This window comes from Dipodomys spectabilis, unplaced genomic scaffold (genome assembly GCF_019054845.1).
Source record: "Dipodomys spectabilis isolate Male_0828 unplaced genomic scaffold, ASM1905484v1 ptg000067l, whole genome shotgun sequence".
Lineage (NCBI taxonomy): Eukaryota > Metazoa > Chordata > Mammalia > Rodentia > Heteromyidae > Dipodomys > Dipodomys spectabilis.
This window is the reverse complement of record NW_024870744.1, coordinates 997,349-2,064,350: the sequence shown is the minus strand read 5'-3', so window position 1 is coordinate 2,064,350 and position 1,067,002 is coordinate 997,349. Positions and strand designations below refer to the sequence as shown.

Sequence of the window (1,067,002 nt, the reverse complement as noted above, 5' to 3'; positions counted from 1 at the left end):
CCTCAGCACCACATAAGCAAAAAGAAAAAAGCCAGAAGTGGTGCTGTGGCTCAAGTGGTAGAGTGCTAGCCTTGGGCTGAAGAGCTGAGGGACAGCGCCCAGGCCCAGAGTTCAGGCCCCACGACCAGACCCCCCGCCCCCCAAAAAAAGAGGGACTTTCTCAGGGACTTTCCTGCCCAGGCTGGCTTTGAACTGTGATCCTCAGATCTCAGCCTCCTGAGTAGCTAGGATTACAGTGGTGAACCACTAGCACCCAGTTTATGAGACTCTTATGTCCAATGAAATATTAAAAAACTAGAAGTGAAGCTGTGGCTCAAATAGTAGAGCACTGGCCTTGAGCGAAAAATCTGAGGGTCAGTGCCCAGGACATGAGTTCAAGCCCCAATACCAAGAGCACCCTGAGCAAGGGGTGTAGGTTGTCAGTGACTGTGGCTCCAGGAGTTGGGGATGAGGGCAGCTTGGCTTGGGGGTGCATGTCTGGATATGTTGGGGACACTCAAGCCCCCCATGCAGGACCACCTCCCCTCTATTCTCTCATCACCTCATCACGGAGGTGATCACGGCTCAATTTGGTGCTCACTTGTTCTCAACACGTGTTCTGATCCTGGCCAGGCTCCCTTTGAGGCCAAGGCGGCCTTCAGAGGCCCTATCTGAAGGCCACTGTCCTTGGGTTGTCTCTGCTCATCAGGGGTCCTTTTGAGCTTTCCTTTGAAATAAAGGTATTTAAGATATAAAAGGTGAGTCTATTGAAAGAAGAACATAAATGAATGGTAGAAGCAGGTATTGTCAAAGATGAGCCTTCTGTGAGGCTAGGGCTTGGGAGTGAAGATCTCTGCAACTTATCCTCCGTGTACCCCCACATTGGCCTCAGGAAAGGCCTCAGAAAACATGCATGCACCGATATTGGGGCTTGATGTCACTTGTTTTTGTTTGTTTGTTTGTTTGCTCATGGCTGGTTCTCTACCACTTGGGTCGTGCCTCCACTTCTAGGATTTTTGCTGGTCAGTTGGAGATGAGCTTCACAAATTTGTCTGTCCAGGCTGGTTTCAAACCATAATCTTCAAAGTTCAGTTCCTGAGTGCTCAGTTCCTGGGCCACTACCACCAGCTGCCATGTGTACTGTATTAGGCACATACATACTTGTGCACCTTGTCTGAATCAAATCAGGGCTGTCTTAAGGGTCTGCATGGGTGCAGAGCCCCCACCGGTAATCCTTGTTTAAGATGGTGTAGTGTTTGCATGGAACTTCTGTACAACCTCCTGTATGCTTTAAGTCATACTAAAGTCATGACTTTAAGCCATAATATTTAAAATGTAAATAGATGTTGTACTGCATTGCTTAGGGAACAATAAGTAAGGTACAAGTTCAATATAGATGCAGTTCTTTTTTTTTTTTTTTTTTTTTGGTCATGGGGCTTGAACGCTGGGCCTGGGCGCTGTCCCTCAGCTCTTCAGCTCAAGGTTAGTGCCCTACCACTTGAGCCACAGCACCACTTCTGGTTTTCTGGTGATTTATTGGAGATAAGAGTCTCACAGACTTTCCTGCCCAGGCTGGCGGTTCTTTTCTTGAGATGGAATCTTGCTATATTGCTTAGACTGACCTCAAAATTCCTGAGTTTAGGGCTGTGAAGGTGGCTCAGTGATAGAGGCTTGCTTAGCATTCATGAAGGCCTGGGTTTGATTCCTCAGTACCACATAAACAGAAAAAGCCAGTAGTAGCACCACGGCTCAAGTGGTAGAGTGCTAGCTTTGAGCTGAGGAGCTAAAGGACAGCACCCAGGCCCAGAGTTCAAGCCCCAAGACTGGACAGAAAAAAAAATCCTAAGTTCAAGCACTCCTCCTCCTTTAACCTCAAAAGTATCTAGATAGTATCTATCCATTTATCATCTATCTAATATATCAATATAATACAGATACCCTATATATTGAAAGCTTCAAGGTGTAAAAAGATTAAAAGTACAGTAATTGCCACGCTGCCCTCACCATCACAAACCTTTCTTTGGGTGGCTCATGATAATGCATGCCTGTAATCCCAGCTATACAAGAGATGAAAGGAGAAGGATCAAGGTTTGAGGCTATCCTGTGTAATTAGTATGAGACCCTATCAATCAAACAATCTAAAAGCAAAAAGATCTGGAGATGTGGCTCAAGCGATACAGTGCTTGCCTAGCAAATACAAGGCCCTGAGTGAAATCCTCAGTACTGCCCCCAAATTTTAATAATATTACCTTTGAGTTTCATGACACATTCATTTAGCAAACACTTCTGGACTAGCTAAAATATTAGACAGATGCTCAGAAGCCCCCCTCCCCTCCATGATGTGGCTCCCAGCATGGAGAAACTCTCATTCATAAAATCCCATCCCAGTCAATCAAGACCAGCCCAGACCTCTGAGCTGAGAAGCAGAGAGGTTCCTTGAGCTGGAGCTCAGGCGTGGGCCGCGATGATGCCTAGGAGTTCCACACAGGACAGAGAGCATGGGGAGGCAGAGGAGCAGTTCTGCAGAGCTACCCCCAGTGGAGAAGACCCATTGAGAGGGGAGGGCTGAGGCCTGGGGCTAGGGTGGAATGGGCTAAAGGAGGTACAGCAGCAGGAGACCCACCTGACCGAGGGTGGGGGCCAGACTTGAAGGACCTTCAGGTGATTTTGGCTGAGAGGTAGCTCAGGGGTACAGCATGAGTCTAGCGATTATGTAAAGCCTTATTTATTTGTTTATTTATTTTCTGCCAGCCCTGGAGCTTGAACTCAGAGCCTGGGTCCTATCTCAAGGCTAGTGCTCTACCACTTGAGTTACAACTCCACTTCGGGCTTTTTGGTGGTTCTTTGGAAACTTTCCTGTGTGAGCTCACTCTGAATCGTAATCCACAGATCTCAACCTCCTCCAGAGTAGCTAAGATGAAAGGTATGAGTTACTGGCACCTGGCTTCATTTCTTTTGATCAAGCCCAGCTCTCACTCCTCATTTTGTGGCATTGGCCTGTGAGGAGACAGCTTTCCCGCTGAAAATGCCTCCTTCCACATTCAGCCCTGACTTCCTCAAGTTTCCATAAACCGACAGCTCGTTCGGAAGGCTTCAGAGCCTCAGGCTAAGCCTGTGGAGGAGAGGGCCTCCGAGGCCAGCTGCTGGAGGGGCTGGAACGGGACAGGAACCTGTGACCTGCGGAGCATGCGCGCTCCTGCGCAGGTGAACATTGCAGCCTTTGGTAAAACCTTCCTTGTGGTGAGCAGGTCCAGGCTGGCTGGTGACACCCAGGCCCCTGGCCTTGGGTCATGCTGTGGTGGCTCTGGGAAGCTCTGCTCTGCTCTTTCAGAGGGAAGATGGGGGTGGGGGGGGGGGCGGGACGATGCAGAGGGAGAAAGGAGCCCCTGGCTGGGTCAGCGTGTCCTCCTGCCCGCCTGCCGGACTCCAGGAAGGCTGTCAACACGAGAGACACTCTAGACAGCAGCTGATTCCAAAGTGCTAGAATATTCAAAGCAGCCAGGGGGATTCACCGGCCCTGTAACTTTAGGGTCTCCCAGAGAGAGTGTTCCTGGGGTGCTGGCCTCAGATGCTCCCTCTACCCACGGCCTGCATCCCTGGGTCTTGGCGTCAGGGTCTCCTGAGGGCCTGGGCCGGAGGCGCTGAAGTGGGAGAGGAAGGAAGCCGGGAGCAGAGGAGGCCAAGGCTGTCGCCTCCCAGCCGCAAGAGGGGCCTCGAGTAAACAGGAAGGCCTGGCTGCTCCGCCGTGGGGGCGCTTTGGAGGGTGGGGGCCAGGTCCTACTGGGCATGCGCAGTCTGTGTGAGCTCAGGCCTCTCCTGCTAGGGTCGTGTGTCCAGAGAGGTTAAACTATCTGGTCCAGGTCACACAGTAGCTACATGCTTGCCTGTCCCCTTCCTGGGGATGTAGTGCCAGGTTTCCTGCCCTCCGCCCATCGTGGAGTCCTAGCCCCTTGTGGGCTTCAGTTCTCCTTTCCTCTCCCTTCTTATCGCTTCATTTCTCTCTCTCTCTCTTTTTTTTTCCTCCTATCCTGCCTCTCCTCTCCTTCCTTTTCTACTGAGGCTTGAACCCAGGGCTATATACGTGCTAGGCAAGCTTTTCTACCACTTGATGTCCCAGTCCCCTTCCGTGTGTGTGTGTGTGTGTGTGTGTGTGTGTGTGTGTGTGTGTGTGTGTGTGTGTGTGTGTGTTGAGCTAGGGTCTTGACACTCAGGCTGGCCTGGGGGATGTGCCTGTCTCTGCCTTCTAAGTAGCTGGGATTATAAGCCTGCTTGACCATCGGGCTCTCATTTCCCTGTGTATGAACTCAGAGCCCTTACAACCCAGCCCAGGAAAAGCCCCTGCTTCCTAAGTGGCCCTGGAAGATTCTTCAGACTTTGGATTTGGGTGGGAAGGCCTATACCACTCAGGACTGGGAGGTAGGAGGACCCCTGGGTAGGGAAAGAGAAGGCAGCAGTTGTTTCTCTGTTTTTGTTTGGGGATGCTGGTACTGGGGCTTGAACTCAGGGCCTGAGCACTGTCCCTGAGCTTTTTCCACCTTCACCCCTTGAGCCATACCTACACTTTTGGTGACTAATTGGTAATACAATTCTCATAGACTTTCCTGCTTCAGCTGGCTTTGAACTGTGATCCTGGGATCTCAGCTTCCTGAGTGGTTAGGATTACAGGTATGAGCCCCTGGCTTCTGGGAAAGGTTTTGTTCCTCTTTTTTTTTTTGGTCGGTCCTGGGGGCTGAACTCGGCCTGGGCGCTGTCCCTCAGCTCTTCAGCTCAAGGCTAGCGCTCTACCACTTGAGCCACAGCACCACTTCTGGCTTTTTCTGCTTATGTGGTGCTGAGGAATCGAACTCAGGGCCTCATGCATGCCAGGCAAGCACTGAGCCACCTTCCCAGCCGCAGGTTTTGTTCTTTTAGTGCAGAGCAGGATTGAGTAACAGCCTCATCCCTGGGACCACAGCATTCTTGAGTCATTCTCCCTCTTCAGAAACTGACGCTTGACCTCTGACTTCTGAATCTCAGATGAACCCAAGCCCTACACCCTGGGAGACTGGGTGATGAAGCCCACAGGCCTGTCGAGAAGGCCTTGGGCCAGGTCCCCACTCCAGGTGATGGGGATTTAGCTGTTCTAGAAGGTGAGACATACTAAACGTCTGTCAGCTGGTGGTATGTATCTCAAGGGCCAGTTTTGGAGGGGGAGGTGATTTTCAGTCAGATTTTACTAAGCATGTGACGTTTGAGCAGAGGCTTAAAGGAGGAGGAGGCAAGCCATGTGGCATCGACAGAGCATTTGAAGAGAACAGCATGTCCAAAGGCCCTGAGGTGAGCATTTGCTTGACCAGTTCAAGTAATAGCAAGGAGCTAACATGGGCTAGAGTGGAGGGTTCTGGTGTTTACTCTGAGGGGCATTGGGCAGAGCAGAGATGGAATCTAACATTTTTGTGTGGGCCAATACTGGGCTTAAATGCAGGCCTTCATGCTCTAGCTCAGCCTTTTCTGCTTATGGTTGGTACTTGACCACTTGAGCCAGGCCTCCAGTTCCAGCTTTTTGCTGGTTAATTGGAGATAAGTCTCAAGGGTTTGTCTACTGGGCCATCTCTGAACCTTGGTCTTCAGATCTCAGCTTCCTGAGTAGCTAGGATCACAGGCATAAGCACCAGCACCTGGCTGAATTGTACTATTTTAAACAAATATTCAAAGGGCCTGACTCAAGTTAAAACCTGACTTGTCTTTAACAGGCTCCCTTAACGGTGTGGAGAAAGGGTTGGGACAAGGGACAAAGCCAGCAGAGCTCAATGAGGAGGTGACGAGGCCGTTCCCAGAGAATGGTACTGTGGGTGAGGAAGCAGCCTCGCTCTGCCAACAGGGAGTGTGAAGGAGGACCCATCGCCATCTTGTGTGGCTTCAATCAGGCTTGTGAAAGTCAGGATCAACTCCAAGAATGGGAGAGTGAAAAGAGGCTGTGGCCTGGGGTGGAGAAACCAAGGCACCAGAAAGCGATGTGCAGAGACTAGAACCTGGTGAGGGTTGAGACATCCAGGGGCCCTGAGATGTGGAAGGTCCTGGCTGGAGAGACAGAAGTCAGGATGGTCACTGCAGCTAGTATTTAGCACAATACTCCCCGCCCCCCACATTCAGGTGTGCACAAATCCCCCAAGATCAGTGTGTGTGTGTGTACACGCACGTGTACACATGCATGAAAACAAGTGTGTATGTGCACACCACTCCAGTACTGAGACTTGAACTCAGGGTTTCACACTAGCACTTTATCATCTAAACCATAACTCCCAGCTTTTTGCTGTTTAATTGGGGAAAATAGTCTCAAAGACTTTTCTATCCAGGCTGGCGTTTGAGTATCTAGCACCTAGCAAATCTCCCGGATCCTGAGGGAAAAAAAAATCAAAATGCAGGCTCTATTTAGCAGACTGGGGTAGGGCTGAGGCCCTGCACTACTAACAAATTTCCAGAAGATACACAGACTGCACTCTGGGTAGCAAAGTTCTAGCACATTATATTGACGGCTGAGACCCACTGGTGGGTACCAAAATCTAGAGAGGCCCGAGGTCCTTAGCAAATGGAAATGGCAGGGATGGACAGATTGCCCCATGAGGTCATTGCAACCAGATAAGTTCATAGACAGTTCTTCCATTATCTGACTCTGAGTGCCGGAGATTATTTGTCCCAGTGCTGGGATATGATGTCATCAGGGTCACAAAGCTCTGAGAAAACCTGATTTGGAAGTGAGAAGGGAAGGGGCCTGGGGACCAATGCAGAGGAATAGATAAGGTGACCGGAGACATGGGATGGAAACCAGGATGGAATATTCTGGAAGCCAAAGGAATACTTCTAGGCCCAGATTTGGCTTTGTCCTCTGCCTCTCTCCTGCATGTGTCCTAGCATACCTGAGCCTTATTTTCTTCCACATGACTGTTGTGGCCCTTTAGGTGGGTATGAAGGGGATCTTGGCATGCGATCAGGCCAGCCCATGAGTGGTAGAGCATTTGAATTCTTGTTTGAATTTCTCCAGGCCAGCAAGCTGCCCTTCCATTGTACAAATGAAGAAACTGAGGTCCCGGAAGTAGAAAGGGCTTACTAGAGGACCCCTGGCCAGTTCAGGGCAGAGTTGAATACCCAGACTCCTGGCTGATGAGGGTCTTACTCATCTGTTATCAACAGTTCCTGGCTCTGGACCAGAGCTGGAGCCAGACAGCCGCCTAGGGGTTCCCTGGGGACCTCCTGAAATTCCTTCAGTGGCCAGGAGCCAGGGTGAACGTGCTCCATCCCTTCCTGCAGTCCAGACCTTCCCGACCCTCCAGGAGGAGGAAGAAGCAGAACGCCCCCTGTGGGGTACAGGCACAGCAGGCCTGGCAGGCGGCCACCACAGGTCTCCTGATGTGTGGCCAGGCCACACCTGAAAATATCTGTATTCGGGCCCTGGCAGGAAACAGATGGCACGTTCCTAGGGGGATGGCATGGGGAGAATGTGACCAGGTCTGTTTACACAGCGGAGGGCAGGTAGGGGTAGCCACAGAGGCTAGGCAGACCCCCAGGGCTGGCAGAGACAGCCTATAACCAACCACTCAGCCTGAAGGGAGAGGAGAGGAGCGGATTTCTCAGCTGGATAGGGTCATGCAGAGCCACGTGGGGATGGAACCAGAGGCTGCGTCTCCCCTCTCCTCGCCTTGTCTCTGATTTCCAGGGGCTGGGCTGGGTGGAAATGTGGACTCGGCTTGGGGGCATGGGTAGAACATGTGGGTGGGTGGCAATCTGTGGACAACTAACCCCCCGTCTGTCTCTGGCCACATGACCACTGAACTTCTGGGGGACAGGAGAACCAGGCAGGACTGGCCTTTTCTATTAGAGACCAGGAACAAGGCCCACTGCTCTGTGCCTCAGTGTCCCCAGGCATCCATGACTTCATCCCTGCCTTCCCTTTGAGAACATCTCTTTTTCACTGTACTCAGGGGCTCAAAGGCCCCAGCTCCTATGCAGGAACACAGCAGTGTAAATATATATTTATGTGATGTCAAGCCAGGTGCTGGTGGCTTGTGCCTGTAATCCTAGCTACTCAGAAGACTGAGATCTGGGGATCTGTGGTTCAAAGCCTTGGCAGGAAAGTCTATGACTTTTATCTCCAATTAACCAGCAAAAGGCCAGCAAAAAGCCAGAAGTGGAGCTGTGACTCAAGTGGTAGAGTGTCAACCTTGAGTCCTCGAGTAAAAAAGCTCAGGACAGCGCCCAGCCTTAGAGTCTCCACCTGACAGCCAGGGTGGGCCTGGTAAACCTCAGGGAGCCTCGGCTTCCTCCTCTTAGCCTTGCCTAACGGAACCTAGGAACCAACTGGGGTGTCTGTGGGGATGAAGGGCTGATAAGGTGAACGCCTAGGGTGGGCCCTAGGGCACAGTTCACCCCAAGGCTGGAGTAACTGTCCTCTGGCACAGACTCTGCTCAGGACCTGGAGATACCTCCTGGCCACCCTCATCTCCCGTTCAGCCTCCATGACTGCAAGGGGCTTCCTGATGACAGGTGTGCCCAGGCTTGGCTGGGTGATCTACCCTCTGCCACGACCCTCACCCAAGGAGCGCCACCCTTGCAACCCACCCTTGCCAACTCTGGCAAAGACAAACGGCTGCTCCGGTTACGGGGGCAGCCAGGACTCCAGCCTCCTCCCACCTGGGCCTCCATTTTTTTTGTGATGCAGGCCTGCTTCATCTCATATGTGACAATGTGGCCTCTCAGAGCCCAGAGTCCATGGCTCCTGGTGGCCCTCGGGAGAAAGTCCTGACATTTCAAACCTTCCCAGAACAGGACTACAGGCTCTCCAGGCTTCCTGTTCCTACCACACCCTTGCTTGTCCTGCAGTGGTCTGCCCACTTCCTGCCTCTGCGCCTTTGCCCAGGCTCGTCCCTCTGCCTGTCATGCCCACAAACCCCTTTCTTTCAATTCAGGTGGTTCAGGTTACCTGCTCCGAGCTCCCCTGGGTCTGACTCCACGTCCTGCCTGTGACAAGCGTCAGGTAGGCACACAGTGGGTGCTTTGTGTTTGTAGGGTGAACACCGCAAATGGGTTTGATGGACAGGGATTTGCCATCCTAGCTTGGGGGACACTGATGGGCAGCGCCTCCTGTAGGCCAGGCCCAGGGCTCAGCTCTGTGGTGCTAGGGCCCTGGAAATTCCATTCCCAACAGCATGGTGGTACCCCCACTTTGCAGGCAGGTGGCTGAGGTGGGGGGCCCAGCCCCCAAATAGAAACACCGCGAAAATTCTTTCTTAAAATGAACTTTCATCTTGCTTGCTTGCTACAAGTAGGAGAAGATACAAACATGTGGGCTTGGGCTCTATCTAGGCCCAGAGACCCCAGCCCCAGCTTCCATGCGGGGCCAATTTGAGAATGTTTCTTTGCTCTCTGGGCACGTTTCCCTGTTCACAAGAGAAGGGGTACCAGAGCCTCGTGTCCCCACACAGAAGCGGACCTGCTCAAATCCAACTCCACCATCTTTTAGGACCTCATCAGGTCTCAGTTTCCTCATCTGTAAAAGAGGAGGCCTGCATTCTTGGAGCTGTGAGGTCCCAGAAATGGATTCAGCCGGGGCCTCTCAGATCTCCTGGGTGGGCTATCAGGGTAGTGATGGTTTTCATCTGTGGGTGCCAGGTGGGCCCCCACCAGCCAGTCTCGGGAGGGTGGGTGTGTAGGGAGACAAGGCCAGAGCCTGGGCCCTCCCACAGCCTCCCCCATCCCAGGGCCCCCCACCCAGCCACAAAGCCTGTGGTACTTCCTCTAGCCCGCCTGGCAGACGGCCTGGCCCAGCCCCTCGGGCTAAGGAAGCGCATTTCCTGCCTCCCTGGGCCGGGCTGGATGAGCCGAGCTCCCCGCCGCTGGGAGCTCATTGCTCAGCCTCCCTCCGAACCCCATCCCAGGCCAGCACTGCGTCTGATAGCTGTCCCCAGGAGTGCAGCGCACCCTCCCTGCCACCCTCCAGCCTGTGCCCACTTCTCCTGACCCCTCGGCCACCACCCCAGAAGGCTGGAGCAGGGACGCCGTCACTCCGGCCGCCTGCTCCCCTTGGGTCCCCGTGCGAGCCCACGCCGGCCCCGGCGCCCACCCGCGGCCCTGCCTCTGGACACTGGATAAGGCCCAGCGCACAGTCTCCGGGGTGGACAGCATGCACCGCAGCGCGCTCTCGCTGGCTGTTGTCCTGCTACTGGCCATCTGCGACCTCGGCCGGACAAGTAAGTGTCCAGGGGCCCAACTTAGGCCCCCACCCCCATCCCTGCACCTCCTTCCTGAACTCGTGGGACATGGAGCCACCTCAGGGGCTTTGGGGGACATGTGGGGTCCCCAACCATCCCAATTTGCCTGGAGACTAAGTGATTTCACAGGCCATAGGACTTGGCGTGTTCAAAGTCACAGGCCAAGTGGGACAAGTTATTTACCTCAGCCCTGGCCCCAGGGCTCTGTGCTCCCAACTGTGCCCATGTGCCATGTACCATCTGCAGCCCTGGATGAGTACCCTACCCCCTCTGGGCCTTGGGTGTCCTATGAAGAAGGTAGGAGAAGAAGGAAGCAGCTGGAGACCAGCTTCTGGACACATGGAGGGGTTGAGAGCAGTTTCCCCCCGGCGGGTAGTGAGGTCATGCTTGCTCTGTGTCTGTTATTGTTGTCTTGCGGCTAGCTTGAAATCCTCCCACCTTTCCCGGGCCTTTGAACTTCCCCAGAGCCCTACTGAACAGGTCGAGGTCGGGGTGCCCTACCCCTGCCTTTCCCCTCCTCTTTTCTGTTCCCCAAGAAAGGTGTGGGCTCAGGCTAGGGGCTCTACAGGGGGCTCCTCAGCCTGGCTCTTTTCCAGAGTCCTGATCTAGGCTGCCTCACTGAAACTAAGCAGGGGAGGGGTCCTGGGGAGCCCCCTAAGCCCAGGTGCTGCTCACTGCTGGGCCAGGCTCCTCAGCCAGCCCCGGGGCCTGCCCTCAACTCATTTTTGCTCACCTGCATATCCAGGGACTTCCTCGGGGATTTGTGGGGGCACAAAGCAGCATCAGTGGTCAGGGGCCATCTCCAGCATTTGAAAGTCTCCAATCTTTAGTCTATAAAGCACTTGCGGCCACCTCACTAGCAACCAGAAACAGAGTCTCAGAGGCCTTGAGGAACTAGGCGAGGCTTGGACTTCAGACTTGAGGCTCCCAGCACCGTGTTTCTAACTATGAGCTATGTAATCCCCTTACCCATGACCCTGCAAGATGGCTGCCTTTATGGCCCCATTTCACAGAAGAGGAAATGGAAGTTCTGATCACCTGAGCTCGCAGCCATAGCTCTGTGCCTCCATCCTCTTGGTTGCTGGTGACTTAAGGGGTGGCCCAGACTGCTAGGATCTGGTTTTATAGGATGGAGGGCAGTGCTGTGCTGGTATATATTCAGCAATGGAGCAGGGCTGGATTTATAACATCTGCCAGTTTCTGTGGTATAAATATTCCTTCAGAGATGTCTTCCACCCTCCTCCTCCAACTCGGAAAAGACAGTACCAGTCGCACCATGATCTTGCATATTTCCCACAGATATGATATACCAGCTCACCATAAGAACCTAGATAATTAAGAGGTGATGCATTTTGATGTTTATTATCTTCTCAAAAGTAGATAATTTAGCTGGGTGCTGGTGGCTCACGCCTGTAATCCTAACTACTCAGGAGGCTCAGATCTGGGGATCGCAGTTCAAAGCCAGCCCAGGCAGGAAAGTCCGTGAGACTTTTATCTCCAATTAATCACCTGGAAACTGGAGGTGTCACTGACTGAGGCTCGAGTGGTAGAGGTCTGGCCTTGAGCTGAAGAGCTCAAGGACAGTGCCCAGGCCCAGAGTTCAAGCACCATGACCAATAACAACAAAAAGGTAGGTAATTTAGAGCCAGATACCAATGGCTCATGCCTGTAATCCTAGCTACTCAGCTCTGAGGATCTGCAGTTCAAAGCCAGACTGGGCAGGAAAGTCTTATGAGATTCTAATTTCCAATTAACCAGCAAAAGGCCAGAAATGGAGGTATAACTCAAGTGGTAGAGCACTAGGCTTGAGTGAAAAAGCTCAGGAACAGAGCTCAGGCCCTGACTTCAAGCCCCATGACTGACCTCCTTCCCTCCCCCCAAAAAAAAAGGTAACTTAGAGATAGGGGTGTAGTTGAGTGTAGAGCACTTGCCTAGCATATGCAAAGGCCTGGGTTTTATACCCAGTACTCTGTGTGTGTGTGTGTGTATGCATATATATATATATATATATATATATGTATGTATATATATATATACACACACACACACATGCAATATATATTATTAATTGCATTATATACTTTTAAATTGTAATATATAATATGTTTTTTAAATTATGTTTGTGAGACTTAATAATAACCATGTTTACCAGGTCCTGATGGATCACACTTATCTAGATTCCAAGCTAGTCAAGAGGCTGAGATGTGAGGACTGTGGTTCAAAGCCAACGTAGGCAGAAAAGCTTTGATTTCATCTCCAATTAGCCAGCAAAACTCCAGGCTGGAAGTAATGGCTCAAGTGGTAGAGTATCAGCTGTGAGCAAGAAAGATGTGATTATGAGTGAGGCCTTGAGTTTAAACTCTTTTTTTTTTGGGGGGGGGGTCCGGTTGTGGGGCCTGAACTCTGGGCCTGGGCGCTGTCCCTCAGCTCTTCAGCTCAAGGCTAGTGCTCTACCACTTGAGCCACAGCGCCACTTCCAGCTTTTTTCTTTTTGCTTATGTGGTGCTGAGGAATTGAACCCAGGGCCTCAGGCATGCAAGGCAAGCGCTCTACCACTGAGCCACCTTCCCAGCCCCGAGTTTAAACTCTTGTACCACCCAAACAAAAGAAAAGCATATGTAGAGTTAAAGAATAATTTAACTATATATTTGTCTTAGCATAGCCTTCAAGTCCAGAGAACTGAGAATATTGCTTGGTGGCAGAATACATGCTTAGCATGTTTAAAGCCCTGGGTTCAATCCCCAGGAAGGTTTAGTGGGTTGCTTACTTGTCTTTGTCGAGCTTCTTCAGGTAATTTTAATCCAGGCAGACCAGCCTTTTTACATCCTGTGTTCCATGTTCCGTCGTAGTCACCCTTTGGATATTCTCTTCTTTCTATGTGCCATCATTGGAATAATGCCACCCCCATTGTTGAACATTTAGGTGCTTTCCCCTTTTGTTCTGGTTATAAATACCACCTCAATGCACGCTTTTCAGGCACGCACCTTTTCCTGTATTTTGCCTTATTTCATCTGGAGACAGTCCCAGAAGCTGGAGGTGCTGGGGCTCATGGCCTCAGCTGGGTGGCAGGGATTAAAGAGTTCCTTAAGGGAAGGTAGGCATCATTTGCCTGATGATAGGACAGAGGTGTAATTTGGAGCCCCTGTGTTGCCAACTACCTGACTGGAGGTCTAGGACTCCCTGCAGCGGGGCTGGTGGCACTGGGCAAGGACCACAACACCCCAGTGTTGAGGCCATATTCCAGGCAGCTTCTCATCTGCCAGGTAGAAAAAATCTGGGTCAAGGGCCATGGTGGCCAGCAGAGGGTGAGGTCCCGGGTCAATGGGGACCTATATGAAGATTTTCCCTCATCTCAGCTAGACAGACAGTGACACTAAGACTCAGAGAGACAGAGGGACTTGCTCAGGGTCACACATAGGTCAGTGCTGGGCCCTTGGAGGACAGGCCTGGTCCATGTGTTCTGGGGCCTTGGGATAGATCTGGGTAAACAGCTAGGGCTTGAGCCATGGGCCTGACCACTGTACCACAGCAGGGGAGATGACAACACCTTCCCACAGCCTGATCTCACCCCAGGAGTTGACCCTCAATCCCAGAATAGTGGAACTACTTGATGCAAGTCGTCCTGCAGGTCAGAGCCTGGGCGCTGTCCCTTAGCTTTTTCATTTGAGGCTGGTACTCTAGCACTTGAGCCACAGCTCCACTTCTGGCTGTTTGTGATTAATTGTAGACAAGAGTCTCTTAGACTTTCCTACCTGGACTTGTTCTGAGCCACATTTTCTTTTCTTTTCTTTCTTTCTTTTTTTTTTTTGCCAGTCCTGGGGCTTGAAATCAAGGCCTGGATACTGTCTCTGGGCATCTGTTGCTCAAGGCTAGCACTCTACCACTTGAGCCACAGTGCCAGTTCTAGCTTTTTCTGCTTATGTGGTACTGAGGAATTGAACCCAGGACTTCATGCATGCTAGGCAAGCACTCTACTATTCAGCCACATTCCCAGCTCACTGAACCACCTTGGTTCTAGATCCCTCCCTGCTGAGTAGCTAGGATTACAGACACGAGCCCACCGATGCCTAGTAGATCCCTTAACTTTGCAACTCCACCTGAAGCTACAGCATATTAGCTTGACCCAGTAGTCTCTGGGAACCCATGGGAAAGACAGGCACAAGGGAGATTTGAGTTGTTGGGAGATAAGAAATCCATGAGACTGCTATTGAAAGAAGTGAAGGGTGGCTGGGTGATTTGTGGGTGGCTGAAGAAGACTTTTCAGCCTAGAAGACTCTTGTTAGAAAGCATCTACCTTAGTCGGGTGCCAGTGGCTCACGCCTGTAATCCTAGCTACTCAGAAGGGCTGAGATCTGAGGATCACGGTTCAAAGCCAGCCTGGGCAGGAAAGTCCATGAGACTCTTATCTCCAATAAACCATACAGAAAACTGGGAGTGGCACTGTGGCTCAAGTGGTAGAGCTCTAGCCTTGAGCTGAAGAGCTGAGGGACAGAACCCAGACCCAGAGTTTAGGCCCCACGACCGACCAGAAAAAGAAAGCATCTGCCCTAGTGTCATGAATTCTCAGATACTACATACAAAGTACCCACAAGTGCTGTCTGAGCACTTGACATGGGCTCCTGTATCAGACCGACTGCATCAGACAGACACACAGCCTATGAGGCACAGGCTGGGTGCTAGAGATGGATGACCAAATTTCCAATTACAGCCCAGCCACTGATGAGTTGGGATCCTGGGGCCAACTCCTTAACCTCCCCAATCTTACCTGGGTCTAAAAGCTGCTAACCTTGCTGGGTGCTGGTGGCGCATGCCTGTAATCCTAGCTTTTCAGGAGACTGAGATCTGAGGATCATGGCTCGAAGCCAGCCTGGGTAGGAAAGTCCATGAGACTCTTATTTCCAATTAATCAGCAAAAAGCAGGAAGTAGAACTGTGGCTCAAATGGTAGAGCACTAGCCTTGAGCAAAAAAAAAAAAAAAAAATTCAGAGACAGTTTCTAGAGCCTGAGTTCACGCCCCAGGACTGGCATAAAAACAAAACACAACCCAAAAAACCTGCCAGCCTACCTAGGCAAAACAGCTGTGAGAGATGAGTCCCTTGGCTTCCAATGAATGTGTGGACATTTCTGCAGGCAGGAAACTCAGGCCTAGGTGCTCTGCAGTGCTTGACCTACTCAGGATGAGGCCCTGAGAGGTCCGCTTTTGCTCAAGGCCAGTGGTCATTGAAGAAGTTGAGCTGAGATTTAGTCTAGGCCACCTGGCTCCTGGGGCCCACTGTGGTCCCAAGAGAGACTTGGCCAAGTCTGGGAAGTGGACGTGTCCTGTGTGCTTGTGAGTGAGGAAGGAGGTGGAGAGGACAGTGGTGGAGAGGTTGTTCCAGGGTCTTTCATTCCGGAGGCCTCAGCACCCAGCCCCCCCCCCCCCCCCAGCAGGCGCCTCCTCCCACAGGTCCCAGGAGACCTCAGGCATTTCCCTTGGTGCCAGTGGATTGTTTTCAGCTGGTCTGGGCCCGCCTCGGGCTCTGGGAGACAGGCCCAGGCGTCATACTCCCTCCTGTCTCCCCATTCTCGTCTAAGGGGTGGGGGCAGCCAGGATTCGAAAAGGCCCCAAAATAAATGGACCTCTTATCTGATCTCCCAGCCTGGCCTGTTATCTGATCATTACATAATGGCTAGGCCTGTGGCCTCTCCCCCTGGCTGACCGCATGGAGGAGGTGGCCCCAGGCCGCCCGGCAGTCCGGGAGGAACTGGGGTTCCTGAAAGTCTGGGGAGGGGGCAGGGAAAGTCTGAAGGAAAGAAGGGAGGTGCTACACTCACTCATAAACCAGACCCTGGGTCCTGAAAGGGAGAGGGGTCTAAGACCCAGTTGGTCAGCCATGGTGTGTCTTGCTTGTCCAAGCCTCGGTCTCCCCATTTGCATAGGAGGTAACTTAGATGAAGTAATACCCAAGGAGCCAATGCTTAAGAACCAGTGGTAAAGGGGTGAATTGGAGGGAATAGTTGGAGAGGGCAATATCCCTTATCTATTGGGGTGGGGGGAACCCTAGTGGCCTCCCTCACAAAGGACCCTCACTGGAGGCCGCTCCTTCCCACAGCTTCACCCCAACCTTTAAGCAGTCAATTCTACAATGACTGATGGCCATAAAACAACCATGAAAAGTGTCATATGCCCTGTCTTATGGAGTCTTCCCAACAGCCTGGAAGAGTTATTTGGCCTCTATTCTTTTTAACATTTTTTTGGTGCTGGTACTGGGGCTTGAACTTAGGACCTGGGCAAAGCTATCCATTTGCTTTTTTTTTTTTTGGCTCAATGGTGGTGCACACTACTTGAGCCACAGCTCAATTTCCTGCTTTTTGGTGGTTAATTGGAGATAAGAGTCTCAGACTTTCCTGCCCAAGCTGGCTTTGGACCTCAATCCTCAGATCTCAGCCTCCTGAGTAGCTAGGATGACAGGCATAAGCCACTGGCACCCAGATGGCTTCTCTGCTTATTGTCACTCTACAGACTAAGTAATAAAGTCTCAAGTTGTTCCTCAAAGTTATACACATTAACTGAATCTCAGGCATCAGGCATGAGATTCCGAGCCAGGTTGTCCTGGCTTCAGGGACCCTAAATACCACATAGCCCAGACACTCCACAGTCGCTGGCATGCTCAGGATGAGACTGGGTCCCACTAGTGGCCAAATGTCCTTGTCCTACTCTTTATCCAATCATGGATAAAGACTGGTGTTGTCATGGCAAAGGGTGGCCATTTTCCATCCTTCTCTGACTTTGGATGGTCTGAGCCCAGCAAGCTGTGGAAAGGTGGGGAAGGAGGCTGGGTGAAGCTATAGACAGCCAGGGGTGCAGGAGGAGGCTGGCTGCCCCCTACTTGGGCTGGCGTCAGCTGGCTGTGAAGCCAGGCCCTCCGCGCCCATCTTTGATCTCCAAGAAAACAGGAAGTGAGCGCGACAAGATGGAGACACAAACTTCCAAACAGTCTCCCCTTCTCGGTCCTCTTTCCCTCCTCCATAGCCCCCCTTCCTCCGGCACATTCCTTAGGACGAGGTGTAGGGGACTCATTTCCTTTTCCTCCTCTGCTGGGTCATGGTGACATTCCATTCCTTTCCCTTAGGACCTGTGTGTTTCCGTGCCACCCGGCCCCCTCCCCCCCCTTCAACTCCAGGCTCTGAGGCCTGATCTATCCCCTCCTTCCAACTGGAAGGAGTCACCTGGCTCAGATGACTCTCAACCTTTCCAGCCATTCCTTCCAGGGCCACCTTAGTGGCAGAGAGGAGACACTGCCTTCTCAGCTGAGCTCACCTTCCTTGAATCTTGGGTCTCCGATGTGCATCCTGCCAGTTACAGGGAAGTGGAAATAAGAAAATAGAGTGTATGGGCTGGGAAGATGGCTCAGTGGTAGAGCGCTTGCCTTGCATGCCTGAGGCCCTGGGTTCGATTCCTCAGCACCACATAAGCAAAAAGAAAAAAGCCAGAAGTGACGTTGTGGCTCAAGTGGTAGAGCGCTAGCCTTGAGCTGAAGAGCTGAGGGACAGCGCCCAGGCCCAGAGTTCAGGCCCCACGACCGGACCCAAAAAAAAAAAAAAGAAAATAGAGTGTTCAGGAAGGCTTGGACTTCAGATACACCAAGTCTTTGTACTATAAGGCTATCCTATGCAATTTAGGATCTCCTTATAGGATAAAAAGTTATTCAAGCTGGGTGCTGGTGGCTCAGGCCTGTGATCCTAGCTAATCGTGGTTCAAAGGCAGCCCGGGCAGCAAAGTCCACACAACTCTTTTCTCCAGTTCACCAGCAAAAGGCTGAAAGTGTGGCTCAAGTGGTAGAAGCTCCGGCCTTTATCAGAAAAGCTAAGCAAAAGCAGAGGCCCTGAGTTCAAGCCCTAGTATCTATTGGGGTGGGAAGAACCCCAGTGGCCTCCCTCACAAAGGACCCTCACTGGAGGCCGCCCCTTCCCACAGCTTCACCCCAGCCTTTAGGCAGTCAATGCTACAATGACTGATGGCCATAAAATACCCATGAAAAGTATCATATGCCCTGTCTTTTGGAGTCACAAGAAAACATTATACGTCATTGGAGGACTGTGACCTGAACAAGAACTAAATATTTGGTTATTGAGCCACACCCCCAGCCACATGACTTGTTCTTAGCTGACCCTTTCTCCTGTTCTTCTCCCACAGGTCTTGCAGAAAAAGTCCATTGTGATCTACAGCCTGTGGACCCCAAAAGGGGTGAGGTGACATATGCCACCAGCCATGTCCCAAAGGGCTGCGTGGCTCAGGTTCCCAATGCTGTCCTTGAAGTCCATATCCTCTTCCTGGAATTCTCAAACGTGAGTGCCCTGGCAGAAGTCAGGTGGTCTCCAGGAACTTGGGATGAGGGGTGCCTTCCTCTGGCCTTCCTTGGAGCAGAAGGCTTCAACGGGGCTTTGCCTGGTGTTCACAGGGGTGTCATTTCTGGTGATGGGGTCAATTTTCTGGTGACAACCAGAAGAGGGCAGGGACTGGCTGCCACCCAGGTGGACAGTGTGTGTAGGCGAGCTGGTGCCTGTGCCCTTTTAATGTGGGCATCCCCACAGCTTCCCAGAGAGCTTGGCTCCACTTTAGGCACCTGGACTGTCCCCATCAAATATGTGCGACCCAGTGGCTCACACCTGTAATCCTAGCTACTTGTGAGACTGAGATAGGAGGATCATGGTTCAAAGCCAGCCTCGACAGGAAAGTCTGTGACTTCTTTTTTTTTTTTTTGCCAGTCCTGGGGCTTGAACACAGGGCCTGTGCACTGTCCCTGAACTTTGGCTCAAGGTTAACACTCTACACTACTTGAGCCACAGCACTACTTCCAGCTTTTTCTGTATATGTGGTACTGAGGAGTCAAACCCAGGGCTTCATATATGCCAGGCAAGTCTACCACTGAGCCACCTTCCCAGCCACAAGTCTGTGAGACTCTTATCTCCAATTAACCAACAAATAGCTGGAAAGGGAGCTATGGCTCAAGTGCCAGAGCACCAGTCTTGAGTGAAAAACTAAGAGATAGCATCCAGGTCCTGAGTTCAAGTATCAGCGTGCACACACACACACACACACACACACACACACACACACACACACACACAGTGACCCTGAGTTCAAGTATCAGGATACACACACACACACACACACACACACACACACACACACACACACACACACAGTGACCCTGAGTTCAAGTATCAGCACACACACACACACACACACACACACACACACACACAGACCCTACCAAATAGCCTCTGAGATCTAAAACCCAAACCACCAGGGCCAGCCTGGAGCTTGGTCTCCAGAAGAGCCCTCTGGAGACTTCCCTTTATCTTGTCTAAATTTGTCTCTTCTAATAATATGTGTGTCAATGCTTAGGACCTGCTGGGTGCTGGGCTTAGTATCTGCCAGACACTGAGCATCTTTCAGGGATTAAGCCTTGCAAGGGCTAATCTGCAAGCATCTGGTTATTATCCCCACTTCTCAGAGGAGGAAACTGAGGCTGGCCTTGGGAGGGGAAGCACAGTGGGAAGGCCAGAGTTCATATCAAATACTCCTCAGGGACTTCAGGGCCAGGCTGTCTCCTGGCTCTCCAGGGAATCTCAGCACTCAGGTGGCGCTGGCTTTTCTGGGCTGAAGGCCATACCTGGCTGGTGTGTCCTTAAGTCCTTCGAGTGATTTATCAGTCTTGACTCAGGGAAGACTGTGGCCAACCTGCCCCCAGAACTGTTGGGCTGACTTGGCATTTGTGCAGTGATAAGAAGATGCCCAGACCACCAATATCGGGGGGCCCTGCTCCCCACCGCCCTGCTTGCCATGATGACTGTGAGTTTTGATAATTCCAAAGCTTCAGAGAATGCCAAACACGGTTTAGGTGGTTTTTATTGGTGCTGTAATTTGTTGTTTAATTTGCTAAAGACTTGGAAAATAAGATTGCCTTCTGTAAGCTCATCTTGTTTATTCTCATGTTTGGGTCCTGCCCCTCTTCTGAGTAACTGAGTTTTCTGGACCCTGATCACCCAACAGCAGATCAGAGGAAGGCTCCAACCCTGTGTTCAGGTCTATGGGAGACAGGTGGGCAGACAGGAAGACTGCTGAGTTGGCAAGGATGCACACACAGGGCAAGGCGCTGCTGCAGCTATGGGGTTAGGCTTCCCGGGCTTCCTGGAGGAAGCAAGACAAAGGTCGATCAGGAGTGCAGCCAGTGGTGGGAAGAGCAGAGAACTGGCCACTGAGGGAGGCAGCCCTGGTGGGATTTGGCATGTGGTAGCTTGTGGCTCACCTGAGGGCATACAGTTAGAAAAGGCCTGGCTTTATCTACAGGCAATGACAGCCACTGGGGGAGTGTGTGTGTGTGTGTGTGTGTGTGTGTGTGTGTGTGTGTGTGTGTGTGTGTACATGTGTGCATGCTCACACACGGGTGCATATGTGCCTGTCCTGGGGCTTGAACGCAGGGAGTCAAGCTCTTGCTTAGATTTTCCTCTTAGCATTGACATTCTACCACTTGAGCCATACTTCCACTCCTGGTTTTTCGCTGGTTAACTGGAAATGAGTGTCTTAAATTAGTCTTTCTGGGCTGTGAGTTAAGGAATTGAGAGTCTCAGGTCTCAGCCTCCTGAGTAGCTAGGATTTACAAGCATGAGCACCAGTGCTTTGTCAGTAAGTTTTAGTCCAAGGATTCTTGAAACTCATAACAACAGAAATCTCCCTTGTCTTCTCCCAAGAACTCAGTTTGCAATGTACACAACTTGTAATTCAAAGTCAAGCACTGAGGTCCTGGAATGCAGGGCTATGAGTTTGAGGAGGTAGAAGAGAATGCTGGAGCCCAGGAGTTCCAGGATCTAGTCCTGGATCTGTCACTGGCCAGCACTTTTCTTAGTGGCTGGTAGTAGAAGGGTGACCCCTACCTTTCTCTGGTCAGGAGCTTATGAAGAATTTGGGGGCAGCAGAGTTGGGCCCAGGGCCTGGCATATATCAAACAACAGTGTATGTGTGTATACCTGAAAGCGCTACAGTGTTTGCAAGGGTTTGGAACAAGGTTCTAGCTAAGCACTGTGGTGCATTCCTGTAGTCCTGGATACTCAATGAGGCAAGAGGATCATTTGAATACAAGTATTACTACATCACTCAGTGTGGCAATGTAGTAAAATCCCCATCTCAAAACAAAACAAAATAAATCAAAGCAACAGTATGTGTGTGTGTGTGTGTGTGAGAGAGAGAGAGAGAGAGAGAGAGGAGGGGGGAGGGAGAGAACACATGTCCTGAAGCCGCACAGTCCTCCAATTGAACCTTGGCTGACCTCTCCTTTGTTTCTTTTTCTTTTCGTGCTCCTGCTGGGGCTTGAACTCAGGGCTTCATGCTCACTTGGTTTGCTTGCTCCGTTGTCACTCTACCACTCAAACCATCCCTCCAACCTGAAGTCTTACCAGCGCACCGTAGATGGGATTTTGCAGACTTTACTTTTCTGCCTGGACTAATTTAAAATAGTCATCCTCCAATTTCAGTCTCTTGAGTAGCTAGGATTACAGGTGTGGGCCACGTGATCTGGCCTTGACTAACTCCTTAAGGTTACATCCCCTTGGACCACCTATCCAAACCTTAGAAAGAGATGATGATAATAGTTCCTACCTCATAGGGTTGCTGGGAGATTACTGTGGGACAAGGCCTGTGCTAGTCCTGGGGGGTTGAACTCAGGGCCTGGGTGCTGTCTCTGAGCTTCATTTTGTTCAAGCCAGCACTCTACCACTTGAGCCACAGGACCACTTCCAAATTTTTCTGAGTAGTTTATTGGAGATAAGAGTCTTGGCTGGCTTCAAACCATGATCCTCAGAGCTTAGTCTCCCATGTAGCTAGGATTATAGGCATGAGTCACTGGTGCCCAGCTCATTTGTTTTTTTAATGCCAGGACTGGGACTTGAACTCAGGGACTGGGCTTGCCCCTTAGCTTTTTCATTCAAGGCTTGTGCTCTAACAGAATGGAGCCACTGCTCCACTCTGGCTTTTGGTGGTTAACTAGAAATAAGAATCTCAGCTGGGCACCAGTAGCTCATGCCTGTAATCCTAGCTACTCAGGAGGCTGAGATCTGAGGATCGCGGTTCAAAGCCAGCCCGGGCAGGAAAGTCCATGAGACTCTTATCTCCAATAAACCACTAGAAAACTGGAAGTGGCACTGTGGCTCAAGCGGTAGAGCGCTCACCTTGAGCTGAAGAGCTCAAGGACAGTGCTCAAGCCCAGAGTTCAATCCCCACGACCGACAAAAAAAAAAAAAAAAAAAAGAATCTTACTGGGCTTTCCTGCCCAGGCTGTCTTCAAATTTGTGATCATCAGGTCTCAGCTTCCTGAATAACTAGGATTCAGGTGTGAGCTACCAGAACCTGTCCACAGGCAAAATTCTGAGTGCAGGGCCTAGCCAGGTATAGCAGCTGATTGTTGCTATTGTTGTCACTGGACTCTACTTCTCACCTGTAAATGCCAGCATTCATCATATCAGCTGACTTGTTTGACTCTTAAAGGTGACCCCTCTAATAAAGATGGCACAAATCCATTTTCAGCCTCAAGGAGCTCAGCTGCCCCATGAATGCACTTGGCCTCCTTGTCCCATGATCCTGCCCTGTGGTCTTTGTGCCTGTGGAGCCTGGAGCTTCCCTGGGGAGCACTTTGCTTTCCTCGTAGCCCCAAGAAGAAGGTTCATGGTTCAACAGTCCCCTTCCGCCATCACTGGCCAGATGCTTGCTGTGTACCTGCTCCGGGGTAGGCGTCGAGGATACAGGCAGTAGAAGCAGACCCTGTCCTTGAGGGATACATCGGCCAGGGAAGGGGGCATCAGCGTCCTTGGACTTGTGTGTGATGGAACTGGCGATGGCATGGGGTGGGGGGCAAGAGTTGGGTGTGGAGAGAAGGGGCATTAGGGAGAAGGCTCTGTGCTCAGCCAGAGAGCAGGGTTATGGCACCAGGCCAAGAGCACTGCATGTACAAAGGCCTAGAGCCAAAAGCGTGGGCGCACTGTCTCTGCAGCCCGCCTGGTTCCTCCTGACCTATGGCCGCCTTCATCAGCCCCTGGCACAGAGAGATGGCTTTCCCATCCATCCCTGTATGGCCTCAGCACTTACCGATTTCCTGTGGGTGGTAGTCACCAAAATCCCCATGGAAGCAGTGTGTGTGTGTGTGTGTGTGTGTGTGTGTGTGTGTGTGTGTGTGTGTGTGTGTGTGTGTGTGTGTGTGTGTGTGTGTGTGTGTGTGTGTGTGTGTGTGTGTGTGTGTGTGTGTGTGTGTGTGTGTGTGTGTGTGTGTGTGTGTGTGTGTGTGTGTACGCGCGCATGCGTATTATGAGGTGGTCAGCAGGCACACAGGTCAGGGGCTGCTGGGCAGGGGTTTTATTGTGTGTGTGTGTGTGTGTGTGTACGCACGCACGCGTGTTATGAGGTGGTCAGCAGGCACACAGGTCAGGGGCTGCTGGGCAGGGGTTTTATCATGCTGAGTCTTTGAAGGGCAGGCCGGAGCTTGGATTCCAGGAGGGGGCCCGAGGTCACATCCTGATCTTCAGAGACAGGAAACCGGCCTGATGTCTCAGCAATTCCCGTCAAACCAACGACAATGATGACGACGACACAGGTCTCCTGTCTTCTTAACAAACCCCAGCAGCCAGGCTAGGTCAGCTGTTGATTCATCCTCATTCCTGGGCAAACTCAGGAAACCCATGAAACCCTACCAACCCCTAAGCAGAAGAGCTGGCCAGGTCCTAGCACTGACTGACTTATGGCTGGCCAGGGGGAGGGAGGGCTGCAGAGGCAGACAGTGAGCCGTGGAGGCTCCTCGCCTCCCCCAGACTGTCCTGGGAGGCTGAGAGAGGCTGTCGAAGGCAGTGTGGTCCTCAGACCCAGGCAAGGGTTCCTGCCCTGGGCCCAGAATTGGTGGCCTCTGTCTGGCCCTCTCAGGGTTGAAGGAGCATGCTCAGCTGGAGCCTCACCTCTCCACTCGGGATGGATGTCCAGTACCGCTGAATGCATTGCCCACATGGTGTCCTCTCCAGGCTGCCTGGGGCTCTTTTCTTCTTCCAGCCTCGAGAGGGGGCACTACCTGGCCTGTATGGCTCCTTTCGATCTAAGGGTGGGTGGTAGAGTCTGTGGTCCTGGGAGTAGGTGTGGCAGAGCTTGGGCATCTGGGCTGGGCTGTCCACATGTGGACACTCGAGCTCCCTTGCTGCTGCCTTGAAAGCAGGATAGAGAGAAGGCAGTGGCTGGAGCAGTTCTACTTTCTGGTACCAAACCTTCTAAATGAGAGCCGGGCTTGAGGAAGGGGCAAGACCAGGGTCACATAGCCTAAGCTGGGACTCACCTCTGTCTCTCACCATCTCCCCAGTCTCCAGCTCTGAGGAGTCAGCTTGAAAATGGATATAAGAAGGATGATGGATAGATAAACAGACAGATGGGTAGATGAGTAACAGAAGGAAGAAAAGGAGGGAGGAGAAAATATATATGAATATATATGAATATATGTAAATATATGCATATATATATTTGTATATATATATATATATATATATATAATACACATAAAGTGGCTCCTCATAAGCAGGTAAAGTGGTTGTATTGTTCGCCCCATTTTCTAGATCAGAAAATTGAGGGCTAGGGATGAGTGACCATCCAGGGTCACAGGCTACTGGTTGACCCTGCGTTTGAACTTGGGTTTGTCTTCCCATCGTGACCCTTCTTGTATGTACTGAGACTGCAGGGTGGAAGGATGGAGGGCCGCCTCTAGGCAGGCCCTGGGAGGGCGGGGGCTGCAGGCAACCCCAAGGCCCCACTTCTAGAAGAATTGCTGGAAGCAACTTTCTATAAGTGGCTATGAGCACTCAGGACCTCCTCACTGAAATCCCCCCTTCCTGCCACCAACCTCTGCCCCAACAATGGCATCTGTGGGACACTGGCACAAAAATAGAAACTGGATTTCCCACCCTGCGGCTCGGGGAAGGGGCTGGGACAGGCTCAAGCTGGCAGGGATGGGGGCAAGGGGCTGGCTAGTCTGCCTTGTCCTGGCTGGGTCCCAGAATCTCCAGGAGCCCATCCGGAAGACTAGGAGCCTGGGCTGGGGGCAGGCAGGCCCCTAGGAGCCGGGGCTGGGGACAGGCAGGCCCCTTTCTTTGTCGCTGGGGGAGGGAAGAAGGAAGTCAGTGTGTGTGTGTGTGTGTGTGTGTGTGTGTGTGTGAGTCAGGACGGTGGGAGGGAAATGTTTGCTGTGGAAACCCTGCCTAGGTTTTACTGTAATGAGTAGGCCTTCAGCTAGGCGTAAGGGCTCAGAGAATCTGAGCACCCTACTTTCCAACCTCCTCGAGTGTCCAAACGGCTCACTTTCTGTGCCATCCTAGCTGGTGGCTGCCCCACATGGGGCCTCAGCGCCCAACATTGCCCAACTCCACTGGAAAGGATTTCATGATCATTGAGAGTTTGGTTTATGAGTTCTGGGAGAAGAGCTGAGAGTTCTGTCATGTTTGTGTCCTGACCCCTAAGATTTTCTTCTTATACCCAGAAACTTGCCTGGAATTTGTGCCTAGCCCTGTATTCACCCCATTTCACAAATGGGGAAAGTGAGACGCAGAGGGACAGCAGCAGGATTGCTGCACCAGGGCTTTTTTCCTGTCTGCTCAGGGCTGTGCTTCTGCCTGCTGCAGCCATGAGTGTCCAGGGAGGTTGATGATGATGGAGTGTGTGTGTGTGTGTGTGTGTGTGTGTGTGTGTGTGTGTGTGTGTGTGTGTGTGTGTGTGTGTGTATGTGGTGTGTGTGTACACTAGGGTTTAAACTCAGGCCTTCAAACTTGGTTTTTTCACTCAAGGCTGGTTCTCTACCACTTGAGCCACAGCTCCACTTCCCACTTTTTGGTGGTTAATTAGCGATGAAGGATCTCATGGACTTTCCTGCCCAGTCTGGCTTTGAACTTCAATCCTCAGATCTCATCCTCCTGAGGAGCTAGGATTAAAGTTGTGAGCCATCTGCAAATATTAAATAACATATACATGGTTTTGTTTGTGCTAGTCCTGGGGCTTAAACTCATGCCTCACACTCTCCATTAGCTTTTTTTTTTTTTATTAGAGGCTGGCTGGTCTACCATTTGAGCCATATTTCTACTTCCAATGATAGTTTCTTGGTTTCAGTCTGCCAAAGTATGGGGCCTGTCCACTTTCCCCTATATGCACTTGAAGTTCTCTCCTTTAGTAAGGACAAAGAGATGGTGCTGGAGAGGGGTGGGGAGAACCCAGAAGTGGGTTTGAGAAGGAAGACAGTCCTGGATAGAGCTGTCCAGTGGTCAAGCTCTGGCTCATGTGCTCTGTGCTCCTGACTTTGGCACTCACCCTTGGCTCTCAGCAGCTTCCTCCCCTATACCTCTAGATACCTACCTGTGAAATGGAAGAATGCCTGTCTCTTGCTTTGGTTAGCTGGCATGGCTACATGCTCAGGACAGGACCAGGCATGAATGAGATTGAATGGTGAGAAATGACTGATAGGTAGTTGTTTTTTCAACTGCTTTACTAAGATGAAATTCACCCATTCACAGAGGACAGTTGAATGGGTTTTGTATATACACAGAATTGTACAACCAGATTCCATTGTTGGAGTGAATAACTCGTAATGCAGCCAGGGCAAGCACAGTGAGCCTGCTCTGGCTCTCCACACCACTCAAGTGAGTTGTGCTTTGCTTTGCTCAGTTTCAAGTAGCAATCATAACTATAAACTGAATTGTTCTGGATGGGCACTGGTGGTTCATGCCTGTAATCCTAGCTCCTTAGGAGGCTGAGATCTGAGGATCAAGATTTAATGTTAGCTTGGGTAGGAAAGTCCATGAGACTTATCTCCAATTAACCGCCAGAAAGCTGGCAACAAATCTGTGGGTCAAATGGCAAAGGGCTAGCATTGAGCAAAAAAAAGCTCAGAGACAGTACCCAGGCCCTTAGTTCAAGTCCCAGGACTAGCACGAAAAAAAAAAAAAAAAGAAAGAAAAGGACTAAAAATGAGATGCTATTGTTTGCTCTTTTTTGGTTGTTGTCTTAAATAAAGCTCTTGCTCACTGAGAGGACTTAGGGTGTCATTATTGAGTAATGGAAATATTTCTGAGCGGATTTTTCCAGGGACTAAAACACTGTCTTTGGCTTTGTGACATCGCTCCAGGAAGAGGCAAGGAGATGATTAGAAGCCCAATGCAAAAACTTTCCACTGCTATGTCCATTGGAAATAGCTTCTCCTGTGTCATAGTTCAGAGGAGACAGAGGAGACGTCTGGGCTGGCAGTTTGGCTGCCGGCCTTTGAGAGCTGCCGGGGCAGAGGCTGGAGCTGGCATCTGTTTGAAGAAAGCATTTGGCTTCCAAGGCACTGAGCTGGGTCAGGCTCTGTGCTCACCTGCTTATTCATACCCTAGCTCAGAAAGTCTTAAAGCAAAGCAGAGACCACTCTTTTGTATGCCTGTGTTTGCGTATGTGAATGCCAGTACTGTGGTTTGAGCTTTTCTGCTCAAGGTTAGAACTCTACCACTTGAATGCCCTTCCAGCTTTTTATTAGCTAATTGGACATAGAGTCTCATGAACTTTTCTACTTGGGTTGGCTTTGACCTGTGATCCTCAGATCTCAGCCTCCTGAATAGCTAGGATTATAAGCATGAACTATCAGCACGAAGCTATTTTAGTAATTTAAAATAGGCCAAACTAGAAGTCTCCTGTATGCTAAGCACATGCTGTAGTGCTGAGCTGTACTCTCAGCCCTCAGGAGAACAAATGTGGATGCCACGTGAAAGCTGGAAGCAGAGTGGTCTCCAGGGACACTCAGAGGACAATGGGGAAGGAAGGTCACTAATTCCGGGCATAGGGCACTATCCGTTGTATAGATAGATGTTCATAGACCCAGCATACAGCAGATACTCAAGAAACAACAAATCTTGCCAGAAGTGATGAGTCAGTATCTGGAATCCCAGCTGAGGTAGAATGATCTTAAGTTCAAGACTAGCTAGGACTAGCCCTATGAAGAAAAGAAAAAAGGAGAGAGGGATGGAAGGAGAGACAGTAAGGAAGAAAGAGAGAGAGAGAATATCTTAGCCAAGCATCTGTAATCCTAACTACCCAGGAGGCTGAGGTCCATGTTTCAAAGCCGGCCTGAGCAGGAAGGTCCATGAGATTACTATCTCCAGTTACACACCAAAAGCCTGGGAGTGAAGCTGTGGTTTAAGTGGTAAAGTGCCATTCTTCAGTGAAAAAGCTAAGGGACAGTGCCCAGCCCGAGTTTAAGTCCTAGTACTAGTGCATCCTTCCTTTCTTCCTTCTTCCTTCCTTCTCTCCCTCCTCCTATTTTTCTTCCACCTTCTTCCTTTGTTTTCTTCTTACCAGTCCTGGGCCTTGAACTTAGGGCCTGGGTGCTATGCCTGAACTTTTTACTCAAGGCTAACTTTACCCTCAAACCACAGCTCCACTTCTGGTTTTTTTTAGTGGTTCATTGTTAGTGCCTGGGCTGGCTTTGAACTGGGATAATCAGATCTCAGCCTCCTGAGTAAGTGTGAGCAACCAGCACCTGGCTTTTCTCAATTGACTGTTCACTTATTCAGCATGTGTTTATCTATTTTCTGGGCATGTCTGGAGGTCCAGGCACTGCTCTGTGCACAGGTACTAGGTGACAGAGGGGAACAGGGAGAATCGTCCTTCTGGTGGCCTGACCTATGCATGTGTAACTGGTGTGTATCTCCTGGTTCCTTCCCCAGGAGGTGGCACAGCTCGAGCTAACTCTCCAGGCATCCAAGCGCAATGGCAGCCAGCATCGAGAGGTGTTTCTGGTTCTCGTCGTGAACAAGAGTACCTTACTACAGCTCCAGGCACCAGGAATCCCACTGCACTTGGCCTACGTGAGTGTACTGGCCATTCAGCTCCCTGCCGTCCCTTCCTGTGGGCCAGGCCCCCGACAAAGTGCCCAGAGGGTAGCAGAACCTGGGACAAAGGAGTCCGGATGGGGAGGTGGGAGTCGGGCTGATGTGCAACCTTGGTCGGCTCTGCATAGTCTGTTTGCCCATCTGTCCAGGGGGCAGTTGGACCCAGTTGGTATTCCATTGACTCATCCTTTCACTATAGATGAAAAAGATACAAGGCATCTAATTTGAAAATGCAAAAGCACAAAGGGAAAGGGCTCAGAGGCAGCCTAACAATATGTCCATAGCAGGTACGATTAGGAGAGACATTAGTTTGTTCTTTGTACTTCCTTGAATTTGCCAGAATTTCTGTAGTTGATGTGGCTCATAATGGAGGAAAAACAACAACAACAACAAAACCTTGTGGCTCATGCCTGTAATTTTGTCATTCTAACGACTCAGGAAGCTGAGATCTAAGGATTGTGGTTTGAAGCAAGCCCAGGCAGGAAAGTCTGTGAGATATTAGCTTTCATTTTCACCAGCAAAAAGCCAGATGTGGAGGAATGGCTCAAGAGGTAGAAAGCCAGCCTTTAGTGAAAAAGCCAAGGGAAAATGTGAGGCCCTGAGTCCAAGCCCCAGTATACACACACACACACACACACACTCTCTCTCTCTCTCTCTCTCTCTCACTGTGAGGCCCTGAGTTCAAGCCCCAGTACCAACACACACACTCTCTCTCTCTCTCTCCCCCTCTCCCCCCTCCCCTCCCCTCTCCAAGCCCCAACACACACACCCTCAAGTTTTAAGCGTGAACTGCATCCAGGCCAACTGGCTTTGTCCTATGGCAGGGGCTCAGAGCTGGGGGAAGCAGGGAAGCCTGGAAGCCCTGCCTCCTCGTTATAAAAGGAGGGTCCTGAGAGGTTGCCCAGGCAAAGCAGCTGTCAGTTACAGCCACAGCCCAGCCCAGAAACAGAGCACACAACCAAGCAGAGACAGAAATCATGGAAGTAACGAGGACCAGTGGGATTCACAGACTGGGCACAGACGCTTGTCGAGGGGATACCCTTAAGAGGGAGAAGGGAATGGGGACAGGCCCAGTGTGAATTGGGGTACAGACCCAAACAGGGAAGTTAGGAGGGCAGCTGAGGGGAAGAATCAAGGACAGAGAGAGGCCAAGAGCCAGACAGATGGACTTGTGAAGGGGCATGTGTGGAAGGGAGAGGGGATGGTCTGGCTGAGGCAGAGGAGCTAGCTGGGGGGTCTGGGCGGACGGCACACCCACCAGCCTTGGCAGTCTCAGCCAAACTACCTCCTGCATATGGCAGGGACTCAGCACTCTATGTCTCCCCAGAATCCCAGCCTGGTCATCTTCAAAGAGCCTTCAGGAGTCAACTTCACACAACTGCCGCCCTTCTCTGTCAACAACCAGATCCTTGAATGGGCAGCTGCAAAGGGTCCCATCTCCTCTATCGCAACACTAGAGGACCCCAGCCACATCCTCCTCCGGCTGGGCCAAGGTCAGTGTCTGAAGCAGCCTCTCTGGGCTCAGGTTCAGCTCTGGAGGAATGGAAGCTCACACAATGGGTCTGTGGTGGGATGTGATGTGTTCTAGGTCACACACAGCAAGTCAGTGGCCTTTGGGGGCAGTGATTACTCCTTTATCAAATATCAGATTGAGCCATGTGAAATGCCAAGAGCCTGAGCTCATGCCTGTAATGCTAAAATACTCAGAAGGTTGATATCTGAGAACTGAAGTTCAGAGCCAGCCAGGTGGGACAAACAAATCTGAGAGACTCATCTCTGAATAACCAGAAAAAAAAAGAAGTGGAGATGTGGCTCAAGTGGTAGAGTGTCAGCCTTGAGTAAAAAGCCAAGAAAGAGATGAGAGGTCCTGAGTTCAAGCCCCAATACAAGCTCCCAAAACAAAGGACTAGGGTATGTGGCTCAGGAGCTATAGCTCCTGCCTAGCAAGTATGAGGCCCTGAGTTTAAACCTCAGTTCTGCTACTAGAATTTTTTTTTAAAGGGGACCTTGTATGCACCTATCAAGTGCCAAGTTGGTCATAAGGCACTTGGAAATTCTTTCCGGTTTGGTTAAATGCTGTAAGGAAGATTGAAGTAGAATGGTGTCCTGGGGGGGCGGCAGGGCTGCATCCCTACTTTGTGTTGCCCCTACTATGTGCCATGGGGTCCAGGTTTACATTAACTCTTTGTTGGCAGATGAAGAAACAGAGCTTCCAGACCTTTCACAAGGGCAGCCAGCAGGTAAGTGGTAGAAGAGAGATTTGAACCCAGGTTCTCCTAGGCTTCCAGCCTATGAGGCTCTGGGAGGTGGGGGTGGGTTCTGTGTGAAGGGCAGGTGGGGGCTGTTTGGAGGACTGAAATGCCCTGTGTTTGCAGCCCAGAAGCTACCACACTTCTGTCTGCCTGAAGACCATCAGGACATGGGCCGCACACTCGAATGGCAGCCACGGGTCCCTGTTTCCATCCTGGGCTGCCGCCTGGATGGTGTGACTGGCCACAAAGAGGCACATATCCTAAGGATCCTGCCTGGTCCCAAGGCCGAGTAAGGAGACCGCCCCCCCCCCCCACACCTCTTCATTCCCTACCCGCTCCAGCACCAGGCTCCACTCCAATCAGACACCAGACCATTAATAGCCCCGCCCCTCAGAGTCAGCATAGTGGTCTCCTCCTGTCTCCAGGCCCTTCCCACATAGTGGGTCTACATCTGGCTCCAGTCCCAGGCCAAGTAAAATCAGAGTCCCTGCTCACCCCAGCCCACCTGTTCATCCCTTCATTCCTCCCTCCCCCCCCCCCCCCACATGCCCTGACCAGGCAGTCTGTCCACTGCAGGCCTCGGACAGTGACGGTAAAGGTGGACCTCAACTGCACATCTAGAGACCCTGATGCCATCCTCATCCTGCAGGGTCCCCCCTACGTGTCCTGGCTTATCGATGCCAACCACAACATGCAGATCTTGGTGAGCCTTGCACCTGTTCCCTGAACCCCTGTCTTCCTCTATCATGCTGCCTTGCCTTACCAGCACTCAGGACTGAGCCCAGGACAGTCCTCTGCACCAGCACTGTACCTCAATCCATCACCTGGCTTTCCTACCTCCTCCGGCAAGCTTTCCCTGACTGGTTGGGGAGCCCCCGCCCCCAGCCTACCAGATTGAGGAAGACCCCTGCAGAAATGAACACTTAGTTGAGTTGAAGGAAAAAGAGAAGCCAGTAGAGAGAAGAAGGGTGGCCAGGCAGAGGAAAGGGAGGTGTGGAGGGAAGAAAAAGTGAGACTGATAGCTGGTAACATCTTGGCTGCCCTGTGTTAGTCCTGACCATCCCCTGGCCTCTGAGTCTAGCTGTGGCTCCCTGTTCTGTCTTTCTCCCCACCTTCAGACCACTGGTGAATACTCCTTCAAGATCTTCTCGAAGAAGAACATCCATGGCTTTGAGCTCCCAGACACACCCCAAGGCCTGGTGGGACAGGCCCGGAAACTCAATGCCAGCCTTGTGGCCTCCTTTGTGGAGCTCCCGCTGGCCAGTGCTGTCTCTCTGCGGGCTCCCAGCTGTAGTGAGTCCCTGCCCCTGCCCCTGCCTTTCCTCCTCACCCCTAATGGATCACTGGCCAATCTCAGTCTCCCATCTGCAACCTGTGGGGACAGGAAGTACTCAGTGACTGTCTTCTTGGCCCCTCTCTGCTGCCCTCAGGTGGTGAACCACAGACCTCCCCTGCACCGGTCCTGACCACCCCGCCAAACAGATGTGACCCTGACCTGCTTCTGTCCCTGATTCGGCCAAAATGTACCAGTGGTGTCATGACTCTGGCACTTAGGAAAGACCACCTGCAGGTAACAGGACACCTGTCCCTCACCTCAGGCAGACAAGAACAGTAGGTCCCTTCACCAGCCCAAGAATCTGAGGGGCCTAGACCAGGCAGGTGAGCAGGATGTGCAATGCAAGTTGATTATGGTACCTACCACTTGAGAATTCAGTCATGTTTGACAGCCAGAGCTCTTGGTTTCATATTCATGTTCTCTGTGAAGAACACCAGCATACTTAACATGGTGGCTCAGTCCACCATGTTAAGTAAGAGGTGAGAGGATCGAAGTTCAAAGCCAGCTTGAGCAGAGTGAGAGACACAATTCTATTTATTCTTTCCAAATAGCCAGAGTAACAGACAGAAACCACCTAGCCCAACTTTTTTTCCACTGAGATAGGATCTTGCAAACTTTTTGCCTAGGCTGACCCAAACCGACAATCTTCTCAATCTCTGCCCCATGAGTAGCTAGGATTATAGGTATAAACCACCTTGCCCAGCTAGTTTTAGAACTTTTGGCACTTGTACTTATTAATAAGGTGCTATTTTATTATACTGATGTGCCATAATTAACTTGTTAGCTATTTAAATTGTAATATAAACATGCATAAAATGCATTTTGTATGGATTTTTTTTTTTTTTTTACAATCCTGGGGATTGAGCTCAGGGCCTGGGCTCTGTCTCTGAGCCTCTCCGTACTCAAGGCTAATGCTCTACCATTTGCCACAGCACCACTTGGCTTTTTCTATTTATGCAGTACTGAGGAATCGAACTCAGGACTTCATGTAAGCTAAGCAAGCACTCTACCACTAAGCCTTCCCAGCCTGGAACTTTTTTTATTTGGATTATTTTCTTATGACAGATTGCCACATGAGTGTGATTGTAGAGTCAAAATCTGAAATTTTAATAGACTGCCTACAGGCTTTCCCTGCAACCAGATTTGAATTTTCACTGTGGTTTCAGAGCACTTTGGCCACCTTTCTCCAGATTGTAATTAAAAGCAAAACAAAGACCAAAAAACAAACTTTTGTCAATATGGGAGGTAGAACACGGTGGTCCATTCTTGTTTTTGTTTTTTTTAAGGTGATTCTCTGGTTAGTAAGCATTGACATGGCTAAGTGGGAGTTGTAATTTCTCTTTTTTGCTGAGGCTTGATGTTTTTGTTGGTTTTTTGTGCCAGTCTTGGAGCTTGAACTCAGAGCCTCGACAGCACCTGGGCTGGCTTTAACCCATGACTCTCAGGTCTCGGCCTCCTGAGTAGCTAGGATTATAGGTGTGAGCCACTGACCTGGCTAATTTTTTTTTCATGAGTGCATGCAGATCCTGGGGCTTGAACTCAGGGTCTGGGTGCTGTCCCTTAGCTTTTTTTTTTTTTTTTCATCAAAGCTAATGCTCTACAACTTGAGCCACAGCTCTACTTCTGGCTTTTGGTGATTAACTGGAGATAAGAGTCTCATGGACTTTTCCTGCTTGGGCTGGCTTTGAATCATGATCCTTAGATCAAAGTTTCCCAAGTAGCTAGGATTACAGGCATGAGACACTGACACCTGGCCCAGCTGATTTTTATATCCTTTTTACATAGAAAAAAGTGGCTCATGCCTATAATCGTAGCTATTCAGGAGACTTAGATCTGAGTATTGCAGTTCAAAGCCAGCCTGGGAAGGAAAGTCTATGAGACTCATCTCTAATAAACTACCAAAAACTACCAAAGTGGAACTGTGGCTCAACTGGTAGAGTGCTAGCCTTGAGCAAAAAGAAGCTCAGGGACAGCACCCAGGCCCTGAGTTCAAGCCCCAGAACTGGCAAAAAAAAAAAAGACTAGGAGACTCCATCTGCAATTAACTAGCAAAATGCTGGACTGGAGGGGTGTCTCAAATGACAGAGTACTAGCCTTGAGCAAAAAAGCTAAGAGCAGGAGGCCCTGAATTCAAACCCCAATACCATAAAAAAATTAAAAGAAATTAAGCTTAAATTGTGTAGGATGAAGCTGGGCACTGGTGCTTATGCCTGTAATCCTAGCTACTCAGGAGGCTGAGATCTGAGGATCACAGTTCAAAACCAGCTTGGGCAGGAAAGTCCGTGAGACTCTTACCTCCAATAAACCACCAGAAAACCGGAAGTGGCACTGTGGCTCAAGTAGTAGAGCACTGGTCTTCACCAGAAGAGCTGAGGGACAGCGCCCAGGCCCAGAGTTCAAGCCCCATGACAGACAAAAAAAAATCATATAGGATGATGAACTCCAACAAAAAGGAGGGAGCTGAGGAATGGTGGGGGTTTGGGACCCCTAGATGGAGTCCTCCATGCTGAGGATCCCCCTCAAAGATCTCGGGGCATCCTGACTATGCCACCCTCCCCTCACCCAGACCATGCAGTGCACCATCATGAGCTTGACCTTCTGGGACCCTCGCTGCCAGGCTGAGGACAGCAGTGATCACTTTGTCTTGAGCAGCACCTACTCCCTCTGTGGCATGAAGGTGACAGAACATATGGTCAGCAATGAGGTGAGAGCAGTGTCCCCCTGGTGCCTCCCAGGGCCTCCCCGCTGAGGGGTGTTGGGGGACAGGGTGTGGCAGTCCAGGCGTGGCCATCTGTTAGCGCCTTGCTCCCATCTCATTGTTGAGATGGGACACAACCCTCCCCCTCCCCGGGGTCCTTTCTGGCTCTGACCAGCTTTTTGACTGTTCTCACAGGTGTTCCTCAATTTCCTGTCGGTCACAGGCTCATCATCACTGCAGGTGAGATGGACAGTCACCATGCTACCCTCCTGGTCTAAGATCTGCTGCCTGTTGGGGCTGGAGGCCTTTCCTAGAGGGAACCAATTTCAGGAAACGCAGACCCTGGCCAGCCCAGAATCGCCAGTGTGCCAATTTTCCCTTCTATACAATAGGAACAATGCTGCTGAGGGTTCTGCCCTTAGCTTCAAGTCAGAGGATTTTAGTACCTTTTGCCTATTGGCCTTGGGCAAATTACTTAATCTCCTGGGCCCAGAGGTAAACTCTTACATGAAACCAGCCAGGTGCTGGTGCCTCACGCCTATAATCCTAGCTACTCAAGAGCTGAGATCTGAGGATCACAATTCAAAGCCAGCCCAGGCAGGAAAGTCCATGAGACTCTAGTTTCCAGTAAACTACTTAGAAAGAGCTAGAAGTGGCACTGTGGCAAGTGGTAGAGCACAAGCCTTAAACACAAAGAAGCTTAAAGACAGTGCCCAGGCCCTGAGTTCAAGTCCTAAGACTGGCAAGAAAAGAAAGAAAAAAGAAATGACCCCATCCCTAGGGGTCATAGGAGCTGTCACTGGAATAAGACATGGATGTTCTTGATAAGCCAGGCTTCAGTAGCTCACATACGTAATCTTAACTCATCAGGGGGTTAAGATCTGAGGATCAAGGTTTGATGCCAGCCTGGGCAGGAAAAGTTGGTGACTCTTATTTCCAATTGACCAGCAGAATGCCAGAGTAGAGGTGTGGCTCAAGTGATAAAACACCAGCCTTGAGTGAAAAAGCTAAGGGGCAGCACCCAAGCAGTTCTTATTTACTAACTTTATTAAAAATAATATATTTTATTGTTATTATTAAGGTACAGAGGGGTTATGGTGTTATAAAAGAAGATGAAGCAACTCTGAGCCACAGCTTAGTGCCAGCCCCTCACCCCTCACTTTCCTGGCTGGTGCCACCCAGACTGATCCAGCCTCCTTCCTGTCCCCCACAGAAAAAAGTGTACTGCCTTGACGTGGACAGCCTCTCCTTTCAGATGGACCTCTACCTCAGCCCCAAATTTCACCAGACCTCCAGCACCATTGAACTGGGCCAGCAGGGTTTTGTGCAGGTACCTAGCAGCCTAACCCCACAGTTCCCCCTAACTCCTGGCATTCCCTGTGAATCTGAATCCTAGCTCCTCAAAAGGCTGAGATCTAAGGATCATGGTCAAAGCTAGACCAAGCAGAAAAGTCTGTGAGACTCTTATCTCCAATTAACCTCTCAAGCTCAAAGTGGAGTTGTAGCGCAAGTGGTAGTGTGCCAGCCTTGAGCAAAAAAGCTCAAGGACAATGCCTAGGCCCTGGGTTTAAGCCCTACTACTGGCTCAGGTGTGGACATGTCCATGTGTGTGGGCGCGTGCACATTCATGCATGCGCACGTGCGCACACGCACCCACACACACACAGCCCCTGCCACCCTTCACCGCTCTTATATCCCATGCAGGTGAGCATGCTTCCAGTGGTCCCTGAGACTGTGCTCCAGCTACTCAGCTGCTATCTGGATTTGGGATCAGAGGCGGACAAAGTGGAACTCATCCAGGACCAGGCCGCCAAAGGCAGCTGTGTGAACCTGCTGTCCCCAAGCCCCAGTGGTCACCCACGCTTCAGCTTCCTCCTCCGTGTCTACATGGTGCCCACTCCCATGGCTGCCACCCTCACTTGCAACATAGCCATACATCCTGGGGCCATGTTGAAGGTAAGTGGGGCCTGGCTCAGGCCCAGCTCCAAGCGTGGCTTCCGGATCTGAGGTTCTAGGCAGGCATGTGGCAGCCTAGTGGGAATAGCTCGTGACAGACAGAGCCACTCTCAGGCATGTGGCTTGGCATCTGGCTGTCAGAGGCACGCTTGCTGCCACCCTAGAACCTTCTGGGGGTGATTGCTGTGTCCTGGCATCAAAAAGATACACAACTATCCATCCATTTATTATTCTGTGTATTTGTCCATCTGCCCATCTATCTGTTCATCTATTCATCCATCCACTTGCCCACCAATCCATCCATTCATTCATTCACCCACACATCGATCCATCCATCCACTCACTCACCATCCATCCTTCCATATCCTCCTGTCATTCATTCATTCTTCATGCTACGATCATCAATGTGCCCAATGAACAGATGACCTTAGGGAAGAGGGACAACAAAATCCTGATTTTCTGCCTTTGCTGATGTCAACACTTTACTGTCCAGTGAAATCTCCATTCTCAGGGAACTCAGCCCTGGACACACCCAGGTCTTTGTACACAGAAAGTTCCCCAGAATTAGAAACCTCAGTGGTTAAGCTGAGAAGCCTTCAGAGCCACACTGAATGGGCATCTATCTCCTTGAGCCAATGAGCTCCACTCCCTGGGCCGGCTGCTTCCTACCCTAAGGCACACAAATACAGAGTAACAAATACAGAGTGCCCACAAAGCTCACAGGGTGACTCCTGGGAAACTCCCAGGGCACACATCCCCCAGGACTTGCCCACAGCTCACAGCTAGCATGCAGTGGAGGGGAGACTCCTGCCGAGGCTCCAGGTGGGGCTGACAAGGGGGGCACAGAGCCAGGCAAGTCCAGGTGCCTCTTGCCAAAGGCTGACACAGTCTCTCCCCCTCCTCCAGGATGCCTACGAGCCCGTCTTCAAGCTTGTCTCCAGGCGCCTGAACGTCGTCAGCCCTGACTCGTCTGGTGAGTGCCAGCTGGTCCTTTTAGGCTTGTCCCAGGAGCTGGGGTGGGGGGGGAACAGTAGTCCACTGGAGACCACTGTTGGAGGTAGGCCAAGCACACACAGCAGAGAATCCAAGATCTGCTGCCCTCAAGAAGGCCAGAAGGGCTTCTTAGGCCCCAAGAGCTAGAGTTGGAAGCAGCAGGTTGCTTCTTAGAGATGGACACACTCACATCCGCCCTGTGGGCCCCACTCCTGGCCTCTAGCTCCGTCCTCTGTCCCCTCGGAGGCTCGTGGACCTTACTGTGAATGGGGATGCCTGGATGGAGTGTGAACCTTGGGCATGGTGCTGGCCTTGGCTTCCCCCAAGGACCTCAGCCCAGCACGTTCCAGCCTTTTTATGAACTCCCCTGGGCCCCGACACCACCAGGCAAGAATGCCACTGATGCTGTTGGGGGAAGGGCACCTGCCATTCTGTGTCCTCCACCCCCAGCTGAGACCAAAAAAACAGCAAATAACGCCAGTGCATATGGCAAGTCTGAGGCCCAAGAGGAGGCCACCAGGCCCAGGGCACACAGGACCCAGGAGTATGGAATGAGTCTTAGATGACCAGACAGCTCAAGTCTTAAAACGTGCTCTGGCCCATTCTAATCGAGTACAGGGCTCAGAGAGGGGCATGGGCTGACCTAAGATCACCCAGCAGAGCAGAGCAGGCTGTGGGCTCCCTTGGTCCCTTTTACTCTTTGCCTACATTATACCATCCATGTTCCCTAAAAACAAACAAACAAAAAAAGGCTTCTCTACCAGCCTTAGGAGGCAGAAGCATGGTCCAATAGGCCTGGCTGGGGTGATGGTCAAAGCTTAGCTCCGCCAGGACGGGGCAGTGGCACTCACGGTTGCCCGCCCTCCCCTGGTCTTGCAGGTAACCACCTGGTCCTGTCCACTGTGCTGGGCATCACCTTTGGCGCCTTCCTCATTGGGGCTCTGCTCACTGCGGCCCTCTGGTACATCTACTCGCACACACGTGAGTATCTCGGGAACCAGCAGTGAACATTCAGGGTCCCTCCATTACCAACCTCCCCTGGGGGTGCCCGGGAGGCCCCTGAGAGAGTGGGGAGTCCTGGCTGGGGCCCTGACCTCCGCCCCTGCCCGCGCCCCCAGGTTCCCCCAGCAAGCGGGAGCCCGTGGTGGCGGTGGCTGCCCCGGCCTCCTCTGAGAGCAGCAGCACCAACCACAGCATTGGGAGCACCCAGAGCACCCCCTGCTCCACCAGCAGCATGGCGTAGCACCCGCCCTGGAGCCCCGGGGGCCTCCCAGCCAGCCCTGGCCTTGGCGGAGAGCCCGAGCAGCCACCAGCTGGGAACCACTGGCCATGAACTCGCCCCAGGACCCCAGTGCCTCCACTCACCCGACCATGGAGAGTGCCCTCTGCATCTGCCCCTCCCACCCGCCTCTCAGAGGCCTGCTACCAGCGGGGACATCAGCCTGGAACATCATGGGGTCCCCCCACCCTGTTCTACAGAGCCTTCCGCTCCAGGGTCTCTGGGATGTGACTGCCCGGGCATACAGCCAGAAAGGCCGCTGCCCTGAAGTCCCTGCATTTTAACCTGGATTCTGCACCAGTGAACAGCACGGGCCAAGCAGAGCCAGCCCAGCTCCAGGCTGGCTGAGAGTCCTCCTCCGCGGGAACAGAAGAGGGTCTGCAAAGCCACCTGTATCTGGTCCCTGTGACCCCCACTCTTGGACTAACACAACTTTGGTGGGGGAAACAGAAGCTGAGGGCTACTCTGCTCTGGAGCCCAGAGGCTGGCCACAACAGTGGAGCAGGGAGAGCCCAACTCCTCCCAGAGCCCCTCCCAGCCCCATGGGCAGCAGCAGGTGGCTGATGGCCAGGTGCTGGTCTTGGGCCCACCCTTGTATATTCACCACCAATAAATCCGACATAAAACCAGTGCTGGGCTGGCAAGGGGAAGGGGCCCAGGGGGTGGAGGGATGCCAGGAGTCGGGGGGAGAACAGGGCTGCACCTCCACCCCTGGAGTGGTGGCAGGTAGGGCATCCTGAATGGTAGCAGGTGGCTAGAGCCCACCAGATTTGGGTTAAACTAGTATCCTTTTGCAGGGCGCCTGTGGCTCGTGGCTATAATCCTAGCTACTCAGGAGGCTGAGATCTGGGGATCGTGGTTCAAAGCCAGCCCAGGCAGGAGAGTCTGTGAGACTCTTATCTCCAATTAACCACCAGAAAACTCCAAGTGGTGCTGTGGCTCAAGTGGTAGAAAACTTACTTTGTGCTGAAGAGCTGAGGGACAGTGTCCAGACCCAGAGTTCAAGCCCATGACAGACCAAAAAAAAAAAAATAACCAAAACCAAAGCAAACTTGGGCAGAAAAGTCTGTTAGACTCTTACCTTCAATTAATCAGCAAAAAGGCCAGGTGCTGGTGGCTCATACCAGTAAATCTACTAAGGAGGCTGAGATCTGAGGATCATGGTTCAAAGCCAGCCTGGGCAGGAAAGTCCATGAGACTAATCTCCAATAAACCACCAGAAAACGAAGTGGTGCTGTGGCTCAAGAGTTAGAGTGCTAGCCTTGAGCTGAAGAGCTGAGGGACAGTGTTCAGGCCCAGAGTTCAAGCCCCACAACAGACAAAAAAAAATTAGCAAAAAGCCAGAAGTGAAGCTGTGGCTCACATGCTAGCCTTGAGTGGAAAAGCTAATGGATAGTACTCAAGCTGTGTTCAAACCTCAATACACACACACCACGCCCCCTTGTGCTGCTCACTCATTTGGTGGTCTACCCTGGGAATGAGGCTGAGAAACCAAACACAAGAGGTTCTGATCACATTCACTCTGGGGTCAGAACGCAGGCCCTGAGAGCCCTAGGCTCTAATCCAGAGCTACTTACCAGCTGTGTGACTAGACCTGCCACATGTGGCCCCTCAAAGCCAGCCACTACCCCCTCATCTGTAAAATGGGCATGATGCTAATCACAAGTCTGTAGAGTCTGCAGAGCCTTGGTCTACCTGAGGCTCAGAGAGGATGTGTCCCAGAGCACATTGCCACTATATAGTTCCTATGCCACTTCCTATGCCAGCTATGCTCCCAGCCCCTAATTGCCATGAGAGAGAAAAGGCAATCAAAGGTCCTGTCATTCCTTTAAAAAAAAAAGTTACAAGGCTTTAATTCAACCCAGCCAACTTCTGTCTCTAGGACATCCCAGGCAGGGGCCTCTCCTTTCCCCAAAGACACTGGGAGAAGGAAACCTATCACCAGCACCCAGCAGGAACCTAGGCCAGTCAGGTAGCTCCTACAATGAGCTAGGCCTGAGCCACAAGGCAGACTGGGTAGAAGGAGAGACGGATTAGACTACAGGCATCTCCAACAGTAGGTTCTGAGAAGGCCCCCATTGCCTTGGCCAAAGACAATGCCTCTCCCAGCCTTCTATTCCATCACCCAGAGCCGGGGTCCTGGGTCAGTCTTGACAGAAGAAAGCAGAAGTCAAAAGGCATCTGATATTAAGTTCACAAAGGGATGCCAGCTGGAGGCTCCCACCTCCAGCCCCACTGTCTTGACTACTGGGACAGGGAAGGGTCCAGAAGCTTTAGGACACCACCCACCAAGTGCAGGCTGCCAGTGACCAGCACATGGATGGCAGCAGCTTCACGGAGAACGTTGGCCCCGCTGCTGGCCATGGGGTGAGTAAGGAGGTTCCGTGAGGGGCTGGGGGGCTGAAAGACAGGGTCCCGGCCTTGGCTGATCCACTGTAAGGCATGTGATATGCAGCTGAAGACAAGGGAGCTGGTATTGCAGGGGCGGGGTGGGTGAGATGCCAGTAGCAGAGAAGCAGGCCCGCCAAGCCCTGGGTTCGAAGGACTCCAGATGTCTGGGCTGTTTTGTTCCTTGTCCAGACAACTCCAGTGCTGCTGATGTTGGAAGCAGCGGAGCAGCACCTGGTCCAGTGTCACAGTGAAGTTCTGCTGGTCTGAGAGGCAGAGACAGGCATATCAGCGGAGGGGTTGGGGGCCGAGGGTGGAGAACCACAGCAGGCATCTACTTAACTCTAGACACTAGACAGACTCTGCCCATGGCTTCCACATTGGACACTGAGGAAACTGAGGCTCATTAAAGTTCAATGACATGCCCACGGTCAGGAAAAGCAGAGCCAGACAGTCAATAGTCTAATATTAAGTGGGTGTAAACATTTCAGGGAGGGCTGGGAAGGTGGCTCAGTGGTAGAGTGCTTGCCTTGCATGCATGAGGCCCTGGGTTCGATTCCTCAGCACCACATAAGCAGAAAAAGCTGGCAGTGGCGCTGTGGCTCAAGTGGTAGAATGCTAGCCTTGAGCTGAAGAGCTGAGGGACAGCACCCAGGCCCAGAGTTCAGACCCCACAGCCAAAAAAAAAAAAAAAACATTTCAGGGAGATCGCAAGCCGGGCGCTGGTGGCTCACACCTATAATCCTAGCTAATCAGAAGGATGAGATCTGAGGGTCAATATTTGAAGCCAACCCAGGGAGGCAAATCCTGGAGATTCTTACCTCTAATTAACCAGCAAAAATCTGCAAGTGGAGCCGTAGCTCAAGTGGTAGAGTACCAGCCTTGAGCTAAAAAAGCTATGCAAGAGCAGAAGGCCCTGAGTTCAAGTCCCAGAACACGCACGCACACACGCATGCCCAGCTTTTTTTTTATTATGAAAATACCGTAAAGAGGAGTTACAATTAGATGGGCAAGATAATGAGTACATTTCTTATCAAGCATTGTTGCCTCCTCCTTTGTTTCCCCTTCCTATCCCTTCCCATCTCTCCCTACACCCCCCATTTTTCCCCCTCCCCCCATAATCCCAACTTTTAAAAATCACAATGCATAGTAAAAAACAAATTTTACCCTGCAACCCAGTACTTGTGTACTTACATATATGCTTAGAATAAAATCTTTACCAACTGGAATCTCTCCTTGCTTCAAGAAATGCACAGATATTTTCTATTCTACTCTCTTTCATCTAGAGTAACAAATGTCCAGGCACTGGTGGCTCAGGCATGTAATCCTAGCTACTCAGGTGGGTGAAATATGGGCAGAAAAGTCAGTAAGACTCTATCTCAAAAAAAAAAAAAAAGCCAAAACCAGGGCTGGAGGTATGGTTCAAATGGTAGATACTAGCCTAGCAAGCATGAGGCTCTAAGTTGAAACCCAAATAAACTGAATAAACCCAATACAGCTCTGAGGATGTGGCTTAGCAGTAGAACGCTTGCCTGGCATTTGAGAGAGACCCCAGGTCTGATCCCCAACACTGCAAAAAACAGAGTAACAAATGCTGGTCAAGACCCATTAAATTAATTTCAGTAAACAGGATGGAGCGGGGCTGGGAAAGTGGCTCAGTGGTAGAGCGCTTGCCTTGCATGCATGAGGCCTTGGGTTCAATTCCTCAGCACCACATAAGCAAAAAGAAAAAACCCGGAAGTGGCGCTGTGGCTCAAGTAGTAGAGCACTAGCCTTGAGCTGAAGAGCTGAGGGACAGCGCCCAGGCCCAGAGTTCAGGCCCCACAACCGGATCTCCCCCCCCCCCAAAAAAAGAAAAGGATCCCTTTGGGCTGGGAAGGTGGCTCAGTAGTAGAGTGCTTGTCTTGCAAGCATGAGGCCCTGGGTTTGATTCCTCAGTACCACATAAGCAGAAAAAGCTGGAAGTGGCGCTGTGGCTCAAGTGGTAGAGTGCTAGCCTTGAGCTGAAGAGCTGAGGGACAGCGCCCAGGCCCAGAGTTCAGGTCCCACGACCAACCAAAAAAAAAAAACAGGATGGATTGAAACCTACTTCTTGGAAACTATTCTGATTTATTTATTCATTTATTTAGTCAGTTGTGGGGCTTGAACTCTGGGCCTGGGCACTGTCCCTGCACTCTTCAGCTCAAGGCTAGCACTCTACTACTTGAGCTATAGCACCACTTCTGGTTTTTCTGGTGGTTTATTTGAGATAAGAGTTTCACGGACTTTCCTGCTCGGGCTGGCTTTGAACCGTAATCCTCTGATCTCAGTCTCCTGAGTAGCTAGGATTACAGGCCTGAGCCACCAGCGCCCAGCAGTCTCTGATAATTTTTGTATTGCAGCTACATGATATCAGTTCAAATACACCAAAGACTACCTGTACAGCAAAACAAATGTACCTCCTATCTCACACTTGCAGTTTAGAAGCCCCCGCTATACACAGAGTAGCCCACCTCAGGGTCCTTAGCCCGAGGCATCACACCTATAACCTCTCACCTGCGTTGCCTGTGGATGACACCTCTGTCAGGTTAGGGCAGAAAACAGCATAGTCAAACCGGCAGGGCTAGGAGGCCAAGGGAAAGATTTGGTGTCTGAGTTAAAAGAAAGGCTCCTCACCAACCCCCATTCCCAGGAGCCACAAGAATCTGCCCATCCCTGAACTACAGTGACACTACAGGCCATGTTCTCTACAGATAGAGAACAGAGGCTTGGACAAGTGGTATCCAGCTAGGGGACAGGGCACAAAATACAGGCTATGCACAGATGGCAGAGGTCTGCCTAGTCTGTGAAATGGGAGATGATCCTGAACAGCTGAGAACATCTTAGTTCCCCATGCACAAAAGTGCTTCTATGTGCTTTATAGCCTGGTAGGTCCTTTAACCAAACTTGAAAAGCAGGCATCCTTAGTGGCAAGCCTGTTCATGAAGCATGCTGGGACTCAGGAAAATACTCCTGAGCCCATCTTTTCCAGAGTCAAATGCCAGTGCCAAAGAGGATGTTAAGATGCCAATTCTACAGCCTGGACTGTGTGTGTGGGGTGGGGGGGGGGGGGGTGTTGGATGCTAAGATGCCAATTCTATAGGGGGGGAGGGGAGAGAGGGAGAGAGGGAGAGAGAGAGAGAGAGAAAGAGAGAGGGAGTGTGTGTGTGTGTGTGTGTGTGTGTGTGTGTGTGTTGGTACTGGGAAACCAGGCTCTGTTGGGAGTGGGAAGTGGTGTCACAGAGCTGGAATAGGAAGGGTTGTTGAGCTACCTGCCCCCCTTTCCCTCCAGGCTGGTTCCTCACCTGCAGCAGCTTCAGGAGAGCTGCAGAGTCCCTGTCCCCAGTGGAATTGAAAAGCAAGACACACACCTCAGGCCCACTGCACCAAGGAAAGGAAAGTGATCAGATGGCAGTCCTAACCACAACCCTTTCCCCAAACCCAACCCCTCCCCACTGGTCCAGTCCACTCTGGCCCTGTGTCTACCCCAGCCTTTACTACAGGCCCCATGATAGAGCAGACCCCACCCTCATCCCTGTCTTACTGGATACTCACTCACTGAGCCTCTCCTGCCTCTGCAGGGCCTGTCTGAACCAGCGCACACAGGCCTGCACACTACTGCTGGTGTGTGCACCATCCAGGTACCAAGTGAGGGGTCCACGCCGCAGCACCTGTGTCCGGCCTGGCCACTCTGTGTCTCGAAGCCCTGGTGAAGGTAGATAGGCAGTGCTGCATGCAGCTCCTTTTCAGATCCCAGCACCTGCCCTCCCAGCAGGCTGTCCCTTCTGCTCAGAATCCTCATTGGCCTAAGAGCCTCTTGATTAGTGACAGTCACCAATAGCTCGTGCAACCTTGAGTGGATGTAGCTATCTAGTATTATTCCATTTGGCAGCCAGAAAGCTCTGCTCTTATAGGCTACAGATGGAATATGATCAAGAGATTTACTCTAGGACTATCACTCACCCTGATGGCAGGCCTGACACACAGTAGGCACACTGAGACCAATTTCTGTAGGAATTTAACAGCATGAGCACCTACTATGTGCTGAGAGCTTAGTAGGAGCAAGAAGCAATAGCAAGCATGTCATCTACATAAACCTCATGATCTGATGATGACAGTTGTGGCAAGGACACCAACTACATCTGGCTGGGCACTTGGTCCTGCATCCTCTAGTCCCTGGGCTCAGCACCTTGGTGGTGTCATGTCAGGGAATCATGGCAGTCCCTGGCAGTGAGTCCTAACATTTCATTTGACAGATGAGGAAACAGGCTAGAAAAGATTCCTAAACTCAAAGTCAGGGAGGAGTACAGACCTTCAGGCACCATCCTGAACACCTTGGATATCCTCCACCTCCCAAACCAGATATCAAAAGAACATCTGATAGCTAGCTACTGAGGAGTTCAAAGCCAGCTACTACTTGCAATTCAAAGCCAGCAGGAAAGTCCATGAGACTATTAGCTCCAATTAACCACCAGAAAACTGGAAGTGGTGCTATGGCTCAAAGTGGCAGAGCAGTAGCCTCAAGCAAAAGAGCTTAGGGACAGTGCCCAGGCCCTGAGTTCAAGCACCATAACCAACAAAAAAAAAGAGGCTAAGATCTGAGGACCTCAGTTTGAAGGCAGCTCAGAGATAACTATCTCTCTGATGGGGCTGGGAAGGTGGCTCAGTGGTAGAATGCTTGCCTTGCATGCCTGAGGCCCTGGGTTCGACTCCTCAGCACCACATAAGCAAAAAGAAAAAAGCCGGAAGTGGTGCTGTGGCTCAAGGGGTAGAGCGCTAGCCTTGAGCTGAAGAGCTAAGGGACAGCGCCCAGGCCCAGAGTTCAGGCCCCACGACCGGACCCAAAAAAAAAAGAGATAACTATCTCTCTGATTAGCCAGAGGTAGAGGTATGGCTCAAGAGGTACAGCACCAGCCCTAAGTGAAAAAGGGAGAACACAATGCCCCCCAGTTCAAGCCCAGTACCAGCACAAGAAGAATGAAAGAAAAAGAAAGAAAGAAAGAAAGGAAGGAAGGAAGGAAGAAAGAAAGAAAAAAAAGGAAGGAAGGAAGGGAGGGAGAGAGGGAGGGAGGGAGGGGCCGGGCGCTGGTGGCTCACGCCTATAATCCTAGCTACTCAGGAGGCTGAGATCTGAGGATCACGGTTCAAAGCCAGCCTGGGCAGGAAAGTCCGTGAGACTTTGATCTCCAATAAACCACTAGAAAACCAGAAGTGGTGCTGTGGCTCAAGCGGTAGAGTGCTTGTCTTGAGCTGAAGAACTGAAGGACAGCGCCCAAGCCCAGAGTTCAAGCCCCATGACTGACAAAAAAAAAAAAAGAGGGAGAGAGGGAGAGAGGGAGAGAGAGAGAGATGGGGAGAAAGAGAGCAAGAAAGAGAGGGAGAGGGAGAGAGCAAGAGCGAGAAGGAGAGGGAGAGGGAGAGGGAGAGGGAGAGGGCAAGAGTGAGAAGGAGAGGGAGAGGGAGAGGGAGAGGGAGAGGGAGAGGGCAAGAGTGAGAAAGAGAGGGAGGAGAGAGAGAAAAAGAAAGGAGAAGAGAAGAGAAGAGAAGAGAAAGATCAGGAGGGGTTCAAAGACATGTAGTGGTCCTAGCCAGGCAGGAAGTTCCAACTCACCATGACGCATATGGGAAGTAGGTTGGAATACAGGTGCTAGGGGCAGCTGCCACAGGTTGCCTGGTCTGGATACCTTCAGCTCCTGGATGGCTGTAGATTGTGTGAAGCCCAATGTGCTTAGAACCCTCCCAGGCAGGTTCTCTGTGCTGCCCACCTGCCTGCCCAGATAGTCCACTCACTCTGCTGATGGTGCCGTTGCAGCCAGCAATTGGCCAGCTGCAAGGCCAAAGCTGCATTTGAACGCTGGTGCTCTCCCTCCAGGCCTAGGGCCAGTGGAGCGCCCCCTTCCTCCAGGGTTTCCAGTGGTGGACACAGGTAGAGAGGACACTGTAGGGACAGGGGCAAAAGCTGGTCAGCAGAGAATGCTAAAAGGCTCTTGTATAACTCCCCACCCACCAGAGCCCACAGATCCCACCAAGACCAGCTCACATCACCCATGTGTTCTTACTTTGTGTGTGTTGAAGGCTTTGAACTTAAGAGCTTGGATACTGTCCTTTAGCTTTTTTGTTCAAGGCTGGTGCTCTACTACTTGAGCCATAGCTCTACTTCTGGCTTTCTGCTGGCTAACTGGAGCCAAGAGTCCCACGGACTTTCCTGCCTGATCGAGATTCTCAGATCTCAGCCACCTGAGTAGCTAGGATTATAGGCATGAGCCACTGGCCCTGGTCACCCGTGTTCTCTTGAGGAGCAGCTAGCCTAGCTCCCTTGCATGTATAAACAAACAGACCCACCAGGAGGACACACCTCCCCAGCACTCCCCAGATCTCTCCCTACCCACTGATGCCTCCAATCAGACTCACTGAGATCTGCTGGGCTCGATCCTTCAGCACTGCCAGGGGACCTTCCGGCTGGAGCACAGTGAAGGCAGGGATGCCACGCTGCAAACAGGCCAGATGGAGTGAGGCAGGGGCTACAAGGGTCCCCCCACACATGCCCTTCTGGCTCCCAAAGACCATTCAGCCTCCCACTCCTCATTTGAGGTCAGAGGAGGCCGGACTAGGTGTAATCACACAGGGCCAGCGTAGGAATCCAGGCTCTGTGAAATGGTAACCCCTCTGCAAAACACCTTAATAGCAACAATAAAATTATAAAATACTATTTTTAAAGAAAGAAAGAATCCAGGCTCTGATGATCATCACTAAGGTCTCTCTCTCTCTCTCTTTTTTACTTCATGACCAGGACTTGAACTTGATAACTGATGCTTTTGCTCATTGGCTAAAGCTCTACCAACTGAGCCACACCTCCAACCCTGATCACTAGAGTCTCATCCTCAATTACACAAATGACTCTGTGCCACCCCACTACCCTGAGCCTACTGTGTACCCCGGCCTGCCTAATCACCTTAAAGATGCCCCCTTTCTGCCACGCTATCTTCTCCATCGTGTCCCCCAGAAGACTCGTGTGGTCAATACCAAGAGAAGACACTCCACACACCACAGGCTTCCTAAGGAGACAAGAGGGCCATGACAACCCTGTCCTGAGCCACTGGGCAGGAGGTGAAGTCTGGGTTTCTGTTCACCACAGGTCCCCACACGCTGCCTCACCTGATGATGTTGGTGCAGTCATAAGCCCCACCGATGCCTACTTCTACCACCGCCAGGTCCACCTGCAGACAGCCAGACAGCACGGCAGTGAGGAGGGCGATGACCCCAGGTTTTGAGGACCCCCACCTGCTGGGATTTAGTCCCCAAGGCCTCACAGATATAGGTGTCTGGGGGACACGCACCTTCTCTTGCAGGAAGATGTGGAAGGCCATGAGGGTAAGGAAGCGGAAGTAGGCAGGCATGGAGACACTGCTGCCATCCTGCACACAGGAACACTGTCAGTGCCCACAGCCCCATAGCCCTGCTCTGGGGAGACAAGGGCCTGGGACATGGGGCACACCCTGCCCCACTCATCTACCAGCCTTCCAGAAAGGGCACCTTGGTTTCCTCCAGACGGTGATAGAGGTGCCAGAAGTGCTTGCTGAAGAGCTCAGGGCTGATGGGCTGCCCGTTGATGCGGATCCGCTCTCGTACCTGCACCAGGTGGGGAGAGCTGCAGGGAGACCTGGGGTCATTGGAACTCCCTTCCAAGTCCCAAGGCCTTCCCTGCCCACCTGTCCTCTACACTGCTACTCCTCTGCTGAAACCCTCCCGAGGTTCTTCAATGCCCACAGGAGTCCCGGCGCCTTGCCACCACCTCCCAGGCTCCACAGGAATTGTGCCTCACCTTTGCTTATACTCTCCTTTCTAGACTATCTTTTTTTTTTCCTTTTTGCTTATGTGGTGCTGAGGAATCGAACCCAGGGCCTCATGCATGCAAGGCAAACGCTCTACCACTGAGCCACCTTCCTAGCCCTCTAGACTATCTTTTTTCATGTGTGCATTCTTTTTGTGTATGTGCCAGTACTAGGGCTTAAATTCCAGGCTGGGGCACTGTCCCTGAGCTTTTGTGCTCTTAAGGTAACACTCTCTTACTTAAGCCATAGCTCCAGTTCCAACCTTTTTTGATTGTTAATTGGAGATGGTAAGATTTTTCTGCCTGGGCTGGCTTTAAACCTCAGTCCTCAGATTTCAGCCCCCGGAGTAGTTAGGATTACAGGCATGAGCCATTGGTGCCCAGCTTCTACACTATCTTTAGTCCCTTCAGCCCTAACCTGTCATGGTGCCAGTCTCAATTAAAGTACCATTCAAGGTACCAGTCTAGCATGTTCTCTGGGCCCCAACAGTCCCTGCATTCCCCTTCACAAACAAAAATCAGTGACTCTGTTGGTATGTCTTTCAGCCTTGGAAGACAAAGCCTGTTTTCTGTGTTCAAGGTGCACCCCCAGGCTGGCCACATGGTGCCAAATCAATGGCTAGGGTGTTCACAAAAATATGTTAGAAGAGTAGAGCCAGATGCCAGTGGCTCATACTTGTAATCCTAGCTACTCCAGAGGCTGAGATCTGAAGAGTGAGGTTTGAAGCCAGCCCCAACAGGAAATTCTATGAGACCATTATCTTCAGTTTAACTACTGAAAAGCCAGAAGTGGAGCTGTGGCTCACATGGTAGAATGTTAATCTTGAGCAGAAGACACTAAAGGACAATAGCCTGGCCCTTTGTTCAAGCCTCAGTACCAGTAATAAATAAATAAAAAGCAGACAAAAAATAAACAAGCCAGGGGCTGGGAATGTGGCTTAGTGGTAGCATGCTTGCCTAGCATGCATGAAGGCCTGGGTTTGATTCCTCAGTACCACATATACAGAAAAAGCCAGAAGTGACACTGTGTCTCAAGTGGTAGAGTGCTAGCCTTAAGCCCAGAGAGGATAAGGGACAGTGCCCAGGCCCTGAGTTGAATCTCCAGGACTGGCAATAAAATAAAATAAACCAGCCAATAAACAGGGCTAGAGGTGCGGTTCCTACGGTAGAGCACCAACCTAGCAATTTGAGGCCCTGAGTTCAACTCAAAACAGAAAAGAAGAAAACTGAAGGCTGCTGACACTTGGTAAATGCTGATTTAATGTTCACTAAGTGAATAAACAATGGGTTCAGGAGAGACATGGTGCTGATCTCTAGGGAGAACCCTAGCCTCCACAGTCCCCCACAGAGCTACGAGTCACACCACTCCACAATTCAGTACCTAAAGAATCCTGTTTTCAGGCCATAGTTACGCAGGATATGCTCAGTGAAGGCACAGGTAGAGCCCTAGGAAAAGAAAAATATTATGTGGATAGGCCCTGCCCACCAAGAGGTTGCTTATATCTGTGTTCTGCTCCTTACCTTTCCCTTAGTCCCAGTGACATGGATGATATTCAGCCGGTCCAAGTCCTCCACCTGCAACAGACAAAGTCCTTACTTTAGCCATCACAGCCTCAGGAAGATGAGGATGGGGATGCCATAGGTTCTCCCTACCTACCTGCAGCCCACTCCGTGCCAGGTACAGCTCCATGGCTTCCAGCTGTGCCTGGGGATCACCTCTTTGGCGCTTCACCTGCTCCAGGTAGCCAGCATTGGTCTGTAGGGTGTTGAGCATGCGCACAGCATCCTGGCAACCATAGTTCCCAGGTAGCAGATTAGCTCACTAAAGGTTCTTAGGCAAAGAGGAACCCAGCACACCACAGCCCAAGTCAGGGCACCAAGCCTGCCATACCAGCTTAATGCCCTGGCATATAAGTAACAGGAAGGCAGCAGTGGCATCTACCCAGCTGTGGCAAAGATGGGGGCAGTTCAGCCCCACCCAGGGAGTGCCAGGCAAAGAAGGGGGAAAGGCTAACGGAACTAGCTGTTTCCTGCTCTGACTCCCCAGGCCTTGCCCTCCCCCACTTCGGTCTTTGCCCTCATTCGCTCCACCATTATAATGGACTCTAGTAACAGAACCCCAAGCTAGGGTCTTAGACTTCCAGAATTCCCGGAAGTTTTCATACAAACCAGAAGGATTTTAGGGTTCCACAATGTTAGCCTGAGAACAGCTGCTTGAAGCAACCAGAAAAAGAGCAGGCTCAAGGGGAGGAAAAGTGTGTCCCTGCTCACTTGGCAGGTAGGCCTGGCTTTAGGAGAGGCCCATCTAGGAGTGGGAGTGGGAACATTTTTTTTGGCCAAAATAAATGGCCAAGCCAGGAGCTAGTGGCTCATGCCTGTAATCCTAGCTACTCAGGAGGCTGAGATCTGAGGATCAGGGTTCAAAGCCAGCCCAGGCAGGAAACTCTGTGAGACTTTTATCTCCAATAAACCACCAGAAAACTGGGAGTGGTGCTCTGGCTCAAGCAGTAGAGCGCTCATCTTGAGTTGAAGAGCGCAGGGACAGCGCCCAGACCCAGAGTTCAAGCCACACGACGACGACCACCACCACCACCACCAACAACAACAACACAAAAATAAATAAATAAATAGCCAAGGCTGGTAGTGCATATCTGTAATCTAAGCACTTAAGAAGCTGAAGCATGGGTTGAGAAGGTGGCTCAGTAATAGAGTGCTTGCCTTGTATGCTTGAGGCCCTGGGTTCGATTCCTCAGCACCACATAAGCAGAAAAAAAAAAGCCGGAAGTGGTGCTGTGGCTCAAGTGGTAGAGTGCTAGTCTTGAGCTGAAGAGCTGAGGGACAGCGCCCATGCCCAGAGTTCAGGCCCCACGACCGGACCAAAAAAAAAAAAAAAAGAAAGCTGAAGCAGGCCAGGCGCCGGTGGCTCTAATCCTAGCTACCTAGGAGGCTGAGATCTGAGGCTCACGGTTCAAAGCCAGCCTGGGCAGGAAAGTCCATGAGACTCCTATCTCCAACAAACCACTAGAAAACCGGAAGTGGCACTGTGGCTCAAGCAGTAGAGCGCTCACCTTGAGCTGAAGAGCTGAGGGATAGCACCCAGGCTCAGAGTTCAAGCCCTACGAACGACAAAAAATAAAAAAGAAAGAAAGAAGCTAAAGCAGGAGAGAGCTAGGGCAGAAAGCTCAAGCTAGCCTAGGCTACATAACAGGATCTTGGTTCAAGAAAGGCAAGACAAAAATAAAAACAAGAAAGGAAGGAAGGAAGGAAGGAAGGAAGGAAGGAAGGAAGGAAAGGAAGAAAGAAAGAAAAAGAAAAGAGTTTGAAGATTCAAATCCAGTCATTCATCTATAATCCTAGGATTATAGATCTCAGGAGGCTGAGATCTGATGATCCCTTTTAGAAACCAGTTCTAAGCAGGGAAGTTTGGGAGACTCTTAGAATTGTGTCCTAAGGAAATTTACTTCCCCCCTCTCCCTAATCTTGATCTCCAGCCCTCAGGGCTCCAATCCTGTCACACTAGTGCCACTGACAGGGCTGGCATCACGTTGTGGACTCTGGCAACTGGCCCAGGTAACAACACCTGCAGATATTTTCTGTTTCCAGACTGTTGGGGACTCTACTGTCCATCTCCTAAATGCCAGGCGCTTGGATCTCCAATCTTGTGAATCCTGGAGATGCACCCCCAGATTCCCCCATCCCTTTCTTTCAAATCTAAATTCTCAAATTTGCTCCAATCCCTCCTCCATCTTGTCCTGCCAATTCAGACTCCAGAATCATCAGAACTCCTAGGCCTAATCTGAACCCCAATGGACAGGACCTTTCAGGTCCAATCACCAATGCCCTTCCCTTTGACAAGATACAACAGTGTCAGAATTCCTAGATCCTGCAGCCTAAGCTCAAGTTCCGGACCTGGTTCCCACCTGGGCTGCTCTAGCCTCCCTACATCCGGTCTTAGGATCTTGGGCCCCCATCCCCTGACCTTCGGCCTCCAGACGTCCCCGTCCCTGGTCCCTAACCACAGGAGCCCGGTCCCAACCCCCCGACCGGCTTCAGCTGGAGGAGCCGGTGCTGCTCAGGCCCGGCCCACGTGTCACTGCCTCCCGCCAGCCCGCTCTCCGGACACCTGGTACTCCATGCCGGGTTCCTGTGGCGCGAGCCGTGCGCTCAACCCTCGCCGCGCCGCGCACCGGATGATGGCACTAGGCCCACGGACCGCTGCCAGGAGCAGAGCCGCGCGCAGGCGGCCCGGCGCCCACGACATAGCCTCGACGCTGCCGCTAGCTAGGCCGGGAAAAGAGAAGACCCGCCTTGCCTCCCGCACAGACACGCCCCTCCTCTCCACCAATCAGAACCGTCCAAGACTGCCGCCTACACCAATGAAAAGAGGCGCCCTGGAGGGGTCCTGTGAGAGGCGGGGTCCTGTGAGCGGCACGCTCTCCAGCGTCCTCTCTTTTAAAGGGACATGCACTCCTTTCGCCACCATAAAAGGGTGCCCATCTGACAATATCCAGTCCCAGTTAGCTGCCGTCAGCCCTGTTGCAGACCAGAAACATCCCTGCACTGTCTCAACCTACATTGTGCTGGCTCTCCTGTCACGAATCACAACCAACGCCCAAGCCCCTGTGCTCCCTAACTCTTAACGACCCTGAGGAATCCAGGAAGCTTTCAGATCAAGTATCCCAGCTGAGGCCTGCAGAGTGTGGGGAGAGGTTTCCAGGCTAAGAGAAAGGGGAACGTGGAAAGCCAGGCGATTGGAGGGAGAAAACTAAACGCTGAACCGAACTTCCATCTGGTTAGGCCGGTTGCTGCTGAGTCCAGTCCCGTAAGGAATTTGACTGATCTTAATATCCAATTTGCATTTTGATGCTCCCAGGGGCAGCTACTAAGTGGAGAACAGAGATGTGAGGCGGGGAGGGGATGGGAGTGGCAAATCAAACTATCACAGATTGTTTGATTTCTTTTTTTGTTTTTTTGGGGGGGTCCGGTCGTGGAGCCTGAACTCTGGGCCTGGGCGCTGTCCCTCAGCTCTTCAGCTCAAGGCTAGCACTCTACCACTTGAGCCACAGCGCCACTTCCAGCTTTTTTTCTTTTTGCTTATGTGGTGCTGAGGAATCCAACCCAGGGCCTCAGACATACAAGGCAAGCGCTCTACCACTGAGCCACCTTCCCAGCCCCAGATTGTTTGATCTCTAAATAAGCAAATGACACACACACACACACACACACACACACACACACACACACACACACACCCCTCACACACACACACACACACACACAACCCCTCCATACTGGGGCTTGAACTCAGGGCCTAAGTGCTGTCCTTAGCTTTTTGGTTCAAGGCTGGTGCTCTACTACTTGACTCACTGCTCCACTTCTGGCTTTTTTGGTACTCAACTGGAAATAAAATTCTCATACTTTCCTCCCCAGGCTGGCTTCAAACCTTGATCCTTAGATCTAAACCTCCTGTGTAAAGATTACAGGCATGAACCACCAGCACCTGGTCTGAGTTTGGGAAGAGTCCATCATTGTTGGGAGGTCTGCTCTTCCAACACTGCTGGGGTCCTTCCTGTATGAGGAAACCATCCTTCCTATGTAACCCAGGCTGGACTTGGACTCCAGTTCCTTCTACCTCTACCTCCCCAGTGTTGGGATTATAGGCACCTGTCAACACATTCAGCTTTCTTGGCCCAGCTACAGAAATAGTTTTTCTCCGGATTTTTTTTTTTTTTTTGTCAGTCATGGGGCCTGAACTCTGGGCCTGGGTGCTGTCCCTGAGCTCTTCAGCTCAAGATGAGCACTCTACCACTTGAGCCACAGTATCACTTCCGGCTTTTTCTGCTTATGTGGTACTGAGGAATCGAACCCAGGGCCTCATACGTGCAAGGCAAGCACTCTACCACTGATCCACCTTCCCAGCCCCTGATTTTTTTTTTTTTTTGCCAGTCCTGGGGCTTGAACTCAGGGTCTGGGCACTGTCCCTGAGCTTCTTTTGCTCAAGGCTAGCATTCTAGAACTTGAGCCACAGCAGCCCTTCCAGATTTTTCTGTGTATGTGGTACTGAGGAATCGAACCCAGTGTTTCATGCATGCTAGGCAAGCACTCTACCAGTAAGCCACATTCTCAGCCCTAAAAAAAAAACAAAAATCAAAAAACTTTCGAGTAGTAGGATGTGAACTAATGAGTTTATTTGCTTTGCTATTCAGGCACTCTACCACTTGAGCCACACCTCCAGCCCTTTTTAGCTGGAGGTTATTTTTGTGATAGGGTATCATTTTCTGCATAGAACAGCCTGGAATTTGATCCTCCCATGCACACTGCCTGTTGTAGCTGGTTAGACAGGTGCAAGTCACCATGCTGAGCTTTTTCTGTTGTGATGAGATCTCAAGAATTTGCCAAAGTTGCCGGGCGCTGGTGGCTCATGCCTGTAATCCTAGCTACTCAGAAGGCTGAGATCTGAGGATCGCGGTTCAAAGCCAGCCCGGGCGGGAGAGACCATGAGACTCCTATCTCCAATAAACCACCAGAAAACCGGAAGTGGCGCTGTAGCTCAAGTGGTAGAGCGCTCGCCTTAAGCTGAAGAGCTGAGGGACAGCGCCCAGGCCCAGAGTTCAAGCCCCACGACCGACAAAAAAAAAAAAAATTTGCCAAAGCTAACCTGAACCAAAATCCTTCTGATATCAGCCTCCCAAGTAGCTAGGACTATATAGGCAGGAGCCACTACACCTCCCTTACATTTTTTTAAACATTTTTTATTGTTATTATAAAGGTGATATACAGAGGGGTTACAGTATATAAGTCAGGTAATGAATACATTTCTTTTTGGGCAATGTCACCCCTTCCCTCACTCTCTCCTAGTTTTTCCCTCTGGTCCCCACCCACAAATTGTAGTTTAACATAATGTATGAATACCACTGCTGCATTTGGGTTTTGGTTTTTTGTTTGTTTATTTTTATTTTTATTTATTTTTTGGTCTTGGGCTTGAACTTCTGGGCCTGGGCACTGTCCCTGAGCTCTTCAGCTCAAGGCAAGGGCTCTACCACTTGAGCCACAGCATCACTTCCAGTTTTCTGGTGGTTAATTGGAGATAAGAGTCTCACGGACTTTCCAGTCTGGGATGGCTTTGAACCGCAATCCTCAGATCACAGCCTCCTGAGTAGCTAGGATTACAGGCATGAGCCACCAGTGCCTGGCTTGCACTTGTTACATTTCTTTTAGTCTCTTTTTTTTTCTGCTGGTCTTGGGGCTTGAACTCAGGACCTGGGTGCTGACCCTGAGCCACTTTGTGCTCAAGGCTAGCACTCTACCACTTGAACCACAGTGCCCGTTCCAGCTTTTTCTGTTTATGTGGTACTGAGGAATCGAACCCAGAGCTTCATGCATGCTAGGCAAGCACTCTACCACTAAGCCACATTCCCAGTCCTTTTTTTATTTCTTTCTTTCTTGTTTCAGATGGTTGTGGGGTTTGAGCTCACAGCCTGGGCACTGTCCCTGAGCCTCTTTGTGCTCAAGGCTAGCACTTTACCACTTGAGCCATAGTACCATTTCTGGCTTTTGAATGGTTAATTGGAGATGAGTCTCATGGGGGCTTTTCTTACCAGACTGGCTTCAAACCGTGATCCTAAGATTATAGGTGTGAGCCACTGGCACCTGGCTTGGATGATGTATTTTTACTACCATTTCAAAAATGAATACTTGGCTAATGATGAGTATTATAACCAAAAACCATTCTGAGAACAAAGCTGTTGATGGGACAGTGTAGACATTATTTTGCTCATTTTATTTTAGCCAGGGGTCTGGTAGCTCATGCCTGCAATCCTATTTCAGAGGCTGATAATGGGAAAATTGCTATTCCAGGCCAGCCTAGGCAGAGAAGTTCATGAGAGTCCTTCTCAACCTAACTCTGGGCAAAGCAGTATAGACCTGCCATCTCAAGCTACCTTGGGAGGCTGACATTGGGAGGATCATTGTTCCAGGCCTGCCCAGGCAGAAAAATCCAAACTACTCTCTCCAGAGAGCTGGATTTAGAGGTACAGCCTGTGATCCCACAGACAAGGGAAAGCTTGTAATATGCAGATTTGTAGCTCAGTCACCTGCCAGGGAAACAGAACCCCATACTAAAAATAACCAGTGAAAAACAGTGCTAGAAGTGTGGCTCAGTGGTAAAGAGCATGAAACCCTGAGTTCAAACCCCTAATACCACAAAAGAAAAGAGAGGGGCTGGGGATGTGGCTTAGTAGTACAGTACTTGTCTTGCATACATGAAGCCCTGGGTTTGATTCCTCAGTACCTCATAAATAAAAAAGGCCAGGAGTGGCACTGTGGCTCAAATGGTAGAGTGCTAGCCTTGAGCATAGAGGTTCAAGGACAGTGACTAGGCTCTGAATTCAAGCCCTGGGGGGAGGGGAGGGGGAGAAATTCAGAAAGCAGCCTGGAAATTATTCCCTACATGATAATGATGGTTAGCTGTGTGGTGAAATGAGAGGTGACTATTGATTGTGTTAGTGTTATATGTATTGTGTTTTGGAGACAGGTCTTACTATGTAGCTCAGCCTGGCCTTGAATTTAAGATTCTCCTGTCTGCACCATCACACCTGGCTTTACAGCCCTTTGCTCATTTGCACTGTATACATTGTCTCCCTGGGAATGTCATAATTGGGAAAGAGAATTAACATATCCCTATGACACAGGAGGGCTGGTACCTTAGGACTCCTCTTGAACAATCCTTGTGTTTGACAGTTGGGGATTCTGAGGCCAGTAAGGGTTCAGCACCAACCTAGACCCAGGTGTGACTCATGGTGTCTTCTTTGGCGCTTCCTCCTCCAGGTCAGAGTCTACTGAGTTACTGAGCCCTGGTTAGGAGGGCTAGCATGGCACCTCCCCCCCCTCCATTTTCCAGATGAAGAAACTGATGCCTGGAAAGGAATTGCCTGCTAAGGCACTATGAAGCAGTAGCAGAGCAAATGCTGAGTAGAAACCCAGATCAGACGGATTTCTGTGGCTGCTGCTGACTTGAGTCCTCCCAGCAGGATGGGGAAACCGTGGCTAGGGTTTTTCATTCATAATGTGGGTTGTTCTGAGTAATTGTTGCTTAATGTGTTGCTGGCACTGTACTGAGTTATACACAGCTTGTCTCATTCAGCCCTCCCAGCCCAATTCCAGGAAGGTTGTGGGTTGGATTGTTTTGTTTTTAGTTTGCTTTGAGAGTCTTACTAGGTAACCCAGGATGGCCTCAAACTTGCAATCCTCCTGCCTCAACTTCTCAAATGCTGAGATTACAGGTATGTTCCAACATACCAGACAAAGATTGTGTTGAGACTCATTTCTCTGGGGAGATAAAGTCCTATGGTAAAAGCTGCTTAATCATTTATAGGGTCTGCTATGCCAGGTTTCAGACCCTAGGCTCCACCCCATGACCTTCCTGGCCTCTGCCCCCACTAGGCCTGTATACTGTTGGGTAACTACAGTTGCCTGGTCAATGGGGCTGTGGCCTTGAGCTGGTCCTTATTGCAAAGGGAATCCCCCACAAACTGCCACTGCTCCCAACTTCTGACATATGACCTCAGTTTTCTGTCTCCTGGTGAGGAGGTCAGAGCTTTGGATCCAAAAGTGACCCACCATGTGTGTCTAGGACAAGCCAGCCCATCTCTCCAGCCCTGGTACCCTTCTCTGCTGCCTGGCCAAAGGTTGTTTGTGTGGGGAGCCTGGGGGAGCTATAGCACTGGAGTTCAGCTAGGGCTGAGTCCTGAGGGAACGAGGCATCACTTATCTTCTGATCCCTCTTCTAGAGGAGGAAGCCAGGACTGAGTAAGGTAAAGCAACCTGACTGGTATCCTTTCTAAATGCTTACAACCCAGCTTGGAAGGTGGCTCAGAGGAAGAGTGCTTGCCTTGCATGCATGAGGCCCTGGGTTTGATTCCTCAGCACCACATAAGAGAAAAAGCCGGAAGTGGTGCTGTGGCTCAAGTGGTAGAGTGCTAGCCTTGAGCTGAAGAGCTGAGGGACAGCACCCCAGAGATCAGGCCCCACAACCGACTAAATAAATAAATAAAAATAAATGCTCACAACCCTAACTGGGCTCCCACCCCTAGCTCCAATCTCTCTGAGGCAGCTTCATCAAAGCTCATCCATCACCTCACTAAGTACCTTGTCCTCATCTGCCAAACTGTCCCCACTGCACAGGGGCTGTGGAAGCTGAATGAGGGCAGCACTGGACCAGAGCCAAGCCAGGACTCCCACTGGAAACTAAGTTCAGAACTAGCCAAGTGGCCAAGACTGTGGTTCCCTTGATCTCACCTACCACACCTTGCATAAAATGCAGCTAATACCTACTCAGGAGGCTAAGAAATGAGGATCACTGTTAGAAACCACTCTGGGCAGCAAAGTCCATGAGACTCCTACAGCCAATTAAGCACCAGAAACAGCTGGAACTGTGGGATTATGGCTCAAGTGGTAGAGCACTAGCCTTGCACAAAAATAGCTGAGGGACAGTTCCCAGGCCCTGAGTTCAAGCCCCACAACAGGCACCAAACAAAACACAAAGACACAAAACAAAAAACTACAGGTAATAATGAGCCACTCCTAAGACCCCCTTCTCAGTGTCCCAAGACTGGGAGCTTTGGGAAGGGCAAAGCTGAGCAGAGAATGGAGCAGCTGTGCAGCCACTGGGGTCCTTTGCACCGTGCTGGCTCTGGGGCAAGGCCTGCAGCAAGTATCATCCTTGAACCCCTGAAAGATACAGAAGGGAATGGGCATGGTGAGCCAGGAGAGCCTGCCTGCATTCCCCATTCTCCTACCTGGAAAGAGGCAGTTTTAGCTCCGTAAGGACGCTCCGCTGGGCCCTGCTGTTCCATTGTCAGTTCCCACTGTGTCCTCTCAACCACTGGCCAGGACAAAGGCAGGAACCTGGCACCTTTCATCCCTCCGTTTCCAGCTCCCCTCCTGGGTGGGGCACAAGTGACGCACAGGAGGGCCACCTCTGCCCAGGCTTCTATGAGGACTATGGGCCTTAGAGGGGAGGTTCCCAAGGTCAACCTTATCCTGCTGGGTTAGAGAAAGAATTTAGTGCCAGGGAGATTTACCTGATAGGTTCTGACCCTCATTCTGGGATCAGCCCAGACTGGACCAGGCTCCACCTGTGACCTGCCTACAAGCCTAGTCAGAATCGCCTGAGTTAAATAACAACTGAGCAGAGGTTAAAGGTAAGTAGTAGCAGGGACAGGGATACGAATGGGTGAGGAGGGAGAAAAGCAGGGATAAAGGGAAAACTTTCAGACTTTAGGGCTGGACTTCCTGCCAAGGTGACGCTGGCCATATCTGGCCTCTCTTGCAGCTCTTTATCAACCTACCTCCTCTTAGTTAGGATCCATTTTGCCCTCAACCCATCAGGGGACCAGGAGAGGGAAATGTAGGTCCAGCACATTGTATTACGACACTCTTATTTTCAAGACCCAGGACTGGAACAAAAGTCAGGACACTCACAGGTCCCAGTTCCCAGTCTGCAGAGCATGTACAAAGCTGGTCATAATGACAAAACTTGTAACCCCAGCTACTCAGAAGGTAGAGGGAGGAGGATAGTTTAAGGCCAACCTAGGCTATGTATCTAAACTCTTTTTTTTTTGCCAGTCATGGTGCCTGAACTCTGGGCCTGGGCACTGTCCTTCAGCTCTTCAGCTCAAGGCTAGCGCTCTACCACTTGAGCCTCAGCACCACCTCCAGCTTTTTCTGTTTATGTGGTACTGAGGAATCGAACCCAGGGCCTCAGGCATGCAAGGCAAGCACTCTACCACTGAGCCACCTTCCCAGCCCCTGTATCTAAATCTTAATAAAACAAAACAAAAAAAAAAAAAAGACTGGGAAGGTGGCTCAGTGGTGGAGTACTTGCCTTGCAGGCATGAGGCTCTGGGTTTGATTCCTCAGCACCAAATAAGCAGAAAAAGCTGGAAGTGGCATGGTGGCTCAAGTGGTAGAGCGCTAGTCTTGAGCTGAAGAGCTGAGGGACAGTGCCCATGCTCAGAATTCAGGCCCCATGACCGACAAAAATAAATAAAAACAATTTTAAAAATGCAAATAAAAGGGCTGGAACATGGCTCAAATGGTAGAACACTAACACTGGGGAAAAGGGAGGGGGGGATCCTGAATGCAATCTCCAATACTAAAAAAAAGCCAGGTGACTCAGGATGTGCAACAAAGTTGATTCACGGCTCTAGCCATTCCGTGTTCTTCATGCTGGTCACAACTCTAGCTAAGATTAAGACCTAAACATCCAGATTCAAAACAAGCCTGGGCAGGAAAGTCCAAGAGACTTATCTCCAACTAGTCAGTAAAAAGCTGGATGGGGGCTAAACTCCAGCTACTCATGCCTGTAATCCTAGCTACTCAAGAGGCTGAGATGTGAGGATCTCCCTTTAAACCCACTCTGGGTAAGATAGTCCAGAAGACTCCAATAAACTTAAAAAAAAAAAAAAAAGCCAGAAGTAGCACTGTGACTCAAGTGGTAGAATGATAGCCTTGAGCAAAAAAAAGCTCAGGGAAAGAGCTGAGAGGCTGAGTTCAAGCTCCAAAACCAGCAAAAAAAAAAAGAAAGCTGGATGTGGAAAGGGCACCAATGGCTCAAACCTGAAATTCTAACTACTTAAGAGGCAAAAAGCCCAAGGTGGAGCTGTGTTGAGCTCAAGTGATGAACGCCAGCCAAAAGCTCAAGGCTAGCTCTCAGCACCCAGGCTCCAAATTCAAAACCCAGGATTGGTCAAAAAGAAGTAGCTTTCAGGGATGGGAAGGTGGCTCAGTGGTAGAGCGCTTGCCTTGTATGTCTGAGGCCCTGGGTTCGATTCCTTAGCACCACATAAGCAAAAAGTAAAAAGCCAGAAGTGGCGCTGTGGCTCAAGTGGTAGAGCGCTAGCCTTGAGCTGAAGAGCTGAGGGACAGCGCCCAGGCCGAGTTCAGGCCCCATGACTGGACCCAAAAAAAATAAAAAGTAGCTTTCAGAACTGACATAAAATGCCTGTCCTTTTAAGCTAGCTGATACTGATTTCAGTCTCAAGTCAGAGGGACTGTTGCTCCTCAAAATAACCCAGCACCCTCACGTTGTCCTGGCCTTCCAGCTCCCACCCCAATACTGGATCCTTCCAGCCCTCTTTTCTTCTAGCTCTTTTCTGCCAAATATTCCCACCCCCTTAAGCCATCTTTGCAAATCTGGTTGATTCGTCACTCCAACCATTCCCTCTTTTTCCACCCCAGCCACAGCTCAAGCAAGAGGCCCAATCAGTCTCCTGTGTGCTCAGCATCCAGCGGGCTGCCAAGGCAGCACTCTTCTCCTGTGCCAGGCACAGGGCAATAGGGCATCACAGTTACCCGCCCTCTGGGAGCTTGACCAGTATTCTGGAAGGTACCCAGGGGAAAAAAAAAAGACAAGTGTCCTCTTGGATGAATTGGAAGAGTCAGGATTTCCAGTGACCTGACCGGCGGAACACTAACGCCTGCCTGTGGGCAAGAACTGAGCGTCTAAATGCAGAAAAGGAGCGTACAGATGCATACTGGAAAAAAGGCAACTTTTAATTGTAACTGACCATATGTCAACTAGGAATGTCTCTGAACAATTGAACAAAGCACAATAAAATTCTCCTATTGAAGAAACCAAGAGTCCTCACTGGCCCTGGTGCCCCTGAGGGCTAGGCCAAGTGCAGCCTGGCCCCGGGGCCAGCAGGCTGGACTTGGGCTCCCTTCCCAGCTCTATTCCCCCCAATTCCAAGTCACAAACTTCTCACCTCTGGGGATGGCAAGGGACTGTTCCCTCCTCCCACAGCCATGAGTTTATATAAAGTCTCTGGCCGGCAGGCCTCCCACTCCACTTCTAATGTCAATGAAGACTACCTGGGCACCGTGCTGGAACCAAGGGCCAAGGTGGCCCTAGCCCCACACTCTCTTGGCCTCAGCCAATGTTCCTTCCACGCCAGTCCACTTGCTGGTCATTCCCAGTGCCCAGTGTGGGGAGCAAATAAACTATGTGCTGGAAGACAACACTCAGATGCCCCACTGGTCTCCGCAATACAAGTCAGTGACGCAGAGGAAACAGGAGGCCTGCAGTGGCTCTCAGAAAATGCGTTCAAACTCTGTCTGATTGGTAGTGGCTGGATTTCTGCTCTGGTTGGTGGACTGCTGGGTGATCTGGCTGCCCTTCCGGCGTGGTGGAGCCAGGTACTCAAACATGGATGTCAAGTGGGTTGATAGCATGCCCTTGAGGTCCGAGGGCATGGGGTCTGACCAGAAGAAGTCATGGTTGAGGGCATCGTCGCTGTCGATGCGCTGTGTGGGGTCCAACACCAGCAGCTTGTCAATGAGGTCCAGGGCGTAGGGGTCACGCACATAGGCCTTTAGCCTGTCCTTCACCTTCCGCTTCTGGCCCTTGACCAGCTCTAGCTTTTCAAACAGTTCATACTTGTCCACGTTTGGCCACACCTAGGAAAGTGTGGAGAAGAGAGTTGGGGGAGGGCAAGTGTGCTTTTTTTTTTCTCCTGCTGCTCAAGTACCCAAAGGGCTAAATATACCCTCATTAGAGGAAGAACTGAACCCTTCAAGGCAAATGTGACAATGGCCACCACAGACGTGGCACATGCTGAAAGACACAGCACCCATCCAGACCCAAGCACATTTGTTTCACAGAATCACAGCCCAACACTGACTAAACTCTTCCTGAGGGCAATGGTTTGTATCATTAATGAGTCTCAAAAAGCCCTTGATCTAAAAGGGTAATCTCCACATGGTGGTGCTATTGAAAAGGATTAGACGCTTCCAAGCTCCATTCCATTTTCTGGCCTTGGAACGTATAGCTAGTGGCTACCTGTCCTTTCCTCTCTTCGCTTCCTGACTGCCATGATGTGGCAGCTTTTCTCTATTACCTGCTCCCACACAGGATTGGCCTCACCTCAGATCTAAGCCACAATGGAGTAAAAATTTGAAATCATGAACTAAATATTTCCTTTTTTCCCCTGGTACCAATAAAGGGGGCTTGACCTGAGGGCCTGTCCCTTAGCTTTCTCACTCAAGGCTAGGGCTCTGTTTTTGAGCCATGCCTTCACTCCAGCTTTTTTCCTTTTCTTTAGATCCAAGACAGGGACTGGACCTTAGGACCTACCACTTTCACTCACTGGCTAGCGCTTTACCAACTGAGACGTGCTTTCAACTCCCACTTCTAGCTTTTTGGTGGTAAGTTGGGGATAAGTCTCAGGAACTTTTCTGCTCAGGCTGGCATCAGACTGTGATCCTCAAATCTCAGCCTCCTGAGGAGCTAGGATTATAAGCCTGAGTTACCAGCACCCAGCTCTTTCCTACTTTAGGGAAAAAATCTTATTATTTTAAAAAAAAAAATTTTTTTTTGGCCTGTCCTGGGGCATGAACTCAGGGCCTGGGTGCTGTCCCTGAGCTTCTTTTGCTCAAGGCTAGCACTCTACACCATTTGAGCCACAGCACTACTTCTGGCTTTTTCTGAGTAGTTTAATGGAGTCTCACAGACTTTCTTGCCTAGGCTAGCTTCACTTTATTTTACCTTTTTTTCTATTGTGAGGCTTGAACTCAGGTCCTGGGTACTGCCTGAGCCTCTTTGTGCTCAAGGCTAGCACTCTACCACTTGAGTCACAGTGTCACTTCTGGCTTTTTCTATTTATGTGGTACTGAGGAATTGAGCCCAGGGCTTCATGCATGCTAGGCAAGCAGTCTACCACCGAGCCATATTCCCAGCCCTTGGGGCTGGTTTCAGAGATCCTCAGATATCAGCCTCCTAAAATTACAGGCGTGAGCCACCAGAGCCCAGCTATTTTTGTCTTTTTTTGTGGGGGCTGAACTCTGGGCCTAGGCGCTGTCCCTCAGCTCTTCAGCTCAAGGCTAGTGACCAATCTATCACTGGAGCCAGTATCACTTCCGGTTTTTTCTGCTTATGTGGTGCTGAGGAATCAAATCCAGGGCCTCATGCACGTAAGCCAAGCACTCTCCCACTGAGCCACCTTCTCAGTCCCTATTTTTATAATTTTAAGTAGCTATACAAAAGGTTTACCATTCACCAATCAGTTTATAAGAACAATGGATTTTTTTGGGGGGGGGGGGGGGTCCGGTTGTGGGGCCTGAACTCTGGGCCTGGGCGCTGTCCCTCAGCTCTTCAGCTCAAGGCTAGCACTCTACCACTTGAGCCACGGCGCCACTTCCGGGTTTTTTCTTTTTGCTTATGTGGTGCTGAGGAATTGAACCCAGGACCTCAGGCATGCAAGGCAAGCGCTCTACCACTGAGCTACCTTCCCAGCCCCAGTACAATGCATTTTGATCTCTATCATCACTTTCATCATTTTCCCCATCCCTCCCAACTCAACCCCTCTTCTTCGCTCCTTTTCAAGTTGCTTTTCTCAGGTATACAATCACAGCAACAGAAAATGTAATAGACAAGAACCAACTGGTGCTAGGTCCTGTCCATCTGCCTCCTCACCATTTCCGTCCATTCCACTCCCTCTCCTCAGGTGACACCAACAACAGATTCTCTGTATCCCACGGGAACCTGGGTCTCACCCAGCTTAGCCACATACCTCTGGGGTGATGGAGCCACAGAGCTGGCTGATGAGGGCAAGCTGGTGCTGCTCCGTGTTGCCCTGCATGATAGGGCTGCGGGTCCACATCTCTGCCATAATGCACCCAGCTCCCCACAGGTCAATGGGTGGACCGTAGTCCCGCTCCCCTGGGAAGAACACACCAGAAAGGCCCCTTAAACTCCAGGGCCTCCTGCACCTCAAGGCCCTAGGGCTGGAGGCTTAAGAAGCTCCAGTGGTGGTGGGAGTATGGCCAGGTAGGTGCTTGGCCCCTGCCCTCCTCTGCCTGTTTGGGTGTCCTCACCAAGCAACAGCTCTGGTGGCCGGTACCACAGTGTCACCACACGGTTGGTATAGCGGTTAGGCTGGCTGTTCTTGGCCAGGCTGAAGGCTCGAGCCAGCCCAAAGTCTGCCAGTTTCAGGACCCCATCCCTGGTGATGAGGACGTTGGCTGCCTTCATATCCCTGTGCAAGATCTGCAGGGGCATAAGAGCAGGGTGTCAGCTGGCTCCCACAGGGTCCTTCAGTCATCCCTCCTCTTCCCAGCAGTGGGAACAAAGACCACACCTAGGTCTCTCCTCACCTTGTTCCTGTGGATGTAGTAGAGGCCGTTGAGCAACATCTGCATGACCCTCTTGATCTCAGACAGCGTGAACTTGACCAAGACATTGCTCAGCAGCCCAGCAAGGTCATGCTCACAGAAGTCAAACACCAGGTATATGCTGCCCTTGCAGCGGTTGTACGGGGAAGCTGATGTAGAAAGAGAGGAAGAGAAAGTCGAAACTCTGCCCCCACCTCACTTTCCCCAACCAGCTCCCACCCTCCAGCCCACCTAGTCACTCATGCCCTCTAGAGCAGCCATTGGTGCATTCCTTCACTGGGAATATGTGTTCTAAGTGCCTCCTGTGGGATGGTGCTATGCAAAGCTCTGGGAAGAACTGCTCCAATGCAGGAGTACCAAAGAGAGCAGTATGCTATGTCTGAGTCAAGAAGAAGCAAGTGGGCTGGGAAGGTGGCTCAGTGGTAGAGCGCTTGCCTTGCATGCATGAGGCCCTGGGTTCGATTCCTCAGCACTACATAAGCAAAAAAGAAAAAAGCAGGAAGTGGCACTGTGGCTGAAGTGGTACAGCACTAGCCTTGAGCTGAAGAGCTGAGGGACAGCGCCCAGGCCCAGAGTTCAGGCCCCACGACCGGACCCTCCCCCAAAAAAAAGCAACAAGTGTAGCCAGTTTTAGGTGTGTGAACAAAGAAGTGCCATATCTCCCTCCTTTCTTCACAAGGTCCACATGACTTACCTTTGGTTCGACAAATCTCAATCAAGTTGACCACATTCTCGTGTTTTAGAAGCTGGAGGATCTTGATTTCCCGCAAAGCTGTAATGGGGAACTGGGAAGGAGAACAGAGGAAGTGGTAAGAGGCAAACAGGAGAAATCAAGAATGGGCCCCCTGGGGTTTACACTAAGAGGCACTAACTGGGAGCCAGAGTAAGACTATGCTCTATGAAACCAGTGTTGATGCCTAGCCTGTAGAATGGGGGTCGGTAGTAGTATGACATCACGGAAGCCGGTTTGAGACAACTAAAACATTGGCATAAACATTTTAAGTCCGTGATTTACCAAACGTCCATGGTTTCAACCACTGAGCTTTATTGCATTCTATGTCGGTTGGGAAGATGAAAAAATTTCTTTAAAATAGGTTCTAGCAGCTACTCAGGAGGCCTGTGATTTGAAGCCAGGCTGGGCAGAAAAATCCAAGACACTCATCTCCAATTAACCAGAAAAAAAGACCTGTGGCTCACACCTGTAATCCTAGCTATTCAGGGGACTGAGATCTGAGGATCGACAACACTCTTACCTCTAAGTAACCAACAAAAAGGGATGTGGAGCAGTGGCTCAAGTGGTATACCACCGCCATGAGCAAATAAAGCTAGAAGAGAATGTGAGATCCTGTGTGTGCGCCCCAGTACTGACACAAAAAAAGAAATGTCCTGAAGGGCTGGAGTACTGCAGTTACAGGGTGCTTGCCTAACATGCATAGGCCTTTGTGCTCTATTCCTAGCACCACACACACACACACACATAACTTAAAGAGAGCAAATCCAATTTTCTTGCCAAGTAGATCTGAGAAGCTTGATGGGGTGAGAGAGGGTCTACCTGGTCTCTTCCCCTGAGTTTTAAGAAATGGGTGTATGTGTTTTCCTTTTACTTCCAACAAAGTTAAAGCTAAGTTAAAGTCACTTTGCATTTAACTTCCACAACCACAGTGCACACTAGGCATGTAATGTCGAGCTGCCTCTCCTGGATTCAACCATATTTGCCCAACAATTAAACGTCAAATACTTCATTCTTTGAATTAAAAGATTTAGGTGGAAAGTCATATTTCCTGCAATACGTAAATTCCCAAACTACTGGTTCAAATTGGATCTGTATCTGAAACTCAACGCTCAGGGCAGCAGCCCACTTGGGCCCGTACTCACTCCCTCTTTCTCGTTCTCCATCAGCACTTTTTTCAGGGCCACCTTCTGGCCGGTCTCGCGGTGCTTGGCCTTAAACACCTCCCTGCGGGCAAAGAGCAGAGACCCTCAGGGCTCAGTGGGCGCCACAGGCGGACCCGCCCTCCCCAACCGGAGGAGGGGCAGCGGGAAAGCAGGAGAGGCGCGGGCAGGGCGGGGATGAAACAGAGACCTGGACACGAGGCCACTCCGCCACTCGGTGTCCAGAGTCTCTCGCCCAGCTTCTGCGACCTTCCCTCGATTCCCCCTTCCTCACCCAAGCCCCACGCGGGGAGATTCTGCTCCCCCGGGGGGGGGGTCTCTACCACGCTCCCCGCCCTCCACCCCGGACCGGGCTCCGTCCCACTAGCCGGCTCCGGCAGGCCGGGACCGAATACGGCGTGCCGCGTCGCCTCGCAAAACAAGGGGACAATCCAGGGGATCGGAGGCCTCCCGACCACCCCGAGCCGAGCTCTGAACGCCCCGACGTTGGCCCTAGAAGTTGCAGGCCCAGAGCTCCCGGCCCCTCGGGGCCCAGCCTTACCCGAAGGTTCCTTGGCCAATCTTGGCAATTTTCTCATATTTGGTCACTTCGTCACAAAAAGGGCACTCCACTGAGTCGTACTGCTTTGCCATGGCTGCTTCTAGCGCGCCGCCGCCGCCACCGCCGCAGCCGCCGCCCCCCGCCGCCGCCGCCGCCGCTCCCGGTCCCGCCGCCGCGCTCCAGGCCCCACCGCGGCCGCGCCACTTCCGCTTCCACTGCCACTTCCGTCCTCGCGGCGCCGATCCCACCTCTTCCGGTCGCCGCCCGCCGCCAGGCCCCCTGGGACTTGTAGTTCCCGGGAGGCCAGGGGGAGCGGGAGCTGCAGAGGCGCCTCCACCGCCGCCGCCGCTGCCCCCACCTCCTCCGCCGCCGCCGCCACTGCTGGCGGCCACCCCGATTGGGGGCGCGGGGAGCCGGGGCGCTGGCGCTGGGGCTCGGGGCGGTGCGTCTCGCTGCATCGGCCCGGGCCGCGCTGCTGCCGAAGCTGCTGGCTCTCTGGCGCCCGATCCGGGGCCAGCCGCAGTGCCCTGCTCCTCCTCCTCCGACGGCGCCGCCTCCGCCGGGCTGCGCGGGGCGGCAGGCGGGGGGGCGGCTCCCGAGCCGCGGCCTGGGGGCTCCCTGGCCGGGCCCGTGCCCGGGGTAGCCGGGCAAGGGGGCCAGACGAGAAGAGCCGAAGAGGAGACGGCCGGAGAGCCCGGGAGGGGGCGCGTTATAAAGGGGGAGGTGCCCGGCCTCGCCCTCCCCTCCCCCTCCGCCCGCCCCTCCCGCCTCCTCCCACTCCCCGCGGCCGCACCTGCCGCCGCCGCTGCCGCCGCCGCCGCCGCCGCCGCCCTCCCGCTCGCTGTCCGCCGGCCGCCCTCGACGCGTCACCGCCCGCGGCCCCTCCTCCGCCTTCGGAGGTGGGGCCCGTGCTCGACACCTGACTGCGGCCGCCCCGCCGCGTGCCTCAGTTTACCCCCCTCCCTGCTCCCCCCAGAGCCTGCTGCCTCCAGAGCTACGAGAGTGCTTTCCCAGCCCCCAGAGGCGAAGGCCAGAAGCGCCCGGGGAGCGGCCTTCGGCCCTGGGAGGAGAGCACGGCCCCCCGCCGCCGCCGCCTCCGCGGGCCCCCGCCACCCGCCGTTGACATGGCAACAGACGGCCGCCAGGGGGCGCGGCGACACTGGAGGCGGAGAAGGAGCCGAGCTCCGGCCTTGTTGCTCTGGATCCCGGGTTCTTGGGGAGGCGGGGGCGAGATCCCTCCGTGGCTGAGCTGCACCAGGTCGGTCGTCGCAAAATTAAGGGGCATTGGTTCCGCACTTCGTTGTACTAAGGAAGTTTCTGGGTGTCCTTCTGAATCCTGAATCAACAGCCCCCACGGGCGGGACCACCAACCCATTTTACAGAAGACGTAGAAAGGGAGGTCGTTTGTCCAAGGTCACACAGTGACTAGGCTGGGTTTCTGGTGTGAGAAAGTTGATCATGACTGCATCTTATTTCCCAAGCCCCTCCTGCCTTCAGAGCTGGGCTCGCCGGATCCATCTGTACCCTTGCTTATCTGGAGGAAGCCTTCTGGTTTGCGCCCATCTTGGCTGAGACGCTTCCTCCTAAGAGATAGACATGGCTCAGATGACCCAGGCAACTCAAGAGGCCCTGGTCTGGGGAAGGCCCCTACAGAGGAGGTTCTAGAGTACCCTTCCTGAGAGTTTAAGGCAGCTAAGCCATATGCCAGGGTGTGAACTGGGGCCAGTTTCTTGACTGCATTACTTAGAAGCAAAAGAAGCTGGGTGTGACCAGTGCCAGTAATCCCATCATGTGGGAGGCGGAGGCAGTGGGATCAGGAGTTGGAGACCAGTTTGGGCTACATAGCAAGAAGCAGAGAGGCTGTTGCCTAAATCAGGGGTAGGAAGGGAGAAAATCATTTTAGTAATTACAACTTAAAGGAAAATAAATGGTCCCAACCCTACACTTAGCTCTTTATGGGAATTATCTCAACTGTCACTCAGACGTGTGAGGTGGGCAGTACTACCACTTCTACTGTGTCCTTAAGGACCCTGACACTCAGAGGTGACATCACCTGCCACACTGGTATTTAAGACAGGTCAATCTGGCACAAACCCCAAATATTTCCCTATCAAGACCCGGTTGAACCAGGTTACAGTCCCAAGGCCCAGGGTGCCAATGTGAGATATAGGAGGTAACAGTAGCATTGTAATTCTGTCCTGGGCTATCCTAGTCCTATCAGACTTTAGACTAGGGCTGGGACACCTGCTGGGTTCCCATGAACACTTCCAAGTCACATCCTGTGGGCAGAGGCCTTAGCAGCTCCCCATGATGTTGTCACCTCCACCCCAACATCCCTGACCTGAAACCTGACAACTGCCAATCACTTCCCTTCAGTGTCTTGGGCTCTAGTCATTCCCTGGGGGTAAGGTAGGGGTGATCAGTTTCCTAGGGTGGGAGCTTTGACTACTTAGTTCTCCTCATCAAGGGCAGAGAATGGCTGGGGGATGACCAGAGCCCTGTCCCTCCATGGAAACTGCCCCCACCCCCAGCTCCCTCCACCTCTTCATCCTCTCCCTGCAACTTCACAGGAGGTTATTATTGGGGCGGAGTAACAGAAGAGGAAGCATGCTCAGAGCAGAGAAGTGGCCTGGCTGAAAGCCAGAGAGGAAGCCTTGGAGTTGGGATTCAGAGCTAGGTCTCCTTGCTTTCAAAGTACATCATTCTACTAAGCCAGCAAGACCAACCCAGAAAAAGCATGGAGCCTAATGGCTCCTGTAGAGCATGGGACCAGAAGGGTGAGCAGAGAGACCCACCAAGAAGCTGGGGCTCTGTTTGGATGACATAAGACACAGATGAATGAAACAAAACAATGCTTTCAGTAGGAACACATTTCACTGCTACAAGATCACAGGAAGGAGGTAGTATGTGCTTAAAGAGGTGACAGGACTTGTTCAAGGTCATATAGGAGAGGCCTGAACTTAGGTTGACCGGGACCCAGTCCTTGATAGTACCTGCTTACCCACAGAACCCCTCTTCTTCCCCTCCACAGCCCTCTTCCCTCAGTGGCTCTATGTGAGTCAAATGTCTGGGATGGAGGTAAGAAATCATAGCAGCCAGCTGTTAATGGCTCATGCCTATGATCCTAACTATCCTGGAGGCTGAGATCTGAGGATCATGGTTCAGAGCCAGCCCAGGCAGGGAAGTCCCTGAGATTCTTATCTTCAATTAACCAATTAACCCCCAAAAAGCCAGAAGTAGAGCTGTGGCTCAAGTAGTAGAGCCCTAGCCTTGAGCACAAAAGCTCAGGGATAGTGCTCAGGCCCTGAACTCCAGGACCAGTACACACACACACACACACACACACCAGGACCAATACATACACACATACACACACACACTGAACTCAAGCTCCAGGACCAGTACACACACACACACACACACACACACACACACACACACACACACACACACACACACACACACACACACACCAGCAGGAACTGGGGCACTGGTGGCTCATGCCTGTAATTTTAGTTACAAAAGACTGAGATCTGAGGGTTGCAGTTCAAAGCCAGTCCAAGCAGAAGAGCTCAGGGACAGTGCCAGGCCCTGAATTCAAGCCCCATGACCAGCAAAAAAAAAAAACAGTAGAATTTTGGGGGGAATCTTAGCTCAAGCTGTCACTGGGGGAACTTGAAGGAGGCAGAAGACCAAGGGAATGGAGGAGAATGTGGCATTTGTGGCAAGTCTCATCTGGGTAGAGGTCCTAGTCCTCCAGAGGAGAGAAGGAAAGCACTCGGTTGGTATTCACGGCTGCAGCATGCCGGCTGGCCTCCAGCCACAAGCTAAGGAGGGCCTGGGGGACAGCCACCCGCCAGGCGGTCTCCAACCACACTTGTAACGGCCACTCAAGGAGGCACAATGGGGCTCTGAGCTCAGTGGAGCTACTACACTGAGCCCCATTCATTCTCCTAGGGACTCCAGCAACTGCTCTGGCACCCTGGCCAACAGCAGGCCCAGCTGGAAGGCTTATAAGGCACCACCGCGACACAACCTCTTGGTAGCTAGCATTCCCAGGCCCCTCACACCATGTTTTTGCTCACCAGGGTTTCCCTGGCATGGCCCAGTGTGCCAAGGCCAACGGCTCACCCTTCAACCACAGAACCAGGGCTTGCTGAGCCTTACCCTTCCCATGAGCTGACCCTACTTTACAGATGAAGAAACTGAGGCCCAAAGAAACATGCTGTATAGCCAGTTGCAAGGTAGCCTGGCTAGGAAGCCACCACTGGTCACCAAGTCACACTGGAACTGTGTTCCTGGAAAAAAGCCAAGGACCCCCTCCTCTGTCTTCCACTAGGGAGACCCCAGGCTCTCACCAGGCTGTAAGCTCCCAAAAGTTGTGACACTTGGTTGTCTGCCTTGTCTCTGTTCAACTAGGGACTCAGTTTCCTCAGCTGTTAAATGGGGGCAGTGTCAGATCAGTTGTGTGGATTCAGATGACCACCAGTACATTCTCAAGGTCCATCACCCTAAAGGTCATGATCCACAAACATCATTCTCTTAGGGCCTTGGGTTTTTCTCTTTGCTCCATCAGAAGATTTATCTGGACCCTTCCCTCCCCCTCAAGGAACATCATCACAGAATGAGCACCTCAGGCACTACAGCTGGACAGGTGACCTGACTTTTTGTGTCATTTTCATGGAGAGTGCAGGAAAGATGCCATCTGACTTTTTTTTTTGTCAGTCATGGGGCTTGAACTCTGGGCCTGGGTACTGTCCCTCAGCTCAAGGCGAGCGTTCTACCACTTGAACCACAGCACCACTTTGGTTTTCTGGTGGTTAAATGGAGATAAGAGTTTCATGGACTTTCCTGCCCTGGCTGGTTTGGAACCGCAATCCTCAGATCTCATCCTCCTGAGTAGCTAGGATTACAGGTGTGAGCTACCAACATCTGGCTTCCATCTGACTTTGAGGCCCTCCCTCACAGCTCCACAGCCAACCTGAGGCAGGATGAAATGCCAGATCTGCAGCTGAAGGTGTGGTTTCGTGGAAGAGTGCTTGTCTAGCTTGGGCAAGGCCTTGGGCTCAAACCCAAGTGACAGAGGGGAGGGGGGAGAGGATTTCACACCTCTGCAGGTTTGCTGCACACTTTGTATTGTCTCCATTGTAGAGATTCAGAGACTGAGGCTTCAGCTGTGGAAATACTTTATCAGCAGCACACTGCACTGGATGTGAGTCTCCTCGTCTTATGGCCCACGCTGCACATGTGCTAGTACCCTGTGCATGGTTTGTACATGGGAAGTTGCATTTGTGTATCTGTCCTGCCCACATAAATGCATAGACACACACACACACACACACACACACACACACACACACACACACACACACACACACACTCTTTCGGGGCAAAAAGTCACCAGCTGTGTGGAAAGGAATATGGAAGGGTGAGTTGTAATCCAGCCTTTACCACCAACCTGCCATGTGACCTTAACAACTCCCCCCCAGTTCTCTGTGCCTCAGTTTCTCCATTTCTGTCCAATGAGTGTGATAGGTCTATCACCTCTCTACTACCTTATCAGGCACCCATTCCTCACAGGCTCTGCTTAGTGCCCTGGCCCCTGTGAGATGGGCCCAGCATGCACTCCCTGATCACAGAGAGGAAACTGAGGCTCAGGGGAGCAAGTTTTCCAGCAGAAGTGATCAGCCAAGATTCAAACTTGGAGCTGAGTGACCAGAGCCCACAGGCCTGTACTCTCATCTCTGCTACCAGTCTGTCTCCCAGGTACTGAGTCCTAGAATAAACCACTCTCACATAAGCCTGCCCCTTGGTTTCCCAGCCCCTGGGCCAGACCCCCGACAGCTGTTGGCAAGTCCCTACGACCCCCGGCCCAGTGGGCTCCATTCCCAGAACCTGTGGTTTTGTTCTCCCAGGCCTTCAAGGTCCCATGGGCTTGTGGTCTGCCCACTGCCCCTGCTGCTGGGCCCGGGAGGCCCTCGGGGGCTGAACTCCGGAGGCCCCAGCCCCCGCCCCCTGTGGAGAGGGTGAGAGGGTGGGGCCGTGAGAGTTTGGCTGGTTTAAAAATACACAGAGGAAGCCAGCAAGAGGGTAAGAGAAAGGGGAAGGGGTGGTGAGAAAGATACTTCAATCTTGATGTCCACAAGCCCCAAGCAGCCCCATGCCAGCTGGCCGGGGGCTTTGTGCAAGTCGCCAAGATGACAGAGGGACCCAAGAAGACCAGCAGAAAGTTCAGTGAGTGTAGCTGTTTGGCATCTGGTTCTTTATTGCTGTCTGGTTTCTGTTTCTCTGTCCATCACTGGCTCCCCTCACAGAGTTGCTCTTGCCATGTGCCCGCACTCTACCCAGGGTCTCTGTCTCTCTTCCTCTGGCCAGGTGGGTCCTCTTCTCTGGCTTCTTAATGTCACTACTCGTCTGTCTCGTCCACTACATCTTGAGCTCTCCCCAGCCTCCCTGCTAGGCACAGGCAGATCGATCACACAGCCTGTTCCCAGACCTGGGTTCACGCTGGATCTCAGAAGGATATCTTAGGAGCTAGGGGGAATTGGAGGAATTGTGTTGTAGGGTCTGCCTTGTGTTCTCAGCCACAGTGAGACCAGAAGCTATTAGAACTAGACACTCCTTCCTCGTTGTTTCCCCAGGTGGGAAATTAGACAGTACTCAGTAGGGTGGGAGTGGGTGACAGTGAGATATGGATGAAAATAGACTTTCCTAAAGCCTCCCGGGCTAAGGAGCAGGGTTCAATCCCAGGTCCCGGACTCTTATTTCCCTCTCTGATCCCATCACTCTTTCCTCCAGATCTCTAGTGTTCATGAGATCATGGTCAATAGAAGTCAGCGGCCCCCCTGCTGGTCACTAACAGAATCTCTGCTCAAGGCAGGTTGTCTAGGACCAGGGCACTGATTGATAGTGCTGGTAGCTAAGACCAGGTTGGGGGGGGGGGGGAGGGGATTGGCAGGGCCAGGAAGAAAGCACCGGGACACTGCTCCCACCTCCAGCCTCAGCCATAGCCTGTGTGGCCCTGCGCAAGTCCTTTCCTCTCTCTGAGCCTCAGTTTCCATCATTGTCAAATGGCTAGCATGGGTGTGAGGAACTGAGGAGCTGGAGGAAGCCCAAAGTGAAAAAGGCTGGAGAGGTTTTTTGTGTGTGTGTGTGTGTTTGTTTTTGTTTTTTGGCAATCTGGAGGCTCTAAGGAAGGAGCTGCTGCTACTGAGAGGAAGAACAGTCCCACAGCTGGGGGCAGGGAGGAGTGACCTCACAGCTCATGCACCCCCGCGGAAATGGGGAGATGGTATCACCCCAGCTCTGAAACTGTGGTCTCAGCTGACAGGAAGGAGAAAACCACAGACAGAGGTCAGAGACCCTCAGGCTAGAGAGGCTCTCACCCACCCCAAGGCACTCAAAGACTGACTGGACACCCCTCGCCTCCCCAATAAGCCTACATGCCCACACACCCCTATCCCCCCCCAACATGCTTTATGCCAATTGTGTCTAAATTTAAATCTCAAGTTCCTCATCTGGAAAATAGGGAAGAAGTCATGCCTATAGTGTGTTTGATGAATGCAGAAACATTGTCACTGTCATAGTCAATTTTGCTACTAAAATATTCTATGTGCAGGTTTCCATGTGAGATCTGTTATTTACATCTTCAATCCTGCTGCTGCCCATGGAGGTGTACTGATGAGAAAAGTACTCAGATCAAGTAACCAGCCTAAAGAACAGGAATGCATGTCCAGGGCTCTGTCTCCAAAGCTGCCAGCTTATTCCACTTCTAGGAGCTGTTTAGAGAGCAATTAGAAGGGATGTCGGTGAATCGTCCCCCCCCTCCCCTCCCACTGTCCTCAGTGGACCCTCACTGAGCAAAACTCTCAGGTACTGTTTATTGTATGGCTGCACCCATGCTCATTAATTCTTTTACTTCCCCTTCCTCCTTGCTAGAGTTCTTCAAGTTCAAAGGCTTTGGGAGTCTCTCCAATCTCCCTCGGTCCTTCACTCTGAGACGGTCTTCAGCTTCTGTCAGTGCCCAATCCCATCAGGAACCTGACATCTTTGAAGCCACACAGGATGACATGGTCCCCAAGAGCCCTTCAGCCTATGCTCGCTCCAGCGACATGTACAGCCACATGGGCACCATGCCTCGCCTCCACAGTAAGAAGACTCGGGGCCAACAGGCTGTCCAGAAGACCCAGGAGGTGAGCCCTGAGCCCCAGCTGGTATTTCAAGGTCTGCCTGACTCACCAGACATGGAGAGACCCAAGGAGGTGGTGGCTGGGGCTAAGGCCACCTTGGAAAACACCCCAGAAGTGAGATCCAACCCTTCAGCAATGGAAGTGAGAAAGTCTAAGGACCTCACAGCAGATGCAGACATAAAGGAGGAGAGAACCCCAGAGAATATTTCTCCAGAAAGGTAGGTACCACCAGGAACATGGGAGGGAGCATGCAGGGATGATGGCTTCAGCCTCCTGCCAATGCAGCCCCACCCCAAAACCCCAACACAAACATCTGGGCTAAAACAAAAAGCAGTTACAGGCTGGGAAGGTGGCTCAGTGGTAGAGTGCTTGCCTTGCATGCATGAGGCCCTGGGTTTGATTCCTCCGCACCACATAAGCAGAAAAGGCCAGAAATGGCGCTGTGGCTCAAGTGGTAGAGCACTAGCCCTGAGCTGAACAGCTAAGGGACAGCACTCAGGCCCAGAATTCAGCCCCCACAACCAACCAAGAACTTACCCCAGCCAGGCACTGGGAGAAACCTTCACTGGTAACTAATTTTTCAGAAGAAAACTAGGAAGGAGATACTACTGCTACTACTGTTTCTCTATGACAGATGAGGAAACTGAGATTGGGGAGGGGAAGCCATGGGGCCCCATCAGGCTGCACATCCTTCAAGTGACAAAGCTAGGATCTGAAGTGTTGTCAGTCTGACTCACAGTGCTGGTAGCCTCCAGTCAGGATGCCATCGAACTGCGATTTGAGCAGGAATCTGCTTGTCTCTAGCCACATTGTACCTACCACCTTCTACATACACCCCAGGGCTGGCTGTGTACCTTATACCCCTCTGCCAAACCAAGGGAAACTCAGAGCCCAACCCACTCAGTCAGGAGTGTTTGTGGAAATAAAGAAGCTAGTGCCATATGAGTCAAAGGAATCCCAGGGCCAGATCTGGGCCTGCCTTAATAGCTTTTTCCTTGGGATGATACTAAGCATAGCCTCTGTGTGCTGAGCTATGTAGCTGATCTAAACACTCCCCCACCTCCCACTCCCACAGCCTGTCATCCCTCTCTCCCTCAGTGGAGAGACAGCACCTTGTGAAGCGGCTGACAGTATCCAGGTGAGACCTTGCCTCTCACTAGCCACATTGACTATGTGTACGTCTGTGCCCTCTCTAAACGGCACAGTGACAGTACTTGCAGGGTGTGGTGAGGACTTAGGACTAACTCATCTGAAAAATCTTCACACGGTGACGTCTGGCACACTGCAAGCACTCTGTAAATGGGAGTGCTATTTTTTTTTTTTTGGTCGGTAGTGGGGCTTGAACTCTGGGCCTGGGCACGGTCCCTCAGCTTTTCAGCTCAAGGCAAGCACTCTACCTTACAGCGCCACTTCCAGTTTTCTAGTGGTTTTATTGGAGATAAGAGTCTCGAGGATTTTCCTGCCCAGGCTGGCTTTGAACCGGGATCCTCAGATTTCAGCCACTGGCGCCCAGCTGGGAGTGCTATTTTTATGAATAATTAAACTAAATCTTTTCCATCATCACTGGCTGCCCGAGACTGCCTTCTTCTCATTCTGACGTAGAAGAGCAAGGATTTTCATCAGGAAAGAAGGCCTGACAGGTCCAGGGATACTCTAAGTCACCCCAGGTCGGATTCTTCCCTGGGGAGCCTGGCGCCTCCCACCAAGAACGCTGATTGGTTTTCGGGAGCGGGGCGGGGCAGGGCGTGTTCAGGGGGCGTGGCTCTTCCGGGAGGGGCGGGCCTGAATGGGTGTGTGCTCAGATGGGGGCGTTTCCTCTTATGTCCTGTGCAGTGACGGACGGGAGGGGGCGTGGCTAGAGAGGAAGTGGGTGGGGCGTGTCCTTCCCGCTGGGGCTGAACGTAGAGCTAGGCGATCAGGCCCCGCCCCCGGAGTGCTTCCCTAGGCTCCGCGGCTCAGTGGCCTGAGAAAGGCGGGAGCCACTGGACTGAGGAGGTTCCTCGGCTGTAGGCACCATGACTGCAGTGGGCCGAAGGTGCCCCGCCCTGGGGCCCCGAGGGTGAGTGACCACACTGGGTCTGGGAGGGCCAGCGGGGCTGGATGGGGGCTAAAATGGTCTGACAGGGAGGTCCACCTCCCTGGGGCTGATGACAGTCCTGGGTATGGGTTTAGCATCTTAGTCTTTTCCATGGTGGCTTAGAGTGCAGCTGTGTTCACTGCCCTATCCTCAACCAGGCTGAGCATCTGCTCATCTACTTAACCAGCAGCTCTGAGCGGGGCGGTGCCTTTATCATCCAATTTTTATACAAGGAAAGAAATGTTTGCTTTCTAGTTTGACACAGCTGATGGAAACCAGAACTAGGATTTGGTTCCACCTTCCCAGCATGTGGTCGTTCTTTCCTCCAGGGCTAGGGGTTCTGAAAATGAGTTGAGAAACTTTGAAAATGCCAGGTATAAGGCCTAGCTCAAGCCTTTCCCCCTCCCTGATCCTGGAGGTGCCTTTGGCATCAGATCTGGCCTGGAGCTGGCTAAAGAAATGGAGAGACTCTTCTCCCCATTACCCAGAGCATCCAGGGGTTACAGGAGCAGGGTTAGCAAGTGCCCTCTTGGTGCCCTGTGATCCAGCATCCCACCTGCCTCCAGGGATTGTTAAAGTTTTCTCCCAGGAGTCCTGGAACTTCAGCCCTGTGTCTGGGTGTCTGTGTGCCTGCTTGCCTGTGTGATTTCAGACTAGCCCTGCTGCACGATGGGCCTCTGAATCCCCAGTAGCTCACATAAGTCTAAAATGTTCTCAGAAGATTCATCCAACTTGTGAAAGAGGGCAGTGGGAGAATTGCCACTGGGCAAGGTGGGGGGCAGACCCCTTCCCTTCCTAAGTGTCCAGAGAGAGCAGCTGAAGCCAAGGGAGATGGTATCCCTCCCCCACCCCTGGGAGGCAGGGTGCACCTGGAGCAGAGGAAGGAAGGGGAAGAGGTGAGGCTGCAGGAGTTTCCTGGAGCCTGGACCCTGTTGAGATCATGGATAAGCGGGGAGGAGGGGCCATCTTCTTCAGCCTAGCCTTTCCCCCACTGCCCAGGGACCACAGCCTTCTGTAGGGAAGCAATAGCATGTCCCTGAGAGTCCTGGTCCCCACCCCCAGCCCAAGTTACACCCAAGGAGGCAAAACTCAGGGAGTAAGGGAGTCTCAACATAACCCATTCACACAGGAACTGTCAGGCCAGAATGCACCACAGAATGTTACTGCGTTTCACTAGCATGGAGGCTGAGGCTGAGGGGAAAAGGGACTTTCCTGGGGTCATAGATAGAGCCAGATTTGTTCCCAACACTGACAAACTCCTAAGCTCAAGATCTCAGCATCAGGTCACATCCCTCCCCTCCCCCACCCCCTTCCAAGTAGGTAGGTATTGGGCTTCAACCCAGGGCATGAGCACTGTCCCTTAGCTTTTTCACTTGAGTAACAGCCCCACTTCTGGCTTTTTGCTGGTTAATTGGAGATTAATAGTCTCATGAACTCTTCTGCCCCAGATTGCTTTGAATTGTTATCCTTAGATCTCAGCCTCCTGAGTAACTAGGATTACAAGTGTGAGCCACTAGTTGCTGGCAACATGTTTTCTTTTGCAAGAGGAAATCTCAATACTTTTTCTCCTAGTACTTCATTATTTATCTTTCTGTGTTTTTTTTTTTTTTTGGTGCCTGTTCTGGGGCTTGAACTCAGGGCCTGAATGCTGTCTCTGTGGGTTTTTTTTGTTTGTTTTTGCTCAAGGCTAACTCTCTACCACTGGAGCCACAGCTCTACTTCCAGCTTTTTTGGTAGTTAAGTGGAGATAAGAGTCTCAGACTTTCCTGACCAGGTTGCCTTTGAACCATGATCCTCAGATCTCAGCCTTCTGAGTAGCTAGAATTATAGACATGAGCCACTGGTGCCTGGCTGTCATTATTTATTTGCCTACTTTTTGTAAGTACTGGGGTTCACCCTCAGGGCTTTTTGTTTGGTTAACTTGTTCAGCCGGCACTCTACCACTGGAGCCACATATCTAACACTGCTTTTTGTTGTTGTTGTTGTTGTTGGTCCTGGGGCTTGGACTCAGGGCCTGGGTGTTGTCTCTGAGTCTCTTTGTGCTCAAGGCTAGTGCTCTACCACTGGAACCACAGCACTACTTCTGTCTTTTTGGAGTAGTTTATTGGAGATAAGAGTCTCACAGACTTTCTTGCATGGGCTGGCTTTGAACCACAACCCTCAGATCTCAGATCTCAGCCTCCTAAGTAGCTAGATTACAGGCACGAGCCACCTGCACCCGAGCCACCTGCACCCGGCTCCAACACAGCTTTTTGCTAGTTATTTTTGCTGGAGACAAAGTCTCACAAACTTTTCTGCCCAGGATAGCCTTGAGCCATGATCCTATGGATCTTGCTTGGCTTTGTGAGTAGTTTGGATTGTAAGCGTGGCCACTGGTGCCCAGCTTTTATCATTATTTCAAATGACTTTTTATAATGCTCTGGAAAATAGCAGGAACACACATTACAGATTATGCTATTGAAGTCCTTATGCCATCAGCTGAATTAGTATTCATTCATTTTCATATTTACTGAAGTATACCCACAACCTAGACCTGTCCCAAGCTCTAGGAACACAGCAGATTAGTCCTTTTTTTTTTTTTTCTTGTCAGTACTGGACTTGAACTCAAAGCCTCATGCTTTCACTTGGCTTTTTCACTCAAGCCTGGTGTTCTACCACTTAAGTCACAGCTCCACTGGCTGCTTGCTGGTAATGTGGAGATGAGTCTCAAGGATTTGTCTTCCTGGGCTGGCTTCAATCCTTGCTCCTCAGGATTTCAGCCTCCTGAATAGCTAGGATTACAAGCATGAGCCAATGGCAACAAAGCCAGCCTGTTTAAAGCCCCCCTTCCAGAGTGGGAGAAACACATGGTAATCCAGGGAGATGAGTGATATTGGAAACTACTGAGAGGAAGGGGCAGAAATTAGAGGATCAAATGAAGGGGCAGAAATTAGAGGATCAGGACTGGGAAGGTGGCTCAGTGGTAGAGCGCTTGCCTTGCATGCCTGAGGCCCTGGGTTCGATTCCTCAGCACCACATAAGCAAAAAAGAAAAAAGCCAGAAGTGGCGCTTGGCTCAGGTGGTAGGGTGCTAGCCTTAAGCTGAAGAGCTCAGGGACAGCACCCAGGCCCAGAGTTCAGGCCCCACAACTGGACCCCCCCCCAAAAAAAAAAAGAAATTAGAGGATCACACATGGTTCAAGGCCAGTCTGGGCATAAAAATTCGTGAGATTCCAGCTGGGAATGTGGCTTAGTGGTACTATGCATGAAGCCCTGGGCTCGATTCCTCATTACCACATAAACAGAAAAAGTTAGAAGTGGTGCTGGGGCTCAAGTGGTAGAGCTACAGAGAGGCTCAGGGACAGAGCCCAGGCCCTGAGTTCAAGCCTCAGGACTGGCAAAAACAAAAAACAAAAAAAAACATGATATTCCATCTCAACCACTGGATGGGCACTGTGGTGCATGCCTGTCATCTTTAGCAATGTGGGAAGCACAAGTAAGAGGCTCACAGCCCAGGTCAGCCTGGACATAAAGTCATAAAGTGAGACTCTACCTTGAAAATAATCAAGGCAAAAGGGGCTGGGGCCATGGTTTAGGCAGTAGAGCACCTGTCTAGCAAGTGTGAAGTCCTGAGTTCAGTCCCCATCACCACTAAATATACCTATTTCTCAAATAAGGGTATTGGTCTTGGGGGAAAGGGTTAGTGATGGCTATGTAGGAAGATTAGTCAGTAACAAAGTCTCAGTGAGAAACTGACCTTTGAACAAAGGAGAGGAAGGAGCAAACCTTCTGGGCTCTCTGGGAAAGGGTGGACAAGGCTAAAGGAACAACATGTGCTAAGGTCCTGTGGTGGAAACATTTTTGACATGTTTGATGAACAGCAGAGACCAGAGTGGCTGGGGCAGAAGAAGAGGGGAGAAAGGGGAGGAGAAGACAGGAAGGAAATGGGTTTCAGGTAATGTATAACAAGGCCCTGGCTTTGACTCGTCGAGATGGGCACCATGGCTGCCTCTAGCCCCTCTGCTCCACTCAGAGACCTATACCTCCGGCCCACCACCAAGGGTTTGGAAGGAAACTGAGCCTGAAACCAGTTGCCACCCTAAAAGAGAGCCGGGGCCAAGACATCCCCCTCCTCATTTCCTTTTGGAATGTTGATTCTGATCCAAGAATTCCCAGCTCTCCCCAGAGTCCCACGACCCTCTCGGCCCTGCAGAATGACGTCAGCTGCCGGGCATCTGGTAGCGATTACCCACCGGTGAGGGGGTTGCATTGGGCCCCGGCAGCCTCCTTGGGCTCTAGGCAGCTGGTCCTTGTCTTGTGAAGGGGCCCAGCTGCTTCTGGCTCTCATTTCCTGTGGAGACTTTCTCACAGTCCCCGAGACCCCCGGACGCCTTGGGCTGTGGGAACGAGGCTGGCTTGGGAACGATGGGCTGTTCCCCCCATGGCCCCACCTCCCCCATCCCCCATACTTCACAGGACCCTGTGTGCAGGCTACTTGGACCTGTGTGGGGTGAGGGCTGGGCCTAAGGGGGTCAGCTACCTCAGCAGCTCAGATACCCTGTGTTTGTGCCACTAACGGGATGATGGCTGCATCTGCTTCACGGGGGCCTGGTGAGGCCTGGCTGTGGTGGCAAGAGCGAGGCTCTTCCCGAGCCTGCACTGAGAAAGCCCAGAGCCTGGGAGCTGCTTGTGTAATAGGGAGGGAAACTGAGGCCCTCAGGCGGCTCTTGTACAGGGTCCAGCTTCTTACTTCTGGCCTGGAGTATGTTTGGGAGCCCCAGGGTCTTCTGTCTGTCCATGCCATTTCCTCCTCCACATCTTGGTTCTCTGCTCTAGTCGGTGAAGCTTAATTTTTCTTTCCCTCTCCTTCCCCTGTCTTCTTTCTTTCCTTTGCTCCTAATTTCTTCCTCTTCTTCTTCCTCTTCCTCTTCTTCTTTTTCTTCTTCTTCTTCTTCCTCTTCCTCTTCCTCTTCCTCCTCCTCCTCCTCCTCCTCCTCCTCCTCCTCCTCCTCCTCCTCCTGCTCCTCCTCCTCCTGCTCCTGTTCCTCCTCCTTCTTAGTCTTCTATTTTTGTGCTGCTATTGGGGTGTGGACCCAGGGCCAAGATGCTATCCCTTAGCATTTTCACTCAAGGCTGGCGCTCTACCACTTGAACCACAGCTCCACTTCTGGCTGTTTTGTGGTTAATTGGAGAGAAGCGTCTCAGACTTTCCTGCCCAAGCTGGCTTCAAACAGTGATCCTTAGATCTCAGCCTCTTATGTAGCTGGGATTACAGGCGTGAGCTACCAGTGCCTAGCTCTCCTTATTTCCATCCAGGCTAGCCCTGTTCTAGTCCGAGCATCTGTGAGCCTTGGTCCGGCCCCATGCTTCAGTTCACTGCTAGAAAAGTGGGGCCTCTAGCTCTAGCTCACACTGCAAGGATGCCCCCCTTCCTTGGGCTCCTGGATAGCAGGTACTGAGCTCTGAGTCTCAGGGTGCAGTTCTGGTGGGGTCAGCACCCTCATCTCTGTCCTCCTCTGGGCCAGCAGCACCCTTTCCTCCTCCCCAGCTGCGGGGAGGCCTGAGGGTGCCACCCAGTGGAGGGCCGGGCTGTGTCTGGCTTGCTGGCGCCCATCTTAGGGGGCTGGAGAGGGACTGAAGCCCAGAACCTTCCCTGTGGAGACTCCTAGGCTGGGTCTGGGAGGGACTCTCCACGCTGGACCTGAAGCCAAAGGCAGCTGCTGCAGCTGGTGGGAGCCAGAGTGAAGGAGTGGCATCTCGGTTTCCCGGGAGGGGCAGATAGGACGTATCCGCTGGTGGAGGAGCTCCACACGGGGCATGGATCCTTGCACCCTTCCTTGCCACACGAGCGCATGGTGCTCCAGTGCAAGAGGTTCCCCACATACCCATTTCACAGATGCAGAAGTTGAGCCTCAAGAGGAAGTGGGTGGGTGGGGTTGGAGAAAACTGAGAAGCAGGATGCAGAGGCTGGGGTGTCTCTGCTCCAAGTTCTGAGGGGCTGAGAGAGGGCAGACTTGCAGAGGGCAAGGTCATCCCTGTGAAGGAAAGCCAGGAGGGAGCTGGGGAGCCGCGTCTCCCCGCCCCCGCCAAATGTCTTGGAGATACTCAATATGTAGTATCAGTTATCACAGCAAATCAGTTAATTCAAGCAATTAAAGGGGTTGGTTATTTAAATAATTAATGGGGCTGATTAATGAGCCTGAGTTAGCTCAATTGTCACTATTAGTAATTAATTTCAACACTCATATCAGAGGGGAAGTATGTCTTTAAAGTCCATAAAATGAGAAAATAATTAGTTAATTAATGGAGTAGATATTTGAAAATATTTAAATAAATGGTGGCGCCCGTGGCTCATGACTGTAATCCTAGCTACAGGAGGCTGAGATCTGAGGATCACAGTTCCAAGGCAGCCTGGGCAGGAAAGTCTGTGAGACTCTAATCTCCAATTAACCACCAGAAAACCAGAAATGGCATGGTGACTCAAGTGGTAGAGTACTACCCTTGAGCGAGAAAGCTCAGGGATAGTGCTCAGGCCCCTAGTTCAAGCCCCAGGACCAAATTAAATAAATCAATAGATGCTTTGATTCTTAGTTTTGGATCATTACAGGGTAAGGGAGAATGTTCTAGAACTCTCCAAGACAACTGGCAGCTGAAGGCTGAGTAACAATTACTTTGGCCATATGAAACAGAGAAGGGTCTAGGCAGAGGGAATAGTGTCATGTGCAAAGGTCCTGAGAAGTCTGAGAAGGTTCTAGTACAAGGGAACAGTGAGTAGAGAGAGGAGGCCCAAGACAGAAGGATTAGACTTTGTCCTCAGGATGGTTGGGGCTGCTATGAGATTCATTCCCTCAAAGAAAAATGTAGGGGGCTTGGGATAGAGTTCGTGACAGAGAACTCCCTCTTTTTGATCAAGTCTAGCATGCTACCTCTTGAGCCACAGCTCCACTTCTGGCTTTTCTGCTGCTTAATTGGAGATAAGAGTCTCATGGCCCTTCCTGCCTGAGGTGGCTTTGAACCGAGATCCTGAGATCTCAGCCTCCTGAGTAGACAGGCTGAGAGGCGTGATGATGGATTTTAAGTAGTCATGATCACTTTATGTTTGGGCAATCTCCAAGTGCTGCAGATGATGGAAGGTGACTGGATTGAAACTCCCTGGCCTAGACCTCTGCCCTGAACATGCTCATTGGCTCTGGCTACCAGCCATGCTGGCTGCAGAGGCCGGAGTCCCATCCCCAAGGCAGTGCTCCTGCCCCAGAGCCCGAGGGGAAGTGGACAGGAAGCAGAAGGAAGCGCTGGGTGGATCCCAGTGTCCTGGCCAGTGTGTTCCCAGCAATAGGAGGATTTCCGGTCATGAATGTCCGGAAGTGATGGGATAAGACACCTCACCGGGAAGGGTAGATGGAAGGCTCCTCCTCCACCCCACTCCCGCTGCTAGGGGGCCCAGAGGACCCAGAAGACCTTGGAAGTCTACTGTTGCCAGGCTGCAGCTTGAGGGACGAGGATTAGACAGCAGGAAGGCTGCTTATGCCAGAACCAGGAGCAGCTATCAGACAACTTAGCTTCTCAGTGAGGGGCCTCAGGAACTGGAGGAACCTACAACTTTTTACCTAGTTTTGAATATTAAATTCCTGCTGGGCACCGCCTGTGGCTCACACCTGTAATCGTAGCTACTCAGGAGGCTGAGATCTGAGGATCGCGGTTCAAAGCCAGCCCAGGCAGTAAAGTCCAAGAAACTCTGATCTCCAAAAACCACTAGAAAACTGGAAGTGGTGTTGGTTCAAGTGGTAGAGTGCTTGCCTTGAGCTGAAGAGCTGAGGGACAGCACCCAGGCCCAGAGTTCAAGCCCCACAACTGACCAAAAAAAAAAATCCTTCCCTGCCCATTTTGCAGATGGGAAGACAGGCCCTTCCTAGCCAGAGAACAAGGACCATGTGAAGATCTGGGCAAGAATATTGGAAGTGAAAAAATTTAAGTGTGTGCAAAGGCCCTGTGGCAGGCAGGAATGGGTTGGCAGAGGCCAGGGAAGCTGAGGCAGAATGAGGGACAGGGTGATGGAATGAGACACGTTCGAGCATGTGGGACCTTATAGGTTAGGCTACATGGTTTACACCTATTTACTGGCCTAATAGTGGCTCTCCCTTTACTCTCACAAGGGAGAAAAGTTCTGACTTGGATGATAAATTACATTGCAGTAGAGGAGAGTACAAACTTTGTTCTTCAAGAAATGAGAGGGCTGGGGACATGACTCAGTGGTAGAGCAATTACCTTGCACAGCTAGGCTCTGGGATTTGATCCTCAGCACTTGGGGGGAGGATATGGTATCAGTGGCTCACATCTGTAATCCTACTTACTCAGAAAGCTGAGATCTGAGGATCATGGTTCAAAGCCAGCCCAGGCAGAAAGGTCCATGAGACTTTTATCTCCAATTAGCCACAAAAAGCCAGAAGTAGCCAAGTACCGGTGGCTCATGCCTGTAATCCTAGCTACTCAAGAGGCAGAGCTCTAAGGATCTAAGGATTGTGGTTCAAAGCCAGCCCAGACAGGAAAAGCCACGAAACTCTCATCTCCAATAAACCAGCAGCAAACCACAAGTGGCTCAAGTGGTAAAGCACTGGCCTTGAGCTGAAGGACAGCGCCCAGGTCAAGAGTTCAAGCCCCATGACTGACAAAAAAAAAAAGAGCCAGAAGTAGAGCTGTAGCTCAAATGGTAGAGCACTGGCCTTGAACACAAAACCTCAGGGATAGTACCCAGTCCCAGAATGTAAGCCCCAGGACCAGCAAAAAAAGAAAGGAAGGAAAGAAGGAAGAAAGAAAGAAAGAAGGAAAGAGAAAGAAGAGGAAAAAGAAAAAAAAAGGAATTTAAGCCAGATGTGGTAGCACATACCTGTTGTCCCAGCTATACGAGAAGCTGAGAGGGAGGATCACTTGAGCCTAGGAGCTCAAGACCAGCCTGGAAAACATAGCAACAAGACTCTGTCTCAAGAAAAAAAAAAAAAAGGAAGGAATAAACCAGGCTGACACCTGTAATCTTAACTACTTTGGAGGTTGAGATCTGAGGATCTTTGTTAGAAGCCATCCCAGTCAGACAAATCCATGAGACTCTTACCTCCAGTTAGCCAAAAGTCAGAACCAGAGGTGTGGCTCAAGTGGTAGAGTGCCAGCCTTAAGCAAAAGTGCATACAAAACCTTGAGCTCAAGTTCCAGTACCAGCACACACACACACACACACACACACACACACACACACACACACACACACACACACACACACACACACACACACACGCCAAGAGAGATCTGGGTGCCATCTTTGGCTTTGGTTGTAATAAGCTGCTGGGTGTGAGGAGAGGGTGGTGGGAGCTAGCCAGGAAAAGGCTGCCTAGTGCTGCCCCAGAGAAGCAGGGCAGGCTGGGCCAGGGAGGTAGACACAGGAGAAAAGTAGCTGAGATCCATTCTGAAAGGACAGGGGCGGATCTTCTGGTGGACTGGCTATGGCGTGGGAGCCAAGCAGGAGGCACAAGAAGGATGGGGCTGACTTCAGCTGAGCCCCGGGGAAGAGAGAGTGGGAGAATGCACAGCTCTGCTGTACGTGACAAGTGGCAGAGCACCAGGACTGCGCTACTGGGCCGTGGTGTGGAAGGGGTGGGCCAGGTTACATCAGTGGAGAGAGCAGTGATTAAGGCTGTGACTAGGGGCAGTGGCTCCTAGTGGCCCTCATGAGGGAGGGAGGTTGGATTGACAGCCGCCTCCAGCCCTCAGCCAGTGCAGACTCCATCCCTGCCGCCCTGAAGGCAGAGGGAGCTGTGACTAGGTAGGAGCAGGAGCGTGTGCAGGGCGGGGGCAGGGGGCTGAGTCCTCGCCTGGGCCCCCAGTGTTGAGAGTCGGGGGTGTGGGCTGGGAGCAGGGACAGGATCGGAGGGCAGCAGGGAGGAAGGGAAGAACCTGGACAGCATCGCGTCCTGAGCTTGCCGGCTCAGCAGCTGATGCTCCTCACTGTCTGAGTCCTCCACCACTTGAGGAGGTCAAGGCCTCCATTGTTCTTGGCTTTACAGACAGAACGCAGGCTAGGAGAGGTGAGAGCATTTCTCCAGTGATGCATAGCTCTGGGGTAGAGGGCAGCCAGGCTGGTAGACTCCAGGAAGTCCAGGGATGAGGCTTTGGGATGCAGAGGGAGGGGGCAGTGCTAGGACTGGGGACTCACCTCTTTTCTCTTTGTTCCAGAGCTGCTGGAGAGCCTGAGGCTGCTGGAGACTATGTGAAGGTAGGAAGGACTCAAGGGGTTAGGCGTGGGTTAGGGCTCAGAGCCTCATCAGGAGGGGCTGTCCCCAGGGGGACAGGGTCAGGGGTCAGGCAGCACTTGGGTCTGGTTTCATTCTGAGCAGCTTCTTTCCTTGTCTGTTACTGTTCCCTGCTGGCCTCAAGCTCAGACCAGGCCCCACCCACCTGCCAGCAGCTGGGCTGGGAGGGGACAGGAGTGAGGAGCAACTTAGATCTTCAGCATGGTGTATGGGTATGGGGGAGGGGGGGATGTGCACAACACATGCTTATCAAGCTTATTTATTTAAGTTTTAGTGTATTCTCATGGTACTAGAGATTGAACCCAGGTCTAAAAGTCCACTGCTTCAGCCACACGCCAGCCCTTCACTTGTTTGAGACACTACTTCCAAATGAAGTGGGCAGGGGGGGGGGGTTGGCGGGGGGGGGGGGGGGGTGACAGAGCTTGATTTAGTGCTCTACCACTTTGAACCATGGCACTACTTCCATTTTTCTGGTGGTTGGAGATAAGAAACTGTCTGGGCTGGCTTTGAAGTATGATCCTCAGATCTCAGCCTCCTACATAGCTAGGATTACAAGCATGAACCATTGCTGCGCGGCCTAAATGAAGTGTGTTTGATTTAGTGGTAACATTAATAATTCTAAATAACATTTTGAGTATCTGCTATATGGAGGTGTCGTGCTGCTACTGGGCACTGTGTGTGTGTGTGTGTGTGTGTGTGTGTGTGTGTGTGTGTGGCACATGCACGTCAGACCTGGGGCTTGAACTCAGAGCCTAGGTGCTGTCTCTGAGCTTTTTTGCTCAAGGCTAGTGCTCTACAACTTGAGCCACTCTCCAGCCTTAATTAAAGATAAGAGTCTCACAGGACTTTCCTACCTCAGCTGGCTTTAAACTTCAATCCTCAAATCTCAGCCTCTGGAGTAGCTAGGATTATAGATGTGAGCTATCAGCACCTGAGTTTTAGTCCCAGATCTGTGACTGAACTTGGGCTGTGTCCTTCACCTCTCTGAGTCTCAATGTGTGCTCATGTGTCTGAGGACCACCTTGTCTGCAGCAGGGCAGGCTGGCAGGTCTCCTGTCCCCAGGGACATTCATCTCATCACCCTAATTGTTGATGATGATGTGCAAGGCTGCCTCTACTATGGTCAGAGGATAAGAGGCCGTGACTCTCAGCGGGGAGCTGGGAGAAGGCCAAGGAAGGTTTTCTGCAGGAGAAAGCATTGAAGCCAGGCCACTGCAGTCAGCCAGTAAAATATTCCCTGTCACCTCTCCATGAGAGAGCAGCTAGGCAGAGATGGGCTGGAGGGTAGTCCAGGCACAGCCAGTCAGAAGGCAAGCTAGGGGCACCTCAGAAGTCAGCCTGATCCTCCTGAGCTCAGGGGAGGGAGCTTGAGAGACCCAAGCAAGGGGAATGGGACATCAGGGCAAGATTCAGTACCGGGTTTATCCTGGCTGCCTGGCAAGGTAGTGAGACATGTGAGAGGTTGTTAGGTATCTATTTCTCCCTTTAGTTTATGGAGTTTAAAACATGAATATGTGTGTATGTGTGCCAGTACTGGGGCATGAACTTGGCCGGCAGTCTATTACTTAAGCCTCCTGGAAGAAGCCTCTTGGACTTAGGCTGGGAATGTGGCTTAGTTATAAAGTGCTTGCCTAGCATACTTGAAGCCCTGGGTTCGATTCCTCAGTACCACATAAACAGAAAAAGTTGGAAGTGGCACTGTGGCTCAAGTATTAGCCTCTAGCAAAAGAAACTCAGGGACAGTGCCCAGACCCTGAGTTCAAGCCTCAGGACTGGGGAAAAAAAGAAGTCTCTTGGACTTGTCTGCCTGGGTTGACTTTGAATTATGATCCTCAGATCTCAGCCTCCTCAGTAGCTAGGATTACAATGTGTGAGCCACTGAAGCCCAGCTATAAAAAAAAATATGTATGTGTGTGTGTGCACACATGTGCACATGTACGTATGTATGTGCATTCTGGGACTTGAACTCAAACCTAGAGTGCTCTCCTTTAGCTTTTCAAGGCTGGTACTCTACCATTTGAATCACAGCTCTATTTCTGGCTTTTTGTAGATTACTTGGAGATAAGAGTCTCTCAAGACTTTTCCTGCCTCATCTGGCTTCAAAACTTGATCCTCAAATCTCAACTTCCTAAGTAGCTAGGATTACAGGAGCCTGGAAAAATGCTGATTTTTCAAAACATCCTGTAATACTTGCTCACTGGAGCTGATTAAGCAATCCCCAAAGGCTACAGTCAAAGGAATATTAGTTTTATTTTTGAAGCACCCAGTGAAGGGTGGCATTCTCGGGCTTATGAATGTACCTTGGCTGGCTAGAAGGGCTTATCTTGGAAGAGGCAGCTTCTAGAAGACTCCAAAGTTCCCAAGCCATGATACAAATGCTTGGATCTAAAGGCAAGAATTCTAAAATTCCAAGACCATACTCAGGAGCTTCAGGCATATTTACAGAAAATAACAGGGACACCGAAAGGTAGACTCACTTGCCTGAGATCACACAGCCTGAGGGAAGGATTTGGATACCGGTCTGACTGATGTTGAATCAGCAATGATACTCATTGTAGCTATGATTCTAGGATAAAAAAAAAGTCCAGATTTTGAAAAATGGCAACTGCTTACTTGAGCACTTGCTTCATGCTGGTAACAGTCATGCATCAGCTCAGACAGCTCTTCCAAAGTTCTGAAAGGAAAAGCCGGAGGTTGTTTCTCTGCTTAAAATTCCCAGTGGAACTGGGCCCCAGCGGCTCACACCTGTAATCCTAGGCTGGGAGATGAGGATCACTGTTTTAAGCCAGCCCTGGAAGGGCAGGGAAGTCCACAAGACTCATCTCCAACTAACCAACAAAAATGCAAGTGGAGGCCTGGCTTAAGTGGTAGAGTATCAGCCTTGAGCAAAAGAAGCTCAGAGATAACACGCAGGCCCTGAGTTCAAACCCCGGTATTGGTGCACGCCACACACACACACACACACACACACACACACACACACACACACACACACCATATAAATAAAAACAAAAAGTTCTGCAAGGTTCAGCACAGATCTTAGCTGCGTTTTCCAGCTGTGTTCCCTGCCGGTCCAGGGCTCCCTGGGTTGGGGAGACCATGAGTTTAGGGAGAGGCAGATGACCTCAGCATGGGCCCCCAAACCATTGAGCCTGACCTCCTGTCAGCCCAACGCCTTGTTCCTGTGACTCTCCCCGGCCACAGCGGATTCTGCAGAGGCATACAGGGATTTTTCCAGCTTTAGATAAGATTTGACGAAGCTGGGGGCGCTCGGGGGTCCGTGGGCAGCGGGCAGGTGGCGACCCCTGCCCCGGCCCACCTCGGCCCTCCTCAGCCCTAGCTGGGTCCTCGGTCCCGTGCCTGGGCTCCAGGCAGCTGTGCGGTGCGGGGCTGGGCGCGGGAGGAGGGGTTCGGGGGGCGGGGGGCTGGGCGCAGGGGGCGGGGGGCTGGGCGCAGGGGGCGGGCAGAGGGAGGAACAATGGCCCCCTCCCCTCGACGGCGGGAGGGTGGGGTCTCCCCGCCCCGCCTCCGCTCCTCCCCCGACCAGGCGATGAGGTAATCGCGCCGCGGAGAGGCACGCGCCGCCGGTGCCCAGCAGCTCGGTCCCCACGCCCCTGGATCCCCGCGCCCCTGCCCGGCCGGCCGCCCCCCGCGCGCCCCGGGGGCCCCGGCCCCGGCCCCGCCATGACCGAGCGGTGCAGCCTGTGGAGCGCCCTGTCCGCCGCCGCCTGCTGCTTCTACCGCGGCTCCTTCGTGCAGGTGCAGGTGAGGGGCGGCTCCGGGCTGGGACCCTCTGGCCGCAGTGCCCGGGTCTGAGATCCCTGGGATCGCAGCCCCGCGCAGCCCCCCGGGCCTGGCCGGGCCGGGCCGGGGGTGGTGGGCTGAGGCTGGAGGCGGGGTCCCCATCCTCACCTCGGGATGCCCAGATGCCCCGACCCGGGGGCCGGGGTTCGGCCGCCACTCCCCGGAGGCCGGCCCTGGCGGGTCTGGTCTTGCCTCCCGGTCCTCCTCCTCAGGAGGCAGCGGCAGAGCTCGGACGCGGTACTGGGAAGGGGTCCTCCAGCGGGCACTCGGGTCCCGGCGGCTGACCCCGGCAGCCCCGCTCCCCATTGTACCGCGGGGGTCCGAGGCTGAGTGCGGGGGGCGGAACTAGCAAGAGGGTGCTGCGGTGGGGACCAGGGACGCCCCACACCTTGTCCCCTCAAGGTGGGCTTAGGACGCGGGTCCCAACACGGCTGCTGGGCAGCGCCGGACGGCTCGGCGGTGAGGGGGTTAAACGGAAGGGGGCGGAGGGGGCCCGACCCCGCCTCTCCACCAGCAGCTCCCGGGGACGGCTCTGCCTGGGCTCGGGACCCCTAAGGGAGCTCCAGGGAGGTGGCTGGAGACGGGCTGGCGGGAAGGGACCAGGGCTTTGCCCGGGGGTGCCTGCGCCCCCCTCCTCTCTGGCTCCAGGGAGACACGGGTGGGTGGGTGCAGCTCTCTGCGCCCCTCGCTCGCACGCGCTCCTAGCCTGGCTGAATGACAGCCGCCGGCCTCCGAGCGCAGCATCCCCGCGCTGGCCAATCAGGAGCGCGCAGGCTGAGGCGGTGAGGTCATCTCTGGCCAATGGCAGTGCGCGCAGCCCAGGGATGCAGCATCGGAGCCCCAGCCTCCCCGCCCCTCCCCACCAACTCCTGGGAGCCGGGGACCCTGAGGACGAGGGTGAGGTGGAGGGCAGAGGGGCCCCAGGGCTTGCCACCGTCAGGTGTGTGGATTAATCTGGTTCGCCCCCTATTCCTAAATTCTGAACACTGAGGAAAGACTGGAACCACAGCCCAGTCTCCCAGTACTGCTATAGACCCGGCTACTGGGGCCCCGACAGGAAGTGACTGGCTCAAGGTCACACAGTGGCAGATTCTTAGGGCTCTTGGCCTCATCCCCTTGGCCTCCTATCCCTCTAGCTCCAGCATGGAACTGGGGGAAGTTCCCGTTGTGTACTCTTTGTTAAGAAGAACCCCGGGAAACTCTTTTCTAGCTCCTTGTTCGGGGTGTCCCCAGTTTTATTCTTCCCAGGAGCTGAGGAGGAAGGTTCAGGCTGTTTATAAGCACTTTGGACTGAGAGGGAGGGGGACAGGGACCCTCAAGAATAGAAGCCCCTTGGAGATGTATGGATATCTGAGAAATGAACCAATTTCAGCTAAGCCTTGGCTGATCGTGCTCAGCTGTGGGCAGAGGATGTGCAGAATTCCCCTCCTCAGGCCCAGCCTTTCCCCTGAGCACCTGTACAAGCCACCCACTCCTACCATCTGTCCACGGAACTCTGCCTGCTCCTTGAAGCCCAAATTTTCACGGGCCCATTGCCAAATGGCTTTTGTGCCAAACTTACCCCCTCCTCCCCAAGAAGATTCTAGCATCCTCTGGATCTCTGTGGTTCCTTGGTGCTCTTTCCTCACACCCTTCAGTGTCCACACAAATATCTCTAGCAGCCCCTGCCCTGCCTTCCCCTGCTATTTCCTGAAGACACAAAGCTACGCTCCACCGTAGACAGGAGCTGACCCAACTTTCAGCATCCTTTTGTGTGTCTGCTGTGACCTCAGGGATTTCCAGCTCTCCAGGAAGCCCCCAACCCTGCCGCACCTGCCCCTGCTGCTTACAACTCCTTTGAAGCTTCTCATTCTCCTCACTCTACCCCTGGTCCTTGACTTTGTCTACAGGGTCCTAACTTCTTCCATCCAACTCTTTCCTGCCCACCTGCCCTCCCTTGTGCTTTTGCTTGGATTTGCTGGTCCTCTTTGTGCTTAGTAGAAACATCCTCTCTTTTGGAGAAGGAGCCCCTGACTCTGCTCTGACTGGGAAGGAGGGAGGCCCTCAGTGAATCCCTAAACATTTAGAAACCTGGGGTTCAGTGTCACTATCTTTATGGGCATCCCAAAAGGCCAAAGGACCATCCTAGTTGCCTTGGGCCTCAGCCGCAGCCCAGAACCTGAGATGGAGCTAGTCAGTGTTGCATGAGAGAGTAGAAGAGCCTAGAAATATTAGGAGCTGGAATCATGGTGTCCAGGGAGAGTGCCAATCAGGGTAGCCAGGCAACATGGGGGCGGAGCCACTGAGTGAGGACCTGAGATGAGTGGCAGGTCTGAGGAGGTTGGGCGTGGTGCACAGGATGCTTGGTCTCTGGGGAGGAGAGGTGTTGGGAAGAGACTCAGCTTCTTTCCCTGGCCTGTCCTCTTCTATCTTTTGGATCTCTTTCCTAGAGCAGCCATTTTTTGAGGCCTGGAGTTGGAGGAAGAGAAAGGACGGCATCCTTTACATTCTCACAGTGATGAGGGTGTCCAAGTGTGAGCTGCCCTGTTCTGAATGTCCTGGCTATGGAGTGAGGCAGGCCTTATCCTTGCAGCCATTTTCCTGAGGAAGAACTCAAGGCCCAGATGACTCACATGACACAGTCAGCCAGGGTCAGGCTGGGCTGTATGGTGTGGGTGTGCCTCATGGTGGGCCTCCCTTCTCCTGACAGTATGTAGGAGTCCTCTGGGATTGGATGACCTCTAGTCGCAGACCACGTAACCAGGAAACCATGGGCAGGAGGGAAGATCACACCGTGGGCATTTTCTTCAATGCTGGGCTTCCCAACTGAGCTGTAGTTTCCAAATTTGGTGAGGGTCCCTTGAGTTGAAAAGGGGCATGGGCCTGGGGAACTGAGCTGCATGATGACCACATCCGTGCAGCCCCCTGCTCCTGAGCATGGCTGCCTCCCACCCTTGCACTGGGCAGCCCACCTCCCAGAGTGAATTCTAGGCCATCTGGCTGTCCTTGTCCATACCTGAGCTTCTAGTATCTGTGCCTCCCCTTCCAGACTCACCTGTAGAAATCTCCTTCCCTTTATTTTAAGATCAAGGTGGTGGTCAAGCACTCATCACTCATCCCTGAAATCCTAGCGACTCACGAGGCTGAGATCTGAGTATCGAGGTTCAAAGTCAGCCCAGGCAGGAAAGTCTGTGAGACTGTAATTAACCACCAGAAAACCAGAAGTAGAGCTGTGGTTCAAAGTGGTAGAGTTCTAGCCTTGAGCAAAAAGAGACAGGGACAATACTCAGGCTCTGAGTTTAAGCCCCATAACACTCTTCCTCCCTCCCCCTTACACACACACACACACACACACACACACACACACACCCCACAGTTCAAGCCCAGGCTTCTGGCCTGTGCTCCCTGCCTGGCTTAGACTTAACCACCTCCCTTAGAAGAGCCTCAAGCTCTGCCGCTGTCCAGCTCCATGGTGCTGACTACACCCAGCTCAGATGCTGCTGTTGTCCGGCTGGGAACACAGTCTGAATGCTTTAGTGGAAACAGTTGAGATTTTTGACATTTCTTTCTTCCAGCTGGGACAGGTATCCATGGGTAAGGCCCTTTCTGGTAGGTCTCTAGTACTCCAGCATTCCAGGGCAGAAGTTTACATGGGGTAGAGTGAAGTCAAGAGGGAGGGAAGAGTGCTTTAGGTGTGACTCTGGTAACAGCGCCTGTTTAGCAAATGCTAGGCCTTGAGTATCACCAAAAATAAGAGGAAGGGAAAAGGGGGGCTTTGCTAGGCACTGCTGACTCACACCTATCATTCTAGCTATTTAGGAGGCTGAGATCTGATGATCTCAGTTCCAAGCAAGTTTGGGCAGACAAATTCAAGAGACTTTTTTTCTGGGTGCCAGTCCTGGAGCTTGAACTCAGGGCCTGGGCACTGTCCCTGAGGTTCTTTTGCTCAAGGCTAGCGCTCTACCACTTGAGCCACAGCACCACTTCTGGCTTTTTCTGTGTATGTGACACTGAGGAATCACACCCAGGGCTTCATGCATGCTAGGCAAGCCCATTACCACCGAGTCACCTTCCCAGTCCTCCAAGAGACTTTTATCTCAATTAACTAGCAAAAAGCCAGAGGTCAAGCAGTGGGTCAAGTTTGTATAGCACCAGCCTTCTTTTTTCTGGTCCTGGGGCTTGAACTCGAGGCCTGGGCACTGTCCCTGAGCCTCTTTGAGCTCTCTACCACTTGAGCCACAGTGCTACTCATAAACATAATACACACTAAAAAGAGAGCTTTGAATCAATGCTAACGCTTGCTGTTTCCTGTCCAGTTCTCCAAGGAGAAGTACATCCTTGACTCTTCACCAGAGAAACTGCACAAGGAACTGGAGGAAGAACTGAAGCTCAGCAGCACAGACCTCCGCAGCCATGCCTGGTACCACGGCCGTATCCCCCGAGAGGTGAGCAGGCCCTTGGGTTGGAACCACAGCTTTGCCTAGACCCTTCCACATACCTCAGCCAGCCCCAGCCCCTGGCTCCAGTCGCCACATAGGTTTTGATCTGTTCCTTGATAGTTTTAGTTCAAGAGGGATGGGATTAATTACAGCTTTGCAGTTTGGGGCTGTGTGACCTTGAAAGAGTTGCTTCACATCTCTGAGCCCTAATGTCCTCATCTATACCATAAAGAGTAGTACGAGTTATGACCCTAAGGGTTATTGGAAGAATAAATGAAATAATTCAAAGTGCCTAACATAAGATCTAACTCTGGTGACTCAATGAATATTATTGTTATGACTTATTATTACTTGTTATTCTATTATTATTGGTCTATATACATCAGTCTCTTGTGGGTTTGGTTAGTGGGTATCTGTCTTTGGACTACCCAGTTTGTTTGTTTGTTTGTTTTTGTCAGTTGTGGGACTTGAATTCTGGGCCTGGATGCTGTTCCTCAGCTCTTCAGCTCAAGGCGAAAGCTGTTGAGCCACAGCACCACATCTGGTTTTCTAGTGGCTTATTGGAGATAAGAGTCTTCAGACTTTCTTGCCCAGGCTGGCTTTGAACCACGCACGATCCTCAGATCTCAGCCTCCTGAGTAGCTAGAATTATAGGCATGACCTCCTGCGTCTACCTGAACTACCCAGTTTTGATGGGTTACCTGATCCTTTTGTCATCCACACTGTATCTTGACCAAACACTTGCCCTACCAGGCCCTGGGCTAAAAGAGGTGGTGGCTTTCCTGCGGGGCTGGGGGTTCTGGGTGGATGCTGAGAAGCAGGCCTACAGTCAGAGCCTGGGGAGAGAAGTATACAAGTGGAGAGCTGCACAAAGAGCAGTCTAGCCCTGAGGTGACCCCTGGGGGTGGGGGTGGGCTGGGGCAGACTCACCAGAGAAAGCAGCTTGAGGCAGATACAGAGGCTGAGAATGGATGGGTCTGAGCCCTGGGTCTCTGTGCTATCCAGTCAGGGCCTCACGCCTTCCCATTCATGAATCTCCTGTCCCAGACATGGTCCTGGCTGAGTGGTGCTATCCCTGACCCCAGGCTTTAGATGTCAGTTTTCTGGATTATCTACATTCTGGGTGTGGCCTTGGCATCCCCTGTAAGCCTTTGGTGGTCCCTGTAGCCTGGATCTGGCCCTCTTCTACCCCTGTCACCCTCCAGCCTCCCTGTGCCTCCCACAGGTCTCTGAAACCCTGGTGCAGCGCAATGGTGACTTCCTCATCCGGGACTCGCTCACCAGCCTGGGGGACTATGTGCTCACGTGCCGCTGGCGCAACCAAGCCTTGCACTTCAAGATCAACAAGGTGGTGGTGAAGGCTGGCGAGAGCTACACCCACATTCAGTACCTGTTTGAGCAGGAGAGCTTCGACCACGTGCCTGCCCTGGTGCGGTATCATGTGGGCAGCCGCAAGGCTGTGTCTGAGCAGAGCGGGGCCATCATCTACTGCCCAGTCAACCGCACCTTCCCGCTGCGCTACCTCGAGGCCAGCTACGGCCTGGGCCAGGGCGGTGGCAAGGCTGCCAGCCCCGCCAGCCCCTCCAGCTCCAAAGGCAGCCACATGAAACGGCGCAGTGTCACCATGACCGATGGGCTCACCGCCGACAAGGTCACGCGCAGTGACGGCTGCCCCACCAGGTCAGCTGGGCTCCGTCGGCCCATTTGTCCAGGAGAGGCTGGGGAGTGCATGCTAGGACTGGGGCTTGAACTCAGGACCAGGATGTTCTTCCTTAGCTTTTGTGCTCAAGGCTGGCATTCGACCACTTGAGTCACACCTCCACATCTAACTTTTTACTGGCTCATGGAGATAAGAATCTCACAGACTTTCTTGCCTGGGCTGACTTCAAACTCTGATCTCAGCTTACTAAGTAGCTAGGACTGCAGGCCTGAGCCCCCAGTGCCCGGCTCAGAAATGTGTTCATGATACCTGTTTGTTCCTGCAGCCGGGTAAGACCAAGCTCAAACCCAGGAAAGGGTGGAACAGCTAATATTTTCAGGGAGCCTACTGCCCCAGCTCTGTGTTGACTCTTACTGCCTGGGAGCGGGGAGACCTGTCCAGCCCCTACTTTATAGCTGTAGAGGAAGGCTTACACAGGGGAAGCCAACAGCTGGAGTGTAGCAGCATTCAGATTTGAACCCAGAGCTTGCAGACTCTAAAGCCTGTTCTCTTCTTTTTTTTTGGGGGGGGGGGGGGTGTCCAGTCATGGGGCCTGAACTCTGGGCCTGGGTGCTTTCCCTTAGCTCTTCAGCTCAAGGCTAGCGCTCTACCACTTGAGCCACAGCGCCACTTCCGGGTTTTTTCTTTTTGCTTATGTGGTGCTGAGGAATCGAACCCAGGGCCTCAGGCATGCAAGGCAAGCGCTCCACCACTGAGCCACCTTCCCAGCCCTGTTCTCTTCATTTTTGCAAATAGCTTCCCTGGCTCTTTGCAGACAGGCTCACTGTCTCATGTCCCCAGCATTGGGTAGGCCTTCATCTCCATCTCCCTGTGCTCTAGGGTTGGGTGCCACCAGCCAAGGACTTGATGGATAGGTAGGCTGGCAGCGGTACGCTTGGCTTGTGGGGTGAACCAGTGATGTCAGGATCTGCAGGCCACACTCACTGGTGCTGAGACATCCAGATTCTGTGGAGGCTGCTGGAGCAGCCAGCGGGCGCCATTTTGGTGGGTCTGGCTGCCTTAGATGCCCCACCCTTCCTGGTGGAGATTGGCTAGCCCCAATCTCCAGGCCCTTCTCTCGAGTTTTCTGAGCAAGGGTCCTAGGAAAGGGAAGGTTGTGGACTGAGCAAAGGCTTCCGCCCCCACGGGGGATAGTGTACCTTGCGAGCCTGGAACGTAGATACAATTGTCCAATTTGCACAAAGGTACCTTGTGCGAGGAACAGCAGAGTTCTGGCTGTGTGTCCCTTCCTCTCCTCTCAGGGACAGGAGAGACACAGAGGAGCCTGATGGGCTCCGTGGGGTGTGTCCACCCTTGTCTTGGCTTTGTGAGAGGAGGCTGATTGGGATGCAGAAAGAGCGCAGGGAAATATGGGGGGGATACCAACTAGAAACCTCCGGGCAGTGCCAGCTGACCCCCGCTGTCCTGCTGCACCTTCCTCCCCTAGCTCTTAGGTTTTGTACCTGGCCATTGAGAGATAGAATCTGACAATTCCCAAGCCTTTTCTGCTTCTGAAGTTCAGAGGGCAGAGGGGAGGCTGGGGGTCCCAGGAGCAGGCTGAGACCTCTGACCTCTGCTCCTACTCATGGCAATGTCTCCCCCTAGCACCTCCCTGCCACACCCCCGGGAGTCCATCCGCAACTGTGCCCTCAGCATGGATCAGATTCCTGACCTGCACTCGCCCCTGTCCCCCATCTCCGAGAGCCCCAGCTCCCCAGCCTACAGCACTGGTAAGAACAACAAAGAGGGGGGCAGACAGCGGGGCTGCCGCTGGGGATCTGTTACCCAGATGTCATCATGTCATCATGTGCTCTGTCCTCCAGAACCTTCTGGTAGAATGGCTGATGTGTTCATTCAGCCTCATTCGTCAGGCCTCTGTTAACCACCAGACACTGAATGAAGTGGGCTTCTGGTGTGTGTGTATGTGTCAGCCACCTGAAGTGACCCTCAGCTCCTCCCACCCCCCAGTCAGTTCTGCTGCACTGATTGGTTAGGACTCTGCCAACTTAATGCAGCCTTTGCTACAAAGGGCTGGCTCAAGCCAGGTTGGCTGGGCCTTGTTTTTATCTATTTTTGTGCCAGTATCGGGGCTGGAACTTAGAGCCTTGTATTCTTGCTCGGCTTCCTTACTTATGGCTGGCACTCTTACTACTTGGACCATGCTTCCAAGTCCAGCATTTTGCTGATTAACTGGAGATGGAATCCTGAGAACTTTTCTGCCTAGACTGGCTTCAAACCAAGATCCTCTAAGTCTCTCAGCCTCCTGAGTTCATTGGGAGCCACCTGCCCACAAATTATTTATTTCTGTGCCTGTACTAAAACTTAAACTCAGGGCCTAGACATTGTGTCTTAGCTTTTTTGGTTCAAGCCTGCCACTTTACCACTTGAGTCACAGCTCTACTTCTGGCATTTTGGTGGTTTGTTGAAGAGTCTCACAGTCTGCCTAGTTGGCTTTGAACCATGATCCTCAGATCTCAGCCTCTTGAATAACTAGATTACAGGTGTGAGCCACCAGTGCCTGGCTCTTGTTTTTGTTTGTGTTTGAGGCAGAGTCGGCTATGTATCTCAGACTGGCCTTGAATTTGAGATCCTTCTGCCTTAGCCTTCTGTTAGGATTACAGCCATGTACCACCATGCCCAGCTTTACTTTTGTTTGTTATTGTTGTTGTTTATTTTTCTCTCACCACTGAAGACTGAACCTCTGGCTTCACATATGCTAGGCAAGCACTAAGTCACAAAAAAAAAAAAAAAAAGGTTTGGTTTTGTTCTTTGTTTTCTGCTGGTCTTAGGACTTCCATTCTGTTTTCTTGCTCATCACTTGAACTATGCCTCTAGGCCTCACCTCTACCCCTAGTTTATTTATTTATTTATTTATTTAATTTATTATTATTATTTTTTTTGGGTCCGGTCGTGGGGCCTGAATTCTGGGCCTGGGTGCTGTCCCTCAGCTCTTCAGCTCAAGGCTAGCGCTCTACCACTTGAGCCACAGCGCCACTTCTGGCTTTTTTTTTTTTCTGCTTAAGTGGTGCTGAGGAATCGAACCCAGGGCCTCGAGCATGCAAGGCAAGCGCTCTACCACTGAGCCACCTTCCCAGCTCCTATTTATTTGTTTTTGATATAGGGTCTCACCAGATTGTTTAGGCTGGCCTTGAACTTGTGCTCTTTGTGCCTTAGCCTCCCAAGGACTGGGATTACAGGAGTGAACCACAAACCCATCTTGCTTCTGATTTTTTTATTTGTTTTTGCCAGTCATGGGGCTTGAACTCAGGACCTAGGCACTGTCCCTAAGCTTCTTTTCCTCAAGGCTAGCACTCTACCACTTTAGCCACAGTGGTACTGGCTTCTGGCTTTTTCTGTTTATGTGGTACTGAAGAATCAAACCCAGGGCTTCGTGCATGCTAGGCAAGCATTGTACCACTATTGCTTCTGATATTTGAGGATGGTTTTACTGTGTTTTGACCAGTAGGTTCCCAACTGTCACCATATCTGGGCACATGACACATATCCAGTAAACCATGATTGCTGGTACATTGAAACATGATGACACAGGACGTAATGAACTCTACAAGTGCGTAGCTTCCTGGGGCCTCCTGCGAGCAATTCAGTGGCTCCCCAGGCTTCAGTGGCCGAATGGCAGGGGGATGCCAGCCCCTGCCGCCCAGGGCCTTGCAGCGTGTCACTGAAGGCCAGTCAGTCTGCCAGAGCGTGGTGGGACAGCTCACTACCATGCGCAGTAGTAGAACCTATTCTCTGTACTTTGTGGGGAGATTGTGGTAATCAGTCTTCTCTTGCTCCTTTCTGCAGTAACCCGTGTCCACGCTACCCCTGCAGTCCCTTCTGCCACAGCTTTGCCTGCTTCCCCTGCCATCCGCCGCTCCAGTGAGCCCCAACTATGTTCCGGAAGTGCTCAGAAGCCCTCTGGGGAATTGGACAAGGGCTCTCATGCTAGCCCCACGCATACCCTCAGCAAGGCCTCCCCCTCACCATCCCTCAGCAGCTACAGTGACCCGGACTCTGGCCACTACTGCCAACTTCAGCCGCCTGCCCGTGGCAGCCGAGACTGGGCAGCGGTGGGCACCTCCAGTCAGCAGGCCAGGAGCTACGGGGAGAGGCTAAAGGAGCCATCGGAAAATGGGGCCTCTGAGGGGGACTGGGGCAAGGCCTTCACAGTCCCCGTCGTGGAATCCAGCTCTTCCTTCAACCCAGCCACCTTCCAGTCCCTTCTGATTCCCAAAGACAACCGGCCACTGGAGGTGGGCCTTCTGCGCAAGGTCAAGGAGCTGCTGGCAGAGGTGGACGCCCGGACGCTGGCCCGGCATGTCACCAAGGTTGACTGCCTGGTAGGTGGAGGGTGTGCGCTGGGGTGGGGACAGCACCTTGGTCCTCTGGGTTTAGGACTAGGAATCAAGTGGTAAGGGACTGGCTTCCAGATGCCCAGGTCTAGTGATGCCCAGGCCTGGATTCTGGTTCCATAGCTAGCCTGTACCTGCTCTGTGACTTGGCCGGTCATTTTGTCACTCTGGGTCTCTTATTTTCTCCTTAAAAGAAATGCTACTGGGAGCTGGGTGTCAGTGGCTCATTCCTGTAATCCTTAGCTTCTCAGGAGGCTGAGATCTGAGCATTGCAGTTCAAAGCCAGCCCAGGCAGGAAAGTCTGTGAGACACTTATCTCCAATAAACCACTAGAAAACCAGAAGTGGCGCTGTGGCTCAAGCAGTAGATCGCTCGCCTTGAGCTGAAGAGTACAGTGACAGTGCCCAAGCCCAGAGTTCAAGCCCCATGACCAGAAGAAGAAGGAAGAAGAGGAGGAGGAGGAGGAAGAAATGCTACTGGGCATCAATGGCTCACACATGTAATCCTAGCTACTCTGGAGGCTGAGATCTGAGGATCACAGTTCAAAACCAATCTGGGCAGACAAATCCAAGAGACTCTTATCTCCAATTAATCACTAAAAAACTGGAAGTAGAAGTGTGGCTCAAGTGATAGATGACCAGCCTTCAGCAAAAAAGCTAAGAGAGGGAGAACCCTGAGTTCGTTAAAAAAAAAACCACAAAAAACAAGAGGATGGGAATGTGGCTTAGTGGTAGAGTGTTTGCCTAGCATGCATAAAGCCCTGGGTTCAATTCCTTAGTACCACATACACAGAAAAAGCTGGAAGTGGCACTGTGGCTCAAGTGCTAGCTTTGAACAAAAGAAGCTCAGGGACACAGCCCAGGCCCTGAGTTCAAGCCCCAGGAATGGCCAAAAAATAAATTAAAACACAAACAACGGTCCTGGGACATGGCTCAAGTGGCAGAGTGGCAGCATTGTAAGCAGGATGCCCTAAGCTCAGACTTCAATACTACCAAAAAATTAAAAAATCAAAAGACAAGTCCAGGTATGGAGGCTTGTACCTATAAGCCAGCTACTTAAGAGACAGAGGCAGGAAGATTGTAGTTTGAATCTAGCTTGTGCAAAAGTGTAATCCCCTATCTGAAAAATGAAAGCAAAAAGACCAGGGGTTTGATTGCTTGCCAACAAGTGTGAGGCCCTGAGTGCAATCCTCAAGCACAGCAAACAAAACAGAATAACAACAACAAAGGGAGACTCAAGCAGGGCATTACTACTTTGAGACTAGCTTAGGCTATCGAGTGAGTTTGAGACCAGACTGGACCACAGAGGAAGACTCTCTCTCTCTCTCTCCTTTTTTTTTTTTTTTTTTTGGCCCGTCATGGGGCTTGAATTCTGGGCCTGGGCACTGTCCCTTAACTCTTCAGCTGGAGGCTATACACACTTTGAGCCACAGCGCCACTTCTGGCTTTTTCTGTTTATGTGGTGCTGAGGAATTAAACCAAAGCTTCATGTATGTACTCTACCACCGAGCCACCTTCCCAGCCCGACTATCTCATTTTTTTTAAAGGCACAAACCAAGATATTCTTATATCCTCCAGGTGTCAGTATGGCACAAGAACTTGGCAGTCCTGAGATCTGGTGGAGTTTGGCACTGGGATGGGGTGTGGGATATCCCCAGTGCCCTGGCCAGCCTGCTCAAAGTTAGTGTTCTGCTCCAGGAAGCCAGACTCCCTGCCCCCACGCCCTCTAGTGGACAAATAAGCAAAATACTTTCTCAGCCCACACATTGTCAATGCCAGGGCCTTTGCTAAGCAGGAAGTGACTTTGGTCCTCCAAGGACCCGTTTTATCTGTACTCCAGTTTCTCCTTCTGTGGTTTGGGGTGCCCGCACTGGTCTAAGAGCTCAGAAATGAGAAGAAAAAAAAAAGAAGATAAGGCAGGGATGTCTCTCCATGTCTAGCCTTGGGCAGGAAGGGAGATCCCTGGGTTCTAGCCCCATGTGTGACATTGGGCTAGTCCGTTCCCTCCCTGAGCCTCAGGTTTGCCTTCTTTTTTTTTTGTACACACAAAAAAAGCCCAAGTTCTGGGGCTTGAACTGAGGGCCTGGGAGATGTCCTTTAACTTCTTTGCTCAAGGCTAGCACTCTACCACTTGAGCCCCAGCTCACTTCTAGCTTTTTTGGTGCTTAGTTTGAGTCTCATAGATTTTCCTGGCTGGCTTCAAACTGTGATCCTCAGATCTCAGCTTCCTGAGTAGCTAGGATTACAGGTGCAAGCCACTAGTGCCTGGCTGCCCTCTTGAATAAGGGCATTTTAGTCCTTGGTCTTAAAGTGAGTATTTAACATGTCAGGCACCTCTGAGGCTTTTCTGTTGTCCCCATTCCACAGATGGGCAAACTGAGGCTCATTTAGAAAGGTAGTCACTTGCTTTGTGTCAGAAGGTTAGTAGAAGTGCTAGGATTCAAACCTGACATCCCAGCCTGGCTACCCTCTTAGGAAAAAAAAAAACAAACACCTCTCTGACTCCCAGATGGCTTGGACCAACCCTGACAGGAAATTAATCAGCCCCATGGGCGTCCTTGCAGGTTGCTAGGATACTGGGCGTTACCAAGGAGATGCAGACCCTAATGGGAGTCCGTTGGGGCATGGAGCTGCTTACCCTCCCCCACGGCCGGCAGCTACGACTAGACCTGCTGGAAAGGTAAGGCAAGGCAAGCACCTGCTGTTAGTGGCTAGAATTTAAGGAAGGAACCCTGGGCTGCCTCAGTTTCCTTTGCTGTGGCGGTGTGTCTCCCAGCCAGTCTCCCAATCGAGCCCTGCTAAAGTTTGGCTATGCTTCATCCCATTGGCCAATCACATCTCATTCAACTCAAAGCAATCTGGTATCTCCAAGACTTTATCTTTTATCTCTGGATTCTCTTTTTGCATCCCTTTTCTGTCAGCTTTGGTCCCGCCCACAATTCCCAATTCCTGACCTACTCACCCCCCTTTTTATTTTTTGGTGCTGGTTCTAGGCTTGAACTCAGGCCAGAGCGTCTTCATTCAAGGTTGGCACTCTACAACTTGAGACACAGCTCCACGTTTTGGTGGTTAATGGGAGATAAGAATCTCAGACTTGGGGCTGGGAAGGTGGCTCAGTGGTAGAGCGCTTGCCTTGCATGCTTGAGGCCCTGGGTTCGATTCCTCAGCACCACATAAGCAAAAAGAAAAAGGCTGGCAGTGGTACTGTGGCTCAAGTGGTAGAGTGCTAGCCTTGAGCTCGGAGAGGCTAGCCTTGAGCTGAAGAGCTGAGGGACAGCGCCCAGGCCCAGAGTCCAGGCCCCACGACCGGACGCCCCCCCCCCCACCAAAAAAAAAAATTTCAGACTTTTCTGCCCAGGTTGGCTTCGAACTGTGATGTCCAGATCTCAGCTTCCTAAGTAACTATATGATCATATGATCACAGGAGTGAGCCGCCAGCGCCAGGCTCGTTCAGCCTTCTTTTCTTTTGTTCAATCTTAAAATAGCTCTCCGGACTGGGAAGGTGGCTCGTGGTGGAGTGCGTGCCTTGCATGCATGAAGCCCTGGGTTCCATTCCTCAGTACCACATACACAGAAAAAGCCGGAAGTAGCGCTGTGGCTCAAGTGGTAGAGTGCTAGCCTTGAGCACAGAGAGGCTTAGGGGACAGTGCGCAGGCCCTGAGTTCAAGCCCCAGGACTGGCAAAAAAAAAAAAAAAAATCCAAAAAGACCCCACCAACAATTCTCCACGATGAGCTTCACTGGACAGTCATAAGCCCCACCCCTTGAGCGTCCTTGTCCCGCCTCTAACTTTTTCTGACCAATCAAAAGCCCTTAGCCTTGTTTCCGTGGTTCTGGCCACGCCTCCTGATCTTTCTAACCCATCACAACCTCTCTCCCTGACCTTGGCCCCGCCCTTGACCCCCGCCCCTCTCCCCATGCTCCCTCCACAGGTTCCACACCATGTCCATCATGCTGGCAGTGGACATCCTGGGCTGCACAGGCTCGGCGGAGGAGCGGGCGGCGCTGCTGCACAAAACCATCCAGCTGGCGGCCGAGCTTAGAGGCACCATGGGCAACATGTTCAGCTTCGCGGCGGTTATGAGCGCCTTGGACATGGCCCAGGTACGGGGTCCCGCTCCCGTACCTGGAAGAGCCCTGGGGCGTGTTCCTTGGGGTTGGCTCTGTGTGGGAACAGGAAAAGGTTTGCGATTTCTAGGCATTTGAGGGCTGGGGCGGGGGCCGTGGCTCAAGTGACAGAGCCACTGCCTTGGGAGCTGGGTGTCCTGAGTTCAAAACCCCACTACCACTCGCTCCCCCCCCAAAATGTTGGAGACAGAGGAGAATCGAGTTTTCCAAGTATTGACCAAGACCAATTTCTCTCTTCCCCTTCCCTGGGCCTCAGTTTCTTCACATTTAAGACGAATGAGGCGCACTCTGAGTTAAAATGACTTCCATTTAGTGATTAGTAAACTATCACACCTAGGTGGTGACTGAGCGGGGCGGCCTGTGCCAGCCGCCCTGGCGGGCTGTTGCCCTGGCTGGACTCTCACAGTCTGGTCTCCCCAGATTTCCCGGCTGGAGCAGACATGGGTGACACTGCGACAGCGGCACACGGAGGGTGCTCTCCTGTACGAGAAGAAGCTGAAGCCTTTTCTCAAGAGCCTTAACGAGGGCAAAGGTAACCACCTCCTTGCTGTGTGGCCTTAGACGCGCGTCCCAGCACTCTGGGCTAGCAGACTCTCCCGGTGTGGATCATGAGGAGAGCTTGATGGAGTTCACTCTCTAAATGGGTGTAAGCCATGCCCAACTCTAGGCTTAGCGCTGGTGGAGTTTATGAAATGGAAAAGGAAGAGTCAATCCCAGGAGCCAGGATCCCTTGGGGCTTGAGCTGGGCCCTCATGCAGGTCCATTTTCTCCCGCCCCTCAGCTTCAGGCCTGCAGGGTCTCTAAGCACTTATCCATTATCCTCCCCTCCCCCCACAGAAGGGCCTCCACTGAGCAACACCACTTTCCCCCACATCCTGCCACTCATCAGCCTGCTGGAGTGTGACTCAGCCCCTGCTGAGGGCCCCGAGCCCTGGGGCAGCACGGAGCATGGTGTGGAGGTGGTTCTGGCTCACCTCGAGGCCGCTCGCACAGTGGCACACCACGGAGGCCTCTACCACACCAACGCTGAAGTCAAGCTGCAGGGTGAGTGGCCATGACATCTTTGGGATCCTGCTCTCCTCCAGTGTATCGCCTTCCTCCAAGCATCTATCCAATTTCTCATCCCTCTGCCCTGCCTTCTCTCCTGACTCCTTTCTCTCGCCCCCTACCTCAACAAGCAGTTGTTAGTCAAGCTGTCAGGTGAGGTGTCAGCCATGATGCAGAGCAACTTAGCTGCGTGTCTGAGCTTTGCTGGACCTCCGTATTCTCATCTGTGAAGTGGGCATCTGATAGGCCTGCTTCCCAAGGTGGTTTGTAAAGGTGCCCAGCCCAGGCCCTGGTATGGAGAGACCTGCTCAGTCATCAAGGAGTTCAATCTGGCGGGACACAGAACTCCTTCTCTGGAAAGGTGCAGAGAGAAAGTGGCTTGACACTGTCTCTCATTTACTTTTGTCAGTAAGTTCAAGCCACAAAAGTCCACTGGAGACAGAAATTACAATAGAGCAAAAATAAGAGTTACAGCCAGGTATTGGTGGCTCATGTCAGTAATCCTAGCTACTTAGGGAGGCTGAGATCAGAGGACTGAGGTTCTAAGCCAGCTCAAGCAGAAAAGTCTGTGAGACTTTTTTTTTTTGGATCCAGTCATGGGGCCTGAACTCTGGGCCTGGGTACTGTCCCTCAGCTCTTCAGCTCACAGCTAGCGCTCTACCACTTGAGCCACAGCACCACTTCCGGCTTTTTTCTTTTTGCTTATGTAGTGCTGAGGAATTGAACTCAGGGCCTCAGGCATGCAAGGCAAGCGCTCTACCACTGAGCCACCTTCCCAGCCCCTCTGTGAGACTTTTATTTCCAATTAACTACCAAAATGTTGGAAGTGGGACTGTGGCTCAAGTAATAACACACAGTTACCCAGAAGTAAATATTCTGGGATATTCTGTTATATTTTTTCATACTTTCTCTTTTAGAGAGCATATATATAAATTGGAAAATATATATATGTTTCTTTAAAAATAGAGCTTATAGAGGGGCTGGGAAGGTGGCTCAGTGGTGGAGCGCTTGCCTTGCACGCCTGAGGCCCTGGGTTTGATTCCTCAGCACCACATAAGCAAAAAGAAAAAAGCCGGAAGTGGCGCTGTGGCTCAAGTGGTAGAGCACTAGCCTTGAGCTGAAGAGCTGAGGGACAGCGCCCAGGCCCAGAGTTCAGGCCCCACGACTAGACCAAAAAAACAAAAGCAAAAACAAAAATGGAGCTTATAGAAAAATATAAGACAAGAAAGGAAAGGGATTGCGGTGAAGGAAAGTAGGAGAAAATGAAGGAAAGGGTAATAAATTTGACAAGATAGATACTTATTACCTTACATATGTAACTGTAACCCCTCTATACATCACCTAGACAATAAAAAAATTAAAAAAGAAAGATCTTCTAAGATCTCCCAAAATATTAACATGAATATGTTCTTTTTTAAGGGCTGAGGATGTAGTTCTGTAGTAGAGCAGTTGCCTGGCATGCAGGAAGCCCTGGCTTCCATCGCCAGCAACGCTTGCACACAATTATTGTCTAGTCTTTTAAAAACTGTATGTTACAGGTAGTTGAAGAAAGATTAGATGTTAATTTGTATAGTCATGTTCATCCACAGACTGAATTTCGGCAAAATGGGGGAAAGGAGCCTAGGAGTGGGATCCCTGGAGTCTGTGGGAGCCCGAGCCTCCCCAGCCACAAGTTGTTCCCTGACCCTGTACCCACCTCCTCCTTTCAGGGTTCCAGGCCCGGCCAGAGCTCCTGGAGGTGTTCAGCACCGAGTTCCAGATGCGCCTCCTCTGGGGCAGCCAAGGTGCCACCAGCAGCCAGGCCCGACGCTATGAGAAATTCGACAAGGTCCTCACTGCGCTGTCCCACAAGTTGGAGCCTGCAGTCCGATCCAGCGAGCTGTGACCCTCAGCCACCTTTCCCCTCTGCAGCCTCAGGCAAACGGGGGGGTGAGCAGAGGCCTTTTCCCCAGAGCACCCCAGGGACACTGTGATCAGCCCAAGAATGTTCTGGGTTCAACTCCAGGACCTCCTTGCACCTCCAGGGTCCTATGTGGACTCTTGGCTCTGCCTCTTGGACACACCCTTCTGAGTCTTCAGGAAGGACAGGATCCCCTAGCCCCCCACCAGCTTCTGTGGTCCCCGCTTTCTGCGAGGTTCCCCGTGTTTGAGCCATGGGAAGGCTCCACACCTCCTCCCTCTTCTCCAGGCATCTGCACACTGGCACCAAGGCCTCCATCTTGCTACTGTAAATAAGTCCGTTGTGTAAATAGATGTACAGAAGCCATGCTTTTTCTTTCATACAATAAACTTTTATGACTCTTTCTTCTGTTGCTCAAGGGGCTTCAAGGAAGAAAGGAGTACTCTTTCTCAGGTAAAAGGAAGAAAACCTGGGCTTAGTAGAAGGACTCAAATGATGGAGTGCCTGCCTAGCCAGCATGAGGCCCAGACCTCAAACCCTAGTATCACCAGAAAAAAAAAAGATGACAAAGTATTCAACAAATACCTGGGTTCCACAGATCAGATTATGTCAAGAGCCAGGGTCATGGTAGGTATGATCCCCAGGCCTTCTCCTGAAGAGCTCAAAGGGCAGGGGTAGGAAGACAGCCAATTCAACCCACTGGGAGAACTGGTTTACCCTTTTCTCCTCTTGACTCATGCCTGCCCCAGGAAGCCACAGCACTGGTTCTCACATACACAGCCCAAAAGCTGAGATGTTTTTGGTGGAAGCGCTCTTGGAAATCTTGGATCACAAATGTGCTGTGGAAAAACAGATCTGGGAAGAGAAGGGACGTTTCCCAGTCACAGTGGGAGGACGTGAAGGCTAATACAACCTCAATGTCCTGGCCAGAGTTTTTTTTTTCCCCTCAGTAGTGAGAACTAGTACCTGGGTGTAGTGGCTCACATCTATAATCCTAGCTACTCAGGAGGCCTAGATCTGAGGATCACGGTTTGAAGCCAGTCAGGGCAGGAAAATCTGAGAGACTTTTTTTTTTTTTTTTGGTCAGTTGTGGGGCTTGAACTCTGAGCCTGGGCGCTGTCCCTCAGCTGTTCAGCTCAAGGAGAGCACTCTACTACTTGAGCCACAGTGCCACTTCTGGCTGTTTCTGTTTATGTCGTGCTGAGGAATTGAACCCAGGGCCTCAGGCATGTGAGGCAAGCACTCTACCACTGAGCCACCTTCCCAGCCCTGAGAGACTCTTATCTCTAGTTAATCAGCAAAAAGCCAGAAATGAAGTTGTGGCTCAAGTGGTGGAACACCAGCCTTGAGCAGCATGAAAACCCAAAGCCCTGAGTTCAAGCCCCAGTGTGAACACAGACACACACACACACACACACACACACACACACACACCAAGACTTCTGAGGTCATATTTCAAAGCCTGAAATTAGTAGTTGCCACTATTTTTCTGTATGTGCCACTATTTTTTTTCTGTGTGTGTGTGTGTTGGGGTGAGTAGGAAAAGGATCTTTGACATTGGACCAGGAAGGCTGCCAGGAGAAGGTGGGAGAAGTAGAGGTGGACAATATGAATCGACGTGAGCCTAAATCAAGCTGGGAGCTCCAGGTGCTTGTTCATTGAATTTGATGCATCTAGGGCCCTGTGTCTCTGAACCCTTTGACCTTGAGGTTGAGGATGCATGAAATGGCATGTTAAACCTTTGGCAGCAACTGGACACAGGTTTAGTTCTATTAGTTACTTGCTGGGGGAACTTGAATAAGAGGCTTAATCTCTTGGGTCCCAAATTCAATAAAGTAAGAATAATGGAACCTGTCTCCTGGGACTGATTAAGGCCTTTAGTGTGTAGAAGCTGCTAGGTAAGACACACCACAGTTCACACTTAATGGACCAACAAAGACAATTTTTTTTATTACTTTTGGAGCCAAAATACTTTATGCGCCTACATCTCATTGAAATATCATCACATCTCTGTATAGTAGCTACTATTAGAATACCCGTGTAAGTCTCCTGATGCTAATAGCTCATCAAAAGCTGTATCTTAATGAACCCTCTTGCCACACAAAAGGAAAAAAAAACACGCATTGAAAAAGGCGCTTTGCAAGAGGTAGGATTCCGTGCAAGTTTTTCTTATAACTGTTACGTCACCCTTTGTGGTTGTACTCCTTTATTTTTTTCTGAGCTAAGGTGATGGGCCCCTGGTTACGGTGGCCATGGGAACAAGGCCCACCCTATAGGATTGGACGGTTCTCCGGCGCCCGCTGGAGGCCACTCTCCGGTACTGCTGTGCGAGGTCGAGCCGGCCTTTGAGACCCGCGGGAGGGAGAGCGCCGTGTGGCAGGGGGATGGGCGAGGCCGCGACGGAGCGGTGCACGCCGGGAGTTGTAGTTCGCAGGTCGAGGAGGTGGGCGTCTCCTCAAGGAGCTCGGGCCTCTCCCGGATGGCGGCTGCGACGCGCGGCTGCCGGCCCTGGGGCTCGTTCCTCGGGCTCCTCGGGCTGGTCTCGGTCGCGGCCGCCGCTTGGGACGTGGCTTCTCTGCGCTGCAACTTCGGCTCCTTCTGTGAGTGTGACTTCCGGCCGGACTTGCCAGGTGAGGGGCCGAGGGCCGGAGGCGGGCCGCGGGCGGGCGGGGAGCCAGGCCCGGGGCCGTCGCTCTGTGGACTGGGGGCGGGCCGCGGGGGAGGGCGGGCCCCTCACTGGCAGGGCCGGAAGCGGGCCCAGCCCGGAGGGGACGGGCGGAGAGCCTGGATCGGGGGGTTGTTCATTGGGGTCCCGGGACAGGGGCCTCTGGCAGCAGGGCCCCGGAGGTGGGCATCTAGGGCGTCCGAGCCGGGGAGTCCGGGAGAAATCTGCCTGGACGGTCGCAGGGCCGGACCTTGTTGACAGCCCGCGCTCGCGCCAGGCTGGTGCAATTTGGAGATGCGCCTGGTGAGGGCGCTGCCGAGCTCCGGGGGCTCGCGCCCTGTCCACCCCAGGACAAACGTCCCACACACCGGGTTCCCCGGACCAGATTCCAGACATGATTCTTCCCGCCAACCTCCTGTCTACCTGGGCAAGTGACTTCAGCCGTGGCACTGTCTCCTCTGGCTCTAGGCTTGGAGTGTGACCTGGCTCAGCACCTGGCTGGCCAGCACCTGGCCAGAGCCCTGGTGGTGAAGTCTTTGAAGGCCTTCCTGCAGGACCCCACCCCTGCGAAGCCGCTGGTCCTCTCCCTGCACGGCTGGACGGGCACGGGCAAGTCCTATGTCAGCTCCCTGCTGGCGCGCTACCTCTTCCGGGGTGGCCTCCGCAGCCCCCATGTGCACCATTTTTCCCCCATTATACACTTCCCACACCCCAGCCACATCGAGCGCTACAAGGTAGGCTGAATGTGTCCTACATATCCTTTCGCCTGCATCGTGGTATGGTAGACCCTGAGAAATGAGTCTGGAGGCCAGAGAAGGGAGTCACTTCTGCTCAGATCACACAGTCATGTGGAGTTTCAGCTCTCAGGACACTTTCCTAAACAGAGCTTGGGGTGGTGCCCTTCTACCAGGCATGGAGTTCTCTCTTTGGTGTGTGTTGGGGGAGGGTGGAGAACGGTGAGGTAGTGGTATCTTCTGGCCTAGCTGTTGAGGGGGACCTGGGATTACACAATTACAGATACACTTATTGTTTGTCACTGCATCATCATCTCCCTGTAGGGTTCGTCTGGGGCTCAGAGGAAGCACTTGACAAAACACCACCATTGCCTGGCTGATCAGTTTCTGCTGTCAGCTCTGTTGAGCAGGTTCAGGGATAGGAGGGAGCCTTTTCTTGTCAATGGAAGCAGTCATGGAAAGAGCTTGAACTGAGAGGTGGGCACATGGGTTTGTGTGCCAGGCTGTGTGACCTTGGGAAAGTCTATGCCCCTCTCTTAGCCAGTGTTTTACCATCAGTCTCACTAAGTGTACTCTCTAGGAAAGCATATCTCCCTGGGAAGATGTTTTTTTCCCCCCTAAGATTATTTTTATTTTTTGCCAGGGCCTGGAACTTGAACTTGAACTCAGGGCTTGGGCACTGAGCTTCTTTTGTTCAAGGCTAGCGCTTTCCCACTTGAGCCACAGCACCACTTTTGGCTTTTTCTGTTTATGTGGTACTGAAGAATGGAACCCAGGGTTTCATGCATGCTAGGCAAGCACCCTACCACCAAGCCACCTTCCCAGCCCATAGGGGTGGTTTCTTGATGTGGAAAGAAGTTAGAGGGTTGGTGGAATATCTCTGGCCCCTCCTGGAACTCTTGCCTCTTCCCATAGAAAGATCTTAAGAGCTGGGTCCAGGGGAACCTCACTGCCTGTGGCCGTTCCCTCTTCCTCTTCGATGAGATGGATAAGCTGCCCCCAGGCCTGATGGAGGTCCTGCGACCGTTCCTGGGCTCCTCCTGGGTTGTGTATGGGACCAACTATCGCAAAGCCATCTTCATCTTCATCAGGTGGGGGCTGCTGGGCAGGGCACTGGGGGGAAGATGCTTGTTAGAAGGGCAGCAGGGGGGAAAGTGGCGGTGCTAGCCTTGAGCTGAAGAGCTCAGGGACAGCGGCCAGGCCCAGAGTTCGAGCCCCACGACTGATTAAAAAAAAAAAAAGAAGGGCAGCAGAGGGACACATGTCAGCCTAGTCTTGGCTAGCAGCAGAAGTGGAGGCACTGCCCAGCCCCTCAGCTCTCACTAGTGATGGTATTCTCAAAGCCATTCTGGGAGCCTCACGAGGGGACTCCTGGCGGGTCAAGAATTCTTTTGTGCTAGTGGCTCACACTGTAATCCTAGCTACTCAGAAGTTTGAGATCTGAGGATTATGGTGTGAAGCCAGCCTGGGCAGGAAAGTCTGTGAGACTCTTATCTCCAATTAACCAGTAAAAAGCTGAAAGCAGAGCTGTAACCCAAGTGGTAGAGCGCCAGCCTGAGTGAAAGAGCTAAGGGAGAGTACCCAAGTCCTGAGTTCAAGCCCCAATATTGGCTTAAAAAAAAAGTTCTTTTGTGGTCAGAGAACACTGCCTGGGGAACTAAGGACTGAGTTCTGGGTCATCTTGTTCTAGCTGTGTTCCTTCTGAAACTGCTTTCTGCCTCTTCTGAACAGCTGGGCTGATGTTAATGCCCCATTGTCCTCCCGGGGGCTGGCCAGAAGAAAGTCAGTTAAGGGACACACACGTGTGGTGCAGACTGAAGTGCACCCCAGGTGCACAAGTCACACAGTCATGCTGACATACAGCTGGAGGGGGAGGGCAGTGTTCTCTCTGCTTTGGCTCCTGCCACACTGAGCTGAGCTCCCAGGCCTGATTAGGTGTTCTTGGGGAAGAAAGGGCTGAGTCTCAGCCTGGGTTCTCCATGATTTCAGCAACTCTGGTGGTGAGCAGATCAACCAGGTGGTCCTGGAGGCATGGCGCAGCCGCAGGGAACGGGAGGAGATCAGCCTGCAGGAACTGGAGCCCACCATTTCCCGGGCTGTGCTGGACAACCCCCACCGTGAGTTGACTCAGGAGTCTACCAGGGTGGCTTCACACTCAAACTCAATGGGCCAGATGTATTGGGGTGGGCCGTGTTCATGGGAGTCTGCAGCTTTGACATCTGGCCCTCTAGTTCTGAGCCCAGGCTTCTCTGCTCCCGTCTCTGTGACCTCAGTGAGTCATACAGGCCCTGAGCCTATGCCACATCCTGCTGCCCGTTGGGTGTGGGCTTCTCCCCCTTTGAGCATGTGTCTGTGTGTGTCTCCCTTCACCTCCTAGATGGCTTCTGGCGCTCGGGCATCCTGGAGGAACACCTGCTGGACGCCATAGTGCCCTTCCTCCCGCTCCAGAGGCATCATGTAAGGCACTGTGTGCTCAATGAGCTGGCCCAGCTGGGCCTAGAGCCCCGGGAAGAGGTGGTCCGGGCTGTACTGGACAGTGCTACCTTCTTCCCTGAGGACGAGCAGCTCTTCTCCTCCAACGGCTGCAAGACTGTGGCCTCGCGGATCGCCTTCTTCCTCTGACACTTGAGGCATCCTTGCCGCCTCTGTCTGGCCAGACCACACAGGAAAGCCCTTGTCCTGAGCTTGCTGGCCAGTGGGACCCAGGGTAAAAAGTCAAGGGTGTTGGCTAGGCCAAGGACAGCAGGCCAGAGGACCTGGCCTCTCACCTGGTGAGAGACATTTTGGCCTTTGCTGCCTTCCCCATGGAACCCTGGTCACCCCGGAACCTCAACTGAGCCTTGACCTCTTCCTGCAGCCTGAGCTTTCTTAATGTGAATTGTAACTCAGGGACTGAGTCTCGTGGCTGCCCTGTCTGTCCTGGGCTGTCCCCTCACCCCCGTCCACCATGCCATTGTCCTGGCTCCACATACCCCGCATCCACAGCCCAGCTCCCAGTGTCACGTCAGGCTGGGACTCGGCAGTTTCCATGAATGGCGGGACTCGAGCTGACTTCTGGCCTGCGTTTGGATGATTTTAATCTCGTAAAAGAAGAGAACAAGTGTAATAAACCTAGCCGTGGGATCAGAGGAATGTTGACTGGAGTTTTCTTTGCCCCAGAAAGGAGCAGCTTGGCTAAGAGCCAAATCTGTCCTAAGCTAAATCTGTCCTCTCCCCTGCCAGAAAGGCTAGTGGCATGTCCCCTTCAGAGAGCAGCTGGTAGCTGCCGCTTGACCAGCCTCAGCGTTGTTGGTACCCGAGCTCCCTGCCTGGGTGGTCTTGGTTTTGGGACCCCAGCTGGCATGGACCTGGTTGGCAGATGAGGCTGTTTTCAGGTCAGCTTCAGCCTTGTTGGGCCTCTGGCTCTGGATCCCCTTGCTATTGCTGAGGCTCCAGCGTCGTTCATTAGAAGCTCTGGTCTTGCTGGCACCTTGCTTCTGGGAGCCGGTGGCCTTGGGGGCTCTCCAGCCCAGGCCAGGGGTGGCCTTGGCCCCTCTGCGCCTTTGCCTTGGGCTCTCCTGACCCTTGCGCTTGGTGAGCCTCTTCTTTGGGCCCTGGGTGGCCTCTGTCTTGCTGGCACTCTGGCCTTGGTCTTGGCCCTGGACGCTGTCAATTATGCTGGAGCTTCGGCTTTGACCGGGGACAGCCTTGGTCTTGGAGCTCTGGCTCAGATCCTGGGACACCTTGGTTTTTCCAGGGTGTTCCTTTCTTTGCAAGGAGTCTAGGGACTGACTCTGCAGCAGCGAGGAGTCAGATTCTGACATGGAATCCAGCACCTCGGTGCTGGAGGTGCTCTTGTATTCCTGGCTGGTGGCCGATGTCTCCGTGTCGGAGGTGACCACGGTCCTGGCTGGAAATGGGTGCCAAGAACACTTTCAGGCTTCTGCCTGAGTGTCTTCCCAGCTTACACCAGCCCAGCCTCCACCACAACCGAAGCCCTGAGGCCGGCTAGGCCATAAGATAAGGGCCCATTAATGGCCCATAACTGGCCCATTCCCAGTTCCCCTTGGCCAGCTGCCCCTTGTCCTCTGTCTCCCACAGGGTGATCCTCTCTCACACTTAGCTAACCCCTACTTTCCTTAAGCTCATCCTAGCGCAGCCCCCCCCCCCCCCAGGCCTTCAGAGGGCTGAGCCCCTTGCCCTGTCTCCTTTCACAGTTGACTTAGAGCTCCCTCTCCAGAGCAGGGACTGGGCCCTGAGTCCCTCTGCCTGTGTAGGTGTTGGGCCCAGGCCAGCATAGCACAAATGGAAGGCATGGTCCTTGCCATTCTCCCTGCTAAGGGCTCTAGTTTTTCCCTTTTGTCCCCGCTCCCACCCCTGCTGGTACCTGGTAGGATTGGCACCCCACAGCCCATGGATATGCATAAAGCTTGTGAGCTAGTTCTGAGGGCAGAGAGAAAAAGATAGGCCAGAGAGGGACAAGGGAGGGGACAGCAACCACAAGGAGCCTGGTGAGCGCAGCCTGCCTGCTTTGGGTGGGCACTGTCCCACCAAGGTTGGGACTCATTTTGAGTTAGTCACTAGCCCAAGGGTCACGCTGCTGTCAACAGCAGAACCTGAGTCCCCAACTCCTGGCCATCAGCACTGTAGGCCCTGCAGGCCTGGGACTCACTGCTGAGCATGGAGCTTGACACGGTCTGGTCCAGGTAGCTTTCCGAGGGGGACGTCTCCTGAAGGGTGGGCTCCTGCGGCAGAAACGGGCAGGGTGGCTGTATTCAGAGACCTGGGTGGCAGCCATGCCACTGGCTCCTCACAGATACCAAGCTGGGGCTGGGTGGGGTATAGAGAGGCTAGGACTACAGGAAGGGGCATGGGTGGGCTACACAGGTATGGCACCCCAAGAGAGGCCAAGTTCAAGGGCTGCTGGGTCTCCGATGTCCCCTCTACAAAGTAAACACTAGCTCATGTGGGACCTGGGCTTCTGTGGACCTTGAAGCTCTATGTCCTGGGTATGGCAGTGAGGAACTGAGGCACATGGGGTTGGGGGGGCTGCCAGCACCACTTCATAGACCTGGGGACCCAGACTCAGAATGCCCAGGGCCACGGCAAGGAGAGATGTGGGTTTGAGCCCAGCTCTGCTGGACCCGCAGCCACGCCCATGCCCGCTGGCCTCTGTCACCATCACAAGCAGGTGGAGGGAGGCTGCTGCCATGTGCTGTGAGAACCCATCGTACAGGCCCTGGTCTCTGTGCTGCGCCCTGCCGGCTCCTCATCACCATGGCCACAGACGCACGCGCAGGGGAGGTCCGGGCTTTACACCTGTTCTAAGGTGAACTAGTAAGACGACAGTAGCTTCTTTCCATTGTGTCTGGGACACTGGCACCATGTTCAGTTCAGTGGCACAAAGTCCTTTGGACACAAACTTACGTGGTGACTGTTAGCAGTGGGGACCGGTAGATAAACAGGATAGTTACAGGCTAGCATCTTCTATGTGGTGAGAAACAGTTTTGGGTGAATTTTGGAGCCAGAGCTGGACAGCTAGCACGACTGCTGATGGCGAGCCTGGGATGTGTTCTTCTCTGAGCTGGTGTTGGTGTCATGGTATGTTCAGTTTGTGAAAATGCGTCCAATTGTTCTAAGTTTTGTGTCCTTGTCTATACTTTGTTCAATAAAAAGCTTTTAGGAACAACTAAAGAATTAAGTTGGGCTGGCTGCTGGTGGCTCATGTCTGTAATCCTAGCTACTCAGGAAGCTGAGATCTAAGGATTGCAGTTCAAAGCCAGCCTGGGCAGGAAAGCCCGTGAAACTCTTACCTCCAATAAACCACCAGAAAAGCCAGACGTGGCGCTGTAGCTCAAGCGCTAGAGCACTAGCCTTGAGCTGAAGAGCTGAAGGACAGCGCTCAGGCCCAGAGTTCAAGCCCCACGACCGACAAAAAAAAAAAAAAGAATTAAGTTGGGGGGCTGAGAATGTGGCCTACTGGCAGAGTGCTTCTCTAGCATGCATGAAGCCCTGGGTTCAGTTCCTCAGTACCACATAAACAGAAAAAGCCAAAAGTGGCGCTGTGGCTCAAGTGGTAGAGAGTGCTAGCCTTGAGCTGAAGAGCTGAGGGACAGCGCCCAGGCCCAGAGTTCAGGCCCCACAACCGGACCAAAAAAAAAAAAAAAAAAGAAGAAGTTGGTACTGGGTGCTGGTGGCTCACACCTTTGTAGTCCTAGCTACTCAGGTGGCTGAGTTCATGGTTTGAAGTGTCTTCTCTACATTTAACCACCAAAAAGCCAGAAGTAAAGTTGTGGTTCAAGTGGAAGGGTGCTAGCCTTGAGCAAAATAGGCAAGTGAGAGTGTGATCTCTCTGTTGAAACTCCTGTACAGGCATGCAACCCCCCCCCCCCACATACACACACATACACAAAGTAGAGTCTGGCACAAGTGTCCAGAACACATAGCAGTGTGGGCCAGGTGTGGGAAGCCCAGGCCTCTGCGTACCCTTGCCTTCACACAGAAATGAAGATGCCTCAGCCCCCAAGGGCTACAGGCCCAGCACGGGGCCCACTCACCCCCTCTTGCTTCTTGGTTAGCTCTCCTGTGCCTTCTGGCTCTGGCTCTGCTTGCAGGGACTCAGGGATGGCCTTGGTCACATTCCACAAGACCTGCAGGTCCCGGGCCTTCTGGCGCTCCATTTCCCGCACCCTGAGCTGCCTGTGAAGATCCCACCCAAGGCCCTTGATGGGTCTCTGGGACCCCACCTGCAATCCCCCAAGGACTAGCCTGTGCAGGTACTTGCAGGCGGCAGGACAGAGAAGCCCCAGCCAGTCCCTGCTCTAGGTCCCTGCCCCAGTTCTGGAAGCTTACCCCAAAATGCCAGTAGGATTGTAAGCCACGTCACTTTCCATTGTCCGCTCCAGCTCCAGCTTGGCCAGGTGGGCCACCTTGGTCGCCAGCACCTCCTTCACTGTCATTCCCGGGAAGAGATTGGCCATCATCGAGATCAGCTGCCAGGAAAAGGGGTGACCTGAATCAGGCACAGGCTGGCACAGTGGCCGAGGGCTGGTGCCGCCCTGCCCGGCTATGTGCTATGTGCCCTTTTCAGAGCTGAAGGAGGATTGCAGTTGTTCCTAAAGGATGGAGACCTTTCTTCTCCTGGAAGGGCAGGAGTCGAGGAAGGGACCATGGAGGGGCGGTGGAGGTAAGGTTATAGGGAGGGGTGAGGGCTGTGGTGACAGTCCTGCCTGGCTCCCAGGACATTCCCCTGTGCCTTCGCATTGTCACTGAGCAAGTTTCTTTCAGGGATGGCTGTAATACAGGGCTTGGACTGGACTCACACCTGCTCTGCTGCCCACCTTTGGTTGGTTGGGGTTCAGGAGCAGTGAAGTGGCGATATCCTGGCGGGCCCCAAAGTTGTCCTGCAGCAGCTGTCGGCTCTTGGCCCGGTACAGGTAGTACTGAGCCCTCTTGGGGTTGTGTTGAATGGCCACTGAGAAGTGGTCCTCAGCCTTCTGGAACTGCCTGCAGGGTACAGCGGGCTCTGCTCCACCCATGCGTCCCTCTTTCCTCCTACCAGCCGCACCCTTGATGGACCCAACACCTAAATGCTGGGATGAAGCTCCAGAGTAAGTGGGCATTTTTATGACCTTGGGGTAGAGAGGGCCTTTCTAAGACTGTCACAAACTGAGCTCAAGAGAAAAACAAAACAAAAAAAACAAAACCATAATGTATAAGATCTGGTGGTGTAGCTCAGTGGTAGAGCACTTATTAAGTGTACATGAGGCCTTGGGTTTGAACCCCAGGACCTCAAAAACCATATATCTATATCTATATCTATCTATATCTCACCACTGTCTCATATAGATATATGTAAAACTATATATATATACATATATATATATACATATATATGAGACAAACCATAAATAATGCCTATGAGGAACTCTAGTAATAAGAAGAAATTCTGTACTGGAGCTTGACTCATGGCCTTGGACTGGCCAGGCAGGATACACTCTCAGTTGAGCCATACCCCTATCTCTTTTTTGCTTTTCTTTTTAGACAGAGTGTCCCCCCCCCCCCCCCCCGTGCTGGTCCTGGCACTCGGCCTGGGCACTGTCCCTGAGCTTTTTTGCTCAAGGCTAGTGCTCTAACACTTGAGCCTTAACTCCATCCAGCCTTTTGTGGTTAATTGGAGATAAGAATCTCACAGACTTTCCTGCCTGGGCTGGCTTCAAACTACAATCCTCAGCTCTCAGCCTCCTGAGTACCTATGATACAGAGGTGTGAGCTACCCTTGCCTGTCTGTGTCTCCCATTTTTGGAACAATCTTCCCGCCTATACCTCCTGTGTAGCTGGGACATTCATTACGATGAGGGTCTCTATTTGACTAGGCGGGCTTTTGACTGAGATCCTCCTGATCTCTACCTCCTGAGTAGCTGGGTGGGTATGAGTCACCTCACAGGTGACTTTTTTTTCCCTTTCAAATAACCAATTTAATAAGAAAATAGGCATACAATTGAGGCAGGTCATAATGACCAATAAACATTGGTGGACTTCACTAGTAATGTCAACATGCACCGTAAACAAGTATTTTTTGTTTTGTCTTTGTTTTTGCCTGTTAGATGAGCAAAGTTGAACAACAGTCTTCTAATACTTGGCTCCTGAGTGCTAGGATTAAAGGCATGCCCTACCATGCCTGACTGGGAGATAAGTTTTGGAATAAAGCGCATCCAAAGGCTTTAAAAATTCACTGAACAGGGGGGGAAGGAGAAGGATTGGGATTAGGGGGGGAGGGGGGAGGCTGGGAAGGGATGTGAAGGGTAAACAAAGGAGGAGGCTGCAATGCTTGGTAAGAAATGTACGCATTATCCTGCCCATGTAACTGTAACTCCTCTGTACAGTATGTTCACAAATAAAATTAAATTAAATTTAAAAAAAAAAAAGAAAAAAAAAATTCACTGAACATTGAAAAATGTCATAAAAGCATAATTACTATCATAATCAAGTAGTGATTACTTGAAGTGAAGACTTGATAAACCAATTCTGTATGTAGGAGACATACAGGAGCAGAGAAGCAGCTTGCTCAGGACAGCAGCAGGGGCAGGACCCAAGCCCTCCCCTCCCATGCCATGCCCCTGCCCCCACACTCCATCCCCCACCGTGGGGTCCCAGTAGGGGCCCACCTGCGCTTCTGCTCACAGAAGCCCATCCTCTCCTGCAGCAAGCCCATGCGCATGTTGGCGCCCTCATCCATTGGGTTCAGCATCAGCGCCTCCTTGTAGTCCGCCTCCGCAAAGGCCAGGTTGCCTATCTGGAAGAAGCAATCTAGGGCCCAAGGGACCCCCGATGTCTAGTGTCCCGGAGCACCAGCCCATCCAGCTGTTAGCTCAACTCAGATGCGGGTCCTGAGACTGGCGGCTTGGTAGTTTCCTGTGTGTTTGAACCCCTCTTCTCCCCCCTGCCCCCCAAGAGATCTGAGAACTTGAGGCTGTATCCCGTTTGTCCTAGGCTCTGGGCCACCGGGCCCGTCAAATGTTGCCTCCTTCCCTGTGCTCACCACCGCGGTTGATGTACAGGCCCTTCTCCTTCTGCTCCTCCCGGAGCACTTTGTTGAGCAGCATCACACCCTCATGGTAGGCGCCGTTCGAGTAGCAGTGCACTGCGAAGTCGTTGTAGGCCAGCAGCAGCTGGCGCTGAGTCTTCCGCACCAAGTCGCTCTGGGGGTCTGTTGTCATGTCCAGTGCCTTCAGGAAGTCTTCCACTGCCCCGTCAAACTCTTGGAGCCGTCGGTACATGGTGCCTCTGTGGGGGAAGGGCAGGGCAGGTGGTCTCCAACCTCAGCCCTCAGATCTCAGCCTCCTGAGTAGCCAGGAGTACAGACATGAGCAACATTTTATCCCACTATATAGATGAGAAAGTCTAGGTTTACTAAGGTCAAATGACCCTAAATCCTTCCTTCCTTCCTTCCTTCCTTCCTACTTTCCCTCCCTCCCGCCTTGCTTCTTTTTCTGTTTTGGTAGTATTAGGGGTTTGAGCCCAGGGATCTGTGCTTGCTAGGCAGCTTTGGAGAAACAGATACAGTCCTCAGTCTTGTCTCATCCCCAGCTAAGCCCCTCTCCCACTCCCTGACCTGGAAGAGCTGCTCTGCAGATTTGGGGGCCTAAGATTCTGGAGATAGCAGGAAAGCAATGATTGAGACCACCCAAGAGCGGCTGTGAACCCCATAGGGAAACATTGTTAGAGACACTGGGAAACAGAGGCCTAGAGAGGGTCAGGAATGCTTTGAGTCCATACAGCAGGTGTGTGGGCAGGCAGGGCCACCTGATACCGGAAGAGGAAGAAGCTGGGGTCCAGAGGGTTGTTTTGGATAGCACAGTTGATACGGTGCAGTGCGTGCCGCAGCTTGCCCTGAACAGCTAGGATTCCAGCATCTTTGTGGGCCTGATTGGCTTGGTCCACCATCTTCTGGAGCAGCACTCTGGCCTGAGCGTGCTTGGGTTCCAATAGCAGGGCACTGCGCAGGTCTCGGTAGCAGAGTTTGGGCTGCAGGGAACATCAGAGGCACCAGCTAGCTAAGATGAGGGCTTTCCTGCCTAGTGGGTGTGGGGTGTAAAGGAGGGGAAGTCTTCTGGGTGCCACGCTGGCTCCTTGCCATCCCTCCTTGGTGTCTTCCATGTCATTGCTCCATCACTTCTGCCTCTTGAATGGGGTAGGGAGCATTGTGGGAAAATCCCATCTCCAGCCTCATCTTTACCATCCCCCTTTCCAGGTGAGCCACTCCTTGTAGGAGAGCTGAGAGCTCATTTGAGGCAAAAGGGAGTGTGCAGCCTCTTGACTATCACTGTGCCATCCTCCCCATCGCCCTAGCCCCTCCCCCACCTCCTGACCTCTGACCCCAAAACAACTTGGAATAAAACCAGATTCAGGCCTAGGTATAAACAGAAAACATCCCCAGTGGGTGTGCAGGTCAGTTAGCCAACCAACATTTTTATCAAGTACTCCATGCCTTGTAGTGTAACACTTTGGAGAAGTGGACGGGGCAGCCTGTGAGCAGCAGGGGTGAGGGGGAATGATGGTGGAGGCGCACGGTGCCTTGGGCTCACTGCAACACCAGAGAACTGGTTGTGTGGCCTTGGGTAAGGGACCCAGAGCTGTTTCTCCCTCTACTGGGCTACTGGGAGGCCCACGCCAAGCAGGGGAGGCTAAAATCCAGTCACCAAAAATTGTCAATAATTACTAGTCTCCAGCCTTAGGAGACTCGCCCACTGAGTCACGTGCATGCGGGAGTGGGGGGGGGGCGAGGGGGAGGAGTTGTCTGGACGACTTCCTCAGCCACCCTCAGGGGGCAGTGTGGCTCCTCCTTACTGCCCAGCTTGCCTCACCTGGTGAGGGGGAGGGGAGCCCAGCCTGCCTCGCTGACCCTTTCCTGGCCTGTCGCCATCGCCTGGGCCTGCCAGGGGCCACAGCAGCACAGTGTGCTGCAGCTTCCTTCCTGTCTGAGGGTCTGGTGCCCACTCACGCAGGGCTGGGGGACCTACCCCCCACTCCCCTCACCCACCTCCTCTCATGCTCCTTCTACACTGGTGCCTCTGGAAAGACCCAGGGAGCCCCAAACCCCCTCCTCCCCTGGGTCTCCTTCGCCCCTTAACCAGTCTGTCTTGTCTCAAGCCATGAACATATTGTCCTCACCCTGGTGGGGACAGAGAAACAAAGCTTATTCATTGGACAAATAGGAGGAGGGAGGGAGGGTGGAAAGGAAAGAAAAAAGGAAGGAAGGAAGGAGGGAAGGAAGGAAGGAAGGAAGGAAGGAAGGAAGGAAGGAAGGAAGGAAGGAGGGAGGGAGGGAGGGAGGGAGGGAGAGAAAAGAGGGAGGGAGGGAGGAAGAAGGGGAGGGGGAAGGAGGAGAAAGGTGTTCAGGGTACCTTTCTGCATGCCACTTCCCTTACCCAATGCTTCAGTCATTCTTTGTATAATTATGTTTGGAGATGCACCCCTCATCCCGGTCTGAGAGCTCTGAGGGGCTGGGGCAGCATGGGTCTCTCATCTGCCAGTTTCTTTGGGGCCCAGCACAGCTTGGCATAGAGCAGGGCAACTACACAAATGTAGTCAGGTGGCACAGCTGGCCAGGCCCTGTGCCCCAGGAGGATAACACCCAGGGCACTGTGGAGACTGGACTTGCTGATAGCCTTGTCCCCTCCAGTAATTTTGGGACATATTGGAGGCTCTCAGACTGGGGGGGGGGGGGAAGGGGGGGGGATACGCCTATCCCACCTGCCCTATGCTACCTTCTGGAAGAAGTTGTAGAGTCTAGCCCGGAGGAGGTAGATGTCAGCATTATTTGTTCCTTGCTTCACCTCCTTGTTGATGATTGCCAGGCAGTCCTGATGTCGCTTGAGGGCCAGGAGACAGGCCATGCTGAGGGGAGAGGGTGAGGGTCCTATCCGTCTGGGGAGGTGGGCAGGAAGGGGCACTGGGAGCAGAGGGGGCATGCCAGCACTCACCATCGGTAACGGAAGCAGGCTTTATGGGGCTGGAGCTCAAAGGCATGCAAGAAGATATTCAGGGCATCCAGGTAGTCACATTGCTCAAACATAGACTGACCCTGGACACAGAGGACACTCGCTTCTGCTTCTGACCTAGCCCAGCCATGCCCATTTGCCAGTGGAGGAGAACATTACATTGGGGCAGAGAAGAAATACGGGGACAGAGACATTTAGATCCAGGAGAGACTTTAAGAGGCAGGCCCAGAAATGGTGGAAGATAGAGAACTAGGGAGAGACAAGAAACCCTGAGAAATATACTCTTGGTGTGCACATATGCACACACGTACACACACATACACAAAGTCAAAATGGAAAAAATATATCAGTACTTGGGTGTTTTTTTTTTTCTCTACTAGGACTTGACCTCAGGGCTGGGCACTATCCTTAGCATTTTGGCTCAAAGCTGGTGCTCTACCACTTTAAGCCATAGCTCCACTCTGGCTTGTTTGGTGATTAATTGGAGATAAGGGTCTCTTGGACTTTCCTGCAGAGATTGGCTTTGAACTGTGATCCTCAGATCTCAACCTCCTGAGTAGCTAGGATTAGAGAATGGAGCCACTGGTACCTGGCCATTTGTTGGTGGTTTATAGTTATCTATCAATTTTGAATTTTATTGATTTGCAAACGAGTCACTGTTACTCTTTCTGTGCTCAGACAAAGTATCTCTACTCCAGATCTGTGCTGTCACTACAACAGCACTGGCTGTACATCGTATGCAAATCTCAAGCATGCCTCATGCATGCCAGACAAATACTATACTACAGGGAAAATAAAACTTGCTACCAGCTCAAATAAAATTAAAAATTCAGTCAGGCACCACTGGCTCACACTTAGCTACTCAGGAGGCTGAGATCTGAAGATCACAGTTCAAAGCCAGCCTGGACAAGAAAATCCATGAGACTCTTATCTTCAATTAACCACCAAGAAGCTGGGGAGTGGTGCTGTGGTTCAAATGATAGAGCACTAGCCCTGAGCAAATAATCTCAGGGCAGTGCCCAGGCCCTCAGTTCAAGTTCTAGGACTGGCACAAACAAATTAAAATTCAATTTCTTAGTTACATTTGCCACATTTCAAAGGCTCAGCATTTCCATGTGGCTGCTGGTGACCCTAATGGGCAGCGTGAGCAGATCATTGTCATGGCTGCAGGAAGTTCTATCAGACAATGCTGTAAGGCTTTCCTAAGCCAACCACGATGGTGAGGAGCAGCAGGTGGGGACACAGATACTGGAACAAGAAGTCCTTGAGGAGATAGGACCTGTCCTAGGGCTGAGGAAAGCCTCCTACAGCCAGAGGTTGGCTCAGTAGGCTTGTTGGGCCCCAGGAGGCTCAGGTACCTGCAGGTAAAGCACAAAGGTGAGCCGCTCCAAGTACTTGGTGTTCTCTGGCTGGAGGACGCATGCCTTCCGCAGGTTCTGGGCAGCCGAGGAAAAGTCACAGACCTGGATGAAGGCTTCAGCGCGTAAGGCGTAGAATTCGATCTGAGGATGAGGCACCCTTGCTATTGTCCCCTCCCTATCATCAGCCCTTCAGGGTAGGGGAAGGCATCCACCTCCCTGAGGCTTGATACCCAGTTTCCCATAGAGACTTGGAGGTCCTGGGAGGAGCCAGTAGGTGTGACAGTGAGGGAGAGGGACACTGTATACCAGAAGCTCTCTGTCCCTTGCCTCCTCTTACCATCTTGGGGTCCAAGTGGAGGGCCCGGGAGAAAAACAACACCGCCTGTTCCCATTGTTCCTGCTCCAGGCACCTATAGCCTCGTCGGTAGCTATAGGGGATAAGATGGTGCAGGCTTTGGGGCTGATCAGCTGAGGGTATAGGGCTGGGCATGAGGTAGGTGGGAGAAGACAGAGTTGGGTAGAAAGGCAGGGGACACACACACACACACACAGACAAATACATAGACACATATATAAAAACACACGTTTTTGTGCATATGCTGGTATTAAGTCTTGAACTCAGGGCCTTGTGCTCTTGCCTGGCTTTTTCCAGTGAAGGTTAGTGTTCTGCCACTTGAGCCACACTTCCACTTCTTTTTTTTTTTCCTTAGAAATTCTTTTTTAAATGTAATGTTGCTATACAGAGGGGTTCCATTAAATGAGTAAGGTAATGAGTATATTTCTTGTCCAGCATTGTTATCCCCTCCTTTGTTTTTGTTTTTTGTTTTTGGGTCCGATTGTAGGGCCTGAACTCCGGGCCTGGGCGCTGTCCCTCAGCTCTTCAGCTCAAGGCTAGCGCTCTACCACTTGAGCGACAGTGCCACTTCCGGCTTTTTTCTTTTTTGCTTATGTGGTGCTGAGGAATCAAACCCAGGGCCTCATAAATACAAGGCAAGCACTCTTCCACTGAGCCACCTTCCCAGACCCACTCCTTTGTTTTTATCCTACTATTTCTTCCCTCCCCCACCTTCCCGACTCCTCCCCCCTTGCGCCCGAAGTTGTAAATATGATTTCCAACATAGTGTCTTGTGAGTGTCATTGTTGCAATGGGTCATCCTGTGTCCTTGTTTCAGCATTTTGTTATTCCCCTTCCCCTCCTCAAATTAGATAAATGTATATACAAAATTCACACACCTCTACTTCTGACTTTTTGGTGGTGAATTGGAGCTAAGAGTCTCACAGACTTTCCTGTCTCAGCTGCCTTTGAACTGGAATCTAAGCTTAGATATCAGCCTCCTGTATAATTAGGATTACAAGCATGAGCCACTGGTGCCCAAAAGGGAGGAGCTGGGGTAGAGTAGTGGCTCAAGGTTGTGCTGCATAGTGAATGGCTGAGTAGGGTCAGAGCCTGAGCTTGTGGGACAGGGCAGTCACTTACTACTCTATGACTTTGAGAGGCACTGTATATCCTGTGGCCCTTGGCTTATCCTCCTCTGGATCGTAGAACACCCTGCTCGACCCAAAGATGCGCTGCAGGGTATCCTCGGGTTGTGGGCTTGCCCATGGCGTTCTGATGTTCTGTGAGTGATCCTTATCATGCGCTACAGCACCCTAGAACAAAGGACAGCAAGCTAGTGCAGGTCTCATGGATGACGGGGGAGGGTGTGTGGAAACCAGGCCTGGTGAGAGATAGCCCCGCTTATTCATAGTCCTGTGGCATTCTGGCTCATTTCCTTAGGGATGTTCCAACCTTCTTCTCTGAAGTCTTGTCTCTCTGCCTCTCCAGTGGTCCAGGTTGGGGATCAGAGTCCTCACACTCATACTACCCTCTGGTATCCTCTGGGATTTTCCCAGATTCTACCTCCTGCTCAGGATCCCCACAGTTGTAAGGTCCCCATTTAGATCCTGCCCCTCCTGGCAGGCCTTGGAGTTTCCCAAGCCTTTTGGATAACCAGAGGGACCATTACCTGTCCAGCAGGCTACACTCAGTAGACACCTCATCTGACTTCTTCCATAGATTTTCCTATCTTGGTGTGGTCACCTTCCCCACTGGCCATCACAGCCAGAACTACCTTGTCCATTCAGGCCTTCAAATCCTATCTTTTCCTCTTCCTCAGAATCTCTGATACCCCAGCGTGGATGGCTCACACCTGTAATCCTAGCTACTCGGGAGGTCGAGCTCTTTGGACCACTGTTTCCTCAGTGAGACTCGTATCTCCAATTAGCCACCAAAAAAGCTGGAAGTAGAGCTGTGGCTCAAGAGGTAGAGTGCTAGCCTTGAGTGGAAAAATCTACGGGAGAGTGCCCTGGGTTCAAGGCCCCAGTACACACACACACATACACACACACGCACCCCTCAGCTTGCTTCTCTTCTCTTCCTTGTCCCCTTGTTCAGGTCAATGTCATCTCGGTCTAATGCCAGTTCCGGCCACTCTCTTCCCCCCCCCCCCCCCCCCCCCCCCCAGCCACAAGTTGGGAATCGCTTTCTGCGTACAAGCCTTCGGGCCCTGCCTTCTGCCTTGGCCCTTGGCTTTAGTGTTCCTTCTCCCCAGTCCGCACCTGTTGGGAGTCTGTCATGAACCCCCGACGCGAACCCCTTTCCGAGAGGACCTCCGGCGGGTGCCACCTCCAGCGCTGCCTTGGCCCGGCTCGCACCTGGGCTTCCGGCGTTGCTAGGCACCAGCTGCAGGATGCCCATAGGCTCCGCCCTCCTAGCCACGCCCCCGGGCTCCACGGGTAGTTTACCAACTTCTATTAGTTGAGGAGGCTGAGGCCCACGGGAGGGAAAGAATTGGCCAGATTTCTGCGACGAGGGAGGAGGGCGGTGGCGGAGGACACCACGGGGCTCTTTCCTCCCACGCCGAAGATTGAGCCAGGGCTCTGAGAATGAGGCACAGGCCCGCAGGGGCCACGCTGACGGTGGAATGCGCCGGAGCGGCCGGACACGTCACCTCCTTACGTCATTTCCGCCCCTCAGAAGCATGGCGTCCGCGAGACTCGGCCCGGATTGGATGTCTCCGCGACAGGTGGCGATGTAATTGGCTTCAGTCTGGATGACGTCAAGGGGCGGGGGCTGGGCTGTGAAGGGGGTAAACATGTCGCCGTCCGGTCTTTTGCGCGCGGAGCTGTGGCTGAGTCGAGCCATGAGCCGCCGCGTTTTGGAGCCTGGCTGCCCCACGAAGCGGTGGCTGGTGAGTGGGCTGTGGGCGACGACGTAGGGTCCCTAGCTCTAGTTCTGCCATTATCTTCCAAAGCCCCAGATGCCCTTTCTCGAGTTTTCTTACCTACAAAATGATCCCAAACTCGACTGCCTCCAAACTTGCCGGAGCTCGGCTCCTGCCTCGGGGCGCCGTGCGCGTCCCGACTTTGGGAGCTTCTGAGGGGTTTCCGGGCCCCTTTGAGTCCCTCCCCCAGTCTGGCCCTGCTGTTCGTTTCTCTTCTGCTTTGGGTCCCAAGGGACGCGCGCTTTGGGATGATGAGTGTTGTCTGGCCTCAGTTTCCCTGGTGCGGCCGGCAGGTGGCTGGCCTAGGGAACCCGGGACTGCCCGGCACGAGGCACAGCGTCGGCATGGCGGTGCTGGGACAGCTGGCGCGGCGACTGGGAGTAGCGGACAGCTGGACGCGTGATCGGCGCTGCGTCGCCGACCTTGCCCTGGCCCCGCTCGGGGATGATGCCCAGTTGGTCCTTCTTCGTCCTCGGCGGCTCATGAACGCCAACGGGCGCAGCGTGGCCCAGGCTGGTGAGTTGAGGGCTGTAGGGGCGGACCGACAGGGAGGGTGTTGGGAGCAGAGAGGGGCCCTGGCTGCAGTAAACACCTCTTGAGCTCCAACCGCTGCATGTCCCAGTACTTTGGGAGCTTTACTTTCTTTGTATGTGAAGTGGGGTTCATTGAAGTCCCTCATTGTGGGCAACTCCCTTCAAGGCAGATAGGCAATAACCTGGGCCATGTTTTCCTGTGCCAAGCCAAGCTGTTTGGACTGACTGCAGAGGAGGTATACCTGGTCCACGATGAACTGGACAAGCCCCTGGGGAAGCTGGCTCTGAAGCTGGGGGGCAGTGCCAGGTGAGGTTTGGGATGCTGGAATGCTGACCTTCCAGTTGGGGTGGAGTAGGGCAGCTGCCCTTCCTCCTCAGGAGGAGGCCATGCTGAGGGCAGCCTGGACAGGGTTGGTGGAGGCTGCTGACCTAGGGAGGCAACTGACTATTTATTCTTCCTCCATCCCTTGAAGGGGCCACAATGGAGTCCGATCCTGCATAAGCTGTCTCAACTCCAGTGTGAGTCTGCCCCTCTGTGCTGTACCGGGAGGGGGCAGCCAACATGGGGCCCCAGCCATTTCTCACCAAAGCCCTCTGGTTCCCTCTGGCTCCCCACAGGCAATGCCAAGGCTGCGGGTGGGCATTGGGCGCCCGACGCATCAGAGTGCAGTACAGGACCATGTCTTGGGCTGCTTCTCTCCTGATGAACAGGAGCTTCTGCCTCCGTTGCTAGACAGGGCCACCGACCTGCTCCTGGAACACATCCGTGCTCGAAGCCAGGGGCCCTCATCAGGCCCCTGACACCAGGAGACTATGGCTGTCTGTCTAACCACAATGCCCACAAATCCAGCCACGACCACAGAACTGCCAAGCCCACCTGTGGTATCCACTTTTTATATAACTCCTCTTTGGGCTGTCTCTGGCCACTTGCAGATTCAAGAGGTGGCCAAAACAGCTCATTTCTAGGATAGAGGGCTGGTCTTCTCTCCACTTGCTGCTTGGGATGCAGGAAACGTTTAAGGAAAACTAAACTTTTTGAACCTTTTTAGAGAGGCAGGCATGTAAACCTGTAAGATTAAAGATGCCAGTGAATTCTGAGGTCTCCTGGGGATGGAGTGGGGAGGGTGAGACTGATCCTTCCATAGCTAGGGGTGGGGAAAATTGGGTTCCAGCAAGCTCCCTTCCCAAGATGTATGTGAATGCCTTAGCCTACGGAGGGCCCTGTGTAGCATTCTGCAGTCCATATTGCAGATGGGGATGCTCAGAGGTCCCACTACAACCTTAAGGCCACCCCACTGTAGCCTGGTGGGATTACAGTATGCACCCAGGGCTGGCTGCCACCTTGCTGTCCCTGGGGCCCTGGCACCTCAGTAGATCTGCTTGTCTTGAAGGTCCCCATGCGGGTGACATAGGAGAGCTGCCTGAGGTCCTGAGGGTTGGGTGGAATGTGGGAGCGGCGAGGCACTAGGCCTAGGTCTCCTGGCTGGTAGGAGGTAATGCCAGACAGGTGCTGCATCAGAGACGTCATCTTGGGCGGCTGGTTGCTGGGACAGCTGTGGGAGAAGTGGGGTCATTACATCTACACATCTGTCTCCCGGAAGGGGCCCAGGGTCATCTGGTTTTTGGGTTTTTTTGGTCAGTCATGGGGCCTGAACTCTGGGCCTGGGCGCTGTTCCTCAGATCTTCAGCTCAAGGCTTGCATTCTACCACTTCTGTGGTAAAAAAGACACTTCTGGCTTTTTCTGCTTATGTGGTACTGAGGAATCGAACCCAGGGCCTCATGCATACAAGGCAAGTGCTCTACCACTGAGCCACCTTCCCAGCCCCTGAGTAGTTTGTTGGAGATAAGAATCTCAGATACTCTTCTGCCTGGGCTGGATTCAAACCATGATCCTCAGATCTCAGCCTCCTGAGTAGCTAGAATTACAGGCATGAGCCTGTATCCAGCAATCTCCTAGTCTTTTTGGTTTCAGTTTTGCAGATAAGGTCTCATACCAGGGTCAGCCTTGGCCTTGATTTTCCTTATCTCTGCCTCCTGTCACTGAGACTACAAGTGTGTGCTACCATGTCTGGCTTGGTTGTTTTGTGTGTTCTTCCTGGGTTTTAACTCAGGGCCTAGACACTGACTTTGAGCTTTTCTGCTCATGGCTTGCACTCTACCTCATTGAACCATAGCTCCACTTCTGTTTTTTAGATGATTAATTACACATAAGAGTCTCATAGACTTTCCTGCCCTGGTTGGCTTCAAACCTTGATTTTCAGATCTCAGTCCCTCAAGTAGCTAGAGGTGTGAGCCACTGTCACTTGGCTATGTGGCTTTTTTGTTTTTGGCCAGTCCTGGGGCTTGAACTCTGGGCCTGGGTGCTGTTCCTCAGCTCTTCAGCTCAAGGCTAGCACTCTACCACTTGAGCCACAGCACCACTTCTGGTTTTCTGGTGGTTTATTGGAGATAAGAGTCTCATGGACTTTCCTACCCAGGCTGGCTTTGAACCATGATCCTCAGATCTCAGGTGGCTGTCTTGTGACTTGTTTTGAGCTAGATTCTCACTAACATTTTGTCAAGGCTGGCTTTGAGTCCTGGTCATACCACCTTACCTCTACACCTCCCCAGTAGCTGAGATTACAGGTGTTAGTCACCATGCCTAGCTTCCATGGCTGCCTTTCCTGAGGCCACACAGGACCACCTGCTCACCTCTTCTTGTGGGAAACACTGCTCTGGTTATTTCGGGCATAGCTGCTCCCGGGGCGGCTGCCCTGGGGCTGGCTGGCCCGGGATTGGATGCTCCGGGGTCGGCTGCTTTGCTTATACACAGACAGGTGGGGTCTCTGGAGCACCACACAGCTGAGCTGGGCTAATAGTTGCTGTAGCAGTTCTTTGCGCTGCATCTGGAGGATCACGCTGAAGTCACTGTCCTGTTCTTCTGCTTTCATCTGCCGGTAAGGATGATATCAGGCCTACAGTGGCCCCAGAACCCACCTATCTCCACATGGGAACCTCCAACCCCACTGCCCGTTTTCTTAGCATCTGTACCCTGGCTGAAGTGGGATACCCATTCTCCAATTGGAAAGACTTCGGTTTGAAGCTTTCCAGAGCCTTGGAGAAGGAATTTGCCTTTTTGGAGATCTTTTTTTTTGGTCAGTCTTGGGGCTTGAACTCAGGGCCTGGGCACTGTCCCTGCGCTCTTCAGCTCAAGGCAAGTGCTCTACCACTTGAGCTACAGTGCAACTTCCGGTTTTCTAGTGGTTTATTGGAGATAGGAGTCTCACAGTCTTTCCTGCCTGGGCTGGCTTTGAACCACGATCCTCAGATCTCAGCCTCCTGTGTAGCTAGGATTATAGGCGTGAGCCACCGGTGCCCGGCTTCCCTGAGCATTTCTGCTCAAGGCTAGTGCTCTATTATTTTGAGTTACAGTGCCACTTCTGGTTTTCTGATGGTTAATTGGAGCTAAGAGTCTCATGGCTTTTCCTGCCTGAGCTGGCTTTGGAACTGAGATCCTCAGATCTCAGCCTCCTGAGTAGTTAGGGTCACAGGCATGAGCCACCAGCTTCAGGCTTTCTTGGCGATCTTGAAGGGATCTTACAATCCTGACTCAGCAAAGGAGTCTGGGCAAAGAAGAGCCTGTAAACCAGGCCCTGCTCAGCCTCTGCCTCCAGGTGGTGCTGTTCTTTGACAAGCAATTTCTGTCCTCGGTACTTCTAGCCCCTGTGCCTCCTGTTTCCTGTTCACCTGCATAATGTCCTGTAAGAAGGAGGTTGCCTGGGACAGGACTAGCTCCAGATTGGCTCGGACCTTCTGCTCATCAGTCAACTCCTGCTTTAGCTCCTCAATCTCGTCGTGCTGCTGTTCCACCTTCTGGGTCAGCTCCTCTATCTGGTTCCTGGTCCATGACAGGATGAATCAACTAGTGTACCTCCTCCCCAGGCTGGGACTGCCCTCACCTGAGCCCTCCTGGCCTCTCAGCCTATCAGACAGATATGAGGCCTCGAAGCCCCTCCAGGAGGAAAAGTCATAGGCCAGACTATGTGGTCCAAAAGATATGGGCCAAAACTGGCACTCTCCCGCCCTGTGACTCCGCTCCCCACAGGTGCACCTGAGCCTCTGGTTGTCTGTCTGCAGCTGCAGGAAGCTCTGCTCCAGGTGGCCCAGCATGAGGCGCAGCTGCTCGGCCTGCATCACGCCCTGTTGCTGTTCTCGGCATTTCTCAGCTAGCATGAGGATGATCTGCAGAAGATGGGCAGGTGGCCACACTGCAGTCCTGCTGTGGGGCCCCAGACCCTCCCTGCCCACCAGTTCGCGACACAACATGACCATGCTTGCCTCAGAGGTCAGCACACCTCTGGACAGCATGGGCAGGGATGGGCTCCATGTCATAGTATGCAACAGGAAATCTAGTGCGGGGCCAGCACCTGGAGTTCCCACCACAAGGCCTCGTCCCCTCCCCGTGGCGCCCTCCCTCGTTACTTAGCTTCAGCCTGGGGTCCATTCTGAGGGCCAGCAGGGCCCCAGGGTTCCCTCCTTTTGTGTGATGGCAGACACACACCTTCTGATGGCCTTTGCTGTTCCTGGCCATGACCTTCTGGATGCTCTCCAGCACCCCCACCTCTTGGCACAGCTGGCCCTGGTGGTCCCGGAGCTGCTCGTTCTCATGCAGCAGCTGCACGCCTTGTTGGGACACCTTGGCCAGCTTCATGGTCACAGTGCTGTTCTCCAGGATGGCCCGCTTTGTTGTCTCCCACATCTGGTTTGTGGCCATCTTCCGAAAATCAGCAGCCACCAGGTTCACGCGCTGAATAATCTCCTTCCTCAGCCTGGTCAGGACCGTGGGAGTGGAAGGGGTAGAAGAATTCAGGTAGATGGGCAGAAATCCAGATGGCCCCTCTTTCTGTTGGGGTCCCTGGAGCACCCATGGCCATTAAACACCTCTAGGCCTGGGTAGGAGTCTTTTCCCCCATAGACTCTAGGCCTTTGAAACTCCAGCCATGGCAATGTATCATCGCCTAGCAAATGAACAGAATTGACATCACAAGAAGTCCAAGAATTCTCTAAAGGCAGCCTGAGGCTTGGAGCTGACAGCTCACCTGGGTGGAAGAAGTAAACCCCAGCCAAGGCTCCATGGAGCAGGGGCTGGGAGGGGGCAGGGAGGGGGCGTGTCAACAACTTAGTCCAACCCCCAACCCAAAGCTGAGGATGGAAAGCTGGCCTGTGTGTGGCCACAGCAGGGCGTCAGGTCTGCCCACCTGTCCTTGTCCAGCACTGACTGCTTCTCCAGGTTGTAAATGTATTCCTTGTAATCCGCTTCCTGCTTCTGCAGCTGGTCCTCCAGTGACTCGAACTTGATCATGAGCTCCTCTTTCTGCAGCCGGAATTCCTCTAGGGCTGCCAGCTTCCCCACTGCCCACCAGAGGGCACAGGCCTGATGAGAGGGCTGCCAGCTTCCCCACTGCCCACCAGGGGGCACAGGCCTGATGAGAAGACTGCCTTACGGGCCTTGAGGGATGCCCCCAAGTGTCCCGTGGCATACAGGTCCTGCGCACCATTCTCATCTTCCTCTTGAGATGCCCTGCGGCCTCCCTGCCACTAATGTTTTTTGTGGGGCTTGAACTCGGCCTGGGCGCTGTCCCTCAGCTCTTCAGCTCAAGGCTAGCGTTCTACCACTTGAGCCACAGCGCCACTTCCGGCTTTTTTTCTTTTTGCTTATGTGGTGCTGAGGAATTGAACCCAGGGCCTCAGGCATGCAAGGCAAGCGCTCTACCACTGAGCCACCTTCCCAGCCCCCTGCCACTAATCTTACAGAGCCTCATTCAGATTCCCACCTCCTCCAAGAAGCCTCCCTTGATTCTGTTCTCTACTCACACATTAACAGTGACAATGGCAGCTGAACTTGGATACCTCGGGGCCAGCCAGTCAAGCTGCCCTTTCACACCCCCCCGGAGCTATTATGTGTGTGCACACGCATGTGTGTGTGCATGTATCTGCGCACACCAGTATCAGGGCTTGAACTCAGCTTGCACTTTGACTTGCACTTCTGCTCAGCTTTCTTACGTGTAGTTGGTGTTCTACTACTTTAGCCATCTGTCCAGGCTGGCATTTTTGGTAGTTGAGTTGGAATCCCCTGAACTTTTTTTTTTCCTGGGCTGGCTTCAAACTGTGATCCTCTAGATCTCAGCCTCCTGAGTTGCTAGAATTGTACATTTGGGCCACTGGCCCTCAGCTAGGACTATTCTTGTATCCGTTTGAGCCACAGCTCCACCTTTGGCTTTTTTGGTGGTTTTTAGAAAAGAGTCTTATGGACTCCTGACTGGGTTGGCTTTGAACCACTATCTTTAGATCTGAACTTTCTGAATAGCTAGGATTATAGGTATGAGCCACCAGCTCCCAGAAAGACTATTCCTTTTGAAATACTTCCTTGTAAAAAAAAGAAAAGAAATACTTCCTTGTACAAATTGGGAGAGGAGTTGGGGGACAATTAAAATGATGTATTCAAAGAGGCACGCGCTTGCTCTTACTCTAAGCTGTGTTAGCCCCGTTTCCCAGGTGAGAAAACTGAGCCCTGCATCCCTCACTGGCATGCACCCACAGGTCTGCCTGCCCAGTGCTCTCCTTACCTAGGACGATGTTCTCCGTGGTGAGTTGGTCCTTGGTCTCCTGGAACTCGTGGCGCACCTGTGCTAGCTGGGCCTCAAATGCGTCTTTCTCCATCTCCTTGGCCAGCTGCAGGGTCTGCAGCTGCTCATTGAGGTCGGTGATCTCATCCACCCTCTGGTTGAGCGTGCGCTTGAGGAAGGCCACAATCTCTTTCTTGTTGTTAGCTAGTTGCTCAAACTCCTGGCGGAACAGTTTCTCCTGCACAGCCAGCTCATCCCACTTCCGCTGGTACCTGGGGTGGGGCCCAGGCGGAGGTCCAGGGTCCAGCTGGGCATCTGCAGCCGGACTTGCTCTCCCGACTCCTCCTCCCTCCGGCTCTGAATCTAGCCTCATTTTCAGCTGTGTCTGCCCCCTGATTGGTGGTCTTGACCTCAGCCAACCCCTGTGCTCAGCCTTTTGTGCTTATTCCATCACCAGGACATAAGCCCCGTGGGGACTCGGCCTTTACTAGGTTCACATGGCAGGCCCCATGCACCTCGTACATGGCGTGCACCTGTGAAGGAATGCTTACAGCCACCTGGGAGGGCATACGCGGAGGCTATGCTAATCGTCCCCATTTCCTAGACAAATGGAAGCCACGAAGAAGTTTGTAAGTGGTGAAGCTAGAGCTTGAACTGGTCTGTTAGGAGAGATGAGACAGCCCTAACGGGTGTGGGGGTTGCCAGCCAGCTCTGCGCCCCTTAATTCTTCCAACCCCTTCTTCACAACCGCCTTCCCTACCCTGCTCATCAACTGAGCCTTAGTATTGCCTCCTTGAGACCCCTCCTGGCCCTGAGCCGTATTTGTGGCCTTCTCTTTGGCTCCGTCCTATGGGCGGGCTCTTGTCCTTTGGGACCTGGTGACAGAATCTCTGCTTGGTGGATCCCTGGCCTCCTTCACTTCTTCACTTCTCAGGGCGTGATGGGGCGGGGGGGGGGGGGGCGCAAATAACAAACATCCAGTACCAGTCTGTCTGAACATCCCCCCCCCCCCCCCATGCATTCCATGTGGGGTTTCAGAGCACCATGTAACTAGCCTGGTACCAGTGGCTCATGGTTGAGCCATCGCAGATCTCAGCCATGGTGCGATCTGAGGGTCATGATTCAAAACCAGCCCAAGACTCTTACTTCTTAACCACCCAAAGAGCAAGTAAGTTCTGGAACTCTGGGAGCTAAGAGAGGATGGGAAACCCACTTCTGCTAAGTGGGGTGGGGCGTGCCTGGACATCCCACTGCCTACCACAGCACAGGTCCAGAGCTCCCTGTTCAAGCCTACAAGGGCCGCTGACCCAGAAGCACCTCCCTGTGATCTTCCCTGCTGCCACTCACTTGGCCAGCCTTTCCTCCAGATCCTGAATCTGGGCATGGTAGAACTCTCGAAGCTCCTCTATAGACGATGTCTCCTCAGCCTTCAGGCCGGGGATGGTATCCTTCTTGTTCCCTTTCTTCTTCTTGGTCTCAAATTCCTTGCCTGTCTTGCTTGGCTTTTTGGGAGCCATGCTAGATGGCAACCACTAAACCAATGTCCTTTTAAAAGGCTAAGTGGTTGCTAAGGAAGTGGGTCCTGTACATAGCAACAGCCTCAGGGAATGAGGTAAGACTTAAAGGGCCCCTGTCTCACTGGCTTCCCCTTTTAAGGCAGAAACCACCACCTGAGGCCCTGGGTGTCCCAGGCAGGGGCATCTCAGACCAGCATGCCTGGCTTTTGGGCCTAGTTCTGGGTTCCAGAGAGTTGTTTCCTTCCTCTAAGTAGAAAGATATAAAAAATTAGAGGGCTGGGAATGTGGCTTAGTGATAGAGTGCTTGCCTAGCATGCATGAAGTCCTGGGTTTGATTCCTCAGCACCACATAAACAGAAAAAGCTGCAAGTGACACTGTGGTTCAGGTGGTAGAGTGCTAGCCTTGGGCAAAAGAAGCTCAGGGACAGTGCCCAGGTCCTGAGTTCAAGCCCCAGGACTGGCAAAAAAAAAATTAATTAGAATGGTCAGGGGCTGAGGGCATGACTCAAATGGTAGTGCGCCTGTGTAGTAATCTCTAAACCCTAGAAAAACAAACCTAGAATGGTCAGGGTCCCAGAAATCACCTGTTCCTTTGGGCCAATCAGAAAACAGAGGCCCAAAGAAGGCTCGGACCTCTTCTGGGAATGTCTTCTTTGAGGCCATCTTGTTACTTTTTCCATGTCATTCTCTAGGAATGCTGCATGAGCCACTGGTGCCCAGCTCTTTCAACACAATTTGTCCCTTCCCTTCCTGCCTGACACTCAAGATTCTGATTTTAGAGGTCAGGCTCCTCAAGGAAATGACTGAAAAGTTAATGTTTTTGGTGTATATAAAGAGGCCATTTACTAAGAACTGAGATCCCTTTACCACCAATTCTTAATATGCAGTGCAACTGGACTCTCATGTGGATAGAGACATTCAGAAGACCCCAGAATATAACACTGGGGAAATGCAATGATTAGGGTGAGCTAATCCTCTACAAATTCACTGCATGTCTATCAAGCCTACTTGTTAAGATGTCCTTAAGAGTAATGGGTTAAAACCAGGGTCTGATTTTAACATGTTAAGGAAGATCTGTTTCTTCTGAGAACAATGCCTTTAGTGACCTCATTATTTCCCACTGCCACCCCCCCCCCCTACCCTCCCCCCCCCCCCCCCAGTCTAATGCAGCCAACTCGCAGCATCACCACACCGAAACCATAGCCAAACTATACAGGAGAGCAGGATTTCATGAGAATGACTTTTTTTTTTTTTTTTGGTCCAGTCATGGGGCCTGAACTCTGGGCCTGGGCGCTGTCCCTCAGCTCTTCAGCTCAAGGCTAGCTCTCTACCACTTGAGCCACAGCACCACTTCCAGCTTTTGTTTTTTCTGCTTATGTGGTGCTGAGGAATCGAACTCAGGGCCTCATGCATGCAAGGCAAGCGCTCTACCACTGAGCCACCTTCCCAGCCCCCCATGAGAATGACTTGAGACAAGGGAGAGGGAGAAGAGAGGGAGAGAGGAAGAGAGAGGGAGACAGAGAGGGGGAGACAGAAGGAGAAAGAGGGAGAGGGAGGGAGGGAGGGAGTTCATCCAGAATCCACTGCTCTGAATGTCCAGCATTGTAGCAGGCTTCTCAGAACCTTGATGCTGACCTCAGGGTCACCTCCTTCCTGCAACTTGGGGATTGCAGAGCCCCCAAGTTGTGGGGTTTCAAGACCACACCTGTGAGAGCTGTGAACAGAGGAAGGGGCCAATATCCCTGAGGAAGGGGTCATTTAACTGTGTGCCCCAAATATGGACCCCACATGCTCAAGTAGGGGGCATCTGTAGACAGAATCCCACAGTATCTGAGGAGACAGGCAATCTAGAGAGGGAGGAACAGGGAGAGGAAGGCGGACCTTCTCTCTGGGGGACATCCTGTTTCTAGTGGCCCAAGACAAGCTTCATGGATTGGCCCAAATGCGAGACAGCCATGGAGATAATGTAAGCGATGGTGACTGGGCTCTGGAAGATGGAGCCACCGCCCAGGTTGCCACCCTCCTTTGGCTCCTGGGAGTAAAACCAGCCCGCACTTCACCTGACACCATGCATGGGCACTGATTTATTTATTAGACTCGAGTGCTTTAGTACAGAACGGTACAGAGATGATACATGTTTGTGCTTCGATACTTTCAAACACTGAGATTTCTGATAATTTCAAGGTAAACAAGTTTCAAGACAGACTAGCTTTTTTTTTTTAAATAACCTTTTGATAAATTATTTTTATATAAATAACAGAAAGGAAAATCCACGTTTGACAAAACAAGGTCCTGAAGCATAAGCATTGCTTGGTTGGAGGGGACAAAATAAGCAGACAGGGAGAAACAAACCAATGCAGGTTCCTACAGTTCTGTCCTAAGGAAATGAGACTTTGTAAGGGGGGCTGAGTGACAGGAAGAGGACTGAAAACTAATGGGAGTGCAGAGGGAGATTTCGGAGCCAGAAGAGAATGCCACAGAGCAGCTAACGGGGCAGGCAGAACGTATTTTCAAAAGGAAGGCGAACACCACAGGTACGAGACGCAGTAATATACACAGTCTGCGGGAGGGAGAGGGTGGCGGGGGGCTGGGCAAGGGGACATTTTTGTGACTTCCACTGTCATTATTTTTTCACAAGAACAGCAGCAGAACAAGTGGTGTGCTTGCTCCTGGGACCAGGAAACTGCTGAGTCCTGAGGATAAGATATCCTTCTAGCACTTGCTTCTTAACTTTTGCTTTACAGCTACATTTTATACAGCTACATTTTTATACAGAGAATAAAATGATCATTTTTTTTCTTACAACCACAAAGACATTACCACATACTACACAAAATAAAGAACTATGAAGTATCTTAGACTGAGGATTGTCTGACAGACCGCGACCACGCTTGCTGAGTGGAGTCAGCGTTGGCATCACCCGGGGGGAAGGGCAGAGCGCCTGCACCCTTTCCATGGAAAAAGCTCTCTGACCAGAAGCCACCAGGGCCTGTCTGTTCCAGTCCATTCCTACCCCATGAACGCTACCCAGGCTGACCCTTCTAGGGAAGAGGAGTTGTTTAGGGGGATGTGGGGGGGGGGAGGGGGTAGTCAACAGGGTCAGGAGGCCTCATGTTTTGCAGAGGCAAGCAGGTTCCAGTGGGAGCCCACTTTCTGTCTTGGCGGTGACAGGCGGGAGTGGGGTGGGGGGTAGGGGTGGGAGGCTCCCCCAGGGTCACAGCACAGTGGCCATGGGAAACAATGCCAGGCAATGAGCAGGATGCACCAGCTGGCACCCAGCCTGGCTTCATGTGGACATCCTTAGCCTCATCCACTGCTGTAGATCACCAGGGCACAAGCTCCTGGGGGAAGAAAAGAGGCCAGTTCCAGCTCCAGCCCCACGAGGTGTCTATGCCCTGATTGTCACTTCCTGGCTTATCTGGACGAGAAGAGGCAGCAAGGGCAGCAAGTGGAGTGCAGATGCCAGGTTAATAATCCTCAGCGTGAAATACTTTAAGAACATAGACACCGCTGATTCCCACGGAGGATAGGAATGACCCAAAACAAAAATGTGAAAATACCCAAACTCTACCTTTCCATACTCAAGCAGTTTGCAGGGTTTGCAGAGGGCTATGTACAAGGTCACGGAACCATAAATAAGGGCGAGGAGTCCATTCGGTCTAGAGTTCAAAAATGGCGGCGCAGCGCTTGCAGGTGAACTGCTCCTTGTAGTTACATATATAAGATACTCTTTTTAAAAAACACAATGCATTATTCTGTTTTGCTTCAAACGAGAAGAGGGCGTTATCAATCACGAGACCGCAGCGCGGGGAGGGTGGCCAGGGCGTGCAGGGCTGGGGAGGCAGCAGAGAAACTGAGGCATGGCGCTGGGGAGCCGCGGAGCACTCTGGGAAGGGGGCTGGGTTTTGGAGGGGCAGCTTAGATTTTTAACTGCTTATTTCTTCATCTGTTTTATTCAGTTTCTTCAGCGTGTCCAGCAGTTTCTGTGGGGTGAGGATGTGCGTGGATCCTGGGGAGGTAGAGAAGACAGTGAGCTGGCCTGCTCTGGCCGCCAGCTCATTCCCTGGTTCTTCTCCCTTCCCTGCCGCTGCTCCCGCCCCTCCCTGGCCTGGGTCCACTGACGCTGTGTGGGGGAGGGGAGAAGGGCTTGGGGCCCTGTCACATGAGAGACATTTAGGGACTGTGGCTAAATGAAACACATTCTGGGGCTCAGGCAGGGCCCCAGACTGCCTGTGTGGGAGCCCAGCACCACCCCAGGAGACAGAGGAGATGCATGTCTTATTCTCTTGCACTCCAGGTGAAGCCAGGGAGAGAAATTCCAAACATGGCAAAGGGAAGTGGTTGCATGGGGCAGGATTGGTAGTGAGATTGTACATGGAAATCCCGGGGGAATCACAAATGTCTGGGAGCCTGCCAAGGGGTGCTGGAATGGAGGTGGGACCTCAGGTGTTAAGAGGGAAAGGGCGGGGACCTGAGGCCTTACCTTGCAGAGACCGCGCTTTGTAAGAGATTAGAAATGCTTGCAAAAGTTTAAGCTAATGGAATTAGATATATTTCTAGTGCAAAAGTAAAAAATTAAAAAAAATTAAAAAATGAAAGACTTTTTCATAAGGAGAGAAAGAGAAAGATCTAAGAAGTGCAGTAAAAAATGATGCATGGATTGTGTGGTCTGGACATGGACTTAATCGAACAGAACAGGAGTGACGGGTGGCGTGAGCATGAGGCCTGCACGCATGCAGCAGTGCACTCCAAAGAAAGATCCTGGTGGGAAAGAAGAACTAAACAAAAGAGTTCCGTACTTGAAAATGTGCCTTCCTGGAGACCTGGGGAGGAATGGGCCTTCATAGGAGTGGGCAGTGGGAACACCAGATGTTTAGATTTTCATTCCAAGGACAGGCAAAAGAAGGCTTTGGCTGGCTTGTTGGCCATCATTCCAATACCAGGGTCTCTGTGCCTCTGACCACTACCTGCTTCGCTGACCTGGGACCCCTGGAGCTCGGGTGCTTCCCTGAAAGTCTAGACCAGCAGAAAACTTGTAGCATTTTCTCAGGCGGGAGAGGCATATTCCTGCAGCCTTATCTCTCTAGTAAAATTCAGTGCAGACTCAATTTAGCTTCTTTTTACTGGAAGGGGGACTTCTGATCAGGTGCTAATCCCGAAGTGTCCTCACCTTCTCATGTGTAAATTCAAGATTTGAGGAAGGCCAGAAAGGTGTTAGGAAACCCAGGCTCTAGAATTTTCTTATCTGACCACTGACCCATCTGGTCATTTATCTAGTCAACTGTTCTGTCCATTTTAACAGAATAATTCTAGGATAGGACCTTGGAAACAACCAGTGAAGCCTCTATGAATCTAAGTAACAGGAATATTACTTGGTCCTATAAAAGGGAACAGATTGGCTGCTATTAATCCAAGTCATCTGAAAGCTAATTATTGGTTGCTGGTGTTCAAACTCTATGCCTTACTGCTTCTTACTTAAACTACAGAATCCAAACTTCTCAGCAAATTACTCTAGAAGCCAGGCGTGTACAATCATTGTTGACTCATTTTCTTGCTGTTCCAATGGCAGCTGAGACCTTCTCAGCTGACTGACCGTGAAACAGAGGAGAACATGCTGCAAAGAAATAGCTTGTTTAGAAGCAGGGAACCCCAGAACCAGTGCTCACAGGAGCCCTGGGGCTGTGGGGCTCTGATTCTTTCAGACACTGTAGATGGTCTGTTGTCTGTCACTGAAGTATTGACCTAATATTAAAGACATTTTAAAATACATCCTGTAGCAATGCTGTCTACCTGCCTACCAGTGGCACACAGAAACATGTCTCTGGTTAACACACTATCAAGGTGCTTCTAGAAAATTTGGGCATTTTTTTTCCCTTAGAAAATTAGAGCTTGAAAACAGAAAAGAAAAGAAAAGAAAATTAGGGCTTCATCCTACCACTTATGAAGTGCAGTTCCCACCGCCTGGGAAGGCAGGAAAGGGAGAGGAAGGAACGAGGACAATATAGAATCAAACAGAAAAGGTGCTGCCAGGTAACAAGCTTGGTAGAAGAGAGAAGACAGAACTCTTTACACTATACAAATATCCAGAACAATGTCTCCTGAAGGGCTCCAGACCGTATATCCAGAGGCTTCAGCGGGAGAAGAGGTGACTAGCCACGGGGGGATAAACTAAAAGCAGCTCTGAGAGAAGTGACCTGTGCGTGCTGTTTTCTGCAGAGGAGCATGTGAGGAAAGCTCTTCCCACTGAAGAAGTGCAGTCATCAAGTCCTGGGGCGACACAGGGCTTGAGACCAATCACCCCTTGAATTGGTTCCCTAAAGGGCCTGTCCTAGGAAAAGGTACTCATTGGTGGGTCTTCCACTGACCTACAGTCTACTGGGAGCTCTCACCATCAGGTACCTGTCGCCATTCCCCTCCCCCCCTTCTTCCCGTCTTCTCTGAGTGTTCTCTTCTCTGGCCTCACTCTCAAACTTCCAAACCACATTACTGCCAGGAGGCTATACGTTTCCTGTGGTGCCCACAAGTTAACCCCTGGGATAGCAGGCTGGGAAACCATGCCTCAGGTACGCCTTAGTTCCAGCTCCCTCTTTAAGGGTTGCCTACACGGCTACATCAACTTTGGTTTAAACCAAGAGGCCCGCAGCTGTCTGCTGAGCGGTGTCACCCAAGGCACGAGGGACCCGGCAGGTCGGAGCCCAGGGTGTGACGGCAGCACTGGACACATTTTCAATCGGTGTTAAGAACTGCAAGCATTTTCTTGTTAAAAGAAAATTAAAGAAATAATAAACTAAAAAGGGAAAAGTAAAGAAAGAGTGACGGAATAATCAAAGAAAACCCTTCAGAGTAGAAGAGTTTCTTTTCTGTAATAAGCTGCTTTTACTTTGTTTCTTTGGCTCTCACTCCATTGTTGGAGCCTGATCCTCAAAAGATACCCTAGAGGACTCCCTGAAGTCGGGGTGTCTCAGGTCCATGAGAAATTTGGTGGGAGTAAGAATATGAGTAGAACCTGTGGGAGAACAGAGGCCAGCTGACTGCTTGAACAAAGGTACGTTACAGGAGCATGCCAACTTAGGCCTACAGTTTACGCAGCCAATGAGGCATGAAAAAAGCAAGACACGCACACGCGCACATGCGCACACGCACACACAGGCAGCAAGGGGCTGGCATGCATAAAGCAGGTGAGGCCACACAGCTGACAGCAACTGTCTAAGTGGTCAGACCCCTCTCCATGAACCCACACAGGTGACTTTCTATCCCTAGATTCCCACCTCCCCCTAAGGAACTTTGGGCAGGTCGAAAGCAGAAGAGGAAGGTTCACACCCAAAGCCTGGCTAAGATGACTTCTGTGTGGGAAAGTGGTGTGTGAGCTCAGATTTATCAATACATTCATGCAACATATATGCAAGCAGGGAACAGAGAGCTCTATTATGGGGCCTCTACCACAGAAAAGGAAAAACAATTCCTGGGAGAACTGGTGACCAGACCAGGGAAGCCTGCAGAGTGGGGGAGGGGCACAATCTTCCTTCTGGCCCACAGCCTCAGGACCATCTAGGTGGACTGGCCTAAAGAGCCTACTCACTTGCAGGCAGTGTGACTTGGTCACCCCAAACTGGATGACTTGTTATCAGGATAATGACTGTGCCTGGGATTATGACTGATGTAGGGGGTCAGGACGCCTTCCCAGCTGGGGCAGCTCAGGCCTGGCCTCTCTGCAGCAGTTCACACGTAAATGGCCCGTGCGGCCACCTGTAAGCCCTAGGAGTGTAAATCCCCATCAGGTGCACACTCCTTCCAAAGGGGGATCGGAATACTTGGTCTCCACGCTTGCTCAGCTTGAATGTGTCCTATTAAGGGCGACTGGCCAGGGCAGTAGATATGACAGTCTCCTGCAACTTAGTGTCAAGAGGGACCCCTGGGCAGGGGCCACTTCACTTTGTTAAGGACTTGCAGGATAAAAGGAGAGCATCTGGAAAGAGCAAGATGTCTCAGCCCTGGAGGTGAGAAGTACACGTGTCTCCTGCTGTGTTACGACAGCTCCAAGAGTTACTTCCTCTCTTTTGGAAACTGACAGGAAGCATCAAAAAGGACAGGGAGACTAGAAGCAGCAGGAGCCCGTTAGGGGACTTAACGGGGACTAGCAGTCAGGCCAGGAGGCTCCAGACAGTATCTGCTCACTTGCTGTCAATACAACCTCAACTGAGGGGTGGAGGAAGGAGGGTAATGGTTTTCCTCCCACCCACAGTCCAATGTTAGGAACCTGACACTCATCAGGTCTGGGTGAAGGCTGTAAGTGGGCGTTCTACACTGTTCTGGTAGGAAAGAAATGGGAGCCTGAGTACTCCAGCCACTTTCTGTGGCCCCGCATAGCAGTGGCAGTACTGAGCCTTGAGGCTGAGTCTGTTGGATCGTATGACCAGGTACTCAATGCCTCATGATGCTGCCTTTCAGTGAAAGACACAGTAGGGCAGACATGAGGAAGAAACCCCTGACCCCTTAAGTTTCTGCCACACAAATAGTTACCTAAGACTATGTTTTGCTGGGGTGATGAGGAGCTAGGACAGAACGCGACACCAAAGCATGGGATGGATTAACAGTGCGAAGAGGCAGCCTGTGTCTCTAGCCTGCATGCCCTACTTACCTATCAGCACTTCCCACTTGCCATTGGCCTGAGTCACCTCGTAAGCACAGCGCATCTCATTCAGGCTCACGCCCCCAAGGATGAAAATAATGAGGCGGGGGCCACTGCGGTACTCTCCTGGGGCCTTATTCTTATGCCAGTGCCCATAGCGGGCGCTGAGTGGAAAGAAGAAGAGAGAGAGAGATTAGTTGTGTTTCCACTTAAAAAATTATTCAGTGCTTCATCCCTCCATGTCTCTCGTTACACATTTGTTCTGTACAGTTGTGGCCCAAATAGAGTGGGTGCTTGGTAAGGGTTGGCTGAATTGTGATGAAATTTCAACGCTGTTTGGCTTCACCAGAAGAGTGACTCTGAGGGAGCTGGGAAGGTGGCTCAGTGGTAGAGGGCTTGCCTTGCATGCATTAGGCCCTGGGTTCGATTCCTAAGCACCACATAAGCAGAAAAAGCCGGAAGTGGGCGCTGTGGTTGAGGGACAGTGCCCAGGCCCAGAGTTCAGGCCCCACAACCGACCAAAAAAAAAAAAAAAAAAACTCTGAGCAACTCTGCTGGAATCTTTTTCACTCTCTCACAAACATGTAGATAGACTCAGTTCTAGTGTTGTATGTGTGAGGATCAGCATGGTACTGATTAGCCAGGTCGCCCATGTCCCTAAGCTTGTATGGGACCTAGTAGCACCGAATCAGAGGTATGTCTCAGGCCAGCACGCTGAGCCCTGAGCAGTTACCATGCAGGTATGCGGGTTTCCTGGGCAGGCCAGGTCCCCCACCCCCATTTCCCCAGGGAGAGATGGCCTTGAGAAACGGGTCTGAGCTGCTCTGATGCAGAAGAGCTGTGTACCATGGGGACAAGTACAGGGCATGGAGTCCTGTCCAGGTGTCACTGGGCAGGCACTTCCTGAAGGTGTGGAGAGTCATGTCTCCCCCTAGAGGGACTTGGCTTCCTTAGGAGGAATTTGATTCAGATATAGGGGGCAACAAGTTGTTTCCAGGTTAAAAAAAAAATGGGTGGGTGGGAAATGAATGGAAGGAAGAAGCCTCTTCTGGACACTGAGGTGTTCTGTCCTTCCCCCTGACTTATGACAGCATTAGTCATGTTCCAATCCAGAAGGCATGCAACAGGCACTGTCAGGGCCACTGGAGGCTCGACAGTCTGTTCCCTGTGCAGCCACTGGGTGTCCCTCCATCCTCGGCCAGTCTGGCTGTGCAGTGAACATTTTAGCTTTCACTGCCTCTGCTATTAGAGGGGTGCCAATGCCATACGTGCTACCCTTTGCTTCTGGCCTAGGTCCAGGAAAAGATGAAAAACAAAGACAAAGCCACAGCCACCAGTGCCAGAAGCTATCCTCTCTAGAGCCACCAAATCTGCTCTCCCCAGCTCGCATACTCTGCTTGATTATTCTCAGGAGCCACTGTCTGGATCCGCCACATTTTGTTTATGAATTTGTCAGTTGGTAGACATCTGGGCAGTTTCCACACTTGGGTTACTATGAATAGAGCTGCTATGACTCGAGTGTACTGCAATTTCTAAGCAGGGTGATCAGGGAAGATTAGGAAGGTGATACTTGATTAAAGAACTAACAGAAGCCGGGCGCTGGTGGCTCACGCCTGTAATCCTAGCTACTCAGGAGGCTGAGATCTGAGGATCGCGGTTCAAAGCCAGCCCGGGCAGGAAAGACCGTGAGACTCCTATCTCCAATAAACCACCAGAAAACCGGAAGTGGCGCTGTAGCTCAAGTGGTAGAGCGCTCGCCTTGAGCTGAAGAGCTGAGGGACAGCGCCCAGGCCCAGAGTTCAAGCCCCACGACCGACAAAAAAAAAAAAAAAAAAAAGAACTAACAGAAGATAGACATGCAAGTATATTTGACTAGATGATGTCAGGCAAAGGGAGAAGTAATGGCAAAGGTCCTCATAGTAGCCTTGTTTTGTTCAAGGTCGACCAAGGAGGCTGAGGGGGAGTGAGGGAAGGGAGGACAGAGGAGTCAGTGAGGAGTGGGAAGCCAGGGAGAGCTCCTGGCTCACATTCTCTCACATCAGGACCACCATGAGCTGACATCCAACCAGACACCCACCCTCTGACCTCCCCATGTCTACACACCTGACAGCAGTGGTACTGAAGGAAGCAGAGGAGCGGGTAGAGATATATGGATAATGCTTGGTATCCAGTTTGTCCTCAATAGTGTCCTAGAGAGAAGAAAGTCTGATCAGGTTACCATTGTTATCAAATGGTGATGGGAACAAAAGCAAGAAAAAAAGCAAGTCAGGTATCAAAACCTCAGCCAGGTCTACAACAATGCCTATGCCTGCTGCCACTACCGCGAGACCTACTCCAGGCCCAGCACTGGCTACGCGCTCTGCAACTGTCTCAGCCAGTAAGTCTACTCTCTGCGTAAACAATAAAAAGCATTTGTTTTCTTTGCTTTTCTTCAAATTTATTCTTTTTAATAATCTGCTTGAGGTTGAGCATCTGCATTCTGTTCACTAAATTCCTGATATTTGCTGTCAGCCTGGTGCAAATGGCCCAGAGGCAAGGCCTTTCCAGTTTGTCAAGGGGCTAATTATCTGGTGGGTGGGTTCCAGCCATGTAATTCCTACTGCCTGGAGACCCACCCTCTGTCTAACAGTCCCCTCTTTCGGGGCTAGAAAGGAGAGGGAGGAAAAGGGGGCAGGGAACAAGTAGGTGATGCACAAAGGGTGGCTTTATCTGCACCACCAAGCAAAGGCATATAATTGGTGTCTGAATGGTTCATGTCCACCCATCCTTTTGGTTCTGTGGATTTTAAAAATAGAAAGCTGACTCACTGTATGTAGTTAACACACACTTACTTTAATGCACAGTTCAGTTAGGAACACCTGGGCTGCTAAGAGCTAACTCAAGGAGCCTAGGCAAGTCCCTTCAGGTTCTGGACCCCAGTTTTGGGCCCCCATCAAGTACAGAAGATGAGAAGGCTGTCTTTGAGTCCTGCTCCAAAGATTCAGTGCTGTAGGACCTAAGTAGGGTTGCTACAGGGAGGGAAGGCAGTGATACCACAGGGCTGTAATGACACCCATACCCTCACTTCCCTTCTAGACAGACATGGAGTATCTGCTGTGCATGAGCTGTGTCAAGGGCATGGCAAAGGTGACAGGCTCAATGTGAAAGATGACTTATAAGTCCCAGTAGATTCAAGAGACCTCTGTGGCACTGGGCACTCAGACAGGGGCGAGGTAGGGGGGGCAGGCAAAGGATGGATGGCCCAGTAAAGACTTTGAAGGAAATTAGGATTCAAAATTTAGAAAGGAAAGGAGAGTACGTTCCAGGAAAAGGATCAGTTTGAACCACATAATTGCACAGGTCTTGCTGCTGGTATAACAAAGGTTGAGGGGAGGGAAGGAGAGTGAGAAGAGGAAGGGCAAGGCAGGCTGCAGCCATCTTCTGAGTCCCACCTGCTGAGGTGTGGTGTGTAGCTTGCGCCTATCTCCCCCAGGGATATGCTTATGTTCCTCATCTGACCTTTGAGATGCTTCAGGTCTGGCTCCTTTGGTTACCTTGCTGAGGGGCCTCTAGAGCACAGTATTATATCTTGACACTGGAACGGACAAATGGCTCTGGGGGACCTACAGCTGGCAGTGTGGTGGTTCAAGAATTCTCAGAACAGGTGTGGGTTGCTTATGGTCACAGGATGTTACTAAAACCACAGGGCGTCACTGCTAGAGGTACTAGGGCATCTAGTGAAGAGCACTGGGCCCTGACTCTCCCTCCCCGTTCCTCTGTCACTGACCTCCATGATGTCCTTAATAATTGGGGTCCATCGTGAGAGCTGGTAGGTCTGCTCACTGATGCGCTCCTTCCGTTCTGGCTTGCTCCTGCGGCGCAGAGTGGACTAAATGAAAGCACACACAAGGTCAGACTACTGACTCAGGGGCCACCTAGGCTTCCATGACGTCTGTTGGTCTCTGGAAACTAAGTGAAGACTCCTTCAGTCTGCATTAGTAAACAACAGTAAGAGGTGGGGAGAGTTTCCCTGTAATAGTCCAATTGTGTCCCTTTTATTTAAGACACCTGGAGCAAATGTCATTTTTTTTCTGATTTAAAGTTGGAAAATCTGTTCCATTTTACAGATTTTTTTTTTTTTTTTTTTTTTTTGGGTCCGGTCGTGGGGCCTGAACTCTGGGCCTGGGCGCTGTCCCTCAGCTCTTCAGCTCAAGGCTAGCGCTCTACCACTTGAGCCACAGCGCCACTTCCGGCTTTTTTTCTTTTTGCTTATGTCGTGCTGAGGAATCGAACCCAGGGCCTCATGCACGCAAGGCAAGCGCTCTACCACTGAGCCACCTTCCCAGCTACAGATTTATTTTTTACATCTGAAGACTCCTAACAAGATTTTTACATCTGAAGACCTCAAACAATATTCCCATTATTGAATATTCTTTTTTTTTTGATCATGTGGTTTAAACTTAGAGTCTGAGCACTGTCCCTGAGCTTTTTCGCTCCAGGCTAGTGCTCTATAACTTTGAGCTACAGCACCACTTCTAGTTTTCTGGTGGTTAATTGGAGATAACAGTCTCATAGGCTTTCCTGCCTGGGATGGTATTCAACTGTGATCCTCAAATCTTAGCCTCCTGAGTAGCTAGGATTATATGTGTGAGACACTTATACTCTTTTCTTTCTTTCTTTCTCTCTCTCTCTCTCTCTCTTTCCTTTGCCAGTCGTGGTGCCTGAACTCTGGTCCTGGGTATTGTCCCTGAGCTCTTCTGCTCAAGGCTAGCGCTCTACCACTTGAGTCACAGTGCCACTTCCAGCTTTTTCTGCTTATGTGGTGCTGAGGAATCGAACCCAGGGCTTAGGCAAGCACTCTACCACTGAGCCACCTTCCCAGCCCCCTATTACTGAATATTCTATACACTCCTTTTTTTAGCCAGTTCTGGGGCTTGAACTTTGGGCCTGAAAACTTTCTGAGCTTCTTTTCCTCAAGGCTAGCACTCTACCACTTGAGCCACAGTGCCATTTCAGTTTTTTTGTAATTTATTGGCGAAAAGAGTCTCAGGGGGAGGGGGGGAGGGAAAGAGGGAGAAAAACGAGGGAAAGGGTAACAAGTTAGACAAGAAATGTAATCACTACCTTAGTTATGTAACTGCAATCCCTCTGTACATCACCTTAACAATAAAATTAAAAAAAAATTAAAAGTCTCACAGACTTTCCTGCCCCAGCTGGCTTTGAACCGTGATTCTCAAATATCAGCTTCCTGAGTAGCTACAATTACAGATGTGAGCAAGCAGTGTCAAGCTCTATATACTCCTTTAGAAATTTTTTTAGTAGGGATGGGAGAGAAAAACTGGGAGAGAGAGCGGGAAGGAGTGACACTGTCCAAAACGAAGTGTACTCATTACCTGACTAATGAAACAGTAATTCTTCTGTACAACACCTTAATAATAATAGAATTTAAAGAAATTGTTCCTTCTTTCACTTAGCAAATGCAATTTTTAAAGTCAAGAAAAGTAGCAAATGTGATGCACATATATAAGTGCCATCTTAAAAAATCTAGGTAGCTGGGGCTGGGAAGGTGGTTCAGTGGTAGAGCGCTTTCCTTGCATGCATGAGGCCCTGGGTTCAATTCCCTAGCACCACATAAGCAGGGGAAAAAAAAGCCAGAAGTGGCGCTGTGGCTCAAGTGATAGAGCGCTAGCCTTGAGCTGAAGAGCTGAGAGACAGTGCCCAGGCCCAGAGTTCAGGCCCATGACCAGACCGCTCCCCCCCTAAAAAAAAAATCTAGGTAGCTGTACTGGGGCTAGTAGTTCAAGTGGTAGAGCAAGTATGAGGCACTAAATTCAATTCCAAGTAACGAAAGTAAAACAAAATAAAGGCAGGTAGTTAAAAAAGAATTTGCTGTCTATCATAGGAGAAAATATGACTTAGTTTTAAATGTTTTATTTCAACAGCATAATACTGAATGGATCATCTTCATTATTTTGATCCTTTGTGAGCAAAGGTCTAAAATCATCGGATTCCTGCCAGCTACTTGTGCTTGGTTGGTGGCAATGGAACAAAGTCTCTCTTTTAACACCAGCCATCTGAACTCAAGCTTTGTTAGTACTGGCTCTATGGAGTGACTGCCTGTAGATCAAGAGCATACACTGAGGCTCTTATAAGTGGGATTCAAGACAGCATATTCTAACAGGATCCTCAAGAATGTCTGTCTAGTTTCCCTCAGAGTACACTACATGACTCTAAGCCTTCTAGATATCTTGAGTTGGTTCTCAAATCAACTCAAGAGCTCAAAACATAGAGGTGACAAACAGCTTGTGGCATCTGTGGCAGACACTGAGTCTGAGGTGTTCAAAGGTAGAGCCATAATGGCCTTGAGACACAAAAGGAATCAGAGTGACTTGTTTTTGTTTGGTTCCATTGTACTTAATGTTACTCAGCATGTGCAATTAATGCTAGTCTTTGACATTTGTATCTTTTTCTCCTTCATCTCTTTTGATGTTGAGCATGGTACACAGTTGTATCATAAGATGCTGTCAATCAGTGAGCATTGAATACATACAACATGTCAGCTGCCTGCCCCTTCTTCCCACTGAAAGCTGGCACTTACGTCTGTGACGATGGGCACACCCAGGTGAGCCATGTTGGTGATGATCTCACTATCCTCTGGAGGGATCTGGGCATGCTGGATCAGTTTGTTCAGGTTCTCCTCAGTGATGCCTGAGAGACAGGAGAGCTGGTCATCACATCAAACCTTCTCATCTCCACTCTTAGAAGCAGAGCTGACCACTTTCCTTTCCCTCCTCAGGACTGGCAGACATCAACCTATCTACCCCATCAGCTTGACTCTCTGATGAGAGCAAAAACATTACTGCAGTCCCACTTGAATTGCTCTGTCCAGAGTGATGGCCATTGGCAATTGCCTCACAGTCTCTGTTTACATCATCCTGGCTTCTCAGCAGTCTCTACCCACCCCACCCCACACCAAAGTCAAACTGGACAAGAGTCTTATTAAGTACCTTTTGCACCTTTAGAGGCATCTTTACATCTAAGAGGCTGAGCTCTAATAAACTGGCCATAAAGGCAGTCAGCCCTCCTTTCTCCCAGCTCTGGCCTCCTCTATGTCACCCATGCTCCTTATTAACTCAGAATTCCATGTCATTCATGCTCCTTATAGAATTCCTAGGGAATGCTCAACCTCTGGTTGCAACTGACTTGAATACATTGCACGTCCCCAAATATAAGGAGCCTCTGGAATCTTCCTTCTTCCCCTTTCCACGTCTTTTAATCCAGTTTTCTCTCATGGCTTATACCCTCCTCCTCTATTGTCCTCCCTTCTTACCATTCTTCAGAAAGATATAGAGAAGGATGATGCGGATTTTGTCATACGTGCTGACATTTGCATCCAGCAGGATGGGGACGATGGCTCTCATGGGGTCTTTGATCTTCTCCCCCTCGGCGTCTGTGCCCATTGCCAGATCCTGTAGAAAACACACCCAGCTGTCCCTAATTCTGTAACAATTTGAACAGATGGTATCTCTTAGAAATTCACAACCTATAAATGCCTGGCTTTGTGGCATGGTTGGGGTAGGCTGTGAACAAGTCTTCTTGCACGTGCTGTAGTTAGCATTAGTGTCCCCAGCACTGCTTTGCATGAAAGCCCCTGAGTTCCTTTTCTAAAACCAGCAACTGTGGTGTTCCCTGCAGGCAAATGTCAGGGTTCCTGCGTCTATGAGGTGCCAGGCCCTGCAGAAGGGTCAGGCTGAAGGGCATGTGAAGGCTTTGATGTCATGAAGTGTCGCTGCGAGGCTGGATTCTTTCCACTCTGCTTCTCCTGGCATTGGAAGGACACACTTTTTGAGTAGGATTTTTAACCTCTGTTTCAATCAGAATTTTTCAAAGGAATGGGGGGGTGTTGTAATCCCAAACCTGCAGATCTAAACCTAGGGGATGGAGAGAAGAAAAAGGATAACAAAAGAACCAGAGATAAAAAGACTTAAGTGAGCATAACTCATAGCCCACAGGACTGTCAGGTAACACTCAGACCCAGGGAGTGGTGCATTGTTCTCAGTGAACCAAGAGTTATCTGCTCCACTACTGAGTGACCCACAGTTGCAGCTGGGTTTCTTGCAGGCTCCCCTTTTCCTCTCAAAATTCTGTGAGTTCATACAAATGATTATTTTGTATCCAGGGTCTCTTTTCAGGCAGGGGCTAAGGAAGGCTAGACCCCTTTCCTATGTCTTCTCACCAGCCTCATTAGGTGTTTGCTTCGCATGACCGACTTTAGGACTTTCTCTAAGCCTAGTGAAATGTAACTAGTTCCTCAATACTTTTGGGTGTTTGCTTCGCATGACCGACTTTAGGACTTTCTCTAAGCCTAGTGAAATATAACTAGTTCCCCAATACTTTTGAGCACTTAGGAAAAAATTTAAGCTTCCAAAGATGAATCAGAAACTACATTTTTACTGGTAACCTGCCTGCTAGTCAAACTCTTGGAAAGAGTACATGTGTTTTCTGAGATTCCCCCAAGAAATGGACTTTTAAGAGGGCAGCACCACAGGACATGGCTTGCAAACCTAAGCTGGGCCTGTTACAACAGGCCAGATAATTCATATCTTGCTTTCACCCTGAGAACCTGAGCTGGCATTTTTCTATTAAAATAAAAGACCTTCTGCTGAGGCTTCAGAATCTTTATAAATGTTTTTTCTCTTCAATGACATATAGGGCCTGGCGGTATATTGCATGAGGCCCTGAGTTCAATCCCCAGTATCTCTCTCTCTCTCTCTCTCTCTCTCTCTGTCTCTGTCTCTGTCTCTGTCTCTCTCTCTCTCTCTCTCACACACACACACACACACACACACACACACACAGGGTTAACACACAATATAGAGACACTGTCACAGAGACTGGAGGGCCAAGTGAGATTCCACACAATACACTCGAAAAACATGTCAGTTCTGTGGTTTTACTTTTGCAAATGTGGAAAACGAAGCAGAAAGAAACCAGCACATACACCAGAGAGAGAAACAGAACTCCAATCTCTGCTTCTCAGTGCCAAGCCTAATTCTGATCAGTAAGGTTTTGGGACAACTCCTGGTCTGCAGCTGCACTGCCCTCCCTAAGGCTCAGGATTTCCACACTTTGTCAGGCCGTAGCAGGAGATAAACACATTCACAACAAAATCCAGCCAGCTCTGTACATGTAAGTAAGGCTCAGGACATTCCAAGTAAAAACAGAGCCTCTGAAAAGAGCCAGCATGCAAAATCCAAATGGCACAGCACTCCAGACCGACCTTGTCCCTACCATTCAGAGTGGAACCACATAGCGGAGACAAGACGTGAGATCAGAGGCTCTCCCATATCTATTTCCTATGATTCTGCAGGAGGATGTTCAAGGTCAGATATTAAAATTCAGCTGAGTAAGTGAACACTACAGAGCACCTGCCATGCAGAAAAGGAAGGAAAAAAATCCTACCTGTTCCACCCGGCAGAGTTTATCCACAGTGCCTTGGTAATGCTTCATACAGTCTTCAGCAAGGTGCAGGTGAGTTGAATACTAGGAAATGCATTGCAGAATCGGTGACCAAGAAATTAGTGATGTATGCAACATCTACTGAGTACCTCCTATGTCACAAACACTGCGCTGGCTGCTAATAATTATTTAGCCTCACAAAGGAGATAAAGTATGTACAATTAGTATTCCAACATCATAGGCAGTAAATGTTACATCCAAGGAGAGGAAGGATAGATTCTCAAGAGATGAAAGGGAAAATTCTTCAGAAAGGGTAGGCATGATGGTTTTATAACACATCCACTGACTCTCTAATACATGGCGCTTCAGGAGGGGAGCTTAATTCCCATGTCCTTGAGTATGGGCTGGATCCAGTGCCTTGCTTCAAACAAACACTGGACAGGAAGTAATGATGTATGACTTTCAAGATCAGGATACAGAAGGTCTTACATCCTCCTGGCCAGCTCTCAACCCATCTGGGGGATGCTAATGGTGATGTTAGGCAAGTACAGGCCTATGTGCTGAACAACTGAGTCCTCCCACCTACAGCAGGGGAGGAGGAAGAATAAAGGATGCGAAAGAGCAGGGATGTGGTGGTTTATGCCTATAATCCTAGCTACTCAGGAGGCAGAGATCTGAGGACTGTGGTTTGATGCCAGCCCAGGCAGAAAAGTCTCTGTGAGACTCTTTTTTTTGGTTGGTCATGGGGCCTGAACTCTGGGCCTGGGCACTGTACCTCAGCTCTTCAGCTCAAGGCTAGCGCTCTACCATGTAAGCCACAGTGCCACTTCTGGCCTTTTCTGCTTATGTGGTGCTGAGGAATCGAACCCAGGGCCTCATGCATGCAAGGCAAGCAATCTACCACTGAACCACCTTCCGAGCCCTGAGACTCTTATCTCTAATTAACTACTCAAAAAATAGAAGTGGTACTGTGGCTCAAGAGGTTTTATCTATGTTGCTATTGTTTCTAATGTACTTAAAAAAATACTATGTGGGGTTTTTTTTGTTTCTTTCGTATGTTCTTCCCCATTGGTATAACCCCTGTTCTCACCGTATTTGATTCCGGTAGAATGCTAACTTTGAGCAAAAGAGTTCTGACTGACCCAAAAAAAAAAAAAAAAAAAGATGAGAAAGAGGGTGCTCTTTTAAACTTAGGGCCTGGGTGCTGTCCCTGAGTTTTTGTGCTCAAGCCTAGCACTCTACCACTTTAGCCACAGCTACATATTTGGGCAGCTTAATGAAGAGTCCCACAGACTCTTTCCTGGGCTGACTTCAAATTGAAGTTCTCAGATCTCAGCCTCCTGAGAAGCTAGTATTACAAGCATGAACCACTGGTGCTCAGCAGAGAAAAGAAAGGGAGGGTATAAGAGGAATCTCAGCCTTCTTTCCTCTCCCTTCCTTCTTCCATCCCTCTTTCTCTCTCCCTCCTTCCTCTCTATCTCTCACTCTATTTGAAAAGAAAACATAGCTGTAGATTTCAAAGAAGCAGACTAGTAGGGCTGTTTTTTTGCAGCTGTTTATATCTATGACTAACATAGATTACTTAGGGCCACCACACCTTGCTGAGCTCCTTCTGGTACTGAGGCATCTTCTTCAGCATCTGGGACAGGTCCCGCATGGTGGTCTATGAGGGAAAGGAAAGCACATGGTGTTATTCCAATGGCCTTGACTCAGTGTGGCTTTGTGAGGCTGGTGGGCACAGGACAGAAGGGCAGCCACATTAGACTTCATAAGTGCAAAACAAATCTGTTAAGCATAAGATTGTATTTTAGATTTCTAGGCATCTGGCACAAAAATTATTGATCCAAATGTCCTGGTTGTCTGCCAGATGGGGAATTAAACCCTGAAGTCTGGTAACTTTTATTCCATAAGTTTTTGGGGGCTTTTTTTGGGGGGGCCAGGGGTATCAGTCATTAAACTTGAAATTTAGGGCCTGGGTGCTATCCCTGAGTTTTTCTGCTCAAGGCTAGAGCTCTCCCACTTAAGTCACAGCTCTACTTCCAGCTTTCTTGGTAGTTAATTGGAGATAAGAATTTCATAGGCTTTCCTGCCGGGGCTGGCTTTGAACTACAATCCTCAGATCCCAGCTTCAGGAATAGCTAGGATTACAGGTATGAGTCACTGATGCCTGGCCAAGTTTTATTCCATGTTTATTGGATTAGAAACTTGTAAGAGCATGATTCTTGCCAAGAAAAAAGATGTTGCTCCACCCAAGTAGTCTTGGCAATGTCTACACTTCATCCAGCAGGAAGGCAGCTATGGGTAGTCAGGTAGAAAGGAGATTGGAGAGGGCTGGATCTTGACCAGCACAATGGTTCTGTTTACTCTCTAACTGTGTGACTCACCTAATTGAACCCATTTATCCAGGAAAATTTTACTAGACTATTACTACATACTAGGTACTATCAGGTGCTGCAGATGCTTTATGAGCTGAACAGATACACGAAAGGCAATAACCTTTTTTTAAAAAAAAAAACTAGTTTTGGTTCTGGGGGATCAAATATAATGCATACAAGCACTCTATCACTGAGATATATCCCCCTAGATATGAATCTAAGCAAGAAATCAAGACCAAGTGACATTAAGTATAAAGAAAAATATCACTCTGCTAATTCCCTAGTCCTTGCCAGAGAGAGATTATGGGCTGGTTTTCAGGGTGTGCATTTACCTTCTCTCCAGTGTTCATTCTCTTGCTAGAAGAAAAATCCTTCAGAGACCTTGTGACTTCTCTGGAAAATGGAAGGAGGCAGTTAAGTCCACAGTGGCGCCACAGGCTCTCTACAGGCCTTAGAAGTCAGGTACTAGCTTCCCTTGAGAATTTCTGTCAACTTTCTGACTGCTGAGGTATGCATTTAAAGTGATTTTCAAAGTGAAGAGACACCTTTTAAAAAAAATTAGTATGCTAAACCGTTGGCCTACAGAGTAGGGTATATTAGACAATTCAAGGGGCAAAGAGCAAAAGTATCAGAAAATCTTGTTTATTTTCAGTCATCTTTTTCAAATACATGTCTAAACATTCAAATGCAATAACTATATTTACTTTGTCTTCTCTTTCTCGCTCTCTCTCTCTCTCTCTCTTTTTAATCATGGTGCTTGCACTCAGTCCTGGCATTGTCCTTTAGCTTTTGGGAAGGCTGGTGCTATATTACTTGAACCATAGCTCTACCTCCAGGTTTTGGTTTTTGTCAGTCATGGGCTTGAACTCAGGGCCTGGGCACTGTCCATGAGCTCTTTCATTCAACGTTAGTGCTCTACCTTTGAACCAGAGCTCCACTTCCAGTTTTCTGGTGGTTAATTGGAGATAAGAGTCTCAGAGATTCCTGCCCAGGCTGACTTTGAACCGTGATCCTCAGATCTCAGCCACCTTCAGTTTTTGCTGGTTAATTGGAGGTAAGAATCTCACAAACTTTGCTGTCCAGGCTGGCTCTCAATTATGATTCTTAGATCTCAGCCTCCTGAATACTAGGATTATTGAGCAGAATGTATCTTTCTGAAAAAACAGAACTGTTAACCTCCACTTAAGGCTTACTAACAATGCTTAAATACTAGAAACATTCTGAACACTTTCAGATAGCAGTAAACTCAGTACACAAGGTCAGCTCTTGCTCAGAAACTTCAGCAAAGCTGGCAGGAAGCCGGCATACCAGCTCTGCAAAAGAAAAAGTCCAACTGCATGCAATCGTGTCTGAATCTTTCTTTTAGTGGAAGCAACAGGCTTTAAATACTTAATGTTTATAAAGCACTTTTCTAAGACAGCTACCAATATTTTCCAAGAATCTGAAAAGCTATCCTAATATACAACAGATTTACTAACTTTGTGGACTGGATTAGCTCAAGTTCAAAGTACGGAAAGGACCCATCATCCTTGGTTAGCATGTTAATGCTTTACAAATTCACAAATGCCAACAAATTCACTCCCAATTGCAGTGTGTATATCACCCACAGTTAAGAGAAGCATCCACCCTGTATAAATGTGGAGGAAATGCTCTTACTGGGACACTTCTGCAATGTGCTTGTGGCGCAGTGCGATCCACAGGTCGTCATCCTCATCCAAGAGCACCTCCTTCACCCGTGCTTCTCCAATGCCGCTGGTCTCGTACCTATAGGAAGTGGAACTTGGGTAGAGCTTTGTGCTCACAGCATTCCCCAGACCCTCTCTGGTTTGTAATGACAGCAGCTCAGTCCTCAGCTGCCAGGTGATCAAAGGAATAGCTTATAACAAGAATGATTATCTTATGTGCCAGTCAAGCCAGCATGGCAGCATGGCTGCAATTCTCTGGGCAGAGAGAGACTCAGTACTCTATTAAAAGCCAACAACTTGGAGTTTTGCTTTAATTTTTGCAGTTGGCTCATATGAACATTCCCCAAGTCACCTGGTGCAGGGCAGGAAATTGGGTTATATGTGGGTTTAGTTACTTCGAGGAGTGAGGCAAAGCTTTTATTTTTCCTTTCTGGGCAAGAGCATAGATACCATTCCCAAACGAGTGGCTTCTAAATGGCTTTCAGCAGCTAGCTGTGACAGGATCTTGGTATTTGGCTACATGTGAAATCATGAATGGCTGAAAGAAGTAAGAATCACTGGAGCCAGGAGAAGAGTTGAGAGTAGTATTTTCTGAACCTTCATTTTGAAATGACTATCTTTCTTTTTTTGGGGGGGTCTGGTCGTGGGGCCTGAACTCTGGGCCGGGGCGCTGTCCCTCAGCTCTTCAGCTCAAGGCTAGTGCTCTACCACTTGAGCTACAGTGCCACTTCCAGCTTTTTTCTTTTTGCTTATGTGGTACTGAGAAATCGAACCCAGGGCCTCATGCATGCAAGGCAAGCACTCTACCACTGAGCCACCTTCCCAGCCCCTGAAATGACCATCTTTCTGAACAAGATGACAAAGTAAATGACAAAAGAACAATGCAGTCTGACTTCCTAAAAAGAAAAAACAGGGTGACATTGTCCCTTTACCTGATGTAACTGTAACCCCTCCTTACATCACCTTTATAGTAACAATTAAAGATTTACAAAATAAAGAAGTGTGTTTAGAATCTGAATTTCTGATCATAGACACCAAGAAAAATACTTTTTATAATGAAGAAAACAATTCCACTGCACAGAAAGTTCAGTAAGAAACTTTTGTTGATATAGTTTGTTTTCATGTTATAACCTATAATTAAGGAATTTTACTTCTGAATAAGATACACCTTCATACATTCACACCCACATACAAACTATGGACATATTCAAACAGACTATGAATTTAGGTGATAGGAACGTGAGAGCTAAAGATCTTCCTCAGAAAGGGCAACAAGTTCCTACTTAGAAATACCATGTGACAGAATGGCGCTGTGGCTCAAGCGGTAGAGCACTAGCCTTGAGCTGAAGAGCACAGGGACAGCACCCAAGCCCAGAGTTCAAGCCCTACGACCGACCAAAAAAAACCCCAAAACAATAGTTAGGTTTATAAGAAATACCATGTGCCTTTGGGAAACAGAAAAGCTTACAGGCTTGTCTAAGAGATTGTATCAGTACACCTGTTTTTCTTTGTCTTAAAAGAGAAGTATTCTTGGTTGATTTACAAAGCTATGGTCACCCTAAAGTCTGTAACATACTTACTTGTAAACATCATTTTCAATGGGCAGAAGATCATAACTCATAGCCTGAAAGGTCAATTCATGAAGCACAGGGGAGCTGGGGTCAAAGCCACGATCCAGAATGAGGAGCTGGGAGCGTGCCTTGTCTGGACCCTGGAAAGAAACAGGGGAATGCTTGAAAGCCCACCTGGACAACTCTAGTTTCTCCAACTAGTGAAGTCCCTTGGTAAAAGGAACAGCAAGAAGGAACCTCTGAGGAGTCAACCAACTAAAACAACATGGGTAGTCTGTCAACTGTGTGACAAGAACACCAATAAGTCCCATGCTTCTATTTCCTAGTGAGGGCCCTTTGAACCAGATCCGAACTGTGAGTAGGGGCTGAAGTGAACTTATCTATACAGAGGAGCACCAGGTTCTGCTACAATCACAATGACCAACATCTGGTATGCCAGGACTTTTAACTTCAAAGCCAAGGCAGTGACAGAACAGCTCTGTATCTTTTTAAGGGGGAAAAGTGCCAGGAACTGGAACTCACTCTAACACTGAGCTATGCCTCCGGCCCCCAGCTCTGTATGTTGATGGTAATGGTGATTACACCAATGTATACATGTGTTAAAACTGTAGAGAATTGTGTATACACAAAGTAGACACAAAAACTAGTGAAATCTGAGTGAGGTCTGGAGATTGCACCATTGTCAATTTTCTGTCTGATACTGTACTACCATGGCATTTCCTGGATGAGGAGAGTTCTATGCTAAAACTAGGAAAGTCCTAGCGAACAGAAACAAGTTGGTCACCTTGGCTACAATAAATGTTATCTGGATCACCCTACCACCCCATGAGCTTTGAGCATTTCTCAAGTGGGCAATATTCAGGAAAAGCTATCCTCACATACATCTGGAGCAATAGACCTCTACAGGTCTATTGGACTGCCGCATAAATACTGGGGTCATGGCCCAAGACCAGACTTACCTCCCCCATTGTTGGGTCATCAGCTTTATAGGCGTCGAGCTTGTCCTGGATTAGCTGAGCCAACAAGGCATTGTCCTTGTATTCCCTGATAAAGGTAACTGAGGGTAAACGACTGGTATACACCAACCACACACAGTGCACCAAGTCCCCCCAGTAAGAATGCAGGACAGGGCAGGGAGATCAGGAGATACAGGGGTATCATCTGTATTAGGAACAAACCCAGAGGCCTGTACATCCTAGACAAGCACTATTCCATATCCCCCAGCCATTGATTAATTATGTTTTTTACAATAAGGATATATCTACAATCTTGGCATGGTAATACACCTATAATTCTTGCACTAAGGAGGCACAGTGAGCTATACAGCAAGTCTGTCTCAAAAATAAATTAATTAAATTAAATATATATATATAGAAGCAGTAAAAGTCTTTCTAAGTAACTCCAGATAAACAATCACACTTCACAGAGGGCCCTGACCCTTCCTCCTTTTCTCTTGATCAGGACACCTGAGCTGGACCCATATGATCCTCACTCTCTCCTCCATTCAAGTTCCCTTGGGTCTTGTAGAAGGTAGATGTAGCTCACCCCTTTGCTAACCTCAGCACCACAGCAGTTCAGTCCTCAGCTATATTCCTGCTCCTTAGTTAAAAATGAAGAAAGAGAGGCTGGGAAGGTGGCTCAGTGGTAGAGTGCTTGCCTTGCATGCATGAGGCCCTGGGTTTGATTCCTCATAAGCAGAAAAGGCCAGAAGTGGTGCTGTGGCTCAAGTGGTAGAGTTCTAGCCTTGAGCTGAAGAGCTGAGGGACAGCACCCAGGCCCAGAGTTCAGGCCCCACGACTGACCAAAAAAAAAAAAAGAAGAAAAGAAAAAAGCTGGATGCTGGTGGCTCACATCTCTAATCCTAGCTACTAAGGAGGCTGAGATCTGAGGATCACAGTTCAAAGCCAACCCAGGAAGGAAAGTCCGTGAGATTATTATTTTTTTTTTGGGGGGGGGGTCCAGTCGTGGGGCCTGAACTCTGGGCCGGGGCGCTGTCCCTCAGCTCTTCAGCTCAAGGCTAGCGCTCTACCACTTCAGCTACAGCACCACTTCTGGCTTTTTTTCTTTTTGCTTATGTAGTGCTAAGGAATCAAACCCAGGGCCTCATGCATGCAAGGTAAGCTCTCTACCACTGAGCCACCTTCCCAGCCCATCCATCCGTGAGATTCTTATCTCCAATTAACCACCAGAAAACTGGAAGTGGTGCTGTGGCTCAAGTGGTAGAATGCTAGCCTTGAGCTGAAGAGCTCAGGAACAGTGCCTAGGCCCAGAGTTTAAACCCTACAACCTACAAAAAAAAAACAAAAACCCACAGCTTCTGTTCTTATCTTCTAGCAGGCTTTTGATGGTGAGTGCCAACAATGAGGGAAGTCAATGCTAACAGCATTGAGCTCTTTTCGTATGGCCCCGATGCCAGTTTGATGCAGCTTCCCCCGAGACAATACTCACTATTAGCCCAGTCAGACCCTAAACTTGTAATATTCCTGCCTCAGCCTCTTGAGTGCTGGGAATACAAGTGTATGCTACAATGCCCTGTAAATCTTGACCCTCTGGAGACGATTTCCAGAGGAAACAAAGCCAGAGAACAACTTGGAGACAGTTCCAGACTAAGGGACAGAGAGATGCCTTTCACTGCAGGCTAATGTGCTGCCTTACCCCCGATACCGCACAGCTGGGTACTCCTTCAGGGTGGCACACAGGGTTGCGATCTGCTCTGCCAGACGCTCCAGAATAGGATTCTTCATCTGAGCTTTGTGAGGACTGTAGAAACTCTGGAAAGAGTCAGCAGAGTCCAGGGAATATACCTGAGAAGGAGGAAAAATACACATGGTTTGTGAGGGTGGTGAGCTGCTGGAGTTCCTCTACCCTAGCAGTCCATCTATGGGACATGATTGCATTTATTCCAGGGCTAGGCACTGCACTAAACATTTTGGAACTAGCAGTGACCCAAGCACACCTATTCTCAAGAAATCTCAAATGTAGTAAAAGGAGGTTGAGAGCCGGGCACCAGTGGCTCACCTGTAATCCTAGCTACTCAGGAGGCTGAGATCTGAGGATCGAGGTTCAAAGTCAACCCAGGCAGGAAAGTCTGTGAGACTCTTATCTCCAATAAACCACTAGAAAACTGGGAGTAGTGCTGTGGCTCAAGTGGCAGAGCGCTTGCCTTAAGCTGAAGAGCACAGGGACAGAGCCCAAGCCCAGAGTTCAAGCCCCACAACTGACCAAAAAAAAAAAAAAAAAAAAAAAAGGAGGTTGCCATTAAACAGAATGAGAAGTAAAATGTGGTTTTGAGAACTTGATAAATGCATGGGAAAGTAAAAAAGCAGAGAAACAATGTCTAAAAGGGCTGGACAAGGAAGACACTTGGACATCTGAACAGGGCTTGAAGGAGATGAGGTGTTCCATCTCCAGCAGGGGACCTCCACATGGTGAGATGAGTGGTGCCAAAGCCCTTGGCAGGTGTGTGTGCCTAGGGGTCAGTGAGCGAGGGAAGGGGAGATTAGTGTAGGAGATCACTGGCTAGAATGAGGTTGTTTTTTTTTCTTTGTGTGTTTGTGTGCTTGTGTGCATGTACCAATACCCAATACTGGGGTTTGACCTCAGAGCCTGGGATCTATACTTTAGCATTCGTTTTCAAGGTTAGCACTCTATCGTTTGAGCCACACTCCACTTCAGGATTTTTGGTGACTAATTGGAGATAAGAATCTCATGGACTTTCTTCCCATCTGTCTTCAAATCACAGGTTTTCAGTTCTCAAACTCCTTAGTAGCTAGGATTGGCTTTTAACAAAGGACAAGTTGGAAATTGTATTATTACTAGGTTTTTGTTTTTGTTTTTTGTCAGTCGTGGGCCTGAACTCTGGGCCTGGGCGCTGTCCCTCAGCATTTCAGCTCAAAGCTAGTGCTCTACCACTTGAGCTACAGCGCCACTTCCGGCTTTTCCTGCTTTATGTGGTGCTGAGGAATCGAACCCAGGGCCTCATGCATGCAAAGCAAGCACTCTACCACTGAGCCACCTTCCCAGTCTGTATTATTACTAGGTAAACAAGAGCTTTTTATAGGTTTAATATCTTATCCTCAACAAAGCATTTTTCATCTTCTCATTTCTTCTCCTCCTCCTCCTTCTTCTTCGTTGGTGGTGGTGGTGGTTGTAGGGCTTGAACTCAGGGCCCAGGTGCTGTCCTGGCTTATATTTTATTTTTTTGTTGGTTGTGGGGCTTGAACTCTGGGCCTGGACACTGTCCCTCAGCTCTTCAGCTCAAGGCTAGTGCTCTACCACCTAAGCCACAGTGCCACTTCTGGTTTTCTGGGCTGGCTTTGAACCGCAATCCTCAGATCTCAGCCTCCTGAGTAGCTAGGCTTACAGGCATGAGCCACAGGTACCTGGCTTATCCTTTAGCTGTATCTGCTCAAGGCTGACACTCTACCATTTGAGCAACAGTTTTACTTCCAGCTTTGGACTAAAGATAGTCTCATGGACTTGTCTGCATGGGCTGGCTTTGAACTACAATCTTCAGATCTCAGCCCATTGAGTAGCTGGGATTTACAGGCATGAAACACTGGCACCTGGCTTATTATTATTATTTTGTCAGTTGTGGGTTTGAACTCTGGGCCTAGGCACTGTCCCTGAGCTCTTCAGCTCAAGGCAAGTGCTCTACCACTTAAGCCACTTCCAGTTTTCTGGTCATTAATTGGAGGTAAGAGTCTCATGGACTTTCCTGCCTGGGCTGGCTTTGAACCGTGATCCTCAGATCTCGTCCTCCTAAGTAGCTAGGATTACAGGTGTAAACTACCAGCGCCAGGCTCATTACTCTTTGTGAAGAGTTCTGGAGGTATAAATCTTTTTCTTGAACTATTGAGAATACTTCCATTATTCTCTTAAGTATACTTCTGTATACTACCTTGATCTTTTCTTTAAGTGATTAAAAAGGTGGTCTATGGCCATATCACCCTGAATGTACCTGATGTCATCTAAAAAAAGGTTCATTACTTTCTGAAATATACGATTGGATAAGTTAACACTAGGTTTTGTTCAGTTCAGGTGATGATGGAACTGACATACCTCTCCCCCCAAAAAAAACAACAACAAAAAACATCGTGCCATTGGTCAGGCAGGAAATAGGCTTCAAGTCATGGGAGAAGGGAATGAGGCAGGCTTTCAGTGTTCACACTTTTATCTCTTCCACCTCTCTTCTAACAACAGACCACTCTCTGGTTCTATAAGCCAATCTATGAAGATCTAGTATACCACAATCATCTTTTTTTTTCTTGTCATAAAACATATAAAAGTCTTGTTGTTTCTAGTTCCTTGTTTGCTACAAAAATACATCCTAACAAGTCTTAAAAATATTAAGATAGGGTTCACAAAAAAAATAAATAAATAAAATTAAAAAAAAATAAAGATCTTTGCCACTGATTTCATAAAAAAAAAAAATTAAGATAGGGCTGGGAAGGTGGCTCAGTGGTAGAGCACTTGCCTTGCATGCTCGAGGCCCTGGGTTCGATTCCTCAGCACCACATAAGAAAAAAGCCGGAAGTGGCGCTGTGGCTCAAGTGGTAGAGTGCTAGCGTTGAGCTGAAGAGCTGAGGGTCAGCGCCTAGGCCCAGAGTTCAGGCCCCATGACTGGACCCAAAAAAAAAAAAAAAAAATTTAAGATAAATTTTGTATATTCTTTGCCAATCAGCTTCACCTTGACAGGTTTAGGAACTTTGTTTTTTTAAAAAGGGGAGAGCTTTGCTGCTGTGGCCTTTGGTGTGTAAAGTGTTAACAGCTAATGATGGAGGAGACCATCTGTTCTCATACCACGTGATGAGCTGGGGCTATTGCCAATAAAAACAATGTCCTTCGAGCAGATGGGATGCTCTGAGCCCTTCCCTTCCTTCCCTCTCCATATTCTTTTAGCACTGGCTACTTGGGTTATTCAAGGAGTCATCTGAAAGGAGTGAACTCTGAGCAAGGAGAAAATGAATGCAAGAAAAGGCACAAATAAAAAGTGATTTAAATATTTTTGGAAACATGAGGGGAGGGGAAAAAATCAGCAATAGTGGGTAAACAAGATGAGGGCAGTGGGCAGGTGGCAATAGAAAACCATTTGCATTAAATAAACGCCCACATATAACATGTCATTTGGCATCTTTATTACCCCCCAACACCCCACCCTCTCAGAGTCCTGATATGGTAACTAGGGTGTAGATCATAATTGTATGTACTCACTGCCTGCCCAGCCTCACCTGGGATTCATATGGGAGAAATGCTATGTTGATTTCCGTCAGTGTTTTGATGACTTTGGCAGCCCGAGATTTCACCAGCTCATTAAACAGGGCATCTGGACAAGCTGCAAGAATGACAAGACACTTGAGTTTCCTGTCTACCTGCTGGCTCACAATTATAGTGCATTCTTTATTTTTAAATGGCACCTAGAAGTTCATTTTATTGTAAAATATCCAATTCCTTTAGGGTATAAATGGAATGTAAAACCACCTGCAGGGCCCTTAACATACATCACAGCGACCTGAACAGCAAAAGACTGCGATACTCTTTCTTCCAAGCAATTGAAGGAAAAGCAACAAGTGATTAAGAGAGATAAGAAAATGAGTACCAAACATCCAACATGTTCACGAGGAAGAAAAAAAGAAAGAAAAAAGAAAATCAAATTCTCCATAGTGACTTGTTGGGCGATTTCCTTAAAAAAAGGAAAATCCACCGGGCGACTGTGGTTGGCTCTTGCCTGTAATCAGCTACTCACGAGGCTGAGATCTGAGGATCATGGTTCAAAACCAGCCTGGGCAGGAAAGTCCATGAGACTCTTATCTCCAATTAATGACCAGAAAACTGGAAGTGGTGCTGTGGCTCAAGTGGTAGAGTGCTCTCCTTGAGCTGAGGAGTTGAGCTCAGGGACAGGCCCAGAGTACCCAGCCCCACAACCAACAAAAAAAAAAAAAAAAAAAGAAAGAAAGAAAGAAAAGAAAAGAAGAAAGAAAAAAAAAGAAAAAGAAAGAAAAGAGAAAAAGAAAAACCTTGGAGAAGAAACTGGGTAAAACCTGATTTATATGCTTAGTCACTCATCTCTCATAGTTTTCCCACCAGAATTTATGTATAACCCACATAGTTAGTTAGAAAACTAACTCCAGGGCAATGGTTCAGATTCTGTAAAACACAAAGACTACTGGACTGGAAGCTTTATAGTTTCAGCCCTGATGAAAACATGCTATAAGTTACAGAGATATCTGGAAATCTGTACAATGAATTGCCCAGGCAAGCATCAAAAAAATTCTGCTTAGCAGGAAGCCCTTTGTCCTCAGAAGAGGTGCTCAGTGAGCAAATTTTCCACAGGAAGAACTGCACAATCTGGTAGGTCTGTATTTGTGTATGTTTGTCTTATATGCAATTTATCTTCTAAAGGGAAAATAAAAGACCGGGACAACCATGTCAACAACCCATTTCCTCCCTATTGACCTGACTTGGGTCTGCCTCACCCTGCCTAGTGGTGCACTTGCAGGTATACTTACAATCAGTGAAGAACACATGTGCAGCCCGATATTTAGCAGTTGGCGGGTCCTTAAAGTCACTGATGAGAGAGTGGACAGACTGTGGACAGAACAAAAGAAGGTACTAAGTCCATTCTAAAAGCATATGGGACCAATATCTGAACCAAGTTAAAGAAGCTGGTTTCAGATTCCTTACACAAAACAACAGGGAGTTTCTAATGTATAATTCTAATATTCATGTTCATCCATAACCAGGTTCTGAGTACTTAAAATTACAATTATTGTTAGCTGGGTGCTAGTAGCTCATGCCTTTAATCCTAGCTACTCGGGGGCTAAGATTGGAGTATTGTATGGTTCCAAGCCAGCCTAACAGGAAAGTCGTAAGATTTCTTCCCTCAGGGACTGGACCCAAAACCCTAAGTTCAAGCCTCAAGATTGGGGGGAAAATAAGATTGTTTTAGAGTTTGGCTCATTCCAGAATAAGTAGGTCCCCATAACTTGAGTATCTATGGAGATTCACATTGATGGAATGTCATTCTGTCAAGTTAGTTGACGCTACAGAAATTCACATGTAAACCAATTTTCAAAAGTGAAAAGAAGCCAGGCATCAGTGGTTCACACCTATAACCCTAGCTACTCAGAAGGCTGAGATCTGAGAATCCCGGTTCAAAGACAGCCTGGGCAGCAAAGTCCATGAGACTTCAATAAACCACCAGAAAACTGGAAGTGGTTCTGTGGCTCAAGTGGTAGAGCACTAGCCTTGATCTGAAGAGCTGAGGGGCAGAGCTCAGGCCAAGTTCAAGCCCATGATAAAAAAAAAAAATTGAAAAGAATGTGGAAAAAATCAGAGTGTGTGTGTGTGTGTCTGGGGGGGGGGGGGGGGGCCTGGGCACTGTTCCTGAGCTTCTTTTTGTTCCAAGGCTAGCACCCTACCTCAAGCTACAGCACTACTTCTAGCTTTTTCTGAGTAGTTTATTAGAGATAAGAGTCTCATGGACTTTTCTGTCCAGGCTGGCTTTAAACCTAGATCCTCAGATCTCAGCCTCCTGATTAGCTAGGATTACAGGCGGGAGTCACCAGCATCCGACTGAATTTTTTCTTTTTTTTTTTTTTTCTGGTCATGGGGCCTGACCTCTGGGTCTGGATGCTGTTCCTTAGCTCTTCAGATCAAGGCTAGCGCCCTACCACTTGAGCCACAGCATCACTTCCAGTTTTTTTTTTTTGCTTATGTGGTGCTGAGGAATCGAACCCAGGGCCTCATGCATGCAAGGCAAGCACTTTACGACTGAGCCACCTTCCTACTCCCCGATTGAAATTTTTAAATACAGATAACAGACCTAAGAACCATCAGCCAAAGCAAGGAGATAGACTTCATTTGGACACTGATTTGAGTCTTTTTCCCCAAAGTATACAATAGGAAATAGTAACGGAATACTGATTACATAAACCTGAAAACAGGTTTATATAAACTACCAAAAGCTGGTGTTGGGTCATCTGCCTGAAAACGGAACTCAAGGAGAAAACTAGGATGACCCAGGGCAAAAGGACACCTGTTCTGGCTTTCTGCATAGCTGCTATATTTCAAAAGGTTTAATACACTCACTTCTCACTGTACAAAGGCACCCTCCCCCCACCTTATCAGTGGATTGCATGCTTAAACAGAGCAGTGTGTTAAATGCGTACTTAACCTAGAAATGTCAGCTGCTCTGTGCCCCAGAGATCCCAAGCCTGGCACATCCAACCTCAACCCACACTCGGCTGTAGTGGGGATTTACCTTCTCAGACGGAGTGATAAGATACACAGCCTCCAGGCTGGGGAGCGGCTCTCTGCGCTTGTTGATATCTTCCACAACTAGACAATAGAATGGCCCACAGTGAATAAGAAAACATAATTGGAGATCATAAAACAAGAAGCAATCTAGATTAGCCACTTCCTGGCCCAGACAAACATGGACAGTAAGGGCATGAAAGGGAACCACTCACTTTGTGCTTAAGTTACCACCTCCCCTGGGAGTGAAGTCTGCGTCTCATTACACCTAAGATGTTAGAAAACCTGAAATCTTGCCATACAAGGCATGTCCAATTTCAGTTCAAGTAAAGTCCTCGATCTGTTCTGAAAGGAAATGGGAAGGCTACTTATCCTGCTAAGAGCCGTACACTTGACTCATACTTCAACTTCTCACCTGTCCGAAATCATCTCAAGCCCTTTAGAATTTCTGTGTTTTATTTATAATGGTTAGATAGTTTTTATAATTTTCCTCTGCATTCCAAAGACATTCTAACATATCCATTATATAGTAAATATTCCTTCCAAAGGTTTCTATCAGCCACTTCACCTGGAAAGAACAGCTTTGGGAACACCCTCATCTCATTCATCCCCTAATAAAGCTTGGGTGGATTATCGATGGGGAACCATCCTCTAGTACAAACAAAAAACAAAAACCACAAAGCCCCGTGGGTGCTCCTCCCCTGTGTAGGACTCACTTTAGAAGTATCTCTTTTTTTTTGTCGGTCATGGGGCTCGAACTCTGGGCCTGGGCACTGTCCCTCAGCGCTTCAGCTCAAGAGGAGTGCTCCACTGCTTGAACCACAGTGCCACTTCTGGTTTTCTAGTGGTTTATTGGAGACAAGAGTCTCACAGACTTTCCTGCTCGGGCTGGCTTTGAACCATGATCCTCTGATCTCAGCCTCCTGAGTAGCTAGGATTACAGGCGTGAGCCACCAGCACCCACCTAGAAGTATCTCTTGTATCGTTTATAAAACTATTACCCCAAGGGGCTGGGAAGGTGGCTCAGTGGTAGAGTGCTTGCCTTGCAATGCATGAGGCCCTGGGTTCGATTCCCCAGCACCACATAAGCAAAAAGAAAAAAGCTGGAAGTGGCGCTGTGGCTCAAGTGGTAGAGCGCTAGCCTTGAGCTGAAGAGCTGAGGGACAGCGCCCAGGCCCAGAGTTCAGGCCCCACGACCGGACCCCAAAAAAAAAAAACTATTACCCCAAATAATGTTCAAATGCTTCCTACTATTACCCCAAATAATGTTCAAATGCTTCCTGCAACCACCTACTTTACTAATGGTTAGTTTCAATTTCATAGCCTACTAATATTTCCCTCCAAAATGTTTTAGGACTTTAACATAGGGTTGTGAACTGTTTAATTTTTCTAAGCCAGGCGAGTTTTTGAAAACCATTCCTGAGGATAGAGAAGACTTGTGTGTGGTGGGGAGCTAAATCCTCATCTACCACAGGAAGTCATTAGACAAGGTCTGACATCAATGAATCAAGAAGTAACAGTATAAGCAGTTATGTAATAGAACAATGACAAAATGGAAAACAAAAACCAGAAAAGCAAGGTGTTTGACTCCAGAGTGATGATGTCTAGAGGATGGGAAGAAGCAGTGGGACAGGGTGTTGCTGTTTCTGTTATAGGCCTATGTGTTCCATTTGGCTTTTTCGTGTGTGTGTGTGTGTGTGTGTGTGTGTGTGTGTGTGTGTGTGTGTGTGTGTGTGTGTGTGTGTGTGTGTGTGTGTGTGTGTGTGTGTGTGTGTGTGTGTGTGTGTGTGTGTGTGTGTGTGTGTGTGTGTGTGTGTGTGTACCGAGGATGGGAAGAAGCAGTGGGACAGGGTGTTGCTGTTTCTGTTATAGGCCTATGTGTTCCATTTGGCTTTTTCGTGTGTGTGTGTGTGTGTGTGTGTGTGTGTGTGTGTGTGTGTGTGTGTGTGTGTGTGTGTGTGTGTGTGTGTGTGTGTGTGTGTGTGTGTGTGTGTGTGTGTGTGTGTGTGTGTGTGTGTGTGTGTGTGTGTGTGTGTGTGTGTGTGTGTGTGTGTGTGTGTACCGAGAGCAGAGCTTGAACTTAGGGTCATGCTCTTGCTTAGCTTTTATGCTCAAGGTGGTTTTCTGCCACTTGAGCCACAACTCTATTTCCTTCTTTTTGCTGGCAAATAGAGATTAGAGTCTCTATGATTTATGACCTGGCTTTGAACCTCAATTCTCAGATCTTAGCCTTCTGAGTAGGTGGGATTATAGGCATAAACCACCAGTGCCAAGATTTTTTTTTTGGGGGGGGGGTCAGTCGTGGGGCCTGAACTCTGTGCCTGGGTGCTGTCCCTCAGCTCTTCAGCTCAAGGCTAGCGCTCTACCACTTGAGCCACAGCGCCACTTCCGGCTTTTTTCTTTTTGCTTATGTGGTGCTGAGGAATCGAACCCAGGGCTTCAGGCATACAAGGCAAGCGCTCTACACTGAGCCACCTTCCCAGCCCCAAGATTTTTTTTTTTATAGATAAAAAATTAGTTGTGTTTTAAGATGCGATCTTGCTATGATGCCCAGGCTGGTTAAACTCTTTGGCTCAAGTGAACTTCTTACCTCTGCCTCCCAAATAGCTGGGACTACAGGTGCAATCACTGCACTGGCTGCAGAAAAAATTAAAAATTCAGTGAGGAGGTTGGAAGCATAGTTCAAGTGGTAGAGCACCTGAAAGAAGCCCTTGTTTCAAACCTCCATACCATCACAAGAGAAGAAAAGACCAGTTCCAGTGACTCATGCTTATAATCCTAGCTACTCAGGAGGATGGGATCAGAGGATTACAGTTCAAAGGCAGCCCAGATAAAAAAAGTCACTGAGATTATAATTAACCACCAAAACATAGCTGGGTGCTGGTGGCTCCCACCTATAATCCTAGCTATTCAGTAGGCTGAGATCTGAGGATCTCGGTTCAAAGCCAGCCAGGGCCGAAAAGGCCTTGAGACTCTTATCTCCAATAAACCACTCAGAAAACCAGAGGTGGCACTGTGGCTCAAGTGGTAGAGCACTAGCCTTGAGCTGAAGAGCTGAGGGACAGCACCCAGGCCAAGAGTTCAAGCCCCATGACAAAAACAAAACAAAACAAAACAACAACAACAACAACAAAAATTAACCACCAAAACACTGGAAGTGGAACTGTAGCTCAAGTAGCAGAACACTAGCCATGAGCAAAAAAAAAAAAAAAAAAAAAAAAGGGACAGAGTCCAGGACTGGGAAAGAAAGAAAGGAAGAAAGAAAGAGAAGGAAGGGAGGGAGGGAGGGAAAAGAAGAGGAAATGAAAGAAAAGAAAAAAGAAATTCAGTGAGGAAAATGACAAACTGATAACAGGGACAATCTTAGTTTTAAAGTTGACTTAGAGCTGGTTGGCAGTGGCTTATACCTATTATCCTAGCTACTCAGGAGGCTAAGATCAGAGGATTGTAGTTCAAAGCCAGACCAGGCAGTAAAGTCCATGAGACTCCTATCTCCAATTAACCAGGTAAAATTCTGGACTAATGAGACTTGCTTGATCATAAGTGAACTTGTCTTCAAGTTTACTATACACTGAAAGGCACTTTTCAAAGTAGCAGTACTAATTGACCATCCATCATACTGGAGTTGCCATTTTCTTAACATCCTTGGTCAGTTAGAATTATTGGAGCTTAAATGTCCTAATCTGGTGAGTATCCAGTGGTGTCTCACTGTGGTTTGAGTGGCATCTCCCTGAGCCCTAGTGAAAGCGGGAACTCTTCCTTTGGTAAGTAGCTTTCTTCCTTTGTTAAGTGTGCAGCTCTTTCTGCTATTGAGTAGACTGCCTTTGTTTCTCACCCTTGATTTAACCTTACTCTGGCATTTCCTTCACTGACATTTGAGGAGCACATAGCACTGCATTTAGGTTTGAGGGTCCTGGGATGACCAGGTGTTGTGGGTCTCCGTCAGGGACCTACAATCTCATAATGTAAGTTGTTGGAAGCATCTGTCAAGTGAGAAGAATGAGTAGGAAGGAGTAAAGCACAATGAAAAAGGAAGATATGTATAACTTGATTGTGTACTGCACTCACTTGTTATCCCCTCGGTCATGATGTCCGTCATCTTGCAGCAGGAAGAGAGCATCCTCATGCTTAACTGGTCTACCACCAGCACCTGGAAGGAAAGGGAGCAACTCATGGGTTACACAGTGCTTGCTTCTCCTATTATTTCACCGCATCTGGCTTTACAACAAGAGCATCAGAAATGCAGAATGTGGAAGAATCCATGTTTCCTATGAACCACAGGTCTGCTGAGATGCATGAGCACCCCTATCTCTACCTAACCTTCCAGGAGTTAGTGTTCACTCTCACTATCTTAACGTAATTTCATAAGCTAAAAAAGTAGTTTTTCTGCCAGATGTGCTGGTTCGTGCCTGAACTAAGGAGGTTTTTTTCAGAGTATAATGTGGCTTTTGGGAGGGTTTGGGGTTTGCGATGGGGTCTTGCTATGTAGCCCAGGCTGGCCTGGAATGTGTGATCCTCCTGTGTTGGGATTATAGGTGTGGCCACCATGACCAGCTGATAACTTTTAGGGGAGCAGTGCTAGGATTTGACCTTAGGATCTTGCACTTGTTTGCTAGGCAGGTGTTCTACCACTTAAATCACATCTCCAGCCCATTTTGCATTTAATTATTTTTCAAATAGGGTCTCTCATTTTTGCCTGGACTATGTTCTTCCTATCTATGCTTCCCATATAGCTGGGATGACAGATGCATGTCATCACACTGAGCTTATTAGTTGAGTTGAATTTTCACTAACTTTTTGCCTGGGCTGTCCCTAACAGTGATCCTTTAGACCTCTGCCTCCCAAGTAGGTGGGATTATAGGCAAGAACCACCATGCCCAGTTGATAACATGTTCTTAAAGGAGAAAAAAATACTAGTGTCCACACCTATGGCACCTGAGGCTTCATGTGTATGTCATCAGGAGTCTTAACCTCCTCAGAACATACATTCTAGAACAAGGACATTTCAATCCTGAACTAAAGCTCCACACTTGCTCCATTCAGCCCAGAGTAGGGAGAAGCCTACACTTAAGGCTTTTTCTCTTTTTCTCTAATAATATAAACCAAGGAGGCAATAGGAACTAGACACATTAGCACAGATGGTGTGGGAAAACTTTCTGCTGTAGTACAAGTGCCAAATAGTTTTATTTTATGAAGCAGCTTCTTGGAGAATAGTTTAAAATTCCCATGTCTACAAATCCACTATTGAGGCTCACGCCTGAAATCCTAGCTACTCAGGAGGCTGAGATCTGAGGATCATGGTTCAAAGCCAGCCTGGGTAGGAAAGTCTGTGAGACTCTTAACTCCAATTAACTATAAAAAGCCAGAAGTGGAGCTGTGACTCAAGTGGTAGAACCAGCCTTGAGCACAAAAGCTCAGGGACAGCACCTAGGCCCAGAGTTTAAGCCCAGGACTGGCACAAAAAAGTGGGGGAAAAAAATCCATGATGGGTAGGGTACAAAGAACTCCCACCAGATAGCCAGGTGAAGACCAATCTGATGGGTGAAACAGAATTTTACAAGGCTAGAGTGAGTTTTCAAAATCTTTTTGTAGGCATGAGCCATGTTGCTCCCAGGCCCAGCAATGTGACATGTATGGGCTCCCAACTGGGAGAAAACTTGAGGGCAAGAATGACTAGTAGCCCAACATCGGTGGCTCAGGCCTGTAATCTTAGCTTCTCAGGAGTCTGAATCTGAGGATCATGGTTCAAAGCCAGCTCTGAGCAGGAAAGTTCATAAGATTTTTATCTCTGATTAACCACCAAAAAGCCGGAAGTAGAACTACAGGTCAAGTGATAGAGTGCCAGCCTTGAGTGAAAAAGCCAAATAAGAGTGAGAGGCCTTGGATGCCTCCCTAGCCAGCATGGCACCTAGCTCCAGACAACCAAGTGATCCTTAAACTGTTGACAATGTGCATGAAAGTCATGGGCCACTTCTGTGTCAGTCATTTTAGGCCATTATCCATCTGCTCAGCTTTAATATTTGCTTCATGGTTTTTCTGTGTTTTCCAGCATTGCTCTCAAAGAAAAATGAATAAACAAGCTGCTTCTCTTGTCCTACATAGTTAGAGCTAGATGGGGAGAGACCAGATGGAGGCTTTAAATTGTGGGGGCTTCCTAGAGATGCCTTGTGGCCAGGAAAGGAGTTAAAAGGGTCTCTTCTTCTCCCACATCAAGCAGAACAACTGTACTTACTGCTTTATCAAACAGATTCTAGGGGAGATTTTTTTTTCCTTTTGGGTTTGAACTCAAGAGTCTCATTCCTGCTAGGCAGGTGCTCTATCACTTGAGCCATGCTCCTAACCATCAAGTAAGATTATTAGATGAATAAAGAAGTCCCAATGCTACTGGGCACTGGTGGCTCACACCTGTAATCCTAACTACTAAGGAGGCTGAGATCTGAGGATCGTGATTCAAAGCCAGCCCAGGCAGCAAAGTCCATGAACCTCTTGTCTCCAATGAACCACCAGAAAACAGGAAGTGGCGCTGTGGCTCAAGTGGTAGAGCACTTGCCCTGAGCTAGAGAGCTGAGGGACAGCTCAGAACCCAAGACCAGAGTTCAAGCCTCATAACCACCACCAACAACAAAAGAATCTCAGTGCTGAGTACTCTACCAGATGATCTTTATGACAAGCTTTATGACCAAGATACTTCTGAACCAAGAGCCTATGAAGAGTCAGAACAGGCGGCCTTTCTTCAATCTAGGCACATTTTGAACCTCTGGTAACAGCAAACGCCCTCACTGTGCCAACTCCTTCCCTCCTACTCTTCTCACGCAAACTCATTCATTAAGGCCAATAATATTACTTTTCTACTTACCTTCCATTCCCCCTTCTTCTTGACCTTCTTTATCACATCATGCATGATTTCTAAAAGAGAAGGAGAGAGGGAGAGATAATTTACTATCATTTTAAGACTTCTACACCTACCTATTACACTATTCCATTTCCCCTTAGGCCTTGCTCTCCTGAGTTGTATAATTCAACCAATATGTTGACTGAGCCACAATAACCCACCATAAGGACAGTTATTCTGAATTCAAAGGGTCAATCCTGTATCCTTAATTCAGTAGCTCTCAAACTTTAATCTCAGAACCTTTTTCTTTTGTGGTACTGGATTTCTTTATACTCTTAAAAATTAAGGACCCCAGAAAGTAGCTGTTAATATAGATAGACATCTATTGGTATTTGCTGTATTACTAATTAAACTGAGTCAAGAAAAGTATGGTATGCCTATAATCCCAGCACTGGGGAGGCTAAGGCAGGAGTATGATGCATTCAAAGCAAGATTTGGCTTCTTAGCAGCATCAGTGTTTCAAAAACAAAAAAGCAAAGAACTGAAAAAATGTTGAGGGTTGAAGGCACTGTTAAGTGGTAGAATGTCTGCCTAACAAAGATGAGGCCCTTACTTCAAAGAAATTTTGCCAAAGACATTTTTAAAAATGTTTATTGATTCATTTAAAATAAGAATAAGTCCACTATATGTCAATATAAGTTGCGATTTAATGAAAAACAGCTTTATTTACCACAGTAACAAACCCATGGGACACTACTGGCAGGATTATACATTTTTGCAACCCTTCTTAGTGTCTGGTTTTACAGAAAACAAATGGATCTGCTATCTGCTTCTGCAGCCAGTATGTCATAGAATGAGAGGCATCTGGAAATTCTGCTAACTGCGGACAGCATGAAATGAAGAAGGCACAAGACACCTTAGTTGAAGACAGCTGGGACCTCATGAATCCAGGGTCTTGGGTTTGAGAACCACTGCCTAAGTTAAGTGCATAAAGGGCTCAGGCCACATGAGCCCCAGTCAAGCTCTAGAAAGAGATGTGACACATCTGTGGCACACTCTTAAGACATCATTTGGTAAGCCTGGTTTCAACACCACAAGCACAGATAAATCTAACCAGCTTTGGGGCCTCCAAAGGAAAGGTGACTTCTGCCTCTCTGCAAGTCCAGGTCACACACAACCCTGTTATCAGCAAGTGTGTTTCAAACATTTAGATAACTCTAGGTTATGATGGTTTCTCTGCTTTTGAGTATTTTTAATAATTGGATATGTCATAAAGTACTCTGAAGTTTTTTGTTTTTTTTTGGGGGGGGTCCGGTCGTGGGGCCTGAACTCTGAGCCTGGGCACTGTCCCTCAGCTCTTCAGCTCAAGGCTAGCGCTCTACCACTTGAGCCACAGTGCCACTTCCGGCTTTTTTCTTTTTTGCTTATATGGTGCTGAGGAATCAAACCCAGGGCCTCAGGCATGCAAGGCAAGTGCTCTACCACTGAGCCACCTTCCCAGCTGCATACTCTGAAGTTTTTAGGAACATTTTTTCCTAAAGAGAAACTTCATTAACTCACCACAGAAAGTTGAAAACATATAGTATTTTTTTTTTAAGAAACACCCCCAACACACATAAATTATTAATACTCTTAAAAACAACCAACAAAACTGGGCACTGGTGGCTCATGCTTAGCTATTCAGGAGGCTGAGATCTGAGGATCATTGTTTAAATGAAACCAGCACAGGCAGACAAGTATGTCAGACTCATTTCCAATGAACCACCAGAAAACCAGAAGTTGCGCTATAGCTCAAGTGGTGGAACTAGCCTTGAGCCAAAGAGCTCAGGGACAGAGCTCAGGCCCTGAATTCAAGCCCTACAACTGACAAAAAAATTTTTTTTTTAATAAATAAATAAAAAATCAGTAAGATGGGTGTTGGTGGCTCATGCCTGTAATCCTAGCTACTGAGGACCTTAAGATCTTAGGGTCACAGTTCAAAGCCAGCCCACGCAGAAAAATGTGAGATTCATGGGGCTGGGAAGGTGGCTCAGTGGTAGAGCGCTTGCCTTGCATGCCTGAGGCCCTGGGTTCGATTCCTCAGCACCACATTAAAAAAAAAAAAGCCGGAAGTGGCTCTGTGGCTCAAGGGGTAGAGCGCTAGCCTTGAGCTGAAGAGCTGAGGGACAGCGCCCAGGCCCAGAGTTCAGGCGCCACGACCAGACCCAAAAAGAAAAGAAAAGAAAAATGTGAGATTCTTATCTCCAATTAACTACCAAAAAGCCAGAAATGGTGCTGTGACTCAAAAGTGGTACAGTGCCAGCCTTGAACATAAAAGCTCAGGGATAGTGCCTAGGCACCGAGTTCAAGCCCCAGCACTAATGTGCACATACGTGCCTGTACAAACACACATATCAACAGGAAAAATCTAGCAAGGTGTTTGCTGGTGGCTTACACCTATAATTTTAGCTACTCAGGAGGCTGAGATCTGAGGATTGCAGTTCTTAGCCAGCCAGCCAGGAAAGTCCATGAGACCGTTATCTCCAATTAACCACCAAAAAGGCAGAAGTAGAGCTGTGGCTCAGTGGTAGAGCACTAGCCTTGAGCTGTAAAAGCTCAGGGACAGTGCCCAGGCCCTAAGTATAAGCCAAAGACAAGCCCAAACAAATCTGAAATTCTGCCAACTTGAAATGTATATTAACATTTTAGTTTATTTCCTAATAGCTTTTTCCTATACATATTTACATAGTTAAGATCATATTATATACATAATCTTGTGTGTGTGTGTGTGTGTGTGTGTGTGTGTGTGTGTGGTGCCGTGGGGTTTGAACTCTGGGCCCTGGGCGCTGTCCCTCAGCTCTTTAGCTCAAGGCTAGTGCTTAACCACTTGAGCCACACTACCACTTCTGGTTTTCTGGTGGTTTATTGAGAGTCTCACAGTCTTTCCTGCCCCAGCTGGCTTTGAATCGAGATCCTCAGATCTCAGCCTCTTGAGTAGCTAGGATTATAGGCATGAACCACCAGTGCCCAGCAACATAATCTTATATTATGCTTTTATCACTTAACATATTCATTTTCCCTAATAAAAATACTTTCTATGGATTTATTTGCTTATGTGGTACCAGAGTTTGAACTCAGGGCCTCACATTTGCTAGATAAGTACTTCAACAGTTGAGCTACATCCCCAGTCTTTTAGGATTTTAAATGCCAGCATAACAGTCCATAGCTTAGTCAAGAGTATTTCCCAAAAGTCATGTATATTATTTCTCTGTCTCATTGTGGTGAAAAAGAGAAACACCAGTAACAATGCAATGGTTAAAAGTAAATCAGGTTACTTTTGTAAATGGGATACTATGCACCTATGAGAAATAACCACCTGAGAAAATATATATTCATGCATCCACTCTTCCATTGCATTTGCCAGTCACTGTACTAAGCACCAGGAAGAACAACATGATATCTGTTCAACTCTTGGAGGCTTACACTCTCAGGAAGGGAGCAGCCACAGCTTCTCCTAAGTACTCTAAAGAAAATAAATAAGGTTTTATGGTAGGAAAATATAAACAAGTATAAGCAGCTCTATAAACAAGGGACGGAAGTCAGACTTCACCAGAAGGAAGGCAGCCAAAAACTAGGCAAAGGAGAGAAAGGAGACAAAGGCCTGAAGTGGAAAAAAGGAAAAAGCACTTGACAGTTTCTTGGACCCAAAGAAGGTATAGGCTGAGGATGAAGCCAGATCATGTGCCCGTGGCTCTTGAGGAGTATAATTTTATCTGAAGGGTACTAGAAAGTGACAGAAGGCAGGGAGGTCATTTGACACACTGCAGAAATGAGAATAGGAAGTCATGGCTGGTTGCAATGGACTGGTTTGGAGAGAAGTGTGTGGATATCAGTTATGGCTTAGATGAATCAGGGAAAAAAAAGTAACATGAACAACCCTAGATTGGGGTTTGAACAAAGAAACTAATATCAAGATGCTTGGGCAGACCTAGAAGCAGAGAATACCAGGGGTCCTGTTTGCCTAGTGTGAGGCTGAGATTGCTAGAGACTTCCAAGGGGTGGTAGGTAGTTGGGAGGTAGCTCTGGTGCTTGGAAGACTACTTCAGCTGCAGTTATAAACTGGGGAGTTAGCATCAACTAGAAATAGAAGGCAAAGTTGGAGACAATTCACAGCTCTGACTGGATCATTAAGAAAAGGATGGAAACATAAGTCTTTGCTGACCTTGGGAAACCTTTTGGTAAACCATTAGGGATGGAGACAGACTTAAAGGCAAAGGAGAAAGATTTGCTAAGGCAGCCAAAAAAGATCATGAGCCAACAGGATAGACAGAGATGTGAAAGCAAGGAGGAGTTTTTTCCAAAGATGTGAGAAATTAGAATGTTACTTACGATATTGACAAGAAACCAAAAAATGGGATACAGGAGATGGGAGACTAACTGAAAGACTGAGCTTCTTCTCCAAGAAAGAAGAAGAGGTTGGGCCTGAGACACAGAAAGCCAGACCTGGGTACCTTTGATTACTGATGGGCCCAGAGATAATGGCAATATGTGGGGTTTCCTAGGAGATGAAGTTACTGGCTAAGCAGGGATGTATACAAGAGGTATGACGAAAGGTGTCACATATCTTCAAGAGATTGGGAAAGTAAATTTACTGCATTTTAGCATTTCTGGATTGTTCTAAGGGCTAATTTGAGGTTTATGACCATGATTTAAAGTGAAACCAGGCAGCTTGAGTGGATTTTTTCTCTCAACAATGCTCAGCTCTCCAGATGCAAAAAACTGCTGGTGTCCACCAAGGTTACACTTTTCTCAGGGGAGTACAATAGAAGAAGAAAATATTCACATTATATAGCTGCAGATGGGAAAGAATGCCACAATTGTGTTTTTTAAAGCATACATGTATAGGAGAATTGAAAAACTTATATCCAAATGTTATTTTTCTGATTAATGCTTAATTGCTAAGTTGTGCTTTTTATTGTTGTCCCAAGCTTTTGGTGTAGAAGAAATGCTCTAGCATAATGTGTCAGTGAACATCACTGCCCAGTGCTTTTCTTGGCACAAATTAATTCTGTCAGTAGATCTTTCTGAGTATAGAGCAACAAGGTAAAAGCATCAACGTTCTGAACTTTGCGGGGGGGGGGGGGGGTTGGGGGGGGTTGGTCATGGGGCTTGAACTCGGCCTGGGCGCTATCTCTGAGCTCTTCTGTTCAAGGCTAATGCTCTACCACTTGAGCCACAGTACCACTTCCAGTTTTCTGGTGGTTAGTTGGAGATAAGAGTCTCACAGACTTTCTCGCCCAGGCTGGCTTTGAACTGTGAGCCTCAGATCTCAGCCTCTTGAATAGCTAGGACCACAGGCGTGAGCCACCAGCACCCACAAAAAGAAATTTATTCTTTTGTTTTGTGTTTTGTTTTTTTCAGTTGTGCAGTGCTGGGATCAAACCCAGGGCCTTGTACATGCTAGGCAAACGTTCTACCATTGAAATATATGCCAAGACCTCCCCAACACCAAATTCACTTAAATGCACTAAAAAATATTTTTCTCAAGACATCTTTTGATTGGAAAGTACAGAGATATAACCAGAAAAATCAAACCAAGTGCTAAAAGACACATAAATAACTTCTGCAGCTGCAACGCTTCCTACAAAGTTATTTTCTTTCCAAAACTCTCACGGCATATATTTTCGTCCTGGGTATTATTAACAGCCAATTCTAACCCTGCCCTACATTTTTTAATCCAACACCAAAAAGGAAACAAGGATTAGAGCCCATTTAAGCATTAAGAATCAAGTAGCCTGGGCTACTTTCTCATATATAATCCCTGGGTCTCACGTGCCCTCCCCTATGAAGGCCCTCTTTATATGAAAAAGACACAAGAGACCTCTGAGGCTGATCCAACTAGGAGGCCTAGATTCTGTGTTCCAAACTATGTTTATGTACAGCTAACTATCTGTTCTAGCTGAATGCCTATAATCCTAGCTACATAGGAGGTTGAGATCTGAGGACTGCAATTCAAAGCCAGCCTGGGGCAGGAAAGTCTGTGACATTTTTATCTCCAATTAGCCAAAAAAAAAAGTGGAGCTGTGGCTCCAGTGGTAGAGTGCTAGCCTTGAGCAAAAGAAACTCAGGGATAGCAACCATGCCTGAACTTCAAGCCCTAAAACAGGCACCAAAAAAAAAAAAAAAGTCCTGGGGATAGCCTTGTGCTGGTAGCTCATATGGTATTCCTACCTGCTTAGGAAACTGAGGCTTGAGGACTGCAGTTGAAAGCCAGCCCAGCAGAAAAGTGAGACTCCTACAATAAGAGGTGTGGTAGTTATTAATAAACCACCAAAAAGCTAGAAGTGGAGCTGTGGCTCAACTGGTAGAGAACCAGCCTTGAGCAAAAAGCTAAGGGACAGCACCCAGGTCATGAGTTCAAGCCTCAGTACTGGAACAACAACAACAAAAAATCCAGCTACAGGCATTTGCTGGCTGTGTGACCTTGGCAAGTTCTACTCTATTCACTGTGGTGCTGGTGATCAAGCCCATGGCCACAATTACTCTAGGTAGGCGTTCTACCACTGAGCTGTACTTCTAGCCCTGGACAAATTTATAATATATTTTATTATTTATTTAGTTAGTTAGCTAGCTAGTTAGTTAGTTGTTGTTGTTGTTGTTAGTCATAGGGCTTCAACTCTGGGCCTGGGTGCCGTCCCTCAGCTCTTCAGCTTAAGGCTGGCGCTCTACCACTTGAGCCACAACACTGCTTCCAGTTTTCTGAGTAGTTTGTTGGAGATAAGACTCCTGGACTTTCTGGCCCGGGCTGGCTTCGAACTGCAATCCTCAGATCTCAGCCTCCTTAGTAGCTAGTATTACAGACATGAGCCTGGCAAATTTATAATATTTTAAGCTTTAGTTTTCTCATCTGAAAAATTCAAATTTTATACTTTAATGGTCGTTGTAAAGACTAGTGAAGTAAAAACAAAAGGCACTGGCTATGATGAGACTAAAATGTATTTTTCATACAAAGAAATAATGATAAATGATCACTTCTGTTGATCAAGTTATTTATTTATTTATTTAGGTTGATTGTGGAGCTTGAACTCAGGCCCTGGGCACTGTTCTTTTGCTCAAGGTTAGCACTCTACTGCTTTGAGCCACAACTCCACTTCTGATTTTCTGGTAGTTAATTGGAGATGAGTGCTGCACAGCCTTTCCCTGCCTGGGCTGGCTTTGAACCTTGATCCTCAGATTTCAGCCTCCAGAATAGTTAGGATTACAGGCATGAGCCACTAGCACCCAGCATGCTGGTTATTATAATGTAAAAATCCTCTTTTTAAAAGGACATATCAGGGTATTGGTGGTTCATGCCTCACAACTGTAATCTTAGCTACTTAGGAGGCTGAAATCTGAGGCTCAAAGTTCAAAGCTAGTCCAGCAGGAAAGTCTAGTTGAGGCTCTTTTAGCCAATTAACCACCAAAAAAACTTGAAAGTTGAGGGGTGGTTCAAGTGGTAAAGTACCTGCCTTGAGCAAAAAAAAAAAGCCAAGCAAGAGCCCAAGGCCCTTAGTACAAGCCCTAGTACTGGTGCGCGAGCGCATGCGCGTGCGCGCAAGCACGCACACGCACGCGCGCACACACACACACACACACACACAGACTTTCTCAAAGAAACATGCAAAAAAGGGAAGTCAGCTCCAGTGTTCACCAGTGTAACCTAGGTTGTCATCTGAGCTGAAGCAACACAGCTTGCCAGCTTGCGTACATCTGTTCTTCCTTCCCTGACAGCACTTCAGACATCTGAAGACAGCTACCACCCCTCTGACTTCTCATGTTGGGAAGAAGAGGCTCCTTGCCAAGCAGCTTCACCTTTGTTGGAGCAAGATAATGTCCAACAAGAGGGAAGCAGACAACTTGACAAGCTTCTGAATACTCTCAAGGCCTGTTCCTTCAGCCCACAGAGTTGGGAGGAAATGATTGCCCAATGATCACTTACACTTTGTATATACCCTTCTTTTATGTAAGCCATATTGCAACTGGCTTTTTAGTAATAGAAATCCGGCATATAATATATTAAATACAGTTGTAGTTCTAATCTAATCTGTTAATTTGTCTGAAGTTGGATTTTTAAAAAGTAACACAACACACCAGGTGCTGGTGGTTCATGCCTATAATCCTAGATACTCAGGAGTCTGAGATGTGCGGATCGCGGCTCAAGCTAGCATCCAGGCTCTGAGTTTAAGTTCCATAACTAACAAAAAACAAAAATAAAAAATAAAATAAAATAATAAAACTAGACCTGTTCCTTAGAAAATGCCCACGCATACATAAGTTGTGAGTAATCCAATTATTAGCCACTTTAAGTTTTACCCATCTGTAAAATAGGAATGATCACACATGCCTTATAAGGCTACTGTGAGGATTAAGTAAGTTAATGTGTGTAAAGCACTTAGCTCAGTGTGACAACAGTACTTAAAACTGTTGGCTGTGTTACCATCATCACTATCATTTTAAATAAATGGTATTTTGACTTACTAAAAAAGGAAAGAGCTAGAGATTTGCATTGGCTTCTTACTGTTTCTCCATGGAGTTTATATGTTTCCTGCTTTGTATGTAGCATCTCTCCATAGAATTTTCTTTTCATGCATCCAACAATATTTATTGAACACCCGCTGCATGCCAGATATTCTTCCAGGCACTGGGGAAGCCCAGGGTGAACAGCTAAATACAACGGCTGCTCTTAAGATACATATACTCTGGTATAAAGGGAGAGATAGCCAATAAGCATAAGGAAATAATCCAGGTCACTTTAGTGAATGATAAGTAGTCAAACAGTACTTAAAAAGTTTAATGAAGCCGGGTACCAGTGGCTCACGCCTGTCATCCTAACTACTCAGGAGGTTGAGATCTGAGGATCACAGTTTGAAGTCAGCCCAGGCAGGAAAGTCTGTGAGACTCTTATTTCCAATAAACTACTCATAAAGGCTGGAAGTAGAGTTGTGGCTCCAGAGGCAGAGGGCTCACCTTGAGCAAACAAAGCTCAGGGACAGTGCCCAGGTCCAGAGTTCAAGCCCTAGGACCAAAAAAAAAAAAAAAAGGACAGAGTTTAGGATAAAGTCCTCTGGGGACGTGACAAGGAGGAACCAACCGTTGAAGATCTGGGAAAATTTCAGGTATAGGAAGGGCAGATGCAAGGTCCTCAAATCAGGATCAAGGATGAACAGTCAAGAAGACAGAAAGAAGGCAAGTTGACAACAAGCTCTCTCCATGGGAGAAACTGGTTTAGATTGCACTCCAAGAAGTGGCTCTGGCATTTCCCATGTCTCTAAAACAACAGGTACTCACTGAGCACTTCCACAGGTCTCCTGAACAAGTCTCACATCCTGAACACTAAGCCTCCTTCAGTCATTATCAAACATGACAGCTCCTTTCCCTTTGAGCACCTTCCCCCTACCCCATCTCTGGCAGCTAGCATGATGACTTGGCAAATGCCTGCAGGATGAATGAACCCTCTGGTGTAGCTGAGCAGAGCTTTCAAGAATGAGATGAGCAAGCTGTTGATGGTGGGCCTCACAACTGAGCAAGGTAATTTGACTCTGATGCTCTCCAATACCCAGGCCCCTAGGATTAAGAAGCCCCAGACCAAAAGCAAATGCTTGAAAAGAGGTCTCAGAGGCCTTCCTACAAGAGCGGCTGACAAGGGAGACCTCTTCATTCTTGAGGATATGACAGGTAGGTAAACAGTGGCCGTTTGGGCCAATGCAAGTTTGCGAACTAGATGGGATCAGGAAAAGCAATTCCCTTAATGCTGCTCATCTAAATTCAGTTAGGAGCTCAGTGTGGCATTGGATACGTGTACAGATAAATACAAGTGCTCAGAAAAAAGGTTCTGTACCTTGTGATTTCTCTATATGATAATTTGGTGCTTTTAAAAAATGGGTTTTTTTTTGGGGGGGGTAGGGTGTTGGTGCTAGGGCCTCCAGAATGCTAAGTACACATTTTATAATTGAGCTACATTTCCAGTCCCTATTTACTGTTTTAAACCACTGTTTAATTAAGGTATCACAATCTTCACCTCTCTTAGAGTGCACCCTAGACCACTGCCTCCTTCCTTGGAATTCACTGAGTCTTACAGATTTGCCTTCTCTTTGTTCCTTAACTAACATATTTAATCCTGACTAAAAATCGGTCAAGGCTAATACAAAAGAGTTGGGAAGGCTGGGCATGCTGATTTTCACACCTGCAATCTCAGTTATTCAGAACGCAGAGATGGGGAAGAACACTGTTCCTGGCCAGCGTGGGGAAAAAGTTATGAGATTCCACCTCAGCAAACATGCTGGGTATGGTGGTGTGTGCCTGTCATACCAGCTAAATGAGAAGCATAGGTAAGAGGATCATGGTCCAAGGCTGGCCAGGACAAATAGTGCAACACCGTATCTAAAAAACTAATAAACACTGTTTGCAATAGCTAGGATATGGAAACAACCTAGATGCCCCACCACAGATGAATGGATCCAAAAATTGTGGTATCTATACACAATGGAATATTATGCAGCCATTAGAAATGACAAAATAATGGCATTTGCAGGGAAATGGATGGAGCTAGAAGGAATCATGTTGAGCAAGGTAAGCCAAGAACGAAGAGACAAACGGTACATGGTCTCCCTGATAAGTGGATGCTAAATCCAAAATGTTAGGTGATACGACAAAACTAACAGGACTTAAGAAACAAAGAACTCCCGCTCATCTGGTTGAACCACTACTAAATATCCTCATGCTGCTGATCACAAATATGGTATATAACATGTGAACACTGTTATATATTACAGACTGTGGTAGACAATTTGCTCCAGGGAAGTTAGAATGAACTTGTGACTTTGAAATTATGTAATCACTTAATCACAATCAAAAAAAAAAAAAAAAAAGAACCTCGGGGAAGGGAGGGAGGGAGGGGATGGTAGGGGGAAAACAATGGAGGGGGTAACAATGTTCAAGAGGAAGTGTACTCATTACCTCACTCATGTAACTGTAACCCTCTGTATAGTATCTTTACAATAAAAAAAAAAAAACTAATAAAAGCAAAAATGTCCGGGGACATAGCTCAAGTGGTAGAGCACCTGCCCAATAAGCACATGGCTCCTGAGTTCAAACCTCAGTAGTGGGGGCTGGGAATGTGGCTTAGTGGTAGAGTGCTTGCCTAGCATATATAAAGCCCTGTATTCGATTCCTCAGTAACACATAAACAGAAAAAGCCAGAAGTGGCGCTGTGGTGGAGTGCTAGCCTGAATTTAAGCCCCAGGACTGGCAAAACAAGCAAACAAAACCAGTAGTGTAAAAAGTAAGGGGTGGGGGGAGGGAGGTTAAACTGAGGATATAGCTCTGTGGTAAAGAACTTATCTAGAATGATCAAGGAACTTGGTTCCATTTATGGCACTGACAAAAAAGAAAAAGAAAACACAAAGCAACAACATAAAAAAGCTCATATTAAAGAAAAAGCTCTGGCCAGGTGCTGGTGGCTCATGCCTGTAACCTTAACTATTCAGGAGACTGAGATCTGAGGATCCCAATTCGAAGACAGCCTGGGCAGAAAAAGTCTAGGAGACTCTTTATCTCCAATTAAGCAGCTAAAAGTTGGAAATAGTCGTGTGGTTCAAATGGTAGAGTGCCAGCCTTGAGCTTTTTGAAGAAGCCAAGTGAGAGCAGGGGGCCCTGAGTTCAAACCATAGTACAGAAAAATAAAAGGCTCCAACAATAACTGAGTCTCAACAAGAAAAACATTACTCACAGCCATATTAACATCTAACATTTACTGAGGTTTACCGTGTGGGAGGTGTTTCCTTACCTGTTTTCCATATATCACCACCTTTAAAGTTCACAGCCATCTCAGAAGTTATGTATTATAATCACCCTCATCTTATATCTGGCCAAGGCTCAGAGAAATAAAGTATCTAGCATTTGTACCACAAAATATATGCCAAAAATGTACAAATAAACTTAATTACCTCAAAGAATTTATAGTCCAGGTGGGAAATGCAACACTACCTATGATGCACTACAAGATGAAAATCATTAGACCTGGCACACACTATAGGTAGGAATGTGAAATGCACAGCTGTGGTGAAGAGTCTAGCAGTTCCTCCAGTGGCTGGACATAGTTACTATAGAATGCAACAATATCCAAAGACATTAAAACCTATTTACACAAAAACTCCTATCTAAAAGGTCATAGAAGCAGGATTTGTAGTAGACAAAAAGTAAAGCAAGTGGTAAAGCACCTGCCCAGCAAGCACCAGGCCCCTGAGTTTAAATCTCAGTAATAGGGTTTTGTCTACCCCATATTTTTTGCCTACCCTAAAAGGCAAAAAGGAAAATAATCTGTTCAACTGGTGAACAGATAAATAAATATAGTATATTCATTAATACAATATTATTCAGTCATAAAAAGAAATGAAGTAATTCTGGGCGCCAGTGGCTCACACCTGTAGTCCTAACTACTTAGGAAGTTCAGATCTGAGGACCAAAGTTTGAAGCCAGCCCAGGCAAGAAAATCTATGAAACTCATATCTCCAATTAAAAAAAACAAAAACCAGAAGTGGAGGTATGGCTCAAGTGGTAGAGTGCTAGCCTTGAGCAACAAAGCTCAGAGATAGTACATAGGCCCTGAGTTCAAGACTCAGGACTGGCACCAAAAAAAAATTTATGTATATATATATAATGAGAAATATTATAGTATGAATGAACCTTTTAAAACGTATTAAGCCAAAAAAGTCAGTCACAAAGGATCATGAAATGTTCACAATAGAAATGTTCTGTAGAGCCTTCAAGTGAAGACAGGTATCCTGATCTACCCCTATAAAATCAGTTATCTAAAATTATAACTTACTATTTGCATCTAAATTGTACACTGCAGAAGTAAGGAGACCACAATTGTCAGACAAAGGCTGACAGAATACCACACTCCCTGCCACTGATAAGTAACTACTGCATAGCCCACTTAGACCCAAACCTAAATGGTTTGATTTTTGGATCATAGGGATTTGAAGAAAAGGATAGCCCTAACGGCTTAGAGTTGTTACAAACTTTAAAAAGTGAGGAAAGGAGCCAACAATTGTTTGATTTCATCAAAATTTATTCGATTGTGATCTCTAATAAGGGATACCCAGAGATTGTGTAAGACTCAAAAGTCCAAGGTTATGACATCTGAAAGTTGGGCTGCTGCCAATATCTCAGAGGAGTGCATGATGGTAAATGTCTGATATTTGAGAAGTACAATCCTAACCTCAGACAATAAAGATGACTTCACTTTCTCATTCAAGGGAGATTCTTCTTGCTTATGGTATTTTCCTCTATTTCATAAGGTTTAGAGCCCAAAGTGTAAGGAGCTACAAAAATCTCTAAGCAAAACTTCATGGACCATAGAGCTATGATCAGTGAAAAGGAATTTTCAAACTTCATAGAATGGAGATGAGAACCCAGAGAACCCAGGCATCTTATAGACAAATGTCTCTTGTATTCAGTTCTAAAGAGCTATATCTCAGGATAGAAGTGTAAGTCAGGATACTCTATATGTTTAGTATTTGGGAGCTCTTGTTCAATCCTCAATAGTAAAAATCAAATTAAATGAAGGAAAACAACTTTCTTTTTCCGAAGACTGCCTGAAACATAACATTCTTTGAGTAAAAGGAGTCATGAAGTTAAAAAACAAACCAACATATATACAAGTAGCTGGGAGCCAATGGCTCACACCTGTAATCCTACCAATTCAGGAGGCTGAGATCTGTGGATAGAGGTTCAAAGCCAGCCCAGGCAGTAAAGGCAGCGAGACTCTTGTCTCCAAATAACTACCAAAAAGCTGGAAGCAAAGCTGTGGCTAAAGTGGTAAAACCAACATCTGGAGAGGGGAGGGTTGCAGGAAGAGCTAAGCAAGAGCCCAAGGCCCTGAGTTCAAGCCCCAGTACCAGCAAGTGTACATACACATGCACACAAATATAAAGTTAAAGGGGCTGCTGGAGTGCATCTTGGTGGCACAGTGCTTCTTGATTAGCATGCATGAGGCACTGATGGGTTCAATAAATTCCCAGTACTACAAGAAACAAACAAACATAAATGATGATGATGAGACAAAATAGAAAAGACACTGGCTTTATGCCTCACTAACAGCAGCATAGCTCTGTTAATGCCCCATTTGTTTTTCAGCCTATATGTGTCTCTCTGTCAACAGCTAGCTGGTGGTCCTGCTAGCATAGACTCTAGGATGACCACATTAAGCCCTCCTTGAACTGCAGAATTCAGTATAGGGACCTGGACCTTTGCAGGAACCCAAGATGTGGTCAGCATCTTATACTGGTAGATCCAAAGTCTAATGGCTCCAAATTGTACTTTGTCTCTGAATATAGCTCAAGAACTAAATAGAAAAACTCTGAATAATAGAAAGAATGGCATATTTCATATAATCCCAGAACCTAGAGAAGACAGGAAACAGGAGTGGTTCTCACTTTGGAGTGAATTTGCCCCCTGGGTACAGTTAGTCACTTCTAGGACATTTTTGAATGTCAAGCTGGGAATCTAATGGGCCAGGGTTACTGCTAAACATTTGTAATGCACAGGCTCATGGATCCAAAATATCAACAGTGTCAAGGTTGAAACATCTTGATCTAGTCCATTTGCTAAAGAAAATGAGGGCTGGGCCAGGTACCAGTGTCTCACGCCTGTAATCCTCGTTACTCAGGAAGCTAAGATTTGAGGATCTGGTTCAAAGCCAGCCCTAGTAAGAAAGTTCATGAGACTCTTATCTCCAATAAACTACTAAAAAAGCTGGAAGTGAAGATGTGGCGCAAGTGGTAGAGTGCTATAGCCTTGAAAATAAGAAAATCAGGGACAGCATCCAGGTCCCAAGTTCAAGGCCCAGGTTCAACACCACGGGGGAGGGGGGGGGGGGCGCGGGGGGAGAAGAAAATGAAGGGCTGGTGATGTAGCTCAGTAGTAAAGCACTTGCCTAGCAGGTATGTATTCCTGAGTTCGATCCCTAGCACTGAAAAAAGTGAGTTGTACATGACAGTGGTGATGGAAATGTGTGTGTGTGTGTGTGTGTGTGTGTGCGCGTGTGTGTGTGCGCGCGCGCGCGTGCTGATACTGGGACTTGAATTCGGGGCCTGAGTACTGCCCCTTAACTTTCTTGTTCAAAGCTAGTGCTTGATTTTCCTACCCAGATTGGCTCCCACCTGTAATCCTCAGATCTCTGCCTCCCAAGTAGCTAGCATTACAGGAATGAGCAACTGGTACTTAGCTAGGAAATCATCGTATTTTCAAGTTCAAGTTTTGGACAGTCCCTTCTGCTCTAAGATTTAGCTTGCTTTAAGGTCTACAGATCAAGATGTATTACAGAATATTCAATCCCACACAGCCCAATGAGGCCACAGTTCCAATCTCATCTGGATCCTTCAATATATACAACAGAAGGCAAAAGCTTCCCATTCCAGGGGGTTTACTTCCTTTCCCCAAATCCCTGTAATTGGTTCCAACAGACACCAGGAAAAGAAAACATCCTGTTTGGAGTCTGGGCCCAGGATCAAGCATAGGATGTAGGTAGGGCTCCAAGGTGAAAAGAAAAATTGACAATCTAAAGGACTAATACTAACCTACAGAGTATCAGGCCCCATGATTTTCTTTTTTTTTTTTGTCGGTCGTGGGGCTTGAACTCTGGGCCTGGGCGTTGTCCCTCAGCTCTTCATCTCAAGGCGAGCGCTCTACCACTTGAGCTACAGCGCCACTTCCCCCATGATTTTCTTAAGCATACCTTCCAGACTCTGTAGAGAACTTTCTGCTTCTTCTGTCTTAAAACTAGCTTCCTAGTTCTCTAATGGTATGATTTCCTGTTGTCCCTTCTCCCAGCCTACTAGCTAATTTTCCACCTCATTCTTGTCATTTTACATGACCTCTTATTTCACCACTTACATTTGACAGTGATTAGAGCTGTTTTCTCCATATGGGTCTTCTTCCAGTGCAGATTCTGCACTGAGCCTTTGCCTTTTCCCCTATAAAATGTTCACAATGTTCTCATGTGGATTTTCCTCTTTCATTTAAAATCATCTAGTCCAGAGAAAGCTCTGGTCGTAGACAAACTAGCCCTTGAGTCCTTTCTCCCAAGTACCTGGACATTATTTGATTATTCTGACAGATTATGAAGGCAAGGTTGACCACCTTGACTGCCTACTCTCAGCATAGGATGGGTGGGTGGAGGTGAAGAAAGAGTGATAAAGTATGAGTCTCTATACTGTGTAACTAAGTTAAAAGCTCTAGCTGGGCACAGTGGCTCATACCCGTACTCCTAGCTACTCAAGAGACTGGTAGGCCTCAAGATTTGAGGCCTGTTCTAGCAAACAGTTGTGAAGCCTCATCTCAAACAATAAAAACAAAGCTGGGTACAGAAGTGTGCCCCTGCCATCCCAGCTTTGCAGGAAGGGTAAATAGGAAGATCAACATCAAGCATGAAACCCTATTTAAAAAAATAAGGAGACACTCCTCTTTGAAGCCCTCTCCAAATGGAGAGTCTTGCTACTTTCCTTTCACTTTCAAGTAAGTTCGTTGTTTATTTTTTAAAAATTAATAATAATAGGGTTGGAAAGGTGCCTTAGTGGTAGAGTGCTTGCCTTACATGCCTGAAGCCTTGGGTTCAATTCCTCAGTACCCCATTAGACAGAAAAAGCTGGAAATGGCACTGTGGTTCAAGTGGCAGAGTACTAGCCTTGGGCAAAAGAAGCTTAGGGAAAGTGCCCAGGCTCTGAGTTCAAGCCCCAGGACTGGAATAATAATAATAATAATAATAGCTGGAACTGTTGGTTCACACCTGTAATCCTAGCTACTAAGGCTGAGATCTGAGAATGGTGGTCTGAAGCCAGCCGGGGCAGGAGAGTCTATTAGGCTTTTATCTCCAATTAACTACCTAAAAGCCAGAAGTGGCTTTTAACCTTGAGGACAAGCTCAGGGACAGCGCCCAGGCCTTTAGTTCAACCCCCAAGAACAGCACAAAGGAAAAAAAAATCCAAAAATCTTAAAAAGAGCAACTGGGAATTTTCAGAGACTATGATATGGTAACTTTGAGGAATCTCCCAGAAAACACAGCAAAAAGTTGGAGACAGGTAATGAAAAACGTAAGAAAATTAAAGTACGAGTCCATGAAGACTAACATCTGAGGAATTCCATTAAGAGAAACCGGGACCAGGTGCCAGTGGCTCACACATGTAGTCCCACTTACTCAGGAGGCTGAGATCTGAGAATCTTGGTTTGAAGCCAGCCCAGGCAGACAAATCTGAAACACTCATATTTCCAAAATACTTTTTTCTTTTTCTTTTTTTTTTGGTCAGTTGTGGGTCTTGAACTCAGAGCCTGGGCACTGCCCTTGAGCTATTTTTGCTCAAGACTAACCCTCTACCACTTGAGCCACAGTCCCCTACCAGTTTTCTGGTGGTTAATTAGAGATAAGAGTCTCAGGGATTTACCTGCCCGGTCTGGCTTTGTTACTGCGATCCTTACATCTCACCTTCCTGAGTAGCTAAGATTACAGACATATGCCATCAGTACATGGCTTCCAAAACTTTTTTTTTTTGCCAAACCTGGGGCTTGAACTCAGGGCTTAGATGCTATTTCTAGGCCTCTTTGTGTTCAAGGCTAGTGCTCTATCATTTGAGCCATAGTGCCTCTTCTGGCTTTTTCTGAGTAGTTTATGAGAGATAAAGAGTCTCATGGACTTTCAGCCGGGCACTGGTGGCTCATGCCTGTAATCCTAGCTACTGAGGAGGCTAAGATCTGAGGATCATGGTTCAAAGCCAGCCCGGGCAGGAAAGTACATGAAACTCTTATCTCCAATAAACCATCAGAAAACTGGAAGTGGTGCTATAGCTCAAGTGGTAGAGCACTCACTTTGTGCTCAAGAGCGCAGGGACAGCGCCCAAGTCCAGAGTTTAAGCCCCACAACGGACAAAAAAAAAGAGTCCCCTGGACTTTCTTGCCTGGTCTGGCTTCAAATGGAAATCCTCAGATCTCAGCCTCCTGAGTAGCTAGGATTATAGGTGTGAACCACCAATGCTTGGCTCCAAAATACTTTTTAACTAGCAAAAAAGCTAGAACTGGAGGTGTGGCTCAAGTGACAGGGACCAACAGTGAGCAGAAATAAGTTTAGTGAGAAGAAATAAGTTTAGTGAGATCATGAGACCCTGAGCTCAAGTCCTACCAGAGAGAGAGAGAGAGAGAGAGAGAGAGAGTGCTTGAAGATTGAAATAAATGGTCAGTGAAGTTGTCTGAGAAATCTGCCTAGCCAGGAGGTAATCCACCCTAAAAATATCCAAGGAAAAGCCAACTAGAAAACTGGTAGCCATATCACTGCCTACCTCATCTTAAAATCCTGAAGAAGCAACTCTTACCCCTAAAACTTGATGTGTTTATAGGCTGAGTAATTTTCAAGGGGTTTGTCTCACAGTAGTCTATTGTTGAAAACCCATACTGAGAAATTAACACAGAGCAGAGTGAGATGCTTGCTCAGTGTCATGTTTTATTTTGTTGAATTCCTTAGCAACTAGGGTCAGCAACACTGATGTGTCTGGAGACCAGGAGAGGGCTTGTCTCTAGATGCTTTGCTAGCCATACTGAAGCTCAAAAGAAACTGTGAGATGAATTGGTCTTGGCTTACCTGCTCACTCCTGGTCAGACCTAGTACAGGGCACTAAAAACCATCAAAAACTTACAAGTAACAAGCTCAGTTTTGTTCCTATTGCCATAAAGGAACTTTGTGGGTGAGACCCAGTTAAGAAAATCCTGAGGGGCGCCGGTGGCTCACGCCTATAATACTAGCTACTCAGGAGGCTGAGATCTGAGGATTTCAGTTCAAAGCCAGCCAGGGCAGGAAAGACTGTGAGTCTCTTATCTCCCATAAACCACTTGGAAAATCGGAAATGGCACAGTGGCTCAAGTGGTAGAATGCTAGCCTTAAGCTGAAGAGCTGAGGGACAGAGCCCAGGCCCAGAGTTCAAGCCCCTTGACCGACAAAAAAAATAAAAAAATAAATCCTGAGCTGACTCCTAAGCTAGCTCAGTGTAAGCATCCTTTCTTCCTCACTATTGCAATTATCATCCTGGCAAAGACTTGTCCTTGTGAATCTACTCTGGCATTAAATGTAAAGTAATGTTATCTGTCCCCTCTAGCCAGAGAAGGGAAAAGCCTGCTGAGGTGATTCATCCAACAGACTAGTACAATCTGACTCGCTGCTCTGGGTGAGCCTGGACTGGGGCTTCTAAGATACCTTCCAGAGCCAAGATCCACAAACTGACACAATATTAATTCAGAATAAAATCCAAATCCCAGTTCTGCATTTCCTCTTCAAAACAATCATAAAATCCAACAGGCAGGAGGGGGGGTAGGATGGGAAGCGATGGGAAGGGGAAACAAAGGAGGAGGCAACAATGCTTACTTGATAAGAAATGTACTCATTACCTTGCCCATGTAATTGTAACCCTTCAGTACAGTATTTTCACAATAAAAATTTTTTTTTAAAAAATCCAACATGGGGCTGGGAAGGTGGCTCAGTGGTAGAATGCTTGCCTTGCGTGCATGAGGCCCTGGGTTCAATTCCTCAGCACCACATAAGCAAAAAGAAAAAAGCTGGAAGTGGTACTGTGGCTCAAGTGGTAGAGTGCTAGCCTTGAGCTGAAGAGCTGAGGGACAGCACCCAAGCCCAGAATTCAGGCCCCATGACCGGACCCAAAAAAAAATCCAACAGGCAGATACTGACTTTAAGACTCAGGGAAGCATCAAGAGAGGGAAACTGACTTGGGAGAGAGCAAGGGAAGGGGTAACATTGTCCAAAAAGAAACGTACTCTTTACCTGACTTACATAACTGTAAACCCTCTATACATCTTTTTTTTTGGCCAGGCCTGGGGCTTGAACTCAGTGCCTGGGCACTCACTGTCTCTGAGCTTCTTTTGCTCAAGGCTAGCACTCTACCACTTGAGCCACAGCGCCACTTCTGGATTTTTCTGTTTATGTGGTGCTGAGAAATTGAACCCGGGGGCTCCATACATACTAGGCAAGCAATTTCCACTAAGCCACACTCCCAGCCCTGTACACCACTTTTATAATAACAATAAAAATTTTTAAAAGAGAGGAACACTGAAAATGTTCTAGCTGCTGAGATTCTAGTTTGGAGAGTGGAAGTTTACTCCTGAGCTGGAAATGCCTAGTTGGCTCAAGGTCTTTGAGTCCATTGGAAAAGTCTGGCAATCACAAACATCATAGACACAGTCCTGCCTCTTTGTGGCTCTGACTCTCAAGCCTCTGGCTGCTCTTGCTGGACCATCTGTCAATGTGAGCGTACCTCTTTTCCTCTTCTCCTTGGTCAGATCTGCCCTCACAGACAGTTTCGGTCATCCCATGATTCCCCAGCCCGCTGACCTCTGGCTGGCCTCTGCACACCTGCCTGTCCTCTCAGTATCTCCCTTAGCATCTGAAGTGCCATTCCCTCAGAACCTGCTCCCCTTGCCCTTCAGCTCCCAGGGACTGGCACAGACTTACAGCTGGTACAGAGCCAGATAAGTACCTCTCCTTCCCAATTTCTCTCCTCATCCTTCACACAAAGTGTGAAGGCTATGACCTGACACTTTAGCCCCCTAAGACTCCTTTCAGTCCACTTCCTTCTCCAACCCTGCAGCATCCTCACCACCATCACAGATGCCTAACTCTCTGCTTCCTATCTAGTCTTCATACAGCGTCATGGAGCTTTCTAAATTCACTCCAACCCTGCCCCTGCCTGATTTAATCCATTTATTCCAGGGCCTCTAGAATAAAGATTAAAGACACGAATAAGGCTAAGAAAGCCAGGAGCAACTCTCTAACTTTCCTTGCTGGCTCTCTTGCACCAACTCCAACCAAACTGAACCCCAGTCATTTCTTTGTCAACCTCAGACATTCCTCTGCTTGCTTTACTCAGGACCCACCAACCCTGCCCTTCTACCTAACTCTTCCTCATTTCTCCTGAGTGCCAACATTACCCACTGAGCCTCTATAAGGGGAGGTCCCCACTGTGTTGCTGTGAAGGCCTACCTGCATCCCTGCCTGCAAGAAGATACTCATACTCATCCATGTCAGCTGTCCTTAGCACAGCTGCCAGCAGAAACAGCCTACACAGTGATTGATGAATGCAAACACCAGCACCCAGCACCTCAGAAGAGGCCAGTACACTGTAGCCACACTCTGTGTCTAGGAAGTCTCTGACATCTCCCAAGAGCACCGCAAAGTGATTGCTGGAGCTCTGCTTCAAATCTGTATCTTCACAGAAGTGGCTTTTTAGGCTTCGTTTTTTAATCTTTTTTTCTCTATTTCTTTTTTGTTGTTGTTGTTGTTTCCCAATGATAAAACTGGCTCTCTTAGCACGATAAATATTATCTCATTTACTTCTTACATGGTTGGCTCTTACACTGAATAATTAGTAGATATTTAAAGTGAAACATCCATCACATACACAGAACCAAAACAAGAAAATATGGGAAATCTGCCCTGTGAAGTAAGTAGTTTGAACCATTAGTAGTTACTCTTCTTCCAGAGCCCCAGAGATGTATGTCAAGATGAAACCAGTGTCCACCAAAAGCAACCTGCCTTGTGTTAACCATTAAAACCTGCCTTAAGGTACAACAGAGAGGGCAGATGTTGACTGTTGTCTAGCAACTAGAATATTTCTATCAAAGGTCTAAGTGACTCATTTCCTTGATTCCTTAATGGCTTCCCCAGTAACCTTTAACAAGTAAATCCATCTCTGTAATTATATCTGTACACTAATAATAACTTTATATTGGCTTTTGACTATTTTCAAGTAATTTTTGGTATATTTAGTATGAGCCTTAAAAATACTTTGTGATTAGTATTTCCCATTTAAAAGGAGATTGTAGGTTAGATATACTCTGTTCTCTCAGTTTCATTTGGAAATACTGGACTTTATAAGATGATTGTTGAAATAACTTGTCATGATATAAGTAAAATTCAATCAAAATGAATATACATTAAAATTTACCATTAGTGGGGGGAGGGGGGGGCTGACTGACTCTAGGCCAGGCCAAGCACCAGTGGCTCACACCTATAATCCTAGCTACTCAAGAGGCTGAGATCTGAGGTTTGAGGTTTGAAACCAGCCTGAACAAGAAAGGCTGTGAGACTCACATCTCTGATTAATCACCAGAAAGCCAGAAGCAAAGCTGTGGCTCAAATGGTAGAATGCTAGCCTTAAGCAAAAACATTCAGGAACAGTGCCCAGGCCCTGAGTTCAAACCCCAGAACTGGTGGGAGGAGGGAGATAACGGGGGGGGGGGGGGGGGGGGGGGGATTATATAACACACCCAAGTCATTCAAACCACTGAGAGTTAGAAACAAGACCATCAACTGAGTGTTCTGACTTCAAGTCCAGAATTTTTACTTTATTTTTAATTTTTTTGCAGTACTGGGGTTTGAACTTAGGGTTTCATGCCTGTGTGCTTGCTAAGCAAGCATTCTACAACTGAACAATGCCTCCAGATCCTCTTTTCTTTTTGCTGGTCCTGGGGTTTGAACTCAGGGGCTAGGTGCTGTCCCTGAGCCTCTTTGTACTCAAGACCTGTGCTCTATCACTTGAGCCACAGTGTCACTTTGGGCTTTTTCTGAGTAGTTTACTGAAGATAAAGAGTCTCACAGACTTTCCTGCCCAAGCTGGCTTAGAACTGTGATCCTCAAATCTGGAGCCTCCTGGGTAGCTAAGATTACAGGCATGAGCTACTGGCCCCTGGCCCTCAAGACTCTTTTTACTCCCTTTTTTCTTTTTTCTTTTGAGATAAGGCCTTATATATAGCCAAAGCACATGCCTGAACCCCAATTCTCCTATTCTATACTTCCCACCATAGCTAGAGTAACAGGTATATGCAACTACACCCAGCCTTTGACTTAAAAAGAATCTTGGCAAACTATTTGCCCTAGTTGGCCTTGAACTTTTATCTTCCTGAACTCAGCCTCCTGAGTAGAGAAAATTATAGAGGATTATAGGCATGGGCTACCACTACAACTGTTTTCCTTTTTTGCTGTTGTTGGGTTTTGTTTTAAGAAAAAAGGGACAAAAATAAACTCATACTTGCTGAAAAGTTTTTTTGTTTTTTGTTTTTTTTTTTGTCGGTCGTGGGGCTTGAACTCTGGGCCTGGGCACTGTCCCTCAGCTCTTCAGCTCAAGGCGAGCGCTCTACCACTTGAGCGACAGCACCACTTCCGGTTTTCTGGTGGTTTATTGGAGATAGGAGTCTCACAGTCTCTCCTGCCCGGGCTGGCTTTGAACCACGATCCTCAGATCTCAGCCTCCTGAGTAGCTAGGATTACAGGCGTGAGCCACCAGCGCCCAGCTGCTGAAAAGTTTACTAACAGCTTTGAAGTGTCTGAGCAACCTAAGAGAACATGTCACAAATGACTAAGGGTTCTTTTGCTCTACCTGGATGGAAATCTCAAATATGTAAGTACCTGTTCCTTTAATGTTGCCTATCTAAGCCCTTGAGCGCCAGTGGCTTACTGACCCACAGACTAATAGCTGTAGTCTCTGACAACCAGAAGTTTACAGCTCCAGGTGTTAAAAGCTAGAGACTTACAGCTTTAGATGCTCCAGTGAGAGCAAGCTCCAGGCCTTCAAAAGATGGAGTTAATGCTCAAGGGCCCCTTAGAAGCAGAAGCTTATGGTTCCAAGCTGAAAGTTTAGAGGTCTTGGTGCTCAGAATAGAAGCTTACAGCTCTGGGCTTTGTGTGCTGAGGCCCTGCAGCTAGTGTTACAGCTCCCAAGCTTTGCATTTTGGGGATCCTTGGCCCATGGAATTCTTCTAGGGACTGGGGCTTACAGTCTCAGTTCTTTAAAGTCTCCTGCAGTATCAGCTCTCCATCTCTCCACTGTCTCTTCCTCTCTAGGTACTCCCTCAGTCCCTTCTCATTTCAGCTGCCATAATTTCTGCTCCTACCTGTTCTTTAGAACTGCTGTCTCACTGCTGCTGCTCCTGGAGCTGGAAGCCCAGGATTCCTTCATCTGCTCTTTGTGTTACCAGCTTAGCCTGCTCTCTACCCATGATAAAGGCTTCAAGAGAAGCTTTTTGGGGAATACCCAGGACTGGAAAAGAATTAAAAGAGCTTACCCATATAGCAGAAGAGGGACATGGCATGTTGTGCACAGCTTCTAATACCACCAGTCACAGCCTAGTTTGCCATGGCTCCTAATTTCATGGCTCAGTATTTTTGCTCACTCTTGAGGAGGTGCTCCTTGTCTTGTCCTAAGTAGGAATAGCTACAGGATGAGTGGGGTCATCTAGAGTTCACCAAAGCTTATCCTGGAAGGAGTCTAGTCTTTCAGAGCTCATGAAAGTTGTCTGGAGCAGTTGTGACAGGAGCAACACCTTCTGAAGTAGAAGCTATGGTTGCAGTGGTCTTCAAGGCTGGAGTGGAATTTCTTCAGAGTGTCTGTAAAGTGTTTGTTAACAGTCCAGCCTTGTTATTAAAAAAGGGGCTGCTGGACTGAAAGCTCTCTGCTCAGGGTAGCTGGGCACAGGAAAAGAGTCTGGTACCGGTCTATCGAATAGCCAAAAGGCTCCCTTTTAACAGCTTCAATTATTCGAAGAAAAATATTAAACAGTGTTTACAATAAAGATCTATCAAAGAATTAACTGTCTCAATAGTACTTAACAGTGCCTAACCCCCAACAGTACTTAATTGTCCCTTAGGGAGAGTTGGACCTATCTCAGATGGAGTGAGGATTCTGGAAGAACTTTCCTTTTGGCAAACCCTGGACAATAGCTCAAAGTGTATGGCTGCTGAGTTGTCAGAGGTAATTGAGTTGCCAGTGGCCTGGCCATTCCACTAAAGAAAGGATACTTCACTAGCAGCCAAACACTTGTTAGTCTCAGAAGTGCCATGTGCAAAGAAAGCCAGGGGGAAAACTTTTCAGTGTACATTCAATAACTCTTTGTTGAGCCAAGCACCAGTGGCTCACAGCTGTGATCCTAGCTATTCTAGAGACTAAAATCTAAGGATATGGTTCAAAGCCAGCCCAGGCAGGAAAGTTCGTGAGACTCTTATTTCCAATTAACCACTAAAAAAGATAGAAGTAGAGCTGTGGCTCAAGTGGTAGAGCACCAGCCTTGAGCAAAAAAAGCTCAGGGACAGTGCCCAGGACCTGAGTTCAAACCCCAAGACTGGAACCAATAATGATAATAATAATAACAATCCTTTGGTGGATACTGGGAGAAGCCGGCTCTCTCATACCTGAAGAGTAACGACACAGACTCTAAACTACCTTGAGGGAGAAATTCTGCCTCCATTTAAGCTACTAATCATCATATTATTAGAATGACAATCAGTTCAAAAGCTGGGGACATGGTTGAGGTGGTAGAGCACTCGCCTAGCAAGCATGACACCCCAGTATGACAATAACAAAACAAAACAAAAACCTATGAAGAGAAAAAATCCTTAGGTTCAACCAAAAGTACATTCAGAATATCCTTAGATGCTTTTATTACAAAAAGATAAAAGTAAATTAATAAAACATTTAAAAAGGAAGAAACTAATGCTTTAAAGACAAGTAAACTATCTAGCAAGTGTTTTCATGAGAACAATACAAAAAAAAATAGAATGAGAACCAGGTGCCTATAATCCTAGCTACTCAGGAGGCTGAGATCTGAGGATGGCGGTTCAAAGCCAGCCCAGGCAAGACTCTTATCTCCAATAAACCACCAGAATACTGGACATGGTGCTGTGGCTCAAGTGGTAGAGTGCTAGCCTTGAGCTGAAGACCTGAGGGATAGCACCCAGGCCCAGAGTTCAAGCCCCATGACAAAAAAAAAAAAAGATAGAATGAGAAAAGGAATCACAAAACTATAAACACAGAATATACTTTTTGTTTTAGTTTGGTTCTTTGGAGTCAGGGTATTGCTATGTAGCACAGGCTGCCCTGAAACTATCTTCTTGCCTCCATCTCCTGAGTGCAGGGAATATATTACATGTGCTACTGTGTTGGGCTTAGAATACTTCTGAAGTTAAACATTTTATTTTTCTAGTCCTAGGGCCTGGGCACTATTCCCGAACTTCTTTTTGCTCAAGACTAGCACTCTACCACTTGAGCCATAGAACCCCTTCAGACTTTTTCTGAGTAGTTTTTATTGTAGATAAGAGTTTCATAGGGGCTGGGAAGGTGGCTCAGTGGTAGAGCGCTTGCCTTGCATGCATGAGGCCCTGGGTTCGATTCCTCAGCACCACATAAGCAAAAAAGCAAAAAGCCGGAAGTGGCGCTGTGGCTCAAGTGGTAGAGCACTAGCCTTGAACTGAAGAGCTGAGGGACAGCGCCCAGGCCCAGAGTTCAGGCCCCACAACCGGCCCCCCCCCCCCCGAAAAAAAAAAGTTTCATGAAGCCAGACACTGGTGACTTGTTCCTGTAATCCTAGCAACTCAGGAAGCTTAGATCCAAGAATTGTGGCTCAAAACCAGCCCAGACAAGAGTTCCTGAGACTCTTATCTCCAAATAACCACCAGAAAACCAGAAGTGCCACTGTGGCTCAAAGTGGTAGAGAGCTAGCCTTGAGTGAAAAAGCTCAAGGACAGTGTCCAAGCCCTGAGTTCAAGCCCCACAATGACCAAAAAAAAGAAAGAAAGAAAAAAAAGTGTTTCATAGACTTTCTTGCCCTGGCTGGCTTTGAAACACAATCCTCAGATCTCTGAATAGCTAGGATTACAAGTGTGAGCCACCAGTATCCAGCTAAAGTTATATAAATTTAAAGGCAAAAAAATTGCAATTTTTTATGGGTTAGGAATGTGGTTTAGTGGTAGAGTGCTTGCCTAGCATGCATGAAGCCCTGGGTTTGATTCCTCAGTACCACATAAGCAGAAAAAGCTGGAAGTGGTGATGTGACTCAAGTGGTAGACTGCTAGCCTTGAGCAAAAGAAGCTCAGAGACAGTGTTCAGGCCCTGAATTCAAGCCCCAAGACTGACTAAAAAAAAATGAAAACTTTAAATCGAAAGGTCTATTTGATAAGGAAATATAAGTTGCCAAAATTGATTCAAGAAGTAGAAAACAAAGAAATACTATTTGGCAGGGTATTGGTGGCTTATACCTGTAATCCTACTACTCAGGAGATCTGAGGATGGTGATCTGAAGCTAGCCAGAGCAGGAAAGTCAGTGAGTCTCTTTTCTCTTATAACCCCAAAAAGCCAGAACTGAAGCCATGGCTCAAATGGTAGAGCCTTGAGTGGAAAAAAAATCTCAGGGACAGGACCAGGCCTTGAGTTCAAACCCTAGGACTGGTGCAAAAAAAATAAAAAATAAAAAAAATAGTTACCCATTGTTGCATAATGTAATTAAAGCAACTTAAAACAGCAAATATTTATTCTCCCAGAGATTCTGGAGTATAGGAATTCAGAGCATGTAAGCAGTGTTCTCCTGGGTCAAAGTCACCATTAAGTGCCATCAGCTCTAGTTTGTCAAGACTAGAACTGAAGAATCCACTTATGTCCTTCCTCTGCTGTTTGTGGCCTCAGTTTTCTTGCTGTCTACTGGCCAGAGACCTCAAATATTGCACATGGGCCTGCAACAGGGATGCTCTCCCAAGAAACAAAGTGTTTCATAATGGTCTAGTTTAAAAGTGATGTACAGTGACTTTGTGGATGGCAGCTACACCAGGAGTAAGTACTGACAGCAGGGCCACTGGAAGCCATTCTACCCCCAAACAGGAAATAGAACTTCTAGAACAGGGCTTGAAGACAGCAGCAAATGGAGAAGAAAAACAGCAATGACAATTAACATTTTTACTTTCTTTGCTTCCTGATTATTGGTTTCTCTTAATTTACAATGAGCTCTACTTTTATAATCTGAAAAGGTTGTTGGGTTTTAAATCTATGTAATCATTTTTTAAAAAGTGATGAATCAGTGGTACTCACTAGACACTGTTGAAAATGAACTGTAGAACTTGCAAGTAGGGATAGGAGGAAAAAACTGGGATAGAGAAAGGAGAGGGGTGACATGGTCCAAAAGGCAATGTACTCTTTATGACTTATTAACTGTAACCCCTCTGTAATCACTTTTATAACAAAATAAAAAAAAATTTATTTATTTATTTAAAGTAGAGACTGCAGCTCTGGCTCTAGCAGCATCTAAGAGCTCCAGCTCATCCTCCTCCTACTCCTCTCACAATAGAATAACCCTTCACTGAGAACCTACCATCTACCAGGCACTGCACTATTCACTCAGAACATTATTCCTGATACTCCTATCCTGAGTAGATATAATTATCCCCACTTAATAGATGAGGAAACAGGCACAGAAAGATGAAGTTACTTAGAATGAATACAAGTGATCAAGCTAGATAGCAGAACAAAATTCTCTGGCTCTCAAAGGCTGAGCTTTCTTTTTTTTTTTGGGGGGGGGGGGCGTCCAGTCATGGGCCTGAACTCTGGGCTTGAGTGCTGTCCCTCAGCTCTTCAGCTCAAGGCTAGCACTGTACCACTTGAGCCACAGCACCACTTCCGGCTTTTTTTTTCCTGCTTATGTAGTGCTAAGAAATTGAACCCAGGGCCTCACGCATGCAAGGCAAGTGCTCAACCACTGAGCCATCTTCCCAGCCCTTTTTTTTTTTTTTTGGCTGGTCACAGGGCTTGAACCTGGGCCTGGACACTGTCCCTGAGCACTTCAGCTCAAAGAAAGCACTCTTCCACTTGAGTCACAGTGCCACTTCTGGTTTTCTGGTGGTTAACTGGAAATAACAGTCTCTCGGACCTTCCTGTCTGGGCTAGCTTTGAACCACAATCCTCTGATCTCAGCCTCCTAAGTAGCTAGAATTACAGGCATGAACTACCAGTGCCTAGCCTGGCTGAGCTTTCTTGACTAGACCTGAATATCTGGACCATCTGGATCCCTAGATCTCCTCTCTAAGCTTCAGAAGGAAGAGAGAGGCACCAATCCCCAAGAACTAGGAAGAGATCGGAACAGCTGTCCGTACATTTGATTTTTTTTTATGGTGTTATACGAGCTGGGAAATTCTAATGCTCCAGGGAAGTCACAGATCTGTGCTTTCCTAACTGATTAACACAAGTCATGATAGTTCTTAATCCCTGGTCAAGAAAAACTTACATATCCTTCACTACTCATCTTTCCAATATGTTTGCAGATCATTTATTTTCTAATTTTTGTTTTGTGCTAGTGCTGGGGCTTGAACGCTCATTTGGCTTTCTTGCTCATAGTTGGCACACACTACCACTTGAGCCATGTCTCTAGTCCAGTATTTTGTTGGTTAACCGGAGATGAACTCTTGCAGACTTTTCTTCTACTCTTTGAAAAATATTGAGAATGAAACTGTGAGGAAAATGTTTCTAAGTAATATACCTGATGAATATTTGAAGACCTTTTAAAACTCAGTAACAGGAAAGCAAGTACCCAAATTTAAAATGCGTAAAGATTTAGAGCTAGGCACTGGTAGCTCACGCCTGTAATACTAGCTATTCAGGAGGCTGAGATCTGAGGATCACAGTTGTGGGCAGGAAAGTCCGTGAGACTCATCTCCAATTAACCACCAGAAAACTGGAAGTGACACTGTGGTTCAAGTGGTAGAGTGCTTGCTTCGACTGACAAAAAATTAAATAAATAAATAAATAAATAGAAACTTCACAAAGAAAGGTATATTGAATTATATGAGTTTTGGTCTTAACATTCCTTTTGGCGTTAATAAGGGATATTTATTTGAATGATTTTAAATATATGAAAAATGCTTAACAACTACAAATTAAAATTATGAAAATACTATCACAATGTCTACAGCTTTGAAGTATCAAGTGTCACCAAACTGGTAGGAATACAAAATCCTATTGCTACTTTGGAGAACAGTTGGCAGTTCCTTATTATATGACCCCTTAATCTCAATCTTAAGCATTTATGAAGCTAGATGACGTTTTGTTCACAAAAATAAACCTGGGGGGGGGGGGGGCTAGAAGTGTGGTCCAGCAGTATAGCCCCTGTCTAGCAAGCATGAAGTCCTGAGTACTTATCACTTTCAGCCCAGCACACACACTGGCTGACTTTCCACCTGATCTCAGGTGACCTCTGCCCCCAAATGGCACTGATTTTTTTTTTTCCATTGGTTTCCTTAAACGAAAAAAAATCTCTCTATGTGACAATACTTTGTTCATAATTGCCCCAAATAAGAAACAAATTAAATGCCCTACAGCTAAAGAATGGATAAACTGTAGTACCTCCATACAATAGTAAATTAATAATGAAAAGGAACAAACAACAGATGTAACACTGATGAGTATCAGATGCAATGTACTAAGTGAAAGAAGTTCTATGTTTTTTTTTTTTCTTGGTCAGTCGTGAGGCTTGAACTGGGGGCTTGGGTGCTGTCCCTGAGCTCTTCAGCTCAAGGCAAGCGTTCTACAACTTGAGCCACAGCACTATTTCTGGTTTTCTAGTGGTTTATTGGAGATAAGAGTCTCAGGCACTTTCCTGCCCTGGCTGGCTTTGAACCACAATCCTCAGGTCTCAACCTCCTGAGTATCTAGAATTACAGGCATGAGCCACCAGCGCCTGGCAAGAAGTTCTATTTTTATTTATTTTTACTTTTTTTTCCCCCTTGTCCTGGGCTAACTCACAGACTGGGCACTGTCCTTGAGCTTCTTTTTGCTCAAGGCTAGAACTCTACCACTTAAGTCACACCACCACCACCAGCTTATTCTGTTTATATGATAATGAGGAATCAAAACCAGGGCTTTGTGCATGTTAGACAAGCACTCTACCACTAAGCTACATTCCTAGCCCAAAAAGTTCTATTTTTTTGGCGCGCGGAGGGGGGGGAGGGTGTTGTGTGTGAGGGTTGTGGGCGGTCGTGGGCCTTGAACTCTGGGCCTGAGCGCTATCCCTTAGCTCTTCAGCTCAAGGCTAGCACTCTACCACTTGAGCTACAGTGCCACTTCCCATTTTCTGATGGTTTATTGGAAATAAGAGTTTCACGGAGTTTCCTGCTGGGGCTGGCTTTGAACCATGATCCTCAGATCTCAGCCTCCTCTGAGTAGCTAGGATTACAGGCATGAACCACCAGTACCTGGCAAGAAGTTCTATTTTTAAAGCTACATACTGCATGGTTCCAATGACATGACATCCTGGAAAAGGCAAAACCATAGGGAGCCAGGCACCGGTGGCTCACGCCTGTAATCCTAGCTACTCAGGAGGCTGAGATCTGAGAATCCCGGTTCAAAGCTAGCCCGGGCAGGAAAGTCCATGAGACTCTTATCTCCAATAAACCACTAGAAAACTGGAAGTGGCACTGTGGCTCAAGTGGTAGAGAGCTCGCCTTGAGCTGAAGAGTGCAGGGACAGCGCCCAAGCCCAGAATTCAAGCCCCACGACCGGCCAAAAAAAACGCAAAAAACATAGGGACAGAAATTAGTTGACTAGGGGCTGGGAAGGTGGCTCAGTGGTAGAGTGCTTGCCTTGCATGCTTGAGGCCCTGGGTTCAATTCCTCAGCACCACATGAGCAAAAAGAAAAAAGCCGGAAGTGGCGCTGTGGCTCAAGTGGTAGAGCACTAGCCTTGAACTGAAGAGCTGAGGGACAGCGCCCAGGCCCAGAGTTCAGGCCCCATGACCAAAAAAAAAAAAAAAAAAAAAGAAATTAGTTGACTAGCCACCAGCGGCCAAAGATGGGAGAGGAAACTGATCATAAAGGGACAGCATAAAGGAATTGGGGGAGGGTTACTATTCTCTTATTTTGACTATAGTAGTGGCTTTACAATTGTATATGATAGCTGAACTTTGAGGAACTGTTCACTTTTTAGTGAATTCACTCTTTTAGTGAAAACTGTGCTTTGATTCTTAAATTAAAAACATCAAGAAGTATTTAATATATTTCAAAATATATGGGCTAGGAAGATGGCTCAGTGGTAGTGCACTTGCCTTGCATGCATGAGGCCCTGAGTTTGATTCCTCAGCACCACATAAGCAGAAAAAAAATAAATAAAAGCCGGAAGTGGCGCTGTGGCTCAAGTGGTAGAGTGCTAGCCTTGAGCTGAAGAGCTGAGGGATAGCGCCCAGGCCCAGAGTTCAGGGCCCCCGACCACACACACACACACACACACACACACACACACACACACACACACACACTCTCTCTCTCTCTCTCTCTCTCTCTCTCTCTATATATATATATATATATATACATACTTAAGTAGGTGTATGCTAACCACAGGTTTCTAACTTTTCACACAATAATCCCAGTTACTGAGAAAGCTAAGATCTGAGAGTCACAGTTTAGAGCCAGCCAGGGTAGACAAATCCAAGAGACTCATATCTCCAATTAATCAGCAATATATTAGACTGGCTCAAGCAGTAGAGAACTAGCCATGAGCAAAAATGCTAAGTGACCTGGGTACTGGTGGCTCACACCTGTAATTCTAGCTACTGAGGAAGCTGAGAGCTGAGGACCAGGCAGGAAAGTCCATGAGACTCTTATCTCCATTAACCACCAAAAAACTGGAAGCAGAGGTATGGTTCAAGTGGTAGAGGATAGCCTTAAGCAACAAAAGCTTAGAGACAGCACTCAGGCCCTGAGTTCAAGCCCCAAGACTGGCACCAAAAACAACAAAAACTGAGAGGGAGTTGGAGACCCAAGATAAAGTCTCAGTTCTGACACAAAAGATAAAGAAATAAGTAAATACAAGGCCAGGGTGCTGGTGGCTCACACCTGTAATCCTAGTTACTTGGGAGTCTGAGACCTGAGGATCGGGGTTCAAAGCCAGCCTGTGCAGGAAAGTCCTTTGAGACTCATATCTTCAACTAACCACTGGAAAACTGGAAGTGGAGTTGTGTCTGAAAATACTAGTAGAGTAGCTAACCTTGAACAAAAGAAGATCAGGGATAGTGCCCTGGTCCTGAGTTCAAGCCCTATGACTACACTCCCCCACAAAAAAGTACACAAATAAGCAAATAATAAGACTGAAGACTGCTTCAATCTAAGTGACTTCTCAACTTTTATCTATGAATCATTGTCCCATCTAAAAAAGGTGTTTTTTGTTTTGGGTTTTTGTTTGTTTGTTTGTTTCTGAGACAGGTCTCATTGTGTAGTCCAGACTAGCTAGAACTTGCTATGTAGCCCGAGCTGGTACAAAACTCCCAATTCTTCAGCCTCAACCTCCTGAGTGCTTGAATTACAGGCTTGAGACCCTCCTATTTCAGCCTCCCAAGTACTGGGATTACAGGTATAAACCATCACACCTGGCTCTATCCATATGTTCTATTTGATTCTTTCATTTTTTGTACTTCTTTCAAGAACTTTGCCCAGTCTATTTTCTCCACCAAAACCACAGTTCCAAGAATAGAGATAGGTTATTTCTTTTCCCAAGTCCTTCAACATTTTTCTTTTTTTGTTTGTTTGAAACAGGTCTCATTGTGTAGTCCAGACTAGCTAGAACTTGCTATGTAGCCCGAGCTGGTACAAAACTCCCAATTCTTCAGCCTCAACCTCCTGAGTGCTTGAATTACAGGAGTGCACAACATCTTAACACTTTTACTACTCCCTATGGATTTTTTTATAATGATAATATTTACTAAATTCACTATGTGCAAGAAACTGTGTTAAGTGCTATGCCTGCCTGCTCTTATTTAAACTCATAAACTCCACAAGATAAAGTGTTATTATTATCTACTTTATAGATGAAGGAATTGAGGCATAAAATGGGTCTGAATTTTATCCCAGAAGTATAATACCAGACTCTAGTAGTCATTATACTTTAGTGTCATTCATTGAACGGTAACTGGGTACCAGCAACTAATTCAAGCACTAAGGTTAGACATAAGAATGAGACAAGATTCTACTCTCCCTTAAAGAATTTACAGTCTAGTTGGACAAGACCAATAAAATAAGTGCATTACACTAAGTATGTTCTAAGTAGGCTAAGGAAGTGACAGGAAAATCTTCCCAGAATGGTGTTTATCCCGAAAAGAGTGAGAACAGTTCCAGGTTTGACTCAGCTGTCAGCTAAGACTCTAGTAAGCTCTAACCAAATGTTTCCCATCCTCGTACTTTTGGTATACTATAGGATATTAATCTAGACTATAAAACAAGTCTGTGAAGGTTTTTTAATTGGTGCACAGTAGTTAGAAAATGTCTTTATATCATTCTTATTTTTTAGAGAAAAAAAATTGCTAGAAATCCCATCTGAAATTAGGAGCCAGAATTAAGATTGCAATAATATAGTTTCCCAAAATCTATATCTAACTCATCTGTTAGGGGAATAGTATCCTGTTCCCACATGTACCAATTTTATGTAAAATTGGCTTGTTTTTATTTTTGTATACCAGTCATTTTGCTTTGTTTCAATAAATAAATAATTTTAATTGTATTGCAAACGGATTTTTTTTCTTTCACCTTTATGATGCTTGCTTCTTTGGAAAAAAAAGAGTCAAAGGATGGAGAGTGAGAAGCCTGCATAAACAAGCGTTCTGGAAAAAAGATGCAAACAAAACATGATTTCTCTGACACATAGTGCACTGTGTGTACTGAATGAAACATGTAACATTCCATTCCATCCTTTTTTAAAGAGGTTATTAAGGATAATTGTATACACAGAAGAGTGGACAAAGTTATCTTTTACTAAAGCTGTAAGGAAATGGACACTAGCTTTTTAAACTTTAATTAACACTGGTTTTAGCAAGTCATTTAACTGTTCCAACTCTCCATTTCTTTCCTTTCGAGGGGAGGGGGCAGGGGAAAGGAGGTTGTTGACTTTAGAAATCCCTATGGATCCTTCTAGCCTTAAACATTTCTCCTCAGAAAACAGCTCAAGTACCAGAACCTTTACTGCATGGGTTTTTATCATGGGTGTTACAGTAAACATTTTTAAAAATGTTCACTTGGGGTTCCATTCTTACAGCCATTTTCTTCAGATGGAATAGGTCAGATAAGATAACACAGCAAGATTCCCCAGTAGGAATTATTTCCCATTTACCAATGAAAAGAACAAGGAGGGGGAAAAATCCACTTCTGTTATGATGTTCAAAAACAACACTACACAGTCAAAAGCATAAAAGCATTCCATACCAGGAAGGGGGAAGGGGTGGCTATAATAGGAAAGGATCACCGCAAAGGAAGCTCTACACAAATATCCACCATTTTCATTCTTTTTTTTCCCTTTTTTTTACCCTCTCCTGGAGAGAAAAGGCCAGTTTTTATTTTCTCTTAATCTCCGAAGAGGTAGCAAAAGCCACAGCAATCCCCGTGCATTGTTTTTGTTATAAAATACTGAAGCTGTGCTATTTTTGTTTGTTACACAGATCACCCATCTTATTTTCTTCTGAGAAGGCTGGTTTCCATATATTACCCACCAGCAGCCCTCACGGAGAGCAGACACTCACCACTACCACCTTTTTTAATTTTTTAAATCCAAGCCCGTAAACAACCATTTCCTCTTTGCTGCAGCCGTCTGTGCTGCCTGTCTGGTTTTAGCCAAGCCAGGGGCTGAGCCCTGCAGACTGCGGTGATGGGCAGGGCCAGCTTTCCGCATCTCCCCAGTGACAGAAGAGGGTTCGCGACCCTGATAAGACCCCGCCCTCAAAGCCAAGCCCCAGGAAGGAGAGGAGGAGAGAGCCGCCTGGCTTCCACCCAGAGCTTTAGGAAAACAGGCAAACAGGCGTCTCCACCCCAGATCGGGCAGGAGTGGCCCCGGGCTGCACTGCGCGCGCCCAGCCGCTCCCAGGTGGGTACCCGCGGATGGGGACCGCGGCTTGGCTCCAGGGAGTAGCGCGGAGGGGGTGGGGGGAACGGGGGGGGGGAGAGGGGAGGGGAGGAGAAAGAAGGAAAAGGGAGGAGAGAGGAGGGAGGATGCAGGCCGGGATTTCGCTCATCACGATTCACAAGGGAGGGTGGGAAATGGGGAACTGTTGGCGACCGAAAAAGGAGAGGGATCGAGGGGGGCTCGGGGAATAAAGAAGGCAAGGGAGGAGAGAGGGGAAGCGGGAAGGGGAAGCGCTGGGGTGATGCCGCAGAAAAGGGAACTGGTAGGCTGGGGGCGGGGGTAGCAGGGCAGGGTGGCAGAGGAGAGACTGGGGTCTGCGGAGACGGGATGAGGTGACCGGGGACTCGGAGAGATGCAGCGGCGAAGGTGAGCGCGGGGGGAGGGAAGAAGGAACGAGGGGTGTCGATGAAGACACGGGGAGCAGGGGAGGGCGGGGAGGAGGGAGAGATGGAGGGATGGAGGGAGTGACGGAGGTGGAGGGCAGGGATGGAGCAGGCCTGCGGAATGGGGGGAGGGGAGGCGGGGGGAGGGGAGGCGGCGGGCTGGGCGGCCGGACCCGGGAGGCCCAGTGGGACTTCCCTCAGGGAGGGCGGCGGCACCGGATAACGGAGCCCTGCGAGCTCGGAACCCCGGGCCTGACGGAGGCCCGGGCACTGACGCCCAGGTACCCGGCTTTCCCGGGGGCAGCCGCAGACCCCGCCTGCGGGCAGGACCTGCCTCTACTTACTCTCTCCGACCACGGCTTTGAGGCCAATGGGGGCCATGGCGCTGGGTGAGTCTCTGGGCTCCGACTTTCCTCTGGCGATGCTCGCGGACACTACCACCACCTCCTCCCCAGACCCGCGCGCTCTGCTGGCTGCAGCCCGCCGCCCCGCAGCCGCGCTCCGGATCGACTGACGCGCGGACTCGGCTCGGGGGCGCGGCGCCGGCCAGAGAGAGGCTGTGGAGCCAGCGGCGCACGAGGGGCGGGCCGTAGGGGGCGGGGATTAGCCCAGCCGTCAGCGTCACCCGCGCCTCTCCACCAATCAAATCGCGGCCCGGATGCTCAGCTCCGCCCTCTGGGATGCGGCTGGGCGTGAGGCGGCCCCTGGGCTGGTGCGGGAGTCGCGCCCTCCCCCTCACCTCACGCGCCGAGCGCGTGCACGCGAGTGAGTTCTCCCGGGTAGCCGCGCGCGCGCGCGCATCCAGAGCACAGGGTCCTAAAGTCCTATTTACCACCTCTGCACCAGGATCTCTGGCAGCAGGAATCTTCGGGAAACCCCTCTACAGTGCTGTCTTTCCTGCTTCTTGGAACTGTCCATATTTCCCTGCCATAGAAGGATTTCTTTAAGAATTAATAGAACCACTCTTCGACACAACGCAATGTGAGGTACCTCTGTACCATCTCTATCTTTCTGGATGTCTAGATCCATAGATCCACCATTTGCTGAGCTATTAGTATGTATCAAGCACCTTAGACGCATCATCTCACTAAAACCTCACAATAAATCAAGTATTGATTTTAATCTGCATTCCCAGATTGTCTTTTAAAAATCTGAGGCTCAAGCTGGGAATGTGACTTAGCGATGGAGTGTTGAAGCATGAAGCACGAAGCCTCAATACCACATAAACAGAAAAAGCCCAAAGTAGCACTGTGGCTCAAATGGTTGAGTGCCAGCCTTGAGCAGAAAGAAGCTCAAGGACAGTGCCCAGGCCCCGAGTTCAAGCCCCAGGACTGGCAAAAAAAAAAAAAAAAAATCTGAGGCTCAGATGTTGGAAAAAGTATAAAACTTACTGCCAGACGGTACATCAATCATTCATTAACAAATATTTATTGTTCTCCCATGACTATGTGTAATCTGCTGTTCTGGGCACTTGCAGCTACAACCATGCACAAGATAGGATACCATCCTTGTCTAGAGTTCAGAAGTTCTTAATAGGAATATGGTATAGAAACAACTCTGTTGCGCTCTACCACTTGAGCCACAGCGCCACTTCTGGTTTTCTGGTGGTTTATTGGAGATAGGAGTCTCTCGGTCTTTCCTGCCCGGGCTGGCTTTGAACCGCGATCCTCAGATCTCAGCCTCCTGAGTAGCTAGGATTACAGGCGTGAGCCACCAGCGCCGGGCTTAGAAACAACTCTGAACTTAGCATCTCCTTCCTAGATACTACGTTCACTAAAATGGTCCTATGAGGGTTCTCACTGGACTTTTTAATTTCTTTGTGCAAGTAATGGGGCTTGAGCTCAGTGCCTGCAGTACACACTGTACCTTAGCTTCTTTGTTCAAGGTTGGCACTCTACCACTTGAGCTACATCTCCATTTCTAAATTTTTAGTGGTTAATTGAAGATAAGAGTATCATGTATTTTCCTTCCCTGCTGACTTTGAATTTCAATCTTCTGATCTCAGCCTCCTGAGAAACTAGGATTATAGGCATGAGCAACTAGTACTTGGCTTCACTGGGCTTTCATTGTTAATGGTGAATACTGTTTTTGAAATAAGGAACAAGAGTTGGGAATGTATCCTGATGGTAAGAGGCACTTGCCCAGTACATGAAAAGCCTCATGCTTGAATCTTGGCAAAATAAATGAGCAAACAAAGAACAGAACAAGCTTACTTCTGCTTCCAAAAAAAAAACAAGTTGAGCTAATAAAAAGAACAGGCAAGCTAGTAGTAGTAAAAATCAGTTAACACTCATTAAAGATTTGAACCAGGCCAGGTGCTACTGGCTAACGCCTGTAATCCTAGCTACTCAGGAGGCTGAGACATGAGGATCAGGGTTTAAAGCTAGCCCTGGCAGGAAAGCTTGTGAGATTCTTTTTTTTTTGGGGGGGGGTCCGGTTGTGGGGCCTGAACTCTGGGCCTGGGCACTGTCCCTCAGCTCTTCAGCTCAAGGCTAGCACTCTACCACTTGAGCCACAACGCCACTTCCGGCTTTTTTCTTTTTGCTTATGTGGTGCTGAGGAAGCAAACCCAGGGCCTCAGGCATGCAAGGCAAGCGCTCTACCACTGAGCCACCTTCCCAGCCCCATCTTGTGAGATTCTTATAGCCAATTAGCCACCAGAACATCAGAAGTGGAGTTGTGAGCTGTGGCTCAAAGTGGTAGAGCACAAGTGCATAGGTAATAAGTGATCAAGGAATGATCCAATTCTAGAATCTGAATTCTGAGCCATTATTATATACTGAACAAGAAGAGAAAAGCTGAAGCCTAAGGAGGACTTTTCTGAATTCATGGAGGCAATGTTGGTCAGCTGTAGACAAGAAACCACATGTCCTAGCTCAAGTCACAAGCTCTAAGCCAAAGTTATCATCTTCTCACTTTTACCCAAATCTACCTCAAAAGAACCTTTGAATGACTTCATAGAGAGAAGGTAATAATGTATCATTCCTTTACATTTTGGTCCACAGAACATATGACAGCTTTTGGGCATATTTGGAGGAGAAGATGGTTTGTATTGATGAAGGGACCCAGGATGCACTTGGGAGGCTACAGGTTTCTTCCTTAGCCAGCTGGTATGTGTCAGCAGAGATACCACAATTTCTGCATCTACTGTGAAAATATAAACTAGGATCTGGAAAGTCATTTAATGGCCAAGGAGTAGGAATGGTAAGGGCTCCTCTTGCCATTCATCCTGTCAATGGGTCAATGAGGATTTACTGAGTGCCATGAAAGTTCAGTTTTGCCCTCAGGAAGCTGTGTTCTAGCCAGACACCAGTGGCTCATGCCTGTAATCCTAGCTACTCAGGAGGCTGAGATCTGAGGATCATGGTTCAAAGCCAGCCCAGGCAGGAAAGTTGGTGAGACTCTTATCTCCAATAAAACACCAGAAAACTGGAAGTGGCACTGTGGCTCAAGCGGTACAGCACCCACCTTGAGCTGAAGAGCTGAGGTACAACACTCAGGCCCAGAGTTCAAGCCCCACAACAAGAAAAAAAAAAGCCATGTTCTGGTGCTAGTGACTCCCATTTGTAATTCTTGTTACTCAAGAGGCTGAAATCTGAGGCTCACTGACAAAGCCAACCTGGGCAGAAAAGTTTGTAAGTCTCTTATTACCAATTAGCTACCAAAAAGCTGAAAATGGACCTATAGCTCAAATGGTAGAAGCCCAGCCTTGAGAAAAATAGCCAAGCCAGAATACATGGCCCTGAGTTCAACCCCAGTATTAGCACTAAAAACAAACAAACAAAAAAAAAACAGCTCAACAAGTAAAATAAAGAAAGATGTAGCAGCTTCTTAATTTCTGCTGAGGGAAGGACAAAAAAAGAATTACTTCCTGTAGGTGTGGACCAGAGATGTGTGCTAAGGCTGTCCCAAAAATCAGAACTGATTATTCAAAGAACAAGCAGGGTGACAGACTGTGGACTCACCCAAGATTCCCTGACTGTGGGGTGTCAATCTGGAATCGCTCTAAATGTGTAATTCAAGACCTTGTTCTTGACATCTCTGAGTCTTGATTTCTCCACCTGTAAAAGGGCATTAAACCATGCAGATAAGGTGGCTCTGAAGAGTCAGAAAAATGGCCATCATGAAAGGGTACCCTATGATCTCTATCCCTTATGTTGTCTTAGTTTGCCTAGAGCTCTTAGAAATTTCCACTCAATTCTCAGCGTGGCACTATTATTTTCCCACCTCAGGGAAATCAAGCCACTGGCATAAGGCCATACTGCTCTAAGAGCAGACCCAGGACACAACTTCCACTAACTTCCTGGAAGACCATTCCAGAGGCCAGGGCATAACCCCAAGACTCTGAATGAAGGATAGATTTGGCAATAGGAACACATTGTTTGGAGCACATGGAGATAGAACCTGAGTATTAGGGCCCAGAAAGGTTCACCGTGCACTGCACTGACCCAACACCAGCTCCTACAGATCCCTGCACAGCTGCAGTTGCAGGATGCAAAGACTTGGTCCTCCTCCAGGGCCAAACGCCCAGCAGGTGCACCTGCAGGTGCGCATGCGCGGCCTGCAGCCTCTGCAGAGCCGGCTGGGTGAAGGGCAGGCAGCAAGGATGAGAAGAGTCCTGTGATCTACGCACGGGTCATGAGATAGCAGACACAGATGAACCAAAGGATGCCGAGAAGACACTCATACTGATGGCAAATTAAGAGAGAGGCGCTCAGAGGAATAGGGAGTTAGAAAACAAAGGAGCAAGAAATAGCAATGGAGTGGATTGGAGAAAGAAAAAACCAGGAGCAGTTGGTTGCTTAAACTGGACCTATTGAGAGCATCCATCATGGGGATTCCTAGGCTTGGGCTTGGCAAGCACTCCTGGAGATCCTTCTACTTTGAGGCTCCATGATCAGGTGCACTCCCACTCCCTTCCCCTGGATGTAGGGACACCAGTTCCCCCTGTGCTGTTTTAGGAGCAGTTTAAAAAAGGATTCAGCAAGGTAATATTTGTAAGGGGCCTTTATCCAATACTGGCTGCTTGGTATGGATCTAGTGAATGTTATCTATTAATACCATTGCTTTTTAAAAGATGATATAATGTGAGGCATCAGTGGCTCATGCCTGTAATCTGAACTACCCAGGAGGCTGAGCTCTGAGCATTGTGGTTAGAAGCCAGTCAGGGAAGCAAAGTTCATGAGGCTCTTATCTCTATTTTACCACCAAAATAAAAGACTAGAGGTAGAGCTGGGGCTCAGATGTTAGAGCATTAGCCGTGAGCTAAAAAAACTCAGGGACAGCACCCAGGATCTGAGTTCAAGCCCCAGGATGGGCACCCCTCCAAAAAAATAAATAAATAAAATAAAAGCATAGGTCAAGTGGTTTTTTTTGTTTTTGTTTTGTTGTGTTTTTTGGTCAGTCGTGGGGCCTGAACTCTGGGTCTGGGCGCTGTCCCTCAGCTCTTCAGCTCAAGGCTAGTGCTCTACCACTTGAGCCACAGCACCACTTTCAGCTTTTTCTGTTTATATGGTGCTGAGGAATCAAATCAGGGCCTCATGCATGTAAGGCAAGCACTCTACCACTGAGCCACCTTCCCAGCCCATAGGCCAGGTTCTTGAGTTGAAACAACTGCAGAGGCCAGGCAAATGCAAGTGATACCACAGATGTGACCCACTGCAGAGTACATGCCTTGCCCAGGGCAGCAAGTCCTTACTCAAAGCCAGGCAGTAATTTCTATGAATGATCAAGAGTCTAGATTATAGAAATTATGAGACATTTCCCCATGTTAAATGCTGTAATGGATTCGTTTATTTTTATTTTTAAGAAGATGTTGTCTAGGCGCCATGTCTCATTCTTGTAATCCAGCCTTGATCAGGAGGATCAAGATTCCAGGCCAGCCAAAGCATAAAGTTATGGAATCCCATCCCAACCAATAAAAAAAAGCTGGTTGGGATTGGTGGTTCATGCCTGTAATCCTAGCTACTCAGAAGGTTAAGATCTGAGAATTATAGTTTGAAGTCAGCCTAGGAAGGAAACTTCATGACATTTACCTCCAATTAACCACAAGAAAGACCAGAAATAGAGCTGTGGTTCAAGTGATAGAGAGTGCTAGCCTTGAGCAAAGCAGCTCAGGGACAGAGCTCAGGTGCTAAGTTCAAGTACCAGGACCTACATTAAAAAAAAAAAAAAAAAAAGCTGGACACTGTGGTACATGCCTATCACCCAACTTTAAAAGATGCCTAAATAGGAGAGCATGGTTCAGATTGGTCTAGGGCATAAAGGCAAGTCCCTTGAGATATATATCAAGTCCCAGTGGCTCACAACTCTAATCTTAGCTACTCAGGAGGCTGAGATCAGAGGATTGGGTCACATTTGAAGCCAAGCCTGATAGAAAAGCTTGCAACACTCATCTCAATTAACCAGCAAAATGCTGAACCGGAGGAATGACTCAAGGAGTAGAATGCCAGTTTTGAGCAAGCAAGCCAAATGAGAATTTGAGGACCTGAGTTCAAGCCATGGCATTAACATACATAAAATAAAGTTTAAAGTCAAGCCAGGCACTGGTGCCTCACCCCTATAATTCTAGCTACTCAGGAGGCTGTGGTCTGACAAATGAGGTTAGAAGCCAGCCTGGGCAAAAAAGCCCAAGAGACTTTTTTTTTTTTTTTTTGTCAGTCATGGGGCCTGAACTCTAGGCCTGGGCGCTGTCCCTCAGCTCTTCAGCTCAAGGCTAGCACTTTACCATTTGAGTCACAGTGCCACTTCCAGCTTTTCCTGTTTATGTGGTGCTGAGGAATCGAACCCAGGGCCTCATGCATGCAAGGCAAGCACTCTACCACTGAGCCACCTTCCCAACCCCCAAGAGACTCTTATCTTCTATTATTTCCAATTAATCAGCAAAAAGCTAGAAGTAAAGGTGTGCCTCAGTGGTATAGCCCTAGCCTTGAGTGGAAAAAGCTAAAGGAGAAGGCAAAGCCCTGAGTTCAAACCCCAGAGTTCAAGCCCCATTACTGGTGGGTGCATGTGCACACACACACACACACACACACAAAACTTGGATCTTCCTTGCTCAGTGGGTGTCAGGGTGGTTCATACTTTGCACTGCTTATGCTCTCTCCAGGGTGTCCCAAGCATCCTTATTACACGTCCCCCACCCACTCCCCGCCCCAGCACCAGAGCCCTAAAAAGCTCACTAGAGCCTGAGGTAAGCAGGAGTACCCTTCCCCCACCCCCATTACACATAGGCTGTCTTTCTACCCACTCCCCAAAGCTTCCTGCCTGTTCTCCATGCCCCCTTCCCTCCCTCCTACCCACCTCCTTTGTCTACTGTCTTCCCACTTCTGCCTTTCTACTCACCCCCTCCCAGATAGCAGCTCCCTTACCCCTCACCCCACAGAGCTTTCTCTGCCATCCCTTCTCATTTACAGATTCACAGACAGAGCTCTGGGACCCAGCATTCTGGCTCTGGCTCTGCCTTGTTGCTGTCCTTGGCCAGGTCTTTATATCTTCTAAACATCAGTGTCCCCATTGACCCGCATGTGAGCTGGATCCTTGTCCTGCATACTAGCCAGGATGCCCAGCTCTTCCCCAATCAAGAAGTAGGCAGACAAAGGAGCTTGTGCTTGATTTCTGGCATCCCTCAGGCTGTAGATTTCTGATGTGACCATCACTTATTCCCCTGTGCAGAGACCTCTGTCTCCCTCTTCCCAAGGCCTTCTTTCCCTTTCCAGCTGTGACAGAAGTCCCCCAGGAACATATTATAGCCATGCCCTGCACACATGGGGGAACTGTTGGAGCAGATGTTTAACAAAAATAGCATTTACTGCATTGACTGGATCCCCAACAGTCTGAAGACATCTGTTTGTCACATCCCACCCTAGGGCCTAAAAATGCCTCCAGTGACAATAGCACAGCCACCCCGGAGGTGTTTTGGCACATTTGTAAGCTGTTCTGTGCCCTGATTCACTGGAAGGCTACAAACACAGCTTGTGCCCATCCGCCTCCCATCTTCCTGTTGTGGCCATGGAGAAGTGGGAGAAGGGCATTGCATGAGGCATTCTGGGTTACAGCCTCTTTCCCTCTGTGTTTCCTTCCTCCATTTGCATTATGCTGATAGATGAATTATGTTGGATTTGAACTCAGGGCTTGCTAAGCAGGCACTCTACCACTTGAGCCACACCTTCAGGCCTATTTATTTATTTTTTAATTTATTTTTCAAGACAAGTTCTGGTCCTGTAGCCCAGGCTGAACTCAGTCATCCTGGCTCAGCTTCCTCACTTCTGGGAGTACAGGCAAGTACCACCAAGTCTAGCCTGCATTCTTTTGAAAACACAACTCTGAAGATGAAATCCTGTCACCCCTATTGGTGGGCCAGTTTTTATTGTAAAGATACTGCTTTACATAAGGTTACATTTACATAAGGACATTTCCTACTGAGCATTTTTACCCGCTCCTTTGTTTTTTACCTACCATATCTTCCCTCTCCACCTGGTGGGCCAGTTTTGACTGAGTTTTCCTAGATTACTACATCTATCTCCAGTCCTAAGTTACAGTTACATAAGGACATTTCCTACTGAGCATTGTTACCCCCTCCTTTGTTTTTTACCTACCATATCTTCCCTCTCCACCTGGTGGGCCAGTTTTGACTGAGTTTTCCTAGATTACTACATCTATCTCCAGTCCTAATTTTTTTAATTTATTTTATTTTTTTGCCAGTCCTGGGGCTTGAACTCTGGGCCTGGTCACTATCCCTGAGCTTCTTTTGCTCAAGGCTAGTGCTTTACCACTTGAGCCATAGCACCATTTCCTGCTTTTTCTTACTTGTTTTTTTTTTTTTTTTTTTTTTTTTTCGGTCGTGGGGCTTGAACTCTGGGCCTGGGCGCTGTCCCTCAGCTCTTCAGCTCAAGGCGAGCGCTCTACCACTTGAGCTACAGCGCCACTTCCGGTTTTCTGGTGGTTTATTGGAGATAATTGGAGATAGGAGTCTCACGGTCTCTCCTGCCCGGGCTGGCTTTGAACCGCGATCCTCAGATCTCAGCCTCCTGAGTAGCTAGGATTACAGGCGTGAGCCACCAGCGCCCGGCTTATTTGTTTGTTTTTTGTCAGTTGTGGGGCCTGAACTCTGGGTCTGGGCACTGTCCCTCAGCTCTTCAGCTCAAGGCTAGTGCTCTATCGCTTGAGCCACAGCACCACTTCTGGCTTTTTCTGCTTATATGGTACTTAGGAATTGAACCCAGGGCCTCATGTATGCAAGGCAAGCACTCTACTACGAGCCACCTTCCCAGCCTATTTCCTGCTTTTTCTAAGTAGGTGATTGGAGATAAGAGTCTTATGGACTTTCCTGCCCAGACTGGCTTCAAACCTCTATCCTCAGATCTCAGTCTCCTAAGTAGTTGGGATTATAGGTGTAAGCCACCAGCGCCTAGATCCATTCCTAATTTCTGTGTTTCCTCCTCTCACTGCAGCAGGGAAAGTCTAGAATAATGCAGTTAGACTACTTGGGAATGCTGTGGTGTGTGTGTAGTGTGTGTGTGTGTGTGTGTGTATGTGTGTGTGTGTGTGTGTGTGTGTGTGTGTGTGTGTGAGATTCCCCACTCCCACCAAAATATTACTCAGGAAGGTTGGGTCCCTTCTGTGTATTTTTCTTCATTTGTCATTATACAAGTAATAAAAAATGTAAATCCATAGCCAGGCACTACTGGGTGCCTCAGTCTCAGGAGACTAAGATCTGAGAATCTTGGTTCGAAGCCAGCCTGGGCAGGAAAGTCCATGAGACTCTTACCTCTAGTTAACTATTAAAAACCTGGAAGTGGAGGGGCTGGGAAGGTGGCTCAGTGGTAGAGCACTTGCCTTGCATGCATGAGGCCCTGGGTTCGATTCCTCAGCCCCACATAAGAGAAAAAGCCGAAAGTGGCGCTGTGGCTCAAGTGGTAGAGTGCTAGCCTTGAGCTGAAGAGCTGAGGGACAGCGCCCAGGCCCAGAGTTCAGGCCCCATGACCGGACCCAAAAAAAAAAAAAACAAACAAACCTGGAAGTGGAGCTGTAGCTCAAGTGGTAGAGCCCTAGGCTTGAGTGAAAAGCTCAGGTATTGCATCCAAGTTCTGAGAGGGGTGGGGGGGAGGGAGGGAGGAAGGAAGGTGAGGATATTGGGGACAACTGAGAACTCAGGGTTGGAATATCCCAGCTAGAAAGAAAGCTGAGGTCCTGGCCAAAGGAGGGGGGTCTTTCTGAGATTATAAACAGATCTTGTTTACTCCTACAGCTTCTCCCAGGGATTCGGTGGAGACATTTCCAGAAGCAGGCTGACCACACCACCTTCCGGTGGCAGGAGGAACAGCAGCAGTCCAAGGGCACCAGAGCTACCATGATGAGTTTCAGTATGATTCAGGGGAGGGGGGTGGTCACCCTGGTCTGGGTTAAATCTCCCATACTTTGAGGTATTGAACTCAGAGCTAAGCTCAAGCTCTGTCACTGAGCTATACCCTGAGCTCTTGGGTTATATTTGTGATATTTGGTCATTATGGAGTGGTTTTTTTCCTCCCCCCTCCCCCCCCCCCCCCGCCCCCTGCACTCACACATACCAATACCAGGGCTTGAACTCAAATAATAAAATTTAATTTAAAAAACAAGATTCAGATAGCCACCAGTGCCTGGCTTAACTTCAATTTTTAGAAAATATTACACTAAGTAATCTTAGTATATGGGAAGCTAAAGCAAGAACATTGTAAGTCTGAGGCTAGCTATTGAGCTGGGCTAAATAGCAATGTCTCAAAAAACCCTTGTGCCAGAGCTGGGTGCCAGTGACTTATGCCATAACCCTAGCTAACCAGGAGGCTAAGATCTAAGGATCACAGTTCAAAGCCAGCACAGGGAGGAAAGGCCATGAGCCTCCTCTCCAATTAACCAGCAAAACCCCAGAAGTTTCCAGGCACTGATAGCTCTTGCCTGTAATCCTAGCTACTAGGAGGCTGAGATCTGAGGATTGCAGTTCAAAACCTGCCTGGGCAGGAAAGTCTGTAAGACTCATCTCCAGTTAACCACCAGAAAACCGCTGTGGCTCAAAGTGGTAGAGCACTAGCCCTGAGCAAAAGAGCTCAGGGACAGTGCCCAGGCCCCCAGTTCAAGCCCCATACTGACAACAACAACAACAACAACAGAAAGCCAAATGTGGAGCTATGGCTCAAATGGTGGAGTGCCAGCCTGGAGTATAAAAGCTAACGAAGAGTGCTCATTCTTGTTTCAAGCCCTAGTACCAATACACACACACACACACACACACACACACACACACACACACACACCACATGCCAATCACACAGTCCTGCTATGTAGCACAGGCTGGTATGGAACTTTCTCCATCTCCCTATCTCAGCCTCCTCAAGAAGTGGGATTGCAGGCATGCCCTACTTTGTGGAGAGTTTCAATCACCAAGGAAAGGACTGCATCTCGGATCATGGAGGAAAAGACCTGATGGGCTTTATCCCACTTAGTTTCCATGTGTAGTGCTGCCTCCTCCACATTTGAACCAGCAGTGGGCATTGTATAAACATTATCTTATGCAGTCCACAGCCCCCTGTGAGAGACTAACCACATTTATCTCCATGTACAAATGGTCCAGCAATTACTCACAGCCCCACAGCTGGTAAATGGCAGCGCTGAGATCCCTACCCAGGTCTGCCTGACTCAAAGCTCACTCTGATAAGCTTTAGGCCATATTTATTCATTCACTAAATGTTTTTGTATACTTATGGTATGCCAAGACCTGTTCTAGGTGCTAAAGAAAGAAAGCAATAAAGAAAGTAGTTTAAAATGTCTTCCCAAAAATAAAATAACATGTCTTCCCAAGTAACTAAACAAAATCATTTCAGATAGCAAAAACTACTATGGAAAAACCCAGTCTGCCTGGGAGGTGGAGATATGAAGATTGAAATTTGAGGTCAGTCTGGGCAAAAATATGAGACTCTTAGCTAAAACCAAACTGCAAGTGAAAAAATTGAGGGGTGTAGTTTAAATGGGTAGAGGACCCCCAAGTTCAATCCCTAGTACTGAAAAAGAAAAAAATAGGTGGGGCACAGGTAGCTCATGCCTGTCATCCTAGCTACTCAGGAAGCTGAGTTCAAAGACAGCCCAGGCAGAAAAGCATGAAATGCTTATCTCCAGTTAACCAGCAAAAAAGAAAAGCTGGAAGTGGAGCTGAGGTTCAAGTGGTAGAGCACTAGCCTTGACCAAGAAAACAACAACACCCTCAGATAGACTTACCTAAATGGTTAGTAAGTCTCTGAGGCATGTAAGATTATGTGGGCACTGGTGGCTCATGCCTATATTCTAGCTACTCAGGAAGCTAAGAACTGAAGATTGAGGTTTGAAACCAGCTTGGGCAGACAAATCCATGAGGCTCTTATCTCTCATTAACCAATAGGCAGAAGTGAAAGTATGGTTCAAATAGTAGAGCACTAGCCTTGAGCAGAAATGCTAAACAAGAGTATGAGACTCACCCACAGGTGGCTGAGATCTGAGGATCATGGTTCAAAGCCAGCATTGGCAGGAAAGTCCCTGAGACTTTTGTCTCTAATTAATCACAGAAAAAGCTAGAAGTGGCACTGAGGTTCAAGTGGTAAAGTGCTAGCCTTGAGCAACAGGAGCTCAAACCCCAGGACCGGAGAAAAATAAAAACAAAAAATAATATTGTGAAACACTGAGTTCAGAACAAGTGTACACACACACACACACACACACACACACACACACACACACACACACACACACAATTATCTTCATTTTTTAGTATAAAGACTAGAGCAATGAGCCATACAAACTGCAGACAAGCCAGCCAGGAGGCAGTGTCAATGATAGGAAGAACTAGCATGGGGGAATCCCAGGATGAGATAGCAGTGATGGGGAACACAGGTGTGCCTTGTGAGGAAGAAGGAAGACCTGAGCGTGGGCCCACTTTAAACAGCTGGGTGGCTGCTGGTGTTGGGGTCTGAAATGGTGGCACAGAGCTCTGGACTACTGTCCTGTCTGTCCCTTTCACCCTAGAGTAGAACTCCCTCCCCGGCTGTGTCTCAGCCACCACCAGGGGGCAACAGGCTCCTTCTTGATGCAAGGATGTGGCTGACCAAATGTATATCGAAATGGCGTAGAGCAGAGCCCAGCAAGCCCAGGGAGTAGGTAGCAGGGTTCTGTGGGCATTGGTGGAACTTGGTATCCAGGAGGTCTCTGAGCTACAAGACTGTGCCACTAACCAAAGAACCTTATAGGAAAGGAAATCCTAGAATACAGAACCAAGCTTAGGAAAGAGTCAGGCTTCTTAAGGTGGCATCATATTATTATTATTATTATTACTGTATGCAAGTCCTGGGGCTTGAACTCAGGGCCTAGGCACTGTCTCTGAACTTTTTTGCTCAAGGCTAGTGCTCTACCACTTAAGTCAGAGCTTCACTTTTGGCTTTTTGTTGATTACTTAGAAAAAAATGTCTCATGGACTTTCTTACCCAGGAGGCTTTGAAGCATGATCCTCAGCTCTCAGCCTTTTGAGTGGGCAAATAAATCTGTTATCTCCAACTAGCTAGCAAAAATCCAGAAGTGGTTCCAGTGATAGAGTGTCATCCTTGAGCATAAAGGCTCAGAGTGCAGGGCCCTGAGGTCAAGCCCCAGCACACACACACACACACACACACACACACACACACACACACACACACACACACACACAGAGTAAATGCTATGTATGTACAATTATATTTATTTATTATATACAAAAAGAATAAACTAATAAATTATTGGTAGCTAATGACAGGGAATCACATTAGAGTAACAAGGTAAAAAAAAACAACAACAACTTTGTATTAGTCTTATACTTCTGTTAGGTATATTATATTAAGCTTGCTTTACTTTTTTGTTTGTTAGTTTGTTTCAGGACTTTAACTCAGGGCCTGGGGGCTGTCACTGAGCCTCTTTGTGCTCAAGGCTAGTGCCCTACCACTTGATCCAGAGTGTTACTTCCAGTTTTTGAGTGATTAATTGGAGATCAGAATCTCACAGGCACTTTTCTGTTTGGGATGACTTCAAACTGTGATCCTCAGATCTCAGTTTGAGTAGCTCGGGTTACAGGCATGAGCCACTGGCTCCCAGATTACTTTTTTTTTGAAACATATTCTCACTACGTTGCCCAAGCTGGTCTTGAACTCCTGGGTTCAAGCAATCTTCCCACTTCTCCCTCTTGGGTAGCTGGGACTACAGGTGTGAACTACCATACCTGTCGAGCATGCTTACATTTCCAATAAAGACAACAATTAAATGAAAGATAAAGTACAATAAACACATATGAAAGAATGCTGAACATAAGGAATCATTAGTCACAAAGGAAATGAAAAACAAAGCCACCCAGAGATTCCATCACTAGCCACCAGAAAAGCTAGATTGAAAAGATCTGACAATTTCAAACGTTGAGAAGAATGTGGAGTAACTGGAATGCTCATACATTGTTTGTAGTGTTATAAAATGACACAGGCATTTGGAAAAAACGTCTGACATTTCTAGTAATAAAAACACTTCCTCTTCTGTTTACCCAAAACAAATGTAAATGTGTCCTTACAACTACTTATACACAAATGTTCTTAGTATTATTATTTATAATAGGCCAAAACTTGAGGCAACTCCAATGTCCATCAACAGGAGAATGGATAAAAAGTTTGTGGTATGTCCAGGCAGTGGAGTACTACTTAGAAATCAAAGGGCAACAACTTAAATTCATCTTAAAAATAGTATTGTGCAAGCTGGGCACTGGTGGCTTATGCTTATAATCCTAGCTACTCAAGAGGCTGAGATCTGAAGATCATGGTTCAAAGCCTGCCCAAGCAGGAAAGTTCATGAGACTTATCTCCAATTAGTCACCAAAAAGCCAGAAAAGAGCTATGGCTCAAGTGGTAGAATACTAGTCCTCAGCAAAAAAGGTCATAGACTATGCCTAGGCCCTGAATTCTGGCCATACTGGCACACACACACAAAAAAAAAGAATGAAAGAGAGAGAAAGAAAGAAAGAAAAACAAAGAAAGAAAGAAAGAAAACAAAAAAGAAACAGTATTGCAAAAAGAAGGCAGACAGAAGATCTATTGCATTATTGTTTAGTTTCACTCATGTGAAGTTCTCAGACAAGCAACATTGGCTTGTTGACCTTTCTGGAATCATGAAACTGTGTCTTCATGTAGCTGATGGTTACACATGCTATATACAGATAAAAATTCATCATGCTTTGAACAAATGTTCAGAGCTGCTTTACGGTAATGACCCAAAATAAGATACAACCCACATGTCCGTCCATAGGTAAACGGACAAACCATGAGACATAGATATTGATGAATTTCGAAGCAGTGATCCACAGAGTAATATGGCGTGAGATCACTTATATAAATTCTAGAAAAAAGCCAGATCAGTGGGTTCTTATTGATTCTTGGAAAGAAAAAGATGTGGCAAGAGGCAGGAAGAACTGGGTGCTGGTGTTTCAGACCTGTAATCTGTTACTTAGGAGGCTGGAATCTGAAGGATCATAGTTGGAGGGCAGCCCAACAGAAATGTCCTCAAGATTCCATTTCCAAAATAACCAGCAAAAATTAGACCTAGAGGTGTAGCTTAAGTGATTGAACACTAGCAAACAAGATGAGCAAGTGCAAGGCCCTAAATTAAAGTCCTAGTACTGCCAAAAAAAAACAGGAAAAGCAAGAGGAAAGTTGATGACAGTGTTGATCATTTTGATTACAGGGGTGTTTCTTTCTTTCTTTCTTTCTTTCTTTCTTTCTTTCTTTCTTTCTTTCTTTCTTTCTTTCTTTCTTTCTTTCTTTCTTTTTGTCAGTTGTGGAGCTTGAACTCGGCCTGGGCGCTGTCCCTCAGCTCTTCAGCTCAAGGCTAGCGCTCTACCACTTGAGCCACAGTACCACTTCCAGTTTTCTGGTGGTTTATTGGAGATAAGAGTCTCACGGTGTTTCCTGCCTGGGCTGGCTTTGAACCACAATCCACAGATCTCAGCCTCCTGAGTAGCTAGGATTACAGGCGTGAGCCACTGGTGCCTGGCCTGTGGGTATATTTCTATGGATGTATACATATGCCCCAATTTATCAAGTTCTATACTTTATTGTAATTATTAGTGGTAGCAGTAGTAGTGCTGAGGTTTACAATCAGCCTCACACTTTCCAGGTCACATCCTCAGCCCCAACTTTTTGTTGTTGTTGGTCATGTTGTTGTTGAACTCTGGGCTGGGGCGCTATCCCTAAGCTCTTCAGCTCAACGTGAGCAGTCTACCGCTTAAGCCACAGAGCTACTTCCGGTTTTCTAGTGGTTTATTACAGGTGTGAGCCACCCGGCCCCAGACCCAATTTTTGTACACTTTAAATTTATGTACTTTTTCAAATCATCAATTATATTTTCATGAAACTTCCAAAATACGTTTTAAAAACTCACTGAGAAGTCAGGTGCTGGTGGCTCACTCCTGGAATCCTAGCTACTCAGGAGGCTGAGATCTGAGGATGTTGATCAGAAGCCAGCCCAGGCAGGAAAGTCCATGAGACTCTTATCCCAATTAACCACCAAAAAGCCAGAAGTGGAGCTGTGGCTCAAGTGGTAGAATACCAGTCTTGAGTGAAAAAGCTAAGGGTCAGCACCCCAGTCCTGACACAAAACAAAACCAAACCCTCCCTGAGATAATGCATTCATTATACATAAATTCATATCCCCCAACAAAAGAAGGAACCATACAGCGTACCTGACCTTGTTTCCCAGATTGGCCTGTCTTGCCTTGCCTAGACCCAGAGGGATCCCTCTCCCTAGTTTGAAGCAGCCCTGGGAGGATTTCCACAAATCAGGATCAGCAGCACAGCTGTGCACCTGCGACTCTGAAGGCCCAGCTCGTGTACCATCTCCTCCCTGGCAAAGCCATCCTGTGTCATGACTCTCCCAGCTGGCAGCTCCTAGTGTCCTGGGCCCAAGCCACTATCATCAGGTTTTGAATCCAGTGGGGCAGGGGCATGGCTCAGAGGCAGAATGCTTGTCTGGGGTTGACCTCCAGCACCGCCAAACAACAAGATGGAAACCAGAATTAGAGTCCAATGTAGAGCTGCCTGTATCTACTTTACATGACAACAATATCCCTAAGAGCAGCTAGCTACACACTGAGTGTGCCAAGCCTTGGGCCAGGTGCGGTTCTGGGATGATTTCATCCTTTTCCTACAAGTGTGATAGCAATATTGGTTCCAATTACCTGGATGGTAGCGGTCTACCTGAAGCCTCTCAACCACAAGAAGGATGAAGAGCATGTGTTCCCCCAACACACACAACCTGCTCACCTCCCAAGGACGGCAAGACACACTCTGGGATGTACAGAGAGGGAAAGTTTTTTGTCTTTGGGACTCTCTGAAGGTTCAGAAAGAACTTGGAAGAGCCAAGGGGGTGGGTGGGGCGGGGCTGGTTACTTTCAAGGATGAGATTCTAACCTTGAAGTTTTCCAAGGCAAGATGTACTTGGGCCAGATGCTGATGGCTCAGGCTTGTCATCCTAACTACTCAGCTAGCTGAAATCTGAGGACTGCAGTTTGAAGCCTGACTTGCAAGGAAAGTCCACGAAACTCTTATCTCCAATTAACCACCTGAAAACTGGAAGTGGAGGTATGGCTCAAGTGGTGGAGCACCAGCCTTCAGTGAAAAAAGCCAAGTGAAAGCTTAAGGCCTTGAGTTAACATACTAGTATTGGTACTTGCACACACACACACACACACACACACACACACACGCACACACGCATGCCAAAAAAAAAAAAGGCATACTTGGGAGAAGATAGGCAACTCAGGCCCGTGTGGGTGGAGTAGAGAGAATCTTGATTAACAGGCTTACACACCTGCACCTGAGTCTGCCACACCTGGCACCTGCATGGTTTGGCCAGTGGCTCATGGTAGAGCCCTTCACATTTCTGTGTGCCAGTTTTCCCCATCTCTCAAATGCACCAAGCTTTGTCCAACAGTGGGAGCTGAGGTGTTCTGAGTGATGGGGAACCGTTTACAACACTCCTCACTCTCATTTTCCCCAGCTTTAGTTTCCTCACCTGGCCAGGTGCTAGTGGATCACGCTTGTAATCCTAGCTACTCAGGAGGCAGAGATCAAAGCCAGCCCAAGTAGGAAAGTGAGAGATTCTTATTTCCAATTAACCAGAAACAAAAGCTAGAAATAGAGCTGTGGCTCAAGTGGTAGATACCAGCCTTAAGCAAAAAAAAAAACTAAGGGACAGTGCCAAACTACTGAGTTAAAGCCCCAGTACCAACACACACACACACACACACACACACACACACACACACACACACACACACACACACACACACACACACACACAGAGTTTCTCATTTCCTCATCTGAAAAAGGGGCTGAAATGACAGCCTAGCCCTTGTGGGGGTGAAGATAACTTGTTCAAAGACTTTATTGGTGCCTAGCACAAAGGAGCTGCTTGGTGTCGTATCACTACCAGAGTAAGGTGGCTGGAACTCCTCTGACTCCTGTATCTGGTGGCATGGCTGGGATGTGACACTGTGTCTTCAAATCACAGAGAACCTCAGGGAGAATTTTACAAGATTACAGTCAGTATGGTCCTTTCTGTAGTGTAACTGGGCAGGACAAGGATCTCATTCGGCGGGTAGGGAAAGGACTGTTCCTGGAAAGGACTCCCCCCCTCAGCAGACTGCTTAGCATCCTTTCTCATCAGATATTATACTCCAATTTTCTTCCTCTTCCACACAAATACCAGACACTAGCAACAATTAAAACACCTTCAAAAGCAGGGTATAGTTGCTTACATCTGTAATGCGGGCACTGGGGAGGCTGAGGCAGTAAGATCAGGATTTTGAGGAAGCCTGGGCTACGGAGTCTGTCAAAAGGAACAAATGAACACACCAACAAATAAAAAAGCAACTTCCAAGTACATTTTCTTTTTTTTTTCTTTTCTTTGTCAGTTGTGGGGCCTAAACTCTGGGCCTGGGGGCTGTCTCTCAGCTCTTCAGCTCAAGGCTAGTGTTCTACCACTTGAGCCACAGTACCACTTCTGGCTTTTTCTGCTTATGTGGTGCTGAGGAATTGAACCCAGGGCCTCATGTATGCAAGGCAAGCACTCTACCACTGAGCCATCTTCCCAGCCCCCAAAGTACATTTTTAAATGAACTTTTTGTTTGTTTAATAGGTAGGTGATGGAGTTTAATATGAGGGCCTCGTGATTTTGCTTGGCTTTTGAGCTCAAGGCTAGTACTCTGCCATTTAAGCCACGGCTCTACATCTGGCTCTTTTGGTAGTTAATTGAAGAATCTCATGGACTTCTCTGTCTGGTCTGGCTTTCAACCTCGATCTTCAGATCTCAGCCTCCCAAGTAGTTAGGATTTCATATGTGAACCACTGATCCAGACCTCCAAATGCTTGTAAGGAGGGGATACAACCCAAGCCTTCTCCGCCAAGGCTCCAGGCTCACTGTCATGTTGGAGTGGGTGATGGGGGCCAAATGAGCTGGTATTGTGCTTGCCAAGCCAGCTGGGGCTCTGGCATGAGATTGTTCTGGATTTTTGTCACAGATGTTCCCAATGATACAGCAGTACCACATAGGGCAGGGCACCCCAGGGCCCACCAGCTCCCAGCTTCCTGTTCAGATCCCTCGCCAGACCTCAACACTGCGGCCAGTATCCACCCAAAGCTTCACTCTGGGCTTTCTCCATCCCATCTCTCTCCTCTCCCACCCTCCCCTTGGCCTATTCTCTGTAACTTCCCCTGAAATACATCTGTCTGCCATACTGTGGCCAACCAGATGGCGGGGACCAAATCACATCCTTCCTGGCACCCTTGGCACTCAGGAATCTTTTTGGAGTTCTGGGCTCCCCTTATTCTCTTGAGAAGGGCCAGGGGAGGGAAATGAACAGACCTAAAGGAGAGAGGAGGAAGACTGACTGGAGAGGAGCAGCCCCGCCCAGCTTCACCGCAAGCTTAGTCACGGAGGGGCTGGGCAGGCGCTGCTGCAGAGCCATACTGGAAGTCTCTGAGTCACAGGCTGGTGAGGGACAGCTGCGGCCCAGCAGGAAACCAAGGCTAAGGGGAAAGAGGTGGGGCAGTAAGGGGATGGGGGGTTGGTTGGGCCCATAAATCTCTTCCCTTGCCTGCCCTGAGGAACTGGGAGAGAAACAGTCCAACTCCACACAGCAGCGCTCAATGTTCCAGGTCTTGCTGGGAGTAAGGCTTGTGCTACCAACCAAATTGATTGATAAAAAGGCTGCGTGTGTGTGTGTGTGTGTGTGTGTGTGTGTGCGCGCGCGCGCACGAGCTGGTACTGGGGCTTGATCTCAGGGTTTGGGCACTGTCCTTACTCTTTTCACTTAGGTCTGGCTTTCACTTCTGGCTTTTTGCTGGTTTATTAGATATGAGTCTCAAGGACTTTCATGCCTGAGCTGGCTTTGAACTACAATCATCAGATCTCAGCTTCCTGAATAGCTAGTATTGCAGGCATAAGCCACCAGCTCCTGGTTTCTTTTCTTTTCTTTTCTTTTTTTTTGGTCAGGTCATGGACCTGAACTCTGGGCCTGGGCACTGTCCCTCAGCTCTTCAGCTCAAGGCTAGCGCTCTACCACTTGAGCCACAGCGCCACTTCTGGTTTTTTCTTTTTCTGCTTATGTGGTGCTGAGGAATCGAACCCAGGGCCTCAGGCATGCAAGGCAAGCGCTCTACTACTGAGCCACCTACCCAGCCCCATCTCCTGGTTTCTTTTTTTTTTTTCTTCATCCTTCTTTTCTTCTTTCCTTTTCCTTCCTTCCTTCCTCCCTCCCTACCTCCCTCTCTTCCTTCCTTCTTTCCTCCTTCCCTCCCTCCCTCCCTCTCTCTCTTTCTTCCTTCCTTCCTTCTTTGCTTGCTTGCTTGCTTCCTTCCTTCTTTTCTTCTCTCCTTCCTTTGTGTGATGGCATGAATGAAAGCCAGGGCCTTGCATGCTGTGCAGGCACTATATTATGGAGCTACATCCTCACCAGCATTGATAAGCATAGTGATAAGGGACATATGACAGGCACATGGGATTATCACCATGCACCAAAGAATCTGAACGAGGATGTAGCCCAGCAATTACACTTCTAGAACTTTATACTCAGAATAATAATTATGAAAATGTCCACTTATAGGAGAATAGTAGGTGTTTTTTAATTAGCTCCCTCCCACCCTCATTCTGAAGATCAAACCCTGGGCCCCAGAAAGCAATCTACCATAGAGTTGTACTCCTAGAGAAGCATAGTTTAATGAAGCCATGCCCTAGCCATTATAGATTAGTAAATGAAGCTGGGGGTGATAGGGCCTACCTGTAATCTCACCACTAGGGAAACTGAGGCAGGAGTATTTATAGTTTGAACCAAGTCTGGGCAACATGACAAATTTCAGTCCAGTCTGAGCTACACAGTGAGACCCTGTGCCAGAAAAAAATCACTGGTGGATCATGCCTGTAATCCTAAATACTTAGGAGACTGAGATCTGAGGATTGAGGTTTGAAGCCAGCTTGGGCAGGCAAATTCAAAGGACTCATGTCCAGTGTACCCACAAAAAGCTGGAAGTGGAGGTATGGCTGAAGTGGTATTGCTCTAGCTTTAAGCAAAAAAAAATAATAATAATAATCCAAATGAGAGTATGAGGCTCTGAGTTCAAGCCCCAGTACCAGCACACATGCACACACACATGTACGCATGCACACAAGTACACACACACACACACACACACACACACACACACACACATTAACAGGCACTGGTAATTGATGCCTGTAATTCTAGTCACGTGGGAGGCAGATCTTGGGAAGATCACTTTGAGGCCACCCTATGAAAAATGTTCACCAGTCCTCCATCTCAATCAGTAGTTGGGCATGATGGCACACATCTGTCATCCAAGCTTGATGGGAAGGATAAATAGAATGACTGATGTCCAGGCTGGGCTTGGGGAAAAAAAGTAAGGCCCTATTTCAAACAATAACTAGAACAAGAAAGGGCTGAGGACATGGTGCTAGAGCACCTGCCTAGCAAGTATAAAGCTCTGAGTTCAAATCCCAGTACCACCAAGAAAAAGATCATAAAAGAACATTCATTGACATAGAAAGGTGTTCTTATATTACTGACACACAGAAATGAGTGAATAAGGAGTGAGTACACAGAGAACACTGCCGTGTGCTTGAGAAATAAAGGAGTGCATCCATCAGGCTGGGTGTGGGAGGATGGTGGTGTGTGTGCACAACAGCTCTAAGGCAGACAGCATGTGGGGTGTCTTCCTCCTCCTTCTTTTGATTCTGAGAATGGAACCCAGGGCCTTATGCTTACTGAGTATACACTCTAACACTGAGCTGAACCTCGTGGCAGTCCTACTTTATTTCTTACTTGCTGTGAGACTTCAGACAAGCATTTACCCTCATGGAGCCACACATTTCTGTCTCAGAAGACACATGTTTCCAAAGGACCATCTCAACCTGGTGGTGGTGAAGGTTCAATGAGGTAGAGGCTATGAAGTCTGGAGCTGAACACGACTTGAGCTATAATTGAGTGGCAGCTTTGGTTATCTTTGTCTTTGTCTGAGATGGGTCTCATTATAGACCTCCATCCTCCTATTATCCTTTCTTTCCTCAAAGATAAGATGACACATGTGCTTTACCATACTCAACTATTGATGGAGATGGGTCTTATGATCTTTTTGTTCTAACTCAAGCTAGTCTGAATTCTTTTTTGTTGTTGTTGTTGTTGATTGTGGGGCTTGAACTAAGGACATGGTCGCTGTCCCTGAGCTTTTTTTGCTCAAGGCTAGTGCTTTACCACTTTGAGCCACAGTGCCACTTCCAGTTTTCTGGTAGTTAGTTAGAAATAAGAGTCTTACAGACTTAACTGCCCAGGCTGCCTTTGAACCGAGATCTTTAGATCTCAGCCTCCCTGAATAGCTAGGATTACAGGTGTGAGCCACTGGCTCCTGGCTAGACTGAATTCTTGATCTTGCCTCTACCTCTTGGGTGCTGGGATTACTGGCATGCCCCACTATGTCTGGTTTGACTTTGGTTTATCTTTATCATTTTGTTGTCATTCTTGTTCCTGGTTTATTTGCTGGCACTTCCACTGCCAACTTGCCTCACTTTGGTGTTACTGGGTCCAAACACAACCCAGGAAGGTAGTGAGTCCCATTCCTGGAGGTATTACAGCAGACTCTGCCAGCAGAGTTGCTATAGAAGCTATAGATATATAGGGGAATAACTGTGCACAGGTCTGTGGAAAAACCTAAGCCCCAGTGTCCCAGAGTCCCCTCCAGTGCCCATGATACAGGTCTGAGCTTTGTTGGTACCTACTGAAGGAAGCCCCATGACATCATGCCATTTTGGATGAGGTCCCTAGAGAGGAAGATCTACTTCAACAGATCATACACATAAAATAATCTAGTATGAGGATTTTTTTTATTCTTTTTTTTAATTTTTATTTTTTTGTGAACACACTGTACAGAGGGGTTACAATTACATGGGCAGGTTAATGCGTACATTTCTTATCAAGCATTGCAGCCTCCTCCTTTGTTTACCCTTCACATCCCTTCCCAGCCTCCCCCAACCCCCTCCAATCCCCCCCCCCGCCTTCCCTTCCCCCCCCCCCCCCGGATTTTTTTTTCAGTTCCTAGATCAGAGCTCAAACTTGGCACCTGCTAGTGCTTTACTGAGTCACACCTCCAACCCTTGCTTTTTTTTTTTTTTGAGCCAGTACAGAGACTTGAACTCAGGGCCTGGGCACTGTTCCTTAGCTTTATTACTCAAGGCTAGTGCTCTCCCACTTGAGCCACAGCCCTATTTTCACCAGCTTTTTGCTGGTTAATTGGAGATGAAAGTCTCACAGACTTTGTTGTCTGGACTGTCTTCAAACCTCAATCTTTAGATCTCAGCCTCCTGAGTTGCTAGGATTATAGGCATGTACCTCTAGTGCCCGGCTTGAGTGTGTTGAATCAGATGAAGTGTTCTGGAGGAGCAGTAATGGTGGGCATTGGGAGATAGCCTCCCTGATGGAGGATGATTTTAGCTGAGGTGTGAAGGAAAGATGCAAGAAAAGTGGTAATTTTCAGCTCTGTGGTAGGAAGGAGGGGGCATGGCTACCTGAGGATGTAGATGTTCAGGATATCAGCAGAAGAGGGACAAAGTTGAGGCTGGTGGGACCCCTAAAACCATATTTAGAAGTCTGACTTTATCATCACAATGGATGGTGGGAGCCATAGAAGGTGGGAGGTAGGGGAATGGCGGGTCATATTTGTGTTTTAGAACAATCGATTTGTCTGGTGAGGAGTTAGTGGTAGCCTGGAAGTGAGCAGGATCAGCTAAGGACTGGGTAGTTCTTGATGGTAGTCTAGGGCCCTAGCCTTGGGGTGGTGGCGAAGCTAGAGAGAGGTGACAGCTTGGCCACTGAAGGAACAAGAAGGGAATTTAGCAGCCAGAGGCCAGGTGACAAATGAAACAGGCTGAGAGCTGTGGTTCCTTCCACCACCCAACAATTAATAAAGAGAGGAGGTCTGGGCTGGGTGCCAGGGTCCCTTCTGTACAACAGGCCATGTCAACCAAGTAAACAGAGGTGGACACATGATATTCCTTAAAAACAAAATCCTGATTCATTCACATTCCCTGTTGTTTACTGGAGGTGTTGTGTTTTTTTTTTTTTCCCTACCTCCAGGTCTATTTCAAGTTTGACAGGTTTGTGGGGAGAGTAGAGGTGGGGCTCAAAGCCAACTGGGAGCAAAAGAGACCAATGGGGCAAGAAAGGGGCCCTCCTTCCGACAGGACCTGGAAAGGTATGGGACTGATCAGCTGAAAGCTCTGGGTAATTCCCCTTTCTTCTCTGGGCCTCAGTCCAGGCTCTGGCTTCAGCCTCTTGGGCCCTCCCTTTCAAAATAAAGTGTTCTTCACCTTTGGGTTCCTGTTTCCAAAAAGTACTGTGGGGTGGGGTGGGGCGGGGCGGGGCAGCCCTCCAGGGAGGCAGCTTGGCAGAAGCCACTTCCTGACAAAGGTCTGAGTCAGGGTGGTAGGTGACACTCTCTGTTCTGGAGAGACAGGCTCAGTAGGTGGGCAGCAGAGAACCATCCCCTCCCTGCTCAGATCTGTGTCATCTAAACTTGCACTGTCCACCAAAGAAAGGGGTTGAGAGCCTGCTGGGTATACAGCATTGAAATCTTAGGAAAAGAGCAGAGACAAGCCAACCCCCACCACAGTCTTGCAGCATTGAGAAAGTTATACCACAGAAAAAATATAAAAGATATATATTTCAATAGGAAAGCAAGAAGAAAAGAATTTAAAAAACACAAATAGAGTGGAACACCAATGACGCAGGCCTGTAATCCTAGCTATTCAAGAGGCTGAGATTAGAGGTGAAGATGGAGTTTCGAAGTCAGGCTAGGCAGAAAAGTCCATGATATTGATTTCTCTCTCTCTCTCTCCCTTCCCCCTCCCTCCCCTTCTGCCCCCTTCTATATATGGCTAGCATTCTACCACTTAAGACGCACGCACACACACACACACACACACACACACACACACACATACACACACTTTTTTTTTGGGTCCGGTCCTGAGGCCTGAATTTTGGGCCTGGGCGCTGTCCCTAAGCTCTTCAGCTCAAGGCTAGCACTCTACCACTTGAGCCACAGTGCCACTTCCGGCTTTTTTCTTTTTGCTTATGTGGTGCTGAGGAATCGAACTCAGGGCCTCAGGCATGCAAGGCAAGTACTCTACCACTGAGTCACCTTTCCAGCCCCACACACACTTTTTTACATAGAATTTTTTGTGTTCTTGTGGTGCTAAAGTTTGAACCCAACACTTTACATAGGCTAGGCATTCTCAAATTGAGTTATGGGTTGAAGGTGTGGATCAAGTGGTAGAGTACCAGGCAATGAGAGAGAGCAAGGGTCAGATATCACGTTCAAGTCCTGGTCTCTGACAAAAGAAAAGAAGAAAGGAAGAGAGAAAGAAGGAAAGGAAGGAAGGAAATGGAGTTATATCCTGCCCTATTCTTCTTTTTCATTTTCTCTCTTTTTTTTTTTTTTTGTCCATCATGGGGCCTGAACTCTGGGTCTAGGCACTGTCCCTCAGCTCTTCAGCTCAAGGCAAGCGCTCTGCCACTTGAGCCACAGTACCATTTCCAGTTTTCTGGTGGTTAATTGGAGATAATAGTCCCACAGACTTTCCTGCCTGGGCTGGCTTTGAACCATGATCCTTAAATCTTAGCTCCTTGAGTAGATAGTCTTACAGGCATCAGCTATTGATGCACAGCTTCTTTTTTTTGTCAGTAAAAAACTTTATTAAACCAAGCACTGATGGCTCTTATCTTTAATCCTAGCTATTCAGGAGGTTTAGATCTGAGGATGGAGATTTGAAGCTAATGGGTCAGGAAAATCCTGGGACTCTTTTCTCTTAATTAACCACCAAAAAACTGAAAGTAGAGTTATAGCTCAAGTGGTAGAGTGTGCCATCCTTGAGGGGAAAAGCTAAGGAAGAGAGCCTAAGCCCTGAATTCAAGCCCCAGAACCAACACACATATAAACAAAAAACCAACTTTATATTGAAGTATAATTGATATATAACTGGGTATGGTGGAACACCTGTAATCCCAGAACATGGAAGGTAGTGGAACAAAGGATCACAAGTTTGAGGCTAAATTGGGCTACATAGAGAGTTCCAGCCAAGCCTGGGCTACATAGAAAGACTCTATCTGAAAAATAACAAGGGCTGGAGATGTAGCTCAGTGGCAGAGTGCTTGCCTAGCAGTTCAATCTCCTGTACTACAAAACAAAAAAAGCATAATCAATAAAATGCATTGATTTTTAAGTGTACTGTTCAGTAAGTTTGAAAACATGTGTGCTCCTACCATCCACAGCAACAGGTCATTTCCAGTGGCTCATACCTGCAATCCTAGTTATTCAGAGGATAAGATCTAAGGATCATGGTTTGAAACCAGCTGGGCAGGAATGTCCATGAAATCCTTATCACTATAACCACTAAAAAGTTAACCACCAAAAAGCCAGAAATGGAGCTTGCTTTGTCTCAAGTGACAGAGAGCCAGCCTTGAGCAAAATAACTCCCAAAATACAAAACAAAACAAAACAATCCCCCCCCCAAAAAAAAAACCTAAGGGAAAACAGTCCCTGAGTTCAAACCCCAGCACAAGAATTACCTCTAGATTTCTTTTGTAGGTGAGATTTTTTTTTTTGCGGGGGGGGGGGGGGGTCAGTTGTGGGTGGGGCTTGAGCTCAGGGCCTGGGTGCTGTTCCTGAGCAATTTTTGAGCAGCAGCTCCACTTCTGGTTTTTGTGTGGTTAATTGGAGGTAAGCACCTCACCGGTACTTTTTTGCCCAGGCTGGCTTCAAACCTAGATCTTCAGATCTCAGCCTCCTCAGCAGGTAGGATTATGGACATGACCCATCAGCGCTCAGCTCCCAGAAAATATTTTGTGTGCATTATTTGGTTGTAAGTTTGGGCTAGCTATTCACATGTGTGAACAGCACCCTACAGTTTTCAGTTCCTTTCTGCTTTTGAGGCCACAGATGCACACTAGAATTGAATGACACTTGATAGATGTCCTAAGTTAAGAAGGAATCCCTGGCATGCTGGGAAGTTTGTGGGTGTTTCAGACTCAGGGAACTGGGTATACCATAATAGCTAGGGAAAGGTTCCTGTGGCCCTTACCTGTCCTCCACCTAGCTCAAGTCTAGCCTAGCTGAGGAGACACCAGTGTGCAGGGTCCAGATGAGAGCTCTAATCGCTCCTTGGGTAGAGCAGGCCTTTCTAATTTCTGTATTTGGGATGTAGAAAAACAAAAGCAGGTTACCAGCATCATTTGCTTCTTGTTGCTAGGAGACCATGACATGGCTGTCAGGAATCTTGACCTATAGATCAGTTTGCCTTGGCCTTGCTGTGAGTCTTTGACAAGCTACTACTTTCCCTCTCTGGGCCACCTCTGTTACAAGGAAACTCGTAATCCCTGCAGGTTTAACTTCAACTCTACCTGGTGAGTCTTCTGGCTGAATATACTCAGTTCTTCAGAGGCCAGGGGTGCGGACCCCACTCCCTAGAATGCTGTACCCTCCGCTGTCACAGTTCTTGTTTTTCAGCCTTTAGTTCCAGTACTACCTCAAAACAGAATGTTCTGCTTCTCTAGGTGCTAGAGGGCAGGGACTGTGATAAATAATAGAAGGATGATCCTGTTAATGGAGAGATGACAGGCCATATGTCAGGTACTGTGGTAGGCCCTTTGCTATCAATCTGAATCCTCCCAGTGAAGCATTATTATTCTCATTTGACAAATGAGGAAACTGAGGCTCAAAGAGTCGTGCCCCCTTGTCCAGGGGCAGTGCACAGAGGGTAGGGCAGATTAGGTCCCTTCACCCCCCCCTCCCCCACAGCATCTTAATGAATGGTAAATGGTGTCTAGTTGCTGGATGACAGGTGAGTGACTGAACGCATGACTAAGGGCCTATATCAACTCAGCTTTCCAAATCTACCTCCAAGGGTGGAGACAAGCGGCAGGCCGTCTGTATTGGTAACTGTCTGGTCCTCATTTGCTGCCTTAGATCTCAGTTACAGCAAGAGCCACCCACAACTGGGTGGAATGTACAACGTGGGAAATGGCCAGGCACCCGGGATAGGCAAGCTGCAACTGCATCGTTCCTGTGAAAACTCAAGACAGATCTGCGCATTAGCAGCCTGGAAAGGTCTCTGCGCTCCAATCTGGAATTTGTGGGGAAAGGTCTCCGTTTGTTAATTTGTCTCCTCTACCAGCTTGGGAGATCCTGAAAGTGAAAGTCAGTGACCTACCCATGCCCAGCCCCACTGGCTGAGCACTCAAAGTCCATCTAGGTGCCTTGGCTTTTCATTGCCATCGTCTTTTCCAAACTGTACAGGGCTATTACGTTTTCCATCCCTAACTTGCTCTGTCCCACAAGCCGCTTCCTGGGTGAGATGTTCAGTGCTGGGCCTGAGGGCTGCCCGACTGGCATTGGGAGCCCGGTGGTATCTTTGGGACCAACACCACCCCCCCCAATCTCCCTCTCCTATTTGCAGACACTCCTCCCCCTACGCCTTTAGCTATTGTGCAAGAACTGCCGGCACACCTTCTGGGCAGGTCGGATCAAAGCCCAGAAACTTCCTGAGTGCGGGTGGCGGCGGCCCTGGGGGCTGGGGGGGGGGGGTAGGGGCAGGGGCAGGGGCCGGGGGAGGCAGGGGCGCGGCACTGAAGCCCAATGCTGGCATTTGGCGGAGGCTATCTTTCCAGGCCTCTACATCTTCAGCACGAGGAGGGAGGGGAAACATCCAGCCCTAGAGCCCCCGATCTTTCAGATGTCCCCCACCGGACCGTTCTTCACTTTGGTTCGGGTCCAGGGCGCGTCTCTCTGGGTCTCCCTTTTTCCCCTAGACGGTCTCTTTGTCTGGGTCTCCCGCAGGTCCCGACGTCCCCGGCCCGCGAGCCCCGCCCTGCGGCCGCGAGGAAGGGGCGTGGCCCAAGCCCGAAGAGGGCGGGGCCTGAGCCGGGGGCGGGGCGGGGTGCGGCTGCTGGGCCTGGGCTGGCGGGCGCAGGAGGCTGGGGCGGCCGGCGCGAGGTACACGGCTGGGGCCGGAGCTGAGCAGGAGAGGAGGCCGCGGCCAGGGGCGGCGGAGCAGCAGGAGCCGGGCGGGCCGGGCTCCATGGCGCCAGCAGCGTCGGTCTGAGCAGCGCGGGTAGCGGCGGGCGGATCGGGCCGCGGCTCCTCCTCGTCATGGGGGACGTGCTGTCCACTCACCTGGACGACGCTCGGCGCCAGCACATCGCAGGTGAGGACGGCGTCGCGCAGCGCCCGCCGGGGGCTCCGCCGAGAGCCCCGGCCACGCCCCCGTGGGCCCGGGGTCCTCGGCGTCCCCTCAGCCAGGCGGGCGGGAGCTGCTGAGGACCGTGGTCTTGAGTCCGGGCGCCCCCTTCCTGCCCCCTTCTGAGCTGCCCCTTTCCCTCCCTGAGAAGACTCGGGACCCCCTTCTTTCCTACCGGAACCCTCTCGGATCGATTCCCGGACCTTTTACCCAAGTCCAGTGTCGGAGGGGTCACAGCCCGCACCCCCCCCCCCATCCTGCCCAGCCGCGTTCCAAGGCGCCCTCCACCCTCCCTGCAATCTGACCCACACAGCCAGCGCTCCCTGACCTCCCCCCCTTGCTGTCCGTCCCCGCCCTGGCCCCAGCCCCCTCCCCCGTCCACGTGGCCGAAACTGAAGGGCTGGGAACTGGCCCTGGGTAGTGAGGCTGGGGATTCTTGGGGTTCACTGGAGTGGGCGGGGTGTCATTCCTCTGGCTCAGACTCAGCAAGGCTCTCTTGCTAGCCGCAGAAGCCAGGGGGCTGGTCAAGGCCAGAGCCCCCCCACTCTCTGCTAGTCCCCAGTTTCCCAAGTACCTTCCTTTCGTCAGCCCTCCTCTCCATCTGTCACTACTAGGGAGCTTGCCCCTAGACTCCTGGGGAAGTCTAGGGCTGAGCAGGGTCCTGGGGTCCTTCAGGAGGATAGGAGAATGTTGTTCTAGCTGATCTGCACTGGTAGGACAGGCAAGGCAGGGCAGGGCAGGGCAGGGCAGGGCTCTGGGCTGAATCCTAGCAGCTGCTCAGCTGTGTGTTCTTGGACAAGTCTTTTAAAGTCCTTGATTTTCTCCTCATTGAAATGGAGTCAGTGATACCCTCTTATGGATGGGTGTGATAGAGTGATACCCTCTTATGGATGGGTGTGATAGAGTGGGAGCTGGTCTGGTGGGTTGCAAGACAGATATAAAGAGGAGATCGTTTCTATTGGCTTTATTTACCTTGCTTCCTTCCAAGCCCAGATTTTGTGACTCCCTTATGCTTATTCTTGCCCTGTAAAGGTTTTATCACTGTTCCCATGTTCCTTTGATAACAAGAACCCCTTGAGAGTACAGACCAGGTGTCCCCTAAACTCTGTCCTCCAGGGTCCCACCATGGGTGGGCACAAGCAGGTACCAGGGAGGTCCTGCCTAGGGCTGTGGTTTTCAGTTGGTGGCCTGAACTCACCCTTGTGCTAGGTCTGAGGCTAGATTCAGGGGTTGGAGTGATACAGAAACGAATCAGACCCTATGTAGTCTCTGACCAGCTGCATTAAGACTGGAAGGCCTTCTTGTAGGACTAAGCCTGGACTCTGGGAGGAAGGGCTGGGCGGTGCCTTCCTGTCCCCTCCCTGTTGGTGGCAACCTCCTGGGGCTCTGTAACAGTCCCTCCATTCATAGCCTCCTGTTGGGGGCCCCTCACAGTCCTGGGTGGAGTGGGCCAGTCCTTCGGTGGGTTTTTTCCTCTTCCCATACCCAGCCCTGCCTCTCCCACCTTCTTAACTCTTGGTCTGAAAACTGCCACCCCTACCTCCCTGGCCACTTACAGGGGTGGAGACTGAGCCCTTGAAGTTGAAGTGTTCTCCGTTGGGTTTGTTGTGTGGATACCAGGCTGGCAAGAAGAGGGTTGAACCCACACCTAGTCTGCCTAGCCTGCTAGCCTCTCTTCCCAACACTTTGCTGCTATTAATAACCCTCTTCAGATGCCTCAGATTCCAGGGAGGCTCACCTGAGGGGGCCCTTAAGCACTAGGGTGGGAGGCTGTAAGGAAGGGAGCCTGAAGCCCTCTCCTGCTCTTTTCCCAAGGAAGTAAGCTGCTTTAGGACTCTGTTGGAGGGGACTCGGGGTATGCCTTTGCCTCTCCAGCCACCCATAAACCCCTGGCACTTCCATGGCAGACATTAAAATTCCAGAGCCTTCCCTACCTTTGGTGGCTCTGTAGAAGTACAGCTTTGGGAAACACCCCTTTCCCCACAGGGCCCTGAGCTCGCAGGTCTGGTAGGGTGCTGCTGCTTGGCCGGCAGTTTAGTGTAGCCCTTCCTAAGCAGGTGAGCAGGTGAATGCCAGCCTGCAAGTCCTGGCAAAGGTCAGGTGTGCTTCTAGCCAGCGTGTTGTTTTGCTGTCCTGGCCCCTTTCATCCTGAGATTTCAAAGCCTCCAGCAAGCAGGGGCTTGTTCCACACCAGCGGCCGGTGCAGCTGGTAGCAGATGCTTCATGAGGGAAAGAGGAAGCCTAGGACTAGGATCCCAAGGCCTGTGTGACAGCCACTTAACTCTTCTGGGTCTCAGTTTCCCTGTGAGCCCAAGGAGGAGGGAGAGGGGTCTTATATCCTAGCAGCTGATATCTCTTCCATCTCTGAGTAGCTAACACTTTGCCTAATATCCCACTATCTCCACTAATCTACAGACCTCACATGCCCATGGCCCCCACAGGGTGTAAGTTGCTGTGACTATAAGCCACCATCTCTAACAGTTTCTTTTTATCTTTCCCTTCCTTCCCTTCCTTCCTTCCTTCCTTCCTTTTTTCCCTACCTCCCTCCTTCTTTCCCTTCCATCTCCTTCCCCTTCCTCCCTTTTTTTTTTGGCGGGGGGGAGGGTGCTGGTCCTGGGACTTAGGGCCTAGATGCTGCCCCTGATGACCCTGAGCTTTTTTGCACAGGCTGTCACTGTCATTTGAGCCATAGCTCCACTTTAGGCTTTTCGGTAGTTAATAGGAGATAAGAGGCTCACAGATTTTCCTGAGCTAGCTTTGAACTGTGATCCCCAGATTTCAGCCTCTTGTGTGTAGCTAGGATCATAGGCGGGAGCCACTGGCGCCTGGCTTTCTTTTTCCTTTAGCACAGGGAATTGTTTTCTTAACTTTATTCTTTTTATTTTTTTGATTTGGGGAGGGGAGAGTAGCAGAGAATAACCCAGAGTCTCACACATTCTAGGTAAAGTGTTTTAGCTGTAGTTCTAGAGCTGTGCCCCATCCTAGTCCCTTTGTTTTGTGTGTGTGTGTGTGTGTGTGTGTGTGTGTGTGTGTAATAGTAGTAGTATAGTAGTAGTAGTAGCAGTAATAGCAGCTGGGATTACAGCTGTGACACAGGCACCCAACTGTATTTTTTTGTTTTTGAAGGAAGGTCTAACTTAATCCAGGGCTAGCCTTGAACTCAGATTCTCAAGCATTTTACTCTAGGAAGCTGGGATTACAGACATAAACCATTACTCAGGGTACCTTGTTCTTATTTGTAAAATGGGAATTTTAACTGTAAACTGGTAGCTACTGACGTAATGTGGCTTAGGTGCTCAGTCCAATGCTTGGCAAACAATTACTATTGTTAGGAGATTGTCCTTGAGTTTCTTTAATTGTGTTCTCTGCAGCTGCCTAGTGACTAGTGTTTGGAGGGGCAATGACCTTGGTGATTTCTCCAAGGTTTGTCCAGTCCCAAGAGTCAAGTTGGCTGGTTCCCTGGATTTGGGAATCCCGCTGGGTTTTCAGAAGTCTTGATTACCTCGTTCCTTCTTCTGCCTTGGCAACCATGTGAAATGATGTGGGCTATCTGGATCCAATCCAGAGTACAGTGATGGGGGGAGAATGGAAGGAACTAGGACTTGGACAGGTGGCTGGGTTGGGCCAGCCTGTCCCTTCCTTCCTTGTGATCCTGGGGACTGGACTAGGAGGAAAGAGTGTGTCTGGGCCTTTATTTGGGTTCTGAGCCCTTTGAGGGATTCTATACAAATGATGTGAACCACAAACCAGATGCTAGAGGGGTGGGGGGGAGTGCTCTGCTGATGGCAAGAAAGCTGCATTGGCAGGGTGGGGAAGTCCCCTGATCTGTAGGACTACCTCAGTTATTACACTTGCCCCCCACCTCCCACATACCATTCGCCCCCACATACTGCTGTAAGGTGTGCTGCATGAGGGACCTGGCTGCCTTCCCAACACCTGTGCTTCTCTGTGCTCCGCCCTCCTGTGGGGCTCACCTTTCCCATGGCTAGGTGCATGTGTGTGCATGCACGCGTGCACGCACATGCGTGCACGCACATGCACCAGTACTGGTGTTAGGAAATTGGAGGAGAAAGGAAAAATAGACTGGACTTGATTCTCAGCAGGCTAAGACTGTTTATTGAAGAGCAATGTGGGTCACTTCCCATGGATATGGAGGTTGTGCAAAGAGGTGTGGTTGGAGTTGGGTTTTTATGGGGTCTGAGCAAGGAGGCAGAGGTTAATGAAAAAGCCATTAGGTCTAGGGAGGTGGGGGCTTTCAGATGGGCCCAGAACAGAAAGTTTACAGCCAGGCTTAGGTGGATTGCTCTGCTGGTGTCAAGCAGTCTGCACATATCTGGTGGCTTGCCTGATGTCTGTATGTACCTGGGAAAATAGAGTGGGAGCCAATCCTACATATCCAGTCTTTGTATACGTAAAACAATTGGGCCAAGAGGGGAGAGGCAAGTCCTTCAACTGGAGCTTGAACTCAGATCTCTCATTCTTATTTGGCTTTTTTCCCCTCAAGGCTGATGCTCTACTACTTGAGCCATAATTTGAGATAGGAGTCTCATGATTTTCCCATATGGGCTGGCTTTCAACCATAATCCTGAGATCTTGGCCTCCACTGAGTAACTAGAATTACAAGTGTGAGCCACTGGCATCCAGCTTTTTTTTTTTTTTTTTGTGCTGCCCTGGGGCTTGAACTCAGGGGTGTGGGCTCTGTCCCTGAGCTCTTTTGAGCAAGGCTGGCACTCTACCAATTGAGCTACAGTTCTACTTCTAGCTTTTTTGGGTGGTTACTTGGTGATAAGAGTCTCATAGACCCTCAGATCTCAGTCTTCTGAGTAGCTGGGATTACAGGTGTGAGCTCCCTGCCTGGTGGCTTTTAGTGGTTGTGCAACCATCACCACACTCAATCTGGGGATATTTTTACCCCCTGGAATAAACTCTGTAGTCTGCACTAGACATTTTTGTTTCTCCCCAGTCTTTCCAACTCTGGGCAACCTTTGTCTAACAGCTGAAGTAAGGCATGCACAGACAATTTAAGAGGGCTGATGAAAAAGGCTTCCCCTCTCTGGCTTTCTGAAAGAAACCATTTGTTTGGCTTGTCACTCTTTTCCAAGTATACCTGTCTCAGTATACACACTCACACTCACAGAGCTTTGTTTACACATACACATCCTATTTTATGTTTCGGGGCTTGATGTTTTTCCTTGGGTAAATTGTAGGCTTTTCCTGGGCAAAACACAATAGCTTGAGCTTGCTCCTTTCATTGCTGCTTGCCTGCTGTGACCGGAGCAATTTATTTACTCTGGCCCCTAGGGATGGGCATTTGGGGGTGTTTGTAGAGTTTTGCTAGTTTGTGATGTCACCTGAGCCTCTTTTTTTGGTATCTTGCTCAAGGGGTCAGTGTCAGAGAGGCCTCAAAGTGGAACTAACTGTTTTTCTTTTCTTTTTGACTATTTTTTTTTTTTGTTGTTGGTTTTGGGGCCTGAACTCTGGGCCTGGGCGCTGTCCCGCAGCTCTTCAGCTCAAGGCAAGTGCTCTACTACTTGAGCCACAGCACCACTTCTGGCTTTTTCTGCTCATGTAGTGCTGAGGAATTGAACCCAGGGCCTCATGCATGGAAGGCAAGCACTCTACTACTGAGCCACCTTCCCAGCCCTCTTCTTGACTTTTTTTTTTTTGGGGGGGGGTCTGGTCGTGGGGCCTGAACTCTGGGCCTAGGCGCTGTCCCTCAGCTCTTCAGCTCAAGGCTAGCGCTCTACCACTTGAGCCACAGCGCCACTTCCGGCTTTGTTCTTTTTGCTTATGTGGTGCTGAGGAAGCGAACCCAGGGCCTCAGGCATGCAAGGCAAGCGCTCTACCACTGAGCCACCTTCCCAGCCCTCTTTTTGACTTTTTAACATAGGGTCTCACTATGTACTTCAGGCTGGTCTTGAACAAGATCTTGCCTCAGCCTCGGGAGTGTTAGGATTTGTGAACTGATTTAAGGAAAAATACAAAAACAAAACCACAAAAAAACCCTCACGTGCGGCATTCTGAATGTAGTTGCAGGTGGATGGAATGAAGGTTGGGGCACTCTATTTTCTGCTACTCCCTCATTCCACTGTGAGGTTTACTGATGGTTGTCCTGGGCTTTGCAGAGAGAGGGAGGCTGCCCTCCCCCCTCCCCTTCCCAAGCAGTGCCCAGGCTACTGACCTTAGCTGAGGTCTGGGTCAGCCCCTGCGGGTGAAGTGTCTGGGGATTGTGCTTTCTCTTGTGTTGGGCCTTACATAAGTGCTTTTGTTGGCTTTGGCTCTGACCCCCATCCCCCAGTCCCCTCTTCCCTTCCTCTCCCACTGCCATGGCCTGAGCTCTGGCCTTCTGAGACTGTGGGACCTCCTGCCTTACCCTCCAGGCCTTCCCACACATACTGCCAAAAGAGACCTTTCTAATTCTAAACTGGGCCTCAGCCTGCCCCCCTTCCCCTACGCCCCCCATGCTTTAGGAATGAAGCAGAAAGACAAGAAGAGGAATCCCTCACCTACCACCTTGCCTCTTCACTCTTGCTTTTGAAGAAGCTCCTCCTGGGTTAATTGTCAGAGGCTCTGGGAATATGACTCAAGTTTGTGTCTGGCGTCTTTTACTAAGTGATTTGTAATAAACATTTCTCCCAGGTCAGGTAAAACCGCCCCAAAAACATTCCCAAAGGCTACATCTTCTTCCATCTTGAGGAGAGACAAGTGTTTTCTTTAGTCGTTTCCTGAATACTGGACATTGGGGTGCTTCTTCCAGGTTGGTTTTGGGGGCACACTGAGTCACCATGTTTGTTTTCGATTCGGGTTGGCGTCCCTGCTGAAGACACTCATCTTGGAGCCCTACTTTCCCCCTACCCTGCTTCCACCTGCTTCCACAACTGTGGGCGTGGCATAGTATCGATCTGGGTGTGAAGCAACTGCCTTCAGCTGGTCCCTGGCCTCGGCTTTGTGTTTCTCCAGCCTGCAGTGACTGAAGCCAGTCCATTTCCTGTGTGAGGGCTGTGTGTGATGGAGCCCAGAGGGGAGTTGCCAGCTTCTGAATGCTAAAATTAGTTTTTCCTTTTCTTTTTTTCCTTTGGCACTGGAGTTTGAACTCAGATCCTTACACTTGCTCCACGGGCACACTATTGCTCAGCCATATACCCAGTTGTTTCTGCTTTTTATGATGGGAGGGGGGGGGTGTCTCACTTTTTTTCCCCCAAGGCTGACCTTTTACCTCTAACCTCCTACCTCCACCTCCCTTGTAGCTGGGATTACAGATGTACACTGGCACACCTTATTTGCGATAGAGCCTTGTTAACTTTTTGCCATGTTGACGTTAAATTGAAATCCCCGCATCCCCTTCTGCCTTCAGTGTAGCTGGGATTACAGGTGTGAGCCACCATGCTTGGTCAAGATGACCTATTCTTTTTTTTGGGGGGGGGAGGGAGGTCCAGTCGTGGGGCCTGAACATTGGGCCAGGGCGCTGTCCCTCAGCTCTTCAGCTCAAGGCTAGCACTCTACCACTTGAGCCACAGTGCCACTTCCGGCTTTTTTTTTTTTTCTGCTTATGTGGTGCTGAGCAATCAAACCCAGGGCCTCAGGCATGCAAGGCAAGCGCTCTACCACTGAGCCACCTTCCCAGCTCAGGAACTGTAAGACTCTTAACTAGTAAAACCAGTCCCTGGACTGGGAAGGTGGCTCAGTGGTAGAGCGCTTGCCTTGCATGCCTGAGGCCCTGGGTTCGAGTCCTCAGCACCACATAAGCAGAAAAAAGCCAGAAGTGGCACTATGGCTCAAGTGGTAGAGCGCTCGCCTTGAGCTGAAGAGCTGAGGGACAGTGCCCAGGCCCAGAGTTCAGGCCCCACAACTGACAGAAATCAATCAATCAGTCAATCAGTCTAACTCTCCCAGTGACTGTGTAGCTCCTGGTGTCCAAAGAGGAGCATTCAGGGGCCTGGGATGGGAGAGTAGGAGGAGGAGCCTACTGGGAACAGAGCACCAAGTGTCAGAGGCTCCAGTAGGTTGCACAAATATATTTACCCATCATTACTCAGTCTGAGGCTCACAGCCTCTTTTGACCAGTCTCATTCTCCTCCCATTCGCCCCCCTCCTCCTCCGCAGGCAGAACTCGTGACTCACTTCACCCTGGTCTCCTCCAAGAGGCATCATCCTGCGGTTGCAGAAATTCCTGAGCTGCCTTTTCCTCCTCACCACCCCCCTCTCGCCACCTCCCTGCTCAGGAAGAAGGGTTTTTCTGAAGCTAGGCTGGGCAGTTTTAGGAAAGGGGAAAGGGGAGAGCCAAGGCCTGGGTTAGAGCCCTTGGGGGGCTGGGAACAAAGTCACCTCCTCAACTGGAGGAGTCTCAGGGACTGAGTCACGGGAGGCTGCATCTCTGATCTCAGAGATGGGGAAACTGGAAGAACAGGAAGTGCTCGCCTGTGAGGGTGCTTGTCCTGCACTTGGGACGGCTTCCATTTGGGAGATCTGCTACCTCTGGCCCACAGAGTTAGAGGGTGCCACATTAGATGGTAAGTTTGAAGCAGGGAGCTGAGAGGTTCTGGGGCAAGGCTGTGCAGCCAGGTAGCTTGGGCCCAAGTCATGGCTCTGCCTCTAGACTGACAGGTGTTTTGTGCAGGGGGGTCTTATCTGAGCTCGGTTCTCTGTAAATGATGATGACAGTCATATCTCAGAATATGATGATGAAGTATGACAGCTTCTACATGGTATAGTGCAGGGTAGGTGGCTGTTCAGAGTACAACGCATGACAGTCCTATGGTTGTTACTTTATCGGGCAAATTTGTCACCCAGGGAAATGTGCCAGGTCTGTCCTGCATCCTCAGGCACAACCAGCACCCTTCCAAAGAGGGAATGCCTCCGGTTTGAGATGCACCTGCCTCAGGCCCTGGACTCCTGGGGTTTTCAGCCTGTACCTGCTGGGTACAGCTGGGAGATCATCCACTCAGCACCTGTCATTACACAGAACGCAGGGTAAATGGCCTCATCCAGTGTTGCACTTATGAGTCCCAAGCTCGTCCTGTTGACCATTTACTGTGTGACTCTGGACCAGTGGCTGTGACTCTCTGTGGCTTTTCTCACCTGAGACTTCAGGATAGCATGTCTGATACAGTGTCTCTGACCCATTTCCCAGGGGTCTAGAGTTGTACACCTGTGGGACACAGTCACCTCCCCCCCATCCCCCTTTCTCTCTTGCGCCAGTCCTCAGGCTTGAACTCAGGGCTTGGGTGCTGTCCCTAAGCTTTTGTTTTCCTCAAGACTAGTATTCTACCACTTGAGCTACCACTCCACTTACAGGTTTTGGGATGGTTAATTAGAGATAACAGTCTTATGGACTTTCCTGCCTGGTCTGGCTTTATTCAAACTTCAATCCTCAGATCTCAGTCTCCTGAATAACTAGGATTAAAGGCATGAGGTACTAGCTTCTGGCAGCCATTTTCCTTTTATTTATTCAGTCAGTACTCAAGGAGTCCTTATAGTCCCATGGTAGATTGCCTCTCATACACGAGGCCCTAGGTTGATTTCTAGCATGGCGGGGAACAAGTTATGGATTCCTTTCTGTGTGGTAGGCCCTGTGCAGTGGCATTCACATATATAGTTTCTGTATCTGTGTCCTGTCTCTGCCTGTGTGATGCTGTATGGCTGGCTGTGCCTATTCAGGGTAAGGGGTATTCTGAAAAGGCAAGGTTGATGAGTGTGGGTGGTATGCAGGGAGCCATAGGACCTGGCCTTGGAGAAGAGGGAACTTGTCCTGGAAGAGCATTTCCAGGCAGGCGTGACGCAGTGAAGGTGGTCAGCCATGCGTGAGAGTGGCTGAAGGGGAGCCAGCTGGCCAGAGGCGGGGCCTAGTCCAGGTGGTCTGCTAGTGTATATGGGGGAAAGAAGTTGCCAGAGCTTGGTGAGGGTGATGTCATGCAGCACTCTTGGCTCTGCAGGGTTGACAGAGCTTTTATAGGGTTGATGGAGGCTGGGCTTTGGACATCCTGTGACCTCTGTGTCCACTTCTTTCATAATTAGACCCTTGCTCCCTTCCCATTTAGCCCTCAGTTCTGAGAATCTTCTTCCCTTCAAGAGGCAGAGGAGAAGGAGAGCTGGAATCTGAGGGCTGGTTTTGAGATCCTGGTTCAGCTGTCCTGTTATTCAGTTGTTTCTTGTCCTTTCTCAGGCCTCAGTCTCCTCATCTGTAAAGTAGGCGCTGCAGTGGCCAGTCCTGCTGGGGTGTGTGGGAGTGATGGATTAATGTAGCTAGAGCTCTTTGTTGTTTTTGTTTGTTTGCTTTTGTTTTGCTGGGCCCTGGGGCTTGAACTCAGGGCCCGAGCACTGTCCCTGAGCCTCTTTATGCTCAAGGGTAGTGCTCTACCACTTGAGCCACAGTGCCATTTCTGGCTTTTTCTCGGTAGTTTTTTGGAGATAAGAGTCTCAGGGACTTTCTTGCATGGCCTGACTTTGAACCACGATCCTCAGATTTTAGCTCTTGAGTAGTAGGATTATAGGCTAAGCCACTGGTGCCTGGCTGAGCGCTTTGGGCTTTGTTTGTGTTTGTTTTTGGTTTTTGTCAGGTGTGGGGCTTGAACTTTGGCCCTCAGCTCTTCAGCTCAAGGCTAGCGCTCTACCACTTGAGCCACAGTGCCACTCTGGTTTTCTGGTGGTTTTTTTGTTGGAGGGAGATAAAAAAAAGCCAGGTACCCGGGCTGGCTTTGAACCGTGATCCTCAGATCTCAGTCTCCTGAGTAGCTTGATTACAGACAGGTGTGAACCACTGGTGCCCACAAGCTCTTTGGTTTCAAGGAAACATGGGCTCTCAATATTTTGGCTGCTAAAAGAAAATATAGCCAGGTACTAACGGCTCAGGTCTGTAATCCTAAGTACCAGCAGCTCACGTCTGTAATCCTAGCTATTTAGGAGGCTGAGATTTGAGGACTATGGTTTCAAGCCATTTAGGTAGGAAAGTCTATGAGACTCTTATCTCCAATTAACTACAGAATTGCTGGAAGTAGAGTTGTGGTTCAAGTGGTAGTGCTAGATTTGAGCAAAAAAGCTCAGGGACAGGACCTATACCCTGAGTTCAAGCTCTAGGACCAGTTTACAGGTATGCGCACGTGTGCACATACACATGTGCGTGTGCACACACACACACACATACACACACAAAGACATGGGCCAAGGTGTTGTGCACAGGGTCCACATATGCACTCCAGTGGCACCTGGGTAGAAGAGGGGTAGAAGAAGAGTGAAAATTTTTTTTTTTTTTTTTGGGTCAGGTCATGGGGCCTGAACTCTGGGCCTGGGCGCTGTCTGTCAGCTCTTCAACTCAAGGCTAGCGCTCTACCACTTGAGCCACAGCACCACTTCTGGCTTTTTTCTTTTTGTTTATGTGGTGCTGAGGATTCAAACCCAGGGCCTCATGCATGCAAAGCAAGCACTCTACCACTGAGCCACCTTCCCAGCCCTAAAATCAACTTTTTTTTTTTTTTTTGGGTCCAGTCATGGGGCCTGAACTCTGGGCCTGGGCGCTGTCCCTCAGCTCTTCAGCTCAAGGCTAGCACTCTACCACTTGAATCACAGCACCACTTCCGGCTTTTTTCTTTTTTTGCTTATGTGGTGCTGAGGAATCGAACCCAGGGCCTCAGGCATGCAAGGCAAGCGCTCTACCACTGAGCCACCTTCCCAGCACATCAACTTTTTTTAACTGTATTTTTTTTCGACTTTTCTTTTTTGGTACTGGGGATCGAACCCAGGACGTTGCACTTGTTAGGTAAGCGCTTTGCCACTGAGCTACATCCCAGCCCAAGAAGAGTGAATTGTGACTAGCAAAGTGTACACCACACTTTTCCACCCACCTGCCAGGAGCCCTAAATGGGGGTACAGACTGAGGTACACAACCTGGTGTGGTTGTCAGGTGATTTTTGTTAAGTCCTTCCCCCTCTTTGTCTCCATCTGTGGCCTTCTTTCCTTGCCTGTTTGTGCAGTGGACAGGAGGTCAGTCTCTAATGCCCTTCACTCTGACTTCTTGCCCATGGGCCTTGAGCTGTGTTGAAGACACAGAGCAGATATTTATCACACAAGGCTATTTTGCTGTTGAAAGATGAGTTTGCTCTGAATGCTGTTTCTTGCTCTGCCTGAACTGGGCTCTTGGGATGAAGCTGTGACATGAATTAAGATTTCATGGGTCATGCCAGCCTAGAAATTTCCATCAAGCGGGTGTGCAGTGGTTTGGGTTATGGAGAGGGTGAAATTGTTTGTTTTTCAAAGTGCATGTTGGCATTCCGACACTACTCAAGAGGTTTGTATTTTGCTTCGATGGGGTAGCATTAGACTTTCACCAGGGAAAGCTACATGGCCTTGGGCATTCATAATGTGGGAACAGTATTCCCTGCCTCTAGGGTGCTTGAGGATTCTGAGAGGCACCCTGCACATTTGCTGGGCTGGGCTGGGTGCTTGAGCAAGATGCTGGCCTCCTAGCTGAGTTCTTGGTACTGTGGGGGAAGCCACCCCAGCTTTCCAAGGATTTTAAGGATGGTTTAGATGTCCACAGCTGGGGTGAACTGACAGTTGCACTTCTGTTTGGCTTTTGTTGTTTTGTTTTTTGATGGTAGTGTTCTGGAAGAGAAGAGGAGAAAAGGGAACAGAGCTTTGGAGAGTCCTAGCTCTGCTGGTCTTGGGAATTCATTCTCCCTCAATGCAGGTTTGCTTGGGCTATTTGCTCAGACTTTTTTTTCTCTTTCTTTCTTCCTTCCTTTCTTTCTTTCTTTCTTTCTTTCTTTCTTTCTTTCTTTCTTTCTTTCTTTCTTTCTTTCTCTCTCTCTCTTCCTTCCTTCCTTCCTTCCTTCCTTCCTTCCTTCCTTCCTTCCTTCCTCCCTTCCTTCTTTCCTTCCTTCCCTCCCTTTCTCCTTTCTTTTTTGTGTGTGCTGGTCCTGGGGCTTGAGCTCAGGGTGTGAATACAGTTCCTGAGCTTTTGTGCTTAAGGTTAGTATCCTATCACTTGAGCCACAGCTCCACTTCCGGCTTTTTGATATTTAATTGGAGATAGGAGTTCCATGGACTTTCCTGCCTGGGCTGGCTTTGAACCATGATCCTCAGATCTCAGCCTCCTGAGTAGCCAGGATTATAGGAGTGAGACATCAGTGCCTAGAAGCTGTTTTTCTTTCTCTGACCTAGGTCCCAGACTCTTTCTCCTTCCTGCCAAAAAGTTCCTTCTGAAGCCATCTACTCAATCCCTCCCTGCACCTCCATTTCATTACTGTGAGTAAACTGAGGTTCTGAAAAAGGAAAGGAGGTAACCCAGGTCATTAGGGCTGCAGAATCCAGAGGTCCTAGTAGCAACATGAAGCTATTTCCTCTCTGCCTCTCTCCCCTCACAGTGGACAGGCCCAGGGAAGGGGTGATTGGGCTGGGCAGCACTGGAGAGGGTATAATTTTGAAAACTGAGTAAATAAACAAGCCCTTGGTGAGAGAGGCAGGCCTGTATGGGCCTCATAGATAGGCCTGTGTCTGAGGCGGAGACAGCCCAGGCCTGTCCACTTGTAGACAGTGAGGTGCTATGTTCCATTAAAAACTGCCAAAGCCACACTCCCCTCCCATTCCCACTCCCATGTTTAGGCTTGCCAGGAAAAGAGAGAAAAGGGAGGGACAAGCCTTCCTTGGGTTGTGGAGAGTAGGGCCAGATCCCCTAGGGATGACTACTAGGACAGCCCTCCAGGCTCAGTTCAGGACTGTCATTGCTTACTGTGTGACTTTAGACAAGGGGCATCTCTTCTCTGGGCCTCAGTTTCTCCATCTCTAAAGTGAGGGTGGGCCTTGTCATGGAGGCAAATGTAGAAGATGCTGGGAGTCACATAGTTGAATATAGCAGGCCCTTTTTTCTCACCCTGACCAAGGCCTGCTGGGATCTCAGACTCTCATTCCTTTTTGGCCTGGGTGGTGGTTGTGGTGGGGGGGCTCTTCAGTGTAGAGGAGATGTTTTCGTGCCAGACGCTCTTGATCCTGGGAAACCAAACCTCCAATCCAGGCTAGGACTGTAGCAGGCTGTGAGGCTCAGCTTTCCTGTTTTCCTGTTGAGATTCTGTGGGAATCTGAGATGGGCTGCCCTAGGGCTTCTGCCTGCAGGCTGGCGGATGGGCAGCTTGTGCCTGGCCTGCCCCTCTCTACCCCATCTCCCCAGGGCCCAGCAGACTTCCTGTGCAATTAGGGGCTGAGCCCCTCCTTCCTTCCCCTCATCCTGTATTCCTCTGGATGGGAGGAAGGGAGGTCACCTTACCCCAAACCTGCTTAGACCTGTGTGGTGACTTCTGCCTCCGCTGTAGACATCAGTTTCCCCCATAGGGCGCTGGAGGGAGTTAGCTAGTGAGTGACTTTATTGGTCACTGAGTCACCTTCAGGCCTTTCTAGGTTCTCCTGTGCCTTTAGGTGGGTGTTCTAGACCATTGGAGGCCTTACATAGCTCATTCACGTGGCTCTGTGGCCAGAAGCACTCTAGGCCTAATTTTCATCCCTGTAGCACCTGAGGGCTGGTTCCCCAGGGAATCCTCTGAGGCAGACTGGGGGCATTGAAGGCAATAACTTGAACTACTGGCCTTGGGCCAGGTGCCCCTAGGCCAGTAACTGTAACTCCCTGGGCCTTGATTTCATTAACTATAAAATTGGAAGATGATGATACTTTCACTGGGTTATGAATTACTTATGTGTGCGGGGTACATAAAATGTTCAGTAATAGGCAGCTATTAGGCACGCTTATTAGTGTGAAGTGTCCTAATGCAGTGAATGAATAGGTACTATTGCAAAATCCTATGCTCTTGCCTTCTGGAATTCTAGATGAAGGCCCTGGTGGGGGCAGATGTGGGGAGGTGCGGACTGCACATAGAGGGGGCAGAGCAGGAGGGCTCAAACTTCCCACTGCCCTTCATGAAAGAATGGCCACAGGCACACAGCACAAGCTTCCTTCTTCCTCTTGTGGATTCCTCTCCTGTGACTCACTGCCTTGAGCCCTTTGTTCTTCCTGAGGGTGAGGATGGGTGGAGGGTTGACAGGCAGGCTTCCCTCAGGGTTCCTGGCCTTCTCTGTTCCTGGCCTTCTCTGTCTCTGCCTGAGTCCATGATGTGACATGCAGGGATGGAGCCCTCAACCCTGATCCTGGCATCCCACGAACTCACTCACTGCGTGTCAGGCACAGGGGTACACCGATGGCTGCCAAATCTGGTTGCCCAGGCCCAGCCTGTGCAGAGTTTCTGAGACACATTCAACAGATAGTTACACTGGTCCTTATCTGTGACCAGAGGACCAAGAGCTTTGAGGTGACTTTCCTTCCTCAAGCGGCCACTTGTGTCTCATGGGATCCTCCCAGCAATACCTGTCATTTCCTTCTATGTCACAGATTAGGTGGCCTACGGGCCCCCTGAGTGAGTGGCAGTTGGCTCAGATCTGGGACAGGTCCTTGGTGCCTTTGTTCCTTGTTGCCCATCTAGAGGGGTGGTATAATATACGGGTCCTGCTACTGCACCATGCAGGGCTGGGTGGGGCGGGGGTTGGCATCTGAGGTTAGCATTGAGATTGCCTAACTGCAGTGCCAGGGTGGGATTGCAGTCTTAAAATCCTTCCTTTGTGTATTTATAGGCAGGAGAGTGAGGGTATGGAAGCTGTTTTGGCTGAGGAAGCTGTTATGGCCGATACCTTGGGTCTTCTTAAAGGCTAGGCAGGAAATGATGGCTTGAGGGGGATGTCCTTCCTGCCTGCCTCCCCCTCCTCTCAGTAGCCAAGGCCAGAGCAAGCCACTTAGTAAAGGGAAGCATCTACAATGTATCAATAGGTATTGTTCAGTGGAATAATATGTAGCTAATAAAAGGACAGGTATAGTTTTGGATGTTTGAAAGTATTTGTCTATATGCATAGAAAAACATGTGGGCCAGGTATGGTAGTGCACATTTGTAATCCTACTACTTGAGAGGCTAAAGCCCACTGGAGGCCTGATATAGGTGGGGACAGCCAGGTGTGAACAGCCCATCAGCTCTCCAGCTAGAATGTGGTTCCAAACTCTGTGGGGATGGGCACCAGATGCGAGGTACCTGGCACTGAACTTGGGTGCCTGAAGGTATCGCTGAAGCAAGGGCCTTTCCTTCCTGCCAGAGCTGGGTATTGAACCCAGGCCCTCATGCATACTAGGCAAATTCTTTACTACTGTGCAACAACCTCAGTCCTGTGGTGCCCAGCATTCTTTTCTTCCTGTTCTCATTGTGACCGCAGCTCTCTGTCCCTCTGCTTTCCCATCAGTAAAGTGGGGATGGTTATAAGCACTTCCAAGAGAGAGTATTTGAGCTTTATGAAGGATAGCACACCTGGCACAGAGGATACTCAAGAAACGTTCCCCCCTTGGAGTCAGGTTCCCATTTGTCTGGACTCAAGTGACAGCATGGCATTAGATCAGGTCGATTGCCATGGCTCCTACCTGCCCGCATCCACAAAGGTCAGGTTCTCACAGGCCTGACCTCCCAACTTGGAGCTTCTCCAGAATTTCCCTTTTCTTCCTCTCCCTCTCCCTCTCCCTTTCCCTCTCCCTCTCCCTCTCCCTCTCCCTCCTTACCCTCCTCCTCCTCCTCCTTTGGTGTTGGTACTGGGGCTTGAACTCAGTGCCTTGCTCAAGGCTAATGCATTGTCATTTGAACCACAGCTCTACTTTCAGCTTTTTTTTGTCCATCATGGGGCCTGAACTCTGGGCCTGGGCGCTGTCCCTCAGCTCTTCAGCTCAAGGCTAGTGCTCTACCACTGAGCCACAGCACCACTTCCAACTTTTTCTGTTTATGTGGTACTGAGGAGTCAAACCCAGGGCCTCATGCATGTGAGGCAAGCATTGTATCAGTGAACCACCTTCCCAGCCCCCACTTCCAGCTTTTTAATAGTTAATTGGAGATAAGAGTCTTACGGACCTTTTTACCTTGTCTGGCTTTAAACTTGAATCCTTAGAACTCAGCCTCCTGAGTAGCCAGCATTATAGGCATGAGCCACTGGTGCCAGGAAGGAATCTACATTTTAACTTGCTCAGCCAAACCCCTACTGGTGAACAGTTGGATTTTTCCATTTTTCCATTGTAGCGAGAGTGATGTTGGACAACTTCAATCATTCCCATTAGATAAATCCATTGATCGCACCATCCTTTGAGTACATGCTCACTGCCAGGCTGTGTTCTGGGACTAGGGGTGCCATGGTCTTTCTTCATTTTCCTGAGGACCTAGAATGGACCACAGTGGCCCTTGGCCCACACTAACTCCAACCTGGAGCCCCTGAGGAGCCCCAAGGTGGAGCCTAAAGGATGAAGGAGGAGGGGAGAATGATGGGTAGAAGGCAGCTCTGCAGAGGCCCAGAGGCAGCACAGGTATTGAGAGAAGGAAACTTTCCCAGAAGCTGGTGCATGCATCCTGCTTGGCCTCAGGCACTACACTTGCTGGTTGTTTTCCAAGGTGCCACCATCTGGGTCCCTGTGAGGGGCAGGGCTCCCTTCTCTTGGATACAGAAGCTCAGCCCCCAGTGGGGGAGGTTGCTGCTTGGACAGGACCTGGCCTCTCAGGTTTCCCAGGCTCTCTGCAGGTGCTGGATCATTTGACAGGATCTTAGCAGGAGTTGGAGGCTGGGGATCTGTGTTTAGGTGATGGCCTTAGATGATGTGATGGGGTGGTGACCTTTTCTACTGCTGATATGTGACCTGGATAGCTCCAGCCCGTGCCCTGTGCATGAGAGCCTGCCTGTTGGGCAGCCATGGGAAGTTGGAGAAAAATGGGTTATCGCCTTGTTGTAATCTCATAGTCAGAGTACAAACAGCTCTGTGCTCGGACACACACACACACACACACACACACACACACACACACACACACACACACACACACACACACACACACACACACACACACACACACACACACACACACACACACACACACACACACACACACACACACACACACACACACACACACACACACACACACACACACACACACACACACACACACACACACACACACACACACACACCCCTATAGGACATGATCAGAGCCCCTGCTTTCATGGGGGAAATGAACAGGGAATCAAGTTGTGCTTGTGATGAACAGAGGCTTTTAGTCTGAAGAGGAGGGGCAGCTGACAGGAAGCTATAATTCCTTTTCTCACAAGTGGAGCTCAAGATCAACTTGACCAAGGCTGAATGGTGGTCCCCTGGGGTCTGCCACTGTATTGAGAAAGCCCTTTGTTGATGTGTCAGTTGGAAGGTGTTAGGGCTGAAGCAGTCTTACTGTTTAAGCTTTCCATCTTCTGTATTTGTGATACTAGGAATCAAACTCTAGGTCTCACGCATGCTGTTTAAGTATTGTACCATCAAGCTATGTACCAAGCCCTTTTAAAACCTTATTTTGAGACAGAATTTCTAAAAGTTATCCATACTAACCTCAAACTTGTGATCCTCCTATTTCAGCCTCCTATTAGTTAGGTTTATAAAGTGTGTGGTGCAGTACCTGGCTTCCATCTTCTTGGTGTAGGTGTCTCCTTGCCATGGGTCCCTAACATTGTAGATTGGGTTTCTTGCTGGTCGAGTGCAGGAAAGCCACAAATGGGTTTTCATCTCTCTTTTTCCCCCTGTCTTTTCCTCCCTGGCTTTGAGAAGATAGGATCCTTCCCTGGGCCTCCCTTGCCAGTGTCAGGATCCTGGGAAACTTCAGAGAGCTCCATGTATGCATGTGTGTGTAGAGTGTGGTATGTAATATGTGTGGTGTAAGTATGTATATGTGTATGTGGTGGGTATGGTGTGTGTGGTGTGTGTGTATGGTATATGTGGTATATGTATATATATATATGTGTATAAATATGGTGTGTGTGTAAATGTGTGTGTGTGTGTGTGCGTGGAACAGGGAAGGCTCTGATTCTTCAGCAGCTTGGGAAGACTGCTGTCCGGGAGTTGGTGAAAGGATATTGGCATTAGGAGACACTGGCTACTGCAATGTGCCGGCCTTTCCTGCTGGATCTGGGCTGCAGTAACTGGCACTTACTCCTATTAGCACAACACTGGCATTTATTGTGTTCTTAATGTCGGACAGGCAGGATGCCAAGCGTTCCTTCACATGTAATCTTATTTGGTCCACACCAGAACTCTTTGAGGCTGGTACTCTGTGTGTGTGTGGGGGGGGGGGGCGACTATAGCCTGGCTGTCCTTGTCCTCAATATCCTCCTGCCTCAGCCTCCCAGCACTGGGTTTATAGGCACACACCACCATGCCTGTCTGAGGTGAATACTATTTTTATATGCATTTTATAGCTTAAAAGCTAGATTTGTCTGGTTCCTGTGTGTGTACATGCACGCGTGTGCATGTGTGTGTACAGGTATTGGGGTTTAACTCAGGGCCTCACGCTCGGTAGGCAGACACTCTACCACCAAACCACACCTCCAGTCTGTGTGCATACCGCAGTTGTGGGGCAGGGAGCGCTCTGCTTTGTGGGGTCACAGTCCCATACTGGTCCTCCAAGAGGGTTAAATCTCACTGGGATCCTGTCTGTCTTCTGTGGCCACCTGAGAACAAGCTGCAGCTTGGCCAGCGTACGATGGCAGCTGTGCTTCCCAGGGAATTTATCCAACACAATTCAGTGGTTTCAGCTTAAGAGCCAAGTGTACCCTCCTTAGGGTTTGTAGCCTCAGCTCTTTACAGCTCGGTCACATAGTATTCAAGCCTGAAGCTTATTGTTGAAGCCTTGGAAGTATTTTCTTTTTTATGTTTTGAGACATGATCTTATGTTACCTAGGCTGGACTTGAACTCTTGGACTCGAAGGGATCCTTCTGTCTCAGCTTCCTGAATACCTGGGAATATAGATGTGCACCACTGCACTGGACTAGAAGTATTTCCATGAAGAAAGAGAGGGCTGGGTGTGGGGGTTAATGCCTATAATACCAGCTATTACCGTGGGGAGGGGCAGAGGTAGGAGGATGGCAGTTTGAGGCCAGTCTGGGCAAAGTTAGCCTAAGACTCTACCTGAAAAAAACAAAAAACAAAAAATAAAAGCATGTGTGGGAAGCAGAAGGTTGCTGCCTGGGACTGTGCGTGAGTTGGTGACAGTGCTTAACAAAGAGTCATAGCCATTGACTTCCCAGCTGGTGCCATCTCTGGGGATGGTGAAGCAGAATCTCTGCCATAGCCCAGAGAGAGAGCGGGGAAGTCCCCCACCCCTTGGTGAGGGCTGCTGACTGTGGTCTGCTGTGTGTTTGCTTTCAGAAGTCCTGCTGAGGTTTCTCGTCCACTTCCTCTTTCTGATTAAATCCATCTCTGAAGCACCAGGCCCCAAGATTGGACCCCCTCCCCCTCGTACCACTGTCCCATCCCTTGACTGCTCTATGGATGGATTGGGTTCACTGTTATTTGGTGGCCTTTTGCTGGTTCCCATTTTGTGGCATATAATATATCACAGAAAACTGCCCTTAGCACCTGTGACATCCTGCTGCCTGCTCTGGCCAGAAAGGCTGGGAGAGGTGGAAGAAGTTCTTCCAGAAGAAGTTGGTTCTTTTCCTCTAATTCTGTGACATCTGGACAAGGTGGGGACTGCTGGCTGTCCATGTTACAGCAGAGGAACTGAGATTCAGGATTGTCAAGTCATGAGTATGTGCCCAGAGTCCTACAGTTGAGAGGGGTGGGGTTAGTATTTGAACTGAGATCTAAGTTTGGAACCAGGACACTCATCTGTTGGTGGATGCACTGTCACAGGAGGTGTGATAGATGTTTATGGAATACATCAGTTTGCTCTTTCTTTCTTCCTTCCTTCCTTCCTTCCTTCCTTCCTTCCTTCCTTCCTTCCTTCCTTCCTTCCTTCCTTCCTTCCTTTCTTTTTTGTTGGTCATTTGGGGCATAAACTCAGGGCCTATGTGCTGTCCCTGAGCTCTTTTTGCTCAAGGCTAGCATTCTATCACTTGAGCCACAGCTCCATTTCTGGCTTTTTTGGTAGTTTAGTGGAGATAAGAGTCTCATAGACGGGCTGGGAATGTGACTTAGTGGTAGAGTGCTTGCCCAGCATGCCTGGAGCCCTGGGTTCGATTCCTCAGTACCACATAAACAGAAAAAGCCAAAAGTGGTGTTGTGGCTCAAGAGGTAGAGTACTGGCCTTGAGCAAAAGAAGCTTAGGGACAGTGCCCAGGCCTTGAGTTCAAGCCCCAGGGCTGGCAAAAAAAAAAAAGAGTCTCATAGACTTTCTTGCCCAGGCTGGCAAGACTGAGATCCTTAGATCCTTAGATCTTAGTCTTCTGAATAGCTAGGATTATGGGTATAAGCCACCGGTGCCTGGCTTAGATTACCTTTCTTGTGTGTGAATCTTTGCTCGCATTTCCTGGGTGTTCTGCAGGACGTGTTCACCCTTCGCAGCTTCCTCTTTCACCTGTCTAAGTGCTCTTCTTTCTGGATGTAGGCTGAGTTATACATCTTCTTCTGGGCTGTGACCTCTCCTACTTGCCTATTGTAATTTTTGGAGGGGACAGTACTGGGGTTTGAACTCAGAGTCTTGTGCTTGCTAAGTTCTCTACTATTTGAGCCACTCCACTGTCCCTTTTTGCACTGGCTATTTTTGAGCTAGGGTCTTACTTTATGCCTAGGCTGGCCTGTAGTCCTCCTATTTGTGCTTCCTTGTTTGCTGAATGACAGGTGAATGTCATCATACCCCACCACTGGGTGAGATGGAGTCTCATGAAATTCTCCCTACCCCTGCTGCCTCTATCTTGCTCCCTCAATCTCCATTTCCCAGGATTTCAGGCTTGAGCCACTGTGCCCAGACCATAGTAGTTTTCTGTTGGCAGTCTGTCTCCTCATTAGATGTATTGTCCCCTCCATGGCAGAGTCTGGGGTTTCCTTGCTCTCTTGAGTACCCAATGTCCATTGTTACTGAGCGAATGAATGAGAATATAGGAAATCTTTTCTGGCTAGCATGATTGGTAAAGCCTCCAAGAGCTTTTACCTGACTTTGGCTTTACCACCAGCTGCCATTTTGGTCCATCCTGAGCTGGCAAATGAAGTGTATGGGTTGTGAGCTGGGTCCTACCCTCTGCCCCGCCTCTCAGTGGCAGTTACCTGGCTAATGGGGAGGAACTAAATGGTGATGTTGGCATTCAGACTGGCCATGGCAGTGTCCTGGGTGATGGGATGGGTTGGCAAGTTCTGCCTGGGCATCTCAAGGTCCAACTCCATACCTGGGAAGTGAGTGGTGGGCAACCATACAAGTACACAACAGGGATCAAGACTGGTGGTGGGCTCCTGCCATTGTATGTGTGCACATTGTGCACAGTGAAATGCCCTGGGCCCTGACTTCCTCCTTGGTGCTGTGGACTAACAGGGAGTGGAATTTGGATCCTCCTGGTGGCCAAGGCAAAATAGGCAAGTGGCCTCAGATTCAGAAGACATGAGCTCCAATAAGCATTGTGAGGATGGTAAGAAAGGAATGGAGCCCAGGGAATGTTCACAGGGGAAGTCACCATAAGGTGTTAGCTCAGTGATTAGCGCTTTCCTAGCATGTGGGAAACCCTGGGTTCCATTTTAGTATTAGTATCACAGAGCAAAAGAAAACAGGCAGTCAAGCAAACAACAACAACACAGGAGCAGGTATAGGTGTCGTGTGCACAAAATTCTTGCCATAGACCAGCCACTTCTCCTGCAACAACAGTGTGATTATCCCCAATGCAGAGGAGAAAGCTGAGGCCAGAGAGGGGAGGCCCCTGGACACAGAGCCAAGTGGGTTCTGAGTCTGTCTGGCTCCAGGCTGGGGTTGATCAGGAAGGGGGGGGGGGGGCGGTGCAGCATGAGCAGTGGTTAGGCCTCCGGCCACATCTTGTAGCTTAGCAGGTCTCCTGGCTGTCGTTGACCCTTTCTTCATGGTTCCACTGGCCTCAGGTATGGCCTTGGCCATGGCAGAGATTGTAGTGGGACAGCAGCCCTAGGAGTGCCCACCTCCAAGACATTCAGCCAAGTGCTCCCTGGAGCCATGCCAGTGTTGTGGCAGGCCCTGGGTAGGTGTGGACAGGCCTGTCCTGCTCTGGGTGGGGGTTATTGCTGGGCGCCTTGTGACTCCTCTGTCCTTCCCAAATTGCAGGGATGTCTGTGTCCTGGGCTCCCAGATCAAGCTGCCAGCTGGAGGCTGTGGGCACGGGGCTGCTGCCAGCTGGGAGGGTTGGGAGGGAATGAGAGGGCCTTTGTTTTCTCCTGTTTGTTCCCAGATGGAAATCGACTTCTCCTACTGAGGTCTGAGGTGGAAAGGGCAGCCTGGGTGGGTGGGTCTTCGCTTGCCACTTTTGGGGACATTTCCCCGGGCCTCCACCTCAGCTGCCCTCTTACTCCTCAGGCTCTCGTGTCCCACACTCACCTCCCCTTCCCCAGCAGCCCTGGTGTTGGTGAGCCCTGGTTAAATATTTGCTAGCTAAAGAGTTTTCAAGGCAGCTTTGTGAGTGAAGTCTGGGCTGACTCCTGCAGCCTTGCCCTAAATCTGCCTTCAGGATAAGGAAGCGCAGCCAGCCCTGGACCCCAGTCTCTCCTTTCCTAGGCTTACTGTGTCCTCCCCAGTGGCCATTTTAGCATGTGGAACTGAATGGGCTTCCACTGGGGGATTTGGGTTCTTTACCTGTTTATGGATCACACACCTGGGCCAGGCTGGGTGTTGGGGAGCTCAGCTCTGAGATGGGCCCAGGCTGCAATCCTGGAGGCTGGGGAGGAGGCCGTGCTTCAGCCTGTGGAGGGGAGAGAGTTGGCCAGGTGGAGGTAAGAGACTAAGTGGGAGGCCTTAAAGCAGTTTTCTTTCTCTGAGCACAAATGTACCAGACTCCAGCCTCCTGCCTCAAACATGGGACCGCGGGACTCTGGCTGCCGTTTCTCCTCAACTTCCAAGTTCAGTTTCCTTATCCCTCCCAAGAACAGCGGGCATTCAGCAGGCCTTTCACAGACTCAGGGACCTGGGCCAAAGGTTAAGATAATTACTGCTTGCTCTATGGTCCACTTATACTGGGGCTTGAACTCAGGGCCTCAAGCTCTGGCTCTGCTGTTTTGCTCACAGCTAGTGCTCTACCACTTGAGCCACACCTCCAGTTCAGCTTTTTTTTTTTTGCTGGCTAATTGCAGATGAAATCTTTCAAACTTTTCTTTGCCTGGGATAGCTTTGAACCATGATGCTCTCTAAGTTTTAGCCTCCTAAGTAGCTAGGAGTATAGGTGTAAGCCTCTGTGCTGGCTTGGCCTTATTGTTAACAGCAAATGCCAGCCTCACCTGAGGTTCCCCAGCCTCAGAAAGGGGGAAGAGGACTATGACATCACACTCATTTTATAGAAATGGAGGCTCAGTTTCTTGCTTTACACTTTACTCCAGAACTTACTGTGCAGAACAGCCAACTCATGCTTCTGAGCTTAATCTCCTCTGATGCAGTTGGGCGAGAACCGCTTGTTCTTTCCTGTGTGATGCTGGGAGAGTCACTGTTCCTTTTGGAGCCTCAGATTCCTCCTCCATACAATGGGTTTTACAATGTGTTCCAGTGGGGGTAAGCGAAACCATGTTGACAGAAATGGTTAACATACATAGGAGCTGCCTCAGTGCTGGCTTGGGGCTGTGACATGCATTAGCTCATGCAGCGATTATTATAATTATATGCAAATGGAGGTTGAAAAGCTTTGGGATGTGGCGATGGCATGAGAGTTGGGCCTTGTGAAGGGTGAGGGAGGGTGTCCCAACAGAGGCCACAATGTATGAAAGGGCAGAGGAGGGAGGAAACACCAGATGTGGTGAGACAGAGCCAGGGCAGGGCAGGAAGGCAAGCAGGATTGAGGTTCTCATCTGAGATTCAGTTCCGTATAACCTGGCTGCAGACTGCAGCATACCAGGCCCTGGGTGGGCACTGTGAGTGCTGATGGCTGAGCTGGTGGTCTCCTGAGCCATTGGAATCCAAAGACTTTTTCTTTTTTGTCATTTGTGGGGGTTTGAACTCAGGGCTTGGATGATGTCTCTGAGCTCTGTTGCTGAAGGCTAGCACTCTACTACCTTGAGCTGCAGCTCTACTTCTGGTTTTCTGGTGGTTAACTTGAGATAAGAGTCTCATAGCTGGGCGCTGGTGGCTCACGCCTGAAATGCTAGCTACTCAGGAGGCTGAGGTCTGAGGATCGCGGTTCAAAGCCAGCCTGGGCAGGAAAGTCCATGAGACTTTTATCTCCAATAAACCACTAGAAAAGTGGAAGTGGCACTGTAGCTCAAGTGGTAGAGCACTCGCCTTTGAGCTGAAGAGCACAAGGACAGTACCCAAGCCCAGAGTCCAAGCCCCACGACCGACCAAAAATAAAAAACAACACAAAAGAGTCTCACAGACTTTTCTGCCTAGTCTGGCTCTGAACCTTGATCCTCAAATCTCAGCCTCCTGAGTGGCTAGGATTAGACATGAGCCACCAGTGTCTAAATTCTTCTTACAGATCAAGTCACATGATGATCTTGTGGACATTTCCACAGTCCTTGGAGTCTAGGTCCATGTAGCCGGTTCCTGACCCTCCCCTCCCGCACTGTCACCTCCTGACACCTTGCTAGCTGTGGCCTACTGCTCTGTGCCTTCCTTCCCTGCCTTCCCTGGGGTCATAGCAGGGCCTCAGCTCCTCCTTCTTTGAGAGTCACAGGGGGTCCCCAGCACATAGCTGGCACACACAGGGCAGGTGGCTGTCTTTACCAGGCCTCAGGCTGCTGCGTTTATGGGAAGAGGGTTTTCTGTGTTAATGATCAATGGCCTCAGGGAAGAGGTGACCCAGCATTGGGCCTTCAGGACTCCTGAGGTCAGCTGAGAGGAAACTGTCAACCTCACGTGGCAGCCATCTTCTCGAGATAGAAGGGCGGCTTTGTGCCCTCTTCCACCTCCAGGACCAGCCAGGGCACCTGGTAGGTGTAAGCATTCCTTTCTGCTTGAGGAATCTTGGGAGAGGTTGGGTGTAACTGGGGGTAGGAGAAATCTACTGATCTGGGGATTTCTTGGGGTAAGGGGTTGTAGCTCAGCAGAGGATGGTGGGGTGTCCAGACCTTAGATAATTTGGGGTCTTGGGACATCTTAATGGGCTTGGCCTCTATCTTAAAGGCAGGAGGGGCTGGGAATGGAGGGGATGAAGGCAGATCGCAGAGGTGAAGAGCCTGGACGAGGGCAGGGGCGTGTGGGCCAATCAACCAGGAAGCCCTGCTGGGTCTGATAGCCTTGCACTGAGGAGCACATTGTGACCAGGTGGGAAGGCTGGTTCTGGTGAGGCCCGAAGAGGGGCCCTGGGGACGTGGCACTGTTGAGCAGGTGCTGAGAACATCCTTTCTCCTGGGGTGGCCCGTGGCATGGTCTGTATTAGCTCCTCATCCTCTGGACAAGCCTGGACAAGGCCCTCAGCTGTCCCCGCTCCCCCCCCCCCCCCAGCAGGGCTTCTGGCTGCTGGTTCCGGTTCTTTTCATGGGCCTACTGCCAGTCCCCCTCCCCCAGGCTGACGGAGCCTGTCATTACTCCCTCCTCCCGGCTTCCCACCTGATTACAGTCCTGAGCACGAGCTGTGTGTCAGCCCTTCCTTTGGGGCCACCCACAGGGCCATGGCTGCAGAGAGGCCCTAAATCCAGAGTCTAGCCATCCAGGTGGTGAGTGCAAGATGGGTTTGCCCCAAATTTGGTTCCCTGTTAGGTCATTTTTACTTTATGTCTTTTGAAAGCTGTGTGTCCTTGGAGAAGTCACTCAACCTCTCAGGGCTTCCTCTGAAGGAGACAATGGATGCAAATACTACATCCTGTGCTGGGCATTGGAGATGCTGAGCACATGCTCTGCCCTTATTGTTGAATGGGGGATATCTAGTAGAAAGACCTTGAGTGAGGTCCTAGAGGCGGGCATAACATGGAACATGCTGTGTGACCTTAAGAAAGTGTCACCATGTCTCTGGATCTTCAGTTCTTCCTGATGTTCCAGGTGGATGATCAAGATGGCAGGGGCTTGGATGGCTCTGCAACATAGGGAAACTGAGTCCCATAGCACCTGGGCTGGGGGGTGGATGGCCAATACGGAGGCCAGCTCCCCTACCTCCCTACCTGGAGGTGTTCCAGGAACCAGGATGGCAGGTTCTGAGGCTACCCCACCCTCTGGGTGCTGTCACCTGCCTGGTTTCAGTCAGCAAACCTCTCAGCCTTGAAACCCTGAAAGTGGGCCAGGCCTTGGGGGTGAGGTGTGGCCCCAGAGGGACCGGATGAGCCAGAGACTGCCCTGGCTTGCTGCCCATAGCTCATGCCAAACTAAGGTTGGAGCTGGCACGAAGCTCCTCCAGTCCACAGGAAACTGGGTGCAGTTATGGCTGGAGGCTGGCCTCTTTGTACCAGTGCCCATAAGTGTGGAACAGGGACCCAAGCTCAGGCTCAGGGTCCCAGGCTCTGGGCTCAGCTCAGGTCTGAGGCTCTCAGTGGCAGAGGCTTTTTAGCTCTCTAAGGCTTAGGGTCCTTGGCTAAAACATAGCCTTAACACCAGTGCCATCTGCTCAGAAGTTGAGCTGAGGGTTTGGGGTTTTGGCGCAGGTGCGTGCACTCCCAAGGCCTGGGGAACCACAAGTACATACAACAAAAAGCTTTGGAAGCTCTGGCCATGCTGCCTCTTCAGGAGCTCTGCCCTTCCATCCATGCTCAGCTCAGAAAGCTCCTCTCCATGCCTCCGTTTCTCCATCTGCAACAATGGACCCAGCACCCCTCCCCTCACTCCCAAGGCTGCAGGGAACTCTAGGCCTTTCTGGGGGCCCCCAGTTCATGTCTAGCTCCTGCTATCTGCACAGGAAGTAGCATGATCCTTAGCATTGTCAGTTTGGAAAATCAGAGATTAGCTTTCTTCCGGCCACTTCTGGCTGCGCTGGGTGCTGGTTATGGGCACAGCCAGGCTGGGGGCCTCTCCCTGGACCAAAGGTATTTTATGGGCACCCCCAAGATTGACATGCCTCCTCCTTGCCAGGGTGAAGTGCTTTATGTTCATTGGTTCAATGATTTCCTCATCACCCAATCAGGTAGAGACTACTGTGCCATTTTGCAGTAGGAAATAGAGGCCCAGTGAGAGCTCGAGGCCACACAGCTAGTGGGTGGAAGAGCTGGGGCTTGAATCCAGAACCAGCATGCCCATAGATTCTCATTTGCAGCGTGTGCCCTGTCCTCTCCCCAGACCCTCTGCCCACTGGAAATGGCCATGGTTAGCCTGTCAACCTGACTCATCAGCAGCTCAGAGGAGGTGCTGAGGACAGCATCCTGGCCACATTGATAAAATCTGTGTTAAGCCAGGCGCTGGTGGGTCCTGTCTGTAATCTTAGTTACTCAGGAGGAGGCTGAGATCCGAGGATTATGATTAAAGCCAGACTGGGCAGGAAAGTCTACAAGACTCTTTTCTCCAATTAGGCACCAAAAAGCCAGGAGTAGAGCTGTGGCTGAAGTGGTAGAGCCCTAAGCTTGATCTAAGAATTTCAGGGACCAATCAGGGGGGAAAAAAAAAGAAAAGAAAAAAAGAAAAGAAAAAAAGAAAAGATCAGTGTTAAGATTTTAGGTTAAAGCCAGGCACTGGTGGCTCAAGCCTGTAATCCTAGCTACAGCAGGCTGAGATCTGAGGATTGCAGTTCAAAGCCAGCCTGGGCAAAAAAGTCTCTGTGAGACTCTTATCTCCAATTAAACCACTCAAAAACTGGAAGTAGCACTGTGGCTCAAAGTGGTAGAGTGCTAGCTTTGAGCAAAAAGAGCTCAAGGTTAGTATGCCCAGACCCTGAATTCAAGCCCCATGACCACCAACACACACACACACACACACACACACACACACACACACACACACACACATTTTAGTTCGTTGGATTTCTGGAGATCCACCTACCCCTTTTTAGTGGCCCAGAGATGATGGCCAGTAGAGATCCAGTGGAGGGGAAGGCTATTTGTCTGCTCTGACCTAATGACCCAAGTGGGAAATGAGCCCCAGATTTCTATCCCTTTTGGGAAAAGTCACTTTGCCTCTCTGAGCCTGCTTTCTCATCTGTAAAGTGGGGATAGTACAGCCTGCCCTGCTTCCCCTTGGGACTGGACAGAGATCTGCGGGGCCTGGTGAAAGTGGGCACTGGTGTGGGGAGGCTCTGGTGGGAGGTAAGATTCTAGCCCCCCCTCTGGCTAGGCAAGTCCCTGGGTTCCATCCCCAACACTGAAAACCAAACAAGCAAAAGCAGTAACACCCCCCCCCCCACACACACACTCCTGTCCCCGTCCAGGTCGTACAGCCACACCTTGTAGTAAGTCACCGAGTCTCCCCAAGCCTCAGCTTTCTTTTGTAGGGTGGGGTACTAACACCTGTCAGGGAGGCCTCAGTGACTGAAGCACACTTGAAGTTCTCAGAGAGTGAGCAACATTCTGGTGAGCTCTGGGAATTCTAGGGCCAGCGATGGGTGTCCCTCTGTGTCATCCTGGACAGCTGGCGCTCTACCACGTGAGTCATACCTCCAACATGGCTTTTTCTTGGAGATGGAGTCTCTAGGATTTTTTTTGCCTAGGTTGGCCTTAACAGAAAAAGCAAAGAAATATATGTAAGGTCCTGAGTTCAAGCCCTAGGACGAGTGTATGTGCGTGCACGCGCGCGTACACACACACAGACAGAGGAAATCGACATTTAAAGTGTATCCCTAATTTGTTCTCTCCTTCTCCCCTCCCCCTCCAAGTTGGAGTCTGGACAGACATTCCAGGGATAAGTCTGTGGAGCAGGGCTGGGTAGAGCTGCCTCCAGAGGCATGTGTGCCCTGAGGCAGAGACAGGCAGCCATCAGAAGGCCTGAGATCATGGATGTGGTGTGTGGCCATGTCACATGAACCCTCTATTCTCCGCCCTGGTCATCAGCTCCTGGCTGAGCCCCAGATCTGCATCCTAGCTCAGCCACCCACTGCGCTGTGACTTAACATCTCTGGGTCTCAGTTTCCTCTTTGAAAAGCAGAGGTAGGCCTGAGGGCCTGTCTCAGAACTGCTTGAAAGCATTCAACGAGATGCTGGCCTAGCAGATGTCCTTAACATCCAGGGACTGGCTACTTCAAAAGAAAATCCCAAGTTTTCAGAACTTAGAAACCAAGAGCTGACAGGGCCTGTCCATCCTTGAATTCACCCATCTCAGTACGCAGGGGAAACTGGCCCAAGGAGGGCAGCTGTACCAACCCTAGGCTGAGAGTCTAGCTGCAGCACCTTGGAGCCAGGAAAGCCCCTCCCACCCCCACCTCTCTAGGTCTCAGTTTCTTCATCTGTAAATAGGGTCATCTGGGAAACTTAATATGGAGCCTATTGCATGCTGGGTCTATTTGTGGGCCCATAGGACTCAGCCTCTTCTGAAACCCACTTTAGCAGAAGAGAGAAACAAATGGGCAGTGGAAGCAAAACAGATTTTTAAATTCTTAGGTGAATTAGCTTGATGATGTTTATTAGTTATTCTGAAAGCGATCATGATGTAAAAATTCAAATACTGTGAAGGTGAAAAAAGCAGAAAATGAGCAGGATGCTAGTGGCCCAGACCTGTAATCCTGGCAACTCAGGAGGTTGAGATCTGAAGATCATGATTCCAAGCCAACCTGGGCAGAAAAGTCCATGAAACTCCTATCTTTAACCAACAAAAAGCTGGAGGTGGCAGAGTGGTTCAAGTGGCTGAAAACTAGCCTTGAACAAAAACAAAAAAGCTCAGGAGCAGTGTTCAGACCCTGAGTTCAAGCTCCAGGACCCCTCCACACACACACACACATTCACACACACACACAATTTAGGGCTAGAAGTGGAGCTGTGGCTCAAGTGGTAGAGCATCAACCTTGAACAAAAAAGCCAAGTGAGAGCACAAGGCCCTGAGTTCAAGTGCCAGTACACACACACACACACACACACACACACACACACACACACACACACACACACACACACACACACACACACACACACACACACACACACACACACACACACACACACACACACACACACACACACACACACACACACACACACACACACCCACAGGAATGTAATGAGTGAGGTGTTTACATGGACTCGCTCTGCGGACGCCTGTGCTAGGTGTCTGAATCGTCACACTCCCTTTTGTCTTCTCTTTTAGAGAAAACTGCGAAGGTTCTGGGGGAGTTCCTCCGCTTCTATGAGGACCAGTATGGTGTGGCACTCTTCAACAGCATGCGCCACGAGATTGAGGGCACTGGGCTGCCGCAGGCACAGCTTCTCTGGCGCAAGGTAAGTGGCCCCGAAAGTGTTCACGTTGGGTTCTGCCACCCGTTTCCACTTGGCCTTGGACTTGACTTCCCTGAGCCTCAGTTTCCCACTGTTGTGGTGCTGGTGTCTAAGAGCTGGAGGAGGCGAGCAAAGCCTCCTGGGAAGGGGAACCTGTGGTGTGACCCGGGTCTGAGAGGATGTCATGAGCACAACAGAACTAAATCCATCTAGAAGCTTCTGGGTTTGGGTCCAAGCATCCAGGAGATGGGCCAGCCCTTGCTCCCCTAGGGATGATACAGGGGTCCCCTGTTAGCTCAGGGAAGCCCTTCCTGTTGGAGCTCCCCACATGTATGTTCCGGTGCTGTGGTCAGTCCCTCTCTGTGACTTCCACGCTCTGTCTCCTGGATGGCTTGGCCCTGCAGTGGCTCCGTGATGGCTTCCCTCTGGGGAGTCTGATTGGCTGAGCCCCTCCTCTTGGAAGTAGGTATCAGCCAGTTATGCTGGCAGTATTTAGGCTGGATTTCTGTGATTGGTGGGCTGTGAGTTGTCCTGGCTCACTGTGCCCCCCTCCCAGCTCAGTCATTTTGACTTCCTTTAGACTTCTGGCCTACCCCAAGGGCATTCTGTGCTCCAGCTGCCAGGTTTGGGCCCCCCCCCCACACCGCCCCACACACACCCAGGGGAGAGGAGGAGACCCTCCCTCAGCCAGACACAGGCTGGGTCTCCACTTCTGTGATCTGGTGGGAAAGAGATGGGGAAACTGGGTCCAAACACTTATTCTCAGCTGGTGGGCTGGGCCCAGTGGGGGCATCTTCCTCAGGACGAAGGTGAGGGTCAGCACCGGAGTGTCAGGGAAGCAGATGGGGTTCTGAATCCCTGACCTGCTGGTGATCTCAGACAAGGGTGGTCACCTTGCCAAGCCTTGGATTCTCTGTGAAGTGGCTTTCAGTCAGGAGTTTCTCATGGCCAGAGACGGCAGAGCCTGTGCAAGTGGGGGATTCCAGGACCACAGTGGAAAGAAGAGCTTGAGAAGGCACAGCCAAGCCAAATTACTGCAAATGGACCTGTTTTCCCCAAGAGAGAAGGGCACGTGTGATCTAAGCAGCTGTGGTTCAGCTGGAGGCTTAGGCCTGTCATAGCTAGAATGACACCCTGAGGTCTTTCTGTGGGGTTGGGGGGGGGGAGTTTTTGCTGATGACTCTTTGTTGTTGACTGCTCAGCGTCAGGTGCTGGGGCCACGCGGCCCTTGCTGATGCCTGGGGTGACAGTTTACACAATCCAGTGGGGAACTATGGAGATGACTGGATGAACACAGACAGCGGGGGCCTGACCCGTCTGGTGGCCAAAGGGCTTCCTAGAAGCAGGGCTGTCCCAGCTGAGGATCTACCTGACTGATATGGAGGAGGAATTGTACCCAAGGGAGAGAAAGAGCTGTAAAGGCCTTTAGCCAAGCCCAGGATGACCTGTCCAGGATGGAGTTGGACCAGAACTCTTTCAGAGCCCTAGCCCAGGGCCCCTTCTGTGATCTCCAGCCCACCCAGGGTGAGGGGAGGGCAGGACTGTGCATCTAAGCCTCTCAGAGCTACACATCATCCTTGGCAAAACCTGTCTCGTCACTTGTTGTCATGGCAGTCTACGGATCCCCTCCCCCTCCCACATATACATCCAGTGAGGGCACTAAGCGATGGTGCTCAGATGTGGTCCAGCCTGAGTGGCAGGTGTGCACCAATGTGGTAGGAAAAGAGGCCTTGAACTCATTCCAGATGAATGGAGCCAGAACTGCTCCTGCATTTAGAAACTCTCCTGGGCAGCCCCAGGACAAGTAGGGACCCAACAGTTTACTAAGCATTTTCTGTGCACATTTGATAGGCAGGGCCAGAGGAGGAGACTGAAATCACAATTCCTGCCAGGTAGGGATTTGGGGACTCGTTTTGCCACTCCTGAAACTGACCATCACCACATGAAGTCATGATAATATATAATGAGACAAATCATCATCATCATCAGAATAATAACCAATTGCTTTCACTAAAAAACAATCAAAAGCCAGGTGCTGGTGAGTCATCCGATTATCCTAGCTACTCAGGAGGCTGTGATCTGAGTATCATAGTTCTAAGCCAACGCAGGCAGGCAAATAGGAGATATGCCACCTCTAACCAGCAAAAAGCTGGGTTGGAGGTGTGGCTTTGAGTGAGAGGGCCCAGTGGGAAGCCCTTAGTTGTCTGAAACTTGGTAGGGTTTAAAATATTTTGTCTGGGATATCAGTTCCATCTCACTTCCTACAGTCCTTCCACTTGAAACACGATTCTGCCACTTGGGAATCTTAAAAATAAAATCCCAATCTGTAGCCAGGCAGCCATTGTGAGCTGCCCCTGGGATCTGGGGGTAGGCTTGGTGGCGCTGGGTCCTGGGCGGCTTCTGCACAGCCTTCCCCTGTGCCTAGGCCTGGGGTTCCTGAACTAGCTGTCTAGCAGAGCAGGCAGTGGCGGGGGGGGGGCCACACAAGCTCTTCCCTCTGGGTTAGGGGGGCCCTGGCTGCTCTTTCTAGTAAAGATAGGTTGGAAGGCTGAGATCTGACAGTCTAAATATAGACCAGTGAGATGCAGCTGGGACTTGGGCAAAGCCCACTGTGTTGGAGGGGGAGGGGGAAAGCCATTTTTTTCCTGTAAATATTTTTGTCCCAGTAGGAAGCTGTGGTCTTGAGCTATTGTTTGAGCACAATGGGCTCTCCTTCCCAAGAGCTCCTTTCCCCCAAGGAGTCAGGGAAGGACCCTGAGGAACAAGAGAGTCGGGCTGGGACTCAAAAGGGGCAACAGATATGGAGGGAATAAGGAAGCCAAAAAGGTGTGGACACAATCCAAAGAGTAATTTCTCCAGTCATCACACACACACAAGCATTTTTCTACAAACAGCACCATATTATTGTAGAACCAACAGAATTGCAGAGAAACAGAAGTCACCAGACTCTCCTGAGTTTCCCATGTTCCATCCTGGCTTCCGTATCACCTTCTAGAAGCTTCTGGGTGCTTGTCTGCTCAGGAAGCATAGCTTTAGCTTGAGCTCCCATCTCTGATATAAACACTTCCCCTTCCCCATGGTCCCCCATTTAAATCAGTCCTGTCACTGGGATTCTCTTCCTCACGCTGCCATGGTGGCTCCCAGCTACTGTGCATATCCCACCTGCTGGTTGCCAATGGCCACGGTCTCCATTATACAGATAAGAAAGCTGAGGCTCAAAGAAATGTGTGAGTCAAGCAGAGTTAGGGCTTTGTAGGAATGCCTGCACCCACAAAGGTCATCTTCTTGCCAGGGTGCCAGCCAAACATCAGACACCTTCAGACTAAGGCCCTTTCTGCCCTCACCCAGGTTCAGGGAGCCTGTCTGGTCACCTGTCAAAGCTGAGAGACTCTCTGGAAACACCTTGTTCTTTTCATGGCTATAAGGGGAAATTGAGGCTCAGAGAAGAGCAGAGATTTATTTGCCTTGATGCTGGGGCCTTGGAAGCTGTAGCCTGTGGGTATGTCACCTCCAGCTGGAGATGGCAGCCCTGGGTGGATGGGGAAGACAGCTTGTCTCCCAGCACTGTTTGGAGATGGCTGGGTCTACTCAGGCCAGAGCAGAATGGGAGACCTTGGGCCTGGCCTTGAATCTGTGCTTGGCCGAGGTCTGAGTCTGGGCATCACCACTGGCCTGGTAGGACCCGGGTGAGCCTCTTGTTGCCCTGAGCCTTACTTTTCCATCTGCCAAGGGGTGAGATGCAGGAATGGAGGAGGCAGTGGCTCTCACTCCCCGCCCCTGCCTCTCACAGGTGCCCCTGGATGAGCGCATCATCTTCTCAGGCAACCTCTTCCAGTACCAGGAGGACAACAAGAAGTGGAGGAACCGCTTCAGCCTTGTGCCCCACAATTATGGGCTAGTGCTGTATGAGAACAAAGTGGTGAGTATGGCGTCCTCCTGGCCCCATGCCCCCGCCTCTGCCTGCTTCCCTGGTCAGCTGTCCCCCCCGCAAAGAGAACCCCACCCTGAAATCTGAGGCTCCGGGCTCCCCACCTCACTCACACCCGCCATTCTGTATCTCCCACATCCCCAAACTACTTGCTCTCCCTCTGTCCTTGTCTGTATGAAACCTCATTCTTCATCCAGCTCCCCATATCATAAAACTCATGAGCTCCTAGGCATCCTCCCAACCACTCTCAGGTCCTCCAACCTCCACCATCAGGGTCCCGAGCCTGCCCTCTGCCTATTTCAGCTGCCTTCCTCCCTCTCCTTGACTCCATCCTTGTTCTTCCACAGCTGCAGGAAGCTGTTTGCTGGCCAGTCCCTCTTGAGGGTTTCTTCCTGGGTGTCTGTCCGGCATCTGCCCTCTGGGAAGAATCTCGTATCTTCCCTTATCTTCTTCTTGCTCACATCTGAGAAGAGATAGGAGCTCATTATCTCTTTGCTTTGAGCCATCTGGTTGAGCTACCTACCCAATTTCATGTACCAAACATTTCTCCAAGGATGGCCAAAGCACAGGCTTTATTTGGCCTGTTTCAGAGCACATCTTTTTATTTATTTATTTGTTTGTTTGTTTTTTGTTGGTTGCAGGGCTTGGACACAGGATCTGGGAACTGTCCGTGAGCCTCTTGTGCTCAAGGCTAGAACCAAAGTGCCACTTCCAGTTTTCAAGTGGTTAATTGGAGGTCTCACAGGACTTTTCTGCCTGGGCTGGCTTCAAACTGCAATCCACAGATCTCAACCTCATGAGGAGCTAGGATTACAAGCATGAACCCCTGGCACCTAGTTCAGATCAATTTTTACAGTAATGTAAATTATTAGGAGCAACCTTGTGCCCCAGGGTAGTGGCTGTCTAATGGTAGCATGTTTTACAATTACTCTGAGGGCTCAAATGGTCACAAATGAAGTTTCTGGGCCTACTCCCAGATTTTGATTCAGGTCGGTAGCAGGAAGAATTAACAAACTCAACTGAGTCCAGTGGCTCATGCCTTTGATCCTAGCTATTCAGGAGGCTGAAATCTGAGTATGGGGGTTTGAAGCTAGTAGCCCGAACAAGGAAGTCTAAGATTCTTCTTATCTTTATTTAACTACCAAAAAGCTGGAAGTAGAGCTGCAGCTCAAGTGGTAGGCTGCTAACCTTAAGTAAAAAAGGTAAGAGAGTATACCCAGTCTCTGAGTTCAAGCTCCAGAGTAGTAGACACAGAAATGTCTAGGACGGTATTAAGGTCAGGGATTACCTTGCATATCACTGCCCTAAGGGTTCTGAACTACTCTCAGAAAGTGTTGAATAGTGACCCCTGGTGGTAGACAGCAGCATTGCATCCCTGCTGTACGAGAAGTTACATCAGAATCTATCCCCTACTCCCTGCATTGGTGTAGGAATTGTGTACTGACCTACATCTCCCCCAAAAGAGACCGTGGAACACTTAGAACCTAGGAAGGCAGAGAGGATGGTGATGTGGGCAGTTCAAGGTCAAAGATCCCAGATTCTAAAGGCATATAACCTTAGTTCATAGCCTACATTGGCTCCTTCCTTCCTAGCGTAATGATTTGTAGATGCGAGCATCCATGAAATGAAGTATGCAGTGCTCCTGATACAGTACCTGATATGTAGCAACCCCTCAACTGGTAGAGCTGCTGCTCGTCACAGAGGCAACAGTGACCATATTGGTCATAGTGACAGCCACCCAGCATAGCCCACTGAGGTCTCCGTGCTCAGCATTTCATGTGGATACTCTTACTCCTTCTTCTCCCAGGCGAGAGGCAAGGGTCCAGAACTGGGTCTTGATAGCCACAATAGTCAGTAGTCATTATGATAATCCATTTTCTCTCTTCCATCTCCTCTTCACTTCCTCTTTCTGATCTTCTTCTATGCTGGGGAATCCAGGTCCTGGTCTAGGAAAGCACTCTCCTCAATGAGGTGTTTGCCCAGGCAGCTGAGTGCCCAGAGCTAGAGTTGGAGATGGTATCTGCACTTGACCATGCTCTTAACATTGTGTCTCCATTTCCCTTGTCCATGCCTCAGGCCTACGAACGGCAGGTGCCACCCCGAGCCATCATCAACAGTGCAGGCTACAAAATCCTCACCTCCGTGGACCAGTACCTAGAGCTAGTTGGCAACTCTTTACCAGGTAAAGGACAGCCATCCTCAGCCCTGTTGCCTTGCACAGGCTACAGGAATTGACCAGGGGAAAGGATGGCTCTGAATCCATTGCTGCGGGCCCCGAGTTCACAGAACAGCCAACTGGATCTACAACTGCCCACAGGTGCCAAGCACAACTTGAGCCCTCAAAGTGGGGAGGCCTTGTGGGGCTGAGAGGTGGTGTTTGCCCAGGGCCAGACTCCAGATGGAGCCTGGACCTGTGTGTCTTCATCCAGGTCCAGCTGATGTTATGGAGTGTATGTCATGGGTAGGAAGTGTTGTCTCTCCTCTGCCCTTCTCATTTCCTGGAGTCCCCGAGAATCTTGGGGAAGATGAAGTAACTTTGCCCCTTGGATGCTTCATTTTTGAGGAGTTGCTACTTTACGTGTCTTGTTCCTGCTCCTCTCCCCAAGTTTCATTTGCAAACAACATCTGCAGTGCAGGCAACCCCTGGAACCTAGGGGCTGGGGAACATGCCAGCCTGGGGCATTAGGACTTGGGACTGATGCCCCCATGGAAGTCCTTATTCTTGGCTTCCAGGCCTGACCCTCGCTTGGTTTTACTGGATCTGAGTGGGTCAGTCACCTCTTCAGCATCCTGAGCACATACAAAACACAGATTGCTAAGGAGACAATTCTCAGGGAATGGCACAGAGAAGTGCTGTGTGCACCATGCCCAGCCCCGGCCTGCCCAGAGCCAGGGCACAGAGAAATGCTTTTATCATATTATTGACTGGAATGGCAGGTCACGGCCTAGGGCAGGTTATCTCAAATATCCATGAGGACCAAATAGAAAAGAAAAAAATTCCTTTCTGTTTATTTTGTTTGCCCACATACCTCCCTTCCCACCTGGACATTTAAGCCACACTCTGACCTCTACAGCTGAAATGTGAAGGGGAACCTGAGAAGGTGATTCTTGGCTTTTGAACCTGAGGGCTCTGGCCTGTATTCATTTGTAACCTTACACACAGAGCTGAGAGTCTTACTCAACAGGGACTGATGTGGCCTACTTCCAGCTCTGGGAAAGGGGGACCCATAGACACTGGATTCTGAGGTTCCCTTGGGTTCTAGAGGACAGATGGAAGGCAGCTGCCCGGCCAGTCTAGGACAGACCAGCCTTTTCTAGACCCAAGTCTACTGTTGGCTGTGTCCTCTGACCCCAGGAAACCACAGAGGGCCAATGCTCAGAGACAGTATCTCCACAGGGACCACATCGAAATCAGGCACCGCCCCCATCCTCAAGTGCCCCACGCAGTTCCCCCTCATCCTCTGGCATCCATATGCACGTCACTACTACTTCTGCATGATGACAGAAGCCGAGCAGGACAAGTGGCAGGCTGTTCTGCAAGACTGTGTCCGGCACTGCAACAATGGTGAGTTGAGGGAGAGGAAGTCTTGTTCATGGGCTGAACAGCGACATCCAGTGGCTGAGCATGGTGTGACATCCCAGCTCCACAAGCTGTTGTTAATTTCCCTTCTGAGGTTGTAGGACACTGTTTTAATTGACATCCTTAATTTTCTTCCTTGATGTAAACACTTTGTGTTGCTCAGGAAAACATTAGGAAATTGTTCACATGGGGGTGTGGTTATTGAGTCCTTTAACAAAATCACGGTCTTGATTCTACCAGTTCCTAGCAATGGCTTTTATGAGACTGACTCTCCTATTTGGTAATAGTCCCTTTGTGTCACAGGAGGTTTTGTAAAAGACTGGGCTGGGAAGGTGGCTCAGTGGTAGAGCGCTTGCCTTGAATGTATGAAGCCCTAGTTTCGATTCCTCAGCATCACATAACCAGAAAAAGTTGGAAGTGGTGCTGTGGCCCAAGTGGTAGAGTGCTAGCCTTGAGCTGAAGAGCTGAGAGACAGCACCCAGGCCCAGAGTTTAGGTACCACGACTGGCAAAAAAAAAAAAAAAAAGTACACACTCCAGAGAGGGGAGTGAGCAGGCTCAGAAAGGCCCTGTGCTGGAGGTCCCAGACCTCAAACTTTTATAGCAGTGTGTAGACATGGGGGAGATCAGTCATGGGTTAACATGTCATTATCTTCCAGAGACTAGGCTGTATGTTACCAATGCCTCCCACCTGTCAGCAGGGAGCTCTTGGTTTGGATAGTGAGACCAATACTGTCATTTTCCATGGGCTTCGGGCATTTTCTGTCAGCAAGTCCCTGTTACAAGTCACTCTGAAAGAAGACCAGAATGTGATTCCTTATCAACATCCAAGTTGTGGCTCTTAGCCCCTAGGGTTGCTAACTTTCTACCTAACTTCTATGTCAGATTTACATAGGAGTGAGATCTAATCCATGCTTGATAAAAATTTTCTCTATTAAGGCAAGTGTGGTGGGCACTGGTGGTTCAGGCCTATAATTCTAGTTATTCAGGAGGCTGAGATCTAAGGATCACAGTTTAAAACCAGCCTTAACAGAAAAGTATGTGAGACTCTTATCTCTTATCAGCTAAAAGCCAGAAATGGAGCTGTGGCTCAAATGGCAGACCACTAACCTTAAGCAAAAAAAACCAAAAAAACCCAAATGAGAGCATGAGGCCTTGAGTTCAAGTCCCCGTACTGGTGTACACACACACACACACACACACACACACACACACACACACACACACACACACACACACACACACACACACATACACACACACACACACGAAATATTATTATATCACTTCCTTCTTTACTACCAACATGCAAAGCCATCTGAGAATACCACTTCCTCTTTCTGGCAACTCATGCTGTGGCTCTTCTAGCTCACTCACTCATTCAACAAACATTTTTAGTGTCTACTCTGAAGATGCAATAAGGGAAGAAGGCCAAACCGCTGCCTTGCGCAGCCAGCTGGCTAGTGGGGAGACAGATGCTGTACAGATGCTGAACAGATGCACCTCCATCCAGGGCGATGGCAGGCTTGCATTGGTGCTGGCTGGGACTGTGTTCATGTGGCCTGTGACTCAGGAGAGTTCTTAGGTGCTTGGTGGTAGAGGTTCAGATCTGTGGGATAGATTGCCATTGGGTAGGGGAAGAAAGTGGCGTGGAGTCAAGTCTGGAAGGGCCTTAAGGGGTCTATGGAATTCAAAGGTTAAGACTGTCTCTCTGCCCTTGGGGGAGGACTATCCTTGTCTTGGAGAGAGAGAGGAGCCCTGGGATTGCCTTCTCTTCCCCAGTACACCCAGCTCTACCCCATGAAGGAGGGGTGGGCACCCCACCTCATCAGAACCACTTCTGCCCCATGGGGGGAACTAGGTCTTCAGCCAGGCCAATCCCTGCCACCTGGGCTGGGCCCTGCCCTGCTGCCTACAAAGGGCCTCCTGTTCCCAGGTCTCTGGGGCTGTGGTGCTGGCACAGGCTCTGGCTGCCAGGCCTGGGGCAGCTTCCTCCCTCCCCCTATCTCTGGCCCTCACACCCTCCCCAGGTTTTCCAGAGCTGCTGGCCAACCTGGCCGGGCCTGGTAGGTGACCCTCGGCCAGGTGAGGGAAGAGGTGAGGGCAGGCTTTGTGGGGAGAGTCACTGTTTAGGTCCCCAGGTCCATACCAGCCCTATAGCTGGTGAGAGACAGGCAGGGCTTAGGCCCTGGCAGAGCTGGGGTGCCATGGGCAGGAGGGAAGCCCAGGGAGAGCTGTTGGTCAGGGAAGGAAGGGTGGGCCTTTCAAGCCCGGAGCTGACAAGGCTGGTTTTGGATGTGGGCCTTCCTGCACCCTAGGACTGTGAGAAAGTTCTCTGCTCCCTCCTCTCCAAGGCTGGGCCTGGAATTTGTGGAGCCTGGAAATTGCTCATTCCTGGGGCTGCCAGGAAGTGGGGGTGGGGGTGGGGGGTGGGGAAGGAGGCCAAGCTGGGTGGCCGCCAGCTCATCTCAGGGCCCCCCTCACATCCTGCATTCCTGAAGCAGTGAGGGGTGGCAGGAGGCTGCTGGGGCACTGGCAGCGCTGAGTCTTCTGTGTGGCCTGGGGTACTGAGGCCGGGCTCTTGCTGAAGTCCCTCTGCCAGCTCTTCCAGACTGGGATGTGGCGTCCTTACCCAGGAAGCCTCTGGATTTATCTAGCAGTGGATCCTAGATTCAAGCCCTGATTCTGCCATTTCTCAGCGGTGATCCCGTGGCCCAGGACCTTGGCCTGTCTCTCTGAGTATAACGGGGTTGGCCCGGGGTTTTGAGGACTCAGTGAGCTGGTCTGTGTGAAGTCCCAGCCCAGGCTGTTTCCATGATGAAGCAGCACAGACTGTGCAGCTGGCATGACAGAAATGGAACTTTCTACCACTTGTAGAGACTGGAAGTCCTGGTCATTAGGAGTACACCATTTGTTTTTGTTTTTGGTAGTGCTGAAGTTTGAACTCAGGACCTTGTACTTGCTAGGCTGGTGCTCTACCACTTGAGCCACACCCCAGCCCTTGTTTTTGTTTAGTTTTTCTTAATTTTTTTTTTTTTTGGTATGTGGTGGTTGAACTGGGGCTAGGGCTTTCACTCTCACTTTCATTCTAAGTTGCTGACATTCTAGCACTTGAGCCGCAGCTCCACTTCCAGCCTCTTTCTGGTTAATTAGAGAGAGACATGAACTGTTCTTCCTGGGCTGGCTTTGAACTGCGATCCTCAGATCTCAGCCTCCTGAGTAGCTAGGATGACAGGCGTGAGCCACCTGCACCCGGCTAACATTTTTTTTTTTTAGTTTACTATAATTACAGAGTGAGTGTTCCTTGTTGCATTTCTATCCATGTATAATATATTCTAATTGCTCTCTCCCCCATCACCTTCCTCCTGTTCCCAAACAGTTTCGACAGGTTTCCTAGTTCTAGTCTCATGGCTGCAAACCATCTGTCCATCCTTGTTTAGAATGTATTTTAAATTATTCTTTTTGATTTGGTTTTGGCTTTGAGATGGCCTCTTACTATTTTGTCCCGGCTAGCCTTAACCTTGGGGCTGAAGCCACCTGCTGCCGGAGAAGCCCTGACTGCGGGCTGGAGGCACCCCGCTGGCTACCCATTTTTTTTTCTAACAAATTTCCCCTTATAAGGACACCCACTGGTGGGGGGGGGGTTTGGGGGGTAGATTTGGGCCTCAACCTAATCTCAACTGAATTTCCCTCTCCAGCAGCCTCCTTACAGATCTGGCACTGAGGATTTCTACCTAGGCTTGCACTGAGCTGTTAACCAAGGGAGGGGGAGGGGGCGCTCATCATTAATGGAAGGATTGGGGCCCCCAGAGTCTGAGGCTCTGATCCTGCAGAAAAGGCCTTCCTCCTACTGCACCCCACCCTTGGCCTCACCTTCCTGCAGACCAGCCACGCATGCCCGACTAGCTGGGCTAGGTTAGAATGTAGATTCTTGGATCTTGGAGAGGCCCCCGGTGGGTACTACTGGGTCTGCTCTTCTGAGGGCCAGGCTGGAGTTCTCCAAGGCCCAGCTGGGCAGTGCTGGCCCGCAGCAGCCAGGATAGGTCAGCCCGGTGCTCCTCCAGGGGAGGGCACTAGGTTGCACCCAGCTCCTGTCCTGACTTAACCATGAACCTTATGGCTGGCTGGCTGTGGGAGAGGAAGGTGTCCCCTCCCCCCACCCCAAGCCAGAAAGGGGTTTTTTCTTACTAGGGTGACTCAGCCTGTAGTCACTGCAGTGGGTGCTGGGGGTTCTGATGCTGAGGTTGGTGTTTTCCTCTTCCTGGGCTCTGGGGATGCCGTGGTGAGAGGCACATGGCCAGGCTGGGCGGTGCTAACCATGTTCTTCCCACACCCCACACCCAACACCCAGTCAGATGATGCAACTTCCTGCTCCTGGGGTCCAGGTCCTGTCACCCTCCATCATAGGCCACAACACCATCAAAACAACATGGAAATAGCTTCTCGCTTGCTTGCTTGCTTGCTTTTTCTTTCCTTCCTTCCTTCCTTCCTTCCTTCCTTCCTTCCTTCCTTCCTTCCTTCCTTCCTTCCTTCCTCCCTTCCTTCCTTCCTTCCTCCCTTCCTTCCTTCTCTCTCTCTCTCTCTTTCTTTCTTTCCTTCCTTTCTTTCTTTCTCTCTCTCTCTTTCTTCCTTCTTTTCTCTCTCTTTTTCGTTCTTTCATCATGGGTCTAGGCGCTGTCTAGTTTTCTGGTGGTTAATTGGAGATAAAGAGTCTCATGGAATTTCCTGGCCCAGTTGGCTTTGAACTACAATCCTCAGATCTCAGCCTACTGAGTAGTTAGGATTACAGGTATGAGCCACCAGCACCCAGCTCTGGTTTTCTTTTTTTGACAATATTGGAATTTGATCTCTGAACTTGAGCTTGCTAGCCAGGTACTCTACCTCTTGATCCACACTTCAAAAATAGTATCACCAACTTTTCCTTCCACTTTACAGTTTCCACACAAAATCTCGGGTCCTAGAGATCTGCTTGTGAAAAGCAGTTCAGGCTGTTGCACAGAGAATCTCAGGTGACAGTTTTAGCAAGGACTTATTTTAGTAGGGAGAAATGGAAATCAGAGAGAAACATTTCCTGTTCTCCATGAGGGAAATGGCAGTTAAAGACTCAAAATGGTGGTTCCTATCTGTTGTGTTATACTTGGAGCTGGGAGAACCAGCCTGGTCTGCTCAGCCTTAGTGACTCCTCATTCTTAGGCAAGGATTCTGGGTAGGTAGGGTGAGTGAAGCCCAGCCCAAACCCAAGACACCTTCAAGACCTGCTGCAGCCTCCCATACCTTTCATTCTTTCTGTCTCTACCTGTTTGTGAAGAGTTTGTAGAAGGCCGGTTTAGCTAGCTCCTCCTTGGTCTCCTGATCTTGGAACTTAATATTAAAAAGGTGACATGGAAGGATGCTGATCTGTGTTTCCTCCTGCTCCTCTTCCTCCTCTTTATTTGAACTCGGGTCTTAGGCTCTCTCTTGGCTTTCCACTCAAGATTGGTACTCTACCTCTTGAGCCACAACACCACTTCTGCTTTTTGAAGGTAAGAGACTCATGAACTTTTGTATGAACCACTGGTGCCTGGCTTAGTTTACTTCTTGAGTTTGAGTTTTGAGTCTCACCCTTTTATATCTGTTAAAAAATAACAAAAATGTTCTGTCTCTTCATCTATCCTGCCTTAATAACACATTTTATAATTACCAATTATAAAGACCTCCTGGGTTTTTTTTTTTGGTCTTCTTTCTGTGGCTTGGGCTAGAACCCAGGGCTTTGTGTCTATTAGGCAGATATGGACCACTGAGCTAGCCCGCCGGCTCCTACTCACTCACTCAATTCCTTGTAGCCTCTGTACCCAGCGCCTGTGTGAACCACAGACCAAACAGATCTGGGCCTGAAAATGTCATTCAGCGTCCCTGACAGCTACCCCCTCAGACCCCTGGCAGCTCACAGCTTGTCCCCATGTTGCTGTCCAGTGAGGCCAGGCCAGGCCAGGATCATTGTTCCTATTGTGCAAAAGAGGAAACTGAGGCCCCTCTGGGTTTAATCATCTAGAACAAGGCCCAGCAAAGCACAGCCCATAGGCCAAGCTCAGCCCCTGCTGAGCTTGCCTGCTTTGGTCGGTAAAGCATTGAAACAGAGCTGCACTGGCTTGCTTGAGTGGCCGCGACAGGAGCAGGCTGGTCTGCACAGCTGCTGTATTTGCCATCAGCCACTGTCGGCAACATTTGTCCCAGGGGAGGGGGAGGGGCAGCAGCCATAGGTATAAGAATCGTCGCGGGGGTCCTGAGAGCTGTCCTGGGCAGCCTCTCAGGGAGGGAGGAGCCGCTTCTCCTGGTCTGGCTCTGCGGCTTGCTGCCGGATGACGCTGGGCCGGGGCCTGACCTCAGAGCCTGTCTGCTGCTTCTCAGTAGAGCAGGTTAGTGTTAGTGCCAGGACTCGGGGTCTTGGAGGATATTGGTGGATCCCGGGGTCACCGTGAGGCTGGGGGGTGGAGGCTGCTTACTCCTGTGTCACTGCAACTGCTAGGATGTAGGGTGCTCCCAGCATTCCTTGTGTGTGGTGAGTGTGTGTGTGGGGGGGTCTGATCTGGCTGGAGGCCACTGGGCCATTCATTGATTCTTGGTTCCCTCTTCCTCCCTATCTCCTTCTCCCTCCCCACCCTCTCCCCATTCCCACCTCTCCTTTTCTCCCGCCCTGGAGCAGGCATCCCTGAAGACTCCAAAGTGGAAGGCCCTGCGTTCACGGACGCCATCCGCATGTACCGCCAGTCAAAGGAGCTGTACGGCACGTGGGAGATGCTGTGTGGGAACGAGGTGCAGGTGAGGCCAGGGTCTGTGTGCAGGGCCCTGAGGGTGGGCTGGGGACCGGGATGGGCTCTGACCACTGTGGGTTGGGAAGGAAACCACAGGCTCAGATCTTCCCACAGCAGGTGCCGGCTGCGGGTGTAGGTATGGACAGGGCGCTGCAGCCCTGGCCATCAGAACCTCCTCACCAGGGAGGAGAAACACGTTCAACAGACACACATTGGCTTGTAAAGACAAAGCAGGAGGGTCACCGTAGTTAAGGCAGCCAAGGTGGTGTGTGCAAAGGTCCTGAGGCGGGCCCTTGGGTCTGAGGAGCTTGCAGGCCCCCTCCAGCAGCTCTGCTGACATCTGGGAGATGACGTTGGAAGCCTGAGAAGCAGCAGAATCAGGCAGCAGAGGGCCAGGCTCAGAGGAGGGGCTTGAGTGGCTGGGCGTGTTGGAATATAGACGGTGAACCTGCACAGCCCCTGCCCTGGCTATGCCTCTCGGTCCTAGATCCTGAGCAACCTGGTGATGGAGGAGCTGGGCCCCGAGCTGAAGGCAGAGCTGAGCCCACGGCTGAAGGGAAAGGCGCAAGAGCGGCAGCGGCAGTGGATCCAGGTGTGTGCGCCGGGGACCCCAGGGCCGGGAGGGCAGTCTACCTGGTATCCTCCCCCCTGGTGTTAACGCCCCGGCCACGGTGGCTGCAGATCTCGGATGCTGTGTACCGCATGGTGTACGAGCAGGCCAAGAACCACTTTGAGAGTGTGCTGTCCAAGCTGCAGCTGGCCCGGCCAGCCATGGAGGCCGTCATCCGCACCGACATGGACCAGATCATCACCTCCAAGGAGCACCTGGCCAGCAAGATCCGAGGTAGGGTCTGCGGGCCTTGCCTGCCACGGGCACCAGCCTGCTTGGACCAGTGGCTTCGTGGACTCAGGCGAGCTCCTTGCTGGGCCAACTGTTTGTACTATGGCCTGGGAGTTACTTAGTAGCTGGCTTTTCTTTCTTTCTTTTTTCCCTGTAAACTCAGATCTTGAAGGTAGACGCTTTTGTCTGGGAGGTTCAAACTTTCTGCCCATCCTTGGCCAACCTAGATCTGACGCTGTGTTGTCCAGTAGACTTCAGTTTTATTTTGTTTTGTTTTTTTGCTGGTCCTGGGCTTGACCTCAGGACCTAGGCTCTGTCCCTGAGCCTCCACTTCTGGCTTTTTCTGTTTATGTTGTAACAGCAATCAAACCCAGGGCTTCATGCATTCTAGGCAAGCACTCTACCACTAAGCCACATTCCCAGCTCTAGACTTGTTTAATTTCCTGATACCTAACTTCTTCTTTTATTTTTTTCTGTTCCTAGGGCTTGAACTCTTGAGCTTGGGTGCTGCTGTCCCTAAGCTTTTTGTACTCAAGGCTGGTATTCTACCACTTAAACCACAGCTTTTTTTTTTTTTTGGGGGGGGGGGGGTCCGGTCGTGGGGCCTGAACTCTGGGCCTGGGCGCCGTCCCTCAGCTCTTCAGCTCAAGGCTAGCACTCTACCACTTGAGCCACAGGGCCATTTCCAGCTTTTTTGTTTTTGCTTATGTGGTGCTGAGGAATCGAACCCAGGGCCTCATGCATGCAAGGCAAGTGCTCTACCACTGAGCTACCTTCCCAGCCCATTGAACCACAGCTTTATTTCTGGCTTTTGATGGTTAGTTGGAGGTAAGAGTCTCACAGACTTTCCTGCCTGGACTACCTTTGAACCTTGATCCTCAGCTCTCAGCCTCTTGAATAGCTAGGATTACAGGCGTGAGCCACTGACGCCCACTCTGTGGGTGTTCTTGACTAGGTCTATTCCTTGAGAGATGGATGGAGTCCCTACAACTGATGTTTACTTTGTGAACAAACATTACATGAGTAGGGTTAAAGCGGACACCAAACACTGCCCCTGCGCCCCCTCTTCCCCCTGCCCCCCCGGCATAAAGATGCCTAGATCAGAATGTTCTGGGGAGCCAGCAGAGCCTTTTACATGGTGACACAGAGCCAGGCATGCTTTGGACAACATTCCAGAGCAGGGGCCCAATTTTTTTGGTAGTCATGGGGCTTGAACGCAGGGCCTGGGCGCTATCCCTGAGGTTCTTGCTTAAGGCCAGTTCTACCACTTGGAGCCACAACTCCACTTCTAGCTTTCAGGTGGTTAATTGGAGATAAAAGTCCTCACGGCTGGGGCTGGGAAGGTGGCTCAGTGGTAGAGTGCTTACCTAGCATGCATGGAGCCCTGGGTTCCATTCCTCAGCACCACATACACAGAAAAAGCCAGAAGTGGTGCTGTGGCTCAAATGGTAGAGTGCTAGCCTTGAGCAAAAGAAGCTCAGGGACAGTGCCCAGGCCCTGAGTTCAAACCCCAGGACTTGCAAAAAAAAAAAAAAATCTCACAGCCTTTCCTGCCTGGCTGCGTTCAAACCGTGATCTTCAAATCTTAGCCTTCTAAGTAGCTATGACTACAGGTGTGAGCCACCAGCACCTAGCTAGGGGCTGGATTTTTTTTTTTAAAGCAAAGAGTTCCTTAAATTTATTTATTAAGATTTTTATTATTTTTATTTTTTTTTGTCGTGGGGTTTGAACTCTGGGCCTGGGTGCTGTCCCTCAGCTCTTCAGCTCAAGACTAGCACTCTACCACCTGAGCCACAGTGCACTTCCGGTTTTCTGAGTGGTTTATTGGAGATAAGAATCTCACGGACTTTCCTGCCCAGGCTGGCTTTGAACAGTGATCCTCAGATCTTAGCCTCTTGAGTAGCTAGGATTACAGGCGTGAGCCACTGACACCCAGCTTATTAAGGTATTTTTGCCTGGGCTGGGAAGGAGGCTCAGTGATAGAGCGCTTGCCTCCCATGCATGAAGCCATGGGTTCAATTCCTCAGCACCACATAAGCAGAAAAAGTCATAAGTGGTGCTATGGCTCAAGTGGTAGAGCACTAACCTTGAGCTGAAGAGCTGAGGGACAGCACCCAGGCCCAGAGTTCAGGCCCCATGACCGACAAAAAAAAACAAAAACAAAAAAGATACTTTTATCTGTTTTCAGGGGATACATACTAGGACTCGAACTCAGGACATTATGCTTGGTAGGCAGGGGCTCCAGTCTGAGCCTCCAGCCTCTTTGTATCAGTAATGTGAAGTACCATCTGGCTTCCTGTCTGGAAGTGTCTCTGAACTGCAGTCCACAGCCTTTTGCCTTCCCCTGGCAGCTAGGATGACAGGCTCACACCACCACACCCAGCTTCCAGCTGTGTTGAGAAGAGGACTTGCCTGCATGCCAGGTGCTGGGTTGGAATCTTGATCCTCCTGTTCCACTGAAGCCTGTACTTGTTTTGTTTGGTATTTAAATGAATGACTAGGGCCCCAAAGATGAAGATTTTCTCTGCTTTTAGCTAAGCCGCGCATGGCTGACGCCTTTGGACCCGCAGTGTCAAATAATGTCAGTTCCCCAGTCAGGATGACCTGTTAGTTTTACTGCATGGAGCTCTGGCTTGGCGGGAAATGTCTGTTGCCAGTGCCACCCACTTGGCAGATGCCTCTGCTGACCTGGCTCCCTCTGGGCACAGCCTTTATCCTCCCGAAGGCCGAGGTGTGCGTGCGGAACCACGTTCAGCCCTACATCCCGTCCATCCTGGAGGCCCTGATGGCGCCCACCAGCCAGGGCTTCGCCGAGGTTCGCGACGTCTTCTTCAAGGAGGTCACGGACATGAACCTGAATGTCATCAACGAGGGCGGCATCGACAAACTGGGCGAGGTAAGGCCTGGGTGGGCGTCAGTCTCCCACACGCGCCCAGGGCATTGGCTGTGCGACTTGGCATGGGCGGGCCTGCCCTGCTCTGGCGGTGCCTACACACAGGCACCAGGGGCACAGACCCAACACAAAGCCCTCACCAGCCCTAGTTGGGACTAGCAGTTAGAGAGAGTGCCATGACCTTCTGCCGTCAGCCCTTATAACTAAAGCAAGAGGATTGCTAAAATATAAAGAATTCAGCCAGGTACAGTGGCTTGTGCCTTTAATCCCAGCTACATGGAAGCTGGCGTTTAAGAGAATCAAGGTTCAAGGCCAGAGAATCAAGGTTCAAGGCCAGCCCTGGCAAAAAGTTAGTGAGACCCTATCTCAACAGACGAATCCAGGGCACTGTGGTGTGTACCCGTCATTCTAGCTACTGGGAGGCATAGATGGGAGGATCATGGTCTTAAGGTCTGGAGAAAATTTGCTTTATTCAAAAATAAATCAAAAACAATAGATTAGTGGACCCGAAACATGTGGTACCTATACACAATGGAATTTTATACAGCCATTAGAAAGAATAAAATGCTGTCGTTGGCAGAGACATGGATAGAACTAGAACAAATCATGTTAAGTGAGGTAAGCCAAGCTCAGAGAGACAAAGAATGCATGTTCCCTCTCATGTGCAGAAATTAGATCTAAAATACACTGGATATTTATACCCAGTGAGGCCAAAAGAGGACACTTTTAGGAGAGAAACACGAAGGTGCAATGCCTGAGAGCCTCTTCATGTTTCTATAAAAATGTACATATCAAAATGAACGCCAAGATATAGAAACAAGAGACCTCTGTTCTTTTTAAAATTTTTTCTTAATTTTTAGGGTTTTTTTCTTTTTAGTTTTTTTTTTAATGATTCTGTCTTTTCCTTATGTATGGTATATTCAAGTGTCTTTCTTTCTCTCTCTCTCTTTCTTTCTCTTTCTTTTTTTCTTTCTTTCTTTCTTTCTCTCTCTCTCTCTCTCTTTCTTTCTTTCTTTTTCTTTCTTTCTTTCTTGTCAGTTGTGGGGCTTGAACTCTGGGTCTGGGCACTGTCCCTGAGCTCTTCAGCTCAAGGTGAATGCTCTGCCACTTTGAGCCTCAGCTCCACTTCCAGTTTTTCTGGTGGTTAATTGGAGATAAGAGTCTCATGGATAGAGCTGGGAAGGTGGCTCAGTGGTGGAGCGCTTGCCTTGCATGCCTGAGGCCCTGGGTTCGAGTCCTCAGCACCACATAAGCAAAAAGAAAAAAAGCCAGAAGTGGTGCTGTAGCTGAAGTGGTAGAGAGCTAGCCTTGAGCTGAAGAGCTGAGGGACAGCGCCCAGGCCTAGAGTTCAGGCCCCACGACTGGACCCCCGCCCCCCCCCCCCAAAAAAAAAAAAAGAGTCTCCTGGACTTTCCTGCCTGGGCTGGCTTTGAACAGTGATCCTCAGATCCCAGCCTCCTGAGTAGCCAGGATTATAGGCATGAGCCACCGGTACCCTGCTTCAAGTGTGTTTCTTGGGAAAGCTTGGGAGGAGGGTACAGAACTCAAGGGAAAAAGTTTGAAAAAGTGCAGCAGTGGAGCTCACTGGATACTGATAAAAGTGAAGTATACAACCCGTGGGTGGAGATGGGAGGGAGGGACCAGGAGAGAGTGAGGGAGCTGGAGACATTGTATAAAAGGAAATGTACTCATTACCTGACTCATATAACTGTAATCCCTCTGTACATCACCATTATAATAACAATAAAGTATATTAATAATAAAAAAGCAGGAGCCAGGGGCTGGTGGCTCACACCTGTAATCCTACTCAGGAGTCTGAGATCTGAGGATCACGGTTCAAAGCCACCATGGGCACAAAAGTCCAAGAGGATCTTATCTCCAATAAGCCAATTAGAAAACTGGAAGTGCGCTGTGGCTCAAGTGGTAGAGCGCTACCCTTTAGCTGAAGAGCTGAGAGACAGCGTTCAGGCCCAGAGTTCAAGCTCTGTGACAGACAAAAGCAAAAACAAAAAAAACACAGCTGGAGGCTGTGACTTAGTGGTAGAATGCCATCCTTGAACAGAAAAGCCATACAAACAGAGGAGGCCCTGCATTGAAGCCCCAGTACTTGCATAAAAAATAAAAGGAAAAAGCCTAGCGCTGATGGTTCACACCTATAATCCTACCTACTCAAAGGCTGAGTGCTGAGGATCTGTTTCAAAGCCAGTCCAGACGAGGAAGTGTGAGATTCTTATTTCCAATTAACTACCAGAAAACTGGAAGTGGAGCGGAGACTCAAAGTGATAGAGCACTAGGCTTGAGTGGAAAAAGCTCAGGGACAGTGCCCAGGCCCTGAGTTCCAGCCCCACTTCTAACCACAAAAAATTTTTTTAACAATGAAAGGAAAAAAGATGGCTGTGGCATGGCTTAAGTGGTAGCTCACCTGCCTAGCAAGTGCAAGGCCTTTACTTCAAACCCTGACACTACCAGAAACAAATGAAAATACACAAATAAGGAGGAAGAAAGGTAAGCTTTAGGTCTGAGCAGTGTAATGAATGAGGAGAGTCAGCCATTCCTCTACCCTACAAACAGGAAGTCCTTCCTTTTCTTGGCCTCAGTAACCTGGTTCTCAGGGTGAATGTCCTGCTGGGGTAGCTAGCTGCATGGATCCCACACAGACAGTCAGTGCAGATATCATCTGTTTTGTATCTTTGCCGCCTCCTCTACACTGCAAATTGTGAATTCACAGACAATAATACTTTTTGTTGTTGGTGGTGGTCGTGGGGCTTGAACTCAAGGCCTGGGCGCTGTCCCTGAATTATTTTACTCAAGGCTAATGCTCTACCACTTTGAGCCACAGCACCACTTCCAGTTTTCTGGTAGTTAATTGGAGCTAAGAATCTCACAGACTTTCCTGTCCCTGTTGGCTTAGAACTGTGATCCTCAGACCTCAGCCTTTGAGTAGGTCGATTACAGGTGTGAGCCAGACACCTGGCTAATAATCAGACTTTGAGAGTCAGAAAGGACTTGAAAAGTGATCTTCCTAATTGGAGGCTGAAGACACTGATACTCAGAGGGAGAGGGTACCCCAGAAGTCCTAGCCCCCCAGAATGGAAGAGAAGTGTGTCTCAGAGCCCAGGTTGGCCTCGACAGCACTATGCTGCCAGACCATACTCCCTCTGCCTTCACATGCCCCTTCCTCTTGTCCTGGGCGCCCCCAGGCCTGGCCATAGCCCCATCCTTAGGAGGCCAGCCCTGGTGGCCGATGCAGGGCCCTACCCAGGTGTAGGCTGCTCAGGGAGCCCCAGCTCAGCCCCCCTGACCTCGCTCCTGCCCCTGCAGTACATGGAGAAGCTGTCCCAGCTGGCCTTCCACCCCCTGAAGATGCAGAGCTGCTACGAGAAGATGGAGCCACTGCGGCTTGACGGGCTGCAGCAGCGCTTCGATGTGTCCAGCACGTCTGCGTTCAAGCAGCGAGCCCAGATCCACATGCGCGAGGTGAGCCCCAGGCTCTGTCCCAGCTGGCCCCGCACCTGCTACCACCTTCCACGGGCCTGTCCCGGGCCTCTCCTGTGCGCAGCCAGCACCCTTACACCTCCTCCCGCCTCACCTGGCTGACGCTGCTCTGCCGTGTCCGGTCGGCCTAGTGACCCCTTCCTGTTCTCTCAAGGTGGGCATTGGCCCTGGTGCCCAGCACCCTGCCAGGTGTGCAGCATGCACTCAGTGAACATGTGAACTAGCACCCCCTCCTAGCAGGCCTGGGGTGGGGGGCTGGCCGAGCCTCTCAGCCACCAGCAAGGCGGGGCCTTACGTGCCCCATGCTGTGCCCTGCAGCAAATGGACAACGCAGTGTACACCTTCGAGACGCTTCTGCACCAGGAGCTGGGGAAGGGGCCCACCAAGGAGGAGCTGTGCAAATCCATCCAGCGGATCCTGGAGCGAGTGCTGAAGGTGAGGGCGCCCCCTGTGGGCCGGGCCCGGGTGCTGCCGTTATGCTGTGTGCAGGGGGAGGCTCCGGCCTCCACCTTCCCTCCAGGCTGGGGTGGGGGAAGGGACCACGGACCTCCGGCCCCCTAACGGTGCTCCCCAACTTCCCTGCAGAAATATGACTACGACAGCAGCTCTGTGCGTAAGAAGTTCTTCCGGGAGGCGCTGCTGCAGATCGCCATCCCCTTCCTGCTCAAGAAGCTGGCCCCCACCTGCAAGTCGGTGAGCGCCTGCGCCCCTCAGCCCACGGGCAGGGCCCCTCTGCCCCTCTGACCGGCCGCCTCCCCCCACCCCGTCCCCAGGAGCTGCCCCGCTTCCAGGAGCTGATCTTCGAGGACTTCGCCCGGTTCCTCCTGGTGGAGAACACGTACGAGGAGGTGGTGCTGCAGACGGTCATGAAGGACATCCTGCAGGGTGAGCGGGCCTGGGCCGGGCTGAGGAGGCTCAAGGCCGCCTGGGTTCTCGGGGCACGGCTGGGGGCGGTCAGAGGGGGCACCTGGGCTGGAGCCACCACAGCCACCTCCAGCCGTGAGGATGACACATCTGTGGAGAAGAGGCAGGGTCCCTGTGGGCGTGGCGCTGGGCCCGGGGCGCCGGGCTGAGCCTCCCGCCCGGCTGTGTCTGCAGCTGTGAAGGAGGCCGCCGTCCAGCGCAAGCACAACCTGTACCGGGACAGCATGGTCATGCACAACAGCGACCCCAACCTGCACCTGCTGGCCGAGGGCGCCCCCATCGACTGGGGTGAGCAGTACGGCGGCGACAGCGGTGAAGACAGCGGGGGAAGCAGCGGCAGCCCCAGCCTTGGGGCCCCCGATGCAGTCACCCCCTCTGAGAAGCGCCGTCGGGCCAAGCAGGTGATGTCTGTGGTCCAGGACGAGGAAGCCGGGCTGCCCTTGCAGGCTGGCTCTGAGCCGCCGTCCCCTGCGTCCCCGGACAGTGTCACCGAGCTCCGCGGCCTCTTGGCTCAGGATCTGCAGGCTGAGAGCCCCCCGCCAGCCGGCCCCCTGCTCAACGGGGCTCCTGCCCAGGAGAGCCCCCAGCCCAGGGCCGCCCCCCAGGCCGCCTCGCCGCCCGCCTCACCCCTCCGGCATCCCTCACCCGGAAAGGCTATGGACCTCGAGCCCCCCAAGCCCAGTGACCAGGAGACCGGGGAGCAGGTGACCAGCCCTGGCAGCCGCCCCCCCATCCACACCACCACTGAGGACAGCGCTGGGGTGCAGACGGAGTTCTAGTCTGGTCGCCCTGTTCCCGTGGACACCGCGAGGGGCTGCACCCCCAAGGCATGGCGGGCCAGCGTGGCAGCGGGGGTGGAGGTGGGCAGGGTGGGGTGCCCCTCTTTGCTCTTCTGCGGGCTCACCTCGAAGGCGGGGGCTGGTTTCAAGGTTTCACTTTGTGGGGGGCTGGGCACAGCTGGGGAGCCCCTCCATCCTGCCCTGGCTGCCACCTCCATTCCCTTCATGATGGCCCTTGCTGTCTTCTGGGGGAGCCAGAGCTTCAGTGCTTAGGTGAAATCCTCTCGCGCCTGCCCCTCAACATGGGGAGGAAGGGGGGAGGGAGATGAGCACCCAGGCCCCTCTGTCCTGCCCTCTGCCCTATTTGTCCCCCCCAAGCCAGGAGGGTTCACCCAGGGCTGAGAGAAGCCAAGGAGGGGGAGGGGCTTGGCCTCAGGAGTGCGAGGGAGGTATTGGGGCGGGGTCTCCTAGGAGGAGGGCCAGGGGCCTGGGGATGAAATGAGGAAGGCTGGAATGTGCTGGAAGGTGTAGAGGGGCAGTGTGAGGGGAAGGGAGGAGCTGGTCTCTGGGGACCGGCGGGGCTGAGTGAGAGGAGGTGACAGAGTGAAGGTCACTTGCAATGGAGGGTAGTCTGTGGGGGACTCTCCAGTCTTGGGGTTCCCTCTGCCAGTGGAGGGCTTGGTGGCTTTGGCATCCTCCAAGGTACTACTCACTGCCCACAGGAAGCTGGAGGGGCTCCGGAGAGGCCGAGGGGGGGGGGGAGGCTCCCCAGGACACGAGGTGTGTGTGGCCCCTGAGTGTCACCGGACAGTTCTGAGCCTGTCTCTGTGAGTCACTTTGGGCTTGGCTGTTGTTGGCCCTTCCCTAGCTTCCAATTCCTGGGCACAGGGTTAAGTCAAGGTTACCCCAACTTGACAGGCCCCCCCACAACTCCCTCCCCCTACTTCCTCAGCCTCTTCTCTGCTGCTGGGGATAGGAAGGAGGGCAGAATGGAAATTGTTCCCAGTGAAGTCCAAGCTCCCCCTGAACAGGGCGCCTTACACCCCAGGACGAGGCTGGGGCTCAGGGACACCCAGTCCCCAGCCCCCATCTGATCCAGTCTCTGATCTTTTCTGTGCTCTCTAGTGCCTTGGGGTTTTGATCATCCTTCCCAGATGTGGTATTGAGAATACTATGCAAACTGTTTACGCTTCTGCTAATCAATAAATGCTTTATTTAAAGCTTGCTCTCTGTGTGGTGCTAGGGGGAGGGGCTGGGCCAGGGACTGAGCCTCCAAACTTGGTGTTCTGGCTCGACCAGGCACCATGAGATTCATGGTGGAGTTCCTGTGCCATTTTACAGAGGAGGAAACAGACGAGACTTGTCCAGGCTCAGAGCTCCCGGGTTATAGGGCCACGCTCCCTGGTGGCTGCTCAGGGCCCTGGGGTGTAGCCAGCCTTGCCAGCTGGTACTGGTTGAGCTCTCACTGTAGGCCGTGCCCTTTACATGGAGGACAAAGGGGGACAGAACACTGGCTGGGGTTGGCACGGAGACCCCCATCCTCTGACGCTAGTGGAGTGCAGACGTCCCTTGGAGATGCTGGCACGGCCAGGCACCTGCAGGCTCTTGGCTTTCCTGGTCAGTCTGTCCATGGTGGCCAAGGCCAGGGGTTCAGCCAGGACCACGCTGTTGTCTTTGGCAAGTTTCAAACTCTGAGCTCAAGCTCCTTGACTAGAATAGAGGGTGGCAAAAGACCTTGCTGCCTGAGCTCTCATGAGACCGCCGCCCCCCCTCCCCCCTCCCCCTCCCCCTAAACAGTGCTCCATAAAGTCGTGAGACCTACTCCAGGCCTGTCTCCCCTCCTGTCCAAGCTAACCTGAGGTGGGAAAGAGTGGAGACAAGGGAAGAGGAGACAAGCTTCTCCCTAGAAAGCAGGCCTGAACACTTCAGAGGGCACTGCAAGGTAGGTGGTCCCAATTAGAGAAACTGATGCCTAGAAGGGCGGGGCCCTCCTGGCCACCCTGGGGCACCTTCTTGGCACTGTTCCTGAGCACTCAGCACCCCCTGGTGGCTGGCAGCTGAAGCACAGATCCTGTACTGGATGGAGGGATGGATGGAGAAACCAGCCTGAAGGCCAGCACTGAGTGCAGCAGGCCCAGCTGGCGTGCCCCTTGCCTCCAAACCACCTGTCAGAAACCACATGATGAGTGTACCTGGGCTTCAGGTGCCTAAAGTTTTGCGATGATCCCCAAGGCACAACAGAGCAGGCTGAGACCGGATGCTTCCAGGCTGCACTCACTGCAGTTGCAGCCAGGGTCCCAGGCACTCACCCCTCCCAGCCCCAGCCCCAGCCCCAGCCCCAGCTCCAGGCCCTGGAGCACCAGCAGTTCAGAGATAAAGGGGTCACTCAGGCCCTGGCTCTCGACAGCCGTACCTCCTCTCCTCTGATCAAGGTGCTGCAGCTCTGACTTATCCCATACCCACAACCAGCTCCCTGTGGACCCAAGGGTAACAGCAGCTAATGGCTTTATTGATGTTTGCTGCTTCAGGCTGAGCTGTCTGAGTGAGGTAGGGTGGAGAGCAGGTAGGACATGCTCAGGGAGCAGCAGAGGGGAACTAGGGTGCAGGCCTGTGTGGCTCCCTGTCCTAGCTGGATGACCTCCCCTGCTCAGGCCAGGGACAGCTGGGTGGGCTGCACAGATGAGGACGGAATAGAGTGCTCTGAGAGGCAGGGTGGGGGTGGGGATGGGGATGGAACCGCGGCTTGGCTATGATGTTCCTCTGGGAACCTCGCTGATGGCACAGCCGCCTCTCCACACCCTGGCCTCTCCCTGGGCCGCCAGGGGCCCAATCACCAGCTGAGCTGCCCCGCCTTCCTCTCAGCGTTCCGGCTAGCAGCTACATCCCATGAGCAGCAGCGGGGAGAGGCCCAGGCCGGCCTGGTCCTATTCTGGGTGGGGTAGGGATGTGCGGACGGCAGCCTGGGCCTGCTTTGGTGGAGGCTGCGCCGAGCTCCTGCTGTGCCTGGCTGTGTGCTCAGCTATGGTAGATCCGCAGGCACTGGGTGATCTCCTGGCGGCACAGCGGGCAGGTGCGCAGCGGCTGGCAGCACTGCTGGCAGCAGCAGACATGGCCACAGGTGAGGAAGATCATCTGGGCCTGAGGAGAGAGTAGGCAGCAAGCTGAGTCTTTAGCTTAAAACGCTGGTGGCGTGGGGGCTGGGCTGTGACTCACATAGCAAGGGTGGCTGCCAAGAAATTGCAAGTTCAAACCCCAGCACCACCAAAGTAAGAAAATAACCTTGTGGTGTGGCCCCCATGAGCTACTCACACATAGCAGACATGCATGAATGTGTGCCACAGACGTGAAAACCTAGCCAGTCTGTTCAGTTTTGTGCCTATAGCTCTGTGGCCATCCCCAACCATTTTCTTTTCTTTTCCAGTGCTGGGGATGGGACCAGTCAAGTGCTCGGCCAGTGAGCTGTATCTCAGTCTCTCTTTGTAATTTTGTTGTTGTTGGCGGACAGCCCCTGAACTCCTGGTGTAGAAGGACTGCAACTTTATGGATTGAGAGCCCTGTAAGCACACTTAGGCGTGTATCCTGAGAAAATCCTCAAGGATGTGCTCCAAACTCTTCAAAGCTATCTGTAATATCGAGAAACTGGGAGCCGTCTCCACAGCCCATGGGAAGGGGCTGCTGGCTCTCGGCCAGGGCGCTGCCAGCACAGCTGTTTTCTGTGTAGGATTCCGTTGGGGAGGCAAGGAAGGACCTGTACTCTACACACTGCCGTGTTTGATCTCTGCAACAACAACAACAATAATAATAATAGTGCTAATTCGACAGCTTTTGAAAAACCTTGGCAGGAAAAGCCAGGCTGTTGCTCTTCCATGATAGGTTTCCCCTAATGTAGTTAGTAAGTTGGAGAAAAATTTTCCTCTTATGAGGAAAAGAAAAAAAAAAGAGCAAACAGCGTTAGCATTGCTCCATTTGGGCCACGGAGCCGATGCTTCCTGCACTTTTTGCTTTGCTATGTTTTCTAAATGGTCTAATGACATCACGTGCTCACGTCACTAGGGAACTGCTTACAAACAAATCCATGTGTCCAGCGAGGCTGAGGAGGAAGGGCTGGCATGTGTCCAGCGAGGCTGAGGAGGAAGGGCTGGCTGGCCAAGGCCCGTGTGCCCTGCAGGGTCCCAGTGCCACTCACCTCCCGTTCCAGGCACACGACGCACTCGGAGGCCTGTCCCTCCAGCTCGGCAGGGGGCGCTGAAGGCCTCACTGACTCAGGAGGCTCCTGGGGGGCAGGGAGGGGCTCCAGGGCCTTGGTTGGCTTCAGCTCTGTGGAGTCAAAGGGACAGGCCAAGCTGGGGGTCACAACACTTAAGGGACCTCAACACGTAAGGCCAGCTGTGAAGTGGGAGCGAGGCCTCCTGCAGCCCTGTCATCTCCTGTGCTGGCACACATGGCAGAGTGCTGGTAACAGGGGCCTCTAGTTCCTAAGGTGCCCAGGACCCTTCACAGCCACCCTGCAGCATGACTGGCGGTCACTGTCATGGGTGAGAAATCTGAGGCTCAGAGTGGGAGCATCACTCGTCAGGGCCACACAGCCTTGGGCTAGTGGAGCCCTTGGCTTCTCTGCCAGGCTGCCCCCAAGGCTGCCCCTTCCTCTCCCTCTCCCCCTTTCCCAGCACAGCCCTAGTGAGCCCGCCCTGCCCCTCTGCCAGCCAGTACCTGGCTGGATCCTGGCTATGTCCAACAGGTCCCGGGCCCTCTGCAGGATCTCATGCTGCAGGCCAGCTTCTGAGACACCCATCTGTGGCAGAGAAAGGCAGGGCAACTGTGGCAGCCCGGGCTGGGCGGGGCCACTCTGCCGCCTAGGCCCATGGGACCGCCCGTCCCCAGCCTCTGGCGCCAGGGTCCTGGGGTCAGCAGGTGACAGAGCGGCACCCCAGCTGTGCAGGTGCCCGGCTCAGCGCCGGGGCAGCTGGCGCTGCAGCAGGTGGGACCATGCTGGTGGCTGCACGGACTGACACCCGTGCATCACTCACCCCTAGGACCTCCAGTCGCCATCCTTGAGGCCAGAAGAGGCTGAGGAGAGGCCGCTGAGGCCATGCTGCCCAGAAGCAGCAGCACCGGAGCCACACAGCGCAGAGGCATTGTGGCCCAGCCTTGCCCTACTCTGAAGAGTGAGTGGGTTATCTGATGAAAGGCCCGCAGCCCCTATCCAGGGCTCAGGCACTGCCCAGGTTATGCCTGTGACCTGGTGGGGCAGGCGGGGGCTGACCCAGACCATCCCCAAGCCCTACAGCTAAAGGCCGATCTGAACAAGGTGGGTGTCTGGGACCCACATTTCTGGTTCTCTTTTTGGAGGGGCTGGTTTTGGACTTAGGGCTTTGTGCTGGTTAGACTGCTATATACTGCTATGTACTGCTAGCCCTGTTTTTCTGGTAGTTATTTGCCTAACTTTTCTGCCCAAGCTGGCCTCAAATCTCAATCCTTCTACTCTCAGCCTCCCAAGTAGCTAGGATTACAGAAGTGAACTACTGGTGCCAGGCTCTGATTTTTTTCTTCTCTCTTCTTTTCTGTGCCTGTCCTGGGGCTTGAACTTGAGGCTGGGCACTGTTCCTGAGCTTCAAGGCTAGCATTCTACTACTTGAGCCACAGCTCTAATTTTGGCTTTTTTTAAAAAGTAGTTTTATTAAAGATGAGTCTCATGGACTTTCCTGCTCAGGCTGGCTTTAAACAGCAATCTTCAGATCTCAGCCTCCTTAGTAGCCAAGATTACAGGTGTGAGCCACCAGCACCTGACTCTTTTTTCTTTCTTTTCCTCCTTCCTTTCCTCCCTCCCTCCTTTCTTCTCTTCTTTTTTTTTTGGGGGGTCCGGTCGTGGGGCCTGAACTCGGCCTGGGCGCTGTCCCTCAGCTCTTCAGCTCAAGGCTAGCGCTCTACCACTTGAGCCACAGCGCCACTTCCGGCTTTTTTCTTTTTGCTTATGTGGTGCTGAGGAATCGAACCCAGGGCCTCAGGCATGCAAGGCAAGCGCTCTACCACTGAGCCACCTTTCCAGCCCTCTCTTCTTTCTTTTTAAAGAAAGGTCTGGCTATGTAACCCAGGCTGGTCTTGACCTTGGGATCTGTTTTCTTCAGCCTCCCGTGTACTAGGACTATAGGTGTGGCCTCCAGTCTTGGCTGCATTTCTGATTTTCATAGCTAGGTGGCAGGCTGAGCACATGATTGGCTGGGGGCGAGGGGGCAGGTGTTCGGGACATTTCATCAGGATGGGCTCTGCTGTGAACCACATAAAGAGCAAGTCCAGCCTCCCCGGCCTCCCTGGGCTGCTGCTTCCTACCTTGGCCAGGTCCCCGGGGCTCATGTGGCACAGCATGTCCAGAGATATGCGGTGGTGGGCGAAGATGGGCAGGTAGTGCTCGGCAGACAGCTCCACCAGGAGGGCCGCCAGCGGGCGCTCCAAGCTTCCTTCCTGCAGGACAGGCCGCGAAGAAGGCCAAGGGGCAGCAGCCCAGAGGGAAAAGCAAACACGAGGGTGAGCACAGTACTGAGCATCACGCATGGAATGCATCCTTGGGATTTTTCCCCAAAATAAAATGGGGGGATGGAAGAGTGGTGCAAGTGGTAGAGCACCTGCTCAGCAAGTGCTCGGTGCTGAGTTTAGCACCGTATTCCAGAGAAAAGTAACTTTCCAGAGGATAATAGAAAATGACTTGACTTTTTTTTTTCTTTTTGCCAGTGGTAGGGCTTGAACTCAGAGCCTGAGCACTGTCCCTGAGCTCCTCTGCTCAAGACGAGCACTCTACCACATTGAGCCATAGCTCCACTTCTGGTTTTCAGATGGTTAACTGGAGATAAGAGTCTCACAGACTTTCTTGCCCAGCTGGCTTTGAACTGTGATCCTCAGATCTCAGCCTCCTGAGTAGCTAGGATTACAAGTGTAAGCCACTGGCGCCCAGCTATGACTTGACTTTTATTGAAGTTTTTAGAAATATATGTGTGTATGCATGTGTGCACATGCATGTGTGTGCACATGTATGCATGTGTATGTGTGTAAGGTAGTGATCCACATCTGCCCTGCTTCATGGGCAGCAGTTCTGTCTGCACACACAGCTCACCCTGGGCTCTCTGGTCTCTGCTGGTCACAGAAATGACTGGCCCCCGTTTTCCCCTCACCAGAGCCAATGCTCCTACCACCCTTCTTGCCCCTTCAAGGATCTGGCCTGCTTCCATCCATGGGAAGATGGATTGAGTCTGTGGGGCGGGCAGGTGGCAGTCAATAGTCTGCGGAGAACCCAAGGCGCTCCCAGAATAAGCCATGTGCAGGGCCTCCGCTTCCTCACCTGCAGCTTCAAGGACAGGGGCTTCTGGTTCAAAAGCCGCTGGTACTGGATGAGCCAGTAATTCTCCTGCTTGGTTTCGCTCTTGGCTTCTAACTCCATCTGCCAAGGACAAACAGGGTCACTGGAACCGCATCTCAGCAAATAAAGACCAGAGTCACCAGGAGCTGGCTGAGACCCACACAGGCGATGGCCCTTGGTATCTTATAAAGGACTTTCACACCACGTGGTCCCACACGCTGCCAGCCCCTGCGAAGGACCCCCTCTTGGGGGACAGCTCTCTTTGCCCCGCACAGGTGGGACTGCCGCAGGGCTCCAGGCACAGGACTCCACTTGAGCATTGGTCCTGGAGTTCTGTCCGGCCTGCACTTACTCTCGGTACAGGGATAAGGCAGGGAGCAGGGACACTATTCATCTACACAGAGCCCTGTGCCGCACCATGCTGGGCACTGAAAGAAGTCATTTACTTGGCTGCCTAACTCTGTGAAGACTGTTCTAGCTCCTGGGTGAGGAAACTAAGGCTCAGAGGGATGAGTTCCCTGCCTAGAGTCAGGGCTTGATCCACACCAGGCCTGTGTCCTGTTGCTCTGGAGCTGTGAGGGGCGCAGCTGTGGCTACAGGCTGTGGGCCAGGCAGGCTGTGGGGAGCGGGTCCCGCGCAGCCCCCTCAGGCCTGGCTTCCTCGGGCAGCCCCTCCTGGGATTCTGTGGAGCTAGACGCCCTCCTCTGCCCTTGGCCTAGAGTTGTGCCTGCTTTTCTCCTCTCCTTTTTTATTTTATTTATTTAAAATTTTTTTTTAACATTTTTATTTATTTATTTTTTTGGGTCCGGTCGTGGGGCCTGAACTCTGGGCCTGGGTGCTGTCCCTCAGCTCTTCAGCTCAAGGCTAGCGCTCTACCACTTGAGCCACAGCGCCACTTCCGGCTTTTTTCTTATGTGGTGTTGAGGAATCAAACCCAGGGCCTCGAGCATGCAAGGCAAGTGCTGAGCCACCTTCCCAGCCCTCTCCTCTCTTGTCTAAGACGGGACTTAAATTTGCCGATGCTTGCTTTTGCTCATTGGCTGGTGATTGCTGCCTGAGTCACGCCTCCAACCCTTCTCCTCACTTTTGTGGTTTTTTTTTTTTTTTGTCGGTTGTGGGGTTTGAACTCTGGGCCTAGGCGCTGTCCCTGAGCTCTTCAGCTCAAGGCTAGCACTCTGCCACTTGAGCCACAGCGCCACTTCTGGTTTTCTGGTGGTTAATTGGAGATAAGAGTCTCATGGACTTTCCTGCCCCAGGTGGCTTTGAACCATGCTCCTTAGATCTCAGCCTCCTGAGTAGCTAGGATTACAGGGGTGAGCCACCAGCGCCCGGCTTTTCAGTTTTGGAGACCCAGTTTGGCTCTGTAGCTCAGGCTGACCTGAACTCTTGATCCTCCTGTCTCAGCCTCCTTTGCACTATGTTACAGGCCATGCTTGGTGACACCCCCTGCTCTGTGCCCTTGCCCCAAATGGTCTACAGAGCTGGAGCTCCTCCCCTAGCTGTGCAACAGGGGCTTCTGATGGCAGGGCGGGTGGCAGCGGCCCCCTGCTGGGGCTGCCGTTCTCACAGTGCAATGTGCAAAGAGGCCTGGTGAGGAGCAGGCCGCCTCTCACTGCACGGCATGAACGTGCCCCTTGGCTCTGCACTCTCCTCTCAACCTGCAAAGGCCTAGGGACATGGAGACATTTACAGTGACGCAGGAGATCACATCTTTTCAGCTCTGGCTGGTGAGCCTGGCTTCTATCCTCATGCGCAGGACTGGGGCTCAGACATCCTGATGCATGCTATAGTCAAAGCCATCAGCACAGGGCTAGGTTGGGCCACTCCTGCCAGAAGCTCGTGGCCTGCTGTGGCCACCTGAGCCCACTTCTGAGGGAACACTCACGGATGTTTTCAAAGCCCAATCCTCAGAGACACTCAGCTCACCCCTCACAGAGGCTAAAAATAACTCATATGCTCTACCAGGTGCCAGCCCATCCCAGTGTGGCCCCAGAAACCACCAGAAAAGCACATTCGATGAGATCAGAGCAGGTTTGCTTACTAAACACAAATTTTTCTCCCTCCCATGTCTCCCTTTTTTTTTTTTCTGCCTATGTGGTGCTGAGGAATCGAACCCAGGGCCTCATGCATGCAAGGCAAGCACTCTACCACTGAGCCACCTTCCCAGCCCGTCTCCCTTTTTTTGAGGTATGGGTCTTACTAAGTTGTCCAGGATAGCGATGACCTCCTGGGCCTAAGGGATCCTCCTGCTTCAGCCTCCTATGTAGCCGGGACTACAGATATATGCCACTTACCAAACGAGGGTATGCACCAGTTTATGTGGAAAGGCATATATACATAGAAAGATGCACTATGATCTTTACATAATGAAATGTTAGCAGTAGATAGTTTTCAGAAGTGAAATTCTTTTCCTTTGTACTTTCCAATACCCACTGCCTGATTAACAATAGTGTTTCCTCAAAAAAAAGTGCAGTATGGCTTGTGCCTATAATCCTAGCTACTTCAGGAGGGTGAGATCTGAGAACCAAGGTATGAAGCCAGCCTGGGCAGAAAAGTGTGACTCAAGCGGTAGAACACCACCTTGAGTGAAGAATCCAAGCAAGAGTATGAGGTCCTGAGTTCGAGCCCCAGAATCAAATACAATATAAATAATAAAATAAAATAGGGGCTGGGAAGGTGGCTCAGTGGTAGAGCACTTGCCTTGCATGCATGAGGCCCTGGGTTCAGTTCCTCAGCACCACATAAGCAAAAAGAAAAAAGCCAGAAGTAGCGCTGTGGCTCAAGTGGTAGAGCGCTAGCCTTGAGCTGAAGAGCTGAGGGACAGCGCCCAGGCCCAGAGTTCAGGCCCCACGACCGGACCCCCACACACAAAAAAAGAAAGAAAATCTGGCCAAGAGATGCTAGCCCTCCGCCCCGACTGACCACAGAGGCTGAGCACGTACCAGGATGTCCCGCAGCTCTTCCTCCCGCTGCTTCTTTTCTTTGAGCAGCTGCTGGAGCAGGGAGCTGAGAGCCCAGCGCTGCTGGGACACCATCTCCTGCAACACAAGACCACGCCCAGGGCCGCAGTGAGCAGTCTTTGCCCCTGGCACGCAGGATGGCGACGGGTGCTGCCTGGGATCCCCGCTGGCTTGGTTCTGTTGGCAGCTCAATTCAGGGCTCTGACCCACGCCCCTAGGCCAAGTTGGGGGCTAAAGCTCAGCCCCCTTTGCCCTGACATCCACCATACCTCCCATCCTCAAAGCTGAGGCACCCTTCCTGGGCCAGGCATGGGACCCCAGTGATGATGACGATGGAGTGGGGCGAAACAGCAAACAAAGAAATGACAACCATGGTCTCGCTGACCACAGAGCACATGGTGGAAGCAAATGGAGGGTGGCAGAGATAGGGGAGCCCACATGGGGCCGGGGGGGGCGGGGAGTTGGGAAGGGGGACAACACATGCACACTGTGGCCACATCCCCTCATCCTCCTGTCCTTAGGGACCCCACGCAGGCCCTGACAGGGGGGCCCTGCAGCTGTGCTGGGCGGGGCGGTTCCTCATCTCTGAAGCTTGTTTTGAGGCTCTGTTGCCACGTCACCCTCCTCTAATGGCCCAATGCCATGGGAAGACTCCATCTTAGGGGGGACAGAAAGGGGAGTGGTAGGGCCATACTTGGAGTCACGCAGCACCTGGGCAGACCTCTAGGAGCAGGCATTGTCTGTGCACTGGTGGTGGGGGGGGGGAACAGCCTGAGGCCCTCCGCTGAGCATGGACAGGGACCGGGACAGGCAGACTGCGCAAAAGCTGGCACAAGCACGTGCCCCACACACCTGTCCCATCCAGATCCATGAGTGCATGGGGGCGATGGGAGCCCGAGAAGGGAAAGGGCCAACTTTCCTCTCCACCTGCCCGAGTCCTGCGGGTACACTCTAGGAAGAGTCTAGACCATAGCCTGCCAGTCCCCGCTGGCTCCTGAGAGCAGGACACTGGGGGCCAGGCCTGGGCTCGGCCATCCTGAGAAGTCCCTCCACAGAGAATGCAGCCCAGACAGCGGAAGAGCATGGCTTAAAAAAAGGAGCACCGCAGCGGCCAGACCCCAACCAAGGAAATGCGGAGATGTGGTCTGGGGGACCTCCTTCCTCTGACCTCCTGCCTAGCGCCCCGCCTCCTGAGAGCCCTGCCTTGGTCACTGGGGCAGCCCAGGGCCTGGGCTGAGGAGCTGCTGCCCTGGGGCCAGGAGGGGGTGGGAGGGGCGCAGGGGGAGCCCTACATACCTGCAGCGCCTCTGTGTCCAGGGACTTCCTCTTTAACTCCAGCTGAGTCAGCTGCAGTAACTCAGTTTCTATTAACCTAATCTAAACAGAAGATGAGACAGGGGTTTATTTGCATTAACCATGGTGCCGTTTTTTTTTGTGTTCTGCTGCCCTCTGGTGGCCAGAGGTGGGTGGTGTCTAAGAAAGCTTCCTGGGGGGAAGCTGGGGTTGGAGGGGATCTCACACAGAGGAGGTGTAAAAAGAATCCTCTTTCATGGCTTTGGGTACCTGGGACATGACATGCTGTCGACCTGGTCGCTGCAGCTGGCCAAGAGCCCAGCACAGGGCTTGTCCCAGGACGCTCGCAAATAAAGGTGTGCAGGGAAGGAGGGGATTCCTTCTAGATCCAAGGAGAGGGAGGTCGACGGTCACCACTGGGAGTGTGTGTGTGTGCGTGTGTGTGTGTCTGTGTGTGTGTGTGTGTGTCTGTGTCTGTGTGTGTGCATGCATGTGCTGGTACTGGGGCTTGAACTCAGAGCCTAGGCACAGTCCCTTCGGCCCCTTAGCTGGTTTTCTCAAGGCTAGTATTCTACCACTTGAGCCACTTGTCTACTTCCAGCTTTTTTGTGGCTAACTGGAGATAAGAGTCCCAGTATTCTCAGACCTCAGCCTCCTGAGTAGCTAGGATTACAGGTATGCACCACAGGGCTGGAACCATGAGGCCTTCCTCTTGCCTCCACCGTAGCTGTCATGGGGTGGAGGTGGGGGGAGCAGAGGGCGATGGAGTGACTGAATGATGATAGGCTGGAGTTACAAGCACCTGACTGTGCCATATCATGCTGTGAGCTCTATCTGCAGCACTTCAGCAGTGCCCGGGCCATGAGGAGGTATCACTGACCCCACAGTACACGCAAGGGGAGGTTAAGTAACTTGCCCAACGACACAGAGCAAGTAAGCAAGCGCCCTTTCCCTAGGCTCCGAGGGGCCCACCCACCCTGAGAGCGGGGGTCTGCTCACTCTCTCAGCTGTCTGGGGGGGAGTCACACCTGACACAGTGACCTGCCCATGGCCGTGGGGCCTCTTCTGTCTCTGAGCCCCCTGGCCCTTCCCACCCTCGGTCAGAGGGATGAGCTTCATGTCCAACAATGGGGGACTGAAATTTAAAAAATAAAAATAAAAATAAAAGTAAGTTGGTTTAGATCAAATACAACGAGGAGAAAGAAAACCATGCAAAAATATGAATCGGAAGTGTGATGGGATGAGTGCTCCCATAGCCTGGAAGCTGGCCCCCGCTGCAGCCCACTCAATAGCAGCACCGCACGCCCTGCTCCACGCCCTCGGAAGCAGAGGCCCCACCTCAGCCCTGCTAACGGCGGCCCAGGGAAGCTTCCAGCTCTTGTTCAGTTGCCTGGAGAGGAACCCCTGTTGTCCTGCTATGCCAAGGCCAGTGCAGAGGCTTCCCACAGTCACACATGTCCCGGCCAGAGAATGGGCCACCCCAGCTGGGTAGGACTGTGGCCAGGGCCGAGGATGAGGACATCTCCAGGCCCTCACCAACAGCCCAGCCCTGGTCTTCCTGAGGAGTAGGAGGAACAAGGCAGGCCCCTCTGGCGAGCCGGTGAGCAGGCTCTCCGCTGCGTGACTGCAGCCCTGCACTCCAACCCAGCACTCACCTGGTTCCTGATCTGCCGGTGCATGAGGTCTTTCTTCACCTGGAGGGCCTCGAACGCAGCCTTCTGCATGGCACTCTACAAGACACCGTGCCAGGCTGTTCAGCACAGGCTGCACAACCCAGGCCGTGCATCCTGGCCTTCCCTGGAGCCATCTGGGGATCAGATCTGTGTATTCCGGCGTAGGTAATTCCTATGTTTCTTAAGAGAGAGAAACTAGGCCGGGCGCCAGTGACTCATTCCTGTAAGCCTGGCTATTCAGGGGGCTGAGATCTTCTGAGGACAGTGGTCCAAAGTCTGCCCAGGCAGGAAAGTCTATGAGACTCTTATCTCCAGTAACCTACCAAAACAAAAGCCAGAAGCAGTGCTGTGGCTCAAGAGGTAGAGTGCTAACCTCGAGCAAAAAAAAAAAAGCTCAGAGATAGAGCCAGCCCTGAGTTCAAGCCCCAGGACTGGCACAAGAGAGAGAGGAAGAGAAAAAGAGAGAGAGAGAGAGAAAGAGAGAGAGAGAGAGAGAGAGAGAGAGAGAGAGAGAAACTACTGTCTAACTTACTTAAATTTTCAAAACAGTTCTTAATAGGGCTGGCACCATGTCCCACTGTTTTATGGTAGCTAAAGACGAGCCTGCTTCTGCTATCATGTCCCTGATGAGGAAGAGGCTCAGAGCTATGACTGGCTGACTGGGACACAGTGTCCCCCACACGGGGCGGGGGGAGGGGCGAGACCACCAGGGGCAGGTACCTGGAGTGACAGGTCTCTGACAAGGCTTACAGATACCACGTCATGTCACTTTGGGAGAACAGAGATTGGGGCAGGGCTAGGTGACCCATGGGGACAGGCAGGGCTGCTTCTTTAGGTTCAGGGCCCAGACACCTCTGGGTGTCTCAGCCCCCCTGACCCTTGGATCCTGATGTTAGCACAGCTCCAGTGTCTCAAAGTCCCTGGGTCTTATGTGAGGTCTAGGTCAGGACCCCTGTCCAGCACCCCTGGCCCAAGGCTTACCTCCTGTAAGATCTGGCTGATGGCTTTGTTCTGATCCATCTGCTGCCATGACAGAATCTGCTGGAACCGCTCATCCATTTCAGCCATGCTGCCAGAAAGACAGCTCTGTCACTCAACATCTCCTGAGCACCTGCTCTGTGCTAGGTGTCTTGGAGGAGATCAAGAGAATCATGTTTCCGCCCAGCAGTACTGCCAGCGCTCCTGCTGGGGGGCGAGGCCTCAGCGGGGCACACTTGGGGTTTGAGTCTTCTGGCTGGGGAGGAGGGCAGTGGAGCTGAGAGCTGGCAGAGACACCAGGTCCTCTGGCTCAGCGCCACTGAACCCCGCAGCAAAGGCCACCTGAGGTGAATACCTGGCCTCTCCCTGCCCCATACGCGCCCTCAAGCTGCCCATGAGCCACTGGGCTGGAGTAAAGTCCCTGTGTTCCGGGCTCAGCCCTTTAGGAGGCTGTGGCAGGTTCAAACCCCATGCCTGTTTGGTCTTAGCTCTCAGATTGTTCCACCCTTGTAACCATTTTCCGGAGCCGGGGTGGAGGCTAAGGCTCCCGCCACAGCTCCACGGGCAGCTCCTGGAAGTCACCTCGCTTTTTTTTTATTTTATTTTTTGGCCACTTCTGTGGCTTCAAGGGTACTGTTCTTGAGCTTTTATGCTCAAGGTTAACATTCTACCACCTGAGTCAAAGCGTAACGTATGGCTTTTTTGCTGATTAATTTTAAAAAATTAATCAGGGCTGGGAAGGTGGCTCAGTGGTAGAGCACTTGCCTTGCTTTCTTGAGGCCCTGGGTTCAATTCCTCAGCACCACGTAAACAGAAAAAGCTGGAAGTGGTGCTGTGGCTCAAGTGGTAGAGTGCTAGCCTTGAGCTGAAGAGCTGAGGGACAGCGCCCCAGGCCCAGAGTTCAAGCCCCACAACCAGCAAAAAATAAGTAAATAAAATAAAGCACACACACACACACACACACACACACACACACACACACACACACACACACACACACAGAGTGTCTCAGATTTGTCTGCCCAGACTTGGCCCAGAGTTCAAGCCCCACAACCAGCAAAAAATAAATAAATAAAATAAAGCACACACACACACACACACACACACACACACACACACACACACACACACACACACACACACACACACACACACACAGAGTGTCTCAGATTTGTCTGCCCAGACTTGGTCTGAACCATGATTCTCAGAGCTCAGTGCTCTGAGTAGCTAGGGTTACAGGTGTGACCACCGATGCCTGCTCACCTCACTTTTCTGATAAGAAATTCACAGCTTAGGAAGCAAAAGCAACTCACCCCCAGGTTCACAGTTAGCCAGTAGAGTCCCCCATGCCTGGGTTCCTGAGCACCAAGTCACCCATCAGGAAAGCAGGGAGATGCCAGCATCTGAGGACTCAGGAAGTTGACCCGGTGGCCAGGAGGGGGCAACATGCAGGGTGGCCAGGGCTGAGACTGTGATCTGAGCAGCCAGGCACCGACTGAGCTTTTCCCCACTGCTCTGCTGGGTACCTGGAACCTTCCCCAAGCCCACAGGGCTGTGGTGAGCTCAGCGCTTTGGACCCAAGTGGCCATCAGCACGGAAGCAGCTATGCATCCCCTAGCACATAACATCCCCAACCTGTGCCCCTCCATGGTCAAGAACACCCCTATTTGGCCCCCACCTGACTGTGCTCTGAGACTCTACGAGCCTGCTTTGACACTGCCCCTCACAGATATGCCAGGCAGCCAAGCACTGGGCCTGTCTGTGCCTGGCTCACAACATAGCGAATGTGTGACACAGGAAATGGTGGTCTTCTCTGGGGCCAACCCAGGCATGAGGTCCTTGCTAGAAAAATCTGGAAGGCCAGGATCACTTGCTTATAACAGCTTTGTCGAGGCTGGGCAGCCCAGGGCAGGGGCCACCAGTACTCAGCTCTTTCTTACCCCAGTGTTAGGGGTCTGAGGTGGCTCCCTGCAGCTCACCTGGAATCCCCCCCCCACCTTCCCACCCCCCGCCCCTTACCTAGAACAGGCCTGCTGGACCAGGCTCTGCCTCTGAGACTCATAGGCCATCTGGATGAGGCGGCTCTTGCAGCTCTCGGTCAGCATTTGCTGCATGGCGGCTGCAGACAGGTGGGGTGGGTGGATGAGAAAGGGACATGCAGCAGGACTTCCTCTGCTGCTAGAGACAGGACTTGAGGCTTTCCCTACTTACCTGCCTGCTATTCAACCTTAAACTGAGGCTCTTTTTAATTATAAAAGTAACTTAAGGGCTGGGTTAGTGGTAGAGTGCTTGCGTAGCAATCATGAAGCCCTGGGTTCGATTCCTCAGTAACACAGAAGCAGAAAAAAGCCAGAAGTGGTGCTGTGGCTCAAGTGGTAAAGTGCTAGCCTTGAGCACAGAGAGACTCAGGGATAGAGTCCAGGCCCTGAGCTCAAGGCCTAGGGCCGGAAAAAAAAAAAAAAAGTAATCTAAGCTTGGAAGGCTGGTTAGCCATATAATACCAAACAATCTTCTACAGCCCTGAGACCCAGACATATTACATTTTGATATATGGTCTTCCAGTCAATTTTTATGCATGTTTATAGGTTTGTAAAAATTGACATAAAAGAGCCAGGCACCAGTGGCTCATGTGTGTGATCCTAGCTATTCAGGAGACTGACATGGAAGTTTGAAGCCAGCCTGACAGGAAAGTCAGTAAGACTCTTCTTTCCAACTAACCATCAATAAGCCAGAAGTGAAGACTAGAAGTGAGGGAAGGGGTGACACTGCCCCCCCAAATGTACTCTTTACCTGACTTATGTAACTATAACCCCTTTGTACCTCACCTTTATAAAACCAATAAAAAATAAAAAACAAAAAAGCCAGAAGTAGAGTTGTGGTTCAAGTGGTAGAGTACCAGGCTTGTGTGAAAAAGTAAGAGATAGCTCTCACTGAGTTCAAGCCTCTGGCACATACAAAAAAAAAATCAAAATCAAGGATTTTTTTTTTTTGTCGTCATAGGGCTTGAACTCTGGGCCTGGGTACTGTCCCTGAGCTCTTTAGCTCAAGGCAAGGGTTCTACCACTTGGAGCCACAGTGCCACTTCTGTTTTTCTGGTGGTTAACTGGAGATAAGAGTTTCATGGGCTGGCTTTGAACCTCAATCCTCAGATCTCAGCCTCTGAGTAGCTAGGATTACAGGCGTGAGCCACCAGTGCCTGGCAAAAAGCAGAGACTTTTAAGAACATTAAAAGATCCTTGTTCAAATACCTTAGTGAACATTTGACTATTTGACAAATTTCTGAGAATAATTCCAATAAACACTTAATGCCATGGATAATACATCGGGTTTCCTTTCCACTCACTGAGCATGCGGCTTACAGGACAGCTCAGCATTGCGTGCCTGAAACTCAGGGTTACCTCTTCCTGCTTTTTTTTTTTTTGGCTGTCATGGGGCCTGAACTCTGGGCCTGGGTGCTGTCCCTCAGCTCTTCAGGTGTAGACTAGCACTATACCACTTGAGCCTCAGCCCCACTTCCGGCTTTTTCTGCTTATGTGGTGCTGAGGAATCGAACCGAGGGCCCCACGCATGCAAGGCAAGCGCTCCACCACTGAGCCACCTTCCTGGCCCTCCTGCTTTTGTTTCTTCTTTTTTTGTGCTGGTCCTAGGCTTTACCATAGGGCCTTGGCACTGTCCCTGAGCCTTTTCACTGAAGGCTGGCTCTCAAGCACTTAAGCCATAGCTCTAATTCTGGCTTTTTGGTGGTTAACTGGAGATAAAAGTCTCATGGACTTTCTTGCCTGGGCTGGCTTCGAACCTTGATACTCAGATTTCAGCTTCTTGAGTAGTTAAGATTATAGGTATGAGCCACCATTGCCAGGGTATCTTTGGTAAGCCTAGGCAAAAAAAAAAAAAAAAATTCCGGAGATTCTGTTCCCACCAATGGCTGGGCATTATGGCAGACACCTGGAATCTCAGCAAATAGGGGAGAGGGAAACACAATGGCTGGGAGCAATGTGATGCCCAGCAATACAGGGAAGCTCCAGTTGGAGGACTGCAGCCCAGGCTGGCCAGGGTATCAAGCCAGACTCTACCTTGAAATTTACCAAGGCAAAAAGAGCCTGGAGACAAGACTCAGGCAGTAGCGTGCCTCTTCCCCAGCTTGAGGACCATGTGGCGTCTGGGACCCTTGGGGCATGTCGGGAAGGGTGGGGTGCCTGGGAACTAAGAGGGACAGTCCTCAGCTCTGGGTAGCCGAAGTCAGAACGGCCAGATTTGGACATGCTCAGAGTTGGCCAGCTTGGCCCCAGCTGCCCTCCTGATGGCCAATGAGGTGGGGAGGGGAGAGTTATGGTCTCCCCCATTTTATTGAGAGGACAGCCAGGGGCCAGTGATGTCTCTGTGGTCTCATAGCTGGTGTCTGTACCCAAGCCTAACAAATCCTAGAGCCCAAGCTCCAACCGGGACTTGCCTGTTGCTGCTCGGCTCCGCTCCGCATGTGACCAGCTGGGAGGGGGCTGTGTACCACCAACCCAGCTAAGTGCTGCCTGCAGGGCCCTCGGCCTCCCCAACCCACAACTCACAGGCGATCTCTCGGCGCCGCAGGTTCTCTGTCTCTTCCTGGGTTATGGACATCAGCTGCTCCATTCTTATTCTAGAAAAGAACATCCACCCTAACATCTTCAGCAGGGCCTCCCACTGCTCTCATACTGTCTCCTCTAGGAAGCTCATCCTGATTTCCCACAATGTGCTCCCTGAACCCCAGGGCATCACCCAGCTCACGTAGGGCCTTGAAGGCAAGAATGCCTTGTAAAGATGAATATGCCCTTAGAAAAGTGGCCTGGGATGTCCAGCACCAGTGCCCAGCAAACAAATGGGAAGATGTGGAATACTGCCCATAACTAAAGATAGCCAGGTCTCTTTACCTGTCATACTGGTTGAAATGAAGAACACTGAACCAGTCATGATGGTGCATGCCTGCAATCCCAGCACTCAGCAGGTAGAAATCAGGAGGATCTTAGTTTGAGGCCATCTCCACCAAAAAGTTCTCAAGATCTCATCTCAGCCAATGAAAAAAACTGGGTGTGGTATCATGCACCTGTCATCCCAGCCACAAGGAAGTGTACATAGGAAGGTCACAGTTTGAGGCCAGCCTATTTGAGTCCCTAGTTGAAAAACAACCATAAACCTAGTTACTCAGGAGGCTGAGATCTGAGGATTACAGTTACGAGCCAGCCTGGGCAGACAAATTTGAAAGTCTCTTCTCTCCAATTAATTAGCAAAAAGCTAGAAGTGGAGGTGTAGCTCAAGTGGCAGAACACCAGCCTAGAGCAAAACAGGGGAGTGGGAACTTGAGGCACTGGGTTGAAGCCTCAGTGCTGACACCAGAAATAGAACAAAGGGAAATAAAATAAAAACAAAACCATAACAAAGCAAAAGGAATGAGGATGTGGCCTAACAGGTGCAAGGCCCTGAGTTTAAACTCTAGTGCCACCCCTAAAAGAAAATGCCAGGTATGGTGGTACATGACTATAATCCCAGCACTCTGGAGGCACATGTAACCCCACCCGCATCCTTCCTTGAGCAGCCTCATGGACTTCCATGCCTGGGCTGACCTGGAACTGTAGTCCTCCCAATAGTCTCCTGTGTATAACGATGAGCGGTGCTTGCCACTGAACATAGCTGAACTGAGAAGGAGTCTCATGAACTTTCCCCTCTAGACTGGTCTCAAACTGTAATCCTCCCAGTCTGTTTCTTAAGTAGCAAGGATAGGCATGAGCCACTGGTGCCCAGTTTTAGATCAAATACATTAAAATAAGAATTGCATCGATGCAGAACACGAACATACTTTTTTTTTTTTTCTGGCCACTATTCCCTAAAGAATAGTAGCTGCACTGACAGGCTTTCTAAGGCATGGAGAGAGAAAGTGACGGGCAGATCTTTTCTCGTTTAGTTAAGGACTTTAAGGACTTTAAGTTAAGGACTTAGTTAAGGACTTTAGTTAAGATCTGCAGGTTTTTGAGTCTGCAGGGACCTGAACCAATCTCCCTCAGACGCCAAGGGACAAGTGTCTCCAGTCCTGTTTATTTATATCCTGAACTTTTTACTAGTCAGACTATAGCTGGGCATTCTGCATCCAGCCTGGTTCCTTGGCTTTTGGAGTTTTTCTCAGGAGCAGGCATGTCCTGAAGCCCCTGACAGCAGTGAACACTTGTAATCATGTCCTCTGAGAAGTGGTCTCCGCACGGCACGTTCCCCCCACAGCGCAGCCCCGGGAGGACACAACTCTTACCTCTCATTCTCCAGTGACTTCAGAATCTCGGAGCTTTTCTTTTGCCTGTGGAGAAACCCAGAGAAGGCCTCTGTGGTCACAGCAGGCCCCTTCCAACTGTGCTGCCCCCACCCGCTGTCTGGACACAGCTCAGCGGACCCCAGCCTAGAGCTCAGGCGGCTGCGGGGGAGGGGAGTGGCTGTCCTGGGCCTCACCTGTGAAATGAGAATAAAACAAACAAAACGTTTCTTGGGTTGTTTGTTCAGCCAATGAGAAAACCACAGAGTGGTTGGGAGTAACAAGTTCTAACGAATGGTGGCCTGACTCCTGACTCCCGTGGTTCTTTGTCATTGGCAGGTGTCAGGGATGGAAAGAAGCAAGTCTGGAGGCAGTGGGGGTAGAGCTAATGTCAATTTCTGGAATCTTCCTGCAATGGGCTCGCTAACTAGGCCTTCTCAGGCTTCTTGAGATCCCCATCTGGTCCCTTTCTCTCCAGCTTGGTGGCTGCTACCCTGAACAGCATTTGTTAAGCTAGATCTCACTATAGAATAAATGGCTGACCCTAGGCAATAGGCTATTTAGAATTCAAAATCTTAGAGCAGGGCTTGGCCTTAGCTACAGTGTTAAGCCCATCTATTTTACAGAACATAATGGGGCCTGTGGGGCACACTTACCTGAGGCCTGGTGTGTGTGTGTGGGGGGGGGGTGGATGGACAGAAGAGTTCCATGACAGGAACCCAGACCTGTAATGCTGCTCTTTATGTTGGTGCACTGAAGCACCAGCCTGGACTTAGGCAGTGGAAGACTTGGCAAGTACAGAGATCTTGATTCAAGGGTGGGAAGGAGCCCTCTCAGGGCATCGTGGAGGGCATTCTGGCTCCAGGCCAGGCCAGGGACTGACCTCTGGTTGTCTCGCAGGAGTTTCTGGATGCGGCCAGCGATGGTCAGCTCTGTCTGCTTCAGCTGCTCCTGTAGCCGCTGTCGCTCTGCATCGAGGTAGCGCTGGTGCTCACTTAGTTCCTGCTCCAGCCGTGTCTGCTCCTGTACACCGAGGCAGGGATCTGAGCCGCTGGGCCCCGCAGTGTATACCATGGGGGCTGTGGCCTGGGTGCTGCACAGGGCCCCCTGCCATTCTGCCTCAGGGGGCCCTTCGTTGTCAGGAGGGGCACCAACCTCCTTGACTGTCTGCAGGATCTCGTCCTTCTGGCTGTGGCTCTGCTGAAGCAGCTGGGCGTGCTGCCGCTGCCCTAGCTCCAGACGCCGCTCGAACTCCAGCTTCTCCAGCGCCTTTTGCTCCTGGGGGACCGACACCAACACCCTTCACTTCTGACCACAGCCTGCAAGAAGCCGCTCCCCAGCCTGGCTCCAGTGGCTCATGCCTGTCATCCTAACTACTCAGGAGGCTGAGATCTGAGGATCACTGCTTGAAGCCAGCTAGGGCAGGTAAGTCCTTGAGGTTCTTGTCTCCAGAGCCAGAAGTGGAGTTGTGGCACAAATGGTAGAGCACCAGCCTTGAGCAAAAAAGCTAAGGGATAGCACCCAGGCCCAGGCCCTGAGTTCAAGTTCCAGTACAGGCAAAAAAAAAAAAAAAGCTGCTGGCGCCCCCCTGTATATCACCTTTATAATAACAATAAAAAAAATTAAAAGCAGGGATGGGAAGGTGGCTCAGCGGCGGAGCGCTTGCCTTGCATGCCTGAGGCCCTGGGTTCCATTCCTCAGCACCACACAAGCAAAAAGAAAAAAGCCGGAAGTGGCGCTGTGACTCAAGTGGTAGAGCGCTAGCCTTGAGCTGAAGAGCTGAGGGACAGTGCCCAGGCCCAGAGTTCAGGCCCCACGACTGGACCCAAAAAAAAAAAATTAAAAAAAAAAATTAAAAGCTGTTTCCCCAGGAGTATGAAGCAAAGTTACAGAGTAAGAGGTATCTCATCTTACCTTCCGCCTTTCATAGTCCAAGAACCTATTCTGGGGGAGAAAAGACAGAGGTCAGGAGAAGGCAGCTGCTGTGGTTCTGGCTGGCTGATGGCCAACCATGGCTCCCCTGACTGCTGGCCAGGAGGTTGGGGGGATGGCAAGATGAGAACTGAGAACCCCAGGGTGAAGCCACCACAGGCTCTGGGACAGTGTTGGGAAGGCAGCACTGTAAAAGCTCCATTCCCCAGATGTCTGCAAAACCCACAGCGGCCACCAACACACTGGCACAAAGCTGTGTGTACAACTTTCTGCAGAATTAATTACTCTGCAGACCAGACCGCAAGCTCAGATGCCCGCCAATGGGTCACAACATCATAGGTAATGATGCCTTTTTTTTTTTTTTTTGTGAACACTTTTTTTTTTGTCAGTAGTGGGGCCTGAACTCTGGTTCTGGGCGCTGTCCCTCAGCTCTTCAGCTTAAGGCAAGTGCTCTACCACTTGAGCTGCAGCGCCACTTTCTGCCTTTTTTTTTTTCTTCTGCTTATGTGGTGCTGGGGACCGAACCCAGGGACTCATGCATGCAAGGCAAGCGCTCTATCACTGAGCCACCTTCCCAGCCTTGTGAACACTTTTAAAGTATGAGAGTGTTCAATTTTCCTGATTCTTCCTCAATTTCCACTATCATTAGAGATATAAGCTGGGGGCTTGCTGGGGACTCATGCCTGTAATCCTAGCTACTCAGGAGGCTGAGATCTGAGGATTGAGTTGTTTTTTTTTACCCTAACCCTAACCCTAACCCTAACCTGAGGATTGAGTTTTGAAGCTAGCCTGGACAAAAAAGTTCATGAGACTCTTACCTTCAATTAACTACCAAAAAGCTAGATGTGGAGCCAAGCGAGAGCATGAGGCCCTGAGTTCAAGCCCCAGTACCAATACAAAGAAGGAAAAAGAGGAGGAAAAGGAGAAGAAGAGGAAGAGGAGGAGGAAGACGAGGAAGAGGAAAGAAAAAAAAAGAAATGTAAAGCATTCACATCAGCAGTGAAAGCAGGAAGGGAGAAACTAAGAGCCAGAGACTGGCAGAAGAATTACTGAGAATGCTGGGCACTAGTGGCTCACGCCTGTAATCCTAGCTACTCAGGAGGCTGAGATCTCAGGATTGCTGTTCAAAGTCAGCTGGGGCAGGAAAGGCTGTGAGACTCTTATCTTCAATAAACCACTCAAAAAACCAGAGGTGGTGCTGTGGCTCAAGTGGTAGAGCACTAGCCTTGAGCTGAAGAGCTGAGGGACAGTGCCCTGGCCCAGAGTTCAAGCCCCATGACCGACAAAAGGAAAAAAAAAAAAGAATCTCTGGGAGATAAAGCCAGGCCTACAGGCAGCTGACATTCCTGCCCGTGTCCCTGTGATGCCACCCTGACCTAGGGCTATCAGAGGGCCTGATATGTGAGCTTCCGGTGTGGTGTGAGATGTTTGTTGCAACCCTGTCTCTTAGGAAGCTCTGCCCGGCAGAAGAGGCAGCCTGTCATCAATTATTTCAGTGTACTTGATACAAGGTGACACTGAGCCCTGTAAAAGCAAAATGACCTTCAACCTGAGAACCGAACGGTGATATTGGGGAGAATTCAGACTCAGGAACCATTGGTTCAGGAAGTGGCACTGTGGCTCAAGTGGAAGAGCACTAGCCTTGAGCTGAAGAGCACAGGGACAGCGTCCAGGCCGAGTTCAAGACCCACGACTGACCAAAAAAAAAAAAAGGGAAGGAACCATTGGATCAATGGCCCTAGTGGGAAGGGATGTGGCTTGCTCAGGAACAGAGAGAAACCTGGACCAATGATGTTTGGTGAGCTAGTATCTGAGGCTTCCACACAAGGGCCTAGAAAACAAAGCTAAGCCTACCTGTCAGGATAAAGCTCCTTACTTTCTACAATTAATATATGCTAATAATAATAGTAAAAAAAAATCCCCCAAACCTCCACTCATGTCTATGACAAAAGAAAGAAAAAAAGAAGCTAAGCCTGTTGGACTGAATGGAGAAATTTTGGGGTACAGCAATGAACATATCATGCCAGTTGTCTCCCCCAATACACACGTGGGCACATCCATGTGTGTGCACACCTTCATGCACACCACCATGCATGCGCACTCACAGCAACAGGCAGGCTAAGCTCACCTGCCATTCCACCTCCTCCCGGGAGAACCTGTCTGTGGGCCCATCGGGGCTGTCCTGGGAGATCTCAGCTCCATTTGGCTCCAGAACAGGCAGTAGATACTGAGAAGGGGGGTAATATTCCAGCCCTGATTCTGCAAGAGAGAGACACAGGCTGCCAGGGAGGCCCCCGCCCCCCACCTCTGCCCTTGCCCCACCTTCCTCCTGCTCTCCCTGGAAGCTCTGCCCAGCTCAGTCCTGTGTGCTCTCAGTGCTTGCTGCTCCTCTGGGCCCACCATGTGTTCACATGTGTTAACCAGAAATTGGCAAGTGCTCAGTGCAGTGTTAGTTGATGAACAGATGGGCATCTGCATTCCTGAGTGAGAACCCAGAACTTAGTGAAGAAACTGGGGCCCGGACATAGTATCTATGTGTGTGACACCTTGGGCATGACTTTCTCCTCTGGCTCTGACAGTTTCCTCCTGCATACTTTAAAAGGGTTCATGCCTTACACTTTTCTATTGCACTGTTTGGTTTTATCTTTTGAGATAGGGTCTAGCTATGTAGCCCAGGACTTTATCTCTTGACTCATCTGCTGAGTACTGGGATTACAGGTGTGTCCACCAAGTCTGGCATTGTTTGCAACTTTTCTTTTTTGTCAGTTAGCTTCTATACTCCCACTTTGGAATGGTGAGAGTAGGCAACTAACAAGAAATACCAAGTGGAGCACCGGTGGCTCACACCTGTAATCCTAGCTACTCAGGAGGCTGAGATCTGAGGATCATGGTTCAAAGCCAGCCCAGGCAGGAAAGTCCATGAGACTCTTATGTCCAATAAACCACTAGAAAAGCAGAAGTGGCTCTGTGGCTCAAGCGGTAGAGCACTCGCCTTGAGTTGAAGAGCGCAGGGACAGCACCCAAGCCCAGAGTTCAAGCCCCACGACCGACAAAAAAAAAAAAGAAAGAAATACCAGAAGGCAGGGAATCTGTGGCTCACACCTGCTATCCTAGCTACTCAGGATACTGAGATCTGAGGATCATGGTTCAAAGCCGGCACCAGCAAGAAAATCCGTGAGACTCTTTTTTTTTTTTTTTTTGTCGGTCATGGGGCTTGAACTCTGGGCCTGGGCGCTGTCCCTCAGCTCTTCAGCTCAAGGCGAGCGCTCTACCACCTGAGCTACAGCGCCACTTCCGGTTTTCTGGTGGTTTATTGGAGATAGGAGTCTCACGGTCTCTCCTGCCCGGGCTGGCTTTGAACCGTGATCCTCAGATCTCAGCCTCCTGAGTAGCTAGGATTACAGGCGTGAGCCACCAGCGCCCGGCATTCCATGAGACTCTTATCTCTAGTTAACTACCAGAAAAGCACTAGCCTTGAGCAGAAGAGCTCAAGGACAGTACCCAGGCCCTGAGTTCAAGCCCCACAACCAAAAACAATAAGAACAAAAAAAAAAGAAAAAGAAAGAAAGTAATGCTAGAAATAGGCAGTCTGCTGTCTGTCTACACATGAAACAAAAATCCAGAGAATCAGGGAAGCAACACTGAACTAACATCCGAGAGAATGCAAGTTACGTGTGCAAAAGGGAGTCCCAAAGGTCTTCTGGATCTTGGCAGGGTCTCACTGTCTGACCCATCCTGCTCCTTTGTGTAAAGGATTAGGATTGCTAGATGATAGGAGCACAGCTCACAGAGAAGAAAAGCTCAGAAAGAAGAAAAGCTCTGCAGTTGGGCTGGAGGTGTAGCTCAGTGGCAGAAGTGGTAGAATGCCTGCCTAGTGAGTACAAGGCCCTGAGTCCAAACCCAGTGCCACAAAAAAAAATAAAAAGAAAGCTACAGACTCTGTATGTGCGTGCCCTGCTCCCCTCCCCCAGGGCTTGACTGCTGTCCTTGAGCATTTTGCTCAAGGCTAGTTGTAGCTTTTATTGTAGCCACTATTTTGAGTCTGTAACTCCCATTTCCTGCACAGAAAACAGGAAATGTTTTCCTATTTCTCCCTTCTCTATCCTGCTATATTAAAATAAATCCTTGCTAAAACTTAAAAAAAATACTCTTTGCATCACCTTTTTTTTTTTTTTGGTCCGGTCGTGGGGCCTGAACTCTGGGCCTGGGCGCTGTCCCTCAGCTCTTCAGCTCAAGGCTAGCGCTCTACCACTTGAGCCACAGCGCCACTTCCAGCTTTTTACTTTTTGCTTATGTGGTGCTGAGGAATCGAACCCAGGGCCTTGAGCATGCAAGGCAAGCGCTCTACCACTGAGCCACCTTCCCAGCCCTTTGCATCACCTTTATAACAATAAAAAATTTAAATGGGTAAATAAAATAAATAAGCTGGGCACCAGTGCTCATGCCTATAATCCTAGCTGCTCAAGAGGCTGAGCTCTGAGGATCATGGTTCAAAGCCAGCCCCAGCAGAAAAGTCCATGAGACTCTTATTTCTAATAAACCACTCAGAAAACCGGAAGTGGAGCTGTGGCTCAAGTGGTAGAGTGCTTGCCTTGAGCTGAAGAGCTGAGGGACAGTGCCCAGGCCCAGAGTTCAAGCTCCACGACCGACAAAAAAAAAATAAAAAATTTAAAAAAAAAAATAAAAACATGAAAAAAAGAGTAAAATATCAAGATCTGTTGTTTATCAAATTGACTTCTTTTTTCCTGAATTGTTAGGATGGAACCCAGGGCCTCACACTTGCTAGGCAAGGCCTCAGCACAAAGACATCCAGCCCTTATTAGTAGAATCTCGAAGACAATAGCATCAGCCAGGCTGAGGGGAGGAAGGTCCTCATGGGGTGGAAACACATAAGTTCCTTGCTGTACACTGTCCCTCGTGGCACAGTTCACACTGTGCTATGGAAGGTGTGGGCTAAAATGCCACTAACGGTAGGAGAGAGGCTTTGATTTGAATTCAGTCTCACTTATTAACTAATTGGTTAATGTCTGAGAGCATGGCTCACGTGGTAGAGCTCTAGCTCCAATATCAACCAAAACAACCCCTCCCCCCAAACACACAAAAGGGAAACTAACCAAATTCCAATAAAATAAACATGGTTACTGCTATTATTATTATTATTTTGGTGGTAATGAGATTTGAATTCAGGGCCTTGAGCTTGCCAAGCCAGGAGTACTCTACCACTCAACCCACACGTCCCCATTGCTTTTGGCTTTAGTCATCTTTTGAATAAGGTCTCTCATTTATGCACAGGCTGGACTGGACCACAACTCTTTTCATTGGTTGAGAGGAAGTTTTATTAATTTTTTTGTCTAGGTTGATCTCAAGTTGTGATCCTCCCAATATCTGCCTCCTAAGTAGCTGATGTTACACATGTGAGGACCATGCCTGGCTCACTTTTATTTTATTTTGTGGTGCTGGAGACGGAACCCAGGGTCCTGTTCTATCTCTGATCTGTCTGCACCCTGGGTCCAGAGTTCATTTTTCCTCACAAAGAGACCCAACTGATCTGGAATCATTTACATACTACAAAGGTCACTTGTACCATTGCTTCATCATGAATCAGAAGACCATGTGTATGTGTGCCTTGGCTCTGTTCTGAAAGCTCTGCAGACACAAGACATCTACCCTGACTTGCACGTCACACCCCTCTGCTGTTCTGGCCATCAGCAGCCCCAGGTTTTAGCTCCTGCTGCCTTGCCCTGCCCTTCCTCAGGTTCAGGTCACCATCACCTCTTCCTCCATGATCCAGTGGCCTACTTGGCTTCCCATCCCCAGTTCCCTTCTCCTCACAGAGCCTGAGCAACCTTTGAGGAAACAAGTCTTCCTGGACACTGGGCCCGGGCCCCTCTGGCTTCCTCTCCATCTCTCTTCCCCGGGCTCTGGTGCTCCAGACACACTGGCCTGCTGTCCATCACAGCTCAGGCTTCTCTGCCCCTCACAGCCCTTCCATGTGCACAACCTTCTGCACACAGCCTCTCTTTTCCAAGTCCTGGCCGACTCTCAGGTGCCAGCCATGCTCTTGCTCAGGTGAGTCTTCCTACCTGAGATGTGCCCACGTCCCAGCTCCCAAGCCCAGCCTGTGACTTCATTTCAGTGTGTGCTTGCTTTGCCAGAGCCTGAGCTCCAGGCAGGCAGGGATGGCAGCCCTCTGGCCTCTGCTGTCCCAGTGTGGGTGGCACAGGGTGGCTGGTGGGGGCAGGTGGCCTGCTTTTACCTTTGCAGAGGAACTGCTGCACGGCTGCGGTGCCAGCGCCACACACCTCCCGCGGGGGATACAGCATGGACGAGGCGTCGAGGCTCAGCGTCTGTGGACACAGGGGCTCCTTACTGCCCAGCATGACCACAGGCCATGCAGTTTCACAGGACAGAATGAACCAGTGCTGTCTCCCCCGCCTACCAAGCAAACTGACCTCACCCAGGTGGTCCTGGTCACCAGCAATGTGTAGCGGCTGCATGTGGCCATGTACACGGAAATTTTACTTAGCTAAAGTCACGTCGGGTTTAACATCAGTTCCTGCGCCATGTTTTAATGGCTCACAGGTGGCTAGTGGTTCCCTGGGGCCAGCATACATGACAGAACGTTTCCATTACTGACCAGAGTTGTGACCCAGCCCAGTCCAACCCACTGTGGGGTCCCTGAGCTGTCCCGAGCCACGGCTTCCTCAGCCACCACACAGCCACCACACCTGGCCTTCAGCGTGGCCACTGATTTGGACAGTACAGTCAGGACAGGACATTCTCATGGGTAGCACTGAATGGACCCGTGTTGGCCTGCCTGCAGCTGTCCTGAGAATCCTTCTGAGGCCTGTGCCCCAGCAGAGGCCCCTCTGTGGAGGATGGCCATTTCCCCTCACTGTCTGTCCACCCCCTCCCACCTCACCCCAGCCCGTCTGCTCAGATCTGACTGCAGAGAGGTGTCTCCTCGGATGCCTGGCCAGATTTGATAGAGATGTCCCCACTCCAGACACCGAGCTATGCAGAGGTGACAAGCACAGGGGGCAGATCCAGACAGCCTGACAGACATGTCATCTATGACTCTCGCCGTGTAGTCCTGGGGAGAGCCTGCCCACTGCCTGGGCCTCAGTTTCTTCACCTGGTAAGTGGCACCACAATATCTGCCTCACACGATTGCTGTGAAGATTCGGGGAGCTAACACAGGCCTTGACTTAGTAAGCACTGGCTGTCAGTCACATGTTGGAGAGCCTACTTCCCAGAGGACAGCTTTGAGTGGGTTCCTCTGTGTCTCCAGAAGGAAGGGAACCCATCAGCACCTTGTCTTGGGCTTCCACACATTTCACCTGTGTGTACTGCCCAACGTCTGCTGTTCATTATGGCTGCCTGAGCTGACACACACCTCATGCTCTGATGGCATGGGTTTCTGTGTTGCCAGGCCAAGGCACAGCCCCCACTTCCTGTCTCCCTTGCCCTTCCAGCTTCCTAGGCTCCTAGGATCTGGGCTCTAGGAGCAGCACCTTCTGGGCACCTTGCTTCCCCTCCCAGCATACCCTGTGCATCCCACCTCTGGCCTCTCCTTGCCCTGTTTCCTCTCCTAGAAGCTCCTGTTGGCCACGTCCATGCCTACATCTCATTTTCTTTTCTTTTCTTTTTTGGTTGCGAGGATTGAACTCTGGGCCTGGGTGCTGTCCCTGAGCTCTTCAGCTCAAAGCAAGTGTTCTACCACTTGAGCCACAGCGCCACTTCCGGTTTTCTGATGGTTTATTGGAGATAAGAGTCTCACGGACTTTCCTGCCTGGGCTGGCTTTGAACCGGGATCCTCAGATCTCAGCCTCCTGAGTAGCTAGGATTACAGGTGTGAGCCACCAGCCCATATCTCATTCTTCAAGATCTGGTTCAAATGCCACTCTTATGCAGGTTAAACCTCTGCTTACACCTGGCTTCCTGCCCACACATCTGTCTCTATGAGCACTTCAGGATCTCTGGGACCTGGCACCCTGCGGCATTCAGAGGGCACCCCGGGGAGCCCTGGCTCTACACTCACCTCCAGGGTCCGAACGTGTGCAAGCAACTGCGGCAATCTCTGAATCTCATTTCCACTGACGTCTAGAGTGCGCAGGCTCCGCAGCTCCCCCGTGGTGTCTGGCAGCTCCTTCAACTTGTTGTCTGGACAGAGCCCAAGAGCAGAGCTCAGCAACCCAGAATCCTGCAACTGTCCTGCCTGACACTCACAGGACCAGAGGAGGGGCAGGAGGTCAGCTACCACTTACTGAGGACTTTGGAGAACTAGCTATACCACTGTGAACCCCAGTTTTTTCATCTTATTGTAAGATAAAGCCTCAGCACAGAGAAGATGCACGTGATACCCTGTCAACAATCAATAAATGGGACACCACTATTTTGTGTGTGTGTGTGTGTGTGTGTGTGTGCGCGCGCGCGCGTGCACGCATGCCTCCTAGTAGCTAGGATTATAGGTGTGAGTCACCAGCCTCTGGTGGGGACCACAATTTTTACAACTGGTCACATGTACCAGTTAGCTAAGCTGTGTAGAGACCACTTAGGGGCAGGAAACTAAGGAGCTGGGCATCTGAGGTGGGGTCTCTGCAGAGAGTAAGGAGCCTGCACTATCATCTGGGCTGGTCTCAAGTCTCGCTTTCCTCAGCTGAAATGCCCCCACCCCCACAGTCCTCGGCCTGCCTCACAGACTGTCATTCAGAACTGCTGCAGAGGCTTCTCCATCACTCATTCCTTCGGTCCCTCCCTCCGCCCAGATGATCCTGCTGCCTGGCCCTCCTCTCACAAAGCCCTGGCTCTGAGCAGTCAGGGAACCCTCTGGATACACCTGTCTCCTAGCAGTAGGCCTATCTGGTTTGTAGCGTTGCCCCCATGCTTAGTGGCTCAGGGAGTGCCTCCCTTGTGGTTCTTGGCTATGTTAACCAGGAGCTGCCCAAAGGGGCAAGGCTTTCTGGTCACATACCTTTTATATTGAGGGTCTGGAGCTGGATCAGGTTCCCAATGGAGCGTGGGAGATACGTCAGTTGATTCCTTTCCACATTCAATACCTGAGAGAGAAAGCAATGACATAGAAAGCTACACACAGACAGCAGTAACTTCCGCTATGACCCTCACCCCTGCTTTGGGCCAGCCACCAGCCACTGTATTCATGTACCTGTGTACTAGGGTTTGAACTCAAAGCCTTGGGATCTCCTTAGCTGGTACACTACCACTTGAATCTTTTGGTGGAAATAAGAGTCTCATGAACTTTCCTGCCTGGGCTAGCTTTGAACTGTGATCATTAGATCTCAGCCTCCAAAGTAGTTAGGTGTGAGCCACAGGTGCCCATCCCTCTGTGACTTTATTGATTCTTACAAACCCTATTTAGAAGGGAGAGATAAGTATGATCCCATTTGAGAGGTGAGAAAAATGAGGCCCACAATAGTGAGGTCATGTGCCCAAGAGAGCCAAGCCAAGACCAAGCCCTGCTCCCAGCTGAAGCTCCAGCATTTATACCCACTACCCAGTTGGGGAGGAAGAAAAGAAGAGGAAGGGCTAACAGAGGAAGGGGTTGGGTGAGGAGGGCAGGATTAGGCCTTAGCCATCCCAGTGTCAAAAGAAGGGAGCCAAGCCCCATTGCGATCTGGACTAGGTCTCAAGGCCAAAGCCAGTGGTACTGGGACGGGACCCGGGCTGGGAGGATCCCAAGGCTCTGCATCCTCCAGGGTAGGGCACTACACGTGATGGAGGCCAACAAGATGCCACTCAAAATAGCCATTACAAACTGACACTGTGCTTGCTTTTTTCCATTGAGTCTGTCCTTGGGAAGAATGGCAGCATCAGAGATGCAAAGGCAAATCAATAATCAACTATGGCACCTGTCATCCTCTCCTCCTGCAAGAGAACAGCCCAGCTGTGTCCACAGGCTCATTCTGCCCCTCAATCTCTGTATCACTTGCTCCCTCAGCCTGGGATGTGTCCACAGGGAAGAGGCCCAGAGTTGGGACTCCTTGTGGGCACCTCTGTGCTCAGCCTTGGACGCTGCCCCTTAAATGTCCTGTGGCAGGTCCTGCCCAGTAGAGCAGGGAGGAAAGATGGAAATATGTACTGTCAGCTCCTAATTTTTTTCCAGGCTGGAGACCTGTCTGTGCTTCTGTCCATCTTAGGGAAGATGGGGTGCTGGCTAGGCTGGGCTGTCTGGAAGCTATATTGCTTCCTCTGCTTAGGACATTAGTTTGACACAGGGCTTGCAGTGTTTTATCCCAGTGAATGGCATCTTAAAAATTATAAAACCCTTCATGCCTGTAACTCTAGCTACTCAGGAGGCTGAGATTTGAGGACAAGGTTTGAAGCCAGCCCAGGCAGGAAAGTCTGAGACTCTTGTCTCCAAATGGTGCTGTGGCTTGAGTGGTAGAATGTTAGCCCTGAACAAAAGAAGCTCAGGGACAGCACTCAAGCCTGAAGCCCTGGGACTGGAAAAAAAGAACAAAAATAAAAGTCTAAGTACATATCTGATGAACCAAAGGATGTTTACAATGTATTGTCAGGTGTCCAAAAGCTACAAAATAGCAAATGCAGCAACTCAATAAAAGTATCCATATAAATGTCCCCCAATCCTGTACCAAGGAAGGTACTGTGGTCACGGGACAATTGCTGCTGCTCTGCCACTCGTTCCCTGTGACCTTGGGCAGGTTGGGTCCTCTGTGTAACATGAGGTAATGTCACATACATGGTGACAGTGCGCATGGAGGCTGCACCTCCCCCCTCGCAATGCGCCAGGCAGCGAGCTGGGCAGTGGTGCTCTCAGACACTGGCTTTCTGCAGTCTGCAGTGGGTGCTTTTGGGAAGTAAGATAGGGGTTCTAAGATGAATACTGGGATCTCTCAGCCAGGCTTCACAGACACACTGGGCTCACAGCTGAAGGCTGAGGCTGCAAACCACCCCAGAAAGGGCCAGGAAGGGCCACTCCAGCAGAATGGACAGCCCACATGGAGAGGTCCTGCTGGGGTAGGGACAGGAGACGGAGGGTTTAGGTGACTACTAAAGCAAAGGGGACAGAGTAAGAGGGAGGCTTGGAAAACAGCTAAGTCCCATCATTTGGGGGTTTACATTTTCTTTTCTATCTTCTAGGTGCTCGAGATGGAACCCAGGACCTCCTGTATGCTGCATAAGAGCTCTGCCCATGAGCTCCACCCCCAGCCTGAAAAGGATCTTCAGGGTCCCAGTGAAGAGAAGGGGTTTTCAGTGTGAGCAAAATGGGGTCCCCTCCACGGTATGGGGGCAGCCCTGAGATGGGCCTCACACGGTGGTGGCTAGGAGCAGCCACGCCAATATGCAGCTTTGTACAAGGCTCAGTGAAGGGCTGCTATAGCCCAGGAGCAGGGAGCTGTGGGCCAGTGTGAAATCTCACCATGCTTGTAGTACAGGCTGGCCTAGAACTCATGATCCTCTTGCTTCCTCCCAAGTGCTAGAATCCATCTTTTACTTTTGCAAGTCAGGGCCTTGTGCTAACTAGACAGACACTCTACCACTTAAGCCACATCCAAACATCCAATATCCCAGAACCCACCTTTTCCTTTTTTCAGGTATACACCAGGTATTTTTTCCTATAATGCTGTAGAAACCCAAGATGAAATCTCAAAGCATAGGCCAAAGGCCGGTAGAGACTGCTACAGCCAGACTGCGCTGGCAAAGGTGGTACTGGCACCTGAACAGTGTGAGGCCACTGGCCACAGCACAACCAGAACATTCCCCACCAGAGATGGGCTTCTGTGTCCTACATCCTTACCTGGAGAGCTGTCAGCTGCCCTATGTCATCAGGAAGGGCTGTCAGCTGATTGTCATGGAGATCCAGAACCTACAGAGGGAAGACACCTCTCAGCGCCCAGAATCCCAGGCTTTAGGGTAGCCAGAAGTGACAGCGGTCACTTCATGTCTCTGTTACAATGATGAACTCCCCTCCCTCCCTTCCTCTTGCTCTCCCCTCATTTTGGTGCTGGTACTTGGATTGAATGTGGGGCTTCATGCCCCCACTTAGCTTTTTTTCTTTTTTGGTCAGTTGTGGGGCTTGAACTCTGGGCTTGGGCACTATCCCTTCACTCTTCAGCTCAAGGCAAGTGCTCTACCACTTGAGCCACAGCTCCACTTCCACTTTTCTAGTGGTTTGTTGGAGATAAAAGTCTCACAGACTTCCCTGCCCCAGCTGGCTTTGAACCATGATCCTCAGATCTTAGCCTCCTGAGTAGCTAGGATTATAGACATGAGCCACCTGTGCCCGGCTTCCCTTAGCTTTTTTTACACAAGGTCCTACCATTCTCTCTGTCTCTCTGTCTCTCTCCCCTATCCTTATTTATTTGTGCTAGTCCTGGAGTCCGAATTTAGGCCTGGGCACTGTCCCTTAGCTTTTTTGTTCAAGACTAGTGCTCTACCACTTGGGCCACAGCTCCACTTCTGGTGTTTTGATTGCTAATTGGAGATAAGAGATTTATGGGCTTTCTTGCCCAGGTTGGCTTCCAATCATGATCCTCAGATCTCAGCCTCCTGAGTAGCTAGGATTACAAGTAGGAGCCACTGGTGCCCAGCTTTTTCTTTTCTTCCCTCCTTCCTTCTCCTCTTTCTTTCTCCTCTCTCTTTCTTCCTTCCTTTTTCCTTCCTTCTTCCTTCCTTTCTTCCCTTCTTTCTTTCTTCCTTCCCTCCCTCCCTCCCTCCCTCCCTCTTTCTCCTCCTCTTTTAAAAAAATTTTTTTTTACTAGTTTGAGAAAAAGTCTTGCTATATATCCTAGGCTAGCATGGAACTCTTTCTACTGAAGTCTCCTGAGCACTGAGATTACAGGCATATGCCACAACAGCTATCCTTCATTTTCTCTTTTCATTTCTTTTTTTCCGTGTGTGTGTGTGGGGGGGGGGGGTTGTGGGGCTTGAACTCTGGGACTGGACGCTGTCCCTCAGCTCTTCAGCTCAAGGCAAGTGCTCCATCATTTGAGCCACAGCGCCATTTCTGTTTTTCTGGTGGTTAACTGGAGATAAGACTCTCTTGAACTTTCCTGCCCATGTTGGCTTTGAACTATGAGTTCTCAGATCTCAGCCTCCTGAGTAGCTAGGATCACAGGCGTGAGCCACGGGCACCCGGTCCTTTTGTGGTTTTTTAGAACAGGGTCTCACAGTTAGGAGGGGCTTCACCTAATGCCCTCTAAGGCCCTGCTGTTTTGTCCTGTTTAGGTCATTGGCTTCCAGGCTTTGTTTTTAGGATTTAGTTTTCTATATAGCATGGGAGCTCATGTGTCCCATGCACAGCACACAGAAGTGCTCAGCAAACCATGTCAATTAATCCTTAACTGACACCCAGGCCCAGAGTTCAGGCCCCACAAATGACAATTGAAACAAAATAAAACAAAACAAATCCTTAACTGATGGTTCAATGAGGCCAGTATGGCACAGAAAAACTTTAACAGACGAGCTGGGGGCTGGTGGCTCACGGCTGTAATCCTAGCTACTCAGGAGACTGAGATCTGAGGATCGTGGTTCAAAACCAGCCGGGGCAGGAAAGACCGTGAGACTCTTATCTCCAATAAACCACCAGAAAACCAGAAGTGGTGCTGTGGCTCAAGTGGTAGAGTACCAGCCTTGAGCTGAAGAGCTCAGGGTCAGTGCCCAGGCCCAGAGTTCAAGTCCCACGACTGCCAAAAAGAAAAGAAACGAAACGAATCTTTAACAGATGAAACCCCATGGGGATGGGGGGGGGGGGGGGGGACAATGGGCGCGTGAGGGGGGATAGCAGTGGGGAGGACTCAGGAAAGCCAGCTGCCACCTGGAACACCTGGAGGGGCCCCAGTACCTTGATGGTTGCAAGGCTCAGGAGGCTGCAGGATTTGGGAAGCAGAGAAGTAAGGTGGTTCGTATGTACAATCAACACCTGTGAGGCAAAGATTTGAGAAATATCAGGTTGCAGAAGAGCCTGGCCAGGAAGATGGTTTCTCCAGTTTCCAAAAGGCAAAAACATGCAGCAAGTGAGTCTCTGAAGACACGCGGCTCACCTTCTTCTGCAGAACTTTGCATGTTGCAAAAGCCCCAAATGGAATCTAAAATGAGATAAAGAAAGGTAAGTAGGTGCCACCTCTCTTGCCAGTTTCTCCTTTGTTGTTCTCTGAGGGATAGGTAGGCAGGAGGTAAACTAGGGAAAAACAATGATTCGTGCTCAGCCCAGGGTGGGGAGAATGGTGCTGGGGTGGGGTCAGCCTTCCCCAATCAGTTGGCAGGGAACTGCCCTGTCCCACCCCTGTGCCTATCATGAATACGACTAGGCTAGCACTGGGGATTTTGTGGGTAAATTTTCTCCATTCTTTCTTCCCTTTCTCCCTCCCTTCATCTCTCCCTCCCTCCCTCCTTCCCTCCTTCCCTCCCTCCCTCTCTCCCTCCCTCCCTTCCTTCCTTCCTTCCTTCTTTCCTTCTTTCCTTCCTTCCATCCTGTCCTGGGCACTGTTCCTGATCTTCTTTTGCTCAACACTAGTGCTCTACCACTTGAGCCACAGCTCTACTTTCAGCCTTTTGGTGGTTAATTGGAGATAAGATCTCATGGACTTTTCTGCCTGGTCTGGCTTCAAACTGCAATCCTCAGATCTCAGGTTCCTGAATACCTGGGATTATAGGCATGAGTTACCGGTGCCTGACCTCCCCCCCCTCTTTCTTTCTCTCTCTTTCTAATAGGAGATGAAGTTTCACTATGTAGCCAGGATGGCCTCAAACTCATGATCCTCCTTCCTCAGCCTCCTGAAAGCTGGGATCACAGACATGCTCATCACACCCTGCTCCATTTCTAACTAAAACCTGTGGTTCTTTCAGAACTATGTCAAAGCCAAAGGATCTTCTCAATTCTTCTGGGAAAGAATAGAATCTAAGGAAACATCTCTTGACTAGTGTTCTAGCCTTTTAAAAGTCTGATTCTATGTCTGTCTTCCCTTGAGACATAGGATCCAAGGGAACAGGATGGTCAAATGCACAGTCTATATACCACCCTCACATTACCTCTGACAGCTCACATTTAGAGATATCAAGGATATCATCAGCCCCAGCTTCTTTTGCCTAAGGAGAAAAAGAATTCAATTTTATATTAGTTAATTTTCTTTTTCTTTAGCATGGAGCTGGGGATCAAGCATGCTAGGCAAGTGCTTTACTACTGAACTACATCCCCAAACTACTGTATAAACACTCTCATGGATTGGATAAAATCAGGCAAGGTACAAGGTAACACAGAATTAAGGAGCTGAAAGGGACCAGACACCTTCTGGTGCCCAGTGTGCCTGATTTTGCGGGAGCTTGATGGCTCAGCAGGGAAAAGAAGTCAGTAAAGAAGGGGGCTAGACAGGCGCTGGTGGTTCACACCTATAATCCTAGCTACTCAGGAGGCTGAGATCTGAGGATCCCAGTTCAAAGCCAGCCTGGGCAGGAAAGTCCATGAGACTCTTATCTCTACTAAACTACTAGAAAAGCGGAAATGGCGCTGTGGCTCAAGCAGTAGAGCACTCGCCTTGAGCTGAAGAGCACAGGGACAGCGCCACGACTGACCAAAAAAAAAAAAAAAAAAGGACGCTGTGCCGTGCAGGGATGGGGAGGCATAGGAGGACCAGGAAGGAATCAGAGGAAATACACTGTCCCTCACCAGACACATCTGGTATTCCAGGCGTTTCCGAGCCTCCTCACTGGGTTTCCGCTTCCGGAAGAAGAGAGGCATCTTTCACTTTACCTAGAGAGGTCGTCAAGACCCTAAGGCATAGGACAGAGGTTAGGATCCTAACAAATCGGTCCGAGTCCCTGACTGGGCCCCTGACAGTGACCTCCATGCTGGCAGGGTTTTGTTAACATGCTCATCAGTGCCCTGAGCCCATACAGTAGTGCTCAAGACAGAACACACAACTGGAAGGGGTGGAAAGAGCATAAAGGCAGGCCAGGTGACCCACGGTGAGATCTAAGTGTTACCCTTTCCCTGTTCCAGGCCCCAGCTCGCCTCTACCATCGGTTTTTTTTTTTTTTTTTGGGTCCGGTCGTGGGGCCTGAACTCTGGGCCTGGGCGCTGTCCCTCAGCTCTTCAGCTCAAGGCTAGCACTCCACCACTTGGGCCACAGCACCACTTCCGGCTTTTTTCCTTTTGCTTATGTGGTGCTGAGGAATCGAACCCAGGGCCTCAGGCATGCAAGGCAAGCGCTTCTACCACTGAGCCAACTTCTCAGCCCATCGCCTCTACCATCGGGAAGGAAGTTCCCTAGGCACTTGTAAGGATGCTCTCTGAGGACTCTAACAGACTCAGCTGCTTGGTCACGGCTAGTCCCTGTCAAGAGTGACATAAGGGGCTGGGAAGGTGGCTCAGTGGTAGAGTGTTTGCCTCACATGCATGAGGCCCTGGATTCGATTCCTTAGTACCACATAAGCAGAAAAAGCTGGAAGTGGTGCTGTGGCTCAAATGGTAGAGTGCTAGCCTTGAGCTGAAGAGCTGAGGGACAGCGCCCAGGCCCAGAATTCAGGCCCCACGACCAACCAAAAAAAAAAAAAAAAAGAGTGACATAAGCAGGATTAAACCAGTGCTAGTCATGGTGTGGAAAGCTCAACTATAGCATAAGAGAGGTATGAATTCAATAAAGATGAAAAAGCAATCATCAGTCATGTGGGGAACCACCTTCCCAGTTATTATCCCATGTGACTCTCATCACAGCTCTGTTGATAGTGGAGAAACTGAGACACTCATTAAGTTCAGTGATCTGGTTATACAGCTTGAAAGGCTGCAAAACCCGCTTGGGACCCTGGTCTTACCAGTTCTCATCCTGCACAGTTTGCCCAACTCAGCACAGGCTCATTACACTCAGAGCTAGTGCTCATTGCCTTGTCCAAATCTGCACAGTCTCTATAAAGGACAAGAGCAACCAGAAACAATTATCCAGACTGTGTGTGGTTACAACACAGGCTTTGAGATGAAGTATTACTGGGTTTGAATCCAGACCTAGCACCCATCAAATGCGTCACTTTGACCTCTTAGCGTCACAGCTTCCTTAACCATAATTCTGTTAGCAACAGTAGGTTTTGTGAGGTGCCAGTGATTACCAGCTTATCTAGCTAGCTAGCTAGCTTGCTTGCTGATCCTGGGTTTTGAGCTCACGGCCTCCTACTGTCCTTGAGCTCCTTTTGCTTAAGGCTAGCACTCTATCACTTAAGCCACAGAACCACTTCTGGCTTTTTCTGAGGAGTTTGATAAGAGTCTCACAGTCTTTCCAGGTCCACCCGGTTCAAACTGCAGGGGTGAGCCACCAGCCCCCAGACCCGTGAGAGGGCTTAATAAATGGAAGCCACACCTGACAGCAACATACATGTGAAAAGCCGATTCAGGGACCACTACAGGAGACTGGGAGAAGAGGAGCAGGGGGCACCTCGGGCACCCGAGCGGGCACTTGTTCCTGAATGGCGGGTCTTGGCCCTGGGTGTGAGCTATCTGAGGAGGTTGACTGAGGCTGCCAGGCCGGCAGGAAGCGTCCTGCAGCGATGGGGAATGCTCTAAAAGCTCTCTGCCATCCTCCCTGATGGCCTGCAGTTGCCCAGTGCTTCTGGCCTCTAAGGTCTCACTCTACATCTGTTCCCAGTGACCACAGCCTCTCCTGCTCCCCAAAGACTGGCTTTTCCTCATTCCTCTCGCGACGTGCGGACCTCTCAGCCTTCTTCCCAGCTCCGCTTTTCCCAGTATGATGTCTCCGGTCCATCCCTCCTCCACGCGCGGCCGGGGAGAGCCGCACCCACCCGGGCTGGGCGGGGCAGTGGCTCACCTGGCTCTGCGGACTGGGAGCTCCCGGGCGTAGGGGTCCTCGGGTGGAGCCCGGCAGGTTGCTCACTCGGAAGGCTCGCTCATGGGCGTGGGGTCGCGGACCACCGGGCGCCGGCTCAGCGGAAGCCCAGTGTGGTTCCGAACTCAGAACCTTGGCAAGTCTTGCAGATCAGGATGACGAAGTCTGAGACTCTGGGAACTGCGGGACTGCAGGATGAAGAGTTACCCTGGATGGTCTGGGTGGCTAAAATGCACACACAATGAGGGGGCTAGAAGGGCCCTAGGGTCGCCGTGTCCCTGGGCCCCAGAATAGGGGAGCGGACCCCGCTGAGGAGGGGCGGGGCTCGGGAGTGGGTGCCAGTGACCCCGGAGTGATCCTCATGACAAGGGACCGCCAGGGCCCACGACCTCAAAGGTGGCCCATCCTCTCTGACTACCTCCGGGCTAAATGTCCCGAACCCCCTTTTCCGACCCTACCTCACCCCGGTACCCAGCTTCCGGCCGTCAGCCTCAGGAGCCTGCCCATAAAAATCATGGCGACCAGGGCGTCGCCCGGAGGCGGGGCGGAGCCTCAAGTTATCGCGAGAACCGCGTATTCCTGCCTATATCTAGCGTGGTCCGGGCTGTTTCCGGCCTTTCGTCTTTCGGCTCGGGGGAGGCAAAGGTGCAACTTTCTTCGGTCGTCCCGAATCCGGGTTCATCCGACACCAGCCACCTCCGTCATGCCGCCTAAGTTTGATCCCAACGAAATCAAAGTCGGTGCGTGCCCTAGACGCGGACGGGGTCGCGGACGGAGCCAGGCTCCATCCCGCGGCTCGTCGGGCCTGCGGTCCCGCCGCGCGCCTTTCCCAGCCGGGCCCTGGGGCCGCTCCCCCGAGAGGCGGCGCGGGCCGGCCCTGGCGGGGCTCCCCTTTTCTGGGCCTCACGTGTAAATGGGGAGGGAGGACCGGAAGACCTGTGGCGGCCTTGCAGCCCGCACGCCCTAGGGTAAGGCCCGTCCCCGCGCGGTCTCGGGCGGCTCTAGCCGAGGGAGGGCCGAGTGCCGGCCTCGCAGCTGCGGAGGCGCCCGGTGCTGCTCTGAAAAGAGGCCACTCCGGCTCTAACCAGAGGCTCAATTCCTTCCCAGTGTACCTGAGGTGCACCGGTGGCGAGGTCGGCGCCACGTCCGCCCTGGCCCCCAAGATCGGCCCCCTGGGTCTGGTAAGTAGTCCCTGCCTGAGGGCCGAGGTGTCTGTTTTTTTAACATAACTCGAGAACAGACGAGGGTCTGTTTTGTGCAAACGGGGCTCTGGCAGTTGTGCGGCCATCTCGTCGTCTCTGATCCAGCATAAGGCATGAGGGTCCATGGAAGAAAAGTTACCACGAAGTTGGGGTGCACCATGTAGTTAGCTCTCGTCCACGTGTCTAAACGGCGGCCAGGATGGACCGTAGGTCAGGTTGTGAGATACCGAGCATTGGGGGTGAGGAGGGGCCTAGCCCTATTGGACTAACTGGATTGTGGAAGAAGGCCCTACTGAGCGTAGGAGCTTGTGTTTTTTATCTCTAAATGTAAACCCAGTAATGGCCATGGCTAGCTTTACTCGTTTCTTGTGGGTTGCCATTTTGTCCTCTTGCTTCCTGCGCTATATACTCTGCTTTTATTGCGTCTGCATGCATCCGAATTTGTCAAATTTTTGTCCTTGGTGTCCCAAGCTTCTTTATGGTCTGTTTCAGGCATGTCTAACTGCTTCCTTGCCCTTTAGGGCAGCTAGTACTTCAGTGGAGCTTAAAGGCATTAATTAGGCCTGTGCAAAGAATTAGAAAGGAGTAAATGTCCAGACCCCTAGTAACATTGTATCAGTCTGATACCTGCCTGTTAAATGTAGCCGGTGGTGAGAAGTGTCCTTTATCCCGCTGTTTCTTAAGACAAGGTTGCTAAATGACTCAAACGTTGTAGCCCTACGGCAGCCATCCTAGAGGAAGGCTGAAGGCACTTTCCTCTGTGTTTGTGAACAGTACTGGACACAATGTGATTACATGCTTTTGTTTCTGCAGTCTCCAAAAAAAGTAGGTGATGACATCGCCAAGGCGACAGGGGACTGGAAGGGTCTAAGAATTACAGTGAAGCTGACCATTCAGAACAGACAGGCCCAGGTACTTCTTACTGTGCTGGGTTTATGGGTGGTAGAGGCAGCACCCCTCTGAAATTCCTGAACCAAATTGTCATTCGCGGTAAAAACAGCATTTCTCTCTGGGAAGTCCTTCCTTGTAAAGGGGGTAGTCCGGGGGCAAAAGTATAAATTTGGGATATTAAGTCTTGTCACTTGCGGTCACATTGAATACACTGTTCCCCAAGCTAGCAATGAGTTTTAGGCATTACAGTAATTCAACTATCTGGCCCACGCTCTCAGAGTTGTGTCTGACAGAATTGGAGGGGGCGGTATATTCACATCAAGAATCTGTTTTGCAGATAGAGGTGGTACCTTCTGCCTCTGCCTTGATCATCAAAGCCCTAAAGGAGCCACCAAGAGACAGAAAGAAACAAAAAAACAGTGAGTTGGATTTTCCCTAGATTTTTTTTGGTAATGAAACCTGAGTTGGCATGGGATTGGAAAGTAAGCCAAAGGTTATAAAGAATTTGCCATGTGGTGCTTGGTGCATGCAAGGAAGAAAGAGTTTGCTCCTAGCCACCCGCCACTGCACCTGATCAGTTCTCAGTTGACTGGTGCAATCCAGTGGTGAGCTAATAATAAACCCCAGCTTTTAGGAAACAGGGTTGTTCTTCATGTGGATGATTCTGTGCCGAAAGCATGGGAACAGTTCTGAAGTACATAAAGGAGTGCAAGTTGTTGGTTACCCAGTCTCAGATTGAGAGAAAGCTTTTTCTTCTCTGCAGTTAAACACAGTGGAAACATCTCTTTTGATGAGATTGTCAACATTGCCCGGCAGATGCGGCACCGATCTTTAGCCAGAGAACTTTCTGGTAAGAATTTGTAGCCATCTTAACCAAATTGGGGTGCTTTCACTGGGTGTTCAGTATTGGCACTTACAAGACCCAAGGATTTTAGCTGGGGGCTGGTGGCTCACACCTGTAATCCTACTCAGGAGTCTGAGATCTGAGGATCTCGTTTCAAAGCCAGCATGGGCAGGAAACTCCGTGAAACTCTTATCTCCAATAAACCACCAGAAAACTGGAAGTGGCGCTGTAGCTCAAGTAGTAGAGTGCTAGCCTTGAGCTGAAGAGCTGAGGGACAACGCTCAGGCCCGGAGTTCAAGCCCCACAACCAACAACAAAACAGACCCAAGGTTTGGGTGTAACAGCCCATGGAGCTGTAGGAGTTGAGTTCTGTATGGTGGGGACTCAGGTATCCTGTTGACCTCAAACCTGAGGATTGTTGGGGACCTGAGTCCCCTCTGATGCCATTGTTTGTTTGTAGGAACCATTAAGGAAATCTTGGGCACTGCCCAGTCTGTGGGGTGTAATGTTGATGGCCGCCACCCTCATGACATCATAGATGACATCAACAGTGGTGCAGTGGAATGCCCGGCTGTAAGTGGCTTCTGTATCTTATGCTTGGTTCTAAGAGGGGCCAGAGGTTGAGGGGAAATGGTGGGTTTTGAAAATGAGTCAGTGCTGGGTTGGGGTTGAGAGAAAATCGTTGGATCTTTACTGAGAGCCTTTTTTTCTTTCTACAGAGTTAAGAAGCACAAGAGAAACTATTTCAATAAAAAATATCAGATAACCAGTGGGCTTCCTTGTTCTTTGTGAGGTGTGGTGGCAGAACCTATGAAGCACTGTGGGCAACAAATTATGGTCTGTATCGAACTAGCTGCAAAAAAAAGACCTGGGAGAGGAAAGAGGCATGGAAGGAGCTTTCCAGCTTGTGGCTTCTATTCATTTTAATGTGGATGAAGTTTTATTTTTCAAAACCACTGGAAAAAATTTACCAGTTTTAGTCCTGAAACAAGACTGAAGTTAAAGGTTTGGTGCTTGTGCTTAAGAGACCAATTTACTGGTCCTATCCTTTGTGTACCACATGGCCTGGTGCTAGTTACTGTAACCCTCATAGTGCACAAGTACTTGGAAATGGGAAGTATGGACTCACACTTTTAATAGCACATAATACTTATGTAAACTGTTTGGTTTGTAAATGAGAGCCAGGCAATGGTGGCTCACTCATGTAATTATAACAGCTCAGAAGGCCGAGATGTGAGGGTGTAGGTTTGAGGCCAGCTGGTGCAGAAACGTCTGTGATACTTATCCAAAAAGACTGGAAGTGATGCTCTGGCTCAAGTGGTACGGCACTCAGGAATAGCACCCAGGCCCTGAGTTCAAGCCCTAGGATAGACAATTAAAAAAATGGGGAGGAAGCTCCAGGGAATCAGTGGCTCACACCTGTAATCCTAGCTACTCAGGAGGCTGTGATTGAGGATTGCAGTTCAAAGCCAGCCTGGGCAGGAAAGTCCATGAGACTGATGTCCAATAAACCACTCAAAACCAGAAGTGGTACAGTGACTCAACTGGTAGGATCCTTGCCTTGAGCTGAAAAGCTGAGGGACAGTGTTCAGGCCCCTAGGATGGACAAAAATGGGGAGGAGAAAAGGCACTATATGTAGAGTCTAGTGTTTCTCAGCCTAATCTTTTAGCATCAGGGAGCTATTGCCCCTCTGATTCAGGCAGGGCCTAGTTTTTGAGTGCTGGAGTTAACAGCTGTGCCACAAATGCCCCAGTAGATTTATTTGGGGGGGGGGGGGTCCCATCATGGGGCCTGAACTCTGGGCCTGAGCGCTGTCCCTCAGCTCAAAGCTAGTGCTCTACCACTTGCCACAGCGCCACTTCCGGCTTTTTTTTCTGCTTATGTGGTGCTGAGGAATCGAACCCAGGGCCTCTGACATGCAAGGCAAGCGCTCTACCACTGAGCCATCTTCCCAGCCCAAGTAGATTTTGAGGGATGAAGTTCAATCACTTGAACCCAGCTAGTACATTTTTTTCAAGTACATGACAGTTTTGATCTACAATGGGATGAAATTGGACTTTAGTTGATTTTGAAGATGCTGAGGAATGTGGAGTTTCATTTGGAGCATGAGCTGTGACACTGGAAGTTGCTATTAGAGACCCTCAGCAGAACTGAGATAGCCTGACATGCCTGGGACTTTGCATCTGCTGTGTGGTGTTCCCATTTCTCTCAGGCATCAAGTCTTGTGTAAAGCCCAACTAGAGGCCAGTGTGTAGTCTGGATAAGCTCTGATTGCTTTGCCACACTTAAGCATATTTGTACGGTTTTTATTGACTTACATAAGGGCCAAGCTCACTTAGTTTCCAGTGCTTGTTAGAAAATTTGTAGGACTTCTCTCTAGAGTCTGGATTTATGAGGTTGGTGCTTTGGGTAAAGACCTTCCACTAAACTGCATACATGTTGCTGGTAAATGAAGTTTGCATCTGGGTAACTGCTGATTGGGAGAGGAAGAAGTGTTGCTCATGGCAGTTCTGCTATTTTCATGAGCAAAGAGGCAGTGGGGTTCTGACCCTCCCATCCTGGATGAGTTATGCCTCCTGTTTGTGAACACTCCTGACTCTTGGCTAGCTACTACTGGGTTTTGAGTTCTGGGTACTGGTTGTCTTAGTAGGTTTATTTTTTTTGGGTCCAGTCCTGGGGCCTGAACTCTGGGCCTGGGTGCTGTCCCTCAGCTCTTCAGCTCAAGGGTAGCGCTCTCCCACTTGGGCCACAGTGCCACTTCTGGCTTTTTTCTTTTTTGCTTATGTGGTGCTGAGGAATCAAACTCAGGGCCTCATGCATGCAAGGCAAGCGCTCTGCCACGGAGCCACCTTCCCAGCCCCTTACTAGGTTTATTAAGTGAACTTAATCAGTTTTGAGAAAACTGATAACCAAGTATCAAATATTTCAAAAGATGGTTAATAATATCTGGGCATGGTTGTCCTTTATTACAAATTCAGGTTTTATTTAAAATTAAGCGAAAATCAAAATGAGTTACTAAGAAAACAGGCACAGTCTGTTAAGTTTGCAATCCCAGATTACAAAAGTATGACCGTGTATGTGTCACAGCATGGTGCACCTGCTCTCAAACTTGGGATTCAGCATCCCTGGGTTCGCCCTTTTTTCCTTCTCAGCAACCCATTTAGCCTACTTAGGAAGGCATTTGTCAATTAGACTTTGGCACAACAAGTTGACACTAACGTCTTAAGTGTCCTGGGCTCCTTATCAAGAATTCCTCACTCAGCACTAAGGGGGGAACTGGAACCAGAAGCTGGATCTGCACCACTCACCTTCCTCCGCCTAGGGTCAGGCCCGGCATTGGGGTCCCTGCACATAGCCCGCCTGCAGGGGCACGTTGAATTGCACCGGGGCTAAGCAGTCCCTTCCTCCTCTTCCCTCCCGGCCTGGCCCACCTGCCCAGCTGAGGACAACTACCTTTCCACAGGCCAGCTTCTGAAGACCAGCAACCGCACCTCTGGTGGGGGCGGGTACCTCCATGCGGCACGTGGGCACGTCTGACCACGTGCGTGCCATCCCACCAGCCTCTCCATAGGACTACACTTCCCAGAAGTCTTTCCTGGCCAAGCCCTTCTCAGCCGGTGTGTTTGACCACAGTGCCTTCCTAGAGGCCTTCTGTGAGTCCTTATCACAGGACTCATTTTTCCATCATGATTTGCACACTTTATGGGGTGCCAGACTCAAGCTGGGGTGGCCCTAGAACAAGAAGCAACCAGGCCATCAAGCATTCTGGGAACTGCATAAGGCACAGGAACAGACAGAGGGCTTCAATGTGCCAGCACTCAGGGTGGCTGGACTGGCCCTCAGGCTGAGGCAGGACTGGGCTGCATAAGGCACCCGAGCCTCAGGAAAGAATGGATTACTTGAAATGTAGAAACAAGTGTGAGGGTCCCAGGGCCTCTTCTGCAATTCCTGTCCCTTCCCTTCACTGCTGGTGCCTTTTTTCTTTTCACCAGCATAGTCATGTGGATCTTAAGCTATATCCACACGTTTCCTTGAGATAAACCCTTCACTCTGGATTTCTGCAGTTTTGTGCTTAGTTTGGAAGGTCTCCTTTGAAATGAGTCTTCCTGGCCTAAAGTCAAAATACTGATATCGCTGTACTCCTTGAGGCCCCAGAGGAGAATCTACTTTGCCTTTTTCCCCCCAACTTCTTTTTTTCTTCTTTTTTTTGGGGGGTCGTGGGGCTTGAACTCTAGGCTTGGGCGCTGTCCCTCAGCTCTTCAGCTGAAGGCTAGCACTCTACCACTTGAGCCACAGCGCCACTTCTGGCTTTTTTCTTTTTGCTTCTGTGGTGCTGAGGAATTGAACCCAGGGCCTCGAGCATGCAAGGCAAGCGCTCTACCACTGAGCCACCTTCCCAGCCCTCCCTCCAACTTTTTTTTTTTTTTTTTTGGGTCCGGTCGTGGGGCTTGAACTCTGGGCCTGGGCGCTGTCCTTCAGCTCTTCAGCTCAAGGCTAGCACTCTACCACTTGAGCCACAGTGCCACTTCCGGCTTTTTTCTTTTTGCTTATGTGGTGCTGAGGAATTGAACCCAGGCCCTCAGGCATGCAAAGCAAGCACTCTACCACTGAGCCACCTTCCTAGCCCATCCCTCCAACTTCTTAAGCATAGCATACATTAGTAATGTGAAGGGTTTCGCTGAGATAATTCCATACATATGAAGGGTTTCGCTGAGATAATTCCATACATACTCACTTTGGAACAAATTCATACCATTATATTCCTGTCCTTCCCCTCTCTGATTGTGGGTTTAATTATGCCAAGGGAAGGAGGAGGAGGAGAGAGGGAGGGAGAAAGGAAGATATGCCAGGAAGTACTGTCTACAATTTCTAGAAAGATAAAACATGAAGGGTTGGAGTATGAGTAAAGAAACAAAATAGATTCTCAGAAGAAAATACTGAGATTCAAAATTTCACTGTACAGATGGAAAGACCAACAATTACATTCATTCTTTTTGGGAGATTCTAAAAGAAAATGATTCGCCTATAGAATTAACTAACTATATTTTTCGTTAGCCACAGTGGACATTTAAGAGGACACAGGAGCTGGGTCTGGAGTGATAGCATGCACAAGACCCTGGATTCCATCCTCAGCACTGCAGAAATGAAAAACTACACCCTTTGAGAAAATAAAGCCTTAAAAAAAAAGGATTTCAAGGATATAGAACCCTTTCTTGGTATTTGAAATCAGGGAATGTGTAGCCCTGTGAAGGTGTAGTGTAGAAAATTAAAATGGAACCCAAGGAGCAAGGAATGGAACCCAAGAAATGGTGGAAACAATCCAGAAGTTCACAGCAAAGAACAGACTGGATCCCACTAACAGCTAGCATAGTAGAAAGGAGCAGATAAAGAAGGTGTTTCTTACAGGGGAAAAAAAGCGTTGAAAAACAGCAGGGAATAATTGAATATTATGTTTAAGGCAACTCCAAATATGGTATTTATTTGAATACCTAATATAGGTGTCAGGAGAGATCTTTTATTTGAGAAGGGAAGCTGTGAATATTTTATTCCTTACCTGAATAAATTAGCTAATCATTGTAAAGTGCTTAGAGCAGTGCCTTACAGATAGTTAACTGCTATAAAAACAATGCATGATGTGTTACCAAAAACGTGTATTAATAATTTTTTGTTGTTATTGGTCATGAGGCTTGAACTCTGGGCCTGGGTGATATCCCTGAGCTCTTCAGCTCAAGGCGAGCCACTCTACCACTTGAGCCAGAGCGCCACTTCTGGTTTTCTGGTGTTTAATTGGAGATAAGAGTTTCATGGATTTTCCTGCCTGGGCTGGCTTTGAACCACGAGCCTCAGATCTTAGCCTCCTGAGTATGATTACAGGCGTAAGCCACCAGTGTTTGACACATAAACTTTTTAAAAGACTTCTAACTCCATTACAGTCAAATAAGAGGCCTTTTACCTTTATTTTTTGAAAGTCAACAGGCGTTAATGGCTAATAGCCTAGGAAAGTGAGCCCAAGAGAGGAGGCAGAAATGACTTGCCAATGCCAAGAATAAGCATGGCTGACCTAGAGGTGGTGAACTCCCAGGAAACTCTAGGCAGGGTGCAGGAGGGCATACAGAGCCAAGGGAACTCTTTCCTAAGCTAGGCTCACACAAAGAGGTCATGACCTGATTTCTAAGTCAAATCTTTATTTAGCAAATAAATTTCCTTCCTCATAATGTAAGCATGTGAGAAGACCGAGCAAGTGCCTGGGAGCCAGCTTCCAAAAGCATCTCCAGCCAGGAAGCAGGAGACAGAGACCCTGCTTCCTCCTTGGCGCTTTAGTGTCACGAAGGAAACGGGTGCACAGGACTGCAGAGCTCTTCACAGATGTTCTGATTGCACAGGGCAGCAGCAGAGACTGGACCCCGGGGCAGGTGAGTCACAGCCTGAATGGCTGGGCTGTGACGGCTGGACAGGAAGTGGGCTCAAGGAATTATGGCCCCGGGTTCCAGCCCAGGCTCAAGCTGAGGTCCAATTCATAGTCACAGTCCAAAGCCCTCCAGCAGGGGTAGGCATCTCACACAGAAAGGGACTGTCATCGACCCTCAAAATGGGCTGTGATTTGTTCCAGAGTCTTTCCTTTGGTTTCAGGGACACAGAACAAAGTGAAAAGGACACTGAAGATACAAAAGGCAGAGGCGAGCCAGAAGGCTCCATAAGGCCGGAGGACCTCCTGGGGAAAGAGGAAAGGCTGCTTGTGGGTATGGCAAGGTCAGGAGGTTCCACAGAACCTGGTAGCACCAGACTCTAGCCCACCCTGCTGGGACCAGCCAGACCAATCCTATCTCCACCATCTCAGTGGAGGGTAGTCCAGTATCCAGTCCACCTGCCTGGGCTGAGGAGTGCCTAGTGGTGATGTGTGCCTGGGGAAACTGAGGGTCATGTCAATGATGCATTGTCAAGTGAGAGCTTAGCTCCTGCTGGGCATCCCAGATCTACAGACACGGCCCCCCTCCAGGTTCCCAACCCAGCAGATTCTCTTTATGCTCACAGAGGGCTGTAGGTACAGACAGCTGCCATGCCGGGACATTGGCTCAGGGAGGGTGGGAAGACCCTTCAGTCAATCTGACCTTGCAGACTGCCAGAGCAATCTTCTCAGCTCCTAGTCCTCTGGTCCCTGGTGACCCCACCTCTCCCTTCTCTTGGTTTCTTGGAGAGGGCATGTCTACGTCACTATTTTGTCAACTCCTTCCCTCCCTCTCGTGTTGTTCATCTCTTATATTTCCCACTCCAGGCAGGCCCTGCCCTGACCTCTCAGATGCGCTCCAGGGAAGCCCTGCCTGAGCAGGTTCCAGGCTAGGGGCGTCCTTGCTGCTTACTGACCTTCCTCCTTATGCCTCAGCCTGTCTTCCCACCATTGCCCACCAACTTCCTGGCTCTTGCTAGAAACCAAGACTCTCCAACTCAGTCTCTGGCACCTCTAACGGGCCTAGAGATGGTACATGCCGAGAGACCTGGAGGGATGAATGACTAAACAAATGGCTTGCTTTATTTGTTCCAGAAGCCCTCTGGTGGCTGGGATGCCATGGGGCTGGACCACATCTGTGTCAGTCCACCATGAGAGGGCAGCAAAACACTGAATGCTCCCATCAACTGGAAGAGGAAGGTATTGCTACTCTCCTCCGTTTTCAGCCAACTATTCTGATTCAGAGAAGGTAAGCATTATCCCTAAGGTCACACAGCATAAAAGTGACCAGGGTATAGTCAGGCTTGTTGACTCTCCCTACACAGACTGTGTGCTCCTGGCCTTGGTTCCTGATGTTCTTAGCTGGGGAGGCCAGACACACTGACTTCCTATAAAGATGGCCTGAGAAGGCTCTAGAGGTAACAGCCTGGGTTCCCTGCCTGCCTGAGCACATTGGTCTTCACCTCACCCATGACCAAAGGCAGGTCCCAGGTATAGTAGGGCCTCCCTCCATGGATCCAGTACAATACAGCAAAAGTGCTTCTCTGTTGGCTGCGTGAGGAGGGGGGAGATGCACGGACCTGCACTCACCATGAGGCTGCTGAACTCTTTGGTCACCAAGAAGGCCATGAGCCAGTTGGTGAGAACGCAGACGCCGGTAGCCACACCCTTGACTTGTAGAGGAAAGATCTCGGACATAAGAAGCCAGGGGATGGGCCCCCAGCCCACCGCAAAGCCTGCGTGAGCAAGATAGTGTCAAAGTCCACCGGGGTGGGGCTCCCCTGCAAGGAGACCCAGCTTCCAGCCTGGGGGTCTGAGGGGCCGGCTGCCACCCCAGAGCTAACTCCTGAGGTGCCTTGGTTCAGCCCCTACTCTCCTAAGCCATCTGGACTGGTCTCTGAAAGGCGAAACAAAGATGGGGCCTGTTTATAGGTTGTCAGAGAAAGGGCGGGAAGGGCTCAGCTCTCTACCTAGCACATGGTCAGGGCCACACAGAGGCTAGGCTCCAGGGGCCACAGGGCCAGCCTCCCCGGCCCTCCTCTCACCAGCAATGAAGAGGCACATGCTGCCCACAGCCAACCAGGCCAGCCCCACGCTGGCATCGACGGGCTGCGCAGACACAGGTGCCAGGAGGTCCACATGGGAGGAGTTGCCGGGTCTATTCTGGGTCAGCTTGAAGTAGGTGCCGAAGGCGCTTGCGCTGAACACCATGATCACACCTGCAGCAAGGGTGGCATAGGCCAGGGGGCTGTGCGGCTGCTGACGGGCAGCTGAACTCATTGGGCGAGGCCAGCTGAGCATTCTGGCACCTGACTCTTGAGAGCTCTGACTGGACAGCACCTGACCACCCTGCCTTGGAACTCAAGATCTCAGTAAGTTCTGAGAAGTTCCCGAGTAACCCTCCCCACCTGCTAGAGCAGGCGCAGAAACAGAAGCCGCAGCTTCTCACCTCACAGTGGACTTAGCAGGGTCAGCTTGCACCTAGTGGGCACCAAAACCAAGAGTCTAGAACGTCCTCTGGCAGACCAATCCAGATCTACCCAGCAGCTCTGAGGGAGGTGCTGCTCTGTCCCTATTCACAGAGGGAAAAATGGAGGCTCAGAGAGGCAATCCACTTGACCAAAAGAACCTCAAGCTTCTAGGTCATTCCTCCTCAGTTTCCCTCTGTGCACTGGTGCCAGCCATGAAGGCTGGCTAAAGAACCTGAGCTTGGTGAAGAGCTCACTGGCAGTCACAGCCGCATTAGCTCTCTAGCTTTGTCCTCATCGGTGCTCAGCTGTCCTGTTGCAGCCGGTGGCCTTGGCAAAGACCTGGTCTGGAGCAGCCCATAAGCACAGGGCTGACCCCTCACCCCAGGCCTTACCTGACAAGGTCAGGAGCAGCCTGCGTCCTGCTCTGTCCATGATGAGGGCCGCCACAGCTGTGAACAGCACCTGGATGACACCCACGGTGATGGAGGCCAGGCTGCTGTCCTGGGAGGTGGAATGGGGAGGGCGGGTGAGCAGAGCCAGCTTTCTCTCCAGTCCTGTACTTGGGGATGAAGCAGCCTCTTGCATGTGGTGTCTGAGTGAGGCAGACTGGGCAAAGGCCTCTTACCTTGAACTTGGCCTCCTCAAAGATCGTCTCTGCATAGAACATGACAGCATTGACCCCTGACAGCTGCTGGAAGGCCATGAGTGAAACACCGATGAGGAGGGGCTTGTAGATGCCAGGGTGCCTCAGCAGGGCCAGCTGGAAGCCCTGCTGGATGGAGAGGGCCCTTCAGTGTTTCTACTCTGTCCTGAGGGTCCACTTTGAGCCCCCTGAAGAGGAGTGGGTCCCTGCCCTCCCATATCCTCGTAGCCTCCCAATTTGTGTAGTAAATTGGTCTGTAACTCCCTAGGCTTTTTCTGACTGGTTGGGCAGCAGCCACAAATTCAAGAAAGACTATTCTGTTCCCCGAGTCCCAACCAGCTTCAATACACTCAGTGTTCTTCTTGGGCCTGGCAGTGGCTGAGCACCTTTCCCAGGCCTCTGCCCTCAGTCCTCAGCACCACCATGAGACGCCTTCCATTTTACAGATGGGAAGGCTACACAACTGGGACACAGCAATCTATCTCTTAAGTCCCAGGATCTTATCTGTCTCCCTGCCCTATAACTCCATTCAGCTCTGCATCTGTATTTTCCCTGCAAATCAAGGCTCAGGCTTTCCCAGTGAGTTGAGGCCAGTGCCTTGCTAAGGCTCCTATGGCCCCTGCCTGTGGGCAGGACAGCACAGGTCCTCCAAGGACCAGGGGAAGGGGACAGCACCTTCCACTGAGAGTGGAAAGGTGCCATCTGCCAGGTATGTAACCTTGGAAACCGCCCCTGTCATCCACCCCCAGCCTCTCACCTGGTGCTCGGCCCCCACTGGGGGCTCTTCCCAGCCCTGCTCAGAGCCCCACAGGAACTGCAGGGCAGCCATGGCCTCCTGGCGCTTGTGCTGAGTGAGGAGGAAGCGTGGGGTCTCAGGCATGCAGCACATGAGCAGCAGCATAAGGAAGGGGGGCACACAGCCCAGCACAGCCAGCCAGCGCCACTCCAGAACCCAGCCTGGAGGGGCAGATGTCAGATTCAGGATGAGCCAGCTTAATCCTCTTGCCATTTCCAGGGACTCGCTACCTCTGCCCCAGCTGTTTTCACACTGGTTAATGATACTGACAACATTGTTCTAAAAGACATCATGGGGCAGCTACTGCAGTGTGGACCTTAGCACACACATCACTATGTTTCTTCTATTCAGTGAATTACAGTTCTGGCTTCTGGCAATGACAGGCTGCCTACAGGATGTGTCCTCATAACGTAACAGAGATGAAAAATTCTCATCACCTGATGTGCTGTCACCATGATAACATCACTACCCAATTTGTGGTGATGCTGGTGTAAACACACTACTGCACTGCCAGAACAGAAGCATAGCAGGTGCAAATTATGCTACATGCTACAGAATGCTTGCTAAGATGTGAGTTCTTGGTTGATGTATTTGTTATACCATTACCTAAAAAAATCATTTTGGAGTGTGTTCCTACCTACAAGAAAAAGGTTCTTTATATAAAAAGAGTTTGCTACACATCTTGTGTTACCATGACCCTCTTTTTTTTTTTTTGGAGATAGGGTTTGAACTCAGAATCTCACATTTGCTAGGCAGGTGCTCTACCACTTGAATCATACTTCTCTAGCCCTTTTTTACTTGAATTCTTTTTCAGGTGGGATCTCATGTTTTTTCCTCAGGCTGGCCTGGTCCAAGATCCTTCTATCACTTCCCATTTGGCTGGGAATACAAATGTTTAGTGCTATGCCTGGCTTGTTGATTGAAATGCTGGAACGTTTGCCTTAGCTAGCCTCCTGGGCAGCTGTGATTACAGACTTAGGTCACCATGTCTCTTGCACAGCCAGTACTGGGGTTGAATCCAGGGCCTTTACCATGTGAGCCAAGATCCTAGCCCTTTTGTTTTTGATATAAGATCTTACTAATTTGCCTTGAATGGTATAGAATTCAAGATCCTCCTGGTTCTAGTAGCTAGGACTAAGGCGTGTCTCGCCATGCCCAGAGTTATCACATCTCTTGATTGTATCAAGAGGTCATGGCTGGTGTTTGACCCAGGAATTTTAGTCTTTGAAAGTACACTCTGGTATATTCAAAAAGTGACAAAAGTGCCTAATAATGTGTTTTCAGAATGTGTTCCTGTGTTAAGTGACAGAAGATTGTAAGTAGCCACAAAACAAAGAACTGGCTTGTGGGGGGCCATGGAATAACATGGCCCCATTGCGTATAGGATGCAGTCCTCACACATGTGCAGACTCTCCTGAGTCCACCAAGAAGCAGGCCAGGCTAGCTGCTCAGGGGAGGAACTGAGACAGAGCCCAGGCTAGCTGCTCAGGGGAGGAACTGAGACAGAGCCCAGGCTAGCTGCTCAGGGGAGGAACTGAGACAGAGCGGGGAGACTTTCCACTGGACATGCCCTCTCCTCTGATACTTCTTGAAGATTGATCGATGTACAAGTGAAATTAATTGTAAAAGGCATTTGGAAGGTATAGGGAGAACAGCAGTGCAGAGTTATCGAGACTAACACAAAGCCAAAGGACCTAGGAATTACTGAGGTTAGGGCTCTACCTCTCAGATCAAGTTGTACTTATCCCTCATTCCCTATGGAATGGTTTGATGGCAGCCATGTAGTCTTCTGTTTGGGGATGGTGGTGGCGTAGGAATACATATTCTGTTTGCTATAGCAAAGCCTGGCTCTGGACGTATTATTGCCCCGATGTGACGCTTTGCTTCACCATGATGCTTTGGGGTCTCAGTTAGCATAAACTAGTGGAACAGAACTCACAGAAGCTGATCACCGAGAGAGCCAGAAGTAGCCACTGGGGGTGAGTGATGCCTGAGTCTTTAGCCCCAAATCAGAGGTGGCTCCGACTAACTGCAAAGCTCCTGCCAGCAAGATTTCTGGATTGAAGGCTGGGTGTGTTTGCCTAGCATGCACAGGTCCTGGGGTCAGTCCCCAGCATTGGGGGGAAGAAAGTTGTTGCTGATGTAGGTATAGTGGGGCATGTATAGGCCTATAAATTCAGTAACTTGGGAGGTGGGGGAGATAGGAAGATTGAGAGTCCAAGCCTACCCTGGGCTATATAGCCTATTCATTCAAACAAAAACAGGCCAAGAGGCCCGGTGCCTGTGGCTCACGCCTGTAATCCTAGCAACTCAGGCTGAGACCTGAGGATCACAGTTCAAAGCCAGCCCGGACAGGAAAGTCCATCGTGAGACTCTTTTCTCCAATAAACCATCAGAAAACCAGAAGTAGTGCTGTGGCTCAAGTGGTAGAGAGCTCACCTTGAGCTGAAGAGATGAGGGACAGCGCCCAGACCCAGAGTTCAAGCCCCATGACTGACAAGACAAAACAAAACAAAAACTGGCCAAGTGCTAGTGGTTCACACCTGTAACTCTAAGCTACTCAGGAGGTTGAGATCTGAGGACTGTGATTTGAAGCTAGCCTGTGAAGGAAAGCCTATGAAATTCTTATCTCTACCAAAAAAACTGGAAATGGAGCTGTGGCTCAAGTGGTAGAGTACTAGCCTTGAGTAAAAGAGCTCAGGGAGAGCGTCCAGGCCCTGAATTCAAGCCCCAGGACTGGCAAAACAACCATAACAACAACAACAACAAAGAAAGGTTCTGATATGATCAGGTTGGTAAATGAAAGACTGTGGACCTGGGTGTCATCTAGTGAGAAGGTACAGGCCATGCACCCCAGGCGAGACGATTTGCCAGGGACCTGTCTGTCATTCTCAAGTCATCCCTTATCAGTTCTCATTTGGGATCTGCTGTCAGACACTTTGCCTGTGTCAGCTAGTCCACCCTGCTAAGAGCTCTAGGGAGCGGGACTTGGCCAAGGTCACACAGCAGCTAGCACGACTGTCAGCTTGCTCTCTCCTCTCATTCCTAAGAGAACACCATCCCCCTTGAAGCTTCTCCAGGCTGCCCCGCCTGCTCCGCAGGGTCCCAGGAACCAGTCCACTTCATGTGGCACTTTGCAGCGCTGTGCATCCAGTGCTCTCACGCTGAGTGAGGGACTGGCTCAGTGCTTCAAGCTCCTGGTAGAACATGCTTGCAGTGCTCCCTCCCCACCAGAATCCTTTAGGCTGACCAGCTGGTCCTCCCCACACTTCTGGTACAAGCTACTTCTGAGAAGCAGGGCCATGACCTTTGCCAGCTCTCTCTACACATCCTCAGGTCTGGAGCCTGGTACCATGGCCATCAGTTTCCACAACTACAAAATGGCCAGAGAAACATCAACAGGGATCAAAAGAGATGATGCAAACTCTACCTGCCAGGTAGGCCAAGAGGATGCCGATGACGACCATCAGCTGCACACAGGAGCCAAGCAGCCCTCGCACAGCCGGGTAGGCAATCTCTGAGATATACACCTGCCGCCAAGTACCACAAAATGTTAGTTGAGGTCTAAGAGATCTTTTTGGTTGATACTGGGGTTGAACTCAGGGCCCAGAGTATGGTAAGCAGATGCTCTACCACCTTAGCGATGCCCCAACACTTTAAGTTCAGTTATTTTTACAATAGGCTCCTCTGTGTTCTGGCTGGCTTGAGTACAACCCTGCGACTTAGTTTCCCTGATAGCTGGGATGACAGGCACATACTACCATGCCTAGGCAGGAACCAAGACCTTATCTCAAATATAGCCAGTGCACAAAAGGGCTAGTGGTGTGGCTCAGTGATGTAGCACCTGCCTGGCAAGCCTAAGGACCTGAGTTCAAATCCAAGTACAGCCAAAGAAACAAACGCTCTTGATAAGGTGCAGATTACCAGTCAGTACATCTGGAGTGGGGTGGGGCACAAGCTTCTGCCTTGCTGACCAGCCCCAAGTGCCACCAGGTTGCTGAGGAAGCCCCTGCCTTGAAACACAGGAACTCCTTATCTCAGCCACTACCAGGGGCCATCAGGGTGTCACTCACACCTTATGTCCATGACCAAGACTGGTGTTTCTGCTCAGTACAAAAACAAAACAAAACAAAAAACCCTGAAAACAAAATTTACAGCCTCCTTACAGCTCTGCCTCCTAGTGGATACAGGAGAAATGAATGAGGGCTTTGAGGGGGACCCAGGGAGCACCCTGAGAAGATGCTTCAACCTCCAGCAAGGGGAGGACTGGGTGGAAGGTCCTCCTAGCCTGGGGCCAGCTCTCTAGTTATCCAGTAATTTCAGCCACTTGGGGCCACAGACCATGCCAGGGCCATGGGTTTTGGGTGCAGAGTCTCATGAAACCCTGACAACTACCTCATGAGTAATATGCTCCCCCTGGTAAGAGACCCTAACATGGGGGCTTGCAGAGGAGTATTACTGGGTCATGGGCAGCCTTTGCCAGAGAGACAAACAGGATTTTCCTTATAAGTGGAGGTGGTCAGTGACCTGAAAATGGGAGGATTTAACCCACAAAGTGAGGCTGTGCTGACCATCCACGGGTGCCATGCCAGGCCATCATGCAGGTAGAGTAAAACAAGCACACCTCAGTGGGACAGTACTGGGTTGGAGTAATGTCCTGATGGCTGACAGCTGTGGCTGTGTGTGTGCTGGTACTGGGGCTTGAACTTAGTTCTTTTGCTCAAGGCTGGCACTCTACCACTGTGCCACAGCTCCATTTCCAGCTTTTTGGTAATTAATTGGAAATGAGTCTCATAAACTTTCTTGCCCAGGCTATCTTCAAACCTTGATCCTCAGAGCTCAACTTCCTGAGTAGCTAAGATTACAGGTGTGAGCCACCAGTGCCCAACAACAATGCTGTTCCCTGTCTCCCCCCCCCTCCCCCCCAGGCTGTTTTTGCTTAAGGCTAGTACTCTACCACTTGAGCCCCAGCGTCATTTCCAGTTTTCTGGTGGTTCATTGGAGATGAAACTCACCGACTTTCCTGCCTGGGCTGGCTTTGAACCATGATCCTCAGATCTCAGCCTTTGAGTAGCTAGGATTACAAGCTTGAGCCACCAGTGCGTGGCAACAATGCTTTTTGATTGTACGCCTTATGCGGTTGAATTGCTATAATGAACACCACTACGACTCAGAGTAGCTAGGATTGCAGACAACGGCAGTAATTCACTTTTCTGAAGCCTACTTTTAATCTGGAAAGCGGCGGTAATAACAGGTGCCTTCCAGAGGCGTGGTGGGGCTTGGGGAGATAATGCCCCAATCTACCCAGGCGGGCGCAGCTGGAGGGACACTCACCGGGGCCACCAGCGAGGCGACACCACAGGCCAGGCCGGTGAGCAGGCGACCCCCGAGCAGCATCAACACATTCTGGGCCCCGGTGATGACGGCAAAACCGAGGACGAAGGGCACGGTGCAGAGCAGGAGGCTCAGCTTGCGTCCGGCGCGGTCCAGGAGCCAGCCGCCCAGCACGCCCCCCGCCGCGGCGCCCAGGGTCACGACGGCCTGGGAGCGGGGCGGGCGCGGGTGAGGAGCGGGCCTCCGCCCCGGGGCCTCGGAAGGAAGGGGTGGGGTCCCACGTTAAGGAGGGTGGGAGAAGGGTGGCGGCGCCCGTCGGGGGGTGGGGGCGGGCGGGGGCGGGGGATCTCACCCCGAACCAGGAGGCCGCCTCGTCGTCGAGACGCGGGGCCGGGGTCACGGCGCGCCGCAGGCTCGGGATGGCCGGGGAGCTGTAGCCGAGCGCGAAGCCGAAGCTGAGCGGGCCGAGGGAGGCGGCGAAGGCGGCGAGGAAGCCCCGGCGGCTGCGGGGGACGCTGCTGCGAGGATAGGGCCGAGGGTGAGCGGAGCCGCTGGGCCTTGAGGGCGGGCCCGGCAAGGCAGCGTCCCGGGCCGTGACTCTCCCGCCACTCACCTGTGGTCCGGAGGCCTCAGGAGCGGCTGGGTTTCCTCCGGGTCGTCAGGCGTCATGTCAGCGCCCCACGCTCGCCCCGCCGACTCGGACGCCAGAACCGCCACAGCTCGGGCGAGGGCTGCCTCTCCAGCTCCTCCACTAGTGCGAGCCAATGGGCAGTGCTGGGACGGGATTAGGACTGCTGAGTGAGCAGTAAGGAGCCAATGAAAGCGTAAGCAGGGATGAGCTCGGCGCTAGAACCCGCCCCGCCAGTCAGAATAGACCAATGGAAGCATAGCCGGTTGGTGAGGTTCATTAGACCCCCTCCCTCCCCGCTAAGACCAAGCGTCCCCTGACAGGAGGAGGCGGAGCTTGGTGCGGGGGATGGAACGCTTGCGCCTGGTCCGGAGCAAAACTGTCCAATCGTACTGTGGTGCGAGCCTGGAGGCGGGGCCAGAAAGCTGCCTCGGAACTGAGCCAGCCATTGAGGGTGGAGGGCGGGGTATTGTTTTGGAGCCGCCCTTCAATCTAACGTCAACCAATGAGGGTGGGAGTGGGTAGCAGACGGAGCACGTGGGCTTAGTCCAGGGTTGCTGCCCTCCCGGCAGCGGTAACAGCCTTCCCAGGTCAGATTTGAAGTTCCGACCAAGGGCCTAGCTTGGCGTTGCCCGACCACTGTGCTTCCCCAGCTGTTTCCTGAGAGCCGCAGGGCTGGGGGGAGGTTGGTCTCCTGTGGGCTGCCCCGAGCTGAGCGCGCCCCGCCCCTCTGCCCCGCCCCTCCGCGGCCGCCCCGCCCCTCCGCGGCCGCCCCGCCCCTCCGCGGCCGCCCCGCCCCTCCGCGGCCGCCACACCCTCCGCTCTTTCTCCCTCTCCTCCCCGCCCCTCCGCGCCCGCCACGCCCTCCGCCACGCCCCCGCCACGCCCCTCCGCCACGCCCCTCCGCGCCCGCCACCAGGTTTTCCAGATCGCTGTGGATCGCGAAGGCAGGAGCGAGTAGAAACTCCAGGTACTGAGGGCCCGGGTTGGGCGCCGTCCCTCCTCCTCCGCGTGACTGCACAGGTAAGCCTGACCCTTGAGTTTTCATCTATTCTAGTGGATTCTAGTGACTACTGCCCATGGGTGCACCGCAATCCCAGCCCCCCACCCCGCCGTTGGCGTGGGCGATCAGGCTCTGTAGGAGCTTACCGTCTACACCCAATTCATACCCAACCCTCTGGGTGCAGGCAAGTGTTGGTGTCATTCTGGAAAGAACAGGTTGTAAGATGCCTGTAACCTCTAAGTGGGGACGCTAATTATCTTCCAGGACAGCTCTGAGCTGGGTCGTCTCTATTAACGACCCAACACCACCAAGCAATCAAATCCTAGCTGGTCTGCTTACATGGTTTGACTCATCGAAATCACCTGAGTGTATTAGCAGTTAACATTTCCCCATCTTGACCACGAGTTTATCTTTAAGAGCTTAGCCAACTGCCCCTTTGTACTTCTACAGTATCTCATGCTTAAGTTACAAATTCTTATCACAGCACTTATCAGTTCTTTGCAGTCATCTGCTCTCCTTTCAACAGTAGGACTGGTGCCTGCGGTGGGTGAAGGAAAGCTCTGAGAAACATGGAAATTAGACTGCATCCTTTGTAACTCAGCCAGTGGCAAGTGGCAATCGTCAGCCTTCTGAGCTGCTGACTCCTATAAAGCTATTCCTGCCCCTGAGTGTGCATATATTGTTGGCAGAATGGCCTCCCACCCCACCCCACATCAACTTGATGAGCAGCATCCAGCTGTTGTCCCTTCTCCACTAACTACTCAGATCCTGGCCTCTTGTCTTATCAGGAAGTTGTTCATTTGGCAGGAAGCTCTTGGTTTTTCTACTTCAGCAAGAATTGTTTTTTGTTTTTGTTTTTTGGTGACAGGAAAGACAAGGAGACAAGCTCATGAAGCTGACTAGTTAAACATGAAAAATGCCAAACAGTTCCAACAGACACCAGGCTCTGTGAGGCATGCAGTGGAGGCGGTGAGTTTTCTGGGGTCAGAGAACTCAAAAGTTCAAATCATGGCCTCTTTCTAAGCCTCAGTTCCCTTATTTGAAAAGCAGAATAATTAATTTTGCAGAACTGTTGGTGAGATAGTGTCTTGTTGACTTTGGGGTCCTCATCTGTGAAAAGGCTCTAACAAGCACCAAGATGTGAGTGCTTACTCTGCAAACATAAGAAGCCATGTGGGTCATAAACAGTTCACCTGGGAACATCTAAGGCACACGTCATTGCTTCTTTTACTTATGCTACAGAGGAACCAAGCGCCTTTAGCCTGGTTGTGTCATGCTGAACTGTGTGAAAAAGGTAGAGAGGGCCATCCTCCCCGAAGTGTGCAAGGACCACCAGGACCTGGATGTCTGCAAACCCATGAGGTCAAGGTCCTACCAAGTAGTCTATTCACTTACAGGCTTGCCGAAGAATTCTTCAGAGCATCTCAGGGGGCACATTACTGAATTGCTTTCCAGAGAGAAGTATAGGCAAGAAGAGGTATAATAAAATAGAATCAACTAATAAGGGTAAATGATGCTCACTTTTTACAAATAATGTCAGTGAAGCTAGATTTTCTATCCTTTACTTCCTTTCTCCTCCCTTCCTTTTCTTTCTACTGGGGTTTGAACTCAGACTCATATTCGTGCTTGGCTTTTTCCACCCAAGGCTGGCATTCTACCACTTGAGCCAGTTTCACTAGAAGCTAGATTTTTCTACTTTGATCCAGCCAGAGGCTCACATTTCATTATTGCATTTATGGTCCCCCATCCCCCCCCCCCCCCCCGCCATTTCTTCCCTGAGGATGGAGCTGGGGAAAGTGGGGACATGGAATATTAGGGTAATTGTTTGGTTATATGATCTCAAAGTAACAAAACCAGACAACATACTCTTCAGACTGACAAGTTCCCTTGCCTTATTATTTTTCAAGAGGCAGAGGAGGAAGGGGACCCTCTGCAACCTAGGCATTCATTCATCCCCCTCGAGTCCACAGGTAGAAGCAGAGCGAGCTTTCCATCACAGTGAAGTCAAACAGTAACAGGGGCCAAAGTGCAGAAAGAAAACTTACTGATAATAAAGTTTAAACGCAATGGCTTTTCTTTATAAAAGAAGACATTGTGTGACACAAATCAAATTTGTAATGAAAAAAATAATTTCCCACCTAAGTATATAAAATATGAGAAGGTTGCAGTAAATAAGAATGAAGATTTTTGATTTATTCAAAGTTTTGATCTAAAACTTCAATGAAATCTACCACCTTTATTACAAGGAAACTGATGGTTCCTTAACGGAAAAAAAAACAAAGGTCAGGAAAGATGGCACCGGACACTGGAGAGTGACCCAAACTGGCCAAGGGTACACAAGGTTTGGTCCAATAGATCACTGACAGGCTGAGAGCCACATTTTGTTGAGAGATGATGTTAAAACTGCTTAAAGAGTATAAACTTCCATAAGAAAACTAAGGATGCAGATGAAGTGTGGACTCTACTTCAAGTCAATAACGTCTTCATCAGAGGAAGCTATGAGCTGGAAGAGGCTGCTGGCCGAGGCAGGGTCGCCCTCTCTGTCTACCACAGCATCTTGGTCTGAGCTTGCCGAGTGGAAATGCCTGTCGGGATTGGCTTCCAAAGTCCAAGGACTTTCCAAGATGCCTGATGGGATTCTGAAAGAGAAAAAGTGTCATTGTTAAGGCGTCCTGGGGACACCCGGGGACTGGGCCTCTCCTGTCTGCAGCGTCCAGCTCATCTGGGCTCATCAGCTTTATCTGCACCCCCTCCATGATGGGGAGGTGAGGGAGTGCAGGAAGCCCCTTCCCAGCACAGGGCCCGCAGGCAGACAGCACGGGCACATGAGGTTGCTTCCTTGCCTCTCTCCTTTCTCTCTGACCGTACCACTCTGGCTGCAGGCTCTGGATGTCATAGGAATTATTCCCATAAATCCTTACATGCACTTTAAGCCTGGTTCCATGCCATTTCCTTAAACACTTTTTTTGATCCCCTGTCAAAATGGACATCTACCTGCCACTGAGGTTTTAACTTGTCTCTCCGTAAGGGTTACTGCCTGCTTCTCTCTAGGATGTGAAGTCGCATGTCATCTAGATTGGGCTGAAGCAAGGACTGCTCTTGGAGGTTTGTGTTTACTGGTCTTACACAGGGCTCAGCCTTTCCTGGTGTTTGAGGTGTAGGATGGGTGGCATTCCTCACCACCTGCTTCCTAGCCCTTCAGTCACTGCTTAGGCTCCGGTTGGCCGTCTCCACTGGCCTGTGAGCCGACCGGAAGCAGAGAGGGGTTGGTTGTCTCCTGTGTCAGCTCTCGGCTCAGGGCTGGGTTCAGCAAGTGAGCGCTGAGTGAATGAAGTACCATCCCAAGGAACATGCATGGTACCACTGAAGGACAGCCAGTGTCTACTCAGTGATGCTGAGCTTGTTCACATGCCCTGTAGGACTGGGCAGCTTCGCTTTCCCTGCACTCTTAATAGTTTTTTAAATCTATCAAATTTCTGGGACAAAACAATTACAATCTCACTGGGTGCTGGTAGCTCATGCCTGTAATCTTAGCTACTCAGGTGCTGGTGGCTCACACCTGTCATCCTAGCTACTCAGGAGGCTGAGATCTGAGGCTCAGTTCAAAGCCAGCCCAGGCAGGAAAGTCTGTGAGACTTTTATCTCCAATAAACCACCAGAAAACTGGAAGTGACACTGTAGCTCAAAGTGGTAGAGTGCTAGCCTTGAGCAAAAGAGCTCAGGGACAAGCCCTGGCCCTGAGTTCAAGCCCCACACCTGACAGAAAAAAATGTACACTCTCTTATTACTATATTTTTTGTTTTTGGAGTGCTGGGGACCAACCCATGGCCTTGCTCATAGGCAAGTGTCCTTCTACTGAATTACCCCTCCCTCTCTTAGTATGCTGGACTGCTAGTGAGGAGCCCCACTTGTTAGGGACCACTTGTCGAGGTCCCACTTGCGGAGACTCCATCCTGGCAGCTGTGCCCTCTGGGGATCTTAAGAGGAACTGGATGCTGACCCTGTGTGGTGGGGTCAAAGGGCATTCTGTGCACAGGTGTGGTACCCACAGGGCACCCTCTGGGCAGGGGCGACACTGCCTTTACCTGTCATTGCTAGTTGATCTCACGGTCTCTGCTTTGGCGCCTCCTTGGCTTTCTTCTAACCGCTTCCGGGCTTTTGATTTGGCCCTTGGTGTTCCTTCTGACCTGGGCCCTCCTTCGTCGCAGAGGCCTGGATTACAGGGGAGATACCACAGGTCAGCCTGTCATTACCATAATGCTGCCTTGGAAGTAGAAAAAAAAAAACCCTTAGTCCTAGGGCATATTGGTATAGTTGGGTCAGAGTCAAGAAAATGATGGAATATCTATTTCCAAATGTAGCTTCCTTATTGCTGGAAGGTTCTTTTCATCCCTTATGATCATAGAGCATGTTTGCATTGCTCTAATGCCACCCCTACCCCTAGACTTGGAAGTCCTACAAGGAGACAGTCCCACAGTCCTGTGGCTAGTGATTGTCATTCTTCAAGGTGCAGTTTCTGAAAAGCACAGTATGTAAAATCGTGGTCCACAGATAGAGCTTTTACATAGAAGAACAGACTGAAAATAGGAATGTTCATATTTTACAAACTGTAAGACACCAACTTTGAAAACTGCTCCATCAGTGTTAAGCCTGCCCTATTGGGTGAGCCGAGTCCCCTCCTTCAGTTGTTCCGAAGACATTACTGCAGTCAGAGATGTGCTAAAGCTGATGTCCTGCTACTTTTATCCTGCAGATCCCAATGCAATTTTTTTGGGGGGGGGTCTGGTTGTGGGGCCTGAACTCTGGGCCTGGGCGCTGTCCCTCAGCTCTTCAGCTCAAGGCTAGCGCTCTACCACTTGAGCCACAGCGCCACTTCTGGCTTTTTTCTTTTTTGCTTATGTGGTGCTGAGGAATCAAATCCAGGGCCTCAGGCATGCAAGGCAAGCGCTCTACCACTGAGCCACCTTCCCAGCCCCCCCAATGCAATTTTGCAAACCAGTTCTTACTGGTTTAACCTGTAAATAAACACTTCCTATTTATTTTCTTTCCATAAATCTGAACAAAAAGTTTATGAGGGGCTGGCTGGAAAGGTGGCTCAGTGGTAAAGTACATGCCTTGCATTCTTTTTTTTTTTTTTTTTGCTTATGTGGTGCTGAGGAATCGAACCCAGGGCCTCATGCATGCAAGGTAAGTGCTCTACCACTGAGCCACCTTCCCAGCCCATGCCTTGCATTCTTGAGGCCCTGGGTTCGATTCCTCAACACCATATAAGCAGAAAAAGCTGGAAGTGGCACTGTAGCTCAAGTGGTAGAGCGTTACCTTGAGCTGAAGAGCTGAGGGACAGTGCCCAGGCCCCATGACCACCACCACCACCAACAACAAAATGCTTATGAAACTGTCTAGGCTTCTGATGATGCCCACAATGCTTGATGCTTCTCTGGTCTGGTCTCCATCTGTACTGACAGGGGTACACCTTGCCTCTGGACAGCCCCAAAGGCCCGACCTATAGCAAGAGGCTGTGGGAAGTGACAAGTGGGCTGGGACGCAGTTATAAAGATGTGGCAGATTCCTGCCTTCGGCTGACCGATATCAAATGTCTGAAAACTACAAGCTGTAACTTCTAATACTTTCTTAGGTTCTCAGATATACATACTTCTATTTAAAAACTTTGTATACTCCAGACTAGTATTTTATAAGCTTTTGTTTCCCTTTTAAACATGGCTTGAGTAGCTTTCTGTGCTAATAGTTGTTGGTGGCAAATGATAAGGAATTCCTTGGTGTAGATGTACTATAACTTATTCTATAACTTGTACCATAATTTATACTATATATAAACTATTTATAACCAGCTATTCTATTTACAAATGTGATAACATAAACACTGAAAGCTATTACCACCAGGTACTGATGACTCGCATCTGTAATCCTAGCTACTCAGGAGGCTGAGATCTGAGGATCAAGGTTCAAAGCTAGCCCAGGGAGGAAAGTCCATGAGACTTATTTCCAATTAACTACCAAAAAGCCAAAAGTGAAGCTTGACTCAAGTGGTAGAGCACCAGCCTTAAGCAGAAAAGCTAAGGGACAGCACCCAAGCCCTGAGTTTAAGCCCCAGTACAGTCACAAAAGAAAAAAAAAAAGGAAAAAAACTATTACCTAGCAGTTCCCTTCGGGTCCTGCTTGCTATTTCTTTAATCTCCATTCGAGACAGGGACAAAGAGTGTGTGACAGGAATGGCAGCAATGCCAAGGCCTATGGAAGTGGGCGGGGTGATGACCTTGGAGACCAGGGGCGATTTCAGGGGTCGTTCGATGCTTCTGCCCACAAGGTTTCTAAGTGGGATCTTGTACAGATTTTTAGACTGAATTTCACCTGAAACACAATTAAGAAAAGAACATCAGAACTTTAGGCCCAGGTTATTTACAAGAGAATAACTTCTTATTCCTCAATATCATTAGCCTGAAGGAAGATTTTATGTTTCGTGCTGATCTCCCCGGTCTTACATGAGTGTGTGATAGTCTGTGTTGTGTCAGGGCAAGTTAGGTAAAATGTGTTCACTACTTATGCTTGCACAGGAAATAGGCTAGATAAGAAAAAAAGCTGCCTAGAGTCCTGGAGTTATCTTAACGGTGAGTGACAAAGGCAACTGGTGTGGAGAGAAGTTGTACAACTCCAAACTGTTCACAGCCAGCAGGCAGGAACCACGCAAGGCTTCTGAAGTTCACAGGCAAAGCTACCCACCGGGAGAACAGGGTATGCAGTGCAATGCCACGGCCTTGCAGTACCTATGTACTGTTAGTTATAAAATGGACTTCACAATTTTTGGTTGTTTTGAGATAGCCTTACTATGTATACCAGGCTGGCCTGGAGCTGGATTCATCTTCCTTAACCTCTCTCGTGTTAGCCAGGTGCTGGTGGCTACTCAGGAGGCTGAGATCTGAGGACTGCAGTTCAAAACCAGCCAGGGCAGAAAAATCCGAAACGACTCTTATCCAATTAACCAGCAAAAAGCCAGAAGTGGAGGTGTGGCTCAAGTGGTAGAATGTCAACTTTGAACAAAAAAAGGCAAACAAAAGCATGAGGTCCTGAGGTCCAGCTCCAATACCAGCACACACACAAAAACAGACCCTCTAAAAACTGCAAAGAAACCTTTCCAAGTGCTGGGATTATAAGTGTGTACTACCATACCCATCAGTAAAACCCACTATAATTAACCTCCCTGAAGGAAATAACCAAACTGGGTGCTCTCAAATCTTTGATCCCCCCTTATCCCCTCTGAAATATTTCTCATAACTGAATTCTTTTTTAAAATCACAAGATTTTTATTTCTATATATTATTCCAATCATTTTTGCCTCCTCTATCACTTCTTGCTGTCTCTAAAAATAGCATTCCTGACAGGTTTCCTTGTTCTATTTTCTTAGTTGCAAATAATCTATTTGGATAGAAGTTAACATCCTTTATCCTCCCAGCCAGCACAACACCCTCTGGCTAGATCCCACTCACCTATGAGGCCTGTTTCTCCTTCCCCATCCCCCTACTATCTATCTATCTATCTATCTATCTATCTATCTATCTATCTATCTATCTATAGCTGAGCTGCTCTCATATGTACTTACAATGTGTTACACAGTTATGCACTCTGTTTTTCTATTTTCTCTGTCCTCCTCCTAGGTAGTCTCTTAGCTTGTAAGTCAGGTTTAAATATATAATCAATTCAGATTAATAAGTAATAATAAATTATAAATTCAGTATACTTTCTCTCCACCAACTAAGCCATATTTCCAATCCCATTTTTTTTTTTAAATGGCTTTAAATAGTCATTTCTTAGGCAGTGATCACATGTGTAGATATTTGACAGTAAACCAGAGAAATCCAAGAGGATCAAATTAGTAAGGAGAGTAAAAGTGGACTTCACCTTCCCCCAGGGAAGAAGGAAAGACTGGAGTGTCTCGGCCTGGGGGTGTCTGAGGAGAACTGTGGGCACTGGCCCCCTTGGAGCTGCCTCCAGATGAAATCTCGGGCGCAGCTGCGGCCGCTGTGAAGTATATGTCCGACTGGAAGGAGAGAGGAAGTGTCACCGAGCTGCCTGGCATCCCTGCTTCCTGCACCACTCCCCAGCCTCTGATTGGTCCAGGCTGGTCTGCGACCTCCTGCCCTCCTGGGAGCTTGCAGTATAGTACCTTGTGCTGGGGTGGCTTCCCGAGGTTTCCCTGTGCAGCCAGCCTCTCCTGATGGTCCAGTTCCCTACCCCCTTTCCTGATGTACCTGTTGACCTCCCCTACTCTGGCAGACACCAACATGTCACATACCCAGAGTCCCTGAGGACTACAGGTAAGAAATGGCTCATTCATTCACTGATGCAGCGAACACTCCCGCCCCCCTATACGTGCTGATTTTGGTGCTGATTTTGGTGACAAGGGCAGTAGTAGGATGCTGAGTGTGACTCACAAGAGCCACCTGTCAGAAATTTTTGCAGGCCATCCATTAAAAAACTTAAATGGCAGATACTTATATGTTAAAAGGTATTCAATGCCAAAATCCAGCCATTCCTAATTATTTCACCATATTACTGTTATCTGTGGTTTCTGTTATTGAGAGCTTGTGTTCACTGGAGACATTCTTGGAGGCTACTATTCTGCTTTTCCTGACTCCACTCTCTGAGCACAACACTGGAGACAGGACACTAACCACAGTGGACTATGCCACAGCAAGTGGAAAGTGATGCAAATCAGAGCTTGATTATTTTGTCTAAAGTTAAAGTGACTAAAGCCAGGCACCGATAGCTCACATCTGTAATCCCAACTACTCAGGAGGCTGAGACCTGGAGAATTGTGGTTCAAAGCCAGCCTGGGCAGAAAATGGGATACTTTATTTCTAATTAACCAACAAAAATCTAGCTGGCTAGATGGCGCAAGTGATTGAGCTACATCTGTGAGCAAGCAAGACAAGCAAGAGCTCAAGGCTCTGAGTTCAAGCCCTGGTACTAGGAAAAAAATGAAGATATTACCAATGAAAATTAAAAGTGTGTTGAATCTAGGGCTGAAGCTGCAATAAGTCCTAGTTTAATGACTGATTGCTTTTTCCATTAATGTAACAGCCTATTAAACCACTGTTAGCATATTAACATTACTGTGTATTAAACTATATGATAGTTTAATAGTATAGCAATATAATGTGTGACTATACATTACATTCTTTGATACTAAACTTGCTGGAAAAAGAATGAGTGGGTGGAATACCATCCCACTGGAAAATCATGGTGGGATTACTGCTATAGGTTTGCTGTGAATAGCAGGGATTGGCAAAAATTAGCAAAAGCATTTTGTGAGAACTAGCTGGCTAATATTTGGTGATAAAGAGCACTGTATACTACTATTGTAAACTGAAAACTGTATCAGCAAAATTTATAATCAACCAACACACATACATGCACATGGACATGCGCATGCACACTTCTTCCAGCATTGGGGGTTGGGCACTGGCAGCACACACTGGTGCTGCTGGTGACTAAGGCAGCTTGGGCCCTGCTGTCACAGCTATGGTGAGGTAGGGAGACACAAAAACAGCCACCATCCACCAAGTGTGATCAGTGGCAGGATCAAAAAGTGCCACACATAGGCAGAAACTTGTTGAAAAGAGTCCTAGTGGCACAGTAGATAGGAGAGAGACTTGACAAATGGGATGACATAAAAATAAAACGTTTCTGCACAGCAAGGACATAGTTACTGAACTAGGAAGACAGACAACAGACTGGAAGAAGATCTTTACCAGCAATATATCTGACAAAGGCCTGATATCCAAAATATACAAAGAGCTCAAGAAACTAACCCCTCCCAAACTTGTAAACCAATTACGAAATGGGCAAAGGAGTGAAGAAGAGACTTCTCAGAAGAATGGCAAAGAAACATATGAAGAAATGCTCATCATTCCTGGCTATAAAGGAAATACAAATCAAAACAACTCCGAGATTCTACCTAACTCCAGTTAGATTGACCAACATCGTGAATTCAAACAACAATGAATGCTGGAAAGGATGTGGGATAAAAGGAACCCTAATACATTGTTGGTGGGAATGTAAACTAGTACAACCACTCTAGACAGCAGTCTCAAGATTCCTCAACTAAACTAAACATAGAATTTCCCTATCACCCAGCCATACCCCCCCCCCCCCCCAGGCATCTGCCCAGAGCATCACAAGTCAAGATATGGTAAAGACACCTGCATATCCATGTTCACTGCTGCACTATTCACAATAGCCAAGTTATGGAAACAGCCCAGATGCTCTACAATAGATGAGTGGATGCAAAAAATGTAGTACCTATACACAATGGAATTTTACACAGCCATTAAAAAGAATATTGCAATATTTGCAGGAAAATGGATGGACCTAGAACAAACCATGTTAAGTGAGGTAAGCCAAGCTCAGAGACACAAATAGCCATGTTTTCTCTCATACATGGAAGCTAGATCTAAATACACTGGATCATGATAAATTATACAGGACTAGGCATTCACATACAGTGAGACCAAGGGGGGACACTCTTAGGGAAGAAACACGAAGGTGCAATGCCTATTAGTCTCTAATATAAAATAATATTTATCAAAATGAACTCCAGAATGGAAACAATAGGATTTTATTTTCTTTTTGTTTTGTCCTGTTTGTTTATCTGTATTTGGGAGGGACAGAAAGTGAACAAATGCAGCAGTGGCACTCACCACCGTGTTGAAAATGAACTATACAACTTGTGGGTGGGGATGGGAGGGAGAAACTGGGAATGAATGAGGGACGGGGTGACATTCTCTAGAAAGAAATGTACTCTCTATCCAACTTAAATAACTCTAACTCCTCTGTACATCATCTATATAATAATAGAAAAAATTTTAGAAGTGCTGTAGGCCAGGCATTGGTGGCTCACACCTGTATTCCTAGCTTCTGAAAAGGCTGAAATGTGAGGACTAAGGTTAGAAGCCAGCCTGGCAGACTCTTACCTCCAATTAACCCCCAGAAAACCAGAAGTGGTGCTCTGGCTTAAAGTGGTAGACCACTAGTCTTGAGCAAAAGAGTTGAGGAACAGTGCCCAAGCCCTGAGTATAAGCCCCATGGCCCACAAAAAGTACCACAGAAGCTGGGTGCCAGTGGCTTATACCTGATTTCTCACTACTCAGAAGGCTGAGATCTGTGGATCACAGTTTGAAGCCAGGCTGGGCAGGAAAGTCCATGAGACTTTTATCTCCAATTAACCACCACAAATCCAGAAGTAGAGCTGTGGCTCAAGTGGTAGAGCACTCTCATTAAACAGAAAAGCCAAGGGACAGTGCCCAGGCCCTTAGTTGAAGCCCTTGGACAGGTGCAAATGTACGCACATGTGTGCACATGCATATACACACACACACACACACACACACACAAAGTGCCACAAGGGTATAGGTCCCAGCCTAGCCTGGCAGGCACAGAGATGTTCAGGGAGCCAACTGTGGGCAGGGACTAGAATGAAGGCTGTGGGACTGTGTGGCAGCAATGGACAACATCTTGGGATGCTATCTGCATTCCTGTATCCCTCTGAGACATGGAAGAATCTATGAGCCATGTTTACAGGCACAAACTCAAATTGGGCCTAGAAAGTGGCCAAGAACGAAAGGGCTTCTAGTTTTCTAGACTCATACTATCTTCACGTGACAATGACATAAATAACTGGCTCAGTGTGGGAGGGGTGTCTTTCCAACTGAGTGCCCCTCAATCAGCTACTAGCACCCAGTGGCTACATCTACCAAATCCGAGTGTTTTGAAGTGTGAGGAGGCCACAGGAGAACCTGGGCAGTCACTGCTCAGCCTTCCGTCTCTGGCCCTGCGGCACAGCAGCTGTGCGGCTGTCATTGGTCTGACTTGGTGGGAGGCAATTCTATGCTCACCTCAGATCTCACAGTGCTTTGGGGCCCCCGGAACCCAACACAGAAGTGAAATCCCCATTTACTCACCCTGGAGGCCACAAGCTGCAGCTGCGGCACCACGGCCGTGTGGACCAGGTTCCCGTTCACCACCAGGCGGATCTCCATGGAGTCGGTGGTAAAGGCCAGGAGGTATGGGAAGGCGCACACTGCAAGTGAACATTCCGGTCACAGCCCGGCCTGCTGGCCTGCTGGTTGCAGACTGGCTATGACTGGCTCACCGTTACCCTCAGTGCTCTAGAAGCTTCCACCTCTCCTATTCTGATGCTTCTCCTCTTCCTTCTATGGACAGAACCCCAGTGCTGCGGTGGCTTGTACTCCTATGGGCCGAGTACCTCCTTTGTGGCTAAATATCTGCCTCCAGTGTGTACTCTCCTCAGTTCACATGGCCATTTCTCCCTCTGAAGCCCCATTACCAGACCTGGCTACTCACAGGCCAGATCCCACAGGCCACCCTCTCCCCTCCCACCACTGTCCAGTCCATGTTTTACACATCCTCTCCCTGGGTACACGCCATCTTGCCTGGAAACTCCAGCCGTGTGTCCCCAGCAGGTTGGAACTCCTTTATGACTCTGGCCTGTGGTCCCAAAGTGGCTGAAACTTTTCTTTTTTTAACTTTTTTTGTTGTTGTTGCAGTACTGGGGTTTGAACTCAGGGCCTTGCCCTTAGCCAGTGCTTTACCATATGAGTCATGTCCCCTGCCTTTTTTGCTTTATTCTTGAGATGGAGGGTCTCATGTTTATGCTTCAGCTGGCCTGAACCACAATCCTATTGCTGCTTCCCACATAGCTAGCATGACAGGTGCATGCCACTGTACCAAGTCTTGTCAACATTTTTGTTTGGCCTTGAATTTTGATCTTCCTATTTACCTCCTTGAGTGTCTGGGACTGCCAGGCTTCTACTTTCTAAGCTTCCCAGTCCACAGCACCCTTGGCTTGATCTCTCAGGTGACCTCTAGTGGCATTCAAAACCTAGAAGTCATTTTCCACTCTTTTTTTTTTTTTTGGGTCAGTGTGGGTCTTGAACTCAGGGCTTGGGCACTGTCCCTGAATCTCTTTGTGCTCAAAGCTAGCATTCTACCATTTTGGCCACAGTGCTACTTCTGTTTTTTGAGTGGTTTATTGGAGAGAAGAGTCTAACAGGGACCTTTCTAGCCTGGGCTGACTTCAAACCCCTATCCTCAGATCTCAGCTTCCTGGGTAGCATGGATTACAGGCATGAGCCACCAGCATCTGCCTCATTTTCCACTCTACCATCCCCTTTTTGCAACATCTCATTGTCATCAGAGCCTGACCAGATGCCCTAGGATCTTGGGTCCATTCCTGTGGTCCCCTCACATTCTATAATGTGGGCTGATAGCAGAATCTTCTTGTGAGGAAAACAGTCCTAACTGGAACATGCTTTGCTCTGATCTGACTCTCAGAGGCAAGGTCCAGCTAGGAATCTTGAGCCACAATCACAAGGACTACCATTCACAAGCCAGAGTTTCAGTGGTAGGCATTCTGTGATTGAAGAATTTCAAGCTCCAAAATAAAAAAGAGACATGGCTCAAGTGGTAGAGCAACTATCTAGCAAGTTCAAACCTCAGTACCTAAATAAGTAACTGACCAGGGCTAAAAGCCAATCAGTGTCCTAAAAGGAAAAACAAGCTCCACAAATAACAACTAAGTGCCTACAGGTGATATTTAATTGCTTCCAAATGCTCACAGGCTGAGAAGAGGAAAAAGTAGATGGGACAAATGTCTCAAAAGGGGAACAAAAAGAAAAAGTAAGAAAGAGCACTTAAAGAGCAGCTTATATGTACACAATTTCAATCACTCTCTCTTCTCCCTCTCCCCTTAAGACAATTCCAAATGGTTTCATTGTTCTGTTTTCATATATGCATATAAAGTACTCCAACCAAATTCACACTCCTTCACCCTCCTCTCTTCCTCCCACTGATATTTGCCCCCCAGTGGAGCCTGTTTTATTCTCCTTTTTTTTTTTTTTAGTGTGTATTAATTGTGCCAAGGGGCTTCACATGGCATAGAAATGTTTTTCTTACCAACTGCATAGGGAGCCTGGTTCCAACAGAACTGGAAATCTGACGCAGAGGGTTGAACCAGAAAGGAGCCACCATTAAAGGGGCACACCTTTTTATAGATGCAACTGTCTGTAAGGAAAACAACAGTGATTCATTTTGTTAGAGACAACACTTAGATCACTGCAGTCAGAGAGGGAAAGCAGGCCACTGGAACAGCACCCACCCCTTTTCCCCCACTGCTAGTTCTTTAGAGACAGCTGGAGCAATCCTGCCTTGAGGCTAAAGCCAGATCACAGGGAAGTTGAGCCTGAATAGCATGACTTCTATGAATATGAATACTAACAACTGCTGACTGGAAGAGGTTACACTCTAGGCATTGAGCTTTAAAACATCCTATTTAGTCTGTATACTTTAGAAAGAAGGTGCTGTTATTATTCTCACTTTACAGATGAGGACATTTGGGCAAGGAGAATCACAGTTGACCTGGAGTCTACCAGAAGAACCAGTATGCTTCTTTGTTCTTGCCACCCTTTCTCACACAAGACCTGGACAGGGACTGATGGCAGCCTGGGGTGGAGGACGCAATCTCAGCCCATTTCAGGACAAGTGGGGTGGGAGCTGTGCCCTGTCCCCAACATTTTATGTGAGGGGTTGTAGCCCCTTAATGGACTTGAGCTAGCACTACATTAATGCCCAGTTAACTCAATCACCCTGGTTCTGACCTGTTCTTAACCCTAGACCCAAGTCCATGTGGCTTAGCTTATAGTGAGATGTTCATGTAGAAACAAAGGCACCTCCTATTACATAAACCATATATTTAGCCATAAAAATTATTTGAAATTATTGTACAGTGTTTCCTGAGATAAGGTCTATGTAGTTTAGGCTGGCTTTGAACTTGTGATCCTCCTGCTTCTACCTCCCAAATACAGGTGCTCACTACTTTTCCTAACTTTAAAAACAGCTTTATTAGCCAGGTGTGGTAGCATATACATGTAATCCAAGCATTTGGAAAACAGAGACAGGAGAACCCAGGGCTCCAGGATAGCCCAGGCAAAGTTAGCAAGACTGTAGCTTGAGACAAAAAAACTAGACAAAAGGGCTGGAGGCTTGGTTCAAGTGGTAGAGCACTTGTCTAGCATGAACAAGACCCTGGGTTCAATCCCAGGACCAAAAACCAAATCAAACCAAAGTAATTTGCTTTTATCAATATGTTGTACATTTCTTCTATGCACTCTTCCAGCACATGAACATTTACATTGCTGTAGTCTCCTCTCCTTCCCATTTAGTTTCCCAAACTTCCCACTTTACAAAAGATGTTGTAATAGACAATCAAGAATTCGTCCATCACAGTTTGTTGATTATTTCTTAAGAGTAACTGCTCATGGGCCAACTTGCTGTGCCGATTTAATAACATCCTACCTACACCTGTAGTGTGCAAAGGTGCCTGGACAGAGGCTGCCTGGCAGTCTGGGAGCCAATCACTGCCCAGGGCAATGTGCTGATGAAAACTCTCAGTGAGCCACAGTTTTCTTTTGATGCTGTTCAAATAATTGGGAAGCTGTTAGGTTGAGGAAGCTCCAGTGTCCAGGGTTTGTACGTAAGCAAATATAATCCCAATACAGTGTGTAGAAAAGAATCAGGAACTAACTGCTAGCTGACCTCTAAGTAGGAGATCCACGAACAGCTTCTGCCCCAACGGAACCAAGTACGTGTTTTTCCTTTGCTCTGTGCTCACCTATGAAAGCCTTCCCTTCTGCCTTTACCATCTGAAACTACCTCATTCATGAACCACTGTCTACTGTACTGGCACCAAAAAAAGTAAAATAAAATGAAAAATAAAACCTACTGCTGTACTTAGCATCTCTTTCGCTCGGATCCCCATGTCCTTTCAGGAAGTCAAAAGAAATACCTGTTTTTTTTTTTTTTTTAATATTCTGCTATATTTTTTTTCCTTCTTTTTTTTTTTGTGTCTGTTGTGGAACTTGAACTCTGGGCCTGGGTGCTGTCCCTGCACTCTTCAGCTCAAGGTGAGCAATCTATCTTGAGTCACAGCACCACTTCCAGTTTTCTGGTGTTTAATTGTAGATAAGAGTCCCATGGTCTTTTCTGCCCCGGCTGGCTTTGAACTGCAATTCTCAGATCTCAGCCTCCTGAGTAGCTACAGATGTGAGCCAATGGCACCTGGCTCCTTTTTTTTTTTTAATTGAAAAAATTTTAAATTTTACTTTACTTTTTGTACTGTTTGTTTTTAATTTCTTTTTGTTAATTTTGTTTCCCCACAGAATTGTCAGTGAAATGAAAAGACCACATTTGAAAGATCAACTATTTTGAGGAAGGTTTAAGGTATGGTGGCTCAGGACTGGAGTCCTAGTTACTTGGGAGGTTGAGAACAGAATTGTGGTTCAAGGCCAGCCCAGACAGACATTTTTGAACCTCTTCTTCAACCCATAGCTTGATGCAGTGATACACACCTGTCATTCCAAGATACATGGGAAGCTGAGATTAGGAGGACCGTGGTTCCAGGCCAGCCCAGGCAGAAAAGTCTGCAAGATCCTGTCTCCACATAGGGGAGCTAGACATGGTGGTTTGCACCTGAGATCCTAGGAACTAAAGGAAGCCTAAAGCTGGAACTAGCCTAAAAGTGATCAGCAAAAAACAAGGATGGAGGTGTAGTTCAGTATTAATGTGTCAGCCTAGCAAGAATGAGGCTTTGAGTTCAAACCCTAGAGTCTCCAAAAGCAAAAAAATCCTCAAAGAGCAACTAAATGTAGAAAATTTTCCTTTCCTATAACTTTTTAAATCTTTTTTTTTATTTTTTGGTCGGGGCTTGAACTCAGGGCCTGGATGCTGTCCCTGAGCTCTTTTACTCAAGGGTAGTTCTCTACCACTTCGAGCCACAGCCACACTTCTGGTTTTCTGGTGGTTAATTGGACATACAAGTCTCTCAGACTTTCCTGCCCAGGCTGGCTTTGAACCATGATACTCAGATCTCAGCCTCTTGAGTAGCTAGGATTATAAGTATGAGCTATCAGCACCCAGCATTATCACACATCTTGACCTTTGAAAATACCGAACAAATTTCTCTGCTGATATTTGGTTTCCCCAAGTTTGTTAATCCACATATTAATTTATCAAAGTATCTGAGCTGGATGGCTTTGGTGGCTAATGCCTGTAATCTTAACCATTCAGGAAGCTGAATTCTGAAGATTGAGGTTCAAAGTCCAAGCAGGAAAGTCCACGAGACTCTTATCTCCAATAAACCACTAAAAAGCAAAAAGTGGAGCTGTGGCTCAAGTGGTAGAGCACTAGCCTTGAGCAAGAGAGCTCTGGGACAGCACCCAAGCCCTGAGTTCAAGCTGTAGCATCAGTGCATGTATGTGTGTACGTGTACATGTACACACACACACACACACATACACACGTGATCTGCTAGCTATAAACAGCATTACTATTCTAAACTGATAAAATTATCTTGTTTCTTTTTGCTATTAGAAAGAAAATCTATTTTGTTGAAAATGTTGAAAGTCCTTGAAGATACTTCCTGATGCCTTGGTCTGCCCCAAACCCACCCTGCTACCTGACCTGATCCAAATCAATCCAGTAGGCTGAGGAGCCCTATGAGGCTGAGTTCATGAACATGTGAGAAATGCAAACAAAATGTGATGTGCATCACTAACACAAAAACCTGAAATCCAAAATGATCCAAAACATGAAACTTTCTGAGTGCCAACAAGTGGAAAAATCCCATACCTGACCTCATGTGACATTTCACAGTCAAAATGTCGATGCTCTGGGCTGAACTCAGTGTTCAGACTTGGTTCCATCCCAAGATATCTCGTCATGTACGTGCAAGTATTCCAAAATCCTACAAGAGCTGAATCTGAAACACTTCTAAGCATTTCATGTAAGGTATACCAACCTGCAATAACAGAAGTTAATATTTGGGGTACTGGAGTCAAAAGGGCCCTAGATGCAATCCCTGGCCTGAGGCTTAGTAGCTATATAACTTGAATGAGACAGTGACTGTTGTACCCTAAGCACAGCACAAAGCACACATTAAGGCCTCTACCTGGAGGCCACTGCCATCCCTGCCACATCTGGAGACATTTTCACAGGCTGTGGCTCTGACACCAGTCATCAAGAAGTCTAGGGTATGGTGGGAAATCGGGGGTGGGGTGTGGGGGAAGCAAGTTTTAGACACTTCCTGGAGCACAGTTATGCCAGGTGATGCAAGGATAGGCTGCTTTCTGCTGCCTGGAACAGTCCATGTTGGTGCACAGACAGAAGAACGCATCCTTGACTTACAGTTGTAGCACAGTAGCAGGCCGGCTTCTCCGTCTTCATACACATCAATAGCTGCAACGAAATTAACCTGCAATGATAATGGGCAGCGGTAGTGGTGGGCAGGACAGTGACATCGGAAAAGACTCAAGTTAGCATGTCTGGAGTTAGCCTTGGCCCTCTGAAACTTGGGTCCTGGCAGGTCACTTCTGCTTCTCTGGCACCCAGCATGGGTGCCACCAGGGAGCAGGGCTCCAATGACTACAAGTATGGGAGAGAAATATCTGAATTAAGGCAGGCATTAAGAGAGTGAGAAACTGATCAGTGCTTCACTGGGAATCAGAAAGAAGTAGGGTTTCAGAGCCCATATAATAACCCTGTGTTGCTCTATCTCCCACCCCCTACTTAAGTGTTCTGCACAGCCTGCATCATTCAGTGTTCACTGCTCCTTCCCCAGACTGTCATGTCAGGCTCCTGAGGCAGAATTGTGTCTTTCACTGCTGTCTCCTCAGCACACCTGCTGGGCCTGCTGCTTTAGAGATGCAGGCTACAAGCTGTACTCTCTCAGAGGTCTGGGGTTGTAGGGCGCTTGGCTTAGCTGGACTCTGCTCAGCTGGACTCTGAGCTTCCACATGACGTGTGTCCCCACCCACCACACTGGCTGTGGAGGCATCAGCACGCTCAGCTCAAGGGCATGACCTCTGGAGTCAGGCAGCCTGGCTCAGAGTCCTGCCTCTGCTGTGTGGTTTGGGTATGTAAGTAAGACTCCTTTCTGAGCCTCAGTGTCCTTTTGTGTAAAAATGGGGACATGAGTGTTCATAGATTGTTGGGAAGATTCTGGAGGGAGAAAAGGTCATTTGGAGATGAGTGGGAGAGGAGCCCAAGGCAGTCTGTGGTTCAGGTTTAAGCCTGTGTGTGTTTGGGGGTGTGGGGGTGAGGGGCAGCAGTAGGGAAGTTCACACAGCCTTCCAGACCCAGGCCTGCACTTAGGCACCAGGCTGAGGGAGCTGCTCCAAGCAGGCCTTTCGTTTGACTCTGCTGATGGATGAACAGACTGACACTGCCAGGTGGACCAGGCGGACTATAGCTCAGGGTAACATTCAGGGACAGAGGTCACAGCTTGGACTTGAGCACATCCTCCTGGGACATGCCAGGCCACTTTGCTCAGATGCTTACCAGAACTTAGCACAGTGACCCTTTCACGCCTGGACATGGACATCTTGTCTCTCTCTAGGAGAGGGCCTGGCAGGTGTCAGCCTCCATACCATTAAAAATAAGCAGATTTGCTGGGCACCAGTGCTCATGCCTATAATCCTAGTTATTCCCGAGGCTGAGATCTGAATACTGAGGTTTGAAGCCAGCTTAGGCAGGCAAGTCTGCAAGACTCTTATCTCCATTAACCACCAAAAATCTAGAAGTAGAGCTGTGGATCCAGTGGTAGAGCACTAGCCTTGAGCACAAAAACTCAGGGATAGCACCCAGGCCTGAGTGCAAACCCCTGTATTGGTGTGTGTGTGCGCACGCGCGCACACACACACACACACACACACACACACACACACAAAGCAGATCATTTTCTTGGCATTTTAAGGTGACATTAATATGTGTTTGAAAAACTTCCAAATATAGAGTTGAAACAAGTGACGTCTGAATCCTATCCCTCTCACCCTAGCTGAGAGGCAGTCACAGCCGGCCCTGTGGTCAGACTTCCCAGATGGTTCTGGATGGGTGTCCACCTGAGAACCACAGGGTCAGGGCAGATGCCAAGAGGGGAACCTGAGCTCAGGAACAGCCGAGTTCTAGATCCAGTGTGTGCTGCCTTCAAGGAGAGATTTGGCTTGGGAATGAGGCTAGTGCTGGTTGCTAGAGCTGGGGCAGTAGGCCATGGCTGGCCTGTTGGTACAATGAACTTTATGTTGCTTTCCAGAATAGGATGTTGCTTTAGCACTTCTTAAACCTTTATTCTCTTCTTTCCCCTCCCTCTTTCCTTTTTTTCCTCCCTCCTTCCCTCCCTCTGCATCCCTTCCTCTCTTTCCCCCTTTCTCTTTTCTCCCCTTCCTTCTCCCTCCCTTCTGTCTCTGTCTCTGTCTTTCTCTCTGTCCAATACCAGGGCTTGAACTCAGGGATTCACAATTTTTCTAGGCTTTTTCACTCAGAGTTGGCACACAACCACTTGAGCTATACCTCCACTTCTGACTTTCTGCTAGTTAATTGGAGGTGAAGAGTTTCCTGGATTTGTCTGCCTGGGCAGAAAATCAGTCTTCAGATCTCAGCCTTCTGAGTAGCTAGGATGACAGCTACTAGCATCCTTTCCTCTCTAGGACTGTCTAAGAACCTGAGGTGGAATGAAACCTGAAATGGAATCAAATGGAGTATGGGAAGAGGGAGGGACAGAGGTGGGAGTCTATATCAGTCCAACCAGCACTGGTGCACTACAGGCAGCTACAGGCAGCAGATATTGCAGCCCAGATACTGGTGCCATTTGTGACCAAATCTCCAGTGATCTGAGCCAGGTCAGTTCCCTGCACTGGGGGTTTAAGCTGCAGGAAACTTTTTTTTTTTTTTTTTGTAAGTTGTGGGGCTTAAACTCTGGGCCTGGGCGCTATCCTTCAACAATTCAGCTCAAGGCAAGCGCTCTACCACTTGAGCCACAGTGCCACTTCCGGTTTTCTGAGTGGTTTATTGGAGATAAGAGTCTCATGGACTTTCCTGCCCAGGCTGGCTTTGAACCTCGATCCTCAGGTCTCAGCCTCCTGAGTAGCTAGGATTACAGGAGTGAGCCATCAACTCCCGGCTGCAGGAAACTGTTGGTTAAAGGTTAGTCTTGCTGCTGCTGGGCCTGCTTCTGACTAGTTATTAGCAACCACATTGCTCATTGCCTCTCCATGCTTCTAGGGCTAAGATCCCCAGTTAGACAGTCGATTCATTGCAAAGATACCTGTGTCTCCCTTAGCATGCCCACCTGTGCTGTGAGCACTCCAAGATGCCAATTCACACGGGAAGGTTGTCCACATCCTCACCCAGCCAAGACCCAGGGAGGGGAGGGGGGACTAATTTCTTTGTTTCATTAAAAGATTTTTTATGCTCTTTATGGAAATGTTCTTTATCTTTTTTTTTTTTTTAAAAAGTACATTAAAGATAAGATAGAATATTTTAGAATTGTTCCAGAAAAAACAAAACATAGAAGTCATAAAAACAACTATTTTAAGCCCAGTTCTTCCTGGACTTTTATAAACTTTTAGACAAAAATGTCCAGAAGCAGTCTAATGAATCATCAGGACACTAATATAAGTGAATAGTAACTGAAAGAAGTCTAATAACATTATTTTTTCTCTGTAGATACCCTGATGAAAGTCATTAAGCAACAAAAATTTGTTTTGAGGAAATTGGTAGACAGTTTCTAAAGTAAAGGCTGTTCCCCTGGGAAAGCAGGTTAAGCCATAAGAAACCAATTGCCAGGGGAAGGACTAACTGGACATAGATCTGTTGGCCATGACTTTTCTGCCTCTTTTTGCTAGTCACATGCAGTCATGAAAAGCAGAAATTACTTTTATACTTGCAGAACTTCAACAACTTCTTTCTTTCTTCCTCTTCCTCCTTCTTTTGGTGGTAGAAGGGTTTGAATTCACACTTGCTAGGCAAGCACTTTACCCCTGAGCCATATCCCCAGCATGTTTTTGCTCAAGCTTGTGCCTGGACCATGATGCTTTCATTTTATGCTTCCTGACATAGCTGGGATGACAGGCATGTGTCACCATGACCAGCTTCTTCCACTGAGGAGAAATCCTGTGAACTTTTTTTTTTTAACCTGGGCTGGTCTGGAACTGTGATTCTCCTGATATCAGCCTTCTGCATATCTAGAATGACAGGAGTGTGCCGTCATGCCCAGATATTGGTTGAGAAGAGGGCCACATGAACTTCTTGCTCAGGCTTGCCTTGAACTGTGATTCTCCTGATCTTGGCCTCTTAAGTAGCTAGAATTACAAGTGTGAGCCACTGTGCCTGGCTGAGATAGAACTGTTAAAGGACAAATTGGGCCTTCACCCCCAGAAGTCCACAGACTGGAAGAGTCAGAGGCTCTAAGGAGAAGCTGCTGCCCTGCAGGTGTTAAGGCACTGGGGCTCAAGCCTTAGATAGGAAGAGGGTCAGGACACATTTTACTGGGTCTGTCTGTATATCATTATCTCCTGGGGGTTATTTAAAAACTCCTGGCTTTTGCCAAGTGTCAGTGGCTCACACCTGTAATCCTAGGCTGAGATCTGAGGACTGCAGTTCAATGCCAGCCCAGGCAGGAAAGTCTGTGGGACTCATGCCCAATTAGCCAGTAAAGCACCAGAAGTGTTGCAGCAGTGGTACTCACTGGACACTGGTGAAAATGAACTATACAACTTGTGAGTGGGGATGGGAGGGAGAAACTGGGAGTTAACAAGGGAAGGGGTGACACTGTCCAACAAGAAACATACTCTTTAGCTGATTTATATAACAGTAACTCCTCTGTACATCACCTTTATAATAACAACAAAAGCAATTTTTAAAAAAGCCAGAAGTGAAGCTGTTGCTCAAGTAGTAGAGCATTAGCCTTGAACAAAAAAGACTCAGGGACAGTGCCCAGGTCCTATGTTCAAGCCCCAGAATTGGCACACACCAGTAATGGTAGTCACAGTTGAAGGTTGAAGGTAGGTGGGTCATCACCCTCTGAGACTGTCCTGGGGCAAAAACAGGAGACCCTACCAGAAGAATAAGTAAAGCAAAAAGGGCTTGGGGACATTGCTCAAGTGGCAGATACCCTGGAGTAGCAAGCTTGAGGCTCTGAGTTTAAACTCAATACTGGCCCTTCACAGAAAAACAAAAAGCCCTAGCTCTTGAGTAAGTTTTTTCTTTGGAAGTGGTTTGAATTTGTGACCTTGAACTTGAACCATACCCTTAGTCTGACCAAGGAAATTGTGATTTAACTGTCCTGGAGTCTGCTCATAACACTGATCTTTTGCAAGCTCTAAAGCAGTGACAGCAGGGTTGAGGTGATGACTGAATCCACCCCTGGCTCCCAGACTTGGCTGAGCATTAGAATAATCTGGGGCTCCTTAATAGGTCCCCATGCCCCCTCTCTGCCCAGGGAAGCATCTAAAGAGACACATAGGCATTGTGGCTTTTAAGGCTCCTCAGATGGGCTTCAGCAGTAAAGACAAGAGAAATGACAGGTGCCACGGTGATGGATGACAGCTGCAGACAGATGGCCTCCTATTTAGATTTGGATTTTTCTATTTCTGATTTTTTTCTTTCTTAAGATCTCATTCTAATTAGGTGCTAAGCCTTCTTAAAATAGTAATTAGCAATTATAAGGAAAATCTGGGTAGAACACGTTCAACACAAGTGCATGGCCTAGGAGAGAATCCAGCCTCTGATTCTGCTGAAGTGGAGTGGGGGAGCCTTGTGGGTGTGGAAGCCCTCAGGGGAGCTGTAATGTCTGTGGGGCCATGTTGCTATTCTGTGTCCTCAGTCACTAAGTGAGGAAGCTAGCTTGTGCTGCTCCTGAACAAGTGGCTCCTTGATATCATGCCCTGCCTTCTCGTAGCCAGAGTGAGCTGAGGAGCTCTGTGACCTACTCAGGTGACAGGGAGTGGATTCTGGTGACACAGGTCCCAGGCTTCAGGTGGTGAGTGTCTGCCATCTTCCAGCGAGTGCCAACAGTTCACACCCTACAGAGTCGTCTCTAGAGACAGTTTTGGTGGCCCTACATGAGTCCCAAACCAAGACATCCTTGTTCTCCATGCAGCTCAGCAAAAGGGCTGCAGACCCTCAGTGATGGTCCCCTCTCTGTCCTAATGGAGACCCGTCCTGTCTTCCTTTTGTAGTGGCTCCTATGGGAATGAAGAAGGGGTGCTGTACCCACCCTGGCCACCTAATCCCCAGTCTGTGAGTCTGTAGGCCACAGAGAACAAAGCTTGCTCTCCAAAGGCCCTCCCCGGCAAAGGCCTTCCCTGCTCCACAAACATTCTCATTTACTTAGTTATATTCTGCTTTGAGCTCTTTTGTCTTTTACTTGAAAGCATGGAGATTCAGGGGAGATCCTGAAAGGTGGAGCAGGACAATGGGACAGTTGTATTATAGTAGATAGAAGCCTCTGGTTCTCTCTACAAGTGCAACTTGATGGAGATCAACCTGAACAGCATATTGCTAGTACAGATACACAGCACAAAATTCTAGATCTATCTAAATCATGGCAACTCCTGCTGTCTCTGATTCCCACTTGTCCCCCGGCCATCACTCACCCTGCTGGCTTCCACGTGATGCAGCCTGAAGACCTCCCCTGTGCTCTCATTCACCACATCGAACTGGTGCCGGTAAGCCACGCAGACCAGGTTGTCACTCTCTTCTGTTGGCCCGTCCACTAAGGTCATCACTGAAGGGCAGTCAGACAGGCAGATCTCCTGTGTGATTAGGAAGGATGTAAGAGACAGGCTGGGGCACAGACTGCACCTTCAGTCAGCCTCCCTCCCCAGCCCTTCCTCCAGGCTTCTGCAGAACCTGTGCTGCAGGAAAGGCAGAGACAGGGTTCTCCTTCCTGTATCTCAAGACTCAGACCTCTGTCCTTGGAAAGGGGAGAAGCAATAGGAATTCATGGTGTGGCCTGCTTTAACCTTCACACAGTGACGGTAACAGTGATATTAATCGCTAATAACCTGGTGTTATCTGTTGCCAATGAAAAGTGCTTAGCTGTTCAGGTGCCAGCACTGTTTTTGTACCAGCATCATGAAACAGGATGACCACTGCTGTGTTTACAACTGAGGAAACTGAGGCCCAAAGGTCAAGTGACTGCTCTGGTCAGTTTATGTATGGTGGAGTGGAAATGTGATTTTACAGCTTATGCTACATTAAGACCCTAAGTAAATATTCCTAAGAATAAGAAGGTTGACACCTATTTAGAACAATTTTTAACTTATTTTGCCTTCACATTATGCTGAATATGTGCAGAAATTGACAGGCACAATTAAGGAGGTCTTAACCCTACACAAAGATCACTTACCATCTAGACTATAGGAATGCCAGTGTTGGATATATCTCACAGCTTGAGGTACTGCCGTTTTTAAAAAATATAAGAATCACCAGGCACTGGAGGCTCATACCTGTAATCCTAGCTATTCAGGAGGCTGATATTTGCAGACTGAGGTTAAAAGCCAGCTTGGGCAGACTCTTATCTCCAATTAACCACCAGAAAACCAGAAGTGGTGCTGTGGCTCAAAGTGGTAGAGCAAAAGAGCCTTGAGCAAAAGAGCTCATGGACAGCGCCCAGGCCCTGAGTTCAAGCCCCATGACCAACAAAAAGTAAAGACAGAAACAAAAGAATCCTTTAAAGGGCTGGGAAGGTGGCTCAGTAGTAGAGCACTTGCCTTGCATGCATGAGGCCCTGGGTTTGATTCCACAGCACCACATAGGCAGAAAAAAAAAGCCAGAAGTGGCTCTGTGGCTCAAGTGGTAGAGCGCTAGCCTTGTGCTGAAGAGCTGAGGGACGGTGCTCAGGCCCTGAGTTCAGATCTCACAACTGACCAAAAAAAAATGAGGAAACCTACCCTGATGTACTGGAATTCTTCAACAGGAGACTCTGACAGGGGAGACAGCAGTGCGGCGCTGGTTACCCCACTCGGCTTGGTGTGTTTCCTTGTGATCAGAAGCAGCTTATTCCGAATGGCAACCACGATTCTCAGCTCTCTGCTGTGGTGAGTGTTAATAGCATACAGGTGGCAGCCTGTGAAGACAAATGATGGAAGTGCAACAGAGGAGGTGGTCTGGAATTGTTCCTAAGAACCCTAGAAGTGAAGCATCACTCAGGGGTCAGCTGAGGATGATTCTGATACCAGGGAAAATGGAGTGGACATGAAAATGACATCAGCAGTGATAGTCCTATTTTCCTGTTAGTGGGCTTGGTCTCAAACTTACTACATACAGAAATTGAAGTTGCGGTGACCAGAACTCCAGGAAACAAAGTCTTAAAGTATTTTTACTCACCCAGGCACCAGTGGTTTATGACTGTAATCCTAGCTATTCAGGAGACTGAGATCACAGTTCAAAGCCACCCCAGACAGAAAAGTCCTCATGAGACTCTTATCTCCAATTAACCATCAGAAAACCAGAAATGGAGGGATGGCTCAAAATGGTAGAGCATTAACTTTGAGCAAGACAGCTCAGTAACAGCCCAGGCCCTGAGTTCAAGGCTCATGACTGACCACAGAATTGCTAACGGACTTCAACTCACCTCTAAAACTGGTGATAGAGGCCTAGAATTTCTAGTCTCCAATGTGCAGTGCTGAGGATCAAACTCGGGGTTTTGGGCTTGCTAGGCAACAACTTCCCTATTCATTTTAATTTTCAGTAAAAACCTAGGCTGCCTGAGAAAAAGTAATGAATTGAGCAGAAACTTCCCAAGTAGGAAGACCAAGTCACCTTTGGTTTTCTCCAGCTTGTTTTCTCGGCAGTCAGACCTGCTCCTCCCAGCTTGCCTCCCCTCAAGGCCTTTCTGCACAGTGCTCAGCCTGAAGACGAAGAGGCGGGCATCTTTCCCTGGTGACAGCAGGAAGAAGGCAGAGAAGGGGATGGAGAGGCAAAATGACAGTAGCACAGTAGAAAGGAGGTGTGTAGAATTGTGAGACATCCCTCAGCACTTTGACACAACCATAATTAGCGATGCAGCCTCCTTTTCTCCATTGCTTAGTCCCCTCCCCCTCAACAAGTGAGTCCCATCACTGACACTGGAAAAGCAACAGCAGCTCCCCTGTGAGGTGAGACCCTGGTGGCCCCTCACTGCCGCCATGGGAGGCCAAGGTTTTCCTCCCTCACAGAGCATGCGCAGAGGGGTAGCACCTTTGTCTGCTCTGAGAACGAGAAGGTCCAGAGTCTCAAGCACGTGCATCTGCTTCACAGGCAGCGTTCTGTCAAACACGGGCATTGATGGAAGTTCATCTGGAAAAGGAAGGCTGGTTACTGGCTGGACTCTGTGACCTATGGCATGTGTCTGTGGGAGATCCAGACCCCACTTCTACCTGGGCAAGGAAGGAGTCAGCTTCTAGAACTCTCCTGAGGTTTATACATGAACTTCAAGCACTCAGCTTAGGGAGAAAGCATGCGAACTACAAGACAAAGCAACATACCTCAACCTCATGTTTTACTGGGCTTCTATCAAAGGGCTAAACACCACATGAAAAAATGATGTGAGTCATTTCTCTTCAGTATTTTCTTATTTTTATATAGTATTTGAAAGTACATCATATATTAGATCATTTTCTATGTCCCAGAAAAGTAAAAATATTTCTTTTTTTGCATTTAAAACTTGCTCTGCCCTCACCTGCTCTGTGTCTATGTCCACAATAAATTTCCAATGTGTTTCCATATAGGAATTTGAAATCTTCATTTTTTTAGACGAAAATAAGTAAAGAGAGAATATCAATTAGACATGTTGCACAGTGGGGAGTGGGGGGACAACCTATCGAGTTGAAATACTCTGGAAGATTTCACGTAATTGGATGACTAAAGACTGAATTATACACAGAATTCCTTTTTAAGGTTACTTACTGGGATCCTAAACTGTTAACAATTATTTTGTCCCTGGGGGGCTCTATACATGAGGGCTGAAGGATTAAGGCTGTTCTGAAGAAAAAGGCTGAGTCTGGTGTAGAATCAGGGCCAGGCAGACATGGCCAGGGCTGCGAGAGATCTCATGCAGGGCAGTGGCTGCCTCATTCTGCACCTACATTCAGTTTTCTAGGGCTCTGTTGCAGGTATGTGTTTGGTCATTATAATTCAGTTACATGCACCCCGCCCCCAACCCCTTCTAGGAATCCCAATGTAGCTGGGAGTTTAACCCTTCCTGGCCATACCCAGGCAGGAGCAGGGGCTAGTCACTAGGATTAATGCCACCCTCTGTGGGGAGGAAGCTCCAGCTCTTGCAGGCCCAGGGACTCTGGATGTGCCACAGAACAGCCATGGTGCTCACATGAGAAACACACTCAGGGCTTGCCTCTGTTTCCTCTTTTTTTTTTTTTTCTGTTTGGTTGGTCATGGGGCTTGAACTCAGAGCCTGGGTGCTATATCCCTGAGCTCTTTTGCTCAAGCCTAGCTATCTACCACTTTGAGCCACAGCTCCACTTCCTGGTTTTTCAGTGGTCACTTGAAGGTAAGAGTCTCATGGGTGGGGCTGGGAAGGTGGCTCAGTGGTAGAGCGCTTGCCTTGCATGCCTGAGGCCCTGGGTTCGATTCCTTAGCACCACATAAGCAAAAAGAAAAAAGCCGGAAGTGGCGCTGTGGCTCAAGTGGTAGAGCACTAGCCTTGAGCTGAAGAGCTGAGGGACAGCACCCAGACCCAGAGTTCAGGCCCCACGACTGGACCCCCCCCCCCCCAAAAAAAAAAAAAAAGAGTCTCATGGGTACTTTTCTGTCTGGTGTGGTTCCGAATCTGATCTTCATATTTCAACCTCGTGACTGGCTAAGGATTACAGGTGTGAGCCACCGGCGGCCAGCCAAAATTGTGACTTTTATGTCAGCTCATGAACCAGTTTCCTTCCTCCTCCAGCCAGGCCCCTTACAAAAAGGAATTGATTCCAGAGTCTTTGTACTGCTGCCAGGGAAGACTTCAGTGTTCAGAATACAAGATGCCCATATGAATATCTGTCATTGTATTTGGGTAAGTAACTGCCATTACCTCATTCTGGGGGAAGAGCAGCACAGCAATGGCAGATCACACACACCAAGGCTTCCTATGGGCCAGACCCCATGCTTAGTGTGCCTTCTATTAATTCACAATGTCCAAAGGACCCAGCTAGGTGGAGATATGCAATGGTCTCATTTAGTAAATGAGGAATTTGGGGTTCACAGGTGTTGGGACCTTGCTCAAGGTCACACCTTGAGTTTATGAAGACAAAAGTGACACGAATACTTCATTTGACATTGGAAACAGGAGAGCTACCAAACCAAGTAGACAGAAAATTCACATGTATTCTCCGTCTACTCTTTCTCAGATAGCTGAACTGGCAGAGGAAGTAAAGACAGGGCAAAGAGACTTGTGATTAATGATTGCTCCATTAATTTTTCCTTCCTGTAATCTCTGTAGGAAGAAGCAATCTTTTACAGACAGCTTTTCTAGTACTGTGAAACCAAAATGCATGGCAAAAACAAAATTGGTATTTAGTCTTCCTTCAAAGTAGGTTGTGCAGCAGTCATGAGAGCAAAGGATCTTGGTTTTTAATAATGACCTTGAAAGGAGCAGACTCTCCTGGCTAGGTCTAATAAAATTAAGCAAAGGCTAATGGGCTAGAGTGAAACTCAGCCTGGAGCAAATGGACAGATTCACTCACCAAAACAATTCATAGTACGATTAAGTGTAGACCAGAAGAAGGTAAACAAAGATATAAGAGAATTATGGCATAATGAAGAGTACAAAGAGAACTTTAAATGTTATTTTCTTTCTTTGCAAAAACAAAGGATCACTGTATAGTCAGGACATGAGAAAAATAATCTACATAAATATCTATACAGGTGGTGGGTGAATACAGCCACTAATGGACTTCCTCCAAATGTGGAAGAAAAGAATTTTTTGGAAAACCACAACAATCTCTGTATCAGACACCACCATTAAATTTTGGATTGATAAACATTAAAACTTCAGAAAGGACTTGGTAATCTCAGTTTAGATTCTTCTTAGTAAACTGAAGGCCCTGAGTTTGAATCCCAATACTTAGAACAAAAACCCTACTCAGATTTCTTTGTTTTTAGGAAGCTTTACAATAATTGAACCTTCTTTTAAATCCAAATTTTTCCCAGGTCTATAGTTTTGGAAATCTGCATTAAGACACAGACAAAAACACTGGTACAGCTTAGAGTGTGTGTGTGTGTGTGTGTGTGTGTGTGTGTGTGTGTGTGTGTGTGTGTGTGTGTGTGTGTGTGTGTGTGTGTGTGTGTGTGTGTGTGTGTGTGTATGCACATGCACTAGTACTGAGGCTTGAAATCAGGGAGGGCCTTTCCCTTGGCTTTTCCCTTATCACTCAAGTCACACTTCTAGTTCTAACTTTTTGTTGGTTAACTAGAGGTAAGCGTCACAGATTTGTCTGCCCAGGGCTGGCTCCATATTGAGAGCCTCAGATCTCAGTTTTCTGAGTAGCTAAGATTATAGGCATGATTCCCCAACCCTGGCTATAGCTCCCCGTGTCCTCACCCCTCCTCCCCCAGAGCTGAGGACCTAACTCAGGGCCTTGCACTTGATAGGCTGAGCTAAATCCCCAACCCCTGTACCTGAGTTTTAATGAAATGCAGTTGGTTTGTGAAAGAGCACTGGGATAGAAGCACATCTGAGCAGTGTGACCTCGCCAAGTCACTCGTTTGTTTAGGCCTTGATCTATGAAGCTAGGAGACTGGCCAGACTAAGCCTTTCAGACATTTGTTTTGGTTTTTCTTTTCTTCTTCTTTTTTTCCTTTAGGCTCAAACCTATGTGCTTCTGGCAAAAATCTAAGGATTTTGTTAAAGTAAATTCCCAGGAAGATAGCAAAGGTAACAGCTACCATTTAATAAGCTGCTACTATATGCCAAACACAGGTAACTGATTAACCCCTAGACTCCCTCTTCCTGGTTGTAATTGTCCCCGTATGCCTCATCATTTTTCATCACTGTAAGATTTTATCAGCCTCTTAAAATTGCTTCCACTTAGAGAGCTTTGAGGCTTTTTCTCTTTGGTGCTGAGGATCCAGTTCAGGACCTTCCACATGCTTATCAAGCACTCTACCATTGAGCCCCAGCCCCAGCCCTGGACTTTCCTTAGACCACAGTGTTTCTCAAATGAAGGACTTAAATTCTCAATTGATGAATTTTAAATTATCTGCTTTCTGTTGAATTAGCCATAGATATGAGTAGGTCATGGACACACAATTAAGATCCATACTCCTGGGTGCCAGTGACTCACACCAATAACCCTATAGAACTATTCAGGAGGCTGAGGTCTGAAGATCATGGTTCAAAGTCGGTCAATACAGATAAATCCTCGAGACCCTCACCTCCACTTATCCAACAAAAAGCTGAAGTAGAGGTGTGATTCAAATAGTACAGCATCAGCCACAAGAAATAAAGCTCAGTGAGACTTTGAGGCCTTGAGTTCCAGCCCCAGGAATAGCACACACAGAAAGACCCAGACCAAAAATAACAAAGTCAGAAAACAGCCCACTTGAAGTAGGGTCACCTCTCCTGCTGTAAGCAGAAGGTGCTGCACAGGGGGCAACACAGAGCTGGAATTTTGTAAATGTGCTATGGAGGGGTTTAGGGAGAAAAGACCATGCCAAAGGGGTGCCACTGAGTCACTCTCAGAGGTGGTGTTAGGATCCTCATGGTACGTCTGTATGGTCATACCAGAGACTGGACAGCCACCTCTGTGCAGTCTGTGAGGCCCTGTCCAAGCCCAGAAGATGACTTTTGCCAGGGTTTCTTTAGCTCCTTGCTCCTCTCACATTCATCAGGAGTCTGGAATAAACTAAAAGAACCTCCTGCTGGCCCTGTCTACACCCTGATCCATCTCAAGTTGTACGTCTGCCACAGCATCCTGGCTGTGGGTGTATCATGCCTGGCCCAGGGTCATTCAGCTGTGCGACAGGGTACTGCCCCAGGGCAGGTTGGGCTAGCTGACTGTGGGAAAGTTTGCTTTTCTACTGGGCTGAAATCAGTCCCCCTGTCTAACTGTTCTGTTTCTATATTCATCAAAAATAGCTTACCTGACTCATATGGCTTGTTTTGGACATTCAGTACTTTCAGAACTAAATTTGTTGTTGTTCATAGTTTGAATTCAGGGCACTGCACCACTTGATCCATGGCCTCAACCTTTTAATTTATTTTTGCTTTAGTTATTATTTGGATAGGACTTCATATTTTAGCCCAAGACTGGCCTTGCACTGTGATCCTTCTACCCACAGCCTCCTGTTAGTTGGGATTACATGTTTGAACCACCATGCCCAAATTATTTGTTGAGATACAGTCTTGCTAACTTTTTTTTTGCCTGGGCTGGCCTTGAACTTCATTCCTTCCCATCTCTGTTTCCTGAGTAGCTAGGATTCCAAGCATGAACCACCATGCTTGACCTTGAACTTTCAGAGAATGTTCCCAAGGATGACTCTAAATAATGTATCCCCTTTTGATTTAAGATAAAATGTCAGGGCCATGAAAAGTATTGGCTGACAATGAGATTATAACATATCATTTAATATCCCCAGACTAATCAAAGATTAGAGGAAGGGGTGAGCCTAGGAAGTGTGCTTGGTTCACAATATCCACCCTCTACTTGCCCTGAAAATGGAGCTCATTTGTAAAGCTATCGAACTGCCAGGTCCCTGTGGGCCACACATTGAGTTGGTTCTCAGTCACTCCCTGAGCAGTACCATGAGCCACACAAATAAAGACATTTGTAGAACAGCTACTCACTAACCATCCACTAGCAAGACGCCAGCATCAGTGGAAACCAGCAGGGCCTGGCCCCAGGGATCTGCACACACGGCTTCGTGAGGGAAACTGCTGCAGAAACACTGGGGCTCCCACGGCTGCGAGGCAACACAAGCATCGGACAATAAGTGCACCAGAAAAAACACCCATGCCCACCAAACAGAAACGAACAGAACACCAATGCCTGAAACAGTAACACAGATGCTCGTGGGAGATACATGGGGTCTGGACTGAGTTACTTCACTTAAGGAGAGGAATTTTCCAAATACATGTGTGATAGGAAAGCAGCACGGTCTCCCTATTTCTGGCACCATGACCTGTTTCTCTTTGATCCCCAGTGAAATGCACTATGGCAGACAGAGACCGAAAATGTTGCTAGACAAGCAAACACTGTCAATGTGTCCTAAGCGAGGCGTTTTCTTTAACATCTGGAAACTGGCCAATCAGTGCCTACTTTTTAGAAATTTGAGGTTAGTTCATCTTAAAAAGAAATCCCACAGTTACTGTAAATAAGTCAAGATTCCTGTGTTGCTGATTCAACAAAGTCATGAAACAATATGCACGGAAGGGGTTGATGGCGTCTTATTAGGAAAAGGCTTACTGGCCCATCTACTTTACAAAATCTTAAAGAAAAAAATAATGTGTGTAGGAAAACAGCAAGCACTACCAAGGAAACGACGACTCCCTCCACAGGCCATATTGCACTCTTTTCCTGGGGTTTTAGCATCATCGCTTTTATTCCAGGCCTAGATTGCTCTTCCTGACAATGGTCTCTGGACTGGGTGGGCACCTGAAGTCACTGGGTTGTCTACTAGGGTTTCAGAGACACCAGAACCATGGACATGTCCAGTGGAAGCATTCACTTCCCTCCACAGCTCCTAGCTCAGTTCTAGGCTCTGGTAGTCTTTGGAGATTTCTGGGGACAAGCTGGAGTCTTATGTCTTTACCTCTATTCTCAATCAGACACAGGTGGGTCATGTCTCACCTGCAGCTGCACATAAATATACACGGGTGTGTCTGGAGGATGTAAGCATACATGGGTGTGTCTGGGAGGATGTGCTAGCAGCCTCTGAGTCACACAAAGGCTCTGAGGACTACCTTGCAGTTGCTAGAGCTGGGTAAACATTGTGTGGATTATTGCTATGTTAGAAAAGCAGAGCATGTTCCCCTTTTAGAAAACCCACAGCCTTGGGAAGAGCATTAGACTTGCTAAGATGAGACCTGCACTATCTGGAAAAGATCACCTAAAGCATATGGAAATGTTTAATGAATTGAAAAAAGGCTACACAGGACAGGCTACTAATTGAAATGACATTTCCCTAGGATGAGTTCTGGCAACTCTGAGCTTGTGACTTGCAACAAGAGGACATGAAGGAACAATGGCAATACAAAGGCAATCCAGGAGACAGATATGGAAACCAGTGCTTCTGGGTGGCTCTCAGACAGAACCACTGCATCTTCATAATGATGTGTTCTCTGGCCAACGAATATGTAGGAGGGGCCCTTCACCCAAAAGGACAATCTACAGCAGGGGTGAGAAGTTTTGCTTTACCCAGGGCCATTTGGATATTTATAACATCATTATAAGCCATAGAGAACTGTTAATGTCAGCGGGTGGGCTGTGGTGGATGGAGGAGAAGCACATGTGTCTGTCCCACTCCTGCCCAAGAGACTCTCGTATCCAAAATGCCGTCTGTTTTTGCCACTGGTATTTTAGTGTGTGCTGTGTGGGGTGTTCATGGTTCTCAGAGGTGCCAGTAACTACAAGAGCTGGGGATCTACTGAACATCGGGGCATGGAACGTCAGGGATCACCTGAGATCTGGGCCCACATGCTCTGCTGATGATGTTGGGGTTTGTCTTAGGCCAGGCCCCTTCTGCCAGGTGACAAGTTCGGTGCAGACTCTGTGGATGGGAACGTGGCCTCTGAGCCTGCCCACCCCAGTGCAGGGCTTTCTGGGGGATCTTCAGAGACCACCAACACAGGTCATGAAATGATGGGTGCCTATGAGGTTGACAAAGCCCTATTCTTTCTTTCTTTCTCTCTCTCTCTCTCTCTCTCTCTCTCTGTGCTGGCACTGGGGCTTGAACTCAGTGCTGTTGCTTAGTTTTTTCACTCAATGCTGGTATTCTATCACTTAAACCACCAACTCCAGTTCCAGTTTTTTGGTGGTTAATTGGAGATAAGAGTCTCATGGACTTTTCTGCCTGGGCTGGCTTTGAACCACAATCCTCAGACTCGGCCTCCTGAGGAGCTACGATTACAGGTGTTTGGCAAAGCCCTGTTCTTTGGAACAAGATGTCGCTAGGGAACAGCAGCACATGGGTCTGTGGCCTTGATGGTGTCAAGTGACAACAGTCTGTGGGACCTCTGAGGAGGAGGGCTTCTCTAAGAGAGGCCTGTGGGGGCCTCTGACTCCAACAATGGATGCTGCTCTTTGTTGTTTATTTGTGACCAAGTTAGAGTTTTATAGACTTTTGTTTTAATGTATGCCAAAGAACTTTTCAAGAAGTTTATTAACTCCTACTGTGATAAGCTCAGAAACACCGCATCCCTACCATGAACATGAGCAGTCTTGGGAGAGGAGGCTTGGCCATCAGTCTAGTATGAGGCAGGTTGTAGCATTTGGATCAACCACAGTTTGAGCTTACCTTTTCCTACTAGCAGCCTTCCAAATGTGTAGGCCCAAATCATCTTTACCTTTATCACTAAAGCAGATGCCTTTGTAGTTCTTTTGCTTTTCTAGTGGACCCTTCTCTAGTGAAGTGCTATGAATGACTTTGTTCCATTTAACTCACATATTTGGAATGAAATTAAACACGTAAGATGTTGTTTTACTGCACCAGAGTGTGGGTATGCTAAGTTTGTGCTACAATTTGTGTGGCTTTTTTGATGACCCACCTAGTATTTTCCCCATGGAAAGTGGACATAGGAAGTGAATAAGACAAGAACTTTTTGGCTGGCTGAGTGAACCAGAAGTAGGTAGTGGTTTCTCAGCTATATTCCTCTGAACAGCCACCTCCATGGCTTCCAGAACTAGTCAGGAACACAACCTTTCAAGCCTCACACAGACTTAGTAGATAAGAAACTGGAGGTGACCTGAACCTGTACTTAGTGAAAAATCTTTGCCTCAGTGTAGGCCCAAAGAATAACATTAATTTCTAAGGGATGAGCAGGACACAGACCTCTTATACTAGAGCACATATTTGGTCATAATATAACACATAGGCACAAAAAGCTTCAGGGACCATGTAGAACCAGCCTGGTAGCCTGGACCTGGCCTAGACCTCTGCTCTGTCCATTCAGGCAGAGGCAGGAGTGGAAACACGGGGATACTCTATGCAATCAGGCTTTCCTGAAGATGCTAGAGGCAATAAGTTCTTCTTTCTTCCACCCCCAAACCTTTTCCTAATAGTCCCAATAATCTCAGGGAGCATAAAGGACGTTCACAGGTCATCCTGAAAGACCCCACTCACCTCCTTTTTACAGATCCCTGAAGCTGCCAAGCTTGATGGGGCGTCCCCTCTCACAATGGACTTCAGTTTGAGTGCCTTATGGAAAAGAGGTCTCTTTTAAAGTTTGTTTTCAGGCAGTAGAAGAACATCATGGTAAACAATTGCAATTTGAAAAAAAAAAAAAACTAGAAGAAACAGAAATCATCATTTCTACGGACTCACCCTTGACAATCAGAAATGACTGGCCATCGTGGGGCCTTAAGAACTGGGTCCCAGTCCAAATCACCCCAGACACATTCTGTCATTAACTTCGATAACAGTACTGTGATTTCTAAGCATTAAAAAACATAGATTCCAAGGCCTTCCCTCAAACTCGATGGCTCTGAATCTCTGAAAGAAGCTAGCTATCATTTTTTGGAAAAAGGGATTTTTGTCTTCAAGTTTTTCTTGATCACAGGATCTTCCTTCACCCTGACTTACATAAGTGTTCTACTTCCAGGTCACACCTTATCTGCAGCTGGCAGCCCTCCTCTTTTTCCCTGATATGATGTGGGATCAGGCAGGAAGCTTAGAACTGAGAAAGGCTAGTGTCATATGGGAATGAGGCAAAGGGAGAATGACTTCGTCTAAGGCATGGGGTAAGAGAGTGAATATGATGATTGCTTCCAGGTAACAGGGTAGAAATCTGGGACTTTTGTGAGTGATATGTATGCTCTTAGGGAAAAGTCCAAGGTGTATCACCCAAGTTAACTCCCCTCTATCTGCCTAGGTGACAGGCAAATGGCCCATGACTTCTTGACAAGAGGGAGCCAAAGCTGGGCCCTGAAGCATTTCCTTCCTGAAGAAACTATCCTACTGTTGAGAGCGCTGTGTTCTCACAGGCGCCTATAGGAAGCCACATCCACACAGCTGTCAGAACCCTCAGGTGGGGTCTCTGGGACAGTCTTCGGAGAAGTAACAGAGCTCCTACAGTGGCAAGAAGCCAGGCTCTGCGCATGAGCCATCTAGTTTGGAGGGACTCCTAACTACAAGTCTCTCAGAAGAGGTTTCAGAACAGAGCCCACCTGCCCCACTCGTACAAACTCTGCCTGGCGGGCCTCCTCTTTCTTCCGTGCAGACTTGGGTGATTCAGGTAAGACATCACTAAAAGACCGTCTATTAAGCATGTTCTGAAAAAGAAAAACAAGTTATGAATTCCACAAATAATTATCGAGTTGTATCTTTTAAGCACAAACCTATTTGTCCAAATGGTCTAATTTCTACTCTTGCTACTCATTCACCCAGGGAGCATTTATTGAGCCCTTGCTATGTTCCAGGGCCAAGCTAAATGCAGGGATAGAATCTACGGGTGCAGAGCCTGCACTGTGTAATAGCTGAGAACACAGGCTTTGAGACCAGCCAAACCTGCAGCTACCTCATTTACTGACAGTGTTGCATGGCTCCAGGATGCCATTTCCAAAGAACGGTGCCCGTGGAAGGCAATCCACTGAATTCAATGGGAATAGTGACCCCTAAGAGCTGTGGGATTCTGTGGCCCTGTGGGCCACCTTGGGCAAGCTGGTTAACTGGGTATCTGTCTCCTAGCTGTGTTGTTTAGATTAAGCCAGGTAATGTATGCAAGGTGCTTGGCACAGCCTCCAACCCATGTCAGATAAGTGGGGCACTCACTCAGCAAGCACAGACCTGGCACTCACTTCTGTGATGAGCTTAGGGATGTGACAGCCACAGTATCTGTCCTCCTGGAGCACAGAGGTTGGCGAAGCTGACAGAATGAAGGACCTAAAGGACTAGTACATGGGGTCACAGCTAGGAAGGGGAAGTATGGGGTGTGTTGGAGCTATGGGAGTGAGCACTCATCCTGCTGCCCTCTCTTCACCCTTCCCTGACCTTAGGGAAGGAAAGGAGTGGACAGATTATCTACAAAGCCTTGCTTTATCAGGCCTGGTGCTAGCCTGGCTCACTCTCTGAGGGGTGTTAAGGCGCATCGAGCAGACAAATCAAAGAGTGCTGTAAATGCATGGCATCATGTGCTAAAGGGAAGGAAGGAGCCAAGAAGCTCTAGCTCCTCCCTGGGGCATACATCATCATCAGCAGTTAATTATTTTTACTGGAGTTTATGAATGAGTGGTTAGATTCTAAGGGAGTCCCCCCATTTTGTTCTGTACTTCCTTGTTAAGTAGGAAATGTTTATGACAAAAGGTGATTTTATTCTGTGTTAATGAGTCACTGATCCTAGTGAGCTCACGCTGAGTCCAGAAGCCTCCAAAGAACATAGGTACCCCAGAGGTGCCAGAAGGGGCAGAGTCTCATCAGAGTGGACATACTTTGGGCCTACCAAGTGTCTAGCACAAAGTGGGCTTCCAACAAATGGAAATGCTTATTTCAGAACCTGATTATGGGGCTAGCAAGAAATTACCAGCAAATGTAAGAAAGCATCTCTCTTTAAACAGTCCCTATTGTTGTCTCTCCATCAGCTCCATGGCCCAGGTAACACTGAGCAATTCTACTGAAGGCAGCACCCCCTCCACCCCAAAGTACTCTTCAGTGCTCTGGAGCACTGACACTCAGGCCCCAACCTGTGCCTCGATTTCTATAGGCCTCAAGTTGATAAAAATCATGTCCTTGTAGTTGACACTCAACAGGTGGCTTTCTTTAGGTAGCAGGGGAGTCTGGACAGTGACTTGTATGCTTTACCCAGGGCCTCAATGCTAGGACTGTGCTACCCACTCAGGTCCCATGGGAGGAAAAGAAGGCCATAGGCCCAAGTACCTTGTGCAAATCTGGCATCAAATCCTGGTATAAAGAACGAATCAACATGTCCAGAGTACGCCGGCGTTTCTGGGCAAAGGTTGGGGTTTCCAAAGTGGCTTTTTCACCATTAATTACTAAAACAAATCAAGTGAAAAAGGGAATTATAGGCATTAGTAGCCATTGAAGAATGTTCTCAAGAAAATGCATGATCCATACCACCCACTTCTGCTGTCATGATTTGTGTGGAAGGTTTGGTCCCAGCAGTTAGATCCAATCATTGAGGGGTGATTGAGTTAGGTTATTTTTCATCAGTGTGACAAAATACCATGAGGACTCTGACTTCATCAAGGGATCCACTGATGGATTCAGAATTCCATGGCATTCATGGGAGGCAGCAGAACTGTTAGAAACTGGGGCATAGCTGGAGAAAGATGGTTATTGGCAGTCATCCCTTGGCCTCTCCCTCCCTCCCTCCTTCCCTCCTCTTCTCTCCCTCCCTCCCTCCCTCCCTTCCCCAATCTGGGGCTTGAACTCTGGGCCTAGGCATTGTCACTGAGCTCCTTTATGATCAAGGCTAGCAGTCTAGTACTTGAGCCACAGTGCCACTTCTGGCTTTTTCTTTGATTAACTGGAAATAAGAGTCATACAGTGTTTCCTGCTTGGCAGGCTTTGAACCGTGATCCTCAGATCTCAGCCACCTGAGTAGCTAGGATTACAGGCGTGAGCCACTGGTGCCCAGCTGTTCTTGTTCTGTCCCCTTCTTGTTCTCTCTGCTTCCTGGCTGTTATGAGGTGAGCAGATTCGATTTCCTCTGTCTTCATCTGCTGCCATGATATTCCAAGTAACTGGGAACTGAAACCTTTGTAATTGTGCTCTGTTGTTTTTCTCAGGTATTTGTCATACTGATGAAAAATAACCTAACTTTGTAGGTATTGCTATTGGTCTGTCCTTCCCATCATGGAAGAATGCTTACAAACTTTCTAAATTTCTATGTGCAGACCCATATACTCTGTAGGTATGTTGTTTATCTTTCCTTTCTTGTTGCATGGAAAGCTTTCTAAGCAGAGGGTCCATCTAATTTTACCTAAAGACCTGTTTAGCCATGTGTCTAATTACTGCCTGACCCATCCATCCAGTGATCCAACCCATCAACCTATCAGGCTGCCATTTTGTTAGGAAAAAAACAACAACAATTGTCTTAGTAGACTATTAGGAGTCTTAACCTAATGGGCGTTTCTTCTGGAAGAAGGTAGGGTTTATTGGATTATGGACATTAAGCCAATAAAGTGGAATGCACTGTTACTTACACACTAGAGCACAGAACAGCAAGCGTGCGGTAAAGGAGTCTGAAGCCAAGACAGTAATGAGTACGGATACCAGTTTTGCTGCTAGGTATATATTCTTAAGCAGTTTTTTAGTTTCTTGGAACTTCAGTGTCTAACTCATAAAATGGGTATAATCCTATTTCCTTATGGAGTTATCAAATAAATAAATATATACATATACATAAAATTCATATTACAGTGTTAGACACATGGAACTGAATAAACATTAACTACCAGTATTCTTATACAGAAGGCTAACGGAAGGTCAGAGCTTGTAAAGTGAAAAAAAGTGGAACTACTTGGGAGCAGAAATTCCCTAGACAGGTTGTATTCTGAGAACAAGTTGTCTTGTGTTTAGCAAGACATCGTTCGAGGAATTTTAACTATTGTATCTAACTAATTTTGTGACCTGGGATTTTGTTTTTCTCCTTAGTACCTTAGAAACATTCATTTAAAATGATGTGTTTGGGTGGAAAAAGGGAAAAGGCCAAGAGTTTTGTTGAAATGCCATTTCCTATTTTATCTTGGCATTTTCTCCTGGCCTAATTCCATGAAGCCTTCTGCTACACTTACTCTGGGCCTCCTGGGCCCAGGCTTTACTATTTTGTTGAGGACTCTCGCTCTCCTGGCCCCTGGCCACTCTCCATCACTGCCTCGGGCCTTCTCCATCAGCTGTGGGGCCCTCTGCCACCTCTTTCTGCCTATCCACCTTTCAGATCTTCAGTGTCAGAGCCACAGAATCCCTTGTCTCACTTCACCCCACATCTCTGAGGATGCTCTTGAGCCACTCTGTTTGTTGACAGACTTCACACACAAGTGGAGTCTGCAGTGGCGCTGAGTGATCCTCTAGTTCAGGATTAAGGCACTACAGGCTCTTCGGGCCCTTGTCCTGGACCCAACTTCCCAGATGCTGTCAGCCTCTAGCTGCTACACCTGCTCCTTGTTACCAACTCTCTATTTCCAGCTTTCTAACCTGATCCTTGGGGCTTCAGCCACACAAACACTGCAGTTTTAAAGCAGTTTCACAGTTTTCCAGTGTCTGGTTTGTTTTGAAGATTCACAGTCTTGGGCAGGCTACTGAAGGATGCCATCTGGCAGGTGCAGGGGGTATGCTGTCCAGCCTGTCATGGCTCCCAGGCTTCCTTGCTGCCCCTGCATGGCCCACAGCACTCATTTCCTCACCTGCCTGGCCAGGCCTTTGACCGTGATCCTAGTTCCAGACTCTGAAATAACAGGCACAGACACTGGGAAGGAAGGGGCAAGCTTATCATCTTCTGCAAGTGGATGTGGTGTCTGCTGCTCCTAATATGTGGCCCAGGGGCACTGTCCTCAGACCTCTTGTAGATGACGGCATGGGAGATAACAACGCTGGGGCCTCTGCCGTGTGGAGGGACACAGCCAGGCACTCTTGAGCCTGCATTTGCAGACGGCGAGGTTGGGAAGTGTGTGGAGATCTCTGCAGGGGGTGTGGGTTGTGTGGGAAGAGCAATTCTGAGGCCAGGATGTGTTTGGTGACTCAGGGTAAATGGCACTCATCCCTTCCAGTCTCACTGGTCTGGGGAGACAGACACAGAAACCTTGTGTGACTGCTGAGGGGCTAGGGAACAGATATGTGTGTCCCTTGCCCTGGCCTCTGCTGTTAATTTTGGCCTATTCTGTAGGATTAAAAAAACTGGAAGCTAAGAGTAGTTGTCATAAAGTACTCTGAAGCTTCAGACTCAATGGACACCAAGATGGATTCAGAGGAGAGGCCAGGAGTTTTCCAAATGCTCAGAAATGGCATAGCAACAGTGACAGAATTAGGCAAAGGCTGTGTGCACAGGTGGAGGGGACAGGAGGCCACCAGCCGAAGCAGCTGCAGTGCCTGGCAGAAGGCTAGAGCTGGCCTCTTCACAGAGTGCACAGACCGGCTGGCACTGCCAGGGCCCGGGGGCTGGCAGGCTGGATGGAGTGCTACAGTCCTGCAACTTGGTTCTGATAAGCAATGAGACAATCTCCCCCTTCCAGACAGAACCACCAAGAAATGCTCTGGGGAGAGGTTTAGAAGAACGGGGCTCAGAACAACTCCTCTGTCCTTGTGCTACCTCATAATCACCCAATTCCCCACCTCTACCCCAGTCTGTGATAAGCACGTATCAGCAGAGAGTTATCAGAAGAGGCTCAGAATGGCGCCCTGGGAAACTGGGGTCCAAAGGCCAGTTTGTGTGTGAGGACAAACTGGGAGGCACTGGGACACAACAGTAAGGGTAGATGTTGACCTGCGAGACAGCTACACAACACCACCAGCAAACTAAATATTGTGTTGTACAACTACTTAAAGATAATAGTAATAATGATAAATAAAAGTTTTACTCGAAATACATGTTGTGTACAGTCGTTTCAGAACACGGACTGTTTAAACAATGATTTCCTACACAGCATCATGGGACAAACTGTACAGATATTTCAAAATGGCAACTTACATTTCACTAGCAAAAAGTCCCTGAATTCCTGGTGGTCTGTAAACACCGGTGGGGATGGCAAGGGTGGGCCAAACAGCGGCACACTTTCTTCTGAAAATATTTTCAACCTGTGTAGAGAACATCCAGAATTAGCTGGTGTTTCTTTCTTTTTCTCTCTCTCTCTTATTTATTTTTTTTGCCGGTACTGGATCTTGAACTCAGGGCCTGAGCACTGTCCTTGAGCCTCTATGTGCTCAAGACTAGCACTCTACCACTTGAGCCACTTCCAGCTTTTTGTTTACAGGGTACTGAGGAATTGAACCCAGGGCTTCATGCATGCTAGTCAAGCACTCTACCAATAAGCTACATTCCTAGGCCTCAGCTGGTTTTTCTCAGATATCACCAACATTGGTGATATCTTCCTGTAATGTGCCTGGTGGTGTGTGTGATACGTGAGGAACCCTTATTCCCTAGGAGAAGCCTGGGCCGTCACCCAGCCCCCTTGTACAATAGCTTAACTTGCTTTCAGGGAAGAGGCCATGTCTTCCTGAGTCCTCTACCTGCCAGGCTGTAGCCAGGATCAGGTCCCTGAGAATACCAGCAATAGTACCATGGCACACAGTGCATACAGTGTTCTTGGGATTTTAAGATGCAGCACTGACTCTGGTTCTTACCAGGCCTGCCAGAAGGGCAATATCTCCCTTCCCCATGAGGACAGAGGCTCTGAGGGGATAAATACCTTCCACAGAGCCTCAAAGTCACTGGGGAGAAGTAATGCTCCTTTCACCTCATAATACCTTTGGGAAGGCTTTGCATTTTTATTATTATTGTTTTATTTTTGTGCCAGTCCTGGGGCTTGAACTCAGGGCATGGGTGCTGTCTTTCAGCTTTTTCACTCAAAGTCAGCACTCACCACATGAGCCAAATCTCCAGGTCTGGCTTTTGGGTGGTTAATTGGAGATAAGAGGCTTAAGGACTTTCTTGCCCTGATTGGCTTTGAGCTGTGACTCCAGGATCTCAGCCTTCCCAGCAGCTAGGATTACAGGTGTGAGCTATCAGTGCCTGGCTCAAGACTAACTTTTGAGAACACAAGGATCAATGGTGAGGCAGTAGCCTAGGGAAGAGGCTACTTTTTTTTTTTTTTTTGGTCTGGTCGTGGGGCTTGAACTCTGGGCCTGGGCGCTGTCCTTCAGCTCTTCAGCTCAAGGCTAGCACTCTACCACTTAAGCCACAGTGCCACTTCTGGCTTTTTTCTTTTTGCTTATGTGGTGCTGAGGAATTGAACCCAGGGCCTCAGGCATGCAAAGCAAGCTCTCTACCACTGAGCCACCTTCCCAGCCCAAGGGAAGAGGCTACTTAGGCCAAGGTCAAGGGACCCTGACCCCTGGGTTCACCGCACAGGACAACACTAAATGGAATAAGTTTTCTTCCTGAAAAGAGATGACCTTGAAGAAAGTTCTGTAAGATGAGGGCAATCATATTAGATCCATTCAGAAAAAAGTATGTCAGCAATGTAATATAATCAATGCCAAATCAACAAGTAAAACAGGATAATTAAATGGGTTTACTTACCTATAATTATCATTTTGCTGGTCATACCTCACTAAGGCAAAAATATCTGAAGGACAGTCAAGGAAATTAGTCAACAACAATTGATAGCTTCTGTTTTGAAAATTCTTTGTGCAGAATCCTTCTTTGTTGATGATTTTTTTTTTTTTTTTGTCGGTTGTGAGGCCTGAACTCTGGGCCTGGGCGCTGTCCCTCAGCTCTTCAGCTGTAGACTAGCATTCTACCACTTGAGCCTCAACCCCACTTCCGGCTTTTTCTGCTTATGTGGTGCTGAGGAATCGAACCCAGGGCCTCATGCATGCAAGGCAAGCACTCTACCACTAAGCCACCTTCCCAGCCCTTTGTTGATGATTTTTAAGACAAGGTCCCATTATGTGGCTCAGGCTGGCTCTGAACTTATCTTTCTGCCTTGGCATCCTTAATGTTGGTATTACAGAATCTTTTTGTTGTTGTTGATTGGTACAGGGGTTTGAACTTAGGGCCTATGCTTGTGGTGATGCCCCCTACCACTAGAGCTACACCTCTATCCCCAGAATTATTCTTGGACCAGCTCTTTTGTGAGTGGAGCATCTATCACTTTGGTTGAGACAGAACCCCAACTTCTTTACAAACCTCCAAAGCTTCAGAAAAAGAAAAATACATGAAGATATTAAACAACTAAGCAGCCAATACAGCAAAAAGAGCAATTCCTTTGATTGTAGATACAAACAAAATCCCAACATAAAATTAGTCATATATTTCATCTCACACATTTAGGGAGGGAAAGCAACTGGAATGTTTTTGTTGCATACCTTCCTGTTCTCTCCTTCTGGCTCTGGTAGACCAAACACAGCAGAAAAAAGAAACCAAAACAACAAGCCAATGCGGCTGGTAGCAGCTTCTAAGCAGTCTCCTAACTTGGGCTGAAGCCTGACAAGTCCAGAATAGCATAACTACCAGGGGTGGGGCTCAGTGGCAGAGGATTTGCCCAGCACGTGGAGGCCCTGGAATCTATCCCAACACTGCCCCAATCAAAAAAAAATCAGTGTGCCAGTGAAATATCAATAAAGCTCTTTAAAAATACTCCAGTTCTTCCTCCCCCATCTCCCATCCTTAGCCTGGACTCAGGGAAACAAATCTCCATGAATTATGTGCTTGTCCTCTTCTAGAAACAAAGGTGCCAAACCCCCAAGCTAAAACTTCTCATAGGGAAATGGTAAAAATCACTTTATTTACAAAGTCACCTCACATCCCCTCCTATACTGTACTTGGGGAAATCCTATGCAAATAAAACTACCATGAGACCGAGGAAATGTTAGACATAAAGCCTAGGGAACATGGCAAGGTATTACTTAGGGATGAGAACAGAAGAAAATCATATGCATCTTCACTGTAACTATAATTTCCTTATCCTCCCTGAAGAAAAAGGAAATTTGGCAATTTCAACTTTTTTTGTGCCAGTCCTGGGGCTTGAGCTCAGGGCCTAGCATTGTCCCTGAGCTTTTTGTGCTCAAGGCTAACTCTCTACCACTTGAGTCACAGATCCACTTCTAACTTTTTTGGGTAGTTTTAAAGAAATAATCTCCGGGCTCTCCTGCCAGGACTGGCTTTAAACCATGATCCTCAGATCTCAGCCTCCTGAGTAGCTAAGATAGTTGACATTTTTATACAAAAGAAAAAACAAATTGTTTAAATAGGGATACAGGTGGACCCATTGCAACAATGAGATGTACAAGATGTTATGTCAAAAATGAACTTTACAACTTTGGTGTGAGGGGGTGGGGGGTCAGGGAAGGGGGACGGGGGGAGGGAGATGGGAAGGGATGGTAAGGGGAAACAAAGGAGGAGGCAACAATGCTTGATAAGAAATGCACTCATTGCCTTGCCCGTGTACTTGTAACCTCTCTGTACGGTATTTTCATAATAATAATAATAATAATAAAGATACTACTCAACAAAAAAAAAAAAGAAAGAAAAATTTCTCAGTGGACTCATTAGCTTTCATTCTTCTATTTCATCAATAGATAGCAAGAAGTTTTTTCATTTCACATACTGAGGAAAGGGAAGATGTTTCAGAAGCCAAGGATTCTGAGAATGAATCCATGCCCTACTCCGGTGGAAGGAGAGAAGAAGGTAAATAGTGGGTCTCAGTGTCTAACAATGCAAACGTGTGAATGGTCATCCTAAATCCAGCGAGTTTGCTAAATGAAGCACTTCTGAAGACCCAGGATACGTGTAAAATGGGAGCGGATCATGGAAGGCTTAAAGGCAGGAGAAGATTCCTCTCCTTCCTGGAACACGATGGTGACAATATCGTTTCCGATGTGGCGCTTCCTTTCCACCTGTGGTTCGCATAAATAATATCACTGACAAAGGCAATCCGACATGGTAAGTCACAGTTAAAGAGCAAAACACAGGGCAATGAATCGCTGGGCCATCAAAGAGCTCCAGCCTCCTTTCCCGACTTCCTCATTTCCCCAGCCAGCCTCAGTCAGGTCAGGCCTGCATCTCCTCTCCTCACCAGCCTCCTTACCTCTGTTCCATCCACACTAGACCATCCCCTGTGTTCACACTCACACACACCTGTTGTTTGTTCTCTTTGGAATATGGCAACATGGTAGAAACGTGAAACATGATCTCGTGCCCTTGGTATACAGTATAAACTGAATTTACTCCCGTGGTGTCATCTGAAAAATACAAGTATACATTTAGTAGATGTGGAAGTCTGAATCCATATGGAAACTGTTCTCATTTGTGGGTGCAGGCATACGGCGCCTAGAACACCCTCCAAGATGATTCTGGATTATCCACCTGAGTGGAAACAACAGTGGATCATGTATGTGTCAAGTCTCCACTTGATGCTGGGCTCTTACCCCTGAGGAAAGATCTCCCTCCTTGCTTCGCGTGCTGTCTGATGCATACCTAGCTAGGAATAGAGAAGTCATGGCAAGTCTGGGCTAAAAGGCAGAGTGTGTTATATTTCCTTGCCTTTCAGGTACTGTGGCCAGTTTATTGTATTATCTTGAGATTCCCACAAGATAATACAGTTTTGATGTCCATAAAGGGAAGTGAGACTTCTGGCAGAACTGCAGTGATTAAAGTAAGGTCCGGGGGTACCTGTGTTACCCCATTCACCACCAGAGTTTAACAGTTTGTGTGTATATATATATGTGTGTGTGTATATGTAATTTTAACTTCTTAAAAGCTAGTTACTTTTCACAAGTCACCTTTTGCTGAGCCTCAGTTGGAAATGGAAATAAAACTAGTATCTGAATCACGGGGATACTGGGAAGACTCAGTAAAGCAATGCCTGCCAAGTGCTCAGCGGATGGCCTCATGTACACGGGCCTAATGGATGGTGGACAGGATGGTAAGGGGCAGAGAGTCAGCCATGGAAGACAGCTGGCAGGTACCTGAGAATTCACTTCACCATTGCATGGAGAGCTTGTCCAAGGGAAGCTGGGAAAAACCCTCCTCACCAGCCTCTCCATCCCTTCCCACCTTCCTCCATCATTTCTTCCCACCTCCTCCATCACTTTCCACCTCCTCCATCCCTTCTTACCTCCCCTCCATCTCCACCCAACCTCTCCAGCCCTGTCTCTGGAAGTTGTGGTACTTCTGACACAAGTCTCACCCTCACACACTGCTTCCATACTGAGAATCTGTGAGGTGATGCTAGCATGGGCTGGTGAGGAGATGGGCTCCAAGAGTCTGAGTGTGCCTGGATTTCAGGCTTGTCACACTGAGGCTAAAGGAGTCTCTTACTACCTGCTTGACTTTCCTGAAGGCCAGACTGAAGATCAAACAAAATAACCAAAGAAGAAGCACTGAGAAATGTTAGAAATGCTACACAGATATAACTCGGCCTAAGAGATTCTAAGCCTCCACTTAGTCTTATCTACCTTCCCCTAAGATTCCATCTCTCAGATGCTTTCTCTCTGAATTCCCAGTCTCACAGCTGGTGCCACCTCCTGCCAGCACTCTCAACCAGAAACCTAGGGACCAGTGTGAGCCCTTCCTCCGTTTCCTCCCATTGCGATCAGCCTGAGAGCTTGGACCTCTGCCCTGGAAGGGCTTTGGAATCCAGGCACTTGTCACCCTCCATTTGCCACCTCTTGCTTGGCCCACGGCAACTCTTCTCCACCAGCTCCTCTTCCTGATCCTTCCACATCATTCTCTATGCAGGTTCTTCCCAAAGGTGTACCTGATCTCACTGTTCTGCTTCACAACATCCAAGGGGCCCCCCTGCTCCAGTCCATCGCATCCTTTTTGGTCTCTTTCTGCCCCCTCCAGCCATAACACCCTCTTAACTTCCAGAATCCATCATGCTCTGTCCTACCTCAGGATCTTCATGCTGCTTGGAATTCTCTTCTCACCTTGAGACATTCCAACTGCTCCCACTCCTCACTCCCTCTCTCATCTGGAAGCCTGCTCCAGTTCCCAGATTTGGTAAAATGCCCTGAGCACATTCTGTTCTTTCTCTTAGCTCCTGTAAGTACTCAGCACTGTTACTTTGATAGGCATCTGTTTAAAAATCTGAGAGACCACTTTGTTAGGTATGCACATGATGCCCCCAGGACCCAGTCCAGTCCAGGAGCATGGAAGGTGCTCATTGGTAGGTAGAGCTAGGAGTCACTGAATGATGGGTATGACTGCTGAGAAAGAAATGTGTGTTAGGTGATTTTTATTGTTTTGGGTAAGTTACACAAACTGAGATGGCTGTGACATCTCTAGGCAATATAATCTTGTAGGCCAGCTGTAGGCATCCTTGATGGATGCATCTTCAGGTGGTATATGATTGTATTTATGGGCCAGCCAGGACTTTTCCTAAGGGCTCTGTGGTGATTTATTTTGCAAAGCTCAAAGAAGGCAGTGAAGGTTCCAGTGGCCCATGTTAGACTGGCTGTGGAGCTTGACTTCCCTCCAATCACTGCTGGCCTCGTGTCTTAGGTGTAAGCTCACAGGCAGGCAGGCTAACAAAATCCATCAACTACAACCAAATCCAGAGGCAAGCTTACTTTTGGTGTCCAGACCGCCACGGTAGCCTGTCCAGCCCTTTAGAGTGATGGTGTCACCCAGGAGAGTTAAAAATTTTTGAAAAGCGTCACTTCCAATTTCTGCAGGAAGAGGGAAAAGCATGAGGAAGGTACAGGTATCAATTCCATATTTCTAGCTACATGCTGAACTCGCCTGGAAACAGACCCAGACTCAGTGTTGCTGATGCATGCAGCAGGCAAACAGCATGGAAGTATATTTCCATGACCTGAGGCCACAAGGAACGTCCCCAAGCCAATCTCACTACAGCCACCCTGGGGTTACAGGTGTTTAGTACTGCAGAATGAAGATGCTATTACTGCTTCTCTTAATAATACACAGGTCTTTCACATGAAAAATTCAAAACATCAGGAAGAGGAAACCATCTAATCATTTTAAAAAGCACAGAAAAATCTTCCACTGCTTTAGAGTCACTGTACAACAATTTTCTCTCAATCCAGGTGCTTTTCCACTTGGCCTATTTTTCCAGTGTTCAGAGCAGGGGCTGGTAGAAGCTAGGTGATCAGTAAATATTTGCAAAGTGAATAAGACTAAATTACAACTGCCTTAGAAAATTTACTCAGTAACACTGTCTTCTTGTATTAAAGATTCTAACTCAACAAACTGAGCTCCTTTTTTTTTTCTGACAGTACTGAATTTGAACTTGGCTTTGTGCTGGTTAGAGTACTCTACCGCTTGAGTCATGCAATTTTCATGGCAGAAATGTTACAAGGCAGGCCCAGGTTTCCATCAGCAGGAAGGAGGAAGTGCCCACTCACCATTACTGAACATCTCATCATCAGTGAGCTGCCCGTCTTTGGCAAAAAGAACTCCAAACTTGAAGTTCACAGAGCCCTTACAAAAAGACAAAGGTAGGACTGTTAATTTCAAATCAAAGTATAATTGTGAGATACGCTGTTTGCTACTAAGGACCACTGCAGTTGCCAGAATATATACTTGAGGGAGTCTTTTGTCCCAATTTTTAACCAATGTAAACAATAATCAATCCCCTGCCCCCTTTTTTGCACCAGTCCTGGGGCTTGAACTCAGGGCCTGAGCATTGTCCCTGAGTATTTTTTCCCTCTTAAGTCTGACACTCTACACTTGAATCACAACTCCACTTCCAGCTTTTTGATGGTTAACTGGAGATAAGTCTCATGAACTTTCCTGCCCAGACTGGCTTTGATTTCAAGCTGGCTAGGATTTTAAGCATGAGCTACCAGTGCCTGGCTTTTATTTATTTTTTATATAGCTTAAAAATGAGATATGTTTTATATTAAATTAATGTATCTGCATTTTCATTACTAATGGTACCCACAGAAAGGCAGGTCCTACTCTGGGTAACAAAATGCCAAAGACAAAGGGCCATGGGACCCTGGGTCTGGTACCATCTTCAAACCCACCCATCGGCAGGAGCCCAAATCCCAGTCAGCAAAGGAGAGCTAATTGTAATTCAAAGCCAAACATAACAATCTTAGGCTGATGTCTTGTGGACTCTCTCAGAAATAGAAATGGAAATTGTGGGCAATTTATACTAAAAGCGCATTTTCTCCAATTCCTGGAGATATTTAATCTGCACAAGTCACAAACAGATGTGCAAAATAAAAAATAAAGTGAGCCAAGCAAGCAGTAACTAGTCCAAATGTGCAGCTTCTCTTCCTCAACTCTTAACACCAGATTAATTAAAATCTGATCTGTGGAAATGGCAAATAGCAAATGCATGACCGCAGCTCTACAGGGAAGCGGGGAAGACAGGGGGCTGGGTCAGGAAGTGGGAAACAGGACTCAATTGTATTTTTAATTTTCCTCTCTAAGCTGAGAGGGAGTTTATGAATTTTCACTGGATTATTCTCTATAGTGTCTTAGATGCCTAAAGTAGATGATAATAAAAAGAAATCCATTGTTTGAAGAATCAACTGTAAGAATGGCCCATGGCTAGATTGGTGAAATCTTGGTGGTCAATTAAGGGGTAGACAAGGAACAGTGATTACAGCACTGGCCAATGGGTCAGAGGAGAGAGGTCAAAGGTGAATGCCAGGGTTCAGGACAACTAGTAACCCCAGTTTGAGGCTCTCAAGGTACCTGTGAGAAAGAGACACATAAATCAGGAACAGTGGCCTTTTACACAGAGGCAGAGAAGGGAGCTGACTCCAGCTAATCCCCACACTTGAATTCTTCTCCAGCTCTTGGGTCTCAGCTCCAATGGCCTTTCTTGATCTTTCCATATAAAGCCTCCCACCCCACTATTACTCCGAGTACTTGTTTGTTCTCCTCAGACTGTTGTTTTTGCACATTCTTCTCTTGAACTCACATATTTGTCTGTTCCTACCACTAGAGGCACAGTCTCAGAAAGAGGAATCACATGTGTCTTTATTGAATTAGAAGGGCTGGCCATGGGTATTGGGGACGCTGGAGGAAAATTAATTAATGTTCATGGCTGTGTGCAGAATAAACAAGAAGGGAAATGAGATGGCCAGATGCTACTGCTTTCTCACCAGTTGTCTCTGCTTCACAAACCATTTTTCATCAGTATCTTGTATTTTCTCAGGAACATCTACCCACTTTGGTTTGTCACTTCTATTTCTCCATCTTGGAAGTGATAACAAAATCACATGTCTCCAAGATGGTGGCATCTCTTTCTTTCTTGGGTTCATTTAAAAAGTACCTATAACAGGCCAGGTGCTAGTGGCTCATGACTCTAATCCTAGCTACTTAGGAAGCTGAGATTTGAGGATCGCAGTTTGAAGCCAGCCCAGGAAGCAAAGTCTGTGAGACTCTTATCTCCAATTAACCACCAAAAAGTTCGAAGTAGAGCTGTGACTAAAGTGGTAGGGCGTTAGTCTTGAGTAAAAAAGCTCAGGAAGAGCACCCAGACCTTCAGTTCAAACTTTAGGACTGGGGTGTGTGTGTGTGTGTGTGTGTGTGTGTGTGTGTGTGTGTGTGTGTGTGTGTGTGTGTGTGTGTGTGTGTGTGTGTGTGTGTGTGTGTGTGTGTGTGTGTGTGTGTGTGTGTGTGTGTGTGTGTGTGTGTGTGTGTGTGCACAGTACCTATAACAATTGGGATCTAACAGATGATCCTTCTGAAATGACTGCAAAAGGACTGAGACAGTGGAAATGCAAGTTGGCCAGATCTGAGGATTTCCTGGATGATCAGGAAATGAAGATTGCTTCATCCTGCCCCAAAGCATATAGCTCAGCAGGTCTGAGGCAGGACCCAGGAGTGTGCATTTAGCAGATTTCTATGAGATGCTGAGCCTGCTGGTCCAGGGAGCCCACTCTGAGAGCCACTGGACCAGAAGAACCAAGCATGAGGCTGTCAGGAAGTCCAAGATCCGGTTCAGCTGAACTGACATCAGGCAAGTGCAAAAGAAGAGGGGGGTGATGGGAGATAGGGGCCATGATAGTCCACACAGACAGGACAAGGAAGTCTGGGGAAAGGAGAACTTTAGCCAAGGCTAGCCCTAAGTGAACACTTTCAGCTTTTTGTGGAGATAAAAGTCTCACTGACTTTCTTGCCTGGGCTGGCTTTGAACCACAAGCCTGAGATGTCAGCCTCTTGAGTAGCTAGGATTACAGGTGTGAGCCACTGGCTCCTGGCTTGTTTTTGTGTCTTTATAGTTAGCTGTATAGAAAATTCCAAAATGAGCTGGGTGCTGGTGGCTCACGCCTGTAATCCTAGCTACTCAGGAGGCTGAGATCTGAGGATCGCGGTTCAAAGCCAGCTCGGGCAGGAGAGACCATGAGATTCCTATCTCCAATAAACCACCAGAAAACCGGAAATGGCACTGTAGCTCAAGTGGTAGAGCGCTCGCCTTGAGCTGAAGAGCTGAGGGACAGCGCCCAGGCCCAGAGCTCAAGCCCCACGACCGACAAAAAAAAAAAAAAAGAAAATTCCAAAATGTACCTTAAACTCCTTCTCCCCCTCATAAAGTTAAGCTGTGAGAGCAAGTTCATGCCATGCATATCTGAGTCATGGGAAAAGGAGACACTGACAGAGAAGGAACTACAAAGCACTTCTAAACGACTCACCTCTTGTTCTTCCAGAACCAGCAAGTCCTGCCAAGAAATGTATTAAAATTTATATCCACGTTTAATAGTGACCACCCTAATTCAACAATTGTCAAAAGACTGACTGCTAAGACAAGGATGCAACAGTGACTCTGAAAGAATTCTGGCTTTGAATCCTTGCCTGGCCCTGCATTTACATGTGTTTGGGCTACTGGGGTTTCTGTCTTTGTAGCTTTGGCCCTGAATGAGTGGGTGGACACCTGGCTCAGGGAGCCTTAAATCCGCTTTGACTGCTTTCCTTCTGTCACTCCATACATAAATGTGCAAATGAATCCCATGCAAGTCCTATTTTTCCAGTACTTCTAAAAAAATTAGATTGTAGTTGATAAGCAGATACCCAAGCCAAAGGCTCTGAGAGGGCTGAGTGGACGAGGGAGAGGGAGGGGGCAGCCCAGGCAAGCCACAGCTGCCATGGGGAGGAGGGCAGGGACAGGTGGGAAAGGAGGCAGAGGAGCCTCAGTCCCCCTGCCCAAGGCTTTCTGAGTGGACCATGTCCAACAGAGACCTGACAATTCTGAAAGAACTGTGGGGGGCACACAAAACCTCCAGCTTACTTCACAGGAGGCATCTTTCATAATTTAACTGTCTTTATCATTTCCAAATTCTGAGAAAAAACTGTTTTCTTACACTGAAACATCTACATAATTTGCATGTGATCAGTTTCCCTTTTCATAGGTGTGTGTGTGTGTTCTCAAGCACCCACTGATGTCATTTAACTGTTCTGGAATTACAGTGGTGCACAGGAGGCTGGGCAGGGCCTGGGTGAAGGCCACGTGACCTGGAAGGAAGATAGTTGCTAGATCTGGAGCCTGGGTGCTCCTTCTGCACTAGCTGTGTTGCACAGACCAGAGGCTCACATCTGTCAGCTTCCCAGCTGCTATGAGGACTGGATGTTTTCCTGTGACGCCAGGCCTGGTGATGAAGCTGTCCTCTGTGGCCAGCCTTGTACCAGGTGTCCTGGCTAAGCCTGGAGGGCCGGAGGGGTGTCACGGGCTGTCAAGTCACTCTCCCTTGGAGCTTCCTAACTTCAAATTCTGTCTCTTCTGAAGCAGTTGCTCCTGCCATGGGTTCTGGTGTGGCAATGTCCAAATTGACACCATTCGGGGTGTGTGTATGTGTATGCATGCGCACGTGTGTCTGTCCCGTAGCTTGAACTCAGGGCCTGGGCACTGTCCCTGAGCTTTTGTTGCTCAAGACTAGCACTCTACCACTACTTGAGCTCTACCACTTCTGGCTTTTTGGTGGTTTATTGGAACAAGTCTTACAGACTTCCCAGACTGGGCTGGCTTTGAATTGCAATCCTCAGATCTCAGCTTCCTGAGTAGATAAGATTATAGGCACAAGCCACCAGTGCTTGGCACAATTCAGGTTTTTGAAATATTCTTATTCCTAAATTTGTTGGTATCAGTTAGGGCTCTTTCTGCTGTTCCCCAGTTTGTAATTGGAGCTCAGAAGGGCTAATTTTGGCTACTAATGGTGTTTCTTAATACAGTCCCACTGGCCCTTCTTGATGGCAGCATGACCAATGGTTGCTTTGGGGTTGACAACACTGTTAAAATTTAATATATATATATATTAAAACCCTGACATGCTTAAATATTCAAGTTTAGCACTACAGATTTTTCTATAATCCCTGGTCATCTGGGAAAGTCCTACCCCAACTATCCAAAGTGGATGGAGAAAAGCAGGAAGATAACATCTGGGTTTCTCCACCTCCTTCCAGCTAAGCTCAGTCACATATGACCTCTGGAAAGGGACTGATGGAGAATGATATTACTACAGCTCTCCTAGCAGCCAGGAACAGAGGAAGAACACATTCAATCACACCTGCCACTTTCCTTCTTTGGGGAAGACGCTTTCTTTGGGTTTAGTTTATGCTCACGCTGTGGACCTATGATTGTTAAGGCCTCTTTCCTGGCCTTGCAGCCCACTGTCAATGGCTCCTAAGGGAATCACTAGGAATCTGATGGCAGATTGAAATAACCCAACTCCATAGAGTAAGCTTCACTCCCAAGGGGAAAAAGTGAAAATGCAATTGTAGGGAAAGTTTTAGAGGATCTTTGGTTTGGTAACAAACAGGCAAGGGTGATGCAAGGTAGACTAAAAGCTGTCGAATCTTTTGTCCTCTGATCTTGCAGAGAGAAAGCAGCTAGGGCTGGCAGGGAAGAGGTGAACTCTGCCAGGGGGATTTACCCAGCAGCAAGAGGCTAAGAAAAATACCACAGGTCAGCCTCCAGGCCTTGGGGTCTATGTCTGAAAGTAGAGTTAATAGTGTGGGTTACTGTTAGGCTCTAAGAAAGAAAGGATTAAGAGTAAGTGATAATGGCACACAGTACTGACATGTTCATAATTCTCATTCGTGTGTAAATTTGCCATCCAACTACTTAGAGGTAAAGCAGGGCCTAAGTTTCCTTAGTTTAACCCCACACCTCTTTTTTGGCCTGAGCTTTTTCTGGAGTTGGCACGTGGTAAAAATACTACTTTAAAAATTAAATCAAAACAAAACTGGGCTCTGGTGGCTCACATCTATAATCCTAGCTCAGGAGACTGAGATCTGAGGATCATGGTTCAAAGCCAGCTAGGGCAGTAAAGTCCATGAGGCTCTTCTCTCCAATTAATAACCAAAAGGCTGGAAGTGGAGTTCAAACAGTACAGTGTTATTCCCAAAAAACCTCAGGGAATAGTGCCTAGGCCCTGAATTCAAGCTCTCAGACCAGAAAATAAAAATTAAAACAAAAGATATAGGAATTCTCAATTCTACATGTTTTGGTTAAGCTAGGAGCTAAGAGCCTTATTTTCAAAGCTATCTATATCTTAAATGTCAGATCACTCATTCACCTATCAATCTACTGTATCCTGAGTTATTTCTCTAAAAAGTAAATTAAAAAAAATAAAAAGTGAATTTAAGCACTCTGCTTCTGTCTTAAAGCTCCTCCTCCCCCAGCTCCCTGCTGCCTGGTGGATGGAATTCCAAGCTGCCCCTCCAGCCCCTTCCCTTGTTTTCCCAGCTGGGCCATAGGCTGGCATACCAGCAGGGATGTCTGGTCTATGTTTCCAGGGATTTTAAAATCTTCAAAGCTAAACTGATGACAGCTCTAAGTGTGGTTATTTTTCCAATGAACACTATCCAAATTATGACCTTACTTTCCTCCCCCCCCCCTCCCTGGGCACAGTTCTCTCTTTGCATCAAGTCCTAAGATAACAGGGATGGCTTTCTGGACACTCTTAATCCTCCCTGATGCCCAGAATAATGGGCTAAATGGGTAAGAGCTTAACTCCTGAAGATCTTTTTCATATTCTACGTTGTTCTGTATCATTCAGGGGAAGACGGGCTCTTGGTGAACACACACCCTGTTTGTTCATGGATCAAGGGCCTGCAGTTCTGTGATCTCAGTTGTCGCTACACATGAGCACTAGTCAAAGAGCATTTGAAAAATCCAGATTCTCAGCCATTAATCTAGCAGGTCAGAATGTCAGCCTGTGTTTCTCCCATGGGGTGATTTAAGAAAACACACAGGTGATCCAGCTCTGTCCTTTGCCCCGTGCCAGCTCTGTCCTGACAGGGTAATCCATTTCACACAATTATGAAACACAGAATTTTCTGGTACCTTTTGTATCTCGGGATGAAAGATTTCCCTTGGGCCTTTCTCAAACTTGTCCAGATTCATGGCACTGAAACAGAATGAATAGAATGAATTATAAGGGTAGTGGAAGCTTAACTAATGTGAGGCGAGCCTCAGCTCTTCAGAACTCTATTTTCTAGAAAATCATGGTTGTATTCTCCTCATTTTAAAGTTGAAGAAATTGAAGGATTAGAAGTTAAATAACTGGTCAACAAAGCTGATTAGTGGCAGAGCCAGGAGTTAGCTGACTCCTTTTATCTGACTCCTGTTGAGGCAGGCTGACCATGAGTCCTAGTTCAACCTGGGCTACATAAAGAGATTCTGACATAAAAAAAGAAAGAAGTTTTCAAGTTTATGTTTATAACAAAAGAAGACCCTGGGCTGGGAATGTGGTTTAGTGGTGGAGTGCTTGCCTAGCATGCATGAAGCCCTGGATTTGATTCCTCAGTACCATATAAACAGAAGAAAGCTGGAAGTGGCACTATGGCTTGTGGTATAGTGCTAGAATTGAGCACAGAGAGGCTCAGGGACAGTGTTTAGGCCCTGAGTTAAAGCTCCAGAACTGTAAAAAAAAAAAAAAGACCCTCCCCGGCTATGTTGACATCAACTGTAGTGGTTTGAGTCTCTCCTTGACCCTCTTCCACCCTTCTCCTACTATTCCGTTTTTTTTTTTTTTTTGGCAGTACAGGAGCTTGATCTCAGGGCTTCATGCTTGCTAGATAGGTATTCTACCACTTGAGCCACACTGCTAGTACCTTTCTGTGTTGGTTGTTATTATTGTTCTTGCTGTAGTCCTGCTGCTTGAACTCAGGGCCTGGGCACCGTCCATGAGCTTCTTTTGCTCAAGCTAGCATTCTACCATTTGAGCCACAATACCACTTCTGGCTTTTTCTGTTTATGTGATACTGAGGAATTGAACCTAGGGCTTCATGCATGCTAGGCAAGCACTCTACAACTAAGCCACATTCCCAGGCCTGTGTTGGTCATTTTTGAGGAAGGTTTTTGCCTTATGTCTAGGCCAACCTTGTGCACACCTGAAGTGCTGGGGAGGACAAGCCGGTACTATAACAATCAGCTAGGATATCAGGTATGTGCCAACATACCCGGCCACTGGTTGAGATGGAGTGTCTCAAACTCCTTTTTGCCTGGGTTGGCCTTGAATCTCCATCTCTAGGTCTCTACCATACAGGGGAGCTGCCACACCTGGCTGGTCTTCCCCATCTTTAAAATCATACTGTTATAGGCTCTAGATAGAGCCTGCTCATACAAGGGAATGAAATTATAACAAAAAAAGAGAGAAACATCTAATCTTCAAAATAAAGAAGGAAGGAGCCTGGTAACTTTAGTGGAGAAAAAAATTCACAGAAACACTTAAGCCATTGTAATTCAAAGTATTACTTTCACAGTAAGTTAAAATGAACTATTCCTTACAGCCAGCAAGATATCGCTGTGTTCAACAACAACAATAAAAATGTTAATCTAAAGCTGCGTGCCGGTGGCTCACGCCTGTAATCCTAGCTACTCAGGAGGCTGAGATCTGAGGATGGCAGTTCAAAGCCAGCTGGGCAGGAAAGTCTGTGAGACTCTTATCTCCAATAAACCACTAGAAAACCGGAAAGTGGCGCTGTGTGGCTCAAGAGGTAGAGAGCTTGAAGAGCTGAGGGACAGCACCCAGGCCCAGAGTTCAAGCCCTATGACCGACTAAAAAACAAAAAAGTTAATCTATTTGCCACTGTTTCTTTAACTTAGGCCTCAGACTATTCTGGAGAAAAATCTAAGGCTTAGAGCAGGTAAGAGAAGGCCTGCAATTTGGAAACCAAATCAAGTTTACAAATGGGATATAATGATTTTACTTCTTAATCTTGGTGCCACTTGATCAGCCAGTTACAGTCCTTAACTGATTGTCACTTGAAGACACATCCCGGTCCCTATGTTCCAGCTACAGGGTATACTTACCTGGGGACACTGAAACATCGGCCACAACCTTGTTCAGACAAATAGAGGGAAAGACTAGGGCAAAGGGCAAGCTTTGTCCTCTACGTGAGAGGGCATTAGTGAACAGCCCTAGCTCTGGTGCCCCAGGACCTAGATTGAAATCCCTGCTTGGCAGCTCACCAGCAGCAAGGCATTTGCCAAATCGCTTTACCTTTCTGAAGCTGATGCTGATAAGAGAGTGGAGGGCTACTCTTGGAGCTAATTTAAAGATTTATTGAGAGAGCCTGTGATTCGTTTTGCACAGAGACAGACAAAGACGCTACTGTTAGCACGATGTGACATCTTAGCTGGTGCCAGGGGACTTGCTTCTCTGGAGAGGCGGCTTTCCCCAGGGAAGTTCTCCCCACCACAGCATGGGAGAACCGGGGGCAGGGAGGAAAAGGGGCTTGAGAGGCGGCTGAGCGGGGAGCAGGCAGATGTTCCAATCACTTAACTTTCTGTTTGGCAAAGAATAGGCACATTCTCCTTGGAGAGCCTTTGCTGACATGTGGGTTTCTATTTCAAAGTAGAAAAAAATGAAAGGAAACGTATTTCTTGACTTTCATTTGAAAACCAAAGTGCCAAGTGAATGCAGGAGAAGATTAGTGGGCCCAGGAATGCAGACAGGAGCGGGCTTCAGGGCGGGAGCTCAGGCCTCAGCTCCAACATGGGCCAGCTGTGAGGTCCCACTCTCTCTCTGAATCCCCACTTCCTCATCAGTGAGGTGGGGGCAATCGCAGTCCTGCCTTGTGGGGCTGCTGTGGGGACTACATGGGGGCATGTGCCAACTGCTTGGTGGGTGTGGCATGGTGCCAAGGCTCAATGGAAAGCTAATAACTAGAATGGTCCCAGGAACAGGTCTATCCAGGCCTGCCGCCAGAGAAGTGGCTCCACTCACCAGAACTCACCTTAAGATGGACTTCACAGAGAGTGTTTTTGTAGGACTGTAGGGAAGGCATATTTTCTGGGTACCCTGGAAAAGTCAAAGCACTGAATCAGTGATGAGTCCAAAAACTTCCATCTCTGACGGATCCTCACCAGGCCACTGAAGAAACCAGGTCTGATCTTTCTCATTGCTCTACGAGAGGCATAAACACATGCTGTGCTGGGAAAGAAATCCTGCTCAGAGCTGATAGCATCTTCCCTTCCGCCCAACTCTTCAAGATACAGGTCCTTCTGTGAAATTGTGAGGAGCAGCTGAGCCATCTACTATACTTTGAAAGAGTAGCCCCCCAAGAGCCTTGGTGTTAAAGGCTCAGCCACAGGCGGGAGGCACTATTAGAAGGTGGTAAGATCTTTAAGGGGAGGACCTAGTAGGAGGTCTTAGATTACCGGTGGTGAGTCAGGGCACAGACAAACCAGGGCAAGATGAGGCGAGCACACTGCAGGCACACAGGTGTGAGCTGAGCATTTCTGTTCACATAACCGTTTGTGTGTGAGTGTGAGGCTATGCGTGTACATGGACAGACATCTTAGAAGAATGTTGTAAGATCACCTCTGAGTGGCTGGACTTTGATCCCTGTCTTTTTATAAACTGTATTGCATGGATGATTTTTTTTTTTTTTTTTTTTTACTGTCAGTGTGAATCGTTTTTATAAAAAGTCTTTTCTGTGTTTAGAGAAGAAGCCCAGCACAGACACACAGATTGTTTAAAGTAGGGTTGTCATTTTGCTATTTTTCTAACTGCTTTTTAGGACTTAACAGAAGGTGAGCTCCGGGCTGGGTGAGAGAGAGCGCAGTCCAGCACTGTGGGGCTCTCTCAGCCTCCAGACAGAAGCCAAGGAGGGCTTCAGAACCAACTTCTGCTAATATTTGGATCTTTTCAGTCCCTTCCCTCCCTTCAGCACTTGTGTTTGTAGCCAGGCAACACCTAGCTCTGGGTACAGGATATAGGGTCTAGGTAAGAGGCTTTGAGGAAGGCCGGGGCCCTGCTCAGTACAAGGGACTCCTCCGGATGCCAGCCTAAGCCTCCTTCACAATGGTCTTACAGTTTAAACCAAGAGTAACTCCACAGTGGGGCCCTTGCTGGTTCCTTCTGCTTGGAGCAGTTCCCTGCTTCCTCTTCTACTTTGTATAGATCTCTCTTTCAATGGCACCGCACAGGAAGCTTTCCCCATCTCTCATCTGCAGCCAGGCTCCAGGGTGATTTGCTACCTTTGTTCTCTTCAGGGTGCAGAGCACCATTTATAATGGACAGCAGCTTCAGAGATGAAAATAGATAAAAATTTCCTCCTGAATCTGTCCTATCCTCCCTCTCTCCCTCAGCACCTGGCAACCATTTAAAAGGATTTTTACTTCCTACAGGAAGAAGACACAATGCTGAGAACATCTATTCCAGACAGGCAGAGAGGGGAGAAACTACCTTTTCCTGCCTTTGTGGAAGGGAGGAAGAAGGGAGAGGCCTGGAAAACTAAGTGGATAGATGTCAGGGCCTTCCCAGGACAGGACTTGGATGAGCACAGCAAGGTCAGTCCTGGAGCACCTAGAGCATCTGGGAAGAGGCCCACTTCCTAGGCATGCCTTTCCCAGAAATGGGAGGTTCACGTGACATTTGTCAGAACTTGGTGAAGGGCAGAGGTGAGGTGGCTGCCAGTGTGGGTGACCAAAGAGATCATACTGTGTATAAAAGATGACACTCCTGTTTTCTGACATGTAGCCTATGGCTTGCAGGAAATGGTTGAGAGGCTCAGAGACTAGCAGAACCCTGGGACTAAGCCCAGGAGGGATATCATAAGAAGGAGTTAATGCTGGGGGCAGGTGCAAGACCAGTTAGCGCTCAGGAGTCCCTAGTTCAGAGATCAGACAATCACTCCACAAAAGAAAATCAGAAAAAATGTGGAGGCCGTGTGCACCCAAGGTCCTCTTCTGCTACCACAAGGCCCAAGTAGCCAAATACCAACCTCAAGGGGAACAGGAAGAGGAAGAAGCCTCCGAAAGACTGACTGTCCAGAGACAGAGGCATCTCAAAGCGAATACTGAAACCGTTAGAGAATGGAATGCTGCGATCAACAATCAAATAAACAAAATAAAACATAACTAGAAAACTGCCTGCCTGGTGCAGAAGATGAGAGGCTCTGGAGGAAGCCATGGCTACCTCTCACTAGCTCTCACTGAGCTGCTGCTGAGAAACCCGGCATGGTCTCCTATGTCTGTGGCTTGGGCTCTGCATCCAGTTCAGCTGTGCCCATTGCCTGATGGGCCCAGCTACGGTGGCACAGGGAGTGTGCGACACTTCTCTGCAGGAAATAATTTACTAGTAAGATTCAACATCTAATAGATTTTTACTCCAAACTTGCTTTAAAAAGGAAAAAAAGCTGGGCACTGGTGGCTCACGCCTGTAATTCTAGCTACTCAGAAGGCTGAGATCTGGGGACCACAGTTCAAAGCCAGCCAGAGTAGCAAAGTCCATGAGACCCTTATCTCCAACTAATCACCAGAAAACTGAAGTGGTGCTGTGGCTCAAGTGGTAGAGTGCTAGCCTTGAGCTGAAGAGCTCAGAGACAGGGCCCAGGCTCAGAGTTCAAGCCCCATGACCAAGCACACACAAAAATAAATAAATAAATAAATAAAAAAGGAAAAAAGCCCTAAAACATACCATTGGAGTTTATGTAGGTAGAGGTAGCATAGCTCAGAGGGTAAGCCAAACTCTGGTGTCATTTATTAATTTGCTTTGCTAGATTGTAGGTAAACTGAGGACACAGAAGACATGTTCTTAACTTTCATCAGTGCATACTTGAGTGTGAGAAATGATATGAGTCAGAGATTTACAAACAGAATTAATTATGTACAATGGTGGAGACCTTGAGCTCTGCCTGGTCTGCCCCCTACTAGCTGTGGCGTTGGCTATGCCATTTAATCTCCCTGACTGCAATGGTATCTACTAAGGTAATTGTCTAGAGGACTTAGTATAGCACCTGGCATATGGTAAGTGCTCAATAAGTATTAGATTGTATTGTTATTAGCATTAACTATTTTAAACCACTATAAAAAGTTTCTAATTACAGTTTGATGTGCAATTTGTCCTGGAGAATCTTTCTGGGATTTTTGAAGTTGCTACTGTTTTTTCTGTATGCATACATGCAGGTGTGTTTGTATGTATGTGTATTTTTTGGAATACCATGCTGTCTGTAAAAATTCTCCTCAAAGGAAAACAAATTTTAAAAATGAGTCAAAGACGAATCTGAGAATTAGCAGAAAGAGCTGAGGAAACAGGAGAAAAGGCAGCCATGTGTGTCCTGAGTGTCTCCAGGTGAAAGGGATTAGCTTCCAGCTTACTGCTCCAAGTAGGTGTTTGCAAACCCACCTTGCATTTGCTAGTTCATCTTCAATTATTCTTCTAACCCATACAAGTGATGAAAGGTGGGGTCTAAGGCAGACCCTAGCAGAGTGGTGGCTGTCATAGTTGGCTGAGCACTGCACAAAGACAGGAGGAGCACAGCCCAGCACTTGCTCTGTTGGCTGAAGGTGAGCCAATTCACTGCATTCAGTGTCAGGTAAGGTTAATAACCTGAAACCTCTAAAAAACAGACTTCTGTCTTCCCAGAGGCCAGGACAGAGAGAAATGAACCCATCCCATTAGTGGCTTATAGATAAGGAAGAAGTTCCTCCTAATGTCAGAGCTTGCAGTCTTATCTCAGACTAGAATAACCCTGAAATATCCAAACTGCCAGAATCTCACAGAAAAAGGTTTCGCTAGGCCTCTGCTGCCAACTATGGACAATGTTGCCAACTAAACTTTGGATCGTGAGGAGACTGCAAGTGTAAGCCAGGCACTTACTGTTTTCCTCCAAAGAATTGCACGGTATTGAGGGACACGCTGATTGTTCTGGTCAGAAAGAGTCACAGACAAGAAGAAGGGACTCTTCTCTGCATCGTTCCCAATGTAATTCTGATGGACTGGAAGAAGAACAGGTTTAGAACAGTGAGAGTATAGCCTGACAGGTTCCTGGAGTCATCCTTACCAGGGGATGCAGCTTAGCCCTTCTAGCATGCTCAGGGATCCAGAATAATCTCAAACTGGTTCACTAGGATCCAGCTCACCATCTCTCATCATGCGCTCCCCTTCCCTTGCCAGTGGTTGGCTCAGCAATGAACATGTGACCCAACACTGGCCAATGAGACAGGAGGAGACCTCTTATCAAGGGGCTTCTGAAGCCGGTTTTTCACTCTCAAGATGGCCTCCCTCCACTGGACATGGTAGTTCTTAGAAGTGATGCCTGGAATTGCCACAGCCATCTTGTAACCCTGAGGAGGGCCAAGGTGCCACAATAAGGATGGCAAAGCATAGGAGGGGGAAGGGCCTGGATCCTTAACCTCCCTGGACCTTTGAAGGCCTTAGCTTGAGAGCCCACCCTTGCTCTACCCCTTCTTGTTTAAGCCAGTTTGAGTCAGGCTTTCTGTTATATGCAGTCGGTGACGTCTACACTCATAGCACTATTTTTCTGTGAGACCACTGCTGTGTTGAGCACTATGTTGCACACCTACACAGCTTTTTTGCTGATTTCCTTCTTTATAAGTGCTTCTCTTTTCCCCTGCCTACTCATGTAAATTCTGCCTGGCCAAATACATGAACTTCTTAGAGTAGTACTCTAAGATTTCTTAAAGGATATGAGAAGACTTTTCTTAAATGAACTGAGAAGACCTTCTCATTTCATAGTCCAGGCATCCTATTTTCTACAAATGAGAGCATTAGCTCAATAAGTATTTTCTCTAACTCATTTTGATCCCACAGGTTTGATGGTCCTTCCTGTCCAACATCTTGTCACTAACCATCTTGTGATCCTTCACTCTAAATGTACAGTGTCTAAAAGCTAACAGAAAAGAGTTCTTGGGGGTGCTGGCTATGGGCACATCTCATTGAAACTTCTGTTCAAACCTTCTGGGCAGGGCCTAGTAATAGGGAAACTGAGTCTCAGTGAGGTAGGGTAACTGCGTAAGGTCCTGTGGTGTATCACAGCAGAACCATGGTGCAAGCCCATTCTACATGAGCCTTTGTGACATGACCTCACTATCACACACTGCCTGGCAGATGGTTTTTCACTGATGACTAAGTGAGCCAGAACAGCAGAATGCCTGCAGTGCTACAGGAGCTCTGGGCACTGATTCTCACCCCTGGTGCCTTCAACTAAATGTCCAAAAGTCACTTTAGGTAGAGAGCTTACTTTGCACATTTCAAAGTTGTTTTACTAACCTAAATTTCTTCTTCTCTAAGTACCTATTCAGATGACTGAATCCCCTTTAACTCCCCAGGATTAGAAGTAAAAAAAAAAAAGTAGAGAAAACAAAGCAACCAAAAAAGAAGAGAAAGCAAAGCCAAAAATCAAGGGTACTCTTAAGGCTGACTCTGAGCTGCCCCCTTGACCTCTATCGGTGGGCTGCGGGTGGGCTGCCTACCTGAGCTGCATGCTCACACCAGGCCCCACCTCGTCAGCACCTGTTTCCCCTTGAGCATCCTTCTTCCCCACCACCACGATGGCATAATTACCTTGTCCTAAGAAATACTTGAAATACCATCTGGTGTGGTACTCTGGGTTCTCTAAGTGCACGTCTGTTCTTCGCCAAGTACCTGGCAGAGTGGTTGCATTCTGTAATGGAAGAGTTGTGCTATTAGGAGACTTATTTAGAAAGCAAACCAGAAACTGGCAATGAATCTGAAAACACCATTGTTCAAAGCACATACACACAAGAGCTGTCACCACGTGTCCTTGTTAGAAGACAGTACACATTCACATCTCAGAAGAATTCTGGAGGTCTGCGGGTGCAGGAGAAAGCACGGAGTGGCCTGGTGAGTTCTAACCTGAACATAGGCACCTCCCCTTTTCTGGTACCCAGGCTTCACAACGTTTGGGGCTAGTGTCCCCTACAGGCATATTTTACTCAAATCCATATGCTTTGTAGAACTTCATACGCATGTAATAAAAAGTATCCAACTGATGTGAGGAATGTGTTTCGATACAAGGAATAACTAAAATCCAAAGATATTCAATACGAATGCTTTGCTAAGTTTTATGTATTTTTCTTACCGAAGGGAATCATAGTGCACACACAGTTTTGGAACCTGCCTTTTCACTTAGTGTATTTTCCCATGTCAGTCAACACACTTCTGCAATGGCAACCTTAGACAGGGTTGCTATATAGCCCAGGCAGGCTCAAACTTCTTGTCTTAGCCTCCCATGGGCTGGAACTATAGGCAGGCACCACTTATCCGCAATGTTAATATTAGTGGCCCTGTTCTAAATTATTATACAGATGCAATAGAACATTTAAGGATTGTAAATTGTTATAAAGTTGTGAAGAGCATCTAGTGTCATTTTATGCACACTTAGTAATCCATATCTAGGGTAGATTCTTAGATGTTGAATTGCATTGCCAAAGGACATGCTTCTCATCAATGATCTATATGGTACCAGTCTGACATCTAGGAAGACTGGTACAAAATCAGAGTTCCTCAGTGGAGGCTGATGTGCCATTTCCCTAAATGGCGTGGCACTGTCTGCCCAATTTAAAGCAAAAATATCATCTCAGTGTTGTGTGCATTTTGTGTCTGTATTTCAGATGGATTGAACATTTCCTTCATATTTATTACCCATTTACACTTCTCCTTTTATGCATTATCTGTGTCAGATTCCTTATCATTGTATGGCCTGTTTTCTTAATTATTGATAAAGTACTTAAAATAGATGGAAAACATTTTTTTCTGACTGAATTTTTCCTTTTCATTTTGTTTACAGTGATTTTGGCCATTGATATATTTGAATATTTTGCTCTTATGGCTCCTATCTTTAGTATCATGTTATAAAATCCTTCCCCATACCACTGTCATTGGAACTATTTACCTCTATATTCCAGATGTCATGAAAATTTAACTTTTCTATTTCATTCTGTAATCTGTCTAGTGTTTATTTTCATGTGTGCTATGGCGTATAGATCAATTTCCCCTGGAAATGTACCAACAGACCCCACTGTAATTGTTGAGTACTGTCATTTCCAGCCTTTATGAGGCTTTGAATACCTTTACAGAAATGTCTGAACTGTCCACAGCTCACTGTGCAAGCTTTCCATTTATCTGAACGCCTGGATGCTGCTCTCTTGGAGCTCTGTGGCCATCTACATGGAGTCATGTAATGACCACCCACAATGAGGGCACAGGCTTTCTAATGAACTTGCTGCTAGTGATCCTATTACATATTTGTGATAGGTTTTGTGATCATACCAAAGAATTTCTGTCATGATCATATTGAAGAATTTTGCAAAGAGACCTCAGGAATGAATATTAAATGTTATCAAAAGCCTTTTTTTTTTTTTTTTCAGGGAGAGGCAAGTCTTGAGAAAGCAGGTGAAATGAAGGACATCCTGGTGATGTAATGCAGCGCACATAGCAACAGCTCTTCCCACATTGAACAGCTCTTGGGTTTCTGCAATCCCTCTCCTAGCTGAGGGTGTACTGTTTGTTTAATAAGCAATGACTGATGTATAGAGTTGTTCATGAGATGAGCTGCTTCTCTGTAGTCATTTCTGTCTTGCTTTCAGGCTTGTGTTGGTTTATGACAGAAATGAGGGCGCTTTTTGTCTTTGCCATCGTCCGGAAACACTGACATTATTGAGCGCTCTAAATGCCAAGTATCAGGCGAAGCACTTTACATGCATTATCTCCAACGCCACCGCCAACTCTCTGAGATTCTATTTTAACTCCTTTCTTCCGGTGAGGAAGTGGAGACGGAGGGAGTGTAAGTGTGTCGCCTAGGACGCAGAGGTAACCAGCGGCAGAGCTGGAACTGAAGCCAGTTCTCATTTCAGAGGTGCTTTCTTTTCTTTTTTAATCTTAGCCATTACATCATCTTTTGTGCCCTTTTTTATGTTCTGTCTTTTTAACCTGTTTGGGAGTAAAACTGTGGGTTCAAGTTTTTTTTTTTCTACATCATTGTGCTGTTTGGGGGTTTTCTTGATTTTTTTTTAAAATAGCTATTTCTACATGTATGTGTATAATTACATTTTTATTTAGAAATCATTTTAAGTGTGCATAAACACTGCTGATAATGTTTTAGTACACTGGCTTGTTTGATCCGTCTCTTGCAAGGTTTTGTTCTGTCTCTGACAAACCAGATAGTCTGTCTGTCTGTCTGTCTGTCTGTCTGTCTGTCTGTCTATCTGTCTCTCTCTCTCTCTCCCCCCCCTCTCTCACACACATATACATCTTTTTTTTTTTCTGAACCATTCAAGGTATTTTCTTACCTATCCACAATGCAGCTTTATCATGGTCTGTGGACTGAATATCCACATGATATCCACATGATAATTTTCCATCTTTATTCCAAACTAACCAGCTGATTCACACATAAGCCATTTACCCTGTCATTATATGATCATTTTGTAATCATGTCTCTTCAGGGTCCCTTCACCTGCAACATTTCTACCATTTCTAGACACTTTTCTTTTTTCTGACACGGACAGTTGTGTTTGGTTTTGGTGGCATTGAGGTTTGAACTTAGGGCTTTGCACTGGACAGGTCGGTCCTCTACCACTTCAGCCACATCCCCAGTGACAAGGACAATTCTGAAGAGTGCAGCAATGTCCCTTCCTTAGTGCAGGTGGTCATGATATTGGGGTCTGCACACCTGGCTGGAACAACAGGCAGGTGAGGGTTGTCCTGAGCATCTCAAGATAAACACACTCCCGCTGTCCATCATTTCTTTGTTCATCAGTTCTGACTGCCTAGTGGAGATGTGCCTTCTTCATTCTCGCCTACTGTGGAGACTGGACTCATATTGACAGCCACCCATTGTCTAAACATGGCCCTGGCAGGATTTCTGGTCCACAGCTCTTTCCACTATGCCACCAGGCAGGGTGTAGCTCACCGGTCAGCATCAGCCACCAGCTGACCACACAGAGGGGAAACCAGCTCAGGATGCTGGCCTGACTACTTCACTATGTAATCTTGTATATTTTATTTTGTACATTTAAAAACATTACTGCAGACCAGGAGCAGTGCTTTATACCTGTAATCCCAGCTAGTCCAGAGGTAGAGATTGGGAGAACTGCAGTTCATGAAGTCAGCCAACACAAAAAACTATTAATAAGTTGAGCATGGTGGTATAGGGCTTCTTATCTCAGCTACATGTGAGGCCATAGCTAGGAGGACCACAATACGAGTCTTTTCTGGGCAAAAACACTAAACTCTGTCTAAAAAATAACTAAAGAAAAACAGGACTGGGGACAGTGGTTCAGACAGAGGGCTAAGGGTGGCCATGTGGCGTGGGCGGGTCTGCACAGGGGCACAATGCAGCCAGCCTGGCTGCGGGCAGTGGCATGGCTCATTCACCCAGAACAAACTGTTAATCATGAGGCCTTTTTTTTTTAAATAAAGGGATTAAAAAGATACCTATTTAACTTTCATCTGCACTGAATACTTAACTGAAATAGAGGAAAAAATCCAACACCCTTAAAGTTGTGAGTCTCACAGAGCAAGACACTTTCTGTCTCTTGTTAACAGCACACACAATAAGGTGCAAAGACCATAATACACACAGGAGTTCGCAAAATAAGCAGAGAGTAAGCACCTCCTGCCTCCCAGAACCCCAGAAGGCCAACTCTGAAAATAAATGCTGGCTTCCGATGGGCATAGCAGCAGAGGGCAGTGTGCAGCCAAATGAGTTTTTTCATGTCTCCACCCTTGCCACCACCTCCTGGGTCCACACAGAAAACAGTTTCAGCACCACAGACAGCTCCCACGTTCATTTTTCCTGTTATTACCCCAGCACAGGCCCAGAGAGAGCCAGTATTCTGGCTTCCCCATCACCAATATCTACCCCTCTTGCCTGCTTTTGAACTTCACAGAAATGAAATCACAGCAGGTGCAGTCACGTGAGTCAGGCTCTCTGTCATGTCAGGGACATCTGTTACTCCTTCATCAGTGGCCTGTTCTTTTTCATCACCACATGGGCCATAGGATGAATGCCACAACCCAGATATTATTCTCCAGTTGGTGGACACTGGAATTGAGTGTGATTTTCACTAAGTGCAAAGCCAACTGGGTGTTACTGGCTCACATCTGTAATCCCTGTTACTGGGGAGGCTGAGACCTGGAGGATTAAAGTTCAAAGCCAGCCCAGGTAGAAAAGGCTGTAAGACTCTAAGTAACCATTTTTGTTAAATTGATCTCAAATACATTCAAGCAGGGATCCACGCAGTGCAGACACTCAGGCTACAGACAGATCCGTAGCTTTCCACAATCCCGTGGTGTTTGCAGCCTCTTCCACATTCCTGCAGTGTCTGCATTCTCTTCCACAATCGTGCAGTGTCTATAGTCTTCCAGAGCAAGCTTAACACAATGGATGCACTTAACTAAATTTTTTTGGGGGGGGAGGGCTGGTCCTGGAGCTTGAATTCTGGGCCTAGGTGCTGTCCTTGAGCTTCTTTTTGTTTAATGTTAGCACTCTACCACTTGAGACACAGCACCACTTCTGGCTTTTTCTGAGTAGTTTATTGGAGATAAGAGTCTTACAGACTTTCCTGACCAGGCTGGCTTTGAACCGTGATCCTCAGATTTCAGCCTTCTAGTAGCTATGATTATAGACATGAGCCACTGGCGCTCGGCCACTTAACTGATTTGAATTCAGCTCCTAGTCGAAGTTGCTAAGGTAACAGTGGCAGAGCTTCTTTAAAAAAGAAGCTAAAAATTTCTGAACTGTAAGTATAAACATAGATATAAACTAGCTATAAAAAAGTGAAACTACCTGGGCACTGGTGGCTCATGCCTATAATCCTAGCTACTCAGGAGGCTGAGATCTGAGGATCCAGGTTCAAAGCCAGCCTGGGGAGGAAAGTCCGTAAGACCCTTATCATCTCCAATTAACCACCAGAAAACCAGAAGTGGTGCTGTGGCTCAAATGGTAGAGTGCCCATCTTGAGCTGAAGAGCTGAGGGACAGTGTGGCCAGGCCCAGAGCTCAAGCCCCACGACCAACAAAAACAACAAAAAAAATGAAAAATCAAAGTTCTTACCTCTTTCCCCTCCTCTCTGCCCCACTCCCTGTCTTTTCCCTTATTTAATATCCCAATGCTTCCAGATTGACTTGGATCATCTCAGACGTCTGCTATGCATTTACAAAGATGTGTTCACATGTCACGTCCACATGCTACCACACATTCAGCACACACACACACAACTACATACACACAACTCATTTTTATAAATGAGACTATAGTATATGTATCTATTAGACAGTACTAGGGTTGGACTTGAGGCCTTGTCCTAGCTAGGTAAGTGCTCTGGTCTCAGATTATGATCCTTCTATTTGATTCCCACTGTAGCTGAAATAACAGGAATATGTCATCATGGCCAGACTTTTCTGTTGAGATGGGTTCTCACAAACTTTTCTTTTGCCTGGCTGACCTACAGCTTTGATCTTTCCAGTATCAGGTCTTACACAGATGGGATGCCATACCTCCTAGCCCAGCTATTGGTTGACAAAAGAGTCTCCTAAATCTTTTTTTTTTTCCTGCCTGGCCTTGAACTGCTATCTTTCTGATTTCTGCCTCATAGATAACTAGGAGTGCAGGCATGAACTACTGTTGCTCAAGTAACTTTGTGCTTAATAACTACATAGGTTCTGTTTTAAATATTTAAACACTTCCACTGACTATAGATGTTAAGACATGTAACTAGTAAAGAAGAGCATAATCTGGAAAGTTCTGATCCTCCAATTTCTTTCCTGGCCTCTCACTGTCATTTTCTAGAAGTAAATACTGTGAAATTCTAGGTCCTTTTATAAATTTTCTTGCATATGGACGTTTATTTAAAAAATGGAAATAGGATGGTAGCATGCAAATTACCCTGCAATTCTCCTTTATGTCCAGTGCTGTAACTTAAATGTCTTTCTGTGGTGGTACATACACTTTTTTCTTTTCAGTACTAAGTCAGGTGCTCTACCACTTGAGCCATTCTATCAGTCCCTCTTCGTGCGTGTGTGTGTGTGTGTGTGTGTGTGTGTTGGTTATTTTGAATAGAGTCTTGCTTTATGCCTTTGCCAGTATTTGATCCCCCTAAACACGTTTCTCCATGCCACTGGAATGACAGGCATGTTCTATCACACTCAGCCATTGGACAAGATGGAGGCCTGTGAACTTATTTGCCTGGGGTGGACTTGAACTTTGATTCCCCCAATATCTACTTCCTAAGTAGCTATGATTACAGGCATGAGTCACTGTTCTCAGTTCCTCTTCATTCTTTCCAAAAGCTAGACTAAGCAAGCATTCCAGTGTGTAGAGGACCCTAATTTATACCATCATTTCTCAACTGCTAGAAACTGAGGTTGTTTCCAGTTCTTTGTCCTATTTTAAATATTGCTGCAATACACAGGAAACAGAACTGCTGGCCAAATGGCATTTAATATTTTTAGTTATTGCTAATTGCCCTCCCAAAAGACTGAACAAATTTCCCTATTCCCCAATAGTGTATGAGAAAATCCTCCCTGTGCTAACCAAGAGATCTGTAAAAATCGGGGTATTGTCTCTTCTGCTCTGCCATGAAACACCATGCAGGTGAGGGTGTCCCGAGCTCTGTGTAACCCCAGGATCTCCACTATATCAAGATGTGACCTCATGTGAAAATGACAATCACCAGATACAGCCTGGGACTGGGGAGGCAGTGCATGGTAGACTTTGTAATGGAGACTGGGATTTCCAGCAAGGAGGTGGACAGGCCAGCTCTCCAGTAATGGTGTGCAGCATACCTGAAACTCTGCATTCAGACCTCATTTGAAGGGTTCAGGGTGTGTGAGGGGTATGGCTCAATGGTAACACCTGCCTAGTATGCATGAGCCCCAAGGTTTGACCCCCAACACTGTAAACAAGCCACAAAAGATAAACACAGAAAAGGTTCATCACCTTGATAAACCATCCCAACTTGATCATTATATGAGATATATAGAATCAAAATTTCCATTGTAGCCAATAAAGATGCATAATTATTATGTCAGCTAAAAAGAAATAATTTTCCAATCAAAACTCTGTTACACAGTATGCACTTGGGAAGTACCCACTCACTTTTTACAATTATTACCAAAATTGCAGACACTGGACAAGAAACCAGTAGAGAGGGAGTAGTCTACAGAAGGGTTAATATGGGTGACTATTTATAAATGTTTACAATAAGATAATGAAGAGATTCATGTGATCTCACACGTGTGAGGACCAGTAATGAGGATAGGATGGATGCTAGAAGGTTTGTCATCTGGCAGAGGGCTCTGCTGACAGCAGGGGCCACAGAGAACAAAAATAGGAATTCTGAGTGGAAAATATAATTAGGCAAGTTCTGTTCAGTGGAAAGAACGTCCTAGCAATTAGATTCTGAAAGGGAGATATTTTTTTTTTGCATAGGGATGTGGAATAACAGGAAATACGCATTTGATTTTGAACCCTGGTTCCTGACATAGAGCGCCTAGACAAACCCTGTGGCATTTTCCAGGTGGGAAGGGTGACAGGAACCCTTTTGTTCTAAGCAGGTGGCTCTTGGTAGCCTTGGGATGGGGACTGGTTGCTGGAGAACAAGTTGGTCACTAACGCCTGTGACACCTCTGAAGCCCCCTAAGCTAATGCCTGGGGGCTCATGGAACCCTGGCCAGTGGACACTCTGATGAGGACACGGCAGCTGGGAGAGGGTCTCACCAGCCCCCGCCCCTTACCACGCACAAGGCTCCCGATGAATGCTCCTCAGTTACACTATTGATAATAAGCCAGTGATGATGAGTACTGTGAGTCCTTCTAGCCAATTATGGGGCTGGAGGAGGGGGTTGTGGTGTAAGAGGGCAGTCTCAAATGCTTAGGTGCACTTTAGCAGGTACATGGAGCAGGAGACACAGCCTGTGTGCAGCTGGGATGCTGAATTATGCACTCAGCAGAAGAGTTCACCCCGAGATGATTAGACACCATGGTGTACGTACAGCAGCTCCTCTGTGCTCTGGTGACCACCAGTGGCTTTGCCAGGAATCTGCAGCTCCACCCAGAAGACTGAAGGTCTCAAGCTAAGCATTTAGTTTAAAGGCAGTGGGTGGAGGTGTGGCTCAGTTGGTAGAGCACTAGCCAAAGAATGAAAGCATCAGGTATTGAGTTTGAGTTTCAGTCCTGGACCACCCCTCTACTCCCCCCCCCCCCCCCCCCCCCGCCACACACACAAAAGAATAGCTTAAAGGCAGCTAGCAAAAGCAAACTAAAACCCTCTATATCAAAAGGGTTTATAACTCCTTACAGACCTTATATTATTCCTAAAAATTAAAATTTAAGAATATCATATAACTATGAATCCAAGCACATTAAAAAAATCACACTCAGCTGGAAAAAGAGAGGCAGAAAGAGAGAGGGAGAGGAGGAAGAGGAAGGGAAGAGAAGAGGGAGGAGAGGGGGAGGGAGAAGGGAGAGGAAAAAAGGGAGAAGGGTTTGGACGAGAACAGAGAACCACGGAACCCCTCAGAGATTGAAATGAGCATTCTCCAGAGAATAAAAGGATTAGACAGACAATGCTAAAAGCAAGCAAACAAACAAACAAAAAGCTGAAGTTATGTGAAGAGGACAGCAGTGTAAGACGTGACCAAGCCCCTCTGGCTAAGCAGGTAGTGGTTTCTCACTCTCGGAAGCCTGGACACAATCAAATCTAAGACAGCTGTGCTTCAAAGGACACATCAAGAAAGGAAAAAAATCCACAGAAAGGGAGAAAATGTCTGAAAAATCAGGTGTCTCAGAAGAGTCTAATATGTAGACTTACAAAGGTCTTTAAAAAAATTCTTGTTGTCAGTACTAGAGTACTCGGAGCCGTGCTTGTAAAGGACTCATAATTGAAAATAACAGGACAATTAACCCAATACTGAAGTTGCTTTGCAATTCATTCATGAATTTGAAAGAAAATAGGTTTTTATTTTATTTTTCTGGTGCTGGTCCTGGGGCTTGAATTCGGGACCTGGATGCTATCCCTTAGATTTTTTTTGCTCAAGCCTAGCACTCTACCACTTGAGCTACACAGCTCCATTTCTGGCATTTCTGGTGGTGAACTGGAGATAACAGTCTCACAGACTTTCTTGCCTGGGCTGGCTTTGAATCTTGATCCTCAGATCTCAGCCTCCAGAGTAGCTAGGATGACAGATGTGAGTCACCAGCACCTGGCTTGAAATTTTAAAATTGTTTGATCCTCCCTTTCTTCTTCCTCCTCTTTCTCCTCCCCCTCTTCCTCCTCCTCCTCTCCCCCTTCTTTGGTAGTACTAGGTATTAAAACAAGCTATGCCCCTAGACCTTTTCATTTTTATTTTGCTTTTGAGGAAGGGTCTTGATAACTTTGCTTTGGACATAAATTCACAATCTTCCTGCTTCTGCCTCTTGAGTAGCTGGGATTACAGATGTGTGCCACCAAGTCAGGCTGTTGTATTGAATCTTCTGTTCTACTAACTGCTCTGACCCAGACAAACCAATTTCTTTTCCTTTGTGTGTCAAGTGCCTTTAGGTCTTGTCTCAGACTGGGTAAAAGGCCAGGAGCTTATAACTAAGGACCATCACCATGAGCCTAAGCAGGGTGCTTCAGTTGAGAACTCATGCTTAATGGCTTTGGTGGAAATAGAATCTAAGACAGCATTTGATCCCAGGATCAGTATTCCAAAGAGCAGTAGGAGCCAGGCCTGTCCGCAGAGATGGGTGGAATCAGCACCTTTCCATGTGGTTCCAGCAGCCAGTGCATGGTGCACGGTATCACACTCCAGAGCCACTCCGACCACAACCCAGCCAGGACCTAAAACCTGTCCTGGTGTGTGGCAGAGCCAGGTGACAACCAAGTGAGCCGTGTTTTGTGACAAAGTATAGGGTGGCCCCAGTACCACATGATGGCTCTGTTTATGTCCTTTCCTGCAGACCCAGGTCCCAGTGGGGGCCAGGGCTCTGCTTAGGTGGCTTGGGGGCAGGTGGTGCAGTGTCATCCTGTGCCAAGTTGACATTCTGCACAACTGGTGGCAGCAGGCCAGTGTCCCAGCGGCCACAGAGCTTAGGTCTCCCAGGAGAGACAGCATGGTGGCTGCTGGCTTTTGGAACCCTAAAAAAAAAACAGGGCTTGATGCTTCTGTGCCTGGCTCAGCAGGGAGGGAGGCAGGCAGCCTGCTGTGTATGGTGGTGGTGGTGGTGGGGATACGGTCCCCTCTCAGGAGCTAGGCCACACGGGGAGAAAGGGCTGCCGTGAGCATGGGAGTGAGTGGGGCAGCTGACAGCATTCTGGTGGAATGAGGGGGCACCTATTCAGGGACTAGCCCAGATCAGGAATGGCAAGGGCTCAGGCCCAAGGGGAAGGTGAGTAATGACTTCTCAAATCCTGTGGCCTTTCAAGTTTAATCTATAGAATTCGCTACTGGAAGTGGTCAGGAAAGCCATGGTGGCAATATGGCAGTGGTTACCATAACAACAACCATCATTAATTATATCCTCAGAGTGAAGACAAAGTTTATGGTCAGAACTTTTGTGCAGTTCCCTCCTAGACCCTAGACCTGTTCATATGGCAGTGCCCTGCTGAGCAGTCTGGCAAAGTGGAGAGAGGAGTTGGGACCCCAAAAGGTTCTGTGCTGTCAGAACAACTTTGTGTATCTACCTGGTTCTATGATAGATCTTTTAAAGGATTGTATTACCCAATTACTAGCACCTTCCATGCTGGTGGTAACACTCCTCTCCTCTTACCTGCTTCAAGCAAAGCTCTATTTACCCCTTCCAGAACTCCATTTAGGCAAGTCATCTGTGGTCACAAGGGTTATAAACTGGTTGGTGCTACAGTCCTGTGCTTGGTGATGATCCAGGAATTGGGGAGTACTCTTACCTCATCGGAAGAGCCATTTTCCACTCTGAATCTTCCTGCCCTTTGGATGGCTCCATCCGCATCACTGGAAATAAGCTAGGGAGAGAAGAGTGCTCAGTTAGGTAACTGGGCTGCCATACGCAATGCCCCTTCTGTCTGCTCCTGTAACACCAGCTAGTGCTCATCTCCCACCCTCCACCTTGAAGCCAAGTCCTTTTTAGCTCTACCAGCTTACAAAGCTCCCAAAGCTCTTCACAGCCAGTGGGCCCAGGGCCTTAGCTGTCTGGGAAGAGGCCTACCCAGCCTTCATGAATGGGAAACACCAGCATGGAATCTAAACCTGAAGGTTCTCCACAACTGAAAAGCAATAGAGATGCCCCTGGAAAAACAGTCTTAAGACAAACAGCAGCTCATGGATGGCCAAAGCCATGTCTCAAATTCATTCGCCTTTTGGGGAAAGAGTGAGTGCATGAACTCCAGCCAGCGTCAGAGAAAGCTCTGTGCTTCATTCAATTTTAAACAGTTTCTGAAAGGCCAAAAAAATGTTTCCATGACAGGCAGTCTGAGTGTTGGCAAAGTGACACTGGCAAATGGCTCCATGCTAGGAAGAGGTGACTGGAAGGGAATGGAGGGGATGTCACTTCTAAAATTCCTCACAAGCGACTTGGAAAAATGACCTATTTTTAAAAGAATCGTTTAAATTTATACCCACAAGTTGCAGCAAAGATCTGCCAACAATTTCCACATCCCAGATTCATGTGGGAATGAACTTGGCCAGGGATTGCTTCCCGCCACTTGAACTCCAGGAAATCCTTATATCTGGCCAGCTTAGAGCTCTGCTGTCTCAGTCCCCTTGTGGTGATTTCAGGAGGGTCATCTGTCAGAACCCATTGTTACAGGTACTTTTTGTGCACACTGGGACTTGAACTCAGGGCCTGGACACTTTCCCTGAGCAATTTTGCTCAAGGCTGGCACTCTATGACTTGAGCCATGGCTCCACTTCCAGCTTTTTGGTGGTCAGTTGGAGATAAGAGTCTCATGAAGTTTCCTGCCCTTCCCGGCTTTGAACCATGGTCGTCAGATCTCAGCCTCTTGAGTAGCTAGGATTACAGGTGTAAGACATCAGTGCCTAGCTAAGATCAAGTTTTTAATCCATTTTATCACTTTTATCTTCCACCTGCAAGGTAATGTCTGGCAGTAGATCCTACACTGTTGCTAAACTGAGGGTAGCAGAAGAATTTTGCCTTGTCCAAACAGAGCACTAGTTTTGCCTTTGGCTTCTGGGAGGAAGCTTCAGAGCCCCAGTGGGGAATGTTCTGATGAGTCTGTACTGAGGGACTTTGGGCATACAGCACTGTGACTTACGGTGGGCCTGAGGTCACACTGTGTAACTGTGCCTGTGGTCAGCTAAGGGCCAGGATGGGAGTGGCCACTATGTCCAGTTGCCCTGGCTCCCATGACTTAGTGAGCCACTCTGATTGAAGTGTTTCAGTGTCACACGTCATTGCTGGGGAAGCCAACACTGCCCAGGACTCCACAAGACAGGCCACCTGCGGGCCCTGTACTCTGCCCCAGGCTGATCTGACTTTGTGTCCTTTGGCTGTCACAAGCCATAAGTGAGCTCAACAGCTCCTGTAAGTCTTTCTAGTAAATTATCAAAGCTGAGGGCAACGTGGAGGCAGAAACTGCAGCTGACGATCTCATAGGTTGCTCTATAACTTTACAGAGGCCAGTTCTGTGTGTGTGTGTGTGTGTGTGTGTGTGTGTGTGTGTGTGTGTGTGTGTGTGTGTACTGGGGTTTGAACTCAGGACCCTGTGCTCTCACTTGGCTTTTTAACTAGCTACTGGCACTCTACCACTAGAGCCCACCTCCAGTTCGGGCTTTTTGCTGGTTAACTGGAGATAAAAGTCTCTCAGATTTGTCCATCTAGGTAAACTTTGAATGGTGATCCTCAGATCTCAGTAGAGGCCAATTCTTTAGAAGCCAGATACATTTAGGCCTCCAGGGTCAAGGCTGTCATTCTCGGAGGGCAGTGAAGACGTGTCAGTCAAGGTTTTCCTTGCTGCTGCACACCTGCCCCCACGTTACAGTGGAGGGGCAGCAGAGGATCTGGGTGTGATGCTGTGGTCACTTACGGTGCTGCACTGGGCCCTACAACCAGTTCATACTGTCTCACAGGAGAATCAAAGGGAGAGGGAGGACAGCCTTCACTCATCACTTCTGAAGTACAGGGTGGCTGGACTGTAGCTACCTACCGTGAGGGAGAAGAGCTGATAGCCAGTCACAGATTCACTCATTTGTCTACATAACAAATACAAACCAAGTGTCAACCTCTATACTGCAGGGCACAGGCTCAGTCAATACTGCCCTTTTCCTCTGCTGAGATGAGAAGCGGCACATTGCTGCGGAATGATTTTAAATCATTGAATGATTTGATGGCTAGAAGTTTAGCTCCTTCTGAACTCAGGATTGTGAGACTGATAGACAAGTAACTCAGGACTCCGGCTGGTGTGTTTACCGTCTCTCTCACCACCCCCATGACCATCCTCATCCACCACCTCTCCCTGTGGCACCTCCTAAGTGGCTTCCATGTGCTCACCCTCGCCCCTCTCCAACAGACTGCATGCAATCCCACCCCTGCAGCACCACCTCTTTCCACCAGGGGGCGTGCCACATGGCGTCTCAGATGGAAGCCCCTCTCCGGCTTTCCCTCAAGAACCCACTCCTCCTCCTTCAGACACACCCGAGGCCCCACTGCTCCAGGATGCCTCCCTTGACCTCTCAGCCTGGGCAAAGAGCCCCTTGTAAGTCCTCAAGCACTCAGCAGGGCTGTGGTTTCTACTGCTTCACTCACTTAACTTGCAGTTGCCTCCTCTCACTCCCTCTGTTCCCCTGTGGCACCTAGCACCCCCAGAGCCCCTGATGTAGCTCAGTCGGACATGGTACAAGGTCCTGTTGAAAATGACCAAAGCAGTAGAAAAATGAAGCTAAGGCCTAGAAACCAGGGTGCTCAGTCTGTCACATAGGGAAAAACCAAGGTGCAGGAAGGGTCACGTAGCCTGACTCAGCCCGGAGGGGTGGGTGTGGGGACAAGGACTTGCATGCAAGTGGCCCAAAGTACCACCCAGTGGCTGACAGAACTGATTCAGCAAGGCAGACCAGCACCCCAGTGACCCAAGGGAAGAAAGATCCATGCTGCAGGAAGTTTCCCCAATGCCGGCGCTGTCTTCTCTAGGTCTCTTTCAAGCTTCCAACTTGGCCAATCAGAACCGCAGAAAATCAACTTTCTGCATTTTAGTGCAGGGAGATTTGATTCGGGAATGACTCTGTCTCTATCCGAACCTGGCTAAGCAGCCACAGCACAGCTCAGAAGCCCCAGCCAGTCTCTCATGCAGTCATCAGAGACACATGGATGACACGGTGGGAATGGAGCCAGGTTCCCTGGGTTCTCCTGAGCTTTTCCCCTCCACAGGCCAGAACGCCAGGGACAGCGAGGGTCCCCGAACCCACACTGTGCTGAGTGTGGGAGGCAGAGCCACCCCCGTTCACAACTGCTGGCTGGACTTGAGAGGAAAGCAAATGTGGGACTTTCCACTGTGTTGTAAGTTCTAAGCCAAAGAACATAGTCTGAGATGGGGGTGCGGGGGAGCCACTGGTCCTGTGCCATGCTCAGAGCTGAAAATGTGGAAACAGCCCTCAAGTATCAGAACAAAAAACATGGTGAGGGAAGAATAAAATCATCAAGTAAAACTCAGAGACATCAAAGAAAAAATATTTTATAACATGTAACTCTAAAATAAAAACCAGGAAGTGGCGCTATGGCTCAAGTGGTTAGCCTTGAGCTGAAGAGCTCAGGGACAGCACCCAGGCCCAGAGCTAAGCCCCACGACCAAGAAAAATAAAAATAAAATAAAATAAAACTATTGCTAAGTAGGAGTCTATAAAATTATAATTATGGTGGGGACTTTTGGTATATCCTCTGATAGGTCAAGGCAAAAACTAATAAGGAAACTGAGGAATCAAATCATAAAATTAAACAGGCATGATTTAATAGCTACACATTGAACATATACGCAATCACACCATCCACCCATCCAGGTACAATGAATACAAGGTCTCACTTGCAAGTCAGGTTGGCCTCAAACTTGGGACTTTGCCTCAGCTTCCTAAATGCTGAGGTTACAGATGTACTTCTCCATACTGATGAACATTCAACTCTGAAAATACTTATTAAACTTTAAGTGCTGATCTAACATTGAGCAGAAATCATGAAAATTCAAAAAAATTCCAAAAAGCCCCATAAAAATTATACAGATCATGCTTTAGTATAATGCAACTGAATGAGAAAGGCAAAGGGTAAAACAACTGGAGATTCAAAAGTAGTACAAGTTTCCAGCCAGGAGCTGGTGGCTCATACCTCTAATCCTAGCTACTCAGGAGGCTGAGATCTGAGGATCATGGTTCAAAGCCAGCCCAAGTGGTAAAGTCTATAAGACTCTTTTTTTTTTTTTGGTCAGTCGTGAGGCTTGAACTCTGGGTTTGGGTGCTGTCCCTGTGCTCTTCAGCTCAAGGTGAGCACTCTACTGCTTGAGCCACAGCACCACTTCCAGTTTTCTAGTGGTTTATTGGAGATAAGAGTCTCACAGACTTTCCTGTCAGGGCTGGCTTTGAACCATGATCCTCATATCTCAGCCTCCTGAGTAGCTAGGATTACAGGTGTGAACCACTGGCACCGGCTATGAGACTCTTTTCTCCAATTAACCACCAAAAAGCTGGCAGTAGAGCTGTGGTTCAAGGAGTAGAGCACAAAAGCTCAGGGACAGTGCCTAGGCCCAGAGTTCAAGTCCCAGGACCAGCATGTACACACACACACACACACACACACACACACTACAGATAATACACATGAGCCAAACAGGATTAGTAAATAGACATTATTCAAATACTCACAACAATGTGGACAAAGACTATACTTTCAGGGATCATTTCTATAGTTCATTACAACAATGAGGACAATACATCACAAAACATGCTCCAGATGTGTAAGAAAAAATATTCACACACAATATATATAACTATATTTACATATATAAATATACCCACACATATATTGGTGGTACTGAGTTTGAACTTAGGGCCTTGCACTTGCTAAGTAGAAGATGTCTACCACTTGAGCCATGTCTCCAGCCTTTTTTCTTTAGTTTTCAGATAGATGTTGAAGTTTTGCTTGGGATTGGCCTGTGACATTGATCCTCCTACCTATACTTTCCCCACAGCTAGAATGATAGAAGTATGTCACCATGTTCAGCTTTTTTTTTTTTTTGAGATGGAGGGGTCTCACTTGGCTGGCCTCTGTTATCCTCTGATCTCTGCCTCCCAAGTAGCGTGGGTTAAAGGCATGAGCAGCCATGCTAGCAATATTCTTAAATGCTTTTATAACTAAATGAAAGAGGGATAAAACCAGAAAACAAGCATAAATTTCTGGAGGATTAAAAAAAAGGAAACACGAACTATACCTGTGACAGGCAGAGATTGGGATCTATAGAACAGAAATGAAAAAGAACAGAATTGACAGACATCTGAGAACTCTCAGGCAAGTCAATACTATTTAAAACCACATACCAGCTGGGCATGACAGTAAACACCAGCCTTGGGCCACACAGTAAGATCCTGCCTTAAAAAAAAAAAAAAAAGCAGCCAGGCTCACACCTGTAATCCTAGCTACTCAGGAGGCTGAGATCTGAGGATGGTGGTTTGAAGCCAGCCTGGGCAGGAAAGTCCATGAAACTCTTATCTATAATGAACTACCATAAATCAGGAAGTGGTGCTGTGGCTCCAAGTGGTCAAGTGCTAGCCTTGAGTGGAAAAAGCTCAAGGACAGCACCCAGGTCCTGAGTTTAAGCCCCACCACGGAGGTGGGGTGGGGGTGGGGGGAAGGGAAGGAATATATCCCTCTCCCATTCTTCATTTGCACCAGTCCCCTTTCAAACACCCAGCACATGACTGCTACTCTGGATAGCCAAGTACAAACATTGAATATGGACCTGTCCAGCCAACAGGACTGGACATGCGGGGTGTCCATGCAACTCTGAGCAAATTGCATTGTTATTTATTTCTTAAATGAACCAAATGGTGGAGATTTGTGTGATCTGCTATCCTGCACAGAAGCTCTGGCCCATCTCAACAACTCTGTACTTGAGTCATGTGATACTGAACTGTGCTCAATGTGTTTCCTGAAGTAGAACTTCAGGAAAAAGTAATATCTAAATAATAATAACCATTTGTAGAATAAAAATAACAAAATAAAACAGGACTGGATATGGTGGCTTAAATAGTGAAAGGATCACTATTTAAACTATTAAACTATTCATATTTAGATAGTGATCCTTTCACTATTTAAACTTAGCTTGTCCAAATAATTATTGAGATCCCCCTATCTTAATAAATAAATCAGGTGGGCTGGGAAGGTGGCTCAGTGGTAGAGCGCTTGCCTTGCATGCATGAAGCCCTGGGTTCGATTCCTCAGCACCACATAAGCAAAAAAAAAAAAAAAAAAAAGCCAGAAGTGGCGTTGTGGCTCAAGTGGTAGAGCACTAGCCTTGAGCTGAAGAGCTGAGGGACAGTGCCCAGGCCCAGAATTCAGGCCCCACGACTGGACCCAAAAAAAAATAAAATAAAATAATAAATAAATAAATAAATCAGGTGTGGTGGTACATGCTTGTAATTCCAGTTATACAGGAAGTATAGGCAGAAGAATCATGGTCTGAGGCCAGCCCTGGGCAAAAAGCTTGAGATTATCTGAAAAACAACTAAGGATTTAAAAAGGGCTTTGGAGGTAGCTCAAGTGGGAGAGGGCATTGCCAGCAAGCAATTTAATTTATACTACTGCCAAAAATAAACATTAAAAACCCAGGATCCTACAAGCGTTATTAACTAGTTATAAGTAAAAATGTCATTGTTTATGTTAAAGACAATTAAATGACAGTCTTTCTGAAATTAAAATAAATACATGGGGTTTTGTTGTTGCTGTTGTTGTTGTTGTTTTATAGTTTTATTTTATTTTTTTTTGTGAACATACTGTACAGAGGGGTTACCATTACATGGGCAGGATAATGCGTACATTTCTTATCAAGCATTGCAGCCTCCTCCTTTGTTTACCCTTCACATCCCTTTGGGCGGTGGAGTTCGCATCCCACCGGGGAGGGCCCGGCTCCCTGATTTCTGTTTAGCAGAAGCTTGGCCTCGAATTCAAGTGTAGAAATCACAGGAACAATCCCTTTTTTTTTTTTGTCAGTTGTGGGGCCTGAACTCTGGGCCTGGGCGTTGTCCCTCAGCTCTTCAGCTCAAGGCTAGCGCTCTACCACTTGAGCCACCTTCTGGCTGTTTCTGCTTATGTGGTGCTGAGGAATCGAACCCAGGGCCTCATGCATGCATGGCAAGCGCTCTACCCCTGAGCCACCTTCCCAGCCCAATCCTTATTTAAAAAAAAATTTTTTTTTTGCTGTTCCTGGGGCTTGAACTCAGGGCCTGGGCACTGTCCCTGAGCCTCTTTGTGCTTTAGGCTAGCAGTCTACTATCTGAGTCACAGCACCACTTCCAGATTTTTTGAGTAGTTTATTGGAGATGAGAGTCTCATGAGGACTTTTCTGCCCAGTGATCATCAGATCTCAGCCTCCTGAGCAATTAGGATTACAGGTACGAGCCACCTGTGCTTCTCAGGAACAATCCTTTTATTAGTAAAGAAATTCTGTGAAGTTATATAAACGAGATCTCAAACAGTGTCCTCTCACAGTCCCTTCTCTCACATTTTAGGGCCTAGATGATCAGGTTCAACCTCAGCTGCACATTTCCTAGCTTTGTGGCCCTGAGAAAATTACTTGATCTTTCTTTTATACCTGTTGGTTTCTTTTATCTCTGAAATGGGGACAACAGGAGGTGGAGGACAGACCTCAAAGGGATGGGATGTGCTCAAGTGGTAGAATTCTTGCCTGGCAAGAGTTCTGTGCTTAGACCTCAGTTCTCCCCAACCCCTACCTCAAAAAACCAGTGGGAAAGGCCCATGGAGAGGGGCTTTTTAGCTGGAACCACAGAAGTTGTCACAGAGAAGGTAGGCTCCTGCTCTGCCACAGACTGAAAGTAAAGCCAAGGAAGTTGGAGAGCTGAAGATGAAATACCTGAGAAAGAAGCTTCCTAAGGAATGCGTGGAGAAGCCACAGGCCATCCCTGGGCATGCTGGCAGACAACAGAGGGTAGGGATGCGAGTGGCTGGATGGTGAGAAATGCTGGCAGCTCACTTGTACGTACAGAGTTCAAATTAGTGTCCTTGTCACAGGGATCAGAGGCCCCAAAGGTACGAGCCCAAAGCCCTGGAGGGCCACTCAGCTGCTCTGCCTCCCCGGCGCCTGTTAGGCTCAACAAGTCTTCAGTTAGTATGCCTGGGTTAGAGGACCACTTATTGCATGGAACTCCTGAATCTACAGCAGGGGTACTAAGTAATCTCCCACCCTAAGTGCCTTGACAGACAGCACTCTGCTGGGCACCGTGGTGAAAATGGCGCCTTTGTGCTGTTGAGAAGAAAGTAACTCTGTAGCCCTTCAACTTAAGTCTCTCTACCAGGCAGATGAAGAAAAAGACTACCTTCCCTTGTGGTTGTGGATGACCCTGGGGTTTGAACTCAGGGCCTCTCTACCACTTGAACCACACCCTTGTTGCTTGAGTTATTTTTCAAATAGGATCTCCTATTTACTCTCAGGCCAGCCTGGACTTCAATCCTGCTTAATCTTCTCCTGTCACAGGGATGACAGGTGCACGCCACCATAGCCTGCTCTTATAGGATGAGATGGAATCTTGCCAACTTTTTGCACAGGCTGGTCTGGAACTGTGATCCTCCCAATCTCTTCCTCCCGAGTAGCTGGGATCACATGTGTGGCCTCTGAGCCTGGGCAGGAGCAGCGATGTTGCAGAAGGTAGGGATGCTAGTGGAGGAAAGACCAGATTGACAGCGCCTCTCAGAAGGATGAACTACTGCATCTACAGGTCTGCTTTATAATCTTGCAGTAACTACTCTCAACTTAAGAAGGAAGGAAGGAAGAGGGCGGGAACAAGGCTCCACCCGGCACACATGTACAAAATGCCACAGGTAGGAGAGAGACAGGCAGAGTCCTGGCAGCAGAGTGTCCTAGAGAGAGCAGCTATATCAACATGCCACACCGGAGCGGGGCTGGGGCTGGAGGGGATTTGGGCTCTGCAAAGTTGCCATCTTGCTCTCTGACCTAGAGAGCTGGCATTTTCTCAAGCTAATAGAAAGAGCAAAGCAAACACAGCTTCACAATCCCCCTCCTTCCAACCAGACCACCCCCATGGCCCCTAAACCCCGATGAGCCACTGGTTCAAAGCAGCAGACGGCAAGCACAGAATGGCCTATCTCACTCCAGCAGAGCTTTACAAGGCAAGCAGTGAGTCCACACCGGAAATGGATCAGAAAGCTGTGCACAATCACCCACCATACAGCTGTGGAGCTTGGAGCAGCTGTGGCTCCAAGGGGACAGCAATAGCCCAGACCAGGTGCATGCTCTGAATGCAGAGCACAGGCTCTGAAGAGCTGTTTGGATTAGCTTGAAGATTTCCTAAGAAGGGGGAAGACCTTCCAACATAGAGACTGACAGTGCTAGGCAGGACCCTGAAAATTTAAAAAAGGAAGCTTTTTTCTTCTTTTGAGACAAGGTTTCACTGTGTAGCCCAGGCTAGCTTCAAACTTATGAGGCCTCTGCCTCCTGAGTGCTGGAATTACAGGTATGTACACCCACACCTGGCTTTTAACTATTATTTTAACATTTTCTATCAGGGATGCTAGATTTTCACACAGAGTGAAACCGAAAGAGGATACTCAGGAGAGAACACAAAGGCACCATGCCTAAGTGCCTCTTCCTATTTATATAAAATAATATACATATTGAAATGAACTCCAAGAGATGGCAAAGGAGACTTCTCCTTCTCTTCTTTCTTTTTAATTTGTTTTTTGATGGTTTGGATAGCCTCTTCTTCCTTCCCCCCACCCCCTCGCATCTTCAGAAGGGTTGGAAGGCGGCCCCAGAACTCAAGGGAAAAAGGGTGAGAAAGTGCAGCTGTGTTGCTCACTGGACACAGAAGAAAGTGAACAATATAACTTGTGGGTGGAGATGGGAGAGAGGGACTGGGGCAGAGTGAGGGAGCAGAAGACACTGTACAAAAGAAAGGTAATGAACTCATTACCTGACTCATAGTTGTCATCCCTCTACACATCACCTCTACAATAGCAATAAAATAAATTAATAATAAAAATTTCTGTCAGTATAGGGGTCTGAACGCAAGAGATTCATGCTTGCTAGGCAGGCACTCTACCACTTGAGTCATGCCTCCAGTCCTTTATGCTCTGGCTTTTTTTTTTCTTGAGCTGAATTCAAGTTACTGGGGCTTGAACTCAAGGCCCTGGGGTTGATCAGTGCACTTCATGGTCAACACAAAATATGATGGGAACCATGGAGAGATGCAAATTATTCTAAAGTGTGAAAGATGACTTGCCCATAGGTGGAGTAGGAAAGGCTATGGCAGAGATAAGACCCAGCAGAAGTCAGGTCAGAGAGCGTTCTGAAAGGATGGGAAGTGTGAGGAGGCTCCAGAGAGCAGGTAACAGTAGGTGTAAAGGCCTATTTGCTGAATTCTAGGTCCCATGTCCCATGAGCTAAAGTCCAACAGCAGGTTGATCAAAACCATGGAAGGCTGAGAAGTACCTACCTGCTTGATGCGCTAAAAGAGAGGTGCTGCAGTCTGATGCTGTAGCTTGTGTGTTTGCTTAAAAGCGTGAGAACTGCATGTGAGGGAATGTATTCTTCACAGCATTAAAGAAATCAAAGCCCCAGAATCCAGTTAATTACAGCTGAGGATACAGAAAAAATCAAAAACCAAAAAACAAAACCAAACAAACCAGATATAATCCTATCAAGAAGTGGCTGAATGGAATCTTTGAGATGTCAAGGAGAACTGGAGAAAATGCCAGGAGCTCACCGAAGGAGGAAACAAACAAATGTTACACAGATAGAGGAGTGCATGCAGGTACTTAGCCTTTCTTCTCAAGAGACCCTTTTCTTCTGTTCTTACCCTTTTTCTTCAAGATACCAATTAAGAAAGGAAATAAAAGTCATTTCTGCAACAGAATCTTGTTTGAAAATGCTGTGCCTAGCCCACTCCACACACAGCAATGCAGAATGTGGTTCTTAATCCATTGCTCAAGTGATTTTTTTTCTTTTTTAGGCATGGTTAAGGTTTGATGGGAACTGAAGCTGCCTGTAACAATGGCAAATCATGGGATTTAAAGTGAACACAATCTACCGGGGATAAAGTGGGAGGGCCAGCCTAGCCTCTCCACAGCTGTGTGGACAAACGAACTTCTCTGAATCTCAATTATTTCCCTTGTGCAAAAGGGAAGGGGACAGGAGTCACCTCTGTCTAGGTGGTTGTGAAACTGCAATGAGAGCACATATACAAACCACTCAAGATCGTCTGGGATTGACCAAGGACTTGGTGTGACTGAAGAGCCCGGGGCCACCCATGTTGTTTAGAGTACAGGACCCACAGGATTTGCTGGGAGACTGCACATGGCCACGAGCGATTTTCTGGTTACTGGAATTTGCAGCTCAACAGAAGGTAAAGCCATCAGGCCACTCAGTGCTTGGCCTGGGGAAAGGGGTGACAGAGAGTTCAGTTTGGGACATAGTGAGTTCCAGTTGCCCATGGGTGACCCCAGGAGGCATGCACTGTAGGTGTCTGGGGAAGGAGTCCACCGACAGACATCTGCAGACAGAAAGCCAGTAGTGTCTCTCGATGTGAGACTTGCTGATTTAAACATAGACAGTGAGAACAGGGTCAAAAGAGAACCCCAGGAAGTAGGCCAAAGACAAGAGATGGGGGGGGGGCGGGGGGAAGGGGGAAATCCACGGGAGGGTAACACGAGGGTGGAGAAGGCTTTCCCGGGCCCAGTGCAGCAGATTGGCTGAGAAAACCAAAGATGGAGTCGTGCCAACAGGATTTGGTAGTGAGGTGGTCTTTGGTGACCCTAGCAAGGACCCTAACAAGAGGAGTGTGGGAACAGGAAGGTGTCCAAAGGGGAAAGTCAGAGAGGAGTTGTGAAACAGATGCGAGACTCAAAAGAGAATTTAAGAGAATGGCTGAAATATTTTCCCAAGTAATTAAAAAGTCTGCACATCTATTAAGCAAGCGCAGTTTGGGATGCTGTTTTAAAAGACTGCAACACTGCGATAACAGCAATAGGCCAATTAAAAAGCCGAGGGCGAAAAGCACAGAATCCTTTTCTTACACAGAAAGGAACTCAAAATAACTGCTTTAATTAAATGGGTAAAATAATTCAATATAAAATATTACTCATGGCTCAACAGTAGCAGGGGGGTGGGCCTGTGGGCCTCCTCCGGGATGTCACTCATGCTAGGCAACACTAGAATTTTTTTTCTTTTTCGTATTTTTCACTAAATTTGCTCAGTGGTTAAAAAGTGTTCCAGTGTCGGATATCCACCCCTCCCTTCTTTTATCTGTAGTTCAGGGTTTGAACTTAGGGCTTTGCACTCCCTAGGCAGGCACTCTACTGTGTGAGCTATGTCTCTAGCCCTTTTTGGTTTGGTTATTTTTGAGATAGGGCCTCAATTTTTTTTGCCAGGGCTGGCTTGGACCTGGATCCTCCTATTTACACTTCCCAATAGAGTTGGAGGCTTTGCACACTTTTGTCCTAGACTGACCTAAAAAAATGAAGCACCCCTAAACTCTGCCTCCTGACTAGTGACTGGATTACAGGCATGAGCTGCTACACTGGGCAGATGCTTCCTTCTCTAATGAAGAAGGTAAAAAGCTAGTCCAACTGTGGAGAGGACGTGTGTCCTGAGATGGAAGGAAGCAGGAAAGAGAGGTCTCAGCTTAAGGGGTCTCAGGGAGATACTCCTGGACCCACAGCCCCCGGGCAACACTGTCCCAAGTTGCCTGCTGTTCGCCAGTTAATAAGTTCAAAGGGCTATGCTTCTGAGGGCCTATAAAAAGAGTGCTTAATGCTCAGAGCCTGTCTGGTGAGAGGCTGGCAGCAAGATAAGTTCCTTTTCATCTTCAACAGCGCCAGAAGTAGAAGAGTGGGTTTCACACTGCGTGCTCGTGGCACACAGTCAAATTCTCTAAACCCAGAAGATAACACAGGGCTTTTCTAAAAGTAACTTTCAGAAAACTGAAAACATTTTATTGGTTTTGTGGTAGAACTGGGTTGAACTCTGGACCTTTTGTCTGCCGGGCAAGCACAGTACCACTGAGCCATGCCTCCCTTTGGAAAACGCTTCTACTTACATTACTGATTACTTAGTACAACATTATATATATGTTTTACTTTTCCCAGCCTTAATTTTTCTGTGCCAGTAGCAAGGCTTGAACTCAGGACCTCTCACTCTCCCTTGCTTCCTTGCTCACAGCTGACGCTCTATCACTTGGGCCATGCCTCCAGTCAGGCATTTTGCTGGTCAATTGTAGATGGACTCTCTTGGACTTTGTTGCTTAAGCTGGCTTCAAACTGTGATCCTCAAATCCCTGAGTCCTGAGTAGCCAGGACTGCAGACATGAGCCAGTAGTGCTTAATTTTCTCCTTTATTTTTTGTTTATTTTATTATTATTTGTATATTTATTTTTTTATTTATTCCATGGCAAGGAATTTCATCATGATCTTGCCATATGTGTATATAATGTCAGAGTCAAGGCAGGTGCTTGGTGGATGTGGCCTGGGGCACTAAAATGCACCAGGCCCAGGCTTTAATCAAACAGGAACCAAGGAAGAACCTATATTTAGAGACCTGTGAGAATTTTGCCTCCTGAGGATACAAGAGAACACAATTCAGGGAGGAAACCATTCTACTCCATTTCCTGTGCAGAAGAATTAGGAATAAACAATGTGTTTATAGTTTGTATATCTAGTGATGAGAAAGAAATGTTTGGCACTGTCACAATTTCAGCATGGTTTTACAGTAGAGTAGGACATCATATTCCATCAGGTAAAGAAAGACCACTAGAGTCAAAGGACAAAGATCTCAGGATACCTCAGGCTGCCAGCACAAGGTGTGGAAGCCAGAGACCATGGGCTGGGCTGAGGCAGCTGCAGAAGCATGGAGTGGCCTGGAGGTGCGGACAATGTGGGCCTAGGCAGGAAGGACCTACATGACCTCAGAGACGAGCAGGAGCAGGCCTGACCCACGGGAGGCAGGAAATGGACACTAGTGTCTCTAGCTTCAAGACCAGAGAGCACAGAGGTGGCTCCTCCTGAGGATGAACTGGAGAAGAACTGGATGTGTGTGGCCTTCTTATGCTGTCTGCGCTTAGCTGGTGCATTTTGGTATAGTTTTGTATTCCAGCTACCTGTGTCATTAAGACAGAGTTCAGTGTTCTAGCTGATTACCAAATGGCTGGTCAAGTGGTAGCAATTTTTTTTATGTTCCTAGGAAAATGGGTTGTAAAGTCACACTGCAGGGAAAACTAGAGTGTGGCGGGTGGGTGGGGGTGGGGGGGGGGCGGCCAGAGGAGAAAAAGTAAAAACTATTCTATAAACCAGATAATTGTCAATGGGGAACAGAAGGACTGATTGCAGAAGTATTTTTTAAATGCTCTGCCTTATGTCTTTAAAAGGCTTTAAGTCAGATTACTGAATACATCTTACTCAAAGGATAACATAAGATTCAGAGCACATTCAGAACAAGGGAAGACCAGGTGTGGTAAATAAACTATAAATAAGAATCAGATGAGGACTCATTCTATGAAGGCTGTTAGAGACAAGTCATAAATAAGACTTGGGAGCTTCCTAGAAGACACTGCAAAGAGGAAAATACCCTTTCATTTACGGGTGTCCCTCCCTCCCCCCCCCCCCCCCCACCGCCCTGCTTAGCAGGCTAACAACAAACCAGCTTCTCAGAAGATGAGTGACATTTTCAGTCCTGGGAAGTGTTTCGCCTAGGCCCCTGAACGGAGACACTGTGTGGCAGGCAGAGTGAGGAAAGTGCCCAGCAGCGTTCTGAACAGACCCGCATATGGATGCAAGCAAGGTCCATCTGGCTGTTTTCCACAATGTCCATCAAACAACTTACAGGCACAAGGCCGAGCCCCAAATCAAGAAATGCAAATCTGAGAGAGGCCAGGAAAGGTAAAGGGCCAAGTGTATTTGTAGGTGCCATATACTCTGGCTTGATGTGGGAGCTGAATTTAGACTATTTAAGGCATGAATATCGCTCTGGATAATTATGTATTATGCACATGCTTCTTAAAACCTTTTAGTCTTGGCCAAAAAAACAGTTTGAAATGATACGTTTGAGTAAAAACGAAAAGCAGAGTTACTTCATGGTGTTGAATAGGGCAGCAGTGTTTATTCTTGACCAACCTACTTTTCTGAGAGAACCCTGCAAACAGCAAGAAGGGCTCGCAGGCTGAGAACATGGGTGCAGGGCTCATGGAAGCAGACAGGCCTGGGCTTGTACGTCACCTCTGCAACTTGCTAGCTGTGAGACCTCTGCAGATCATGGGTAAAGCGGAATCCACTCGCTTTCCACAAATGTCTTCTGAGTACCCACAAGGTGACACATAGCCAGGTAATACCTACCTTACCTGGCTGCTTGTGAGGATTAAAGAAGTACGGCACTTCACATATTCAGCACTGTGGTAGGCCCTGTGGTGCGTGGCTGGCATTCAATAAATGTTAAAACCCATCATAATAATAACAAAACAATAACTGTAACAAAAGACTTCGAGTTCTATTCCAATGCATAAGTTATTTTATGACTAGTCTCCCCTTCCTACAGAAAATGGTTGCAATCATCACAATAATAATCTTTAGCCTGAGAAAATTTCAAAGTGAGTAAGGCCATCACCCACAAAGGCAGGGAAAAAAAAAATCAAAGAAGTCCCAGTGTGGGTCCCATTGTGTTAAGCTGTGGCTGAAAACACCTGGACAAACCCTGTTTTGAGGCTCCAAGTGCAGTGACCTGCTCTGTAAGACACAGCCAGCTATACTGGAGAGTATATGCCCAAATCAGAAGTTTATTTGTAGAGTGTTGAATTATTGATGTTTTGATGTTCCTGAGGGAAATAGACTGGTGCCTTTTCTAATCTTTCAATTTGGGAATGCCATACAGAATATGATTTCACCCATAAAATGCCCATGAAAACAAAAAGTCTCCTCAACAAACAGAAAAGAAAAAAACTGCCCTGGACTAGCAGGGATGCTGGTCCAGCAGCTAAGATACTCATTAGCAAATGATTGTCTTTCTGCACACCAGTCCCCTGGGTATAATTCACATTTGAGTCCCAACAAAAATACAAATTACGGGGCTGGGAAGGTGGCTCAGTGGTAGAGTGCATGAGGCCCTGGGTTTGATTCCTCAGCACTACATAAACAGAAAAAGCCAGAAGTGGTGCTGTGGCTCAAATGGTAGAACACTAGCCTTGAGCTGAAGAGCTCAGGGACAGTGCCCAGGCCTTGAGTTCAGGCCCCACGACCAACAACAACAACAAAATACAAATTACTACATAGAAAACCTTGAGGGTCCTCAGTCAAAACCTCAGATGTTAGAATCTGTGGATGCCAGGCCAGTTCACAGCTAACTGCTCGGATGGTCATTCGATAGCACAAAGCCAGACGCCTTTTGAAGCAGCTCTGAGTTTCTGACACCCCTCCACTCCCATCTTCCTTTATCTACTTCTTTGCTATACAGCCTGGAGGGATGCATGCAGCTTACCCAAGGCGAGTCTGTTTGGTCAAGACGCAAGTGTACAAAGGAACAGACAACATTTTATCCTGTTTTATCCTGATCTGAAATCATTTCCCAGAAGCACGGAAGTGGGGGGGGGGCACAGGAGGGTGTTGCATGAGACTTGGCGGCCTGGTTGGGCGGGGGAGGGGGAGAGGTCTACATTGTGCCCATCCTGTTTATCATGTATGCCACATCACTTTCCTATCTGCCGAGTCAAAGGCCAAGAAAGGATCAATAAAAGCTACAAACAATCTCATGCTTTTCCTGACAGATTTCGATATGAAGCAATGAAGAACGGCTGATAGTGTGATAGCTGTGCCTTGCTTGGAAAGCTGCCATCAGAGACTGGACTTACAATTTATCAGGAAGAAAAATGGCATATGTTTTAGGTGGAACATACCGCAAGCTAATGAGTCTAACTGTGCTGGGGGTGGGGATTCACAGAGGCTTGTTTTCCCTTCCTTTATTTATTTTTCATGGGGTAGACTGCTCTCTAATTTCAATCAAACCGGATCACACATTCATTCAATCAATATTTGCTAAGTAACTAAAGCTAAGCATTGTGCTTGGTACCAGGAACTCAATGCCTACAAAGAGCCATGATTCCTATTTTAGGGAGCTTATTATCTGTATCTGCACTTAAGGGATTACTAAAAGTACCAGGGGTTATAGTCTACTGGTACAGAAAGAAATTTTCATGAAGTGCTTTCAAAAAGTCTGCTATATGAAGGAACGTGACAGACCCATTGGGGAGTTCATACCAGTTTCTGCCCTCATTAAACTTTTCTCTACATCCTCTTCAGAGAAAATCTGCCTCCCCTAAAAACTCTGTTGAAGGGATGCTTCTAGAAAGCCAGGTTTATACCACATGGCTCCACTATCTTGAGTACCACTGTCTGAATGAGGGATTCCTACCTGTACTAACAGGAACCAACCTGCACTATTCCATTTGGAATCGGAAACTGGGGTTAAAGATAAAGAGCTGGTGATAGGAAGCAGAGCTGAAGACTGCAGGGAGGGAGAGCTGGAAAGCAGCTGAGTAATGAAAAAGATTCTGAGAACTTAGTATAGAGCAGGCTCTGTACCAGACCTAGAAATACAACAATGAACAAGGCAGATGTGAATCCTGCCCTCATCTCTAAAGGACAAGCAGTAAGTAAATAAATAAATGAAAGTGTACACAGCCTGATGAGCAGTGCTGAGGAGGTAAGCAGGACCATGAGTCAGAGAGCCTCCGGAACAAACCACTGTGGATCGGGTGGTCGGGGAAGGCCTCTTGGACCAGGTGACATTTAAGCTGAAAACAGCCATTCACTGGGGAAGCTGACTCCTAGGAGCAGCTCTGGAAAGAATAAAAGTTGTACAGCAAAGAGCTCAGCACGTCTAGAGACCAATATGCCAGAAGTTGAAGCCTCGTGACTGAGTGGAGGGAGAAGAAGAGCAAGGTGGAGCATACAATCACACAGATCCTGGATGTATAGTTTGGCTTGAAGTACAAGGGGCAATCAAGGGAGGATTTCAAGAAAGAAATTATATTGTAGCTACTTAGGAGGCAGAGATTAGGAGGATGATAGTTCCAGGCTGGTCCAGGCAAAAAGTTAGCAAGATCTCATCTGAACAAATACATTGAGGCTAGAGATGTGGCTCAAGTGGTAGAGCACCTGCTTGGCAAGCATAAGGTCTTGAATTCAAACCCACATACTGCCAAGAAAGGAAGGAAGAAAAGATAGAAAGGGAGGGAGGGAGGGAGGGAGGCAGGTTGGTTGTGTTGCCAACATTTTAGACTATACATCTACCACAATATAGAAATATAGACCTCTGAAATGGAAGAGAAAGCCCAAAATTAATCCTTGTGTGTATTGCCAATTGTTTTCAAGGAAGGTGATGTGATCATTCAATGGGGAAGGAATAGTTTTTTCAACAAATAGTGCTGGGAAAGTGGGATGTGTGATGCAAGAGAATTAAGGTGGAAGGTAACTTACACATGGACAGCAAGGAGTTAACTCAAAAAACATTAAGTATGAATCAGAGACATAGGCATGAAGGCTAAAATGATACAACTCCTACAAGAGAAGGGGACTGGAGAGAGAGGCCATGTGCAATCAGGGGGGCTGCTCTGTAGGGAGGAGAACAGAACAACCAGGCAGGGGAAATCAGATGGGCCAGAGAGAAGCAGAATAGAGCTGGATGCCTTTCCTGCCACAGGAGGCCCAGCGGGACATCGTGCGCCTCATTCCTTCCTGCAAGACTCACCAGATCCTTCTAGAAAAGGACTTTAGAGCTAGACTGACTGTATCTCTCTTCCTCAAAATGAAGCAAGCTCTGGTTCAAAGGCAGAGAGCCCAGCTGAGGTCGGGGAGGGTCACAGCCTGGGGACACAAAAATGGAGGCAGTTGTTTTCTGAAGTCAGCTCCATGGAAACAGATAAGCTGGCTGGTTTTTCTTCTCTCTCTCTCTCTCTCTCTCTCTCTGTGCCTAGCATTCTGCCTGCCACACTGCCTTCAGCAAACAGTTGTTGAAAGGGGGCTAAGGAGCTCTGCCATTAAGCTACAGAGATCTGGGGTTCTCAGTTCTTATTCTCCAAATTTACACCCAACTGGTACTTAGGGAATTTCATTTTTCTGCCTTTGCTACTATTGGGAATGGCCAAGCTTAGTTCTGCACAAGGACTTATGGCTAATGGGTCTAAAGCCAACATTTATGTTAAATTTGAAATCTTCTAGAATCTTGGGTATTCTGTGAAGTTTGAGTTCTGGGATCCCAGCAATTTTCAACACATCAGGTAAAGAGAGGTTACTTTGTCAATGCACAGGACCCACAAATTGATTTTTAATTTACTAGTACAGTTGGCTCTCTATGGCATGGGCTCCATGTCAGCTGACTCAGCCAACTGTGTACTGAAAATATTTGGAAAAGTATGTCTATACTGAACATGTGCAGACTGTTTTTTTGTCATTATTTCCTAACATACAGTGTCACTACAGTTCCATCTCATTTACACTGACTTAGGTATCATAAATAATTGAGGTGCTTTACTGTACACAGAGGATGTATAGGCTATATGCAAATATGTCATCCTCAGATGTCACCACCCAAGGAGGGGCCTGGACAAACCCCCATGAATACCAAGATTGTCTATTCTGTATATTTCAGAGGTGAGAGAAAATATCACTTCCCTTTTAAAACAGAGGCATGATTTCAAGAGATTCTTAGCAAAACCAGAGCTCTGCTCATTTCATTTTTCTCAGTCATTCCAACCAACAGTGCACGTGTCATTTTTAACATGGTAAAACTAGAAACCACCTCATTTTACAAAATGAGGGAAATGGTTACAAAGATAAACATTTATCATCAAGTTGGGTGGTAAATGCACAAATTAAAATGGTAAACCCAAGACTACATAGTTTAGGGTTTATAAAAAATAGTTAAGCCAGGCACTGGTGGCTCATGCCTGTAATCTTAGCTGCTCAGGAGACTGAGATTTTAGGATTGCAGTTCAAAGCCAGCCTGGGCAGGAAAATCTGTGAAACTCTTATCTCCTAATAACCACCAAAAACCAGAAGTGGCGCTGTTGTTCAAAGTGGTAGAGCACTAGCCTTGAGCTGAAGAGCTCAGAGACAGCACCCAGGCCCATAATTCAAGCCCCACAACAAACAAAACCAAAACCAAAAACATAGTTAAGTGAATAAAGACGAATGCAAAATTAAATGAATAATTTCATTATGACCATGTGAAAAAGAGGTTTTTAGCTATAAAGATGTGAAGATGCCAAAAGGAGATAAAAATACTTAATGCAAATTGGTGAGGCTGTTCATAAGAAGTCAGTGCTAGGTTTGGACTTGGGGCCTCATGTTTGCTTAGCTTACTTGCTCAGCTGTACCACTTGAGCCAAATCTCCAGCCTTGTTTTTTGGTGGTTATATTGGATCTGAAGTCTTTTCTGCCTAGGCTGGCTTTGAACCACAATCCTCCAGATCTGTTTCCTGAATAGCTGGGGTTATAGGAGTAAGTCACTGGCACTTGTCAAACATTTTAATATATTTAAATTTTACTGAGGAATTTGTGGTAGTAAGCTGCCTGATTAGATCAGAGGGAACTGACGGTGGATCCAACTCTTCAAGGCAGAAGGCCTTCAAGAGTAGTTTTTGGAACAGAAGCAGCAGCAGTCTAGAAACTTGTTAGAAATCCATATTGTGGGCTAATTATTGACTTTGAAATTCTGGATCTGGGGGAGTAGGTGGGCACAGTAACCTTGCGTGCGTGCGTGCGTGCGTGCGTGCGTGCGTGCGTGCGTGCGTGTTGGTACTGAGCCTTGGGTGCTGTCCCTTAGCTTTTTCACTCAAGACGTACTCTACCACTTAAGCCACAGTTCCACTTCCAGATTTGGATGGTTAATTGAAGATAAGGGTCTCATGGACTTTCTTGTCTGGGCTGGCTTTGAACTTCAATCCTCAGATCTCAGCTTTCTGAGTAGCTAGGATTAGAGGCATGAGACACTTGTGCCCAGCAGCAATGTGTGCTGTGAGAAGCCCTCCAGTTAACTGTGATGGCTGAGTGAGTTTATGATCCACTGCTCTCTAACTTGGTGAAAACTCATTCTGATATTCGGTGAGCCCATGTCTCCAAAGTTCACTTTTGTACTCATGTTATATCCCTAAATACTACAACTGCTGATTATAAGAGCTCCATATTACTTTGGGCCAAGTTCAAAGTCTTCACATGACAGTGGAAGTTCTCCTTTTGCTACTGATTTTCATCTCACTATTACAGCTGGTGAACACGGATGTGTATGTGTGAGGTACTTTTAAGTCCATTGTCTCAGTCCTTACAACAACCCTTCAGGGAAGATAATATTAATGTCTTGGCTTATGGGTGAAAAAATTAAGACTGAAAGAAGTTTAAGATCATCACACTAGTGAATGATGAGACAAGGAGGATGTCAGAGCACAAGCTCTTAAGTATCACCAGGGTGCCGAGAAGTGAAGCAACTTATGTGGCATGGAAGCAAGTCGTGGAGCTGAGATGTGAACCCAGGTCTGTCTGATTTCAAAGCCTATTTGCTCTGTAACTAGTAAGCTCTGCTGTCTCAGTCTCTGTGAGGCAGGACCATTTGCTCACTGCTGTTGGAACACATCATTGCCAAGAATCATGCTGTTTGCCCATATCTACTGTCTATTCTCTGCTACCCACCCACAACCTACAGCGTTCCACGAGGCCTTCCAAGCTACTTCCTGAGATCACTGGCTAGAACAGGTCGCTCTCTCTCTTCATGCTCTATGTGTGTCTCCCCCTCTGTTCTCCAGATCCCCCTCGGAGTTAGTCATGCACATGCTCCTTGAGGAGAGGCAGTGTCACCAGGGACCAACACAGAAGAGGCACTAACTCAGTCAATCAGTGTGTCTTTTATGTGGCTCAAACTCATTCTTTAGATATTGTATCTTATCTACTCGATTGCTCCTTAGGAACAAGAATGAACTCTTAACCTATTTTATATTTTCAAGAAACCTAAAATAAAAAAATGGAAACTCAGACCTGGGCTGGGTTCCCAATCAAGTCCATAATATTCATTTGAATTAAAGTTGAATGCTATTGGTACACAACTCTGGTATAAATTTTTTTACTATCAAAACCTTGTAATAATGTAGCTTTTATTAATGGGGGAAAATTGGGCCCCATACTAATGGATACAAGCAACTCATTAAAAAATAGAAATATTAATGCCCTTAAGTGGTATATAATAATAAATAGACTTTATGAGTACATTTTCCTGAAATTTGTTCAAATTTCCATGCAAGTAAAAAGAACAGTCACAGTTCTGGCTCTTAAAAATTAATTGTACCTTTGTTAATGAAAACACACTTAAAAATCATACCACAAATTCCAATCTCACTTCTTAGGAAAATATAGATTATTTTCATTCCAAATATCTTTATCTATTACAGTTGTTTATTTAGTCCAACCACTATGATTTTAACAGAAAAAGAAGATCTCAAAAATATTCTAACTCCTTGTCACATATCCAGAAAGCAAAGGTATAGATGATCAGAATAAGTATTTCAATATTTAAATCTTGAAAATTAGATTTATAAACTTTGAGGCAAAAGATAATATAAAAGTGAAATACTACCTTTCTTACTTTCTAAATTAACTTATTTAATTCTATCTACTGTGAATAGAGAAAAAAAATTACCAAGCCAAAACATATTTCTTTAATAAGCTGGAAGATACGAGATTAAACTATATAACAATAGAAACAAATAAAGATGATCAAATTATCATAGCCTTTCAACAGATATTTATTCCAATTGAATCCTCACACTGTACTCACATACTCTAACAGTACACATAACAAAAGATCTGATGAGCTTTGGCAATCGTCTCTAAAGCTAAATCAATGTACCACCACTGAACAGACAGCAGAAACTTACCAGCTCCACAGATCCATAATGTTTCCTACTGAAATCCCCACGTCTACAGCCTAGGTCTTCCGAGACAGAGCTGGAACAAAAATGCTTCATCAGTATGATACATAGCGATCTGGCCACAAACCTTCTGCAAAAACCGACTACCATTTGCATACAGGGCTGCTGTGGACCAGGCTTACAGTGCCCGGCTGCTCACTGCAGGGGAGCCTCTTTGCAACAGACACAGTCCCCAGCAGCCATTGCAGAGCCTGGCTTTCATGGAGCCCTCAGTCAAAAGAAAAATGCCAGAGTCATCCCTGGAAGTATATGCAATGATTGAATTAAATATTTAGTCATTTGCAATCAATTGAAATTTCCAAGGCTACTGGTGGTTTATAATTTCATTTCTATAATAGCAAAGGGAATGGAAGCCTGCAGTAACTTGAGGCAAGGCACAAAGCTGCTGAACCAGATCTTGTAATTATCTTTTGCTTAAGAGAGCTTCTTTGTCCCAAATATGCGACATAAAAATATCCAGTGTCATTTAATGATATATTTTAAGGAGAAGACAGAACTCCAAAATCCCCATAGGCCCTGCTTCCTGCCCCCATCTTTAACATTTTCTTGTGTGCCAATATTTTAAAAGACCAGGACTAACAGACTAACTAGCTAAAAAAAAAAAATCTATCATCCGAGCATATTTTTTTAATATAGCAGCAGCTAATACTTTCCACCCTCTGCTCCCTCCCCACCTAAACAGGCTTAATTCAGATAAGAAAACTCACATGCGTTGTTAAAGAGCAATTAGAACAGGCAAAAGTGTTACTGCATTTGCATCTGGAATGCACAGCTACATCCTCAAAAGGCACATTTCTTATTGGCTAGTTTGTATATTTAAGACCCCAAGCAATACTCATGAAGCCAACAGAGATCCACAAAACACGTTTAGATAAGTTTGGTTCTAATATGCCATGCAAACAACTCTAATAAAACCGCAAAGAAAACCGCACAGGAATTACATGTTTCATATATTAAAAATATTTGAAATAGAACATGCAGAGACAGGTGCACTCAGTACCTTTTCATCCTTCCTTACAAGGTAGCTACATTTTCTACATTACGGCCCTCTGCACATTCAGAAAGAGACTGACTGTGATGTTTAGCATCCACAGAACTGACTCTCTCTCAGGACGCTGTTTGATAGGCTCCAAGAAAGACAGCATGGGAGAAATGTGATTAGAGAGTCTAATGGTATTCTGCCTCCACCATTTCAGAGAGATGGCTGAATTAATTTTATAGGAGAGATTTAACCTTTTGTCCTCCTCATTCCCTTGGCTGAAAACATGTAGCAAACCAATGAAGACAGTTTGGAAGGGGCTCCTGGATCTCACCTGGGTAATCTCCCTGTTTCTCCTAGTGAAATGATTTCCTCCCCAAATCAAATGTCCAAAACAGAATTTAAAAACTGCCCTCCGTGTTCTAGCCTGGTCTTTTAAATTCAGCCCCTCTGCTCAATTTGAAACCCTCCTGGAGGCACTGCCATTGCCCCTCGTTTCAGTGCTAAGATCCTTCCACAGAGGCCTGAGACACCAACAGATGGTGGCTTCCCACAAGAGGAGTACCTGTGCCTGGACAGAGGCTGGGCAGAGTGGACGCTCTGTCTGCCCAGACCTTACCCCATGGCTGGGTTCAGCCAGGCCCTTGATGCCATCAATGCTGGCCGCAGTTCAGATTTGAAGGCTGGAGACAGGGAAAGGGAAGGCTCTGGCCCCTCACTGAACTGTTCTCCGCATCTCAGAGAGGACTCTAAATATGGTACCACCAGTCAGAAGCAAGTGCCAACACGACAGCCCTCTATTTGCAGATCAACCACCTCCCTAGACACCTCAGAGGAAAAACAGTATGCCATGAAAACAACTGAAAAGGCCCCAGAATGAGAATGCCTGCTGCCCTCTCCCCTCTGATCTAATTTCAGCCAGTACTTTGCAGAGAGAGCTTGCTGCTGGCTCCCACCATTGCATTTCTTGGGCTGCAGGAGGCTCTCAAAGCAACTATGTCAAAAAGCCCTCCCTCCAGAGATCCAGTGCAAGTGGGGAGTGGGGTGGTCCGGGGCTCCATACGGAGCTTCTTCTTCCAGTCCATGTCTAGTCCACTGCCTGACACAGGGAAAGTATAACAAATGCTGTGTTCATCAACGCACGTGCCCATCTGCCAGGTCCCCTAAGCTCATTTCTGACAGCATCCATTGGAAGAACCAGGGCAGGCTGCCTGCTAGCGTCCTCCCTGTCCAGCCACTGGTCTCTAGTTGTTCCATATAGGTAGGCCTGGCCATGAGTAATCCTAGCACTATTGGATTATCTTTGCTGGTAACTCTGACTTAACTGAGCCTTAGCTAAGACAACCTGTACAGAATATCCCCTGGGAGGCCACCCAGATGGACAGACTCTTAAGACCCCCAGGCAGACAGAGCTTCAAGGAGGAAGAAACCTGGGTCTCTGCATGACCATGTGGAAGACCATTTCAGAGAATCACAGATGACAATTTACTTATAGCTGAACTCAAAACAAAGGCGGTGTCTGGTCTGGTGCAATTACAGCACCTCCCTAAAATACCTGGCACAAGGTCAGTGGTCAGGAAGGAGCTGTCAAGGAACCTGGAAAAGTGGTCCTCTATATTACAGAGCAGTAAAATTGTTGATGAAAGTCACACCCGCCGTATCTTCCATGGCTGTAGTCCTTAGGAAAGGGGCCAGACAGAAACAGAGTGAAGGCCTGTATTAGTTCCTATTGGCTAATCTTCCCAAGGTCTGGGTTTTTGTTGTTGCTGTTTTTACCAAGAAGAGAGAAGCTATGGTGAAAGCTAAATGGGATTCAAACAAAGATAGATGAGAATGGAGAGCCTCCAGGGACCAAGGGCCCCAAGGAATTGAGAAACCCAAACAAGAATAAAGTGTTCTGACTGTTGACGTGCAGACAGTGTGATCTGGTACTTCTTCTCTATCTAGGAAAAATTCCCTGGAATAATTAATTTGTGGTGTCTTCCCTCTTCATACTGATGAACAGAGGGATTCGGAGGACCAAGAGGGGTGGAATCGTAACAAGAAAAAAAAGCCCTGGTCTTAAATGGCCACATGGCCAACTAGAAATTCCCTCCACGGGTTGAGCTATGAGGGAGAAATAACTGGCATTGTTTGAAGGTTTATCTGTTACAGCCGCTCTCCATAGGGACCAGAAGGTACTGTGAGAACCGCTTCCACAGGAGGGGCTGTCAGGGTGCCTGGAGCAGGATGTAACTCCACAGGGATATAATGGTGTCAGAAGATGGCAGGCCAAGGCTCAAGCCAGCCCACTCTGCCTGTTGTGAAACAGCACACCACTGTTTATGATGTCTGTGGCTGCTTTTGCACTGTTCTACTTGATGGGTGCCTACAGACATTTGACAGACCACAAACCCCAAGTGATCTGACTGGCAGTGTGTGTGTGTGTGTGTGTGTGTGTGTGTGTGTGTGTGTGTGTGTGTGTGTGTGTGTGTGTGTGTGTGTGTGTGTGTGTGTGTGTGTGTGTGTGTGTGTGTGTGTGTGTGTGTTAGGGGGGCAGGGAGGTTATTCTTTTTGAGACAGAGTAAACCCCAAGTGATCTGACTGGCAGTGTGTGTGTGTGTATGTGTGTGTGTGTGTGTTAGGGGGGTAGAGGGGTTATTCTTTTTGAGACAGAGTCCTGCTATGTAGCTCAGGCTGGGCCTTCAACCTGCAAGCATCCTGCTTGGCCTCCCCAGGGCTGGGGTTACAGGCAGGCTCCAAGAGTTCCAGCTTATGCTTGTGCTTTGTAGAAAAGAAATGATTGTTCTCAGTGTGGAGAGTGGGTCTCTGGCCTATTTGTAATGGATTTGTTGGTGAAAATACACTCACATAACACAGTGGTGATTTTCAGACTTTTGACTCCATCACACTGGCTGAGGGAGCCTTGTAAGAATGCAGGTTCCTTGACTGCCCCCTCTAAGGGACATCTGTGGTCCCCACCAGCAGCCAGGGAATTCTGATGCAGGTGGCCTGCAGATGATGCTCTGAAAAATACTGCTCTTCCAGATGGCTCTGGAATCTCCAAGGAATCCGTGAGCCTCCCTGCAGTGCTTGTGTAAGGAAGAAGGAGGCCTTAAGTCCTCAGCCAAGGGTGCTGTCGCTGGCAGACGCCCGGTGTCCTCCTTTAGACCATGGCTTCAGCCATCAGTGCGGGTTCTTAGCCGCATCTCCCAGCTATGGCTGAAAACACCACCAACTTCATTTGATTAGAAAGAAGCAAAGTCCTAAGCATAATGTCTAGTACATGGAAACGACTGAGGGTTAGCTTTGGATTACAGTTCCTAGTATTAATATGATTTCCTCTCATGTTTTTTCAGAGAGAGGTAGGAGGAGAGGGAGTATAGAATAAATAACTACTAACTTTCTGGGGTTTAGAACGCCCCTTCTCCCTCCTACAACAGTAAGGACAACCAGGGACCAAGCAGCAGGCTTCCTGACACAGAGCTTCCAGAAACTTCAGTGTCACCTCTCCTCCTACGGGTGTTGGTCTAGCAGGATGACCTCACCTAGAAAACACTCAGGACCCACCGTTGCCATGACAGGAAGAGAGACAGTGAAATCTGGCAAGATTGCAGCGCCCAAAGCAGGCAGGTGCCGGCGGGAACTGGGAGCTTCCAGCTCCCCACTTGCCATGCGGTCCAGGCTCTAAATAGAAACCTTCTGGTTTAGCAAATTAATGTGTGAGGATGTTAGCTCATGCTTTGCAAGCACGCACAGAGCGGAAGACCTCTGTGTTAAATCTCTACATATGGCCTAGGACGGAAACAAAGTGTCCCAGCTCTAGGCAGAGGCTGGACAAATTGCCATGATATAAGTCAGCTTCCTGGAAAACAGGATAACACCCTCTAAAAGTCAAAGCTCTTGAACCCGATTCAGAAAACAAGGGAATCAGGCAGTCCCTACCTGGAAGCCCAACTCAGTGATTTGGGCCTTCTCCCAGCTGGCCTGGGACCAAGGTGGACCTTCACAACTGGCCAGACCCCACCAGCAAGGCCTCGATGACTTTGCCCTAGTGGAAGGGTGAAGGGCAGCGGTGGCAATGAGGATTCTTCCAGGAGCAGCAGAGAGAACTGAGAGAGACACCAGGAATCTGAAGCCTATCCCAGGGACCCAGTGTTAAGGGCCCAGCAGTGCCCCAGGCCCGGCAAGCAGGTGGCAGGAGATAGAAGGAAGGGATCCTCCATGGAAGGCCAGAAAGCTTTGTAACTGCACATTTGCCTGACTCCAGGTTGTGAATTGGAGGGAGTCCAGGGTGTGCTAGCAGCAAGCACAGAATAGCTAGTGCCACATAAAAGACTAGTTGTCTTGCTTTCTGATGAGGTATCAAGTGACACCAAAAAACAGAGATGTAACCTAACATTAATTACCAATGATGACATGGAGGAATTCTGTTCTCTTTGGAAGGCATGGAAGACACTAGAAAGTTGGAAGGAAGCAGGAAGATTTCTAGCATGAAGGATCCAGGAAACCAGAGCCCTTCAATTCTTAGAACTCTCCAGACAGCTCTCTGTCTCCCTGCTGTGTTTCAAGGGACACAGTTTGCTTAGCCTTCCTTAGCAAGATGCACTAACCACAAAGTGTTCAGACAGTGCTGGATTGGAGCTTCAGTCTTGCCACTCACTGCCTCTGTGACCCAGTGGGAACCCATTTCCTTATCTGTAACATGCATGGATCTGAGTGCCTGTCATCACAGACTGCTCAATAAATAACTGCCAATAAATTAATCAGGAACAAATGCTTACCTCTGCTCTCCTTTGCTCCCAGTCCAGGTGTGCCCACCCCTCTCCTATCCCTGCCACATCCTCCCCTCTCCTTATATATTCTGGCTGCCTGCGGGTGCACTAGATGCTAGCTTTGCCATTGGTCAGTTATCTCTCTCATTTTAGGCCTCTTCTCTCTAACATTATGCATTACATTTCTCCCATGGCAATCATGTGCCCACTAGGTTTGTGAGGAAGTGCTGGTTCTCTTGATAGGTTAGTGGTCTATAGTGTCTGCTACAAGGTTTCCTTCACTAATGAGTCTACTGGATCCCAGGAATAGCTGCTCTAATATAAGAAGTGGTGATCATTGCAAACTTCAGAGGTGGAGTAGACTGCTTCTACAATGCACAAGGGAACAGAAAAAGGCAGTTGCTTATCAAACCAAACATGCAGTTACGGTGGTAATTGGTCAGAGAAATGAAAACATTATGCCACAAAAAACCTGTGTAAAAATGTTCATAGTGGGTTTATATTCATAATAGGCCAAACTGGAAGCAATCCAGATGTTCTATCAAATGCCAAGAATTAAACACTCACACTATGGACTGCTACTCAGCAATCAAAAAGAACACACAACTGCTGTCCACAGCCATGTGGACACTATCTCCAGGGAACAACACTAAGTGCAGACTGACCCCCCAAAGGCTACATCCAATAGGTATCCACTTACATAACACTCTTGAGATGGCAAATGATAGCGGGAAGGGGCTCTGGAGGTCATAATGGGGCAAGAGGAAAAGCCCTGTGGGGATGGAGCTGGTGCGCTGCTTGTCTGTGCTGGTGGACACGCAATCTACAGATGAGATCAAACTGCATGAAAACTGGGGAAACTGAAATAAGATTGGTGAATCCTTTCAGAGTCCATTTCCTGGTTGGAAGACTGCACTGTAGTTAAAAAAAGAACCCCTGAAAGGTATGTAGACTCTTCCTTCCTATAGTCCTCACCTGTCTTTTGCTTGTGGCACTGACTCAAGGGCCCTGGCTTGCTAGTGTCCTGTCACTCCAGCTATGCCTAAACTCTTCTCTGTGTTATTTCTTATAACTACATATGAATCCATGGTTATGTCAACATAGAAAATTTAATTAAAAGCCAGGTACAGTAATGTACACCTATACAGATACTTGGGAGATTGAGGCAGGAAGGTTACTTGAGCCCAGGAGTTCTAGGCCAGGCTGGGTAACATAATAAGACTGTCTCAAAAATGATCTTAAGTTTAAATAAAAAGTCTATGTTGCTGGGTGCTACTTGGCTCACACTTATAATCCTAGCCATTCAGTAAGCTGAAATCTGGAGGATTGTGGTTTGAAGCCAACTTGGGCAGAAAGTCTGTGAGGTTTAATCCCAATAATAATCCGCAAAGAGCAGAGCTGGAAGAATGGCTCAAGTAGTGAAGTGCCATCTGAGCAAGCAAGCTGAGTGAGTGCAAGGCCCTAAGTTCGGTCCCCAGTACCACCCAGAAAAAGTCCACATCTGAGTCAAAACTCTTTTAGTCATTCAATGAGCAGTTACTGACCATCTACAAGGAGCCAGGCAGTATGCCAGGTGTTGAACCTGAGACACACAGTTTCTGACCTCATAGAGAGCACAGAGAATATGAAAAAGTCTGCAGGACTTCTCAGGAATAAGAAGAGAAAGCACATCTGTCCACAGCAAGTCTGGTCAATTGTATAGCAGCATTTCCAATACCCACGAAATCTGAGTCCACACTTTCCCACCATCTGGACACCCAGGAGGCATCACCTAAAGAAAAGTGGAAGTCTCACTGCTGCCTCCCTCCTTCCCAACTCTTCTCCTTTCCTGCTAGGTTAGATGTGCAAGGCTTTGCAACCCAGTGTTGTTTGCTTTGGGAAGCACTGCTCCACGGGATCTGTAAATGCAGGACCAAAAAGGGTTAAATAGAAATGTGCTGTCCTTGGGGCTGGGAAGGTGGCTCAGTGGTCGAGCGCTTGCCTTGCATGCATGAGGCCCTGGGTTCGATTCCTCAGCACCATATAAGCGAAAAGAAAAAAGCTGGAAGTGGTGCTGTGGCTCAAATGGTAGAGCGCTAGCCTTGAGCTGAAGAGCTGAGGGACAGCGCCTAGGCCCAGAGTTCAGGCCCCACGACCCGACCCCCCCCCCCAAAAAAAAAAAAAAAAAGAAAGAAATGTGCTGTCCGGTGCTACACATGTCCCTTAACCACCTGAGCTCAACTTTTTTGGGGAAATCCCTCCAAAGCCTGTCTCCCCAGGTTCTAGAAGTTCTCACAGATGGTTCCTAACTGTACCCAGACGCATTAGCTGGGGGAGCACCTACGTGTGTATGGTGCTTGGAGCTGAGCTGGTTTAGATACACAGGCCGGAAGGTCCCTCGGGACCCAGAACCTGCATCCTAATCAGACCTACCAGGCATGCTGAACACTGACATCTGAGAGGCACTGATTCTACACGTTAGTTCTCAAACTCAACTCCAGATCAGAATCACTCATACCCTTTTCTAGTTTGGGTTAAGAAAGGTTTCAAAGCTGCGTACAGGGGCTCAGGCCTATTATCTCCAATACTTGGGAAGCTAAGAATGTGAGGATCATGGTTTGAGGATAGCCTGGGAAGAAAAAGCTGGGGAATGGCTAGGTGCAATGTGCACACCTGTCATCCCAAATGGCAGGGGATGCACAATGGCTGGCTATTGTGATCCACACCAGTCATCCCAGTGACTCAGGGAAGCACAAGTAGGGGAAGCGCAGTCTAGGTCAGCCTGGGTATAAAAGGAGACACTATTTCAACAGTAACCAATGCAGAACAGGAGCTGGCAGAGTAGCTCCAGTGGCAGCATGCCTGCTTAGCAAGCATGAGGTCCTGAGTTCAAATAACAGTACATCCACAAAAATAAAGAGGTATTTCACAACAAATGATACCAAATAAAGTAATGATCAGCACGATGGCAGAAATGCCTGTGTACCTCTCCCTGCCGTTTTCAGTCACCATGTGCTCATATGTCTACTATCTACACACTCAGAAATGCTATGCTGCACTGCTCAGCACGCCTTGGTTTCCCACAGACGAACCCCAGCACACATATCTTCCTGTCACTAGCTTCTTTGGTAGAGCAACATGCTCTGACGTTGTGCCTGGTGACACCTATAGCCCTCATTCACTACCACATGGACAGTGTCCCAATGGTTCCTCTGTTCTTGGATATTCCTTTGGTTTCTAACTTGTCTATACAAGTTAGCTGTTAGCAGTACTGAGGTTTGAACTTAGGGCATTGCACTTGTTAGGCAAGTACTCTACTAAAACCATGCCTCTAGCTCTTTTTGCATTAGTTTTTGGATAGGTTCTCTCCCTTTTGCTTGGAGCTAGCCTTAACACAGCAAACTTCCTACCTCTTCCTTACACATAGCACTGTCCCTGGGCTTCTTTTGCTCAAGGCTAGTGCTTTATCACTTGAGCTACAATACCATTTCTGTCTTTTTCTGTGTATGTGGTACTGAGGAATTAAACCCAGGGCTTCATGAATGCTAGGCAAGCACTCTACTACTAAGCCACATTCCCAGCCCCCTTTTTTAGTTTCTTATTGGTATTTGTGTCCGAATAAATTTGTAGGATTTATATATTCTCAATACCAACACTTTTTTTGGTTAATCCAAGAAGTTTTCTTCCAGAGTTCTTGGTATCTTTGAGCACGTAGAAAATCCTAATGTTCCTCTTTTCAATCTTTTCCATTAAGGACTTCATTTTGACTTGCAAAGTTCTTTACCACCATCTCATAAATATAATCTCACTTGTTCCCTGCAAAAGCTTTCATGTTTGCTTTATGACTTTTTTCACCCAATTATGTACATGCCTCATCCCCACTGCAGACCTCTCTGCTTGCATCTTTAGGGTAGGATCTGTGCACCTGTAATTTCAACAAAAATATCCTTCCTACCCCCGCCCCTGTCCCCGCCCCCATCAGCGCTCCTGCCACTGCCAGCTCCGGAGGCGCGGGTGCAGGCTGGCTCCCTTCTACCTCTGATGCCAATGACAGGCATTTCCTCGACAGAGTTCCAGGAAGCCATCCCATCTCTGCCTCCTTCACAAGCTAGGGAGAGACTTCTAGAAACTTCCAGGTCTAGAGATCGAGGCAGAATTCAACCTATTATTTGTGCCAGGGTATCCTCCATTGGGTACTTGAAAAATCACTCTCCAGCCTCTCACCCACAACAAGTGATAAGAAGAAACCACTATGCCCTAAGGCCCTCCAAGTCATCCTGTTGAATAAGTTTTTTTTTTTTTCTTTTACTATAACAAGTTGAAATCCATCACAGTTTAATTTCCACCAGCTGGTCCTGTAGCCACACCCTTTCATTTTCCCCTAATTTCCTCACCATCGCTAAGACACCCCCGGCCACCTGTCTAGTCTGGCTCCACACCCCCTCCTCCAGGCCTCCAGCCACACTGCCTTCCTGTCTCTCTCTTCATCTTGCTGTGCATCTTACCATAGGCCTCAAGTATGTCCTCTCCAAAGTTCTCCTTCCTTTCCCTAAGACTAGGAATCCAAAAGGGATTTGAATGACAACTGCTTCCCATCAGAACTGAAGTCTCATTCTTTCTAGTCAAGGCTGAATCTGTAGTGTCTGACCTAATGCCTGCACACAGGTAGCTCTTAAGAGGGTTTTGTTGAATGAGGGAGCGAGCGAGCAAGACGGCCAACTCTTTGGAGTCACAGAAAATAAAGTTTACTGTACAGGAAAGTCCTTCAAATTCCTCAGAGCCATCATGTCCTCTAGGTTTCTTCTTTTGTTTGCTGTTTTGTTTTGTTTTTATTTTTGTTTTGTCGATCATGGGGCTTGAACTCTGGGCCTGGGCGCTGTCCCTGAGCTCTTCAGCTCAAGGCTAGTGCTCTACCACTTGAGCCACAGCACCGCTCCTGGTTTGCTGGGTTTTGAACTCAAGGTCCTGTGCTTGCTAAGCAGATGCTCTATCACTTGACCCATACATACCCACATTTTGAGTTTTTAAAAAAATAGGATCCTGTACTTTTTCCCAGAGCTTGCCATGGACAGTGATCCTCCACCTGATGGCAACCTGCACAGCTGGGATTACAGGTGTGAGCCACCTCACCTGGCCTAGATGTCTTCTTCACAGAAGTGGCACAGGAGAGTGAGGCACTGAGCATGTACCTCAGGAAGGGACAGGACAAAATCAATACATAGACCACCAAATGCTCTTTCTGTAGGTCAGGCCTGGAGAGACAATCCCTGGGCACATTCCACTGACGGCTGAGGGGAACTTTCTGTAAAGCAGTCATGAAATTTTGTTTTTGAGTCAGACAGAAATACTGCAGGTTATCTCTGGTTAATCTCAAGAAGATGATTTCAATACAATGCCAGGAACAAGAACAAACAGAGAAAATGCTGTGGAAGCCATCTCAGTGAACATGCAGCATAGCTCACTAGCTGACAGTTCCCGGTGAAGCTGGCCTTTGGTAAGTGTATAGATTGGTGCCCTTCAATAAACAGGTGACACACTTAAGGGTCTCCTGACATGAGAACTTGATCGATGCCAGCTGTCAAAGCACATCCAGCCATTCTCTTCAGATCCCTGCATTGTATTCTATGTAAAGTATAGCTCAGCAAGAAAAAGCTAAGACATCCCACACATAGAGATAACATAAAACGAAACCAAAATGTTCAGAGAACTTCCATGTGCACAGAGATTGCCTGATATTTATTAAACTCTATTTAAACCCATCAATAATTTACTCCTAGCTCTTTGGCAAGAAGTACCAGTCTTAGTGCTGAAAACTGTAAACTAGTGCTTGATGGATGAATTAATTCCACAAATACTGGTAGTCATGGCACCTTCCTGTGGGGCCTAATGAGAAGAAGCTCATGAAGCACTTGCTGGTGTCTGGTCTGAGCACAATAAATACTGAAACGAGGGGCACTGTGCATCTTCACTCCTCATCAGCATGCTGCACACCTGAGCAGCCACACAGAGAAGAAAAAAATCCCTTGGAAAACCAAAAAGCTAGCATTTGCTATAGTCTAAAATTTTCTCACTTTGGGTACATAGTTGTCAAGGAAGAAAATCTTTTCTTCTACCCTCTTAATTCCTGCACTTGAACCCTGCAAATATAACTGACAAAAGACATGTTAACCTGTTAAAGGAATACAAATCCTGTGTGTGTGTGCACGTGCGTGCCAGTCCTGGGGCTTGAACTCAGAGCCTGGGCACTGTCCCTGAGGATTTTTTTTTCTCTCAATGCTAGTACTCTACCACTTGAGCCACAGCTCTATGTCTGGCTTTTTAGTGGTTATCTGGGATAATAGTCTCACAGACTTGTCTGCCTGATCTGGCTTCAAAACATGATCCTCAGATCTCAGCCTCCTGAGTAGCTAAGATTACAGGTATATGCCACCAGTGCCCAGGTTCTATTTTTAACTTTACATGTTTAGAGGATCCCCAGAAGATAAATGGAAATCCACATGGGGTTTATATGCTACTTTCACACGAAGGGTGATAAATTATGGGGAAGCTGACAAATAGGAAGGGGCGGGGCTTCTGTTTACATGGCACAAATTATGGAAAGGTGAATCTGGGGCGACCAATGGCATACAAGGGCTGCTTGCAAGGTTTGTCTGGCAGAGTCACCTGCTGCTTTTTCTGTCTTCAGTGGAAACAGTCATTCTCTTGGTGTGGGAGAGGAGAGGAGCGTCCCTCACGCCGTTCAGTAGACAGGGGTGGGGGTAGGGAGAGGCCGAGCTTCCCTGTTTCTTTGTCCTCAATTGCCTTCAGCTTAAAACAATCCTTAAGCTAAAGTGGCGTGCTGGGATCCTTTCATAGCTAGTACCGACACGTGAAAAATTTAGTCTTAAACATACAAATGAATGCTGTGGAACTGAAGGAATCTCACCTTGAGATAACCCAGGAGAGGGAGAAGGTTCTGGGCTACATTTTAGATGATTTCTCTGTTAGATCTAAGTCTGTGGACTAGTTGGAATCTACTCCACACTGGCCCTGGCACTAATTTCCTCTAGGCACACTTGGCGTGCCTATGCTACCAGAAAAACACTGACTTTTTCATGGTGGTTTTTTTTTTGTTTGTTTTTTGATTTTTGTTTCTGTTTTTTGTCGGTCATGGGGCTTGAACTCTGGGCCTGGGCACTGTCCCTCAGCTCTTCAGCTCAAGGTAAGCACTCTACCACTTGAGCCACAGCGCCCCTTCTGGTTTTTGGTGGGGTTTATTGGAGATAAGAGTCTCTTGGACTTTCCTGCCCCACCTGGCTTTGAACCATGATCCTCAGGTCTCAGCCTCCTGAATAGCTAGGATTACAGGTGTGAGCCACAGGTGCCCGGATCATAGTGTTTTTAAAGTCGAACTATATTTTTGAAAGATTTCCTAAAATGTTTGCTCCCTGAGCAGCTCTGACTCTGGAAGAGTCTCTTTTTTTAGGCCCAAGACAGGAACACAAACTCAGCACCTGATGCTATGGCTCATTGGCTAGTGGTCTACTAACTGAGCCAGTGTCTCCTAAGCAAGGGAAATCATGAAACTCAGGGTACTCTGGGGTGATGAGAGGAGATGGCTCTTTAGAAAGAGGACTAATAGATAAACTGAGGGAACAGAAATAGAGGAGGCAATGATGTTAAAACTAAGAACATGTTAACCAACAGAAAGAACAATCAGCTTGTGTCCAAGGCCAAAGTAGAGTTCACAGAAATGTGTGTCAACTCAGGTGAATTTAGGGCAGGACAGGGCCTTCTGCTTGTTAAAAGCACTGATTACAAAGCACCAGTCTCTGATGACTATTTATAGCATGCCCTTACAGAGTGCTGTGCTGTTCAGAGAGTGAGGAGAGAACACAAGTGGGCTGCTGGTCCTTGTGGAATACGAAATTGGAAAGCACTGAAGACTCAAATAGTCAAAGGACTACCATTCTTAGTAATGGTAAGAGAGAGAGAGAGAGAGAGCCTGCGAGAGAGCAAACAGTATACCTGGAGGTTATTCCTGCAGGGCCTCAACAGAAACCAGAACATCCAGAAAGGGGCCAAGATGTCCTTGCAGACAGTGAGTCTATCTTCCACCTGCTTTCAGGTCACACAGAGCAACAAGCAAGTCTTCTTCATGTGCCTCAGAGGCCACCCGCACATCACCCTGAATTCCACATTGCCTTGAAGATGATGATCCCTTTGCTCTGTCTGCAATTCAGGTCACCTCCCTCCCTGAGGCCCTCACTGCTCTGCATCAAACCTCTAGCTCCGGTTTTCTCCCCAGTCCTACAACTGGTGGACATACGTACATGGACACTCAAGCAGCTCCCTAAACACAGTAAGTCCCAAAGCAGACCCACTCCTGACTATTAACAGGTCTGCCACTCTTTCCAGCCTCTCAGCGTTACAATCATCTCCTAAGCCTTCTCATGTCAACAGCTAACCAGCCACCAGGCTCCCTCCACAGAATCATTTTTGAAGCTGCAAGGTTGTGTCTGTGCATCTGCATTTCACTCTTCTAAGGATGACACATTCACTTGTTTCAAAACGATGCTGCCTCTGCCTGCCCTCACCCCCCATTTCCTCTCCCCACGGGAAACCTGGATTGCTTCCTGTGTATCCTCTAGAGATGGTGTATGCACTCACAAAGGAGAACTGTGTGTTCACCTTCCCCCTTTCCTTACGCAAACACCAGTTAGCCCCCTGTATCTACAGGCTCCACATCTGCAGATTCAACCAGCCATGGATCAAAAATACATTTAAAAATTGCATCTGTGCTGAGCACATACAGACTTTTTTCCTTGCCAGAATTCCCTAAATGGTATAATAACTACCAGAAGCACACTTATGTTGTATTAGGCAGTATAAGTAACCATAAGATGATGTGGGCAGATATGTGTAGGCTATTTACAAACTATGTTGTTTTATGTAATCCATGGATTTCAGTATCTGCAGGGGTTAAGGGTCCTGGAACCCATCCCCCATGACAGTGGGAATAACTGTACTTGTGTCTTGGTGTCTTTCAAAGGAAATATCACTACCAAAAACCTCCTGCATTCTTTCTTATGGCTACATAGTATTCTATTTGTGTAGTTATATCATATTTTATATACTCAAGCCATTGAATTAAATGGTTTTCAATATTTGCTACAGTTGTAATCCTGCAATGTATAACCCTGCACACTCCACTTTGCCCATAAGCCTATTTGCAGAATCTCACAACATCTTTCAGTGTCCTGCTCCTTCTTTCCATTTCCACTGTTTTAGGCACACCTTCCTTGTTGTAGAAGACGTCCAGCTGGCATCTCTGCTTGATTACTCTTAACTTACACCTAACAAATATTCAGTCAGCACTTTCTATGTGTGAAGGACTCTATTGATAAAGATGGGAAAGAACAAGGAAACACAAAGAAAGCAAAGCTAAGAGCAGATCTGCCTTCCAAATCCACCTGTCTCACAACTGTTGGAACTTTGAATGGTTACCAACAAATCAACCCTTCTTTCTCTGGAATCAGTTAAGAATTAAGGATGGTAGACACTAAATAAAAAGTCTGGATAAAAGCATACATTTCCTTGGGGGGGTGGGGGGGAGGCTGGGAAGGGATGTGAAGGGTAAACAAAGGAGGAGGCTGCAATGCTTGATAAGAAATGTACGCATTATCCTGCCCATGTAATTGTAACCCCTCTGTACAGTATGTTCACAAAAAAAAATAAAATTAATTTTAAAAAAGCATACATTTCCTTACTATCAGTGTTTTTTGTTGTTGTTGTTGGCAAAGAGTCTGCCTACAGCCAAATGAACTTTCTATTCCTTCCTCCAAGTTCAAATGTTGGAGCAAGCCTTTTGTGGGACAGTGGGGTCTGGGAGGGGCAGACTGCTGCCTGGCGGTGGCTAGGGGAACTGCTGTCCCCACGAGTCAAGCTCCTCTATCAAGGGTAAGGAAGACATTTTCTCTTGCATGCCAGTATGCTGACAGAGAAGGCATTCTGTAAATATTTCCCAAATCATAACTTGATAAGTGGCTGGCTGAATTTGATTTGCTCATCTTGACACAGGGTCTGTCCAGAGTAGGTACTTAGTGAATATTGTTAAATAGATGTCTAAGACATCAGCAAGAGAAATACCACCACCACTACCACCCCCCGAGCTGAGAGGCTGCTTCTTTTACTTACTTACAGGTTGACCTGGGACTCTAGTTCAGGGTCTTTTGTTGGCCACGTCTGTAGGGGCTGGATGCCAAAGGAGAGAGATGACTTGGCTTTCCACAGAAGGGTCTGTGCCATCTGACTCCCACAGGACCCTTTGGTGAGCGGCTCCATCAGTGGGCCTGGAGGCTGGGGCGCTGTGCTGAAGCAGAAGGAGGTGGGAGAGATGCTGAGAACCGGAGAAGCAGGCAGGCCCACCACAGCCCGACCTGGTACCCTCCCCAAGGGCAGCCTCTTTGTAAGCACTGAGGAGACACTAAGGCTCTTCTGAGACCCAGATGCCCACTGAGGCAGCACTACAACCAGCCTGCAGAGTGGTGCTCAGGAGCATGGAGCAGGCACCGCCCCAGCTCAGTTCAAGTCCCATGATACCCCTTCAACAATGAGTTATACCACCCACAGAGCCAAGACAGCGGGATCTTGTTATCATTTCAGTATGGTTTGCATGGGTCCCTGTGTTGAGATTTAATCCCTTTTTTACAGTATCAAGAAGGTGAAAATTAAGCCAATTCTGGTGTTTAGAGGCAGGACCTTGGGAAGGGTATCAGGATTCAATGAAGTCATTATGAGTTGGCCCTCATGATTGAATCCCAATGGCTTTACTAGAAGAGAGTGTGTGCTCACATGCATACTCAAATACATAACACACACACACACACACACACACACACACATGGCTCAGCCAGCAAGGTCATTACCATATAACCCCTCACCCTTTGGATCAGAACTGTGAGCCACAAAAATCTACTTTCTTTTACAAACTTATCCATCCTCTAGTGTTTTGTGATCATAATGAAAAGGTGGGCTAATATAGGTTTAAAGGTACAATGATGATTTAAATAATCATAAGAAAAAAAGGCAGTCATGAGTCAGTAAGGGAAGCTATGTCAAGAACTTCTGGAGGTGGGATTTAATAGTCATCACTGTGATTGTCCCACAATACTCGGTTCATCTAATTTCCAGCTAAAATATTCAAGGACTGACAACACGGGAGACAAAAAGGATCCAGCCCCATCTAATATAAACAGCAAATTCTTTCTGAGTGGGAAATTGGATTATTCATGAAATCAATTAAGAAATAAATTCTTGAGACCCTACTGCTCTTTCTTGGCTCACATAGTGAGGAAGGTGGGAAGAGAAGAAGGTGGGAAAGGAAGGTTTGCAGTATTGTTAGGCAGGAGGCATTCCTGCTCCTTCAATTGGAGTGATTTTCCAAGCCAATTAGCAATGTCTAGCAATGTCCTCACTCACTTCTACCTTACGAGACAGACAAGCAACCAACAAAATCCTGTTACTTGGAAGTGGAAAAATAAAAATAAAAAGTGGCAACACATCGTGAAGGATAACTTGCATCCATCTTCTCAAGTTTTGGACACTCATGTTTTGTTTGTTTGTTTGGTTTTTTTGGTAGGTCATAGAGCTTGAACTCTGGGCCTAGGTGCTGTCCCTCAGCTCTTCAGCTCAAGACTAGTGCTCTACCATTTGAGCCACAGAGCCACTTCCAGTTTTCTGATGGTTACTTGGAGATTAGAGTTTCATGGACTTTCCTGCCCGGGCTGGCACCACAATCCTCAAATCTCAGCCTCCTGAGTAGCTAGGATTACAGGCGTGAGCCACCAGCCCCTGGCTAGACACTCAAGTTTGGTTCAGAATAAACTGTTTTCTTATTTCCTTTAAAAAAAAAATCGTGCCAGACACTAGTGGCTCATGCCTGTAATCCAAGCTACTCTGGAGGCTAAGATCTGAGGACTGTAGATTGAAGCCAGTCTGGGCAGGAAAGTCCATGATATTCTTATCTCCAATTAAGCAGCAAAAAACCCTGAGTTCAAGCCTTAGGACAAAAACATAAATAGCTATCTTAGATAACAGCTGATCAAGAGGTGCTCTTTTGCAATGTTTTTTTGTTTGGTTTTAAAAGACTATGATCAGGCTAGAGAGAAGGCCAAGTGGGTCAAGGCTGGTCAGGGCAGTACCATCTGCAGAGGGAGCTGCCCTGCTGAGGCTGGATGCCACCAGAAGTGATGCTACCACAAGATGTGTTTGGCATTAGACAGGCAGTGCCCACTCCAAGCTGCTCTAGGAATGCCGTGCAGGCCCAGAACTCCTCTCTTGCTAGGTACCTCCCCTTGGGGTTCCTCTTAGTAAGTGATAACTCAGCTCTTCCCATCACTCTCTCTGGGCCCTACATGCCACCTGTTGTTTGCCTGACTTAGACTTGTAACCAGTCGTCCCCTACGCTGGCTTCAGGCTGCTTACCTTTGCAGCAAGTAGACATTAAAGCTCTGTCTTCTACCTGAGACAAAAAAGGCAAGTGGCTATTGTGATAGGTGAGCCAAGGTTCCTTACTCAGTGCCACCAAACCTCGGTGTCACCAGAGTTTACTGCTGCCCCAGCACCAAAACAGCAAAAAAAATAATAAAGTAAGGCTCAGGCTAGAGAGACATTTTCTTCTGAACCTTAGAGACTTTTAATGACAAAGATCATATTTGCATGCAAAAAGACTTATTGAGAAAGTATTCTCAAGACCCCAATAAGGGAGAAGAGAAAGAGCAGCGATCTGCAATGAGCCAAGAAAGGCTTCAGGTTGAGGCTAAGCCTTGTGAAGGCCAGCTTTACTCTGATGGATGTGCTGTCAGCCTGGTGACCGCTTGCCACAGGTAACACCAAACAACTGACAGGTAGGCGGTGCAAAGCAAGCTGTGTTAAGTGTGCATAATTTTGTTAAAATACAGATTTTGTTTCAACATCTAAGTGTTAGCTCTTTCTCACCTTTCTACTATTTAATTTTATCTGCTTACCACAACTCTAGAGTTCTCTCTCTTTTTTTTTTTTTTGGTTGGTTGTGGGGCTTGAACTCTGGGCCTGGGCTGTCTCTCAGCTCTTCAGCTCAAGGCGAGCGCTCTAACCACTTGAGCCACAATGCCACTTCCCACCTTTTCTGCTAATGTGGTGCTGAGGAATTGAACACAGAGCCTCATGCATGCAAGGCAAGCACTCTACCACTGAGCCACCTTCCCAGCTCCCACTCTAGAATTCTTCATGAGTCTGTTCAAGTCTCGCCTTTCATTTTCTGCTTGGATTTTGTTTCATCACTGGTAACTTTAATCTGTTCACTTCATTTATCCTTTCTAGTCTTAACTTTCATTTTTAAAAGTGGGTGTTTCCTAATCCTTCAGACATATTTTGTATTTAAGACATTTAACAGTAAAGAACTTGGTAGAAAGAAGGCAGTGGTCAGTTGCCTAAATCCTTGGAACTCCAAAACAGCCCAATAGAAGAAAAAAAAAAAAGTGTTTTTAACAGAGAATGGCCAAACTTTAGGCAAAACTCAGGAGACCTGGAGGTACAATTACATGTACACATGTGGAAAGAGATGTGGGAGTCTGTATAATGGGAAGGAACAAGCCTGACCCGATCACACCCACCTTGGGGGATGGGAACTGGCGGGTAGTCAGGCAGTATGGTGGCCAACCTCTCTCTTAAGTGTGTAAAACAGTGGCTAGGTGCTTATTGGAAGTGATGCTGTCTCAGACAAGGACAAGGACCGAAAAGCATCCAACAGCAGGAAGCCACCTACCCCACTCCCTGGAATTCTGCACTTGCCTTTCAGCAAAGAGAAGTGATTGATCCCCCAAACCCAAACTCAAACTCTTCCCCAACGGAAGTGGTCTCAAACCACCTAGCACATTGTCCCTCTCTTGGGGAGCCCATTTATTCCTCCGCAAAACACCTCTCCAGGGTAGAGCAGGCATATCACATGCCTGTGCAACCATGAAGATCCACAGCTCCTCCATGTGACTAAGTGTCACAGAATTTATTGATGGCATGCCATTATATAACACCTATTCTTTCTAGGAACTGTCCTAAGTATTTTTACAAATAATAGCTCTTTAGGGCTAGGAAGGTGGCTCAGTGGTAGAGTGCTTGCCTCTCATGCATGAGGCCCTGGGTTCGCTTCCTCATAAACAGAAAAAGCTTTAACTGGCACTGTGGCTCAAATGGTAGAGTGCGCTAGGTAGAGCACTAGCCTTGAGCTGAAGAGCTGAGGGGCAGCATCCATGCTTAGAGTTCAAGCACCATGACCAACAAAAATAAAATAATAATAATAATAATAGCTCTTTAACCCTCAAAAGTGAGTAGATATTATTACAATGCTTGTTTGTTTGTTTTAAGAGGAGGGAACTGAAGCTGGGAATGGTTGGGTGATTGTCAGACTCCTAGCTCCAAAGTCTATGCTCTTAAGCATTTGCTCAAGGGCTCTAATCAGAGTTAAGAAGTTCTGGGGAGGGGAGGAGGAGGATTGGATGGGGGGGTGGGGGGGATGGGAAGGGGAAACAAAGGAGGAGGCTACAATGCTTGATAAGAAATGTACTCATTATCTTGCCCATGTAATTGTAACCCCTCTGTACAGTATTTTCGCAATAAAAAAAAAGAAGTTCTGGGAAAAAAAAAAAAAGAAGGAGCTGGTCATGGGCTGGGAAGGTGGCTCAGTGGTAGAGTGCTTGGCTTGCATGCATGAGGCCCTGGGTTCAATTCCTTAGCACCACATAAGCAGAAAAAAGCCGGAAGTGGCACTGTGGCTCAAGTGGTAGAGTGCTAGCCTTGAGCTGAAGAGCTGAGGGACAGTGCCCAGGCTCAGAGTTCAGGCCCATGACTGAAAAAAAAAAAAAAAAAAAGGAGGTGGTCAGCCTGAGGAAAGGCTGAGGGAAGCATGTCTTCCACTTGAACTGCTAAAACCTCTTCAAAGATATGAAGCTAAAGTGCATGTGAACCTGCCAAAAGGGCCAAGAGCTACAAGACTTCAGATTCGACCTTTTCTGAAGGGGCCTAGCTGCTCTCGAGTGTGCACACCGGAGGGGGTGGTGTTGTCTGGCTATGAAGGGAAGGCTTGCTAGAGGGTCAGGGAGCCTCAGTGGACCAGAGGCAAAATCCAGGGGCAGTAACGACGGCTCTGTTCCCACTGGCTCCAGAAGTATTCACACTTTTCGAGGGTAGCCTCCCAGTGCAAGCTGGGAAAGAGGCCCCAATCCGCTTAGATCAAGAGGGCAGGGGTCAAGACAGTTCCATTACTAGTGAAGCAGTAAAGGTGGATTCAGTGGCTAGATGAACATGCAGAATCTTCTAGTATGGCACCCATATGCAATTGTCAGCATCATGAGGATGAAGAGAACAAAAGGTCAAATCATACAACAGCCATACTTTGAAAGAATCTGGGACAAAGATCTTAGACAGGGCAGGAAGAAGGCTTTTGGGGGAACGGTGGTGGTCAGGTGAGGGGGTCCTTCAGAAAACCTTCTATAGAAGGTACTCCTGTCAGGCTGAGGACAACCTCCAGGACCATTTTCTGCCAAATCCTGCGAGGCCTTCATGTGCCTTGAAGCTCAGCACTCTGGGTCTACATGATGGGGGTGGAGAGGAACGTGACTGACCTCCAGGAGCAACAGTGCTCCACTGAGGTCATCAGGGAGCTCCGGATGCTCTTCACAGCTATAGCAGTTATGGCTAGACCTGGAGAGGGCCTACGAGGGGGGCGAGACAGCACAGCACCGAACTGCAAGGTAACAAGCAGTGTCTCCAGTGCTGGGAGGCAGACCTCCCCCAGGAGAGCAAAATGGCACATAAGGAAACAAGACCACAGTTCTGCTCCTCCAGAGGCAGACGCCCCCTACATTAATTCCTGACATTCAGTGGTTCTACGAGGAACCATGAGGATTTTGGGGAGCCTTGCCCACCCATCAGCACCATGGTCTTGGCAGAGGCTGACACTCTTACAGGTCTTCAAGCAAGTTCAGCTTTTTTGGCCTGTGATGTCAACTGTCAAGTGAGCAGTGGCTCTGGCTGAGCCAGGGCGGCAGTGGATATTTGCAGTTCTCTCTGTGTCCACATGTGGCGCTGACCACTCACAGAAACCATGCTGGTTATGCATTTGCTTATTGGAGAGTGGTCCATGCCTGTTCATAGCATGTGTCCAGTGCACAGAGGCATCCTGGGAATGTTTGAATGAATGAATGACTACCTGAATGCTGAAAACGTTGACAAACTATCCATCTAGGATAGGGAGAACATGTCGGGACACTGGGCCTTCCTTGAAGTCACTGGTGGCTTGGGTCAGGCTGCTTGTTATGGTTTGGATATACGATGTCTTCCACAGGCTCTTGCATTGGACTGAGTGCCTGGTGCTCAGAAGATGGAACTCTTCTGGGAAGTTGTGGAAGCCAGAAGGTGGGGCCAGGTAAGGGAAGTAGGTCAATGGGACATGTCTTTGAAGGTTGTCCTTCCTGTACACTATGAGATGAAGTAGTTCCTCCATCATATGCTCCAGTTGCCATGATGCTCTGCCCAAGCACATGGGGCCAAACAAGCAAGGACACAACTCTGAAACCAGCAGCTAAAATAGACAAGAATTCTCCCCTTTAAGTTGCTTCTGCCAGGTATTTGATAACAGTGATGAGGAGATGAGCACCCTGCTCACTGCTTCAGCAGCCTCTGAGACAACCCGTCTGCAAGAGACCAAGCCAGGCTTGCCACAGGGGGTGGACACAGAGCACAGATATACGGATCGACACAGGGAATACTTAATGGCCAGCAGTGCTTCTAGAGATACCTAGCTCTGCTCCTAACAGGAAAGTCAGGCTCTTCTGTGATCACTTCCATCAACAGTTCTGGCAAGCCCACTTCAGCTACTCACCTGAGACTTCCCCTCCATCCAATAAGATGGCAGCCTCCTAAAGTTCAGGAGCATTTACTGGGGTTTCAGCAGCTTTCCATCAGTGGGTCTAGGTTGATTTTTGCTGTGATTGAAGCAAGCCACTGCCTGGCCCTCTGCGATGGCTTCTCCTTGCCCGTACTGAAACACTAGCACTTAGAACATGATGTAGATGCCACAGAACAGAGGCAATTCCAAGAGTCTCTGGTTTGGAAATGAGCCAGGCAGAGGGAAAAAGGGGCACCAGGAGTTATCATGCTTTTGCATATGGTGACAAGGTGCTGTGAGTCTGGAGCCAGTAGCTTCTTGTTCTTTTTTTTTTTTTTTTTTTTTTTTGCCAGTCCTGGGGCTTGAACTCAGGCCTGTGCACTGTTCCTGAGCTTCTTTTCACTTAAGGCTAGCACTTTACCACTTCAGCCACAGCCTTTTCTGTTTATGTAGTACTGAGGAATCAAACCTGGGGCTTCATGTATGCTAAGGCAAGCACTCTACCACTAAGCCACATTCCCAGCCGCTAGCTTCTTGTTCCTTTGGAGACATTAGGGTTTTAACTCAAGGCCTCACACTTGCTAGGCAGGTACTCCACCAACCTTCTTGATTTTATTATTTTTCAGAGAGGGTTTTGCTAACTTTTATGCATATATATACATACACACACACACACACACACACACACACACACACACACACACACACACACACACACACACATATGTATATGTTGGGCTGGAGCAATCCTAGGCTTTTAATTCAGGGCCTTGGGCTTGGTAGGCAGGTGCTCTACACTTGATCCATGCCCCAGCCTCTTGATTCCGCAACTCTCTGAAGAGTGTTGACAACACTGGGGATCAAGGCAGAGTTGGCACTGTGTTTTTGCAGCTATTGAAGGCAGCAGTAGCTTCTGGCTCCTTGAGTGATCAGCTTGTTTGCTTGTCTTCTTCCCCTGGTGCTAGGGATCAACCCCAGGGCCTTGCACATGCTAGGCCTCCAGACCTCAGATTAACTTCTTACTGTGCAGTGGCAGCCTCCTCTCTGATTACAGCAATGCTGAGCAGGCCTGGGAGCTCACACTCGTTGGCTTCCCAGCCTTTCTGATGACTCTGTAAGCATTTAACTGCTTATATCAGGATCAATTCCCTTTCTGCTTATACCAGGGAAAGTAGTTGTCTGAGATGAATTCCTATTGAGAAGCCCTTTACAAAACCTGACATGTGGGACTGTGAGCTTAAAGGCTGAGGTGACCTGATGCAGAGCGAGAGCCAGGTACAGATTCCTGCTAGCAGGGACAAGGGGTGACTTCCAGTAAGCAACAAAAATGGTCTGCACTTTCATTGGAATGTGTAGGAGGGTTACTTTTGTTTTTCTGAGCTGCTATAATAATAATAATAATTGCAGTACTGTGGTTTGAATGATTATTAACGTAATAATTATTGCAGTACTGGGATTTGAACTCAGGGCCTTGTGCCTGTTTGGACTTGCTTGCTCTGCTGGTGTTCTACTACTTGAGCCCTGCCACCAGTGGGGAAGGTTGCTCTTGAGTCTAAAAGGGTCCTTTTAAAGCATTAGTCACTTCAGCCTAGGCAGTAGAGGTGCTAGGGCATCCAAAAACACAGCTGGCAACAAGCAGGGTATTTGGGGTCACTGTGATTCTGGAGCACAATCTATAGTGCACGACATTGTTTGGGGCCAATTTTCAAGCACACTGCTGAAAACTTAAGATCCAAAAGCGACAACTTAAAATAGGTGGGAAACAGGAGTCTAGCTTACAGATGCTCTCACATCTCCAACAATAAAAATTTAACTGCTTTTAAAGCCATCGTAGCTCGGGGCAGCCCTGCACGCTGGGGGTGTTCTTTCTTTCATGTACAGCGTCCTCTGATTTACTGCGCCTCACGGTCGCTGTGGTGTGAGGTGCAGCCAGGGCCGCACATCACGTGGGCCCGAGTCTTTCTTCCATGCTATTCTTCAAATGTGGGACGGCTGCTATTATAACCAGTGAGCATTTTCTCTTTTTCAAGTAAAACATACTTTCCTCACACTGAAATCCTTCTCCTTTACTGGATCATATTCATTCAATATAAACAGCTTTATGAAATAAAAACTAAAACTCCCAGGCCAAAATAAACAAAAGACTACTTTCAAGTCATCTTTCTTCCACTCCTGCAGAGCTATGTGTTGTTTTGTTTATATTCATTATCTCTTAGAGGGTTCCATCCTCATACTACTGCTAAGACTTCTTGTCAAAAGGCTACCATGACTGTGGGATGCTAAAACCCAGGGTCAGTTTTTAGCGCTTCATTTCATGTAGTCAATCAGCAACATTTCACACACACACACACACATAGCCTTGATACAATGGTTTCCAAGAAATCTCTGAACTCCCCTTTTTTCTTTATTTCACTGTGATTCATTGCCAAATTAAAGATAAAAACAAAAACCTTGCTGTGGTTTTTTTTTTTTTTTTTTTTTTCAAAAAAACACAGTAAGTAAGCATAAAGCAATAACCAATCACAGTGGCTTCTGAGGCCTTGCAACGTGGCTGGTCTGGACTGACACGCTGTAACCGAAACACAACCTAGATCTCAAAGAACTTACTGAAAAAAGCAAACTGTGTAGATGATTCTAAATCCTCATTGCATGTTGAAAGGATAGTATTTTTGATATGCTGGGTTGAATAAAATATTCAATGAATTTCACTGATTTATAGTGGCCACTAAAAAAGAGTTAAAATATATACACGACTCTACATATTGGCTATTACCAGAAGAGCCTGCATCTGTTACCATGTATGTCAGAAATCTAGACTGAAATTACATTTCTAGTGATTAGTATTGTACTGACTGATGGATTTTTACAACACTTTAACAAGTGCTAAGGTCTGAATGTTTACGTCCCCCAAAGGGTAAAGCTTTACCCCCAATCTGACAGTGTAAGAAGGTCTGTGGGGAGTGATGAGGTGAGGAGGGATCACAAATGGGGAGCACCGCTGTATGAGAGGTGAAAAGAGTCTCATCTGTCCTTTTGCCATGTGAGGACCGTTCTAGAGGGCACCCTGTCTGAGAAACAGGCTGCCCCAGACACTAAATCTGCTGGTGCCTTGATCTTGGCCTTACAACCTCTAAGTCTGTGAGAAATAGATTTCTGACGATTATGAGCTATTAAGGCATTCTGTTGTAGCAGCCTCAACAACAACCAAAGACAACAGGCAAACCTACAGTGAACAGCCCTCTATAAATCTCTTTGGGTAGTCACATTTCAATACCAACTCATATTTGTTGACTGTCTTCTTTAGATCCTAGTTCCCTTGCCTCGCCTGTTTATGTATGATTGAATGTTTGTATGCATGCATACGGCATGGAACCCAGGGCCTTGTTCATGAAAGGCAAAGTTCCACTACTTGGACCATACCCCTAGCATTTTCCGTTTATATTTTGGTGTTGAGATGGGACCTTACAATGGGCATCCCAGCCAGACTTAATATCTTGATCCTCCTGCCTCTACCTCCGGAGTAAGATCTTAGCTTTAGAAACAACCAGATGTGTAGTTCTTCTTTTTCTGAACTCTGTATTCCAGTCTCTCTCTATCTTTGTGTGCTGCTTCAAATTTTTCCTCAGGCAAAGCAGCAGTGAGACTCACTATCGAGCCTGCATCTCTTACAATTTTCCTACAGCACTGTTTGTCAGACTTCATCTCTCTTCAAATCTTCAACTCTCTGGAAACCAGACGGCCAAACCTAATTTCTCATATTAACCTTCTAAAGCAAAACTAATTTGACTATTGTCTTCCTCCAAGAAAGGAAGCTGGTCTGCATTAATTTAAAATCTCAGTGAATAATAAAGGCTGTTTTTCCCTGCTCTTAGGAGAACAGACATAATATGAAAATTAATTTTCTTCCATTGGCCCTAGGAGCCCATTATGTCAGCCCGATATGAGACAGCTTCTCTAGTCTTTCCCAGGAAGACTGCTGTTTCTCCTAAAGGAAGCTGACAGTAGCAGATTTATTTATGATTAAATACTTAAGGGCCTGGCACAAACAAAAGAATAACAGCATAATATAGAGGAACGAAGACTCTGGAATCTACTCACGTTGAAGTACTTAGTTATAAAACTACCTGAAATGCAGAAAACAACAACAAGGAAATCCAAGAGTCAGGAGAAACATAAGAAAGGAGGAAGGAGGGAACCACATGAATAATGAACAACTGCTCTTTTCAGAAGGGATCTTGGCTTGGAAAGCAATGCACGAGAATAAGAAAGCATTTGCCTTGGCATCAATTTTGTTCTCCCAAGGCGTGGGCTCTATGCATTACTAATAAGGGAGCCATCATTTGTGGAGCAATATTGGGGAATATTTCTATTTGTAACTCAAACTCTTCAGTCATGGTGGGGCCCTCCGGCCACAGTGGCTGAACTGACAGCAAACTTAATTTAATCTCTTAACCAAGGCAGTCTTTGATAACTAGAATAACAGCAAAAACCCCACAGAGAGCCCAGTTCTGTGACTCTGAGTGGCATCTGGGCACTTGTATTTTAGAAAAGTTTCTCAGATGTCACGATACTTTGCTTTTTGTTTGGCTCCACTTCCTTCTGGTGACAACAGGGTGATTCTCCTTTGGGAAATCACCTGTTGCTCCCTATATACCCTTAGATCCATGTTGAGTCCATGATCCAAGTCCGGTCAACTAACATGTTTCATCCCCTTCTGACCTAAGCAATTGCTTCAAGGATGTCCACAGCAACAAAGACAGCTAATGAATGCCAACCCTGGGACACGTGCTAGAACCATTAAGAGGGAAGCTCCATCTTTCTGCTGCAGTAGAAAGGCAAACTAGTCATTGGCTGTCTTTGTCTCTGTGAGGGACCCTGAGAATAAAAACAAAAAACATTATTACTGATGACATTATTTAAGTACCTGTGCCCATCTATTCCTAACGCTTGTATCCCTACAGCATTTTGTAAATGCACAAATCTATAATTCTCCTTTGCTTGTCACTGATAGTCTCTGATAATATTTTAAAAAATGTTTACTCATAAAACAGCCTATCAGAAATGACGCTGGTGCATTATGGTCCAGGTAGAAGAACCACTTGACTCTGAAATTACACTCCACAACCTCAGCTGTTTTCACTTGGGGGCATTGGTCCTGTAGAATCATGAGTGGAGGATGACAAGGATGAGGGAAAATAACAGAGCTGCTCACTCGTGAAAAGGCTTATAACTATGGGCTCCCTGACCTACACGAAATACACAGACACTGGATGATCAGCTCCAAATGTTATTGCTGGAATGTTTCCTGCACACTCTTGAGGACTGGTTATGTCCCTAGGCTAGAGCAATACTGGCACTATTTGTAAGTTTGTTTGGAATATAAATCCCAACTTCCCTGGCCTTCTGCCCAGGAAGCTGTGGGTTAAATAGCCCTCCTCCTATGTGTGTAGTTTTGCAAACTACAATACTAGACTCCAGAGCATTGGTGCTCACACACTGATAGACTGCTGAGTCCCCACCCTCAGATTTTCATTGAGAATTCCTAACAGTTCCCAGGTGATGCTGCTGCTTTGGGCCTAGGGACCCACTTTGAGGACCGCTGTCTGACAGGTCGACCTAGGTGGGGTCCACAGTTCCATTCAGCACTGAGAGTCTTTGATCTTTAGGACTTGCCTGCTAAGTTCAGTCTCACTGATACAGAACCTGTACAGAACCTGTCAGTGTTGGGGCTCCCAGGTGGCTTAGTCACCATGAGGTGTTGCAGCCAAAAGGTCACAGCTCAGCAACTAATGAATAATTTAAAATAATTCAGGTTCATTACTTGAATTTCTTGATCACTTGGAGGGGAAAAAAGGCGAGAGATACATTTCTTAAGATAGGTATGGTTGACAATTCTCATCCACCTCATCCACCACAGCTATCGTTTAGTAATGCTTCCTGAAGGCACTGTTTCTAGCACTTTGCATGAATTAGCATATATTTAAAGCTCACATCAGTATAGGTCTGTATAGGTCACTTTACAAGCAAGTTAAGCAAGGTTGGGGAGGGTTTAAGCCATTTGGCCAGGTTCACCAGTGTGAGCTGACCAGTGAAAAGGCAGAGACTCTAATATAGGTCAACCTCATTCTACAGGCCTTACCTGTGAATCCAATTTGTCTTCCTAATAATTTCCTGTGAACAAGTCCAGTATCAGCTGTCTAAGTGTGAATGTCCTGTCTCATGTCATCAGTGTCCCAACTAGTCTTCCTCACTGCCACCTGACAGAACACTAGAGCCTGGGCCATTCCTTGTTCCTTCATATTCACTAATGTTTACACACCAGTGGTTGGAGCTAACGTGGGTTATTTATCAGCAAATGGCCAGATTCACAACAATGTCCCTTCTCTGCTTGCTAAATAAGATGATGGCCAGATCAGATGAGCAGCTCTCAACATGAGGCTGTGGAGTCTAAACCTGATACAAACCTGACACAATGGGATGCGAGCAGCGACTGAGGACTATGGATAAGGGAGGCTAGTCTGGAAAAAGGCTCACAGAAGAGGCCAGATCTCACCTCTGCTGCACCCCGGAAGCACCTGCAGAGCTCTGAACATCCATACACTCACTCCAGTGCCACTCTGCACTTTCTAGTCAACTGGCCACAGTACAGAATAGAGCCCCTGTATGGTTAAGATGTTCCACAAGAAGAGCCAGAGCTGCGAGGCCATTTTGGTGAGAAATGAAGGAAGTAATTTTTTCAAGTAATGAAAGTAATTGGAGAAATTGTAAATGAACATTTATCTATTTTAAGTTAAGATATTTTCTGGAGTTGGAGGTGTGACTCAGGTGGTAAAGCACCAGCCGATGAGTGAGAAAGCATCAGATACCACGTTCAAGTCCTGGTCTCAGGAAAAAAAAAGTTAAAAAATTTTCTTCAACTTGAGCACAACAGGTGGAAGAAATCAGATCCAAATTTAGAAACAACTACAAAACACGCTACAGGTGCTCATGCACGTGTGAGTACACACACACACACACACACACACACACACACACACACACACACACACACACACACACACACACACACACACACACACACACACACACACACACACACACACACACACACACACACACACGAGTACCATAAAGTAAAAATGAAAATAATACATTGGAAAAAATTTGCCATCTACTTAGCCCAAAAAATTAATTCCCTTAAAAATACAAAGAACTTCAATCTTATAAGGAAATGACAAATATTCCAAAGTTCATGCATGTATTTTATAAAAATAAGTACATTATGAATACAAGAGAAAATACAAAAAAGTATGTCATGAATAAATACAAGAGAAAATACAAAAAAGTTCACTTCAGGGCTTGCCTAGATGTAAGAAGCCCTGGGTTTGATTCCTCAGCACCACATAAACAGAAAAAGCCAGAAGTAGTGCTGTGGCTCAAATGGTAGAGTGCTAGCCTTGAGCAAAAAGCAGCTCAGGAACAGTGCCCAGGCCCTGAGTTCAAGCCCCAAGACAAAAAAAAAGAAAAAGAAAAAAGAAAAAAAATGTTCACTTTATCAGTATATACTGAAATCCAAATTAAAACAATAAATTACTGGGCAAATACATAATCATACATCAGGCTTGTCATATGCTCTTGAGGGAACGATAAATTGGTAAAACTTTCCAGAAAGCAATTTGGCACTTCACTTCAAAAGCCTTTAAGATGTTCATTTTCTTTGATCCAATAAATTCCCATTACTTCTATGATCTTATCTTCCTAAATAGACTAATGCACATGGATTCGATGAATCTTTAGAGAGAGCAAAAAACTCGAAATGAAGTACATGTCCATTAATAAATAATGAGTTAAACAAATTGTAATAAATCCATACAACAGGATATTATACAGCAACTTAAAATACTTAAGAAATGTTTGAGAAGCTGGGTGCTGGTACTCATAAATGTAATCCTAGTTACCTAGGAGGCTAGGATCTGAAGGTGGTGATTCAAAGCCAGCCTGGACAATCCAAGAGACTCTTATTTCCAATTAGCCAGCAAAAAGCAGGAAGTGGAGGTATGGCTCAAGTAGTAGAGCACCATTCTTGAGTGAAAAAGCTAAGCAAGAGTGAGAGGTCCTTAGTTCAAGCCCAGCACAAGTTCCAGCCATGGGGTTTGAACTCTGGGCCTGGGCACTGTCACTCAGTTCTTCAGCTCAAGGCTAGCGCTCTGCCACGTGAGCCACAGTGAGACTTCCGGCTTTTTCTGTTTATATGGTGCTAAGGAAATGAACCCAGAGCCTCATGCACATGAGGCAAGCACTCTACCACTGAGCTACCTTCCCCACCCACAAAAATTGTTTTAATAAAAGAAAGAAATGTTTGAGGATATGGGAAAATCTTTCTGACATACTAAGCAAAAAAAATCAAGTTAAAATGCAAATATAAATATATGCATCTGTATGAAAGAAAAAGACCAGATGATATATGGAAGGATATTTGTCAACTGAGTTACAATATGTTTTCAAACTTCCCACTCACCAACACAAATCTGGTAATCCCTATTATCTTGAAGATAACTTCATAGAGATGGGAAGCAAGAAGGCTCTGGAAACTAGAAAGTCATTCCCTCTGCGCAAAAGGTCATGAAGACATGGGAGGAAGGTAAGCTGGCACAGTCCACTATAGTAAACATTACTCACTGAGAGCTAAGTACAAGTACACATTCAGTTCCATAGCTGAGCTCACCTCAAGTGATCAGCAGCTACAAGTGCTAATGGTTCCCATACTGGATGGAGTGGATTGCAAGTTTCCATCATGGCAGAAAGTTCTGTGGGACGGTGCTCCCCTAAACCTTCTACTTCAGGCCTACTTCAGGGATCTAGCTGTGGGCTCTCTTCAATCTTATCTCCTAATATACCTTTTCTCATCTGTCCTGCTCCAGCCACAATGGTGAGTAAGCCCCATGAGAACAGAGCCAGAGTATTCTGATGTGATTCTTTCAGGCTAGTGGAGGAAGGGGAGATGTAGTAGCCAGACTATCACACGCAATGGTTTGTGGACTCCAGAAACTGTTGACCCAGCACACAGCTCAGCCTTCACTGAAGGAAGACTTTTCTGGAGAAGGGGATGGGCACTATTCAAAGAGGAAAGGGTAGAATAGTGTAAGGAAAGAAAAGGGGTGACAGGAGCAAATGCATCCATGAGAAGCAGCTCCGTGTAAAGAAAGAGCCACCAGCCTGCTGGACATTTGTTCATTCCACACACCTTTGTAAAGGCCTTTGATGGGCCAGGCCTGGGATGCTACCAGAATGCCCGTGGTCTCCTGCTCACGTCTCATCAGCATTGCTGGAGTACCAAGGCTGGGCAGAGTGCGCCAAGCACGGAGGATGGAGAAGGACCCACTCAGGGGTCTTGACGGGATTCCTTTGTATCTTAGAAAGTAAACCCTCTTTTCTGCCTCATTGGGGACCAGGGTCCCATGTTCTGGTCCTTCTCCTTGTCCTCACCTCAGACCCCACCCAAGCTGGGGATGATGGAGAGCTCCTCAGGGAGACAGCCTCATGAGGGCCAGGTCTCAGCTTCAGGAGACACTTCCAGTGCCCAGGTAGGCTGTGGGTTCAAGAGGTGTAAGGAAAAGGCAGTGTGTGGGGGTGAGGAGGGGCGGGCAGGGGGTGAACTCTGGAGCTCTCCAGAGAGGGATAGGTCTATCTGGAAGCAGCGATTACAGGCAGGGCCTGAGGACAGGAGTCCAGCAGGGGGAGGGAGGACACGGTCAGCCCCAAGCCGAGGAGGGTGTGTCCAGGCTGCACACCGCGCAGGACGGGCTTTTCAGGGAAGCGCCACAGGTAACGAGGGTGGGGACTGCAAAGGGGCCCCGGCGACCCCGGGGAGAGGAAAATGTCCGCCAGGAAGAGGGAACCCCGGTGCTCGGCAAGGCTGGGGTCCTCGGCGCCGGCGATGGGCGGGACGGAGGCAGCAGGTGTGGAGGCACCTGCGGCGGGAAGATCGGTGGCAGTGGGCGACAGACGCCAGGAGAAGGGAGCCCCCTCTTCTGCACTTGGGGGCTCCGACCTTGTCCTTGAGCATCTGTTAGAAGCGGGCAGGGCGCCTTCTCCACAGCCCGAGACCCACCCGGGCCGCGGCGTGCCGGGCCTGCCACAGGACAGAGGTCACGGGGAGCCCGACTGCTCGGACCTGCGCCCCCTGCCCTCCCCCTGAGCCCTCCCAGACCGCAAGGCCGCTCTTCCGGGCTCCGCGCCGACCCCCGCCCACCCTCGGCCGCGCCGCACCGGGCCCCGCACGGCGAGCCCCCACGTGGCCCGCTCCCCGCTCCCGTCCCCCACCCCCAGGCCGCACCCCTCCCCGGCCGCGGTACCTGGGACTCTCGAAGCTGCACCCCCTGCGCCGCAGCGCCGCCCTCTTCTGCCGCAGGAGCGCAGCGGCCGCCCCGCCGGGCTCCGGCTCCATCGCCCCGGGCGGGGGCTGCGGGCTCGGGCACACTCGGGTGGGCTCGGGCCTCGGCTGGGATCGGCCGGACGCTCGGCTCCCGCGCCGCAGCCCACGCCCCGCCCCGGCCCCTCGCCGGGCCCAGGCCCCGCCCTAGCCCCGCCTCGAGCCCCAGCTTAGCCCGCCTCTTCTCCCCTCTGCCCGGTTCAAGCCCCGCCCCGAACTGCAACCTAACCGACCCTTGGTCCCCCCCGCCCCCGGGCGGGCCGAGACCACGCCCATTGCCCCGTCCAAGCTCAGCCCAGCCACTCTAAGCCCCTCGGCTGGGTCCAGGCTCCGCCCCAGCCCGCCTCCAACTCCGCCCACCGATCCCATGCCTATTAACTGACCTGAGGCCCCGCCCCTCCCCACCCCACACCCTAACCCAACCCGCCCCACGCCCCTCAGTCTGCACCAGGCCCTTCCCTGAACTTTGACGTCCTCCTCTGGAACCTCGGGCGGTGCAGCCCCGCGGGGGTCCTGCCTCCTATGCGGAGCCCAGAGGTCCCAAATGCCCACCCCATCTTCAACTTTCTCCCTCCCACGGTCCCACACGTCCCGCTCCTCGCCCTTCACCGAAGACCCAGGCCCTGCTCACCTACCCGGCAGTACGGCGTGCCCGTGCGGCTCCCGCCCTCGAAGCCGGGCTCGCGCTCCCTCAGTGTCGCGGCCCGGCCCCTTCTCACCCGGAGACTCTGGGTCCGTTTCTACCGTGGCACCGCCCTCTCTCGGGGGCGGACCTTCCTACGTCCCGCCCACAGGCGTGGCCCCAATCCTGGAGCTCCGCCTCTTCTCTCCACTACCCGGGCTCTAGACCAGCTCGCATCCCAAGCCTTCGGCAATCGAGCCCTACAGAGCCCCGCCCCGCCCCGCCCCGCCCACACAGAGGCCCCGCCCCGCACGGGCCACGCCTATTCCCTGCCACACCCACACCATCTCTCCTCACCTCTGTCCGCGTGCGCCTGGAGGATGCCCGCCCTCAGCTCCACTGAGGAAGTCCCCAGCTCAGGATGGCGCTCTCCACCAAAGAGGTGTTACAGTCTCCTGGTGGCCCTTTATGGCTCCTGACACAGTCTGAGGGGCTAGCGTTCTGCAGGCTGGTTGGTTCAGGTTTTATCATTTCCAACTTTGTGACCACTCCCTCTTCCTAAGACAGAGGCATGGCCTAAGAGCCCTGGAGCACTGACTGCCCTGTGGGCTGGATGCAGGGACCCAGCTAGATAAAGCCGGATCGCTATGCCTGTACATCGCAAGGAGGTGAGCTGGGGCTACCTTCAGCTAGCAAGGCTTTGTAGCAGCGAGGGAACCGGCATGTGCTCCAGGCTTCTGTACACGAAGAGGATGCACCACTGCAGTTTTGGAAGACCTGGGCGGGAAACCAAGCAGGCCAGCGGGTGAGGGGAGACCCCAAGCTTCCTGTGGATCATTTCGATTCAATGCCTTTCATTCCTTGATAGGACCTGGTCTCCCTTGCAATTTCATATTCAGAAAGGGAGAACGAAGGGGATGGCTGGAGACCTGGGGAGCAGCCACAAGAGAGCGACTGAAATGGTGTTTCACTTCTCCCAGGCCCTCTGGAGCCTCCTGGGTTTCTACTAGACAGCTCCTATAAGCCTTCCTTTTTCTCTTAAGTAAACTAGAGTGGGCTTAAGCCAAACATCCTCCCAAGGTATCATTTCAGACCTAAAGGATATGAGCGACTTGATTGTCAGCTGCCCCCTCCCCCACCAGTTCCCCACTGCTGTCTTCCTGATGCCCAGCCTCCAGGTGTCCTGCAATCTCTGAACTGAATCTTCAAATGATCTCTGCCCTCTAAGGCATCCCCAGGTCCCCACTTCCCTCCCCCAAATGCCCACAGTGCTATCCCTATTTCCTTCCTGAGGGAACGGCTCCTATGTTGCTTATGTTCTAGTTACCCTCAGCTGACCTTTGAGTACCCAGTACCTCCTCCATGTCTACATCTGGCACAGCAACTGCTAAGTGAATGTGTGTGACTTTAATAAGTGGAGCAATAGTCATTGGAAAACACATTTAATTTCAAAGTAAACAAAGATGCCTGTACATTAAAGTATTTAATTAGTGAAACAATTATCAATGTAACAAGCTGAAAAATACAGCAACTTGATACAAGACTGAGGTAACAAAATACTTCACCAAAATCTAAAGAATCCCACAGAGGGCTGATGTCCAGTGGTTATTGCGGATGAGACAATTCACAAGTTATTAGAGAAAGTCCTTTCACAACTGCATGCAGGGATCTGCTGGAACTAAAAAAAAAAAAAAAGACATCCCGGGAGAATGCAACAGATTTAACAAGAAACAAACTAAAATGTAGAAATCGATTTTCAACTTACTTGGAAGAATACATAAGAAATTGAAAAACTACTCTCTACGCAACATTTTAAATGCTAAGTGAAAAACCATGCATTTTGGCACAAAATTTATTAAAGATTATACCATACTAATAAATTAATTACTATTATCTCATTACTGAATGGTCACAGTCATTCAGACATGGAGAGAGATTAATGGTTACAAAATGAACAGACCACATTGCTGCTCTGAGTAGGGATTTGGGGCTGCCACAGGAATACACGCATATGAGTGGACTGACATCCAACTTATAAATTCTCAACACCCAAGAAAACGTAGCTGTCATTCATACTGTATTTGAATTTAGCATTGCAGACAAAAGCCTATGGAGGGAATACTGTGAACACTCGAATCCTTCTCTCTCATTCTTCTGTAGGAGTCCTCTCTATTCTCCCCTGGCTCTGAGCCACCCGGCCTCTAGCTCAATGGCTCCAAGGAGCCCCCCCCCCAACTCCCTGTGATGGAAGACACAGAGCAAGACTGTGTCTCTTCAGCCTTTCCAGAAGAACCTGTGTATAGAATTTGAACCTAGGTCGATGGGAGAGGCAGGGTACTGCCCAAGGAGGTGTGTGCATTTGGGATTATGTTCCTCAGTGGTCTGCTCCATGAGCACAGATTGGATCTTATTTCCTGTCATATATATCCTGGGCAGAGACTGTCACAAAGGAAGAAAGGAATGGATGGGTGGAAACTGTTATTTCAAAGGGACTCTTGTATTGTTGATATATCACCTGATATATCAACAATTGGTGGAAGGCAGGCTGATTAAACTCAGAGGGTCACACAAAAGTTGGGAGGCTATTTATTTATTTATTTTTGGCAGCTGGTGGTTCCAAACATCAGCAACCAGGCTTGGCTTGCAAAGTATTTCCTATGTTCATGGACAGCTTTTCATTTGAAAAAATCGCATCCTTAAAGATACACCTTTCTTGGGTTTGAGAGGTGGAAATCAGATGAGGAAAGAAATATTGGCCATGTTTGTAAGAAAGAGAAACAAGTTAGAAATCAGTTGGCAAACAACCTCTCCAAGTGTCCACCTCCTTAGCACCTCAATCTGACAGGATGTGGGATGGTGTGGGATGGGGAGGGAGCTGGCCTCTCTGTACTTTCTCACTGGGCATGTGCAAAACAGCCGTTCTAATGCCCCCACCAAACCCATCCTTCACAAAGTATTTCAGTTGCCGGGATGAGCTTGGCAGACCTTGAGTGACAAAACATGTCCAACTAAGAGGGATGATAATGACTCCTTCCAGGGCGAGGAAGGTTGAGTGGTCTACTTTGGGGTCATAACAATGCTACCAGCTACCTACCCATTTGTAGCCAGCATCCTACAACTGTCATGATGGAGTTCCACAATCTGTTTGCTTAAAGAAAATTATAGTCTATGCATGCAAGACATAACACTTTTGATTGTTTCACAGATATTTGTGCAGTACGGACAGTCAAGGAGGGAAACAGCAATGCAGGTTCTCTCCGGGGTGAGAATCCACCCCAGGACTTTCCTCCTCTTGGTTTGTGCCTGGTTCCCTGTCCCAGGTTCACAGGCCTCCCCACCTGCAGCTAGGTGCCAAGCCCACACTAGGGAAATGCATGGCACTGAACTCACATGCTTGGCCTGAGTCCCTGCCTAGACAGTACAGTATCTTTCAGTTCAGTCTCCAGGACTTTTCTGGTGTGTTCCAGGCTCTCTAGTCCTACAGGTGTTTTTGTTTTCATCAACAGAGTCCAAGCCATTTCTTTAAGAGTCCCAAGGTAAGAATGTTTCTGGGAAGGGCTGTGGATCAGTCTTGATTAGTGAGGAGACTAAACACTTTGAAAAGAATTGTGATTGTGCTCTTTATTTCAAAATTAGGCTGAGAATAAAAGACGGTGAAGGATAAGAAAAATCTGCTAAGGGCAGAAAATAAAATGATCTAGTGGGGTGTGAAATTCTGGGGCTGTGGGTTTGGTGACTATATTTCATCAGTGAAAAACCAGGAGAGTTTGAAGAGTGGAGAAGCCCAGGAAATAATCAGCCAATGCTCCAGTCTTGTACTTTCATCCAAGCTTTGACATTTTAGAAGTGAGCACACAGGATCTGATCCACATTGCTTAGTTGACACCGTGGCAGGTTCTGGTCAGAGGTGTCTGTAGTGTTTGGTGTTGTCACTCAGCCTCTAGATGCCAATTTGAAGAGTTGTTGGTAGAATCTGGTGCACATATCTGGACCCCTGGTAGGGGCAGTGTACAAGGCAGCTGTGGTCAAGGTCTGATGCCATCCATGAAACCATCTGCAGTTCCTTTTGGCATCAAACAATATGATCTTTGCTCCAAAGGAGCATAGCTTCCACATGCAATAAGGTTCAACCACACAGTACCACCCCAGTAACAACTACTTGGCTGACCAGTTCATTCACATTTTCAGAGAAGTGTCACCACTGGATCAAAAAACCATGTTGGATCCTTGGGTAGCTTTTAAATTGAAGCTTTTGCCACAAAAGTCTTGAGGGTAGTTTGATGCCTGGTCAGAGTGGGCTTTGAAACCACAGTACCAACAAGGACCCAGACATTCTGTCCCTTTCAGAAAATTGTTTATGGATTTCCTTCTCATGTTATGCATATCCAAAATAAAGGAAAGAGAGGGGAATAGAGAGATGCTATGATAATAAAGGATAATCATTTTAGCCGGGCATGGTAGTACATACCTGTAATCCCAAAATTCAGGTAGCAGAAGCAGGATGATTGAGAGTTTGAGGCTAGTCGTGGCTATAAAGCAAGACCTTGTCTCAAAAAGAAGGTGGGGGAGGGAAGCAATCATTTTGAATAAAAATGTATTTGTGCAAAATAAGTCACTTTAAGCTATGACACAAAGGTGACAGATAAATGCTGTTGTTTGTGGAAACAGCTCTTAACCAAATGTAAAGATTGAACCCTTTACTCTCTCTCATCACATGGCTGTCAATTGTGCCCTTGGACTTGGATGATGGAGAACTTGCTGGTGACTGCATTTGGGGCAAGACTGGGGGAGCTTAAGGCCTCAGTGTCACTCAGCTCCTGGCGTGATGAGGAATCCTGGTAGGCCCCCCTTGGCAGTGGAGGCAAAGGGGTGGAATGGGAGCAAGGGCCTGCCTGGCGGGGAGGTTGGCAGCACGTGGCTTCTGTGCACTGGGCACTGTGAGCCCAGCAACCTCCATGCTGCTTCCAAGGACCTGGACCAAATGCCGCAACTTCCCACAGGGGCACAGTGGGAGCAGGTGGAACAGGAGGGCCCCAGGCTCTGCCAGGAGAGGGCATGGAAGGAAGCATGCCGGCCAGCAGCCAGGTCTCCAGTCCCGAGCCCCACCCTGCCTCTGATGGGTTGACAGCAACACGGCCCAGAAGGGCCCAGAAGGGGCCCTGGGAACAGGCCTTCCAGATGAATAGCACCCATAGGAACAGAAAACAAGACACAATTTAAGGCATTGTTTGTTTACAGTAAAAGAACGCAAGGGACCCTTAACATGGGGGCTCCCGCACTCCTCTGACCTTTCTCGTTGGATGAGGCTGGAACCAAAGGTGAAAGCAGGGCCTCAGAGCAAATGAAGGGTGTGATGTCACAGGTCTAGTGCCAAAATGCATGTTTCTCAAAGAGTTCACACTCGCACGCACACATGTATGGCACGCACACGCAGGGGACACTTCAGGGGTGTACAAAATCTGAGGCAGCCCTGTGGGCAGACAGCCCCGTGCACTTGGGGTGTAACACACCTTCCTGCAGCTGTCCCCGCCCTCTGGTCCCTCTTGCAGTTTGCACTGTCCACTCCATGTGCAGCAGGAAGCACAGAGAACCCAACGTGGGCCAAATGCTGTCTATGGCAGAAGCGGCTGGTGGACAGATGAGGCCCAGAGAGGGGCACAGGTGTGCAGTTCAGGGTCCAACAGCACCCTGCGAGGTGGTGCTGTAAGATGAATCATGACAGTCGCTTGGGATTTTGACGGATGGGTCCCCTACTGGAGAGTCCTCTGGGACTGTGAGGCCACAGGCCGTGTCCCTGGAATCCTGTTAGGAGGCTCCCAGTGTCCTGGCCACAGCCCATGCCCAGGGCAGCTCTTCTCCACCAGGCCCAGTCTAGGCTCCCTGAAGCCTTTGCAGTCACGCCAAGTCCCGCAGAGACTTACTCAAATGACATAAGGTTGGCAGGTACCTGGAAGAGAAAGCTCAGCCTCTTGTTAAAGTTCCAGTCCTTGGGAAAGGACAGGGTGTTCCCTAAGGGCAGGGACCTGTGGGTCAGACAGGAAGAGGGCCTAGTGATAAAGATGCCTGTCCCTTGTTAATAATGCAGCTGGGTACTGCTCCAAGTACTCCAGTATCCTCCAGTCCTCAATACTGACTCTTGTAGGCAGGTGCTGGAAGCACCCTGCTCTGAAGATGAAGAAACTGAGGCTTAGAGAGGCTACAGACACAGTGTGTGAGAAGCAGCCCACGATCTGACCTCTAGTCTCAAAGCAAAGTGAAAAGCAAACAACTGTGCTTGGGGTAGCAGGAGTGGGGCATGTACCTCCAGAGCCGAAATGAGTAGGGGGACGGGAAGACATTTGGGGCTGGCGGGGCAAGGCCAGTGGAAGCACAGGGGAAGGAGAAAGTGTGGGGAACACTGTGAACCTGGAGACCTTCCCAAAGCAATGGCTCAGGAGGAGATCTCAAGCTCCTTTGCTGGGCAAGGGATTATGAGCACCAAGTTGAACCCCAGATCTCCTCCCAGCACTGCTGTGGGATCCAGATTTGATCACAAGTGATTGACTCATCAAACCATTTTTGTGTCAATTTGGTCAAAATGAATAGATCTTTAAAAATGCATCGCTGTGTCCCCAGAGACCTCTAGAAGAATGTTCTCAGCAGCTTTCTCATGACTGCAAAAGGCAAGACGCCATCCTGGGAGGACTGGCAGGAGGATGGAGAGAAAAGATGAGCACAAAGGAATGAATGACAATCATGCAGGCCGACACCGATGAATCTGAGGAACATGTTGTAGGAAAAAAAAAAAAAAAGCAAGCCACAGGAACCAAAAGATGTGGGCATGGTTCTATTTATAAAAATGTTTCTCTTTTTAAATGCACCCAAGATGATATGTGTTCTAAATTTATAAAGAAGGGCTGGGGTTGGTGCTCAGTAGAACACTTGCCAAGCATGTGTGACCTGGGTTTGTGCCTAGCACTGAAATAAAATAAAAACAGAAATAATAAATCAAACCAAACCAAACCAAGTATAATTAGCACACCCAGAGAGTGGCTATAGGGTGGGGATGGGGTGAGGTGGTTGTGAGAGAATTAGGAAGGGGGGGGAGGGGAAGCTCCAAGGACTGGGGTTTCTGTGTTTAGGATGGGAGGTGGTGGGTAGTTGGGTGTTTGTTCTACTGATGTTTGTATTTCACACATATGTTATAAATAAGGTCTAAGTGGATTCAGTGTCAGTACAACAATTTTGAGACACACAAAATAGAAATGGCATCTTAGTCACTGCACTGAGGTTCTCCGTGGGCAGGCATCTCTGGGAAGCCTTCCTCAGGCCGGGAGGACTGGGCTTGGTGGAGGAAACCCTCTACCATTCAGGGCTTTGGTAGTTGCCTGCCTTTTGTTTCAACACAGAGTGGGACTGTTTGAACAGAAGTAAAATAGAAATGAAAAGGTCTTGTTAAATATCCTTGTGGAGATTCTACATGCACATATCATGTTTTTAAAAAGGAAATATGCCTTCTCCTAAGTCTGAAAATAGGACAGCAGTACATAAAGCAGCAGAATATCACCACAGGCTGCCACATTTGTATGTAAATCCCATCCAGGAGTCCTTTGGACCAAACGTCAGCTCTGTCACGCAAGTTTGAGTTGGTCCCCTGCTGTCTGCTGGGCAGCTGCTGCCACCCTCTGGCTGCTGTCCCACAGATGGACACCTGGTCCCTGCTCAGGGCCTCCTGCCTCTTGCCCTGGCCAAGCGGCTCACCTCAGAGCTGTCACTTGGCTCTGGCGCCACCTGGCTTCCTTGTGCACAAGTCTTGGAGCCATCTGTGTGTGTGCAGATGGGCTTCAGTGTGTTGTGCCCTAAGACAGTGGTGCTCAGAGCAAATGGGCAGGGAGCCCAGGTCCAGCTTTTCCTCCCTGAATACCACTAGAGCCCTATTCAAGCCTCTCTCCCTTGCTCCCTTTGAACTGCCTTGAGAAGACAGTGGGTCCAAACTGTTGGCCTTGTGTTAATGGGCAGTGACATCAGCTTCATGTGCAAGCCAGGGTGGGGGGTAGCTCTGTACTACTCTGTAGTAGAGTACATATTGCCTACCATGCCTGAGGCTCTGGGTCCCCTGACACGTGTGTGTGTGTGTGTGTGTGTGTGTGTGTGTGTGTGTGTGTACCTAGAGAGACAGATGTATTCATAAGCACTCTAAAAATGATAGAATTTTGGTTCTTTTATATATCCTTGTAGAAATTTTACATGCACATACTAAAATGTACTTTAACACAAGCAAGATTGCACCTGCCAATGTGAGTGCCCTTTGCTTTGTTACTTGGGGCAACTTTCAGGGACCTCCCACAGTCTTTCCAATGGCTCTCAGGTGTTACACTGGAGAGATCTCCTAGGCATGGTATTTTCCAGGTGCTTTTCCATCAAAAGCAATGCTTCAGTGAACATTCCTTAACTTACGTCTTGGAGGTCATGGGAGAGCACCCCCCCACCCCAAGTTCTGTAAGTCAGAAGACTCCAATACACTTTTTGGCGCTCCCTGTGGACAGGAAGCACCTATCTAGGGATAGGAGTACCACTGCCGCCCATCCTGCCAGCAGGAGAAGGAAACTCAGCCTCCCTGCACCTAGCCAGCCAGGCCTGTGCTCCCAGGGTCCGTAGGAGAGTGGAGGCAGGAGAGCTTAGGACAGCAAGGAGAGAAGCAGGAATCTGGAAACCCTGAGTTAGATCCCAGCTCAACCACTCACTAACTATGGGGCCCTGAACAAGCACCTGCCATTTTCTGAGCCTCAAGATCCTCAGTGAGAATCAGCTCATAGAGACAAGGGAGGATGCTGCTAATAGCTGCATTTTACACTATGGCTAGTGAGAGAGGGGGTAGTAGTGGGGGGGGGGGGAGGGATCAGATCATGAGTCAGTCCAGCAGCCCAAAGGGAGCCCACATCAACACAACCCTGCCTGGGGAGCAGAGTCACCTCCCTCCCCAATTCAAAGCTGCCTGGCACATGGTTGGCCCTCAGTATACCAGCTGCTACTATTATTGTGCAGGTTGGAGAAGGAAGGCTCAGTAGTCACTTTAGGATATTCCTGATATCAGCTTTAGGAAATGACTTAAATAGATCCTGGAGCCTGATCCTTGGGTAACATCACACCTGCCACCTCCCATCCCCAAAGGGGTGTTTCTGTGGCATTTCCTTTGGGAAAGTGGGGTACCAGTGGCTCACATGTTCAATCCTAACTACTCAGGAGACTGAGATCTGAGGATCTTGGTTGGAAGCCAGCCCGAGTAAGAAAGTCTATAAGACTCTTATCTCCAATTGAACACTAAAAGGCCTAAAGGGGAAACCTGGCTCAAGTGGTAGGGCACTAGCTGTAAGCACAAAAACTCAGAGACAGTGTCCAGATCCTGAGTTCAAGTCCCAGGACTGGTACCAAAAAAAAAAAAAAGAGATACAGGAACCAGATTCAAAATTCTGGTCTGGAGCCAGGCTTCATTCTAAGCTGAATAAGGAGAGCCTTGTCTCAAGGAGAAATGCTAACCCAGAAAGGCTTTCTGGAGCAGAACTGATGGGCATGGAGGGAAAAAGATAGATGCCCTTTCTCTAGTGATTCTGAGTCCTGGGGGTGGGAGAGGGCATTCAGATGACAAGTGGGATCCGGATGACTTTACCTGAGGCCTGTTGCTTTTACATGCATCATCCAAATGCTTGTGCCACAGTATCGCGTGAAATCGGGAACCAGTCTGAAACTTGTAAACATTGCCTGATGGGAGAGAAAGCACTGGTTAAGAGATGGCGCACAGGAGGATCAGCCTGTGATGTAAGAAGGAAAACAGCCTTGGGAGACTAAGGAAGGTAACCCAGGTGAACTGGCAGGGAAGGCAGCTGTCTATGCTCTCTTGGACTATTGCTGAACTGGTGCTCTTAACCAGGCTGTGTGTACATGTGCTAGTCCTGGGGCTTCAACTCAGGACCTGGACACTGTCCCTGAGCTAGCACTCTACCACTTGAGCCAGAGCTCCCCTTCATGCCTTTTGGTGGTTAATTGGAGATAAGAGTCTCATGGAGTTTCCTACCTGGGCTGGCTTTGAAATCTCAATCCTCAGATCTCAGTCTCCTGAGTGGGTAGAATTACAGGCATGATCCACTGGCACCTGGCTCCCTTAACCACTGTTTTTCTGGGTATTTGTGGCTTTTAGCTGTCTGGTGAGATCTGAGGACCCTTTCTCAGAAAAATGTTTTAAAATGTGTAAAATAGAATATAAAGTGTTGGGTGCTGGTGGCTCACACCTGTAATCCTAGCTACTGAGGCTGAGATCTGAGGATCTGAGATCTGAGGATCGAGGTTTAAATCCAACCCGGGCAGGAAAGCCTGTGAGACTCTTATCTCCAATAAACCACCACAAAACAGGAAGTAGTGCTGTGGCTCAAGTGGTAGAGCACTAGCTTGAGCTGAAGAGCACAGAGACAACACCCAAGCCCAGAGTTCAAGCCCCACGACCGACCAAAAAAATAAAAATAAAATAAAATAAAATATAAAGAAAATCAATACTGCCGAGATCCAGTTATAACAGTCTCTAAAAACAAATGGAATGATGTTTTTTTATGTGTGCACATGTATGTATTCATACACCAATAACCAGATCTAGTCGCAGGTCTGATACAATGCTAATTTCAAGAAGATCACCAGTTCATCAGTGATGTTTTGAGATATCTGCAACCTGTGAAGTAAAACACCTGTGATTTCTCTTTAAGATAAAAAGCACAACTATTTCTCACATGTCTATTATTTGACGTCTATGCTTACAACGGAGGTGAGACACCATTATTTGTCAATGAAAACAAAGACGTAATTTTTTCCCCAGCCAAGTATGCAGATCCTTGAATCCTTCAGTGGACTCTGGCCACCCCTTGTGTCTCATTTCCCTCCGCTGGGCTCAGGCACTAGGATGGTCTGTAGCCTCCATGGCCACAAGGTCTCCCAATCAAGCTTGTGTGGCCACAGCCTTTTCTTCCTAGTGAAACCTCATCATCCTGGCCAGGCCACTGGGGAATCATCTCCAGTATTGAGGTACTACCCAGACACCTGTGTGTGCACTTAATTACTCTCTTGTGGAACAGAGACCTTGGAGGTCAGTGACCTGGTCAGCCCCTAGGCTTCCTGTATACCTTTGTTTCTTTGCTTCTCAGCTGACAGCATAGAACCAGACACTCAAGGAGTGGCCCCTGGCCAGAACCATTATCTGCCTCCTCTGGGAACTGTTTAGAAATGCAGAATCTTGGTCTTCATCCCAGAGCTATAGAATCCAAGCCTGAATTTTAACAAGATTCCCAGGTGAGCTGTCTGTACACAACCCCTGTAAGAAAACATTCCTATGAAGATGAAAGGGTGCTTGGAGATTTTGCAGTCCTGGAGAGAATCCAAGACCCAGGCAATATTGAGTTTTTGTCCAGTACTTGGGTGACCACAGAAACCAGCCAAGGCCTGCTGTGCATGTCATGAAGATAAGGGTCCTGAGAAGTATGGTGCCAGAACTTCTCCCTCCCATAAAGGAGGAAGAGAAGCAAGACAGACTGGGAAAATTGTAATGCTAGAACGTTACACAGATTCTTCTCTGAGTTGGCCTTGGGCCTGGACACTGCTGATGTCTCTTCGGCCAGGCAAGTAAGGGGCCAAGACTTGGGACTCCTCCAGCCCCCTAGTCCTGCCTCATCCAGCATTGCCATTTATCCCAAGACTGAGGCAACTCCAGGGATGAGAGCCAAAGGCAAGGCCACCAACGGGTTTCCACAGGTGTGAGCCACTGCTTAGGTGGGAGCCATCTGAACATGGCACAAAGGGACAGAGGCAGCCCCGAGTTCCTAATGCTTTAGGGCATACAGTTGGCAGAAGATGAAATAGAGGAGAGCAGTTGTGAGCAGCCTCCTGCTGCCTACCTTTGTCAGGGTTATTTAGCTGGAAGATATCTGGGTGCTCGGGATCATCAGGCAGCTGCACCATCCAGCCCACGATGGAGACCTTCTTGCCAGGTGTGGATTTATACTGGAAAAGAACAAGAAACAGTCGGGAGGCCCAATCCTACTCTCTGTACAGGGAGGCGGACTTGGACCAGGCAAGTGTTCTTCCCACCCTGGTCCTTGCAGTCCCCTCATGTTGCTTCCACTAGAGCAAGTCCAGCATGAGAGCCCTTCCCAGGACTTACGTGTTTTCTGTCTGTGCCCCGCAACGATTTGGCTCCGTAGTAGAGGAGGGTGGAACCCGACAGTATGACCCAGTACCTGGTCCATGAGGCCAGCTGAGGAGGAAGAGGACACAGAGTAAAAGACATAGGGCTGGGCACGATGGCCCATCCTTATCCATGCCATGTGGCCTCCTCTCTTCCTTGGCCTTCCACTGTTCCCTGTGATGCCATCTTTACCCAGGACCAAGAGGAGGGGCTTGTCTTCCCCCCCTTCCCTCTTTCACTCATTCATATGGCCTTTCCTTTCTTCACATTGTCAAAGGCAGCACCAGGACATAGATTATTGCTTGTTCAGGTGACCTGGACCCGAAGGTATCCCAGGAAGAAAAGAATTTTAAATAGACACGTGAGTTGGACCCTGGTAGCTCATAGCTATAATCCTAGCTACTTGGGAGGCTGAGATTAGAAGGATCATGGTTTCAGGTCAGCCCCAGACAGAAAATTCATGAGACTCCAATGCAACAGAGGAAGTTGGGCATGGTGGCCAGTCCCTGTCATCTAAGCTATATTGGGAAGCCTGAACTAGACAGATCACAGTTCAGGAATGGAGACCCTATCTCAAAATTAACCAGCAATATAGCTCAGCAGTAGTGCACCTATCCACCAAGTTCAAGAGATCAAATGCTAGTACTGCAAACAACAACATCCACCACAACCAAGCATGTTAAGCCACAGCCTAAAAGCAGTAGGTTGCTCTGGATGAGAGTGAGGGCCAACAGTCTCAGCGCCTTCCTGGTAGAAGTGAAAGCATTCAGGGCCTGGCTGCGCTGTGCTCTTGTGCTGTCTCCAGAGGTCAAGGCCGGGACTCCCTGTTTGAAGTACTTTATTCTAGGGTCTGCGGAGAGTCACTTCAGTGTGGCAAAGGCAAAGGCGAACTTCCAATCTGGGAGGAAGAGGACTGTGCCTCTGCGGGCAGGCTGTCAGCCTCACCACGCAGCCCTTTCCTCCTGTATGGGGTTGCACTGCCACCAAAGGAACACCATGGCTTTCAGACTCATCACTATAATCATGGTGTACAGCACACATTCAACATGTGTTGACCTGAAGCAAGTTCATGGAACTTTCCATGTGAAGAATGCTGATATTTTCCAGTCAATCCCATTTTTGTTCCACTAAAAATACTGGACACGACCCACTGAATGGATCCCATCACACACTAGGGAGCTGGCCAGCATTTGGGACAACACTGCCTTGGGGACACTGCTGGCTGTGGCCTTGGAATGACTGGGGTCTGCATTCTGGGTAGCAGAGGCACTAGGTCTGCACAAGGGGGCAGACACAGAGCCCCCACTGCAGTGGATGCTGTGATACTCTGTGCTAACAGAGGCACGTGGCCAGAGCTGGGATGGAGGAGACTCAGGAGCACCTGAAGGTGGGCAGGGCCCTGGGCAGAAGGAGGAATGGCCTCTTCAGCTGACCTTGGGCAGTGGACCGAGGCCAGTGGAACTGGAGCAAGACAGGAGGGGCAGAGCAGATAGTTGGCCAGGAGCTGAGGTTTATGTTTATAATCCCAGCTAGGTGGGAGACAGAGACAGAAGAATTGTACTTTGAGTCTAAAAGTGGGGTTGTGAATTCAGTGACATGCAGGTGTAGCATCAGGCCAGCAGTGGGGATGGTAAGGCTCTGGATTCTTCCTCCCTGAGCTTTCCCTACTTGTGTTGGGAGGCTGCTGGAGGTGAGAGGGGGTCTGATGAGGGAAAGCCACACAGAGGCAGGCATGCCCCCGGCTGCTCTGCCTCCTGGAGCTGAGCCACCCTCTTTCTCCTAGTTCTTCAAGCTTCGATTCCTCTGATACCTCTGGCTTGCTTGGAGCCCATATGCAAGCACTCTGGCCTTCAGGAGGAGGTGTAATTTCACCCCAGTTTAGAAATGTGGCAATAAAGGCCTTCACCCTCTGTGGCAGGGCCAGTGCTAGATCAGTACTTGGCTAGTCTCTGGACCAGGACTCTCACTGCTGCCCATGCTGACTGAAGTACTTGTGACTTACCGCAGGCTTCCGTCCTTCCTTGAGCAGCGTTTTCCTTCTCAGAGGCCCCTCCATGGTGGGCACGGCTGCCGAGCTCCCCAGGGTACAGGGGCATGGGCCTGTGGGGCTGTGGGGAGACTGCTGGTTAGATGTGGCTCTGGAAGGGCTGAGGTCAACATAATGTTGGGGATGTGTCCCCAGGTGCCCCATCGATGATCACCAAGGCCACAGGAGAGCAGGAGAGGCTTCCCACAGCTGAGAGCTTCCATCTCACTTGTCTTTGTAAGGGAGGCAAAGCCCTGGATTTCGTAACGGAGTTTTCTATCATCTGGTGCTTAGTCCTGGCTCCTATCAGCCCTGTCTGTCCCTGAGGAATATGAAGCCACTCCTGATGTTGGCAGGTTTGGAGGATGAAGAAAAGGCAGAGTGGGTGGGAGGAACAGGGATCCTACACAATGGTTCTCTCTGCGCCCTTCCCTCTGCCTTCCTCTTTCTCTCTTGAGATCAGGTACCACCTTAGGTGCTAAAGTCCAAGTGCGTGGCCAGCCCAGCACTAGGCTGCTGTGTCTGCCCTCTGCACATCCCACAGGGGCCTTGTCCACTGTGCCTTTCCCCAAGCCTGCCAGTGAACACCTCCACTCATCACCGGCCCCTGCCAGCCACCTGGGCATTTTCTTCTCTTATGCCCAGTCAATTCCGAGGCTGTACTGACTGCAGGTCCCAACCATGGCTGTACATCCTTCACCTCAGGCCTCAGCATCTTCTTCCACATGACTGCCCAGGGTGCTTGTTGTCCCTGCTTCCACTTCCGCTTCCTCCTGTGCCCCCCAGCCGGATGGAGCTCTCCCCACCACCTTCCCAGCCTCGTCTCCCACCCCCCTCCTGTCTCATTTCTTACAACACAGCCCTTCCTCCCCTCCCAGGATCACAGCTCACAACCTCGTGCTTGCTCTGTCATTTTTCAGTCTTGTTTGCCCGTATATATGCCCTTCCTCTCCCAGAATGCCCCACTGCTGCATGGGACAAACAGTGCACCTGGGACTAGCAAAAGCACGATGGAAACAGGCCGAGTTTTTCTCCTTCAGGTGCATCTAGCGGAGGGCTTCATCCCAGCAAACCACCCAAAGCTATCTGTTGAACAAATCAATGAATGAGTAAATAAATACCTGTAGACACAGCTCCGGGTTCTGGGAGAATTCCGAACCGGAACTCGCCAGTTGGGGCCCAGCGTGGCATACAGACGTCCCCTGCTTCAGAGGAAAAGGGAGAACTTTAGCAAGAGCCTGGAAAGAGCAGATACTCCTGAAGGTGCAAGAGCATCTCTGACTGCGTGGTCCTCCCCCCACCCTCCTCCTCTCCAGGCTCCTCACTCCTGCTGCAAGCATGTCAAGGACAGCTTGGAGCACCTGGCCTGTGAACACACCCTTTGGTGCCTCCATCCTGCAAAGTCCTTTTTATTGATTGTTCAGTGGCTTTTCAGTTACCCAATGGGAAACTAAGCTGGTCAATGCTACCCAGCCTGTTCAGTCCACTGTAAGTCCACATTAAAAGCACACAGAATTGCGGGCAGTTTTGCACATTGGACTAGAACAAGTGCAGCTCCCCTGTTACCCTGTCCACTGATTCCTGTGTTGTTCCGCCTGCTCCTCTAGACAGATTCCTTTGCTGGTTCCAGCTGTCCTTGCAAACTGGATCTGCAACTTGTTGCATTTGAAAGCCTGGACTCTAGGGCCTCCTTGCGGGCTCCGTGTGTCTTTTCTCTTCCTATACTTCAGCCTGGGCCTTCCTAGGGCAGTGTGTTGCTTGCTGTTCCACTTCCTTGAGGGGAGGTGCTCTCGCCCGTATCCCTTCCCATCTTAGAAGACTCACTTCCTGTGTCCATTGCTGCACCAGCAAGAGGCTGTTATGCGCCCTTTCTTTGCACTCTAGGCAGCTGGCAATGTGATTGGCTGTGTAAAGTCAGACAAGGTCCTAACTTCCTTTCCAAATGTTCCCTTTGTCATCTATGACCAGCCTTAGGTTGCTGCCTGTTGCCCAGGCCGCTGGCCCCTAGTGGTGGCATGAGGACATTCTCACTCACTGCAGCAGGGGCACTGTTGTATCACTGGGCCAAGGGCTTCTGCCCTCCAACCAGGTCGGAACTGTTCCTGATGACCATCTCAGGCTCACTGTGCAGGCGTCCAAGTCCATGACTGGTGGGAGACCTGCCATAGCTTGTGCTGATGCCACAGGTCCTCAACATAACAGGTCTCATGATGCTCACAGGCTGACCCTGCTCTCCCTTAAGCTCTGGCACAGATGAAGAGACCCTGCTGGTGTGTTCAACTCCTGACCTACCTGCTGGACTGCAGTATGTAAGCATGGCTGTCCTGAGCCCCAGGCGCCTGATAAACAGAGGGAGCACTCAGACTTTGCAGACACCTCCCCCCTCCCCATCCCCCTTCCCTCTGGGCTGGGCAGTGCTACTGGGCCAGGGCAGGCAGGCAGCCTCCAGGCGTCATCTCTTTTCCAATCACTGCAAGCAAGGTCTGGCAATGAAGCTTTCTGTGGTCTTATGTGTTGTGGCTTTGTCTACTGTTCAGGCATTGTGCTATCTTCTCCTCCTCTGATCCAGACTCCCATTCTGAGATACAGCTGTCTCGGCTCAGAGACGGAGCCTCCCCACTACTTCTTCTTCTGGGCCTCGCTCCATGCTGCTCCAAGACATGGGGTGGAGGCCGGTGTGCCATGGCCACTTGTTCCTCCCACAAGGCAGAAGAGTGTTGCCATCTTCTTCTCTTCTGCTCTCCCCTGCTCAGCAGCTCCTTGTTGTCAGCTGGTAGAAGTGATGTATGTTCACAGAGAGCTTGAAACCTGCATCTACCAACTGCTCTGGCTTGGGAAGCAATCGTTCTATAGGCCTTCCCAGAGCCGTGAGGAGCCCAACAGGTAGAGATTTGACCTGATTTGTCAGGACATTTGGCCCGATGGAAGAGCTACTGGGGGTGAGTGCTCACTCTCTGCAGCTTTGTTCAAGCACCATTACCTTCCCCTACAAGGGAGTATAGAAGCTCAGCAATGTGAAGCTATTTGACCAGTGCAGGAGCCTCAAAAACCAGAGTTAGAACTCAGTTCTGTTCAACTCTATATCCTAATACCTCATTGCACCTAATACCTTTGGATGCAGCACTTTCCTGGCCCTGTATGCTCAGAGTGTGTACCTCTGCACCACTACTGTGTGTGTGTATATTGGGGGGGGGGCTTTTCTTCAGCTTAGGGGCTGGGCATTGGCAGTGTCTGTGAGTTTAATGGCCACAAAGTTCCTAGATTGCAGATGTCCTGGAGTGGGGCACCTCCCAGACCCCTGGCCCTTGATTTCCTCACCAAGTCCTCCTGGGGGGCTAAGGCAACACAGAACTTAAGAGCTGCTGCCCCCCAGTCTGCTATTAGAGATGGAGATGCAAGTGCTCACACAGAAGGCCTGTTTCCTACTGCGTGTGGGCTGCTCTGGCTGTCCCACACTGTGTGGGAACCTGCTCTCCTCTGAGAGGATCTACCATGGAAAAATTTGGAATATCTGAGTAGACAGTGGCATCTGGTAAACCCCAGAAATCATGGGCTTTCTCAGGAGGATCCCTAGTGGAGCCACAGATCGCCTTCTTAATGCCATTTTAGAAGCATGTGACTGGACACATATCCTCAGAAGGCTAAGTACTCCTCTCCAGGATGGATTGGTGGGTGAGGCCAGCAGACAAGGGGCTCATGAGAAGTTTGCTCTGGGAAAGATGCAGGCTGCTAACCAGGTAAAACACCTCGTCCCACAGAGTTGGCAAGATGACAGTGACAATGACCATGATGATGACGTATGACCAGAGGCTGATGATGATGGTGTCAGTGGTGACGACAGTGGTAGTGGAGGTGATGGTGATGGGTGCTAGGCACTGTGCTCAGCAGAATTCCTTCTCTGTCTCCATTGATCATAGGGTGCTTACCGTCCCTGCCACCTAGTTAACAACTGAAGCTGGAAGTGGTGGAGTCACTTGCCCAAGGCCACAGCACCGGGAGGAGGAAGCATGAGTGGGGCTGTACAGTAAAAGCAGTCACAGCCTCATGAGCATTTAGGCTAGCCTAGCTGAGGTATCACTTCCCAAGCATTCATCAGGTTTAGAGGTATCTTGGGGTTTAAATTTCATAGAGCCCTTAATATTATTATTGCTGGTGTAGTGTGTGTGTGGGGGGAAGAGGAGTGAAGTCTTACATCACAGTTACACTGAGGCCTCTTAGCTGAGGCAAGGCTCACCACCCTGTCCTCCTGCATCTAGTTCACAGAGCCCTGTGAAGGTGCACCTGTGGACAGGCCATGGGGTGCTGTTCATCAAAATTGCTCACTATACCAGAAAACCCTAGTCACTTCCTGGTGACTCTCCCTTCTCTGCATGTAAAAATCATCACCTTCCGATCTCTGGGACAACCCTTCCTGCAGTACCTTTTCAACTATGTTTTGCCTGTCTCCACTCTTCCCAAGGCTGATTAGACAGGACAACACGCAAACCCAAGGTAGATTTTTTTTTTCTTTAGCAATGAAGATCTAGTTCAGAGGCTGGACTAGACAAGTTCAGAGGCTTAGTGGCTGGGTGAACCCATACATTCTCCTCTCTGCCTACTGAGAAGTTCAGAAATCTGGTCTGCAGTTGGAAAGGGGGGGCGGCGTATAGCAGGTGCACAGCGGGAAGGACTGGCACAGATGGAAGAAAATACTGCCATTTCTAGGAACGGCTCTTGGGTGAGGATATAGACATTGGACAGAAAAACAGAGGTTTCTCAGCTCCTATGAAGCAGCAGCCAGCTGGCAGGGACTTGCCTTGACTGTCTCAGCCTAGGACAGGGTTAAGCACAAGACCTACTCTTCTTTCAGAGAATTCTGCCCAAGAGTCTTTCTTGCCAGCTAAGGGAGTAAAGGAAGAGATGGAGTCTTTGGGAGATACTATAACCAAAGTTTGGGAGGTCATCCAACTGAGCTGTTTTGCTCAACCCAGGTACAAGGACAGACCCAGGCAAAACAGACTTCTGGCACGCTGGTGAGCTATGAGAGCTTGGGACTCCTGGCTGCAGCCATATGTGTGTTGGGGGATAGGGGAAGTTCTCTGTGAGTCACCCTGAGCCTCTTCACTCACAGCCCATCTGCTAAGACCAACAGTTAGCCTCCTACAGGCCTCACTGGACCTCCCTCACCCCATGCGCCTGTAGCTCACGTCACTCTTTATAGAGCGTCCTCCTGTAGGACGTCTTTCTAGTTCATCCAGCAGCATCAATTGCCACTTGGGGAGGTTTCTCTTCCTGCTCAGCCTTCACTCCTGCATGGCTTTCTTGCTGGTGATATGTACCATCTGATAGGAACTTTACTTTCTGTGCCGAACCTGAGGCTTGAACTCAGGGCCTGAGCACTGCCCTTGAGCTTTTTTTTGCTCAAGCCTAGCACTTGATCACTTGAACCACAGCTCTACTTCCAGCTTTTTTTGGCAGTTAATTGGAGATAAGAGTCATGCAATTTCCTGCCTAGGGTGGCTTCAAACCACAGTCTTCAGATCTCAGCCTCCTGAGTAGCTAGGATTGCAGGTGTGAGACTCAGGCAGTGGCTGACAGGAACTCTTAAAATCCCACACTAGTCCCTCTACAAAGCAACTCCTTCCAGGTCCCAAGTGTTCACCATGTGGGTCCCCATCACACAGCTAAGGAATGAAAGCTCAGGGGTTAGAGGGGGTCATCAGAAGTGGTGGCCCCGGCCTCAGGCCCTTGGCACTGCCAGCCATGTATTTCACTACACAGTTATCCTAGGAACTCAACATGTCATGCAAACACAAATCCTGCAGGGGGTACTCCTGAGTTTTGAGCACTCCTGGGCTACCTCTCTAGTCCCAGCACTTGACTCAGGGCTCACAGCCTCCTCAGATATCTGGACCCCCATGAGGGCTCACCAGGCTATTTCCCACAGAACGCCTTTGGGCCTCCATTAGCTTCCTCCAGAAGCCACCTCTGAGCCAGCAGCCAAACCAGGTTAACCTGTTAGAACCACTGCAATCAGCAAGACTGCACCAGGGCTCCCAGGGCTCTGTGCATGGCATCCTGAAGGCTCTATGAGCTTACCAGTTCCTTCTTTCAAGGAAGGCAGATGACCCCTCTACTGCACAGAGGGCTGGGCAATGTCCCTTCTCTCATCTCTCTCTCACTGGAGGGGCTTCTGCTGGCTGTGGGGTCCCTCAAGGGTTTCTCCCTCCTAGTCTGCCCATCATGACCCATGTCTATATAAGAAGACCTCCACAGGGCTGGCAATGTCAAAATGGGGAAGATGGATGGCTCAGATATTTGTAATAAACTCTTACACACTTTCATATTTTGTTTCTTAAAAATCAATCACTAATCATTTCTGACGATGTCTTTTTTTTTTTCCCCCCCACTCATGGGCTTGAGCTCTGGGCCTGGGCACTGACCCTGAGCTCTTCAGCTCAAGGTGAGTGCTCTACCATTTGAGCCACAATGCCACTCCAATTTTCTGGTGGTTTATTGGAGATAAGAGTCTCATGGACTTTCTTGCCTAGGCTGGCTTTGAACTGTGATCCTCAGATCTCAGCCTCCTGAGTAGCTAGGATTACAGGTGTGAGCCACTGGTGCCCAGCTTGATGATATCTTCTTTAGGAAACTTAAATGCTAATTCTTTTTCTGAGGCGAAAAGAAGGATTAACCCATTGTGGAAAACCTAAGACAACACAGGGACAGGGGAGTCTCAAGAATCCTCCAAGGCAGAGATAATCAAGATGAATGACCTGTGTGGTCATCCCTATACTGATGTTCATCTCTACAATCCATTTTGTTCCTTTTGAAAAACAAACCTACTTTAAGATATTTTGATCCTTAAGCTTATTTTTATGTTCTCGGTGCCAACACTTGGCTTTTAAACCAAGCACAAAGCAGCCGGATACTTCCCCCTCTGGACCTGGCTGAACTCCTTTCCCCTGTGTGCCTCCAGAGCCTCCAGAGATTGGCTGAGCCCTGCCCAGCATCAGTCCCCAGCCCTGTCTCCAGTTCGCTAAGCACATACTGAAAATACCTTTCAGAACTGCCTCTCTCCCCTCATTGGGAGAGTGCATGTGTTGAGGAGCTGTCTTCTACCTTCCTCCCCGTAGGCCAGGGCTGTCTGGTAGGAACCCTTACCCCACTCCCTAGTGACAATGGCCCAGGCCCAGGCTTCCCCCATGATCTGGGGCCTAAGGACAGATGGGTCCCTTTAGGGAGGCCTGGGAACTTAGAAATGACCAACTAATATCTCCCTGGCCTGGATGCCACCATTTTCCATTCCCACAGACCCTGACATTGTCAGGCTGACATCATGCCCCCTCACCCCACAATGCAGCAAGAACGAGTAGTGAGGGTGCTCTTGTAGCTGTCCACCTCAAGGACATACTAGATATGTGTGGCCTGGACTCTGGCCAGTGTCAAGGACTATCTTTAGGCCCCTGGGTGGACATATCCCTGTTAAGACACAGGGAAGATAATCTCCTAAGTCAGCTAAATGACCCCACCCTCGGCCGGACACTGGCAGCTCTGCTGCCCATCATGGTGATATTACCAGGGATTCAGACCTGTATGCGGTATGTAGTCACTGGTCTACAGTCTCCCTGCCCTTTACGGTGCAATCTGACTTCATTTCTCTGCCTGGTCTGGGCTAAGCTTCTTACAAGGGCTGGGGGCTTTGAGGGACTAGGGGGCTAGGGAGCTGGTCAAAGGTCATAGTTCAAGTTTCAGAGCTGAGAGCAGAGGGCTATCCCCTTCCTCTTCCAGTAGCCAGCCTCCTCCTCTCCCTCTCCATCTGGAGTGGGTCCAGCCCTCCTAGCACCTCAGTTCCAAGTCCGCCACATCTGGTCAAGTTAGGTAGAAAGATGCAGAGGAAACTGCGGTCTTGCAGTGTCTGTGAGGGACAAATGGTGGGGTCTCTGGGTATGGAGGCTTTTTCTGGGCAGATGCTGGCCTCTGGGCCCTGACAGGCTGATATCTAGGAACCAACTCTTCTAAAGAGCAGGAACATGTGGCCTGGGAGCCCTGCAAGGGCTAGGGGGATCCAGTAGGACTGAGCACTTGGGAGTAGAGGAGAGTCAGGCAACAACCTGACAGCGACTGAGCTAAAGGGACAGTGCAACATGGAACAAGGAGGCTCACCTACAAGGGAATGACCTCAAATGCTCCTGTGGACTGTGGGAGAGCCTGGAACATCTGCATGCTTTCCAGGAAGAAGGTTCTCTGGAGGACAGGAGCAGAGGCTGGTATGAGGGAGAAACAGGAAGTGGTAGCTGGGCCACTGGGGACAGAGGCTAGGGACAGCTGGCACTCAGATTGTCAGGCCTCTTTGGAGGGGACATCAGAGCCCACTGGCATCTTCTTTCATATACATACACACACACACACACACACACACACACACACACACACACACACACACACACATATGTATGTCTTTTATTGTAGAAATACTGAACAGAGGGGTTATAGTTACATGAGTAGGGTGATGAGTATGTTTCCTATCAAGCATTGTTACCTCCTCCTTTTTCTCTTGCCATCCCTTCCTTCCCTACCTACCCAACTCTTCCCTTCCCCCCCCCGCACCCCCCCCACACACCCCCCCCCCCGCCCACTAGCATCTTCTGAAGCAAGTGGCCTCCTGCTATCCTCAGTAGGAAGGGGTGCCTAAGACAAAGACAACAAGATGTCTTCCCTGGAGGGCAGTTCAAGGACTGCTGGAGAAGAGCTGTGCTGTGTGGATGAGCCAGCAATGAAGGGGGGAGGAGGGAGGACAATGCTTAGAGGACATCCTATCCCTAAGGCACCTGTAATGGACATACGATGGAGAGTGAAGAGTGATCAAGAAGCTTACAGCATTCAGGAACTGCATTCAGCACTGTCACTCTGGAACAAGGAAGGCGTCTACCCCTTTCCTCCCTAATAGTGCTACTCTCATTGTGACACTTAGGGAAGCATGCAGCCTCCACCCTTAGCAGCTAGCAGGCAGTCTGGCAGGGAGTAGTTCTTAATAAACAGCTAGTACATGAGTCAATGGATAAATGAGTGGATGAAGGAAGGAATCTATGACAGGATGAATGAATGGACACAGACAAGGCCAGGTGTGATTGCTATTCTTGAGCTCGGCCCTAGGCCTGTTTCCAGTCTGATGTCCTCTCATTGGTCTATGGCCAGGAGGGATGCTGGCTGGTATAGTCCTCTTCTCCCAGAAGTTCCCTGACCAGGATTGAGTTCCAGAGTCTGCTCCTTGATCATGTCAGCTTTTTTCTTCTACTGCTGGGTGGCCAAGAGCTGGAGTGACTGGGCCACTTTGCCTGAACTTCCAAATGGGAGCATTGCAAATGTTCCTCAGGCGTTCCCAGGGAAGGACAGAGAGCAAGCCTCAGAGCACTCAGAGCCTTACCCTGACAGAAAGAATGCCATGGGCCAGCCCCAAAGTCACCACCAGCTCTCTGGCCAAGGCATGGGGTGGTAAAGAGGAAGGCTTGATGGGAGGAAGATGTGGGTTTGGGTCAGCTCTGCTCCTGCCAGATCATTCTGTATATATCCGCCCCCCCCCCATAGGTGCATGAGTGTACTTGTGTAAGTATAAGCATGTGAAGAGTATTTAGTGTGTGTGCATGTGTAAGTGTAAGAGGGTAATGAAGATGAGGCAGGCAAGTCACCTGACCTCTGGGAGCCCTGCTCTCCCCATGTACCAACAGGACAATCTGCATGGCTGCTGCAGAGGAATGCTGAGTGTGCAGAGTCCAAGCAAGGCAGAAGATGGTGCCTGGCACACAGGGGACATTCAGTACCTTAAAGGTACATATGATCCCCCCAACCCCTGGTAATTTTATGATTATGGAGATGGGGGACAGAAGCTTTAGTGTAATGGGAGTCGGTGTCTGTGTGTGCACAAGTGCATGTATGTGTTGTGTGCTATACATGAACATATACATATGCATGTATAAAACAATTGTCCACACACGAGCATGATACACATACATAAGTGACACACATGCATGAGGGGATGTAAATATAAGTGTGTAAAAGTGTCCAGTGTGTGCATGTGTGTTTGCATGTGTAAGAGTGTAATTCATGTATAGCTGAGTACTGTTGTGTGTACAACTGAGAGTATGTATATACAAAAGCTGTATAGCTGAGTGTGCATGTGTGCTGAGGAAATGTAACTGGGTGTGCGTGTGAAAGGTATGCAAGTGAAAGTGTATAGGTATTTATGAGTTGCATGTATGTGTATGTGTGCGTATAATGTGCATGCATTACAGGTAGCTCTGGTTATAGTTGTGAGTGTACATGCATATGTAAGAATGTCAGGTTTCTGTGCGTATACATGTGTGCATGTATAATGAATATGTATCTGAGTGAGCAGGTATCTACATGTGTATGTATGAGAATGTGCAGACAGCTATCAACATGCATGTGTGGGAAAGTGTGTGTGGGTGGTCATATCTTAGGTCTTACTAGGTGCTATCTCATTCCTAGGCTGGAAGCCATTTGTTGCTGTGTGGCTGCAACACTCTTGGATCCCACCAGATGGAGCCATGTGCCTGTATCAAATAGACAGTGATTCTCAGGCTTCCAGTGTAAAGAACCCACAAACCCACACTTTAGACCCTGTCTGCTTCTGCAGCTGGGCTGGACAAAGTGCTCCTGGGTAGATCCTGCACCAGAGGGGTTGTGAGACTGCTCAGAGCACAGGGGCATAGAACCCCCCTGCCATCCTGCTCCTGCCCTGTGACCAGGAGCCAAGGGCCACTCTACTGAGCTTGTGTCCAGCTCCCTAGGACCTCCCGTGGGAGAGAGGCCATGCTGAGGCCACACTCACCTTTCCAGCCCTGAAGACATCTCTTCACTAAATTCTGAGCTCTCACTACTGCCTGGAAAAGGAACACAGATCAGTGAGCGCAGTGGCCGTGCACAGAGCGGCCTGTTCTCCTGTGCTACCAGGCCCCTAAGCTCACAGCTTCTGAGCCTGTAAACAACGTGAGTGGAGGTTTTTGCTGCTATTTCTGACTTTGATCCTAGTCCTGCTCTACCCAGGCACATCTTGAACCCTGGGCTGCTGAGATGCCCTGCTTCCCTCGGCTATCCCAAACCTCTATGAGAGGAGATTTCTTCCTAACACCGAAGCATCCATGTACCACAACTCTGTTCTCTGATCTTGGGGGTTCCCTGAACCTCGGGAGAAAGCACCAAGGCTGAGCAGTAGGAAGGGGTAGGGGTAGAGCCCTAACCCCATGAATCAGCCTGAGCAATGGTCTCACCAGTGGGTGATGGAATAGCCTAGCTCCAATCAGGGCACACACACACACACAAAGCCATTTTCTCACTCAGGGCTTCCACCCCAGTTTGCTGACTTGAGGAGCCAGAACCAAACAATCTGATCTTGCCTGGATGCTGGACAGCACAGCAACTGACTTGCTTTCTGTCTCAGAAACAGCAGTCTAGATTTAGTGCATCCAGTTTCTAGGATGTCCAATAGCTACGTTGTGCTTAACAGAGCATTCTTGGGTCCACACTGCCCAGAGTACACTCCTCAGGACCCAGGTCTCATCGCTCCTGCCAAGAAGGGGTCCATGAGCAAAGGCTGTGGGACTCTGCAAGCTGGAGGACTGCAGTGGCTGTGAGCAAAGCCAAATCTCAGGGAAGAAGCCTGCTTTCCTTCAGCCTCTCCCCAGCACAAGAGCCCAGAGCTCTGCTTGGAATACACACTTATCAGAAATGCACTGTCCCAAGCTGTCCTACCCCTCTGCCTGCATCCAAACAGGACACTCTCCCCTGAGCATGCAAGGGGCTTGCTTGTCTCACACTTGCTGGGATAGCTGCTCCCTGGGCTTATACTGCCTATGACCTCTCAGACTGTCTTCATTTCAGCAGGACACCCACTGAGTCTTCCTATTGCCTGTTCCCTCAAGCCCCTGGTCCCCTACCCCACAATCCTCACCAGAACAAACTCCCAGCAGGGTAACTATCTGCCCCACCTCTTGGAGCTCTGGGAGAGCTCCCTGCTAAGGAAAGCAAACAGACACACAGACATACAGAGTACAGCAGCATAGGCACGTTGAAAGCCAAAGGCCATCACAGGACACTGGTCTGAGGGAGTGAAGACAGGGGGATGCCCTGCTCTCAGAGGCACTGCTGGGAACCAGACCTGTGAGCAGAGATCAATGCTAGCCTCAACCCTAATACAGGTGACTCCCAGCTCAGCCTCTGCGGCACAAGTCCTATCCTTCCCATGGACACAGCACCGTTTCCGCTTATGCTCAAGGTCCCTTTTGCACTGTCCCTCCCGTCGCTTCTCAGTGGAAGGACAAGTACACAGGTAAGAACAGTGGCCCACCCCACACTTTCCCCGAGTGGCTGCCTTGCTTTGCTCTGCAGGTCCTTGGCCCTGTGACTCCCTCTGGGGCCCAAGTGCCACTCTGAGAGTTGAGCCAGACTCAAGCATGAGTCTATCTGCCTGCCACACTTGGGGACACTGAAGGAACGCGGGCAACCTGGTTCTCTTTGTAGCCCAGCAGGTCAGGAAGTGGAGGCTTGCCCAGCTCCAGGGTATTCTACTTGGTGGTGGAGAGGGGCCACTGGGCGCAGCACAGTGACAAAGACAGACATGGAGCGCACACTGGGCCGGCGGCCCCCGCCTGTGGTGTGCAGGCTGGAGACGCTTACCTAGGGAGAGTCCATTGGTGACAGCAGAGGAGGAGGTGAGGGTGAGGCCCCTGCGGGGGCTGCGGGACTCTAGGACACTGTCGTCCAGAAGGTGCCTGGCTTTCTCCGATGGGAATGTCGCACTTTTACTTTCAACTACACTCAACTGACACATCATACTGGAAAATGGAGAGGAAAAGAGAAGGCAAAGCTCCTTATCTCACAAGTATCAGTGGCCGCAACTGCCCTGGGAGCTGGGGCCAGAGGTCAGCTGCAGGAAAAAGGCCTACCCAGAGCCATGAGCTGCCCAGCCTCTGCCTCTCTCTGGGCGTGACCTTGGGCAAGTCGCATCCTTCTCCTGAGCCTCTGTTTCTCCATCTTCCACTGGGGACTGATGCTGCTGGCTTTGCCTGTCTCCCGGGATGAAGATGAGGCCGTGAGTGATGGGGCAGCAAAAGGGAGGGGCAGCGAGCTGGGCACAATGGCTGTTCTGGAGTCACCTGCATCTGGTCTGCATCCTGGTTCCAACGCCTCCTCAATCTCACAAAGGGGTCACCTGTGAGCCTCATGGGGCCCATGCTTACAGTGTGCGTAGTAATAGCAGCTGCCTCAGAGGCCTGTGTGGCTCTGGCTGAGACTGCACCCCACAGACATGAGGCGTCTTGGGGAGTAGGTGGAGGAAGCACTTGAAGACAAAGAAAGCAACTCTGACCTCTTTCAGCCTTGGGGCTCCTCTGAGGCGAGCCTGGGAGGCTGGCAGTTGTGGCCTCAGTGGTAGATGGAAGCAGGCAGAAAGGAGGAGGAAAGATGGGGAGGAAGGCAGGCATAAGGAAAGGGGTGGGGAGATGGATTTCTCTTTGGGAGCCTGTGCCAACCCAATGCCTGGAGCATGTGGGCATGGCCACCCCCAGCCATGCTGAGGACCTGTGTCCCCGGCTGTGGGCTCTGTGGGCTCCACAGAGCAGGTGAGCTGGTAGCAGCTGCACTTCTCTGTGGGCAGATGCCAAGAGACCTCTCAAAGCTGCCTGGACACAGTCTCTGGTGTCCACAGGACTCCGGTTCCCCACAACTGGCTGCTAACCAAGCTTCAGTGTATTCTCTGGAACCTCTGTTGGGCCCCCTGCCCTTGCTTTCCCATGCCCTTCCTCCACTAGCCACTGAGCCAATGGCATACGGTCTGTGCTGCCAGCTGCCTATCTGCTCTTTCTGAACCAGGCCCTAACTTGGGAGAAAACTCCCAAGAGGGACACCAAGAGCCCAAAGAAAGAGGTAGGAGAACTTCCCAGGATCCTGCCAGCCCATCCCCACGGAGGTCAGGCAGATGCCTGGATGTGGGGGGTGGGGAGCACTGGGGCTCAGTCACCTACTTGTTGCCCAGGCTGTGGCTCTTTCTGTGTCTGGGGACTGGTGGTGTGGGAAGGCTGCCAGCCACAGATGCATCAGGACAGGTGGGCCTCCGGCGGAACCTGGCTGAGCTGGAACTTGCGGAGGGGCCTGTGAACACAAGAGGAGAGCGATGACAGGAGTCACAGGAGTAGGCATATGGAGAAGGGAGTTGAGGGGAGGGGAGGCTCAGGCGGGACAAGGTTCCCACAAGCCACATATATTTCTACATGTCCAGTACTGACCCCTTCCTCCTATGCTGACAGGCCACCATCAAGGTGGCCTGCACTGCTCAGGCCCACTTCCTGGTGGTGTCTCAAGAATAGGATGTGACAGGCCAATCCATAGGGATCCAGAGAGGCATGCCCCCAAAGCAAAGGTTCTGCTTTCTGAAGAGGTCTATGGCTGGTATGGAGTGGGGCAAGTAGACCCTGCTCCATGGCTCCAGGGCTTCCATGTTGGTATCAGCTTGAGGCTCTGATTCTTGCCAAATCTGTATCAGAACTATGTGGAGGGAGAAGGTCATCCCCGGTGGCTCTGACTGTGAGGTCACAGGGGTTCTGCACAGGCCCTGCACCAACCCCTCACCCCAAGGCACCCCTGGGAAGACCCTCTGCTCTATATGCCAGGACACAAGCAGCTGTGACCTGAAGGCAGCAGTTCTCACCACGGCTCTGCTCCAGAGAGGATAAGAAGAATGAAAACCATCCTGCTTTGTTTTGGTTTCACACTACTGCAGAGCAGAAGCCAGAGGGTGGAACCGCCTTGTTTATCAGCAGCCCTGAGAGCAGATTACAGTCCCTGCCTGAGTCACTCAGCTCCCACCCTGTGTGCAGAACGTGTGCTCTGAAGGTCAGCTGCACTGAGCCTCCTCCTGTGGTCTCAAGTGGAGGGCCAGGGGCCCTGGGGGTGGACCAGAAATGATGGTAATGGTTAGGATTTGATGCTGTACAAGAGGCACTGCATCCTCGGTGGACCCATTTTTATAAGATGAGAAAGTGGGGCTTATAGACCTACTATGTGCTAGAGGTAAGACCTGAACCTAGGCCTCATGGGGATATCCAGAGCCAAGACACTGGATAGCACACCAGGAAGGGAACAGAAAGACCAGGTGTGAGGGGCCTGTGGAGCAGGAGGCCTTTCCTCCAGGAAATCTGGAATGGGTCAGACCCACTCTGCCCTTGAGCGAGGGAAAAGGAAGGAGACTAGGCTCCACCCACACCACTGTGTGCAGGCTCTTGCAAACACTGCCTAGCCCAACCTCACAGCCTCTAGTGTGGTTATCATGATTAAGGGAGCCCCCTGCAGGGCCACGTGGGTGGAGGGGACTGCAGGGTGGCACTCACTCTCACCTGACTCCGGCACTGCTTCCCTTTCTGAGATCTCCCAAACCCTTAAGACTCATTTTGGTGCCTTCCATCCAACACTGGATTCTCTCTGCAGAACTAAGCCTGGATGCACCCCTCTCCTTTCTGCTGTGAGACGTGGGAGGCAGGCCTGGCCTCAGATGCCCCCTGGACATGCTGTGGAGTATTTGCAGGGGCCCAGTGGAAGAGCTGAGCCTCTGGAGCTGCTGCTGCTCTCCCTGCTCTGGGTCTTTGCCACTCCTCCCCTGCATTGCTGACCAGCAGCCTGGGACTGACGAGGAAGCAGAAGAATTTCCATTCAGCTGGGACCCAGATTTGGGGGGTGGGGGAGCTATGTGCCAGTAAGTGACACCCTTTGCTACTGAAAGGCCTTACGTTCCTGCTCTGCCAAGTCTGGGGGCGGGGCGGGGGGTGGGTGGCATGTGACGGTGCCAGAGACACGTGTCTTCTAGGGCCGTTTTTTGAACTAGGAGGCTGGCAGGCTGGTTTAGTGTCCTCTGGTAGGGGCAGGGGCAGGGGCAGGGAGCAGGCAGTGAAGAGTGGAGGCTCTGGTCTTCTTAGCAGAGTACAGGCGTTATAGCCTTGGCCTGATATGGCAGGGACAAATGGAAAAACTGACCATGTGGCTTGACTATCTCAGAGGATTGCTCTATTTTTCCTCAGCATAATTTTTCCATGAATAATCTTTAAAGCTCTTCAAGTGGCTGTTTCTTTAGCAGTTTTATTGGAACATATGAGAATTGACGGTCTCTGTGGAGAACGAGATACTATGTTGAAAAAAAAAATCTGGTTTTCATTATGAGAACCCAACACACTGCCCAACAGACCACTCATTGATTGGAAGAGAAAAAACTCGGAGCCTTCAAATAACAGCCTTGGAGTAGTCAGGATGCAGGACGATGAGCAGCGACAGTGAGGGACACTATCTGGAGGAAGACAGGCCTGGGTTCTCAACTACATCTGTACTGGACAAGCCACTCACTCCAAGTCCCAAGTCTACACCTGTAAAACAGGAATGGGGATCCTGCCCTTGTCGCCTCCCTGTGGGGGGTCAATAACATTTGCATCTTCTCTGCCACAAATGTTTCCTGGGTCCTGACCTCAGGGCTGTCTCTTGTCTAGGCATCGGAGCTGCAACCTGGATTAGAAAGATAATGTCCTGGCCAGGTGTGGTGGGTAAGTCAGGTTATGTGGGAGGTAGAAATCAGGAGAACTAAGTTTGAGGTTCGTCTGGACAAAAAAGTTAATGAGACTCTATCTCAACCAATGGCTGAGAGAGGCGAGGTGTGTCTGCCATCCTGGCTACAGGGAAAGCATAAAAATATCCAACATGAAGAGGGCTGGTGAATTGGTTTAAGAGGTAGAGCGCTGAGGCCCTGAGTTCAACTACCAGTATTGGGCCCTCCCCCAACCCCCAAAAGAAAAAGATATGATATCCTGCCTTCATGGGATTAATGTTTGGGCAGGGAGTAACCATGTAATTTCACCCAGAAGAAAAGCTTGCTTTTCTAGGAAAAAAAAATCATCATCAATATAGCAAGTGTACCAACTACACCAATAGTGTGACAACACCAATAATGAGAACTACTGGAATCATGGCAAACACTTTATCCACTGGACCTTATTTAAGCGCGTCATAACATGCCATGTGGGTTCTGTTGTTATGTCAAGTTTATGATGTGGAACCTGCGGTGCAGAGGGCTCAGGAACTTGTGCAATGAGTAGAAGCCCAGAGCACAAAGGATTTGGGGACCTAGAGGAAGGATGGGGGAAGGCTTCTGGGGCCCCAAAGCCTTGGCTGTTGCAAGAGCTCTGGTGTGAGCCTGTTCCAGCTCCGAGGCGACAGAGGCCAGAGCCCCCGAGGACCTAGAGTTTCTTGAGGCGAAGGCCATCACATGAGTGATGACTCAGCTTCGAACCCTAGGTGGCTTTTTCTGGTTGAGAACAACCAGAGGAGACTCAGGCCATGGGCTGTGGTAGAGAAGGTGGGTAGGTGTCTAGGAAGCTGGCCAAGCAGGTATGCAGAGGACAGTGCATTCATGGTGCCAGTTAGGGAAAAGTCCGGTGTGGAGGCATGTCGTTCAGAGCTTCCCAGAAGTAGCCAGGGAACCTTGTTCCCATGGACTTCCTACCCAGAACTTCAACCCTGGGCCAGGGCTAGTGACTTCAGCAGGCTCCAATAGGCACAAGTCTCATACATTGCAAATTAACAGGAGGCAGCTGTGGCAGAGGGGAAAGTACTCAACTCGGAGTCACAAGACTTGAGTTCTAGTCCTGCCTCTGCCCTGGGCTTACATGCAACTTCTCCTGGGTGCATGTTTCTTCATTGCAGGAGCAGCCACCAGTGTATCAGCATAGCCTCTGGTACACAAGATGGTCAGCTTCCTCGTTCTTGGCTTTCTGCTTCCCTTTCAGAGTCTTCTGTTTGTGGGCTGGGGGCTCAAGCCCTCTTGGTCTGCCAGAGTTGTCAAGTCCTGTGGAACCCCTTCTCTAGCCCCTGCTTCTCAGTGGGGCCTGGCTGATCATTGCTATGTTCACATGCATTGTGAGTCTCACACACGCAGCTGTCACGGTCCTGCCTTGAGAGCCAGGTGTGTGTCTCACACACCATAGGCAGGTTTATTTCTCAAGAAGGCCTGGGTTCATTTCTTTCTGAAAAATAGTGTCCAATCATTCATCTAGGCTGAGGTTGCCAAGTGCTCTGGCTCCCCTGGAGCCAGAAGGTACAGACTCCAAGACCACAGGGAGCAGGAGGAGAGGTTGCCAGGGGGCCACTGCAGGATAGTGGAGTTGGACAAAAGGGGTTGAGTCTTGGCTCCTCTGCTTGACCTTGATTTGACTGGCTTCCTAGTCCAACTTCCCCTCACCCATTCTGAACACCGAAAAGTCCCCAGACAGAAGAGCTTACAGAGAGGGAACAGCCGCTACTTCTTGCCCATCAGCTGCTCTCTTCTTCAACAAGCAGAGCGGTAGTGGAGGGGGTTGTCTATTGTGGGCCAATCATGGGCTTAGACTCTTAGTGCCTCCCTTAGGCCTAAAGATGCCAAGATGGCTGCAGCCAGAGGACAGGGTGGTCACAGGAGAATGGGCTCTGATCTCAAGTTCGCCAGGATCAAACCAGGAGTACTCAGATTGAACCAACTGTCCAGGTTCCCACAGCTCAGAGGTACAGTTGTTAGGTGCTAAGGTCTACTGTGGGCTGAGATGGCTCCTGGGAATAAAGCTGGCATGTCATTAAGGGATGGAAGGGCTCCAAGCAAGAAGCCGCTGGTGAGCAGTTCACTGTAAGGAGTTGTGAAAGGGCCTCAGAGCTCCTGGAGTGTATTAGCACCTGCCTAGGCTGGACTTGTAGTCTCTCTGGAACAAGTGAGAGTAACCCGAAGAGGAAGCATAGCATCATTGATGGCCACCTGGAAGGCCATGCACCCACTGCTGTGAGTGCCCTACCAGGACTGAGGGCAGAGGCCCTGCTCTCCTGACCTCTTGCCATAAGCAGTCAGGCTGAAGCATTCCACTGGGAAAGGTGAGACTTTATGTAGATCAGGCTTGGAGTCTGATTCCTATACTATCTAGCATGTGGGAGCAGTGGGGACTGTGTGTGACTCAAAGTTAAGGAAAAGTTGGGACGTGCTCCGGTTGTCATCCGGGGCAGGTGCTGACTTGCTCTGCACAGGTGTGCAGAACAACAGGGACAGAGCCCAAAGTGCCCTGGCCCATTTCCCAGGCAGGTGTTGGGCACTGAGTGAACATATGGGCAGTGTTTAAGGCTGGTGCTGGGCAGAATCTGTGTTCAATACAACACAGGAATGAGGATGCAGGTGGTGAGCCTGCTTCCTCCATGGGAATTGGCTGAGGTGGTCCACAAAGTCAGCGTCTCTGTCCATTGAGAGGCAGGGTCTCTATCCTCTCTCTTTGGACCCAAGCAGGCCTCTGTGGGACCCAGTGGCCGCTGGTGCCTAACTCTGGAGACTGGCTCACAGAGATGCTTCCATGTGACTCCTTCCCTGCCCTCCAGCGACATCACTCTGGAGGAGAGCAGCTGCCATGCAGGAGCCCGATGCCTTCAGAGTGTTGTCCTATGAGGAAAGTCAGGCCGCAGGGAAAGGCCACAGGTATATATGTTCTGCCATCACCGTAGGCCCAGCCACAACCAGCAGCAAGAGTAGACATGTGAGTAAAGATACCTTCAGGGGACTCTAGCCCTGGCCCCATCTGATCTTCTGACATACAGAATGGCTGTGTGTCACAAACTGGTGTGTTGTTCCCTGGCACCAATGGTGAGCACCTGAGCTGGAGCTAGAATGTGACCCTTGAACTCCCTGTGCAATGTCCTGGTACTGCCTCATAGCCTCCCACATGCAATGCTTGGGAGCCAGAAGCCGACCCTCAGGAGAAACAGTGCATGCAGGCCCTGAGCACAGGATTTCTGATATCACCTCAAGGGGCCTCCCCCAGCAGCCCTGTGGTGTGAGCCTGCATGCCACATTCCTGTTCCCAGAGAAATTGGGACTCAGAAGGATCAAACCAACTGTCTACTATTCCACAGCTCAGATACTGTAGCTGGGCTCTAACTTAGGTCTGCCTGACCCCAGAGCAGGGTCCTTGCCACCCAGCAAGAAAACAGAAACAGAAAGTGAGTCATATAGCAGTCCCGGAGATGTGAGTGCAAAGAGTTAAGGCTGAGGTTGAGCTTTTCTGGACTTGAGTGCTGCCCAGGAGTCTCCAGAGGAAACCTGTCCATTGAGAAGCCATGGAGGCGGGGTCAGTCAATCTGGAAATGTCTTTACCAGCTCCAAGGCACACACAAACGTTGCCCTCCCTGGGGGTCAACATTCTGTATGATTTTTTTTCTTGTCAGGAAAATATTAGTTCATTTGTACAAACTAAATGTTACATGCAGGGGAGAAATGAAAACGTGGCATTCTTGCACTCGTTTCTCCACAGACCCAGGAATGAGAAGGTTTCTCCATTTCCTTTCTCACAATGTGCCTGTGGAAGGCAGAACTGCCTATATGGCCACTTCCCAAGAGTGCAAAGTTGTTGGGGGAGCGGGGGGGCGGGGGGGGTGGAGATACCAGGGAAACAGCACAACTCAGGAACCACTTCTGAGGTTGGGGAGGCATTCAAGATCACGGCTGCTATCACTCACTGCAGGCCAAGGTCTCCCAGTCCTTGAACTGGTTAGGGAAGGCTCAGAGGCCCACCCACCCTGAGCCATCTTGGTTGTCTTACATTGGCCTCCTTGTGGCTCCAAACTTGCACGTTCTAGCCCTCCTGGCTTTGCTGCAGTGTCCCCAGCTGAGGCATGGGTGTCTGTCTTGTTCCTGATAGGCACTTGGCTCAGAGCAAGGGAGTGGCCTATGCAGGCCTGGGTAGCATGAGTGAACAAAGAAGTACATCTTGGAACATTTTCCTCGGCAGGTGTAGGGGTGTGTGACTACTAGAAAGAGCCCTAAGCTGGAGCCAAACACCCACACCACCCCCCTCCCACCCCCAGGGGCTGAGGGAATCTGCGTTCTTCCCATTCCTGGGACTGTAAGAGGAATATTCCTGGCCCTGAGTCTGTTCAGGTTCTTGCCACGCGGCTCAGTTTAACAGCCAGGCCCAGAAAGGCTTCCCTGGAGCTGGCTCTTGGGCCCTGCCCTCTTGGGACCCCCTGGCTGCCCCAGCAGCAGCTGGCTGTCAGGGAAGCTGGGGTCATTGATCACATGGGAGTCTCCCGGACACTCCCCAGCCTTCACATCCTGCTTCCGTGGCTGAGGCCAGGGATATGGAAAGCTAGTGGAAAACACTCCTGTGCACGGGACTCACTCCTCATGCAGAAACTGCTGGCCTCAGCACTTCTCCGGAAGGCTGTGCGGAGTCAGCAGCTGGCTCGTGCTAGACCTGCCTCCAAGGATAGGTGCCCATGGGGCCCAGTGAGGAGCTCCCAGCTGGGGCTAAGGGGAGAGCAGCTGACCATGGGCACTGACCCAGAGCATGCTGGGTTCTAGGAATTCCACACTAGGTCAGTCCCTCACGGGGGGCTTTTACTCTGGTGGGGAAGACAGATGTGGAGCAAAGGAATACACGGCTGGCTGGCTTGGGAGACAGGCCCATCCAGAAGAGGGGGCTGCGGAGAGCTGCCTGCAGAAAGGTATGATACAAGGGTCAGCAAACCTCTGACAGCCCAGTCAGGAACTAGTTTTAGGCACTGCAGGCCATAAGATCTTTGTTCTCATTACTCAACTCTGTCACTGCTGTGTGAAAAAGAAAAAACAAAACCAAACAAAACAACAACATCAAAACAAAACAAAACAAAAAAACCACAGACAAAAATGTCAGCCACGTGGCCACGTTTCCCTCTACAGAGAATCAGGATGAGCCAGATTTGGCCAGAGCTTACGTCCCTGTGAGCAGAGGCTGGCCTGTCCAGGAGTGAGGTGAGGGTTGGGAAAGGTTTCCCTGAGGCAGTGGCATTTAACTAAATGCTGAATGATTCAGTGACAGCAGCATAACATTGACAACCATTGATGATGACGCAGTGAGCATGCTCAGTGCCAGGCTTCGGCTGCTTTATACATATGACCTTAGTAAGTTCCCATAGCAGCCCTGTGAGGGATTTGGGTGCTGTACCCGCTTTACAAGTGTATAGTGCAGAACCGAGCATTGTGGAGGAATACGTCCACTGGGGGAGGGTTTTAGAACAAGAACAGAGATGGGAAGGTGGAGACAGTGCCAGGGGCTTTCCCTCAGTCACCCCTGCTTCAGCAAAGGAGGGAATGGGTTCCAAAAGAGACTGCAAAGACTTTTTAATACTTGGCTTGGGGGAACCCTGTGAAAATCAGGCTCTGGGCAGTACCATGATAACCTGGTGCTAAGTTGTAGACAACAGGATCTTTGGAGGCTCTGAGATTTCCTTCTGCCAAGTCTGGGTGCCAGGTCAGGGTGCATTTCACAGGTCAGAAAAAGTGAGAATGGAAAGACACAGAAGCTAGAAGCCTACCCTGGAGGTGGGCAGAGGACCCTTGCAAGAAGGATGGCAGGAGGCTTTGTGGGCTCTGGGGTCCTAGTCCACTGGGACCTGTCCTCAGCTGGAATGTATATGGGTGGTTTGAGCAGGCTGAAGGCTGGGGCTAGGCAGCATCTAGTAGCTGCCCGCTCTTCCCAACAATTACCATAGATCACACTATGTGGTTGTCATCTTCCAGACTGACATTCCAACATTCCTGAGACTGATCCCATTTCACAGGCAAGGAAACTGAGGCCCAGAGGAGTGAAGTCACTTGTGTAAGGCTTCAATGGCTTAGAACCCAGGTTGATGTGACCATGAGCTCAAAGTAGTAGGAGGCCATGTTTGGTGCTCCCTTAGATTCTTCCTGAGCACTAAACAGCTGCCCATACTTTTACAACACGCTGGTGCAGGCAGAGCACTTTAAAGACCTGCACTTGTCCAGGTATCACAACAACCCTATGCTGAGAAATCCAGTCTTAGCTCCATCCCAGGGAAGAGGCCTCTGAAGACCTGTGTAAGCGACACAGCTAGGAAACAACAGAGCTCAGGTTCTCATAATCAAGGAGGAAATATAGAGGAGTGGAGGAGGGGAGGGTGGGGGGAGAATGCCCGCAGGTATGCTTCCCCATTAAGTAAATAAATCTGAAGCCTGAGGAGGCGAGGCAGTGTCTGGTGGGTGGCATAATATGTTGGGTGTCTTGTGCATCCAGACTTGGGTGTGCTGGGGTACAGCCCTGATGACAAAGGTCCAAGTGTCCTGGAGGAGATCATGGGGTTTCCTCTACTTCACATATGCTCTTCACTCGGGGGTGACACTTGGGGCTATTCAGTCCAAGCTCCTCCAGGGTCAGAGAAGCTCTCAGAAACCTGTCTGATGCGTGCAGGGGTCTGTGAGCAGACAGTTGAGTCTACCACTCTAAGGAATCAGTTGAGCAAGGCCCCCGTCCCGGCCCCCCAGCAGCGAGGTTTGGGATCTGGGTGGTTTTGCTCCCACTGGAGTAGTTACAATACCTGCAAGATCTTCCTTGGAGGAGACCAGCCTTGGGGAGCTGCTTCCCGGTTCAATTCTGAGCGACAGTCTGCAAACAAAGATTTTTATAAGATCAGAGAGGCCCTAGGGGGTTGGGACAGGATGTGTGTGTGTGTATATGTGTGTATAGGTGTGTAAGATCTGCTCCTGATCACAGCCCTCCTCCCTCTGATGTCTCAAAGAGCTTTCCATGATGAGGAAGCAGGGGTCTGGAAGGCAGATAAATGGGCAGTGGTGTTAGTTCTCTCAACAATCCTGCAAAAAAGAACATTTCATAGTCAAGGAAACTGAGAAATGGTTAAGCAGATTCCTTCTTCAAATTCATGGGCTAACATGTGGGTCTTTCTGATGGAAAGGAAGGCTCCAAGGAGCATGACTGGCAAAGTGGCGTGTCCTTTTGTGGTGTGGAGAGAGTCCCAGGAGGTGAAGGACACCCCACGCCCACATATATGAAGCAGGGGTAGGCCTCCTATTCCTTCAGGCTCATCCCCAGAAGAGGGGCACCTAGGATCCAGCAGGAGGGAACCCCCACGCACACATGAGAGAAGAGGCAGATGCCACCCAAGCATCGCCACAGAAGGTGGATGGGAGTAAAATGGAGACAAGGGCCCAGCAACATGGTAGACCCTGAATCATCAAAGATGGAAAGAGAAAGGAAGGGAGAGTGCTGCCTCTTGGCTGGACCCAGGAGGCAGGCCTGGGGACAAGGAGAGCCCCTCAGGTGTTTGAAGTAGAAGAAAGACTCACCAAAGATGTGAGCTGAACAAAACCAAACTTGAAAAGTGCAATGCTGAAACAAAGAAATCAGATGAAATGGAGACTGACAGAAAGGACCAAATCAAAGACTGAAACCAGAGAGGGCTGGTGGAATATCTCAGTAGAAACAGACCACCCAGGGACCGACAAAAACTGAGGAGGAGACTGCAGCTTCAGAGGGCAGAGAACACCCAACACATGATCTCTGTGAGACAGAAGCCAAGAGCTGACGCGGAAGAAGCCAGACAACCACCACTGGTGCTCATCTGCAGTGGAGAGAGAAGCCCAGCACAGTGAAGGGAGGTTTTTCTGTAAAGGACCCACTACTCCGAGGTCTTCCCAACCTGAGCTTCTGAACTTCCCAGATCTCATCACCCTCCAAGGCACCTCGTCTATAAACTACGTTCAAGAGGGAAAACAACCAACAATTGAGAATGCCTACAACAGAATCCAGTGCCAGGAGGCACAAGGCAGGGAATTCAGGCTTGGGGGAGAGCAGAGGGTGGCTGGCAAAGCCAGGCCCATTGGACACACACGTTTCCATGGAGAACTCAAGGAACTGTGATGGAGAAAAGGGGAGGACCCTGGTTCCTGATGAAATCCAGCTAAATAAGGGATTGATGTAAAATACAGACTACAGGAACAGAGAAGCTGCCGAGGAACAATGGTGGTAAGAACGAATTCTTTCAAAGTATGCAACGGTAGGAACTAGGATCTCTAACATGGTGTTAATGTTATAAACTTGGACTAAGTGATGCGCAAATAGCACAATTAACAAAGATCTGGAAGATGTTGAAGAGGAGGAGGAGGAAAGAGGAGAAGGAAGGGGAGGAGGAGTAGGAGGAGTGGGAGGATCGGCAGTGCTAACAGTTTCTAGCCAGAGCCAACGGGGAAACCTAGTTATGAGGACCCTGACTGACTCAGGCCTCCTTGTGTTTTTCCTGACTCCTACTATAAATTTTAGAACATTCTTTTAGGAAATAATACCTCTTGAAATACAGAAATATTTAGAACAGCAATTCCTTGCCTTTTATTTCCATTCCTTTTCCTGGCCAATGAAAAATTAAATAAGTATTTTAGGTTAACAATACTAAGGGTAGGGCCAGGGATGTAGCTCCGTGGTACAGTGCTTGCCTACCATGTCCAAAAGTGGCCCTGGGTTTCATGCAAAACATCTTAAAAAAAAAAAAGTCAAGGGTAATATGATCTGACTTTTTCCAACATTTCAAATTTACTTGCCAGTGCTAGAGATTCAGCTCAGGACCTTGATCTTGCTGATCAATTACTCAATTACTTGAGCCGCACTTCAGCCCTTTTGGCTTCAGGTTATATTTCACACTTCTTGCCTGGGCTAGCCCTGGCTCACAATCTTCTTCCCTATGCCTCTGCTCTAACTAGGATTATAGCTATGCACCACCACACCCAGATTATTTTTTGAAATGGGGTCTTGCTAGGTTTTTACTTACAATGGTTTCAAACAGTGTTCTTCCCCAATCTCTGCCTCCCAAGTAGCTCTATTAGTACTGTCCACAACTTGAATCCATTTATCCTTGTTTATGTATATATAATGGACATGCTTTCTTGGTGGTTGGACTTCGGGTAATTTTAAATCAATAAAATAGATTAACAGCTAAGGAAGACAAAGCATTGGTTGGGCTTCTTGGTATGGTTTCTCAAAGCAGATTGGGACAGGATGATGGAAGTACAATGTCATCGATGTCTGACCAAGCCTGAAGCCTTGGGGGTGGAGAGCCAGCTTCCAGATGTGAGTTGTCTAGGAACTGTGTACTGGTTGATCCTCATAGGCTCCCTACCTCCTGCCACTCCAAATAGGACCCTTTTCTGGGTTTTCCCATTCTGGCCACAACAAAGGGCCTCTGTAAACCCCAGGCTGGCTGCAAACCTAGGGGTACTTCATGTCCTTCAGAATAGAAGGAGTAATTACTCATAATCTGTAGCTTGCCAAGGATTGTCTCATGGTCACAAGTATTTATAGACCCTTTTCTCTCTAAAGCATATTAATGTTAATGAAAAACTACTGTCTTTTTAATCACAAAACTGGTACATGAATGGAAAATATTATCCCAGAAACTAAGTGGGAATAATTTCACACTCCAGGCCACTCTTTTTAGGAACAGCAAATGCTCTGTAAATAAAATGAGCTCAGTTTGTGATGAACATAATTTTAATGGTGACTTCTAGCTTTTATCTGTGTTTTTTATTATTATGCAATAGATCACAATTTTATATTATTCTTTATTATGACAAATTATTTTATAATAATAACTAAGACATTATGTTCCCAAAGATCTTTAGAACCACACAGGGAGCTATGAGAAAAGACGAATCTCTGTCTCTACACTACATGCCTGGGTAGTTAGGAAGTGTTTTATTCAGGTAGCCCTGACCTGACACACAGCCAGAGTGGTGAGCTCTTGTTCAGAGCTCAGGTGTCTCCTTCAGGTGGACACTAAATAGCTCCTCCCCAAATCTCCTGAGCAATGCTAGTGGCTAAGGTTTTGGAAGCTTTTGCTGACTTAGATAAATACCAAGGAATCAGGAAGATAAGCTTTGTGTAGGGACAAACTAGAAGATTCAAAGAAATTGCGGCATACTGGAAACATTATGACAAGTAAGACAAGATATAGAAAAATACCTATAAAGTGACATTTAGATGGCAAATGATCCATTTCAAGATACTGGGCCTTGCCTCTTTTTTTCTTTTCTTCTTTTTTATTGTTGTTATAAAGGTGATGTACAGAGGGGTTACTGTTTCATAAGTCAGGTAATCAGTATATTTCTTTTTTGGCAGTGTCACCCCTTTCTTCCTTTGCTCTCTGAGCCCTGTTTCTTATCAGGTTCTTTGACAAAGAATGGAGGTTCTTAGTTGACTTCAACCTCAAGAGGAGCCAAGAGGACATTCAACCAATATGGCAACAAAACATCCTCTCCCCGAATGCAAAGCAATGCTGGACAAATTCCCAAGGCCACCAATGAAGAAGGAACTGAGAATCAGAGCAGGAAAGATGAATCCAAGTAGAAGACGAACCAAAGGGTCTACAGAGCTATTTCTAAGAAGAGGGTCTACCTATAAGGGGTAGGGGTGGGGGACACAGGAATAGTGGTGGAGGCCATGGCCAGTGCAAGACAGAAGAGTCCTGCAAGGAACTGAGATCTACAAAACATGGAGAACTCTGCTTGTTCGTGTGGAGATATAGCCAGAAAGCCACCACTGGCAAGAAACAGAGATGCAAGCCAGTGCCATGACTCGTGTGAAGTACACATGCATACCTCCAAGGTCATGTGAGAAGGCTGCACTGAGACATAAACCAACAGCTGCCTTGGGCCAGGGGCCTTGTGGGTGGGGGCAAGTTGGGTATGGGGGCTGATTGCTGTGGGTTCAGGGAGTGGTCTCACTACCTGAAGCGTTGTGGGTAATGGGACCTGGGAGACCTGCACCAGGCTGTTCATTGGTCCCAATAAGGACCAGGCTGCCACAGGGATCCAAGTGCTGAGGACAACAGCACTTGGAGTTGGGTAGGCCAGAGTCAGGAGTGGGAGGGGACTTACTTGTAGTTGTCATCTTCCACAAACTTCTGGAGCTCTTCAATGTAGCGAACTGACTTCAGGTACTTCTGCACGTGGGGCAGGGTGGTAAGGTGATCTGAAAAATACCAAAAAAACCCCAGAGGCTCCAGTCTCAGAGCCCAAAGTAGTGGCCCACTGATTTCCCTCTGGATTCTCCCAGTTCTCTAGCCAAGAAGCTGAGGCCTCCATTCAGAGCTCTAAACTGGGAAAAGATGGTGCCCACTTCCAGATCACACCAGAACTGGGAATCTGTTCCTTTACCAGGTTTCGCCTAGGGATAACCGACAAGCCCCCGTGACTGCCTACCATGTGTGTGACACCAATGAAAGACCCATAGAGCTCAACTGAGACAGTAGCTGTGGCTGGAGCTGCTGATCAACTCAAGTCCTGAGAAGAAAGGAGGGGCCTGACACCAGAGCCAGGATCTACACAAGGTGACTTGCAGTGACCACTTGTTCTAATCTTCACCCCACATCTTATGTGGGAGAAATAATGTCCCTATTGTCCACAGGAAGAGACAGACCACAGACAAAGGATGCATTGCTGAGTGGCAGAGCCGGGCATTGACCCCAGGTCATCTCAAGCTTATGTTGCTTCTCTTTCATAGAGTGACTGACACCAGGCCCTCTCCCCTGACCCTCATGGTCACTGCACTCCTGAGAGGTTCTATGGTGCAACAGACATGTCAAGGGGAAGGCGGAGGGAGAGGAGGGCTTGGAATGGAGCAGAGGAGTAGGGAGAGCCCTCATTTTCTAGGCTTTGAGAATCTTGAAGGCCAGCCTCTAAACTGAGATTCTGAACATTGTTTTGTTTATTTAATGCCTCAGTCCTTGTCTCTGAAAAGAGGACAATGACACCTGCTTTACAAGCTGATGATGGGTGGGATGGCATGGGGGGGGCACGCAGGAATCACAGTGGGAAAAGCAATGTTCTCTGAACTCTGGGTAATGTGAGGGACTGCACTAAGGACTTAGCAAGAGCATAGCCTATTTTCACACCCAAGTGAGCTTGGACAGGACAGAATGACTTCAAGTGGCAGCATGTGAGTCTGCCTGACCCTATGTCCAGTATCTATGACTGTTCTGATGGCCAGTGGGACAAGGTGCTGGCCTGTCTGTAAGTTGAGGCACTGGGAGAGAAAGTGCTCACCTGATCTGGACTGTGGATCTGCCATCCCATCGTGGGAAGTGTGTGAGCCCACCCTGGCTCCACTGTGCTGCTCCTAAATGGATGCTATAGTTCTCGTACCCTGTGCGTGCAGGTGGGGCTGGCTTGTTTCTTTCACCCTCTTGGTTCACCCAGACTTGTACTCCTCTACCCTCTTGTGAAACCCCTGCTTTAGAGAGGCACATTCTCCCCTCTGTTGTTCATGACTTCTGCCTGGTGGCTTGCACCCACTCATAAAGGAGTAGGGCACATGGCTCACAATTCAGTTCCACATTCATAAATCTACCATCTTCTTGGATGAAATCAGTGTCTTCGTGGATTCAGCATTCTGACTTCTCAGTTCTAATAACCTTTCTTCCATCCATTCCCAGCACCTGCTGTTACAGGTGGTGACACATGGATCTGGCCATGTGTAGCAGAGCCTGGCCAGCGGCTTACCAAGTCATTCCCCCTTTCCTTCATACCCACAGCTAGGGTATATGGCATTGCCTCCTGTGACAGAAATGATGTATACCTTTTGCAAGTTTGGCCCATAAAACCCACCCTGTATGCTTCTCTGTCTTCTGCTGCTGCCACCTGGGTGCATATGTGGAGGCTTCTGGGCTGATAGGAGGCAGCAGAGTCACAGGTGGAAGGAGTCTCCTCCTAAATCTGCTTGGAGGAGAGCACCTGAGAACTGCCCGCCAAGCCTTTCATGAATGAGTGCCCCAGAAACCACAGATCTGAGCTCTACACTCACTGAACAGTCTTCTTAGTAACTAAGCCATTTTTGGCTTGTTTTCCCCATCTGCAATATAGCAATAATCCTATCTAGTTCACAGAGATCAAACCGATGTGTAGAGGATCTGCTAAACATTTGGAACAGAAGATTGTAAAATAAAGAGCTTTGTGAGGACTGCCAGGTTTCTGGAGCTTTCTAATGATTAAGATGCCGGATCCAAATTTCAATGATACAGGGTTTCATAATTCCAACAACCAAGGGTACTCACCGTAGCTGCAGGAAACTTGTAAGTCAGCAATTATTCGTAAGATGTTGTTCATCTGATTGGATCTTTGTTCATTTTCCATGATGCTCCCAGAGGCAGGATATGCAGAATCAATGTAGATTAAATCCAGAAGATAGATCCCTAAAATTAAAGAAGATATTTAATTATGGAAAGAGTGCATGGCTAATCACAAGAGATGAGCACAAGCAGCCCTGCTCTGTAAGAAGGAAGAAAGCATGAAACCAGAGACACTATTTGGGCTTGAATTCCAATTCTGACTGCTCAGTTTTCATACAGACTGCTCAACTATAAATCAAACATCTGAGCAACAACCAAAATGATGCTGGTGGGTTTGAGTTTTAGCATTTCTGGCTCACACAGTTTCCAACAATAAGCTTTGCCTTGTAACAAAGTAAGATAAAATGGACCTGAAAAAGATACATATTGATGGTTTTCAACTAATAATGCTTAGTAGGTCTAAGGTGTCATGTACAGGAGAATACAAACATACACAATCACAAAAAACACAAATTAATTAAGCAACAAAGTAAGCAATTTAAAATGGGACATCTGGAAAGAGAGGTGTGGTTTAAACTGTAAAGTACCAGTCTTTGAGTGAAAAACGGGACACTTCTCAGTCCAAAAATTAACACCAGCCAGAGACTTCGCTCAAAGGCATGTAATAAGAAAGTAAGTTATATGATATGAAAGCATGACTATGACAGGTCAGTGATGCAGAGGTGAGGGGCCTCAGGACAAGTCTTCTGTGGGGAGAGGGAAGAAGACTGGCTCCACAGCTCAGCTGTACTTCAGTCTGTCTGGAGATGTGGGCAGACAGAGGGCCACATGTGTTTCTAGCAGCTCTCTGTGGTCCCACCTATAAAGCAGTGCAGGGCAAACAAGGAAAGATGGTATCAGTGAAAACCCAGCTGATGGAGAAGATCCATTGATTTCAAATTTAAGTTCATGGAGCACCATCTCACTAAACCCCACTAAGCAAAAAACTGCTAAAAATGAAGGTGAATTCAACAAAGCCACAAACACATATGCATATAAACATATCTGTGCCTATATATGCACATGTATATGTACATTGGTATGTGTGTATCTATGATATAGTATTATAATAACAAAATCTATAAACTTGGTTCTATATAAATAAAAATACAGTTATTGCCGGGCACCAGTGGCTCACGCCTGTAATCCTAGCTACTCAGGAGGTTGAGATCTGAGGATCATGGTTCAAAGCCATCCTGGGCAGGAAAAGTCCATGAGACTGTTATCTCCAATAAACCACTAGAAAACTGGAAGTGGCTCAAGCGGTAGAGCACTTGCCTTGAGCTGAAGAGCTGAGGGATAGCGCCCAAGCCCAGAGTTCAAGCCCCATAACCAACAACAACAACAAAAACCAAACAAACAAACAAAAATCAGTTATTTTCAAATACCTATGGAAAAGTTACAAAATCTGATTTATACTATATTACAAAGAGAAGCTCACTGTTGGGCATAGATTTATGCCTAAATCCTAACTATTCTTGAGGTAGAGGTCAGGAGAATCAAGGTTCCAGGCAAAAAAAAATTCATGACCTCCTTCTCAACCAATAAAAGCTGGGCATAACAGTATTGCCTGACATCCCAACTACATGGGAAATAGGAGCATCTTGGTATAGGACAGCCTGGGCATAAAGGCAAGATCCTATTTTTAAAAAATCACTAAAGCTAAAAGGGCTGGGGGTACGGCTCAAGCAGAATGCCTGCCTAGCAAGTACCAAGGGCCTGATTTTTTTTTGCAGTACTGAAAAAAGAAAAGAAAAGGAAGGTAGGTAGGTTGTGAAGTCCTAAAAAATTAAATGTCTCACATTATTTTTGACTATCCTATGATAAACTTAAGATTTAAATATAGGAAAATTCTAATTACTTGAAAACATATACACATACACACTCATCAGTAATTTATAGGTTAAAAAAACCCTAAAATAAAAGATCTATTTGAAGACATGACAATGAGAACACTACATATTAAAAGTATAGCTCTGGCCAAAGTGGTCATCAGAGGAAAACTTTTAGCCTTAAGAGTTGATATTAAATTACTAAGGATTTTACAGACATGGGAATTAACCTGATACTTAGTGTAGGAGTTTTGCCTGGATGGTTGAGAATTACCCAGAGAATTACATTGACATTTATTATCTTATGTGTCCTTCCAACAATGCATTCTGTAGAGGATGAAAAGGAAAACTCAGAGAGGGTTTATAAACTGCTTGAAGCCACACAACTGGTAAATGGAAATGGTTGTCAAATCCCGTTCCACCTCCTCTGTCACTACAGTGGACCACTATGCTCTGAGTCATTTCTCTGCTTCTAAAATAGCTCATTGTTACGGGAAACTGTTAAATCACAGAAACATATGCTAGTACTTCTCATAGGGGCCATATCCACATCCTTTCTTCCTGGCGGCACCATTTTCAAAATCTTAGCAATTGGAAACAATTTTCCTTGTATAGAAGCTCCAAGCTTGGTAAGTTTGAGTCCACCAATTTTATACTTTCTTTTGACTTTACTTTTCCTCTTCCCTCTTAAAAATGCAACTCCCTGAGGATTCCACAACGGCAATCCTGAAAATCCCATTACTGCTTCAACCACAACAAAAAGCTGGTGCTAAGCAGGGAAGGAGGGCTGTGGGCCATGAGGCAGCAGGGTTCCAGATGCACGAACACTCCAGCTTGCTGATTCAGAGAGGCTGGGCGAAAGGAGGGCAGGCCCAGGAGCAGAGACACTGCAAATCAGGGTAAGGCCAGAGGGTCGACTACAAGGCAGAACTTATTCCCCCCAGAAGGAGGGCGAGACAGAGACACTAAGGAGCTGCCCACAGCCTCAGAGCCTCACACGTGTGCTGGTGTCTTTACTAGCTCTTTCTGGTGGCAGCTCCAGTGTTTTCCTATTCAACATTGGAAACACAGGAGAAGCAGCCCCTTCTCAAAGAGCACCTCCGTTTGGCGGGCTCCCCTATGCTACCCCATGAGGACAATGTGGCCCTTGTGCTTGTTCTGTGGTCCTGGAGGATTCTGAGCAGTAGTGCTCTACATACAGAGGCTAGAGCAGTGCACCTACAAGAGACAGCATGCCATTTCTGCACAGCTCCTCCCCCTGCTCTGACCCTCTTACATGAACCCTAGAGACACGAGTGTCTCACTACTGCATAAGAGATGGAGAGATGGAGTCCACTGACATGCCCACAATTCTCCTCTGCAAAGAGGAACCACCACATAGATAGCCCTGCACTCCCACAACAAACATGATCACGGTTCAAGGGAAGCTTTGTGTGTCATATTAGTCCATGATAGGAAATATTTACATACATGAAGCATAGTGAAATTATAAGAATAACCACCTCTGGCAGAGGCCATGCCAGGCACTGTGCAGAGCGCTCTATAGTGGTCACAGCAATTCAAACAGATGCTTGTCTGTATCACTTGTATACCAACTCTTGACTTGACACCAGACCTAAGGCCCTGAGAATGGGAACGGGTCCTGTTTTTGAGTGTCCCAGCATCTGGAACAGGACACCCAGGAAGTTTGTGGTAAAAATCAACTGAAAAAGGCGAAAATGAGGGAGGGGGTAAAACTGTTCATAAAGAAATGAACTCATTATCTTACTTACATAACTGGAGCCCTCTATACATCACCTTTACAATAGAATTTAAATTTTATATAAAAAAATGAATGTGTGTTTTGCTTGGCCCATACGACAATCTTATGAAGCATATCTTGGTTACCCTTGGCTTATAGCCAAAGAAGGAGATACTGACTCAAATGTTGATGAAACTGCTAATGTTCACAGAGTACATACTAGCTAGGTGCTAAACTAAGAGCTTGGGCTTGAGTACTGAGTTGTAAGAACACTGTTGTCCTGGGGGTTTTATCGGACTCTTACAGAGGAAGGAACAGAAGGTGAATGAGATTATATAGTAGAGAAGTGGTAGAGGCAAGATTCCCACACTGGTCTGTCTTGGCTGCTATACTGTTGGTTGGTTCTTCTTTTACTCCAGCAACATCTGCTGGCACCAGAGAGTCAGTGAGGTGAGACAGGGACATAGCAGAACCCAGGGGACCTAAGCTCTTCCTTCCTGATTCCTCCTTTGGGATCACCATTATGTAGGAGGGGTCGTGATGGCACTGTGGCTACCAGTACCACCTACTGCTTTCCACCTCCCTCATCTGTCTTAGCTCCTTTTGTCAGTGGCCCACCCAGGCTTGAGGGCCCTGCCAGCTCTGCCACATGACAGGCAGCTGCAGTATAAGAGAGAGAATGTGGCACTTAGAGCCAGGAGACTTGGAGCACTGATTCTGTCACCTACCAACTGGGTGGCCTCAGATAAGTCTGTCTGCTTCCCAGGGCCTCAGTTTCCTTGACTGTGAATGGGGAAGTGTCTGCTGTTGAAGGACTCTCCTGGCCTAGGGATAGGACCACCAGAGTGGCTAAGAAGCCAGGCTAACCCCAACTTGGCTTCCTTGTGAGGTCCTGCTGGGAGTGGCAGTGGGATGTCAATGGAGGGGTGGCCCAGCTGTGTTTGCCATAGCCATGAATGGTGCCCAGATGCCAGCCACAGCCACATGGGGGCCACCCCTGGCTGGACCAGTCCTGGCAGTGTCCATCTGGATTAGGACAGCACAGCTCCTGTTTCCATGTACACAGACGACACTACACTGTTGGCCCCTGAAGATGCAGAGTAATAAGACCAGCCTGGGGCTTTGGCTGCCATGGAGTTGAGTAGCGCCAAGGACTGGGTTAGACTGGGAGGGGCCCACATGGGGTGGGGATGAGTGAGGGACAGCTGAACGGCAAGGGTGGGCCCTGCTGGGCTCACAGGACCTTCACAGCACCGTGAGCAGGTATTCTCACCCCTTCTCGCCCCTCCTCGCCGTACAGGTGAGGAAACAAGCTTGGGGAGAAAGGTGGCTGGGCCAAGATCACACAGCTCTCAGAAAAGCTAAATTGGACCTGTCTGATTTCAAAGGTTTATGACAGAGAACAGTGCTGGGGCGGGGACCCTGCCAATTCTGCCTCCTAACCTGGACTCAAGCTTCCCACCAGAGATGTCCACAGGACGCCCGGGCCCAAGGAGAGGGCGCCAGGCCGACAAAGGAAGTGCTCTCCCAAACAGACCCCTGCTATGAGTCTGAGGGACACCGCGGGCCCGTGGTGGTGCAGAGCCCTCTGCGAGCCCAGTGCTCATGGCTTGGCTGAGCCAAGGCCCGTGGCTGGCCCGGGCTTCCCGCAGGCCCAGGGACTCACTGCACCCTTGTTCTCCCATCGCCAACCCGTCTCGCTTCCAGCCCGAGTCTGGTTTTGGTTTTTCTCACATGGATATCTTTTCAAAAAGGAAAATTCTGCTGTGTTGAGGGGAAAAAACAGCACACACACACACACACACACACACACACACACACACACACACGCACGCACACACACCCTTCCGCAGCATCGTAATGAAAATGGTCTGCATTTCCATCTTATGCTTTCTATTTTTTTCTCTTTTTCAGTTTCAAGATAAAAGACTCCCCCAACCCCCACCCCCATTCTCCTACTCTGCCTAAAAAGACGACTTTCAGAATTCAGGAATAAAGAGTGCTGGCACCCAGAGCTACACTTGTGTGGTTCATGACATAAACTGTCCTGATAAGTTCCAAGTGAAATAACAGAGCAAATGCTTATTAGGGTTTGCGTGGTCTTTAAGATAGCATAAAACAATGCCATTTTCTGCAGGCTGGTCTGACTCCCTAAGAAAAAGAAGACTGTGAGTATTAATTTGTGTCTGCCAATTGATTCCACACATGCAAAGCAGTAACTCTAGAATGAATCCTATGTAAGCCTTATGAGAAAGAAGCCTGTTGGACGTTTACTGTCATGGAGACAAATGTTTGCCATGTCTGCAGAAAGTGGGCAGCTCGGCCCCAACAGTCACATGTCAGGTGGTGAGAAGCCATGTTTTTTTCAGAAGAACACGTGGCCTCATTTATGTCTTGCTGTTGGTGGCTCATGAATCATAAAGGCACGTGGGCGAAGTCCTGCAGTCTGGACAGAATCCTGGGGTCCAGGAGAGCCAAACCTTGGCCAAGTTCCCGGAGGTGAAATGAGGATACAGCCATAAATCTTCTCAGCTCTGGGGCTTATCCAGCAATCTATAGGGGCAGAAAATAACTACTGTGTATAATAATCCTTCTCCCCTCCCCCCCTCAGTGCTAGGATGGCACAGCACATGCTGGGTTTCTGATCAAGAGAGAAAGGGGTCAAGAAGGCATCAAGCTGGCCACTGTTAATGGGCTTATTTTGTGATAGGCACTGTGTTCCATGTATCATCTCATTTAATTCTTCAATAACTTTACTGGCACAGGAAAAGAAGCTGACACTTTGGTCTGTCCAACATCCACTTCTTATTCTTTTGGAAATGGCCCTCGATCTTCCTTGGGGAAAATTGTACCTCCCACACTCATAATCCCTGTGGTTTTGGTGGGTCTGGAGCAATTCCACTTCTTTCTCTGCCCCAAGGGTAAAAACAAAATTGAAAAAAAAAATAACTGGTAAAAAAAAAAAGTACTCACCAAATAATTCAGAGATGCAAAGAGAAACTAAAATCACAAATTATATACATCTAATGCAGTGAAAGCCTTGTAACTCTTCTCAGAGAAAAATTCATAGGTTCAAATGCTTTCAATCATAATTGAGAAATTTTAAACAATTAAATGGGTAGGGTACTGGTGGCTCACACCTATAGCTTTTCAGGAGTGAGTAAGATCTGATGTTTAATATTCAGAGCCAGTCTGGGCAGGAAAGTTTGTGAGATTCTTATCTCTAATTAACCAGCAAAAAGCCAGAAGTGGAGTTGTGACTCAAGTGGTAGAGGACTAGTTGGAGCTAAAAAGTTAAGGACAGCAGGGCGCTGGTGGCTCACGCCTGTAATCCTAGCTACTCAGGAGGCTGAGATCTGAGGATCGTGGTTCAAAGCCAGCCCAGGCAGGAGAGACCGTGAGACTCCTATCTCCAATAAACCACCAGAAAACCAGAAGTGGCACTATAGCTCAAGTGGTAGAGCTCTCACCTTGAGCTGAAGAGCTGAGGGACAGTGCCCAGGCCCAGAGTTCAAGCCCCACGGCCAACCAAAAAGAAAAAAAGCTAAGGACAGTGACCAGGGTAAGAGTTCAAGCTCCAGTACTGGCACAATAAATAAGTAAATAAATAAATAGTATTCATTATATAGAATTAGAAAAGGAGCAGGGTGCTGGTGGCTCACACCTGTAATCTTATCCTAGCTACTCAGCAAGCTGAGATCTGAGGGTTGCCATTCAAAGCCAGTCTGGGCAGGAAAGTCCAAGAGACTCTTATCTCCAGTTAACCAGAAGTGGCACTTTAGCTCAAGTGGTAGAGTGCTCACCTTGAGCTGAAGAACTCAGGGACAGCACCCAAGGCCCAGAGTTCAAGCCCCACAACTGACCAAAAAAAAAGAATTAGAAAAGGAATAAACAAGATAAAAAGGAAAACACAAACTATAGAAGCAGAAATGATGAAACTTTATAAATCAAAAGCCCAATAGAGTGATAAAATGAAAAGTTTTATCTTTGGTATGTATGACTGAGAAAATAAGAAAAAATACAGCATGATTCTACACTTGGAATTCTGTCATTATAATTGTATAGTTATAATTAAATAACTATAATTTTTCTGACAATATATTTACATACCTAGATGAAACAAATGTTTACTAGGAAAATTAATCTTTTCAGAAGTCTCAAGAAGAGAAATAAACTTGAATAACCAAAAAAGAGAAAAATATTAGTATTTAAAAAGATAATATAGTTAAAAGTACATTATTTAGCACATTATTTATTAAACTCATCCATAAAACTTTGAAAGAAACACTAAAAGTCTTTCTTAAGAATCTGGAATAACTATTATATTAAAATGTGGCAGAGGGAGCATTAAAAAAAAAAAAAGAAACCAAGATCATTAATGAAGACACAGAGGAATCATCTGAAATACTCTTTTTGGTCAGGTGCTGGTGGCTCCTGTAATCCTAACTACTCAGGGGGCTGAGATCTGCGGATTGAGGTTTGAAGCCAGCCCAAGCAGTAAAATGCATGAGGCTCTTTTCTCCAATAAATTACTCAGAAAAAGCCAGAAGTGGTGCTATGACTCAAATAGTAGAGCACTAGCCTTGAGCAAAAGAAGCTCAGAGACAGTGCCCAGGCCCCGAGTTCAAGCACCAGGACTGGTATACACACACAAACACAAAAAATTCTTTCTTCCCTCCTTTCTTCCTTCCCCTCCTTCCTTTTTTTTTTTGGTCAGTTGTAAGGCCTGAACTCTGGGCCTGGGTGCTTCCCTCAGCTCTTCAGCTCAAAGCTAGCGCTCTACCACTTGAGCCACAGCACCACTTGCGGCTTTTTTTTCTGCTTATGTGGTGCTGAGGAATCGAACCCAGGGCCTCATGCATGCAAGGCAAGTGCTCTACCACTGAGCCACCATCCCAGCCCCAGTCACCTTCCCAGCCCCTCCCCCTTCCTTTCTTCCTTTCTCTCATGGTACTGAGGTTTAGGTTTGAACTCAGGGCCACACACTTGGTTTGCTAGCTTGGTGCTCTACCACTGAAACCACACTTCCAGCACTGTTGGAACACTGCTGGCTATTTTGGAGATTGAGTCTCTCAGACTGGTTTCAAACTGTAATCCTCCCATATTTCTACTTCCTAAATAGCTACAATTACAGGAGTAAGCCACAAGCACCTGACTTTAAGTAAAATATTCATATATATATATGTTTTTTATTGTAAAAATACTGTACAAAAGGGTTACAGTTACATGAGTAAGGTAATGAGTACATTTCCTATAGAGCAAGTAAAATATTGTTGAATAAAACTCATCAGAGTTTTAAAATAACAATACTGGCAAATCAAATGAGCAGAATATTAAATAATAACAAACCAAATATATTTAATACAGTAGTGAAAGCATATGACAGTTTGTGATCTTGAGAGATGCTAAAATGACATTGGTAACTTTAATATCCATCCCTGATACTGTACTGAGCTAGAAACAAACTTGTGTAATATGATAAAAGATGTACATTAGAAAATTGTCAATGTTCTTTAAAGCCTTACTAAACAGAAACAAGAATGCCTGCTATACTGGTATCATTCAATACTATCTAGGTGCACGGCCAAAGTGATAAGACAAGACAAAGAAATGTGGAATAAGTATTAAAGATCCATGTAATAACACTGTCATCATTTGCAGGTTACGTGCACTATTTGCAGTTATGTTGTTGATATAGTTCAAGTAATCAATTGAAAAATATTTAGACCTACTAACAAAATTAACTTCATAGTAAAATCATAAACCAAATATCATTTTTATCTACCAACAATCATTAGTGAGAAAATATAATGGAAAGGAGGTCATTCATACTAACAGCAAGCCTAAAATACCTAACAGTGAATTTTTTAAATGTGTAGATTAATGCAAGTAAACTTGTTTGGTAGAAAAATGACATCACATTAGCCAGGCATGGTGGCTCACACTTGCAATTCTAGCTATTCAGGGGGTGGAGACCTGGAAGACTGCAGTTTGAAGCCAGCCCAAAGAAAAAGTCTGGCAGGGTGCTGGTGGCTCACACCTGTAATACTAGCTACTCAGAAGACTGAGCTCTGAGGATCATAGTTTAAAGCTAGCCAGGGCAGAAAATTCCCTGTAAGATTCTCATCTCCACTAAGCTACTCAAAAAAGCTGGAAGTGGTGCTTTAGCTCAACTGGTAGAGCTCTAGCCTTGACCATAAAGCAGCACCCAGACCCTGAGTTCAAGTCCCAGGACTGACACACACAAAAAAGTTCGTAAGATCATATCTCAACCAATAAAAAATGGGCATAGTAGTGTGTGCCTCTCATCCCAGCTAAGTGTAAACACAATTGTAGTCCAGGTCAGTCTGGGGGAAAAAGTAAAATCTTATTTGGTAAATAAAACAAAAAAGGGCTAAGGATTTGCTTAAATGATAGAGTCCCTGCTTAGCAAGTGAGAGGCCTCAAATTCAGACCCCAGAACCACTGAAAACAAAACAAAACAAAAACAACAACCACAAAATTCTTATACTAAAATTAAGTATGCATATGTCATGTGCTTCATCTCTCTTCTTTGGAGAATCTATCTTGCAGAAATAGATGAACATGAACTTTTTCTTTATGTTTTTCTGTAACTGAGTTGCTGCAATAAGAATGGAATATTTTGGTGTGTGTGGGGGCTGGTCCTGGAGTTTGAACTCAGGGCCTGGGTGTTGTCCCTGAACTTTTTTGCTCAAGGCTGGCACTTTACTACTTGAGTCACAGATCAACTTCTGGCCTTTTGCTAGTTAATTGGGATTAAGACTTTCACAGACATTCTTGCCCAGGCTGGCTTCGAATCATGATCCACATATCTCAGCTTCCTGAGTAATTAGGATTACAGGTGTGAGCCATAAGCACCCAGGGAGAATATAATACTTTTTGTGACAAAATACAAACTAACAAAGTAAGCATATCTTAAGGATATGAAAGAAAATGTAAATAAATGGAGAAATATACAATAAGACAACATTGTAAGTCTGTCAATTATTGCCTAGTTAATATACAAGTTTCATGATTCTAAAGTTTGGAATGAAAACTTTTGAAAGAAGTGTGTTTGTCCTAATCAAGCATAAAATTGATTCTGAAGTTCACCTAGAAGAGGAAACACATGAACACATTCCTGATCAGAAAAATGAAGACAGAGCATGCTATGAAATGCCCTGTAACACTGAAGTCATAATGGGGTAAGGGTAGTTCAGTGGCACAGAGCATAAAACCAACAACAGACCCATTCACACCTCTAGAGAAGGATGGATCCTGCAATAAATGGTGCTGAGACAAATGATGGTCTCTCTAGAATAAACTCCAGATGAAATAGAGACTGAAATCTAACAAAAGTTCTAGAATCAAATACAGAAGAATAGTTTTATAATCTTGGGGGACACAAAGGCTTAAGTGTTGCATAAACCCCAAATACATAAAAAAACATACACATCCTTCTTCATGATCAAATCAAATTTACAATGAAGATAAATAATATTATAGAAGATGGGGGCTGGGAAGGTGGCTCAATGGTAGAGCACTTGCCTTGCATGCATGAGGCCCTGGGTTCGATTCCTCAGCACCACATAAGCAGAAAAAAAAGCCGCAAGTGGTGCTGTGGCTCAAGTGGTAGAGCGCTAGCTTTGAGCTGAAGAGCTGAGGGACAGCACCCAGGCCCAGAGTTCAGACCCACGACTGGACCAAAAAAAAGAAGATGGGCTATTTGTGGAAGAGTCTAAAGATATGAAAGATGTTGGTGCCTTACCAATAATCAATGAAAGGATATACTAACATGAGATTGTGTGTATATGATTTATACAAACCAAAATATTGATGATACTTAGTGTTGAGTGTATGGAAATAGTCACTCTTATACAAGGCTGACTAGTGTAAATTAGTAGAAACTTCTGAGAGAATAGTTTGGCAATATTTATCAAAATTTCAAATGCAGATTTTTTAGGATGCAGTGATTTCACTTTCTAGAAGTGAAATATTAATAAAATTAGCCAAAAAATGAGGAATATTCATTGTAGTACTGTTTGCAATTTATAATTGTGAGAAATTGAATGTTCTGGGCAAATTGTTTTATATCCAAGCACTGGAATATCATGCAGCTATTAAAAGAATAAAATATATTTCTCAGAACTGCCATGGAAAAGATAATCTGTAATATAAGATTAAGTGAAAAAAATTAAGTGTGTCTATATTGATATGCAGAGACATACACACGAGAATATACTGTTCCATCACTTGATATTAGCCTTCTGCTGCATATAAATTTTATATTATTTCAGCTTTTAGTTGTAAATATGCACCATTTCAGAAAAAAAGAAGTCAAGATCCTTCCTTTTGTCCTTCTTCTTGCCACTCTTTCCTTTCTTGCTCACACATAAGCAAGCATTGTTTTGGCAAATGATTTTCTGAGCATGCTTAGCTCTTGGTTGAAGACTTAGTCATCAAGGTTAGGCTGGAAGGTCAGACATTTTCTGACTGCCTCTTAACAGAGGAAGCTCATCATCTCTCCCTCATTCCCTTGCCTCTGGCCTCTCCATGTCCAGTCTAGTCTGGACCTCCATCAGACCAGGCCCTTCTCCTATTAAAGTCACTTGGTGATTCCTACCATCTACCAACAAGCAATCTGAGGTCTCCTCAGCAGAGGCAGAGCCTTCTAACTCTCAGTCTCCTCCTCCCTTCACACAGGATGCCCCCAGCCTCTGCACATGTCTTCCCCATCATCATGCTGAACCTTGCATGAGATTTCCTCCCTTGACCGCCTGTACCTCTTTTTCCTTTCTGGCTGCCAGCCAGCTGCCCCTGTGGCCTCAGGACAAGTTGCCCTTTTCTCTGCCACACCATGGATCCTATTCTGAAGGGCAATGGCTGTGTGTTGCACAGCACTGTATGCTCCAGGGCCCAGCACAAAGAGCAGCTAGCAGCTCAGAATCAGTTCTCTTCAGTCTGGTTAGTGGAAGAAAATGACTGTGGCTGCTGGCTACCCCACTCTAGGGATAACCCTGCACTCTACTATCTCTGAGCTAAATACCCTTATTTCTCTGAGTATTCTAAAGGGTGTCCTGAAGAGCTGACATCACCAACAGGAAATGCAAGATGATTCCCCCAGTGGAAGCCTCGGAAACCTGCCTCTATATTGGGTAGAACCAAAGCTGCCCATGTGCCAAGGAAAACAGTCTAGAGCTTGTCTTTCCAATGCTGGCTCCAAGATCTGCTACTGTGCACAGAAAGGCTCCCTGACCGTCTCAGGCCACCAGGATACTGGCCAGAGAGTGAGCTCACAGACAGCCGCTTCAGTTGCCAGAGTATTTTCCATTTCACAAATGCACTTATTTATCTGTGGACACTTGGTACCTAGTCTTTAAGTATACCAAAAATAATGATGGTGGCAAACATATAACTCAGCTTTATTCATTACTCAATGGAAACTCTGCAACCCAACCCCATGTTCCAAGCCTCAGTTACCAATCCCTGCATTCTCTAGGAAATAAGCAACAGATTTTTGAAGGTTAGTTAGATCCAAACTGATTTGCACTTTCTAATAGTAAATTCTTTCCTGACTTTACTGAAGTAAAATGCTGAAGGCCCTTTGGGTCCTCTGGAGGGAAGGCGGCATCTGCCACTTATCTATCTAATCCCTCCCCACTCTTCTCTACAGTGAGAGGATCCATATGAGTCCCCACCAGGCAGTTCTAGGAAAGTTTTGGTGGCAAGGGTTCCTCCTGTTCTGCAGAAGGGTCACCTCCTCCGTGGGTTCCACCCTTCTCCAGAGCACTGTGAATTAGAGGTGCTTGAACCAGTTAAATCTAGCTGGTCCCGGCCTACCTTCCAGCCACCAACTGGTCAGTCTGTAAGCAGAACAGTTTCCACCAAGCCTGAAAGCCAATTTCACTGAGTAGCCAAGCACTCTGGCTCTCAGCCCCACCAGCAGAGGGCGCTAGAAGTAGAGAGTATTATGTTTGGCTTATACTTGTGCAAGTTTGCAGGAGATAGGTCAGAGGAGGAGAGTCTGGGATGTCTCTAGCTGAGTCATGTTTCAAACTGGAAAGCCCATTCTGTCTATATGCAGCCTCTCCCCTGCCCACCAGACCCAAGACCTTGATCCCTGAGCTCTGGGCTCCTGGCCATCTCAGTGAGACTCATCTTTCTGGTTCTGGCCAGTTCTCCAACACTGATTTTATTTTATTTTTTTATTTTTTATTTTTGGTTGGTCATGGGGCTTGAACTCTGGGCTTAGGTGCTATCCCTCAGCTCTTCAGCTCAAGGTGAGTGTTCTGCTGCTTGAGTCACAGCGCCACTTCCGGTTTTCTAGTGGTTTATTGGAGATAAGAGTCTCATGGACTTTCCTTGTCTGGGCTGGCTTTGAACCATGATCCTCAGATCTCAGCCTCCTGAGTAGGTAGGATTACAGGCGTGAGCCACCGATGCCTGGCTTAAACACTGATTTTATTCTGGCTCCTATACTTCCTCATAACTATTATTGTCCCAATAGGCTTTGGGGTCAATGCTGACCTCAGAATACCCCTGGATACACTGTGGAAGGATGCTTCGTGGAAAGAAAGAGGTCAAAGTGGTAAGGAACCTGGCATTTGGTTGCTCAGTAGGGATCTTGAGGTAAAGTAGTGGGTCACTGTGGAGAGGAGAAGCCACAAGGACAGGGTATGAAACCACTCAGTGATGTCCATCATCCTGAAATCCATGTTAGTGCTAAAGGTACTCATGGAGTGGCTTATGCACTTTAGCCACAAACTTAAAGGACAGCCAGACAGGCATAGTCCTAACCTGGCAGAAGAGAGGTGCTGGATTATATGTATTAATTATACAAATAATCAAGGACATGAAAGTGCTCCCAAATGAGACAAAAATGGGTTAGTTATGTTCTTAACCTCTATGGGGTTTATTAATCTGACTTTCCATATCTTGGCCTTTCCCCAACCCCAGAAATGTTAGATAACCTGCCCCAGGTCACTCAAAATACAGGATTCCAACCCAGGTTCCTGGTTTGATGCTGCACACAATAATCAGATACACACTGAAAGAAAGATGTAGAGGCATGTGTGTTCAAGTCCCAGCATTGCTGCTTAAGGCTCTGGGTGGGGGAAGTGTTTCATTTGATTCCTGAGCCTTGCCTTTTTCATCTGGGAAATGGAGCTAGTACTGATAACTCTCACAAGGCTGTGGTAGACTCGGGAATGATGCACGTGGGAGGAGCTGGTATGGTTTCTGGATAAAGTAAGGACTCAAAGAAATTACTTAAAAATCCAAAGCTCTGGGAGGGGAGGAGAGTTCCTACCTACCAGGCCTGGCAATCTCCCAAAGCCCCTCCCAGAGATACTACTATCATCTCTATGTGTACTCAGACCCCCCCCCCAAAAAAACCCCAAAACCAAAAAAACAAAACAAACAAAAAAATAACAGAAACCCCCTCATGAAGGGACTAAAGGATAGTCTTATTGCTAGAAGCTGGGAAGAAGTTTAGTATATTATCTGGCAGATATTCAGGACAGATACTAAACAAATCTAGGCCTTGTCTCATGAGACTGAAACATTTGTACCTCCCAGAGTCTGTCCCCACACTCAGATATCCAAGCAAAGTAGAAAGCTTGGGCTAAGGACAGTACTTTTGCCCAGCAGGAGCTGATCTGAGGACTTCTGGAGTAGTCTGACCCACATTTTGTGCCCAGGGTCCCATATTCATTTGTTGATTGCTACTGACAGAAAAGAACTGAAATGTGCCCACAGAAGAACCTAAATGCCAGCCTGTTGATAAACCCCAAAGCTGAATAGACTTCACCACGTTTAAGAATACACTCTGTGGAAAGAAAAGCCACCAAGAGCACATGAAAGTGAATACCCTCAAATCATGAGGCTGCACAGTACCCAGAGGGGCAAAGGCTGAACACACAACTCCCCTATGTCCACTCTGGCATCTGGGAGGGAGAGTGGCACTTTCTCCTTTGAACATGGTACAAGAAGACAAGGCTTCTGGGAGGTAACTGGCAGAGATGAAACTGCAGGAGGATCAGATGATACGAATGAAAGAACTAGGGCTGGGGGCTAGCTCAGTGGTAGAGAACTTTCTAGCATACATGAGGCTCTCGGTTACATTCCCAGTACCACAACACAACACAACAAAACCAAAAAAAACCCCACAAATTAAAAAGCCAACCTCAGAGGAAATAAGGAGCCAAGTGAATTCTGTGGGAACTCACATTATGAATGTGGAGGCCAACTCAGCAAGTCTCCCTGATGCCAAGGAAAAGGGTGCAAGAAGAAAGACTGTAAGAGGAAATGAGGGCCTGAGAACGGAGAGCTGACCCAGGGAAAGGCATTATTTCCCCAGAAGAGTTTACCAGGGACCAGAAAAGAGATCCAGACCTAGATACATCCTGGCTAAATGTCTGAATTAAAAAACAAAAACCAAACCAGACTTGATCCAGGTAAAAAACAGAAAGCGCAGACCCGTGAAAGTGAACCCTGACCTTTCAAATGAGTTTTGACTGGTTTCTTTCTTTCTTTCTTTCATGAAATGTGAGTGGACATCTGGCCAACTGACAATTGCTTTGATCTTTTAAGGAAGAAAAATATTTTTTTCCTTAGTAATTATGGTACTTAGGTATAAAGACCCAAAGAGACCCTATGCAATTTTGGATACTATGAAATGTGGTTGGTGCTTATTGTTGTGTTGTTGTTTTTCCCACATATATTCATGGCTTATTTTGACATGGCAGAAGGAGGGAGCAGAAAACATCCACTTCTGAATTCACTATTAATCATTTTCCCAAAGTCCACTGCCTCATCAGCAGTCTACAAAGAAGCCCCTCTGAAAAACTGCCCACAGCACTGTCAGAAAGCAAATGCTCGATTGGCTTTTACCCTTGAATTGGATCTAGATGATGCCAGTGGCTCTGAGGATGAGTGCAGCTGTCACAGTACTGGGAGGGACATTCCTGTGAAGGCCAATTCAGGACAGGCAATGGTGCTTGGTGCCCATTCCTTGGGTATGAGCACATCAAGCATGGAAACTAGGCCTGTACTGGGCCACAAAGGAGGGCTCCCTCTCCACAGGCCACATCGCATGAGGCCCACTTGGGGCTGAAAAGCCCATTTCACCTACAATGGGAGGTTCAATTCAGTGCTGTGGTAAAAGAGGAATAATTTCCAAATGTCCCTTTCTAGGCTGCAGCAGGAATCTGCCTAGGAAAGGCTACTTTTCACACTTACTGACAGCAACCTGGCTTCTGTGACCTACAGTTCATACACAGGGACCCTGGTAGAACTAAGGCTCCAAGGGGGTTCCTCAGCATGGGTAGGAGAGTGCGAGCCGCCGGCCAGCAATGGCTAGGGAAGCAACAGCAGTTACTGAGCTCCAGACTGAGAGGGGATGTGTGGTCTCAAGAAGCCCTCATTTTACACAAGAGAAAAGGAAGGCTCAGAGAACTAAGTTGCTTGCCTAAGCTCACAAAGCTAGTGTAAGGCAGAGTGAAGACTGCATCCCAGGTCTGGCTCTGATAACTTGGGTAAGTGCTGTCTTGTCTCTCTTCATCCTGGCCTTCATGATCGGGCATTACTGAAAAGCCTGCTGAGTTGGGGTAGGGCACCAGCGTTGTGGGATGCCAGGCTCAGAACTAGACCTCATCCTGGGCCTCAGATGCTTCTCAGATCACCTACCTACCAGGGGCCAGGAAAAGCATCATCCCCTTCCCCTTTGGAAAGAGACTCAGAAAGTCAAGGTGGCTATCCAAGGCGTCTCCACCAATAGGTGGAAGGAACCAAGGTTTCAGATCAGCCTTCCTGCCATGGTTTAAGAACCCCAGGGGCCTGCTTTCCATCTAAGAACCACTCCATTTCACGTCCAAGCCAGGAATGGGTCATGCGATCTCTGGTCTTTGTGACCCTAAGCCAACTTGCAGCCCTTGAGCGTGGAGTCAGAGGTCCTGCCCTTAAAGGGGCACAGTCCTTCTGGGGACTAGAAATATCTTTGGCCAGATTAGCACTTAGGATTTAGTTCAAATGGATTGCCAAGAGCTCAGAAAACCAAGCTTGGTTTACAGCCACTGAACATTACTGACACTGGCTCCTGATCCTGCCTCTTCCATGTTGCTGGCCTTAGGTTTCCAGGGCAAAGACTTCCTTTTTAGCAAGAGCATCTGGCCTGGTGTCAGCACCACCTGGGTGGACCCCACAGCAGAGCCCTCAGAGACCTTCCTGCCCCAACACTGGAAGCGGACAATGAGACATGGATGCCAACCAGCGGACAGGGACGGAGTGGGGGAGGATGGGACATGGACTCGGGAGGCCTGCCATGGTTGGGAGGGCAGCAGCTGCTCTGGGATCAAGTGGCCCTCCGGAGGCCAGCTTGGGGAGGGTGGGGCTCTGGAGCCAGGCGGTCTGTAGAGAAGGCCAACTCTGCCACTGACTCGTTCTTAGTGGCTTTAGGACAGGTCCCCGTTTTGGCCTTGTGAGCAGGAGGCCGGTAATGATGGTGCCTCCCTCTTAGCAAGGTGAGGAGGAAATGCATGTATATCTGCTAGACAAGGCCATCCTAGCTGAAGAATAGTTAGGGTGGTGGCAGTGACTTTAGTAGAAAATGGCAGGCCCAAGCTATAGAGAAAAGAGCCTCCTCTTCCATTCCTCTCCACTATCCTCTCTATCCCCACTTCCTGCTGTACCTATAGGGAGGCTAAACTAGGAGGCCACAGCCTTGAGGGCAGCTCGCTTGCTGCCGTTCTGCCTCCCCTCTCAGCCTCTGCCATAGCAAGAGCTGAAATTTTCTCTCCCTCATTAGGGAAGCACAGGTAGCAGCGACACATAGGTTAGAACACCAACTACACTAGGTGATCAGGTATAAAGCAATCTCTTCCCTCTGAGCCTTGACTTCATGAATCCATCCTGACTATTAACTGAGGTAATCTCAGTAAGCTGACACAGTGCTTGGCACACAATGCGTTTTCATTCATTCATTCACTCATTCACTCATCTATTCATTTGTTCATTCACCAAATAGCTGTTAAGCTCTGTCTCTGCTGAGCTCGGTGCCAGATTCTCACACACAAAACTAGGGCTACCAGATGTGCTGCCAGCATATGGGCATGGCACTGGAGTAAGTATTGAAGAAATCCTGTGTCCTTCCTCCCTTCAACAGAGACCCCACCCACTTCAGGGAGCTGGTTTCATGTGGCACTCAGGAAAAAGCCCCAGATCACAGCAAGAGGGTCCTGCTGCACAGAGGTGGAGGTGTCTGTCAGTCTGGAAATTCTGATAATCTGGGTGAAAGAAACTCCTCATATATCAAACCCACCAGGACAGTCCCACCTTCCAAAGTGAGTTTTATTCTGAAGACAGGCATGCTTAAAGTAGAACTTCATGTCATTAGTGACATGGTTCCTGGGAGTCATATCTCCTGAAGAGGAAGCTAGGGCAGTGATGGGCTTATGTGCTTTGCTGTCAGCAGTCTGAACAGACGGGGGCAAACTGTTACATTCATTTCAGTTGTAGTGTTCAGTTTTTGCATATGATGATGAGCATAATTCCACCCTTGCAAGGCTGCTTTGAGAATCAGAGCTATTTTATGGATACTTTTAATATATCAATAATAAGAATTACACTACCAACTAACATCCATTAACACTTTTCTAATTGCCAAGATTGTGCCAAGGATTTCCCAGTCATTAATTTGCCCTTATACTCAACAAATATGTCTCAAAGACCACCAGATTTCTCAGGCTGGAAACACTGCAAGAACAAGGCCAAAGAGCTTCTGCTTTTGTGCAACCTTCAGAGGTGTCAGACTGTAAACAAACAGCGGAACAAATAAATAATTATTTAATTAAAACGGTTATGGTAAGAACAATGAAGGAAAGGCCATCCTTTACTTGATTAACTTTATTACATTCACTTTCTAGATGAAGAAACTAATACCTGCTAAGTGGCAGAGCCAGGCCCCAAATTTCATTCAGTGGTAGTCATTAAACCCATTTTAGCAACCACAGAGAGCCTAGACCTCTGGAGGCTCCTTCTTACAAGGAAGACAGAATTGGGAGGCTGCCTGAGGGCAGAAAGGTCCATGGTCTCTCTTGCAGCTCCAGCCTGAGCCAGAAAGCTGGAGAGCTTGGTCCCCTGTGATCATCTTGCTCTGGAAGACAAGCATCAAGAAGAAGGAATCTAAAGCCTTCAAGAGCACACAAATGAGTTCAGGAAAGTGACTTCTGTTTTTAAAAGCTGAGCAACAGGTGTCACCAGAAAGAGACAGCCCAGTAGGATGCCCTGGAGGATTCCTGGGTGAAAAGATGCAGGGTTTCATGGGGTATGTGGGTATAGCCTTTGGTCCTGGCACCGATCAGCTCTATGAATAAAAAAAAAGCCTTTCTCCAAGGATTGTAGGAGGCTGCAGAGGGATTATGCAGACAAAGTGCTTCATGCAGAGATAGGTGTGGGTCAGCTGTTCTTATGTCTCTCCTTGCTCCTCATCTTTCCAGACTACTAACTCTGTCTCTATGACCCTGGATATTTGTTTTTGTTTTTGTCTTGCTGAGTCTGGGGCTTGAGCTCAGGGCCTGGGCACTGTCCCTGAATCTCTTTGTACTCAAGGCTAGAGCTCTACCACTTCAGCCACAGTGCCACTTTCGGCTTTTTATGAGTAGTTCATTGGAGAAAAGTCTCACAGACTTTTCTGCCCAGGCTGGCTTCAAACTGTTATCCTCAGATCTCAGCCTCCTGAGTAGCTAGGATTGATTATAGGCAGGAGTCATTGACGCCTAGTGTGGATGTTTCTTATCAATGGAATCCTACAAACTGAGAGCTGGTGAGTCTGGCTTCTTTCACTTAGCATGTTTTCGAAGTTCTCCCATGCTACAGCGGGGACCAGGGATTTGTTCCTCCTTATGATTGAGCAGTAGTCCACTGTATGCATATACCACTTTTTATCTGTCTATCAACTGGAGGACACATCTATCCTTTGGCCACAGTGTATAATGCTGCTATGAACACTGTGTGCAAATTTTTGTTTGAATACCTATTTTTTTATACTTTTGGGTAATATACCCAGAACTGAATTGCTAAGCCAATTTATTATTTTCTTACTTAGATGTTTTGAGTGAAATTATGGATTTGATGTGCTAAACACATTCACAGAACACTTAGCTATCAAAGTAAGAAAGGCTGCCTATATATTGCCATCTGAAATCAGGAGGGTCAAAGGTCACACAGGTATATACCCTTGGAGCCCAACTTTCTCGTATTTCTATGTTGGCTGATTCTCTCCTGCTGGGTTGGCCTGAAAGCTGAGGCTACAGTGGGTCATGGCTACCTGATAGAGGGCTGGAAAGATATGCTACCAGTCCATACAGTCACAGGAATAGAAACAGAGATGATGAACGTAAAAGGAAATGAGGATGAGAGTCTACGGCTATGGCCTCAGTAAAATGACTTCTCAGCAGAGAACCAAAGAGGGCCTGGATTAGTCTCAGGCTTCCCTTTTCCCAGCCCAACTCACCCACCAGCTTGTGAGGCTGGCTCTCCAGGTGGCCAGGAGGACAGGGCAAAACAAGATGGAAGGGGCTCATCTTCAAGCATCCTGCAGAGTTTCTCCTGTGGGAATCCTGCTCCTGCTTAGAGGGCTCTATCTTGATAATTATGGAGTATATAGAAGACACTTGTCTTTGGTGGGGGCTCTTTCATTTTTGGCTTAAATTATATATCATGTGCTAACCCTCACTCTGATGTCTTCTAGAATTCAAATGAGACATAAACATACTCCCAGAGGCAGCGTCTGCATTCATTACTGGAACTATCTTGTCTCAATAAGAGGTGCCATGAAATCTATTTATAGTTTAAACATCTTTCAACTGTCTTCTTTTAAAACCTGTTGTGGTAATTTCCACCCAAACAAGAAGAATGTACAGCTCAACAATCACTCATTCACTAGGGCTCCGTCTTTTGAGGTAGACAGTCATCACTCAAATCACCACATGGGGCTAGGGAGAAAAAGTCCAGGAGCTCTGAGCAGAAAAATGGAGCAGACAGAGAATGTAAATTAAGAAATGCAATCCACCACCTAAAATCCATTACATCATCCAATTGAAAAAAGCCCAACAGAGAAAGCTAGCGTGGCTTCGGTGCAACAGGAAACAGCTCATACATGGCTGATAGTGAGGTGAGCCAATGAAGTGTTTGGAAATATTCTGATGCCAGACAAATAAATGGGGAAATGGTTAAGAAAATTTAAGTACATGACAAAAAAAATGGGAACATGAAGTACTGGAGTGGCAGAATTTTAAGTGCTTTTAAAAATTTTATAGTACTGTTACACAGTTGTTTGTGCATTTAAAAAAAGAATTAATCTTTAATTAAGATATAACTTCCTTCTACATCTGGTATTTGCTTCCAGATTTCAGTTTTTCATCAGAAAAACAACAACAACAACAACAACACACACACACACACACACACACATACACATACATACACACACACCTAATGGAAATAAACTTAACGAGTCAAAAAGTTCTAAGAGCAGTGGTGTCTTCCCCAAATACGAGGGTACTAGGTGCCCCTCTTTGTTGCTGACTTAGCTGCTTGTGGCTTGCTTAGGATCTGCAGTGGCTCCTCGAGGCTGCAGAGGGATGGCTGTCTTCTGGACACTCTAGACACTTCTGCTCCTATGATCACAGTGCAAGACCAGTATTTCCCAGACATCTGCACATTAGGGATAGGCTGGCAGGCCCTGACCCCCCTTCTGAAGGCAAGTCTCCTGGAAGGAGACTAGGCCTCATGCTCAGAGCTGAGCATTTGCAGTGGCTGATCAGAAGCCCCCCCAGTCCCTGCTATTTCCTGGCAGGCACTGGGGAGGGGTAGGAGGGAAGGCCTGTGGCCTCTGCAGGGCTCCCTAGCTGTCCCAAACAAAGCACTGAAATTTCGAGTGCTGCTGGCATTTCCATTCACAGGCCTGGGAGAGGCTGGGTTTTCACAAACAGCTGTGACAAACACCAAGAAGTGGGGTGCACTGTGAGATACAAACCCCAACTGGAAATTCAGATCAATAATTCATCCGTAAATCAGGTAAACACAATAAAACTCTATGCTGCCTTTTCCTACATTCAAAACTTTTTTATTTTAAAGAAAGAATATGTTTTAAAGTACTTTTAAAAATGGGGCAGCAAAATGTTGCCAATTGTTCTTATTTGGGAGAAAATATTCTTTATTCTGAGACTATGGCCTGTTTATATTGTTGGTGTCAAAATGTTCCTTCCTCCAGGAAACGATGCTGATAATTTCTTTTTTCTTTACTTGACAAAAACAAACAAACAAAAAAGCCACTGGAAGGCTGGAAAGAGTCTCTCAAGTTTCTTTTTGAAGTTTTGCTTGCCTATGAATCCCTGCATCTGGGGGTGCTGGCCTGAGATCACACGGGGCTCTCTGGCAGTGGGCAGGCGGCTGGCTGGCACGGGACTCGAGCTGGAAACCCCAAGTGTGGTGTCTGCAAGGGAGGTGAGCTGGTGAGGGGTGAGGGAGCAGGCACAGTGTTGTATGGCTGTAGGTGGAATGATCTTTAATACTTTTAAAACATCTTGAATGTTAAGTAAGTTTAAAATTTCAATGTGGCACAAAGTCTCAAACGTTTTGCTTCTTCCCTTTTGCCTTTGGGAGTCTATGGACTTACTGCAAGATGATCACCTGAACCCTAATATCCTGAGCAACTTCAAGCCCAGGCATCTCTTCTTTGCAGATGCCAGCCAGCAAGGCCCATCCTGTGTATCCTATCTGTAGTACAGGCTACTCAGGGTGGCTGGAGGAAACACCTGCAATAGAACCACACACTTCCCTTAATGGGTCTGTCCGCTTCAGCCTCTCCATTCCTTTTGGGTGTTGAGTTTCCCTGCAGCTGCCTTGGCCTCCACCTCCACCTCCACCTCCCACACTTCTACTTCCACCTCTGCCTCTGCCTCTGCCCTCTGTTTTTACTGCGTCTGCTTCCCAAATGAACAGCTTGGGCTCTTGCTCTGCTCCTGTCTGTGGGCATCCACTCTTCTCCCATCTCTTCAGTGTCTGTCTTGGGGAGAAAGCATCCTACCCTATCTCTCATACCGCTATGCCACTCCCCAGGAACTCTTTGTTGTTGAGTGCTTGTCTGAGTATCTTTAATGTTTCCATGGCAGTTTTTAAGGGTTAAAAGAAGATGTTTTTTTCCCCAAATGAAACAACGAATTTGTATTCATTCAAGAAAATACAGAAGATGAGAACAACTGCCTGTAATCCCACCATTGAGAAATAACCCATGTCAGGATTTAGTTGTTTCGTCCATACAGACATACATCCCTACACAGGCAGGCCACAATAGAGCTGCAGTGAGGGCCTGACGGGATTTTCTGTTGGTGAGAGGCCCTAGGCATTTGCTGTTCAATGGCAGTTGAGGGGTCCTAGCCTAAGGAGGCACTAAGACATTGTTTTGAATGTTGGATGCCCCCGGTTTTCTGCTTAGGCCCAAGGAAGTAAACAGGGACCATTAGCCTAGCTGATATTCTTTTGACTACATGTAATCAGAGCTATCGCTTTACACAAGTATCCAAATGGCTCTTGGGCCCAGGAATTCACTGCTGCAACCCAAAGACCTGAGCCCATCAGTCAGGGACTAAGCTGATCACTGCCTTCCAGATGCCCTGAAGCCAATTCTCCCAGAGGGAGCAAAAGCAGGAAAAGAACAGGACTAGTTTCCTTGGGAAGAGAGAAAGAGCTGGCAAGAAAGCCCTCCTCTTCTCCTATAGACTCACTGCTGTGATGATGGTGATAATAACAACAACAACAACAGCAACAACATATAGAGCTGGCTTCCATTCAGAGCTCACTGTATGCCAAGGATCAGGACAAGCCATCAACATACTGGAACAATCTCTGGGTTCTCAGATATGAACACATTTCAGAAGGGCTTCAGATACAAAGGGATAAAGATTTGTATCTATTTTAACATGCATTAGGTAGACAAATAGCTCATCCAGCCCTTGAAATCTGATATGAATAAAATAGACTTACAGAGAAAATTTGGGCTATCAAGTTACATGAAATCATGAAGATGCTTACCGTGCCATCCTATGACACCTCCAGTAGCTGCTCTATGGTGATGGCACACATCTGAGGGGGGTAACGGGCCTACCTGAGGCCACAGACTGGGCCTCTACTTACCCTGGTCCCAGTAGAGGAAGGTCCTACTTTCTTCTCCTTCACCTTTGTTCCGCTGACACTCACCTACCCTTAGCCTATCTATGAGTCACACGTGGCCTAGGGCAGATTCCCTGAGCACTGGGGCATGCTATTAGCTATTCTGAGAAGTTTATTAGTCCTATTTGCCAGTATGTCTGCAGCAACAAAACCAGACATGTATCAGGTTGGACTCTGGTGTATCTGTGTAACTGTTATGTAGGGGTCCTTGCCTGATAAGAAGGAGCTTGGGAAGGCTTTGGCCCTGGCACTGGGAACTCCCCAAGGCCTCTTCCATTCCTTGCAAGGACCCAAGCCCACAGCAAAACTTCAGGTTTACTTTGAATTTGAACTTGCAGCCAATGAAAGGGCTGCCTGCCTACTCACCAGTAACAGTGACACAGCACAGTAATAATAAATGCTGGAGAACAACTTCATTAAGTGAGCTTCCAGCTTGACTTGAGCTCTGTGAGACCTCACACACCCTCTGAAGAAGGAACTTTACACACATGGACTCTGACATGGGATTGCTCAAGGTCATGGAGCTAGTCAGAGGTCTGTCAGGATGTGGGCTTTGGTCTGTCCCTTGGTGGTTGGTTAGTATCAAGTGACTTTAGCTCTGAGGGGCTGATGGGTAGCATGAAGAACTTGTTCTTTCCAGAATTTCATCTACATTCAGAACAAGAGCACTCTGTGAGCTCATTTGTTGCCTGTTTCCTGGGCTGAGCTCCAGCCCAGGTGGTCTGAGTACTTGGGTACACTGTGATTATCAGTGCCCATTCACCCTCTGTCTCCCATACTCAAGGCAACCAAGGAAAACTCCTCATGCTCCTGGTCGTTTGATGGCTGGTGGTGCTCATCAATACTGGCCAGGCTCAGTAGAATTTTTAGTTCTGGCCTTTTGTCTCAGCTCTGCCCACACTGACAATGCAACCAGGACACATGACTGCCTATTCCATGGCTCAGGAAACACAGTAGGAAACACCATAGAAGTTGCAGCTTTCACATTCAGCAGTACTTTGATTCTGGAGATTGATATGTGATAGTATAGGAAGTGTAAATCTGCAGAGACAGCTCATGTGTTGTTCCAGCTGTCCTCCTGCCTTGGCAACCCACAGAACCTCTGTGGAGCCCTCCTGACACCAAAGTCAGCACTCCCATTGGAGGATCACAAGATTGGGCCTGTCCTTTGTAACCATCAGTTTCTGTATGACTAAAGGAGTATTATATATTGATATTAGGGGGCTGCTATCCTCTGAGGGCCACCTGCATACTTGACAGGCTTATCTTCCTGAACCCTTACTTGGGCCCCATTTACAGAGAAACCTGGGCTCAGAGAAATTAAACAAGTGGCTAGGAAGTGGCACAGTGGAACTCATAGCCGTGTCTGTCCAGTGCTTCATCTCTACCTGCTGCTTACTCAACATCTGACCCAGCCAGGCCAGGAGGACATTAGGTCAGGCCCTCACCTCCCCTGCTCATGGTCATCTCCTCAGCACCCAGCCCAAGGATTAATGTTTCTCCTGTGAAAGGAAGGTTTAAAAAAAGATATATAACTCAGAATCCCTTGCAAATGACAGCACTCATCTGGTTATACTAAAAGACAGAGGACTGCCAGAACCTTGCATGGCCAATAAGACCAGAGGCTGCATTACAAAACCCAGGCAAGGATTCCACCGGCTAGATTATGCCACTTCCTAGCACACTGTGGCTGGTGCTGCTGGGCCTTGGGCCTGGGGAGGTGGGGGATGCGACATGCTGTGATTGGTTCTAGGGGCCTGTGACTGAACCAGCTAGATCAGGTATTCTACTACAGTCCAGTGGTAGATAGGCAAAGAAAATAGCCATCCCCTTAGGTAGCCTTATCAAACAGGCTGGTGGCAGGGTGCTAGTGGCTACTCAAGAGACTGAGATCTAAGAATTGAAGTTTGGAGCCAGCTGGAGCAGACAAATCTGAGAGATTCTTGTCTCCAGTTAACTAGCAGCAAGATGGGAGTGGAGGTGTGGCCCAAGTGATGGAGTGCCAGCCATGAGCAGAAAAAAACCTAGAGAGAGTGTAAAGTCCTGAGTATAAACGCCAGTACATTCAAACAAACAACAACAACCCCCCCCCCCAACAAACCCTGAAACAAAACCAGGTTGGTGTAATTTAAACTTTCTGTCAAATTCAATTACTAGTAATTACAAGATAGCTAAAAATATAAACTCCTTTCAAGGCTAAGGTGAAAATACCCAACTACCAGGCACAGTGGCACACACATGTTGTTGTAGCTACTTGGGAAGCTGAGGCAGGATGATCATTTGGGCCCAGTCTGGGCAACACAGGCCCTGCCCCATGGGTCATTTCTAGACTTGTATTCATAGCCAATCGCTGAGGCTATTCCTGCATTCTGGAGTCTAGCTTTCTGTTGCTGAAGTCACCACTTCTTCCACTCCTGGAGGGTGATAGGGAGGACAGAAGCTGTGGTAGGAGAGCATGGCAGCAGAGGTATAGCCCTGATGAGCACCAGTGGCAGGCAGGAGGGTAGGTTTGGAGCAAGGCAGTCCTGAGTTCAAACCCAGAACCTAATTTAGGATGGAAACCTCACACATGAAAATGGGGTTGCAGGGGTTGGGAAGGTGGCTCAGTGGTAGAGTGCTTGCTTTGTATACATGGGGCCCTGGGTTCAAGTCCCCAGCACCACATAAACAGAAAAAGCTGGAAGTGGCGCTGTGGCTCAAGTGGTAGAGCACTAGCCTTGAGCTGAAGAGCTGAGGGACAGTGCCCAGGCCCAGAGTTCAGGCCCCATGACTGACAAAAAGGAAGGAAGGAAAGAAGGAAGGAAGGAAGGAAGGAAGGAAGGAAGGAAGGAAGGAAGGAAGGAAGGAAGGAAAAAAGGAAGGAAGATAGGAAGGAAGGTAGGAAAGAAGGAAGGAAGGAAGAAAGAAAGAAAGAAAGAAAGAAAGAAAGAAAGAAAGAAAGAAAGAAAGAAAGAAAGAAAGAAAGAAAGAAAGAAAGAAAGAAAGAAAGGAGGAAAGAAAGAAAGAAAATGGGGTTGTACCAGGTCCTGTGTGATCTTAATGAAAGATGAAGGTTGCGGTTCACAGTTGTGGAGTGCTTGGGGCTAGGTGAGTGAGGCATTCTACACATTTCCTCTCACTACATAGACTAGCCCAACTATCAGGGACTGTCCTGGTCACTGCTCTGCAGGCAGTACAGTGCTCACATCGCTCCTCTGCACACAGGACAGTGCCCCCCATATCTCTGCTCCACAAGGAGGACAGTGCCCACCCCCGCCCCCGTCATTGCTCCACAGGCAGGAAAGTAAGGCTAGAGAGGTTGGATAGTCTCCCTCCCCTCTCCCCGCACACCTTCAGGGAGGGGGGACTCAGTTCTACCCTGCAGCCTCCCAGCTCCTGCTTCTTTGCCATTCTCCCATTCACCAAGTCTCCTCACTGTGGCGGGTATGTATTTGAATTCCCCTGTTGGGCAGCCATCAGTCTCTGGAAGTATTTCTGTCACAATGGGAAGAGGTGCATTGGGTAATCCTGGGCCTCTGCACATCTGTAGGGAAGTTCAAGTGTCCAGACCAGGACTTCCATGTCCCCAACCTGGGGTCACATTGTATGACCAAGGTCACTACTGGTTTATCAAGGCTTAGATTCACTGCAGATACAAACCAGAAGTGCTTTATTCTCTCTAATACCCACTCCCAAATTGTGCTATGTTGACTCCCTTTCCATCTTTGGGCAACAGGTCCCTAAATGAAATATGGGCCACATTCTATAACCTTGAAATCATTTTCCATTTTTAGAATAGTCTCATTTAGAAACTTCAAGATTTAGGACCTGCTCCTGTTTATTTGAAAACCTGACTCAAACTCAACTCAAAGTTAATTTCTGTTCTCCTTTCCTTCTCAACCTGCAATCTATTTATGGCTCAGGAGTTGGGAAGAGGGGAGGGGAGAATGCTCTGCATTTAACATGTTTCCCTCTCTGTCTTTTTGGACTTCCTCTCTAACTTCCTCAGACTCTTAACAGGTGCTGGCTGGGTGGGGGTGGGGGTGCCTGACAGAGGTGGGGAGGACCTGGTTACATCCTGGGCTTATAGCCCCTCACAGATAGTGATCTGGTTCTCCTAGGGTTGTATTTGCTTTTGTCCTGGCTCTCAGTGGCTGAAAGGAAGCCTGGTCTCCTCTCTTTCTCCACCAGGATTACATGTCTTTAATCCCTTCTCTGGGTTGAGGGACCCACAGGTCCTGACCCCCTGCAGCCTCTACATTCCTTCATGTTTTTGTGGTGCCATTTGTAACTTCTGAGGTGGTTTCCTAGCCTCTGCCCCAGGACTGCTGGCATGGGAAGATGGAGTCTGCCTCTTGCCAGTTGCCAAAGTCCTTCCAAGTCAAAGCTGGGGCTTCTATCTTCAAGCTCTTTACATAGTTAATCTTAGCTAATAGGGAGACTGGAGTTGTGAAAATTACAGAGGCTAGAAGAAAATATTTTGAGACCCTTTCTCAGTCAAGAGCAGGGTATAATGTCTACATCTGTCACCCTAGTTATGTGGGAGGGTGAGATCAGGAGAATTGCAGTTCTAGGTCAACTCCATCTCAACAGAAGAAGTTGAGCAGGGTGGCACATGTCTGTGTATGACAGGAGGTAAACAGTAGGAAGATTGTGGTCTAGGAACACACCTGGGCAGGAAGTGAGATGCAATCACAAAAATAACCAGCACAAAATCAAAACAATTATGAGATACCATCTCATTCCAGTTAGATTGGCCAACATTGTGAATTCAAACAACAAATGGTGGTGGGGATGGAGGAGAAAAGGAACCCTATTGCACTGTTGGTGGGATTTTAAACTAGTATAACCACTTTGGACAATAGTCTGGATATTCCTCAAAAAACTAAACAGAGATCTTCCCTATGACCCAGCCATACTACTTTTGGGCATCTACCCAGAACATCACAAACCAGGATAACATAAAGACACTTGCACATCCATGTACATTGCTGTACTATTCACAATAGCCAAGTTATGGAAATATCCCAGATACCCTACAGTACATGAGTAGATCCCAAAAATGTGGCACCTATACACAATGGAATTTTACACAGCCATTAGAAAGAATAATAATATGTCATTTGCAGGGAAATGGATGGACCTAGAACAAATCATATTAAATGAGGTAAGCCAAGCTCAGAAAGACAAATGGGCATATGTTTTCTCTATGCAGAAGCTAGACTAAAATATACTGGGACATGATAAATTATACAGGTCTTTAGGAATTCACACACAGTGAGACCAAAGGAGGATACTTTTAAGGGAGGAACACAAAGGCGCAATGCCTAGGTGCATCTGACCATATAAAATAATATATATTGAAATGAACTCTAAGAAATGGAAAAGAAGAGTTTTTTTCTTTGTTGTGATTTATGTTTTCTTTTTTTTCTGTCTGGTTTTTTCATTTGGTTGTCTTTGGGTGGGTGGTGGGGGCACAGAACTTGAGGCAAAAAGGGTGAACAACTATAGCAGTGGTGCTTACTGGACACTATGTTGAAAATGAACTATACAACTGGAGGGTGGAGATAGGAGGGACTGGGAGAGAGTGAGGGAAGGGATGACACTGTGGAAAGGCAAATGTACTTATTACCTGATTTGTATAACTATAATCCTCCTGTATATCACTTTTATAATAATAATAAAGTAAAATTTTAAAGAGAAATTAGAAAAAAATAGCACAATAGAGATATGACTCGTGGTACAGTGCCTGTCTCCCACGCATGAGGTCCTAAATTCAAACCCCAGTACTTCTCTCGGCACCAGAAATAGATCCACAGACAGAGGGAGGACTGAAAGATAAGGACCTTACTCTCAGATTCTAGGAGGTTCTCCTAGGCTGTCTGTAGGTAGAGGGCATATGGTTCAATCTACCCTCAGTGTCTTTGTGAAAGGCATTCCTGTCTTATTTGAATGCCACTTTCACTCTCCTTTCCCAGAGCACGCCCACCATCTCAGAATCTCTGGGCACAAGAAGCAAATCAGGAAGATGGATTAGAAGCAAACCAGAATTATGGATTAGAAGCTTTACCCATTAGACTCTGTGAATGAAAAGTCAGAGTAACTAAGGAGAGACAGAGAAGGAAAGCACTAGGAATCATTAAAGAAGTAACAGTACAACTGAAAGACATGGAGAAACAGAAGCAACCAAGTATAAAACAATCCACAGATCCAATCCTGGCAGGATGGGGTAGGTACCTGCAGACACAAAGAGTAGAAGTTAGGTGGCCTAGGCAACAAACTGGTAATTGTAGTCTCTGAATAAGCCTTAAAGCTAGAGTGAGGATTTTGTGTAACAGTGAATGATCCTGCATGGAAGGCTAGCTTTGCAGAAGAAATACATTTTGTGGTTTCCCATATCTCAGATCTAAAGTGGGGCACTACCTTGACAGAAAGGCATATTGCTTGAGACTGAACTTCTCAGGAGACTTAAAAATATGGAATAATTAAATCTTAGGGAGTCTTGGAACATCCTGCCAGTGTTAGGCATAAGATGTAGTCAGAGAGAAAAAGAGGATCTCACATGAACCCACTGAAAGGTCTAGGCAGGAAGGAGCTCAGGCAGTGAAGGGTACTGTGGTTAATGGCCTTGTCCTCCCTGGTGAGGAGCAAATTCCATCACCTGAAGATCACTATAGAACGAGAGCAATGAAATTGTGTTTTAGTGGAATGCTTGGCCTCTGGAAGTTCTTCCTGGTTATATGTATTTCCTGACATGTGAGAATGCGAGCTCTGAGACCAGGTCTTGTGAATCAAGCTATTTCCTCAGCCCCTTCCTTCCCATAGTATGAGAGCAGCTAGGTGGGATAGAAAAGGATTGAGACTGGCCTTCTAGAATTGCCTCTTAGCTGTGTGTGATTGCTGGCAAGTGGGACTGAGAACTCTGAGCCCAATTACCATGGATCATATAATGTTCCACAGCATCTTCCCTTCCACAGGCTAGTGTACTGCTGGGTGGGATCCAAAAGCACTGGCTCCATCATGCCAACAGCCTAAGATCCTCAGTCTCCCAACCAGGGCAGAATTCCATGCTCTGTTTGAACTTCCCATCCTTTGAAGCATTTAAAATACACCTTTAGGCTTGGATGCTTGCTACACCTGGGGCACAAAATGGGGGGTGGGTAACGAAGTAAGAGAAAATCTGCCCCAAACAGAGGCTGCTAAACTTCCTGTAGCTAACAGTGGCTCCTAACACACAAAGAAGGACAGCTTTTGAAGTAAAAGTAGTCCAGAAGTAGCCCTCAGCCCACATATAGCACCTGAATATCAGGGCTTGAAGACAGGTAGATGAGCTGGAATATCTGAATAACAATAAAAGCAAGAAAACAAAGGAAGGAGGGAAAGAAGGAAGCAAGGAAAAAAGGAAGGGAAGGAGGGAAGGGAAGAAAGAAGGAAAAAAGAAGGCGGGCAGGCAGGCTTCTGGTATAGCACTTTAAAAAATCTATGAATGTGCATAGAATGAAGTGGAAAAAGTGAAAGTTAAAGGCATAGAAAACATATTCAATAAAACAACAGCAGAAATTTTCCCAATGTTGAGAAAGAGATGGTTGTACAGGAGGCTTTTAGTACACAAAACAGAAAGGAACCCATCTATAGCATGCTACAGTTAAAACATTAAGAAAACAGAACAAGGAAAGCATATTGAAAGATGTGAGGGAAAATCACTAAATCACATGTAAAGTCAACCTCCTAAGAATAACAGATTTCTCAACAGAAATTCTAAAAGCAAGGAGAACCTGGGCAGATGTATTTCAAGCTCTGAAAGAAAATGACTGACATTCTAGACTGCTGAATCCAGCAAAGCTATCTTTAATTATTAAAGGAGAAATAAAAAAAAACTTTGATGAAAACAAAAACTATTAAGCTAAAGTATTAATCAAAAACTAATACACACTCCCTCCCCCCCAAAAAACAAGGAATTAACTGTCTGCCTTTTAATAATAACTCTGAATGTTAATGGTCTCATTTCTCCAAAAGAAAGGCAGGAACTGGTATACTGGATTAAAAATAAGATTCAACTATTTGTTGCCTTCAAGAAACACATCTCATTACCAAAAACAAACACAGGCTTGAAGTGAAAGAATGGAAAAAGATTTTTCCAGCAAATGGCACCCAAAGGCAAATAGTCATCTTATACTCATGTCCAGTAAACCAGTCATCAAACCAAAGTTAGTCAAACCAAAAAGACATCAAATATAAATTCGATCACTACCTATTGATTTCAGGAACGATCCTGAACAATCAAAAGGATACAATTTTAAACAACTATGCACCAAATATTAGTGTATCCAGTTTCATAATTAAAAATTACTGGACATCTGGAACCAGAAGCTCACACCTACACTCTAGTACTCAGAAGGCTGAGATCTGAGAATTATAGTTCAAAGCCAATCTGGGCTGAAAATTCCGTGATATTTATCTCTAAATAACCACCACAAAAAATGAAAATGGAGGTATGGCTCAAGTGGCTGCCTTTTTAAATAAAAAAACTGAGAGAGGAAGAGAGAAGGGGGGAGGGAGAGAGAGAACAAGAGAGAGGGAGGGAGGGATCTTATACCATGTTCATATCAGTTTCATTCTTAGCGTCTGGATTTCTGAAATGCAGGGATGCCTCAACATATGCAAATTGATAAATATAATGTAGCACATAACCAGAATAAAGGACAAAAACGACATGATTATCTCAATATATACAGAAAAAGACTGAAAAAAATTCAACATCCTTTAGTTTCTTCTAGAAACTAAGAATAGAAAAATATACTTTAACATAATAATAGAGATATATCAACATTTTACTGAATAGGGGAAAACTGAAACCATTTTTTTTAAAGTTAGGAATGAGAAGGGTGTTCACTCTCCACTTTTATTAAATGTAGAGCTTGAATTTCCAGACAGAGCAATAAGGCAAGAAAAATTAAAAGGTTATAAATAGAAATGGAAGAACTCAAATTATCCTTATATCCAGATGATGTGATCCAATACTTATAAGACCTCAGTGACTCCACCAGAAAACTCTTTAAGTCTTTTAGCAATTTAGAAGGATATAAATTAACATACAAAAATCAGTAACTTCATCTGTATACCAACAATGAACAGTCTGAGAACGCAATCAGGAAAACAATTGTATTCACAATAGCCTAAAAAATCCTAGAGATTTTTAACAAAAGAATCAACTTAACTAAGGTGGTAAAAGACTTCTACAATAAAAACTATAAATTAATGAAGAGAGAAACTGTAGAAAATACTATACTCATGGATTGGAAGAAATAATATTGTAAAAATTTCTACACTACCAGTAGTAAACTATAGAGTCAATGCAATCCCTATCAAAACTCCAGTGACAGCCAGGCACCAGTGACTCACGCCTATAATCCTAGCTACTCAAGAGGCTGACATCTGAGGATCACAGGTTGAAGCCAGCCAGGGTAGGAAAGTCTGTGAGACTCAGAAAAAGCCAGAAGTGGCACTGTGGTTCAAGAGGTAGAGTACTATCTTGATCAAAAAGAAGCTCTGGGTCAGCACCCAGGCCCTGAATTCAATCCCTAGGAATGGCAAAGAACCAAAAATCAAGAAACTTTAATGTCATTCACCACTGAAATGAAAAAAAAAAAGCAATTCAAAATTTCATATGAGCACCTAAAATATCCCAAATAAATCAATCCTAAGTTAAAAAGATCAATGTCAATGGTATCACAAACCTAATTTAAAATTATACTACAGAGCCATAGTAACAAAAACAGCATGGATGGTACTTCCACAAAAAACAGAATTGAAGATCAATGAAGCAGAATAAAAGAGCCAGAAACAAACCCACACAGATACAGCCACCTGATTTTCAACAAAGGTGTCAAAAATATATGTTGGAGAAAAGATAACCTCAAAAAATACTGTTGGGAAAACTAGATATTCACATGTAGAAAACCAAAACTAAATCCCTATCTTTTATCCTGCTCAAAATTAGTTCAAAATGATCTTAATATCAGACCTGAAGTTTTGAAATTTCCACAGGAAATATAGGGAAAACACTTGAAGACATAGAGGAATAGGCAATAACTTTCTGAATAAGCCTCCAGTTGCTCAGGAAATAAAAACAATAATTGATAAATGATTGTATTGCATTAAAAAGCTTCTTCATGGGGATGAGAAGGTGGCTCAGCAGTAGAGTGCTTGCTTCACATGCATGAGGCCCTGGGTTCGATTCCTCAGCACCACATAAACAGAAAAGGCTAGAAGTAGCACTGTGGCTGAAGTGGTAGAGCACTAACCTTGAGCTGAAGAGCTCAGGGACAGTGCCTAGGCCCAGGGTTCAAGCCCCACAACAACAAAAACAACAACAACAAAAACAAAGCTTCTGCACATCAAAGGAAACAATTACAAGAATGAAGAGACAGCCTACAGAAAGGGGAAAAAAAACCCCACCTTTTCCAGCAATCATTAGACCACAGATGAATATCCAGAATCTATAAAGAGCTTAAGTAATTAAACACCAACAGAACAATCTAATTAATAAACAGACCAATATATTGAACAGATAGTTCTCAAAACAAGTACAAACGGCAAATAAATACTCAAAGAACGGTTCAACATTCTTACATATAAAAATTACATTGAGAAGCTACCATACCCAAGTCAGAATACCAACTATCAAGGAAACAACAAATGCTGGTGTGGATGGAGCTGGGCAGGTACATGCGGGTTTTGGTCTGGTAAACATTGCATGGTTGTTCTTAGCTCTTCAGAAGCTCTGGTTTGCCACGAGTTTGTTAATAATAAAGGAGTAAGATATTTATTTTTACTTACTACAAGTGGCTGTTTTGAAGAGAGGAGTGTATATATAGTAATAACATAGCAGGAAAGCCAAGAACTTTCTAGGAGCAAGGCCCTGCTCAGCAACCCTGATAGGACATTTAATGCTTCTCCCCTCTGTTTTCTATACCATGGAGATTAGAACCAGGTCATCACACCCATGCCAAGGAAGGAAGGAAGGAATGATGTCATGGTGTCATCTCCCACCTACACAGCATGTAGGCTCTTCAAATTCAGAGTAAGGAAAGGCAACAAAGGAAGTCTCAGGTGGCACAAGGGTGAAGGCCAGGGCTCAGTGTTCTCCAGGCTGCTCCCCACTCTGCCTAGGAGCCTAGCATAGTGCTAGGTGCTTGTCAGGCCCAATACATGACATGTATTTTGCTGAACAAATACTGTCTTAATCCCAGGATCCTACTTATCTGCTACTTATTATTGCTAAGGTATTTTGAATACAGATTTAAGTATGTTAAGTGTAGCAACCAAGAAACTGAAGGTCTTGAAAAAAACAAGAACAAGAGAGATGGCTACATGTGGGGGGTGTACAGCCCTCTCATCCTTGAGGGCGGCCGCGCGTAGGAGCCAGCTGCTGTCTCTGGGCGCCTGGCATAGCAAGACGAAACTGGATGGCAACGTGAATACTTTCTTTCTTAAGTGAAGCTCCTCAGTGTGTGTGCTGAATCACAGCATTCACGCGGGGGTGCAAGACAAGAGCACTGACTAAGAGGATCCCAGGCCTGAGACACACAGTCTGGGGGCGGGGGCAGGAGGCCAAGGCTGGACCAACACTCAGACAGGAAACAAACGTGAAACCGGCCATGTTGTTCCTCTGGGCTCCACAGTGGGTGTTGGGGAGCCCCCAGATGAGCACTCTGACCACAGACCTCCACAGGAGAGAGACCAGGCCTAAAATAGGCTGTGAGTCTGGGGCGTCGGCTGGGATTTGCCCCTTCCAGCAAGTCATGCTCACAGCTCAAGCATTCTGTTTACCAAACGCTTCAGTACACATAGAAACCAGGGATGTCTGGGCTCCTTGCTAGAGCCTGGTGGAGAGGACCCCTCTGGGTAGGTTTTGGGGGTGATAAAGGATTTCTTAGCACCCTGAGAGGGAAGGACAAGGCTGGGATTTCTCTGAGGGAACCTGGCAGAAAAAAGGAGAGGGCCCTGTGGGGCTGATCACCACTGCAGCTCCAGCCCGGCAGGTAGCAGGAAGAGGGTAACATCTGCTAGCAAGGGCAGCTCTGTGGAGGAGGACGCTAACTCCACATGCTCCTGAGCTCATGAGGGTAATTGGAACCTGCTGTGAATGTCAACTCCCCACTCAAGTCAGAGCCCCTCTTCCAAGGGCTGCAGGAGAAAGGGGCTCCAGCAGCAAAAGCTACTTCCCACCTGAACTTGCCTCTGCCAGGCTGAATGGGATTGATGGGTGTGGGAGAGGACAGCCTTTCTGAGGTGCACTGGATCTTTTCTTCTCTTCTTGACACCCTGCTGCTCCCCACATGAATTCCTTCCTTGCCCCTCTGCAGATGTGGAAGAGGACAGTCAATGCTGACCACAGTGGGCTGGCCATGCAGTGAAGCATCTGACGTGCACAGCAGGTGCTTCTGTGGCCCCAGTGGTCATAGAACTTGTCAGGCTAGAGCTGCTGAAGTCCTACTTTGCAGAAGAGGATACTGGAGCAAAGAGAAGTAACATGCATAAGGGCAGTTTGTGAGTGATGGAGTAGGGATTTGAACCCAAAGTCTGGTTCTAGAGCTTGCACTCTATTCCAGTGTACTATCTTGCCTGGCTGGATGATGATGGCCATTGCAATGAAGAAAAAGAAAGTGCTTCCTATAGTGAAGGTCCTCTGGATAACTCTGGATCATTTTAGCTGCTATGCCAGTCCTATGAAATACAGGGATTATGTGATCCCTGGTTTAGAAAAGAGGAAATGAAGACCTACTTGCTTAGACCTTTTAACTGGCAAAAGCAGGCCAAGGAAGCCGGGTGCTGGTGGCTCATGCCTGTAATCCTAGCTACTCAGCTAGCTACTCCAGCAGGAAAGTCCATGAGACTCTTATCTCCAATAAACCACTAGAAAACCGGAAGTGGCGCTGTGGCTCAAGTAGTAGAGCGCTCCCCTTGAGCTGAAGAGCTGAGGGACAGTGCCCAGGCCCAGAGTTCAAGCCCCACAACCCACCAAAAAAAAAAAAAAAAAAGCACGCCAAGGGTTCAAATGTAGGTCCCTCTGCCTCTTGTACCCATCACTACTGCCAGGCCTTTTACTTATTGCCAACTTGCACATGCTTTGGGGAAGGAAGTGGCCACATTACTAGAAGGGAGGAGCATAACCCGCATTCCCAGGTACCTCATCTGAGCAGCACCTCAGGAGGTGTCCATGTCTTGTTTTGGAGGAAAATTTACAGACACAATTCCTGAAAGATAATTAAGTTTTTCAGGTGCCTCTTCTTTCCTGTTCTGTACCAGGAAGACAAGTGGAAATCAGGAACATAAAATAAGTTGTGCGAACCTTGGTTCCCAGTGCAGACAACAACATATGGCTCCAACACTGCCTTTTCCCAGGATCAGCGACATGAGGAAGGAAGAAACGGGAGACAGTCAGCTCCCAGGAAACAGCCGGAAGAAGCCAAACCACACTTTTCCTACTTGGTCCAGGACCAACATCTGCACACAGGAAGCAGCCTTCAGTAACAGGGTATGGCTGTGTCCTCATGCGAACTTGGTAGAACAAAATGCATATTCCTGGGCTCCATCCCAGACATACAGAATCAGACCTTAGTTAATTCTCAAGCTTCTAAGAGTCTGAGAATAATGATCTGAGACAGGCTGAACTATGATCACAAGGCACCACAAATCAATTGTGCACCTACTATGTGTCAGCCTTGGCAATAACTTGGACATACACAGTATTATTCTACAGATGAAGAAACAAGGCCAGGAGCATCACTAAGTGGCTGCACTTCACACTGCTGGGAAGTCTATCAAGACTTTGGATCCCCATAGTTTGGATCTGGACCCTGGCTTTACTGCTTCTGGCAGTGTGGCTAACACTTCTCTAAGCTGGCTAGGCTGAGCTGTGCTGCCTTACCAGCTATGGTGGAAGATGGTGGCAAGACCTTTTCCAGGAAGGTCCTGTTTTAAGGACTTGATGAATTAATCCACGTGGGGTGGAGGGGGGGAAGGGGGGCGTGGGCTCCTACTGGGCCAGACCCATGGGGGAGTATAGCAGATGGCAGCTGTTGGGTAAGAGCAGAAATCTGGAACACTTAAAGCTGAAGGGAATGCTTAAAACTGACAAGCCTGTCTTCCAGCATTGAGTCTCAGGGATTTTATTCACAGGAAAGCCTTGTAGCCCAGGTTAGTGCCATTTGCAAAGACTTCTGGGAACTTGGTTGGTGAGAAGCAATGGACAAGGAGAGGAATAACGGACTGGGAAAGGAAGATGCTTGCTAGGGAGAGCCAGAAAACAATGACAAACACAGCTGCCTGAGTTTATGGCACCCTACCCAGAGCTGTGTGGAGCAATAGCACTCAGTAAATGCTAAGAGCTATTTTGGGCTCTATACATGGACTCTTTCCATAGCCTGCTTTCTATCATGTTTAAAAGATTCTTTTCTTTGGTTAAGCAGACTCCCTATGGGGCTTCAGGCAAAGGAAGGTAGAGATCAGTTCTCTTTTGATGAAATGACTTTTAGTAATGAGGCTCAAGCATAGTAGTCCTGGGAAGGTGACAGACATGTAAATTGAAAAAGAGAAAGCTCTCTGCAGACATACAAAATGGCTGATGCCCTTCAGAAGACCCAAGAAAATGAGCTTCAAACTGTTAACAGCTAGCATTTATTGAGCACCTACTGTGTCCTATATATTGCAGTAGGTATTTATACTCACAGATGCCCTTAATTCATTACTCTATCCCTGGATAGTAACATCTCCAGTTTCAAATAAGGAAATTGAGACTTAAGAGTGGTTCAGAAGTCCTAGGTAGTGGCTGAAACTCAAAGCCAGGCCTGGACAATTTGTCACAGCACCAACACAGAGATGGTCTAGCCGAGAGGTAGCTGCCAATACACCTGCCTCCTTTTTCTTCTCACCCTTTTCATTCCCTCCTGGCATCTGCTACTGGCCAGCCTTAACCCAAAGCCGGAAGGCAAAGGGAGCCCATTGAGGAATCCATACAGGTCAGCCTCTGGACATAGGGAGGGTGCCATATGGCAGGTCTGGGGAAGTACATGGTGAATATCAGAAGAGAAGGGAAGCTAGATCCTGCTCTCCAGAGCTTCAGAGCTGAAGTAGGAATTATCTGGCCTGCCCGTGGAGGGTGAAGGAAGGCAGCTGGGTAGTGTGAAGGCTGGCAGGGCTGAGGCAAGCTTCCTGTACTGCTGTTCTTACTCCGTGCAAGGCCTATGTTGGGTCCCTGGGACATCCCCACCCTTACCCCAGACATGTAGTAGGAGAGTTCTGGCACCAGTGCCTCTGCCCCTGGGCCGGCTATCATTCCTGAAGCTTGCTTTATCAGACTGTTGCCAGAAGCTGCCCCATTGGACCCCAGGAAGGTAAACAACATCAGCCACATCTGGGCTGCCCTTAAAGATTTTAGCAGGTATCTGGGAAGGGGTGGAGAAGAGTAATAATTGCTCCCAGTCTCTTGTTTGGGACAAATGTCTTGTCTAGTCCAGACCAGGCTCTAGATATTACTAGAAATTACTTTTAAAATTTATATCAAATGGGTATGATTTTGAATAGATTTGGAAACTTTTGGTGAAACTTTGGTTATGAAGGAACAAAGGAAACTGGCAAACCACAATAGTACCTCTATTCTCACTGGGCTCGGCTGCAGTAGAAAAGAGATGTGTGGAATCTAAATGAACACTCCTTAAAACTCTGTCCTAAGACAAATGAAAACAGATCAATTGAAAGTCTAAGCAAAAGCTTTTGGGGTAAACTGACCTGGAGCCCTGACTCTGGTGATCAGACAAGACAATTATTTGTTGACTAATGATAAACATGCAACATCAATAAGTGGAATGGGTAACAAGTGCACTGATGATGTGCTCTGAAACTGAGTGTGCACTCTGTTCTGACATGTGGGTGGATTTGTCTGGCAAGTATGTAATAGGCACAGGGCCCTCAAAGGGCTTTCTGTGGTGACTGGACAGCCTCTGTATCACTTGAAATCTTCCTGAAGACACAAATCTCCTACTAGAATTTCTTAGTTGCCCTCTCTTCACTAAAGCCTGAGAATTTGCAGTTCCTCTGCCTAGCACAGGGCAGCTAGTCACAGAATCTGACACATGTTGCCAGGACAGAAGGGACCTTTGGCTTGTTCTCAGCCTAGCGACAGCTGTTTTATTACATCTGGGAGGATGGACGCTTTGGCAGTTCTATGGGCTTCCTGATGCTCTAACACAACCTTCTGTCTTTCAAAGACCAGCTGACCAGGAAAGGAAGGGCTTTACCTTTTTAAGTCTTTTATTTTTTATTTTTGCCAGTCCTGGGCCTTGAACTGAGGTCTTGGGCACTGTCCATGAGCCTCTTTTGCTCAAGGCTGGTACTCTACCACTTGAGCCACAGTGCCACTTCTATTTTTTTCTGTTTATGTGGTACTGAGGAATCGAACCTAGGGCTTCATGCATGCTAGGCAAGCACTCTACCACTAAGCCACATTCCTAACCAGTCTTTACCTTTTTGTCCTTCAACCAACCCTGGGCCAATCTCACCAGTCTTGATGACTAAAACTGCCATACTTCTTGAACCTGACATGTCCTCAACTGTAGAATGTATCGTGTTATAATGAGAAAGAAAAAATGTTGCCTATGAAACTACGGTATGTCTTTTTGTGATTCTAGAGACCTTGAACTGTATGGCAGAGTTGAAGAAATGAATGCTTTCAAGATAACGATGTCTCTCCTAGTTTTGATGAAAGTTTTAATCCCAGTCCACTGCTTCTTAGTTGTATGCCGTGGGTACCAGGATTTCACTTGGCCAAACCTCAGTTTGCTTGGTAGTAGAATGGAATCATAGCACTTTTCTCATGAGGTTTTGAGGGATGTGTTAAACAGCTTTCTCTTTACTGTGATAAAATACCTGAGATGGTAAGTTTATAAGGAGAAAAGATTTACTTTGGCTCACAACTTCAGAGGTTTCTATCTGTGGTTATTTGGACTTGTGTTTTGGGCCTGTGGTGAGGCAGCACATTATGGCAGGAGTGTGTGGTAGAGGCCTATTCACTTCACAGTGTCCATGAACCAAAGAGAGAGGAAGAGGAGGGGCCCAGACCCCAATATCCCTCCCTTCCCAAGGGCTCACCCCAAATGAACTTGCTTGCCCCAAACCTACTTTCTTGCTTCTAGACCCCACCTCCCAAATATTCCTACAGCCCTCTGGGCTGGGGACTGAGCCTTTAGCACAGAGGCCTTTGGGGCCATTCAAGATCTAAACTCTAATATGAGGAGAAATGGATTGGTACCTGTAAAATGTTGAACTTGATGTTCTACAAGGTGTGAGGACAGGACATCTCTTTTATCTGCTAAAGCGCAGCAGGGTGTGCATCAACCTATGACTTTTTGAACTTAGACAGGCAGTTCATGGTGTGTGGAGATGCACAAAAGCATAGAACTAAACAGAAAGCAGCAGGGGGAAATGGCTACAAAAGCTACAAGAATGGAGGCTACAAAATTACTGAACAAATTCTCCTCCAATCCTTAGCTAATCCCTAAATTGTTATGCATGTGGAGAGACACTCCAAAGTCCTCAACAGAAAGTAATAGCTAGGAGGAAGATTCCAGCAATTGCCTGGAGATGGAGCTTCAAGTTCAAGTTCCACCAGGTTAAGGCAGTTTAGCAAGCACTTAAAGCTGAGGCCATGCCCTAGAAGTTAGCCCTGTACTAAGAATTACACCTATGGGCAAATAAAAATAAAGCTACCTACATAGTCTAAAAACTGAACTTCCACAAGGCTAACTTAACTGCCTGACAGAACAAAACATAGACTATATACCTTATATATAGTCTTTGATGTATCGCCCACAATGTCCAGTTGTAATAAAAAAAAATAGATATGTGAAGAATCTGTAAATTGGAACACATGATCAAGAGAGAAAGAAAGTCATTAAAGCCAGACTGACTCCCTAAGCAAATGTTGGAATTAGGAGAGAAGGATTTTTAAATGACTATTATAAATATATACAAGCTTTTTCAGGAAATGAAGGATAAAATAAAGCAGTGGATGAAGAATCCCAGAAAAGAAATGAGAACTATAAAAATAATCTACGTAAGTTGGGTGTGGTGGTACAGGCCTTTAATCCCAGCTCTTGGGAGGCTTGAGGCAGAAGGATTGAGTATTCAAGGCCAATTTAGGTTACATAATGAGTTGCCAGATTAAGTTACACTGTTTCTCAAAAACTAAGGACTGGGGATCTGGCTCAGTGGCAGAGTGTTGCTTGTTTAAAACACACAAGGCTCCAGGTTTCATTTCTAGTACTGCAGGGGAACAAAATGGGGAACAACAGTACTGCAGGGGGAACAACAACAAAAAATTATAGCTATCTGATGAAAACTATTTTAGATGGAATTAGCAGATTAGGTATTGGAGAAGAAATGATTCTTAAACCTGAGGGCAGGCAATTATCTAAACCAAACAAGTGAGAAGACACAAATTAAGTCAGTAAAGAAAATTCTGGTGACTTGAGGGACAACAGCAAGTTTGTAATGGTAGTGGTGGAGGAACAGAAAGTAAAAATCATTTTGGGGACTAATGACCAAAACTTTTTCCCCAACCCACTTGTCCAAGAAGTTAAGTGATCCCCCTGTAGAATAAATGCACAGAAAATTATACCCAATCTTATCATGGTCAAACTGATAAAAAGAAATACAAAATAAAGAGAAAAATCTTGAAAAACCTGAAGAGTAGGGGAGACCCACTGTGTACACAGAAACAGGGAAGATAGATTGACATCAGAAATACTGTTGTCCTGGTGAGGGGAAGGTGGCTCAGTCGTAGAGTGCATGCCTTGCATGCATGAGGCCCTCAATTCCATTCCTCAGCACTATATAAGCAGAAAAAGCTGGATGTGGCACTGTGGTTCAAGTGGTAGAGCTCTAGCCTTGAGCTGAAGAGCTGAGAGACAGTGCCCAGGCACAGAGTTCAGGCCCTACGACTGACGAAAGAAGGAAAGAAAGAAAGAAAGAAAGAAAAAAAGAAAGAAAGAAAGAGAGAGAGAGAGAGAGAGAGAAAGAAAGAAAGAAAGAAAGAAAGAAAGAAAGAAAGAAAGAAAGAAAGAAAGAAAGAAAGAAAGAAAGAAAGAAAGAAAGAAAGAAAGGAAGGAAGGAAGAAAGGAAGGAAGGAAGGAAGAAAGGAAGAAAGAAAGAAAGGAAGGAAGGAAGGAAGGAAGGAAAGACTGTTGTCCTGAAGACAATGGAAAGACACACAATGGGAAATAGGAGATCATTTGGGGATGTGTAAAGCTTTCAACTCTGGAAGGACTCTGGCAGCAAGATACAGCAAAGTTGCCCTTATGAAGTATATCTTCTATAATTCTATATGTGTACCCTCAACTCCTGCCATATATATAGTATCTCAGTAGAATGTCCCAACACTTTCAACAGAAAAAAAAAGAAGTCATAATAAGAAAGGTGATCAAATCAAGGCTGGGAGCATAGCTAAATAGTAGAGCACCTGCCAAGCAAGCACCAGAGTCTGAGTTTAAAAATCAGTACTAGCTAGATGTTGGTGGCTTATCCTTATAATCCTAGGCTACTCAAGGAGTCTGAGATCTGAGGATCGAGGTTCAAAGCCAGCATGGGCATGTAGGAAAGTCCATGAGACTCTATCTCCAATTAACTACTAAAAAAGTTGGGAATGGTGCTGTGGTTCAAAGTAGTAGAACACTAGTCTCAAGCACAAAAGCTCAGGGATAGCACCCAGGCTGTGAGTTCAAGCATACACACACACACACACACACACACACACACACACACACACACACACACACACGCACACACACACGCACACACACACGCACACACACACGCACACACACGCATACATGCACATGTGCACACACACATACACACATCAGAACCGCCTAAAAATCATAATTCATAGAAAGGTGACAAGTTGATTGTGATAGCTCAAGGCTGTAATTCTTGCTACTTGAGAGGCAGAGATTTGCAGGGAAGGGAAGGGAGAAGGGGCCAGGGATCCCAGTTCAAGGCAGCTCAGGCATAAAAATATATAAGACTATTTCTTCCAGTGGCTGGATATGTTGGTACACATCTGTTATCCCAGCAAGAAAAAGAAAAGCACAAATAGGAGGACCGCAGCATAGTCTAGCCTGGGCATAAAGTTGAGACTTTATTTCAAAAATAACCAACACAAAAAAGGAGGGGCTGGAGGAATGGCTCAAGTAGTAGAGTGCCTGCCTAGCAAGTGCAAGGCCCCAAGTTCAAACCCTACTGCCACAAAAAAGGAATAGGACCTTAATGAGAACACATACAATAGAAAAGCATTTATATAAATTATAGTACATACCTTAAGATTCTTTGTATTCTACCATGTAAATATTGCATATTCTTCATATTGATTTAAAAAATCTCAAAAGAAAAAGGACTGGATATTGCTCCTGTAGTAGAACACCTGCTAGAATGTTTGAGACCCTGAGTTCAATTTTCAGTACTAGGAGGGCAGAGGGAGAGAGGGAGGAGGAAGGGGGAAGAGAACTCCTTTTATCCTCTAGTGCTTCAGTCACATGACTGTGTCCAACAAGCAAGTGGGAATGTGGGAATGGTGCTCCTGGAGGAGGTGTGGGGGCAGGGGGGAGGGGGATTACGGACTCCTGAACAATGTTCAGCACTGCACTTAGGCTGGGGTACATTTCCTATCTAGCCTCACATTCATCCCAAGCAGTAGCTATCAGCATTCCCTTTTTAGAAATGAAAAACTGAAGTTTCAAGGAGAATACGAGCTATCCAAGATTAGTGCCAGGGTTGGGATTTGTGCCAGGGTCAGCTAGCACAGCTCGCCACATTTTCCTAACCTGCAAGTCATCAGCTCTCCCCTCCACGCTGGGCTATTCAATATAAGAACTCCATGTAGCCCACATGTGACCCTGTGCTCAGAATACTCATGGTCCAGGGAAGGAAGCAAGAAAAATTATAGCCAGCATCCACTGGGTCATGGTCTAGCCAAGGTCCCTAGTGTTACACTAACATGGCACTCCTTAATTTTTACAATAGCCCTATGAGGTAGAAATTCTGCCCAAATGTTCTTCACACACACACACACATACACACACACACACACACACACACACACACACACACACACACACACACACACACACACACACACACACACACACACACACAGAGTTCCTTACAATTGCTTTTGCCTCTGGGTCTTCTGTAGGTATTGCTCTTTTGTAATAGATGACACTAAAACTTAGCACTAAAACAATCTATGTGTCAGGATTTGGACACTGAACAGTGGAATGGCTTATCTCTGCTCCCACACATCCAGAGCCCTAAAAACAACTGCAGAGCTGAGAGTAATACAACAGGTATGGGTGACTTGATGGCTGGGCTGGAATCATCCAAAGGCATTTTTCCTCATGTCTAGGGGCCAGTGCTGTCCATCATTCAGCTCAAAGATCCTTAAGACAGAGCCTCTGAAGCTACACCACCTATTTTCTTCCAGCACTGGAAGTCAGGTAGTCATTTCACTGTATTCTACTGGTCCAAAACACAAATTCACTCAAGATTCAAGGAAACAGATGGGACAGGGAATAGCTCAGGTGGTAAGAGTGTGTGTTTAGCAACCCAGAAGTCCTGGGTTCAAATCTCAAGTACCACAGGGTCGTATTCACTTTCTGCTTAGGCTATCTTCTCTCTACCTGCGAATTCCGAGCCACCCTCAGGCTTGAGCTTACTTCATCAGTGAGTAACTCTAATTGACACTTCCCAGACTCACCAGATCAACCTATGACTTGTCCCCCTAGAAACCAACACTTCTCATACACCACACTCAGACTGTCTCCCAGACAGCCATGAGAACAGGGATCTAGCAAAAATATTAAAAAGAGGAGAGAGGGGTGAGGGAAAGAAAGAAAGGGAAGAAGAAGAAGGGGAAGAGAAAGGAGAGAGGGAGGAAGAGAAAGGAGAGAGGGAGTAAAGAAGAGAGAAATACATGCCAACTTCCCAATGTTTCTTCAAAAGATGGATAAACCTGAACAGCAGACATCTTTACCCCATGGTATTGGAGGGAGAACTTGTGACTCTTCCACCCATTTCTCTGGCTGATGTGGTATTCTGTAAGGACTGGTATCTCTAAGAGAAGGAACTGAAGAATGGGAAAAATGAGTGCCTGAGCAGTCTGGGAAGAGATGGGCAGGAAACAAGTCTGTTCCCTACAGAGAGAAATGGCAGTCTTGAGGAGGGGGAAAGCAGAGTGGACTCTGTCTGCCTAAGTGCCCACCAATGAAGCTCATGGTGCCTTGGATGGAGAGAGTGCCCTGAAACTTTCTCCAGTTTCCCCCAGATGTCATCATCACTTCTAATATGTTAAGAAAGAAAGAAGGGTCATCACCAGTATTTCTCATGCTGTAGTCCAAACAGATGGTGAGCCATGTCCTGGATGTCTGGGCGCTCACCCTCTTCCTACCTCCTCACCCCTGCAGGGGAGTCTAGCAGCAGCCCTGGCTCCTCCTTTCTCTGACAGGGAGATAAGTCTAGAAGACTCTTGGTGGTGGGGCGCACTTCTTTCCTGCTCTAACCTGCTGAATGCCAGAGCTCCAGTAATGTGACTCCACACCGAGGATCCCAGTATTTGTTCCTAGAAGAGCCCCACAAGTGACAGGCAATAAGAACAGTGAGGCTGTCAAAGTTATACATCAACACTCAGAATATAAGTCTGGAACTGCCCGGCCCACAGATCCATAACCTTGTGCAAACCCTTTTCCAAGTGACCTCAGGAAGCCTGATGAGAGACCACTAGGGGAAGGAATTGACTCATTTACTGCTGTAGGGACCGGAGCTGGAGGTGATGGCTTCTCTCCAGCAGGATCCTACCCTCAGCCATGGTTCTTCTACTGTGCTGAGCCACTGCCTCTGGCTAACCTTTAGCCCTGGGCACTTTCCCCAGGGATGCAAGAGTAGAATGAGGCCTCTGAGAAGGAGGCTGAAGAGGAGAACCAAGGGTGGGCTTCTGTCCTGAGACCAGGGCTCCCAGAACAGTGCAAGGAGGCTGGGGAGAGATACGCAGGAGAGTTCTAGAGCTCCAGGCTTCAGCCAAGCTCTGTGTACAGCTGCAGCGGATCTAAACCCATTACCTGAGTCAAAGGGGAAGCGCTCTGCCTCCACAGGGTGCCCCGGGAGCTGCTGGGCTTTGGGGAGCAGGCGGGCCAGAAGCAGAGCTGGCCAGGCTGCCGGTGCCAAAGAAGGAGGGGGGCCTGGAGTCTGCCAAAGCAGGCTGACGGGAGGGAGGGCTGGGCCAGCTGGGGCCGGAGCTAGTGTGACATCACCAGGCGGCCCGCCCCTGTCTGGGGCTGAGGGGAGGCCCAGAGCCTTTCTGGGCCTGGGGGATCCTCTTGCACTGGTGGGTGGAGAGAAACGCCTGCAGCCAACCAGGGTCAGGCTGTGCTCACAGTTTCCTCTGGCGGCATGTAAGGGCTCCACAAAGGAGTTGGGAGTTCAACTGAGGTGCTACAGTCGGCCTGAGGATGGACCCCAATCCCTGAGTGGGGCTGCCTGAGCTGGGACCTGCCGAGCATGATACTGAGGCAGCTGCTGACCGCGCTGTGAGGGAAAGCAGGGTTGAGCAGCCCCGGAACCGGCTGCAGGGCAGGCCAGTGAGGCAGGGCTGCGAAGGAGAGGAGGCCAGTTCGGCCTGCGACTTGAGACCCCGTGGAGGCCATGGCCGGGCCCCGCTGACGACAGGGGACGGGTGAAGCATGTGAAGAGCTGCCCTGGGAGCCAAGCAGTAGGGAAGAGGTAAGAGGCCAGTTCTGTGCTCTGCAGCAAGGGGCAGGGGGTGGAGGGCAGCAACTGGTCCCCCAACTGGGGCTCAAGATTTCTGTCCCTTCCAGGTGGGGCTGTGTGCTGCTGGACCCCCTGGGGGACACTGCCTGTTTTCACTTGGAGCCAAAGAAGGCATCTGGCCGGGCAGGACTGTGGCAGGAGTGGTGTTTGAGACACAGGTTGTGACGCTGAGGACTTCAACATTAGTGTCCCCACTTTCCTCCTTCAGACAAAGAGCCATTAGGTGAAGGCAGGCATCCCTGGGGCACAGGGTGGCAGTTGGGGTGTGCCTGTATGCAGCTATGTGCTGAAGGGGCAGCAGGCTGCAGGGTATCTAAGGACTTGGCTAGTGGTCTTCAGGCTCTGGGCTCCTATGCATCCAAGCAGGAGGATGTGCCAGGGAGAAACAAACGCAGCCTGGGGCAGCCAGATGCCCTTGGTCACAAAGTTCCCTGGGGCTGGCCAGCCCTGCTTATATCCCTCCAGCTGGCCAGGAAAGGTGCCAAGCATCGTGCGTAGGATGGGACATGTCACCCACAAGTTTCTTGTACTAGGACTAGAGTAAAGGGCTATCCTGACTTTCTCTGTGTGCACAAGGATGCCTGACCCCTCTTAGCAATGGATGCTCCCAGGTCTCCCACCCTTGTAGTCAAGAAATAGGAAAGATGAGTTTCCCTGGCAGCCCAAGGGGATGGCGCAGGCACCATATACTAAGTCCCTTGAAAGCACTCAGCATTAGATAACATTTCCTTCCCTTCTTCCTGTGATATGTGTGTCACAGGTCAGCTATTGCTTCTGCTGTGGGATTATGAGAGCTCCCAGAGGCCAGTTTGGTTACTCAGAAAAGGATCTCCTTTCACCAGGACTCCCAGGAAAGCTGAGAATGCCTCTTTGGAAGCCACCAAATGCTCTCATACTTGGATTTTTCCAAGTGCAAAAAAGCCGGGCGCCAGTGGCTCACGCCTGTAATCCTAGCTACTCAGGAGGCTGAGATCTGAGGATCCCGGTTCAAAGCCAGCCCGGGCAGGAAAGTCCATGAGACTCTTATCTCCAATAAACCATTAGAAAACCAAAAGTGGTGCTGTGGCTCAAGTGGTACAGTGCTCGCCTTGAGCTGAAGAGCGCAGGGACAGCACCCAAGCCCAGAGTTCAAGCCCCACGACTGACCAAAAAAAAAAAAGAAAGAAAGAAAAAGAAAAGGAAAAAAAAGAAACTCCAAGTGCAGGCAAAGCAGGGCTCATGCGCTGGCTTCAAGTCCTGGAATCTGTGTACTAGCCAAGTGGCCCTGGCAGAACCTCAGTTTTCCGATCTGTGAAATGGGCTAAGAATAACACCCATATTAGGCCCTTGCCAACTCAGGATCCTCACAACTGCCCTGTAATGCAGACATTGCTATCCATCCTGGTCTTATAGGTGAGGAAACAGAGGAAGAGCATGGCCAAGACTGCAGGACCAGCTGGTACCAGCACAAGGACTTGAACCTACTGATGTGGCAACTCTGAGCCACACTCTACTGCTTTCTAGGCATTAGCATAGTGCCTGGCAGGTGGAGAACATGCAGAAACACTTGCCACCAGTGAGAATCAATGATCAGAACTATAAAGAGGGGACAGCAAGAACCCAAACTCTTTCTCTTTTAGACACATCCTGTTAAGATTTCCAGAAAGCTCCATTAGGCACAGCCAGTGCTGTGGCTACTACCGCTGCCCACACTGGGGTGGGGAGGTTTTATGTCTGAGGTTTGGGGCCACCTGCAGAATAAAGTCCACACTAAAGGCAAACATACACACATGCACCAGAGCCTCAGACACCAACCTCACAGGCAGGGAGCATCCACACTACCCCCAACCACTGGGCTCTACCCTTGTATAGGGTACAGGAAAATGATAGTGCCGCCTGAATCCTAGAGGATTCAGTGGCTGGGTCAGTCCTGGAGTTGCAGAGGGACAGACAAGAAATTGGTTACAGCCAAGCCTGGCCATGGTGACAGGTCTTGCACCAGACAACATTGATGTAGCTGAGCCCAGGAAAGCAGCTCCTGTTCCACAGCTCCAGAGGTCCCAATGGACTCCTGAGCTGAGAGGCTTTGTGAGAACTGCTAGCACAGGTCTGTGGGGTTACTAAAGCCTCAAGTTTCTTGCCACAGCCCCGCTTGGTAGTTCACAGTGATCTCCACGCAGCTCCAACCAAACAGTGAATCAACTAACTGTAAGAGCCTGGAAAACACGAGTGGATAATTATTCAAAAAAGGCAGTCTTGTGGAACAGATAAGTTGTGTAGAGTGCATGGCTCAGGGGAAAAAAATGCATAGCACTGCTGCAGGCTCAAGGGCAGACAAAGGATCCCATGTTAGTTGATAAAGTTATCTACTGAGTTGAATGAGACACATTCCTCTCACTTCATCCTCTCCACAACCCAAGAAAGTAGTTTCAGCTTTAGCATCCCATTTTACAGATGGGAAAACAGATCTGTAGACTCCAAGTTAGCTTCAGAGAGGTTAACTTGACTGAGGTCCCAGTGGAGTGATTCTATGGGACCCTTACCCAGGATTGTCTGGCTCCAAAAACTTCTCCCATCTCATTCCACTGCCTGGTGCAAAGCACCTCCGCTTCTCTGTTACTGACTCTCTAACTCATGTCTTTTTTTCTTTTTTTTTGTCAGTTGTGGGGCCTGAACTCTGGGCCTGGGTGCTGTCCCTCAGCTCTTCAGCTGTAGACTAGCGCTCTACCACTTGAGCCTAAGCCCCACTTCCTGCTTTTTCTGCTTATGTGGTGCTGAGGAATTGAACCGAAGGCCTCAGGCATGCAAGGCAAGCACTCTACCACTGAGCTACCTTCCCAGCCCCTCTAACCCATGTCTCTAGCAGCCAAGTCCACCTTTTCTCTCCGCAGAAGGTGGCCCATGCCCTCTGAGATTCATGTTGTCAGGTTCCATGGAAGTTTGGCCTCTGGGGCTCTCAGAGAGAGAGTGAGGAGGCTCTTAGAGAGGAGCCTTGGCTGACTTTACACATCCACATGCCTGGGTGCGCCGTACCACTGTCTCCCACAGCATGTGGGAACCAAGCGTGGGGAAGCATTCATCTATGTGACTGAGACAGCACTTACTCCTTCTCTGTGACCCTGCATGAGATTCCTTTAGAGCTGCAGAATCGGAGCTCACCTCCTCCCCTGAGCCACACTTGAGCAAGTCCTGAGCCAACACTGGGAGATGGCAACTGGTAGCTACAATAGAGCAAACACAACAGACAGCAGCCCCACCTAGGGCAGGTACATTCAGCCTCTGGCCTTTCTGAATCACAGCCCACTTAATCTGGAATGTTCTCAACTGACAGCAGACAATGGGGGTGGAGCTGCCATATAGAGAGCCCGCAGGCCAAGAGTAAATAATCATACTAACACACGACTGTGTGAGTCATAAACAGGAGGCCCCAGGAGCTGAGAGGGTCTCCCCAAGATAAACAAGGTTGTCCCCATTTTACGACAGTGGAAATGGAAGCTTGGAGGTGCAGCACCTCTCCCCATGGTCTTTTTAAGCAGTGGGCCAAAAAGCAAGAAAGTGACTGGGGGCATAGCTCAAGTGGTTCAGCATTTACCTAGCATATGCCAAGTCCTGGGTTCAATCCCTAGTACTGAGGGGGGGAAAAGAAGCAAGCAAGGATTCCAATCTAAACCTGTGCCCAGCCTGTTGCCATCCTTCAACCCAAACCTCAACAAAGACTTGATGCACTGAGAAGGGGATCTTGTATGGGAATTTATAGAAACCATCCCAAAAAGAAGACCCAGGCAGCCTGCAGTTTGTGGAGCTAGATGGGTCATGTCAGAAGCCTCATTGGGAGCTGTTTCTGAGACAAAACCATATTCCTCTCTGGACTGAATTAATAACAGCTTTGGGGGAGGGCAGTTAAGATGTTACAACATCCTGTTCCATACACACATCAACTGTGAGACACATTCTGATCACAGGAATGTTAAAATGGTAGTGGGGAGCCCGGCCTCTGACAATCATGCCATTGTGCCAGGTCCATTCCCTGGTGAAATCAGCCTGTCCTGGGGCCAGCAGCCCCAGAGCCTCAGCCTCAGACAGGAAGGCACAGACCACCAGAACGAACTTTGTTCTCATCTCCAAGAGATGCCCAAGGACCTGCCTACCTGTAGAAATGCCCAAAAGTCCTCCCCAAGGTAGTCTCGCTCCACTCCCACCCCAAAGGCTATGTCGGTTTTTGCCCATGCTGAAACTCTACAACACATCCCAGCTGAGTAAAGAGAGCTATGAGATGACCGTGTCCCCAGCACAAGGCTTTCAAGCCAGCCAGCCTGTGTACCCCAGGGAACATGCTGTTCCCTTTGGTACTGCTCGGACACTGTCTCATCGGGGCCCTTCCCCTCCCCCTCAACCTTAGCTCCCACCTCTCGCCCCCTATCTGGATGTTATCACCACATTAAGAATGCCTGCTACTGTGGGCCCCTTGAAGGCAGAGACCTCCCCCTTTCCATGCCCCCCTTTTTCCTGCTCTATTTCCAACTTCCTGCACAGGGGCTGACCAGGAAAATATGTGAAATAAAAGAAATCCTTGACTTCCTGTTTAATAGCCTAAGTGCCATCCTGGGTTCTGAGTATTCAATGGGGAATAACTCTCACTCTGCTTTTAAGAAGCTCACCATCTGGGACAGTCAGCCAGTGCAGTCTGAGTCCTGGGTATTGAGGTGAGAGGCCACAACTGCCCCTACAAGCTGTGAAATTAACTGGCCCTGTGGGATCACCTTAGAAAGGAAGACGACATATGGCAGGCTGGGCAATGTGGGTAGATACTCAAGGCACAGAGCACAGTACTCTGAGGCAGAAGACACAACATGGCTGTTTGTAAGAAGGCCAGTGACTCCATCCCATGTGAGTTTTGCAAAGGCAGCCTGAAGTGCATGCAGTGGACCATGAGGGTGGGAACACACAAAGGTAGGGAGCCACTGAGGATCATGTGGGTAACAAGCTGGCTCCAAGCCCAGTCCTCCCATGTGGTAGCTCTGTGGTCCTGGGCATGTGACCTCAACACTTTGCCCCTGTGTGTTCATCTGTGAAATGGGGATAATTGAGACTATGGTTCACAAGACCATCCTGACAGCTGAGATAATAGCCCTGTGGCTAGCTCCTCAGCCATACCCGGGTTTCCCACCTGAGGTAGTGTTGTCTACCCAGCTCAATTCTCCCCGTCTGAGACAGGGCTCCAGAGCTCACCAGGCCCTGCTGGAAATGGAGCAGCCAACTCAGAAGCTGGATTCTCAATGGCTTCTGCAGACTTTCCCGCCTCTACTCTGCTGGCCAGAGCTCTTGGCACATAGGGCTCAGTATGTAGACTTTGGGGGAATCTTAAAAAGGTTCCTAAATAACGCACTATGGAAAAGTAATAGCAGTATCCTCACCCCCTGGCAAAGGCAACTAGCTCCCCATGCCTAACCACATCCATTGTGCCCTATGATCTCACAGTGTGACCACAAGCCGCCTCCACACACTCAGCCTTCCCTGGAGCTAGCAACTCATCCATGGCAGGAGCAAGAGGGCCCAGCATCAGGCAGAACCCGCCCCCTATTACTCTTCTGGGTAAAACTGAAGAGTTTCTAATCCTGGCCTTTCGATTCTGGTTCATCCCTGTATTCCTATCATCCACAGGGTTGTAGAAACATACAATGACTCACTGGATGGGTGATGGAAGGCAGGATGGAGGCACATGAAAGTCTTACGAGAACAAGCTGGCAGGATTTGGGAGCTAGCTGGCCACAAACTCCCTGGGTGCCCCCAACGGCATTTTGGTGGGGGATGATTCACAGGATCCTGGGCTGAGAGGGATGGTAGTTGAAGATTGGTTATTCCCTCCCTGGCCTCCAGGCTGGGAGTGAATCACCAGGACAAATGATACACAGTCCTCTCTCCAGGTTTTCCAAGGTGAGGCTGCCACTGCTCATCCTAGATGCCCAGTCTGGGGTCACCACTGCAAGATCAAGAAACTCTTTCTAATGTCCAACAAGACTCACCCTTGTGCTGACCTAAAAGCCATTTTTACTCATTCAGTCAACAGTAAGACATATCTGCATCCTGGCCATTAGACAAACAAACAAACAAACAGGCACCTTTTATTCCCACTAGTTGGTGGGAGTAAAGGTAGGGGGTTGACAGTGTCAGCCAAAGCCCAGTCCTGATATTTACTCTGAGTAACTGAACCCTGGTGAAACTGGGTTTCCTGTCTCCTAAGAAAGGGGAATGTATGATATGCCAGCTATTGGGATACTTCTGAGGGTGAAAAGGGGTGCTATTAATAATCACACAGAACAACAAGCCTCGCTCGGATGGGGCCAACCAGGACATATGGCCATCAATGTATAGTGCACAGCAGGGCACACAGCTTTATAACAAATGATAACTGATACCCTCAATATAGCTAGTCACATACTCAGATGGGCCCCACCAGGCCTTATTTTTCTGAACTTTTTCTCTTCTTTTTTTTTTAATGAATCTACTTTTCTAAAAAAAATTAGTTTTATTTTTTGTTTATATGGAATTGAACCCAGGGCCTCATACCTGCTAGGCAAGCATGCTATCACTGAGCCACGTTCCTAGCCCTGAACTTTTTCTTTATCTGGCTCCTTCCCTCTGGTCCTGGGTCAGTAGTCAGCATGGGTACCATTCTCATATCAGGCTAGCTCTTTTAACCAGCTTTTGGTAGGAGAATCTTTTTGTCAGTGCTCAAGTTTTCACTGGTCTCTTTTCTGTCTTGATGTTGGTCTAATGATCTTGATTCATGCTCTGGCTCATCAGACTCAGTCACAGGTCCAGTTTCAGGCTTCCCAAAAGCTGGACATCAGGGGACAGCCAGGCACATGTGGGCCAGGCAGTGGCTCCCCATGCTCCAGTGCCCTCTCATCCTTAGCAGAGGCTGCTCCTCAGGCCTCCTGTGGGCTGGGACACCTCTCCTGACCTGAATGTGGCCTTTGTGCTCACATGGACAGGACAGTGCTGGCTGAGGGTTCTGTGACTCTTTCCAGCAGGACTATGACTTGGACTCAGAACAAAACAACTCCGCAGAGCTGAACTGCATTCTGAGGTTCCCCTGCAGTCTATAGTCCCAGGGACCCTAAGAATGTTCTCACTTCCTCTACACAGAGGGCCAGAGCATTGTCTCTTCTGCCTTTCCTGGCACATCAGCACTTTCACAGGAGGAATCCTTCAGTGATCCTTCACCTACCGTAGCAGTTATATTCCAGAGACCCCTGTGATAGGTGAAACTCTGCGAAGTAACAGTGTTAGATAGTTGTCCCTCACTATCTCGCATTCCACTTACTGCTGCTTCACAGATTTTTACCTATTGCAAGGGTCTCCGGAATGTAACTCCTGCGTCAGGTGAGGAATCACTACTTACATATATATATATATTTTAAACTCACGATACAGTGAAGCCACAAAAAGTGAACCGCAATATAGCAAGGGATGGCTGTTTACTTTGGGGTTTTGTTGCCCAGCTCTGCTATGGAGTAATTTAGGAATTTGGGCACATGATCTTCAAATCTTCCCTTACCTGCAAATGGAAATGATGGCCAGTCCTGCCATCAAAAGCCTTAAACACATCTTTGAGGAAAGTAGGAAATAGCTACAATACAAATACTATGAAGATCATGCATGTGCACTGCGCCCCTTATAGCTGCAGAGTGCACAACAGTAGCCACATGTGGCTTTTCTGAAATTATGGGTCCTCACTCCCAAGGAGGGTCCTCCCTCCCCAGCCCCTAGGACTACTGGGAAGATTAACTTAGATGATGTAGATTAGGTGTTGGGGCCACAGTGATAATTGTCTGTAATTTTTTACTTAATTAATTTCTTACCTTTGGGGTAAGAACATAGAAGCCTAGCCCCTGCCAGCCACTTTTGCCACAGGGCAGGATACAGCTCCATTTTACCAAATGCCACTTCCCACACAGTAGCCTATTGTCTGGGCTGCAGCATAGTGGTAGCAAAAGGGCTGAGGACATACAGTGTAGGGCCCCGTCATGCAGGCCAAGTGGGGCCAGATGCAGCCCATGGAAGCTAGGCGGGACCAGGCACAGAGAGGCGCCTCCCACGTGCAAGGCTGTCACGCGGCCTGGGCACACCAGCCACACTGGTGGGGAGGGAAGAGGGAAGCCCATGCAACGCAATGTGGAAAAGCAATTCCAGAGTCATTTTTATTTTCATTTCCAGCCAAGGAAAACAGTTGGATTTGCTTTACTTTGTTGGGCATAGGAAGAAACTGGGGAGCAGGGCTTTGATTGGAGCTGAGCTATTCTCCAGCTGAAAATGGTTGGAATGTGGGGGTGGGAGGGTGAGTGGGTGTTGTGCTGTGTTGAGGGGGGGTGATGACTTCTCTTGGGATGCAATTAGCTAAATAAATATCAAGAAAGCAAAAGTAAACACACTCATTACTGCTCATTCAGAACTGCCAAACCAGCAAAAGATAGGGGGTAATGGAGTTGGGTGGAATCCTTAAGGAAAACAAATGCCTAAAGCCTAAGCCAAAGTTGAGGGCAGGCAGGGAGCAGGTCCAGCTCTGGCAGCCCGGCTCTTGCCTGCCTGTGTCCCTGGGCAAGTCACTCCACCTGTCTGGGATCCCATGTCTCCATTGGCCTAATGTAGGAATAACAATCCCACACTGTGCCTGTTCCTTCTCTTCCTGTAAGCCAGTCAGCCCCTTGTCACTGACTGGTCCCACTACTAGCAACATGACCACAAACCAGTGAGCTGACAGTTTTCTGAACTTCAGTTTCTTCACTCTTAAATTAAGCGTGATACTAAGAACTAGCCTGTGAGTGTTGGAGTGGCTAAGTAAACCACTACATCCACAAAAGGTTTTGAAAACCTGAAATTAACTCACACAAGGCAAGTTTAGCTTACTGTTTAATCTCAGAAGTGCTCTTTCAGCCAGGCGCCAGTGGCTCACACTTGTAATCTAGCTACTCAGGAGGTTGAGATCTGAGGATTGCTGTTCAAAGCCAGCTGGGTCAGGAAAGTCCATGAGACCCTTATCACCAATTAACCACCAGAAAACTGGAAGTGGCACTGAGGCTCAAGTGGTAGAGTGCTCGCCTTGAGCTGAAGAGTTGAGGGACAGCGCTCAGGCCCAGAGTTCAAGCCCCATGACTGACAAAAAAAAGTTCTTTCAATACATTATGGCCTAAGCTCACACCTGCATGTTTCCAGTAGAGGTGGTGAGACAGGGCCAGGACCTAGTCTAACCCGTAGACTGCTTCTGGGCTGGGAGACTTTGTGACCTGGACCAAGTTCTTCTCTGTACAGCAGAGTAGCGGGTGGTGTCTCCCCATGGGCAACTGTAAGGATTTATGGAGGTGGAAAACGTGTTCTAGACACTGCCTTTGTAACTCAGCACTCCCTGTTCAGTCCCAGTGGCACAGAGGTTTTTGTCTTTGTTGCTCTTACCTTCATGTCGCTACCATGTAATTTCAACCTCTGGTTTCTCTGGTTTCTGAAGCAATTCCATACTGTGTGTAACAGAGGCCTAACTTTCCAGATCTATAGACCAAGGGCAAGAGGTTTCCAAAGAACCCCTGAGGGCCCATGCTTGGAAGGAAACAGAACTCAATGATATACTGTGTGGCCTCCAGAGCCAGGAGGCCTGGAAAAGTTGGGAAATCAAGCTTTTCATGCAGCCATCTTGCCTCCCAGGCACACTGTAGTTTCTTGACCATCATCTAGGCCAGTCTGCTTGGTGTGGAGAGCTGTTTGCCACCAGTTAAGGCAGGTGAGCTGCCTACAGAAGGTGCAGCTCCTCCTCATTGTTCTGGGGTGGGAGTGGCTACCAGCTCCAGGGCTGCCAAAATGAGTTGGAAACCAGGCAAACATTTCCAAACGCAGCTGGTTTCTACTGACATCACTGCAGCTTATGCCTCCCCACAGAACCAGAGCAGAAGCTAGCTCTGTGACCCCTCTCTGCCTGGCCCATAGCCTGCATTGGCCACTGGAACCAGGCTCCAGCTTTGACTTTCAGTAAAAAAGCAGCCTAGCACAGCCTCGGGTGCATAGGTTCTTAGACATTCCTGCCAACTGCCTGGCACAAGGTGCAGCTTGGAGCTGGGTACTTACTGGAGAAGCCCCCAGAGGTCCAGGGGCCAGTGTCATGGCTGACATTTTAGCATGAATGAATGTAAAATTAGAAAATGGTTGGTGCTTATGTGTTTTTACAACTAACAACTAGATTAGGCCCATTTCTGTGTGGTCAGAGAGGGTGAAGGCTCATGTCTATCAGGCCACAGCTGAGCTCTGGTGGAGGAGTGTAGACTCAAGGGGAGAACCCAGCTGGGTTATAGAGAGAAGAGAGGAGAGGGGAGGAGGGTGGGAGGAGAGAAGGGGAAAATGAAGGGAGAAGGGAGGGGGAGAAGGAACATGAAGATGAATCAGCCAAGAAGGCTGAGCAGGAGCACCAGGTGGGCCAGGATGACAGGCTGCTCTGAAAAGAAAACTCAAGAAGGCAGCCGCCATCTATGCCCACAGTGCTGGCAGGCAAGTGTTGAAGTGGTTATCTATCTGGCAAATGGGAGGCCACAGGCAACCTGGCCAGAGCACAAGAGTGGACAGGAAGGACAAGAACTGACATGGTGGGCTCAGGAGTGGAAAGGAAAAGGACTTTCAGGCATCTCTTTAGAAGGCTTTGACAACGTGCAGAAGAGAAATGGAATAATAACAGGAGTGGGACTGTGAAGTCAAGAGATTTTCTGCAAGTTTCGAGAAACAGTAGCAAGAGTATAAGACGAACTTGAACTGCAAGAGGGAGGGGGAAGACTGCTGGAGCAATACCCTCAGGGGGCCAAGAGGAGGGAAGCATACATCCACCCTCTTTGTGCTCCTATCTAAGTCCTATTCATCGCCTTAGGGTCAGGGTAAAAGCCACTTTCTCAGGGAAGTGTTCCTGACCTCTTGATTAGGCCAATGACCCATTGTACCCTTCAACAGCATGTGATACTGTTGCTTTACAGCACTGGGGAACTCTGTGGCGATGTGGAAGCTACGTGAGGGCAGGAGTGGGCTCATTTCATTTGTAGCAATGTCCCTAGTGGCTAGCACACTTGCGTGGCACACCATAGTGTTTGCTGGACATCTGGGGAAGGGATGAATAGTCTAAGAGCAGAACTAAAACAAGTCAGGAGACATGTGCCTCATCTGATTTGATCACAGTGCAATGACTGAGACTTTGCAGCCACTGGCTGTTGAAAATATTTGGGTTTAGAAGAACTCAGTTGTTTGTTCCTGTTTGGGCTCTGTAGCCTGGCTAACACACAGATCACAGCCATGTGACCGGACATACTCTTCTATTGACATTGTCCATTACAAACTGAACACATTCCATACTGTGCCTAGCATTCATTCACTTAATACATACTTGCTGGAAGCCTGACCAATACCATGTTCTAGAGAGAGATCCAGTACTTGCTCTCAGGAAGCTTAGATCTAGATGCTACCTAGGAAACTCTGGTGTTGAGTGTAGAATGAGAAATGTAAAGCTCAGAGGGTTCTGACACAAAAAGGAAAGGAAAATGGATGGGAAAGCCCTCCCTACACCTCCTCTCCCCAGTGTCAAGCTGCACAGACCTGGTTCTCAAGCTCCAGAAATGACAGGACCATGGCCCTGATCCCTCATTCGTATCTCTGTCAAGGCCTGACTTAGCCTTTTAGCTGCTCACCTATGGCCCCAGGGGAGTACAGTGTGGCTTCCAAAGCCGTACTCGAGGAATGCTCTAGCTGGCCAGAAGGCCAGGATCACAATTGCACAGGCCACTGGCATGAATGGGGCTGTCACTGATTCTCCCTTCTGGTTTATTTTCAGGCTACCACAAATTCATTTGTAAAGAATAACCACCACACTGCAAGCACCATGAGTCCACTGTGCATGACGTGCTGGTGGCTGGGACTGCTGGCCACTCTGGGAGCTGCTGCAGGCTCTGAGGATGCTTTTGAGGGCACAGAAGAAGGCTCACAAAGAGAGTATATTTACCTCAACAGGTACAAGCGAGCAGGTGAGTCCCCAGACAAGTGCACCTACACCTTCATCGTGCCCCAGCAGCGGGTCACGGGTGCCATCTGCGTCAACTCCAAGGAGCCTGAGGTGCTCCTAGAGAACCGAGTGCATAAGCAGGAGTTGGAGCTGCTCAATAATGAGCTGCTCAAGCAGAAGCGGCAGATCGAGACACTGCAGCAGCTGGTAGAAGTGGACGGTGGCATTGTGAGCGAGGTAAAGCTGCTGCGCAAGGAAAGCCGCAACATGAACTCTCGTGTCACGCAGCTCTACATGCAACTCCTGCATGAGATCATCCGCAAACGGGACAATGCACTGGAGCTCTCCCAGCTGGAAAACCGAATCCTGAACCAGACAGCCGATATGCTGCAGCTGGCCAGCAAATACAAGGACTTGGAACACAAGTACCAGCACCTGGCCACACTGGCCCACAACCAATCAGAGGTCATCGCTCAGCTGGAGGAGCACTGCCAGAGGGTACCTGCAGCCAGGCCCATGCCCCAGCCGCCTCCTGCCACCCCACCGCGGGTCTACCAGCCACCCACCTACAACCGCATCATCAACCAAATCTCCACCAACGAAATCCAAAGTGACCAGAACCTGAAGGTGCTGCCACCCCCTCTGCCCACCATGCCTGCCCTCACTAGCCTCCCATCCTCTACTGACAAACCATCAGGTAAGTCCTTCCACGATCCTACCCCTTCTTTTGGCTGTGACCACAGGCAAGGGAAAGGCAATAGGCAGTTGAGACCAGAGCAGGACTTGGGATGACTGCTAAGAGCCAGTGGGTGAGAGGAACCACATGGCTTAAATGGACACTTGAAGGAAGAACCAGGAAGCAAGGGGTTCCAGGAGAGGGTAAACCTTCCCTGGCCTGTGCTTCCCCAGGCCCTGTTGAGATGCTCTGTGTTGGAAGATACAACGTTGCCCCTAAAAACTTCTGTACCATGCAGGGGGTGCAGGTGACATTCTGTAAATGCCAGCCAATAAACAGTAAGCCAAAGAAAAGAGTATTATCATAATGAAGATAAGGTAAACACAGCCTAGGGCCAGTGGGTGGGAGAGGGCACTTCCTAAAGCCTCCACATGTCCTATAGTCTGCCACTGCCTGGGATTTTTGATGTCTTCTATATATGCTCTGGATGTTCTTTCTTTCCTCCTTCCCTCCTTTCTCTCTGTTTCTTTTCTTTCTTCTTCTCTTCTTTTTTTTTTTCTTTTCTTTTCTTTTTTTTCAGATAGGGTTTTACCATGTAGCCTCAAGCTCAAGATCCTCCTGCCTCAATCTCCTGAGTGCTGGGATTATAGGACAGAATCACACTACCTGGCTATTACATATACATTTCAACTTAAAATGTATTTCTCAGTATATTGTGATGGAGAGGGAATGGATTCTTGGCTGGTTGGGAAGCTTAATGAAGACAGCAGCACTGGGCATTTTCATGGTTTCCTACTTAACCCCACAGTTCCTGAGGGGCAGGTTAGGTAATGTGCTCGTAGGCCTAGGATTTTCAGGCAACGTTGAGGCCTTTCACTTCACATCTTGAGTTGATTGCTGCGTGCTCAGGACTCCAGGCCTTCAGATCTTCAGTTGAGAGGGAGCAGGCCAGAGGCTCCCCTCAGTGCCAGACTAGCTCCCTGGAGCTCAGCTTCTCCTCAGTCCAAGTAGCATCAGCCTTCCAAATGGGCTGCTGAATAACCAGCTCCCTGGCTGCAACGATTAACCACCTACCTGCTCTATGCCAGGGCTTTGGGCGCCATTTCACTGTGTAAGTCGGGAGGGTTTTTGTGTTGTCATTTGTTCTGTTGCTTTTTCTTTTAATATAAAAAATGTGGGTTTATTTTTGTTGTTACTGTTGTTGTCTTTAGTATATATTAGCTATATGAGAGGGAATCTCCTTGTGACATTTCTATGCATGTATACAATATATTCCAATCAGTCCCTCTCCCAGGGAGCTATTTTTACTGAAAATATCCTGTTTTACACTTATTTCTTACCTTTAAAAATAAATGTCAGTTCTAGGAGAGTCTTGCTAACACCAGATGGAGCTGAGTCTACAGGCAGAGGGTGGCATCATTTTCAGGTCAGTGGGGACAGCTAGACTAAGGGCAGAGCAACTGCCACAGCATCACAAAGCAAAGACCAGGCTAGCATGTAGAGGTGAAGAACAAGTGCTTTGGAATAGAATGGCTTTCTCCACTGAGTAGCTTTAGAGCACAATACACTGACTGCACTTCCATTTCCCTGTCTGAAGCTTTGGGTAGGCACTATTTTCAGTCTATTCTCATTCATTCATCTAAATGGATTATTGTGAAAAGGTATGTTTACCCTGGGCCCTGGGTAGCTGAGTCTCCTTTTGTCTTTTCATCTTAAAACAAGGAAACTAAAATAATTTGTCTTTAGCTCTGGCATTCAATGCTCATGACCAGTTTGCATCAATACTTGTTTTGATATTAGACATGAAACAGGGAGTGGTATGTTCTTGTTTCCTAACAGACTACCCAGGGAGAGAAGGGCCTTTGGATGCCATGTGAATGCTCAGATGAGTTATAATCTTGACATGATGCCCCCCTCTCATGGTGACTGAGAATAACTCTTGCCTAAGTGTCTCTGGTTTCTAATTGAGCAACTTCAGCATGTTTCTGAGGTTGAACTAAACTGGTAGATGCAGAATCTAGGAATAAAGCTTGAGTTTACATCTGGACTGCACTCCTCTTAGCTGTCAACTCATGAGAAAATTATTTAACTCCTCTGAGCCTCAATGTTCTCAGCAAAATGGATACAGAGCCATAACCCTCAAGGGTTGTATTGCGGAAACACAAACACAGAATCTAGCATGTAATATCATACATGTGTTGAGGCCAACACGGTTGAGCCTTACTTCGTGCTGTGTGTAGTGTTAGACTTGGGGGAGCAAGTCTAACGATGGTCGTTGATCTTTAGGAACTCAACCTGAGGAGGAACAGATGCATGAAAGCATCTGGAATCCATCCAGTGGCCATTGTCTATTCCCTAAACCTAGCCTACAAATGATTGGCTTGACAAAGGATTTCTCTGGGAGGGAGCATCTGGTGAGGCCAAAATTTCCAGAACCTTCTGAGAATTTATCAGTTCAACAGAACGAAGCACCTAAAGTTAAAAGCACTGCACACAGTGGCTGTGGCAATACCCTAGTGTGCTAAGTGTCCACAGAGGGACACATGAGGGGCTACAGGACACTAACGTGCCATGACTGTGTCTTCTTAGAGGGAAAGGAAAGGCCAGACACCTTCTGCATTGTTATCTTAAAGACTTCAGAAGAGTTACCCAGGGGCATCTGGGAGTTGGTGGCCCTGGCAACTCCAAGTGATGGGTAGGTCTCTGACAGAGACGAATCTGTGCAAAGACACAGGGACACGCTGTGCTCTGACTCCCTCTCCCCCACCCCCGGCCCCCAAGTGATCCCAGTGCTCCACTTCTTTGTGGCTAGTGTGGGCTTCTATATGCAGGCTTCCTCTTCTACTTAAGGAGGTGCATGGCATGGGGAGAACAGTGGGAACTGGCTGTGAGTTAATTATGGAGATAACCTGAACGCCCTGTTACTGCTCTATTTTTAAGTTTTTTAGGCAAAGCCTTCTTGTATGATGGCTCTTGATGATGGCTCATCTCACCATTGAGCTCCATTCAGCTCAGATAGAGTTGGGGAAGGTGGTGGAGAGGGCCCTTCTATTCTTGGGGCTGGACTGAAGTAGAGGAAAAAGAAGATGTTCTCCCTCCACTGAGATTTAGAGCAGCTATTCAGCAGAGGGCTCTTATCAGCTGTCTTCCAGCCCAGGTACGTGCTGGTCCTAGAAAACAAAACCCCTCTGTGCTCTCCCCAACAAAGCCTTTATTCCTCGGACACCACTCAGCCAGGAACACCTTTGCAATGCAACACCTGTGCACCCAGCCCTGGGCAGCTTCTAAATCTTTCATTCGGCAACCTCAGAGCCATCCTTCTTTCCCCATTGTTTTGTTCACCCAGCACACTGCATGTCCCTCCCCAGGGAACCAAGGTGGCCACAGCCACTTATCTGAGGCTGCACTTATGACTTGTTCTTGGCCATTGCCATGAAAGGCTAATCTTGAGTCAGGGAGGGAGGAATACATAGACGGGTGCTGCTAAGAGCTGGGGTAAAAGGCCCAGGTAGGTCCTGGCTTCATACCTGGGCTTCTGTCCTCTCTCCCCAGGGCTTGCCACGTTTAGGGGCATTTTGGTTCAAATGATGTTTGAGAAGGCCTAGGCTATATGGTCTGCCCTGAAAGCTCACAGCAGGCAGAGCCCATACATACCAGCCTCCTGTCACAAGGCCCATCCAGACTCGGACTAGGGAAGAATGGTGTTAACCATTAGCTGCCCAGCAGGGCTTATCAGAAAACAAATATTTAAAACTAGAAGGCGTGGACACTCCATGTTTCCTCTCTGGAGAAAGAGAATAGAACAAGTCTGTTTCTAAGGGGATAAGAAGGGGGCCACAACATAAAATGGCAGAACTATTAGGGACCCTCTAATCTCCTAGCATAGCGTTCTTGTCACAGAGCTTACAAGTCTCTGAATTCATAGCTTCCAGAATATTGAGGTTCACAGCAGTTTAATAACTTAGCACATGATTACACTAGAGCTAATAAGTAGCTCGGCTGAGACTCAAATTGTCTGTCCCAACCACTTAGCAATATTGCACATTTCTACAGAGAGGCTGGAGGGGACTGGTGTGAAAATTGCTCTATGAATGCTTGACTTGGCCAAAGTTGACAGGGACCTGATCTCTTTCCAGCACTAGGTTCCAAGCAGCCCCTTGAAAAGGCACTTTGAGCTCAGGTGGCAGTGTGTGCTGAGAATGCTCACAGCTCTAACCACATAGACACGCCTGCTACATACCCACCAGGACCAGCTGGCCCTCTTCAGCCTGTAGAGGTGCATGAGCACCGACAGAACCATAGTACACACTGACACCTCAGAAAGGGTTCCAACAGAGGCCCCAAACTAATGCAACATTCGATTTCTATCTAATCTGAACACATTCCTGAGGTCTTAGCCTGTCAATGCCCCCCTCCTGCCCCCGCCCCACCACCACCACACAGCAAAGCCTAAAGTCCTGATTTCTTTAAGTATTAGCTCTCCATGTAAAACCAGAAGCTGATAGTCACATCACACATATGAAAATCACCCCTGTTGTCACAGCTGTCTATAGCTTGGGCTCAGATGACTTGAACAAGAGTGTTTAACTTGGTGGACTTTCTCCCTTGATTTTATCTCACTCACCCGATGAGGTAGGAACTATAAGTAGGACACTTCATTAAAAGACAACTGGTGACTTCTACTCTTTGTGGAGGCCAAGTAAGCCAACGCAGTAAAAAAAAAAAAAAAAAAAAGCTAATCCAGGCTGGCTGGATCAGCTCCAGCAGCCTGAGATCCTGTCTGAACACAGAGAGAACTGGGGAAGGTTGAGACACAGTGCTGATGGTTTCTTGAGGTGATTAGCTTCCCCTGATTCAGATTCATCCTTCAAGACTAGAGAGAGAGGCTTTGGGAAAAAGCATACAGGTCTCTCCCGTCTCTAGTGTATGGTGTACTGTTTTTCTAAAATGTTTTGTTAAACAAAACAAGATCGCTAAATTCATTGCAAACTACGTAATGCAGTGATGTTTCAAAGAGAATTACTTGCTAGTTTCTTCTTAGTAAACAAAAGTCACTGGAGGGGATTACTTGTGGGGGCATCTTCCTCCTTGCTCTGCTTTCTCTCTCTCCTCCTCTGAGGGTTTGGGGAACTGAACACAAAGAGCTTTTGAATATGATGGAAAGCTATCCCTTTGTGCCTCAGGCTATTTTCCAAGAATGACACTGGGCTAAATAATCTGGGTCTTTGCAGCCCATGAGATAAACTACCAATTTGTTCCTAGGGATCTGACATCTGGGAGCCTGGAAATCCCAACAGTTTGGCACTTGGCAAACTGGAAGTAACTAGAAAATCCTGGAGATTGGGTAGCCTGCGGCTAGCTTCCCAGTCACATACGTGGGTTGTTGTAGAAAACTTATATCAACCCCAAGAAGCCTCTAGAGATATTTTCTAAGACATATGTACAAAAAGCAAAATTAAGTTAGCATCACACTACTGAGTGTCTAAAACTTCACCAGCTGGGTTGTTGAGCTCAATAGTTAGGTCACTGTTGTAAAAGTAATAAAATCGTATACTTGGGGTAGTGTCTACTGCATCAACTAAGGATGCAGGCTGCAGGGACCTTTTTAAGGGATGCTGATGATGGACCCTCCTGGTCCTTCAGATCAGCCCTCCTGGGGTGTCACATAAGCCTGAATCATCTTTGCGCTGTATCTCAAGTTGAGCCTATGGAGCTATGAGACCTGGAATACTTATGTTATCCTCTCCCTCGCCAAATAAGTGCTTTTTCTTTAATAAGTATTTTTGAATATGATCATTTAAAATTAGATGGCTAGAATAGAGTATAAAATTACAATAATTAGAATAGAGTATTAAAAAGTTTATGAACACTTTGTGATCGAGGAAAGCCAACATAGTTCTTTAAGAACTATGGAAAGGGGTAATGGGTTGGACATCCACAGGCCTACTACCCACCATGTGTCTGGTATCCATGAGTTGCAGTCTTGGGTCCACGATATGTGCCTGCACTGAGGAGAGCTCTGATCATACTATTTAGTGTCTCAGAGAGCCCTGGGCACTCCTAGGAACTCCCACATCCAGTGACCTCTTCACCTAGGTGGCTGCCATCAGAAACTCCAAGGTTCAACGGTCCTCTGGAACCCCTCAGGTGCTCAACCTCTGTGAACAGAGAGACCTCCATGGCCCCTTCAAGTCTATCCTCCTGTTTTCTGTAAGTTGTCTAACTTACAGAAACTTGTCCTTGTGTCTCCTATCGAAATGCTCTGCTAGAAACCTAACAGTGGGCCTATTTCTCCTTGGAAAGCAATACTGCAGTGGCTGTTTATCTTGAAGTCAAATAGGCACAAACAGGGGCCCTTCATGCCCTTCACTGGCCTTAAGAGCTCTTGGGAAGTTCCAGACTCCATCAAAATACAATGAAGTACATCTACCTCAGGCATCTAATATATATTTTTAATGTAACAATTTCAAAAGGATTTCCTTACTTTTGCTTTGAAATTATTTGGCTAAGAGTAACTCAATTAATTTATGGTTGGCTCTGATTTCTCAGCAAACATCAGGCATATTCAAGAATTCTTGGGAAGTGAGAAAAATCTAACCTACAAATTGTTTCCCAAAGTAGTAACAATTTTATGGCGGCATCTGTGAATGCCTCCATAAATGAACTTGACAAGATGTTACACTCAGTAGAAATTTAATTATATTCTAATAAATTTTTCATCATAGTTTAGAGCCAATAAGATTTTTTTAAGTCCTCAAACATGTTCATAAACTCCTGAAAAGTTTGTTGGCCCCAGGCACCGTGCCCCTTGTCTGAGAGTGAAAGTGGTCTACAGAGTGAGCTCATTTAGACCTTTTTTTCTGGAGGGACCAGAATGATATGTATAATGCCAGTTTGGAGGCCGCAGGAGCTAGAGATGCCTTTAGCAATGTAAAACTATTCCTGGATTTAGTATTCTGGTTTACTGAAAAGTAGTAACTGACATAGGATATATGTGGACATAACTAAAGTAATTTTTCACCAAACTCCCAGATAAATGAAACTAGAGCCTCGGACATTAGTGGTCCTCATGGGCCACACCCAAAATATGTTCTCCTGACCTCTCAGGATACTCAGGGAGTCCTGTCATGGGCCAGGCTGGGACTCACACCTAAGAAGTCCATGTGCCCTACTAATCAAGATGGAAAAATTCAGGTAGGAAATTCCAGATCCTATTTTACAACTAGTCACTTACGTTAGCAAAATGTTTTGGGGGAGTGCTGAAAAGAGTAGTTTTGGAGATAGACCATTAGTGAGTAAAACTACATATAGTTCTCAGACAAAAGCAGGCGATTCCATGTTATCACAGAATCCCCTCCACCAGGGCCTCACTGGTACTAAAATACTCATAGGAACAGCTCTTGGGGGACATTTTCCCGCACCACAAGATCAAATACACAGCCTATGGTAGTCAAGTCTTGAGATTCAAGGCTGGATTTAGGGAACAAAGAGCCCATCAATTGCTGGCTCACAGCCCTGAAGGTCTTTGTTCTTTTTTCCTGGTTCTCAGGGATAGCCAGGCAGGAGAGGCAGCTTTCCCCTCCACAAATGTCCTGGCTTCAAGGGAAGCTGAAGTGGGCCTGAATAGGACTACTTTGAAGGTAGCTACAGATTGTAAGTCACCTTCCGTTGTAGGACCTGTGTAAGTTGGGCTGAGACTGGTCCATCACAGATCACAGAGAAGGAACAAGAAGAAGTTATACTTGGGCCTGACATGTCTAACCAGTCCAACTTTGCTTTATCAGAAGGCCCTGCCAGGAAGTGGTGAGAACTGAATAGGCTATGAATGGGGGTGATTCCTGATTTCCTGGAAGGCCTTGTCCCTTGTATGTGATTAGCCATTAAGAACCCAGAGAAGAGAGAGGAAGCAGCGGTAGGGCCCGGGTGTGATCACCTCCAATACTTACCAGGCTGAACCTGGGGTCTGAAGGCCAGAGACCTGCATACCTCATATTCTATGTACCAGTGTCCCTCTCCCCTCCTCCCAGCCCCATGTCCTGTGTGCTTCCTGTACCCTGCCTGCCTCTCTGAGGAACCACAAAGTCTCAGCTTGCCATGGCGGCTGCAATGCTCTTCATGTGGAACATTCTGGCTATAGTGTAAATGTGGTCTTTATGGAGGCAAGGTTGGGCACTCATACTGTGCAGAATATAGGTGCTGCTGAGTTAGTGTTGGCCTGGTGCTCCGGGCAGAGCAGCCTTTCAGAAGGTGAGCCAAGGTAAATAGCGGCCGCCGGGGCACTCGCACTGCTCCAGGGCAGCGCTTCACCCACTACACATCAAAAATTCAGCCTTGTTGACAAAAATGATTTCCATTCTTTATTTCAGTACAGCTTTGTGGTCTTCTGTGACTTAAAATATGCCTTGTAGAAAACGCCTATTGATAGACATTATAACACGTGCATATATACTTACAACGTTAGATTTAGTTTTGGAAACTCAAAAGCAAGCAGTAACATGCATATGGTAGGGGAGAAGGGTGAACGACTTACAACATGTCAAGTTTTCGTCTATCATACAGCCTGAGAGCCTCAGATGACTAGTGTTCACTCCCCATTTTACAGAAAACAAACTGAGGCTTGGTGAGAAATTTACCCAAAGTCATCCAGTGGTCAGGTGAAGATACCAAGATTTGAGCTTGCTCCAAACTGGAAGTCCTTCTCTTAGCCCCACATGTCCTGTGCAATGGATTCTTTAACCAAAGTTGGATGCCTCACAAGGATGGCATGATTTGTGTGTAACCATGACAAGCTTGGCACCACGTTACTTATAGGTTTCAGTAAGGATTTCTGATCACATTATTTGCATATAACAGATTTGCCAGTGCATCATTCCTTTATTGGAGGTAGGTTTCTCTCATCAAAGCAGAAGGTTTTGGCACGCCATTTTAATTGGGCCACAACAACATTATACTGCTGCTGGTTTTTGAATGCAACTATTTTTCGGACTCATTTTCACCCCTCATTTGCCACTAGTACTTCAGTGTAAGAAGAGAAAATGTGTGTGAATGTGGGTGATTTGGAAGAGGTCTGCAAAGGGCTTCTAAAGGAAATTGGAGGACATGGCTCTTGATAAGAAGCTGATGGGCCCACATATCATCTGAAGGGCAGGCTGCAGGGACATGTGGAAAGTCTTTCTTGAAGGTGGAAAATGCTAACTAAACACATCTCCACTCTTATACCTAATCCCACTAGTCTATGAGGCTTTAAAGAATTGCCAGGTTTTCCTATTTAAAAACAAACAAACAAACAAAACAAGCAAACACATAGACCGACAGACAGACAGACAGACAGACACACACACACACACACGCGCGCATGCACGCACACACGCACACACACAGGAGTTGAAAACTGGGCAAAAAACACAAAGATGTATACTGGGCACCAGTGGCTCACGCCTGTAATCCTAGCTACTCATGAGGCTGTGATCTGAGAATCACAGTTCAAAGCCAACATGAGCAGGAAAGTCTGTGAGACTCTTAACCACCAGAAAACCAGAAGCAGCGCTGTGGCTCAAGTGGCAGAGAGCTTGAACTGAAGAGCTCAGGGATAGTACCCAGGCCCAGAGTTCAAGCCCCACAACCGAACAACAACAACAAAAAAAAACCCCACCAAGATGTAAATGCAAGAGGAAAAAAAAAAAAACCAACCAACAACAACTCAAATTATCAATAAAGCTAAATTAAAAAGGGTTAACACCTTGATAAAGATAGCCCTTTCACAGAGGTCAGAGCCTGGGCCCTGACTCTGAATTCACTCTGATCAGGGAAAAGAAGAGTATAAGAAGAGTGCATTCAAGTAAGGCTCTGGCCTACCCAGTCCAGCTGGGGCCAGAGGGGGGGAGGGGAGGGGCAGAGACCTACTCTGCCCCTTACTGGCCATGTGACCTTCACATGTGTGTCCCGTAATGTTCCTTGGCTCTGGTGTCTTCATCTGTAAAATGGAGAGACTATCTTCACTTCATAAGGGTGTGAGGAGGATTAGGATGGAAATACTTGGGCAGGGCTTCCAACAAGAAATGCTCAGTAGCATTGGCTATTGTTATCTTACTGTTATTAGCTAGTCCAGAGAGGACTTTTTAGAGGTAGATACTAATAACCTGAGGCTTAGAGGTCCATTACCTCCTAATACTATAATAAAATTGCATGAGCCTATATTTTCTTTCCACAAATTCTTAAAGGGACCAGAGATCCCAGTATATTCGAAACCACTTGTCTCTTCAAAAAAGACTGGGAGGGACCCACAAGGCTGACCGCCTGAAAATCTTCCCTATGGGTGCCCTTGGAGGATAGTCTCTCCATCTGACCATCCTACAGGGCCCAGTGGCTCTGCAGGAAGTGGCTGGCTTGCTTTCAGTGGGCGTTATTTTGCAGGTTCTGCCGGATCTTCTGTCCCCAGTATGCTCATCAACACTCCCCCTCCACACACACTGCTGACCTGATGCAGAGCCCGAGAGTTCCCCACACCCACCAGTGCTCTGCTCCAGCTGTTTAGGACAGACTCCCATTCTCTGTCTCTGTCCCCGGGGCTTGGGCCAAACACAACCAACACCTTTTTCTTCTTCCTGAATGTTCTTCCTGAAGTTGGGCCTCCCCTTCCTTGAGGTGGATACTGAGGGCAAGAAGAAGGGAGGGAGAGGAAAGAGGAGGAAGGAAGAAAAATTGGAAGGGAAGGAAGGAGGACTAGAGGGAGGAAGGGAGGAAGGAGAAGCTTGTGCCCACCTGCTTCCTGGGGTGGGGTGCTAGGAGTCCTGCTAGGCGAGAGCTGAGGGGAAGGTAAATGGTGAAAAGCCCTGCTTCCCCAGTGAATGAAGGGAGCCCACAGTTCAGTGTCAGTACCCACACTGACCTGGGCCTGGGTGCAGTGTTCATATGTCACTGCAAGGGCTCCGCAGAGGCCTATTGAGATGTCTAACAAGGACCTTGCCTGACTGGCTGTGGGGCATGTGGACTAGTTGAGTCCAACTGCCAGACAGGAAGGAAGCTACCAAGCTGGAGCTAGTCAGCAAAAGCGGAGCATACTCCCACTGACAAGCACCCATTTACACACTTAGAGGGAGAAAGGCAGGGTCACCAGGAAGTGGAGCTGAATGAGGGCTTTGGGGCCGGCTCCCCTCTTCTGACTGTCCTCGTGCAGTTCCTGCAGGAACTAGGACTCAATGAATAGTTGTTGAAGAAATGTGAAAATTAATAGAGCAAGATGGATTTTTGTTTTAAGCACTTTTGATCTTAACCATTCTCAGTCTGGGGAACATGTAAAGAGATGAAATGAAATTTTATTTACTTTTTTTTTCTGTAGTACTTGGATTTGAACTCAGAGTGTCACATTTGCTAGGCAAGTGCCCTACTGCTTGAACCCTGCCTCCATCCCATTTTGCTGTGTGTGGGGGGGGGGGGGAGTGAGGGGGTGCTGGTCTTGGAGCTTGAACTCAGAGCCTGGCTGGGTACTGTCCCTGAGCTTTTTTGCTCATAGCCATTGCTCTACCACTTGAGCCACATCTCTACTTTGAGCCTTTTGGTGGCTAATTGGAGATAAGAGTTTCATGGACTTCCCTGTGTGGTTTGGCTTTGGCCTGTGATCCTCAGATCTCAGCCGCTTGAGTAGCTAGGAAGACAGGTGTGAACCACCAGCACCCAGCTGCTTTTAGTTGTTTTTCAGAAAAGGTCTTTTCGTTTTATTGCCTGGCTGGCCTCACATCCCAATCTTCCTACCTCTGCTTCCCTCATGGCTGGAATTATAGGCATGAGCCACCATACACAGCACAAAGTACATATTTTATTTATTTGTTTGTTTATTTATTTCTGTCTTGGGGCTTGAAAAAAGTATATATTTTAATCTGTATAGTTGACTGGCCTCTGGAAATTCCCTCAGACTAATAAGGAAGACCCTGACATGTCAGGCCTGTACCTACTTACTGATGTGTTCAGAGACCACTGTAGGGTTCTCAGAAACACCATGAGGTCTCAGGCTACCTGGCCAAATTCTGGGCCTGCTAAAGGTCACTTATTAGAAAATATAGTGAAATCAGAAAACTGGAAAGCATATGTGAAGTCAGGCTGAGGTGTGTCTGGAGTACAGGAAAGGAAAGACCGGATGCAGGCTAGCCTTGCTGGCAGAGCACAGCTACGTCCTTGCAGTACTGGTGAACATGGTCATACTCGATAGGCTCAAATCTCTTTCTACCAACAGAATTAATTTTTTAAAAAATCACCAGGAATTGCCACAGAAAGGATCTCTCTACCCTAAGAGCCCTAGATGAGGAAAATAAGTCCTTTAACTATAAACAAGAGAAACTGAGAATGAAGAGAAGCGAGAAAGCTGACCAAGATCATACTTTAAGAGGACGAGAGCAGAACCCAAGCTTGGAGATCACACATCTGGAGCCCTGGCTCTGAGCTCTTGTTTTTATATCATATTACATCAGGCCTGTGGCTCCCTGCCAGAGCCCTAGCATAGGTTGTGCTACTTGGGATATGGCTAGATGGCTAGGAATATGGTGTAGTGACAAGCATTTGTGACATGTGCACATCTGTGTCTGCAGGGCCCTGGAGAGACTGTCTGCAGGCCCTGGAAGATGGCCATGATACCAGCTCCATCTACCTGGTAAAGCCTGAGAACACTAACCGCCTCATGCAGGTGTGGTGTGACCAGAGACATGACCCTGGGGGTTGGACTGTCATCCAGAGGCGCCTGGATGGTTCCGTCAACTTCTTTAGGAACTGGGAGACATACAAGGTGAGCCTCTAAGGCCTATGTGCACTGCCCTGACTGGCCCCACAGGGTAAAGATGGGGACAGGGCCATTTTCAACCCACCAGGGTGGTGAGGATAGGTTCATTCCCTAGCACCTGCTGCAAAGTGCCACTAGCACCTGCTGCAAGACAACAGCTTACAGTTGGAACCATCAAAGCCCCACAGACTAGACAGGCAGCAGGGGGGAGGCCCCCACCCCAGCTGGCTTATGGGTAGCACCTTATTCCCAGCTGCTTACTGCTATCTTCCCATGGAAGCCCTGTTCTCAAAGCCCAGAGAGGAAGTCCTGAAGCTCATGGGCCCTCTGTAGGAAAGGCTGCAAGGGCTCAGCTGCACCAAATCTGAGCAGAGAGTGTGAAAAATAGTGTAAGTGGCTCAGTTCACTGGGCACCTGCCATGCCTTGGCACCATTCAGTGATCCCTTATGACATTTAATCTCACAGTGACCCCTGCAAAGGGTACCACTATCACCCTGACTAACAGGACAGAGGAGACATACCTTGCTCACAGCTGCACTGCTGTCATATGGCAAAGCAGTGATTGCAGCTCAGCCTTCAATGTCCACCTCCTCGTAGCCTCCACATGTGGCTTTGCTGCGCCTGCTTCTCAGGTCTCCTTCTATCCTGCTGCTCCCTGCCCACCTCCCGACCAGCCTATGTTCCCAGAGACTCCTCTACACCCTCTTTGCGGAGATGGTATAGCACAGTGCCCAAGATCACAGTTTCTAGCACATCCTGGCTCACCCATCCTAGGGAGGCTCATGATAGCTCCTCGCTTTAAGAGTTCATAAAATAACTTACAGGAAGTGTACATTATAAGCAAGAGGTCTCACTAAGCACTAGCAATGGTCAGAAATGAATCCATACACTTACAAGACTTTGCTGGCTATCACTGTGTATATAACCCCACCCCACCCTCACCACTACATGTCAAAAACATTCATAGCAAAACCACTGGGTTCTAGAACTGGAAGGAAGTCCAGGTAGAGGTCACGCATGTGTCACACAGCTCATGCCTGTCTGTTATGCTAGGGCTTACACATGCTCGTCACACACAGCTCATCCTCAGAGAAGGAAACTGAGGCTTGGGGGAGGTGAGGACCCTGTCCTTGGAATGGACACATGCCTTCTATGTGGCAAGTTATCTGATGGCCACACCACACATTCCCGTAGCAGCCATGAGAGAAAAGTGCCCGTGAGGTTCACTGGGGTTCACAGGCTGCCTGTCCAAAGGAGCCATCCTCTCCATCTGTGTGAATGATGTGCAGCTGAGGCTCAGGAATGTGAAGTGACTCTTCAAGTTACAGAGCTGTGACATGGGGGAACAGAAATTTGAGCCCAGACTTGGCCTTGTGCTGCATGCAATTCTCGGGCCACTCTCAGGCCAGAGCTGAGTGTCCAGTGCCGGTGAGTGCCCAGCATAGTCTACACTCATGCTTTCCTGGGTCTTCCTCAGCAAGGGTTTGGGAACATTGATGGCGAGTACTGGCTGGGCCTGGAGAACATCTACTGGCTGACAAACCAAGGCAACTACAAACTGCTTGTGACCATGGAGGACTGGTCTGGACGCAAGGTCTTTGCAGAATACGCCAGCTTCCGCGTGGAGCCCGAGAGCGAGTATTATAAGCTACGTCTAGGGCGATATCATGGCAATGCAGGTGACTCCTTCACTTGGCACAATGGCAAGCAGTTCACCACTCTGGACAGAGACCATGATGTTTACACAGGTAGGAAAAGTGGAGTCTGACTCAGGTGCTGGGCTGGGAAAAGAGGTTACCCAAGCCATCTCTCCTGACTCCAGGTCCTGGGAGCAGGATGGTCCCTGGGGGATGATGGATGTGCCAAGCCACTGTCCCTGTCCCAATGTTTGATGATCCCCTCCTTTGGCCATTGCCCTCAAATCCCCTCTGAGAAGCTTGGTCACTTTGGCACTTACAAAAAGGGAAAGGCAAAAGTATGTGGATCACACAGATAAGGGCAGACACTCATGCCCAAGTGTGTGCCCTCCTCACTTCTCTGTCTTAGGCACTCATGTCTGTGGGCTCTTGGCCACACACCCTGGGTTCTAATACCATCCCTTCTTCTTCAATCACACATCCTCCCTGGGCTATATCATCTTCCTGGGCCTTCCTACATCTGGAAGTAAGGTCAACACCCACCTTACAGGGCAGGGAGAAAGTTCAAGAGAATGTACCTCAAGAGCTTTGTCTACGACTTAGCTCAATACCATGGACTTTCTTGATAGCATGATAACATGGTAGCATGTTCTGTTAATGTAACACTGTAATGAGGCTATTAAGAGGAAATGGGATAGAGTAGATTAAGTGATTTGTACAAGATCATATACTTGGAACACATACTTTGGAGGACTTTGAGTCCTTCCTAAGAAGTCGTAATTAAATTAAAAACAAGGGAAAACAAAGAATTACAAGGTTCACAGACAATCTGCCCTAAACACAGTACAAGACAACCCCACAGTTCATACCTCCAAAGTCCACACTCATTTCCTTCAGACGAGAGCCAGAGACCCTGGAGGCTGGTGGGTTACCAAAGCCCAGGTCGCCCTGAGGATGGCACTACCTCCAAGCTTAGGCCTAGTCTGCTTTCCCAGATAAGCCTGATCCCTCCTGCCCCCACCTCCTACTTATCTTGCAAGTTCCCTTTCTTGAATGTGTGAGCCCCGGGGATTACTTTAGGAATGGTTTGAAGTGAGCTTTATGTGGGCACTGCTTTCCACACCTTGAAGTGGGGTACCTTGTTCAGAGTATAGTATGTAGTTCTCCCTACATCAAGGGGAAAGTGGGACATGACCTGCCTCTCCTCACACCACCCAGACACCCCTGTGCCCTCTCTGTCCCTGAATGGGCTCTACTGGAAGGGCAGGGGGAAAGAGCAGTCCCTGTCTAAACTGGTAGCTTTTCTAAGCCAGAGCTACTGAAGAGCAGTCTAGGAGATGCCCCTTGTCTTGGGGGCATGGAGCTGAGACAGACACTTCCTGAGATCCCTCAGAGGGGACAAGGGGAAGAGTCTTCTATGACCCACACTGTCAGATGGTTTCTGTCCCTGGGGCATTCAGGGTGAAGTGCCGGGTGGGGGCCTCCCCTGGCAAATGGGAAACAGACTGGTGTGCCAAGCACTCTCCCTGCCCAGCACTGTTTCTTGGTCCTTGTGACCTTGAGTCATGGCCCAGAATAAATCCCAGAAAAACTGGGAACCCTGGGGTGCTTGAGGCTAAGGCGTTCCTTCAGCTTTCTGCCTCAGTCTATCTGTTACCTCCTCATCCCTCCCACAACCTTGGCTGGAGCAGAGCTGTCCTCTCCCTGAACAAGGGGTCACCTCCTTGCTGTCCCCTCACTCCACTAAGCAGCCCAGATGATGGCGGCTGCTCTCACTCCTCCTGCTGTGGGGTGCAATGCCCCTGCATGCCTGCTTGCACCTTGCCCACACTTATTATTGTTCTGAACGGCTTGTCCTTGGCAGCAAAATGCAGTGTGATGTGACAATGCCAGGAGTTTCATGGAAATAACCTTCTTTTATGAAATAATATGAAAAGTTACTTGGGTAGAATTCGGGCTGGGAAGAAAAAGACGGACATTCCTTCACTTCCCCTGATATTCTATAAAGACTCTGATCTACCCCTTTCAACTCCTAAAAGGAAGATTCTTTCTCCCTCTCCCCAGCTGCCCCAGGCCAGAGCCTGCAGTGGGCAGTGCTGTCCGTGCCACCTCTGCAGGGAGCCTGGACTGTGCTATACATGGCCTCACTTAATCCTCAGTCATCCTATGCAGTGGGTGTTATTTTATCCTCCTTTTTACAGATAAGAATACAGTAGTTGGGAGAGGGGAAGCTATTTGCCTGCCACCTCACAGGTCTGAGGGAGTCTACACCCCAGCCTTCCATCTCTAATGGACAGAGTCCACCTCTCAAGCATTCTTGCTTTGAAGATTTTCCCAGACATGGGCCTGCGGATGGGGCGGAATCAACTCCTTCTGGATACTTTCTCACTCCTTTCTCTCCACAGGAAACTGCGCCCACTATCAGAAGGGAGGCTGGTGGTATAATGCCTGCGCCCACTCCAACCTCAACGGGGTCTGGTACCGTGGGGGTCACTACCGGAGCCGTTACCAGGATGGGGTCTACTGGGCTGAGTTCCGAGGAGGCTCCTACTCCCTCAAGAAAGTGGTGATGATGATCCGGCCCAACCCCAACACCTTCCACTAAGCCTGCTCGCCCCTGACTCCGTGGCCATCATCAGGAACCACCCTGACTGTGTAGCCCCAGCACAACGCCTCACCAGTTCATCTCAGCTGGGAGGATGGGACGCAGGATTCTGCTTTCCAAAGTTACTGTGCCACATATGGAACTGGACTGCTACAGTGTTCTCTGTCCCCCTTCTTTCCTTCATACCCAACAACCCCTCATGTTATCAGGATAGGATGGGAATGCACACAACTCTTCCTTTAAAAACCCAACTGTACGCTTTTGTGACATGCATGTACATGAGCCTCTCGGTGCAGACTGTATGTACATGCGCTTAGATACAGGTCACACGTGATACGTATGGACACTACGTATTCTACTTTCAGTTCTCAGATGCTGAAGCTATCGCCAACAGTTTTGCTCTTCAGAGGAAAGCATTTTCCTTAATGCTGTGTAACTTGAGTCTAAGGGTAGAACACAGGCTGTGTTGCCTTAGTTCAAAATGAATCCTTGGCATTGGTGCCTGGATTCTTCCAGAAATGTCTGTAAGGCTCATCTCTCACATAGGGGCTCCATACCTCCCCTCTGAAGAACCCCTGTGAGAACCTTATCAGACTTCATGCTCTCCCTCCCTGTCCTTCCTTACACCACTCCCCCTTCTCAGGACTTCTTACCAACCTACACCCAGTTACCCCCTCATCTAGTGCCTTCTGAGCCTCAGTCCCTAGCTGCTCGCTGGGGTTCAAGGCACCGCTTTTCCCTCCTTCCCTGGCCACTCTTCTCTGCCACACAGGCCTTTCTATCCAGGCAAGATCCCTCAGCCTCTGAGAAGGAACAGTTTTGGCTCGGTAAAGAAAGGCCAGGTCAAGTGACACCAGCACCGTAATGTATTCACAGTTTTGTATTTTCCGTTCATACTGTAGCCTCCACATCATTGTAACTTTCACACAAATAGTAGCCTGCCTTGCCAGAGATACTCAGCTGAAGAGAAGTCAATACGTTGGGGGCCCTAGATGGCAACAAACCTGAGGTTCCATGCTCAGTGGACCAGAGTCTGTACCTCGACCCCAAGTCCACTTCCCTGAAAGATGGGCCACATGAGGGAGGAGCGGCTACTTCCTATATGTTGCTGAACTGTCTGGCCACAGGCTCCATGGCTGGTGTACTGCGACATGGTGGCTTCTGAGTCCTGATGGGCTCAGTGCTACCAGAATGAATGCAGAGGCTGAAGAGACGAGTCTAGAAGGGGAAATCCTCCCAGTGGGCATGTGGGCCAGGCATGTGAGGTGTGGGGCGTTTGGTACTGTCCACATCTGAGTGGGTGTCTATTACCTCAGCATTTCTCACAGTGTACCATGTAGCATGTTCTGTGTATATAAAAGGGAGGGTTTTTTAATATATATATATATATTCCCAGATTATCCTTGTAATGACACAAATCTGCAATAAAAGCCATCAGTGCTACATGGATGTATCTGTACCCTTTGTTACTGTTTTAGAAATGTTTCCTACCACCTAGATTGGGGCCTCTGTAAGGAAAAGCAGGAGAAGAGTCAGCACCGGGACGCATCCCCAACCACAGAGATCACATTTTGCCTCCCAGAATCCTGCACTAGAAATTGTGGCAAGTACCACTTTCTGGAGTCAACCTCCTTCATCCAAGTGTGTCCAGACTTTTCCACTGATGAACTAGAACACCTCCCAGGCAAGACAGTTAACACAAGACACTTCTCCAGGCCAGCCATGTACTTTCTCCTCCCTCCCATGGCTAAGGCTGCTCCAGCCTCCACACTGAGCCCTTTCAGGATCAGTGCAGGCCTCAGCGCTTCTCCTTTCCCTGCCACATCAGGCTCTTGACCAGGAGCTTGAGCTCCCTCATTCTAACCCAAGTCCCACACTTGCTGCCAGAGCTGTCTCCTTGCAAAGCAGATCTGGGACTTAGGGAAGCCATTTTAGGCATGATTGGAAGCCCAAACCAAAAAGGATAAGACTGAAAGATATGACTGAAAAATACCAATTTTTCTGCCTTCCAAAAAACAAAACATGACCAAGACTGAAAGGCAAAGATCCACCAAGAGAAATATGTTTACTATGTTGATATTTTTATTTGTCAATTACAGGATTAAATATTCATACCATGCCAGAACCTCTTTCAAATTCATACAAACACTGTAATAGAAAATTTGGGCTGAATGCCAGTGGTTCATGCCTGTAATCCTAGCTACTCAGGAAGCTGATATCTGAGAATCACAGTTCGAAACCAGCCCAGGCAGGAAAGTCTGTGAGACTCTCATCTCCAATTAACCACCAGAAAACTGGAAGTGGTGCTGTGGCTCAAGGGGTAGAGTGTTTGCCTTGAGCTGAAGAGCTCAGCGACAGCACCTATGCCCAAAGTTCAAGCCCCATGACCAAAAAAAGAAAGGGAGAGAGAGAAAGAAAGAAAGAGAAAGAGAAAGAAAGAAAGAGAAAGAAAGAAAGAAAGAAAGAAAGAAAGAAAGAAAGAAAGAAAGAAAGAAAGAAAGAAAGAAAGAAAGAAAGAAAGGAAAGAAAGGAAGTAAGAGAGAAAGCTTATAGAACTCATAAATGTTATAGACCACGATAGACAATTTGCCCCATGAAAGTTAGAATGTGTGACTTTAACTAAGGATCACTATCCCACAATATTGTGAAATTTGGGAAATTATGTAATCACTTAATCACAATAAAGAATTTGAAAAGAAAGAAAGTACACAAACACCTTGTAGGAACCAGAGAAGTACCATAAATGACAGATAAGCCATCATGTGGCACCTGTCAGATTGGTAAAGATGAGAAAACTGCCAACTGCATGCCCGTACGAGGATAAAGAAATACTCACTTTCTGCGCTATCGGCAAAAGCCCAGAATTGAAGAGTTTGGGTGATATGCATGTCAAAATTGCATACATATACCCACTTAGACACAGCAGTCTTTATTTACTACCATGCAAAACAACTTGGAGAGCTTTTTTTTTTTCTATTAAAGTTGTGGTTAGGAGGCTACTACAAAGTGCTTAGAAGTGGACTTTTTCCTTTTTTTTCCCCTTTTAAGTCACTTTCATATGGCTCTGAGAAGGAAGGGATGTTATTCTTGCTCGATGGAAGAGCAGAAAATGAGGTAGGGATTAAGTAAAAAGTCCCAACGAGAGTTAAAGTAGAAGGCACTGGGTATCAGGCCTTGAGGGAGAATTCTCACCCTGTTCCCACTTCCCAGTTGCTTGGGGTCACAGTAGAAACTGCATGCTTTTTATGAGTATGTCCTAAACTTGGCCCAGACCACAACCATACCTCCTCACACATCTAGAGTGTGTATGTGTGTGTTGGGGGCAGGGGGAGGAATGTAGGGAAAAGGAACATAAGGTACATGCATTTTCTCTAGTTACTAGTCTTAAGGTCCAAACCTAAAGCACAGAGCTCTGGAAAGCCAAGCTGGACAGTGTGAAGTAGCTCCTTTTCCATTCCATTTGGAACCCAAATGTCCCTCTCCTCTAGCACCCAAACTCATGTCTTGCCCAAACCACCACTGGCCATATGAAAAGACAAAGGAGGCTGCCCTCATATGCAACCTGCTCTTAGAGTAAACTGGGAGGAAGGAGGCCAGTTCACTAGGTTTCAGAATGGAACAGGTACACTGGAGGTAAGGTCAGAAATGGGGTGAACCTGGGGTTCTCCCAGTCAGGTACCTGTGATCTTCTCCCTCAGCAGTCAACATGCAGATAGATCCAAGTAAGACCAACAGCACTCTTCTATCCCAGGCAGGGTCCTTTTAAGGATTACAATATAACATAAGAAAGTTCTAATAATATTGAATTCTTTCTCCCTGGTGGGCACAACTGTAGGCCCAGGCAGAAGTTAACAAAGCTAGTTATTTCTTCTGTTGCAGCCAATGATTGTCAAATGACACTGAAGAGTCCTCTCCTCACAGTTTGCCAATTTGAGCAAGACTGAAAGAGAAACCTCCTGATTACTGAAAGCAGTGGTGATAGGAGTCTGCCATTTGTAGAAGCCCTGGATCCTCCAGGAGTTCAGAGGACCCTCCCTGACTTTCCAGATCACCTCACCTGTTTCAGACTTGAGACATTCATTATAATAAGAGATATCCAGGCAACCAGATTAAAGAAAAGGAGCAAACATTTTAGAGGTGACAAATGGAAAATGGCATTCATTCTGCCTCCATTTTCCTGGAGACTCTAAAGGATAGGGACAAACTAATAGCTTCCCAAGATCCTTCATTCCAGAGCAAGGTATAAGACCATCCTGAAGAGATATTCAAATGCGTGCTGTAGCCCACTTGGGCTCTGTGTAAGCAATGCAGAGAAAGAATCCTGGAAGTGGGGGAGTTGTCTTCATGCTATGTCCTCTTCCAACACATGGACAGCAGGTGCCTCTCACCAAAATCAAGTGACAGGAAAGCTAAGGGACACTCCCAGAGCATAGTACAAGCAAAGATGGGTGCCACTGTCTAACCCAGGCCCCAAGCCTAAGACCGCAGGCACCAGAACAGTGTGAAGTAGGAGATACTGGACACAAAGGGCCTGGGAGTAGGGTAGGGGGACAGGACAGCAAGTACCAGAGCCAAAGTCAGCTAGAAAAGTATCATTCTGCCACTAAGAAACAGGATTGGAAGTATTCAGAGTAAACAAAATCAGCACACAAATAGGGAAGGAGTAGCTGGGGCTATGCACTGAGCACAAGCTCTGGATTAGGTCAGAGCTGCTGCAGAAGACAGGCCCTGTCTCCTGCATCCCCTGTTCCCTTTGCTGAAAGCTCCAAGGCCAGAGACCTGAGCGGGCAGGTGACAGAAGCAGTAAGATTGGCCAAGCTCCAGTGAAGAAGCTGACTTCCTGCCCTGACCAGCTCCAGGCCTGCAAAGCTGGCTTTAGGAATCCAGGCATGATTGCTACATAGGACTGTCTGAAAGGAGGAGACTGTTACAAGGGACTGGACTTTGTCATCCCTGACACCAGGAAGACCTAGGGGCCTGCCGAGTTCTCTGCTTCAATTAGGAAAAAACGAAATTCATCCACAGAGCAGACTTGAAAAGACACTGGGGAAAAATGAGTTTGGTTTCTTCTTACACCTGGCAGAGTCCAGCTCATTAAATAAGCTGGTTATATAAGGACACATGAGGTATCTCCCTGAGCCCATGGGTAGAGATGCAGCTGGGCCTCATGAGAGCCAGGAACCAGAAACTGTCGGGAAGGCCTCCAGAAAGCAAAGCAGCAACCCTCTCCACATCCCACTGGGTTTCTTACTGTGTCCCCATCTGCAGTCTACTCTCACTACTGGCCCCATGCATAGCTCTGGATGGCATTTCTGAGCTTATGTGCCAGCACCTCTACTTTCCAATGCCAACAGGGATCGGATTGGCCAGTCCAAGTTGAATGTCTACTCCAACATTCCAATTCTATAGGCTCTGGCCTCAGAACTGCTGCTGGAGGATGATGCCCTGTGAGAGGCAAGGGAAGATCCCAGGATCCCAGGACAGGAAGGGTCAAGGACTAGTTCTCTATCCAAAAAAGTATTTAGACTATATTCTAGCTGTTGTTGGCACCCATCTTTTCTAGGACCATACTTTGCCAGCTAGATGGATTCTGTCCCACTACTCATCAGATTGGTTTCTATTCCCTTGGCCCTCCCCTAAGGAAGGACTCCTGTCCTCTCCTGAAAAGCACATCTAACCCACACCCAAACTTTTAAGGCCAAAATGGGACACTACATGTGACACCTGGCTGTATCTTGAATGGCCTCTCCCTGCTCTCCTCAGATGTGCTGGATTTCACAATAGCCTTTCTGGAAGCAAAAACCACCAAGATCCCCAATGCAGAAGTCTTCCTAGCTATATTTCACTAAAGATGACACAAGTTCCACCTACCATCTATGTGGTACTTTCCATGTGCCAGACAGCATACATATCTCTAGATCTTACAACAATCCAGGAGATGGGTCCTATAATTACCCTCTCTTCAACATACAAATAGAGGCAAAGATGGAAGTGTCCAGGAGCATGCATCCTCAGATAATTAGGACTTGAACTCAGATAGCTTGATCTTTGAACTCCTGCCTCTGTGATACCAACCACTCTACCCAAGGAGGAAAGGAACACACCAAGGTTCCCAGTCAAACTCAATCAACAGATGGTACTGCACCTGAAAACCACAGATGTATGCAGCCTCCTGCCCTCGGGAGTAGCCAGCCCACCTGCCTGTATAGAAGCAACAGGCTGGGCAGCAGGTCCCAGGACATCAGTATGTCAGTCCATAGCTGTTTGCCTGGTTGACCTCAGAGAAGCAAACATATTAACAGTGGACAGTGATAAAGAACATTTCATAGCCACTAGACCCTGCCTTTCTCCTTCTCCTACAGGGTAGAGAGCATCTTGTCTTACATCCTACAGACTTAACAACCCTATTCATTGGTACTCAGTGTTCCACTTGTGGCTGGTCTGGCTGTCATCTCATGCACAGTTCTTCCTGGCCTGCAGTCTTGGTTGCGGCCACACATTTCCCACTTCTACGCCTCCAAGCATGGGGCCTGGAAATCATAGTCTCTTAGCTCTCAGAACAGTCCTAGCCTGAGACTTGTAGACCTATGCCTCCTGACATCCTCCTGACCGGGGGCAGTCTGGGCCAGCTCAGCTCATACATGAGACTCCAGACATAGCCTTGATAGTTTATGCCATCTGTGCAGCCTCCCAAAGTACTTCCACATGTAGCCCCTCCTAGGTGGGTGTGGGTAGCCATCTGGCTGTCCCATGTCCTGTTCACATTTGGTCACAGTGAATCTGGCCTTATGAGCAGGTCAAGAGGAATTCCTCTGTTGCAGTGAGTGTCGAAGCGGAGGGACATTTCATGATAGGAGGAGAGGCCTCCTTGTGTATATCTGCCTTGAGCCTAGCAGATCTGGGAGTAGCCCAGAGCTTGGAGAGGCAGCTCATTCCATTCCTAGGGAATGGAATTCAAATTCCCTTCTGGAGCCATGTCATGACAGAGGCCTACATGCTAGTTATCCCAATGAGGGGAAAGGATTACATGCACAAAGTCTCCGCTAAGTGCAGAATGCTGAGCAGGCACCAGGCCAAGTGTGCCTGCAGGGGTTTAGGTCTGTCTTTTTTCCTCAGGAACCCAGAGCCAAGCAGCCCCTGTTCATGGATCAAGGCAGTGAAGGACTGTACAGGGGACACATGTAGAGGGATTAGGACTGATATCTAGGAAGCAGAGATAGAGGTAAGGGACAGCTAATCATTTAGCCTGAAGGCCTGACTGCCTAACCCGGGGCTGGGGAGAAGTGCTAAGTGGAGAAGAGTACGCTTGGCAAGGTGCCACCTTCATGTATCTTTTCAGCATAAATAATAGCTGGCAGACAATATCTGGGTGGGGAGTGTGAGGAAGCAGGTGTGCCCACAGTGTGAAGTGAAAGCAATGGCAGCCTTCTCAGCAGTGGCTACTGTGAAGGTACAAAATCTCTGCCAAGAGCTTCCATGTCTAGCTTTCCTTTTTAGAATGCTCTGACAGATGAGCACAGACACAGGTAGAAGGACATTCCCCACAGCACTACCTGTAAAAGGGGACACAGAAACCACCTCAGTGATTAACAGCTGAGGCACAGCTGCACAGATCCGCACATACCTGCAACAGCCAATAAACTGCCCACATCTATGATGCCGCAGGGTCACCAGGAAGGAGTGAGGCGTACATTTGCTGCCCCTGAGCAGGACCTATGACCCCCAAAAGGGAAAGGCACAAAACAATAGGCATAAAGTGCTCCCCATTCAGTTAGGGAGTTTGTCATCATGTGCACCCCCACCGGCACTTTCACTTGTGGGTGTGGATGAGATATCTGAGTGCCCAGGCTCCTGGCTGTAGCTCCTCTGAGAAAGAGCAGAGGAAGAACATAATTTTCACTTTTTACTTTACAGACTTCTTTTTTACTGTAATATCTTTATAAGCAATGTGTTAGTTCTGTAGTTTTTAGAGGAACGAGTAGGCGCCTCGTGCCATTCTTGGACACAGCCTTTTTGGGCAGCCACATGGAATGGACGTTTTTCTCACTTTCCCAAGCAGGCCTTAGGGCCTCTGCAGGCCTGGGCAAACCACAGGGTAACAATCTTCTCCTCTTCCACACCCTAACCTGTCACACACACACACACACACACACACACACACACACACACACACACACACACACACACACACACTGTCCTTCCTTAGAGAGCTGCAAAGCTAGCTCATCATCTTTCAAAGTGGCAATCACTTCCTTGGCCTATAGAATTTTCTCCTCCAAATCAGCTTTTGGGAGGAGCTCAGTGCTCCCTGCAGCCCTAGGGGTCAATCTTGGTCTTCTGTGTGTGGAGAGTAGTACGTGATTTTTATCCCAATATAGATTTGGCAACAACTATAGTCATAAGACTTTAGTCAAGTTGTTGGCTGAAGCCACAATTTCTTGGGAAGGTTCAACTTTGGGGCAGAATCTACTTCCAAACTCTTTCTGTGTTTGTGGCAGGTCTTGATCCCTTGACACCTAGCTTTTCTCCACTAGACTACCAAGCACATGATAGCTAGATTTCCCTAGGATGACTGACAGAGTAGAGAGTCAGGAAAAGCAAGTGCTCTTTGTAGAAGAGACAGTCTTCTAAACTCATCTCATCAATGAGTTGTCTTTAACATGAATCTTATTTATACTCAGTAGCTATGAAATGAGCTAAAAACAGTGCCTCCCTTAGAGGAGTATTAGAAGGACTAAATGAGATACTTGTACATGAAATGTTGTCATAAGGTAAAAGAACTGACTTGAATTACTGTACTCCCCCCACCCCTGGCCTTTTTTGTTGTTGTTGTTGGTACTAGGGTTTGAAGGTTTGAACTCAGAGCCTTGTGCTCCCTTGGCTTGCTTACTCAGCTAGCACTCTACTACGTAGCTTCAGCCCAGCTTTTTGCTGGTTATTTTGCAGAAAGAGTCTCTTGGACTTTTATGACTGGGCTGGTTTTCTTTTGGGGGGGAGGACAGGGGTCCAGTCGTGGGACCTGAACTCTGGGCCTGGGCGCTGTCCCTCAGCTCTTCAGCTCAAGACTAGTGCTCTACCACTTGAGCCACAGCACCACTTCTGGCTTTTTTCTTTTTGCTTATGTGGTGCTGAGGAATTGAACCCAGGGCCTCATGCATGCAAGGTAAGAGCTCTACCACTGAGCTACCGTCTCAGCACCTGACTGGGCTGGTTTTGAACCACAATCCTCTAGACCTCAACCTCCTGAGTAGCTAGGATTACAGATGTGTCATTTCACCAGCACTTGGCTAAATTACTGCAATGATTATTGTTGTTAAGTTTCCAATTAGAGTTCCAAAGACTAAATGAAGTCAGAGGATAATTGGCATCTTAGTAAGAAAACAGGTTCTTGCTATAAAAATACAAAGGAATAAAGTTCTCCAACTCTGGATAGCAAGGCCTGCCTCAGGGCTCCTTTCCTGATCTCTGTATATTCTTGCTAATGTTTATCTCCATGGAGACACAGATGTGAAATGGAGGATGCACTAGTTATGTTTGGGTGGCAATCCAGCTAGGAGCATGACTCTTGAGCTAAACCTGGTCTCTGCCTGATCTATGGTGTTGGGTAAGTTATGTATAGGTCAAATTGTGGGATTTTTTATGCATAAAATGGAGATGAAAAAGTAACACCTATTGGTCTAGTGTATTGTATGCACTGAGAAAGACTATAAAGTCCTAGAGAAATGTGAATTTTAAGGTAACTAAGATTACACAAGTAAAGGCATTCTTTTCCCTTCTGGAAGGGAAAGATTCAGAACTAATTCAGAATTAATCACTCTACAAAATAATGGGGACACTTCTTGCCTTTTGTATGTCACTGAGATCATTCTAATGATTGAGAACATGTTTGAGCCTGGGGTCTGAGGGAAGATTTTCCCTTCTAGTTGGATTCCAGAGAGGGCTGAGTGCCTTGAGTTAGGGAAATTTGAGTTCTCTTTTTTTTGGGGGGGGGGGGAGGGGGTCCGGTCGTGGGGCCTGAATTCTGGGCCTGGGCACTGTCCCTCAGCTCTTCAGCTCAAGGCTAGCGCTCTACCACTTGAGCCACAGCGTCGCTTCCAGCTTTTTTTCTTTTTGCTTATGTGGTGCTGAGGAATCGAACCCAGGGCCTCATGCATGCAAGGCAAGCGCTCTACCACTGAGCCACCTTCCCAGCCCGAGTTAGGGAAATTTGATAAGATGCTCTCCTGGGCTAAGTCCAGCACCTTGTAGCTCATAGCCATTGTGGAAGACAGGAGAGAAGGGTGTGGCCTATGAACTGGGGCAGGCAGGCTTGCCAGAACCCAGGCTAAGGCTCTCTTGGTAACACTGACATTCCCTTGTAGATACCTAAGCTGTGCTGCCCCCATGGAGAAAAGAAGACGGGCTCTCTACAGGGCCAACTAGAGAACCTGGCTGGAAAGGCAGGAGGCAACCAATCAACGATGTGGTACTCAGCAGAGGCACCAGCAACAAGGAGTATTCCCGAGGGATCTTTGAAAACACATGGGGTAGGGAACTGAGAAAAGGCTGGATTTCTTGCATGTGGAATGACATTGTTTTTCAGCTGAACATTAAATGAAAGGACTACTCTAGACACTAGCCAACTTGAGGCCAGCTGGGTAACACTGATGTGGATACTGTTAGATTTGGTCCAGGGATGGCCACCCCCACAGAAAGGGCAAGAGCCCCTCAAGATGCCTACCTTAGCAACTCAGGAAGCAGAAGCCTGGCACCGGTATCATCTGCTTCATCCCTCCCTCATCCTCACTCCTTCACTTCTGCTCAGATGCATATCTGGATTCTCAAAGCCCAAGTGCAGGGTGTGCTGTGCTCATGGACAACCACCCATGGCTTTCCTAGACTCTGCTCTAATAAATGTGTGCAAAGCTCTTCCCACAGCCCAACACTTTCTGAACTACAGTGATTCACCATAGGCTTATACGTGATCCCTTAATTGCTCTTCTGTCCTCCCACCAGACCTGGATACACTCACTGAGCTGCAGCCTCGATGATGGATGCAAAAAGCAAATCCAATCCAGTTGTGCCCTTGCTTAAAACCCTTCCAAGCTCCCTGCTGCCTTTGGTCAGGTCAGAACCTGAGCTCCCCACTCCCAGTGTTCAATCCCTCCCTTCCACACCAGCTGCTTCTCACAATACCCTCCCCCCCCCTCATTCTCCATTCTCCAGCCAGATTTTCTAGCAAACATGTTTTCCCCACTTTAGGATTCTTGCATAAGCTGTCATCTCTGTCAGGGATGCTCATCTCCCTACTTCTGTATCCAGCTTTCTCCAGAAAACCCTTCCTAGGACTCCCAGATGGGGTGGGGCGCCCTTTATATGTTCTTTTGCCTTTCCCTTCATAACACTTAGCTCGTATCTCCTTCCTTCTTCATGGACGGTGTTTACAGCTGGACTGTGAGCTCCAGGAGGAAGGTAGTGTGTCACAAGTATCCTTGAACGTTCAGTGGGGAGAGTGAGAGAACCTGCTATCAGGCGAGGCCTGGTGCAGCTGCCTTCAGGCTCAAAACAGGAGATCTTCACTCACCTGGCTGTGCTGGGGGCTCTGGGACATTGGAGTACATTGAAAAATGCCCACTTCTCTTTGAAAGTATTTTTAGATACCAGACAGTTCAACCTTGTATGTTTAATATTTCCAAAACTGGATTTTGTTTTAAACTTTAGAATTCTTAAATTTTTAAATTTATTTATTGTTATTTAAAGATGATGTACAGAGGGGTTACAGTTACATAAGTCAGCTAAAGAGTACATCTCTTTTTGAACAATGTCCTCCCTAAACTTCAGAATTTAGATTTGAAAATAAAAGCCTTGCTTTTTAAAAAGAGAAAAGATTGTTTGTTTAAAGGAATGGCTTAGGTTTTAGAAATTTCCTTCACATTTTAGAGGTCTGGGTAAATGTACCAAGAATGTCTAAATATTTTCTGCTATTCAAAACTATCGGGATGCCTAATTTTTTATTCCTTGAGAGGTCACAAATTTCTACACTGCTATGATACTTTTAGAATCACCTCTAAAGCATTTAAAATCCATCACATTCCTAATTTTATTTAGTTATTTCCTGGAAGGAATAATAAGTAGTGAAAACCAAACACCTCCTAAATCAATCTATTTAGAAAGTAAGTAGCATAGCCATTCTTCAAAGACCTTTGCCTGCTTTTGCTATCATTTCGATTGGAATTGGATGTTTTAGGGAAAAGCTATAATAAAATTAGACACAAATAGTTGGCCTATTTCCCAACAGTATCTTCACACTTACAAGTAATTTGGAAGATACTGATCCAAAGAAACTCTTATTTTTTTAAATGCAATGTTTTTTTCCCTGTGTTTTTTAAATTAGGCTTCACAAGGAACTCAGGACACCAAAGTGCAGCCAACTGGCCCTCTGCTAGGCAGTAAAGTAGCTGGGGTACACACCCACACGGAAGGTCAGACAACCACAAGGACTTCATGGGCATCTTCACTGGGAGGTCTAGGAACCCAGCTCGCATAGAACCTTCAAAGAGGGTTAAGAGAATCCTTACAGAAAGAAAACCCATGTTTGCCATTGGAGGTGAATACCTTCTGAAGCAGTGAGCTGAACTGTGGCATCAGCTGATCAGCTTTAAATGTCAGAGACTGACCTAAAGTTCCTCCTAAGAGTAACTCCCTCCCACTCTAGGAGGAAAAGCCTGCAGGGAGAACTTTGCCAGAGAAAAACAAATGGCTTCAGACATTTTTTCCTATATTGTACTTTCCAGGAATTATGTAACTGCTTCTCCTTAAGATAAACAAATCCATTCTGGGACAGGTTGGGTTTTCAAGAGGAATTCAGGATTGAAACCTCAAGCTGGGTTTGAGCAGGGTCTATCCATGACCATCAGACAGCAGGTGATGCCCCCATCTCCACCCCAAGCTCCCTCAGGACAGATAGAGTTCTTGCTTTGTGCTTTTTTATACAAAGTGGAACCTCACAGTTACCACCCCTCATACAGTCCTAAAAGGAAGCAGTTAAGAGTCCAAGGACCTTCTGGACTCTACTCCCTCCAAAGTATACATGTCAGGGTTGCTCTGCAATACAGAGACAAATGCTACATTTCTTCCAAATGGGAGCAGGCAACTGTCATGAGAAAGAATAAAGGGAGAGAACCACAGGCTGGGCTCACTCAGAGCCATATCAGGAAAGCCAAGCAGGAGAGTCCAGGACTCCAGGATGCTCTGTGAAGCACTTGCCAGGGAGAGGCAGCTGGGATGACGTGATCTAGGAGAAGGAGAGCTGTATCTATCCCGGCACTGAGTGGCAAGAGCGCAAAGGCCAGGGAATGCTGACCAATGACCCTGGAAACCCAAAGTAGCACTTCTTTGTGACCCAACAACAGAGAACATCACTAAAAAAAGAAAAGGCTCGAACAGATGTCATTCACTTCAGATAATACCTGGTCACCCACAATTCACAAATGGTAGAAAACATACAGAGACAACCACATGGAGGGATAGGAAAAAATGATCTGCACAGCAGAAACAGGAAATCTGAAGAGGTAGTGTCCAGAGTTTAGGGCTGATAGCTAGACCATCTGGACCTGGACCTGGCTTTATCATTTTCTGGTTATGTGACCCCAGGCAACCTCTCAGTGCCTGTGCTGTTGTGAACATTCAATGAGCTTGTGTTTTCAAATGCCTAACAAAATGCTAGGCACAGAGGGCAGCCCATACCTGGCAGCTCTCATGAGCATTCTTGTTAGAGAAAAGAAGCCATTGTTAACAATCCTGGATCACCTCCACTAATTCAGCCATTAGACAGAAGTGGGTATAGTAGTACACACCTATGATCCCAATATTCAGGAGGCAGAGACAGAAGGATTTCAAGTTGGATACCATGCTGGGCTACATAGCAAGACTCTGTTTGTTTGTTTTTTAAAGGAACAAATAAAAACATAAACAAAAGATGGCAGCAAGTTAGTCTCACTCTGTACCACAATCCCATCCCTTGATTGATAGCCTCTTGTAAAGTTAGGATGGACTAACTTCTCTCAACCTGAAATGGGGAACTGACAGCCATCAAGTAGAAAGACGGTGTTGTTTTGGCAAGCTGAAGAAAAGAACAAGGAGAGGGTGAGAAAGTATGAAAAAAGAAAGCACAGAATGCAATTTAGTTCAACTATACAGCATAAGAATAAACAAATACGAAAGAGTTATCTACCATAGGAAAAGGCAAGGTCCAACTACATGCTCTTTTCAAGTATCATGCCTAAAACACAGAAACTTAAAACATTAAAATCTAAAATTCAATGAAATATAATTTATAGGATAAAAATGGAAAATAAGATATCACACAGAAAAACTGAAATGACAATTGCAGAATAGTAGAGTATCATTGAGAATGTTATATACCCAAACATGTAGGATGCAACAAAAGCAGCAATTATAGGAAAAAGGATAGCCTTGACTATTTTGCATATTAAAGTGAGAAGAATTACATATATTCCATACTGTATCAAATTCATATTTCATTAAATTTAAATGTCATCTATTATGAGGTATATCTTTCGTGTATCACTAAGAAAAAGTGCTGCCAGTTAAATAATGTTAGAAGGTGTTATCATCAATTGAAAGATGCATCCTCCTTTCAGAGGTGCTAATAAAAGGTGTTAGAAAAAAAGAATAAAAAGACTTTACTCCCTAAAATTAATATAACCCTAAGGCCAAAACTCTAAGCAGTTTCCATTTATCAAGTTGGCAAAGAAACAAAGAAGGAAGAGAAGGAGGGAGGGAGGAAAGGCACAGTGTGCGTGTGGGAGAAAGATGATTTCATCTCCCTCTAATGAACATGTGAGCTGACACACCTTCCTGGAGAGCATTTTGAAAATGTACATGAAAACACATATTTGTGCACGAGTTTGGTTCTGAACCACAGTTTGAGGAAATTATCACAAGGCAAGGTAATAACAAAAGAGTTTTTGTGACAAAATTTTTACTACAAAAAGTACAGAAATAAGTTAAGTGGCCAATATTAGAAAGCAGAATCAAGTTTGACAAGTCCATCTGATGGAGTCACAGCACGGAAATGAAGATGATAACGTTAGGTGTGATGATAGAGTGAATGTGCTTTGGATCTGCACAAATGAATGGCAAGGAGCAAAATACTTCAGGTGGGATAATGAATGGGTAATATTTTTTTCTTTTCCTAATTCCTTACATTAAACATATACAATTTTCTAACCAGCAAAATCTACCCAGAATATCATGATCCAGGATACCAGAAAGAAGACACTCGCATATCTATGTTCACTGCTGCACGATTCACAATAGCCAAGTTATGGAAACAGCCCTGATGCCCTACAATAGATCAGTGGATCAAAAAATGGGTACCTACACACAATGGAATATTACACAGCCATTAGAAAGAATAATATTGTGTCATTTGCAGGGAAATGAATGGACCTAGAACAAATCATTTTAAGTGAGGTAAGCTAATGACACATTGTGAATAAGACAAATGGCACATGTTTTTTCTCATATGCAGAAGCTAGCTCTAAAATACACTGGGACATTCACACACAGTGAGACAATCCTTAGAGGAGGAACACAAAGGTGCAATGCCTCTGTGCCTCTGATCATATAAAATAATATTTATCAAGCCAGGAGCTAGTGGCTCACACCTGTAATCCTAACTATTCAGGAGGCTGAGATCTAAGGATCGTGGTTCAAAGCCAGCCTAAGCAGGAAAGTCCATGAGACTCTTATCTCCAATTAATCACAGAAAAAGCTGGAATTGGTGCTGTAGCTCAAGTTGTAGAGTCCTAGCCTTGAGTAAAAAGTTGCTCAAAGACAGTGCCTAGACCCAGAGTTCAAGCCCCACAACTGGCCAATAATAATAGTAGTAATAATAGTAATAAAATTTGTCAAAATGAACTCCAGGACATGGAAACAAGAGATTTTTTTCCTTTATTGTTGTTTTTGTTTTCTTTTTTTGTCTTGTTTGTTCATATATCTGTCTTTTGGAGGGTAAGGGGAGACACAGGAGTGGAGGGAACAAATGCAGCAGTACTCAGTAGAAACTATGTAGAAAATGAACTATACGACTTGTGAGTAGGGACAGGAGGGAAAAACTGGGAGAGAGTGAGGGAAGGGGTGACACTGTCTAAAAAGAAATGTACTTATTGCCTGACTTATATAACTATAATCCCTCTACACATCACCTTTATAATAACAATAAAAATTTCAAAAATCAGTTGATACTAGAATTTTACTTGTACAAATCTTATGAAACATGCAAATAGCACTCAGAGAACCAGAACGCAGGTTTGCACCTGGGTTCCCATCGCTGTGACCTGTCTGGGCTATACCCTAGGAGGCTGGGGTTCACAGATCACATATATAAGATGCATAATATCCCTTGTTTCTTCCTCACAGCTGGGTTTCCAACCCAGGGAAGTATAAACAGTATGTTCCAATCCAAGAAGCCAACCAGTTGCCTCTTTACCCAATGATCCCTGCTGCTTCCTGGAAATTCCTCAACTAGAAACTGTAAAAACATCTTAATTGGCGCTGAGCATGTTTCTTAAAAAAATAATAATAAGCCAATTCAAACTCTTACCTAGATAGGGAATGCTGGGCACCATCTTCAGGCTTCGAATATATTCCCGAGTCCGTTTATAATTATCTTCCTTGGACATCAGGTAGTCTAATTTCTCAAAGGTGGTCTTGTCTTTTCTATTCAAAAGCTGGAATAAGAAGAAATTATAGAGCATAAGAGAGAAAAGAAATAAAGCAGAGAAGCTAAAGGGAGAGGAGAGCTGTGAGCAAAGAACAAAAAAGAAACATCTTAAAGGGTATGGTGATGGTGTGCCAATTCCTGGTACAAATCAAGATGTTAAAAGGCTGCTTCATGTGGAGATAGGAAGTTTCCTAGCCTCAGGCTTGTCATTTTTACAAACTCTCACATGGAAGGTAACCACCACATTACCTAGCCAGGCCCCCATCCCCTACAGTACTGATCTCCCTCAGGTACAGAGACTCAACCTGAGCATGGAACTCAGAGAGTGAAGCTGACAGCTCAAGGTCACCTGGAGACTATATTATAGGTATACCAGGTGTCTTTCCTTGAGTTCTACCACTTCCCCCACCCTCCATTGTGGCAGAAGGTGCCAGGACCTTTCATGTGACTCACATGAACACAGTGAGAACAGTGCTCCAAACTATGCTGTCTTCTTCAGAGTCCCTAGCACCTACCTATGTCATATTTCACTAGGTAGGGTATAATTTTTAAAAAAGGACAACTTTATCTTCCACAAGTAGTCATCTACTGATTGATCTAGTTAAGCACCCAGCATGAGGAGGTACCCACAGCCAGTGAGGAGAGAAGCAAGTTTCTTGGAGAGTTATCTTGCAGAGGCATAAAGTTGGTGACCTTGGAGAGAGTGTGGCTCAAGGTGTACACCAAGTCTGGGAAAGGAAGGAGTAGAATTCAAAACTCCTAGGAAGGGGCTGGGAAGGTGGCTCAGTGGTAGAGTGCTTGCCTTGCATGCCTGAGGCCCTGGGTTCGATTCCTCTGCACCACATAAGCAAAAAGAAAAAAGCCGGAAGTGGCACTGTGGCTCAAGTGGTAGAGCGCTAGCCTTGAGCTGAAGAGCTGAGGGACAGGGCCCAGGCCCAGAGTTCAGGCCCCATGACCGGACCCCAAAAAAATAATTTAAAAAAATCCTAGGGACCAAGACTTGATGTGAAGGACTTATGTTGGTGGGAATCCTGCATGTCCCAAGTCAAGGTCCAATACCAGAAATAGCGGCAGGTCTCCCCAAACACAATGACTTTAAGAAGGGAGTCCCAAGACTGGGAGGCTGGACTTGGGAGGAGGGACTAGGGTGGCCACTGGAGACCAGGGGGGCTGGCTTTGTCACACATGTGGTTGATGCTGGCAATGCCCTCAAGTCCAGCTGCCAGGGCCAGTGCTTCTGGAGTTGGTGGCTCAGGGCTAAGCCTTGACTAAGCATCCTTGACTAAACTTCATCTTGAAAAATCTCTATAGTCTGTGCAAGGACCTAGACCAACAGACTGTGGAACAGACTGTGTTCCAATGCCCCACCTTGCAGCAAGGCCAAGTGGAACAATGACTGCCCAGCACTGGGGGGAACTACAGCTCCTGGGACCTGGGTTTGAGGATCCCCAGGCAGCAACATCCAGGCTGCTTTGGCCAGGCCTTGCTTAATTCCTCCATGATCTTCATGAGACAGCCATGAGATCAACCCTGAGACAGCCCAGTGTAGACAAGCAGTGATAGTCTTTCAGAGAAAAGGTAGAAGAACAATTGAAAGGAAGTTTTCAGTGCTGAAAACAATGGAGATCTTTTTTTTCCCACTACAAAAAAAAAAAAACACAAAACACAAAAAACAGGATACATCAGAGTAGGATGCTAGCAGATGCTAGGAACAGCAGCTGCTTAACTGGCTTGTTAATTTGAGGCTGTAATTCATTACAGTGACAAATGGACAGGAAATACCATCTTGAATTAGCTGTTTGTAAACACTGTTGTAAACAATCCATCTAATCTTTACAAAGCCTAGAGGGAAAGGATCCAAGACTGTTGTCTCTACTTCAGTTTCATAATCACAAGAATTAGGTGATTTGTCTGTACATACTTGGGAAATTTGATTCAATAGAAAAATGAGATATGTTTTATAGCAATATGGTAAATGAGTAGAGACCATGAACCTAAATAAGTTGCCATCAAGATAAGTGTCAAGAAGAGATAGAGAGGTGGCATTTGAAATGATCACTTAAGAATGACAAAGTCACTCTGGCACCAGAGACTCATGCCTCTGAATATCCTAGATATTCAGTCAGCTGAGATCTGGAGGACTGAAGTTGGAAGCTAGCCTGGGTAGGAAAGTCCTCAAGATTCAATCATGAGCCACACCAGGATATGAATGCAAAGTCCCGGAGTTTAAGCCCCAAAGAACAACAAATTTGCCGGGTCTTGGTGTGGCTCATTCCTGTAATCCTAGCTACTCAGGAAGCTGAGATTTGAAGACCACCACTCAAAGCCAGTCCAGGAAGAAAAGCCCATGAGACTTATTTCCAATTAACAAGCAGGAAGCCAGAAGTAGATCTGTGGCTCAAATGGTAGAACACTAGCCTCAAACATAAAAAGTTCAAGGACAGTGGCTAGGCCCTGAGGTCAAGCCCTAGGGCTGGCACACAGACATACATGAACACACACAGAATGACAAAGAATGGCAAATTCAGCCAGGCAACAGTGGCTCACACCTGCAAATCCTAGCTATTCAATCTGCTGAGATTGGAAGGCTAGTTTGGAAGCTAGCCTGGACAGAAATTTCAGTCCTGAAGACTCAATTATCAGCTATACCAGGATATGATAACAAGGTCCCTGAATTTAAGCTCCTAAAGAATGATGAATTTGCCAGGAGCTAGTGGTTCATGCCTGTAATTCTAGCTACTCAGAAGGCTGAGATCTGAGGATTGTGCCCGGACAAGAAAGTCCTTGAGACTTTGCATGAGACAAATTTACCAAATAATTCATACCCAGTGCAGAACCACTTACCTGGTGTGTACTACCCCCCACCCCCTTTGTGAAATTAATCAGGCCCTCACCTAAGTGTTCAGTAAGTTTTTTGTTTTGTTTTGTTTTGGGGGGGTTTCTTTTTGTGCCAATCCTGGAGCTTGAACTCAGGGCCTGGCTGCTATCCCAAAGTACTCTACCATGTGAGCTTAACTTCTGGCTTTTTTGGTAGTTAATTGGAGACAGGCATTTCCTAGACTTTTCTGCCCTGGCTGGCTTCGAACTGCAATCCTTACAACTCAGCTCCCTGAGTAGTTAGGAGTGTAAGTGTAAGCCTCCAGCACCCTATTAATGTGCTGACTTCTTTGCAAGCATTTACATTTGCCCAGCAGTTAAACCAACCCTGATGTCCTTATCCACTCCAACTAAATCATGCCAGTATACAGTGCCTACATTTCTTTAGTTTCAGCTGCATCACTGCCCATGCCCCTGTGATGTTTAGCTTGCTTAGCTCTAGTCCAGTAACTGTACAGACAACACCACAGAGATGCATCCTGTCACCTGTGCCCTCCCACACTCAGAAGAGCTAGATCTGGTTAACCTCATTGGTCCATTAAGTGCCTACAAATGAGATTCAAGACAGTGGCAGATTGCTCAAGAATAATGCATGAATTGCTAGGAAACATTAAGAAACTTTCTCTCTGTTTGTTTTGCCAGTCCTGGGGCTTGAACTCAGGGCCTGGGCACTGTCCCTGAGCTTTTGTGCTCAAGACTATCACTCTACCACTTGAGCCACAGCACCACTTCTGGAGTTTTCTTTTTATGTAGTACTGAGGAACTCTATCACTAAGCCACATCCCCAGCCCACATATTTCTCATGATAGATTTGAAAACTGAAAATTTCCTTTAGCAATATGAAGGAATAAACTAGGGGCAGTAAGAAATATACAGGCAACAGTAGGTCCAGTCCGGGATGATAAAGGAGATTCTGGGATGCCCAATGAGTATCAGTCCTTAAGACAATTAACTAGCCCACAACGAATCAAGCCTGGATGGACATCTCAAAAAAAAAAAAAAAAAAAAGGGCTGGGAAGGTGGCTCAGTGGTAGAGTGCTTGCCTTGCATGCCTGAGGCCCTGGGTTCGATTCCTCAGCACCACATAAGCAAAAAGAAAAAAGCCAGAAGTGGCGCTGTGGCTCAAGTGGTAGAGCGCTAGCCTTGAGCTGAAGAGCTGAGGGACAGCGCCCAGGCCCAGAATTCAGGCCCCACGACCGGACCCAAAAAAAAAAAAAAGAAGAAGAAGATTCCCTATGATGGCATACTTGGGGTATGGAGGAGGCATAAATAACAAAAAATAAAGACCATTATAAAAATTTGCATGGATATGTGTGTCTAATAAACAAATGGTCAATAAGGAGAGAGAGAGAGAGAGAGAGAAAGAGAGAAAGAGAGAGAGAGAGAGAGAGAGAGAGGATGGTGCTAGGTATTGAAGCTAGGACCTTCTACCATGCTAGGTAAGGGCTCTACCACTACACTACATCCCTGGTCCAAGAACTGTTTTTTTTTCCAAGGAAATTAGAATATCCAGGAGGATGAGAAAATATTCAAGAACATGCTATAATTTATTATTTGTCTATATAGAAAAGTATATTTACTTACTCCTAACCATTAAGACACTACTCATTTAACAAAACTGATTTAACTATAGTGATGTATTTTTGAAGAAAGAAAGAGTAGTTCTAGGGACTAAACAAATCTATCATACGAAAATGTCACTAGATACTCTCTAAAGTGGATGGGGAAATTGTGGCAAATGCACATGGGTGTAAGTGTGGCAGATACCAAAAGAAGCTGCTGGGTGGCTGGGAGTGGCTGCCTCTGGGGAGGGTGGGTGGGAGAGAGTGCAGAGAGTCAGTTATTTCACTAAGCCTTTCAGTACTTAGTGATTTTAAAAAATTAATGTGCACATATTATGCTGATAAAAAGCCTTTTGAGATTTAGTTTCTTAAATATAGAGTTTGTTTACTCAGAAAATAACAGCATTTATTTACACATGTTTTAAACTTTTACTACAAGTAGAACCACAAACTGTAAACCTCACATGAATTGAGGTCCTTTAGATTTTAGAGTTTATGGAAAGCCTCAGAAATAAGCCATCAGAACTACATATGAGAAAATAGATTACTTGCTTACCAGGAGTCAAACAGATACTAAAACCATTCATGTCCAGGAAAAGAGGTAAGGATGTGAGATTAAGAGAACCTTCAGTGCCTATACAACACGAAGCTACTTAGTAGTCTTAGACCCCTGAGATATTATTCAATGGTATTTGTTACTATTTTGATGTATTTTTGCTATTATTTTACCTTTTTAGCATGTATGTCTCACTTAGCCAAGAAATCCTGTGAAGATGACAGTGCTGGCCACATTCTGTACTGTCCCCTGAATATGTGTGCTTCCAACACCGAAGAAACACTCCTCAAGTATTTGTTGCATGAGAGTAATGACAAAGGCAGTGAACATGTAGAAACCCAACTCCTTGGAAATTCCTGAATAGTCTAATAATTCTTAGGCAAAAAGGAAATAAAAACCAAGATTATGGACAACTGACAAACCACCAACAATGAAAATATTTTATCACTGGGCTGGGAAGGTGGCTCAGCGGTAGAGCGCTTGCCTTGCATGCATGAGGCCCTGGGTTTGATTCCTCAGCACCACATAAGCAAAAAGAAAAAAGCTGGAAGTGGCGCTGTGGCTCAAGTGGTAGAGCGCTAACCCTGAGCTGAAGAGCTGAGGGACAGCACCCAGGCCCAGAGTTCAGGCCCCACGACTGGACCCCCCCCAAAAAAAGAAAGAAAATATTTTATCACTATGTGATAAAGCAAAAATGGTGTCCAGGGCTGGGAAGGTGGCTCAGTGGTAGAGCGCTTGCCTTGCATGCATGAGGCCCTGGGTTCGATTCCTCAGCACCACATAAGCAAAAAGAAAAAAAGCCGGAAGTGGCGCTGTGGCTCAAGTGGTAGAGCACTAGCCTTGAGCTGAAGAGCTGAGGGACAGTGCCCAGGCCCAGAGTTTAGGCCCCATGACCCGGACCCCCCCCAAAAAAAAATGCCAAGAAAAAGTTCACCATTTGCAATTCATTTATAGTTAAACAGAAAGAACTATTATCAATGAACTAAACATTAAACTCAAGAGGCTAAGAACATCAGGGCAGCAGGGAAAGGAGAATACATTGACAGGTAAAATTAGAAATTGATATGCTAAAAATCTAATTACCAAATCTATGGAAATAACTAAACCCAAGAGCTTACTATATAAAAATATCAATAAAAGAAGTTTAGGACTCTACAAAAAAGGCAAAAAGCAAAAATGTCTAAGAGGCTAAGAAAAAAACCAATGGCACATGAATGTATAGCCAAAATGAATTAAACTTCAAGGTAGAAATGAAGTCCTCTTATTATTCATGTTAGCTCATTTTCATGGTGCTACTACTCCAAAGGATACAGGAGAGAAATAAACCACCAGGTCAAAGCCAGGATGACCACAGGTCATGCTGCCAGACCTGGAAGTGGGTACTCTGCGGGCTATTCATGACCCTCTCTTTCTAATAAGGTAGTCCAAATCTGGACGTTGTCTCCATGGAGAGGGAAAAAGAAAAGTTCCTCCAAACTCACTTTATGAAGACATTGGTATCTTGTTCCTTTGCCCTGAGAGAATAACATTTCCTGATATGTGGAAATATTTTCAACAATGAGCCTGTTGCTCCAAATATGTTAAAACTGGCTCAGAATTCGATTTCAATTCCAGTGTCCACAGTTGGTATGGAAAGAATTTTTAGTGCAGTCAATAATCTATGGACCAATGGATTCAGCAGGTAAGTATGGAATGGAACTGGCGCATTTTGAAAGTAATTTTTACCTCCTTGGATACCTAATATCAGTTTCTAAAAAATAAGAAAAAAAATCTACCAAGTCACATATGTATTGTAAAATAATAAATGCAATGGAGTTGATTATATGTAATATAAGGAAGGTATGACTTTGAAATTGTGTGGTATCTGGATTAACTGCCTATTCTCTTTGCTGAAGGCTGCCTTAAAGCCTATTAAGATAGAAATTAATTAGTAGAAAATGTAGCCATGTAAATAATTCCTGCCTACAGAAAAACAAATTTTACTACATTGGGAATACTGAATTATTTTGCATTGGTTTTAAAAATTCTTGTAACATATCTTACTTGAGTATAAAAAGCATTGCCTGTAATCTTATGCTACTTAGTAGGCTGAGAGATCTGAGGACCATGGTTTGAAGCCAGCCCAGACAGAAAAGTCTGTGAAACTCTTATCTCCAATTAATCACCAAAAAGCTGGAAGTAGAGTTGTGGCTCAACTAGTAGAGCACTAGCCATTAGCAAAAAAGCTCAGGGACAAGCGCCTATGCCCTGAGTTCAAGCCCAGAACCTGGACACACACACACACACACACACACACACACACAGTGTAGTACTCTGGGTTCTCCTTGGAGAACCAAAGAAAACAATGTCTATGTCTTACTGGTTTGCTTATTAATTAATGAGTTAAATGAAATCATTAACAAGTATTCATTCTATATTTATGAGTCATTTTACCTTTAAAAAAAAGTATCTAGGGGCTGGGAAGGTGGCTCAGTGGTAGAGCGCTTGCCTTGCATGCCTGAGGCCCTGGGTTCGATTCCTCAGCACCACATAAGCAAAAAGAAAAAAGCCGGAAGTGGCGCTATGGCTCAAGTGGTAGAGCGCTAGCCTAGAGCTGAAGAGCTGAGGGACAGTGCCCAGGCCCAGAGTTCAGGCCCCACGACCGGATTCCCCCCCCCCCAAAAAAAGTATCTAACAGTCACACACACAAATGCATGTATCCAATCCCACACATGTATACACAACATATACTCTCATGGCAAACTTTTCATCAAGTATTTCCAATAATATTTTCCTCCTTTTCTCTTTTTTTTTTAACATTCTCTATTAGCATCTTTTAAATGAATAGTACACAGAGGTTTCATTGTAATGATTCCATAGTGTACTTGGAACAAGTTCACCTTCTCTATTATATTCCCTTAGCCCACCTTCTTCCTCATCTTCTTCAAAGTGTCTGGTGGATTTCATTATGATGTCTTTGTATGTGATCATTTTTTTATTTTACCCATGACAATCTTAGGAGATATTCCCACAAGAAAACAAGAGTGGAACTGGGACCTTGAGATTGATTCCCTAATATGCATTTTCCATGGATCCATTTGGGGACCAGAGCTGGTCTGGAGATGGATGAATGGCCAGGCACAAAATGTAAGTTACAATTGTTCAAACTGACTGAGCAATGTTAAAGGGCTAGTCTAGCAAAGACAAAGAAGGGTCAGAGAACATCAAGAGGGTTCTAGAGGGAGAGAACAAAGTCCATTTCAGGAAGGAGCAACAAAAGAGGGAGAGAGTCCTGAAAGAGTCTTGAAAGATTTCAGTGAGCATAGATGGGGCTGGAGAGGTGCCAGAGGCCACAGAAGGCATGAGAAATGACTTCAAGGTAGGAGCACTAAGGGATGCTCTAAGGCAACAATAGTTTATAGCAAGTGTTGCTTTGAATAAAGGTAGGGGAAGGATGGGAACTTGCCTTTGGCAGTTTGGTATTGACTTAGACAGATGAATGCCATGTCATGTGACTACCATGTCCACTGCTTATTCTACTTTTCAGCTGCTTTAGCTCAACTTGAAAACAGAGTTTCAATCACAAGTCACAAAGTATGAACTGTGAATACCAATCAAAAGAGAAAGAATGAGCTGATTGTGGCCATGTTTTAATAGAAAATTCCTCCGGCCAATTCTTGCATCTCTTGTGTACATGATTTGGGGGTTCTGGATTGCTTTGTTGCTAGTGGTAGTTGATGCTCTGCTGCTCGTGGCCAAAAGGTTTATGGTTTTATTTTACGTTCTGGAAGTAGGTATAAGTCAGAGGAATGGCTCAAGTGGCAGAATGCCTGCTTAGCAAGTGCAAGGTCTTGAGCTCAATCCTCAGTACCATCAGAGGGCAGGAAAAAAACCCACAGAAGCTTTGCTGCCATTGCCAAAATGCCTGTTATATTCCCTGTGTACTTTCAAGTATCAAGTGCATCCCAGATGCAACTGTCCCTCAAAAATCACCCACTAGGACATAACAACCCTCTCTCTCATTTAGGCTCAGTATCTTCTCTGCCTTCCCTTCTAGAAGTACTAGGCTTGAATTCAGGACATAAGCAGGTACTATACTACTTGAGCTATGCCCTAGACCTATTTTGCTTGTTATTTATTTATTTATTTGCTGGTCCTGGGGCTTGAAAACTTGGCCTGGTTGCTGGCTCTGAGATTCTTTTGCTCAAGGCCAGTGTTCTACCATTTGAGCCACAGTGCCACTTCTGGCTTTTTGAGTAGTTAATTGGAGATAAAGTATCTCACGAGTTTCCTGCCTGGGCTGGCTTTGAACCGTGATCCTCAGATCTCAGCCATCTGAGTAGCTAGGATTATAGGCATGAACCACTGGTTCTGGCCTGTTATTTTTCAAAGAGGGTCTCATACTTTTCCTAAGGCTAGCCTTGAACCATGATCTTCTACCTATGCTTCCCACACAGGATTACAGAAGCATGCTACCACACAGAGCTTATTTGACGAGATGGGATGAGACTAACTTTTGGCCAGGCTGGCCTCAGTGATTCTCCGACTACTGCCTCTGGAGTAGCCAGGATTACAGTGGATTACAATGGTCAAAACTATGCTGACGCAATAATCATAACACTAGAGGTGATGAATGAGCACTGGCCGGCACCCAAGCCCTGAGTTCAAGCCCCATGACCACCACCACCAACAACGAAAGTGTGGCATCACAATGGTTGTAGTGGAGATCCTGCTTTGGAGGAACAATTGGGGATTCCGATCCAGCAAGATAGGGCAGAGTGGGCACAGGGGCAAGGAGAACACTAAAATCTGCCATTATCATAATGTGGAAACCCCAAAGCTGTGTGTTTAACAGTGCTCACTCCAGCAGTAGTGCAGAACAGACTGTAAGATCAGACCAGCTGGGAGATGGAAACAGTCCAGGTCCTACACAGAAGGGCCTCTACAGCCCATGTGAGAATAGCCAAGAAGAACTGTAAATAAAAATACTGGTAATAATCATAGCAGGTAGTGCTTCTCTAGCTCTTACTAAACCTTGGGCATAGTTCTAAGTATCTTTCATATAGCTCTCTGTCTCGGGGCCCTGTATTTCTTCCAGGTGCTGGGCTCCTGGCACATAACTTCAGGTCATGAGTATTCAGATGCCACAGCATAGCACATGGGTACAGCCTGGGGCGACTAATTCTCATGGTGACTGCTTGCTTCAGGCTCTCCCTTGTTGCAGTTTCTGAGTAGGTGACATCTGATGCTTAATTGCTATGGGCAGCTTAATTCCCACCCGCTCCCCTGTATGTGGGGGTCTGACACTAAGACTCTCTTCCCTGGAAGGCATTTGAGCCCAGCTGCAAAGGCAGAGCTACAATGGTTCCTCTTAGCTCTGCTCACTGTTGAATAGCTTTCATTTTTTTTTCAGCTCATGGTGACTTTTCCCTCTTGGTTGGTAGTATAGCTCTGCTTTGGGAGTTTTTTTGACTTGTATTTTATCCAGCATTTATTGGGTTCATGTACTAGAGCAGGAGATAAGAAAGAAGGGCCTATTCCTCATCTCCATATACCATATTGTCTGTAGAGAGAGTGTTCAGACACTCTGTCACCTTCTGGAAAACAAAGTTTGATTTCAGATGTGTCAAGTGTAAGCTGAAAACAGAGGCTGGATGGAGTAGGCACTGAAGCACAAGTCTAGGGCTCCAGAGAAAATTCAGGGTTCTAACCACATAGCCAGACACCACAGAGGTACCCAGGTGACAGATGAAGTTCTCCAAGCTGGTATGCTCACCATGAGAAGAAAACAGAACATGAAGGCCAGGACTGAGGACCTTGTAGAAATGCCATGTCCATGGGTACAAAGGAGTCAGGAAAAGCCAGTTGCCACAACAGCAAGAGGAGAATTAAGCCTGGGGAGAGGTGTTGTTTCAATAGGATGATAAATAGTACCAAATAGCACAGCAACGTCCAGCCTATCTATGAGGGTGAAATGGCAGTATCCCAAAAGATGATGTTCAGCATCTGAGAAGCAGAAAAGATTGAGTGGAGGCTGCTAGCATTGGATTCTTCTGGCCTCTATCCCTCAGCCTCCACATTCGGCTTATTCCCTATCTGGACCCAGGCTCACAGAACCCAGAAGCCAGCATCCCAAGTCTTGTATTGCCACCTCACCCATGTGTGAAGGCAGCTGCTGCAGGATGGCAGCAGAAGCGGGAAACAGAGGCACTTCTGATGAACGACTCTGAGATTAAACGCCACATATCTGCCCCCCTCAAGTATCAGCCAAGGGCCTTAAATCTTGGTGAAAGGAGTCATTCTCTGAGCTTGTGTCCCCGATATCTGGGAGTGAGAGCCTTGCTCCTAGACCCTCCCTTCCCAGGTCAAACCCTGAAGACCAGGCCTTTTGGATACTGACCAGGATTTCTTTTTCCACTTTGCTGTTGCAAACCAGTCAAACTATTTGCACCAATTCAGTAGGAAAGAGAGAATCCCTGTGGGCATAGTGCATGCTGTCTGTGGGTTTGCATACACACATCTGTGTATGTGCCCTGTGTGTGTGAGTGCATGCTGTGTGTATGTAGCACATGGTACATGTGCCTGTGACTGCCATAATGTGTAACTCATTCACACTCCAGAAACCTTCTGTCCCAAGGTCACTTGGCAATAAATGAGTCTCTTCTCAGGATCACTGTTCATAGAAGAGACTTCAGCAGCTAACCAGCTGCCAGTCCTTCCCCTTCTCAACCTCATCCCACTCAGGGCCTCTCCTGGAACCCTCCCTTCAGAACACATCCCATAGTATATTTCTGTCTGTCTCCACTACCATTCCTGCCTTAGCCAATGTTACCTTGCTCTTGGACTCTGTCTCACCTCCTAATTAATCCCCTGGTTTCCACTTATGGTCTCCACCTCTCCCAATTTGTTTTCTAAACAGTAACAGCAGTAATTAAAAACACAAAGAGCCACTGTAAACTAGCTCATGTCATCTGCTGTTCAAAGCCCATCAGTGCACTTAGAATAGAACTGACTTTATTCTCAGTCTAAGAGCCCCAGCCACACTGATCTGTGGATTCCTCAACTGTCCCAAGCTTACTCCCTGCCATGGGCCACGGCACTGGCTGTCCCATCTGCCTGAAGTGCTTATCTCCACTTCCTGGCGTGGCTGCTTTCTTCCCATCATTCAGCCTCATCTTAAAGGTGCCTCCCATGAACACCAATGTAAAGCCAGCATCCAACTGTTTTCCACCCTCCATAGTCTGAGTTACTTTTACTCCTATCCTGTCATTCCTTGCTCATCATTTAATGTATTCAACCACATCTATGGATCACTTCTTGAGGCAGCCAGACCAGGCATATGTTCATCCTTCCTGAATAACATCTATCTGCCCTGGATAAAGTGAAAACCATGAGGACAGGGCGTTGGCTGCAGTCTGGGGCCTGGCACAGACGAGGCGTTTGATAAATATTTGATCTGCAGAATGAATGCGAGCCGCAAGGTGATGTGTACTCAGGAAATCGGAATTGGCTGATACAACTTCTTGTGTAGGTTTCATAGCTTTGAGGAAGACAAATATTCCAAAGTGACTCCAGTACTAGAATAAACCATTCCCTGTGTGTTTTTCCAGGCCAGCTATGACTCTGCATATCCAGCCAGCATTTATTGAGAACCTACTGTGTATAGGCCTGTGCACAGAGTCAGTCTATCCTATCCAACAAACTCCAACTCCTGTCCCTCAGAAGCCAGCCATGGGCAGATCAGTGACTTACTGATCCTCATTAAAGGTCATCCATTGCATGGACAAGTAACAGGTCTCCTTGCATGTCTATAGCCCTCACCCATCCCACTTCTACTCAAGGAAAATATTTCTTCTGCATAGAAGGGTGCGCCATCAGCCAAAAATCTAACAAGCAAGCACACAGAGCAGGCCGGCTGCTCCCTATTTATCCCTCACACAGCAGGTCCTGCTCTTCTGCTTGGATTGGTTGAGCTCAGGTTCACAATCTGCTCAAGACTAGTTAGTTTGAAGAAGGCAAGATGTATTTAAGTAAGGTGACCATTAAAAAACTTTGAAATAGGGCTGGGAAGGTGGCTCAGTGGTAGAGTGCTTGCCTTGCATGCCAAAGGCCCTGGGTTCAATTCCTCAGCACCACATAAGAAAAAAGCCGGAAGTGGTACTGTGGCTCAAGTGGTAGAGCGCTAGCCTTGAGCTGAAGAGCTGAGGGACAGCGCTCAGGCCCAGAGTTCAGGCCCCACAACCGGACCCCAAAAAAAAAAACTTTGAAATAAGATTAATGGTACACAAACAATCTCAAAACATACCCACACTTTCTGCTATGCCTTGAACAATCTGAGGTGTCTCTTAATTCCATCTTGGAACAACCTGTTAAGACAAAAACCTTACATTTCAAAAACCTTTCCTTATCCCAAAGCAGTTTCTCTTTTTCTTTCTTGTCTTGCTGAAATTATTGTAGCAGAATAATCAACAAAAGCCAAGCCACCTGGCCAAAGCAGGAACTTTTAAACAACTCAACTTTGATTGAAAAGATAGTTTGTCTCACACTTTAAGGGACAGCCTGCATAGCATGGTTGCCATTCTCTGGCTTCTGGCCATTGGTGCCCTCCATGAGGGCCTCTGGCTTCTCTTTCTGCTGTGCTGTGGCAACAAGGTGCTGGCCAGAAATAGCCATGTTCAAGACAAAGGCCTAAAGGCTTAGGGAGGCACCGACAGTAACCTAGCTTATCTTCAAAGTTCTTAATGCTTCGCTTCCCCCCCCTTTAATTTACTTTATTGTAGTTTAGATGTGATACACAGTTGAGTTACCATTATATATGTCAGATAATAAGTACATTTCCTTTCACATAGTATCATGTGTTCCCTCATTCTCTTCCTACCCTCTTTCCCATCTCCACCCATGAGTTGCATAGTTCACTTTTATCAATGTCCAGTGCGCGCCACTGCTGCACTTTTTCCTCTGATTCTGTGTCCTCCCCCTACCCTCCTGCAGATGTATACATGAATACATCATATATAAGGTAAAAAATACAGAGTTACCAGAAAAAGAAAAAAAAATAATTTAAGAAAAAAGTTCTTTGTTTCCATATCTTTGGCGTTCATTTCAGTATGTATCTAATTTTATATATTTTATGTGCACTTGGGCATTACACCTTGGTGGGATGCTCCTAAGACTATCCTCTTTTGGTCTCACTGTACGTGAGTATGTAGAATTTTGTATACTTTGTCATGTCCCATTGCATTTTAGGTCTAACTTCCGCATATTAGGGAGAACATATGGCATTTGTCTCTCTGATCTTGACTTACCTCATTTAACATGATTTGTTCTTGCTCCATCCATTTCCCTGCAAATGACATTATTTTATTCTTTCTAATGGCTATGTAAAATTCCATTGTATATAGAGACCATAGTTTTTGGATACACTCATCTGCTGTGGGATATCTGGGTTGTTTCTATATCTTGGCTATTATTAATAGTGTGGCAGTGAACATGGATATGCAGGTGTCATTGTCATATCCTCGTTTATGATGCTCAGGGTAGATGCCTAGGAGTAGTATGGCTGAGTCATAGAAAGGTCTATTTTTAGTTTTTTGAGAAACTCCAGATTGCTTTTCAGAGTGGTTGTACTAATTTACATTCCCACCAGCAGCACAGTAGTGTTTCTTTATCCCCACATCCCTGCCAGCATTTGTTACTGTCAGAATTCAAAATTTAGGCCAATCTAACTGGAGTAAGACTATATCTCATGGTTGTTTTGATTTGCATTTCCTTTATGGCCAGGGATGATGAGTATTTCCTCATGTGTTTTGCCATTCTTACCTCCTCTGAGAATTCTTTTCTTAGCTCCCTTGCCCATTTAGTAATTGCTGTATCAAGTTTGGGAAGGGCTAGTTTCGTGAGCTCCTTGTATATATTGGGAGTTAGGCCTTTGATGTAGTGCTAGTAAAGATCTTTTCCCAATTTGTTAGCTGTCTTTCTAGTTTAGCAACTATGTTCTAATGCTTCACTTTTGATAGAGGAGAAAAATATTTTAATCAGTGCTTGTACTTTTTGGGAAGAGGCGGGGCTGAGTTTGGGGCCTGGGCATTGTTCCTGAGCTCTTTCGCTCAAGGCTAGCACACTACCACTCTGAGCCACAACACCACTGGTAGTTAACTTGAGATAAGTGTCTCACAGCCTTTCCTGCCTAGGCTGGCTTTGAACATGATCTTCAGATATCAACCATTTTAGTAGCTAGGATTACAGGTGTGAGCCACTGGTGCCTGGCTTGCTTGTACTGTTTTTGAAAGGCAGGTGGTAGTTAGGAACTGTCCTGTTCTGCTCAGTGGGGTTGGATGACTGAGGTTGAGAACTGTGCAGCCAGACAACTTGGCCATTTAGCCTTGGCCCTGAGGAAATCACTCCACCCTACTGAGTCTGTTTCCTCACATGTGAATGAGAATGACCTCACTACCTACCTCTATGGATAGCTGCCAGACTTAAAGGAGTTAGTATGTGTAAAGAATTTAGGACTTCCATTTTATATGCTTTCATTCTGGCAAATCCATGCAGGAAAATAATCCATGTGGTTGGAGAGGAGCTAGGAGAAGGGGTACACCTTTGTTAGGTCCTGGATAGGTGTTGAACTCTAGCCTTCCAAGAAGCCATGCAAGTTAACTTTCATTGCAGCACAGACTCACTAGCTTCAGTTCAGGCTGAGCCCCACTGAGCAGTGCTCACCAGCCAAGCAGGGAAGTCCTGGTATTGCTCTGTCCTAATGCTGCCCTCATGGACCTGGCAGCAGAAAGCATCCTTTGGAGAGGACTATGAAGACCTTCATGGATGAGCCCTGCCTGTCACATCTCTGTGTAGGGGTCTTAGACAGCTTAGGCTGTTTGGGATGCTTCACTTGCTCTGCCCTCAATGACTCTGTAGCTCCTAGGGGCCCCTGAGAGTCACAGTATTGCTCACAGCAAGGTATGAGAAGATACAAAACACAGTGCTCCCAGTTGCTACACAGCTACTGGAAGCCCAAGAAACAATAACAGCATCAAATGATGGAAAATTCATTTGAAAAAGAATTTCCAAGCAACTTTAGAAAAAAGTCTCACTGCTCAGATGGCCTTGAAATCACAGGACTGGCAGCCACTGAAGAAACCAGTAGCTTCCAAACTTACTTTCAATCTCCAAAGCCATTGCTCAGCTGTAATTCACCAGAAGCTCAATACCCAAAATTGGCACAAATAAGACTTCCGGATAGAAATGGGCCTGGGTTATGTGCTTGGTGCCCTTGCTCCTCTCCCTCAGTCCTCAGAAGCCCTAAGGTAACTCTAAGGACCTCAGGGCTCCTCAAAGCACTGATTGAAAACTGTTATTCTACATTAGCTATCCTGAGCACTGATGGAAAACAAGCCCCTCACTCTGAATGGTGCCTGAACACAAACCTAGTTCCAGGTCTCCAGGCTAACGCCTCTAGCCCCACTCTGCTAGGGCTAAATCAATGGAAAGTTTCAATTCAAAGAAACAGGTCCATTTCTGATCACCTACAACATACTTCTTAAGTATTTTAAAGGTTCCTTAAGCCAGCCAAGTAGGAACAGAGCCCAGCCCTACAATTGGCAGAAAGAAGGTCGGAAATGAGTTGTTGAAGTACATCTGACAATTCCATACAGTTCCTGTCAGTGCAGTGGGATATAAACAGGTCTTGAAAGGCTTGGGCTATATGTCTGAGAGAGACCCTGGACCAGGCAAGCGGGCCAAGAGGTGAATACTAATGAGCTATGGAAATAGCAATTACTTCCCCCAAGTCAGGCGCTGGGCCAACTTAGAAGGATAAAGAGGTCTGAGATATTTTTAAAGTATTTTTACAGCAGAAAAACTTTCCTACAGACTCAATTATATAACTATCAGACTCCACCTCTGAGCTGAAATTATCCATGGCCTCAGGAAAGAAAAAAAAAGGAAAGAAAAAAAGAAGAAGAAAATCACTTTTTCCTATATTAGGGCCACGGATTTCTCTAGAGAAACTGGGCAATATGGCCAGTGACCCAGGGCAGCTGCAAACTATCAGCCCAGAGACCTTTCCAAGTGCAGCTTGTAGCCTGGCAGAGATAAGTGTGATCAAGCGGAAGGCAGAAGTTATGCACGGACTTGGCCATTAGAGATAACAACAAGCACATAGGGGTCCAGAAAGATCCCCACTAGGGGCTTCAACCCCAGCTATATGAGCACCCCTACCCAACCCTTAAACCAAAAAGGTGCTTAGAGCCACTGAAGCCATGAAGATGCTTCAAGAACATTTCATTAACCAGTAACTTTCCCTAGAAGAGTGCAGCCAGGGAAAGCCTGAGGCTTAAGCCATGCAGGTCTTCAGCAATGAAAGGACCTCAGAAATCAAAGGGACAGACTTAAGGAGATTAACTTACAGCCCAAGTTTTTGTCAGCCGAAAGATGGGAGCACTTTGTAATGCTGATACCACAGACATGAGAGAATGAAGGTTGTTGAGTTCTAGAAGTTTCTGGAAAAAAAAAGATATGGAATACATTATTTTGCTGCTATAAACAACAAAAGAAAAACATGCTCAAGTATTACCAAATGTTGTCATATTTATGAAATTCAATTACACTTAAAAATATCTCATGTAGAAAATATAGTTCTAAGAAGTTCATAGGAACCATATGTTCTATGTCTCTCAATTGTCAAAAGGTGAGCTTGCATCTAAAAGACTTGGAAATTTTCCTAGGCTGATCATCTGGTTGCCGGACAGAAACATGGCTTGAGATGAGATCTGATAATCCCTTTATAGTCCTTTTTTAGAGGAATCTGAACTGGTCCCAACAGGCTTCTGTAAACTGACTCTGGCCCTGCCGGCAAGCATCAGTGGGTTCCATTGTGATTACCTTAACACCCAACAAGAAAGAGCCCAAGGAAAGATGTTATCAATCTCCATAATCTCTCTCAGCTGGAAAGGCAAGGCTCCTGCTCCCCGCTTCCCGATCCCTTTGAACCAGTGAAGTGAGAACATTTGGAGTCAATTCAGTCGCAGACAAGTCCCTTACTGTGGAGGGCCACAGAATGAGCCATAGCAGAGTCAGTGCAGAAAAATGCAATTGCTGTGTTCTTGGTTTTATACTGGGGAAACTTGCTAACAGGAACCATGTCGGTGTCTCATTCTTAGGAGGCAGTGAACCCAAGCTTAGTGAGCTGGCTTTGTGGAACCCAAAGACCTGCTACCAATCCCAGCTCCCTCGACTTACATTTCCTACAGCAAGTTACCCAATTCTTTGAGTATTGGTGTCCTTGTAGTTAAAACTAGGAAGGTAGTCATGGAACCTGCCCTGCATGAAATAGTGCCTGTCACCAGCTAAGGCAGTGCCTGGACCTGGGATGCATATTCAGTGCAAGGTGAGGCTTGGTCCTCTCTGTATGGAAGACTCCTTTTCTCCTCCCTTATCTTGGGATGCTCTGATGCCATTTCCTCTAAAATGCCTTTCCTCACCATGTTTGCAAATCTAAGATGTGTGGGGACTAATGTCTGTGCTCCCACATAGGTTCTGTCTGTACATCCCTTTGCACTCGGACTGTACTTATTTTTACTTCACTGTCTGCCTTGTGTTCCCTGTACCACCATGTTGTCAGTACCCAGGACAGTGCTCAGCACACATCAGGTATAATGAAAAATTGAGGAAAAGCCCCTTAAGCCTGTCCCTTGTAGCTCTGTTCTTACTGGAAAAGTCACTTTAACCACACAAGTTAATGTTTTATTTAGTACATCTTGTTACAAGCTCAAACTGCTTCCTGTGTGTAATAATAGATTCTCTAAGTGAACTTAATTTCATTCTAGCATCTCAATTGCTATGCCTATGACCAAATTTCTTTCTAAAGCTGAGAAGTCTCTGGGAATTTTTCACCACTTCCATTTTCCAGATGAAAAAATCAAGGCCCAGGAAGGAGGGTTGCCCAGGGATACCCCCAGGGTTCAGGGCCAGCATGACAATCTGAAGTACAGGAAAGGGCAGTGGTTAAGGAGGAAGGATTCTGTACCCTTGAGTGAGGACTATAACTCAGTTCCAAACTGCAAGTCCCAGGAGAGCTAGAACCACATCCCACTCCCCATTCTGGCTCAGCATAGAACTGAGGGGAAGGGACAAGTAGCATTGAGCCAAGCACCAGTTCCAGGCACGTGAGGAGACTCCATGGGACATCACTGTGACTGTAAGGTCCGCTCCTGGATAGCTAGCAGATTCCACCATCCTCGCAGCAAAGTCTCCACCCAGTACCTGCGTTACCTAGGCAACTGGGACACCTGGAAGAGGTCACATCTGCATCTGCTGAGGTCACGTCTGAATTTGATGTGGCCACACCTTTCTCCGACTATACCCTAGATAAGGCCTAGCCCAGGCCCAGACGCCCTCTCTCTGCTCTTTTCTAGCTCTTTCTCAGCTCTTTCCTTCTCTTCTCTTTCCCAGCTCCCTTCTCTTCTCTCTCTGCTCATTTCTAGCTCTTTCTCAGCTCCCTTCCCTTTCCTAGCTCTCTCTTTCCCACCTTTCCCAGAGCTCTCTTTTCTAGCTTTCTCTCTTTTCTCGCTCTTTCCCAGGCCTTTCCCCACCTCAAGGAGGACCAAGATGGCCTAGTGTCAGCCGGAACGATGAATAAACCTACCCCTTACCTGAATACCACGTGCATGCTGCTGTTCTTACTCGGCTACCTCTTTTTAAAAACCTAACAGTGACCACTGTCCCTAACATCTCTTACAGCTCAACAAGCTTAATCTTCCTGTGAGGGGCAGCAGAGCTGCTCCCTTGAAGGCAGTGAGACATGGCTTTGATTGCTGTTCTGTCACTGACTAGCTTGGGGCCTGAGTATGACATGTCATCTCCTTAAGTCCCCTTCTTACTCTGCAAATGGAATGATACCATGTGAGTACTGGGTGTGGTCCCACTAGTATAGGAGCTGCTACACTGTCTGGGACAGAAGAGCTCAGTTCAGGACAGCTTTCTGGAGATGCAGGTGGGAAGACAACACCTGTACACACAAAGAAAGCACTGAACCAAGGCAGAAAAATACTTCTGGAGCCTGGCAAACAGGTGGTGGGAGAAAGGCACAAGAAGGAGCTACCTGATTTGACAATGGTCTGGAAAAGCCATGAGCTAGCAGATTACATGAGGAAAGAGGAGAAAGGGATCCAACAAGCCACAAGAGCAGAAACTATGAGGCCAGGGGGTAGTAGGTGGGTATAAGGGGCAGGGCCACCTGGCTCTGGTCTTATTTCAGGGTGGGGTGGTTGGAATCTGATGACTAGAAACACAATTATGTATGCTGTGAAGAGATCACAGACACAGGTACTAAGTACACCCTCGGCACTGCCAGGGTCTAAAGGAGGATGAAGAGAGTCCAGGACAGTGTGGAAGTACTGAAAACCCTGGTAAGGAGAATGGTTGTCTGATGAAATTAAGGGATAGTGGGGGATGCTGCCAAAGCACAAACAGGGTACAGGGTTATAGGAAGCCAGGTGGGTCTTACAACAGGCTCTGCCTGGGAAGGTCAGGTGGTACCTCCCCTACCGCCCCCAACACTGTTGGACCTTGTCCAGCAGGCTCAGAGTAAAACACTATCCAAAGTACTGAGGAAATACATTTTGAGACAAAAATACATTAAAAATAATATAACAGCTTACCTTGGCTATTTTCACAAAATGGCTCAGGATTTCTGCCCTTATTTTTAAAGTCTGTGCTGTTAGAATTTCTCGTACAACCCAAAAACTGACCTGCAATACACAAACATACACACAGAGACAAATTGTTAACTGCCATCACCCTTGCCCACTGCTGCTGTGGGATTTCTGGGAAGCCAGGAAGGTCTAAGAGCATGGCCTAAGGTCACATGAGGTTGAGTTCCTTATGGCATCTGAACCCAGATCCCTGGGGACCCTGTTCCCAGTGACCCTCTGCAATCACCAAGGGGAGGACTGGGTCCCCAAGACATGAAAGTCTCTGCAGGGCCAGGTTCCAGTGGCTCATGCCTGTAATCCTGGCTACTCAAGAGGCTGAGATATGAAGATCATTATTCGAAGTCAGCCAGGGCAGGAAAGTATGTGGCTCTTATCCTCAATAAACCACTCAGAAAAAGCTGGAAGTGATGCTGTGGGTCAAGTGGTAAAGCTCTAGGATTGAGCAAAAAAAGCTCAGGACAGTGCCTAGGCCCCAAGTTCAAGCCCCAGCAAGAAATAAATACAAATTTTGAAAGAAAAAAAAGTTTCTGCAGGGGCTGCAGGGAATTGGGAGATGATTTGGCCTGGACTCCTGGACTCCAGATGAGGCCATGGATAATGGGAGAGTAGATAGAGGGATGGAAATGGTCAGACAAAGGAATATACACTGACAGTAACACCCATGAGTCCATATGGCCTGCCAGGTTCAAGATAAGGAGGTTTTGCCAATATTACACAAATGCAACAAATTTAATTTTCTAAGAGAGGTTTAGCAATTATATACAACACAGAAGTGTCTTTCGAAGTTCCATGAAACAACCCAAGCTATGGGTGTTTGTTCTTCTGTAGCTAGCACATGCCAAAGACTGTGCTAGTAGCTTCAGTGAAGATCCTCATTCTTGCCTGACCTCTCACATACAGCCATAGTGCTGAGCTGCTGGGGCTATTGGTGGGAACAGGCTGACTCACAGCACCTCAAGAAAACATAGGGAAGGGGCAGCCAAGAGCTGCTGGGAAACAGCTAGCTTTCCTTGTTATGCCTCATTCCCATCACAACAGTATTGTGTGAAACACATGCCAAAGAGTGCCACCGCCACAGTAAAAGGAGAGAGGGTGCACTGGCACAGCATAGCAGGGTGGGGGGTGTGCATGAAGAGGAAGGCAAGGCAGCAGCACCCCCTCTACCCCCCCCCCCACAACTAGAAAAAGCAGAGGCTGGCCCGGAGTTCACATTGCAAGCTTGCTGTTGCAATAAAGGAGGGTCTCCTGAGTGGAAAACTGTCCCTTCTCAAAGAGGAAATAGGAAAGGGAAACCAGGAATCAACAGTTTGCATTTTATATTAAGCAGGAGGATTAGAAAATGTTTTCTTCGGTGCAATTACTGGTGGTTACCCCCAGGACACGCCTGGGTTTCCATAGAATCATTTTTTCCAAGGAATTGCCAAAATTAAATTCAGTCTCAAATGTTTACTAGCCTGCTATGGAAGAAAGTTCTTCTAAGTACCAAACAGTAAATTCAGTGATCATATATTTTAATATGTACAATTCTCATGCCACATAATCTCAAGTGTGCTGCTTTATATGTATATGATAATTTAACAGATTCTTGCCTGCCAAAACCTCACTTTTTTTCTGGCAAAATTTTGGAAAATGACAGAGTTGACTTTGGATCTGCAGCAACACAGTGTGTAGTAGCAGCTCTGATGAAACAATTTGATTCAACAGAGTTATGTGATACCCCCACTGAAGTCCACACCTTACCTGGCACCAAAGTGACCAAGGGAGGAAGCAAAACTCGCCAGAAATCTCTGAACTGGAAAGCAACTGTGATAATGGCCATTGAAGAAGTTCAAAGCAGGTGAACCATAGAATGGGGAGTAATGACTCTGGAACCCTTATTACTCTGGGGAGTAATAAGGCTCTGGAACATGGCAAGATCTTATACAGCAAAACAGGTCTGAGGTATGACTGTAGATACCATGACTAGGACTAGCGGTGCCTGACAGGCCTGAAGGAGCTCTGTGGGGTGCAAAAGGGAGGGCAAATGAAACTGGAATAGGATAGGATGACCAGACCAAGGGTCCTGGAGCAAGGAAAGATGACAGAACTATGGTGCTATCTAATGTGGGGAATTCAGAGTCTTCTGAAGAGCAACACGTGAGATCATTCTGATGGGCAGGGCCACTAGCTAGAACACTAAGGCAATGGTGAGAGAGAATAGGGGCCTGAGGAAGGCCACAGTGAAGGAGATGAGAAGGGCCAGATGAGAAAGATGAAATGGGTAGAGCAGCAGTCTTAAGATTTTTTTTTAGTGGGGGAGGGGGTCCGGTCGTGGGGCCTGAACTCTGGGCCTGGGCGCTGTCGCTCAGCTCTTCAGCTCAAGGCTAGTGCTCTACCACTTGAGCCACAGCGCCACTTCCAGCTTTTTTTTTTCCTGCTTATGTGGTGCTGAGGAATCGAACCCAGGGCCTCATGCATGCAAGGCAAGCGCTCTACCACTGAGCCACCTTCCCAGCCCCTTAAGATTTTACTCTCTTCTTTAAGTACAAAATTTCACAGACACTTGATACAGAAAATAAGGCAAATAGAGATAAGGACAAAGAACCACTTGCAAACTTACTAGTCTCACGTACAGATGAACATGATGACAGGGTAATATATGTCCTCCCACTCTTTTTTCCATATATACTACATACGTTGTCTTTCTCAACAAAACTGGTGAACATTAGTCATATGTCATAAGAACTTTTGTAAGTCACTATTTGTCTGCCGTTTTTTACAGGTCCAAGTACATCATCACAGAGATGCATCACCAGTGACTGAAGTAAGCTCCTACTGTTGGGCAGGCCATTTCTAATTATTTTATTGTGGTAAATAATACTGTAGCAAACACCTTTGCACCTTGAATAATTTAAAATATATGTTTCTTATTGTAAAGATACTGTACAGAGGGGTTAAAGTTACATGAGCAAGGTAATGAATCCATTTCCTGTAGAGCATTGTTACCCCCTCCTTTGTTTTTTCCCTACCATCCCTTCCCTCCACGCCTCCCCAACTCCTACCCTACTCCCCCACAAAGTTGTAAAGTTATTTTTCAACATAGTGTCTTGTACATCTCGTTGTTACAATGGGTCATCCTGTATCCTTATTTCAGCATTTTGTTATTTCCCTTCCCCTCTTGTATACTTTTTATTAAAGTCTGAGAATAAATTCTTGTAAGGTGAAACGAATAAAAGTGTAAATCTTTTCATATATATATATATGAAACTTGGCTTCCAAAAGGTTTGACTTTGATCCATCAACAAGTTTAAACAGATCCATGTTTTCCTATACCAGCCAAAACCAGTTGGTAAAATTCTTTTCGTCTTTACTAACCCAGTAGACAAAATGGTATCACACTGTAACTGGTTTGCATTTTTTTTTCATGACCATCCAGTTAACTTTTTTTTGCATTTTTTTCAGTGCACATTTTCTGTTCCAAATAATTATAAGCCATTTGTACTGCTGAAGAATTGCCTGCTCAGGTGCTTTACCCATCTTTCTATTGGGACATGTGTCATCTCAATATCATAGGCAGGCCTGATCAAGAGCTTCTTCACAGCCTGTTTGATCTGATGCTTGTTGGCCTTGACATTCACAAAGAACATAAGTGGGTTGGGTTGCTGTATTCTGTCTTCTTTATGGCTAACTCAGTGGCTAGGGAGAAGCTGATGATGGCATAGGGGTTAAGCTTGCTTCTCCTGAGGACACTCTTCCAAGGGTATAGAGCTGCCCCCAGATCTGCAAAGTCTTAGGTTGCTGCAAGGTCAGTGACATTAGTATCTTCATTTTGTGGCTATGGACGCCTCTTAGCATTGCTTTCTTGGCAGTGTGTGTCTGCCATCTCAGCTTCAGCTTTGGGAAGGGTGGGAGCTTCCTTCTTTGCTTTCAGCTCCATCTTGGTAAAAAAAGGCAGAACAGGCATCTTAACAATAATGAATGTTTTGATCCATAAAGATGGCATATCTCTCCATTTGTTCAGATGTATTCTGATTACTTTCAACAGTGTTTCGTAGTTTTCCACATATAAACTTGCACATATTTTGTAAGATAAATTACCCTAGTTTTGTTTTAGTCCTATCAAAAACAGTGTTTTTGTTTTGGGTTGTTACTATTGTTTTTCATTTCAAATTCTATTTCTTCATTTCTGGTATACAGGAAAACAACTGACTTCAGTATAATGACCCTGTGTTTTACTTTAGTTATACTTTAGTTAATTCCAGGAGGGTTTTGAAAAAAAGATTTCTTGGGAACTTTTATATAGACAATCACAAAACCTATGAGTTAAGACATCTTGAGTTCTTTCTCTCTGTTCTGAGTATCTTTTATTTTTTCTTGTCTTATTGCACTATCCAGGACTTTCCATTCAATGTTATGTAGAACTAGTTCAAGAGCATACCTATGGGGCTGGGAAGGTAGCTCAGTGGTAGAGTGCTTGCCTCTTCAGTGATAGAGTGGGCCTCTGGGCCCAGCTATGGGTTAGGAAGGGTCTTGCAAACTTTTCTATCCAAACTGGTGTCAAACCATGATCCTTCCATTCTCAGCCTCCCAAGTAGCTAAGATTACATGTGTGAGCCACCAGCACCTGACTAATGACAGTGACCCCAGAATGACTGAAAACTTCTATATGGTATGTTGAACTCCGTGAGGTTGACAGGCCTGGAACACTTTTGGTGAACCTAGTCAAGCTTTTCCATCTGGCCACTCAATGAATAAATCACAAAGGATTCAGACTCCATGGAGAAGCAGGCAAGCAGAACAGGGCACACACTCCTAGGCTTCTGCTTTGGCCACAAGGAGCTTCAAGTCCCTGGCAATCTCCTTCAAATCAGTTGATCTTCCTACTTTCCTTTAGTTCCCTCTAAAACATTTGGGTACCTACTATATGGCAGATACTAATCTAAAAGCTCTTGATATATATTTCATGTAACTATAGTAATGGTGTCAAGTAAACACTGTCATTACTCTCAGTCACAGATGAGGAAAATGGTGCTTTCTCTTATCTGGAGCCTAATGAGGCATACTGTCCTCACATGGGTCAGGTCCACCAATGAGCTCATCTCAAAGAAAGCAGCCACAGTGGTGAACCAGGTCTGGCATGTAGCCAGTTTGTAAGCCAGAGCTGCTACAGCTATGTCCAAGAGCTGCTGGCTCTCTGAGTAGCTCCGGCAGAAAGATCATTTCCCGGAGCACTGGATTTGAGAAAATGTAACTTTACTTCTGGCTCATTTCACCACTTGGTTTGAGTAGGACAAATATAACTGTTCACAGAAGAAGCTACACTGCCTTTGCCAAGCTGAGCTGGCATCAGAGTGTGAAACAGATTACTTCAGAGTCCCTGATGGCCTTTCCTCAGGGAGCTCCATGGTTAGTCAGAGGTGGGAATTGAGTTGACTCCCAGTCAAATATTTTTGTTACGGAAACTATGAATCTCTTGATAATTTGTGCACATCTGGGCTTTTTGTATTGTTCTGTTTTTTTTTTTTGTTTTGATTTGTTTTGTTTTTAGACTATGCTTAGTGGAAAGGATTTTCAGAAGGAGAAATGAAGAAAAAGGTTCCCAAAACAAACTGTGTGCAGCTCTTCATTCAGATACATCTAGACCTTTCTTGGCTCCTATAACATTTCCCCAATGAATACTTCTGCTAGTCCAGCCTTGATCTTTAGACTATAATCTGGTGCCTCTCTGAGGCTCCTACTGCCCTTGGGTGGACACTGAGGCTAGAAAGGGCTGGAGGGATTGAGCAACAATGATGCACAAGACTAGGCATTTCTGTGAAGGCAGGCCCAGCTGGAGCTAAGACCTCAAGGGAACATGAGCCCCAGAACCCAGAGGGCTAGTCACTCACATTATGTAACCTCAAGGCCACTGTCCTCATTAAAAAAAAAAAAAAAAAACAAGAATGAGGAAGAAAAATTTGGAATGTTGGCTTATGCAAAAAGGGTTTTGCAGGGTGTTTGCTACAAAAAATTATGTTCTAGAAGCTCTCCCCCTCATTTGGTCCATATCAGTGATCACCACTCCAATAAATGAGATACAGCTTGTCACACCTGGAGCCAAGGTTCTAGCTAGACTAAATCAGTCTGAAGTAGTGTAGGGCCAGTGAATCTGGAGTTGAGAAGTATTAAAGAATTCTTCAAGCCAGGTGCTGGTGGCTCACGCCTGTAATCCTAGCTACTCAGGAGGTTGAGATCTGAGGATCACGGTTCAAAGCCAGCCCGGGCAGGAAAGTCCGTGAGACTCTTATGGCCAATAAACTACTAGAAAACCAGAAGTGGTGCTGTGGCTCAAGCAGTAGAATGCTCGCCTTGAGCTGAAGAGCGCAGGGACAGCGCCCAAGCCCAGAGTTCAAGCCCCATGACCGACAAAAAAAAAAAAAAAAAGAATTCTTCAAGAAGTTCAAACAGTGTTGCCTAAACATAGGACTCATTTGTTCTACATGAATTTATTGACCATCTCTTATACAAATGCCTCAACTTGGCAAGGTGTGGATGTTGTGATGAAAAAGATGGGCATGGCATTACTTTCATGGCACTCACAGACCAGCAAGGAAGGCAGAGACCACAGAGTGATAAAAAAAAAAAATGAGGGCCAGTGAGTAAGGAATCACACAGAAGTATAAGGTGCAATGAACTGCAAGGTGAGTATTTGAGAGGGAAACAGCATCCAGACTCAGGGCCCAGCAACAGCTCCCTGAGGAGGTAACACTCAGTCTAAGATCAGAATGAGATTAAACGGGGGAGAGGGGGGCCTGCAGAGTCCTCAGCTGGGAGAATAGCGCACAGGGGACATGACAGGACAGAGAAAGATAGATGCACTCAACTAGAGATGGAAGCAAGGGCAGCGGGGCCAGAAGAGGGAAAGGGAAGGATGGGAAATGAGGCAGGAGGAGTGGGCAGAGGCTAGGTCCCCACTGCAGGACATCCCTGAGCACTTTAAAGTGCCAAAACCTTGGTTTATATGAAATTAAATAGTGTTCAGTTCCATCCACCTTGTGAAATGTATTGTAATCGCACAAAAATGAATGAAGGTAGATGGTTTAGGAAGAAGGGTTTGAACCTGGAGCCAGGTACCTAGCCAGGTACCTGATACATGGGATTGGACTCAGCCATGTTTAGACGAGTCTGCAGCTTTACAGGGACAACAGAGCCATTGGGACAGGTACATGCAAAGGATGTAGCTTACCTGGTTAAACCTCCGGGTAAAGGCCACGACGTTGGGGGCAAGACTATGTTTCTCCTTCTTACTCCATCCACAGCTGGCTAGTTCCTAGGAAGCACAGAGTCCGTTTCAACAGAGATTCTAACCAGCATACAAAATACACCAGGCTATCTACTTGGAAGGCGGACATGGAGGTGCACCAGGTGGGAGAGGAGGGCTGGATCTAGAGGTAGCAGTACATACCAATATAACCAGAGGAGAGGAGATACAACATACCCTTCCCCACAACTATGGCCACATTTCCTGCATTTTGATGCCAAAATATTCTTAACCCCACAACTGCCACTCTGCCAGCATCTCTGAGACATTTCTTAACAGTGCAATCTGTTTGAAAAAGGCATAAATGTCTGAATGAGTAGGATTCATCTTGCTGTATATTTGACTGTCGGATTCTAGGCTAACTTGAAATTAAATTTTAAAATCTGATGAATGCCAGACACATAACTCCATTTCTAGAGTCATGCTAAGGACCAGACCGAAACAATGGCAACCAAGAAGCTTTTGGGGTTCCCTGGGGTCACTTCTGGAAGTTGGCTCCTCCCATCTCTCATATAACCAAAGGACAGTTTTTCCTTGGGTGTTCCATTCAGGAACCTCGTCTCTACTTTCCCAGCAGGATTAGCACTATAATTTAATGAAACACAGCACCTAAGTTTTACCTAACATGAGCCTGGTTCCTACCAGGAGCAATCTCATAGGTTACTTGAGGTAATATAAAAGGAACAAGGTAAAACTGTTATCCAAAGGCCCAGCTTTCCCAGCATGAGCCTTGACAGCAAAGGAAAGGTAGTTGGTAGCTGCTAAAGTTCCAAAACCTTCTATTAACTCATATGAGGCTTCTATATAATTAGGGTGTCTTAGTGAGAATCCATTGCCCATCAGCTATAGCAAACACAGATCAGGGAAGTCAGAGAGGACAGAGGAAATGGACAAAGACCAAACCTGATGTCTAGGCAGTTATGTCTGAAGCACTGGGCTCACTGAGTATAGTTTAAGATCCAAAGACATGCATATTGGAAAGCTAGCTGAAGTCATCAGCAACTTTGGTTAGAAGGATGGTGATGCAGGCCTAAAATCCCAACAATCATCATGACACCAAGGGAAGAAGATCTGAGCTCCAGGCCAGCCAAAGCTACAGAGTGAGAGCATGTCTCTATGTCTCTCTCACACAAATGATCTAACTGAACATGGAACACCACTGAGGAACTGAGACACATTTATTCCTGGCTACTTGGCACTTCTAAATGACATCATGTCCTCACAGTCACCCCCTCAAAAGAACACAACCAACCTGGACCCTGCCAGCTCCTTCTTACCCTCCTAATATAGACACCAAGTCTAAAGACAGTGATATCAACTAATGCCACTGTTCCACCTGGACAAGGCACTTCACTTGTGTTATCTCATGTAATTCTCACTACATCTCTTTTAACCAAGGAGAACAAATACTGTGACTTTCTTCTCAAAACAAAATCTGAATCTCTTAAAGGACTTACTTCTGTTTACTATGATTCACCTCATTCTCAGAATGTATGTTTGTGAATGTCTTGCCCCAATTGCATTTACTACTCCAACTTCCACTAAACACTTGAATCATTTTGCAAATACATTTTATTGCCCGTTTGGAAGGGGTGTGTGAGTTTGAGTGAGTGAGTGTGTGTGTGTGTGTGTGTGTGTGTTTTAGATCTCTCTCCCTGGGAATCCCAAAGTCAATGCTGAAAAAGATGGGTTATAATCACAAACAAAATTCTGTTTGTTAACTGACATTCAAGACCTGGGGTGCAGTTGTTTCCCAATTTTGGAATATTTTAATAAAACCCAAACTTATATGTACATGTACATTTAACTCAGAGTCTGCGGTCTTATTTGTACACCAACTTGGGAAGGCAGAAAGGGAGTGACGTGGTGCCACAGTCAAACAGCAGATCCTAGCTGTCCACATCCCAGTGGCGGGCAATGTTAAACTTCAGAACCTGCACATTCTCATTTGAGAATAATTCATGAAAGACTGACACACACAGGCTCTTGGTCACACTGGAGGCACACTTCTGCAAAGGATGGAAAGCAGTGTGCAGCCCTCGCTCAAATGCCAAAAGCCACCTTCCTTTTCCCTCTACACTTGCTCCTGCCTTGAAATATGAACAAAACCCACTTGTTTTGCCAGGTAAGAGCCAAAGCAGGTCCTAAATTTGCTTGATTTGAACATTTCTAAGACCCTGAGGATTTTGACAGTTCCATAAGGAGCCTGTGCACTAGGAGACAGGTAATGTTTAAAATTGTACCTCTGGTAGCGTGAAACACTATTTCAGAAAGATGCTTTGGTAAAATAGGTGGCACAAAAAACTTGGGAGCTGAAATGCCTTGCTCTGAATCCCGTCACTATCAAGGGTGTTCTAGGCATCAGCTAGGTTGCCAAAAGTGGCCCCAGGACGGCAGCAGGGACTGCAGGCCAAAGAAGCTGTTGGACGGCAGCAGGCAGACATGGGCCCTGGCTGATGCTGATGCCCAGCCAGCATCTGTGGAGTGAGTGAAGGCTCAGTGCTTCTCAGCACTGGAGCCTCCTAAACTCAGTCCAGAAAGATTTATCACCATGTCAGAAGAAATCAGACCATTCTATCTGCTCTAAACCAACTCTCAGCCAACCTCTTTGGCGAGATTCTCCTTCTGTGTTTGGCCTTACAGGATTACAAGAGATTCCATCTGTGTGAAGTGGGCTTGGAAAATGTGAAGTAATAGAACAAAACTTCTCCAGTCACTAATGCCTAAAATAGGCCCGTGCTATGGAACTGATTTGATCATAATTAAGTTAAAATTGACCATAGGAAACAAGGCTGGCTCTGGAGGAGAGACAAAGGCTTGGTGCCTCTACATCCCAGGTGAGCCACTCTCCCCCCACCCAAGGCACTAAACCCACAGCTCACCCAGGCTGCCCCCTCTAGGTCCTGGGCTAAGGTAGTGAGAATAAGAGCCCCAAAGTCTGCACAGGGTTCTTCCAGAGTATCCTGGGAACTCCCCCTCCCTCACAGGACATTCCCCAGATTCACCAGGGAAAACAGAAGCCGTGAGCAGAAAGCTTCCTGCCACTAAGCTTGGGATTTTCAAGAAACCCTCTGCTTCCTTCCTTAGAAGCCATTCTCTCTTGGCTCCATCCCACCAATCTGCCGTCGAAGAGCCCTTGCCCCGCCTTCCTTCCAGTTCCTTATTCCTGTTATATTTCAGGGTACATAAACCTCTCCCATTAACAACATTAATAACAGCAGCTCCTGCTCTTTCTTCTTCCCTCTCTCACCTTTTTCTGCCTCCTGCTCTCCTGTAGCTTCTCTTTCTTCCAGTGAGGCCAACTTCTGAAGACTGGGACACAACTGTCCTGCACAGGCCATTTGGCATCATGGCCTTTGGACTCTGCATTCTCCTGGTTATCTCCTACCTCAAGCTTTTCATCCTCAGTCCTATTTCCAGTTGCTCTTTTCCACATCTGGCTCCCAGGTCCACCTAGATCTGTCTAGACTTGCCTCCTCCATCCTTGTATGTTTCACTTGGAGAGCACAGGTAGACCATGGCTTTAGTAGAATGTCCCTGTGCTGGCCACATTCCTGTCCTGAGCTCCAGCCCAGACCTGGCTACCTGCTGGCAACACCTCCCTTGGCATTCCAGGGGTACCTCAAAATCAGCAGGCTCAGACCAAGAGGATGTCTACACAGTACCTCAAAATCAGCAGGACCATACCAAAAGAGTGTCTGGGCAGCTGCCTTAAATAAAAACTCATAACAACATGGGATTCATTTAGAAATTCATTCTGACAGTCAAAAGCAAATGTTTATTACAAGACACTGTCTACAGAAAAATCCCTAACTGGCAAAAAAACCAACTCTGTCTTAATGCCCCCACCTGCGTGCATTCCTAGATGACAATAAGAGTCAACACTGGTCTCAGCTCACCCTGCAAAGTGTCTCTGGGCCCCACAGCCAGAAGGCTCACACTACCAGCAACCAGCTTTGAACTGAGGGGTCTGGAAGTCAGACACCTTGACGTGGCCTGAGACAGGCCTGACCCTGACTGTGTCTGAGACTAGTGAGGTAATCCTTGGAAGAGGACACCTGGGAGTGGTAACATGTCCTCCCTGAAGACCCCTGCAGCATTCACACTGCCAGGCCATACGAAGCTGGCGCCAACATGTGACCCTCCCACATGTGCACTTAATTCAGATCACAGTCTTCTCCAAATCACGTTCGCTGAACATGTCCACATGGAAAACACATCACCTCAACAAAGAGACACTGAATCAAAACTCCAGGACCATTACCAGGCTGGCACCAGCCAATGTCACACCACCACTGTTCTCCACAGCCACCTTTTCCTTCCTCATCCCCCCCCCCCCCACCCTCTGGCAGGAGAAAAACAAAAACACAAAGGAGGAATTTCCAGATTTACTTAAACCTATGAACAATCTTCAGAAGAGCTAATGGGCTGGGTGCTGGTGACTGAGGCTTGTAATAAAAACTACTCAGGAGCTTGAGATCTGAGGACTGAGGTTCAAAGTCAGTCTAGGCAAATCCAAGAGACTCTTATCTCCAATTAATTAGCATAAAACATGAATGGAGGAGTGGTTCAAGTGGTAAAGTACCAGCCTTGAGCAAAAAAGCAAGAGGGTGAGGCCTTGCATTCAAGCCCCAGTACCAACACACACACACACACACACACACACACACACACACACACACCAACAAAACAAAACAAAAAACAAAGAGGAGGAGGAAGAGGAGGAGGAGGGACATGATAGTCTTAGTCAAAATTGTCCAGCTGGGTGCCAGTGGCTCACGCCTGTAATCCTAGCTACTCAGGAGGCTGAGATCTAAGGATTGCCATTCAAAGCCAGCCTGGGCAGGAAAGTCTGTAGACTCTTATCTCCAATTAACCACCAGAAAACCAAAAGTGGCACTGTGGCTTAAGTGGTAGATTGCTCGCCTTGAGCTGAAGAGCTCAGAGATGACCGACAGAAGAAAAAAAAAATAAGTGTCCATTGTGCAGTAGGGTCTGAATGATATGGAGGAAGGCATTGTAGGGCTGTCCTCTGGTGACAGGGATTAGGAATTGGCTCAGGAGACAGGTATGTGGTAGAGGAGCTGATGTGTCCCTCAGGGACTCTAGGCCTTGTCATCCACAGGAAGTCAGCATTAGGATGAATCCTTGAAAGACATGTTATTAGCATTTGCAAAGTATTTACTTAGCCCAGTGGATGGCACACTGAAAGGCTAGTTAAATTAATAAAACAAGCAGGGTACTGGTGGCTCACACCTGTAATCCTAGTTACTCAGGAGGCTGAGGATCACAGTTCAAAGCCAGTCTGGGCAGGAAAGTCAGTGAGACGCTTATCTCCAATAAACCACTAGAAAATCTGAAGTGGCACTGTGGCTTAAGTGGTAGAGCATTCACCCTGAGCTGAAGAGCTAAGGGACAGTGCCCAGGCCCAGAGTTCAAGCCCTAAGACTGACAAAAATAAAATAAAAATATAAATAAATAAATAAAACAATTCTCAGGGAGAGAAGCACAGAGCAGGTGGGAACAGGGGCCAAAAACCCAGGCCAGGAAAGTCTGAAGTTCAAATTGGAGTATGAGGGGATGAGGGAAATTCCAGGAGAACAGTCCCTGGGCACCAAGACTCTGATGCCTGGGATGAAGGCCTGGGCCAGCCAGAAGGAGACATCTGTAAGACTTACTGAGCATCTACTAACGCAAGGAGCCATGCTAAAATGCTCCATACACACCATCTCATTGCATCTTCACAGAACCTTCATGATCACTTTAACCTCCAGTTTCTTAATGAAGAAATAAGTAATTAATAGAGGAGTTTGCAAAGAGCAGGATCCTATTCTCAATCAAGCCAGAACAGAGCTGCATACCTTCACTGAGGTTCCAGCAGGCATCAGCCTAGGAGAAAGCTGGGTAAAAGGATGGAAAAGATAGTGGAAGTGATAGAACAGGGCTTCTGAGAGCCCCCTGCCTGAAGCAAGTTTGGCCCAGGAATTGGGCTACTCATGCCAGAAGAGAGCACAGTGCCTCTGGCTGCACAAGTACAGCATAAAAGACAAAAAGGAGAGCAGAATCCAGCTCTAGCAGCAATCATAGAGCAGATAGATACATAGCTTCTAGATACATAGGCACAGTTTACTGAGGGCCAAATAGCCTACAGGCTCCAAGCCAGTGCACCCATGGTCACCTACTGAATGCACAGGCAGCATGGGGATCCAGGTAGTAGGGTAATCTCCATATAGTGGGAGAGGCTGCCATTGGTCCAAGATCACACAGGAGCTAGAACCTGGTGGGACCCAAACTCTCGTCTGGTTTTCAAGCCTATACTCTGTTAATGCCAGAAAAACTAAAACTAGAAGAAGAAAAAAACCAAAATACTAAAACTCAGAGCAATCTGAGGCTGCCAAAATAGGACATGGAAAAGAAAGGGACTTTTTGGTCTTTTTAGGCAAAATGTGCCAGTCTGCAGATACACTAGTTGGGAAGAACACTCTACTCACCCAGTCCCTTGCAACAAGCACCTCCCCATGGGAGGCACATCCAGGGTCCTGTTCTTCCCCAGGTAAAATCCCGAGTTCTAGCAGATACTGCTGGTTATTAACAGAACATGAGTGGTTTTTTGTGTGTGTTTGATAGTCTATACAATTAAATATCTTGTTGTGCTATCACCTTCAATGAGACTACTAGTCAAATATGAGAGAACAATGTCATTAATCTGTCACCAGAAACATATTTCAAAAGGAAGAAACTGCTTCTTTCTGCCTGCCACCTGTCATTATGTCACTGTGACAAACCCCAAATGACCTACAATCATTGCTGTATGTTCAAAACAGACAATGTGATATTAAACATGACATACATTTGCCTGATGCTGCTCTCAAGATGCCGCTGACAAAGCCCAGAAGAAAAGGAAACCCACCAGGCACCGGTGGCTCACGCCTATAACTCTATCTACTCAGGAAGCTGAGATCTGAGGATCATAGTTCAAAGCCAGACCAGGCAGGAAAGTCTGTGAGACTACTATCTCCAATTAATCACTGAAAAAAGCCAAAAGTGGTGCTGTAGCTCAAGTGGTAGAGCACTAGCCTTGAGAAAATGGAGCTTAGGGACAGTGCCCAGGCCCAGAGTTCAAGGTCCATGCCCAGGAAAAAAAGAAAGAAAGAGAGAGAGGGAGGGAGGGAGGGAGGGAGGAAGAAAGAAAGAAGGAAGGAAGGAAGGAAGGAAGGAAGGAAGGAAGGAAGGAGAGAAAGAAAGAGAGAGAGAAAGAAAGAAAGAAAGAAAAGAAAAAAGGAAACCAAGCAGAATGGCAGCAAGTGGGGACTACCTTCACATAAGGGGCTTCAATACACTTCTGGTAGAAACAGAAAGGCTCAAGCTAGGCTCTGTCGTGTGGAGACTGTCCAGGTGGTAGAGCCAGCTGCCTGGGGGAGCTCAAATGGCAGAATCAAGGTCTTGGTAGTGCACCCACTTGCCACCTCAGGCATCTATCCCTGTGTGCAAACAGAATGGGGGACTATAGGCTGCCTCTTGTGCCCCACAGTAAAGCTCCTCTTGCTGACATGTAGGTTTTCACTTTGCAAGTACCTGGACCCCCTGCCTGTCCTTCTATAGGACAAGCCTACTACTGTGTTCTGCCCTGGCAATTACTAAGAAAGTTCAGAAGGGAAGCCATGAACCACCAGAAGCCATCAGGTATTTGAGTTAAACCAGCACTGTGAAAGAAATACACAGACCAAGACATCAGAAAAATTAGGCTTAGGAGAAAACAAAGATTCTTCAGAAACAAAAACTTAAAAATTCCCTCTACTGTAAGAAAATAAAATAGACTAAAAAGAATTAGGAAACACTTAAAATAACATCTGTAATATATAAAGAATGGCTACAACTGAAAAATTAAAAACAGCAAGTAGACTAATTTTTTAAAAGTGGACAAAAGACCTACCCAGACCTTCACGAAAGAGATGCCAAGAGGGCAGGTAGCAATGAAGTGATGTTGTAAGGCAGTGGGTGGAGGTGTCTTCAGCTTTTTCTTGAACAATGATGATGGTGATACTGATGAATGGTGATCATTTGAGAAAGGACAGGACAAGGAGGAAAACATAAGGGGGGATAAGCAAGAAGGAAGAGGAGAAAAGGAAGGGGCAGTAGTAGGGGCAGCTTGTAAAGCATGCCTACCATTGCTTATTTTGCAAAGGTAAAGTAGGTGCTAGGAGGCTTGGCCGTGAACACAACACACAGACTCTCACTCTTACAGCGCAGGTTCTACACAGAGGGAAAAGAAGAGAGGATCCTATTAAGTCAGATGACAATGAATTATTTGAAAAATCGGGAAGGGTATATTTGAAGATGCCTCAAGGGCCCTGTTGGGTAAACTAGCCTGGTGGGGAGATCCCCAGAAGGAAGTGCAGGGCATACTCCACAGTTGTCTGGTGGAAGAGGATCCAGGTAGCAGGAAGTACATGTGTGACATCCCAGAAGCAGGAAGACTGTGGCATAGCTGAGAACAGTGAACAGGAAGGGCCTGGGGAAAAGTGAGAGGAGAGTGGTGGAAAAGGATGGGTGTGAGGCCAGGTAAGCACTGAATTTTGTTTTGTTTTGTTTTCTGAGTGGGATGCAAAAGTGATGGAGGAAGAAACAGAAACAGCTCCCCACAGCCGCACAGTGTCCAGAGTGCCTGACTGCCCTGGTAACAGGAGCAGCAGAGTTGGACCAACCCAAGCAGCACACTCATGCTGCCCTGGAATTGAAATTGTAACCATGGAGCCATTCCATGTCCTCACGTGAGAGCAATTCCTTAGTACTTTGAAATAAACACATGCTGGAGGATGAGTATGGAGAAAGGAAAGAGGCAGGGCCCAGGGAGAGATGAACACAGGCTTCCTGAGCAAAGAACTCAGGACTCCTCACCTGAAAAACTACACAGGGTGAGCCGGAGAACTAGAGGGGCCTAGCCAGGCAAAAGTGTGGGTGGGAGAGATGACTGAAAGAACAGAAGTAATTCATCTTTCTTGGCTTTCAGTCTTGTTAGTTCCTATAGAATAACAACTCATTTACAGCCACTACTGTTTCGTTAAATCCTCAAACTACCGTCCACTTGGAAAACATGTACTGGATTTAGGGTCATGAAGATGACGCGGATTTCCCAAAACATTTCCCTTCCCAACCCTAGTCCTGTGCGGCTCCGCACAATTAGAACCAGCTGTTGGAGCCAGGCAGCGGCCAAGTGCATCCCAGCGAACAGTCTCCATCCCTGTGACAGAGAAAGGGCCCCAATTAACAGAATGGAGAGCAGCTGCCAGCAGCTCAGCTCAACAAGATTAAAAAGCCGGATGCAAGACCCACGGGGCCACATGTCCATTTTCTGCCCTTCCATTGAGACTATACTCAACTCCCTGTCTCTTCCTTCTTCAAAGAACTTTTTTTCTGCCCAAATCCATCACTCAGAGTTTCTCTTTAAAAAAAAACAACAGAATTATACTAGCTGGTGCCAATGGTTCGCACCTGTAATCCTAGCTACTGAGGAGGCTAGGAGGCTGAGATCTGAGGCTCCTAGTTTGAAGCCAGCCTGGGCAGGAAAGCCTCTGTTAGACTCTACCCTCAAATTAACCACCAAAAAGCTGGAAGTGGAGCTGTAGCTGAATTGGAAGAGCACTAGCCTTCAGCATAAAACAACAACAACAACAAAAAACCCTCAGGGATAGTGCCCAGGTCCTGAGTTCAAGACCCAGGACATACATGGATGCACAGACAGACACACAAATATACAAATATACTGTCTTTTCTTTTCTCTTTGGTGGTACTGGGGTTTAAACTCAGAGCTTTGTACTTGCAAGCAGTTGCTTTACTACTTGAGCCATACTCACAATCTTTTCTGCCTTTTAAAGAAGGTATTACATTTATGCCCAGGACAACCTGAACCATGGGCCCTCCTATTTATGCTTCCTGCATAGCTGGCATGACAAAAATGAGCTACCATGTTCGATTGTTGGTTGAGATGGTGTCTCACAAACTTTCTGCTCAGGCTTGCCTTGAACAGTGATCCTCCTGATCTCTGCCTCCTGAATAACTACAATTCTAAGAAGGAACTACCATACCTGGCCTACATGGTGTCTTCTTAATTAGACACCTTGTACATGTTTGTTAGAGAAAACCTGAAAAATACAGAAAGCCCACTAAAGAAAATTTAAATCACTCCTTAGCCTAACACCTAAAAAAAAACAACTGAAGCTTATATTTCAGTCTAATGAAAATAAAAACAATAACATGTACCTGGTATGGACTAATACCAGACACATGACAGTCATTTTAGACACATTTGTCCACCAATCTCTGAACTTACCATACTATGAGACAGCTACTATTATTGTCTCATTTTACAGATGAACAGAAACTCAGTTGATGTTAAATAATTTGCTCAAATCCTTATTTGTAGTTACTGTAAAAGTCAGGATTAAAACAAATCTGTTGGCCCCTAGAGCCTGGACCCTCAGCCACAGGTCACCTCCATTTCTAGGACTGGGACACACACTCATGCACACGCATGTGCACACAGACCTGTTCTCTCAGTTGAGCTCACCCTGTATCAGTAGTCTCATGATCTGATTTTGACCTTAATATACTACAAACATTTCCTCACATCTGCCCATCCCTCTTTTTCAGAACTCCAGGTACCCATATGACATCTAGAAACAATTCATAATGTTCATGTTCATATCTACCTCCTTTTGTTTCTTCTTTGAGTTTTAGGAAGAAATGTTAGCCTGTCTCTTAACTCATTGCTTTAGGTTTTTGCCATATCTGATTTGCTGCTCGCTGTTCCCATTGTGATGTAAACCTGGTAATCATGCTTCATAGCAGAAGCCAGTCTTAGTCGACCTTCACATGCTGCAAGAACATCCTGAGAATTGTAGGAAATATAAAAATGCAGCTTCTAAAAGCATGTGCTTCTGTGGAAGATGCAAGTTCTGACTTACTCTTCGTACTGAAGAGTGTGGACTAACAGACATTTCTATGTTGATGAGTGCTAGAACTGAGTGAGAAATGGGATTCTAGGGCCACATGACTTCACAGTGTGTTCTCTGAGACTTGTAAAGAATACAAAACTCATGCTAATTTATTTATTCCAGAGCAGCACAATGAGGAACAAGAAGCCCCAGCCTAGCAGGTCTGTCTATAAGAACCAGACGATGTTAATCATCAAAGAATATGGCTAACTGAAAGACAAAAAAAAAGCAGTTATGACCCTCTGAATAGATATTGAAAACTATCAACATGTAATAGTCCTTTGATATTGTTAGAGAGGGGGAAAAAGAACTTCTGAGAAGCTTAGTGATGACTATCTCAAGCCGCAGGCTCTACTCCACAACGAAGAGAAACACTGGACATCAGCAGCAGAGCCTGTCCCAGCAACTTGTGTGCTGACACAGTGTGCAGGATGCACCTGAACCACAGCAGCACAGTCCTTCCTCTAGTGCATTGTGGGAGCATGGGCAGGTCAACTCAGAGAGAGACAAAAGGTCTGGGCGCTCATCAGCACTCTGCTGGGCACACTGGAAAGTGAGACCGTGGAGGTCAGCAGACAGAAAATAAAGTGAGACAGGAGGGTCTTGGGACAGGTAACCAGAACAAATTTGGGTTCCAGAAAGAGACAGAAGACAGAGAAGCAAGAAGAAAGGGAAGAGGGAAGAAGTAGGTTTTACCACTCCATTTTATATAGGACTGAGGTTGGAAAAAGTTAACTTATTTCATGGCAGTTGATCAAGACAGTACAAGGCTGATGTCACAGCATCACCTTTCAGTACAAAAGGATCCAAGAGGAAGAGGAAGAGCCCAGGACCAGTGGCTCACACCTGTAATCCTAGCTACTCAGGAGGCTGAAAGCTGAAGACTGAAATCAAAGCCAGCCCAGGCAAGAAAGTACATGAGATTTATCTTCAATTAACCACTAGAAGACTGGAAGTGGCACTGTGGTTCAAAGTAGAAGTTAGCCTTGAGCAAAACAGCTCAGGGATAGCACTTAGGGATAGCACCCAGGGCCCTGAGTTCAAGTCACACTAAAAAAAAAAAAAAAAAAAAAAAAAAACCCAGGGAGATTGCAGTACAGTGTCCAGATAGGCGTCTGGGGGATACAAAGACTGCACTGAAAAAGAAAGAGTGACAGTATAAAATGTCAGGTCTAGAAGTGGGAGCTTACACCCATCTCCCCAGCCCTCCCTGCAGTGGCAGGTGAGGACACAGAAGGGGACACAGGACAAGTCCATCATAGTCATAAGATAAGCATCATCCAGTTCTTCATACCAGGAGTCTTCCCACCCCAGGAACGTGCTTCTGGATCACAAATGCTTAAAGTCCCTGGACAGAAGATGATTTCTGGAAAGAGCCCCAGACTTTGATAAATTCCAGCAATGGCTGCACAGTGGAAAGTCTTAGAGGGGGTGGGGAGGTTTTGACATGTATACTGTCAGACAATGACTATGGCTGGCTGGCATGCAAGTAGACCAGGAAGAACAGCTCCTTCAGAAAACCCATTTTCTCTCCTGAACAGCAAAAATGAACAACCAGTTTCTCAAATGTCTGATCTGTACAGGGACACTTACTTCAAAGTGTGCAGAAGCCACTAGCTTTCCATAGAGTGAAATCACTTTTTACAATGCAGGGAGCAAGAATACGGCTCCATTCCCAGTCTAAGGCTCGGCTGCTCTGCTCACGCTCTCAGCCCCCTCTGATCAATAATACACAGACGACCTGCTCAACTTGGAGGATAGGGGGTAGCCTGCTTGCTTTCTGGAAAGTATCATAGCCATCAAGTGTAAATATGTCACTAAGAGGACAGGGCAAGGTCAGAATGCAAACAGAACCTGCGACGGGGCTGGCTTAGGAGGCAATTGGGAAGAGATGGCAAGTGTACAGGCTGGAAGGAGACACGCTCAAAGGCCTGGGTGAGAGGAGGCCAGAGTAGGTAAAGCAGAGCAGTGTGCAGAGAGAGTCACAAGAGGGCAGGACAAGCCCCTTCTCACATGGTCTGCCAATCATCTTACAGACTGAGGAAACCACTGGAGATTTTGAACAGGCTCAGTAATGTGGGTAAGGACTTTTTAAACCACAGGGTCAGGGACACTGGGGTTAGGAGGGGCAGGTAAGGTGCAGAGATGCCTGCTGGGGGATAAGTGACACTGCTAAGAGGAGGCAAGAGAACAACCTGAGCTGGCAAGTAGCACAGGGACAGGGAGAGGTAGAAGAAGCAGGAACAGATTATGTACGAAGGAGTCACTAATGACAAGCCAACACCATGTTTCCAGCTTGACCAGGTGCACACAAGTGTGGCAGCAGCCATGGCAACACAGCAGGCTTCTGGAACGTGTTGGGACTGTGGGACACGAGACAAAGAAGGACCCACTGGCTCCCTTGCTCTGCCAAGGATTCAGAGCCATGGTAGAGCATCAGGCCTGCATTCGGGGCCTCCACAGTGGCACTTGAGGCTCTGGTATTGTTTTCTACAAGGTCCTTCATTTTTCCTTTCAGCCAAATTTACTGGACCAAATACCAGACCACTTTCTTCTCCGTAGCCTTACCTGTGTCCAAACTGTCCCCTAACTGGATTGCCCTTCCTTCCTGTGTCCCACATACATCAAAACAGACAGGCCACCTCCAGGATGCTCTGTCTGCTGTCCCAGTGAGAAGGTCTGACTTCCCCCAGACAGCACTCAGCCTACCTCCTTTAGTGTGGTCCTTGCAGTCATTCAGGCAAATTTCTTATCTTTCTCCCTAGACCCGAGTCCTCTTAAGCACCAGGCAGATCTTTGCACATGGTATGGGCCTAGTTAACATGTGCTAAACAACTGAGTAATAGGCATGAGACCCACTATGGCACGTGGGCTCAGGAATTCCTAAGCAAACCATATGAAGCTTGTGTGGAAGGATCTTTCCTCTAATTACACTCAAATCTATAACTCCATTCCGAGACCTCAGACATCTGGCTCCATGCACATGGGCTTCCTCCAGACACCACTCAGACTTCAAGGCTGCCGAAGGCCTGACTTCAGCACATCTGAAGCCAAGACCGCTCAGCCCCTGCCCACCTCTACATCACAGACTTGCAGCCACCTCGCAGGCTCACCTCGGGTCCAAAACAGGCACAGAGGGGAATCAGGGCCTAACACTTCCTCCAAAGAGTCTATCTGCAATGTAAAAGGGAGAATACAAACATGAGATCACTACTCATTTTATGAGTAGGTTTTAGTCAGGAAATTCATATTTTCCACTGAAGGAAAAACCAGTCCGAGTCTAACGATTCAAATTTTCAGTTCCTACTCCCAGAAGAAAGAAACAATCTCGAGCCATAAACGGAAGGTTTGCTCTAAACTCTTGTTTCTCAGGAGGGCTGAGGCTTCAGGGTCTTCCACGCCTAAAGTTGGGTGCTGCCGGAGGCCTGTCTAGTCAGAAGGCAAACAACACAGGCTATTTGTAATGACAAGCAAACACTAATGAATTTCGGAGCATGTCTGGTGCTTGATTTTATGGCTCGTAAAATCATCTGGCTGCTTCCCACCCCGAGCTGACATGCCAGTGAGGCAACCCCAAGTATTTACAGGCAGGCTGGCGCTGCCAGGGCCACTCTGCAAGAGGGAGGGCAGGGACAGGGATGGCCTGTTACCTTCCTGTTACATACAAACCCACTTGTATGCTCAGACATTCAACCTAAACCTTGGCCTACACAAGCCTATTAAAAAGTATTTATTTTTTAAAAATATCTTGGGGTGAGAGAGTCAACTTCACTGTCTCAATTGAATCCAGGTACAAACCTAGTGAAAAGGTACCAAGATGGCTTCTTACACAGCAGTCAGACAGAAGCGAAGGGTTTAGAAGTGGCTTTTCTAGTTGAACATACAATGTACCTAACCCTCTCCACTGTATTGAGGGAGTCCAGAGGAATAGTGCTTCTTGGTTTGTATTGGCCCACTTCCATCCAGAAGCTACTCAGGCAGACCCCTTACTGCCTGCCATGCCCCTGCCCTGGCCACGCTGCTATGACCACCCAGGAAGAAGGGACAGTGGCAGCTCTGGGGCTCCTTCCACCTCTGAGGAGGTCTGGAAGCCTCGGCAGACCCCAGATGGCCAGCTGCCTGAGACCCACCAGACGTTCTTTCAGACCACAGGAGCAGCCACAGGGGACACTGCCAGAGAGTTACAGAAAGCATGATGGACTCCCACAGCTGGATCTTTTCTTGTTAACCTGTTTATTGGTGAATTTTAATTGTACAAATTAGGCTTTATTATGACATCTTTATATACATATATAAGGTATCTGGATCATTTTCCTCCTACCCTCTGTTGCCTTTCTTAACCCCATGTAGCTACATAAAGCTTACCTCCTAACATCCAAATATCGCTATAACTGTGAAACCAAAGGCAGTGTTAACCAAGTTCGCATAACATGAATACGAACACAGACAAGGCTAGAGCAAGAGGATCTTCAAGAAGCAAATGGTATTTTAGATCCAGAGGATGTTGGAAGACACTGGCTCCCAGTGCTGGCATCTTGGGAATGCTACCAGACTCTCGGGCCTTCCTGAGTCAACAGAACTGGGATTCTAGACCCATCTCCATACCTCTTAGAGAAGAAAGTGATAATGACCATGACAACCAAGAGGAGAGAAAAAAGGAATATGATAAGCAACCATTCACTAAGCAGTGACTTGGGCCCAGCCAGAGGGTTAAATAAAGGTTTAAGCTCCTTACCATGGGAATCTTACCAAGTCCCAGGAAGTAGGTACTAATATCATCACCATTTTACTTCACCACTAATGAAGGTATAGGGATGTTCCATAACCTTCTAATACTTATACTTTCAGTTCATAAGGGAGATGAACCTTGAATCCAGCTCTGCCTGTACCATAATGCATGCTATAAACCAGCATGCCACAGTCTCCCCCAAAGAGAAGAGTCTGGGCCCTGTTTTCCTCTTTTCTGGGGAACTCTTGATCTTATACAAGATGTTCAACTCCCCCCCCCCCATCCCTGTTCCATTACCACTGGTACCTTATTCTCAGAAGAATCTGGGCCACTACTGAGGTTCCAGTGGCACGCCAGCCTCCAAGATCCCTCCACAAGACTAGGGGTCCATGTACAGACAAGGCCAGGAAGAGTGATTTCTAAGACACCAGAGTTGTATGTGAAGGCATACAGACTGGGTCTACAGAATAGCCCAACCTCTTCTATTCCATTTGTAGAGCCATGTTCCCACCATTGGGCATCTCATGAAGGCACGCCACAGGCACTTCAAGGTCAACATGTACAAAACCCACTTCTGCTTTGACCCTGCCCCACTCTCCCGTCATCAGCTTTTCTCCCCAGTCAACCCAGTGTTCCACTCTCCTCTCTTTCTCAGTATCTGCTTAGCACCTACAGAGCCCTAAATGGCTGCCTCATTCCACAGCACTGTCCTCACGTGAGCCACATCATACTTCTCCTATACCATGCAATAGTCTCTGACCTGCTGTCCCAGCAGGCCATCCTCCCCAGAGCAGCCAGAGTATGCCTTGTAAGTGATACAAATCTAAGACCCTCAGCATCTTCCCTTTGCCAGCAGGTCAGGTGCAAACCGCATGACCTGACACGCAAGTGTCTTCTAGCCATGCTCCAAACCCATCTATGAAGTGTGGTGGGATGATGCAGCTATGGTGAGATGGTTTCCCAGGGTTATTGGTCCACCTCAGGCCTCAGCACATGCTGCTTCTGTTTAAAAACCTCTTCTTTCTCCCACTCACCTGGCAAATTCTGCTTCACTCTTCAGTTCCTGTCAATTTACATGCCAGGGTTCAGACAGGTCCGACCACCACTCCAGCCTAGGCTGGATGCTCCTTCATGTGCTTCTGTAGCAGGTGTAATGCTGTCCCAGCCCTCACCTTTCTTTACTGGATTGCCAGTTGAGCTATGTATCTTTCCCCAAAAGAGAATGTAGACAGACCCACATAGTCTAACTTGATAACTTCTGTATTCCCTAAGTAAGTATCTGGCCATAGAGCATGCTGAATAACACTCATGACTGAGTGTTGTCCTACATCAATTGACAGGAAGTAAGAATATATTTTCCAGGTAGTAGCAACTTAACTCTTTAGGGACAACAACTTCTTATTCAGTGAAAATTTATATGACAAACACTATGAGCCAGCTGGCACCACAGCAAACATTTGGGAGACAAAGATGAACTAGATGTGATCTCAGTCCTTGAGTCTCAGGAGTTCTGGGACTGAATGAAAGCCAGAGGCCCCCTCTCTGGGAAAAGGTGACCAATCAAGGCAAATGACATCTTTGACACAACTTATATTAACATTAAATTTAAATGAAAAAAATCTCTTTAGTAGTTATTTTGCTTTCACTCTCTTTTCTTCTATGTACAAAATATCATTCCTGAAAAGAATCAAAAGAAATCCAAGTTGTGCTAATAAAATCAATATACAATCTATAGTATACTGCAGAGTGGCATAAGAGAAACAGTTACCAAGAATGGTGTGTGAATGCCGGAGCCAGACCACCTGGGTTTGTGTCTGACTCCATCTGTAGGTAGCCCTGAAATCATGGACACTTCAGTTAACTCACTGGGTCTCAGTCTCCCAACTGGAAAATGAGGACAATAGAATTGCTTTGCTACAAATGTTGTGAATGTTCAATGGATTCATATGTGTGAAGTTATTAGAATGTGCTGGGCACTGGTGGCTCATACCTATAATCCTGGCTACTCAGGAGTCTGAGTTCTGAGGATTACAGTTCAAATCTAGCCAGAGCAGGAAAGTCTGTGAGACTCTTATCCCCAGGAAACTACTCAAAAATAGCCAGAAGTGGAGCTGTGGCTTAAATGGTGAAGCATTAGCCTTGAGCAAAAAAAGCACAGGGACAGCATTCAGACCCTGAGTTCAAGCCCTAGGAGTCACACAAACACACACACACACACACACACACACACACACACACACACACAAATGTTATTATAATCTTGATACTTAACACTTGCGACATTCCTTGACACGGGACATCTTAACATTCAATCAACCTGACTTTTTTGCTTAGATCCCAACAAATGCTTGCAAATGGACTAGGTAGGGGAAGATACTGACATATTGAATGACCATTCCCCAGGCCCATCACCAATGTCCTCAAATATCAGAGAATAGCACCCAGCTCCAAAGAGCACCAGAACCAGTACCACATTCTTCTCAGCGTCAGGGCCTCCCTCACTGCTGGCTGGTCCCTCAGAAGGACATGAATCCAGAGTCCCTCTTGCATACCTCAACAGATTTCTGCAGTTGCAAATGTAGCATAACCTTGCCACTCCCAGGCTCACAAACCTTTCTACCAGCAACACAGTCTATAGCTGGCTCCTCCCCCAAACCTTAGTCTCCTCTAGTGGAGGACAGCATGGCCCCAAGTGCCCATTTTCCAGCAATGTCTATAATGGTGAATTGAAAGGTTTACCTCACTAACACAGCCAAAAATAGCTAGTAGGTAAGCCAAGCCATGAATGAATTCCTCTTTCTCTATTTTGTGGGTTTTCCCTTCCTTTCAAAGATGGAAAATAGTAGAACTTCAGTTTGAAGTTCAGTCAAGTACTTCAAGACTTGTGCTTTAGAAAAGCAGTGAGCTCCTCTGTAGTAGAAGCAGCTTTCTGTTCTGCTCCATTTCATGACAAAACCTCTTGAGAAGGCAGTGACTCAGGCCCAGCTCTGATGAAATCGCAGGTTTTCAAAGGAGGCCTTCGGACTGCTGCAGCTGCCACCAATGTGTGCTGGCACGCGAAGTCCAGCCATGGCGGCAGGTGGGCCTCTTGCTTCATCAAAGCTGCAAAGCCAGATGTGCTACCAGACAAAGCGGATGCTTCCTCTGTACAGAGCCTTGACATTCCTTTCAGCCAAAATGTAGTTTGGCAAAGAACCATTTTGAAGACCTAGAAACTTCCCCAAGGGGGCTGTAAGATGTCAAAAGGAGTGAGCTGCACTGAGATTGTCATTAGCAGTCTGCGTGATGATTGGCACAAGCTGCCAATTCTTCCCAGAACCTGCCTCTGAATACCAGGAAAGAGGCACAGTAGCCTAGAGATGACTTCAATGACACAGGCACTGCTAGAAGCTCCTTCTTCTGTTCAGTCTCACAGCTCACTCACATCTAAGATCTGTAGCCTCCTCTGCTCTCACCTGTCCAAGTGACTTCTTTTTGCCTGGCTTTGCAATAAGCAGTTTTGAAGGGTATTCTGAAATGAGGCTTTTGTGTTGGGGTAAATCAGAGTTTTAGAAAATTCCCGGCCTTTCCAAGTCAAGCTGCCTTCTCACAAATAAGGCAGCTTTTCCCTAGCTGGTGGGTGCTTCTTCCTGTTCCTGCAGCCTCAATGTCTGGCTAGGAAAACAAAACCTAAGGTTATATAAGCTTCACTGCATGTTTTTCACTTGACCTTTTCTGACTCACACTAAGATCAATATAAACACAAACACATGGGCATAATCATAAAGGTATACACTCATAAATCCCTTTCAAGGGGGAAATATTCTAGCTATTGTAACAGTAGATATCATAAGAGAGGAACAATGAAAACTGTCAGAGATATGTGGTAGCACTGCATCTCATCCTGAGCCCTTCTGGAGTTGAACTGATACCTTATTTGGAGATTTAGTAGTAGTAGTAGTAGTAGTAATTTTTTTGCCAGTCCTGTGACTTGAACTCTGGGTCTGGGAGCTGTCCTTGGGCCACTTTTACCCAAGGCTAGCACACTACCGTTTGAGCCACAGTGCCACTTCTGGCTTTTTCTGTAATTAATTGGGGATAAGAATCTCACAGACTTTCCTACCTGGGCTGGCTTCAAATCACAATCCTCAGACCTCAGCCTCCTAAGTAGCTAGGATTACAGGTGTGAGCCACAAGTACCTGGCTAGAAAAATAATTTCTTTACATAGAACATAGTTTTCAAAATAAAGAAAAGTATTTTTGATTCTATAACAAAAATAATGATCTGAGAATTATTGAATACAGTAACTACAAACAACAAAAATGTAGCTATTTAATAGCAGAGACCAACCCAAGCAGTCAGGATCAGAGCACACAAAACAGGAGAGAAATGTACATTGAAGTGTGAAGTGAACTCAAACTGCTGATAGGAATAAAGTTGGGATGGCCACTTCTGAGAATAGTGTGACATCTTGTGCTAAGCAAAAATGAATCAAAGCTTACTAAAGAAAATCAATAACCTAGCTGGGCATCGGTGACTTGATTCTATAATCCTAACTACTCAGGAGGCTGATCTTTGAGGATCAAAGCTAATCTAAGCAGTCTCTCATCTCCAATTAAACCTGCAAAAAGCTAAAAGTAGAAGTGTGGCTCAAGTGGTAGAGTTCCAGTTGTGAGCAAAAAGGCCAAATGTGCATGACACACAGAGTTCTAGCCCCAGTACCAGCAACTAAATAACTAAATAAAATAACCTAGGGCTGGGGGCATGGCTTAAGTAGTAGAGTGCCTGCCTAGCAAATGTCAATCCCATTTATAATGATAGATAGATAAATAGAATAGATAGATTGAAAGCAAAAGAATATCTAGGAATAAATCTGACAAAAGATAAGACCTATGCACTGAAAAGTTGCAATGTTGCTGAAATCCATTGGAGAAGATCTAAACCCATGGAGAGGCACACTGTGTTGATGAGAACAAAATCCATGGAGATAAGAGTGTGTTCATGGTTCAGATGACTCAACATTGTTACAATTTATATTCCCCTCAGACTGATCTAGATTCAGTGAAATTCTCAGCAGCCTTTCCTGGTAAAACTTAACAAGGTATTCTAAACTTAACATAGACATGTAAAGGAATAGTCAAAATTTTGAAATGGAAGAAGAAAGGACATACACTACCTGGTTTTTAAGGGAATGTTGGGGGCATAGGAGGAAGGAACTGCAAAGTGGCAATTTGGGGCGTGATAATGTATGTCTTTTATTGATGAGGTGAAGGTTTCCAAGATATATACTTACATATCAAAAAGGACTGTTGGCTTTAGTATTCATGGTTCGTTATACACACACACACACACACACACACACACACACACACACACACACACACACACACGTTTTATCAAGTATACCTTGAAAAAATTCTGTTCCACCCTCAGTTCCAATCTTTTAAGGCAGTTGTGTTATAAATTCCATTTTTCAGAAAGGGAAACAGAGCCAGGGGTTAAAAGTGATTAGACCATAGTTACAGGTACAAAACTAGAGTTTTCAGCTCCAAAGCCCTGGATCTTAAGCTATGAGTCATGCAGATAGAAACACTTTTCCATCTAGCAAGTATAGACCAATATTGATTGTATAATGTGCCAGATACTATGCTTAAAGTATGGCACAGAGCAGTGACAGAAAAGGTCTTACCCGTGAAGGGCTGTGCCAAGTCCTTTCTCAGCTTGACAAAGTAGCACAATCAATTTTCTCTTTATTACATCTCTGTCTTCTCTCAAAAATGAAAAAAAAAATGGTGCTCTGGTCCTTCACCATCACACTAGGATAGAACTTAGGCTCTATCTTATAGAAAGAGAGATATCGGTAGGCAAAGGAACTTGCTCCTGACCCTACAGCTAGTGAGCAAGAGTAAGGTTTGCCAGACAGACATCCTTGTCTTCAGGGCTTGGGACCCTCCTCCAACACTAAATTGCCCATAATCACACAGTTGCTCCTGCAGCTAGAGCCCAAACAAACCCTCTTTCTTTTGCAGACAAAACCACAAGCAGGCGCCAAGTCCCCATAGATGAAAACAGCTGTCCACAAAGGTTCTGCTTTGTGTTATTAATTCACTTAAAGGAAATTTGGTTTCTAACCAACACTAATGTCATATCCCCCACTCAAGAAATGAGAAAATATGAGTGTAAGGTTGCAGGGCTAGCTTCTTGGATCTGATGTGATGTTGGCTTGTGTTTGCAGCCAGACTCAACTCTTGCTCCCATGGGTCCTTCCTACCTTCAAGGCAGATCTTCTGGGTCCAGAGAGGGACTCTAATCTCTACCCCATCTCCAACACGCATGGAGTTCATGAGAATCCTTTTCTACTGTGTTTCCAGTGCAACTAGAAATCATTTCAACATCATGATGCAATTCATTAAAAATGAATTCCCCCCCAAAAAAGAAATAAATCTAAAAAATTGTCCATGGGGGGGGGGGGGAGAGAGAGAGAGAGAATTACAGTGGATGAAAACAAAAGAACAAATAAATGTGAACTCAGAGCAACAACGGAGGGAGACAGCTGCATGTGCTTCCGGTGCTAACTCACATCAGCACCCATGAGCCTCATGCAGGGAACCATCTTTCCCAAGTCTTAGCTCCAGCCAAAGGACACATGGACCGTCCCTACTACCTAATTCTGTTTTTTGAATGAGGGGAAGCAGTACAGCATAGAACAGGGCTCAAGGGGACTTTATTTTTTTACTACCATTACTACTTCATTCCAAATGTGTCTGATGAATAACAAACGCCAGGCGCTGTGCTAGGTCCCAGGGGCTGGGTAAAGAACACAGGCCTGATCAGTGTGTTTCAGGAAGTATAATCCAACAGACAGACTCTGGCCTAACTATTCCAGAGTTCACAAGTCACACATCTCTGGATAAGGATGAACAGTGCCAGGTATAAGAAGCAGTTGGGTGCTATGAGGGGGTGGGTGAAGGAGGTTACAGTAACTTGGAGATTTGCTGAGGGCCGAGCTCAGCACTCCAAGTACAAGGCACATCCTGCAGGGAGCTACACTGTGAGCAAACACCAGGGGGCACTGGTATGCACATTGGTGATGGACTGACAAGGAGACTGAAATCTGCTGCTGGCCCATCACTGGATCTACCTCCTGTAAGCAATGGGGAGCTATAGAGGGCTCTAACAAGGGCTTTAGAATGATGTCTCTGGCTTCAAAGAGGAGGCTAGAAGCCAGATCTGACTGTGGAGATGTGACCTGGCCCTTGCCATCAATACGGGAGGGGAGATGGCAGTGGCCTAGATGGGATGCTGTGGAAGGAAATGGTCTGAGAAAACTGCCCAGCGCGTGACCGGACAGAGAGGTTTTAATGATGTCAGTGAAACTGATCTCTCCACAAATGACTGCCTGCTGCCAGCTCCCCTCCCCTCTCTCAGGGCCAGACACTGATTCCAAGGAGAAGCAAGGACACAGGGGGTTTGTCCGACATCCAACACTGACCTCGGCTTTTTGGAATGCCCACATCTTCAGAGCAGGCAACACATCCAGACAAAAGGCCAGAGGGTCAGGTTCCTGAACCCACTGCAATGTTTTCCTGAACTGCACTCCTGTACTACAGAGAAAACTGTGGGGCCGTGTAGGAGCCCTCTACTCTTTCAGGCCAGCCTGTTGGCAAACTAGAAAGCACCTGACAGATGCTAGTCAGCTGACACCACAGTCTCCACACAGCTTGGCCCAACTCAGTGAAGTGAAATCAAGTCACCCTGGTAAAACATCCATGGAGACCAGCCTCCTGTCTGCACAATGCCCCTTTGCCCAAAGTATATCTGTTCCCACTGACCTTACCTCCTTGCTAACCATATCTACCTTGTCCTTAAACCCCACTGGGCAGTTCTTTTCAGGGCCACTGTAAGGAGAACAAGCAATCAGCGTCCACCCAGACCTCCCAATGCTTGCCTGCTTGTCTGCCATCAAGCTCCTCACCTATGCCTAAAGGCCTGATGCAGGTGCTGGTGACACTGGTGCCCACCTCACAAGGATTACAGGCCAGGTCCTCAATTTTTTCCTCGGTAGCTACACTGGTTCCTGTCTGCTCTCTTGCCTTGAGATCTGGCTCACAACTCCTTCCCCCCTCCACCTTCAATCACCTCAGAGGCTTCAGTACTCAGACACTAAGTCCTCTCGCCCATGGTCCTGTCAGATCAGATCTTCCTGATTCCCCACAACCCCACAAGCAGTCACCAAAGCTCCTCCATTTTAAAGACCCTAAACTAAAACCTTTTATTAATCTCTGTGACTTCTTAGTTCTCTCCCCAAATCTTTGCTTTACTCTCTTCTGTACTGTGGACCCTCGGTCCTACCCAAGTCTCCCTGGCTGACAGCTCCTGCAGCCCTCTGTCCTCACTTCCTCCTGACACAACATTACTGACCACTCATGACTTCTATGAATGGTGCTCCCTGGTCCCTCATACCTCTGGGACCAGGTGTCTGCCTCTTACCCTTTCTTCTTTCTGCTCTCCAAAAGCCCAGCTCATTTTCTCCCTCTATACCCACAGCCCATTTCTTTTCTCCTTGGCACCACCAGCAGCCTTATAACCAGTCCATGTCTCTACCTTGAATCTGTAGACTACTACAGAAGACCCCTTACCAGCCTCCCTAACTCCAGCTGGGAGTTAGCCTTAGCAAGAGAGAACATCCTAAAGCACAAACCTCCCATATTATTTCTCTTTTAAATCCCTCAGTGAAGAACTCAAAACTCCATAGTCTGGAATACCAAAGCCTCCTTCCCCAGTCTTCCTGCCCTCCCTGCCCAACCCAGATCCTCACATATGGCCCTGCTCCTTGAAGATGCCAGAAACCTCGTTCATCCAACTCTCAGTGCTAATTGGATTTCTGGTCTCCAGTTGAGGATCCTCTCTTTTTGCTGCCAACCTCACCATCAGTGCTTGTGTGTCCTGGGCACCATCCCCTGGATCATCACTCTGGTCTTGCAGGAGAGACGTTGATACATTCCTCCAGGCAGACTCCATGTTCACCTGGACCTCTCTGTCTCTGCAATACACTTAGCCTCTCACATTTCCAGCTCCCTCCTTCCAACCTCCACCCTTCAGATATACTGGCTGCCTCCTACTCACCCCTTCCAACTTTCTCACAGATTCCCCTATGGCTCCGACTACTTCTTGGTATGGTTTATTTGTGTGCTGGCCTCACTCTTGTGGGACTATGGGATGCTTGAGTGAAAGAGTAAAGGTAGGATTAGTGACTGGAAATCTGACAAGATGGACGGAGCAATGTTGGCAAGGGTAGCAAGAAGACGGAAGGAAACACCGGCTTTCCATCTCACTGAATCATTCACATCACACCTGGCCCTGCTGGGCCCTTTACTCCTGCCTCCACAGCTCCACATGCAACTACAGTGGGAGGAGAATAACACACTGACTTCTGGGAAACCCTTGGCCCATGCCAGTATCTGGCAATGATGCCCTGTAGGACCACCGAATGGGGAAAAAAGCAGGCTGACCTTTGCCCCAGAACACAATATTAAATCTTGCTAAACACATTGTCTGCCACTTCATTCTGCCTGAAATTCCCTTTCCAGTTCCCATCTCATTCCCCAAATTGCCAAAGAGGCATGAGCCTTTTCAACCTTCCAAAGCCCAGTGATGATGTCCCCACTTGAGACCAAGTCCTCCACTCCGTGCAGGGTGGCCCTCTGGGCATGATGGTGCAAGTCTGTTCTGGACCTCAGCTTGCTGGCAATCGCAGGACCGAGATGTGAACCCAGGCCTGAGGCTTCCAGGTGCAGGGCCCACAGCCACTCTGCAGCTCAAGCACTGACTTCTCCAGGGCACTAGCTCCTGCAGAGGCTCTGCTGAATGTTCTTCCTAATAGCACCTTCCAGTCCATAGTGCACAGAACTGGCTGAAACTCAGCAGGTAGAAAACCATGGCCACAAGTTACTGGAACTTGCTGCAGACAGCAAGCATTGTACTGAGTTCTTATAGAACTGTTGTAAGATTAAAAACTAGGATTGTCTCCATTTTTCAATGAGATACTTGAAGCATAAAGGGAATATATAACTTGTCCAAGGTTTCTACGATGAGTCAGGCAAAGCCAGACTCAACTGCAACCCTGTCAGACCAGAGCCCTTGCCCTTCAGCATTGAGGGACAGCAATCAGCAGTTCAGATTTGATAGGGTCGAGCAGAGCACAGACGATGCCCATTTCCAGCACATTCTAAGAACAGCATATCACTCCACGTTGAAACTAATGACAGATACGGTCTAACATTTAAACTGGCCTCTCAGGACCTGTAGTTGTGTAGGCTAGGAACTGGGTATGATGGACAGATTTCCTAGGAAATGGGGTGGGGATAAAACGCTACTCTGAAATGTGCCTGCTTAGAAGGCTGAAGGCACCAAGACTTGGCAGACAGACCTCTGTCACATGAGGCCCCACCCTGTGCCCAGGAACCAGGAATCCACACATGCCTTGCAACCCAATCCACCACAATATGAAGGGGGATCTGAGCCACACTGGGTAAGCTAAACACAGCTGCGAACTATTATGCTGCAAAGTTACATCTGCACTAACTTGCCAACTCTTGATAAAGCTGGTCACTTGTCCCCAGAATCAGCAGTGATGGCTCCATTTGTGTGACTTCCAATTTCCTTTTACTCACTACCTGCAGATCTTCCTCTGAGTCCTGGGATGAGGCTCTTGTGGTCCCCCTTGCAGAAACAAACTGAAGTCCCACAAGCCATAGTTCTGCTCTCACCCCCATAACCAACACCATGTGAAAATTTGCCTCTTCAAAAGACTGAGCTCACCCAGTAAAGTCTTTGCTCTGGGAGGATGGGGCTACATTGCAAAACAGGCATCCTGCTGCTGATACTCACTCAGCTGGTACGCCCTTGGCGATGGGCCTGAACCCAGCCACATTATGCTGTGTTGTGGCACTGTGCCTCTCATTTGGTTATTCATTCCTTCTCCACTCATTCAGCAGCTATTTATTGAACATCAACTGTGATCCAGGCACTAGGATTACAGCAGGGCCTCTCAGGGTGAGGCCTCCAAAACCAGTGAGCATAACTCTCCTTTTCTGCCTTGGGGCTGCCAAAGATCTTTTGGGGCAAAGCCAAGGAAGAAGGACCACCTGGTGTGTAAAAGAGAAAAGAGAGCACAAAAGGAACCAACTACAAACAGAATTCCAAAGAAATGAGAAACTTCAAACAGCAGCCTGCTAGTTAGTAGTGATTCTGATATTATTTTAAAATAATACATATATGCATATCTATGTATATATACACCCATACACATATATGATGGGATAATGAAAAAAGTAATATTGTTAGAAACCAAAGTGTCACTGTAAAAGTACAAAAAAAAAAAACAAGATAATTAAGGTTCAAAAGGCCTAGCAGAAGCTTACTATCTATCTTATCACACAGCTCAGAATCTGCATATTATCTTTTTTTTTCCCCATTTCTACTGGCAAAACCAAGCCACAGAGACAAACCCAAAGTTAATAGGATGGGGAAATACACACCACTTACAGCAAAGACATGGCAAGCATGAAGAAAGAATAATTATGTTCTAGCCAGGTGCCAGTGGCTTTTGCCTGTAATCGTAGCTAGTTGGGAGGCTGAGATCATGGGTGTGTGTGTGGGGGGGGGGGGGGGGGGGAGGGGGCAGTAGCAGGACTTTCCAATAATGGCTTAAGAGCTAAAACTAAACATCTGAAGACTTCCTTCCTGATCCAACTTCATGGGATAAAGAGGACAACAGTGAAACAGTGGCAGTCTCTTAATACATGCTGTAATGTGAGTTACCTATGAAATATAACACATTGTTCCTAAAAGAACCAAAATCCAATCAAACCTTTGAGTTAACTTGCAGTGAAAAGAAAATAAGAGCTAGTAGATATATCACCAGGAGGAAGCAGAGTGTTCAGACTGTGGACTATTACACAGTGCAGGGGGCCTAGTCTTTGACAAGTTAAGGATGTAACAGAGAGGAAGAAGGGTGGCCCACACCAGAACAAAGGAGGAATTTGAGAAACATGATGGCCACATGCAACATGCTGGCTCATGACTTCAGCAGCTATAGATACCATTATTGTTTATGTGTTTCATTTACTTTATATATTTGAGATAACTGGGAAAATGTGAATTTTTCCCAATTAGATCCCAAAGAATTACTGCTAGTTGTGGTAGGTGTTACGCAAGAATAGCTTTTAAGATTTGCACCTGAAGTTTGGAGAAGGAAAATACTTGCTATGCATTTGCTTTCAGAGATTTCTGGAAACAAAAAGAGGTAAATGAAGCAAATACAGCCAAATCTTAATAATTATTCAATTTGTATAAGTATAGAAGTGTTCATCTCTCTCTTGTTAACAACAAACACTTCTATAGAATATGAGGGAGAGAAAATATGAGAGGAGACTATGAGGCAGAAAGATGGGAGAATGGTAGAGTAGGGTATTTGTCCTAGAGTAAACAAAGGCTTCTGATGGGTGGGACAATAGTCCCAGTAGCAACAATGACCATAATAGCAACAGAAGCTATGAATTCCCACTCCTGCTGTCAGATTCAAATCTCACTCCCTCACTTAGCAACTAGGACAAGTCGCTGTAGTAGTTACATGATCTGAGCTTAAGTTTCTCTTTCTTTAAATGGACTTGAAAGTGTATGTCATTAAAGAAGGTGGCACATACAGTCTGGCCACTTAGTACCATGCTCTGTATGTAATACAGTCTGCTTTGCATGTAGAAATGATGACAGAGAGGTGACATAGTTACCAAAGGTCCCCATCATTGAAGTTCCAGAATTGCTCTGACTGCCTAAACCTGTTAGCTAAGTGCCTGTGACAGGCAGTTTCAAAATGTCTCCCATGATTTCCACTTGCTGGTGCTCAGCTCTTGTGCCACCTCCTTCCTTATGGACTGGGCTGATCTATAAAGCTAGTAAGACACTGGGAAGAGGAGATGACTCCCAAGGCCAGCTCAGAAACATCATCATAGCTTCTGCTTGCTTTCCCTGATTGTTTATTCTTTTTTTTTGGGGGGGGGGGTGGTCCGGCCATGGGGTCTGAACTCTGGGTCTGGGTGCTGTTCCTCAGCTCTTCAGCTCAAGGCTAGCGTTCTACCACTTGAGCCACAGTGCCTCTTCCGGCTTTTTGCTTATGTGGTGCTGAGGAATCAAACCCAGGGCCTCATGCATGCAAGGCCACTGAGCCACCTTCCCAGCCCTGATTGTTTATTCTTTGGAATGTTATCTCCTAGGCTACAAGGACATTCCCACGCCACAGGACAGTCAATTGGTCCTATGGAAGGTTCCATATATCAAGAACTGAGGCCACCACTAACAGCCAGGACAAACTGATGAGGTGTCAGGTGAGTACCACTACAGAAACAAGCCTCCAGCCCCAGCTATACCTTCAGAGGACGGCAGACCTAGTCCATTTCCTGACTGTAGCCTTCTAAGAAGGCTGAAAATGAGGCCACTCCTATATCTGGCCCCACAGAAACTGAGAGATGTTTTCAGCTCTCAGTTGGGGGAGCATTCGTTATACAGCAACAGAGGATTAATATGTAACAGGTTACAGTACTTCCTCCTGTTCCCAATATATAAAATGAACACAGCAACAGCAGGTACATGGTAAGAACTAATCCAAGGTGCCTGGCCTATAGTCTGCACACTGCCCAAGCCTACAGCAGCATCCATCCACTTAAAAACCTGTGTTCATGCATGGGTCCACAGGGCATTCAGATATAGAGGCCTGGCAAACCAACCAGGGCCACAGAAGCAAGCATCTGAGTAGGTAGGATCTCTGCCCTCTGCCCTCAGGTAGCTACCTTCCTGGCAGCACCAAAGACTCGTGACTGCGGGTGAAATGGCTTCAGGTTCAAATCTCTCCCACTTCCCTCTTCAAAGCGAGTGTCCATGACATACATCTATACATGTGAACATCTTCTTCCAGAACCATCCCTAACACCATTCCCAAATGTCCAGATCTCACCAGAACATTTTGTAGCCAGATTCCAAAGGCAGGAATCTTACCTCTCCTGATCTCTCCTCTTGCTATGTACCCCCCACTCAGTATTAATAGCAGAGAGCAAGACTATAACTCTCAGAGAGGGGTAGAGAAAGCAGAGACCTGAGGCCAGCTGGCAAACTGGTCAGGTGGGAAAAGCACCTGTTGCCTTCCAGAGAACCCCAGAAGTCCACAGCACTTAAGCAAAACCCAGTCAGCACCAATATTCACCCCCTACCCCTCTACCCCTCCACCCCCACAGGATCTTACAGGTCTAGGGAGGGTGTATATGCTGTTTCCTCCACAAGGGAGCCCAGTACAATGGGTGTATTCCTGTCATCAGATATGGGAGCCACATGTGTCACACTTGTCAGACACTGTCTAGACTCAAACAGGCCTGGACCACATCCTGACTATAGAGCCTGTGGCCCAAATTATTCTTCTGAACTGAGAGTGCTCTCAGTCAGTAGTAATCAGACAAAGACAAAGCTTTATGGAATTAGAATTTCACAAAACACATTTCTTCTGGTCTTATAGTCAACTGTATCCTTAGTTCTCACCCTTGACCATGTATATTGGTAAGTTGTTTAAAAGCAGGTCCTCAGACTCATTCTAAGCCTGTGCAGTCAGAATCTCCAACAAGAAAGCCCTTTCTCTGTATTTCTTTTCATTCTGAAATTCAACTGGGTTTGAGAGACACTGGTCTACAGGCCTCCTGATCTCCTGGGACCCCAGTGACTCCTGGTGCCCGTGGTGCTCACAGCTGCTAGCCTCTTCTTCCTCTAAAGTCTCACTATATCCAACTTCCAACTGTGCTTTACTCGTGCCCTTCCCACTCTAGGGTGTTCTAGCCACATCATGGCAGGCATCCTCCAAAGGAAAAATTCCAGTTTTCAGTCTGCTAACAATAACAGCTGCAGAAGAGCCAGGGCAGTTCCCAGACTCCTTTGAACCATGGCTTTGATGATGAGGTATAAGCCCTTAGCATGTCATATGCCCAAAAAGTTCAAGACTGGGTTTCTCCAGATGGCTCCAAACAATCACTCTGAATGCTCACTTTGCACCTGGTTAACTTTTACAAAATAGTACTGATTGGTTTCCAGACCACAGTGAAGGTTCAGATCCCATGCAGGCATATGGAGAGAGAGAGAGAGAAAGAGTTTGAGAGAGAGAGTGTGTAGTAGTGTGTGGGACTGGCCACCCCATGTTTCCAAAGCTGTCCTCTAAACTAAACTCCTGAAGGCTAACATTCCACTTTAATGTCTAGTTAAAACTTGACACAAGACATGCCCTGACAAGGTACATAGCCACATTATGGTGCCTAGGAGAAGAGTCTCGATCTTGGCCTTGCTGACAGACAACACACACACATACCCTACTTCCCTCCCACAATCTGCCTGGACAGTGATGCTAGCTGCCTGAAAACCCGGGATATGCAGGACAAAGAACAAAAACCCCAAATGTCTACACTGTTCCAGATCACAGCTAAGCAGAGGACATCAGAAATGCCTTAGTTGAGACCGAAGATAACCCTCACACCAAACTCCACCCAAGAGCTCCAAGAGGTAGGGGTTGTTTATTAGAAACAATGAATTGTTCCACATTAGGGAAAAAAAAAAAAAAAAAAACAGAAAAAGATGAAGTCAGCCAGTTCAAACAAGCACACAGAGGTTGGCTCCCCAAGCGTAATGGACAGAACACACACAAACTCAAACTGCCACGACATCTTCAGGTACATGCTGAGAACAGCCAGCACATGGTTTCGTTGGAATTTGTAATAAATCGATACCTGCTCTGGAGAGGCTTAGATACTTTGTCTGGCTTTTATTGGGACATACAGTCACTCTCAGTCTCACAGTCATTGTACTGCAAAGCTAGGAATGTTCTAGAATTGGGTTGCAGCAAACACTTTGGCCTATCCTCCCACCATACTTTCACTCTCCTTTTCTGAGATCTACACCTCATCCCCAAGGATGATGCCCCAGTCCTGTTTATTCATCTTAACCTCAGGTGACTGGACTGGCAATGGACACAACTAAACTGGGCTAGCCTGGGATATCTGCTTAAACGGGGATCATGTAGATGTGGTCCTTTGGGGAGGTCAAATAGGATGTACAGATGGGAAAGCAGGCAGGAGAGAGGGCACAAAAGCAGGAATTGGAGCCTGCCCATGTCTTGAAGGGCCCTCCAGGCTGCCCATACATGGTTCTGTGAGGTGACCTCTCTCCTGGGGATAAAGTTCTCTTCTGCCTATTCAGCTACTTTGAAATGGATTTCTGTTATTTGGTAGCAAAAACATGAAACCTTGGAGAAAATAACTAAAGCCTCATTGTTACCAATTGCCAGACATTTCCAGGAATTTTTAAAGACTAAAATCAACTCTTTTCCCATTACTGTTTCTAAAAACATACATACACTTTTAACATAAAATATGTAAGCATTTTGCTATGGCAACTGGTTTCAATAACAAGCAAGGCGGCCACCAAGAATGTGGGATCAGCAAAAAGGAAGGCCTCTAGAATACACCCTCACATGCCTTTCCTGACACTCTTTGGCCAGGGCAGCCTGGGACACGGAGGAGTAGATCTATGCTGACTCTCTGGCATCAGGCCTGGGGTAATGACTGCTCAACATGCCTGCATACACCAGACAACTGGCTTTCTCTACAGAACCCCAACACTAGACTCAAACAATGGGCAGCAGTGAAAATGGAAAGAGGTCTAAACCTATAACACACCATCTATAGATTCCAAGAGAGAAAGTGAGAAAATGAGTCACTCCGAGAGGGACTGACTGTACTCTCTTTTCCCACCACAGCATTAGTGAGAGAGTAATAAAGGGCGAAGTACAGACCTCCGGCTGGATGGCTTTAAACACGGGGATGTCCATGAGAGTGATCTGGCTCTGAAACAAAAGAGAGTCATGTTAGGAAATGCTAGACATCAAAGACAACTGCCATATCACTTCAGACCCAGAAGCTATACTCCTCTCATGACAGAATAGAGCAAAAGAGAGCACTTCTTATTAATTCAAATTCCTTTAATGGATAAATGCATAAAACTTTCATTTTAACTGATGGTTATTACATGATGGGTATTACATGGTAGTTTGAAACATGTATATATATGTTGTGTAATGTTTAAGTTAAATCAGGTTAAATATATCTATCTTCTGAAGCATTTACCATTTCTTTATGGTAAAAACATTCCAAATCCTTTCTTTTGGCTTTGTGAGATGCACAGTACACAGTTGCTGTCTATAGTCACCATACTGTGAAACAACCCCACTACAACTTCTCTCTCCTACTAACAGTGACCTGGTCCCCACTGATCGGCCTCTCCCTACCCCGCCCTCCTCTGCTCCTCATTCCATCATTCCACTTTCAACTTCTCTAAGAGTAACTTCTTAAGATTCCACATAGTAGTGAGATCATACTCTGTCTTTCTGTGCCTGGCTAACGTCACTAACATAATGCCCTCCCATTCCATCCACACTGTCACAAATAACAGGATTCTGTGCTTTGCTGAATATTATTCCTTCTGTGTACATACCAAAGTTTTCTGATCTATGCATCAACTGATAGACACTTAGGCTAATTCCATTTCTTGCCTATTATAAATAGTGCTGCAATAAACATGGGAATTCGGGTGTCTCTGGCATACTGATTTTTTTTAGATTTACACTCAAAAGTGGGAGTGGCCAGGTCATACATAGTTCTATTTTTAACTTTCTGGGGAACCTCCATACTGTTTTCTGTAACAGCTACACCAATTTACATTCTTACTAAAGTGTATGAGGGTTTCCTAGTCTCTAAGTCCCTGCCAACACTTGTTACCTTTTCAATTAACAGCCATTCTTCCTGGAGTAAGAAAGTATCTCACTCTGGTATTGACTTGCATTTGCCTAATGGTGGCTGATGCTGAGGATTCTTTCAGGTTCCTGCTGGTCATTTATAGGCTTTCTTTTGACAAATGTCTATTTTTGACCATTTATTAATCAGGTTTTAGGGTTATGTTTATTGCTATTGAGGTTTTAAAAGTTGCTTATACATTCTAGACAAATAACCCCATGCTAGTGTATAGGTTGTCTCTTTACTTTTTTTTCTTTGCCAGTCCTAAGGTTTGAACTCAGGGCCTGGGTGCTGTCCCTGAGCTTTTGTGCTCAAGTCTAGCACTCTACCACTTCAGTCACAGCTCCACTCCAGCTTTTCTTGTAGTTTAGCAGAGATAGGAATATCACGGACTTTCCTGCCTGGGCTGGCTTTGAGCTACAATCCTCATATCTCAGCCTTCTGAGTAGCTAGGATTATAGGCATGAGCCACTGGCACCTCTCTTGTCTCTTCACTTTGATGATTATTTCCTTCACAATACAAAAGCTTTCTTCAGGTCCTATAATCTTAGTCATCTATTACTGCTTTCATTTCTGTGCTTTTGAGGTTTTATTAAAAAACAAAAACAAAAAACCTTGCCCATTCCAATGTCCTGAAGCATTTCCTCTGTGTTTTCTTCTAGTATTTCATAGTTTCAGGTCTTACATTTAAGTCTTTAATCTGTTTCAAGTTGGGTTTTTATAGCTGGTGAGAGATAAGGGAAATTTCTGAAATGCCTCTCCCATCCCTTTCCCACCTCATAAATCCCCATCCACACCCTTCTTTCTGACTGTGAGATGAACTTTCAACTAAAAAGTTAACAGAGTTACTTGGAGGGTGGGACCCAGGGTAAGGGAACATTTTTTTTTTAGTTTGGAAATTTTTGCGCTGTATTGATTTTTATTTCACGAATGAATTACTTTTCTAATTTAAAAAGTTGTCTTAAGTGATACAAGTTGTTTACATGTATAAAAACAGAACAATGAAACTTGAAATTGTTTTGGAAACAGGAAAAGGGTGGAGGTGAGTGGGGGTGTGATTGATTAGGATGCATTGTATACAGGTGTGGGAATGTTCCAATGGAACCCCCTTATATGACTAATGTATGCTAATTTTCAAAGTTGGGGTTAAATACTAAAAATCAGAATGATAAACAAGGATTTTATACACTACTCTAAATTTAAATTTATTTTTAAATTGTGGCTTGAAGAAATTATACTTGTCTTTTGATAAGTTTACATTATATGGTAACATGCTATTCAAGATGTCTAAGTCCCTGAACCATTCACTCATAGAGATCGGTACAAAACAGAGCGCACACCCTGGAAAGCTTCCATGGCAATCTGATACAGCCACACATATCTGTCATATTTTCTAAGTATCAGGCCTCAACAGACTGGAAATGAAAGAACTGGTTGGTCCTTTACCACAGTCAGTTTAATGCCACCAATGCCATCATTAGAGAAAAAATAAATGTATCAAGTTAAAAGGCCATCCTCAGAATTAGAAAATCATCTAGGGACAGCAAAAAAAGACATCCTTGCTGACAATTCTATCTCCTTCCACTTGTCACATGGGATAACAGATGTCAGTTAACAACAGGCCTCTGTGACAGGCCAGGGAAAAGGAAGAGCGGAGGACCTTTGGATGCCTTTATCCACTGAACCTGTCCAGTGGAGCAAACTTGGGGTCTGTAATCCATAGAGCCTGGGGGTATATCTCGACACTGTCACCTAATAGCAATGCTCTCTGGCATATGACTTAACTTCTCCAGTCTCAAGTGCCACATCTAGAAAGTGGTGACAGTAACACTTATCCTTCAGGACCTTGGTGAAAATTTAAAATAAGGGTGTAGAATACCTGGTGCCTAACAGATGCTCAATAAATATATGAAGGAAGAGATAAAGATTAGCAAAAGGCGAGTCACAGAGATGGAGCCATGAATCAGCATGTGAACTTATGACTCGAAACCAATACAGGAACTAAGAAACAAGGCAGTGCTGGCTTGGATGGTCACCCATGCACTGAAGCTACTTCAGAGAAAAGTGAAAGGAGGTGGTAAAATTGAGGCAGCAAAAAGCCTCCTGTCAAAAATACACTTAGAAAAAACAATACATAAGGTGTGTCGCCACTGACTACAATCCAGGGCTCAGGTACAGAACTGTAGCCAGCTCTTGGCAGTAGTTTGAGACCACTGGGATCTTGGAAAGCACAAGACACAGGCCAAGGATGAATGGGAGAAGGAATGAGCAGGAGCTTCAGCCTCTTTGTCCCCTAGCAGGGGATAGCGCTCCTTGTGGGCACAGAGGTGAAATGCTAATGGAAGCATGGCAAGCCAACAGAAGGTGGCACAAGGGGAATCCAGGCTCTTCCATGCCAGTTCCTGCTCTGTGGCAAGGGGGCAGATGACATCAACAGAACCTTCCAGCCCAGGTGATCTGGGTATGGAATAGCTTGTGAGCCCCACAGGCCTACAGGCCCTGTCCTAGTCTACAGCTGCAGAGCTCAGAGCTATGTCCTGGGCAGGGCAGTACAAACAGACTTCCATTTCTTCTGCCAGACTCATCAGGATTGTTAGTAAAGTGCTCCTGATATTTGCATTAATTCTGCCACACTGGGGAACAGAAAGGCCTGGTGAAAACAGGAGATTTGAGCTAAAAGCTCAGAGGGTCTTGGAAATCTCTCCTGCTGTTCAAGTTAACTCCTCCTATCCAGGAGAACCAGTAGGATGTTTGCAGTGTCATTTAGGAAAATGAGAAAACTTCCTTTCCACTGACATCCATTCTAGACTTTGCTACTAAATTTCTAGGTTTGGGGAAGGGCATTAATGCCAACCTTATATTCTGAGCTGTTTTGGATAGCTTAAGTTTAGAAATCTTCTGATCTCTGCTCAGACCCTAGGTCAAAAAGTGTGTTTAGGTGTACTACACAACCTCACAACAGGCAGTGGCACCAGACAAAAATAGATTGGTTGTCCTGGCACCTAGTGAGGGGTTTATAAAGGACTCCCTCATCCTTAACGGCTCAACCTTGACCAAAATGGATGTAGGATACAGCCTGAGGCTATACTAACTAAAATACTCTGGTAAAAGTTACCAGAGTATGAGCTTCATGCCATTTTATCCCAATGCCAAAGTACTGTAAAGAGATTGCTGCTTGTGAGGTGTGCAAGGCAGAGGCAGCCTGTCATACACATCATACACCTGAAGGGAGAGGTGGTCATCGGGAGGTCTGAGGGGTGAGGCCAGGACCCGTCCCATACTTGTTTCTAATCAGTAAGTGCACCCAGTAATGGAGCTGAACAGAAACACTCATGACTAAGTCTCTTAGTGGCTTCTTTTTGGGGAAATAAAGCCTTGATACAGAGTGTCCCAGAAAGCTGTCACCTGGCAATACCTCCCTTAGTCCTAGTCCCTTCTGGCCAGGACCCTCTACAAAACCCAGGTTTTTAAGGGAAATGGCCAGTTACAACATTACAAAACCTTTCAGTAGAGAAGAATCCTACAGATTGGAAAACTATTGGACAAGTCACAGTGTGGCTCCCTCCCTACAGAGAAAGGGGTAAGCTAGTTGAATAGCCAAAAAGAAAAAAAAGTGGATTTTATAATTGGTGACGATAGCTTTTCTCGCCTCTAGGGGTGTTTGAGTAACACCTCTCTTCCTAGGCACAGCCTTAATATGAGGGTCTCCCTAGACTCCAAACAGACAAGGGAAAAAAGTGCTGAAAAATCAATACAAGGTTTTATAGTAGAAGATACCCTAAAATCTGCATGTTAGATCACTCCACCAATACAATACATAGCCATGAAGGCCCATAAGAACAGAACAAGAAGGAGTCCACTACTGAGATCTGTTCCTGAAGTCTACCCACTCCCAGAGGCACAGGAAGCACATGACTGACCATATATGTTCCACAGGAAGTAGCAGTGGTTATCCACCAGTACCCCATGATGAGGGGGACATGACTTACTCTGTTCTTTCGAGTAACTAAGCTGGCAATAATTATGCTATCTAGTGCTCTTTCCCTGTAAATACTTCACTACAGATTTTCTAAGATCAAGACTGTTTCTTGTCTGACACATAGTTCACACTTGGATTTGCTAATTATCCAAACACTGTTTTTTACAGTAATTTTTCTGGGTTACCCATTGCATAATATTATTTCCTAAAGAGTGAAATGAACATACTATTGACACATGCAGAAGAAAAACACTGCATATAAAAAGACTATATTAAGGCCTAGACAATATATTCTATATAGATATGGATAGAAATCTAGATGCTTACTTAGCTATAATAGCAAAAATCTAAATAACCTAAAAAGGTATAATCAAAAAGATTTAGCCAGGTGCTGGTGGCTCACACCTGTAATCCTACATACACAGAAGGCTGAGATCTGAGGATCAAGGTATGAAGCCTGTCCAGGCAGGAAAGTCCATGAGCCTCCTACCCCAATTAACTCCAGAAAAATCAGAATTAATTTTGCAGGATATACATTCAGTTCTTGATTGCACTCTCTTCCTCTTCTCCTCTTAATTTTTCCATCCCTTTCCCTGTGACCCCAGCCCACCCATTTCAAGTACCCACTTCCTAATGTCTTATTTTGCTGAACTTTGACTTTGCCTTTCCAAGGAATTACACTAGTTGAGTTCTCCCATGAATCTACTATATTTCAGTTGACACATTTGAATACACTTGCATACCACCCAATGTATTTCCTTATAAGTTTGTAAGCTAAATCTCTCTGGGCCTGACTTACTTCATTTAACATAATTTTTTTCCAGGTCTTTCCACTTCTTTACAAATGGTACAAATTCCATTGTGTGAATATACCACTTTCTTGATCCATTTGTCCTGGGGTATCTGGGCTGATTCCACACTTTGGTTATTGTGAATAGTGCTGCAATAAACATGGTTGTGTGGGTGGCTTTACCGTATCTTGGTTTGTAATCTTTTGGATAAATGCCCAGAACTGGAACTGCTGGATCATAGGGTAGCTCTAAGTTTAGTGTTTTGAGGAACTACCTCCATACTGCTTTCTAGAGTGGCTGAACGGGGTTACATTCATACTTACAGTATATTAAGGCTCTTTTTTGGCTGCATCCTCACTAGCATCTGTTATCATTTGTTTTCTTGATAACGGCCATTCTAACTGGAGTGAACTGGAATCTCAATGTTGTTTTATATTTCTTTATGGCCAGAGATGTTCAGCATTTCTTCATGTGGCTATTGGCTATTTTTATTTCTTCTGAGAAGACTCTCTTTAGCTCAGTGGCCCATTTATTAATTGGGTTAGGGGGAGGGTGTTCTTTTTTTTTCATGTGTGTATGTGCCAATCCTGGGGCTTGAACTCAGGGCCTGGGTACAGTCCCTGAGCCTCTTCGTAATCAAGGCTAGCACTCTACTACACCACAGCATCACTTCCAGTTTTTTTTTTTTTCTGAGTAGTTTATTGGAGATAAAGAGTCTCACAGACTTTTATGCCTGGACAGCTTCAAACCATGATCCTCAGATCTCAGCCTCCTGAGTAGCTAGATTTATAGGCCTGAGCCACCTGTACCCAGCTTGAAGAAGTGGAGATGTGACTCAAGTGCTAGAGTGCTAGCCTTGAGGGAAGAAAAAAAAAGCTCAGGGACAGTATCCCTGAGTTCAAGCCCCAGGACCTGTACAGAAAGGAAGGAAGGAAGGAAGGAAGGAAGGAAGGAAGGAAGGAAGGAAGGAAGGAAGGAAGGAAGGAAGGAAGGAAGGAAGGAAGGAAGGAAGGAAGGAAGGAAGGAAGGAAGGAAGGAAGGAAGGAAGGAAGGAAGGAAGGAAGGAAGGAAAGGTGCCTTTTGAGATTTTTTTTGGGGGAGGGAAGGGGTTGTAGGGCTTGAACCCTGGGCTTGGACGCTGTCCCAGCACTCTTCAGCTCAAGGTGAGCGCTCTACCTCTTGAGCCACAGCACCACTTCCAGTTTTTTAGTGGTTTATTGGAGATAAGAGTCTCACGGACTTTCCTGTCGGGGCTGGCTTTGAACCATGATCCTCAGATCTCAGCCTCCTGAGAAGCTAGGATTATAGGCGTGAGCCACCAGTGCCTGGCTTCCTTTTGAGATTTCTTTCATATTTGTACATACTATTATTTACAGCAACTCTTTGCTTTTTTTTTCAATATGGTTACTTGGAGGTTTGAACTGGATATGTGGCTTGAAGTATATTCAGATAGAGCCAGTGTTAAACATGAGATAGGACACCTACTGTCTGTGTGAAGAGGCAGTGATTTGCTTATCCATCAGTTAGGAATAATAATTGTGCCTAATTTATAAAGCTATCATGAACAGAAAATTATATAAGGTATGTAAAACATTTAGTACAATGTAATACATGTCCAATATGGGAGCTCCTTTTACTATTACCTCCTAGCATTACCTCCTAACTATTACTTTACTATTGCCTCCTAACTATTACCTCCTGGACAATTCGAGGGTTTCAGACTTGGCTCTGCAAACAGCCAGCTATAAGATTCACATAAGACAATGTATCTTCAGTTTCTCTATCAGACAATCAGTAGTGAGGATGGGGGTTTAGCTCAAGGGTAGCATGCTTGCCTCATATGTGCAAGGCCCTGAATTCAATCCCCAGTACCACAAGTAGCAAAAAGAAAAAGACAGAAAATGGTAGCTAATTATCTGTTCACCGGGCTGTTGGAAGAACTGAATCATTTAAGGGTACCTGAGTTTACTGAGCACCTACTATGAGCTAGGTATATTTGGGGCACTGGTGGGGGGGGGGGAATAATAGACAAGTCAGTTATCCCTGGGGAGTTTATATTCAAGGGGAAGAAAAATTAAAAGCCAGTGTTATATAAAGGAGTATTAGGTAATAACAAGAGTCCTGCAGAAAAGCAGAGTAAGAGGAGAGGGATGGAAGGATGCTACAATCAGCCTGGGGCCAGCCCTCCCTGACACTGACATGTAAGTGGAGACAAAGCAAACAGCTGGACCAAAGGACAAGTGAGACAAGAAGCTGCCAGCGAGTATGGGGAGAAAAGACAGCCAGTACAGAGCTAGAGAGGCATGGGAAGAGAATCAAGGAGCATGGCTGGAGAGAGCTGGCCCCAGGGCAACTCTGGGTCTCATTCTAATGGGAGAAAATTTTCAAGCAGGTTTTAAATGGATCCCTTGGACACACCAAGGCCCCAGCACAGCCTGGCACAGAGTGAACGAGGGAACCTAGGATGGCACAGCTGGCTCATGTGTCACAAAGCCTCCATACCATAAGGGACAAGGAAAGTGGGTGTGGTGGAACACTTCCATGGTCCTGCAGAGAAACGCAGCCCTTGAAATTTGCCCCAAATCACACAAAAGGTCACCTCAGAGTCAATATATTCCCTCTAACCACGAAGCCCAAAAGGAGGAAACCAAGTCGTGCCAAAATAAGGAGCCAGCTCTGTTCCACCTGAGGGACCACCCCTTGGTCAAACCAGCACCAATACTGGTTGAAGAAAAACAATTTTTAAAATATAAATAATTGCCCAAACAATATTATCTGTCATTGCAGGAAATTATAAAGTGCAAAAAAAACTATAGCAAGTAACATGTTTGGCTCTATGGAATAAACACAGGTGTAGAGCGGATGCGAACACATGTGCATGCTCTATGTGCTCCATAAGCTGCGCTGCAGCGACTCCTTTCACCTACTGCTTGTGTACACTGCCCACACCTTCCCTTTCTAGAACAAAAGCTTCTTTTCAAGTCTGCATGGTACATAAATTCTACACTCCCCTGTCATTGGGTCTACAGGGCATCTACAACCCCGACAGAAAGCTTCAAGTAGCATCTCTCTCTAGCACCCTGTCCAACAGTGTCTCCACCCTATCAAATCTGTGGCACTTACGGCAAACTCCTCGGGAGTCACTTTCAAGACATCAAAGACGACAGCGTCGTAGCTCTTGCTAGCATAGTCGCAGCTCTGGCCCTCCAGCGAGTCTGAGCTGCTGCTGCCCTGTGGAGAACACAGATGATGGCATCTGAGTGACTGGCATGGAATCATTGCTCCCAGACCTCAAGCAGAGGGTGCAAGAATGACAGAAAAGAACAATGAAAGAGTTCCTAGAACTTTACTTAGCACTTTACGCCACTTGAGACCCTCCACATGTATGACCTCATCTCGTTCTCAAGGGCACCCCAGCTGTGCACACCATTACTGGTCCCATTTTACAGTAATGGAAGTGTAGGCATCTCAGCTGTGAAGCTGCTTTCTTATCTGACCTCAAAACATATACTATCAGTTACCACTCCTGCTTTTGGCCAGCAGTATAGACATGGGGGAAAAGCACAGGGCTGGGGTGGGGGGGAAGAGGTTGTAGCTCAGCTTTGGAGCACGCATGAGACCATGGCTTCCATCCATCTGTAGAGCCTGAAAGAGAATAGTAGACCTGGGCCATTTTCTCTTGGAGAGGAACTCATCACACAGTGCACCTCAGAAGGCCTTAGGGGTAACCAGCTTTGCAGGTCATGTACAAGTCACATTTAGAAGTCTTTCTTGTAAAGGATTCTGCATCCTGCCTGTGAAGAAGGGGGGGTCCCATAAAGAAGCAAGCTGAATCTCCTCAAGGATGGTCTATCCATGAAACCCCTCACAATGTGGATCCCAGAATGCTATACACATTTGCTTCACATGTCCATGTTTGGGAATCCAACAGGCTTACCACCCCAAATTGTGTCCTCTTCTAAATAGTTCTATACACCTAAACTCCTGAAGAAGGAGTTAGTGGCTTCTGTTTCCCTCAATATCTCACAGTGTAGGTTAGAGAAAATATTTTTATTAATTCTTCTTTACTTCATTCATTCCAAAAATGGCTAGATCTGAAAAAATACTGCAATCTTACTGGAGACAAGAATGTTTTGGGCTAGCTACTTAGGAGGCTGAGATCTGAGGATCACGGTTCAAAGCCATCCTGGGCAGCAAAATCCATGACACTCTTATCTCTAATAAACCACTAGAAAACTGGAAGTGGTGCTGACACTCAAGCAGTGGAGCGCTTGCCTTGAGCTGAAGAGCATAGGGACAGCGCCCAGGCCCAGAGATCAAGCCCCACGACCAACAACAACAAAAAAGGAATGTTTTGGGGCCAGAGAGGGAAGGTAATAGTAACCACTGGCAATGGGAGAGTGAGAGGAAGAGCAGGAAGGTAACCTGCCAGCTTCAGCAGGCCTGTGTTATGAAGATGTTCTTACAACTCAACTCCTAGTTGTCTTTTTTTCTACTTATTCTCTCTCTCTCTCTCTCTCTCTCTCTCTCTCTCTCTCTCTCTCTCTCTCTCTCTCTCTCTCTCTCTCTCTTGCCCCATTGGCAATCCTAGGATTTAAACTTGAGGCTTCATTGCTAGGCAAGAGCCACACACCCTAGTCCCTTTTTGCTTCAGTTATTTCTCTGCTTAGATGTTGTGTTTTTGTCCAGGGCCAGCCTCAGATTTTGATTCTCCTGTATTTGGCCTGCAGAGTAGCTAGGTTCAAATTTGGGTTATCCACGGACTGTGATCTTCCCAATCTTTGCCTCCTGAATAGCTGGATTTACAAGCATGCACCACCATTACTGGCCATAAGCTGGTTTTAAGATGAGGCAAACTACAGTGCTTAAGAGCTCTATAGACAGATGCACCTAGATAAAATGCCAGCTTTACATGGGTTGCTATCTGATTTCAGGCACATGCTCCCATGTTAATGAGTCTCACTTATCTGAAAAATGGTGATATTAAATCTATATCGCAGGGTTGTAGTATGGGTTACCGAAATAAACTGAGAAGGCAACTCCATGATCCTTCTCCCTGGGAGATGTTGGCTCAAAAGGCATGGGGCAGGTTCAGAATGATTATTTTAAAAGCTCCATCGTGGGAGGGACAACCCCCCTTTAGAATCTGAGTCAGAGTAATGCTGAGAAGTCCTAACAAGTGCTCCGGATGGGCACGGATTAGCAAGGAATTCCATCTCCCCATCCTTCATGCAGACAAAGATCTAGAAGTTATTCTGCATAATCCATCCCCTTCCAGAAAGCAGCTCAGTCAGGCTAGCAGAGCTGATCTCTTCCAGGACAGCTTGCCATCATGTTGGGGGTAGCAGCTGGAGAGTCAGGAAAGCCTGGCTTAAACCCATGCACTGGGCCATCTGTGGCATCCAAAGCCAGCATCTTTATTTCTCTGCACCTTAGGTTACTCACCTACAAACAGGCCTAAATAAAGGTACATAACTAATGGGGTTGCTGTGAGCATGAAAGACTGAGACACATGGAAATAAGTACCTGGAATATAGTGAGCACTAAATTAAGGGTGTACATGAGTGTAAATGTGCCATTCAGTCACCAAGCTTTACTGGGCACTCCAAGTGTACATGAATAAATTCATTCATTCACTCATCATATTACTGAGTACCTAGCATGTGCTAGGTATACATATAGGACAGTCAGCTGTCCCTCGGTATCTGTACACGATTGTTCATAGCTGCTGCAGGACACTGAAACCTGCAGATGCTTAAGTCATTTGTGTAAAATGGCCTCCCATGGCCTCCCTAGTATCATCTCTATGTTATTTTATAATACCTAGTCCAATTTAAATGCTAATAAAGAGTTGTTAGATGAGTGGGAGAAAAAAAGGGTAAGAGAGATTGACTGAAATATAGTATGAGTATGTGTGGAGATGTAACAATAAAATCACCTCTAAAACTAATATAAATTAAGAAATCAAGAGTTGTTGCACAGTACTGTTTAGGGAATAGTGACAAGAAAAATATCTATACGTGTTCAGGACCATATAATTTGTTTCCAATGTTTTTAAACCATGGTTAGAAGACCCCATGGATTCCGAGAGCAGAATGCGAGTGTGTATATATGTATACTCATATGTATGCATGCAATATACACACAGGTAATGAAAGAAGTTCCTTCTTTTCTAGGTGGAGTGTAAAGTATATATGAAAACAGAAACCTAAGTTCTTTTCCTGTTTTTCTTTTTTCTTTTCTTTTCTTTCCTTTTTTTCCACCAGAGATACTGGGGCTTAAACTCCTAGCCTTACACATTTGTCCTACCATTTGAGCTACATCTCCATCCTGGAAGGGGAAGTCTATTCCTCTAACTACCAGTCTATTTCTGAGATTTCAAGTTCTACAGCTTTCCTGTAATACCATTGTACCTGCCTCAAACACACACTATACAAAGAGACTAGTATAATCAATCGTTGCTCCAAACGTATTCACTGATTATGATGATGATGATGTTTTGTTGTTGTTGTTGTTGTTGATGATGATGATGATGATGATGATGATGATGCAGCAATTTTATTTAAACTATACTGGCCTTGCTGGAGAATTTTTTAAATACCTACAAGCTTGATTTCAAGATTAGAGATCAAAACAAGGGCTTTTTTGAGAGTTTTATAGGAATTAAACTAGTTGCAGTTACTCGCTAGTTATCCAACATCATTTCAAAATCCCTGCTAGATAGGTGAGCTCAGAGCCAACACTGTATCACAGGAGCTGGCATTCTCCTTAGACACAGAGGCACCAGGCCTCAGATGACACCTGTCCTCCCCACATCTATTCCATTACTGAGCTTGGAGTGCAAGTCCCTAAGCCCTGCACAGGGGCCCGGCCCAGACCACCAGGCCTTTACAGCCATTTCCTACAGAACAAGGTAAATAAGAACAGGGGCCAGCTGGAATGACTTCAGTCTGACTTCATTCCAGAATGTGCGACTTATTTATAATCGGCAGCAGATTTTCCTGGGAAAGCTCTGATCCCTTCTTGCCACCAAAATGGAATGTGGCACTTGCCATGGCTGGACTGGACAGGTATTTGTTTTTCTTTGAAGAGAACGACTTCAGAAAACACACTGATCCGCAGGACTGACTGCCTCCCAAATCTCACGCCTGGTGTGAACCAGGGCTGGGCATGCTAAGAATGGCGGCATTCATGCACCAGCCCAGCCAGCAGGCTCCTTCCACCTGGCCACCCGGTCCCTGCAGCCTCCATACCTGTGGAGTGGCAGAGGTGACTGACACGCTAGCCATCAGACCATTCTTCTTGTACATAGTCTCCAGGCCGCGGGGAGCTTCAGGGCAGCCTCTGCCGGTGACATAACCTGCCTGAGAGTCAGTCCTGCAAGGCAAAGGGGCTCATAAAAACCAGGCTTCAAACCCAATGGAACCCTGCCAGGGGACAGCTGTGCTGACAACTGAAGCCAATCACCCAGGAGACACCTTGAGAGAAAGGTCATCAGCGGCTGGTCTTCAAGCTAACTATGGCCCACAGGGCCATTGTAGGGCTTGTACAGAACTCAGTCTATTTTAAATTAATTACCAACATCTAAAAACTGGAAACTTTCACACAGTACTCAGACTCTGGCTTTTCTGGCAGCATGGGTCCATATCTCTGCCTGGCAGCCATTAGCAGGACTGAGCAGTGGCTTCCCTTGCATTGTGGCTTGCAGTCCCACCTGGCCTGCACAACCATTTTCTGACCATGCCTGGCCCTCACGGGCAAGCGAGTGTATACAGCGGGGGAAGGGGCAAAGGAGGAGTGAAGACCAGCTGGTCCTGCTCCCCTGGCACCTCACTGCTCCATCGCCCCAACCCAAATGACAGCTGACCCCCACGAAGCACTCATCATGTGCCATCTAGCCCTCCTACCACTTGGAGGGAGGTCCTGTCACTATACCCATGTCCCGTAGGGGGAAACTGAGGCACAGGTTGCCTTTGCTCATGCTGTGCACATTGCATCATCATTCAAGACCCACTCCAAATCCAGTCTGGCTCCTGTGTCTGGACAACACAGTGCGGAGCAGGCTGCTCCCACACCACATGTACCATCACACCACAAGCATCCATCACCACAAAACCCAGATGCACTAACAACAGTACTCCAGCAGGAAAGTGACCAGGAAAGGAGGGAGGATGGGGAATGGAGGGGCACAGGTTGGAAGTCCACTGCAATTAACCAGGCAAGGGAATAGGTCATAGCTGAGGTGCTTGTTGTGGGGCACTGCCAGACGGATGTGTGTCCTTCATCAAGAAAGGAATAGGAGTGACTCCGTTTATAGGGAAAGATGATGAACTGGACTCTGGACACACTTAATCTCTGGAGGATGAGGAGGTCATCCTGGAGGGCAAGACCTCATCCTGGGTTCATCAGGGAAGATGCAAAGTGCCAGCCCCCTTGACATGTCTCCGTCTCCCACTGCTCAGACATAGGCCCCAAGAGCATGAGAGACTCGAGTCCAACAGACAATATGATGCCATAATCATCACTTCGCCCTATATATCTCCAACTATTCTCTTAACTATTCCAAATGCTGGATAATTTACTTTACAAAAAGAAAAAGAAAAAAAGAAAGAACAACTGTCCAGGTAAAGAGGAAAAAGCTGAGCTAGAGAACCTAAAACCTCTTTTATGTGTAAGGAGCAGGAATGGGCTGAGAGCGTTCATTGCTTAATCAGTTTTTCCCAGGAAAAGGCATGTTCCCTGCCACCAAAGATCATAAATTCATGGCTGTCTCTGCTTTAAAAAGTTGCCACATCATTAGCTGGGCGCCGGTGGCTCACACTTCTAATCCTAGCTACACAGGAGGCTGAGATCTAAGGATCACAGTTCAAAACCAGCCTGGGCAGAAAAGTCCTCGTGAGACTATCTCCAATTAACCACTTAAAAACTGGAAGTAGCACTGTGGCTCAACTGGTAGAGTGCTGGCCTTGAGTACAAAGAGTTCAAGCCCCACAACTGACCGAAAAAAAAGAAAAGAAAAGTAGTGACAACAAAACCTGCCATTTCTCAGGAAAGAAAATATATTAATGGGAAATGGAGCTGTGGCTCAAGTGATTGAGTATCACCTTGGAAAAAGCCAAGTGAAATCAAGAGGCTCCAAGTTCAAGCTCTAGGATAAAAAAGAAAAAGAAAGAAAATGAAAATATATTAATACCTAATAAAGGAAATACAAATTACAATCCCAAAGACCTACTACTTCACACTCATTAAGATGACTAGAATTAAAACACCAAAATCACAAACAGGGGCTGGGAATACAGCTCTGTGATAAAAGTGTTACCATAACATGCACAAACCCTGGCTTTGGTTCCCAATACCACAAAGAAAAGAAGAGAGGAAGGGAGGAAGGAAAACTAGAGAGAGGGAGGGGGAACAAAGAGACCATTCCAAGTGTTGGCAAGGACATGGGAAAATGAAATTCTCATACACTGCTGCTGGAAGGCAAAATGGTACAATAACGTTGGAAAATGATCTGGCAGTTTTTTTTTTTTTACAAAGTTAAACAAAACAGTCCAGCAATTCTATTCCTAGGTATCTACCTAAAAAGGATGAAAACATATATCACAGAGGAATGTACAGAATGTCTACAGCAGCATTACTCATAACAGCCTAATGTTGGAAACCATTCAAATGTCTATCAGCTGGCAAATAAACTGTGCCATATATCCATACAATGAAATAATGCTCAACTCTAAAAAGACACGAAATACTGATGCAAGCTACAACAGGATTAGACCTCAAAAATATGATTTGTGAAAGAAGTCAGATCCAAAGAATGTATGATTCCATCTTAGGAAATGTCCAGAAAAGGCAAATTTAAAGAGACAAAATGCACATAACAGGATACTACACATGGACACAAGGGTGTTTGGGGAGTGATAAAAAATGTTTTAGAACTGGATGCTGGTGGCGGGTACACAGCTCCAGAAACTTCAAAAGTATGACATTTAAATGAAGCACTCAAAGCTATTTCATGATGATGATTCAACTTGAATGTTTATCATTAATCTGTGAAATAACCAAATACAAATCATACTAGCATATGATATGGGAGACTGTAAGATTAATTAGTCCTGATATTAAGCACTGAGGATTTCCCATGCAGAAGACAGGATGGTGAAGAACCCATGGAAAGTTTCTCGGTTAAATAGACCTGACCCTCCAAGAGAAACCCCCATGACAGGCCCAGACTTCAAAACAGAGAGCCCAAAACCTGAGATGGAAAGTCAACCCAGCTCAAGCACTCAGAAGCAACTCAAGACTAGGTCAGGCCCCCTGAACTGTCTGAAACCAGACTAAATGAGAGAAACAGGCTGGGCTTCTAAGTCCAACCCAGTCATCCATCCTAAGCCAAAATAGAGCAGCTTGAAGGGAGACAGCCAGCTCGGCCTAGCTCAGCTCAGCTCAAATAGGATTGCCACAACTAGGTCAGGCCTAAGCGTCACTCCAGAGGAGTGGAGAGGGGAAGACAGCCTGGGGTGACCCACTGTGAGTGGCTGTACCCACTCAGCTCAAGGCTGAGCAGGGCTAGGCTCCCACCCAAGGGTATCTGGCTTGTTGGACCTCCCCAAGGGGAGCCAGAACTGGAGTTCAGCCTGCTTAGCCACCCCAAACCAGAGGTCTCACGCTTCCTACTTGTCCTGTGTTGAACATGGGCATGGCAGCTCTCCGCCCTCTTCCTCGACACCATTGGCTACCTCCCTGCTTCCTGCCTGCAGGATGCCACTCGCTTCTCCAGCACCATCTGTTGGCACACGTAGGTGCCAGGTGCCACCTCTCCACACTCCAGCAGCAGCAGCAGCAGGAACGGTGAGCAGCACTGTTCAGGGAGACGCACTGGCTATGCATTATGGTTTTTTTTTTTGGTTATGCATTATGTTTTTAGCTTATTTAATCTCTACAACAGCCCCAGGAGCTAGAGACTACTTGGATTCTTAGGAAACTGAGGCATAGGTAGGTAATTTAACGTACTGCCATTTAGCGCTAGGACCAAAGCATTCAAATTCTGCCATTCAACCCCAGTGTCTGCTGAACTTCGAGTACCCCTGACACGGCCTCCCAAGAGAGCCCAGGTGGGGACTGGACAAAGTCACTTGTGAAGAATGCTCTGTCCACCCCAGGCAGGTGAAGACTTGATCAAAGTTATTACCAGTAGCAAGGTTATTTCCAGTATTAGTCTTCTCCTCCTCCAAGTTGTTTTGTTTGTTTGTTTGTTTTGGGGTCTGGTCGTGGGGCCTGAACTCTGGGCCTGGGCACTGTCCCTCAGCTCTTCAGCTCAAGGCTAGCACTCTACCACTTGAGCCACAGCGCCACTTCCGGCTTTTTTCTTTTTGCTTATGTGGTGCTGAGGAATCGAACCCAGGGCCTCATGCATGCAAGGCAAGCGCTCTACCACTGAGCCACCTTCCCAGCCCCCTCCAAGTTTTTTTTTTAATCTATTCTTTTCTTTTTTTCCAACAAGTTTCCATTTATTTATTCCGCTCTCCTTCCCTAAAACAAACAAAAGCTTAGCTGTAAATGCTCAAGAACAGAGGCCAGCTTTGTGATGCCATGGGCTCTGCCACTGGGAAGGGGATTCCCAGCTCTGGGCTCGAGTCTGTGAGAGTCCCAAGCCAAGCCAAGGGTCCAACCCATCCCCGCCTCCCAGCTGTGGCCCCAGTCCACCTACAGACCAAGGATGGCAGCCACTATGTGTGACCCATTAAGGCTGCAGCTGGAAAGAAAGACCAGGCGCTTGTTTCCGATCTGACTCCTGCGTGTCTCGCCACTGACAGAAACAGCCTGATTTATGGGCAGAGACTCTCAGACAAGTGATATTTCACATGCAAAGAAATAACAGGACCAAGTAGAACAGAACATCCGTGCCAGGCCAAGAGAAACCCCCACCCATCCATCTTTGGTCCTGAGGCTCACAGTCCCACAGGTTCTGTATCATGGCACAGACTGCCATGAGGGTTTGGCTGGCCAGGCCCTGCCCAAAACACCATTTCCCTGCTTCAGCAGAGGGTCCTGAAGATGAAGGACTGAGCCAGACAGACTGGATGAGGGTAGCCCCCTATTCTTCTGAGAACTCAGGACACCCTGAAGCACCAGTCTTTGGTAGTAAGCCAAGCTGAGGCACTGTGCCCACAGGAGCCACGTGGAAATATTTGTCCATGCACCTGAGCCGGGCAGGTTTATGACAGAGGCAGAAGAACCAGCCTAGGGCAGAGCACTAGGGCCTTGGAGGCCTCATGGAGGGCTATGGAGGGCTTCTCAGGAGGCACCTGGAATCCTTGGGCACTCAAAGGTTCTGAGCAGGGAGTGACCTGCACAACTTCTCAAGCTTGCTTTGGTTACTACGAGGAAAACAACAGATCTAAAGTCACTGGACACTAGAAGGGGAGGACTAAGGCCTCAAGCTGGCCTAAGTTTGCACCACACCACAGCCCTGTTTTCCCACCCTCCCTCTGCCTCTCACCTCTCACACACGTGTGCATACATGCACGCACATGCATACACATGCGCACACGCACCCCCTTGCTGCTAATACCTCCCTGGAAACCAACACACAGCAGGAGCAAAAACAGTTCTCATGATGTAACTTCTTAAGAACGTGGCAGCTATATCAGAACCACAGAACAATCCCACGTCGCTCACTGCTCATGACAGAGTCTGGTCTTGTGTGTGTGGGCTCCCAGAGAGGGAAAGGAAAACCCCAGATGCAAGCTGGTCTCCTTCCAAACTTTCAGACTCTCCCCCAAGGTTTCAGGCTCAGGAAACCAAGGAAATGGCCTAAGACTGGCTGATGCAGACCCTACAGAGAAGGCTAAATAATCACTTTTTCTTAAGCCAATGTGGGCTGTTTCAAAGAAAATATACACACCAGGCATGTCCAATTACAAGAGAATGATTTCTTCCAAATGTTGCAGACAAGTATGAAAAAGGATCCCCCATGCGGAGAGGAGCCACATCCCCAGAGTGGGGGTAGGGGTGCCGTCTTGGGTCATGCACAGAAGCTGTGACGAAGACAAATGGGAAGGAAATGGCGCTCGTGTCTGGTTACACACCCACCAAATGTTATATCCACGTTGTGAGTCACACATGCACATGCACGCCCGCGCGAGCACACACACACACACACACACACACACACACACACACACACTCTCTCTCTCTCTCTCACACAGTCTGTCTGAACCCTGTTCACAGCACACTGGACTTGAGGCGGCTGACAGGGCCAGGGAGAGCGGAAGCATCTTTGCTTACGGAGCTGAATTAAGAGTCCAGCTTGCCAGACAATCCCCATATCCCTGTGCAGGGCCCTAGCAGCAAGCCTGGCCCTAAAAACTGAAGTTGTGGTGGTACCAGTGGGGAAGGCTCATCCCCACCCCAGTAACTTTGTGAAGTTTTAAAATAAAAGTGATACACTAGATAAAAGGCATAAAGTAACCACACACGCTCATCCCTTTAATCCTAGCTGCTCAGGAGGCTGAGATCTAAGGATCACAATCTGAAGCCAGCCTGGGCAGGAAAGTCCATTCACCCCCACTTCCTTACCATTTTTCCTTTCAAAATGCAAATCTGAGCCAGGTGGTCGTGACTCATACTTGTAATCCTGGCTACTCAGGAGGCTGAGATGTGAAAATCTCAATTCAAAGCCAGCTGGGACAGGCAAGTTCCTGAGACTCTTATCTCTAATTAACCATCAAAAGGAGGAAGAGGAGGAGGAGGAGCAGTAGTAGCAGCAGTAGCCATGGCTCAAGCTCAGGGACAGCATCTGTGTCCTGAGTTCAAGCCCTAGGATTGGCTCAAAACAAAATGCAAATCCAAAACTTGAATGGACACGATGAGGGTTCATTTTCCTGCACTTAAAGTATGCAAGCCTATTCCTTTGCTCAGAGCCTTTTGCTAGGGAGCTGGGTGCTGGCCCCGCTCAGATGGGGTGCTTTATTCTCCTTCGCAGCCAGGGCCCTCTACCATAAACATTTGGCAGGTCACGATACATGTTCCTGGGCCTTCTTGACCAACATCATGAAGCCAGGTCCCTGAGCAATAATCTTCAGAATGAGCAGCAGCCTGGTGCTTTCTATTGGAAGAGGAAGGAAGTTGTCTACAAAAAAGCAAGGCCTGGTGCGACTGGGGTGGGGGGAGTATGGAGTGGAGATGGTCTCGACAGTACAGTAGAAAGCCTGTTAGGAATGGAAACGGTGTCCCTTGACGAGAACCTGGAGCAGGGGGCAGTACGGGGCTTCAGGGGTCTTCAAGCGGCATCCCACGTTCCACAGGGCACTGCAGGTGTGTAGGGTGGTGTGAAGGTGCCAAAAGTGGAAGGGGACAGATGACATTTTCACTTCCAGATGACAAAATGTGTCAATATGTTTGCTTTCCCCCACCCCAAATCATGTAGAAATGTCAAAAAGAAATTTTAAAAAATAGAGCCAGGTGCCAGTGGCTTATGCCTATAATCCTACTACTCTGTCTGTGAGTCTGTGAGACTCTTATCTCAATTAACATCCAGAAAACCAGAAATGGTGCTGTGGCTCAAGTGGTAGACAACTAGCCTTGAGCTGAAAAGCTCAGGGACAGTGCCCAGGCCTAGCACCCAAGTCCAGAGTTCAAGCCCCACAACCAACCAAAAAAAAAAAAAAAGTCAGAAGCCGGGTGCCAGTGGCTCATGCCTGTAATCCTAGCTACTCAGGAAGCTGAAATCTGAGGACTGAGGTTCGAAGCCAGCTCAGGCAGGAAAGTCCAGGAGACTCTTATCTCCAGTTAACCACAAAAAGCTGGAAGTAGAGCTGTGGGTCAAGTGCTACCTTAAACACAAAAGCTCAGGGCAGCACCCAGGCCCAGAGTTCTGGCAAAAAAAATAAAGGTAGGAAATCTGCTGCAGCACTGAAATAGAGGAAAGACTAATATCAATGAAACAGTATTTCTAGGTCTGAAGCAAATGGAAATAGATTGAAGGAAAACTGTGAGTGTTAGAAATCCGGTCATAAAATCAACCATTTCCTCTGTACTAACAATAATATGCTAGAAAATGTAACAGCACAAGAGGCCACTGACAAAGGAGAAAAGTGCCTAGAAATACTCAATAAAGAGTCAGAAAATTACAAAATCCTACTAATAAAAAAGATATAAAGGAAAACCTTTAATCCCAGAAAGAGACAATAGTGTACTTTAATGTCATCAACTATCCCTAACTAACCTATCAACAAAATAAATGCAAGTTCACTCCCATCCTAAGGGGATTCATTTTTGGAATCAAACAAATTGATTCCAAATTTCATCTGAAAAAACAATTTAAAGAATAGCTTAAATGTGTTTTTGGGGGGAAGAGGGGAGGGAATATAACGAGAGGAGTTTTGTCCTGCCAGGAAGCCACAGTCCATAAATGGCACAGAAGGAGAAGAGCAGCTCAGCCGGGCAGAACACAGTCCAGAAAATAGGATCAAGCAGATGCAAGGATCAACAATATGATCCAAATGGTATTTCAAGCATTAGAAGAATGGACTGCTCTATAAATGTTGACCAAACAACTTACTATTCACTCGGGGAGGGAAGAATTTATTAAAAACCTTACCCAACATCATAAAGAAGAATAAATATTTGATGGATTAAATATTTAAATAGACAAGTACAACAATATTAATGCACTAGAGGAAAAACAGATGAGTATGTTTTTATAATTCTGGAGTGAAAAAGTCCTTCTCAAGGGTGATATGAAAGCCAGCAAGCCAAGGAAACCACTGGCAGATTTGTTTGTTTTGGGAGCTTTGTTTTGTTTCGTTTTTCTGCAAGGTCAGGGATTGAACCCAGGGCCTCATGCGTGCTAGGCAAGTGTCCTGCCACTGAGCCATGCCCCAGTCCTATTGACAAACTTAAATACATTAAAAACTTAAGACTTCTGTAAAGGAAAAAATATCATTAAAAAATGGTACAAAGAATGGAAAAGGTGTCTGTGATGTCAGTGATGAGGAATTAACATCTTAATGCAGAAGAATCCCCAGGAATCTCTGGCTGGACATTCTGCGGACATAGGCTGTGAGTTGAGGCTGGTCCTCCCTTAGCCTCCACCATTTCCTCAGTAAACCCAGGGGGGTGTGAGGACTGACCGAAAGGCTGTATGCCACGGCCCTGAGTCAGCAGGGGGACTACCAGACAGGCAGCAGGCACATTGCAGGATAGCCACTGCACAGCTGCCTGTGAAGGCTGAAAAGCATGGAAACCACAGAACGTGCCACCATACAGCCAGTAGAGTGCACTGGCCTAAGAGGAAGGATGCTGAGCACGAGGAAGAAAGGAAGAGATACTTCAGTATTTACTGGTGGAGAAAGGTGCCCGGGAGCTTGGGCAGAACCACTCCATTCACTCACTCGAACAAGTGAATGTTAGGTACTGTCCTGGGTGCTAGAGATAGAGAATGAGAACAGAAGAAACCCCTCTAGGATGAGCTAACGAAGGAGAGATGATAATAAATCACTCAGCAAGTATGCAGTATGTCAGCAGGTGATTTGTGATAGAGAAAAAAAGTAAGGAAAGACACAAGGTTCCAAGATTAAATGAGAGAGAGGCATAGGAAGTGTTCACTGAGCCGGGTGTCTGTGGCTCACGCCTGTTATCCTAGCTACTCAGGAGGCTGAGATCTGAAGACCGTGGTTCAAAGCCAATCCAGGCAGCAAAGTCCATGAGACTCTTATCTCCAATAAACCACTCAGAAAATGGGAAGTGGTGCTGGGGCTCAAGTGGTAGAATGCTAGCCTTGAGCTGAAGAGCTGAGGGGCAGTGCCCAGGCCCAGAGTTTAAGCCCCATGACTGACAAAAAATAAAAATAAAAAGAAGTCTTCACTGAGAAAGTAATGCTTTTTTACAAAGGTTTTTTATGATATTTTGACACTCCTGTAAACAAACAAGTATATTCACTAAACCTTAAATGAATCACTATACAACACTTTCATTTTCTACCTTTTGAACACTTAAATGTTGTCCAATTTAAAATATGACTGGAAAATGCTTATAAGCAACACATTATCTAGGAGAGAGGAAACTGAGCTACCTCGAACATGGACTTCTCTCAGTGCCTGCTCATGGGAAGTTGGGGATCATGTCTGGTACTGCAGCACCACCTGGTGGCCAGTATTATAAATGATCAATTTCTTCCACAGGATTGTATGAGTGTGTAAAAACATAGCCACTATGGACAGGGACAGGAAAGGACTAGAATAGCAGGGTCCTGCTGCAATTTATTTAGCTAACTGGAGTTTTTGATCAGGTTATAATGTTTGTTTTTTTCTTATTAATTCTATTGTTGATGGCAACTGACAATATGTATTTGTGCAATGGAACAGTCATGGGACAGCTGAATGCGCTCATCACTGCACAGACGTAGGGTGACAGGGGAGCTGGCCATTTGCACACACAGCTCTCAAGAGACAGGCATTTGTAAAGGAGTGGCGAACCCTACTTGCTTGCAAGAATGGACCTGTTTCAGTGGGAGAATCTGGGGTAAGACTGGCTGGAATGGACAGCCTCCTCCCCACACTTGATGGTTAATCTGCACTTTTGCCAAAGCCCAGCAGTGACTGAGCCATGTCCTGTAGGTCAGCATGAACTAACTGATCATGAAGCTGCTACCTGGAATATGGCCTCCTCCCCATCCTCAGACTCCAGTCTGCCCTGAGTACTCCCACTGGGTGCCTCTGCTTAGCCCTCCACAGCAGCTATCACTTGTCACTTATACAGGAAACCACTGCTTTCACTGCTCAGTCATGACTACTGTCCACCAAGGTTCAGTCTATCTCAGTCACTTCCAGAGGGAACTGCCTTAGGAACTTACCAGTTCTGGGTGTAAATCCTGGATATGCTGCATCTAAGCTCCTATTTCCCCTCATTTGGCCATTGTGGAAATTAACTAATAGCAGCTCCTGGCCATCAGGGGGATCAGGGTACCACGTACTTCTCTAACAGCTTCCTATGTGTCAAGTTCCTTAACTGGAGCCACTCTATGAAGGAAGTGCTGGTCATCAGCGCTTGGCCCGGGGCTATTTCATCCAATTCCAGCAAAATAACTATGTTCTCAATAAAAATAAGTGAGCTACACCCCATCCCCCAGACTATGAATGATGCTTAAGCCACCCCACCAGCACCTATCTGGTTCCAAAACAAGATGCCAGGACAATAGTACCAAAAGCCTAAGAGGAGAGGGTATTCTGGCAGCAGCTGGCTTTCCAGTGGGACTCAGGCAGCAGGTAGAGGAGCAGCGTGGCATATGGCTTGGAGCCCATCCTGGAGGGGCAGGAAGCAGCACTCCAGCCCAACTCATGCACAACTCAGATGGAAACTGCCATACAAGTGGGGTCCCCACTAAAAGTGAGCAACTTTTCATCAATCCTTTAGCCTGGATTCCCCACCAGGAGGAAGAGGAGGAAGAAAGCATGATATGATGCCAAGTGTGGCCAGGACCACAAGAGGTTAAACTAAGTTTAAGGAAAGGAGAGTTCCTGTGAGCTAGGGTAGGAAGAAACTCAATGCCAGTGGGGTAGAGGAACTGATGGTAGACAGGTCCTTGAGGCTCATGATCCCATCTCCTTTGTCTTGGTTTTCCTTTACCCTATTGTCCCAGGGCCTACCATATTCCCCCTGTGAGGAACCCTCTCTGACTAGGGGTCTGGGTGAGGGACTGACCTAGAGAGAAGAGGGCTTTGTGGGCCAGCACAAGGACCTAGCTAAGGAAGACAGAGAGGTGACCTAGCTGTGGGGGAATCCAATCCCTTCAGAAACAAAAGGGTGGCAGCATGGCAGGGTGGCCTCCAGCATGCACACAGAGGGGACAGAGACACAAAGAAAGGGAAAAGCCCTGATGTGAGAACCGAGAAAAGACTCCAGAGCCAATCCACTCGGCCACTACAACTATATCTGAAGTGATGAACTTACAAAATGGTCATTTTTGGCTCACAGTTTGACCAGCTATGGTCCAAGATCAGGTAGCCCAGTATTTTGACACGGTAAAATCACCTAGCAAACTACTCTCCTCATGAGACAGGAAGCAGAGCAGGAATGGAGAAGAGGCCAGGGTCCCACAACCTCCCTCAAGGACATGTGCCCAGTGACACAAGAATTACCCACTAAGGTCCCGCGTCCAAAAGTTCCTCTCCCAACAGCCTCAACCTGGGAACCAAGTCTTTTAACACATGAGTTTTGTGAGACTCCCATCTGCACCCAAGCCTGTAGCCTCCCACTGCATGTGACCCCCCAAACCATGTGTACCCCTAGGCTCCATATGGCAGAAGGCTCTCAAATGCAGCCCAGCTGGCTCACTGCTACCAGGGCACATCTGGGGCGGCCTATGCAGCATGGCCACCTGCTCAAAAGAGCCCAGGTCAGCAAGGCCTAATTCACTGGGAACATATGTGGGGCTTCACACCTCCAGCCAACTGCCACCCCCCTCCCCCGACTCAGCCTGCCTCTTCCCAGCAGTATCACGCTCAGAGCAGGGAAACAATCTGATTTACTCTGATGGTCCACGGCCCAGACTTGTTTTTCAAAGCTCAACCAGGTCAGACGAACTAGAGTGTTACAAGATCTGATTTCAACCTGTTCTTTGAAATGTCAAAGACTTTTCCCACAGTCAGTATCTGCTACCATCATGAACCTGTCAGGTGGCAGCACCTGTCCTAAAATCACAGGAATTAATCCTTGTTAGTCACTGTCCTCCTTACCCGCCGTGGCCTCGATCCACTGTGTCAGGAAAATACCAGCTCCGTGGAAAATGTACTTGGCAGGCTAAGTAAACACTGAGCCTATGCCTTAGGTGCCACCCAAGGCCTTGGATATGTCCCACATGAATGCCCCTGCCCTTGGTGCACGGGCAAGGAGGCAAGGCCTGCTCTTCATCAGCTCCTGCTGGCCTCATGACCCCATGCAACTCTGCTTGCTGGGCTCAGTGCTGGGTTGATTCCAAACCATGGAAGTGCGGGGCCACAGAAGGCAGGTGTCTAGCGCTGGTGTAGGTCAGATTTCCAAAGCAGCTATACCAACTTGTAGCACTTGAAGATTATGGTTGTCCCACAATCTTGCCATGATGATATTATCTCTTTTTCCTTCATTGTAGCTACTCTGGTGGGAGGATCACAGTTCAAAGTCCACTCAGGTAGAAAAGTCTATGAGATTCCATCCAACTCTGGGACAGACACAGGGTCTCAAAATAGATGATAGCTGCTCCTTTGTTTTCTACCTTTCTTTCTTTTATTTCCCCACAGAAACATTTAAGAATGAGAAAAGACACTTTAAAAAAAAAATTGAGATGTAGTTTATTTATCCTAAAATTCACTCTTTCAAGCCATAGGATTTGGTAGTTTTTAGCATATTCACTAAATTGCACAACGATCACCACTATCTAATTCCAGAACATTCCATCATCTATCCCCCAAGAACACCCTACACCTTAACCCATAAGCAGTCTCTCCCCATCCTGCAGTCACTCATCTACTTCCTGTCAATGGATTTGTCCTCTAGACACTTCATCATACCATATGAGGACTTTTGTGTTTGGTTTCTTTCACTTGGAATGTTTCAAGTTCATCCATGTAACAGTGTGGATCAGTACTTACTTTTTTGGCTGAATAATAACCCATTAAAGAGCTGGGAAGGTGGCTCCATGGTAGAGCACTTGCCTTGCATGTATGAGGCCCTAGGTTCGATTCCTCAGCACCACATAAGCAGAAAAAAGCCGGAAGTGGCACTGTGGCTCAAGTGGTAGGGCACTAGCCTTGAGCTGAAGAGCTGAGGAATGGCGCCCAGGCCCAGAGTTAAGGCCCCATGACCAACAACAACAACAACAACAAAAAAAAAAAAAAACTATTATACAGAGCTCTAGGGGAACATATATGAACATTCTGTTCATCCATTCATCTCACAGGTATTTGGGTTGTTTTTTATTTTGACCATTATGAGTACTGTTGCTATGAACATGCATGTACAGGGTTTTTTATGGGCATATGTCTCAGTAAACACGTAGGAGTAGAATGGGTCACATGGTAACTTGATACTTAACATTTTGAGGAATTGTTGAACTTTTCCAGAGAGACAGAATTTATTTAGATTTGCACCAAGGAAACTTCTCCAGAACAGTTTGAAAAAATGGTACCCGGGGGCGGGGGGTGCTGCCATAAAAGTAACCAAAGGTAGGTTCACATCTGAACAGTGTTTTGGTAGCTGAAAGATACGTATCCAGAATACCGGAGTGCATAGGGTTAGCTTGGAATTATTTTTCCCCCAGTACTGAGGCTTAAACTCTGGGCCTTGCCCTCTAGCTAAGCTTTTTCCCTCTTCTAGTTGTGCCACAAGTCTACTTCCAGTTTTCTTGTGGTTAACTGGAGATAAGAGTCTCATGGACTTTCCTGCTTGAGCTGGTTTCAAACTGCAGTCCTCAAATCTCAGCCTCCTGAATAGATGAGATTACAGGCCTGAATTCCTACTGCCCAATAGTTTTCAAATCTTCATAATTCACATCTGCATAGTTCTTTAGAGCATAGGATATGTTCATATGCATGCGCTCTGCTATGAATTGGAATGTTGTACCTGCTTTTACAATTAATTATGGTTTATTATTGTATCTTCTGAGAATTACTATTCTATCATCAAAATCACAATTTTTTTTTGGGGGGGGGGGTGGTCCGGTCATGGGGCCTGAAGTCTGGGCCTGTGTGCTGTCCCTCAGCTCTTCAGCTCAAGGCCAGCGCTCTACCACTTGAGCCACAGTGCCACTTCCGGCTTTTTTCTTTTTTTGCTTATGTGGTACTGAAGAATCGAACCCAGGGCCTCATGCATGCAAGGCAAGTGCTCTACCACTGAGCCACCTTCCCAGCCCCAAAATCACAATTATTTAGAAATCGTTTTGTACTGGAATGGCTCCACTGTCACTGCCAGTCCTTCTTCACTCTGCCTTGTCATTCTATCTTTCATTCCAGTTCACCTCTCAGCTGCTGGAGCATGCCTTCTAGCGGATTTTCCCTAGGAATGACATCTAGGTACACACAGACATGCCATGCATCACTGAATGCATATCATCAAGTGAGGGCTAAATCCAGCTGGCTATAAAGTTCTTTCTTCATCCAAAGGCCATGCTACTCCACTGCTCCCTGGCTTTGAACCGCAATCCTCAGATCTCAGCCTTCTGACTAGCTAGAATTACTGGTATGAGCCATCAGGGCCCAGCCACCATCACTTTTTGAAGCACTACTCTGTGAAAGTTCCTTTGCTAAAAGCACCTTGACATAAAACATGCCACTGGATGCTTCTAATAATTCTCTAAGGTAGGTATTATCAATTCTATCTATTTAGAATGAAAAAATAGGCCCAAAGAGGTTAAGTAACTTGTCTAAGAAGAATTCACAGCCAGTGGTGGTATCCTCAATGACAGTGAGTATTTGGGCAAAGGCAGGAGTTGAAGTCTGTATTCTGAACTATTTTTCACACTGTCCCACAAGAGCTGATAGCACTTTAAGCTTTGTACTGGTCCACATGCTCCCACCACCCTCCTATACCTTCTTCCAAGCCGGTCCTTCTGTTTTCCCAAGCATTTGGGTTTCTCAGCTCAAGCAACATCCCTGTGTTGCTTTCTCCTCAGGAGCAGGGGGCTCCACCATGGAGGTGGGTTTTGGAGATAAGGACAGCTACTTCCCTGGGGTGATACCTGATCCCACCTTATTCCTTAGCTATGGCTTTCAGCACCAGGGTCAGGGCCTCTGACTGCACTCCAAGGTCTCTGGGCTCCAGGAAATGGAAGACCATTTTCCCACTGACTCTCACATGAAACAGTCACTACCAGGGTCTGTAAGCTGATCTCAGTGAGCACTTACTAGATCAGAAGGGGTCACTTTTGCCAATTTGGTCCCCACGAGCAATCTGGGCAAATCTCATGTACTCTGAGACCATACCCCTGAGTTCTGAAAACTCTACAGCAGTCTTCTCTCTGCTCTCCCAGCACAGAATACAGAGAGGGCTATGATGTACCCTTGAATCTGAGGGCTTCCTATCCCAGATCACATCAGTCCAATCTGAGTAGCTCTATCCCAGGTCCTCCAATGGTTCTGACCAACTGCCTCTCCTAGGATCTGATGTACACCCTTCTGCTGGGCCTGAGGTCCATATTGACCCCTACAATGATAGACAGGGGGTGAGGGGGGTGGGCAACTTTCCTGCTCAGGATGTAAATATTTAAAGTACAGGGACAGTGACAGAAAACTGCAGTGATTTACATTAGGTATGTGAGGGGGGGGGGCGGGAATGGCTACTGCAGGAAAGAATTTCCCAGAGCCTTTGTACACACCAATGAAAGTAATTTCTCCGTAGAACCAGGATTTGATTGACTGATGAAACAATGTATGAAGCTGACTGTGACACTGTTGCCCACAGAGAGTCTGGCACAGGGGCAGGAGTGAGGCCCTGCAGGGAATTAGGAAATGGTGGTGCCTGTACTTTGGTCTTTCCTATAGTGCTTTTCATCCTGCCCCCTCCTCTGGCCTTTGCACTGTTTCCTAAGATGTCCTTCATAATAATGCTCCCAGGAGTGTTGCCAGGATCCTCTGCTCAGAACACAACCTTCACATGTAATCCTATCACCTATGACTTCATGGGCCATCTACACCATCTTCTCAAGGATGATCCAACACTACCCTCCAGCCAGCAGCATTCAAACCATGTGTGAAGATGGCCAGCTTCCTTCCTGAGGCCCACAAAGGGAACTGATCAGATGCTCCAGGTAAGATCAAACACATCTCCCAACCCAGATCTCTCTCTGAGCTCTGGACAAGCAGGCCATTGCCACTGGAAAGTTACAAGGTAGCCGGACTCAAAATGGCCAAAACCAAACTCACTCTCTTTCTCATGATTATGAGGTGTCTCAGCAGATACAGGAAGTTGCTTTCCCACAGACTTACAACTTCATTTCATTTTAAAGAATTTATTGTTATAATAAAGGTGATATGCAGAGGGATATAGTTACATAAATCAGGTAATACATACATTTTGTCATCCCTTCCCTTATTCTCTCCCAGTTTTTCCCTCCCATCCCTACCCACAAATTGTATAGTACATTTTCAACACAGTGTCTAGTGAGTACCACTGCTGCATTTGTTCACCCTTTTTCCCTCCATTTCTGGGCCCCTTTTATCCTCCCAAAGGCAGAAAAATGAACAAACAAGACAAAAAGAAGAAAACAAAACAACAACAAAGAAAAACCTCTTGTTTCCATTTCCTGGAGTTTATGTCAATAAGCTTATTTCAATACGTTAAGATGATTGAAGGCACATAGGCATTGCACCTCCACTAAGAGTATCCCCTTTGGGATTTCACTGTGTGTGAATGCCTTGAGTCCTGTATTATTTATCATGCCCTGTTGTATTTCTGAACTAGCTTCCACATATGAGAGAACATGTGCTGTTTTTTGAGCGTAGCTTACCTCACCTAACATGATTTGTTCTAGGTCCATCCATTTCCCTACAAATGATATATTATTATTCTAATGGCTATGTAAAATCCCATTGTGCATAGTTACCACATTTTTTGGATCCACTCATCTACTGTAAGACTATCCAGTCTGTTTCCATAACTTGGCTACTGTGAATAGTACAGCAATGACATGGATGTGCAAGTATCTTTATTGTATCCTGGCTTATAATGTTCTGGGTAGACACTCAGGAGTGATATGACTGGGTCATAGGGATCCTCTCAACTTCTGAACAATTCTCCATCGACCACCCTGCTGCCTCATGCCCCTCTGTAAACATATCCATAGCTGCCTTCCAAGTACGCTGGCACCTCCTGCCAGCTCCTCCTCTTGCCCTCTTATTTGAACCTCACACTCAAACAGCATATGCTACTGTGGGCCAAAAAGCCAGCTCAACCCTTGCCCATCCTCCTTATTGCAAAGGCTGGTGCCTTTCTTTAAGTTCTGGAGTCTTGTGTGGTCACATGAGCTCCCATTTCCACTGCTCTACCATTCCTGACACTGCAGCCCTGTTTACTTTCTCCTACCTGTCAAGTCATGGGCTCCCAGGGGCAGGAATGCAGCATCAAGCCCCCTTACACTCAGCAGATTTGTACTTAATGATTAAAAAGCACTAATGAGAACAAGATTTCCTTCTATCCCCTCAAGAAGCAAGAGAGACTGCCAATCTTCAAAGTAATAGTAATAAGGCCACTGCCATCCTGGAAGCCACAGCAGATAATGGCGCAGAAATAGATGCTATGGGTGACAACTAAAGAGTTCTGAAAAAAGAATCATCAGCAGCTAGGACAGCACGTATCAGGAATTTTGAGTACAGTACACAAAAGCAATGCTATGCCCAGAGTGTGAACGCTAATCTCTCCTTGTTCTCAATGCTTCAGGCACACAGCACCCTGCTACTTCTTGGATTCACCAGGTCTTTTCCCAGCTGGGAGAATGGAACACTGTGCATGCAGCTGCCACCCCTGCACCTGGCCAGCTCCAGCTGTCCATTCAGGTGGCAGCCTGGAGGCCTCTTCTTCTCAGAAGCTGCCTCTAAAGCAGGTAAAGCCATTCAATGAGGTCTCTTGGTACCTTGTACTCCTCTTTTACAGCTACTAGTGGTCCTGCAAGTAGCTTTTTACATACTTATTATTGTTTCTACTTATTTAACTTTGCTACTAGTTGGTAAGCCAACAGATAGCCAAGAATGTGGTTGATGCTTCCCAAAACAATGGCACTACACTTAGGACATGGCTAGCACTCAGTACACCCTGAACAAGAACCTGATGGTTGGATGGATGGATGAACAGCCAAGACTAGCAGATTTGACAGAACAGGGAAGAATGAGGAATGAGGTTGCCGTTATATCGGTATGATTCTCTCCAGCCACCCTTACTCTGACTCTGCTCTCACAAGCAGCCTCAAATCTTAAATTCAAGATGTTTTTGTTTTTGGGTTTTTTTTTAATCAGTCATGGGACTTGAATGCAAGACCTGGGGGCTGCCTCTGAGCCTTTTCACTCAAGGCTAGAGCTCTACCACTTTGAGCCACGGCTCCACTTCCAGTTTTCTGTTGGTTAATTTGAGATAAGATCTTACAACTTTCCTGCTCAGGCTGGCTTTGAACAGCCATACTCAGATCTCAGCTTCCTGAGTATCTAGGATTTACAGGAATGAACCACAGGCACCCAGCTCAAATCTTTCTTATTGAAGAAATGATGCACCTATGCCAGAGATATTCATGTTTGCAAGTGTCTCAAAGCAAGTTGGTATCTTGGGCATTTGGACTTCAGTCTTTGGTCTTTCTGTAATATTGGTCATGTGGTTTAAGTGGCACTAGTCCTGAGCACAAAAGCTCAGGGACAGCACTCAGGCCCTGAATTCAAGCTCTAAAACCAGTACAACAATTAAAAACAAAATTTTAAAGCAAAAGCAAAAACAAAAATCTTCCCAAAAAGAGCGCAACCAACCAGCACATATATAAGCAATTAGATTAGTATGCACAATTAAATTACTGCACTGTTGGTAGGAGTATAAACTTGTTCAACCACTCTGGAAAGCAGAGGAAGTTCCTCAAATGACTACACATAAAGCTCCCCCATGATCCACTTCTGGGCATTTACCCAAATGATCACAAACAAGGCCCTACTAAAGCTACCAGCACAACTATGTTTATCGTAGCATTCATTATTCACCATAGCTAAGATATGGAACCAACCCAGATGCCCTCAGTAGATGAATGGTTCAAGATAATGTGATATATATGAATCATATGCTTCCATCAGAAAGAATGACATCACCCTATTTGTTAGGAAATGGAAAGACTTGGAAAAAAATCATTAAGTGAAGTAAGCCAGACCCAAAGAAATATATGTCCCATGGTTTCTCTTTGCAATAATATATTTCTAAGATAATCTTATCAGATGAGCAGAAAAAGCTCAAAATCGATGTACATATGACCATATAAGATGATGCTGAGTAAAATTAACCCCGTGATATGGACACAAGAGGTTTTTCTTTGTTGTTGTTGTTGTTAAAGTACTATGTGATTTTTTTTTGTTTGTTTCTTTTGTATGTTCTTCCTCCTATGGCATATTCCTGTGTCACTGTATTTGATTTTGGTATTTTGCATCTTTTTTTTGGGGGGGGGGGGTCCGGTCGTGGGCCTGAACTCTGGGCCTGGGCGCTGTCCCTCAGCTCTTCAGCTCAAGGCTAGCACTCTACTACTTGAGCCACAGTGCCACTTCCAGCTTTTTTTTCTTTTTGCTTATGTGGTGTTGAGGAATTGAACCCAGGGCCTCATGCATGCAAGGCAAGCACTCTATCACTGAGCCACCTTCCCAGCCCACAGTACCTTGCATCTTGTATATACATTCATCTAATTTGGGGAGGGGAAGGCAAATAACAAAATGCTGAAACAGGGGGCTGGGAAGGTGGCTCAGTGGTAGAGCACTTGCCTTGCATGCCTGAAGCCCTGGGTTTGATTCCTCAGCACCACATAAGCAAAAAGAAAAAAGCCAGAAGTGGCGCTGTGGCTCAAGTGGTAGAGTGCTAGCCTTGAGCTGAAGAGCTGAGGGACAGCGTCCAGGCCCAGAGTTCAGGCCCCATGACCGGACTCAAAAAAAAAAAAAAATGCTGAAACAGGGACACAGGATGACCCATTGCAACAATGATACTCATAAGACACTATGTTGGAAATGAACTTTACAACTTGAGGGGGGGAAAAGAACTGGGGAAGGTGAGGTGGGACTGGATAGTAGGAGAAAAACAAAGGAGGGAATAACAATGCTTATCACCTTTCTGATGTAACTGCAACCCCTCTGTACAGCATCTTTATAAGAAAATAAAATTTAAAAAAATGCTAGCTTTCGATATTTATAAGAATGCCATAATTATAACACCAGGATATTCCATGGTTATGAAACAGGACCCTAAACTCATTCCAAACTCCTCGAGTTCAACTGTCAAAAAATTAAAATATCCAAAATGAAACAAAACTATCACAACTATCACAATGAACAGACTAAAGGACACAACAATAAAGCCACATACATAGCGTTACTGATATTTAACAAGGGAGCCAAAAATGTACAGTGGGAAAAAAATAGTCTCTTCAATAAGTGGTGCTGGGAAAACTGGAATCCATAGGTAGAAAACTAAAATTGAATCCTTGTTTGTCACTATGTACCAATATCAACTCAAAGTGGACCAAATACCTCATTGTCTGACCTAAACTTTTAAACTATTGCAAGTTAGAGAAGGAGAAACATTAGAATTTACAAGTATAAGCAGGAACTTTTGGAAAAGAGTCCCCAGGACATGGCAAATAGAGAGATTTGACAAATGGGATGACATCAAAATAAAAAGTTTCTACACAGCAAGGGACATAGTTACTAAACTAGAAAGACAGCCAACAGACTGGGAGAAGATCTTCACCAGCAATACATCCAACAAAGGCCTAATATTCAAAATATACAAGGAGTTCAAAAAATTATACCCTCCCCCCCCAAAACTAATAAACAAATCACTAAATGGGAAAAGGAGCTAAAAAGAGACTTCTCAGAAGTAAATAAACACGTGAGGAAATGCTCAACATCCCAGTCATTAAAGGAAATGCAAATCAAAACAATTTGGGAGATTTCATCTTACCCCAGTTAGATTGGCCAACATCAAGAGTTCAAACAACAGTAACAACAACAACAAAAATATTTCAAACAGTAATGCTAGTGGGGATGTGAAGAAAAAGGAACTCTATTGCATTGTTGGTGGCAATGTAAACTAGTATGACCACTCTGGACAGCAATCTGGAGGTTCCTCAAAAAACTAAACATAGAACTTCTCTAAGATCCAGTTATACCACTCATGAGCTTCTACCCAGAACATCACAAGTCAGGATACAGTAAAGACATCTGCACATCCATATTCATTGCTGCACTAGTCACAATAGCCAAGTTATGAAAAAATGCTCAGATGCCCTACAATAGATGAATCCAAAAAATATGGTACATATACACAATGAAATTCTACTCATCCATTAGAAAGAATATTATGACATTTGCAGGAAAATGCATGGACCTAGAACAAATCATGTTAAGTGAGGTAAGCCAAGCTCATAGAAACAAATGGCACACATTGTCTTTCATCTGGGGAAGCTAGATTTAAAATACAACTGGACATGATAACTTATACAGGACACTAGGCATTCATAAACAGTCAGATTAAAGGATGATACTCTTAGGGGAAGAACCTAAATACTTGAACCTAAACATCTGAATATTTAAAATACTATTTATGCAAACCAATTTGAGTAAATAGAAACATGGTTTGGTGGTAGTGGTAGTGATGGTGGGGGGGTGCTTGGTTTTCAGTTGTTGTTTTTTTCATTTTTGTCTTTTTAGGGAGGGCAAAGGAGGGACACAGAAAGTGAGGGAGGGAGGAAGAATGAACAAATGTAATCATAGTATTCAGTATACACTACATGGAAAATGTACTATGCAACTTGTGGGCAGGGACAGGAGAGGGAAACTGGGGGAAAGCGAAGGAAGGGGTGACAAAGTCCAAAAAAAATGTACATATTTCCTGACTTATGAAATAAATGGCAAGCCCTCTGTATAATACCTTAATAATAACAATAAAATTATATACATTTTGGTCAGTTGTGGGGCTTGAACTCTAGGCCTGGGCCCTGTCCCTGAGCTCTTCAGCTCAAGGCAAGCGCTCTACCGCTTGGGCCACAGCGCCACTTCCGGTTTTCTGGTTAATTGGAGATAATAGTCCGACAGACTTTCCTGCCTGGGCTGGCTTTGAACAACAATCCTCAGATCTCAGCCTCCTGAGTAGCTAAGATTACAGGCAGAAGCCACGGGCACCCAGCAAAATTATATTTTAAAATGAACTATCACAACTAGCCATTCCAGTGCACCCCTCCTTCAGCTGCAACTCCTGTGGACAATAGAACTCTCAGCTCTTCCACAGCCACTTCATGGGCAATCACCCTTACTGAGCTTCCCCTTCTCTTACGCATATCATGCCAGCCCTGGTGACACTCAGTGACACTGCCAAATCAGTCTGAGGCTAAAATAATAGGTGTCAAGAGACCTTCTCGGTGTTATGAAGTGTTGAGATATTGAACAATTGAAGGGACCTCTGATCTAATACCATTCTCATTGTAAGGATTCATGTAAGTTCTGGGCACCTGTTCATTTTCCTCATCCTTTCATTTCACCAACATTTATGGAGTAGTTACTAAGTGCCAGGTGCTACACCAGGTTCTGAAGACCTGTTCACGAGCAAAACAGCCACAGTCCACGATCCAATGAGACACAGAACACTGCACCAGGGGACACACCCAACAGTGACTCTTAAGAGCAAATCCTCATACCTAACAGGCTGTGCTAAAGCTTTGGTCTTCCTTCTAAGAGAAATGAGAAGTCATTGGAGGGTTTTAAGCAAGGGAATAGCACTCAGATCCTTCTTGCTGCCCTGGGGACTGGTACTGTTCCCCACAGAGGGAGTGTGCTCCAAGCTAATCATTGGTGGTCACAATGTATCATCGCATGCCCTATCAGGGCAGTGAACTCTGGGGCCCCGTGGAAGTCAGTCTATGAACTCCATTGACAGAGCTGGGGATCTAGTGCCTAGTGGAAAAATAAAAGCTACCAAAAAGATGAAAAGTAAGAAACTAGTGAGAGTGACTAATTTCAAAGAACAGATTTTAATGCCCTCAAAAAGAGACAAAACAAAATCTCCTTGATTTAGTAACTTGTTTTTCATTAATATTTAATTCATAAATGCACTGAAAGATTTCCCTTGCCCTAGATATCAGACTTATATAAGAGTGGGTGAGAATTACTGTATCTAATAAACATGGACTAAACGATTTTCATTATTCTTTCTTCTCAAATAAAGTGATTTTTGAAGAAACCTATGCATGTTAAGGCCAACATTTAAATATTTTTTCTGATGACCTGAGGTGATAGCACCGTTCCCTCACTGGTACCTTGCTGTCGTGGTGAGACTGAGGATTATGCCTGTGATGCCAATGAAGGGTGGGTTCTACCAGTCCCATCACTAAGCTCACTTGAGTTTCAACACATCCCTTGTGCAATGGCTCATGTAACTGCCATAACCAATACCCCAAAAGGCCATCCTTAAAACTCTGGCCTTCGTGAGAGAAGAGCTTTGTCCGCTTACATGTACTAGTGCTCATGTGTAAGCACTCTGCTGCATGTACTAGTGCTCATGTGTAAGCACTCTGCTAAGTGCCATTCCACGCCACCTGGTGGAAACCCTGTGGAAGCACCATGCAAAAGTAGGTACTATTATAAGAAACAGGTATTCTCACTTGCTCCAGGCAACCTGGCTTATGAGCGGTGCAGTTGGCCTTTGGGCTAAACACCACTTTGTCCACCTGAGGGTCAGGACATAAACCTGCCACAAAAAACAGAATGGACTCAAAAGCTCTGCAGAAAAGCAGAAAGTCTTGCTACTGGGTCCTCTCCCCCGTAAGTGCAGGTGAGACAAGCCTGATTCATGCCTCTCTGGGGGAGATCTCACAGAATTGATGAGCCTAATGCGTAGGCAAAGAGCTGGTGTCACAATGATGCTGGGCTGAACCCCTCCTTGAGAAGAATTAGGGCAAGAGGAGGAAATGAAATACTAAGGCCAAGCTCATAAGTCTAGAAGGAGAATCCTGAGGAGTCCTTAAACATTTCTCAGCTGGCTTATTGGCCACCTTAGCCACTTGACTAGTTCAATTGCTAGGACTAGAGGAAATGGCCTGAGAGGTGCTTCTTTTTTTGTGGGTGTATGCCAGTCCTATGACTTGAACTCAAGGCCAGAGTGCTGTCCCTGAGCACTTTTTCTCAAGACCAACACTCTACCACTATAGTTCCAGTTCTATCTCTCTCTCTCTCTTTTTTTTTTTTGGTGGTTAATTGGAGCCTCACAAACGACATTCCTGCCCTGACTAACTTCAAACTGTGATCCTCAGATCTCAACCTCCTGAGTAGCTAGGACTACAGGTGTGAGCCACTGGTGCCTGGCCTGACAGGTGCTTCCTGATCCTCTCACATAGAGCAATCTAATCAGGAGCTTCCTTCCAGGCCCTGTGCTGCATTAAGTGCATCTCTCTGTAAAGTAATACTGCTAACCCCATTTTACAAAGTATATAGGATGGCCCAAGTTGCACAGGTTGTCTGTGATAGAACTAGAAAGCCTAAATCTGCTTGGCCACTTCATTAGCCACTTTTGGTCACCTCCCATTTGCATGTGATTCCTCAACACATGGACTTCCAAGGGACAAGACAAAGCTTGTCCATGTGCCCAGCATCCATCACAAGGTATAGCCCAAAGCAAGAGCCAACAGAAAAGGTGAGCAAAAGCCCACATGAGGAAAGCGAATCATTCTAGGAGAAAGGAGTGCATGTGACAGTCAAGGCAACACCATTTGCAAGCAACAACCCTCACAGAATTCTCTCCCTCCCCTAGTCAAAATCTACAAGCCACCGTCAATCCCTAAGCCTCTCCTCCACCCACCCCAAGTAGGGAGGAAAGAGAGTGTGAGGAAAGAGAGGTGCACTTTGGCAAGCTTAGCAGCCCATCCTCAGACTTGTGCTTTTGCCCCAGCCCCATCTAGACATGGAACATCAAGGAGGAAATGTGTCTGTCTTTTCTCAGCCTAAAGACTCCACAGGACAAGTATTGCCAGCCATTCCCAGAACCCACAGCTATTGTGTAGCAGAACACAGGCCCATGTCAGAGTCAACACTCAAATATTTGAAGAGGGAATGAATAAAGTCCAGGGACTGGACTCAGAGACCTGCCGACTTATATAAAAGTGTAGGCGATGTTTGGAAGCATGACTCATCTGAGCAGAGGGCTATTGTGCCGTTCCCAGGAGTCCACCCAGGGTAGAGCCCTGGAGACCCAGCAACAAAGCAAGCAGGGGACTCTGTCTGCTTGCAGGGAGAAGATGTAGGCATAAAGCCATGCATGTCAAAATGCAACAGTTTGGATTGAGATATGCACACAGGAGAATCAAGGGAGCACAGAAGGGAGAAGGGAAGGGTCACTTGTCCCTGAAAAAACTGAGGTTTCACAAAGGAGGGAAAATTGGAGCTGAGGAGCCCTGTCTCTGTGACACCCCATACTGCCCACCTCCCACCACTGGGCCCACTACACTTCTCTATAACCAGTGGCTCCTATATCTGTCTCCACGCAGCACGTGAGCCTCTCAAAGGCAGTGGCAATAGGCATTCTCCACGGCTCACCCTTAACTGCCTGCAAGTATCTGCTGACAAGGCACAGAGTCTACTTCAGGTTATTAAACCATAGCAGCCTGCCCTTCTGGAGCACGTACATGACCTGCTATTGTGCTGTGTGCTTTGCATGCATGACCTCATCTCTCTGCACAGAAATCCCCAAAGGCAGATCCTATTATCATCATCAGTTTTACAGACAAGGAAATTGAGATGCCAAGATTAGGTAAACTGTCCCAAGTCACACAGCCAGTAGGTGACAGAGATGGACTTTGAATCATGGGCTGAATGGAAAATCAGTTCTCAGTTACCAGCAAACAAATCCCTTTCCTTTCTCTTTCAGTTCTTGTCTTTGCATCCACATACATGGACTTCCCTTTAACCTATTGTTTACTGGGACCAGAGCTATTTTATTCCTAGAGAAGAAAAAGCGATGTCTCTTCTAAACAATGGTAACCAGTACTGAGTAAACACCATGGGGATGAGGATATAAGACTGTGTCTACACTATCAATTAAAAACATTCCTTTGGGGGGGGGGGTGGAGAGAGGAAAGGTGAATGGAGGGCCTTGTACTTGGTTGGCTGCCTTGCTTGCTTAATTAACTACAGCTCTACCACTTAACTATGCCTCCAGCCTGGATATTTGCTGTTATTTTTGAGACAGTCTCACAAACTTTTCTGCCTGGGCTGGCTTTGAACCATGACCCTTAGATCTCAGCCTCCTGAATAGGAAGAATTACAGTCATGAGCTACTACTGCCCAGCAGAAACATTTCTTACTGAAGTACGTGCCCTAATTAGAATAGTGTCCAATGTTGAAACAATTTTCAAAATGGATTAAGTGAATCAATGAAGAGATCAAGAGTACATATGGAACGTAAGAGGAAGACTATAAGACAAACATGAAGTTGGTAATAAGGTGAAAAAACTGGGAACCAACAGCTTGAGGCAAGAAAGCCATAGTACAATCGGCACCCACCCATGCCTTAAAAATAATACACGTGTGATTTGTTTTTACTTCTTTAAAAAATTGAATAAAATACAATTTAAAGAATCCATTTATTATGAGGCCTTTTCTAAATGCTCACATGTGTGTGACTATGACTGTGACAACTATGTATGCTTGTGAACAAAAACTAGAGGGTCCTTATGTGTGGTAAAATAGGACTGCAGAGCAACTTCTGTCTCTCACATTTCACTGCACTAATGTAGTGGTATTTTTATGCGGTGAATTAAAAAGCATATTGAAGATAGTCACAATATTCATAATGCAGCAGGGACAATTTGGCACCCTCCTTTTTTATATACTGCAGTTTGAACTAGGGGCCTTGAGCTTGCTAGGTAGATACTCTAGCATTTGGGCCACAACTCCAGCCCAACACATCTTTTTGTTTTGTTTTTGTGATGCTTGGAATCAAACCCAGAGCATTATACATTCTGAGCAAGTACTCTACTACTGAGATATATCAGCCCGTGGCTGATTAGTGAATTGGTTGGTTGTTTGGTTTGAAGATAAGATCTCATATTATAGCCGAGGCTGGCCTAGAACTCACAACCCTCCTGCCTCAGACTTCAGAGCACTAGAATTTTGAGAATATACAGCATACCCAGCCTTATCAGCCTTCTAGTGAAAATATCTGGTCCTTCAACAAGTGTTTAATGAGCACATATGATGTACCAGGAAGATGCAAGACACACTTTTTGGCAGTTCTGGGGCTTGAACTCAGGGCCTGGGCACTGTCTCTGAGCTTCTTTTGCTCAGGGTTAGTATACTACCACTTGAGACACAGCACCACTTCCAGCCTTTTCTGTTTATGTGGTGCTGAGGAATCAAACTCAGAGCTAGCACTCTACCACTAAGCCACATTCCCAGTCCAAGACATATTTTTTAACGAGAGACACAGCACCACTTCCAGCCTTTTCTGTTTATGTGGTGCTGAGGAATCAAACTCAGAGCTAGCACTCTACCACTAAGCCACATTCCCAGTCCAAGACATATTTTTTAACGAGAAACTACATGAAAGATTTTCATCCTCCTGCTTTTCAGGAAGAGGTGACAGCATACAAATCAGAAACCAGAATGAGAAGAACTCCTGAGACTTGTTTGAAGTTACATGGGAAGCAGAGGTCTCAGAATCCCCAGTCCTGCTCTCTTTACATGCTACCTGGTGTTGTGAGTAGCTAAAATTGTGCAGGGACAGGGAAAGAAAAGACCCCTAATATTGAGTGCTAAATAGATGGGATGTTTTCAAATATCTTCTCTCACTTACTCTTCATAATAACCCAAGGTGGCTGTGGTTATCCTTGTTTTACCAATAAGGAAATCAAAGATCTGAGAACCTAAGAAATCTTGCAGAGTCACACATCAGGACCTGATTGGAGGCTTTCATGCAGACATGACTGACTAAAACATTAAGAGCTCTTACCCTTTGTGCTGAAAGTAAACTCCCATTTTAAAAAAATAGACTGGGGACATGTCACAGAAGGACCAGGGGCTGATATGTTTCTATTAATGCAGTTTTTCTCTAGACTTTGAATGTTGTCATACAATAATAAGAATTTTTTTTAAAAACCAAGCAACTCATTATTAGCATGTGCTCTAATTCTTACCTGCCACCACATTTAGACCTTGTTATGGTCACTGAGGACAGTGGTTTCTAAGAGTCATTCACATAGTTTCTGAGAAGACAGAGTGGGACAACTCATACATGTTGCTTCAAAACCCCTGGCACCTGCAACACTAGCACTGGCCCCAGTAAGGGCCCATCTCTGAGATGCCATCCTCACAATTCCACTGGGTTAACATCACTCCAGTGGTAGTGAGAAATGCCAGCATTCTGCTGTTGGTCCCCCAAAGTCCCATGTTCCTACAGTGAAGAAAGATACAGGCCAGCAGAGAAGCTTCTGCCATATTCTCTTCTGTCCACACAATGCAAAAAGAAGCAATGCAGGGAAGTCAGATCTGTCAACCTGCTACCGACCTGACAATGGCACCACAAAGTCAGCCACATGGGTAGAGGACATTGCTCTGGGGCACAAGGGAATCCTGGCGTCTCTCTACCTACCCTCTGCCACCACAGGAACCTAATGAAGATCTGCCATGCTTTTCTTTTTGGTGACTTCCTTCTGGAATGTGGTAGAATGAGGTCATGCTTGGATGGGGGTAGAGGAATTTCACAGGGCTCCACAGCCTCCAGTTCCGAGTCCTCACTGGGGTTGGGGTGTAAAGGTCAGCAAACAACAAAACTTTCCTTCACTTTCCATTTGCCATTGATCCCTATGTTGCACGAAAGGAGAAGCAGTCATCATCCAAAATACCACTAGTCTTTTCTTTTTTTGGGCTGGGGGCGGGGGATGGGGGGGTGGAAGGAGAGGCTCCTTGCCACAAACCTCATCCCAACTCTTAACAAGAAAGTGGCCTGATCTTTCCTGTTGACAAATAACCCTGTTCTCTTTAGACTCCCTGGTCGTGAATCCAGTCCATCCATGTTACAAAGAGATATAACTTTACCCAACAATTTGTTCAGGAGTACTATTCATCCAATCTCTGAAACACGCAGGCAGTCACTACGATGCTCATTATTCAAAGGGATAAACAAAGCTCAAAAAGCCGAAAGACCTCCAGACAACAGAGGCAAAAGCTTCTGAAATCTCATCCCTCTACTTTCTCCTAACCTGGCTGCCATTTCAGTCTTTTTGATGCTAGCACTGCAAACGTTTGCAGCAGCATCTGGTACCAGGGGCCAATAATCCACACACGCTCAAGCACCACCCAAACTACTCTTTGAGAAACACACGTTTCTTAAAAGCCAGACATCCAATGAAAACCACCCACCCCTCAATCTGGGCATGTCTTTCTAACAGTAACAGGAAAAAACACACAGCGCGCCCCACTTAGGGCATGGAACAGCATAAGGGAAGCAGCCGACCTAGTAACTAGAGCTGCTGAGCTCCAAGTCCGGCTCAGCACAGGCAAAGGCAGGTCTGCAACTTCCCTTCAGTGGCAACCCTACATATCTCCAGAATCTGCCAAGAGCCCAAAGTTCCCCTTCCCACCCAAGTCCCCTGGAGAGCAAAGAAAGAGGCCTTCTCTTCTCCAGGGACAACTAACCCTACCCGGCTCCTCACCTGTGGCCCTGCTTCCGGACCGGCCACCACTTGGGAGTCCCGCCCTTCCACCACCTTAGCCCCGCCCCTGGCACCTGTGGTTTTCCCAGACCCTGCCAGCTTTGGCTTCACCTCGAAGCCCCCTCCCATTGTCAAATCCGCTGTCACCCTAGGCCCCGCCCCCCGCCCCTGCAGCCCCCTTGGCCCCGCCCAACTGCCTCCTCCAGCCCCGCCCCTTGCACCTGCGCCCTATTCCCGCTGCCACCCCCACACCCACGGTCCCTCACGCCTCCCGCTACCCCCGGGGCCAGGGTACCTCAGGCTCCCCGCCCAGACCCGCTCCACAACCCGACCAAAAGACCCCCACCCCGGTCCCGCCTCCTGCACCGAGGCCCCGCCCCCTGGGCCCCAGCGGCCCTCCGGACCCCGCCTCCCGCACCTGCAGCTCCCTCCGGCCGGCCCTCAGGGCCCCGCCCCACCCCGCCCCGCCCCGCCGGCCGCTCCTCTCACCGCTGTTCTCGCCACCGCCGCAGTCCCGGCCGGTCACCTTGACGCGGGCCGCAGTGGCTGCCGCCGCCTCCTCATGGCCCTGGGAGCGGCCCAGAGGCAGCGGCGCCTTCGCTCGGAGGCCGAGGCTGGGCAGAGCCGGGCCGGGGCCGGGCCGGGCGCAGCTGGAGCGCGGGCCGACGCGGGAGCCGAGTCAGTGCCCAGCCGCAGTAGGAACCGTCCGCTCCCGGCCTGAGCGGCGGACGGCACAGCCAATCACTGTGCGGCATCAGATCAACCCCCCCCAACCAGCTCGTCGCAGGGGCGGAGACACGCAAATCGACTGGTTTGGTCGCGCCAGTGCGCAGCCGCTGCGGCCGCGGTCCTCTCTGGCCTCGGCCTTTGCGCTCGGCTGCGGACGCCTGTTCAACCTGCAGGGATGCTCTGCTGACCGCACTGGAGACTCCGCGACCCGCCACGCCCATCCTGTCCGGAAGTAGCCATGCATCCCATTCCCTACACATTCTTCCAGGCCTCAACCAATTTCCCCTTAAATCCCTACCTAGGATTTATTGTTTTCAAGAACAGCAACAGCAACAACAAAAAAAGATTTTGTGAGCGAGACATTACGACTTCTTGCAGGTAAGCATAGACTGTCAAAGCCAAAAGACATCTCGGAGATCCTTGAGTCCAACCCGTTTGTTGTACAGCTTGGCTAAATTAGGCCTAACAAGGTGAAGGATCTTGCCTAACCACGCAAGTGCAAAGCTGGGAAAGGACCTGGATTCTGTCCCCCTACTCCCAAATCCTTCCCTCTGTGCCAGACACGACCTGATAAACACAGAGATTAACTCGCTCACCCAAAGATACAGAAATCATCAATTAGAAACCATTGAAGTCAGAGCTGTTCTGATTCCCTCAGAAAGGTCAAATGTGTCCAGGGTATGTAGACAAGTCCAATGTGACAATTTTTTTTTTGTCGGTCTGAACTGGGTCTGGGCACTGTCCCTCAGCAATTCAGCTCAAGGCTAAAGATCTACCACTTGAGCCACAGTGCCACTTCTGGCTTGTTTCTGCTTCTGTGGTGCTGAGGAATAGAACCCAGGGCCTCATGCATGCGAGCCAAGCACTCTACCACTGTGCCAACTTCCCAGCCCATCCCATGTGACAATTTTAAAGTTCATTGCCCAATAACATTAGAGTATGGAAAAGTTAGGTTACCATGCTTCCCAAAACTGGTAGAAGAAACAAACAAAAGGTAAAAATGAAGCTTTTTCTGAGTCTTTGGGGGGGACCCTTGAAGGGCGCCTTCTGCTGTTTGGTATTGAGAAAACAGTAGTCACTGGAGAATGTTCTTTATTTTACTTAAAGAGAGCAAGAGATGCAAATACAATGGTTCTGCTCATAGACTCTAGTTACAGGGTGAAAGCTGAGAGCTAAAGCTGGCAAGACAGGCTGCCTGAATCCAAACCCTAGGTCTGAAGCAGCAAGCTCTGTATACTTGAGGTAGCTACTTCTCTGTGCCTCTGTTTCTTTGTTGAAAATGAAATGTAATAATAAAAAAAAAACTCCCTCTACAGCTATTAGGAAGATGAAATGAGACAATATATGGAGAGGACCTGACACCTGCCAGGGGCTCAATAACCAAGAGATACTATTATATTTGTCTGTAGGGCTTCTGCAAGCACAGATGCAACAGATAATTCCCCCACCCTGGTTCTGCCCCTACCTCTTCTCTTGATTGCCTGGATGGTAACCAGGGTTAAGTTCTAGAATTACTTTGCTGAGAATACACTGGGCCAGCCAAAGGAGGGATGGAATTGCAAGAATTAGCTGGTATGTATTAGCAGAGGCCCTTGGATTTTCAGGGTGCTTGACCATATATCTAGGGCAGGATAAATAAGAAGTTGTTGATTTGTGTCTTAGGACATGGGACTTAAAACTTCAGTGAGGATTCTAGCAATTCTAATGGCTCATAAAAATGTAGGGAGAGCAATGTTCAATTCTCAGGGAAATATAAATTCTCTACCCCAGAAGTTAGATGTGAATATACTTTAAAAAACATACATTTGATCATTTTTTACAGATTCTGAAAAGTTTATTTGTAACTTCCAAATGAATATTTGCCGTATTTTGATGATCATTTGTAGACCTGCACAAAATTAGCAAAAATTTGGAAGCTAGGCACAATGGCTCATGCCTGTAATCTTAACTACTCAGAAGATTGAGGTCAGGAGATTGGTGAATCCAAACCAGTCTGAGCTCCACACATACCTCAACAAACAAGCTGGGTATGATTCTATGAATCTGTAGTCTCTAGCCATGCAGGAGGTAGTTGATAGGAGAACTGGATTCCAGGATGGCCCCAAGAGTAGTGAGGAGTAGCGTAGGGACAGCGCCCAAGCCCAGAGTTCAAGCCCTGTGACCGACCAAAAAAAAAAGAATGACTGTGACTAAGGTCCCTGAGTTCTCTTCAGCTCAAGGTGAGCACTCTACCACTTGAGCCACAGCTCACTTCCGGTTTTCTAGTGGTTTATTGGAAGTAAGAGCCTCATGTGGACTTTCTTGCCCAGGCTGGCTTCGAACTGTGATCCTCAGATCTCAGCCTCCTGAGTAGCTAGGATTACAGGCGTGAGCCACCGGCGCCCACCTTACTAAGGTACTTTAGAAGTAGACAGATAGTAGTTTTGGCATAAGTATTGTGAAAAAAGTGAAACTATATTTATTAGAATATTCTTTGCTAGTGAGGGCAAATAACTGTTTCTTTCATGATGAAAATTGTACTGTAATCAATGCCAGGAACTAGAACTTCTCCCTGGGGAGTATTGCCATTTTGACAAGTTAGGCCTTCAGCAGTGGTGAAGAAAATCTATATAATAGATAGCCCATAGTCTCCATCCCTGCCATCATGACCATTTTTGCATGAATCCACTGCAAGAGAAAAAGTCTGTTTCTATCCCCGTAATCTTGGCTGGACTGTGATTTGTTTGATGAGTTGAAGACGATAGAAACAATATGGCGGGGGTCCCAGCCTAGACCTCAAGAAGCCTTGCAGCTTCTAGACTTGCTCTCTCAAAGCTCTTCCACTGCCAAATGGAGGAACCTGGAAAAAAATTATGTGAAATGAAGTAAATCAGGTTCAGAGAAACAAAGGGCCCATATATGGAAGTTAGATCTAAATTATGAGCATATATGAAAACATACAGAGTCATATGCACATATACACAAACTGACTATGCAGGAGAGAATTCCAATGGTGTAACTCCTTTGATCAACTTACTTATAGTTTAACAAATTGAAAACCAAGATGCTAAAGCATGCTTGGGAAGGACAGGGTGTTAGGGGGAGATAGAGCAGACAAATGGAGAAAGGGTAGGCAAATACAGTGACAATATTCAGTGAACATATCTGAAAATGGAACCAGGTAACAAGGGGATCGGTGGGGTTAGGAGAGATGCAGGAGAATGATGGAAGGGGTGATATTGATCATATCTTTAAAACTGTCCTGTTGAATTGAATTGAAACTATCCTATTGAATTGAAACCCCTTTGTACAACTACATAAAGAAAAATTTAAAAACTAAAAAAACTCTTCTTCTGCTTTATGAAGAACCCTAAACTAGTCTGTTAGAGAAACATGGTCCAGTCAACAACCAGTCCCAACTATCACTCATATGAGACCATCACAGATCTAGCCCTAGTTCAACCCCTGGATGGCTGCAGCTACATTAATGATTCCCAGAAAATCCCACAGAAGAACCAATCTGCAGAGCCCAATACAAATTGCTGATCCACTGAATCGTGCAAAAATGAGATCATTACTGTTTAAAACCAATAACTTTGGGAATGGTTACATTGCTATTTGTCACATAGTAACAGATAATCAATTCTATCTTCATGTTCTGGAAGTATTGTGAAAGGCTTATTCACATAGGTTTTCCCAAAGTTCTCTTGTGACTATCATCTAGTCTTTGTCCTTTGAGGGGCTGGGAAGGTGGCTCAGTGGTAGAGTGCTTGCCTTGCATGCATGAGGCCCTGGGTTCGATTCCTCAGCATCACATAAGCAAAAAGAAAAAAAGCCAGAAGTGGCACTGTGGCTCAAGTGGTAGAGCGCTAGCCTTGAGCTGAAGAGCTGAGGGACAGTGCCCAGGCCCAGAGTTCAGGCCCCACGACCGGACCCAAAATAATAATAATAATAATAAATAGTCTTTGTCCTTTGAAATTCCTAACCTCTAGCCAAACCATGAGTCATTGATGATCTAAATATATCTGCACTCTGACCATCTCTTAATCCACACAAAATGAATAACCAAATATTTGGCTCACTAGGAAGATTTCAATTCACACTATCTTTCGGAGACATTCTCTCTCTCTCTCTCTCTCTCTCTCTCTCTCTTTTGCTGGTCCTGGGGCTTGAACTCTGAGCCTGAGTGCTGTCCACTAGCTCTTCAGCTCAAGGCTAGCTCTACCACTGGAGCCACAGCGCCACTTCCGTGGTTTTTTTTTTTTTTTTGTATATGTGGTACTGAGGAATCGAACCCAAGGCTTCATGCATACTAGGCAAGCACTATACCACTAAGCCACATTCCCAGCCATACCCTGAATTTTTCTGTTGCTTCCTGGCCACCATAATGTGAACTGCCGTGCTTTGCCACATACTTCTGCCACAAGAGACTGATATATCTGAAACTATAAGCCAGAGTAAACCCTTCCCTACTTGTTTCTGGTGGGCTTTTTTTTCTTCTTCACAACAGTGAGAAAGTCTGAGGAATACAGTCACCAAGATTCTCAATGAAAATGCAGAGCCAAATACCAGGACTGCCCTATTTGTACCTCATCCCAGGCCAGTCTCCTGTGTTTCAGCTGTCTTGGTCTTTTTCAGCTCCTTATACCTACTAAGATTCTTACAGCTTCAAAACCTTTCTACATGTTGTTCCCTCTGCCTGAAATTCTTGTCCTTTCTCCTCTTCTCCTTTTAGCTAGCCAACTCATCATCAGGTTTCTTCAAGGGTCTACCTTGGGAGGGAGACAGTTTGCTAACTCTGACTTCTGATTTGTCATTCTCTGCAGCAATATTCTCAATGAGAAGACCTTTTAAACTTGAAGTTTCTAAGAGTAGAAGCCCCATCAATGTTCAATGAACTGCGTTCTACTGCCTCCCCGTGGCCACAAGGTCCAATGTAAATGTCATAGCTTGAAATAAAATTCAGTATACTTCAATGGGTGGCTCTAACCACCCTACCCAAGCTTATTTCCTGGAAGCTTCTTAAAGTATCTACTATATTTTTATCCTATTTAGTCCATTATTTAATACAAATAAAACCTATAGGCATTAAGTAGAGGCTATTATGCATATATCTATATCATATCTTGTACATACTACATACTGTAATCTATATGTCTCATGTGACACATATTCCTTTAAAAATGACTTTGCAATACCTGATAGCATGATATGGATATATAAAGGCTTATATATGTGCCATAAAGGCTTAGTAATACATTTATAATGTTATAAATGACTCGAGGGCTGGGAATGTGGCTTAATGGTAGAGTGCTTGCCTAGCATGCATGAAGCCCTGGGTTCGATTCCTCAAAACCATATAATAAACAGAAAAAGCCGGAAATAGCACTGTGGCTCAAGTGGTAGAGTGCTAGCCTTGAGTAAAAGAAGCACAGGGACAGTGCCCAGGCCCTGAATTCAAGCCCCAGAACTCTAGTGTAGCATTGAAGGTATGTACCAGATTTATTGATGGCTATTAGAGTGGTAGCTTGCTGTTGCTGGGATTATGCCTTGCTCCAATAATCAACACTGAGGCAAATAAATTTTACATCTTTCATTACTTCTTTGAGTATCTTCTTAGGTTGGATTTTAAAAAGTAGTACCAGTATCAAAGAGCATACATAATTAAAAATTACAACACAACATCAATCTGCCTTCCAGAAATATTATACCAGCTTCTATTTCTAAGAGCAGGGTCTGAATGTCTAACTTCTCCACTGTCATAAATGTAGGACATTGCAGGAAAATTGTCTCTCATTTCTGCTTTCATTGCTTTCTAGCAAGACAAAATATATTTGACTTGACAGCATTTGTTAGGCTTGAATATTTCTTCTGTGTATCACTTCTTTACATTCCTTTCCTCTTCTCAAACTTTTGTATTTGTCTTTTTCTCAATAATTTTCAAAGCTTTGTTTTATATGTTGAAAAGCTGTTTGCCCCTAAATTATTCCTTTTTTATGGTTCTGTTTTGCCTTGAATATAGTCAAAGTGCTTTTCCCCTTAGAAGCGTGTGTGTATGTGTGTGTGTGTGAGCACACATGGGCACATGTGCACACAGGTGTGCCAGTTCTGGGACATGAACTCACAGCTTAGCTGGAAGTCTCCCATGTTTTGAAACAACAGCTCTATTTCTGCTCTTTGCTGGTAGGGTCTCCTAGACTTTCCTGCTGGGGCTGGCTTTGAACCATAATCCTCAGATCTCAAATTTCTGAGTAGTTAGGATTACAGTCCTGAGCCACCAACCCCCTGGCTAGCATATAGATTCTTAAAAGATGTCAAAGGTAGTCCCAGATTATTTTATTCTGAAAGCTGAGCCTCCACTTAAAGAGGCTATGCCCCTGGGTCTACCTGAACTCTGCTTTCCAGAACCTGAGTGTGGCCATCTTAGTATCAGGTAGAAATAATCTGAAAACCTGGATCCTGCGTCTTCTGGGAGTTCTCAGGGTTGCCAGGCTTGGCCACCAGCTTTCCAGAGGAATCAGCAAAGCTCTCTGTGCCTCATCTATCCATAGCACCCTTGGAGTGAAACCACCCAACCTCTTTCATCTAGGCTAAACCATTATAGCCAATGCTGCTTGAGTCTTTATAAAGGTGTAGACTCCAAAACCACGATGGTATGTGGAGTGGAGGTTTAGGGCTTACCATCAGGGCAGAAATCTGCAAACTTACCGGACATGTAGCTGGTTCCCTTAACCGCAGTCAGAACTGGAGCATTTCAACACAGCCTGGTGGCAAGAGGCCCATTCAGGGGATCAGGAGGTGACACAGAGCAGGGAAAGAAGGAAGTGGTAGTTCAGTTACTGAAACCTAAGCATTCCCATTTCACCACCAGCCTAGTCAGGGTGCAGCAGGCAAGGATAAGAGAGGCCGGAGCAAAAAGGCACAGCTAGGATTAAAGGGCAGAGGAAGTAGATGAAACTATTTCTTCTGGATGAGCCACAGGCTCAAGTGCCTTCTCTGTGCACAGACACACACAGGCAGGACCAAATCCCTTTTCCCAACTAGAGTAGTGCCACTGGCCCAGGTCCCTGGTGGAGCCAAGGTACCCCAGAGAGGAAGGAAAATTAGCCACCAAAGGGAGACTCTATGCTAGAGTCTAGGCTAAAATCTCCCAAAGCCAAGGCATTAGCTATTTAGAAAAGTGAGGGAAGAAAATGAAGGGCTGAATAATTTAGCAACACTGAAGCCAGTTCCAGGCACCCAGATGTGTGATGAACAGATTGTCTGGCAGCAACAGGCTAGTTAAAATAAGTCACACAAATGTAATTTGGTTGCCAAAGGCGTGTTCCTCCAAGTTATGTTCTGTCTCCTCAGTTCCAACAAGATTCTGTAACAGGTCCCACAGTCTTACAGGTTAAAATCCTGAAATGGAGGGGAGTGGGTAGGGACAAAGATGAATGTCCCCATGGCTTAGTCTCTGAGAAAAGACAGTCAGCCCAAAGTCACATGTAGCACACAATAGTTCAGAGATGGGATGTCACAGACTCAATACATGTGACCTTCAAGAGAACAAATCCAAGGGCACAGACCCCAGGGAGGCAGATCTGGGACTCGGGACAAGGAAGGGCTTTGTGTCACTGAAAGCTGTCAAACTTGCAGTCTCTCAGGATGCAGGAATTTCCATAAGCAGAATCTTGTAGAAGTGTATGTGGACTACTATAGGAGTCCCAGCACAGTCATAACTTATCTGTGAGGTCCCTTCCTGAATGAAAGTGATCTTTCCATTTCCGGCACTCTGGGAAAGAAGACAGAATTAGAAATGACTTACCATCTTAGTTGTCCATTTAAATGAATGTGTGTACACGCATGTACACACACACACACACCTGAAGGTGATCCACAGCACTTGTGGGATCCATTCTAGCTAAGACTCAGAGGCTTGGGCCATGCAGTCACAGTGAGCCGAGGGGAGCCCACCAGGAATAAATTATGGGCTGACAAAAAAAAGGAGAGTTCTTGGGCAGATGAGAACATCAAGGCTGAGCCTACGTGTGTGTGTGTGTGTGTGTGTGTGTGTGTGTGTGTGTGTGTAGGGGGGTAGGACCCTCCTGCTTCACTGTGTCACTGCCTTCCCAGCAAAGTTTGTCTGCTGTCCTGGTATAACAGAAGTGAGCAGGACATCCAACAGCAACCCCCTGGTTTCCAGATCCCACACTGATAAGGCCCAAATTCCCTTATGGTAGAGGCAGAACAAAATGAGCTCTCCTTTCACTCTGGTATGTTTCAGGGACAAGGTTCTGAGAACTTACCCTCTTGGAGTATAGAAAACACAGGATATGGCATATTGCTATGAATATATCTACATTTCAAAACATGCATTTGCTGGACAATATCTACATTTCAAAACATATGTGTGCATGCTGGGTACCAGTGGCTCATGCCTGTAAACCTAGCTATTCAGGAGGCTTAGATCTGAGAATCGCTGCTCAAAGCCAGCCTGGGCAGGAAAGTCCATGTAGTCACTGAAAAAAGCCAGAAGTGGTGCTGTGGCTCAAGTGGTAGAGCACTAGCCTTGAGCACAAAGAGGCTCAGGGACAGGGCCCAGGTCCTGAGTTCTAGCCCCATGATGGACCAAAAAAAAAAAGTGTAACATATGCATTCCTCCACTTTGGAACAAAAGTATACTCTCTTGACTAATGAGAGCTCCAAGAGTAAGCTTTATGATACACCTTTTCCAAATCTATGTGCTTTCTAATTTAATTTCCTTCATGGTAGACTTTTTCTGCCATTTTTGTGTTCTGATGTTTTGGACCCTACTTGTTGACAAAAGGTGAGGTAGCCTGGCTACTTTGAAAACCCCAAAGCAAACATCATGAGAGATAATCAAATATGAACATCTTTGAGGAGCTTTCAATAAAGTGGCCTAGGAGATGATGGCCAGTCAGCAATTAGGGACTGGTGGTGTTCTTTGACATTAGAAAGCAACAATAAGCTTCCCTAAAGCCAAACAGGCTTAGCCAACAACTCTTATGAATTATAATCAGCAGGAACTCAAAGTAAAGAGCAGTCTGACTTCAGGACAAATGAAAGGCCATGGCCTTTGCTGGCAATGCAACGCCATATAATCTCGCTCTATCTGCTCTGACCCAGGGTGTCTGCTCCCAGATGGTAGTGACAGGAAACAGCCTCCTGGGATGGTCCTCTAGAGATCTGCCTGTTTCCTGATGTTGGGCTACTTTTCCAGCCTGAGGGAAGGAACAAACCTATCAGAAGCCACAGCTGCCTGACTTGTTTAAGATGATGCTGAGGCACAGGAAGGCTAGAAGCCAGACCTTGCTCCTGTCAGGAATGTCAGTGCCCTTTCTCCATCATCTTCTTTAGTTTCTTCCTTATTCATCTCAGGGCCCAGCTTGCAGGGAAAGCAGAGTACTGCATTATGTATTAGCTCACTGTCACCACACCATAAAGTAGTCCTGGAGAGAAGGCATAGGACTTGGCCTGGCAGCAACCTTAACTTACCAGTAAGGAACTTGTCAGCAAGACAGCCCCATGGGAGCCAAGCTGAATCCCCACTCACCTCACAGCCTTACTTCCCTGTTCCATCGGGTCCTACAAACACTAGCTAAGCACCCACTGTGGTGTTCAGGGGCCTATGCTAAGGACACAAGGGTGAGGACATAGGGTCCCTTCAGCAAGGAACTCACAGGATCTCAAGGGAAGCATCAATTGAATAATCCCACTGATTACCTAACCACAAATTAAAGTAAGTACTTCAATGGTCAAGACCACACTGCTCAACAAAATTCTGTTATAAAGGGGACTGACCTAGAAGGGTTGCTGTAGGAAAAAAGGGCTCCATAGCTGGATTGGAGGAGGGGAAGGAACTAGCTAAGAGGGAGATGACAGTGCAGGCAGAAGAAACAGTCCTGAAGGACTGGGCAAGGTGTACCCACAGGCAGTGGGGAAGCCTGGGTGCAGACCGGAGTGTGACAATCCAATATTGGTTTTACAAGAGAAAGATCAGAACTCCATCTGCTTCTTTTTCTTTCAGCACAATGATGGCACTACAAGAGTCTCTTATGAAACCCCAGGCTTTCAAAAACAGTGGTTACAGAAACTGTGATACAGCAAATGTTTGTCAGAGCCAGGGAAACACACAGAGGCTATGAGAGGCAAATACAGAGGGTGACCACAGCATGATTGCTCTAGCAGCATTTTTATTTACAAACAGCAATTTCCATTGACTTTATACCATAAAAAAAGCCATTTACAAGCAAGAAACAAGAATTCAAAACAAAATTAAGCAGCACTGAAATATTCATGTCACAAATCTAAAACAAAATGAATACGAGAGTAAAATATCATTTGAATAAATAGTCTTAACTCCATGCTATAAAATAATCCTTAATGGCAAGTTACTAGTTGATACAGCATCCGCTTAGCTAGCTTCATTTACTTCACATGGCAATGAAGTGTGGAGTTGTGAGGTTACCAGTTTATATTGCAAGGTAATGACACTGTGTTAAGTCATTCAAATTGCTCAACCATTTATAACGGAAAACAATGTTAGCCCTACTAATAAAGTGGTGAGAGAGATGGTTTTCACATTAGAAAAATGGTTATTTTAAAACAAAGTAAGTCTACCTCTTACTCTAGTCAGGGCAGCAACCAGAGGCTTGGGTCTCAAGTCCAAAGGTTGAATTCACAGCATAACTTGTCACTGAGGGGCAGCAAGAGGTCTATTTACTGAATCTGCCATACGGAGCACCAAGGCCACAAGGCCAACTCCGGGACTTGATGAAGAACTACAATAGCCCTGTCTGTGCCAGACCCAGGGAGGGAACCAGAGGATGCCGGTTCTCTTCTGGGCTGAGAAGTCAAGCACTGGACAGAAACAGTGGGACCACTCTGGCACTTATTGAAGAAGACGCATGTGATGGGTGACAACCGTTACAATTTTGGAACAATGTGAATGACTTTCCTGAACTTTCAGTTCAGTTGCACTGAGTAATATGAAATCTATGACTTATGAACTAGTTTCATATAAAGAATTTACATAATTCCCCAATACTTTCATATATAAAATTTAATAAATAACCCTGACCAGTCTAGAAGCACCATTCAAGGGGCATGTGCCCTTGGAAAATAGTTTAGGTGTTGCATATTTGAGTCCCTTTCAGTGGAGGCTTCACAGGAAACCATTATAGATTAAAACTATAATGACGATGACAACAACAAAAAAAGTCACAGTAACAAACAGGAAAAAAGTTAAAATAAAACACATTGATCTCTAAAGTAAAGCTCATTCATGTGGATGACTCCCCCAGCCCTTGTTTTGTGTTCCTGCAAATTCTTCCTAGAATCCAGGACATTAAAATAAAAATAAAAACAATCACACACAGAAATATGCAGGGCTTATGACCTAGGCTAAGGGAAAAACAGAGTTGGCAATAACCGCTATCATTAGAAGAGACATATATTCATGCTCTCAAAGATTTAAAAATGAGCAATTTAGTTGTACAGTATATTCTGCTTAACAGTGAATTGACAGTATCCTTTCTGCGGTTTAAAAAGAGGAAAGAAAATAAAACAACACACATAAAGAAAAAAAAATATGCCAAGGCAGAGCCAATTGGTTGGGAGGCTTTCCCACTAACCAAAAAATTTACTTGTCTTCATAAATTGTATTTACAAATATATTTTAAAATGTATTTACAGCTTTAGTAGAAATTAGAGGGTAGAGAACTGATTGGAATGAAAACTGTTTAAAACCACAAACATTAGTAAAAGTATAAAATATTTTGTCTTCACAGTTTGTAATAACAGGTTAGACATTAATAGAAAAGGACGCTGTCACTGTCTTCACATTGTCAAATATGGAAAAGGTAGCTCAGAGACTCAATTATGAACAAGCCTAGAGGAATTCAGGATATATTTTACTGTAAAAGATTTCTTCACATATCACTTTCTCTTAGTTGATTTCTGCATCTGTTATAAATGAAACATCTAACCTAAAACTGTACAGAAATAGGGACTTTGCTTTCCAGAAGGAGTTGCTCTAAGGAGCTAGTTACACAGCGTCCTTCGTCTGTGGAGACGTGGAGTGAACTTCAGGGAGAGAATGGTTCTGTTCTGTGGTCATGTTAACCTCCTGGCACATCCTCCTGTGGCAAGGCACAATCAACTGCTGCGGCCCATCAGAGTGGAACCACCCCACAGCCCTACCCACTAGAGGCAGACCGTGGAGCACTCAGCTCAGTGGCTCCACAGCACTGTGCTGGCCTACACACCTCCCTTGAAGCCCTGCGAACTTTACAGTACTGTGTTATGGCTTGAGAATTCATTCTAACACTGCTAGCAGTGGAGAGAGAGGGTAAAGTGTTAGCAACATGAATGGGAGCAAGTGGAACTTGCAAAATGCGATATCATGATTATTAGAGAGAAACGCAATCAATTTTCTGCCCCTTAACAGTCCCATTACAATGTTTGAACCTGAACTGTACAATCAAAGCAATGTATATTTTTGTCAAAGACAATTTTGGATAAGTCACTCTTTGGTAAACTCAAACCAGCTAAACACATTTACAAACACAACAACTCCATGTAAATAAGGTTCAGACAGACACAGAGACAAGATCCAGGACATGGAGGTACTGCCTCAAGAGCTCTCTCCACTCCCCACCTGTCTCACATCCTGTGGAAAGCTCTGGAGACCTCACAGAAGGCCCGAGCCTGAGTGAAGAGGAGGTTCCTTCCCTGAGCTTGACCTCTTCTGTCCCTGGATATGGGTCTTTCTTGTCACAAACTTAAATTTGTATCACAATTTTTTTTTTTGCATTTAACTCTTAAAAAGAAAAATCAAAAGCAAACTTATTCATGTAAGGAAAAAAAATCACAAACATTTACCTGAAACCCCAGAACACATTTAAGTGGGTAAACACTTGGAGTCCAGCCTCCCCTTGAGGCACAAAGTTGAGCAAGTGCTTCAGGGAGAGAACAAACCCCGACTTAGGCAGTTTGACGAGGAAAAAGGCATACTATATACCCGATTAGCAAGAGCTGCTCCCAGGAGCAGCAAGGTTAGAGTGAAATCTACGTGAATTAACACTGAGGTGTAGCCCAGCAGTTCACATATGAACAAATCCTGTGTGCTAAAGAGGTGCTACTGCTCAGCCACCACTGCAGGGGGGCGGCTGGGGAGCTGCCACACAGGGAGGGCTTGAATGACTTCTTAAAAAAAAAATTAAGTCCTAAACAAAGAGATCCCCCCACCCCAACCCACCATTCTTGGTATTTTAAGAGCCAGAAAAGCATGGGAAACCAGCAAACACTGATTTCTGCATTCTTTAACTCCTAGCCTGTGAGGTTGGTCTGTCTGGATTTTTAAGGTGGCTGTGGATATGTGCTGGTTGTGGGTCTCCGAGCTCAGGTTCTCAGGAAGAGAGATTAAGAGTGCTGACATTCTCTGGGCGGCCTGCAGCAAGACTCACCACCAACTTGTTCTTAAAAGTTCTCTCTGCCAGAGTCCACAGTACCAAAGTGATCTTATAAAGCCTGTTGGTACAACAGTGAACTGAAGCTAAAGTATTACTACAACAATGTCTTTGTATAGCAACCTGTTTGCCAGCACATGCTTTTGAGGTCTCTTTTCAAGCAATGAACTTGGGAGGAAAATAACTTAATTCACTATTATCATTGGATTTCACATTTTCTACAACTATACTGACCTAAAAGACACTGAACATAAAAATAGCACCACATGACCAAAAATATGGTGACACACATACAGATTTGGTGACACACAGAGTATCTTAGAGGGCTTTGAACTGTTGGTTTCTTTCAGCAGGAAACACTGAGAGAGTGGGGGAGCCACAGAGGCTCGCATTAGCACACACAATACTAAGATAGATATATTGCTTGCAATTCCCATAGAGTATAGCTTTACAAAAAGTACAAATTCCAAGTTTTGCAGTTTCCCTGGGAACTGCACATAGAAAAAGTTGCTGTGCACCTGAACTGGCTGCTTGAAAAGAGAAAGAAAAAAAACAGGAAAAACAAACAACACTGCTTGAAGAATTTTGTAGACAGAACTACAAATTCTTTTCCTTTAGTGCGAGTAATAACTCATGGTAGAGTGATTCGATTCAGTTACCTGGAATGTATGTTTCTACAGTACGGAATGAAGGTAGATTTGTAGGCCAGTAAAAACCTTGAAAACCACTGCTCCTTTGGGGTTGGCTAATAGAACACTATACTATGTAAAAAGGTCAGCACCACAGGTCATCCAGCTTACTTGCTGGACAACGAACAAAAATTCCAAACAGTTTCAAACTAGAGTTGAAGAAATTTTATGGCATTTGGTTTATGTAGTTTGCTGTGAAGCAGAGCTATGAACACTGTGATTTGCTTTGTCTGCTTCAGGACACAATGATTAATAGATATGAAAACCTAGTGACATTCTTCTGTAGGGGAAACCAAGGGGCAAAACTAACATATTAGGTAGGGATGAGACAGAGTTAAAAGCTCTGTTCACATTGTATTAAATTATATATTTCTCTTACATTCACCTCAACCAGAATAAACTCAAATTTCAGAATGTATATATAATTATATATATAATAATCACTTTATTATATATATATATATAGTCTAACTACCCCCAAAAAGTAAATTTAACTTAGAAAAGGTTACCCATTTGTATCAGCTGGATAGCATCCTAGTCTCCCTGTGGAAATAAATGCACTGGTGCTAGTGCCCACAGTGAGAGAGGATGCCTCTTGGCAGAGAACGTAGGGTCAACCAGTTGGCATAGCTAAATCACTGGCAGGTTTGGGATTAAGAGTTCAGCCAAAGAAAAATACTGTCAGCCTGTGTTTTCCCTGGATACTTTGCCCTTCATGCTTTGAGCTCCTTGGGGGAGACAGAATGGGAGAAAGGATAAACACAAAGAAGTGTTCCATCCAGAAACTTTAGAAGAACTGCCAAGAGACCAAGAGCTTTCCAGATGGTTGGGAAAACAAAAGATTACACAAAGCAAATCACAAATATGCATTGATTAATGTGCTTTGTTTGGGTGCACTTCTTTACCATCCTAATCAGGAGCATCAGACACTGTATGAATTTCCATGCGAGAGTCTAGGGCCATCTCTGAGACTGACGCATCGTTTTCTAGTTTCTGTTCCACATACACATCTGTTCTCTCAGGGGACTCAATGCGACTCCTGACTTCTGCAACGCCTGGGTGGTTTTTCCGCAGGTGCTGGTTGAGGGTACCTTGGAATGGAAAGCACTTCCCACAAATCTCACAGCGGAATGGTTTGTCATCAGTGTGGCCCCGGATGTGGTACTCTAATTGGTCCTTGCGTGTGTACTTCTTCCCACAGAACTTGCACACAAAGGGGGTGATTCCCATATGGAGTCGCATGTGCCTGTCAAGGCTTCCTTTCTGGTTGAAGGACTTCCCACAGTAAATGCAGATCAACCTCTCGTTGTATGGATACCAGTGACCCCTGGCACTCCTCTCCCTGGGACTGCTCTCATAGCCTGGGTTGTTCATCATAGCTTCACTGTCAGACCCCGGCACCACACCCTGGAGGTCACTGTGCAGGTGGACTGACAAAGCTCGTTTTTGACGGGCACGTCCTCCTCGGAAACAGCTCAGCATGGACCTTGATGGGCTAGAATTACTTAAACTTCCAAAAGTATCTGATACACTGGATGGCTGTGAGGCTGCCTGGGAGTAGGAATAGGCATGCTGGAGCACAGAGCCATAGGAGCCCACGTTCACTGCTACAACTTGCTCCCCATCAACCATCTCCGTGTGGTACCCATCGTCCCCCACGGAGGAGCTGTCAGAACAGCTGGGCCGGTCGGACTTTTCCATCTTTACTTTTACCTCAGCAATCTGGCTCTCTCTCACCAAAAGGTCCCCTTGCTCATGGTCCCCCTCAATCTGAATCTCATACTCAGACACGCTCCCACTGCTCCCCCGGTCTGAGTGCCCCTCCTCCTGTAAGCGGCTACGCAAAGCTTTGCTGGGGGTTGTCTCCATCCGGAGCTCACTGCTGGTGGTGGGCTGCCGTACCTGAGGGCAGTATGGAGGGGAGATCTCAACTGGGTTGGCGAAGAAGCTGCCATCTTTCACTCCGTTACGGCTCTCGGGATTCTCTTCAGCACCAACAGTGACAGAGTCAACGTCTCCAACACTGATTTTTGAATGGATGCTCTCTAGGATCTGTGTGCACTTGTCAATGACACATTGCATCTGAAGAAAGCTGGCTGCAGTCAGAAAACTGACAACATCCTTCAACTGCAAGGACATTCTTCCAGTGTAACAAAAGGAAAGCAATTGCTCAAACACATTGGGATTTTTAATCACTGATATTGACAAGCCACTCATGGTACTTAGTGCCGAATGGTCTCGGAAATATGGGGAACTGGCTGCGAGAACTGCTTTGTGGGCTCGAAATGGCTGACCCTGAATGTGGACAATGATGTCACATAGTTTCCCTTGCAGGCGGAGTTCGTTTAGCTGGCTCAGAACGGTGCTGCTGTACTCGGGCACATCAAACTGAATAAAACTGCTGCTGTCCATTTCTACTGACATGAAGCGTAATCTGTGGAAAGAGAGAGTTTTTATAATTTGCCAAAGACTTTACAAGCGGCATGAACACAAGCTCACCACATTGAGACACCAGCTACTGTACTTCCTGAGGACTGCCTGAACGTTCTTCCTCTGGCTCTCTCTCCCTCTTTTTTTTTAAAGTCTTTCGTCTTTCACTTAATTCATCTAAAACAAAAGAACTGATCAATTAACCCAATGTCATTATTGCCCTACATTCATCTTGAGCAAAACTAAAACACTACCGCAAGGCTATTTTAGCTTTGAATGAGAAAGTGGTATCCATTTAAGGAAAAATACTTCCTGGGACCATCTACTTTTGAGGATTTGAAGGTCTCTATTAACAAAAATCCATACAAATGTAAATTTATTTAAAGACTGTCTTGCCTTACTTGTGTATTTCTAATTGGTATTTTTCAAAAACACAGCACTTGGACACATTCACTTGTCAGCATACTCACCCCTTCCTATTATTTGTCTTACTGACTTCTCCTTCAGCAGTGCGTGACAGAGCAATGCTGACCTTCTAGTGAGGAGCTATTTTAGGCAGTAGGAATAAAAAGAGTCATGGATACATCAGTGGGCACTGCCCTCTGTCAGTGTTCTCAGCCTGCAAACCTGGGACAGCTCTGCTCCCTCCTGCCTGCTCTCTGCAGTGCAGATCACTCAAAACACTAGCTCTAACAATCATATATTAGCTTTTAAAACCTAACCAAAAGAAATGTAAACACCAACTTAAAAGTATGGTATTGGATAAAAATCAAAATGGAATAAAAGGACTTAGAACATACAATATGCAGCAAAAAGGTTCAGGAGTCAAGCTGACCTGTCTCCAACTTGCTTAAGAACATCTCTCTGGGGGAAAGTGAAGAAAGGGATGATATTCTCCAAAAAGAACCGTACTCATGTGGGCTGGGAACTGGCTTAATGGTAGAGAGCTTGTTAAACATACATGAAGCTCTTGGTTCCATTCTTCACTACCACATAAACAGAAAAAGCTGGAAGTGGTGCTGTGGCTCAAGGGATAAGAGTGCTAGCCTTGAGCAAAAGAAGCTCAGGAACAGTACTCAGGCCCTGAGTTCAAGCTCCAGAATTGGCAAAAGAAAAAAAGAATTGTACTCATGCTGGGCGCTGGCAGCTTACCCCTGTAATCCTAGCTCTTCAGGAGGTTGAGATCTGAGTATCATGGTTCAAAGCCAGTCCAGGCAAGGAAATCTGTGAGACTCTTATCTCTAATAAACCACCAAAAAAAACCGAAGTAGAGCTGTGGATCAAAGTGGCAGAGTGCTAGCCTTGAGCAAAAGAACTTAGGGACAGCATCCAGGCCTCAAGTTCAAGCCTCATGACTGACTCAAAAAAGAAAAAAAAAGAATTATACTCATTACCTGTTTTACAGAACTGAAGCCTCTCTATACAACACCTTAACCACAATAAAATTCTAAAAAAAATGTATCTCAAAACATAGATGGAAAGATAAACAAGATAGCGTCTAGAGACAGTCCCTATTTGGATATCTACTATAAAGTTCTTTTGCTTAAGGCTAGAGTTCAACTACTTTAGCTATACCTCCACTCTGCTTTTTTGCTGGTTAACTGGAGAGAAGAGTCTGAGGGACTTTGCTGCCTGGGCTGACTTTGATGCTTAGATCTCAACCTTCTGAGTAGCTGGAATTACAAGCATGAGCCACTGTGCCTGGCTTTTCAACTTTTCAAATTTTAATTTTTCATGAACATTGGAGCTTAGAAAACATTAATCATCAACAGCAACAACAAAAGCAGAAAACATCAATACCAAAGAAGTACAATATGGAAAATTAGTGCCTTACTTTTCTATCTTAAATACTAAAGATAAATGAAACAGCTCAACTCATGAAATTAGAAAAGGAAAAAACTATGCTCAAAGAATATTACAGAAAAAAAGCATTAAGTCACAGAGAAAAATCAGAAATTTTAAGACAAGTCTAAGACTTTCAGGAAAGGATCAGTCAGATGGTGTGACTAGATGGTAACAGAATTCTTTGTTAATCATATCGAAGTTTGAGTTAAAATATTTTAATCAAAGAGGAATTTTGCACCTTTATTTATCCTAGACTTTGAAATTGTATGGAATGGACATATTCTTAGAATAACATACATTGGCAGAGCTGAATAAGAAAGAAACATAAGTGCCAAGGCACAAATGATCTTCAGGCCATTCATACTGTTCTAGACGCATGGAGAAAGATTTAAGGCATCTCAGCTCATCTGGCATAAATTCTGACATCAGAAAATGACAAACAGCATAAAATTCCACTTGGTCTAAGTAGACTTTAAGTCCTAAAGCAAATACTAGGAAATCTAACCTATTTAGAGATGAATATAGTATGACCAAGGGCTGCTACACAAATGTAAGGATGGTTCCATGTTGTAAAATAGATTAATCAGTAATAATGGAAAGTCAATGGAGAAAAAATTCCTATGACCAAATCAGTACTAGGCCAAAAAAATGCATATGAGGAAGTTAACTCCCTTTCAGAGTAAGAAAAAAATACTCAATAAGCTAGAAATAGAACAATATTTTGTTAATATAATAAACAGTATTACTACAAAGTGCTGGCAACATCATCCTTCAAAAGATATGTTATTCCCAAAATGTACTCAATAGTGCACAAGTCCATGAGCTAGCCTCAATATGCCTCCCTCCCAGGGTTTAAAAACATATTAGCATAATAACCCATCTGAAAAGTCCTGCAGACAAGCATTCTGTTTAACTCAGCAGTTTGTGAACACATTTAACTATGGAACTCTGTTCTCAAGGTACATACATTAATATTCCAAAGAATTAGTGCTCCCTGGAGCACATTCTGGTAAACACTTCAATAGAGGCATTCCCATCAAGGCCTGGAAGACAGACAAGGTTTCTTCCCATTGTCACTCTTACTTAACTTTGTTCTGGAACCTTCCACCAAAGCAGCAAGAAAAAAGTAAGGAATATAGGCATTAAAAAGAAGAGACAAGTCAGGCACTGGTGGCTCATGCCAGTAATCCTAATTACTCAGGAGGCTGAGAAATGAGGATTGATTGAGCCAAAGACAGACCAAGCAAGAAAGTCCATGAGACTCATCTCCAATTAACTACCAGAAAAATGGGAGTGGAGATGTGGCTCCAAGTGGTAGAGCACTACTCCTGAGCACAAAGAGTCTCAGGGACAGTGTGCACAGACCCTGAGTTCAAGCTCCACAACTAACAAAAACCAAAACAAACAAAAACCAAAAAAAACACAAGCAAATCACTTGTATTCTGTTATAATCTAACTCTCTAAGCAGAAGATTTAAAAATAATTGTACATAAAAAATAGGTAAGAGGGGCTGGGAAGTTGGCTCAGTGGTAGAGCGCTTGCCTTGCATGCCTGAGGCCCTGGGTTCGATTCCTCAGCACCACATAAGCAAAAAGAAAAAAGCCGGAAGTGGCACTGTGGCTCAAGTGGTAGAGTGCTAGCCTTGAGCTGAAAAGCTGAGGGACAGCGCCCAGGCCCAGAGTTCAGGCCCCACGACCGGACCCAGAAAAAAAAAAAATAGGTAAGACAGGGCTGGGACGGTGGCTCAGTGGTATGCATGCATGAGGCCCTGGGTTTGATTACTCAAACCATGTAAGCAGAAAAAGCCATAAGTGTCACTGTGGCTCAAGTGGTAGAGCACAAGCTGAAGAGCTGAGGAAAAGCACCCAGGCCCAGAGTTCAAGCCCCATGCATGACAAACAACAACAACAAAAAAAGTAAAAGAAGAAGGTAAGATAGTAACAAGTTACAGCCAACCATATAACAGGAACTATAAAATACCTGGGGATAATAAATAGTGTTAAAAGGAAGAAAATGAGTACAAAAAGATGTGTAAATGAAGAGACAGCAAGAAAATTCCATACTATATAGACATTTTCTTCTAAAATGAATTTATAATTATAATGCAAGTATCAATGAAATATTTTCTTAGAAACATGATTTCAATATCTAGAACGAACACACACACACACACACACACACACACACACACACACACACACACACACACACACACACACACACACACACACACACACACACACACACACACACACACACACACACACACACACACACACACACACACACACACACACACACACACACCCTTTTTTTTTTTGCCAGTCCTGGGGCTTGAACTCAGGGCATGGGTACTGTCCCTGAGCTTCTTTTGCTCAAGGCTAGTGCTTTACCACTTGAGCCACAACGTTATTCCTGGCTTTTTTCTGTTTATGTGGTACTGAGGAATCAAACCCAGGGCTTTATGCATGCTAGGCAAGCACTCCACCACTAAGCCACATTCCCAGCCCTTTTTGTGCCAAATAAGGACTTGAACTCAGGACATTAAGCTCCTGCTTGGCTTTTTTGTTCATGGCTGGCACTCTACCAATTGAGCCACATGTCCACTTCTGGTTTTTTGGCTGGTTAATGGAGATAAGAGTCTTACAAATTTGTCTGTCAGGCTGGCTTCAAACTATGATCCTAGGATCTCAACCTCCTGAGTAGCTAGGATTACAAGCATGAGCTACTGGCACCACACTATTTTTATTTATTTATTTATTTAGTTAGTTAGTTGGTCATGGAGCCTAAACTCTGGGCCTGGGCACTGTCCCTCAGTTCTTCAGCTCAAGGCAAGCGTTCTACCATTTGAGCCACATCGCCACTTCCAGCCTTTTCTGCTGAGGAATCAAACCCAGGGCATCATGCATGCAAGGCAAGCACTCTACCACTGAGCCACCTTCCCAGCCCCACAAACATTTTTATAGTTTCATGTTTCTAGTGGTTTTCAGTGTTTTCATTTGTTTTAGTTCTGGGAATCCAATCCAGAACCTCAAGCATGCCAGGCAAATGTTCAACTACTGAGCTACATCCCAGCACTAACTGTAGTTACATTTTTTTTAATATTAAAAAATAATACAATACAATACATTTTACTTAACCTAACATCAAACCATAGTATGTAATTAAATTAGATTAGAAAGATGTTAGACATCTTAAGGGTTTTTTTTGTGTATACTCTGAAATTTGGTATGTATTTTATACAAAACACATCTCAATTTGGACTACTTGTATTTCAAGTGCTAAAAGTCACGTGTTGTTATCATACTGAACAGTACAGATCTAGGACAAAAAATACTAAAGACATTTAGAAAAATACAGCTGAACTTAATGCATAATTAGGCTGTAACTCACTTAGTAAAATATGTGCTGAGTATGCCAAGCACTAGGGATGGTGCTAAGACCTTTGTGATCTTTTATAATGGAGAAGTGATCAGAAAAAGCCACTTGCACAAATGCTATTTAAGATGGGCCCAAAAGAACAAGTAAAGGTTAGCTAGATCTATAAGGGTGTGATGGTACTGCAGGGAAACTACCCAGCAAAGGGATTCATGTGTACAAAAAGATAAAAATGTCCAAGTCAGAAAGGCAAGATGTACTCACAAAGAAAGTGTACTCACAAAGTAGAGACCAGACATGAAGAACAGAGGACACACCAGGCTGTCATCTAAGAAGAAATAAAACTGAGATGGCCTCATGAGCCATTTCAACTCAGTAAGAAAGGAACAATCATTAAACAGATGTTGCTTAGGGAATTTGAGTAAATAGTAGTTAGGCTCTTTGTTCACAGCATACTCTGAAATAACCTCTAAAAGAAAAATTTCTAAATACAAGTCAGATATTGTAGGTTTAACTTCACTACTAAAACTTTTATATATATCTAAAAAATGGCTGTGCCGAAAAAGAGAGAAAATCATGAAAAATATAACATACAAGGCAGAGAAGACTTATAAATCAATGAAAACCAAATATTATAACTATTGAAAACTCAGCAAATAACATGAGCAGGTGCTTTGAAACCATTTTAAAAAATAGCCTTTAAACAGAAAACAATACATAACTACTTTATCAGTAAATAAAAATTAACACGAGACACAGTCCTTCTTTCTCAAATTGGCAAAACTTACAAACTGCAACCAGCTGTCTTCTAACACAGGTCAGATGTACCTACTCAATAGAGCTTTTCCAGGACACAAGGTTTCTGAATAGCAATTTGGGGGATGAAAGGGTGAACGGAAGGTGGGCTTGGGCTTTCCAAAGGTGTGGAGTCCTGGTCAAAGAACAGCAAGAAAGTTTTCTGAAACAGGAAATGGAATCCATTGAGGCCTACTTGCCTGTGAGTGGCCCTTTATCTTCTCAGAAGTAGAGAAATATACTTGAAAGAAAATCACTAACAAGAAAAACAGCAAACCACGATTAACACTTAAGAGGGATTCCATTTTTCTGCAAAATGAGCAGGGAAGTGCTTTGCTCTCTTCTCCCCTTCATTAACACTTCCTTCCACAGCAACAATGAGATTAAGACTTTCCTTGAGCTGTGAACAAGCAACACTCTTGAATAAGAAGCTTCTGAAAAACTGGCAAATTTACAGTTCATCCAGTTCTAGGCACATTACCAGGCTAAAGAGAACAAAAGGCATAATTAATTAATCACAAGTTCTCCACACAATGACCAATGGTCCCAGGATAGAAGGGGTCAGATCTTTCATAGAAATGTTCCAATGCAATCTTCCACTCCTGTGAATTGGCAATTTCTCTATGGGCTGAGTACTCACTGGCTTCTGCAAGGTCTTGATCTCTCCCCATAAAGCATGGAATGCCAGGCTCACATGTATGTTAGGTCAATTTTAAAATTAGTTTAAAGTAAAAATTACTCAGATCATGCAGAAAAATATAAAAAAATAGCAAAACTGTTTCCTTTTCCCAAGATAATTACTGGTAGTAGTTTTGCAGTGATGGTCTAGAGAAATTTTAAACATGTATCAGCATAAAATGTTCTGCTTATTAAGAAAGTATTTAAGGGCTGGGAAGGTGGCTCAGTGGTAGAGCGCTTGCCTTGCATGCCTGAGGCCCTGGGTTCGATTCCTCAGCACCACATAGGCAAAAAGAAAAAATCTGGAAGTGGCACTGTGGCTCAAGTGATAGAGCGTTAACCTTGAGCTGAAGAGCTGAGGGACAGCGCCCAGGACCAGAGTTCAGGCCCCACGACCGGACCCCCCCCCCCCAAAAAAAAGAAACAAGAAAGTATTTAAGCCATCCAGAGTGGCTCACACCTATAATCCTAGCTATGTGAGGAGTTGGAAATTGAGTAGATTACTGTTCAAGACCAGCCAGGCAAAAAGTTAATAATACTCCCCTATCTCAACCAATAGCTGGGCATGGTAGGTAACATCTTATATCCTAAGTTCCTGGAGGCTTAAAACAGGCAGTCTAGACTGCCCCTGTATAAATGAGAGATCCAATACCAAAAATAACTAAAGCAAAAAAGAATGAAGGGGCACGGCTCAAATAGCAGAGCACAGCTTATTAGCAAGATACTAAGAAAAACCACCACCAAAATGAGTATTTCATATACCTTAAAATCTCCCCATAACAGCACATACTGATGATCACATTTTTTTCTTATTTAATAGCATTCCATGACTACACTGTATTTAGCCAATCTCAACCAACCCCCCAAAACAGGAGGTAGTTTAAACAACCACTGCAAATAGAGAATGGTTTATGATATTACACATATCTTCTGTAACTTCTGACAAAGAAACTGGAAGGATTTTTACTTCAATTGGTAATGCCAAACTATCCGCTAGGAGATGGCATCACTTCTCCCTTTACTCAGCACAGCAGCACTATGGCCAGCAGTGGGCAGAGAACTGCTTCACCTTTGCTAAACCCATAGGTGGGAAATGGTACAATATTGTTTTGGCATGCATGTGCCTATTAATAAATGAGGTTGCTAGGCACCAATGGCTCACGCCTATAATCCTAGCTACTTGGGAGGCTGAGATCTGAGGGCTGTAGCTGGAAGCCAGCCTGGGTAGAAAAGTTGGGACTCTTATCTCCAATTAACCATAAAAAGCTGGAAGTGGAGTTGTGGCTCAAGTGGTACAGAGTGCTAACCTTGAGCACAAAAGCTTAGGGACAGTGCCTACACCCTGAGTTCAAGCCCCAGGACCTTCAATAAATAAATAAATGAGGTTGATATATTTTTTTCATGTTTAATAGCAATCTAACTTTGCCTTTGCCTATTTTTATCTTGTGTCCTTATTTGCCTTTTTATTGAATTGTCAGAGGTCTTTGAAATTAGGGAAATTAGCCTTTTGTCACATGTGCTACGGTATGAGGTTTCACTGCAATTACTAAATTGCACATTAACTGTAACTTCAATTATTTTTCCTATACTTATATATGAAATACTCAGAGACAGTCTCTTTCACGCACAAAACCAGAGAGAATAAGAATATGAATAAAGGCCCCAGTCTTGTAGTTTGATACAGCTTAATGCAGTTGCCTCTCAACTTAGAGAGATAAGGGAACAGAATTCATTTTTGAAAATGCAGAGTAGTTTTTCATGTAGATTAAGTTTGCAGCTGCTTCAGAAAGCAATAATGAATTTGATTATTCCACTAACTAAAAACATTAAAATTAGTATTCTTTAATTTAGTAGATTAATCACAGGTTTTTCCATCACACCACACTAGAAAAAAATAAAAACATACGCCTAGACATTTAGAACCCTACACACATATATCACAAATACGTATGTGTATGTGTGTAAAGTTACAGTACCATTCTATTTTGTGTGTGTGTGTGTGTGTGTGTGTGTGTGTGTGTGTGTGTGTGTGTGTTGTACAGAGGTTTAAACTCAGGATCTTGTGCTTTCTAGGCAGGTACTCAACCACTTAAGCCTCTCCACCAACCCTTTTTTACTTTAGTTATTTTCCATGATCTTTCTGCCTATACCTCCTGAGTGGCTAGGATTATAGACATGTACCCCCACAGCAAACTAGTTGGTTACTAACTTTTTGGTTGGCATCAAACCCTGATTATCCTGATCTTCACCTTTACAGTAGCTGGAATTACAGGTGGGTGTCACCACACCAAGACATTTAAACAATATTTAGTTTTGCTTATAAAAACTATGCTCAGTATAAAATATTTTAGAAATTAGCTGTGGCTCAGAGTGGTAGAGCACCAGCCATGTGCACAAAAGCTCAGCAACAGTGCCTAGGCCCTGAGATGAAGCCCCACAATCAACAAAAAAAAATTTTTTTAACAAATAAAGTACTTCTTTCAAAAACCACATATGAAGAGGAATTAGTTGAAACAGTCTGTTGGTTCCTCAATTTTCACAGGCCTCTTTTGTTCATTTGACCAAAGACAAACTAATTGCTCTTTCAAACTCTTTAACCTCTTACTTGAAAATTCTTTCTTCTTCTGCAGTGCTAGAACCTAGTGCAGTATAACGTAGGGCCTCTGTATCTTAGGCAAGTACTCTGACACTAAGCCACACCCATCCAGAATTCTTAAGTTTCTCACACAGAAAGAGAACCATGTCAAACCCAAGGAGACAACTTCACCATAGCATCTGCCACAGACACAAGCACCCCTCAGCAGGCTCAGTAACTGTAAAAGGGGGTGCTCTCTCTTTCTACTGGAAAACTCCTTCCTTAGCAGCAGCATCAGTAACCAACAGATTCAGAATGCTTGATACATGCTAGGCATCATATGACATAATCACTTACCATGCATTATTTCCCTGAATCTTCTTACACTTTCCTCATGAGGCAGGCACTATTTTAGAGATGAGGAAACAGAGTCCAAGAAACTGACTTTTCAGGATTGTTCTAATGTCTGCTTTTTAGATCCCTGCACTATAACCCCCTATACTGCTTTCTTTTGCCTATGGGAAAACGCCAAGGCCAGTGCAGGAAGAGAAGAAGTTGAGGAAAAGATAGAAGGAAAAGAATGCTTGCTATAGGTTTTTCTCTTGCCCCAGGGAGATGAAATGAAGAGGGTTGTTGCTCAGGTTGGGGAAGGCAGCAAATGGGGACATGTTATAAACATCCATCAAAATCATGAATACAGCTTGTGACAAGGCAATTTCAGATCTATGAGTTAGCTACAGCACCCTCTTGCTACGTCAAAATCATCTCTATAGACTAGGTATAGCAGTATATCCCTGTAATTCCAGCACTATGGAGACAGAAAGATTTTGAATTCAAGGTCACTCTAGGTTACATAGTGATAGGGGACCCTGTTCCCTGTAGGGTGAACAAATGTTGCAGTGGTACTCCCTTGAGGTACAACTTGAGGGTAAGGACAAGAGGGGAAAAACTGGCAATGAGGAAAGAGGTATCACTGTCCAAAAAGAAATGTATTCAATATCTCAATATCTGACTTACATAACTCTAGCCCTTCTGTACATCACCTTTATAATAAGGATTTTTTTTAATGTTTTAAAGAATATCACAGCATGCCTGTAATCCTAGATACTCAGGAGACTGAGATCTGAGTGTTGTGGTTCAAAGCCAGCCCAGGAAAAAAAGTCCTCATAAGACTTTTACTTGCAATTAACCACTCAAAAACTAGAAGTAGAGTGGTGGCTCAAAGTGGTAGTGTGCTGGTCCTGAGAAAAAGAATTCAAGAACAGAGCCAAGGCCTTGAGTTCAAGCTTCACAACCACCACCACCAACATATGTGTGTGTGTAGCCACACAAACACGTGCACACGCGCGCGCGCGCATGCACACACACACGCACGCGCACACACACACACACACACACACACACACACACACACACCACCTGTAGAGCTAAGGGCAATAAGCAGAAAAGCACCCCAAGTGGGCCCTCTTGCTTAAAAGTGCATTATGCCTTCCACAGCTTTGATCCCTTTGCCCCTCCTCATTTTACCAGCATTACATAAAAAGCAATCTTTGCACGCTAAAGCCTCAACTAATTAGAAACCACAGAACTAGGGCTCAAGTAACTGGCCCTTTGGTGTTTCAAGGTACAAGACCCAGAGAACAGATGCTGCCAAGAAGACACAAGGTTCAGCCCAAGTTCAACAGAATTTAAAGCAGCACTGAATATGGTGTTCAAAAAGCAAGAGTAAATTGAGGGGAACCCAGGATTGAGCAAGTAGTGACAAAGCCAAGTCTGATGACACCAGGGGTCAGCAGGTCTGGAAGCCAAATCACAGAGGTGAGCTCAGGGTAATGCCAGCAGCTTCAGTAAGAAGATGAATGCTGAGTGGCAGAACACTGAGAAAGAAAATCACTCTGGCAGCACTGCGGTAAGTCACAGGAGGAGGGAGAATGATGTATAGATCAAGGAGCCTGCCTGAACTCCTCCCACAGGTCTGAAGAATCTTCTGGGCTAGGGGTGCAGGAAAAGAAAACAAACACAAGGCCTAATGCAAGACCAGATGCCAAAAGGCTTACAAGGATCCACCATGAACATCATTGTGAAGCGGACAAGTCAATGTCCTGAAATGCCACATTCAAGGAAATGCTTGGAACTTGGGTTCCAAGGTTCCCCAAAAGGAAAATATTTACCTAGAGTGGCTTTGGAGAGACAGGGAAAGCACTCAACCATTATCCAACAGACAAGGCTGAGCTCCAGAAGAGACACCAGTGACTAGAGCTTGTTTTTCCTTCATCCCATACTCCTCCTGCTGGGTTTAAGCAAAGGCAGTGACTGTCCTTATAAAATGATGATACTGCAGTTACTAAATTAAAAGGTCTGATGTGTGGAAAAGACAGCTTCCTTCCCACATTTTCAGAGTGGCTGCATGTTTACCAGTGTCTTAAAAATATCGAGAAATATATTCAGGGCCCTGTTGTTTACTAAAACTAGTATCTTGTTTTCGTAAACTAGTATCTTGGAAAGATTTGCTATCACCGAAAAACAACTAATAGAAAAAATGGGTAAGTTCATTTATACTGATGTAAAGGCCTTTCCAAGCCTGGCATAAATTCCAGAAGCCACAAAGATAAATAAATACACTTGTCAGCATAAAAGTGTATGACAAAAAGCACACATCTCGCTGGGCACTGGTGGCTCACACCTATAATGCTAGCTACTCAGGAGGCTAAGATCTGAGGATCCTGGTCCAAAGCTAGCCCAGGAAGGAAGGTCTGTGAAACTCTGATTTTCAATTAACCACCAAAAAGCTCAAATGGTAGAGCGCCAGCCTTGAGCATGAACTTAGGGACAGTGCCTCAGCCCTGAGTTCAAGCCCCAGGTCCAACACACACACACACACACACACACACACACACACACACAAACTGGACATGTTGAGGAAGAAAATGCATGGACATGTTGAGGAGAAAAATGCATACATACTTGACTGAAGGCTACTTTACAAATTCTTCTCACTCATAGCTAGTACTTTACGATTAGAGACATGCCTTTAGTTGCATCTTTTTGTTGGTTAGTTGGAGACATTGTCAGACCTGGCTTTTCTGGAACATGGTTCCAAATTATTTTAGTTTATAAATCAAATTGGGCTAACATAAATTCTACTGGACAATGAGTAAAGGCTATAGAGTTCAAAACAAATAGAAGAAAAAAAAAAAAAAAGAGGCGGATGCCAGTGGCTCACGCCTGTAATCCTAGCTACTCAGGAAGCTGAGGTCTGAGGATCACAGTTCAAAGCCAGCCTGGGCAGGAAAGTCCATGAGACTCTTATCTCCAATAAATCACTAGAAAACTGGAAGCGGCGCTGTGGCTCAAGCGCTCCCCTTGAGCTGAAGAGCTGAGGGACAACGCCCAGGCCCAGAATTCAAGCCCCACGACCGACCAAAAAAAAAAAAGACCATAAAAAAGATGTTCTAACTTTATTTGTCATTAAAGATATCTGACTCATTTAAGAGAGAGAGAGAGTAAGAGAAAGAGAGAGAGAGAGAGTGCACATGAGCTGGGCACTGGTGGCTCACGCCTGTAATCCTAGCTACTCAGAAGGCTGAGATCTGAGGATCTTAGTTAGACACCAACCTGGGCAGGAAAGTCCATGAGACTCTTATCTCCACTTAATCAGAGAAAAAGCCAGAAATGACACTGTGGCTCAAGTGGTAGAGCACCTATCTTGAACAAAAAAAGGAGCTGGGAGAAAGAGTGTAGGCCCAAGTTTGGCAAAAAAAAAAAAAAAAAAAAAAGATACTTTTTTTTTCCTTTTTTGGTGCTAGGGATATTAAACTCAAGGACTGGTACATGCCAAGGACTTTACCACTGAGCTACAACCTCTGTAGGATAGTTTCCATTGTAAAACCATCAGATTTGTACATATTTTTAAAGAGCTGACAGACATAATCATAAGGGATAATGTAGTAATATCCATCAAAATGTACAAGGAATTTATCTACCTGTAGGTCTACAAGCAGAGCCTAAAAATTGAGATAACAAAAAAATATAGTACTTAACACAATTTATATCAGGAAGAGGTGGTCAGGGAGACACGGCTCAAGTGATGAGTGCTTGCCTACCAGGCTGAAAGCACTGAGTTCAATCCCCAGACATGAATAAAGAAAAAAAAAGTATGCCAGGATAACATAGGTAACAACGATGTCTATTAAAGCATTTTTCTTTGCTATAGCCAAGAAGAGACTCCAAAAACAGACTAGATAAAACAAAACAACAAATCCTGGGTAACATAGTTCATCTATAGTCCCAGCTATTTGGGAGGCTAAATGCAGGAGGTCATTTGAGCCCAAGAGTGAGGCCATCCAGGGCAACACAGCAAGACTAGGTCTCAAAAACAAAAACAAAGTAAATCCACAATAAAACACCTGAAGCTTTAAAAAAAAAAAAAAGCTTTTTAATATAGAAAGAGCTCTAAGATTTAGCTAAGAAGAGCCAAGAAATAGAACAATGTATACATATATGTGATGTCCTTAATGCACATTTCTCAAAAGAATAACTACAGATGCCAGGTGCTGATGGCTCATACCTGTAATCCTATCTACTCAAGAGGCTGAGATCTGAAGACCACAGTTTGAAGCCAAGTCCAGGCAGGAAAGTCAGTTGGGACTCCTCTCTAATTAACCAGCAAAAAAACAGAAGTGAGCTGTGGCTTAAGTGGTAGAGCGATAGCCTTGAGCACAAAAGCTCAGAACCTGAGTCAAAAATCCATTCAAAACTTTTTTGTTATTGTTGTTGATCAACAGGAGGTGGCTTGATCTCCGCTTGGGCACAGTCCCTGGGCTCTTCAGCTCAAGGCTAGCACTCTACCACTTGAGCCACAGTGCCACTTCCAGTTTTCTGGTGGTTAATGGGAATAAGAGCCTCAGGGATTGTCCTGCCTGGGCTGGCTTTGAACCACAATCCTCAGATCTCAGCCTCCTGAGTAACTAGGATTACAGCACCTAGCTCATTTACAATTTTTGACTACTCAAAAACTTAACTACTAATATAACCTGGTGCTATTTGATAGCTTTGTCAATAGCATCAACAATCAACCAACACTTATTTGGTTTCTTATGTGTATTTTGTATACTGAAAAACACAAAAGAGACTCAAGAGATAACTTTTTACTGACACATGAAACTTACTGGAGAGATGTGGAGATGATTAGCACACAGGGAGATGAAGAAGATGCTCCAACATCTGAGCTCACCACAATAGCAATAGGAGGTAGCTTCAAAATTATTTCAGCTGCAACTATACTAGGTACTACAGTGTGTGATCTGTTCAGCTTGATTCAACATTGTCTTCATACCTTTAAGTTTGTTTACATGTCTCTCAAATGCAAATGGCGTCATGTATATCTGTACATTTTGATTACTTTTAACTTTATATAATGTGTGTATACTTATGGTAATAAATAATAAAATAGACAACCATCTGTATTTATTTATTCATTCATGACATTCTTTTTCTTAAAGTTTTCCATATTTCTAGGCTCATGGTTTCTGATGTTTTGTAAATCATTGCAAAGAAGAAAGAAAATATAGTCCATGTAGATGCACTAATGCAATTCTAATCCATGTTGTTCCCAGGTCAAGTGCTTGCATTTCAGTATCCATTCTGAAAGGAATGCCATGATATTGTTAGCACCATCACTCTTTGGAAGAAGGACTAATGATCAAGAAGAAGAAAAGAAATGACTTTAAGTCCTTTCAGTTTTTTTTAAATCATATTGCTGCATTATTCTCACTCGAAGATTTACTGTTCTTGTTTTTTTGTGCGGTTCTGGAGCTTGAACTCAGATCTGGGTGCTGTCCCTGAGCTTCTTTTGCTCAAGTCTGGAGCGCTACCTACCACTTGAGCCACAACTCCACTTCCGGCTTTTTTTGGTGGTTAGGTGGAGATAAAAGTCTTATAGACTTTCCTGCCCAGACTAGATTCAAACCGCAATCCTCATCTCTCAGCCTCTTGAGTAGTTAGGATTACATATGTGAGCCACCAGCACTCCAGACTACTCGAAGTTCTCCCCCTCCCCCGGGGCAGGGGGGGGGGAGGGGTGGTTGTTTTTTAAAGACAAGTGGGCTTATACCTAAAAATACATAATTTTAAGCTAAAAAATATAGAGAAAGATGGGCTGAAAATTGATAATTATTATATCAAGAAGACAATTACAGAGGCAGAAACAAAGAACTATGAGTAACTATGAGTAACTATGATAGTACTGGTTACTTTTGACCAAAAACATTTTTCAAAAATTCAAAACAGAATGAAGAAAAAATTGTGGTGTAAGATATTTTTGAACATGTCCTTGTATTTCAAAAGGGCAGATATAACACTTCAGGCAGAAGAAATGGCAGAAGCTGAGGTCAGGCCAATGAGGCCTGGAGTGCAGCAAGCTGTAAGAGTGGACAAGGCCCTGGGACCCAGAGGCACATGGCAGGCAGACCACAACATGGAGGCCCTGGAACACACTTGCTTACAGAATGAAAATGGAATTCTGGGAGTAGCGACTGTGAACATGAATCCAAAGAAAGATTCAACATGACTTATAAAGTTCGCAATGACACCTACTTTGGGGTGTAAGTTAGTTCAGTTAGGATAAGACAAACTGAGTTTTAGGTTGCCAGCTGGGGGCAGGAGAAATGGGGTGGAAGGAACAAAGAAAAAAACACTGAGTGGGGAGTTATCAAGAACTGTCCTGAGAGCCTCAACATAAGATGAGAATACTCAGACAACATGGAAAAGGAGTGAGAACAAAACATGAAGTACTACAACATAGTAGCTGGTGAAAGAGGCAACAGTCATACCTGGTTTTCACCTAAAGCAGCATTTCCGGTGATTAGTATGCATAAGTATAATTTGGCCCCACATTCTGTTAAATGAGGAAAGTGAAAAATGAAAACTAATAACATCCTCTCATACTGTTCATCTGTAATGCAGAAAACTTAACAGATGAGGAGACTTTGTTTTGTTTTGATTTGTTGGTTGTGGGGCTTGAACTCTGGATCTGGGCTCTGTCCCTGACCTCTTCAGTTGAAGGCTAGAGCCACAGCGCCACTTCTGGATTTTTTTTTTAATTTTTATTTTTTGGTGGTTTATTAGAGATGAGAATCTCACAGACTTTCCTGCCTGGGCTGGCTTTGAACCATGATCCTCAGATCTCAGCCTCCTGAGTTGCTAAGATTACAGGCATGAGCCACCAGCACCTGGAAAGACTTTCTTTTTTATAGCTTTTTTTTTCTTTTTTCCAGAGCTGAGGACTGAACTCAGGGCCTTGCACTAAATCTCCAACCCTGAGACTTTCTTTTTGAAGGGGCAAATACTTATGTTTGAACTCAAGTGTCCCCTGCTTGCCAGACTAACACTCTTACCACTTGAGCCACACATCCAGCTTAGACTTTTATTTTAGAAACGGAGTCTTTCTGCCCAGTCTGGCCTAGAACCACAATCCTCCAGATTTAAGCCTGAGAAACTAGGATTATATAGGCATCCGTCAGATAAGGGGACTCTAAAACAGGCAGAACACCTGAGTGGGTCTTGAAATTCCTTTTATAATCCCTTTTTCTTGGATAAAACCTGAGAACCACTTCCTCATTATGACAAGCAGAAATAAAACAAAGAGTAAAGACTAAGCCATTGATAGCCAACCCTGTTAAGCCTAGCTACTCAGAAGGCTGAGGATCATGGTTCAAAGCCAACTCCAGCAAGAAAGTCTGTGAGACTCTTCCCATCAGTTAACTAACAAAAAACAGGAAGTAGTGTTGTGGTCAAGTGGCAGAGTGTCAACCTTGAATGAAAAGCTAAGGGTCAGTGCCTAGGCCTTTAGTTCAAGCCCCAGTACTGGCAAAGATAGATAGATAGATAGATAGATAGATAGATAGATAGATAGATAGATAGATAGATAGATAGATAGATAAAGATAAACAGACAGACAGACTCAAGATAGACTGACTCACTCAGCCATTGGAGCTGTACTCATTTTGCAAATATGTGCACTGCAGAGCTTTCCCACAGATGAGTTCTCTGAGGGCAGGTACTAAGTGTGGGTCAGCTAATATAACCTAAACCAAGTGACCCAAAACCAATGGACCACCCCTTACAGCTGCACTCTCAGCTCTCAGCTTTTCCTGAAGACCTCCCCCCTTCCCCACCAAGTTGCAGGCCAGTCTGTGGCAGGAAGCATCTAGCAAGGTGTCTTATTCCCACCTAGCCTAGAAACACTCTAACACACATCACAAGATGCTACACTTCTGTAAAAATACTCAGTTACACATCCAAGAAAGGAAAATAAGGTTACTAATTTGGAAGTTGCTTGAGGGACCCCTCATTCTCAGTCAAGATGCTCATGATTCCTAACTCAGATTTGCACCTGCCAGCTTCACTCTCTGACACCTGAGACACACAACTCAAATGAGGCTTTCTTCATCCAATGCTGAAGATACCTCATTTTCACTCTTAAAGATTGAGGCAATGAAGATGAAAGGCATGGTAACAGCAGTAACAACCACATAAAAATAACTTTTCTAGATATTTCTGCCTGGGTCTAGATCAAAACTAAAACGGAGCTGTCATGAGCTACAATCTAATCCTTTGGAAAGCAGCAGCAGCCGCTGAATAGCACCAAGGCTGCACAAAACATTCTGGTGCTGATCAAACCCAACACTAAAGGAAAAAGGAAAAAAAAAAGGAAGAAAATGGCATTCTGTGATGGATATTCATGAAGCACTCATCCTAATTTAAAGGAAAACAAGTTTAGAGTTCTTACTGCATTAATTCATGTGAGCCTGAGAGAACATTTTTATCCAAACTGTTACATTTCCGACCAAGGCGTTAACATTCTCCAGGTCTGCTCAGTTACACTAATTCTGAGAGAGTGTGATCTGTCTTAGTCAACGCAAGCATAAGAGGCTGCTTCAGAGAGGAATGGCCTCTTTAACTTTCCTGGCAAGAGAAGGATTAACAGCGATTGAGCTCCTACTGTGTACAGTATGCTAAACTCACTCTTTATTTGCATACTAAATCTTTGTAATTACACAAGACAGATGTCGCAATTATTCCCATTGTGCAGATGAGGAAAAGATCTCAAACTAAGAAACTTTTCCTTGAGGTTTCTCAGCTAATGACTAGCTAGGCTAGTACTTGTACCTACATTTGTTACTCTCCAGTAAGAACTTTAACTCCTATGAAAATAAGATTTTATGCCCACTGAGGAGATTCAGTGTTACTACTAGTGCTGGATTCTTACTAATTAATTTGAAATGGAAAGAGAATTCCCATTTAAGGATATACTACAGGAATAATGTCAGTCTGGGTCTAACATGGTGATAATTAAGAGGGTCACTGTATGCTATATTTCAAGTGGCATGTAGCCATTTGTCTGTGAAATGTCTGGCCCTTTTACTCTGTCAGTGAAGTAACCCCCAAAATGTCTCAATTCTATTTATTTTTTTGAGGCAGGGTCTTCCTATGTTACCCAGCTGGCCCCAAAGACCTGGGCTCAATCAATCTCCAGCCTCAGCCTCTTGAGTACCCTAGGTGGGACTATAGACTTGCAGTATCACACACCTGGTTACATGTTTCAAATTCTAACCATGAATTGAAATGATTTGTTTTGAATAAAAGAACATTCTTTCTTAGGGCAAGACCTCAATGTAAAAAATATTAAGGAGTAGCATCTTATCTGCTTACTGCTGGCATTTCAGGGTTATTAGGCCTGAAAAATACATTATGTTCTGCCTCTTATAAGCAAAGGATGAGAAAAGCTCACCTTGAATTGCATTCTTCCATGAGGTTTTCCATGCCATCAACATCAACGTGAAAATAACCATTAGAAATTTAACTGCATTCAGTTGATGACCTTCACTAAGCTAAATGCTACAAAACATTAAATGCACACAGTTAAGTCTGAAAAACATTAAGCAGAATTTAAACTAAAGTAACATGAAAATTAATGGGGATAAAACACAATGATGGCATTCTAGATTCATGACACAGACTTTTTTGACAAGTGGAAGGCAGAAGTAGGATACAGAGGCATGCAGAACACTTCTTAATAGATATTCACAGACAGCAGAGTCCGGCGGCCTATCACTGCTCCACCTCCATAAATTTACTCCTAATAATTAAATATATTAAGAAATTACTGGGTGCTACAAAATGCCACCACCTTTGCACACCATTTTCACTTAAAAACCTCTAACAGTCCTATGAAATGGGCTTTTATTTTTCTATACACTACAAATAGAAAGGCTCAGAATTTGGGAAATTGCTCAAGTTCAGAGTCAGGAGGAAGTAGCCTTGCTAAGATTCAAATTGAGGACTGACTCCAAGAACTGAGGTTCTTTTCCTACAACTTCCGAATGAATTACAGTACATTTTTCCTTTCCCATAATGTGTAGTAAACATGTTAATGTTTCAAAGATTAATTTTGTGCATTCCACAGCTTAAAAATGAAAGATGAAAGCATTCACCGCAAATGGCAGCATCAAATATCAGTCATATAGGACAGAGAAGACATAACTAGTAATCGGTTCTCCTTAAAAAAAAAAAAAGTCAATTTATGGGGAGAAAAAGTTGTTTACTAACAAAACTCAGTAAGCATTTAAGTGCCTATTCTAAAAGTCTAGCTCTAGTATTAGGCACCAGAAGGGATGAGACCATTAAGCTTCAGTATCCTATTCCAGTTAGCCCAAGAACAAACACAGTGACCCAAGGAAGCAGTGCTGAATCCTGTGCCACCAAGGCCTAGGGGCAGTGCCGTAGGGAACACCCGGCTGGGGGAAGTATGTTTTCAGCAGGAGCTTGAAGGAGTGCAAGAGAGATTTTGCACTGAAAGCCCAGCAGCAATCGTAACCTGGCAGAGATGGAATGGCCAGGAATAAGGATTGGGGACAGGAGGGAATAAGAGAAGCCTTGAAAAGGGCAGATGGTGGCTGGGTAAAACATAGCAGGCAGGAGAGTACCACTCAGCTGTGAATAATTGTCTGACACTCTGGCCTCCTATCTGATCTTCTGGTCTCAGGCCTCTCACTTGAGCAGCCAGCATAAGAACCAACCCTAGTCTCTGGTCACATTCCTACCTATGCTTCACTTTTTAGGAAAGTTTCAACTTTGGCCTAGTGTTCAAGTTCTTTCAGTAACTAGCCCCAACCAATCTTTCCTCTTTTCCCCCTCCAGTATGAACCCTTCTCTGCCAGGAAGTTGGTTTAGTCACTAACTCCACAGGATCACTGGGATCCTGACTCCTCTTTTCCTATATGAATCCTACTCATCCTTTTAACACCCAGATCAAATCCTGACCCTCATAAAGCTGTCCTGACCACTGTGTCTATGTGACCTCTGCTTACAGCTTTGTCTCATCAAAATTACCTTTTCACTGAGTAATAATATCCAACCTCTACAGTAAAAACTGCATGTGCTTTCAACTACTCTCCTCCACCACAGAGAACAACATCTTGACATTTAATAAGAAAGCACCCAACTATTTTTTGACTTCCTATAGTAAATTTGGCGTTAGCATAAAGGAAGGATGGGGGAGGGGGAAGCCTCTGGAGTCAGAAACCAGCTAAGAAACTGTTGCAATAATCCAGATGTGAGGCAAAGAAGGCCAGCACTGGGGAACAAAGAGGAATATGGGCAAATATAAACAACAAAATGCTTGCTTATAAGAGCTCTGTAGGATGTGAATAATGAAAACTAGGGACAGCAGTCAGGGGTGATAGCTGATTAAGGCTAGGTTTAGAAACGCTTCTTGGGGTCCTTTTCAAGCCAGTCTGAAGCAAGATGCATTAACTGGCTACGAAGTCTACATTTGGAAAGAAAAAAAAAGTCTTCAGTGAAACTGTCCAGCATGTTGACCCAAGGACAGCCAGCATGGTGGAGCCTGAAGTCTTTCGGGCACTTCATCTAAACCCCTCAGTTCTCACAGGGAGAAACTGAGGCCCAGAGCGGAAAAGGCGTGCTCGATGCCTCCAGTCAGGGCATCCCAGACCAGTGCCATTTGGCTTAGAAAGGCAAGGTTTACAGCTGCAGCCCGGCCCGCCCTCCACAACCGCAGGACTCGCCTAAGCGCGAGGGTGACCCCGGAGACCTCCCGGGCCCAGCACGGCGCGCCGCGGCCGCCCGTTTACCTGGAGAAAGGCGGTGGCAGGAGGCTCAGGGTCCTTGGCGGCCACCCACAGGGCCGAGCCCCGGCCGGGCCTGGCTCTCCAGGGGCCTCAACCACCCAGCCTCCAGTTGGCACCAGGGACGAAAGTCCGGACCGCCGCGGGTGCCGGAGCCACCTGGGCGGAGGCTGAGGAGCCCAGGCAGCCGCCGGGGGGCTACTGCCGACCCTGCCGGCGGCGCCCAGACCTCAGAGCCGAGCCCCGGCGGCCCCCCGGGGGCGCATACCTAGCCCAAGCAGGTGCCCGAGCCTCCGGACCCGTCCAGGCCTTGGCTCGGGCCGGCCCGCCCGGAGACTGACCGGGCGCGCAGACGCCCGCCCCGCCGCGCCCTGAGGGAGCCGGACAGCGGCCCGGGCGCTGCCCCCGATCCTGCCGACTCCGCCCGCAACTCGCCCGCTGCCCGGCGCCCCCGGCCCGCGTGCCTCACCTGTCCAGAGCGCCGCGCTCACATCGCCCGCCCGCGGCGACCCCTCCGCCGCCGCCGCCGCCGCCGCCGCCGCCGCCGCCGGCGCCAGGCCCGTCCCCGCCGCTCCGGCTGCCGCCCCTGCCCGCACCCCCCGCCCCCGGAAGCAATTCTAATCCCCGCCCCCTGAGCGCCCGCGCTTCCGGGCAAGAGCAGGAGCGAGTCGAGAGCGCGGCGGCTGGTCTGATCCTCTCCTTTCTGTCAGGATGCCCCCGGATCCTCTACGACTCCGGGTGTGACAGGCCGGTGGGCCACCTCGGCCTCCACTCCGAATCCGGACTCCAGGAGCAGCGACAGATCGCTGCCAGCCGCCCTCCTCGGCGCCCCCTGCCGGCCAGAGGCGGGCCCAGCAGCGGGGCGCTCTCGGGGCTTCCGGAGCCAACGGGGTGGGAGCCCAGGGCCTCGGGCCGCCTGACCGGGGCCTCCCAGCCCCGCCCGGCCAGGCCCGTTCCAGCCGTGCCTTCTCAGCCCCTCGCTCCCCAGCCCTTCAGGGGGCTACCCTGTCCCCGGGCCGGTGCCGGCCGGGGCAGGCTGGCCGAACGGCGGAAGGCAGTGAGGTTAGGCTGCTGGGCACGGATTCGGGACCTGCCCCACCCAATCACTCACCCACCATCCTGGAGGGGTCTTTTCCTTCCTCAAAACAGATCTTGCACTTGGGCCTCAAAAACTGTGCATTCCCAAACTCTTGTGTGGGAGTCTCACCTGTGGGTATTTACTTACAGCTTAGGACGAATTTACCACTTTTTAAAAGTCTCTGGACAGCTGAGTAGTTGGGGCAGAGTTTGCTTTTCTTTTTCTGACTTTGTGCAAAAATAAACAAGGAATCAAAAGTACTGGTTTAGCCTGGCATCAGTGGCTCACACCTGTAATTCTAACTACTGAGGTGGCTCAGAGTCTCACATACTTTCCCGCCTGGTCTGGCTTTGAACCGTGATCTCCAATTAACCACTCAGAAAAAGCCAGAAGAGGTGCTGTGACTCAAGTGCTAAGCAAAAGCAGCTCAGGGACAGCAACTAGGCCCTGTGTTCAGGCCAAAAACAAAACCTCTCTTCAAGATGAAAGACTTTCTGATGCCATGTCATCCTTCACAAACAGAAACTAACTCTCCAGGATCCAGCTCTCAATCACAGCTACCCTTGGTCAAACGCTGTGCAGAATGCCAAAAATAAGAAGTCCCTATTTTTGCAGTGCCAGGAATGGAACCAATGACCTTTCACATGTTAGGCAAGCATCATACCACTGAGCTACATCTCCAGCCTGACCTCCTTTAATGCAACCTCTAGAGACAGCACTCTATTACTCCTGTTTTACCTAAGAGGGAACTGAGACACAAAGAGATTGAATGAGTTACCCAAAGCCACACAGCAGGTAAATAGCAGACTTGTGGCAGATGTGGATTGATCTATTGCATATCTCTAGATCTAGACCAGGAGCTCTGCCTTCTGTCAACAGAAAGGTCTAAGCACAGGCCTTGAAATAGCCAGCCTATAACTGCAGGCTCCTGGGCAGACACAGACAGTCATGCTCACTGATTGCTATTCTTCTTGAGCTGTTTTTCTTGAGATCTGTCCCCAAGAGTGAAGTCAATGAAAGGAACAGAAAAACCTCATTTTGTCAGGCCAGGTTTCCTCCATAACACTGTGTTGGTTCATGTGCTCAGAGCAGTGAGTTCTTGTTCCTCTGCACACCCAGCCTTAGGCCTCATCATTTTAACTGATATTTATTACATTTTTTAGTAAGATTTGGGATCTTCTTGGCTACAGGACAGTACTTGCATGCTTGAAAGACAAAGATTAAAAGGTTAATTATTTGCCTTTTCTGTCCACTATCTCAAAGTTGTTAGCGATCTACTATTATTACTTAGCTCAAGCACACTTTGCTGTCATATGGTTAAACCTATCAGTGTATGGGGGGCAGGGAGGGGCTGCTACCTTTTGGGAGTCTGTGGGACACAGTTGACACGAGTCTCCCTTAAACAAAAAAGTACATGAATTCCACCAAGCAATTGCCTGTGGCTCATGACTATAATAATAGCTACTCAGGAGTCTGAGATCTGGGGGTGCAGGTCTGAAGCCAGCCTAGACAGGAAAGCCTAAGACTTATCTCTAGCTACCAAAATCCAGAAGTGGATCTATGATTCAAGTGATAGAGTGCTAGCCTGAGCAAAAAGCTAAGGGACAGCACCTAGGCCCTGAGTTCAAGCTCCAATACTGGCATACACATAACACACAATTACATGAATCCATTGGCCTCTCCTTACCTGCTCCCTCACCAGGATTGTACACTGGTGTGCCTTCCACCTAGATAGAACTGTGCCAGCAGAGGGAGCCTGTCCAAGATGTTCACTGACCTATAGAACATCCCAGTGGGTTAAGATTCTTTCCATCACAGTCTCTGTAAAGACTCATCATTCCACCTGGAGGACGAAAAAGCCCTTGGTGACCCTTCTGGCACCCACTGCCTGTGTAATGGGGACCATTTGTGGTTCATACCTCTGAGCATTTCTTGTTAAAAGATGATAAGATGCTGGGCACCAGTGGCTCATGCCTCTAATCCTAGCTACTCAGAAAGCTGAGATCTGAGAATTGCAGTTCAGTGCCATCCAGGGCAGGAAAGTTGGTGAGACTCTTACTTCCAATTAACCACCAGGAAAACAGAAGTGGTGCTGTGGCTCAAAGTGGAAGAGTGCTAGCCTTGAGCAAAAGAACTCAGATACAGTGCCCAGGCCCATCATTGACAAATAAAAAAAAATTGTGATTAGGTTGAAGGTATTATATGTGGAGTCACCACATCCCCTGGTCAAGCCTGGCAGCAGAAAAATTATAGATAGGTGATGTGGCAGATCTCAGTTGAAACTGGGTCCAAACAGCTAGTCAGCCACCCAGGAACTATTGATCTAGAACAAAGCACCTCATTCCCACTGAGTGCTACACTGCTCATCCATATATCAGCAGGTAAATATAATAATGCTTCCAATATTTTTTTCAGTACTGAGGACTGAATTCAGGGTTACATGCTTGCTAGGTAAGCACTTTACCTCAGGGCTGCATTCCAGTAAATATTCTTGGCTAGCAAGAAAGCAAGGGAATGAGGATGGCCTCAAGAGCTGCCACCTACTTCCATATAGCCATCTCATTTCCTAGAGATGGCTTGCTCTCTTCCCCCTCCTGCCTGTCTCCCCTGTCCAGCTTTCAAGTAGGCCCAGCCCTCAAATAGATCTCACCTTTCTCTGACCTGAGCCTTACTGACACCCAGGTGTTGCCTCTGGCAGCTTTCCCTGCTGTAATTTTTTTTTCCTGGTCCTCTCTCTATGGTTTTGCTGCCTAGTTGCAACATTGACCCTTGTAGTTAACTTTCCCACCACTCTTTGTAGTAACCACACTTGTGATTAATAAACTACTTATATAATTGTGTTTGATATCATTGTCCCCTACTACTAGCTTGTAAACGCCACAAGAGAACTTGTTTGACTTCTTCCCTGCTAATTCCCTGGCACTTAGTGCTTCATAAATATGTGCTGAATAGATAATAAGCAGCCACCTGTTTTTGCTTCTAAGTATGTTCCTGAGGGCATGGATTGTTTTATTGTCCATTTCCCCTGCAGCTTGCAGAGAACATAGTATGGAATAGTCAGCAGTAATCATTTGCTGAGTGAATGAATGATTAAGGAACACCCACCTCTCTTCCCCTTTTCCCTGCACCATGCTTAAGATTCTTTTTAACTGTAAGTATCTTGCAGCTTTCCAGGCTTCATAAGAATCATAGGCAAGAAGGGTCAAAAATGCCTTCCACGTTTGAGGGATACGCTCATTTGAAAAACTGAGGATTTTGGTCATCTACACTGGCTTCCTTCCCCATTTCCTTCTTCACCTCAGGGGTGGGCAAACAGACCCATGCAGGAACACCTGCGTGTTGCTTTTTCATCAGAGCCATTAATAACAGTTTCACACTTGCACCCACACAAACTATGGTTGCTACCAGAGGAACAGCAGGCTGTGCTGCAGAAGTGATTGGAATCTAGTTGCTTTGGGTGAATCTTGAACCTTTTTAACTTTTTTCTTGCTTTTCTGAAAACAAAGACTAATGTCACTTCTTTTGCTTTAAAAACAACAACAACAAAACCACCTAGCACTTTTTTTGGTACTGGCAGTGGGGCTTGAACTCAAGGACTGGGAGCTGACCCTTAGCTTTTTGCTCAAGGCTAGCATTCTGCCACTTATGCCACAGCTCCACTTCTAGCCTTTTGGTAGTTAAATGAAGATAAGAGTCTCAGGGACTTTTGTACCTTCAAACCATGGTCCTCAGATCTCACCCTTCTGAGTAGCTAGGACTACTACAGGTGTAAACTACCAGTGCCCATCCAAAAAAAAAAAAAAGCGTTCTTTCTTAAAATTTAAACATTTCTGGAATTCAAAGCCATCTAATGATCAAGGCCTATATTTAATCTTGTTGGTTGTTTTCTGTCACAAAATCCAGAATATATCTCAGAATCAATGACATTCTCAAACTGTAACATCTTACGGTTGATTATTGCAACTCACATTGCTTTTCCTCCCAAGGAGTCAGGAGAGTGGAGACATCTGGGAACATCTAGCCTAGTTTAAAAAGGTGACTGTGCTCTGTTATAAGCAGGCAGAAACCCGCTGGGCACACCCTGGATTTCTGTGAAGTGAGCAAACGGCACATGAAGGGCCTTCGTGCCGCCACATGCGTTTAATGTAAAGCCAACATTCTGTCCATCAAACTTCAGACCAGAAACACTGCTTGCTTCCCTCAGAAGTCAGAGGGCTTTGCAGAATGACTTTGATGACCAAGGCTTTTTAAAAAGATACCCAGGAAGATGGAAGCTACCCCCACACCCCAAGTAAATTTCCCTAGAGCAAATACTTTCATTGACCTTAGACATGACTTCAGCGCTTTCTTCAGACTTGAAAGCTGTTTAAAAAGATAAGTTGTTGCATCTGATTGCTTGAAGGCCTCACTGAAGATTTCAAACATGAGGATCTAGAGAGTGGCCGGGGGGAGGCCTAGAATTTTTCTTTCTTTTTCCCTTCTGTCTTTTATTCCTTTCCTCTTCATAACAGAATCAGAAGAGTCCCCAGGAACCTGTAGAATCATCTCAGGGATGATTGCTTTTCCTTCCTTCCTTCCTTCCTGTCTTTAATTTTAATGAGGAGTGAGTCTAGATTGATGTCTGCATTTGTTCTCAGCCACTACCACCTTTGCTTTGGCTGAGCATGAACAGAGCTGTCAGTGCCTGATTTTCATTCTTCCCCTCTCCTATAGACCACACATATCCTCACCTTGCCAGAAATAGTAACTTAAGGGAGTCTCTGTAGGACATGTGAAGTCACCTTGCTGCCAATAAAATCAGCTGGCCATGGAACCACACCGTGCTCGCAGGAGAGCCTGTCAGGTAAATGACTGTTGTATATTTATTTATTCATTCACTAGACACTCATTAAACATTTACAAAGTGCCAAAGGTTTAGAAGAGGATGGGAGAAACACTCATACCTTTATGGAACTTACATGGCACCTTGCATTCCTAGGAAACAAGAGATTTCCCCAATGACACTGTTTTTAAATTTTTGTTTTGTTTTGTTTCCTGTACTAGGGCTTGAACTCAGGACCTAGGGGCTGTCCCTTAGCTTTTTTACTCAAGGATAGCAGTCTACCACTTAATCCACAGCTCCATTTCTGGCTTTTTGCCGTATAATTGGAGGTAAGAGTCTCATGGACTCTTCTGCCTGGGCTGGGTTCAACCTCCATTCTCAGATCTCAGCTTCAAGAGTAGCTAGGATGACAGGCGTGAGCCACCGGCACCCAGCCAATGACTGAAAGTGCTTCAATGCTAGTTTGAATTTGTGCTTTAACTTTTAGCCTTACCCTTCTATATAGACAAGAGGATTCCACAGATGCCAAGGGGGCAGTGTTCCTGGCACTACCCACTTCCTGTCAATCTTCTCCCACCCACTGACATTGATCTGGTGACTCTTGTGCCCTGGGTTCCTGTTTTGCTCTGCCCATTCCTCTTCTACTGGGCTCCTTGGGATGTGTTCACCAGTCCACCCACTGACATTGATCTGGTGACTCTTGTGCCCTGGGTTCCTGTTTTGCTCTGCCCATTCCTCTTCTACTGGGCTCCTTGGGATGTGTTCACCAGTTCCTGGGGCCTCTGCTGTCTGATCTCACATCTGTAGTCTTGTTCCCCACTGCTGGCTCAGCACTTGGCTTTCCAACTCAGTGATTCCCTTACCAGATGCTTCATTTTCATGGCACTTCTGATTTCATGTGATAAAAACCTTAAGACCCTGAGAAAGTGAGTCAGTATCTGAACTTCAGTTTTCTCATCTCTGAAATGGTTATGGTAATATTATCAGCTCCCAATTCTTAGGAGAATCAGGAGAGAAGTAGTTTATAGAGTCCAGTACTTAGTAGTTGAGTTGGAACTATGGCTTAGGAGAGTATGAGCACAGGCAGAAATACAGGGGGCAGCCAGGTGATGGTGGCTCAAAACCTGTAATCCTAGCTACTCAAGAGGCTGAGATTTGATGATTATAGTTCAAAGCCGGCCAAGGCAAGAAGTTCCTTGAGACTCTTATCCTCAATTAACCACCAAAGAGCCAGAAGCAGAGCTGTGACTCAAGAGCACTACTTTTGAGCACCAAAACTGAGGGACAGTGCCCAGGCCCTGAGTTCAAACCCAGAACTAAACTGTGTACACACACACACACACACACACACACACACACACACACACACACACACACACACACACGGGGTAGCACAGGGTAGTGGTTCACTCAGGCTGTGTCCCACCTCCCATCTCGTCCAGGCCTCCCTTCCACCCCAATCCTGACAGGCTGTCATTTTCCACTCCCCTTTCATCAAGGAGCTTAGCCCAGTGGAATCTTTGCCTCTGGCCACTTAATGAGAAAATGCTTCCACTGATCTGCCCACACTCTCCCTCCCTCTTACCTCATTGCCTGAAGAATAATCTGCTCAAAGATGAGGCTGCTTTCTTGTCATTCAAGTAGGCTAGGATCTCAGCTTTGTTTTCTTTTTTTGGTGGTAGGTCAAAGGGCTTGAACTTGGGGTCTGGTCACAGTCCCTAAGCTATTTTCCTCAAGGTTAGCACTCTATCATTTTGAGCCACAACTCTACTTCCAGTTTTCTGGTGGATAATTGGAGATAAGAGTCTCATAGGACTTTCCTGCCATGGCTGGCTTTGAACCACAATCCTCAGATCACAGCTTCCTGAGTAGCTAGGATTGCAGGCATAAGGCACCAGTACCCAGCTCAGCCCTTTATTTTATTTATTTTATTTTATTTTTTTGTGGGTCATGGGGCCTGAACTCTGGGTCTGGAAACTGTCCCTCAGCTCTTCAGCTCAAGGCTAGCACTTTACCATTTGAGCCACAATGCCACTTCTGGCTTTTTCTGCTTATGTGGTGCTGAGGAATCGAACCCAGGACCTCATGTATGCAAGACAAGCACTCTACCACTGAGCCACCTTCCCAGCCCTCAGCCCTTTATTTTTTAATGCCTTGGTTTGGAAAGACAATGCTTTTGTCCTCCTGGAGAATAAGTAGCCACTTGGAAGGCCCAGCAAACCTTGGTGATCATTGCCAAATGAGTCAGAGGCTCCATCCATCCCGGGCACTCCAGTCAGCAGTCAGTCTCTCTGCCTCCTACACTTCTGGTTGGAACCAAAACACACCTGGCCTTGTTGTCAATGTATACAGAAAGTCTTTCCCTAATACCTGTCATAGTATGTTCCAAGCATTCAGTTATATGGGTAATCGGTACTTAGCCTCTTCCATCAGACAGGAGTCTTCTTGTGAAAACCCATTGAGTTTTCCATGCATGACTGGAACTCTTTTATGTTTGATCATATTTCAGTTACAAAAAAAAAAAAAAGTACATATGGCCAGCAGGAAATCTTGAGGTCCAGGAATAAATTGTACAATGATAAAGCAAACTTCACACATAAATGAACTTAGAGAACAATGAAAAGCATACCCAGTCTGACTCTCCTGTGACTACAGGGCCCTAAACTCTCCTAAGAGAAAATCTTGACATTCCAGGTGACCATGGAAAGGAATCCCCCAGGCTTCTTTCTTGGATCACTTTCTACACAAGAACTAGTTCTTCACCCCCCCCCCCCCCCATCATGACTGACCCCAGGAAGGCCAGGGGTTAGTCACTGCTCGAGTACAACTGCTAAGGGAGTCTTTAAGAGCTTGTATGCAATTGGCCCAGAGCAGAATAGAGCATATTCAGATTCAGAAGCCACCTTTCCAACCCTGCAGAACCCCTGACAAGTGCTTTCTGATCACAGGACAAGTTGCATCCCAGGCCTTCTGTAGAATAAAAAGTTGACTTTTCATCCTACCCAAGGCAAGGGAGCTTTTTGGGGTCCAGATTTCTGAAAGGAGTGGTTTGTGATAAGAGGCTGATGGGCTGGAAGGAGAGTGAAAGATTACTCCAAGAACAAGACGAAGACTGTGTTTTCAAACTCAGCCAAGCTAGTCATTTTTTTCCCTCAGTTCAAAAACAAAATACAGCCTGAATTGCCATGGGCCTGTTACAGAGAGAGTGGAGAGGCCCACAGTAATAGCTAAAAGGTGGAGTGACCACTCTGATCTCTGGTTGTGCCACAACCAGCTATCTCTGGCTGTGATAGCTGCTCTCAGGTGGGACAGAAACAGCTGGAGCCCCCAGTGGACCCCACAATTCAATTCCCAAGGGAGTGGGGGAGAAACTGCAAGGTGACAAAGCCAACCTTTTGTCACCAAATGCCTTCTGATGCAACGTCTGGCTTGTGGGTGACTGGTTATTAAAAAACTGTATTTGCGGGCTGGGAAGGTGTCTCAGTGGTAGAGTGCTTGCCTTGCATGCATGAGGCCCTGGGTTCAATTCCTCAGCACCACATAAGCAGGAAAAGACAGAAATGGCACTGTGGCTCAAGTAGTAGAGTGCTAACCTTGAGCTGAAGAGCTGAAGGACAGCATCCAGAGTTCAGGCCCCATGACTGACCAAAAAACAAAACAAACAAAAAAACAAAACAAAAAACTGCATTTGCTGGATGATTAAACTTACAAGACAGAACACAAATAGTAATGGTACCTCTCACACAAGAAGAATTGATGTTTCTCTATTTGGATTTTTTTGTTGTTGTTGATTGCGAGGCTTGAACTCTGGGCCTGGGCGCTGTCCCTGTGCTCTTCTGCTCAAGGCAAACATTCTATCGCTTGAGCCACAGCGCCACTTCCAGTTTTCTAGTAGTTTATTGGAGATAAGAGTCTCACAGACTTTCCTGCCTGGGCTGGCTTTGAACTGTGATCCTCAGATCTCAGCTTCCTGCATAGCTAGGATTACAGGCATGAGCCACCGGCGCCCGTCTGGATATTTTTGTCTCCTCCATCTCTCACCACACAGGTGCCATGCCTCGAGACTGAAGATTTTTTTTCTCTTTCTTTATATTCTTCTTCCTCCTCCTCCTCCTCCCCGTTCCCCCCCCCCCCCCCCCCCCCGGGCTTGAGCTCATGGCCTGGGCGCTATCCCTGAGCCTCTTTGTGCTCAAGGCTAGCACACTCCTACTTGAGCTATAGGGCTACTTCCAGCTTTTTTGAGCAATTTATTGGAGATAAGAATCTCATGGGGACTTTTCTGCCCAGGCTGGCTTTGAACCACGATCCTCAGATCTCAGCCTCCTACGTAGCTAGGATTACAGGTATGAGCCAGCAGCACCATGTGCTTGCTTGCATGCTTTCTTTCCTCTCTTAATATCAGTCCTTCCACTTGTTTGCTAGGCCAGTGCTCTACCATTTGAACCATGCCCTCGGGTAAGAGTGTCTTGCTTTTTGTCCAGATTGGCCTCTGACTAAGATCCTCCTACCTCTTTGCCTTCTAAATAGCTGAGATTACAGGCATGAACCACCATGCCCAGGCTCCTTTAGGAGACTATTCAGATTTCAAATGAACAAATATTGGTTGGATACCAGGCCTGTGCTGCAAGGAACACAATAATAATAAGGTCTCTGCTTCCTCACACAATGAGACCTAATGAGACCAGAATGACCCAACCTGAGTTTTCTGGGGATCTCTAGAGGAGCAGATGCTGCTAGGCTGTTTCTTAAGAAAACATGGGGGCTGGGAAGATGGCTTAGTGGTAGAGTGCTTGCCTTGCATGCCTGAGGCCCTGGGTTCGATTCCTCAGCACCACATAAGCAAAAAAGAAAAAAGCCGGAGGTGGCGCTGTGGCTCAAGTGGTAGAGCGCTAGCCTGGAGCTGAGGGACAGCGCCCAGGCCCAGAGTTCAGGCCCCACGACCAGACCCAAAAAAAAAAAGAAAAGAAAACATGGCCTTGATTATTGGGCAGGACTTTGATAGGTGAGGACAGAGTAGACAGCATATTGAACAACATTAACAATGCTCTTGGGTACCAGGAAGTCAAGGGAGAGTTAAAGGAAAGGCTTTGGCTAGAGTAGAATAGGTAGGACAGAGAAGAAGAGGAGGAACAAACCAGGCAGTTTGGGCCTGTTGTAGTAGGAACTGGGGACCTGATGGAGGTTTCTCAGCAGGATGAAATGAAGGCAGACAAGAGAGTGGAGGGTGAGGTCAGGCTGGTGTGACAAGCTAGGTGAGAATGAGGTCAAGGTGGTGACAGAAGAGTCAGACTTAATGGAGTATGCGTAGAAGGGGTGGGATTCATGACATCCACTGCTAGCTGCCTTTCCTTCCCCTCAAGACCATCAGAGAGTCTGGACACAGTGGCACATGTCTGTAATTACCAACTAGAGGAAGGAGAATCATGATGTTGAAGACTACATAATGAGGTCTGTCTCAAAACAAAATGAAAACCCCAAACCTGCTGGGCACTGGTGGCTAACACCTGTAACCGTAGCTACTCAGGAACTCAAGATCTGAGGACTATGGTTTGAAGCCAGCCCAGTTAGGAAAGTCTGTGAGACTCTTATCTCTAATAAACTACCAGAAAGGCCAGAAGTGGAGCTTTGATTCAAGTGATAGAATGCTAGCCTTGAGCAAAAAGATCAGGAACAGAGCTCAAGCCTTGGGTTCAAACCCTAGGTCAAGCACAAATCAACACAAAAACTAACCAACCCAATAAACAAAGAAAGACCATCACGGAGAGATGGGCATAATGGTAATTTTAAATTATATTTAAGGAATTGCTAATGTGATTTGGCTGGCATGCATGACTGGAGAATTTGTGACCAGTACCACAGGCAAAAATCTCACAGAAGAAAATCAAGTTCAGAAGCTTCTGCAGTTTTTGTTCTGGTGAGTGTGGGTTAACAACTGTCCTTCTCCCCCAATTAGGCTACAGGAGTTGGGCTTGCAGCTTTTCATCACTGACTGAACTTGACCTACCTGGGCTTCTGGTAGCTCCTCCCTCTGGGCTCCACACCCAAGAGATTATGTTGCCAAGCCTATTATTAGTCACTTACCCCCATGTAGGGAATGCAGTGTAAATACCACTTCTGACTGAGGTCACATCATTCCATCGGATTCATTTTGCTGACAGCCTGATGATCCCCTAAGTCAATGTGATTCTCCTCAACCTGAGAGCTGCTGCCCAGCATAACCTTACAAAGCAGCAAGGGGTAATTATCATGAACTTGGGGACTAGAAACAGGTACATAGTTTAGAATTCTAGCTCTGCCACTTACTTCATCTCTCTAGGCCTCGGTTTACCCTTTCAAGCTGGGTGGCAGTACAGATCTAATAATATTACACACAAAGAATAGAGCGTGAAGGTTGGCATAAATAAAAGTTCAGTAGTTGACATGTTGCCATGGTAACCACCTCCTCCTAAACCCCCTCCCCCATATACACAGTTAACTTTCTTGCTGGGTTCCCACAGCTACCCTTATACTGTCCTTACTTTATACTATTCTCTATGGGTAGGATACCTCTTCTCCACTCCACTCCACTCCAGTCCACATTTACCCAGCCAGAAGTCTACCCACTCTTCCTGTTTGTGTCTAGGAAAGTCTCATAGTAGTATTAGAGTTGTTGTAGGTTTATCTAGGTAAACTCTAGGAGAGAAAGGATCCTAAAAACTCATTTTACATACCATCTATCACTAGTGCCTAGAACATATCATATTAGGCCCTTTTTGTGGTGTTTTTGTTTGTAAAACATGACTGCCTCCTAGTACAGCACCATTTGGAAAACTACTATTGAACAATGTGCAAAGACAACACAGCTTCCATATTGTCCTTATGAATTCAATGCACTGAACTACAGTGGATGAATACAAGAAAGGGTTCATCTCAAGCTGGATGTCAGTGGCTAAGGCCTATACTCAGGAGGCTGACATCTGAGGATTAAGCACACAAATCCAATTGGCTCTTATTTCCAATTAACTAGCAAAAGGCTGGTAGTAGAGGTATGGTTCAAGTGGTAGAGCACCAGCCTCAAGTAAAAAAACTAAGCAAGAAAATGAGGCCCTGAATTCAAGCCCCCAAAAAAGAGAGAAGATTCACCTAAAAAAAAATGGGAATTGGAAACTCTTGAGAGGTAGAAACAAGAATTGTGTGTGTGTGTGTGAGTGTGTGTGTGTGTGTGTGTGTGAGAGAGAGAGAGAGAGAGAGAGAGAGAGAGAGAGTGTATTCGAGGGCCTGGGTGCTGTGCCTAAGCTTTCGTGCTCAAGACAAGTACTCTACCACTTGAACCATAGCTCTACTTCCAGCTTTTTGGTAGTCTATTGAGGATGAGAGTCTCACAGACTTCCTGACCTGATGGCTTTGAACTTCGATCCTCAGATCTCAGCCTTCTGAGTAGCTAGGATTGCAGGCGTGAGCCACTGGCACTTGGTTCCCAGTTCCCAGCCAGAATCTTAATAAGGAAGTTTCATCCCTGTCCACCCAGAAGTGCAAGTAGGGAATTAACTGAAAATCCAAAAAGGCAGATGAGGTTGAGGGTAACTCTACAGCTATTAACCAGAAGTGGCCATAACCTGAGTCTGTCTAGGTCAGTTATGTTCAGTGGCTTACACTATATCCATAGCTGAAAATGTACCAGGTACCATCCACAGTTAGCTTTGTTTGAGAATTGCTCTTCAAAAGTTGATGTAAGGGGCTGGGAAGGTGGCTCAGTGGTAGAGCGCTTGCCTTGCATGCATGAGGCCCTGGGTTCCATTCCTCAGCACCACATAAGCAGAAAAAGCCGGAAGTGGCGATGTGGCTCAAGTGATAGAGTGCTAGCCTTGAGCTGAAGAGCTGACAGACAGTACCCAGGCCCAGAGTTCAAGCCCCATGACTGACAAAAAAACAAAAACAAAACAACAATAAAAATAAGTTGATGGTTAAATCTTATATTTTAGACACATAATAAACTATGTGTCACAGACAACAAAGGACCTAGTAGGCAATGCCCATTTTTTTGTCTACAGGAGCAAATTTTACAACTGCTAAAGACAGGGAACCAATCATTTGTAGGCCTAGTCCAGGGCTAAATAACTTTTTAGTAGGCTGGGTACAATGGTGCATGCCTGTAGTAGTACCTTGGGAGACTGAAGCAGAAGGATTGCTTGCTTGAGCCCATAAATTCATGACAATGTAATAAGCAACTTAATGAGACTCCTCCCATCTAAAATATAAATGGATAAATGAACATTTATTAAAGGAGTGAAAGACTGAACCAAAGAATATAAAGCTACTTTAAGGTCTTCTATATTTGTGTTAATACCCGTCAACTGTATGCTTTTTTAAAAAACTGTACTGGGGTTTGAACTCAGGTCCTCATATTTGTTTGGCTAAAGGTCTACCACTTGAGCCATACCTCCCAGCCTGGCTTTTTGTTGAAAATAGAGTCTCAAAAACTGTTCTGAGCTAGGCACCAGTGGCTCACACCTGTAATACTAGCTACTCAAGAGGCTCAGATCTGAGGATCAAAGTTCAAAGCCAGCCATGGCAGGAAAGTCTGAGAGACTCATCTCCAATTAACCACCAGAAAACTAGAAGTGGTGCTGTGGTTCAAGCAGTAAAGCACTAGCCTTGAGCTGAAGAGCCGAGGAACAGTGCCCAGGCCCAGAGTTCAAGCCCCATGACCACTACCAACAACAACCAACAATATTAAAAAAACAAACAAACAAAACTGTTCTGATTGGGCTGGCTTTGATCTCAGCCTCCTGAGTAGCTAGTATTACAGGCATGAGTCACCTTCACTCAGACAAATTGTGTACTTTTGAAGAACAAATATAGACACACTTTAGCACCACTGAATTCATAGTAGGTGGTTTGAGATTTAAATTTTTTCTTGGCCACCTCTCCAGGGGAGAGAAAATTCTCCAAAATATTCTAATATTCAAGCTGGTTCCTCTAATTGAAGATTGGAAATAAATACCTTAAGAGGCCTCCTGGACCACAGCTTAACTGCATAATACATTCTTGGCAGAGCCATAGATCTCATTCTAGCCTTTCTCCTTTCAGGAAGGGAGACAAAACTTTTCATGTCAAGCCCCATTCAGAGCTGATTCAAGAATTCCCCATGTTGTCTGCTAAAATTCTGTTTTCCAATGCTTAATACTCAGCTGTTACTTAAAGCTCAGGTCAGCACAGTTTGAAAATTGTCCAAAAGCAACTTTTGGTTCTGAATCAACTGCCACAAATCTTAGTATTAGATGAAGCATCAAACAAAAGAAGACCATCTACTGCAACAGTGTCCAAGTCTCACTGGGCACAGACTCTTCTAGAACAAGCTTCCTGGCAGAAATAAACATCAAAATTCTTCACTCTGCTTAACTGTAAGGTGGTATATTTAATAAGGAGCATGGAGGTCCAGTTTGCTCTACTCCCAAACAAGTGCTTAGCTCTGAGTGACTCTGCTGATATACACTGACTTTTCTCATCTAGAAACCTTTCCTTTGAAGCTCCCACTACCCTGTTCTGCCTGACTCTACTTAAGCCAATGTGTCAAGTACCTGCTTATATAAAAAAAAAAAAATCTTTCCTTTGAGTTGAAAAAAGAACCCGTACTTATCTCAAAATTCTCAGCTAACAGGCAATTTCAGCAATTTCATAAGAGTGTTGGGTGCTGTATTTCCTAAGAAAGATTGTTGTTGCAGCTTTTTTTTTCTTCCAGTGCCAGAAATGGAACCCAGGCGTCTCTTGTGCGATAGGCAAGTGCCTGCTAGGGAGCCACATCCTCAGCTTCTTTAGAAAGGTTTTTGAAGCAAAAAGTCCAAGGTGACAACTAGCAGCTAAGGTTCAACAACAAACACATCTGCTTTTATTTTCTTATTTTTCTTCTTGCCTTTATAGGAGCTTGAACTCCCTGCTCAGCTTGCTCTTCTGATGGTCTACCCCTTGAGTCCCACCTCCAGCCCAGCTCTTTGCTGATTACTTTTGGAGATGCAAGTCTCAACAGACTTTTCTGGCTAGACTGGTTTTGAGCCAAAATCCTCTGGATCTCAGTCTCCTGAAAAGCTAGGATGACAGATGTAGGCCACTAGCACCTGGCTCACATCTGTATTTTAAAAACATTCAACAGTATTGGCTATTAATGAGAACTATGCTAGGGCAGCCATTTGGACCATTATAACACAGTTCCTGTCAGGTGTGCTAGTAAATACCTGTAACCTCAGCTATTCAAAAGGCTGAAGCAGGAGAATCAAAAATCAAGGCCAGCCTTAGCAACTCAGTGAATTCCCATCAAAAATGAAATTTAAAATGTGGGGGGTCAGGTGGGTATAGCACAGATGGGGCTCCTGGGTTCAATGCCCAGTAAAGTCCCCCCAAAGGATATACTTTCTGTTTTAGGGAAGCTCACTGTCTACCAGCAGATATGGGTGCAAAAGGGTAAAGAACGGATGGCACTTACAAAATTACAATATAATGACAAGTGCCACCACCAAGCTGAATTCAAAATGAGATAGGATTAATAAAAGTGGTGGGGCTGGGAAGGTGGCTCAGTGGTAGAGCACTTGCCTTGCATGCCTGATGTCCTGGGTTCAATTCCTCAGCACCACATAAGCAAAAAGAAAAAAGCTAGAAGTGGCACTGTGGTTCAAGTGGTAGAGCGCTAGCCTTGAGCTGAAGAGCTGAGGGACAGCGCCCAGGCCCAGAGTTCAGGCCCCACGACCAGATCCCCCCCCAAAAATAATAATAAATAAAACAAAATAAAAGTGGTATGAATTTTGGGGGCTATTCAGGGAAAGAGCCACAGACTGGGACAGAGAGAAGAACCTGACAAAAAAAAGGAGCTTTCCTGGAGGATGAGTTTGGGGGTGGGGGGGCTGGAAAGGTGGCTCAGTGGTAGAATGCTTGCCTTGCATGCATGAGGCCCTGGTTCAATTCCTCAGTACCACATAAGCAGAAAAAGCCGGAAGTGGCGCTGTGGCTCAAGTGGTAGAGCACTAGCCTTGAGCTGAAGAGCTGAGGGACAGCCCCCAGACCCAGCGTTCAGGCCCGACTGACAAAAAGAAGAAAAAAAAGTTAGGAGAGGGTACATAGGAACAAGGGATGTGTTCAAGGCAGAGATAGGGAACCACATAGGGACCAAGAAAAGCCACAGGAGAAGAGTCAGACCCTAATGGGAAGGAGTACATATGATGGACAAGTAGGCTTTGGGTCAGCTGCTTTGGAAGGAAGAGAAGCCTTGCTACAATCAAGGGTAGATTAGGTGGGAAAAGGAGGCAGTATGAGGAGCGCCCTTCAGATCCCTGAGGGATAATCCCTTTTGGCTCTCCCAGAGGCTGATGGAAACAGGTTGGCCTTGTGTGGGGCCCACCAATCCAGAGATAAGCAGGTTCTACTAGTGCCAAGACCCACACAATCTGCTGGCGATAAACACCAGAGCAGTGGTCAGATAAGCTTTTAGCCTTTGAACGCCTCTTACTGGGGCACCAGTGGACAGTGGAGTTTATTCTGGACGTTCTAAGCCCTCAGCTGGGATGATAGCTCAGAGGAAGGAATCTAGGGTTTGGGCTGTCTCTGGAGCACTTTCCTTCTCTCTGCAAGTCAGCATCATGTTTGCAAGGGTGGCACTGAATGTGCCTCACAGGGCTGGTGTGAGGGTTAAGACTTGATCCAAGGGGCTGGGAATATGGCTTAGCGTGCTTGCCTAGCATGCATGAAGCCCTGGGTTCGATTCCTCAGTACCACATAAACAGAAAAAGCCGGAAGTAGCGCTGTGGTTCAAGTGGTAGAGCACTAGCCTTGAGCACAGAGAGGCTCAAGGAAAGTGCCCAGGCCCTGAGTTCAAGCTCCAGGACCAGCAGGGGCAGGTGGGGGGCGGGGGGGGGGGGGGGGGGGAGGAGGTTCGAGGGGAAGACTTGATCCAGTCTAGAGTAAGGGGGAACACAATGAGCCCTGGTGGGTGGTCAGAGCCCCAGGAGAGTAGGGTTACTTTCAAGAGGGGAAGAGGTCCATTCTTTGGAGTAGGCCTTGATAGAACTTTTCTACCAGTTTAAACATCACTGAACTCTCCATTTCTAGGGTGAATTTCTACATGTGTTTAAACCCAAGGAGTTCACGTAGGGTTAACTGCTGACACCAAGTCTTGTTTCTCCTCAGGCAGCAGAGTTCAAAAATTCCAAGAGGGCTGGGTACCACCCACAGCCAAGAAAGATAATCAGGCATAGGCCCACACTGTCCAGTATCAGAAGCTGGAACGCCTACAGGTGCCCTACAAGTATGGGAAGACACATGTGCAAATCTCGTCCCACATACAGACATCTCAGCTGGCTTAGAAGGGTCTGAAGAGGGGCTTTCCCTGAGGGGAAAAAACCTCAAATGAACCTAAGTTGTCACCTTTCCTGCTACATATTATGGCCTGGAAGGAAATTTCACCCTATGATTCTATCCTAAATGAGCTAATCCAAATATGTAACACACGTTAAGCATGCAATAGACCTTTCTTAGAGCCAGTTTTACTTTGCAACTCCAGTTCTCCTTATGTCGATTAAAGTAGATCTGGCATTTGGAGTGTTGAGAAATTTGGTTCAAAGTCTCCCAAATATATAGAAATGCAATTTGAAAACAAATTCTAAGGGCAGGAAGGGTTCATGGCTCCTTTCAGCAATCCCAAGTAATCAGGAGTGAAGACTGGGTGAAGGAGGTGAAGCTTGAGGCTAGTCAAGGCAAAATGTTAATGAGACTCCATCTCAGCCAACAACTTGGGCATGGGAGTGTGAACCTGTGGTCCCAGATATGCAGAAGGCCTTAGGTGTGATCAAGGTGTGAGGCAATGCCCTGGGCAAAAATATAAAACACTACCTGAAAATAAAGCAAAATTAGAAGTGTGGCTCAAATGGTAGAGGGGCCTACTTACCAAGCATGAAGCTCTGAGACCAAAAACCCAGTAACACTAGTTAAAAATACTTTTTGATGGTGCATGCCTGCAATCTGTCAGTCAAGCGGTAGGGGCAAAAGTATTAAGTGTGAAGACATTCTGGGCAATCCAGCAAGACCCTGTCTCAAAAAAAAAAAACCCCAGAAAACACCACACATACAACTTTGTGTGTATGTGTGTGTGCCAGTATGGGGGCTTAAACTCAGGGCTTGGGTCCTGTCCCTTATTTACTCCCCCCCCCCCCCACCCAAAGGCTGGTGCTCTACAACTTGAGCCAAATCTCCACTTCTGACTTTTTTGCTGGTTAATTGGAGATTAGAGTCTCAAGGAATTTCAGCTGGCTCTGAACCAAAATCTCAGACCTCAGCCTTCTGAGTAGCGAGGATTCCAGGCATGAGCCACTGATGCCCAGTTAAGACAAAAAATACTTTCTACTATAACATACCATGTAAATGAGGCAAAAATTAGTACTTTATTGGGTATGTCAAGGTCACTTTGCTACCCTTCTTTACGAAGCTTAGTTTCTAGCCAAGCAAGATCTTCGCGGGAATTCCAGCAGTGTCTATACTCTTGGCCTCAGTCCATCATGCGTGGAGTGCCCCCACTGCTGGGGACCTTTATAGAGACCCTAATAAGTGAGATTTTTTATCACTGTGCTGCTGACCCCAAATTAACAAGACAGGGTGGTTCTACAAGCAGCTTTTAGTTTCTATTCATCAAGGTTAGCTGCGATATTAGGCAGACCAGTATGCTCTGGGGAGTAACTAGTATCTTATTAAGTTATAAATACATTTAATGACTTTAGTACTGGTTTCTTATTTTGGAATATGAGGAAGAAAAAAAAAGAGCTAATAATCACTAGCATCTAAGTAAAAAGCCACTAGTTTTTATAATGTGTATTTACCTACCTTATTCTTATGAATTTTTTTTTTTTAATAGAGCCTGTGTGCTCACTCAAAGGACAACTGTAGCTCTCCTGTAATTGTGTCAGGCTACTTGCTACTGGCTTATCTGCTAGGGAGAAATTCAAAGTGGTCCAAGATTTTTATGACTAAGTGGTTTAGTTTTGATTTACAATTAGCTAAATCAATTAAAGACAGAGAGACTTTTCTCCCTACCCCCACTTGCTTTTGTGATTCCTCCTTAAGAAAAACAAAGGCACATCTTCAATCCCTGAACAGATGCGTAAAAATAGGTGGGTTTTTGGGGGGGGTTGGGTGTTACTATAGATGAAACTCAGGGCCTTAGACAAGCTAGGTAAGCAAAGTACCACTGAGCCACACCTCCAGAATTTTAAGGACACTTAAGTGGAGAGCAGAGCCCTCCTCCTTCACATTTCTGCACAGAGAAAAAATTTATTTTAGATTATCCACCAAATAATAATATCCTGCTACAGCAGGTCTGGGCTTACCTCATTTCCAGTTGGTGACCTGCTACTAGGCTGGAGGACTGTGGACTAATTCTTGGGCTGTGCACCCTGAAGACGCCCAGGGCTGAGGACTGTCTCGAGGAATGCTTCTGTGGTGGCAACTGGTCCCTGAGCTGCCGATGAAAGCTAAATAAACCGCACAGGTGCTATAAGCTCCATCTGGGTAACTCCCCTCACATCCCACCCCCTTCTGTTCCCAAACACGCCACTCTCCTCCCAGCCCCTCACGTGCTATTTCCCTCCCTCACCCCACTAGCCTCCAACCTGGAGATGTATGTTTTAGAGACCACTATAGAACCCAGTGACAGGTCATCATATGCAGGGGTGGAGCTGCTTGCCCTGGGTCAGGAGGGAAGGCCTCGCCTCAAGTAGAGGTTAGACCAGGGGTCATTTGGGGCAACTTCTTTCTCTTCCAGAGATGGGCTGAGCGAGCTGCAGCAATCAGGAGCTGGCTTCAAAATCAGTGACAGGGAGGGGGACAACCTCACAACAAACAGTGGTAACAGAAGGCCTGTGTGGGAAGATGGTTAAGTTTGGTCTAAAACAAGCAGTGTCTCTGGTAATGAGCTGTTGTTAGGAAATACGTGGGGCTCTAGGCACTGAAAAGAGCACTGCCACCTCTCCAGGGATGGAGTTTGAGAGGGGAAGGGATGAAGGAGGGTAAAGCAAAGGGAAACAAAGACTGAAGAGCCATCACAGGGACATTTATAGAGCCTGCTCTATAATGCTCTTTGCATTCTGGGCAATCTTTGGTAAATACCCATGTGTTTCTATCACAGCCCAGGGAGCTCATTTGTGAATTGAGGACACCTAAGGCATGAGCCAGGTTTCTGGCAGGAAACAATGAAGCACAGGAGGGAGGGATAGCTGGCAAAAGCAACAGTGCTAACCAATCCAGGGCTTCAGGACAAGGGGAAGGTGCGGTTAGCAGACCTCAGAAATCACCTGACTGGTATCACCCCACACCTGGCAGGAGAGAGGAGCATTCCCCTTCTCTCACCTACTGGCTGCTCCCAATGTCAATGGTGGATTCTGGCTGGCAGGTAGGCCAGCCTCCCCAGGGGCATGTGTGGGGTGAGGGGACCCAGCTGGCACTCAGGCCATACCTTGCATACATATACCCTGGACCAGGCTGTAAATGCCCACCACTCACCCACTATTCGGCATTTACTTATGAAAATCCCACAATATGAACTTATTCTTAGGTGGCAAAACCCAGACTGGAAAGCAAGATAGAAGTGTTCATCTATTCAAGAGTGAAAAACGAAACTTTTACAAAATTGACAGATAACATTTATTAAAACATGTCATACAAAAGGGCATGGTCTCTTCTATAAGAAGAAAATATTAAACAGTAACATTCAATTAAGTAAAACCATGCTGTACACTGAAGACAGCAATTATATAAAGACAAAACTATTCAACTTTTGCAATACAGGCATAACATTTCACAAAATGTCAATAAGATATGCACCTAATGATAATCTGTTTATCATCAAATGGTTTTGTGGCCTAAGTCACCTGACTTGCATAAATAAAGTAACTTTCTAAGAGAAACATTGGGAACCTCATCAAAAGAAAGAAGGCAGCAGCAGCAACTGACATGACACAGGCTTCAAGCAAAATTTAAAAAAAAAAGTCACATTTGCAAAATGTGTTCCAGCATCTTCCCATAGGGCATTATCAGTAGAAATTGAGATAAGAAACATGTACCTTTAAGTAGCAAAAAACCAAAAACCAAAACAAACCCTGGTTTCTCTGGACAAATTTAGTCACCCATGAATGCAACCTAAAGCCACAGAAATTAGTGGCACAGAAGGGGGTTGGGGTAATGCATCCCTTGGTTTCTTCCAGTATCCCTAAAGTACCACAGAGCAAACCCCTGGATCTGTGGTAGACATACTCTCCTCAGCCTATAAGGCTGAAGCACTTCCCTGGGGAAGACACAGCCTCTTGCTCTTCAACTTCCTTCCCACACCAGGTCAGGGTTTGCATCCCTCGGCAAGCGGAGCTGCTGGGGCCACAGCTTGCTAAATAGCTAGAACCTGCCCAGCATCAAGTACTCCTATAAGGAAAGGGGCCTTTTGGAGAGATCCTTAAAAACAGAGGCCAAATTAAGCTGGAGAAAGGTGAGACATAGAAACTGACAGGTCAGCACTGAGAAGAGCCTAAAGACAGCCCTTAGCACATGAGGACCGGTCACCTCATTCCTTCCTTAGTTGGACCAAGTGGATTACTGTTATCTGTGTGCATCCAAACAAAGGGCATGGTCTACATAGAATACCAAATGCCACCAGTGGTGTCTGAAGCCTGTTACTACCAAGATGGAGGAAAATCACAGTTAAGACTCAAAATAGGAGACAAACACCTTAGTTGAACATGTATGGAAATGATCCTTGAAAGATTGCTTGGAAAATGCCACCCACAACTATCCAATCTCATCTGGAAGGATGAAGATTTTCTAAAGCTGTGTTAACACTAAGGGAAGAGACTGTCATTACAATGATCTCCTAACCTAAAAAAGCATCTTATTAATATTTACTTAACACCCAGGCTAAGGCTGTCCTTTCTTCTTCCCCCTGAACACAGCCAGTATCTCAATACACTCAAATATCTTACAGGCTCTGGCTGACCCAATGAGCAACCCCAGGTTTTACAAAAACCCAATTACAAAAAAGGGCATATGTGAAGAACTTAAGTTCTACATTTAGCAGCTGATGTTCACAGAAGGAATTCGGTAAGATACTACTCTTCAAACATATTAGATAAGTCCCAGCAGAGCTGGCCCCCAGGGGCTGGCCACACTCCTGGCTGAACAAAGCTCTTTATCACCACTCAGGATGAGAGTGCTGATTCAGCCTAACTGAGGGACTATGGTTTCCCCAGAAGATTTTAATTTTACCATTTAGATTCCACCCTAAATGTCCTGGTGCTCATTTAAATAGAATCTTTAATAGAAAACATCACGCTGAACCTTTTCAACAGGCAAAAAAAAAAAAAAATGTTCTGCTGATACCATGGGAGCGGTGACCAGCTTTGGGTAGAACAGATGGCTTCAGTGTTTTACTATGGAAATTAGTAGGAGCAATAGATAGAGTTCTCCTCACTGTAGTGGCCAATATTATACACACCCTGGTCTCTAACATATATGTCCAGCCTCAATGCATGTCCATGTGGTACTGAGAAAGGACTGTCCAGTGCCAAAGTTTCAACATTAAGAGAAGATAGTATTCATGTGACAAACAACCAAGAGGTAATATCTAGTCTCTAAATTAAAAAAACCAACTATATATATTTATAATAAAGTTTTAAATACAAAGTGCTTTTTATATAGACTGATACAGTGTTAGTGAGTAGATCCCTGTTATGTAATGTTTTGTAAATCTTGATTGCAAGAGCTAAATGGTACTTTTTCCCCACTCTCCAGATAATGTTCAACAAAGAAACCCTGGGTGAGGGGTGCTTGAAGATCAGAGGCCTTTGCCAGTAATGTCTATCACATTAGAGCAAAGCAAAACTTTTAAAACAAAATTTCACCCAAAGTCCAAGAAAAACTATTTTTTTATTTGGACGAAAACAAGTTTCTACTTCGAAGTAATAGAGCAGTAAGTTTCTAAAAAGATGACAAAACAGTAGCACCCTGTCCTATCCTGGTAACCTCAGACATGCTAGCTGAACGGCATTCTGGATACATGCCTTCTGTTGACCCTAAAACAACTGATTGATCAGCATAAAAGGCCTTAGACTAGTAGCTCGGCTTATTGTTTGCTAGATATAGCTATGTGCAGACTTGTAAATTTATGCAGCTTCTTCTGTAACTTGGGAGCATGAATCCGTCAGACTATTTTGCTAAAATTAGGACTTCTTCCTCAGCCTTTAACCGTGGTACTAGGGTGTGAACTCAGGGCCTGCTACTCACTAGGTAGGTACTGCACCCTTTGAGTCATGGCCCCAGTCCTTTTTGCTTTAGTTATTTTTTCAAATAGGGCTGGGCCAGCTTGGACTGTGATCCCCCATTTACAATTCCCATCTAGCTGGGATGACAGGTGTGAACCACTATGACTAGCTTTCTTTAATTGCTGAGCTGGGAGTGAGGGGGGGTCTTGCAAATTTTTTTGTCTGGGCTGGCCTGGAACTACAATCTGCCCAGTAGCTGGAATTACAGGTGTGAGCCATTCCCACCCTTCTTTCTCCCTTAAACAAATATCACAGCACAGCATAAAGAACTGCCAGTTTTAGCTCACTGTACTCTTTCCTCCATATGAGTATTCCTCTATCTGTTTCTTGGGCCATCTACTTTCGAGTATAACCTGACACACAAGATTCTGCTTCTCCCCAACTATCATTCTGACAGTGAGGGTTAATATGGCACTCAACTCTCAGCTATGGTTCCAGCTCCATCCCATGAACTGTGGTCTCAGGTGTCCTTGTTGGGAAGCACCATGATTTCAAGAGCAACAGCTGGTGCACTCTTCTGTACTGTGGTCAGAAGTCTCCTAGCTGAAGTGGATCTCATGTGTGGATGCTACAACTAGACAGAACTGAGGGAAGGGTACACCTAACTCTGGCACTCAAGAGGATTATAATTAGATACAATAGTTCAAACTCACCTAAAGTATTTTAGTATTAAAATACTAAGTTTGAAACATTGTGACAATGGCATCTTACAGAAATTGAAACTTGTCTCATAGGTTACTGATTTCAGGCCTCCAATATCACCCTCTTAGGCCCTCCCCAGTCCTAAAGTATCCTTTAGAAAGAATAACATCAGACAAGATTGCTGTGTTAACCAATTTCTCATCCCAGGAATCACATTATTTGAAGCTTTTACATAAGTAGCATTTCATTCAGTGAAGCAGCTACCAAAACAAATCCACATTACCTAAGGATCTATAATAAGAGCAAAGTAAAACTTCAACATGACCTTGTGATGTGTGGTCGAAAATCGCTGCCACTTGAGATGGAACTGGTAGGCTGCAGTCCAGTTCCAAGTGCAGATGTCTCTTTCCCCAAGTCCACCTGCCTCAATCACAGCTGGCTTGAAGGTTTCCCTTGCCAGCTGCGCAGCGGATGAACTTATCCCTCTCACCCATTCCAGGCCAGGACTGGCACCTACCAATCCAACGAATTAGATTTTTTTAATTGGCCTACTTAGAGCTGGTCTTTCAGAAATATCTTCCTTTTTTTTAAGCTTTTCTCATAATAGCAAGTAGCACGCATCATCTGTGCCCAGATTTGCATTAATTACCATAGTTTATTTCTGTGCATGCCACTCAAGGGCCAGCCTCTATTTTTAGTTAGCCTCAGTTGTATTCTGCTCAGCCTTTGCAGCTTCATAGGACTTGGTACAAGAAGTCACATGCCTATGGAAACTGTCCCTCCACATAAATCTCTTTGCACAGATATTACACTCATAGGGCTTTATGCCTGTATGAATTTTCATGTGGCCCACGAGATGGTGCTTCATTTTGAATTTCTTACCACAGACACCACAGCCATAAGGCCGAAGACCGAGGTGCATGCTCATGTGTCGATCTCTCTGACTCTTGTGAGTGAAACTTTTCCCACACTGACAAGGATACAGCTTGTCTGTGGCTGAGAATCCTAAATGGGAAGCTTCTTCTTTAATCCCAGTTACCATTTCAATATTCTCACTGTAGCCTGCTGTGAGGGCGGCCTCTTGTCTGTGCCCGATCAGATTCCCATCTGACCTCTCTCCAGAAAATTCCTCCATGGAAGAGCCATAGAAATCCACCTGCTCATCGTAGTTGCTTTCGTCGGCCTGCTCATCAAACTCTGCCTCCACTTTCTTTTCCCCAATATGAAAGTCCTCCTCCACTCCTGAAGGCTGGACTGAGTGTTCGGTCTGCATGGCATTGATAGACTCAGTGACCTGGTGCTCATCATAGGCTGCGTGCACATCCATGCCTTCGCAAGCCTGTTCCAAGCGCTCAGGCTTCACGTGGATCCAGCGTTTGTGAGCCATTATGCTGGGCTTGCTGTACATGGGCCGGGTGTAATGGAACTCAGCACTGTCACTGGCCCCCTCCTCCCCATCCTGGCTTGCCATTTCAGTGCTCAGCCGGTCATGCTCGGTGGATGAGTTGCTAGGAAGGTATTCGTGCTCGGTGATCTGAGATGACAGTTCATCTTTGGTGCTCTCCTCTTCATTCTCACCATCCCTTAATTCCTGGGCTTTGGGGAAATCAGTGTGGCTCCCAGAGCCCAGCTCAAAACTCTCTACCAGGCCATTATAACTACTGCTGCTTGGAGACTGGTGGTCACTGCCATGATTTAGTTTCTGACAAAGGACTGTAGGGTTTCCCTCTAAAACCTCTGTGCATTTGTCCACCACATGCCACATCTGGAGGAAGCTGGCTGCTGTTAAGTAACTAACAATTTCTGGGGCAGGCATAACCAGGCGTCCTGTGTAACTAGATAGGAGAATGTTCTCAAACACTCTTGGGTTCATCACATCAGGCAACACAATTCTCCTACTGTTTTTTAGGAGTACTTGATCACAAAAGTAGGGTGAACTGGCAGCAAGAACAGCTTTGTGTGCCCGGAAAATGTGGCCTTGGACAACAATAGAGACGTCACATAATTGTCCTTGCTGGCGTTGCTGGTTCAGTTTCTGCAGAATGGTGCTGGAAAAATCAGGAAATTCGACTCGAAAAGAGTTTGTTCCAGGCTCCATTTCATCACAAATCTTGTTTAGTGCTACAAGAGAAAGGAAAGTTACTACTAATCCCAACCTAAAAAAGAACTTACTCCTATTTCTTCCTCTATCACTAAGAAAATGTAAACAAGTTCCAAAATTCCATAAAGCCTCCTTGCCTATGGGTACTGGTGGAAAGGGGATTGGTATGAGGACAGATATGAGGGCACCAAAAGCTGGGTCCCCCAGCACTCATCACAGTATTGACTCAAGGATTCCTCAGTGTGTGAGTGAGAAAACAGAACCTACCACAGTAATAGCAACTGTAAGCTATATAAATCCCCTACAGAACACAAAGTAAATATTTCTAGTCAAAACAAACATGCTTCCTACCAAAATTATTGAATGTCAGGCCTTAGTATCAACTCACATTTGTCAAGTTGAAGTGAAGGAGTCATACTAGAATTGTGGGAATAGGGTTGAAGGTGTAGACCCACAGTAGAGGATCTCTGTTCCATGCCCCTTATCCTAACCCCAGAAAAAAATTGTGGGGAAAAAGAAATTCAGATGCAAATGTTCTGAGGCAAGAACAGAACTGGCCTTTTCAAGGAAGAAAGGAGATTACTAGGAAGAATCTAGGTAGAGACTGATAGACAAGAGGACTGGTGCCAAGGGACCAGATAATTACACTGGTCTTTTGGTACCACTCTTGCTGAAATGTAGGTTTCTCTAACACTGGTGGGAATTTTCACTCCTTAAAAGCTGATACACGTGTGAGGTACAGAGAATCAAGTTGCAAGTATCAAGGTTTTTCTAAAACTTGTCTCCCTAAAGTGCTGAAAGTTATAGACCAACTAGGACAGTGTCTCTGCTACTGAATAGACCCAGAAGCTAAAGCTACAACAAATAAGTGATTACATGTGTTGTTGCTGTAAATGTATCTGGTGGGTTTGTCTGTGTTAGGACTAACTAGACTTAGCAACAACACAAGAACTCACTATAGATGTGCCTGACCCCTCCCAATTCAGTTGTAAATGGCCCAAAAGATAAAACAGTGCTATGTGTCAACCTTCTCTAATAGTCAAACATCACTAAATTCCAAGCTGTAAAAGTATGAGATATAGAATCAGACAACCCGAACAAAGACTGAAAGTCATTCTTGAGGGATAGAAAGCGTTGACAAGAAGAAACTAATGTACGTTGAGTAAGTTTTATATGGCAGGAACTGTACATCATTTTCCACTTTGTCTTATAAATTACTCTGCAAATGTAGGGCTTGAATACTCAAGTTCAGCTATTTTAAGTATCTTTCCCAAGGTTAAAAGATAGTTGTTTTATTTTTTTATATTGAGATATAAATCTAGGTTAGTATGACTCCAAAAAGTATAGTATTTTTCCTAGCACATCCCTCTGCCTTTTCTAAGAAATTGCCATAATGTAGCCAGGTGCTAGTAGCTATTGCCTGTAATTCTAGCTACTCAGGAGGCCAAGATCAGAGGATCACAGTTTGAAGCCAGTCTCTACAGGAAAGCTTATGAGACTCTTATTTCCAATAAACTACACAGAAAAACTGTAAATGGCGTTGTGTGTTAGCCTTGAGCACAAAGAGGCTCAGAGACAGTGCTCAGGCACTGAGTTCAAGTCCCAGTACAGGCAAAAAAAAGAAAAAGAAAGAATAAAGTAAACACCATAATTCAAGATTAGTCATTAGGCTCATATCTGTAATCCTAACTATTCAGGAGGCTAAGATCTGAAGATCCCGGTTGAAAGCTAGCCCGAGCAGACAAATCCAAGAGATTCTTACCTACAATTAACCAGCAAAAGGCCAAATTGGAGCTGTAGCTCTAGTGGAAGAGTGCCAGCAGCCTTGAACTAAAAAGCTAAGACAGAGTGTGAAGCCCTGTGTTTAAACCCCGGTAACAAAACACATGCACACTGCCAGGTACCAGTGGCTCACCCATGTAATCCTACCCAGGAGACAGAGATCTGAAGATCCAGGTTCAAGCCAGCCCGGGCAGTTAAGTTTGAGTCTCTTATCTCCAATTAAGCACTAGGAAACTGGAAGTCGTGCTGTGGCTCAAGTGGTAGAGAGTGCTCATCGTGAGCTGAAGAGCTCAGGGACAGCACGTAGGCCCTAGTTCAAGACCCATGACCAATAAAACACACACACACACACCTTAAAAACAGTATTTTTTTAAACCAAGTATTATTATTTTAGTGCTGGTTCTGGGGGTTGAACTCAGAGTCTAGACACTGTCCTTGAGCTTTTGTGGTCAAGCTTAGCACTCTACCACTTGAGCCACAGTTCCACTTCTAGATTCTCTGGCAGTTAGTTGGAGAGTCTCGGGCTTTCCTGAATGGGCTGGCTTTGAACTTCAATCCTCAGATCTCAACCTCCTTAGTAATTAGGACTACAGGCATGAACCACTGGTACTTGACTAACAAAATATTAACTTACAATTTCATAAGAAGAAGCCTAAAAGATGCCTTTGCTAGGCCCTGTGAATTAACTAAAAGCCCAATAGCTCAATTTTATTGGTGCCATTTGACCTGAGCTAGTCTCTGCTGCAGTCACTTTACTACCACCCTAGGCTCCAGGAAAGAGAAAATTCACTAATAAGTATCTTATATAGAAGGCAAACTATACCTCAAACAGACAATGTCATCTTCTTATCATTTTAAATGAAACATTGAAAAACTCAGGAAATCACCCATGAGACAATGTGTTCCTGATCTGTCCTTGGTAAAATGGTAACTTCTCCAGAGACAAGACTGAGCTAATGGTAAACCAGGCTTGACTTTAGACTGGTTCACCTACACATCCCTTTCTCTTCCCCCTGCCTCCAGCTCTCAGATGTAACCTAAGACAAATGTCTGTACTTTGGAAGAGGGCTGAGGAGATACGTGTTATCTTTTTATGGCTGCCATGTAATAAATCTCCTTTCTCAGTCTTTCACCTTTGGTGTATGGGGACTGTTAGGTCCGCCCTGGGAAGGCAGGGCAGACTCCTACCTCTTGGCTAAGTCTCTGCTCAGTACCTGTGTCACCTAGGTAACTGGCACACCAGGAGGTAGTCATCTCCCCCTCCAAGGTCAGGGTTTTATCTGGGGCTGCCTTAGATCACACCGCCTATCAGATCTAGAGAGGGTCCCAGGCTCTGAGGTCACATCCGCAGCCAGTGTGGCTATAACTTCTCTCACCTGGCAACCCCTTCTCCCCAACCCCCTTCCCTACTTAAACCCAGGTGGGATATCAGCCAGCCCCTGTGGCCACACCTCTCCACCACCAAGGGCGGGGCAGCGGTTTGGTAAATAAACTTCTCTTCCAGCCTGAATACTACGTGGTTTTCTCTTTATCGGCTACCTTATTAAGCCTACTTATCTAATGGGGATGAGCAACTAGGCCTAACATGGGATTCTTGAACTTTAGTATGGGGTCTAAAAACCCATTTTTATACATCTTAATATATTTCCTAATGACTTAAAACTAAGTCTTAAAACTAAGATATAAATGACTTAGGTATTTGTAATTTCAAAAAGAGAAGTTAGCTGGGTACCTCTGGTTCAGGCTTGTGATCTTACCTACTAGGGAGACTGAGTAGAAGGATAGTAATTTGAGAATAGTTCTTCAAAAATTACCAGCAATTGGGCTGGGAAGGTGGCTCAGTGGTAGAGTGCTTGCCTTGCATGCATGAGGCCCTGGGTTCGATTCCTTAGCACCACATAAGCAAAAAGAAAAAAGCCGGAAGTGGAGCGCTCAAGTGGTAGAGCGCTAGCCTTGAGCTGAAGAGCTGAGGGATAGCGCCCAGGCCCAGAGTTCAGGCCCCACAACCGGACCCAAAACAAACAAACAAACAAAAATTACCAGCAATTAACAGGACTGGAGGTGTGATTCAAGGGGCAGAGCTCCCCTCTAGCAGCAGGCTGAACTACAAGCATCGACAAAGAAAATTACTACTAACAAATGTCTTTCTAGAAACCTTCCTGTGTAATTATCAGAACAAATCATGTATATTCTCTGAGAATACTCATTCAAATTGATCTATTATCTGTTTTTACTCAGCACTCTGCTTTGTCATTTACTATATATCAGAAATCTTCCCACATTAGCCCCAAAGAGATACTCATTCTGTTTAATGACCATAATGTCTTCTGGTACATGAATGTATGTTAATTTGAGCATTTCTCATACCTTACATAATTTCACTTGTCTGGATTTTTGACATTATAAACAATATTACAATGCTTATGTCTCTGGAGAAAGGATTCCCTTAGCTTCCCAGTGTCCACTGAAAACCATTCCCTGAGATCCATTCAAGAAAAGCATTCAAGCTGGGGGTGGAGTGGTGGTGGTGGTGGCTCATGCCTATCATCCTAGCTACTCAGGAGGCTGAGATCTGAGGATCGAGGTTCAAAGCCAGCCCAGGCAGGAAAGTCCATCAGACTCTTATCTCCAATTAACCTCTAGAAAACCAGAAGTGGCACTGTGGCTCAAGTGGTAGAGTGCTGGCCTTGAGCTGAAGAGCTAAGGGATAGCACCCAGGCCCAGAGTTCAAGCCCCACAACAGACGAAGAAAGAAGGAAGGAAGGAAGGAAGGAGGGAGGAAGGAAGGAAGGAAGGAAGGAAGGAAGGAAGGAAGGAAGGAAGGAAGGAAGGAAGGAAGGAAGAGCATTCAGGGTATTTCAGTAAAGAGAATCTCACAAGGTGAAAGTTCAAGCAAGAATTTATTTTAAAATAATAAAGTACAGAGAAACAAAGAGAAACATTTCCTGTTTCCCAAGCAGAAAATTAATGTTAAAGACTCTATATCAGGGTTCCTATCTGGTTTTGATTTTTTCTGAGCAGGCAACTAACAGGGTTCTATCAGTCTAGTTACTCCTAATCCTTAGACAGATGGTAAGGCACAACCTCAACAGTGGTAACCCTCAGAACTTCCTTTGGCCACACAAGCAGTCTCTCAGTCACTACCCATTAAAGAAGGATTTCCAGATTTTCACCATTTCAAAGTAGAAGAGCTTCCCTAAATGTAATCTTGCAATTTACCACTGAAAAGGAGTTGTAGTGGAAGGGGAGTTTATCTGCTCCCAGGAAATTTACTTCCTGGTTTTAGTTTTTGAGTCTGGCCCATTAGTGTAAGTATAATATATAATTTTCCTGTCTACTCATCTATCCCATCCTGCATATTGATGCTTAACTACCTTGGCAAACCTTTGAAGGTATCTACAAGGACTTTGTATTTGATTTTCTGACATTTATTACCAAACTAAGGTCTCAAGAGTCAGCTGCCCATTAAGTCCCCACCCTATGTCCCTACCTGTTTACAAAGATCTATTAAGTTTCTATTTCCTTGGTGCTGTACTGTTTTCCAGGTATGACTTACAGATTCCCACCCCAGTTGCAACAGTTTCCTCACCTCCCAGAATTCCTATGGTCCATGTGACCCATGTGACTGCCCCTAAAGTTCTGTTTAAATTCTGCCCACACCTGTCTACTGCTGCTATCTCCATCCCTGTTTGGAACACCTGGCCGGTCTGTCCCCCAATAAAGCCTTGAGCCCATATTGGTCACTTGCCTTTCATTTCTTGGCAAAACCCAGCAGCAGTGGTTTGGGTTTGGCCCCTGGCCCGCCTCCTGAACCTTCTCAGAGACAGTGACCTTTACTCTCTTCTGCCAGCCATTTTGGACTTTTTTATGCCTTACAATGGGATCTGCAAGGGTGAGCATTGACCTCCTACCTCTACAGACCTCCTCACCTGTTTTCATTTTGTTCTTGAAAGACCAGGTATCTGGCTGGGAAATGCTCCCAGTGACTTGTCTCAAGGGGTGGTGACCCCTTGAGGCATTGTCCTACTCAACTAGGACTTCTTCCATGTTCCTAGAGATGTCCAGAGCAACAGAGAATTCCTCTAACAGGATCTCAACTGCCACCCTCTGCCTAAAATCGGTACCTCTCAACTTAAATCTCCTCAAAACACCATTTGGGGCTGTCTCTTGGCTAATCTCCATGAAACTCAAGAGGCTTATTTTCTAATATGGCATGACTTCAATACCAGTTGAACAATGTGTCTTGATAGCCCAAGAATGGTACCTGAAAGGATCTGTCATATCCATGCCAGGGGACCATGCAGAGACAGGCAGGCACAAGTAAAAGATTATTACAATGTTTATTAGAGGAGCCATATTTGTCCCAGAGAGAACACATGGCGACCTCTGTTATTGAGATAGCAGCAGGGTCTGAGGGTAGGAAGTGAGGTAGATGGGAGTTCAGGTGGGTCTGGGCAGCCAGAGGGAGGGGCCAGCTGTTTGGCAGGAACTCCAGGAAGGGGAGGGGCTCAGGTTTGGGTGGAGCTGAGGTCCAAAGGTGGGCATAATGTTCACAGAACCTTCAACTTTAATATCCTCACAGACCTGGATAACTTCTGTCACTGAAGTGGCAAGGCTGGAGAAATCCCTTAAATCCCTTATGTTCAGGCTTTATTCTGCTCCTCTCCCTGACTCAGACCTGACGTTCCACCCTGATAACCACAATTCTTCCTCCACATACTCCACCCAACTCCACATCTCAATCTCCTCATCCTATCAACCCCCATTTTCTTCTCCCTCCACCCTTCAACACTGCCCATTAATCATCCGCTGTGGCACCAGCCCACCTCTTTGCTCTTTAAGAGGTGGCTGGCACTAAAGGCATTGTTCATGTTCACATTCCTTTCTCCCTCTCCGACCTGTCCCAAATAGAAGTTTATATTATCTTAATCAAAAACCTGTTAGTCAGAAAGCTGTCCTTTGCTCTTGTCCCAGTGTGGAATTATCAGTCTGATCACTTCTATCAGACTCTTAGGGAGGACATGATCCTCTACCACCTCCATAGCTTTGACTGGACTGCCCACAAGTCTGTCAACCACAAATAAACTGAGAGAGCTAATACAGCACCCCAACGAGACTTGAGGTAATTTTTTGAGCCATTTGACAGATACCCTTCACTACTTCACCCATATTGACCCATCCATTCCTATTCTCATTTTCCCAGTACTCCCCCATATGAGAAGAAAACTTGAGGACAGCCCCAACACTCCCCAGCAGGAACTCCTCCCCCCTCCACATCCTCTAAAGGATTACATAATGCCCAAATGACTTTTTTTTTTTTTTTTAATCATAATGGAGTCTGGCCACATTACAATACTCAGAGATCTGGGCAATTTCTGCCAATGAAATGGTAAATGGTCAGAGGTTTCATCTCCTTGCTGGTCCTTCTCTCTTGTCTTTCTAAACAAACTCCCTCTGTCAACCTTCATCCATGTGCCTGCCAGGCCTGTGTGGCTGACACAGAATGAGGTAGGCAAAAGCCTCCCAATCATCTCCTCTGGAAAGGTGGCTTTCTTTGTCTTGTAAATGTACTAGGAGCAGTTCAACCTCTCTTTCTCTGTATTTAGAAGTGCTGCCTCCATTCCTGCTTAGATCTGTCCCCCAATAAAGCCTTGAGCCCATATTTGTCGCTCACCTCTCATTTCTTACAACCACTTTTCAGAAAGCTTGTTATACACCAAGTCACATCCTATCCTCTCCAAGATTAGATTTTTTTTTTTTTTTTTTGGGGGGGGGTCCGGTTGTGGGGCCTGAACTCTGGGCCTGGACGCTGTCCCTCAGCTCTTCAGCTAAAGGCTAGTGCTCTATCACTTGAGCCACAGCGCCACTTCCAGCTTTTTTCTTTTTGCTTATGTGGTGCTGAGGAATCGAACCCAGGGCCTCATGCATGCAAGGCAAGCACTCTACCACTGAACCACCTTCCCAGCCCCCGAGATTAGATGTTAAGGCAGAAAACCCCTTAGGTGATTAATCAAATTCATTTGTTGTTGTTGTTTTGGTCTATCACGAGGCTTTAACTCTGGGCCTGGACGCTGTCCCTGAGCTTTTCAGCTCAAGGTAAGCGTTCTGCCACTTGAGCCACAGTGCCACTTCTGGTTTTTTACTGGTTAAATGGAATTAAGAGTCTCATAGACTTTCCTGCCCGGGCTGGCTTGGAATGGTGATCCTCAGATCTCAGCTTTCTGAGTAGCTATAATAAAGGTGTGAGCCACTGGCTCGTGTATGATTTTGATTTGCAGTTTATTAATCATGAGTGTGACTCATACATTATTAAAATTTACTAGTCATTTTACTTTTCTATATAACTCACCAGCTATTATCTTTTTGCTCAAATAAATTGGACAGTTTATATTGTTTTCCCTTTTCTCTTTTTCCTATTCTCACCATTTATTTGTTTTACAATTTCAGGAAATTAACTTTATCCTTTGCAGCAATTTTCTTTCAGTTGCTAGACAGAGTTTCTTGTCACAGTGAAATTTATTTAAAGGTAACCATCCTTTTCCATTTTATAATTCCAGGATTATGTGCTGGGCACAGAAAAACACTACAAACTTCAAAAAAAAATTTACTTACATTTTTTAAAAAGAAGCATTTAAATCTGTAATATATGTGTTATTTTCTTCTTCAGAAACTTAGGCTGGAACCCAGCCCTTTCCCTCCAAAAGAACTAGCTTATTTTTCTAGTACCATTTACTGACTAACCCATCTTTCTTAAACCTTTAAGTTCAAGAATCTATTGTGAAATTCTAAGTGACCAAGAATAAGACATTTGAAATGAAGCTACAAAAATAGGTGCCACAAGTAAGTGCCTGCTTGCCCCACCCCAACAAGAATAATCAGTAAACTGAAAAAAACAATCAAAATCATAGTTGTTGAGAACTATGGAAGCTGATCCACACTCACAGCAGTGTACTCCGAGAGCAGCACACCCACCATTCCTCTGCTCTGCCACATGGGGAGGTGACACACAAGTGCAGAGATGACTGCATTTTCCCTAGAGCGACCACCAGAAAGAACATGGATTTTGCTCTCTAGACATTTGGAGCTCCACTTTTAGACCTGTCAAACATCTCCTCCTTGCTGTAGTGATTATCCTAGTAGTATGTATTGAAACACTGAAGAAGAGCCAAAGAATAAAATTATTATTGATGAAGCAATGATCAGAAACTCCTGAAATTGATATTAGACATCTAAGAAATTGAACTTCAAAGGGAACAAAGATAAAGAGATCATACTGAGCAACTTACAGTCAAGCTGTAGAAAGCCATATAAAGAATCTCAAGCCAGGCGCCGGTAGCTCACGCCTGTAATCCTAGCCACTGAGGAGGCTGAGATCTGAAGATCGAGGTTCAAAGCCAGCCGGGGCAAGGAAAGTCCATGAGACTCTTATCTCCAATAAACCACTAGAAAACCAGAAGTGGCACAGTGGCTCAAGCGGTAGAGTGCTCGCCTTGAGCTGAAGAGCACAGGGACAGCATCCAGGCCCAGAGTTCAAGCCCCTCCCCCCTCCCATAAAAAAAGAATCTCAAAAACAAGAGAGAAGCCTGGAGCTGGTGGCTCACGCCTAAAATCCTAGCTACTCAGGAAGATGAGATCTGAGGATTACAGTTCAAAGCCAGCCTAGGCAGGAAAGTCTGTAGAGACTCTTATCTCCAATGAACCAACAGAAAACCAGAAGTGGTGTTGTGACTCAAGTGGTAGAGTGTATGCCTTTAGTTGACAAGCTCAAGACAACACACAAGCCCAGAATTCAAGCCCCAGGACTGACAAAAAACAACAACAACTAACAAACCAGAGAGAAGCTGTGAGTTATCTTCAATAAAATTACCAGCTAAGCTGGGAAGTTGACTCAGTGGTAGAGTGTGCCTTGCATGCATGAGGTCCTGGGTTCAATTCCTTAGCACCACATAAGCAGAAAAAAGCCGGAAGTGGAGCTGTGGCTCCAGTGGTAGAGCACTAGCCTTGAGCTGAAGACTGAGGGACAGCGCCGGAGCCCAGAGTTCAGCCCCCATGACCACCACCACCACCACCAACAACAAAAATACAGCTGACTCTTCATCAGAAACCACAAATGACTTATGAAATGGCAATCCTGCTGTCTACAATGCCTTAATAATAACAATAAAGTTATATTTTAAAGAAGAGGAATATAAGCAACACTTGAGCAATATATGTATATAAAAGATAAAAGAAATAACTGAAAAATGAAACTAAATCCATCTCAGGCTAGGCACTGTAATCCTAGCTATTCAGGAGGCTGAGATCTGAGTATCAGTGTTCAAAACTAGCCCAGGCAAGGAAGTCTGTGAGATTCTTATTTCCAATTAACCACTAGAAAACCAGAAGTAGAGCTGTGGCTCAAAGTTGTAGAGCACTGGCCTTGTGCAGAAAAGTTCAGGGACAGCACCCAGGACCTAACTTCAAGACTCAAGACAGAACAACAACAAAAATCCTTATCAGTAATTACTTCTATTATAAATGGATTAGTCTAATCTCTCCAATTAAAAGACAGATTTTTAAAATGTTAACTCACCCATAAAAAAATAAATAAAAACATGATACTTAAAGACAGTTGAGCTAGCACATGTAGCTCACATCAGTAACCCTAGCTACTTGAGATCAGGAGGATTGAAGTTTGAAGGCAGCCTGGACAAAAAGTTTGAGACTCTTTTTCAACCAAAAGCACAGATGTGCACATCTGTGAGTTTGAGATTGGAAAAAGTCAGTTTCATGACAATCTAAGCAAAACTTTCACAAGACTCTAAATTAGAGAAGCTGAGTATGATGCTGTACATCTGTCATCCCAGCAACCCTAGGAAGTGTAAAATAGGAGGACCTTCCACAGTCCAGTTCTCAGACCTGGGAAAACAGCAAGACCCTAATCAGAAAAACAACCACAGCAAGAAGGGGCTAGATGTGTGGCTCAGCAACAAAGTAAATACAAGACCCTGAGTTCAAATCCTAGTACTGGCAGGAAAAAAAAAATACTTAAGACAGAGTAGAGAAGGGACAGAAGGGACACTGCCCCTACAACTTTGCTTCCTGCTCCCATTGATGCAGAGAGAAGCAGCAATCCATGCAAAAGATCAGCTATACCCTTTATTCAGACACCCAGAGCTAAAAGCCAGGGTGGAACACACAGGTAGGTGCTGCAGCTTGGCAACATTCAAAAGTGGGTGATACCACAGGTTGCACATTTCCTCAGGAGGAAAAAAATCTTAGTCAGAGGCCCAACTTAATTCAGTTGCCCAGGAAGGCACATGCCATCATTTGTCATCTAGGCCAAAGACACAAAAGAGGCTCTGGTCCAGTATCACAACTTCACAAACACAAAAGAAAGTCTAGAGTGTTCTAAGCTCTCTTGAGAATGTCATTCCAGTTATGCTCAACCACAGACTATGGTTCAGCCCCACATCCAAGCTTAAGAACCAAGATCAAGTCTAACAAGTATTCAACAAGAGACCTCTGAAGCAATCAATCTACAAGTAGGTAAAATTCCAAACTTAAACAAAATGTTTTCTTCTCAAGAATAAAGCAATGGGCTAGGAAGGTGGCTCAGTGGTAGAGCGCTTGCCTTGCATGCTCGAGGCCCTGGGTTCGATTCCTCAGCACCACATAAGCAAAAAGAAAAAAGCCGGAAATGGCGTTGTGGCTCAAGTTGTAGAGCGCTAGCCTTGAGCTGAAGAGCTGAGGGACAGCACCCAGACCCAGAGTTCAGGCCCCATGACCGGACCAAAAAAAAAAAAAAAAGAATAAAGCAATGATGATAAGGAGAAAGTATTTTAGATTTTTTTTTTTTTTTGGTCAGTCATGGGCCTCAATTCTGGTCTCTCAGCTCTTCAGTTCAAGGCTATAGCTCTACCACTTCTGGCTTTTTCTGCTTATGTGGTGCTGAGGGATCGAACCCAGGGCCTCATGCATGCAAGGGAAGCACTCTACGACTGAGCCATCTTAAGAATTTCTTAATTTGATGTCTTACAAAAATTTCAATAAATCATGCTTTTGATTTTTTTTTTGGTCAGTCATGGGCCTAAACTCTGGACCTGGGAGCTACCACTGATTTTGATCATTTTAAGGCACGAGACTAGCACAATGACAGTCAAAAAAGATCTTTCTGAGTTAAAGGTAGGACAAAGGAAACTAAAACGTAGCAGAAATTTACAGGAGGGAACATCAACAAAATTCCCTAAAACAGAAACATTTAGGGCATATATGATTATACAATGTAATCAAACAAGAAGTATTAAAAGGGAGAAGGGGTAGGAAATAAACTGGGGGGGGAAAAAAAGGTTAGTATTATAAAACCTGGTATCAGCCGGGCAGTGGTGGCTCATGCCTGTAATCATAGCTACTCAGGAGGCTGAGATCTGAGGATCATGGTTCAAAGCCAGTCCAGGCAGGAAAGTCCATGAGACTCTGATCTCCAATAGAAACCACTCAGAAAACCAGAAGTGGTGCTGTGGCTCAAGTGTTAGAGTGCTAACCTTGAGCTGAAGAGCTGAGGGACAGCACCCAGACCCAGAGTTCAAGTCCCACAACCAACAAAAAACAACAATAACAAAAAACCTGATATCACCAGGTACCAGTGGCTCAGGCCTTTAATACTGGCTACTCAGAAGGCTGCAGATCATGGTTGAAAGCCAGTCTGGGCAGGAAAGTCCTTGAGACTATGATCTCCAATTAACCACCAAAAAGCCCCAAGTGGAGCTGTGTTTCAAGTGGTAGAGCACTAGCCTTGAGCAAAAATGTTCAGGGACAGTGCCCAGGCACTAGGTTCACGCTCCAGAACTGGCACAAAAAAACAAAATAACAAACAAAACTCTAAAGAACCTTGATATCAAAACTAGATAGACAAGAAGTCAGGCACCAATAGCCCATATCTGTTATCTTAGCTACTCTGTAGGCTGAGATATATAAAGATCATGGTCAAAGCTAGTCCACATAGATACATATCTGCAAGACTCTTCACATAACCAGTAAAAAGCTAAAGTGTAGATATACCTCAAGTGGTCGACTATGAGCCTTAACTGAAAAAGCCTAAGTGAGAATGTGAGGCCCTGAGTTCAAAGCCCTAATACAAGCAAAAACAAACAAACAAACAAACAAAAACCTGGGCAACAAATGAAGTAACTACAAATGAATCTTATTTATTAACAAAGAAATATTCTAAGTCACTTGACATTTTGGTTCATTTATCTCTTGGGGATTTAGTGCATTCTGAGTATGGCATATTGAAGAAACTGAGTAACTAGTATGTGTCATTACACTGAAAACGAAAGTCTCAACTACAGTAAAAATGGCCAAGAGAAAAATGACCAATTTGATGAGATTCCCTTGGCTCTCTTCCAGTCAAAACAAACATCATTGCCTGTGCTTCCTTCTATAGGTGACAGAGATGGATAGCTCTACATCCTAGAAAGGATGAAGAGAACTACTTGCTGAAGGCAGAGTTTAAGAATTTAATGTGGGGGGCTAGGAAGGTGGCTCAGTGGTAAAGCACTTGCCTTGCATGCTTGAAGCCCTGGGTTCGATTCCTCAGCACCCATAAGCAAAAAAAAAAAAAAAAAAAAGCCAAACGTGGCACTGTGACTCAAGTGGTAGAGCACTAGCCTTGAGCTGAAGAGCTGAGGGGCAGTGCCCAGGCCCAGAGTTCAGGCCCACAAAAAAAAAAAAAAATTTAATGTGGGGCTGGGTACTGGTGGCTTATGCCTGTAATCCTAGCTACTCAAGAGGCTGAGATCTGAGGTTCTCGGTTTAAAGCCAGCCCGGGCAGGAAAGTCTGTGAGACTCTTATCTCCCATAAACAACCAGAAAACTGGAAGTGACACTGTGGCTCAACTGTATAGTGCTAGCCTTGAGCTGAATTGCTGAGGGACAATGCTCAGGCCCAGAGTTCAAGCCCCATGACCAAAAAAAAAAAAAAAAAAAAGAATTTAATGTGGGCAATGGGCAGCATTGACTACTTTGGAGATTCTATGAGTCATAGTTTAGGAAGATTCAACTGTTGATAGGCTAAAGCAGGAGAAAGAATGAAGTAGAGGCTAATGATAAGATTCAATAAATGTAGTAATCAAGGTCTGATAATGAATGTAGTAGGGGATCTGGAAAGTAGAGGGAGAAATTGATGGGACTTATAAGAGAGGGGTCACTACCTTCAAGAAATGAAAAGACAGATCAAAGAAGAGATGTTATTTATAGGAAATATAACAAAGGAATGATCTGTATGCAAAATAAAAAAATTCTTCTATTTCATAAATAAAAAGACAAATAGCCAAACTTAAAAAAGATGAAGGATTTATCTAGAAATTTTCCAGAGCACATGTCCAAATGACCAATAAACTTATGAAAAATATTCAGTATCACTAGTCATTAAGAAGATGCAAATCAGCTGTGTGTCAGTGGCTCACACCTGTAATCTTAGCTACTCAGAAGGCTAAGATCTGAAGACTGCTATTCCAAGCCAGCCCAGACAGAAAAGTCCCCATGAGACTTTCATCTCCAATTAAACACTCAAAAGCCAGAAGTGGTGTTGTGGCTCAAAGTGGTAGACCATTAAGTCCTGAGCAAAAGAGCTCAGGAACAGAATCCTGGCCAAGTTCAAGCCCAAAAATTGATGGAGGAGGGGGGAAGGGGGGAGGAAGAGGAGAGGAGAAGGAGGGCAGGAGGAGTGGAGGAGGGAAGAAGAAAAGGAGGAGGAGAAAGAGGGGAAAGAGGGGGAAGAGGAGAAAGGGGGAGGAGGGGGAGGAGGAAGGGAGGAGGAGGAGGAAGAGGGAGAGGAGGAGGAAGAAAGGAGGAAGAGGGAGGGGGGAGGAGGGGAGGAAGAAGGGAGGAGGGGGAAGGGGAGAGGAGAGGAGGAGGAAGGAAGGAGGGCAGGAGGAATGGAGGAGGGAAGAAGAAAAGGAGGAGGAGGGGGGAGGAGGAGAAAGAGGGGCTAGAGGGGAAAGAGGAGGGAGGGAGGAGGGGAGGGGGAAGAAAGAGGAAGAAGAGGGGAAAGAGGGGGAAGACAGGGAAGAGGAGAAAGGGGGAGGAGGGGGAGGAAGAAGGGAGGAGGGGAGGAAGAGAGGGAGGAGGGGGAGGAAGGGAGGAGGGAAGGAGGAAGAAGGAGGGGGAAGAGGGGAGGAAGAAGGGAGGAGGGGGAAGGGGAGAGGAGGGGAGGAGGAAGGAAGGAGGGAAGGAGAAAGAGGGAGGGAGGGGGGAGGAGGAGGAGGGGGAAGAGGGAGGAGGAGGGGGAGGAGAAGGAAGAGGGGAAGGAGGAGGAAGAGGGGGAAGGGGAGGAAGAAGGGGAGGGGGAAAGGGATGGGGAGTTGTTGAAGTTGCAAATCAACTAGGAGAAATCCTTTCTCACCTATTAGGAAGGTAAGACAAGCAAGAGATATTAACAAGTGTCCGGTGATTACATGTGGATATTAGAACCCTTCCTTTACACACCTCTGCATAGGCATGTAAAATGGTACAACTGATGTAGAGTTTACCAGTAACTCAGCAATTCTACTCCTAACATACACCTAAGAGAAAAGAACAAAAATAACAACAACAACAAAAAAAAACATGATGTTCACACAGCGTTAATAATCCTAAAAGGCAAAATGTAGAAACAAGCTCGCACCCGCAGCAAATGCCCTCAGCCTATGCAAAATACTTTATGTGGTATATCTCATTTAATTCTACAACAAACCAATTAACAAGTTTCTTTTTTTCTTTTTTTTTGGCATGGGTTTTGGAGCTTGAACTCAGGGCATGAGCACTATCCCTAAGCTTTTTTGCTCAAGGCTAGCATGCTACCACTTGAGCCACAGTTCAAGTTCTGGCTTTTTGGTGATTATAATTGCAGGTAAGAGTCTCACTGACTTTCCTTCCCAGACTGTCTTTGAACTGTAATCATCAGATCTCAACTTCCTAAGTAGCTAGGATTATAGGCATGAGCCACTGGGGCTTGGCTCTGGCTTCTTTTAAGCAGATGAAGTGCAACTTATTGAAGAGTACCTAAACTAGACCTCTAACATCTCTTCTTTGAGGAGTTAGTAACAGGTACTTAAAAGCTGTTGCTGCTTAAAACAGACTCCCTACTTAGGCTCACAAATTAATTAAAAGCAGGATGAAGTCTAAGCATCTCTGCTTCCATTGTGTATCAATATCCTTTTACATGAGCCATTCTTTTCTGCAGTCATTTCCCAAGAAGGAATGGACAGAATTAGACAGAAGACTACAGGAGACTGGACTTGTGAATTGTCAATGACTCTTATTGTAAAAAGTCCTCACCTAAGCAATCCTGAGGCAATAGATGCCTCATCACATGCCAATCACATGCCACCATCTCTGACCCCATATCTGGGTCTGGGGCTGTTTTAAGTGTACCTCTTTCTCCCATCCTCAATTCTCTGCCTCCTTAAACCTATAGCTCATATCTATATTGCCAAGATAGCTGAAGATGGCCTGAAGTGTGATCTTCACACACCATGTAATAAATCTCCTTTTTCAGCTCTTTACCATGTCCCTTTATTTGCTCGTAGAGGCTGGTGGCCAAACTTGACATGTGAAACTCCTAGAGTTTGGACCTGTGGCCTAAAACTCCAATCTCAAATTTAATAGTGGACACTCTTAATTGGCTAAGGAACTGTACATCAAATTTTATACACTATTTAAAAAATGACTAAACAACCAAAAAGCATAGAGGATAGCAACAAAACAGGGAAGTAGACCCACCAGCTATTTGTACTGAAGCCCTCCAGAGATTTCTTTAATCAAAGTATATGGTAATTTGCATGCTTACTGTAGGAAGCACATTAAAACAGAGTAAATGTTGCTTTGGTAAATTTAAAGTCTGGCACAAATGTACAAAAATACTGACGCCCTATGTGTAACAAAATTCTTTACATGAGTCAAATGCTTTACAGCCCACAAAGCACATTATATAAACTCAGGTTCTGTAACCTGTTATCTTCAAACTCATTTTAAAGTCAACAAAAGCACAGATTAAAAGACCTGTTCAAGCTTACATGTCTTAGAAGGGTACATCAAGATTTAAATAGCACTATAAATCTATTATTTTTCAAAGCTACAAAAAAAGCAACAGAAATATTCTCTGAAATTACATGCTCAGTGAAATTACATGCTAGTGACTGGCCTTAAAATGTGTAATATCTCCTCTCAGAAGAGAAGAATCATTTATTCCATGGCCACTAAGAACCTATACTCCTAGCTGGCACCGGTGGCTAATGCCTATAATACTACTTGGAGGTTGAGATCTATAGTTTGAAGCCAGCCCAGGCAAGAAAAGTCCATGAGAATTTTATCTTCAACTAATCAGCAAGAAGCCAGAAGTGAAGAATCAACCTGAGTAAAAAAGCTAAGGAATAGTTCCTTGGCCCTGAGTTCAAGCCCCACTACCAGCACACACACACACACACAAATCTTCACTATCTTTGCTCTAAAAGTGTACAAATTACCCTGCTATTTTTGCTCACAGAGTAATGATTTCAGTAATAGCTTTAAAAAATTGTATTATTAGCAAGTCAATAGCTTACCTAATGCAAACTTGAATTCCTCAGATATTTATGCCATGACCATCAAAAAGTAGTATGTATAAATGAACGAAGATGGATTCATTTTTCAGTTTTGCTTCAAATTAAATAACATTGATTTCTGAAAGAAAAAAAAAAGCATGCTGAAAGTGTAAGAGATGCTGGTACCATTGGCTATGTACTTGTGCCTCCCTAACAAACATTCTGTTTGAGTAACAGACAGGAAACACATCAAGACTGGTTTTAGCCAATCATAGTGGTGCATACCTGTAACCTCAGCATTGAGAAGGTAGACACAGAATTTCAAATTTGAAGTGAACTTGGGCTTCATAGTAAGTTTGAAGCCAGCCTGAGCTATAGAGCAACCTCAAGTCTCAAAAAAGTAAAAAAATAGCCCAGTGCTGATGGCACATGCCTAGATTCCTATCTACTCCGGAGGCTGAGGATCAGGGTTCCAAGCCGGCCCAGGCAAATGCATTTTATTTTCAATTAACCAGAGAAAAAAGCTGGACTGCAAATGTGGCTGAAATGATAGAGCTGAGGCCCTGATTTCAAGCTCTAGTACCAGAACAACAATAACAAGAAAAAAAAAAAAAACACTAACCACTCAAAACAATGGTGTTTTGGGTCATAAAAACTTTCATTCTGAAACTTTTGAGTTTCTATCTTTGTCTTTGAATTTTATTTATCAATTTTTGAGACAAGGTAACACCATTCCCAGGCTAGTCTTTAACTACAGAGACACTCCTGCCTTGGCCATTCTATCGTGGACTACTGGGACTGGCTCTATGTATTATTCTTTTAAATAAACTTTTTATTATGTAATAATTTTACATTGCAAAGACAGAGTTCACTTATAGTTCTCACCATCTTCCTTCAATGTTAGCATTTTCCATTATCTCATGTTTGTAAAACTTGGATACTAACACTGTCAATGCCTGTATACTTCTGCAAAATAAAAACATCCTTCCAGACTAGGAGTGTAGCCGAATGTACAGGGCTTGTTTATGATGCACAAAGCCTAAGAAAGATCTCCAGAACCACAAAACAAAACAAAATATACCCTTTGAAACCAGATGGTACATGCCTGTAATCCCAGTACTCTGGAGGCTGAGGCAGGAGGATCTTGAGTTTGACACCAACCTACAAATCCTTGAAGGATATAACTCGTGGATGACTCAGTGGATTCAATCCACAACACCAAAACACCATTTTTAAATAAAACATGCTGTGGAAAATGCTTTTGTTTTCTTGACTGTCAATTATCAGTCTCCTATCTTTCCCTAATTGGAACATTTTAGCTTAAGAACTCAGTAAGTTCTCTTTTAAGATTTTTTTAAAAGCAAGCCACCTAGTTTATGAAGTTTTATTCAGAACTTCCTCCAATTTTAAGCAACAACTGAGAACATACTTAGAACTTCTAGGGCACTTCTTGGCCCACTAAGTAAGTTCTTTGAGATCCAAGAGAAGACATTATAATAGATCTCAACCTCCACCTAAAAGTCATGCTTCCATTACACTTCAATAAAGCCAAGGAAATGTTTTAACTATAGCCTCATGCAAGAGAATTCAGGATAAGAAACTCATTTCATTAAAATTCATAACCGCACAGCAACACATAAAAGGAATTCTTCCCCTCAATAGTTACATATAAAGACAAAAATCTCTACTATAACTAAAAAGTAAAAAGTAAAAGTTCATACAAATGAGTATAGGGCACTGATTCCTCATTTTAAGACACACATTTTAAAATGCATGAAATCAGGACATGATCGCAGGTGGCGCATTTAGCCGTGGTCACTGCCTGAGATAATGGCTGGAGAGCCTGTCAATGTTTCTGATGGCACCACTTGGAAAAACCATAGACTACTATAGACTGAAAAATATTCAGAAAAGTAGAAGGTAAAGGGGAGGGGGGCAAATGAATGAAGAAAGAAAGTGAAGGGAAGAATGAAGTCATAATAGTCAAGGTATATCCAATGAAACTAGGTAACCCTTTATTACAACTACTTAAATAAAAATACAATTTAGAAAAGATTAAGTTCTTGAAAAAATTAATAAGTATGTTCATTTATTTTTACTCTTCTTGTATATAGTGCTTTTTAAAATGTCAAAGTCACTGTTTTCAGCAAGGATAAAATAGGAAGGCAAAATGAAAACATTATAACTGCCAGTGTTTGTCTCTTTTTAGTGACAATAATGGATTGATGAAGATTCAATGAAATATGGTAATAATTCAGCAATAAACTACTTTGAAGACAAATTCAAGACTTTTACAGGGAAATGAATAAAAGGGCATTCCCCAATAAGAAGCAACCCTCACTTTGGTACTGTGATAATAAATGATATTTTTTTCCAACCTTGTAAAGCTTTCTGCATCAGAATCTTTCAAGTTTCCTCCTCAGGCAGATTTTTGTACAGATTCTGGTTACTTCATTTCTGATGTTTCCAACAAGTATTTGTCTTTGTGTCCAGCTAATTTCTCTCCAATGGTATGTTGGTGAAGCAAGGTCTTCTTTATTTTTATCTCTAATTATTAGGTTTCTCATAATTTAACTGACATAATCTCCTAGCTAAGCATAAAGCTCTTCAAGAAATTCAGCTACTATCCTAAGGGTCCCGAAAGGCAAAAGATCTCCATCTGACCCTTAGACCTTCCTTACCCTTTAGAAATGCATTAGCTGTGACTCAAAAGTCAGGCTCCTGACAATCCTGGAAACTATCTGGCACATGAGATACGGAGAGCTGTGGAGGCCCACAAAACAAAACAACAACAACACAGGGGTGAAAAGACAAAGATTCATTAAGCCTGATTAAGCTTCTTTGGCCCTGAGATGGGCCTTCTGTCTGCTACTCAAGCTCTGTTGCATCCTGACACTTGGTAAGGCTCGGCGACACCTGTCAGAGTTGTGACCAGACTGCAGTCTATAGTCACTGAGAATGCCACCAGTGTGGGTTGTTTCACGAGGTCATGAGTCACCTTCCATTGCCCAGAGATCCAGGCAGGCCTGCTCCACCCGCCTAGACAAACACAGTTGGGGGGGGAGAGACAAACAAGACAGATCCAAAATTGGTAGAGAAGGGGGCATCAGATGACCAAAAAAGTGGATTTGACTTTCAGGTAATTAGTGAAAGGAACAAATGAGTAGCAGACAAGGGGTCAAGAGCCACAGAAAGGCAAGGTGGAGACAGAAATAAAGGCAGAGGCCCAGACACAGAGACGTTTCGAGAGGCAAAGCAGCGAGCAATACCAGGTGGACGGGGGCCGAACTGGTACAAAAAAACACAGGGGACACAGCAGGTGAGAGGAGTCAACAGAGATGAAACCGAGGAAAACAGACGACCAAAGTCCGGGTGCAGCCTTTCCACAGTCCTGGGTTCGTCAGGACTCACCCACGGCAGCCTCGAACTCGAGGCCGCTAAAAGGCCACCGGGCATACCCGGGCAGGATCTCCAAGCGCTCCGGCCCAGCGTACCCGGCGCGGCAGGGTGACCTTGGCAAGAGGCTGCCCGAGAGGCCCACGGTGTCGCGCTCTCCACGCCGGGGCGGTGGAAGACGGAATGGAGTAGGACATGGGACCCCAGAACTGCGCCCGCCCGCCCCTCAGCAGCCCGGCAGACCCGTTGGCCTGGCGGAGCGCTCGGGCGCTCGGGGGCCTGCGGAGAACACGCTGAAGCCTCCCGGCGGATTTTCCTCCTCTCACCGCTGCTCCATCCCGCGCACAGCGTTTTCCCTATCCCGCCATTACCTGCCAAGAGCTCAGCGATCACATCCCGAGCCCTTAAAGAGCGGCCTCCAACACCCGGCCTACTCAAGCCGTCTCCGCCGCGACAACCACCCCCAGAGCCTCACGCCCCCGGAAACGCTTCCAGGTCCCGCCCCCTCGAAACTGTCAGTACTTCCGGGGGGGAGCATAGGCGAGAGAGCTGAGTGCACTGGCCGGAACCTGCTCGGGGCGGGGCATCCAGGGAGCAGATTAATGAAGGCACGCGCCTGCGCAGTTCTGTCCCGAGAAGGATAGGTTTCTGACCCCCAGGACACTAATAGAAATTGGGGCGCAACCAGTGTCTCACGCCTGTAATCCTAGCTACTCAGGAGGCTGAGATCTGAGGTTCATGGTTCAAAGCCAGCCTGGACAAGAAAGTCCAGAGACTCATCTCCAATAAAAGACCAGAAAACCGGAAGTGGCGCGGTGGCTCAAGTGGTAGAGCACTAATCCTGAGCTGAATAGCTGAGGGACAGCGCCCAGGCCCAGAGTTCAAGCCTCACGACCGACAAAAAGTGAAAAATTAAACAATTGGGGCGCCAGTAACAAATTCGAGACCTCGTTAGAACCTTAACCAATTTCAGCATGCCTAACAGATTGTTTAAATCCATAGAGACTACCCCTCTATCTGGCACTTAGTGGGTGATCACAGAGCTGTAAATGGCATAGAAGCCTAGTGGCTTCTATATATCTGCTATGTGTGAAGCACGAGGACTATCAATACGAATGAAGGGTGTCTTTCAGTCTCTAATAGTGATATGGTCCACCCCCAAAAAAAACCTCCTGAATTCACCTATCCATTTTATCCCTCTGAATTCCCAAGTACTCAAATCAATTGATGTAGGACAGATGCAAAGTCTACAATAATGCAACTTGAGTCTCCTACTATGGGATATGTTTAGGAAACAAGGCCTCTTTTTTTGTGTCTAAGCTGCTGCAAAAGTGAAATTCAGGCAGAAGCAGGAATTTGGACGGAGTGACTTCTGGATTAAGGGTGGATAGTCAGGCCTGTTGGGCCAGACACACCTGTTGGGTATTGTCTCTGTCCTGGCACAAACCCCACAATTACCCAGCTGTGTGCCTGCATGGATGTTTGTTGTTTGGACTTCAGATCCCAAGTGACTTCAGAAAAGAGGACGAAAACTTCCTAAGACAATTCTACAGAAAAATTCTAAAACTGACTTCTAACACTCATTCAGAATTCTTAAAGCAAATACTGCCAAGAAGCTGTGGCTTACATCCTGTAATCATACAAACACAAGAGGTTGAGATCTCAGGATCCTGGGTGGAGACCACACCGGGTGAGGAAAGTCTGGGTTATACTTATATCCAAGTAACCAGAAAAGAGTAGGAAGTGAAGCCTGACTCCAGGCTTAGAGCAAACCTAGAACAAAGATGGATTGACCAAACAAACAAAAAAAAAAGAATAATGTTAAGCCAGACATTGTTAAAGCAAAGGAAATATAGAGGTACAAGACATGACAAGCTAGTGCAGCTTTATTAAAATTGGGTAAATGGGCAATAAAGGAAAAGACATTGCCCCAAGTACTATGGCAGGCCACATCAATGTTCCTAACAGTTCACAGTTCAAAGACAGCCTGGGCAAAAAAGTTCCTGAGATTCTTATCTCCAATTAACCACCAGAAAACTGGAAGTGGCTCTGTGGCTCAAGTGGTAGGGTCCTAGCCTTGAGCGTAAGAGCTGAGGGACAGTACCCAGGACAAGAGTTCAAGCCCAAGGACCAAAAACAACAAAAATCTCCAGGGAAGCTGTGGAGATGCAGGTCTGGTATATCCATTCATCACAGTCCCTACCATTCCCTACCACCTCCCTCACAATCAAGAATTTCTGCCTTGGTGCCAGTAAGCAGCCATTTCTCACTGGTTAGCAGAGGAAATTTCCCTTAGGAATGTAGGGCTTCAGCAGCAATTTCTGATGATCATGGCTGCTAATCCAGAAATCTCAGGAATAGATTTTAAGAAAGCAACAAGGAATACATGATCCAGACCCCAAGGCAACTGAGAAGTTATTAGCACCTTGAGTCTGAGAGCTGCAGGCTGTGACTTAAAGTTGAGTCTTCTCCACTTGTACAGTGGAGAAGCATCTTGTACAGTGATCCCCAAAATGAAGCACCAGTAACTCAAACCTGTAATCGAACCTGGGATCCCAGCCTTCCTGCTGGGAAGATTGACATTCACAGCCTGCCCAGGAAGATAATTCCACAAGACTCATATATCCAACAGATTGCCCAGAAAAAAGCCAGGAGTGGCACATTGGCTCAAGTGGTAGAGCCATAGCTAGCCAGGAATGCAAAGAGGCTCAGGACAGTGTCCAGCAATCAGGACCTGGGTTCATACCCAGGATCCCCGACCCAACCACATACGTGAACACACGACCCATCATGCCCACTCACACACATTACCCCCCCCAAACACACACACACTTTTTTTTTTTTTTAAAAAAAAGAAGCTATCCATCCAGGTAATCCAGAATACAGTGGAATCTTCTAGGCTTCTACTTTAATCACAGGAATCACCATTAGCACAAGTTGTAGAGCTTAGGACATGAGCTTCCCTGAAGAGCTACTATTCCACCTACCACCCTAATGGAACAAAGTTCCTGAAAAATCAGTATGATGGAAAATGACCTGGATATGGAAAGGACACCAGAGTTAGCTTCCACAAGCCTGGTGCTTGCCTGTTGGGGAGCCAGTGGGAACATGGGAGGAGAGCTACTGGTCCTCACCGATAGTGTCATCAAGGACATGAGTCCACCCTGCTCTAAGCTGCCTCTGAGGTTTGGGAGATACATGTGAGCAAGTGACTGCCTTTGAGTAGGCATTCCTAAGAGGAAAAATGAATGACTTCCAGGAGGGCAATTCATCCCATCCAGGTCCCAGATCTCCTCTCAATTAATGGAGGAAAAACATAAGGTCTTCAGCAATGCCACCCAAGTCTCCTATTTTGGGACTTGTTGAAGACAACAGGGCCCCTTTTGGATTCAGAGCTGATGCCTACCCCAAATCCAGGCAGCTGCCAGAATTTGGGCAGAGTGGCTTCTGGGTTGAGGGTGGGTAGTCAAGCCTGTGGGGACAGCCAAACCTGTTTGTCCAGCCACACCTGTCAGGTGAGCCACACCTATTGGGCATTGTCTCTGTCCTGGCACAAAGCCCATAACTGCACAGCTGTTTGCCTGAACTTCAGAATCCAGAAAAGACATGGGAAACTTTCCCAGAGAATTCTACAGAAAAAATTCTAAAACTGACTTCTAAAACTCAATTCAAAACTCAAGGCAGCAAATTCTGTCAGCTGACTGTGACTCACACCCTGTAATCCTTTCTACTCAAGAGCCTGAGATCTAAGGATCCTGGGTGGAGCCCAGACAGGGTGGGGAAAGTCTGGGAGATGCTTACCTGCAAGTAATCAGCAAAGAGCTGGAAGTGAAGCAGTAGCTCAAGGGTTAGTTAGCCCATATAGAACAAACCTAGTTCAAAGATGGATTGACTAAAACAAAACAAACACCAAATAAGCCAGAATTGAATAAAGCACAAAGAAAAATGGAAGTAGACGAAATGACAAGCTAGTTCAACTTTATTAAAATTGGATAAAGACATCACCACAAATACTGTGATGGGCCACATCAGTGTTCCTAAGAACTTGCAGGCCCTCCCTAGAAGAGGCCTGACTGAGTCCACAGCCCAAGAACAGCTGGCTTGATAAATGAGAGGAAGTTCTGTGTGTACTCCAAGGACTGTGAAGAACTATAGTTCTACCCGGTTGATGGTTTTCTCTGTGAAGGTTTTGGGATGAAGGGATGAAGGTAACAGAACACACAATGGAGACTGTCCATACAGACATGTAATACACATGAGTTCACCCTGCTCTAAGCTGCTGAGGTTTTGGAGCTACCTGTGAGCAGATGACTGCCTTTGACTAGGCATTAGTAATATGAAACATGGATGACTCTCCAAAAGGGAGACTGAAGAGCCTGTGTGATTCAGGCTACATGCTACATGCTGTCGCGTGGTTTCCATAGCTGAACTCAACTTAACTTGGCTACTAAAAAGAGGCAGTCTTTTTGGTTTGCTACAATGACTTTATTATAAAGACTTCTTTTGGAATAAGTAAATGTGGCATTCAAGACTACATAAAACAAGTGGCCTGTACCTCAACTGGTAGAGGGCTAGCTTTGAACTGAAGAGCTGAGGAACAGCTCTCAGGCCCAGAGTTCAAGCCCCAAAACCAACCCCTCCCCCCCAAAAAAAGACTGCTGTAAATTTTCAGTTAAAAGAAAGCTTTGGGGAGCCGGGCGCTGGTGGCTCACGCCTGTAATCCTAGCTACTCAGGAGGCTGAGATCTAAGGATCGAGGTTCAAAGCAGGCCGGGCAGGAGAGACCGTGAGACTCCTGTCTCCAATAAACCGCCAGAAAACCGGAAGTGACGCTACAGCTCAAGTGGTAGAGCGCTGGCCTTGGGCTGAAGAGCTGAGGGACAGCGCCCAGGCCCAGAGTTCAAGCCCCACGACCGACAAAAAAAAAAAAAAAAGAAGCTTTGGGGTTGAGGACCCTCCAGTGCTAAGTAGTATAAGGGAAGACTGAAGATCATTCTTCAGATCCTGGGCATCAAATAAGCAGTGGTTTTGTTGTTGTTGGTTGGTTGGTTCTTCAGGTATCGTTTATTTTTTTCCGGTTATTTGTATGTGCTTTTTCTTTTTCTGTGAGTTTTTTTTAAAAATCTGTTTGATGGTTTATTGTTGTGGGTCTAGAGGCTTGAATCAGGGCCTGGGCACTGTCCCTGAGCAATTTCCCTCAGGGTTAGTGCTGTACCGCTTTAAGCCCCAGCTCCACTTGTGGTTTTCTGGTGGTTGACTGGAGAGAGGAGTTCCACGGAATTTCCTGCCCAGGATGGCTTGGAACCAGGATCCTCAGATCTCAGCCTCCTGAGGAGCCAGGGTTCCAGGAAGAACCACCAGTTGCCCGGCAAACCAAAGAGATGTTGACTGTGTCTGTAATTCTTTGTTCAATGACCAGGTGTCCCCCATTAGCAGAAGGGAATGTGAGAATAATCCTTCAGCACTCCGGCCAAGTGTACATTGTGAATCTTCACATGCCGCACTTTCTGTGAAGTGGGTTTTTTGAGTCTCTGGACAGAGGGCATTTTTCTTGGTGCACAGCGCAGCATGGAAGAAAAACCGTGCTGCTTCAGATAGTCTTCGATTTTCTCCTCATCCACTGAGGCCACAGGGACACTCCTCCACAGATTCTGGATGTCTTCATCCACGGAAAACTGACAGCTCTTATCGTTGAAGAAAACGATTTTTTTCTTGTCGGGACGACTGACCATTAGGATCTGGTCCCCCAAAGCCTTGAGCGCCTTCTGGGAATTCGGCAGTGCTTCTTCGATGTCTTCCAAGAGAATTCCCCCCAACCCTCCCTGGTCATGCTGATCCAAGAGGCGAAGGAGGGCCTTCTTGTTTCCCAACGTGTACTTGGGCTTGAAGGCGTACTTCCCGTCCACAACTTCAATTTTGGGGTTGTTTGCCAGTGCCTCAGTCTTGAGCCACTGTTTCTGCTCGAGTGGGATGTCTAGCTGCCGGGTTTCATCCAAAATCTCTTCCAAGGTCAGAGGGTGCGAGTCTCCTCGCTGATGCCGAGTCTTCATGTAATTCACGATCTTCCCCAGCAGAGGCAACTTAGAGGCTCCCGAGCTCCCAAGGACAGCTCTGGACTTCCACGCGCCATCACTAGGACCACACCCTGCTTTGGGTCCCGATGGCCCTCCGTGGTCCAGCTTGGCTTTCTTCTTCTTGGATGAGGATGAGGAATCCGAAGGCAACGGGCGTTTTACTGCCGCAGGAGTGAAAAGAGTCCTTCTCTGACTCTGCTGCGCAAGTTTTGGCAAACTTGGATCCATAATCCGGGAGATGGAGGGCGGGGGGAGGACGGCTGCGACAAGACTCGCCCCCCGCTGTGGCGGGTGCCTCGGCCAGTGGCCGCCTCGTGTTCCTCCTCAGGCCTCCAGGAGTGGCCCCGGCTCACGCCCAGGCCCGAGCTCTGGTCGGGGTCTCAGCGCCCCACGCGCCGCGCCGACCCCGCAGTCAGGGTGTCCGCACGCCCTGGCCCAAGACAGGCGCAGACCCGCAGTCACGCAGTCACGGTGACCCCGCGAGTCAGAACACGCCAGGTGCCCACAGGCGGTCACGGCGTCCCCGCGAGTCAGAACACGCCAGGCGCTGACCTCCACTCACGGTCTCAGGTCTCACCACTGAAAACAGCCTCGGAGAGCTGCAGCCCGGTCGGTGGGTGCTGCTGCCAGGTCGAAGCCTCGAACCACACTGAGCCCACCGCCTCCTGCTCTCGCTTTTATCCCAGAGCCTCGCCCCGCCCAGAACCCAAGCCAAAGCGCGCCCTTCCCCGCGAGATGCCCCAGCCTCCTGCAGTGGGGAAGGGAGCAGCCAGGGCCACCCGCGGCTCCAGCACCACCACCAAAGGGCCAAGGCCCAGGCCCAGCACACAGCCCGCCTCCAGTGTGAGTGCGAGGTGCTCACCACGAAGGCCGGCCACAGGCAGTTGGGGAGCACTTCCTCCCTCCCGCAGGTTTTGGCATGCCAACCCATGAGACCACCCTTCAACCTGGACCTGGTGGCTTGACTTCAAGGCTACCTTCACATCAGAGAACTTTCTTCCCGCTCTCTTTGGTGCCAAGGAGCGGCACAGCTAAGCAAACCCTGAGGAGGAGCCCAGCTTCTGAACCCCCAACCCATCCCTTTCTGCCCCTGAACTTGTGTAAGGATTTGGGGTTCAAAAGCAATGTAAAATGAATGGTACAAATAGCCGGGGGCTGGTGGCTCACACCTGGAATCCTAGCCTCTTGGGAGGCTGGGATCTGAGGATCCACATTGGAAGCCAAGCCCAGACAGGAAAGCCCAGGAGATGCTTATCTCCAATAAACCAGTCAGAAAGATCCAGGAGTGGGGCTGTGTCCCTGGCTGGGCTCATTCACAGGATACTCCCTGTCCCTTCCCCCTCCCCCCCCCCCCTCCACACACACCTTAAAAAGAAAAAAGAAGGTATCTGCTCAGGTAATCCAGAATAAAGTGTCATGTTCTGGTCTTCTACTTTAATCTCAGAAAATACCATTAGCACAAGTTGCAGAGGTTAGGAAATGAGCATCCCTGAAGAGCTACTTACTATTCCACCTACCACCCTAATGAACCAAAGTTTCTGAAAATCAGTAGGATGGAGAAGTGGTCTGGATATGGAAGGGACACACAACCTGTACAAGCCTGCCTGCTGGGGGCCAATGGGAAGATAGGAGGAACTGAGTTGCTGGTCCTCATGGATAGTGTCTCTTAGCACGTATCACATACATGAGTCCACCCTTCTATAAGCTGCTGAGGTTTGGGAGCTATGTGTGAGCAGGTGGTTACCTTTGAGTAGGTTTTCCTAGTAGGAAAAATTAATGACTTCCAGGTGGGTATTTTATTCCTCCATTCCTCCCGATCGCCTCTCAATCAATGTAGAAAGAAGTCAGGTCTTCAGCAATGCCACCAGAGTCTCCTGCTCTGGGGTGTGTTGTAGAGAATGGGACCCCATTTAGTGTCTGGGCTGATTCATACCTGAAATCCAGGTAACTGCAGTAACTTGGGCACAGTGGCTTCTGGCTTGAGGGTTGATAATCAGGCCTGATATACCAAACACACCTGTTGGGTCAGCTACACCTTATGGACATTGTCTGTCCTGGCACAAACCCAAAATTGGTCAGCCGTGTGACTGCCTGGATGTTTGTTGGGCTTCAGAATGCAGTGAATTCAGAAAAGAGATAAAAAAAAACTTTCCAAGAGAAATCTGCAGAAAAATTCTGAAACTGGCTTCTGAAATTCAATTCAAAACTCAAGGATGCAAAAACTGCCTGGAGGCTCTAGCTCACAAACTGTAATCCAATCTATTTAGAAGGAGGAGGTCTCCAGATCCTCACTGGAGGCCAGACTGGGTGGAGAAAGTCTGGCAGATTCTAATCTCCAAGTAACCAGCAAAGAGTATGAAGTGGAGCTGTAGCTTCAGGGTTAGGAAATATTGAATAAACCTAGTTCAAAGATGTATTGACAGAAAAACAGGACAAAACAAAACAAAAAAACCCAAATAATTCCATACATTGGTTAAAGCTCTGAGAAAAACGGAAGTACAAGAGATAACAAGCTAGTTCAGCTTTATTCATATTCGGTAAATGGACAATAAAGGGAAAGGCATTGCTAAATATACAAGTGTTCTTTTTTTTTTTTTTTTTTGGGTCCGGTTGTGGGCCTGAACTCTGGGCCTGGGCGCTGTCCCTCAGCTCTTCAGCTCAAGGCTAGCGGTCTACCACTTGAGCCACAGCGCCACTTCCGGCTTTTTTCTTTTTGCTTATGTGGTGCTGAGGAATCGAACCCAGGGCCTCGAGCATGCAAGGCAAGCGCTCTACCACTGAGCCACCTTCCCAGCCCAATATACAAGTGTTCTTAAGAATGTGTAGCCCCTCCTTGGAAGTGGCCTGAGTGAGCCCACAGCCTGTGGACAGCACACTAGGTCACTGATAAATGGAAGTTATATGTGCACTCCAAGTTGTTTGAAGAACCATTGTTTTAGTCAGTTTCTTTGAGGGTCTGGGATGAAGGGATGAAGGTAACACAGAAAACAGAATGGAGAGTGCCCCCAAGGACATGTCATACAGAAGAGAAGGGTGGACTCATGTATGTGATACATGCTAAGAGACACTATCCATGAGGACCAGCAACTCAGTTCCTCCTATCTTCCCATTGGCCCCCAGCAGGCAGGCTTGTACAGGTTGTGTGTCCCTTCCATATCCAGACCACTTCTCCATCCTACTGATTTTCAGAAACTTTGGTTCATTAGGGTGGTAGGTGGAATAGTAAGTAGCTCTTCAGGGATGCTCATTTCCTAACCTCTGCAACTTGTGCTAATGGTATTTTCTGAGATTAAAGTAGAAGACCAGAACATGACACTTTATTCTGGATTACCTGAGCAGACACCTTCTTTTTTCTTTTTAAGGTGTGTGTGGAGGGGGGGGAAGGGGGAAGGGACAGGGAGTATCCTGTGAATGAGCCCAGCCAGGGACACAGCCCCACTCCTGGATCTTTCTGACTGGTTTATTGGAGATAAGCATCTCCTGGGCTTTCCTGTCTGGGCTTGGCTTCCAATGTGGATCCTCAGATCCCAGCCTCCCAAGAGGCTAGGATTCCAGGTGTGAGCCACCAGCCCCCGGCTATTTGTACCATTCATTTTACATTGCTTTTGAACCCCAAATCCTTACACAAGTTCAGGGGCAGAAAGGGATGGGTTGGGGGTTCAGAAGCTGGGCTCCTCCTCAGGGTTTGCTTAGCTGTGCCGCTCCTTGGCACCAAAGAGAGCGGGAAGAAAGTTCTCTGATGTGAAGGTAGCCTTGAAGTCAAGCCACCAGGTCCAGGTTGAAGGGTGGTCTCATGGGTTGGCATGCCAAAACCTGCGGGAGGGAGGAAGTGCTCCCCAACTGCCTGTGGCCGGCCTTCGTGGTGAGCACCTCGCACTCACACTGGAGGCGGGCTGTGTGCTGGGCCTGGGCCTTGGCCCTTTGGTGGTGGTGCTGGAGCCGCGGGTGGCCCTGGCTGCTCCCTTCCCCACTGCAGGAGGCTGGGGCATCTCGCGGGGAAGGGCGCGCTTTGGCTTGGGTTCTGGGCGGGGCGAGGCTCTGGGATAAAAGCGAGAGCAGGAGGCGGTGGGCTCAGTGTGGTTCGAGGCTTCGACCTGGCAGCAGCACCCACCGACCGGGCTGCAGCTCTCCGCGGCTGTTTTCAGTGGTGAGACCTGAGACCGTGAGTGGAGGTCAGCACCTGGCGTGTTCTGACTCGCGGGGACGCCGTGACTGCCTGTGGGCACCTGGCGTGTTCTGACTCGCGGGGACGCCGTGACCGCCTGTGGGCACCTGGCGTGTTCTGACTCGCGGGGACGCCGTGACCGCCTGTGGGCACCTGGCGTGTTCTGACTCGCGGGGACGCCGTGACCGCCTGTGGGCACCTGGCGTGTTCTGACTCGCGGGGTCGCCGTGACTGCGTGACTGCGGGTCTGCGCCTGTCTTGGGCCAGGGCGTGCGGACACCCTGACTGCGGGGTCGGCGCGGCGCGTGGGGCGCTGAGACCCCGACCAGAGCTCGGGCCTGGGCGTGAGCCGGGGCCACTCCTGGAGGCCTGAGGAGGAACACGAGGCGGCCACTGGCCGAGGCACCCGCCACAGCGGGGGGCGAGTCTTGTCGCAGCCGTCCTCCCCCCGCCCTCCATCTCCCGGATTATGGATCCAAGTTTGCCAAAACTTGCGCAGCAGAGTCAGAGAAGGACTCTTTTCACTCCTGCGGCAGTAAAACGCCCGTTGCCTTCGGATTCCTCATCCTCATCCAAGAAGAAGAAAGCCAAGCTGGACCACGGAGGGCCATCGGGACCCAAAGCAGGGTGTGGTCCTAGTGATGGCGCGTGGAAGTCCAGAGCTGTCCTTGGGAGCTCGGGAGCCTCTAAGTTGCCTCTGCTGGGGAAGATCGTGAATTACATGAAGACTCGGCATCAGCGAGGAGACTCGCACCCTCTGACCTTGGAAGAGATTTTGGATGAAACCCGGCAGCTAGACATCCCACTCGAGCAGAAACAGTGGCTCAAGACTGAGGCACTGGCAAACAACCCCAAAATTGAAGTTGTGGACGGGAAGTACGCCTTCAAGCCCAAGTACACGTTGGGAAACAAGAAGGCCCTCCTTCGCCTCTTGGATCAGCATGACCAGGGAGGGTTGGGGGGAATTCTCTTGGAAGACATCGAAGAAGCACTGCCGAATTCCCAGAAGGCGCTCAAGGCTTTGGGGGACCAGATCCTAATGGTCAGTCGTCCCGACAAGAAAAAAATCGTTTTCTTCAACGATAAGAGCTGTCAGTTTTCCGTGGATGAAGACATCCAGAATCTGTGGAGGAGTGTCCCTGTGGCCTCAGTGGATGAGGAGAAAATCGAAGACTATCTGAAGCAGCACGGTTTTTCTTCCATGCTGCGCTGTGCACCAAGAAAAATGCCCTCTGTCCGGAGACTCAAAAAACCCACTTCACAGAAAGTGCGGCATGTGAAGATTCACAATGTACACTTGGCCGGAGTGCTGAAGGATTATTCTCACATTCCCTTCTGCTAATGGGGGACACCTGGTCATTGAACAAAGAATTACAGACACAGTCAACATCTCTTTGGTTTGCCGGGCAACTGGTGGTTCTTCCTGGAACCCTGGCTCCTCAGGAGGCTGAGATCTGAGGATCCTGGTTCCAAGCCATCCTGGGCAGGAAATTCCGTGGAACTCCTCTCTCCAGTCAACCACCAGAAAACCACAAGTGGAGCTGGGGCTTAAAGCGGTACAGCACTAACCCTGAGGGAAATTGCTCAGGGACAGTGCCCAGGCCCTGATTCAAGCCTCTAGACCCACAACAATAAACCATCAAACAGATTTTTAAAAAAAACTCACAGAAAAAGAAAAAGCACATACAAATAACCGGAAAAAAATAAACGATACCTGAAGAACCAACCAACCAACAACAACAAAACCACTGCTTATTTGATGCCCAGGATCTGAAGAATGGTCTTCAGTCTTCCCTTATACTACTTAGCACTGGAGGGTCCTCAACCACAAAGCTTCTTTTTTTTTTTTTTTTTTTTTTGGTCGGTCGTGGGGCTTGAACTCTGGGCCTGGGCGCTGTCCCTCAGCTCTTCAGCCCAAGGCCAACGCTTTACCACTTGAGCTGTAGCACCACTTCCGGTTTTCTGGCGGTTTATTGGAGACAGGAGTCTCACGGTCTCTCCTGCCGGGGCTGGCTTTGAACCGCGATCCTTAGATCTCAGCCTCCTGAGTAGCTAGGATTACAGGCGTGAGCCACCAGCGCCCGGCTCCCCAAAGCTTTCTTTTAACTGAAAATTTACAGCAGTCTTTTTTTTGGGGGGAGGGGTTGGTTTTGGGGCTTGAACTCTGGGCCTGAGAGCTGTTCCTCAGCTCTTCAGTTCAAAGCTAGCCCTCTACCAGTTGAGGTACAGGCCACTTGTTTTATGTAGTCTTGAATGCCACATTTACTTATTCCAAAAGAAGTCTTTATAATAAAGTCATTGTAGCAAACCAAAAAGACTGCCTCTTTTTAGTAGCCAAGTTAAGTTGAGTTCAGCTATGGAAACCACGCGACAGCATGTAGCATGTAGCCTGAATCACACAGGCTCTTCAGTCTCCCTTTTGGAGAGTCATCCATGTTTCATATTACTAATGCCTAGTCAAAGGCAGTCACCTGCTCACAGGTAGCTCCAAAACCTCAGCAGCTTAGAGCAGGGTGAACTCATGTGTATTACATGTCTGTATGGACAGTCTCCATTGTGTGTTCTGTTGCCTTCATCCCTTCATCCCAAAACCTTCACAGAGAAAACCATCACCTGAGTAGAACTATAGTTCTTCACAGTCCTTGGAGTACACACAGAACTTCCTCTCATTTATCAAGCCAGCTGTTCTTGGGCTGTGGACTCAGTCAGGCCTCTTCTAGGGAGGGCCTGCAAGTTCTTAGGAACACTGATGTGGCCCATCACAGTATTTGTGGTGATGTCTTTATCCAATTTTAATAAAGTTGAACTAGCTTGTCATTTCGTCTACTTCCATTTTTCTTTGTGCTTTATTCAATTCTGGCTTATTTGGTGTTTGTTTTGTTTTAGTCAATCCATCTTTGAACTAGGTTTGTTCTATATGGGCTAACTAACCCTTGAGCTACTGCTTCACTTCCAGCTCTTTGCTGATTACTGGCAGGTAAGCATCTCCCAGACTTTCCCCACCCTGTCTGGGCTCCACCCAGGATCCTTAGATCTCAGGCTCTTGAGTAGAAAGGATTACAGGGTGTGAGTCACAGCTGACAGAATTTGCTGCCTTGAGTTTTGAATTGAGTTTTAGAAGTCAGTTTTAGAATTTTTTCTGTAGAATTCTCTGGGAAAGTTTCCCATGTCTTTTCTGGATTCTGAAGTTCAGGCAAACAGCTGTGCAGTTATGGGCTTTGTGCCAGGACAGAGACAATGCCCAATAGGTGTGGCTCACCTAACAGGTGTGGCTGGACAAACAGGTTTGGCTGTCCCCACTGGCTTGACTACCCACCCTCAACCCAGAAGCCACTCTGCCCAAATTCTGGCAGCTGCCTGGATTTGGGGTAGGCATCAGCTCTGAATCCAAAAGGGGCCCTGTTGTCTTCAACAAGTCCCAAAATAGGAGACTTGGGTGGCATTGCTGAAGACCTTATGTTTTTCCTCCATTAATTGAGAGGAGATCTGGGACCTGGATGGGATGAATTGCCCTCCTGGAAGTCATTCATTTTTCCTCTTAGGAATGCCTACTCAAAGGCAGTCACTTGCTCACATGTATCTCCCAAACCTCAGAGGCAGCTTAGAGCAGGGTGGACTCATGTCCTTGATGACACTATCGGTGAGGACCAGTAGCTCTCCTCCCATGTTCCCACTGGCTCCCCAACAGGCAAGCACCAGGCTTGTGGAAGCTAACTCTGGTGTCCTTTCCATATCCAGGTCATTTTCCATCATACTGATTTTTCAGGAACTTTGTTCCATTAGGGTGGTAGGTGGAATAGTAGCTCTTCAGGGAAGCTCATGTCCTAAGCTCTACAACTTGTGCTAATGGTGATTCCTGTGATTAAAGTAGAAGCCTAGAAGATTCCACTGTATTCTGGATTACCTGGACGGATACCTTTCTTTTTTTTATTGTGAAAATACTGTACAGAGGGATTACAATTACATGGGCAAGATAATGAGTACATTTCTTATCAAGCATTGCAGCCTCCTCCTTTGTTTCCCCTTCCCATCCCATCACCTTCCTTTTTTTTTTTTTTAAGGGCTTTGTTTGTGTTTGGTAGGGTGTGGGATTCTGGGTATGAACCCAGGATCTGAGTGATAGACACTGTCCTGAGCCTCTTTGCATTCCAGGGTAGTGCTGTACCACATGAGCCACTGTGCCACTCCTGGCTTTTTTCTGAGCAGTCTATTGGACATAAGAGTCCCTGGGCTTGTCTTCCTGGGCTGAGTTCAAATATCGATCTTGGATTACAGGTTTGAGTCACTGGTGCTTCATTTTGGGGATCAGTATACAAGATGCTGGCTCAGCAGTGGAGAAGACTCAGCTTTAAGTCACAGCCTGCAGCTCTCAGACTCAAGGTGCTAATAACTCCTCAGTGTTAGTTGCCTTGGGGACTGCACAATTTATTCCTTGTTTCTCTTCTTAAATCCATTCCTGAGATTTCTGGATTAGCAGCCATGATAATCAGAAGTTCCTTCTGAAGCCCTGCATTCCTCAGGGAAAGTTCCTCTGCTAACCAGTGAGAAATGGCTGCTTACTGGCACCAAGGCAGAAATTCTTGAATGTGAGGGAGGTGGTAGGGAATGGTAGGGACTGTGATCAATGGATACACCAGCCCTGCATCTCTACATCTTCCCATCAGATTTTTTTTTTTTTGTCAGTAGTGGGGCTTGAACTCTGGTCCTGGGCGCTGTCCCTCAGCTCTTAAGCTCAAGGCTAGTGCTTTACCACTCTAGCCACAGCACCATTTCTGGCTTTTCCTGCTTATGTGGTGCTGAGGAATTGAACCCAGGGCCTCATGCATGCAAGGCAAACACTCTACCACTGAGCTACCCTCTCAGCCCATCCCATCAGATTTTTAAGTGAGGCTTGCTGGTTAAGTGTCAGCCCATATTTTTAGAAATCCTGCTATGAGGCTGGTAAGCCATGAGGTGTCTGAAATCGGTCCAGGCATTACCAGTTTCTGTTTTCTATTCTTAGCACACAAGCCACTTGCCCTACTTGGAATAAAAAAAAAATAGCTTATGGGAAGGGCCATGTGTGCCAGCCATTCAGGAGACTTTGGGTTACCCCATCGGGGCAACACAGAGACCTGGCCATGCCACCTCCTCCCCATAGGCTCAGTGCTGAAGTCCATGAGCTGATATCTGCCTGTTCTTCGCTGGCGCACACAGCCTGGCTGCGTCTGCCCCGTCCATCACGTCTAATATGGGTGTCAGCAGAAAGTAAATTAAATCCACTAGGCTGTAATTTGCCAAGGAAACATTTTGTGGTAGTAACTAAACAGAGCATTATGTTTTAATCAGGTTTTTAAAATGTTGTTTTAAAAATCATTTTATTGTGCAGAAGCTGGTATCCTAAGAGCTATAATTCCTTAACTAACAGTATGCAAATGCAGTACCCTCTAGTCTAGATGTGCTTACCAGCCTGGGCATTTGTCTTGATCCTTTTAAACCTAGATTATTTTCAGAGTAAAAGTGCTGCACTACTCTCAGGCCATTCACATGGGGAACCTCGGCAGAAGCTTCCTTAGAGGGGAGCTGCCTTTTACTGTGGCTTTGAGAAAGAAACAAACTGGTTCATTTTTTCCTGCATGTTATTTATTTGTGTATGTATACTTACGTGCATTTACTTATTGAGCAAGCATCTGGATGCTGATACCTAAGCATTCTGCAAACATCTACTGATTATTCCTAGACCTCCCGCTGCCCTCAAGGAAAATTCTGTTTTTACCTCTCATTTTACTGAGGAACAAGTTAAGGCCCAGAGAGGTAAAGTAATTTGCTAGACGTCACATAGCTGGTAACTGATGAATATGGGAGTCTAGCTCCTGAGTCTGTACTCTTAGCTACTTTGTTCTGTTCTTGCTGTTTCCTCTGTTTGTAGCTCGGTCCTGTAGCCCCTTTGTAGTCATCTTTCTGTGTTTTCTTCTGCCTCTCCTCTCTTACCCCCACCCCTCAGATATTCATTTATTCCTGTGTTTTATGACCATCAAGGGTCCTAAACTAAATACTGGGAGACTTATTTTCTCCTCTATTGAACTCTTTGGAGGTGGGCTTTTGTTAAGTAGATCTCAGAGTCTCGGGAGAGAAACAGCCACCATCCCCTGGTGGACCTCATAAAATTGACCATGAGCCCTCAGTAGGGGCCTGTCCCAGTCTGGAGGAAGGGCCAGGAGGCTTTTCAAAAGGTAGCTTAGATTTAAAAGATGGGTAGGTACAGGAGGATGCTTTAGGATGGGCATCATTGTGTAAGAAGAGCCTTAGAAGCTTTGTACGGCCTCTGTTTAGTTCATCTGAAACTACATTTCCCAGAATGCTTTTCCTTGTTCTGGGTAAGGATTGGCATTGAGGGAAATTGGTATGAGGTTAAGGAAAGGTGGAACAGTTAGGCCTTGTCAGGTGCTGTGGTGGCTTACGCATTTAGATACAAGAAAAATGGCTTCTCTGGCCATTTTTCATCTAACATCAAGTCCTGATGTTAAATTCGTTTTAAAAACGCCATTCCATCAGAGTGTCAGTAGCTCACGCCTGTAATTCTAGCTACTCAGGAGGCTGAGATCTGAGGATCAATGTTCAAAAGCCAGCCTAAGCAGGAAAGACCAGGAGACTATTTTTTGTTTTGTTGTTGTTATTGTTGCGTGGGGCTTGAACTTTGGGCCTGGGTGCTGTCCCTGCACTCTTCAGCTCAAGGCGAGCACGCTACTGTTTGAGCCACAGCACCACTTCCTGTTTTCTAGTGGGTTTATTGGAGATGAAAGTCTCGGAGTTTCCTGCCCAGGTTGGCTTTGAATCAAAACCTGCTGATCTCAGCCTCCTGAATAGCTAGGATTACAGGCGTGAGCCGCCAACTCCTGGCCAAGGAGACTCTTACCTTCAATTAACCACCAGAAAACCAGAAGTGGTGCTGTGGCTTAAGTGGCAGAGTGTTATCCTTGAGCTGAAGAGCTGAGGAACAGTGCTCAGGCCAAGAACTCTAGCCCCACAACTGAACAAAAAAAAAAAGAGGAGGATACTCTTAGGAGAGGAACACAAAGGTACAGTGCCTATGTGCATCTGATCATACAAAATAATATTTATCAAAATTAACAACAACAGCCAGGTGCCAATGGCTTACACCTGTAATCCTGCCTACTCAGGAGGCTAAGATTTCAGGATCACAGTTTAAAATCAGCCCGGGCAGGAAAGTTCATGAGACTCATTTCCAGTTAACTACCAGAAACCTGGAAGTGGTGCTGTGGTTCAAAGTAGTAGAGTGCCTGCCAGCCAGCCTTCAGCGCAAAAGCTCAGGGACAGCACCCAGGCCCTGAGGTCAAGCCCCATAAGTGAAAAAGAAAAGAAAGAAAAGGAGAAGAAAAAAAAAGAAAAGAAATTAACTCCAGGAAATGAAAATAAGAGTTTTTCCCCCCTTTTCTTTCTATTTTTTATATATAATTTTTCTTTTCTTTCTTTTTGTTCTGTTTGTACATTTATATGTCTTTGTAAGGCACAGAAATGGAGGGACAAAGGGTGAACATATGCAGCTATGGTAGTCATCAGACACTATGTTGAAAATGAACTTGTGGGTGAGAATGAGAGGGAAAAACTGGGAGAGAGGGAGAGAAGAGGTGACATTGTCCAAAAAGAAATGTACTCTTTACCTGACTTATGTAACTGTAACCTCTCTATACATTGCCTTTATAATAACAATACAAAATTAAAAACTAATAAACAATAAATTAAAAATAAAAATTAAAAAACAATAAAAATTAAAAACATGTCATCCAGAATAATAGCAGGCATGACATTGATCAAGATGCATTGTACTCCTAATTTGACTTGTTGAATAGAAACCCCTTAGGACAGCTACTTAAAATAAAACTTAAAAAAATGTCATTCTAGTGGCTTGGCTTCTCTGTGCAGTGATCAGTTGAAGGACTAGCAAGAGATGGGGTTAGAAAGGTAGGAAGAAGTAGATGATGAAGGGTCCCTGGGGCCAGGGGAGATACCCAAGTTTGGCTGTTTTGTCTTTTAGATTGGTGTACACTATCCTATGCCAACATTGTCACCTTTTTCAAATATGTAATTCAGTGTTTGTTTGTTTGTTTTGTTGTTGTTTGTTGGTCATGGGGCTTGAGCTCTGGGACTGGGCGCAGTCCCTCAGCTCTTTAGCTCAAGGTAAGCACTCTACCACAGGAGCCACAGCGACACTTCTGGTTTTCTGGTGGTTAATTGGAGATAAGAGTCTCATGGACTTTCCTGCCCACGCTGGCTTTGAACCACAATCCTCAGATCTCAGCCTCCTAAGTAGATAGGATTCTAGGCATGAGCCACTGGCGCCCAGCTGTAATTCAGTATTTTTAAAAATCATATTCCTTGCAAGGAAATCATGGGAAAGTACCATCCAAGCTCTGAAAACCAATAACTCCCAGCCCAGACTGGTATACCCAGTGAAGCTAGCATGCACATTTGATGGAGATACTAAAATTTTTAATAGTAAAGAAAAACTAAATGAATTCCTCAGCACAACATAAGCTAAAAGAAAAAAGCCGGAAGTGGCGCTGTGGCTCAAGTGGTAGAGTGCTAGTCTTTTTTTTTTTTTTTTTTGAGTCCGGTAGTGAGGCCTGAACTCTGGGCCTGGGCGCTGTCCCTCAGCTCTTCAGCTCAAGGCTAGTGCTATACCACTTGAGCCACAGCACCACTTCCAGCTTTTTTCTTTTTGCTTATGTGGTGCTGAGGAATAGAACCCAGGGCCTCAGGCATGCAAGGCAAGCACTCTACAACTGAGCCAACTTCCTAGCCCCTAGAGTGCTAGTCTTGAGCTGAAGAGCTGAGGGACAGAACCCAAACCCAGAGTTCAGGCCCCACGACCGGACCCAAAAAAATAAAATAAAATAAATAAAATAAAAATTTTAATAGTAAAGAAAAACTAAATGAATTCATAAACAATGAGCAAGCATTACAAGGGATATTAAGAGGGGGATTACATTCCAAAGAAAACAATGAAGATCAGGGATCCATACCAGATAGATATTATTAGGAGACCAACTTAGTAAACACAGGAGAAAAGGAAAAAAGAAAAATTTAGGAAAGTAGGAAAATGACAGGAAACACAATATACCTCTTTATAATAACCATAAACGTTAATGGACTCAATTCACTAATCAAAAGAAAAAACTTCAGCTTGGATCAGAAAACAAGATCCATCAATTTGCTGTCTTCAATAGACCCACCTCACAGCCAAAGATAAAAGCAAACTCTGAGTGAATGGGTGGAAGAAGAGCTACCATGTAAATGCCCCCAGCAAAAAGGCAGGAGTTGCCATCCTGATATCTGATAAAATAAACTTTACATTAAAATCATTATGAATGAGGCTGGGAAGGTGGATCAGTGGTAGAGCACTTGCCTTGCATGCATGAGGCCCTGGGTTTGATTCCTCAGCACCACATAAGCAAAAAGAAAAAAAGCCAGAAGTGGTGCTGTGGGTCAAGTGGTAGAGCGCTAGCCTTGAGCTGAAGAGCTGAGGGACAGCGCCCGGGCCCAGAGTTCAGGCCCCATGACCGGACCCAAAAAATAAAGAAATAAAGAAAAATAAAAAAAAATCATTATGAAAAGACAAAGAAGGTCACTACATATTAATACAGGGAACAATCCCAGAAAAGGATATCACCTTTGTCAATCTATATACCCCAAACATCGGTGCACCCAAATATTTTAAGCAAATACTCTCAGATTTACAGGAAAAGATGGATCCAAATACAATAGTACTAGGAGACTTTAATACTCCACTCTCACCAAAGGACAGGCCTACAAACTAAAGAATTTGCAAAGATGTCTCCGAATTAAGTGATATCATAGCTCCAGCAGACTTAACTGACATATACTGAGTTCTCCACCCAACAACAACCCAGTATACATTCTTCTCAGCAGCCCATGGAACTTTTTCTAAAATAGATCATATCTTAGTTCATACAAGGAATTTAAGCAAATTCAAGAGGATGGACATCACCCCTTTTTTCTATCTGACCATAGTGGAATCAAATAGTTCTCAATAACAAGTATACAGTAGAAAAAACTCAAACAAATGGAAATTAAACAGCACACTGCTGAACACCACCTGGATCACAGAAGAAATTAAAGAAGAAATTAAAAAGTTCTTAAAATTCAATGAAAATGAAGATACATCGCAAAGAAACCTATGGGACACGGAAAAAGTAGTCCTGAGGGGCAAATTTATTGCTCTCAGTGTGCACATCAAGAAAACAGACAGACCAAGCAATCAATCTCATGATGCAACTAAAACTGCTAGAGAAACAAGGAAAAGTTGAACCTAAAGTTGCTAGACAGAGCGAGATAACCAAAATAACAGCTGAAATTAACAAGATAGAGACTAGGAAAACTATAAATAAAAATTAATAAAACAAAAAGCTGTTTCTTTGAAAAAAATCAATAAAACTGATGGACCACTGGCAAGATTAACTAAAAAAAGAAGAGAGGAGACCCAAATCAATAAGATCAGAGATGCCACAGGAAAAATTACAACAAACATCCAAACAATTATAAAGAAATATTTCCAGACTTTATGCTCACTAAGGAAGGAAAACTTAGCAGAAATGGATGAATTTCTAGAGAAATACAAATTGCCCAAACTGAACCAAGAAGAAATAAATCAATCAAATATACCAATAACCTACAATGAGCTAGAGGAAACAATCGGTAGCCTTCCAACAAGGAAAAGCCCAAGTGGATTCACTATGGGATTCTAAAAGACAGTTAAAGAGGAACTAGTACCCATACTCCTCAAGCACTTCAGAGAAATAGAAAAAGAGGGAGTAATCCCAAACTTATTCTATGAAGCCAATGTCACACACATCCCCAAACCAGGCAAAGACCCAACAAAAAAAGAAAACTACAGACCAATCTCTTTGATGAACACAGATGCAAAACTCCTCAATAAAATTCTAGCCAACAGAATCCAGAAACATATTTTTAAAAAAGATCATACATTATGACCAACTAGGCTTCATCTCAGAGATGCAGGGATGGTTTAATATATATAAATCCATAAATGTAATCCATCACATCACAGATCCAAGGTTAAGAACCACATGATATCTACATTGATGTGGAAAAGGCTTTTGATAATATACAGTACTCATTCATGTTAAAAGCTCTGGAAAAAATAAGAATAGAAAGAACATTCCTTAAAACAATAACAGTCTTATACAACAGACCAATAGCCAATATTATACTTAATGTGGAAAAACTACAGCCAATTCCCCTAAAAACAGGAAAAAGGCAAGAATGCCCACTCTCTCCACTCCTCTTCAATATAGTTCTAGAATCCTTAGCCAGAGAAATAGGGCACGAAAAAGACTAAAGGGATCTACATAGGGGAGGAAGAAGTCAAACTATCTCTCTTTGTAGATGACATGATTTTATATCTTAATGATCCCAAAATCTCCATCTCCAAACTCTTAGAGCTTATAAACCACTTTGGCAAAGCAAGAGGATACAAAATTAACCTACAAAAATCAGTCGCCTTTCTGTACACCAACAATGTACAAGCAGAAAGAGAAATCAAGGAAATAATCCCATTCACAATAGCCTCAAAAAAAAGTATCTAGGAATTAACCTAACCAAAGATGTAAAGGGTCTATTTCATGAAAATTATATAAGCCTAAAAAAAGGAATCACAGAGGATACCAGGAAATGGAAAGACCTTCCATGTTCCTGGATAGGCAGAATTAATATAGTGAAAATGGCCATACTGCCACAATTGATATACACATTCAATGCAATTTCCATTAAAATCCCAATGGCGTACTTTGCTGAAAAAGAGAAAACAGTCCAAAAATTCATATGGAACAACCAAAGACCAAGAATAGTCAAAGCAATTCTAGGCAAAAGAAAGAATGCAGGAGGGACCACGATACTATATTTCAAGCTGGACTATAGAGACATAATAACAAAGACAGCTTGGTACTGGCACAAAAAAAGACTTGAAGACCAATGGAACAGATTAGAGAACCCAGAAAAAAACCGCATACATAAAGTCAGATAATATTTGACAAAGGAACCAAAGACATACATAGCCTCTTCAACTACTGGTGCTGGGAAAACTGGGTGGCCACATGCAGAAAAATGAAAGTGGACCCTCACCTATCACCATGCACTAACATCAACTCAAAATGGATTAAAGACCTTAACATCAAACCCGATGCTCTGAAACTACTGTAGGACAGAGTAGGAGAGACACTTGAACTTATAGGCACAGGCAGGAACTTCTTGAACAGAGTCCCAGGGTCACAACAAATTGGAAAGAAACTCGATAAATAGGACTACCTTAAAATAAAAAGTTTCTGCACAGATAAATAGCAACCAAACTAGAAAGAAAGCCAACTAATTAGGAAAAATATTTACCAGCAATATATCAGACAAGGGTCTAATATCCATTATATACAGGGAACTCAAGAAACTAACCCCTCATAAATCTAACAAACCAATCAAGAAATGGGCAAGGGATCTAAAGAGAGACTTCCCAGAAGAAGAGATAAAAATGGTAAATAAACACATGAGGAAATGTTCATCATCCCTGGCTGTAAAAGAAATGCAAATAAAAACAACACTGAGATACCACCTTACTCCAGTCAGAATGGCCCACATCCTAAATTCAGCTAACAACAAATGCTGGAAGGGATGCAGAGAAAGAGAAGCCCTACTGCATTGTTGGTGGGATTGTATACTAATACAACCACTTTGGAAAGCAGTCTAGAGGTACCTCAGAAAGCTAAATAAAGACCTCCCCTATGACCCAGCCATACCACTCCTAGGCATCTGCCCTGAACATCAGGAACCAATATACAAGGATACGTGCACCTCCATGTTTATTGCAGCACTGTTCACAATAGCCAAGATATGGAAACAACCCAGGTGCCCCACTACTGATGAGTGGATCCAAAAATTGTGGTACCTATATACAATGGAATATTATGCAGCCATTAGAAAGGACAAAATAATGGCATTTTCAGGGAAATGGATGGAACTAGAGTGAATTATTTTGAGTGAGGAAAGCCAAGAACAAAGAGACAAATGGCACATGGTCTCCCTGATATGTGGATGCTAAAGCCAAAATGCAAGGAGATATGAAAAAGTAAACAGGACTCAAGAAACAAAGGACTCATTTTGTCGTATCATTGCTAAATGACTCCATGTTCCTGAACATATATATATATATATATATATATATTATATACATATTATATATATGCACTCAATGGAGTGAAGCCAGGAGGAGGATGCAGAATAAGTGGGAAATGGAACAACACATAACAAAGGGGCCCATCAGCTGCACTGAACATAGAAGAAAAAAAGCTAAGCAACCAAAAGACAGTGATGGGAAGGGAGGAATGAGAGGGAAAGAGGGAACAGCTTACACTAAGCAAAAGGAAGAAATGTAAACATCACCTGATGTGGAAGAAATATTGTATTGTCAAAGCTCATAGAATTTACAAACTTTATAGACTATGATAAAGACAATTTGCCTTGTGAAGGTTAAAATGTGTTTGTGACTTTAAGTATCACTATTCCACAATACTGTGAAATATGTGAAATTTATGTAATCACCTAATCTCAATTTTTAAAAAAAGAAAAGAAAAGCAAGAAGGGCTGGGTTAGGAGCAATGGGTGACAATGTTGTCAGACACCTTGTATTCATACACTGTTTTGTAGAATGGGAACTTCTTTGTATAATTATTTAAAGATAATAATAATAAAAAAGTTAAAAAATAAATAAAAACAAAGCAAATGATATCTTCTGCCCAGATGAAATAAGAAAACAAAGTTTTATATTTCCATGGAATCTTTGGGAAACTTTTTCTATATTTTAATAGAATTTTTTTCTTTTTTTTGTGTGTCAGTTGTCGGGGCTGAACTCTGGGCCTGGGCGCTGTCCCTCAGCTCTTCAGCTCAAGGCTAGTGCCCTACCTCTTGAGCCACAGTGCCACTTCCAGCTTTTTTCTGCTTCTGTGGTGCTGAGGAATCGAACCCAGGGCCTCATGCATGCAAGCCAAGCGCTTTACCACTGAGCCACCTTCCCAGCCCTTTTATACAATCTTTAAAAAATTTTATTGTAACGGTGAAGGACTGAGGGGTTAGTTATATAAGTCATGCATTGAGTACATTTATTTTTGAACAGTGTCACCCCTTTCCTATATTATGGAATCTTTCTAAGACTTTATTGACAAAGCAATAAAAATCTATAACTCAAAAATGAAATTTAAAATAAATCATATTCCTAAAGTTACACAGCCATCGCCACTAATGTTCATGGGTACAGACAGTCATTACGTACTCCTTTGAGCCTCAGCCCCTGGAAGCCACTAATCTTCCTTCTGTCTCTACATTTGCCTGTTCTGGACATTTAGTATAAATGACAGCAAATGACACAGGGACCTCACAAACAAACAACCAAAAAAAAGAGTTTCACTTTTTTTTTTTTTGTCGGTCCGGAGACATGAACTCTGGGCTTGGGTGCTATTCCTGCGCTCTTCAGCTCAAGGCTAACGTTCCCCGGCTTGAGCCACAGTGCCACTTCTGGTTTTCTAGTGGTTTATTGGAGATAAGAGTCTCACGGACTTTTCTGCTCGGGTTGGCTTTGAACCGTGATCCTCAGATCTCAGCCTCCTGAGTAGCTAGGATTACAGGCGTGAGCCACTGGTGCCCAGCCCGAGTTTCACATTCTTGATAATGTTCTTTGAAGCACATTTGTAAAAAGAAATAGGAGTCTCACTATGCTGCCCAGGTTGGCCCCAGAGTCTTGGGCTCCAACAATATTCCAAATCCAGCATTGGAGGAACTGGGCTTTTTCTGTGTCTGGCTGAAGCAGGACATTTTAAAAATGCTGATGAAATTCATTTTATTTTTCCTTTGGTTGTTTGTGCTTTGGTGTCATCGCTAAGAAACGGATGCCCTAATCCAGTTTCACAAACATTCATACCTATTATTGTTGAAAAGGTCTATAGTTTTAGCTCTTCCATTTACATTTTTAATGAATTTGAGTTCACTTTTGTGTATGAGGGGAGCTATCTCACTTTATTGTTTTGCATCAGGGTATCCAGTTAGGTCAGAGCCATCTGCTGAAAGGACTAGTAGCCTTTTTGAAAATTAATTGACTGTAAATCTTCTGTACTCTTCCAATAACCTGTGGGTCTCTATGCTAGCAGCTACATATTTTATTTATTTATTTATTTATGTTTTGGGTCCGGCCGTGGGCCTGAACTCTGGGCCTAGGTGCTATCCCTCAGCTCTTCAGCTCAAGGCTAGCGCTCTACCACTTGAGCCACAGCGCCACTTCCAGCTTTTTTTTTTTTCTTTCTGCTTATGTGGTGCTGAAGAATCGAACCCAGGGCCTCATGCATGCAAGCCAAGCGCTCTACTACTGAGCCACCTTCCCAGCCCAACAACTACATATTTTAAACAGGGGAGTGACTTGCCAGTTCTTGGCTTTAGGATATATAGGAAATGTTGAAAGTGGTAGTTGTGGAGATTTAGAGAAAGAGTCTGAGCCGAGTGCTAGTGGCTCATGCCTTATATTCCTACCTACCCAGGCGGCTAAGACCTTGAGGATTGTGGTTCAAAGTCATCCCTGGCAGGAAAGTCTGTGAGATTCTTTTTTGTTGTTGTTGTTAATTTTTTCCAATTAATAAATTTGGTTGGTCATGGGGCTTGAACTCAGGGCCTGAGTTCTTTCACTTAAGACTAGCGCTCTAGCCGGGCGCTGGTAGCTCACGCCTGTAATCCTAGCTACTCAGGAGGCTGAGATCTGAGGATCACGGTTCAAAGCCAGCCCGGGCAGGAAAGACTGTGAGACTCCTATCTCCAATAAACCACCAGAAAACCAGAAGTGGTGCTGTAGCTCAAGTGGTAGAGTGCTCGCCTTGAGCTGAAGAGCTGAAGGACAGCGCCCAGGCCCAGAGTTCAGGCCCCACGACCGACAAAAAAAAAAGACTAGCGCTCTACCAATTTGAGCCACAGTGCAGTGCCACTTCCTGTGAGACTCTTATCTGCAATTAAACTGCCAAAAAACTGGAAGTGGTGCTGTGGCTCAAGTGGTAGAGTGTTAGCTTTGAGTAAAAAAAAAGCTCAGGGACAGTGCCCTGGTCCTGAGTTCAAGCTTCAGGGGTGGTACAAAAAAACAGTCAGATCTGAGGCATATTTAAGAGACAAATTAGTTGGCTGTGCTGGCTTGAATGTGCTAGTGAAGGAGCAGGGGGAGTTTAAGTGACTCTCAGACTTGTGGCATTTGGTGACAGGGTCACTGGGGTAAGTGTCAGTGTGAATGTGGGTGAGAAGATCAGGTTCCAGAGCAGGGTGATGAATTGAATTTGGGCCAGGCTGCGTGTGAGGTGCTTCTGGGATATGTGAATGACCACCTCTGAGAGGCCACTGGGAATGGGATTCTGTGTTCAGGGAACTGAGTTAGAGTGGAGGTGCAGCTCCAGTGGTAGAGCACTGGCCTTGAGCAAAAAAGCTCAGGGACTGCCCCTAGGCTCTGAGCTCAAGTCTCATGACTGGCACAGTTAAGAAAAAAAGAAAAGAAAAGAAGGAAATATGAGGGGATGAATAGATAATGGGAGAAGAGGAGCCGCTGTTTCTGTTTAATCTCCCAGTTTCTCTGGACCCTGGTGGCATTCCTGATTTTCAGTGTTTGTAGCATGGAGTTTTCAGTGTGCCAGTTCCCCTGGGTCTCTGCACTTCTGGGATGACAACTGCTATGGCGGGGCATACCTCCCGCTCCTCCAGTCCTCCTAATGTGACCTCATTACATCCTCAAAGCTACAGGGCCAACCAATCACGGGCTGGAATCACCAAAACCAGCTGTCAGAATCAACCTTCCTCCTTTGTCTTAGCCTAACCTCCTCCACCTTAGGAGCTACTCTACTATCTTAGGCCCTGATGTAAAGCATGGCCTTTCCCGAAATCCAGTGACACAGGACCTTCCCCGAAGTTAGCTAACTCAGGCCTTATCTTATCGGGTGACACAGGCAGCTGCAACGATAAACCTTAGCCCTGCCACAACAAAAATCCCCCACTCTCACACACCTCACAAATTCCACATCTCACACAAACCAGACTGCAAAGCACCATCCCAGCCCCTAGTGAAATCCTCCACCCCCATCCCCCTAGTCATATAAACCCCCTTGCTCAAGGACACATGTGCTCCCTACCCAAGAGGGTGAGCCTGTCAGCTTGCTGACAATAAACTTTGCTGTGCGTGACTTGGTGTTTGTGCGATCTTCTGGGCTGAGGCTTTCATCGGTGTGACTCGAATCGAGGATCCTCCTTCCCCACCACCGGTGCATTTGCTCTTCCCCCTGGGAATTTGAGGTGCCCCGGGGACTAGTGCCACATTCTCAGGCCCACCCAGAGGACCACCAAGGTGACCTCCTCCTGACCGAGTGCTCCACATGGTCTTCTGAGCTGAGGGCTTTCACTTTGTAAGTTGACTTTCTCAGGTATTTGTTAAAGGGCTGGAAAACTGGCCAGAGACTCTGTCCTCCCTGCACTACTCTGCAGGGTTCCCCCCCCCCCCAAGTCGTCTGTGGACATCTTCCTGGTTTCCCTTCCCTTCCTTGAGTCTTTATGGCTGTTTCTAGAGCTGGTACCATAGTAGCAGAAGTACCAGAGCTTGGTGATAAGTTATAAATGCTGATACCTGCTACTTACCATTCATGTGTCTGAAATCTTTTTGAGTTTAAAAACTGTAGATTCAGACAGGTGTCAGCAGCTCATGCCTGTAATCCTAGCTACTCAGGAGGCTGAGATTTGAGGATTGCAGTTGGAAGCCAGCCCAGACAGGAAAGTCCATGAGACTCTTATCTCCAATAAACTACCAGAAAAGCTAGAAGTGGAGCTGTGGCTCAAGTGTTAGAGGGCTAGCCTTAGAAAGCTCAGAGATAGCGCCAGACTCAGGATCAGCATGCATACACAAAAAGTATATATTGGCCAGGAATGTAGCTCAGTGGTAGAACCCATGCTCAGAATACACAAAGCCCTGGGATTAATGATAATAATAATACCAATAATTATCATCATAATAACACAAAAATGAAGTAAAAAATATAACTCAAATTACTTAGCCTGGACTTATCCAATAACTTATAAAATTAATCAAAGCTGGGTGCCTGTGGCTCATATATATAATCTCAGCTACTCAGGAGCTCTGAGGATCCTGGTTTGACGCCAACCAGGATAGGAAAGTCTAGAAGACTCATCTCCAATTAACCAGAAAAGCCAGAAGTGGAGCTGTGACTCAAGTGATCAGAGTGTTGATCTTGAGTGAAAATGCTCAGGGATAGCACCCAGACTCTGAGTTCAAGCCCCATTACTTCCCCCACCACAGACACACATACACACCATAAAAAGCAATCAAAGCTAGAAATCAGGGCCCTCGAAAGGATGGAAACAAGGTACAGTGAGCTGCCACAAAGTCCAGCAGTGTTATTTTCCCCCTCCCTCTCTTGCCCTTATTATAAAAATCAACTTACTGTTTACCCAGAATTCCCACAAGAGAAAGGTAGCCAGGAGCTGGCCTGGCCTGTGAGCCTCTTTCCTGTAGGTGAGGATGTGTCTGGGTGAGGATGATAGCTGTTCATGTATCAATCATTTTATCTTTGCCCATCATTCCTCACTAAGATGTCAAACTGCTCTATGGTTCCAAGTTCTCTTCCTCCTCCTGTTTGTGGTCCTTCCTGTCCCTGTCTCCCCTGGCCCATGTCAGGTGCCCTGACTGCTTCCCTTCCTCGTGTCAGCTATCTCGTTTTCCCCCCTCCAATTTACTGCAGTATTGTTTTAGAGGTGATACACAGTGGGGTTCCTTTTACACACATCAGGTATTGAGGACATTCCCTTTTGCATAATGTTACTGGTTTTCTCATTCTTTCCCATCTTCACCCATGAGTTGCATAGTTCACTTTCATCAATGTCTGAGGCAGTCAGTGCACTGAACGGCTGCACTTTTCCACCCATTTTCCCACTGATTCTGTGCCCTCCCCCTACCTTCCCACAGATGTGCATGGGAATACATTGTATATGAGGTAAGGAATACAGAGTGAACAAAAACAAATCAAGAAAAAAGCTCCTTGTTTCCATATCTTTTATTTTATTTTATTTTTGCCTGTTGTGGGGCTTGAACTCTGGGCCTGAGCAGTTTTTCCATATCTTTGGAGTTTGTTTCACTATGTATATTATTTTATATACATATGAGGAGGTGCTTGGGTATTATACCTTTTATGATTCTCTCCTAAGACTATCCTCTTTAGGTCTCGCTGTATGTGAGCAGCTAGAGTTCTGTGCAATTTGTTGTTTCACAGTGTCTTTTAGATCTAACTTCCACATACCAGGGAGAATATGCGCCATTTGTCTCTCTGATCTTGGCTTACCTCCCTTAACATTTGATTTGTTCTAGTTCCATCCACTTCCCTGCAAATGACATTATTTTATCTTTGTAATGGCTGTGTAAACTTCCATTGTTTATAGGAACCACACTTTTTGGATCCACTCATCTATTGCCAGCCACCGCGTTTGCTGTCCCAATGAGAGACATGGAGCAGAGCAGCCCTGCCTCCACGAGTCAAATCCAGCTGTGACATAAACAGCTATTGTGTTCAGCCCTGGGATTTTAAGGATATTAACTAGGGCACAGCCTGATACAGGAGATCTGCAACAGCGGCTCCACATGCATCTTGGGAATGGGTGACGTTAATGCAGCCACAAGTGAATTGGATGCCTCAATCCCCCAAAGAGAGATCCACGCAAAATCATTTCCTGTTCCAAGCCATCAGTCTGAAAAACGGCACAGTGATCGTAGGTGGGTGGGGGTGTAAAACAGCATCGGTTCAGTTATAAAATAGGTTTGTAGCAGTGGAAAAGGGGGGAAAAAAGATGTAAAGCATTAAGAGGCGATGATGGCGGTATGCTTAAATGCTAGGCAAGCCAGCCCTGGGTCCTGTGCCCAACACCACAGCTGCCCCTGGGAGTCCGCAGGCAGCTCAAGTTCAATGTGGTCAGACCTGCTGGATGTTGTGGTTGCTTTTCAGCCTCCTCACCAGTTCTCCTCTGTTACACAGGTCGGGAGAGGGTGCGGTTAACACCTCTGAGCTCTAGGAATAAGCTCTGATGGGAAAAGTCTGGGTTTAAAAGCATCAGAATTACCTGGGGGACTCTGCCCTGGCCTGGGCCTCTACTCTTCTGCACAGCCAAGGCTGAAAACCTGGTCTGACCTACTCAAAGAATCCCTCTCCTTTTAGCCATGGTGTGGTGTACAATTAAGCAGACTTCAAACACTAAATCCATGTAATTTTCAGGCCACAGTTGTTAGCACAGAAATGGGCAGGAAGGCAACTCTAGATCAATGAGCCATGAGGGAAGGGGGTGCTAGGACTTTAGAGAAAGTCTTATTTTTCTTCTTCTGGAGTGGTCTCTCTTCCTATGGCGAGAACAGTTGTGGATGTGAAACTTGGAGCTTCTGTAGCCATTTTGTCATTATGAAAGTAGGGGGGAAACGAAGAAGGCAGAGCCAAAAAGAACTCCCTCTCAAGAAAAACAACAAACAGAACAATCAGGTGAGTGCCCCTAGTACTGACAAATCCAGCTTACTCTGCCTCCTAACTTTCTAATAACTGAAGCCACCTGGAGTTTTCTACGATCTGCATCGTAATTACCACCGATGAATGGATTTTCTCTCCCCTCCTATCAACCTCTGTCTCATCTCAACAAATGGCTCCTCTGTAGGCCCAGTTGTGCAGAAATGCGAGTCACTGGATGCTTTTCTGGCCTCTAGACTTTTCCCTGCTTCTGTCTCCCTCCATGCAATCATCTCTGCTCCCACCACCTCATCCCTGCTGTATGACGCCCCACCCCCCCATCACCTGAATTTAGCAGTGCCCCCCCCCTGGCCTCCCTGCTTCCCCCTCCCCCTCATTGCATGCTTCATGGCCAGCCCCTTCCCAATCTCTTCCCTCTCAATGGCCTCCTATTTCCTTAGACCTGGGGCCCATGTCCTACAGCTCTGAACTTGATGTGGACCTTCCCTGTGCTCACTCTGATCCCTGGCACAATCCCCTGCCCCCAAACTTGCTTTCCATTTTTCATTTCTGGAAAGTTCCAAGCATCCTCCTGCCTAGGACCCTTTCACTTGGACTCCCTTGTTGGGGTGCTCCTTCCAGACACCCCCCTGCCTTTCCTCTGAGCTGTTCCTGGTCATTCTTCGCCATCTCAGTAGGGGTGTACCTCTTCCTCTGCCAAGCTTCCTGGCCCCCTCTCTCCTCCTGGATTTTCTCCTCTTTGGTCTTGGGGCTGCTCTTGCACCAGCACCGTGTTCTTTCATCCATTATTTTGTACCCACTATGTGCAAGGTGAAAAAAAATGGGTATTTTCTCCTTAACTCAGACTTTACAACTTAGTTGAGGAGACAAATGAATGGGAAAGTAAAATCCAGTTGCTGAGACAATACATGAAGTAACAAAACAAGAGATTGGGAGAGGAGATGGCAGGACAGGTGGACTTTCTTGGCCAGGAGAGGCCTTGGGGGGATTACTATGTGATGGAGAACTCTTTTTTTTTTTTGGTCGGTTATGGGGTTTGAACTTGGGCCTGGGCGCTGTCCCTCAGCTCTTCAGCTCAAGATGAGCGCTCTACCACTTGAACCACAGCGCCACTTCTGGTTTTCTGGTGGTTAATTGAGATAAGAGTCTCCTGGACTTTCCTGCCTGGGCTGGCTTTGAACCACAATCCTCGGATCTCAGCCTCCTGTGTAGCTAGAATTACAGGCGTGAGCCACCGGTGCCTGGATTGATGGAAAACTCTTACCCTGAGCAGTGAAGGGAAAAACAGACCAGGTAGGGGAAACAGCTTCTGCAAAGTGACTGAAGTCAGAAGGAATTTGGAGTTCTGGGGCCAGGCTTGGTGGTGCATGCCTGTAATCTCAATTACTCAGGAGATGGTGGTAGGAAGGTGGTGGTCCAGACCAGCCTGGGCAAAAAGTGTACGATCTTATCTAAAAACCAAATGAAAGCAAAAGGGTTGAAATGTGGCTCAAGAGGTAGTAGTCAGCTAGCAAGCATAAGGTCCTGAGTTCAAACTCTAGTATAATCCCTCTCACACACACCCCCTCCCCGCAAAAATAAGTAAGAAGAAAGATAAGAAAGAACTTGATATGTTGGAGGAACTCAGGGGTCCACATAAACTAGAGCCTGTGGGATGCACAGAGAGGAGAGGCCTGTAAGACCTGGCCTCATCCAGTCTGAGTCTATTCTCAAGACCCTGAGTGCATCTGAAGATTCTAAGGCAAGGGTGGTGGGATTGCTTTCTGTGTGAAGATCAGATCAGCTGCAAGTAGGAGACAGGGGGAGTCCACTTTTGGTGAGAAACATTTGAAAAGAGCAGGAGAAAGGTGTGAGGAGCTGGCACTGAGAGGGTAAAAAGATGGTGGGCTAGGACAAGGTTTGTGGTATGCTTCTCAGGTAGACAGCGGAGGGCTTAAAGAAGACTGACCATGTGGGAGAGGAGAGGAGGTAGAGATCCAGAAAGTTCTCTGGGCCTGAGATTTCCATCAGTAAAACAGGCATGACACCACCATCAGTGTGTTGGTGAACGTCCATGCTGTCCACACTGTAAGCACTCAGGCAGCTGCGCACAGGTAGACAGGCCTTCTGCTGTTGATGACAACGCACATCCAGTGATCACGCTGGGTTGGCTCCATAAAGATCTCAGGATGAGTTAGATTTCTCCCTTGATGCGGAGGAGTGATGGAGCCGACCATCAAAAACCCCAACGTAGGTTGTAGAATGCTTCCGGAGGCACCTGGCCTGGTTTTCCTTTGCTCCCTTCTCAAATTTGGTCTTCAGCTGGCCTTGGGGAGAGTTGCAGTTTGGAGTGTTGCCAGCAGATGGCGCTGGAGGCTAAGGGAAAACGCCCCTCCCTGCGGCGGGCTCGGGGTGAGTTGACGCTGCTTCCAGGCTCCTCTGCGAGGCTCTTCTGCCCAGGCTTCCATTGCGCCAGGGGGCAGACCCCACCCCTCCGCAGTCTCTGGGGGTCGAAGGTCCATTTTTGAAGAACTAGAAAGCCTCGTAGGCCTGGCGGGAATCTTTGAATAGAGACTTCCATCCTTTGCCCTCCCTACCAGGAAAGCACTCTAGAAGTAGGCCAAGAGGGTCCCAAAGGAAAGGCAGGACTTCCTCCAAAGAGACACTGCATGCGTGAGCGAGCAGCCTGTGACCTCCCCGTCCATCCTGTGTACAATGTGAAATAGCAGGTTTAATTACCACGCTTGGAAGGGAGCCGGCATGCTTAATATTTAATGTCTCCTATGCTTCTGCCCCAGGTGGGCGGGCACTGACACAGTTGGGGTTTCCCTTGGGTTGATTGGCTCTGTGTGTTTGGAGGACTGCCAGGCAGTTGCCTTCGCTAGCACCTGGGAGCCTTCTGTAGCCAGGCCTGGGCCCAGACCTGCCCTGGGCCTTCCATCCCTGCCCAAGTGGTCTATGGGGGCCTGTTCCCCAAGACTTCTGGACTTGGGGGGGGGGTGCTGTGAAGTTCTAGCAGGGGTGATCAAATTTCTTCTGCCAAGGGCCATTTGGATGTTTATAACATCTTTTGCATGACATACAAACAACGAATGCAGGCAGGTGATTGTGGGCAGCCAATGAGAAGATTACGTGTTTGTCTTGTCACGTACCAAATAATGCCCAGTGGACATGTGCACGCCAGTCCCCAGTCCAGAGTCCAGGCAGAGAACAGGAGTCAAAGAAATCAGGCAGTGGGAGATGGGACGAGGGGCTGGATAGATGGGCCTGAGTTTGAGTTCTGCTTTTTATAGTCAGCCTCTCTGGGAGTAATTTTTATTATTCATAAAATGGAGAATGTATTTCCTGTGTGATGGGTTATTAACATAGCACCATTTTTGAGGTTTAGCTTGTGCCTGGAACCCTGTTACTACTTCACACACATTGTGTATCTCTGTCATTCCAACAGCCTTTGAAGTGGCTGAGTTGGAACTTAGACCCAGGGATTTCCGATTGCCGAGCTCCGGCCGCTGCAAACATGTAAGCAAACGCACTCTGCAGATTTGAGGAAATTTGGATTTGAAGGGGGGAGGGCACTGCTGTCCCATCCCAGACCTGCGTGTGTTCTGTGTTGCAATGACTTCCTCCTGCCTAACAGACAACCAAGAATATTACTCATAGAAGCTCCTAGAGAGAGGCAGTGGGCACCAGGCTGTATTTGATTGGTTGGCATCCTTGAAACGAGTAGAATTTTTGAAGCCATTTTGGTTCTGGCGACACATCTTGGTTCATTTGGGGGCTTATGTGTTATCCTTTGTCCAGTCAGCCGTGACCAAGTTGGTGCCTTTTGTCATCCATCACACTGCACGGATGATGGCAAATGAGGGCCTGTGGAGCAGTAGAAGATACTTGTCTTAAAAGGTAACCGTGAGCCAGGTGCTGGTGGCTCACATCTGTGATCCTAGCTACCCAGGAAGCTAAGATCTGAGGATCATGGTTCCAAGCCTGTCTGGGCAGACAAATCTGAGAAATTCTTATCTTCAAGTAACCTACCAAAAGCCAGAAGAGGAAGTGTGGCTCTAGTGGTAGAGTACCAGCAAGAAAGCAATCTAGAGAGCAAGGCTCTGAGTTCAAGTCTCAGTACTGGCACATAGTATCAATGTGTGCTCTTTGTGCTACACAATGAGAGGGACAGTGATGATGGAAAGGAGAGAGAGGCAACAATGAGCTCTAGATTATAACCAGGGTTGATGTAGGGAGAAACGTTGGGGGCTTGGGAGCCCTGGTCCTAGCAGCAAAGTGAACTGTGGGCTTTGTTGACAGACACACCCTGTGCTCCAGCAATGTCACTTCTGGGCAGGAACCCCACAGCAACTGCTACACTGGGAACAAGTGTTTCCATATACCAGCTTGGTAAACAAAAATGCCACCCACAAAGCAATGAAGTCCTATGGGGCAAATCTTGGAGCACCAGGTAATTTGATGGGAAGAAGTAGAAGATGGCAACATGGGGCTAGGGGTGTAGCATAGAGGGAGCGCTTGCCTAGCATGCACAAGATCCAGGGCTCACTTCCTACCACCATAAATAAATACCACCAACAAAAAATAAGAGCATAGCTGGGTGCCAGTGGCTCATGCCTGTAATCCTAACTACTCAGGAAGCTGAGATCTGAGGATAGCGGTTCAGAGCCAGGCTGGGCAGGAAAGACCAGAAGACTCTTTTTCTTTTCCTTCCTTCCTTCCTTCCTTCCTTCCTTCCTTCCTTCCTTCCTTCCTTCCTTCCTTCCTTCCTTCCTTTCTTTCTTTCTTTCTTTCTTTCTTTCTTTCTTTCTTTCTTTCTTTCTTTCTTTCTTTTTTGTCGGTCTTGAACTCTGGGCTTGGGCACTGTCCCTCAGCTCTTCAGCTCAAGGCTTGCAGTCTATCACTTGAGCCACAGCACCACTTCTGGTCTTCTAGTGATTAATTGGAGATAAGAGACTGAGGGACTTTCTTGCCTGGGCTGGCTTTGAACTACCATTCTCAGATCTCAGCCTCCTTAGTGCTAGGATTAAAAGTGTGAGCCCGCCGGGCGCTGGTGGCTCATGCCTGTAATCCTAGCTACTCAGGAGGCTGAGATCTGAGGATTGCAGTTCAAAGCCAGCCCAGGCAGGAGAAACCGTGAGACTCCTATCTCCAATAAAACCACCAGAAAACCGGAAGTGGCGCTGTAGCTCAAGTGGTAGAGTGCTCGCCTTGAGCTGAAGAGCTGAGGGACAGCGCCCAGGCCCAGAGTTCAAGCCCTACGACCGACAAAAAAAAAAAAAAAAAGTGTGAGCCACTGGTGCTGGGATCCAAGAGACTCTTATCTCCAATTAACCACCAGAAAACCAGAACTGGCACTCTGGCTCAAGTGGCAGAGCACTCACCTTGAGCTGAAGAGCTGAGGGACAGCGCCCAGGCCCAGAGTTCAAGCCCCATGACCGCCCAGAGTTCAAGCCCCATGACCACCACCACCAACAAAAAAGACCAGGTGGTATATGCCCATAATTCAGCACTGGGGAAGCAGAAGCAGGATGATTGTGAATTTGCAGATGGTAAAAATGTAATGCTAAATAAGTTGATAACAAATTTGTATCCTACAGTGTATATTTTCATGGACACGCACACTCACCCATTGACCACATAAGAATGGCTGCCTTGAGCAAACCAGGGGACTGGAGGATGAAATAGACAAGGGCACAGGAGGCCCATACACTGCCTAAAATGATTGACAGCGGAGGACTGAGGCCAGTCCAGTGCTGTGTAGCTGAGATCCAAAGCATAGGAAGGAAGGGAGGGAGGCAGGCAGGAAGAAAGGAAGGAAGGAAGGAAGGAAGGAAGGAAGGAGACTTCTACAAGTGTTTTGTTTTTGGGTCCGGTTGTGGGTCCTGAACTCTGGGCATGGGCACTGTCCCTCAGCTTTTCAGCTCAAGGCTAGCGCTTTACCACTTGAGCCACAGCGCCACTTCCGGCTTTTTTTTCTTTTTGCTTATGTGGTGCTGGGGAATCGAACCCAGGGCCTCATGCATGCAAGGCAAGCGCTCTACCACTGAGCCACCTTCCCAGCCCCTCTACAAGTGTTTTGTAAGACTCAGAAATTGTTGGGGATTTTCCAAATCCGGTCAGCAAGTATGACATCCAGACTCTAAAAGAACAGGTTATCAGGTTCTGGCTTGGATGTTTGTGTTAGATCGCTGCATCCTCACCACCACCTCTTGAGGTGGTGTCACCCCCATTTTTCCAGGGGCTTAGAGATGGTTGGTGACAGCCCTACCTTAGCCAGGTTCCCCAGCTAAGCATGTGGAGTTCAGAAAATACATTTCTTCAGGATGGCCTAGAGGTGGCGCTGTTGCAGTTGGTCCAGGACAGGTGAGAGGCCTGAGTTTATAAGATGGAGAGCATCCCCTAGAATCTGCCCACCTGCCTTCCATTCTTGATCCTCCGTTCCTTCCAGGAGGAAACCAGACACTCTTGGAGACTCCTGTGCAAGGACCTAGGCTCTGGGGAGATGGCGCAGGCTAAGAATTCCAGGATGAAGTGCAGACCAATCTTGATCAGCCTTTAAAGGAACTCCCCTCCCCTCCCCCCGCCCTCCTCCCCCCCCTGCACTCCTCTCCCCCCTCCCCTGCACCACCCATTCTCACTTTCCAATCTTTCCTTTCTGGTGCGTTTTGGCACCTTGGGTGCAAAGCATTCTCCCCCCAGAGAGTTCACCACAGGGAGCCTTGGCCTTGGGGTCAGGGGTAAGGACACTGCAGGTCAGGACCATGGCCTATGCCCACTACCAGGGACATTTCGGGAGTCCACTCACTACCCACTAGGTCTCAGCTACTACCTGTTCACTGCTGCTCAGGTGTTCAGCCATCTGAGGTAAGGGGCCAGTGAGAAGAGGTGGGGTAAAGAGAAGGAGCAGAGGCCCAATGCCTGCTCTCTGAAGAGTGATAGAGGCATTGTCAGGTAGATACAGGAATGTCCATGGAATCAGAGGACACTAATATATGTAATTATGAAATATATACATATAATTATATTATAATATTATGAAAATCCAATTGCCAGCAATGAAGGCCAAGTGCAGAATGTAAGAACTCTAGGATCTGGTCAGGTCTTGAGCATGCATACAAGCTACTGGTCAGGGCGAACCTGTGCTGTTCACTGGGGACATAGCCTGGAACACAGTAGGTGCTTGCTAAATAGTTGAGTGGCTGATTGGATGAATGGATGGATGGATGAGTAAATAAATGATGGGAGTCTCTCAGATTTCAGCATGATGTGCCCCCATCTTAGACCAGAGAACATGGCTGCTCCACTAACCTTGCTGAAGCCCCTGTATGTCCAGGATGGAGCAGACACAGAGGCAGGTAGCACTCTTCATTCTTTAGGCATGCAAATGCATCCAACAGGCCAGTGGTTTTCAGCTTCTCATCCTGCTGACACTCCCTAAGGGGCCTTGGCCCTGCCAGCTCAGGTGTCAAAGAGAATGAAAGCTGGGGGGCTGTGTGTATGGGGGGTGCATGCCTGCATCTGTGTTTTCTTTCTTTCTTTTTTCTATGGGTCATGGGGCCTGAACTCTGGGGCTGGCCACTGTCCCTCAGCTCTTCAGCTCGAGGCTAGTGCTCTACCACTTGAGCCGCAGCTCCACTTCCGGCTTTTTTTCTTTTTGCTTATGTGGTGCTGAGGAATTGAACCCAGGGTCTCATGCATGCAAGGCAAGCACTCTACCACTGAGCCACCTTTCCAGCCCCTGCACCTGTGTTTTCTGCAGAAGGATGAGAAGGCACTGAGTCAGGCTGATCCTCTGGCACTGTACAAGCCCTGCCTGATGGGCATAGGTACCGGTGGTTTATGTGGGAAACAGAGAGAATGAGAGGAGGAAAACTGCCAGTCAGGATGCAGAGCTGGGGTTATAGCTGTCTGCCAGAGGGCTCAACTCCCCTGGGGCCTCAGTGAAGAGTGTAGAAGCCCTTCCTCCCCTCTCCAGGGACAAGCACTGGCCATCAGCTCCCCACATTGGGTGGCCCTGTAAAGTGCTCCTTGGATCTCCAGGGGGCACCTGAGTCTGCTGCGCTCATGGCTGGGGCATTTCAGAAGGAAAAAGAGAGTAGAACAGGGTGTGGTGGGAGAGGCTGGCAGCACTAGGGGAGTCTGTTTGGGTGACATTGTCCACCATGATGGCACTTGAGAGTCAAGATGGGTGGAGAGGGTGGGACCCGGGATTCTGAGGTCCCCAGAAATGTTCCCTCCCAGCTGCCATGTTCCTCTCTTCTTGGGTCAGGAACTATTGTGGCCTTCCCATTGGGATGGAGGCCTGTTACTAATTCCAAATCCACACACACAGTTGACTCACTGACACCTAGCGCTCCGGCTGCTTCATGGCTTTCTCAGAGTCAGAGGACCAACTCAAATTCATCATGTGTCCATCCCAGCATCTACCCTGGGCCCTGGTGGGCAGCCCAGGGCTCATGCTTGCCCTTTCTGTCTCTGTCACCTTCCACATCCAACCCCTTTCCAAGCCTGTGGATTCGCTTCACTTGTTCTTACATAGCGTTGGGAAAGTGGTGTGTCAGAATACACCCAAAGTCATCATTGCTGTGAGCTTTCATCCATTTATCCTAGTCCCCAGAATCTATCCTGGAACAGTAATCCTACATGGAGAAACAGATTTTTGCACAAAGGTGCTCATGGCAGCGTTATTTATATAAGCAATCTCTCCCCCCGCCCCCAAGCAAAAACAAACATACAACAACAAGAATAACAAACTCTTGGCTTGCACTTCTTCATTCATGCTGTGCGGACCATTGATTTCACACAGGCATCTTATCTTCTTCAGGCCAGGCTTGACCCTTCAGTGAGGCTGGTCTCCAGGAGTTTCCCTCCACACCTTCTCATTCTGATTGCCTTTGGGTGAGGCCCTTGCACAGCCTAGTAATGGATCACATCTGTACCAGCTGTTCCCCAAGCCTTTTTAAGGCCAATAGCTCTTCTGCATTTCTCATCCAATAGCTAACTGCTCTCAAATAATCAATTGCCGGCATCCAGAACCGACCTTCATGCCACTGTCTGCACGCTCCATGAAACCAGGCATCCTAACTCAGGGGATGGCACCTCCATGTCCAGGCTAGAAATGCACATGTCTGCCCTTTTTCCCACTTTCCACACCTAGCTCAGGGGAGGACATGAGCATGGAGCCATGGTGAGGAGATTATAATGTCTTGTGAAAAGAATAGGAGCTGTGTAAGAGCACCGCAAGAAGATGGCTGTCTGTACCCCAAAGGCGGGCTGTCACCCAGCCATCTTGATCTTGGACTTTCCAGCCTCCGTAACCAAGATGGAACCGTTTGTTGTTTGAGAATCTGGTGATTTATCCTGGCAGCCTGAGACATCCTGCCAAAGCTCAACCCTTAGATGCAAAATATGATTCCTTTGTGTTTAATTTCTCTCTTTGGAGAGGGTTTCAATTAAATTAAAATTTCCCCTTAATGGCTATGTGATGAAGCGGGGGCAAAGAAAGGTTGAGAAAGCCCACACCAGCCTTGGGTTACTGCATAGTCTCTCATTTCCTTACTGCAGGGAAAAATCAACATTATTATACCATGACTAAGCAGGAAGAACCAGACCCCAAAGGCTGTGTGTGGCATCCACCTATGTGATGTCCTGTGAAGGACAAAAATGTAATTACAGAAATCAGACCAGCAGTCCTGGGGGCTAAGGATTGCCAGAGAACCCTGGAAGGAGGCAAAACGCATCTGCATCTACCATGATAGTGCTGGTTTTGGCCATGTATATGTTTGTCAGTACACTGAAAAGGGGTGGATTTTTACTGTACTCAAGTGATCTCTCAACTTCAATAAAAGCAATTATACAATTCATGGTGTGTCCAACTTGGGTTAAGTGGCCAAGGCTAGAAGATTCTGGTTCTATGGAGAACCAGCATAGACTGAACTCTTACCCATGAGCTCAGATCACTGCTCTAGAGGGCTGCGTGGAATAGGTCCACTCTACACTGGGCTGAGAACAGTTTAAGATGGTCAAATGTGGACAGACTCTAGAAGTGCTTGGAAGGTTAAATCAGCTGGACCTTGTGGCCATTTGCATACATGGTACTGGGATGGCCCCGAGAGCCTGCATATGGAGGCATCTCTGTAACAGGCAACCCCTAGCAAAGGCTCAGGCTAGGGGTCAACATCCTGGGTCCAGTTCTCCAGTTGAGTTGGGAGAGTCTGGAAGGGCAAGAGGTCATGTCAGAGAAGCACTTTCTTGGTCTTCAGAATCCTACATGCATCTTTAAAACAAGTCCCTGTGTCCCAGGGGGAAGTTCTTGAGCCCCAGGCCATAGCTGGTAGGGCCAGAGGGGACCAAATACTGTTTTCCATCAACTTGCCATGAAGATGGCTGAAAGGAAGGGAGGTAGAGGCAGGGGCTCCCCCAATGGAGGACACTCTCTGAGGATGACATTTCTGTTGCTGATTCAGGCTGGTCCTGCTTCTGCCCCTTCTGAGATCTGCTTTTCCATCTCTTACCTAGATCCAGCATTCTTCTAATGACTCCCTGTTTAGGATTCAACTAATGGGAATGAGTTAATGATCTTTGCAGCACCACAAATACATGCTGTCTCGTTTCCATGTCTGTTGCATCATTTGTCAAATTGTCTCCCAGTATTTTAGTTTTACAATATTTAATCCAACTTTGTTATCATCTTTTTAACTTCCCAGATTTGTTGCCTGCTCTGTTCAATTGCTCTTGACCTACAGCATCCATTTCTCCAGAGAAGATTTTCATTGAAATTACACATCAAATTTATAGATTTCTGGAGGGAGGATTGACACTTTTCCGATGCTGTTCCAGAACAGGCTCCATTTCTCCATTGATTCAGGTCTTTTGTTTTAATGTCCTGCATCCAATTTCAACATCTATCTTTGCATGTATTTTTGCTAAGCACATTTTTTTTGGTCCCTTGATGCTTTCTAACTTGTTATTGCTGGAGTAGAGGACAGTGATATATGTATCACCTATATGAGTCCCTTTATTCAATGCTCTGATTAGTCAGTGGTATCTTTCAGCTTATTCTCTTGATTTCTCAGAGTGAACAAGAAATGATAATTTTCTCTCTGCACTACCAATATGAATGCTTTGTTTTTGGTTGTTTTTTGGGATGCTAGTCCTAGGGCTTGAACTTAGTGCCTTGTCCTCTTGGTTATTTATTTTCCACTCAAGGCTGGGGCTTTACCACTTGAGCCATACTTCTAGTTCTGGCTTTTTGCTAGTTAATTGGAAGATGAATCTGCCAGGCTGGTTTCAAACTGTGATCCTCAATCTCAGCTTTCTGAGTAGCTAGGATTACACATGTGAACCACCAGGCCCAGCTAAGGAACATGTCTTTAACTTAATCATTGACCTTTCATTTCATACCTTACTGTTTGATTTCCTGGGGATGGTGGGCCACAGGGCAGGGTTAAAACTTTGATTATAATTTACCATTAAGTGTGATGTATTGTTCAGGGATTTCTAGATACAATTGTTGGTTGGATGAATAAAATACTTATCAGGGTATGACTATTTTCTTCATTTCCTACTTTTACAATGAGTTTACACTTTAAATTTTATTTGCTTATCTACTTTTTTTTTTTAAGAGATAAGGTCTTGCTATTTTGCCCAAGCTGGAATGCAGTGGTTATTCATGTGTGTGATTTTATTCCAGATACTTAGCTAGGATACCTGGCTGGCATTGTTCTATAACCTTGAACTTCTGGGTTCAGATGACTCAGGAAATCTTCCTGATTTAACTTCTCAAATAGCCAAGACTACAGGTGTAGCACACCTGGATCTAGTTTCTTGAGTGTTTATTATGTTTTTTTTTTTTGTCAGTTTGGGCTTGGATTTAGGGCTTGAGTGTGGTCTCTGAGGTTTTTTTTTTTTGTCCATCGTGGGGCTTGAACTCTGGGCCTGGGCGCTATCCCTGTGCTCTTCAGCTCAAGGCAAAAGCTTTACCACTTGAGCCACGGTACCTCTTCCGGTTTTCTAGTGATTTATTGGAGATAAGAGTCTCATGGAGTTTCCTGCCCAGGCTGGCTTTGAACCATGATCCTCAGACCTCAGCCTCCTGAGTAGCTAGGATTACAGGCGTGAGCCACTGGCACCCGGCCTGAGCTTTTTTTAGTTTTTTGTTTGTTTGTTTTTGCTCAAGGCTAGTGCTCTCCCATTTTGAGCCACAGCTCCACTTCCAGTTTTCTGTTGGCTAATTGGAAAAAAAAGTCTCATGGACTTTCCTGCCCAGGCTGGCTTCAAACCATGATCCTCAGATCTCATCCTCCTGAGTTGCTATGATTACAGGCATGCGCCACTAACCCCAACTGCCTTATTTATTTTTAATTAGAAATGGAAGTGGACTTGATCAAATGGTCATCTCTGTGTCTCTCATTTAAATCATGGAACTCCGCCACAATGGATTAAATATAGTTCAGAATACTCTTCAAGACCATAGGATTGTATGGCTGCCATGTTGATGGAATAAATGGAGTAAAATTGAACAGCATCAGTCTAAGCATTCCCAGAGTAGGGCTGTCATAGCCAATGGGCCTCTACTTCAACTGCTGTTTGCTGCCTTCTGGTGGTTGTTTGCTGCTATGACTGGATATTTTTACCCACAGGGCTCAGACTTCTAGGAAAAGAGCAGCAAACCAGAAATTACCTAGATTACATGGTGCTATCTCTGCCAACCAATCTAAGGAGATTGGCCCGGAAGGAAACTGGGAATAGAAGGATTCCTTTTTGATCCCCCTGTCCCTTGAGTCTGAGTTTCTTCCCAGTCTGCCCCATTCTCCACATTCTCTTCACTCAGAAATTCAGAACATCTACTCAGCATCTGTTGGAGACTTTGGGCTAGACATAGACGCAAACAAATTGCTAATTACATCATCAAGTGTTTTTAAAATTTGCATCTGATCTTGTCGAGTGCTAACTGTGTACCAAATACTTAGCTCTGTTCTTCAATGAATAATTTAAATTTAATTCTCTGATCTCTCTGAATTAGATATTATTGTTTCCATTTTGTACAGAGAGATTACATCATTAACCATGCTCACCCAGGCAGTTCCTAGCCTTTTGCCTTTCAAATCTATATTTCTGAGTGTAATTGACCTTGCCCTTTGCCTCCAGGAATAAATCTAGTACTGGAATATTTTGTTTTGTTATTCAACTCTATTTACTAATATATAGAAATTATGCATAGAGATGATTTTTTGACAGTTTTCCTTTTTCATGTATTTTATCTTTATTTGCTATCAAGATTATACAAGACTGATTAAACTGGAAAATTTCCATATATTTCCAGTGCTTTTACAAAATTTTAAAGAATGTATGCAATATCTGTAAAAACCATTTGGTTCTGGGGCCTTTGACAGTTTCTCTAAACTTGGTGTTACGTGATTAGTATTTCTTAGCTCCACACTATTGAGTCATTTAGGATTTCCTGGAGTAATTATCATATTTAGTGATGTTCAAGTTTATTTAGTGGAACACAGCATGAGCTTCTGGTTTAAAAATTGTCTTCATTATTGATGCTGGCCGTAATCTTGAAGGATGCAAGCACGAATGCTTTAATCCCAAATGTTGAAATCCCAAAAGATCAAAATTCCTACAGTCTAAAACTCCCCATGTGTACCCCACCCCCCAAAAAAATCATGATCCCTTAAGATTAAAGTCCCACATGTGGAAATCCTGACAGCTGAAATCTGGGAGGCTCAAATCCTTCAAACCACAGTGTCCCTGGGGGAATAAGGCCACATGAGAAGGGTAGAGAGCAGAGTGCTGCAGACAGGATGTGTGTGCTTGAGCTGCAGGTAACACAGTGCATTGTGTTAGGTGGACCAGTGTCCATAGGGTCCAAGGATACCACCATGGGGGAGAAACGCTGTAGATGTTCACGATGCACAGAGTTCAGCCCTGCACTGCAGAAGCTTGGTTCATTTAGCACGTAACGATGCCAGCTCCCACAAAACACATGCTGCCTTTCAACAGATCTAGAATTTGCACTTTATCACTTGAACTAAATACAGTCACATGCGTGTGTGTGTGTGCGTGTGTGCGTGTGTATGAGTCTTGAGACGTGAACTCAGGGCCCAGTTGCTGTCCGTAAGCTTTTTTTCTTTCCCCTTTCTCCAGGCTAGTGCTCTACCATTTGAGCCACAACTCTACTTTTGGCTTTGGGGTGTTTAGTTGGGGATAATATTCTCATAGACTTTCCTGTCCAGGCTGGCTTTAAGTCTTGGTCCTCAGATCTCAGCCTCCTGAGTAGCTATGATTATAGGTGTGAGTCATCAGCACCTGGCCATATGTTCAATTTTAACTTACTTTTGGTGCTCTCATTGCTTTGTGGGAGGGGCAGATTTTCACAAAATACTCAGCAGATTGTGCAGTGGTTTAAACAGAGCTGATGATAACACAGGCCTGACAGAGCTTCTCTCTAAGCTAAGGGCTTGGATCATCTGTTTGTAATCTTTTTGATTGGTTAACAAAGGTCATAGGAAAAAATGACTACCAATAACCCCTAGGCTCTGATATATTATTAATCTAATAATCACAGTATCAGCTCTTGGTTTCACAGATGACCTGCATTTCTGTTCTCAATTTTATGCTCCTATACTATTTCTTTTCTGCTACTTGTTTGGGATTTAATTTTGATCTAATTTCTGAAAGTAAAAGACTATGCATTTCATTTGGTACTTGTCTTCTTTCTACTATAAACATCTAGGCTATGTATTTTCCTCTTGGCAATGTTGTAGCTACATCCTACTTTTTTTTTTTGTCGGTCATGGGGCTTGAACTCTGGGCCTGGGCGCTGTCCCTCAGCTCTTCAGCTCAAGGTGAGTGCTCTACCACTTGAGCCACAGCTCCATTTCCTCCCACATTTTTTGTTGTAATAAAACATATCATATAAAATTTACCCTATTAACAAGCTTTAAAGTATATACTATGGTTTTGTTAGTCATTATCATTCAGCAGATCTCTAAAAATTTCTATCTTGGGTCATTAAAACTCCATACCCCTTTTCCCCTTCTGCCCACACCCTGGCAACCATTATTTTACCCAAAATGTTTTTTTCTTTTTCTAAAACAGGACCTTACTATGTAGCTCAGGCTGATCAAAAACACTCAAGATAGCTGCTTCACTCCTCTACCACCATGCTATAGTCCTCCCACAACATTTTATATGTAGTATAGTTTTGGTGAGTAGTGGTCATGGGGCTTGAACTTAGGGCCCAGGTGCTGTCCCTCAGCCTTTTTGCTTGAGGCTAGAACTTAAATACTTAAGCCATATCTTCATTTCTGGCCTTTTAGAGGTTTGTTTTAGTTTATTGGAGAGTCTCACAAACTTTCCTGCCTGGGCTGGCTTTGAACCACAGCCCTTAAATCTCAGCCTCCTAAATAGCTAGGATTATGAGTAGGAGCTGCTGGCACCTAGCTGTATTTTTTAAAATTGTGTTTTGATTTTCATTAGGTTAAAATACTTCCTAAATTTCTGATGAAGTCTCTTTCTTCAAGCTATGGATTATTTAGAAGAGTGCTATATAATTTCAGAACAGTAGGAGATTTTTAAAGTTAGCTTTAAAGCTGGGCACTGGCAGCTCACACCTGTAATCCTTGCTACTCAGGAGGCTGAGATCTGAGGATGGCAGTTTGAAGTCAGCCCAGTTAGGAAAGTCTGTGAGACTCTTATCTCAATAAACTATTAAAAAAAAAAAAAAGCTGGAAGTAACGCTGTGGCTCAAGTGGTAGAGTGTTAACTTTGAACAAAGAAGCATAGAGATAGAACCAAGGCCTGAGGGAAGGTGGCTCAGTGGTAGAGCGCTTGCTTTGCATGCCTGAGGCCCTGGGTTCAATTCCTCAGCACCACACAAGCAAAAAGGAAAAAAAAGCCAGAAGTGGCACTGTGGCTCAAGTGGTAGAACACTAGCCTTGAGCTGAAGAGTTGAGGGACAGCGCCCAGGCCAAGAGTTCAGGCCCCATGACCGGATCCAAAAAAAAAAAAAAAAGAACCCAGGCCTGAGTTCAAGTTCCAGGGCCAACACACGTACACACACGTGTGCATTCACACACAGGCTCACACATATGTACACAAAGATAGCTTCCTAAAATTGGTTTTGGCTTAATTGTGTAATGACTAGAGAAAAGTATAGGATTAAAAAAGAACACTGCATAATTCTTTTTAAAAAAATTGTTAGCTAGGCACCAGTGACTCATGCCTATAATCCTAGCTACTCAGGAGGCTGAGATCTGAGGATCCTGGTTCAAAGCCAGCCCAGGCAGGAAAGTCTGTGAAACTTTTTCCTCCAATAAACCACCAGAAAACCGGAAGTGGCGTTGTAGCTCAAGTGGTAGAGTGCTATCCTTGAGCTGAAGAGCACAGGGACAGCGCTCAGGCCCAGAGTTCAAGCCCCATGACTTACAAAAAAAAGTTATTGTTATTATAAAGGTGATGTACAGAGGGGTTATAGTTATGTAAGTCAGGTAATGAGTACATTTCTATTTGGACAGTGTCACCCCTTCCCTCACTGTATAATTCTTATAATGTTAAGGGTTGATGACCCTGAATATGGCTCTTCTTGGTGGTGGTTCCATGAGCACTTGAAAGAATGTATTTTCTGACCTTGTTTCTTGAGTAGTCTATAAACTAATAAATCAGCTCCCATTGGCTGGCAGTAATGATCAGATCATCTATGTCCTTGTTAATTTTTATTCATTTTTTTCTGTTGCTTACTGAAGAGGAGTGTTTGATTCACCATTGTAGCAGTGGACTTCTCTAGTTCTCATTTTAATTCTGTCAGTTTTTGCCTTATGAATCTTGAAGCTTTGTGATTTAAATACATATATGTGTAGGTTTTTCTATGTTGTAGTGAATGTCACTTAACATTATTATAGTATCTTACTTTGTTCTAAAGTTTACTCAGTCTGATATTAATATAACTATTCTATTGTTTTTTGTTTAGGGGGAGATTTGTGTGTGTGTGTGTGTGTGTGTGTGTGTGTGTGTGTGTGTGTGTGTGTTACTGGGGCTTACATTTAGATCCTGTACTCTTACTTAGCTTTTTTGATCAATGTTGTTGCTCTATCACTTGAGCCACAGATCCTCTTCTGCCTTTTTGCTGGTTATTTGGATCTTTTTTTGGGGGGCGGGGGGAGGTCCGGTCGTGGGGCCTGAACTCTGGTCCTGGGTGCTGTCCCTTAGCTCTTCAGCTCAAGACTAGTACTCTACCACTTGAGCCACAGCGCCACTTCCGGCTTTTTTCTTTTTGCTTATGTGGTGCTGAGGAATTGAACCCAGGGCCTCAGGCATGCAAGGCAAGCGCTCTACCACTGAGCCACCTTCCCAGCCCTTTGCTGTTATTTGGAGATAAGAGTCTCACAGACTTTCCTGCTAAGGCTGGCTTTGAACTGTGATCCTCAAATCAGCCTCCTGAATAGCTAGGATTGTAGGCATGCACTACCAGCAGCCAGGCCTCATGTTATCTTGAGCCATGCTCTGAGTTATTTTTGCCTTCATTACTTTTCCATTAGTCCAGGCCAGCCTGCTCTGTGATCCACTGTGATTCCCACACAAGGATGGCAGCCATGTGTGACTGCATCCCAGCCTTTTTCTTTTCTTTTTGCCAGTCCTGGGGCTTGAACACAGGACCTGGGCTCTGTCCCTGAGCCTCTCTGTGCTCAAGGATAGTGCTCTACCACTTGGGCCATGGCACCACTTCCAGCATTTTCTATTTATGTCGTACTGAGGAATCAAACCCAGGGCTTCATGCATGTTGGGCACGTACTCTACCACTGAGCCACATTCCCAGCCCCCCTTTTTCCCTCTTTTTTTCTCCTTCCTTCCTTCCTTCCTTCCTTTCTACCTTCCTTCTTTCCTTCCCTGTTTTGTTTAGTTTTAATGGTTCTGGGGCTTGAACTCAGTGCTTCACACTCTCACTTGGCTTGCTTTTTGGTGCTCTTCCACTTGAGTCTTACCTCCAGTCCAGCTTTTTGCTGATTAATTGGAGTTGAGGTTTCAAAGACTTTTCTACCTGGACTGGCTTCAACCCTCAGATCTCAATCTCCTATTATTTCAGGATTATAGATCTGAGCCACCAGCACTGGGCACATTCAGCTATTGATTGATTTGGGGGCTTGAGTTTATGGCCAGACTGCTCTCAAACTGCAATCCTCTGGACCTCAGCCTCCCAAGGATTGTTATGAGTCACCAGTACCTGGTTCTTCTATTGTCTTTAAATTTTTTTTTTTTTTTTGCCAGTCCTGGGGCTTGAACTCAGGGCCTAGGCTTGGTCCCTGAGATTTTTTTGCTCAAGGTTAGCATTCTACCTCTTGAGCCACAGCCCCACTTCCGGCTTTTTCTGAGGAATTGAACCCAGGGCTTCATGCCTGTTAGGCAAGCGCTAAGTCACATTCCCAGCCTCTTCTACTTTCTTTTAATCAGTACTTACAGGCCTTCCTTTTCTCTCTTGTTATTTTAGTCTCTGATTTATAGTAAAGTGGGTTTCATGTAGATAGCAGGTGATCAGATCTTTGTGTGTGCATGTATGTATGTGTGCTTATGTGTGTAATTTTGTGTGTGTGTTTGTTTTCCATCCAACCTGACAATATCTCTTTATAGTTGATGAGTGTAGTCCTCTGGCTACTGAAATGAGGCTGTGCATAGAGTTTAAGCCACCTGTGCTATGGCTCAGCTCCCTGTGATTTGGGCTGCCCCTCAATGCAATGTAAAGAAAGAGAGAGAGAGAAATCCGAGGTATTTCTTCCCAATCTCCTTTTCCTGGCTCACTGGGCTAGGAAGATAGGTTTCCCTGGGGGTGTTAGGTCTCTCTGGCACCACCTCGTCACCTGAGCACAGCGTTGGGACTACACCTTAGGAGAAGTCAAAAGAGAGGACAGGAGGCACAGCAGACTCACAGAGGCCTTTTGCTTCTCTCTGGAAGATGAGGTTTTGTTGCCTGCACCTGCTGCACGGCTCAGTGTTTGGGCTGCCCTTGGGTCAATATTGGGTGATAAAAGAAGATTAAACCCCTAAAACTCGCCCCATAAGGGTCTTTCTTCAGGTTGTGACCTCCTTTACCAACCCACCTGCTATCCTCTGAGTCCCTGGGCAGGTGCTATTTGCATTTTGTCCAGACCTTCCAGGCATAGTTGGGGAGAGAGAAGCCATTCTGGCTCTTCATTCTCTTGGCCAACATTGAAAGTTCAGGATAGATTTTTTTTGCAAAAGGAATTGCAAAACAGTCACATATGTTTAAGCTACTAGCTGATATTTCCCATCGTTCTTTAAAGTGGCCGTGACAATTTATTTTATGCTAGGACTGCAAAAAGCCCTTTTCCTGATCAACAAATGATAGACGTTATGTTTCTTTCCAACCCATCGGGTTGTTGATTTGATTTCAGGCTCCATGTTTGGTGGCGAGGTTTGAGCATCTTTCTATTTATATGTATTTTTTGGCCATTTATTTATCTTCAGTTGCAAATAGTCACTTTCTCTCCTTTGTCCATTTTTCTATGTGGTCATTTGTCTTTTTATTATTGATTTGTTGAAATTGCCTATGTTTGGAATTTATGGTACTTTACTTTGAGACTCATTACTTAATCAATTTGTTTATATGTCCTGTGAGTATCTGAGGGGAAAAAAAAAACCCAACAAGACAAACCAGTATTCCCTGTTCAAATCCTGCCTAGATATATTGCAGCAATCTTGTTAATTTTGTTATTTAGGTCGTCTGTGTGTGATTCTTTCAAATATTTGGTCTGTTAAGTTCTGAGACAGGCCTTGTAAAAATCTGCCACTCTAGTTCTCCAGTTGTGGTTTTGTGAAACTTGCCTTGCATTTTAGTTTTTTACTTGCATCCTCCTTTCAGTCTGTTTTGGGAGGTAAGTCAGATTCCTGACCAACAAAGCACTCCATGATTGGTATAAGGATTCTTAGTTTAGATGTTCTAAACCCCAGCACTCTCCTCTGAGAAATGGAGTGAATGCTTCTCATTGTTATGAGGTCAACCTTTCTTTTTCTCTCTGTCTTTCTCTCTTTATGTAGTTCTGAGGGCTTGAACTCAGGGCCTTGTGATTGCTAAGTAAACACTCCACTACTTGAGCCACACACTCACTCATTTTTACTTTAGTTATTTTTCAAATAAGAGTCTAATATTTTTGCCTGGACCACCTTGGAGTATAACTCCCCTATTTGTTTCTCATATAGCTGAGATGACAAGTGAAAGTAATCACACTTAACTTTTCATTAGTAGAGATGGGAGTCTAACTTTTTTTTTTGTCGACCGTGGTGCTTGAACTCTGGGCCTGGGCACTGTCCTTCAGCTCTTCAGCTCAAGGCAAGTACTGTACAGCGCCACTTTTGGTTTTCTGAGTGGTTTATTTGAGATAAGAGTCTCATAGACTTTTCTGCCTGGGCTGGGTTTGAACCACGATCCTAAGATCTCAGCCTCCTGAGTAGGTAGGATTACAGGCATGAGCCATCAACACAGCCTCAGTAACTTTTTGCCTGAACTGGTTTCAAACTACAATCCTCCTGATCCCCTCTGATTTCAGCCTTCTTAGTAGCTAAGATTCCATGTGTGAGCATTATACTAGCTTAGCTGGTCCTCTTCTAAAGAATAATGCTTTAGGACTCCAAAATAAATCCTTTCCTCTAGTGGCTCCACCCACTAGAGGCTGAGGTATATTGCCCCTCTCCTGCAATAGGGATGACCTTTTTGTGTCCTACCTTGGCCAACAGAAAGCAGAGGAAGTCATGTTTTCATTTTATGAGGCCAAATATCCTGTTTGTGGTTGGGGAAACCTCCTGCCATCTTATAAGGAAGTTCAAGCTAGAACTCTAGGGAATGAGACCCAGCTGGAGACAGACAGTGGCAAGGCCTTAACTCTAACACATTAGGAGTGAAATCTTGCTGGCCCTACCAACCCAGGTCCTGGCAGAATGCAGCTGAGCAACCAACCACAATCCATTCCTTATGGTAGGAAGACCCCAGCCACACTTTGTGAGCATCCCAAGGGAAATGGCAGCTCATGTCTGCTTCAAGCTACTAAGTTCTGGGGGGTAGTTTGTTTTTGAGCAGTAGATGTCTAGAGCTAGAAGAAAGTAGCTCATGTTTTTCTTCTTATTCGATCTGGAACTCTTTGTCCTTTTTTGTTCTTGTCCTTTTCTTTAGGGATATATGTATATGTGTATATATGTATCTATATAATGCTTTGTGTTTCTATTACTGTCTTTTGGTATATGTAATTCAATATATTCAAAATAATATTTCTAACAATGTCAACAGTGAAAAGGTATCTATAACCTCTCCTCTACTCCCTGAACAAGATTTGTCCTTTAGAATTTATTTGTGCCTCTTTTTTATCATCTGCAGAAACACTGTTAAATTGTTTTTTTTTTTTCTGTTCTCTTTTCTTTTGTATTTTTTTCTGGTTACATTTGTAAGGCAAATTATGCATTTTTTCTGTGTCATTTGTTTGTTTTGTTACTATTATCTGAGACAAGGTTTCACCAGGTAGCCCAGGCTGGCCTCAAACTCAGGATTCTCCCGCCTCAACTTCCCCACTTCAGGAATTACAGCCATGCACCACCATGCCCAATTCATCATATGCTTCTTTTATTTTTATTTTAAATAGTTGTACAGCAGGGTTTAATTCCAGAAGTACTATATATATATGTGTGTGTGTGTGTGTGTGTATATATATATATATATATATATATATATATATATATACATATTTTTTTGGGGAGGGGGTCCAGTCGTGGGGCCTGAACTCTGGGCCTGGGCGCTGTCCCTCAGCTCTTCAGCTCAAGGTTAGCGCTCTACCACTTGAGCCACAGAGCCACTTCCAGCTTTTTTCTTTTTGCTTATGTGGTGCTGAGGAATCAAACTCAGGGCCTCAGGCATGCAAGGCAAGCGCTCTACCACTAAGCCACCTTCCCAGCCCCAGTACTTCTTATATTTTATTATGTATTTTTCAGGGGGAGGCGGCAGCTGTGGGATGACAGATGGGCCTGGGGCTAGGTCATCTTCAGCCTTGGCGCCTTGCTCCCTTCCTTCCTGGGCTGGAGTTAGTAGGAACAGGCCAGGGCTGGTGCGTGCCTTTGCAGTGGGATGGGAAGGGGGGGGGAGGGGGGGAGCTGGCTTGCAGTCCGCCTGACTCCCAGTGGCCAGAGTCATGACTGAGTTTGTTCCCCAGCTCAGGCAGAGCAGCCACAGACAGACCGAGGTATGGGCCTCATCGTCGTTGGAATATGGGGCCAGGGTTAAGAATTATTTTTGAGAGATGGGAATGTGGCTTAGTGATAGAGTGCTTGCTAGCAGGCACGAAGCTCTGGGTTCGATTCCTCATATACACAGAAAAAGTCGGAAGTGGTGCTGTGGCTCAAATGGCAGAGGACTAACCTTGAGCAAAAGAAGCTCAAGGACAGTGCCTAGGCCCTGAGTTCAAGCCCCAGGACTGGCAAAAAAGAAAAAGAAAAAAGAAAAAAAGAAAAAAACTGTTTAAAACTTCACAGCTCATGTTGTATAGCCATTGTTCAGAATGAGCTATAAACTTAACAGGTATTAGTATTAGTAGTAGTAATAGTATTTTGTACTATTTGTAGGTCTTGAACTCAGGGCCTGAGCACTATCACTGAGCTTTGTTGTTGCTGTTGTTCTTAAGACTAGTGCTCTACCACTTGAGCCACAGCTCTGCTTCCAGGTTCTTGGTTAATTGGAGATAAGAATCTCCAGCCCAGACTGGATTTGAACCACCATCCTCAGATCTCAGCCTCCTGAGTAACTAAGATTATAGGCATGAGTCACTGGCACCTGGCTTCTAGGTTTACTTTCTGTTTTAACCCATATTTCTTGCAGATCACAGTCTTTATATTGACCAGGTACTCAAGTATCTTGATGGCACAGATTTTAAAGTGAGTGTGTGTGTGTGTGTTTCTATGTGTTGCTGAAGATCAAACCTAGGGCATTGCACCTGCCAAGCACATGCTATGCTGTTGAATTACATTCCCAGATTGGAAATTCTTTTATCTTACATGAATAATATTCTGACTTGGCGTAGCACTCTAGCAATCCTGCCCTGAGTAAAACTCTATGAATAATGTTTTCCATCTCATGGTTAGTGCAGCATTTGTTGTGGACAATTTGTTGTGTTTTTCCTCTTCTTTCCCCTTACCAGTAGCCAGTTTCATCTCTCTGGAAATTTGTAGCTGTGATTTTTGTGTGGTTTGGAGTTTGGGTTAAGCACTAAGCAATAGACATCAAACCCCAGCAGCATGAGGGGAGCAGCCACAGAGAAGCTGGTGAGACACCTCTCAGCCCTCCCACAAAGCAGGCAGGCTGGTGGCCACTGAGGAGATTTGTGACATGACCTCAGGAGGTTACTGTTCGTGGGTTTTGGGTCCTCAACCCCGCATGCACAGACAGGGAGTGCCTGTCCCTCACCTGAAGTCTAGTAAGGAAAGCGCCAAGTTAGATGCTGGTGGCTCAGACCTATAATCCTAGATACTCAGGAAGCTGAGATCTGAGGATCACAGTTCAAAGCCAGCCCGGGCAGGAAAGACTGTGAGGCTTTTCTCCAATTAACTCCCCCAAAGCCAGAAATGGAACGTTGACTCAAAATGGTACAGTGCCAGCCTTGAGCACAAAACTCTGGGATAGTACCCATGCCCTGAGTTCAAGCCCTAGGATTGGCACCAAAAAAAAAAAAAAACAGAAAAAAGAAAGAAAGAAAGAAAAAAAGGAAGGAAGAAAGGAAAAATGGAAGGAAAAAAATAAAGAAAGAGAAAGAGAGGCGGGGGGACTCCAATTGGCTAACTGGAGAGTTTCACATGTCACAGAAGAAGAACTTGCGTCTGACCCCCATCTAAGAAGTCTAGAGGGCAGCTGGCTGCTGGGACTAAATAAGAAGCATCTATGGGCCAGCTTTGTCCTGTAGACAAAGGGTTGTCTTTGGCCCTCACTGAAGGCAGCAGGGTGGGGTGCACACACCACAAAGAGCCACTCTAGGGGCAATGCGCGGATCATCAGAGCTGAGGAGGGAGACACCTGGCAGCTGAAATGCGCGGCATTTGCCTGGGTCAGGGAACCCAAGGGGAGAGAACCCTGTGTTTGAAGTTCTTTCAAGGGACCATATTAAGTCCCAAGCAAAAGCTTACCTTTGAATTCCTACAACAGGCCTCCTGGCTCATGGCTCTTCCTGCCTTCCTTCTCACTTGTACCCTGGGCCTCACCTGGGCATAGTGTGCAAGTATAGGATTATGGGGTAGAAGGTGGGGGAGGGGCCAGGAAGCCTTTGGACAAGGTAGAGATGAAGACCAGGCCAGCATTTAGTTGGCACACAGTTGCTTTCACCCAGCAGGATTGGGGACAGGGCTTACAATGGGTCTTGCTGCCCATCTGGGAGCAGACACCATCTTGTCCCTCACCCAAGTCCTGGGATTCATCGTTCAGGAGGCTTTCCTGCTCTATATGACAGGAAGTGTTGTTAAATAGCAACCTGTACAAAATGTCCATCTTGGCTCCTTGCTGGTACTAGCTGTGACTACCAAGAAGTCAGAGACATTGCAAGTACTTAGAGCCAGCCGTAGGGCTGTGGTGCTGAGCAGTGTGGCATGTGGGCTTAGCTGGCCTTCTTCCTGCTCACTGGTCCCTCTGTATTTTCAGAAATCTGTTTTCTGAAGAGCAGGGGCCCACAATCCATATGTGGCAGCTGTAAAACTGCTCTCTTTGTTGTTGGTGTCAGTTGTGGGGCTTGAACTCTGGGCCTGAGCACTGTCCCTGAGCTCTTTTGCTCAAGGCCATTGCTCTACCACTTTGAGCCACATCTCCACTTCCAGTTTTCTGGTTAATTGGAGATAAGAGTCTCACAGACTTTCCTGCTCTGGCTGGCTTTGAACCTCGATCCTCAGATCTCAGCCTCCTGAGTGGCTAGGATGACAAGCATGAACTACCAGTGCCCAACTTGTTAGGCTGCTCTTGTTCCTCCTTCTCTTTCCCATTGAAAACCATGTCAGATACAGAAGAAACACAAAACAACTAAATAATGATTGTCCATTCCTCAAGTTCACTACCAGGTTTGGTTTGTATGTCTTTTTTTTTCCTTTAGTACCTGTACTAGGGCTTGAACTCAAGTCCTCTTGTTGTATGCTTAGCTTTTTCTCTCAAGGCTGGTGCTCCAGCACTTGAGCCACACCTCTATTTCCAGCTTTTTAGTGGCTACTTGGAAATAAGAGTTTTGTGGTCTTTTCTGCCCAGGCTGGCTTCAAACTGTAATCCTCAGATCTCAGCTTCCTAAGTAGCTAAGATTACAGGTGTGACTTTATATGTCACCTGACTTTGTCATTTAACAATTTGTTTGAATTGAGATCATCCAAACTCTGTAGTTCGGTACATTTTTATTAACTTAATAATGTATTGCAAACATTTTCTCAAATGCTGATGGAAACAGAGTGTCCCATGAAAAATGAAAATCCTTATGCTTACCACGTCACACATGTATGCAATGATTCCTCTTGGATTGATGTATGGAAGTAAGGTTTTTAGGTCAGAGAGTTTATGCATTTTCTAGTATAACAGATAGAACCAGGGGCTAGTGGTGAGGATTAGAGGTAGAGTGTCCAGGAAACATATATACTCAAATTACTCTCTAATAAGGCCAAACCAAATTATACTTCCAATAGCACCTATAGTACATAAGGCGGCTCATTTTTCCTACATGAAACGGAATTCTGCCACCACTACATTGTTGGAATCAGTCATGCATGTACTACGATGCTCAGCCTGTTTGTTAAGATCACATCTTGCTAATTTTTTGGGGGGGGGGGGTGGGATAGCCTTGAACTGTGATCCTCTTGATCCCTACTTCCCAAGTAGATTTGACTAAAGGCATGAACCACTATGTCTGTCCCAAGGATTTTTTTTTTTTTTTTTTGCCAGTCGTGGTGCCTGAACTCTGGACCTGGGCGCTGTCCCTCAGCTCTTCAGCTCAAGGCTAGCGCTCTGCCACTTGAGCCATAGCTCCACTTCCAGCTTTTTCTGCTTATGTGATGCTGAGGAATCAAACCCAGTTCCTCATGCACGCAAGGCAAATACTCTACCACTGAGCCACCTTCCCAGCCCCCAAGGATGTTTTGACAGAAGGGAAGAATCAAGAAGCTTGATCTTTTGTGGGTGGTGGTCAGAGGGCTTGGGACAGGAGCTTCAGTGTGTGTGTGTGTGTGTGTGTGTGTGTGTGTGTGTGTGTGTGTGTGTGTGTGTGCCATTGTCTCCTTGGGCATGTCCCCTAGTGTGGGGGTGACCATTGAAGGACAGGCCATGGCAAGCAGGAGATGTGCCTGTGTGAGCATCTACATCCTTCTGTCCATTTTAGGAGCCAAGGCCAGTGACTCCTAGGCCTCTTCCAGCTCCTGCTTCCATCCTGGGCTTGAGAGGGTTTTTCAGCCGACACTAGGACCCTGTCCTCAGAGGCCCAGCGGCCGGGGAGAGGCTCTGACCCCAGACAGGGCATTGCTCCTCCAAGACACCTGCTGGCCGGGGTCCTGCTTGGCACCCTGCCACCCACCCACCCACCCACACCCAACCCCCCCCACACACACGGGGTGCAGAGTGGCACCCCCGAGCTGCTCTTCCCCTGCTGTTTTCCCAGCATCCCCAATCTCTGTTCAATGCGCGATTTTTTACGATCGATCTTATATCCGGCACAATCAGATTTATGACTCCTGCATCTTATGAAATTACACAGATGTTGCTGCTCTGCCTCTCTCCAGGACAGTAAAAGGCAATAACGTTCTTGCAGATTTCGACAGCAGGCAATTCAATAAAGGGCCATGTATATTTTATAAGTACAATAAAGACGAGGCTGTGTGCCCGCACTGCGGCCCACCAGGGCCCGCGCTGCTCCGGCCGTCTCGCGCCCTCCCCCTTCCTGTCTGCTTGTCGATCAGGCCTCTCCCAGAGTCACACGGGGGACCAGGGAGATTTATTCCTTTTCTGATCCATTATTTAAGCTTGGCTCCGGGGACCCCACGATGGGGGCTGTTTAAAATTTAAAGGTGTTTGTGGAACTTAATACTTTCCTCCTCCTGATTTGCACTATAAAATTTTATCTATATTTTTGTTGCCCCATAAAATGTTTCTATCTTATCGAGATGGTTTGTCCTTTTATGGGCAAAGCTATAAATACGGGATGAGGTGAGGGTTGGTGGAAGGTCTCACAGAAGACATCTGGGGTGGAATGGGGTGGGGTGGGGGTGGGGTTGGAGAAGTAAAGACTTCCCAGGTGCCCTTGCTGATACTCTGGGTGGCCACAGGATGGACACTGCCCGGCTCCAGGCTGATCATCCACTTGTAATAGCAAGAACCAGGGCACCACTGCCTGGGGCAGCTGTGAGGATGTCGGGTAACACGGCACCTGTTTAACTCTGTGCCTGGCCTGGAATGGGCAAAGGTGGGTTGAGGAACTTAATGCCTGCCAAGTGACTAGCTCAGAGCACGGCACATGATGGCCATGTCCCGAATGCCAGATGTGGCTGTCAGGCTGTTATTACAGGAATGGCTCAGGAGAGGCAGAAGAGGGACACAGAGAGTACGGCACAGGGAGGCATGCACTCTCAGGGGTGTGCAAGGCAATGCAGGTGTCCATGATTGGACACCTCCTTACATGGTGTCCTCTGCCTGCCTCGCTGGCCTGGACCTCATCCTGCCCCAACTCCCTAGGATGTTTCCTTATTGGCTGGTGCCCAGTGAGGCCGGACAGATGCAGGCCCTGGGAGCAGGCTCACCTGACAGAATGCACACCTTCAGGAAGTCTGTGCATTTCTGGGACAACTTAGACAGAGCTGATGTGTTCCCAGGCCATACCACCATGCCTGGCCTTGTAATTCATACAGTGGTTACCTATTCAGGACAAGACACTCACTGAACATTGAGAGAATTATACCCAAGCGCTGTCTTCAGTAGGTGCTGGTATACTTACTGTGTGTGTATGAGTCTGTATGTGTAGTAAACATCTGAGTTTAAGAGGGAAGGTCAGTGTTTAATGGATACAGAGTTTCCGTTTTGCAAGGTAAAGAGTTCTGAAGGTGGATGGCGATGATTGAACAGCTATGTGACTATAGTTAGAGAGACATTTAGCCATGGTGAAGGTAGTGATTAATTAGAAAAAAATCAAACCCAGAAGGGCAAGAGAAGGTGTGCTAGGCACTTCCTATGCTGATATGTGAAATAATGAGAAGAAATAACTTTCTAGAACAGAGGGGGGGGAAAAAAAGAGAAGAAATGTGTGATGGGAAAGTTAAGGGATGTGGAGAGTAGATTTAAAAATGCAAACATCTATCCACTAGAGTTATAGGAATCATAAAAGTGCCCCTCCAAAAAAAACCCACTTAAAAACTTACCTACAAAGAAATGACAATCAAACACACATCAGACTTTTCGTCAGCTCCACTGGATAGAAGAAGAAATAATGTCTTTAATGTGCTTACTCAAGGCAAAATGAAATGAGGGCTTATCATACATCCAGAAACATAGAAGGCATACCACTCCCAGGCCCACTTAGAGATAATACAAAATGAATTCCAGAAAGAAGAAAAATGAAGTCAGAAGAAGCAGAGGGCTATGTTAGACTTTTCTTTTTTACTTTACTTTACTTTTTTTTTTTTTTTTTGCCACAGTGGCAAATACCTGAGAGAAACCATTTAAGAGGAGGAAACATTTATGTCAGCTCACATTTTCAAAGATTTCAGTCTAAGGTTGGCTGGACCTGAGCTGAGACAGATGTCTTGGAAGTGAGAACCTGTGGCAGAGGCTGCTCACTTCATGACCACCAGGAAGCAGGGAGACAAAGCCAGGGCAAGATAGAGAGCCTTTAAAGACACACCCCCACTAGATACCTCCTAGTCGGACAGGCCCTGCTTCCACAATTCCACTGTGATTCTGGGGCTTGAACCCAGGGCCTGGGTGCTATCCTTGAGCTTTGTTTGCTCAATGCAAGTGCTCTTCCACTTGAGCCGCAGCTCCATTTAGGACTTTTTGGAAGTTGGTCAGAAATAAGAGTCTCATAGACTTTCCTATCTAGGCTGGGGTTGAACCATGGTCCTCAGATCTCAGCCTCCTGATGTGAACTACAAGCATCTGGCTTAGTGCTAGTTTTTGTTTCTTTCTTTTTCTCCCTCCCTCCCTCCCTCCCTCCCTCCCTCCCTTCCTTCCTTCCTTCCTTCCTTTCTTCTTTCCTTCCTTCCTTCCTTCCTTCCTCCCTCCCTCCCTTCCTTCCTTCCTTCTTTCTGTCTTTTTGTTCAAGAAAGGGTTAGGGCTATGGCTTAAGTGGTAGAACCTCTGCATAACAAGTACAAGGTACAGAGTTCAAATCCCAATACTGGCAATAAAAACAAGACAAAAATTCAATAACAAGTTGAAATCACAATTCAAACTCCAAAGGAGTGAGTTTGTATCTTTGTAGAGGATAGAATTTTTAAAAGTGTCAAATTTCTCATTTTTAAGGTGAGTAACATAAATTATGATTAATATTTCACTAAGTCTATGTTTGTAAATGCGCATTAAAAAATATCCAAGGGGAAAAAGAAATGCTTAAGGATAACTAAAGGACAGATATTGACTGTATGACTTCCAACGTTCTAGAGGACAAAGTAAGCGGTAGAAAATAGAATCTGTGTGCTCTGGGGAGGAGGAAGAGGAAGGCAGGTATATCATCTCTATTCACTCTTAAATATATTGACAGAAACACGATGATCCTTTGGGCCTCTTGATAAGTGAAATAAGCCAGCCACAAAAGACAATTACTGTATGAATGTACTTATGTGAGGGCCCACGAAGAGACAAATTCATTGAGACAGAAAAGGGCATGGTGGCTGCCAGGCGTGGGGAGTTGGAGGGGTTTTGAGGTGTTTAGTGGGCACAGGATTTCAGTTCTCTGGAGTTCTGTTGCACAGCCCTGTGACTATGTGTGACTTAATATCACTAATAAGCAGCCATTTCTAAAAATTTACAAACATCAATTACTTTGTATCATGATTCTGAGGATCAGTGGTTTGGGCTGAGCTCAGTGGGGCTCCTTCACGTGTCTGACATACACTGTCTGTCTGCTGTGGGCTGCCTGACCCTCACCTCGCTCAGCTGTGACAGTTTGGCCCTGCCCACACTGCTTCTCATCCTCCACGGCAGGAACCTCAAGAGAGAAGATCAGGGGCCAAGTGACATGTGGCTGCTTCACTGTACTCCACTGGTCGTGGCAGGGCATGAGGCCAGCCCAGATTTAAGGCTGAGGAGCTGCAGCAACACTTGCAGAGGATCTCTGCCCTCTTCTTTCTGTTTTCCATTCTCCATGCCATCAGAGGGAGGAATTTGGGTACAGGCATTCCTCATTTGGAGCAGAACCATTGATGTATTCTAGAAAGCACTAATTTGCACCAACTGTTTACCTTCCCATTTTCCAGATGAGGAAATTGGTGTCCAGAGAGTTCTAGTGATTTCCTAGAGGTCCCACAGCCAGTGGAGAAGTGAGCAATGGCACAGAAGAGAAAAGGTCGTCTGATTCCAAAGCTCTATCTTCAACCCTGGGGAGGCGACAAATGGGGCGAACGGCCCTCTCTTCTCTTGTCATTTCCTGGCCCCCATGTGGACCGGGTCACAGAATTCAGGGAAGCTTGACACTTTCTAGGCAGTTACATTTTCTCAGTGGCCACTTCATTTCTAAATCAAGTCTAGGAAATTCACAATGTTGCTTCAAGTGAAGTACAGCACCAGGAGCTTCGGATTCATATAGCGGATGTGGGGTTTTGAGAGGAACAGGCCCAGGGGCATGAGAAAGGAGCAGAAAGGCTTCAAGAGACATAGACAAATGGGCAGAGCAGGAGGAAGGGAAGCTAAGATGTAGAAGGAGGGTGACTGAAAAAAAGTGAGGTTAACACATGCATAGATCTGAATACAGAAACCTGCATACATACACACATCCACATGCATCTCCACACATACACCTCTATGTCATGCACCAATAGCAATGTTTCAGTCCATGATGGACTGCATGTCCCACAACCACCCCATAAGACACGTGCAGTGATGTCAGGGGGTGAGTTTGGATGAGTTCACTCTAGGAAAGTCACACAATGATGACATCACCTCAGAGGCATTTCTCCAAATGTATCTCATCATGAAGCCCTGCAAGACTGTAGAGGTATGTATGGATCGAGACAAAGAGCAAGAGGAACATAGGAAGGCACAGAGAAGCATTCCAGTAGAGAGATATTGGCCAAGCATAGAATGTGGAATCAAGAGAGGAATAAATTGGTGAAACAGAGTAAAGAAAATGGGGCAGTTCCAAAACCACAGAAGCAGTGGTAAAAAGGTAGGAGGTGATGTAAAGGAAAAAGGCAGAGCGACAGATTGGGACAAAAATGGGGAGGGAGAGAGGTGGGGAGGGATGGAGGAAGAGAGAATGAGAGAAGGTGGAGGAGGAGAAGGAGGGAAGAGGAGGAAGAGGAGGAGCTGGAGGAGAATGAAGTCAATGAGTAGCACCAGAACAGATAGAAACCGGAAGTGACAAAGACAGAGACACAGGAAGACAAGGGAGAGAGGCAGAATGGAAGACAGAGGAGGCAGAGAGGCCAGATTTGGGGGTTGCTGATTTGTGGGTGCCTGCCCTTCTCATACTAAGGATGACCCCCTTGCCATCTCTGATGTCAAGAAAGCCACTCACTCATTGCCTCTCACTGTCCTGGCACCAAATGGCCATCAAACATCAGAGGGAGGAATTTGGGTGCAAGTATTCCTCATTTGGAACAGAACCATTAATGTATTCTAAAAAGCTTTTTAACCGTGGCCTGCTCTGCATGTTATTAATTTCTTTATTACAGATTGTGTTATTTTCAGAGGTCCCTGGGGAACCATTAACAACGGGTTTTTATGGGAAAGAAGTCGGTTAAAGTGGTGGGAATAACCGCTCCTCAGCCCTGAGTCAGTAATCGTAAGTTGCACAGAGGATAATGGAGGTGGTTTTAATTTCCAAAATAGCAACAGTTCAGACATTTAATTGCAGTTTTATGCCCCTTTTTTTCATGTTGCCGAGTGTAAAATATGTGACCAGTAATATATAACCGCTAACCACTGAGCCACAGACGGGCCCAGCAGCCTCATCTCGTCTGGAGGAGGAGAGGGAAGTGGGAGGGAAGATGGAGAGAGGGAGAAAGAGGAGCCTGGGGCTGCTCCACGGGGCTCAAACCCCAGTGTATCCCATTCCTCCTGCCTCTCCTCCTTCACATTCTCACACTCTACCACTTGAGCCACAGTGGTTTTCTGGTGGTTTATTGGGGATTAGAGTCTCACAGACATTTCTGCCTGGGCTTGCTTGGAACTGTGATCCTCAGATCTCAGCCTCCTGAGTAGCTCCCAGCTGATTTGTCCATTTTTAAAGTTACTCCCCCCCTCCCGTGCCTCAACATCCCCACAAACAGGCCACGAACACCCTGCCAGGTGACCAGGCAGGCTAGCATAAGATGGGCTTTGCCCAGATTCCCCTCCTGCCTCCCCTGACAGGTGACATTCTAATGTAATGACAGCCCCCAAGCACCTGGTCTTATACATTTCCCATGCAGTGACTTGGTCCCAAAGCTTAAAGGGATTAGGTACAAAATGCGAAGAGGCATTGTGTATACAAAGAATGTTAGGTGTCTACAGCTTAAATTAATATAGAGATAGCCCATAAGGGTGTCAAGTCATGATGGAAGGAATATAATTTTGGATCTATCTGAATTTACTGATAAGAATGCTCAAGCAAAGGTTCCAGGTTGATTGCAGTGGTCAGAGGCTGGCCCGCCCAGCGTTCAATAGGGTTTATACTGAATAGGGTTTGATAACTTTCCTTGAGGTAAGAGTTCAGGAAATCAGGATTTGTTAGTAAAACCTGTTCATTCACCCTCTTGTTCTGTCCCCTTCTAGTGACCTGAGGACTCATCAAAGCTTTCCAAAATACATTGCAGCTGGGTGCTGATGCCTGTAATACTAGCTACTCGGGAGGCTGAGATCTGAGGATCTCCATTCAAAGCCAGCTTGGGAAGGAAATTCCATGAGACTCTTCTCTCCAATTAATCACCAGAAAACCACAAGTGGAGATGTGGCTCAAGAAGCACTAGCCTTGAGCAAAAGAGTTCAGGGACAGAACCTAGGCCCTGAGTTCAAACCCATGACTGACAAAATAGAAAAGAAGAGAGGAAGAAAGAAAGGAAGAAGAAGGAAGGAAGGAAGGAAGGAAGGAAGGAAGGAAGAAAGGAAGAAAGGAAGGAGAAAGAAAGAAAGGAAGGAGAAAGAAAGAAAGAGAGAGAGGAGAGAAAGAAAAAGAAAGACAGATAGAAAGACAGACATTGAAAAACTAAGAGAGCACAGAAAAAGCTAACATTGTTCAAGAAGAAATGTACTTATTACCTGACTTATTTAATTGTAACCCCTTTATAATAACAATTTCAAAAGAAGAAATCCATTGGTAAACTTGGATGTGGAGCCTTGATATGTTGGCTCTACGCATATTGATCCAGTCTGGAGCTGTGTTACTTGAGCCCAGGAATTTAAGGCCCACTTAGGCAAAATAGTGAATCCTCATCCCAAATGAACAAATAACTTCAAAATATTAATTGCGCTTCAGAGTCTCTATTCTCTGCAAGTGAGGAATTACAGTGGGAAATGGTGGCAAAACAGTGAGCTCCCGCAGATAAGTAGCGGCGCTGGATCCTGGGGGTGGCAGGGACATGGTGATACATGGCAGACAGAGACAAGGGAGGCATGGTTACCACAGTGGAAATGGAAGTAGTATTTGGAATGGTCTGACGTGAAGAATCCTGAATGGCTGGTTGATTGCAGCCACCCTAGGACTGAAATAGCTGGGCAACCTACAACAATCTCACTTGATTTATATGAGGGGGAAAAAAGCTCTGAGTCTGGTGAAGAGAAGGCTTACCCTGAAATGACCCAACTCAGAGTTGCATTCTTTAAAGCAAGTTCAACTTGGGCCAATTCATAGATTGATACTTTTTGAATAACATCGAAGAGTCTTGAAGAAATGCCACACTGCCAAAACTATATTCTATGACTTTCACAACTCTTCCTCCTAGGTCTTCTTTGTGGAAGGGCATCTTTGTGGAAGGGTGCCAAGGCAGAGAGGAAGGGAAATAACTAGACCTTGGAGGATCATTGCATGCTTAAGAACACAAAATGTCACCAACAATTAGAGCAGGGGATTACAGTCATTGGGCAATTAACAGGGGTTTGGCTTTTGTCAGTTTCATTGTGAGCCCAAATAGGTGCCCAGACAATTCCCATCACCTGTCATGTCACTCTGTCTTCAGATGGAAGTGGTTTACTGGTTTACACCAGGTCAGGCTGAGAGGGCCTAGAAGGATGAATTTGTTGGATAACCCACTGGGCCCCACTTCTGCTACTTCTCCTCCTTCCTTCTAATCTTCACCTTTGCACCCATGAGGAGTTTCCTTGTGGCCAGTTAACTGAGAATGAGAACATTTGGACTAGAAAATAAATGGTTCTTGGGCTGGGAAGGTGGCTCAGTGGTAGAATGCTTGCCTCGCATGCATGAGGCCCTGAGTTCGATTCCTCAGCACCACATAAGCAGAAAAGGCCGGAAGTGGTGCTGTGGCTCAAGTGGTAGAGTGCTAGCCTTGAGCTGAAGAGCTGAGGGACAGCGCCCAGGCCCAGAGTTCTGGCCCCACAACCAACAAAAAAAAAGGTTCAGCATGGCATGCTGGAACTAGCTGCAAGGGAACCCCTATAGTGCTAAGCCTTATCTTAGAACGGTTCTGAAGAGCAGTAGGAAAGGGAAATCTTCCTGGTTGGCTCCTGGGCAGTGCACCTCATTGTTCATTTTGTCTTAAAAGAGAGACAGCAAGCGGTAATTGTAGGAAGCTATTAATTGTAGGAAGTAGTTAATAGTTTGATTGGATAGTCAGGGACTTAGATTGGAAAATTGGTGAAAAGAAATCTAGGGAAAAGATAAATGTTGTGCCTAGGTCACAAGACCCCCACCAAGAAGACCGCCGAGAGTCAGACTTTACAGCTGTTTTAAGGTTTTATTTAAATGGGCTACAGCTCGGGCCTCATCCAACACTCTGACACAGCCACAGCGGAGCCTAGGAGGAGAGTCCCTAACTAAAGATTTGCAGAGGTTATAAAGGCACACAACCAACCAGGTGTTTGGATTGCCACCACGTGTTGCTCTGCTAGAAACAAGCAACAAGTGGTCACTGCCTAAAAACCTTCATTCCCCACCTTGACTTATGGTCCTTAGACACAATCTTGTGGCTCCAGCCCAAAACTAAACTCCAACAGCTCTTGATTTTGAACGGGTATAGTCTCTCTCTGACCTTAGCCATACTATTAAACAACAATACCAATAACAATCAGTTCATTTTTCTTTTCTTGAGGCGTATGCAGATTGGTTGGTTAGGCTGCTTGGAGACTTCCCATGTTTCCCCACGGTTGTCCAGGGCAAAGTGATCAGCCGGTCTGGCATGGGAGCAGTGGATCCAAGCAGCAATGCCATCTACCTTAAGGGCAGTTGGTGTAGCCAGTAGCACCATGTAAGGTCCCTTCCACCGTGGTTCCAGAGATCTCAAGTTGTGCCTTCGAACAAATACCCAGTCCCCTGGTTTAAACAAATGGGGGGTAGGAATAGAAGCAGAATCATATAATGCTCTAAGCTGGGGCCACATACTCTATGTACCAGCTGTAAACAGTCAAGCTTACACAGAAATTCAGTATCATCCAAATCAGCAAGCAATTCAGTCTGAAGGCTAGGGAAAATGGTGGAGGGTGTCCATATATTATTTCAAAAAGAGTAAAGCCAAGCTGATAGGGTGAACTTCTTATTCTAAACAGGGCAAAAGGAAGAAGTGATACCCCGTCTGCGCCAGTCTCCAAGGCCAATTCAGTTAAGGTCTCTTTTAGAGTCCGATTCATTCTTTCTACCTGCCCTGAACTCTGGGGTCTATAAGCACAGTGCCAATCCGTCCCCAGTGCCGCAGCTATTCCCTGACTTACTTTTGAGACAAAGGCCGGTCCATTGTCTGACCTGATGGTGGATGGGAAGCCATACCTGGGTAGGATTTCTTCCAGGATCTTCTTAGCCACGACATTCGCGGTCTCATGCTTTGTTGGGTAGGCTTCAACTCATGCTGAAAAGGTGTCTACAAAAACTAGCAAATATTTATATCCAAATTTTCCAGTTTTAATTTCTGTGAAGTCTACTTCCCAATACACACCTGGCCTATCTCCATGGAGGCGAGCTCCTTTTGTAACCGGTTGATTGGGGGCATTGGTGAGCTGACAGGCTTTACAATTTTTAACAATGTCCTCAATGAGTTGATTTCCTTGCCTAATTTTTACTTCTGAGTGTCGGAGCAAGCCCTGCATTCTTCGGGTTCCCATATGAGAGACCCGATGGATTCTCTTAAGAATCCCCTTGCCCAATCTTTGTGGAAAGATAAGTTTCCCCTCATCAGTTTTCCACCAGTCTTTATTTTCTTCTCTGCCCGGGGGTTTATAGGCCATGGGAATTTTCTTTATCCACTCCAAGTCTTCTTGGGAGTACTGAGGCTCAGGAGGAAAAGCTTTTTATTTAAATAAAACCTTAAAACAGCTGTAAAACAGCTGTCTGACTCAGGTGTAAAGTCTGACTCTCAGTGGTCTTCTTGGTGGGGGTCCTGTGACCTAGGCACAACAATGAACATATAAAGCCCGGAGTGGTGGCTCACACCTGTAATCCTAGCTACTCAGGAAGCTGAGATCTCAGGATCCCGGTTCAAAGCCAGCCCAGGCAGGAAAGGCCGTGAGATTCTTATCTCCAATAAACCACTCAGAAAACCAGAAGTGGTGCTGTGGCTTGAGTGGTAGAGCTGAGGGACAGCGCTCACGCCCAGAGTTCAAGCCCCACGACCAAAAAAAAAAAGTTACACATATAAATCTCTCCAAACTATCACATCTCATGTTAAGTGTTCCTCAAAGAGCAACCTTGGCAGAGAAGACTTAATACTCCAGTCGATAAGATGTCCCATTCTCTGAATTCCAGTAAGTCTCCTTCCCTAGTTCTTTCTTTCTTCAGGCCAAGATGGAGGTTTCCCCTGGGCTTGTCAATATGAACTTCCCATCAGAACTAATGTGGCTATAATCATTGCTCATGGTGAGAGCAGCACTGAGTCTCTGTAGTACCATTCCTTCTGGAATAACCAGCCACATGGCTGCAGGATGGATGTCGGGACCATTTACAGTACAGGTGGGGAAACACTGTTCTCATTGGAATGATACTCATTCTGATGTCTTCCCTGACTACTGTTCTTTCAAATTCCCAATTTACGGTCTTATCCATGGTTATGGTATTTCACAGTGTCACTTCTGACTTCTCTTATAGCAAATAAATAAATGTGGAAGAAGACTCATGGCTGATGGAATTGTCTGCTTTTACCACATTCCCATTACCTGGTAGCAGTGGCCTGATGAAAGAAAGAGATGATGTTTTGGAGACCCATTCATGACCCATAGGTATGGCAAAAGCAGTCTTCCTGGATGTGGCAGATGCATTGTGCCAACAGTATTAATTGTTATTTAAACAGATTTCACGGGTCTGTAATCAAAGGGTAAAAATGGGAATGCCTTCTTTCACTTTTACCTCAGTGGTCCACTAACTATCCCTGTGCCTGGGACTATGTTGACTTAGAAGGGTCGGTTCCAAGAAGAGTGTTTCCATGAGTTGCCATAGCTGTGGTTTCATTAAACTGGGAAGTTTAATGTGGCTCTGGCCACACTGAGTTCCTCCTGCTAATGAGCCAACAGGAGACAGAAGGTATGTCGGACCCGCTGGGTCCTTTGATCCTGCAATCAGTCAGGATTTTGTGTTACTATGGTGAGGGCAAGAGGGGAATGTCTGGAATATAGGGAAGCTTGGTTGGGGATGGGGATACTTTTAATATTTCATGTCCGGAAATGAAAGTTAATGGAGGTCTACAACATCCCTATAACAGATTCTGTGTTTTGGATATGGTGAAGTTGTGTTCCCCAAGGGTCCACTGTGATTGGAGACTTGCTTCCTCAGATGGTGATATTGGGAGGTGGAACCTTAAAAGGTAGGGGGGCTAATGGGAGGTTTCCAGGTAATTCAAGATGTGTCTTCAGAAAAGACTATGGGAACCTAGTCTTTCCAGCTTCCTATTTAACTATGTAAAGTCTGGTTCATACATACATGAACACAAATACACACACACATACACACACACACACACCTCTGCCATGATGTATTGCAACTGAGAGATGGCCTTTACCAAAAACAGAGCTAATGCCAGCACCATATCCTTAAACTTCTAAAATAATGAGCTAAATGTACCTCTTCTTCTTCATAAGAAGCCTGTGTCAGGTAATTTTTTTATGGTGAAAAACTGACTAATATAGTAGGCAAGACTGTTAACAGTACAGGGAGACATTGCAAAGATGAAAATTTTGGTTTTCCCACCAGGAAGGAACTGAATAAAATTAATTGAATGTTTATAGAGGGCAAAGGGAATAATGATGTAATTAGTGGAAGAAGAAAATCACAAGTGCTGACAGTGCTGGAGTTAGGGACATGTGGCTCAGGTGGTAGGGCACCTGTCAATGAGCATAAAGCATCAGGTACAAGTTCAGGTCCTGGTCTTACACACACACACACACACCAGAAATAAGTGCTGATTGCGACTACGGCAGAAATAAGAACTGCAGTAATGTTTAATGGAATGCTTGAGTGTGAATATAGGAATATACAGCCATATGTATTAATTCTTCAGAAGAGTTGCTCTCTGAATGTGAAAGCATTTTTGGGAATACATCAATTAGTTTTCCTTTTATATATTTCCTTTTATATATTCACATGAATAATATATAAATACAAATAACAATTTATATATAAATACAAATAACAATTTATATATAAATAATATAAATACAATTTATAATAATATAATAATAAATATTATATAATATAAATAAATATAATAATTTATATATAAATATAAATAACATATAAATAAGTCTTCCAGTGGGTGTTAAAAAGAAAACAAACTGGGGGCTGGGAAGGTGGCTCAGTGGTAGCATGCTTGCCTTGCATGCATGAGGCCCTGGGTTCGATTCCTCAGCACCACATACACAGAAAAAGCTGGAAGTGGGTGCTATGGCTCAAGTGGTAGAGTGCTAGCCTTGAGCTGAAGAGCTCAGAACAGTGCCCAGGCCCAGAGTTCAAGCTCCTCGACCAGTAAAAAAAAAAAAAAAAGAAAGAAAGAAAGAAAAAGAAAACAAACTTTCAAGGCTTCCAATTACCTGACACAGGCACTGGTGGCTCACACCTGTAATCTTAGCTACTCACAAGGCTGAGATATGAAGATCACGGTTCAAAGCTAGTCTGGGCAAGAAAGTCTGTGAGACTCTTATCTCCAATAAGCTACTCAGAAAAATCCAGAAGTGGCACTGTGGCTCAAAGGGGTGGAGCATTAATCTTGGGCACAATGAGGCTCAGTGATAGCACCCAGACCATGAGTTCAAGCCCCAGCACTAGCCTCCCCCACCCAACACCTTTTAGTAATTGTTAACATAAAAGTTGAATTCATCAGCTTTAAACTTTCTTGTTACATGCTTTTCGATATTATTGATCTTGTGGCTTTGGATTTGTAGTCTACTAATATGGTGTAGTACATTGATAGATTTTCACATGTTGTGGTAAATCCCCTTGGGTCATGGTATATTATGCTTTTTAAGTGTTGGTGGATTTGTTTTGCTAGAGTTTCATTGAAGACTTTTATATGTCAGTTAATTCAGGAAATTATGTTTTTGCTCTGTATGATGTTTTTGCTCTTAGTATCTGGATAATGATGACTTCATTGAGCCATGGAAAGTATTTTGGTTTTGGAACAGTTTATGAAGGATTCATGTGAATTTCGTTTTAAATATTTGGTATAATTCAGGAGTAAGGCTATCTGATTCAAGGCTTTTCTTTGAAGAAAATTTTTTTATTCAGGTCTATTTATTACATTTTTAATTTACCTTCATTAATTTTTGTCTTCCTCAGACATACCTTTTATATAGGTTATTTAATCTTTTCATAATATTCCCTTATAGTTCTTTTATTCCTGAAGATCAGTAGTACTTTTTTATTTCTGATTTTAAAATTTTGACTTTTTCTTGGTCAAATTTGTTAAAGGGTTGATAATTTTATTGATTAAAAAATAGTTTTTGGCTTTGTTATTTTCTGTTGAATTTATTTCCATCTTAATATGTATTTCTTTATATGAATTGGGATTACTATTAAGTGTTCTTTTGTTTAGTCTTGTCATTGGCAAACTAATTATTTCTGAGTCGGGCGCTGGTGGCTCACGCCTGTAATCCTAGCTACTCAGGAGGCTGAGATCTGAGGATCGCGGTTCAAAGCCAGCCTGGGCAGGAGAGACCGTGAGACTCCTATCTCCAAAAAACCACCAGAAAACCGGAAGTGGCACTGTAGCTCAAGTGGTAGAGCGCTCGCCTTGAGCTGAAGAGCTGAGGGACAGCGCCCAGACCCAGAGTTCAAGCCCCAAGACTGACAAAAAAAAAAAAAACACCAAAAAAAAAAACCTAATTATTTCTTACAGGGCTAGAGCAGATCTGATAGTGATGAATTCTCTCACTAGTATAAATGTCTTAGTTTCTCCTTAATTTTTGCAAGATACATATTTTCATTTGACTTGGGACTTTTTTTCAATATTGGGTTACCTTTTTGAATTTTTATTTCCTATAATATCTCTACTTATTGGTATTTGCTTGTAGACATTATTCTCACATTTTCTTTTTGTTTTTAAAGTGGTTTCATTTCTTTGGACATAGTCTTTGTTTGTGTGTGCCAGTCCTGGGGCTTGAACTCAGGGCCTGGTCACTGTCTCTAAGCTTTTTTGCTCAAGGTTACCATGCTCAAGGTTACAGCTCCACTCCTGGCTTTTTTTTTTTTTTTTTTGATAGTTCATTGGATAGAAGAGCCTCATGGATTTCCCTTCCTGGGCTGGCTTCAAACCACAATCAAACCACAATACACAGATCTCAGGTGTGAGCCACTGGCACCTAGTTTTGAATATACTTTTGAATAGTTAATTAAAAATCTTTTATTAATAAGTTTATTATCTGGGGCTGGGAAGGTGGCTCAGTGGTAGAGCACTTGCCTTGCATGCATGAGGCCCTGGGTTCGATTCCTCAGCACCACATAAGCAAAAATAAAAACAGCCAGAAGTGGCGCTGTGGCTCAAGTGGTAGAGCGCTAGCTTTGAGCTGAAGAGCTGAGGGACAGCACCCAGGCCCGGAGTTCAGGCCCCATGACCGGATCCAAAATAAATAAATAAATAAGCTTATTATCTGTGTTTTCATAGAATTGACTGACTTTTTCCCATTTGTGGGCCATATTTTCTTGTTTCTTTGTGTGTATGAATCTTAAGAACTGGACATTTGTTGGATGCCAGTGGCTTAAGTATGTAATCCCAGCAATCAGTAAGTTGATATCCAGAGGATCATGGTTGGAAGTCAGCGTGGGTAGAAAAGTTCTCAAGATTCCATCTCCAATTAACCACCAGAAAGCCTGGCTAGAGTCATAGCTCAAGTGATAGAGCACCTTCTAGGAGCAAACAAGCCAAGTGAGCACGAGGCACTGAGTTCAAATCCTGATACCAGCAAGAACAACAATAAAAAACAGAACAAAAGAAAAGCTGTTTCAAATAACTGAATGTGGCAACTCTGGAAACACAATTACTCTTTCTTCCTTCTCCTCAGATTTATTGTGCCAGTTTTTGTTTGCCTGTCTAGTGAGCTTTTGCATAATTTAGGAACTAATTGTGTAAAGTCTATGGTCTTTGTTACATGTGGCCATTGACATCTCTGCTTGGTCAGCAAATAACTGGACAAAAATTTCCTTACATGCTTACAAAAAGTAAGTTTCCAAGTCTTTGGAGAAGCTGTGTATGCATGCATGCAGGTGGGGTATGCTTTCAACAACTCAGATATGCAGGATAAAACACCTTACCTTTACTTCTTGCTTGTACAAAACCTCAAAGATTGCCAGGGGTGAGAACTTAAGCCCTTCTCATATCTTTCCTGAGCATGTGCAAAGCTCTCTGTGTGTGGCCTTCTTTATTTTCTGGTCTATGGCAGAGCTTTCCCAAGCCACTCTTATTTTCCCTTTGACCTTTATGGTTGGCTTGCCCCAACTGTCATTACAGACTCGGACAGCCACTATTCAACAGTTGGTTCAAATTCTTTCCTGTCTGTGTGTGGGAGGGATGGACCGAAGTTTGTACTTGAGATTCATGATTGCTAGGTAAGAATTCTGCCACTTGAGCCATATTTCTTTTTGCTCTGGTTATTTTTATATATTCTTTTTTTTTGGGGGGGGGGTCCAGTTGTGGGGCATGAACTCTGGGCCTGGGCGCTATCCCTCAGCAATTCAGCTCAAGGCTAGCACTCTACCACTTGAGCCACAGCATCACTTCCAGATTTTTCTTTTTGCTTATGTGGTGCTGAGGAATCGAACCCAGGGCCTCATGCATGCAAGGCAAGTGCTCTACCACTAAGCCACCTTCCTAGCCCATGCTCTGGTTATTTTTGAGATAGGGTCTTGCTTTTTGCCTGGGCTGGCCTAGACCATGATCCTCTTATTTGTGCTTCCATTATAGCTGCCCCAACTAACCTATTAGCTGATATGGGGACTCATGAACTTTTGTGCCCAGGCTGGCCTTGGACCACATTCCTCCTCAATCTTTATCTCGAGTAGCTAAACTTGCAGGTGCAAGCCACTTGTAGTCCTAATTATCTCACTTTGTCTCTGTCTCTGTGTCTCTGTCTCTATCTCTGTCTCTCTCTCTCTCTCTCTCTCTCTCTCTCTCTCTCGTGTGTGTGTGTGTGTGTGTGTGTGTGTGTGTGTGTGTGTGTGTGTTGGTCCTGGAGTTGAATTCAAGACCCTGGGTGCTGTCCCTGAGCTTTTTTGGTCATGGATAGCATTCTACCATTTGAGCCACAGCCCCACAGATTCTGGCTTTTTGGTGGTTAATTGGAGATAAAAGTTTCTTGGAATTTCCTGCCGGGGATGGCTTTGAGCCATTATCTTCAGATCTCAGCCTCCTAAGAAGCTAAAGTTATAGCTGCAAAACACTGGCACTTATCTCTATTTTTTTTTTTTTTGCACAAAACCCTGAAAAAAAAGGTTATTTGAACAGAATGAGCTGTCATTCAAGTCTAAGACAGTTTTGTGAGTGGGACCCTTTATGGAACCACTGAATAAGGAACTCTCTGGGAATGGAGCTTCAAGGTGCCCCAGGTCTCTGTGACTCTTCGAGTGGCTACCGGGCTGCTGGGTCTCCCAGTAATGCCATGAAAAGTCTCCTGCAGAGTGGAGGAGGGGCAGATGGGACTAGGGCAAGTTAAAATGCCACAAAGCTCTCTGCTCTTACTGAAATTCAGCCGTTGGAATTTTTCTTTTTCTATTTAAATAAACACTCTCCAGATTGCTGCAAACCTTTGGTTAATTTCCAGAGCTCTGAAGTTGTTTCTGACAATTTTGGGGGGGTAACATTTTCATTGCTTTTATGGAAGAATTTTCAGACATCCTTGCTCTGCCATTTTTACTGACGTCACCCCTTTTTTCTCAGAGGTACATAAAATACTCATGTTTCTTACAATCGATGACATCCTAGATTTGATAAAATATGGTAAGCCTTAGCTATAAAACATAAGTAGCTAACTAATGGGAGAGTTGAAAGTAACATTCCTCTAAATGTTAGACAATAAAAATACAGATGATGTAGGTGATATATGAATGAAGTATCTTAGTCCTTATATTATTATGAATAATGTTAAAGATATTGCTTTAATGCTTGATTGTGTTTGTGTCAGCTATTTATGTTAAAATTTAAGGACAAAATCCCCCAACAACAAATCCTCAAAGAAACAACCGCCCAATTAATAAAGAGGAAATAAGAATGGCCAATAGACACATGAAGAAATGTTCAACTTCTCTAGCCATAAAAGAAATGCAAATCAAGACAACATTGAGATTCCACTTCACCCCAGTTAGAATGGCTATAATCAAGAAACCTAAATAACAACAGATGCTGCAGGGGATGTGGCCAAAAGGGAACCCTACTGCATTGTTGGTGGGAGTGTAAACTTGTTCAGCCACTTTGGAAAGCAGTATGGAGGTTCCTCAAAAGACTCCACGTAGAACTCCCCTATGACCCAGCAATCCCACTTTTGGGCATTTACCAAATGATCACAAACAAGGCTATACTAAAGCTACTAGCACAACTATGTTTATCGCAGCATTATTTACCATAGTTAAGATATGGGGCCAACCCAGATGCCCCTCAGTAGATAAGCGGATCAAGAAAATGAGGTATATACACATACAATGGAATTCTATGCCTCCATCAGAAAGAATGATACTGCCCCATTTGTTAGGAAATTGAAAAACTTGGAAAAAATTATGTTAAGTGAAGTAAGACAGGACCAAAGAAACATAGGTCCCATGGTTTCCCTTATTTGCAATAACTAGTATATGTCTAGGACAAACAGAAGAGGTCAAAAGCTATGTACACATGACCATATAAGATGATGCTAAGTGAAATGAACCCCAAGATAGGGATACAAGTGGTTTTATCTTTCTTGCTATTATTTTTAATGTATTTATAATGTACCATGTGATTTTTTTTTGTTTCTTTTGTATGTTCCTCCCCCATGGTATAACCCCTGTTTTCACTGTATTTGATTCCAGTGCCCTGCATCTTTTATATACATTTTTCTAATTTGGGGAGGGGAAGGGAAATAACAAAATGCTGAAATAAGGATACAGGTTGACCCATTGTAACAATGAGATGTACAAGGCACCATATTGAAAATGAACTTTACAACTTTGGTGGGGGGAGTTAAAGGGATGTGGGGGAGGGACAGGAGTTGGGGAGCTGGGGAGGGAAGGGATGATAGGGGGAAAACAAAGGAAGAGGTAACAACGCTTGATAGGAAATGTGCACATTGCCTTACTCATGTAACTGTAACCCCTCTATACAGTATTTTTACAATAAAAATATATACAAATTTAAAAAAAAATTTTTAAGGACAGGACTAAGGTATGTAGTTCAGGAAGTAGAGTATTTGCCTAGCAAATAACTGGACCTAAAGTCAATCCCAGTATCACAATAAGAAAGAAACAAACAAACTTAGGACTAATTGCTCAAATACTACAAACAGAATATCTAACTTAGAGACTGATGGTGGCATGTTGGGGGCGGGGAGGGAAATGAATGGAATTCAATGGAAGCAAGAAAATTAAGGAAGAAGAGTTAAGAGACTCAGAAACACAGAACAAGAAGTTGCAAGTAATCCTAAATAAAATAATAGTCACAAAATAAATGTAAGCCAATTAAATGCACTCCCTAAAAACTTAAAACTTAAGCTATAAAGCCAGGCACAAGGTGGCTCATGCCTATAATCCTAGGTACACAGGAGTCTGATATCTGAGGATTGTGGTTTGAAGCCTGCCCAGGCAGACAAATATAGTAAAAAGCAGGAAGTAGAACTGTGTCTCAAGTGGCTCAGCACCTGCTTCGTGAGAGTAAGGCCTTGTGTTCAAACTCTAGTATCATCACAAACAAAATGCTGTACCTTGATTTAAACACTGGGAGATACAGAAGTAAAACAACAAGGTTCTTCCTGCTTATTGGGGCTTACCGTAAAGAAAGAGCTGCCAATAAAGAAGTTGGAAGAAAACACCCCCAGCCAGGAGCCTGTAATCCTAACTGCTCAAGAGGCTGAGATCTGGGGATGGAAGTTGAAAGCCAGAATGGGTAGCAAAGTTTGTGAGACTCTTATCTTCAAGTAACTACTAAAAAGCTGGAAATGGAGCTGTGGCTCCAGTGGCAGAACACTAGATGTGAGCAGAAAAGCTCAGGTAGAGCATCCAGGCCTCAAGTTCAAGCCTAGGACTGGACTCCACCCCCCAAAAAATTATGATATGCCAATTTTAGTATAATTTTATTATTATTAAGGTGTTAAGGTTACCATTTTGTAATTCAGGTAACAAGCACATTTCTGTTTTGGACAATGTCACCCCTTCCTTCACTTTCCCCCAGTTTTCCCCTCCCATCCCTGCTCACAAGTTACATAGTTCATTTTCCACATACAGTTAATAGCATTGTTGCTATTAAGTATAAGCTTAATAACATGATTACATTTGTTTACCCTTCCTTCTTAACTTTCTGCACCCTCCCTTTGCCACCCTTGAAAAGAAAAAGAAAACCCATGTTTCCATTTCTTGGAATTTGTTAGATAAATAGTACTTTAAATGTTCAGAGGAGTTACATCTTTGGGTTCCTCCCCTAAGAGTATCCTCCTTTAGTTTATTTGTGTGTGAATGCCTAGAGTCTTGTGTAAGTTACCATGTCCTGGTATGTTTCAGACCTAGCTTTCACATATGGGAGAAAACATGTGTTGTATGTCTTTCTGAGCTTGGCTTACCTTATTTAATATGATTTGTTCTAGGTTTATCCTTTTCTCTACAAATGACATAATCTTATTCTTTCTAGAGAATAAGTAAAATTCCATTGTGTATAGGTACATTTTCTTTATCCACTCATGTATTTGTAGGGCATCTGGGCTGTTTCCATAACTTGGCTGTTATGAATAGTGCAGCAAAGAACATGGATGTACAAGTGTCTTTACTGTGTCCTGACTTGTGATGCTCTGGGTAGATGCCCAGGAATAGCATGGCTGAATCATAGGAAAGTTCTATGTTTAGTTTTTTGAGGGACCTCCAGACTGCTGTCCAGAGTGGGTTTTACTAGTACATTCTTACCAACAATGCAATAGAGTTCCTTTCCCCCCACATCTCTAATAGCATTCGTTTTTGTTTGAATTCTTGATGTCGTCCAATCTAACTGGGGTGAGATGGAATCAAGATGTTTTGATTTGCATTCCATTTTATGGCCAGATTATCTATTTGCCATTCTTCTTTTTCTGAGAAGTCTCTTTTTTTGGGGGGGGTCCGGTCGTGGGGCCTGAACTCTGGGCCTGGGCGCTGTCCCTCAGCTCTTCAGCTCAAGGCTAGCGCTCTACCACTTGAGCCACAGCACCACTTCCGGCTTTTTTCTTTTTGCTTATGTGGTGCTGAGGAATCGAACCCAGGGCCTCATGTATGCAAGGCAAGCACTCTACCACTGAGCCACCTTCCCAGCCCTTCTTTTTTCTTATGTGGTGCTGAGGAATCGAACCCAGGGCCTCAGGCGTGCAAGGCAAGCGCTCTACCACTGAGCCACCTTCCCAGCCCTGAGAAATCTCTTTTTAGCCTCTTTGCTCATTTATTGATTGGTTTATTAGTTTGGTGGGGTAATTTTTTGAGCTCCTTGTATATTTTGGATATTAGGCCTTTGATGGATACATTGCTGATAACCATTTCTCCTAGTCTATTGACTTTAGTAATGATGTCCTTTGCTGTGTAGAAACTTTTATTTTTATATAATCCCATTTGTCCGTACCTCTGGGACTCTTCTCAAAAAGTTCCTGCCTATACTTGTAAGTTCTAATGTTTCTGCTACTCCATCTTGTGGTAGTTTCAAAGTATCAGGTCTAACTTTTTACAAGTTCTAGTGTTTCTCCTACTCCATTGTGTAGCAGTTTCAAAGTATCAGGTTGTGTTGAAGTCTTTGATTCATTCTGTGTTGATACTGATGCATGGTGACTTGAAGGAATCCATTTTAGTTTTCTACATATGGATGCCCAGTTTTTCCACCACCATCTATTAAAGAGACTATCTTTTTTCCACTGTACATTTTTTTTCCCTTGTCAAATATCAGTTAACTGTAAGTGTATGGCTTTATTCTGGGTCTTGTAGTTTATTCCATTGATCTTTAGGCCTGCTCTTGTGCCAGTATCAAGTTGTTTTTGTTATTACAGCTCTGTAGTACACTTTAAGATCTGTGATTGTAATACCACTATCATTGCTTTTTATTTTTTGCCTAAAATTGCTTTGGCTATTCAAAGTCTTTTATTGTTCCATATGGTATTTTAGATTTTTTTCCTATAACTAGGTGAAGAATGTCCTTGGGATTGATGGACATGTGTTAAATTTGTAGAACACCTTTGGCCATTTTCACAATGCTAATTCTACCTATCAAGGAACATGGGTGATCTTCCATTTCTTGATGTCAGTTTTTATTTCTTTCCTCAGATATTTATAGTTTTTACTCTAGAGGTATTTTGCTTCCTTGATTAGGTTTATTTCTAAGTAATTTTATTTTTTTATACTATTTCAGATGGATTTTTTTCTTGATTCTCCTCTCTGCATGCACATTGTTGGTATGCAGAAAAGCTACTGCTTTTCATAGGCTGATTTTGTGTCCTGCTGTTTTGCCAAAGTTATCGATCAGCTCCTTGGATACAAGATCATGTAGTCTACAACTAGGGATAGTTTGCCTTTTTTCCATGTCTTTCCCTTGCCTTTTTTCTCTGGTTAGGATTTCCAGGACTATATTGAAAAGGAGTAGAGAGAGTGGAGAAAAAAACACTATAATTATGCTAATTCTATGAAGAAAAAAAGAAAATAACTCTAGAGTAGGGGGGATAAAGAGCACTCTGTATGTGCAGTACTTTATGCAGGGGGTCAAGGAAGGTCTGACTGATTAGTGGATATTTAAACAGATACCTAATGGTCATGAAGAAGTGGTCCACACATGTCTGGGATAAATGAGTTCTGGACAGATGCAATATCATAAGGAGCTATCATTAATATGACTTTCTATATTGAAAATCTAAAATATATACATTGTTAGAACTAAAGGGAGAATTTAGCAAGGTTGCTAGATACAAGATAAATATTTACCAACCGATAGGATTACTTCAATAGTAGAAATCAATTAGGTGATGTAAGCTTAATAATTTAAGTAACAGTGACAATAAAACCAACTAAAAAACAGTGCTGGCAACTCACACCTATAATCCCAGCTACTCAGAAGGCTGAGATCTGAGGATCACAGTTCAAAGTCAGCAGATTCTCCTATCTCCAGTTAACCAGCAAAAAGAGAAATGGAAGTGTGGTAGAATGACAGCCTTGAGCAAAAAAGCCAAGCAAGAGCATGAGGCCCTACGTTCAAGCCTCACTACTGGCACAAAAACATCCAAACATAACATATAGAAAGCATAGGTTTAAAATAAATCACAACTGTTTATTGATTTAATAAGACCTAACAAAATAATACCTAACATCTAATAAGTGCCTTCTAAACAAATGGGCTATCTTTATTAAAGAAAAGACTCAGTATTATAAAGATAGTAATTATCCAGAAATCAATATTGTCATTAAATAGGATTCCAACCAAAGACAAGAGCAAGGGCTTTTCAAATGAGCTCCGCCAACTGACCTCAAAACTGCTGGGGACAGGATATGAGACTAGCAACCAAGAATAGTCCACAAAACTTTAAGGAGAGAAAAGAAGGGAAAGAAGGGTAAGGGAACATGGAGTCTGGGCTCCCTCATGGTAACTTCTGGAAGGCTTTGGGTCTGCTCTTCCAGAGGGCTGTGATACAGCTGGTCCAGCATAGTCCTGTAACTTTGAAGTCCTGTGCATACTTGCTACCTTAAGTAACCTTGCATCTAACCTTGAGACTATGAGCATATTCACTGCCTTATGAAACCATACTGGGCCAGATGCCACTTTTGTTGAGCGGGAGTATAATGCACATACTGCTGCTGGACAAGGTGCTACTGTGGCTGGAGAGTCTGTGGGCAGAAAGCTTTGTATAAAGCATGACCACCAGTTTCCCATACCACCTATTTTCTCTCACCTGCCCAAATCTCAGTTCAATCTACTGGATCAAAGCACCTGTACAACAGGAGATACTTAGCCATATGGTATGAGGGTACCACAGGCTGCTGAGACAAACAAATCCCAATGTGCTTAAGTGTCAATATGCTTAAGTGTCAACTTCCAGTTGGTGTGTAATCCAAGATAGATATTCCTGATCAGTGTGAAGCTCTCTTTGAGTAGCAGTGTGGAGACCCAGGCTTCTGTTTTTTGGTTCCCATCTTTCCAGGTTTACCATTCTTGTTTGAAATATGGTGATGGAAGGGGAGAAAGACTGAAGGCCATGAGTGGGAAACTTTATAGCCAGGCCTAACAATAGTATGCATTGCTTCTGTTCACATCACTGAATGGAAATGACTTATGTGGCCACACCTGCCTCCAAAGGCAGCTGTGACTCGGAGCCCTACCATGATCCCAAGACAACAGTGCTGTGAGGAGCTCCCAAGAACAAGACAACAGTGCTGTGAGGAGCAGGCCAGACTCTGTCACATCTGCCATCTGTTGTGATTTCTTGCTTGGTAGGGGATAAACTAATAGATCAGTAGAAAAAAACAACAAATGAGTCCAGACTAAATTAGAGGTAGGGAAGTTTGAATATAACAGTGTCACTTCGTAAGCCAGCAGGGAAGTAGAGAGCCATGTGTCCTATAGTGTTTGGACAACTGGCCATCTGTATGAAAGCCAACATAAAGTAATATATAATATATGGAGAGCCATGTGTCAAATTAAATTCTAAGCTGGATGGGGCTGACTTCTGTAATCCTGAGATAGGAGCATGGTTCAAGACCAGCCTGGACCACAGAGGAAATCTGAAGCCAGCCAAGATTATATAGTGAGATCGAGCAGAAACAACTAAAAAGTTGTGCTACCTAAATTACTAAAGTACGTTTTATATGTTCTCACTATGAAAAGAAAAATAAATGAAGGGTTTTTGTTAATCAGCTTTACTTAATCATTCTACAATGTAAACATGTATCAGCACATTACCCTAAGCCCTACAAATTCATAATACACAATTATTATTTTCATTCTACTATAAAATTAATATTTGAAATACACTTCAGGAGACTTATTTTTGCTGGTTCTTAGGTTTGAATACAAATCCTTGAGCTTGTTTGGCAGGTGCTCTACTACTTGAACCATGCCTCCAGACCTGTTTTATGTTGGTTAGTTTAATTGCTGTATTATTTTTATGTAGTTGTACAAAGGTGTTTGTAAGTACAATGCATCTTGATCAATGTCACCCTTTCCATCATTCACTTCCATCTTTCCCAACCCCACCTCTTTTTGCTAGTTATTTTGGAAATGGGAGTCCTCAGGACATTTCTATCTAGGCTAACTTTGAACCTCAATCCCTGGTATCTCAGCCTCCTGAATAGCTAGGATTGAAGACAGGGAGCCACTTGTGTCCAGCCGAGCAGACAACATTTTTAGATCATAAAGCAGAAGAAAGAAAAAGTTAATATTAAGATTATATAAACAATTCCAGTGCAATAAGATAAAGGCAAACAGCCAATAGAAACAAAAAATATGAATAGCTAATATGTAAAAGAGTAAATGGGAATTTCCTGTAAGAAATGAAAAGTTGCTCAATTTCACTGATAATTGGGAAAGCAACACACACACACACACACACACACACACACACACACTGATTTTTTTTAAATGATCCTTTAAATAGGCAAAAATTTGAAAGTCCAGCAGCAGTACCAAATATTGGCGATGATGTGAGAAAATGAAGATTCTTCCACACTGCAGGTGGAAGGTAAATTAAAGCAATTTGGAAATATTACAACTTGGCAAGATAAACATTTCAGGGCCCAGCAATTTCTCCCCTTAGTACATACACCAGAGCTATCTTGTTATTATGCACAAAGAGACACACAGGCATTCAAGGATGCTCACTGCAGGGTCATTTGCAATTGCAACAGAATCAGAAAAACAGTCTGTTTGTCTAGCAATAGTGGCACACAATAAGAGATTATGGTGTTTTTACACAGTGGCCTACTCATTCATGGCCATGTAGAATAAATGACCTAAGGCTAGCTATATGTTATTAATAGAAAATAGTGTTGACTGAAAACAAAGTAGTGATGGTTTCATTTACGTAAATATACACCGACTTCTACGGTCGGCCCTTCATATCAGATGGCTGCACACTCAGCTAAGGGAGGGTTAAAAGTATTCTAACCCATCTGGCTTCTATGGGGGTTATGAAGTAGGTTAGGGGAAAGAGGAATGTGAGTGCCCCTACAGGCCAAAAGAATTAATGCTAGTGGTTCTCTAAAGCTCATTTCCGGGGCGGGGGGGGGGGGGGGGGGGGAGGAATATGAAGAAATCCAAATTATTTCCAGAGCACTCCCTAAGGCCAACACTGTACACAGACAAAAGTGTACAAAGTTCCTATGCTAGCATGAGGCAAAGGCAAGATTCAAACCTGGATCTGTCAGATTTCCAAATTCCTGCTTTTAACCACGTGCCAAGGGAAACTGGGATCACTAAAGACCCTTCAGGGTGACCCAAGCTGACCCCTCTCTCTTTATGCCTGCTCACGATGTTTCTCCAAGTGGCAAGGATGCTGGCGATGGCTTTACGCCTTTCTTCTTTCTGTTGCTCTTCCTGCCTGGTGACACCCAGTTATTCTTCCTCCCAAATCCCCAAATCAACTACGAGTGAGGCCTGACTGTTCATTCTGCCGAAGGTACCGCCCTGTTGGTTGTTTACCTCTCCGTCTCTGCAGCTGTGCCATCCGGAGGTTGGGCATCAACCTACTCATCTCTGCGCCCACAGCTGATGAATACCCGGAGGAGATAAGTGTGTAAACAGAATGCGGGGTGAATGAATGAATGAATGCTAGTGGCGATAGGAATCAAACAGTAGCAATGCGGCAGAGAGAGATGCGGTGCCTGTAACCGTAGTAACCGAGATGTTGAGTGATAGCTCCAGGAAGATGGTAACCATAGGAACACGGAGGGTGAGGCCAATTTGGACCCAACTGGCCTTGCAGCTGCCCCGGACCACGCCAAGCCTGACCTGTCTGGTGTTCCGAGAAGATGAGGCACAGTTAGCTGCTCTGTCCGACTCCCCTTCGGCGCCCCCCGCCCAGGCCTGAGGTGCACGGCAGGCCACACCCTCGTCTGGCCCAGGAGCCCGCGCTGGAGAGGGAGGGTTTGGAGAGAGGAGTGTGTTTGGGGCCGTGTGATGGGCAGATATGTAAGGTGCGGCTTGCACCAGGACAGAGTAGGGGGTACCAGGGGCTAGGAAGGGGACCCCGACCCCCAGGCGCGCCGGGGGCACCGTGGCGGCCTGCGGAGAGCGCGGCGCGCGCGCGAGGCCGCCCCGCGTGCAGCCGCTGTGCGCGCGCGCAGAGGTGCGGGGCGCCGGCTGTGTGGGGGAGGGGTGGGGGAGCCCCATCCATCACCCGGAGCGGAGCGGGGCGCGGCGAGCCGGGCGGGCGGGCGGATATCAGCGTGTCACGGCCGCGCGGCGCTCAGATCTTATCCTCTTCATTTCCGCTCTCGCCCAGCCCGCCCGCGCTGGCTCCCCGAAGGCTCCATCCATCACCGGGGGCGGGCAGCCGTGGGGAGGGGGTACAGCGGGGGGGGCGCATGGGGCGCGGCGAGGGAGGGCGGAGGAACCAGGCCCGGACCCCCTCCCAGCGGACCGTCCCCAGCGGAAGCCCCCGCAGGTCTGGGGAGGAGTTGGGGGCGATCTGTGGGTGCGCTTCCCGCGAGGGGGAGGGGGCGGGGCGCGCGGTTCCCGCCCCGCGGCCCGCACCTGGACCCCGCGCGGTGACCCGGCGGACGGGGGCGGGCGCCCCGGAGGGAGGCCTTATTTCATTTCCCCGAGATGTTGAGGTTCTGCGCAGTGTCTCTCTCACCTCTTTAAATTTTATGGCGCTTGGCCCGGGGCCGCTGGGCTCTCGCCCTGGGGAGGAAACGGGTGCTGGCTGGGCTCCCCCACCCTCCTGGGCCGGGGATGGCCCCATCGCAGAGGGTACCGGCCACCCCAAGGGCGTGGCTTGCCTGGAGCATCTCCTCCAAGACCACACCCCTCGTCTCCCAGGCCACGCCCACCCCCATAGAACACGCCCCTTGCCTTTCCAGCAGCCAGGCCTATCCTCCCACAGCTCTCCCCAGCCTTTCAGGCCACGCCCATCTTCCCATGGCCCCGCCCCAGCCTTCCTGGCCACGCCCCTCTCCTGCGCCTGGGTCCTGCTAGGGAGTGTGATGGGAGCCGAAGCGGGACAGAAGTGGAGCCAGCCATACCTAATACCCCAGTTGACCCTGGTGGGATGGTGTCAAGGTCAAGTGTACCTGGCCAACCAGATAACTCAGGTCCCTGGTGGCAAGGCTGGGGCCTGTTTTGAGACCAGGCCTAGCTGGAGATATAGCGTGTCAGTGAGGAGCCTTTGTGACCCTGCTGTAGGTCCTGACCAGGGTCAGTCTCGAGACCCGGGAACCTGCCTCGGTGTGGCGGAGAGGAGAGTGGCCAGGGGGAGAGGGCAAGGAGGGAGGAGGAGAGGGAAGGACCAGGGGCCAGTGTGAACAGCAGAGGGGAGGGTGAAGGAGAGGGGGTTTGAGCGTGGTGTGGGAATAGCAGAGGAAGGGTGTGAAGAGCAGAAGGGACCAGTGGGGGAGGGGTGTGAACAGCTGAGGAGAGAAGTGTGAATAGCTGAGGGGAAGCTGGGTGAACAGCTGGGGGGAGGAGTGAACAGCTAAGGGGAGGGGTGTGAATAGCTGAGAGGAGGGTGTGAACAGCTCAGATGGGGTGTGAACAGCTGAGGGGAGAGATGGGAATAGCTGAGGAGAAGGTGCGCTGAGGGGGAGGGGTGTGAGTAGCTGAGGGGGAGGGAGTGTGAACAGCTGAGGGGGAGGGGTGTGAACAGCTGAGGGAGGGAGTGTGAACAGCTGAGGGAGGGGTGTGAACAGCTGACGGAGGGAGTGTGAACAGCTGAGGGAGGGGTGTGAACAGCTGAGGGAGGGAGTGTGAACAGCTGAGAGGAGGGGTGTGAACAGCTGAGGGAGGGAGTGTGAACAGCTGAGGGAGGGAGTGTGAACAGCTGAGGGAGGGGTGTGAACAGCTGAGGGGGAGGGGTATGAAGAGCTGAGGGAGGAAGTGTGAACAGCTGAGGGGGAGGGGTGTGAAGAGCTGAGGGAGGGGTGTGAACAGCTGAGGGAGGGAATGTGAGCAGCTGAGGGGAGGAGTGTGAACAGCTGAGGGAGGGAGTGTGAACAGCTGAGGGAGGGAGTGTGAAGAGCTGAGGGAGGGAGTGTGAGCAGCTGAGGGGAGGAGTGTGAGTAGCTGAGGGGAGGGGTGTGAACAGCTGAGGGGAGGGGTGTGAACAGCTGAGGGGGAGGGGTGTGAAGAGCTGAGGGAGGGAGTGTGAACAGCTGAGGGGGAGGGGTGTGAAGAGCTGAGGGGGAGGGAGTGTGAACAGCTGAGGGAGGGAGTGTGAGCAGCTGAGGGGGAGGGGTGTGAACAGCTGAGGGAGGGAGTGTGAATAGCTGAGGGGAGGGGTGTGAACAGCTGAGGGAGGGAGTGTGAATAGCCGAGGGAGGGAGTGTGAGCAGCTGAGGGGAGGAGTGTGAGTAGCTGAGGGGAGGGGTGTGAACAGCTGAGGGGGAGGGGTGTGAACAGCTGAGGGAGGGAGTGTGAACAGCTGAGGAGGAGGGGTGTGAACAGCTGAGGGGAGGAGTGTGAGCAGCTGAGGGGAGGGGTGTGAACAGCTGAGGGAGGGAGTGTGAATAGCTGAGGGAGGGAGTGTGAGCAGCTGAGGGGAGGGGTGTGAGTAGCTGAGGGGAGAGGTGTGAGCAGCTGAGGGGAGAGGTGTGAGTAGCTGAGGGGAGGGGTGTGAACAGCTGAGGGGAGGGGTGTGAACAGCTGAGGGAGGGAGTGTGAACAGCTGAGGGGAGGGGTGTGAACAGCTGAGGGAGGGAGTGTGAGCAGCTGAGGGGAGGAGTGTGAGCAGCTGAGGGGAGGGGTGTGAACAGCTGAGGGAGGGAGTGTGAACAGCTGAGGGGAGGGGTGTGAACAGCTGAGGGAGGGGTGTGAACAGCTGAGGGGGAGGGGTGTGAACAGCTGAGGGAGGGAGTGTGAACAGCTGAGGGGGAGGGGTGTGAACAGCTGAGGGAGGGAGTGTGAGCAGCTGAGGGGAGGAGTGTGAGCAGCTGAGGGGAGGGGTGTGAACAGCTGAGGGAGGGAGTGTGAACAGCTGAGGGGAGGGGTGTGAACAGCTGAGGGAGGGAGTGTGAACAGCTGAGGGGGAGGGGTGTGAACAGCTGAGGGAGGGGTGTGAACAGCTGAGGGGGAGGGGTGTGAACAGCTGAGGGAGGGAGTGTGAACAGCTGAGGGGGAGGGGTGTGAACAGCTGAGGGAGGGAGTGTGAGCAGCTGAGGGGAGGAGTGTGAGCAGCTGAGGGGAGGGGTGTGAACAGCTGAGGGAGGGAGTGTGAACAGCTGAGGGGAGGGGTGTGAACAGCTGAGGGAGGGAGTGTGAATAGCTGAGGGGAGGGGTGTGAACAGCTGAGGGAGGGAGTGTGAACAGCTGAGGGGGAGGGGTGTGAACAGCTGAGGGAGGGAGTGTGAATAGCTGAGGGAGGGAGTGTGAACAGCTGAGGGGAGGGGTGTGAACAGCTGAGGGAGGGAGTGTGAATAGCTGAGGGAGGGGTGTGAACAGCTGAGGGAGGGAGTGTGAATAGCTGAGGGAGGGGTGTGAACAGCTGAGGGAGGGAGTGTGAGTAGCTGAGGGAGGGGTGTGAAGAGCTGAGGGAGGGAGTGTGAACAGCTGAGGGGGAGGGGTGTGAACAGCTGAGGGGAGGGAGTGTGAACAGCTGAGGGGAGGGGTGTGAACAGCTGAGGGAGGGAGTGTGAATAGCTGAGGGAGGGGTGTGAGTAGCTGAGGGGAGGGGTGTGAGTAGCTGAGGGGAGGGGTGTGAGCAGCTGAGGGGGAGGAGGATGGATCCCACAGGGAATGACTGTCTGGGTGTGAATACCCTTTTGCTGACTCCCTGCTGTTCAAAGGCCTGCAGCCCCTGAGGGTGGAGTCAGGATTTGAGTACACTTCTCACTGCTGAGCCACCATTCTTAAATGTTCAATCACCAGCAATTTACCTGGTATTCATCGAGCCTCCGACAGCGCCACGGAGCAGCTGCATCGCTGACCTGGTGACATGCGTGTCCACACAACAGGGACACAGGCCTGGGACAGAACTGGGAGCTGAGGGGACCAGCCAGCCAGCCCGCTGCAGACACCAGCCACTCGTGTGCCTCTCAGGGCTGTCAGTCTCAGGGTTGGGCAGTTCAGGCATGCCAAATACCCACTTGGTGGTTGGAGGCTGCTGGAGTCTCTAGAATGTTCTTTCCCCCTATTGACCTGAAGGGAAATGTCATGGCAACCATGCATCTTAGGAGGAGTGGAGGTTTCCACACGACCCAGCAAGGGCCTGTTATGACGCCCCCTCTTGTCTCCAAGTTGTCTGAATCAGTGCACCCAACTTTTTCACCTGTCTTGTCCATCCACCTTCTAACCATCCCTAGGTACACCCCTTTCTTCTCTCTGCTTATTGCATGGGGGTCCTTGCTGGGGTCCCTGACCCCTGTCTTTCTTCCATCCTGTGATAACAACGGGTCTTGCTGTGCTATTGTAAAGCCACTCCCACGATGCACAATGAAGCCCGCCCCCTGATCCCCCTACCATCCTTCTAAGATGCCCTAAGCTCTCTCTGGCTCCTTTCTGCAGGCATCTTTTCCTGCTCATCTCACCCCACTCTGCTCAGGAAAATCAGCTCTTTCATGCTTCTGAGCCTAGGCTCTCTCCCTTCTCTAACAGACTAAGTTCTCAGCACCCTTCTAAGCCGAGCTTCCATATCCCTGGGCTAGCAAGCCTGGTGGGGATCTCTAGCTCTGTTATGCCGTCATGGCCCCTTGTCTCCTGGTCTTCATTGGCTGTTAGGGTCTGGATGGGTCTTGCAGTTGTCTGCTCACAGAGGATAGGATCCTCAGCTATCAGGATGGAGGAGGTGTGGGGGGACTGTTGTTAAAAGCAGAGTGGAAAGAGGGCACTGTGAGGTGCTAGCACCTGGCTGACCACAGCCTGTTTCTGAACTCCGGGACATCATAACTGGGGTGTAGATGAGGAGAGAGGGGCCAGAGAGGAGCCTGATGGCCACCATGAACACTAGCCCTTCCCACGTGTTCTCTTTCCCCTGAGCCTCACACTGTCCTCACCTGTGATGAGGACTCACAGTTCAGGAATGTTCCATACATTGCTTATGGCTTGTGTATCTCCTTAAAGAGGGCTCGGGGTTGCCATGGAAACAGGAGTGCAGGAAGGTGCGGGCTGGCTCCTTCCCAGGGTGGGGGGAACTGACTGAGACAGCAGCTCCCTGCCAGGCATGGCGTTCTCATTCTTTGTCCCAGCAGGAGCTCTGGGCTCCTCTCTCTGAGTCCTGGCCCAGGCCACAACTCTCTAAACACACTTCTTTGGAGGCAGCAAGCCTCTGGTGAAAGACTCAAGCCCCGAGTGTGAGAGCCTAGCTTCTGATCCTCAGCCTGTCTCTGATGTGGTGGGTAATTTCAAACTAGGTATTTGATTTTCCAGACCTTGCTTTTCTCATCTATAACACGGGGACGAGAGAAGCACCATGGGATCCACTTTTTAGCAAGACATGGGAAGTGATCTTCTAAGAAAATATGATGAGCAGAGTGAATGTGTGTGTGTGTGTGTGTGTGTGTGTGTGTGTGTGTGTGTGTGTGTTGGTACTAGGGCTTGAACTCAGGGCTTAGGTGCTGTCCCTTACCTTTCTCTTTCAAGGATGACATACTATTACTTGAGCCACAGCCCCACTTCTGGCTTTATTTTTTATGCTGGTTAGTTGGAGATAAGAGTCTTATTTTCCTGCTTGGACTGGCTTTGTACCACAATTCTCAGGTCTCAGCTTCCTGAGTAGCTAGGATTGCAGGTGTGAGCCACCAGTACTAAGTGCAAACCATTCTTTTTCATGTGTGGCTGGGCTTACCAGAACGTTAGAAAAATCTCTTGGGACTAAATTCCCTCTTCCAAGAAAACCATGGGGAGGCAGTGGGGAAATGAAGCTTTAGCATGGAGTGGATGGGAACACATTTACATAAGTATTGCAAATTAAGCCTAGGCCAGAGGCAAGGTGAGAGAACTGAGCCCATCACAACCTCCTTCCTTCCGAACCAGCCTCCCCTCTCCCTCCTCCCCTCCAGCTCAGTTCTGAGCCAGAGTCTCTGACAGGTGACTAAAATGGTGCCAATTATGGGTATTGGTGTCTCCTACCAGGAACAAACTCTAAGTCACTCGGCAAAGTATCTGTGATTTAGGATCTTATGATTCCCACAGATTAACTTCAACCAAATATGAGCTCACAGCCAGTGACTAACAAACTACAAGCAAACACACTACCATGAGTCAGAGACAGCAATGAAACAATATAGTTAGACACCCCCTACGGTACTGCAGCAGTTGGAATTCCCAAAAAAAGAATATAAAAAATCCTATAGAGAATGTTTAAAGAAATACAAGATAGGGTTGGAGGCATGGCTTAGAAGCAGAGCACCAGCCAGTGAGCAAAAGCAAAAGTCCTGGTTTGGGACAAAAAAAGAGAAATGCAAGATGGATTCACACACACACACACACACACACACACACACAAATGATTTTAGAAAAAGGTTCAAAAATGATTGGGAAAATTGAAAAATAAGCCAAGTAGAACTTGTGGAAATGAACATTATAATTGTGTATAAGAATCTTATCAGGGGCTTGGAATGTGACTTGGTGGTAGAGTGCTTGCCTAGCATGCATGAGGCCCTGGGTTTGATTCCTCAGTACCACATACACAGAAAAAGCTGGAAGGGACACTGTGGCTCAAGTGGTAGAGTGCTAATCTTGAGCAAAAAGAAGCTCAAGGACAATGCCCACTCCCTAAATTCAAGCCCCAGGACTGGCAAAAAAAAAAGAAAAAAGAATCTTATCAGTTGGATTAAATGGCAGGTTGGATGTAGATGAAGAGACAATTATGAACTAGAAAATAGGCCTGCAGAAATTATCAGAATACAAAATTGAGAGGGAAGGAGATCTAAATGTAAGGGAAGATTAAGAAAGCAAGAGTGAAGCCAAGCATGGTAGTACCTACCCGTAATCCTAGCATTCATGAAGTCAACACAAGAAGATCTCAAGTTCAAAGCCAGCCTGGTCTCCATAGCCAGAACCTGCCAAAAAAAAAAAAAAAAAAAAAATCAGCCAGGGCCTGGGAATGTGGCTAGCGGTAGAGTGCTGGCCTAGCATGCATGAAGCCCTGGGTTTGATTTCTCAGTATCACATACACAAAAAAGCCAGAAGTGGCACTGTGGTTCAAGTGGTAAAATGCTAGCCTTGCAAAAGAAGTTCAGGAACAGTGTCCTGGCCCTGAATCCAAACCCCAGGACTGGCAAAAAAAAGGATCAGCAGGAAGGGGGCTAAGAAAACAGAGAGGATAAATGAGGATGAATATAGAAAAGTTTATTTGCACATATGACAATAGAACAGTGAGGGCTGGGAAGGTGGCTCAGTGGTAGAGCGCTTGCCTTGCATGCCTGAGGCCCTGGGTTCGATAAGCAAAAAGAAAAAAGCCAGAAGTGGCGCTGTGGCTCAAGTGGTAGAGTGCTAGCCTTGAGCTTAAGAGCTGAGGGACAGCACCCAGGCCCAGAGTTCAGGCCCCACGACCAGACCCCCCGCCACAAAAAAAGGAAGAAAATAGAACAGTGACGGGCTGGGAAGATAGCTCAGTGGTTGAGCGCTTTGCCTTGCATGCCTGGGTTCGATTCCTCAGCACCACATAAGAAAAAAGAAGCCGGAAGTAGCATTGTGGCTCAAGTGGTAGAGTGCTAGCCTTGAGCTGAAGAGCTGAGGGACAGCGTCCAGGCCCAGAGTTCAGGCCCCAAGACTGGACCAAAAGAAAAGAAAGAAAAGAAAAGAAAATAGAACAGTAAGCTGGCCACCGGTGGCTCACACTTGTAATCCTAGCTACCCAAGAGGCTGAGATCTGAGGATCATGGCTCAAAGCTATCCTGGGCAGGAAAGTCTGTGAAACTCTTGTCACCAGTAAACTACTCAGAAAAAGCCAGAAGTGGTTCTGGCTCAATTGGTAGAGCTCTAGCCTTGAGTACAGAGAGGCTCAGGGACAGTGCCTAGGCCTTGAGTTCAAACCCCAGGACTAGGAAAAAAAAAATAAAAAAGAACAATGAAGCTGATTGGAATTGTTTCAGAGAGTGATAGACAGTTTGACAAGGACATATTGCATGCATGCATGGAAATGTCACAATGAAACATCAATAAAACCGGAGACACTTGGCACCTGGTGTCTCACACCTGTAATCCTAACTATTCAGGAGGCTGAGATCTGAGAATTGTGGTTTGAAGCCAGCCTGGGCAGACAGATATGGAGGAGTCTTCTCTCCAATTAACCAGTAAAAAGTTGGAAGTAGAGCTCTAGTCCAGTGATATAGATATAGATCCAGGCATGAGCCAAAAAGCCAAGTGACAGCATGGGAGGTGTGGGGGGAGGGGCCGGGAGACAGAGACAGAGAGACAGAAAGAACTAACACTCACAGGAAAGAAAAGAGCTAGAATTGGGAGAGATTACAGCAAAGAACTTTTAATAATTTAAAAGACTCAAGTAATTATAAAATAAAGAGAAACTTGGAATCAATGTTGGGGGGTAGGGGAGACAAATTGCCCCAAAATGAGTGACATTTAGAATGGTAGCCATGTATCCATTAATAGTTGCAACAGAAATCCAGAAGAAGTGGGAAAATATCATTAAAGACATTGAACTTATTAAAATGATCATTTACATTACTATTTAAATTAGACCAGATAATGATCAGTAATGAAGAATGAGATGAAATCATCATCAGCTTAGACTTGTGAACTTGGTATAATAATTATTCTTATAATAAGAATACTTATTTTAGCAGGATGCTGGTGGCTCAGGCCTGTAAGCCCAGCTACTCAGAAGGCTGAGATCTGAGGATTATGATTCAAAATCAGCCCAGGCAGAAAATTCATCTTGAATTAACCACCAAAAAATGAAGTGGTGCTGTTTCTCAAACTGGTAGGGGCTAGCCTTGAGCAAAAAGCACTCAGGAACAGTGCCCAGGCCCTGAGTTCAAGTACTATAACAAAAAAAATAGGGAAAGAAATATTACTACAGAGTAACAAAAGTAACTTTAAAAATGGTAAGAGGAAAACAAATAACTCAAGAAGTTTAAAAATCCTGAATTAGGTCTGTTATCCTACCTACTCAAGAAGCTGAGATCTGAGGATTGTGGTTTGAAGCTAGCACAAGCAGGAAAGATAGGGAAACTCTTATCTCCAATTAACTACCAAAAATGCCAGAACTGGAGCTGTGGCTTGAGTGGTAGACCACTAATCTTTAACAAAAAAGCTTAGGGTTAGCACCCAGGCCCTGAGTTCAAGCCCAGGACTCATGTGTGCGTGTGCGCGCATGCGCACACACACACACACATGCACATGCACACGCACACACAAGCACATTACACACACACACACACACACACACACACACACACACACGTACATAGAAAACACCAAACAAAGATAATTTTAGTATTTGGAAAATCGGTATTGTAATTTCATGCAATTTTTTGAGACTAGAACAGAGGGAATGTATAATCTTATTACTCAAAGCAGGACAACCTCAGTCTTGTACCTAGATAAAAGTTAAGAATGAATCTCCGGGCTGAGTTGGGTGTGGCTCAGTGGTAGAGCAGTTGTCTAGCCTGTGTGAGGTCCCAGGTTTGATTGCCAGTACCTCAAACAAAGTTGAAAAACAAATCACACAAATATTTTTATAAACATGACCAAACTGGATTTAAACTATGACATACATATATACACACACATACATACATACATCATACATGTAACTTATAGGTTATATAATTATATAACAGTAGAGTATAAAATAAGTATAAAGGGCATAAGGATATACAGAGACATTAGCAGATTAAAGGAGAGAAATCTATACAGTAAAAGCGTTGAATAGGAATATCTTTTCAAGATTAAAGCGCTTGGGCTGGAAAGGTACCTGCCTACATGCGCAAGGCCCTGGGGGTGGAAGGCAAGATCAAAATCTGATCTTGTTAGTAACAGAAGACAGATTTCTTAACTTGTAGAATTGAGTGCAATCACCACTGTAGCAGAAGCTAAGACGCCTGCTCCTTAAAGAACAAGACAAGAACCCAACAGGTGACCTCTCAGCAGTGCTTTATTGGAAGTTCCAGGCAGAGTGTCTAAGTCAAAAGGAAGGAAAAGTTTAATGATTAGAAAGAGACAGAAGCTCTCATTACTTCCAGGAGATATGATAAACAAAAATCCGAAGTCATCTAATCGGACAGATGATTAAAATTAATGAAAGTGTTTATCAAAGTGGCAAGATAGAAGATCAGTACTCAACACTAAATTGGTTTTCTCTACACTTGCTTATAAAAATAAACAACTCTGAGAAAGATAATATTTAGAAGAGTGATAGAAAGAAAGCAATCTAAAAATAAGTCTAATAAAAGACGTGCAAAACCTGATGTGGAAGATGTGGGAGCTTTATTGAAAAGCCTGAGAGAGCACGCAGGTATGTGGGAAAACACTTCCGTTCAAGGTGGGACAGACTCGTTACCTTCAGCCTCATCAGCTCTCCCAAGATGAGGAAATCTCAACCAAACTCCTCACAGGGCTTGGAAAGGTGCTTTAGAAATGGATTCTAAACCAATATGGAAGTTCAGATGTCTTGAAATGGTGGTAGAACCTGCTCTAGATGCCATGAAGACCTTATAAAATGTTGCCACGCACCAGCAGCTAATGCCTGTAATCTTAGCTACTCATGAGGCTGAGATTAGAGGACTGAGATTCAAAGCCACCTTGAGCAGGAAAGTCCGTGAAACTCTTATCTCCAATTAACCACCAAAACAACAGAGTAAAGGTGTGACTCAAGTGGACAGTGATAGCCTTGAACAAAAAAGTAAAGGTGTTGGTTGTGCACAGGCCCTGTGTTCAAGCCCCAGTACACACACACACACACACACACACACACACACACACACACACACACACACAGAGTGTAGGGGAAGAGAAGATCTTGACAGGTTGGGAGATTGGGAGTGGAGAGTAAGAATGTACCAACATTATGATCAAAATGGAATTCAAGGCCAAAACATTAAACCACACAAGGAGAGACACCATTTAATAAAGAACTACTCATTCTCTGAAGAAGATAAACAATCATAAACCTTGTGCCAACCAACAAAGCAATCCATTATATGAAGCAAAAACTCCAGCAAAAAGCACACAACATGGATACAATTCAAACACATACCAAATGAAAGGGGTCAGACACTGGTGGTTAGGTAGCAGATGATTCCATTTCTATGAGAGCCTAGAAAATGAGAGGGGGAGGGGAGCGAGGGGAGGGGGCGGGAATGACCAGATTGATTGCAGACAACCGAACTTTAAGATTTGCCTACAAGGAAGCACAAGAGAACTTTCTGGGATATTTCTATGTTGTGATCACAGGGATAATTAGGTGACTACATATAGTTGTTCAAGCATATATATTCCACTTAAAAGGGGTTAGAAGTTGCTCAAGAAATGCAATAAATGTGACTTAAGTTTAAAAAACAGAAAACAAAAAAATCTCCAGGTAAACTATTCACTGGTTTGCCTTACCATCTTCATGCTCAGCGGGCGGAGACCCCCCTCCTGCAGATGGGGGCTGTTGGGTGGGCCTACACCTGAGCAGAGCCTTGGCGTCGACAAATGACCTCAGATACGCGCCCCCATTTTATCCACTCATTTGGTAAAGGGCTCAAGGAATGTGGCCAGGCTTCCATGGGGTCTGACTTTCTCCTGCTTTCCACGCCCCACCCTTGCATCTGCTCCAATAATGGCTTTTTAGTCCTGCTTCATGTCTGCCAGTTGTCCAGGCTGCTAATGTGGTACCCAGTGCCTTCTCCTGGGGTGGAGTGGGGGGGGGGGGCAGGAGGGAGGATGGTCATCTGACCTCTATAAAGCATCTTCTCCGTTCATGCTTAGTCTGAGCTCTGCCTCTGCCTTCTGAGGAGCACTATGTTGGAGCCTGGGCTCAGAAGCCTGCCCTGTCTCCCCAACCACCCCACCACACACACACACCCAGAATGGTTTTTCCTCTCCTGTTTTTCCTTCTAGGCAGGGTTGCTGGATCAAGTAAGCTGCTCTGAGGAGCTGTCACTCATTGGCGGTGGGAACTTAAACATTCCTTTCTTAGCTTTGTTCATGGGGCAAGAATACTGTTCACTAGAGTGAGAATTGAATGAGAGGACACAGCTCTCCTGATTGTCACGGCTCGCGGTGTTCTCATGATGGCCAGGTGTCTCAGCAGATGGGAGAAGGTGCTTCCCCTCTGACTTGCAACTTCACTTCAGTTTTGCAGAATGGGATTCTGTGTTTCTGTCTGCTTGTGGGCACTTCTCTGCTGGGCACAACCTCAGGGTTTGCTTATTTACCACTCCGCACCAGTAATTCACCTGACACTCTATCACTTGAGCCACAGCTTCACTTCCAGCTTCTGCTGATTAATTGGAGATAACAGACTTTTTCTGCCCAAGCTGACTTTGAATGCAATCCTCAGATCTCAGCTTCCTGAGTAGCTAGGATTACAGGCATGCGCTACCAGAACCTGGCTTTGTAGTTTACCTTTGCAGGTACTCTTTGCATATAAAGTACATCCCCTCCTCTGCACTTGCACACCTGTACCTGTGTCACGGCCTTCCGATTCCAGCTGTGGGTGGCCAGAGATGTTTCATGTACACATGTGCAACGCTGGAGAGCCCCACCCCAGGCTGGTGCTTGTGAGCACAGGGCAGAGGTAGCAGGAACTTTCAGTGTGTCGTCATTGTCTATTTTATGCCAACAATCACTGTTGTCATTTGTTCTTAGGAAATCGCTGGCAATGTCTTGGCAGGCAATTGGTAGAGGAAACACCTTCAAAACACCACCAGCTCTTAGAAACCAACTCAACTTCTGCACATAGAGTTAGGCAGAATTTTCACAAACCTTACGAAGTGAGGTGTTATTGCAAAACTCGGGGGTGCTCTGTTTGCCTGTGGCTTGAGTACATCCTCGGGGGATTTGTGCATTGAGGCTTGGACTGCAGGGTGGCAAACCTGGGAAGTGGTAGAACCCTAAGAGATGAGCTCTGAGCTGGGTGCTGGTAGCTCATACCTGTAATTCCTACTTATTCGAAAGGCTGAGATCCAGAGGATCTTGGTTCAAAGCCAGTCCAGACAGAAAAAGTCTGTAAGACTCTTATCTCCAGGCCATTAGCAAAATGCCAGCCTAGAGGCATAGTTTACATGCTAGGGAGGCAGCTGTGAGCAAAGAAAGCTGAAGGAGAACATGAGCCGCTGAGTTCAAACCACAGTAACCACAGTGCTTCGGTTTTGAGAGCTCAGTCCTCAGAAGGAACTGTTACAGCTCTATGGGTCCTCGTTCGTTTCTATAAAAGGGTCATATGAGAGTGCACCTTCTGTCTCTTCACCCCCTCCTCCCTCCTGGGTGTGCCCCGTCACGATCACATCTTCCATGAAGCTTTTCCCATACTGTTTGGACTTTTATTCTCCCTAACTCTAAGTTAAATAAACCTCTTTCTTTATAAAGTATGGAGCCTCAGGTATTTTGTTAGAGCATCTGCAACCAGAATTAATGTAGAAGGAAAAAGGGGCAGAGGCTACTATTATATTCTGTTAAGAACCATCTTGATTACCACTTCTCAGGTACTGATTTTTATACCACAACTTGGAATTCTTCTTCATTCAGGGTGGCTGTGTGTGTGTGTGTGTGTGTGTGTTTTAGTCAAGGCTCTGGTGACAGGTGATAGAGACTTGAATTTGCTTAAGTAACAAAGGGTTTTATCAGCCACTTAATTATAACCTCCTCAGTGCTTCCATGTACCTGCCCTCTTTCCTCTGCCTGTGATTGTCCTGAGTCTCCAGTGCACCACTCTCTAGGTAGGACCATGGTCTCAAGCATTTGTGTGGCTCCAACTTCACCCTTGGGCCTGCCACAGAGAATGGGGTCCTCTGGTCACAGAATGAGATGTGGCTGACCAAAAGGGCCAGGATCCCACTGCCCAAGCCTTCAAGCCTCCCCATGCGAGGCCCATGTGGTTATGGGAGACCCAGATGTCTGCTCCCCTCATCTTCCCCCATCCCCTATGTCCACCAGGACTGGGGTCCTGCAAGGGTGTGGGGTATCTGGCCACTGAGGGGGATCGGTCTCCCCCTTGTGGTGAGTTTCAGGGACTGCAGTTATTAGACTGAAACCCGGGGTGGGGGTTGGGAGGTGCTGTGGCGCTGTGGGACGGGGGTGGGGGGTGGCGGGGGGAACCCCTGTCTTGGAAAGTTATTTACTATCTCTGCACCCGCACTGCAAACGCTCTGGTCTTGTAGAATGGGACGTTCACACCTTTTCCCCAGGGAGTGCGGTAAGAGCAACTCCCGCCCTCCCCCCCTCCGCCGCGAATCACCCCCACCCAGAACCCAGCTCACTGACTTCTGGACATCAGCATCCACCGAGCGCCTTTTGGTCTAGACGCTCAGCTGCCTGACTCCCGAGCGCCACCTCGTGGCCTGATGGCGGACTGCACATTCGCTGCAGAAATCCAAATCCATTTCTGTTTTGTCTTGGGGATTTAGCAGCAAAGCTCTCTCCCTTATCAAAGGATTGGTATAGGGCCAGGAATGAAAGGGAGGTGCTGCTCACCACGAAAGCCACCTGGGTGCTTAGCTGCAGATGTGAGATGCCCCAGGGGCCGCCTTCCACTGGCCCGTTCCTTCCAGATTCTATGCTAAACTAAGAATGTCCTGTGCAGCCCAGCTGCTCCCTGTAATCTAAAGAAAGGAGGGCTGCGGGGGGACCCTTGGGCTCCAAGGAACTGAAAAATGTACATTTGCTGTGTGTAGGGAATCACCACAGGGGTTTTATTATCTCTCTTTGCGTAGATTTGAGAACACAAACACTCCTTGGTATTAGTCAATATTTCATAGTGTGCTGAAGTGGGAAATAGAACACATCAGGTTGGCTCTCCCACTCTGCATGACCCGGATCCGTTCTCCTCCACCTCGGATCTCACCTCTGCCATCTGACCTTCAGGCTCCGGATGCAAGCTGGGTATTCCGGGCCTCCCTGCCTCTCACCTCTGAGCCCTCCACTTGGATATGACCTTCCCATCTCTACTCACTTCTCTTGGGTGATCTGTGGAGGTTCTGTCCAAATGCTTCCTCCTGCAGGGTTTTCCCAAGCAAGGCCAGCAAACCTCTCCCCATGTCGAACCCTTGATGTCTTTTGTATAACTGCTCATGCTGTACCCTGATGGCCTGGACACTGGGATGAAGACCAGTCCAGGGGCGCATCCCACTCCCAGCCAAGGTCAGAGTCATGAAGGAAATTAATTCCCTTAGTCCATCAGTGCTGGGGGTCAAGGCCTGCCCAGCATAGTCTGAAGATACTGGGAAGCCAAATCTGCTCCCCCCCCCCCCCCGAAGTAGAACTCTAAGCACAAACAGGTCTCCTCCCTCACTCTTGCCCTGGGGGGTCTTGGCCCAGAAGTCTCCCCCCTCCCATGCCATCACCTTCTGGGCCATGAAAAAGACAGGCAGGTGACAGGAAGAAACAGATTCGCAGTCTCCCTCCCTACACATAGTTTAGTAACAGGATTCCCAACATTGTTATAGGCAAGAGAGGTAGGGAGGGGTGAGGCCAGGCCCGGGGCTGGGACATCAAGGTTTGGCTCAGTCCTGCCCAGTGCCATGCAGTCCAGCTATGTGACTTAGTTTCCCTAATCCTTAGTGGGGCTCTCCCAAGGTAGAGTTTCTTTGTCCCCAGGTAGTTCCCTCAGCCAAACCTGGTTTTGAATCCTGGTTCTGCCATTGCTAGCTTTGTTCTGTTACGTGGCTATTCCTCCTTGTGGCCTCAGTTTCCCTTCTGAGACATGGGGCTATGCCTCTCAGAGTTGTTGGGGGGACAAATGAGGGGGTTCAGTGAAGTCCCTCCCAAGGTAGGCGCAGGCTAGAATCATATGGTCAGCTCAGCAGAAGTGGAGGGCAGAGTCTGCCCCTAGGGGGCGCTGGTGCTCATAGACAGAAGCAGTGGGTTTCTGGTGATCTCAGAAGTAGGGTGGGAAGTGGGGGGAGGGAAGAAATGGGACGTCGGATCTGAAGACACAAGGCCCAGTCCTCCGATGGATGCACAGAGAGGCACGCAGCCATGTACTCACATGGATAGACAGGTATTGCCAACACGCCAAGGGTTGCCCACCGCAGGTCTGACACACTGACACCCACTGACCCGACTCCATACACAATGTGCTGGCGAGTGAGGTATTTCCGTAGACACGAATACGCATCCACACGCGTGTGCATACACACACTCACTTCCCTCACCCACCTCAAGATACTCAAAGGAGCTGTGGGACTTCTGGATTCATAACCTGGAGAAGCAACTTCTCCCCCTCCCCCACATCTCTCCTCAAGCCCCAATCTGCTCATCCCCACCCAGATCTTCCAGACTTGAGGCTTTCTTCCCTCCCCCGCATCTCCTCTTGTGCCCCCATCTGACCATCCCCTCCCAACATCTCTGGGATCTGGTCCCTCCTTGCTTCCCATTGACACCATCCCGCCATGCCAGGCCACATGATCTCGGCTGCAAATGTAGCTTCCTCCAAGAAGCCCTCTAGGATGCGCATCCTTCTGTTCATATCACACTTATGTCTTCGCCCCTTGTCCCTTGTTCTCAGTCTAGAGATGCTGGGAGACCTTTCACAGACACTGGCTGGCTGAATGGAGAAATGAGTGAGCAGTGGAAAATGAATGCACTGGTCCCAGGGCTGGAGATGGCTCAGGGGAGGATGGAAGAAGAGGATTATGGGATGGTGTTGAAGTTCCCAGGCAGTACTAGCTGAGGCCCAGCCCCCATCCAAACCCAAACCTCACGACAAGACACACTCAGGCGTGTACAGGTTGTTTATTTACAAATATACCAACGTCTCATCTTTTCTTGTGGTTGTTTCCATTTTCTGCTTTTGTGGGAAGAGGCAGAAGGTGAGCATGGAAGGCGGGGGGTGGGGGGAGTTGGTGACATGGTAACGCTAATAAATAATTTAACAATGACACGTTATTAAATAAAATGTGTGTGGGGGCGGTGGGTGGGCAGAGTCTGTACAAGGACAACAGGAATGCCTGCCACGACCTGGCCCCAACTCGGCTGTACTGCTCTCCCGTGGGACCCTGCGTGGGGACGGGGTGACAGTCCCACACCGGCAATGGCACCTGCCTGTGCGTGTGGGCCTGTCAGGCGAGTGTGTGTGTGTGTGTGAGAGAGTGTGGGGACCCTTCTCCACAGGGCAGAGCCAGCCCCTGGCTGCAGGAACCCCACAATCTGGGGTGCTCAAAGCTCAGGACTGCAATCAAGCAAAGCTGGGCAGCACCCCCACTTCTCCTGGTCTCCTGTGTGCAGGGAGGGGCATCCAGATGGCGGCAGACTCATTGTCAGGGGCCGCTTAACGGAGAAGTTGAGGAGACCCAACCCTGGGCTGGGGACCCCACCCTGCTAGGGCCTGCTGGTCTGGGTGCAGGGGTCTGCTGTGTCCACACCCCCCCCCCCCACCCCCAGCCAGGTCTCTGTGCCAGGCCATCTCCTCTGGCTACACTGCCCCTTGCAGCCACAGCAGCCCTGTCTGTGTGGCTTGGAGCTGGCAGGAGAGGCCCGGCTGGGGCAAAGCCTGGCTTCTTGTGCCTCCACTGCCTGTTACCTGGGGCCAGCTCTTTCCTCTTCTTCAGCCTCCACTTCCCAAGGACGGGGTGGAACTTGGTTTTTCTTCAAGGTCCCCCCCCCCCAACGCCCTTCTCACTTTCTACTGGAGCTCTTGGCCCCTAGCCTAGCCTTAAAGTGCGGGTCCCATCCTCCCTGAAGGCAGGGGTGGGTGCGGTGGTCCCTGCTACCCCTCCGTGGGGTCCTCTGTGAGGCCAGGGACTTCCTGTTTCAGCCAGCTAGTCTCCCTTCTCCGAGCCTCAGATCCTGGGTGCAGCTGCCTCTTCTGCCTGTCCTGGGCAGTCCACGGCCGGGCGTGGGCTCTGGTGTGTGAGTAGCCACAGCGAGCCACCGTGAGGGGTCACTGATTCAGCATCTGTGCGTGTGGGTGCTGGTACTGGGGCTTGAACTCAGGGCCTGGCACCTTCACTTGGCTTTTTCACTCCAGGCTGGTGCTCTACCACTTGAGTCACTCCTACACTTCTGGCTTTTTGCTGCTTAATTGGAGATAAGCATCTCCAGCAAGTTTCTTGGACTTTTCTGGCTGGGCTGGCTGTGAACCACGATCCTCAGATCTCAGCTTCCTGAGTAGCTAGGATGACAGGAGTGAGCCACCCACACCCAGCCGGTGGCCCATCTGACATGAGAGGATCTCAGAGGTCCTTTCCCGACCCTCACCTCCATACCAGCATGGAGATAATGGCAGCCAGAGCTTCACTTGGGTCTTGGAGACCCCAGAGTGGGAAGAGGTGGCCCTTGGGGGTCAGCAGGGTTTCTGGCTCTCGGACCTGGGACCCCAGCTGTCTCTAGCTTGCTGTTGGGGGTGCCTTCCCCTCTCTTGGCTCGGCTGCAACTCGAGGGGTGAGCTAGGAGACATTACTGATGCTCTCTACAACCTAGAGTGTATGGGAAGGCCAGGCTGGGGGACTGAGCACCTAGTCCTCATCTACCTGTGGCCATGTGTGTGACGGGGAGGAAGGAAGGGGGGTGGTCCTTGGAGGCTGGCTGTGGTGCTGAGGACCGGAGCTGGCCCTGGAAGGCCAAGGACATCAGTGGACTCCTGGCAAAGGTCTCTTTGTAACAAGAAGAACACAGGGCCAGGCTTCCTGCGGGGACCAGAGGGAGGCTGCTCTCTGTCCTATCTTCCCTCTGATAACTGTGCGTGGCGACCTGCTGAACGATGAGGCAGGGACTGAGGCGAACTCAGAGGACTCCAGAGCGCCCCACCCCCACCCCATGCCGAGGGGGCCACAGGGGAGACAGGCTCGATCTCATCCACTCATAGGCTGAGCCAGGCGATTTGGGAAGGGTATGATGGCCTGGGGCTTGGCGTTAGAGTTCAAGGCAGGGTAAGGAGCACCTGTGCAAGGGCACAGGGGTCACCGGGGGTCAGTGTGGGGTCACTGAGCGCCCCCCCAGCCTACCTCAATTCATCTTCTGATGGGGGAAGAGCAGGACACCTGGCTTCTGAGCAGCCACCTACTGCCCCCGGGGGCTGGAATGACAGAAGTCACCAGCCAAGGAGGTGGGCCGGGGAGGCCTACTCCACGCAGGAAGGGGCCCCCACGCCCTCTCACCTCAGGGACACAGTGCTTGGAGCGAGGGAAGGGTAAGTAGTGGCCAGAGTTGGGGTGCAGGAAAAGTCCACAGGCTGAACCAGGTAAAGGGAATGCAGCCATAAACAAGGACCCTGAGCTCCTTCATGGAGCCTCACCAGCGAGCGGTCCCCCCTCCTCCCTGCACACAGAGAGGTGGCCCCCCTCCTCCCTGCACACAGAGATGCGGTCCTCCCCGCTCCCTACACACAGAGATGCGGCCCTCCCTCCTCCCTGCACACAGAGATGTGGCCTAGTTGCCTATGTTTGGGACCAAGGGCATGGTGAGTCTCCAAGGTCAGATGGCCCTAGTCCTCATGGGGGCCCTGGCCACATGAAAAGAGGTGGGGTGTCTCAAGCAGAGGAGAGGATGGGTCTGCTCACTGGCAGCTGCCTAGTGCCAACGGGAGTCAGGTTACCACGGCTCTGAAGCTTTCAAAGGAGCTGGGGCCCAGCCCAGGTAGTGTCAGGAGGAAGAGTTAGAGAGCAGACTCTGGGAAGTGAGGGCCCCTGGCTGAACCAGCAGGAAGGGTGGGGCTCACAGAAGCAGTGAGCGCCTCATGGCGGGAGGCAGTATCAGACAGTGTGCCCAGCAGGTGACTTCTGAGGTCCCTTTGCATCTGCAGCTTCTGCATCTGGCTTGATTCTGACCACCAGGCTCCTTTCTCTCTCTGCAGGTCTGGGGCTGCCCTCCCCTCCCTGCCAGCCCCCAACAAGTCCACAGGTCCTACATGCTTCAGATTCACTGGCCTCTTCCTTCCCTCTCTGGCCAGTTGCTATAAGAGGTGGGCTCCCTGTCCCTTTTGGCCTCCTTTCTGCTTCCTAATAAGGCTGGACAGACCCACAGAGCATCCCTCTGGGGCGTGTGTGGTGTGTGTGTGTGTAGAGTGTGTGCCTATACCTGCGCATGCCTTTGCATGTGTACTGCAGTCCCTTGGTGTTTGCTGGCTCCACCCACACCCCGCCTCTTGCCCCTGACTCTCCAATCAGGCAGAGTGTAGTGGGCGAGTCACAGCTGCCTGGCCCCTCCCACTTCCGGTTCAGGCTCAGCTGGGAGGGGTGAGCCTGGGCCACCCAGTTGCCACCCCTGCGCTAGCTGGTGGAGAAGTGGGCACCAGCACGGGGATTGGTACCCAGGCTTCTCAGGTACCAGGCACAGTGTCGGAATGTCACCATCCTGGGGGCGGGGCATGTAGGGGTGGGGCATGGAGGTTGGCTGGACACAGAGAGGACGTTTAAAAAAATAGAGAGAATTTAAGCTTCCCAAAAAGAGAGAGGGAGGGAGAAGGAGGCAATGGAGGTGAGAGGGGCTGGGAGGCGAGTGGCTGTCCGAGAGCTCTAGGTCCCTGGGGGTGACAAGGTCTCTGTGGGCAGGATACAGCCCCTGCCCAAGCTTTGCCCATCTGCCTGTCCAGCTGTGCCCAAATGGGCACTCGAGCCAGGCCCCAGCTGGCTGAGGGGAGGGCACCGTATGGCTGTCTGCAGTCTGTGTAGGGCAGCAGGCGTGGGGTGTCTGGGTGGCGGCTGAAGCCCGTAGTCCCACCCCAGGCCCGTGCCCAAGCGTCCATGTGTCCTGGCTGGCTCTCAGGAGGCGAAGTAGGAACTCTGCATGGAGTAGAGCCGGTCGATGGGGTTCCCCACGCGGGCCTGCAGGGAGCCCACATCGGAGGAGCCAAGGAAGCAGTCGCTGAGGCTGGTGAGGGAGGTGTCGCTGTCGATGTCGTGGAAGATGGAGTCATTCCCTGGGGGCAGAGGAGGTGTCAGGACCCAGTACAGGCAGGAGGATCCTAGGGGTCCTGTCAGCCTTGCAGGTGCTGTAGCCCGAGGCCAGGGAGAGGCTGGCCGGGGAGAGGCTTGGCCAGGGCCTGACCAGAGAGGCTGAGCTCTTCCTGCTGGAGGGGGACGGGGGCTGTGCTGGCCCTGGGGTCCCGGGCAGCCAATGTTATGGTGGCCCCAGGCCTGCCTGGCGAGGCAGTGGGCAGTGAAGGGATGGGCGGGGGTGGGGTGGGGTGGGGCGGCTTACCATAGGGGTTCATGTGGTCACCTGGCATTTGGGGTGGCGTGAGGCCCTGCTGGAAGGGGTCACTGCTGCCGTAGGGGCTCTGCTCCATGGCCACGATCTGCTGCTGCGGCGGGGCCAGCGGCGTGTAGGAGGCCATCATGCCCTCCATGCGGCTTGACAAGACCTCTGGGGACAGGGCACATTTTCACGGACGGGCCCTGCCCACCTCCCATCACCCAAGGATCCCAAGGCCTCCTTTGGCCTGAGTTTGTCTGGATAGCTGGCTCTCTTCTAGACATGCCCACCAGCTTCTCTTCCCGATTCAGTTTTCCCAGAGCCACAGGGTGGGGTGGGGGAGGGGGCTCCCTCTGTCCCTCCTGCCCCCTTTCCTCTACCTCCACTGCACCTTGGGACTAGAGGTGGCTGCCCTGGCAGGCAGGAGCCATTCACCACACGCCCCCCCTGGCACACGCCCCGCAGTGGGCAGTGCCAGGATGGGGCCTGAGGAAGAGCGCCTCCCAGTGTGCCCTGAAGAACAGTCAGGAAGGGGCAGAGAGAAGGGACTGCAGGGTGGAGTCAGAAGGGGTGCTTTGGGGTTTGAGTTGGGTGGGGCTTTCCTCCAAGGCCCAGAGAAAACATGGGGAGGGGGCTGGCGAGCGGAACATGGAGGCTGACAGGCGACCAATGCAGCCGGAGGGGGGGAGGTGGGGCCTCTCATAGAGGGGGCAAAAAATGCTGCCTAGATGCTAGGCGGTGTATGTGCTAGAGAGGCGGCCATGAGGGCTGGGCTGGGCTGGGGTGTGGGCTGTTCTCAGGCAGGGGTTACCCAGCAAAGGGGGTGCCAGTCTGCCTGGAGACTGGGGGTGGTTGATTATAGCCTCAGGAAGGGACAGGCAGAGGGGCGTGGAGGAAAAGTTTGGGACCCAGGCCTGGTCCCCCACCCTGAGTGGAAAAGCTGCCTGCTCAGGAGCCTCCAACTCACTGGAAGATGGTGGCGCCGGACCCCACACTGCCTGGCAATCCTCAGAGACCTCACCTCTTCCCCTTACCACTCAGTACCCGTCCCCCCCGCCCCCCGCCCCCGTGGGACCCGGGAGGCCAGATTCACTTCTTTGGCAAAGACCAATGTCGGGGTCTCTTAGCACCCACAAGGAGCACACCCTGGCTTCTTCAACACCCAGAACAACTCTCGGCTGTTTCCCATGAGCCCTAGCATGGGTGGCAGGATGTCATCACCCGGGGAGAGCACAGGCTTGGGTGTGCTGGGCTATGGCAGTCCCTTGGCCTGAGCACCCGGGGAGGCTGAGCAGGCTGGGTGGCGAGGAAGAGTCTGGCACGAGGTAAGGACGAGGGCTTGGTGGCTACTTTCCCAGCTCCCTGCCCTGGCCCAGCACAAGGTGTGCCTGACTCCATCTAGCTTACCCTGGCCCAGCCGCTGGGAGTTCTGCTGCTCCTGCTGCTGTTGGTGCCGCCTGGCCAGCTTCTTCATCTGTGGGGAGACACAGGTCAGACGCCCCTACTCCCTGCCCCCCACTCAGTCCCAGCCCCCTACGCCACGATCCCCTCCCCACCCACCCCTGTCCCGTCCTCCTGGGGCTGCCCAGGTGCCTGCCCTCTCACCTTTGCTCTTTGGTTCTGAAACCAGACCTGGACCACGCGCACACTGAGGCCCGTCTCAGCCGCCAGCGTCTCCCGGACCTAGCCCAAGAGAGGCGATGGGTCAGGCCTACGGGGATGGCAGTGTGGGGGGGTACCCTGCCCCCAGGGAGAGCTGGGTGGGGGGTACCCAGACAGACAAGACGGCCCCCTCCCGCGCAGGCGCCCTCACCTTCCGGCAGGGCTTAGAGGAGACCTCGAAGGAGGCCTTGAAGGCTCTTCTCTGCTGGGTGGTGAGGATGGTCCGGGGCCGCTTGGGCCTCCGAGGGTCCTTCCCGTCGTCCCCGCTGCCCTTGCTCTGGCTGCCCTGCCCCTTAGCCGGCTTCATGTCACCATCTTCATCCTCGCTCTTCACTGTGGGGGACACAGCAGCCCCTCAGGGACGGCCGATGGCAGCCCTGCGTCCTGGCTTTGTGCCCCCAGGTGACACCTAACTCCTGGGGCCATCACCTCTGCTGCACCTGCTGTGACTCGCTGGGGCCCTCAGAATAAAGCCCGCCCCTCCTCCAGGGCCTGGTCTTGCCTCGCTTCCCACGGCTCCCTATCGCAGGAGGCAGGCCCACACGTGGCACAGGGCACGGCTGTGCGTGTGCCCGGGGTGTGGACACACCAGCCAGTGTGAGCCGCTCACTGATGCTCACAAGTCAGGGCGGATCTGCCAAGATCCAGAGCGCCTGCAGAGAGGTAGGCTACCCCCACTCTCCCTTCCCGGTGTGGGCGGGAGATGAAGGGGACAGGAGAACACCTCCCAGCCCTTCCCAGAGAACAAGCGTGTATATGAGTATGCTGGTCATGTGTGTTGCACGTGTGTGTGTACCTGGGCATGTGCGCTTACGGGATCCCGTGTGCGTGTGATCACACGCAGGCATATGTGTACTGGCTGTGTGCACCTTGGGGCTGGCATGTTGAAGTCTGGGGTAGGGTGCGCAGGTGCGCGCGCGTGTGGACGTGTGTGCTCTGCGCCCCGGTTGCTGCCCGGAGACGGCAGGACCCCCTCGGCAGCCGCCGGATCCGGGCTGGGGCTCACCAGAGTCGGACTCGTCGGGGCTCACGGAGCTGAGCAGGTCCTTCTCCTTCTCGTAGTCGCCCTTGCACAGCAGCTGGCCCTCCTTGAGCACGAACTCGTCGCCTTTGCGCAGCTGCCGCTCACACACGCAGCAGCAGAAGCAGCCCAGGTGGTACACGCACTCCAGCGCCCGCATCACGAACTCGGTGGGGGCGATCTTCTCCATGCAGCCGCTGCACTTGGCTGCGAAGAGCCTGGGGGCACAAAGGGGGATGCACTGGCTGGGCTCGGGGTTCCGCCCAGAGGCCACTGCAACCTGGGGCCTCTCTCCTGAGCCTGCAGCGGGACACTGGGGGTCCCGCAACCCTCCTCTTCCCTACCACAGCAGCCCCCAGGGCGGACGCCTGGCTTCTGGCCCAGAATGGTCTCTTCTGGGGTCAGCTCAGAGCCCTCCTGTGTGCAGCCATGGCAGCCACTAGAGGGCAGTGTGCAGGGCCAGCCTTGACTTCCCTAGGGCCCAAGTGGCTGGGAGACGGAGTCCCACCTGCCTCACTCCTTGGCCTGCTCTGGCCTCTCCACCCCCACATCCTGTCCAGCCCTGCAGCCTGGGCCTCTCCTCCCCTGCCAAAGCAGCCAGGCCCTTTCTTGGGCTCCTGAACCCTTTTAACTCTCCTTCACCTTCCCACAGCAGAGGATTCCGAAGGATTTTGGTAAAGCCCAGTTCTGACCCTGCCTTGTGCCAACTCTGCCGCGCCTCCCTAGTCTGAGCTCCTGAGCTTGGCACTCAGGGCGCCTCACCATCCTCTGCTCGCCTAGCTGTGTGGGGCCCCACACAGCACCATCACCTCTGGGCACGCTCTGTCCCTGCCCTGTGGCTTGGCTGACACCTTCCCGCTCTTCCTTTCAGCTCAGGTGTCCCCAGTGGACAGGCATCTACTGAGCATGCCCAGAAGACAGCCACAGTGCTACGCAGTGTAAGGGCCGATGTGCCTTTGATCCTTGCCACAGACCCGCGAGATGCTCTCCTGAAAAACTGACCCCACTTGAGAGATGAGGAAGCGGAGGTGTTGAGAGGAGCCCAGTGCAGGTTAGGGGGTCACAAACACTAGAGGGGACTCGCAGGCCGGGACCACATCGTAGCTTCATCTCCCATCTCCAGAAGAGAGCCAGGCGCGGGGGGCCTCTGTGCCCGTGGCCAGCCTGGGACACCAGTCCAGGCCGCGGTCCCTCCCGCCGCGGGCTGACCGCTCCTCCCGATGCCCCCCTGCCATCACGTGCCTGCTCTGTGGGAACTCCAGCCTCAACAACACGTTGATGGAGAAATTTATGAAGAATCAAATTATTGCTGCTGGGAGGGAATTAAAACCATTTTTCATTCCCCGCGTCCCCGGGCCACGTCTGCGGGCGCCACCTTGGGAGCGCTGTACACATCCCATCCCTCTTTATGGCCCGCCATCCCGGGCACAGATTACAGCTGCAATTCTCTGCTAATCGGTTCTGGAACAGGAGCGGCCATAAACGCAAGGCTCTCGGCCTGCCTGTCTTCCCGGGGGCTGCCATCGGTGCCACCCACGGTGAGCTGGGGGGGGCGGTGCAGACAGAGCCACCTCTAGTTCTGCCTGTCATCCTGGCACTGGGCAGAGCACTCAACTTGGGGATACCTCCCAGCAAGTCTGCCAGCCACCTGCCAATATTTGGCCCAGCAGGCTCCTATTCATCCTGCAATGCCCAACTCCAATGCCACCTCTTCTGAGAAGCCTTCTGTGACACCCAAGTATGGAGAAGGTGGCTTCTATGTTCCCCTGATTTCCCGGGCCTTGAGAGTCATTCTTTGGTTAAATGGGGGTGCCAACAGGATCTCCCCTAAAGGCTGTGGTTGGGATTTGATGATATGGACCCATTCACCAAGTACCACAGTGGAGTGACTCCACAGAGCCTCCTCCAAGCTCAACTCAACAGGGGCCCGCAGGCCGGGGCCTGGCTGCACCTGCTTCTCAGGGAAGCCACTGCGTGCTTCTGTGGGGCAGGGAAGCAAAGACCCCAAGTGGGCAGAGGCTCGAGCCGGGCTCTCCAACCCACACACGCATGGTTTGCGGGGGGCGGGGGGAATATTTCAGCTCTGATCTGGCCCTTCTAAAGGATGTTCTTGTTCAGCACACAACCTGCCCCACAGTCCGTGGTGGCCCTAGACAGAGGCCCCCGGCTGCCCGTGCATTCTGCTGAGTCTGCAGGCTGATGTCCCATCGTGGAGGCTGCCCGTGCCCTGCGTCCCCCCCATGTGCCTGGCCAGGGTGCCCATCGAGGTCTGCAGTCGCCTGAGCAGACAGGCGCTGGCCCAGTCTCTGCCAGCCTGGCAGGGGCAGGGCGGTGGCCCAGGTCAAAGTCAGCACGGGCTGGGGGTTCCAGAAGAGGAGGCCTTGCTTGGCTGGGGGGGGGGGGGTTGTCACCGCCGCCTCTGCCGTGCAAGCGCTGGCTGTGTTTGGGAAGAGGCACGCTAATGCCTTGGCAGCAGGGGGTCGATTGCTACTTTCTCCCAGCTCATCAACACAATCCATTATTAATACTCCTCCGAAGGCCCCGCGCCGCCATTACCAGGCAGCACAGCCACTGGGGGCATCATCTGTTATCTAGATTGCAAAAAAAACCCGGGAAATAAAACAAACGGCGTGCACTTTATAAACGGAATGTGCCATCCGTTTGGTCTCCAAGCATCTCCCCACCCAATAAAACATCAGGGGGGGACGCATGAAATACTCACTCCCAATTATGGGGCTGCCTTTGTCTACCAAGTGCGAGCAGAGTGAGAGCGGCTCACCGGTGGGCGGGTGGGAGGGCTGCCCTCCCTCCTGCTCCCCCCTTCCCTCCCCCATCACCATCATGGGTGGATGGGGCAGGGCACTGAGAAGTCTCCTAGGACCCAGGGAAGCAGGCCAGCTTCCAGCCACAGGCCGAAGAGGACACGGACTCAGAGGGACTTGGGTTCCATGCCTATTTGCTGGCTGGTGACAAGACATACAAGGTACTGCTTCCATCCCCAAGCCTCAGCTTACCTGCCTGTGTAGTGGGCTCAGCGAGCTGTTACCTGTTCTGCCCACTTAAGGCAGGTAGCACCAGAGTCACAGCCTGGCTGTGCAACTTTCTTTTTATCCCTTTCTGAAAAAGAATCAAGCTAGGTGCCTTTGGCTCATACCTGTAATCCTAACTACTCAGAAGACTGCAATCTGAGGATCCAGGTTCAAAGCCAGCCCAGGCAGGAAAGTCCGAGAGACTCTCATCCCCAAGTTGTGGCTCCAGTGGCAGAGTACTAGCCTGGAGCAAAAAAAAGGCTCAGGGATAGTGCCCAGGCCCTGAGTCCCAGGACTGGCACAATTGTTTTTAAATCCATCTAAAACCTCTTGTGCCGCCTGGGCACTCTAGCGCCACCCTTCCCTTGCTGTGTGACTTTGGGTAAGGCGTTTCACCTCTGAGCCTCAATCTCTTCACCTGTAACATGAGAGTGACCATAGCTGACTACAGATCTGTTGGGCAGGCTGATGCCTGCAGGGCCCCGGACGCTGCGTGGGCATAAAAACCTTCTACCTATCCCCCATGTGCCCTGGCTAGGCTCTCTAAGATTCCTTTCGATTAGCGGTGCCAACACCCCACTGTGCCTCTCTTGAAGACCCTGGGCCATGGAGGCCCTGCTACCTTCCTTGCTTGGCCTGCTTGCTCAGCCCTGTGCACCGATACCACTCAGCTCTGTCTTCCGGCATCACCTCCTTCATTGTGCTCAGATCTGGAGAAGACACTTTGTATCACCTGCTTCCCGTCTCCTTATGGATGGACTCCAGGTAGGGGAAAGGCTGCCTGTGCATGCTCTGTGGGTGCCAGTGTGCCCTGCCCCTGGGCAGCTCAGCCTGTGCCTGCTCCCGAGCCCATGAGCTTCTTCTACCCACCCCGCGCTTCCTACTCGTCATGAGCCTGGCCCCAGAAGCAGGGCTGAGCGACTGAGTTTTTGTTTTTGTTTTTGTTTTTTAATGGAATACCCCTACCTATAAACATATAATGACTTTTCCTCCTGACGAGATCAACTGCGATTGTAGAAGAAGGAATTCCGTGGGTAGGGACACCCCGTTTGTGGAGTCCCAGGCTGTGAAAACATTATCTCCAGTGCCTCTTGGCTTGTTCTAGTTTATTTGTTTAATGCTCAATTTATTAAACTCATAAAACTAATAAACAAAATTTCTGAAAACCAATCTTTTTGGGAGCATTTGAACATGGATTACAAATCGGATTAATTTCTCCTCAGCCGTTGACAACGGCAGAGATGCACTGAGCATGCGCCAGCAACCCTGGCTGTCTCCAAGCTTCTCTGAGAAGCCTCTGCTCCCAGTCTTGGGGGTCCAGACGCCCTGCACTGGGCTTGGAATCCTGGCACTGATACTCCTGAGCACTGGGACCTTGCTCAAGTCCCAGTGGCCCCGTAGGGATAATGACAGAGGCCTCCTGATTGGGCGAGGCACATGGCATGGGACTCGTTAATGGGGATTATGACTGCCAGCCCCAGCTTTCCAAGTTTCCTGGCATCTACTCACTGTCCTTGCTGAAGGGGAGGTCCCCTGCCTCCTCCTCTGTATTCCTACTTGCACACCCCATCACTACCCTTCACAGTTTATGTAGCCCCACAGTGGATTCTCAGAATAATTCCCACCCCATGTTTGTCCTTCTCCAGGTCTCAAGGCAACTCAGCAGCCCCAATGGCCAAGCCCAGCCTCCTCTGACCTTGAGACTCCTGTGCTCCTCTGATTGAGGAAACATCATAACTTTTCAGCTCATGAGGACAACAGGTTTGTTGGAGAAGCTCAGTCATGCAGACTTGCTGTAGAAGAGGCCCAGAAAGACACAGGCTTTGACAGTTTGGCATCTAGGTTGCAGAGCTTCAGGGAGCTCTAACTTGTGGGAGGCGGAGCCTAGTGGGAGGAAGTTAGGCCATTGGAGCCTGGCCTTGAGGGAACACCGGGACTCCAGCCGCCCTCCCCGCTGCTTCTGCTTTCCTCTGCCACACTCCCACCAGGATATAGTATTCTCTCACAGGCACAGAATAAGGGGGTCAAATGGCCACAGGCTGAAATCTCTTGAAACCTTTCTTCCTTATGAGGTGGTATCTCGGGTGTTTTGTCAGAGCAACAGAATGCTGACTAACACACTCCTTATGAAAAAAAAAAATTAGACTTCAGACCCTAGTTGTTTCAGAACATTCAAGAGAACACAAGAGTTCAAGATAAGTACACCCCAGGCCCACCTACCCCTGTCACCAGCCATCCAGTTTCTCATTGCTCCCTAAACACAGTCAGTTCCTTCTGGTCCCTTGAAAGCCCATCACCCTCCAGGGTCTGCCTCTCCCCACTTCCTTTGCTTCCTGTTGAATCCTATTAATCTTTCAAGACCCCATGAAGCCTTTTCTGCTGCTGACCTGGGGCCCCTGAGATAGCCTGGGTACATCAGGCCATGCCTCAGCCCGTGGGAACAGCACAGTGATGGGTTTTGCAGGGAGAGAGACAGAGAGGCAGAGAGAGGCCCAGTGACCAGTATGGAGGAGAGCTCAGGAATTCCTGGAAAAGGGAGGGGAGATGGAGTGAGGGAAGATAGTCTCTGTAGCCCAGGCTAGCCTAGAACTTGTGATGTTCCTGCCCCTCCCTCCTTCCCTTCCTCCCTCTCCTTCCTTCCTTCCTTCCTTCCTTCCTCTGCATGCTGAGATTACAGATGCCCCCCTCCCCACCATGTCTGGTTGGCCACAGCACTTGTTTAAGAACCTGGTTCTGGAGGCAGAAGGAATGGTACGAATCCCAGCTCTGCCACCTACTGGCTGCTTGACTTGGGGCGGCTGCCTCCATCGCTGAACCTGTCTTCCTGTTGGAAAGCAGTTTCCAGGAGCTCATCTTCCAAGCAGGAAGTCACCTCAATGAAGATGTCCTCTCTGGGCCACACCCAGGTGGCTGCAGGGTCCTGGGGTGACTGGTGTGTGGCAGTTTGGGTGAGAATTCACTACAGTACTGCATTTGTCACGTTGACAGGGAATGTCCCAGAAGCCAGGGGGACAGGATCCGGGGACTCTGCAGGCCATGGCTGTGGCTGTCACTTAGCAGAGGGAGCTGCCCGGCCTCCGCCCTGCTGGACGCGACGCCCCAACATCTCCCCCACGCACCCACTGCGTCCTTATCATTCCGGGCGTAGCTGGTTTTTATTTGGAGACAAAAAGGGGCCTGTTGACGGGGATCCAACTCAAACCAGCTGCAAACATCTGCTTTGATGCGGCAGACGGGCGGTGACGGCGGGAGCCGCAGGCAGGGGCCCCGGTGCGTGTCAATCAGGCGGCTGGAATGTGCAGTTTGCCCAGCGCTAGCTGCTCACTGGACTGCGGGCCTCGCAGGGCTCCAATGCCTGCCTCCAGCCCCGGTCTGCCACTGAGGCTGAAGGCACTTCCTGCGGGCAGCAGCTCTGCAGAAAAGCTGGGCCGACCCTGGCCCTCGGCCCTTTGATCTGGCACAGTGGGGAGCCCCCAGCCCAGGCTGGAGGTCAGGCGCCAGAGGCAGGGAGGGACCGGACTAGCCATGAGCCCCAGGTACCATCCAAAAGTCAGCCAGGCCCAGCAGGAATGTATTTGGTGAGTCCACAATGTGCACCTACTGTGTGCCAGTCACTCTGCAGGCAGGGGCAGAGCAGGCTCAAGAGCCAGCCCATGCCCAGGCCACCTCCTCCAGCTTCCCTTTCTCAGAGGTGAGGGGACAATAATGCACATTTGTCTGTTTTTAACAAACAGCCCCACTGCACGCAGCACGACAGACAATGGCAACTTGATGACACATGAAGCAGAGGCTGTAGTTTTAGAAAGATGGCCAGAGAATGTCAGGAGCCATCTGAGCAGACACAGGGGAAGCCAATATGTGAGGCATCTGACATCTGAGGCAAAGGGGATCCAGGAAGAGGGTATGGCAAGTGCAAAGGTCCTGGGGACAGATCTAAGGTATTGGGGAAAGGGGGGAGGCCAGTGTGCCTGGAGGAGACAGGAAATGTAAGCAGAGAACTAGGAGTCAGGCTGGAACACATGACATAGGAGCCCGGGAGGGTTCTAAATGGAGGAGGATGTGATCTGACTGGCATCTTGGGGTTCCCTGGGCAGCTGGGAGCCCAAGTGGGAGAGGGCTGGAGAGCAGAGACATGCCAAGAAGTGGTCTAAACAGGATGGTATCCTAAGGTGGCCCTAGGGGCACCAGATGATGCCAGAGAGAGGGTGGGGAGACAGGCAGCCGAAGCCTGGGGACTTGGGCAGGCAGGAGGGCAGAGCTGGGCACTGGTGGTGTGGGGCACAGCAGCCCTGGACACTAGCGGCACCAATCCCGGGACCGACTCCTCACTTCCCTGGCCAGTTCAAATCCTTTGATGATCCTCTTCTTCACTCAGCCGTCTAACATTTGCTGAGCACGTACTCTGAGCCAGTCCCCTGGTGCCAAACCCAGCATCCATGGCTAGGATGATGACCAAGACTGATTGAGGGCTTCCTGCAGGTGCACGGGGCCTGCGAGATGGCATCATGACTGGGAAACCAGCAGAGGCCTGGGGCTTGCTCTGCCAGGCCACCCGCTCTTGAGGTCCTCTCCTGCTTTTGCATCTTCCACTCAGCTCACCTCTGGGAAAGCCATCCTTGCTCTGTCTTCTCAGCACTGTTGAAATTCATGCCAGGGGCTGGAGGTGCTGGAGGGCAGGGAGGAGTTGACAAAGATGAAGACAGGAGATGAGAAAGCCCACACCAGGATACAGAGAAGCCCGCAGGTTTCTCTCTGGGGTGCTACGTGGTGGGCCGAATGGACCCAGGAATTGCAAAGGCGGCCAGGTGGGAAGCAGAGCTGCGTGTCTGGGAAGACTTGCTGTGGGAAGCAAGGGGGCTGGGGCAGGACCAAGAGTGTATCTGATTCTAGAGCTGAGTTCTGTAAGGAAGGACAGGGAAGCAGAGAGACCATTTGGGGAGAAGAAGCTAGAAATAAAAGTAGAGCATGAAGAACATGGAGGTCCTTTTCAAAGTTAGGGAGACAGAAAGACAGGGTGGAGCAGCTAAGACAGATCAGGCTGGAGTGGTTATCTTAAAGACTTGAGAACAGACCAGATCTTTTTGGCCCTAATCACATTCACAAAGCCACCCAGGCACCTAGCTATCTAACTGTGCAATTCACTCATCCGTCCAGCCACCCACCCACTCACTCACCCATCTATTCACCTACTATCCACTCATTCACCCACCCATCCATCCATTTGCCAATCATCTCAACCATTTACCCATCTGTCCACCCATCTACCTATCACCCATCCTTTCATCTGATACATATATCCAACCACCCCACATCCATCCATCCATCCATCCATCCATCCGTCCATCCAATCAACCATCCACCTATCCATCCATCCATCCATCCAATACATCTATCTGATACATCTATCCACCCACCCACACATCCATCCATCCAATCAACTACCCATTCATCCATCCATCCTCCCAAGCCTCCATTCACCAGTCATCTTAACCACTTACCCATTCATCCATCCATCCATCATCCATCCATCATCCATCCTTTCATCTGACACATCTATCCATTTACCCACTTACCCACATATCCATCCATCCATCCTCCCATTCACCCATTCATCGTCCATTCATCCATGCAGCCACTCATTTGCCAATTATCCAGCCATTTAGCTATTCATACATTCTTCTCATCCACCAATCCATTCACGCATCCTCCCTCCCATCCATTCACCCAACCATCCATCCAACCATTTACTGATCATCTCCACTATTTCCCCATCCATACAAACAGAATCCATCTAGCCAACAAATACTTCAGCACTTGCTAGTTTCAAATCAAGTTCTATGACTGCTCCTCTTGAGCATGCTTGTCTTTTTAAAGTTTTCACAGTATCAGATTTGTTGGTTCTAGTACATTTAACAATGTCCACTACTGGGGGATCCGAGGGGACCTGACCCAGGATCCCCAATCCCAGCAGAAGCCTGGGGCACTAATGGAGGCAGAACACTCGATTAAACTGGTATGTTGCCCAGATCATTTGGACCCTAAGGATTTTGGTCTCCCTGTATGTGAATGGTAGCATTTTAATTAGGGTTATAACAACATTGATAAACTTCCTTTGAGCAAGTGTTTTCTGGAACAAACTCCATTAGGGCAATTTAATTTTTTGATCAATTTTTTTCTAGTACAGTTAAATAATTTACAACTTTTTGCCTTTTCATTTTTTATTTTACTGAAATCATTTTCATTGAGATAAATGATTTTTTCATGAAGAATTTCTCAATAAGGCTTTGCTCTGCTGTTAGGTTTGTGGCTGATATTGGACCTCATGGATCAGTGAATTTGTAATCAGCCATAGGTTCCCTGAGTAGCTAGGATTACAGGTGTGAGCCACAAGCACTTACCCCCACTCCCCCCCAAAAAAACCCCAAACAAGTTCAATCTTTCCCAGGCTCAGGCAAGGTGTTCTCTTTCAATGTTAACAACAGAATTACTGAAGTTTATTATCACAAAATGTACCAGGCAATTAATGAAAACATATTCAAAAATGTGGGAGTGAAGACAGACTTAAGGGGTGTCAATGTGTGATGCAAATACCTGCAATGCCTACGTGTGTTCCTGCTTGTCCTTTAGAGACTCAAAGAATAGTGGCACCCTTTCCCTCTCCCATGCTCTTCAGGTTCCTGGGGCCATTTCTCATACTCTGGTCACCCTGAGTCTGAGTTTGTCCAAGTAGCCCTTAAGGCATAGGGCACAGGAGTTCATTCCTCTAGAGGTGAGAGCAGCCGTCTCCTCCCTTCCTCCCACTCTGTGCTCCTCATGATGGAGCCAGAGATAACACCAGCTTTGTTAGCCCAGCTGTTTCCATTAGACCGGGACTGAGGCTCTCCTGAGTGGCCAGGGCACACATTGCCATGTGGTTCATCCTTTCCACCCAGACCGATAACCTGGTAAGGCTCTAATCAAATGTCACACTCACCTGCCCAGCCCGGGGCCTCAGAGCTTCGCCTGGGAGGCTTTAGACCACCTGGGGAGCCAGGAGTCCCTTCCCCAGACGGTCAGAGCCACGGCTCCATCCCAGGCCTGCCTGGTCGGGAAGGTGATCGGGAACAGAACACTGCCCAGTACAAGACCCCGAGACCCGCTTCTACGCAGGCCAGTGGCCTGTCTGTGTGGCTGGCTACTTGCCTGGTCACAGTGACAGTGGGTGGGCAGGCATGTCCCCCAGCTGAGCCATCCACCCTGGGCCTGAGAGATGACCATGAGAAGTGGGTCCACGAGAGGGGCGGGGCTGCCCACGAGCGGAGGGGTGGTCAGGAGAAGGGACTTGGGGCTGCCTGGGAGCTGTGCTGTCTATTCTCTGCCTGAGCCCCAGTGGGTTGGGGTGGATGTGGCAGATCAGGTCCGGGTTCCTGCCGGGCAAGGGCATGCCTGGCCACTGGAGGGGACCCTCTCTGCTGCGGCCCGCCCGTTTAGTGGGTAACTGATCACCCCAGGCCCCGCCCCAGCCGCCTGCTGCCCGCTAGAGCCGCTTAATCACCGCCCGCCCGGCTGCATTAGCATAGTAATGGCCTTTAAATTGAGCCTCTTTGTTTTTTAATTAAGCTCCCAGCAGGTACAGAGAAGAGCGATTATTGAGGAAGCTGCCAGCGCTAATCGCCCGCAGTCATTTGACAATTAAAAAGCGCCTGGCTTTAACCCTTTCCGGGCGCCCGGAGCAGCCCCGCCAGCGTTTAACCAGCTCCAACCGCCCTCGCGCCTTTCCTCGGGGATGCGAGGCTCCTCGGGCAACTTGGAAAGGTCCCTGCCAACACCCCATTTCTGCCACGGGGCAAACTTTAGTGTGGGGGTGGGGAGAGTCACTTATTGAGACACAGTCTGGCTGCGGCAGACGTGCGTCTGTCACACAGGGCGCTGTGGGAATCCAGCTGCCTGGTCTTTGCCCCCCCAGTGCCCTCTGCCCAAACTCTTCCAGTCCTTCAAAGCCCAGGTAGGCACCTCCCCAAGCCCGAAGGGATGAATTCCCAGGCATCCTCTGCCACCTATGTTCCCCACAGCCCAACACTGATGGCCAGACAAATCTGTGAGACTTGATCTCCAATTAACCAACGAAAAGCTGGGAGTGGAGTTGTGGCTCAAGCAGTAGTGTAGCGTGCCAGCCTTGAGTGGAAAAAGCTAAGGGATCATGTCCAGGTTCCCAGTACTGGCAAAAAGAAAAACTAAAAACCAAGACAAAACAACTGGGTTTATGTTTGAAGAGCTAATGAGCTGGATTGATTCACCACAGAAATGTTCAAAAGGTGCTCACTGCAGCCTCCTCCCCCCCACTCCCAGCCTTCAGTTCTGGAGCCTCTTTTCCAGGGAAGGTAACTCCGACGTGAGGGAGTTAGGGGCCCAGAATCCTGGTCTCCACACGAACACCTGGCCTTTTGTTTTTGTAATGGGGACTGGTTGGGGGTTCTGTCCACTTTTTTTTTTTTTTTTTTACACAAACACTACCACTCGAGAGACCCTGCCCCTAACAGTAGGGAGGCCTCTAAGGCAGGCCTATGGCCTGAGATTTACAGCCTCTGGGTCCTCCATTGTGGGCACAAACCCTAATTCGTTTAACCTGCACCCCATGGATGGCTATTTAAAGGATTTGGTCTTAATCTCCAGAGCCTTGGGAAGTCATTGAAGGTTCTAAGTGGGGAGTGGCTTGAGTGATTTCCATTCTTAAAGATCATTTTGGCTCTGAGTGGGGATTTGGGGTGGGGTCCGGGAGTGCACACAAGTGTGGGAGACTGCTGGGGGCGGAGGTGGGGAATCGTTGTTGTGAGAGGCTCAGGGGGTGCCCGGGTGGGAGATGGGGTGAGCTATTAGAAGGTGGTAAAGTGTGTGAGATGGCCCGGGCTCTGGGCTGGGTGGAGAAGCCTAAGGTGCTCTACTTCTGACCCTGTTAGGTACCTGGTGACTGGAGAGCCCCATCTGAAGTGGGGGGTGTAGAATGGGGAATGGGGAACCCCATGAGGAGGCCCAGTAGGTAGCTGCCCAACAGACAGCATAGGAACTGGTCTATCATTGGGCTGGGCTGGGCTGGGGATATTCCCTATGGCAGGCACTCTCCCGGTGCCCCACAGCCAGCCCCAAGCCCCATCTCTCTGTTCATACTTACTAGGGCAACTTCTGGCAGCCCCACCCACACCAGCCTTGTGCAGGGCTGGACTGGCTCTTTTATAAAACCAGAGGAGTTTTTCCAGCGTTGTAGAGAGTGAGAGATACATTTCTGTCCCGACCAAGGGAAGGGAGAGACCCCCTTTGGGGATCTCGGTCCTTTGATAAAGATAGGGGTTAGTGCTCCTAAGTACCCCCAACCTTGCCCAGTCACAGAGGTAATGCCCCTGACTGGGAGCTAAAGGTGCTTCTCCTGAGGAGCCAGGACCGTCCTAGGACTCAGGGAAGGAGGTTCTGAGCTGGTGTGGGCCTGCAGGCAGCCAGGGGTTAACATCTAGCCCACCCCCATCTATCAGCCAGCATCTCCCAAACAGACAGACAGACAAGGCAGCTGTCCAAACAGGCCTGTGTACCTGGCCACAGCCGCAGAGAGGACAGGGCAGAGGCTGTTTACTCTGCTCCCGCCCCCGCCACACACACACACACACACACACACACACACACACACACACATCTCCCTGAAGTCTCACCATGGGTTGGTGCCCTCCACTCCAGTCCTTGCCACCACCTCAGCAAGAAGCTTTCCAAATGCTCATCACTCTTGTCCTGCGCTGGGGTCTCTAGAAACTGGTGGCTAAAATGGCTGATGGCTCTGGCTGAGCCAGTCCCTGAGAACCTTGGGGTGCGATGCAGAGGGAGCACAGTGCTCTTCCTAGCCATGTCCCCACACTCGCAGCTACCCTCTCTACCGCCAGAGCAGAAGCTGACAGTGCAGCCCTCTCCACCTGTCCCGGAGAACCTGGCAAAGCTGGGTGCCTGGGGTCCGTCTCAGACCACCTCTGAGCTATGTGTCTGTTGCTAACAGGTGCAGCTCCCATGGGCGGGGGAAGGGCTCTTAGGACTTCCTGTCCTCCCTCTTCCTCACAGCTCCCTATAACGATGCTGCTGACCGCCATCCTTCACCCCTGCCTCCGTGGCTCTGAGCCCCCTTCTCCCCATCACACCCACCCCTATGCTCAGCCTCTCTGCGAGTCCATTCCTGTGCAGCTCCCAGGCCCTGCACCTCCTGCTTCCTGCACTCGCGGAGTCCAGCCCCCCTTCCTTTGCTGGTGGCTCCCCATTCCTTCCTGGAGTTCCCCAAATGCCCACTCCTCTGGGAGATGTTTTTGAATGACAGTGTCTGGGCTTCCCTCACACAGAGAGGCCCTGCCACCTGCCCAGCTCCTCCTGCCCAGAGTCTGACTCCAGGCAGAAGTCTGAGAGATGCTTCTTTCCACTTCACAGGGAGCACTGAGGCTCAGAGAGATGCAATGCCTTGGGCCAAGCCCCACAGCTCTGGTGCTAGAGCCTGGAGGAAGAGAGAAAGTCAGTCTGATCTGGCCATGGACAGTGGGTGCTGGTGGTAGATTCCTAGCCATGAGCCTGGCCCAGGCTGGCAGACAGGCTGACAGACTCAGACCCACCTTCAAGCCACTGTGGATCTGTGAGGGCCCTCACCACCTCACCACGGAGCCTGCCTCACAGCTGGTGTTACACTGGGGGGGGGGGGGGGGAATGGCTGATAAAAAGCAAGTACCCCTGAGAGCTCTGAGCTCTCCAGGGCTCACCCAGCCAGGATTCTGCCCCTGGCGTCACACTCCCTCCCGAAGGCCAGGCCGTGGATGGCTCCTCAGAGCCCCAGCCCAATGTGACATCTTTACGGCACATGCCGGGGGCCCATGAAGGCCTGGATGGGGTGAGGGGGAGGCAGGACACCCCTCAAGTAACGGATTGTAAATTCCTGGGCCCCGGGCTTTCCATCCTTAACAACCTCGTCCCTGGGCCGCAGCGCCTGTCCCTTCGCAGCCAATTTAAATGAGGGGTCCCAGACCCTGGGTGTAAAGCATTCCAGACTCAGGAGAGGGGCAACTATTGTTTCTCTGGGAAATAAAATAAAATAAAATAAAATCAACTGAGTCTCCGCAGCTCCTAATCATTCTCACATGTGCTGTGGGGGTGCCTGCCGTGGACAGCCCCCCTCTACAGCGTGGAAGCCCCGGGCACAGAGTTGCCTCTCCGTAGGGTCTGTGACAAATATTGCTGACTCCCTCCCCCCCCCCCAACCTTGTACATTGGAAAAAATGGAGAGGGAGAGGGGAGATCCTGGCCTAGTCTACTTCACCCCTGCCTTACAATGTGATTGCTGATCCCACTTCACAGAAGTACAGCTGAGGCCCTGGTGTTCAAGGTGACCAGACAGTAGTGTCTGGCCCAGCCGGGGTCTCTTCACACACACAGGCCTTCTGGGATCTGAACCCTGTCTCTCTGACTTTTGAAGCTGCTCATCCCTCTCACTGCCCTTGGAAGGAGTCGGGTCCCAGCAGTCCTGCCCGGGGCCAGCCTCCTCAGCTGCAGCTGAGGCCTGGAGTGTGGAAGCTGGTTTTTAATAAGGAAGATGAATTTACTTGGAAGCCCTGTCTGGGAGGAGCAGGAGGTGGCAGAGGCTGCCGGCCTCGGTTCTCCTGCCCTTCTGTGGGAGAGGAGTGGAGTTCTGGCCAAGTGGCCTCTTGCTGGCCGCTGGGGGCCTAGGCGGCAGGGGGGTGGGGTGGGGGGGCTGCCCTAGGCCTGGAGGGAGCTGGCTCTCTGCGTGGCCGCTCACTCTCCCTGAGTAAAGCCCACAGGATATTACACTGCCTTTGTGTGCCTGGTGACCCAGCTGCTGGTTATTGAAAAATTCCACCGCTCCGCACAGGGCAGGCCCGCTGACCCCTCATCCCGGGACGCGCCTATCTTTCAAAAGATATGGGATTAGAGCTGCAGACCGGACCCGGAGCAAAGCCCCGTCTGGGGTGTCTGTGTTTTCGTGGCCTCTCGGGATGCTGGTTGGAGTGGGCTCTCGGCGCAGGATTTAATTAGTTGGAATCAGCCTGCGATTACTGCGGCCACTATTTACCCAGGCACTCGGCAGTCTGAGCCCTACTCGGAACAAAGATGGGCCCCTCGGCTGGTCAGGCTCGCCAGGCCAGGGGCCCCAGCTGAGCCCGGGGCCCAGCTGCTGGGCGGGCAAAGAAGGCTTGCAGGCTCAGCCAGGCCTGCTGCCGGCACACCTCATTTAGCTGATATTTGTGGGTTTTCGCAATGCAAAGCATCTATGTGGGGCTTTTTAAAAATTAAAGCATCTCAAGAAATTTATGGCCAATTTCCGAGCAGAGCCCTTCCCCCAGCTCGTGGCCCTGAAGCAGTGGGAGCCACCAGGCTGAGCTACATTGGCTGGGTGGGACTGAACTGCAGCTCAGGAGAATGGAGAGCCCTGCCTGGAGGCTGTCTTTGCTCTGACTCGGCTACCTCGGGTGGCCCAGGCTGTGTATGTGTGTCTGCTCGGTACTCCTTTGCTAGAGTCTGATTCTCAGACCACTACCCATTCCCATTGCATAAATTTGCTTGGCACAAGCACTGCCACGGTGGTATGTGCACACAGCACGTATGCACACAAGTACTGTATAAGCCCGAGTTCTCTGCACGTGCCTGTTGGTACACATATATACACCGACTTGCTCTCCAGTGGGATGGCAACTCACACAGACCTCTCCATGTGCAGCTGCCCGGGCTGTGTGCACACAGCTCTGTATGCAAATGGGTCTGCAGATCTGAGTGTTCTGCATAGATGCACGTGTGTGCTGACACATGCCTGCATATGCAAAAGTGCTCGCAGGTCGGAGCGTTCTACATCTATGCACACGTGCTGGCCACATGTCCTTGCATGCATATAGCACATGCCCGAAGCCAACTCCAACTACCTACAGGCGGGTCTTGGAGCATGTTCACACATTCACACACATGCACATGTGCATTTCAGCCCGTGGGATGCAAGCTGTCTTTATGTATTTTGAGTATACCCAGCTGCCAGGACAGTTTCAGGGGTCTGCTCCTTGCACAGATGTCACCAGCCCAGAATTAGATACCTGCTCTGGGGGAGCCAGTCCTAGAGATACTCTCAGGAGTTCAAGTTTGGGTTAGGGTCCTGTCAGATCAGGCCCTAGGGCAGGGCTGGGGTCTGGCCTCCATCAGTCAGGTAGGCCTTGCCCTAAGCTGTCATCAGCCTCTTGCCCAGGAGCCTCCTCTGAGGTTTCACAGCTCTCATCTGCCTCCCCTACCTCAGCCATGGTCAGTGTGGCTCTTGTTCTGCTGTGGCCTGGGGTCCTAAAGGTCATCTGGGGGTTTTGGAGCAAAGCAGGAACAGAGATGCAGGCTGCCCAGATCCAGCAGGACTTTGGCTTCTGACGGCCTCCTTTCCTGCCCTGCCCTGATTAGTGACCCCTGAGCTGTATAGGCACAGACATGCACAGGGACACCCCATAGCACATGTGCCTGTACACTTACAGCAACTATATGTGGATCACTACAATGCCAGCTACTCACCCAAGAGACATACAGGCAATACAGAGGGCTGCACACGGGGCAGGAAGGACTCAGGTATGCATCACATACATGTGGACAGGATAGGCTAGTGCCCCCCTCCCCTCCCCTCCCCACACAGAACAAGCATTGTTTCAGGGGAATGAGTCTTAGAAATGTCCCCTGATCTGAACATGGCTGTGGGGCAATTGCATAGGGCTGGCTGAGGCTGGCTGGTGACCAGGCAGGACCTCTGACTGGCTGACTGCCTGGCAGCCCAGTCCACCTCCGTCCTCACAGCCCTCTTGGCTGTCAGGCCTTTACCTCTTGGCTCCCCTTAGATACCAGGAAGTGCCCACCTCAGCCACTGGCTTCCTTTGCTCCCTGAGGTTCTGAACTCCTGAGGGTCTGCAGGGCTGGCTCCCTGGAATGTCTCTGCCTGTCCCTGCCTGTGTGAGCCGCCAGGGCAAAGGCTGCTCACTGCTCCAGCTCCCGTGAGGCAGGACCCCAGTGAAAGCCTCTAGGCCCATCTCTAAATACCCTACCAGTCGAAAGGACCACTCACTGTCCCCCGCCAGGAAAGCATTCCTGATAGCCTACCAGAAGGACAAAGCCTTCCAGGCCTGGGTATGGGGACCCACTCTCTGAACCTGCTCTCTCCACTTGCCATCATACCCTGCTCAGCATCATTCGGGAAGTGGGCAGTGTAAGGTTTGGGATCTGCATGATGTAGATTCCCATCCTGCCTCTATTTGTCTTAGCTTTGTGACTCTTCCTCAGTTTCGTTATCTGTAAATAAAAGGCTATGATCTGCCTTGGGTCCCTGCTGGACAAAGGTGCTGTGAGACAGGGATGCTAAACAGCTGGCACAGGCTCAGAAGGTAGTTCCCCTAATCCTCCAAGCCAGACTCAGCTGTCATTTCTCCCAGACGCCTCTCTGCCCATGCTGGGTTCATTGAGGCAACTGGCCAGTGTTTATTGGACAGCTTCTACAAGGGAGTCGCTGGGCAACACACTGGCCATCTAAGCTCACATCTTCCCTGGCCTGTTACTGCCTTCAGCCATCCCATTCTTTGGGAAACTCTACAAAGGCACACAGCCTTCGTGATGCCCTGAATATCTGTAGGCCCCTTCCTGGTGCTCACCTCTTCCCTTCCTTTTGTTTCTCCTTTCTTCGTGTGTGTGTGTGTGTGTGTGTGTGTGTGTGTGTGTGTGTGTGTGTGTGTGTGTGTGTGTGTGTGTGTGTGTGTGTGTGTGTGTGTGTACAAGGTCTTGCTCTGCAGCCAAGACTGGCTTCAAACCTTCAATCCTCCTGAACACTGGGATTAAATCTACCTGCTTAAGCAGGGCGTCAGTGACTCACGCCTGTAATACTAGCTTTTCAGGAGCTGAGATCTCAGGATCTTGGTTTGAAGCTAGCCCATAAAGGAACTGTCCTTTCTGTGACACTCTTATCTAAACTATCAAAAAAGGTGCAAGTGAAGCTGTGGCTCATGCATATTAGTCTTGAGTAAAAGGAGCTCAGGGACAATGCCCAGGCCCAGAGTTCAAGCCCCAGGACCAGCACACAAACATTAAAAAAAAAAAAATCCACCTGCTTTTAAATGCCAGAACCCTCAGGGTTTTGTCCTCTTGTGGCTTCATTGTCACTTGGATGCCAAAAGCTCTCAAATCATCACCTTCAGTTGTATAGTCTTGACTGTTCCTCCAGCCTCCTCCCTTCCTCCTGGGACTGCAGACCTCTCTGCCCACCTGCCTCCTGGACCTCTCTGCGAGAGCCTCAGGGCAGCAGAGCCCCCGTGTTCACACGCTGGCTCCTGTCATGCGGCACATGTGCATAAAGATGTATGTCCACAATGCTCACGAACATTGGGGAGGGGGCAACTGCACAGCGCTGGCAGCCGCCCAGAGGGCTGTCAGTGGGAAAAGGGTTAATAAATCAAAGCTCACCCATTCCCTGGACGGTTACATCGTGCTCACAAAGACAGAGGTAAGTCTGTGTGCACTGATGTGGGCAGACGTCCTTACCATGTGGCTAAGTGAATGGAGCAAGTGCAGAGAGGACCTAGTTAGAGGAAATGTGGGTCCCATGAGAAGGAAAACCGACTGGATGCACAAAGACTGTCCCATTTTACCTAACCTACTTCTGCTTTGCCTGAACTAATGTACAATGAGCAGCAATGACTTTTACAACATGAACAGAAAGCACTGGAAGAAATACCAAAAAGAAGAAAACGTAAACAGAAAACACCCAAGTCCAGCTCTTCTGGAAGTGACATTACTCCTCTCCAGAATGAAAGTCCAGAATCTTGGACCCTTTGCCCGCCTCTCTTCCTCTCTCATTTCATTTTCGTGGCGCCTTTGTAGGCCCCTGTCCCTGGGGGACACCTGCCTGTGCTGGCCTCCGAATCCTTCTCTGCTATCCCCAAATTCTTCAGGATTAAAAATCAAAGAGTCACTCACAACCAACAGAGTAGTTTAACTTCCCAGTGTGGGGCTCACCAGGCCTCTTGGTCAGCCTGAGTTCTCCTTCTAGAACCTTTTTCTGTGCATATAGCAATTGGAATAGGGTTTGACATAAAGACCCACTAGCCCTGGTTCTGGTTGCACAAAGGCAGGCTTGCTCTCCCTGACCCAACCTGGCCCCCAACCTCCTGGGTCTCTTCCATGGCCAGCTCAGCTGCTCCAGAATCTGGAATCTGCAGGGTCCCCCAACTCTGTGATTTACCCGCAGGTCCCGTTCCCCCCAGACTGCCTGCTGCCCCGCCAGAGTGTCCTTTGAGTGCTTCTGATCCTCCGGGGCTAAATTCCATAAGCACTTCCTGCAGAGAGCCTGCCTGAGAACCAGGCCCCTCTGACTGCTGCTTCACAAGCCTCTGTGCCTCCTAAGCTCAACCCAGTCTCTGCCCCTTACCAAGTCTCTACCACCCGAGTTTTGACATTGATAAAATAAGGTAAACATCATATTCACCAGGCAAGAGTGTAAGGAAGACCGCCAACATGTGGAGCACAGCGCCTCTGCCTGGTACAGACAATGTGTAGGTAGCCAGGCTGCAAGAATCTCTCCTCCTACCTTTGTCTCACCGGCCTGCATGCACACGTGCAGCTTCATGCACATTGCTTTCTGTGTTTTGGTCGGCATTTGCATTCACCCCAGAGACAATGGTGTAGCCCTCAGGGGGTTCCAAGCCCCCCCCTTGTGTGGGCAGGGGGACACAGCTGAGATGCCCCGGGCTGGCATGGGCCGGCCCCACTGAGGAGGCAGTCTACCCAGAGGCTGGTAGGGGGCAGCTGGTGCCTGTTCTGTTCAAAGACCAGCAATTCTCCACGGCTGGTGAGGGCTGGGTAGGAGTGTCCTGTAGGCCCCTTTCTCCAGAACACATACCACCCAGTGGAAAGGGGGGGGGGGTCCAGATCAGAGACTGAATGACCCCGCCCAGCAGCTCAGCACAGGGAACACCGGAGGGGCCTTTGTTTCCCTGGGAAGAACGGCTGCCCCCCTCTCCCAGATGCCCCTCCAGGAGCAGCCCCGCTGAACACCGGCAGGCAGGCAGCCACCAAACCCTGTGCTGGGCAAACCTTTCCTCTAACACTCAGTAAATACTCAGTACTGCATTAAAGCAATAAATAGTCATTTTGAGGAAACCGAGACTCAATTTAGCCACCAGAGTCAGGAGCAGTGGTTAGCAGGGCTGTGGAATGTCACTGCACAGCTGGTAACCCCACCCCCACCGCCCCAGCCTCAGCTCGAGGGGGAGGCCAGTCCGGGGCCATGCCAGGCTGCACTGCCCCTCCCCCTGTCAGGCGACTGGTGGGAGGGGAGAGTAAAGAGAGGGATTCAGCTAGGCTGACAGCTTCAGGGCAATGGGGGAAGTTGGAGAGGCACTAGGGCATGGAGGGACCCTCCTTCCTACTTGGACAGGATGATGACAGTGAAAATAGCAGTCAGAAGCAAGCACTCACCACCCAGAGGGACCTGCTCATGGCAGGCTAAGACCCACACAGGCACCCTCTAACGTAGGTTCATCAAGCCCTCCAATGCGCAGGTGGAGAAACTGAGGCAAGGTCAGGAAAGACTTACATAGCTTGTACATTTACTGAACATCTAGTACAGGCCACATGCTGTCTCTGTGATCTGTCCCTGTCCTACAGACCAGGGGAGGCAGGCTGCAAGTGGGAAGGGGCCTGCAGGTCCCCCCTCCCGTTTCCTCATCCTTGGCTCCTTCATCTCTGGGCCTGCCCATCTGATCAGTAGGGGGTTGGGCTGGGCTGGGCAGGGAAACTTGGGGGGCCTGTGCCTGTGCCTTGGTCTCCAAAGTTATGCAGGAAAAACAAACAAGGCTCTTCTGTGAAGGGCTGGGGGGATTTGTGCTCATCACCATGGAAACCACACAGAGCATAGGGAGGGGGAGGGGCACGCAGCTCCCTTTACAGATGTGAGACCCCCACAGCCTCAGACCTGAGGCCAGCTGTGGGTGGTCAGGAGGCTGTGCGAGGCGAAGGTGGCTGGACAGGCATCCTCTGTCCCTGGTGTCCCTTGGGCTGGGCTTGGGAGGCCGAGAGCATGGCACAGGATCCAGGCCTTAGGCTCAATGGGTGTGTCTGGCACAGGAGGGCAGAGGGGCCCTGTCAGTCAAGATGTGCCAAAAATATCAGGCAGAGATAAGAGCGGCAACTTCTACCCACCTGACTAAAAATAGCCCCCCATGGGGAGGCAGAGAAGAGAGGGGACTCCCCCCCAAAAAGGCCTGGCCTTCGCCCGTGTCCTGTGGGTGGCCTGGTCTAGGAATTGGGAAGGCAACCAGGGCCAGGGCCCCAGGGCACGATCTCAGAAAAGGCACCGCTGAGTACTGTGCACTGGCCTTGTGCCAGGCAGTACCTGGCAAGCGATCTACAACCCTGGCTCCATCCAAAACAAACGCAGACGATGGTGATGGTAACAATAGCTTGCGTTGTCAGTGCTTACCGCATACCCACCGCGCACCAGGCACCACTCTAAACTTCTCATTGTAGAAATGCTGAGAGGATTTTGATTATCCCTATTTTACAGATGAGGAAACTGAAGTCCTCAGAGCTCAAGGCTCTTGCCAAAGTCACACAATTCTGAGAGAAACAGACCTAGAATTCAAATCACAGTCTCGTTGACCCCAGAGTTCTTAGACCTGAGGTTGTTTACCAGTGGGAGCTGGGATAGCTCAGAGAGGGGTTTTCTCTTGCCCCAAACCACATACAAAAGCTGGGATTGGCTGCTCAGGGCTTTCTAACTTTCCGGTCAAGGCTCTTCTCCAGGTCCCAAGCGCAACACCACGGCCAAGGCCGCCCTCCTGGCCAGCAGTATTTGCATCAAGTCTGTTCTTCCTGGGGCCAAGCCACCTCTGTCTGTTGGGTCTCTTCTGAGCTGTGGGCAGTTTTCCTGCCTGCCTGGAGTGGCACAGCCTTACCCAGAGGCTGCCCAGGCCAGGGCCCCGGGGTGCCCTTGTCTAGACACTTGAAACTCAGCAGTGGTGGCCGCTCTCATGGGCCTGGCCTGGCTGGACCCAGCAACAATGGGCCCTCTGTGCCCAGCGCAGGGCCTGCTCCAGCAGGCCGCCCACCGTCTCCCAGCCCAGCCCCACACTTCCGCCTGCACCTCCCAGGCCCCTATGCCCACCCTGGGAGCAGGCATCACTTCTCCTGAGGGCAGGGCGTGGGAGCGCAGTTGGCCAGACCTGGGAACTTGTTCTGCAGAATTCTCTGGGCTGTCAGCACTTAGGCTGGGCTGGGAGCCAGGACCTGGGGCCGGAGCCAGTGGCTGGCTGTCCTGTAGCAAAGTGGTTCCTGGACCCACTTTACAGCTGAGGAGACTAAGGGTCATGGAGAACGCACCTGTAAGAGACACTGGGCACTACAGATGAATGAGTGTTTCCTGGGCAGGTAGAGTAATAATGATAATGACTTCTATCAAGCAGACATACCTTCCAGTCCTGTGCTAAGCGCCACACACACACAGTTGCTTCTCCATCAGAAACAGCTTCCCAGCCCAAGATGCCCTGTTAACCCATTTGCACAGATGAGGAAGTGGAAGCCAAGAGAGGTCAAGTGATTTGTGAAAAGGTCCCACAGCTGGGGAGTGGAGGCGCAGGGATGGACAGCAATCTGGGTCTGGCTTCCTTTATCTGGCAAGGTGCCAGGGGTGATGAAGCCCTGGGCGGGGGTGGTGGGGGTGGAGGTCAGGGCTCTGCTGCCCCGCAGGTGTTCCCTGTGCCCTGTGGGCCCAGCGCTGAGAGCCAGGCCCCTGCCCGTCCCGTTCCGCCTCCACAGTCCCTGCATTGTTGATTCATTAGGTAATTTCCCTGGAAGCACCAGCTGTTCGCACGGTGTGGAGATGACTGATGGTGGTGGCCGGGGCTCCTGGGGCCACTGGGCCTGGGGGTGCTGCAGGCCTGCCTGGGCGGGCAGGGCAGAGGTCACGTCTGGCCAGGTGTCCTCCCTCCCTACTGGTGGTGACCACACCTTGCAGGGAGCCCTGGAGGCTTCAAGAGAGGGAGGGGCATGTCCAGCCCCTCCCACCAGGGCCAGGCATTCCCAGGTGTCAGCTAGATTCAGGCCACAGCCCCGCCCCAGGCTGGTTGGTGGGAGGGGCGGCAGGGGCTCCACAGGCCCTAGAGAGCCCCAGGCTGGCAGGCCCAGCTGAACAGGGCAGTACCGGGCGGGGAGGGAGGAGGGGACCTCCTTCATGTATAGCTCCTCTGAGGCCACCTCTCCGTGGCCTCAGGGCTGGCCCATTAAACCTGCTCCATTGCTCAATAAACAGACAGCAACCATGTGCTACGGCTCAGCTTTGGTGCCCCCACACAGCAGCCCTCCGTGCACCTCGCTGGGAGCAGCTGCCAGGGAGATGGTGTCTGCAGTAGCCCAGCTCCAGCCTGGCAGACTGCTTCCAGCCCCATGTCCTGGATGGAACTCCTGAGAGACCCAGCTGGGACGTGGAGGCTGTCCTGAGAGGCCCACGCTGGCTCAGAGCCACCTCGTGAGGTCCATGCTGGTCCCAGAGGTTATGGGGGCCTCTGTGACCATTCTGTGTGTGGAGAGAGGTTGGCCAGAGGATGTGTGGATGTCTTCCAACCCTTCATCCTCTCTTGCCCGGTCCAGATCTTAGTGGGTCCATGGCTGCTGCAGGGTGGGAGCCCAACTACACATGCTCTTGTTTTGCCTCTTCAGCAACTGTCTGTCTGTCCTCGGAGTGCCCTGTCGCCGTCTATGATATTGTCTGGGTGCCCAGTTTACCCTAAGAACCACAGCAAGCACAGACTTGGTGAAGGAGGCTGCCCTGACCCCGGGTGCTTAGGGAACGCTGGCTGTTAGACTCGGGTGGAAGGGATATGTGAAGCAAGGAAGCGGCGGTCAGCCCACGTTCACACAGCCTATGGCATTTCCCCACCCTCAAGGGCACCTGTCTCCAGGCTTCCATAGGAGCGCCTTGCAAATGTTCACCCCTTGTCGCCACCCCAGGCCACAGAGGAGAAAACAGAGGCACAGAGAGGTTCTGTGAGCTGCCCAAAGTTTGGGTTTGAGGCCTATGCTCATCTTCTCAGAGTGAACCCTGGTTTCAGAAGTTGCCTGCTGGGCAGATCCCAGCAGGTCTACGCCCATCACCACAAACTCACGCCCCGTGGCTGTGGTAGACAGTCTCCAAGGCCAGCGTAGACCTCCCCCAGAAACCTTGGCCAAGGCTAGTGTAAGACACTCTCCACAGGACAACCTGGAAGTGAAGTCCATTTCTGCAGCCAGATACAGCTCTGCCCTGCCTTGCTGTGTGTGGAAGAGGCTGGACAGGCCAGGACGGGTCCTGCTGGGGCAAGGAGGTGTTGCAGCCCTGGCCCAGCTGGGGCTCAGGAGGGCCTCCCGGGGACAGCGTGAAATTGCTATTTTCTACTCAGGGCTGTGGCTGGAGGGAGCCTTCCTGGGCCCAGCTGGGAGGGGGTCAGTGGATGCCCCTGGACATGTTCCACCCAGGCCCGGGACGCTCCTCACCACCTGCCCAGCACTGGTGGCCGGCACAGGAACCAGACAGGCCTGAGGCAGAGTTGTCATGCTCTGTAGAAGAAGGGGTCCACTCAGGCCTGTGACAGGGCCCTTCTGGGGCCAGACAAAAGGCTGACTTGCTGGCAACAGCCAATAAGAAGCATGTCTGTGTCTGTGTCCATAGGAGTTGGTCTCTCTCTCTCTCTCTCTCTATGTATGAAACAGCAGAGTCTCAACAACCCACTCACAAATGCCACAGCCCCAGGCTCTGAGTGGACTCCTGGTAGTCTCCATGTCTCCTGCAGCCCAGCCCACGTGAGGTCCTGGGTGCCTCGTGGTCCCCTTCTTCCCTCACCACCAAACCTGGTCCTGCCGGGGCAGCAGCTTTCTGGATTTGGAAGTCTGGCCTCTCCTGCCCTGCCGCAATTAATGCAAATGACTTTGCAAGGTTTTAGCTTGATAATTTGATTATTTGTTCAGCATTTATCTTAAGCAAAGTAGATGACAAATAACTGCAAACTAATGTGATAAAAACCATTTATAAGGCTGCCTCATTCGGGGGCCTTCCCCTAACTATTTATGACAAGGTAATAACGCTGCAGCGTGCGTCTGCCTGACTTTAAATTGGTTACTTAGCGGCATGATGGATGAGGGGCGAGGCCACCTTCTTCTGAGGAGAGCTCCTGATTTCTGATCTCATTTTTGAGGATAATGAATTATATCTAATTAGTCCTTCCCAAATCTAATCAGGAGGTGGGAATTTGGACCGGAGGGAGGGGGCTGACAGGCAGCAGGGCAGGGAGAGGGGTCAGCAGGCGGGGTGCCCTGGGCCCTGGCGGCCTGGGGGAGGGGCAGGCTAAGTCTGAGGCTGGTGGCTTCTAGCCCAGGCCAAGGAAGCCAGGGCTTTGGAGACACATTCTCACTCCCCTTCCCCAAGCCTGGCATCCCGTGGCCTCTGCAGGCTCGGCCCCTCCTGTCCTACAGGCCTCCTCCTTGCCCTCCCTGCTCCATCCTCCTACCAGCCACCAGCACGGCCTCCCTGGCCAGGCCTCCAGGGCACTGCACTCAGCAGTCCCTTTCACATGAAGGAATCTCCAATTTGGCTGTCAGGGCTCAGGTCCATTGGTTTCTCTCCAGTGATTTCTAATTCTCCCAAGTGAAGAGCCAAAGCCTCTTGTCACTACTTCTGCAGACGTGCTGACTACTGAATGGCTAGTCTGTGCTAGGTCTTACTGCAAAGTGGACAGAACACTCCTTCTTCTGGACAGACATAGGCCCATACCAGAGGAGCAAGGTGGGCTCCAGTCTTCACCCTGCACAGTGAACAACCTGCACAACAGTACACGAACAGCTCAGGTGATCTCACAAGACTGGGAGCTTCCTGAGATCTCCTTACTTATCTGTTTGTGCCATGATCGCTATGGTGACTGATGCAGCACATCCCCATCCCCACTAGTTGTATGCTGAATGTCTGTTTTATTGAATAGAAACACATCCAGATCCTCTCAATCCCGAAACTCTGGCTCAGGAGCCCCCAGGACTTAGGGCAGCCATGCTGCTATGGAAATGGTGGGGGCTTTACAGTGAGGCTTCCCTGCCACCCTCTCCAGGAAGCTTCTTGAGAGCAACCTCACTGCACACCCACAGGTCTTCTTATCTGTGACCCCATCCCAGATCAGGCAGCCCCTGCTTGCACAGGGAAGGTGAGGCTGGACAGGAGCTGGGAGGAGTCACCATGGAGGAGCACTCACACACCCCACAGGCTGAGAGAGGCCTCAAAGGTGGGGTCAGATTCCCACGTGTACGTGGCTTGTTTTGTGCATTTTCTGAGTCCTCCATAATCTATCATTCATCTTCCTAGCTTTTTTTTTTTTTTGGTTGTGGGGCTTGAACTCTGGCCTGGGCGCTGTCCCTAAGCTCAAGGTGAGCGCTCTCCCACATGAGCCACAGCACCACTTCCAGTTTTCTGGTAGTTAATTGGAGATAAGAGTCTCATGGATTTTCCTGCCCAGGTTGGCTTTGAACCTCGATCCTTAGCTCTCAGCCTCCTGAGTAGCTAGGATTACAGGCGTGAGCCTCCGGCACCAGCTCTATTTTTTTCTTTTCTTTTTTTAATCTCAGAATGCTTAAAAGGTGCCGTGGAGCTGAGCACTGGTGGCTCACACCTGTAAGCCTAGCTATTGGGGAAGCTGAAAATAGGAGGATGGCAGTTAAAGGGCAGCTTGGGCAGAAAGGTCTACAAGACTTCATTTCAACCCACAGCTGGGCACAATGGCATGCATCTGACATCCCAGGTGATATGGGAGGCTGAGATGGGAGGATCACAGTTCCAGGCCAGTGCAGGCAGAAAAGTCTGGAAGAGTCCCTCTCAGTGGAGGGAAGCAGAACATGGTAGTTTGTGCCTGTCACCTCAGAAACAACAGGAAGCCTAAATTAAAATAGGCAGATCATAGCTCAGACATGCACCTGGGTGGGAAGTAAGATCCAATCTCAAAACTAAAAGGAAAAGCAGATATATAACTCAAATGGTAGTGCGGCCTAGCAAGCACAGGCCGAGTCAAAACCTTACTCGGTATAGAAAGGGAGGGAGGGAAGGAAGGAGGAAAGCAGGAAGGGAGGAAGGAAAAGAAGAAGGGAGGAAGCCCGGTGCCGGTGGCTCACGCCTGTAATCCTAGCTATTCAGGAGGCTGAGATCTGAGGATTGCGGTTCAAAGCCAGCCCGGGCAGGAACATCTGTGAGACTTATCTCCAATAAACCACTAGAAGTGGTGCTGTGGCTCACGCAGTAGAGTGCTCACCTTGAGCTGAAGAGCACAGGGACAACGCCCAAGCCCAGAGTTCAAGCCCCACAGCCACCAAAAAAAAAAAAAAGAAGAAGAAGAAGGGAGGATAGGAGGAAGGGAAGGAGAGAGAAAGGAAGAAAGGAAAGAAGGGAAGGAGGACAGGAGAAAGGAAGGAAAGAAAGAAGGATAGGGCTGGGAAGATGGCTCACTGGTAGAGTGCTTGCCTCATATCTATGAGGTCTGGGTTCGATTCCTTAGCACAAAAAAAGCCAGAAGTGGTGTTGTGGCTCATGTGGTAGAGTGCTAGCCTTGAGCTGAAGAGCTGAGGGACAGCGCCCAGGCCCAGAGTTCAAGCCCCATGACCAATAACAACAACAACAACAACAAAAGGAAGGATGAAAGGAAGGAAGGAAGAAGAAAGGAAGGGAGGAAGGAAGGGAGGAAGGGAGGGAAAAAAAAGGGAGGAAGAAACAGAGGAGAGGGTGGAGCAGGACCAGGCCAGGAGCAGGAGATAGTGTCTCTTCCCATGAGTGTGGTGTTTGGGGGTTCAACATCTAACACCCCCAGATGTGGCCACATCAGCCTGCATGCATGGTCACTTGTACTCTGGGGCTCCCACCTCAGTGTTCTAACTGGAGGTGACACCCCCCCACCCCCACTCCCACCCAGGCATTGGCAATGTCTGGAAGCTTGCTGGAAGGTTACAAATAGGTGTGGTGCCCAGGCTCTTTCTGGGGGGCTGCAGACACCCCTACTCCCTGCCAGCCTCTCTCCCAGGCCTTGTTGTGACTCAGTGCATCAGCAAAGCCTCAGGTGGGAATCTCTGCGGTGTCACCATGTGTCTTAGTGAACACAGCACTGACCAATGTGGGGGTGGGACCTGAGGATGGATCTCCAGCTAGACTCCTCCACCTCCCTGCTTCCTGCCTGCCGGAGAGCCCCTTGAAGCACCCCTGCCCAGGCCACCTGGACACAGGGCAGTGTGCAGTGCTCCTCCACACCTGCTTCTGAAGCTTTCCTCCTCCTTGTTCACTTGAGTCCTTGAATCTAGGGAGATGGCCTGGGAGGATCTTGTTCACTCCATCAAAAGCTTAACTAGAGTCTCTGATGGAACAGAGAACGGACCAGGGATCTGACACCAGCCCCTTTTCCTTCTGCATACGAAACAGCTGCAAAATTATATTTGATAACAGGAAAAACAAAATAAAACAAACCTCTCCCAGTGCACTCATCAGAACAAGTTCCCAACTCCATCCTATTTCCCCTTCTGTCTTGGCTGCTAGGATGCTCAGAGCTCAACTTAATCCTCTATCTTTACAAGCTATTAGCCTTGGCCTTTGAATTACTTCCTCTGTACTCTCCAGGGATTTGATCCTTCTGGTTTTATTTCCTTTGGAAGTTTCCTTCCACCTACTCCTCTAGGAAGTAGCTGGTGCATAACAGGAAGGAAGAAATAAACTACCGCCCCCAGAGCAGCTGTGAGTAGCCAGGGCCCTGCCGATTGCTCATTCCCTGTCCACTTTCCGTGACCACACTAAACCCCACAGGATCCCAACACTAAAGCAGTGAGCCTGGGGCTGGCACTGTAGCTCCACAGTAGAGTCCGTGCTTGGTGTGTGAGGCCCTGGGCTGCATCTCTAGCACCTCATAGACAAAAACACTTAAAAAAGAAATTGATGTCATGTGGGTTATGCACAAAACAGCACAGCTATAACATGCCATCTTCAGCTAAGAAGAGCAGAACTTTGCCCATGATGATTTGCTCACACAAAAGTCCCTCCCTCCCTCTGTCCGTCTGTCTCTCTCATCCTGGGGTTTGAGGTTTGAATTCTGGGCCTACTGCTTGTTAGGTAGATATTTTAGCACTGAGTCATGCCTCCAGCTCCCTTTTTGTACTGGTCATTTTTGAGACAGGGTCTTGAATTTTGCTCATTGCCTAACTGGACTACAATCTTACCTACTGCTTACAGTTCTACCTACTGCTTTCCACATAGCTTGGATTACAGATATGAATGACTAGCCCAGCTTAGTTGTTGAGATAAGGGTCTTGCTGACTTTTTACCTTAGCTGGCCTTAAACTGCGATCCTCCAATCCCTGCCTTCTGAGTAGTTGGGATACAGACACAAGCCACAGGGCTCACTAGCTATCATTTTTGTTTTTGATAGTCTTGCTATGTACCCCAGGCTGGCCTCAAATTTACAATCCTCTTACTTCTGTTTCCTGAGTGCTGAGATTACAAGTATATACCACCATGTCCAACTCAACAAATGCTTTTTCGAGTACCTACTATGTGCCAACATGGTTCGGGCACTGAGAACACAAACATCTCTCCCTCATTGCTGCCGTGTGCTAGAGCACTTAGCTTGTCAGGACAAAGCCAGGATTCCATTCCACAACATGGACGGCCTGGATCACTAACTTCCCGCCATCTGCCTGCTATCTTGGGACAGCATTCCCCTGAATTGGCAGGTGTCTCTGGCCTGTAGCTCTAGCCCCACCTGCACTGTCTTCTTCCCTCATTTGGCCATGTCCTGTACAGGTTGCAGAGAGAGATGGCCTAGGACAGTTCAGGACATCCCATCTAGCTGAGGGGCATGCTGGCTGGACTTCAAGGGCTGAGGGATGGTCAGAGCTGGGCTGGAGACACCTTTCTGCCCATGTTAAGTCAAGGCATCTTTAGGGACCTCCCAAAAATTGTTCACATTCAACTAAGCACAGCCGTCCATCCATTCATGCCACCACCACATCTGGCTTCTCCTACAGGTGCACAAGGACACCAACGCTTTCTCCCGCAATGTTTGGGGAAAGGACCTGTCCAGGAACACAAAGCTCAGAAACAAGATCCAGGGCTGAGTGTCACAGATGGCCCTCCTCCCTCCTCTTCCCACTGGCCGGCTCTCATACCAGTGTATGCACAGTGTGCTTGGCAGGTGTACCTCTGTTTCCTTTTCTAGAGTGGACACTTGTGCCATGTCAGTCAGGCCACGCAGGGGAGGACTGGCCACATGAGATGGGCCACACTCTGGAATGGATGGCTAGAGTCTGGAAAGAGAGAAGCTACAATCCTCCTTCCTCCTCCCCTCGAGTCGCTCTCCACCCTGCAAGGGAGCAACAGGTAGACCAATGTGCCTACACCTGCCCATCCATCCACCCGCTATCATGCACACAAGCTAGAAATAGATACAGGCTCACTACCACAGAGATCCAGGCTCCCCCAGACAAGGTCCTGCACTTGCTGTCTCTGGGGATGATCAGAAGCTAAGCAGAGCCTGTGGACAGGATGCCTGGTGGACTCCGCAGCATTCCAGTACTTACCCACCAGGAAGTTGCCAGGCATCAGCAGAGGACGGCAGGTTGGCATGGCATCCTGCACATGTTCAGCATGGCTGGAAGACAGGGGCTGGAGAGGCTGGTGGGACTGGAGGGTTTTACCCTGGGAAGGGGGTTGTGAGATGAGATGTGACAGTGCTGTGTCTGAACAGAGCTGGGCATAGCACAGGGGCCAGAGGCACAGCGCCCAGGTCCAATGGAGAGAAAGGGGAGAATGACCAGGAAGATTAGTTCCTGGTCCCCCTTGGGGACTGATCAGGGAGGCAAAGCAGTGGAGAACAGAGATGAAAGGTACCAATGTAGAACCCTGATGCTCAGCATGGAGGCCTGGTAGGTGGAGGTGTCCGCAGGTAAGGAGGTCAGGTAGAACCACACAGCCAGCCTAGGAGTCAGGGCTGGAGAGGGACACAGGGAGAGGTGTGGCTGAAGTCCCAGCGAGGGATTCCCGTGGGGAAGGACCAGTTCTGTGTTCTGTGCTCTGTGCATGTGGTGCAGCTGCACAGAACACATCCCCCGGACACCAGGCAGATCTGAGTGGGACGGGTGCGGGGCCCTGATGTCCACACTCGCTGTGATGTCATGGGATGTGTCCCCACAGAAGAGGGGAAGAGGGCAGGGAAGCCCTGAACTAGTTTTCACCAGTATACATGGAGTGAAACATCTTGAAAAACACTACCCGGGGCACGTGGTCAGGATGAAGTGCATACCAGGCTTACAGAACTCCCAGCACAGAGACCTCAGCCCTTTAGAGGCCCTCTGCCCCTCCCTTTAGGGAACCCCTGCCTGGGTCCCAGTTTTCTGTCTGGCCTGGCTTGGTGTGGCTCTGCTGTGCTCACCAGATCTGCGTCCTCCCCTCCCCCCCCCCCTCCAGCTCCATCCTGTCCTCCCTTCAGCCTCCCCAGGCCATATCTCATCTCCTGTGGAACCCATGAACAAGAAGCTACTCGCCCACCCCTCACCCCTGGCTCCCACAGGCCTCAGGAGGATGGAGGACAGGTGGATTGGCACACAACAGCACCGGGACAGAGGCTAAGCGGTTCCCGGTCCAGTCCCAGGCCCATAGCCAAGCCCCCCGTCTTTTTGTCTGCACAACAGGCCTGCTCTGTGTTCAACCCCCATTTGTACCACGTCACACTCATGGGGCAGTACGGCCTGGCCAGGCAGGCACACAGTATAGCCCGGTGGCACACACACTCAAGTGTCATTAGCCACTCATTGTGGACACACCCTAGGACCCCGACCTGCCGCCAAATGCCCCACCCCCCAGTTGAGGAAGGGTCCGCCAGGTGCACTCACTGGCTCCTCCCCCCACTGATAAGGAGGCTGCCTTTGAACTAAGGGAGCCCTTCCCTTCCCTCAGTGCCATCAGATAAGCAGGGGAAGAAAGAAAATCCCTCCGTCTCCTGCTGGTGCTGTGCTCCCCCTCCACACAGGGGCTGCCCCGGGGTCTGCACCCCCTCCCACCACCCCTCTCAATCACGGGATCACAGGCACCCTGACAGGCCGCTCCTCCGGTTTGGGTTTCAATCCAGGGAGCTGGGGAGCCGCAGCCACTGGCAGGCAAGCCTGGGGCGTGGGGGGGCTCCTACACCTGGGTCTGCAGGGGCCGGGGGGCCTCTGTTGTAGAGAACCTGCTGCGGGGGTCCTGGCTGTAGGGACACCCAAGCCTCAAGAAGAACCTCACTTCAAAGACCCCCTGTGTCTCAGGTACCTTGGCCTGAGGTTTTATTTCTTCCTCCTTTACTTTACTTTGGTCTCCACGGCTCTGATGTCTGGAGTCCCCATTCAAACTGGATGTTAGGGTTCTCCATCTGCGACTCTGGGGAGCCCAGTGAGACCTCTAAGCTTGCTGAGTGAATTGCTAGCTCAGACCCGTGCTGTGGGTTTTTCCTGTTTAAGGCTCTACAACGTGGGTCCTGTTGTCAGAGGCGTTCATCTCTGTGCGCACCACGGTTTTGAACCCAGGTCTGGCCTCTGGAGAGGTTTGAGGACTTGGGGGTGAGGGGTGAGACCAAGATCAAGGAGCACTGCTCCCATGGCCCTGTCTAGAGCTATGCAGAATTAGAGGTCCCAGGTAGGTGTGTAGGTGTGTGTGTGTGTGCGCGCGTGCGTTTGTGCGCGCGTGTAATACAAGGGCCTTCATTTTGTTTACTGTTCACAAAGACCCTCATGGAGGGAGAGTGATGTCTCCCCCTCCCTAGAAATAGTCCTGTAATCTCAGGCTGACCCCCCAAACCCTGGCACTTGCCAGCTGCCCCATGAGAAGGACTACAGACCCCCTGGGATCTCCGGATTATGTGGGGACCCAGATCACAGAGGACAAATTGCCTGGGCTGGGGACAGGTGGGACCCTCTCCAGCCCCTCCTTCCAGGTGCCTCCCCCACCCAGCTGACTCAACAGAAAAACCGATGATTTATTTATGCCCAGGAGCAGCAGCCTCTGCCCAGGATGCAGGAAGATCTGTGAAGTCCCTGAGAAAGAAAGAGAGAGGGGAGGGGGGGCAGGCAGATAAGGAACTATGGAAGAGGGAGAGCAGTATGGGGAGAGGGGAGAGGGCAGGCCTGTCGCTCTAGCCCTGGAGCCCTGCCCAGGCCTCTGTCCCTAAGTCCCCACATCTTAACGGAGTCCTTCCCCGTTACCGCCTCATCTGGGCCATAGCGGACCCAATTACTTATAATAAACAATTCCGTTTATCTTTATCAGAATCATTATCTAAATTGGCTACATGACACATACTGTTCTCTAAGTGCGCCCCGGGGAGGAGGGGCCATAAAAGCCGGGTTCTGCACTCCGTAATTATCCCTCTATGGGCCATAAACCATCACACTGGTGTTTAAAATAGGTATGGCGAGCAGTTTCCCAGCCGCCGAGGGCTGCCCAGGGCACCCACGGAAAGGATGCGCTGGAAGTTTTGCTGTGGACAACAACTTCCAGCTTCTCAGTGGCTCCTGTGAGGTCCCAGCCATGGCTTCACTGCCCTGAGAAGGGAGGCCCTGGGCTGAGCCACAGGCAGGTTGAGAAGGCAGAAGGAGGCGGCCGCCAGCCCTCCAAGGGGCTTTCCAGCTGCCGCCCTGGCATCCAGGACGCCGTCCCTCCCAACCCTCCTTGTGCTGACTTGGATTTCCCTGGCTGTTTGCAGAAGCACCTCCACCGCACTGGGGTGGGAGTGGGGGGCTGGTCTCTCCCTCTCTGTCCCCAAGGAGGATTACACCAGCATCTCACCCGTGATTAAAACAAAACACAGGCTGCCCCTTCGCAGCCTGCCTTCCAGCTGACCGCTCTTCTAGGAGCTACGGCTCCAGCCTTGGCCTCCCAGAGGCCTCTACTTCCTCTGGCTTCTGGGAGGGCTGAGCTGGGTTTGTGTCCCTACATATGCACTCCTGCTGTAGCAGCCAAGAGATCCTGTGCTTGATGCGCTGAGACACACAGGGCAAGAAGCCCCTTATCCGCAGCCACCTGTGTGTACACTCAGGGGTTTCCAGCTCTTGGGAACCACAGGGACATCAGGATGCTGAGGATGTGGAGAGGATGGATAGGAGCTCACAGGCTGGGAAGAGAGAGGGTCCAGCAGGTGCAAAGGCCAGGAGGCCGGAATAAAACCAGGCAGTTTCAGCAGAGATCAGTGATTTCTAAAAGCAGGTTCCCTTGGACCAGGGGTCTCAGTTTACCTGGGATTGTGTACACAGGCAAATGCTCTGGCCTCAGTTCAGACTGGCTGAGGGAAAGCTCAGGAAGCCAAGTGGACTCCAGGGATTCCAGTGTTTGCTCAAGTTTTGAAATAAGTCCTGGATAACCCACAGAAAGGGCTTGGAAGATGCAGGAAGGGCAGGAACTGTGTCTCTGGGTGGCCCCGGAGGACCTGAGTCCATGGAAGGATGCTAGAGACAGACTTTGGCATGTTTGAGGCAAGGGAGAGACAAGGTCAGATCCTGAAATGTTTGCCTGGACCTCAGGAAGGAGGGGAGATACGACAGGGCCATGCAGGTGTTCAGGCAAAGGATGGGGAGGCCTTGGTCAGTGGTAGACGCAGGGGATGGAGATGGGGATGGTATGTGTGACGGTGAGGTGTCAGATGGCCATGAGGGAGGGGGTGAGCGGGAGACTGCACACAGTTTTGACCTAAGAACCTGGGAGTCTGTCCACATTTCTCTGCAAGGTAGGGGAAGTAGGCTCGGGTTCTGGCTGAGTGGGGCTAGGTGACAGTAACTACAGACAAGGCCTAGTGGGACTAGAAGAAATCACTTGGAAGCCTGAGCCTGGTGGAGCTCAGCATCCAAGAGTTGCCTGCTTATAGAAAGGCAAAAGGCACTGACTCCTCCCACCTAAGCATCTGGTCCCAACCTGCAGGCTGTGAAGTCACTGCTTGGTCATTTCTAGTGACTCATACAGTCCCAGGCAGCCTTATCAGACCTGGTACTTCCACCAATCAGCCCAGAATCTCCCTGATCCCGGCTATTATCTGCAGTGGACATTCATCCACTTGTGTGTATGTCTGTCTATCCAGGTCACCTTGCTTCAAGGCGCCAGTCTCTATGCTCTTTGCTTTACATTAGTGGTCTTCCCCTGGCATCTTGCACCCCTACGAAAGACAGTGACACTTGGCATAACTTACAAATGTGGAAACTAAGACAGGTCAAGTCATCTGCTCAAGGTAATAGCACCCAAGAAGGAAGAATTGAGATCTGAAGGTGGGTCCCACCTCTCATGCTATTAAGGGCCCAGGGTTTTGTGGGGGTTTTGTTTTTGTCTTTTGGTTTTTTCCCTCCAGCTGCTAAGCTTACCTGCTTCCTCCAAGGCAGAAGGAGCCATCACCCAGGGCGGGCAGCCCCACAGGCTGGAACCTGCGTTCGAGGGAGGCCCCGGAGCCTCAAAGCCTCTTTAATGTGCCCATAATTCATTCCCTGGGCTCACTAATGCTCTCAGCTATTAGTGCCGAGCACAGCCAAGCAAACTACAAAATATTCCTCCGACTCAACAATCAATTTCCATATTGTTACAAATGGAGTCCACGTCTGCCACGGTTCATTTTTCTCCACGCTTCTTTTTATTTTTCTCCTCCCTTTCCCTTTATCCAGTCCACTGAGGAAGTCATTATGGGGTGTTATGAATTTCACAGTGTGCTGAAAGAATAAAAATGTATACGCACAAGCCCAAGCCACCGGCTAGAGAGTGACCTTTTAGGTGTCCACAGGAGCAGCCAGGGTCAGGACATCAGCCATGGCAGCTCCCTGGGAACAGGAGGATGGAGGGTAGGGGCAGATGCTGGATCTCTGGGGAAAGAAATCTGTGTCCCTGGGAACTCACTCGGTTCCCGCTTGGAACCTCTGCAAGGCTGGCCGCTCTGGAGCTGCATATTTCTCAAAAGGAGCCAGTGTGGCTTGTGGAGCTGGGCCTCCCAGGAGGCAGCCACCTTATGTGAAGGCTGAGACACCTTTGGACAGCAGGGACTGCTGACTCTACATGGCTTCAATGGCTTCCTCAGAAGTGTGGATCACAGACTTCCCCCTCAAGGCCCACATCACTGTAGCCTCCTGGAGCTACTTCTCCAAAGTAGGCAGATATACGTGACAGACAAAGCACTTGGCCAAGGTACAAATCTCACTAACTCATTAAATAAAGAGCCAGTGGGCAGTGAGGAGGGGTTGACTGTCCCGTGGAAGGAACTGTCCCCAAAGGGGAAATGCACATTGTCAAGAGGGATGCACAAGTTACATGGGTATTTCTGCAGGAAACAGGGCTGAGAGTGCCTAGAATTTGGCTCACTTTCTACAGGACTTCACCTCAGTGGCTGGATGTGGCTAGGGGACACAGAAAAGGGGGGAATCTCAATCTCTCTCTCTCTCTCTCTCTCTCTCTCTCTCTCTCTCTCTCGTTTTAGCTGGGCGCCCATGGCACATACCTGTAATCCTACTCAGGAGACTAAGATCTGAGACTCATGGTTCAAAGCCAGCCTGGGCAGAAAAGTCCTGATGAAACTCTTATCTCCAATTAACTACTCAAAATTCAGAAGTGGTGTTGTGGCTCAAAGTGGTAGAATGCTAGCCTTGAGCAAAAGAGCTCAGGGACAGTGCCCAGGCCTTGAGTTCAAGCCCTATGACCGACAAAAATAAGGATAAATAAAATACATCCTGTTTGACTTGAATTTTGCTAAAATACATTGCCTTTGATAATAACTATTTTTAAAAGGGATGTTTGTCTAAAAGAGTGAACTTACTTTCCTCTGACATAAAACTTTTGCTGATCCACCAGAGCAAAATGTGTTCACCTCTCCGTAGCCAAGTCCTGAGTATGTGAACACATCATATGGACTATGTCTCCATCAGACCATGAGCTTCTCAACATTAGGAGCTGGGTATTCATTTCACCTTGGCAACTCTAGAGCTACACAGCAGGTGGACAGGGACCTTGTCCACTCTGACCCAGACGTAGGATAGGGTCTGGCACAGTGGGGAACTCAAGAAAAATGTGGTGCCTAGACCCAAAGTTTCCTTTAGGAAACCTCATCTCTAAGAGCCAGACTGTGCTCACCTGCCAAAAATGGAACCCAGGGGCCAAGGGCCTCATCCTACACATGCATGGGCCCCGGCCCCTCAGAAGCAAGCATGCTGCACCAGCTACACGATTCATCCAGCTCCCCCTGGGTGCAGGCTCCACCAGGACAGGTTCTGACTGTGGGTTTTACTGTTGTGTCTCCATTTGTCTAACACAGTCCCCCGGTATCCCTCCACAGTGCCCACCTGCTCTGGAGTTTTCTCAGGATGGACAACAGATGGATGGATGTTGGGATTGACAGATGGATGAGTACAAGGATAGAAAGTCAGGACAGATGGACAGGTAGATGACTGAATAGATGAGTGATGGATGGATGGATGAATAGGCAGGTAGGTGAGTGGGAGGGTAGGTAGATGGATGGATGGATGACACATAGGTGGGTAGAGGGTAGATGGATATCTGAAGACAGGAGGGATTTCATACTGTCTTGTTCTTCTCAACACTTAAGATGTCCCTCTTATTCTACCCTATGGCATCAGCTCATGGCACAGTAGAACAGCCCTGCCCTTGCTGATTCTGTATCCCAGGAAACAGTAGAGCTGTTTTTCTAAACCTCCACCCCCATCAGCTTCCTCCCAATCTGCCCACCATAAAGCAGTTGGGGAACCATCTCTCCCTTGCTTACCACCTTTCTATGGCTCCCCTTGGGCCCTAGAGTCAACTCACACTCTTCAAGATGGTGTACAAGGATTCTGAGGCAAATTCTCTAGGTCCCCTTGGAGCTGTTTCCTGAGTGACACCATTGTTTCCCTCCCTGTTTAGATGCTCAAGGCTCCTGGAGGGACGTCCACCCTCCAGCCTTGCCAGCACCATCTGGCTTGAGGGGGTCTACATTATTGTCTTCTCCATGGACTGTTCCCCATCTCAGGCCATCCTATATGGCTGTGCAGCTCATCCAGTGTGCGTGGGTTGAAAACCTTTATTCAGCATGGTTTTGACCATGATCCTTCCAGAAGGGGAGGGTTGGCTAGAGAGGGTCCTGTGCCCTGCCGGGCTGTGGGGCCACTCTTTTTTTTGGGGGGGGGGAATCCAGTCGTGGGGCCTGAACTCTGGGCCTGGGCGCTGTCCCTCAGCTCTTCAGCTCAAGGCTAGCACTCTACCCCTTGAGCCATAACGCCATTTCTGGCTTTTTTCTTTTTGTTTATGTGGTGCTGAGGAATCGAACCCAAGGCCTCATGCATGCAAGGCAAGCGCTCTACCACTAAGCCACCTTCCCAGCCCCTGTGGGGCCACTCTTAAGCACAGTAAGGATCACCAGGGTCCTGATCTGAGTCCTCCCTGTATCACTCCCACAGTACCCACCTGCTCTGGCGAGTTGGACTCCCTGGTCTGATGGTCTCTTTTCCAAGGCCCTCAGGGGCAGGGTAACAGGTCCAAATGCACACTACAAGGGAACTGGAAAGGCACGGTGAGACAGGAAACCAGGTTGGGGTGGGGGGCTCAGAGCCTCTCTGAGGGGAAGACTGACAGTAGGTAGACTGGGAGGGCAGGAGGCGCCCCAGGCCCTCTGTCCCTGTCAGCGCTTGGCAGAGGTTCTGAGGAACCTCACATCATTGCTGAAAGGGCCTGTCTTGCCTGAGAGAATCTCCAGCCAACATGCCTGCCTCCACCAGCGCCTGACGCTGGAGGGCCCATCCAGGGACTTCCCTCAGCATCTGCCAGAGCCCAGACCCACACTCAGCATGGCCAAGGTGTCCCACTTCACAAGACAGGAAGCCAGGGAGGGACAGCCATGCGTCCGGGTGCCTGCCACGGCTAGCAAGGGGCAGGGTAGAATCTTCACTTGGATCATCTGGGGGAGGGGGCTTCCTTATTCTTTTCCTTGCCCAGTTTTGGTGAAGTGGGGCTCCTTATGACTATTCCCCACAGCTAGGAAGCCACAGTTTGGGGGCCACAGGGCTTGGGAATATCAGTTTTAGAGAACAAATGGTCTCCACAGATGTCTGTCCCGAGGATATGAGTGGTGGTGCAGCCCCCTTCCCCCGCCCCAAGGGCAGGAAGCAAGGTGTTAGGATAGGAGGGTCTCATCTTCCCCTCTCCCTGTTCGGTGCCTGATCCCACTTTGCTCTGTGGCCAGGAAGTATAGTGGGAGGATCCTTGCAGACAATCAATAGCTCACCAGCAAACAGGTTTTTCAAAGCGCTGTTTTTTTTTTTTTTTTTTTTTTTAATATATAGATTTTTCTCCTCATCTCATTCTTTAAACCTGACAGCTGTGGAGCTGATGGGGGAGACTCTGCAGCCGCAGAGAGTGCTGGTGGGGTACAGGACACCAAGGGCCCAGGAGGCTGCTAAGCCTGGTTACCTGGCAGGGCATGATGCCTCCCACCTGGCCTCCAGATGGCCTTGTCCAACCCAGCTTCCTCTCTTCCCTGCTGCTGGCACTGGAAACGGGCAGTGTAACCCAGTGGTTAGTTTCCAGCTCAGAGTGGGTGGGACCCACTGTCAGTTCTACTCCTTCCTAGCTGCCAGTGCTTGGCTTCCGAACCTCAGTTTTCTCATCTGTAAAGTGAGTAGGACTGTTGGGTTACCATGACTATCCATAGAACACATTGCCTGGCATATGCAAGTGTTCCATAAAGGGTACACAATAGGCGCTTCCTTCAGCCCTCGGGGAGGGAAAGTATGAGCCAGAGAGAGGGGAACCCACAGATGGACCTTGTCACTGAACTGTAGGAGACGTTACTCATAGGTGGTCCTAGGTGCTTGGGACCATCCTGGTTTATACCTATGGTTCTGGTATCATTATTAATTAATAATACCCCCTTATACTCTGAAAGTGGCCCTGTTGGACAATAAACAATAGGGTCTCTAATTTGTTGAGCTGCTCAGCTATATCACTAAATCTCACCAACAACTGAGGAGTAGAGTTACAAAGGAAACAAGAGGGGTTCAAAGGAGGGTGTGTGACTTGCCCAAGGACATGCGAAGGAAGTTAGAGTCACAAGGATCCCCATCTGGGAGGGGGGTGGGGGAGCCAGGGCTCTGTGCTGTCTGCATTCATCAGTTCTATTGGCTCAATTAAAACAAATGCAGCAGAGGCTCAAAGGCAGACACTTGGTTTCCCAGGGACGGACAAGGGCCCTGAGACTCCAGTTCCTCCTGCAGCTGTCTCCAAAAATACACACAGCCCCTCACCCGCCAGGGCAGGTCACAGAGAGCACGCCAGCTACCTGGAGAGCCCCACCCCCCAGCTGTGCACACAAGGATAACAAGCTGTGGAGATCTTATCAGAGTCCAGGCTACTTCTGCCCACTGTAACCTCAGCTCCTCCCTTCCCAGGCTGGGGAATCCTGTTTTCTTTCCTAAGTGGAACATCAGATTACTCAGCTCTGATTTCACTGCCTTCTGGGGGTGGGAAGGGGGCAGCCACTTAACACCTAGACACTAGGCCAAGCTATGAAGCAGTTGCTTATCTATTACCTGCTGACGGAGCTCCTATTTACACACAGGCCGGGCCCAGGTGACCCACAGAAGTGTCTCCCACATTCCTCTCCGTTCTTTCACTCCTTCACTCATTGGATTCTTCCCAGTGTCTGCTATGGTGTGTACCCATCCTTGGGTAACACCAGGGTGTGGGGAACATGGTGGCAAAACCATGTGACAAGGGCTGGGTACCTGCTGATGGCTGATGGTCACTGGAGCTGGATGGTGTGGGGGAGTGTTCCTGATGGTGGACAGGGCAGGCAGGCACCAAGGTGTGCAAGAGCTTCATGTCTGGGGGAAGGAACACAGCTGAGGGGCTCATGATGGGTCCAAGGGAGGGGGAAGTGGGCGTAAAACTGGACGGCCATGAGCACAGGGAATCCTGACTCAGTCTCTCCTGTGGGTGCCAGGAGACCTGGAGATGGCTTCAAGCAGGCAAAGGACATAACTGGGTGGCTTTCCTGCTCATGCCCCAGCCACCCATACTTCCATTTAGTCCTGGGTTTAGAATCTCCCTGGAGTCTGAGGTGAAGGACCAGCCCTGTGGCAGTAGCCAAGGACTGTAAGTGGGAAAGATCCCGTCCTGGTCCTCTCAGGCCTCTTAGGCTGGCTGGAGACATACTTGGACCTAACCGTCACAGCATTAGATGCCACAGAAAGCTATGGGGTTTGACACTTGGCCTGCCTGGAGGAAAGGGAGTGTGTTAGGAAAGTTTCAGCTAGGCAGGAATGTGGTCTTTCTGTGCCACAGTTTCCTCTTCTGTAAGAGAGGGTGACCTCAGCCTCTGCCTCATGGAGATACTGTTTGTGAAATGTCTGTCCAGGGCTTGACCTAGAGCAGGATTCTGAGTGTGCATTGTTCCCAACTGTTCACGTGTGTCAGGGCAGTGGCTGGCTGGAGCAAGGTGTAGGGTTAGCAGCTAGGTAGATCCCTTCCTGATTGGACCCAGGAGGAACCTGGCAGAGATAGTGAGGTGAGAATCTCATAAAGACAGAGAGATCAGCCAGTGGGTACACAGGCCTGTGGGGCTCAGCCAGTGCCCTGTGGGCTATGGGATTGCCTTGGCTCCAGGACAGAAGCTTGGTCCTCAGAATGGAAGGGCTGCAGATGGAGGAGGAAACTCCCACAATGGGAGACCATCTTTCCCTGCACAGGACGCCCAGCCCTGGAAAGATCATCCTATCAGAACTAGGGTCTGGGCATCTACACATGCCTGGGTTCAAGTCCTGTCCTGTATTAGCTGTGATCTTAGGTGAGTGACACAGAACTCCCAGAGCCTCAATCTGTGCTTCTGTGAAATGGGTCCAATTTATAGAGCACCCAGCATGGCTCCACAGAGAGCAGCGAGGCCTCACCCTACAACCTAAGGCTCCAGTTCTCTGTGCTCCAGAAAACAGAATCTTCCAGACCATAGCTCAGAGTCTGCAGGCACAGAGAAGCCTGCACAGACCCCCAGGAAGCCCAAGAATATTCTCCAGAGTTTCCCTTACAGGCCCTGGGCCAGGCTGTCTGTCTTCCTACTCATTCCTCTACCCAGTAGAGTCCTGGAGCCCTATTCCCTGTTCACCCCCACCCTGCCCCCGCCATCCCTCCATGGCAAGCCCCTTGGAAGAGACTCTCTGGCCTCCTTAACTCCAAGGGAAGAGTTTTGCAGCTCACGGAAGGCAGCTCCCAGGTTAGGCTCTGAGGTCCCACCTAACCACCCTTAGCCAGGCCGTCCCATCTAAGCCGTCCCTTCTATAGACTTCCTATCAGGTGGCTCAGCTTGGGGCACCTGCCCCAAGGAGGTAGAGGACCTCCAGCCCTCTCTGAGGACTTGAGTGACCTCTCTGCTCCAGGCTAGCCTGGGGGACGGGGGGAAGCCCAGCCTCCAAGAAGCTGAGTCTAGGATACTAGGATGCTAAAAGTGGCAGGAAGGGGAAGGGGAGAAGCAGGCAGGGACTAAAGGGAGACACCCCCGACCAGGAACAGGTGCTGAATGTAGTGGACTTGTCTCAAGTAGGCTTGTCCCAGAAGCATCCCTGGCCCCAGGTCTCTGCCCCTAATTCAGAACACGAAAAGTGGTGTCTTTTGGAAGGCTGCCCACCTGAGGGCAAGGGAGGTACCTGAAACCTCTTGGAGATAAGACCTGCAGGAGGGGCTGGAGCTCAGCTAGCCGGAATTAGAGGACTGCCCTTGAATGGTACCGGCAGATTCCCTATACCTGGTGACCATCTGGGCCTGTGGTTCAAAGGAAGACCTCCTTCAATGCACACATCTCGAAGTATATACCAAGGTGTACTCTTATTTTTACCTACCCCTCCCTCTATACATTGAGCTCTAAAATCTGGGCCATCCTACCACCCGCATTAACTGTGTTAAAGAGGAATTATAAAAAGAAATCAAATTTCCCATAGCATTTGAACGCCATTAAAATGCCAAACAATAAACTACCAGGCTGCAAATTAGATCAGTGGAAATATCAAACACATTGAGGTATAAAATCCATAATTGCATTTAGTGGCAGCCGTCCCTGGAGAGGCACTGCTAAAGATCACAGCCCCACATATGAGAAGCTATTGACAGAAGAATAAAAATCGACAGGCCAACCAAATTAACCGAGCAGGCTTCATTAAATATTCAGCAACGGAAATTTGACTATCCCAGGCCCGTCCCCTTGGTCCCATCCCGGCCCTCCTGGCCCCAGCTGGGGCTCAGCCCCCTGCCCTTCCCAGTCCCTGACAGCTTGCACAGGCTGGGCCAGAGAAGGGGGTCGGTGAAGGTGGTGGGAGGGGCTGAGGCTGCAGCAATAACAGGAGCTCCATGGGGATTATAATTGTTGGGCGGGTGTTATTAGCTTTCACCCCAGAGTAGGTGCCCCCCCAAGTCTTTAATTAGGTCATTACAGGGTAATTTCCAGGGAGGTTTTAACTCCTTAGCAGCTGAAGAGCCTCAGGCCTAGCTGAGATTCTCTGAGGGGCTGAGGATGGCCCTGCCGGGAGGTGGGAAGAGGCGGGCATGGCCTAGGCAGAGGCCAGAGAACCCTGGAGGATCAGATTCACCTGTTCCAGGTCAGATGGATGATGGGCCCCTGGCCGCAAGCAACCACACTCAGCCAGGAAACCATCCCTGCTTCAGAGGGTCCTCTTGAGGCCAAGCGAGACCCCAGCCCCACTGGACTCCAGCCCAGCATACGCCCTTCGCTGGCAATGGCTTTTGGCTCTGCCTTGCCTCACTCAGTTACTGCTGCTCAGCTCCTTTCTCTCCTTTCCTCTTTCCAATCACTCCCTTCTCTTCTCCTCTGCTTCCTCCTGCCCATCTCCATCCCACCTCTCCTTTCTCCTCCCCTTTCCTCTTCTCTCCTCCCCTTCTCTCCAAGTCTCCCTCCCAACAGCACCCTCCCTCCCTCCCTCCCCAGCTCACCTAGGAGCTAGCTGCCATGTATAATGCATGCGGTGGAAGCGCCCAACAGGATTAGGCACCTCCGCCCGTCTCGGGGAGTAAAGTTTATGTAAATGACTGATGACAGCGCTATTGTGTGAGGAATATCAATGGAGTAATTACAGTTACATCGGGCGCCCGCGCCGCCGGCCCGTGTTAATTTTTCACCGGCTCCCCTGGGAGAGATCGCAGCGCGCTCCGAAGAGCACAGCTAATAATGGGAGCTCGGAGCCGCCGCTGCGCCATGCGCCCCGAGGTCTTTCTGAGCAGACTGCTAAGCACTGGCTGTCTCCCCCGAGAGCCGAGAACAGAGATAAAATGATTAAAAACTGCCAAGCGGGCCTGGCAATCACTCGCTCTGCTGTCAGCCAGAGACAAGACAAATCTCTGCGATTTTTCTCTTCCCTCCTCTCCCTTTGTGAGCCCCGCCCCCGGGCTGGGATGTGGGGGGGGGGCGGGGGGGGAAGGTTGGGGTCAGCTCCCCAGGGTGGCAGGGCCGTGGGCAGGGCAGGCGCAGGGGCAGGGAGGGCACTGGCCTCCTGGGTTGGGGGCGGCGCAGGCTGCACTGTGCAGGGGGGAGTGGGAGGCCCAACCATTCGTCTGGCTCCTCCCAGAGAAACTGACAGGGCATGCCTGGCAGGGCACACCTGTTGGGGAATAAGGGTAGACACACCTGTGTGGACATACGGGCCGGGGCACACCTGGGTGACCCACCTGCCAGGGACACCATCAGGGAGGGGTTCCCCTGGGTGGGGCTCCTCAGAACCTGCTTCTGCCCCAGGCCCTACTGCCATCTCTCCTCTTGTTTCCCTGGCCAGTCTGTACTCACTGATGATATTCCTGTCCACCACAGGCCCAAAGTAGACCTGGGGGCTGACTGGCTGCCTCCTCTCAGGGTTTTGTGTCCCACCTAGGTATCTGTCCCTTTGGTCCAGTCCGGAAGCCTGCCTGAGCCCAGTCCCTGAGAAGAGAAAGAGGAGGAAAAGGAGGGGAGACCATCATCACGCCTTCCTGCCCCCACTGCCCCCAGGGATGAAGGTGAGAGGAGGTTCTGCCAGCCGCAGGGCCTTGGCTGTGGGTGTCATGGGTCAAGAGACATGGAGGCTGCCCAGCATGTCATACCCACCACATAAGGGCAACCCCATGACCAGGCCCGCCAAGGATGACATCATACACTGCCACCCAGAACGCCAGTGTCCCTCAGGCAGGCACATAGGCCATGCACCCCAGGAAAGGTACTCGCTATGCATGGGGCTGCGCTGACTCTGAACCTGTGCTCACAGTGGCATTGACAGACAGGCACACTTGGCCATGAGCAGAGGAAGACAGGCAGCCCCAGGACACATGTGTAGCATAGCCTGCTGGTGCACACACATGTACAAATGTCTGGACACGTGCTCCACCCTCCCTGCTGCCTACCCCGCCATATGCACTGGTATTGGAATGCAGGGGAATAAGCCAGGGTCCCTATGGAGGCAGAGCCTGCCTCTGCAGATGCTGTGTGTTCAGAGTGGAGTCGGGCGGGACCACCTGCCTGTGTCAGCTCAAGCCAGCAGGTACTGCAGCCAGAAACTGGGACAATTTACAGCAGCTATAACCCCTAGATAGACAGCATTGGCAACAATGCTAAGCAGAACTTGTGCTAGTGGCTGAGTGCTGGGTATCAAGACCAGGTGGTGTCTATGCCAGGCTGGGCAGCTCCAGATAGCCCACAGCTGCCTGTCCTCTTGTCCTAGGCTCCTGACTGTGTGTGACTGGACAGAGGGCTTTTGGCTGTGTGGGTGCACGTGTGCACCCCTACACCCCTTCCCCACCTCTAGAGACAGGGACACAGTACCACCATGGCTGAAGAACTCACACTTATGGTCACACGCATATACGCAGGTGTGGATACCTACCACTGGCCAGGCCTTGTACTAGATGTTGGGTAGGAACCAAGGTCAAGCATCTCTCAGGGACTCCAGCAAGTGATACTCCCGCCACATGTATGTGTAGCCATGTGCTTGCAGGGCACACACGAAGATAATACTTCTGCAGCTCCCCTTCACCTTGCTGACAGCCATTCCTGGTCTCCCAAGGAGAGGCCAGAGACTCCTTTCCAGCTCCCAGCCTCTCTCCATAGTCTGTGTCATAGTCAGGGCCTTGCCTTACTTCTGATTCAATACAGCACTCTCCTGCTTAAGCCTCCTGCCACGGCCTCCAGTGTCCCCTGGAGTAAAGACCAGCCTCCTAGCATAGCCATCTAGAGACCCTGTGTGATCTGACCCCTCTAGGCTCGTGCATGTGCCACCTCTGACCCAAATCTGCTCTCACATGAGACAGATGACCTTCCTCCAGGAAGAAGAGCAGCCCTGTCCCGGTTTGAGGGACAAAGCCTAGGCTTTGTCCACTGGAGAGCTGATCAGTCACCATCAGACATATGTTTCCCTTTTCCACTGGACAGTGGGCTCTTTGGGGACAGAGCTGTGCCTGTCCTAGAATATAGGACAAGGCACACAGTGACCTCTCAGCAAATATCAGAAAGGAGGGAGGAAGACGCTCTAAGGATGCCAGATAGCCAAACCTGCAGATGGGCCGGCAGGAAGGATGCCGTGATACTGAGGAACGATGACGCGGCCACTTCTGTCACTCACTGTCCCTAGCGCCCATTCCTGGACTGTAGGAGTGGGTTTCCTAGCTGGCTCCCCAAGAGGGGCCAAGAGGGGCCCTGGCTCAACCTGCACAAGCTCAGGCTCTGCACCTCTTTCCTCTGAGTGCTGTAGCTCAGGGCAGCAAAGAGGTGCAGCCCAAGGCACTACTCTGGGTGCCTTGCAGCTGGGAGACATGGGTGCAGCTGCTCAACCTCTCCGAACCAGTTTCCTCCACCATGAGGTTGAGAAACGTGAGCAATCACCACAATTATAACAACAATTTTTTTCTGGGTTTCCTGAAAATTCTGATGTGAGATTTTAGAATCCCTATTTTATTGGTGAAGAGAATGAAGTTAAAAGGAAAGAAGTGACGGAACCAAGGTCAGGACCACCGGAAATGCACATTCTTTCAGCCACCAAGGTCATTGGTGTGACTGTGCATGTCACTTGTCATGTGTGGCCATGTGTGACTGAGCGTGTCACTAATCACGTGTGGACAATCACAGGCACGGCTGGGCACGGACCCTCCTCGGTCTGAACCTGCCTTCCTGTGTTGCCTACTCTGCATGGCTGATGCCCCGCCCCCAGGTCCCACAGGGCACCCCCTTGCCTTTGTGAGGACCCCAGAAGTCTTGCTCATTGTTGCTCAGTGAGACAGGGCAGTGCAGGAGCAACAAGCTTGTGGACTGGGAGAGGAGGAAGGGGGGGGGGGAGAGGGGTAGGGAGTTCTGCACTCCAGTCTACCTATCTGTCAAATGGGATGCAAGCCATGCCCTGCCCGAGTGTTGTCCTTCCTAGCTGTCCTTGAACTTCTGAAGGATGAGCAACACTTGTAAGCATTTTACAGATCAGAAAACTGGGGCTCAGAATGGCCAAGAGGCTCCAGACAGAAGCCCACAGCATACCTCAATGGGGACAGTCCCTGAGTATCTAGTATGTGCTGGCAGGTATCATCCCTTGCTAGAGACAAGCACCCAGGCCTCCATCTATTCCTAGGCACTTGGGCCCTCATGCCGGGCACACACCTGTGAACTGGGATGTGATATTCAGAGACCAGCTGGCGCCACCCTTGATGGCTCTCCAGTCTTGGCTACACAAGGCTTCGTGAGGAGAGCAACATTCCCAATTCCCCCTCATCTGTCAAAGCCAGTGCCGCTTCTCAAGCTCCCCTGCCCGCTCCCTGTCCCCAGGCATGTCAGGCTGGGACACTTCTGCTCAGTGTGGGTCTTGGTAGCATCCTGATCTGTGTGAAGCAGATAGGTGGGCTGGGCTGTCTTTCTCCAGCCTCTCCTGCTTTCCTCCATCTCCAGCACCTACTGAGTGCCAGGTGCTTCCCTGGGCCCTTGCCAGGGGGAGCCACAGGGCCTCAAGGAATCTCAGGCTGACGGAGGCTGAAGTGTATGACTCTGGATAACTGAGCTTCCCCTTCTGAGCCTCAGTTTCCACATCTCTGGGATGGGGACAATGGCAGAGAGAAGCAGGCTGGCACACACATCCCTTCCAGAGGAGGGGAGAGATGGAGGGAGGATCTGCCGGAGAACTGAGGCAGCCTCTGCTCACTTCTGCTTCTGACAGGGTGCCAATTTTGCCCTGGGATATCAGGGACAGTTAGAGACCCATTCTCAGCCAGTCCCATATCTGATGTCATCCCAGTCACCGCTGCCTACTTTGCAAGCTAGGAAAAGGGCCAGTCCCCAGGAAGCTTCATAGGCCAAGAGCAGACAGAAGCCCCAGCTCATCGATTCTCTTGCAATGAAATGACCCATGGACACCCAGAAATTACCCGGTGCCAGCCTCTGCACCCTGGACAGTGCTCAGGGTGCCCTCCAGAGCGAGCTTGGAATGCAGATCCCTGAGAGTTCCAGTTCTTCTGCAGGCCTGGCACATGCCCCAGCCCGCAATGGGGTTAGGTGTGCAGATCCCATTTCATGGGGTCTCTTATACCAGGTCTGCTTTATAGAGGCAGAAGCACCTGGGCAGCCTTCTCAGAACGAACAAGGGTCTCATACATGGGTTCACCTTCTACAAAACAGAAGTTCAAGACTACCCATTCACAAATCAAGAACTTCCTGGGAAGAGCATTAAGCCAAGCACAGAAATGTGGGGGCCCTGAGTGACTGACTTCACAGACCACCCATCCTCTCACCAGACTTCCAGAGACCCAGCAAGTGGGTCACCCTTGCTGGGACAAGGTCCCCAAGGTCTTAGCCAGGCCCATATGTAGCCCATCCCAAGCCTTTGTGATCCTCCCTCAATCCTCAGAACTGCCACTAACAGTTGGCTCTGTCCCTTCTCCCGTTCACTTTACTGTCCTTGCCTCCAGAGTGGCAGCAGCCTCCTCTGCCAGCCTCTAGTCCTATGCACACGGCACCACCATCATCTCCATAAAGTGCCTCTCCAGTTCCCGTCATTCCCCTGTCCAATAACCTTCAATGGCTCCCTCCTGCCCACAGGATAAACACTAAGCCCTGTAGCAGGGCTACTGGCCCCTGCCCTGCTCGGCAGCTTCATGTCCCAGCAGCCCCTAGGCAGCCCTTCCCGCCAGACTCGCCAGCCCAGCCCGCCTTTCTCAGTCCAGAACCTTACCTGGAAGGCCCTCCTCAATCCTCCCATCTCACAAATGCCTGCCGGGGGAGCCTGCCTTAGATCCTTGCTGTCTTCCTAGGTTACTAACTAGATCCACCCAGGCCCATCCTCTAACCAAGGCAACCCATTTCATTCTCCCCACCACCCCAGAGGGGAGGTTATTTGCTGTCCTCATTTTACCAGTGGGGTAACAGAGATCCAGAGAGGCTGAGAAACCTGCCGAGGGTCACATAGTCACAAACAGTCCAATCCCTGATGCTAGCCCAGCCAGTCTAACTCCTAACCAATCCCCCTGTAAGTCTTCTGGTTAGCAAACACTTCTTTCCCTTCCCCTCCCTTCCCTTTCTCCCTCTCCTTTCAGCTTTTTGTTTGTCTTGGTTTTTTGAGGCACTAGGGTTTGAACTCTTGCCTTTAATCTTGCTAAGCAGGTGCTTTACCACTTGAGCCACACCCAGCCCTCCCCTGTATATCTTTTGGTACTAAGCACCTATCATGGTCCTATTCTTGCTGTAGCCCAATACACACACTGCTGGGTTCTAACACAAAGGGTTGTAGGAGCGGCCACAAGAAGATGATCAAGAGCCCCACTTCTAACAAAAACAAAAAACAAACAAACAACTGCACCCACTCTCTCCTTTACATGTGATTACCCTGAGGCAGGTGTTTGATTTTCAATAGATACTGAGGGAACTGAGGCCCCAAAAGGTAAATCATGGAGATCGCATAGCAGAACCTAGACTCAAATTCCAAAATCAGAAGCTCGAAAGCTCTGTTGAAGAACATGGCTAAGGAACTGGGAGTGGACATCTGAGGCAAGTACACATGAGGCCTTGAGTTCCATCCATGACACACAGAGCTCCCTGGTCCAGCTTAGCAAGCACCTGGCTGAGGAGTTAGGTAAACCTGAGGCTCCCAGTTGAGCTCTGGCAGTTAACTGGCAGAGATGACCCTGTCTCTTACCTTCTACCAGGATGCTCACCAGGCCCAACCCCAAGACAAGATGTTTCCTTTTAAAAATTATTATTAGCTGGGCACTGGTGGTTCACACCTACAATACTAGTTACTCAGGAGGCTGAGATCTAAGGATCACAGTTCAAAAAACCAGCCCAGGCAGGAAAGTCCGTGAAACTCTTATTTCCAATTAACCACTCAAAAAAATCAGAAGTGGATCTGTGGTTCAAAGAGGTAGAGCACTAGCCTTGAACAAAAGAGCTCAGGGACAGTGCCCAGGCCCAGAGTTCAAGCCCCACAACCAACAACAACACAACAAAAAATTATTATTAAGCAGGTGCTGGCGGTTCACACTTGTAAATCTAGCTATCCAAGAGACTGAGATTGGAGGACTGTGGTTTGAAGCCAGTTTGGGCAGAAAAGTTCACAAGACATATCTCGAATTAACTGGCAAAAAGGCAGAAGTAGAGCTGTGGCTTTGAGCTAAGAGTGTCCAGGACCTGAGTTTAGGGCCCAAACAAAAATTATTATTAGCCAGGTGCCCGTGGCTCACACCTATAATCCTAGCTACTCAGGAGGCTGAGATCTGGGGATCATGATTTGAAGCCAGCCAGGAAAGTCTCTGAGACTCTTATCTCCAATTAATCACCAAAGAGCCAGAAGTAGAGCTGGGGTTCAAGTGGCAGAGTGCTAGCCTTGTGCAAATAAGCTTGGGGAACAGCACCCAGGCCCAGCTCAAGCCCCAGAACTGACACGTGCATGCACAAAATATGATCATCATTGCTGATACTTGCATTTGATGCTGATGTGCGTGAAGCCAGGAGGGCGTGTCTGTAGGAGGGTGGCACCTCTGTGACCAGCCTGAACTCTTGCCACGTGGGACAGCTCCACCAGTGGGCTGCCAGCTTCAGGGGTCTGTCACTGCTTACTTATCAAGCTGACATCCCACAGGGGGCTGCTCCCTACCCGCCCATCCGGCTCCACGCCTGCCGACTGGAACCAGACCTGGAGGAGTGGGCCAGCAGGGGACACGTGGGAAGGGGCCAAGCCCTCACCACAGGCCCCTTTGCAGTTCAAAGTGCCACTCTCCGCGGCTGTCCCTTCAAAGGGCAGACAGCGCCTGCCCTGGGGTTGCTGTACCAGCAGTCAGTCCGGAGCCAGGAAGGCACTGCTGAGGTAAAGAAGGGCCTGGCCTAGGAGGCCGGCTATGCTCCTCTACTCCCTCTCTCCTTTAAATCTCTTGCCCTGAGGACCTCCATTATCCAGAGCAGGGAGGCTGGCTATACCTTGCTGTGCAACCCTGGGAAGCGTACCATCTTGTTCCTAAGGCATTTACAAAGCACCCCGAAGGTGCAGAGGGCTGGTGATGCATGAGACCAACACCGACAAATACGACAGTAACTCACCCCCTCAAAACATTCAGTCCTTCGCTAGCTGTGTGATCTGGGCAAGCCACTTAACTTCTCGGTGCTTTTGGTTCCTGCTCAGCAAAATGGGGCTAAGATAGGGAGACGCCCTGCCCTATTCACACCTATTCACATATAGCAGGTCTCTCTCTCTCTCTCTCTCTCTCTCTCTCTCTCTCTCTCTCACACACACACATACACACACACACACACACACCTCAGTGCCAAAATGTGCTCTGCTATTGCTTAGCATGGAAGTATGGAAGTTTAGGTTAAGTGAGACCTGGATGTCCCCAGCTCTGGTGGCTCCAGGCTGAGCAGTGATCAGGAGGCTAGGCTGTGCTTCCACAGATGTTGGCTCCATTCTCTGAGCCCCCCACTGACTGTGTGATTCTAGTATGTGGCTTCACCCGAGCCCAGTGGAAACCCAGACAATCAAGAGTACTTTCAGGAACACTCCTCAAACTCGGGGAGTCAAGGATTTTGTTTTCTAAGTCCTAGTTTTCTTTTTTTTCCCCTTTCTTTTTTTTTTTTTTTTTTTTTGGTCAGTCGTGGGGCTTGAACTCTAGGCGGTCTGGGCACTGTCCCTGAACTCTTCAGCTCAAGGCTAGCATGCAACCACTTGAGCCACAGCACCACTTCCGGCCTTTTCTTTCTGTTTATGTGGTGCTGAGGAATTGAACCCAGGGCCTCATGCATGTGAGGCGAGCGCTCTACCACTGAGCCACCTTCCCAGCCCCTAGGTCCTAGTTTTTGTGCCTAGCTTTCTCCCGTTTCCAGCAGACAGCAGCACTTTTACTTTGCCCTCTGAAGCAGTGTGACCTTGGAGGGAAAAGAAAACACTGCATCTCTCCCGTCAAGCTTCAACCTGGGCAAAAGGGGAAATGACATGCAGAAAGCCTGTTCCGGAGGCAGGGAGAAGAGCCTGTCTGTGAGACAGTTCCCACTAACCTATGGACACGAGGAACACCAGCCATTCATCAGGAACTGTTGATTCAATAAACAACATGAAGCAGTGTACCAGGCCGCTACCATCAAGAGACCAAAATTGGCTTCCAAAGGATCTCTAGAAGTTTCCTTATGCCACAATGCTTGAGCTCCGGTTCTAATTCTACCCAATAGCTGTGTGGCCTTGCCCAAGTTATTCAATTTCTCTGAATAGCACCTACCTCTTAGAGTCACAGAAGAAAGGAAAGAGATCAGCAGAGAGCAGTGGCTCAAGGATAGAAGCATGCAGCATGCCCTCAGGCTAGTGACTGCTGCTTTCAGAGCCTGCCCTGCCCTGTAGAGCTGTCCGGCTTCCGTAGCTCTCAGACTTGGAGAGTATTAGCTACTGAGTTGTACCCTAGGTACCCTGCAGATGGGACTGCGAAGGGCTTCCTCTCTGCTGTTTCCCTAGCAGCTGGAACATGTAGAAAAAGCACCCAGCCTGCTGGGCTTGTCAAAGCAGGGCTCCCTTTACGCGAACCAGGTTTAGATGGTAATTTTGCGGTCATAACAACTATTTTCTTTACATACTGCTATGAAAAGGCCCCCCCCCCCACTTTTTTTTAAACCTAATTGAAGACACTATCAAGCGTAAATACACTGGCATTTTTAATAAAAAACATGACGGAGGAAAATACTCAAAGCTCAATAATCAGAAGCAATTTGTGTTGGGAGCAGGGACCTGTCATAGACTGCTACCCCCACCCCCCTTCTTGGCTGTGTTCTGGTTTGGGGGCTGGCAACTTTAGACCTATGGCAAAAAAAAAAAAAGTAATAATCATGAACAACAGTGAGACTTGGAGGTAGCCTGAAAAATATCCTGGAAAAGAAAAACATATGCCAAAGAGTGTGGTGCAATAGTCATATTTCATGCCTGACTTTAGAGAATGTTAATAAGGATTAGAAGCATACTCCAATAGCACAACTATCAGTCAAGGCAGGGTAATTAATTTTGCTTCAGATCTCTGCTCAGGAAAAGGAAAATGGTAAGTGCTATTTCTCAGTCTCCGGGTTGTCCCATTGCACAGGGACAACCCAAAGAACTTACAGAGCTGCTGTTCCCAGACCAGCTGTACCCTGGTTGTTACTGGCGGCCCTTTCTCATCTATCATGTGGATTTGGAGCTCTTTTCCAAATTGTAATGATATCAAACTCCCCCCCCCCCCAATGGCTAATAAATATGATTAAGATAACACGTCCCAAACCACATGTCCTCAGCTTAGCCTCTAACATGTGGAGGACAGATGTGTCTTACGTGCATGGATGACCCAGCTGCTGCTCCCCTGAGGCAGGGACCTTGGGAGATGAATCTGGAGAGGTCCCTGAGGACCAGGGGCCCTTAGTGCCCTGGCCAGGCTGCAGCCTCCCAGTGATCCACTGTGGAGAGGAAGAACCAAGCCCAGGAAGTATGGGAGTCAGATAACACAGGACTAGAGGATACAGGACTGTGCTCACCTGAGTCTTGTCCCTCCATGCCCCAGTTCAGACAATGAAGTCCCCAAGTCTAAATGGCCCAGAAAAGTCTCAAGATCATTCCTTTTGTAGGCTACCTGTCAGCCTTTCTTAAAAGCTAGGGTCCTTAGACCTCAGCAGGAGAGAAGATGGAGAAAGCCAACGTTAATGGCAGAGCCCAGGAGACATGTCTAGAAGGAACTGTGAAGCTGCCATGTGGACACCTCGCTGGACAGCATATGAGTGGGGTTCTTGTCGCCGCTCAGTTGCCATCCAATGAGCCTGGACAAGGTCTGGCTGTACTTTAACTTGGTGCCCCCACTGCTACAGAGAACTTGAAGAGCCTTCAGATGAGACATTCTGAAGCAACCCAGAGACCTTGTGTGTGAGGCCCCTGTGGTGCCTTCTTTGATCTGAGGGTCCTTGGAAGGTCTAGAGACCTGGCCTGGAGGTCTGTGCTTGCTAAGGTTGAATGCCTAGCTCCCACTCTGAGCATAGAGAGGTAACTGGTTCAGAGGCCAGTCCTGTGAGGGTGGGGGTGGGGTGTGAGGAAGAGCCTATCCACCCAACTAAGCAGCCCCCTACCACATGCAAAGAAGGCCGTGGGCCAGGGTGTGTCTAGCTTTCCTGAGAGACTAGGAGGAGAGAACAGCAGGGTTCCTTCAGGTCAGGCTAGGCAGAAGGCGGCTAAGCAAGCCCGCAGGCCATTCCACCAGAGTCCAGTGAAGGAATGTCCCAGGAAGGAGGGGCTTCCCACACCCAGGCTAGGAAGGTGCTTGATGGGTGACACGGGAGAATGAGACCTACAGAGGGGAGAGGTGTGAGGGGACATGCAGACGAGCTGCACCAGGAGGAGCTCCAGCTCTGGACTGAGGCAAATATGGCCACTTGCAAGGGACTGGAGGACCTCTTGTTCTGTTCCCAGGTGACTCAGGCCCAGCCAAGAGCCCCAGGCACCCCCTGAGCTGGAGGAATCCGGACAGCCTGGTGGAAGAAGTGGTCTCTGTCTCTCCGCTGTCTCTCCGGAGGCCAATGACTGCTTGTCCTCTACCCCCTGAAAGCTCATGCTGTGCCTCCCCGCCCCCAAAGAGCAAGGCTGAGCCCCCTTCTCTTCCCCAGTGGAGGAACCAGGAACGATGGGTTAGATGCTGGGAGCCCAGGGTGCGGCCAGCCCCGCTGATATGAACCATCTGCGTTGTCTTAGGCTGCCCCTCTGCCCACTGTCCCTCTGAACTCGGCCGGTTCCCGCGGGCCGTTTGATGCTTGCAGGGTCACAGACCCCCGCACACAAATCACCGCCGTGGGGCTGGGGGTAGGGCGGAGGCGCTGAAACCTAATCCACAAAGTTTGCTCTGCCGCCAGCTCACTCCTTCCCTCCTCGCTCGATGCCCCCTCTTTCCAAACAAGATTTATTTTTCTTGCCAAAAAAACAAAGTTGGTATCAAGTGTTTCGAGGGAGAAAAAGTCTTTCCTCCATCAGCCAGAGGAAGGACTTGTGGTTGGCGAGACAGAGTGCTGTACATGGGGGCTCTGAGGATGGTCTGGAGCCGAGCTCTGGCGTTCCATGTCTATCGGTCTGTCTCATAGTTAATGGCCACAGATCCGGCCGTCTCTGGTCTTGCCTAGTCCCTCCGCTTCTCTGCAGACCGTACCCCGTCCTTCACAAGTGAATCGGACCCCCTCCTTTGGAGCTCTGGGTCCCAGTGTAGCCAGAGATGGAAGCATCACTTCCTGTCCTTCTGTCTCCCCATAAAACAGCCCTAGCATGTCGCTTTTACGAGGTGACACCCTGCTCTCAGCCCCATCCTCCCTGTGCCCTGGAGCCTGGGATCGGCTCTGCAGAGGAGACTGGGTGCAGTCAGGCATCCCTGGAGCCCCACCTAAGGACTTTCAGAGGAGGCCAAGGAGCCAGGTATTGGAGACAAATCACCCCAGAGTTCCCCTCCTGCTCCGCAGACAATGGGAGCCTTGCCTGAAACCCTAGGAGCAGCTCCCAAGGGCTGGGAGGCAGGTGTGGTATGAAGTGGATCTTTGGGAGTGCCTGGGTTTCACTTGGGTATTGGTTTTACTTTTGGTTTTTTTTCGGCGGCAGCAGACGCTTGGCCCCGGAAGCACGCGCCGCTGCTTCTCCATGGCTGGAGGCTCCCCACTGTGCCCAGAGGGAAAGGCTAGGGGCTCGAGCCCATGCTTCCACTGCCGGCAGCCAAGGCTGGAGTTCTACTTGTCCAAGCAGGCACCTGGGGCTTGGACAAATCAGTGACATGCAAGGTTGGCAAACTGGGCTGGCTCTGCCAGAAATGTCCTGGGAAGAGACATAGAAGGGTAGGAATAAGGGAAGCAGTGCCCAGTGAGGGTTTCCCTAAAGGTGGGAGTATGGGAGGAGTTAAAAAAAAAAAAAAAAAGGAATCTGGCCTCTGAAGAATTGGCTGAGCCCAGAAGTTGGGAACAGCCAACCCCATAGACCTGCGGGCTTGCAAGGGCTACGACATTAGTCCCGGTGATCCAACGAACTCCACCCCTGAGGACCCAGGACTGGAATCTCCATTTAGCCTCTCTCATCAATCAATCCTGCTTCGACCAGGGCGGTGGGTGGGTGTCCCCCAATGCCACCTTGCCTGGGGAAGAGGAGATTGTATTCTTCCTTCATTAATGAAGGAAAACAAAACAAAACAAAACAAAACTCTGTCCAAAGTGGAGCTATGCTTCCATTTCCCAGATACTGCCGGGCTCTGGCTCACCTCTGCTGGTATGGTTTGGAGGGCCAAAGGCTCAGACCCCTCCGAAAGGAAAGGACCCAGGGGGCTCATGGCTACTCCAAGCCCCCTCCCATTGCCCTCGGAAGGGGTGGAGGGGACACGGTTGTAAGGTGCTCCGCTTCTTTTCTCTGTTTGACATGAATAAGGGGATTAGGACGGCAAGTTTCCGTAGTTCACTCGGTGGGACAATGGGCCCTGCGGTTTGAGCCGTACAGCCCGTGATTAAACGACTGAGCCCTGTCACTCAGCACCATCCTAGGTACTTGTGTTCCTGACATAATCTTATTAGAAGATAAAACCAGCGAAATCCTTTTCATAATGAAAAGTTACATTTAATGGATGGATCCTGCCCCCTTCCCCCGTTGCTGTTGGATATGACTCGCCTGTAATTGGCATTTAAAGCACCAAGTCCTGGAGGAAAAAAAAAAAACACGGAGGTTTAGGGGTTTTGTAATCCCCCTAAACTGTCTTTGTTCGAAATCTCCACAGATACAAGTCTGTTAAGAGTAAATATTTGTGGATTGATACAACCACATTTCCCCCCCAGCAAACCAAATCTAATAGAAAGGGAGGGGGGAACCCGGCCCACTGCCCTGGGGCTGGGGTGCTGGAGGAGGGACAGGAAGGTTGCTCAGCCGGCAAAGCCAACTCAGCGTGGGCTTTGGGCAGCCTAGTGCTTTTAGGAACCCAGAGACTTTGCACATTTCTCAGAGGGAGGTGTGTGTGTGTGTGTGTGTGTGTGTGTGTGTACATCTTAAGCCGTGTGTGTGTGTGTGTGTGTGTGTGTGTGTACATCTTAAGCCGTGTGTGTGTGTGTGTGTGTGTGTGTGTGTGTGTGTGTGTGTGTACATCTTAAGCCGTTTTCCCTTCAGTTTTCTGTTTTCCCTTCAGTTTTCTGTTCCCTTCATAAACAAACCTCTCAAACTCACTACTTTTGCGCCTGCCTTCAGGGGTCGGCCGGAGGGCTTGGGGAAGGGGCGGGCTTTGCTCTACCCCAAAGGAAAACTGCAGCCTTCAGTGGCTCCCCGGGGGAACCGCGCCTTCTGGGCCACCACACTTCCCACTCTGCCGGGCACCTTGGCTGCAACCTGGGAGAGCCTCGGTTCTCCCAGGATCTCCCAAACTCGCGGGAACCCGAAGGCTGCCGCGGGGGCCCAGGCTCCCCGCTCCAGCTCAGCCCGTCTGGGGTCCGGGATCGGATTCCTTCATAAATCAGCGGCTGGGTGAAAGGGCTGCGCTTTGGAGAGGGCGGGCCGCCTGCGCGCATTAGAGCGCTCGGTTCCCAAATCCGGGCTAAACCCCTGGTGACACCGAAATTCATCAACCTCCGCGGCGCCGCGCTCGGCCCGGAACGTGGGAGCCCCGCGGCCCTGGAAGCCGAGTGCACCGGGGCTGTGCTCTCCGGGGAAGGGACAGCCACACGGAGCCGGGGCTGCTGAGAGGATCACCTGGAGGAGAGCGCGGGGCCGAGGCGCGGGAAGCCGCCGGCCGCTGCGCGCCGGCGCTGGCTGGTGAAGGAAGCTGGCTCGGGGGAAGGAGTTAACCTGACCTTCCCTCCTCTGGCTAAGGCTGGTCGTTCTGTGCTGGGCAACCGTGACACCCCTTACCCTATCTTGTAGGCTGGCCTCTAGGGAGAGCTACAACAGTCCAGACCTAACATCTAGTCAGGACCTGAGGACTTGGGGATCCCTTGGGGTTAGGAGGTGTTTAACCTCCTCCAGCTCAGTTTCCTCATGCACACACCAGAGCTAGAGCAATAGAGCTGGTAAACTTCACAGGCACTGAGGAAGCACGCACCCATTCCTTTCATTTCTAGACATGCTGCTGCCCCCCTGGGCTCTCCCAGCCCCACGCTGTCCTCTGCAAGTTCATCTACGCTGCTCTGGCTCAAGAGTCTGCTGGGGCAAATGGGACTTGTGTGCCATAGAGTCCTGCGTGCCTGCCCATCACAGCTGCCAGCACACGGAGGCGCAACCTCTGGCACCCAGACCTGCTCATTCCCCTCTCAAGGGCAAGATTCAGAACCCAGATCCCAGACTTGGCGAGGAGCAAAGGGTGAGCATGACCCCTCCACAGGCCTTTCTAGGCCGCAGCACCTTCTAGGCCTCCCATGCAAAGCAGACAATGCATTCCTGCCAGACAGAGCAGCTTCTAGCTCTTCCCGGCAGGAAAAAAGAAAATGCACATGGACTGAATGCCCATACAGGCCGGCACCTTTGGGTGTGTTCTACTTTATCCCCAAAGCAACGCTGTGAGGCTGGAATGATCACCTGTGGTAAAGAAGGCACCGAGTCTCAGGGAGACAGCTATCAGTTCTTCCCTAAAGGCCCTGGGTCTGTGTCACTGGGAGATTAAAAGGTTCTCCATCCCAAAGCTGTAATTGCCAACCATCTTATTCTACCTTTGAGAAATTGCCCCCCTACTTGAAAATCACCCCACAGCACCTCTGATCTCCCCAGGCTTAGGCAGCTCAGGCCTGGACTGAGGCCCATGGCCCACAGCTCCATTCTCATAACAATCTAGGCACATGAGAAAAGTCATTGAGTACCCTCCACAGGGGAAGCCAGTCACACCCAGATTGTTTCAATGCAATGCTGCTCCACCCCTCCCACCATCATCCTTGCTGAAGCATCCCCAAGATGCAAAATGCTGGGGGCTGTGGGGGGGAGAGGAGATGCCTGGCAGCTTCCCCCCTCTCCCCCGCACCCCATGTCCCAGCATGCTCCTCTATCCAGCCTCTTCCTTTAGGTATGGGCACCTCCATTGCTCTGGGAAGTCCTGAGAACCCTCCTTCCCCAACTAGTAAGCTCCCCCATGGCACTAGAGAAGCCTTCCACACTGGAAGGCCAGGAAGCAAAAATCTTTGTTTCTTCTGGACCAAGACTCCAACACTGGGGGTTTCTGTCAGCAGCACTTCTGCAAGTTCACCCAGTACCAGGCCAGCCAGGTGCTCAGCTATCCACCAGGGCACTCATTAGGCTTTCATGGAGTCAAAGCTTCCCCTACTATGCACTCACACAACCTTCTCCCCTCCTCCCCTCCTAGTCTGGGTTCCAGGGTCAGCAGGGCAGGCCCAAGGCTGCCAGTCAAAAGCTTGGAGATGGATGCAGTATTGCCCAGGGAATAACAAAGGAAGGGCTCCTGCAGAAATTTATTTGTACTGATCAGGCAATTTTTGCAAAAGGTAAAGGACATTGAGGAAGTGCTGTCAGCCAGGCCTGAAACCTAAGAAAGTTGCCATTCGGAGCACAGTGGCCCCTTATGCACAACCAGTCCACACCACAGCAGTAGTTAGAGCAAACACAGGCCCTTCACTGGCCATCACTTACACCTTACCCCCAAATTACACAAACTTGAAACATTTTTCTAGGAGAAGATGGATGCTTCAGGAGACTCGAGGTCAAGACTGGGCTGTTTAAAGTATATTATTAACAAATAAACATTTACTGCAAAAAAAGAGAGAGAAAGCGAGCGATAGAGAGAAAAACTCTATAGGCCACCGGGGAACCAAATCGTGTTGCTTTTGGCATCAAATGACAGGAGACATTTATGACATGAATGGAGAACACCAGCCAGTTGATGAAATGGCAAACGTCTGCCACTTTGCTTCCTCTGCCTTCCTGAATCAACTTTTTCAAATACGGTTTTCAGTCTCACTCCCTACCCCCCACTTTCTGGCTGCAGTGGCAATAAATATACATAATTTTGATTTTGCTCTTTGCTGCCATCAGCATAGAGTCTGGGGGTTGGAGAGAAATCGAGGAACTTCCGGTTGGGTCAGCCAGCGAGGCGAAGACCTAGAGTACCCCTCATCCCTGGCTGACTGACAGTTCCCACTCACTTCTGGACGGAAGGCTAACCCAGCCTCCGGCCTCCCGCTTGCAAGCCAAGGCCTGATTATGGTGTCCAACAAATTGTAAGTTATAACTCATGTCATTGGGAGTATCCTCTGTCCTTCAGCCAAAGTGATGCCCCCCCCAACTTTCTTCCATTTCTTTCTCTTTTAAAAACTCCACAGCCATTGGCCAGAGGAAGCTCCCTGAGGCAGCCAGGCAGGCTAGCCCTGCACGGTGGAAACCTCACAAGGCTACAGAGCCTGGGATGGAAATCTCTTCCCTAGCTTTTAAGCTTTGCTTCCATTCCAAGAACTGCACACAACCCTGAATCTCTCCCCTGCATGTCCCCTCTTCCAGATCAGCCTTGGAAATGTAGGCTGAGCTTTGAATTACAAAAACAATGAGCACAGACAGTTCTTCAAGTATAAAATTATATTATTGAGTTTGCTTTTCCAAGTGATATGCAGACCCTGGAGATGTCAAATGTTCCCCAGTGGAAACATCATTGCTGTGTGCCAACCTCTATGCCCCCTCCCCCCAAACAACGAAGTAACACATCAGACCCACCCTGCCCTGCCATCCAGTGCCTGTGTGCCTGTGCTCATCTTCACAGCCAGAAGTTCCTCCAGCAGAAGAGAATAATGGATCTGTTTGGAATGAAACATTGCCCCTTGCAATTCTCACAGCCACCCTGCAATGTGATCTCATTGTATCCAGTAGAGAACCCAGGCTCTGGGATGGACAGGCTGAGCACTGGGGCTGGAAGGTGAGCCGGCTGTGCCTTAGAGTTTAACACTCTTTACATGGGAGTAAGGTGGGACCCTCAGAGAATCCTCTCATTCCTGGCAATGCCCCTCACCCTTTCCGCACCAACAAGCTCATGCATGGCAAGCCTAGCAGACCAGCCACACCTTGGGCATGGAACCTGTCTTGGCCTATGTGTCTTTGGAGACAAAGTATTCTGCACAACAGCAATAGTAACAACATCAATGCTGCTAATGACATGGTAAGCAAGAATTGGGGCACCTTATCTGCTGTCTATAAAAACGCTTCTGTCCCAGTAGCAGCTCACCTACCCCTCCCTCCCCCATGCAGGTTGTACAGATCAAGCAGGTGCCAGGGTTTGAAGCTTAGCTTCAAGGCAAAAAGGAGTAAAGGGTTATCAATCACATACCACAGAGCAGACCCTTGCAGCCTGCTTCCTCCACTTGAGAAAAATCCAGCAAACAAATAAGACCACATCAGCCTGGAGCTTGGGGAATAGGAGGTGAACTAGGAGTTGCTGTGAATAATGCCTCAGTTGAGCAGATGACTGCAGCATCGGGAAGGCCTGCCTGCTACCTTCCTGCCCATAGCCCAAGGTGCTGGGGTTAAGTGGATAGGCGCCCTCTAAGGGGCCAAGGACTGGGGCTTGCAGCATGAGCCCTTAGTCCTGTGGGAAGAGCATGAGAGCCTTTATGTAAAACGAAGTCTTGGCTCCTGATCCGAAGCAGACTCCACCTGAGGCTGTGGGCTGGGTTCCCCACTGCGCAGGGAGTGCTGCTAGGAAGTAAGGCCTGCGGAGACCTTCCTAGGGCAGGGGAGCAGCAGCCAGGAAGGCTGGAGCCTGGTTTTGTGCCCCCCTTGCCACACCCACACCCACTGCTAAGACTCCAGAGGCAGGTGGGCAAGGTGAGCCTCCCAGGAAGGCCTTGCCGGTATAAACACTTCCAAGGAAAGGAATGTGCGGGAACAACCCAGTTGAGCCACTGGAGCCACCGGCCGGGTTGGAGAGATTTTTTTCTTAAGAACAAACAAACAAAACAGAGAAAAACCCAAAAACCAAAGACCAGCCCAGGCCTGAGAAGGCTTTTTCTGAAAGCCCATCAAAGTCTGGATGCCCCTTCTTCTGTGAACTGGAGCTACAGAGGAGGCTGGGCACCGTGTTAGGCCCTGCTTCCCGCCTGCCCGCCCAACGCACCACAAGCCTCTGCCCCCGTGTAAGCGCTCTGGGCTGGAACCCCAGGTCCGTCCCGTGAGCTCGCACAAAGGCCCCCAGCGCACACCAACGAGGCCCGGGTCACTAGACCTGGAGCTGTATTACAAGCGATTAGACTCCATTTTGTGACAGATTTTTGGACTCTCCCACCGACCCTCCCCCTTTCCGGAGCCTCCTCCAGGAATTCGCCACCTCCTCAGGATAAAAACCCTTTCCAGACAGCCAGCGACAGACGGCAAGAAACGAGAATTACATAATTCTACTCAGCCAAACTGCTAGGAAAAAAAAATTGCATGCGTTCGATGTTGTTATTATTATTTTAAAATAGGTTTTTTCTGTGGAGGATGTGAAAGGCGAGCCCCATGTTGAAGAGGCCGTGTTTCCTACTGATTCCTAACTGGGTTTTGTGTTGGAAAAGGAGCTGAGGCCATGGCTGCTTTTTTGTTTTTGTGTTGAGAACACACACACACACACACACACCCCATACACCTGGAGAAAAAGAGGAATTTGTTGAATTACAAGTGAAAATGTCCAAATGCCCTAGTCTGTCATCTCTTTGGCTCTACCAACAGGAACGAGTGAATTTTATCAAATGTTATTAAAAAGTACACAAACGTCAATTAATCACCCCCATGGTGCGTAAAATAACTTTGCACTTGGGGTTGCCGGGAATCTTTGAGAACAAAACGAAAGCAGAAAGATACTAAAAATGTCAACCTCTTGCTTTCTAAGGACAGACCCTGCAGCTCTCTGCAGCCCAGTAAGGATGCATTTTTAGGAAAGTTGAGGGGGGGGGTGTTAATTTCCCAATACGCTGACACAGACACCGCAGAATCAAGAAGGCACGTTTCTGCGCCACTTGCCTGGATTCTGGTCTGAAAAGCATTTGTGAACAGATGAAACAAATATGCATCTGCGATTCTCAAAGGAAAAAAAAAAGAAATGGTGAATAAAAAGTATTTTTATTGAGTAAAGAACACTGCTTCCCCAGCATAGCTGGCTGGGAATTTGTCCACAACATTGTCTTGCTAACGGCCAGGCCACTGGGGGCCCAGTCACCAGAGGCCCATCTAGTGCAGATACTTAATTGGCATTATTGGAAAAAAGAGGGGACTAAGGAAGAGAAGGAGGAAACTTTGAGGACACCCAGACTTCAGTAGCTCGGGACCCACTCCAGACTCCCAACTTGAGATTCAACAGACTGACAAATTCATTCCCAACACCAGGATCATTTTGCAGTGAAGACTATCTGAAAAGACTTCTCTTATTTTAAAAACAAATATACTTCAGACAAAGCAATTGCTAACGTTTAATTGTTTTTGTAAAACGAAGGAGTTTGCCATTCATCTCTAATTTGTGATCTTGTGGCTCCATGCCTGCCAGCAGGATGGGGTGGGGGTGGGGGGACATACTTGCTTTCTTTTAAAAAGAAGCCTTTTAATAATTGCAAGCACAAATACATACAGGTCATAGTAAAGTCTTTCCGATGGTTAAAACAAAAAATTAAACTACACAAATATTCCAGAGGCCTATTTCTAGTTTCTCAGGCCTCCTGACCCCACGTACTGAGTTGCTGAGGTCAGCAGTACTGCCAAGAGCACACCTCCCAGTCACACAGGCAAGCAAGGCTGGGCACATCCTATGGCATGGTGCTTCTTGGACCACCCAAAAACCCCAACCATATCATCCCCATTTTACTTGTCCTGCTTTAAGCCCAGCTGCCAGTGAACTGACCAGTGCCTTTTCCTTTTTGAAGAATGAAAGAGTTCCAGGGCACTAAGGCATGGCACAGACCAGACCAATAGTTGGTTGTGTACCTAAATCTGGGGAGCACAGAGAGAGAGAGGTCTCAGCTGTGCTCCAGAACCAGCAGAGTCAGTCCTTGGGCTGGTCCACAGAAACCCCCAGGCAGCAGAAAATGCAAGGTGCAGAAAACAGCTCTTGCCTGTCCCAGGGGACCAGCCAAGCATCTTTGGGGTAAAACCCAATGCCCTATCTAAGGCTCTGGCCACAGAGTCCTACTATTTTCAGGCCCCAGCAGAGCAGTCTGAAAAGCAGGTAGGCTGCACTCACCACTAAGAATCTGCCTTTGTAGTTCAGACTCCCTTCAAAGAATTGGGCAGACAGGGCCCTCTCTGAGCCTAAAGCAATGGAGCCAACTTACCCACCCGCAGTCACATCAAGAAGGTTTTCTGAGCATCTTTCAAAAGTTCTCCAAGCACCCACTTGTCTCAGCAATGCCACTCCAGAGGATCCCCACAAACCCCAGCAGGTCAAAAGAAAAAAATCCTTTCCCTAGTCTGTCCTGTCCCCAGCTTCTTGTCAGACAAATCTACAGCCACAGCTAAACACAGAAGTCTAGCTAGTGCTCAGCCCATAGCTCAAGCCCTTCAGCCCGGAGGGCTGGAGTATACCAGGGGAAGAATGAGCCACCCCTACCCAACACTGCAACAGAGTAGGCCGCTAACAGAGGGCTGACCTGGTCAATCTCCCACCTCAACTGAGCCGCCTCGGCTTACACTGCTTCTCCGGCCGAGAAAAAAATTGTACGTGCGAATTTCCCGCATGGAACGGTCTGGGGGAAGATGGACACCCATTTCTCCCAACCAGGGACTAAACATGCAGCAGGGAGCCTGGTCAGATGGGGCCCTTGCAGCCTAAGTAAGACATTTCAGTGCCCACCTCCCTGTTCCAGGAATCCCAAACCCCCAACATAGCTGCTTTGGGGCTAGGAAAGCACATCTCCAGGCTTGGCTCTCTAAAGCACTGCGTTTATTTGAAAACCAATTCTTGGTCCCCACTTGGGGCCTCAATGGGGCCAAAGCCCTTCCCCACACCCAGGCTATCCTATCTGCCAGTCGGCCCCAGAGCTTTTCTGTCTTGTACCCCAAGCCGGCTACCCCGCGCAGATTTCCAGGACCACAGATGGCACGTAGGGGGGCCACTCTCCAAAGCCGGCACGGGAGACGCGCAGCTCTTAGAACTCGGGGCGCCGCGGGGGGCTCCCCGCGGAGCGCAGAGCAGGCGGCGGGGAAGGAGCTGGCCGGGCTGCAGCGGCGGGCGCGGCGGCGGGGAAGGAGGACGAGAAGCGCTTACTGTTGGTAGTCTTGTTTGCAGTACAGTTTCCGATCCCGGAAGTAGCAGCTGGTGGTGAGGGCTTGCTGACACGCCGCGCACTGCAAACACTCCTCGTGCCAGGACGATTCGTTGACTCGCATCAGGAAGCGGTCGGAGATGGGCCGCTGGCAGCCCTCGCACACGGCGGGATGCGGGCAGTCCGAGCCTGCGGCGCACACAGGGAGAGCCCGGCGGTCAGCGCCGCCTGGCCCGGCCCAGCCACGGCGCCCCGATCTCGCGGGGTCCCCAAGCCCCCAAGCTGGGAGCCCCGGGGGCGCTCCCCCCATCCCCGCCGCCAGCGGTCCCCTGGCCTCCGCCGCAGAGGCCGGGCAGCCCCAACTGGTACTTCCCAGGCCATGGGTTCTGGCACCGACAGGCCGCACGGGCCTGAAGCCCCTTGGGCCCCGGTGCTCGCGCTCTCCGGTCCTCGGGAGATCCAGAGCTCGGGGTTCATACAAACGAGCAGGAGCCCCGCGCGCGCGGGGTCGCCGGCTGGGACCGAAAGAGGCGAGGGAGGCGAGGCTGGGGCGCTTCGCTGGCGGACACGCCCCACACGGGGCGCTGGGGATCTTCTCTCCCCATCTCCCCCAAGCCTGTGGTTTGGATGGCCCAGGGAACATTTTTGTTTTTTGTTTTTTCTTTTTCCTTCTAGAAGGTCCCCTTCTCCAGGTGGCCTGGCACTAATCCCTGCCTCGCCAAGGTGACTGACTACTTGGGGTCCCGCATCACTCCCGCCGCTCGTCCCGCTAGCCTCGCCCCGCCTGGACCACAACTCTAGGTCCCGGCCCGCTGAGGACGGAGAGGGTGGCGGCGGCTGCAGCCGTCCCGTGCTCTCCTCCCGGGCGAGGTCCCCGCACTCGGTCCACCCTCCCCAGCATGCCCTGGGCGTGCTTGCTGCCCCCCTCGGAGGGTCTCTCCAGGAGTCCTGTCCCGGTGCCCGGTGCCCACGTCCTGCCAACCCGTTTCCTTCATCCGCTGGCCGGGATGCCCCCCGTCTCCAACTCATGACCACTCGGGGCGTCCGTCCCGACCTCGCACTCACCCAGCAGCACCCCCAGAGTGGCGGGCCCGGGTCGCAGGGCGTGCTCCTCCATCTTGATGCCGTCCAACATCTTGGCGCACTCGGTCTGCCCGCGAGGGAAACACCTCTCCAGCGACTCGGGACCTGTTGCTATATCCATGGGACGCGGGGCGCGCCGCGGACCTCGCCGGCCGGACCGCTCGCCGCCGCCGCCCGCCCGCCCGTCCGCCCGCTCGCCGCTGCTGCCGCGGCCCTGGAGCCGGGGAGGCGCGGCCCCCGCGGGGCTCGGGCTGCGGCCGGGGCCGCCCGCTGCCCGCGGCGAGCTCCGCGGAGCGGCGGCGCGCTGGCCCCGGGCCCCGGCGTCGTGCGGGTGGGCCGGGGCGGCTGCAGCCCGCGCCGCGCTCTCCCGGGCCCTCGCGGCCACGCGCGCCGGCTCCTCTGTCACCTGCTCGTCAGCCCCGGAGCCCGGCGGCGGCGGTGGCGACGGCGGCGGCAGCAGCGGCGGCGGCGGCGGCAGACGGAGCCGCGGGGAGGAGGCGGCGGCCGCGGCGGCGGCGGCGGCGGCGGCGGCGGGCGGGGGAGGGGGCGGGGGTGCAGGGGCGGCCCCGCGGGCTGGGGGGGCGCGGGCGGCTCAGCGGGGTCCCGGGCGGGGCGCAGCGGGCCGCGGGGCTCCGGGCGCGCTCCCCGCGCTACTCCAGTGCCATGGTGCGCCCGAGGAGCCGCTCGGTTTAGAGCTGGGGCTGGCGGCGGAGGGATACTCCGGCCGGGAGCCGCCTCACCCCTCCTCAAACTTCCTGACATTTGAACTCATTGGTGCGCCTCGTATCCCTGCGCCGGGATGAGCCGGCGGCTCCACGTCAAATAGTGCCGGGGCCGTCCCCCCTCCCCCCAGCGGGCTCCCCGCGCCCCCGGCCGGCGCCCCGAGCAGCGTCTGGCCCCGAGTGCCGGCTGGGGGAGCCCCGGGGAACCCCGGCCCGCCCGGTCGGCCCGCTGGCCCCTCTCCGAAGTTTAGGTCTCCTTCGGAACAAATCCCCTGCCCCACCCCCTTGAAAAATTGATTTGGGAGTTGGGGAATGAAGGCATTCTTTTTCCTTTCTTGCCTTCTTTATTATTAATATTTCGTAAGGCTCCAGCGCTGGGAGGAGTGGCCCCGACCGCGGCGAGGCCAGACCGCGCAGACGGCGGGTTGCGCAGCGACGCCGCGGCCGGGGAAGCGGCCGCCGGGGGACCCCGGATGCCGGCGAGGTAAATCGAGGTAGGACGCGGTGCCGGGGGTGGGGGTGGGGACCGCACGGGGGGGGGGGGGCGGGACGGGACGAGTTGGCGGCAGCGCCGGTCCGGGACCGCGCGCTCGGGATCCAGGCGGACCGAAGGAGAGGACTGCTGGCTCTGGACTCTCCAAAAGTGGCTCTGGCCCCGGGGGGGGGGGGGGGAACGGAGGCGGGGCGGGGGGCGACTTCGGGGTTTGTGGGAAAGCTTCGGGCCTGGCAGAGATTGGGCGGAGGAGGTGAGCCGAAAGGGGGCTGCAGGCCGAGGATGGGCGACATGGGGTAGACAGGAAGGTCAGGCCCAGGTTCAGGCCAGGAGAGTTGAGAGGACCATTAGAAGTGGGCAGGGGGTCTGGGCCCGGGTGGGGGGCTAGGGGGACGACAGGGGCCGACCGCTGGGCCCTGGGGTTCGGAGGCGAGGCGTGGGGAGCTGGGAGCGGTGGTTCCCAAGGTCTAGCGGGGGGCCTGGGTTCGGCCTCTCCAAGGACCTCGGGTCCACAGTTGGCACAGGCCTCCGTGGCCGAGGGGTTGTTCAGCTCGGGTCTGGGATCGTGCCCTGACCAGCGGAACCGGAGTGGGCCACGAGGCCAAAGGCCAGCCAAACTCAGCTGGCGACTTTTGCGCCCGTCGGGCCTGACACCAGCATCGGATGCGAGAAGACATCGTGTCGGGGGGCCATCGAGGACTGCGCCCCAACTGTGGCCCCCGGATCCCCAACAACGGCCCATCCACGCGCTGGAGGGCGAATGCGGCTCAAGAGCAGGCACCGCTGTCCTCCCCCCCAGCCCGGTGGGCCGCTGCGGGGCGGCCCGGCCCCTCCCGGAGCGGGGCAGCGGCGCGGAGCCAGGCGGGGGCGGAGGGCATGGGGGGGCGGGTCCCCTGACCCCGCTGGAGGCGAGAGGGCGGGTCGGATTTGGAGCCTACGGGAGGCTCGGTCAGAAGTGGCCTCCTGTGCCTGGGGGGGGGGGGGGGTCGGAGCGGCCGGCTTTGTGGAGGATTAGAGGCTGCCGCCCCACCCCAGTACCTGCGTGTGTGTTGGTGGGTATCCGTGTGCAACTGTGTGTGTCCAGGCTCCCGCCCGAGTCTACTGCGTACGTGAGCACCCAGTTACACCGGTGTGTGTGTGTGTGTGTGTGTGTGTGTGTGTGTGTGTGTGTCCCTGCCACTTTCCAGGCTCCGTGAATCCGCATCCTATTCCGATTCCGATTCCCTGCATCCTTGTGCGTGCCTCAAGAACCTGCAGATTGATGCTTCTGTGCTTCTGTGTCTTAAGGTGTTTTTGTACGTCTTTGTGAGCGTCCCTGAGTGTCGGGGCGGTGTCACTCTACGAGGGCACTTACATCTTTGTGTGCATCTCAGCCTCTGTAATGTGGGAGATTTTTTGGGGGGGAGTGTTGTGTGTGCACATGTAGCTCCATGTTACCTTTGTGCTGTCCTGGAGTTTCTGAATGATCATGCATCTCCCAGAGGGTTTTGTTTTTGTTTTAAATGTGTGTCTGGCTTTGTGTTCTGCATCTTTCTCATAGCCTTTGTGTGCATGTACTGGGGAGGATGGATAAGTGGGTGTGGAGTTTCTCCCTCATTCTCCTTTCGTCCCCTGTCTTTGCTCAGCCTGGAAAGCCCTGGGCCTTGAGGTTGGGCTCAGGCCGTCTTCTCTGGGCGTCGCGGCCCGGGCGCGCCTCCACGGGTAAGGCTGGGGCGTGCGGAGCCGGGTGGCGCCGAACCCCGCGCGGGGCTGGCGGGAGGACCGGACGCATTCCGCCCTCTGCTGGCTACCGTGACTCCTTACACCCTTCGCTGGGCACCGCCTGTGGGCTGAAGTCCTAGTTCCAGGCCCAGATCCCCGTGCTCTCCTTCGGGGCGCGTGGGAAGTGTCCAGTCATCTCACGAGCCCGGCAGGTCCACACTGGGGCCTAACTCCTGTGCTGCGTGCCCGTCCCCTCCTCTTTCCCACTGTCCACCTTCTCTGCGCCCGGCCTCTTCCTTTCCATACCTCTCCGTGCCCCACTTGGTTGAATGAAGACCTTGCTTCTGGGGCTTCCTGACCCTGGGATTGGAGTCAGTGATGTTGTCCAAGGGCGCATTCTGGGGGGCGCCTGGAGGCCTGGTCTTAGCTAACCGGGACGCGTCCGTAACCCCGGCGGGGCGCATGCATTCGATTCACAGATTCCCGTCCAAGTCACAGCCCTTGCAACCAGGATGGGCCCGGAGCGCGGGGCCGCGACCGGGCGGTGCTCCCTCGGTGCACCGGGGAGACAGTCTGCCTCCTCCGGCCGGGGTGGGGGCGCCTTCCGTACCCTCGCTCCCTCCCTCTCCATTCACCGCCTCACCACGCTCCGTTCCTTGTCCTTTGTCTCCGTTCCCCGCCAGCCCCCCAGTCAGGCTGCAGAGTTGGCCGTCCCGGGTCCTTCGCAGACGGCTACACAGAAGCTCCCAGACCACCTACCCCCACCCCGTCACCGGGGCGCTTGCCCCTCCCGATCGCGCCTCCGCCGAAGAGCGGGCGGGCTGGACGGGAGGGCAGAGACCCAGGCTCACAGCCGTCTTCCACCCGAGGAAGTCAAGCGGCAGCTGGCCCCGCGGGATGCGAGCCCCGAACCGGATGCGCCCTTCGAGGCCATCCGCGGCCCCGGGACCCGCGACGCCCGCGGTCCGTGCGCCCGGCGCCTGCCGTCCGACCCGGGATGCGAGGGCTCCGGCTTCAGCTGCAGAAACAGCTCGGGATTTCCTCTACGGAGGATGGAGCGAGTCGCCCGGTCGTTTTCGTTCTCAAGAAGCAAGATCGGAAGGGTCCTGGCCGGTTCCCAGTCCGCCGGGCCGCGTCTCCACGGAACCCCGCCCGGCTCCCTCCCGGGCTTCTCTTCCCCGGGCCTGGTGCTTCTCCCGGATTCTCCCCGGGGCGACCCGCCTCCTACGAGCGCGCGCGGCGGGCAGCGCTCCCGGCCCGGGGCCGCGGCCGTCCTGCCCCGGGCTGTCCGGGGTGTTTTGTGCTTCTGACCCGAGCCGGAGCTGGGTCCCCGTTGTAGTTTAGAACTCCGGCTGGAGTCGCAGATGGCGGCAGGGACGGAGTCCTGGGCGCAGGCTTGCCCCGGTGCCGGTGCCCGAGCAGGGAAGGAGCCGACCGGGCTTTCCTGCGCCCAGAGCCCGCACCGAGGGCGTCAGGCCCGCCCCGAGCCGCCCCGGCCGCCGGGGGCCTCTACTCTGCGGAAGCCACACCGGAGCAGAGCGGCCCCAGCAGGGGCCAGGTTAGCGGGAGCTGCTGGCCTGGGCTCCGGGAGAAGCGCCCCGACTCGGGAAATGGAGCCCGGACGCCCCAGACGCGGCAGAGGCCGAGGCCCGCTCCCCTCGGTGCAGCCCGGCCGGGCCTGACCCAGGACACGCGGGTCAAAGGGTCATGCGATCGTAAAGTCACACGGCCACTTTCCCACAGCCCCGGGCAGAGTGCCGGTGGGTGAACCCCAGAGACCCTGGAGGGGGTCCTGTTGGGGTGCTAGGAGCTGGGGGTGTGGGAGGTGTGGTGAGAGAATTGGGGTGAGGAGTTTGCGTGTGGACTTGTCCCAGTGTGGGTCTGTGTCTTGTGCCCAATGTGGGAAGTAGAAAAAAAAATCCCCAGCCAAGTCCTCCCTGCCCGGTCCTCAGCGCCCTTCCTCTGGCCACAGACCCATGAATCCTACAGGAATCTGTGGGATTTCTCGCGGGTCGCTGCCCCAGGTTGTTGGCTGAGGCCTGAGGTCTCCCGGTGGTAACTAGGAGTGGTCAAGGTCTGGGTCTGGGTAGGAGGAGATGGCCGGCAGATCCTGCGTCTGTGTAAGGCAGCGTCCGGGTACAATGGTGACCTAGACCCCGGAGAGAGCGCCCGCATCCGTCCCACAGAGGAAGAAACAGAAGCGCCTGCCCGGGCCTGGCACGTAGTAGGCTTCTGAAAATAGTTGTAAATAATTGGATGAGTTTAGTGAATGCCAGAACACAGGGGCATCGCAGCTACCTCTTTGCCAGCCAGAGCTGGAGGGAAAACAGCCACGGTCCCTTCCCTTCCGCAGGGCAGGTGAAGTTCAAGTACAGACGAGATCCTAGGGCGTGCACTGGAATTGGAGGCTGAAAAGCCACTACTCAGTTGCCTGCGCCTATTGCATGGAAACCACCATGTGGGACCCCCAAGGTGTCTCTTACATTTATTCTGAACAGGCACTTTCTCCCAGAATCTTCGGATTTCTTGCCAAATGTTGGGATTATTTCAGCAAGCCCATCAAAAACTGAGGCGGGGGAGGGAATCCCCAACCAAGGACCCGAGCTAGAACAAAGGCCAGGGACCATACTCAGAGCCATAAAAGCCCCATCAGGACTCTCAGAAAAACTCACAAAAAGACATTTTATATGAATTGGACACAAATTCCCAAAAGCTAGGGAATTCATTGGTCTCCACCCCAAGGGTCTGCGGCTGGGGAAGGGGCCTGGGTGTGAGCAGGGGGCCGGTGCCCGTTGTATTTGATCTTTATCTTAAATCCACTTCAAAACACCGAGGCTCCGTGGAGTTGGAGGTTCGCCCCTTCCTGTAATTATTTGGTGTCTAGTAAAGTTTTTATGAGTGTCTGTGCAAATAAATGCATCTTATGTGCATTTGTTTTTGGCTAGCGCCACTTGATGTAGGAGGTGCACGCGTGCTCTCTTGGCCCTGGGAAGAGAAAAGAACGACGGTGAAAATAAAAATAAAACTAAGACCTCCTAATCAGGCAGAGGGTGGAGCTAGGGCAGGCTCATTGCCCATCACCAGCCCTCTGATGTGTGCGCTCCAGTGGTGGTGGGGGGGGGGAAGGGTACGGGGATGCTGCCAGCTGAGTTTGCTGCCTTTGGGGTAGCTGTATGGGGGTGCTCAGGGCTGGGTGGGAGACTTGGTGGCATTTAGCTTTTAGGAGGATGTGTGTGTGTGTGTGTGTGTGTGTGTGTGTGTGTGTGTGTTGGTCCTGAGGTCCTGGGGCTTGAACTCGACCTGAGCACTATCCCTGACCTTTTGTGCTCAAGGCTGGCACTTTCCTACTTGAGCCAAAGCTCCACTTCTGGTTTTTTGGTGGGTAATTGGAGATGAGTCTCTCATACTTTCCTGTCCAGAATGGCTTTGAACTATGATCCTCAGATCTCAGCCTCCTGAGTAGCTAGGATTACAGATGTGGGCCACTGGTGCCTGGTCCCTATTTTTAAAAACTATTTGTTTTTATTGAGTATCAGACAAAGGAGTTTTTGTTACAGAAGTCAGGTTGTGAGTACAATTATCTTAATGATTGTCATCCCTTCCATCCTTCTCCCTCATCCTTTCCCATCCTATCCCTACCCTCAAGTTACACATTTCATTTTTTGCATAATGTGCATTGAATATAATGACTGTGTTTGCTCACATTTCCTCTCCCCATTCTGTGTCCCCCTCCTGTTAATGCTCCACACCAGAACACGTTTCCACTTTCTGGTATTCATTTTGTGAAAGAGTTCATTAGTCGTTCAGAAGAGCTACACCATTGGACTCCTCCCCTAAGTATACCATCCTTTAGTCAGTTTGTTCACATGTATATGCATATATGACCCTGCATATGTTATCATGTATGTATGTTTATGGGATCTACATCCACATATGAGAAAAATATGTGCTGTTTGTCTCTCTGAGCTTAACTTCACATAACATGATTCCCTGCCCCTCCCCAGGTCTGTCTACTTCCCTGCAAATGACATAATACTGTTCTTTCTGACAGATGAATAAATTTCCAATGACTATAGGTACCACATTTCCTTGGCTAATTCATCCCTTGTAGGGCATCTGAGCTGTTTCCATATCTTGGCTATCATAAATAGTGCAGCAATGAGCCTGGATGTACAAGTGTCTTTATAGTGTCCTGACTTATAATGCTCTGGGTAGATGCCCAAAAGTGATATGGCTGGCTCTATATTTCGTTTTTTGTTTTTTTTTTTTTTTTTGAGGAATCTTCAAACTACCTTCCAGAGAAGGTTTATCCCCCACCCCAGTTCTGGGGCTTGAACTCAGGGCCTGGGCACTATCCCTTAGCTTTCTTCCAGCTTTTTGGTTGTTAATTAGAGATAAGAGTCTCACAGACTTTCCTGCCCAGGCTGGCTTTGAACCGTGATCTCAGATCTCAGCCTTCTGAGTAGCTAGGATTACAGAGCCATCAATGCCTGACAAACCTTGTCTTTTGATGACTGTTCGCTGGGTATTTTTGGTAAAAGAAAATGAATAATAAAATAGGGTGATTTTTCACTCTGTGTGTGTGTGTGTGTGAGAGAGAGAGACAGAGACAGAGAGAAAGAGAAAGAGAGAAAGGGGAGGGGAGGGAGGGAGATCACATGATCACTGAAGTGGCAGAGTATGCATTGTTTGTCCTGACTCTGGGCTCAGCAGATCTGGCCAGGAGATGAAGCTGGTTGAAGACATATGTTGGTCCACCCTTCTTCGCAACAAGGCAGTGAGGAGGGGCAGGGCTGCCTCCACTCCCATGTAGTTCAGAAAGCAGTTGACCTGCTCATGTCCACCAGCATCAGAGGTCAAAGGGCCAGTCCAGGGTGCCAGGAGCAGAGATCATCCATTCCTGGGCTTCATGGAGGCCCATCCATTCTGCAGGTCAGGTACGTTCTGCAGGACGTGTACTAGCTCTTTCTCCCCATCCCTGAAGTCTTGATTTGTTCTGAAATCTTTTATTTGTTGTAGTTGCATTTTTATTGGAGTATAATATGCATATAGAAAATGCTAGAGGGTATTCGTGTGGTAACTCCTGCAATAAGCCTAGAGTTTCTTCCCAGATTGACTGGGCTTCCCAGAAGCCACCACTGTGCACACTGAGGAAGTGCACCTAGAATCTTCTGCCATCTTCTTTCTTCACAGCCCCTCCAAGGACATGTGGCACCCCCTGAGGCCCAGAGCATGAGACCTCTAACAGGTAAGGAAATCACCACCTCAGAGAAATGAAGTCACTTGCCCGGAGGTGGGGGTGGAGGGGCGGGGGGAGAGAACCACACAGCCTTGAAAGGGTCAGACCCTGGATTTGAACCCCACTGGCTGAACTCCAAACCCCAGGCTCTTGTCACTTCTCCACATGGCTCCCTTGGGCATCAGGCCCAAGCGTGAACAGTCCCCTCCTGCCTTCCTCCAGCAGGGAGGAAGCTGGACTGTCTCCAAAGGAAACGCTAGGAAACACAAAACCCATCTAGCAAACAGGGCAGGGATGGTTCCCAGGCCCCAGCTGCCTAACCTAGGGTGGTGCTGGGCCTAACCAGGCTGGGCTGGGCTGGGTAGGAGCAGCTTCCCTGCGTGTCATTCACCAAGTGCCCACCACGCACACCAGCACTCTGTAGTTGTCATTTCCTAACACAGCGAGCTTGTGAGGGAGCCATTACTCTTCACCCTGCTACCCTACTTCCCAGATGAGGACATTGACACTCATTGCAGCCCAATGATCTGCCTTAGATCACTAGTCTCTTAATGCCTGAGCTCTGCTATCCAATGCAAGATGGATGGATGACTTCCCTGCAGTCCCTCCGTCTCCACTCTTGTCTTTGGCTCGTCACCTCTGCCCTTCTGTCATGCTGCAGGTAGACCCAGACCCTTCCTTCTGGATGCTCAGGGATTGTGGTGTGACTTGAGGCTGCTCCTCAGGAGCTACTCAGTCAGTAGTTCTTGCTTCCATGCCTTCATTTTACTACTTTGGGATTGGTAAAGTGTGTGGCCTTTTGAGTGTGGAAGCATTGTCAATGGCATTTTAGGAAGGTCGGGGGTTCACTGGATACGCTGGTCCTCAGGCAGAAAAGCCCCTTTTGTCATTGGAAGCCCGCATTGTTGCAAAGCTAAGGTCTGGTTGTAGGTATGGGGAGAAGTCTGACCCCAGGGCCCTGTGGGTCATGCTAAGGTGTGTGGACTCACACCAGAGTGTAGTAGGGAAGTGTGGCATGTCAGCAATGTTCCCATCCATGTTTGCGAAGGAAGATGTCTCGGGCTGCAGTGATGGGTGAGTGGGTGAGGCGGGAGGCTGGGGCGGGAGCAAGTGTCGCTGAGGCCCTGGGGTTTCAATGTTCCTTTTGTGCGGAACGAGGCTGGGCGGTCCGCAGAGCAGACCTTATCCTCCAATTTCCCATAGAGGTCGTGTTTCTAGAATCAGGGTTTCAAGTTACACGGAGTTATTCTTTCTGGAATGTGTCCCCCCAGCAACCCCGCTGGACCCTCTGTGGAAGGAGGGGGGGTCTTGTGAACACTGAGATGAGCCGCACGGGGATACGCAAACAGCACCCGGCCCAGCCTCACAGCTCAGCAGCGTCAGTCCCTCCCACAGTCTAGCAGCTGACAGCCAAAGCCACTCCCAGGAGCATTAACAATAACACTAGCAATAATAGTAATAATAATAACAACAACAACAACAACAATCTTCATGGAAGACCAGGTCCGTGTGAAGCTTTTTTAAAAAAAGAATCCTTCTTTTAAATGAGCCCTGGATACCCATTTCCAAGATGGGGAAAACTGAGGCTCAGGGGGAAAGGTCCGGCCTCAGCTGTGGTGCTGTTGCCTCGTGGGTGTCAGCAGTGTGCCACGGGCCTCTCCTGGCTCCAGACAGCCCCGCCTCTGCTTTCAGGGTACAGTAAAGCCAGAAACTGCCATCCTCATGTTCTGGCCTCCACCTCTGCTCCAGTGCACACCATCTGCCTAGCAGAGCTTTTCTCCCTGGAAGAGCTTGGCGATTCCCGCCTTTCCAGCCCCAGGAAAAGCCTCCAAGTACAGCACCCATCCGTCCGTCCTTCCCGGGGCCTCTCCCTGGCTGGGTCTCTCCCTCCTCCCCTTTGCTCTCTGCACAGCTTGGCCTTCGTTCAGCTTCTCAGGCGGCTCCCCTTTGCCTGGAGGGGTCCCGCCACTCCCTCTCCTCCTGACCCTTGTGCATCTTGGCTCAGTGTAGATGCCACATCCTCCTGGAAGCCTTCCAGGACCTCTGTGTTCATTCTTAGCCACCTGGACCCGCTCCCTTCATGGTAAGGGCCGTATGTCTCCTGTATGTGCGTCTCCTACTCGTGTCACCGGGATGACAGGTGTGCGTCACTGTGCCCAGTCATTGGTTGAGCTGGGGTCTCCTGAACTTTATATAGAGTCTTCTATGAAGGCCCAGAAATGTTTTCCAAGTCTGCTGAGCTGCAGTTTCTGCTCTTCTAGTGTCTCTGTCTCTCTCCCTGCCTCCCTGTCCTGATATTTGTTGTCCTATAATACTTTCCCAGTCTGAGTCTTGCTGCCTGAGTTCCGGTGGGGTCCATTAACACGCTCCTCTGTCCTCTGTATCTTCTGAAATTCGATCTAGAGGCTTGATGGGATTGGGGTTCAGTTCTTGGCAGCCAGGCTTCGTGGGAGGGGCTGTGTCCTTCGGCGAGGAGCAGCATCCTACCTTCTCCTTTGTGTGCACAAAGTTAGCTGGTGTTCACTGCCGAGGCTCCTGAGGCCATTCGGGATTGCAAAATGATCTGATTCCAATTCCGTCTTCTGTCTTCATTTATGAGCTGGGATCCTTGAGAAAAGGGCATTGTCTCATTAACTCTTTTGTCACCATGAAGTATGTGATGCCCTCCTCCAATTTATACTCTAGAGATGACGTGAGAAGTTGACTCTTCAACAGTTTCTAAACCATGAGTTGGTTTTCTAACATCCTGGGAGTTATTATATATATTTTTTGTATCCTTATGAGTAGGAGGGCTTATTATTATATCATTGCAATTCTTATGAGTGGCCTAATGTCTCTTCCTTTTTCCAGAGAGACCCTCTTCACAGTGACTTTGAGACTCTGATGGCTTCTTTCCTTTCTGGGATAGAGCATCTCATGAATTTTCTGCCCCAGACCTGAAACCAGCATTTCTCTTAGGAGCCCTGGTTGCTTTGAGCAACGAATGCATTTAGGGACCACAATCTAGGTCTAAGCGGGGTTCAATGCTGTGGCCTTGGTCATTAGTCCTGAGCTTTTTCAGTGGATGAGTAGAAAGGACACACTTTTTGTTTTGTTTTGTTTTGTTTTGATGCCAATACTGGGACTTGAACTCAGGGCCTGGGTGCTGGTCCTGAGCTTCTTTTGCTCAAGGATAGAACTCTATTACTTGAGCCACAGCTCCACTTCTAACTTTTTGGTAGTTTATTGGAGAAAAGGGTCTCATGGACTTTCTGCCCAGGTTGGCATCAATTGTGATCCTTGGATCTCAACCTCCTGAGTAGCTAGGATTACAGGCATGAGCCACCAGCACCCGGCTGAGAAACATACTTTTAAAAAGATAAAAAACATACTTTTAAAAAGATAAAAAACATACTTTTAAAACGATAAAAAATAAAATACTTTTAAAAAGATAAAATAAGATCACAATAGCTAAATCTTGGGAGCAATTCAGGTGTCCTTCAGTAGGTGAGTGTCTGAGCAAAGTGTGGTACGCCCATTCAGTGGACTATCACTCAGCTAGTAAAATGAAATGATCTTAAGTGAATATCACTAGGCAAGACAAATGAGTCTGTGTGATTTTAGTGTTAAGCCACTCTAGAGAAGGTGAAACTATGGAGATAGTAAGGTGTTTGTCAGGTAGCAGGTGGAAGGAGGGGGCATTCTACCTATCTAGTGGAGCACAGTGGATTTAAGGCAGCAAAACTATTCTTTATGACACCATAGCAGTTTGCTCTTAGGCACAGTTTAGTTTAATTTTGTTTCAGTTTCCGGGCTTGAACTCAGTGCTTGGGCATTGTCTCTGAGTTCTTTTGCTCAGGGCCAGCACTGTGACACTTTTTTTTTCTTTTTTGTCAGTCATGGGGCTTGAACTCTGGTCTGGGTGCTGTCCCTCAACTCTGTACCTCAAGGCTAGCACTCTACCATTTGAGCCACAGTACCACTTCTGGTTTTCTGGTGGTTTTATTGGAGATAAGAGTCTCACGGGGGCTGGGAAGGTGGCTCAGTGGTAGAATGCTTGCCTTGCATACATGAGTCCCTCAGTTCGATTCCTCAGCACCACATAAGCAGAAAAAGCCGGAAGTGGCACTGTGGCTCAAGTGGTAGAGCACTAGCCTTGAGCTGAAGAGCTTAGGGATAGGGCCCAGGCCAAGTTCAGGCCCCAGGACTGGCAAAAAACAAACAAACAAACAAACAAACAAAGAGTCTCACGGACTTTCCTGCCCAGGCTGGCTTTGAACCGCAATCCTCAGATCTCAGCCTCCTGAGTTGCTAGGATTCTAGGCATAAGCCACCAGTGCCCGGCAGCACTGTGCCACTTTAAGCCACAGCTCTACTTCCAGTTTTCTGTTAATTTAATTGAAGATAAAATTCTCACAGACTTTCCTGCCTTGGCTAGCTTTGAACCATGACACTCAGATCTCGGCCTCCTGAGTAGCTAGGCTTACAAGCATGAGCCACCGGCACCCAGCTCACAGTTTAGATTTTCCTCCAGTTTTAGTTACTCATGGACAACCATGGCTTAAATATATTAAATGGACAATTTTTCAGAATAAACAGCTTATACTAACTTTTTGGTAGTTTATTGGAGAAAAGGGTCTCATGGACTTTCTGCCCAGGTTGGCTTCAATTGTGATCCTTGGATCTCATCCTCCTGAGTAGCTAGGACTACAGGCGTGAGCCTGTAAATTGCACTCCCTCTGAATGACGTGATGCAACCCACACGGCCCCCACTCGGTCCTACAGCGTGTATTCATGCTCTAAGTGCTACCAGCCCATTAGTCTCTTAGTAGCCCTCCTGGCCGAGAGATAGGCTGTTGGGTTCTGGTGGTGTATTACAGGGCCTGCATTGTTCACCCTGCTGCTGCATCTTGTGCTATAGGCCTGGGGTCACACCATCACAGGAGGGTGTTTATCATACGGGAAGTGATTTCAACAGACCACATTCACGTAAATTCTTTTAGTCTGTCATTATCATTGTTTTAGTTCATTATCCGTTATTATTGTCCATCTCCAGGTTAGTCACTTTGGCATAGCTGTGACCAAAATCTTAAGGGAGAAAGGGTATACTTTGGCTCCTGGTTTCGTGGTTTCAGCCCTTGGTCACCTGGCTGTGTATTTCTCTGCCTTCTGTGAGGCAGAACTTCAGGTGGTGGAGGAGGTTCTTCACCTCATGGTGGACAGGAAGCAGCAAGTGAGACAGGAAGTAGCCCCAGAGAAGATGCGTCCTAAGGACCCACCCCTGGGTACCTACTTCCTCCAACTTCCCACCTCTTAAAGTTTCCAGAACATTCTCAACATTCTGCCATCACCTGGGGACCAAGTGTTGAATATAGAAGCCTGTGCGAAGACATTTCATATTCAAGCCACAGCCATCTTGCTGTGCCTTGTATGCAAATTTAGTTTCTATCATAGGTACATATGAGTAGGGGAAAAGCAGATATAGGGGTCTGTGCTGAGTTCCAGATACCCGCTTCAGGGGGTGGGTCTTGGGATGTATGGTTCTCAGATGATGGGGAGCTGATGCATGATGATAACTCATGGTGGCTGGTCTACATTTATGGAACCCACAGAATGTGTAAGAGTGAACCCTAGGGTCAATGTAAGAATGCATCAATATTAACTTATGCATTGTAACAAACGTACTCTAGTCGTTAATATGCAAGTTCTTAAAAAACAGGACAACAGGGGGAGTGGGGAGTGGGAGAGGTGGGGGATGGGTGGGAGGGGGAGGTGGATGTGGGGTGCTAGTGGGAGGGTGGCGGATCTGCAGACTTAGGCTGGGGTAACATGGAAATTACTTTCTGTTCAGTTTTTATATGAACTTACAACTGCTCCAAAATAAGTCTCCAAACAGTTTATTTTTGGTCATGCGGTTGTATTGACATATCTAATTTAAATTCTGGGCTAATAGTGTTTTGACTTAGCTTTGTCTATCTTACATCTGTATACTCTTTCTCTCGTGAAAAATAGTTTTTTTTAAAAAAAATTGTCATTGAGTTTGGCCCCATCTGGCCCTTAACCTTCCACCAAGCTTACTACTCCATCCAGCTATTCTACGGTGCCTTGCTAACAAGTTGCTCTTTTCACAGGCCCTGGTAACTGAGGCCCAACCATCTGATGTGCTTTGTTAGCAAAGATGTCTACACATTGTTGTCAAAATTTTAGGTTTTGAGTTTTGCCTTTTTTGTTTTGTGTTATGTATTCTGGTACTGACTACGTGACTCTAAAATATTGGGCACATCTGTGCTAAGATTCTCATATCTAAGAAGTTTTGTCATTCCAGAATATTTGTTGGTCAATTCTTGATAAGAACCAGGTAAGTTCTACTTATTCTACTTGATCTCCTTGTTGCTTTAATTGGAAATAATAAAGGGCTTTTGTGGCAAAAATTGCAGTTCAAAGCCAGCCCAGGCCAAAAATTTCCTACGACTCCATCTCCCAACTAACCTGCAAAGAGCCAGGCTGGAAGCATGGCTCAAGATTCTCATCTCTAACCAGCCAAACTCTGCAAGTGGTACTATAACTCAAAGTGGTTCAGTGCTGGCCTTGAGCAGAAGTGCTCAGGGACGGTGCCCAGGCCTTGAGTTCAAACCTCCTTGAATAACAATTGGGACAAGCCATCCCAGAAACGAGCACCTAGACTCAGCCAGTCTGGGGAACAAGGGACCATGGAGAGGAGTAAGAGGAGATGATGTCACATCAGCCACTTTGTGCCTGCCCTTTCAAAATTAACCAGAGCCGGGAGGTCAGTAGAAGTAAGAAGCCTGCCCATCCAATGTCTATACTTGTCTACCTATTAACAACGGGAATTTATATTCTTGCCTTTGTCACCTGATTTCTCTACTTAGTCGCCAGATTTCAGAAGTAGCTAGGGACATTTCTACCAACATTTTCAGCCCCAAGTCCTTCTTCTTGCCATTTATTTGCTCTCTAGTATTTTTTCCCAGCCCCTCAAACTATTAAATATAAAAGAAAAAAATAATAAAAATTAAAAATCATCATTGAAGTTTTTATTGTCATTGAAGTTTTTATTGTCATTGAACGCTTTCTGGTACATTCCATCACCAAGAGTGTACATTTTGTAATATACAGGGTACTCCATTTCTTTTCTTTCTCTCACCCTCCTCCCCCACAGTGAAAGATACTCACTTGATTAGTATCTTTGAGATAATACCAATGCTACCATGTCTTAGAGCATTTGGATCGTTTTAACAGAATATCAGACTGGGCTGAGTGTGGTAGTGCATGCCTGTCATCCCAGCACTCAGGAGGCTGAGGCAGGAGGATCAGGAGTTGGAGGTCAGCCTGGTCTACCTAGTAGCCCTCTTCTAGGAGAAAAACAACAACAACAACAAATTTAAACTTTGCACTCTGATGATGGGTAATTTATTGACAACAAAAAGTTCTCAGTTCTGGAGGCTGGAAATCTCAGCAGATTGGTATCTGGTAGGGACTTCTAGCTCTATCCTTGGGATAGAAGGGCATAGGACAAACTCCCTGAGACCTCTCCTCTAAAGCCATGAATCCCCTCATGAGGGAGAATCTCTCCTGTAAAGGCCCCAGATCTCTACCACACTGGTAGGTTTCAGCAAGGAAAGTGTGGTGGCAGAGACACGAACTCAGACCACAACACACTAACAGTAGTAATAGTTTTGTTTTTGTTTTTGTCCTGGGGCTTGAACTTGGGGGCTGGGCACTGTCACTGAGCTCTTTTGCTCAAGGCTAGCGCTCTACAACTTTGAGCCACAGCCCCACTTCCAGCTTTCTGGTGGTTAGTGGGAGACGAGTCTCCCGGACTTTCCTGCCAGGGCTGGCTTGGGACTGCGATCCTCAGATCTCAGCCTTCTGAGTAGCTAGGATTATAGGCGTGAGCCAGCAGTGCCAGGCCTACATTTTTCTTTTGCTAGTTATGCTCTTTTCTTTTCTTTTCTTCTTTTGCTTTGCCTTAGGTAATGTATGGTTAGGGATGAATAGTCAAATTTCTGAACTGTAGTCACTTTCAGGAATTCTTCCATTATGAGACTTACCAGTTTGCCATGCATTATAACTTCTTTTTTTGTTTTTAACAGTTTGCTTTTTTTGGGGTCTTTTGTGGGGCTTGAACTCTGGGCCTGGGCGCTGTCCTTCAGCTCTTCAGCTCAAGGCTAGTGCTCTACCACTTGAACCATAGTGGCACTTCTGATTTTTTGGTGGTTCATTGAAGATAAGAGTCTCACAGACTTTCTTGCCTGAGCGGCCTCTGAACCATGATCCTCATATCTCAGCTTCCTGAGTAGCTAGGATTACAGGCGTGAGCTACCAGCGTTTAGTGCCTTTGCACTTCTTAGATAATTCTCTCAGAATTGTAAAATTTCTTTCTAGTCCTCCAGATGCTTGGAGAGGAAAACCTAACCTCAGACTTCGTACTCTCATAATCTATCCGATTTGTAGTAAACTATCTCTCTCTGTGTTGAGCATCTAAAACCATTTTCTGGCAGTGTAGAAAGGATTTGCTGAATGTCCACTGAGCTTTCAAGCAGCCCTGGGAGGTGGCAACCCACCTTTTGTAGAAGAAGAAGTAAGGACTGAAGAAATTGGGATTTGAACTCGTGTCTCCCTGACTTCAGGTGCTTATTTCTAAGTATTTCTGAAGTGTCTAATTCTGTTCCAGACTCCATCTCAGGTTCTGGGGTACAGAGGTGACTGAGACATGGTCCCGTCCTCAGGGAATTCCCATCAAAGGGGGAGGGGCTGTCATGTCTGAGCACTTTAGGTATACTATTGTCTGTCTGTCTGTCCAGTGCACAGGTCACTCCTCAGGGTCTGATTCTGGACCACTTGACCCAGGGTCAATCACAGCAGAAATCAGTGGCTGAATAAAAAAAAAAAAAAAAAAAAAGAAGGAAAGTTAAAAGGAAAACAAAGCCGGAGGCCCTCACAGAAGCCGCAGGCCTCTTAGACGCAGAAACCTTTGTGAATTTTTATAATACTTTTAAAATTATGAATGTAATGTACTTTGTGGTAGAAAAAAATTGAAAAGCAGAGAAAATGAGAAAATAAACATAACCATAAAACAAGCTCTTCTTGTTTATTCCTTTGGTCTTCCTTATATATGGATAGCCTTTTCAAAAAAAAATTGGCGTGCTATATATATTTACTCGGCAGTTTGCATCCTAAAGAAAATCACTAACAATATATTATGGACGTTCTCCTAATTGAACATCCCTTTAAACCTAAGGGGTGTCTACTTAGGGGCTGGATTTATTTCCACCAGCGATGACACTCTTTACCATATAAAATAATTATAAACTCAAGATTAAAGCCAGCATCACAATAGAGAGAATAGTAGGTTTCAGGGCTGCTTCACTGTTCTTTAGCCATGATTGCAGCGACTATCAGATGCTGCAAGGATACCAGCCACAGGCTCTGGCCCTCTTGGCCCTTGCTACTTGGAGCTGTGGGGGTGGGGCGTGGGGGTGGGCGTGGCTCCATCGATAGAGCTCCTCCCTTGCGAAGCCCTGACTTCAGACTCCAGTACTGGCCCAACAAAGAAACACAGTGGAAGCAAAAGCTGAGAGTTACCATCGCAGCACCTTTGCTGGCTTAAGTTCTGGTCTCTGCAGGTAACTCTGACGCATCCTTTGGACTGATGTCAGAATGTGGGATAAGGGACTCAGATCTCTGGACCTCAGGAGTCAGACCTTAACCTAAGCTCTTCTCCACTCAGGTGGCTCTATGATCTTGACGACGGTTGTCACCTGTGTTTCAGTTCCTCATCAGTAACCCAGAACGGCAACCATGCGACCTCCCCTGGCAGCCTGGAGGAGTTGTAACTCAGTGCCTGACATAGAAAAAACTACCAAGAAATAGTAACTGTTCTTATTACATCTGTGAGTTACACTTTGTCATTTACTGCTGTCCTTGGCAACCTGTCTGGGTGGAAAGCTAATCCAAGCCTTATGGAGTCCCCACATAGCGGCCAGGGACAGGCCAGAGCCATGCTGTCCCACGTATGCCCCCACCCCCTGCAGCTTAAGCAACCAGGCACCATAGACCTGTTAATAAGGGCTTATGATTCTATGTTGTTCCAAAATAACGCAGTGTCAGATAGCAAATAGGTATAGAGTCTTTGGTGTTAGACATTGCAGGTTTCAAATCCTGGCCATCTCTGGGAAATAGTTTCTTGTCCAATAATTTGCAAATGCTCATTTTGGCAGATGGCTTTATTTTATTTTTTATTTTTATTTTTGTCATTCGTGGAGCTTGAACTCAGGGTTTGGGTGCTTTCTGGGCTCTTTTTGCTCAGGGCTAGTGCTCTACCACTTTGAGCCATAACACCACTTCTGGTTTTCTGGTAGTTAATTGGAGATGAGTTTCAGGGACTTTTCCTGCCCTAGCTAACTTTGAGCCATGATCCTCAGATCTTCGTCTCCTTAGAATTCCAAGAGTGAACCACCAGCACCTGGTGTGGAAGGTTTTGAGCCCTGATTCTGGTTTTGCTCTGGGAGAACTAATTCTGTAGGAACTTTGAAGCAGGGTTTTGTTCTCTGGTTTCCTGAGTAGGCCATGTGACCCAGGCTTAGGCCAATCAAAAGTTTTCTAATATTTGACCACAGAGATTGGTCTGTAGGTGATCATGTGACCCAAGCCAGTCCAATCGTGAATCTCCAGGCTTTTGCACGAAATAGGACTTCCTCACAGTCTTGCATTTGGGAAGACAGCTGTGTACAAGTCATCTCACTCCCAAATGGGTGCGGGCCTGAGACAATGGAGTTGCCAGGGGACACCACAGTGTGTTGGACACCTTTTGAGTCCCTGCACTGAGCCAGTCATGGTTCTCTATGGACACTAGCTAGTTAATCCTCTTTCCTTGCCTAAGCTGGGATTGAGCTCAGCATTCTGTCAGTTTCAGTTAAGACCATCAAACTTCAGAAAATAAAGACTGAGTGTCCCTTCTCCAAAACGACCAAGGATATTTTAGATTTCAGATTCCCCCACCCCCCACACCCCGATGTTGGAATATTTGCATTTTCTTTATCTTGGAGCATCCCTGATTGGAAACTCCAAAATCCGAAACACCTTTGTGGTTTTGTCTTAAGCAGGGACTTCCCATTTAGCCTCAAACTGGCCTCAAACCTGATCCTCCTGCCTCAGACTCCTGAGAGAATTGCAGGAGTGTACCACCATGTTGGAATCAATTCCAAAACTTGTTTGAGTGGAATGTTAGTGTTCATGAAGCTTTAGCTTTTACAGCACTACAGATTTTTCACATTTTTGGAATAGATACTCCACCTGTAGGACCTGCCTTCCTAATTGGCTAAAAGGATTCACTAAGGAAACATATATAAAGCCCTGGATAAAATGATTGGCACAAAGTACATGGTAATTTATATTGTTGTTATTGCTGTAAATTTAACAGTAGAAAAATGAGAAGGTACAGAGATAGAGACAGGAAAAAAGCGTATTTTCCTTCATCTCACCTTTTAAGGGCTAGGCAAATATTTTGAAATATTTTTCTTCCAGACATGTTCTTATATATTTATAAAATTTAAAAAATGGCATGATACAACTTTTGTACCTCTCACACTTGGATATAAATCAAATCCATCCTAAAGATTTATCTCTGCAGGATAGTTGTTTATAATAGCTGTGTGGTGTTTTGTGTTTCTGATATTGATAACCTCCAAAGTTATTTTTGTACAAATAACACTGTGATGACATTAGCAAAGGGATGATCTATACCTTTGGGTATTTCCCAAAGGTATGGGTAGGATTCCAGACTCCAAATGTTTTAAGGATCGAAAACTTATATTGTAAGTTAAACACTGAATCCCCTTCCTTCCTTCCTTCCTTCCTTCCTTCCTTCCTTCCTTCCTTCCTTCCTTCCTTCCTTCCTTCCTTCCTCCCTCCCTTCCTTCCTTCCTTCCTTTCCTTCCTTCTTTCTCTTTCCTTTGCCTCCCTTCCCTTCCCTTTTCTAACACTTCTAGAGCTTGAACTCAGTGGCCTGGGTACCTGCCACCCCTGAGCTTTTTAGCTCAAGTCTAGCACTCTACTTCTGGCTTTTTGGATGATTAATTAGAGATAAGAGTCTCACACAGACTCACCAACCTGGGCTGGCTTTGAATCTTGATCCTCAAACTTCAGCGTCTTGAGTAGCTAGGATTACAGGTATGAGCCACTGGCACCCAGCATGAAAATGTTCATTTTTTTAATAAAATGCAATTTTAAGGATTTAAGTGCCAGGACAGAAATCGGAAAGCCCAATTGTGTGGTTTCTGAACCATGGTCCACACCAGACAATTTTCAGCTTGGATGTTCTGAATCGTTATGATCACCTGAAGATACGTGATGACAATGAAAGTTGGATTTGGCCGAGTACCTCTGGCTCATACCTGTAATCCTAACTACGTAGGAAGCTGAGATCTGAGGATTGTGGTTCAAAGCCAGACTGGACAAGAAGTGAAGACTCATCTCCAATTAACCACCTAAAAGCTGGAAGTGGAGCAGTGGCTCAAGTGTTTGAATGCTAAGGGACATTGCCCAAGCCCTGAGTTAAAGTTCCAGTACTGGTGCACATATGCATGCTCTCTCTCTCTCTCTCTCTCTCTCACACACACACACACACCCCTAGATTTGGCTAGGTCTGATGGTTAAGTGTCTCCACCTCTGGGAACCAATCTTTCTTCTGGGTGTTTCAACAACCCAACAGATATATAGCGTCTACTCACAGGCAGGTAAGTGCTGATTGCCATTTTATATTGAAAGAAAAAAGTAAGATTGTGTGTTTGAAGAATGACATGACTCATCTATGTTGAAAATGAAATGTAATCTATCAAAAAGCTCTAAGAACTAATAATGAGCTTAGTAAGACTATGATATATAAAATCAAAATTATAAATCTATATCCTGGCAACAATGTATCAAAATTGAGGGGGGGTGACATTGTTAATAAAAAAGAAATGGACTCATTGAAATCTGAGGATTACAGTTCGAAACCAGCCTGGGCAGGAAAATCCATGAGACTCTTACCTCCAATAAGCTACTCAGAAAAAGTCAGAAGTAGAGCTATGGCTCAAGTGGTAGAGCCTTGGGCAAAGAAGCTGAGGGACTTACAAACAAAACAAAACAAAACAAAAATCTACTCATTACCTGGCTTATGAAACAATTACCCCACTGTAAATAACCTTTATAATAACAATTAAAAGCAAAATCAATTGAAGCTTGTTTGTTTGCTTGCTTGCTTTTTTTTTTTTAAACTGGGGCTTAAACTCAGAGCCTTGCCCTCTTGTTTAGCAGTTTTGTTCGAAGCTGGCTCTCTACCACTTGAGCCACACTTCTGTTTTTTGTTTTTTGGTTTTTTTTTGGGGGTCCGGTTGTGGAGCCTGAACTCTGGGCCTGGGCGCTGTCCCTCAGCTCTTCAGCTCAGGGCTAGCGCTCTACCACTTGAGCCACAGCGCCACTTCCGGCTTTTTTCTTTCTGCTTATGTGGTGCTGAGGAATCGAACCCAGGGCCTCAGGCATGCAAGGCAAGCGCTCTACCACTGAGCCACCTTCCCAGCCCTACTTCTGGTTTTTTTGCTGATTAATTGGAGATGAGAGTCTTTCAGATTTCTCTGCCTGGGCTGGCCTTGAAGAAGTAAGATTCTCAGATCTCAGCCTCTTGAGTAGCTCAGGTTACAGATGTGAACCATCAGCACCTAGATGTTTTTTATTTTTTGATAGAATTGGGGATTGAACTCAGGACCTCACATTTGCTGGATAAGCATTCTTCCTTCCGACTCACATCCCATCCCTTTGTGCTATTTTAGTTATTTTATATTCCATCCCCTTCAGTTATTTCCCCTCACTACTTTTTTTTTTGGTCGGTCATGGGGCTTGAACTCTGGGCCTGGGCGCTGTCCCTCAGCTCTTCAGCTCAAGGTGAGCGCTCTACCACTTGAGCTACAGTGCCACTTCCGGTTTTCTGGTGGTTTATTGGAGATAGGAGTCTCACGGTCTTTCCTGCCTGGGTTGGCTTTGAACTGAGATCCTCAGATCTCAGCCTCCTGAGTAGCTAGGATTACAGGCATGAGCTACCAGCGCCCGGCCTCCCTCACTACTTTTGACATTTCTAAGGACAAGGTCTGGCTTTTTCTTGGAAGTAGCCAAGGCCCATGATCCTCTTGCCTAGCTGGGACTCTAGTCATGAACCCCCATGCCTGGTATATTTGTTGAGATAGGATTTTGCTAACTTTTTGTTTTGTTTGGGGGCTGAGGCAGACCTTGAACTGCATGCCGTTTCCCTGAGCTCTGCTGTCTAAATAGCTGGTGTGAGACGAGGCTGATCATAAACTGACTTTTTTTGGAATAGTGTTATTGAGATCTCAGTTACCACTTTTCTCGTCCTGTGCCACTGCACTACTCAACAGAGTTCTCCTACCACGGGGCGCTGGCCCATGCCAGGACTGAACAGATCCTCCACAGATCTCTGAGCCATGTGGGGCATGTGGGGAACAAACAATGCAGCTTTGGTCCTGATAGCTCCCCACTTATCCGCATGGCTCCGCTTGACTGCCAGCACACAGAGCCGTTCTTCCCTGGGATCTCGCTATGCTCCAGGGACCTGGGAGAAGGTGAGGACGCTCCTGCCTCGTGTTTGGCAATGGGGGTGGGGTGGGGGTGGGGGAGGAGGGCATCTCCAGTGGGTGCTTATGTCCCTGGAGGGCTGGAGTCTCATGAAGGGGGCAGGGAGCTTCCTTCTGCACAGCCCTCTCTCTCCCCAGGCAGCCATCCCATTATCAGACCTGTGCTGGTACTGTGCTGCACCATCCTGGTACTAGGTGCCACTTGCCACCCAGAACAGTCCCACTGTGCCCCTCTGCTCCTCAGGCCTGACTCAGTTTGACTCCCAGTTCCCTTCCTCCTGAGGTAGACACTCCCTCTCGGGACCACTGGTCTTCCCTACGACCCTGGCCCCCAGGCTGCATGCGCTTGGTCTCCGTGGGCACAAAGAGCGGCGGTAGAAGCACATCATCACACTCTGGATGTGGCAGCCCCCAGCTAGTGACACAGAGGCAGGGATCGGGGCACTCAGAGTGGCCTCTACCTGCCCAAAGTTTCCCAGAGCCAGCTGGGACAGAGCCCGAAGTTTCTGTCAGATACTACGTCCCATGCTGCCCAGCCATGTCTCCTGCCAGCTCCCAACACCCACAGCCCAAGATGCTCTGAGCTAGGAGCTGGCAGGTGAAGGGGTGAGATGGGTGAGTGATCGGACACAGCACCCTGTAAGGGCATCCAGGTGCAACCCGAGACCCCAGTCCTGCAGCCCATCCCCAGGGACATCTGTGGGAAAGGTCTGTCCTCAAATTCACAGCCTGACCCAGCTTTGTGCCCTGGGGCTCCTGGGCTTGGCGGCCTTTTCCCTGCCCACTGGGGTGGGGCTGGGGCTGGGTTCTGACAAGCAGCTCCGCTCCCTGGGTTGTGGGCTAGCCCCTACTCCTACCCCATTCCAGCTGCTTCTGCAGGAGGAAAGCGGCAGTGGAGTGGGGGGGGGGGGGGCCCGCAGGCAACTTCACAGGGAAACTTTTGTTCTTGTCAAGAACAGACACAGGCTGGGGACAGAGCTTCCCTTTGGCTGCCACGGAGACCGGGCCACTTGAGTTCATGTTTATTTTCACAGCGTGGATTCCATGGAGATAATCAGCACCAACAGGGCAACCCTGGGAAGAGGGGTCTAGCCTCTGTGGAGCTCCTACTATGTGCTAGCACAAAGGCAGGAGCCAGAGGAGCCTCTGGGCTGGGGGAGGGGAGCAGGGAGATCCATAAGACAGACACTCAGGATCAGACACTCAGCCACGCTTGACTGAGGCGGGGAAAGGCAGCCACAATTCAGAGAGGGGAGGACACTTGCCCAAGGACACACAACAGGTTCGTAGAGATCTAGAAGGGGTGGCCATTTTCCTCCTTGGGCTGTCTCTGGGTGATGGACAAAGGAGCTTAGCATCCTCAAAGCTTCATGGAGGACATACTGCTCACCCAAGAAGAACACGAGCAGCTTTTCCAAGACAAGAGGCTCTGATCTAAGCTGAGGTCTTGGCCACACAATATGATTCCCTGACCTTCTGTGCAAAGGAACGTAATAAGTGTCTACTCAGAGGGTTTTGCAGTTTGAAGAGGAGCCTGGAACATGGTCAAACCTCAAAGGCCACCGTTAGAGATAGTAGTGACATCACCGCCATTCCCTCTGTCTCACCCAGCCCTGGATCCTCAGACGCACGGCAGGCCCAGGAGACAAGGCCAAGGTGGCGGTGACACATTGGAAGCACCCTGGTGATTGTCTGCCCCCCCCACCTCCCAAAAAAAAACAGAGTAAGCCTTCATAAGGTGTCACCCTAGTCTACCCAGATGAGCCTGTCACCTCTTGCTCTGAGCCTGACACGTTGGCCCTGGCTCTGTCCCCAAATCCATCCTCTCCGGCACTTAGTTCTTTATTTACTTTCATATTGACTTTTCCTGTGAGTTTATTTCATTGCTGAAATACACTCTGAAGCTCTATTACCCTTCACTCTCTCAGCATTCCTGGCCAGGCCAGCTACCAACTCACGCGGCCGTCGACTGCATCCGAAGCCGGAGGAGCCGAGGAAATAGCCGGGTCAAAAACCAAACATGGAACCAATCAAATCTTTTAACCTGACACTGCAAACTTCCCACAGACTTCAGAGAAATACCTCCAGAAGTGCACGACCTTTTTTCGTTTCTCCCCACGGCTACCTCCTCCTCCAACCGGGTCTTTCTAAAATACAGATTTGACCTTGTCACTTCCCAGCTTCAAAATCCGTCCGTAGCTGCTCATTATTTATTATTCTTCTTCGCTAATATTGATCGAGGTCCTCCGCTTGCTGGCCCGGCCTGGGCTCCGCACCTTGCATGCGTTTATACCCGTAGGGGAGAGACTACTGCTAGTCCTGCACAGGAAACCCCAGAGGAGTGATTTGGGGGGGGTGGTACACCCCCATGGTTAATGTGTGCAATGCAAATCCAGATCCTTCTAAAGCCAAAGCCCCCAGTTTCCCCAGCTTGCCCTTGGGGACCCCGCATGGCAGGGGACTGATGTACCCCCTTCATTCCTTGTCCCATTCTCTAGGTGACAGCTCATTACTTTGTCCCTCAGTCTCTCAATTTCACTGTTAAAGGACCCCCACCCACCAGGGACCTCAACCCTGGCACCTCTCTCTGTCTCCAAAAATCCATCAACAACTGTAATTTGCCTCCTGAGCTGTCACAGCTCTTCTTTGACCCTGAGCCTCCTGCTAGCTACTGTCTTCTAGCCTTCTTTCCCTCTCCTGCAGAACTTCTCCAAGACTGGCACACAGCCCCTTCCTTGTCTACCTTTTGGAACTGGGGCTTGAACTCAGGGCCTGGGCACTGTCCCTTAGCTTTCTGTGCTCAAGACTGATGCTCTACCACTTGAGCCACATCTGGAGATAAGAGGCTCACACACTCTTCCTACCAGGACTAGTTTTGGTGCTGGATCCTCAGGTCTCAGCCCCCTGAGTGGCTTGGGTTGCAGGGGTGAGCCACCAGTGCCTGGCTACCTCCCAGCTCTTAACTTTCACCTCTTCCCCGGTAGCACTGGCCATTTTCTGTCTCCATCTACCATATCTCTTCCCTGGTACACTGCCCTGCCTCGGGCTGCTCCTCCTCCAGTTACTTTTGGGCATCTCCTCCTTTGCTCTGGGTCCTAATAAAGGCACCCCCAGGTCCCACCCCTGCCCCACAGCTGGCTCCCACTCCCCAGGGGAGCTCAGTACCATGGGGTGCTGTCGGAACCGCCCCAGCTCTGGCTCATCTCTCCCTCATACACCACCCTTGGCCTCCTGATGTTTTTTCCTGGGGGACCCCCCCTGCCAGAAGTCCTCCCAGAACTTCTTAGTGGGTCTCCACTCACCCCATGTCTGCTCCTGTACACTTCCTGTTTTCCTCCATTCCACACTTTCTCCAGGGCGGTCCAGTCCTGTCTTACTACCTGGTGCCCACTTTGGGGGCATCCCTGGGGAGGCTCCATCATTCCAGTCCCCTTGTTCTCCCTGCCCGCTGGCCTCCCACCTCCAACATCCCCTCCACCTGCTCCCCACTATCCTCTGGGGGCAGTGACTCTTTGGGGGCTCTCTGTCCTCTCCCTAAAACCTGTCGTGATCTGCCCTGACCTACTACTCAGTCTCACTTTCCCTTGGTGAGGGTTGTTTGAGACAGTTGGTTCCCCGGCCCCTCCGGGACTGAATGTGAAGATGACACACACACAGGTGCACTACACGCCAGATGTTGGAGCCTTCCTCTGTCCCCAGCTCCTTCCCCTCCAAGCCTCCAGGCAAACTGCTATCTTTGTCCGGTCTTCACACGAACACCACCTCTCCTGGGTTCCCTGGAAGACACATGTTCCTCCCGTGATCCGGCTGGAGCTGTTCAAGGGGTGGATTCAGGAGACTTTAATAAATTTTTTGTATCTGTCTGTCCTTCTGCCCCATGCTGAATTGGCAATTTCTCAGGGTCTGGGCCCAGGGACAATCTGATTCTGGGACTACAGGCTCAGCTTGGGGTCTGGCTTGGAGGAAGAGTCCAAGAAAAGGGAAGAGAAAGGGAAGGGAAGGGGAGAAGGAAAAAGTAGGGAAAGGAAGGGAAGGGATTGAAGGAAGGGAAGAAAGGAAGGAAAGGAAGGGAAGGGATGGGGAAGGCAGGGAAAAGTGGGGAAGGGAGGAAAGGAAAAAGGAAAGAGAAGGGCCGGAGACTGGTCAATTGAGGCTTTGCACCAAGCTTGGTTTTTTTTTGGTGCAATGTAACCCCCTCCTCCATCCCAGGATAGTCCAGGACCAGGTCTGATTCCCTGGCTGTCCCATGAGCCTGGGAGACAGCACTGCCTCTGGCTTTTGGAGCCAGAGAGGCCTGTCTTTAAATCCCATGGCTGTGTAACCTTAGCCTCACCCCTTCACCGTCCTGGCCCTCTTGCATCATGGAATTGATGACCTGTACTAAGGACCATGGACTCAGTGGGACAGTTTTAATCATGTAGGTGGGCTGGCACTGGGCACCTGGTGTGTCAGGAATTGCTCAAACACGCGGGCATGCAGCATTGCTGCAGGTATGAATCCTCAGGGCCTCCCTGCATAGCACATCCTGGCTCTCCCCAACACACAGACACACACAATACACACACAAACACACACACACACAAACTTGGCTGAGTAAAAGGTAATAATTATCAATGATCAGTCCTTGTGCCAGGCCCTGTGCTTGATGCCTTACCTCCATTTCCCATGCTATTCCTAAATGCACCAATAAGGAAACTCGGGGTCAAAAAGGTCAGGCTATTTGCCCAAGGTCACACAGCCAGAACAGGGCTCTGTACTCACACAGAGCCCTTCACCACGGCCTGTTGTCTGTGCATCCTTCCCTGGTTCAGCTAGGCAGTCCCCAAGGGCCGTGTGTCCTGCCTGCAGCCCAGTGCTCTCTGCCTGCCAGACTCCCCCGCCTTCCCTCTGCCTACTGCTAGATCTGTTTAAACTAGCCGAGCAGGGTGAGGTGGGGAGGCCACGGAGAAGGTACGGAGATGTTTGTTTTCCTTGGGGGTTTATATCAACATTGGTCTTGACATTTCGCCTGTTATTATGTGTGGTTCTTTAGAGGGTGAAATAATATTTTCTTTTGCTTGAGAAAAGGACAAAGTTCAGACGGAGCTCTTGGCCCCAAATGGATTTTCCTCCTTCTCTGCTTTCCATGGGCTGGAATGACACAGAGTTCCTTCAGGACACTTCCTGCAGGATCTGTGTCTTCCCTGGGGCAGGAGAGACCTATGGTGGACGGCGGATGCTTTTCAGGGATGTGATGTGCAGGTCCCTGGTACCTGCAAGTGTGGGCTTCTCCCAGGACCCATGTGTGGTGGAGGCTGGCAGTGCCCTGGCACCTGCTCTGGGCATGGTGGGTTCTTGCTCTGCCTTCTAGGCTCCATCACCTTGCCTCAGATGCTCAGGGAGCTACTTGTTGCTCCCACCCCAGGGCCCACATTGGAGGGATGAGCTCGCAGCTGGAGCACGCTGTGAGGGGTCCACACTAGATAGCGTGCTCTGAACAGACATTTGGGTACTGGGAATCACAGGTGCTCTCTGTGACCGGTGCAGAGCCCAGCTCCAGGCTCATCCTGGGTGTCATTCTCTGTGTCTGGGGGCCAATATGCAAGGTGCTTCCAGGCCCAACCACCTTAGGGTGCCCTAGAGATGCCCACTTGGTGTCCCATGAGCCACTGCTGTGAGAGTCAACATAACTCCTGACAAACTAGGTGGCTTCAAACAACAGCATCCTTCCAGGACTAACGGTAAAGGGGATTGGCAGAGCCAATTTCAAAGGTCCTTCTGTCCTATGGCTCTCTCTTAGATTCAGGAGTTGTCAGTGATCCTGGGTGCTCCTCCACTTGTAGATCTGGCTTCCACCAATCCCTGCCTCAGTCTCCCCTTGGCTTCCTCCTTGTGCATAGCCTCTGTCCTCTAAGGAAAACCCTGGTCATTGGATTTGGGGTTTACTCTAACTTAGTATACCTGCATTTTAGCTCAACCAATTGTATCTACAAAGACTATTGCAAAATCCTGTTACGCACCGAAAGAGGTGTGTGCTAGTCAGCTTTCTGATCTATTGACAAAAATCCCTGACACAGGCAATCAACTTGAAGAAGGGAAGGCCTGTTGTAGTTCAAGGTTGCTGAGGTTTCAATCCATGAGGGCTGGGGTCCCAACAGCCCCTTGAAGACCGCTCCTACAATGACCTCACCTCCTTCCATTAGGCCCCACCTCTTAAAGGCTCCACTACCATCCCTAGCATCATAAGAGAGGCTGACAATCAAGCTCTTGACATAGGGCTTTTGGGGGACATTTAAGATTCACAATATAACAAGATGAATGTTTTCCTTTCCCTTTCATAGTCAAGGCAGCAGAGACTCAGAGGGGACTTCACTTACCACAAGATACAAAGCTCTATGGTTCACAGGCTCATCTCCCCTACCATACACACATCCTGCACAGCTCTGTTGGGGACCAAAGGCACAACACACACTGCATCTTGGAAGCCAGGGTTTCTACTGACACCTGGGACCAATTCTTTTTGTTTAAGTTCCACTTTACTTTGGACTGACATGTCATAATTGCCCTGTGTATGTACAATGTGTATGTGTGTACTGTACAGTATGTATAGTGTTTACATTCAGGATCCTTTCTTCTGTTTTGAAACATGCATCATTGTTAGCTGTAGTCACCACACTGGTCACTAGAGCTTATTTCGTCTGATGGTGACTTGGTACCCACTGACCAACTTCACCCCACCTTCCCCTCCCCCTCGACTCCCAGCCTCTGGTTAGGCACTGGTCTCCTGTACTGCAGATCAACTTTTGTTGACCCCACATCAGAGCGAGATTAAGCAGTATTTGTCTTTCTGTGTCCACTCATTTTATTTAGCATAATGTCCTCCTGTTTATCCACACCGTCACCAATGACAAGATCAACTTCGTTTTTAGGCTGAGCAGTATTCCATTGTGTGTGTTTGTGTGAGTGTGTACAATGTATATCACATTTTCTTTTATTAGATAGATAGATAGATAGATAGATTATAGATAGGTTTTTAGTGTTCCTGGGGTTCAAACCCAGGGCTTCACATTTGCTAAGCAGGCGCTCCACCAGTTCAGCCATACCCTTAGCTTTTTTCTTTGCCTTAGTTATATCTTTCTGCTGGACCTTGTGTTTTTGCCCAGGATCTGAATCTTCCTATTGATACCTCCTGTGTTGATACGAGGTATCGCAGTCTTAGATCATTTGTTGAGCCTAGGTTGGCCTTGAACCATGATCCTCTTGTTTACCTCCTGAAGAGCTGGGATTGCAGGCACATGCCACCATGCTCAGCCTCATACACTTAGGTTGATTCCATTTCTCGGCTACTATAAATAGGGCTGTATAAATTATGAGTACATCTGTCTCATTCATTTCCTTTGTAGTAGGATTGCCAGACCATGTAGTAGTTATACTTCTAGGTTTTTGTGAGAAATTTTCTGCAGCAGCAACCTGAGGGGAATTGCACAGCCTAAAGGGGTCCCAGAGCAGCCTGGGCCCTCCAGGTAGAGTCTACCAGCGGCTTTGCCTGGGAATGGGGGCAGCTTGGAAACTAGGAGTGATTCAGTAGTAACAAAGCCCAGGGGTAGAAGAGTGCTGTGGCCACTTGTCCCTAGAGCTGGGCACATTCCTGAAGAAGCCACAGTTCCCAGGTGACTCAGTGATGGGTTGGTTGTGCCTAGCATTGCTAGACAAGGATGATAAAACAGGAAGAGCTCAGGCATTTGAAATCCAAACTCAAGGGCTGTATGAGTGGTGTAGGAGCCCCTCCCTGTACCTGTAGGGGAGCTTCACCTCCTGCCATGGTGCTGAGATTGCTGAAAAGCAGAAGCAGAGCCTCATCCTGTGAGTGACTGAAAGGCAATGCAACTCCATCTCTGCCTTGAGCGAGGGTCTTGATTGGGAAAGAATGGGATTCCGGAAGTGGAAGAGGTGTGTGTGTGGAAAGGCTCTGGTGAAGGTGGGTTACGGAGTCCTTAAATTCAGAGGAGTCATCTGAGCTGGAGGAAGAGGTCTTCCTACCTCAGCGTAATCATCCCTAGTCAAACAACGCCATAGTGGGCCCAAACTCATAAAAGTCACCAGTCTTACCACGTTCCCTTCTCTCCTAAAGCAGCTGGCTTGATAGATGGAGGAAGGGCCCAGAGACTCAGGTATAGAGCTAGCTCGGTGACAGCAAGGCCTCACAGGCCCGGGGTGAGGCACTCTAGAAGGTTGTCTATGCTCAGAATCATAGAGTCATGGTGTGGTTTCTCACACAGCCAGGATTCAAGTCCAGAAGTTGCAGGATGGACATGGAAGTACTTCCATTCATCATTACTCCTCAGCACTCACTGACAAAATGTTGGCTTCTTAACCCCAAGTCTTTCTGCTCTCGGTTTTTATGGCCTGGAGCTCTTAGTTCTGAGAGGAGTAAGGCACCCGTCAGGAGCTGCCATGGTTCCATTGAACCAGAAGTTTTTAACAAGGAGCTACTTGGGGCTCTTCATGCCTCCTAATCGACGGCCAAAGAATGAAGTTATGGTGCTGGTGTTTGAATTGCTCTTGATAGCCAAGGGGAAGTCAGACTGTAGCTCCGTCAGAGGGGTGAGGGTGAGGATGGTTGTGACACTGGAGATCTCCTAGGACATTTGAATATAATCCCACCCTGTGACCAAGATCAATGGGAAGCTTGAGCAACCCAACCCAGGCAGGCCTAGGAATGGCCCCAATACTTCAGTGTCAGTGCCTAGAGCAAAGTGCCAGAGGTACTTTTTGGTCAGTTGTGGGGCTTGAACTCTGGGCCTGGGCGCTGTCCCTCAGCTCTTCAGCTCCAGGCGAGTGCTCTACCACTTGGACCACAGTGCCACTTCCAGTTTTCTGGTGGTTTATTGGAGATAAGAGTCTCATGGACTTTCCTGCTCAGGCTGGCTTTGAATAACTATCCTCAGAGCTCAGTCTCCTGAGTAGCTAGGCTTACAGGTGTGAGCCACTGGTGCCCAGCTAGAGGTACTTTATTTTATTTTATTTTATTTTTTGGATCCAGTCGTGGGGCCTGAACTCTGGGCCTGGGCGCTGTCCCTCAGCTCTTCAGCTCAAGGCTAGCGCTCTACCACTTGAGCCACAGCACCACTTCTGGCTTTTTTTTTTCTGCTTATGTGGTGCTGAAGAATCGAACCCAGGGCCTCATGCATGCAAGGCAAGCGCTCTACCACTGAGCCACCTTCCCAGCCCTAGAGGTACTTTTAAAAGAACATTCAGTTCACAGTTTTGGGTGGCTCCATCTGTTCTGTCTCTGGTGACATCTTCTAGCTGTGTCGTGACATGGATGGCAGATGGCGTCTCATGGTAAGAGACAAGAGAAAAAGCAAGATACTAGGGAAGAACTGGGCGGGATTCATGTTGGATAACAACCGCCTCTGGAGGGAACTAACTTAGTCTCTGAAAATTACATTATTCGTTTTGAAGGAGTGTGTCCCACGTTCCTAAAGCCCCCACCAACTCCATATATTACTTCCTTAGAAACCATGCTTCTGGCATACGAACCTCAAACAATACCCAAGCTCTAGCACTGGTGTGTCCCCCAAACAACGCCCACTGCATGGCAGAGTCTGGAAGAATCTCACTGGATGCTGAGCCCAGCTGCGCACACAGCCTAAATAGTGCTCCTTTGGGCACACGTTATCTTGGCATCAGAAATGACAGGTCCACAGTGGAGTCACTGGCCAGGACCCAAGTCCTCACTTGCTCCCCGTACTTGCCACACTTCCTGTATCCCCACCATGGCACATGTAGAACAGCCCCAGTTGAACTTGCAAAGTGGCCGCTGTATTTGGATTCTTGTCCTTCAGTCCAGGACATGGACCTTGCTCTGTGCTCCTTGGTGCTCCTTCCAGCCTCTTCCTCCAGGGTGTAGGTACTCAAGTGTGGGGCATTGAGTGAGCCCCAACCCGTGGCTTGTCTACTAGGTGGGCCTTGGGCGTCCTGTGTGTGGGGACATTGGCCACTCAGCGTCATGAGTGGGTGAGAGCATGTCTGGCTAGGGGTTTCGGGGCATACGTGGGAAAAGTTTGAGATTGGAGGCACGGGGGGACATGGAGACAGTGAGAGGTGCCTCCCTCATCATAGGCTGAGACGAGAGGTGCATGGGGCCAGAGCAAGACAGCCACTGGGGAGTGTGATCTGTCGCTGTCCCTGGTCCCCCCTGTCTCCCCACTTGCCATCCCTCACCCAGGCTGCTCTTCCTGCTCTACCACTGCCCACTGCGCCTTTGAAATCTTATCTCCCATCTTGTTCCCTGTTTCCTCCCTGTGGCCTGCCTCCCCAGCCCCCCACCTGCTTCCCATCTATGCAGACGACCCCCCCCCCACAACCCACTACTGCTTCCTATCCTGTCTTGTCCTTGTCCTGTCCTGCCAGCTGGCCAGGCGCTAGCCCTTCCCTACACCCCATAGGGAAGACTTCAGAGCTGTGGCTCGGTCTGTTCCCTGTCACTCTCTGACTCTACACCCCAGACCTTAGACCCCTGGCTTTCTCTTCCCTTTCCCTGGAAATGCAGGCCACAGCCCCCAGGCTCCCTAGCCAATAGCTGCTGCTCCTGGCTTCCTCCTCCAGGCAGCCTTCCACACCCTTCCTGAGAGGCCCACCTCCCCCTCTTCTCCTGCTGTCCAGGCAAGGATGCCCCGTGGCCTCTGCCTCAGTCACGGCTTCTTGGGCTTCTGCCTCCATTGCTGTTTATCACATGTTAGCTGACAGGTTGGCTTCCCCAGCTCTGTGAGAAGGGGAAACTGAGGCTTGGTGAGCACAGGCCTTAGCTCTGCCACCAACTTTTAGTTGGTTGTTCTTCAGTCTATCACCCTTCCACCCTCTGGATCTCGGCTGCAACGCTGCCGGCAGCAAGGCTGTCAGGATGCTGTGCCAGCATACCTCCCTCTGTTTCTGCATCTCTGAACCCTGGTTTCACCTCTAACCCCCATCTTGCAGGGGACTGGGGACTTCCCAGCTTGCTGACTTCTCTGAAGCCAAGAGTAGCTCCGAGGTCCAGGTGTGCTTGGCCTAGGGAATCAAACTCCTAGCCAGATACAGCCTGCCCGGCCTCAAGTCCATTAGCAGCTGAGCACACCAGGGCCTGTCTTTATCTCTGGGTCTAAAGAGAGAAAAATCCCATGTCTAAGTCCCTGAGGCCGAGGATGTCAGAGCTTATCTCAGATTTGAGACAAAGACTTCACACACACAAAGTTAGGGAGCTTTACGGTTTGGAGGTTGGGTCTGAGTGGGAAATTGCTGATCCAGCAGTCTCGAGGCCCAGAGCTCAGTGCCCACTATGGCAAAACAAAATCATAAACCAAACAGGCAAAAAATTCACCCCAGAGCCTGGCACATAGTAATCATTCAACAAATAGCCACTTCAACTCCCAGCAGGCTTAGCGGCAGCAGGAGTGAAGAACGACCATGAAGTTGGCCAAGAAGCTGGCTCCTGCAAGGTGTTACTACAACGACAACTTCGTGAGAATGGAGACCAGGCAGGGCCTGGGTCTGGAGGCCAGCATGGGGCTGGAAGGCTGTGTGGTCTCAGGATGGATCTAGCTCAGGAACTTCCCTCTGGGTGGTGTGGGCAAGTCTTTAATTTATCCATCTATAAATGAGGTCAGCAGGCTCTATGTCACGAAGCTGTGAGAATTCAGAGACTCTACAGGCACCTTCGGTGAACTCTTCGTGGACAGTGACTGCCAATAGAAGCAGCAAACTCGGCATTGCCAGAAACCTCTCCAGCCCCAAGCCCGAGCATCTGCACCCTATGGCTGCTTAGATCTGGAATGGCTCCCCCAAGTGCCATTCACTATTGGGACCTTTCAGAGGCAGGGCCTAGAGAGAGAGAGATCGTCCAGTCATTGGGGGTTATGGGAAATGGCCTCTTTCCTTCCTCTTCTTCTTTTCCCCATCTGGTGATGGGGTGAATGGCTTTGTTGGTCTGCATGCCTGTGCCCTAACATGCCACCCCACCACCGGGGACTAATTAGCCATGGTTTGGGCCCCAAAACTCTGTGAACCCAAATAAATCTTTTCTCTTTAGAAGTAGGTCATCTCCAGGTACAGGAAGGGAAAGATGACTGCTGCAGCAAGTGCTGTGGCTGTTCACATCTGTCAGGACCCCTTCAGGCCACAGCTGCCCACACTTCTCATCAGGGGTTCTCGGGACGGGGCCACTGCCCCTTTGGGGTATGCTTGGATCTCAGTCTCTGGCCTCTGGTCCTTGTTGAACTTCTCTGAGACATTTACATCTTGAAAACTAAATCCTAAATGAGGAAGGGGGGGGGGGAATCTTAAAAGGAAGGTCCCTGGAGGTCCTTGGCAGGCCTTTTCTGATCATTCATTCATTCATTCATTCCCAGGGTGCATCACAGACAATACCTCATGGCCAGATGGCACAGGCTTACTGGTTTTGTGAAGTGCCATCTGCCCAAACTTCGGATGGCTTCTCTTATCCACAGCGACTGGCAGGTTCCTCATGTAAGGTGATAGCTCTGGGGTTCACACACTGTGGCCCTTCCTGGGTTGGGGCCCTGGGAGAGTGCATATCCACTCTGAGCCTCCATTTTCTGCCTTAAGTATTCCAGGTTCAGGCCAACTGGGATGGGTTTGTCGCTTCTGGGGCTGCGAGGATGAAAAGGGAAAATGTGCAAACATCCAGCACAGTAGGGGACACTAGGAGATATTTGGGAATTGACAGTGATGGCCAAGACTCTATGTATTGATTTTCAGTTTACGGAACCCTTTCTCACCAGTTCTTTCGCACACATGGTCCCGCTTCAAAGATGAGAAGCTGAGGCACAGAGGTAATAGACAGCGTATCTGGGGTTACAGAGTGGAGAAACTCACTCCTACAGCCCAAAGGTAACTCAGCATGGCAGGGTCAGGCTCAGCGCGAGGGAGTCGGGCTCAGTAGGAGGGAACCAGGCTCAGCACGAGGGAGCTAGGCTCAGTAAGTATATGTTCTTGTGCCGAGAGCCCAGGATCTGGGGCCCTGGTCTGCACCCTTCTCACTGCTCTTGCCATTTTAAGCAGGTGGGGAAGCCTGGATGGGTGGATGGGTATAACCTGGTAAGTGGGTGGGGACAGAATGGCTGGTCCTGGAAGAGGTGACACTCAGCACTTCTGCTACAAACTGTTCTTCACTTAGACCCCTCTGTGACCACTGCTCTGTGTCCTGGTTCTTGATTTCCTGGTCCATTATGTGGGGAGTAATCAGGGCAGGATGTGTTTTCTAAGAATTCACCGAGATGACTCCTGGGGAGACTTAACAGAGCTCCTGCTCTAGTGAGCACCTAGCAACCACCACCTCACCCTCTGAAGCTTTTTTCATTAATAACCATGTCACTGACCAAACATTTCCCTACTCCCCTCAGGATCACACTAAATCCTTACAACCTCACTAATTTGGGAAAGGGACTGTGATTATCCCCATTTTTCCAGATGGGGAAAGAGAGGAGGAAGTTGCCTATAGTTGCCGTAGGGAGTGAGGGTCAGGGCTGGGAAGCCAGACCAACGTGACCAGACAAGAACACAGCCTGCTCGTCCCTCCTTCTGACAGCCTTTCAGCCTGTCACCTTCCTGGCCCTGCTCCCAGGATGGACTTTGTCCTTCTGCTTTTGTGCTTCTGCACACCATTCCCCGCTTCTTTTCATGGTGCTTATCACTAGCGGAAATCAAATGATTTGTTTTCTTGCTTATTATTCATGCTTCCCACACAAATGGCAGACAGAGGAGAGAAGGGCCTTTTGTCTCTTATATTCATTGCAAATTTCCCAATATCTGAGCGGGTCCTCAGGAAAACGCTTGTCCAGTGATTGGATCATTTTTAATTGTTAGAAAAATAAATGAGGCACCAGCTGTGGTGCAGTGCCTTTTCCTAGCCAGCAGATGGCAGCAGAGAACAAGACACCTGCCGGGTGGAGCCCAGGTGAAGGCAAAGGTTTGAGCTTCCAGGTTGGCCAGGGTGGGTGTGTGTGTGTGTGTGTGTGTGTGTGTGTGTGTGTGTGTGTGTGTGTGTGTGTGTGTGTGTGTGTGTGTGTGTGTGTGTGTGTGTGTGTGTGTGTGTGTGTGTGTGTGTGTGTGTGTGTGTGTGTGAGATTGGGTCAGCACAGAGCCTTGGACACATTGGCTAACGCCAGCTTTGACAGCCAAGAGGACACAGCATTGGAAAGAGGCCTGGAATCTTTTCCCTCAACCACCATCGTCTTCAGTCACTGCTTTGTGGACCTCCTGAGCTGCCCAAGGAGGAATGAAGTCAGAGGTGCAGAGGTACAAGATGCCCCAAACCAAGAGCAGACTGCGTACGTGAGAATCTTTGCTCCCAAGTTGTTAAGAATTTCGAGGCAGTGAGGACGGACCTCTGGGAGAGCACGGTCCTCCTGAGCTGGAGGCTCACTGTGTCCATGCAGGCCCATGGCCTGGTAGCACTCTTGGTCTGGGTGCTGTCAAGGTCATTCCAAGGGCAACAGAGTGCTAAGCCCAGCAAAGCCTGTAGACAGTAAGTAGGACGGAGTGAGGAGGCTACTCGGGTCTGAGCCAAGAAGCTCTGCTTGCGGGAGTCTAAGCAAAAGGTCTCTCAGCCCCATTCTCCCCCTCCGACAGGGCCCTGTGTGGCTGCACCTTTTATCTCCCTGCCTTGGCTGTAATTTATCTTCATGTGAAGGGCCAGGGCAGCCTCAGAGGCAAAAGGCCCTTTTGATGGGCCATGAATCTTTCCTCTGCCGATCTTTCAGCCACTCTCTGCGTGGCCAGGATGACCCACGACTTCCTCTCTGCCAAGTAAGGATTAGGGGGCCATAAAACAAGGACCCCAAAGCCCTAGCCCAGAGAGCACACACATGGGCCTCAGATGCTCAGAAAAATGGGGGACAATCAGGGCTCACACCCCTTCTTTCCACAAAAGTCCCCATTTCCAGCCTCTGTCCCCTGAGGAGACTTCCTGATCTAGCCCTGAGCTGGTCAGGGCTACCCCAAATGGGAAAAGGGATCCGAGCCTAAGCTAAAAGGGATCTCTGGGGCTGGCAGGGAGCAAGGGAGCCCAGGCTGGACTAAGGGTGAGGGTACCCCTGACTGAGCTGAGCACCTACTATGTGCTGGTACTTATGTATGCAGTTCTCATTTCTCCCAGCTGAAACGAGGCTGGGATCTGAATCCTGGTGAACGGACATCAAAGCTTTACCTCAAAGGGAAACGTTAAACTATTTGCATTTGGAAAACATTTATTTCTCAACTGTTACTTATGTTAGTTTATTTTCACAGAGTTCTGTTGGCCTCAAACTCCTGGGCTCAAGTCCTGCTTCAGTTCCCAAGAACTGGGACCATAGGAACATATGATCACATCCAGATAAATCTTTTTCTTTTCTGGTCCTGGAGCTTGAACTCAGGGCCTAGGTGCTGTCCCTGAGCTTTTGTGCTCAAGGTTAGCAAGCTATCGCTGGAGCCACAGCTCCACTTCTAGGCTTTTGTGATTAACTGAAGATAAGACTATCATGGACTTTTCTGCCTGGGCTGGCTAGGATTACAGGTGTGAGCCACCAGCGCCTGGCTTAAATCTTATTAATTTTGTGGTGGTTCATACCTAAAATTCTAGCTGTCTGGGAGGTGGAGATAAGAGAATCATGGTACAAGTATGGTCTGGGTAAAAGCAAGAGACCCTACCTGGAAAAGCAAACTAAAAATGGAAGGATGGAGGTATGGCTCAAATGGTAGAGTGCTTTTGTAGCAATTTGGAGGCCCTGAGTTCAAATGTAGGCATGGAGAAAAGAAAGAGAGAGTGAGAAAGAGAGAGAGAAAAGAAGGAAAGAAAGAAAGAGAGAGAAAGAAAGAAAGAAAGGCTTGTGGTACATTTTTTTTACAGTATAAAATAAGGAGACTGAAGATCATGTCTTCCTCTTTCTTCCTGTGTTCCATAGGCTCCTAGTCCCCATTCTAAGAGGCAGCCCTGTCTTTTAGGTAATTATAACTTTACAGTGGTGTGTGTGTGTGTGTGTGTGTGTGTGTGTGTGTGTGTGTGTGTCTTTCTGTGTGCTGGCCCTGGGACTTGAACTCAGGGCCTGGGTGTTGTCCCTGAGCTTCCTTTTAGCTCAAGGCTAGCACTCTACAACCTGAGCCACAGCACCACTTCTGGCTTTAGGGGGAAGTAGAAGAATCTCATAGACTTTTCTTGCTCAGACTAACTTCAAACTGTGATCCTCACATCTCAGCCTCTTGAGTAGCTGGGATTACAGGTGTGAGCCACCCATACCTGGCTCTGGGAATTTCTTTTTATTCCTTCCCTCCCTCCCTCCCTCCCTCCCTCCTTTCCTTCCTTCCTTCCTTCCTTCCTTCCTTCCTTCCTTCCTTCCTTCCTTCCTTCCTTCCTTCCTTCCTTCCTTCCTTCCTTCTTCCTGCCTTTTCTTCTTTCCTCCCTTCCCCCTCACTCCTTTCCTCCTTTTCTCCTTCTGTCCTTCCCTCCCTCTCTCTCTCTCTTTCTTTTTTTTTGGTGGTAGTAGGATTTGAACTCAGAGCCTCACCCTTTCTAGGCACATAATCTGCCACTAAGTCACCCGCCAGTCCCCCTTTGTTATTAGCATGCTTAGCTTCATTGTGACATTTCTGCATTTGTGAACAATGAACCTAGCTCCTTTACTATCTCTCTCCCCATCCTCTCCCACTTTCCTAAAACAATTTCTGCCGCTTTCACCGTTCTATTTTCCTACATGCAACTAAACTACTTTGACCATATTCATCTCCATCACCCTCCTTGTTAGCCTTCCCCTTTTTATTTTAGTTATTTTGCAGACAAGGGTCTTCTGTCTTTGTCTGGTTGGGCCTTGAACCTTAATCTTCCTGATCTCTACCCCCCAAAGTAGCTGGGTTCACACATGTAAGCTACCTTACCAATTTTGTCTCTTCCACATAAACAGTAGTGTTCTCTGCACCTTGTGCTCTTGGCTGGGTGTGCTCAGGCATCTGTGGCAGGTTGACAGGGGTTTAGCTGGCCAGGGAGGCCTCAGGTGGGCGTCTAGGCCCTCCTCAAGCGAATCCCACACCCTTCCAGCAGAGTGGCAAGGCAGGGAACAAAGCCAGCTGGGTGAAAGGCAGCAGCTCTCTGGAAGCCTTTGTGAGACTCTATGAGTGTTCATCTGCCCATCACGCATCCTTCGAAGGCAGCTGTGGGGCAGTGAAGTGCATGGCCATGCCCTCATGCCCTCCCCTCTCCCCCCAGTGGTGTGCAACCCGCGATGTGCACCCAGGCTGGGAGTGTTGGAGCGGAGAAAGGTCTCTCCAGAATGGCAGCCACTTCTACTAGAGCAAGAGCTAGCTATACCATGCTGGTATAGCCTGCCACCCTCTCAGCAGAGAGCAACGGCCTGGCAGGGGTGGGGGGTGGGGGTGGGGGTGGTGGAGGCAGTGTTCTGGAGGCAGAGCTGAGGCCTTACAGCAAGCAAACTGAATGAGTGTGGCTAGTTGGCTTCCTAGCCATGCAATCTCCAATATGAATGAATGAATGAATGAACCAACAAACAGGAAAGTGACAGGAAAAAAACAAACTTGAATATGTGGAGCCCAGCGGCTCATGCCTGTAATCCCAGCTATGCAGGAGGCCATAAGTAAGGAGGATCACAGTCCAGATAGCTTCAGGCAAACATGTGAGACCCTCCCTGCAAAATAACAAAGGCAAAATGGTAGAAGGTGTGGCTCAAGTGGTAGAGGGTCTATGAGGCTCTGTGTTCAATCCCCACCATTGCTGAGATAGAGGGAGGGAGGGAGGGAGGGAGGGAGAGAGAGAGAGAGAGAGAGAGAGAGAGAGAGAGAGTGGCTGAGCCATCTAAAGGGATAATAAAAAGACTGGATTTCTCTATTAGGTCAATGCTCTTTTTCCTAAGCCTCTATACAGGTTTAACTTCATTTTATTTTTTTAATCCAGACAACAACATTATTTCAAGGAGAGAAGGGGAGGGGGGGGCACAGTAGAGATGGGGAAGGGGCTGTTGGGGTGTCAGGTGTGGGGCGATGTCAAAGTGGGATGAGGTGGGGCCGGTGCCTCCGTTTTCATGCCTGGAAAATTGGTCTAAGCTGGGCGCCAGTGGCTCCTGCCTGTAATCCTAGCTACTCAGGAGGCTGAGATCTGAGGATCACGGTTCAAAGCCAGCCCAGGCAGGAAAGTCTGTGATATTCTTCTCTCCAATAAACCACCAGAAACCCGGAAGTGGTACTGTGGCTCAAGTGGTAGAGCTGAAGAGCTGAGGGACAGCGCCCAGGCTCAGAGTTCAAGCCCCCATGACTGACAGACAACCACAGCAACAACAACAATAACAAAGGTTCAGGTACTTGATGTCTTTCCTTCCCATCAAGGATCATCATATGGGGAGACAGAAGCTGTGGAACCACAAGCCTTTTCCCTGTCTGTAGAGGGGCTCTGGCGTGGGGGCTCAGTCGAGTCTGTGCACATGAATCAGGATGGGTTAGCACAGCCTTGTGACACGGCACATGGTGTCTGAGCCACCTTCCTACCCAGGTTGCTTTCCTGGAGCGAAGGGCTCTGGCCCAGCAGGGGCTCTGGGCTGCACAAACCCGGCATGTGCATGGTGGCCTTGCCCAGAGCATCAGCTTGGGGGCTGCAGGGCCGGCCAGCCAGGCAAGTGTTTTCCAGCAGCTGACGCCTGGCAAAAGGGCCTCTCTTTGTAATGACCTCAGAAAGATTTAATTAAAAAGCACACGCGCCCCCTGTGCAGGATGGCCGCAGCTCTGCAATTAAAACTTCGCTGCGTAACGTCGGTGCCTGGGCCTGGGTGCTGGAGCCGCTGGGTTTTCTAAAAAGAATGCCCTCCCCCTCCTCCCACCCCGCCCCCGTGCCCATGTTATTTATTGAGTTAATTTTGTCCTCCGGCCGCAGAGGACAGCTCTGAGCCTCTAAGATGACCCTGACCTACCTTTCTCTTGCATACTGGGCTGGGCACAAGCCGCCTCCCTTGGGGAGAAGCAAGGCTAGGATGCCAGCTCTGAACCTGGAGCACCTGGGTGGGAGCTGACGCTGCCCCCCAAGGAGCCATGGAAGGAAGGAAGGTCTCAGCACCCAGCAGGGTCTTGTCATTGTTGTCAGCTTTGGGACCCCCGGTGTGCCTGCTGGACACAGCCCAGGGGTCTTGGCAAGAGGGTGGTCAGTGTGGATAGGGGGCCCAAGCAGGTACTCAAAGCAGTAGAGCATGGCTGTAATCACAGTAGTCCCAAGTTAGAGGATCCCAAGTTTAAGATCGGCTTGGCTAGGTAAAGAGACCTTGTTTCAAAACAAAAATAAAGACCAGACAGTCAGAAGGACACAAGTTCCAATTCGGACTATGCCAGCCATATGGCCTCAGGGCTGTTTCCTCATTTGGAAAGTGGAGGAAAATTTTCTTCATGTGGATGTGTGGTAGTACTAGGGTTTGAACTCAGGACCTGGGTGCTATCCCTTTGTTTCCCCTCCCCCCCACACACCTTGCTCAAGGTTAGTGATCTACCACTGAAGCCAAAGCTTTATTTCTGGCTTTTAGCTGATTAATTGGAGATGAACATCTCATGGACTTTCCTGCCTAAGCTAGCTTTGAACCTTGATCCTCAGATCTCAGCCTCCTGAGAAGCTAGGATTATGAGCCACTGATGCCAGCTGGAGAAAATCTAATAAATAGGATTGTAGCCTGGGAAATCCCACAAGCCAGGCCTCAATCTTGAGCCCCGGGAGAGCTCAGAGGGGGTGTGTCCTGGCCCAGGAGGATGACACGAAGTTGAGTAGAGGGTCTCAGGTGCCTGGTTTTAAGGGAAAAGCCTCTCTGAAGCCTAACAGGCCAGTACCCAGAGGCCAGACGGAGACCTAGGCTTGTTTACTCCCAGGTGCTGCTGGACGCTGAGGGGCGGGTTACAGGGGGAGGGGGTGGTGGTGGAGGGGGGCCAGGGGGAGAGAGTTGGCTGTCTCATGGCCAGATAGTGGTCTGATAGCAGGGCCTTCAGGACAACAAAGCTATCGGAGGCGGCGACAGGATACTGAATGGGCTTCTCCGGGCTGGTGCAGAATTGCATTTGGCTTGGATTTAATTAAAAAGACTCAAATCTTTCTGATAATCCTCCCGGCAACGGCTGGAGCAGGGCCCGAAGCCAGCTCCCTGGCAACGGCTCATCCTGCTGATAAAGAACTTGGTGGTGCTGGGGTAAGGACGGTACTCCCCCCATGCTCCCCTGCTCCCCCCCCCACTCCCCACCCCCGCCCGCCCGCCATGGCTATCATCCCACCCATCGCTCCACGAGGAAGAGACGGGAGGCCAGAGTGTCAGCTGTGGCCCCCATCTCCAGGGCAAGCCCATCCTGTTCCCAGCTGGGGCCCCAGCCTGGGTCCTCTGCTCTGCAGCTCACTTGCATGCACCTCTTTGTTCCTGAACTGCCTTTTGCACAGGTGGCTGCCAGCTCCTGCTTCCAGGTACTGTGAAAGGTGCAGCGCTCTGTCTGCTCGGAATCCGAACCCAGAGGGGAAGGATGGAGACATCTGATGGATGAATGAATGAGTGAATGAATGAATGAGGCCAAGCCAGCTTGTCAGTACCAGAGCTCCTGAACCAGCTTTACCATCTACTAAAGCCTTGGCTGCAAGTGACTGGCCTTCAGTCTATCGCCTTCATCATCCCCGACATTGCGGGTTTCTTTACTGACTCATGGATGCCCCAGAACCAGCCCAGGGCTGGGTAGACTCTGCCGCCCTGGGGGACGCTGGCTCAGGGATCAGACTTTTCACCCCTGATGCCCCTGAGCCCCATGGCCTTAGGCAAACCAACTAACTTCTCTTGGCCTGAGTTCTAATGGGGCACAGCCTTTTTTAGTCTGAACCTACACAGGCTATAGTGACAGTGTGACACCCAGGAAGGATGAGCATGCTGGGAGAGTACATGCGTCCCTTCTGAGTCCAGCTCCACCTTTGTTGTTGTTGGTTGTAGGGCTTGAACTCTGGGCCTGGGCGCTGTCCCTCAGCTCTTCAGCTCAAGGCGAGCTCTCTACCACTTGAGCACCACTTCCGGTTTTCTGGTGGTTCATTGGAGATAAGAGTCTTATAGACTTTCCTGCCTGGGCTGGCTTTGAACCGAGATCCTCAGATCTCAGCTTCCTGAGTAGCTAGGATTACAGGCGTGAGCCACCAGCACCTGGCCCAGCTCCACTTTATGGATGAAGAAATGAAAGCCTGGGAGGCAAAGCTGGGTTTGAAACCAGAAATGTCTGTCACCTTGGCCATTCCCCTTTGTTGCCTGCTTTCCTGTCAGCCTGGACTCTTGTTTCCCAGGAAGTCCACTCTCCCAAGAAGGCCTCCACTGCCGCTCCCTGCCCTGTCCTTTTCCTTTTCATTCATCCAGGCTGGCCCCATTCTCAGTGGAAGGCCCGTGGGAGAGGAGGGGTGGGCAGACCCCGGGAAGGGGGTGACAGGACATGGGCCCCTACTGAAGACCCTTGGGGAAGCTTATCCTCTAGCAGAGACAGTAAGAAAATATGGCTTTGGGGATGGGGAGGCCAAGGGCCAGAGACTTGCACAGGCGGACAGGACACAGGTGTCAGAGGTGCCTGGTCAGGTGAGGTGCTCTGGGGAGGTAGCAGGCTGCAGGTGGGACAGTGATGGGTGTGTGTGTGGTGGTGGGGGGACCAGGGCCCTAAGATATCCAGGAAGGTTATCACCTGATCATCCTAGCCATGCTGGTGAGGGCGATGTCTTGGCTCAGGAATGGAGGGACTGGTGACAGACAAGCCAGGGACAGGAGGGTCCCTGTGGGGACCCTGGCCCAGGGAGGGGCAGTGAGATTCCATCTGAGGGACCAGGACTGGGGAACAGGGGCTGGCGGGCTGGCAGGCCCTTCCCAGCCTGGGATGATTGCTTTTCTATTCACTTCTCTGACCACAGTGCTCTGAGCATCATGGCTGTCTCCCTGGCTCAGTGCCATCCTGCATCCTCCCAGCTCCCCATCCTGCTTTCCATCCCGTCTCCCTGTGTCCTCATCGCTGCTCTGGAAAGGCCTTCCTCAGTGCTGGGAGCCAGGAGAGAGGCTGCAAGTGCTTCTGATGGTGCTGGACGGGTAGGCAGGCAGGGATGGGGGGAGCGCAGGGGAGGGGGGCGGAGTGTCCTGTGCCCTGAGCTGGTCCTGAGTGGGGGCCTGTCCATGGAATTTCTCAGTCAGTCCACACCATAGCTGGATGATCTGGATATGCTCGCCACTGCATCCACTTAGCAGAGGAGAAAACAAGTTCGGAGAGGTCAGGAGTTTTCCTGCGGCTACAGCCGAGGCCAGGCCTTGGACAAATTCACTTCATTCAAAACAGAACCAAGAATGTCTCCCTCCATACACACACAGGGCTGACTCCATCACATTCCCAGGTCCAGCGCTGCTTGCACCGCCGAGAGGCTGAGAGAGATCTGCTAAGGATGAGGGCGCAGAGGTAGGGAGTTTCACCACGCTCCAAGGACGGTATGCACCTGGCAAGTACTTGTGCTGAGCTGAGGGTCCCTTAGACCCTGTCCCCTCTCTCTCTGGTCACCAGTATATCCAGAGTTTGGCCCTGAGCTGGGAGTGAGGGCGGGAAGGAGCATACCAGGAGGGTGGGAGGTAGGAGACTCCATCTGTAGGACTCTCGGTGCCCACACAACCTGGAGGAAGCCAGGCAAGGTTGGGGCCAAGTGAGGGCCAGGAGAAGAGGACCAGAGCCCCTAGGACCTCCTCCGTCTGGATCCCAAGATGAGGTTCCTGCCTGAGGTGGGTGCTGGGCTCACCAGGAGACCTGCACCTGTGCTCTTGCTGGGAGCTCAGCCTTTCTCCAATATTATATATTATAACTATTTATTAGGATTCTATTATTCATTTACTTTGAATATATTGTATTATTATATAATATATAACATAGATAATAGACAATAGATAAAATATAACATATAATACACAATATAACAATAATATAGAATATATACTATTACATAATTATATATCATGTATTACTATATTATATATTACGTAATACATATTATACCATATATTATATACTATATAACATGATATTATGTTGACATATATAATATATTAAAATAATATATAAGATAGCATATTATATAATAAATTACATTGCATATAATACATATAATACAGAATATAATATATATTTTATTGTACTATATACCATACTAAGATATACACTATATATTATATAAATTAATATTATAAGTTGGGTGCCGGTGGCTCACGCCTGTAATCCTAGCTACTCAGGAGGCTGAGATCTGAGGATCACAGTTCAAAGCCAGCCCAGGCAGGAAAGTCCAGGAGACTCTTATCTCTAATAAACTAATAGAAAACCGGAAGTGGTGCTGTGGCTTAAGCGGTAGAGCGCTCACTTGAGCTGAAGAGCTGAGGGACAGCGCCCAACAACAGTTCAAGCCCCACGACAGACCAAAAAAAAAATTATAGAGGATATTATATATTATATTTAGTTATAGAATATATTATATATGATATGCTATATATAATCATAATATATAATCTAGAGCATAAATATATAATGTGACATATGTTATATATTAATATTATATTATATTATAATTATATACTATATACTATATAATATATGATGCATCACATATATTATATGTGATATACATCATATATTATATATAATATAGCATATATTATATAGTATAATTTTTATGTATATCATAATATAATCATATTATATATCATACTATAGGATATATATGCCACATATTATATAATTATAAATAATATAATTATACTATATACTATATAAAATATAGTATATATACTACATAATATATAGTATATATGCTATATAGAGTATATATAGCATAAGATATTATATAGTATATTATAGTATATCATATTATAATATTATAACATTATGTAGTATGATATATCCTATACAATATATAGTATATTGCAATTATATATAATTATATATCATATGTTATATAATATATTTTATATGTGATATATTGCAATATATTATATGTCATATAAATTATATAAGTATTATATATGATATATTATTAATTTGTTTCCAATGCTGGGGATTGAACTCAGGGCCTTATATATTCTAGGAAGTGCTCTGCCACTGAGCTATGTCCCAGCCCCTTCTAATAATTTTTTTTTGCCAGTCCTGGGGCTTGAACTCAGGGCCTGGGCACTGTCCTGAGCTTCTTTTGTTCAAGGCTAGCACTCTACCACTTGATCCACAGCACCACTTCTGTTTTTTTCTGTTTATGTGGTACTGAGGAATCGAACCCAGGGCTTCATGAGTGCTAGGCAAGCACTTTACTACTACATTCCCAGGCCCCCCAGTCTAATAATTTTTAAAATTAAAGTAGCTTTAAGAGGCAAATGTCATCTACACCTGAAGTCCCGTTGCTTCCTTTTCCCATGTTATCCGCTGCTGTGTGCAGTCACTGGCGTGTTCCAGTTGTGTGCACAGGTGGTTTGCAGTCTGTGTTCACACAGAACCTCAGGTGTGTCTGGGCAATGGAACTCTTGCATGAGGGTGCTTGTGTGATTCCTGGAGAGGAAAGCAGAAGAGGTCTGGGTGTGTAGGGTCAAGGCAGCGTTGGGTCTTAGCAACCCTCACCGCAGCCTACAAACTGGTGGGGCTCACGGGCGAGCTGCCAAGGCTGCACTCTGAGGAAGAGGGTTCCTGAGGCATACCTGGTGAAGCCTGGCCCCCACTGTGGCACTCTGGGAAGGGGGTGGGGTCCCCAGGGGCTGGAGCCTTGTGGAAGGTCTTAGCTCACTGGGGACATGACCTTGAAGGGGATTGTGGTATCTCTGGCATTTTCTTTTCTTTCTTTTTAGCTTCCTGGCCATAAAGGATCCTTGGCTGGGACTTCCATGGTAGCGTGCTGCTTTGTCATAGGCCACAAAGCAATGGGGCCGGCCAATTGATCATGGTCTAAACTTTTCTTCTTTATAAGCTGATGATCTCAGTTATTTGTGACAGTGACAGAAAGCTGACACACGCCCCACCATCTAGTTATTTGTACCACAGGAGCAATAGCCTTAAGGGCTCAGATGGCAGTAAAAAATGAAATAAATCTATAGGAATTAATGAGTTTGGGAGTCATTTATTACTTTTTATTTGACTGTCACTTATTTAATTGCAAGTGTTCCAACTAAAAACATTTTCACCTTTAATGTCTGTGTTGAACCATCAGCTCACAAAAATAATTCCCTCAAACTTAACAAGCTCTTGTAAGTTGGTGTAAACCAAACCCTAGTACTAAGATGGAGACACTTTCATCAGAGAGGTCATACGTGTGATAGCTGGCCATTCCTGAGCAAGTAACTTCCTGTCTTTGGGCCTCAGTTTCTCATCTGTGGCATGGGAACAGTAAAGTACCTCCCAGGGTACTGTTGCAGACCAAAAGAGCTATGGCGTCGAAAGCAACAGGTAACCAGGAAATGCCTGATAACATATTCGTGGGCTGCAGATTCAGGCAGAAAAGGAGGGCTTCCTGGAGGAGGGAGCCAGGCTGGCAGGTTTGGGGGGAGGCGGGGCTATAGGGGTTGGGGTAAGGTATCCTGGATGATGGTCCCCAGCAAGCCAAGAAGGAAGGCGGGGATATGGCTGGAATCCAGAAGGCCCGAAGAGAGGAGGAGATAAGGCTGGAAGTAACTAGAAGAACGCTCAGTGCTAAGTGTGAGTCTGCTTTCTTCTGAGAGCAATGGATGCCCTGCGGGCTGTCCGGCAGGGCACAGCGGGGTCAGATGGCCGCTTAGAACCTGGCTAGGACTGTGGCGGGGAACAGGGCAAGGAAGGGGTGAGATGGTTGGTGACAGTGGCCAGCTGTGGACACCTGGGTGGGGCTGGAGGTGTCCAAAGACCCCTGTGCCCTTGACCTCTCCTCTCCAATGCCTGAAGCTCTTCCCTTGGCCCCATCCCCAGCCACTAATCTGGTGACACCAGGTCCTGGGGCTGGGGTGGGGCCGCTGGACAGCTGGCCTCAATTAGCTGGGAGCCGGGTCTGGACAGTATCATTAGGAGAAAACCAGAGCCCGGCCATAAACTCTAATGAATGCATTAATGGAAGGCTTGTGCACCTCAAAGGAAAAAAAAAAAAGCGGGTCTAAATAAAGTTATTAACACAGCCCACCTGTGTTCGGCCCTCAGCCTCTATTGTTCAAATAGCCCATTAGCTCCCGAAGCAGCCAATCTTGGAAGGCCGCCCTGCCTCTCTGAAGCAGACGTTTAACGGCATTCATATAATTCAATTAGGTCCGCGAGCCCTGGTCCAAAGGCATCCCCTGGGCTTTCATCTCAGTAATGGCCTGCAGGCCGGAGCGGTGAGCAGCAGGTTAAAAAGAGAGATTTGGAACCTGCCTTGCAGCCCCTTTCACCCTGGCACCCAAATGAATTTCCCCAGGCCACGCACATGTCTGCCTCGCCTAGGATTTGCACTCAGACCCCTCCCACCCATTCCCCATCCGGGATCCAGGCCCAATGTCCCTACTTTTCCTCTATCCCCATTGTCCAAAGGTCCATCCAGCCCATGGAGGCCTCCTCCCCCCCACCTCCGGCCCTGGTCCACTCAGTCAACCCTATTAATAAAGAGTTAGGAAAATTCATTAGGAAGTAGGCCTTTTATAGATTCCGCTAAAGCCGCCTTCCTACTTGTGTCACTGAGAAAGGATAAAAATCCTTTTATCACTCTACAACTTGTTAATGGTCCTCCCCGGGAGGACTTCATCTGTAATAAACATCTTCACAAAATATGCATCCCCAGGGAGGAGCGCTTAATTTCCTCAAGGCCTCACACATGTAAGGGATTTTATTACCTACAGGTGCTTCGCAATATTGCGTGAGCTTCTAATAAATGGCCAGTAAACCGCAGGTAGCGATTCGGAGAGCGATGGGTCCATGCACCTGTCCACAAAGGGCCTCCAGACCCCGAGCCTCTACCTCCCGAGGCCCAGCCCTGACATGGAGGGTCCCAACCAACCTGCCCCCAACAGGTAAGTTCTCATGCCTCTAACCTCCTTGACTGACTTACAGATCGCGGAAGAGGGGGGTACAAGGGAGTCAGGATGGCCAGGGAAACTCCATCTTGCGGCCTGTGTACCTAGGCAGGGATTACAGGCCCGCTCAGATGCTGAACACGTTCTTTCCAGGTTGTCTTGCTTTCGTTCTCTGGTTTGCTTCTTTGAGTCATTCCTCTTAGCCTCATCTGTAAGAAATAAGGAAATGAAAACGATTGGCCAATTTAATTTCTCTCTCTTTTTGCATCTGTGCCAGGATTAGATCTTGAACTCAGGGCCAGGGTGCTGTTTCTGAGCTGTTTTGCTCCAGGCGTGCACTCTTCCACAGTTCTGAGCCACAATTCTACTTCTGGCTTTTGGGCGGTTAATTGGAGATAAGAGTCTCATGGACTTTCCTGCCTGGGATGGCTTTGCAATCCTCAGGTCTCAGCCTCCTGAGTAGCTGGGATTACAGATGTGAGCTACTACACCCAGCCTATTTCCATTTTGTTATTAGGTAGAATGGAGGAAAAGCAAGCTTGCCTCTCTCTTAAGTGTGATTGATATAAAATATGGTTTGAGTATCTTCAGGGCAGTTTTCTGAATGTTAAAAAAATAATTGCCAGGAAAAAATACGTTGTAGTTAGGTCACTAAGGGAAAAAAAAGATTACCAAAGGAGTCATTTCAAAGTTTGCATTTAATAAATATCTCCTTGTTCTCTGAGATTCTTTCCAAGTTTTGAACACCGAATACATTGCAAGGTCTGGGCTGGGTGTTTGTTTGTGGTTGTGCTGTGTGGCCGGGGGCCTCTGGATGCTGCCACGTGCTCTTCCCTAACACGGGTATAAACTGAGGACCAGGCCAGGCTCCTGGAGTCCTCTAGAGACTCCAGGGGGGAGGGCAGAGGACAGAGAGCCTGTCCTAACCAGGAGCAAGCTGGACCAGTGCCTTCCAGGAGGAGGTGACGCTGAGACTCAGGGCTTGGGGCAGGGTGATTGATCAAAGGCAGCTCAGGCTATCTGTGAGCCCAGTGGCGTGTCTGGGACAGCTTCACAAAAGTGGCTGTCCTCAGAGAGCCCCAGCACGAGGTTCTGACACTGGTAGAACTCCCAGGAACGACTTAGCTGTTCATTCTGTCGCTTTGGTTATTGTTCACATCTTTCAGTGCTGAGACTAAATGTTGAGCCCACTTGAACTTGCCAAGCAGGTGCCCGCGGGAGGATGGGCATTACTTACCAAGCTAGAGAGAGATCGGGGGAGACCCAGAGATTCAGCCTTCCTGGGACTAGCAAGTACCACAGAAGCGTCCAGAAAGAGGAGAGAGATTCCCCAACTGCATTCTGGGAACATGGATGAGCTGACTTGCTCAGAGTGGCTACATCTACCAGGCCCAGTCCAGGGCTCTCACCGGAGCCTTGCCCTAAGCACCCTCGCAGACTGGGGAGCTGGCCTGAACTGGAAGCCCAGGGCTGTAGCTACACCACCTCCCAGAATCCTCTTCGGTGCCAGCCTTCCAGGGACATGAGAAGCCTCCGTTTATACCAGACACAGGTTCACCTGGTAGTGGAGAGGCCTGGCATAACCCCCACGTGGGCTTCGTTCTTCCAGACATGGCTGCCTTCCTCTTCTTCTCCAGGCCAACAGAGAGAGAGGAGAGAGAGGTCATTCACCCCCTGCCCTCACCCCTGCTGGCCAGCCTGGCCTGGCCAGCAGAGCCATAGGAGGGCCAGGGAGCCAAAGTGGCTTCAGAGACCTAACGTCATGATGAAAGCCCCGGACGGCAGGGGCCCAGCCGAAAGGTTAGAGGAAGCAGGATTATTCCGCCCGGGGAGCGGAAGGCCCAGGGGGCAGGGGCCCTGGCTAATGGAGAGCACCAGATGCTGGCCAGCTGTTCTCTGTCTCCCTGGAGGCCCAGTAGGACCAAAGGCATTGTCCTACAGCAGGAGGGAGTCAGGGAAGATCGGAGAAAGAACTGGCTGAAGGAGTGGATCGGGACTGAAAGAGTTGGGGGAGCTTCCTGTGAGAGGCGCTAAGAAGCAGGATGGCAGCATCCCGCACTGCATCTTGCAGCCTGAGGGGTGCTGGGGCCGGAGGGGTGAGCCCAGCACCTGCTGCAGGAAGGGGACACTTGGAAGACAGCCTGGAGAAAGTAACTGTTCTCCTGTAAGGACATGATCTGAATCAGGCGCGTCCCTCACTCCCTGCACACACCGCCCCTGCACACGCCACTCCGCCACCGGGAGCCAGGTTAGCCTCTTATTCATGGTCTGAGGAGGTCTAAGGTCTGAAGCATCAGACAGGAGCCTCTGGGGCCTCTTCTCCTGGCAGGCTGAAGCCAGAGGAAACGTTATAAAACCCCAAGTTTGGAAGGCTTGGATCTACCCCTGACCAGGGCCAGCCCATCGCTCAAGACCTTTAGTGTGCAAGGCCCCAAAGCGAGACCATCGAAGCGTGCAGTCCTAAGCTGCGAGGTCAGCGCTAGGAGCCACCAGAACCCTGGCTGCTCTGCTCGGAAGTGTTGGGTGTTTTACAGAAGTTTCTAGGTGTCTGAGGTTCTCTGGCAGCCTAACCATGCCACCAGACATTCATTTACTCCTCAGAGCCTGTTTCTCCATCCCTAACAGGGATGGGGTATGAGTTATTACTTTTTTTCCAGGGTCGAATCAGACCCGGAAAGCACAGAGCTGGCTGGCTCCCTTCTTTCCTTTCTCCCGACCTCACCCCAAATCCCAGCTCACAGATAGGAAAACTGGGATGTAGAGAGGACTGGGCTGAGGGCCACACAATGTTGCTAGCCACAGAAAGCGCTGATGAGAAGTTGAGGGGAGTTCCTGCTTAGCTCCCTCAATTCAAGGCTAAACTTGCCACACAAACCCAGCACACAGATTAAATGTGAATTTCAGATGGAAAAAGCCAAAACAGAAACAGAAAACACCAGCAAAACAAAACAAGACAAAAAACCAGGTTCCCAGCATGTCCCAGGATACTTCGACCAGACAGATTCTTCGGGGATCTGAAATTCACATGGGAATAAGATTCGTTCTTTTTATTTGCTAAATTTGACAAGCCTACTTAGGGTAAGGCAGCCTCTGTCGTACAAGTTGGAGCCACTTGCTGTGAGCTTGTGGAAATTCTAGAAGACAATCATTATTCCTACAAAGAACAGAGAATGTGTTTCGGTGTGATGTTGTTTTTGATATCTGCTTCGGGAGGGCATCTCTCAATGGGAATTATGTCTCGGGGAATAATGAAGCATTCTTGAGTCTGATGTTTGCAGAGTACGGGATAGGGTCAAGCCTCGCCAGTGGTCTCTCTGATCGAGGGTTTTGATGGAAGAAGATGAAGAAGAGTCCATGTTGAAATGAGACAGAGTTTTACCTCTGCCTTTTTGAGATCTGCTCTCTCATTTACAGTCTGTTAGGACACAGGTAGATTGTTTCAGGGTTAAGATAGAAAAAAGAAAAGAGGTCAAAAGCAGCCACTTCAGAATACTGTTTCTTGGATTCTTATTTTTATTTTCCAATTGTTGAGAGCTTTTCAAAAAGCACTCCAAAAGGGCTATTACGTTTGCTCAAGAAGAGATTCAGAAAGGATTTTCTTTATTATTTCCTTTCTCTTTCCATCTCTTGAGTAAAAATAAAGATGAAAACAAATTGTTGGAAGTAAGCAATCAGGAGGGGAAAAAAACCACCCACATTTGTAGAGTCAAGAAAAATCAGTTGGACACGAAAAAGAGAAACATAAAAAGTGAATACAGTGCACACTAGAAGGAAACTTTCTATATTAGATATTCTTTAAAAAAGTATTTTAACGCTTGAGTTTTTGCTTTGTGGTGTTATACTAATCACTGGAACTGAAACTTCAAATCTGGATTACTTTCTCTTATTCTTTTCAAATATTTGATGGTCTTTAAAATATACATGTAGATATAGATGTATCTGTATCTATTTATTTATTTATATATCTTCTTCCCAGAGTAGGCGAAATATCCCAAAGCTTAAAAGTAATGGATGCGGATATTTCCTTTCTAGCATGGTCTTCAAAGATGGTCAGGCTCTGCTCTTACGGTTTGCAAAAGCACAACTCTATCCCCACTCCAAACCAGCGTTTACCCATGTGCTGCGAAGGCTGACCGATGGGTCGAGTCCAGGATGCTGAGCGCAGATTAGGGCCGAAACCTGCGGGACTGCAAGCACAGCCCGTACCCCGTTTCCCATCTCCCCTCTTCCCCCTCAGAGCACAGACCCCAGATGAGCATCCCACCCCAAGCCTGGGGTCTGGAGGTGCAGCTCGATGTCAATTAAGGTCCTATTCCAGAGGTGCCATCAAAGAGTTAACTAAGATGTCCCAGCGCGCAAATGTGGGATAATTGAGAAACAAATTCTACAAACATCTTGAAAGGGGCAAAAGACCTTTGATCTTTCTATAGAGGGGCAGACATTACAATGCCGTCTGCCTTTTGGGGCCTGCCCACATCCCATAGCAGGCTGGAGGATGATATCTTTGTGAGAAATCAGCCCACACCTAATTCCACGGCACCTTAATTATCCTAACTGGTTTCATATGGCCTGAGGTATTTTCCCCAAAGATTAGAGGAGAGGGCCAGACTGACAAAATAATTAAATATGCAATTTGCCAAGCGTGGGCAATATGGCTTTGAAATCACCTTTTCAGGAAGTTTTACCGCTTGTTCATTGACATGTATATTGCAGACTTCAGACTTTTATTCAAGTTGTTTTGATTGCCTTAATGGATTAATACTTGAGTACCATCCGCACGCGTGCGCATATGCACATGCGCGCGCGCGCGCGCACACACACACACACACACACACACGCACACAAGGGGCAGAGATGGGGGCTGTTTGTGCTTTGATAAATACTGCGCCCCACTTCTTCTGGTATTAGAACCAAAGCAAGTGCATGGAATTTGCTGCTTCTTTAAAGCATCCTGTCTCCTCTTTGCCAGATCAGGCCATCTCAAGCCTGTTGTTGGAAGCTTTCATGATGCCAGGTCCGGGCACTGGCTGGCACTGGGATGGGCAAGCCTGCTGCATTGTATGTGTTTGGGGCTTGGATCTGTTTGGGTGGCATTGCTGAAGTGAATCTGTGTCTCTGGACAGCAAGCTGACTTTCCAATAAGACCCCCGACAGCATCCAAGGGTGCAGAGGAATGTGTTACTGTCCTAGCTTATAACTCCTGACATGAGTGTGAGACATTCCATCGGGCTGGGGGCTGGTGAGGATTCGGAGAAGAATCTCAGCCCAGACCCTGCCACGTTTGGAAGAAGGCATCCGGAAACCGGAGCTGGGAGTTTGCTCCGAGGGAATAGTTTGCATTCTGTGCTCACGATGAGGAGAAGTGGAGTTCATTCAAGACAGGGAATTGTGGAATGACACCATCACATTCTCGTCTTTTGGCCAAGCTGGGTGTCTGGGAGTAGCATCTTGGGGGTCTCCTCTTAGATGTGAGAATAAGGCCACCTGGGGAAGCTTTGTCTGGCCTGGGTCCGCTGTGGGCAGAGGATTCTGGTGCTTAAGGACTGGTGAGAAGAAGAGAGACGGCAGTGGGAGGTGTGGGGGGGAGACAAAGAAAGAGGAAAACGAGAGCCACATGGATGCGGCTGCACACGCTCCACTTTCTTGTGCATGCACGTGCACACACACACACACACACACACACACACACACACGTGGATGTGGGGACAGCTTCTGAAGGAAGAGGGACAAGGCCTAATTGTCCTCGGGATTTGTACAATGGCCTGGCGCTCTCTCTCTCTCTCTGTCTCTGTCTCTCTCTCTGTCTCTGTCTCTCTGTCTCTCTGTCTCTCTGTTTCTCTCTGTCTCTGTCTCTCTGTCTCTTTCTCTGTGTCTGTCTCTCTGTCTCTGTCTCTATCTGTCTCTCTGTCTTTCTCTCTCTGTCTCTGTCTCTCTGTGTCTGTCTGTCTGTCTGTCTGTCTCTCTCTCTCTCTCTCTCTCTCTTAATCCTTCCCAGAACTCCCTAATGAGGCTGTGGCCTCTCCTGGTGGGAACTCTGCTCTCTGAAATTGGCTTTGATAAAGTGGACAGAAGGTCTGGGACGAGTTACCAGGTTTTCCTCTTTCCCTTTTGAACCCTGGGGGTGGTTTTGCTCTTTCATGGCCAGAGCAGAGGCTTTGGAGCCTCTGTCCCTCTGTCCTCAGGCTCTTGGGACACCCCGCCGAGGGGACAGGGACACCTCAGCCCCGGCCCTGGCCACTGGAAGTAGGGAAGAAGAGAGCTTTGCCAGGATCCCTCTGGACCCTCGTGCAAACCTTACTAAAAACACAAGCGCACCAGGTCCAGCGTGTGAGCACTCACAGGCCTGGATTGACACCAGCGCTGGCAATGGGGCCAACGGCTGGGTGGGGACTCACTCTGCGCCAGGTATGCGCCAAGGACCTGACAAAAACACTATTGGTCCATGTTCACAGAGAAGCAACTAGAAGCTCCAGGCATTGGGTGGCTTGCTGGCAGAGGTAGGAGAGGACTACATCTGTCATCCTTCATCTTCTCTCTCAACTGCTGTCCTTCTAGAAGGAGTGGGCCTTCCTGGGGCTACAACAGCCACCCAAGAGTGCCTCCAGCCCCGTGGGACTTGACTTTTGATCTCAGATCGTCAACACAAGCATCTTCTCCAGGGCTCTTCTCATCAGAAGACCTGGGCCAGAGAGCGCTTACTTACTCCATCCATGCCAAGACCCTCATGAGCGATGCCCTGCTTCCATAGGCAGCTCTGGAATGCCCTGCTCTGCCAGGGCAGACTGGCTCGGGCCCTGTGGCCTGTGTCCCTTCTTCTGACCCTCGCTGCCTTCCTCCTGGCTGGAACCCAGCCACTGGTACCCTGGGATTTTCTGTGGGGCTCCTCCACCTTCTCCTACACAGGTGGTGCCAGGCTGGTGAGTTTCACACTCAGTTGCCAGTGTGGCGGGAGGCAGGCAGCGGGAGGGGCCAGTTTCTGTGTCACTGCAGCCACTTCTGCAGGCCTTCTGGGCTGTGGGACACGGCCATGACTCTGTCATCACTTGTAGGAAAGGGGGACACCCATTATAAGCTGTAATTCATTCCACCGAGAATCTGCTTTGTGACAGGAAAACAGCGTGTGAGACCGATAGGGTGCCTGCATCCATTCTGAGTCTGCTCTGCAGTGGCTCTGTGTGTGTGTGTGTGTGTGTGTGTGTGTGTGAGAGAGAGAGAGAGAGAGAGAGAGAGAGAGAGAGAGAGAGAGATCCATGACATTTAGAGTCTGCATCTGCCCTCCTAGAGGACCTCATGGGTCTCTCTTAATAGGTTTATTCGGCAGCTCATGGGCAGTCTGGGGACACCTCAGCCTCGGCCTTGGCCTCCATGGGAGACAGAAAGCTCAGTCTGCCAGCTCAGGGTCTGGGGACTGTAGAATTCTTCCCACAATCCATCACTGACTGGGCTCCTGGGACCTCTAGGCCACTCTGTGGTTAGAGAGCAGAGGGAGAGGGAGCGATGAAAGGGAGGGGTGTGAGGAGAGCCGCAGAGCTCTCCCCAGCGTTTTATGAGGAAAATGCCCAAACATAACGAAAAGTTTCAAGAGCGCAGCCAGCTTCTTCTCTGTGGTTTTGCTTTTCAACGTTTCAGTTAGCTGTGGTAAACCTCCCTCTGAAAATACAAATATTTATCTTGACAAGAGAGGGAGGGAAGGAGAGAGGGAGGGAGGGAGAGAGAAAGCATTCACACACAATTTATTATGTGTGTATATTGTTCTACGTTATTATACATTATCATTGTTAAACTTTTACCATGGCTAATTTCTAAATTAAACTTTATAATAGTTTTCTTTTGTATAGAAATCTACACACCGCACACATATATTATAGTGTGTGAGTATATATATGTACAGTTTATACATTCTATTGTCTATAGAAGGTAGATGCATTGAACATATAGTTGGTCTAGTTTATATATAAATTCTGTCCAGAGTTCCAGTTATCTATCTGGGGGCCCAGAGCACATTGTCATAGCTGGGCAGGGGGCTGTACAGTGAATGACCACAGCCCACACCCTACATTCAACTCATGGACCTGCTTTATCTGTTCATGTGCACATATCTGTATGTCTTCTCATGCTGTAACTTTGAAATAAGCTCCAAATATCAGCCCTAAAAACTTCATTGTGTGTTTCTCAGAGTGAGAGTGTTTCTTCCTTCCTTCCTTCCCCCCTCTCTCTCTCTCTCTGTTTCTCTCTCTCACTTTGAGACATGGACTTCCTTGTAGCCCAGGCTAACCTTTTTTTTTTTTTTTGTCGGTTGTGGGGCTTGAACTCTGGGCTTGGCCGCTGTCCCTCAGCTCTTCAGCTCAAGGCGAGCGCTCTACCACTTGAGCTACAGCGCCACTTCCGGTTTTCTGGTGATTTATTGGAGATAGGAGTCTCACAGTCTCTCTTGCCCGGGCTGGCTTTGAACAGCGATCCTCAGATCTCAGCCTCCTGAGTAGCTAGGATTACAGGCGTGAGCCACCAGCGCCCAGCCCAGGCTAACCTTTTAACTTGCAAATCTCCAGCCTGGCCTGCCCATGCACCTCACAGTAACTGGAGAGGGAGGGAGTTTGAGAGCTGTCGGGCATCCATCCTAGAACCTCTGTTGGAAAAATAAGAGGCCTTGTCCATGAGCATCATTTGGCTTTGGTCCCCTGCTAGACAGGAGTGGGGAGGGGCAGGGGGCATTCATAGAATAGGAGAGATGCTCCGGACCTCTCCTGTGCCACCAGAGGCTGGCACACAGTAGGCACTCGGCTGTTGCTTATCTAATGTAGGGTATTGAAGGAGATTCATCCATTCCCAGCCTGCCTGCGGGCTCCTTGGCGCTTCCGAGCTATACCAGGGGCGGGGGAAACCTTGACCATGGGAAAAGTGGGGTGTCGGCAGGGGCTGGAGCTGAGTTCAGGTCTCTGTGAGCCCTGTACTGTAATCTGGGGCACCCTCAGTCTCCAGCTCCCTTTGGGACCACTGAAGCTAGGTTTGGAAAAGAGATGTGGGCCCTCTCTAGGTGCTGGGACACCCTTCCTTCACCCTGCCAACGAGTCTGAAGAGAACAACTTGGTGTCAAATGAAGTCAGAAATAAACTGCCATGGTACCCCTGACCGCCTCCCCCCCAGCCCCCTGGGCCTCAGGGCTATGATATAGACTTGGGGCCTTTGAACTCTGATGTCCAAGATTCCACAAATCTCCCATGGCCCCTCTGGCTAGGACCAGCATTGGGAGATGGTGGTCTTGGGTACCTATGTTTTGGTGCATATGCATGCTGTGAGTATGGGCCTGGAAGTCTTGGGGTGCAGGTCTGGTGTGTCCCTATGCAGGAATATGAGCTTCTGCCCCCTTTCCACCACCCCCCTTCCCCGGCCGCTGTGTAAAGTTACAAGTAGGGCTCGAGTGCTGTGGAATAGTATTCAGCCTCCAAAAAGGAGGACATTTTTGATGTATGCTACAACAGGGCTGGAGCTAGGGGAATGTTGGGCTAAGAGAAAGAAGCCAGTCACAGAAGGGGAGTCCTGTGTGGTTTCCTCTCAGCTGAGGGACGTAGGGAAGTCAACATAGCTCAGAGACCGGAAGTAGCATGATGCCTTCTAGGGGCTTGGAGATGGCAGCTTGGTGTTTAATGGAGATTGTGTTGCAAGATGAAAGGTTCTGGAGAAAGAGGAGGGCGATGTCTTACAACAGTTTGAACATGCTCAACATCACAACATTACTGGTCGCACTGAAACATGGTGAAGAGGACACATTTTGCTATGTGTATCTTAGCATAATTTTTTAAAAACAAACACAACCCTGGGTTTGGGATCCATATATATATATATGGATCCATATATATATGGATTCCTATTTTAGAACAACAGTGTTCCCTTCTTCCCCCAATCCCCCCCCCCCCCAACTGTGACCACTCACGGTTGTTTTCTAGGCAAGCCAAATATTGTCAGTGTCACGGAGATGATCTAACATCTCACAGAGGCGAAGACAACAGGCCTGGGGGGAGTTTGGGCATGAGAGCTGAGATCTGTCCACTGGCTTTTGGAACTGAACCCCCAACCCCCAACAACGCATGCACACACACACACACACACACACACACACACACACACACACATTCACTCACTCACACAGAGTAGAAGTTCAGCTCACCAGCCGGGGAACAAACAGAGGCATTTTGTCAAAGGAAAAGAACTTGATGAAAAATTGGTTTATGAAACCTGAATTCTGGCATGTTTTCACGTTTTAGTTTTGTCAAACACAGGGTAATAAATGTTAAACATGTTGTTTATTATTATGCACGGTTGACTTCTTTACGATGACAATCTTATTTTAAAGTGCGTCGTAGGGTGAAGGGCAGGAGCGGGGATAGTTCTAGAATTCTAGAAGGCGAGAGATGTTTTACAGCCCGCCCCAGCAGGAATATGGAGAGAGCTGCTTTCTATTCAGCAAAATAAAATAAACAAAGACGTGTGCAGGTCAGGCCCCCAGGCCTGCTCAGAGGTCAGGCCGGGGGTTGGTGTGGCAAGGTGCAGCCTGGGGTCCCTGCTCTGAAGCTCAGGCTTTGGTGGCTGTTAATGGCTGCTGCTCCCGGGTGGCTGAGGCTCAGCCGTGCTGGCTGGTCTGTGGCCCATCTGGAAGGAACGAGGAGGGTGGACGGGTGGGGAGAAGGGACAAGCCGGGCAGCCCATGGCCAGGACTCCGTCCTTGTGCTGTGTGGTGGAGCCACTGTGGTTCCTTTTGTGGGAGAGGGGACTATGGACATCTTGGCTGTCTTTTCTGCCTCCTGGAGGTTGTCAGGTTCAGGCTCAAGGGGACTGGGCAGAATTTAGGAGAAGCCAGGCGGGCTGACCCACATCTGGCCCTGCACCCAGGGCTGGACAGAGTGCCGTTCTCTCTCCACCCCCGGGACCTCCGCTGTGGCCCCCCCCCAGCTCCCACTTCCTGGGGGTGCCACTTGGGCTGGGGGCCAGCCTCGATGATGTTTCTACATCCTGTTCAAAATCCCACCTTTAGATGAGGAACGCAGGTTAGGAGAGAGAGAGTCATGTCGCCTCCCCGCCCAGTCACGGGCACAGAGCCCGGGTCAAAGCCCTGGCTTAGGTCAGCTCAGGATAGGGGTTGGCTGCTTTTCCTGGGCTGGCGGGGGGTCGATTCTCTGGACCCGGGAGGGGACCTGGCACCTGACCCCAGAGCTTCAGGGGACACGCAGGCTGCTTCTGGCTACATTCAGGCAACCCGCAGCCTGCTGGTTCCATGTGGTCCACGGAGCCCTGCACTACAGATTTGCCAAGTAAATCCCAGTATCTGAGGGGGCTTCTGAGCTGGAAGACAGAATTGGAGAGGGCAGGGCAGCCCTCCTGAGTCAAGAAGTTGCACCCGTAGGCATCCAGAGGGGTTTCCAGAAGGTTCTGAGAGGAGGGCACAGAGACACTGTGGTTCTTGTCTGATGCCACACAGCATGTCAGCCCCTCCTGAGGCTGGGGTTGAGGAAGACCAAGGAAAGTATCTCCTGACCCAGTTAGTACCCTGCCTCTGGGCTCATTGCTTTAGCTTCCTTTAGGGTGTGGGCATGGGGTGCTGGGGTTTAGGGAAAGGAGGCACAACTCTCTGCCTGCATGCTCTCATTATGCTGCTTTTGAACATGGATTTTGGCTCCGAGGATGTGGATTGGGGGCTAGTTCAGGGGGCCATGCCCCCAGATATGGCCCAGACACACCTCCATCTTACCCTTCAGGGCCCCTCAGCCTCTCTTTACCGCCCCCAGCTACCAAGTGTTGGGAAGAAAGTGTAAGCAATGGGAAAACGGAGCTGCCCGGCGCCCTGCCGGCTCCCGCTGCTCGGCGCTGGGCTCCTGCCCCTTCCGACCCGCAGCTCCTCCAGCCTCCACTACCTCAGCCTCCAGCGTGGCAGCTGAGCCTCCATAAAGGGATAAAAGATCACATTCTTCACTTTTTTTAAGTCCCACAAAAGCCGTATGCATAATTAATGTGCAATAAACGTGAGCGGCTGGAAATTAACTAAATGAAAAAAAAAGGAATATACTTAATTGTGAAAATTTAATTTTGCCTTTCTTCTTCTTCTCTCCCCACCACCCCCCCTCCCGATACATACTTTCTTTCCCTTTCTCCCTCCCCTTCCCCTGCCCTTTTACAACTTGTTATATTCTCAGAGCCCCAGTCAGATCTTGCAGGAGATCATATTGAGGAAGGCTTGCCTGCTGACCTCCTGCGGGGCTGCGGACAAGATTAGCGGAAAGGCAACAGAGGGTCTGAGGCAGCCCACGAGCCTGGCTCTGTGGCGTCACACAAAGGAATGCGCTCGCTACCCACCACCCCAATACTTTTCCTTGGTGTGGTGGGGGGAACCTCGGTGCTTAAGCTTTAAGGCTTTGGGGGCTGTGCAGTTTCAAGTCGCCTTTGAAATGAACTCCGAGAGAAAAAGCCCATCACGGCATTTAAAATTCCTAAAATGAATTCAACAGTTAAAAAGCCAGAGGACTAAATACATTCCCATCTATCCAAACAAAAGTATTTTTAAGTGGTAACATTGAAGGCGCTTTTCTTTTCTCCTTCTAATTTTTTTTTTTTTTTAAGTTTAAGACCTTTTCCAGGTGGTTAAGCTCTCTCGGATGGTGAAAATTCTCAGTAGAAACATCTATTTACCTATCTTTTCATAAAACCCGAGGATTCAACTTCAAGAAACAATTCATCTACTTGAGAGCTTTTTAAAACAGATTAAAAAAATAAAACTTTAACAGATACTTTAAAGTATGATTTATTACACATGTACAACGACAATAATAATCCAAAACATCAAATCCCTGGAAATAAATTGCTACTGATCCCATGCCCCTTCTATGCCAACTAGTAACTTACTCGTCATCTTTCTCAGTCCCGGTCTAGATCAGCAGATCATTTTCAAAGTGGCATGAAAAATCGAGAGACAGAATCCAGGAACATTTTGGTTTGGTGGGGCAAAAATCATCCCTAGTTAGCTTAGCCCTTCTCAAGTTTTTGCAATCAGCCACTAATTCAAGGTGATTGCTACATTCATAACAAGAAAAGACGGTCAGTCCGCTGTGTACACTTGCTGCCATCTCTGCCCAGGTACCTGGTCCTGCTTAAGGAAAACTGCTGTCATCCAAGAGTCGCTGGCCACGGTGAGCTGCGAATAACCCATTTGTGGTTGTGGACCCAGCCGTGCATGCTGGCTCCCTGGCAGCCCAGCCATCAAGTGTGGCTGCTTTTCCTGGAACAGGTGGCCCTGGGGAGGGGAGTCTGAGGACAGGCAAGGGGCAAAGGTGACAGGCAGCTCCTGCCAGAGCCTTTAAGGGCCAGCTCGGTCTGAACTCACCAGCAGCACCCAGCTGGGCTCCGGGCCTTTGCATGAAACAGCTTTTGACACATCGGAATGCCTTCTCCTTCAAGGTCCCCTTATTATAAACAAAGCTTGCTGCTGCTGCTGCTCCAGATGGATAGATTTCTACCCTATTTGTATTGATCACGGAGGAAAAAAAAATTCTTATTCCCTAGGTGACAGATACAGCCAGCAGGGACTTAGCACGGGGAAGAAAACATTTGTCTCTGTTGACTTGGGGAGGGGGGGAGGGAGGCGAGTTGGAACTGTGGCAGCGTTTTAAGGTGGTGACGGACAAGGTCTGATGTAGAACCACAAATGTAGGGATTACAGTGCGATCGAAGCTGTCGGAGCTTCAGATTTTTCTGATACAGTCAGTTCATTCCTAAGGGAAGAGACTTAACCCAAGAGGGCAGGGATAAGGGAGATTCTAGGGACTTACCTCTGGGTAACCACTGCCGGTGTAGGCAAAGACTATTTATCACAGCACTCTAGGTGAGAGCAAACAGGGTCCATCATAGCAGGTATTGGCGGAGTCATGGGAGATCACCATCTTTGCTGGTCAACCATAGTTGGAGGTTGGCCGTCCACACATGAATCCATGAAATGCATCTATCCAATAAAACAAACTTTAAAAAGCAAATTGCAGAAGGGCGTACTTGTTACATTCTGTACAATTCCTTAATTTCTGTTTTGTTTGTTTGGGGACCGGGATCTATATAGCCCAGGCTGGCCTTGAACTCATGACCCTCCGGCCTCAGCTTCCTTGGACAACCTCCTTAGGTTTAAGACAAAGCAGAGGGAAAGGAGAGTATAAGTCTGGCTTTTTCTTTTTTCAGCCTTTGCAACCTTCTGAATTTCACACACACACAGACACACATACACACAGACACACATGTGTGTTAGATATCAAGTAAGTTAATATTTAATATTTAAATTTAATATTTAAATTTACTTTAATATTTAAAGTAAAGTTAAACATGTCAGCAGAGACCGTCCTACAAGGGGCTGCAGAAAGCTGCTTGGGTCCAAGAATTCTGGACTTCGAGGTACTCGATCTGGTAGATCCTAAGCCCTCTCTCATCTGTCTAAAAGGGTAGTGTATGGGTGTGTGTGTGTGTGTGTGTGTGTGTGTGTGTGTGTGTGTGTGTGTGTGTGACAACAATATTGAATTCCCAGAGTAGAAAGTGGATGTTTCCTGGAGACAGAAAGGAGCAGCTCAGCCCAGGGGCCTAGAGAAGTCAGTAAACGTTGACATGATTTTAAACGACATATAAATCATCATACACACATATAAATCCTCATCGTGACTGGCTTGGCACCTTGGTTTTCTTGAAAGAGACATTGAAAGGAGCCGTGTGTGTCCAGCGTCCAAGGCTGACATTGTTATGTGATGGGTATTTGCTCCTATGGTGGGGTTGGTCTGGTCTTTCCTTCCTTCCTTCCTTCCTTCCTTCCTTCCTTCCTTCCTTCCTTCCTTCCTTCCTTCCTTCCTTCCTTCCTTCCTTCCCTTCTCCTTCTCCTTCTCCTCATTTTCCTTCTTCTTCTTTCTCATTTTATTTTATTTTTCTGAGCTGCTAAATCGTCTTCCATGCCTGTGTACACAGGCAGGTGAACTAATAGAATTAAGCGTCTTGGTTTAACTCCTCTGGGCCCCGTTGGCAGGGGAGAGAGGCTGAATGAATATTTTAATTAAGCTGACACCCAGAATCAGAGTCATTGACTAGTCCCATTGGGCAAGGGTTTGAAATTTGGGGAGTTAATCAAGTGTGGCTTCAAATTTCTTCCTGGATAGAAATATGTCATTAGGTGTCCAAGCTTTCCACTGGGAAAAAAAAAAAAAAAACAACAAACCACAAGTTGACTATATTTTCTCTAGAGAAGGACACCATGATTCGATTAGCCCCCTTCTCCTTGACATTTTGCCCATTTTATTAACTTCTGCTTTGCTTTTAAGCAGGCAACTACTGTTTTACGTCCCTGAAGAAGCTCATAATATTATAATTCAAATGTCAGGACAGATTAAGTTAAACGAACTGTGTAATTCCCCAAGGAAAACAAACTTCGAAACGGACACGGTTGGTTTTGTAGCGTGTCGCAGGCTGTCTTAGCGGCGGCGTGCCCGGCCCTTCGGTCACCTAACGTGCCAAAGTTGGCTCTGAAGTTCCCCCACTCTGCAAAGGTGAGAAATTACTTAGCTAACAAAACATTTCGTTTCCCTCCCCTTGCATTCTTTCTTTATGAGACCCTCCATGTGACTTTTCACACACACACACAAAAAATCTCTCGCGCTTATTTGTGAAAAAAATGTATATTAAACCCCCTCCCCAAAAAACCCCTCAAATGGAAAAAAGTCACACATGGTTTTATTCACAAGCCATAGAATTAATGGGCTCTCTTCTCTTTATAAAAATTAGAAGCAGATGAGTTCATTATGATTTCACCCTAATAAAGAAAACCTGCTTGATTCTGACAAGACATCGACTCATCTAATAGATCTCTTAAATAATGAAGCCACTTCCAGCCTGTTAAAAGGGAAGGAAGGAAGGAAGAAAGAAAGGAAGGAAGGAAGGAAGGAAGGAAGGAAGGAAGGAAGGAAGGAAGGAAGGAAGGAAGGAAAGGAAAGGAAGAAAGAAAGAAAGAAAGAAAGAAAGAAAGAAAAGAAAAGAAAGAAAAAAGAAAGGAAGCACACCTTCGCCCCTACCCAGCCCAAATCACAGCCTTTACCTGGGCTGCTTCTAGATTAATGAAAAACACATCAATCCAAAATTCTGCAACCCCCCCCCAAAAAAAAACCCCAAAAAACAGCAAGAAAGAGGCTTGATGGAATCCCAGGGATTTTTTTTTCTTTTGAAAATGTGAGCGATTTTGAAAAGAGAGCGTTTTGAAATGTTTATTTTGTGGTGGTTTGAAATTTTTACATCTTTTCAACAAAGCGGGGACGGAGAAGTGGAACCATGTGAAGAGACTTTGGAGGGGCGCAGCTCAGCCCGTTGGACAAGGCTGAGGGTCCTTTATCTCAGGCGATCTGCACACAACAAGCTGTGGGCATGGGGGGGGGCGCTCAGCTGGTCCCCCCCTGCACCCCCTGCCCAAGCCAGCAGCCTCACCCCAGCTTCAAAGCGCAGTTGGTAGACTGGGCTGGGCTGCGTTGCTCTACACTAGGGACCCTGGCAGGGGTGTGGGGGAGACAGCTCGTTCTGCTCCCCAACGCTGATGAGGCCCTCTCATTTTAGTCATGGGATTCCCCAGGAGGGGTTCTGTCTGTGCGGCTTTCAGCACTTGTTAAGCAAGAAGCTGGAGGCTTCTCGAGAAACTGCAAAAGATATTTGCTCTCCCCTTGGGTCACAGCAGCTGGGGCCACAGCCTATTCATCATTTGCAGGGGCCTCCTGGAGAAACAGAGTCAGCTTGGCCTGGGGCGGGCTGCTGCTGGTGGAGGTGGAGAAAGCCAGCAGGGGGAGGGGGCCCTGGGTGAGGCTCTCCTGCAAAAGTGTGGGCTCCTTGGGCTCAGAAAGAGAATGGGAGAAAAGTCCTGTCAGTTCTTCAGTTAAGAGCTTTCTGCCCTTCTCCACCCCCTCACCCCCCGCCACTTTCCTAGTTGGGAACCCACGAAGGGTGGACACGGCCCAGCGTAGACACCTGCACAGACCTGCCGTGGCTGAGAGACAGATGCAGCCACCACAGAGGGTGGAAATAATCTTTCTTTCTTTTTAAATAGTGCTAGGGATGGAACCCAGGGCCTCAGGCATGCCTGGCAAATAAATGCTGTACCCCTAAGCTACCCCCACCACCCTCATTCCAGCAATCCTGTTTCTAGGCAACCTGTTTCAAGGCAGGTGAGTCCCGGTACCTTGTCCCCGAACTTCCATCTCCAGTCGGTCGGTCGTGTGTGGCTCGCGTCCTCCCAGCCAGAGGCCGCAGGGTCTCCCACAGGTCCAGGTGGAAAGCTGAGCGCTGCGATCCTGAAGGCACCTCCTCCTCCTCGCCACAGCCTCACATGTCACAAACTTCTGGGGGTGATTTTTTTTTGGTGGGGGAAGCAACAAGTTTGAGCCAAGACCCTATGATTGCAATTCTCCTATAAATTCCTCCCAGCTGAGCCCTAAGGGTTTGGAGCAGCTTTAGCCAAGCAAGGTCTGTGGGGTGGGGTGTGTGTGTGTGTGTGTGTGTGTGTGTGTGTGTGTGTGTGTGTGTGTAGGGGGGTGTTGTAAAGTTCAAACAAGACCTGGAGTTGTGGGGGTGGAGGGGGCTAGTGCACAGAGAGAAAGCCCCCGACCCGAGGAGGCTCAGAGTTAATTAAAGAGCCTGCATGGTGGCACCTATAAACTCTGGTCCTCTGCATATTAAAGCATCGGGCAGCTCAGCTGCTTGCAGGAACCAAAGGGAGGTTCAGAGGGGCTGGGTCACCAGCTCGAGGGCCTTTGTGGAATAGAAGACTCAGGATTGGAACCCAGAGCCTCACACCACTGGCTGGAGATGGAGCCAGGTCAGGGAGCTGCAAAGGATCCTCCGCACCCGTTGGGCACTCCCTGCACCCGGCCCCACCCCCTCTCACTGTCTGCGACATTCAATCAGGTGCTGTTGATGCCTGGCCCAGCAGTCGGGCAGGGCCGGCCGGCTTCCCCAGCGACAAATGGTTCTCATTTGAAAGGGAGGTTATAAAAATACATGCCCAAAGACACTGTCGGGGAGCTGAGGATTAATCTCATTGCAGTCAAAGACCATTCCAAA

At 48.1% G+C, this 1,067,002-nt stretch overlaps 21 protein-coding genes and 1 non-coding gene across 41 annotated transcripts; 9 read left to right on the top strand and 13 right to left on the bottom strand.

Annotated features, from left to right (window-relative positions):
- Nucleotides 1-9,952: 9,952 nt before the first annotated feature.
- On the top strand, nucleotides 9,953-40,278 carry Eng (endoglin). The gene is made up of 16 exons (XM_042680999.1): nucleotides 9,953-10,202; nucleotides 18,400-18,551; nucleotides 28,971-29,111; nucleotides 30,463-30,628; nucleotides 31,331-31,375; nucleotides 31,511-31,676; nucleotides 31,964-32,090; nucleotides 32,506-32,680; nucleotides 32,818-32,957; nucleotides 35,290-35,427; nucleotides 35,617-35,661; nucleotides 36,635-36,751; nucleotides 37,126-37,377; nucleotides 38,284-38,350; nucleotides 39,250-39,351; nucleotides 39,489-40,278. The coding sequence occupies exons 1-16, from the start codon at nucleotides 10,136-10,138 to the stop codon at nucleotides 39,611-39,613; spliced, it is 2,025 nt and encodes a 674-aa protein (XP_042536933.1). The 5' UTR covers nucleotides 9,953-10,135; the 3' UTR covers nucleotides 39,614-40,278.
- A 1,541-nt stretch (nucleotides 40,279-41,819) lies between these two features.
- Nucleotides 41,820-60,884, bottom strand: Fpgs (folylpolyglutamate synthase). Of its 2 annotated transcripts, none has more exons than XM_042681242.1 (15): nucleotides 60,683-60,884; nucleotides 51,544-51,672; nucleotides 51,408-51,461; nucleotides 51,268-51,332; nucleotides 49,589-49,703; nucleotides 49,393-49,470; nucleotides 49,211-49,272; nucleotides 49,008-49,110; nucleotides 48,467-48,544; nucleotides 47,846-47,993; nucleotides 47,667-47,756; nucleotides 45,611-45,761; nucleotides 45,361-45,436; nucleotides 44,573-44,639; nucleotides 41,820-42,303 (listed from the first exon to the last, which is right to left on the bottom strand). In XM_042681242.1, the coding sequence occupies exons 1-15, from the start codon at nucleotides 60,803-60,805 to the stop codon at nucleotides 41,894-41,896; spliced, it is 1,749 nt and encodes a 582-aa protein (XP_042537176.1). In that variant the 5' UTR covers nucleotides 60,806-60,884; the 3' UTR covers nucleotides 41,820-41,893. The 2 variants fall into 2 exon arrangements, with proteins under 2 accessions (XP_042537176.1, XP_042537175.1); XM_042681241.1 differs by lacking the exon at nucleotides 60,683-60,884 and adding an exon at nucleotides 54,010-54,161.
- Nucleotides 60,885-63,428: 2,544 nt separating this feature from the next.
- Nucleotides 63,429-70,041, bottom strand: Cdk9 (cyclin dependent kinase 9). The gene is made up of 7 exons (XM_042681226.1): nucleotides 69,490-70,041; nucleotides 68,931-69,012; nucleotides 67,750-67,840; nucleotides 67,038-67,204; nucleotides 66,759-66,930; nucleotides 66,455-66,603; nucleotides 63,429-64,343 (listed from the first exon to the last, which is right to left on the bottom strand). Exons 1-7 carry the CDS (start codon nucleotides 69,945-69,947, stop codon nucleotides 63,978-63,980), a joined length of 1,485 nt encoding a protein of 494 aa, XP_042537160.1. The 5' UTR covers nucleotides 69,948-70,041; the 3' UTR covers nucleotides 63,429-63,977.
- Nucleotides 70,042-75,577: 5,536 nt separating this feature from the next.
- Sh2d3c (SH2 domain containing 3C) lies at nucleotides 75,578-111,780 on the top strand. Of its 2 annotated transcripts, XM_042681133.1 has the most exons (12): nucleotides 75,578-75,723; nucleotides 77,428-77,896; nucleotides 89,955-89,994; nucleotides 98,131-98,259; nucleotides 99,479-99,933; nucleotides 101,558-101,682; nucleotides 103,757-104,292; nucleotides 106,868-106,983; nucleotides 108,235-108,406; nucleotides 108,851-108,962; nucleotides 109,268-109,474; nucleotides 111,187-111,780. In XM_042681133.1, the coding sequence occupies exons 1-12, from the start codon at nucleotides 75,687-75,689 to the stop codon at nucleotides 111,360-111,362; spliced, it is 2,574 nt and encodes an 857-aa protein (XP_042537067.1). In that variant the 5' UTR covers nucleotides 75,578-75,686; the 3' UTR covers nucleotides 111,363-111,780. The 2 variants fall into 2 exon arrangements, with proteins under 2 accessions (XP_042537067.1, XP_042537068.1); XM_042681134.1 differs by lacking the exons at nucleotides 75,578-75,723; nucleotides 77,428-77,896 and adding an exon at nucleotides 79,651-79,737.
- A 1,840-nt stretch (nucleotides 111,781-113,620) lies between these two features.
- On the top strand, nucleotides 113,621-117,904 carry Tor2a (torsin family 2 member A). Of its 5 annotated transcripts, none has more exons than XM_042681073.1 (5): nucleotides 113,621-114,007; nucleotides 114,511-114,776; nucleotides 115,692-115,867; nucleotides 116,766-116,897; nucleotides 117,154-117,256. In XM_042681073.1, the coding sequence occupies exons 1-5, from the start codon at nucleotides 113,857-113,859 to the stop codon at nucleotides 117,254-117,256; spliced, it is 828 nt and encodes a 275-aa protein (XP_042537007.1). In that variant the 5' UTR covers nucleotides 113,621-113,856. The 5 variants fall into 5 exon arrangements, with proteins under 5 accessions (XP_042537007.1, XP_042537008.1, XP_042537004.1 ...); XM_042681070.1 differs by having other exon boundaries at nucleotides 113,631-114,007; nucleotides 116,766-116,893; nucleotides 117,154-117,904; XM_042681074.1 differs by lacking the exon at nucleotides 114,511-114,776 and having other exon boundaries at nucleotides 113,628-114,007; nucleotides 116,766-116,893; nucleotides 117,154-117,904.
- An 88-nt stretch (nucleotides 117,905-117,992) lies between these two features.
- On the bottom strand, nucleotides 117,993-131,277 carry Ttc16 (tetratricopeptide repeat domain 16). The gene is made up of 14 exons (XM_042681068.1): nucleotides 131,218-131,277; nucleotides 130,097-130,269; nucleotides 128,957-129,047; nucleotides 128,617-128,760; nucleotides 127,241-127,341; nucleotides 127,025-127,154; nucleotides 125,068-125,282; nucleotides 124,297-124,541; nucleotides 123,923-124,064; nucleotides 122,096-122,261; nucleotides 121,608-121,747; nucleotides 121,313-121,454; nucleotides 119,428-119,500; nucleotides 117,993-118,665 (listed from the first exon to the last, which is right to left on the bottom strand). The coding sequence occupies exons 1-14, from the start codon at nucleotides 131,233-131,235 to the stop codon at nucleotides 118,004-118,006; spliced, it is 2,442 nt and encodes an 813-aa protein (XP_042537002.1). The 5' UTR covers nucleotides 131,236-131,277; the 3' UTR covers nucleotides 117,993-118,003.
- Nucleotides 131,278-131,734: 457 nt separating this feature from the next.
- On the top strand, nucleotides 131,735-133,507 carry Ptrh1 (peptidyl-tRNA hydrolase 1 homolog). 2 transcript variants are annotated; one of them, XM_042681076.1, is made up of 5 exons: nucleotides 131,735-131,849; nucleotides 132,176-132,398; nucleotides 132,623-132,722; nucleotides 132,889-132,934; nucleotides 133,034-133,507. In XM_042681076.1, the coding sequence occupies exons 1-5, from the start codon at nucleotides 131,754-131,756 to the stop codon at nucleotides 133,214-133,216; spliced, it is 648 nt and encodes a 215-aa protein (XP_042537010.1). In that variant the 5' UTR covers nucleotides 131,735-131,753; the 3' UTR covers nucleotides 133,217-133,507. The 2 variants fall into 2 exon arrangements, with proteins under 2 accessions (XP_042537010.1, XP_042537009.1); XM_042681075.1 differs by having other exon boundaries at nucleotides 132,155-132,398.
- Nucleotides 133,508-133,599: 92 nt separating this feature from the next.
- On the bottom strand, nucleotides 133,600-139,406 carry Cfap157 (cilia and flagella associated protein 157). The gene is given in 8 exon segments (XM_042681077.1): nucleotides 133,600-133,968; nucleotides 135,075-135,125; nucleotides 135,225-135,346; nucleotides 136,143-136,293; nucleotides 136,507-136,637; nucleotides 136,957-137,224; nucleotides 137,654-137,807; nucleotides 139,022-139,406. Coding segments are annotated over 8 exon segments (1,530 nt in total). The 5' UTR covers nucleotides 139,395-139,406; the 3' UTR covers nucleotides 133,600-133,688.
- Nucleotides 139,407-142,609: 3,203 nt separating this feature from the next.
- On the bottom strand, nucleotides 142,610-217,001 carry Stxbp1 (syntaxin binding protein 1). Of its 2 annotated transcripts, none has more exons than XM_042681197.1 (19): nucleotides 216,807-217,001; nucleotides 180,348-180,397; nucleotides 177,560-177,641; nucleotides 173,499-173,575; nucleotides 171,745-171,823; nucleotides 170,467-170,570; nucleotides 166,892-167,040; nucleotides 165,196-165,280; nucleotides 164,246-164,376; nucleotides 162,637-162,744; nucleotides 161,313-161,373; nucleotides 160,203-160,268; nucleotides 158,609-158,689; nucleotides 156,477-156,615; nucleotides 155,745-155,854; nucleotides 152,934-153,035; nucleotides 151,271-151,356; nucleotides 149,177-149,331; nucleotides 142,610-144,547 (listed from the first exon to the last, which is right to left on the bottom strand). In XM_042681197.1, exons 1-19 carry the CDS (start codon nucleotides 216,841-216,843, stop codon nucleotides 144,465-144,467), a joined length of 1,785 nt encoding a protein of 594 aa, XP_042537131.1. In that variant the 5' UTR covers nucleotides 216,844-217,001; the 3' UTR covers nucleotides 142,610-144,464. The 2 variants fall into 2 exon arrangements, with proteins under 2 accessions (XP_042537131.1, XP_042537132.1); XM_042681198.1 differs by lacking the exon at nucleotides 142,610-144,547 and adding an exon at nucleotides 147,418-147,544 and having other exon boundaries at nucleotides 216,807-216,995.
- A 29,056-nt stretch (nucleotides 217,002-246,057) lies between these two features.
- Niban2 (niban apoptosis regulator 2) lies at nucleotides 246,058-302,012 on the top strand. Its single transcript, XM_042681149.1, has 14 exons — nucleotides 246,058-246,288; nucleotides 277,435-277,565; nucleotides 281,353-281,481; nucleotides 283,567-283,672; nucleotides 284,888-285,055; nucleotides 291,752-291,867; nucleotides 292,348-292,452; nucleotides 292,542-292,704; nucleotides 295,410-295,597; nucleotides 298,916-299,071; nucleotides 299,408-299,524; nucleotides 299,675-299,782; nucleotides 299,863-299,974; nucleotides 300,188-302,012. The coding sequence occupies exons 1-14, from the start codon at nucleotides 246,234-246,236 to the stop codon at nucleotides 300,790-300,792; spliced, it is 2,259 nt and encodes a 752-aa protein (XP_042537083.1). The 5' UTR covers nucleotides 246,058-246,233; the 3' UTR covers nucleotides 300,793-302,012.
- A 1,268-nt stretch (nucleotides 302,013-303,280) lies between these two features.
- On the bottom strand, nucleotides 303,281-341,122 carry Lrsam1 (leucine rich repeat and sterile alpha motif containing 1). Its single transcript, XM_042681096.1, has 25 exons — nucleotides 341,037-341,122; nucleotides 338,891-338,994; nucleotides 338,257-338,313; nucleotides 337,269-337,313; nucleotides 337,070-337,147; nucleotides 335,024-335,092; nucleotides 332,219-332,303; nucleotides 331,286-331,407; nucleotides 329,501-329,591; nucleotides 325,373-325,503; nucleotides 323,227-323,256; nucleotides 322,468-322,590; nucleotides 322,196-322,335; nucleotides 321,316-321,360; nucleotides 319,607-319,677; nucleotides 317,064-317,163; nucleotides 315,048-315,135; nucleotides 314,049-314,123; nucleotides 312,397-312,477; nucleotides 311,083-311,178; nucleotides 308,123-308,221; nucleotides 307,120-307,251; nucleotides 305,503-305,584; nucleotides 304,979-305,109; nucleotides 303,281-303,930 (listed from the first exon to the last, which is right to left on the bottom strand). Exons 2-25 carry the CDS (start codon nucleotides 338,960-338,962, stop codon nucleotides 303,808-303,810), a joined length of 2,166 nt encoding a protein of 721 aa, XP_042537030.1. The 5' UTR covers nucleotides 338,963-338,994; nucleotides 341,037-341,122; the 3' UTR covers nucleotides 303,281-303,807.
- Nucleotides 341,123-341,655: 533 nt separating this feature from the next.
- On the top strand, nucleotides 341,656-344,760 carry Rpl12 (ribosomal protein L12). Its single transcript, XM_042681097.1, has 7 exons — nucleotides 341,656-341,794; nucleotides 342,162-342,235; nucleotides 343,070-343,168; nucleotides 343,485-343,566; nucleotides 343,911-343,997; nucleotides 344,452-344,564; nucleotides 344,711-344,760. The coding sequence occupies exons 1-7, from the start codon at nucleotides 341,758-341,760 to the stop codon at nucleotides 344,714-344,716; spliced, it is 498 nt and encodes a 165-aa protein (XP_042537031.1). The 5' UTR covers nucleotides 341,656-341,757; the 3' UTR covers nucleotides 344,717-344,760.
- LOC122109086 lies at nucleotides 343,705-343,836 on the top strand. Its single transcript, XR_006147663.1, has one exon. It is a non-coding gene; the product is annotated as a small nucleolar RNA SNORA65 (small nucleolar RNA).
- A 5,195-nt stretch (nucleotides 344,761-349,955) lies between the features above and the next one.
- Slc2a8 (solute carrier family 2 member 8) lies at nucleotides 349,956-360,418 on the bottom strand. Of its 5 annotated transcripts, none has more exons than XM_042681260.1 (10): nucleotides 360,295-360,418; nucleotides 360,034-360,199; nucleotides 359,682-359,888; nucleotides 357,778-357,877; nucleotides 354,309-354,508; nucleotides 353,534-353,680; nucleotides 353,301-353,409; nucleotides 352,483-352,656; nucleotides 352,028-352,173; nucleotides 349,956-350,704 (listed from the first exon to the last, which is right to left on the bottom strand). In XM_042681260.1, exons 1-10 carry the CDS (start codon nucleotides 360,348-360,350, stop codon nucleotides 350,567-350,569), a joined length of 1,443 nt encoding a protein of 480 aa, XP_042537194.1. In that variant the 5' UTR covers nucleotides 360,351-360,418; the 3' UTR covers nucleotides 349,956-350,566. The 5 variants fall into 5 exon arrangements, with proteins under 5 accessions (XP_042537194.1, XP_042537195.1, XP_042537196.1 ...); XM_042681261.1 differs by having other exon boundaries at nucleotides 353,534-353,677; XM_042681262.1 differs by having other exon boundaries at nucleotides 360,034-360,196.
- A 3,066-nt stretch (nucleotides 360,419-363,484) lies between these two features.
- Garnl3 (GTPase activating Rap/RanGAP domain like 3) lies at nucleotides 363,485-494,510 on the bottom strand. The gene is made up of 30 exons (XM_042681108.1): nucleotides 494,315-494,510; nucleotides 477,237-477,407; nucleotides 461,291-461,360; nucleotides 438,073-438,147; nucleotides 426,725-426,824; nucleotides 425,018-425,136; nucleotides 421,149-421,213; nucleotides 418,252-418,315; nucleotides 414,605-414,631; nucleotides 411,356-411,431; nucleotides 410,561-410,659; nucleotides 408,126-408,229; nucleotides 407,776-407,884; nucleotides 405,567-405,612; nucleotides 404,016-404,122; nucleotides 400,247-400,362; nucleotides 398,542-398,646; nucleotides 397,499-397,573; nucleotides 394,009-394,120; nucleotides 388,418-388,516; nucleotides 388,001-388,117; nucleotides 387,130-387,305; nucleotides 385,831-385,989; nucleotides 379,586-379,652; nucleotides 375,302-375,409; nucleotides 373,288-373,406; nucleotides 369,227-369,365; nucleotides 367,466-367,681; nucleotides 365,398-365,524; nucleotides 363,485-363,951 (listed from the first exon to the last, which is right to left on the bottom strand). Exons 1-30 carry the CDS (start codon nucleotides 494,404-494,406, stop codon nucleotides 363,774-363,776), a joined length of 3,237 nt encoding a protein of 1,078 aa, XP_042537042.1. The 5' UTR covers nucleotides 494,407-494,510; the 3' UTR covers nucleotides 363,485-363,773.
- Nucleotides 494,511-496,439: 1,929 nt separating this feature from the next.
- Nucleotides 496,440-738,647, bottom strand: Ralgps1 (Ral GEF with PH domain and SH3 binding motif 1). Of its 3 annotated transcripts, XM_042680986.1 has the most exons (20): nucleotides 738,493-738,647; nucleotides 707,864-707,987; nucleotides 703,734-703,841; nucleotides 694,844-694,894; nucleotides 662,187-662,270; nucleotides 654,929-655,018; nucleotides 651,677-651,769; nucleotides 634,179-634,305; nucleotides 539,170-539,307; nucleotides 536,996-537,089; nucleotides 532,651-532,718; nucleotides 523,263-523,389; nucleotides 521,917-522,074; nucleotides 520,073-520,124; nucleotides 510,363-510,446; nucleotides 509,218-509,323; nucleotides 507,192-507,284; nucleotides 506,926-507,031; nucleotides 504,660-504,751; nucleotides 496,440-500,960 (listed from the first exon to the last, which is right to left on the bottom strand). In XM_042680986.1, exons 2-20 carry the CDS (start codon nucleotides 707,918-707,920, stop codon nucleotides 500,931-500,933), a joined length of 1,758 nt encoding a protein of 585 aa, XP_042536920.1. In that variant the 5' UTR covers nucleotides 707,921-707,987; nucleotides 738,493-738,647; the 3' UTR covers nucleotides 496,440-500,930. The 3 variants fall into 3 exon arrangements, with proteins under 3 accessions (XP_042536920.1, XP_042536921.1, XP_042536922.1); XM_042680987.1 differs by lacking the exons at nucleotides 520,073-520,124; nucleotides 521,917-522,074; XM_042680988.1 differs by lacking the exons at nucleotides 496,440-500,960; nucleotides 504,660-504,751; nucleotides 506,926-507,031; ... (1 more) ...; nucleotides 509,218-509,323; nucleotides 521,917-522,074 and having other exon boundaries at nucleotides 510,429-510,446.
- On the top strand, nucleotides 587,403-619,012 carry Angptl2 (angiopoietin like 2). The gene is made up of 5 exons (XM_042680989.1): nucleotides 587,403-587,832; nucleotides 599,714-600,578; nucleotides 613,139-613,332; nucleotides 614,805-615,075; nucleotides 617,370-619,012. Exons 2-5 carry the CDS (start codon nucleotides 599,762-599,764, stop codon nucleotides 617,567-617,569), a joined length of 1,482 nt encoding a protein of 493 aa, XP_042536923.1. The 5' UTR covers nucleotides 587,403-587,832; nucleotides 599,714-599,761; the 3' UTR covers nucleotides 617,570-619,012.
- A 10,240-nt stretch (nucleotides 738,648-748,887) lies between the features above and the next one.
- On the bottom strand, nucleotides 748,888-777,233 carry Zbtb34 (zinc finger and BTB domain containing 34). The gene is made up of 2 exons (XM_042681150.1): nucleotides 777,189-777,233; nucleotides 748,888-755,306 (listed from the first exon to the last, which is right to left on the bottom strand). Exon 2 carries the CDS (start codon nucleotides 755,294-755,296, stop codon nucleotides 753,782-753,784), a length of 1,515 nt encoding a protein of 504 aa, XP_042537084.1. The 5' UTR covers nucleotides 755,297-755,306; nucleotides 777,189-777,233; the 3' UTR covers nucleotides 748,888-753,781.
- A 21,026-nt stretch (nucleotides 777,234-798,259) lies between these two features.
- Zbtb43 (zinc finger and BTB domain containing 43) lies at nucleotides 798,260-824,860 on the bottom strand. Of its 5 annotated transcripts, none has more exons than XM_042681152.1 (3): nucleotides 824,771-824,860; nucleotides 821,025-821,142; nucleotides 798,260-803,699 (listed from the first exon to the last, which is right to left on the bottom strand). In XM_042681152.1, exon 3 carries the CDS (start codon nucleotides 803,674-803,676, stop codon nucleotides 802,273-802,275), a length of 1,404 nt encoding a protein of 467 aa, XP_042537086.1. In that variant the 5' UTR covers nucleotides 803,677-803,699; nucleotides 821,025-821,142; nucleotides 824,771-824,860; the 3' UTR covers nucleotides 798,260-802,272. The 5 variants fall into 5 exon arrangements, 4 of the variants coding, with proteins under 4 accessions (XP_042537086.1, XP_042537087.1, XP_042537085.1 ...); XM_042681153.1 differs by lacking the exon at nucleotides 824,771-824,860 and adding an exon at nucleotides 823,920-824,024; XM_042681151.1 differs by lacking the exon at nucleotides 824,771-824,860 and adding an exon at nucleotides 823,382-823,463.
- Nucleotides 824,861-829,827: 4,967 nt separating this feature from the next.
- On the bottom strand, nucleotides 829,828-830,700 carry LOC122108864 (general transcription factor IIE subunit 2-like). The gene has a single exon (XM_042680872.1). It carries the CDS (start codon nucleotides 830,698-830,700, stop codon nucleotides 829,828-829,830), a length of 873 nt encoding a protein of 290 aa, XP_042536806.1.
- A 4,406-nt stretch (nucleotides 830,701-835,106) lies between these two features.
- Nucleotides 835,107-835,979, top strand: LOC122108862 (general transcription factor IIE subunit 2-like). The gene has a single exon (XM_042680871.1). The coding sequence runs from the start codon at nucleotides 835,107-835,109 to the stop codon at nucleotides 835,977-835,979; it is 873 nt and encodes a 290-aa protein (XP_042536805.1).
- Nucleotides 835,980-928,386: 92,407 nt separating this feature from the next.
- Lmx1b (LIM homeobox transcription factor 1 beta) lies at nucleotides 928,387-999,807 on the bottom strand. 2 transcript variants are annotated; one of them, XM_042681158.1, is made up of 8 exons: nucleotides 999,099-999,807; nucleotides 998,036-998,222; nucleotides 932,276-932,508; nucleotides 931,421-931,602; nucleotides 931,213-931,290; nucleotides 931,015-931,081; nucleotides 929,635-929,778; nucleotides 928,387-929,332 (listed from the first exon to the last, which is right to left on the bottom strand). In XM_042681158.1, exons 1-8 carry the CDS (start codon nucleotides 999,235-999,237, stop codon nucleotides 929,175-929,177), a joined length of 1,188 nt encoding a protein of 395 aa, XP_042537092.1. In that variant the 5' UTR covers nucleotides 999,238-999,807; the 3' UTR covers nucleotides 928,387-929,174. The 2 variants fall into 2 exon arrangements, with proteins under 2 accessions (XP_042537092.1, XP_042537091.1); XM_042681157.1 differs by having other exon boundaries at nucleotides 929,157-929,332; nucleotides 929,614-929,778; nucleotides 999,099-999,237.
- Nucleotides 999,808-1,067,002: the final 67,195 nt, after the last annotated feature.

Coding starts and splice junctions, on each gene's coding strand:
- Eng (XM_042680999.1), top strand. CDS start 10,136: ATGCACCGCAGCGCGCTCTCGCTGGCTGTTGTCCTGCTACTGGCCATC. Junction 30,629..31,330: donor CCTCCTCCGGCTGGGCCAAG/GTCAGTGTCTGA, acceptor CTTTGTTGGCAG/ATGAAGAAACAGAGCTTCCA. Junction 32,091..32,505: donor ACCACAACATGCAGATCTTG/GTGAGCCTTGCA, acceptor CCCCACCTTCAG/ACCACTGGTGAATACTCCTT.
- Fpgs (XM_042681241.1), bottom strand. CDS start 54,147: ATGTCGTGGGCGCCGGGCCGCCTGCGCGCGGCTCTGCTCCTGGCAGCG. Junction 51,462..51,543: donor TGGCACGGAGTGGGCTGCAG/GTAGGTAGGGAG, acceptor TGTCTGTTGCAG/GTGGAGGACTTGGACCGGCT. Junction 47,994..48,466: donor ATCGAGCCCAGCAGATCTCA/GTGAGTCTGATT, acceptor CTGTCCCTACAG/TGTCCTCTCTACCTGTGTCC.
- Cdk9 (XM_042681226.1), bottom strand. CDS start 69,947: ATGCAGCGAGACGCACCGCCCCGAGCCCCAGCGCCAGCGCCCCGGCTC. Junction 69,013..69,489: donor ATTGGCCAAGGAACCTTCGG/GTAAGGCTGGGC, acceptor CTTTGCCCGCAG/GGAGGTGTTTAAGGCCAAGC. Junction 67,841..68,930: donor TGGAGAACGAGAAAGAGGGA/GTGAGTACGGGC, acceptor TCTCCTTCCCAG/TTCCCCATTACAGCTTTGCG.
- Sh2d3c (XM_042681133.1), top strand. CDS start 75,687: ATGACAGAGGGACCCAAGAAGACCAGCAGAAAGTTCA. Junction 77,897..89,954: donor GAGAATATTTCTCCAGAAAG/GTAGGTACCACC, acceptor TCTTTGTTCCAG/AGCTGCTGGAGAGCCTGAGG. Junction 101,683..103,756: donor CTCCCCAGCCTACAGCACTG/GTAAGAACAACA, acceptor TCCTTTCTGCAG/TAACCCGTGTCCACGCTACC.
- Tor2a (XM_042681070.1), top strand. CDS start 113,857: ATGGCGGCTGCGACGCGCGGCTGCCGGCCCTGGGGCTCGTTCCTCGGG. Junction 115,868..116,765: donor GCCATCTTCATCTTCATCAG/GTGGGGGCTGCT, acceptor CCATGATTTCAG/CAACTCTGGTGGTGAGCAGA. Junction 116,894..117,153: donor TGTGCTGGACAACCCCCACC/GTGAGTTGACTC, acceptor TTCACCTCCTAG/ATGGCTTCTGGCGCTCGGGC.
- Ttc16 (XM_042681068.1), bottom strand. Junction 128,761..128,956: donor TCCACTTGGACCCCAAGATG/GTAAGAGGAGGC, acceptor CCTCATCCTCAG/ATCGAATTCTACGCCTTACG. Junction 121,748..122,095: donor TGAACCCCAACCAACCAAAG/GTGGGCAGCAGA, acceptor TTTTCCTGGCAG/CTGATCTCGATGATGGCCAA.
- Ptrh1 (XM_042681075.1), top strand. CDS start 131,754: ATGTCGCCGTCCGGTCTTTTGCGCGCGGAGCTGTGGCTGAGTCGAGCC. Junction 132,399..132,622: donor GCGCAGCGTGGCCCAGGCTG/GTGAGTTGAGGG, acceptor TCCTGTGCCAAG/CCAAGCTGTTTGGACTGACT. Junction 132,723..132,888: donor AAGCTGGGGGGCAGTGCCAG/GTGAGGTTTGGG, acceptor CATCCCTTGAAG/GGGCCACAATGGAGTCCGAT.
- Stxbp1 (XM_042681198.1), bottom strand. CDS start 216,843: ATGGCCCCCATTGGCCTCAAAGCCGTGGTCGGAGAGA. Junction 173,576..177,559: donor CATGACCGAGGGGATAACAA/GTGAGTGCAGTA, acceptor TCTATTGTCTAG/TTGTGGAAGATATCAACAAG. Junction 151,357..152,933: donor TTATTAAGGACATCATGGAG/GTCAGTGACAGA, acceptor TCTTCTCTCTAG/GACACTATTGAGGACAAACT.
- Niban2 (XM_042681149.1), top strand. CDS start 246,234: ATGGGGGACGTGCTGTCCACTCACCTGGACGACGCTCGGCGCCAGCAC. Junction 291,868..292,347: donor TGTGTGGGAACGAGGTGCAG/GTGAGGCCAGGG, acceptor TCTCGGTCCTAG/ATCCTGAGCAACCTGGTGAT. Junction 292,453..292,541: donor GGCAGCGGCAGTGGATCCAG/GTGTGTGCGCCG, acceptor CGGTGGCTGCAG/ATCTCGGATGCTGTGTACCG.
- Lrsam1 (XM_042681096.1), bottom strand. CDS start 338,962: ATGCCTCTCTTCTTCCGGAAGCGGAAACCCAGTGAGGAGGCTCGGAAA. Junction 338,314..338,890: donor TGGAATACCAGATGTGTCTG/GTGAGGGACAGT, acceptor TTTTCTCCTTAG/GCAAAAGAAGCTGGGGCTGA. Junction 317,164..319,606: donor GCGGCGCCGAGAGATCGCCT/GTGAGTTGTGGG, acceptor ACCTGTCTGCAG/CCGCCATGCAGCAAATGCTG.
- Rpl12 (XM_042681097.1), top strand. CDS start 341,758: ATGCCGCCTAAGTTTGATCCCAACGAAATCAAAGTCG. Junction 343,169..343,484: donor TTCAGAACAGACAGGCCCAG/GTACTTCTTACT, acceptor TCTGTTTTGCAG/ATAGAGGTGGTACCTTCTGC. Junction 343,567..343,910: donor CAGAAAGAAACAAAAAAACA/GTGAGTTGGATT, acceptor TCTTCTCTGCAG/TTAAACACAGTGGAAACATC.
- Slc2a8 (XM_042681260.1), bottom strand. CDS start 360,350: ATGACGCCTGACGACCCGGAGGAAACCCAGCCGCTCCTGAGGCCTCCG. Junction 357,878..359,681: donor TCGCCTCGCTGGTGGCCCCG/GTGAGTGTCCCT, acceptor ACTTGGCGGCAG/GTGTATATCTCAGAGATTGC. Junction 352,174..352,482: donor CATGTGCCTCTTCATTGCTG/GTGAGAGGAGGG, acceptor TTGCTCACGCAG/GCTTTGCGGTGGGCTGGGGG.
- Garnl3 (XM_042681108.1), bottom strand. CDS start 494,406: ATGGAGCCGGAGCCCGGCGGGGCGGCCGCTGCGCTCCTGCGGCAGAAG. Junction 418,316..421,148: donor TCTGTGAAGTCCATCTTAAG/GTGAGTTCTGGT, acceptor ATTCTGTTTCAG/TGCCATGAATCTGGACAAGT. Junction 411,432..414,604: donor TGGTTCTGGAAGAACAAGAG/GTGAGTCGTTTA, acceptor TCTTTTTGTAAG/GGCTCTGTGAACTTCAAGTT.
- Angptl2 (XM_042680989.1), top strand. CDS start 599,762: ATGAGTCCACTGTGCATGACGTGCTGGTGGCTGGGACTGCTGGCCACT. Junction 600,579..613,138: donor CTCTACTGACAAACCATCAG/GTAAGTCCTTCC, acceptor CTGTGTCTGCAG/GGCCCTGGAGAGACTGTCTG. Junction 615,076..617,369: donor AGACCATGATGTTTACACAG/GTAGGAAAAGTG, acceptor TTCTCTCCACAG/GAAACTGCGCCCACTATCAG.
- Ralgps1 (XM_042680986.1), bottom strand. CDS start 707,920: ATGTACAAGAAGAATGGTCTGATGGCTAGCGTGTCAGTCACCTCTGCC. Junction 703,842..707,863: donor TCACCTCTGCCACTCCACAG/GTATGGAGGCTG, acceptor TGTTCTCCACAG/GGCAGCAGCAGCTCAGACTC. Junction 662,271..694,843: donor TTAAAGCCATCCAGCCGGAG/GTCTGTACTTCG, acceptor TGTGCTTCCTAG/GAACTAGCCAGCTGTGGATG.
- Zbtb34 (XM_042681150.1), bottom strand. CDS start 755,296: ATGTCAGTAGAAATGGACAGCAGCAGTTTTATTCAGTTTGATGTGCCC.
- Zbtb43 (XM_042681152.1), bottom strand. CDS start 803,676: ATGGAGCCTGGAACAAACTCTTTTCGAGTCGAATTTCCTGATTTTTCC.
- LOC122108864 (XM_042680872.1), bottom strand. CDS start 830,700: ATGGATCCAAGTTTGCCAAAACTTGCGCAGCAGAGTCAGAGAAGGACT.
- LOC122108862 (XM_042680871.1), top strand. CDS start 835,107: ATGGATCCAAGTTTGCCAAAACTTGCGCAGCAGAGTCAGAGAAGGACT.
- Lmx1b (XM_042681157.1), bottom strand. CDS start 999,237: ATGGATATAGCAACAGGTCCCGAGTCGCTGGAGAGGTGTTTCCCTCGC. Junction 998,223..999,098: donor CACTCTGGGGGTGCTGCTGG/GTGAGTGCGAGG, acceptor TGTGCGCCGCAG/GCTCGGACTGCCCGCATCCC. Junction 929,333..929,613: donor TGACCACATGAACCCCTATG/GTAAGCCGCCCC, acceptor CTCTGCCCCCAG/GGAATGACTCCATCTTCCAC.